This window comes from Mycotypha africana (assembly GCF_025528875.1).
Source record: "Mycotypha africana strain NRRL 2978 chromosome Unknown BDF20scaffold_2, whole genome shotgun sequence".
Lineage (NCBI taxonomy): Eukaryota > Fungi > Mucoromycota > Mucoromycetes > Mucorales > Mycotyphaceae > Mycotypha > Mycotypha africana.
This window is the reverse complement of record NW_026515726.1, coordinates 1-890069: the sequence shown is the minus strand read 5'-3', so window position 1 is coordinate 890069 and position 890069 is coordinate 1. Positions and strand designations below refer to the sequence as shown.

The following is an 890069-nucleotide window of genomic DNA, read 5'->3' as shown; positions in this document are numbered from 1 at the left end:
ACGTATCGAAAGTCAAGGAAATTTCCGTTTATCAGATCCCCTGTAGACATGTCTCTGCGCAATTTTTTAATCACGAGAGTTCCAATCGTTTGGAGGGTTGATTTGAACATAAAAAGGATGATAAAGATAAGAGGATGATGTGATAAGATAGTCATCGTCACGGGTTGAGCCAACGAGAAAAATAAGCTTTTTAACGTGGGTTTCTAAAAATAATTTCAATGGTTTTTTTTCCTATCTGTCAAGCCATTACGTGGTTGGTGTCACTTATGCTGTGCTACTCCCTCTTTCATCAGATTATTATCCCCGTTCAAACACAAAGATTCATGCTATCATGTACGGAACAAACAAAAAAAAAAAAAAAAAATCGTCAGAGGTCTGTGCACACATACACACACACAGACAAACTCGCCCCCCCCCTTTGTTGTAAAATGGTTTAAGTAAAAGCCGGACATTTTTTCAAGCCCAACAAAAATGGGATGCATGCGATGCAACAGGTGAATCATTAAATCAACAGGATAGTTATTAGCAAAAACTCAGATTCCTACGAATGACATACATTGTAGCGATGTTAATTACATTACAAAAAAAAATAATACAAATTTATTAGTATCGAACTTTCTTTTAGTAGGAAAAAAAAAGTTTAGGGGGGGAGGGAGGATTTCCATCTTTAAAATAACCAAAAATGGGAAAAATGAAGAAAAATAATTAAGAAACAATGAAAGGGGGGAAAAAATAAGTAAAAAAAAAAAAAAAAAGGAAATGCGACTATAGTACTAATATTGAGAAACAAAAAAAAAAATCAAGAGTTGACGATTTGTTCATGTTATAAACTGGTGTGTATGAGTTGAGAGTTTGTGTTGTCAAACAGATAAGGGAAAAAAAAAAAAAAAAAAGGTGATATACTACTCTCCTTGACGGTTACAATGTGTATTTTTTTTTTTTTAAATCAAAGCAGCAGCAGCGGCACCAGCAACAGCAACGGCACCAACAGCAGCCTTGTTGAGGGAAACCTTGAAGGCACCATTTTCAACAACGTTTACCTTGGCAGCTTGTTGAGAGGGTTGGGGTTGAGCGGCAGGAGAGGAAGAAGGAGCGGGAGCTGCGGAGGCAGAAGAGCTGGCGGAAGCAGAGGGCTTGGCAGCAGCAGGAGAGGCACCCGTGGAAACAGGAGCAGGAGCAGGAGCAGGATTGGTTGAACCACCAGTATTACCTTGAGCATTAGGGTTCTTGATGATGAAGAGACCAGTGTAAGAGATGTTGGGAGATTCACCCAATTCTAAAGCGTAGTTATCACCGGGAGCAATATCAGCGGGGACATTCCAAGTGTAAGAACCGGCGTTAGCATCTACATTTTGAGCAATGACAGTAACGGGTTGAAGAGCGGTGGGAATACCCTTAGCCAAGACAATCTTGGGAATCATGGGAACTTGTTGGTCAATCCTATCCATTGTCAATTAGATCGATATGATTAGTCTTCCATTAAGATCATGATTTTTTCCTTTTCGCCCAGCGCGTTTTTTTTTTTTTTTTCGAGAATGAAAAGAAAAATCGGCCTTTTCTGTCTAGATAAAGCTGGTTTTTTTTTTTTACTTACCAAGTGATAGTGGCAGGTTGACCAGCGGTGTAGACGGTACCGGTAAGAGGAGAGGTGATACTGACAATGCTGGTTTGAGCAGAGACAGCGGTGGCGAGGGTGGCAATAGCGGCGAAAATAGAGAACTTCATTGTTAATATAGAAGGGAAAAGGGTTACTTTTTTGTAATGTAAAAAAAGAGACTGGATTGTACGAGAAGAAGAAAGAAAAAATGGAAACCAGTGGATGGAAAAGAAGACGTGTCTTTTATATGTTCTTCTTTTTCGGAAAATCAGGAGCGGGTTATTAAAACAGAAAAATGCTTTTTTAATGCGTTGTTGACCCGAATAAGAGGGGGAAAAGAAGAGTATGTATTTTCTTTGATTCTCCGAAATATGTCAAAAAAAAATAAAACAAGCGAACACAAGGGTCTAAAAATAAAAAATTGTTGATGTTTGTGCCGTATGTGCCATGAAAGTTGGCTAATGCTTTTTGCCCTGTGCTTTACACAAAAACGTCAGGATTCCTTAGTTTTCTCCTTGTACCAAATAGAACGACTCCGATTCAATAAGGCTATCATTGAAATGAAGTAGTTATGATATCGAACAACTGAATTCTATTTCAGAATTTGCCAATCATCGTGTTAAGCAAGCTATCCATAAGATAGTCTCACTAGAATCCATTCCATTGTGTGTATCTACAACAAACGACGTCTCACTTTTTTTTTTTTTTTTGCGATACATGATCAGGGTTTTTTGGGTTATTTTTTTTTATTTTTTTTTGGTGGTCGCTGAGTAGCCACTATCACTATTGGCCATCGATTGTTTGATTGATTTTGATGAATAAGGTAATTGGAAAAATCTGAGACCCAAGGGAAAAAAAAATAAAAAATAGTATGGACCAAAAGTTTGTGTTTCTTGCACAGAACAGCAACCACCATTTTATTTGTCCTCGCCTAGGAGAGCAGCAGAAGGAACATTTATAAGAAAAAATGGTTCAATCAATGCATTCAATAAACGAAACAGCTGATAAGAGGCGCGTCTTGGGAAGGTTTTGTTCATGAGAACCATGCGGACACAGTAGAGCGGTTCCTGTACAATGCTTAAATGTCAGTTGCTGCTACTTTTGTCTACAATGGGGATAATGGAGATTTCTTTATTTTATTTTATTTTTTGGTGTTGAAAATTTATATTTTACGTGCGCGTGTAGGCGTGTGTGTCTGTGTGCGTGTTGAATCGGAGCCTTAGCCGTAGGAAGCACACTTTATTCAATTTGTCAGACGCATATTGATTGCATATTTTCCATAAAGAAAGTCTTGTTCCTTATCCTTACTACCACTAAAATGACGTTCTATGCTCCTTCCAATGTAAATGACAGTAGTGGTTGACTCTATTCGGTGAATTCTATAGCGTTACCGTCGCTGATTTAATCCCAAGTTTGTGAACGGTGCGTCCCATCTCAGTGTAACAGATTTCCTTTTTCGGCCGTCTCTCTCTTCCCCAACACGTCTCTTTTTCGTTGCAACAATGCTTTTGCAGAAGCTCAAAAGAACCCATCTGCTGTCTACAGCTCGATGGATTGGGTCATTTTTTTTTTTTTTTCAATGAACTGTATTGACTCTGACACCAAGTTACAGTTTTGAACAGACCTAAAAAAAAAAAAAAAAGGAACCAGTCTCTCGATCAGTCTCAGTAGCATTACACTTTGCAAAGAAGTTTATTTGTTGATATCAAACAAGACATTGTTCGACTTTATAAATAGGGTCTCTTTCACGTGCTAATGTCGTATTGTCTAAACTTGTATCAAAGTAAACAGAAGCATTCTAGCGAACTTGACGTCAAAGTGAACAAGGCACTCCAATAAAAACGTCATGCTCTCTATTGAACGATCTTGGCAAAAAAGCAAGTTTGAATAGGATCACAAAAAACCAAAAAAAAAAAAAGAAAGGTTCTCAACAAACGATAAAACGGTCTTTGTACTACCACAAAGGTTTCTCCCGTTCTGCTTTTTTTGTTCAACAGGGAAAAAACTAAATGACGCTGCTACGGATCTGATAGCTTTTTCTTTTGGCCCTGAAAAACCTGCGCTTCATTCTCATGTGTCGGATACAAAGAATAAACCCATATTACTTTTATTGAGGCATGGATCTCTGCATGGATTTCTGCATGGATTTCTGCATGGATTTCTGCATGGATTTCTGCATGTAAAAAAGTGTGCGTATGTAGAGGATAAGAATCGGTGAAAGATGTATGTTTATTTTCGAAACGAATAAAAAATGCTTCAAAAAATGTGCTTCACAGCAAGTTCGCTCTCTAATTACTGCGCGTTTCTTTTTTCCTAATTTATTCCGTGACCAGGTTTCAAAAAAAAAACCACACAGTTTCGGCTCGGTATTTTTTATTATTTACAAAAGGTTCCCCCCCCCAACCTCCATCACCCATTGACAGTTTACGAATTGCTGAAAATCTGTTGATGGCCAAAAATAATAGGAAAAAGAAAAGCAACCACCATAAAAATACAAACAGCCATTGGAAAAAGCAGCGATATCATATAAGTGGTTTTGAGGATGGCAACCGTCATGATCAAAGAAGCCAACCTCCGATCCATGTCGATCCGTTAGAAACAGGATGCCCTTTGAATACGAGGATAACAGAAGAGAGTCAGTAGTTGTATCTTTTTTGTGGATGGGGATGTCATTTTATTTTTAACCAGTAGTTACGTTTCACCGGTTTTGTTTATTAGTTTGTATCGTTTCAAATGATTGTTTGTCTACGCCACCCACAAAATCACCGTTTTCACAGCATATTCCCATCACAAGTATCACCCCGCCCTCCTTCGTGGAAGAGCAGTCAACATCCCCCAAGGAGGACGAGAGAGAGGATACGGTGAGTTTCTTTCTAGATGCATCTCCATTATCACCTCCTCAACTCAAACGACAACGAGAGCCCTCTTCCTCTTTGACTCCATTTGAAAAACACAAAGCCAAATTGATAAAAGACGATTCTATCTATGTGGAAGACATAGCAGGTGTTGTTGGCAATGAGGAGGAGGATATGTATTCAGTGAGTAGTAGTGAGGATATCAGTCTTTTGACTGCGTTAAGTCACTGGGGTGAGAGCGACAACACTCAATTTGCAGCCATGACGACGACGGGTGCCTCGTCTGTTTTTTCTGAAAAGCTCGATGAGGAGACCATGATGATGGATTATGCAGAATTATCACGGCTGTCTTTGTTGGACATTTACGATTCCGACACGACGAGTAGTAGTGATCTAGAACAAGAAGATATCTTTTCCGATGTCGAGCTCGGTTGGGAAGGGTTGGACGATATACCGGAACCATTAAAGCATAGTTATCGTGGTCTTTTAGAGACAGAAAAGAAGCGTTTCAAGCATCAACAAAGTCGATGGACATGGCGACAACAGCGAGAACGAAAGCGTCAAAAGAAAGAAGAAAAGGAGGAAGAAAAGAACAGTGATATACCCAAAAACAGTAATCTTCTAGAACAGTAAGTTTTCTTATTTCACCTCATGTCGATCCCATTCAACTCACGGAACTCTGTTTTTTTTGTGTCTAGTATTTTAAATGATTTCATGTATAAAGACAATGTGGAAACGTAAGAACTGATAGAGGGTGCGGGGCTTGCCACTATTTTTATCAACTGACTTTTTCCTGTATCTCCCCTCCCCCCATTTCTATTTTTAGTTTGTGCCTTACGAATTTAACACATTACGGCCGTAGCATCATTGTTCCTAAAATTGCAGACTTATTTCAACTGGAGGCTTCGGAGAGGAGCGATCCGGATCATGGCAACCACCGTAGGTAATGTATCTGTAGCCCATCACTCTTTCCATGCGGTCTCTCTCTCTCTCTCTCTCTCTCTCTCTCTCCATTTTATTGACTCGCGTTTTTTTTTTTGTAGAAATATTCAATTATCAAAAACTGTCCATAGCTGTATACCCATTGCCTGTAAGAAATATCTGGCATTTGCAAAAGAGCAACAAGAAAAAGAACAAAACAAGCGAAAAAGAAGAAACAAAGACACACGACGCTCTCCTGTCAAAAAACGGACGGACAAAGGAAAGGAGAAAGAACTGCATGGTCAAGTAGTGGCTTCCACATCAGCCCCCATTTCCTCGCAGAATATTGGTCATCGTATGCTGTCGGCCATGGGTTGGAAGGAAGGCAGCTCTTTAGGTAGTAAGGAAGATGGTATCACTGAACCTATCCAGGCAGTGATCAGAGCAAAACGTAGAGGTTTAGGTGCATGATTGTTATTTTTTTAGAAAAAAAAAAAATGTATTCAATTATGGTAACAAACATTGGTGGGAGAAAAAAAAAAAATTTTTTTTGCCAACCCCTCTTTCGAGCTTGACGGACGGACCGGACTGTATCATGGATTACAAAAAGGCAATTTTTTTTTTTTTTTGTTTCAGCCAATGAGAGATAAAGCCACCTTTTATGTGTGTGTGTTCCTGTATCATTTGAAGGATCATTTGTCCCCTTTTGAACTGGAGAGAGAGAGGATGTATGCACCCGTTCCCCCTCCCCTTCTTCCCTCTTTAAGGTTTTTCTTTCCATTGTACTCATTTCAGACGTTTTTTCACACACCAAAAATCGATCTCTCATTTTCCATTTTTATCAAAATCCATCAACTTTAGAAAATCTAGACTTTTTTGTCAAACACTGATGGATTGCATCATTGAAACGAATGGAAAAAATGTTGTAAGGCCGAAATAGAAAATTGAAGCAAAACCCAAAGAGTTTCCCTCCCCCCGCCCCTTTATGTTATCAGCGGGTTTTCAAACGAAAGAAAATGCAACAAGTAAGGTTTTTTTAGTACGTGTCATTTCTTAGCAGCCTAAAAGAAAAAAGATTACCCAGGAATTTCTCGAATATTTCTTACATTTTCTGTAAGGATACTCTATCTTTATATTGGTGTAACATGCTATGAAATATAGGTGAAGGGATAATAGACAGCTTCTTCAGTAATTCTTCATCCTGGAGAAAACGAATAGGGTCGATGACGTATGGTTTTGTTTTTTTTTTTTTTTTCTTAAAGTGGTCGATCCAAAGAAGAAGGAAGGAAAAAAAAAAAAACGAAAAAAAAAAAACGACAAAAAAATTTTCGGTTCTATTTTTCTCTCTTTCTTCTCTCTTACTATCCGTAACTTTTTTTTTTTTTTTTTTTTTTGTATATTCCTCACCACCCACCCACCTTTTTCTTTTTTTTCCTGTATAATAATAATAAATAATGTCTAGTCGTGAAGCATCACCAGAACCTAAAGCAACCATCGATAAAAAGGAAGACGTTGTGGTAAAAGACAAAAAAGAATCGAGACTTAGGAACGCAGAAAGATGAAACTGACCTAAAAATATACCCTGATGATGATGATAGAAGGAGACAGGATCGCCTGATGTGAAAGATGCAGATACGAAATCCAGCCAACATACCACCACTACAAATAACAATATCAACGCAACAGACGATAATGAGAAAGTGGTAAATCCCGATGATCTTATTGATATGAATACGTTTGAACAGCTATTGGATATGGATGATGAAGATGACCATGAATTCTCACTCAGCATCGTCAACAACTATTTCGAGCAAGCAGAAGCCACCTTTAAAGACATGGATTCAGCATTGTAAGTGAACGAGAAAGGGACAACTCGACGTTAGAATAGAAAAAAAAAGAGTGCAGTGGACTTTGAGAGAGAGAGAGAGAGAGAGAGAGAAAATGGAGTGTGGGGCAAACTAAAAAAAAAAAAAATAAGGTTAACATTGTGTGGTTTTTTTTTTTTGTCCTTTTTCAAAAATTCCATCATTTTTTTTAGAGAAAAGAAAGATTTAACAGAATTATCAAGACTCGGTCATTTCCTTAAGGGAAGTTCAGCAGCTATCGGTCTGAAGAAAGTAAAAGCAACCTGTGAAAAGATTCAGAATATCGGCAATTGTCAAGAGGAAGATGGCTCAAAAGAAATTGACGACCAAGACGCATTGAAACGTATCACTTCTTTGCTGCCACAAGTCAAAACAGAATATTCAGAAGCAGAAGAGTATTTAAAGAACTTTTATGAAGTGCAGGATTCTCGATAAATGAGAAAGAGACAGAGTGTGAAGAACCACCCAATAATAATAATAATAATCATAATAAAAGAAAGCCGTCTTGCAACCCAAGAGAGTAGGACTTTGTTCCTGTCATCTATGACAAAAAAAGACGCGTTTATTCCCCCCCTTTTTTACTAAATAACATGACCACTCTGTGAAAGTGTCATACTCAAAAAGTCATGAAAGTATAGCTGTTTTCCATCTTTGTCGGACTGTTCAGAAACTCGATTTTTTTTATGCAAATGTCTCGATCAGAAAAGTGGGGGACAAAAGGATAACGACGACTATGATTTAACATTTTCGAAATACTGAATGAATCTAGACCACCTCCAAAACATAAAGACATCGGTTTGACATATTATTGTACGCTCATTGAATAAAACAGTAAAAAAGCAACGTGTTCTCAACAGGGTTCATCCCACAAGAGGTAGATGAATAACTAGGTTATCTATTGAAAGATGAGGGTGAGTCATCCAACTTTTTTTCTGTTTGGTTTACATAGACACACACGCTCCCTTTGTACTTTTTTTTTTTTTTTACCAGCTCAACCATGCACAGCTCCATACTCCATAGTCACCGAGAGAGATATCAGTGACTGTAAATGTTCACTTTTTTTCGCTTTATTGCATCCTTACTTTCAGATAAACACCGTACCTGTGGATTGTATCATCCTAGAGTAACCAAGATTCGTACTTGATCCATCTCCTACATGCCCTTTCTCTCTTCTTTACACGTATCATTTCGCACTCGTTCATTCATAAAGAGTCATTTGGACTCAAGCTGCAAACATCATTTGACATTTCTTAAAGGGCCAAAATAGTAAAATGCTCCAGTGATAAAACATAAAGGGGGTGAGCATGATGCCGTGAATAGTAGTAAAAAATCGATAGGCCTCTCCATGACGAGATGACAGCCTATTTTGATCATTTCTAGTAAACAAAAACTCAATTAAATCATAAAGTTTCATTTTAAAAAGCTTGCACTTGATAGGGTTGATTCTCGGCGAATGACAGCCCACAGGGAAAGCCCTCCTTTTTTTTTTTTTTTTTTTTTGGGGCCAGGTGCAACTGCAATAATGGCTTATTCATTTTATATGTTACTTGGCACGTATTGAAAAAAAAAAAAAAAAAAAAAAAAAGGTCTTTTTCTTGTTGACGAAAGGAAGAGCCTTGTAAAGGTTCCTCATGGAGCAACACGCTTTTTAAACACACAGTGCACCCTAAATTCACTCTTCTCTACGGCCCCTTTCAAAGGCATCGCAAGAATCCCCTTTTTACACTTTTTTTTTTTTTGCAGAATTAAACAAACAAACCATGTCTTATCACATGAATATGCTGTAACGTTGCAATTTGAATAGACTTTCGGGGAGGAAAAAAAAAAGGCGGCCTTTCAACAATTCACCTGCATGATTAGATTAAAAAAGCTGCATTGAGCACGTTTTTTTTTTTTTTTTTCTATTTTTCAACAGTGTCCCAAACTTGGCCGTTTTTTTTTATTCTCTGTTTTTCCCCTCCACCCTTTTGTCAAAACAGAAATAAAGGATATCAGTAACAATGGAGACCTTCTCTGTGGAAATAAATACAGCAGCCGTACCTGGTGAAGGTCCTGTTCATCGCTCTATTCTGTCACCTCATCAGCTCGTGGCCACACCTGCCGATGGTGTCAACACTTTATGCGATGTGCTCAACTATGCCGCGACACACTATCCCGATCGCCATGGGTTTGGTTACCGATCATTAGAAAACACCATTACCAAAGAAAAAAAAGTAACCAAGATCGTCAACGGCGTAGAAAAGGTGGAAAAGAAAAAGTGGACCTATTTTCAATTAAGCGATTACAAATATTGTACTTATAAAGAAGCAAAAGAGACTGTTCAATGGATCGGTCTTGGCTTGATCAAACTGGGTATGAGAAAAGGAGATAAAGTACAACTCTCTGCTTCCACAAGGTGTGTAAAAAAGGGGGGTCAATGAAACGCATAGGAAGGAGCGCTCTCTCTTTTGTATCAAAACACATGCTCACCGGTTTTCTTTTTTGTTAGTCTTGAATGGATGTTTTTGGCCCATGGTAAGGAAAAAAAAGAAACACACACACACACACACACACACACACATCCTCACAAGCACTTTTTCTCTTTGGCACAATGCAGGCGCTTTTTCTCAAGCTTTGACGATTGTGACGGCCTATGATACCCTAGGTCCAGAGGGCCTGCAACATGCTCTTCGTGAATCAGAAGCGAATGTCTGTTTTATCAATGGAGAACAACTGTCCATGCTTCATCACATTGCTTCTGACTGTCCATCCATTACCTCCATCATCTATCGAGGAGAAGCCAAGCCAGCGGATAGGGACGCCTTACGAGGCAACCCACACATCAAGCATGTTCTCTCGTATGATGAGCTCGTTCAGCTCGGCAAAGAGAACGCTGAGGACGACGACAACAAGCCATCACGGAATGAACCCTTATCGACCGACTTGTGCTGTATTATGTATACGAGTGGTAGTACAGGGAACCCAAAAGGCGTCATGTTGACCCACGGTAACATCGTCGCTGCCATTGCCGGTGTCTGTCGTTTGTTGCAGCACCATTTACAAGCCAACGACACCATGATGGCCTACCTGCCTCTGGCCCACGTCTTGGAGTTTCTCGTAGAAAACCTGTGCATCTTTTTGGGCGTGACCCTCGGCTACGGCAGCATCCGCACCCTGACGGATGCGTCCGTGATCCACTGCAAGGGCGACCTCCAGGCGTTTGCCCCCTCCATCATGACGGGTGTGCCGCAGGTCTGGGAGACGATCAAAAAGACCGTCTTGGCCAAAGTGGCCGAACGAGGGTCGCGTGTCGAACGGGTCTTTCACGGTGCGGTGTGGATGAAAAAGACGCTGGCAGGCTACGGTTTACCGGCCGGCCTCCTCGACACCGTGGTGTTTAACAACGTCAAGAAACAGCTGGGTGGACGTCTGCGTTATTGCCTGTCGGGCGGTGCCCCTGTCTCGGCTGCCACGCAGGAGTTTTTGTCCGTGACCGTCTGTCCCATTCTGCAGGGTTACGGCATGACGGAAAGTTGCGGCATGTGTGCCATCATGGCACCCGAGCAGTACGCCCTGAATGAAGTAGGCGCACCTGTCCCGTGCGTCCAAGTCAAATTAGTGGACCATCCTGAGCTCGGCTACACCTCGGCGCATTCGCCCCGTCCCCAAGGAGAGATCTGGATGCGCGGTCCTTCCATCACCGCCGGCTATTACAAACAAGACGAGCTCACCAAGGAGGCCCTGACCGAGGATGGCTGGCTGAAAACAGGCGACATTGGTGAATGGACAGAACGTGGCACGCTGACCATCATTGACCGTGTGAAAAACTTGGTCAAACTAAGCAACGGTGAGTACATTGCGCTGGAAAAGCTCGAAAGTGTCTACAAGTCGTCGGTGTTGGTCGAGAATCTGTGTGTCTATGCCGATCCGTTGTATGCAAAACCTGTCGCTTTGCTCGTTCCTTCCGAAAAGTCCCTCCTTCCGTTTTTGCAACAGCACGGTAGGAAGGAAGAAGACCTGACAAAGATGGGTTGGGAACAACTGTGTGCTCATCCAGAGACACGATCCATCATTCTACACACCATGCAAGAGCATGCAAAGCAAGCAGGTTTGAAAGGAGCAGAAATTATTGCCGATGTATGGATTTGCAAAGATCTATGGACCACCGAGATGGGACTCTTGACAGCCGCTCAAAAGCTGAAGCGCAAGGAGATTGTCAAAATGTATGACAATGAATTGAAGACCATGTAAGTAGCGAAGCGTCCTTATCACTTTGAGAAAATGGCAAGCGCTGAACTCTTTCTTTTTCTTGCTTCATTAGGCTTGCAGCTCAGAAATAGGACGGATGCTTTGATTTTACTTTTTTTCCAACTCGTTTCACCACTGTTACTACTACTATGACTCCTACACAACATTCATCATCATCATCAGGTATATCTATTCATACCAATCCTATATGCATTGATCTATTCCCCCATCTATAAAATCTCTGTTACTTTTTACAAAAGAAAATAAAAAACTTGCAAAGTGGGTTATCAAACAAAAATAAAAATAGCTAACGGTCCTTTTTTTTTTTGATTTTTGGTTAATGCAAAAAAGCTACAAAAAAAAGATGGGTTTATTTTTATTTTTATTTTTCCTTTTTTTTTTTTTTTTTTTTTTGTTGTTGTTGTGGATGACAAGAAAAGCTCAATGAACAAACTGAAATCAGCATTCAGTAAACACAGTCACCATAGCAAAGAGCCAGCACCATCACAACACCATGCTTCTCACTATCGCCAAAGCAGTGAAGAAACACGGTCGAACGCCTTTCTTAAAAGGTTGGAAGAGTCCAAAAGACTGAATGCAGCCCATCCCACAGCAACCAAGATGGCACCTGAAATAGACGATCTCGACACCCTCTCTGATGCAGAAAGAACAGCCTATGAAGCTTGGTGGAAAGACCTGAATCCTTTTCATGTCGAAAAAGTGAATAACGAGACCATCTTGCAGTTTGTAAGTGGGTGCTGCTTACCCCATCACACATTAGAAGAGGTAAATAGGACAGAGATAAAGCAAAAATGTAAAGTGGGGGGGGAGGTGGGGTTTCAAAGGATGGAGATAAGACATCTCTATCTTTTTATCTATGTAGATGATCAAACAAAAAAAAAAATACTCTATAGATACTTTTATTTTTCCAACAAGAAAAAGAGGGACTTACCAAAGGTCAATGTTTTGCTATGTTACGGTTGATAGCACATGTGCAAAATGGACGGAAAGTGAGCCCTGACATGATCTATTTGGGAGGTAGGGTAAAGAAACAAAAATGAAGAAGGTCTCTTTGAATCCATGTTTGTTCATTTACCCTTTCTATGACGACTAGCACCTTTGCCTACATTTCAGACACAAGCCATTGACGTGCTCGTCAAGCGCTCTCTCTCCATGGATACGAAGCGACACAACCAACAAGGCGTGGAGAATACACTATCGCTGATGGATAAGGATGATCACGTCAGAAATGTTGGGTCTCCCACGATAAGCCCTGTGTCAGCTACAACACATACTATTCCCAGCAATAATATACCCAGTTGGATGCTACAGCCGACTCATTTGGATAATACCTTATCGACTCCAACATCAAACCATGCCATACCCAATGCAAATGCAAATGCAAATGGTACTGCTATCAAGAATCATCATCATCATCATAGGACATCATCCTCTCCATTTTTACCGCAACATGCTCGGTCAAGATCGGCACCTTACAATACGGTCACATTCATGATGGGTGACGAAAGCGGCATGAACAAGGATAGGACGAAAGCGCATACCCTCTCTCCACACTTACCACTTCATGTACCTGCACCCTCCATGACGAGCCCTTATTCAACGAGTGTCATGAGCGAAGAACGCCTTATCAATGCACCGTTTTCTTCTTATGCCGAGGATCACCCTCCTCCTCCTCCTCCTGCTACTGCTTCTGCTACTGCTTCTGCTACTGCTTCTGCTACTGCTACTGCTGTTCCTTTACCACAACGTCGACGTCATAAAAATAGTATCTCTATGGGATCAGACAGTCTAGAAGAAATGATGAGAAAAATAAACATGGAGGAAGCGACCCGGACACAAGGGGCCATGGATGGCAGACCTTCTTTGCTATTAACCCAGGGATTCAAACCCAACTTTGTAAGAAGCAATAGCAGTGATGATAACTACAGTCGTACGGATGCGGTGGGCAACGATGGAAACGACAAGAAAAAGGAAACACCCACCCATGCAAAGCTTCATTATAATCCGTTTGCAAGGCTATGTGATACTCACGGTCTAACGCCTCCTCGTCATGCGAATGAAAGTAATAGCTCATTGAATAGCAATAAAAGTGGCAGCAGTAAAAGTAGCCAAGGTAAAAATCCTTTCGAAACAGATGACTCTTCGACGAATGCAAGTACACCCATCATGACCGCTGCAACAGACATACCTCGTTCTATTCAACAGCCTGCATCTGTTGTTTCTTCTCCTCGTCCTCGTCCTCCTCCTCCCGTGCCACCGCAATCTACAAAACCAGCTTATCCAAAGTATGCCAGACGCATGCGCTAACGGAGAATGAGTGGTGGCTATGGAGCGAAAAAAGAAATGACTGTTCACACTTTGTTTTATTGTTATACAATAAAAAAAAAAAAAAAAAAAAAAAAAAATTCTAAATAATACACAGTATATGCAGAAGGGAAAGGGGGAGGGGGATATCACACACGAAATACAAAAAAGAGAATGAGTTGCACGAGGGAGGGGCGGATGTGTAGGGAGCGGAAAAAGTAAAAAAAAAAAAAAAAAACAACCAAGATGTAAGCTTAAGCTCAAGCATAAAGTTTTTTTTTTGTTTTCCGATCTGCAGCAACCTATTCCAAAAAATCATACAAAATGCACAGAAATTCCATACTACTTGCCGAATTTGAGGTTCTTTAAAAATCCCTTTTTCTTTTTACCAAGATCATTCAATGGATATCGTGGTGCATTGGAAGCGTCTGTTCGATACGTGGACGCTAATTCATCCAGATTGTCGTCCCATTCTAAATCACGTAAGCGATGTCCCAATTTACGCTCTCTCAATTTAGCTGTGAAGGAACCCACGACGGTCGCTGCATAGAACATCAATAACTGACCCACGAATAATATAATAGCGCTGCCAATCACGTCTGCTTGGATGGCTTGTCCACAATTAGCTAATCCATAGGTATGACCAGGTTGCATACCCAAAAACGTGGTTGAATATCCGCCAATGGTGACAGTGGCATTGTTGGCGGTTGTTGTGTTGTTGGATGAGGAAGGATTGGCTTCTTCACATGCACTGAGTGATTTGGATCGATTGGTGAGAGATAAGATGAAGCAAATGGCTTCCCAGATAGTCAACAAAAATACAAGGAACCATAATAAAAATTTCGTCAATCTCATCAAATTCAACTTGGCCTACATCATTCCTAACTAGGTTAGATTGGCTGAACTTGTCTACCCCTTTTTGCCTTTTTTTTTTTTTTTTTTTTTTTTTTAATTTATTTTTCTGAAACATTCAACACCACTACCACCAACACCACCACCAAAAAATGAACCAAAAATTTCCCGACCCAAAAAAAAAGCCCTTACCACCAAGCCAGAGAGAATGACAAATAGCGAAACGACGGCAGTGGCAGCTGGTTCACAACATGGAAAAAAAGTAATAATAAGGGTCAGTCACTCTAGTGACACTACGTCAATGCTCTATTGTTATTTTACCCATGAAACCAATGTATATCCAAGGAAGTACGACATGAGTTATTGAAAGATGAATGATCATAGCTGCAAACAGTAGAATGAGATTAGCCAATGTCCAACTGTACTACGAAATGCCTGGTTATTACGTACGATTTCTATGTGTAAATGTAGCGGCTAAGAGTGCAAGTGAGATGACCTACGGTAACAAAGGGTTCTTTTCTTTTCAGTCAAATGCTTTTCTATTTTCTGTTTATTTCCCCTATTTAAACTTACAAGCATGATAACGCCACTGATAACCACACCCCCTCTTAAAGGGATAATACAACAACACCGTGCAGGCATTTAGTATGAATGATTGACTAAATAGAAATAAATATAAAGAAAAAGAGGGAAAAAAAAAATGGAAATCCCGCTTATTGTTATTGTTTTATTTCAATGAACCAACGACTCGAAAGCAAAAAGGTCACTTTTTTCTGAAAAAAGAAAATCTGAAGGGGGAGCCTTTTTTTTTTTTTTGGCTGAGGGATCCATCAAAATCCCAAATTTAGATCCATCTTTTGGGGGAGCCTTGTCCTTTCATGGTTTTCTCTAGACTCAATGGACTCTTTACGTTTTTCTTCTGCACGTTAATTACGATGCAAATACGGTGAATGAGATTGGCTTTCTTCATTATTTAGTTGAGCGAACTTTTTTTTGCTCTCCAAAGCCCGTCCATTGGACGAAAGGGTCAACAATGCTAAATAAACTTACACTGAAATCCACTACTAACTGCTGCTGCATTATCTGTTTCAACTCCCGCTGCAGTTAGACTTTGTCTGTGTTACGTTCTAAGCGTACTTTAATGACATCTTTTTTTGGCAATGTCTTACGAAGAGAATAACATAAACTGGCAAGAATTATTTGGTAGTAGCGACGAAGAAGAAGAAGAAGAAGAAGAAATAAAAGCAGAAGCAGCACCGTTACAGCGTGGATTTGAGACATTTTGTAGCAACCAACACCCTGCTCAGCCCATCGTCACTTTTGACGCTATACCTGGTTTGCGATTAGTTCGCCATGCACTTTGTCATGAAGAGCAAATGACACTCGTTTATGCTTTGTTGGACAACCACTTTTTTTCTAATGGCTCCAACCAAGCCATGTTGTTCGGTGACTTACCCAATTATATCCATTGGTTGGAATCTTGGGTGTTGAACAAGTACCCTGGGTTGTTTGATGAACCCATTTTAAACAAGAAGAAACCTCTCTTTGATCAAGCCATTTTAAACTTGTACCAGAAAGGTATGAAGCCATACATTAGGCCTACGTTTTGTAATGACTTTTTGAGAGACTCAATCAAAACCATCTTTCAAAGGTGACGGCATTGCTAGCCATGTTGATCTACTGAGGTGAAAAAAGAACAAAGGGGCGATCTAGAAGAGAGACAGAGATAACTGACTCGAAACATTTAGGTTTGAAGATGGCATTTTGATTGTCTCTTTGCTGTCTTCCTGTGTCATGACAATGCGACCGGCTCGTAAATCCAAGGGCGGCACGTCAACTGGCTATACAGAATATGAAGATCATTCCAACACGGTCAAATACGATGTTTTACTGCAGCCTGGAGATGTGTTGGCATTATCGAAAGAAGCAAGATATGATTGGGAACACGGTATAGACAAAAGGTTGGCTGATGAAGTAGACGGTGATATTATAGAAAGAGGTACTCGCATCAGCGTGACATTGAGGAAACTGAAAGACGGTGAAGAACGATCGCCTTTAGCAACCAATCATCGAAAATAAAAGCGAGCCTTGTATTAAAACATCATCACAGGAATAGGAGAAAAACTAAAGAAAGGATACTCGAGAGTGGATTGCTTCCTCATCAACATAGCTATAGTTCAATACATTCTTACGTTTTTTATTGCAAATGTGTTGGCTTTTATCGTATCCCACAAATAGCGCATCATCCAACATGTACCTTATAAGCACCCAATCAAGGTAGCACACTTCCCGAAACCGCGCCTAAAGCATCATTCACAGCTGATATACTTTGGCTGAGCAGGAGTCTGTCGGACATACCGCGATAGTTTGGGAAGAAAAAGTAAACTGTGAAGCTATACTGAATATTGAAAAAATTGAGCCGATATAGCAAGACTTTGGGAAGAACATGAATTCGCGATATAAATTTAAATATCCCGAATCCAGGGTCAAGTACTCAATTCGAACTTTAACCTTACCTTAATGAGGCCGATATTTCGTGAATTTAATATTAGCAGAAAAAGGGGGGTCTTCCAGTTGTCATTCAGTTGGGCTTTCTCAATGACGGTTGACTATTTCTTTTTATTGAAACCTTTTTTTGTGACTTATGAGGACGTAATGTTCTCAGTACATTGTGTCTGCTCTGGTCAGTTCGACCCAGTGCAAACGATAGCTTTCTCAATTACTTCAGAAAACAATTAGACTCTTTTTTATTGGCTGAAACCGGACTCATTTGGCGATCTGTTCTGGACCATTTCTAGAATAAAGCTGGACTGATGGCAGTTGTTCAGTCCAAAACACCCTTCAGGACTGAGAGCATAACAGTCTGAATAACCTTTCTTTCACATATTTTTCCCTTGAGAATCCCCCCCCCCCTCGAAAGGCTACAATATATACCCTTATTAAGCGGAAAGCTCTGCAATTGCAGATTCTTCCGGTGGAGCATACAGGAAACAGATAACATTTACGCCATTTCAAATTTGCTTTAGATTCATATACTGTTTAGCAGAATCAAATGACATGGGCCCAAGCTTTATGACAGAGCTAAATCTCTCATCCATGAAAAATAGATCGACAATTATGTATCCCTAGCATTGCTTATGTCTATTGGACACTTGCGATATACTGCAAACATTGTATTCATCAAAATGATTCAAAAGATGCGTACAGTATGCGTTACTGTAATAATGTCGTCTCACTTTTCTAGGCATATTCAAGATACGTATGAAAAGGTCTTTTGAACTTGGCGATAGTGTGCATCTTATTAAAAGAAAAATTGTACTGGGCCCAGTGAAATAGCGAGACTGTAACAAAGAATTTTTGTTATAGAGTTCGGGTCTCAATGAGAAATGATGAGAGAAAGTGCATGACTTGAACCGTTATTATGAATAGTTGTTTAAGTGAATAAGTCAATGCTATGTAATCATTTTCACCAGTGATCACACTTCATAGCTCGAAATTCCGATAGGACGCGTTATCGCGCTACTTGAACAGTGAAAGAAAGCTATCAGATACTCTTTGGCAAAAATTGTAGTATTTGTTAAAATCGTGATTGTAATGACGGCTAAAAATACGCATTCCATTGCTCAAAAGGTTTGGGCTGGTCATGGAAGTCCTGGTACTTGAAGGTTCTAAAGGTATATTAAGTGTACATTGATTAAAAATGTATCCCAAAATAGTGTACACGAACACTCCCAATTTTTTTTTTTTTGTTCTGATGATCTGAAAATCAATTCAACCGTGTCCGAAACTAAACCGAAAAGGACTCTATTTTAGAAGAAACATTGAAACTCATTTAAAAGAAAATACATTATTGAAAAAATGACCTGTCTTCTTCTTTTCATCTTTTCTTCCTTCTTTTGCTGTTTATATTTCCTGAGTGTTCTTAATTTGTATCTTTACGGCGAGAAAAAAAATCATTTATAGACCCTTCTTCCAACATTTGAAGCGAAGAATAGACAGACAGAACCAAAAAAAAAAAAAAAAATGGACAATTCAAATGCATTTACAACAGCATTGATATCATTGATAGCGTCAGACTTTCCAATGATCCTATCTCTCATTTTTGGCGGTTGTTGCAGCAATGTCTTTGCGTTAGAAGTTCTTGTCACGTACGTTATCATCAAGTAGCTTGCTTCATCAATAGAAAGGCTACTCAACTCTTTTACTTTAAAAATCTATTTCGTAGTGACTCACCAAAAAGTGGTAAAGTAGCTAAGGATCAATTGCAACTTATCAAAAGATGACCGAGCTTACGAAAACTCCTGCTTCATTTTTAGGTCAACTCATCACATTAGGTCAATTTGCATTTGTAGCATTGGAAGGTTTACGACATCACTTGACTTTTGGAAAATATGGTTTACCGTGCTTAAAACGGACGACTGTACCTCTTTCTCGCTGGTTCCTTTTGGTTACCATATTTTTCATTGTATCTTTATTAAACAATTTGGCACTAGGATACAACATCTCTGTGCCTTTGCATATTATATTCAGAAGTGGTGGTTTAATTATGAACATGATTTTAGGTGCATTAATTTTGAAGAAAAGGTAACTTTTTTTTTTATTTTATTTCTGTGTATAGCATGAACACAAAAAAAAGAGAGTCATAGAATTGATCTTTTCTTCAACCTGCATTATGATTCAGATATTCAATGGAACAAATTATTGGTGTTTTGTTTGTTACTGCTGGTGTCATTTGGGCTACAATGGACAATGCATCCACACACACTCAGGTAGTTCATGTGAATCTGCTAAAAAAGCTCAAAAGAATATGTATGCATACTAATCCATCACCACTATACTATCCAATATCAGCAAGGAGGAACCAGTAGTACATCCGAATTTCTCACAGGCATCTTTATTTTATTGGTTGCTATGGTATTATCAGCTGGTATGGGTTTGATCCAAGAAGTGACATACAAAAAATACGGTAAACAGTGGAGAGAAGGATTATTCTATACCGTAAGTTGTACTATAAAAGACACTGGATGCAACGAGAGTCATGACTTACGACAATTTACGCACATTTATCTCTAGCATTTCCTTGCATTGCCTATGTTCTTGCTCGGTTATAATGATTTGATCGTTCAAATCAACGCTTACAATAATTCACCTAAAATGTCAATCCCTGCTATTTTACACCAAGTACCACTCTTGGATAATATCGTCAATCTTATTCCAGCATCTGTATTGCCCGCTCTAGAGCAATTCCATATGCGTAAACTATGGGCATTTTTGATCATGAATGTGCTGACTCAATATGTGTGCATTGCTGGTGTGAATCGTATGACCTCTGTCGCGACCTCTTTGACTTTGAACTTGGTGTTGAACTTGCGTAAATTCACCTCTTTGATCTTCTCTATTGTCTATTTCAATAATCCTTTCGGGTTGGGTGCTAAGCTGGGTTCAGCTTTGGTGTTTTTCGGTACTTTGATCTATACACATGCTGGTATTAAGGCAAATAACAATAATAATAGGAAAAAGCAGATTGCGCCAAAGAATAATGGTAAAAAGACGGATTCAGCTATTATCACATCACCACCAGCAGAAGGCAAGGAGAGGACGAGGCTAGTTATTTAATCACGACGCTTGTATTGTACTGAATTTGTTCTAATGTCATGTATATAAACCGCATTCTCCATCATGAAAATACCATTCTTACCTACATGTTATGCTATCCACGTATTATCGTCGTTATCTTTACGCATATCTGCTAATGTAATGTCTATGGTCTGTTTACGTAAGACCACATTTGCATTGAATATACTTTTTGATACTCATACCTTTTGACTATTTCCCGAATCCCACAAGCCATTCTCCATAAAATTCAAGTTGCTATCGAAGCTGAATTAGGGTATGTTCCTTTCAATACTCTGCTTAGAACTCTATTGATACGAGAGGATCACATGTGAAAAAAAGCATTCGTGGAAGCAATTCAACCAACTTTGCATAAATTATATTTTCCAAATGCCTCCCCATAAAGCGAGAATATCAGATGATTGAGCTTGCAGCGTAGCATTGAATAATGTGATACTGACGATCAAACGAAGAGTAACTTTTTGTGGTGGAGTAGCATTTTACATCTGTCCCTGAAACACCAAAGCATTGAGTCGTTCGTTAAACTATATGTGCAGAGACTTCTGGTTCCACTCTACCGGCTATATTGACTAAGAATATATACCTATTTATCTATTACTACATTGTTCGCTAAGCAAATTCATTATGACAAGATTATTACATGCTGATATACTATAAATAGTCTGTGACAGATATTTTGTGAAATGTAATGTTAAAGTAGAACCTGACCTGTTTTGAAAAGGTCGAATCATTAATATATGGCATCTTTAGCAATTATACAACTTAGTAAAATAAAAATTAAATAGCGAAGCGACTCAAGCGACAGAAACACTAGCTCCATTTAGTATGTTTGGCAGCCTCTAGGACCCATCCCCAGCGCCACCAGATACAGATGTATACTACGTTAAGGAGGAGACATTGGTAGTCACGAAACGGGACTAACTTGTTATCAGTGTGAACATGTTGTTGTAAGTGCAGTAGGCAGTATTTTCGCTTGGCATTCATAGTTATGTAATACTTTTTCTGGCATGTTTAGTAAATTCTTCAGATTTGTGTACTATGCATTTCAGCGTCATTTTTGGATACGGATACGGATACGGACTGAGAGTGTTCTTGAGTAAATTGATAGCTTTGACCAGAACTCACGTAGGCCTCTGTATTATATGTGACATTTAAGAACAATCAAAGTAAATAACGAGACTGCTAAAAAGGGTTGCTCTTTATTCATTCATTGAGGAATAGGTCTTTTATACTTTAAGTTAGTAAGACATGTGTTTTAATGAGAGTATGTTATTAACCGTAAAACCCATGAGTGTATGAACCCTCGTTGTTCCTTTGTTGTTGTTCTATTATGCTAGACTGTGTGGTCTCTGCAGGTTATGACAGCCTCCCGTGATCTTTTGACCAAGGTAAGATTCTCAAATAACAGCCAATCAAATTAAATGAGTTTGAAAAATTAGTATATATACGTTCATCTTTCTGAAGAAATCAAGACTTCTCTCCATTATCTTTTATTCTTAATAAACTTATACTCTTCCCTATTCTTAAAGGGTTAACTTACGTACATTTAAGATCTCATCCTTATCTACTACATTCACCTAAAAGACATACTCATCGCACTCATTTCTTCGGAATCTTGACAGCGATCTGTTCACATTTTACAGGAATTACTTGAATAAAGGAACCATCTCTTAGATCATTTCCTTATAACATTGACTATAAAACATATTATTTGTTACATTCTTTGATTCAAAGAAACATACACTTAATAAACATTAAAAATCAAAACTATAACGATATAACTTGCTCTTGTAAACTACTTTCCGCTTCGGATAACTGTATTTGAGTTACTTATTTTGATCTAAACAACTTCACCTCGCTGCTCAATCACTCTCTAATATTATAAAACTTCTTCTAAACCTGCCTATCAGAAGCTTTACAAACAACTGATATTCACGTGACCTGAGAGGTAATTGTGTGTGAATGTCTTGAGAATGTTGGATAAGCAAAAGAGCCCGCGGGTATAGCTCAGGTTAAAGATTTTTGTTTATTGAAAATAGTATATAAAGCAGGCGATTAATTTTATCATTATTGCTATACTAGGGGGAGGAACAGGTTGAGAGCAAAAAAACTATCTATAAGGTTCAATCAAGAGATAGAAAAAGGGGAGAGTGGGAAGGAAGGGGAAATTATTCGTACTGGTGAAAAATTAGTAATGGCTGATCGCTTGGCAGCTGTGTATTAAGGGTTGTGACAGTGCAAGTCGAAAGCAGTCCACGAAAAATTAACCATTTTCGGAAGTTGAATGGGAGGCAGCGTAATTACGCCAAAGCGCACCTGGGTCAGGGTCTTCTGGAAATTTCACATTTGGTTTAACAAGGCATTCAATATACCACAGCAGTGTCAGTAACACAGGCCAGTAATGGCAATATTGAGATGGATCTGTTGGCAGCCGGTTGAGTGCATGATCAATTGTATGAGTTGTCGGAGGGGCTTGAGGGAGAGATTCCCATAGTTCACTGGGAATAGCATCACATTCGTATTTGTCAAAATGACGACGAGATGTGTGGTCGCGATCGCAATTGCAGTCGTGTGGGGCCCCAAGAAGCCAACCTAAACGCCAGCGAATAAGTCGACTACGATCAGTACGAGTGGCAGGAAGAGTCAAAATGAGATCGATTTCTAGTTTGGCTCGGCATGCCCGTGCCAGTATATGACGAGATGACTGAGTATCACGAAATGCAGTATAAAGTTTTTGACGGTCATCGTAAAGAAAGGGGGCAGCAAAGGATGTGATGGTAGTTGCATCAGTGTATGATTTATACAGGCGATTGGCTTTGAGCTTGTTGATATATGTATCATTACCCCGAGAATGATGTAGTAACAGGACAAGAGAGTCAGCGCGGAGTGTTGGTAAACGGAGGCAATACTTACTTTGTAGAACTTCCATTCGCCATTGGATAGCAGGTATCATTGTGAGGATTTTCAATACAGTAGTAGAAGTATGTGGATTGCCACCTATGAGTAGACGAAGGCATCGATTTTGGAGCTGTTCAAGTTTATTGATATCCTTGGTATGCATCATAGTTATCGCGACACCGTATTCAAATTTAGGTCGAATAAAGGAGCAGTATAATCGGGCACTGAGAGAGAGAGAGAAGCCAGATCTATGAGCGCCCATCTTGTGTAGTGTGGCCATTGCAGCAAGGGTTGTTTTGCTACGTGAGCGGGCAAGGGCAGAGCTAGATATACCTCGCTTAGTAAAGGGGATACCAAGATAGATAACTTCATCAGCAGTAGGAAGAGCAACCCCATATAGGGTTAAAGGATTGGAGTGAGCACCAGTAGCGGTGCGGGCGGTAGGATGGTTAAGAATAACGCATTTCTGCGGGTTCCATCGGTATCCAAGTTGATGGGAATGGGTAGCAGCATCATTTAGCATTGTTTGAACCTCGGAGCGAGATCCAATGATAGCGACATCATCAGCGAATAATAAAGAATTAATAGCAATAGATTCAGAACTAGTAGGGAGTTTGACTTTGGTAGTTAAGGAGGAAGCGGAACGTCGGAATATAGGTGGTAGTGTATTTATGTAAACAGAGTAGAGTAAAGGACTAAGCACAGAACCTTGTAGGACACCGGTTTTGGGCTGGAATGTTGGTGAGTGGTGATTATCAATAAGAACAGAAATATAAACATCATCGAACAAGTGTTGTAGAAGAGTGAGTAACGGCAAGGGAATAGTTCCGTGCTGGCGAAAGGCTTTCCAAATAACGTTACGGTCAACTGTGTCGTATGCTGCTTTGATATCCAAGAGGCCGACCACTGGTAATTGAAATCGATGTGTTTGTTGATAGTCTTGTATCAGTTCATGAAGGCATACGGCCTGGTCAAGGGCACTGCGTCGTTCGCGAAACCCACCCTGGGCTACATCTAAAACAGGAGCGGATTGCTTGATAGCTGGTTGAAGAACGACTTCAAATAACTTACGGAGGACCGACGTTAATGAGATTGGTCGGTAGTTACTCGCTTGCGTAGGATCACCTTTTTTGAAAATAGGAAACACCTGTGCATGACGCCAGGAAGAAGGAACGGTACCCCAAGAGTAGCAGAGAAGAAATAGTTTAGAGAGGAGGGGGGCGATGATATTAGCGAGAGGTTGGAGCATTTCAGCTTTCAGATGGTCAATACCGGGAGCTTTTTTACGAGGTAGAAGGTTAATATAGTGAGTAATGGTAGTCGGTGAAAAGAGGGTAGTTATGTCCGTAGAGTATGGTGGAAATAAAGGAAGCTGTAGGCCAAAGTCAATAGATGTGGGTGGGTCGTCTAGAAAGTGTCCGTCATATACGGATTCTAAATACTCAGCCATAATGGCTGTTGCGGTGAGAGGGCCATCAGGATGGTTAAAAGTGCAAGATTGGTCCCGTTTTCGTTTTTGATTTTTGATTTGGCCTTGGGCTTTCATGAAGTCTTCCTCTAGTCGCTTACAATAATCCTGCCAAGATTTCCTTTTTGCTTGGCAAACATCGTATCGAAATTGTTTTTGTGCTTTTTGGTAGGTGGTCCACCATCCAATCTTGTCGATGCCTTTGCTTCTACGCCATTTCTTATAACAATGATTGCGATATTCGGCTGTTTGTTGAAGTGCTGGTGTCCAATATTTATGCCATTCTTTGGGCCTAGCTTTTTTAGAGCCAATGACCGTATCGAGGCTGGTGTATATACTGTTGAAAAGAGAGGCGGCTAATAGATCGAAATCTGGCCTTATAGGCGGTGATGTTTGGCGCTGTAGTAGATCGAGGTTATCATTCAACATCTCCCGAAATTGTGAGGAAAGCTTATTGAATGTATCTTGATAAAGCAGAGACACTTCGAGTTCCTTCAGCTTTGACAAATTCCAGGTGCGTCGAGGTTGGACAGGTGCTGTGTCATTGGGAGTGGATGGTTGCATAATAGTAGAGGTATCGGTCAGGGTGAAGGAGAGTGCCAGAAGGTTATGGTCAGACCCTAGAGAGAGGTCGGAAAATACGGAAAGAGAGACATTATGGAGGACAGCGTGTACATCATCAGGCACAACAAACAGGTCAATGATACTGCTAAGTTCAGTGGTGTTACGAAAAGTAGCAAATGTAGGGATACCGTAAGCATAAGTACGGTTCAAGATCTGTAAGCCATGGTCTTCAAACCAAGCCTTGAGAGCCGTACCCCGAGTATTAGTTTCGAAAGTACCCGATGCAGATGTGTCGCCAGTTATACGACCAAACCTTGCATTAAAATCACCACATAGAATGGTATTTTTATGGAGTGGCACCTTGTCAAGAGTAGCAATCACCTCATCCAAGGGGAGATTCGGTGGAAAATAGAAACAAGCTAGTCTAAAAGGACCAAAATTGAGAGAGAGAGCATAGGGTGAAGGGCTGCTTAAATGGCTGACAGGAACGGGGCAATTCGGATTGACGAGGGCAACAATACCTTGAGAACCACGATAACCGCCCTGGACAGGTTTACCATAGGTATGAAATTGATGCCAGGAAGTAGGGAGACGAGAGGGGGAAAGAATCCAGGATTCAGTAACTAAGAGAAGAGACATGGAACTGCAGTGAGAGAGGACATCGGCAACAGTTGTTTGTTGCAAACCATTGGCGTTCCAAAGACCGATGGACAATGTCAGATGATTGTTGGTGGTGTTTGTGGTGCCCCCTATAAGCGGGGAGCAGCCGATGACGACGAGCTTATCTCGTAGGCATCATTATCACCATCTGTATTTATAGATGAGGCAACAGAATCATTATCATCAGCAAAGGCGCTCTCGTGGAATTCCTCACCAGCTTCAATCATCTCAGAATCACCGGTGACAAAACCTAACGAGGTCAAGAAAGCGGCAGCAGTAGTAGAAGAAGAGCCAATATCACGGGTACGTTTCAATGGTCGGGGGTTTCTCTCCGCAACAATCTCCTTGGCAATGGAATCAGCGATCCAACCTTGGTCAACAAAAAAACGGGCAACACTGGGTACCAGGTAAGCCCGTACATATCGTAGGGCACGGATACAACGGTCTTGTTGTAGGGCTTTAGCGAAACGAGTGCGGTCAGTGGCAGAAGCATTGGTCATAGCAGGATTAGCAATATGCTTTTCATCCAAAGGGTCAAAGTGTTCCAAAGGAACAACTTTACAGGCCTTGAGGTGGTTTGAGAGATCGGTAGTAAAGTCGTTGTGTACCAAGAGGCCAATCACACGGTGGGCAGGTAGAGTAATATCTACGATACGACCAGTGTCAATGCCAATGGTACTGAGGCGGTGGCGAATTTCACTACGGTTGATTTTACGAGCTCGAGGTATGTACACGTAGGAGTAGCCTTGTGGGGCAGTAGGATCATATTGGCTGAAAGCCCTTACAGTGGCCTTAAGCTTACGCTCAGTTAGTTTTTTAGGGGCGGGACGCTTAACAATTTGAACCCAAGCAGTTTTGGGAGTAGTAGGGGCAGTTTGCGTCGTAGCAGTGGTGTTGATGGTAGTAGTAGGAGTAGTGGTGGGTGTAGCATATTTGCTGGCAGCGGTACTCAATGCAGTGGCCTTTGAAGTGGCATTGGGAGTAGAGATCGAATCTGCTACTTTTAAGCCTCTAGCGGCCATATTGGGCGTGATAGCGGCATTTTTCTGTTCGAAATTCAAATTCTGAAGATTTTGCACAGTTGCGCTTAAACGATTTAACTCCCGCTGGAAAAAATCATTCGCAGTCTCATGGTCGGAGAATTTTGTCACTAGCTCGGCGAACTGAAGTGCGAGGCCGTCGACTTTTTCGGTCAAGTTTTGGAGGACTGTGAACACTCGGGCGAGTGTTTCCTCCAATTTTTGGGTTGACATGTTGTTGTTGGGAGCTGTAAGGTGATATCGTTACGGAAGGATATCGTGTGTTGTGGAGGTAATCCGTCTAAAAAAAATAAACAGATGGTGTATCCTTAAGGCTGGGTTGGGCAGGTACCTAGCTTTCGCGTTGTATGATTGGATGGCTGTAAACAACTGATATTCACGTGACCTGAGAGGTAATTGTGTGTGAATGTCTGGAGAAGTGTTGGATAAGCAAAAGAGCCTGCGGGTATAGCTCAGCTGGGAGAGCGTTAGACTGAAGATCTAAAGGTCGGGTGTTCGATCCACTCTAGCCGCAATTTCATTTTTTGTTTTCAATTCATTTTCGTGAGTCGTTTCTATATCTCCTTTATCGACTTGACACCGTTTAACTTTACTAACCGTTGAGCCTGGTCCACAGCGAATGCATTACAGAGACTCCAATCTTCTGTAACTTCAAGTATCACGTTACAGAGTGTCGAAAAAGTGCCCCCAGCAGACATAACTTCAACACTCTGATGAGGACTGTTCATAATGTGCCGCTCATGTGCCTCTTCTAGCCCGCACCACCCCCCCCCCCTTTTTTTTTTTTCTCCTCTTATACCACTTGTCTTCATCTCTAATTTTCATCCTCTGTCTTTCTGCTGATATAAATCGCACATGAATTTAAACAAAAAAATTTAAAAAAAAAAAAATAAAAAAATAAATAAAAAGATAAAATAACCGTTCGTAGATGTTCAACGCATTACAAGTTTTTTTTTCTGATTCCAGGTGACTATCTAGACATAAGTAGCAAGATAAATCAGCTGCCGATCATTAACAATGAGTGTAGGATATGTTGGGTGGGCAAGAGGTGTTAGCTAAAGATCTTTTTGACATCTTCAATTGTGTCGCTTATTGTTGCTACTACCCAACTACTTCTTTGTTATGTTGACAGAATAAAAGTTATTTTGACAAATTGACAAACATTGATGGCAAATAAGAAATACTTGATGATATCTGTAAAACCATATTGGATAGCATTATAAAGAGTGCGTATAATCAATGATGCCAGGAAAATGTTTGTTTCAAAAACGCTATGAAAGGTACAAAACTGAAGAAGTCAACCAAACAACTATTACTCATGATTCTCTAAAAAAAACGATAGCAGCTTATGAGTATATTCAATTTTCTAAGGATATCAGAATATCGGCAGTTTACCAAAAGCAGAAAGTCTTGTTGCGTTGGTAGAAACATACCTTCTTTCGAAGACAATTAAACCATTCCAGATGAAAACGCCAAACTAACACAACAAATAGTAAGTAGAGTCCTGAACTTCACATTTTCATCTTCTTCACCCAATATTTATATAAAGAAATACATATATCGTTAGTTAACTTTTGGGGCATGCATTAAATTTCACTTACTGAAATAAAGGCACCTAGAAACTCATAGATGCAAGCAATTCCTCTTACAATTCTAATTTGAACAAATAAGTAAAAAGGGCGTAACAGCGAGACTCCAAGTAATCTTTGTCTTGGAGGAATCTGTTCAGATATGCCTGCAATTATTGGATATCATTCCGTACTTTTAGTTTATTTTTCCTTTTTAAAAGCTGGTTTCATCCGTGCCAAACGCAAAGCGAAGGTAGTAAAACTGCCCATGCAACTCTTATACTTGTTAATAACGTCGAAGCCTTCCTTACCCTATCATCACTATCTGTTTATTTCTCCTCCTCTCCCCCGTGGCCCAAAATGTCAGAAAGGAAAAAGAGCAGGGAAGGATAGGATTTTCTATGTTCCTCTGGTTAATCGTTAATGATCTACCTTTAGCGAGTATAAAAGAACCTCTTTCTTAAGTTATGATTGAGATATCTTGACAGAAGATGTCATATATTGAAAGAATTTGTCTTTGTATGTAAACCATAAAATTTTTATTATGCTTGCAGTGTAGAAATAACAAATTAAGATGCAATTTTCTTTAGAGAAATGATGTATTATGCAATAAATAGGACTGAGGCGATGAAAAAATATAAATATGCAAATAATTCATGATTTCGGTTGTTCTGTATCGGGGGTAGGTAATTTGATTCTAAATCGTATCTTGGGTATGATATTAGTGCTGGCGGTGGTCGTATCGTTTGAGGATGGGGCAACATGGTTAGCTTCAGGCGCTTGATGAGATATGGTTTTATTTAGTATTGGTGAAGTGGGCGATGCGGTCATTGCAGAATCCGTTTTCGCATTAGCAGAAGTGCTAATAGCCGCAGCTTTCGGTAAACTGATAGTCAGCTTTCTTTTAGTATTTTTATCTTGTTTCTGATGTTTCCCCGATTCGGATGCAGTATTTCCCACTGAACCTCCAGCTGCTAAGGCTGCTAAAGATATAGGAGCTGTTTTTGATCGTTCAGGAGCGGATAAACCACCATTATCCTTATTACTATTCCTGCTTCTTCTTCTCTTACTGCTAATGCTCCCCTTTTTCCCTTCTATTACGGTTTTATTGCCTGTTTCAATGTTATCGCTTATAGAGCCGCTACCTTCTTTTTCGTCTTCTCCTTCCAAATTCGTTGACAATTCCTCTGCCGAAGCGTTTGTTCTCGAATGAACAGATGGTGGTGGTGCGAATTCACTATTTTCTCTATTTTGCTGTTGTTTCTTCGCTGATTCAACAATAGTGAAACCACCTACAGAATGTTTTCTACCTGGTCCTTGCCCACCTGTTGGACCAGATGCAGTATTTCTCAAATTGCTTATATTCAATCGTAGTTTAGTGCCTGAAGCTGAGGATGCACCAATACCAGAAGAGACAGGCTGATGTATATCCAACAACAAATTAGGCGCGAGTAATTTGGGTATAGCGATTGGCGGTGTTGCATGAGTTACTAATGTCTCTAGTAATCCTTTGTTGTTCTTTATAAATAGCGTGTTTCCTGGTGCTGCTTCATTACGTATTTCAGCTTCCAAAAACGATATGCCTTCTAAGAGAAAGCGCTTAGACTTTTCCGATTTGCTCTCCTCAATGTTATGATTACTTCGGTAATTGTTGTCCTTGCTAGTTGCATCGTCGTATTTGACTCTTTTGATGAGTTGCTGTAGTTTTTCAAAAGCCCCTCTACGTTTCCTAAGAGCAGCACTTATTGATTCTGCTGAATTACTTATAGACTGCGGTATAGTTAGATTGCTGTCGTGCAGATGTTCATTCTCGAGGTTTTTGGTTACGTTGTCTCTTCCGTCTGTTTTCGTCAGTAATTGCAACGATAAGGGTTCAACTTGTTCTTTTCTCATATCAGAAGCTGAAACACTGTCATTGTCAGCAGACATTAATGTCGTTATAGATGCTATTAAGGAATCTTCAAAAGGTTTTAAGTGAATAAAAGGGTTTTCAATAGGACGGACTTTTCGCTTGACGATATTGGGTAAAGGCAGGGTATCATTTGCTTTCGTAGGTGCTGAATATAAAGCTGTTTGTTGTTGTTCTATTGAGGCTTTTTGGTGAGTAAAAAAATTATTTTGAAGTGGCTGTCCAGGAGCGTGTTGGATCTCTTCGTCCTCATTCGATGCAAGAGCTGGAAATGGTGGGAAGTATTTGGGTATATAGTGTGGTAAATCAGACACTTTTCCTAGCAGTGTATCCTTTTCAGCTTCTCCTTCCTTTGATAACTCTTCTATACTACTCTCGTCGTCCGATGAGGTAATGACTGTTTCAGATGGTACGTCCGATAGATCACCATATTCATATATAATGTCTTCTTGGTGTTCTAATCCTTTATGAATAGTGTCTATATGCAGGCACACACAAACATGATTATCAATAAGTATACAAATTTACATCATAGTAATTGGACATGTGAAGACTTTTTACCTTTTAATGTTCTGCTAGGATCGGCTTGCTCTGTCCAAGACGGAGCTAAAGACCTTGTCTCTTCATTTATCCAGTCTGTAAGTGACGGTATATCTATTCCAAGCTCACCAAAAGCTTCCAACAAATCGTATATGCTAGTACTTGATTTACCATTGTGCTGTGCATAAGCTAACGCAGTAGACGATAACAACTCAAGGTATCTTTCAAAAATGTTGGTTAGGGTTTGAACTGAACTTGTATTGCCAGAATCGAACCCTGCTGCTTGTAATAGTTGTAATGTTGTCATTTGCAACAATGAATAACAAAACTTTTCAGCCATTGTTATTTCACAGCAATAGAGGGTTAGATCGATTAGATAACAGTATGGCGATTTAGAATAGAGATTGTGTGGTTATAAACCATGAATGGTTTTTTTTTTTTTTTTTTTTTTTTTTTTTTTGCAATTTTCCCTTATTCTTCTTTCCGTGACTTTCTCTCAAATGCTGTAAAAAAGGTCGTACTGCATTAGAATACCATAATTTGGCATCTATGCAAAAAACTCACATTATTGGTGGTCAAAACGCTATTTTTCTTTAAAAACTTTATCGAATACGAGAAGATTTTTAACAATTCTTGAACAAAAAGCAACGTTTATTGATACCTTCTTTAATATTCGGTTTTTCTAATTAACAGATTTAATAGCCTTTTGCAACATAGAGAGCATTTTCTCATTCTCTTCCTTAGTGCCAACTGTAATTCTCAAACATCCTTCACAACCATATTCTGTTCCTCTAAAACGGACAACTACGCCCAAATCCTCGGCCATCATTTTATAGACCTTGGCTGCGAGATCATTACAAGGCTTTTTGCTGAGAGGGTTCAAGATTTCTACTAATACAAAATTGGCATCGTTACCGCCTAAAATACGACCTGTGCCTTCCATCTGGTTCAGTCTATCAATTATCACTGTACGTTGAGCAATCAATTGGTCACGATAGTCATACATTTTTTGAAGGCCTTCATCAGAAAGAGCTTCTAATGCTACTAATGAACTAGGTGTGCCAATATTATAGGGCGCTTTGGTATTGTTAAGGATTTGAATTAGGTCTGGATGACCGATGGCAATACCAACACGAATGCCAGCTAAACCGAAACTTTTACTTAACGTCTGCATAACGACCAAATTAGGGTATTGATTAACCCAGGAGGCAACAGAACCTTGGCCTTCTTTATCAACGACAAAATCGATATAGGCTTCATCTACAACGACAAGTCCCTTATAATCGGAATCGAGGATGGCACGAATGTCTTCGTGACGAAGACATGTACCTGTAGGATTACCAGGTGAGCATAAAAATACAATTTTAACTTCAGGGTGAATCTTCAAATTTTCGAATACCTAATTCACGTAAAAAAGTTAAGAATTCATTAGGTTATCCATTGGGTTTCCTCTAGTCAATTTTCCTTTCGCCTGAGCAAGTAGATTTACGCTATTTAAGTCCAATTGAAAAGCTCCTTCTTCAACATTTAACTTAGACTTGACCACTTGAACATCATTAATTTGTGCGCAAACAGAATACATGCCATAAGTTGGTGGTGTAATCAGAATTTTGTCTTTGGCGGGTACACATGCAATACGTATCAATAAGTCGATCACTTCATCTGATCCTACGCCCAAGAAAAGTTGTTTGGTACTATCCAATCCTCTACGTAATTTCAAAAGTCGCTCCTTGATTTGTACTTGATAAGGATCTGGATATCGGTGGAGATTGCCTTCTTGGTGATGTTTTTCGATATTAGCTAGAGAGGGACCATAAGCATTTTCATTGGCGTCGAGTAAGATGCCTTCATTATAATCATCACGAGCGCAACGATAAGGTGTCAAAGCCAAAATATTGGGACGTATAATTTTTGTAAGATCAAATGAAGATGACATATTATATGCTTGCTGTATACGAAAGACGGTATGGCAGGACACGATTCAAAAGTAAGAAAAAGCAAAGGAGGGAAGGGATAAACGTTTAGAAATCGTAGTTCTTTTTTATTTTTTTAATTTCAAAGCGGTAATGAAAATGTCAATTTAAACGCGGTGAGTCACTCTGAAGCTGTGCCTAGTTTGGGAAAAATCACTTGAGCGCTGTTATTTTTGTTTCTTTGATTTCGTTCCACCCATTGAATCTACTATTTGTTGGATAACAGGTAGTAATTCTACTATTTGGTTCCATTGATTAATGGGCAAACAAATACCTGTAATGTGTGATAGAGATTGAATTATTTCTCTTAAGTACGTTTTTTTTTTCTCTTTAACTTTGATCGTACATATCTTTGCTTATTCCGTATACACTACCTGCTTTGCCTGGTCTCATTTCTTGGGTGGCTTTATCTGAATAAAACTCGCGGATATCGATAGAAGGCTCACCAGTTTTGAAAGGGCGAATAGTTAATCTTCTCTTTGCAGAGAGCTATTACGATCGAAACATTCAGATCTCAGTTTGCGATCTGCATAGAGTCCGTTGATTTGCAGTCGGTTTACTGTCAACTTACAGGAAAAAAGGCATTACCGTCCTTATCACGCTGAACATCTGGTTCATCTTCTCTTTGTCTCTTTTTTGAAGAAGATGCTCCTTGGGCTGGCGAGCTCTGCAGAACGTAAAACAAGTGGATGGGTCAGCACTCCCTTCTGATATTGGATAAGGTTCGCTCATAATGCACACAAGCATAGACAAACCTCTTCTTCAAATTCTTCCTCATCTTCTTCGTTGCTCACTTGAGGCTACATAAATCACGCCTGGAGATGTCAGGTTCTGCTTCGAAATCGCTACTGTATAAGAATGCTATTCACCTTGTACTCTTTGTCAACGTCGCTGTCATCGTCTACGTACTGCTTTGTTTTAGCCATTATCTATACTAAAAAGAGGCCGTTGGGTGGGTAGAAGAGGCTTAGGAAAGGAAAGATGGGTGTATGAAGTAGTTTAATTGAATGTTAAAAGTGACGCGTTGTTCCTCCTGCATGAATTTCACCTTACGTTTAAAGAGAGGTTTTTATTGACAAAATATTTTCTTTAAAACCCAGTGGGCACAATGTTATATAAAATTGCCCGGGGCAGATCCGACTGTTTATAAAGTATCTAAAAAGCCCTTCAAGATCAAGGGTAAAAACGAGTTTATCACAAGGTTGAGTGATTATGGGGAGACATCCATTGGAGCAGTAAAGATCCTAGAGCAGCATCCAAGGGTGGAAATTTCACCTTACAGTTTTTTAACTGCGGGTTTAGACGCAGCTTAAAAATAACCGGATGGAATGACCAAAATTTTGAGACGATTGAGTTAGAGTTTGAAGATCGAACTACACTAAAATGGAGACGTTTACCTGTAAATATCAAGCCAGTTTCGTTCTGGCGATAATAAATATCAAAAGACTAAGAAGTTGTCTTCCGGCTGAACTCCGTAGGACGTTCCTTGTCTTTCCATACCGAAATGCTGATGGCCATCATGTTTTTTGCTGCATTGACATCGCGGTTCCATAGTATCTTACAGGTTTTGCAAACAAGGATACTACAGCCACGCACGGTGTCTAATGCTTTCAATGTGTCTGAGCGACAACAATTGCATATGCGTGATGTCAAGTATTCATCAATTGTAACGGCAAGGAGATCACCAGCAGCCCCTCTTCGCTTCAATGCACGCCACAGAACACCAACGACACCAGTTCTAAGGCCTTTTAGATGAACGGCGGATTTATTGAACATGCCGTCACCAAATACAACCAGAGGAACTTTTTTGCGATCACTCAGCCTGAATTTCTCAGGGGCCCATCGTCTGTTGAAGGAAGACAGTAGAAGATTGAGTATCACAAATTCAGTGGACAGTTAATCGCTACAGACCTACCGAACGTGGTTATCGCTCTTTGTCTCTTCTTCTTCCCGGCTCTCCTTCTCCTTCTCTTCTTCCTGTTTTACTTTCACTTTCTGTTTCGTCTTCTTTCTTCTTTTTTTATGCTTAATTTTGCCCTTCTTCTTTGGCCATTTCATCTGTTCCTCCTTTCTTTTCTTCCGTAATTCTTTGTCGTATTTGATCCCTCCATCGACGAGCATGTTCACCATCATGTCTGCAGCACGCTGTCTGCCTTGATGCAGACGGAACCTTGTTTCACCCATACCTGGCCCATAGAATGAGAACAGGATCTCTAAATGTTGTAGTATGTAAATAGTATATCTCTTATACTTTTCAGGCGAGCCTGTTTTACTACTCGGTATATTGCTTTCTATCGCTTTTATCGTACAACCGGCCTTTTTCCTTTCTAATTCTGCATTGACACGAGTACTACCCGTCATGTGATAATATTCTTTTGTCGAGCAGCGCCGTATCTCATGTCTGTTTGTTTCTAACCCGATTGCTGCTGTAAATACGGTCTTTCGGCCAGGATCAACAAATGTGGGTCTGTAGTTTGTCGTGATTTCTTCATAGGAGAAGTCTTCCAACGTCAAGTCATGATGATCAATGATGGCGTCTTCTTTTGGTTTCTTCTTACGACTAAATAGGAAGTCTACAGTGAAGCCATCAGATCGAATGAGATTCCTGAAGAGCATACTTGTGTTTGTCTTTAACTCAGCAATACTATGTTATAAGTGAAAGAATAATCTTGAGAACAGAGTCTTTTAGCAGAGTGCTATTTACTTTACCTTCTGAAGCCTAACTTTTTGAAGTTGAACACTTTCCAAAATTGTTCAAGTTGATTCCAATAACCCTTTACAAGTCTTCCAGGAAATAAAAAAGGAGCAAGGGCATTTATGCTGATGGTAATGAAGCGCCATGATACTGAGGGTGTTGGAAAAGGGAAGAAGCGATGAGGTAATGGTAACCTACGAACATCGTAGGCAAGATGATTAGAATGCTCTTCTTCGTAGTAGTCTTGGATAAACCACAAGGGCTTGACAAATTTGACAGGATCGGCCGCCAATGATAAAAGTGTAACCTTTTCCTCCACAAGGTCTGCAAAGTTCTTGCACAAATTATCTATTCTTAATTTGTCATCACTGCTTAACTTGACTTTATCAGGCCATTCGGGTTCGCCTTTGCAAATCACTTGATAGCAGTATTTTGTTGCGATTTCGTCAACATCGCGCTTTACCATGCTCTAAAGAGAAAAGAATATTGAGTTTGCTGCTGTTTGGTTTAATGTAAAGTTATTCCTTACCGGGAACATATTCTGCAAGGTATAGTATAGATATTTGAGCATTCGCTGCTCAAAAAGCTCAACAATGCTGTTTGTATATGTGGTACTGAGCTCTTTACAAGCTTCTGTCAAGCATTGGCTATAGCCTTTGGTGAAGCTATATCTTACTTCGACAGCTGGATGCTTCTCTTTGAACTGCTTATAGAAGTTTTTCATGGAATCATTTATTGCTTTCTTGTTGGTTACTGTTTTACCTGTTACAAGTTGTCCAACCGAATACCAGAACTGTGGGGTGAAAATTTCTTTTGGTGTGTCTTTCTTATTATGGATGAGATAAGCGTTAACAAATAGTTGCGAACGAAACACAATAGCCCTAATGTCATTGCAGCACGAAATGACTCTTTCTCTGAATTTCTCGCGGAAGGTTGGTAACACCGCACTGTCGATGGGAAGCTTTCTTGTGAATACAGTAGCATCATCACCAAGAACAGATGAAATGAGTTCTTCTTTTGAAGGCGTGTGTTTGAGGCATTGCGGCGAACGAGCAGTGGTATGGCCATCTTGTCCACAGCTGAGGCACTTTGCAGCTTGTGCGGTGGTCTTTTTCCGTTTAACTGCTTTCTTCTTCTCTTTCACTTGGTCACTCTGTTTTCTCTTTTTGCCACTGCTACCAACTTTTAGGAGGTTACTCACAAGCAATTAAGTGCTGTGTGTAAGATAGATTTAGGTTTATTGCTTACCATCATCAGCTTTTACGGCTTTGTAATACTTGCATTTGTAATAACGCTTGTCAAAATGACCTGGTTCATAGCAGTCTCGACACTTGGTATGTTCTAAAAAGTTGCAACAAATATCAAAATCCTTATATCTTGATCTGACGGTTCTCCTACAATTATCAAGCATTTTACCAAATGGGTTCCTTTTAACCTGGTTCTTATGCTTTTCTTTAATAGATCTAATCTTCTGTATAATGAAACTTTTGTACATGAATAGAGCTGTAAGTTACAAAAAGCGAAATACGGAAAAGAAGGGATCTTATTCTCGTTTAAAAGAACCTCTTCATTATAATTTAACTTTGACAACAAAACGCGAGAAAAGAAAGACACGTCTTTATCATTGGGCAAAGTTCCGAAAAAGGCACTGACGAACATCTGGTTGGGTCTTATAACACATCGTCATTTGACGAAAAAGTTGTCAAGCTTTTTGTAGCTCGTCCTATTGCAAAGTCACGCCAATAAGAGTTTTCTTAGCGACTTCCTTACTATGAAGACTCATTTTTAGGACTAGCTTGTACGCCATCCTTAATGCTGCTTGGATGATATTGGATAATTGATTATCAGCGAAATCGTCCAAGAATAATATACCGCTTCATCGTAAAAAAAATTGAAAGTTGTCTAAATTAAGATTTAATAGTGTCCAATAAAATTTGTGAAAAGTCTGAAATAGCAGTTAAAACACTGTATTTCGGAAAGAACCACCGCCTACGACTCCCCACATCAGTCTGTGATCCCATATCCTATGTCCTTAACCGTCTTCCCACACATCCGATCTACAGCCCATTCCAAATACAAAACTGGCATTTCCTATGGCCAGCACTTTGTCACATTTTGTTTGAACTCGACTACTTACACCACTCTCAAGAGCCGCCTACAACCCCTCGGTTAGGGCACCTATTGCTCGACTGGTTACCCTCTTCCCCTCCCACAATCCTTTAGTACATAATCCTTTTTACCCTTGAGCCCTAAGGGGTTTTTAGATTCTTTTCAGCCTTTGGAGCTGCCCTGGGCAATTTAGATAAGCTTAATATCTCGTGTCCATTAAGCTTTAAAAAAATTAATATTATGTAATAAAATCTATGTTTAAAACGTATTTTGGAAACAGTACGGCTCCGACCTGTCGAGCTTTTCAATTAATTCATTTTTGAAATGTCAAAGGAGGAAAGTAGCCCGATGAGCACGGAATCAGCAGCTAGTGGCTTATCGAAAGCAACGTTACAGACATTCGCTAATAAAACGGATGAGCCGTCAAATATATTAAAAGCTGATGAATATACAAAAGGTTTAAACCAAGAACATATAAAAAAGCTGACACAAGAGGCATATAAGCGATTCATAGACTATACCAATGCAGAGCTGAAATGTAAGCGTCACCAAGAAACATTTATTTTAGCAGTTGTTTAACCCATTTTGTAATGCTAGTAACCGTTGACGATTGTCAATTATTGGAAGAGATGAATAAAGCAACAAAAGAAAAATATACCCAAATAAACCAAATGACTCAACACTTGACAAAAGAAATGTCTAAACTACAAAAGTCGTGTAAGCTAAACTATAACTCAGTGCATGAAAGAAAATACAATAACAACTATTTCTATTAGATAATGAGTTCAATCACTTCATACAGCAAGTGGAAGATATTCATGAAAAATCAGTACAAATGGAAAGGACAGCAAAAGCACTTGACGAGTATTCACAATATTTAGGTAAGGTATAGAGACAAACAATCAAAAAATTACGCATTGCAATTGATGGCGACCATATAATAGAGGCTAAATTGGTCAATTTGAGGCCCACCACGTCTACTGCCACATCCTCACCGAGAAAAAGATAAATTTTAATAAAGGAGGGATACGTCTAGTAAATGACTCATGAAGTATAAAGCTTGTGTAAAGTGTGCATTTCGATAGGAGATCAAAAAAAAAAAAAAAAGCAGATGTAATAATAGAACGTCTGGAGTTGCCTGATCTATCTCTTCTTTCTTTATTCTGCTTGCGCACTTGTCTGCCCTTGCAAACGTACTCAAGCTATGTATCAAAGACTTGCTAAGCTTACTGCTGCGACAGTTAAGCCTGCCCACGTCCAAATTTTGGTAGGCTTACTCTAAAGTTGTTTGGTAACTATTTATCATTAATACGTTCAGTCTTTTTGACAGAAACGTTCCTATGCTGTTTCCAGCAGCTTAATAAAGCCCATCAAAGAGGTTTGTTTCACCTTCAATACTGCCGATTCAGATCTTGCGCCTATAAGTTGTTTGTTGTTTAACCTTGTTTTAAATTGTGGGAAAAATCCTATCCTCCTAGTTGACGCATTTGGATTCCAACGTACCTGAAGCGACTAGAAATCAAATCGAAGAATTCAATAACTACACTATCCCTACATATGCTCGTCCGGAATTTGTCATCAGTCATGGTAAAGGATGCTACGTCTTCGACAGTAATCAGCGTAAATATCTTGACTTCACAGCCGGTATAGCTGTCACTGCTTTGGGTCATGCTGACCCTCAAGTTGCTGAGGTCATCTACAACCAAGCCAAAAAGTTAGTTCATATCAGCAACCTTTATCACAATGAAAATGCAGGTGCATTAGCCAAGAAATTAGTTGATATCACTCATGCTTCTCCGGGTGGACAATGGGCTAGTAAATTATTCTTGGCTAATTCAGGAACAGAAGCCAACGAGGGTGCATTAAAATTCGCTCGTAAATGGGGTAAACAGTTCGCTAATGGCGATCAAAAGACAGAAATTGTGTGCTTTACTCATTCTTTTCATGGCCGGTCCATGGGTGCTCTCTCTGTGACGAGTAATTATAAATACCAGAAACCTTTCGAGCCTCTCATTCCAAACATAAAGACGAGTGAATTCAACGATCTACAATCAGCTCTCGATTGTATCAACGAGAACACATGTGGTGTGATCATTGAACCTATACAAGGCGAAGGTGGAGTTCATCCAGCTACCGACAAGTTTTTAAAAGCTATTCGTCAGCGTTGTGATGAAACAGATGCTCTATTAATTTTTGATGAAATTCAATGTGGGTTGAGCCGTACTGGAAAATTATGGGGTCACCAACATGTATCAGGATGCACGCCTGATATCTTGACCTTGGCCAAGCCATTGGCAAATGGTATTCCCATCGGCGCTATTATGACTAACAAAAAAGTGGGAGACTTCATTAAGACAGGTAAGGCATAAGAAGTCGTTCAGTTGATCAAAACAGTAAAGAAGTGGAAGTTCATACAATCAATGCTGCTTTTTGTCATTGATAGGTGAACATGGTACTACTTTTGGCGGTAATCCATTGGCCTCAGCCGTTGCCTTACATGTTCTCGAACGTATTACTACTCCTGACTTTATCAATTCTGTCAATGAACATGGCGAATATATTAAAGACTTGCTGAATCAATTGAAGGAAATATACCCTGACACCATCAAAGAGGTTCGTGGAAAAGGTCTCTTAATTGGCGTAGAGTTCAATAAAGATCCTTCACCCATTGTTAAGATGGCACGAGAACGTGGCTTATTGATTGTCACTGCCGGTTGTAATACAGTACGTATTATACCACCTTTGAATATCGGTAAAGAAGAGATTATAGAAGGTGTTAACAAGTTTGCTGGTGCTTTGGAGCAATTTCGTTCAATTTGATTTTAACCGTTTGCATCTTTATACTTTTTTCTATTATGACTGTAATGCGAATAAAAGCTAACATCTGTATCAACTTGTACGAGTATGCTTGCTTCTTGAATTTATCTTCTATCATTCTCGCTTTTTTATTTCCACTTCCTTTTGCATAAAAATTTAGTTCCGCCGCTAGAAGCATTTATCAGATCCGCCAACCTTTCCACACCACTTGATAGTTTTGAATAGAAACAAACTGAATTTCCAAAATGCTAACTACAACCAGTATAGATGAGATCAATTTACGCCGACTTTTGATTAGTTGTGAAAAAAAACTTAAAGAACAATCTATTGAGTTGTGGACAGCATCCGAGAAGAGAAAATATGCAGCTGTAAGATCAATAATTCAACTTGTACACACGATTTCCTTCCAATTGTCATGCATAACATCAACCCTTCAACTAAGCAATTCTGTTTATTCATGTCTTATAGTATGTGAACCATCTGACAGAATTGGAACAAAGTTTAAAACACAAGCAGTAAGTGAAAGACGTCGATGACTCCAAATTCAAATCAAGCTGTAAGAAGCTGATTCTCTCTGTGCAAACTTTGTTAGACATAGCACAGCCTACGCTAATCGGATACAGCAACTGGTGGAATCCGTTTCGCAGCATACAATGGTTAGTAATACTAAAGTTTTTTGTGAATGCAGGCTAAATATTGAGGATCTCAATCTTATCACTGATTCAGCAAGTGGATGTGGAGAAGGGCATAATAGAAGCAAGACTAGCTAAGAAAAGGCACATGGAGAAGTTAAAACAATTCGAGAATGTTGATCCTGATTGGCTAATAGAGTTGAAGAAGCAAGAGGAAGAAGTAGCTTCTGGTAAAAGTGAGAGACAAAAGGTACTTACTTCGTACTTTCTCTTTATATGTCATTTTGCAATGTACTGAATCTGATGAGTTATATAGGATTTATTGGCAATGGATGATTCGGAAGCGCAAGTATATACACAAACAGACGAGGAAGCCGTTGAGGAAGAAACAGATAGAGCTAACAAAGACAGTTGCGAGCGGAAAGATGAGGTGCCACAAAAGGAGTCATCCACATCAATGGCAGGTCTACGTCAAAGGTATTTGAGTTTAGCCAAAAGTTTCTGCTAGAACCATCACATAATGGTTACTAAACGCGAATACATACTTTTATTTACTTCGACAGAAAATCGAGTGTCAGTCGTGAAAATGAGACAACCAATATCGAACATGTACTACAACATCACCGTCAATTACACGATGAATTGACAACAGATTTGGGACGTATGGCAAAGCAACTTAAATTAAATAGCCAAGCATTTGGTGATATTTTGTCGAAAGATGACTATGTATTGCAGGAGGCAACAAAAACAGTAGAGAACAATTTAGAGAAAATGACATTAGAAAGGCAGAGATTGGATAAGCATTACTCCAAATCTTGGGGAACTAGTTTTATGTCCCTATTCGTTGTTTTATTCGTGGTTATCATGTTTGTACTCGTCTACTTCACCATTCGCTACCTACCCAAACCTTAACTGAGCAAGCTTTGTTGAAAAGCAATAAATCTAATATATCAGCTTTTTTCAAGTACAAAATGAATGGCCGTAATTATCCCAATACCTCGGTCAATATAGATAATTCATTTGGCCAACAGGTATAACAAAGAAAAGGAGGTGAAGTAGTTCCAACACTGTGATAAACTGCCTGTTTAATTGCGTTACAATTTTGCCATATATTTGCGGGAAAGTGTCTGTTCTAAATTTGTATCTACACACTATCGGTACATTGCAATGCTGTTAAGCCGAGGTAACCCAGAACTTTCATTCCGTTTACCTACTTGCAAGTCTGGCGCCACATTCTTACTATTCTTCGTGTCGCCCAAGAGAGAATATTTCCGTCTGTTTTTTCAGTCTTGTAATAAGTTCAATACCATGCTTGTTGACCACGATGCCCCGAGAGATCAAATCGAAGAAGGCGAAAAGCACCCAATTATTGACTAATGACCAAAGAAGGATACACCAATTGCTGATAGCCAAAAAAATGGTTCGCATTCGGCTATATTCATTCACTTTTGACAATCAGTACTACATTACAACTATCTATTAGTCTTATCAAATGAACATGTCTATGAAACTTTAAAACAGTGTTGTCTTATGTTCTGTGATTTGGAGCTAATCATTTAGATTGGTTTTTGAAGCTCATACCCGGTTTTGCGATTTAGTAGATACTAAAACTTTACAAAGATACATATAAATTTGCTTTTCTATCGAGTTAGCTTTGAGGTTTTTTTGTCATAGCGTTACCCTGTAAGAGGATATAATGCCCTTAACGAAGCGAAGCAACAGTTTTAATTAATCGTAGGCTACGTGAGTGCCATATTCACTACGGAGGTGAATTTGATTGAGCTCTAACATACTACTAATATTATGAGCCAGATGCATACTACATAGCTAAAACTATGCTGGATTATCTGTGACTGTTGTAAAATGTATCTATTAACTGTGATAAATCCTACTCTTAACTTATTTGTATTCTACTTGAGAACGCTATGATATGGCACTTAAAGCCTTGTGACGAAGTATGGAGTGAGTTTATTTGATACTTTTACTATATTATCAATCAGGCTCTGGAACGCTCGCAACGTACAAAATGTTAGAAGAAAGTTTTTATTTGTAGGAGCATGTAAGAATGTATTATTTTAGATGGTTGTAAGCAGTACGAACTCAAATCTACGATTATCAATGCTATTATAATTCTTTGATCGCTATGGTGCGTCTTACTTCCTGCTTCAATCCAGTTTTATACTGACTCAAAAAGCGGATTAACAATAGTTTAGAGAAAAGGCGGTATGGAAACACCACATCTGCGCGCTTTTTCAATCTCATCTGAGCATTTCTTACAGGTCAAAGAATCCTGAAAAGTCCAAAAGGCTAGAGTTGGAAATAGTTGACATATTGAAATGCTCTAGCAACGTAGCTATTATAATATACGTTAGACATGCCCAATAATGTTAGTAGCTAAGAACTTGAACAATTTATTCAAGAGTTATTTGTTATGGAACTGAAAGCAGTGAGCTCAATGTAATTTGACCTTAATACATTATTACTTTTGTATCGCTATTGCTAAATCTCCTTTACGTTTCTTGACACGATCATGACATTCTCTCGTCAAAAAGACTTTTAAAGAATGGATATTGACTACTGTCAATTTGGTTAGTAACTGTGGAAACGATGACTGATATTCATCGCCACTTTATCATATTTATCCTATCTCATAAAGGTGCTTCCTTTGGCTATTTATGCAGTTCTGAATATGCGTAATTCTTTGCAGAAATGCCTACAAAACTTCAAATTGTTTTTAATGGTTTTTTTTTATTCATTCGCACTCATAAAGTTACCAAATTATTGGCCATCCTATGCTAGTCGTGAGTAAAAAGAGAAGGGCTTTCATCGACGGAAACCCGTTGCATCCTCATCCAGGAGCCGTCGCGAACCTGATCAAGTAATTTACTATTGATGCGATTAAGAATTCGTGTGAAAGTAATTACTATAATGAATTGTATTCTAATCCTGTATCGTAAAACAAAGGTAACTATAGACAAACGTAAGCTATTGTGCGTTGCTATCATTTCTAGATTATCTATCAAGTATAGCAGCCAGATAGTAAATTGAAAGCATGGAATATAGTGCATGATTGAGTTACTCAATAAAGTAAATGCTCTGGATGAAGCTCACAGATAACTCTAATTGATCTATAAGCTACGGTATAGTAGAGGCTCAAAAACAATCAACAGGCTTCAGATATATTTCTGACGGATGGACGCCTGGAATTATAATGTATAAGGTATGGTAAGAGTACGCATGTCGTATTACTCTCTTTTTGAAAAGCATGGAAAGGAGTTGTTCAATAAGTGCTGTCTCACTTCCTTTTGAAATTACATTTTCACGACTAAAGTGTACCGAATCAGCTCCATGTTACACACCGTATATTTTTCAAAAGTATTGCTGTCCAAATAAAGGTTTATCAGATGTAATAACATTCGTGCAAAATTTTCTCGAGGTAACACACGTAAATATTCCAGAATCTTTGTTATCCTTCATTGAACAGCCTTTTGTTTATGTAATCAAAATTCTGTGTCAAGTAAAATTTGAGAAAATAATACAAGACAGAGGTAAATAGAAGAAGTATATAGCAAAATGAGTGTTTCCAAAATCTGAAAGAAGCTTTTCAAAATGATATGTATGTGAGAATAGCAAATGCTATACAGCTATAAAGAATTCTTTTATACACAGTTTCTATAATCTGCATGCAATGATAGAAAGCTCATTATGGATTACCCGGCAGTAGCCTTATAATGGTTATGGTATCATTGCGTCATAGTTATATGGTTGCAGATGAGAAATAAGCTTATTTACTCTAATAACGCTTTCTTTGCAAAAGAGACACTCACATACATCCGTCTATATGCTGGGTCTTTGGCGTAAAACGCAAATACTACGTCCAAACTATGAGTGCCTTTTGGCTTAGGGTTTGTTTCTTGTGGTTGTTGATCAAAATGGTTTTTGACTCGAGACTCGAACAAATTTAACTGGAAAGTTATTGCCACAGTGTATCACCATACTAACCATGTGTGAAGTAATGTACGATAATAAATTGTCTCAACAACGTGACAATGATAAACCACCCACAAATATTAAACGAGCAGTGGCGAATCTTTCCAAATTTCTATATTGGATCTTTTTATATTTCTTTGTCCCATCAAAAAATAAAATAAAAATAAACCATTTCGAGTTGTACTTCCTCTGTTCTAGCTCTTATAAATTATTACTTTTGCAGTTTACACGGTTCTTTTCCTTTCAAATATTATTATCACCTTGAACAAAAGCTTTCTGTTCCGTGCAAGACTATACTCTCACATATGCAACCAACGTTTCGTGAAATTCAACCTCAAACTTATCCATTTTGTCATACAAACAGCAATTATCTCAACGATAGTAAACCAGCAGTAGAAAATATGACATTCAAAATTTTACAAAGCAATCTAAGCGACAATCACAACATACAATTTAATCCTTCAAAAGAGGTTCTAACCGACGCTAACGTTAGTCATGCTTTGAGAAATAATGATAAACAAGCCTCACAAAAGCCAAAACGAAAGCAAGTCAAAAATGCTTGTGGTAAGGCACATATAAATGCTGTTATTGTAGTTACGTCAGGCTTGGATACTAAAATATTGCTAATTTCTTGGCAGTAAACTGTCAGAAAGCGTGTAAGAAATGCGATGATGGAAGGCCTTGCAACCGCTGTATAAAACTTGGGTTAACCGCAACTTGTAGAGATTCAGATCGAAAAGAACGTAAAAAGGGAGTGAAACGAGGACCTTATAAGAAACGCCAAGCTCCTGTTAGAAAGAGTAAATCAGGTAATGAACTTGTATGACAATTTAATTAATAATTGGTCACTATTTGTACTTATGTATTTTAGCTTTCATTATTTTCATATACTTGAACTTATAGCTTCTTCGATGAGTTCAGCAGACGAACAACAACTGGACGACGCACACACTACTCAGGCACAAGCAGTAAATGTGTGCCCTCTAACATACCAGTATACAACCACTGATATTAGCGATAGCCATGCTCATTTTCACAATACATCTTCTGTTAGCAAGAATCATAATCAAATGGCAAATGAAGCTCTAACCATCGATTTAAGAGATAGTATTTGCTATCCTCAAGGAAATTCTTCAATACCAACAGCTTCAGCATCTTCGTCATCATTATCATTATCTACAGCATCATCATTATTACCCTCACCTATTATTAGTAATATCTCGTTGGATTTGTCTGAATCGGATGAAACGTTACACTATGCATATGGTTACACTGCGCCAACAACTGCTGCTACTTCATCAAATAACCAGCATCGCTGCAATCTTTCGTCCACTACAGCAAGTACAACGAGTAAAATGCTGGAACATCAAACCATATCAGGCAATGTCACGCCCTCTATTAACGCAAATTACCAGCAGTTCTATTCTCAAGAAAGCGATTTCCATTACTTACAGCAAGGAAGCATATATGATATACAGCAGCCTTACCAATGCTTAAATATGACCGACAATTTTGCTGTTTTCATCAACAACGAGAACAATGGCAATCCTTTCCAAATAGAGAAATGTGTTCGGCAACAATTTTTACCAGATGCTCAAAATGTTGATGGCAACTTTACAACGAATATGATGTTGCTCGACAGTAACACTTACACAATTGAACAGCAACAAGCTACAAAGAATGAATTTACAGCTATCTATTATAACAGCAATACCAAAATACCAACAGCAACAACAACACTCCTCCTACAACAACAGTATGATAACACTATATGGTAAATTTTCTAGCCTGTGAAAAGCCTTATCTTTTGTATGTTTATTTATGTTACCCCTTAAGATTCAGGTTGCAGTTTGCAACGATGAAAGGAAAAAACAACTATAGTAAAACTTTAGTCATATATGCCGCGTAACCTATTGCTATTAGTACTTTGAGTATAGAATGTACGCCATTTACAGTGAATCACTTCCACTCAATCATAGACAATTTTTAGTACAGTGCCTTCTACATACGCCTTTTTTCTATTTTTTGTTTTAGAATAAAGTTTCTGTATAGAATAACAAATCCTATCCGTCCATAAGGATGACCATAAATGTTTAATACGACCACGTGAGCTACCGGAAAGGTTAGATAATTGTGCGTTTCCAAGCCAATGATGAAGAAAATATGTTGAAAAGAAACAAAAATTGAATATCTTTTATCAGTTCTTCTCGTGTCAAGGAGTGAAGATACCAAATGAATTCAAAGTTAGCTTTAATAGTATATTTGAAAGTTTAAATATGCATTGGAAATAACAATTCTAAATAATTATACAGAAGATCGAAACTGTGATTGCTATGAATACGTAATCTTTTTTTAAACGATTTGTTTTCTGCGACACAATCCACATCCACGCTTTAGCCAGCAAACATAAGCTGTTATAAATACAACAAACAAAACCACAATAACAATAACAGCAATAAGCCATCCAGGCATTTTGGAAGGTCTGCTGACGTTTGGTCTGTCTCTTGTGATTGTGACATACGGAGGATCATTGGCACCAGTGCTCAGTTGGTAAGCCATGAGTCCTTGAAATGGGGCATTGTAATCCAATGCTACTTCAGTCTGTGTCCAATCATCACGGATATCATAGAACTTATCATCCTTGTCGGGCCCACCCACAATGGCACCATACAAAAGATGCTTTTCCTCGGGAGGAGAGGAGTTGATATTGGCAATATCCGTACCGCCCGACGCGCCAGCATGATGAGGATTACGTGGTGAGTTTTTATGGATACCGCACACGTAAGGCGTGGCCATAAAATTATTTCCCAGCATATAATCAATTTGATTCTTGGCAAATTGGGTGTAACTATCTTTCCTCGTGTCATCCAACCGACTATATAATAGAGCTAACAAAGACATGTCTTGAGCAGGCACCATGGAATTAGAGTCACTATACCCGTCACACCATAATAAATCTCCATTGGTAAATGTACAAGGTGAGCCTTTGCCACTGTTAATGATAGTATCCAGGACTTGCTTTGCGGCCGTAGCATATTTTGTGTTACTAGAATCGAGTTCAGATCCCAAAACATAAACAGCAGCAGTTTGGTCGCTCCAATCCATCACACCGATGGTTTTTGTATCTCCTAGTTTGAACTGGTCAAAGTAATTCGAAGCCTTTGTGCGATAATTGGAATCGGCTGTAGCTTTGTACATCCAAAGAGCGGCAAAAGTGAGTTGACTTGTGTAGGTGTTTGTAGCATAATAATCAGCCAGCGCAGGAATTGCTTTGGTATATACAGTTCTAGGAGTTGCTGTGTCAGCCAGATCAAATAGTGAACTAGCCTTTGTCAATAAGGTATCGGCGTAAGCTGAGTCATTAAATTTGTTTCTGAATAAGTAAGATGCTGATGCTAAAGCGGCGCTAGAAATAGCTACTGCGTCGGTTCCTACTGCTGTTCTATTGACTTGGTAAGATGGTCTTGGCTTGGGTATACCTGTGTCAGGACCTAATACCAAATTAAATTATTTTACTATATTTAGTTAAAAAAAAAGCTAAAATTGACAGATGCAAATGATATAATAAGCCCATAATGAGATTTCTCTGTCTTCTTTATCACCTACCCCAGTAATTATTGTCAATATCGCCATCTCCAACTTGCACATAAAATGTATCATTGTTGGGATGCGCTTTGATAAGCCAGTCTGTGCCCCATTTTAGCATATCCTTTAAATAATCTACTTGATTGGCTTTTTGGTATCCATCAAACCAAGCTTCAGCTCCCCACGCAACGATAGACAAGGAATAAGATAGAGGTAGACTGAACTTGATATAATCACTAAAGATAGAAGATACCCTCATTTAGAGATGTAATGCGACCTCTGAACCAATCAAAGAGCAGTGTTCTTACCCAGCATCATAGTATCCGCCAGTTAAATCGACATTATTATCTTTGCCATCGTCTAATGCTGAATCAGAACGCCTAAAACGACATTGGCATAAGTGAAGACAATTTGAGCATTTATGACTATAAATTACATCTATCTGGCGTTCCTAATTCCATCTCTTACCAAGGCACTCTATTATTCGAGGGTAATTTTCCACTACGCTGTGCTTCGTAAAACCATAGAGACTGCATTAACAAGTTTGCGTAATGTACGTTTCCTGTCACGCCTTCAGGATTGGATGGTCCATCTGTAGTTGCTTGTTCGACAGCATGATATTGTGGTAAGATTGCACTCAACAGTAGTAGCGTTAAACCACTGAAACTAATAGATAACGGACGCATATCTATTCTTTATGAAAAACCCAGAAGAGGATTTATAAAATAAAATACAATGTATGTATAAAATTTAAACGTGTGTACTTGTGATCAAAGCGAAATGTAAAAAGAAAAAAAAAAAAAAAGCCAAAAAAAATGAAATAAAAGACATGAAATGTTATTTCTTACAACGAATGTGGTTGGCGGCTGCAGTTCGGTTTTGTGTGTGCGTCCGTCAATTTTATTTTTACACTTTTTGCCTAAAAGCGTGTATTACATTCGCGGTGCTTGAAATTCGGGCCGTTTTATCGTAGAGTGGTCGATTCTGTTGACTTTGCCCCTGTGTACAACAGTGTAGTGGCTGATCAATTGCAGTTTGTCGTACGGTTTCCCTACCATTGCACGTAATGAAGGCGCATTTTAGATCGGTGAATTGGTATTCGCTGGCGGTAACTCTATGTACAACAAAATCATATAAATAAAGACACTCTGTAGATTGGGTATTATGCATTCTTACCGTTCATTCCGACCGACGATAATATGAACAGAAAAAAAAAAGATGTATGTTTGTTAGACCTTTTAGTATTTTGCTTGATGTCTCAAAGAAGTACTGTAATATGAATATTCTGAATTTTTCTCTCGCAATTAGAAGTATTAACAATTGAACTATACTAACTCCTTACTAGAGTTCGGTTCAATTACATAACAGGTATACATTCAATGAGATCCTTCAGTGATTGAGTCGACACATGAGCACCGTATAGTTTTAGTCCTTCGTGCAATACAAAGTCTTTGGCCACCCAAAGCTGACTTTATCGAGCAGACGACGTCAGATTATATTTAGCATAATATATTAGCTTGAATGAACAGATGCAAATTTGATCTTTGAAATGGCCGGTTGAATGCACGTCAATCATGCTATTAAAAGTATTTGTTCATTATCTATTGCGAATCACCATATGATCCATGCTTTCCCGCCAGATCTGTAAATGCCAACACTCACAGTAGCTCCAGAACGATACGTTGTCAATTTCATATCAGCCAATCAATTTTGAAGTGTAAATTTTTTAGGCAGCAGACTTTTAATTTTTTTTTCCTTTTGTTTCTTTCTCTATTTATTTTATTTTATTTTATTTTTTTTTTTTTTTTAACATTTGTAACTTTTGCTTTTATTTGACGCTTTTTACTTCAATTACTATTCTTTCTTTTTTCGTAACATACTATATACTCAATTTATACGTTCATTTCAACTCTTTATCACTATATACCACACTAGCCAGACGTCACAAAATAATCGAGGAAAATTATACTTAAAGTTATAAAGTTGAGTCTGACCTAAAGAGAAAATACTTGACATCATGGATGACGATCAAGGTAAGAATGAAAGCTCTTTCACATTTTGCTGGGAAGCCGATCTCTCACACATTATTCCTTTTTATTGCGTTTTTTATTGCTTTGTATAGAAATTTGCAGAGTTTGCAGATGCGAATCCACACCTGATCATCCTCTCTTTCATCCGTGTAAATGTTCTGGAAGTATTCGATTTGTTCATGAAGATTGGTAAAGTCAATTTCCGGTTTTTTTTTTTTTTTTTTTTTTTTTTTTTGTTTTTTTGTAACAAAATTGTACAGGTTTGCTCATTATACTCATTTTTTTTTTTTTTTTTTTTTTGTAGTTTGATTGAATGGTTATCCCATAGTAAAAAAAAGTAAGGGGAGCTTCCTTCGCAGTGGATATATTTATAGGAGGGAAAATGGGGTTACATAACCGATGAAAAGAACTGTGTTGTATTAATCTATACAAACCTTTGACTATAGATATTGCGAACTTTGTGAACACCCTTTTACTTTTTCGCCAATTTATCGAGATGATATGCCAGAGAGATTACCATTTTATGTTTTATGCACACAATTTATTCGTCGATTATCACGGTTACTGAAAACATGTTTTAGAGGTCTTACTGTCATTTTTGTTTGGCTGATTATGTTACCCAACTTTACGCTATGGACCTGGCGATTTTACTTTTGGAGCGGTGAAAATATTGGCTTCGTGCCTGCATCAACCTATCAAATGATGAATGATACAAGCAGTAACAATATATCGACCATTAGTACAAACATTATAAACGCAACAGTCGCAGCCGATATGACAAATACCACAATGGCAGCAACAACATCATTGAATACACAGTCATTTTGGCTAAGCACTATCAAGTAAAGTATTTGAAATGAATGGTGAGATGCTAGAAGTTTTTTCAAAGCTGCTAACTCCTTCTTTGCTGATGTAGAAACTTTTTGTCAGATTGCCTTGAAGGCCAAATCATTACAGCATTTGTCGTCATTATATTTGTTGCTGGATATTTGTTCAGAGAATGGGTAATGCAAAACTTACCTGTTGAGCAACCACAAATTCTACAACAGCCTCAACCTGTACTACGCCGTCAAAATAACCCTCGAAATGCCAACTTTATTATTGATGAGAACAATGACTTGATTGATAACCGAAATCAACTTTTACAGGAACAAGCAGCAATTGATACATTGTTAAATGCTATGCGAGTTTTGCCTAACGATGCTCATGCAAATGTCAACGAAGAAATAGTAGCAGATCATGCAAATGATTTTGTACCACGACAACGTGAAACTACCAACGCTGTTGAAAATGCTGAGAATATGGATAATGAGTCTTTGAATACGGATCAACGCTTACATCGTCAGTTGAGCAACGTCAGAGTTGAACTTGTCAATGAATTGAACGATTTGCAAAATGACAACTCAAACCGTAGATCTAATGACTGGACTCCCATCATGAATGAACGTTTTGCACGCGATGATGATCAGCTTTTCGGAGGTATCCATAATGCAGCAGCAGATATGGGTCGAACTCCTAGCAATAGTACCCAAGGTTCTCAAGGCGGTAGCGCAGCAGCAGCAGCAGCAGCAGTTTTGCATCAGGATCATTCGTTTGACACTTTTATTCAACAGCAACATGATAATGACCTTCACCATCGCCATCATTTTCACACGGATGATGAAGAGGAACCCAAGGAAGAGCATGATGTCAATAGAGAAGAGAATGTTGAGGAAATGGATGATGATGATGAAAATGCAAGTTTACCTGATCTCGTTGACGAAGAACAGAGAAGACTGAATCGTGATGCACTTCATAATATGGTTTGGGAACATTTAGCAAATCGCGGATTGCATGTTCCTCCTGAAGAGGCACGTCGACAAATGGCTGCGATGAATGAAACGGAAGACGAACGACAACAAAGACGTCAAGCTGCTATAGCTCTCGTTGAAGAAGCAGCAAGACAACAACGGTTGGAACGTTTCAATGAGGCTCTTGCAGGTCAAGCAGCAGCAGCAGTACCACCTCCACGAAACAATAATATTGCAGCAGCAGCAGCAGCAGCAGCAGCAGATAACGATGACAACGACGAGCCTTTGGACGTTGGAGATGATATAAATGGTGTCTTGGAAGCCATTGGTATGAGAGGAAACCCTTGGATGTTGGTACAAAATTCAGTATTAATGTCCTTGATGATCAGTCTCTGTCTTGGAGTAGCTATTTGGATTCCTTTTGTGGTTGGCCGATTAGTTATTCTGATACGTCCTATTAGCTTTATTGAAACACCTATCTATTTAATGAGATTGATCACAGATCCTCTTGTCGATTTTGTTTTAGATCTTTGCCTTCCTTTCGTTTGGTCGAATCTCAAGGCTTTATTACCAAACAATATACAATATGTATTCAAAACGATACAGAGTCGTGCTACTGGCATATTTCAAGATCTTACAACATACAGCCATAACAACAATCAGACAGCCCATAGTGATTTCATATCTTCTTCTACTACTGCGGCTTCAACAGCCATGAAAACCGTTATAGAATCAACGATAGAAAATATAACAGAACCTATCAATGGTGGGAGCCTCAACTTGACAAACGGCATTTTGTCCATGTCTCCCTTCGCTGCATTGATGAAGATGAACTGGAGCACTATGCAGAATAAGATTGAAAATATGAGCTCATTAGCATTGATTCGTTGGCATCGTTTCGCTACGGGTCGTACCGCTGTGGATCGTAGTATGTGTATCTTAGTTGGCTACCTCGTTTTAATTTTGGTAGGTTCGTGGTACCTATCACATAGCCAAAACAGTAACACCGACAGAAGCAACAACAATAGACGCCGACGTGCCTTGGCAGCAGCAGCAGCAGCAGCTAACGCCCGAGGAGGAGTTGGGGCAAATCACCAAATTCTTATTCCTCGAGATACCATTCGTGAGCTCATTCGTCAACAAGGCATTTTCCTTAAAGTTCTCTTCTTCATTTTGATTGAACTCATTGTCTTCCCCACCGTCTGTGGCTTCCTACTCGATTTTGCCACTCTACCTCTATTCGCCGATGCTTCTCTCACCACGCGCTACCTATTCCATTTAAAACGTCCTTATTTCTCCTACTTTGCCCATTGGTTCCTGGGTACAGGTGTTTTGTTCTATTTCGCTATTTTCATCACGGTTTGCCGAGAAATTATCCGACCAGGTGTGATGTGGTTTATCCGTGACCCCAACGATCCCCAGTTCCATCCTGTCCAAGAAATGGTCGAACGTCCTTTTCCTAACCTGCTGCATAAAATCAGCCAATCTGCTCTCATCTATTCATTTATGCTGGTCTTTGGTGTAGGTACAGTGACCTACACCTTAGGTTATATAGACGGTCTATTCCCCTTACGTCTACCCTTTGACACCCTCTCACTTACTGGAAACAACAAGACGGCATTAACAAGTGTAGCAGTAGACTTGCTCATTGTTCAGTTTTTGGTTCCTCCCCTGATCAAATTCATTAATCCTAGAGCGGTTTTTAAGAAAGCTTTGGGTATTTGGTGGCGTGTTGCTTCGCGACAATTACGTTTGACCTCATTTATGTTCAACGAACGTAAATTGGATGAAGAAGGCTACCATCATCGTCGTACATTGAAGGCATGGCTTTTAAGAGAGAAGGCTGTTATTCCTGATGCTGCTACGGATGCATATTCTGAAGTTGCTATTGATGATGAAAATAGTTCTGTTGTATTTCGACGTGATGGTATGATGGTGCGCGTGCCAAAGTATGATAGTGTGCCTGTTGATCCCAAGCGTCGCATGTTGGTGCCTGTTGATCCTGTTACTTTAGAAGCTATTGATTTGGAAGAAAGACGCAGAGGTCATCCTGCTGCAGCCGATACGAATGATGAGTCGCAAGCAACTATAGTGGTTTACATTCCACCTTACTTTAAGCAAAGAACGATCTTCTTTTTGTTCTACATGTGGTTGTTTATTTCATTATTTGCTTGTTCTGTTACTGTCTTACCTCGTAAGTAGTGGAAGAATGAAAAGGCGAAAATTGTTAAGAATAGCTGTTAACATTCTATTTCTTCTATGTAGTTCTCGCTGGTCGTGTTATTTTGAACAGCTATATTCTAACTGGAGAATCATCAAGCAAAACGAATGATCTTTATTCGTTTACATTGGGAATTTATCTTATGACAGGTTTTGGAATTTTGGTTTATTGGATAAAGGACTATTACGCACAGCATGGTCATTCAGGTGATCATGAACGACTTTATCAATTTATTAAAGAAAAAGCAGGAAAGGTAAGAAACTCGAAAATAAAGAGAACACTGATGCTATAAGAGAAAATAGTAATTGAAACTATTTCCTGTTGGCTTGTTCTTTCAAATAGGCTTTGAAATTCTTTTACCTGGTTATGACGGTTGGTGTCATCATCCCATTCCTTCTTGCTGTCATAGTTGATCTCTATATATTCTTACCAGTTCGAGATGTGAACCCTAGAATCGAAATACTGGGCTATTTTTCATTGGTAAGAATGGCTCTTCTACATCATTTATTGTCACGGGCCGAACATCATTCACAGTTCTGACTTCTTCTGTCTTATTCTTATAGAATTGGTCTCTTGGTATTGCTTATCTAAGCCTTGTACATAATTTGATTCATGTGCTTCCTGCCAATAACCGGGTCCGTCGAACAGTGAACGAAATGTTGGGCGGCAATGGCTTCATGCAAACAGATGTATGGACTATCACGCTTACAATAATTGGCCCTGTGATTATTTGTGCATTGCTTGCTATTATTGTACCTGGAATTATCTCTTGGACGATCCTTCAAGTACTGAGTAAGTCTCCTATTTTATTATTGCTGAAAGAGTACCTGCTATGGTTGATGTGGAAAACTTCAAAAGGAGAGAGATCTGTTCTGAGATTGGTTATAACCTATTTTTGTTTTTCAAAAAAATTAGAATCAAGAGATGCTTTCATGCAAATTTCTGTCACAAGATACGCATATCCAGCCATTTTTGGTATCTGTTTGATTATCTTGATTGGTTTTGTTATGAAAAAAATGTTGAATATTTGGTTAGAAACAGTCAGAAATGATACTTATTTGATTGGAAAACGATTACACAATATGCCGACACCTGCAGAACAACGTAGAAATAGTAATAGTAGCAGTTAGAGATAAAAACCTAATCAAAGATAAGGGACTGAATTCCCTGCATGTAAAAACGATGAAACCCCTAGATATAATTACACTTTTCTTGTAATGCATACTTTACGCTTCCATTTCCTCTCCTTTATTACATACTACCCGAAGTTACATTATGTATGTTATATTTCTTTTTTTTTTATACTTGTAATCATGGGACTTTGTCGATAAAGAAGGAGTGAGTGTAAATCAATGACTTATAATTTGATCAGGAAAAACTATTTTGTTGAGAACTCGGTTTGTCAGAATTACTATTCTTATTTAAGATGTCTTAAATAAGGTTATGCAAGCATTAGTTAACTTATGTTTGAAATGTTGGCATGTAGTAGCTTAACATATTTCACGTCTTGAACATTGTACAAGTTGTTTTAGGCTGTGCCTATAGATGTATAAACAAGGCTGGGTTGCCCTAGTAATAGGTTTTGCTTCACCTTCCTTTTACGTGAGTTGTAATTCAATCATCTCCATTGGTATTTTCGAGGATCGTAACCATACTTCATCTACAAGTCTTCATATTATTGCTTATGAAAGTGATGCTTTTTGGCAGCAGCAATTACCATTTTTAGCTTGGCATGTACGTCTTTTACCTTTTTCTCGACTATCTCCAGGCTACTCAGGAGTAATCTATTAAGCTCTCTGGATTCTAGTTCAGTAACGCATATTTTAGACAACTGTTTTATGAGCAAATGCCAACCACTATATTTCAGCTTTCATATTATTAGTTCGAAAATCTGCGCGATAGAAGATCATTTCTTTGCTGATAGTTAGATTTAGTTTAAGCGTAGTCTGCACTGAGGTTGTAACTGTTGACGAGCCTAACGCGCTGAAAGCAATATTTGATTCTAAAATTCCAATAGTATTTCTACTATACATAGATACGTCAGACTGAAGTGTAGTAAACAAAAAGAGCTTTGCTCTTGTATGTTCCTCTCCGCTTCCCCGCTACCTCTCCTTTCTTCAACGAAATAAAGAAATCTGTTGGTGCTCAATCACGCATAAATGAAGTAGAGAAAACTTTAATTAAAGTATACACTGCAATATCAAAGGGCTGAAGAGTTCATCATCAATTTGCCCGTGCAAAGAATGATAACAGGAAAAACTTTATTATGTTGTTGATAAAATTGGATATCCGTATTGATAATAAAGAAAACCAAGTCTCGTGATATAATGAAATTGATTGTGTACAAAGACACACACACGTACACACGCGCGGACACAACACAGGATTGATGATGATTAGATGACTGCACCTTTATTTACCACTGTAGGCATCACTCTTCGTTGCTCTGGTGGCTCATTCTTTTTTTTTTTTTTTTTTCTTTTCTCTCTTTTGATTCCAAATTAATGAATGATACAATAATGACCTTTATTGTTATTTTTCTTTTGGTAGTTGTACACCAAAAGTGCAAGCATAGAGTTTAAATCTTTGTGACATGGAAAGGACGCTTTATATACGTGCCTTGTTGAATATGGTGTCGATAACATGTACATGTAAATAAGTGCATAACATAACCGTTCGAAATACACTCATAGCGTAGATACTCTGAAGACAGCTATCGGTTATCGATTTTACATACAATCAGGGTTATTTCCATAGCTTTTAAGTTTTCTTTTCTGAATGCATGTGTAACTTTTGAAACCTTTCCTTTCCCCCATGACTTCAATAACACACAACATTTACATAGAGCTGCATTAAGACTTTCTTTTTTGTATAAAAGTAAAACTTTCTTTCAGCAAAGGAAACATCTTTTTTCTCTCGCTCTTTTATTTGAATTAGTTATATTGTATATATATATAAAAAGAGGGCTGCTATAGAAATCAAAATGAATACGAATGCACCTGATCTGAATATTACCTATTATAATCAAGAGTACCATCATAATACTAAAACGGTGCCAATAACGATTACCCATCACCAACCGCAACAGCAGCAACAGCAGCAACCATATCAATTATACTCTAGTAGTGGTACCGGTTATCATCAAATTTGTTGCGGTACGCATCATCCTCACACATCCGTGGCCTCCTTTAACTACCGTAATAACTTCTCCATATCACCACCTTCATCCATTGCATCTTCTTTATCATCGTCTCAAGGCTCTTTCCAATCCACAACGTCTCATATTTTATCCACAAGTACTCGTAAGCAGCAGCAACCACATCAACAGATGACCTCATTACTACCAGCACCGCCAGTCTTACAACAAGCGGTACCGCTACTAACAGCATCATCACCCTCCATCATTAATAGTAACAGCTGGAATTTTACTTGGCTCGTCTTCATGAACGAGAAATGGATTCCTTTTGATCCAATTAACCAAACGAAACTTGAGCAAACACTAACAGTTGGCGGTACTTTTGTAGATATAGTGGATGGCCATTTTCCAGATGTTAGAAAAGTACGAGTATTTCCTAAAAATAATTATCTCAGTTATTTGGGTGTCAAGTATAGATTATCGCGAATCATGCAACCTGATGCTTATTCAAACCATGTGGGGCTTATTCATAATAATAATAACACTAATAACATCGCCAATAACAGTAGTAATACTTACAATGATTATGATAATGATAATAATATTAATAGTAGTAGTGGTAGTAGTAGTAGTAGTAGTCGTCAACTGCCTAAAAGGGCCTTTATAGACAACAATAAGGATTTGAGAAATTTTGAAAGACATAAAATGTATAATACTTAGTAGCAGCGAGTGTACGTATTTAAGAAAAATATATACGTACAATGGTTTTGTTGTTTTAAAAAATGTAAATGAACGATATCTTCCTTATATTAGTTAGTCTTTTGGATAATGTTATTTGGACAATTACTAACGTAACGACCGTTCATTTAGCCAATAACCGTATTATATACAATTTTCACCAGCTAGTTACAAAGCAAAGAAAAAAAGAAAAAAAACTTAAAAGTACACCAGTAGTCATACCGATGTTCTTATAACAGCTAATATAATAGTTATTTTTATGTTGCATGAGAATAAATAAGCCAAAATTTGAGTCAAAATCAAGGGATGAGTAGGAGACGAATGATAAATTGCTATAGTAATGAATCAGGTCAATTTGCAGCCTTTCATCTTCCTGTACCAACATATTCAGCAGCAGAAGCTAGTAAGTCAATAGCCGAAGACGATGTTCTCAAATGACTATTGCTGTGATAAGGTAGAGGTGGCTCATAAGTAGCCGTAGGAGGGCGCTGAAAGGAGGAAGAGAAAGTACTATGATAAGAAGGTGTATAAGTATGGGTAATGGTATTAATATCATTATTAGTATTAGTAATAGTAGTAGTATTTGTTGCTGTAGTGGTTGTAGGAGTAATAGGAGTAGAAGTGGAAGGAGAATAGGATGAAGGCTGGTGTCGTTGAGGGATCTCCCTGGTGATTGAAGTATTTATAAGTGGAGGTAAATGCTGGTAACTCGTAGATGTTTCCATGACAGGAAGCGCAGAAGCTCTCCTCAAGAAAGGTGGAGAAATAGGAGCAGCAGCATAAGATGAATGGCCGTGATAAGACCCATACGACGACAAGGGTGGTGCCGTTGGTTGTACTAAAGAGGATTGACGTTGACGACGTGTTGTTGTCGCCGCTGACAATAAACTTCCTCCATTCTTACGTGAACGATTCACTTTTGCTCGACGATTCTGAAACCAGACCTGTCAAAAAAAAAAAAACCATAAAAAAAAAGAATAAATGAACAATTCTCTATCACCTCTAATTCATTTCTTTAGATTCTATCAAGTGTATGAGTGTATATCGAGTTTGATCACCCAAGTTTGTAGTCTCACCTGAACTTCTCTTTCATCCATATTCAATTCTGTAGCTAAGTTCTTCCTAACTTCAGAGCTTGGGGTATCTGTTTGATCAAATATTTCCATTAAGCGAGTAAATTGTGCTGGGGTTGTTCTCTTTCTTTTATGCCGACTTAATTGTGAAGAATTGACAATACCGTTACTAGTACCATTAGTTTTTGAGGAAACAATAGATGATATGGGAGTTGTGTCTCCACTGTCCATATTACTGTTGGTCGTAGCGGGAGACACGGATCCAGACTGTCGATTTGTGGCAGCTGAAGCCATCATTCTAGGCTCAATTGATTCGTTATTTAACAAGGCTGATATCGCAAGTGAACTTCGACGGTTCATTATGGGTGGCATTTTTCCCTGGACAGAATGGTAAAAGATGCTTGAAGTGTTCGAGTAAGAAAAATAGGAAAAGAGCAAGGGAGTAGAGCAGAAAAAGTCGCTTTTTTATTCATAGGTCAAAAGCGGGTTTATCTTCAGTTGGTTATCTCTTTGAATATACGGAGTGAAACCTGATTTTTTGTTTCATTTTCATAAAAAAAAAAAAGACAAACCGCACAGATGTCACTACGAAAGCTTATAATGCCAGCGACCGCATTCACCGTATTTGGGGAACAGCCAAGTAAGCAAAACGAAGAGTAACAGAATCGCACGTCATAGGTTTACGTACGCTGATCATTTCCAATACTAAAACTTGGAAAGTTTATTGATTCCATCTTGAAGGTTTTTTTGTTAAAAAGAAATCCATCAGAGCCTACTACTTAATTGCTGGAACATATTTGATTTGCAGAGATATGCCGATTGTAAGGTTTCAAAGTAAGCAACTGGGCTGGTAATTGGCATTGTCTCAAGTGTACTGGACTCGCATATTCTCTTTGTCGTAAACTATTAATGCCTTACCCATAGTCCTTCACTTTTGATTGAAGGAAAATAGATGCTGTATCAGTTTGAGCATTACAATAGTTAAATAGCTTGTCCTCATGTTTTAAACCCTACATTAAGCTTTTTCCTTTTTGACAGCTGAATGTCAATAAGCGCCTTCTTTTTTCTTTTTTCTTCTTTGAACATGCTTTTCTACACAACTTTAATCATTATCTAGAAGTCTCTCATTTCTTTGATTAATTACTTCCGGATGCCTTTTGACGTCCAACTACGGAAAAAGAGAGCAGTTTTACTATCCCTGAAAATCACTCATGACTAACAGCCCTTGATGTTGTGTACATGGTTTCACTCTGCATATCAAACATCAATCACTTATTAACAAAACATATGAAACAGAATGTACCTCATGTAATTTTGCTTTGCATTTTCGGATGTTACGATTGGATATAACCGAAAGTATATTCCCTCAGCGGACACCCAAAAAATTCTAGGGGATTGGAAAATTCCAACGAGTCGCCCACTGAGCGCGTCCATTGAAATCAACCGTTTTCTAACGCGTTCCATATTGATCCGCATTCCTTATCAAGAAATATTGGCTATCAAAGGGTCTCTTTTACAACAAAACTCCTAACAATCCATTGAGAATCATCTGGTACTGCAAACACCAAACCATGAGTTCTCTTTTAGTGGAAACCGTCAAACATTTGCACAACTGCACGATGTTGCATTTTGAAGAATCACGCTTCAATGAATATCTTAACGAATCATCGCTCCAACAAAAGATCAGCCCACATTATTCGTTCGTATCTGATAATTGTCAATTAATCAGACTTTCTCTTTATTATCTACCCATAAGTACAGTATTATGCACTTTACACCTCATACTCTTCTTTTTTATTTTGATTTTTGAAAGAAAACTCAAAGTGCCCCTAACATTACTATAGTCATCGTTTATTCCGTACAGGATATATATACCGCAGAATAGCAGTAAATGTCAATAAATCATAGTAGCACAGATATGCTTTTGGATTTAGAAAGAAATTACGATACAGATAGTAGCGGAATTTACCGTTCACCCAGAGTGCAAGCAGAGGACCAAAACAGTAGAAGCAGTCGTGGCAGTGGAAGGCGAAGAAGACGACGAGAACAAATAATACACTATCCAGCAACAGAAGAGCGATACCGCTTATTTCTGTTTTGCTCACTTTTGGTGGTTACAGTTATTTGTGTCTTCACAAGCCTTCTAGTTTCTTCAATATCAAAATCAAACTGCTCAGACCGAATTGTATGGATGCCTAATTGCAACAGGGAGGAATATTAATACAACCAATTATTACAATTAAAACTGTAGATGACTCAAGAGAAACCACTTGATCAACGAATTCTAACCTAAATTCGTGCAATTTTTTATATATAAACTCACGCTTCAGTATCAGATCATATTATTGACCGATGTGTGATAAAACCTGAAGTATGTACAAAGCGCCATGTTTCCTTGATTCATCAAATAGTACCATGAGTTATATAGTATTAGGAGACGTTGATTATACACAAAATTGGTTGGTAGAAAGTTTACTTCGTCTTATCAAAAGCAGCTCTGTCGAGCGAATGGTATTGTTAAACAGAAAGAAAAGCAAAATGCCATAAAACTCTCGCTCAAGAAAGGTTTTTCTGCCATAATTGATGCATTGCCTCAATTAAATAGGTACAGTTGAATTCTATATAAAAATTGGTTGCTTCCTTCTCCATGCATTAAGAAAGCATTCTGCAGTTGTACATTCATAAAAACGCTACACGATTTGTTAACAACATATATCCCAAAGCAACCTAAAACGCCACCTTACCAAATATCAAAAATATCCTGACGGTTGTAAACAACAAACAATTAGCAAGGTTTGACTTTTAGGTTTGCCATTTTCCAATGACCTCATGGTCTAAAACGCCTCAGGATTTCGTATCAGCATTCGTTGATGGATGTCAAGCACTGATCATCACATTCTACCACTTTGTTAATCCACTGGTTCTTTCAACATTATTTCAATGACTTTAGCTACGGCATAGTTCACTTCATTGATCCACAGAACGTCTCTTCTCTAATCGAAGTTATCCTACCTGACCGATGGTAGTAAATAGACCTTTTCGCTTTGCCATTAAGCTTCGTGAACCTGGACGTTTCAACAATGTCAGGGGTTTTCTTTTTCATTTTCCAGTGGTCAGTGCGTGATGGTATTGCTCAGCCCATCAATCACAGTTGCATTTCAATTTTTCGTCAAGAATGTTCAGAATCAAATAAACCATGAAAGAGACTTCAATACAACAACCAGATATTTTCGATATACTAAGAGCGAATGCCGCATACTATATCATACAAGATCGGCTCACTTTATAATCGATGCTGTATCTATAAGTAAGAACTTGAACATGCATCTACGGCTTCCTCCCTTTACAACCAACACCTAAATTGCTCTGATTTTTATTCAATCCCAATATTTTAGTTATTACATATAAAAAGACAGGGTAATTTCCTTTTTTCTTGTTGGCGATAGTTTGTGTTTGTTATTTCTATTTCTATTTCATAGTCTACTAGAGCAATATAAAGTGGATATGTCTTTTATTTACAGTACAACAGATGGTATTCTTTGCGATTGATTTCATTTTTCGTGCACATACATGTATTTCACCAAACTTTTCCATTTTTGAGTATTCCAAAACTAGTCCTTTCTTTGAATAAGATTGTATGTGCTCTCAAGTACTAAATTTGGATGTCAAACAATGAAAAGAAAGAAGCTCCATACTGACCACAGCTTTTTTTTATATATCATAACTCTGATTTCAAAATTCTGATAAATAGTTTGCTTTAATGTTAGCATTTTCCTTCTTTTTTTTTTTTTTCATCAACTTATGAAAGCAGAATTACAAAATGCAAGCTTACTACTCTTCTGCAGCCAAACTTCAGACATTTCAAAGTATACATTTATTAATATTAATAAAAACGTGCCTTATTTTTTTTTCTAATCTGTCTCTTTATAAATGATAGGATGAATTTCGAGTTTTATCTGAACAGCATAGCACTCTTAGAAAAGATGTTATAAATTTTGCATATTACATGATTATTCACTGGTTGGATAACAAAGAAACTTCAACTTGCCCTCCTTTGCTTCAAGGTAAATTCTGGAGTCACTGCTACAGACTTGTCAGTGATTATGAAGACTACCCTTCGACAATTGTATGTGGCTTAAGACATCAAAATTAAAAAGAAATACAACCCATATGTTTTTTATAGACTTTTTCTGCAGAAATGAGAACACGACTTCGTGAATTTGATATCCTAAGGCAGAATGAGGATGAAGGTAATATACATACATAGTATATGTTAATTTTTAACATAGAAACGCTAATTAATTCTTTTCAGATTTTATGTACGCTAGAGCAAAGTTTAATTCCATTCATGGTCTATTATCTAATTCTTACGGTGTTGATATCATGACAAGTACTTTATACTTTTAAAATACATATCATAATTAGATTGAATGCTAACCCCTAAAATTATAGATATCAAGCTTCATTTAACAAGTACCAGTATACCAAAGACATGTTTTTAAAGGTTTCTTCATGAAATACAGTCAAGACAATCAATTGGAGATTTTTTTTCCAGGTCAACTAGGTAGCTAGTACACGATATCAATAAATATATAATTTTAACGCTGGACAGCTCTTCCTTGTCCGTTCCCTTTTTGTAACTCCAAAATGGCTATGAAGAATGTCTGTGCTCGGCAGATCAACGTCAGAACAATTAAACGGAGTTTCATTATGGCTCGCATCGAATGTATTGTGCGGATGCAAAAGATATTTTTGTGTGGGGTTCTGCGCCTTTCATCTTTGTTTCCTTTTCCACAAAACAGATATCATGTCAGCTCGTACCTTTTTTACTACTGGTAAAAAAATTGTTGCTATAGGCAGAAATTTCAGGTACGAAAAAGATAAGCGTAGGAATTAGAGTCACCCTGCTCGGTACCAAAATACGTCGTCTACTGCCATTATTACTGCACGCAGATATAAGGCTTCCGCCTAACTCGACTTGACTTTTCCTTTCCAGTGAGCATGCAAAAGAACTTGGTAATACCGTCCCTACTTCACCCTTTTTCTTTTTGAAACCTACCTCTTCCTATTTGGCAAATGGCGGTACGATCGAGATTCCACCTGGTTGTGAAGTACATCACGAAAGTAAAGAAAAAATGATTTTGCCCAATAAAAATTGTTGTGGCAAGTAGTAACTAACGATATGCATAAATCTTTTTTTAACACAGTTGAGCTAGCAGTCGTTATAGGCAAAGAAGCTTGTGATTGCCCGGCTTCAGAAGCAATGGAACATGTTGCAGGTACCTTGTAAAGTAGTTAAAACAGAACACGCAAACATGTTTTTTAGACAATCTCTCTCTTTTTCTCTTTCAGGTTATGCACTTGCTATTGATTGCACAGCTAGAAACCTGCAGGTACCTTCTAGAGTAATCCATTTTCTTATAGAAAACTTATTAGAATTCTTACAAATTTTTATGTTAGAACGAAGCTAAAAAGAAGGGTTTACCTTGGAGTACAGCTAAGGGATTCGATACATTCTCGCCCATTAGGTTTTAACAGCAATAGTCCAATATGTAACGAATAGCGTGTGTATTTACTTATTTTGGATTTTTTTTAGCGAGTTTATACCAAAAGATAACTTTGCAGACGTACAAGATGTTGATCTTTGGCTTAAAGTAAATGGTCAAATACGTCAACAAGGAAATACACGTGATATGATCTTCAAGTAAGGCGCTAATGTCAGTATAGAAAATAGATCGTCATTTTTGACTTTTTTTTTTCTTTTTTTGTGGATTCATAGTGTCCCCTCCCTTATTGAATATATATCCTCCATTATGAAACTTGAGGTTGGAGATGTGGTTATGACGGGTACACCTTCCGGCGTTGGTGCTCTCAAGGCTGGAGATATGGTTACAGCTGGTATGAAACCAGGAAATGCAGAAAAGGATATTGTAAGCTTAAACTTCAATGTAGCCGTAAGAAGTAATGGGCTTTTTAAAGCTGATTGAAGCTTTTACATGGAATAAAATCGCTTCAGATTCGCTGCCTGTATTGTACAGAAACCCCGCATTATCGTTTTTTCTCTTTTCTTCTCCTATTTTTTTTTTCTATTGTAGCTGTTTTAGCAAGTATCCGTGTGGTTATATAAAATCAATAATCAACTCCATCGTCGAAAGCTTTTTCCTTCCTCGTGTTCTGAGAAGAGCACTATATGAAAAGATTAACTCTTTGAAATGGACGAGCACGATCCAGCTGCATTTTGGCTATTAGATGAAGCTATTGATGAGTTCGTATTTTTTTTTCTGAATCTACAAGCAAACAATCTGTTATACAGTAACTAATCTCTTATTATTGTATCCATGACATCCAGTGACAGACGTAGCGTTGACGAAAATTTGACATACTGTGAATACGTCGACGGTGCAAAGCTTTTTGAAGAATTGAAAACAAATCGGATTCTTGATGTATTGCATCGAGCACGAACAGTCGTTGTAGAAGAATCAAGGAAAAAAAGACAGCACTTCCAACAACAGGTATAGATTCTTTTATTAAACTTTTTGTCATAAATTACTGGGACTCATTATCTCCTCAGGACAATGCATTGGACACAAAACGTAGAAAATCATATCCTTCCCCAGCATTAGAATCGCAACACGTGCAAAATCACTCAAATCATAACCCCTCGACTTCCACAACGAACAAGAATGCAAATCATACGAGCAATAGCAGTAGTAACAGTAGTAGACAAGACACTGGTACCATTACAGAGCATGGCATAAATCATCTGCAGAATAGAGCCCAACATACTACCGATACCAATAGCAATACAAATAACATAATCACCTCATCTCAACCACCCCTTTTACCACGACAGTCGCGTCAAGATCCACGAACCTTCCTTCCCTACTACCAAAAGCATTCAAAACTAAACCATCAACATCAGTAAAGACCAGAGTACAGTAATTATTTAATCGGACGGAATGATAGTTTATAGTTATTTATATCACGGAATTTGTACAAAGAATATATATGCCTTCTAAAAACAATAATAATACTATCTCAATATTAGAGTAATAGAGAATGGTTTAAAAAGTGCAATACGACTAGTGGGTGATGCTAATTTTCCATTCGTGATAATCTCTGTTTAAGCTCATCTATCAGATCCTTTCGAGCCAATATTGATCCACCACGCTGGTCGGCTATTTTAGTTCTCATATCTTTCAGTCGAACTTGATCTCTGTCTAACTCATCCTGACCAATAATGACTGCGTATGGTATTTGATCCTTTTCACATGCGATCCATTGTTTTTCCAGTTTCGGTTTTTTCTTATACATAAAGGTTGCGTTTATGCCTGCCTTCCATAACTCCTGTGCCAAAGCCATGCGTTCCTTTAGAAACCCGTCACCCACGGAGATCACATAGACTTGAGTCGCATTACTCTTCACTTCCTGCATATTAAGCCGTGACATTAATATGGAAAAGATGCGTTCTACGCCTAACGACACACCTACGCAAGGAATTGTCTTCTTACTGTTAGAAAACATCCCTACCAAGTGGTCATATCTACCTCCTGCTGCGATCGATCCAACACCTTCTGATGGTTCAGCAATGGCTTCATAAATCACACCTGTGTAATAATCCAATCCACGTGCTAAACTGAGGTCCAATTTAACGCGATCACGCATTTGATATACGTCTAGATACTCCAACAATAATTTAATATCTGCTAAGCCCTTCATTGCACCTGAATGTTTCAAAAATGCATCATCTCTTTCCAATGTTTCAACAAGATCGGTTGTAGGTAATTCTGATAAGAACTGAACGTAATGCTGTATTTTTCCTGCCACTGTTTTACTCGTGACATCTGTTGTTGCTGTTGTTTTTTGTAGTATTTCTTGCTCTACAACAGTCCATGGAACTTTGTCTAGCTTATCCACTGCTGCGGATACAGCTCTGATATGCTCAGGGCGTACACCGCATATTTCGAATATTCCGTCCAAAATTTGCCGATGGTTCAATTTCAGGTAAAACGGTATCTCTAATGCATCTAATGTATCATTTAATATCTTCAAAACCTCTGCGTCAGGGATCATAGGATCATATTGACCAGCAATGTCGAAATCACATTGATAAAATTCGCGTAAACGTCCCTTTCTCATATTGGGTTGATCACGCCGATATACTTTGGCAAGCTGATAGCGTTTCATTTGTTGAATTTGATGCATGGCCACATAGCGAGCAAAAGGAACGGTGAGATCATACCTTAGAGAACAGGCTTCACCACCTTGATCGGAGAGATCATAAATGAGTTTACTATCTTCGCCGTATTTGCCGCTGAGAATCGATGAGAGCTCAAAAACAGGTGTGTCGATCGTCACACCACCATGGCGTTGAAAGATGCGGGTAATGGTGTCAAATAAAGATTGCCGTACTTTTGTTTCTTTGTCATTGTAGTCTTTTGTTCCTTTGGGTGTTTTCAACTGAAGCTGTAGATACGATTATATAGATGAAAGAAGAATAACGATCAGAAAACATGGAAAGATAAAGTCGGTGTGTCCATGTTAGAGTTTTTATACCACAGTCTGTTTCTTGTCTTCGTTCTGTAAAACTGAAGTTTTCGAGTAATTGGAAAAAGAAAGAAATGCAGAAACCGTAAGATAAAAGAGTGGGTCTAATTCATCGTCAAGTATCAGTTTCTTACCTAATGTGCTTGCTAGTGTTCGTTTAAGTAAATGTCCGTAGACCGGTTTGACAGCTGATGGCGAGCGTAATGGAGAAGAAATAATCCTTTGTAACATGTTAGGAGAAGGGCAATTAGATGCGGGGGTGCCACACTGGTGTTTAATGAACCCGAGATTTGCGAAAACCCCGACTGTCCACATATTTTCGGGTCATTCCTTTCGTCAGCATACCATTGAAATACATCTGAAAGGGCAACTTAGCTGAACCATCTTTTGTCCAAAACGATTCAGACGTGTAAAAGACACATTCTTTTATTATCCTGAAAGCTTAGTGATGGAAAATTCATTTTTTTTTTTTTTTGTTCGGAACTTTGTTTGTTTAATCGAACAAGATCCAATCAAGAAAGATAACGATAAGGAAATGACTACAATTAAATCCGATTCTTTTCATCAACCACTGGTAGAAGCCAAGTTTTTGAACCTCTGGCAATTATTAAAATTGGAAAAATATAGAAAAAATGGTATGACTGCTCTGTAGACCAGAAGGAAAAGTTATTAGTAACACTTGATTTATAGCGAAATGGTCGACGAACATGTGTTTTGATCATTCACAATAATTATGCACAAACAACGCCTTCTGCCAATCTTCCTTTTTCTAGATGCATGATCTATGTTAAAGCTCCTCCCTGTCTCACTGCATTTGCCACCATGCTCATGAAGGGCCTAATAAGTTTTCCAAACCGATTATCAATTTTAAAGAAAAATAATATTATCAGATTTTTAAGAAGCAGAAAGGAGTAGTTGTGCAAAGAAAAAAAGGGCGACGGATAGATAAAAGCGATTTAGTCTTTATCTGATCTTTTTTTTTTTCTTTTATCAAATCTTTTCTTTTCCCTTTATATTTTTTTCCTTTTATCTGTAATTTGTAAATATTTCAGTAATTAAAACTTCGTCAACAATAAATACAATTAAACACTATTCTTTTCCTTCCTTTCTTTTTTGAAATATATTTATTTGATGTTAGAATAATATGCCTTTCTTGAACAATAATAGAAACGATGACAAAGGCGAAAAGCTGAACGAGGAAACGCCTCTACTACAAACATTTACATCTAGCAGTAGTAGCAGCACTAATAATAGCACGGAAATCGATACTTGTTGTGGCAATCCAAATGGCTGTTGTGGCTACAAAAACGACCTCAAAATACAACAAGGATTGAACGATAAGCATACGACAACTTTAGACATAGTCAGGACACATAGTGGTAATGATGACGAAAATGATATCACCTGCAAGTTAGCCAGCCAACCTTGGAAATACAAGATCGTTGCATTATCATGTGCCATGTTTCTCGCAAGTATGTTTATTAGAACATATCTAATTTCTAGCGATATTACAATACTCATGAATATCCCTCTTTGATTTAATTATGGTGAAATGCAGTGGGAAGCCATTTTGCTGCACATACATTAGGTGCTATGAAGTCAACCATTAAAGAGGTACGGATTTTGGGGGGGTTTTTTTTTAATACTCCACTTTAAAAATATCAGCATAAAAAACCTACCCTAATGTCGCTTTTCAAACTATAGGAGTTCGGCATTACAAATTCGCAATATGGTGCATTACAATCAAGTGTATCTATTGTCAATACCGTCTTACCTTTAATCGGTGGCATTTTTATTGATGCGTTTGGCACGATTCCTGGCTCCATTTTAACGACTGTTTTGATTGCTTGCGGAAATATATTGGTAGCCGCTTCCACCTCTAGTAGGAATTTATTAATGATGATCTTCGGACGTGTTTTGTATGGTATTGGTAGCGGTACAGTAGTTATCGTTCAAGAGACCATCCTTTCACAGTGGTTTCAAGGAAGAAGTTTGGCTGCAGTGATTGCTCTCATGTTGACTGTAAGCAGACTTGTAAGTACCTCCACCCTATGACAAGATTTCTGATGGTAGACAGATCTTTTGTTGATCAGTCATATGATAACCTTAAAAAAAGTCATCTTTCTTAGCGCAAGCTACAGTCGTACCCATTGCGAATTGGTCAGGATGGTATGGCTATGGTTTTTGGGTAAAGTATACCCTGTTTTCTGCATGACAACAAGAGCCCATTATTACTAACGGCTAGTTTCAGTTTTCTGCACTTTTATGCGTCTTCTCTTTAGTTGTTAATCTGATCTATATCATTCTGCTAAAGACCGTTCGTAGTTTGAATATAAAGAAGGATTGCCAAGTGCAACGTAATGTTATTAAGAAAAAGAAATCTTTCAGCTGGACCAAACTTATGTATCTACCACATTCTTATTGGCTAATTGCTGCGATGGAGTTCTTGCTCGGTGGAGCGTGGGGTTGTTTCTTGCACATTAACAGGTGAAGAAAGGAAACGCTAAAGAGACATACTCTTATTCCAATGTTGAATTTAACAAACATTGTCACACAACTTTAGTGAATTCATCAAGTTCAGGTTCGGTTATGATAACAGCACTGCGGCTGCCGTTGCCAGTGTCGCTCAATTCTTGCCGATATTCATTATGCCCTTTTTAGGATTCTTTGTCGACAAATATGGCAAGCGTACCTGGATGAGTAAAGCAAATCAAACCATTTGTTTCCCCAAAAAAGGTTATAAACATTTCATTTTCTATGTCTAGTGACGGGAAGTGGTCTTACTTTCTTATTGTCCCTTCTTCTTTTGGAATATACTCATCTTCATCCCCTCCTTGGCTTGGTCAGTTTCAGTGTCAGTTTAGCCTTGGGACCAGTAGCTCTTGTCTCCTCTGTACCGCTTATTTTACCTTTATCATTGGTGGGTACTGGTATGGGCTTGATCAAATCATGTACGAATATTGGTGCGTCTCTATTTGATATTATTACGGGCTTACTACAAGACCACGACCCGAACAAAGGGTACAATGGTGTGATGTTTTTTTTCGTCATTATCGGTATTTTAGCCATCCTTGCCGGTATCACTTTATTCATTCTAGATCGTGCCATTTATGGCCATACTTTAGATGCGCGCAAAAACCAGCAAGACCAGCAAAACAGTGGTGCTAAACGATCGTTAATGAATAAGAAACTCAGGTCGAATTACTTTTATGGAGGGTTGTATGTTGTATTGGCGATGACAAGCTGGATTTTGTTCTTCCGATATGTTCTCTTTTAAAGGAAAAGTTGCCATTAGAAGATCTATTTGATTGTCCCATAACATCAATCACTTCATTATAAACAAATCACATGGCTTAAACTACAAGTGCACACTATCCATTGTTATTTTGATATTGGATATTTATACTATATTTTTCTTTTCTTTTTTTTCTTTTTTGTTCTTTTTTGGGAGATAAGAAATGCTTGATAGAAATATATGATCAATATATAGGGAAAGGGGGAATCAACTTAAATTACTATTGAGAAACACTGTTATGCACAGATATGTTACTCTGTTCTTGCCGTAGCGTTATCAATAATGGGAGATGGGTTTCGTCTGGGTAAATTGCTTGGTGGCTGCTGCCAGTATCCTTGTTGCTGTTGTGGTGGTTGTTGAGATTGCTGCTGTTGATGTAAATAGTGTTGCTGTTGTTGGTTAGCATAAAAACCAGCAGGTGGTTGAGGTGGTAATTGAGAGTAACCAGCAACAGCAGCCGCAGCCGCAGCCGCAGCCGCAGCCGCAGCATTATTGGTGGGTTGACCAGCAGAGGGTTGATAACCTGTAGGCATTGCAGTATTCAAATAGCCTGGGTGTCCATTGTAGCCTCCAGTGGCAGCAGAATTATCTACAGTAGAAGATTGCTGTGGTTGCTGCTGTGGTTGGGAATAGGTAGGTTGATAGGCTGCAGAGTTGTTGTAGCCTGTTGGTTGCTGTTGTTGTGGCGACTGTTGTTGTGGTTGTTGCGGTTGCGGCTGTGGCGGCGCCGTGGGCATTGGAAGTTGTTGAGGCTCATTCTATATACAATAGTAGCGTTTACTAAATGGATCAATCCAAGCATTTGTTTCTAGTTATCGTCATTCCTACCTTCAAATCGTCATATGCTTGCCTATCCTCCTTCATTTGTGGTGAAGTATTATTATAAGACACGTCTCCAGTCTTGACAAAAACAGAAAAAAAAACAGAAAAAAAAACAGAAAAAAAAAAAAAGTAGAATAAAAAGATGATGATATTAGATATGGTTCAGGTATCAATTATTTTATAAGCAAAGGCTTACAGTAGGCTCATTGGCAATCGGATCAGGAGCATTCAAACATGCCTGAATTAAGTTCTTTCCTTCAGGCTTTGTCACGATCGGCTGCAGTTTAACTGTAGTGAAGGTATATACAAGGCCAGTTTCAGACACGACTAAAAGTAACACCTGAGTTCCCGTCAAAGTACTCAACTCATAAGCCTACATATAGCAATAAAAGACAAAAAAAATAAATAAATTACGTTTTCAATACAACTTCAACTCGCACCTCTATGGTTATTTATGATTGACATACTTTTTTCATAATACCAGCCTTTCTCTTGGAAAAAGTAATGTGTCTACGGTTCTTATCTTCGATATATTCAATCTTAATTTTTCTTCTGCCAGAACGTCTAGCAGGTTTGTCAGTGTCTGAATCTTCAGCACCGGAATCGTTGGCAGCGTTAGTGGGATCTTCATTCTCAAAGTGTTTCATATTTTGCTCTTGTGCTTGTGGTTGCTGTTGCTGTTGCTGCGATAAACCACTGTTATCATTCAGATTTGAGTTCATTACAATAGAAATGATTTAAGGTTTCTTTCAAGTGAGTGAACGAGCCTTTTTTTCTTGTGTTTATATTTATGTGTGTGTATATTGGTGTGTGCCTGCTAATGCTGCTTATTACTTAAAAAAGTTTTTAGAAATGTATAAATATGTACACTTCCTATATTAAAAAAAAGTAGAGGAATAAAATAAGAAATAATCGAAATGCGCCTTCCTAAAAGTGATGTTCTGTTCGTTTTACAATACAAGGAGTTGCCAAATTCAGTTTGCCTTTTTTTAAACAAAGAGAGCAGAGAAAAAAAAGTACGACTCAATGAGGTTGACCCCCTATAAAGAAATTCACGCCTTCCCCTCATATGCAATTAAGGATATTCACTTTGATTGGCTGAGATAATGTGACTTAAATGAGATCGATTCATTTTTACAGTCTATCTTTTTGCCAAAACCTGATGTCGCACTTTTAAAAAAAACAGTGTTGTACCTCGCATACAAGTGAGTTAATCAAACTGTAATATTTGCAGGAACTTTCTAGTATTATTAACTCGATAGTTATAAATACTACCACACGCCAACACAGTTGATTTAACATCAAAGTTTGTCTTTTTTGTATACTCTAAACCATTCAATATGCAACCTATGCTCAATCAGACCACTTCATCTAAGCGACGTTTAGATTGAGTATTATTTTGGAGAGAACAACATCGAGTCGATGACTGTATGTGAGAGAGAAATGCAAGAAATTGACGAACGAAGATGAGGAGGCATGGCCAATGTTGAAATCAGTGAAAATTCATTAGAATTTGTAGAAGAGGATGAAATCATGGTTTCTCGAGAAAGACGAAGAAAGGGAAAGCAACGAGCAGTTCAGAGCAGCTTAGACACAGCAAAGAGAGGCTTTTTACGACTTTTGATCAGATGTAGAAGGATACTTTTACAAGATGCAGCAGTATACATGTATTTGAACAAGGAGAATAAACTCGTCAACTCCAGAAGCAGTATCTTTTCAAATTACATACTCAAGCAGTTTCAAGAAGATGTTGTAGCTGCCGTAACCAGTCCTTCTGTTGGCAGATTATAAAAATACGAAAACCTTGTACCACGTCTTGTCGATACACACAGACAAGTAGCCAGTCGAGTAACAGAAGTCAATCATAGGATTATACGTTTGCAACAGCAGCAAAATGACAGCTTTCAAAAGAAAGAAAACAATTTTCAGCGATTTGTCGAACAAAGCAATCGTACCAACCTACATTGCTATGCTATCAATAAAAGAAAGCATGAAGAAACGACAGACGATGAAGAAGGCGATAGCGACGAAAATGATGAAGATGACGGCTACGATGGAAAAAATGACAATAATGATGATGATACGACCAAGGAAAATGATGAAAAAAAAGACGATGAACAGGAAGAGTTTATGGACTTAATACAGAAAAACATAGTTAACAGTAACAACGATGTGCGACATGAGCTATTTAAATGGGCTTTTAAACTAGTACGCATAGATTTTTATTTTTTAAATTCTATTGTTCAATTCGCTTAACCAAACTTTCTTGAGAATAGCATAGAAATGAGGACTATGCACCCTCAAAAAATGATATTGATGAACTCCTCCTCAGGCGAGAAACCAATCTTGACCATTTAAACCGTCTTTCAATTTCCATATTGAAAAACTGAATTGATAAAGATGAAGTCCTTAGCCAAATACGATTGGGTGTCTCAGTACTCCAAAAATGTGTTTCCAAATGCTCGCTGGTCTGAGTTCAAAAATATATCATATCCCATATATGATTTAACACAAGAAAGTAACGAAATTTATACCATTGTTACTACGGTAAGTAGCGCATAATAGATGTAGTCAGCTGAGAATCATCTACTGATTTGCTTTGCAGATATTGAATAGTGAATCAGACAATGGCGCACAATCTGAACATGAAGCTTTGATATACTTGAATGAAAAAAAGCTTGAGTACAGAAGAAAGAAGTTCGATTGTGAAGAATTACAGATTATTGAAATTCTAGACACTTTGTAAGTATGATTTATTTATTTTACCAAAGCTAAAGTGACTAAACCCAAATCACAGGATAGAAAACATTGTTTACTATTTGAATGGGGACGAAAATGAATTAGAATGTCTCGAAAATTGTTACAGCATTTTAAAAATTGTGTTTCGCGGAGATAAGTACAAGTTTAAGCTAGGGGAACAAGCTTGTGATGAATCCAAAATTGTACGCGTGGAGAATGAGAAGGCGTATACGGCCGATGAAACTTTGGGTTCGATGCCACAAAACATCATGGGACGCAGAATTGATCTTCTGCTATCTTCATTCGGAACAAATGTCTCTTCTTGCGAATGGAAAGCAGGGAATGTAAGCCCTTCTGTTGCAAGAAGGCAAGAAAGCAAAAACTTAAGAGTAAATGCTTCAATTTTAGAGAGCATACTTAGACTCCCTCATGAAAACAATGTTAGCAATAGAGATCCGTTCATATTGATGTATTCCGATTGGGTTGGTAGAGACGGATGTATCAATGCTCTGGTGAAAGAAGATGATGTCTTCATAGCGAAGAAGCTTGGGGACGTGTTTTTGCCTAAAAGTCTCCATGAGATTGATGAAGAATTTAGGCAGACAATCAAACTAATATATACTTGGAAGGTGAGTTTGCTTTCCAATTAAACCCAGCATTCGGTTTTGTATTGATTTTCTCAAATAGAAAAATATGGATATACTGGTCAGACAGATATTACAAGGCATCAATAAGAAAAAAAGAGATGTCAAAAAAGCGAAAATATCCATCGTCAACGTAAATGAAGAGCCTCGGTTTATATTCTTTACACCAAAAAATAACAGGACACGACCTTCACAATTTCGAAAGAATTCTTCCGAGGAATGAAGTTTTATTGATGGCTATATCTTTACCTTATTCCTTACCGATAAATAAAAGGACTACCACCTAAAAAATGATCGGATGTTTCGTCAGTAGGGACTATCGAGGGACGAAATAAGATGAGAGATGAGTACGGGGGATAAGACAGTGAAGTATTGATTTGGTTAGGAGTCTATTATGCAAAGCGCGATGCCTGATAGTACGATTTCTGAGAGGAATTGCAAGTTGTTAAATTTGATACCATTTGGACGATGCGAGTAAGAAGGAAGTGCAGCATGAAGACTAAATTCTTAAAGTACTTGATGCTAATGATGAAACCAGGAAGAAAGGATGATATGTGATATTCTTAGATATCAAAATTATTATTTAAAGAGTTTTTAAGATAGACTGAGTGAGTCAGAGAGACCAAACAATAGTTCTTGGATGCTTTTATTTTGGTTTAGAAATTGAAGGGTCTTTTATATGAATGCGAGGTAGAACTGAGCTTATAGTGGAATTAAGAAAGTAGTAGTGACAACCGAGTAATATTGTTCCTCTTAATGAATTGTACAACGCCATTGAGATATATCTAGATTACCAGTAAGGTTGAAGTGTGCCTGATGAAATCTTATTTGTTCCAGTACACTATTACTGGTAAAGGCAGTAAATCTGGATTGTTTCTCAGATTGTTATATGAATTACAGGTCAGAACGTGACAAGGAGAAATGATTTCAAAAGTAAAGTTCTCATAGAAATCATCATCGATGTATGTCTGACAATGCTTCTGCTCTCATAAGTTCCTTTAACCGTACCTTGGCTGATTCATGCTGACTACGGAGTTAGATAATATATAACTCATCTGCATATACCTGCGTTCAAGGCCGTTTTCAAAAATACTCTTGACGTTTAATTTTTTTTGAAAAGAATTGCTCAGAGCTACACTGGATTGCTAGACAGATATCTACGTATCAAAACCTTCTTAAATGCGTTCGGCAATGCAATCGCGAAGTGTTTTAGTAAGATACGAGGGCAGCAGTGATGAGCTGCAGCCGATTCATGCTTATGTATATCAACATGTATCAAAGTGACCCGGGTAGGGATCTTTATCTCACATAATATCTTAAGCTTGTTTATTTACCTTTTTTTTTTTATTTTGTTGGCGAGGTTGCTTGGTACAACTCTTGGCCCGAAGATGGTTTATCTTAGGACCACGTCTGATGGTTGGCTGACCACCAAGTTTCTGCTGCCGCTTCGGATGCCTCAGATGAGTAGTGCTTATGAAGGATCCATTTAACGCTATATTTGTGTAATCTCAATGAGATACTGATAATGAGCAATACAATGTAGACTCAGGAATCTGTTTGTGAACCTTGACGAAGACGGGAGAGTTAGGTATGCCAATAATTATGCAAATCAAGAACAGAAATGTAGTAAACAAAAGAAATACGCATTTGAACAATTCAATACTGAAAAAGCCCGATTTAACGTTACAGTATCATCTTTTTAACTTTGGCTAGATATCAGTGGTGAAATAAAGTAAATGAGATAGAAACATATTACTTAATATATTCAAAAAAAGATTGTTACATGTTTCATTAATCCTTGTACATAAATCTTCTTTATCATTAAATTTACTATGCTCTACTATGTTATTAATAATCAATCAAAATTACTCAGTAGGTTGAGCAAAGAGGAGATATAAGCGTTTGTAATCTTTACCAGTAATAAAATTGTCAATCTTTTACGAGTATAGAGAGGAGAATTGTAGTAAGATGAAAGCCTTCCTATTCAGAGTATTTGTCTCGTTGATTCAGCGTTTCATTCAAACACTTGAGATATAGTCCTACTATTTCTCAAATAATTGCAAAGGCTATTATTTTGAAGTCAATTCAAAGAGTAATAGCGAAATAATTTTGCCGTTCTTCATGTCGTCTAACAAATAGAGTGAGTATAAATAAGTAATAGAAAAAAACAACAACTATTGACTCGTATTTTTATATGGTTATCTAGTACAGGAGATTAGTTTGACTTTGCTGCCATACTCAACGAGCAGTCTGACTACACAATCACAATTTGAGTGATTAATTGAAAGCTGTTTTCTTTGATTTGGATAATACAAATCTATTCGATTCAAATAAAAAAAAAATCAGTTTAATTGGAAAGGATTGCTCGATACAGTTGACGTGTTCAAGTGGTGTTATAATTCATTGAGAATAGCAATAACTGCATTGCTGATAGCATCCGGACCCGACTATATATTGAAGGTCCAACTGAGCACTTATCACACTATCGCCTAAATTGATCGAATGAGTCTGAGGGATAAAGAATAGATACGATCTGCATTGCTTTCGATGATTACACTGCTGTAAGACCATCAATTGGTAAGGCTCGTTTAATTATCAGTTCAGTTGGTACGTAGGGTTTGATTTCATTTTATTTACACATAAATCAAATAATGAAGATACGAACATATTCAATGGATAAGGTAATCATATTCATATATAGATTGGTTTAGGAATGCGCATATGAAATAAATGCTTGTAAACACTACTGACAGTGTCAACACTAAAAGTACTAATAAGGGTAGTGTTCGTTGAGGATGAATTACGCGTAAAAAAGTTTTTCTTGTTTACCATAGAGGATGAGAATATTGGGGAAGTATGAATGAACTGAGTAAAACAGTATGCTGGTGTCTTTAGAAGTAGTATATACAATATACTTATATATATATAGTGTGTTGTACTTTTGCTGTTCTGTTTTGTTGCTCTGCGTTTTTTGAGGGTTTTTTTTTTGTTTCTTTTTGTGAAAGCGTATAACTTTTAATGGGTATGTAAATAAATAGAACGTTTAAATAAGATTTTCCAAAGAAATGTAGTGAGGTTTCTAAGATGTATGCTCTCGTCGCATTCTACTCATATTGCCCGAGGCATTTGGTATAATAGGGGCTTTGAATAAGGAAGCAGAATTAGTTTCAGTACTATATCCAATTGCTGGCACATCAAGACCGGTTTCGCTGTAAAGCTGTTGGTAAGAACGTTTCGTCAGCGGTGAAATCGTTTTCAAAGCAGGTAATTGAACTAACTTGGTGTTGCCATTTTTGAAAGGAGGGTCTTCAGTAAAAGCAGTTAAAGGGAAAGGTGAAGTATAGCTCTTGTTATTTGTAAGTGATACAGATGGTTCCAATACTTCAGGTAGCTTCATACTGAGTGGCTGTTGCAGTAAAGGCGGTGAAAAAGAATGATGGCGAGTAACAGCGAAAGGCAAAGAATACGAAGGTTTTGGGTTCACTGGAGGGTGTATTTGCATATGCGTTAACCACCTCGGCTGTGGTGAAGAAGTAGAAACGTGCGATGTTGGAGAGGCCGATGAATCATTTATAAGCAAATTCTGCATGGACATAGCTGAGCGATTGTTATAACTGTTAGCAATGTTGCTACTTCTCGCAGTAGTTGATGCTCTATTGAACCCTTTTGAAGGGACTGAGACCGATGATCGGAAGTGATGGTAGGAATTAGCAGAGTATGGATAGTATGTTGCTTGTTGTGTATCTGTTGAAGGTGGCGAGTATGACAAGTGTTGTCGTATGACGCGCTGTTGATGCTGATCGTCTGTTTCACTTGACTTTCTCAGACGTTTCCTACATGGATGGTATATGAAGTTAAAAAAAGGCAAAAGATGTAATAGAATTCTTTTTATATCCGTACATATTAGGAGCTACGACGGTAGTGGTAGTAGTAGTATTAGTTGCAGAATTAGTAGCAGCCCTAGCTTCTTTCCTTATCCGTATTCTTAACCCTTGATCTGAGAAGGTACGAGTAAGTTCAGTGGACTCTATATATTGTATGAAACGTTATAGTGATAAATTATGTCAATGATGTGATATATCGCGCATAATTTTGAAAAACCGTTAAATATGGAAACGTATTCTCTTACCTGACATACCCGGAAAATCTTTAATGAAAAGGGAAAAAAAAAAGCATGATGAGTAGACGCCCACGCAGTTGTATATGAAATGTAAATAAAAAGTCATGTAATGTCTAACAGTTTAAGTTTTATACAATGATATGGATAATGTAACTTACTTTTCGGTGAGTAGACCCGAAATGGGTTTGAGAAAGTACAGCAGATTCGTTCGACTTCGATCCTTTAGTGAATGATTGTAATGTTTATCAGTCTTAAAACTTAAAAGATTACAAATTCTATACGCTATACCCTTTGATCTGAAATAGAGTAAACTTCAGTCTAAATACACCTTCAATACGAACACTTATGTCAGAAAAGATGAAGAAAGCACCCTCTAAAAATAGACGATATTTAGATAATGTAGACATTGACTATACCGAATTCTTACCTACCTGAATTACTAGTATCTTTCAATTTATGCAACGATTGGACAACGGATCCCGCTGTGGTTCTATTACCATTGACATAATGTATATCACTATGATCATTGGCGTTTGCCAAGGTAGCATGCAGGAAAAAGTTGGCACTGATATGGTAGTCACTAGAATTTCAAATGCGCAAAAACAAAGTGATACTCACATTAGTTATGATCAGGTTATTAATCTACTGTATTGATCTTTTTGTTTTACTGTTACAAAAATATGATTCTACACATTTAATGATCTTTTCACTTTCTTATACGCTCAAACATATATTTTCTCCCCCTTCAATTTTCTTGTTTTATCCCGCTCACCCCCAAATGCATATCATCGCTGTGCGTGTTTGCACGCAAGGATAATTACGCGCAGACCTATCCCCCATGGTTTACTCGATAACATATTTCCTTTTTTAACTAATGTCTTATATTTACTTGAAATTTGTATTATTGCTGCGATGAAGTTGTACAATAGGCGGTGGGTCTAACGGTCGACGATCCACTACAGCGACTCATTGGATTATTATACGCAGTGAATATTTTAACAAGACCACGTTTTTTTATTCGCTCATCTTCTACCTTTGTCTTTGAAACTGCATAATCTAGCCTTTTCAGGTTGCTGCCGCACCGTTAGTGCATAGGGTGAGGTACTATTGCTACTTGAATACATTTTGGACAATGTACTGTTATGAGAGTAAGAAGATACTATGATGGGAGGAATTAAATGTTGCTGTTGCTGTGGTTGTGGTTGTGGTTGTGGTGTCATAATGCTCTAACTGCTGTGAGAACTGTTGCTAAAAATCATAAAAAGGTAGTAGAAGTAAAAATTGTAGCAAACGCATACAAAAGAAAGAAAGAAAAAAAAAAAAAAAAAAAAAAAAAGAAAGAAGTAGACAGGAAGAGGCTAATATATATTTTAGATGACAATGAAGCTAAAATTAAGTGCTAAGTCTCATTTTATTGTCATTTGAGAGCATATGTACGATACAATATATGTATAGGTAGAAGCCATATAGTATGATAATTATAGGTCACAAAAGCATAATAGAAGAAGTTCAGAGGTACTCGGGAAAAAACAACGAAATGCCTTCTCCTTAGTTTCATTATTTTCATGTAGTTCTCCCCGGGTTATTCGTAATATCATTCCATGATGAATCATTTATGATCTTACTACTTCGCTAGTCGTATCATCTCCTGATTTGGCACAGATTTTATTACGTTACATGTATATGAGTCGAATTCTTCTAGTCTAAACCCTTAATTTCGTTCAAATTTGGAGTTGAATGTTTACAAACCAACACGCAAATTGTACTTTCTTGTATCCAGGGGTAACTGAACACGATTGTTTGGTTCTTTCTTTTCTCCAATGATAGCTACTTTCTTGCGCAAGAAATGTATAGTTTACATGGTAAAAGCATAATAGCATAAAACTAACGTAAATAAAACCATGATTCTAGGTGATTCCTTTAATGGGAAATTCGCAGGCAATAACGAAATGTTTTGTTTAACACAGATCCACACTTCCGTTGCTACCTGCATAATTTGTGATCCGACTATTTATTGTGATACTCCCGTGGCAAAACCATCATCACTAACCACAAATTATATTGTTGCTGTTTCCTGTAGGCTGACATTAGGGCCTATCGTTTTTTCGCCAGACATAGATAAAAACTGTAATATCCTACATATAAGAAGTTGGATCAACTTTTAATCGATTTGTAAGGCCCTGTTTAATAGTAACCCTTGATTTTTATTCTTTCATGTTAACTTTGCTCCGATCCGAGCTTTTGCTCACTTTTGATTCTTTAATTTCACAAGGCCTCACTTAAGCCTGAGTAAACTGAGATTCTTTTTAAGTTTTACTTCAAATTTACTGATGGAAGCCCGCCGGATAAGTTCAATGCCGATCGCCGATCAAAAATGTCGAATTTTTGTATGACATCATTGGCCCGTTTGACCCACAGCAGATTCAACGGGCATGAACAAATAAACTGTTTTCTTTTTTTCTGTTTTCATTTTTCTAATTTTCAAACTATATCTCGTTTCTAATCTTTTTTAATTTAAATATCTGTTTGCCCCTTCAAGTATGCGCTTTTATACACCTACTATGACCGGTGCTATCCGCACTGCCATTAGAAACCCTACGTGTCGTATGGCTCAAGTAAGCTGTCAATTATTCAACTATGATTATTTTTGAATTCTAAGCTCTTAGCTGTCAAAAACAAAAAAGCGGGGTAATAATAAACAATCTTCTAACTTCAAATTAAACAGAGACAACAAGCTCTCAACTTTGGCGCTTTCCGCTCTTATACAAGTGAATCCACTGGGAAGAAGTCAGGTGGTAGTAAGCTCTTATTGACAGCATTATTTGGTGCAGGCATTGCTGGTGGCATCGCTTACAATTCTAGTAATACTAAGGTTCTTCCCGTTGCCGTAGCAGAGGAGAAGCAGACAACAAACGAGCCAAAACCCACTGCTTTGGATCCTAAGAACTTTGTCTCTCTCAAGGTAACAATTGACACTTTTTTGCTTTTCACTGGGTTTCCACAGCCAATATTTACGCATTTTATCTGTTTGTTAGCTTCTCGAAGTTGAACCTATTAGTCATGATACCAGCGTTTTCCGTTTCGCTCTACCTGAAGGTCATACCGCCGGTCTCCCCATTGCTTCATGTGTTGTTGCCAAGTATACTCCTGAAGAGGGAAAGCCTATTGTCCGTCCTTACACTCCCGTGTCTGATCAAGAAGTAAGATTTCCGAAGGCTTTTTATTTTCGACAATGTAAAGTATAGATTTTTCGTACTAACGCAAGACTAAATAGGCTGAAGGATACGTTGACTTTATCATCAAGAAATACGAAACCGGTACACTTACGCCTATCATCCACAACCTCAAACCCGGCGATTCTTTGGAATTTAAGGGTCCTATTCCTAAGTATGATTGGGAGAAGAACCAAAAGGCTAATGTTGGTATGATTGCTGGCGGTACTGGTATCACCCCTATGTTGCAAATCATCCGTCGTGTCTTCCATGAAAAGTCTTCGGACAAGAACACTAAAATCACTCTCATCTTTGCCAATCAAACCGATAAGGATATTTTGCTAAAGGAGGAGTTGGATAAGATTGCCAAAGAACATCCTGACCGCTTCAAGGTTGTGTATGCTTTGGATAAGGCCCCCGAAAAGTGGGACGGTCTTGTCGGTTATGTAGATAAGGAAGCCATCAAAAAGTATTTGCCTAGTCCTCAACAAGAAGATTCTATTATTTTCATCTGTGGTCCTCCTTTGATGGTCAAGTCTATTGCTGGTGCTAAGGATAAGATGCAACAAGGTGAATTGGATGGTTATTTGAAGGAATTAGGTTATGCTAAAGACAATGTCTTCAAATTCTAAGTTTAAAGTGCGCTCAGTTAAGAATAGAACCAAAATCCTTATTATTAATAAAGTGTGTTTGTACTTTTAAAGTGATCCAAAAGTGGAATTATGGGTCAATAAAAAAGTAAAAAGGAAAAAGGAGTTTTATTGTTCTTCGTCGTAGTACATGAAGCAGAAGTACGGAACGATTTTAATGATAGGTTGCTTATTACTTCAGGATACCGCATTTCTTCATCTTCATCGCAAACTTGGGAGGTAATCTAACGGATTGTATGCTGATATTGTTCTTATTACTATCACTACTACTGCTAGCATCTGCCGTTAACTTATTATGTGCTGCTGTCTGTCCACTAGTGGCAGTATTTATAGGTGTATATCCAATATCCAAATTGATTGTGATGAGACTTTTGCTCAAATGATTATAATCATCCTTTATGATAGACACCACTTGGTCTAGCCGAACAAAATAAATATGCATCTGGAAGAATTTCTGCTTTGCAGTTATTTTCCGGTTGGGCTGTCCTGGCGGTAAACATAACATAGACGATAAAGGCGACCACAGTCGTTCTTTTTCTTTATCTAATACCTGCCTTCGATGCAAATGAGGATATTGTTCAGTTAACTGACGCGTTGTAATGCCTAATAAAAGACTGATTTGTAGATCAACGACAAAAAAGTGATTCTGATCATTGTTGTTCGTTAATTGTATAGTATAAAGAGGAAGATAGCGCGATGCGGTATGAATGGGTGGGTATAATTTGCTACTGCTATTACGATTACTCTTGCTGTTATTTAGTAGGTCCAAATCCATCCTGTCTTCTTTTTTAATCATTTTAAATTGCCATTTTTCGGGCGGCGGTGTGGGTATGGGTGTATGAGGACCATCGGGTGATGACAGTTCCGTTTTTACTAACTGATGTTTGAATCCTTTCTTGGGCAGATGCTGACCTGATAATTGCCGCGCATGAGCCTTTTTCGCTGTCATCATCATCGCTGCGTCGTTCTTTGATGAGGTCGGCGGTGCTTTTTCATCTGCTGCAGTGGAAGGAGTCGTGTTGAGATTGAGTGGCTTTTCTTTTTGTTTTTGTTGATATCGGCGTAATAATGCTTTTATTTCATCGTTTTCATCGCCATCCATGCAAGCAATATCTAACGGAGTTAATCCTCGTGCGTTCTTCACATTGATATCCGCGCCATACGTTAGTAATAGATGTACTACATCAGGAAAGCCGTTTTCAGTTGCGTCATGTAATGGTGTATCCAAATCTGCTCCTTTACAATTCACATCCGCATTCATCTCCAACAAAAGTTTGACTACTTCTGTTTTTCCTCGCAAGGCTGCTTCATGTAACGGAGTATAACCCGCATTGTCTTTTTCGCATGGATTTGCTCCTGCTTTTAATAAATAGGCGACCGCTTCTGTATTTCCTTTGATAGACCATTGATGTAAATGAGTGCGGCCACTCGTGTCTCTTTTCCGTGGGTCTAATCGACGGAAATCTAAGGTGGTGGATGAAGTGGATAGTTTTGCACGTTTTTTTGTAGCACTGTTATCAACAGAGTTCTCTCTGGATGATTGCCGGGATGACGGTGACGATGTTGTGGACGATGGCCTCTTCATAGATGAAGTAGTCGTAGTAGTCGTAGCAGTCGTAGTGGTGGTAGTGGTAGTGCTCGTTTTCCTTCTTTTTGTTCTTGATGGAGCAGCTGTTGAGGAATTAGAATTAGTGGCCGTAGAAGTATCAGAGCTGCTACTATCCTTGATGGTGGAATTAACAGATCTAGTGTCATTTTTGTTTTTACTTTCAGACTCTTCAATATCGGTCATGGTGGCAGACGGACTATGTGCACTTTCAGTTTGTTTTCGTGTTCTTTTAGCCTGCTTTTTCTTTTCTGCTCTTTCAAAAGATCGCATCAAAGCCTGAATTTTTCTTTCTTCCCTCGATAGGAAGGCTTCATCTTCTGTTATGTTCGCAATGCCTGGTGTTGACGGTGTTGAATCGCTACTGGTCAATTTACGTCGTTGCTGTCTGTAATTAGAGACAAATGTCATTTCGTCAATGGCCTCCGTTGTTGCTCGTAGTTTGCGCTCTTCATCCATTTTTGCTGTTATTATTTGTCTGACTGTGACAGAAGTAGCTACTTGATAAGGCAGTTGGTCCTCTCTATTTAGCGCATGTACATCAGCTCCTAAATCAACGAGATATTGCACCACCGTGTCATGTGAATACAGGCAAGCAACATGCAATATGGTGAATCCCTGTTGATTTTTACTGTTTAAATCTGCTCCGTATTCCACTAAGAGCTTCACATTATCCAGAGAACCTTGCTTTGCAGCAAAGTGTAATGGTGTCCATTGCTCATCATCGGTAGCATTCGCATCGACTCCCATTTTCAATAAAGAAGTGACTTCATCGATGGAGCCGTTGATACAAGCTCGATGTAGCGCTGTTCTTCCCAATGTGTCTTTTGCTGCTAAATGCTCAAGCTCCTCCATCTTTGCTTTTAGAATTTTTATACATTCTTCATCTTCACACAGATCGATAGGTCGTTTTTTATCAGTATTGATTGCATACACATCTGCGCCTGCATCTATCAAAAGCTGAACGAGGTCCGGGTAGCCGTACGTTGCGGCATCATGAAGCGGTGTATCATCTTCAAATCCACGAACGTTGACAACGGCACCCAACTGAATGAGGTATTGGGCGATCTCGTACTGTCCTTTGAGAGCGGCTTCGTGTAAGGGCGCCCAGCCAGCATTATCTTGATGGTTGATATCTGCTCCACGTTCTACTTGTTCCTTCACTTTCTCCAATTGTCCGGAAGTGATGAGTGGAAAGATTTTGGTGCGTCCGGCTTTGTCTTTTTTATTGGGGTCTTGAGAGGCGAGTCTTCCTTTTCTTATTTTATCATGTGTCATAGTAAAGTAGTTGTATTTTTCTTTTTTGTTTACAATCTAATCTGTTTGAAGTAAAGGGAAAATTTCAAAACTTCTATCGTTTTGCTTTGTTTTGTTTTCTTTTTTTTTGCGTTTCTGCTCGGTATTTATGCCAAAATTGATAATATTGTAGATGAGTAAGCTCGACCAGCTAGACTTATCGTTTCGTTTTCTCGGTTGAATGAGCTAGTGAAGAGGGAAAAAGGCTGGTAACTCTTTTTTTTTTTCAACTGTGATGCTTTTTATCAAAAGAGAAGGTATGAGGCTAAGTCAGAAGAAGGAGGACCATATTAGTGAATGACCATTGATATGCTACAATTGTCTGAACTGTACAAAAAGGAATAAGTCAAAGCTTGAGCAACCTTGAATGGAGAGATCTTGTAATCAGTTAAAGGGAATCTGTTCCTTTCTCTTTATCTTAGTATTAGATAGTGACTGAGTATATAGATCAAAAATGGCACCAAAAAAAAGGAATAAAAGGATATGATATCAAGGAAAAAAAAAACGGGTATACGATACTGTTGTCCTCTTTCAAATCGAAAAAGAAAAAAAGAAGAAAAGAGAATTTGGGCTAATGCAAGTCCCTCAAAGGCTTTTTTTTTTTTTTTGTTCTCTTTCATACGTCTTCAAGTCTCTTTTTGCAGTTTTTAAGATTTTTGGCCGGACTTAATTTTCACTTTATCACCACGTCATCTATCATTAAAACAGGCTTTAAGAATGAATAAAAATATGAGGAGAGCAGCATGTACTCTTTCACCATAACAACCTTTCCATCAATTAGAGTACAGTAATATCTACATTTTTTTCAAAGGATCAGGATTCGTTGTTCTTTTTCAATTATAGGCATTTATTATAGGCTGTTGTTGTATTCGCTGGTTTTGTTTTTATTAGAGATCAGAAAGTTTTTCATTGAACCAGCTCAGCTGTCAAAAAAAAATCTACACACAGAACACGAAAATAGTACTTTACATTGGAGATGAAATCGCTCGCTTATCGCTTTCCTCCATTACCTGCTAAATTCAGCAACACCACTCCGGAACAATACTTGGATCGTTTGATTGATGTTTGCAAAGAGTATGAATGGCTGATCGATGCGTTGGCCTTTGACATTTTCACACATAACTACTGGGGGAAATTTCCTGCAGAATGGACAGAAGCGCTTATGAGTTACGTTGATGAAGCTGGTGATGATCGTTGTGCTTGTGCAGTATTAGAACTTACTTCGAAAGAAGCAGATTATGTAAAGTGACGACTGTATACTGGATAAGTTTCTTCAATATATAGTAGTCTATGTATTAATTTCTGGTGGAGCACGCTTTTCTCTCCTTTTTACTTGATACAATTAGTCTCGATGGCCTACATCCTTAAAGGCTTATTTAGAAACCATAAGAGATTTACCATTACCTCGAGGTACCTTTAGATCAAAGCATATTTATTACCTATGTAATGAAGTTTGAAAAACGCTGATGCTTACATTTTTACCAACCATCCGTTAAAAAAAATCGCCCTTATAGACGTCTTAAATGAAAAAGAAAACGAACGACCTAATATAAGTAAATATCTATTGGGTGGTATGAGTAACAAGAAGGTGCATGAAGTTGAAGTGATGGCGCATCTCATACACACAATTGCTCAGGAAGGAGGCATTTCGTCTGTTATTGACTTGGGTTCAGGCCAAGGTTACTTGTCGCGTGCTCTTGCCTTTGATTACGGCCTGGAAGTTCTTGCTGTCGATATGTCTGAAGTACAGACAAAAGGAGCCATTCGGTTTGACAAAAAAGCGTTGAAAGAGTCGTCTTCGTCGTCGTCGTCGTCGTCGTTCTCGAAGGCAGCAGCATTTGAAAAGAATTTAAAACATGTGACAGAAAAGATTACACCTGAGAATATCACAGATATATTAGCACGGTATACGACGGTACCAGAAGATGAGCAACGACAAAAACAACAACAAACCCATGACGATAAACGTTGGCTAGTTACTGGCTTACATACTTGCGGTGACTTGGCACCGATGATCTTGGATCTCTTCGCTAAGAGTCGTCAAGTGGCGTGTGTAGTCAATGTTGGTTGCTGTTATAATGCCTTGACTGAAAAAGGGTTTCCTATGAGCTCTTATTTACAACGACAACAGAAGACGGAATCAGCCTTTTACCTCAATTCAACGTCTCGAGTCTTATCATGCCATTCACCCTCGCGTTGGATCGAAGAAGGTCAACAATGCATTGCAGCGTTTGATAATTACTTTTTCAGAGCCTTATTTCAGGTAAGTTCAAAGACAAGATGGAATGCTTTCCGCTCTATTCATACAGATGTTTTTCTGTCTAAAAAGGAAATGCTTGTCAATAAAGGCTTGTCAGATATCAACGATCCTCCGAGGTTAGGGCGAATAAAGCAGAATAAAGACTTTGTCACCTTTGTAAAAGCAGCACTGAGAAGGATGAAGTTACCGCCAGAAACGATAACGGAAGAAGAAGCAAAGTCGCATCTATTGGAAGCCAAGAGGAAAAGTCAAGATAAGCAATTTATTATACTCTGGACGTTAAGAGGAATGTTGGCGCCAATACTCGAAAGTATCATTTTGATGGATCGATGGCTCTATTTGAATGAGACTATCCAGCAAAATAGCCGTGATCATGTTCATGAGGAAAATAGTCAACGAGGTCCCTGGATGTATCCTTTATTTGATCTTTCTATCTCTCCCAGAAATGTAGTCCTAGTTGCAAGCAAATGATGAGTAAGGGAAAGGGCGAAGCGGGGGCGGAAAGGTAAACATACAAAGACTTGTTTTAAAGAAAAGAATGACCATTGATAATATACAAAAATACAATCAACATAAATAGCAGTTGCATGAGGCGGAGGGAAGTTATTCTATCTGTTAAGCATTTATTATTATTATCATTATTATTATTGTTACTATTATCATTTCGACTACTTCCGCTTGCCATCCTTCTTCTTGATTGTTTCGTCATCAACAAAGATACCCTTTTGGTTATAAGGTTCTGGTTTTCTCCAGCGACGAATTTCTGCTGCAAACTGTTTCACTTGTTGAAGATTGATGCCCTGTAGAATGATACGATTGGGTGTAGGTATAGTACAAGACACACCCTCTGGCAAATCCATCAAAATGGGATGTGAATAGCCCAACTTTAATGAAAGTGTTCTGTTGTTATTTTCTAATGTTCCTCTGTAACCAACACCGATGAGTCGTAAGTGTACTTTGAAGCCTTCTGATACGCCAACAATAGCGTTGTTGATGAGAGCACGCGTTGTACCCCACATTGCTTTCTGCTCTTTAACGGTTTCGTCTTCGACAGCCACCTCTAATAGATTGTCGGCAGTAGGACTATCAGGTGTGGCAGGTGTAAAGTTTAGCTTCACGAAGGGTTTGATGGGAAGTTGAAGTTGGCCTAAAGGGCCTTTAATATGGAGCATCGTGTTGTTATACTCGGAAGGAATGCGAGGTTGAGTAATGGGTATGGTGTCCTGTTCAATAACGACATCGTTCGAATAAGCTAACGGTGTACGTCCGATATGTGATAGAGCAAGTGGGGAGCTGTGGAAGTGTCTAGAGGTTGTCAACGAGTTTACTGGTGCCCTCCATCGAGTACATAGGCTTTTGAAGTTCATTGTAGGCAGATTTTGATCGTTATGTCTGTTGTTTGAAGAAGGCCTGAATTAATTTAGTTATTTGACAAGCAGCAGCAGGAACCCGCAAAGAAAGGAATTTTAAATTGAGGGGGTTTCTTTGCTGGGGGTGTAGTACCGAAAAAAAAATAAAATTGAATAGCAGAGGTTAAGGAAGCGCTGTCCCAGTAGCAGCAATTCATGATCCAAAAAATGAAACACGTCGTTGAGTAAAAATACTCAAAGCCTTCTCGTCCTCAATCCATAGGCTAATATGGCAGGTGAAGCCTATGTTGCATATCATACTATTGAACTGAAGGCTGAGTTGGTATAGTGTAGTCTAATCAACTATTTTAGATCGCCCTTTTCTGCATAGATAAGCAGTATCACAGATTAGATAGAGTGAAGATATGCCACTACTTGCCCATGCGGATAGCCGCAAACCATAAATATTTGTAGTGGTCTTTCATATTTTGAGAAAGAGGTTTGAGAAATAGATAATATCTGATGTGTTATGATTGTGATGTATATATAAACTTTACCCTCTGTTGCTATGAATCCCATGATCATCATGGTAACTTAACGAATGGCTGGCACACGTTGAATTACTAAACTACACTTGTTTTCATTATGTATCATCCGTTCATAAACACTTCTTCATTTCATAACTCTACCATTTCAGGCCAATGGATTGCTAAAAGTAATGATTATACTTTATTTTTCTTCTGATAGCTAAAATAAAAAGAGAATAGAATGCAAAGGGAAACTATTGTACAAGGTAAATGGTAATATGTGATAGTAAAAGAAAATGATAAAACAAAAATAATAAAAAAAGAAAAACTAAAAATACAGGTGGGAAGACATTAATCTAGTGTTCAAAAGATCTGACAATGGATTCGATAGTACGGTTCTTGGTTTCGGGAACGAAGAACCAGGTAAAGATAAAAGCGGCGAGGGCAATAGCAGCGAAAATAGCAAAGGAGTAACCTTGGATGGCAGCAAAGATGATGGGGAAGCATTGGCCGATCAAGAAGTTCATGGCCCAGTTCATAGCAGTAGCAAGAGCACCGATGGAAGAAGAAGCATAGACAGGAGAAACTTCGGAGGTAAGCATCCAAGGAATGGGGCCGACACCAATAGCGAAGGAGATGACATAACAAAAGACAGATACAATCAAAAGAGCGCCGATTTGGTAGACATAACCGATAATCAAAAGAACAGAGAAAATACATGCACCGGCTTCAGCAATCAAAAGGAGAGGACGACGACCCATACGATCAATCAAGATAAGAGAAACGATGGTGGCAACAAAGTTGACAACGGTGGTGACGATAGCCATATATTGAGACATTTGAGCATCGAAAGACATGTTGAAAATGGTGGTGGAATAGTACATGACAGCGTTCATACCGATTAATTGTTGGATAACGTGAAGCATGAGGACGATGATACCGATCTTACGGATAGTAGGATCTCTCCAAATTTGAATCATGTTCATTTGAGGACGGGCATCTTGGTCTTCAGAACCATCTTCGAGATGATTCTCCTCAAAAGTATCCTTACGTTCATCCACATCATCGTTGGCAGAGGAATAGTTCACCATGGCTTTAGCAGCAGCAGTACCAAGTACGCCTTCGACCATCATGTAGAACTCTTCTTCAACGTCAGCACCAGGACGAAGACGTTGGAGACTAGCACGAGCCTCTTCGAGACGGTTTTGAGAGATGAGCCAACGAGGAGATTCGACACAACCGTACATCAAGATGAATTGAGCAATAGCAGGAATGGCAACAATAGCATAGTTGATTCTCCAAAGAGGCACAGAAGCCAAAGGAAGACCGATCACGGAAGCAAGCAAGATACCGATAACGATAGCGAACTGATTACATGTACCCATAGTACCGCGTGCTTTCACAGTGGAAGTTTCGCCAACGTAAGTAGGGGTAGTAAGAGAACCCAAACCACAAGAAATACCACAGAAAAGACGACCGACGATGAACATAGCAGTATGAACAGAGACACCAATCAAGAGGCTACCAATGATCCAACCGATATTATTAAAGATAATGGTCTTTTTACGACCAAATTTAGTTTGAATAGCACCACCGAAAAAACCACCCACAAGACCACCGACACAGAAAGAGGCGACAGCGAAACCCCAAAGAGCATCATTCATAGGAAGACAATCAGGAAAAGCTTTACTAACGACGTGAGCAGAACCGTTTTGACAAGCGTGAGTAACCGTACCAGGAACGTTTGCAGAACCAATGACCCAGCCGTTGCTGAAGGAACCAAGACAAGAAATGACTACACAGTAGACCATGTAGCCTGGCAATTTTAGGTCGAGTGAATTAACCATGTTGAGACGATGATAGGAATTGAGTGTAAATGCAGAATCAATGAATTGGTATATATGATTATCAACAAGAGAAAGAAAAAGAAAGATGCTTAAGGGATAATATTTGATTGATTCACGATAAAAAAGATGAAAAGAGGGGTGAGATGGTGTATAATAAAGGCTTCTTTTATATATAGACGCGCCCGAAACGAGGATCAAGATTTTTCACTACCTACCCCACGTCATCTCAAAATGGAAATTGAAATAAAGAATATGATTCGACAGAAAAGTTGCTTTTTTCCCTTTAGAAACAACAAATGCAGTGTGTGTGTAGGGATTTCTCTGAAAAATCTGAAACCTGCAGTGGGAGAGGAAAATTAGAAAAAAACAAAATGCATGGAAATAAGAGGAAAAGAGATCTAGATAGGAAGATGCTTGCCAATAAACACAATGGAAGTCTTTCGTTTCTGGCGTATGGAAGACCCACCGTGAAAGCGTGTGGACAAATCAAGCCAATGGTTAAGCAATGTGGTCTAATGGAAGGCGTATCTCTTGGGATCAGTGATCTTCACGTTGCGCTCCTTAAAAAGGGTGAAAAATCCTTAATAGCGCTAATTTTTGGATTCATTTTCCTAATTGGGAAAGTTCACTGCGGGAGGGGGGGGGCAAAAAAAATGCATAAAGTGTAATGGCTTGTTAAAAAGACGTCAGAGTCAAAAATGATAAACTCACGCCAAGATCTATATACGCGCGTTATTTCGGCCCTGTTCCTTGATAGTTCATCTGTTTGCTTGCAGCAGTGAGAGGTCAACATTTTATTCCCTGAATGCTATATTCCATTTTCATGTAAATTCTGTTATTATTGGCTGTAGCTGCCACAAAGCATTAGAGGGCGGGGGCGGGGCGCTTTCACCAGAGATTCCCGTTACTAAAAATGGAAACAAGAAGTGGAGCAAATAAGGAAGAGGATGAAGCATAGTGTAAACGACCGCTGCTTTATGTTTTGCGTGCGCGTAGAGCAAAAAAGTTTCTTTTTTTCCTCAGATTTAGTACCTTTTTTTTTTGGAACTCCAGCATATAAAATAATCCATGTAGCGTAAGTGGAAGCAGTGCATGAATAGTGATCAAGCGAGAATGCTCCTTAACTTACCTTTACTAAGCTTTTATGAATATGTACTTGCATCAATGAGCCATCATTTTTCCAAAGATATGACAGATCATAGCCAAAGACCATACCTCTATCCGGGAATTGGGCCAAAGCCCTTTTAAACCTAAAAGAAACTGATTATGTAACTCGTCTTCCAACCATGGAATCAGAATACCAACCTTTGCCCAGCAAATCAAGTTTCTTTTGAGCCATCCCATTCTACTGCAGTTAATGAGTGAAACATCCGCTGCTAACTTTTCTTGGAAAATTCCGTAAGCAAAATAGAATAAAGTCGGTAAACCCTCGATGAATTGACATTATTTACCTTTACAGCCATTTTACCGCCCATCAGTAAATATCAGAATCAAGCATTCCCAGGGGATTCAGCAGGATGTTTGGTAGTTTAAAGTTTTGATAGAATCTTCTGATCTAAATGATCCGCCTGATACTTTACTTGCACACAAACATATGCAATATAATATATGTGTAGATCTGCTAACGTTACAACATATACGAATAGCTATAGCCATAGAAAGCCCTTTTTGAAATGGAAGGGCTCATCAAGCATATTGACAAGAGGTGTTTCCTTTGCTCATTGTAGCTCAGCGAGGGATGAAGGTTTGTAAATAGCCATTTTCAGATACCGCGGACATAGCAACACAACATTGATTTACAAACTCAGCAGAAAGAGTATCTGAGTAACCAAATAACTTTCAACAGTTTCTTCAACTCTTCACTTCAACCCATCACTGCCGTTTCCTGGATGTATTTTCAAGTCTATGAGCTGCTATAGTGTATGTATTTGCTGCTACAAACATCTTCTTCACTCTTTGAGTCGTAAATGTAAAAGAGATGCCAAAATGCTGGAGTTAGCGCAACGTAATATCAGTTGAAACTTCTAATGATATACTCTGCTTTACATTTTTATAGTTTCCTTTGTTTTTTATTGCGTCTGGCGTTCTTTAAACTTCAAAAGGCAAATAAAAAGCACTTTAACTATCTTCTCTTCAAATTCCTCGTTTTTTTTTTTTTTTTTTTTTCAATAGTTATGCCAGATGGTGTGATGAATAAAAAACTGTTTTATCATCATTCTACAGCTAAATCAGGTGAGGACAGATTGGCCAAAGACAAGAAACGTCTATATCACTTTATTAATTAATTTTTTGAATACAACAACAATAACAACAACAACAACAATATCAACGAGAGCCACAAAACTGCAGTACGTTGACTTGATATATGATCAAGTGCAAGGAGCGCAGGACCTTAGTTTCTTAATCTTCTAATGTATTAGCAGGCAACTCGCCTTCGTTTCTCTTTTTATCTAAATCTTCTTTGATTTTTTCTTCCAAAGCACGAATATCCTCGATCGTCATACCATACCATTTATCAGTCCAACAAAACAATTGTCTAAGTACGTATAGTGTAAGAAACAGAATAAGCCTACTTGCACACACAACAAAGCAAACTGCCTGAATTCTATAGCTTACCTGTGAAATTTTGTAAAAAGAGTATGTATCGTCCTTGCTAAGAAAGATTCAACTTTTCCTTGAATACCGAACCATTTGAATTCAATGTAAACGAGCTTGTAGCATGTCATAACAGGCTCACACTTCTTTTGCCAATCGGGGTCGGTCAAAGGGCCACGGCCTGTTTTTTCGGAATGATATAGCTTGGGATCCTCCTCGGCTTTATAATCTTTAGGGTTAATCTTGTCATGAGCAACGTCAATAATGATCACATTTCTCTTTTTCAATAAGTCTTTGCTAATGTTGAGGGCATTGTCAATTTCACCTCGCGACCCGTCAACGTGTAGTGTTTCATAAACGATAGAAAAAGCATCCTTCATATAACCATTCTATCATTGAACAATGTATGATTCGCCAAATGTACAGTTTCGTAAGTTCGAACCGTCTTATAATTGATGTCATCATTTTCTCTGTCCTCCACCCCCCCACCCCCACCCCTTCTCCCATTCCTTTCTCCTTATACAAATTCATTTCAGATTTTCCAGATAGGCATTTATCTATGTATTACCTTGAGCACTACCAGTTTTTTAAAAGAAGAACAGTGTGAATAGGGAGAGGGGTGTGTGAACAAACATACAAAGATAGTCGCTTAGTATTACCTGTTTTACAATAAGGATAAGCATTCCATGCCTACAAATAAAAGCAAGACTCGCCTTCAGTTCAACGTCTCTGGGGCTTCAAAAAGAAAACAACTTTTTTCCGATAGATAATACTCTATTCAGACTTCTTTTATTACCTCTTCATAGAGATCAAGGGCTCCTGCAGGAGCAACCGCTTTCACAATAGCTGGTACTCTGGACGCTAAACGGAAGATTTTGTAGGTATACTGTCCCTTTTCGCCGTCCTCTTTCTCGTAAGGCTCGTTTTTAATGACTTCAACACCTTCGCCTCCACCTGTATTCTCTTCAGAAGCAAGTGCAGTTGCGTACAATTGGGCTATTTTTTTTTTTATTCATATATAAATACACTGATCCAAAAAAAACCCAGGAACAACTCAGAAATACTTTGATAAATCCGTAAACTTTTACTTACCGACTTGATATTCTGCTTCAGTACAATTGTTGATGACTCTGTATTCGTTGATAATCATTTGGTTTTGTAAAAAAAAAAAAAGGTGAAACTAAAAGAGATATGAAGAAAAAGAAACAAGAAAGGGAAAAGAGAAGGGAGAAGATGACAATTCGATGTGGGGTAAAAATCAATAATAAAACGAACTCTATTCTTATTGGCAAAAACTCTCTTGTCGTCACATCATTCAATCGCGTTACTGTCTTTACGTTCTCTACTCTCTTCAGAGCCATCATCAAAAAGATCAATCGGCCCGTAACCCGAGCACTCTGTACACTCATCAATCTGTGTCACATGATGTCCTTTACTTTGTTTAACTTGGTAAATCCGGAAAAGAATATGAATTGTAAGCCCTGATTTTCTAATGTCCTGTAAAATTCAAAATAAAAAGGCCGTTTCTCAGAACGACACCACGCATCATATCACATCATCTCTTCAGCGTCATGTGCTTCCTTGCTATAACATTAAAGTATTGCTTTTATAGATGAATATCGGTCAAATTTCCAGTTTCATTCCCGAGGCCCATTATGTTCTTGTGCATAGGGGGAGAGTCATTTTACAAAAAAATTGCCTCCTTCTCGTTATAGCTAGAACTTTATTAGTTTCTTCTGGGCATTAGCATCAATCTGGTTGAAATCAATGAATAATAAAACTACAAGAGAGAATCAATCAGTCCCCCCCCACCAACCAAATAGTCTCTGACTCGTTGAGCGTACTAAGATCCGCTTGGTCCATTTCCTGTAACTTGCATACTTATAGACTTTCTAGACATCACAAAGTAAAAAGCAGTTGAGCATTTATCTCAGCTTTATTGTTTTGCACGGAATGAAAGCAGCTAACACATGTCCAATTAATGTCGAGAAAGATGAAATCGTTCAAATCGCAAAATTTTAAAGATAGTTGCTTCAACTTAAGCAAACGCTAAATATAAGCTTATAAGTATTTGTCGGAGAGATTTTTGCAGGTATCAACGACATTGAGTAGGTAGCTTTTTACTCGCTAGTCTGAATTGCTTTGTGTAATTTGGGAATACGTACACATAGAAGCAACAAACACATTTTCAAGTGTGATATTACGTAATACATGCTTACAGTAACTGCTACTGCCTCCCAACCAGTAGAAGACATCATTCTGGATCTCAAAGCAGCAGTTTATTTTCGTTATCCTCACTTGTAACATACGATCTGTATTGTTGTAAGCTTGATCAACGAAAAGAATTTTATATCCGTTCTTATATCGGCATGCTTATCGGCCCTGAGCCACACCTAGATAGCGCATCCATGTCTAACAATGATAGGTATGAGGTAAGAAAAAGCTAATTTTTCCCTTCTTGTCCTTTCATTTCGTTTTTACTAACATAAAACTTGACATAATGCATATACCGAAGCAGCACCTTCTGTTTTCCTCCATTCCATTTTTACATCAAAATAAACGACCAATAAAACAATGTGTATCAACAGAGAGGGGCTCACAAGCCTTTTCCCTCGTATTTTTTATTTTGTGAACGTCTAACTCTCATTATCTGTGTCTTCAGCGATTAACAATAAAAAAAAAGGCTTTTTTCTATGATAAATAAAAATAAACATGCTTTTTACAAATCTATGACATTTTCGAAATTGCTATCTTCTTTTATAATCGCCTGTTCTGGTATATTGGCTGTTTCAGCGATGTTTGGATGGGCAGCTGAAGCATAGCAAAAATGCTCGCTATAGCGGGTCGCTTACCTAGTGATGGGGTCTTCTGAATGGTAAAAAGTAGTCGTAAAGATAGACATATATCTTTTGGTTTCGTCTTACTTGCATTACTGCATATTGAGAACTGACGCGCTCTAGAATAGATTCAACAATAGACAATGAGACATACATAGAATTAGATAGGCTTCTCCATTTTTCAACCTTTTTGAATCGACTTCAAAACTTTAATTGTGTGTTTGAACAGATCAAGCATTTATTTTACTTTCAAGCTGATAAGCTGTTTTTTGTCTATTGTGTGTATAAGACATAAGATATAAAGCCAATTTTCTTTGTGAAATTGAATTCTTTCCACATGACTCGTAATAACAGTGATCTCACAACTGATTCATTAATTACAGTTTTAAATATGGAATATATCCATTATACTCAAGAAGGCCACTGACTCGCATAAGAACGATGGAATGCGCCATATGCTCAAACATCTGACAATAGGTCCTATAGAAAGCTATTTTATCTCTTGTGAAAGATTTCTACAGTTTTTTAGCTTTGGGTTTAGACGAAGCCGCAATATAACTAGACGAAAAAAGTAAATTTTTGAGACCTTCAAGTTATAATTTCAAGATTGAACTACACAAAAATTGAGATGCTTACCTGTAAAAATCAAACCAGCTTCGTGCTGGCGATTAGAGGATGGTGTTCAAGTGGTTGATGCGGGTGATTTTGGTTTTCTAGAAAACTCCGCAGGTCTTCCCGTTGACTTCCATACCGAAATGCTGATGGCCATCATGTTTTTTGCTGCATTGACATCGCGGTTCCATAGTATCTTACAGGTTTTGCAAACAAGGATACTACAGCCACGCACGGTGTCTAATGCTTTCAATGTGTCTGAGCGACAACAATTGCATATGCGTGATGTCAAGTATTCATCAATTGTAACGGCAAGGAGACCACCAGCAGCCTCTCTTCGCTTCAATGCACGCCACAGAACACCAACGCCACCAGTCTTATGGCCTTTGATGGGCACTGCACTCTTCCCGAACATGCCATCACCAACTACAATCAAAGGGATCTTTTTAGTGTCGCCTGCACTAAAGGGTTCAGGCTTCCACTTGTTCTTCAGGGGATTACTGTAGAAAGCATGAGTTCTATCAATATTTCTGCGAATAGTGGATGAATTGCTTATCATTTAGAAACCTTACCTATCTTTCTTAGCGAGAACATCGCTTACTTCTCTCGCATCTGCTTCTTCCTTCTCTTCTGGAACCTTTTGCTTCTTCTTCTTCTTCTTTTTACGTTTACAAAAGGCCATTCTGTCGGTATTCTTCTTTGGCCACTTGCTTCGATCTTTCTTCTTCTTCAACCTCAATTGCTTATTGTACTTTGTGGTTCCATTAATAAGCAAATTGACCATGTTGTTGGCAGCACGCTCCTGACCCTGGTATAAACGAAATCTGTCTTCAGCAGTTCCCTCGCCGTAAAAAGAGAACAAGGCTTCGAAGTGCTGCAATATATATTGTACATGACGGTCATGTTGTTCGATGATAGAAGTTTTGGCGGTTGGTATGCCACTTTCGATCATTTTAATTGTGCCTGCTTTCTTCTTTTCCAGCTTTGCAGCGTATCTGATACTTCCGGTCATATGATAATATTCCTTGGTAGAGCAGCTGCGTACTTGATGTTTGTTATGATCTAGTCCGATTGCCGCTGTGAAGACAGATCTTCGCCCTGGATCAAGGAAAGCGGGTCTGTAATTGTCTTGTACTTCGTCATAAGAAAAATCTTCCAAAGTCAAGGTATGATTATGAATGGTCATGTCTTCTTTTGTTTTCTTTTTGCGGCTGAACAAAAAGTCTACAGTAAAGCCGTCCGACCTAACCATGTTTCGAAACATTACATCAGAACTTTCCTTCAAAGCGGTTAGACTATGACAGAAGCAAAAATAGGGGTGTGTTTACTATTAGGCATAATTTTGCTGAAGAAGTTCTTCTATAGTTTTACCTCTTAAAGCCAAACTTTTTGAAGTCGAAGACTTTACAGAATTGTTCGAGTTGGGCTGTATAACCCTTGGCAACTTTTCCGGGAAACATGAAGGGTGTAAGAGCATTTAAACTTATCGCGATGAAACGCCATTTCAGCGATGGAGTAGGAAAGAGAAAGAAACGCTGAGGAAGTGGTAGGACACGGACATCGTACGGTTTATGCTGTATATGTTCTTGCTCGTACGTAAACTGTATGTTCCATAACGCATTAACAAACTTTGCAGGAGCAGCAGAAAGAGAAACGAGGGTTACTTCTCCTGGAATGAACTCTTCAAATTGTTTGCAGAGTAATTCAATTCGGTTTTTGTCAACAGCCGCCAGCTCGAGGTTTTCTGGCCAATGAGGATGACCATGACAGACAGATTGGTAACAATACAGCTGTACAATTCTTTGTACATCAGTGCGTTTGATATTCTAGAATGTGTATAAAGAGAAATAAAATGAATAAAACAGCAGAGCATTAAGAAGGTACTCGGTTACAGCCTTACCGGGAGCATAGTTCTCAATTTGTAGGTAAAGAACTTTGTTAAGCGCTGCTCGAAGCGCTCTACAATGGAGTTCGTGTAAGAGACGCTCAATTCCTTTGCTGCCTCTGTAAGGCAATGACTATATCCCACGGTCAGCTTGTGTTTTACTTCGATAGTAGGGAACTTTGCCTTGAAGTCTGTATAATACTGTTTTATGTCCTCGGATAATGCCGTTTTGTGAGTAACTTGCTTGCCCGTTATAAGCTGACCTACTGAATACCAGAATTGCTGGCAGAATACATCAGGAATAGACCTGTCTTTGTTGGCTTCTTTACTGTCTTTCTTGCTGTCTTCTTTGTTGGCTTCTTTACTGCCTTTGTTGCTGTTTTTATCAGTGTCTTTCTTGTCGCCTTTGTTAGCATTCCTTCTATTCTCCTGATAATGAATGAGGTACGAGTTAACGAATAATTGACTAGAGAATACTATTCTCCTTATGTCAGAGCAGCAAGAGATGACTTTTTCTTGGAATTGTTCGCGAAACGCTGGCTTTACAGCAGACGTAAGAGGGAGCTTCCTCGTGAATACAGTGGAGCCTTCTCCAAGCGTCGAGGTGATAACTTCTTCCTTTGAAGCAATGTGATTGGGGCATTCGAGAGAACGAGAAGTAGAATGACCCTTTAAGCCACAACTGATACACTTGATATCTCCAGTTGTTTGCTTCTTCTTTCTCTTTGCTTGCTTCTTTTCTTCCTTGATTGTAGCTGATTGCTTACGTTTCTTACCGCTACTTCCAACTAAATTTCCGTTAAGCAAACATAAACTTGTCTTGCAGTGAGAGCATGATACTTACCATCAGCCGCAGAAACTGCTTTGTAAAACTTGCATTCATGGTATGCCTTGTTGAAATGTCCGCGTGTTTTGCAATCCTTGCACTCGATGCTTACTAGTCATACGAAACATGAATTGAGGATTACCACTATAACCTATTTGTGGCAGCGCGCTCATGTGTTACTTACGGAAGGACTCATCTTTGACTTTATTCTTATGGGCTTCTGCCACCGATTTGATTTTTTGCAAGATTTTGGCTTTGTACATGCTGAGTAGTAGCTATCAGGATGAGGAAAGAAAGATGAAAGAAGAATAAGAAGAAGAAGATGGAAATCAAAGGAAAGATGTCAAACTTATTTTCTGTAAATGCTAGTTTGACAACATCTTATTTTTTATTAGGATTGACAACAACGACCGTTATCTACGCGGCGGAAGAACGTGTCTGGGATTAGTTTAACGCGTAGATCAATTCATATGATCCATAAATAAAGTCTCGTAAACCACAACCATGTATCTATTGCTGATAAGACCTGTTTTACACTAAAATACTCAGTACGTCTCGTAGTACTTTAACGTAATGCCACTATCAATTGAAAATGTCCACTGACCTTCAAAATAATGTCTCCAATTATTTATTCAATGAATCGTCCAAGAACATTATATTATTTCATCCTAAAGTAATTTAAAATTATCTAAATTGTATATATATATTGTCCAATAAAATTTGTATAAAGTGTAAAGTTGAAGCTAAAACACTGTAATTTGAAACATACTCCGCAACTACTGCCTTCTAAGGCAAAAGAAGTGTGCTCATACCTCATTGCAACTCCTCTGCTGTTGCTGCCTACTTTTATGAATGGCTATACCAAAAGTATTGCATGACAAAAATGGCTACTCACTAACTACACAAAATGACCAAAGCTTGTCAGTCATGCAGTGTATCAGAAAGTGAGATAGACATAACGGTCGAGAGAAAGAGGCTACATTTAAAGTGTATCCCGTTTGGATTGCATAAAAAATATAAAATAAGTGATCCGTTTGTGTAAGCACATCATTTTAATGGATTTATTTTTTTTTTTTTCAAAAACAGCTAGCAGCATTCTTAAAGTGCACAACAAATAAACGAACAATAAAATTGCTGTGCATGGTGCCGCTGAACCTCTTGTTCTTTTTCTGGCTATACCTGAGATAATATTGGATTATCCGATAACTCTCTTTTTTGATTTGCAATTGTCCAATGTTACAGCGACAACCATGCTAATACAGAACAATATCTCAAAAAATTTGATATCATTACCCACAAATGTTCTAACCATTCAAGATGTAGTATTGGATTCACCTACATGGAGAGCTAATGTTTGCCATTTAGAAGATCAAATCGACCATTTCGATAAATGGTTGGACGGCTTTATTAAAGCGTTGAAGAATTATACTGACTCTTTATCGAGTAAAATGACTTCTAAGCATACATGTTTTTTGTGATCCAACTTTTTTTTTTCCTTCTCATACAGTTTTTATGCTCTTGTTATATCTCTTTTTGCATAGAATACACTATTCAAACGAGCAACTTGTCCAGGAAAACGTTTTTGAGTGGTTTTGAAGATGGCAGCTTGATTGGTAAAAAAAAAAAAAAAACCAAACAAACCAGAATTCAGGGCATATGTATAAATATTGAAGCATTGATTGCGGGTTCCAACAAACAATCATTGTTTTGATTTTCCTTTTCCCTTGCTTCAGATGATAAGGTTACAGGAAACATAATTACCAAATTTGCCAAAATATTGGAATCAACCGTTGCGCATAATACAAAGCTGGTAAAGTCAACTCATCAAAGAACTGATAGGTAAAAGTGTCTCTCTTACTAAGCATATACACATGTTAGACTAGCGAATTAGAATCTGGACTATTGGTTCCGTTGCAAAAATTGCAGAAATCAGATATAAAGGGTTTCAAAGTAAGGCACAAAAAGCAAAGTTACACAAATCACATTCCGCAAAAAAAGGGCTCGTGTGTTTGTGTGTCCGTGTGTATGAACGCTATTACATACACAAATATGTATCAACACACATAGACTCTCTCTCTCTCTCACTCTCACATGCAGTAGACTAATTTAAACCGCACTCGTTTTAGGACGGTAGAAAACATTATGAGAAATTACTGGATAAATACGAAGCACAATTGAACCGTTATTATGCTTTAAGCAAACAGAAAGAAGCCAGCGCACTGCGTGAAGACACATTTCAACTGTTTGATTTGAGAAAACAATATGTCAAATTCAGCAGCGAGCATTTTATCAAATTGATCACCTTTAAAGCTCATTTAGAAGATGTTCTGGTTACATGTTTTACTTGTGCTTTATCAGCTCATTTAGAAGATTTGGATGCATCTGCACTCGATTTTGAATCGGTTCGTCTCAATTTGAATGGCTGGCGACAATGGCTGGACGAAAGTAAAAAGACTGTCGAATATCAGTTACAGCAAATTTCTTTACGCTGTGAGGCATTACAAGCCAACTATTTGAACAAATTACAGCCTCATCGGTCATTGAAGAGATACTCGGACTCCCAACATCAAGCGCCGGAGGATACAGGGGAGCAACAACCTAAAAGAAAAAAAAGCAATACTAGCAGTACACAACAAATAAAACAAGGCTACCTCAATAGCCGGTATATATCAAATACAGGCAGATCAACCAGAACCACCTGGACAAGGAAGTGGTTTTTTGTTCAAGATGGTTGGTTTGGTACATGTAATACAACTACCATCAATAAAATTAAAGGTTGCATTACGTTGAATGACCTTATACAGCTGCAAAAAAATAACGACGATGATGCCATCACGTGCCGGATTTGCATGGATATAGATAGGAGGTATTGTTTCGAACTCATACATCCCAAATGTACATATTATTTACAGACAGAAACGGAAGAAGATATGCAACAATGGATACAAACTATAGAAGCCAATATTACAAACACATCGAGACCTATGCCTATATCTACGAATAATAAGGGAAATAATATAATGGAAGATATTAATGCCTCAAAATCACCAGAACTACACTTATCACCAAAAGCTTTACTTAATAATACTACTACTCTAATGAGCGATAATGCTGATATTATAGCCATGTCTTCATCACCATTACCTGCAAGCCCTACTGGCTCAGAACAAGACAAGGAGTATTGCTACTCCACATCAACGTCTTCCTTAACTTCATATCTATTACGTGAACGCAATTCTTCTGCGTCTTCATTACCACATTCGTCATCATTAAACTATTTGCATGAACAGCAGCAGCAAGAACAGCAAGCTTCATCAAACAAACGCGTATTTCATTACAGCAGTAGTCAAAGTAGCTTACAACAAACCTTACAGCAAAACTCTACTTGGGGCTGGTTTACCACAAGTATGAACAACGCCTTTTCGAATTTAAACAACACTCTGGACAACAGCAACAACAACATCAACACTAGTAATAATAGCCTAAATAGTAGTACAACACAGAATGATGTAGTAAATCATTCGCATTCTTCGTCTTCATTAATACAGCAGCCAAATGATTTGAATGATTTGATTGTTTGGCCTACCAAAATCGAAACGGTCGTACTCAAACCTAGCTTATCCAACTATTCTTCACGACTTGAAGCTGCTCAAAAAGAATTAAGACGATTATTCTCAAACGTACCAAAAGAAGAAATTGTTTTAGAAACGTTTACCGGTTCCTTATACCGTCAGCGACAACAATCGGCTGGCGACAATAGCAACAATAGCAGCAGTGTCAGCGGGACGACTTATGGATACAGTGGAGTTGGATTCATTACACAGAAAACATTATGGTTTTACAGTTGTATCTTGATGACTTCTGTCAATATGGTAATTTCGAGACACATTGAAACACATTACCTACTATTCATCATTCCATCAAAACTATTCTTATTCTTAATGAAATAGATTGTTATTCCGTTGGATAAAATCGCTTCTGTACGTTATCTGAATGGTTCGTTGCTGCTTATTGAAACCCAAAACAAGGAACATACATTTTCTTTTAGTTTTTGGTTGGAGAATCGAGATTTGATCTATGAGAAATTAAAGTATATGATCCAACATTACCGTCAAACAGATGATTTGCAGACTATTTTTGATCATCTACACCAGTTGGATAAGAAGGTGTCTTTGAAAACAGCCAATAAAAGCCGCCTTTCTTCTATTACGACGTCGACCAGCATTCCAACGAGCCATGTGACTACCACCAGCAGTGCCTTGTATTCTATTACACCCGTAACAGTGCAAGCACAGCCTGTTGCGCCTATAGCTATGCCAAATAACTCATCCTCAACGTCAACGAGGAATTCTATAGATACCATCGCAAGCTCAACAGCTACTATATCAGATCAACAACAACAACAACAGCAACAACAACAACAGCAAGATGATAATAGTTCGATTCATAGTGAGGCACTTACTGACATCATACAGCAACGTAACTCACCGGCGCAAGGTGCATTATTAGCTGCTATGAAATCGACAGCCGCGCTTGCTGGCAATAAACCATCACCTTCAAATGCTTCTGCTACTACCGGAGCTACCACAGCAGACACTAGCCATGATCGCAGTTACGTGGCTTGTGCGTCAAAGAAGGCTAATATTAAAAAAGATGCCTGGCCACAAAATATACCAAAACCTTCTGAGCCTGTCACTTGTTCTTGTACAGACCATCTGGAAAAAACTGAAATGGATATTGAACTTCCTATTTCAGCTTTTCAATTATTCATCATGCTATTTAATAACGTAGACCCGCCATCTGATAATACAGATGACCGAAAGCTTTGGGCTGAATTGAATCGATCCCGTCAGTACGGTGAACCCACTTTCTCAGAATGGTCATCTGTAGACAGTCCTGACGAAGAGAATCGTGGCGAAAAGTCGCCGCCCCAGCACCATTACCGTCGTACAATGAACTACATTATGCCTGTGGCCAACCCTCTTGTAAAAGCAAAAGAAACACCTGTTGAAGAAACACAAGAGATTATCGATTCAAAGCCGCATACTTGCTATGTAGTGGAAGTGACGACCAAAACAGCTCAATTACCCTATGCAGATGCCTTTATCCCTTGTATTAAATACTGCATTACGTTTGTGGATACGCAGTGCTGTCGATTAAAGTGTTCAATAGGTGTACGATGGTTGAAGAGTATCATTATGAAAGGCATGATCAATCGAGCAGCTACGAAGGGAATGCAAGAAACAGTCCAGGGTGTCCTACCGTTAATACAAAGACGGGTGCAAGAAGTCTCTAGCCAGCAGGAACAACAGCAGCAGAAGGCCCGATCTGAAGCACTAAAAGTAACACCGGTCATCACTCCTGAAGATCAACAAAAGATGCAGTCGAAGCGCGTCGTCGCTGCTACAAATACTGCCACTGCTTTCAATAACACTACTCGTATAACCAACTGGTTGCATTTGTTGACTATCCTTTTTGGATTTATTTGCTTGTTGTGTACAGCTTACAATATCTTCACTCAATATAACTATAAAGGTCAGCGGTCCCAGCCAGCGAATAATGTTCCCAAGCCTCATGTTATATGGCATGGTGTATTTTTACGTGATCTTCTAGATCATGAGCTTATTCCCAGGGAGAAATCTCTAGAAAACAACACTATGTTTGATCGTTTTAAAACAACCATTTTGGATCAACAAGAAAGAACCACAACTTCAAATCATGCCATGGGCGGTTATTCGTGGTTTAGTAAAGACCACCAATGGATGTCTACTGAGCTAAACTTTGTCCAAGATAGGCTTGGTTTGTTGCGATATGAGCTACTGACGTTGTTGCATATGCTTAATCGAATGGATACTCAGGTATTAAGTTATTTATATTGGAACTGGTTATCAGACCAACGGTTCGTCTGCATACAACAACAACAAAAACGTGCCAAAAAATCAGGATGGATTAAGAAAAGTAATACAGATAATGACGATAATCTTAGTGATAAGTACAATATTGACTGTGAAGCTGTTATGAAAGAAAAAATACCATTGTAAGAACAAAATGAAAACGGAGGATTGTATAATATAACAAAGCCGTTTTGCCACGTGTATTCTCAATTTGTAAAGCAAGATAATTTCTTGGAAGATGTGAACCTTTAATAAAAGGCAACCTAGCTGCTTGCTTCTACATAAAAGTTGTTTCAGTAACGTTCAAGTAACAGCTTTGCGTTGAAATTAATTTTGTGTAAAGAAAACACGCAAAACGTGCAGTGTCTATTTTTTATTGCATGAATGGTATCACTCAAAAATGTAGCCGATTTTTTTTTCTCTTAAAATCAGAATTTTATTTCTGTTTCTACAAACTTAATAGATCAGTTTTTTTAGTTCAGTACCTTCCAGATTGCTGTATTCACATGGATGGCAATAATAAAGGACAGCGTTCAAATACAATAATCAGTGCTAAGAGACCAGCTGGTTCTGAACAGCCAAAAGTTGGGTTCACTCACCCTTTGACTTCCACAGTAGATCTGGAAGGTTGTGTCGATCATTTGACCAATTGTAATCGAACAGTAAAGTGATGCTTCACTCTCCAATGGTGTTATTCACTCTTGGCTAACAAATAATGAATGCTCCCTAATATTGTTCCACTCTTTAAATTCATTTCAAAATAAGTAGCTCAAGTCATCTGTTGAATCTCTTCGGTCAGTTACAGAAGAGTTTACTCGACAAGCGAAATTCATGAATGTCGACCGATCCTACGAATTAGTAACGGAAAATGATATCAAAACGGCACAGAGGGAGGTTGTAAGAGATATCGGTCCTGAGATAGAAGGATTATTGCAAGAAGTCGATGTTTTACTCCATAACTTATCAGTGCAAGAACAAGAAATTAAAAGAAAAGTTGAAGATCAGCAGAGACTTTTGAAGTTATATAAACAAGGGAACCATGTCCTAAACCAAGCGGGAGCAGCAGAACAATCAGCAGCCTCACGGCAGCAGCAAGACATAACGGCAGTAGCGGAAGCAAGATTAACAAAAATAAATCAGAAACTAAAAGACCTTCAAGGCACGTACAGGACGGAAGAGCGACGATATAACGAACAGGTAAAAAGCATATGGTCCGTGATGTGATGAAGTAAACTGACAGGGACAATCTTAAGAAAACGATTTTAAAAAAATTAGTTGAAGAGAATCATCAATTGGAGACAGAATTAGAGCAGAGGAGTCTCAATAAAGAAAAGAACGTAAAACAGAAAAAGAAAGAATTAGAAGAGAAGTTGGAGAAGCTGGATAAAGAGATAGCACAAAAAGAAGCATTGATTCTAAAAAAGCAAGCCGAAAAGAAAAGACAGAAGGAAGAACTAAATAAAAATAAGGATGATAAGAACGAGCAAGCACTCGAATTGGTGAAGATGAAGTGTCTAGCAGAATATAGTCAGCAATTGGAGATAATCAATGAGGCAATAAGCAAGCTGAAGAAGGGGAAAGGGAAAGCATATCCTGAGAGTGCACTGAAAAATCTCAAAAATGTATTAGAAAATCTCTTACAAGTTTCACAAAGTACAGATCCATCGTCGTCTATAGTGGACAAAACCGTAGACAGTCCCAAGCGACGTAATCCCGATGGTTGTGTCAAACAATTGGAATCGTTATTCAAGGTCATGATTTCGTCCTTTGGCCTTTGCAGAACGATGAATAGAGTTGTAGAGCTTTTACTAAACGACGAGCACAACAAGATACCCGTTAGAGATCTCCTCAAAGTAAGTATATCGTTTCAATTCTCTGTTTGTATGAAGCATGCATATACTGAAATGCACGTGTTATTTTATTGACATATCTTTAGGAGTTCCCTACAAAGAAAATAAACAAACATCATCTAAACATAGCCTTACAAATATTATTGACAGCAAATATTATTGAAGCAGATGATACAAGCATTACTCTTAAACAGTAAAAAAAAAATCAATAAATAGTAATCATTGTTCATTGTGATCGTCGTCATCTTCTTCTTCTTCTTCAAGTTCGTAAGCTGCTATTTCTTGTAATTGCTCCAATACATTCGGATGTGATTGTAATATATTGTATATTTTCTTTTCCCATTCATGGTCTGGTAACTCTTCAGGATCGGTATGAAATAGTAAATCTATAAACAATTTGTATGTAGCGGTACCATCGTTCTGTAATGCTTCTCGGCAGTTGATGAAAAATTGCGGGTATGATCTTTCTGAAATTTTCTTTGTTAATTCTGATAGATAGCGCAAACGCACTAAAGGTACGTTTAAGAACTCTTTGCCCATCATATTGTCCTGTAGCTTTGATTCATCGCCGATATAACCCACGAGCATTTTAAAATGGCTTAGATAATGAGGAGGTCCATTGCTTAATGCTTTGGAAATACGTGTCATCCATTCCATGTCAGATAAAATGTTTCTATCGCAGTAGAGCGTGTTCTCAAAGCGTGGCCAAGTACAACTACTAGAACCATTGTTATTGTTAGAGTGAAGTTCTTGGTGAAGTTGTTCAAAAAATGAGGCATTGTGCTGAACAAGCTGTCGCATTTCTGCAGGTCGGTCAATCAGAGCGACCAACATATCGTCAGGAACTTCTTGAGCTTGAATGGTATTACCGCCACCATTATCATTGTTACCATCGCTCATCGGAGGGGTCAGTGGTGATAAAAGTAGGCTTTCAAAATCTTGCTGTAGACGAGAAACATCTTCTAGAGAGGAATTGAATGTTGTTGTTGTCGATTCAGCATTGGCAGTAGGCCCTGTATTAAGGTCAATAGTTTGGAGCTTGCGCATCTGCTGTGGGAGGGAGGTACTCTGACTCAATGACTGAGAAGGTGAGATTTCCATAGAATTACTACTGGCGGCTTCAGCAGAAACAATGTTTGGGTAGAATAAGCAAGCGGCTGTATCCATGCTTTCATTCGTTCTTTTTTATATAAACTAAAGTCTAGCAATAGCTTAGTCAACTACTTTTTCTAGTTGAAAATAATGCTTTTAAGAAGGACGGTGATAAATTATGATAAATTTCACTTTGAGAAAGAAAAGTTCAAAAAGGAAGAGGAGAAATTTAAAATTCATCACTTTTCCGTTTTATCTCATGATAATTTGTTCTTGCGTGGGTGCAATACATACTACTTAGTGTGCATACAACTGCACACCTATTTCTCATCAACCCCATCGTGATTACTATATATGGGAAAGGATAGGAACCTTCTGTTCTTGCATAAACGTTTTTCAGAGTCAGGTCCTACAGAAAGTGCAAAAATGACCTCATAATGGTGCTATTCTAAAGCATTGAAAGATACGAGAAGGGCACGGGGTTCTAATAATTTTTTCAAGTTATCATTGCGTTTGATTACATAATGAATAATTAGTTCAGAAGATCTTTCTTTCAGCCTACTTTTATTATTACAGCTTTGTCTCTTCTGTTGCTGTCACTTGACGATACCCTAGACAATAATATCTAACAAAACTCAATGATATTTGAAGGATAACAAAGAATCCGCCCACAGTTATGAACACCATGAATAAAATTCCATAAATTTTAGCAGCGTTAATTCCCAGATCTCCACAAATTCCGTCGCAATATTGTTTGACTTCGACCGTGCATAAATTATGGCTATCAATTGAGGAGGATACCAGTTCAATAGTATTATTGTTACTGATTGGAGGGGGCGGTAGTGTTGTAGTTGAGGGAGGGTAGTAAAAGGGTAAATGTTTATAGCAACCTTCAATACATGGTGCAGTAGGACAATGATCAAAATCGTTGGCTTTTGCAATATGATAGCGTGATTGAAATTCGAAGATGAGAGAGAGTAGAATAAGTACAATACCGGTGATAAGGGATATATAGGAGACGATGCTGCATGGACATAATCTGTTGTTTTGTTTGCTGAACTCACTATCAACATCTTCATCATTGTAAAGATATTTTTCGCTTATGAATGGTTCATGTTGGTTAAGGAGTTGACTGGGCCGTTTAAAATACTGAAGATATGGATTGTTCATTTTACTATTCTTATTATCGTTAAAAGCTTTTTCATCACAGTATTCAAGTATACGCGCGTCGTAATATGTATGTTTTGGAGTTAAAGGCCGTTTAAAGCTGTCAAAGCGAGGTGGAGGAAGCCGTAAATCATTACCGTCAGCGCTATCATTGTCTGATAATATTATTTTAGAATATGTATTGTTGTTGCTCATATAATCTGATGGCATTGAAGTGTTTAGTTGAACGCAAAAGGCTTAAATAACTAAAAAGGCGAAAAGAGCGAAAAAAAGCGTTAAGGTAATTCAATAACGGAATAATTATCGTGGATCAGACATTACATTAGTCAAATACTAATCATATCATTTAATTAGATCAATATTATCTTTAATGTTTCTGGGTTTATAAACTAAAGCAATACATGTAACGAAGATTTGAAAAAAAAAAGAAAAGAAGACTCATGAAGTATCTACAAAATGGCATGTTGGGAATATAATAAAGAACGTATTTTGTAATAATCAAATGATAAAGAGCCTTCAACTAGTAGTTGGCCTGTGCCCGTCTATTGTGATATTAAGGAATAACAAAATCAGTTAGATATCCGTTATGAGTCAACGTTTATCCTTTTTTCCAGCCTTTCGCTTACCTTTCGAACTGCGACTTGATTATTGCAGACCAAGACGCCTTCACCTTTAAATTCGGCTTGAATCCCTTCGGCTTGTAGTATTCTCCTGAATTCTGATAGCTTCACGTCACCTACAAAAACAGAAGGCTCGTATTTGTTTGGTATATCACTTGTAGCCACATCTAAAGAGGGTGTAGTAGAATCATCGGGGAAATGGATTCTACCGACAACGCGCGCCAACTCATAATCATCCAGCTAAACACGTAATTTAGATATTTTCGTTAGAGAGGACTCTCTTTGTATGTCATTTTAACGTAAATCAAATAGTAATCATGGGGTCTTTACCTTTGAGAATTTCAACGAACTGACCATACTATCTGTAAGTTTCACTCTGTAAATGTTGGTAGCTGCCGACACATTCAATACCTCACTCACGGAAGGAGTAAATATTTCTTTTGTAAACTGGCTAAGACTTTGACATGCAGTTGCCAACTCTTCTGTTGAAGATTGCGAACCATGAACAATAATCTACCATAGAAAAAAAAAGGGGGGGAAAAAGTATTAATTTCACTATTTAATGATATACTTCTCTCACATTGAGTACTAACCAATTTTCTAGGTGCAATTTGAGGTAAAATGGTCTTCATAGATCGACCATCAGAGAGCCCTTCAAGATCCACATATCTTATCAAACATTGAATTTTCACTGTCTCCTGATTAGTGATATACTTTGTAGGTATTTGACCTCTTCCCTGCAGCATAGGCTCATCAATCTCCATTCTTGCAACCCCAAATTCATTATCATCATCCTTTCCAAAGTTAGCTCCCCCCTCGCCTCTTCTTTTTCGTCTGGCAGATTCTTCCAACTGATCTTGCTCTATTCGATCATAGTCTGATGCTTTCATATAGTGTTCTACCTGAATCGCTTCACCATAATCGTCTATTCGTTTCTTTCTTTCCAAATAAGGGAACATACGATAACTTTGCGCTTGTTTGAAAAAACCGCCGGATTTTCCAGCGTCTCTGACATAAAGATCAAACTGCTTTGTCAATAAAACATCCTCGACCAACGGATTATTCTCATAGTCGCCGTCGTCAATATCAGAGGAATCTGATTCGTCTTCCTCCATAAGAGCTTTGCTTCGTGCCAAAAGCGAGGCCTGAGCAGCATCGCGTTCAGCTTTAGCTTTTTGTGCTGCTTCATATTTTTGTAATTCAGCGCCTTCCAACGGCACGCGTTTATAAATAGTCAAATCTAAAGTTTCTTCAAATCGAATGGCTGGTTTAATAGGTAGTTTTTTGGTTTTTGTTGTGGTAACAGTTTTTGCAGGAGAGTCTATTTCCATTGGGTGGTTTAACAGAAGATCACTTTTCTCATTCCACTCCCTGAACAGTTTACGTGCTAATGCATTTGGAGTGGATCGATCAGTTAGGATCAATGTATTATGCTCGTTATATTCGGATGATGGTTGTTGCGTATCTGTTGGCAAAGTCATCCATCGGATAAATAAGTCTCTTGCAAATCCTGTTTCTAAACTACAGTTGCTCGCTATAACTACTTTCGGGCCAGGATACTGTTCCAAGTCCTCCAATTTGTGACACAATCTCAAATATTTGAATTCGTATGGGTTTTCTCGGGTTTGAGAGAACTTTTTCGTCATGTCATCACCCATCCATTCCAGCATAACTTTGGCGAAATGAGCTGTGTGATAACTAGTATTAGATAACATAATAAGTGGGTAATTGGTAAGATGCTGATTCTGGGTCCAATGCTGATCCAGTAGGTAAGAGACTTCTAAAACACGTGCAGAAGAATCGGTAGGTATCAAGACGGATCCACCGTCTTTGAGAGAATTCATCATTGTATCAAACATGGCGGTATATCTATCTTTGCGCGCTGGATTGACTACCTTCGCGTTATATGAGTCTGTAATGAGTAGAGAGGGTCGAACAAGTGAATCTAATACCACGCCTCCTGAATGTAACACTGTTCCATCGAGATGACTATACACGTTATATAAATAAGTAAAAACGAAATCATCCAGATTGATACTGCTTGTAAAACCTACTATTCTTTTCTATGATTGAAATCTACTGCATATACAATCTCTTCAGTATCTTGTTTGATCTTCCAAATAGTACCACCGATTGTATGGGCTGCTGCATAGGCTGTAATGGTAATACCCTGACATTTGCCTGTCAATGCAAACGGTTGGGAATATCTCAGTGGTGTAATTTTCTCGAACGCATTATCCACATCTTCTAGAGAAAAGGTCGAGAATTCTACTTCATTTGTCTTCGATTGATACATGTCGTACATACATACTTTTCCCATATTTGCTACAGGAATGGTGGAGTAGACAGGACAAGTCATGCCTAGGTGGCTTCGAGCATATGGATAAGCTCCCAAATGAATCAAATCAGAGTGTGACAATAGCACTACGTCGATATGCTTGGCGACTCTAACAAGAGAGAATCGTCGATGTTTTCAATTAGGTTAACAGCCTAGGTCGGCTTGAAAGAATTCTACGCATTTACCTCTTCAAATTAACCAAATCTTCCTCCTCAAACGAATCAGACCAACCACAATCCAATAAAATCTTGACTTCATCGATTTCTAGTAGGTAACATAAAGGATCCTCATTTTTCGCACCTGACAAGGGTGTAAACTTAATGTAACTTGTCATTTAGACAGTAACCAATATAACTTAAGCTGTAAAAGTGAGGTGAATAAACTGATGAGCCTGATTAAGTGACGAGCTGGAGAAACAGGAAAATCAAAAAACAGCGAAAAGGTTCCTGCCTGCCTTTTATGTAGAATTTTTTTCTTTTTTCTTTACACTCTGTCAATTTGACAGACATACAAAAACCCAGCGCTATGCACTATTGAGTTTTCTCTTTTTCATAGCGTCTTTTTTTCGCATTGTTTAACATAAGCTGATGACGACAACAGAGAACTCAAAAATACCTATCGAGGAGGAAGAAGAAGAGGATCCTTACAACGCCAGGATTGAGAAAACCGGCTGTTATCAAGAAAATGAGGATTTACAAATTTGCTTTTACGACACTAAAGATTGGCGACAATGCAAAAAGGAGATGGAGGCATTTCGAGCATGCTTTATAAAGAACAAAAATAATGCAGGAAGTAAAGAACTTATCGAGTCTGCCAAGCATATACATCCCGTCTACGAAGAAGACAACGCATGAGAAATTGTTCACGGTATACTGGATGAATGGCTGGGCCTCTTATAATTTCCAATCATCCTTATTACGTAAGCACAAGTTCGTATTAGCATTTGTGGTTTATCGAGCTTTTTGCATAAACTGAAAATAAAAAATAGTAAGAAAACCCTGTAAATATAAAAGTCACGATTGAAGGTATGGCTTCTCTGTAGGGCATTGTCAAGTGTTTTTTGCGTTGGAAATAGTCAATCTCCGATGCTGTCAAAAATGGAGTAAATCGAATTTAATGTTCAATGTGCGTTTATCTTTTACATTAAATAAGACCTTTATTTTTTTCGTTACGGAAATGACACTAAATCAGCCGATAGACAGATATACGTTAAGTTTAGAACAGAAGAGCCCACAAACACCATCACTTGAGCGACCTTTTCGAATAAGAAAATCACTCAGGGAATTGATGCATAAACCAAAACACTATATACGCAACAGTTTAAGAAATGCATCAGTGAAACTACCACCATTACCTGCTCATGACCCTCATGAGGAGGAATTTGCCTACGATGTGCTATATGAATGTGAAAGAGGGTAAAAAGCCTTCATATTTGAATAAGCGAAAGAAAGGGTATGCCAGATTCCCATTAACGCTTCCATTAATGCAGCTCTTTAGCAGTGGGATATAGCTCGAAAACGTAAGCTTACTGAATACAGCGATACAACTCATTTAAGAAAAATTCAATATTTTGACATACATTGTACCACGTAGATTATTACAATTTGATCCTAATCCATGGTGTGATGCAAATATGAGGTATATTACAGGATATTGTTTGTATTTGGCCTGCATAAATTCATTAATCCATCAGCACTGCTGTTTTACCATTAATAGCTTTACACCCATGGACATTAAAAACTATCAATTGCCAGATCCAACATGGGAGTGGGTAGAGTGCCATTAGAAGCAAACGCAAGAAAAAAAGTGTTATTGTTCACCTGTGTTGTATTTCATAGGTCAGTAAAGACTGGATGATAGATATGACAGAAGATGTTGATGAAGCAGGGTGGCAATATGCACTTAAATTTCATGGCGCAGATTGGCATGGTAACTACAAGCACTTTCGTTCTTTTGTAAGGAGAAGAAAATGGATTCGATTAAGGCGAAGAAAATTGAGTAGTAGAAGATCTTCTGCTAGTGACGGCACAAGTAAAAACAACTCAACCGCTAAGGAGTACATCCTTGTAGATGTCATGGACAACATACTGAATTCTTCAGCTGAAGAGCTGGCCAGTCGTACTTCTTCCTCTATATCAGCTTCAAGAATAACATCATGGGATGCACATACTGTAGAGGAGATAATGGAAAGGCTAAAACGATGTCGACTGGATAGAGAAAAACTGGACACTTTGGAGCAGATTATACAGTCGCTGGCAACAATGGAAGTAGTAGATGACTTCATCAGCAAGCTGGGTTCTTACTTAGAACTACTAGACTACGATGAGTCAAAGGTTAAATTACTCTCAATTTTATGGAAGAAGAAGTATAATACAAGACAACCTAATCCAACTCAATTGACGGAAACTGAAAGGAACATTTTGCAAAAGTACCTAAGATTTTATTCAGATATACGAGCAGTAGCCGTAACCCAATAGTGGCCTATACATCGTCATCGTCATCCACATCATCAATAATTATATCATTTCCATCCATTTCTCCATCTACGTAGTAGTATTCGTCATCTTCAACGCCATCATCTTCGCCGGTATTATATTCGACACTTACAATACCGTTATATATCACATATGCCAAGAAAAATGTTATACCACCAGCAATAGACCAAATACGTTTACGTTCGAATTCAATTTGTGATTTACTCTTTTCCGGTTTTTTATCCGTATTTCCTGTACCCATGTAAGAGACAACATCCTCTTTAACTTGACTGAAGAACCCTCTGGGGTTATTTTTAAGTGTACTCCATAAAGAAGGTATATTTTCCTCGATTTCGTCATCTGCACTGGTCATAGCAGAAGTTTTGTTTTGGGCCTCTTTTTCCGTCATTTCCTCTCCAAATAAATCTCTTTTGATACAATTACAATACTCCACCAAAGTTGGGTATTCATGCGTTAGAATGTGCTGCAATCGTTTATGTTGCAGATTAGGATATAAATGTAGAGAGAGATATCCAAATATTATACAATCGAGAGTTGTTATTTTATCATCGTACATCATGTATTTCTTTCCATCTAACAAGGTGGCCAAAGTGTTGTAGGTCTCTCGTGCTCGACGGTACATGGAATGCCAGCCAGATTGAAGCAATTCTTTCATCTCTTCTTTTTCGTTCTGTGGTAAACCTGTATCATCATTTGTGATTTCTACATTATATTTAGCAAGCCGAGCTTTGGCATTATTTTTAAGTTGAATGGGAATATAATAGCACGAAGGAAAAGATAAAAGTTTGGCGTATGTGGGCCGAATATGCTTGATAAAATTGGTCTTATCGGCATACCAAGTGTAGAGCATGCAATCATAAAGATTCTCCTGCACTAAGGTGGAATACCTAATAGACGATAATTATTGTAAGTTCCTAACCCAAACTAGTAGATAAGTGCTGCTATTTTCGTACGCTAAGTAGTCTGCCTTTTGTTCTTCACTTAAAGCTTCGTTTCCATCCTTTCCTTTTTTCTCAAAGTGGTTCAAGATTCTGTCTACACCTGCCACCCATACGGAGCCATCCTTTAATAAGGGAAGCTCACCTAACCATGTGTGTATATCGTGTATGATTAAAATAAACAAAAACATTGGTTATTAATTGTGATATGAATTGTTAGAAAGCATAAGCAGTTTCCTCTGTACCTGTGGGGCTCATTTGTGGATCGTTGCATTTGACAAGCATATATTCTTGCTCAATCAACCGTAAGTAACTTTCAATGACTACACATTTAGGATCAATAGATATGCAATCTAAAGCCGGCCCCCAAACGTACAACTTTACAGAGTTTTTGAATTCTGACATGATCAATACTTTTGCAGAGTATAGTTATGTTTGAAGAGACATCAATGTTCAGCTGCAATTATAATTCACCCCCGTGCATTGAAGCTGACATTGGTTGTGGTAGCAGCAGCAGATGAATTTAAATCCAGCTTCATGTTTGTCGCAGATCAAAGGAACAGTAACCTACCTATTCATCTTCCGGCTATGAACAATAGCGCAATCCAATTTATCAAACGAAACATATAACCTAATTATGAGTTTCATAAGACTTTTATTACACCTAGTAGTCTGTCTATTTATCCTTTACGACTGCATATTGGGATTGATTACATGCTGCGATTTCTTTTAGGTTGCTATAAGTGATAATACCATTACAATTTCAGGTTGAATAAGTATATAGTATAGGTAGCGTTATAAAGGCGACTATACGCGGAGAACTGACTAAGCATAATAGTCACTACAATGTAGCAGTGAAATCACAAAATATTTAATTTAAGGGGTTTGCTTAATGAATAACACACACAATAAAGATCAGCGTTTGTGTATTTGATACTCTGCTCTAAACCCCTGAATGCATAACTGATAAAGATTTCAATTTTATAGATGCTCATCTAATTGCTTTTCTTCTTTCTTTCTGTTTCGCAATTTTACATCTGAATACATAATTGCTTTCTAGGGTACCGAAGAAATAATGAGTTTTGAAGAAACAGTGAAGACAGCTAGCGCCCGTATTGAGAATGCACTTGATTCACTTGGCCAACCCATCAAACCCTATCTTCCTGCTCTGAGCCGCTTTCTGGTTGTGGCAACATTTTACGAGGATGCTCTACGCATTATTGTTCAATGGTCTGATCAAACTCGCTATCTCGAGGCAGGCCGAGGATTTCCAAAGGGTCTATCTCATATTTTCTTGCTCTCAAATATAATCGCTATGCTGGTCTTTTCATCAACCTTAATAGCGAAACGTCATGTCAGTATATCTGTCTATGCATTAGCAGGTGTAATTGTATCTCAAGCCATCGGTTATGGACTAGTGTTTGATATGGTAAGGAAAGCTGTTTGGAAAAGAGAGGAAGTGGAAGAAGTAGAAAGTAAAAAGACCGAGTCTTTGCTTTTTCTACCAGAGCAATGATATTGACTAAACCCTACTTGTATTTATAGGCTCTTTGTTTACGGAACTTTTCTATATTGGGCGGTCTTTTACTTTGCCTGTCTGAAGACCTCTTGCGTACCAAAAAATCCAAAAATAGTCTCTTTGCGTCTCTTCCAACATTGTCTGAAACTGAACGCCATCAATATCTTCAGCTAGCCGGCCGTATTTTGCTTATCTTTTTGTTTTTAGGGTTCATTTTACAAGGTACTTGGACTTTTCTTCGTGTTGTGGTCTCATTGATGGCTTTGGCGGCTTGCATTATGGTAGCCGTAGGATTCAGAGCAAAATGGTCAGCTTCTCTATTGGTTACCTTCCTGAGTGTCATGAATGTTGTGGTCAATAATTGGTGGACGGTTCAGCAATCAGCTTACAGTCGTGATGTAGTCAAGTATAACTTTTTTCAGTGTCTGAGCATCGTAGGTGGACTCTTGATGATGATCTCTATCGGCCCAGGATATATTAGTTATGACGAAAAGAAAAAGGAATTTTAATTTTGAAGAAATATGTATACTGGTAATATATATGTATGTGATACTGCGCGTTAAACAACCATTCTAATGAAGGACGACCATTGAACAAAGCTCAACAAAATAAAAAGGTCCAAAGAGCAATAATATTTACTGTTAAAAATGAAACAATATAGAATGGTGATTGAAATTTAATTCTGATGACATGATTTAAAAAAAGAAAAGAAAAAGTTATACATCTAGATTGAATGATCTGTAATCATCCTATTGGGACTAATTTATTGGGTCTTGAATGCTTTTTGAACCAATTGAATGGCCTCATCAATCTGACTATTGCGATCCAAACGATTGTTCCAAACCTTCATGCTGATTTTATCAGAGATATCGTTCGCATCATCTTGGTTTTCAATACTACGCTTCAAAAATTTGTTGTGGTCACCGACCATACGTTCCAAGAAAGTCTTCTTTACCTCAAACTCTTCCTTACGTACAGCGTTATCAGCCCAACTGGGAAGGAATTTCATGATGTAACGAACAAGCGATCTCAAAGCGAGATATAAGTGTTCAGAAAATAAAATGGCAACCAAAGTGTAGACGAGGGTATGAGGAGAATGAATGTTAGTTGAAGGATGGAAGAGATAAGCGTAGGAGCCCATGGTGATAGAAGACAACCAAATCAAAGATTTCATGTTGCCCTTCCAAGGACCGATGGAATCACCACGGTGAGGCAAGGGACGACGGGTATAATAACAAAGCTTAGTAGCGTCACCACGAATTTCGATCCAGTTATTGATCAAAGAGAATAGAGCAGTCAAAGGGAAGACAGAAGAGAACATAGAAACATAACCAAATTGGATGACTATTTCAACGTATTCCAAGAAAATGTCATAATCTTTCAAGGCAACTTCCTGCTTGACACGTTCTATGAATTCATGCTCTTCGTCATCCTTTTCGGTAACGCCCAACTTTTCATCGAAAGACTTACGACGAGTGATCTTGTCGGTAACATTCTTAGCTTTGCCTGTGGCCTTTGCCAAAATCCAAGGGACGACCATTTCAGTAACAAAATTGACAACTTGCGCAGTGGCAACGAGATAGATCAATTGAGTTCTTAAACGTGTAAAGTCAATGGTGTTATGATCATGCTTGATATTCCAAGCTGTGAGATAAGGGGTGACCTTGGCGCCAAAAGGTATATAGATCCAACCTGTAATGAACTATAATGGGTGTTATCCAACAAAATACATGATTGCGCAGGAATTAAATTGGGAACTTACCAGAGCGAGATAAGCAGCTAAGAAGTTAGCAACAAAGACCTTTTGAGTGTAACTGTGTTCCCAAGAACGATGGGTCTTGTGCATTTCAAAATCGCATAGAACCTTCACCAATTTGGCATATAGCTTGGTAACAATAGGGATGATAAGAGAGAAACCGATCAAAGGAGTGAAACCCTAAGAGAAAATTTGTTATGATTTAGTCATGACTTCCCATGCGGTAGTATAGCTGCTTTCTTGAACTTTACCAAAATTTGCTTCATAGGTCCATTATAGTACTCCTTTATGAAGAGTTGGAAGCAGACAACAGCGGCGGTCAAACCAGTCAAAAAAAGGGCACCAAAGAAAACGACAGGAAGAGAAGACAAGCGTCTTAGCACCAGTTTCCAACCAGGAACGTAAGGAACTTCTTCGCCCGTAACATCATCCTTAACTAACTTTTCACCAACGAAATCAATTCTACGCTTTTCGTGCTTAGAGACGTTACGGACGCCCCACCTGATAGCATATTCGTTTTCCTTTCTGTCCCATAGTTCATAAAAGGCAACAGACCATAGCAACATGAATACAGAGAACCAAATGGAAACACCCTTTCTCTGAATCAAAAAGGATACAATACCGACAATGGCAGGGATAGTCAAGCACCAAGTATAGGTTTGAACAAAAGCAAAGTAATAAGCAACTCTTTCACCAAAATGGTCGCGAATTGTAGTTAAATCGTTATCATCAAGTACCCACTTCTTAGGTAAATAATCTAACCATTTCTATCAAATGCATTGTATTAAACCGTCAATCAACCAAATTTTCTTTCGAACTAAACTGTGGACTAGCAGCATTCTTTTTCTTTTATACCTTGTTGAATTTTTCATCATGTAAAGGAATGATGGCCTCAACATACTTCTCTGTTTCAATGGATATTCCTGCTCCGCTCTCAGATTGGGGTTCAGTCATTAATTCGTAAACCAAGCGCAAACGTTCGGCATCTGTTAAATTCTCAAAGTCGGTGTCAATTTTGTGTGTATTCTGAGAGCCATCGGTGAGCTCATCAAAGCGGACGCCAAACAAGAAATCGTGAATTCTATTAATATTATTTGTGTAAAAATGTACTGTGTCAGTCCATGATTCGGGCTCTGCGTTGTTTTGGGGATTGTCTTTTTCTTTTTTCAATCCTACTAATCTCTTTTTGGTAACAAACTGAAAAAAAAAAAAGAAAATAGGACACACAGGTGACCCAAAATTATCTGACTATTTTTTACCTTTCACGCCTGTATTCTTGCTTTAAAGTACTGAGAGGACTTCCGACCATAATCAAAAATGTACCATCAGTTTCCCCTGGGCGAACTTGGAAACGCAAGCTCACCTTAGCTAAACGAGTAGTAAGACTCTTGAGGCTTTCAGTAACATCAGCCTCTAATTCAGCCTTGTTTGTAATTTTTTTATCACCCTTAGGAATCTTTGTTGGGTAAGTGAATACTATCACGTAGTCGACGCCAGCGTTATCATGGGCCTTGTCAGTTGCAGAGCGAGCGGCTTGTTCGACCTCAGATTTGCTGCTAGTAGGCTTAGCGTCGTTATTAGAACGCTCCAAATTGCTACTAGTAAGAGTAGGGGCAGGTTCAGAGAAATCACCACCAGAAGCAGGCTCAGCTGAAGGCGGTGCATTGGAAATAGGAGTAGGATTGTTGGTCATAGTAGGTGCAGCATTATTATCGGCTGTGTGAGGGAAAAGATGAGAATGAGAGAACTCGTCTATTTTGCCAGAGATTGGCTCTTGTCTCTTCTCTTCTTCCATTTTGCTTTATTGTTCAAGACGACTAAGATTATAGAAAAAAGAAAAAAGAAGAAAAGGAAAAGTATACGAGAAGATATATTAAAGACAACTTGGTTTTACATTTGGAGCATGAATTATCGGCTTTTGAGACATTGCCCAAAAATTAAATCAAGTACTAAAAAAGCATCGTTTTTTTTTTATTTCTGCCCCGTTACGTGTTTTGTCTGTATTCAATTTTTATGATGTTATATAAAATAATGTCTCTTTTTGCGTCCCTTACGAAATGTGTGTAATGTTAAATTAGCTCACCACTCGGTAAGTTTGGTAATAATTTAAGGTTTCTCTATTTCCTGATATAGACAGAAGGCTGTATAATGTATCATCAACGCGTATACATACTATACACTCTTTCATGAATCATCATACAGTATTTGTGGGTATCTTCATTTTCATATCCACCCAAGAGTATAGATCGCTTACTTTACGAAGCGCTTTGCGTAAGCGGGCGCATCGCCGGATGCAAAACGATATAAGTCAGATAAACCACCGGTCACCAAACCAACCACAGCACCAAACATGATCGAATATTTCGTAGAAGCTCTTGTTAATTTAGCTAATAAAAACAAATATTTGTTATTAAGCCACACACACAAATGCAAACTTCGAGAATATGATTGATTGATCGTCGCTTGTATTGTTTCTCATTTGAATATTTATAACTTACTTAAAGCGGAGAAAACTGTTCCCGTTGTGACACCCGCCACTACAGAATTCACCATGTCAGCCTCCCCTCCTCTTGCATAATCTAAGGCAGCCTCTATTGATCCATACATCAAGCATAAGCCACCTGTTTTCAATGCAAATTTGCTACCACGTTTCACACCACCCAACATCATCTTATAATTCTTGGTTTTATGGTAGAAGTACCACCCTTCAACGGTGGTAGGAAGTCTGTGAGCATTTTCTGCCAAGTATTGTAAACCTGTTTGTTTCGCTCCCAAGAAACAACCAATACCAAAGCCCCAAAAGGCCCCCACAGAAGTTATGAGTGAAAGACGTGTTTTTGTCGGTAGGCCGGCTCGAACAGGAGTGTATGTATCAAGCATTTGTTTTGAAGGTATAAAAGATACAGCTGAATTCGTTCTTGACAAGGTCTGATCATCGGCAGATGTGTTCTCTTGAACAGATCGCTCTGCCGTTGTTGTACCTGTTGACGTCAGATCAGAAGCACCAAAGTTGACTTTGGGAGTAGGTGGTTCTGATACTGTACTTGTAGTTGTACTCATGTCACTTTGTAAGTTCTCTTCTAACTTTCGAGTAACTTGTCAAGAACGAATAAAAGATTCCTGAAGTGTTGATAACATGGGCCTGTCTCAAAAAGGAAAGCGGGGAAATTTCATAATCAGCAAAAAGGGCATTTTTTCAAAGTGTATGACTAGCAGCCGGACGCTATGATTAGCAATGCTCGGAAATGAAGTAGCTCATAAAGCTCCTTACGGCTTCGTTGCCATAGTAAAATCGCTCAAGTCTTTGCCATTTCTAAACCGGTTCTAAATCTGCAAATTCTCGCTTCATCGAAGTTCCTAGGATTTTATTGGCTTACAGCTACAGTCAAAACAAAAAGAAAGTTAAAGACGTGTTATTTTTTTTTTATTTTATTTACATTTTTTCTTTCTTCCATTGCTTACAATTAAAAAAAGTATAATTATGGCTACAGCAGAATGGACAGTTTTAGAGAAGCTACTACTTTCTCAAGCAGTTTACAAATATGGTGAAGACAACTGGTTCCAAATCGCTCGCAATTTGAAGCACCATGCACTTTTAGATCGTCCTTCCGACTATTTTAATCAAAAGGTAGTGAACTATGAATAGCATTAATATGATGCATTTTAATCAACTCGTCCTTTTCACTCTGTTAAGTAGAATTGTTCCCTTCAGTACTATCTTATGGTTGAAGATCTGACGAAAGAAAAGTAAACCAAGTTTTACACCAACATTGTCTTTAATGAAAAGCTAAGCTTTTAAAATTTACTTTTAGACGGAACGCATTAAATCAAGACATGCCTGTAGTCGTACAGATAGCTAGGCAGCTTTATACGACTAGGCTTGAAGAATTAAAGAAAGCTATCCATGATGATGAGGAAAAGTTTCTGATACTTGTAAATGAAATAGATGAAATACGAGCAGGCAAATGGGACCAGAGATTATTAGACCAGTATCGTCAACAACAGCATACAATGACCCCTAATGGTAGCTTATCGAATAAATTACCAGAAAGTGAAGCAACTACTTCGACAGAAATAAACGCAGAGAAAGTAAAGGAAATGAAGGAAGCAGAAACACCATCGGCGGCAGAAATCACAGCTGCAACAGCAGTAAGCCCATCAGTAACAAGGGCAAACGAGCAGAACGTGGCTGATGAAAATACAACAGAAGACGTAATTATGGCTGAAACAAATGAAAAATCTGATGCAGGTCATGTCACATCGGAAGAAACACCTGTAATCACAACTACGCCTCAAGTGATTGCCGAGCCTCTCATCGATGAAATAAATAGTGTACAGTCTTCACAGCAAGCAGCGCTTCCTACTGCAACTGAGACTATAAAAGAGACTGGACAGGACGTTGTTAAGGACAAAGATACAGCTGAAGGAGACGTGGAGAATGCAAATAGTGAAGCAAAGGTTGCACTTGAAGAAGATATAATACCAATTAGCGCATCAACAGCAACCAATGCAGCAGAGAATTTACCACCAGAACCAAAGATGGTAGCTTCAAGTACAACAGCAACAGCAAAAAGTGATGCATCTCCAAAAACAGAAGATGACGATGCTACAAATCCTACAGCAGTTGCTCCTGACACTGCTCCTCAAACGATATCAGCGAAAGCAGATGGCATTGATGTAAAGGAGTCAACTGAACAATCAACAGTACCATCGACGGAACGTGATATTCTTTTCAAAAAACAGAACTCGAATGAAGCAGAGGAGAGTATCATTTCTAGCTCAACGAGCAATAACCAAGATGAAACCAATGATATAGTTGACGTAAAGGAAGCAGAATTACCCGTTACCTCAACAACAGCGGAGAAAGTTGATAAAAGAGGCACAATAGCAGATGGACAGCAATTTCAGACAGATACATCAGCAAAAGAATCAAAACAGGAACAAAATAAAGCAGAAACGGCAATGACGGCTCCAATGGAGCAAGATCAGCTTCAAACACAAAGCGCCAATACTAGTGAGCATCTATCTGCGGGAGTAACGGAATGGTCCGATTCCGGAAGAGTTCTTAAGAGACAAGCTGATGATCACAGTATGGTTGTTGAGCCCGAATCGAAGAGATTGAAAAGAGATAGCATGAGCATCTCTATACCCATAGAAGGTGCTTCTTCGTTACCCGAGCAGCAGCATCAGCAATATTATACACCACCCTCTTTGTCAGAGGAAGATGTATCAAAAAAGCAAAAGCAAGATACACCATTGAATGATGTGGATACATCAGAGTTAGATTATTCTGCGAACCCTGCAAATCAACTTGAGACACCCATCAACTTTACAATCACCGGGGAAAGCACGGAAAGCGCTGCTGCGACTGAAAGCAATGCTCCCACACCTGCAACGAACATTTCTACCAACACACATAGTGCTGCTGCTACCCCAACTGCTAGTGCAGCTACTACTCCTCATACTACAACTACTACCCCAACAGCAGACCGTAAGTCGAAAGGCAATCTGAAGGATGACCCAAGGCATAAATCATGGCAAAAAAATATCAATCTGTTATGGAGGGAGATTGCTAATCACAAAAATGGGGCCATGTTTATGAACCCTATCAAAGAGAGTATCGCACCGAGATACTATGAAATTGTGAAAAGGCCTATGGAGTTGAAGACCATCAAGAATAGGATTCGAGATGGAGTAAGGTTTATAGCTTTTCCTTTATCGGATAAAAATTCTTTTGGTGACTTAAACAGATCCCTTTCTTTATATAGTCTATTAGCACTACTACCGAATTTGAAAGAGATGTAGTACTAATGTTGAATAACTCACTCATGTACAATAAGGAAGGCACTGAAGTATACTTGTTAGCAAGAGAAATGTTAGATGACGCTCTAGAACAAATCAGAGTATTCAAAACAGCAGATACAGAAAGCTCAGCAAGTTCTCATACGAGAGCTGCTGCAATGGCAGCTAAAGCAGACAGAAGGAAGAGCACAATACCAGAATAGGCTAATATACTGTGGTTCACCCATGGAATAACGACAATCCTTTACCGAAGTGCCTTTTTCGGAAAAAAAAACATGTAGAGCAATTCAAGATCAATATCTTCATTTGTATGCTGGCTTATTTTCCAGGATATATGTATTTTCATTAATTTGATACTATGGAGATGTGTAAATATAATGTCGCGGGTGGGTATAAACTTCCTTTTAACGTTTTGTTACCGTAGGAGATAAACGTAACCATTTTTTTAAATATGTCTTCTACCTCTTCTTTGTGTTTCGTATAAATTTTGCTTTTCATGGCGTGCTTGGCGTGATTTTTCAAATTCACCATTCATCATAGTACTGGAATCTAACTCGTCTTCATCTAATGTCTCCAAAGTATAACCTTGCCACTCATGTTCTTGCACTTTTAGTGCGCTTTCCCTTTGCCAGTCTGCTTCCATTTTGGTAGCATGATAACCTTTCCATTCTTCTGACGTTTCTGACTGCGAAGAGGCCCGTCGGGGACTGTCTGTGCTACTATTAGGCCCAGGATAACCCTTCCATACTTCATCTTCATCCTCTTCATCATCAATATTTTTGTTCGCTTCATTATCGGTATCAATCTGAGCAGTTTCATTATTATCTAATTCTTTTTCTTTTGGCTGTTCTACTGTCTCATTAGATGGTATAGGATACCCTCCCCATCTTTCAGACTCTGTCTCAACAGCTGTCTCTATTTCGACAGCCGCAGAGGCTTTGTCTGCAATAAATACTTCCTCTCCTTCTTCTTGCGTTGGATATCCTAGCCATATCTCCTCACTTGTTTCCGTTGATATTGTTGAAATTGTTGTGGTTGACTTGTGTTGATGAGGAATAAACTCCGGCGCAGTAGGAGAAAGGCTTGATTTAGGCTTACTAACGGTGGTTGATGGATGTGAAAGAATTGATTCCGAAGTAGGTTGTGATTCTTTTTGTAGTTGCTCAGAATCTTTATGTCCTGCCTCTTGTTCTTCCTTTTTCAAATCATCTTTGGGTACCATTTCCTTCAGTTCAACTTCTTTGAGATCAGTATCTTCGGTAAGGTCATCTTTGCCCATAGACGCAGAATCTGCCTTTGTTTCCTTTTTTTCATTCCCAGTATCCATTTCTGAGTCACCCTCGCCATTATATGAATCTTGCTGTTGTATGTTTTCATTGTTGTTAATTACTAAGGCGATTGTAGTATAATCCTCTTTATTCGTGGCTTCTTTAGCTTTATCTGGTGTTGATAACATTAACCCCGCAGGTTTCGAGTAGTTCAAATTGTGTCCATTTGGTCTGTCATCAAAATCATCGCTATCGTCGTTACTGCTATTGTCTAGGTTTGTCCCAGTGCAAGTAATTGTTCTTTTGATTGGTTTGAGTTCTTGCTCGCAAAATTCTGGCAGTTCCTGGTCCCGATCTTTGGTTGTCATATTCGGCTTTCTCTTCACTTCTCGTGATTTTTGATCTTGAAGCTGATCCTCTTCTTCTGTTTGTTCGCTCTGACCATTTGACACTGCAACAGGAGCAGTTTCAACATGTATGCTAGAGAGACTTGCTCTAGCCGCTGCTGTTGTTAGTATTGTGCTATTCCTGCTAAAATCAAAAGTTGCCGTAGCCGCGTCATCATTATAACTGCAAGATGAAGGTGCAGGGGACAACGGACGTTCTCCCAACCTCAAAGGCTCTACTTCAGTGCTTTCATTAATCAATTGCTCTTTTGTCAAGTAGACTCGAGAAACCAGCCAGTGATGAATTAACTGTTTACCAGGTGCCAAAGAATGTAGATTGGAAGTAGTTAGAATGGCAGCTCTAAGCCCTTCAATATGGATGGTCTTTGCACCGACTGCTGTTGGTGACAATGAGTTTCGCTTACTATTACTCTTCTTTTTTTTTTCGAGCATGCTCAAAAGCGTATCTGTGGATGCATCCCCCTCCAACTTCAAAATTTCCTCAAGTGAGAGGTTACTACTACAAGAATTATGCTGGCTTAATTCAAGGATAGACACTTCCATATCAAGTTTATGAGCACCTGGTGCTGATAAAACAACTGTATTATTGCTAAAATGACCAGAGGAGCCATTGTGATGAGAGACACCCAAAAGGGATGAAAGAAACCGATCTTCGCTTTGGACATTGTCTCCTGCTTTGTATGAATTGACAATGGACTTAATCTTTGACAAATGAGGTTCGAACCAAGGAACAGCTATCATTATTGCCGTTGTCCCATTGTATGCCTGTTCTTGTTGCTGTTGTTGCGATTGCAGACTTTGTTGCTTCAACTGCTGTTCTAATAGTTTGGTCCTCAGAGTTCGGTAGTAGGCCTGATAATTGTTCTCCGATGATATTATAGACACTAAATCACGAAACATATCCTTTGTGCGTGAGCTAGTATGTTCCCATATTGACAATTGCTTTTTGTTATCATTGTTGCCACCCGTTGTATTGTGAAATAATCGACGCACTTCGGGGAAAGTGAGGGCTTTCATGATGGCAGCAAAACCAGAAAAATCATAATATGCATGTAACAGCAAGTAAGCCACACGTATCAAATGGGTAAGTAGATTTTCCTTATTAAGGTGTTGCGGATTGACAACAGGAGGTATAACGGCTGCTGCTGTGGTGCTTGTGGTCGCCGAAGGATTAAACGTATTAACGAGATGAATCCAGTAAATAATTTGATGAGCGAAACTGTGGCTCAAATAATGCTGGAAGTCCAACAAGTGTTTCAGTTTGGTCGCCTCTAGCATAGAAGTAGGCGTTGCTGATGTAGCAATAGATAATAAAGAATGCTTGCCGACACTCACTTCGTTATACAGTTGACTGTCAACGATGGCAATTTGCTTCGCTAACTCGTCAGGATTCCAGTAGAGAGCCGTCGCTGCTTCCACTGACTGCATCTTCCGGGTCAATGATTTCAGCCGGTGAGATTCAACCTTGGTGGTTTCCAACAAGTTTCGTAAAATACTAACAGGGATGGGCGGTAAAGCATCGTTATGATGAGTTCGCTTTTTCGCTTCGGTAAGTTTGTCGGTAGCTGACTTGAGAGCATTGGAGCAAAGTATATATGATTGAGTAATGGGTGAAAGAGGCACTACAGGTAAATTGCCAGCAATATTGCTGTTATTACTGCCATTTTCGTTACTGTTGTTTATACTGCTCGTATTTTTTGCCTTCTTGTGTGTTGTTGCTGTTATTATTGTCATTGGTGAGAGTTTTATCAGGAACTTGTCCTAACCCGAAATAAAAATTTTATCTGGCGCACGGAAAAGGGTTATGCAGTTGAGAAAAGACGAGGAAGAAGAGAAAGAGAAAGCAAGGGATTACCAATACCTCATAGGGAACGGTGGAGAAGAGTACTGGGTCGCTGGTTCTATACTTTTCTCTTTGCGCAACCTAAAAGATGTTGCAGTCCCAAAAATGCAACAGATATGCGAGACACCACCAGGCCGCTGCATCTCTTTTTTTTTACATTTCTTTTGTTTCGTTTATACTCTTGCATAATGATAATGGGGTTTCATTTAGCGACAGCGGGGAAAGACCAATTCATGACTGATCCAAGAAACCTCTTAATGAGCTAATTTTCGAAAAACATTTGCTGCATTCATCATTACTTTTGACTGAACCAAATGAGCAATTTACCTCTTGAAATTGTAGAGCAAATTATAGAAAACGCAAGTAACAGAACTAAGATACAGTGTATTTCAACGTGCCGATTATGGTATGCCACCTTTTATCGTTATCTACTTCAGTCTGTTACGATTACAACTAGACGACAGCTCAAGGCATTCTTACAGCTTTTAGAAAAATATGATGACGGAAAAAAAGACGGCAGCATCACGGTAGACGTTGAACGTCTCGTTCCTTCTATAGGTCACTTTGTTCGAGAACTTCGACTAAAAAAACGTGTTGGCATCACCAAGGAGCAATTCCACTTGATCGGCTACCACTGTCCAAACCTCGAAATATTCGGTTTCAACAATTGGCGCCACTATGTTCCATCTGCCCTGCTACCATTCAAGCGAATTAAAGAAATTCCTAGACTCTTTTATCCACGGAAGAGTCGGTTTGCCATACTTGAAACTCGAAACACGCTAACTCATATAGATATGCAGCAGCGTATGGCACGCAGTTTACTAAGGCAAAACTCGTTATTGCCGTTCCTCTTCTTAGCGGGTAACACTTTAACTCATTTGACCATAGAAGGCAGCTACAACTACACGGATGATGTTTGTGAGCTTGACTTTAACCCGCACAGATTAGAGCTTCTACATCGTTTTTGCAAACACCTGAAGTACATAAAGTTTACTATGATCAATTTTTCTGCTACCTCTACAGACGTACAGGCCATGATTTCAGTTATAAGAGGAGAAACAACGGATGAAGACAAATTTGCACCCGTTACGCACATGAAAAGTCTATATTTGAGCTCTTTGCACCTGAAGGATCCAATCTGGCTCCCTTATCTTGCTCTTAAATACCCTCATCTAGTGACTATGCATATATACTTCAGCCTTAATGCTTTTGAATCTTATATAAACGGACATTCCTATGTCTTGGAGCCTGGCAAGTGTTTAGATGCATTTTCCCATATGGCATGCGAGCTTGGTCCTTCTCTGAAATCCTTAACTCTTACAGATGTTCAAGCTTCACATTTTGATGGCGAAGATTTTTTCTACCACCTTAGCGAAACTGGTATACAATTAGATTCTTTACAGCTGCGCTATCAGTCAGACTTTTTTAACACTCCACAGAAATTACGGGCACGCCATGCTTTAACGGCCGATATCTTATGGGCAGTGGTGGATGGACAAGCCAACAGTATACAGAGCTTGGATGTGGACATTTGGGTGAATGCATCACGGCACTTCGAGGATTTTATACAGCCTATCTCAATGTGCACGCACTTAAAGGAGCTTCGCCTAGCCAGTGATGAGTATGGTCGATATAATTTTACTCCATATCCTATTGACGTAATATTGGATGCATGCCAAGGTCTCACAACATTGCGCTTAGCCCGCACAGCCATAGTTGTCAACGACAAACATTCAGCCAAATGCAGGCATCCTTTGCGAAAATTTGATGTGGCCATATCGTGTATTTCTCAAGACTTATTTGACTACATTTCGAAACGTTGTCCGCGGCTCAACGAACTGGTACTTGATACAGACACATGGATGCCTAAAGAATTGGAAATGAACATCAACATGCCCAATCATACGTTTGATTACGTCTATATTAATGAGCTAAATCACTTGCATACTCCTCTTTTAGAGGGCAATTTAGGAAGAGGAACCCGCGTCAACCTTTGTGCCATAACGCAAATAGATAGGATACAGAAGAAGTTAAACCGCTACAGAGAACGGATAGAAAGTAGAAATACCGTTGATGTTGATAGTGTTCCTTACATTCCGGAGAATATAGAAGAATTTACGGACTATTACCATCTTTACGAAGCTACTGAAAGACGATACCGTTATCCGCCTGCTAATATTCGAAAACTCCGCAAAAACGAAGTCAATACCCTCAAAAACTTACTGCAGTTTTATCAAAACAACCCGATACAAATAGAAGGGCCCCGCGTGAATGATGAAGAAAGACTTGATCGCTATGTTAAAAGGAAAGAGTGGTTGGATGACGTTCAGTTTGGGCTTTTGCATTTGACTTGTAAATCAATTAAAAAATTCAGACATCATTGGAACGTACTATACTGGCCAGAAGTAGAAGAGTAGTCCTATACTCACGTTCCACCTCTATCACATCCAACTGTGGGCTCGGAGATCGACCCATTGTATCTTGATCCGCAATTAAAGGTGGGCTGCTTGTTTAACCAATCAAAACCATCCAAATGTACATAATCATTTTCAAGCGTGTAAAAAATGTAAATAGTCCATCTTTCGTCTCCCTTATAGAACAATAAACTTTGCTCTTGTATTTCAACCATTTTATTATGAATCTGTACTTGTTATTTGCGGGACTTTTATATATATCTTCTTTACGAGCAACTGAGCTTCCCGACATAGAAGATGGTATAATACAGAAATAAACATACTCATCGCAACTGCATTGCTAAATGGAAACCCAATTTCGGTCTCGTCTAGGTTTTGAAGAAGTAACGTGTGGAAGCGTCATAAAGCTTGCCAACAAAATGACTGAGCATAAATTGCATTCGCATAGTGTGACATATGGTATTGTATATAGTAACTTAACACGGAAGTCTGGCCCATTTCTCTTAACAATTTTGTTTGCTGAGACCAGGTACTGGATCTATGCAGCAATCAGTAACAGGATTTGCAGCCTCTGACGACGCTAACAGCTATTGGACAGTGGAAGCAGGATCTGATAAAGTATGCACAAGAGGGTAAAATTTTATTGTAAATCACATCTATATCCAAATGCGCAATCAAATATCATATGGTTAATTAACAGATAATCTACAATCAATTAAGCGAAAGTATACCTTGTGGTTCGATTATACGCTTAAAACACGTCAACACTCAATGTTATTTACACAGCCATTTTGAGTCATCACCTTTATCACATCAACAGGAAGTAAGTTGTTATGACGGACAAGACTCAGGTGACAACTGGAAACTGGACTGTAGAGTAGACAGTAGCAATAACAAGAATGTTTGGTTAAGAGAAAGACCTGTCCAATTCATTCATGAGGACACCAAGACTTTTTTGAGTAGTTCATCAAATTATAGATTTGGTCAACCCATTCCTGGGCAGTTGGAAGTTGCAGCATCACGAACCGCATCAAAGAATACACAATGGTTGGCACAGGTAATAATTGAAAAATGACATCTTTAAACAGTTAGAGAAAAATTAGGGAGGTTTGACACAACTTTTCCCAATACAATTTACAGGAAGGAATTTATTTTGCAGTGAAAAGGATCTAAATAAGTGAACAAAAGACCGGAAAAGTAAAAGCAAATTGTGTACAGTATAGATCGTTAGATAAGCTAACAAATGGATAAATGAATACAATAATATTTTGTTTATTAAGGAATAGCTTGAGTATCACCTAATGGGCCCGCAGTATAATTTGTCACTTTATCAGCATCAGAAGGCAGAGTGAAATCTACCACTTCTTTGCCATAATGCTTATTTAAAGCCGCATGGCAAGCCTACAAATTTGAAAAGTCGTCCTAATAGTTTAGTATCTTGCGAACTCACTTCAAGTATTGTCAGTCAGTCTAGCTTTTAGTTCAACTTACGCGAAATTCTGCCATTTTTAAGTTATACCCAAATCCTTCTCCCAACTTCTCTGAACCTGAAAAGACACCAACAACAAACACTGGTGAAGAGGAGGCTCTACCAGTTTCTGATAAAATTCTTGATATAGCAGGCTCCTTATTTAACTTTCTCAACAAAGCTGATAGATGACGTTTAGGTTCTTTGAAATTGATTGTATCATTAACATTGAATTCACGCGATAAGATGAAGTCATGAATGAACTTCTTTGCAGCATCAAATCCATTCTCTTTGTATATAGCTCCAATCAGAGCACGCATGCAATCACTCGTAGCAAGTTTAGCTTTGCTGTTGGACCCCCTGTTCGCATCCTGCTGCTGATCAAATGACGATATAGTGGTGGAGTCCAATCCAACTTCTCTTGCCAAGTTTGACAAAGATTGATGTCCAATATAAGCCGTAACAGTGGACTCTAAAGCATCAGGGAATAGGTTGGGGTATTTACAGTGAATATATTCAGACACGCATAAAGTAGACACCCACTGCCCAATATATGCTAGACTGACATTTTGGTCGGATCGATGGGCGAGAGCTTGTTTAAAGGTTTCCATGTTTACCGATTGTAGATTTAAACGGGCACGGAGAGCACTAATCTGAGCTTCGTTATTGCGTTTATTATTGACATTGCTGAAATCGTTTGTAGCTGTTTCTTGACTTCTTTCAACAGCTAAAGAATAAAAACGAGGAGCTAAAAACGCAATGTCAGGGCGTTATGGAACATGATAACTATTTTCTTGCTACTGTAAGAAGGGATTACCTGGCTTAAAACTTTTGATCGCTTGTCTAGAAAGTATTTGAGATCTACAGAAAGCTCTAATCATCGATATTATGTTTTGCACAAGTTGTTAAAAAGAAAAAGTTTGGCAGTTTGACAGTTCTTTTTAAGGCGCCCTTCTCCTTTACTTCTACCTGTCTCTGCGTTCCCTGGCAAAGGGACAAATCGCTAACTGGGGGTGAATTCGCTTAACGGCCAATGAAATGCAGTGTTGTTGAAATGCTCACACTCAGCAATTTTTTAGCTCCGAAAGGAGCACAATTCCAATGTGGGGAAGCACTTTTCGTAAATCATCAACAAATGGGGAGACGTACATAAGTGTCAGAGGATAGTTTTTCAGAAAATTCAAACAGATGTAAAACTAAGGGATTAGTGTTATAAAAGTCTCAGAATATAAATTATTAAACAGGACAGATGGATAAACGCTTTATATTCCAAAAGATTTACTATAACAGACGTAAGGTAGTGCTAGGAAAAGAACAGATAAAAACACGGATTACATTTATATACACTGAGAAGTTAAAACTTCTCTATTGGAAGTAACCACTTACTACGGTGGTCGTTACATACCCCCTCATGTAATTCTTTGGTTGGATTACCATATCGTCCGCTTTCACAACAACTGTATCCCCCATTTTGCCTTGAGAAAAGCAAATCAACTCTTCGACCAACCAAGTGCAGGCGACATATCCCTCTCAGGTGATTGGTGACGCATCAAGTGCTGTATCGATGAAGAACCAAATTCTTCTCACCATGTCATCCTGTGTTTCATCCGATTACGGTAAATAGCCGTACTTGAACGAGTTTGGGTAGTCTAATACTGTATATCTGACCAATTCACAAGCAGAACAAGTTGTATCTTTCAAGAGCTTTAATGTATCAATGCACAGTGACTTTTTCAGATTTTCGAAGAATCATTCAGCTGGTTTGGCAGTTCAGGAAGCGTTTTTGCAATGTGCGTCGTTATTTCTTCCATTTCTTCTTTTATGGTCCAAAATTAATCAGTAGTATCGAGAATTAGAATGCACAAGATTAGAAAGCAGACAAAAATTTAAATGGGAATACTGGATATTTGAGGGCCTTAGCATTTACATGCAATTATTTGCTGTTCGTAAGAACATGACAAAGCGAATTCTTCCACGACGGTACTAGTAGATAGCTTGTAAGTTGGATCGAGTTCTTGATACACTCTTTCTATGTTTTCTTTCTCAGCCGGTGCTAATTTAAAGTGGAAAGACTGTTTTCTGTGTATGAAGATGCGTTACTGAGAGAAGTGGTATCGATGTTTGATGATGATTCACCATCGTGTGCTGGAGTGGTCCAAGAGCAATATGTGATCAGTTTAAAATTATCATGCACAACACCCAAACTTTATCCTGGATTAGCATTATAATGTTCTCCCAATTTGATTTTCTCAAATTTGAAGAGAATCTTATCTAACTTTTTGGGTCTTGTTCCGTTTTGGTCTTTTGAAAAGTTAAGAATATCTCACTTGGCAGAAAATAAGACACAAAAAGCCAAAAATAAGACTACAGTAAGTTTATTTGAAACGGCAATGACTTATGATACGAATTATATAATGATAGCATCTAAAAATTGTGTGTTCTCTTCTTTTTCCCAATTCTTTTCTTTGATGCATTTGGATTTTTACGTCCAAACCCAACGGTGTCTGTACCGAACATATTATTTGTAATCTCTTTAGTATTAGTTTTACCGTATAAAGGTATAAAATCTGGATCAAACATATCAACCACTTGCTTCTTCTGCTTTCTTTGTGTCGCTTTGATATATTCACGTTGATCCTCTCTTAAAACAATATTGTTATGCTGTCTACCACCTTTTGGTAAAGGTATATCATAACGCGTACCGCGTAGTCTATACTGGAAATTCTTTTTTAAATGATATTGAATTTCGCCTTTGCTATTTGTACTGCAGGTAACACGTTGGAGTGTAGCATTGCCACATTTAGGACAGAATTTTCTTTCCAAGTCATTACATACACTAAATACAGAAGGTATTTTCGGTTATGTTAATCAATGAAGTATTTCGTATGTGATGGTATGTAAAAAAAAAAAACATTACAAGAAGCAAGCATGGCATCTCATCACTGAATTTCTGATTGTTTTGACACGATATCCACCAGCAGACACCAAGTTAAGGTTCATTTGTAACAAAACATTCTGCATAGCAAAATCTGCCGTCATACATCCGACAGTTATCTTTTCATTCTTCTTCAATTCATCAGCAGTGACGCCTATTTCAGCTGCTTTAAATTCATCTACGTTATCTGGTGTAATCCACTCTCCACCATCTGAGTCTTCATCCTCATCATCAGCCGCCGGCGCTCCTGCAGTTGTAGTATTTTCCGTAAGTTGTGTATTACTTAATCGCTTATTGATTTCTTCTACACTAATTTCATCCTTTTCTGCTTCATTTATATTTGACTGCCCATCGTTAATTTCTGTGTTTCCCTCAGAAGCAGTAGAGCGAGATGTAATAGGTTCTTCGCATTCCTTCTCTTCTGAATTATTATCCAATCCATCTTCAGCAGCAGATTGTAGCTTTATGCTGCTATTTGAATTCTTTTGGTTAGATCTGTTTTTAGCAGCTGCTCTCTTAGGTTTAGTTGCAATTTCCCAGCCATCCTCATCAAATTGCTTCTCTACAGCTGGTTTCCTGATGTATGATCTAGGTGGTGGTGCAGATGGTAGTGCTCCAGTCGGTCTAGTCTAGAAATTAGTAGACACAAACAGAATAAGTAGTGCTCATTGGTAAACTCGATATAACAAGAATTCTTTAATGGCTACCTTCAAAGGTTCGGTACGAATATTAACGTCACCATTCTCTCTCTTTTCTAAAGTGTGCGTGAGAGCAAGAACCTTCAAATCCGGTTGGGAAAGAACCCCAAAGTCACCAGTCTTCTTTGAGAACTCCACCACTATAAATAGAGATAAATTGACTCAATACAGATTGATCGTACTTCCATTTTCGCTAAAAGTATCCTTACTTGCTTTCATTGATTCTTCAGAAGGGTTCATGAGTTTGATCTCAAAAGGCAAACGAGACAAAAACTCTCTGGTACGTGCATCTCGAACTTCCTGTAAAACCTCTGGAATGGTGTAAAACTCTTCTGCTAAGTTTCGCAGTGACATGCCGTTAATAATAGCATTGGTATCAATAACGAGATATTTGACTTTTGGTTCAACTGAAATTGAGCGTTGTTGCTGGGTTTCCGATTGAGCATCAGATTGTTGCAACTTGTCTTCCTGTTGTATGTCAATTGTCTCTTTACTTTTTTCCATGGCCTCCTTTTTCACTCGATTGACTGTTGTGATCGTTGAAGATCTGTTTGAAGACTAGCTTTCTATTTTTTCTAACTAATCTCATTTTTCTAACTGGAAAGACCAGTCACAGCTCGAGTCACTAAAGGTACCAGTAATCCAGATTATGCCCGTTTCTGGTGTCCCACTTTTTGCATAAATACTAATCACAGCGATGGATTACACTATCGAGGAAAATGTCCAGTTTTATGGCGTAATTAAGAATGTGAAGCATCTACTTGTATTATTGAAGGCAATTAACATTCAAAATGTAGGAAAAAGTAAATAATAGGTGTTGAGAAAAGTTATTTTATTTACCAAAGAGTTTGATTCTGCTTCGGTTCGTTAGATCGTCTCCATCTGGATACATGAAGAAGGAATGGTTTTAACTGTGGAAAATCATCGATCAGTGAAAGCTATTGCTTTTTTGAAATTACATTTATTTCATATTTTTAATTTCACTGCGGGTATCGAGATACCTACCTTCGCTCTACCATTGGATGCTATTACAACCGGTTTGAGAACTATTATACCTAAAGAAAGGGATACTGTCCCGTCATCCCAAGCGCTCAGCGACTATTGTGAAATCAAATACAATGGTACCGGTTCTAACCTAAGCCTTTTCAGGTGAGAAAAGTCAACTTTACCTCTCTATATGTCATTTTAACGAAGGATTTGACATGCAATAGACGTGCTGAGAAAGGAGCAATTAAAAGAACATCCACTTATGAGCTAAGTCCTTTTCAACCAGAAGATGAGGATACTCAATTACAATTTGAGGAGTCCACCGAAGTGGAAACGCAGAAGATGATTTTTAAAGTAAAACTGGCGTTTGATCTTTGGATCAGAAAAGTTATTCACAACAATTTCTTTTTTCTTTTTAGTCTGATTGGCTCCAAAATCTCATGAAAGATTTAAATACAGAACACGAGAAGATAACAATAACAATATCGCCTAATAAGCCATACCTTACTTTAGTTGCAGAAGCAAGAGATGTATTATCTGAATATGAGTATCCACAAGAGTCTGATCCCATTAGCTTTGTGTGTAACAAGGAAATGACATTCAGGTTCGTTTGATAATCTGCTCTTTTTTTTTGACATTTTGTGACTGACTGGCTCTGTTTCAACTTTCTAATTTTGAACAATTGATCTACATTTTCTGATTATCAGTTATTCATTCGCGCATATTGTTCAATGTAGAAAGGCGCTTGATTTATCTGAAGAGATTGCAATTGATATGTTTGAGCATGGTCAACTTCGATTTCTTGTAAGCCACAACCGGTTAATTTTTTTGAGCTTTCGCTTGATGTTTAATTCATCTTTTTCGCTACGTGCATAGTTTCAAATCGTAGGGCAAGGTAAAACAGATACGATCCAGTTTAATGTAAGAATCAATTAAAATGTACGAATAGTTAGTACTGCATGAGTGATATTTAGGCTAACTGCACGGTTCTCCACATTTTTATCATTATATTTAAAGTTCCTTCCATCAAGCAGTTTTGCCTAATTAGTCAATCTTGCTGAGATTGACGCCTCCACAAAATGCATGTTTTCAGTGCCTTAAACTTTTCCCCAACGATAGCCGATCGAATCATTACCACTGGCATTAAAGTCACATCTCGACTATTATCCATCTTATCAGCTTTATGCTACATTATATAAATACCCAATCCCATTTTCAATTTAACTGTTTCATCATTTATTTCATACTTTTTGTTCTGCTTTATTACTGTATACTGTACGTTTTCTGGCAATAAAAAATGACCGTCAACACCAATGCTCCTCATCTTTGGCTCCGTGCCGAGACCAAACCTATGGAACATAGAGCTGCTTTAACACCAGAGACAGCCAAAATCTTGCTAGATAATGGTTTCAAAATCACTGTCGAACGTTCAGAAGAAAGAATCTTTGATGATGAAGAATATGCCAAGTAAAGTATCCATAATAAACCGAATAATTTTGATAGCACATGTCAGTGTCAGAAAATATCAGGATGAGAGAGGGGTGGTAAAGAGAATAGGAACTAGTTGTGTGTGGATATTGTACGTGTTCAATCGAAGTTCATACTAACAAAGTCCTATAAACCATCTTACTCAGAGTTGGATGTCCTTTGGTCGAAAAGCTCAGTTGGAAAACTGATGCACCCGCTGATGCTTACATTGTTGGTTTGAAGGAGCTTCCTGAAAACGATGATTCTCCTCTGCATCACACCCACATCTTTTTTGCTCATTGTTTCAAAAATCAAGCTGGTTGGAAGGAATTATTACATAGATTTGATGTCGGTAAAGGAACTATACTTGACCTTGAGTTCTTGAATGATGCCAGTGGTAAGCGTTTTGTTCTTTGTTTTTCAAAAAGGAAAACTGTTTGCGAGCAGTTCGTAGGTGTTTTATGTCGAATTTAAACACATCTCAACGATTCACTTTTTTAAACTATAAATAAACAGGTCGTCGGGTTGCTGCTTTTGGTTACATGGCCGGCTTTGCTGGTAGTGCTGTAGGTATTGATGTCTGGTGTCACCAAAAGTTGAATCCCCAAGAAAAGTATGGTGCTTTGACACCCTATCCTAATGAAGATGCTATGATTTCTTATATCAAGGAACGCCTAGCTTCAGCCAGTAAGTATTCTTAAAAGGAAGGCATTGGGTTTAACAAAATGTTTAATGTAGTAAACAAGTAGAAACTAAAAGTAAATGTTCCTTCTGTCGCCTAGTTGCATTAAATAACAATGAATATCCAAAGGTTATGGTTATGGGCGCTTTGGGTCGTTGTGGCACAGGCGCTTGTGACTTTGCTCGTAAAGCTGGAATTCCAGAAGAGAACATTATCAAATGGGACATCAACGAAACCAAGAAGGGCGGCCCTTTCCCTGAAATTGTTGAATCTGAAATCTTTGTCAACTGTATATACCTAAACCAGAAGATTCCTCCTTTCATTACTCAGGAATTGATCGATGGCAGCCGTAAATTATCTGTGATCTCTGACGTCTCTTGTGATACCACCAATCCTAACAATCCCATCCCTGTTTATACCATCAATACCACATTTGACAAGCCCACTGTACCTGTTCAGACCACCAATCCTTATCCTTTAGAAGTCTGCTCCATTGATCATTTACCAACACTCTTGCCTAGAGAAAGCTCAAATATGTTTTCACATGATTTATTACCAACAATGTTAGCTTTGAAGGAGCGTGAAAGCAATCCTGTTTGGGGTGGTGCTGAAGCTTTGTTCAAGGAAAAGCTGGAAGCTTCAAGAAACTAGCTCACCACGAACCGGATTATTTCCTCTTTATTTAACATTAGTAAACATTTATTCTCATGCAATTTTTGTGAATACTCACTTTTTCCATTAATTTTACTTGGAATACTAAATTCTATCTTCAAACCCATAAACAGTACTTGTTATGAATCCCAACCGCATGCTTTTTATTTACTACAGCTTAAGGTGTATACTGTTCATATGTAGAGGATTATTATTTAATCGAGTGAAAAGAAGAAATTGAAGAAATTGTTACAAAGCTGAGAACCCCCATAATAATAGATAATGTACAGTATATATTAATTTCTCGAAAGTCCATTAAGTATTCTGTTATGATGGCGCACGCTTGACTGATTAATATACCGATACAAGAAACAGATATTATTGTATATCATTTTCATATTGACATTTTCGTCGTTAACCTGCGAGTTTCTAACAGCTGAAAGCCAAATATTGAACAAGTGCAACTGTTTTTAGTATGCCTGAACAGTGTACCTGACTATTTCATAAGAGATAATATCTTTCTACCAAGCTGGTATCACTGAAGAGAATCACAGAGATATCTACTTCTGCCGCGACACTGTTTACTGTTTACGTTGCTCAGAGCTTGAGTTCTATAGTAGTTTTAAAAGAATTTTTGTAATGACTATGCCTACTATGTCTTAAAAGTTACAATATCGGTAACTGTGTCGTATAATACTTATATAATGCTTATTACGCTTGCCTGAGCTGTCAAGATAATAAACACAAACAGTGGTCTGATACAGTGATCGCGGGGCATATATAGAAATAATGCTAATTAATTGCGAATAGATAAGACTCTTACTGTATCTGATCTTAACACGGTACTTATTTTGTCTTGGCATCCAATGCTTTAATAGTCATTAGTCAGCTTTCGTTTGAATTAATAAGAGAATCGTTTCTAGACTATGTTCGCGCATCTTTTTATGTGTCTTCTCGCTAAAAAAAAGGAGCAGTGTCTGATATTTGAAACATTGAATATTCCAATGTTTCATTCTGAATGCTAACTCAAATATTACTTTACTTAACTGCTTTTTTTTTGTTAAAATGAACATTCAAAGATAAATGAAAAAGCTTAGCATCGAATAGGCTTTACTGTTTCAAGTTTTACGATTTATCATGTCAGGAAGTTGCTCTGACAAGTGAATTTCAATGAGGACACTCAGAATAAAAACCCTCGTTAAAGCGTAGAAAACTTACACATCCGTTGAAAAGGTGATGAAGAGGCCATGTAGCTATATCTTGGACGACTTATTTTGAATATTGGAGAAGGGGACTACATGAAGGTCTGCTGAAGGCTTTCGAAAAAATAGAAACATCACTGGCTGCAGGAAATTAACGTCATCAATGAAATGCAAATTGTGTATTCATATTCAATACTCTTGACAGTAGTTCTAACTGAGTCAACGCCAAGACACCAGTTATTGGTCATAAAAGTTGCAATATCATCACGATGTCCATATCTTATAATTGAACCGATTAGAATTATGGCCCCAAAATTTTCCCTAATAGTACTTGGGCAACTAAGAAATAAGGATAATTCTAGTTCCTTTTTTTGTATAATCACTTACAGCAAAAAAATAAAAAATAAGTTGCTATTTGATACGAAATTCAAACCTAGTGTATGATACTATTGAGCTGTAAAGCAATTAACGTGAAAATTTGTCTTGCTAAGCAAGTACTAGTAGGTATCTCAGAATCGGTAAAGTAAACAAAGAAAAACAAAGCAAACACTTTTTTACGGCGGGCGATAAAGGGAAAGAGATTTGTTTCACTTTCCAGAGCATTTTTAACGTTGTAAAATTGCCGATCATTATTTTCTTGCTTTTTTAAAAGTCAAGCCCAACTTTGAGCACAGACCAACGATGGGCGAGGCCATGGGCCAACCTCCATATTGACTGATCTCATCATTGAAAATGATCAACAGATCAATCGGCCTTTTGCGTATATTATCGCTTCAAAAATGTTAATATTTAAGCTCAATGGATACCTTATCTGTTTCGTTCCTCCCGGAATAGGAACGCTGTAGATATATAAAAGTTACGCTGCAAACCTCATAATCAGGCATTTACATGCTTGTCATAGTGGGGTTATGTATTTTGGCAATCAAAAAGAAACGATCAAGACAGATCCTTATATGGAAAATCACTTAAATGAAGTCATTCGATCTGGACAAGGTATAGCGTGCTCGTGCTCGTATCGGTATATTATACTGAATAACATATAATCAATGTTTATCGCTTTCAAGTTACGAAACTCCCAACAACACCAAAAGAGAGCATTCTATATCAACGCTATGGTTGTGGAGTTAAGGATATTACTTCAACCGGCGTGTCAGTTTTCCCTGAATCCGAGGAGTGAGACTAATTTGACAAACTGAGCATTGGCAGTGAGTGCTCGAATAAGTATTTCAAAACACGTTCAGTACATACAGAAATATATACTCTTCTGATGCGACGCCACTGCAAGAGAAAAAGCAAACGCTTCTGTATAATCCTTATTTTTCTTCTTTTATTTTAGCACAGTTTTTATGGTAATCCTAATAGGTGACTTTATGCGCACGCTTTGCGAATTATAGATATGCATCAAGCTAGAATACAGAAAACGCTTCTTCATTTCGAATACATTTATGGCTTCAAGATTGGTGTTTAGGCCAGATTGGTAACATCAAAACTAGAAATAGCTTGAGATCTGAACGCGTTCTTAAACTAGCTATACTGAACCATTTGTCTGAAACATACCAAGATAAAAGTACGTTGTTGATTGGATTCTTTCCTGTCTAGACCTTTGCTTAAGCTGCTCAAGTGAGCAGATTGTCCCCGCCCTGTCTGAGTTCATGAAATGATGAAACATTGCCGGTGTACCAGTTAGGATCTTCATGCCCATTAAATTGTACGGTTGAGCTCCTTACCAGTATAGGCGGCGACTGCAGAGACCTAATGTAATAATCTCTCGGCAAAATATTTGTATAACAATTTAAAATGAAAATGAAGGAAAGAAATTATATAAATACACCTTGGGATATGTTTTTCCCCCTTCATTTAATCTCTCCTTCTGATTAGCTATTATAAAATCTATAGAAATGAAGCTTTCTCTCATTGCTGCCGTTGCTCTTTCCACAGTTGCTTTGTCTCAAGCTGTTGAAGAAAAAAACCACCTTGCAAGTTCTATCTCCAAATCTTCTCATGCCACTATGGTTAAGCCTACTGCCACCTTGGATGGGCCTAGTATCGATCATACCTTGTCCACTAAGTCTCATCATGCTACTGCCTCCATCCCTACTGCTACCTGGACTCGTCCTAGCAGTGGTGATGATGATGACCAGCATCATAGCGGCCACGACGATGATAATGACGACCACAAACACGGTGATAATGACGACCACAAGCATCACGACTATGACGATGATGATGATGACCACAAGCATCACCACAAGACTTCTACTAGGAAGCATCACCACAAGACTTCTAATAGGAAGCATCACCACAAGACTACTACTAAGAACCATCACCATAAGACTACCAGTCATTGGAATGGTTGCAGCAACACTGTTACCAAGACTGTAACTGTCACACGCTGGGGTAAGAGCCGCTTGCCTGGTGTGTGGAACTCCAAGAGCACTCTGCCCGCCACTCTTCACTAAGCAATTTCGTTGCATACACCCTTCCAATTGCTGGCATTACTAGACCATGTATTGCATTATCATTTTGGCATTGAATAACCAATTATTTGATATCATTTTATTGTTTCCCTCTCATTTTTTATATTTATGTCTAGTTGTTGTTAATTTTATTGTTTAATCTTATATAGCACATTATCTTTCCTCTGATTCATTCTTAGCGTTGAATAAAATATTTCTTCAATTGCCTTCTGCAAAAATCGAAAGAAATGCAATGACTTCATTCAAATTTACTCCCCGCGAGAATTAAGTAAGATGTACTTTAAGGATACAAGAATCTACGTTCAAGTTATTGAACTAGACCATATGTTCGTTACATGGCTTGCCTTTAATGAAGTTATAACAAGGTTATTTCTTAGTAATAAATAACGTGCTCCAAAAAGCGAAAAAGTATGCTTTGACAAATAATGTGAACTTTTATCAAGTTTAGATCGAGAAACCAACCAATTTCTTCAGTAGAATACTTGCGTTGAGGGATGGTTTTTAACGATTTAGCGTGTCTGTCATGCTGCTTTACCTAATCTTTCTAAACAAATCGTTTCCAAGTTTTGCAATGCATTTTCTAATGTTTGAGATTTATCTTGCAGCAATACTGATTCGGGGCAGCATTTGTATAGTTCCAAGCGCTATATATGGGTTATGTGACATTAAGCATGAGTATTAACACAGTTACAGTCAAAGTGGACGGCTTTTGCTTTACCATTGAATCAGTTGACGACAAAAGATTATTTTTATTGATCAAATTACAGAAGTCTGCAATTTGGTCGAGTGTTTTACCTATTGTGTTTTTCTAATAGTAACCAGATATTGTTCAACAGCCATTTCTTTAATGTACATAGCAACATACAATCTATATAACTTACCTTATCAAAATACATAGGCGCCTCTTTCAGCTGGGTCTCCTCAGGATATTGAACGTAAAGATAAATACGTAATGCAGGTGGAATTGAAGGATTGCCTTTTGCCTGTGCTTTGATCTTCATCAATTCAACCATACTGCTACTTTTTTTCTTGGTCGTAGTACTATTGATTTTTTGCGATACACTGCCCGGTGTTGTTGTTTTACGGCCGGAAACTGTATTTGGTACAAATGTATTTGCTAATTTTTCTTGTGCTGCCAAGTTGCGCTGTAACTTCCTGTCTTCACGGTTCTTCAGTGAAGGGCAAGCATGAGAAGCAGGGTGTCGATGTCTTCAGGAATTTCGTTCGTAAGTCTCTCTGTCGTTCTCTAGTAGAAAGCTGCAAAATGAATTTACCTTAAACAAAAATTTCTGTCGCAACCATCACATTGAACGGGGCCCACATGCGGATCAATATCTTGACATTTATCAACTGCGCATGAACGACTATTTTTGTTGTTCATTGTAGTCTTATAAAGAAGTAATCTACAGCCGGACAGCTTATGCTTTTTAAGCTTTTGTGCGTAGAATAGTGATAAAACGATTATTGGCTTACGGGTAAGAATACTAAGGTGATCTTATCAGTAACGTCAATTGATTACGCCTACCGCTTCTTCAGAACTTAATTGTCTAATATCACTTGATGCTATTTCACTACCATTGCGGTTGCTGCTATTGTCTGTCGTAACTAACTGACTACATACATCACATTGAATAAGTTGCTTATCTACGCATTTCCACTGTGAACAGCGATGATTTATTGGGAGCCTATGGTTTCCACTATTTTGTACATTATTTCGTTTGCGCCTTAATAAACACTGCATTACTATTTTGATTTGCGTGCATTCAATGCTTACCAAAATATTTGCTCGCAAAAAGGACAAGCAACAGGTAAGAAGTCTGTTGATTAAAATCATAATTTTTCTGTTTTTTTAATAAAAAGCTCCAAAAAAAAAGTTTACTTTGAATAAGAGTAAATTAGAATGGACGAATGTACCTAACACTTGACATGAGTCAAATTGACAATGTTTTCCAATTTGAGGTAACTCCATTAAGGAAAGTAATTTGAAACTTCCACAGAAAAAGGATTAACCGAATGATGGTATTTTATTTGACAGGCTAGAAGGAGAAGGAGGATTTATAACTGTGAAATCGTCGTCACAACGTTTTCCTGACTTTATATATGTACTGAAAGTATGTAATGAAGATAGACCACGGTCTACACAATAGATTCGACTTATTTACAAGGCTTGAGTTGTTGCAGCTGTTGAAGAACCTTCTCTAATCTCAACCACAGTTTGCTGTTGTTGTTGTTTTAGCGAGTTTTTTTGCTTTGGCTGGTATTTCTTTGCATTCTTAAGCTTAGCTTTCAACTCTAATGCTTTTTCACTGAACAAATTCTTGTCTTTTGTATTCAATAAGTATCCATCTAATCCTCCTTTCTTATCAATAGTTCTCAAAACAGATGTAGTCACTTTCACTTCAATGTATTTGTTGAGAGTTTCTGAATATAAGCTTTTGTTCTGTACGTTGGGTAGCCAATTACGTCTGGTTTTGTGCTTTGAAAAAGGGACCTATCACGAAAGAAGAAGAAGAAGTATAAGCTTTTGGCAATCTACCAAAACTACAAGGGAAATATGTTGATCGAGATGACAGATGTAGAAAGGTTATGAATGGAAGTTGTTGGCCAAAAAAGACGTACATTATTACCAAACTGAATGTGCTTTCCGCCAAATAGTCCACGTTGAGCACGCTTAAATGTTGCCCGTGCAAGTGCATAAGCTGGTTCTGCCGATAACATAATTTTTCTGGGAAATGAAAAGGTCGATTGAAAAAGGATAGAAGGGGCACTATTTTTGCTTTTGATTTTAATCCAGGGCAATTTCGCTCGAAAAATGATAATGTGGAGTAAGGGGCCTCTCACAACACCAAGCAAGATGGCTTGTTTCATACTCAGATCAGAATGGCGTCGTGAGACTTTTTTTTCTAACGATTTGCTTTTGGCCTCTCTGTTACCTCCATGCTTTCATTCAAGACACGGAAATCAAAATAGTTGGCAAATGGCAACAACAAATTCTCCAAAAGTTGTGTTTGAATCGTATGAGGATCTACCAGAGTATATTATTAAAGGTAACACCAATAAAGTAATGTATTTACGAGGAATTTATTGTAAAGACCCGGTAGAGGCTATGCGGTTGAGAAACTTATACTCTAACCAATTCATACGTACTTTCTTTTTCTTTGGAATAACATAAATAGGAAGGAGAAAGTTTCTATAAAGTTAAATGGGTGGGTTGTGATATTGAAGAGACCACCTGGGAAACAGAGGCAAAAATACGGAAGTATGTATCACTTTGACAAACGTAGTTGGTAACTTATCCGATGAAAGCGAAATATATGCTGATATACATCATTGGTTTCTGTAGAGAATGGCCATGGTTATTAACCGATGCTAAAGAGAAGACATACCAAACATTGAACAACTCAACTGATAATAGTCCTGTGCCATATGCGAAAGTAATTGAATATACCAGCCAAGTGAAAAATTGGGATGAGGAAGTGAGTTGTATCAGATATTTGGAGAAAGCATCAATTCCTGGGTACATAGTTTATGTTGACTGGTAAAGTAGTAGTTCTTAATCATGCTTTTTTTTTTTTTTACTAAACATTGCCGAACTGAAAAAGAGATATCGTAAATTCTAGGAAGAACGGATACAAATCAACACATCACTCATCTGAAGTCTATGCCAAATGTCCCCAAAAAGTAAGACTTGTTAAATCCAACAGAAATGATAAGTGCATACCTTACTGATTCGGATACTATTTTTATTTAGATGATTGAATTCTATGAAAAATATCTAGTATTCACTGATATTTTGAAAGAAGAAATTATTGACATAGTAGCATAGCAGAAGCTAACGTTGGAACCAGACGTCTGCTGTAAACTCATTGTAGTTAGGCATCTCGATACATTTGTCGGTAAACCATTAAGCATAGCACATAACTGCCGTTGTAGACTACAACAATGGACATTGATATTCAAAGGTGCTTGTTCTGTGCTATGACACACTTGGTCTATGTTTTAAAGTCCTGAGCCCTTTTCTTAATATAGAAATCTGCTTTGACCACTCTCTGCTGTATCATACTTTCTATATTTTCACATTTTATGTTCAGGTACACGCACACAAGAAAAAAAAAAAAAGCTGTTGTACGAAAAAGATAAGACCAGTTTGGAGAACATCATCCATCTGAAAGCCAGCTTTAAATCTCAACATAAAGAGCATGAAAGCATATTGAGTTATTGGCGAGAAAACCATTATGGTGTGTAACCTTCCGATGTGGAAGCGCATGACTTTATATGTAAACCATAACTGACGTTACAGAAACACCTTATTTTGATAGCAAATGCAATAAGTATTGTATAAGTTACTAAACAGACAGTGTCTGCACGCGAAATGAACGGGAAGTGTGTGTCTAGTAATTTATAGCTACTTTGACTTAGTGTTTGAAGCTTGTAAATTGCCAAACTATCTCTTCAAAAGCTTAAAGCTCTATGAGCACAGATATTTACTGCCGATATTAGTGCAGTGTTTATCAAGGATGATGTTAATATGCCTTTTATTCAGAGTGGAATGTAATTCGTCGAACTAGAAAAAATGAACCTGAACACTGTACTACTTGCATTTATCCGAAGAGCTCTTTTTTCATTAATGTATATTTTAGGGTTTTTTTCTATATCTTCAAACCTTTTTCTTTCTAATTCACTACAAAAGTCCTCCTCCTTTTCCTATATTGGACATTATTCTCATACGTATAAATAAAAGTCGTTCCCTTATTAATTGCTCTTTTTCTTTCAAATACATCTAAAGCTACTTCTATTTTGTAATTCTTGACTATTGTATTATGGCGGACCCAAACTTATTGTTTTCTCCCATTATCAGCTCGAATGATATAGTTGGTCTAAACTCACTATCTAAAAGTTCACCTTCACAACTACCTCAGTTTCAATTAAAACGGTCGCGTGCACAACCTATTCCCTTACCAACAACAACAACAACAACAGCAACACCTAGCACAGATTACAATAATAGCAATGGGAAACTCATAGTTACTTCACCACCCAACGGGAAATGTAAGGATTGTATTTCAAGATATAATATCTACTATGAAAGACTAACATATTTATAGTATCAAATTTATCGCATGTTCCTTGCAAGTTTTATAAACAAGGCACGTGTACTGCTGGGGCTAATTGTACATTCTCCCACAATTCTGATTTTTCTTCAGAAGCAGCCATATGTAAATATTTTTTGAAAGGAAATTGCAAATTCGGCTCGAAATGCGCTTTGTTGCATAATATGTCTATATTTCATCAACAATCTCAGCATCAGCAATATCAGCATAATGGTAACAGCAATGCTGGCAGACGATTTTTATCCTCTTCAGTCAATAGTCATTTATATAATATCGGTAATGCGGCAACTGCAACGAGTAATTATATCAGAAGAAGGCAACAAACAACCTCGAGTAGTTTAAGTGATCAGATGATGATGCTAAGCATTTCTCCCCCCTTAAACTCGCCATTACATACACCTTTACCACCTCTACTTACACCTACCGCTACCACCTCTGCTGCTATTACCGCTGCTGGTAATAATCCTGACCAGTTCAATCATCATAACAACTATCAAGATCCTTTTTTTGGTACGTCTGCACCACCGTCTACCACGATGTCTTCATCTTTATTCCACCAACAATATAATCCTACAGCTAACAGTCCTATCACAAACAACGGCATGTGGAGACAGCATAGTAGCAATAGTTACAACAATATTGCATCCCCACCATTAACAGCTGGTGGCTTGAGGCATGTCTCAGCAGTTACTGCTTCTACTGCTGAAGCTTTCGGTACTTCACCATTGTTTATCAGTGGTAATAGTAACACTAGCCACCCAGCGCGGCATCATCACTCTTCATCCCTCACCAACAATCATCGAGTTCATGATTACTTTGATGATGCTTTTAATGAAATATTGCTAAAAGAAGAGGAAGAGGAAGAGGGCCTCTATGACAGTGAAGAGAACGTGGACGATATTCATGCTTTAAATGATGCTATGCTACCTTCCTCTCTCAATCAAGATGTCTTCACTCCGAAGGAGTTACAACTTAGAATGCATAGACAACGGCAACAGAGCTTATCCACAACTACAATTGTTACTACTACTACAGCAACTCCTACGACGATGACAGCAGGGAATTGGTCTGGTAGTGTTCCTTTAGAAAACACTAAAACCTGGAGAATACCTTTCTTAATGAACAGCAAGCACCAACAACATCTCTATAATAGTAATAGAATTGACAAGAATAATGAGCAACTCGTTAATAGCGCACCTGCTATAAACATTCCTAGTAGCAGTAAACATAACAATAACAACGTCAACGGCTATCTCTTACAACAACCATTACAACAGGATGACCTGTCCTTTTCGTTACAGGATGATGAAGTACAGTTCTTTATGGAAGACGATACCGTTACCAACAATTATGTAACAGATAAAGATGATAAGGACAATAAGAGTTACGACTTATATCACAAGACCTCAAATGTGACCAACAGATCCACCAATAACAATACGGCATTTCCACCGTTACTAAGTCTCCCAACATCATCGAAGAAAAGTATTTAATGCAAGTTAACTTCAGCTTTTTCTAAAAAAAGGCTATCATACAATAAACTGTAATCTAACCTTTAAGCTACAGTAAAATGGAAAAATCAAAGTTCTAATTCAATTTATGTGGATGTAAATATGAAGACACATATAATATAGGAAGGAAGGGGAAAAAAAACTACTACAGAAAATAACTTAAATTACATTTAACAATACGGCGTTACTGTCTTAAAGGATACTTAATCGTCAAACTTGATACTATGGCTTTCAAATGTAATTTGTCCGCCGCGGTAAGATCCTCTCTTTTTCTTGTTCTTCTCATGTCTAAAACGATCGCCACGCACCTTGATCAAATCTTGATGAGCCTTAAAACCGTAAGACCTCTCGTCAGAACCGCCTTTGCCAATATAAGAATTGTCCTTCAAACGTTCATCCATGAATTCAACTTCTTCGGGCTTCACGCGTTGGAAAGGAGTGCCTTGCTTTCTTTGACCTTTAGCAGGTTTGGGCTGTTGCTCGCTAGGGAATTGATAAAGAAATTGGGAAGAATGGTTGATAAGAAAATGAAAGGGGTTTATTAATGGACATTGTTCTCTTATGTTATATCGATATATGTATGCTTATATGTAATGTATTGCAAAGAAAAAACTTTTGGTTTATCTAAAATGGTTCGTTTCATTTACCTATTAGCTTTTTTAGGGGCAGGTTGTTTGTCCTCGAGCGAATCTCCTGCCTTACGCTTGTTAGATGTATTACTGCTGTTGCTGCTATCTGACTCACTGTCGGAGTCGTCGCTATCAGAAGAGGAAGAATCACTGCTTGAATCATCGCTGTCTGCTGAGGAAGAAGAGGATGAAGAAGAAGAATCGTCGTCACTGCTGTCGCTGCTGCTGCTATCTTTATCAGATGCTTCTTTCATTTCAACATCTTCATTATCAGAAGAAGATGAAGAGCTCGCGCTTGAGCTAGATTTGGAAGATGAGTCTTTCTCCTCTTCGTCACTTTCATCAGAAGACGAAGATTCACTGTCACTGTCACTATCACTATCACTGCTGCTGCTGCTACTGCTGCTTTCATTGTCGCTTTCAGAAGAAGAGGATGATGCCTCTTTCATTTCGATGTCCTTTTGTTGTTCTTCTTCTTCGTCAGAAGAGGATTCGCTGTCACTGTCACTATCACTGCTGCTACTACTGATGCTGTCTTTATCAGAAGATTCTTTCATCTTCTTGTCATCATCTTCGTCTTCGGAGGAGGAAGAGGAGCTATCAGAAGAACTGGAAGAGGAGCTGGAAGAATCATCCTTCTTTTCTTCAGTTTCCTTTTCTTCTTCTTCTTCTTCTTCGGCGGAGGACGAATCACTATCAGAGGATGATTCACTATCAGATGACGAAGAGGAGGAAGAGCTACCATCCAAAGATGAGGAAGCTTCTTCTTGTTTGGGTTCTTCGTCATCAGAGGATGAGGAAGAGTCACTGTCGGATTCACTTTCCGACGAAGAAGATGATGATGATGAAGATTCACTGTCAGAGGAGGAAGAGGAAGAAGACGAGGATGATTCACTGTCAGAGGAGGAAGAGGAAGAAGACGAGGATGATTCACTGTCAGAGGAGGAAGAAGACGAGGATGATTCTTTCTTTTCCTCAGCCTTTACTTCTTCTTCTTCTTCTTCATCAGAGGAACCACTTTCAGAAGAAGATGAAGAGCTACTGCTGCTACTACTGCTGCTTTCATCTTCATCGGAGGAGGAGGATGAAGATTCGTTATCCTTGATGCTATCAAATGGTAAAGAGAGATGAATTAAAGAAAAGCCAAAATAACTTATTTTGGATAAGAATGTAGATTCATCAACATTCATACCTGTCTTTGAATTGATTATAAATACTCTTTAAGTCAACTTTAGTAGCAAGCTTGGACTTTTTAACCTAATGATAAAATGCAAAGAAAACTCTAAGTAAACTTGCTATTATAACTATATCAAACTATAGAGTGCCAAAGAATTTACAGAAGGGGTTTTCTTTTCTAAAGCCTGAGCGGCTTCAGTGTTACCGCTTTCCAACAAGTATTTATAGACAATAGAATCGAGATCAGACATAATCAATTAAATGAAGAAATAGATCTACAAAAAGAAAGGGCATAACAAATTGGCAAAGGATTTATGCATTCCTGGTTGAATCAGCATGCATGGCTTAGCTTCTATTTGACTGTTATTTCTCGCACTCATCAGTAGTTCCTGAGCTCCAAATAAGGTTAAAAAAATTCTGAAGTTCTGTAAAAATTTGTAACTCTGTGAAATCAATACAAAATTGGATTTGATTGAGATAAGGCTACTACTACCATGAGGGAAACGCAGAAGAAATTTGAGTGCATGTAGATTTGCGAGACTGTGCTTTTTTTTATTTGACCTACAAAACCAAAACTGTGTATAGTTAGCGAAAGGTTAACTTTGAGTAAACTATGACAAACATAATGTTGAACGTCCACAAAGATGAAAATTGAGAAAAGGCAATAAGAAAGGAAACGATTGGAGGGGTGGTGATGCGATGTTTGAGGTTTCTCCCTAAGAAAAACTTGGCTTTTGAGATAAGACACAGCATAAGCGTGAAAGACAGGGCGAAACAGAACTCATGTGTCTCGAATCTTCTAATTAATAGGATTGCGAGGAAAAATAATCACCACAACACGTCTTTTAATGTAATTGCAATCAACGGTATTGTTCTTATTATTGTGTAAGCCTTCGAAGGAAGTATGACTCTATATGATAGTAAGCCAACGAACGCGTAAGGAGTTTTTATTGCAAATACTTTACGAATACTGTCTTTGTTCTTTGAAGAAACTTCAACGTCATCATCATATCTATCAGTTCGCCCAGATTATCATATACAACATCATAACTATGTGTTGTTCAACAATAATGTGCTGCTATTTTCTGAAAGATGTAAAGCCAGCACATCGAATTCATTTCAAATCTTAATAGTGCATTATTTCAATCTTCCTTTCCATTGTTTTTTCATGACCTTACGTAATATTATCTATGGTTGCATAGTCTTTTTTTGTAGTTGCGACACCCCAGTTGAAAAGCAAGACTAAAAGAAGCAATGATCAACTGTTGTAGATAACATCAATGCATATTCTTTTTCGTCCATAATAGAGGCTCACAATTCTGCGTGGTATAATGGACGTATTCCTTTGGAATGGTCATTTTGCTGATTGTAGAGAGGCAAAACATTTACATAAATCATAAGCGAAGGATATGGCTTGTTTAGTAGATTTTGTAAGGTGCAATAACTTAATGCAGCTTTTAACCATATTGAATTTCATAAGGCCAAAAGTTGACGGAAGAATAAGGTGTTCCCTTAATAAGTTTGTGGATGGCAGAATGAAAATACCACGTGAATCTTTAGGGATAACACATGCAAAGCAAAAATAATGTGCCCACGAAGGATGATGATTCGGCTGTCTGTGGTCTACTGTATATACAGCATGAAAGAAAGTAGAGGGATCAGTTGATGGCAGTTATTGATGTTTATAAGTTTTATAGTCCAAGAAGGATGAGCATTATTTTGAGCAGTGTTTCAGAACCTTTAATTAGTCTAATCTTATGTATACAATAAACTATTTTCATAATGACATAGCATGTGTTGATTGAGCAAAATGTTGCGTTGGTATAGATAGAAGTATGCGGAAAGCATCCTATACTGTGACATCGCGGTACGTAAGCTTCACGATTATGATGACCATTGCCGTACCAATTTAAGCATAAAGATATAGGCCAAGCCCTTCTAAAAGCATGATATATGATTAAAAAGTTATACTGTTAAATAAGTTGGTGAATCAATCTAACTTTCTGTCGCTTGTTCACTATTATAAATCGAGTTGTTATTCTCGTCTTCAGAATTGCCGCTGCTACTTGCTATTTGCATGCATTCACACATAAAAAATGTAAACCTCATTTATTTCAAATTGCTCGAGGATACCAAATATTTTGGAAAGTTAAAATCAAAAATAAATAGATATTTATAATAGTTGGGTGGGAAAAAGGGTATTGTATAATGAAAGCGGAAACTCGAAAATGAAAGAAAAAAAACGGCATCAAATGTGGGTTTGAGTTTGAAGGAATAGCGTAAATCATGTCTGATATAATTATCAGTGAGAGAAGAAGGAAAGGAGTAAATTAAATAACCGCGTTCAGTTAGTGGATAGAAAGATATTGTCTTCGAAACCCGGAGATACCCATAAGGGAGTCAGTAATACCAGGATGGGAGGAAACGAATTGCCAAATAAGCCAGATGACCATCACTAATTTTATACATAGCATATCGTTAACGCTATAAAATCAATGCATGGACTAATAAAAATTGATAATACTTACAACACAGCATAGGCACCCAGAATGAGAACAGTCGTTTATCCCGTCGCTTTTTCGCTACGACCTCTTCTTCTTCTTGTTGTTGTTGTTGTTGCTGCTGCAGTGGTGTTGATGTAGATGTAGATGAACTTGAATAAAGGGAAGCAGTCAAGGTAGAACTGTTATCTTGGGTTATTTGTTGTTGCTGGTCTGTTAAACTACGTGCACCCATAGCATACGCTAAAGCCATATACCATGCTAACGTTTGGTCTGCTGCTGGCTCACCTTCTTTGCTGCTATTTGTGGCAGTCTTTTGTGGCGTCATTACTGTTGCGGGTGTACTAGAATGGATTCCGTTGCCAGCATTATTATTGCCAAACAGTCCTTGGGACATATTTGCAATCATTGTAGCCGGTCTTGGAAACTGTACTAAGATATGGTCTGTGATCGCCTTTAATGTCAAATCGGTAGGTTTAGCAGGGATATTGTTTTTAATATTCTGAAGGAATGTTGGATTATTTTCGGTAGGTTGCTGTTGGAAATGGGATAAGGTGCGTTGCATCCAATTTAGGTCACTTTTCTGCGGTGCAGCAATAATCTCATCTTCATCAAAATCAGAAGATGCAGCGATGACGCGCTCAATGGCATGGACAGGCTCCGCATCTAATATTTCATCTGCTGAGGGAGAAAAATTGTCAGTTTCCTCTAAATAGTGAATTGTAGGTGGTGCACTTTGTTGAACTTGCTGTTGCTGTTGTAGTCTATTTGTACGACGGTGGCGTAAGCCAGCATTGGTACCGTTATCATATAACGTAGGTCGAGCATAATACTGTTGGGTGACTGATATAATGGATTCCTCAGAATCAGAATCGTAGGAGTTATGTTGATCTCGGGACCATAATTCCTCCTCCTTCTCTTCATCAGAATCACCCAGCCAAACGCTACTACTGCTGTCATCTTCATATTCGGAATCACTATCTTCTGCAAATGACGTATCTACATCAGCATTCATCTTGTCAGAAGAACTGCTATAATCGTCTTCTTCCAAATCTGAGTCGACGAAATCAGAATCACTCATTTCAGGCACATGGCTCGAAAGCATATATCGGATAGATTGACTTTCTGTCAGATCCAGAGGCTTCTTATTCCATCGATTGGAGATATCAGGATCGGCGCGACCAACATCCAACAAAATACGGACAACTGACTCTTGCTTGTACCAAGCTGCGTAATGTAAAGCTGTCAATCCATTTTTATCCGCCACATTGACATCACATCCCAAATCAATCAAGACCTGAGTTAATTCTTTAAAGCCGAGCATAGATGCTAAGTGAAGCATGGTATGACCTTGTGGACTAGTTAAGGAAACGTCCGCTGTTTGAACATCACGAAATCTACGCATAACCTCCAAAACTTGTATAATATGAAATTCCAGACCATTCATAGGATGGTTGCTGCTATTGTTATTGTGCTGTTGGTGACTGGCACTTGTATTGTTACCAATGCTATTATTAGAGTTGTTGCTACCATTACCGCCTTGAACAATTCTCATGGCAATATCTCGAGCATCTTCAACTTTACCAGTCATTTTTAATCCTACTACTTGTAAGGCTAGTTCCATTAATGCACGGTCATTTTCATTATAGTAAGTGAACAGTGTGACATCTTGATTGCTATCGACCATGAGAGGATGCTCTTTAAAAGATACAACTACTGTTCCAGCTTCCGAAGCAGGGGGTAAAATACACACTAATGTATTTGGAGACCAATAATGCGTACTTGAAGCTGCTACATCACCAAACATACAAGTAAGGCCAGGTCTAAACCCACTCCCTAAAAGGGTAACTTCCACTCCACCGAAAGTTGGACCCTCATTAGGGATTAGACGTTGCAGTAGAGGCCGACTAAGACTGTCAATTGCCGTAGATGAATTTTGTAATGGCAGTAAAGTACTGTTACCAATAGTGTTGGAACTGGCATTATTACTGTTGTTGTTAGGATTGTCAATAAAAGTTGTAGTAGTCATGGGAGCAATGTTGGCAGGCCGAGGTTGAATATTATAATGATGAGGTGGGGAGGAAAAATTAAGCCTTTGCTGTTGCTGTTGTTGTGGCTGTATAGGCTGTAAACTATTGGTATTACTATGATTGTTTGTACTGACAAACTGGCCTCCATTTACTGTATTTGTTGCTGCTGAGGCTATCTGTTGTGGACGTTGATGTTGCAGTCTTCTGATATCAAAAGGGCTCGATAAAATAGGTGCATTTGAAGGCTTTTCATTATCGGTACGAAACCTTTTCCTTCCGGATTTAATCTTATTTGACTTATGATCATCTGTAATCATAATGGGTGGTGACATGCCCGTTGCCACTGATTTACCTGTATGATCATGCATTTCAAAATAAATACAGAAACCAAGTCTTTCATTGTGATGTCTGCAGTAACATGTGATACGTGTAGGTAAAATAGTATCTCCTGAACTGAAATCAACTATTTCGGAACAATTGAAAAGTAGAACTTTTTGTTCCTCAAGAGCCAAGGAAGATGCTGTTGTTGTAACGGATGTAGAATCATCATTATTGCCACTGGGTATATTATCATCACTTTCTGTGGTTTGTTGTTGTTGCTGCTTCATCATTTTATTCTCTTTTCTACGTTGATTCCGTTTTCGTTCACGCTGGATGCAACCTAAGCATGTCACCACTTTACGACTCGGATCACTTGCGCAAATAACACGAGCAGACAAAAACAACATTTTCTCCTGTTTGATAGCCGAATTATCTAAACCAGGCACATTAGCTATTTGTTTACCGTTAGGTGAAGTTGTCATGACAATCTGACGCTTCAGTTTATCTTTAGCAACCATATATTCGGGTAATTTGAGGTGTGACCACCATTGAGCTTTATCACCGTTATCGGTAACGAGTTGAAGACAGATTTTAATCTGTGTTTCTACTCTCGACTTTGCCCCTGTTTGAGGGACTCCCAAAACTCTGATTTGCATTCTAAATAAAGCAAAAGCATTTTAAGTAGAGTTGATTGAATGCACTTATGCTGTAGTAAAGTTACTGAGTTTTACCCTGGCGTGATATTTAGAGCTTCCTGACTCATGGAATTGGGGGATGGATGGGACCTATTTTCGCAGATTATTCAGTCATATTTTACATTTTGAGAAATGACAGTTAATAATCAATACTTTACTGTGCATTGTTGAACGGTGATGTAGGTTGTTGCTGTTGTTGCATTGGATATCCTGCGGATATATAATCTGTGAAATCCTTTGCAAGATTAGGGATAGCCTAATTGTATGTAAGCAACCAGATTATCAAATTACATGTTTAGCATTTGTAACAAAAAAAAGGAAAAAAGTTCTATTTTCTATTTACGTTATCAAAACCAGTCCAAAACGTGGGATTTGCATTAGCGTTATTACTTTCACTAATAATATTATTGTTACTGGGTAATAAAGGATCCACAAAACCAGTATGGGTCTCTGAAGGTGAAGAAAGGATTGGTGAAACGGCATTGCTCTGGTGTTGCTGTTGATAAGGTGGGGAGAGTTGCCTCGATTGTTGTTGCTGTAGCTGGTGCTGTTGCTGTTGTTGTTGTTGTTGTTGTTGTTGTTGCATAAAATATAGAGGGTTATCAGGTAATAGTTGGTCTAATTTATAAAAGAAAGACTGATCAGCTAGGGACGGCTGTTGTAGGTTCAATAAAGCATCATCATGCGGCTCTGATGTTGAAGAACCGGAAGGTGAATCACAAGCTTGTAATTGGTTTTCATCTGTTGAATGCGTTGCTGTAGTATTGTTACTTGACATTACTGCAGTAATTGGAAGATCCATGATTGGACTTGTATTTGACATTACTTAGTGAGCAGTAATAATGTTGGAATATCTTCAGAAAGAAATTATAAGAATATAGTACAGTTTACAAAGGAAAGAAGGGAAAAAGACCACTGGGTTCAATTGCAGCGGAAGAGTTACAAACAAAAGGCTTTTTTCTGTTTTACTTTTCCAACTCCTCTCGCAACTATTCAACACAAGTGGCCCAGAGGTTGAAGATAATGATTTATGTTGCGTTGGTGTAATGATATACTCCTTCTCTCTAAAAAAGTATCATCACGAGCTTTATGAGTAAGCATAGCTTTTTTAAAGTGTAATCATCCTTAATATACCAATGGAACAGAAGTTCTTTTTATGGTTTTTTTTTCATTCCTTGATCATTTGATATCATATTCAGAAAAGGGGGAAGAAGAATAGAGTTAATCTGCGGACGTTTCCACGTGAGTGCTACAACAATAGTTGAAGGACCCCGCATTCTGTCTCACAAGTTATTGTTGCAGAGGTTTGATTCATCCCCGGTTTATGGGGATTGCTTGAGTTATAGTGATATTGGAAAAAGCTTATGCAGTCAAATGAATGTATCTAATTCGGTCCGCTTATTCTACAATGACAGAAAAGTTTACTCAGAGTATAACTTTTGTGCGCTACATTGAACAAAGGCAGCCACTTATCACCTTTGTAAAAACTAATAAGAACGCTTTCAAAAGAGCAAAGGTAGTGACACTAATGGCTAATTGTTAGATTTGCATCCACAAGATTATTCAAATATATATGCACATAAGCATAACGACACCAGATAAACATTGGCAACGTATTTTCTCTTTAAATGCTGCTCTTGTTTCGTTGAACAATATCTTTGTTCTTCAGCTTATAGGGAGCTGTCGTTGGATCTCTCTGTAAATAAGCAGAGAAGAATTAATAGTTGTGTTAATTATTATGATAATGTTTAGAATAATGATCAACAAATACAGCAATTTATGGGTCACTCAACAACGTTGCTGCATGCTTTGATTCTGAGAAGCCTTCATCCACTTCTTTGCTATATGCCAAAATTATATATTTACAGTCATCCACTCTTCAAGTTAGTGCGATATCAAAAGTGGGCAGTGTAAATAGCCGTTGTTCCTTATGTCATACTCAAAGCAATAAAGGAAATCCAAGTTGAACGTCTATGTTACTTGTCCGCTTTTCCATCCACCGGAACCTTGATATGCCATGTTCAGGCTCTCTCGTTTGAAACGGGGCCCATTCTAATTGTTGTTAAATCGATGCGCTTAAATGTAATATATAGGAACTTAATCTTATTCTGGATGTCTCTGAGTGCCTTACAAATGCAGCTTAGCAGCTTGACCAACGCTACAGCAACCTTCTTTATAACAATTGCATTATTTCTAGCAAATGTTCGCCTTTTTCGGAGTCAAATAATGATTAAAAGTGATCCAAGGATTTAGCGGTTACGGCCTACAGTTGTTTAACCCACACAAAACGATGATGGACGCCCTTTAAAAAATATGTTTTTTACGAGGTTCAATAGGCATGTTGACAATTGTTTTATGAATAATAGTTGCGAGCTTCCAAGGCAACAATAACAATACGTGGGTGGCTATTTTACCCTTGCGTTTCCGTGGCTACTTATACTGTTGCTTATCTTTAGCAATAATAGAGTTAGTTCCAGCAGGTTTCTGTTACAGATTAAGAAAAAATTCGGGATTTGAAATACGGTTTATTGTCCAATACAGTAGTTTCACTCTGTGCCATTTTCTTCCACTATCCATATAAACTTGGCAAGGTGAAGAAATGACTGACGTTGTATGTTTCTAGTAGTAATTGCCTGTATGTGTATTGCAAAATACTTACAAAATTTAAGTAGCATGGTAGAAAGCGCGAGAAAACTACCGAGGCGGTAGCCAAAGCCAAGAAGGAAAAAGAAGCCGTCAAGATAAAAGAATACAATGAGCTAGTTACGAATTGTAGGAATAAAGTAATAGCTTTTGACACCTTCAACGAAAATAGATCAACATGATGCTGATTAAGATTCTCCTTTATCTACTTGTTAGATGGATAACAATGAATATGATGACGATACTTTTCAATTAACAACAAGGATTGTTGAGTGGAATCCCGACTATTATACAGTCTGGAACTATCGACGTATTATATTAGCAGAAGCTATATTAAAGTACTTGAACGACGAAGACAAACAAAAAGTGTTTGCGAGAGAATTACAGTTATTCTTGCAGTTAATAAAAATCAATCCAAAATCATACTGGATGTGGAATCATCGATTCTGGTGCTTGCAAAACATGCCTAACCCCAACTGGAGAGCTGAACTCGGCTTGGTTGATAAGATGTTGAGTCTGGATGCTCGTAACTGTAAGAAACGCGTAACTGGTCATCTTTTCCAGTGGAATTTAACTCACTTTTCTCTGCTCAGTTCACGGGTGGAATTACCGTTCATACGTTGTGAAGCAATTATTAAATAGGGAAGAAGATACAGCGAAAATCATCAAGGATGAATATGATTTTACAACCAAGAAAATCAACCAAAGCTTCAGTAACTACTCTGCTTGGCATAGACGTTCTAAGCTTTTACCAGAAATTGTATCTACGATGTCAGAGAAAGAAAAGAATGAAGTTGCTCTCAACGGTAACACTAGCATAAATTCTGTTGGCAACCATTTAGGATTGTCTTGCTTATCATTACATTTTCGTAGAGCTTGATCTGGTGAAAAATGCTATATATACAGATCCTGATGATCAGTCCGCTTGGCTATACTATTGGTGGTTGGTAGGCAGAGCAACGGAAAATGTCTCCCTGCAAGGTGCATTTCGGTACAAAAACGATCCAAGTATTGTTATTATTGCGTATAATGATGAGATCAGAGTCACCGGTTTGCCCATTGTAGTAGATACAGACGGGAAACATATACCCTTTAAATTATATCCCTTAGGCGATAAAACCGGATGTCAAAGTTCTTCCATTTGGATTTTGGTGCTTTCAGTAATGAATGCTAAACAAATTATGGTAGCTACTGATACCATTCTACCAAGTTCAGCTTCTAAAACAGTACCTCAAAATACACTATGGAAAGTAGATATTAAAGCAATTGATAGATCAGATGGTACGTTTGAAAACTGTCATCATCGCCTGTATGGTTCTTAACATAGTTTTGATCTTTAGAACGGCTCAAGCTACTTAAGGAGAGGTTGAACAATGGGGATATAAAGGAATGGAAACCATTATCAGCAAGAGTATATCAGGATCCAGCATTGAGTGACCAGGCAGCTTGGTTCACATTGGATAAAGTTCAACTGTTAAAAGATGAGATAAATGCCATTAAAGAATTGTTGGAGCTTGAACCAAATAGTGCTTGTAGGTGATATATTGTAAGAAGGCTGAGATTTCTTGTCCTTAACTCCTTGTGTATTCGTTTGCATAGGGGCTTTGCAAACACTGTTGCATTTTATGGACCAGCTACAGTTACGCAGTAACAACCTGGATATATCAGTTTATAGCGAAATTATTAAAATCCTAGACAAGTTGTCTCAAATCGACAGCGACAGAAAGATGAAATACATGGATCAGAGTAAGACAATGAAGGCTCGTTTACATAAAGATCGACTCACTGACAGTGTTCGGGCTTTTTTTTTCCATCATTTTAGAGGATCAATATATGTTTAAAATATGGACTCATCAGCTATCGATGACTAATAGCGTTAACTCATACGACGAAACAGGAACACAGAAACAAGTGGATCTGCGAACTATACATTCAATCCCGTTATACTCTCCTTTATTGCTTGTACGAGAGATTATCGTACCAACGGTTTCTTTACAGGAGGAACTATTAGAAATTTTACCGTTTCTCGAAACATGTACGGTAAATGAAATGACCGATTAATTGGAAATAAAAGAGACGTATGGAAGACGGTTGTATTCTACCTTTTGTTTACGTACACCATATACGGCTTCAGATGAAAGAAAAAAAATGTCATTGGGTAAATACTTGACAGCAGGAGCAGTTTAAATTATAGCACAAAAATTGATATTTGAATGTTTCAGCACAATGACACTTCAAAAGCGTTGTCTCGTTATTTGCTATATTTGGTGCATTATTGGTGCAGTTCTTCTTTGCTTAGCTACATTGACTGTATAAGAAACACTTGGTGAGTTTGGTTATTGAAATTGAAAGAGATTGTCACTCATGGAAGCAAGTGTATAACTTGAACACAACGGTATGAGCTAGAGAAACGATGGTGGTCTCTTTGGGATCCTCACTCAAGTAAGCATAACCGAACTCCATGAAGAATCCAGTAGTAGATTTTGTAATGATTCCTACGTCTACCAAGTCCTCAAAAGGGACAAGACTAGCTTGTGTAGCCCAGCAAGAGCTTCTTCCTGAGGCAGCATTGGCATATTAGTGAAATTCACTTTTAAAATAGTTCTATTTTCATTGGTAGCGTTGCATGGGAAGATGTTCAGTTTGGACTTTAAGAGTTGTACCCCAACTGTGGGCAATGTCATTAGAATCAACTTATTATGGAGCTCAAGATATCGGATGCAGCCATCGTTGGTGAGAAGCGGAAAGAGCCATAAAACATGACTTCTGTCATAATGGTATTGTCTTTTCCGCTGTGCTTCAAAATGAAACTACCACCGCCAAGCGTTATCTAAATGCAGTAGTTCGTTTTTTTTTTTTTTTTTTTTCTGTCAACGAGTCCGTTTGCTCATTGTTTCATTGTTTGAGAAAAAATAAAGGCGGTTTAAGCGTCCTAATCATTCGATAAATCAAGCACCCTATTGTTCCCCCACCCTTCCTCAGGCTCATTGAACAACTTTTACGTAAGCACATCATTTTAGAGTCATTCTTTTGTTTATGCAATATTTATAGTCATTTGAAATGGTCTAATTTTTCATAACTAAAAACGGATATTCTTTGAAACCCCGCCCGAGGTGAAGCCTTTTTCCTTCATTCCTTTGTTCATTTTTTATTTTTTTCCTTTCCTCTTTTTGTAAGCTTCTCTGTCCAAAGAGCGAATAGTTTCAAGATAGCACTACAAGCCTCGCATATAAAATCAAATGGCTTTAGGACTCGGTAGTAAATCCAACAAAAACAAGACTCCAGAAGACGACAGCAATACCTCTACACCCAACGCTAGTGACGTTGACCAACTTTCAATGAAAAACTTGGAATCCTCGGATAAAAGTCAATTTAAAGAATTCAAAGAGTTCCTCAAGACAGTTATTAGCTTCACGGGCGATCTTTCTTCTTTAACTTGTCCTGCTTTCTTTTTGAATGGTCTTTCACTATTGGAGTATGGTACATATTGGGGCGATCATCCCAGCACTTTTACAGCCATTAATGATACTAAACAACCTGAGGAGCGTATCTTAGCCATTTGCCGTTGGTTTATATCTACTCTTTGGGGCAGTTATGCCTCTCGTTGCACGGGTGGTAAATACGAAAAGAAGCCTTATAACCCTATCTTGGGTGAACAATTCCATTGTACTATGGGAGATGCTAAGTGTATTTGTGAGCAAGTTTGCCATCATCCTCCAATTTCAGCTTTCTATCTCGAAGACGAAAAGGCAGGTGTATCATTAAATGGTCACAGTAAGTTATTTCGCATCTAATTTTTTTTTGGGGGGGCGGGCAATTATGATACCGTGTGTAATATTGTGATTATTTATTTGAATGCGTGATTTCTTTTGGCCAGGTGGACAAAAATCCAAATTCAAGGGAACTTCCATCAAAGTTGAACAAGTGGGTAGAGCTGTGTTATATCTCAAGAACTACAATGAGCAGTACATGATCGATTTTCCAGATTTATTGATTCGAGGTGTGTTGACAGGTGGCGCTTATATTGAGCTAGGTGGAACGTGCACAATTATTGGCTCTAATAATACCAAGGCTGTCATCGAGTTTATTCCCAAACCTTGGTTTGGTGGTGAGTATAATCATATTAAGGGCTCAGTGTACGCAGAGGGTCAGTTATATTACCAATTATCAGGCCGTTGGAGTCATCAATCTTATTATACACCCACAAGCGGTAAAGAAAAGAAGGACCATTTGTTATTTGATGCAGCTGCCGAACCTATGGCAGAACGTGTAACATCGCCTGTCGAACAACAAGGAGAATTGGAAACTCATCGTGTATGGGGACCAGTAACAGCTGCCTTGAAGACCAAGAGTTATAAGATTGCTAATGCCGAAAAAACAAAGATTGAAGAATGGCAACGTGGCGTGCGCAAAGAGCGCGAGTTGAAGAAAGAAAAATGGGAACCTGCATTATTCAAGTTTGAAAAAGACATTGAACCTGAGAATCAATACCAAACAAGGAATATAGATTTGAAGAAGAAAATGGATTCAAAGCATCATTTGGATGCTGGCGCCTGGACATACAGCAATTCCCTCCACCTTAGACAGTAAACCGTTGCGATTCGCTTTTAAAACTATTTACATATCACTACCTAATTTTTGATCCCCATACGACCCATTCGCTATTCATCGGAATAAACCTTCCTCATATCTATTTGTGCTTGAAAGCAATAAACGCTGTTGCTTTTCGCTTATTCAGTCAATGGACTAGCAGTAGACCCAAAAAAAAAAAAAAAAAAAAAAAAAGATCTACGCTCGGATAAATCATTCATATAGCATAAATTTCGTTTGTAGGACATGGCAAAGAAAAATTTTTCCGCATTTTCGTAATAAGTTACTTCACTTTGAAAGGAAACTTCGTCATGTCAGAATTGAAGGATTTCTACACCAAATTAGACAAAGAAATTGAAGAGGAAGAGGAAGATGATTCAGATTTTGTTCCTGAAGGTAGTTATCATTTCTTCGCTTTTGCCTTACTTTACAGTCAAGTTCATTCACAAGCTTCTTTTCAGAGGAAAGCGAAGATCAAGACGAAAACGGTACAGATGAAGAGGTAGAAGAAGAGGAAGAAGAAACATCAAAAGCATCAGATGCGATAAAGTGAGTTATATGGCTGATGGAGGTACTTTTGAAAGCTTGGCATTGATTAGCAACTTGTTATTTTAGTCGTGAATCTGCTGCAAAAAAATCTCGAATTGATGCCATTTGGGCAGAAATGAACCAGTCTACAACAGATAAAAGCCATGGTTCATCGGATAGTCCTAGCAAAAGTCCTAGCACAAAGAGTGACGATACAGTAGCGATAAGTAGAAAGGACAGCAATATACCCACAACATCGACAAACCTCTCACCTAACACTATTAAAACTGTTACAACTGAAACTACTTCTTCTACGCCTAACACTTCTACAGAGTCGGCAAATACTATTAATGTAAGCAGTACTTCAGCAACTGATAAACCGTTAAAGAGAGCGTCCTCAATCCTAGATCAATACCATCCGAAGAATAAACGACCAAAATCTCAACTATCGGCTTTAATATCGAAATACAACATTAAAGAGCCCAAGATGAATACCTTGGAAAAAAGCAAACTTGATTGGAACAATTATGTAGAAAAAGAAGGGATAAAAGACGAACTATCATATAAAAACAAGGATGGTTATATGGAAAAAGTGGCTTTTTTGCAGCGAGTGGATGATAGAAGGCTGCATCAATTGAAAGAAGGACAAAAAAGCAGCATTAAAAAACCATAAAGAATTTCTTTTTTGTAATGTAAAATAAATATGCAAGGCGTATGTATCATGTCTATTTATTGTATGGAAAGCTTTTCTAGTTTTTCTTTTCATAACGCTCTGTAAGAAAAAGTTGTCGAAATTCAGGAACAAGTAAAAACCAAAAATGTTTGCTGAAGCTCAAATTCTCAACTGTTGCGAACACAACAGTTATTTGTGTAAAGAAGAGCCATAAAGTTCTGCTCATCACAATTACCGAACATGCCCAATAAGCCAGCCTTAACCCTTAGAGAGTTTTGCAAGCAACTACCCAAAGTGGAGCTTCATGCTCATCTCAATGGTAGTTTAAGCCGAGACACTATGGTGCAGTTAGTGGAAAGGAAGAAGCATGAGAAACCTAAATTGGCCAATTTCCAGATCCCAGAGTCAATAGATAGAATTGATGAGTAAGAAAACAGCTGAATTTGTACAAGCAGTATAAAGCTACTCTTAATTAATTCTACAACGAGAAAGTTTTTTCGTTCTGTTTCCCTTCATCTACCAACTAACAGACGATGCAGAAAGTATTAAAATAGCAACCCGAAACGTGATAGATGAGTTTGCAAAGGACGGGGTCAAATACTTAGAGCTAAGAACCACGCCAAGAAAGAACCCCTCTAAGGGTAATGTTTTAGATACAATAGCCGTAATTTGTCAAATGCATTTCATTCTAAAATATAATGTTATGAACATTTGTAGGCATGACAAAGGAATCTTATTTAAGGACCGTTTTATCGGTCATTAACGAACCTCGTGAAGATATTATTGTCAAGCTAATTATCTCTGTGGATCGCCGAAACAGTTTGCAGGAGGCAGAGGAGGCCGTTGATTTAGCTGTTCAGTTACGTTCTCAAGGCGTAGTGGGCATTGACCTCTGTGGTGATGTGACCAAGGGCCATTTTGAAAACCTTAAACCTGCCTTCGAGAGAGCACAGAAAGAGCATGGCTTCCGCGTTACTTTGCATTTTAATGAAATTCTGGATAATCTTAAAGAAGCACCGAGTCTTCTATCCATTGTGCCTGACCGATTAGGGCATGCTACTATTTGGGATGATTATTGTCGCAAGACTATTTTTGAGAGACGCACTCCAATTGAAATATGTTTGACATCCAATTTCTTATGTAAAACAGTCAAATCAGTAGAAGAGCATCACGTCAAAGAATTATTGAAAAGGAATCATCCGTTTATTCTCTGTGTAAGCCTACTAAGTCAATTTTTTCAAGTTTTTCCAAAGAAAAAGGAACTGAACCATTGCATTCACTGTTTATACCCTACAGACGGATGATAAGGGTGTTTTCTTTTCTGATTCTTCGGATGAGTATAGGATTGCAGCTGAAGGCTACAACCTAAACTACGAGGATCTTTACACAATCTCATACAATGCCATTGATGCCATTTTTGCAGATGAGAACGTTAAGGAGGCGCTTAAAGAACAATGGAGAATTTGGAAAGAAGCCATATCAGAGGATCTTTAATGGTTTGTGAACAGCTGGGTCGAAAACAATTAGGCAGGTACAGTTCCGCTATGTGGATATAATAGTTTTAAAATGGGCATTGCGCTGGTGATATACATAGTAGAATGGATAGAGTTATCTAGTTGAATTTTTGCTCTAATGGACGGATGTAATGCTTCGGATATTCAACAGTCAATAAATAAATATGGTGTGTATCGAGCTCTATTTTGCCTGTTTTGAGATCTACACGCACAGGTACATGATGCAATCGACGGTCGAACGAAACATGATAACCTCGTTCTGACAATACGTCCATAACAATATTTGCGAAATGCTCATTTCCCAAAAGGGGGTTTTCACTGCAATTAGATGAGTTTAAGTGAGAATCAGACGCTGTGGAAGCTGGTTAGCATCGAGGGTTATTTCACTTACGATCGAATATTTGTATGTCCACTTATCGAATGTCGATGAATTTGAGGAATGACTTGTTCATCAATGAATTGAATGGCTTTACGTAGCATGACAGGTTCTGTATCTTGATAGTGTTCCAATCTGCTGATAAGATCCTACGTTTGTGCAATAATTTAGTATAAAGCGAGTTATAAAATTAGAAGAAAGCAGGTGAAAGAAGGAAATGTAAGCAGTAACTAAATAGTGTCACCCTACCTGTCTTGCATGAATTCCGATGGAATTTGCTAAAGGTATATGTGAAATAGAATCGTAGGTGTCTGAATCCAATTCCAACGAAGATTGATATTCAAATTCTTTAAGAATAATTCGTAACACCTCGTTTATAGAGCCTGTTGCATTGATTAAGTCTATATTCAATTTTAGAGGGTATAATTCGAATTTAGTACGCCATGTGAATAATTTATAATTTTCTGGATCAGATAAAGGAACTTACGAAATGGAAACATTTTGGATAATTTTAAGAGTGAGCCGTAATGTGCTTTGAATATAGAATATCTCTCACGGATCAGCTATACAAGGGCAAATCATAAAATTACCATTTCAGTCTATAATCAGTCATCGTGATACAGATAATCATCGAGCCCTTATCTTCATTCAAACTGCACTATGACATATATTAACTTACAGTTTCATCAAAGTCTGTTACACGCTCATCCCAAAGTAACCCTTGGCCTGTTTTTTTCACTTCATAATTATGTTTACGGATCATTCGACCTCTTGCTAATTGTCTTTGAACAGAAATCTCCTCATCCACGTAGAGCACACAAATACGGAAGACCGGTCGACTGCAGTAAATCAGTCAGTAAAGCAAATTTTCTTCATGTGCTTCAGCAATAGTCAATACTTACGGGTACTGATCTCGTCTATCTGTAGTCCAAAATTCTCTCCGCAGCTCCGTCATACGATCATACAACAACTTTAAGCATTCTACTTGAACATCCGTACGTGGAAAGCCATCAACTAAAACCCCCACGGTAGGATCAGCACACCCCAGCATAGCATGTAATAGCAGTTCTATCACGTAGCGATCTGAGATCATTTGGCCTTGATTAATGAGTTCTTTACATTCGGGTGTCTGAAGTAATTGAGAAACGGAAATAGGGGGGTTTGTAATGCCACGTGCACGTAAAATAGAAGGAGTATGTGTTCCTTTTCCCGACCTAAACAATGAGTCTTGTTAACGTAAATTGTAAATGCGAGCATAGAGATTCTATCGTTAGGAAGTTTATTTTCCTTACCCCGGTGCACCCATTAAGAAGATAAACTCTCTAGGCAAATGGATATTCTCTTTTCCATAATGATCTTCAATATTTTTCCAAGCCTGATTGAATATAAGTTTTGCATCTTTGATCTCAGCTGCCCTAACATGCATTAGATTTTTTGAGTGTGATCCGAAACATACAAAAGTTTTGTGTTAATGCTGAAAAGGGATAATTCTTTCTTATCACAATTTTTTAACATGTAGCAGTGCTTGCAATATACGTCATTCTACCAGCAAAGTTGAAAACTCTGTGGTACAGCGTAATTGAATGGCACAGGTTTATCGTATAATAGAAATTTCGATAAATCCCTAAATACCTTGTTGATTCTTGAACTTCATAGCCTGCTGTACGAGAAGATTTCGAAGCTGTAGCGTGAAAACAGATTAATGATAATACAGTAAATAGAAAGATATGTCAATCAGAACAGAGGTAGCATTATTCTAAGTTGTTCCTTATTGTACAAAACTAACGCTTACTTGTAGGTTCAGGTACGGCCGCTAATCGTCTGCTACTGGATGAAGTAGTGTAATAAGCAGCCCGATAAAGTTGAATAGGCTGTCGTCTGCAACTTTCAAGCGTCGATCTAGCAGAATAGAACAAAATGGGGAATAGCCTTCGAGCAGTAGGTGCTGTTACCATGGTTAATTTTTGGGGAAAAGAATAAAGAAAAGAATAAAGGAAGTAGCAATGCGGGGTATTTCCAAATGCCGATAATTTATAGTTTTTGTGGACACTTTTAAAAGAAGCAAGTGGCAAACGTGGCATATTCCGGAAAAATTTATATTGATGAGGCTTAAGAGTTACAAAAAAGATGACTTTGTGCCTTATGAACCGAAGGGATAATTTACTTAATCCATAGCAACAGCAGTATTTTTTTTATTTTATTTTTTTTTTTTCTGTCTGAGAATTGAATTACCCTATTAAGGGTTCTTAGAAATGGTCCCTGACAGAAACTTTATACGGAAGGAGGACTGTTAGAATCACATCGGAAAGTTATCGACTTCTAATGCTGTTATGATGCACAGATTTCAGGAGATAAAATATACATAGGCTCATAAGATTATCCATGAGTATCCTTCCTACGATTTATCGAAATTTTATCACAATTGTATTTTTTCTTAATCTTGCTCGTTTGTGAGGCATCGCGGATCCAAACCAACGTATTACTAATTAAAATGTTAAAAACTCGGGTTTATCGAGCTGTCACCTGTGTAGCTTTATAGTTGTTCTCTACTTGAGTCTGGCAATAGTAACAGCCAATGAGTCAATTAAGCAAGTCATATACCTCTAGGTTAATGCACATGCTATGTTTTTACTGTAAAGCTGTTTCTATGTCAAATAATGAAGGTTTTTTAAGCTCTGAAAATGTGTTTCGTTTGATCAAAGTGACGTAAAAAATGTTGCGACGAAATATTATAAATGTTCCTCTTCTTTTGATAATGTATTACTGACACAAGCCTAGGTTCAGTCTTTACTTAACAACTCGTTGTATCTATCAAGTACTTAAATTTGGAATATAAGACATTATTTTTTCCTACCACTTTCCTCTCCAATATCCAAGACGGCGCAACACTTCCTTAATCGACTGACACTGATCACTTCATTTCATGTCTTTTTTCCTAAAAAGACTCGTTTACTCAAAAGCTGCCAAATTTGCACTTGGAACAACCATCACATGTACCAGCGCTTATGCTTATGACTCCAACACGGAAGCACAAGTTCTTTCTCGAAATGTCCGTACATTATACAATGGTATTGCGCTGGCTGTTGATTATAAATTCAACTTCAAACCACAAAAGTCTGAAGAAGCAGGCTTACAAATCGAACAACTACATGAAAGAACAGCTAATCGTGTCTTTGACACTTTTGAACGTAATGGTGGCCTCTATATTAAAGTTGGGCAAGTCATTGGCACACAGGCCGCTATCCTTCCCATAGCTTATCAAAAAAGGGCACGCCGACTATTTGACTCAGCACCTGCTGTACCTTTTGAATCTGTAGAGCGTATCTTCAAAGAGGATTTCGACGGTAAACATCCTAGCGAAGTTTTTGCAGAGTTCGACGAAACCCCCGTTGCTTCCGCATCCATTGCACAAGTACATAAAGCTAGACTGAAAAATGGAGATGTAGTGGCTGTCAAGATACAAAAACCTGCTATACAAAAGCAAATGAACTGGGATTTACGAGCATTTCGTCTTTTACTAAATGTATACGAACGCATTTTTGATTTGCCTTTAACATGGTCATGTAATTATATTGAAGAACATCTACGAATGGAGACAGACTTTGAAATAGAAGCAAAGTAAGCATTGAAATTTTTCTGACAGATTGTATGACACATCTGGTTTAGTAACTTCAAGTCGAATAATTTATTTCCCTTCTCTGCTATCGTGATTATAGTAATGCGAAAAAAGCATGGAAGCACATCCAAGAAGAGCCTTCGCTCAAAGATAAACTATATGTACCGAAGGTTTATGATGAATATACCTCTAAACGTGTATTAGTATGTGAATGGGTTGATGCTGTGCAATTGACCGACAAGGATACTTTACAAAAGAGCAATTTGGATCCTGTAGAAGCTATGAAGATTGCTGTAGAAGCGTTTGCTAGTCAAATATTCCGTAGTGGATTCGTACACGGTACCTTTATTACGAGCCTTGTAAAAGAAATGTTGAATTTATCTACTGACTTTTGAATGTTTAGGTGATCCCCATCCGGGTAATGTTTTGGTTCGTAAAGGACCCAACAAGAAGAACCCTGTCCAGGTCGTATTGCTAGATCACGGACTTTACATTCAAGAATCAGAGAAGTACTTATCTTTTCCGCCTAACACAACACTTGCATTATCAGCAATCAAAGTGCTTATATTTTTCATATTCATCACTTGTAAAAAGGTTTAGGAAAGAGTATTGCTTATTATGGGAAGCACTCTTCATGTTGGATCTTGAAAAAATCGCCGATATATGTAAAGAATGGGGTATCACTGATCCAAATATGTTCGCGTCTATTACTCTACAACGCCCATTTACGGGGAAAAAAGCACTTCATACAGGAGTAAAAATCGATATACAAGATATGTACGAAATGCAACTTCATATGAAGGAAAGGATCAAAACTTTCTTAAAGGATCAAGCCTTATTTCCGAGGGAACTGATTTTTATCTCTCGGAACATGAATATCGTAAGGGCCAACAATAAAGCCATGAATAGTCCAGTGAATAGAATCAACATCATGGCAAGATGGGCTGTCAGGGGCATATCAAGAGGAGAGGGAAGCTTATCTAGTTGGCGATCTTTTGTGTTCGAATGTACACTCTTCTTTATGAGCCTTAGCTTCTGGTTAGTTCGTTTAAAAGATGCAACGAATAGATATTTATTTGGTTCAAAGGCAAGAGGTTTAGAAGATATACTAGACGAAACGATGAAGGAGAAAGTAAGTAGTGTATTGGTATGATATTGTCAAAGAATTTGCTGACATTTTTTTTCTTTCCCAATTTTAGATGTACGAGCAATTTGGAGTTAGAATAGATCCCTCTGCTTTTGATGCCTAAGTAAAATAAATTTGTATTTATATAGTCGATATCATTATGTAGATATAATTCTGAATTTGAATAAATCAGACACCAAAACACCAAAGGCTTGATGGGCATGTCATGGAAGGGAAGCCGACGGTTTCGGGGAATTCGAATATTTTTCGCCGAACCGCACCGGACATTGTGACTCCTGCATTTGGTTTTTTTTTGGGTCTTTAAATAATACCTTGCAATTAGAAAGTGTTGTGTTCCCTCCCTAATTTCTATCCACTAAAAGGTAAACCATATACACTCATTGAAGTGCTAATCCATCCATCCATTATACTAAATGAAGTTTATTCATCAATAGTTATCAAAATGGGTAAAGAGAAGACTCACGTTAACGTCGTTGTTATTGGTCACGTCGATTCTGGTAAGTCTACCACCACCGGTCACTTGATTTACAAGTGTGGTGGTATCGATAAGCGTACCATTGAAAAGTTCGAAAAGGAAGCCGCTGAACTCGGTAAGGGTTCCTTCAAGTACGCTTGGGTTCTTGATAAGCTCAAGGCTGAACGTGAACGTGGTATCACCATTGATATTGCTCTCTGGAAGTTCGAAACTCCCAAGTACCATGTCACCGTCATTGACGCTCCCGGTCATCGTGATTTCATCAAGAACATGATTACTGGTACTTCTCAAGCCGATTGCGGTATTCTTATTATCGCTGCCGGTACTGGTGAATTCGAAGCTGGTATCTCCAAGGATGGTCAAACCCGTGAACACGCTCTTCTTGCCTTCACCCTTGGTGTCCGTCAATTGATTGTTGCTATCAACAAGATGGATACTACCAAGTGGTCCGAAGCTCGTTATAACGAAATCGTCAAGGAAGTCTCTTCCTTCATCAAGAAGATCGGTTTCAACCCCAAGTCTGTTCCCTTCGTCCCCATCTCTGGCTGGCACGGTGATAACATGTTGGATGAATCCAACAACATGCCCTGGTTCAAGGGATGGACTAAGGAAACCAAGGCCGGTTCCAAGACCGGTAAGACTCTCCTTGAAGCCATTGATGCCATTGATCCTCCTACTCGTCCCGTTGATAAGCCTCTCCGTCTTCCTCTTCAAGATGTCTACAAGATCGGTGGTATTGGTACTGTCCCCGTCGGTCGTGTCGAAACTGGTGTCATCAAGGCCGGTATGGTTGTCACTTTCGCTCCCGCTAACGTCACCACTGAAGTTAAGTCCGTCGAAATGCATCACGAAACCCTCACTGAAGGTCTTCCCGGTGACAACGTCGGTTTCAACGTCAAGAACGTTTCCGTCAAGGATATCCGTCGTGGTAACGTCTGTTCTGACTCCAAGAATGACCCTGCTAAGGAATCTGGTTCCTTCACCGCTCAAGTCATTATCTTGAACCACCCTGGTCAAATCTCTGCTGGTTACGCTCCTGTCCTCGATTGTCACACTGCTCACATTGCTTGTAAGTTCGCTGAACTCGTCGAAAAGATCGATCGTCGTTCCGGTAAGAAGCTTGAAGATGCTCCCAAGTTCGTCAAGTCCGGTGACTCTGCTATCGTCAAGATGATTCCCTCCAAGCCCATGTGTGTTGAAGCTTACACTGACTATCCTCCTCTTGGTCGTTTCGCCGTCCGTGATATGCGTCAAACCGTCGCTGTCGGTGTCATCAAGGCCGTTGAAAAGGTCGATAAGGCCGGTAAGGTCACCAAGGCCGCTACTAAGGCTGGCAAGAAATAAGCTATTTAGTTTAATATCTTGCATATCGATAATTGTTTTAAAAGTGTGGATAGAATACTTTTGTTGTAAAATAAAACATGTCTAGTACTTTGTATGTTTTACGTGATTTTTTTTTTTTTTGAAGTGTGGAATTGATTATGGTTATGGATGGCTTCAAACTTGATCTGTTAGAAATCTTAAGTCAACTAAATTTAAAAACACTGGCTTCATTTTGATCATCTGATGTGTCTTGGAAGAAAGAAAATTCTACTTGTTTAGACTTTAATACTGCCGCTTATTAAAATTTACATCTTCGATAGTTTCTTGCCTGATTGAACGATCAATTTTTCACAAGAAATGTGTGAACAAAGTTATCTTTGATCGCCGTTGCGGATAATCTACTAAGAGAGCTGCATAACGAAAATGACCAGAAATACAGGCGCAGTTGGTTTTACGAAGTCGCTAGAAGATACAAACATAAATTAACGTAGCAAAGAATCAGTAACCCGCTTTATTTAACAAAGACTTATACTGTTTGCTGTCTACGAAATTATTGTATCGGGATCTATAGCTGACACTGATGTATTATGGTCAAATAATACTCAGGAATCAGAGGTTTCCGTAAAAGAACAGGTCTTCCCTTTAAATGGATAATTACTCGTCCATCCCAGAGCGTATTGATAAAATACCAAGCCTTGGATGGGCCGAACGCTGTTTACTACTGACATCCTCAACTTTACAAATGAATCAAGAAGAAAACACATTGCACCCATTTGCGAGCAATCTGCCATTTGCTCTGCTCCCAATCTTTGTCGATTAGTACTTTAGACTATGGAAGGAATGATTCTTTAGTAAAATTCTATACTCAATTGTGCACGATAATCTTGACCAGTTAATTGGGAAAGAAGCTGAAAATTGGAGGCTAAGATAAAATTTGTAAGCAATAGTGAAATTCAATTGCACAAGATAAAGCAATGCCTGGAAAAAGGAGATGAAGCGTCAAAAAAAAAAGCCATTAAGCTATGTGGAAGCTACTTTGGGATTCTTGCAACGACAGAAAAGAAAATACTGTGAAGCAATCGAAACAACGCCAATTGAAGAGACTCCTCCTTTGGTTTATCTCAACAAAACAAGACAACTAAGCACTGTAGAACTTGAGAATGAAGTGCATAATGCAGAATTATATGATTTCGACCTACGTTTCAAAAAAACAACGAGAATCAATTGGAAAGAATGCTTCAACAAAGGACATCTTGAAAATATTGAGTCAATTAAGCAATTCAATACTAGTGAGAGTCTACGAAGTTACTATAATAGAAAATTTAAATAAACAATTTTATTATAGTTCATCTTTACATAACATGACTTTCTCATTGCTTGTGTTAGCAATCATAATATCCAATAATTAATGGATGGTGTTTTAATTTACCCTTGTTGAGCCTACCATCCTTTGATGACACTAATATACACTGCTTTGCCCAAAATGCACATGGTATTTCTCTAAGGAATGGGAGCTCTTGGTGCTGGGAGCTTTGTTCAATAATTTTTTCATCAAGTTGCTGAGCAACGATGATCACACAAATAGGAAGGGTGTTATACCGTTCAAAAATATTGGTGCTTTGTTGAATAATTTGATTCAACTTCATTTCTTCAAAGGTCGTAATAGTATTGATGACTATCAAAGGTGGGGAATGTATAGGACAGCACCAAACTGTTTATGTATAGTCTCTAGAGGCTCAATAACATATGACCTTTAGCAATAGTTGCAGTTATGACGTTAAGGACTCGTTTATCAGTTAAAATGACCTTGCTGATTAAATCAATTCCAAGATGATATCCAGTTGGGACAACAAAATTATAAAAGTCTTGGTCATTTTCGTTTACAATTTCTTCTTGTATGTTATAGAGAAAATATTCACAATTTTAATGTAAATCTAATTTACCGCTCATTTCTAACAGAAACATTCATACAAGCGTAAAAAAAGGTCGTTGTAAAAAGATCGTAGCGTATTGTAGCGTGTACTTCATACGACTCGGAGCTGCAGATGAACACAAATTCAACTTCTAGCCGACTGACATCATCTTATTATCATTTACAAAATAAATGAATTATCCAAAAACAGAAAATATAGTAGTTATTTGACAAAAGAAATATTTATTATTTCACAAACGGTATGTTACCAGCTGCATTTATATCTCTTAGACACTGTGAACGCTACAATTGCTGTGAACTTCATGGTGCATTGTTTCATATGTTCCTGAAATTTTTCAAAAAACGATTCTGTCTTTAAACCCAATTTAAACTTTTTTTTTTTTTGTGTCTGATCGCCATTTTAGGAAAAAAATTTTCTGCATTCATTTCAGGCTTTTGTGCTCGTTGCTCGCTCTCGAATACTCCCCACATTCATTAACTGGCAATATCTTCAATACGGAAGCAAGAAAAACGATTTTTTGATATATCCGTTTTATTAATAGCTTTTATATTTGCTTAATTGTATTGTTGACAAACGATAAAAAATCTTACTGTAATCAACTTCGTTTATTTGTTCTAAATGAACGATCTCTACAATCTGAATGATTTCCAATCCGACATCAAACTTACCGGCTATTGCTTTAAAGCTCCAACTTCTTTAGAGGGAGTAGACAATATTGCAATTGCTCATGGCGTTAGGTAAGTCTGATCATATAATTTTTATGTATTATATAAAGAAAAATATTTATCTTCTTTCGCTTATATTATTTAGAAATCGAGATAAACTACCAGTTGTAGCTAAATTGTCACACCAGCCATTACGATTAGAAAGAGAGTATCATATTGTACAACGGTTGTATAGGCAAAGAACATCTAAGGAACTTTTATGTAAACCTTTGGATAAAGTTTTGGTTTCGAACGGGTTGACTGCATTTATATACGAAGATGTTAGGAGTAACAGATTAGAGAAATGCTTACTGAATCATAGTATTAATGATGGGTCAGACAACCATCCCTTAACAGCCCTAAATGATGTGTCCAATATGATGACAAATATTGTTGAGCCTTATTTTTCTCTCAAGGTGTTTCTCGACTTTGCGATTCAGTGTTGCGACTGTTTAGAATTAATACACAAGCACCAAGGTATACTATCATTTTCTTCACTTTATACTGGCTATCAAATGCTAATTGATTGAATCCTCAAGTTATACATGGTGAGATCCGATTAAATGCTTTTCTATGGCCTCACAATAAGCCAGTCAAATTATGGAACTTTGGCTCAGGCTCTCGTAGTTTGGAACAAAGTTTGACATCTGAAGGTTGGAGAAAGACCGTGCAACGAAATGGTGCCAGCAATTTTTTGCAAATGCTTATATACATGTCTCCAGAGCAAACCGGAAGAACCACATTTCAGCCTGATCATCGAACAGATTTATATAGTTTGGGCATCGCTTTCTTTGTTGCCTTAACCCAAACGCTACCTTTCTCACATAACAGCCCCATGGAAATTGTACATAATGTTCTCAATAAAAAACTGCCTTACGTTCACGAAGTTAGGGCCGACACGCCTGTGGCTCTTTCAATGATAATTGAGAAATTAACAAACAAAGTAAGTGTTGTTGATGATTTTCGCCAAACTGCACCTTACTAATATCGAATCTTGTTGTTTGAATGTAGTCTCCAGATGAACGATATACCAGTGCTCATGGTGTAAGGGAAGACCTAAAAGAATGTTTAAGAGAAATAAACAGTAATGACGGCAATATAAACCCTTTTCCTCTTGGAAAGCACGACATTGCTAGTATTTTCACATTACCTAACAACGCATGTTTTGGTCGCAGTCGTGATCTCAACCTCATCAGCAGCATCATCAAAAGGACAGCCTATATGTGTGGATCAAGACGGCGACGAGCAAGCTCTACCAGTATTACAACTCCATTATCATCCATGTTTAGCTCTCTAGCATTAATAACAGAAGAACCATCAGCATCATTTAAGAGGGTCAACAATCGCAGCGAAACAATGAATGGTAGAAGCAGCAACAAAATACACCACAAAATCAGAAGACACACCGAGATCATTGCAATTTATGGAAATGCAGGTGTAGGAAAATCAACCTTGGTGCGAAATGTACAGCAATTTGCTCGAGAGTACGGTTACATCGCTACCGCCAAATTCGATACGCGTCAACCCACACCCTACGGTTGTATATTGAGATGCCTATCAAGCTTCTTGAAGAGTATATTAGCTGAACCATCATCCGAAATTGAACGATTTCGTCGAATGCTCATAGATCAATTAGGTGTAGAAACCATATATCAATTACCAACCCTACTTGTCGATAATGTACCCGAACTCGCGTCATTTCTAGATCAGCCTTTACAAAGAGTATCTACAGGAAGCAGTGCAAGTTTAAACTCTACAGGCTGTGAATATGATATGGAGGGTGGTGAAATCAGATTGAGATTCCACTCAACCTTTCTCGAAATTTTTCAAGTTATGGTTAATTTTAAATTTGTTACCTTGGTAAGTGACCATTTATATCTATTATTTTGTCGATGAGTCTCTAACCGTATAGCTATAAATTTATGCATGTTTTATAGTTTCTGGAAGATTTACATCAAGCAGGTAATGAAAATCCATAGCTAGATGGCCCGTTCTTTTTGTGACACTAACAGAAAATCTGTATATAGACGAAGCTTCGATAGACCTTCTAGATTCTCTTATATCAGCTAAACTCAACCTTTTGATTATTTTGACTTATCGAACACACGAAGTGTCACCATCAATTACAAAACTCCTGTCAAATGAAGACTCCATTGTGAGCTATGTCAAAATCGAAAATTTGGATCAAACTGCTCTAATGGAACTTGTGCGCACTACTATGCATCGAATGAAAGAGATTGATTTAGCTTTATTGGCTCCCTTGGTAGAGTTCATATACAAACGCACTAATGGCAATCCATTTTATGCTTGCCAGCTGTTAACAACCTTAGCAAGAAAGAATCTGATTTATTTCACTTGGGAAGAAAGACGCTGGGAATACAATTTGCAAGAGATTGATAAAGCTTTGTCTACAGAAATACAAGTTGATCAAGATGGTGACGTTGACATAGAATTTCTTGTTCGTCGTTTGAAGGAATTGCCGAGAGATGGACGAAAATTTCTCACATGGGCGTCGTTTATTGGCAATAGTTTCAGCTATGAAACTGTGAGGAATTTGATGATTGAAAATGACGATGTTGATGAGCAGGCGGATGAAAGTACCGCAGATATGTATAGTGATGATGAAAGTGAAGATAATTATACAACTTCTGAAAACGAGGAAGTAGCAGATGAACCCATACATACCAGACGCTTATCGATGAAGTCTTCTAAATTTACAGATGAACGTGCTTTTCGTCGGCAGAAATTCGATGCAATCAATGGTTTGCAGTCTGCTTTGCAGCAAGGATTTATTCAAGCATTTAATAATGACGAATTTCGCTTTGCGCACGATCGATACTCACAAGCTGCTATGGCGCTAGCGTCACCAGCTGTCAAAGAAGATTATCATTTACGAATAGCTAATCATTTCATGGTACAAGATAAAGTGGATAAGTTTTGGGTTGCTGACCACGTAAGAGCTGCCATTCGTCTCATCGAAAATGTGTCTATTCGATCTGGCTATCGGAAGATATTAATACAAGCGGGTGATAAAGCTTTTGATTCTGGCGCCCACAAACTTGCTTTCAGTTATTATTTGGCTGCCCAACAATTATTAACAACATCAGAAGATCCTTGGAAAGATGGCGTTGACTCAAGATATACTGAAACATTACACCTCTATACACGTCTTGCGGAAATCAGCTGGGTTATGGATTACAATTTAACGCGCGATTACTTAGATACAATACTTGTGCATGCTAAGTCTGCTATTGATCGTGCGGCTGCTTATCGTGTTGAACATCGTTATCGCTGGTCTCGTACTGGTTGCAAAAAAAGTGCCAACATTTTGTTGGAATGTTTGAAGGAGTTAGGAATGGATGATATAGAGATGAATCCATCAGAAGGCGATTTGGAGGATTTATATGTTGTGACACATAATGAGGTGCTGGATGTTGGTTTATGCGAAATTCTGGAGTTACCTGTCTGCGAAAGTCGCTTAATCCGAACCAGATTTGCAATCATGGAAGAGCTTTGTATGTGGGCATATTGGACCAATGATATGAAAGCCATGCTATCGGTAGGTTCTCATTTTGTTTTGAAGACATTAAAATACGGTACAACACCTACTACAGGTGTAGGTTTTGTCTTTTTTGGTATCGCTGCAATGCAATTATTCAAGTCTTATGAGTTCGGTGAACAAATTGGTGAGGTTGGTGTCTCCTTATGTAATAGTTATGGCGCAAATGCTGAGTCCGCTCGTGCAAAATATCTTTATGCTACCTATCTCTCCTCGTGGAAGCACCCTTATCAAAAGTCAATTTTTATGGCTCGGCAGGCTATAAAGCAAGGATTATTAGGTGGTGATCGAGTACATGCTACTTTTGCACGTCTTTACGTCGTCAAGGGTAGTTTAATGTGCGGTGAGAATGTGTCTGATGTCTTGCGTGAAGCCAAAAGTTGCCTAGAAGAAATTGATAGTCTTGGGGAGACAGTAGGTGCTGCTGCAATGGCTACAACCATTATCCGCGTAATTACTGCTGTGCAGGGCAAGACAAAGCTGGATGAAACATCAATTTTTGATGACGAGGACTTCCGAGAAGATACCTTTTTAGAGCAAGCTAAATCAGGTCACTTGGATTTGACTATCCAACTTTACTATTACTATTCCATGAAGTCTTTTGTACTCAGCTTCTTCGGTTTCGACGCTGCGTCAATCAAATTTAGTTCGTCATATATCCATAAAGCAGATTATCAGCCATCCTCTCGTCATACACATTTAATGTATTTTTTCAGATGTATCAGCTTCATACGTTTAATCAGAAGTAATGATTTACCACAAAATGAAATCGGCAGCTTAGAGAAGACTAGGGCGAAATTGGCTGACTGGGCAGAGCACGCCCATCCTGCCAATGTAGACATGTTTCTCACTTGCATCGATGCAGAACTAGCTTGCCTTAACGGAGATCCTCTAAAAGCTCAAAAACTTTATGATCATGCTATTTGTCAAGCCAAAGAAGGAAAATGGCCTGTAGAAATCGCTATCTTTCAAGAATTAGCAAGTGATTGTTATCTTCGTCAGGGCCTTCCGTCTGTTGCTTTACCTTTGCTTAAAGAAGCCCTTTCTGTCTATCGTCATTTAGGTATGTATGGAAAGGTTGCACAGCTTGAAAAGAAGAATGGAGCCTCCCTTCGCGAGTTTACCAGACCAACAAAAGCAAAAGAAGCCAGTGTACAAACGGATCCATGTCAATTTTCAAACAAGCGCGATTCTCTAGGTCTGTTCCACTCGACAGAGCCGTGCACAGTTGATATGCTTCATCCTAGTCAGCAAAATGATAATAGTAAGACGTCTGATCCTGAGGATATGATATTAACTTTGGATGTTGTCGATTTGGCGTCTATATTAAAAAGTTCACAAGTCATATCCAGCGAAATGAATTTTGAGCTATTATTGAAGCAAATGCTAGGTATTATTCTAGAAAACTCTGGGGCTGAATCTGGTGTTATCATTGTTAAGGAGAACACGTCATTTTACATTGTCAGCTGCGGTTCCCAAACTGATGGTTGTGAAATTTTTGCATCGCCAAAGTTACTATCGGAAGAAGCAGACTCCATAGTTACGCGTATATCACATTATGCCATACATACCCAAGAGTCGTTGTTTATCAAAGATATTCAAGATGATTCTCGTTTCTCTGATTGTACAACTCAGCCCAAATCTTGTATTTGTACACCTATCATTCATAAAGCGGCAGTGGTTGGTTGTATTTATATTGAAGGAGCCGTCGGATCGTTGACTTGCCGCCATGAAATTGTCCTTCGACTTTTGTCACAACAAATTGGTATCTCTATCACTAACGCGCTTCTGTTCAAGAGTATACAAAAAGTGACTTATGCGAATGTCAAAATGATTGAAAATCAAAAGGCGGCGTTAGAAGAGGCTCGCAAAAGTAAAGAGGCGGCCCTCTATGCAATGAAACTGAAGGCTGATTTCCTTGCCAATATGTCGCATGAGTTGCGTACACCATTTTCTGGATTCTATGGTATGATCTCTTTGTTATCAGAAACTGTTCTGGATGCTGAGCAGCAAGATATTGTGCATACGGCGAAAGAAAGCTGCGAGATGTTGTTGAAAATTATCGGTAAAAATTAGAAAGTATATATATAAAAAAAATTTGGTATGGTTTACTAACTTCATGCGGTACGGTTTTCCATAGATGATTTACTTAATTTTTCAAAGCTTGAAGCTGGTAAAGTAGTCTTAGATTTGGCACCATTGGTGATTGAAGAAGTGATAGCAGATACGATCGAGATTCTTAGCTCTCTAGCAGACAGAAAAGGTCTCGATTTGGTCTACATTATGGATCCAGCTGTGCCTGAAAATATCGTTGCTGATTCCTCTCGCTTACGGCAAATTTTGACGAATTTACTGGGTAATGCTATCAAGTTTACTCATCAGGGAGGTGTTATCATCAAATGCCACCTTGTTGATAACAATATCGAAATGGACGGTAATGACGACCTTATTCGGTTGAAATTTGAGGTGATTGATACAGGTATAGGTATCCATCCTGATAAGCAACGTCTGTTATTCGAGCCATTTTCGCAAGTAGATGGTAGCACTACTAGGAAATATGGTGGTACAGGATTGGGGTTATCTATTTGTCTTCAGCTCGTTCGCTTAATGATGGGTGATATAGGTGTTGAATCACAACCTGGAAACGGTTCCAACTTTTGGTTTACTATTGTCGTCAACAAAGAAAAGAAAAAACTCGAAGATGCCAGTGGTGTAAAAAAAATGACAGCTTTGAGTTTATCACTAAAAGATCAGCAAATTCTTTTGGCTAGCCCTAGCCAACTTAATTCTGCAATGATTAGATCACTTTTACCCAATAATATGGTCAAGCATACTACGGATATGCACCAAGCGGTGCCTCAAGCTCTTCAAGGCCGCCACCTAATCTTGATTCTAGATTTACCAGCAAAACCGAGTAATTCTATCGCACATCAGATGCAGAGTGTTGACGATGATCCGGAATGTGAGTTACATATCATTCTTTTATATACGCCTTCAACAGATGGACATAAATTGGCAGCAGAAGCAATCAATTCCGCTTCCGAGCGCCGTGGCCGCCTTGTAAAAATGGCAAAACCAGTGCGACGAGCGAAACTGTTAACCATGTTAGAGCAAGTTCTGGATGAGCAGCGCACATCTCCTTTGCCGAAAATATCGACACCATTGGGAACAAAAATGAAAGACTATTTCGATAAGGATGAGCTTTCATGGTACGCTAATAAGCCTGTTTTGATTGCGGAGGATAATATGGTAGCCCAAAAATTACTTCGGAAGCAGTTGGAAAAGATGGGTTTTATGGTGGAGAGCACTAACAATGGAGAGGAAGCGGTTAATTTGTGGAAAAATCGACCACCTAATTATTATTGTATTGGCTTTTTTGACCATCATATGCCAAAGGTAAGAAATAATGTTTAGCGAAGCTTGAGTATTTTTGAAATAGAAATCAAATTAAAGCTAATATCGTGGTTTATTGTGTGTCTTTGATGGAAATTAGTGTGATGGTGTTGAAGCAACAAAACGGATTAGAGCTCTGGAAGCAGGTTCGAATAGGCGATTACCTATTGTTGCTCTCACAGCTGATATACAAGCGTCTGCAAGGGAAATTTGCGTAGAAGCTGGTATGGATGGATATTTGACAAAGCCACTGATTCCAAAGGATTTGGCTGCAACATTAAAAATGCTACGTCCTGCTATACAGAGGCATTATTGCGATACACCAATATCTTCTACACCCTCTTCACCGTTATCAATTATTTAGAAAATCATTTATGTTGTTTTCGCTTTTGCGTTGACGAGGTCTATATTCTTTAACTTATTATTTATTATTTAATGTTTAATTCTTTTTTTGTTATAATACACTTCGCTGCACTGTGCTGGCAATAAATAGCGTTTACTAACCGTTTTTCGTAAACTAATGCTAAACGAACGGTTTTACGATTTTTTTTTTTGTCCCTGATATCGCCGCCATTAAAGGACTCATCATGCAACATTATTTTTTTCTAAACACACCTTTTCTTTCAAATTTATTAATTTGCTATACCCTGATAATTATCTGCAAATAACTGTTTCCAACCTTCAATCAGCAGAAAAGATTGACATGATCACTAGCTTCAAAACGTCAAAGGTAGTCTTCACCACAGCGTTTATTGTGAGGCTCGTTATGTTCAGTTTTCCCTCCGTTGTGAATACACTTATGGAGTGTGTTGAATTATCGACGCCAATAACAAGCTTCAAACGCCGTAAGTATAAACCGTTTAGCTTGACATTAGCAGGAAGATCACTGGATTAAGAACCTAACCTGTCAGCTTTATACTTTTTTTTTTCAATAAATAAAAGTAACTGAGGGTGTTTATTTGTACAATCATAAAGTGGCTCCTTACGATGGCGGTGTCTTTCATCAGGTGCGTATATTAAACGACAAGCGTGCCTTAAGTAGCGAAGCGAGTAATAATGAGCTCATACACGATAATATTTATGATCAAATATAGCCTCCTTTACTTTTATGTTTATTTTCTTGCATCGATTATCTGCCTTCCGGCTCCATTCCCATTTTGTACAGCACACTTGACCTCATTATTGCTTATGCTTTGACTTGCATTACTCAATTAAAACAACAATATTACGATATCAAAAACGGCCAGTTAAAAGCAGAAAAATTACACAGAAAGCATATCTCACCTAACACCGTAGCTGCTATGTATCTGTTCAACCCTTTAACTCTACTATCTTGTGCATCCAAGTCAACTCAAATATTCAGTAATTTAGCAGTGGCCATGGCACTCTTAAGTGCCCTGAAATATAAGACAGGACAACAAATAACAGAAAAAAATTCAATAAATGTGTATAGTTCGCTAAGTATGTTTTGGATTGCATTTGCGTCGTATCTGAGTGTCTATCCCATCATGCTTTTACCGGCCTTACTGTTGATTATGGAGACATCGAAGCCTGTTTTGCACTTTTCGGGATGGACTGTTTGTCTATTCCTGTTATCGCGATTATTCGTAGGAACATGGGATTTCATTAAAGCGACATATGGTATTATGTAAGTGCAGTTTAAACGAAAAAGACATGAACTTCTTGGTCAACAATTACTGATTTCCATCTCCTTCATAGTATCTTTGTATTTGATTTAACACCAAATGTGGGCATGTTTTGGTATTTCTTCATCGAGATTTTTGATCAATTCCGTTCTTTTTTCATGGTTGTATTTCAATTCCATACATTTATTTTTACCGCACCCATCTGTATTAAAATGAGGTAACTTGATAATGGCATTTGCTAATGTATTGCCACTTGTCACTTGCTAACAAATCACATGTTCTTGCTTGACTATTTGTTAGAAACCAGCCCATCTTGGCGGCCACAGTACTATGCAGCATTACGGCTATATTCAAGAGCTATCCTTCCGCTAGTGATGCCTGTTTTTATTTAGCACTTGTATCGGTCCATGACGAACTATTTAAATGTAAGGCTTATAAGATCAATTTTTTTCTCCAGAGGCTAAAGCAGAGGAACATGTTCCTAATTGCACGTTCTCTTCACATAGACTGCCGTTATGGATTCTTGGTTTGTAATTTGTTCCTATATGCATCAGTTTTGGCACCGATCTTTTGGCATTTATGGATTTATGCCGGTAGTGGCAATGCAAACTTTTTCTATGCTATAACGCTAGTGTATAACCTTGGTCAAGTGATTTTATTGATTGATGTCGTTTATGCGGCGCTCAGACGGCAATTTGATCTAAATCATCCAGAAGCCATAGGAAAAATAGTAATTCATAAATAATATGATACTTGCTTGACGTAGAGCGTGAGCTAACGATTTAACATTACGGGTATTCGACTTGATGTATCAAGTTCTCCATCAGTAAAGTTCTGTTGAGCGGTTTCTTAAATGGTATGCGAATTACTCTATGCTTTGATAAAGAAGTCTAATATGAGGGTTCTACATCATGGGTAAAAATCTTGTCTATGGTTACAAATACCAGCGTCTTTTGTTCACTTTATACATGCATTTTCAAATGTGTTTAATTCATTTTGTACCTTTTGAGTTTTTTAAAGATGTATCTATTTTTAGTTGAGTAATATTCTACTGACCAACAAGCTTAATTGATAGATGATCTTGAATCTACTGCATTTGCAACTACACAAACTATGACTCTCTGATGTTCATTGCTTTGCTGACACTTGTCATTTCTTTCTGTATATATCTTACGCTTATTAATAGGTTGCGGAGTCACGTACACTTTATCCATATTCTTTAGGTACAATACAGGCTTGCACAATCATAAGTAAATGCGTTTAAGTTGATGAAGGATTGATACATTTATTAATATCGTATCAGTAGAAGTCGTAATAGTAATTAACAACAACAACAACGAAAATCCGCCATGTGGAACATCGAAAAGAGAGTATAGAATGTTATCCATACGAAATTGAAAAATGTACATAAGTGATTAGTCATTAGCGATTACTCTATAAAAAGTAGCAGAATCTTGGTTGCTGCTCCATATAAGACACTCGTCTTGCAAAAAAAGCAAGGTGTAAACTAGTTTTACTAAGTAACTTTAAAGCTTCTAAGAAGCGATAGTAGTAGAAAAAAAGCTGACTTTTCTCTAATTTTGCTGAAATGAAGCATTGACTGAGGTTTGGCGATACCATCAACAGAATCTTGATCTTTGTTCAAGAAAAAGAAGCTAACATCTTCCCAAGGAAGTAGACGGGAGATGACTAGCAAAGGAAAGAAAACAAAAAAAAGGTCATTAATTATAACAATTGTTGCTTAAGCGCAGCTTGCCCGTAATTTACAATGATGCTAAACACTTTTGTTCTCTTGTACTTATTGGTAAGTCAGTGATTTCCACTTCTTTTTGAAGTCGATAAAACTGAATTTTGACAGAGCAAACAACCTCTTTTGATGCATAGCCATTCAAAAGAGAATGCTTGAAAATGACAGCACAAATAATTGCTCAACAACTATAAGTATTTTATTCTTATTTGTTTAATGGAATGTGCTAAGTTATATAATGTATGAATTTTAATAAGTTAAGAAGAAAAGAGAAGGGAACGAGGGTAAATGTAAGGTAAATAAACATAAATACGTGCGTTGTATTAAAAGGCATAACTTTTTTAAGCTTCTTCCTTTGCAAGGTATTGCTGCGAATCACATTGGACAGCCTGAACTTTGTCTAACAATAAAGTTGACTTAACAAGAATGGTGTTGAAGTATTCAGCAGTTTCCTTAGATAGAGCTGCTGCTTCCTTGGTTTCATTACGCTTCTGTTCCTTTTGTTCAATGGCTTTCTGGATTTTATTTTGAATCTCCCAACCTTCAATCCGTAAAACCTTACGACTTTCGCGAGCAATACGACTACTTTGTCCTTCAACATAGTTTGCTTCCTGAACAGCTTGTTTGAATTTCTTGGCTAATTTACGTTCAACGGCATTACGCATATCGCTTACGACGTAGACAATAAGACCAACACTGGCAATACCAACTGCAGGGACAACCCAGCGACGCAAATTATTATGGTTACCCAACATATTGGAAACGCTCCAGATACTAGAAACAGCATCTTTAAAGCCCAACATACGTCCACCAACCATAGTGAGAGCACCCATGGATAAAGCAGCTCCAGATAACTTTTCATCGAAAACTAGGTCAAAGAAATCAGTGGCCTCAACAGAAATCATCAAACGATGTTCCTTGTACTTGACACACATCTTGTTCACATCGGCCGTCATATCATATTCACCCAAGTGTTCGGAACCCATAGCATGCAATCGATCGAGGCAGTTGCTGGTTTCTTGGCGGGCACATTGCTCCTCTTGACGTACCTCTTTAATAAGAGTTTGAACCATGGAATCAGCGACATCCTGAGCGTATTGCCAAATTAAGAAAATACCAGGGTATTCAATTTGACGAATAGCATCACTCACATGCTCTACTGCTTGATTTAATCTATTTTGAGCATGTCGTTGAATGCTGGATACTGTTGTTTCGGCCACTTTCTCTACTTGATCTAATAAATGATCACGCACTTTCAATAAATGTTGGTAGGCTGGTAAATCACGTTCTAACTCTGCAGTAGCGGCTGTGTAATCTTCGGAGGACTTCTTTTCACTGGCTTCTGACAAAATATTGATATCGGATAGTAAGTTTACCAAGTAGTTCTTAGCAGGTAAAAGTTTTGATTTGGTGCGGTTTTCCAGAACAAAGGCACGTAGACGTTGTTCGAGACGAGCAAATTCAGGAGCGTCTAATTTGTAGGAACCTGGCTCTAGATCGACATTTCCAGCACTGACAAAGTGAACCAAATCATCAGCATCAGCATAAGTTGCGGGTGATAATTGACGAATTTGTTCTAAAATTAAACGCTTGCAACGTTCCTTATCACGAATAGAGTCAAAGCGATTCACGACAATAAAGATATGTGTTTTCTCATTGGCTGCATTCCACAAGAATTCTTTACCCTATATGAAATAATGGTTAGAGTAACTAATACATTCGTTCGGGATCTTCTAGTATTGTCGGTAATCTCACTTACAGAAAGAGTAAAATGATTTTCTGCACTGACGACAAACACAACCACATCAATTTCTTCTTGACGGGCGAATACAGCTGTTGTTTTTACGGAGTCAGTATTCAAACCGGGGGAGTCGATTAAGGCAATGTTAACCACACCGTTATGGAGTAAAGACTCCTGCGTAGTTCTAGCATCCTTAGTGTAAAGCTTCAGCATGGCATAAGGTTCGTAGTCATCCGTAATAATCTTGTAAAGATGACGCATCTCTAATTTATGATATGTAGCTGGTTCATTCACATTATATCGATTGGGATCAAAGATGCCGTGTAATTGTTCTACACCACCAACAAGATTTGCGTCTAATACTTCGCAGAAAATACTTGTACAAGGCTGTTGGTCCACAGGCAAGACCTCTCGTTTCAACAAAGCATTGACGAAAGTGGATTTGCCAGAATTCAAATCACCTGTTACTAATACTTTAGAAGATGTATCGCTCACTCTATTGGATAATTTGTCTAAATAGGCTAAACTGGTCTTCAATTTTTCATCGAGAAGGTGAGCCACCGATTTTGATTCTAAGTTACTAATATCAGTTTCAGAATGACCCATTTTTAAGTTTAGGGCTAATACATTAAGATGATTTGGTATTAAACGAGGCTGTTCAAAAGTGTTGTTGATAATGGGTGACGTTGCTGTTGACGGTAGATGGTTAGAGGTAGTAGAAGAACGACGCTTAAGAGCTTCGTCTACAATTTGTGAATGATTGGTGTCTAAAGTCTGCGAGCGAGCCATTGTGGGCTTAGAACTGGGATGGTTCTGTACAGGATAGAACATAGGGAACCGCCCAAGATTCCCTGTCTTTAACTCTCTGGTCAAGTTTGCAGCTGTATTAAGATAGTCTGTCAAGCGGCGGCAGCTATCATGGTATGTTCTTTGTTCTTGCGCTGCATTCAACCTATGTTGAAAAGTTCTTGTCGCAGCGGAGGTGGTTGGTGAAGGTATAGGAGAGTGCACATGTGCTGCTGATGAAATCGACATTGAGGTAGAAGGAGACGTTTGAATTGAAGAAAATAATTTTGAACTACCCTTCAAGTCACTTGTTGTAGACGAAGCAGCAGTTGTCGAACTAAAATAAGAGTCTGTAGACTTATTCATATCGTCGAGAGTAGGTTCCGAATTTCGTCTTGCTATCTTTAAACTGTGTCCAAGAAGTTGTGATTGTGACATGTTGAATTGGGTTGAAATAGGTATTAAACGTTGAGTGCTAATGTAAAGTAGAACTTGGCACAATAAAAAGAAAAAAGCAAAATATGACAAAGGGAAATTGTCGAAAAACCTGGGGGTTTGTAATAGGTACTTCAAACCGATTGGCTGAAAGTGTTTATAAGTCACATCATCAGCTTCATTTTAAACCAAAATAGCACAATGAAGGGGCAGAGGTCTTTTCTCAAAAGTGCCTCCCAAGAAAGAATTCCTCCGGTCCACACGTCACTGTCCCGATTTTTATTTCAGATTTTGTTTCCTTAGTGACAATAGAAGAAGATGTTTCATAGAACGTAAGAAAACGTAATGACGAATGAAACTGATATATTACTCTACGAAAAAGAGTGAATCCATTTTACGACAGGGCCTTATTCTGCTCGCTCGCTCGCTTTGAGATCAATATCGAAGCAAACTGTAGAGTTTCCGTTCCTCTCCTTATTATCGTACTCACTCGATATTGACAAATCGCCAGTATACTTTTAGATTGTGGCAGCCATAGCTTTTATTATACAAAAGGCACTTATAGAACGTTAATTTACGGTTAATGAAAATAAGGCTGAAAAGAAACCTTCCAATAGAAATGAACCTAGAAATTTCGAATACCGCTGCTACTACAGTATTTTCGGTTTTAATTTAGACCTTCTAGTATACAAAATTGGATATTTTGATTGACTTATTTCAGAAAATTTAAGTCATTATTTTCGGACTAGTTACTTTTTACATTTGGACACTTGTAGTAAACATCTGAGGCCCGCCTCTTTTTGCACGCATTTGTTGCAGTAAGTTTCGTTGTTTGATCGGCCCAGAAAAATTACCTACATTCTCCTTAGCTGCCATTTGAACTGGTTGTCCAGTTGTATTCTATGTAAATGACTCACAATCCTGTATTTTCATTGACTGCTCAGCATCTCTCTTGATCTAAAATCGTGTCACTTTAGTGTCATTTTTCCCTTAAAGAAAGCAATAACAATAGGTGATTGTATAAATTAAGTTAAAAAAGCCTGTTTATTGTCAGTAACTGATGAAGTGATAAATAAACGTGTCTTTATTAATAAACGTGTCTCGATTTGGTGTCAAATTTTAGCGCGTCTAAAGAAATCTGTCTAGATTGTTTTTGTTGTCAAAACTTCTTTGTTGTCCAAATATAACATTCTAACAAAAAGTTTCAGTTTATAAAAAGATAAAAAGTTGGTACCTTTTCCCTTTTTTTTATCAGAGTCTAGTTATATCCTTTAAAGAATTATTAAGGAAGTGTTAACAGTGGATCATCAGGTAGATTAAAATGAGATCTCATCACGAGCTACTCACACCGACTGCACTGTACATATTTTGTTTGTAACTGAGTGTTTGTATCTTTTGAGTAGCTTTTTTATCATGCCGTCAAGAGAAGCAAAAGTTTACCTTGAAGCAAAGTTGAAGAAAAAGCAGCAAGAAAATAAAGAAAGTCAGTTCATTATTGCTGTATTTTGTTTACTATTCGTTTATGTACTCATTTAGAATCGTTGAACCATTAATTTCTAGAAACATGTTCTGATTGCGGACGGGAAGGACATGCCCATAAGGGCTCATACTTGTGTCCAGAATATAATGGTAACAGATAGCTGAAGAGGTAGTATTTCCTGTTCATTTTCGCTGATATTCTATTCATACGCTTTTCTAGCCAAGAAACGAAAGTCCGGAAAGGCCGACTACGAAACAAAGCAAGCTAAAGATAAAGGCAAAAAGAGAAGGCTAGAAGCAAAAAAAGCATCGCCATCGAATACTGTCATATGCAAGCACTGTGGTCTAAGTGGTCACTCAAAAGCTTCCTTTGCTTGCCAACAACATATTACTACTAAAGCGGAGCTCCTTCGAACAAACTATTCAGATAAGTATGAGCTTTACGCTCGGAAACTGCCCCTTGTAACCTACGTGGACGGTGTTTTTGATGCTGAGCGCAGTATCTTACGGAAAGAGCATGAAGGATTCCAGCAAAAAGTGATTGAGCTGTGCAGATTTATACGGGACGTCACAACCAGAGCACAGCTTTTCATGAATCACTACATTATTAAGAACCGTAATTTAACTGTTCAGGAATACATTTATGAACAAAACTTTTGGTACTGCATCTGTAAGCTAGTCTTGGGCCAAAAAATTACCAACAAAGCCTACATTAACCACACTGTGGCTCTGACGTTCGATGACGTTGCTACTGACGATCCATCCATTATATCCCCCTTCAAGGATCAAAAAATCAAAGGTTATAGTGATGCTATGGCGGCTGCATGCGAGAGTATAGCAACCACTTACATGAACCACATGGTGGAAAACTTCACTAAACGTATCAGATATTACTTGTATTGGGCATTGAAGCCTACTTTCCAGGTAAAATGCTTGACTTATATCTTCATAGAGAAGATTTTAATTGCCCAATTCACTGTCAAATAATAGGAAACAAAGAACAATGTGATTTACGGACTCATTGACTCATATTGCCTTCCTAAAATTTTGAATGATATGGATACTTGTAAATGGTTGGAGGATGTTGATATAACAAAACAACCCGAAGCCGATGCAACATGCCAATCATTGATGAAAAAGATGCCATCAACTCCAACAATCGAAAATATCACAGCAGCACCATCAACTTTTCTACCACCTTTGGCGTTCATGCTGCAGTTGATCGAAACGAAAGCCCTTACCGCTGGTCCGAATGACAAAAAACCCAAATTATTCTCATTAACTCCCACTGTGTCATTCAAATGGAAGCATGTCAGCATCAATGAAAAGGCCCTATGCTGTTTGTCCAGACAGTCCATTGGCAACGGATCCTATGCTAATAATCTCGAGATCTTCTTTAATGTTTTTAATTTTGCAAAATTCGGATATGAAACGTAAGGAAAAAACTATACTTTGCTTTTAGAACCTAATAATATTAACAAGCATCTGTTGCTCAAATAGCCTACAAGACCTTGTCAGAGCTCCAGCCAACTCTAAGGACATGTTCAATTGTGTAATACACACAGATGGCTTTGCTGTAACCTTTTTGTTTGTCCGTTCCCGTCAAGAAAAAAGTGCAACAGCTACACTCACTCTTGAGGATTTTACTCCTGCTGAAATCAACAAGTATTTCATGCCGATAGCTGTAGATCCAGGGCGTAATGAGATATTCACAGCTGTAGTTGGTTACAACACAGATATGCATCAAATTCGCGCATGTAGCAAAGAGGAGCGCGCTCAAATTGCTGGATATAACAGACGTGCAAGGGTCGTAGATGAAAAGAAGGTTGCAACTGGTATTAAAGAAATTGAGACCAATCTACCGACGTGCAAGACTGTTCACTCCGAAATACAATATAAGCTGTACCTTTCTTATGTATTGAGACATATCCAAAGCTTACATGAATTTTATGGCTTCAACTCTGCCAAATTCATATTTAACGACTATCAAGGCCGTCAAAGAGCTGACGAAGAGCTCGCTAACATGCTTCTGGATGGAGGCAAAGAGTATAACCCCAGAAAAAGAAAAAAAACCAACAAGAATAAACGGCGTAAAAGAAAGTTGCCGAGAGGAAGCAAGACAACGAAGAGTAAAGTACATGCAAGAAAAGCACAGAGGGCTGCAGAAAGGAAGGAAGGACAAGAGAAGAAGTTAACGATTAATGTAGAAGCAGCTGCGCAAAAAAGGTACGCATTCATTACTACTGATTCAACAGTAACTGGTAACTATATAAATACATTAACCTGTCCTTTGCAGATACAAAACAAAGACTGTTAAGAAATGGACCGCTGCTCCATTCTTTGAAGACCGCAAGAAAATCCCATTAGTCATTTTTGGTGACGGGATGAAGAACAAGGATTGCGTTTCATTTAAAGGCCACCCAGCAGGTGTGACAGGAAAGTTGTATCGTACTCTCCTGAAAAGACAGCGCTGCTTTCTTGCTGCGGTGGTGGACATCAACGAGTTTAAAACCTCAAAGGTGGGTCCCAAATTGCCAAATCAAGTGCCCTTCTCTAGAAGTAATGTCATTTTCGTAGGTTTGTAATAATTGTAATGGTGTCGAAATGAAAGAAGTACGAATTTCGGACGGCTCCAGCGTCTATGGTACCAAGGCCTGCAAAACCTGTGGTATGATATGGCAAAGAGACGTCAATGCGGCCAAAAATATGCTTACTATTGCAAATTTCGTATGGGAACACAATGGCCGCCCCGGCATTTTCTCTCGCCATCGCCATAACGAAAATGGTGCTGCAGGTTCTATACCGACGGCTTAAAGATTTTTACGCGTTTAGGTGAGTTCATCTTGTGAAATTTGTCACTGTACATTTCTGGTGTTTTATTAACTGCTGCTTGACGTTACTACATACTCAAACAGGGTAGGTATTCTGTGCTTTGGCACAGTATATTTACCTTGTTTGAGTAATAGTAGTTCGCACATTTGGCATTGAGCATTTTGACAGAAAAGGTATGATCCCAAAAACTATACTTTTCATCCAAAATAATTTTTAAATTAGTCTGAATTTTAATTGTAAAATAGTCTCAATTTAATAGCCATTTCGTGCGAAAGTCAAGCGGAAAAACAGTATCCTGAGTACATAACGCCTACATGCCAAAGGAGGTGTTTGGTAATCGTAAGTAGCGAAGCATGCTGTGGCGCGTTAAACAGAATAGGATTGCATCGCGCTTATCTTCCTATTTTTGATTACACATCTGCAAACGGATCTATTAGCTTCTTTGTTTCTAATGACTTGCTCTTTGGCTTTCTCTTCCTAAAAATGAAGCACTACCTCTTATTGACTCTATAAGCTTTGGTTCTAAATGATACGGTGCGAAAAGATAACTTGCGCAATCTATTTTATTGCAAGCGCAAGTAATCTGCCGTAAAGCACCCCAATTCTTTGAACAGTCGATCTCAACTTTAAATGTGTCGCTTATTGAATGTGGGTTCATGCATCGTGGTCATCTGTATAATGCTATGCGTTTTCTAATTGGCTATTAACTGGTTAATAAACGTAAGGTCACGTTCCCGCTTTTTTGACTTTGAAATCGAACAAGAGAAAGAATACCTATAAAAACCAAACTTTTTCCTTTTCTCTTATCAATGGGTTCTTTTCTATCCACCAAAAAAATTTACACAGAAGAAGAAATGGCCAACGTCCAACAGATTGTCGAAGATATTATTGCGAACAATAAGGTTGTCGTCTTCTCAAAGTCTTATTGTCGTAAGTAATTAAGCAGAAGAGAGAAATAACTCAAACAGGGGAAAAAACGCAAGAACAGCGGAAGTATAAGACAATGATACTAAATATTGCTCATTGCATCGCATAGCTTACTGCCGCAAGGCTAAGGAGATTTTGAAGCAAAATGGATGTAAAGATTTCTTTGTTATCGAGCTCGACGTAGATGGTAAGCACTAAGCATGATGGACAGTTAGAAGGGGAAATTATTCGTGCCATATGCTTAAGCATGTCCATTTCAAAAAATAGACAATGGTGCTGCTATCCAAGACTACCTTATGGAAAAGACTGGTCAACGTACCGTTCCTAACATTTTTATCAACCAAAAGCACATTGGTGGCTGTGACAGCTTGAGTGGTCTCGACCGTCAAGGTGAACTTAAGAAGTTGTTAACCCAGTAAGATTTTTATTCGTGAAGAAAACTGTTATCCTTCCCGCGTGAAACTGTTCTTGATAAAATTTTGATTATATAATATATTGTAAATATTTATCTTGTCAGTAAAGCGTGATTTAGTACCTGTTATTACCCTGCTTGTACTTCTCTTGTTATCAAAGCTGTCCATTTCCGACTGCTACCTTAGCTCAATTGGCCAGGCCTGATACTGCCACATTAAATCGAAGAATGCTTCTTATTGTTCAAATTATTGTATGTTACGGGGTTTCATTGCACTGCTGATCCAGTTGTGCTGTTGGACTTGATTGTAAATACTTGCCATTTGCGCGTTTCACTTTGATACGTACACATGTTGTCATGCTTTGATAATATAGCGCATATCTTACTGTTTAGTTTGTGTTATATTTTTAAGCAGTTGGTTCCCTATGGTTTTTGAAGAGAAATACTTCTTTCATTACTACTCTGCTCTTGTAAAGGATATTCAAAAGCAGGAGCTTTGTTGCAATTGATTTGCCCACAAGATCAAATTGAATCGCAGTTTCATTTCATTTTTTCTCTTTTTTAAGCTTTTTAAGCTTTTTTTATCTATTTTGCTATTGCTAACTGGTTCAATACTGTGGCTGTAAACTAGTTAATAGTTGCAAAAATGGCAAAAGAAGAAAAAGATGCAACAGGCAACGAAATGAAAAAGTCTCGAAAGCCTCAGGGTATAGTAGCAGTAAAATGTCACTTGGCTAATTTTGTAAAGAATTTCGGAAGTTGTTGCTTAATCAACTCTTGAATGTCACTTCCTTTTTCGACGTAGATGGAGCTTTCAGACAGCAACGGTTACCAGCTTGGCAACCTGTCTTAACGCCTAGAACTGTATTGCCTACACTATTTGTGATTGGCATTATTTTCTGTCCAGCTGGTGGTCTGCTTTACTGGAATAGCAAAAAAGTAGGTCCATTTTAAAAAAAAACGAACAAATGCGTATCCCCTACAGAATACCTTAATATTCATACGGCCATCCTTTAATTCTAGGTAGACCAAATTATGATCAACTATTCGTACTGTCAACAATACAATACTCCCGTTTATTTAGCACCCAGTCTATACGATTATCAGTTATCAGATAGTAAAATTGACATGGCATCAATACAAGCACCTGCCTATTCTTACAAAAATGAAACGAGCTTTCTAGATACAACTTGGGGAAACCCCAATCAGCTTAGTATTCCAAGATGTACAATTGACTTCAGTGTACCTGTTGCAATGAAGCCACCAGTATTCATGTATTACAGATTAACAGAATTTTATCAAAATCATCGACAATATATCAAGAATTATGATGCCACACAATTACAAGGAGATGCTATTAGAGGATCTACACTGCATACGAGTTGCGACCCATTAGCATATAATGATGCGGGCAAAATTGTTTTTCCTTGTGGATTAATAGCAAATTCTATGTTTAATGGTATTATACTGGCATTTCTGCGTGAATGGTGAAAAGGGTAAGAATACCTATTGAATATCAACATTTCTTCCTTTTGTTAGATACGGCATCAGATTTGACACGTATTGATCAAGGTTCGAGTGAAACTATTAAGTTGAGTACGTCTGGCATCGCTTGGCCTTCCGACAGAAAGAAATATGGAAAAACCAGCTATGCAATGTCAGAAATTGTGCCTCCACCCAACTGGTCTTTGCGTTATCCCAACGGTCAGTATTCAGATCAATATCCTCCACCCGATTTATCAACAATGGAAAGATTACATGTCTGGATGCATGTAGCTGCTTTACCTGATTTTCGTAAAATATGGGCTCGTAATGATAATACAACAATAGAAGCAGGCAGATATAGGATCGCAATTGACATGAATTTCGACACATTACAATATGGAGGCGAAAAATGGCTCGTGTTGACTACAACAACTGCTATGGGAGGTCGTAATCCATACTTGGGTATTGCTTATATGGCTGTAGGCGGTTTATGTATATTGTTGGGAATTATACTTACTATTCGGCACTTGGTGAAGCCGAGAAAATTAGGAGATGAATCATATCTGTCATGGAATCAACCAGGAGGTGGATTACCTAATAGAAAGAATCAAGTCAAACAACATCAGGATTAACAACGCTTTTTGACATAACAGTGACGTACACGTTCAATTTGTAGTAGTAATATTTAATCTGATTTTTTTTTTTTCATGCCTGTACCATTATTCGAATTTCAAACTCTTTTATTATTTTTGCTTTATTTACGCTTTCATTTTTTTTTTTTTTTGACATCAGTAGATCTTTATCACTCAATTTCTATTAAACGAACTGATTATTTTGTTTGAGTGCTCTGGTTAGGTATATTTGATTACAGCTAATACAGATATGGTAATGTATATATCTGATCGCTTCTTAAGGTAGCTGCACAAAAATTACATGACTTTTCAAAATACCGCTCTACAGGCTTCAATAATCGTTGAACTGGACTTGGACTGCGTTCTGTTAAATTAGTGTGTTAGTCAATCATATCAAACATGAACATGTAAACCGTTGCATCATTCCTTAACGGTACATACTGGTCAAATGTACTATTTGCTCTGTGCATTCGCCACTTTACCTTTTTGTACCATAAAAGCCATAGTATAGACGCGTTGCTTCGTACTTTATGGAAATTTCGTTTCTATACATAACCCCGTACAGATTCACGGAATTTTTTGTAAGAAATAGACCTAAGAATGCAGCTTTTCAAAGAATAGATTGAGCTATATATCTAAGCTTTTCAAGGAACAGTAATTTTTGTAATACTTAATTGTGGACTATACGTAACATAGCGCTAATATGGTATATAGCTTAGACTTTAGAATAACAACTTAACTTAAATACCCTACAACATAAATAGCAACTGCTCCTGCAACCTCTCCTAGAAAAAGGTACATAGCCGATTGGATATTCATCCAGACCAATTTCTAGTCCATATATAGACTTATGTAGGAGAGTTTACGAAGGTTCTCCTCTAAGAGGAATTAATGAAAACCAAGAGAACTGAAGGAGCGAGAACAGCACTCAGTAGCTAAATGCATGGAATCGAAGAAGAAAAAAATCCTTTCTGAAACTCCAACTGAACTTATTCGGCCGATCCGTTGACATACAAAATATTCTTGATCTCAACCTCCTGACTATAGCTACGTGAGATATTACTGCTGTTTCGCCTATGGAATGTGTTGTTCTCGAATGACCCTGGAAGAATTTGATTTTTTTATCAGACTCGCAATTTTCATAGACTCTGAAGGGAAAGTGCGTACAATAGCGCAAATAAGTGCTAAATTCGAGTCATATATATTATCTGTTTGAGGACCTAAAAATACGAGACTTTCTGGTGATTCTAACCTTAATCACTTGCTCGATCCATTAACAATAAAATTCAACTCCGGGATTGTGTTTCAAAAACAGTTGAATATCATTTCTTAAATGGTAAATTAGCGCCAGAAGCACACAGGGAAATAATATAACCCCTTTGACCGTAATATAAAATACTATGAAGACTTTGTCCATTGTGACAAGTTTAGTCAGCGTACTACTCTGTACAAATACAGCTCTTGCCCTCCAGCCTTATTGCCAACCTGGCTATAAGTTTACTACAACAGAAGGCAAAGAGTATCAGTTGGATCTATCTAAACTGAACAAGTAATCTCAGAAAAAAGATGAAATCAGAATGTTTGTTATGTTTCAGTCTTAACTGACAACGCGTCTTTTGCTTTCATTCCTCTTCAATGATGTAGAGAGTTCAGCATTAATCAAACTGAATCGACACCGCCTTCGATAACAAATGTTATAACACAAATCAATATCTGCGACAAACTTCCTCCCAAGCCCGACAACTCCAAAGACAATGAGTTCTGTGCTCCAAATTCTGTAAGTTTGTGTGCATAGTAGCATCTTCACTTCCAAAGAATACAACCTAACATTTGGCGTCCTTTTAAACAAAAAAGTATGTATGTAGACGAACTTTAATCACTAAAGATGACAAAGAAATCGTGTATACCGTGCAGACTATTGCTAGTGACAATAACAAGAAGTTAAATCCAGTTTTTAAACCAATTGACTCAAAAGCAGATCCTAGTGACAGTAAGTTGATTCTGTGTTGTGCAAGGTGAAAAGAGAAAAAACTAAACGATGACAGTGCATTGACTATCTTCTGTATATTAGCTGGTTTCGACTACAGTATCACTTTGGAAGGCGGTGAATATAACAAAATACCTCAGTCTGCTGTTATCACTTTAGAATGTGATCGATCACAGTCCAGAAATGTATGTGTATCATATATTGTATAATATCAATGTAGCAGCTGCTTACTTGGCTACGCTTAACTAGGACGACCCATCAAACCCTGAAATTGTATCCTACACAAATAATGTACTATCTCTTCATTGGAAGACTGTCTTTGCATGCGCGTAAGTTGGGTTTCTAGGATAAAAGGCTACAGTCATAACTGAAAATGTATCTTACAGTATTTTGATCGAATGAAATTTTGCTTTACAATAGCACCAAGGCCGGGGAAAAGGCACCCGATAATAATGATGGAGATAAAAAGGAGAACGGCAATAGCGGTAATGACGGCGAGGTAAAGAAGGGAATGTCAGGTATTGGCATTTTCTTCACCATTATTATGGTTTTGGGTGCAGTTTATTTTGTCGCAGGAGCAATCTACAATTTCAAGATGTATAATGCAAGAGGTTTAGATCTTATCCCCCATCGAGGTAATATTCTCGAGTAACGATTAGTTAAAGTCATTACAGGTTACTCATGATTTTCTTTTGTTAAAATTTGTCAGATTTCTGGCTGGACCTTCCCTATTTAATCAAGGTAATCTTACAGTAGTCTTGCTAATATTCAGTCGATATTCAGCTAATGATAAATCTTATTATTCTTTCCAAATCTCATAGGACCTTATTGCTCACGTTATCGATTCTGTTATGTCGCGTCGTCGCGGTAGTGGAGGCTACGTTTCTGTTTAGATGATTCCAATACTTTTTTTATTTGCTGGTACTCTAATTAATAAATTATTTTTCTCCAGCAAAAGCTGGGATAATGGACGAGTGGTATATTTTGATTTTATTTCCTAAGTTTTATTATTGTACAAACGAACAAAGGGGAATATTATAGGATATTGTTTGATAGGTATGGGTTGTCGGTGACTACTCTTATAGTCGCATAGCTGGTGACACATCTATAGCCGTTGAAGCTACAGTTTTTGGTCGAAGCAGAGCTAAAGAAGATTGTTTTCTGACTCTTTGTTGCCGAGGCTGCTGCTTTTCGCTATTGTCATATTTATTATTATTACCAGTTTCTACAGTCTTACTGTCAATTGAGTCATCGTCTTTCTCGTCTATTTCAGAGTAAGTGACATGAACTGTTGATGAATGAAAGTCGGATGAGGTACCAAGCAGTGAAGTTGAATTTGAAGGGGTGACAATAAGATTAGATGTAGTGATTGTACTAGCAACAGTTTGTGTGTCATCTATGCCTGTTATACCGGCTACTGTTAGCTTACGAGATAGCAAATTTGTATTATTACTAATGCGGTCGTCGGTCGTCATTGAAGAAGGAGACGAGCTCAGATACGAATCGTCGGGGGAAGCAGACAAGCTATTGCTGTTTGCGAGCAGTAATATATTCGAAGTATTGTGGTCACTGCTACTGGTACTGCTAAGGGACGTAGTAATGCTGCTATCGCTACTACTTACGTTCTCTGTAACATAAGATGATTGTTGTCTCATAGTTGGCTTTTTGGTTGGTTCGCACTGCTGTGTATTGCTATCGAAATTCTTTGTGGAGACTTGATTAAGTGTAGTAGACGAGCGGCATAATTGTTCATTTTGCGATCGATCAGGCACAGCTGATGAAAAAAGTTCTGGTAACGATCTAGCAGTAGTAATAAGTGCTTCATCTTTAACCTTTTGTTGTTGGCGCTCTTCTTTTTTCAGTTTGTTGTTATTAGAGGTACGTTCACTGTTATTATTCTTATTCTTCATTATCGGAATAGGTGCTGATTTCACTGATAAACTTTCTTTGGCGGATGAAGCAGTTTCACTTGTTTGCGGTTCGAAATTATGCTCTCCTTTGCTTGGTATGTCTTCTGCTTGTGTTTTCTTTTCAAAAATACCACCTACCCCATCCTCCGTTGGAAAAAATGTGATATCGTCAAAATGAGGAATAACCATTGTCTCAACAATCAATTCTTGAATTTTGCTTTCAATTGCCTTGACAACGACGGAATATCCTACTCTCTTTTCCCATACTACAGGTTCCACCTTCCAGTCCATGGAAGGACACTCATAGAACCCATACCAAAAGCGATTGGTGGGTGGTTCTTTAATCTTGATAGCCAGTTTGCCCTTGATCTCGTTTAATGTAATGCTCAGCACTAGATCGATGGTCAGTGGCTTTAGCCGATCAGAATATTTCCATACTAATACTGTTTCGATTTCAATACGGAATGCTCCACGATATTGAAGGTAGGCTTCGGCTGTCATTTCACCTGTAGGGCTCAGGTTCAGTAATTTAGGTTGAGTGATGGCGGGAATACCATGACCTGGATCAACAGATCGTACGGTGATTTCTCCCAAAAATGGAGGGCGTTTGGCATTGATTTTGTCTAACTTTGTGATTACTTTCTTATAAAGAACATGCTGGATATCTTTCGTACGGTATATCCCCAGAAAAATACGGCCGAAAAGCGCATTGAACCATTGCGTTTGAAAATGATGTTCGTTGCTATATACAGTTTTAATAAGGTCATTCATAGCTGCTTGTTCAAAGTGAGTTTTGTCGGTGGTGGCGGAAGTATTAGTGGCATGTAAAAATGCACAGTACCAATCCTCTTTGTCAATGCATTTACTACAATTTATAAAGTAGGATTTTTTTTGCTTTGTGTCGGATGTGCTAGCCTCCCGTGGAATCGTATCTCTCACTTCTTTTGATGCAGCTGTAGCAGTTGTTGCTGTTATTGTGGTACTTGAAGGTTCGTCTTCTTTCAGTACTAACTTGATCAAGTTAGGCTTCGAATATAGCTCAAAGTCTTTCAAACCAGGTGGATGCATTTGTACTGTATACTGGCTTAAGTTGATCACTTCCTTACAATCCAATTGCTTTTCCGAGTCGTACAAGTACAATGTGTTGTATTTTAATACCGAAAAGTACATATGATTGTCATCATTATTGATGTTACTATTGCTGGTAATACTACTACCGTCTCCGCCTCTCTGCTTATTCATGCTGGTTGATATGTAATTCTTGACCATGAGACCAATGGACAGAGACAGTAATGATTGTTCTTCTTGTGTCAAGACTTTCAACCAACCTACTTTATAGAGAGATACTGCTGAAGTAGTGTCTGAATGCAATGGTGGCATGTCGTCATTGTGAGTAACGTTTGTGGAAGATCTCTCAAACAGCGATGCCTTCTCGTTCGTCCCATCAGAAATAGCAAATCGTTTTCCTTGCTTGCCTTTTGATGAAGCGCTGGTGAAATATAAACGAAACGCTGAAGTCAACGGTTTGTAAACTTGGATATATACAATAAAGAGGGAATATAGAAGTAGACCGGTTAAAGGTATCATCGTGAGCCCACCCAATACATAGGCAAGCATAAATCTGAATGAAACAAGCATCATAAAATGCCTTTTTCTAAGTCATTAAAATGATGAAACTATAGGAATATCAAAAATAAAAAAGATGAAGCGGTAGAGTGATTGTATTATTTTTATCAGCAAAGAAACAAATATAGAAAATTTGAAAGGAAAAAAAAAAGGAAAATAAAAAGCAGTTATCAGCACTTGATAGAAGGAAAGGGACAAATGGTGCCTATAAAAGGAGACTACCATCATCAATCCATTGGTAATTCGTCACAGCTTGTGATCTTAAGCCTTGTTTTGATTATTTCCTATTCTTTGTTAGAGTCTAACAATTTTATTACCCTTTTTTTTTTTTTCATCTGCTTGCATCCGTTACAACAAAAACTTGTAATTAGCCTGTCTGCTATTGAAATAAAGAAACAAAGTTGCATGAAATCGGAAGTAGTTATATGGAATTAGAAAAAGGGGCACAGAAATTTTTATCATCATGAGCGCATTGTCTGTCTACGTTATACTTACCTTAGATCCAGATTCTTATCACATTGACTGCACTGTTTACTATTTCTAAGAGTACTGTCCTGCATATCGGCTGTTCCGAGATTGCTGGTTAAAGCTGATCATATGGTTCGTATAGTCATCACTTGCTATTATTAAATTTTGTTGATAGTAGTATATCAATATTAGAAGGTTCATGTAAAATGTGATTAAGGAATAATGACGCTTCAATGTAGCCTCTGTAGTCAAAATGGTAAGCCAATCATTTTGGTATAGAGAAGGTTTTTTGGATCTTTATTTACACGTTATTAAATAATCATATTATTCACAAGCTAAGGAAATAATACTCGTTCCGGTAAGTATGAATAAAAAGTAGGTGTGTAAAAAGTAAGAATAGTAGTAATAATAAAGGAAGAACAAAAATTAATTATTTTTTTTTTTTGTTGAATATTCAATTTCAAATACATGTGTTGAAAGACATAAATAAGAGGTGAGATTCGGATACTCATTGTTATGTAAATACTCGGGCATACTTGTTAGAAGCACATGCGTATGAGTGTGTTTGTGTATGCGTGCGTATGCGTATATATGCGTGCGTAAGTGTGTAAGTTTTTATAGGATGGTGTTAAACAAAGTGTTATTTATTACTGTTTTTCAACGGTGACTGTGTTGTCATTGGTGGAACTAGTGTCGAATCATCTGGTATTGAGGCTGCAGATGCTGGTTTCATCACTTTTAATACCATTGTTGAGATTGCTTACAGACCCAGGTGAAGTTGAAGTGCCGGAAGAGGATGATGTTGTAGAAGACGATGTCGTTCGAGGATGACAGTACGTCCTTAAAGCTTCAGCAAGCACCTTTTGATTTAAAGGCTTAGTCAAGTAACCATCCATACCTGCGCTGATACAAATCTGCTTTGCACTTTCTTGTACATCAGCTGTCAGTGCGACAATGGGGAAACGGTATGTTCTTCCTTCCTCCTTTTCAATTTCACGAATTTGTTTTGTGGCAGCTACACCATCACACTATTTTTTTAAAAAATATAGGAAATTCAGAAATCAAAAACCAACGTAGCATCTTGAAGATCTCTGAGTCTTACCTTGGGCATGTGATGATCGAAGAAGCCCATGATAAAATATCCATCAGGTTGATTGGCCCATGCATTTACCGCTTCTAAACCATTATTAGCACACTCAACAGTAAAGCCTAGTCGTGTCAATTGCTTGAGTAATAATTTTTGTGCAACAGGATTATCTAGATACCAAAAAAAAAAAAATAAAAAAAAAAATAGAAGATCCGTTTTATTAGTCTGCACCACAACCAATGGCACGGGTACTTTGTTGTTTAGGTTACCTTCAGCAATCAATATATGCATTGTACTGAATAAAGCTCGCTCATCACTTGTAATCAGTTCAACAGTATTAGGTCGTACATTGGGTGTCGTGATGCTTGGTGATTTCCGGTTTAATACTTCTGCAATGGTTCGAAGTAATTTGATACGTCTCAATGGAACTGCCATACGAATAGCTTTACAAGAGAGTTTTTGATTTGATATATGCTCAATCAGACCGGAATTGCCCTTGACAGGACCTCCTGCCGGGTAATTCATGATGACGATCAGTGCATCTTTGTTCATCTTACTCGCTTCTTCTAGCCATGCAGGTGAGGACGTGGAGGAGGATGTAGAATGATCTGGGTTCATGAATAGCCCAACAATAATAACGTCGTACTTCTGGCTCCTCAATTTTTGTTTGAAGTCGCTGATTTGATTGACACCATCCAATGGCAAGCCATTTAACAGGAACCGAATCATATCAATGGTCGCCGGGTATTTTGAAATCGCCAAGAATTTTAATGGTGCGAGGCAACGGGTCAAAGCTTGTCGTTCTTCGCTATAGAAATCAGCTTGTAAGCCCTTATGAGGTTGGGAACGAAGCTTGTTCACACGAACACTAAAGTAAAAGTCGGAACCCTTGCCAGGTACACTAGATACATTGATGGAACCAGACATGAGTTCCACCAATTGTAGACAGATGGATAGGCCTAGACCTGTACCACCATATTTACGTCTAAGGGACGATACGGGACATTTACCCAAAAAAATAAATAAGATATTTGTTCCTCTTTAAGAAAGATGCTAAAAGCCAAAAACTTACGTTGTACTACCATCCACTTGTGAGAATGGCTCAAAGAGCACCTTGCGTTGTTCATCACTGATACCGATACCTGTGTCGATCACCTCAAATAGCAGAGATACCTGATCGCTTGACTCGCGCGGAATATGGGTTGTATCTACCGTACATTGTATGCGGATCTCACCTTCATGGGTAAACTTGATAGCATTGCCCAGCAAATTGATCAATACCTGCCTTAAACGGTTGCCGTCCGCCATGACCACCGTGGGGACATTGGCAGCCACTATGTACGAAATATTGATAGACTTTTGTATCGCCATAGCAATCAGCATTTCTACTACATCTGCAATCAAATCTTCTACCATCACCGGAGCCAAATCTAAAGTTACTTTACCAGCTTGTAACTTGGAGAAATTCAACAGGTCATCAATGATTTGCAGTAATATTTCACACGACTCCTTTGCCGTTTTAACTAAATCTCTCTGCTCAGGATCCAAATCTGTTTCCGCCAACAGAGAAATCATACCATAAAATCCCGAGAAAGGAGTACGGATTTCATGACTCATGTTGGCCAAGAATATTTCTCTGAGTCTTGTAGCACGTACAGCAGCTTCTTTACTCTTCCGAGCATCCTCTAGTGCCTTCTTTTGCATTTCAATCATACGCATATTTGCCATTGTGACACGTTGAACAGATTTGAAGAGAAAAGCGTTCGTGATGGAAATACCCATCTGTTGGCAAAGGAGACTAAGGACGGTAATATGACGTTGTGTGAAAATACCGCTAGAGCCTTCTAAGAATAAGCAGCCTGCCAACGCCGTTTTATGCGTGATGGGCATACAAATAACAGATTTATTGCCGACCCGTTCGTACCAAGGACCGACAGCAAAGCGAGCATCGTGTTCAATGTTTTGAATAAAGATACTCTCACCTGTATTGAGTGTATGGTGGATGATACGACTGGAGATAAGCTCGTCATTTTCGGATAAAGGACGAGGTGGATCAAATGTCATTGATCCGTCGTGCTGGCTACCATAAGCACACACGCCGTATTTCTCTTCTTTCACAATGATAGCGCCACAGTCAGCACCTGAATTTTCCAGAATAATGGCCATCATGGACTTCAAAAGGCTGTCAAATTTGACTTCTGAAGAAATAACTTGGGAACTCTTCAAGATGGATGCCATATCCAAAATATCCAAGGTCAGCAGTGTTTGCTCTGTCGTCACGGGAGGAATGGTTTCCGCAACAAAGGGTTCATTGATCGTATTAATAGGGCCCAAAGACGATGTACTCCAGGTGCCTTGAGGGCCAAGGAAGGGGAAGGGATCCGTTTGTATACCTGTTTCAAAAGACTCGACACGGCCGTCATCATAAGTGGCCAATAAGGCACTGTATTTTGTCGTCAAGTGATGTGCTTTACCGTACGAGCCATGATTGACATAGAGTTGAATGGCCTTCTTGAGCATGCCAAAAGCGACGTTCTTCAATCCGGAACGTTCGTAGAATCCACCAGCATACTCGTGACAGATACAAAGCTCGAGGTGCCAGCTTCCTTCGCGTGCTTGGTCAATGGCTAACTCATAGAGCTGGATAGCTTTACCGACATCCGTGGTCATTGTTGCTGTTTTTTCTGCGTCTACTAATGTATACCACATGACCGTGTTGATGCGAGAATGGTCTACCCATGGCTTTAACCATTGTTGATTTTGATCCACGCGTTCAATATACACGTCTATTTCCTCTTTTGTCATCGTGTCTCTTTCAGTGCGAATCTTTTCTAAAATGGCTAAAGATTGTAAATAGATAGACATAGCAGTGTGACGGTGGCAAGGGTGAAGATGGGCGCTACGTAAACAGTTGTAGCCAACAGCAATCGCATGCTCGTAATGTCCATAGAGGACAAGAGGAAGCATACGATAAGAGTCATACCAATTGAGAGGAACAATAAAGTTGGGGCTGGCACGAATGCTTTCTGCAATAAAATGGCTGTCGTTAAAGCCATCATCTCCATCGAAAATCTCTTCCGCAAGATGAGTGTATGTATGGCCCTGAAGGGCTTTGATGGTACGAATAAGAGACATGATCAAGATATTGCTATCAGCAGAGGAAGACCAGGCGTGAGTGTCATCATAGCATGTTTCAGCCTCCACCAAAGTGTCTGACAAGTTCGCACCGGTGAAAAATAAACTGGATGCGATGTGTAAATGAGAAAACGAAGCATAGATACGGTCACCGGCCGAAAGACAATAACGTAAACCTTGACGGAATCCAGGTATCGTTTCGCGATGATGGTATTTCCATACAGTCAAAAAGGTATTGTATAAAGAGATGGCACGACCCTTTTCTGTATGTGTACCGTATTTTTCCGCAATAAGAACACCCAAAGCACCCAATGTCTCACCAAATTCATAGTCGTGATGATATTCAACAGCACACAGGCCCATAAATACAAAAGCCACGCCAGAAGCTGAGGACAAACCTTGTTGCAGTGAGTAGTAAACCAATTTGGTAGCCAGATAGTAGAGTTCCAGCTGGTTTCCTTGCCAATAAGATACCGTCAGCATTTCTTCAATGATGCTCATGATGGCTTTCAGTTTAGCATCTTCACAAACGCCTATTTTATCTATTTCTTGAATTCCTCCCAGATCTTTCAGTAACTGTACGGTCTGATTGTAAACAGCATCAAATGCATCGCGTGAACTGGAAAATAAAAAATCTTCAATGCCCAGTTCGAGCAAACAATCGGCTAAGGATTTCGCGGCTTCGTCGTGCATTTGTCTTGAAAAGAAGTATTTGTGTTGAATACGGTAGGCCATGACACGATCCATAGGACTTGTTGTGTAGGTAAAGATGTCTCTTAGGTATTCCTCAGTTGCCTCATACTCACCGACCACCCAACTGAGTGAGACGGCGTTACTGTACAAGTAATGCGTGCGAGCATAGTTCTCTGGATTCCATCGTGACTGGGGGTCAGACAATGAAATAGCAGCCTTATAATAGCTGTATGCCATTTTGTGGGCACCCGAAGCACGCGCTTTATTACCGGCTTCATACAAAATATTCTGGAAACACACATTCTTTGTCTGATCCAATTCACGAATCAGATTGATACATTTCAGTAAGTGATCTGCAATCAAGAGGCTATCCTGTGTTTCTTCTTGTAAGAGATAGCGTGCAATTTTGAGGTGAATTTTTTCTCTTGTTTTAGGATTGGCAAGTTCCATAGCCGCTTGAGAATAACGATCGTGAGACCATCGAAACTCGTCGCTTTCGAGTGGTAAAATATAACCTTCTTGCAAAGCGGCTTGTAAGCCGTTGATGGGGTCGCGGGTATGATGGGAAGAGGATGATTTGGAAGTTCCTCGCGAACTCTGCTGTTGATAGCTGGAGGAAGAAATACTACCATTGGCAGGTCTTCCATAGAATTTGACTAAAGGATGCATTGTATCCTGTCCACCATCACCCCCCTCTTTTCGATGCTGTTGTCGGTCTCTCACACTCTCTTCGTCATTGGCGGCGTTACTGCTGCTTCGGTATCTCGTCAGATTATCCTCTAAATGTCGATGATGATGGCTTCTGAGTCGTAATGAAGTGTCCGTTCTGGAAGTCACATCGGATGCCACTGTATCGGTATCGGAGACTTCGGACTCAGGATCAGAATTGACCATAAGGTATTTGACTGTGTTCCAAGAGAAGGTATCACCTACAAAAGACGCCCATTTCAAGAGTCGTTGGCCATCCAGAGGCAGCTCTCGTAGCCGGTTGACGATGAAGCTGATATCGAGCTCTGCGTCATTATCAGCGCCGTCGCGAACCATGATGACTTGTTGTATGTCTGCCAAATTGTAGTCCCACTCATTTTCTTCCCAGTTGAAAAAGATCAACTTTTTCTTTTCAAGGGTAGCGAGCAGTTGTGCTGTATAGAAGGCGTTGCCACGGGTTTTTTTGTATACGATATCAGCTAAGGGCACGATAGAATCACGATCAACGTCCAGCGGCCGGTGCAGTGCATCACTAATATAATCCACCACTGAGTCAAAATCGAGCGCATCGAGATGAATGCTGTGAAAAGTGACAAGTTCGTTGGATAAGAGTCTTTCAAGTGACGGTGTTAATTCTTGATCACGGTAGGCGATGAAAATGAGAATTTTGAGTCGAGAGGCAATCATACTTTCAATTAATTCTAGTGATGGTTCGTCTGCCAAGTGAACATCATCAAGAAACTATGTACCCAACCATCCCATGTAAATAGAAATAGTTGAATATATATAAAAAAAAAAAAAAAAAAAAAGAGGGTGGGTTTTTTTGCTTACCATGGTCATCATCCTCCATTGTGCTAAAGCTTTGAAAACCTCGACAAATAAGTTATGGAACCGGATACGTGTTTCAACATTATCTAAATGTATTTTGCTGACTGGCGATCGTCGTGTACCAGCGGCACCTTCTTCAGAGTCTTCACTGTCCACAGGGTCGATTAAAGGTTTCAATTCAGGTACGAGATCAGCCAGTAATTCTATTTTACAAAATTGAGCCCCTAAATGGGCTTTTAAGTGATTGTAGAATAAATGAATTTCGTCTTCTGATTCTGACAAAATCTGCTGTAAAAATTGTGATAGGCATTTGATGATGACGCTGTAAGGTACCTTATGACGAGAATCGCATTTTGCGTTGGCAACGTATCTAATGGGGATCCATGGATCAGAAAAAAAAAGTGTAAAGAGAACGACTGATGCTGCACTTACCCGTGTTGTCTTGCTACAGTTTGCACAGCGTTAAATACTGTTGATTTACCAACGCCACCTGGACCAGAGATGGCAACGATTTCCACACCTAATTTTGAGCTTGGGCCTCTTCCATGATTGCTCGACATATCACTGCCGTCAAATCCGCTGCAATAACTTGGGGAAGCATTGGATTTGGTTGCTGTACCGTATGTTCCAGCTACGATACTGCTGGTGGTGTCATTGTTGGAAAGACGGTCTGACAAATCGTCACTCATGATAGAACTTGCTCCAACACCTGAGAGAACACTGTGATTGACGGTACTGCCAGTATTAGTGCCATTGAATGCGACGCTGGCACTGGTCATTGTATGTAAAGTTGAACCAGTCGAGTATGTTTTTTCACGTCGATTTCGAATCGATTTGTACACACCAGAAACACGCTGTATAATGTAAGTCATTTCACTGATGGTGCCTTGGCGACCATAGATCGTTTTGGGTAAAGTGAATACTGACGCAACATCTTTTTCGGCTAGTGGGAAAGCTTCAATGACCTATTTTGTGTTCAAAGATGAAAAAAAAAAAAAAAAAAAAAAAAAAAAAAAAGTTACTGACGTGTGTTCTGCAAGAAGGGTAGCATATGACATTCGCGCGATGTCGATAAGAACTATTTGGTGCTTACCTCGTGAGCAGATTCATTCGCTACTTTTAGTCTTTTAAGACATTCTTTCAAATCAGCACGAATTCCAAATGCACTACTATATCTATCATCGGGCGACTATATTTTGGAGGAGGGGGAGGGGGTAGGTGCGGTAAGGAGGAGGATTAGCCCTAGTTAGAAAAAAAGAAAAAAGCCAGAATATCTATTTACCTTGTGGGTCATCTTTTCAACAATCCTTGATACTACTTCAGGTACTTCCAACTGAAGTTCATGAATCAAAGGAATTCTTTTACTTAGAATACCGTTCAAAATTTCCAAAGGTCCACCATCCAAAGGATTTTTGCCAGTGAGTAGAACGAAAAATACAATACCAAGTGAATAAATATCGGATCGATGATCTGGCACATAGGTGGTTCGTCCTGTTTGTTCTGGACTCATGTAAATGAGCAAGTTTTGTAGGATTTCCATCATGCCTTTGTTGTTTGCAGTTTTTCGCCAGCCTTCGCTTGTTAGATAAGGCTCCATTGATTTGCTACCTGAACCGAAATTCCACATTTTAACACGAGCTGAATCTTCGCCAGTCCATTGAAAAGCGGATAGTCTAATTTCACCATGGACAACATTATTGCGGTGGATAAATTCTAAGCATTCTGTACATTTGATAGCAAAACGCAAAAAAGTGCCTAGATCGTATAAGGGGCCATCACTGGGTAAACCAGCAGAAGGTAGAGGCTGGTAGTAAGAGAAACTATCAATGCTGTTATACTGTGGTTGCTGTTGATCTGCATGTGTGGATGAGGATGTGGTGGAGGATGCTATTCTATGTACAGTGGTGGACGAATTGGTGGACAATTCATCGGATTGTCGTCTATTGTATTCTAAGAAATTTTGGCCTTCGTCTGCATAAATGACAACAGTTAGACCACTTGGTAAATGAATGTATTCCAAAGGTCGAACTACGGGATACGATAAACAATAAGAAAGGTGGGGGGCCATAGTATGACAAACTCTGTGGGATTCTTACCAAGGTAGGATGACCCATCACCGATCTGATATAACCTCTTCATCACATAATATTCCCTTTCCAGCTTCAATGAATTGGGTGATACTTTTGCAACGACTGGTTTTTTATTAGATATTCTAGGGTAGATTCAAATAAAAGGAAAGGGGGAGGCGCTCAATGGACAAATAGAGTCTATTGCTATGATGATAAGCACAAAAAGAGAGAATGGGGGTACCTGTAACCAAAGACTATTTCGACATTTTCTCCATGGGCTATACTTGGCACTGGAGCAGATTTAAAGTGATAATTGGGTATCTGAAGAGTGTCACCGAGGCCACTGACACCAGTAGTGATGGAATCACTAAAGGATCCTGTTGATCCAGAATTGGACATTACGAAAAAGCAAGGACTTTATTTTTTGTTTGTTTGGATAATGAGTGGTTAAATCAAAGAAATTTGGCTGTCTGACTTTTTTTTTTTTTTTCAGTAAAGCAACCTACGTTATTCAGGTGTTTTTGTTAGTTCCAACAATAATTGCTTCTTTCTCTTCTCTCTCCACACCCCTTTTTTTTTTTTTTTTGTTTCTTTTAAAAAAAAGATGAAAAAACAAAGCAAAAATTGCAGAAAAAAATAAAATAAACAAAAAAATAAATAAGAAAAGGAAAAAGGAACTTGTAAAAACGAAATAAGAGTGATACATCACACATATAAAGTTTAATGGGCAATTTTTTTTTAGTTTTTTTTTTTTTTTTTACGCTGTGGAACAAATGAAAAGTCTTCTTGCTTTTAACGCACTTATTGGCAATTGACGGCCCCTCATTTTTTATTCAGAAAATCATCGGTCCTTTTTTTTTTCTGACTGCCCGTATCCCCCATAGTCTGTTTTCAATTTCCGCTTTAATAAAAGTGCAAATCATTGAAGGTTAGTGATAAACGAAGTTTCTGATCTCGCTCGATATAGTTTTCCGAATTCAGGGCCATCCACCCGCAGAAAGCTAGGTAAGCCTTACTCATCTTTTTGTATTTGGGTAAATAAGATGGACCCGAAAAAGCTTGTTTTCTTTAGGCTTTTTTCTTTCTTTTTTTTTTTTTTTTTTTTTTTTTTTTTGTTTTCTTTTAGAGGATAAAATTCTATCTTATTGCAATTGTCTTGATTAGGAAAAGCGCTCAAATTTCTTTGGTATTTTACACAACAGAAATTAGAAGAACTTTTTTTTTTTTAAGAAAATTTTCTTTATTTGCGTATCAACTTCCAAGTTGTTTGAGTGATTCTATTTTAAAACTCCTTTTTATTTCTTTATAACAGTCTTGATAGGTTTACAGTAGTTCGCTTTATATACCCTATCAAATCATTCCTGCACTCACAACGCGAGAGGCGTCAAATTTGGATTTAGAGAGTTGAAGGCTTTCTGATGAATAGTCATTCACTTTTAATTCCTTTTCCAAGAATGTTTTCCAATATGAGTCTAAATCTTCCTTAAAGGCGTTTTCTGTACTCTCTACAATCTAACAAAATCAAAACAAAAAAAAGGAAAAATGGTATTTCCATAGATTGTAAGTGTTACCCATTCTTTTTTATATATATGCGTAAAAAAAAGAAGTGCATTTGTACCTCTTGACGTCCATCTTGAACCAAAGCGAGAACCGTCTCTGTATTTTGTTGTTTAAGATAATCTTCAATGTTGGTATCTTGGATAGGTTGTCTATATTCGCCTAGTCCTCCGAGATGGATGGTTCCCAATTCTTTGACTAATACCTGCGTATTAATGCCACCTTGTGCCAGAAAGTAATGTCTAGTTTGAAAAGAGATGGGAGGGCCAACACGTTAGACGCATGCTTGTTTTTTTTGGTTTTTTTTTTTTTTTTTTGGTAATAGACACACTGATCCTTTTGACTCACGCTCTGATATCCACATTTTCTTCTGTAGACAAGGTTTTACTGGATAATTTCTTTGATTGAGATTCGATCTGAGTCAATCCTCTTTCAATCGTAGGTACACTGCTTGAGTTAATCTTGTGATTCGTTAACCTCGATCTCTCTAAAATCTGCCTCAAAGACGCCGGTGATTGCTCTTTTTGTTTTAACTTTGGACTTTCCTCAGTCTTTGCTTCAGGGTGTGCTTGTGCTTGTGTTTGTGGCTGCAGGGTTGGTAGCTGTTGTGCATTTTGTTGTAATGCTTGAAACGTGTTATTATTATTCGGTTGACCCAGCTGCAACCCTGTATTTGAATTGATTATAGATGTAGCTGGTGTATTGCTGGAGCCGAATGCGTTCGTGGCAGGTTTGTTGAAAAGATTACTGTTGTTAAACATTCCTAAAGATCAATAGAGAGGACAATGAAGAAAAACTTCAAAGCAATGCAGAATGGTAGAATGAATGCGTCGTTTCGCGATGGTCGAAAGAAATGAAAGTCACCAAGAAATTTCCAAATAAAGAAACTGCAGGATGTGTACCTGTTAAATATGTGTGTGTGAATCATCGTCTTTTTATCCCTTTCCTTTTCATGATTCAGTATGGTTTTTCAAATACGTTCCTTTGTTACAGTACAAACTAGTAAAATTTCGCCCTTGAGAAAGGAAAAAAGTCAATGCTTCCAAAACGATAAAAGCACTAAAGTCGCAGTCTATTGGTAGGCCGCAAACAATTCTTGGTTTTATTCAAGGACTATAAAGATGCTCAGTGTTTAAGTCGACGACTCGAAGTAAGGGAAAAACATCTCAAGGAAGCCATTGCTGCAGAGAAAAGCAATACTCTTGGCTGTGGGGGTGCCATACTCGATGATCATGAGGTACCTACTTTTATCTTCTTTTGTGCGTTAGAGCTATCTTGGAAAAATCGAAAAAGAATGACTCATTCATGGTTCATCTGCTGTTGTTCGTGCTGATAAAGTCTAGTAAAATGAGAGGCAGCTTTATTATATATAACGCCGAAAGCGTTGAGGATGTTCAGAAAATGATTGTAAACGATCCTTATTATAAAAACAAAGTCTGGGAGAAATGGGAGATACTCCCTGTCAAAGTGTAAGTCCTTTATGCTCCGAGTACAGAAACACAAATGGCTTATACTCAAAACTACACCCTTTGGTTTTCTTGATATATACATAGGGCTGTCGGTCTGAAAAATTAAATAGATGCCAACATTTAATAATTAAAAAATGGGATATGTTCAAGAATAAAGCATCGAATTGAAAGCGTTCCATCTTATAAAATATATGGATATGTTTTCTCTCCGATTTTCATTGGGATGTTGACACTTATACCACTGACTCGTTTCTTTTTCATTTTCGTGTTCAATTTTGATAAATGAAGTCTAAGCACAAATGCGCAAACAGCAGCAAATAGCATCGCTCCACCGTTGATCATATTGGATCCTACATACCGCGGCCCATCCGCTGGCCAGCCAGAATAGAGGGCAAACGTACATATCAAAGCACCAAAATTAGCAATCGACGACACAATGCCTGTCGCTGTAGCTACAGAGACTGCATCTTCTTTTGAATTGGCTGTCCATGCCATCGACTAGAAAATAAAAAAAAAAGAGAATAAGTACATCTTACTGTGGGGGGCGGGGGGCGGCCAACTCTTTTTCAAATTTTTTACCAAAGGTACTGTCGGATAGGTGCCTCCAGCAATAATCATCAATCCAAAATATCTTGCTCCAATGGATTCTGCAAAGCTCAAAATGCAAAAGCCTATGAATGATACACAGCAACCACCCATGATGTACCAGCCCCGTGTTTGATAGCGATCACTTAATTTGTTGATGATATACACCATCACCATACCAAAAACGTAGGGAGGAATACTCATTAAACTCACATGAATGGCGTCAAACTCCCCCATCTGCTCCACAATTTTGGGTAAGAAATACCCTAACGAGGTAGCCGCCATGACAGGCGTAAAGTAAAGCACAACAAAAAACCAGTTCTTGGCATCTTTGAATTCTCGGATCACACGTTTGGCTGTAATCTTTTGCGTATTTTCGGTAGCTAATTCTTGTTGCGTTGGAGAACTGCCAGTGTTCATCAATGTTGTTGTTCTTAAATATCCTGTTCCTACTGTTGATAGCGTGGGCGAGGTCATCATGTTGTTTTTATCATGTTCTTTCAGTCGTTTTTGTATAGCGAATCGTTCGTGTTCATTTAAAAACTTGGTTGACCTTTCTGGCGTGGAAGGAAGAACCCAAATAGTGGCCAACCCAAAAATGAAGGTGAGAATGCCAAAGATAACGAAAAGCCATTGCCATCCAAAAAGGTTGCCCCGAGTATCTATCAGCTGAACAGCTGCTGAGATCAGCCCACCTATGGCGCCTGAAGTGGGTGCAGCAAGGTATGTAACACCTATCCGAGTAGATATTTCATCCTCTTTATACCATAACGTGGTATAAAAAGCTAAGCAGGACGGACCATCAGTATGCATCCTATTGTCTTTTTGCCTACTATTCATCTACTTACTGATGCCTGGCCATAATCCTGCTTCAAACAACCCCAACAAAAATCGCAAGAGATAAAAATGCCATGGATGCGAAATAGCGGTCATACAACCCGTCACTACACTCCAAGTGACCATAATTCGTGCAATCCAGTAGGAAGGGTTGACATGAGCCATTATCAAGTTGGAAGGAATTTCAAAGATCTACAGTATACGTTTCATTTTATGTAAGACAATTGAACAAAAATTGCTCTTTTCGCCCACAATCTATGGTTATCTTTTTTTTTTTTTTTTTACAATATATGCAACGTAAAATAGTCCAAGTCCAATGTTATTCTGCTGAGGTGATATACCGGCTGTATCCATCATGGTGTGATTTTCCGATTTATTCATCGTCATGGCGTAACCAACATTAGACCGATCAATAACCGACAGGAAATACAGAATGAAAATCCAAGGGACAATGCGCCAATCTATTTTTCGTAATAACTGTTTTTCAGACATGCTGATACAGCCACCCGTATTATTCATGTTGCTTCGATGGTTGATATCTGCTAGTTCAACTTCATCGTCAGTAGATACGTCGTTATCGGAAGAATGGCTGCCTTTATTATTATTATCATTATTATTATCAACATTATTACTGTTGGACGTTGCATACACAGCTACTGGAGGATATTGTTGCTGCTGATGAACAAGGGATGGAGAACGTAGCCGTATATTCTCAGCAGCTGTCTTACTGCTACTGCTGCTACTACCCATGACCATACATGAAAGGGAACGTAGTTTCTTCTACTTGTCTCGAGGGAAATAAAAAAGTATCTTTAGGAAGGAATGTAAAAATGGAAACCCACTTTGACAGGCGGAGATCGACGATTCAGGTCATCTGGTGGGTAAACAGTTTTACCTATAGTCAAATTCCGCTTTGGAAAGTTATGCTGAAATAGAAAAAGTAATAGAGTTGTGAATAAAGGATAGAAAACTTTTTCACACTATCGCTTGGTACACATAATTTCTTAGAAAGCCCCATTTCCTATTTTTCGATTCTATTCAAATGTCGAATAATCCAGCCTCACATATTTCCTTTCACCCAACCGAACATTATACATTCCGTAAATATTTTCTACTCTATCACGTGACAATGCAGTTACTTAGAGACATCTATTATTTACAAAATTTTTAAACATGATGTGTTAATTATCGTGAATAGGTTATATAAAGTTCAGGTGAGACTTTATAGTACAAATTATGGAATCAGGAAAAGGCCCCCTTTATTCAGATCAAGTTTTCTACTACTTAAATACTTTTCTATTCTAAATTACAACATCCGCTATCTTCATTAAATTATTGCACACCACCTTGAGTCGCTCAGTTTATATCAATTTTCTTATTTGTACTCCGTCCAATCATATTCACTTCTCTAATTCACGTGACTGAGTTTTAGTTACTCCTCACGTCAATCATATCTCCGCATATCAAACTGTCCGTTTGCCCAATACGGAAGTAGTAATGCTTGAGGTTAATCGGGCTGTTCTACTTGTTTAAAGCGATTGTAATGTACGGGACAATATATAGAATAAGTTTAGAGAAGTGGAAGAAGATGCTCTTTATTCATGTAGATCATGAATGAGTATTTATAATTAATCTGGTTGAACTATGCTAAAGAGCCGTTGCTTCTTATAAGCTTCCCGACTTTCTGGTTCTATCTCAATTAATTGTTCTGTTCCTCTTTTGCTTCCGCTTTCATTTATACTTTCCTCAGGAGTGTCTGGCCTGCTGATATCTACTGAGGATGTGACAAAACAATGTCAAGTGAGGGGGCCCTATTGTGTCAGAATTATCGGTTAGATAATTGGGAACCATTTGAGTGTGTATCCCTCCCCCTTAAGCGAACCTTAAGAAATTGAAAAATAGTCTAAGTAAAAAAAATTTAAGAAAAAAACTTTTGCGGTCGAAGAGCCTATTTTATTATATTAAAAATCCTAAGTCCTTTTATATCGTGCAAATTGCCCTAAGTTAACATAAACATAAAAAAAATATATATAAATAGTCATTTGTGTAATTTGATCTTGGATTCATAGTTAAACATTTTCATAAGCATAGAGGTAAATACCATAAATAGCAAAAGGGAAGAAAGACAAAGGAAAGGGTGCATGCCCGGATGGCTTGGACCGAAGGCACAAATGCCCGAGGGTTTTGACATCTGACCTACTAAATTGGGCAAGAATTTGAAGCCCGCTGTAGTGAGCTGATAAATTAGCTACGGGACTTGTCAACAACCAAGGAGCTATGGCCCAATGGATAAGGCGTCTGACTACGAATCAGGAGATTCCAGGTTCGACCCCTGGTAGCTTCGTATATATTTTTCCTTTTTTTGGTTATTGTGAGATGTTACTACGAATGTTTTTTGTTTCATCAATTTTGCAGTGAAGTTTAAAGTAATTCTTCAACTTTACTTTCATCTTCTATCTTTCTGTTCAAATAAATCGCACATGAATTTAAACAAAAAAAAAAAAAAAAATTAAAGTAATGTTCCAGTTGAAGCTCCCAACAGATACATACACTAAGAATTACACCTTAGAATTAGTTGGTAATATTTTGGAAACCCTTTGGCAATACCATTGGTATGTAACCATTAACAATGAAGCCTGGTCCACAGCGAATGCATTACAGAGACTCCAATCCTCTGTAACTTTAAGTATCACGTTACAGAATGTTGAAAACGTGTCCCCACCAGACATTACTTAAACACTGTGATGAGTACTGTTCATAATGTGCCGCCCATGTGCCTCTTTTAGCTCCCCTTCTTCTCCTCTTATACCATTTGTCTTCAACTTTACTTTCATTTTCTGTCTTTCTGTTCAAATAAATCGCACATGAATTTTAACAAAAAAAAAAAAAAGTAATGAAGGAAATCAAACGGTCATTAGTCGTATATGAACCTACATTTCTTTGAATAAGTGCATACATAATGTAACAGCTAAGCAAGGCAACCAATTGTTACCATTGTTTTCAACAAGTATGTGGTTTGCTTTTATTCGATCCGATATTGTTAGGAAAGTGATACTATACACAATGCGCCTTGTTACACACACACCTTTAAATAAATTTACAATAGATACTTCACCGAACCCTTATGCTCTTGCCTTAGTTTACACTCATAATCTACTCTCTACTATGACATCCAAAATGTGCTGTACCTTTCTGGTTTTTTTTTTAACTTTAAATAAGATAACGTTGCTTCTATATTCCAGTTTACTGTTAAGGTTTACTTCGAGTCAAGAATATGTGAACTCATACAAATAGAAATTGATAGCCGAAAAGCCAGAGCTCACTACGTATAAAAGTTGTCTTCCATTTTAAATATGTCTTGACCTTTTGTTACGTGAGGACTTCGAACCTCTGAAGGACCTATTATCAGTATCCTGTTATAATCTCTGACTCACTTCTTCAAAGCAAATCGTGTTATTGTCAATAAACGAAGCATCCTGGAAGCTTCGAATGGGAATGTATTGCTTTCATAGCTATTTTAGTAATTCAGTTTCATTGAATTTCTATAATAAGTAATGTTTTCCATTGTAACAATCAATGCTTGAACTGAATGGCTCTTCTGCTCTAATATCTACCTCTTCCTTTTGTGCTTTCTTTATCCTTCAATACTAACTCGTTTACGTAAATGCTGTTTAATTATTCTGTTGAAACAAGGTATCTTGAACCGAATCCGTATAGCAGAAAGTTCTGTGGATGTATGTCCCTTCGGGGCGGTAGTGCAATAGCATGTGCAGTTTGGATAGTAAGATGATTACTGCTTTACGACATCTCGCCCCAAAAAGAGATAGAGAAGAGGAGACAATTTTATGTAATGGCTTCCCCGCTTTTTTTTTCATTTTAATCCTCGGTTACAATTCCGCTAGGGCGTAAATACATATATTGCAACACTATGCTTCCAAGGATATACGCGTACGTTCATATGCAAGGCTCAAGAACAGAGAACGATAAAAAGTAATTCTAGGTTGTGTATTCCGTTAAAGACTAATATCGTTCCCCTTACATTTCGTAGCCATATTTTCATATCTTAACAAAGCTGCCCTCATTACTTTTGGGTCGCTATCAATAGTGTTCGCTCTAGTAGCTATATATGTTCTTTACGGATTATTTGTAGTATGTTGGCAATAACAGAAAAGAGCTGAAATATTGGCTGCATTGGAAATCATAGCTAATGGAGTAAATCTTTGAATGATTCTAGGACACGCCTTTGCGTCTTCAATCTGCAGTTGTTCTTCTTATGCTAATTGTACCCATCTATTTAATCGACATTCTCGTTAATATCTTTATTTTCGGCATTCAGAAACAGCTGTACATGGACTGGTGCTATGGGTACTCAAAGGACCATGTCGATGAAAAGATTCAAGGAACTTCTATCAATGGAACTCTCCACACCATCGATTTCATGCCTTCAACGCTCAATATTTACAACTGCGAAAAACTATGGGAGGACGAAGTTAAGTTCTCTGTTGCTATATTTGTCGTCATGTCTATATGCTATGTAAGTGACTTATGAAATTATACTATTATATTCTGCATTTGTTAATTAGATATTATGTTATTCCTCATCGAAGCTCTATTGGTGGACCTGTCTTTTTCATTATCACGAAAAATTGCACGAGTTATTTCCTGATACACCAGGTTTCTTCAATAGTGGCCTTATGAACTATCTTTATGCTCCCACAAGAATGTTGCCGCAATATTCATTTAGAAATGTATAGTTGGCTTTGGTTTTTCTCTGAAAAAGTAAATTTAATGATATATTACAATTGAATCGAAAGTATCGTTCGTTATTAATCACTGGAAGAAGTACATTTAATAAATATATGTATAAAAGTATAATCCCCCTCTTCAAGGGTCCAACAATAGTGCCTCATATGTACAGGAGCCGAGTTGTGAGTTGTTTTATCGCATTCGTTGTAAATGGTATTACTGCAATGTTATTTCTTAAATATGCAGTGGTGTTATTGATCACTACCCACGTTTGGTACCATATGTTTCATTCTTTCGCTCATAATCTTCTGTATCGACATATATTTCGCTACACAGCGATCTATGCACTTCTGCTCTCCTTTATTCAAGTCAGGTTCGTGGTATTTGGTTGGAATGCACTTGTCTTGGCAAGCCGTCATTATCCTAATTGCAAGAACGATTTATACTAGAGTGTCAATTCCAAATTGAAAATAATCTAGGGGACAGGTTACTAACCTGTTGAACATGCCCATAAAAGCATCGACCTGTTGCTCTGCTTCTTGCAAGTGCTGTGGATCAACATATGTTTGCGCAAAGCTGCTGTAATAACTCATAATTTTCGACTCTTGATTCGGGGCAAAATGGGAACTGGATTGAAGAACAAGGTATAAAAAGCGTGTTATTTCCCGACCGTGGCTGATTATGAAATGTTCAGGATGGAACACAAGCATCTTTTGGACAAAGATTTTTCATGGTATCATAAAAAAAAAGAGCAAATCAACTTTACTTAGTTTATCTAAGTAGCTATATACTACAGCATCTATTCGACAGTAGATTCAATTGTTGCAGTGTATATAAAGGGGAATTATAAAAGAATTAAATAATTGTGTACAATTAATAGGTGAATTTGTACTGGGCTTTGCACCAGGCTTCTTTGTATAGTATGATTAACGCCAGCGTAATTAATCCATTATATTGTTGTAGTTTGCGTATCCAATCCCACGGACTGTTTTCATAAGCCATATATCTCGTAAGTCCTCATCTCTGCGCAAAATTTAATAAATATTTGACTTCACAAACAGCTCAGACGGTTGATGACAGGTGGTAGAAAGGAATAGACTGTATGATGCGTATTAAGGTGCTGATTATTCGACAAGTAAGAGGATGACATTTAAGCAATTTAAATGACTTTATGCGATATAAGGTATGGTATCATCTTCCAGTAAAGTATCAAAATGCTTCTTCGTCCGTTCTTCTTCTATTTTCATCTCTTCAAATTCCGTTGATTCACTTCTACTATGTTTCTCCTCAACCCCTTTCACCATCTCGCGACCTTCTTTATCTCCTCCTGTTGAGCTTTTCTGACTCAATGCTGATTCTGTGCTGCTTCTTCGTCGCCTTTTCAAAAGCGATCTATGCGTTGACATAGGATCAGCAATTATCCTTTCGTAACAAGGATGTTGTTCGACTAAATTGGCATAATATTGTTGTAAGATGGGGCCAGTGGATGCTAAATGCCAATCTATAAGAGCCAAAAATTCCAACTCCAATGCGTTTATTTCTTGTGTTGATATGCCTCCTACTTTTGCATAATGGGAGTTCGTACAATATGAATCACACAATGCTTTCGACGATACTGTTACAGCTGTTATAAGAAATCGATGCACAGTCAAAGATGATACTGTGAAGTGTGGATGGAGCTCACATACACGATCGATATATATCAATAGAATCAATAAGCATGATTTTTCGACCGATGTGTACTTCACTATTCGTCTCAAATAATCGCTAAGCGATATATTGGGCGGTGTTCGAGAATGAAATCGCGTGAGATTGCTTGGTGTAAGTGGTATTAAATCATTATGTGATATCAGCCTTCCTAGCATATCAGCTACAAAGAAGAGAATGTGAACATTTGGAACTTTAGTCAGTGGGTGGAAGCATCTTAAATGAGGTGAATCGTTTACCAATCATATGTGTTAAGTAATTAATGTCTACAGCATAATAATATTCAGGTACTTGGATGACCTCAGGCCGTGATGAAGGTGCATTCATGACATTAACAAATTCCGAAAACACAAATATCAAAGCAAGATCTACAAAGATGCCAGGAAGCGAAGACAATAAGATAGGAAAAAAAAAAAGTGAACTTTTCGAAACGACTTCCACAGCCTAGCCTTTTTTTTTTTTTTTTTTTTTTTTTTATCCTTCGTAAAAATGACAATCTTTGTTAATTCTTACTCAGCGGCAAGCAGCCTATCATCGATTACATTTTACAGGCTAAAAGCACAAAGAACGATCTTCTTTCGAAAAACAATGATATGGGTTCTGTTTAGAGACTTCCGCTAGTAAGTTAGCTAAATATATGCTGGTGTTTTATCAATAGAATGTCGTCGTAATAACATGTCACTTTTTTGATACTGCTGGATCTGTTATGCAGGTAACAGCAGGAAATCCACTCAGATTGCTTGATTTTGGCACATGTCTATAAGCAGGTAAACAGGAAATTTTATTTTGGGCTCATCACCTTTTTGTAGAGTACAATGGGTCTTTACTTCTAATATAATATGAAATGCGATCAAAAAATACATATGCAAAATAAGGAGGAGTATATACAAGTAATTCTATTCTAATATCTAAGTAGAGGCATAAGATATGTTGGTTCCTTACTATTGTGCTTTTTACAGAGTTGCTTGACACGTGTTTTCAAATCCTCTTCATCTTTGTATCCTTTCAGCTCCTCCCAATGGACACCACCGAGAATCAGAACAACATCCAACCCAAGCTCAGTTGCTCCTTTCACGTCAGTAGCTATATTATCACCTACACAGACAATTCTCTTTGGAAAAGTACCATTACCAATTTTTTCTGCTTCTTCTATAAGAGGTTTCCGGGCTTTGTGCTCAATAAGGTATTCATAAATGCTTCTGAAGGGCTTGCCAAAGTATAAAACTTGACCACCCATTTCCTCATACATTTGGCCCACAAAACCAGGACAAATCAGTAGTCGTATGTTTCCATTTTCGTCAACTCCATTAGGAGCAAAAACATCAGGATTAGCACAAATCATGGGGATATTTTTCTCTAAACACTTGTCTAAGAGAGGTTTATAGTCTGCTCGTACATCTTCTGCACTGAATGGATTTACTGGCTTTGTTTCTGGGAATAATCCTCGTATTGATCCTAATAATACAAATTCCATCTGATCCCAATCGTGAACCCGTTCCAAAGTCGGTGCACAGGGCATATAGAGTGGCTCCTGCCAATCTGGATCACCTGCTAAAAAAAATTTCCCTTGTTTAAGGTAGGTAGCCGCGAATTCTTCAGGGTCCATCCGTTGTTCCTTTCCCTTAAATCGAACTGTAGCGTGGCAGGCCGCCTTTTCCACTTTGCCTGTTTTTAAATACTCAGAAAGGTCTTTCAAAAAATATTTGGTGAGCAGTCCACTTGAAAGTAGTTCACTGTAATGTTGAGTTGTGATGCCGAACTTGACAGACATGGCAGCATCAAGCTTGTCCTGCAGTCGTGTTGAATTGGATAAAAGAATCACTTGTTCATCTCGTAATTTTAGTTCGGTAAGTGCATCTTTCGAATAGGGATAGGCTTCAAGGCCATCGTGGAGCACTCCATAAATATCACAAGCAATCGTATCGTATTTAACTCCCTCAAAAATCTCGCGGAATCCTTGGACGAATTGCATGATCCGTATTTTTCGATTTTGACAGTTGCTTTTGAACAAACGTTAACAGAAGCCAAAAAAAAAAAAAAAAAAAAAACCTGCTTTGTAGGCCTTCAAAACTTGTTTCACTGCACTATAAAAAAACACTGTCCGAACGTAGCATATTCACTTACGAGTTGTATCAGCAGTCTACCTCCAGAGAGAGTTGGAGCATTTACTTGTTTTTCGAGTGCTGAATAATAGCTCTAGCAACAGCCAGCTACAAATACACCAATATTCGTAGACTCGTGCTTTGATCAAAATTTTACTACCGAAATTCCTTTTCTCCCAAATTGACACCAAAGCGGAAGACGTTTTTCTAAATCCTTTTAGCGAGGCAACAATGTTCCAAGTAATAAGTTAAATGGAACCAATATTGGTGAAAATGATATCCTCCTACTGAGGTTGTACGTCAACATCTGACAAATATCCCATAGTTGAAATACCAGACATTGTCGTTACCGAACATTTCAAGAGCGTTTAACTGTATATGAGTCATTTCTTTTCAACCACTTAATATCAGCAACTCACCTTAGCATGATTACAAATACATTTCACCATAGTTAAGCAACTCTTGGATTTACATCAATTTTTGGCTGGTACAATTTTTCAATGTTAACTTTTTTTGCGCATTCCATGAACATGTGATAATCCAAGAGTTAGTCTTCTGGAAGCTGTTCCGAAGAGAGTGCTTTCTGCAAAAGCCAGTCTCTTCGTAGGGCTTCTGCGTTGAAAGAACGAAAACGTGAGTTTTGAACTTTCCTACTCAGTATGTACGTTACAAAAATGTCTCCCACTTTTATATGACACAAAAATTAGTAGTGAACTTAATCTAACAAACGTTCAACCCGTCTCACTACACACCAGCAATAATGACATACATGTGCTGTATTTGAGGTGCGATGGTAATGCATTTATCTGACTAATTACTTACAATGCTTCACAGGCTAATAAAATACATTTTGATCTCAATATGAAAAATCGTCATATCCTGGCTCCCGTATTAAAAGCGATGAGTTTTAGTGTATACATATGAACCTAATATGGATTAGAGATAATTTATGTGAGATCAGTATCTCACATAAGAATCGAACAGGTTATATCCATGAGATGTATTCTATTCAATTTGTTTATGGCTAAATGACGTCTAGAAAGAGTGTAAAATTAGTGTAATTACTCTTGGAATGTATTGATTCAACAAGAAAAACTTGGTAGGACATTTTACTTCTCCTCAACCTTAAAGTAAAGTATTTGATAATTCACTCTTTGCTAATATAACAACTGTTTACGCCATCAAGAGCACCACGCATTCATATCTCTTCCTAACTAGCATATATAATCACTTCACAATACCTAAACTACATAACTGGTGGCTGTTAGATATCGTATTACAGATACAGCTGCATGATACTTCTGTATCCACCAGGATAGCAAACTATCAATCCACCAGCTCTAATCAGTTCTATGGTAGACGAGATTCAATGAGTATTATCTGCTCATAATATATTGATGTCAGTTAAGGAACTCGGTATATTTCAGAGACAGCAATTATAATATCTTTTTATTAAAAGGAGCAGTTTTTAGTTGTCTTTTCTTTTCTTTACTTTGTTTGAAAGGGATATAAAGACAGTGGTTTGATTGTGTCAAACTTTCGTGTTTAGTATATTTTGTGTTATTATTCCCACTTATCCTTAATGGTAAAGTTCAGCAAATGTCACAAAAGTATTCATAAGTATTTCAAAAAATACTGTCCTTGTGGTATTTTAATGCATTCTATTTACTCAATTGTTCGAAATCATAATCTATATTACTTCTTTAAAGTAATAAATCCGGGTAGATAGTCTGGGGATGAAACATCCTGCTATATGAGGATCCATGTCAAAATTATTAGGAGGAATAATGTAAACTAACAGTTTACTAATATCTTTTTTTTTTTTGAATTCATGTGCGATTTATTTCAATAGAAAGACAGAAGGTGAAAATTAGAGGTGAAAACAAGTGGTATAAGAGGAGAAAAGGGGCAGGGGCTGGCGCTAGAAGAGGCACATGAGCGGCACATTATGAACAGTCCTCATCAGTGTGTTTAAGTTATGTCTGTTGGGGGCACTTTTTCGACATTCTGTAACGTGATATTTAAAATTACAGAGGATTGAAGTCTCTGTAATGCATTCGCTAACGACCAGGTTTGATTGTTGATGACTACATACCAGTGTCGTGTTACCCCAATAATTAGTTTAGTTTAGATGTAACATTCAAAGATATAAAATATAGAATAATCCAATAATGAATAAAGTCATTCTTTCCTCTGCTTCTGACAATAATCCTACCTTTGTGGTATTAGTATATAGTCTTATGGTAGCTTTGTGCACGACACCAGTGATATTTCCATAGAGTTTCTAGAATGTTACCCTAATATCGAGATGAAAAAGTTCATCAGCCAAAAGACAATGCATTCAAAACGTCTCGTGCTAATAAAAAACAAAAAAAATCGCTCCTAGGTGGGCTCGAACCACCAACCTCCTGATTAACAGTCAGACGCGCTAGCCAATTGCGCCATAGAAGCTTAATTATTTAATAAATGGAGTGAAGTGAAAAATTGCACAAGCAAAAGTTTTGTTGGTCCGATTCGGATTTATCAGACACGGCCGGTCGGGATCACGTGTAGCTACTTAACATTCCAAATTTAGTAAGGACTATTTCTTTATTAGTAATCGTTCTTGCGGATCATTTGGAATCTATATCGTTATGGTATATAAAGCATTTCATCTTTACTTTATAATTATCATCTTATCTTTATCTTTAATCAGTTCTTTTTTTTTATAGTTTATATTTAAATTTTTTTTTAGGTAAAACGGAAATTCTACTTGTGCCTTAATTGAAAAGATCTTGAATATTTTATTACTATGTTATGACGCCTCCTAGGCGAATAGAATCATTAGAGAGATTTCACCTCTTTAAATTATAAATACGGCTCACCACTGTAGTTAAAACATCCTCAGTGTTTTTATCCTGTTCTTTCTTACCCTCACATTATTTTCCTATACATCTGTTTAATAAACGTTATCATATATAAGTGCTATCTTTCTGTCGTTGTAACTTATCCTCAGAGACGTTAGTAACACCAACCCCACGGTCTTGTTCTGTTAATTGGTCTTCATCATCTCTGTCACAGCTCACAGTCATTACATATGCCTTGCGGCGTTCTAGAATTGCTTGCTTGAAAATTTCTAGGAAATCAGAACAGTAACATGAGACATGTCAAATTATTCGTATCACTGATTTCGGTTGATATGACTATGTGGAAGAATACAATTGAACATTTATAGGCGGATATACTAAAGATATTAAGAAAATATGGAAATTGCTGGAATAGACATGGTCTTTCTGGATAATGTCTGGGTCTATAACTGATACAAGTAGTGTTGCTGAGCCAGAGATCTTTTATCCGACCCTCACGTCTCTGCTGCGCCATTCATATCATGAATACCTCAGTCTATTATGTCCATTTGATCTATCTTATTGTTATCTGGCTTAGGATAGGTATATGTATGGAATATGCTCTAGCATTGGGCTCTATTATTATAGTAAGATTATCTCATAATGCACAGACAATAAAGAATATATAATTTATCCATATGTAATCTCAACAGTGAATGATTAAGTACCAGAAGAGACTAATGTCATATTATGGAATAGTCACTTAGCAAGTATTGCAGGATTCATTTGTCTCTGTCAATATCTATATACAGACTTATGCCTCAATATACAACAGCGGTGAAGAACCGGGTATGTTCTGACAAATAAAGATATCTCGTTCAACAATTTCATATTCTAATCTTAGCACGGAAGCAACCAAGATTACGAAAGGAAAAGCGAGTATAGTGTACCAGAATTCGTGGCTGTTGATCTGTTGGGAAAAGTATGAGTAGCTCTTGATTTGTGATAGCTGGGATTTAAAATAATTAAATTCAGAAAGTCTATAGACAATGCGTTAGAGTGTGTGATGTTTGTCCCTTTTTGAACAATACCGACTTTCAGTTCTTCAGTTAGTGGTTTTTACCCAGAATTCACTAAGCGGCTACTCCTGTTTTTGAAATTGTAATCAAATAGCATTCAGTAGAAATCAAGACGTATATTTAAGGCTTGCATCTGAGTATAAAGCGACATCCATAACACAGTTCAACCTATGAGTGGACTTACAGCTTTTTTACAAACCGAGCTTTTAACTTTATCGAGTGAAGCTAAGCGAAAGCATCCCGAGATTAAAGAGGTGCGTTAGTTGGCACTACAACATTTCTTTTGAGGAAAGCGTTATGGTATTGTTTTTTTTTCTCAAATTATTTCTTTTTTTAAGGCTGCTGAAAGATTAAGTGTCATCTTGAGAAGTTTCAAGGAAAGACCCGGTTACAATATAGCCAATGGTATAACTGTTACATACTCCAACAAACTGTAGTGTAGGCATTAAAGCTGAAAAGTGTATATATTATAGAGTTATCGAAAACGGAAGATGCTTTACGTCCATTCGTATTAGCCTGTGAAACGAAACATGTCAAACTAATAACTATATCTATTGGATGCTTACAGAAGCTCATTTCATTCCATGCCATTCCGGAGGTAAATCCGTTAAAACAGCAGTCAGCAAGTGAAAAATGACACAATATCTTCAATTCCACAACTTACTGATTGAGTTTCCTAAAGACATCAATTAGAACCGTACTGAGAAGTTTGACTGATATAAGCGCCCAAGGTGTCGATATACAGCTAAAGATAATGCAAACGGTTTTACCACTGCTAAGCAATTATAAAAATGTTCATGATGATATTCTAGCCGAGGTAAAAGTTAAAGCAGATGTTTCAATAGAAGGGATGATGAAGATGTTCAATAGTAAAGGCTCCTCGTTTGGTTTATCGTTTAGGCACTTTTAATTTGTTTTCGATTACAAGACTCAAAAGTAGCAGTGGTCAATAATACGGCAGCAGCAACCCTTCGTCAATTAGTTATTTTTGTATTTGATAAAGTAGCTAATGAAGATACACAAGGTAGTAAGGATTCTTCAGAGGGAATGGAAACAGTAGAAATTAGTTCAGGGGAGAAAATCAATTTAATGCCATGTGCGAAGGATGCCTATTACCTGTTTCAGGATCTTTGCTTATTAACAAATGGTGATAACCCTCAGTTTCTCCGTTTGTCGCACCTACCGAAAACGTTTGGACTCGAATTGATTGAAAGCATTTTAACAAACCACCACAAAATCTTTAAAGAGGTATTTGTAAAATGTAATTGTTGATCATAGCAACAATCTTATTAAACATTATTCAAAATTATACTTCAGCATGAGGAATTGAATTCATTGCTAAAAGGCTTAGTTTGCCCAATGTTTATCAAAAACTTTTCAGAAAAGAACGACTTTCCGCTTACAATGCGGCTAACGCGAGTTGTACTTATACTTATCAAGAAATTTAATGATATACTTGTTATGGAATGCGAAATTTTCTTGTCGATGTTTGTGAAGATCTTGGAACCTGAAAATCCTTTATGGCTGAGAATATTAGCTATGGAAGTGTTTAGGAATGTATGCAGCAATTCTTCGTTGATAAAATCTATATACAAATGGTATGATAAGCAAAACAGCTCTACAAATGTTTTCCGGGATATGATCACAGGATTTGGGAGGTTAGCGACAGAAAAACCGCAAATCATCGGTGCTACTCAAGGAGGCAGAGACAGTTTCGACAGCGGCTCAGGGCATACAACCGTACAACACTCTTTTCACTCCAATCAGCATACTGCATCCTCAACGGAAACCTTGAGTGTAACTGGATCTACCATGCGGATTCAATGGTAATGTAGCAATCTTCGATAGTTCGATAGACGCAATCGCTAACTCTAGCCAATTTGTAGTATTGATCAATTAGACAAATCTGAGCCACCATCAATACCCGGTACATATATGTTTTATCTTGCCCTCATTTGTTTGAACTCAATTGCAGATGGGTTGGCAGCGTTTGCTTTGCCTAGGTTTTCCCCTGAATCTGATAAGTTGACTGCAGAGAAAAAGAGCACAATTAAAGACGACGAAAAGGATGAAGAGACAATATTAGTTAAGGATATGGCAAATGTTGCCTGGCCAGGCTTGTTAGCGGCGATGTCTTTTTATTTATCGGCAAATTTAGATGAGGAATTATTTCAAAGCACTATGCGATCGTATCAGAATTTCACAAATGTCTGTGGTGTACTAGGTCTTGTTACCCCTCGTGATGCTTTTTTAACAAACCTCTGTAAAAACTCAATACCCATAACACCAATATTATCATCTGGATTTATAACTTCTTCACTAAGTACTACTGGTTCCTCTACAAAACTGAACAGTAATATGAGCAGCACAAGTGTCGGTACCATTTCTTCTTTGAATTCATCAATGAATACAGCTGCTATATCTTTTTCGGAATTGCCAATTCAGCAGCAACAAGCCATAGCGAATATTTCTCTACATGAGAAAAACCTATACAGTCTTCGAGTTTTGCTGAATGTAGCAATGTTCTTGAGCAACATGCTGGAATCGTCATGGTATCTTGTTCTTGAAACTCTACAGCTGGCGGATTTTCTTCTGTTCAACCGACCTATACCCAAGGGCACATCAACTGCTGGCACAGGAGCATTGATTTCATCTTCAGCCTCTAATCACAAATTTAACGTTGCAGGAGCCAATCCTAATAGCAATTTTATTCAAGCTGTAACGAGTAAGTAAATATGAACGAAGACAATATTGGTAACTTTCAAGTGTGCTTATCATATAACGTAGGTCCTGTTGACAACCAATTGATGGATGCTGATCACCTCACTATCATCCATACTTCTTTCCAAAGACTCTTCGATAACAGTAAATATTTGACTGATGAATCTTTTGTCGCATTTGCTGCCGCATTATGCCGACTAAATTCAGAAATAACTGACACAGCTTTCATGGGTTACGACACCATGCCTAGCAGTAAATCGTCGAAAGTTGTAAGTTTCTTTGACATTCTATTTTATTCGTAGTTATAGTATCTTAACTGTAAGGTTTGTTTAGAAATTATTCAATAATAGATCGTTTGCAATAGATAAGTTGGAATATATAGTAACTCTAGACATGAACAGAGTTGTCAATACTGAAAAAGAAACATCGACTGAGGTTTGGGATTTGATCATGTCGCATTTAGTTGCTACAGCAAATAATCCAACCACACCGGTAACCATTCATTCTCAATGCTGCCAGACAATTTCCAATATTGTTACAAATGCCATGAATTATGTTCTTACAGAATACAACACAGTTAACGAGACAATACAGACTAGACTGTTATCAGTTCTTTGCCAATGTATTATTCATAAAGCTTCCACAACAGACGAAATCGCACCGCAAGATACTACAAACGGTAGTAGTTCGAGAGGCTTGGTAGAAGTGCAGAGAATGGGATTGGAGACATTGAACAATTTATTACAAACATCTGGCCACTCTTTCACTTGCGGTTGGGGACAAATTTTTAATATGCTGCGGCATATAGCTATCTGTTCTATCAATTACCCACCAGACACAATCTACACTAATGATGGTAATGATGAGATGACAGAAAAAGACGAGGACCTACAGCATGAAGAAGGAGCCACTGAAAAGATAGAAGGAAGAGCTGATCGTGTCAGTATTGATACAACTTCTTCGTCCATCAGAACACCCAGTATTCTAACAACATCCGGAGGAGGGCACAAAAACATTACAGGCTTAGTCAAAGTTGCATTTCCCAGCTTACAACTCATCTGTACAGATTTTCTTTCATTACTATCACCTGACTGTCTTCGTCAATGTATTGCCACTTTAGGATCATTCTGTATGCAAGGAGATGATTTGAATATTAGCTTGACAGCTGTTGGGTTATTGTGGAACCTGTCAGATTTCATTCAAACAAAACTGGGTGAGGTCAAGAAGAATCTCGGTGATGCATACACTGCAACAAAAATCATTAAAGACGCAATCAATATTGATGCTCCCCTTGCTAATGAAAAGGATGATGATCCGGAAACTTACAATATTTTATGGATGCTATTACTGCTACAGCTGTCACATACATGCATTGATTGGAGACCCGAAGTAAGGAACGGCGCCAACCAAACGTTATTCAGAACTATTACAATGAATGGTCACATTCTGGGTCCTATCCTTTGGCATGCTTGTTTATGGGAGGTTCTCTTTCCACTATTGGATTCAATCAAAATGTCTTCTATTCGTGCGTCGAAAACTTCACTGAATAAATCAGCCTCTCCTACAGCCAATGGAGAACGAGATACTTCAGGTTTCATGCTTCACCACTCAAGAGACACAGCTGATAAACAGTGGGACGAGACGAAAGTTTTAATATTAACGGGTATTGCTAATATCTTTCACGATTTTCTCAGCGAGCTATGTAACTTGAAGCATTTTTCACGTGCATTCACTTTACTACTAGCTCATTTGGAGGACTCTTGTCTTCGTTCCAGTCAAGAAGTTTCACTTGCAAGTATAAAAAGCTTCAAAATCATTGTAACTGTCACAGGAGAAAACGCTGAGTGCGTCAAATCCTTAGACTTATGGACGCGTGCATGGGACACTTGGGAGGCTATCGGTTTCGGTATAAGCCAATCCATGGGCAGCTCAGCTTCATTAGAAATACCAAATAAGAATATAGCAGCGTCCTTTTTTGACAGTGAGATGGATTTTCAAGCGCTTACATTATCTCTATCCACTTCTAGCGCAGCACCTATCTCCAATAGTTTCACTCAAGAAGCCTTAACATCTTTTGTTTCAATGTTCAACGATCTCTATTGCTTGATTTCCTCAACTTTCACTTTAGATAACGTTTGCTCCGTGCTCAGCATCTTACGTAATGTTATTGTTTATTCCACTAGCCCTCAGTACCGACCTGATATAGATCACCTTTCCCCATTACAAGACGCAGTTTTGGGAGCAGTTCAAATTCTCGATATGAATGCTGAAGGTGTGGCGCCTTTAGTTCTCACAGATCTGGCTGAATATATGACATTATCATTCTTAAGTCCTCCAGAAAACAACGAAAATAAGAAGCGCGGTTATATTCCTCCTAGTCAACGTAAATTTTCCACAGTAACATATATCGCTCTCAACAAAAGGTGCAATCTTTTGATAGCTGATCTGTTCCGCAAGCATGCAAAAAATCTAGCAATTTATACCGAAGGTGTATTCGAGCGTATTATTGGTGCCTACGGCTTACCTATGAAATTGAAGTATGACTGTCCTCCTTCTTACAAGCATGGCGACGATAAAACGCCATTGTGGAAGCTTGCTACAGAGGGCTTATTATCCATATTGAAGCCAGGGTTAGAGACTTTAGAGTGTTACGAAGATGGTAAGATATATCGTATGTTAGTATAGAATCATTGTGATCTTATTGGTGATATTCTTTTTCTTTCTAGTTGTTTCGGAGGGGAGATTCTGCGGTGTATGGCGTACACTTGTTGATATAATAGAAGGAAGTTTATTGTCGCCTAGTTCAGCACCAGAAAGCATGTCGTTGGAAGAATTGGATATTGATGAACATTTTGATATCAGTCTCTTGAATTTTGTTCAAAACGAAATTGTTGTCCATATGGGGCAACCCAAAGTTCCCGTAGATGTAATTGAGAAATTAGTGAACGTAATTTGTGAAAGTGCAAGACTTTATTATGTGGACGAAACAACCGCAGAAGAATCAATGTCATCTTTGAATCGTACAGATTTTACTCACCAACAGCTTGATGATAAAGAAGTAGAAGGCTCAACAACGAGTCAAGACAAGCAAAGATTTATTTATAGTAATCGCTCAAGTGATATAATAGGTACAACGGGTATTGTTGTACCTGTCTTGAAAGAATCATTCGCTTATGCGTCATTTATGACGTTATTTGGTTTATGTTCATCTGAAAAGCAAGGTAATGACAAAAGAAAGCAATGCTCTTCATGACCACGCTCGAGGAGGAATGTATCGCCTAATATGCCTGTGCGCTGCTGCTGCTTATTATAGATCATCTCGAGGTTCGTAAACGAATAGCTAAAGTGACACTTCCAGTGTTGCTCAAGAAGAGCGAAAACATTCTACGTAACTATATTGTAGATGAACCATTGTTAGGAAGATGTCCTTTTCCAAGGTACTTAATGGGGTGAGAGTTTGATATACGGGCGATTAAGCATCTATCACAGTTACTGACTGTTTTGAACGATTCCAATAGAGTGCGCAAAGAGGAACTGCTGTTTCTGCTGAAGCAATGTATCATGCTCAAGCTACAGGAGAATATATTCACACTTGAACAAAATGAAACTGAAAGTAAGTGATGTAAATTATAGGAACGCTGTATCAGATGGTTACTGACATACTACTGTAACGATTTTAAAAAGATACAATGAAACAAATGCTACTATCAGGCCCTAGAGCCCATTTATTTTATTTGTATCCTTCCCTAATTAATATGATCACTTGTAAAGATGATGTAGTAGTTTGCCTAGTAAAAGAATGCCTTCAACTTATGGGCGTGGAGATGGGTATTTCTTCTGTACAATAGTTTTGATTCAAGCCCCTCATTATATTATTACCATATTTAAGCAATACATGTAAAAAGATATACATACAAGAGTCCCATTGCTTTCTACCAATATCTATAAAACAGCTCTGCGTTCAAAAGTTTGTAAAGCTATAGTATACTGTGTTACGATGTTTTTCTCTTTAGTTTTGGTAATGGTTGCTCTAAGGAAGGAATGGGGATATATTGTAGAGCTGAAAGAAATAAATTTTACATAAATAGTACATAAACATGATAAATTTGAAAGAATGCAATTTGTAGAAGTAATACATTGGTGAGCAGCAGGTAAAAATAGCTACTGTATATCAGTAGTTTTATGATAATAAGAGTAAAGTTTAATCGGAATCCATGCTTTCAAGCTCGTCGCCTTCGCCTTCTCCATCTAGATCAGTGGTGCATTCTCCCGTGAGAAGTCCTCTATTCATACTGTCACCTTGTTCACTGCCGCCACTACTTACAGATGATACAGCACAAGTGTATTTACTATCAGAAGCATTTTTGTAGGGATATGGCTTAGCATATAGCCCTTTCATATTAGCTGCGGTATGAGTTGTATTATATAGCGGCGTCTGTTGTTGTTGCTGATTTGATACATTATCCTTATCGCTGTTCATAATTGGAGCAGAATCTGTTATGGACTGTTTACCAATCCACTTCTTCAACATCCTCTTCGCCACCATTTTACCTCTGAGTCTATCAGCAGTAGCTCGCAATCGTTCATTATCCAAGCGAACTTCTTGGAGTTGTCGTTCTAGAACAGCATTTTGTTCCGATAAACGACTGATCATCAGTCTCATTTCGTTTTGCTGTTGATTCTTTTTTTGCCGATACTTGGCTGAAGCTGCTTTATTTCTTAGTCGACGTTCCTGAAGTGTCAGCGGCGGTTGCAGCTGGCCTTGATCGTCTATAATAGCATCGACTTCATCTGCTCCCATTATGAAGTCATCTGTACTTTTCGGTTGTACCAAAAACTGCTGTTGCTGCTGTTCTTTATTATGACCGCTTTTGATTAAGTGAGGCGGTGTAGCGATTGAATAATGCAAATGATGGTTTGTTTGATTATAATAACGGATGGGATATGGCGATTTTTCATGTGATGACGGAGAGGCTGCGGACGCTGTATACAAATATTTGTCTTTACCAGGGGAAGTTGGTGGCGAACGGAATGGAGGATTCGATGGGTACTGCGAAGAAGAGTGGTCATTATAGGAATAACTAGGTGCAGATGCTCTGCGCTCCATGGGGTTGTCATTATAGCTATGTTGGGTTGCTAAAGCTAAATGTGCGCTGTTATACAACGGAGGTGCAGCAATTATGGATGATATTGACATAAGCTTCCCGGAAGAAGATGAAGTACTATCAGTAGAGCTGTCGCTGGAAGTTGATAGAGTACGACTGTTTCTTTGCTGTATAGAATGCATGCTATTATCAAGTTAACAGGTAAGGTACTAAAGGACTCAATAAATAAATTAAGAACTAAGGGCTTTCAAAGCAAAAGAAATGAAGGTGAAGAAAGAAAAACGAGAAGATTGCAAAAAGATCAATCTCATTTAAATAAGGAAACGCTCCTTTGTTGCGCTTGAGAAAGAGCGACTGTAAGCACGGCCAATTGAGCTATTGTTTAGGACAAAGCATAGGTCATAATCCCAGAGAGAGATATGCTGTTTGTTTACCACAACTCTGTATGGTTATATTAAAGGGAAATTTCTAATTTTTCCAGTTTTAAATCAAAACTTTTTTATTTTGACGATTTGAATAGATTTTGTTCATTCTGCATCAAGGAGGAAAAGATGTGAATACTCGTGGATACCTCACATTTCTATCCATCATTAATGTACAGTTTGGATATAGATCTTTGTTAGTTCACCGTACGTAGCGTATATACGGTCTGAAGCAATATACAATCACTAAGAATAGCTATATTAAATCCAATAGTAGTACTCATCTGTGTCATATCTAGGTAAATGTCGATTACCTTGGCTTTGTTTGATTTAAAGTACGGGTCCGCTCGTTATGAATGAAACGAAATGGTCTCAAATGTTTCTATTCAGTTGGTAAACTGTGGACGTTGAATTGAAAATCAAATGTCCCCATGATGCATTAGCTCTCTTCCGTGCTCCGCTTTTTTTATGACGGTCCTCTTGTTGTATTACTGTTTATTTATGTTATTCTGCTGTTTCATCTTTCTTTTCGATTTGTCATTCTGTCACCTGGGTAGTACTTATATTATGAGTATATTTCATGTCTGTCAAAAATTGATCAGTTTCTTCTTGAATTCAAGACGTAAATATGCAATTTGTAAAGCTCATTTTGTAAGCCTAAGAAGGCTGCTACATCATTTCTGTATGCCTGATTAACATATATATGCCTTTGCTCACATAGACGACAACGAAAGATGTAACCTGCAGTATGCGGACTGCGAGACTATTAAAATTAAGTAAGCAAGCCAAGACTCGTATTACAATCTGGATATAATATCAATGCTCATATACAATACACTCGAAGTAGCTTTGTTGCAGTGGATACAGCTACGTGATTGCACCTTCGATGAACAGCGAGCAATGCACAACTTAGGCGACATAATCATGTCTCTCCCTTTATTTTTGGTTACAATGGGCTTTTGAGAAACCCTGAGATCATGTGTTGCAATAACACCATAACCTGGTGGAATATCTTTGAAGTTTATTCAATGGAACATGCACTCAATCATGAAATCACAGTGTTAACTAGAACAGAATAGTCTACCCTCAGTGATTTCCTGCGTTACTCACTAATGTATTTTATGTACGTTCCTATTGAAATATGTTTGACTAGTGTTATGAAAGCTTAATAGTAAATAGCGATACTTAACATTTGAACAATTGCCATGAGTATACTGTAGGGTTCATAAAGTTAAGTCATTTACCTCTGTATTGTTGGTAGTCTGAGTCAAGCAAGCCTACATTTTTGCTAGGTTATTAAACGTATAGCCATAAAAAGACGTTACTGCGAGTTTTAATAGCGTGTTTAAAGAGTTTCATTGGCTTTACTATCACATCATCTTTATGTATTGTATGATCAATTCGTGGTTTTTTTCGTTAACGAAAATTGGACAACCTTAAAATTCTTTTGTTGTTGTTCTAAATCAGTTCGTAATTCGTTGTGCACGGCTTTGTTTACTTCAAGCCCAAGCCTTGTCACTTATTTCAGATTCAACTGCTCCACACGTGTAATAGCCGTAATTGTCACCATTCATAAAAAACAAACACCACAGTGATATACAAAACACTACTCTGCTTTACATTAAAAAAGTAACTTGGCGAAAAAAGAAGGCGTGCGCATATTAAAAGATACTATAGCATATTTGGCATACCTTCTAACACGTGTGCAATGAGTAAGAAGAGATAAAAGCTTAAATTTTAGGGTTAGAAAACACACATAATGACAATGGCCACACAGGATAGCCAAAACTATGGACGTGAATATGCAGGAGCATTTCGAATGTTCATCTTGAACGTGACATTGGTATTACCTAATAAACCAAGAAATCTTTTACTGGATGAAAAGGTTGAAAAAAGGGAAAAAAAAAGAATAGGATTTTTTATAAAATACGATATGTATAATAAATAAATCGAATATCTTCTGTATTATATTACAATAGCCTATAGCATTATATATATTCTAAAATTACATGTATATTGCTGACTTTACTTGCGTTGTTTTTTGTGTGCTAATTTCTTTGGCTTTTTATTAGATTTTTTGCCTTGTTCTTCGCCATTAATGAACTCTAATAACTCGTCTATAGGAAGATGACCTTTAGATGGCTCCTTTGAATCTTCATTTGTAGCGGCAGCTGATGATGCATCGTGTGTTTGATGTTGCTTTTGAGGTATTGTTGACGACGATGCCTTTGCAGCCGCAGCCGCAGTCAACATTTCAGGATGTTTGACAGTTGCTGGTGCTCCATTAGCAAGCTGCTGGGGAAGTATTTTACTACCACCATTCTTGACATTGAGTTCTTCTATAGCCTTTTGCTGAGCTAACATATTAGCATTAGCTGTTAATTCTCGAAGCCATAATTGACTATCCTTTGTGCGTGCATCCTCAGGCCCAAGCTTTTCATTGAACACTTCAAATGCAATCTTTTCCGCCTCTGCGGCTTCCTTAAACTTGGCTTCCAGGGTATAAGCTTTGGCAAGAATGTGATAACCTGTGGCAGTCAAGACATGATCTTTACCGAATACAGCCTCATGTGTCTTTGTAGCTCTTTCGAAAAATTTTGTACTTTTAGCGTAGTCCCGAATGGTTTGGAGCATCACACCGACGTTATTCTATTGAATAGAGAGTATCAATTAAATGGTCTGAAACAACTTCTTCTATCCATATTAGATTGATATATCATATGGATGAGAAACTTACATCGGCGGTGGCGGATTCAGGGTGATTTGGCCCGACCAAAAGATTCCAGTAGTAAAACGCATGGCGGATGTATTTTAATGCAAGCTTAGTACGTCCAGCTGTGTGCTCAAACAATCCAAGATTTAACTATATTCATTAAAAGTGAAAATCCATTTGTAAAATTTTGTCAGAGTCCCTGGAGTAAGAATATGAACTGCTGCTTAAAACTTACATAATGATGGATGGTTTCAGGGTCATCAACACCGTTTGTTCTCTCCGAGGCTATAATAGCTTTGCGTTGAAGTTCCAAAGAGGCTTCATGCTCTTCATTGTTATGATAGATCATAGCCAAAGCGGCATAGCATTTACTGGTTTCTGGGTGTAAAAACCCGTATGTCTGTTCGTGTAGAGTCAAAGACTCCAACAAAAGTTCGAGACCAAGCTCCTTGTGGCCCTGAGCAATACTCATCTTACCTGCCTCAAATGTTTCTTCAGCAAAGATACTGCGAGTAGTAGCAGTTTTAACAGTAGGCATTATATTGTAAATATCGTCGGGAGTGAAGGTTGTGGTACGTCTTACAGGACGTTGAGTCTCAGGCTGATGTTTCTTTGATGATTTTCTGCTGGACATTTTTTGTTTAGCACGGTCAATTGCAGCTTGGCGTGCAGCATCTTCAGCAGCAAACGCAGCTTTCTCATCTTCAGTATAGGCTTCAGTGCGATAGTTGTAGGCTGCAACTTGAATACCAATACGCTTGCAAAGATCACGAAGTGTAGGAATGAAACGTAATTGTTCAAAAGCATTGTCTTCAAGTTGGTAACGGAAACGCATAAAGACTTGCTGAGTAATAAGTTTCTTTAAGCCAGCAGGTGTAATTTGAGCCCAGGCAAAGTCGTTTCGGTTGGAACCTTCAGGTAAAACAGGATTTGGCTTGCTATTAAAATTACTTCCCAATAAGCAGTTTAAGAAGTGGGAAATACAAAGGCTGACTTCTTCAGTGGAGCACTTGACAAGATAATTACGAAGCAGACGTTTAGAAGCACGGACAATCATTTCTTGTACAATTAACTTATAAATATGATCGATTCGCTTTTCTTTGCTAGTGAAAACAAGCTCTGCAAGTTTGCCGAGATAACGCATGTTGATTCCTCGACGATGCATAGCTTTCGTCAAGGCATCACCGTCAAGAGGAGAAATGGCATAGGAAACAAAGTCAAGCACAAGGCTGGGAATGACTTCGTCCCGCAAGAACTTGGATGCTTCCCAAACGACTTCTTGCTCCTGTTTAGTCTGGTCATTGTCAGGGAGTCGAGCAGTAGTGAAAACATCAGCATTAAACTGGAGTTTGAATTCATTGATGTCTATCTTGATCTCATCTTCCTCATTGACTTCTTCGACTTCTTCTTTCTTTTCAATCACGGCAGCATTATCAACTGCATCTTTCTTATCACCAGTGACCTCCTCATTTTCTTTTCCCCCCTCAATTTCGGGCGATTTTGAAGCTTCTCTTTCCTTTCGAATTTGGTCGGTCTTTTCTTTAAGCCATTTTCTGAACTTGTGTTCCCAAAACAAGGACATCAATTCATGTCTCAACAAGGTCAATTTATGAGGATAAGCCGGCTTATCGTCCTTTGCAACACATTCGCTCTCTTGAAACTCAATATCAACTGGATTTAATCTATACAAGTCTAGGATATAACGACGATTATCGGCCCCGATCAAACCCTTGGTTTCTTGAGAAGTGAACAATTGGACCTCCTTATCACCTTCCTTGTTAATGACAGTGTGTTCGGCTAGGTGAAGTGATTTGGCAATATCTTTTCCAATATTTTCATGGAAGGTTTCATCCGAGGAAATCTGTATACCATTATCAACTGAACCGTAGATGATAGAATTCTCGTCTTGACGACGGAAAATGCCAGGTACTATGCTTTGAGCAACAATACGAGCACCCTTATAGTCTACAATAACGCTGCCCAACGTGTATAAATTCTCCGGTTCAATTGTATTGATGATCTTGACACCTTCGAGATCTTTGCCAGTAGCGACATGGGCTGCTTCATCTCCCCCTAATTCATCGAAGGTATTGCGGCCATCATTACCTTTGCTAAAGAAGATGTTGTTGTGCACATACATATGTGATTCCTCAGGATCTAAGGGATTCAATGGAATAACGGATCCATCAACTACAGCCATAGCACCACGAATAGCTGCTTCAGTGAATTCAGACTGCACTTTGTTCACTAAACGTTCTCTGAGGATACGTTCTTGCATGGTGGACTTGGGCAATTCCCGATGAGACTGCAGTTCGTCATTCCAATCACGGAGCCCTTCGACAGAATCGAGACCGGCGGTCAAGTATGTTTCACAAGGCCTTGATGGATCGAAAAGGTGTTCTGGTTGTTCTACTGCCCAAGGATAATCGGGAAGATAAGTGCTGACAGGAAGAACTTCCAACATATGGTGACGAGTAATGAAATTTTGCAATTCTGAGAATTTCTTAGCAAAAAGTGGAGATAATTGTTGCAATAAATGGATCAACGAGTGGGCAGAATATTTGCCAGCTCCGTTATTCTTAGGAGAGGGGTCATACTTTGTTTGACTACAGTTATTAACGAAAAATCCTTTGGTGGAGGCTGTCAAATGCAATGTTTCATTTTCCAGAGTTGTGACTACCAAATAAAGAAGGTCGCCCTGTAATTTTTGTCTGTGGGGAACTGGGTTCCATCCAGAAAGGGATAGGCTTTTGAGGCATTCAGGTGCAACTCTGCGGAAATCTTTCGGGACAAAATCAGCTAGTTGAGAGGGTGCATCTAAGTCAGTAATGTTTGTGTAGGCATGTTCTGGTGGAGGCTCTTTTGAGAAGGGATCGTCAACTGATTTGTCGTTGCTGTCGGTAGTAATTGCTTCATCTAAATTAACCTTTTGAGTATAATGCTTTTTTAGACCGGGGCATCCGCTCATTTGTTCTCCCACTTACCAATTTCGCCTGTGACAGCTGTCAAAAACGAGATTGCAGGATCAATTCCAATACTGGAAGGGTTAGGTTTATAAGGTCCAGCTAACAAATCGCGGAGTCGGCTGATATGGACTCGTACATCACGCTCTGAATACGTGTCTAATAATAAGCCAACATAAGAGGGGTCAATCTATGCTTCATTATGCCATTGTTCGTCAATCAAATCCTCTTCAAGTACCTTCAACTAAGTATAACTCAGTTTCTGTAGTTAATCCTTCAACATCCTTCAATTCTACAAAGTCATTCAAACGCTTCCCGTTATGTGACAAATAAAAGCATGAATAAGCACAAGTTTCAGGTGATTCCATGATAATTTGTTTGATATCTTGTACGCTTTCAGCAGGATTGAGCTAATATTTCAAGTAAAGTCAAGATCAATACTCGAAGAATGCTAACAATATGTCCTGAAAAAAACAACAACGAATAGTTACAGTGAGCCTGATGTCATCAATATTTCGGGGCAATTTAATTATCAAGTTGTAGACTTCTTCAACGGCTATCACGGTCATCAACAAGAAGATATACAGTTTTTAATGAGTAAATAGTTAGGTGGAGCTTATAACATTTATAATACCTTCTTGGGAAATTTGCTCCCCTGCTTCCGTTGTCATTCCCTCGTCAGGTGCTGTAGACATTATGCCTATGAAGGACAATGTCAATACAATCGTAATTCTACATTCGTATATTTTTCAAACACTCTTTCTTATAGGTAATACTGTACAGGTTCTATAGGTTCTATATCAAAAAAGGAAAAAGAACAGAAAAGAGCGTGTAAGGAAGGAAGAGTGAAGAGTGGAGGTTCAAAGCCTTACAATAAGCAAAATTAAATAGATTGGAGGTAAGGAAAGTGCTGGGGGTGGTGGCTCTCTCTTAAGTTTTTCCACCTTGGGGTTTTGCTTGAATTTTGATTTTCTTACTCAGAAACATGCTGTATAAAACTAACCGCTCTTTGAGTTTCCCTCAAAAGGGGTCATCCCGCTGTCAATATGGGTTTCAGAACAGCGAATTTGCCTGCCTGAGTTAATTCAACTATTTCGACCCTGGTGCTTCAGGTACCAATGGTAGCGAAGAGGTTATAAACTTGCCTTGGGAAACATGGGCCAAGATGTTTTCAAATATCAATATTTCCACTATGTAGGAGCAAGCTCTTTTATAGTGACTCAATATCTGATAAACACATATTTCAACTTTGAAGATATATGCTCAACTACCTTAGATGATTACATGCTGAAACATGATTTTCCTGATAGACTGAAAATCATGCCTTTTTTCCCACTTCAATGTATTAATTGAATAAATATGTCACTAGACGGTAATTTTCTATTTGAAGCTGCAATTTGTACAGTGCATGAAATCTAACATGTTTGGTTTAAATTGTGCTTCGACGAGGTTAGTCTTCAAAGGTTTAATTGGTCCTCTTCTTTTTGTTATCTAGGCAGCATTAGATATTGATAGTTTAATCAATGTTGTAAATATTGTAAATCTAGAGAGAAAACAAAAAGTGCATGCTATTAAAGGGTAGTAAAAGGAACGACGCGTTGTTACGATGTGAGGCTACATGCTGCTGACTGATGATACTTTTTCATATTTTTGATAATAGTTTATACTCAAGGTATACAGCCTAGCCTCAATAGCAATCAAAGGAGCTTGATGAATTCACTATTTGCAGCAGTGCCAATCTTACTATGGTTTAGTGGAGCAGACGTTACCTCTCCTAATTTTGAATGTTAAACTACTTGTATATTATGAATCCATGTAATCAATATAAAAAAAATGAACTGGATTGTAGTCAAAAGAAGGCTTTGATGATTGCTTAACATGTAGAGTATACATACACACAAACGTGTATAACTCTGAAAGTATGCGGCGAGACAAGATTCTGTGACATTCAAAGTGGGCATTTCTGTATACTCAGAGAACAATTAAACTAAAAGTATACTTGGTTCCGTTTACAAAAGTTACAGTCAATGATAGCGCCTGAAATGACATAAAACCAAAGGACCAGAAAAGCGGACACTTCAATTATATCAAGGATTAAAACTTGTTCTTTTCTGCCGTTCTACAATGTTCTTTTTGCTATTAGAAGAATCTTATTTTTTCCTGAACTCTGAAGTAAGTAAACATTTCGTAATACACCAAATACTATTTCTAGCTATCCAGTCTATTAAGTCATTTTTGATTATCGGAACTCATGCCACCGTTGATCTATTGCAAAGATTTAACTCATGCGGAAGCGATGAAGTCATATATGACACACCAATATTTTGTTTTCCTAAGCCTTTTTTTTTGTCTAAGCTTAAAACATTTGACACATTATGTATAACGAAGACTTTCCGTATGTCTTGCGATGCCTGTGTATAATGGCTTAAGAAATGCTTGCCAGACTATACTTTGTCTATTTGCTAACAATAAATATTATTTTTGCCTCTATTCCAACGGATTGCAGCTCTTCCAATTTACGGTGAAAGAGTATTGAACTACTCAAACTCAAGTATTACAATCATTGATGATAAAGGTTGCACAAGGGTGATTTTATTATATGTGTTGAAAGAACCGCACATCACGACGGAGAAAAAAAAGTGTATTAGGCTGAAAACTAGGAGCGGAAAGAAACAGAGCATAAAGAAATATTCAGAAGTATAATCGCTACCAACATCAATAATCTCAAAAGAACCGAAGATGTGTTCCAGGATGCCTGCTTAAATGCCGATTTGGCACGTAGAAAGAAACCGTACTTTGTTGTATTCAACTTTTAGAAAAAAATAAGGGGTTTCTAAAATAGGACAATGGGTGTGCGGATGTTTGCCTGCATAGTGTATACATATATCGGGAGACCATGGCAAAAATGCATTTTGACCCTTTTGCAATCAACCGTCAAAATCGAGCGATCAGGCTAATTTTACGATTTCGACATAAATTTGCATTTCAAACAGCGATCTTTCCTCTTATAGAAAAATAGTCTATGAAATCATTGCTAATACTATTTGTTAACATTAAGTAAAATAATAAATGAAGTATGAGAGACACGGTTAGAATGGCAGTAAGAACGTTAGAAGTAGGTTGCTGCGGCTATACAAATTGATTGTACGCAGCAATGTAGGCTTATTGACTGATGACTTTAAAATGATCGAAAAGAAGAATTTTTGATAAAAATCAAAAATTGCCTTCTTAGGTATCATCTGTAAAATGTACAAAATGAAAAAAAAATAGTATAAATACTTGAACACCTTTTACCAGGCTTCTTTTTCCTGTTCACTAACATATCATTGAAACTTCATCTAGTTTTCCAATTTTTTTCCCCCCTTTTCCAATTTCATGAAAATTACCTGTATTCTTTAATTATTGATATCTAAGATTGAATAACTCATTAAAGCCTACTAAGGACAATTCTCTATCATCCTTTTTTTTTTTTATTGTTTAAGCTTCCAAAATCTCCTCTTCGACAGACTTTCTAGAACATTAAGCATATCTTTCTTCACGGGTATTAATCGGTATCGGATAACAGCTTCAAATGCAAAAGTATCAATCAATTCGTCAATCACAAACACAAGCATCCCAAGCAAAACAAACGCCTCCAGCCATAAGGCCTACTGAGGGCAACTGCATTGATTGCAGCTATCAAACTGTAGGTGATTTCTTGAATTACCTCCATCTGGAACAATATTTCGATACATTTCTGGAAGAGGGGTTCGATTCGATCAACTCAGTAAGTAATCAAGCCAATCAAACGTCGGGTTCTTTCAATTTGTGTAATCTAGAAAGCATTCTGTTTGTTCTGATGGGTTCTTTTTGCAGCTTCTAGAAATCACCGAAGAAGACATGATTTTTATGAACGTGAAACGAGGTCACAGAAGGGTAAATTCCAAAATTGGAAATCAAAGAGAAAAATTCAGAATTCTTTACTGAAACCAGGATTTTCCGTTTCCCCTTTTGTAGCTTCTTCAACGAGAAATTGCTACAATTAAAGGATTATCGCGCGACCAACCATTAATAACGAATATGATGGGTCCAAGTACGTTGATTTCAATGGATTTTTTTTATATTTTTGTTTGTTTGTGAGATCTCCGTTTATATTGTTCGTTTAGAACGTCAAAGGACTCATTTTATTCTTGATCTTTTTCCTTCTATCATGGTGCTTATAGAATACCCAACGGAATTTTCAAATTCGTCGGCTCCAAAAATGGAAGATATAGCAAAACGGCAAAACTTATTGAGTAATGCAGGCTTTGTAAATTCTGACATGTTGGCAATGATGCCTAATTATGATAATATTGCAACAGGTTTGACAAGCCCTCGAAGTATGAATAGTGGCATCGGCAGTAGTAGTATTGATGGCTGCATTGGTAACAGCTCAAGTTCAACCTTACGGTCCAGAATACCTCATCAACAGGCATCACAGCAAGTTCCAGTGCATCAGCACCAGTCTATTCAACAACCGCAATTCGGATACCCCCCCTATATACAGCATACGCAACTCCCAGCACCGCATTGTCAATACGCTGATAGTGGCATCGGCAGCAATTCTAATTCTAGTTTCATGGTAGATCATAATAATAGTGAGCTCAGCAATAAGCCAATAATCAACAATGGTAACAGTAAGAGCAGTAACAACAACAATGATAACGACATGAGTATCAATAGTGTCGATCAGGAAAATAGAAGCGCAACGAGTCCTATATTAGTCACTACTCGTAATAATAGCACCTCATCCAACGATGATAATGATTCTACTGATACTAACGACTCTATTCCAACCAAAAGAAAATACAGACGCCATGCTAAGCCGGATCGTTATGCTCCTGTTAAGCCCCCCTCTGCTTATATTATGTTTTCCAACGATGCTCGTGCTCAATTGAAAGACAAAAATTTATCCTTTGCTGAGCTTGCCAAAATCGTAGGCGAACAATGGAAGAATCTGAGTCATGGCGAACGGCAAAACTACGAAAGAATGGCTATGCGTGCCAAGGATGAATACCTAGCTGCTTTGGAGCAATACAGACAGACGCCTCAATATGAGCGCTATCAAGAATACCTCAGTGATTTCAAAGCTAAACAAGAGGCCGCCAATCGCTTGATCGGTAGAGTGAGAAAAAGAGCAAAGCATCCCTCTCCCGGTAGCGGCAGCATTGCTGACACAAGTTCAAATGGTGCCTCGAACGGTAATGGTAGCTCTGGTAGCGGTTCGGGAGGTGACATATTTGAAGACAAAGAAATAAGACATCAAGGAAGAAGTTCGGACGAAGAAATCATCGTAGGCCAAAGTCAACAGGCTCCAGAATACAATAGCGGCAGCAGTAGTAGCAGTGGTAATAATAATAGTAATACTGAGCTACTTCAACTTTCTCATTATCGTCATAACCACGGCAATAATACGGGACGCGGTAGCGGTAGTGGCAGCGGCAATAACAGCAACAACAGCAACAATTCCAATCAATTCAGATCCTCAGATAGCGGCTATCAATCGCAGCCTTTTACCGACACTGCCAACAATCAGCAAACTAACGATTTCCGATCTAGCCAAATAATGCGTGGTATGCTACCTGTTGACTTTTTTCACAGTACACTCTCAAAGCCTCCTTCTGCGCATTCATATTCTTCGTCTTCCTCTGCGAGACCACAAATTTCAACAATTCCCAGAAATTCATCTAATGCTACAACACAACAATCGTTGTCTTCAATCGACACCTTGGATGGCTCTATACCTACCTATGATGGCCAACAACAACAGCAAATAAACCAACAACACCACAGTAATAAAAGCCAAAGTGAAGCCGTAGAAATGTACGAAGTTGATGCAGTCGACGACGAAGTCAATGAAGATACCTCGCCTGTTGATTCTCGTGTTCTTAGTCATCCGGATAATGAAAATAACAGTAATAGTAGTAAAAACGGTACGGATATCCAGCATCGTAATAACAATGGGAATTATAGTCATTTTGGCGGTAGCAGTAGCACCAGCAACAATAATACCGGTCGAAAACTCACTAGAAGAAGCCCTAGAATCGCAAAGACAAAAAAGGTGACTCACGATGATACTACCACAAGCAACAACCCTAATAACAATAATCGACGAAATAATTGACAATTCATTCCCTGCTCGCCTTCGCTTGCCTTATATATCCCTTTTACATTATATGATCGGACACCAACAATTCTGAAGCGACTTATTTAAATTATGTATGCCTTTCTTTCAATACCCACATTTGCACTAAATTTTAACTTTTTTATGCATACCTTATACCTATCAATAAAGATTTAATGGTTTTCAATATATCGATGTGTAGTATTCACCTTATTGATTGTTGCGCACGTACTTGTTAAAAATATGCATGTAAGTCAAAAATTTGCTGTTAGCTCCCTTTGCATGCATTAACAGAAATTGTTGGGTACTCTGTTACTGACTAGAAGACCTGAATTTTTTCCTACCGCTCGTTATTATTCCTGTTCTCTTAGTGTGCTGCTCATTTTGTGCTATATAGATCTATACCATTGTCCTAATCTCACCTTTTCGACAGGTTGAGGAATATCAAAAATACGAAACAATGCTACAGCAACGCCATCACCCTTTCCAAATTTCATTTTGGTCACCTACAGCTTCAACCGATCCCACACCCAATTTCCACATTGGTTTTGACATGCTTCACCGAAAGTTGAACCAGTCCATTGCCGAGAACAGAGTGATCGTTGAGTACGTCCAACAACGCATCGCAGCAGAGAGAGCTCATGCCACGACTCTTTCTTCGGTCTTGTCTACTACTACCCTATCTACAACTAGCAACCCATTTGAATTTGATATTGGCTTTGGTTTGAAGAAATGCTTCGAAACCATTTGTTCAGAAAGCAAAGTATCCGCTAAACTACATCTCGAAAGAGCAGACAAGATCAATACAAATGTTGTCCGACCTTTGCAACGGTTCGCTTCAAGGTATGAGCATATCATCGAAGAAACAAGGACAGATATGGAATATAAAATCACTCAATTCGATGCAGCATGTCAAGATATGCAGCAGACGAAAACTGAGTACGTGGACAAATGTCAGGCGATTATGAAAGCTTATCCTGATTTTGTTCCTGAAAAAACACTGATCAAGCTGGGTTCTTCCTTGTCGTTTCTCACACGCGAACAGGCATGGCAATGGTTTGAATGTATTTTTAACAAAAAACAAGTGTATGAGTCAAAAAAAGAGATCAGACAATTGTTAAAGCAACATTACTTATCGGATTACGAGACTATCATTCAAAAGCTCCTCGCTTTGAAGTTTCTGCGACAAGAAAACGGAGTGCTTGTGAGAGAGTCAACGTTATTGGACGACGATGAATTAAGTGTGAATTATCAACAAAACCCGAAAAGCAATTCAGGTTTTTTCAATATCTGGGGAAGTGCACAACAACGAAGGAAAGAGGAAATAATTAAGGAAATGCTAGCGACAGATAAGGCATACCATACAGCTGTTGTTAAAGTGGAGAGAATGCGTATAGATATGGAGGAGCTTCTGTACCAGCATTTTGAAGAGATGGAAAGTCTGGAACTGGAAAGAATTCAAACCGTTAAAGAAGGTATATATACATCGTTACGGATTAGTAGTAATAGTTGGTGAAATACTTGGCTGAAACAAATAACATAAGCATCTCTTCTTAGCATTCCTTAGCATGATGACTACTTTTGCCGATACAATATCGAAAGCCAAAGAATTCAATGACGACATGATGCTCTATCAGGAAACATTAAAGGCAGACAAAGATGTACAGTTTATTGTCGAGCAATATTCAACAGGCCAATTTTGTCCTAAACCGATATTATACCACAATTTTTTTGATGGGATTACTTTGACAGGTATATAGTGGTAGTATTCTACTTTGTCATCATTAGCATAAGTGTTCATAGTTCTGTGTTACACTAGATCAACTGTTTGGTGTACCTTTAGAACAAGTAACGCTTAATGAGAATACACAGGTACCACAATTTATAATCAAAAGCTTAAATGCTATTGAATTAGGTAATATTACAGATATGCAATAGACATTTCCTGATTGTAACTTTCACTCATACTCATTAAATTTTCCAAAAAAAAAATAGCTTTGTTAAAGCTGTATGACGAAGGTTTGTAATATGCTAATATTTAGCAAGCTTTCCGAGCCTTTCTAAACTCCTAGCTGAAAATTGTAATAGAGAAAAGAGTGGTATGGACCGCCAGTTTACCATTGGAGAGAGTGCATGCTGCTAGAGAAGAGTTAAACTCAATTGTTGCTGTACAAGACGATGATGCGTTTGTAAAATTGGATGTTTTACTGCTCGCTTCATTGGTTAGGCTCTACTTGCTAGAGCTGCCAGAATGCCTTTTTACATTCGAGCTTTACGAACCTTGCAAGTTAATTTATGCCAACTGTAAGGATCTTAAACATCATTAAATGATTAGCGAACTATTGATGAACATCTTCAAATGCGAATCTTATTTGCTTAGATGGCCAAGATGAAAGTAGCCGACTGTCATCTATCAGTAGACTGCTCACGACGCTACCGTCAGCAAATTATTATACCATCAAAGCACTTTTCTCACATTTCAACAAACTTCTAAATCCAGTCGGTAATACAGCAACAAAAGATGACACACAATTAATCATATCAATATCGAGAATATTCAGCTATATACTTATGCGACCTCAAACAGAATCGAACGTGAGTCTTCATGAACGACATCCTCAAAAACTATTAGAAGACTTGATTAAACATTTTGATGCTATCTTCACCGAAGAATCGAACCAGGCGCATGAGAAGAATTCAACAAGGCCTTCTATCATAATACCCAGCTCCAATTGCAAAAAGATACCATCCTCTTCTGCAACAAGTGAAACCTCGTTATTAAGATCGTCTGCATCTTTACTTTCTTCGCTCATAACTTCTTCATCAGTATCATTGCCAATCGCAGACAATCATAAACACCAGCCTGCAGGGATGGTTGTGATTCCCAAGCCTTCGTTAAGTACTTTATTTGAAGACCCTGATGACTTTGCCAGTAAAAGAAACTCTACGTCCGGCACCTCTTCAGTTTCCACTACTACTACAAACACTTTGATGACCCTTAAGTCACCTTCTTCCATTAACACCGATCCTCAACGACAGCCACACGGCAAGGAACCATTAAATGATGCTCAATCCTTAACGGAATTAGCAAGCGTGGACTCCTTTTTTTTTGACGATGAAGACTAAATTGTAACCTTTGATAAAACTAGTCTCTAAGAATACGATTCCAAAAAAAAAAGAAAAGAAATTTATACCTCTATAGTTTAGGATAATTAAAGAAGTATTATTACCGCAGTACAACTGTGCAAGCCTACTACTGCAGTGCCAAGAGCCGAGGTGTTAATCATGATGTATCATGTCGAGATTGATGCATCGTTTGTATTGCCTTTGAGGGTCAGAATTCTTGGTCTAAAATGAATCCTGATCGCAAACGAGCGTCCAATAAATGCGGAATATGCCACTATTCTCAAATAAAAAATTGATAATATTACTTCTCGAGGCAATGTGAGCCTACTATTTGATAGAAAAAGTGTTGTTTTCTTTTCAGCAAACTTTATCCCTATCCGAAGTATCCTCCTAGCGTACAGGAAAACCGGAAACATGATCCACCTATTGATTAAGCCTCGGAATGTAATCGCTTTCTTTTGATTTTACAAAATCCTTCATTTCTTTTAAAAAAGAAAGCTCACTTCACGCGCAAATGCATTATCCACAGTATCTGCAGCTTTATCTCGCACAAATCAATAGTATCTCTTGTATTTTCGTAATCCCGAAATCTGGCACAGCCCTTATTTTCCAACTCTTTTCTCACCACCATAAACTCGTTAATCTACGAGAATTTTTTAATTAATGAATAAATAATGATGGAAAGCTATGGGACAAAATCCACAATCCAGAAGCATTGAGAGTTTTACTGCGTGCTGGATATGTAGAGCTTTTCGATCTGCTGCATAAAAATCACAACCGATGGAGAGGTGAAGCGATATCATCTCAACACATTTGAATTTTTGTCCCGTAATAAGTAAGCTGCATTAATAAATATCAGTCACCAACAGTGGCGTTTTGGAGAACAGCCACCGTGATTAATGCATTGAAAAGCTAACTTATGTTTTGATCTTATGTAATCGTATATATCTCCGGCTACGCATTATACTGTACCTGGTAAAAGCTGGTAAGATGGCAGCTTTCACAGGGAGTGTGCCTTAATACTGATAGCAGTTGGGGTGTCACTGTATTCAGAGCTTTGCTGCCTGATGGAGGGACGAAACATTTACGAACGTCTTACACTTCTTCTGTGTACCTGTGTGTTCCAAGTTGACAGTACAGTTTAGTCTGATGATGGTATTCTTCTCTAATTTTGGTTTTTTGTAAAACTAACCACACTTTTTCACGGCGTTTATTCTTGGTCTACTATGCTTCTATCAGTTTCTTACTGACTGTCAAGTGTACCTGTCCCCTTCTCAAAAAAAAAAAGAACTATTTGAATCACCAAAATAAAAGAGTTCTGTATCCCACAACCGAGGAATTCGACAGCCGAAAGTTTCGGACTTGGCTACCAGACGATTTTTGCCTCCGCCATCAAACAAAAAACTAAGGGGCGGTGAAAAGAGTCCATTGTGCAGTCTGCATTGTTCGCCTGCCGAAGTTACTCAGCACGAGAGTATTCCCCACCACAAAATATCCACGCTTTATCACACCATTCAGTCGCCTCTGAAATGGGGGTCTAGCTTTACTGCATTGCACAGTTTTGTTGATATAACCTCAGCTTTTTTAATCCCTTTTTTTCATTTCCTACGATTCTTAAACCTGGGTTTCCTTTTCTTTTATCGGATCTTAATTAAAAGGGGATTGTTGATACGGATCCTTTTCGTTTCCGACTGGAAAAAGGACTTGAAGTAAGGTCATGTTTCAGAATCACATACTTTTGGAAAGTGAGCTGTCAAAAAAATTTTCAACATCTACGTACAATATATATATATATATTGGTGGTTTGATCCAATTTTATACTCTCTTTTTAATATTGCCCTGATCTCTTGAACGCAAACGTGCATCTCTTTTTTGTGTAAAATACCCCACATTCAACTCAGAAAAGGAGTTATATGAATTACACATTCCATACACAGATTATTTACAAAAATGTCAGTCTATCGTCGCAGTAGCATAGTAAGCACAAAGGCAAAATATCAACAGCATACATTTAGCGGTGATGATCGCGCGAGTGTACATAGTAACAGCCAAGACAGTACAGTAACAGCATTAAATGAGTCGCACGATGATGTAGCTGTAATAGAAGAAGCCAGCAGTCTTGATGGGATTGATCTAGAGCAGCAGAGAAAACCGATTGAAAAATTAGGCACACTCCAGTCTCTCAATGAACCTTATTCCATCTTTTCGAAACATACAAAATTACTTATCGTTGTTATCTGTTGCCTCACGGGTATCGTGTCTCCATTATCTGCCAACATCTATTTTCCTGCATTGGATGTTATTCGAGCCGTACGTTTGTGATCTTTTACTCTGCTTTTGCATCACACATATACATCGAAGAGATACATGTGCTGACACAACTTATCTTTTTGTATAGGATTTGGATACAACTACCGAACTTATTAATCTCACTGTTACTGTATATATGATTTTTCAAGGCCTGTCTCCGTCATTTTGGGGTTCTCTGGCTGATGTTTGGGGGCGCCGACCTGTCTATCTCTCCACTCTGCTTGTGTATATGGGTTCATGTATAGGTCTTGCCCTTTCACCCAAGTATTATGTCCTTCTTATTCTACGTATGCTACAAGCGTTCGGTTCTAGTTCAGTCATTGCTATCGGCGCCGGTGTTGTGGGCGATATTGCTACACCTGCTGAACGTGGTGGCTACTTTGGATTATTTTCCATGGGACAAATGTTGGGCCCTGTGATCGGTCCTGTATTAGGCGGCATCATCAGTCAATACCTCAGTTGGCGATGGATTTTTTGGATTTTACTCATCATTGGTGCAGCATTCTTTACAGCCATTTTGTTCCTTTTACCAGAAACATTACGATCGTTGGTGGGTAATGGAGGTGGATATGCTAACCCAACACCGTCACAATGGCTACGAAGGAAACGTCGTGCACAAAAAGAAAAAGTGATAGATGAGAAGCATCAACAACAACAACAGCAAGAGATGGTCTACAATAGTGAGAGAGACGATGATTCTTCAACTATTCATGGTGGAGATGAGGAACATGATGGTGACGCTCAACACCATAGAGTAGCAGTGGACAACTCGAGACAACAGCTGCCACTTCAAACATCCAAAAACCGATTTTTACAGATACCCAACGTCACTCAGCCCTTTTTATACTTATTGGAGAAGGATATCTTCTGCGCTCTTATTTATAACGCTATTCATTATGCTACCTATTATTGCTACCTCACTTCTACCACCAGTCAATTTATCTTGTTGTACAAAATGAACCAAATTCAGATTGGCCTTTGTTTTCTATGTCAAGGCGTTGGCTGCATTATTGGCTCCTTTGTCACGGGAAAAATCCTTGACCGCGATTTTAGAGTGGTCGCTAAGCAATCGTGCCATGCTAACGTGACACGTGGAAAACTACCCGTCGATTTTCCTATATTCAAGGCGCGTCTGCGGTCGATGTGGATCGTAGCGGCTGCTATCCAAATAATTACTCTGTTTTACGGCTGGATGCTTCAAATTCATGCCCATTTAGCGGTCGCTTTAGTACTACAATTTATTGTTGGCTTCTCCAATACGTCCATGTTTAACATTTTCCAGACGTTAGCCGTCGACCTGTTCCCGGGCAAAAGTGCTACCATCACAGCCAGTAATAATCTGGTTCGTTGTCTGCTTGGCGCTGTAGCTTCTGTGTCGATTGAGCCCGGTATCAAAGGTGTTGGCGTAGGATGGTGTTTTACCATCATTGGCTTGATTTGTGTTGCTTCAAATGCCTTGGTGCCAGTATTGTTCAAGTATGGCCCGCGTTGGAGAAAGGAAAGAATAGAGAGATTGGCACGTAGAGCCAAACAACAAGTACAATAGACCAATAGCATGATTCCTCTTTTTTTTTTTTTCTCTACTCAATAATACCTCCTTTACTTTTTATGTAATATAGAATATCCCTTAGCTTCACACCTTCATCTGTAAATTTGAAATCATCCTTATCTTTTCTAGAAGCATTCATAAACTTTACTTATTCTCTTATCCAATGTACAATAAAGAAAAGCCACGTTTAAGCTTGTCCGATCACTTCTACAGTAGACTTGACCGTAAGAACAGAGTAATACAAGGTTACATAAGAGATCAGTGAGCTGCTGTAAGTATATAATGTGCATGTATACGCAGCTGTCTATTTCTTTTGTGCGACTGTTTTGTTTTCTCAACGGATAGCTAGCCGAAAACGCAAAGAAGAAAGCGATGAACTGAAGGGTAACACAGTATCCAAACTAAGGTTTTATTTTCAAACATGCCAAATCCTCATGGGATTTGTTGTGTGCAACATATTACAAGTGCAATAGGATGCATCCTTGTCCATTTTAGAAATAAGACTTTACAGATATCTAATCATGTTAATGACAAAAGGAAAGAAAAATACGGAACCATTCTTAAAAAAACATAAATTTTGAACTGCAAATTGTAATTTGTAGTTGTATAATAGTAGTTGTAGTATGGTGAAAAGAAATGAGGGTATCTTTGGTATATTTAAATTGTAAAGGGAACGTTGTTTGCTCTTTTTGAGACCTTCTACGACAGAAGGGAAATGCGAAAACGAATGATGCTTACTACACTATTGAAAGGGATAATTTAAAGGGTCTCTCGGTCTTTCTCTCTTCTGATGAGTCATGCGTATGTTGACAAGCTTAGATTAGATGGTATGTAGTAATTAAGTAGTACTAGAAACTATTATGAAATAGGATATTAATACATAAACAGGTAAATTATAGATACTTGTGATTCAAACTTCATACCTTTTTAACATATGTATTAAATGATGAAAGAAGGTCATATTATTGCTAATGTTAAGTATACAGTGCCTTGGGGAGAAAAAAGGGGTGGATGATGAGCCAAGAATCAAGCTTTGTGTCAATGCTGTTCTTTTATTGCGTAATATTTTTGATGAGCATTGAATGGTTGAGGAGAAGACACTTCTTCATCTTCGCCAGTTTCGTCATCTTCATCATCTTCGTCATCATCTTCGTCTTCTTCGTCTTCTTCTTCGTCTTCGTCTTCGTCGTCATCATCCTCATCCATACTGTCATAGCTACTACCGCTGCTATTGTTAAAATGTTCGCTTGTCATCTTTGAAATAAGCCTTTCATTGGCTTGCCGTAACTGATCTATTTCGTTTTGAAAGCGTTCCTCTTTTTGAACTGTCTGCTTCACGTATTCTAGAGTACGCTCTATGATGGTTCCTTTTGACGGACGGCGATCGTTTTGTAGATTGGGTAGAGAATGCGCCAGTTGCTGAAATTTGGTATTCAAACATTCTCGGCGAGCACGTTCAATAGCATTGTGTTCTGCCCTTCTCTGTGCTTTATGTTGCGGATGATCCTTTGTAGTGGATACAGGAGTCAAAGTAGCAGCAGTAGGAAACTGTTGCTGAAGTTGAGGAGGAGGGGATGAAGTGGATGATTGTGGTGAATACATTGGGTTTGCTTGAACAAATGACTGTTGTGGTTGACTGGAAGGTGTCATAGCTGTTGAAGCTGCCGACAGGAGAAAACTCTCACTGAGAGAGTTCATGGTAGGTGTGAGTTGTTGAGGTTGAGGTTGCTGTTGTTGCTGCTGTTGATAATAGAGCACTGGTTCATAAAAAAAAGGCGCGCGGTTAGTTCGTGACCTAAAACTAGAATGATTAGGGTTCTTACTCACTTTGCTGATTGAGAAGAGCGCGTTGTTGATCCAAAGCGGCTTGTTGCTGTGCTTGACGCAATCGCTCAAGCTCCATATGTTGAGCATTTAATAACTGCTGTTGGTGCAAAACTTGCTGTTGTAGTTGGTGTTGAAGCTGTTGTTGTTGTTGTTGTTGTTGTTGCTGTTGCTGTTGCTGCTGCTGTTGAAGGTTTGGTTCCATAACATCATACATTTCATTGTAGACCTGCTGGTGCTGTTGATGTTGTTGCTTTGGGTTTATCATTACGTTAACTGGGAATCAATGATGACAAAAATAAAAGGGTTTAAGAAAAGAAGAAGAAAGCAGAAACGAAACAGAATTTCTCGGGTATAGATCGAGCTATTTCTAAGAGAAAAAAAAAAAAAGAGTAGAAAAGAAAGACGGCCGGAATGAATATGAAAGGGTTCCGTTGAGATAGTCTGTACTTCGTTGAGAAAAAAAAAAGGAAACATGCCCGAATTTAAGCTTTCCTTTTGCCTGCTTCCAACGAAATGCGTCTGTCGTCTCCGTGCACAGATATTGGATCGTAACAGCGATGGAAGCCCGATCCTCAAGTGCTTTAAGCTTAAAAATGATATCAATAAGTTGACAAGATAGCTACATATCTCTCCTCTTAACTCTTTCATCTTTCTGCCATGGAAATCGTGCAATATAAAGCGGCCTTATTATTGTAGAGGCCTTCTCAAGGTTCGTCTAGTAAGATAGACTATGAATACGATGCACTTTTTTTCCGAAGGATTGTCAAACTTTTCCATGTTTTGTGTTACCACCGTCGTCTATTTGTCCTTCTTTTCAGGGCCACATTACTATATCCTCTGAAAGGAATAAAACTCGGCTGAGGTCGACGTCTGTATGCCAAAGAATGGAAAGACAAACAGGCTTGAGGGTAGTTTCATTTAGAAAAGTTTCACTTTTCTTCTATATCAATATTAGGAAAACTTTATCAGGATGAAAATGCGTATCCTTTATGTGGTTGATGATCATTAATTTACTATGATCTTCGAAATACATTTCATTGTGGAGAAAATGTATCACATCAAGTAGCATTCTGTTTTGCAAAAGCATTAAAGAATCAAGCACAGTCTGAGCAAACAGTGATTCACTGGTAATACTAGGAAGGAGCTTGGAAGATATGGTTTACGTCATGCTTAGAAAGCGTTATAGATGATTATAGTGAACATCACGCGAGAGTCCATGAGAGCAGGATACAATTCACCTGCGCACAGTTTTCCCAAAGTTGGGTCAAAGGCGCAATTGCAGTGGGGCAATCCTTTGCATTGTCTTTATCCCTTTCTTCTAAATAAACAAAAATGCATAAAGATATTTGATCTTTGAAGAAATAGAGGTTGTTGTACAATGATCAGTGACGAGAGCTCTCATCGCTCGTTAAAAGAGTTTTACAAAGCTAAATAGATGCAGTCCAGCAGCGCTGCCTGAGCAAATAGCTGCTGATAAGTGCAAGCATGATGCTCATTCAATGCAATTGGCCAACTCACATCTTTCCAGTTCTTGATTCATTCAGAAAGCGTCATATGATGTGTTTTTTTTTTTTTAATCTGCCCAACAGCTAAATTGCAATAAGCTTTCTTTTGTGAATACCATAATATCCAGCAGAATATGGAACTCGTGCCATGTACTAAAAAGAAGAATGAAAGTGCTTCAAAGTTACACTGCTTGTCAATTCGTCATTTGTGGGTTTTGTGGTATGTCTGTCGTGCTGTCTGTCTTTCTTTTTCTTCTTCTTTTTGTGTTCAATAACAATAACCGTGCATTTTTCCCTATTTATCAATGAGTTTACCGTTTCTTTTTTGATTTGTGCATATAAATATGATATGATTCTAGAATTGATTAAAATTCTTCTTGATGCTTGTCACTTGTAAACGTGACAAGCCATCAGAATGATATGATTGCAATAGAAAGCGTAACATCAATTGTAGGTTCAATACAGATGTCCATAGACATTGACAAATAAAAGGAAGAGATTACATCATGCATGAACATTTTATTATCTTATACGCTGTCTATCAAAGGAAAAACGAGCATCAAAAAAAAAAAAAAAGAAACCAACCAAAAAAAACCAAGAATACATGTTGGATTGTTGTGTTACTAAGGTAATCAACATGCATTCATCACACACATACACATGATGTATTTGGCTTTGCTCTTTTCTAATGACTTACGGAAAGGGAAGTCCCGATGGGAACGAAACAACGTTACACGGCTTGTCAATTAAAAACCAAAAAAAAAAGAAGACAAATCAAATGATGATTCAGAGAGCCTTATTTATTTATTTGCAAGCAAATAACATAATTACACTACTTACTAACCAAAGTTGAAAAATAATGACGATGACGATAGAATAGACTATATGCAAAATGAATAAGAACAAGATATACAACACAAAAAACGCCAAGAGAAAGCCATAGACGGAGAAAAAAGAATAAAATGTATATGTAATGTATAAGTTATGTATATGAAGAAGAGCGGGCATACTAATAAAAAAAGATGTGGTGGGTATTTTATAACAAAAACGAAAAGAGGCGTACTATAGAGTCGTCGTTTTTTTTTTGGGAGGGGATTTTTGGATCTTTTTGAGCGATGTCATTTTCAATGATCTACATTAAAAATTAATGGTTGTTCAATGCTGCTGCTGTTGCTGTCTTTCTTCGTTTCAAACCAGTTGATGAGGATGCTTTTCTTGACGATGTTAATGTGGATGGTAAGTGTTCTTTGTTGGGTCGATGAATACGGATATGTTGAGAGAGATTGTCTGTTCTTGAAAAACGTTTATCGCAATTATCATAAGGACAAGTATAAGGCTTCTCTTTGGTATGAATTGATTTAATGTGTCGCTTTAAATGTTCAGAGCGTTTAAAGATTTTACCACAGCCATCATAGGAGCAGGGAAATTGTTTCAATGCTATTTCTTGTTGCTGTTGTTGTTGTTGCTGCTGCTGTTTGGATGGGTTGTGGGCTGCACGCCTCCTGGGTGTTTTTGTTGATTTAATAGAGTCGCGTTTTGTAGAACGTGTTGTAGTACTCTTCCTCTTTCCACCACCGGCTTTCTTCTGAGTCGATTTGTTTAATTTGTTAGCCTCGTTATTAGGGTTGGTCAAAGGTGACACAGAGGAGACCATGGGGTCAACATGAGTAGAAGCATTAGTAGCAGTGGGTTGTAACCAGACATTATCGAATAGCAGTTCTTGTTGCTGTTGTACATTAGTGTAATCAGCTCCTATCATAGAGGGCGAGGTATTGGCACTGGAACTCGTGCTAGCGGATGATTCTGACGAGTAATAGTAAGAAGTGGTGTTGTTGTAGTCTTGAAGGTTGAAATGTTGTTGAGGTGGAGATGGCAGTGTACTGATAGCAGATGAAGAAGAAAGGACTGGCGTCATTTTCTGTGCTGTCAATGTGTTTGGAGTAGTAGCAGTAGTTGTGGTATGTAAAGGATCAAACATCATAAAGTTTTGGTATAATTGCTGTTGATTGTTATAATAAGTTGCTGGCCAGTTGGCAGCAGCAGCGGCGGCAGCAGCAGCAGCGGCGGCGGCAGAGGTCAACTGTTGTTGATAAGGATCAAACTTGTTGTCGAAATCTTGAAGTTGTCCTTGTTGCTGTTGTTGTTGTTGGTAAAAGTAATGTACAGGCAAAACAGTACCAGTACCAGTAGCAGTAGCCGTAGTAGGATGAGTAGAGCCGTAAAGACCAGTAGTGCTGTTGAAATAGTAATAATCATTATTCAAAGGCGAGTTTTCAGTTGATGTGAATGATGCATCACTACTATTTGTTGTCAATTGGTGTTGGAAGTGGTAATCACCAAAGGGAGAAGTAGAGCATCTACGGTGTTGCTGAGGACTATCCATAGCAGAGATAGCAGTGGGTGGATTACTTAATAATTGGTGATACATTGTCGATGAAGATGTGCGAAAGAATGAAAAAGGTGAGAACTGCGTAGATATGCAATTATAATGTTAACTTCGTCAAGAAGACTATATATTGATTTCAAAGATAAAGACAAAAATAGAGAACGAAAGAAAGATGGAGAAGAAGAAAAGAGATATGGAAAAATGGCTGTGATATTTATAGTCTTTTCTTATTTGACTTGGTGCAATTAAGATCAGAAAAAAAAAATCGAAAAAAGAAATCGGTAATGCAGAGCCCCTTAACATTAATTTCATGCTGTTTAAATGATTTTCAAAGTAAAAAGAGTGAGGGTGTGCAACAATACAACAGACACACATTTACACATACACACACAAAGTTATTATTACTACATACACCCCACTATTTTTTCTTCTCTTTTACCCCATTAAAGGATCACTGCTGCAACAGAGCGAGACACTCGGCCAACATTCCGATTTCAATCAATTTAAAACACAAAAACTTTCTCATGATCCCCTTCTCAAAGCACCAGTGATCTACAATAATAAACAACGAAATTCATTGTTAAAATTTGACCGAGACACAGACAGACAGAAAAAAGAAAAAAATGAAAAGGGTTCAAAAAAAAGAAAAAAATCAAAAGGAAAATCTAGATCTTCAAATGGTATATAGATATTATCTAGCCAGGTTATGATAGAAGACAGATTGTTCCATGTACAAGATGATGGTAGTAAATTTTATATTACTAATTTATGTATAATGTAAGTCTTTTTACAGCTGTAACCATGTATGTATATGTATATTTTTATGTGTGGGTGAGTGTGTGTGTATGTGTGAGTGTAAGTGTGTGTAATCTAAGATATAAAAAAAAAAAAAAAAGCAGAATAATGAAAACAAATAATTAAGCCAATGGAAATACAACTTTCCTTTTCAAGTGCCTATGACGAGTTGATCTTTGCTGTCGTTTTGTCATACCATGATCCGAGCTCACAGGCCATCCTCGTGTGCACCACACACATCAAACCCAGTAAGTCGAGGCTTCACTGAACTGCCCACTGCTGGAATACCCAAATAGGAGCACGAGTGAACAATATGAATTTTATACGTTAGACCTTATCCTAATCGGTGATTTGATCCAAAATAAAATTCAGGAACAAGACAGGTTTTTTTTTTTTTTTTTTAATTTCCTTTTTGGCCCTCTTTTTTGAGATCACATTTACCATTCGCGGTTAAAAATCGAGAAAACAAAAAGACAGAGCAAGAGAGACGCGGCATTTGAATAAATAAAGGAGTAATGAAGGACCTTTTTGTCAATAAGTTAAATACGGTGCATTAGAATAGATACAAAAAGAAGCAAGATAAACGTGCTCAGACTGTAAAAGTACATTTAATGCATACATAATACCAATAACACATTACATCCGAAAGAGAGAGAGACACACACACACAGCTTATAATATGCTGTATGTAGTTATAAATCTGTATATAAAAGTACAATTGTTTACTATTAAACTTTAATGATGCTGTCTACCATCCATTAAACCTTCATCATTATTAAGGGCTGCAGTAGTAGCAGGAGTAGTAGTGGTATAATGATGACGACCGGTACTCGCTTCAGCTTCTTCTTCTTCTTCATCATTTAACAAAGACTCTGCTTCTTCAGGGTCTTGGTTGAATCTTGGCGATTTGAATAGAGCAACGATAAAGCCAAGAATAAATGACAGCAAAAAGATCCATTGAGAATAGTAGAAAATCAAGCCAAAGACGGGTGTATTTAGTGTAATCCTGTCAATCAATGTAGAAGACACGGTGGGTGTACAAATTTCTGTATTGTACAAATCTGGGGGTTAGTTTTCATTGTTCTTTTGGTTCGCTTTGTTATACGCACACACCCACACACACACACACACACGCACTCGCACTCGCACTCGCGCATCGCTCGGACTTTACCTTGTGGAGCATAAATATCGCAAGGAACAATTTTATCTACTTCGTAAGAACAATCTCTACGTCCGCCGTCCGTATGGTTACACTACAGTCAATAATGAAATTGTTTAGCTTAATACTACTTCCATTGGATTGATTAAAAAAGTAGACAAGCAAAACTTACAAAGACTTGACTTCCGTAATGTGCATATCCGGGCGCCACAACAGAAGTGACTGAATAATTTAATGCAAGTAATCCAAATGTCAACAGAATAGCCGAGATGAGCAAACCTTGAGGTGCAGTAGATCTTCTCTTGATTCGATAAAGTGTGACCCACAGGAATTTAACACCAATTTGTATAATGCCCATCATGGTGGATAGGAAAAAATATAGAATGATGGCCACCATCAAAATGTAATCCAAGGGGAACAGCTAAATATAGAAATGTTCCCGTTGTCATGGTTATGATTCTGGGGTATCCATGGAGACAACTGCAATTTTTTTTTTTTTTTTTTTTTCTTTTCTATTTACCTTTTGTAAATGCACAAAAATGAAATTGATTGGATTAAATAAGTCTGGATGACTGATAATATAACCGCATTTTCTACCACATACAGAGAAGGTCACTTTATCAATTCTACACAAAAACATTCGTTAGTTTTGTCAAAAAGCTTCTCTGATTTCAATTTTTTTTTTTTTTTTTGCTTAGCAATCCCCAGCTATTTTACATGGTCATAAACATAGAAACAACCAAAATAACAGCAAATGACAGTAAAATCAATCCAATCAAAACCTAAAACAGACAGGGATCAGTTACACAATAAGAGATCATAGTATGTCGAAGCACACACACTCGAGCTGTACCTGGAAGGGTCGAAGGAACTTTAGAAAGATTTGAAAAAATCCAGTCTTGTCCTCTTTGATACCATTTAATCGGCGTACTAGGATTCTATCATGTGTATCGTTCAGCTTAGTCTTGAAATCTTACTTCTGAAAACAACACGCATAGGAATAATTCATACCTTTCTTCATCATTCAAGTTCTCCAATGTACGATAATCATGTGAGCTAAGTGCCTTATTAGATCCGGCATATTTATGTTCTATTCTCTTTTGTTGTTCTCGAACAATCATCAAGCGATTGGTGATTTCATCATTTTCTCTATCAATTCTACGTTTGCCTTTGATCAGTTGAAACGGAAGGATGGATAGTCCCGGTGCCTGATCATCCATCGAACCAGTAAGTAACGACATTTAACCCAAATCGACTCTTCTCTTTTTTTGCTTTGCTCCGACTTACAGTGTAGATAATAAAAACTGCCATACCGGGTATGAATAAACATCCAACTACAAACCAAACCGCTTTAGCTCCGTGACTTTCTGTTAACAAATGTCTGAACCATTCCAAATCAATATGAGGCGGCAATACATTAGGTTTCAAGAACAATCCGAATAAGAACAAAAAGCCAACAATCGCTACAAAAAAGATGGTGTATTTCAAGGCGTTGATTCTTCGAACGCTCTTTGGTTGATTTTCTTCATCATCTGCCTCTTCGTAATAGAAATAAGCGTAAGGAATCACGAAAAAGCTCATGGATACAATTGAACCATAAAAGACTGAATAGACAAGAAAATATACGTTATTGCATGAATTGGAATTTGTCTGCCCCGAATGTCTTATCATACAAGAAGCTGTCAAAAATTTCCGTCTGTTCCTCTTCTTCTTTCTTACCATAATACATGATTTCTACGGTCATCGTCATCCAATACACTGTATCTTTATCAGCCCATAATTTTTTCAAGCCTGTCTTAGGATCGACGGTAGACGATACTAAAAAGATATCGATGGGTAATAAGGCGGCAGTGGCAAAAATGAGGGCTAGAGCGAGCATAGTGACAAATGTAGCAGAAAATTCACACTGTCGTCGGCTTTGGAAATATTTCGTAAATGCAATACTGAATATAGACAATATCTAGATTTTACAATACGGTGTCGGTTAAACCCCAACATTGTTGCCATGTCCTTTATGAACAAAAGGGTAATGCCAAACTTACACATGCCGTAATGGCAAACACTGTCCAAGCAACTCCAATAACTGCTGGCATTGAATTTCAACTGGTTATTATTTTAAAGCTTTATTCTTGAAATATCAATTTATACAATGCAAAAAATAAGGAAGAAGGAAAAAGAAGGGAATACTTTAAAATCGCTGTGGAGTAGTAAGAAAGGGAAATAAAAAATAAATAAATAAATAAACAAAAAATAAGAATGAGAATTTATTACAATGGGATGCCACGAAAAAACCGCTTAAATCAACGTGATGTCATGTTTGTTTCACTTTCGCCCTTTTTCTCTTATCGCAAATGGTTGTCCTTGTCAATGGACATATATCCAAACAGCTCATATTTATTCTTCCTCTAAAAGATCATTCTGTAATAACCTTTCTATAAAGGGTAAATCAGGTCTAGCTAATGTAAATGATGACTGGTATACATAAAGTCCAATATGTTCAATGAAGAAAGACAATTGTCGAATAGATGTGATATGATGCATGGTTAGCATTGGACGTTTCAATAGACCCAAAGAGGGTTCTGCAGTGGATGCGGGTGATGATGTGGTTGAAGATAATAAATGACTGCTATTAGCGAATGAGTAATCAAACGCATCTGGTTTTTCTGATGTAGTAGTACCGTTGTTTTTGGTGTCGACCTGAAGTGTTTGATGTAATGATTCGGTGAGCGGAATGGGACCCTCATTGCTCGAGGACTTGTTGATCAGTGTTTCTACTGTATCACGGATGAAAATCCACTGATAACTATAACATAAACAAGAAAAGAGTGGTGTAAGGAAACGAGCACTTCCACTGTTGAGTCATGTTGAGTCACTTACATCTGAAACGCGTCTAATTCAAGGGCACATAGTAGATCCAAAAATTTGCATCCTGCCAACAGCGCTTGGGCTTCTTCAGGCTTGTCTTGGAATCCCCCCTCTGTTGCTGTAGCCGATTCTATGAAAGAATTAAACAATCGCATCAAGTCTGTAATCAATACCGGCCAAAAGTTCATGAGATGCTTTTGAGAGAAGCGCATCAAAATAATCCTCAAACACGTGTAGATCTCTACATGAACCATTTCTTTATGATCCAGCTTGAGCAATTCCACTATTTTCTCCTGTATTAAAGGTAACTGATGGATATATTGATCGACCGAACCGGCTAAAAGCACAAAGGATAGGCGGCGCAGGTTGAGAGATCGGTTAAGGGCCTCTTGATCTTTGTTGGTAAAGAAAGCCGTAGAATAGGCTGTTGTACTTATACGCATCATCAATTCGGTCATACGCTCCTTTTCAATGGTAAATATGGTTTGAATAATGCGCATCCATTGGCTTGCTGTCGTGCTGCTCATATGGAAGAAGCGGTTGTCGATAAACATGTCCCATATTTCTTTTCGCCATGTTTTGTACGTAAAAGGCATCCGAGCCATCTCAACAAGTTGGTCCATAATTACTGCCTGTGGTTTTGACTTTGATTTGAGAGCAGGTCCAATGACATAGTAAACTAGGTTATTCAAAAGTGAGTTAATTTTGTCGTTGTCAGCTACTAATTGACGCAGACGGGGTATGACTTGACTAGCGAGGTATTGGTTGATTTGGTTGATCAGAGCATCTTCATTACGCTTCCAAATAGCTCTCTTTTCCATCTCAGAAACGCTGCTGAATGAAGGGTTGTGTCGCATATTAGCATGGTTGTTATTTGTTGTATTCAATTCTGTCTCGGTTGTATTGACAGCAGCGTTTGTGACATGAACAGATAGGTTGCTTTGACTTAAATTGCTATGTGGATAACTATCAGTAACCAAATCACCCGTTGATGACTGCTCCAGAATGCTTTTCTCTTCCGATAAGGTATCGTCATTCAAGGACACATTCAAGGAGGACGATGACAGAGAGGATGCTTTGGTTGTAGTGCCACTACCTCCAGCCGCTCCTGTGGCACGCATCATCCATGAGCTCTGTTGTTCCAATGACTTCCCAGCAATCAAAATACAATAATCAATACAACGTTGGTATAACTCTTGCGCATCTCTTCGCATACGTCGATCTTGCTCATATGTGCTTGACTTGCTTAGTTCCTCCAAGGCAACCGTAAGGAATCGCATCAGGCTTGGTAAAAACATTTTGTAGGTGCTGGCCTGAGATAAGTAATCTTTAGAGAACTGATGAATAATTGGCCACAGAAGAACGAGAGCTTCTGGATTTCGGATATACCCGCAGTAAATCTCGGTGAATCTCAAAATAGAAGTAGGAGACAGTTTGCCTTGGCGTAATAATTTGCGTCTTCTGCTTTGATAAGTGCCAGGCGTTCTTTGACGAGTACTATCCAACAACGTCGAAATGATATGCTGCGGCGTGCTCGATAGTGTGTTTGATAAAATGTACATAGCCATCATATTGTACTGTTTTTTTGTAAGCTGTTCCTTATCGTCTTGTTGTTGTTGTTGCTGCTGCTTTACTTGCGGTAAAACATCATCATTGCGAATGAATTCGAGTGCAGTGGGGTTTTCCATGAAAAAAATCTCTATCCAGCCCTCCACATAATCCATTGCAGAATATTTAAACAATTTTTCAAAGATCGCTTGTAGTCGGTCTTTTGCCTGATCTGCAGAGTTGGAAAAACTTTGAAGTATAGCAGCCGTTTTCGCATCGCCTAGTGTCTCAATAACTGTGGCATTCCATTCCGGCTTTCTAAATGTATACCAAACGTTCAACAAAATTTGTAGTAGGACGGGCAGTTGGTACATGATAGTGTCGCGCGGTCTTCCCAAGGATATGGCTGCAGACTTGTGTAAATGATGCAGGTGGTCCCCGCCACCGCCAATGATAGCAGCATCGTAGCCATAATGAACTACTTGTGCAAATCCAATTAAAGCAGAGCTTTCGTGGTGAGGTAAAGATGGAATGGGTAAATGCAACTTGTCAAAACAATGAATAAACCAGTCGTCACTGAGTTGGCTTTCTGTTAAGCAAAACATCAGCATTTTTTCTAATCCCATCAATAAAATCATCACTTCCTTCTCTGCTGAGGAGCAAGTGCAAGTGGCAGTCGTTTGATGGTTCTCATGGAGACTGATTTCAATAGTATCACAACGTAGGTTGATTTGGTGACACACACACATGAGAATAGGTAAAATAAGACAGCGGAAGCCGTGCCTAATGTAAGGGAGAATAGCAAGTACAAAATCCATCCAATGCTGATGCATGATGCGATTTTCATTGACAGTGAAAGCATCAAGGATACATTTGACTAGCAGATCTGTTGTCTGCTGCATCAATGAGATAGCGTCTGTATTATAGCTCCCTACTTGAGAATTACTGCTAGCTGAGTTGATGCTGCCCGCAGATTCCCGTTTTCGATGTTGACGGTGTAATGAGCTTGTGCTGTTGTTACGCGCAGACGACTTCTCTTTGAACTGCTGCAAAGTGTTACTACTACTGTTTCCGCTGGCAAAATTGATAGCTAAACATGCATGTAATAGGTGCAGTAACTTTTGTTGAAGTTCCATGATTTTTTGATCGATACAGAAGAGGAGTTTGTTCAAAACAGAGTGATAGACTTGCTGCAAAAGGCTCATTTGGACGTAATCTAATTTTGATACTATCAGATATAATACATCAGCAGCATGAAGTTGAATACTACAGACAGACTTTCTAACAGCTTTTGGCTGTTCCTTGTTGGCTTCCGTTTCAAGAAACCTATAGCAATCGGAAGACACGTATTCTAACATGAGAAGAACTTCATTGCTTCTTAAACGGAATTAATTATACTTACCTAACGGTGATAAGGACAACCAAATCCAAGGATGACAGTGAACCACTCGTGTCTATTTGAAAAACACTCTGTGCCAATTTGGCAATTCTACTCTCATGGCTAATTGTGTGATTTTTGAACGCTTTCAAGACACTTAATCCTCCAAAAGAAATCAGTGTGATCAAAGAAGTAAACATGTAATCTACAACATCCATATCGAACGACTTTTTGTACACATAGTAGGGTAAACAAGTTGTCTTTCCCTCTTGCTGCGACTGATCGACTAAAGATTGATGTTTCCAATCAACAGAGAGACTCGCACTCTGATAGAGTAACTGTGAATCCATTAATGACAGAAAGAAAGGCTCTAACAGTCTTACATAACTTTTCAAATGACGTCGGATCCATTGATCTCCAGTGCGTCGTTCTAACGGCGAAGCACCTTCTCTTAGCAAATCTAGTATCAAAAATATAGGCCTTGCGAAAACAGTACTGGCTTCTGGTAAATTTTCTGACAGCTCCCAAATAATTCCAAACTTTCCATAATTGTCTAATCTTTCCTGTTCGTCTGTTACAATCAAATAGTTAGAAATAAGTGCTTCAACTTGATGGGGTATTGCAGGTGAAGCATCTATAAGAAGCCACAACAATTCAACAGTCCGCATGTGGAGTAGTTGTGAAGAAGGCAATAGGAAGCACCATAAGGTGTGCATTATGGCTTTGGTATGCAATATAGAATTGACCACTGAGTAATGAATGAACCTTTTACGTTTTACTAGTAGTGTCAGCGTTGATATGCTGGCATCGACAATACCAAACACCCTCAACTGTTCACAGCATTTAATAAGAACATCTGTAAATTCTCTGCCACGTTCAAGTGTGAGTTGTTCATCGGCATATTTGACAATATAGCTGATAGCTGAGCAAACACCCAAAAAAATACGCTCAAGTTGACTTTCCATAGATCTGGCCATCATATTTCGATTCACAACAATAAAATTGCTAGCAAAGTCAATGAAGAAATTGCTGAGATTGTCTGCTAATTCCTTTACTAGTAACTGACCTCGCAATGGATCATATTCTAATCGACCTTGATATGCCATTTGTTGCTGTATTCGCTGTTTGCTCGTATCATCAGTAACTGATAGGTCACCCTCTTCATTGATGTCACCGTTTATCTTCTCACTCTCCTTCTGCTTTCCTAAACCGTAATATGCCCTTGCGTACTCTAAAATATCCATGCCTGTTTTAAACTGTTTTCGTTTACTTCCTACAGCATTTTCCTCTCCTCCTTCCGTCTTGGGTTCATTCTTTGAATTGTATATAGGTGGTGCTGAGCGGTTCAATAAAATAGATTCTGGCAGGCGCTCTAATAAGTCGAAAATCAAATTGATCGATTTTACAATTTCTGGAAGTATATTCACAAAGCTGTTCTTATCCATCAAAGCGTCTTTGATTTTTTTAGTCATAGCCGTTACAATAAGCGGAAAATGGATATGTTTTATTTCGTCATCTGTGAAATGGATCGAGTCCACTACAAATTCCATTAACTCAAGATTCTCCACAAACGTTGAGAAAGCCTTTTTATGTGTTTTGGATGATGATGATGATGATGATGATGATGATGATGTTATATTTGTAAAGTCATTGTCCAGCAATTCAAACAGTTTTCTACATATTAAGTAAGGTTCAATCATATCCATCCACATATTAGCTGTCCTTATCACTTCAGTTTTTCCACCTTCCGTTGGAGATAGTTGAATTGAGCGTAAACTGTGCAGAGAATCAATGAATACGTTATTTACAATCGGTTGACCTATCTCCCACTTATCCATCAATGATATTAAGATTTTGTAAGGTCTTTGTTGCTCCAATTCTACCGGTGTATTCCAGGAGACGGTGGTATAATGATTGTTATGCTGGTATTGAAGCATACTACGAACAGCTTGTGTAGCAGGTTTTTCGGCGTAAGTCTGGAAGTAAAGCATTTGCGCCTGTGCTGATTCTTCGTTGCTTAATAACCAAGCATACAATCGTCTATTCAAAGACATGTCTTTACGCAACACAATACCCAAAGCTGCTCGCATCAAAATGACCAAGTCATCATAAGGTATAGTGGAGTTCTTGAGTGCAAAATTTTGAACTAACAATTCCAGCATGCCTCGCTGAACCAGTAATTGTTGATCATTCAGGGTTGCTGAGAATGCCCTAACCATCAGACTGACATTTTCCTTTCCTCCTAAAACCATAGCAACAGCTAACAAAGCACAACCATCAGTGTTAGATCGACCTTCACTTTTAAAACTGTTTCCTGACCTAAACGTTATACCTTCTTTATCTGTTATTCTGGGTAGTTTCCTTAACAAATAGTTCAATGCTGGTGGTCGCAGGCCAGGATTGCTGATAATCACTAACCACATGCAAGAATAAAAATACGGCAACTCGACTGTTTCTGATATTGCTTCCAACAATGCAACAACCTAACGTGATGATTCATTCTTTCAGTACGGTTACTCTTCTGAAATTAGCGGATATCTCTATATCAATCCTACTTGATCAAAATATTCACTTCCTTCTTCTTCTAATGCTGGCAACAAAGCTATGATGAAACCTCGCATAGCAGGCCGTAATCTGCCATTCAATGGTATATAGTACTTTTCTAATAATGACAACAATTGAGGCTATAAAATGACAAAAAAGGATTAGGATCGGGACGTATCTGAAAATGAACAGACACAACCTTACCTTGACATGAGTGGCAGCGTACTGTACAAAAGGAAATAAGCCAGTGGACCATAATGCTAGATTATCTGCTAGTTGATCCGACTAAATTAAAAAGAATTACAGGCTCAGCATAAACCAAAGAAAAATGAGTTGAGTAACCTTACCCCAATAGTATGTAAAATGTATGCATAAACTTCCAATGTCTTTTGATGCACACCAGCTGGAAAACCTGGGTTAAGACACTGTGCTAATCTTTTGGCAACCAAATCTTTACGGGGTATGACAGGAAATTGAGGATAAGCTTGAAAAGACTGCAGAGAATAATTTCCTTGTTAACAACGAGCAAACAATATATAACCCCTTTACTTAAATTTAAACATTTACTTTGAGTAATCTGCCAAGAAATGAAATGATGTCAGCCCATTCATTAACGGCGTCGAACGATTGTAAGTTTTTTTCCACTAATTGCACGTATTTTCTGAATCTAGAGTCACTGTGATACGCTAATGGTACAGTTCGTATGAAATAGAGTGTTTAGAGAACTCAACGTAGGTCATGGAATCTGTAGTGAACTGGTTTTACCTTGCTCTTTAGACTGTGAGCCTAATAAAATACATTTTGTTTTTTTATTTTTTATTTTGCCCTTTAGTAACTCTCACATGTAAAACATTGCTTTCGTGTTCTTTACTTGAAATTTCAGGAGAAGCGGAATCCATCGTACTGAGGCTTTCACTGGATTCTGAATGATGGCCGACTGTATTGTCACTTAAATTTCGGACAGATATTTTCTTTAATAGTTTTTGTGAGATTGACAGCTTGTCATTATCACTCATTCCACTTTATATTTATTTGTAGTTGTCTATTTAAAAGGGAAACTTAATAAAATCCTCAGGAAACGTACAATGCTTTGGAATTTTAAAGTCAAATTGAAAGGAAGAGCCTCATGAAACTCCGAGAAGATATATCTACAGTTTTTTAACTGCGGGTTTAGACGAAGCTAAAAAATAACTGGACGGAATGACCAAGATTTTGAGACGATTGAGTTAGAGTTTGAAGATCGAACTACACTAAAATGGAGGCGTTTACCTGTAAATATCTAGCCAGTTTCGTTCTGGCGATAATAAATATCAAAAGACTAAGAAGTTGTCTTCCGGCTGAACTCAGTAGGACGTTCCTTGTCTTTCCATACCGAAATGCTGATGGCCATCATGTTTTTTGCTGCATTGACATCGCGGTTCCATAGTATCTTACAGGTTTTGCAAACAAGGATACTACAGCCACGCACGGTGTCTAATGCTTTCAATGTATCTGAGCGACAACAATTGCATATGCGTGATGTCAAGTATTCATCAACTGTAATGGAAAGGAGATCACCAGCAGCCTCTCTTCGCTTCAATGCACGCCACAGAATACCAACGACACCAGTTCTAAGGCCTTTTAGATGAACGGCGGATTTATTGAACATTCCGTCACCAAATACAACCAGAGGAACTTTTTTGTGATCACTCAGCCTGAATTTCTCAGGGGCCCATCGTCTGTTGAAGGAAGACAGTAGATTGAGTATACACAAATTCAGTGGACAGTTAATCGCTACAGACTTACCGAACGTGGTTATCGCTCTTTGTCTCTTCTTCTTCCCGGATCTCCTTCTCATTCTCTTCTTCCTGTTTTACTTTCACTTTCTGTTTCGTCTTCTTTCTTCCTTTTTTATGCTTAATTTTGCCCTTCTTCTTTGGCCATTTCATATGTTCTTCCTTTCTTTTCTTCCGTAATTCTTTGTCGTATTTGATCCCTCCATCGACAAGCATGTTCACCATCATGTCTGCAGCACGCTGTCTGCCTTGATGCAGACGGAACCTTGTTTCACCCATACCTGGCCCATAGAATGAGAACAGGATCTCTAAATGTTGTAGTATGTAAATAATATATCTCTTATACTGTTCAGGCGAGCCTGTTTTACTACTTGGTATATTGCTTTCTATCGCTTTTATCATACAACCGGCCTTTTTCCTTTCTAATTCTGCATTGACACGAGTACTACCCGTCATGTGATAATATTCTTTTGTCGAGCAGCGCCGTATCTCATGTCTGTTTGTTTCTAACCCGATTGCTGCTGTAAATACGGTCTTTCGGCCAGGATCAACAAATGTGGGTCTGTAGTTTGTCGTGATTTCTTCATAGGAGAAGTCTTCCAACGTCAAGTCATGATGATCAATGATGGCGTCTTCTCTTGGTTTCTTCTTACGACTAAATAGGAAGTCTACAGTGAAGCCATCAGATCGAATGAGATTCCTGAAGAGCATACTTGTGTTTGTCTTTAGCTCAGCAATACTATGATATAAGTGAAAGAATAATCTTGAGAACAGAGTCTTTTAGCAGAGTGCTATTTACTTTACCTTCTGAAGCCTAACTTTTTGAAGTTGAACACTTTACAAAATTGTTCAAGTTGATTCCAATAGCCCTTTACAAGTCTTCCAGGAAATAAAAAAGGAGTAAGAGCGTTTATGCTGATGGTAATGAAGCGCCATGATACTGAGGGAGTTGGAAAAGGGAAGAAGCGATGAGGTAATGGTAACCTACGAACATCGTAGGCAAGATGATTAGAATGCTCTTCTTCGTAGTAGTCTTGGATAAACCACAAGGGCTTGACAAATTTGACCGGATCGGCCGCCAATGCAGAAGCGTAACCTTTTCCTCCACAAGATCTGCAAAGTTCTTGCACAAATTATCTATTCTTAATTTGTCATCACTACTTAACTTGACTTTACCAGGCCATTCGGGTTCGCCTTTGCAAATCACTTGATAACAGTATTTTGTTGCGATTTCGTCAACATCGCGCTTTACCATGCTCTAAAGAGAAAAGAATATTGAGTTCGCTGCTGTTTGGTTTAATGTAAAGTTAATCCTTACCGGGAACATATTCTGCAAGGTATAGTATAGATATTTGAGCATTCGCTGCTCAAAAAGTTCAACAATGCTGTTCGTATATGTGGTACTGAGCTCCTTACAAGCTTCTGTCAAGCATTGGCTATAGCCTTTGGTGAAGCTATAACTTACTTCGACAGCTGGATGCTTCTCTTTGAACTGCTTATAGAAGTTTTTCATGGAATCATTTATTGCTTTCTTGTTGGTTACTGTTTTACCTGTTACAAGTTGTCCAACCGAATACCAGAACTGTTGGGTGAAGATTTCTTTTGGTGTGTCTTTCTTATTATGGACGAGATAAGCGTTAACAAATAGTTGCGAACGAAACACAATAGCCCTAATGTCATTGCAGCACGAAATGACTCTTTCTCTGAACTTCTCGCGGAAGGTTGGTAACACCGCACTGTCGATGGGAAGCTTTCTTGTGAATACAGTAGCACCATCACCAAGAACAGTTGAAATGAGTTCTTCTTTCGAAGGCGTGTGTTTGAGGCATTGCGGCGAACGAGCAGTGGTATGGCCATCTTGTCCACAGCTGAGGCACTTTGCAGCTTGTGGGGTGGTCTTTTTCCGTTTAACTGCTTTCTTCTTCTCTTTCACTTGGTCACTCTGTTTTCTCTTTTTACCGCTGCTACCAACTTTAAGGAGGTTACTCACAAGCAATTAGTGCTGTGCGTAAGATAGATTTAGGTTTATTGCTTACCATCATCAGCATTTACGGCTTTGTAATACTTGCATTTGTAGTAACGCTTGTCAAAATGACCTGGTTCATAGCAATCTCGACACTTGGTATGTTCTAAAAAGTTACAACAAATATCAGAATCCTTATATCTTGATCTGACGGTTCTCCTACAATTATCAAGCATTTTACCAAATGGGTTCGTTTTAACCTGGTTCTTATGTTTTTCTTTAATAGATCTAATCTTCTGTATAATAAAACTTTTGTACATGAATAGAGCTGTAAGTTACAAAAAAATGCGAAATACGGAAAAGAAGGGATCTTATTCTCGTTTAAAAGAACCTCTTCATTATAATTTAACTTTGACAACAAAACGCGAGAAAAGAAAGACACGTCTTTATCATTGGGCAAAGTTCCAAAAAAGGCACTAATGAACATCTGGTTGGTCTTACAACACATCGTCATTTGACGAAAAAGTTGTCAAGCTTTTTGTAGCTCGTCCTATTGCAAAGTCACGCCAATCAGAGCTTTCTTAGCGACTTCCTTACTAATGAAGACTCATTTTTAGGACTAGCTTGTACGCCATCCTTAATGCTGCTTGGATGTTACTGGATAATTGATTATCAACGAAATCGTCCAAGAATAAGATACCGCTTCATCGTAAAATAATTGAAAGTTGTCTAAATTAAGATTTAATAATGTCCAATAAAATTTGTGAAAAGTCTGAAATAGCAGTTAAAACACTGTATTTAAGAAATATTGGAGTTCCACCATCCTCCACCTCTTTCGCCCGTACTCCGCAACTGCATGTTTTTCCACTGCTTTTGTTCGCTACGAACTACTTGGAGCCGTAGTTGCAACATTCTTTAACAAATTAGTACATATGCAGGACAATGGATACTCAAAGCAACTCGAAGCAACTGAAGCTCGTTTCTCAAATTTCACCCGTTTCCATAAGATGAATGACGTTTGCACGATACGTGTCAAGTGCTTTGGGCTCTTGTTACTTATGCAGATATTTGAGCGACTCATTAGGATACTCAATTCTTTTTTGATAAAGACTGTATTGAATAGCGCCTCTTCTGTTCATCTAGTCAATAACGTCTTTTGGAGTGACTTAAAAGCAGAAAATGGTAGAATTTTTGCTGAATATCTAAAGCGATTTTGCACGTGTTGCCGTATAGAATACCTTTAAGAGAAGCTCCAAAGGCGGCCAACACAATGACTTTGATTGGCAATCGCTTAAACAACTTTTCTCTTTCGAAAGGAGGTTAGAATAAACCACAGTGTCAAAAAGCCTCGCTACAAAGTATTTGGGAACCTTATGTCTATCAGTAAAAGTATCCTTAAATTGCTTGTCCTATAGTTGCTTTCAAACTGCAGTTCATTAAAGGTGAACCTGTTGTAATTGCTCTTTTTTTGCACAGATTTGTTTCTTCAATCCAAGCAGTAAGGTGGAGAAAGAAATATTTCATTTTTAGTTAGAAAAGTAAGTCGGTTTTTTGATTTTCTTTATCTTCTAAATAATGATGATAGCTGTTAAGTAAAAGCATCTTTTCTCTTTTGACTGAAGGATTAGAGCGTTCAATAGAGCGTCCAACGCTATTATGAATGAGAAATTACAATTAAAACTGGAAATAACTCAATCAAGGCGTCTCTCAAGCCGCGTTTAATGTAAATAGTGAGTATCCTCCTGCTCGTCGGTAAAAACTGTAGTTTCCGATCTGCTAAAGTGTTATTGGCCCATGTCACTGGGAAGAATTAAGCGACTAAAAAGAAAAAAAGAGGAAAAAGCACGAGCGAAAAAGAGACAAAAAATTTTAAAACTTTTTTTTTTTTTTTTTTTTTTTTTTTTGTATATGCACGAAAATTAACCTTATTCTTTAAAACATACTTTTTCCTTTTCATTCCTTCCTTATCCTTAATATCTACATTTTTTTTTTTTACGCTTATTCAACGGAAAAAAAAAAAGAAGAACGAAAAGAAAGAAAAAATACTTATAGAATAAAATATGGTTCTTACAAGTGAAGAAATCAACATCATCGTTTTTAAATACTTACAGGAATCTGGTGAGCATGTTGAACACGATTTAGTCTCGGGTGATTTACTTGAAATTAACCAGTGATGTTGACTAATAAAAAGGTTTTCGACACACATCCTTTGCCTTTCAATATGAAAGCCAAGTTGACAAATCAGCTTACTGCGACGCACAAATTCAGCCTGGAGCTCTAATAAATATTATTCACAAAGGGTTACAGTTCATGGAAATTGAAGCGCATATGAATGAGGTGTGTTGATATAACGGCGTTGTTGACTAGCGACGAATTACAGCGTACTTAATTCATACTTAACTTTCCTGCTTCTGTACTTCCTCATGTAGGATGGCGAATTAGTTGATTGCAGTGTACCATTTTCTTTATTGGAGCCTCATCACTGTGCTGTTACAGACGACAACTTTGGTACAACAGCAACAGTGTTAACAAAGGAGCATCAGACTTCACCAACAACAGTGACAGCTGCAGTCACAACCACGACCACGAATAAAAGACAACGTAAAGAAGATAAAAAACAAAAAGATAGAGAAAAGAGAGCAAGGAAAGAGACAACGACTAATGCAACAGTAGACGAAGTAATGGATATAACGGACAATAGTACAGATCAAGCACCATCGACATCGATAACGCCCACTGTAAATGCAGATGCTGAAACAGCAACAAATAATGATACCACCACAACTGACACGGCAAAACGAGTAGCGAATGGTGACAATGATGCGAAAGTTGTGAAATCAGAGCAAGAAGATCAGGAAATGAAAGATGTCGACCAACAGCAGCAGCAAGACGATTTAGAAATCACATCGGATAAGGTTACTGTATTAGAGGGGCATCAAAACGAAGTATTTTCATGTGCATGGAATCCTTCAGTAACATCACTTTTAGCATCTGGGTAATTAGCAAACAAAGAAGCGAGAGAATGGTCTGTATAGGATAAAATGTAATCTAACAATGCTTACCCTTCGTATATAGCTCTGGCGACGCGACGGCAAGATTATGGCAGGTACCAGAAGGAAAGGAAAAGGTTACAGATCCTATTGTATTACAGCATTTGCCCAATATGAATGATAATAAGGATGTTACTACTTTAGATTGGAATGTAAGAATGAGGAGGGCTTTTACTGTTCAATAACAAGAATAGAAAATGATCACTTATCACTTTCGTTTGAAAAATAGCCTACTGGAACTTTGTTAGTGACAGGTTCTTATGATGGTCAAGCACGTATATGGACACAGAAAGGTCAATTACGTTATGTAATGGGACATCATAAAGGGCCTATTTTTTCATTGAAATGGAATTTCAATGGGGACCTTATACTAAGCGGCAGTGCAGATACTACAACTATTGTGTGGGATCCCGAAACAGGAGACATGAAGCAACAGTTTGAATTGCATACATGTAAGGATACGATTACTCTATGTCTTGTCGATATGGCTTTGCCATGGTTTCGAATCTATTTCTTTCTTAAAAGCTCACAACTGTTACCATTCTACACCTTTAGTGGCTATTCTTGATATTGACTGGATGGACAATACGACCTTCGCCTCTTGTTCTTCGGACAAAACCATCTACGTATGCAAAGTGGGCAATAGGAAACCACTTAAAAAATGGATTGGACATGATGATGAAGTTAATGCAGTACGATGGGATCCATCAGGACAATATCTAGCTTCCTGTTCTGATGACATGACTGCTCAAATCTGGAGCTTGGATTCAGACGAACCACTTCAAGTGCTGAAGGGGCACACCTTACAAATATACACTTTACAATGGGCACCCACAAACAGTCATAACGGAGAGAGGATATTAGCAACAGCTAGTTTCGATGCCACTGTTAGAATCTGGGACGCTATGAATGGCACCTGTCTGTATACGTTGAAGAATCACAGGGAAGCAGTTTATTCTATTTCATTTAGTCCGGATGCACGATTACTAGCTTCTGGTAGTTTTGATCAATTATTGAATGTTTGGGATGTCAAGGTAATGCAAAAGAAGCTTCTATTTTTTTTTGAAGCAGGTAGAGAGCTTTGACTTTTTAACCAACAAAATATCGATCTTTTATAGGCTGGTACACTGAAAAAAGCTTTCAAAACTAATGGTGGTATATTCGAAGTGCATTTCAATAAGACCGGTGATAAGTTGGCTGCATGTACTTCTAATAAGCAAGTAGTGATTTTAAATCAGATGAAGTCTGTTTAGATTGCTATGTTTTTTTTTCTTCTTGCTAAAATAATCTTCTACTCTTACTTTTATAATATTATTCTATATATATATTATATGTTATCTATCGTCCCCTTCCTATCCATTTATTATTATTTTTTGAATCTTCTTCCCGCATCAATTATTCCACCACTATCACTCGCTTTTTTTCTTCCTTTCTTTTTTACAACATAAAAGTGCTTTAACAAAATTTGGATGATTTTCGAGCTTTCTAAAATAGACGGGATATCTGTCGATTGAAAGTTTCATATATTGAGTGTGTGAAACTATGATAAAGCGATCTCCTCTACAATATGGAATCAGTAATACATCATCTATAAAATTTGAGAAAATTTTGAACATGAGAGTATTCGACCTCATATACACCTCATCCAAATAACAAAGCTGAAAAATATTGTGTATTCGACTGGTTCTCGGAGGCAATATGCGTTCATCAGCCAAAGTTATGCTATAATCAACCAAACAACTGATAATGAAGGAACGTATTTATCGCTTATTACGCACTATCAACTGTCCAGAAAGTTACTCTTGCTTACATTAACTTTTTTATCAATCATTCTCAATGGTTCAAGCCCGTCTGGCAACGCTGCTCTGCCTCTCACGACATTGATCATATGGACACCAAACAGTTTCAACACCACTTATCATGAACACCGAGCGGAACATGTTGATGTATAGTGCTTCATACTAATTTGATCTGTCTATCTGCCTGTCGCCAAAAGCTAGGTAATGATCCGCTCCTATGGTTATCTATTGGCTACGCAAATATCCCATCTTTTTTTCCCCACCTTTTTCGGGCATAAACTTTTTTTTTTCCCTTAAATCAGAAAATTAAAGCCCTTTTTCAAAACTAAACATTATGCTGAATTGTGAATATTGCCATACTACACAACGCAAATTCTATTGTACAGATTGCATTAAAGAAAAGTGAGTCTCGAATTCTTCACTTCTTTCTCCTCTTTTTGTAATGGATTTGGGACAGTTTAGAGCGTAATTCTGATTTAGTACTGCTTAAAAGACTACAAAAACATGGAGAAGAATTAGACGGCATCTCCAGCGAACGCATGGCGGCAATTACGAAAGCCAAAGCGTTTGTTGAAAGTGCAGCTCTGATACAACAACTTATAGCTGAGAAGAATAGAAGAGCTTCACAAATCGAATCTATACAGCAAAGTCAACAAAGATTGACGTTGGAGTTAAATAAAAGTATCTATCGAAATAAAAAGCAGTTGAAGAATGAGATGCATAAAAGAGCTTTCAATGGATCCCTTTCCACTCATTCGAACCATTATAATTGAACCTGGAGTATAGAAAAAGCCAAAGTGAAAGAAATTCAGAGACGATTACTGGATAAGCAAAAGTCGATAGAAGAGGGATTCAAGCGAAAATCGCAGTACAAGCAGCCTTTTGCGTCTTCTACAGTGCCAGACACCTCTTTATTGAAAGCTTGGCAACGGACACATAAAATGACAGTAGGCACAAGACGAATTTTAGTAAAAGAAGTGACTTCTCTGTTTGAATTGAAGCCAGGTGTTATTGAAGAAGCGGATTTGGTAGCAAGTGGAATGACCCTACCACAGCAACAGCAGCATCCTGTGTCGAAAGGAACAGTGGAAAATGAGATAGAAGCACCACCTTTCAGTCAAACAGGAGCGCAAATGGAGGCCAAAGAGGACTTGTACATCTGTGGAGTGACGTTGCCCACAAGGCTGATAGATGTATCCAGTAAAGTGAGATCATTGATGCTGAATGTTTTTGCTCTTTCTGCTCACGATGCAAACACACTTGTTCCGCCCCCCCCCTTTTAGAATATCCTAAAGAAGAATTGAATGCACCAGTGGGTCTGGTGATTCATATGTTGGGATTGATTGTCCGATATTTAGGGATTAAGCTACCTTTTCTGATCTTCCACAAAGAGACTCGACCCTACATCCGCATGATTCCACCGAATACGCCGCAGCTTTGGGACAATTACAAGTGAGTTTGTGTGTCCAAGGGGGATTTCTTTGATCATAGCCTTATTTAACCTATTGCCTACACTTCTGTTCAGCAAAATGCCCTTATTTCTAGAGGAGGATGACAAGAATTTCAAACGATTTGTCATTGGTATGGCTATGCTGAACTACAACCTAGCCTACCTCTGCTATACACAAAATGTAAAGATACCCCTAAGCCAAGTAGCCAATACACTACAAAGTCTAATGGCTTGCTGTCGAGCACCCAATCTAGGCCTGTAAGTTTGCATTTTTCTTTTCTTTATTTTTTTTTTTTTTTTCTATTGTTTACTCACTGATCGAGTGCCTGCCTGCACTGTCTTATTTTTTAATATCGTTGTTTACTTTTTGTCCTCGTCCTTATTTGAACACCAACAAGTCAATCACACACATCGTGCTATCATGGTATTCGTGATATGAATTTTCCGCTAGAATTTCAGCAAGTGTTGCGTGCAACTACATTAAGATATCGATGTAGCAGTCAACAACAACAAGTACAGCAACCATTAGAAAGTTCAATGGTGTCATCACCATCGGATGAAGAGTATAACCCACAAGAACATTATAGCCACCGAAGGCAACGACAGCATCCTTTAACCCATTTCCTTCCAATACAACATGACCGTGATACAGCCTACAATGACTCGAAACATGAGTATCTGACGATAAAAAAACCAAAGAAAAGAAAAGGGACGCTTCGTACTTCTCAGTTAGAGGATCCTTCCCCTTCACAACATCAGCAGCAACAGCATTCTGCTCATTATCACTCTTCTCAACCTCTTCGTCATCAAGAGAGGGGCATTGTTATTGATAGAGATGAAGACGAGGAGGACGACGAGGAGGACGACGATGACGATGAAGAAACGGAGGAATTTGAAGTTGAATATCATTATTATTCGGAAAGTGAAGATGAAAACGATGATGTTGATAGACAAAAGAAAGCCAGTGCCAATGACCTTATTCATGCTGCAGGTCCCACACCGATTCCTACCAATGATCCTGAACAACAAGTGCGAAAAGCCCTACCCTCCTTCCTACCATTGACGAGTATGACGGCTGCTACTGCTTCAAGCAAGTCAGCATCGGCAGCAGCAGCACCAGTACCAGACGACTCAACAAAAAATGCCAACGAAACATGGAGTATTGTAGAAGTCGCCCCTTCATTTTATCAATATTACAAAAAATGAGACGACTTTTTCTTTTTTTTTTTCTTTTTTTTTTTTTTTCATTCGTGATGGCAGGCTTCATTGTTTCCCAACGTTGGCATTGGAGGAAAGGGTGTGTTTTTCATTCTATTCAGAGAATAAAGATTTGTATTTATCTGAAAGTCTTTTTTTTTTTTTTTTACCGCTCAAATTCTGTCTAGAACGCTTCTTTATTCAGTTTATAGAAATGCGTTGTTTTTATAGATCCGGTATTTTTTGTTGAGTGTCGAAAGAAAAAGATGCAGGGCCTGGGCTGACCGTGGCCCGTTTGCGTCCCCAAAAAGACGACAAAAAAATCAAGGTTTTCCAAAACCGAGACAACAGTGCTGATTATGTGCCGTCATGAACATTGAAAAAAAGTTTGGTTTTTTTTTTTTTTCGTTGATCTTTTATTTCGCGCGGGGGACTCCTTAGCAAATGTTCGTTGAAGCTTAGAGAAGAATAGAAAGGCTAGCTTAGGTAAAGAGTCTCTCTTCCTCTTGTGTGTGTAGCACTCAACGAGAGCAGCGGATGTTCATGCATATGAAACAGCCCAGTGACTCCATTAGGTTTTTCTTTAGATGGAAAATACCATATAAAACGATACCATCCGCTTAAAGAAGGTGAGCAGATTAAACAGAGTATAATAATTTCGGGGCTTCACCCTCGGCAATAGTGGCGTCCGCGTGCAACTTCTAGGCCAACCGTTGTTAGGAGCGATGCGTTGATATTTTCTTACTTGTAGCCCTTCCTCACGCACATTCTAGACAGTAAGGATTTTTCACTCACCTACTGCACCTTGACATTGAGTAAATCGATTCCGTACAATAAAAGAATTGGCTCGGGCAAATTTAAGATGACTATCTCACCTAGTGCCCACTTGAGTCGTAAAAACCACGTGTCTCATCGTAAGGTATAGGTGCTCATTCAAGTACCTGGAGCTTAAAACAAATGCTAATGCTTTAAAATCGGTTGGCTACAGCATACCGGTAATCTAGGCTTTCCTAGAAACTTTAAATAATAAAAAACCAAGACAAAGAGCTCTTTAGAGTCGATCTCAAATCTTGCCACATTTGTATAGATGTAGGTGAAGGTGGTACTGAATCACTGCCTTATTCTTCGATACGATCTATTCTATAAATCAGATAGAGCGTTATAGAAATTGCCAAAAATACTTTGTACAGAAGCGATGGAACGAAAATGAAATGAAAACTGAAAAAAGACACTGTGTAGGGTCAAGGAACATACATTTGAATGAGTAGGTTAGCCTGATATCCAGCAAAAGCTTTTTAAAGCCCAACACCTTATGATACTCAATACTGTAAGCGCTTTGGAGAGTGGCTTCTATAAAGAACTTGACCCTGAGTAATACAGACGAGATGGATTGTTCTGGGTATTATTCCTGGACGATAAAAGCTATCGTCTTGGTTGAAGTTGGTTCGCACAGTATTTCCCAATGCATATGTTATATACCTCATTCAAATGAAAGACGTTCGTTTATTTTATTCATGGTTTACTGTTTGACACTCCTCATCTCCAGATCTCTGTTAACGTGGTCTAACGAGGAAAGTTACTGTCTTTATCCTCTGCTCAACCATTGGGTGTAGATGAAGAGCGTCTCTCCTTCCCATCACTCAAAACGTAGCGAAGGAAGCTCAATGAATCAAAAAAAAGAAGTGACAGTCTTTTTTCGATAGACCACGTGCGGGTAGACTGCGGATTTTGTTATTCATAGGCTTATTCGGCTGCAGGGAGTTGAGGAACAGTGAGTCGTGAGTAGATGTGCTTCTCTGCTATTACGAGACTTGATAACAGGTGAGGCAAGAAATCCATGGTGGCATGGTCACTCTATCATACAATGCCAACGAGTTTTACTGATGACACACATCTGTACTCGTAACGTGTTCAATTGCGCCCCCCCCCCGCACAACAAAAATGACAAATAAACAAATTTTTATTGGACAATAACATCAAAAAAACCCCCCAACAGCACGCAAATAGGATTGGACAATACGCACAATGTATCAAATCATTCATATGCAAAGACGATTCCAAATGGTGATCTACTCATGTCTTACTCTCCGTTTACATTGTATCCATTGTGAGATAGAGTCAAAAGGCATGAGACATAAAATGTGTATTTCCATACATATTTTTCTTTATACTGCGTTTTGTATTTTCTATAGATTGGCAGCGTCATTTCATTTGGGGGTGATTTTGGCAAAATAGGACTGTATGGAAAATGCACAGACATCGTCATCTTTATTTACCTTCATTATGCAAGTCTTGTTCTTTTTTGTAACACAGATAGATAGACTTTATGATGTTTGACAAAATTTTAAGGTTGTGCAGCACAAAAAATGACAACGAACATCGGAAAAGCGTTGCATTTGACGCGGAATATAGAAAAAAATTGCCTAATGGATCCGTCATTCTCGGCTCTTTGTGTAACGCACAGCGTTAAATTACATAATGATTCCATACAGTGAAGTTACCCGTTTCTTTCGTTACCTGCAGACTCTTTTTGAAAAGAATACAATGAACATGGAGCTTTATGTACATTTTTATTTTTTTGTATTGTTAGGCTTTGATAATACAACTAAAATCTTGGCCTAGGGATGTTATCATTAGGGAAAGGAATAAAAAGTGTGCTTTTGGGGGATGATGGGGGGGGGAGCTTGCTAAAATAATTAGGAAGAAAATCGCATTTAAAATCTATAGTGGTGTGCAAATATAAGAAAAAAAAAAAAAAAAAAAAAAAAGAAAAAGCAAAAACGATTAAGAGATTAGATATAGATAAGTTACTAAAAGAAGGAAGGGTGTGAATGGGAGGGGGCGGGGGGGTTTATCGTGCTTCTCCAGCAAGTAGTGAAGATGGTATTGTTGCAGTATGATTAACGTGTGATGTTGATGTAGGAATATTCATGTTCTGATTGGATGTGGATGATGTGGCTGATGAGGAGGGTTCATTCATGCTGTGGACAATATGATTCAATCTCTTGCGTGCTTGATCATCACCTTGACTAGAGGCCTTTTTGTACCATTCCATGGCCTCCTTGAGATCTTTGGATCGACCGACACCGGCTTCTGCAAAATAACCCATGGCAAATTGAGCCTTGGCGACACCCTTCCGAGCGGCTATTTCCGCCCAAAAATAAGCTTTTTCTTCAGATGCGATGACATGTGGCTCATCACCCGTCAAGTACCAAGCGGATAAAGCAAGACAAGCATCGTCGTTTCCTTGACGAGCAGCAATTGTGTAGTAATAGACAGACGCAGCAGAATCCTTTTGACAATTCAGATAGCCGAATTCATAGCATTGACCCAATCGATAAGCAGAAGGAGCATAACCCAACTCGGCCGCTTTACTGTAGAGTTGAACGGAATAGCCAATGTCTTTGAAGATGATGTTGCCCAGTCCCTTCTCATGCAACAAGCCTAGCTCGTGAAGAGCGTGAGGGTATTCTGGTGTCGCTGCGGCGGCAGCGCGTTTTAACCATTTATTGCCATCTTTCACATTGCGTTGTAATCCAAGGCTTCCATGAATGGCTGCTAAGCCTAGGCGATACATGGCACCAGGATGATTGAGTGTGGCAGCAAGTCTAAATAGGGGTGGTTTTATAAAAGAGAGGATTAGTAAACAAAAAGCAGATTGTAAATTTGCCTTTTTCTCCTGAAATACGTTACTTGTAGTATTGTATTGCCTTTGACTTGTTCTTGAAACAACCCAAGCCATCTTCGTGACATTTAGCAGCACTAACCCAGGTAGGGGTGGTGGTAAAGAAAAATGGGATGAGTTTTCTTTTTTCTGCATGATCTATGATGAAATGGGGGTGGGGGAAAAGTCCCTTTCTTTCTTTGCAATGGCTGACATTCAAAAAAATCTGATTTTTTGGGTTTTCCAAAGAAAAAGGGAGAAAAAAAAAAACAAACCAGAAGACAATAGAGATATCCACTTACCGATAGGCAGCATCTGCATGTTGACGTTTTGCAGCTTGGACAAATAATGGAAAGGCGTTTCCGAAATCAGGTTTGCCGGATTTATGAGTTGCACCTGAAGCATAAATGTTGGCTAGATAATACTGGGATTCAGCATGTCCATGAACAGCCAAGTTCTTGAGCATCTTGACTGCTTCATGCATGTAGGCTTTCTTCTCTTCAGGTTTTTTATTGTTGTTTTTGGAGGACTCGTACAGATAGATCGCCAGATCACATTGAATATTAGGATCGTTGGAACGTTTGGCGTTTTCGCGGTACAAGTTGATGGTCTTATCATAAGAGAGTAATTCAGCATTGTCGCCAGGTTTCAAGTGGTTGTGATTCATAAAGATCTCGCTGTTCATAGAGAGGGATAAACTGGCATTCGAGGGATATCGCATATGATGGTATTTTCTGCCGGTGGACGAACCGCCCATGAAGCTGGGAGGCGTCGGTGGCATAGATAGACTCGTAGCGGAAGAAGCAGGCGAACTCGCTTCGTGTTGACTATCACCGCTTTGATACGAGCTGCGAGCACCTGACGACAGAGATTGAATACTACCACTGCTGTTCCGACTCAGGTTGGCAGGCAGAGTATCTGTAGGACGGTGAACAGTATGAATAGGGGGTGGAGGTGCAGGTCCGTTGGATGTACTAGATGTGCTGAAGCTTTTGGTCTCTGGCAACTCTATATCATCACTGATACTTTTTGATGACCGGATGGACGGAGTTGCACTTTTTAATTTATTTCTAATGCCTGAAATCATTGATTGTCTGTGTGTGTGTGTGTGTGTATATGTACAAATGAAATAGGTTGGATGTTACGCACTTGTTGCTGTAAAATGAGAAAATATACAAAATAGAAAAAAAGACGAAAGAAGTCAAATATAGAAAATAGAACTAATAGAAGAAAGAAGAAAAAAAAAAAAAAAATAAAAAAATAGAGAAATAGAAAGGTTTCTTTTTGGCTAATAAAGGGCTTGAAGGCAAAGTATATTTATATTAAGCGGTTATTGAATCAAAACACCACAAAAAAACCGTGTAAATTATAAAACCTCTTTTTCCAAACCTTTATTTTTTTTTTATTTTTTTTTGTTGACCTCTCTCTCTCTCTCAATTTTCAGCTCCTAATGAAAAAGTAATGTTTTACTTACTTTTTTTTTTTTTTTTTTTTTCTTTTTCGTAATGTTTCCATATTCAACAAATGCAACAACATTGGTCGTACTTTGTTGTACAGATTGAGATTCACAAAACCTGAAATAAAGGCTGGTGTAATAGCTGCTCGTTTATTGAATGCTGTTCCTGAAAATAGCAATCTATTGGGCTTGTCCATTTCATCTCTTTTGTATTTGAAAAACCTCATTTATTAACATTAGCGCGGTAGGAGGGAGGAAGCAAGAGAAGTGAGTCTGTCTATGCAGAAAAAGACACATGCAGAAAGAAATCTTGTTTTCGAAAATTTCGGGGAAATCGAATTTTGGAGAGCGTGAACAGCACCACTTTTTTTTTTTTTTTTTTTTTTTTTTTTTTTTTTTTTTTACTTTATGCAATTCTTGCGTTTTCTTTTTTCTTTTCAACTATGATTTATCTAACGCGAGCATCCTTCACCATTGGATTATGATCGTCTTTGTCTCAAAACTTGAATGCGGTTTGCATAAGAAAGTGCCTGGTGAAGGACATGCAAAGTAGTGAAGGGGGCTGGGTTATCTCTTTTAGACTTGATGAAAACAGCTTGCCCCAATATTTTCTTCTTTTAGTACAAGTTGTTGTAAACACCAAAAAAATAAAAAAATAAAAAAATTTACGCGACACTCATCTCTAAGGGGATCTTTTGGTCTATCTGTGGTTAGTTTGCATGATCTTCATTTCCTCTCCTTTTTTATTTCCCCCTCCTCTTCTTCGATTGGAAAACCATGGAAACGAAAAAGGGTTTTGATGATTTTTACAAACATTGCAACTCAAAAGCCAATTCAAATTTTGCTGGCATTGAATCTTGTTACTGCTCGTTGGTCCTTATTGTAAGCCAAAGGTTCGGCTGGCAGCTTTCTACGATGACAAAAGAACAAGAGAGGGCAGGTACCCAGAACATCGTTTCAGCCACAGACAAACACACATGAGACTATCAAGTTTGTTGGTTTTGGGTAATGGTTCACTTTTTTTTTTTTTTTTTTTTTTTTTTATTTGGCTGTTTGGTTACTGAAAAATCTCAAACAAAAAAAAAAAAATTATCACAAAAATTTGAGCCACAGAAAATCAGTCTGGGGGGGGAGGGGGGGTTGCGGACCGTTTTCTTTTCACGGTTTGATCTTTTTTTATTCGACTAGAAAACAGACATGAAAAAGGGCATTGTGTGTTCATTACCTTCTCACTACAAATTTGGTTGCTATGAGATCACCGTTTAGGCATATAAAGAACAAATATAACATGGGCTTCTGTACAGAAGAAAATTGTCTAATTTAATCAATAAATGCGAACTGTATCGTGATTTGAACCGGAGCTAAAAAGAAAAAGAGTTTTCTTTTTTCTATGCTTTTGTAGGCCCAATTTTGTGATCATGTGATGCATTTTGTTTTCATTAAGAACAAATGAAAGGATGTTGTCTAAAGTCTTTATCTTTTAATAAATAAATATATTATTTTATTATTTCACCAGGAAAATGAAATGGAGAAACACATGTCCAATGGCTTTTTTTAGTATATCAAGATTATGTCTATATCAGTTACTTTAAATAAGAGCAGCATGTTGACGCGTTACTACATGGCGCTTTATTCAACACCTTTCAACTGAAAGCGTGAAAAACAAATTTTTGTGCTGATAATGGTTATTTAATCAAGAAGCGTCATCTTAAGCTTGTTGGCAATGGAAGATAATCCATTTAAATAAGGGCAACCAACCACAAGAACACTAAAAAAGTAGTGTCAGCAGAAGAAAGCGCGATGAGTGAAAAAAGCAAGCTGATAACGACTGTCGCTGATGACGTTGCAGACGCTAACAATCCGCATTTGAACCCTCCTTATTGTTCGAGCAAACGCAGTTATCATTGTCGCCGGAATAATGAAAATAAAGACGCTCTATTATTGATACAAAACAGTCATACAATAGCCTAATTGGTATGGATACACTCCAAACCTACTTGAAACAAAAGAGACGTTATCCCATTATCAGATGTTGTATCCATAAAGCCTTATACCTCTCGCCATGATGACCTTGGGTATACCAATGTTCCGTAAGGATAATTAGATAAACATGGCAACTCCTCGGATCCCAGATTCTCGGGTTTAATTCATACTATTGTTTTTTTTAATTTGTGTTTATTCACAGAGCAAACAACCTATCGCTCTCTGCTAAAAATGTCCTATGTTTTTCAACGCGTCTTTTTCATCATTCTAAAAAAATAGGATACAAAAGTCTCAAAGTTCATATTCGAAAAGGGGGCGGGGCGGGTGAAGAGAAGCTGGAGCGGAGTCATTTGTTTTTCTTTCTATTTTATGCAGATGCTAAATGACAAAGCAAAAAAAAAAAAAAAAAAAAAAAAAAAAAAGCTTAATTTACGGATCATGATGTAAAAATAGATTGCTGAACCATCGGAAGACAAAATGCAGCCTTAGTATATTTGCTTTTTTAAAGCTTGGCATTCTCCTTTTCACATAAAATGCTTAAACCTAAAGCTTTTTTTATTTTTATTTATTTTTAGTTATCCTTTTTCAGCAAATTGTCTTGCAAGATGCTTTTTTGTTTATGATGGAGAATGATTTATAATGATTTAATGATGGTTGCTATTGTCAATTTTTTTTGCCTCTTTTAATCGTATTGGAAGCTGTTTGCTGTTGTGAGGATCGATGACCATGGGTAAGCCCATAATTAAGGCCTCCTGTCAAAGTGGACAAGGAAGCCGCAGCAATACAAGTAATAGGACGATGACGATAACTCATGTTGGTGGAGGAGAGATCATCTCCTTCTCTTGTGGTGGTTGTTGCTGTGGCTCCTTCCTTTACCAATCCATAGGGATGCTGAAGACCTTTTCCGGATGAAGACTCTGTTCGGCGTCTCGTTCTGCTTCCAGGCTTATTGAACTTTGCAGGCTCAAAGTTTTGCCAAACATATCTTGAGCATTGAGACGCGTTGGGAAGATCCTGAATCATTTTTGCAATCGTGTTTTTACGCAAACCAAAGAAATCAGGCCCAACAGGGTTATGACCATATTCTTGATTGCGTATACTGAATGCCCGACGAACAATAATCGTCCAAACCGTTGTCGGCGTAGGTCCTGAATAAGTCATATCGCAATCATCAGCCGTTACTTCAAATTTGGGCTCTCGACCATTGTCCAAAATACGACAAGTATATTGAGTATCTGACTGAGGGTCAATCATACTTCGATACCATCTATAGAAACATGTATTTTTTCGGTTTTTTTTTTTTTTTTTTTGGCTTTAGCATCCGTGCGTTTCAGACCACAACAAAATAAATAATTAAGAAAAAAAACCAAAAAAAAAAGCCAACTTACTTTTTTACAGTATAGTTCACTGGGTAAATGTAACGTTGATTGTGGTAAGCGGGTCGATCATAAACAACCGTACCAAGATCAATCACCGTCCAGGAATCAATTTCCACAGGCAAGATATAGTTGCCATTTCTGTCTTTGTCCACTTCATAATAAGTTCGAACGGCTGTACTTATGTGTTGTTGCTGTGATGGAGCGGGAGCGAGCGCTGAGGTAGGAGTAGCAACAGAAAGAGGAGGAGGAGGAGTTATGGGTATCAAATGCGTCGTTGAGGAAGAAGAGGGTGGTTGTGAATGTTGCGAAAAGGAACAAGACCTCTGCTGATCACCATGGAGAGTTGTAGAAGCAGCAGGCGAGACGGTCGGATCCTTCCACGTCGATGAACCTTTTTTTCTTCTCTTTCTATGACCGTGGTTCACATTTGTATCACTGCACCTTTCCGTCAGAGGGTGGTGGGACTGATTCTGATGATGCATCATGCCATCCTTCAAAGTGGTCGGAGAAGCTGCAGAATGTACGGGTGAAGAAGAAGCCGAAGAAGATGAGTAGGATGTTGCTGAAGAGAGAGGCTGTTTGTTTGGAGATGAAGAAAGTGGCATAGACGTTATCATGCAAGCACTCTTATGGCTATCACTACTTTTTCGTTTGTAGCCAGAAGACCCAGCAGCAAGCGTAAAAGCCGATTTTCTGTGATCGCCCTGAGGAGGGACAATGGAGGAAGTGGGTATCGGTACAGGAGGAGGGAACTCTTGTCTATATGGGTATGACTGCTGCTGCTGCTGCTGCTGCTGCTGTAGTGGCTGAACATGGACGGCCGCATTGTCTGTTTCTTCTTTAACGTCATGAAATGGAGGAGAGGGTATTCGGTAGATGTTGGCTTGTGTCGCTAACATTGACGTCGTCACTTGTGGAAAGATAGGCTCTGGTCTATGAAGGACTGGAGGAACTGAGGCAGATAAGGAAGGTAGCATAGTATTGCGAGCACTCATCCGTCCTGAAGGAACAGGCAGAGAAGCAGGCGGGCCTAGAGCACCCATAGAATGATCGTTTGCATGCTCCACTTTCTGACCTGTATCATAACAGTTACACTGCTTTTGCTGTTGGTGTTTGGGCGTTAAAGAAGCTTCTTTTAGCTGGCAAAACTTTTCATTCTTTAATGCATAAACAAAATCGTCCTTTGACCATTTTAACGTCTTGCGATACAGAAAGAAAGAAAAAAAAAAGGGGGTCAATGACAAATGAAAAAAAATAAATAAAATAAATTGCTTTCTATCGTTGATTCTTTACCGGTTGCAGATTGACATGAAGTTCAACCACATGTTGGTTACTGTCAGTTTCATAAACACGTCGCTTCCCAGAGACATAAATATCATTGCTTTGATTTGGATCCATTATCCAAGACATCAGACCGTGACCTTCCCAAATGAGTGAGTCGTGATTTATGGTGCCTTCAGAAGGGTCGGTCTCTGTAAGATTGGCGGTGTAAATAGATAAATCATGATCTTTACAAATAATATCCGGACTAACGTAAAAATAAAGGAACAAATGAGCCATTCATTGGTCTATATCACGTGTTTAGACGCATTTTCTGCAACATCGAGGAGCTTAATAGACACGACTAGCTGTGTAACTTTTTTGAAATGCTTACCTTGCAGTGCATATAGACCATAAACATGATCGGAGAGATAGAACGTTGGTGTTGTTATATGTCGTTGTCGTTGTGAGTTTCATTAATTTTGATCCTTGTGTTGTATAGTATATTTTGACTGCCGTACGTTTTAAAGATGAGGTTATTAATGAAGGATGGGTTTTTTTTAGAAAAAAAAAAAAAAAAGGTTTGCTGTCACTACTTCTACTACGACTGCTACTAACCCTTTACTGTATCGTCTGTAGTTGTCATCTTTTTTTTTTTCAAATCTACAATGGTGAAAAACAATAGGCGTGATGGTATCTTGATGTGTGTATGTGTGTATGTATGTATGTATGTATGAACAGGAAACGTCAATTCAAACTTTTTTGTCAGGCACAGTAAAATAGAAAAGCACTTTCTATTGATTAGTGAAAAAAAAAAAAAAAGAGATCAAAGAAAAAAGAGAGGAAAGTTGATCCTTCCCTTCGTTACTACTAAACTACCTTTTATTTATTCTAGAAATGGTTACTTCAATTTTGCCAATCAAAAATGTTCCCAGTCCATTCAAAAGGGCAACAACAAATCAAACGCTTTGTGATATTTGCTCGGTTCTCTCATATCACAAAGTTTCGGGACAAAATGGCAGTCTTCTCCTAGTGATAACAAATTTAAAGTTATTATTTACCACTTTAGTTAGAGTGCGCTATGCGATTAAACTAGTACATGCCTCACTCGACCTTTTTTTTTTTTTTTTTTTTTTTTTTCTTCCTTCCATTGTTAATTGCAAAGGTCAAAGTCAGTTTGAATCACAATTCTGTCTATTGGAGTGGCCATGAGAGAGATCTATGCTAATGATGTCGATCATCCGTGCTGACATTTTCAAATCCTTTTGGTTGTAGAAACGTTTTCATTAAAATAATATAGAGCCATCGCAAGGAGGGACAATGTAACAGAATAAGGTATAGCGTTATTACATAGTCTATGTTACTATGCGTTGTACAAAAGTTTGATTTGAGTAAATGCGACGTATGAATACGAAAGGAGGCCCATTGGGACTTGCGGGGATGATCTTCCATTTAATCTGTCGATATCTAGACTAGGAAAAGGTCTTTCTTCCTTGTCAATATGGCTTAATGTATGTAGCACGAATTGCAGAATACATTGGTTGCCTATTGTTGTGATGAAAAAAAAACAACATTGAAAAGACACTGTTATCGATCACAATGACTGCTACCACTATCATGGCTGGATCAATGCAAAAGTAAAGAAGATGAGAATAGATGGTTTTGCGTTTTTACTCGAATCGTCGCATTGGCTCATGGACTCGGGTTTATTCTGTCAATATCCATTCAAGCCAGGCAAACATCTACAACCTATCAACAGAGAAAATACATGAATCCAGCATTTATTTAGATAAAGATGACAGTGTTTGTCATAAGTTCTTTTCACTTGGTATTACATAAATTCGATGTATGCCATTTGTCATGTGCTTCAAAGAAAATCCTATTCCTTTTTTCATTTGTTTATATAACAACAGAGCTTAAAAGGCTAACGTATGATGTGATATCCTTATTCAACCAGAACTCCTCGTCCAACTCTTGTTTCAATTGCACTTTCATCATACAGAGTCGTAAGCCTTATGAACCACTCTTTTTGAATTATCAGTACTCTCCAAAAAAAAAAAAAAGACCAAAAAAACCCAGCAGATCGATAAAATAGGATCAACGCAAGGATGAGTACCATGAAGCTGCTAACAATGTTTGTACCACATTTATTCCTTTTTAAGGATTGTACCGCTGTTTCGTCGCCTTTCTTTTTTTGGTTATCATTTCACACGTAATAAATATCATTCTGCCCATTGTCACATCAGCCTTTCGCTGCAAAAGCTGTATTATTGTTTAATTATTACAGCCATACAAAAACGTAGGATAAGTATACTTTCAAAAATTTACATCAGCTTATCTCTCTACAAATAACCAATGAGTGCGTCATAGTAATAGAATATTAGAATGATACCACTTGCTTTTTTTTTTTTCTTTGCATCATTTTAGGAGGATCATTGGAACATAGAAGCGATTTAAAGTTTATATTTTTTATGTCTTACATTGTGATTTTCATACCTTCAAAGACATCAAGTCAAGTTACACCAATCGCAGTTGCTTGTTATTGTAATGAAGAAAAACCGAACAGAACATATTACAAAATATGTGACGCTATTGTTACTCTACTCTATATGGTTATGACACAACCATACAACAACTATACAACCAGTTCGTTAAGATGTGCCAAATTCTTTGTGTCCAGCTTGCATCTTGACAGTTACAAAAATACTCTATCGCTGTAAATGTAGACAGCTCTGATTGTCAAAAAAGCTCCATAGTATGTTTAATTAAGCTCATTACAATCAAGTCAACTTTATATAACTCGGTAAACATAACAACTTAGCCTGCCAAAAAAAAAATAGTTTTCTTTCATAAAATTTTGTTTTTTCTATCAAACCTTTACCCACCACAAACGTTGAAGGCTATACTACAGAAAAGCCTTCTATTTTGCCTGGCTTTCCAACTGAAGAATAGTCGTCGTACCCAGTTTATTGTAGAGTTAAACAGATAGCAGTGACTCAGGGTCATAAACTTTACCTTGAAAGATGGCAAATCTCTTGGTAAGCAAGCTTACAACGATGCTTAGGATCATCCGCTATTTTATTCTAATTTGCACAAGCTATAGAACCATCAATCGTCGTATTCGCAGGTTAGAGTTAAACCTCTTAAAATACAACCAACTGTGCTCATCTCTTATGCAATTTGACTGGTGAGTGATTACGCAGGTACATATTGCTTTGAAACATAGCTATTCTCTGTAGAACTCTTCCATTTTGAACAAACAAACAAAAAAATAAAAATAAAAAAGAAAAACCTACTTCAACTGTGAGCAAAGATAAAAATACCGCAGATATTATGGACTAACCAATGAATACGAGTTTTGGAAAATAGTTTACAATGCCTGTAGTCTCTTTGTGCGTTATTGTAGAAATAATAAAGTACTCCACTTGGTTTCTTTCACTGTTTTCAAATCAGCGTTGAATAGACCCCAACAAAGAATAGGCAAAACCTGAAATGAATAATCTTTTACCCTGGATTCAAAATTCCAGAAAGCACAGGTACTGACTTTTTATTTCCAACACAAAAATTCAAACATTTAAATCTCGATAACTTATTTGCAGATCGCGCACCCCCCCCCTCTCCTAACAAGACTATATAGCAATAAGCTCTTATGGACAGACACAGGGTCTATTGTATATCATTACCAGCTCTGTAGCGTTTTTGCCCTGATGATCATTTTTGGTCTATTGTGAATGTAGATGTCAATGCACTTCTTGCAACTTGCTGATAAATGCGGGAATCTAAAAATAATACAGGTGCTCTTATAAAAATGAAACCAAAAAAAAAGGGAAGAAACACCAGCAAAACACCAGCAAATGACACTTTTTGGTTGTCCTTTCTTTTTGTTTGAAGTTTCTTGTTCCTTTCTTTAGCTTTTATATACATCAACAGTGGTAGCGCATCGTTTTATATACCTTTTGACAGCCCATTGAGCAAAGAAAAAGAAATAAAAACGATCTCGCGCACTCTACTCAATTTTGTCACCTATGAGATATTATTTATGCATACTATTCGTTGCTGTGTTACCTTTATTGACATTAGGTTTGCGTGATAAAGTTTTTTGTCCAGCCTTTGACAGCTACCGTCCACTCTAACCTCATCTGTGAACAATAGGACATAGTATCGACAATAGACAACTAAAGCGAATAGAACCCTTAACACATGTCAAAATTGATATTGCACCACGAACGCATGCCTATTTCGAAAAAAGACACCAGTCACCCAATACCCATCCTACCCTCTCGACTGCGTTGAAGCACATCGACTATGATGATATACTGCGGTTATCGTTTACTGCTTACAATCAGACCTTTTATCTGCATCTCGAGCCCAATTTAGACCTCTTTCATCCCGAAGCAGTAACCCATCATCAAGAACTCGGCATCAGTACACATTTACATCCTTCTCGATGGTTGACACAAGGGACAAAAAGCGCTCAAAACAATAAGATTCTTGTCTACAAAGGGCATGTTATCCACCCTGCACATACAGAAAACACTTGGTACAAAGATGCGCTGGGCGTACTCAACTCTGAATTTTATCCTTATCCACACTCTTCATCATCATTATTGCCATCCTTCAGTTACCAACAGCCTCAATTAGGCTGGGCCCGCATTATTATACGTCATGATTTAATGTCTAGGTAAGTTTGAATCGGGTTCTTATTGAATATGGCTTTAAAGTGGCATTCTCTGTCTCCATACGAAACACTTACGCACGCACGCACACACACACACATATTCTCTCTCTCTCTCTCAATCTCTGTCTGTTTGTCAGGCATAAAACGGAACAGACGATTGTAGAAGGTGCATTCAAAGTAGACAATGAGCTGTATCATATAAAGTCAACGTCGAATTACCGACTTGTAAAAAGAGCCGATGACGTGGGTTTAGCGGATGATCATCACTCTCATATGGTTATTTATCGAGAATCCGATACAGAATCAGCTCGCTCGACAAGTTATTCGAAGCTAGAAAGTAAGAGAGGAATGGAGCTTCAGAAAGAAGACGAAGAGCATCAATGTGGATTCAATAATCTGTTACAGAAAGCCACGATCAAGGACCATCTCAAATTGTTTAATAAGCGTGAGGAAATGGGCTTCACAAAGACTGAATCCGGATGTCCCAAGAGGCGAAAAAGTGAGTTGAAATACAACAGCGACAAGTACAATGTTTCCAAAGTATTCATTCTATTTTTAAAATTCATCCTCTCTCATTACAATACCACCTTCTAGTTAATTATATGGGTGCAGGTAACGAGAATTTGTTTCGAGCACACGAGAATTCGTTTTTCTGATGTCCACATGGTTCACTTTATTTTTTAATGTAGCTGCCGATTGTACATATGTAAAGTACTACCAATCAGTCGATAATGCGAAACTACAAATCATCAATGACTTTAATACAGCGTCAGCCTTATTTGAAGAAACATTCAATATTTCTTTGGGATTGATGAATATCACCCTTATGAACTCCAATTGTCCATCTGAAGTAGATAGTAGCGTTCCTTGGAACCGTGCTTGTCAAGCCAATTACTCTATTGGTGACAGATTGAGTGACTTTAGTTTATGGCGATCCAACAGGAGTAATGATGGAGCAGGTCTCTGGCATTTAATGACCAAGTGCGCGTATGTTTATCAAACCAATTCATTATGGATAGAACCTTCACAACCATCTCTTTTATCAACCTCTTACCTTCCTTTACACTTTTTTATTGTTTTAGTACGGGTGTTGAAGTTGGACTTGCTTGGTTAAATCAATTATGCAATACAGGGCTTTCAACCGAAGTGTCATCTGAAGGCAAGACATTGTACGTCTCTGGGGCAGGCGTTTCTTCCATCAGTAGGTCTATTTCGCTTGTAGATGTGTATTTGAAAAGAGGGGTCTGACTGATTATAAATACTTGAATAGCTCGTGATGAATGGAAAATTGTAGCACATGAAATTGCTCATGGATTCGGTAGGTTGCTTGGTTGTCTAGAAAACGTTCAATGTACTCTTTTTTTGTTTTGCTAACTTTCCCTGTTCCTCCCTTCCGCCCTTCCATCTATTCCAATAGGTGCTATACATGATTGCTCAGCTTCAGATTGTCCTTGTGAAGACGACAACAATTGTCAGTGCTGTCAGAGCAGTGTTGACCAATGTGATTCCAGTGGTTATATTATGAGTTCGATTACCAACAGCACAGCCAACACATTTAGCCCTTGCTCTATCAACACTATCTGTAATGCTTTCCCTAGCATAGGGACTTGCTTGACTGACCCTGGACAATTTGATCGATACCTTTACCAAACCAACGTGTGTGGCAATGGAATCAAAGAAGAAGGTGAAGAATGCGATACTGGAGGTGTGGATACCAGTTGCTGTGATGCTAAAACTTGTAAATTAAAGAAAAACGCTGTTTGCGAGTAAGTGCTAATCACTGTCCTTTTTCGTCCAACAATATCAACATACAAAGCGTATTGATGATGTCCCTCTCTATTTCTGAACCATGTAGAGACACAAATGATGGGTGTTGCCACAATTGTCAAGTAAAACCAAAGAATACCATCTGTAGGCCCTCTTCAACGGCATGCGATGTTGCTGAATATTGTGATGGCATTTCACCCACCTGTCCTAAAGATGAATTTGTTCACGATGGCATGTCCTGTGGGGACGGCCTTACTTGTGCTTCCGGACAGTGTACTTCGCGTGATGAACAGTGTCTTGCCCGTGGTTCTGTCATGAATATCACTACTTCTTGTTTATCCAATAACGAAGAATGTAAACTTTTATGTAATGCACCCCATGGTGAAAAATGTCTGATTTTCTCTGGCAATTTCATTGACGGGACGCCTTGCGGCTATGGTGGACGCTGCTTTGATGGCGTGTGCGAAAATGGTGACCTTGTGGGTAGTTCGCTCCTTTATTTACAAGAGCATGTTCAGGTGTTGGCCGGTATGATTCTCGCCATTCTACTTGTTATGCTCGGTCTTTGTCTTGCTGTCGTTTGGTTTGGATGTTGGCGTGTGCCTGGTTACAGAGAAAGAAGAAAGCGACGACAAGAATACAACAGCGGTATGGACGATGGTGCTGTACCGTATTACACAGATAAGAATCTCAGTGTAAGCGTACTATCCACCTATGGAGATTATGCATTACCCGAGCATGAACTTGTCATTCTCCATGACGGCGACAGCAGCAACAGGCCAAGAGAAAAGTTTGCCCGTCCTACAGCTGATGATTACGTTTCTTCTGTCACGACGTATCATGATAGGTTCTCTATGGATGAAGCAAGATTGAATGATCAATCGAGTGATACCTCTTCCACTAGCCCGAACTCGACTGTTTTCTCAACCTCTAGCTCAACCACGCTTATCAGTGATGATCATCATCCTTCTGATGGCAACAACCAAGTTAAATCTGAAAAGAGCGAGTAAAACTCTATTGCTTTCTCTCTATCCACCACCATTTGTAAATACCATTTTATTCCAGATATTTCTTGTAAAAAAACTGTATATAACCCTTACTGCGTAATACCTATTTTGATTTCTTTCATACGAATGATAAAGAGCCTTGATTGCTCCTTTAAGTAACACTAACAAAATTGTCTGTGAATTGTTTGACATGGAAAAAATGCTTCAGACGAGAACTTGGGATTTGTTACAAAGCAGGAAGTGCTACTTTATTCATTGGGGAAACAAAAAGCTACTATGTCCGTTAATAGTTGCTAACACTCTACTAAGAAATTAGCTGAGGCCTTCCAGTACTGTGGTCAATGTCTTCATGTCGTCTCGAATACTTTTTGCAAATCGCACCACCTTTTCCTTGTTATCCAACACTTCAATTGTTTGTGTCAAGGCGTTGTATCTCACAGAGAACGGACGATCCATTTTAGCAGCGAAATCTCTTACTTTTTCTTGAGCACTCTTGAATGAATCTGCTACAAAATAAACCGGTTGAAATTCTGTAATAGGATACTTTTGCACTGCTGTTTTGGCTGGGTCAAATGGACGAAGCTCTGGTTTGTCAGATAACGCATATTCTAATTCTCCAAAAGAGCTCAATAAACCGGCACCATAAGCTTTGATTTCATTGCCTTGACGACATAAACCGAATTCAACTGTGAACCAAAAGATGGTAGCCAATTTTTGAATGTCTTCGTCCGAGGCACCCAGTGAGGCTAAACCGATCTCTTGAGAGAAATCTGCGAAATCTGGGTCTGCAAACTAGGTAAAGATGAAGAACGATGGATGGTTGGTAGTGGCCATCAATTTTTTTTTTTTTTTTTTTTTTTTTTTTTTGTTTAGTTTTCTCGGTAAATGAACCACACATCCTATGTCTATACAACTTGAGTGGAAACCTACCAAAGGTACATGACCTAGCAATTCGTGACATACATCAGGTTCGGGTGTGTAGAATGGTTGGGAAGGATGGCGAATATATTGTGTGGAATGGAATACACGGAAGGCGAAAGCGTTCAAGAAATCACGACTTGACAATAAGCCCATGACAGGACGAAGCGTGAAACCTGTGCAGTCTTTTAAGAAACGGGAAATTTGCTCGATTTGAGGGATTTGCTTATCGTTATAACCACAATTTTGGATTAAAAGAGGTAAAACATATTGATGTTCTCGACAAGCATGCGTAGGGTACATGGCTGTCAGTTTACGGAACACCTTACCCCAGCATTCATTCTCTTCGTCTGTGTACTGTATTTCCGGCAGTGGTTGACCTGTACGGTAAGTTTTGGCAATACGAGTGATCTCAGCACGTCTCGCACGATACACTGGATCCTTGGCACCGGGATGATCTGAGCCTAAGTTGCGAGTGAGGGGGGGCGGGGGCGGGGGCGGGGGCGGGGAGTTAGTGAATCGAACAATAGATAACCAACTGTGGACAATGGAGCTGCTAACTTACTCAACTCTTCACCCATCTCCAGAACCTTATCCGCAAACGTGTCCAAATCTGTCAACTTGCGTGGGAACCAAGGTACGCTTTCTATAGATTGGATTTTCTCACGACTCAGAAGGTGGATATCCAAATTTAAAAACGTCATTGTTCACAGAAAAAGATTTCTTTTACCTGACTTGGTGCCACCTGAACTATTGCCACCTCCGAGAACACGCACATCTTTTGTATGTTTGCGAAGTCCTTCAATGACATGGTCTACTTGAGTAGCATTTTTGGCATCAAAATCAACAAAAATATCATAATCCCATTCTTGCGTACGGCTGGGTCGACTATCAAAAGAAAAATAAGCACATTGTCCAGCCCAATAATAGATGATGTTTAATGGAAATGAATCATGCAATGTTGAAAGAATAAAAGCATCCTTACGATTCAATACGTGTTAAAGAAATATCCATTGCTTTGATAGTTGATAAACAATCCTCAAGACGACCGACTTTATCTTGAATAGCAAAGCATAAAGTGGTTTTGGAGTTTGGCTCTGTGTTATTAGTAGACATTACGTCGTGGGTCATTTGTCTGCAAAGGAATGGTTGTTACAAACAGAATAGGAGACAGTTGAAAAAGAGAAAAAGAAGAAGAGAAAGGGAAAGTCAAAACATTCCCTTTATTTTTGCCCAATGATTTATATGATTTGCTGTGTCTTTCCCTAGAACGCAAATAGAAGGTTAGAAAATATACTTGCCACCCGCCTTAACACACGAAACACATATTTGCCACGATCACGTGTGGTTAAAACTACAACAAAATACATTTGACAGTATCATCCATTCTCCTTCTGATTCCAAACTATGTCATGCTCATTTAGCTGAATTTTTTTTATTCTATGACTATTCATTGTTTATTCACAGTACTCAGCTTTATGTAGTGAGCGAAATGATAAATTAGTATGTAGTAATTATTATTATAGCAGTAGAGTTGCGTAAAGAGAGGCAAAAACACTATTCCTGTTTCTTAATCATCCCATTCACTTCCCTCGTCACTATCTGAATCGTCGTCTGATTGAGTTACAGCCTTTTTACGATCATTCAAAGCCGCTAACAAACTAGCTGTTAAATCATTCGCTGGCGCACTGCCAGTACCATTCGTAGCAGCTCCTGCTGCATTCGATGGCGTAAGTGGACTGCTCCTATCCCTCCTCGCTCCTACAGGTGTTGATCTTAACGAAGAAATACCACCCGCACCACGAATAGCGTCTAATAGAGCACTGCGACTATCGGTCACCACAGGCAAATTAGAATCACTTTTAGCGGGCGAAGCAGCTGGTACAGCTTCGTGATGCATAGAAGGCATCGGAGGTGGAGGAGGAGGGGGTGGAGGTGGGCCGCCATTCACTGAAAGCATAGGAGCAGGAGGTGGTGGTGGTGGTGGTGGAGGTGGAGGTGCAGAACTAGGTGCGGGGATACGAGCATTGGGTCTTTGGCCCGTTGGCGGAGGTGGAGGAGGCCCTCCTCTTCTACTTCTATTAGGAAGTGGTGGCGGAAGCGGCGGCATAGATCTATTAGGCATAGGAGGAACGGGTGGTGGAGGTTGAGATGGTGGTGATGTAGGTCGACGAGTAGGTAAAGTTGATAAAGGTGGAGGAGCAGGTGCTTCCATCGCATCTTGAAAGTCGTCATCCTCCTCCTCTTCTTCAACCTGCTGATAAGATTGCTGTTCAAAAGATGGGTCTGGGATGGGAGGCGGTGGTGGAGGAAGAGGCCCTCGTGGAGCTTGGGGAGGAGTGGAATTTGTAGCAGCAGCCATTGATTGAGGTACAGAGGGAGGTGGTGGTGGTGGTGGAGGAGGCGGAGGAGGAGGCGGAGGTGGTGCAGCTGCAGTTGTCTGCGTTGAAGATGCTGACGTGCCACGGGTGACATCTAAATCTTGTTGCGAGAGCATTTTATAAGGATTATTCGATTTAAAGGGAGCACCACCACCAACAGGTGAGCTCGCTATAGGTGCAGGTGGAGAAGAAGATGCGGCTTCAGCTATCGGAGCAGCTTCGGAGTATTGGTTATCTTCTGATTCAGCTATCAAAGAGGGTTGCTGGGGAGGAATCTTCGGTACGGGTGGTCTAGACTTATCAACATGAGGTGACATAGGCGCAGATTGGAAAGCATTCGTCGAAGGAGCTGGTACACTTGTATGCTGCGTAGAAGGAAGCTGTGTTCTAGTCACTGGAGGTGGAGGTGGCGGTGGCGGTGGAGGTGGTTGAGATGGTGCCAATGCTGAATTCGATAGGGGAGACGATGGCGATCGCTGTTGCTGTGACTCTTCGATACGATGAAAAGGTTGACGTCCAGAAGTAGGAGGTGGCGGTGCTGGTATAGCAGAGCGAGGGATGGGTGATCCAGAGCCAGCTGGAGCTGCAGGAGTAGGGTGTGTGGGAGGCGGAGGCGGAGGCGTAGGGTTACGGCGAGAGGGTGGTGGAGGAGGAGGCGGTCGACGACCTATTAGAAATTGTATAGCATGTTTAGCATTCCTTATCCATTTATAATTATCTGCTTTCTCTATTAGTAGCCATACTAACCTCCAACGGGTGCAGGAGGAGGAGGGGCTTGACGTCTTGAAGGAGGTGGAGGTGGGGGTGCGCGAGTCTTTGATGGACCGGTCGAACCAACTCTAGGAGGGGGAGGAGGCGGGCCGCCTCTTTGATTGACAAAGTCTTTTATAAAATCTTCATTTTCCTGAATCTCTTCGGCTGATATACCCAAATCCTTCAATTGATCAAATAATCCATTCCACTCAGGATCTATATTCTGCACCCTGAATCCTTTCTCGGGTGTATAGCCAATGTGACCCACGTGTCTAGTGATACAACAAAAAATGTAGCCATTTAGGACCTCGACGCTAGAAGGGTTCTCATATTATTAGTTCATCCTCTCCTTTTTTACCTGAATTCTGAAGGTAAACCAATAAGAGATTTGTCCAGTTTTCCTTTTGGCTTTTTACCTCCTGTGTCTAATCACCAATACAAACGAGAATGATTAGGCTTGTCACTTGAGTATGAGTTGTAAATTCTCGCTTTACCTTTAGTCTTTTTGTTTGTCTTGGAAGATTTACTAACAAATGCTTCCCTAGTACTTATTTTGTTGTAGAAAACTTCTGCATCGTCTTCATTTGTGAAAGATAAGCCTGCCATATATTCCTGTTTTCAAATAGCATTCAGTCAATAAGCCTAATGGAGGAACCTGATAATAGTTTGAACTTTGAATCCACTTACGTCTGTTGCAAACGTATAAAAGAACGGCGTTTGCTGCTTGAACTCAAAACCATCATACAACTCTTGTTCCCAGATAACACCACGATGATGCTATTGATCAATATTCAAAGTTGTACAAAATTTATGTTAACCCATGGTAGAAAATACAGATTGCTTGAAATAGTATTTGAAGCTTACTATCAAGTCGATAATTCGTATGTAATAAGAGTGCTTCTTTTTATCTTTTAAAAAAGTGACAGCTCCCCAAATGTTAGAATATGCCCACTTTTGTGGGTTAGGATAGGCAACGTATAGGCGAGCTACTGTTGCTGCATATATTTTCTAATTTAAAAATTTCTCGTAAGTGCAAGTTGGCCATTGACAAGTTTTGAGATCTGTTCAAAGACTTACTGCTGTCGGTAAAGCACGTCTGACTTTATTCTTATCTTCGGCTGAAGAAAGTGCAAGAGAAGGCATTATTTTTTTAACCCTTCCGTTGCTACTTTGGAATGGTGAAGATGCTTTAAGGAGAATGAAAGAAAGTGGGAATAGGCTTTGTTTTTTTTGTGGGCTCTCTTCCCATCTGGTTTTTATTTTTTGCGGTCAATTGAAATGCCGAAAGCCGCCTGTTTCTTTCGATATCCCTCAACAGCAGGCGGTTTTTGTGATAGTGAGCGATCACATTATTAGCACAACAATCGAGAGTCTCTTAATGAACTTGCTAAACTTTCTAATAGATTGTTCATATTGCGTGAAATACAGATGTCAATTAAGCAAGTGTAGAAGAAGCTTATACTCGATACTAACAGAAGAAGAGCATTTGTCGTTTCAGAAGCAATGTGAATGCCATATTTGGAAGGTTGCATGAGCAGCGACTATGAAAAGTCGAGCGAAACTGTACTTTAAACTGGATAGTCGTACATAAAAAACTGAGAATAGTCGACATTACGCTATATATATATATATACCAAATGAATTGATAAAGTAAGCTTTGAATACAGTTGCATCCCTAAAGGTATAACGGGATTTGAAGGGAAAGGCCCCCGTTATGGGTCGCAAAATGGGATCCAAGGCATTAAAGCAGATCTATCTCGGTTCTACAATCTGCCATCCAATGAAATAGAGCCAGCATTTTTCTTCTAAAAGCTGCTTTCCATTTCAATCCAGAACAAATTCTTTTGAATTTCATTGTAACTTATTTGAAGTCGGATATCTTTTAACTGCGGGATACCATTGTGAACAATGCCGTCTCCTTTGGAAGCTTGGTTTTCTGAAATTCCGCCTATTACAAGAATATATGTCGGTGCTGCTTGCTGTACAAGTATAGCTGTCGTAAGTTTTAAAACGCAATGAATAACTGACATTGGCCCAAGTAGATGAGCTGACGACTTCTATCTCACTCAGCATCTAGGCTTCATTCACCCGTTGCAGTTATGGCTGAATTTTGAACGTATCGGCAGTGATTTTCAAGTAAGCTACAGTGTGATAATGAACTAAATAAATTATACATATGAACATGATTTTATACTTATTTTGTATCTCTAGTGGTGGCGATTGATAACGAACTTTTTTTACTTTGGTCCATTATCCATAGACTTTCTATTCCATATATTCTTTCTGTAAGCATAACACGCCTTGAAGAATGATGCTTGTAATATTCCTATCCTCACTCATCCTTCTCTTTTCAAAACCTATAGAGCAAGATACAGTCGAATGATGGAAGAAGGATTCTATAGAAACAAACCAGCAGATTATTTATGGTTGATGATATTCTCGGCTTGTCTATTGTTACTGATATCCGTAAGTTAACAAGGAAATGAAACAAAAAAAAAAAAAGAAAAAGAAGAGGAAAAACTAAAGTCGCAGATTTGTATCTCTCTTTTTTTAACAATATATGCAAATATAGTTTGTTGTACCGTTCGCTTCATTGCCATTTATGGGATCAGCTTTATCATTCACGATGGTTTACATTTGGTCAAGAAGGAATCCATATATAAGATTAAACTTTTTGGGCATTTTGGTGTTTTCAGCCTCATTTTTGCCTTGGGTTCTCTTGTTATTCTCGATATTTTTGAATGGTCAGATTCCAACGGGAGACATTTTGGGTATGCTTGTCGGTCACATCTATTACTTTTTGGAGGACGTATGGCCTCGGGATCCCATGAGCCATGGTAAAAAATGGATAAAAACGCCTCGAATCATGTAAGCAGAATACCAAAAAAGCAAAAAAAAAAAAAAACGCCTTTAAGCATTCGGTTAAAGTAACCATCGTTTTTTCTTGGGGGGGGGGTATGAATAGCCGCTGGCTAGTAGAAGGAAATCGACCTAGGGACGATAGCATTGGCATTGGAGATGCAACCGAAGATAATGAATTCACAGAAGAGGTCGAACCTGACAATTATGACAATACAGTAGATACGAACATTGGAAATGAACAAGAGCCATCATCATCTCCTTCAAACAGCACTACATCCAGAGACATTTCAGCCACTTCAGATACCCATGATATGAACAATTCAGAATATAGTGGCGAACAAAAAGCTCACCTTCCGGAAACCCAAGAAGGAACAACACTATTCACTACTTCTTTAGCACAGTCAGAATCCTCCTCTTCTTCAGCAACTGCTCCTTCCTATGAAGATGGATCATTATAGTATTTGCCTCTTTCAATAATATGTTGTCGATATCCACCGCGCATGCTGTTTGAACCTTTATATTATGCAACCAACGTGCATCCAAGTGCTCTAACGATCCCTTGCAATTGTTTTACTAATATAATCTTATTTACCGCATCGCGCACTTTATCATTAAGCTTTCATTACCATTGTATAAATTACTCCTATCCCTTATTATAGGCCAAATATCATGTGGCGGGAAATAGCACCGCCCCCCGCCCCCGCTCAAGCCTTTTCTCTTTTTTTTTTTTTTTTTTTTTTTTCCCTTTTTTATTTTATTTTCATTCCAAATCATCTTAAAAACAAAAGAGCAACACATATCTTGCAAAAATAAATTTGCTTTTTTCTCTTAATGAAAAGAAAATATTGATACACCCCTTTTTGTGAGTACATCCGAATAACTGTGTTGACAAAATGCACATGTTCTATGAGGCGACCCAATCAAACTTTAAAATTGATAATCGCAAAACTAAAAATATACCTGCCCAACGACGGAATCAGAGCTCTATGGCAGGTACTTTGATGAAGGTGAATTCAAAACTTACTTTTATTGTTTGCTTAAGGACTACAAGAAAGCGCAAAGGTCAATGCGTTCTTATTGCCAAGCGATAGTCAGGCAGATTTTGACTGTTTGCTTTGCAGGTTATTGTAGAATAATTGAGTAAACCCGTTGCATAAATTCTCCGTGATGTAACAGCAAGATGTACACGATATCGCCCCTTTTGCGTACAAAAAAATAAAATAAAATAACATGCTTAAAAGTTTAAAATGAGTCTTCTGAATGTTTTTTTATCTTTCTCATTTCGAATTTTTGAACCTTTCATCATACCCTAACATCCGACAGGATCCCTTGTCTGCCTTTTTATCTATAGCAACAAAAAAAAAAAAAGTCTCATTTCCTCCATAGAGCTCATACCACACTAACTATGTCAGACGGCGCATCTACAAAACCGATGATCGATACTTCTTCTATAGCGAGGCGTAACAGAAAAAGTAGTGTAGACAATGTCTCTCACAACCTTCGAAAATTTATCAGCAAGATTCCTCACCCTATATCACCTCCCCTCACTTCACCGAGATCGAGTATCAGCCATAAGCTGGAGCTGGGAGAGGATGCAGACATGGACGAGGAGGTGATCAAGCATCGATGGAACGGTACCGCCACACTAGGAAGAGCATCCGTGATCAGTAAGGAATTGCCACCTTCCTCACCGTCTCAGGAGCAAATTGATCTGATACGGGTCAGCTGGGAAAAGGTATCCAAACTGAAACATGACACAGACGACCCCACACTCTCGCCTGCCAATGCTTTTGGCCGGGAATTCTTCAATGCTCTCTACGACATGGATATAGAATGCAAAGGAGCGTTTGGTAATGCGTTCCAGCAGGCACGGGCATTGTCAGGGATGATCATGTATATTGTCAGAGCACCGTCGCTCTCCATGTCCACAAAAAAATGTGGCAGAGACGGAGCCCGTCGCGGGCAAACGCCATCCCTATGTAAGAGTCAATCCACGTTTGGTCATCCTACCCCTACGAGCAGTAGGAGCAAAAGCAGTGAGGATCAAGAGGACGAATTAAGTGCGCTGCCCTTTGAAGGCAACAAGGGACAGCACCTGGACGAGGCACGGCCAATAACAACGATTCGTGAAATCAATGCAGCAAGAAAACGTGCCAATTCAGATTCTGTTCAACCACGCAACACTATCGCCAGCAGCCCCATCGACTACAAAGAAATGGATCCCGCACAACTCATCCTTCTAATGAAAGACACAGGCGCTAGGCATTACTTTTATCCACATGTTAAACCGCACTTTTTCGACCTTGTAGGGCCCGCTTTTGTCATTGCTCTAAAGAAACGCTTAAAGGAGGAATATACAGAAGCGATGGGCGAAGCTTGGGTTGAGGTAAAACTTTGCTTGTCAACAGTCAGCGAGCGGCGCAAACTCCTTTGCTACTGTAGAGCCTAACTTTTTCCCATGCTATTGTTCTACTTTAGGCCAATGCCTACATAGCTTATTACCTGAAAATAGGGTTCAATACTCAGCAGGCCTGGGAAGAACAGCAACAACAGCAATCTCTGAATACGAACACCCAGTTTCCAGGAACAAATAGAGGAGATTGTACAATTCAATGAGGATGAAGATGATGGGGGCGGGGCGGGGAGTTGCGTCACGTAAACATTTAATACTTGAAGATGGGCTAGCTGCGCTAGCATGACAATAAAAAACGTGATACTGCTGTTAATTCATATCGTCTTGAGTGAATGATGCTCTGGCACTGAGTTAAAAAGACTTCTTTGAAACAGATCAAATCAGTGCATTAATTATTTTTTGCTGAGTAAGAGAGTTGTATTTATCCGTCTTTTTCTATAGTTGCTGGCTATCTCTGGTAATATAGCTTTAAAGAAGAATCTATGACAGCAAAAGTAGTCTATCTAGAAATAAGAAAATCTGAATATGAGTATACTCAGTTCTGTAAGACTTTGGGGAAGTAAACAGTTTTCTTTTTCTCTTCCGTTAATAATGATTGCATTCGTTAAAAGCGGAGACGACAACAGCAGTGATTGATGTTGTTCCAGATTTTATAATTTTGACATGTTCCTTTATCCCGCAGTTGCTCTCAATTTGCTCTTTCTGTAGTCTAACTGACTTTTTTCTTTTTTTCTTTTTTTTTTTTTTTTTTTTTTTTTTTTCTCTATCCTGTTCTTCCCTTTTTTTTTATCATTTACTGGATGAAAAGCTTTATAAGCAACACTCAGTGTTAATGACTACAGAACAACGACCCACTTTATCAACGTATCGACCTATTGCACCTTCTATAGCCTTGCCTGCCCTTTTACCACGACCCGATTTAAACAATGTTGAAAAGCGCAATTGGGACAAAGCTTTCGACGATGGAGAGGCTTTGAGTGTGGGCTCAAGTAATTCATGTTTTTTGTTGAAAGAGACCCAAGTATTTTGTTCTACAAGTACTAATCATCCATCAATTCATTTAGACAGAAGGGGCAGCGATAATTCTGACGGTATCAGTAGTACGACGACAACAAATACTCATTCCATTGTTGATCAGCGCCTACGACGAAAAGAGCAAAACAGAGCCGCTCAAAGGGCTTTCAGGGAGCGAAAAGAACGTTATGTGAAAGAATTGGAAGACAAAATAAAAGAAATCGAAGCTGCTCATGCCACTGAAATAGCTGCTTTAGAGGAAAAAATCAGCAGTATGCAAGCCTGTCACGCTTCCGAGATCGCTCGCCTTAAAGCCGAAAATGCCCAACTCAAGTTAGGCATGTCTGAACGAGATAAACGGAACAATAGCGCCGAAAGCAACATGGACGCTGAGCCTTTGACTGGTTATCCAGTGGCTGAAGAAGAGCCTCGGTCGTCTACAGCATCCTATACTGATGTGACTACTGCAGCAACCGAATCTTCTGCAACAGCGCGAACGCAGCAACAAGCGAACACGATAGCGTCAGGGGATCGCGATCTCCTCAGCTCACCGACTTCCTCCTTTAACGACGCATCCTCTTTAGCACCCAGTACCACTGTTACCGATACTCCCCGTAGTGCCGCTGCCACATCGGCGATTGCATGTATTCGTGATAAAGATGGCGTTTCGTTTTGTGAAAAATTGAAAGAGGAAGTATGCTCAGATGCTTACAATCAACTGCTGACAGAGCCTTTGTTTGATGCACGAGGTGTCTTGAACGAAACGGTATCCAACCATCCTGTTCCCATCGTTACTGAACCAGAATCGACCGCGGACGAGGATACAGAACAGCAGGATAAATCAGATCAATTTTACGAATTCGAGCAATTTTTGCAAGAAAACCTTTCACCGAGGAAAAGTTCAATGTCACCGACTGCTATTCATCTGATTTCTTGCTCCGAAGTATGGAGCAGAATCGCACAAGATCCTATGTTTGATCAATACGATACATATTACCTCTACAATGAACTTCGAAAGATTGCTAAATGCTCAAGGACAGGTCCTGTATTTGAAGAAAACGAAGTACGAGCCGTTGTGAGGATGGTGAAGGAAGAAACCCAAAAAAAATACAGACAACAGCAGCCACCCACCACCTCATTACAGCAAGATTAGGAACCCGATGCTCTCGGGGAACGCCATACTATCCATATCCTTATTCATATCCCTTATGTTCGAATGAATCTAGATGCGCTGTCGATTACCCAGTTGTCCAAGATTATCGCCACAGTCACACCTTCTGGTGTTTATTCCACTGGTTGTGGGATTTGCTCCTTATTTTACCTTTTATACAAACATGTTTTTATACTTATCATGTTATTCTGATATTACTATTCTACGCTGGCATCTTTTTTTTTTTTTTTTTTTTTTTTTTTTGTTTCTCGAATAGAGAACATTTTTTTTGAAGCATTTCATATTTCGTGCTTTCTGTCATTGTTCAACTTATTTCATCCTTTTGTATTATATTTTTTTTATTATTTCATCAAGTTATCTGTTGATGACAAAACATGTTGATACTTATTAGCTTTCTTTTGATCCAATCTGTTTGGTAAAAAGTAAAATAATTTATGAAACCCACTATAATAAAGACATCTTTCACATGCTCAATTTTTTTTTTTTTTCAGGGCGACACCACTGCTTGGCAGTTCCTTTTTGCCTAATTTTTGATGGTCCTATGACCAATGAGTGTGAGTGGTTACAATGAATAGGCTAGATCTTCTCTGCAAGTGACATGCTTGCTAGCTTCTTTCATACGTTTCTAATCCGATCTACTTTATGTTTTAGTTCAATGAGACATAGGATCATTGGTATGAGTAGGAGTGACGTCTGAGATGGAGCAAATCTGATGTATTTTATGGTTATCATCGTGTAGTTTACTAACATTCTGCAGTTGGGGAGGGGAGGGGGGCTTTATCTAGTCGTTTTTTGTCAAATCTATAAGAGAGCTGCCAGTAAATGCCGCTCTGTTGCACGACGACAAAATTTCTCTACCCCCTCTGCCATTTTACGTTACATCAGAAAAGATCCAAGTTCTAGACTTGGTTATCATTTCTGTAGGGTAAGCGAACTGACAGCCCAGTTTGTTTAAACCGTGTAACTTGTTTATTCCAATATTAGAATAGCCATGATGTCGCTTGCCCCTTTATCTTTTAGTTACTAAAGATGTTTGCACGAGCTTGATAAGAGTATGTGAGAATAGGACGTTGATTGTCTTGTCATTGAATGAGTAGACAAGTTGGTTCATCACCCTGTCGTTCGGATACATCAACAGCCAGCCAAAAATTAGAAAAAAGGCCTATTCCAAACTTTTACTCAAATCGACACTATTCTGTCATAAAAATGAAAAAAGTAAACCCTTTCTAAGACAAGAATTTCTTTCCGTGGAGGGGGGGAGGGAAGGCGGGGAAGAAACGTTCAACTTCCTTTGGGGTAGGCAGTGAATCTTTTTTCCTCGAAAAAAGTCCCAACATTCATACGGCCCTGAGACCTGAACAGGGTTCTGCTTTTTGGATGGAACCATGTGTGTGTGTGTTTATGTGTGTGTGTGTGTGTGTGTGTATGTGTGTAAGTGTTTGTGCTTATTGTGTTGCATAACATGCCATTAAAGGGAAGAAAGCGTTGTGGCTGACTTGTGCTTAATTGAAAGTAATACAAACTAATACATTTGGAAGAAAATACAAAGAAATGTCTACGGTGGATTATATAGCCTTTAAAAAAAAAAGAAAAAAAGTTAATTAAAAAATCGGATCGATTATATATCAAATAACCAAAAAAGATTGCATTAATGAGGTTAAATAAAGAAAAAATGGTCTCCTATTTAAAAATTGGGAATTTTGATGGCCTGGGTTTGGAAAACTATAGATTTGTTTTGAAAAAGCTTTCCAGCATAAAACTCGATCAAAATTTTCTACCAACCTGTTCTAACCCAACTTTCTTTTCTTTTTTCTCTTTTTCTGAATTTGTGTGCTTTGCTATTTTTTCCTTACACGCTTAAAGCATCATGATGAGTGCTTCTACTAATACTACTACTACTACTACTACTACTACTACTCCTCCTCATAGTAATAATAATTCATTATCTCCTATGGACAACCGCACGATGACACCGGTTGGTTTGAGGGATCCGTTTTATTGTAAAGTCAAGGTTCGTCGGGCACATCAACCCCACGAATATGTCGTTCCTTCTGATTTTGCTGCCATACCACAAAATCCAGTACAAAGACGTATCATTCGAAGTGCACATCATTCACATCAGAGAAAGAGATTCTTTTTTCCTCCAGCTATCAAAGAAGAAAGTAACGAAGACGATGAAGGAGCAGTCAATGACATGGATACGGACAGTCTTTCTGATTCTGAATACAACGGACCCAAGACACCCACGGAGGAGGAGGAGGAGGAGAACGATGAGAATATGCCATTGGCACTGTTAGCCGTGAAAAAGGGATACGTCGTTCCCCATAAGGCTGCTACTGCTTTTCCACTTATTCAACATATACCCTCGCATCACCAACAGCAGCAACAGGCCAACCTGTTTGACAATAGAAGCAATAATAGACGTCCCTATTATGCTGCATACCCTTTTCCTCCTCACATGAACAGTCCGGTTTATGTCTACCCACATTATCCGCCCCCACTCCAGAGCAGCGGACTCTACTCCAACTATAGCCCAATGACGCCGATGAAGACACCACCACCACCCCCATCATGGATCCTCGACAAACACGCTCCTTACATCAAAGAAAGTACTCTTATTCCTCCACCTCTTCGTCCTCCGTTTCTTCATCGAATTCTTCCTCTTCGGGGTCCATTCCCTCATCAAAAACGAAAATCTCTAATCGATCAAGATAACCTGTATTTCCAACGCGTCGGACTTTTCTACTCTTTCAGTCCTTACTTTTTCCCTTCTGTTTGACATGACTTTTACTCAATGCAGATGAATGGTTTACCATATAAAAAGAATGGGTTTGAATGGAGAAAAGTAGGGCTCTATCGCGTCTACTTGATTCACACGCCAACAGCGAGGATCAAAAACATCCAATGAGACACGCTGACGCATTTTTTTTCCTTCAACCGAAATACCACACTTTTTTGTACAGTTTTATTATCCCAAAAGAAAATTCCCCAATAATGATTCCATATACACTATTTCTAAGTTTTTATTTATTTACTACATTTTCAATAAACCGGAATCCATTACCCGTACTTTTGCACAAAAGAAAAAAAAAAAGAAACCCAAAAAAAAAAAATAAAAGAAAAATTCTATACTCTTTCTATATTAAGCAAAAACAATGTATGTTTTTTTTATGCCTTGATGGATGGGGAAGCAAAAAAAAAAAAAAAGTTCCGTCTGAACTGAAACATTCGTAGCACCCAAATTTTCAAACAAAAATGCATTCATATATTGTAGGAGTAGACTGTCCATTCTTGATATAACTCTTTCTTTGATGGCTTTATGGTTCACGCTCATGCTCCATCATGCATCAGAGGAGGTATCGTCCATACTGGCTCTCCGAGAACATTCAAGACCAAGTTGAACATGACGTACCTTGAATGGATCAATATCCTAACGTATCACTTTTCTTTTTCAAACACCGTGCGAGGGAAGAAAAAAAAAAAAAAAAAAGAAAAAAAAAGCTTATTTTTAGCGGAACCCCAAAAGGTTGGTAGAAAATGTCTTTTTTTTTTTTTTTTTTTTATCGCATGAAATGACGACATCCTTTTAAGGGAAAGAGAAAGAGCATTTTATAGAAAGCTTTTTGCTTTTCAACAATGGAAGGCATAAACAGTAAGATGAAAAGGGAATAGAAAAAACACGCGCTTCTCTCAAGTTACCATAAAGGCCCTAAAGACAACACCGTGTTAGTCATCAGCCTATACTTCTTAGTAACCAAGGTACTGAAACCTTTTTGTACGTCTTTCTCTGCGCTATGTCCCCTCCCCCCAAATAAATAAGAAGAGGGTTTACTCAGCTTTAGTACAGAATGTTCATGTACCATCATTAATGCTTATCATTATTTGCTGCATCAAAAACCATACATCCCCCTTTTCTTTTAGTCATCAGATTGTCGTCCGTAGACTGGGGGTTTGGGATCGTTTTATAAAGATGACAATTAGATTTTATTTGTAGGTTATGACTAAAATCAATAAATAAGAGTGGTTACTTTCCAATCTATCCGTGTAGAGTGTGTGTGAGTGTGTGTGAGTGTGTGTGAGTGTGTGTGAGGTTTTTTAAATTGGATCAAGTAAAAAGAGAAAGTGGAGTGGGGGGGAATAAATAATATGTAATAGAGTAGAGAGAGAGTATGCAGAAAGGGTTTTTTTTTTTTTTTTTTTTTTTTTCATTCATCGTGTAGGAGAATATCCATCGTGTAGTTATGTGTTAAGATTTAATGCAACTACCAGGAAGAGGTGCTGTATTACGATTATGAGCCATATGCGCTTTGACTAAATGACCCGCAGCGAGAGCAGAACAAAGAGACAACTCTCCAGCCATGACGGCGGCACAGATGATACGCGCCAATTGCTGAGCATTCTTACCTGGTTCTGTCGGATGCGGGCCGCGCACACCAAGCATGTCGAGCATCGATTGCTGAGGTGGCAGAATGGTACCACCACCGATCGTACCGACTTCAATACACGGCATGCTACACGAAATATGCAGGTCTTGGTCACCATGGACGGCCTTCATCAGCGTGATACAGTTGGAGCTCTCGACATTCTGGGCGGGGTCTTGACCTGTGGCAAGATACACAGCGGTCAGGATATTGGCTGCTTGAGCATTGAAGCCTCCTACAGAGCCCGCCATGGCGGATCCCACCAAGTTTTTAGAAATGTTCAGCTCGACCAAAGCGGACACCGTGGTCTTGAGCACTTTTTCAACCACTTCACCCGGAATCACGGCTTCCGCGACGACCGATTTGCCACGACCTTCGATCCAATTCACAGCAGCAGGCTTCTTGTCCGTACAGTAATTGCCCGATAAAGAGACGATTTGCATGGTAGGAAAGTGTTCTTGCAGGACGGAAAGCGCTTTTTCGCAGCCTTTCGAAATCATGTTCATCCCCATCGCATCCCCTGTGGTGGTGCAGAAACGAATAAAGACCAGACGGCCGGCCAACGCCACCTTCATTTTGCGCACCCGCGCAAAACGAGACGTCGAATTAAAAGCGTGCGTGAGGATCGCATTGCCTTCTTCTTCCTCGATGAAGCGTTTGCACTGGGCAGCGTCGATAATCGACGGAAATTCAACACAAGGACCGCGTGTCATACCGTCGGCTGTCAAAATCGTCGTCGCACCACCGCCCATATTGATCGCTTTACTGCCGCGAGCCGTGGAAGCAATGAGACAGCCTTCGGTGGTCGCCATGGGCACAGGCACCATGACACCGTCAATGTTGAGCGGACCCGCGATACCGACAGGAATAGGCATATAACCAATGACATTTTCGCAACACGCCCCCATGACTTTGTCGTAGCAGTAGTTGTGCAAGGGCAGCAAGCTGTTTTCCAACGTCTTTGTGACGGAAGCACGAGAAATAACGGCACGACGAATGCGGACAGCACGTTCAAAATCACCCAGGACTCGTTCGAGGGCGTACGATGCCATTTTGCCCTTTTGGACAAGTTGAATCACTTCTTCATCCGATAAAGCTTCAGGCGTCGTGGTCAATGCAATGCATTCTTCAAGCGTACGAATGGCGTTTTGAGCGGTGTCCGTCGTGGTGGGGTGGCGTGGATGGGAGGGACGAGACGGAGGAAGAGGGACAAGTTTGTTTTGCGGTGGTCGTGGTTTTTGAGAAGAAGAGGAGGAGGAGGAGACGGGGGGTGCTGGCTGCACCTTCTTTTCCAACACAGGAGACTCGGGTAACGGGGTGGTGGTGCTGGCGGTGACGGTAGTGGGTTGTTTCGCGACCTTGAAGAGATAAGTGTTCAAAAATACAGAGACGAATAAGGCCAGTGTGATCCATTTTGAAATGACGGGATGTTGAATATAGACAGCATACGTATCGAACAACTTGTCCAAGGGTCTACGGATACTGCCAGGAATAAAAGAACGATCCGCGAAAGAGGATATGTAGAAAGGCAATGGCGGGAAGACCTCCACGAGAATGGGTAGATGGCCAAAATCAGAGGCACGATGTTGATTCAGAAGATTATCCAATACAGTGCTGATACCCGGCTCAATGACGCTCACCTGGGGACTGGTAGATCCTTGGAAGGTAGTGCAAACTTTAAATGCTTGCATAGCGACAAACCCAACAATCTGTTTTTTTTTTTTTTTTTTTTTTTTTTTTTTTTTTTTTTTTTGTTGGTGTTCAAAGGGTGACAGATAAGATGAGTATGGTTATCGTCGAGATGAGGAGGGGAAAAAAATAAAATAAAAAAATGGGGCTTTACCATTAATAACTTGACTCGGCCAATCAAAGGCTCATCCGCTTTCAAACTGGAGTTTCTATTTGTGTTTGTACTATCGCTGAACGCTTTCACTACCGTTTTACGAATATAGCTTGTTCCCGTGGGCTTTTTTGTTGATTTTGATGTACCGTTAATTTCACGAATTCTCAATAGCTGTGTCATCAATTTTTCAGTTTAGCATGAATTTTTTGAATTTTCCGGATCCAAAAAAAAAAAACCCCATACCTCAAGTTTCAAGGATAGTACAGCCGTATACCAAGTGAACATAATGATGAAATCATAGGCCAATAAAAGGGCGCTGAGCAAACAGAATTCACGTAAACCGGAAATACCGGATTTTGCACCTAGAACAAGTACTGTTATCTCCATGATGCAATCTCTCGCAATAGACAGAGCAACAGAGTCCACCGCACGAATAATTGTTTTTCGGATCACTTGCTTGGTCAAAGGCTTTTCTTTACTCACTTCAAATACTCTTTTAGTGAGCTTAAAGTGACGCTCAAAACCTATCGTCACAGTAAAAAATGGCATAGCCTCACTATGACACAACACAACCCAATGAGAGAAATTGAGTAAAACTGACTTGTCGATGTAGAGTAACCTGACCCAAAAAAAAAAAAAAAAAAAAAAAAAAAAGAAAAGTTGAATAGTTACGCTAACACGACAGGATAAACATCCACACCAAGTGCATGAACGGTCAGCAGAGCAAGCATAAACGAAAAAAAGCCATTGACAAGAATGGTTGTGGCCAAAGTATAACGGGAACCCATGGAACGCATATTCATGTACAATGAAATGAATGTTATCAGCATCATCACGTAACCCGCCAAAATGACGACGATGTCGATATTATCGGCCATCTGGATAAAGGAAAAGACCGGTTCTTTTCGTTAATAAAGCGGCCTTTTCTTTTTTTTTTTTTTTTTTTTTTTTTTTTTTTTTTTTGCCTTCATATTACCTTGATCAATTCCGTGACACGCAAGAAAATGTTGCGAGCAATAATAAACAACCAAGTAAAGACATCTTCTTGTTTTCCAGTATTTGAATAGGAAACAAGGTCACCCGAAGACAATGTAGCGACTTTTTGTTCCCAAAGATAGGTGAGTTGTTGACGATAATCTGTGGAAGCATTAAAGGCAAATGAAAGAACAATAGAGGAGGCTGACGAAGAATTCAAATTCAAGTCTCCGAAAATAGACCTTGCCATATCCGGATACTGTTGAATGGCTTTCGTTATAGAGTCATCTCTGGAAAGCGTATCGTCAAGAAAGATGTCTGACAGTGTCTGTGAAAAGCATTCGCCATTGGCATCCTTGAAACATAAAGCACTGTAGTCAATTTGACCAATGTTATCATCGAGAACTGTGTTTTCGACGGTTGTTTGAAAACGATAGATAGTCGATAGGATATTCTTATCAATCACATTCTTTCGGTCGTTGTCTCGAACGTCCTTTTTCTGATCTGCTGTAATAGAAATTTGTTTGAGCTGAATTCGCATCATGTCCATGTTTTCTTTTTGCTGTTGTTGTTGGTTTTTGAAATGCTCCTGCCGTGTGAGCTGTTCGAAATGAGTGGCGTAGGGATCAGCATAAACGAAGGTCGGGTAGAGACGCGTAACAGTGCCAGAAAAAATATCGGATGTACGAGCCAAATTGAATAAATAAAAGTAACTGAAGGAAGACAGAATGAGAATACCAGCAATCATCTCTATAGGATTACGGGATGATAACTTGGCTGCACGGTGAATGCCCTTGCCGACAGTAATTGAAATGGACCGAAATGCGGTCATTCCAGATTGCTTCGGAATGAGGCTTGCCATCTTTCTTGACAAAGTAGGAAATAAAGAAAAAAGATGATCAAGAATGTGAAAATAGAAAGAAAAAAAAAATAAAAAAATAAAAAAATAGAAGCTGCCTTTTTTATGATTTTTTTTTTTTTATGATTTTTGCGGGATTTCCCCATTGTTCATGTATTGAAAATCTGCGTGTGGGGGTGGACGAAAAGAGGAGAAGCAAAAAAAGCAGAAAAAAAAAAAAAGATACAAGCGGAGCTTTTGCCAGATCTAAAACTGCTTCTTAGGTCTACAGTATTTTAACTAATATTTTAGATGAAATACATTTTTTTTTGGACGATTAATATTTTCATTTTAGATGAGTTGCAATTGTGTTGTAGACCAAAATATAAACCGTTTAAACAATGATTCAAATTCCAAAAACTTGTTAGCAGTGCGAAACAAAAAAAAAAAAAAAGAAAAAAAAACCGTACTATTCCTCACCTGTAATGATCTAAATCCTTGAAATACAAGGAAAACCGTGTTTATTACGGCGATTATTTCTTCTTCTTCGCTGGCTTGAAAATGTCGGGTCTTCCCGCTCCAGACCAAACTGCTTGGGATATAGTCATCATGTTGATAGCGGCGTTAATGTCTCTCTGCCATAGCTTTAGACATTGCTTGCAATGAAGAACGCCGGTACCCTTGAATCCAGGGGTATTAACAATTTGCATATCATCATAGAAACAGAGGCTGCATGTTTTAGAGGTTTTGAATTCATCGATTGTGACAACAATCAATTGACCTTTAGCTTCACGTTTCTTCAGAGTTGCAAAAAGTTTACCGACAACACCACATCGTTGCCCTTTCAACTTGACTACATCTTTGCCAAAGATTTGCTTTTTCTTCTCATAAATTATTGTTTTGAACATGGGTCATAGTATGTATCTTAAAAACGTGAAATAAAAGTGAAAGAGACAACATTTGACTCTAAGAGAGCAATATATTTTATAGTGCTTATCTTTGAAAGTCACCCATGAACGCATACAAAAACATTGACAACAGTTAATATAACCATCCCATTCCGCTATGGTATCTGTTATACTATGACCATCAGCCCTCTATCAATGGTTTGATGTCAATCAATTCAAAGTTAACTTTTTTTGGAATTCTTGTCCAAAAAAGGCACCAACGAATATCTTGTTGGTCTCGGAACACATCGTCATTTAGTAAAAAAGTTGTCAAGCTTTTTGTAGTTTGTCCTATTGCAAGATAACATCAATAAAACCATTATTGGCGACTTTCTTACTGATAGAGACTAATTTCTAGGGTTCGATTGTATGTCATCCTTAATGCTGCTTGAATATCACTGAATAATTGAGTATCCAAATATCCAAATACTATGGACTTTTCTAAAAATATTTTTTACTAAATCTAAAATTAAAATGTATATTGTCCATTAAAAATTGTAAATCGTCTAAAATATAAGGTAAAATACTGTATTGCGGGGAGGCAATTTAATTTGTGTAGCACTTTTCTGAAGCAGTAACAAGAACGTGTGTGCTGACTCTGGCGCTTTTAATTAGGAAAAAACATATAATAGAGAGAACAATGAATTTTGAAACGGGACATAAACTATCGGGAAACAATGAAATATTGAATCACTAAAACCTAATTTTTTTGATGCGTGCAAAATGCTGCTAAATGATTACATTGGAAAGGGCATCCCATGCATTTTTCCCTTTTATTGAATGTATATACTATCTTTTTTTTTTGTTTGGTGACACGCACTTCATACAATCATCTTCTTCTTGAGACAAACATCTCATAGATAAAAAGTGTCTGGGCCCCGCTTATTTTAGAAGCAAAAAAAAAAAAAAAAAAAAAAAGGGGATTCCTTGAGTCTGGTTTCATAACACTCTTCTTTTGTTTTATTCAAGCCAACAACTGGCCGACATTGCAGCAAAAAAAAAAAAAAAAAATTCTTTTTCTTTTCTCAAGCGCTGCAATATGTAATGAAGCCTGCTTCTCCTTGGATACCCCCTGGACATTGCTTGTCCAACTTGTCGAGTGTATTCTTACTCGCATGACATTCGATCTATTTCTAACAATTGGCAGATGAATTGTCTATATTATTCTTTTTTGTCGTTCTCCAAGCCAGTGGCAACGAAAGCTTTCCCTTTCACATCAAGCCTATTTGTGCGTTAGACAATGAAAATCCAATTCAGGAGAAAGCCATTCTAGAAGACGTTACTAATTGACTGGGATTAAGGTTTGAATTGACAGTGCAGTCATACGGTGTATGCCAACAAATTTTCAGATTTGACCCTGCATCCGTCATTGTCGGTTCAATAGACATAGTACATCTCGTTTCTTAGCGTGTGTGTGTGTGTGTGTGTGTGTGTGTGTGTGTGTGTGTGTGTGTGTGTGTGTGTGCATACGTGATCACTTTATTGCTTTATATCGTTGCAATTTTAAAAGAATACCCGTTGTTAAGGATAGCTCACACGACCTGGCTACGAAAAGACAAGAAGCCTATGCATTGCTCGCCATGATGTTGCAAGTATACTATTGCATTCTACGCATATGCAATCATAAACCGTATCTTGAGAAAAAGACAATCCCGATACAAACGGCTGTCGTTCAGGCAATTTCATGCTTTGTAACAATGCTGATGAACAAAGTCTACCTTCCTCAGCTTTTATAATAGATTCACTTGATGGTATTTCTTTTTATACTTTAATACAGAGCTCAAAAGGTATTAAAGGGCTTTCATTACTCTTTTTTCTTCTCAGAATGAATGGCTTGTATTCACCCTGCAACAGGAAATCAAAGCGAGCAACAAGGCTCGCATAGCATATATTAACAGCCACTACTTAATCTTTAAGACTCGCACCCCCCCCCCAAGAAAGCAAGCCTTTATAAAAATGGAAGTCATCTCCTTTCTAATGCATTGGTATGTTTTGAAATCAAATATAAGGGGATTTGACTTTATCCAACCTTAATACCATTGAAAGCACTCAGCATAAAAAGGCTTTTGACAGGTAATTGAAAAAAGAAAAAAGTCGCCTGACCTCAAGTTTCATTGTTTGTTATCGTGGCGAAACTTGAATGATGCTATGTTTCCTATCATCCTCAAAAAAAAAAAAAAAAAAAAAAAGGCAGATCGAAAAAGAACCATTTAATTTTATTTTTTTTGGAACGTTACAGACCGGACCCTTTTCTTTCCGTAAGATCCGACCTATTAAGGGGACATGGGTGAGCAGGAAATTCTAGTAAAATGACTGATTTTTCTTTTAACATTTCTTTGTTGGATCCAGGAAATGAAGGTGATGTGTCTCTCATGCTTACGTAAAAGTAGCTGAACCAAAAAAGCATCCTATTCTTACTATTATGAACCCTATTTTTTCTCCATCGAAAACAACCTACAGTAGCCAAAAAAGTCTCATCTTATCATGTTCGCAACTGCACTTTTGTATTGACGAAAAAGCTCGAAATGCAAAAAGAAGGAAACGAGAATGAACAGCCTTAGAGAGGATGGACAGCTTGAGAGCGTAGAACAAAAATTCTCTTTTTCATCGGAGCACAAGGCGAAAAAAGATTCGTCCTATTTATTCAATGGTGTTCATAGCTACTGGTTCAAAATAAAGCAAGAGGAGATACCCTTCACTTTTTTTGAGCAGTAACTGTGTGCGAAAGGTCTCTACTTAGTAAGGAAGGCCCGAAAAACTAGCTACTAAGTACAAATCACTGACGAAATGCTAGGAACATGGGTCCCATCCTTCTTACAAAGACATGACAGAAATGTATTATGTCGTCTTTTGAGCTCTTTCGTTTGATCTTTATTGGACATATAAATCGATACATTGGATCCTAGCTATTTACGTCTTTTCATAAAAGATGTATAACATGATTTTCAATAAACTCAGTTATTTATGTGTTTCGGTTGTCCTTGGTTTTTTTTTCTTTTTTTTTTTCACTTGTACATAATTAAGGAATTTTTTAGACACGGATTTTTAGGATTCCTCTTCCATTTACAAGCTCTCATATCAACTAACCAAACTTGGGTTTAATTCTTTCACAGCTGATTTTGCATTGCGTCAAAATAGTCTATCAAGTTCAATCACTAGTATCCTTGCCCTTGATCATTAAAAGAATAAGTTCTTTTAAGACGCTACATCCTTTTGCCCCGAGTCTGACTCACAAATGCGAATGGCGTGAAAAGGTCAAAGAACGGTTTTAATAAGAAAATGAGATGGTTTGAACTTAGTAAAGTCTCAACAACCAACTTAGAATAGCGTTTGTCATGCCAAATTCAGGGATATCCTGCCTATCCAACCTAAGATTGGGTTTTCAGCAATTGAGAAAAGTCCAGCCTTTCTTTCGTAGTAAATGGAAACGTTTTAAATGTTGACCATTTAAATAAAAAGATACAATGGTGGAACATAACATAAACAACAGCGAAAAAAAAAAAAAGAAGACTGAGATTTAAATGGTAAATGGGTCGACAACAAAAAAATCGATAACCTTGAACAGCCACGATATTATCAATATCAATACAGTCGTAGCGACGTTTTCTGTATGATTGCAAGAAAATTAGAATACAATCAATCCAGTAAAGCGGCTTTCAAATGATCCGTTATCCATGTATAGAAGATCTCACATACACATGATTTTTATGAAACCCTTTTTTTTTTCCCCTCAGATAATATAGAATGTAGAAAAGACGCAAACGGCTTAATCTTTTTTAAGGAAAGGCGTACTACATTTTACTAATGGGCTATAACCGAAAATGCCTGTTTTAAACGTATAGGATCCATTCCAGTAGTAGTGCTAGGTAGTGTCTCGTTGAGCAACCATTTGTAGCAAAACTGTGTGTGATAAGTAGCAATAAGTACTGCTGCGCAGTTAGGTACTATGACTTCTAAGTACAAAAGAATCAAGTAGCGTGGAAACGTTTCTTTCGTTTAGCCAAACAAACTCATAAAAGAGCATGAGAGTAACTCCGAATGTGTATCCATTTGATGATGGCTAAAGATATTGTTTGATTACCTTTACCTATTACTTATGACTTGCTTTAAGCCTCATAAATGGCAGTAAGTGGGTGGAGTCAAAAACTAGAAAAAAAAAAAAAAAAAGTTATTTAAGCTACTACTAAGACTTTTTTTTTTTTTTTTTTTCTGTTGCATTCCCTTTTTCCTTTTTTTTTTTTACATTTTTCCAATACCGTGTTTCTTTGATAACTATTACTTTCCCCTTTAGGTTTTGGAACTCCCTTTTTCTTTCTTTCCTTTCCTCTATCCTTTTTCTGATAACTTTGCAATTTTCTCATATTTTGCTTATATTTTCAGATTTCGGTTATTTCCACCCCTTTTTTTTGCAGCCAAAAACTACTTTCTCTCTTTGAAAAAAAAAAAAAAGGCTTTACCTTTATTTAACAAAAAAAAAAAAAAAGCATGAAACGCATTCTCTCGCCTGTACTTGAACCGGATGTTACATTAACATCGCCTGATGCTGATATCGAGTATCTTAGAAGGCAGCTAGCTACTCACAAACGACTAGCTACTGCAACCACTGGTCTTACTAACCTTGGTAGTTTAAAGTAAAGAGAAAAAAAGAAAAGAAATCGACATCCAAATTCTAAGTTCGTCTGCATTATGTTAATCTTTTATCATTGATTTTTTTCTTATCAGTGAGAAATCCTTGACTGGTTCTGCTACTGACACCACAAAGGCAAAGAGTAAGAAGGCGTCTGACGCTGTGGCTTCTACTACTGAAAGTAACATTAAAGTAAATATAATTCTCTGCTCTAAGATGGTGTTTGTTTTCTTGACTATCTCGCTCAGCTGTAAATTGACTGAAAAAAAAAAATGATTTCAAAATTTTTCTTTATTACGTAGAACCATGACCTATGCGATGCTTGCGGCGATGTGGGTCAGTTCATTTGTTGCGATGCCTGTCCTAATGCCTTCCACTTTACCTGTGTTGACCCGCCCATGAGTGTGGACGATGTTATCAACATGGAAGATACATGGTATTGCAATGAATGTCTTCAAAAACGCAAAAAGGTAATACCAAATTCTCTACAGAGTTTCTATAACCGCATGGTAGGAGCGAACAAAAGACTGACCTTCTTTTGTTCATTGTCATGTGTAGAACAAAGCAGTAACCACTGGGAAAGATTCTGGCTTGGGTTTGTTTCAACCATTGATTGATAATATGGGCACTAAGAATCCCAAAGCATTCCGTCTACCAAATGAAATTATCAATTTTTTTGAAGGTGGTAAATGTTGTTACATCATCTTTATCTGCCTTTATCTTTTTTTGCCTTTTCCGAATAGACCAACTCAAAATACGGCTCTCTCTTTTTTTTTTTTTTTTTCATAGTATCCTCTGATAAACTTGGAAGATACGTCGATTCATCCCAAGTGAAACGAGTTAAATATAGGTAAAATTTTATCAGTAGCTATGTAAATTCAACTTGTTCATCCGTTGCTAACAACGCTCCCACTCCCACTCCTAATACCTGTGTAGACATGGTGAGATGGAACGTCCTGATTATCACCCACTCAAGAGAAACGGGCATTACACCGTTTGCTTCTATTGCCGTAAAACTGCACTCAACAAACAAATGATCTCCTGCGATTATTGTCCTCTATATTGGCACCTCGATTGTCTGAATCCTCCCATGCCTGCACCGCCTAATCCTGCGAAGCGATGGCGTTGTCCTGTTCATATCGAAAACTTTATTGTAAGTTGTAAAACACGCTTCATGTTCTCATGTAGGATTGTAACTTACGTTTTCGCTTTCTCTCAATATAACAGAAACAACCAAGAAGGCAAAAGCACAAGACACCGACAATAATATCTGACAAGTCACCCTCCTGTGCGTTTCATAACTATCTTGAAAACGTCCACATTATCCATCACTCAAACGAACAGCAACCAAAGAAATTCATCGCAGCAGCAACAGCAGCCTTCCCCATGACACCCTCAGAACATCTCATAACTTCCAGTAAAGATAACAAAGTATACCGACTTCCTACAGAACCCTTTCGAGTGAACTTTGATAGCTACGCTAGAAAAGCATTGAAAGAGAGACGACTGCTGATGAATGACAACCTTACTGCGGCCAAGAAACAAGGTAGAAAATATTCCCTACCATCTACTTTAATAAGCAGCTCTTCTGGCAGCGAGATATGTACACCTCCTCTCTTCGCGTCTCCAGTATCAACTACCGCGCCTACCGTCATCAAATCTACCCTACCCCCTCAACCTCTTTTCAACAATACAGACATGGCAACTACCAATGCTACTGCTTCAAGCAGTAATAACAATACCCAAACTGAGCAAGAAGAAGTCGATCTTGTAAGTTTACCTAGATAGAAAGACGAGTCAACCTTGCATATAACTCTCCTTTACTAATTTGTTTCCGCCTCGCCCTCTCTGCCACCCACCTAGTGGCTACAAAACATGGCTTTATTTAAAACAAATGCTACAGATTTCAAAGCAATGCCAACAACAACTGAATCATCCTCTACGAATGATACCACTACTCAGAAACAACCCATGACGATGACAGAAGACAAGCTATTGACTCTCTTAAAGTTTTCTACTGATGCGACTGCCAACACTATGGAAAACACTTCTCTATCCCCACCTTCATCTCCTATACCCGTCAAACATCAACAACAACCTCATCCATTTGAACCATCCAATCGAAAACTACGCGCCGTCAACATCAACAAGTTTAAAAGATACAAGAAATTTGAACATTTGCTTGGTCAAAAAAGTGAACAGGAACTGATCAACGTTTTCAAAAAACTCTTGTAAATCACAAAACGAGAATATAACCATCATTTTTATCCACGCTATCCTCATTTCTCATCGCTTTGAGTGCATTTTATTTGAGCGCACATTCATTCCACTTTATCCATATAACATTACATCTTCATTGACCATATTTATGTGTGAAATAAAAATCATTACAATGGTATAGTTGGTTTCGAAAAACCCACTATTTCAATGATACGGTTTATTTTAGTTGACAGAAATGTCAAAGATTTTACAAGTGACAATAGCATGATGACATCCTACAGTCCCACGACTGCCGAACTACGATTGCCAGTAATAAAGTAGGAAATTAATTATATATAAATTACAAGAATGCGAGGATGAAAGCAAATGGCCAATTGGTTGTTTCTCAAAAATAGGCAACAGTGTGTAAGATAGGAAATCCAGGATTACGTATCGTAAACTCTTCAATAATGCCGTCCATGTCCGCATCGATATCGTTCGACGATTCAATCTAAAACAAACAAATCAAATTGTGTGTGAGTTCTTACAGCAGAGTTCAACAATGAGGATAGGGTGTCTCTACTTACCATTTGTGCCAACTGTAATATGGCTCTACCCCCTAACAATGCGTCTTCATGATTATCTTTGATCTCCACATTCACCACATGGGTGCTTTTATTCAGCTTTTGTCCCCTACTCGTCAAGTCTTCTACTACAGAATCAAAGCAGCGTTCTTCACAGGTGATGATGACGTCGAAGATCTCTCGCGATTCATGCCATCGCTGCGGCGCTTCTTTTGTTTTACGATTACGATCGAGCATCGACAAAAGCCCGTTCTGCGTGTATAAATGTTGATCTTGCTTTTTCAATTCCTGGTATACTTGTTCATAAGGTGTTCCAAAGGGGTATATGTTGGGTTTGTCAATGGAAGGACCGGGTAACCGAACCATAGAACCTGTGCCGTAAGAATGGACATCAAAACCTTTCTTACTAAAGTAAAGTTGAGCGATAGTGCTGGTTAGTTTACTGTTGCTATTTTCCTTTTGTACATGCAGGTTTACTTTAGGACATGATGTGCTTCCATGGATCTGTTTTGATTACTGGCACAAATGACTGCATATTTCGCCATTCCTCTTAAACTGATCTTTTTGTGTTTATACACCTAAAAAAGTAAAAAAGTGAGGACAAAAAATCTTTCTGGCACCAATTTCTCTTTTTTGCATTATTTCGCTGCTGACCTTTAACAAGAAATAAAAAAGAGAGAGAAACCAAGACACGTAAGAATTTAATACTTTTTTTTTTTTTTTTTTATAGTCCACATTGACAGTTCTTCCCTTCATCACAAAAAGAAATAACAATGCCTCTTCAACAAATCAGTACGCCTAATGACTTTCGAACACTTTTAACTGCTTCGAAAGATAAACTGGTTGTTATTGACTTTTTTGCTACGTGGTGGTAAACGTCATCTCTGTTTAATGGAGCACCGAACTACGCGCAATGACATGAGATTAAAAGACATTTTCCTTTTTTGCTTACTCATAGTGGGCCTTGTAAGATGATTGCACCCTTTTATACGCAACTTTCAACCAAATACCCTCAAGCAGTTTTTGCTAAAGTCGACGTTGATCAACTAAAAGAGGTTGCAGCTGCTTGCAAAGTTACTTCTATGTAAAGAGAAAAAAAAAAAAAAACCAATAAAAAAAGGATGTGTCGAGTCAACCCATTATCAACATGTTTAATTCATACTCAATGCGCTTGTCAACATCCCTTAGGCCAACTTTTCAATTCTATAAAAATGGAAATAAGCTGGCTGAAATGAAAGGAGCCAATCCTCAGCAATTAGAAAAGTATGTGAAAGAGTTTTCTGACAATGCTCAAGGGGAAGGTTCGTCTCCATCCTCTGCCAAGAAGAGTCTGGTTCCTGGTTTTGTAAGTTAATTAAAAAAGAAACGATGCAGAGAGCACAGGTACAGATACATACATTACTCAAACCAACTATACATTACCATGTACAGGTTGATTTGACAGAGCATATCACACCTAATCAAATGGATGCTTTAAATCAACAAGAAGAGCACAATGTCAAGAATATCTTCAAGGATGATGAGAGTTATTTGGAAAGCGACGTCGACGAACAATTGATTATCAGTGTACCCTTTAATCAATGTAAGAAAACGTATATTATGAAAGAAATTTCATCAAAGGATTGATCCGGTTTCTGTATTTGATTTTGTTCTAGCTGTCAAACTTCATTCCATCAAATTCAAGGCACCAAATAAAAGTCAGTATGATAAAAAATGAATCTTGACGTTTTGACGACTGAGGATGGCTTACTTATACAGCTTGTTCTTCTCTCCAGCCAATGCCCCTAAGACAATCAAGATTTATGCTAATAGAACCAATATCGGTTTTGATGATGCTGACTCTATCAAGGAAACACAAATACTTGAATTGACACCCGAAGATTTCGACGATGATAATGTGGTCAATTTAAAATTTGTCAGATATCAAAACATTACTAGTATTACGGTAAGTTAATTGTTGTTCTTGATCTGCAGGATTATTTTTCGTTTGAGAAGGATAAGATGAGGCTTCAATCTACAATACGAATAATAATGTCGACTTTTATCCTTTACAGCTATTTATTGTGGATAACCAAGAGGACGAAGAAACAACTCAACTTCAACAATTAATCTTTATTGGGTACAGTATCCGTTTTAAGAATGAGCTTTTTCTTATCGTGATCTATTCGAACTAATCACTGCCCCCTTCTTTTCTGGAACAATAGCTGTCCCGTCGAAACAACCAATATGGGCGACTTTAACAAAGACCAACAACATTAAATAAAAGGTTGAATATGCTTTATGAAGCCCAAAAAGAGTATATACAAACTATTACCGCTCCTTTATCTATTAAGTAGCTTGTGATTGCAAATACACTATTTTTTTTGTTTTCTGTTTCTTGTTTCTGTCTTGACGATTGCAGACTCGTATTATTCATCGTCGGTCACCCACTGAATAACTTCTTCATATTCATCGTCTTCATCATGTTCTTTTCCAGAAGTCCATTTTTTATGAATCATCATTAGAGCAAGAATGACTGGCAGATGAACTATACTTCCAAAGAATAGCTGTTTTGCACTCTTATCATCACTATTTTTATGCCATTGGAAAGAGGGATTAGCATAATGGAGCATAGATATTATTATTATTTTTTTTTTCTGCTCCCTCTTTACCTCTTCCTCCAAAACTTGTAGGCACCATAAGCCAGCACACCATTTACGACAGAGGAATCGAATGCAAACCACCAAGAGGTCAAATCTAAATAAGGCATCGCGATGGATAACGGAAACATAGCCAAACTATACCTTAGAGACACCCTGGCATTCAGCTTTGGATCGGTCACAGCCATCATTCGATAGCCAGCCTTCGAATAATCAGGTCTCAAATTCCACGCCAACGAATTAAAGTGAGGAAACTGCCAAGCATACAAGATGCCACCGAGAACCCAGCATCCTGGGTCCATAATGCTGTTAGTAGCTGCCGCCCAACCCATCATGGGAGGGATAGCTCCGACAACAGCACCTGCCCATGTATTTACAATCGACGTCCGTTTCATCGGGGTATACACACAGGTATAGAGCAAGACGTTGATTGCTCCCAAAGCAGCTGTGATCGGATTGACACACGTGGCGAGTAAAGAAACGCCAGCAATACCTGTACTGACCCCAAACCCAAATGCATGGGTTTGTGATAATGCCCGTCGGCCAAGCACACGGTTTCGTGTACGTAGCATTTGTGCGTCGTATGGCGTTTCGATCCATTGATTGATCGCATTCGCTGACCCAATACATAAACCGGTACCCAGGGTCGTCGCGAGTAGCGTCGTGACAGTATAATCCCCGCCAGGTGCCATCGCATAGCCTGCCATAGTAGTAAGAGCAACTAGACAAGCTAATTTAGATTTGACGAGTTCTTTATAAAGGGACGGTAGTTTCGAGGGAGCTGGTGGCGATTCGATGACTTTATATTTTGTTACTCGAGAATATGCTGCTGCTGCCGGTGATGATGGTATTGCTGTTATTGTAGGGTTAGACTGCGTCGACGCTTGAATCTCCTGTTGATTGTATAGACTAGGTGAACATGAGCAGAAAACTCTCGCCATGCGCTCATGTGGCATGGGTCTTCCTTTGGTCAAAATGTGTTTTGCATAATATGCATTTTTAAATATGTGAACTTTGACTTTTTGCCGTAGCATATATACTATAAAGTGTATAATCGATTATCTATGTTGATATGTAAACTGGGCAGGTACACAAAGACAGAAATGACAGACTGTCTTTTATTTTTATTTTCCTTTGCACAGATGCCTGCTGCTATTGTCCGTTCAACCCCGCATTTCTTTTCAACGGCGGGATTTTCAGCAGGCGTTTCTAATGGAACAAAAGAATATAAGCTGTTCAATAAACTTCCCGATTTCAACCTTTCTTTTTTTATTAGTCAGAAATAGCATGGCCTTACTATAGCTTTGGCATGACATATAAATACTGTTTCATAGCTTACAAAAAACCAATGAAAAAAAACCGATGACTGCTTTGAATAAAATTGTCTTGGTACGAAACGCTTGCTACTGAGGAAATGGACTAATCGCTTCCGTTTTACTTTACCTTTTAGCAACCCGTTCCTGCAGGTTACGTGGCGCTGCTGAAACATGAACTTCATCGATCGTCTCAAAGACATGTTGTATTCAGGTGATTGTACTGTCATCACCGAAATATATATAGAGCATATCATCCGGTTTTAACCATTCTATGTTTGCTACAAGCCGGCAGTTTGGAATACGGTAGTAAACCTCCAATGCTTGTATATTCACAATATGTCCTCTGTACTTTCTAACATTTTAAGTTGCATATTCAGCCCCGTAATAAGTGTTGATTAAGTTTTGTGAAAATACCAGTTGGTTAGGGCTTTCTATAAACAGATACAGTACGTTGTTACATTATCAGCCACTTATAAGCATATTCTTGGATGATCCTGAAACGGTCAGAACAGTCTGTCTTCGCGTCGCGTTCGCAAATTATTTTTCAAAGTCAGAACAGAAAAAAAAAAGAAAGCTGCAAAGACCTACTATTTACTTGGCAAGTGAAAACACTTTACTTTTTACTTCCGTTCATCTAGAAAACAGATCAATAGATCTTGAATGCTTCCCATTAATCACGATAGTTTCAAATTCAAATTTAAAGCCACTGTAAAACGTGGAAGGTTACGCTCATCAAAACAGCTTGGCGGAAGAAAAAGAACGTCGTCCATGCTAGATATGCCCTCGACGTCCGCTTCATATTCTTCTTTAGCTTCAACAGCAAATAATATATTGTCCTCTTCTGATTTTGATACAACACATTTACCCAAGTTGTTCAGCAAGTACATTATCTGCTTTTATAAAGACATTCAAGATCCCAAATTAATATCCATTGCAGAAGGATTTGGGGCTACTGTCAAGAAAGAAATGGACAGATTTGTAACTCACTTAATTATTGAGCCGCACGGCGATCATCGACAGTTGAAAGTTGTCAAGCAGGCTGTCCAAAAAGGCATTCTATGTGTGTCCACTCAATGGCTAATATCCTGCTATGTGGAAAAGAAAAACTGTCCAGCTGTTGGCTATCAATTTGATGTGGATTCTCTGGGGACAAGCTTGAATAGATCGTTGGATGAAGAATGGGGAGAACCGCTCGTTGGAGATGATCTAGCTGTACCAAATCCTTTCAATACAGAATATATCGACTTTAATGCATTAGAAAAGAACAAGCCTTTGGACGATGGTCAGACAAGAATGGATCAGTACATCTCTAGAACGAACACCAATGACACTGACAGAAATAGAAATTCAAGGGCGAGGGAGAGTACAGTCGAGTCAATACCAACAGACGATTTGGAATACAGTGGAGAGAACGAAGAAAACACTCGATATACTAGCGATAGCAGTAGTGTCAGCCGTACGAACGTTAGAAGCGAACAGACGCTTTCCAGTGCCACTAACTTTCCAAGCGCTTCATCCTCTCCCAGCCTCCCACAGGATGTTGTGGAAATCGAGGAAAGAAAGGCCAAGAAAGCTGCAAAATTAGCATATATAGAAGAACAAAAGGCACTTTTAGCAGAGAGGAAAAGAATGCAGGAAGAAGCCAGAAGAGGACTACAAAAGGAAGAGCCGACCAAGAAGCGGGTTGTTCGAGGTGTATACGGTGAAGAAAGGCTAAAGATCTGGTATGGAGAGCAGCCAATTCATCCTGAAAAAAAGAACAAAAAGCCTAAACGGAAATACTTTACCTAAAATTTGCAACCCATTGCCTGCAAAGACGTACGTGTCTCTTTATTTATTGATTTATACCTGTGTTATGTTGGGGAGTACATGTTGACCATTCTCCGTTAAATTATCTTATCGCTCCATTCCCAAACCCTTAAATTATGTTATAGAATTATTGCATGTTTACATTTATTACCCATGATAACGATATTACAATGAACATATTCAATCTATTTATCGCTTTGTATTTGTGCCTGAAATTATACGCCAATCATGATTTGACTATTATGAAGAGTAATAGCTCAAAAATCCTTTACATCACCCTATTAGACATATCTTTTTTCGTAATGTGATAACCTTGATCATTCGTAAATATGCTGTCGCTAAACCTGATCATGCCATGTGTATTACAGTTCTTGAGTGTAATACGATTGTGTGCTCTCAACAACCTTCCTGTCATTTTTTTCAATTTCCATATTTGGAGAATCCCTCCAAATTTGTACTGGAACTAAAGGTGGGGTTTGGCTAGCTGAAATAAAAAAAAAAAAATTCTTATGTAAGACGAAAGCAAGGAAGCTGCATTTAACACTTTACCACGCTCGATTTTTTCTTTTGCCGCTTTTTCTTTTTCTTTCATTTCGAATCTATCATACGTCTCAGAACGAAATGGCCCCCAACGCTCACCCTAATCGTCAGGTTTTACCTACAAATGTCAAGCCTACTCACTACGATTTAACCTTGCAACCTAATTTGGAGACCTTTGTTTTTTATGGTCAAGTCAAAGTCAAGTACGTTTAATACGGAAAATACTATTTCTTACGCGTCTACTTCAAGTTGATTTGCCTCACCCGTAGTAACATCTAATATTCATACATTTTAGCTTGAACGTAATCGAGGATACAACTGTTATTACAACAAATGCACGGGATATCAAGATTTATTCTGCATCTATATGTACAGAGGGACTTAAAACAGAGTCAAAGTAAGTTTTATGGTTGGTAATTGAAGCAGTTCATACCGAGGATGTTGTTTCATTGAAGAGAGGGAGTGACATTTATGGTTGACAAGGGACCTATTTGATTGCTTATAAATCATTTATCAATGGGAAACACTGTGATAGAATATATAGAATATGCCCCCATCTTATCATTAAACCATATGTATAATTGTTTAATAGGCAAACTGCGACCAAAATTTCATATGATACTACCAAGGATTTGGCTATCTTAACGTTTAAAGAATCTATTCCTGCCAATTCTAAAGCAGTTCTCGACATTCATTTCGAAGGTGAACTCAATGATGCTATGGCCGGTTTTTATCGTTCATCTTACAAAGATGCTCAAGGCAATACGAAATACTTGGCTACTACTCAATTCGAATCCACTGATGCTCGCCGTGCTTTCCCTTGTTGGGATGAACCCAGTCTTAAGGCTACCTTTGATGTCATTTTGATAGTACCTTCTGATTTGGTTGCCCTTTCAAATATGGATGTCATTTCTGAGAAACCTTATCACGATACTGGCAAATTGACCAATGTACCTTGTGGCAAAACAGAAGGAAAGACTGAAGGCAAGACTGAAGGCAAGACCGAAGGCAAGACTGAAGGCAAGACCGAAGGCAAGACTGAAGGCAAGACCGAAGGCAAGACTGAAGGCACTGCTACAGCAACAAGCCTGAAAGAAGTCAAGTACTCTACTACACCCATGATGAGTACCTACCTTTTAGCTTTCTGTGTCGGTCCTTTCGAATATATTGAAGCTTTTACCAGTGGTGAACATAATGGTAGACCAATTCGCTCTCGTGTTTATGCCCTCCCTGGTTCTGCTGAACATGGTCGTCATGCTTTAAATGTCTGTACTGCTGCCCTTGAATACTTTGCCAAGGTTTTTGGTGAGCCCTATCCTCTACCTAAAGTGGATATGATTGCTATTCCTGATTTTGAAGCGGGTAAGTAAACTGAGGTGGAAAAAGAAAGGGGTTGAGCAGTGAGGAAATCAATTATGATGAAGCAAAAACTTTTCATGCATCATTTGTCGTCTGATCAAATTTGATAACCTATTTCTATATAGGTGCTATGGAAAATTGGGGTTTAATCACCTACAGAACAGTTGCCATCTTATTCGACGAGAAGTCATCTTCAATCATGTTTAAGAAGAGCACCGCTTATACAGTCTGTCATGAACTTGCTCATCAATGGTTCGGTAACTTAGTCACTATGGAATGGTGGGAGCATTTGTGGCTTAATGAAGGTTTCGCCACCTGGGTAGGTTGGTTGGCAGTCGACAATATCTTCCCTGAATGGAATGTGTGGACTTCTTTTGTAAACGATGATATGCCTCGTGCCTTAAGTTTGGATGCTCTTCGTTCATCACATCCTATTGAAGTCACCGTTAACGACCCAGCTGAAATTCACCAAATTTTCGATGCCATTTCTTACTATAAAGGTGCCAGTGTTATTCGTATGTTGAGCTCTTGGCTCGGTGTTGATGTCTTTTTGGCAGGTGTTCGTCGTTATTTGCATCGTCATAGGTTGGGCAATGCTTCTACCGGCGATTTATGGAAGGCGTTGAGCGAAGAAGCCAATGAAGATGTGTCCAAGTTTATGACCGAATGGACTAGACGTGTTGGCTATCCTGTATTGACGGTTGAAACTAATCAAAATGAAAGTACTTTTAACGTTACTCAAAACCGTTATCTCTCAACTGGTGATTTGAAGGAGGAGGAAGATACTACAGTTTGGTGGGCACCCCTTCGTATGCTTACTTCTGGAGGTCATGTAGAAGATCACATTTTAACTGAAAAGACACAAACGTTCAAGATTCCTTCCGATGGCTTGTTCAAGCTAAATGCTAGCCAAACTGCTGTCTATCGTGTGAACTATCCTATAGACGTTATCCGTCGTTTGGGTGAAGAAGTTAAAAAGGGTAAAGATGGTCTTCTGGCTAATACCAATGATCGTGTTGGTTTATTGGCTGATGCTGGTAATTTAAGCGTTAGTGGCCAGCAATCAACTACTGCCTTTTTAGAACTTGCTCAAGCTTTTGCTAATGAAGAAAACTATTTGTAAGTTTATATTTTGAGAATAATTGTTTTTTGCTTGGGGAAAAAAAAAAACAAAAAAAAAAACTGCTTTTCTAATTATTACTTTGTTCATTCTAGTGTTTGGTCACAATTAAGTGGACACTTAGGTAAAATCCTTAGTGTTTGGTATACCCAACCTAAAGAAGTTCGTGATGGTCTCAAAACCCTTCGTCGCAGCTTGTTTGCTCCTATCGCTCATAAGCTTGGCTGGGAAGCTTCTCGTCAAGACGATTATCTCACAAGCATTTTGCGTGTTCTTGCTCTTTCCAATGCTGGTAAATCGTATGACCAACAGACTGTTGAGGAAGCTAAGAAGCGCTTCTGGCAATTTGCCGAGGGCAATACCGACGCTCTTCATCCTGATCTTCGTAGCACTGCCTATGGTATTGCTTTATACGCTGCCTCAGAAGACGAATCTGAAGAAACGAAGGTCTGGGAACAAATCTACCAAATCTACAAGGACGATAAATTACCTACTGATCAACGCTTGGTCGCTCTAAGTGCCTTAGGTCAAGCCAAGAGTCATAGTTTAATCCAACGTTATTTATCAATGGCTTTAGATGAAAAGGAAGTGCGTAACCAAGATTCTCTTTACGTGTTTAGCTCTTTATCATCCAACCCTGACGGCCGTGACCTTCTTTGGAAGTTCTTCACTGAGAAATATGATCTATTGCACAGCAAGTTTGCCAAATCTTTGAGCTTGTTTGGGTCCATTGTTCGTTCTTCTGTAGGTGGTTTTGTCTGCTTTGATCGTATTAAGGAGATTGAAGCTTTCTTTGCTCAAAAGGATACAAAGGAATATGCTCGTTCTTTAGAGCAAGCTTTAGAAGGATGCAGAGTAAATGCAAACTGGGTCAAGAGAGACAATCAAGCTGTTGCTGATTGGATAAAGGAGAACGTCAAGGGTACCGCTTAAAGTAGCAAGAAAGCAAAGTTTGTAAATAAAATCTTATAATTCTCTTCGTTCAGAATGCAACTATAAGTCTGAAAACATTTATCTTGAATATTTTTGCATTTGCGTATTATTGTATACATCACACAAATAAAATTAAAGAAGTTGCATTGTTATAAATCACAAGATGTACAAACTTTTTTATCAAATATTTTTAAAAATAACAGTATTTTATACACATGCTTGGGGATATGTATACAGATTTTTAACTAACAATAATTCAGGGATAGTATGAAGAAAATAAGCTTTATATGTATATTACCAGATCTTCAGCATACTATCAGAGTATACAAAATACCCGTACATCTTGTCCTTATGTTCTACATTTCTAAAATTGTACTTATTAGTGGGCGGCAGCAGGTCGTGCTTGTTGCTGGACAATGTTATTGCCGAATCTGATGATGATCGCCTTGATAGTTTTATAAATCTTCTGAACCATTGCAGGTGCATTGTTTGTCAAAATCATTTCATCCAAACGAACACGTAATTGGCTGAAAGTTTGTTGTGTATGGGATGACAAGTGATAACGCATACGAAGGAATTGCGCGTAGATAATGAAAGGCAAGAATTGAAAGCTATATGAAAGTCATATATATCAGTAAAAGGATAGATATGCTCGAATACGGACCAAACTGTAAAGACTTGAAGACTTACCGGAACACACCGACGAGTAAACGAACAGCAATAAGAGTAACTTCAGATTGAGCAACAAATCGCATTGCAGTAGTATAGTATTTGTCAGTCAAACTTTTAATTTTTTGTTGGGTTGTTATTTGCCATGATGGCTTAGCAGTAGTGGTGCTGCCAGTAGCCGTAGTAGATGCAGTAGTAGACTGAGGAGGGAATACGTTAGGAATGACATTTGTACGTACATAACCAAGGGCATGGAAAGCGGAAAATGTACAGTAAGGGATTAAGGTCACTAAATATTGAGACACAAAGGTATCATTAGTCAAACCATAAACTTTATCCCACGGTATCTATAGTCTTTCATGATCCTTTTCACTCTCACTCTCTCTGTCTGTCTGTCTGTTTGTCTCTCTCTCTCTCTATGCATGCATATTGCTGTCAACGCGAATAAATTCCGTATCTTACTTTACCTGCGATAGGCTTTGTGAGGAACCAAAAGAAGGCAAGAAAAAAGTATTGTGCATTCTCGTCCATCAGCAACTTTTGAATATAGGCTGCATGTACTTGAATTTTCTAAAAAGAGACATATGGCTGTTAACTAACACGATAAGAATGGCCAACTATTATGAGTTGCCGAAACTTACACCATGATTTTTATAGTTAACAACACCATACGACAACAATGTGCCAAGATATGCTAGTCTATACAGATAGTTGTTGCTGAAGAAGCTGATGGCATAAAACACTGTGCCGAGAACTGTCAACACATGACCCAAAAACCAAACGAAATGAAGTGTCTAAATGACAAACTGGAAAGTCAGACATAGGTCAACTAAAGTATTGAGTGCATAGCGCTGCCCGCTCATAAAACTTACCTTGATGAGATTGAGGACACGGTCTTTGAAGGAGAGAGTAGATGCTGGAGGCATTTGTTAGGTACGTTGATAGATAACTGACAAATAGGAAAGAAATACGAAATTCAACAGGACTTTGCATTTCGCATGGAAATATCAAGAAAAAATTTTGAAAGTCCTATGTATGTTGTCTCCACCTTTGCATTACCCAATAGGGTTTTACTCAGCATTTTGGAAGAAGAGAAAAGCTTTTTCGCCACAGATCGCAGCAATGAAAAAGAGTGCTTGCAGAAGCAATGCATTACGTGTTTCTTTGCCGGCTTTTGCTATCGCCTTATGCAAGAGCAGTATTTGAGATCCCAACAAAAAAATGTAGCATGTTACAGATACTATAGTATCTCTTTCCCTTTCCACTTTTCAGTTGGTGAAACATACATGCTCTGTTCATCACAAAAAAGGTTATTACACCCCTCCCCTACTCAATAATTTCATCATTTCCAAATGCTAAACATCAAATAACCTTACAGTAATAGACAATTTCCTTTCCACTGTTTTTCCGCTTGACTTTCGCACGAAATGGCTATTAAATTGAGACTATATTACAGTTAAAATTCAGACTAATTTGAAAATTATTTTGGATGAAAAGTATAATTTTTGGGATCATACCTTTTCTGTCAAAATGCTCAATGCCAAATGTGCGAACTACTATTACTCAAACAAGGTAAATATACTGTGCCAAAGCACAGAATATCTGCCCTGTTTGAGTATGTAGTAACGTCAAGCAGCAGTTAATAAAACCCCAGAAATGTACAGTGACAAATTTCACAAGATGAACTCACCTAGAACCTGCAGCACCATTTTCGTTATGGCGATGGCGAGAGAAAATGTCGGGGCGGCCATTGTGTTCCCATACGGAATTTGCAATAGTAAGCATATTTTTGGCCGCATTGACGTCTCTTTGCCATATTATACCACAGGTTTTGCAGGCCTTGGTACCATAGACGCTGGAGCCGTCCGAAATTCGTACTTCTTTCATTTCGACACTATTACAATTGTTACAAACCTACGAAAATGACATTACTTTTAGAGAAGGGCACTTGATTTGGCAATTTGGGATCCACCTTTGAGGTTTTAAACTCACAGTATTCGATGGCGATGCTTTTCTCGCTTCTAGCCTTCTCTTTTTGCCCTTCTCTTTAGCTTGCTTTGTTTCGTATTCGTCTTTTCCGCACTTTCGTTTCTAGGCTAGAAAAGCGTATGAACAGAATATCAGTGAAAATGAACAGGAAATACTACCTCTTCAGCTATCTGTTACCATTATATTCTGGACACAAGTATGAGCCCTTATGGGCATGTCCTTCCCGTCCACAATCAAAACATGTTTCTAGAAATTAATGGTTCAACGATTCTGTTTGAGTACTTAAACGAATAGTAAACAAAATACAGCAATAATGAACTGACTTTCTTTATTTTCTTGCTGCTGCTTTTTCTTCAACTTTGCTTCAAGGTAAACTTTTGCTTCTCTTGACGGCATGCTAAAAAAGCTACTCAAAAGTTACAAACAAAATATGTACAGTACAGTCGTTGTGAGTAGGTCGTGATGAGATCTTATTCTAATCTACCTGATGATCCACTGTTAAGACTTCTTTAATAATTTTTTAAAGAATATCCAACTAGACTCTGATAAAAAAAGGGAAAAGGTACCAACTTTTTACCTTTTTATAAACTGAAACTTTTTGTTAGAATGTTATATTTGGACAACAAAAACAATCTAAATAGATTTCTTTAGACGCGCTAAATTTTGACACCAAATTGAGACACGTTTATTTATCACTTCATCAGTTACTGACAAGAAACAGGCATTTAACTTAATTTATACAATCACCTATTGTTATTGCTTTCTTTAAGGGAAAAATGACACTAAAGTGACACGATTTTAGATCAAGAGAGATGCTGAGCAGTCAATGAAAATATAGGATTGTGAGTCATTTATATAGAATACAACTGGACAACCAGTTCAAATGGCAGCTAAGGAGAATGTAGGTAATTTTTCTGGGCCGATCAAACAACGAAACTTACTGCAACAAATGCGTGCAAAAAGAGGCGGGCCTCAGATGTTTACTACAAGTGTCCAAATGTAAAAAGTAACTAGTCCGAGAATAATGACTTAAAATTTCTGAATTAAGTCAATCAAAATATCCAATTTTATATACAAGAAGGTCTAAATTAAAAACCGAAAATACTCTAATATTTTCTGTATGGAATTGTAACTGACTGTAAATGTTTATCCTACAAGTTGAAAAAAAAAAAGGTAAAAAGAGCTGAACTTGTCCACCTTATATATCTGGCATGCTGGGCATTGCATCATTTGATTGAGCCTTTTTTAAATAGAATAAATGCACAACAACAATATCTAACAGTTGCCTCGTCAGCATAAGACTTACTACGCATGGTTACCTTATGCTTTATTTTAGTGTCTCGCGTAGCTCGAGCCAGAACGAGACGAAGACTTTCTATAAAAACCAAAGAACGAGGAAATAACATTTATATCTGCTGCAGCTGGAACCAAACAGTGCCGTCTTGGAATACGCTATGGAATTACATGATAACTTTTCCAGATAGATCTAGAACTCATACCAAGCCTACTCGTTAAGGCTTTTAAAATTTGAGGCATAACAATAAGTCATCTAACAAAGCTCCCGTATTAGCTGTAGTTTTGTTCGGCTACTGACTATCTTTTCTTTAACTTTACTACTGATACTGCTACAAGAGTTTTATGAATGGATAATTTTTTGAGAACATTTAGCAGACGGCGCATTCAAAATAGAAACCCAGAAGCGTCGTGTTAACGCGTGCTGATTTGACTTTCATTGAAACTCGGTGGTGTGCCATTCGTGTTTTCACATTTTCTTTTTCTCCAGTCTCTTTTGCTCTTTTATTGAGACCATTTAGTTCGAATGTCGTTACAATTAGACTATAAACGTTTTCATCGACGAGCTCGTTATTTAACGTCTAAGTGGAAGGTAAAAGATTTTCTATTGTATAGCAGCTTGCTTGGTACTAGACGAGAATAAACAACAAGATCAGTTATTAATCTGCATTTACCTTTGGTTGTCACACCTTGATCGACTACGAAAATCCAGGACGATGCAGAGCTATTTCAGAATGTTGATGCCATCTCCGTCTTGGTGGGGGACGATGACTTTGAGAACCCATACCTAAAGTCTCTTTCGTTACAGGTATGGGAATTCCCTTTTGGACAGACAAGAGATCGAGAACAAAAAATCTAATCGATGCAATACTTCATTTACATTACGTCAAAATAGACATGGTTATTAGGCGTACAACTTACACAAACTCTTATCCTGATAACACCCGAGAAAATCACCATCGTTTGCAGTCAGAAGAAGGCAGATATTATGGAAACTCTCAAACAGGGTGACAGGCAAATCCCTGTTGAGATAATCCGCAGAGGGAAGAATGTAGAGGAGAATGTACTATTATACGAAGATATCATCAAATCACTAAACAAAGTATGTCAGCCACTGATGAAAAAGTTTAGTTGGATTAATTGCACTATTGAGCGCTAACGTAACTTCGTTCTTATTCGATTGGATACCCTTTTTTTTCCTCGAAGAAACGTGTTGGTGTTTTCGTCAAGGATAAATTCAAGGGCAAGAACATAGATGAATGGCAGAAAGCTTGCGTAAAATACAACAAAGACTACGAAGAAGCAGATGTTTCCGTCGCTATCTCAGCTTGTCTAGCTGAAAAAGATGAAGAAGAGATTGTAAGTTAGAGTACACTTTAAAAGAATGATTAAGTATCCTTTGAGTTCGATCACTCATTAACAATAACCCCCTATCATTAGAGAAACATTAAAACTGCAGCTAAGCTTAGTTCAAATATGATGCAGAACTTTTTTTCGGCAGAAATGTCCACTTATATTGATGAAGAAAAGCCAATCACACATGAAAAACTAAGTGAGCTCACAGAAAATGCACTAGAAAACCCAAAGTTTGAAAAGCGTATCAAATTTCCAGCAGAAGTAAGTTATAGAAACGGAAGATGCCATCTGCACTGCGTAAAATATTGATCCCCTTAATATGATAATGTGTATATCAATAGGTTGACAATAAGGATGATGTAGATTGGTGTTATTCTCCTATTGTTCAGAGTGGAGGAAAATTTGATCTAAGATCTTCAGCTAGTTCTAACAACGACAAATTATATCCTGGTGTAATATTATGTAGTTTGGGTGTTCGATACAAATATTATTGCTCGAACGTTGGACGTACGTTTTTGATTGATCCCACAAAGGCACAAGAAAAAAATTATGAGTTTTTAATGGAGGTTCAAGACCGAGTTTTGAGTACAATTCGTGAAGGTGTCAAAATTCGTGACGTTTACAACAAGGCTTTGGCATTGATAAAATCTAAGCGTCCTGATTTGGAAAAGAATTTTATCAAAACAGTTGGCTTTGGTATGGGTATTGAATTCCGTGAAGCAAATTATGTATTAAATCCTAAAAACAGTCGTGAATTGAAGAGCGGAATGGTACTCAACGTACAAGTTGGCTTCTCTGATTTGGAGAATCCCAAAGCTACCGACAGTCGTGGTCAAAAGTATGCTTTAATGCTGATTGATACCGTACGTGTCACAGACGATGTTCCTATTGTACTGACAGCCGATTGCAGTAAAAAACTCAATAAGATCTCTTACTTTTTTGATGATGATGAAGACAAAGACGCAATGGATGTGGATAAGAAGAACCCTGCTGCAACAGGTCCAGCTGCTACTGTCAAACGTGAAGCTGCTGTTACCAAATCCGCTATTCTTCGAAGCAAATTGAGAAATGAAGATCAAGAAGAAGAGTCTCGGGAACAGAAACGTCGCGAACATCAAAAACAACTATTCGCTCAAAAGCTAGCAGAAGGTCTTGCACGATTCTCTGAATCATCCGGTCAAGGTGATGGCGAGGAAAAGCCTGTTTTTCGTAAATTCGAAAGTTATCGTTCAGAAACCAAACTGCCCCGTGAAGTGAGAAGTTTGAAGATTGTCATTGATAAGAAACACGATTCTATCATTCTTCCTATTTACGGTATGGCGGTACCTTTCCATATATCCACTTTAAAAAATGCAAGTAAAAGTGATGAAGGTGACTACGTGATGCTTCGTCTAAATTTCCTAACACCTGGTCAAGCTGGTGGTAAGAGAGAAGACATGCCCTTTGATGACCCCAGTGCCACTTTTGTTCGTGCCTTGACTTTTAGAAGTGCTGATACCTACCGCATGAATGAAATTTTCAAAAGTATCACTGATATGAAGAAAGAAGCCACTAAGAAAGAAGCAGAACGTCGTGAAATGGCCGATGTTGTTGAACAAGATAATCTGATTATGGTCAAAGGCCGTCGTCCTTTACGTCTTCAAGATGTTTTTGTCCGTCCTCAAAACGAATCTCGCCGTTTGCCCGGAGAGTTGGAGATACATCAAAACGGTCTCCGTTACCAATCTATCCGCTCAGACTCATCTTTCAACATTTTATTCAGCAACATCAAACATCTTTTCTTTCAACCTTGTGATAACGAACTGCTCGTTTTGATTCATATCCACTTCAAAAACCCTATCATTGTTGGCAAAAAGAAGACTAAGGATATTCAGTTTTATCGTGAAGCTTCTGATATTCAGTTTGATGAAACCGGTAACAAACGTCGTAACCGACATATGTATGGTGATGAAGACGAAATGGAGATGGAGCAAGAAGAACGCCGTCGTCGCGCAAATTTGAACAAAGAATTCAAATCATTTGCAGAAAAGATTGCTGAGGCTAGTGATGGTCGTGTAGAGTTGGATGTACCGTTCAGAGAATTGGGCTTCACAGGTGTGCCTAATCGATCCAACGTTTTACTTCAGCCCACCACAGATTGTTTGGTGCACTTATCCGATCCACCTTTCCTTGTCATATCGCTAAATGAAGTAGAACTGGCTCATTTGGAGCGTGTTCAATTCGGCTTGAAGAACTTCGATATGGTGTTTGTATTTAAGGATTTACATCGTACACCGGTTCATATCAATACGATTCCTATGTCACAGTTGGACAATGTGAAGGATTGGTTAGAGTAAGTGTACAAAAAAGCAAGAAAAACAACAGTTTAGATATCGACTAAAGTACAATAATTGCATTCTAGTTCTGTTGAAGTAGCCTTTACAGAAGGTCCTGTCAATTTGAATTGGGGAATGATTATGAAAACAGTCAATGACGATCCAGGAGAATTCTTCCGTAATGGCGGCTGGGGTTTCCTTGGAGAAGGCAGTGATGTAAGCAAGCCTTAGTTTCATCCGACCATAGGAATTACCAGGCTCAATTTCTTGTTTTTTTTTATAGGAGGAGGGATCTGATGCAGGAAGTGAGAGTGGCAGTGAATTTGAAATGAGTGAGGACGATTTTGACGAAAGTTCCTCGGACGATGATGACAGTGGAGTAGACTCTGACGCTTATAGTGAGTCAGAAGAAGAAGAGGAATTATCAGAATCTGGAGAAGATTGGGATCAGTTAGAGGAAGACGCACGAAAAGAAGATGAACGTAAAGCAAAGAGACGTGGTGATTTTGAAGATGTCAGAGGCAGCAAGAAAAAGAGACGTTAAAAGGAAGCTTTCAGTATTAATGCGGGTTCCTTTTTGTTCATTAATGAAATGCTTAAATAGAAACTTGTTATAAGCAAAAAATGAAGAAAACAACTTATTATAACCCTTCCCGTTTAACACACTTTCAATCAGTCTACGTATCTTTTTAGCGTATACTTTTGTACAGACAATATAAATGACTATTTGACACAAATTTATTGAACGCTTATGGCGCACTATATCAGAATTCGAACTTCCAAGCCTTGTGCTCATTCACAAGAAAATTTTAATATATATCAAACTTAGTGAAACTTAAATGAAATTGAGGAAGCAAGTGTTTATATAGTTGCTCGATGCTAATAAATAGTTAGTGCCAAAATGCTTGATATATTGCAGTGACAGGGTATACAAAAGGAAACTTAATAGGCCGCCTATGTTTTTCATTAATACAAATGTAAATAAAAAGCTCAGCAGCCTACTTTTGTGAGCCCTTAAAGTTAGATAAGGAACAATGTTGGGTATATATATTAATTGTCACAGAGGAACGAGGAATATCACTTGGACGCATATATCTAACGGTATATAAAGGAAAAGAAAACAGTAAAATGGAAAAATTTCACCTTAAGCCTTCGCCTTGGCCTTTTTGTCGGGCCAAGGCGAGTTAAAAATCTTCTCATTTCGGAAAACACCGTGAACGTATCCAGATGAATATACCAGAACGAACTGATCAACCTGACTACAGCAAAAGTCATCGTTAATACTTCCAATGGTAGAAAGGTCCGACTGATCACCATCCCCGTTCATGAAAGGATTGACAATGAGTCATAAGCGAGGAGAAAAGTGCTGAGAAGTAAAAAAAAAAAAAAGCTCACCTATAAAACTCATAATGTCTGCATTTGTATAAAAACTATTTTTACTACTCTGCATTGATAAACAGTAAGCACGTAAAACATTGACTTACACCACATGTCCAAGAACAAACAACTTCAATGAAAAAGCCGCCTCTCTTAAAACAATACTCACCAAAGAGTTATTATCGACAACCAATTTGAAAATCTGTTATTATAGCCGATGAAAATTTACTAATTCAGGCACCGTTCAGGCACCGTTCATGCAAGTTGTAGATAGTAGAAACCCTTATTTGTGACATTCTGCATTATGTTGGCATTAAAGACAATACGGTACACAGCTGAAGCGGAAAATAGGTTTTATTTCGCGGGGTAAAATATACTAGTCAATAAATGGAAACAGCTATTTGATCAAATAATAATATCTATTCAAGTTTGGCGTAGTTGTTTTGTGCATTAAATTTTTCTATTCTTGCTTCTAACTCTGGTCTGAAACGACGAATTAAACCTTGTACTGGCCATGCTATAAATTATAAAGATATCTTCAGCATTCAGTCCTTATTGAATGCTACCTAAAATGAAGTGATCGTTTACCTGCTGCATCACCAAGGGCACAAATGGTGTGGCCTTCAATTTGCTTTGTTAGTTCCCAGATTTGATCTATTTCTTCTTTTTTGGCTCTGCCAACTTCAAAACGATCCATCATGGATTCTAACCATTTTGTACCTTCTCTGCATGGCGTACATTGACCGCATGATTCATGTCTGTAAAATTTAGAGAATCTGGAAATTGCTTTTACAATATCTGTGCTTTTATCCATGACAATGACGGCTAGATTCGTAAATCATTCTTTAGTATTGGTTCGCTCAGAAGAATATTCATATATACCCATGCGAACTTACCAGCTGTAAGAACAGTGTTATTAAAGTAGTTAAAACAGTTTGATATTTATTTGTTAGTCATGAACAAATACTGCCGCTATTACAATATATCTTACCTGTTCCAAGTCCAGAATTGACATCACGGAGGGCATCAAAGTCCATTCTATAGTCAAAAAAAAACTGCTCAGCGAAACAATATCACCCTACTCTATAGATTTAGAGAACTTACAAAACATCTTCACATATCGACTTGGGAAGAACAGGTACAGAAGAACCCCCTGGGACAATACCAAGTAAGTTATCCCAACCACCGCGAACACCACCACAATGCTTTTCAATCATTTCTTTCAAAGGCATAGACATTTCCTATAGCCCAATAATCTTAGTATTTATCGTCCACTTTGTAGTTATATCTCTCATTGGATTTTTCGTTTTTATGGCTTTGTATTTACCTCTTCAAAAGTAGCAGGATTGTTGACATGTCCACTAACACAGAAAAGTTTGGTACCGGAGTTACGAGGACGACCAAAACTAGCAAACCATGATCCACCGCTGATTTGAAATACAGAGGAGATTTAGCTTATACATATGGTTACTCTGTGTTTCATATCTTTTCGATTCGCTTACCGTCTAAGAATTGTTGGAGCGACAGCAACGGTTTCGACGTTGGTGACAGTAGTGGGACAGCCGAAAAGACCGATATCGGCAGGGAATGGAGGCTTCAATCTGGGCTTACCTTGCTTGCCTTCGATCGATTCAATCAAACTGGTCTCCTCACCGCAAATATAAGCACCAGCACCACGGTGAATATAGACGTCAAAATCATATCCAGTTCCACAAGCATTCTTACCAATTAATCCAGCTTTATAAGCTTCATCAATGGCAATCTGCAAATGGGTTGCTTCTTGATAGAATTCTCCACGAATATAAATGTAAGCTATTTTGATAATTGTGATTTAGTAATAATTTGGATCTACAATTTTGATAAAAACTATATATTACCAGCATTGGCTTTCATTGCAGAACCAGCAATAAGGCAGCCTTCAATTAATTTGTGTGGATCGCCGCGCAAAATTTCACGATCCTTACAGGTACCAGGTTCGCCTTCATCTGCATTGATAACGAGATAACGAGGACTGTAATAGATAGGTGTATACAATAGTACCAAATATAATTATAAAATGAGTTCCAATGATCAATAGGATAAAGTTCTCTTTTTTCAATCCAAGTAAGTATTTTCAATGTGAAATTACCGGCCGTCTAAAGGCTTGTTCATAAAACTCCACTTGAGGCCAGTAGGGAAACCGGCACCACCGCGGCCACGGAGGCCGGATTCTTTCATTTCTTTCAAAATCCATTCATGACCCTTCAAAACGATCTCTTTTGTCTTATACCAGTCTCCTCTTTTTAAAGCACCTTTTAACTTGAAGTCATGCTTTAAATAGAGATTGGTAAAGATACGATCATCGTCATGCAAATTGCCGAAAGTTGTTTTGCCTGTAATGGGGTTAGCGTTTGGATCCGGAGGTGCCTCTGTGGCGAACGTACGACGTGCTGTAATAGAAGGAATAGCTGTGACTTGTCGACGTGCTAATACTGGAAGAGCTTTATGTTTAAATAGACGGTAAGTGATCTACTCTTTTTTTTGGCATCTGCATAGGTAACTGAAAAGCGTCAAGGGGTGTTTGAATGTTATATTTACCACGTTGAAGCGTATTAGGTTTCAACATTTGTATTACAAGTTGAGCTCGAGAGAGAGGGGGGTGGATTTAAAGTAATAAAAAGAAAGAATGGAAAGGAATAGCTCTTTGTTTCTTTCTTGTATGGCAGCTTGTTCACTTTTCGCTGCTGTGTGCAATATTTCACCCCCAGTTTGGCAGAAGTTTTTCCCCACATGAAATAAAGCCAAAATGACGTCTTGAGCTGGAGTTCAAAATTACCCCTCATTTTTTTAAAAAAAAAAGTCTCAGTGCTTGAGACGCTCTTGAGCAATCAAAAAACAAGACTCCTGCGAACATGAAAGGTGTAACCTCCCTCCATTTTACCGTATTGCCAAGCTCGAAACCGAAAATGCTAATGATTTATTAATTTCTTAACATGTTGAATTTGCTACTGCAACATTCAAAGGCCTAAGTTGCAATGTATATTTCTTCAATTTGTGATAATAAGGCTCACAATACGGTGTATAAGGCTTAAATTCCGGATGGGTTGTTATCTGCTTGTCTGTTGCTACATATATTCTTTCTGTTGCTGCTATATCTTTCTTCAAATTAGCTGACTTAGATTGCCATACTGCTTCGGTTAACACGCCACTCACTTCTATCCTAATTTCAAGGTCATAACCCAAGCCGTACACCTGTTTTGTAGTTTCTGGTGCTATTGTGCAAGAACAGTCTTCTGGAATTTTCAATACCTTAGATAAATCGAAGCAGTGTCGTGTGTCAGGTTCAAACAAATGCGAGAAAGAAGCAGCAGCCTCTGCATCATTCCTCGTTGTTCCCAAAGAGAACTCCACGCACTTGGATGTGATCAATTTCTTCTCTACTTCTTCACTGAGACTACATGTCATGAAAATACGGCGTAAAAAATCGATTGTAATTTTGATGACTGTAATACTGAAGTGGGGTTGGGTATGGTTATCAAGTTTTATTTGAAGCGGTATGAATTGCGAGCGTAGGAACACTTGTTGGTGTATTTCGGCATAAGCTCGCAAATAAGACGATAAAAATATTCTTGAAGGCGATGTTTCTTGAGACTCAATTGGTGTCCTTTTTTGATTTGAATGAAGTAGCCTTTGCACCCAGGAAGACAGAGTGCTTGAAGAAGAAAGCATATAGTTGTAAAATAAGGAACGGCTATTCATGTGCTGATAGACAACTTCAGTTTGTACGCACTTCTGGTATTCAGCGGAATGCATGTTTACATGGGATTCAAGGGATATCTTGACGGTAGAGTAATAAGTCAGTTCTTTTTGCTGCTTCTGTTCTTCACTAAGAGGTTTACATTTCATTAAAGCGACAATACGATGGCAAATTGGGTAGTGTGGATGATCAAAGCTACCAGCTAATCGATACGACGTTGGTACGCGTAGAGAAAAGCGGATCTTATATGTATTGGCATCCAATTCGAAATTGTTCCTGGATTTATCTGCAACGTGTTGTCTCAATTGCTCAGTGTCTGGCACTCGAATGAAATTGTCCAAAATGCCGTTGCTTTTGTTGTTCTCATTATGCGTAATTGCAGCTATCTTTCTTATTAAGAATTCTATATGTCGATCTTCTGGTGTTTTCTTCCGCTGTTTTTTCTTATGGTTGCTGTTTATATCAAGAGATTTAAACTTGTATTCTTTATGTGAATTTGCATTAGAGCTTATCAAACTTTGAAAAGCTTCGGATTCATCAGTTTCTGTGTGGTTGGAAATGATACTTTTGTACAATTGTGATTCAACATCATCTGTTTGTTGTTGTCCATTGATAAGATCTCTTCCTAAAGTTGTAGCATTGCCGTTTTTTGGTGGGGATGCCTTCTTCATCACTCGTATACCAGTATTTATTAGCTGAACATTTTTTGAATAATCGAAAAGGCCGTTATTAATAGGTTGTCCAGGACGGCTCCCGTATACCTGAACATTACCAAAGAGTGCTATTCGCAAATGTGTGAGTGTCATTGCTTGCTTCAAATCCAGCTTGATCTCACCAGTAATGTGTTGTCCGGGCCAATAAGTAGGTAAATATCCTTCAAAACCAGGAAGATCCAATTTTAACTGGATACTTGATAAAGTGCTGTTGTCAGCTTCCTGTGCTTCGCTTAGCTGAAAGTTTTTCTTACTCAAGCCAAAGGTGGCATGGTTTTGATGTATGTCGGTTGAATGAACTGATGGCGATGCTTCAAGTCGAAAGTAGCTCATTACTACTCCGTTATAAGCTAATTAACATAGAATTTTGAGCAAAAAGAAAAGTACAGGAATGTATAAAACAGCAAGAGAAATATTGGGGAGAAGCTCGAGTAGATCCCTCATAAAAAAAGGAGTGTAGTTAAACAGGAGAGGTTCGATAATAAATGAATAGACTTTTACATTAAAGAGAAAACCGTCATATTTCTTTTGTACAACTTCATACAAGACAATGAAGCCGAGATAGTCTTTACTTTAGAAGATCTAGTAACAATTAGTCTAGTGGATATTTATTAAAAAGCAAAAAGTGATACTTATGTACATGTACATGGGGATGAAATAATTTAAATATTTAAAGAATATAAATAAATGCAGTAATATCAAGTAGTGAGATTAAGAGATAAGAGTATTGAGGAATATGTTCATGTCCTTTGAGAACGAGGAAATATGAAGGGTCGAAATTTGAGTAAGAGTAATGGTAAGGATTAGGGAGGGGATGGTTGACGATTGTAAGGGAGAATTTCTTTATGAGGCGCTCTTAGATCTAGCACGAATAGAGGCGCCCCATTTGTAGAAAGCAAAAGGAATAGGCATAATAGCGATAGCAATGAAAGCGAGTAAGGTACTTGCCCATTGGTTACCCAAGTTGTGATACATTTGATTGATGAAAAGTGGGAAAGCAGCACCAGAACCGGAACGAATAAGGGTCTTGGCAGCCAAAGCGGAAGTTACATAACGAGGGAAACAGTCGATGATGTAGTTATTAGCTGCATAGTAGAGAATAACCATACCGAAACCGAAAGGAATACCGGAGATACAGGGACCAATCCAATGGCACCATGGGTAAGGAGTCCAAGCAAAGATGAACAAAGAAACAGGAACCCAAGGAGCAGCGAACATCATACCAGGTAAACGATCTTCGGGATCAGGTTTACCATTCTTTTCATCACATACCTTCTTGAACAATTTCTCAAATTTGGGTGTCGTCAATAAAGCGAAGAAAGTACCAACAATGACACCCAAGAAAGCCAAACCAACTTCACCATCGTTGAAACCGTAAACACCGGCAAAGATGATAGGGTACGCAAAGAAGAAAGCATACAACAAAGCATAAATAACGGCAACATAAAGAGACATTGCCGATAAGATAGGTTCAGTAACAATCATATAAAGAGGACGGATCAAATTGGTTTGCACTAATTCTGAAAGAGGTACAGGAAATTCTTCTTCAACAGTAATATAAGTTGGATCACCAGTTTCCTTTCTCATACGTTTTGCTCGCTTAGCAAGAAGTGTAGGATGGTAAGTTTCAGGCAAGAAACATACAACAATCCACATAACACCCGCAAAGATCATATTGACCTAATATAATCATGTCCGAGAAAAAGGTTAGAATAAAAAATGCAATTACTAGTAAAGCAAAAACGACATGAATGCTCAAATGAAAATAATTACCCAATAAATCCATCTCCAACCATGAGTACCAACGGAAATCCAACCACCTACAATGGGGCCAAGGACAGGGCCAGCATAAGGTGCAGCTGCAAAATAGGCAATAGCACTACCACGAGTTTCTGTAGGGAAAAGGTCAGAGATAGAGCCACCAGCCAAGGTTAAAGAACAGGAAGCAAAGAAGCCAGCAAAAAAACGACACACGAGAACGGTCTCGATATTTTTGGCAACAGCACAGGGAATATTGAAAATAACATAAATACCCAAAGCAATCACGTAGATAGGTTTACGTCCAAATAATTCAGAAAGCGGTGACCACAGAAGAGGACCAAACATGAAACCGAATACCATAAGAGAAACTTGAAGAATAGCAACTTCCTCAGAGCAACCAAAAGATTCAACTACACCGTTGATTCTACCCGTAACGACAGAAGAACCAAAAGCAGCAGATACTACTAGACAAGCAACCATAATAGTGTGGAACCAACGATATCGGAGGCTCCAATTATAAGGGCATTCAGGATCGTTAACATCCCAATTGACATAATGAAGCACTGGGTGTTTTTCAGATTGCTGTGTCATAATACGAGAAGCAACCGCTTCCAAGTTAGTTTCTTTCGAAGGGTATGGATTAATTGATAACGTTCTTGTCGCGAGAACACCAGGAGGTAATTGCTCACGAATTTGCTCGCGGTATGATGTGACCTCTTGTAAAGGAATAGGCTCGTTGATTACATAAGTGTCGTTTACTGTGCTAGACTCACTGTTTGTTGATAATCGATGTTGATTACCGGCCTCTAGGTCGGATGGATGTAGTTTTGATTCTGACATTAGGTGTACCGTGCAAAAGTGTAGTGTTGTTAGACTTGTAGGTTATGGGTTAAGAGGTGTATTCAGGAGTCGTACAACAAAGCCTAATAGGGTTAGATAGAGGTAAACCTCGCAGAACGGTAATAGAGGGAATAAATTTGAGAAAGGAGATGATGGGAAGATGAATAATCTATTTTTTACTGGAGAAAACCATGCATATTTATATCAAATGATTTCTACATAACGTTTAGGCATGTCTCAAACTATTTTAAAACATCAGATTTCTGATCCATCGTTTGGAAATCCAGGATCCGTGCAGGCGGCCTGACTTTTTTCCGTATAGGCCAAACACAAGAAGAAGCATGCCAAATGGAAAATACGTATTTCAAACTCAGAATGTTGATCAGTCAGGGCTACGTACAACGCCTATACCTTTTGACGTTCTTTTATATTCTCAATCGTCCTTGGAAAAGACTGGGGTAAGAAGAGACTTGATTTAATTTACTCTCTTTTTCTGGCAAAAATCAAACTTTACATAAGCATCACTCTTTCTCAATGACGCAGAAATACTTTCAAGGCCGAAACACTATATTTACCCTTTGCTCACTTGGATTTTCTATGACCAAAAAGTCCTCCATAGGCATTTTCTAATTCTGGAATGTCTGATCGCTTTACCAGCGATCTGGAGCAATATTACGGAGCGGAGTTTGCGATAAAGGAATACGAACGGAAACCTGACCCATAAAGAGAAATGACTACAAAAACACCGGAGCCAATCACGGTTAAAGGTTATTACAATTGATCCTAGCAAAACAATAACAGTAGATATAAAATCGAAATAACAGCATGCCAAATGTTGGTTAATAAACATATTTCAAGAAGCATAGCATTCTAAAAACATGCATTTGCTATATAGGATTGCTCTGATATAGTTTTTCTTCGTGGAACAATACACATGTAAACGACTCTAGTCCTCAGTAATTCTGTATCGACTAAGAGATTAAGCGAGACCTTTCTCCGCCACTTTTCTACATTTGATAATATTCAGACTACAATAGTCTAGAAGAAGCTTACAAAAAGCGAGTAACAATGAAGTTAATAGTCTAAATCATCTTTATCATTGAAACAAGACTGATTTCACTTACCTACAATAGCCGTTGAAGAAGAATACTATTTGGATTTCGAAATTGATGCGTGCCTGGGAATGATAACGTGGATTTTTTCCACAGCCGGTTCGCGGAGTATCTTATTATTATCATTGAATCATCTGTTTTTACGGACTATTCAAGATTGATAGAAGTGTTTTCGCGTTTTTCCATCTAACGAATCTACTATGTGATGAGCGCACTTAGCACTCCGTTATATGGGTAAGGAAGCTGAGCATTATATTGAAAATACTGGCATATAATGTCTGTCCTGCCTGAAAGGTTTCCGATATAGGGTAGTATGACTCCTTAAGTATTGATTGAGCGACAACCTAGTTCTGCAATTGGTTTGCCAGTTGCCTTAACCATATGCAGTCAAATAAACGAACCTGGCGGTTTCCTTGCGTTCAATATTTGAGGGCTCTAATTAACACGTTGGATAGAAGCTTACAACGTTTAAAATTAGCGCAACATCTGTAAAAACGAAGATGCACCAAAGTAATTGATTCAGGATATAAAGGAAAAGCCAACCACTAATTTTCATGCTCAAGTTGCCTTAAACGATTTAGCAATTTCGATTTATTGGTTTGCCGCTTCTTCTATATTTGCTCCTTTGTTTCAAACTTATTTCATTTCGTATAATGAGTTGTAGAAGATGACTTAGAATGTAAATCCTGGGGCGCAGTCAAAGAGAATTTAAAAAACAACAGAATACCATGATTGTGTGCATTGTCGGGTTCTGATCAAATTGGTTGATAAAATTCTTGTAAAGCCAAAAAGAACTAAAATTCCGGAGGGGTGTAACACATGAAATTTAAATAGCTGAAAAAAAAATCGATAATGCTATACAGAATATTTTAGATAAGCGCCAGACAACGTAGGGTTAAATATGATCTACATAACACGAGTAGAGAATTTAGATAGCTTCCAGAAAAGTCTTGAGAGAGCACTCCGAAAGTTTTGCATCCGAAACAATCAGTATTCACTGCAAAATGAGACGATTCGTTTTTTTTCTAGATTGCTTAAGTTTATTTCTGGATGAATATACTTCTTTATTGAATCAAACATACGTTATTAATCGAGACGAGTGTAATATTTTAAGGAAAATGAAGCATAAGTCTCTTCATCAACAACTGATTTCATTATCAAAACATTGTTTGGACCAGTCAGTTAAGACAGTTTTCTGTTGGCATTTAATTTTGAACTCAATATCATGGTCATTATACTTTTTGGTTCCAACGATTACGTACATTCTTGAGACTAGTATCAGAAGAATAATTTATGAAATAACCTTTGCGGCGATCATCACGGTAATAACTTTGTCAATTCATCCTACTGTCTTCAGTTAACGTTCAATTTTTGTTGCTCCAGTAAATCACACACCTTTCAATGAGCCAAGTCGGTTGGACTAAATAAAAATACGCTCGTCCGAATATGCAAAACTGTCCCAATTTTGAGTTTCAACATACTATTCTTTGAGCCGTCAAACGGAGTTAAAGCAACCCGAAAAGTATGGGGAAGTACTGCATGCCACTGCCATGTTTGAAAATTCAAGCCATTAGGCAGAGTTGAACCTTTAATTGCTGAAATATTTCCCTTCCCTACATTGTATTTTTGATCTAGTGAAGGTATATTATATCTATAGCAGGTTACCAAACATGGACAGATACCGAGAAAATGATTACACGGCTCGTGCTTCAAAAGGAGATGTCTTTCTTTTGTTTATTTGAAGTAAATACCATAAGTTTTCAGTGTTAATATCAACCTTTTTCATGAGACAAGGAATTCTCTGTTCATTTAGACAGCCTCTGACCTTCCCGGATTGGGATAACGAAAGTCGGAATCGGATAAAAGATCCTTCATGTAAACATTTCGTTACAGATTGATAACTTGCTGTATAGATGGAAAGTTCAGAACCGTGTCTCCACCGGACCGAATCTTTTAACTGTATAATAACTTCTCTTTACGTGATACTTAGCCCATAAACCCGTCTATTTGATTGGATAAGAACGAGTCTTGTATCCCTACCAACCTTTACAGATACTCAAGTAATCAGCTTTAAATGCTCCGTAGAAAAAAAGGCTCAAACCATCAGTTTTAGGAATTCTTTCATAAACTGTGCCGTAAAACGTGGAAACTATATTAAGTTTTTAGTTATCATAAGAGAAGCTATAATTCGGCACCAAATGGCCGCTAAAATCATTTATGCTAATTCTATCTTATTGCATAGGGTGCAAACATTATAAAAATTACAGACACCCTGCAGGACATGTTAACGATGCAGATACGCCCTTTATAAAAAGGTTAGAAAAATGGATAGCTGGAGTTCCTCGTAAGGTAAGTGTGCTTTAAAGAAAATTTAGAAAAAAAGAAGACTATATTGCTGATTTGAATATTAATTGTAGTAGGCATGAAACAACCACAGATAATCCGGTAATGATAAGGATTGCACAAAGCTTATCAAATCATGAAGAGCTGTTTGGACAATTTTATTTTAAAATTTGTGTGGCTTATGCAGGCGAGAATCTGACAGCTGAAATTACAGCAGGGTGGGGCGGGCGAATTTTCACTTCGCCATAATAGCAATTCCTGTGTGGATACACTGTTTGAACTTCCTCTTCTTCGCAACAGGTAAAATCCATCAGTCATAAGTAAAAGGCATCCATCACCATACTCCATCCATCCATTTAAAGCAAAACAATCCATGTTGGTTGAACGCTGTAGCATCTTATTACATACAAACACAGCAATGAATTAGTGTTTGAAGTCGAGATGAGGATTTGCTTTATAATTTACCGAAGGTGGAGATGGGCGATGCTGCCTGTCGTACATTCCGCATCTTTCAACTAAACCGTATAACTCTATAAACTCAAATAGTAAATTCTTGCGTTTATAATACAAAATGGTCAGAGTTTCCGTCTTGAACGATTGTTTGAACAACATCAACAACGCTGAAAAGCGTGGTAAGAGACAAGTTATGATCCGTCCCTCTTCCAAGGTCATCGTCAAGTTCTTGTCCGTCATGCAAAAGCACGGTAAGCATTGTACAACTTTACTTTTATTCTTTTTCGATTTTTTGTGGAAGTTGTTCTGGATATTGTGAATGGATATCATTATCACCGCAGTATAACTAGTTGGAGTTTCACATACACCACAAACTTTGACCTTTAAACTTGTCGGAAGAGTAACTACCAGTCTGTCTCTTACACTTTGCTCGAGGTTATTTCAGTATCAAGCATTGTTTAAAGATTAGATACATCAAAATCTTATTCACATTTCCTAATAACTTTCATATATCGAGAAAGGAGACTCATTGTATTTTGGGTTAAAGAAGGTTCTAACTGTTTTATTTTATTTTATTTTTCGTCTGCAGGTTATATTGGTGAATTCGAAATCGTTGACGATCACCGTTCTGGTAAGATCGTTATTCAACTCATTGGTCGTATCAACAAGTGTGGTGTTATCTCTCCTCGTTTCAACATCAAGCTCACTGAACTCGAAAAGTGGACTGCTAACTTGTTGCCTGCTCGTCAATTCGGTTACTTGGTTTTGACCACCTCTGCTGGTATCATGGATCACGAAGAAGCTCGTCAAAAGCACGCTGGTGGTAAGATCCTCGGTTTCTTCTACTAAGTTATTTCATTCCATCCACTTTTTACAGCTATAATGTAATATGGACAAATTCCGTTTGAAATAAAGCATAAAAAAAATATGTATATGAACAGTTGAGTTACAGTTGTTTAGCATTGTTTAGTCTGTTTTATGGTTAAAGGAAAGAAGAATAACGATGTCGACTATGAGTTGAGCAAGTGTTAGGCTGTTATGAATGTGATTCTATTAACGATAAGGTGTAATTTTTTCTCGCTAAGCTTTCGTCTGTACCTACTCGAAACTGTCTATTTCACTGATGATTTGTACGATTAAAAGTCTAGTTTTATTTTCAAACTCATATGAGCACATAATTATTTTTGAGATGCCCATAGCGCGGGTTGGATCGAAAAAATGGTCATGCGCGAAAAACCCCCTTTGTATGTTCAAAAAGGGAAAAAATATATAAAAGGAGTAATAAAAAGACGGCTATAGCTAATTTATCAACCTCGTTCTAATGAGGACTTCAAGAGGTATCTTGGTGCATGTAATCGATTCCAAAGAGGATGAGACAGGTAGATGGCCAACGAACTGTCTATGCTGAAGGTTGATAAGTAAAAATTGATTGCTGCATGACCGCTTTTCTTACGTTTATAGGCTTACTTTCTGGAGGAATATCAAGGGTTCTGACTCCATGTACACCAATTGTAAGCGACGAAGCATATGAGATGGATAAAAATACAAGGCCATGAAACGAATAATGAGTTACGCAGTTTGACAGAATCGCTGGAGCAAGATAGCTTTAAAATGTCAAGTGCGTGAAAACACAGACCAATAGCTTAGATCCAGTTTATGTTTATACGTCAAAATTCTTTCCACTTGATTTTTTAAATCCTTCACGCCGAACTTCAGATTTCTACCTTTGGCAATGTCCTTTTAACAAAGTCGGCAATATCTTCTTCACTTTTTTCTCCCTTTTTTTCATTTTCTGTCATTTTGAGATTCTTTACTGTCGCTATCGGTGCGGTTGCTTGCAAAACTCATTCATTGTGAGCGGTCATCATCAAAATCCAAATTTTCGATCTTGCTCGTATTCTCCCTCCAAAAACAAAGTGGATTTGGCATAGCTGAGCTTCATCTCCCGGTTTTATTGCAATTACTGCCATTTCAATTTAGTGTATCCAGGAAAGATGCTTTACAGGGACCAGCACTAGGAAGGGACCTGCTGTGTGGGTTTTCAGAGGTTAACAAAGGAGATCTGTTCACAGTCAATTTGATGCCTTGCCACTGACGGGACAAAGATTCCAATTCTTCCATGAGTATATGACTTTCAACTTGCTTTGATCAAAGATACAAAGTATTCTTCCAACAGTCCTCCCTTGGTGGCATCAGCTTTTATGCCTTTCCTAAGTTGACTTTGATTCTGCCGTTATCTCATCAATATTCATATTGAGTCAATTCAGTTTGGTGTCTTCTTCAGGTTCCTTCAAGACGTTCATTATCAAAAAGCGCCTTGTCCTATACATTTAAAAGCGCGTGCCTTTTAAGCCAGTCATTCCCCGTGTCCTTTACAATCAAATTTCTAACCTTCTTTTTGAAGTGAATCGAATAGATTTGATGTCAAATTATACTCTATTGGTACTTATTAAGCTTTTGCATTTCTAATGTGTTCCGGAATTTTGAAACTTCAAGTAACGTCTCACGTTTTTTATGGGTGACAGAGGCTGCAAACTATATTCAGCTCTTCCTTCATTTTGAGCATGTGTTTATAAATCAATTTGTAAAGCTTGCTGCGCATCCAGTACACGTCCAGAACTCTGCCATCATTATCGACAGACTGATAATTAACATAAACACATCCTCATATGTAATTAAAGCACCACCAGACCTTATATAAAGTGTATTGCTTAATTAATGAAGTCGTTCACATTATATCAGTTCTGAATAATTACGGCATAAAGATGTTTGAAAATATATGAAAGGCCTTTCCTAATGACAAAAAACTCATATTGTTGCTACAATAGACATTGAAGAACCACAATCGGCAGCTCGATACCCATACAGAGGCATGGATAAAATAGAGAGAATGTTTGTAGTGCTGGGCTTAAAATTCAGCTTAACTTTGTCACCATATCCATCGGCTACTTTAAAGAATCCAACATGCAATGCTGGGTTGTACAAGGATGTTCCTTGAGACAATGACCTCTGGTTGGCCTCAGCGTGAGTATTGACAGATTCGGCTTCCGCATAAGCCTCCACGGCAATTACAAGCACGGCGTCCTTGTTCTACAATTATACCATCCGGCATGTAACAGTGCCACGGCTTGTATTAATTCAGGTCAATGTCGATAAAATAGGTTACGGGCTTTCAGTACATATGAAAGCAACCGACATAGTCTTCGATTTGTACCCACAGAGAACCGCTCGGCGGTTGTTGCAAGAATGACTGTGTTGCAGGGGGATCATCAGGGGCACGGTTTCAATCGAAGAGGGAAGTGGCAGATGTAAAAATGCCGTGAGACTTCGAAAGCAAGGTCTCAAATATAACACATATTTTCATGAAATAGATACTGAGAGAGGCTTATTCAAGCCTGCATGCTTTATTGATGAGCTTTATGCCATGATGCGCATTTTCCTCTTCTTAACACATTATCGCTTTCTCGGAGATGTACTGAATCAATGATTAAGCCCTTTATTTCTGAGTGCAATGATCTGGAAGATTATACCCATATATAACAGCCAAAAAATGTTATAATACTGCGGCAAGGTTGTGTGATGTAATCAGAAAAGTCTTGCATGATACATAGATAGCAGTATGATTGATGCCAGGATAAAATGATTCTGCCATAGCAGCATCATTTTTATCAGTTACGAATATTGGTCAGAAGGATATGTCTTTTTCAGCAATTCCCACTGACTGTAGCTATTCTCATAACTGCTTTATACACGGCAAATAACGTACAAGTACATTAACTTTATATGCCAATACCGGTAATATAAAATGCTGCCAGTATTGGGCAAGTCCAAGAAGTTTCGCTCGAAGCCGCATGTTTCAAGTATTCAGAAAGAACGGGGATTCGTTTCAACTACCAATTTACTCTCTTTAACGATTTGGTTAATAGATTCAGGACCACGATTCTCTTTAATAACATTCCCACACCCATCTTCTTATAAAATAGTATGGTCATGTTAATTTGTGAAGATCAGAAAACACTGAAAAAGTAGCACCTGCGATTTATATTTTCCAAGTACGACATTATTTTCAAAGCAAGCGATATGGTTTATAAAATACGACTTCTATAGTGATCCTGATTGGACTGTGGCTTCAAATTCGCATGTCCAGCAACATCAGTTTAAATTGGCTGCAATATTACTTTACGGATTCACTGTAAAACTCTTTTGAATATGAAAGCCATCTAACCAAGAGAAACCAAAACTCTGAATCGGATGGATCGAGCCAAAAATATCGAAGAAAATAATAGCCACTGACATACCAATGAGACAACGTGTCAAATGTTGGAAAGTTGTTATTATCATATCTGTTATTAGTCTGCTTTTGCGCATTGTATTTGCGCATAAGCTGGTCAAACATTTCCAACTATGTTAAAAAAAAAAACTGACTGCTTGTAAAGAACTTCCATTAAATTTTGAAGAAAATCCAAGTGAATTCAAAAAAATCTTATTTTCCAAAAATTCTATTTTCGCTAAAGCACTGTTAACATCGAATCTTAAAAAAGTATTCAGGTACATAGAATATTGGATATATTTAAAGTCATCATGTGTCAAGAGTCAGGTGAATAAAGCAAGCATAATCTATGACTTGTATATGTATAATTAGGATTTGTTATCTTTATATTTTGCATGCCAGATACATGTGTTGTTGGAAAATGGTAAAATTAAATGCTTCAGATATCAGGATGAAACATAAACAGGCTTCTTTTTCTTCTGTATTTCTTTTTCAACTTCAGGAGCCTATAGGCAAACACGTTGTAAACCAAGCGAAAACTGTACTTATAGTTGAGGATGGTTTAGCGGACTTGTTGGACTGACATTGATGTGTATCCATCTTGACTGTAATCATGCGCTGACGTGCCTGTCCATCTAAGGAGAAATCTGTAATGCTACTGTCTATACTATCGTCATCATCTTCAGCTTCATCATTGTTGTTGTCAGTCGCTCCGTCCTCTTCCAAGGAGCCGTACCTTTTTATGGTTTTTTTGGCTTTTGATAGGTTGAAGCCTCTTTCCTCCAATAATTGATGAGTCCAAAGTAGATAAAGACTTTCATCATCATCGTCCGGACTTATCGTCGAAGCAGCTGATGACCCTACATTTATGAAGGTGAAAGAGTAGGGCGTTAATTGTTTCTTCTCGATGTTTGCTGATGTTTAAAATTTCTTACTGTACTTGTGGAAGAGATTGATCCATAAAAAGATGTCGAAACTGGTCTGCTGTTAATATTGTAATTATTTATAGGTAATCGATGCGATAACGTTTGCTTTTCATCTAATGTTCAAATGATGCGTGAGCTGCTGTATGCATTGACTATCCTTGTTTTAGTGATGGGAGGGGCGCGTGTGTAAGTATGTGTTACCTGTAAGATCAGTCTCCGTTTGATCACAAATGGAGAATGACAATGCAGAGGATGAGGGTGTGGGAGGTAATTCTGAAAGCCATTGCGACTGATAAGCGAACGGCTATAGTAGCAACAACCATGTCGGTTAAGCTAAGACTTCAATTTGCGCCATCCTTATACGTTACAGATACTTTACTCTTTTTTCATCTTGGTACGTATATGGAGAGATCGCTCGTTGCATTGTGTCGTTTCTGTCATAATTGATATAGTGTGCCATTATTGAAAACAATCCAATTGAGTACTGGTAGAAATGGATTGAAACGAGAGTCTAAGGAAGCGCAAAGAAAAAAAATAAAAACGAGAACAGGCAATAAAAAGATAAATCAATGTTAAGAAAGGACAAAAAATACTTGATATCAGAAAAGAAGGGTTCTTATTTATGCTACAGAAAGCATCAATCGCAATTTGATTTTGGTAAGACGGAAAGGTACCGATTAAGGATTCCCAAATATTTGTTTGTCTTTGATCGGGCTTAAAAAGAAAACTGCTCAGTATAGAATCATTATGATGCAGGAACAAGGATGATGACGAGAGAACTAAGCAAAACGCAAAGGAATATGAAAATTCTTTCTTCTCGATGTTTTATTGAACGATACTATACGATCTGCCGAGTCTTCCATGCGCAGGAGTTATCGTCATCTACAGTGTCAGCTTATACACGCGAGAAGCATTTAAGAAAAAGAATTTGTCCTTGTCTGCTTCGGACCAGTCCCTTACTATTTCCGATACAATTTCAAACCAATTTGGCCACCTCAAGTTGTTTTTGGCAAGTTCGCACACAGGCCAATCTCCTCCAAACAATAGCCGGTCAATCCCAAATCCCTTTAATGCAACCTGAATGAATGGTCTGAGTTGTTGTATCACCTCATCTTGTGTCCTATCGTCATGCTCGATCAATTCTGTGATGAGACCAGACACTTTACAACTCACATTGGGAAATTGGGATAGTTTCAATAGATGCTGTTCCCAAAACTCAAACCTCGCCTCCCCCGGCTGATTATCGCAAGGAGGCTTACCCATATGGTCAAGCACAAACTGAACACGAGGGCACTGTGCCACCAATTCCAGTAAGGGAGGAAACTGTGCAGGACATTCACGACAATTAATAGCAAGATCAAAACTCAGATCAAAAGATGCTAGTTTCTGCACGCCTTCGATAAAATCAGGTTGGACCACTCGGTTTGGATCTTGTGCCGGGTCCTGTATTAAATAACGGACGCCTTTGAGTTTGTTTCGGGTGAGACGGATCAAAGTGCGAAGGTAGCCTTCAACATGACGTCCTTGGTGAACTGGTGCAAATGCCACAATGCCTCCGATACCCCCAAATGAGTCAGTTTTTTCCAGTTCTTCTTCGGAATATCGTGTAATCCAGTCAGCCTCCACTAAGCCATAGTAAGGGTCTACATCTGTTTCAACATAAATGGCCGACTCCACTTTTGCATTTTTTATTTGTGCTGAATATTCAATTGCATCTTTGTGCTTATTTAGTTTGCTGTTTTTAACCCAAGGTATATAAACTCGATCAGGATGCCAAAAATGTACGTGAGCATCAATTAGTCTTCGTTTAGGTTCAGATATCATCAACATTTTCCCTTCAAACACTGCAAAAAAAAAAATTGGTATGTACTAATTATGGTAGATGCTAGTAGGAGGTATTGGTAAAAAAATTATGAATGGTGAAAAGAGGAGAGGCAGTTTCAAGGTTAGTTATTGAAACAGGACATAAAGGTTTTTAATTGCATAAAAGCATGTTATCAACATTGAGATGGTTATACACTTTTAAAAACTAGTCATCCATTGTGCAACCATTTCATACTTGACTAATTGTCTGTATTTTTACAGCATCCTTTTCGCTCTCAAGCAGAGTCAAATCAGATAAAGCTGTAGGGTTAATGCAATGGAATAAGCTTTCGGTTTCCTTTTTTTATTCTCCGAATTTTCTCACAACCGAAAATTATCCGACCAACTAGGATGTTCTGCTGGTTGAACAGATACTATATTGAATAGACAAAGACTTGTATAAAACTCTCATTAGCTTCACGAATACCGTTCAGTAACGCGTAGTCTCAGTTTTTTTGTTTGAATTCAGATAGCGTTTGGACAGATGCAATGCACAGTATGTTGGCATGTACTGGGAAAATAAGGCTATTGTTGTTTAAGGGTATTAGCCCTTGGGATTTTGAACCTATTAATCTTCTGAACCGTAAAAGGATAGAATTCTCCCTTGAGGAGATTACGCATCTACCCGGAGCGGGTGGACTTGTAAACGTATTCATGGCTTGATCTAGTAATCATGCAACTAACCTATTTTCCCGTGCTAACCATTATGTAGGATTGCTTGCAGGAAAATAGTATTAATTAGGAAAATGGTATTCGTGCGTGGTGTTTGAGTTGAGTGAACAGTTATTGTAAAGGATGATGACAACCTATTATCTTGTAATCATTCTTTATGCAGAAGGCAGAGAATAGTACTTATAACCTATTATACCTTGGTGTTGAATCAATATATCCTGCATGTCCATATATTAATTCTACTATATATCCTATGCCATATAGTAACGTATTACAGTAAAATAAGTAAACTATATATCCTAAATGACAACCTGTTCAGCCTTATACGAGGTAGCTAATCTCGTATGAGAATCATCACTTATTCTATATTCGTTTCCTACTCTACTTTGTATTATTTCAGCAGTAATGAGGTCTGAAAATCTTGTATAATTTGTATACGAGTTCTCCACATCTCATATGATGCTGTCAACTAAATACAACACTTAATTCACGGTACTCATATATTACAGTTTATGTAGTTTCTAATTATTTTCTGATTTGCAATATTGTATAATTCATCTTTATCCTTCATAAAGTGAATTATATCTTTAATATTTGTATATCATCTACCCTCAAATACGACAAATCTGATCAAGAAAGATTATTTCAAATTTAAAGGCTGTCGTCCTGGTGTGGCAAACAAAGATTTGAAGACAATTAACTTGATTCAAAATAAAGACCTACTAGTTTGATCTCGTTAAGCTTTTTATTGTTTTAACTAAGTGATATTGTACTCCACAAGTCGTCAAATACCACACAATGTCTCAATTTCTTAGATATTTGTGCGAAAGTTAAGCGCAAAAAAAGTATCCAGGAACAAATTGAATCGCCGATGACAACGGACTTTGACTCGGAGTCGTATGATTTGCATGCGAAACAAAAGGTATTTCATAGTCATCCAGACTTCTTTACTCAGTCATCCATGTTAATCACATAATCAATGTGCAAAAAAGATCGTATACGTTAGATACACTGCGTTTGCAAGTGAGGCGGGATTCGAACCCGCGACCTTCTGCTCCGGAGACAGACGATATGATCCACTTATCTACTCACTCGCGTCTCTGTCATTGAATAATTATCACATTACGACCACAAAGCTAATTACTACTACTACGCCACCCAACTATTCAATACGAATATTACTAACACTACTTCTATCATTACTATTGTTACCCTCATTACTATTATTACCATTGTTACTATGATTGTTGCTGTTACTGCTGCCTGTTATTGTTGTTGTTATTGCCGTTGGTGAAAGCGGTTTCCCTCTTCTTTCTCCTCTACAGCTACTTCTGCTGCTGTTCGAGAGCCTGTAATGTTTTGTTCATAATTTATCCTCCTCTTAAATAGTTTCTTCATTTTGGTATGAAATGAAAAATATAAGCAGTTGAACAGTAGTAAATAGGATAGGAGCAAATGTTGAACAGGTCTGCTGCCAGTTCGCCTTTACTTTAACGTAACAACTGACAAGTATTGAGTGGTTGACGGCCTTTTTAGTCTACATAAGTCATCTAAGAACGCCTGAAATTAGAGTATTCATTTTCGTACACAAAATCATATTGACTGATAAATTTCAGAGATTTGCGCAATTCCATAAGCGATGTAAGCAAAATTGGAAAGCACATAAGAGTAAGCGATCTATTTTGGAAATCATTTTGTTTTATTCTCGTCATCAGTAAGCAAACTTCGCATAGAAAAGAAGCTTTATCTCCGATTATGTATAGCAAAAATACTATGAAGTTAGTTCTGATTGTGTAAAAGCAAAGATGCTATGAAGACAGTACATTGTATATCGTATTCAGCTGAATACTTTATTGCTCCCCTCTGTAGCCGAAAACTTGTACCTTTAATTTCGAAAATGTGCATAAATATTGGGACAGTCACTCAGGCTGTTACCTAAAAGACGCGCAATTTCACAGCTAAATATTGTATTTCCAATTCTCTTTTACAGATAGATTCAGAAAATGGTAATAACAAGCAACGATCTGAGCAGGTTCTAACTCTTCAATGCTCAATTAACGCTTTTTTTAGTCTCTTCGTATTGTTCCAGATAGTCATATTGAAAGCGTCAGCACTTCGGATAGCAGCCATAAAGAATTTGGGGTTCACGACACTTTGCGCAATGGTATACGTTCCATTAAAACTGAAGTTCTTCCTGGACATCCCCTCGAAAATAGATTGAGCCAGGTACTATTTAGTTGTTTGTAAGCCGAATGTATATCAATCTTGCTGACTATGTCATTCTCATCCTTTCCTTCTTTTCCAAGTGGGGAGAAACACAATGGGAATTAAAGTTGAATTTAGCTCGTCAAGCCCATGGCATGCATGCGCCTATTAAAATGATGATGGAAAGAAGCATTGTTGAAAAGCGTCAGCGCTTACCTGTTCTTCCTTCGTCTAACTTACATTTGAATATTTTACTCGGTAAAGACGAAACAATCGATTACGAAGACTTCCTTAATGGTAACGCCCACAATAATAATTGGACAACGAGATAAAAGCCGTTTATTATACTAAAAATTTATCTTGCCTTCTTAAACAATAGATCCCACTATGTCAACCGACATGCTAGATGTTCATACAGCCATGGAACATAAACTGAACCTGAGAGTGTAAATATTTTGAAGGACGATAGGAAGCATCTCACTTACAATATAACCCACAATCGAATGCGAGGAATAAAGAGAATTTATTAAATAATTAAAACTTACAGTCATCCTTATCACGGCAACTTGATAGCATTTTTATGTTTTTTTTTGTGTGTCATTTATAGAGCACAATAAGATTCGAGCATCCACCAACTGATTCTCTTCAACGTTCATAGTAACGATTCCCTCATGACGGCTAAGAATTTTGATCTCAGTTTTCATTGACTCGATAGATAGAAGTGGTGTATTTTTCTTAACCATGGTACCAGTAGGAGTTAATATTTTGAGGATCCTGCATGGCATTGAAGTTGTATAAGGAGTGACTATAAAGAATAAAAGATAAAGTAAAAGCGAGAGCGGTATGTTCAATAATATTGCGCTTGGAATAGTCATAGCTGATGAGGATGGTTATGTTTGGATGAAGAACTTTACCTTTATCAACTTCAGTGGCATCCACTTTGCTTCTTAGACGATCCATTTTGATTAGCTCTATTTGGTGTCCATGATGGAAATCATGAACGAATATTGATTTTTCATTTACATCCTTGATATCTTCAGCAACATAAAAATGCTGTTGAGCGCCATCTAACAATAAATGTGCATGTGAAAACAAATGTAAATTTTAAGTAATGCATACAGGAAAGATGTATATTGTTTGCGAGTTGAAAAAAAAAAAACTTTCCAAGTAGTAACATACCAATTGTACAGCGTATTAAGCCTTTACATCCTTTTATTCCTCGAGAGCTAGGGACTTGCTGGCCTACATCACACTCAAATAGTGTGATAGCAATTGGCAACTCTGGTAAATCTTCAGTTTGCTGTAAATCTTTCTTAAGTGCTATTTGAGCTTCGAATTGATGCCGTTTATTGAGGTCGGGTTCGCCGAGGTATTTATATTGTATTTGCAGCTCATAATTCTTATCGCTAACCAAGGCAAAATCTAACCTCTTATGTCGCCAATAAACATTACGCCATCCTGCTTGGACGTTTCGTAAATGAGTCTGTTGGTTACGACGTACGCTCCAATCAAATAAAAGAGCGGCCACTATCGCATTTTTGTAATATTCCACCACTTGGACTTGAGGGAACAAGCGGTCTTTTTCAATAGAGATAAAGTTGGTATCAAAAGTACCCGAATGAAAACAAGGATTTTTCATAATTTCAAGCAGAAGTTTTTGATTCGTAGTGATGCCTACAATGATTGTGCGGGATAAGACAGTTATCATACGACGAATAGCTTCAGAACGAGTAGGAGCATGGACAACAACTTTGGCAACCATGGAATCGTAATAGCTAGAGATTTCTGAGCCATCTTCAATGCCCGTATCAAATCGAACACCTGGCATCTGTTCTTGCGTACTATGAATAGGAGTACTCCATTTATGAATAGTACCAGTGCGTGGTGCAAAATCTTGATCAGGATCTTCGGCACATAGTCTTACTTCGATGGCATGACCATGGAATTGAAGATTGTCAAGGACGCCCAATTCTTTTAAATTTGCACCTTGAGCTACTAATAACTGAAGCTCGACTAAATCTAAACCTGAAATGGCTTCAGTAATAGGGTGCTCAACTTGTAACCGCGTGTTTAGCTCCAAGAAATAAAACTTTCTAGATTTTTCATCCTAAAAAGTGAATTATTGCATTAAGTAACCAAGCACAATTTAGAATGATACTGTCGTTCGGAGCAGCTTAACTTAGTATATTAACAAACACATACAAGGATGAATTCAGCAGTACCCGCGCCGATGTAACCTAATTTACGACCTAAATCAACCGCCGCATTGGTCATAATTTTTCGAAGTTCTTCGTCGAGTGCAGGGGAAGGTGTTTCCTAAAAAGAGATGTAGTCTAAGGTAGGCAATTATTGCAGCTATCAGCATGTCTTACGTACCTCTACTACTTTTTGATGCCTCCGTTGAATAGAACAATCGCGTTCATTAATATGGTAAACATTACCGTATTCATCACCAAATATTTGGATCTGCACACCAAATTATAAACGATTAATACGTTTATGCTACTTTTTTTTAAAGATTAATCCGCACTGCATATCAGTTGTATTATACCTCAACATGTCTGATGCTTTCAAAATATTTCTCAATTATAAGTTTATCTGAACCGAACGACCGAAGTGCTTCGCCTTTTGCAGCTTCTATTTCTTTTTCTAAACTATTCAAAAAGATATGTTATTGAGAATAACTGTGATGTGATACCAGATTTTGATGTGGACAGATGGAAGAGAAAAGGAAACCTTACTCGTTCTTATTATACACGGCTCTCATGCCTTTCCCACCGCCACCTGCGGATGCCTTTAAAAGGATGGGAAATTCTGGTGAAAGGTTTAATGTAGAGTATTGGCATTCGTTCTCTAAGCTACTTGTTACGTTAAGCAAAGTTTTGTAGTTCTTTACCGATCTTTTTCGCTTCTTCAGTTAATCTTTCTAAAGACTGATCTTCCCCGTTATATCCAGGTATCAATGGAATGGAAGGCGCATATTCTTTTATAAAATCCTTAGCAGCGCTTTTATCCCCAATAGTACGTATACTCTCAGGTTTCGGGCCAATAAACTGAATATCGCCTGCTTGCAAAACCTGATCTGCGAAATCTGCGTTTTCCGACAAAAAGCCATAGCCAGGATGAATGGCATCTGCTCCCGAACGCTTAGCGATGGCAATTAATTTCCCGCTATTCAGGTACGATTCTGAAGCAATTGACGCGCCGATGTGGTATGCTTCATTCGCCATTTTTACAAAAGGTGCATTTTCATCACTTTATCATAAAATGTTTACAGACAGTGGAGCAGCAGTTAACATTGATTCTCAAGTTGTTTGATAAGCAGGCTATTACCTATCCGAGTAAACAGCTACTGTAGCTATACCTAGTCGTTGACAAGTGCGAATGACTCGACAGGCGATCTCTCCACGATTAGCAATAAGTACTTTGTGTATTGGTGGCATTAATTATTGATGACTATAACGCGCAGAAGTGAAAAGTTTATAGAGTGAAAATTTGAAAAGAAAGAAGAAATAAAGAGAAAAACAACAAAAGAAGAAAGAAGAAAAAATCTAAGCAAGCTTTATCTTTCATAAACGTTTTATACGAATATGAATCATATTTTTTAATGTGTGAAAAAAAAACAACCCCACTGTTGATCTTCTTTCCTAATTTAACGTGATCTGGATTACACATATCATACTCACATGAAAAAATCAACGACTTCAAAGGTTAATAGACCCAATTGAAATGACTATCAATCGCCTCGATGAATAAAAAGACTGAGCCCATTAGAGCATTTATACCTATATTATAGCGACAGATAGAGTTGATACTTTTATCGTCAATCAACTATCAATTCAATTATCAATCAGCATTTCGCTTGTTTATACATGATTTGCATTAGATATTTTATTATGTAGGTAAATATGTTAAGTGCCATTTCAAATGGAAAAGCGCATTGAAATGTGCCACAAAAATGAAAAGAAAAAAAAAAAGGTATGCTGTAATATGTTTTTGAACCTGATAAGCGTTTCTTATTCAGTATACTATTATTATAATGGAGAAATCGAAGTATTAGCCTTTCCAATGGGTAGAATGTGTACTTTCAAATGCTGATCTATACGAAAACTTACCTTTTTGGCGACCATCCCATCAGGTGGCCGTGTTTCAACCTTCTTACTGCCAACTTCTTCCCAGTTCGTGGACAGACAAGTACCGTTGCTTTCAATAAAACTCTTCATCATAGCTCTTTTAGTATCAGGATCAGCATCTTTATAAATTTGTTGGAACAAGGCATTTAAGGCTTGTTCACCTTCTGGCTTGTCCTCATCTAATTCTTTGGTGACTTTATCCCAATTTCTAGCATAGGCTTTACTAGGTGCATTGTTGATTCCACTGCCTTTAGCAATGGGGGCAGAGAAGCCTTTATTATCTTCACCTTCTAAAGCGCCCCACATAATGCCTATGTCCGCTTTCTTTAACTTGATCTCAATCTTCGTGGAAAGAACAGTGTATCTCGATTCTGTGGGTATGATTTTATGAGCAAGAGGATCCAATTCCAATGAAAAATCAGATCCAGTTGATAATTTCACAGTGAGAGATAACTGAAAAGGATGTCAGGTCGCAAATATATTTAACAACAACCTAGTTAACATGTAGCCACACAAATCTGATATAAAAACACTTACAGAATCTTCGAAAAAATTCAATTCAACGTCATCAGGGTTCACCTTTTTAATGAAAACTTCAATAGTGATATATGTGTCGTTTTGGAACCATTCGTATCTATGGTGAAGAATAAGCAAGTTTGCTGTCATTTTTCAGGCACCGTCAAGTAACCAAACAAAGTTTGTGATTTTACCTCGCAGTTAGTTTGGAAGATGCTGCAACAGGTGCTTTGGTGTCAATCTGTTCACTTTCTTTTTTCACTTCCTCTACTTTGGGTACCTTTTCTGTATTCTTTCTAAGCCAAGTAACCAAAGTCTTTTCATTGGGGTTCAATTCCTTGGATTGTTCAAGATGCTTCTGAGCTTCGGTATAACGTTCTAAACGGTGCAGAATGATTCTAAGCGAGAGATAGAAGTTAGAGCATATTTATTGCATAGTAAGAATTGAAACTGTAACCACTTACCCTAACTGCAAATGGGCTCGAGCTAATAGACTGCGAGATCCTTGAGCTAACAACTGCAATGCCTTTTCCGCGTCTCTCAAGGCATCGTTCAAGCGATTAAGTTTTTGATATACTTGACAGCTGTACATATACAATATATTAGAGACGATGAGTTATATTGAAGTAGGTTTGGTGTTTTGAACAAATGAACTGTGCGCATATTACCGTCGTAAAAGAAACTCGGCATTTTCAGGTTCAAGTTTAATAATCTCAGTGAACAGTTGTACAGCTTCATCATAATCGTCGTCGAAAAAGGCGTCGTTTGCTTTGGCGTAAATCTTGGCTGCCGTTTTAGTCGCTTCAGATACGTTCATCATTGGAACAAAGAAAGTTATCTTTGCTAGGAAAGTAGAAAAAAGCAGGAAGAAACTTACTGAAGAAGCAAAAAGATTCTTCTGGAAAAGGAAAACTCAGCGAGTCCGTAATTTGCATAAATGGCGAAGCCAACTTTTATTTGATGCTTTCTGATATACATGTTTTTTATCAATTACAGTCTGGAATGTTACAGTTTATTTTCTATCAAATTCTCGTTCACACTTCTCAGTTAGCAATAATAAGCATCGAATATACTCAACCAAGGCATCCGAGCCATTGCTGTCAGAACCTAAGATGTCTTCCACAGTCCAGTTTGCCATTTTGCCAGCTGGTAAACTATTGTTGCGCTGGAAAATTTCATCATATGTAGAATAAACGACTTCCACATCATACCAAACTTCACCATGACCAATATCGCCAATAATCTTAAAAGTACCGCTAACATCATAAGGTTGAGTTGCAAGTGGAATTCTCTCAACACGCGTAATCTCAACAATGAAAGGAAAATGAATACGATAGCGAGTCGTTTGTTTGACCAAAACGTAGTCGACCTCCAAAAAGTCAGGGATGTTCTCAAATGCAAGCTGCTTGGTTTCAGGACTCAAACAAAATTTGTTAATGAAATTGGTATAGGGCTTGACATTAGTGCGCGTCTTTTGCTCAGTTTCAAGCTTCAATTGGAAATCAAATTTACTACATTTAAAGGCGAGAATTAGAATTATTGAAGATTTACACAATTTTATATATTACTTGTACAATACCGATCAAGGGTACACCAATCAATTTCTGTTACTGTTTCTTTTGAGTTGACAATTTTGCTGATTTCAACCACATTTCCACGCATATGCATAACAACAGGCTTATAAGGCAAGCAGTTCTGATGTCGAACATTTGCATAAATTTCAAAATGCACAGTTTTGTTCATAGAAGCAGGCAAAACATTAGAGATCTTTTCAATAATAAAATCAGATGAGGTTGTCCTAGAGAAACAGTCGAAGTAATAGGTGAGAATAGACAGGTAAAGCGTTGTATATATTCTTGAAAACAAACTAAATCCTTACATGTTGCTGAAGTGAGGCCTGACTTTTTTCTCTCCCATAAGAATATCTTTTAAATCGCTGAATTTCCACATATTTTTTTGGATATCCTGGGTGACATTAGTCCAAATCACCTTGCCGAGTTTAGCTCTCAACTTAATGTCACCACTAAAGCCACGAACGCCCGTTAAGCTATATGACAAATCATCAGAAATAAGTTTTAACTTTTGATACTGTGCTGAACAGCAGCTCCTAATCTTTCTTTCCATCCTCTATTCCTTACCCGTCCTCCAGTGCAGCTTTGATATTGTTGAAATTATAATCTTTAATACTATATAGAATTGTAATCGAAACCGTTTCTTAAGAGAACAGTCATTATATCTACATTTAACTAATATGTGTAGCTTACATTTCCATATTCGATTTAAGAGGTCGCGTAATTTGAGGAGACGCCTTCTGTTTTGAAATCCTGAGAACCTTTCTGGTTTGTTGTTTACTAGTAGCAGGGGCGACACGAGGAGCAGATGGTAACGAAGGGAAGTCATCATTGGATGACACTTTGGGAGGTGCAGGAGCACCAACATAATTGACTGGGGGTGCAGATGGTGTAGGAGAAGGCTGTGCACTGGTACGCACAACGAAATTCTTGTTTTCACCCCACAATGGCTGTTGGTCTGGTGCCATGCCTTGGTTGAAATTACCATAATCATGATAGTGTTCTAAAGTGGCTAGTCGCATTCTTTCCTCTAAAGATAACTCATGCGTCTGCTGTCGCTGTTGATGCTGTCTTTGGTTTTGAGGTGATTGTGGACTGCCCTGCCTTCTCGTTTCTAAATGTGCGGTTTGCTGCTGTTGTCGCATAGAGAGTCGTGGAGACATTTGATTTAGAGCAGCGGCAGCAGGAGAAGCAGTCATAGGAGCGTTAGCATTTAAGAGGTCTTTCGGTCTCTGATATTGTCCGGTTCTATCCTTAAGTACAGGCAGCAGCACGAACAATGGCGCCTCTGGTCGATTTAAAATATGTACATAGTCTCGTTGAGCGTATCTCTCCAAATTGCAAAAATAGAGACCGAATTCGGGAACTTCCACTGGATAATGGACGCAGGGTACAATATTGGTACCTCTATTGCGACGTTTGAACATAGTTTGCAAATTACGGAATCGCAGCTTTGCTTCTTTTACAGCTTCTTCAGAGCTACCAACAATTTTAATCTGACGATCATGTAAACTGCACTCAGTACCAGTGTCATTACCGACAATATTTAAATAGTTTGCTGGTTGATTGTTGAGACCAGGAGGACCAGTGAGAACTTCTCTCGGATCGCGCACATTCTTGGCAAAGGCAAAGGTTTCTATAACATCATCACCATCTTCTGATTCATAATAGGAGCTATCTGTTTCGGGATCAGAAAAACTGATAACTCTAGCATTAACGGAAGTATGAGTGGAAGGAGTAGGGGTATATCTTTCATTGTCACTTCTGATATTATTGCTATATTTCAAAGTTTCGGATGCTGGCGTTCCTGAAGCTGGCAATGGAGTTGTAGGGCGTCCTGCTTCATCAAAATCAAATGGCCTGCCTTGATTGCGTGCTAAATTTGAGTCTGAATTGTTGCGCGAAGAAGACGCACTCAATGCAGCGTACATGTCTTCAATTTTTTCAAATGTTCCATGAAAAGCGCTTTCGTCGATCAATGTACACTATTTGAACAATCACACATAACACTCAGAAGTTAAAAGTTGTATAATAGATAAGTGAAGATCAATGATATGCATACCAACTGAGGGAACAAGTTCGTAGTCAATAGATCGCCTCTATTTGAGAAATAAACGGAGTATGCAATGTATCAATATCTCTGTAGGAAGGTAGATGTTTATCGTAACACTTACACATTATCACAAGCTTGTTGAGAACGACCTTGAATATCGAAATATTGCTCCTCCATATTGTAACCAATCCTAGTTTTGGTGTTCTTGGCAAGAATCCTATAAATTTGCGGATGTAAGAATAGCTCAGTGATGTGTACGTTCAGCGATCGATTGCTATAATAACACGATCTATTGATGCTTACTGTAGCTGATCGTGTAACTTTGCATAAATGTCGGCTGAAATATATGCAAACGGGTATATTTTTAAATTTGCTATTTATCCAAGTTCAAGATTAGCAACCTGGATCATTAAATTTTTAACATTAATGTTACATACGCTGAACCATTCTAATCGCTGTCAAGTAAAAAATAAAACAAAAAGTTAAGAAAAGTTATAAAGATGTGGTAGTATTTTTGAACGCCTGAGATTGAAATTTATATTTCAATGGATGTTGTCATGGCAACACTGGCATATCACGTTATACCTCGATAAAGAAAGCTAGTGTCTGAAAAAACCAAAATGAAGGCTTGCAGAAGCGAAACGGATCTATAGTATAAAAATGGCAAATGCGTGGCTCTTATAGTCCCGAAAAAACATATTTTCAGGCACGAAAAATATGCTATAGCTTGATATTAATATTTTCAGAAAGAAACGTTGGCGCTAACAACAGCGTTTGAAAACGTTAATAAATAGCGATTGTGATACTGCCCTGAATCAGCATGCAATTACTATAGCATTACGTGGACTGGACAATTCTGAGTCGGTTGATGGAAATAAATAGCTGATATCTTATCACTACCTAAAAATGTACTTTTAACAATTTAATAAAGTTGAAAGTATACTAGATAAATCTTGATATGTATGTCTCAATGTTAACTGGATTAAACACCTTATTACTTCCGTGTATACACCATCAGTGACTAGGATTCTTTGTCTGTTGAAAACACCGCACTAATACTCAAGCGTGCAAATTCAAGGAAAAAAATATTTCTCAGTTCCTGGCTGGTTTTTTTCTTTGAGATCCTACATTTGAGTCTTAAAACTTAATGCCCAAAACTCGTCAATCTAGAAAAGCACAACTTGAAGACTCAACCATTGAAGCAGTTGCAAAGTATATAAAAGAAAAAGATGGTATTTACTGCAGGTTTGTCATTTACCTTTGAAAGGACATTGTTGACCTGAACAACTTTTCCTATTTTTAGTCAAAAATATAATCGTAATGTCCGGTGCAGGTATTTCAACTGCTGCTGGCATTCCTGATTTTCGTAGTAAAGAAACAGGTCTCTATCACAACCTTCAAAAATTTGACTTACCTTATGCAGAAGCAGTATTTGACATTGATTACTTTGTTGTAAGAATAATGATAAATACAATGATTTGACATTGCACAAATAACCAATAATAACGCTACCGTGTCTCTAGGAAAGGCCCGAGCCATTCTACGCTTTAGCTAAAGAACTATACCCAGGGAAATATCTCCCAACGAAAACGCATTATTTCGTCAAGCTGCTACATGAAAAAGGATTGCTATTGAGAAACTTCACACAAAATATTGATACACTTGAACGAATGACTGGGTTGGACGACAAGTATATTATTGAAGCACACGGCAGCTTTGCGACTGCTTCATGCGTAGAATGTAAAACAAAAGCTGATTCTCATTACGTTAAAGAGAATGCACTGAAGGGTCAAGTACCACGATGCAAGGAGTGCGATCAACTCATCAAACCAGACATCACCTTTTTTGGAGAGAATCTGCCAAAGAAATTCTTTAAACACTTGACAGTAAGATATTCCTTTTCGATCTGTTTCGCGCTTGGAAGATCTTACGGTACAAACTAAATATATACACTACATTTCTTGCGTCTTCGTAGGATTTTGAATGCGCTGATCTGTTGATTGTTATCGGTACCAGTCTCCAAGTTCAACCTTTCGCATCGCTTATTGATCGTGTACCCGATTTTGTACCACGACTTTTAATCAACAGAGAATTAGCAGGTGTTCACCACTCGAAATCCAGTGGATTTGATTTCAAATGGCAATTTGGATTGAATAGAGATGCTGTCTATCTAGGCTCATGCGACGATGGCGTTGAAAAGCTTACTCAATTGTTAGGTTGGGAAAAAGATCTGGAACGACTATTTATGGAGGGACATAATAAATTGAAGGCAATCTGGAAGGCTGAGCACGAGGCTGCTCTTGCAACAGCAGCAGCAGAAAAGGCTGAAGAAGAAACAGAAGGAGTGTTTGTGCAAGAACAGGATGAAGATGTGGATAAACTAGCAGCAGAACTTGAAAAATTGACTGCTGAAGAAAAAAGAACTGAAATCAAGAAAGAAGAAGAAAAGAGAGCATTTGACGGAAAAAAGGAGGACATAGAGTCCTCAGCTGTTAATACTATTACAGAGTCCAAAACCTTTCTGAGCAAGTGATCTTGCTAATTTCATTAAATTAGTTGGTGCATTTTCGTCTTTGTATATAGTTTACCTTGTATAATATTTTTATTATATGTTGTCATTATCGCACCAATAAAGAATTTTAAAACATCGATGAACAGGAAAAAACTCCACTGCAAGCGAGTTATTTAAAAATTGGGAAATTTCTTCAAAAACCTCATTTTCTAGGCTTGTCGTTTCTCGCTTGTTATTCAGAAAAGTTCAATGGTCGAGCTGACATCACAACCAATTGCTAAGCGAAGAAAACTTTCCAATCAACAAGAAAAAGCAGCCATAAATAATCATAAATCTCGGTACCCACTAAGCTTCCAGTTCTCAGCTTTAACTCATATTCAATCGCCTGAATCACTATGTATCTCTCCACAAAAAGGTGTTTTATTATCTGTTCCTTATTCACCAAATAATACAGCTGCTCGAGTTAGTGCAATTGCTGGAGATCTTTTTTTACGGAGAAATAACAAACAAATACGAAAGGCAGAGGTCAAACTAATACAAGAGTTTCACCAACGAAATCTGATCACTCACTTGAAGTGGAATCAAAAAGGGAATATCATCGCGTCGGTTGATGAGACTGGACGGCTGGCTCTGTGGCAAATCAAAGTAATGTATTTGTGCAGTTTGAATAACTATATTGTATTGCCTTTTGCGACTTTTATGCAGAGTAACAAAGTGCTCTGAAGTAAAGAGTTTGTTCTCTAATTCGAGACTTACATTTATGGTAGAGTTTTATGCATGACTGGACACTAATTTATAGTAAAGACTTGAAACAACCACTAGCAGCTTTTCTTTGGCTCAACTCTGAGCGCATGGTAGGCGATACTTTGCAAATTCATAATAACATTCAATTCGTTTATACGAAAGACGCTGAATTCTCTTACTCTCCTTTCTATTCATTACTGGGTAGTATGAAGTACAATCAGACAATAACATCAAACGGGGGCCTATGAAAGGTTCACCTAACCCATATGGTCAGCTTGGATTTGTTACGATCACTGTACACGGGGAAATAACTGTTCACTACCAACGTAATGGTTCCATTTTCTCTACTATAAGCACCACCATTCCCAATGTTGGTAGAAGAGAGATCAGTCGTGTTGATGCTGGCTGTTTTGGCATGTCCTTGGCTGGGTTAGACGATTGGGAACGTATTTCGCATGCTGACATTACACTCGACAATACAACAGGAACCATTTATCTCGCTTCTCATAACGCATCACTACAGCCAACGTTCGTAGCATTACACGCAATTAAAATCAAGTTTCCTAGTGCCTCTAGAAAAGCGACAATAGGTGGTAATGGTGTGCTTCAGCAGGGCGCTATTGAATGCCGACATATAACATCATTAAAGTTTAAGAATCAGAAAAACTTCTTTTTTCAACATTATCATGTAACGCAGATTAAATTTAAACGGAATACCTCACCTATTGAACTTGTTATAGGTTTGGGTTATGAAGAAAAACAGCAGCAACAACAATACAGCCCGGCAACATATACATCGTTTATATCGTCATGGCAATTGAATGAACTTCAACAATCAATCGATACAAACTTTGGCTCTATCAATAACACTTATCAGTCATTCGTGTTCAAATCTGGGGCCAAAATGGACGGTCACTATATATCTTCGTTGAAAACGAACAGCCACGGAAATGTGATTGTAGGATTTTCAAATGGAAGCATATATATTGAGCCTGCGTCACTATCGTCTATGTCTCAATATGATGAAGATATCGAAGGAATTCTAAATGTAGACGCTCATTATATCAAAGTACTTGATCCTCATAAAACAGCAGATGATTATCATGATCCAGTGGCAGATATTACATTTTCAGTTAATGAAACACATATATTGTATATGTACTCCTCGGCAAACATGGGTGTGACAAGGATAACAAATGATGCATTTACAGATGCTGAAAGTATGTAGTGATATCACATGTATAAAATCTTGGAAGACAAAAATTATCTGTTATTAACGGAAAATCCATGATAGCGGTATCACTTTGTCAAAAGCTTAAACTATGTTTATTGAACAACATGGACTATCTCGACCTTGTATCAGAATTAGTACGGATGTCAGAACAAGATGCACAGAAAGGTATATCTTTGTTTATGAAATGTTTCGGGTCAGAGGCTGAATAATGCTTTTTTAAACATATTAATTAATCGACAGGAAAAGTACATGAGTTAGTTAAGGATGTTATGACATCCTATGAAATATATCACAATTCGAAGAATGGCGAAATTCTGACAAGTGCCACATTAGATGCAAACCAGCCCCTCGACCAATGGAGCCTACCACAATTCCAAAAAGCGTATGGTTTCGTAATGACCATCTACAAACATTTGCCAGACAGCCAGACACAGTACATCAATTTGACGAAAGCAATCCAACTACCGATCATTTATGAGTGCTTCATCAGCAGTTGTATTAACAAAGACTACGATGAAATAGAGGCAATCCTTGAGAAACCTATCATTGATGACAATCCATCAGGAGTAACAACTAGCATTGATTTCGATATGAACAGTATATGGTCGTTAGCCTCTTTGACCAGATGGACTATGGATTATGTGAAATGGGTTTTACGACAGTGGAATTTACTATTCAACTGCAAAATGCCAAAGAATGCTCGTAAGTTTTAGATCATATTCACTATCAAAGCTTTGCTGATTTTTTTGCTCATTTGCAGTTTTCATTTTAGAAACCGATACAATGCTGAAGAAACCTAATAACGCTGTGTTATTGCTTCATCAAGATTCGCGAATTTTACTATGTAAAATCCTGAAGCTGATACATTACTTCTTACATTATACAACCACAGCTCTGATGATGATTACTCCTTCTACTACTACTACTACGATTAATACCTCTACGACTACATCGAACTTCCAACAACTAACTCATCTACCAGAACCACAATCTTTATTGCAAAAACATATATCAGCAATCTATAACGATCAAACGATAGACATAAAAAATACTATAAAATTCCTTGACACATTGAACGAACTTAAGCCAACAACTACAACAACTGGTAAGATAGACGGTCAATTTGTTACTAACTGATGCAGTTAAAGTTGCCGTACATTATCTCACTTTAAATCAAACACTTAGAAAATCGCTGGTCATTACTTTTGTCTTCAACTATCACTGATTATTCAATACCAGGTATACAGAAAATAGCAAACGAATTCAAAGATAAATGTGCGAAGCCGTACATATACATTGAAAAAGACATCGTAAGGAAAAGTATCCCAGACAGATACGATGTGATCCGCAAAACTTATATATCCTCTATGCTGAATAATACTCTTAATGAAACCGAAATTTATCGATGTCTAAGGTGAAAAAAATATTCTGTGCTATTAAGAGTGAACTCTCAACCTAATAATGTGTTTTTCAACCAAACGATAGATGCGATCATAGTTTGATTTCATTGAATCCATCAACTGCGGCGAATGACCCTTTCTACTCAGCTCAATGGTATCAAAGTATAAATAACCACTGTGTTTGTGGTGGTATTTTCTATTAGAAGACAAACATGGCAGTAGCAAGAATTATATATAATTCCGCACGTACATTATAACAAATGCTTTTTAATTAAATCTATACACTAAATGGTATACGTAAACAATCTGTTTATTGTTTTACGCATACATAGCGGAAAGAAATTACTAAAAAACACAAAAGGATTACCGCCACAGTTTGAGTATATTTCTTTGTAAAAGATGCTCTCAAAGCAAAATTTGTTGTATGATCAAGTAGGATGGTGTTCTAAAGTATGTTCCTTTAGCTTGATTATTAAGATGTAAAAATAACGAAGCTGTCTATACAATATATTAAACAGATGGCGAGCCTACTTTCATTAGAAAGGCATTCACATTTTCGAGAAAAGATACATCATCAGTCATGTTTTCTTTTGGATATCTTTAACAGTATTGCATGTTTGTCAACAGTATTGTCTTCAACTCCCGAGTCTCAGCCAAACCAAAGGTATCCATAGCAAAACAACGCTTATCACTGGGATAGACAAATTATCATCCACATTCGCTAAATAAGGGCATAAATCAGATACACCCTCACTAAAAGCTGCCACGAGACCACCATACAAAGACAAAACCCACAAGGGCACAATACTGAGCAATGCATTGTAGGACGTTGCACACATTGCGAACGGGGAAGTTCCAAAGTACAAGTAAGTCACAAGCGCACCAGTAACCAATGCTGCGAGAGACCCTGCCAGGCTCTTCTTACTGTGTGATCCTCCTATTTTTGGTGTGTACTTTCCAAATGATCTTCCAATTAAACTGGCAATAGGATCTGCCCAGCTGAGGTAAAGGATAGAGAGTGCTGCTAGATCTGTTGGGAAAAAATAGAGCGCAACAATGCAACCTAAATACAATCAAGAAAAGAGGAGGGACAAAGAAAGAAAAGCATCAGCAAAAGTGGTTCATGCAAGCTAGCATATATCATTCAAGACCTTTTTTTGTTCGTTTTACCTATCAAATAGTATACAGTGCCATTTAACCGGTCGCGGACCTCTGTAGGCCTCATAATAGAACCTAGTACCTTACAATAGATCTTATTAAACCACTCAAAGTTGAACCGTAACAGTTCACCAGAATACACAATAGATAATGCCAAAGACAAAATTGGGTAAACATCTTCTCTTGTTACACCATGAGTGTATAGATAAACAACAAGGAATCCTGAATGTATAATGATCAAAAAACAGTTACGAGTTAATACAACATATAGTTTCGTACTTGATTAATTTGGAACTGTAAACAATTTTACACAAAACACGGACCTATAGAACAATGGAATAGTTTACGTGGAAGCTCCAATCCGCCTTGTGGTATATAGGTTTTATAGTAATCATATTCTTCAGGGATTCTTTTTTTCGGCTCCACCATATCCTTTTTGAGAGCAATTGGTTATAAATACTAGAAAGAAATGTGAAAAGCTCGTTCGCAAACTGAGCATTATAGGCGTTTTTTTTTTAAATTTTTATTTTTTTATTTTTTTATTTTTTTGAAAGCTGACCTACAGTCGCTAACCATTTTTAAAGCCCCGTAGCTTTGAAATGTGTTCCCAGATGAACTCCGTAAATGGTGAAGAACCACGTCTCGTGATGAATCATCGTATTTTATTGAAAATAGTAGGGTTACAAATAGTTAAGCAAGTTACAATCACCACCCTCATAAATATCGACAGAATTGATCTTATGTTCATTGTTTAATGTATGATAATTTTTTTCACGATAGACGTAGAAATCGATATGATTATCGGTGAAACTCCAACTTTGATCTAGATAGCGGTATGCAAGAGCAAACAACAGAGTTACTGTATCAGTAGTCTGCGTACATAATTTATAACTGAATTAATACTTACCATCAATGAGCAAACAGCCATTATGTTTCTTGCTAGAACCAGGAATCTCCCAGCCAACCAATTGGGGAATATAAACCTTGGTGTTTCTCTTAATATCGTTAGCAGCAATCGTAATGAACGGACGAAGTGGAGTACCGAAAGCTGTGTAAAATAATCATCAGCTTTTTGCTATCGACTTTCTTTTAATGTGTCTGCTATATACTGCAATAATATAGAATCTTACATGTTAAACCAAATGGGTCCTCCTTCTTATCAACTTCCATAAAGCACTTGTAATTGCTGCAAGAACAACCACCCAAGTTGATGACCTTATCTCCTATGACACCTGTACCTTCCATAACAAGTGCATCAGCATAGGATTCAGGAACAGAACCAAGACTCTTACCCTCACAAGTACGAATGGTTATGGATTTACCGCTGTCGTCGTAGTCTTCAGGATGGGCAATCCAGTAATATGTAAAATCGGAGCCTTTTTGAAGGAGTCTGCGGCTATCTTTTTTGTTCGCTTCTTCTTCCTTTTTATCCATAGCTTTTTCTTCGGCTGCTGCTTCTTCCTCCTTCTTCTTCGCAATTTCTTCTTCATGTTTCTTTTGAGCCTCTTCTTCTTTACGCTTTCTTTCAACTTCCTTCTCCCTCTCCGCCTCTTCATCTTGACGTTTCTTCTCAGCTTCTTCTTCTTGGCGTTTCTTCTCAACTTCTTCTTCTTGACGTCTCTTTTCAGTTTCTTCCGCTTCTTGGCGTTTCTTTTCAGCTTCTTCTTCTTGATGTTTCTTTTCAACTTCTTCTTCTTGACGTCTCTTTTCAGTTTCTTCCGCTTCTTGACGTTTCTTTTCAGCTTCTTCTTCTTGATGTTTCTTTTCAGCTTCTTCCTTTTTCTTATGCTCTTGATTTTTCTCTTCTTGCTCGTAATTTTCTTCATTTTCTGCTAAACCGTCGAGTTTATGAATGGCTTGCTTGATATGGGTAGGCTTACTATAAACAGAGGTAGGTGCAGTCGTAGTAACGGTAGTAATAGCACTGGGAATTGTTCTTAGAGTCGTCTTCTTCGTTTCACGACTGAAAGTGTTGCCGTGGCCCTTCTTTTGCGCACCTTTCTTTCTAGTAGTCTTTTCTACGATCTTTTCAGCGATAGATTTTTTTGATTCCCCTCTAATACAGTAGAATCTACCAGTCAACAAGTTATCACAAGAGCCGCGGTTGACAGAAGGGTTCAAATCATAGAATTGAGCAAGAGTTAGGTTATGAGCTTTAGCGACAGAAATACAATTGTCAGAACTCTTAACTAAGAATACAATAGAGCAAAGATTTGTAAGAAGTAAAGCCATCTATTTTTAAAGAGTCAAGCGCGTTTATTACAAGTTTACCAAAGTACGATTCAATGCAAGCAGTTTCTAAGGCTGATTCATTGTGCTTCTTTACACAGTATGATTTTCCAGGATAGAGATTGGTACATTGCATGTTGATGTGCGGATTCCATTCAAGGATTTTGGCCAAATCAACAACGTACTTCAGACTTAAAAGGTAGCAATTATCACCAGGAACGACTATTCAATCACAAGTATAGGTGCTTTGATTGATAAGTACGCTATTCAGCAAAAGTCTATAAAATGAGAAATATAAAAACCTTTGTGATATTTCTGACAATCATCACCGCGTTTCCTCAGGGAAACGAGATGCCCTTTGGCGTTAGTCACCAGATCTTCATGATCGTCCACTAATTCGAAAGGTTTTTCGACAGCATCCTCTGGCGCAAAAGGCTCAAGATAGCTACTAGCATAGCGGTGGTTGTCATTAACAGCCTGAACGGATAAATTTCCGTGGACGACGGCAATGCCATCACTAAGAATAAATGCTGATGCACTGGTGAGAGCTACGGCAGTAATTGAAAAGATGGATCTGACAAGTTGCATCGAATCGGTTTCAATAAAATTGTTATTGATATCTGATGATGTTAAGGAATGGTGGGGGTGGGTGAGGAGGGTGCGGGTAACGTTTAAACAATCAAAAAGAGTGGAGAGGTAATGAATCAACAATAGGTGAAAAGTAAATGCCCACATCTTTTTATTCATTTAATATGAGCTACATAGCTTTGTTCCACAAAGCCTAAACACAATAAAATAAAATGGTATGTGCGTCCGTTCCTTGTATTCTATCTTTCAATATCCCTTAGGTTAGCCTGCTTTATTTTCTTCTTTGATTTCTACCTATTTCATTAAATAAATTTACAGAAATTTTCTCTTGTTACATTTTATTAAAGTTTATGATTTGTGCAACTCAGGTGTCCTTCTTCTCTTACCGTTCTTTCTTTCATTTCAAAAGTATACAATATTATTTGTCCGGTACGCCTTCCTAATTGGCTCGGATCGAATATGCATAGAAATTTAAGGAGCAACGCGTTTATGATGACGATGGCTGTTTCTACTTCTGCTAGGTGAGTTATATATGGAGCTACAAAACCTATTGCTGTTATCGAGAAGACACTACAAGTAAAAACCCAAATACTGTTGGGAGACCAGGAAAGAACATACTATATTACAAATGAGGAAACATCAGGACAAGCTGTCTTCCATACAATCTTTTCCGTACTCATTTTTGAAGAAAAACGAAGGAGTTTTCAGCAACCTGAGATAATACGTACATTTTTCCGTCACAGTAAGTTTGAAAACTTTTGTTGCAGTTTTGAGAAATAAAAACCTATGAAAGTAATTATCTGGTATCATACCTTATGCTCCTATCAAAGATACTAGTAGAATTAATTGTATTGCGAACTCAGTTGCGACTCTATAAAAATATTTGATTCAGCATAGCCAATACGCAGAACGCGATGACAGCAACTTTACACATCTACATTATGTACCGTCAATTATTCAATCAAATAGCAACAACAGTTGGCTATGTGTCCCCGAATACACACATTAAAAATTGTAATAGCTTGAAGTCTTCAAAGTGAAAATAGGCCACCTATGGCAGTTGCAAGTAATCATCTGCTCAGGTCAGCCTAACAATTCATCGGTAAATATTTAAAAAAGTATAATCAAGGGCAGAAATAAGTTTATTGCCACTGTAAGGGAAAGTTGCATGGTAAAAATACTCGACAGGGGCAAACGTATCGGTAAATCACCCAACAGAGGAAATGTTTGCTTTTATCTGACTTATTACTAACAGTATGCAATTGTTTTGTTTCTACTCACTTAGTGATCACTACTAGGTCAGCGCTTGAATACAACCTTTACGCTATATAACTGTTGAGATCATGTTTAGATACTTTGTTGGGCTTTCTGTTCTAGGAGTGAACCGACCTGAAAAGTAAGTCAGAGTACTTTTTTAGCAGCTCATTTTTTATTGAACACCAAAAGCAAAACATATTACAAAGGCTAAAACATCCTGATATGGACGATTGTAATACTCGTCGACCAATAGATGATGTTCATATTTTTGGTAGCTGCATCCCTAGAAGCAGCGATTTGTTTAACCATATAGGTGGGAATATTACGATTTAATCCATCTACAACATATTACTGTATCTAATTGTATGCCAAGTTTTGATGTGATTGTGTAGAGTACAATTTTAATTGTCGTCTTACATCGTCACAATGACTTTTGACAAAGTCTGTATCAGGATCACGACAGAACATTCTTCGGTCCATCAACCAGTTCACATATTCATCTTGTAAAAGTTGAACATCCAAGTCGTTTAAGAGCTGAAATAACACCAGCATATCGTATCGAACCATAGCCAACCTTTGTCGACTGAATAAGATATCGGTGGCAAATTGATGATGACCGGAATAATACCAACGGTGCTGATTTATCTTAGTACCTGTAACAGGGTCTTCTTGCTGATCATGGCTATTCGTCCTTGAGTCCATAAATAAGCGGAAACTGGCGTGTTGTATAATGTAGTAAGGTTAATACATGCTTGAAAAGCGAAAGGAGCTTCATAGTACCTGTTACCTTTCTGAATAATTCAGGTCGGTTTGATTGATTGCACGTAGCAAGCTCTCATCAACCTCTTTCAAATAGACTGCGCGAGAGATAACGCTTGTTGCTCCGCATGTTTTATCAGCACTGGAAGCCATGGAAGTTGGGTGGTCACGGAACGAAATAGTAAACCAAGCAACGATCATGAAGAGAAGGAGGAGAGACCCTGCCGTTATTTTTATGATAGGGGGGAGTCCTTGAACAATGTCACCTACAACATCAATGTACTTCTTTAATTCTTTCTGCCACTCAACAAGTGAAGAGAAAGTCATGTCATATTGCTTAAAGTGGCTATCGTTCGACGTGCCAGACGTGCTTGATGGTTGCTGCGTGTTTTCTTTTTCTGCAGATTTTTTTCCAGTCTCCTTTTGCGCACGATGATGATGTCCTGCAGTTTTCACAAGGGTTTGCTTCTCTGCCTCTCTCTTAATGATGGAAGTAAAGACGCCTAAATTTTCTGCCATACCCTTCATTGCTGTCTTATTCACCATGCCTTTGACCAAGATATTTTTCAAGAATTTGACACCTGTATAACAACAGAGTTTACAATGGTGGGGGCTAATCCAAGTAATACAGTATTTCACATGCGGTACAAATGCATCGGCATAAGGAAGTTCTGCCGCTTTGGTTGATGTTGTTACGACATAACATCTATTCCATCATCCATCAAAAAGAAAATAATTGATATCACATTGAAATAATATGAGCTGGTTAGATTTTCTGATCACTTACAGATAATTATCCTCTTTCTCTAAGACCTGTTTCTCTACGACTTCGGCTTCTTTGAGTTTGACGATAGCATTATTTACCGGGATGATATATTTCAAGGTGCGCTCTTTCTTTCCATTGACAGGTTCCCATTTAGTGATTGTCAAATCTATAATGTATAAGACAGAGAGAAAGAGAGAGACAGAGGGAAAAAAAAGATTCAATTACGATATTAGCAACGAGCCACAAGCTATATTCGTACGAATACATTTCTTTTTTGTTAAGTTTCAACATGCCTCGACTTTTATTTCCAGCGGTTTTCTTTTCCCAAATATCCCTGTAGTTAGGATTAGCACCAGAGAATAAAATGTAATATAGATGCCTTGCAGATACAGGAAGTTTTAATTCAGCTTCAAGTTTATCTAAATGATTATCACATCCGCAAGAAACAGGGCCTACTGGTGCTTTAAAGGTATCAGGGGGCGCGTGTGCTAATGAACGTTTGATAACAAACAAGAAGGTTGTAGTAGAAGGATATTTTGTCTTTTGCCAGAGAAAGAGATAAAATATATGAACTTACGGCTTTTTGGTGAGACGGTATCTGCTGCTGTTACTGCTGATTTAGGCACTGTGTGGATGCCGTTTTCAACGGAAGAGGACGTCATTGAATGCTTACTGTCATTAGGCGTAGAAAACAAACTCTTTTTTGACGAGGGTAATTTGCCATTGCTATTGTTATTATTTCCATTGTTGCTGTTGAATTTCGTTTCGTCATGTCGCTTGGCAGACAGAGGCATAAGCTCATGCGATGGCGATTGAAAGCTTCTTCCTGCGTCGAAAAATCCGCTACCACCTGCTACGGTCGCTGCCATCATGGCTGCCGCCAACGCACCCGATTTACTACCTGGTTGAACAGGTGCCGAATGTTTGCGTGGCGTTTTCGCTGGTTTTTTTCTTGTATCAGTAGATCGACTTGGCTTAGGAGATTCTAAAGTGATCGATGAAGCCGTAGCCGATGGCAACACAGGGGCAGGTGAAGAGGAAGAAGACATGCTCTCACTGGTGATATCAGAAGCGGAACGAACACGATCCACGATTGGCTTATGTATATTTTGGTTTGAGTAATTAGTTATTGTAGTGTTCCTATTGACAGCGGTAGACATGTTTTGAATCACATCGTAGACAATCTGTGCAGGCTCAGGCTATCATCATTACGTTATATTCAGTCAGTCACTGATGCTATAAGACTCCCCTCTCCCCTCGCATGGAAATTCTCCCATCTTTTCTCCCCTAAAGTACCTTAGAGCTCTTCGCGTTTGATAGAATGAACTTTAACCTTTCAGCAACCAATTCAATATCATCCATTAAAGTTGAGAAAATGAGCTGTTTACTTTCGTGATCTGCACTATTATTGTTGGCTAATTCTAGTACAAGTACAAGGTTGGAATTGGATCCATTGTCTATAATAGAAGGATCACGCGCTAAGCGAACTGTTTTTATATCGTTGAGGCCGACTGCTACAGTATTGATACAGTTCATCAGGATACAGCTATAGAACCAAAAGGTGGATTGTGTGATGAAGGCATGTCCGGTATATGTGTAGCCATATTTCGAGGTAGGCTGCTGATGGCCAGTGGCCGATAATTGAGAGTCGAGCTCTTGCTCCAACGTATCTATGATGTTGTTGTTGGGTTGTGCATTGACTGATACAGGCGGTGTCTCAGAGGGACCGACAACATCAGCAGCATGTCCCGTAGGCGGCATTCTCTTCAAGATACCAATAAAATCTGTCAACATGCGTATATATATATATATATATATATATATATATATATTGTATTTGAGAGAATGCATCAATCATCTCTTCATTCAGTATCAGAAAAAGAAAGAAAGGGATGGAAGAACCTACCGGTAAGTACTATCTCATTCGGGTCTACTCCATTAAATAGGACTCTCAGTTCCTTATTACAACTGTCTAGATGAGACGAGTAGCCTACAACGTCTGTCTTCAGCATATTCAGTTGGTCTATTTTCTTTGGCCAAATTTGCCGCTGATAAAAACTCTCTTGATCCACATCTGGATGAGAAGACAAAGTAGGTGAATTTGGCACGGATGCATTGCCGTTAGAGTCATTCTCTATGGCGGCAGAATGAGATAAGGAAAACATACTCGGCACCAACGCCCACGGTATGCCCCACGACGATGAAGAGGAATGATTGTTAGTAGCACTAGGATGGGAATCACGGTCGTCTGGATTTTCAGGGCTGGTATCATTGCTATCATGCTCAGCTAAAGTAGCATCAATGGAATTTGTTGGTTGCGAAAATGTCTGTTTTGTAGGCGAAGAGGGCACAGAGTTGGTGTAAGCAAGTAAATGGAGCGCGGTCTTTGTTGCTTCGATGACAAGTAAAGGAGTTAAGGACGGAGACTGATTCAACTGTGTCAACTGCTTTTCGGCGCCTATGGTAGAAACAACGACGGTGGCGGACGTTCTTGATCCATTCTGTGGACGATCGTCCTTTGGTGTTTCTTTGCTGGAGAGATGGGAGATATCGGAGGAAATGACAAGTAAGCTATCCAGCATGCTTGTAGGTGGGTTTAATCTGATCGTCGTTAATGTTTGACCCTCGTTTTCTGTACTATCGTGCTGATGGTCAGCGGCGACTGTGTCAGGTGGAGAGGATGATATCATCGGTAGATAGGTAGGTGTAGTGTGGCTAACGTCCGAAGGTTCCTGCTGTAACATACGTTGTTTGGCACTTTCAAAAGCACCTAGCCATTCATGCATTTCTTGCTCTGTTTCTGCTTGAAGCGTGAAAGATGGTCTGTGTTTGTGGTGGGAGGGGAGGGAGAAAGAATAGAAATGTGATCAGATCCTGCTTTTAAGGTGCTCGACAAGAGATGCAACAACGACCTACTGATTCGCACACAAGACTTCAAAACAATGGCGTCGATCTACGGTATCGGTTACTGGCTTGACATCACTTAATAGAACAGAGACGCAGCCATCACTCACTGTAATTGCTCCTTTGTTCTTTGGGGATGAACGTATATCCACAGATCCAAAGCAACCCTCGTTCAAGAAAAACCATTTTCTGGCCCACGGGGACTTGATGCTTTTCACATATAAATAACCCCATTTACAGCTAGGTTGATCTACTGTGGTGGATGGATAGTCCAGAGAATGGCGACTGTTGGAGATGGCTTGAGGAGCATACGCGACGTTGTATTTTTCCAAATCACGCACTGGGCGAATGGTGTTGATATAATCATATTCCATGACTGCACGCGATGACTGAAATTGTTGTAGTTGATATTGACAGGTCTCTTTGTCCTAAATAGAAAGAGGAGAAGAGGGGGGTTAACAGACAAAGAGTAACCACGTAGAATACCTTTCAAAGAGAGAGAGATTTTTGTTGTTTTGTTACATCTGCCAGCCATTGCTTCCAAGAGACTACAGTCGACTTTAATTTTGCCCATGTTTCTTTTCCGCCTTCGAAATCCTTTAAATGGCAATTGGCTGCCATGGAAAACTTGTCAACGATAAAATGCTCTAGGCAGGATCGGAAATGCAAAATTCGGGCAACATGTTGACTTGACATTCGCACGTAAGATTTCCTTGCTTCGTAAAGCCGAAATGCTTCCTCTCTCACGGCCGAAGCCTCTTTCATTTTACTCTGGCTGGTATATTTGTACAGTTGTGCTTCATAGCGCTCTAATGCCTTTTCGTGCTGTTTGCGGAATTCTTTAAATTCTCTCACTTGCGTTTTGATGAAAAGCTGCAGAGGCTGTATAAATGTATCCTCAAGATCGGCTACCTGAGCAATAAATACACATAGAGAGACAGAAGGTTGTGTCATGAATAAGAGCCATGATGTCAACGGCATAATAAGAAAAAAAAGCTTACTAATTTGGTTTTGAAGGCCAAACTTGTTTGTAATGCATCTGAAAAGCTCTTTATGACAGCACCAGTGAAAGTGGAATCTAGAGTCAGTATAGATGCAAGCAAATGAGATAACTGTGTTCCAACATACTCAAAAACTGAATGCTATTACCTATCATTGTGTCGTTGATGCCAACGGGTATCACTTTTTTACATAATAGGTTTGTTTCTAAATTGAATTCTGCAGTTATTCCCAAACAATAAGAGAGTTCTTTGTCAAAAATCAAGGGCAAGAAATAACTAGGGATGTCTTTTTTTTTTTCACCCAAAAAAACGCCCAACATACTATTCATCTTGTCGACATAAGACTTCATATGCTTAGAGAGAGACTCTAGCCATTTTTCAACCAAATCCAACTGATCATCAAACTGCAAAGACGTTGAGCGATATACAGGTGAGTCAATAATGGCATCATGCAAAGTAATAAATGTTGGCAAAGGACGACTGTCCATGGATAACTGCATTTCTTCTTTATTAGTTCAGCTTTTTGACTCCTTGAGGATTATTTTTTTTTTTGTTTTTTTCTTTAAAAAAAAGGAGAACGTCGAGTTTAAGGTTGATGCAGTTCTTTTACAAGTTAAACTAAAAGAATAAAAAAAAAACGGTTGAATTTTTTGTCCCCGAACAAGTATAAATCTCAAATGAAGCCTGTTTTCAAACCCCTTCTTCCTTTCAACATGTCGTATTTTATGCACATTTTTTAAAGTATTTCCATACAAACTAGGCATTTAATAAGTTTAATATATCAAGAACAAAGGTTTGTAACTTTGTGAGCTTGACTTCCTAGCGGTTTTGTTTGGCAGCTTTTTTTCTTTTTTTTTTTTTTTTTTATCAGATCGGGTTTTATCTGTACCTGAAAATTTCGCTTACTCTTTTTTCCTTGCAATACAGGGTTCACTATCTGCACGCGTGAAATGAACCAACATTAGGTCAGCTTTTTCCAGAGTATGATAATGCGTACACCCCATCTTTTAGCTATATAATAGAGGAATAGAGCTGTTTCTATACGAAAAAAAAAATTGAAAATCTTGCTACAAAAAATATGGGTTTGGAACAGTTTTTTTTAACCAAATTTAACTTGCATAAATTTTGGCTCTCTATGAACACTTCCAAGTTTGGAAAACAACCTGTAATCAGCGACTATGAAACTCCGTCAAATGCCACGTACCTCTCTTGTGCGTGCAATGGGAAACACACAATACATACAAGACACACACGCACGCACACACACACACACACGCACACACACACACACACGGCTTTTTTTTTTGGGTTTTTTACACACACACCCTCTTTTCTCCTTTGTTGTTGTTGGTGCTGCTGCGTGTTTTTTTTTTTGTGGGCTGGGACCCAACTCAACTTCTTTTTTTCTTTTTTGTTCACAGAACAATTAAATTTCGCATCATTTCTCTCTTTTCCCTTTTTTTCTTTCTTTTTCTATTTTTTTCCTTTAAACACAAAACCCCTCCGATATTGAACTTTTTGATAAAATGTCTACTGTAAGTGTTTTGTAGTGCGTGAAAGAAAAACGCGAATTCTGTTTTAGACTGACATCTCTACTACTTCAGGAACGTGAAGATAAGGTAAACTAGATTGAAAAAGACTTGGGGGAACTTTTTCATTTCTTGGGTTTTTTTTTTTTTTTTTTTTTTTTTTTTTTTTTTTTATTCTTTTTATTCTTTTTGAGAATGCGAAATTTGTACAACCTAAAGCAGCCTTCTTTCCATCCCTTTCTCGGCTTAACATGACTGACCCTCTTTTTGTTTAAAAATATTCCAACATAAAAAAAGGTCTACATGGCAAAGATTGCCGAACAAGCTGAACGTTACGATGGTAAGCCAAGTGAAACCCAGGGGAGGCGGACACTAGGCGCTACAGTTCGCAGGATGGGGAGAGGGGAGGGGAGGGGAGTTTACTACCAAAAAGAAAGATTTACATTAAAAAGCGGGGATAGAAAAGCTGCTTTTTCGGATACTCTCCCGAGGGAGAGGGGGAGAGATAGGAAACCTCATTGTTCAACAAAGAAAAATAGCAAATGTGAAAAAGGGGAAGGTGCTAGGGAGCATCAGGGGAGAAAGAAGAAAAGACGTGATGCTGAAGAGTGTGCTTATTACAGTGCTTCATGGAACTCATCACAACTATTTTGCCTCATAGAAATGGTCAACTATATGAAGGATGTTGTTCATGTACAGTCATTACTTTATTTATTTTTTTTTGTTATTTGTCCCTGTGATACAGTGTCAGTTTATCGTTAACCATCTTATTTTCTATAGTTAAAAGTCGATCTGAGTGTTGAAGAACGTAACCTTTTATCTGTCGCGTACAAAAATGTGATTGGTGCTCGTCGTGCTTCATGGAGAATTGTGTCTTCTATTGAGCAAAAGGAAGAAAATAAAGGTCACGAAGCCCAAGTTGAAAAGATCAAAGCATACAGAAACAAGATTGAACAAGAATTATACGATGTCTGTAATGACATTTTAGCACTCTTGAAGGATTATTTAATCCCTTCTGCCGAAGCAGGTGAAGCTAAAGTGTTCTATTACAAGATGTAAGTTTTCTTCCGCAAAAAAAAAAAAAAAAAGAAATCGTGCCAAGGAAAAGGGAAAGGAACTGTTGTCATAGATAACACTTTCTTTGCTTTGTAGGCAAGGTGATTATCATCGTTATATTGCTGAATACGCCACCGGTGATGCACGCAAAGCTTCTGCTGATGCTGCCCACGAAGCCTACAAGAAAGCTTCCGAGATTGCTGCTGAGTTGGCCACAACACATCCTATTCGTTTAGGTCTTGCTTTGAACTTTTCCGTATTCTATTATGAAATTCTCAACCAACCCAACAAAGCTTGTGAATTGGCCAAGCAAGCCTTTGATGATGCGATTGCTGAGCTCGATACCTTGAGTGAAGAATCCTACAAAGACTCTACGTTGATCATGCAACTATTAAGAGACAACTTGACATTATGGACATCAGATATCGCTGAAGGTAAAGAAAAAAAAAACCCCCAAACAAACAAACAAACAAACAACCCACCAAACGTCAAAAAATGGGCCTATGGCTTACTTTATCTATTTCTCGGTTTCTTAGATACAGAAGATAACAATGCCATGGACACCAAAGAACCTGCTGCTGCCCCCGCTGAAGAAGAATAAAAACCCACCATCCGAAGCATTATTATAACAAAGCATCCCACGTCGTATTTAACCATTTACTAATGAAAATATCCAGCTCCTCTCAATAAAACAGGAAAAATGATAGTTGAACAATCATTCAAAAATAAAAAGAAAGAAAAAAGGGGGAGGCATTTTAAAATACTATGAGACCTTTTTCTTTTCTTTTTTATTTGTCTATGAGAGAAATGGTATAAATAGAGAGGAAAAAAAGCCCAACCACTTTTATGCTCTCGTGGAGGAAAGAATGATAAAATCATCAGGTCTAACAAAAAGCCCTCGCTGAGGATCCGTTTGGAAATAGCGTACACCATCTACAGAGCCATCACTTTTGCCCACTACACAGAAAAAAAAAAAAAAAAAAAAAAAAAAAAAGAAATTCATGAATCATGGCCCCTATAGGTGACAATTCTCGAGAAATACTTACATCGACTTTCAAGCTCTACACCAACATAAGGCCCCTCAGCAAACTGGACAGGTCCAATATACTTGATCGTACCCAAAGTAGGCAGCGGACGATGGAGTAACTCAACTTTATCGCCTACCTCTGGCGACACGTCCTCTTCATCACTTGCATCACTACTGCTGCCAATATTCCATCTTGACTTGCGGCTTTTGCTTCCTTTGCGCTTTCGATTCTGTTTTGTAGACACTCGAGGCGTCAGATAAGCAGATCCTCCCGTAGCCATCGGTGTCGTCGTCTTGGGTGATTTGGATCGGATAGGTGGCACGGGCAGTTCGAACTTGAGCCGTGTGGGACGTGCTTCCGGCGAGCTCGATAGGGTCGGGGTGGCAGCGGCGGAAGGCGTAGGAGACGAAGAGCAAGAAGTAGTAGAAGAGGAAGAAGAGGTCCATTGCTGCGGACGAGAGACAGGGTGGGAGGACGAAATGTCCAAAGGCAATAGTCGGTCTGTCAATGACGTGAAAGAAGACGATCGTCTTAGCATCGGTCGGTCAATGATGTCAGGCGTGTTGGCTAACGTGTTTTTAAAGGTTGTCAACTCCTCGTGAGATAACGAGTGCATCCCACGTTCTTCACTCTCCAGACGATCTTGCTCCTCCAATTGTCTCCCTCGTTCCATGGTTTCATAGGCCAGCAGGTTGATGAGAGGCTGGTTTTCCCGGTCATCAGGTATCATCTGTTCAGGTGTGGTGTGGTATTTACGTAGACTGGTACATAACACAGATTCTGACGATAAAGCCCGAGGCCTTGTTTTGGCTGCGCGGTGCTGCGATGATTCACTCGACCGAGTGACCAAGCTTCCTAAGGAGAGACGACGAGAATAGGCTTCAGTGAAAGAGGCATTCTTATTCTCTTGCCATGAGGACACCGTCGTCGAATAGCGACGACGGTTACTGCTGCTGCTGCTGCTGCTGTCGTTGTTGTTGTAACTGTTGCTACTACTACTACTGCTGCTGCTGCTGTTGCTGCTGCTAAAGTTCTTTTTATGCTTGCGAGGCTTGAAGCTGAAAATATTGGCAAATTCACTGTCGAAAGGTCCCGTCAAGGATCGATAAGGTACATTGATATCTTCTGCTAGCTGCCGTAAAGTCGCCTTTTCCAAAGGTCGAAGACCGCCTACCGCTTTCACTTTCGTCCAATGTTGAGCGAGATAGGCAGCACAGTGCTGCCTGCCTTTGACCAGCACATCGTCAATCGCCATATTCTGCACGACTTCCTGTCGGCCAATCAAATCTCGACGGATGCCCTGGTAAATCACTCCCGCATTGATCTCTTGAATGCCTTCATTCAACACATGGCGCAATAAAAAGTCCAGAAAGTCCACCGAAAACCCGCCGCCGATGCCGTCCACACAGGAGAGCAGGATCGGGTATTCCACGCAATAAAAATCAAAGAACTGCGACACCATGCTGACCGTGTAGTGCAACAGAGGGTGGATCAACGCCAACGTGGCACGCGACCAAGACGGATGGGGGTCGGCCGATCGCAGTTGCGACAGACACAAGTGCATGGAATGAAGCGCATGGATCGCATTGTGCTTCGTGACGTTGAGGAAGCATCTTTCAATGATCTCGTGCACGAGCGTCAGCGGCGATCTTGCTCGAAACAGCGGCTCGTGCTTGACCACGGCAGCCAGTGTGTCTTCTCCCAGTCCCGCCGGAGACGGCACGAGCGATGTGACAAGCATCGCAAACGGACGTTGAGACCAAAGCGAATGAAGAGAATGAACAGGATCGGAATACAGCAAAATCAACGTGCGTCTCAACTTGGGCACCGTGTCCACTTGCTTGTCAGACCATGCCAGCATGGACGGTAGCAGTATAGCACAGTCGGCGCACACGCATTTGAATTGATGGCACAGTGTCTCCATCGCATGCAGCAGCGCTTTTCCAAAGCTCTCCCTCTGTCCGAGATAATCGGCTGCATAGAATGCTTTTTGCAACACACGGAGCGTATGCTTGTTTCGCTGCGCCTTTTGATGGAACTGCGTGGTTGGCTTGGCATTCAGCTGTGCCAGGGGTGTCACTGTAATTCTGTCGGTGTAAAGAAAGTGGAGCAGGCAGTCAAGGATGTCTTCATTGAACAGGTCGTTCGTGAAATGCACCACCGTGCTGGACGCTTCTTGGAACTGAGCACAAAAGAGTGCATGAAAATACGGTGACTGCGCGGCTAACACACATCGATGTGCTTTAAAAGATGCAATGGCTGCTAAATCTATCTTGTACGTATGGTTTTCAGGTGAGGTCGAAAAGAGACAGGGAATGCTGTCCTTCTTCGATGCTGTCGGGTCGGCGTCCTCTGCATCAAAAGATATAAGTGAAATGGTGACATCGGCTGCTATCTTGTCATGACGGAGGTCTTCCATGTCGTTGATGAGTTGTGTCGTCGCTGATAGAGATGGATCGGACGCTGGAAGCAGTTCAACACCTAATGCTTCACTCAGTTGTTGGATCTTTGCTGCCATGCTAGTGTATAGAGCGGAGGAAGAAGCATCCTCCAATGGAGAGGCTGTATCTTCATTCACAGGCGATAGGAACGGTGAGGTATCCAAAGGGGTATATGTCGATGTTAAATCTGATAAGCTTGACTGACGCGATGCAAACTTTTCTAATGACGCCGTATACCAAAAACGAAGTACAGATTGGAAGATGTCTTGAGGAATGATATGACTAATATCCATTTGTATTGGCAACTCCACCTCAGCATTTTCTTTCAAAAGATCTGATAAATATTGCGTAACAAAGTCTTTGGGCGCTCGAGCTAGAATGATGGCTGTGAAAAAAAAGGGGATTAGTCTAGACTACTTGCAAGAAAACAAGCAGAGGATGAAATATCCATAGCCTACCTCTGTGAGCCCAGACTTCATCTTTGTCAAATTTAAAGCAAACATCCGCTAAATACTCTTTCGGATGATCTAATAAATTGTTTAAAGAACATAAGATTGTGCTTGAAGGTGCATCGAACATACAAAAAAGAACGAATGATTATAATTAAATGACAGAAAGGGAGAGTAATGGAAACGACAATCTTGAAATAACTGGAGAAAATGACCAAAAAAAAAAAAAAAAAAAAAAAAAAGAAGAGGTTACCAAAAATAAATAAAAAAAAAGTGCTGTTTAAAAGGGCCAAAAAGTATATAACATAAACCATTAGATACACTGAAAGGTTTTGGAATTCTTTTTCGGGAGATGGATAAAAATAGCTCCATTTTATATTTTGTGGGTGGCCGATTGCCGATTTTTTTAATTTTACGTAAAGAAATAGTAGACGCTTAAAAAAAAAAAGAAAATATAAAGTAGCGCAGTACAAGCGATTGATCCTTTTATGACAATAAGAAACTATTTTCCAAGCCCCATGAGCCAATACGCTAATCGACTCATAAAGGCCATTACACTGCGCGCCATAATAATACGGAAAATCTGAAATGATGCTACATCCATAGCTGAGCTGAAACCCGTCGGGTCCACCTAAATCATAATGAAGGCACTGAAGTAGAGCAAAAAATAAAAGGCTTGCCTGCTGTTTTGCAAGCGGATTTGAATCCTCCAACTTTCGAGAATCTTAATATCTTTCTAAGGAAAAAAAACCCCTGTGAGCCGCTGAAATACTTTTTTCATCATTGAAAGAGAAAGGAAAGAGTTATCTGCTGTTTCCCGTCTTCATCTATTTATCTTTTAGAATTTTCAAGATGACAAAGATTACTTTGGACGGTATTTGTCTTTTATAAAAGTTGGTACAAAAACACGAGGCTCAAATATATTTTGCAATACACTTGTAACATTTGGCTATGCTAGGCTGAGGTGTACTGAGGACCCTGGGTGCCCTGATAGGCCTCCTAATGAAGTGGTGTAGACCCATTACACCAAGGCCGTCTTGATAGCACCTTAAAACCCAGATAGTATCATGGTATGGCTCTCTGAGTCTATATCTCAAGAAACTGATACCAGTATTCCCTTCCCACACTGGCAAGCCATTGTCAGGGGATAATATACATTATTTATCCTTTTTGCGGGAACGTTGGCTTACCAGACTATATTGAGGAAAGCTTTGCTTAAATTATGCTTGCCTAAATCGTTCCATGGATTTGAGAGATTTTATTGCCGCATTTTATTGACTGTCTTCCATTTGATGTGATTATAGTCGTTAACAACTTTGGCATCACCTTATGTTGCTCAACGAAAGTGTTTCAAATGTTGCAGCTTCGACTGTAATGTTGTGCAGTAACAACTGTAAGGCCCGACGGTGCTATTCTGATTTTGCTGTAAAGAACTGCTGTTTCTGAAAATGGGGTCTGTACTCAGGTAAACTTTAGTACGGTCGCTAAAGCTGTAATGGTGGATAAATTGCTCAGGATACCGCAGACGTAACCTTGTCATTTCGAGATGATTTTAGCATGCTACTCTACTGATAGCTTTTGAGCGGTAGGACTGTTGATATGTTCAAAGGCTCTTTCATCGTTGATAAAAAAAGATAATTCTTTTTCTGTTTTTCTTTCTCTATCAATTTGTAATTGTTACCATTGTTAATCAATCCCATCTAAAATGAATCTCCTTTTTGACAAATAAACGTTCTTGCTCTGTGCAAAATAACCTGCCAGAAATAGGTATTCAAGCAGATCAAATGGAAATTATGCCAGGTATCTGCTTTAAGCGGTATATAAAAATTGCCATAGTCAATTAGAAAAAAGAAAAAAAGTAAAAAAAAAAAAAAAAAATCACAAAGCTTTCTTTACGACTGTAACTGTAATCACGCCTTTTTGTACTTTATGTGATTGAAGTAATACTTGTCTTTTGAATGCCGATTACAAACTATTTTGAAACGGTAAAACATAGATCGGCAATGATCAACTTGAATACTCAAGAGAACTAATTCAACTTTTCTTGATTAACAACAGGTCGATGAAGTATACTATTCAGTCGAAGGTCCTAACTCTTCCCTAAAAGAGACAATACCAGCGAAACTACTTTTAGCTTCCAATCCTTTGTTGCTGGAACTCTTTCAGTATAGAAATGATGTTACTTTAGAGACAAAACTAGGGGACACCGTAAAAAAAGACACTGAATTCTCAAAAAGAATGCAAATGCTAATAATCGATTACTTCGAAGTCGGGCATTGTAAGATCATCGTGATGTTCAGCACTTTTTACCTTGTAGGCGTCATTCAAACTAACCTGTTTTATTTAGATAACGTGGGTATGTCACTACTTGAAAATGCTTATGGCACCGGTAAAAAACCACCATTGTAAGTAGTTATGTAATGTGAGCTATTGAGCGTCAGTCATTGATTTTTAATGTACCTACTCATTCTATTCAGTGCATTACTGCTGGCCCTGATCAATTTCATATTAAAACCCAAGCACAGTTTCAAAAAAAAGCAGACATTAAAAGAACACTGGCTACATTGTAAAAGAGCACATGCCATCTTGCTGGATATTTTGAGTGTATTCGGGCCTAAAATATTCAACCCAATGTGGAATCAATTCAGATACTTTGAGCTCATCTCGACAGAAGAAGCTAAAGCAGCACAAGATGACGATTATGATGATTTGGATACCGAGGAATTAGCGAACTATAGTGATTTTTGGAATTTCACAGACCGTACCTTGAACTGTGAAGCACAAAATTTAGAAGCGAAAGTAGGGGAGAGCAATATAAATTTATGTTTGCAACCTATGTTGTACTGAGCAACTCTTTTGATTACACTCATAGTGTCGAATACTGATGTTGGACTTTTTTGTCAATGTACTGCAAGTTGATTTGAAATACAGAGTAGACAGCGAAGCTAGCATGCAAGACGCGATATTCGTTCGTACATTGAAAAAGGATGCCCTCAGTAGAATTAGTAAATTTGATAATTATATCAAAATCTTGTTGAGAACTTTCCCTCAAAAAGATGAGAACCTCTTACATCTCACTGGAGATATTTTGAATATGGTAAAGTGATTATATGGCGGGAATACACAATATCAAATATTAAGCTGATTGAATTCTACTTTTATAGCTCATCACCATTTCTTGCTTTGCCAGAATTGCCAAAATGGATGATTTAGTGACGCAACTCTACATTCCCTTCCAAGAAATGAGCACCGACATTTGTCAACAATTAATGCAAAGCATAAAATACCCTTCCTTCTTGATTGCACTTTGCGATAAAGCAGTTTCAGATACAGACATTTCGAAAGTAGAAGAACAACACAAGCATTACCGACATACTCAACATGTTCCCTTGCATTTAGAAAAACTATTCTTTTATGTCCTCAAAACACTACCACACGATAAGAAAAACTTGGACAGTATTTATCGCCATGTAGCCATAGTATCAAAATATTGCATGGCCGTGTTCGCCACCGCGACAGTACGCCATAAAAGAGAAAATTCAGGTACAAATTCAGCTTTGCCTGAGAGCCAATTAGAATTGTTAATAATGCATCAGCATGAAGCCGTCGAGAAATGGGAGACTATGATTGAGAATTTAATAGACGACGCTCGATTTCGCAAGGACTTAGATACCATAGAACAAATTCGCTGGGCGATAAAGCTGACACGTTTAACAATGACTGAATACTTTTAATATATATATACACATACCCAACTGAAAAGCACGAAGCTTTCTTCTCTTATGCTGTTCCCGGGCACAGTATAAAGTAATGTACAGAATACTATTTTACATGTATATACATCGTCTCAAAATATATACTTTAATTGCCCCAATAAATTTCCAAAAATAATCCTTTCAGCATTTCTTCTAAAATTGTCCAACTGTTGTGATTATCGACGGTTAAGTCCATAATATACTTTATGCTTCTATTGTTTTATGATTTAAAATACCTCAATTAAAAATAGATGAGAACAAAACGATTGAGATGAAAGACATGTCTACGAATATTGCTTCAAGTAATTATCATTTTACTTTATTTATCAGGCAGTACTTTCTCAGGATTCAGCAGACCCTTGGGATCAAGTGCAATTTTGATCTTCTTCATTAAATCCACAGTATTCTCGCCCAATTCTTCATTCAGGAAAGCCTTTTTACCAACGCCCACACCGTGTTCACCAGTCACTGATCCTTCCATACGAATAGCTCGTTGTAGCAGATTCTTATTGATCCGTTTTGCTTCATTAAACTCCTCTTCGTTATTCTTATCAAAAAGAATAAATACATGGAAATTGCCATCCCCTACATGGCCTACCATAGGACACGGCAAGAACGACTGATTGACCTCTTGGGTAGTTTCTGCTATTAGCTCAGGTAATTTTGATACTGGTACCACGACATCTGTTGTCCAAACAGAGGCGTTAGCTTTTAGTAAAGTTGATGACCACAATGCTATCTTTCTGGCTTCCCATAACGTCTCTTTTTCTTTCTCATTTTTGGCATAGGCAAATTGCCCGCCTTGATGCTTCTTGACAATTTCTGACACAATTTGTATATCATGGTCTATCAACTCTTTGGAGCCGCCTGAAAATTTGAAAAATAAAGTAGGCTTAATGGTAAACTTAAGATCGGGGAGAGCCAAATTGGTAGCTTCCATCATTTTAGCATCTAGCAGTTCTACAGCTCCAATTTGTACACCTGCCCTCATCAGATCAGGTACAACTGCGGCGGCATCACAAACAGTTGGGAAATCACATACAGCAACAGTTTCAAAAGGAGGCAAGACAGTCAACTTCAAAGTGATTTCTGTAATAACGCCTAAAGTACCCTCTGAACCAATGAAGAGCTTGGTCAAATCATATCCTGCTGATGATTTACGAGGTCTTTGTCGAGTTTTTAAAATCTTTCCATCCGCTGTTACTACTGTCAGATTGATAACCCATTCACGCATTGTACCGTAACGTACTGCATTAGTACCTGAGCAGGATGTGCCTACCATGCCACCCAAACATGCACTATGCCATTACATATAGATATATAATAGATTGTGTCAACTTTTTTCCGTCCTTGTCAAATGAGTTTTTTTTTTGTTTGTTTTTTTTAACTCGGTCGCAGGACTCAACTCCATTTACCCTGGCCCAGGATCCATTGGGAAGAATAGTTCATGGTCTCTTAGGAATGCGTTCAATTCTTCCCATTGCATACCCGGCTGTACCACAATATCCATGTCTTCCGGGTGAAAAGCAATAATTTGATCCATATGTTGCTTGAAGTCTATACAAATGCCTCCTTTAGGTGCCGCAAAATGTCCTTCCAAAGAGGTACCGCCAGAAAATGGAATAATAGGTAAGTTCAATTTGTTGGCAATCTTGACGATAGCAGCAACTTCCTCTGTGGATGATGGAAAGACAACGATATTAGGTGCTCCTTCATTATGGTAGGAATTATTTGAATAACCGTGATTGCGAAGAGTTTCCTCGTCAATAGAAACATGCTCAGAAGGCATAACCTTTCGCAGCTCCTCGAAAGCAGTAAGGACGATATCGTGAGTAGGGATTTGTGGAACTGTTATTTTTGGTCGCTCACTAAGTGCAGAAAGTCTCGAGCTCTCAATGTGAAATTGCTGCCTATCTGGAATCTTCATATTTTTAGCGAGCCAAAATCCTGCACTGCCGGCTAAGAGAGCGGTTGAGGCCACTATAAATACAAAGTTCGGCTGGTGAACTTGCCGTTGTTCTTTCTGAGCATGTAAGAGCCTCTTCTGTATATTTGGACTCGCTTCCTTGGCAGAAGTAAGACGAAGATTTTTCAATAGTTTAAGCATTTCTTAATGAAAAAAAGGAAGTGCTTTCAAGGATTCAATACAAGAAAAAAAAAAATCCGGGGAAAAGTAAAATGTGGATGTCCACTTTTATCCAATCAATTTTAGGGTTATATTAAGGTTAAACATGTACTTTTATTTAACGACTCAAGTGGGTACGAGACAAGGTGCTCCTCTAAGTTTACCCGAGCTTGTTCTCTTATTGCATGGAGACTATTTTCTACAGGTTGAGGTTCAGGAGATGGGTGAAAAAGCTTACTATCCAAACTGGGTACCGGGCGGGGCAACGAGCTGAAAGTATCAACGAATCGAACCAAAACAGTTGGGGGATCAGAAGCAGAAATTTGATGATTCCCATATTACCTGTTAAAGTTTGATTAAAAAATGAAGAGCTAGTAGAGTTTGATAGCAATTCGAAGACGAAGACAGAAAGGCCAACAACAAGAAATGAACTTTACTGATTTGCTAGGAAAAGGAATCAAAATTTATTATTTTCATTGACTTTTGGGTAGCAGGTTAGCGACTTCATTTGCATCAAAATCTAGTCTCAAGGATAAAATTTTCTTGACTTCGGTTACAGTCAAACGCCAACTGACAGAACCAGCCTTTTGTCCCCAAAAATCGTAAATCTCTGAAGGCTATCAATGTTGAATGAAGGTTAATATCTCCACGACAAGCCTACAGCATCATCTTTGCTCTTCTTACCTCCTCAAAATTAAGCAAAGTAACCATCTGGTTTAAACGTGTGAACCTGTCTCTTGATAGCCATTCTGTTAACGTTGAAAAATAGTGAATGATCGATCTCAAATCTTTATCGAAACGGAGAGCACCATATTGGTTGAATCTTGTTTGAAAAACAATTCTCTCCCACTGTAAAGCTACAGCATTGACTAGTAATCCCAATAAAGTGCTGAAGTTATTATCTGTTAATGAAGTTTTGTAGACTTTGATTAGGTTATCAAAGCGTTGACGGAACCGTTTAACAAACTTTTCATCAATATCTGCTTCATTGTACTCGTCTTCCTCCAAGACATATCTAACGTCTTTATAAGATTCCTGGAATAGCGGACGTATCCTTGGCTTCAAAATTTGCTTCATTAGTTGCTCAATACCATTCTACAGAAAGGGAAAAGGAAATCTAATTGAGAATCGGCACATTGCTTATTGGTGCTACCATCATTACCTTTAATAAATTGTCAAACTTATCAGAAAAGTTTTCGAAATCCTTAATGTAGCTTAACGCTTTTTGAACATCGTTGTCTCCTTCAAGCCAGACGCCATTGATGATATCGGGTTCAACTTCTTTTGCTAAACGGTGGGTATAATCAGCACTAACATCCAAATTATTAAGCGTCACCATATAGTCTATTTTGGCCTGCTCCATAGCCCTTTCAGCATTGCGCCCTGAAGGATCATACGAAGTGAATACTGTATTAAGTCTCTGGTGCAAAACCTGCAAGTAAGTAGATTCTAGTATTGTGACAGCCGTTCGGACTGTTGATGACACAACCTGAGGTTCATAAGTAGAAATAGCGCGCTTCAGCACAGCTTTCAGGATAAAGAAAACATCATCCACGCAAGTTGATGTTGATGCTAGCGTGGGGTCATAGTCATCTAATTTCATTGCTTTATCGATACTCTTTTTCAATAAGTATTCATCAATCACGATATATGAGCTCATAAGTTCTCTCACGCGTTTGGTGAGGCCCGATGATAATAAAAGACCATTGCCACCGTAGAATTTCTCATTTTTGTCTTTCATGACAAGATCCTTTTCATTCTCATTATCAGATATCAAGACATCCATTTCTTCGATAGCTCGTTCATTGAGAAAATTCTGGAACAGGACACTGCGTTGGCATAACAGGGAAAGTTCATGGAGGTTAGCATCAAGCTGCCGAGGGTCAATAAGAGGATTGGTGACCTCTGGTTCTTCTGGTGAGTTAGCTATTTGAGTTCCTGACTTATTCACCGTATATGATGAATCTGTGCGCATTATCGATACTAGTTGGCATTGGATCTCCACAAGCTACAAAAATATATTCATCAAGTATTATTAACGGGCCCAAAGATAGATTGTATCAAAACTTTACCTTCGATTCTAATTTTCTTGCTCTTAAAAATCTATCCAAAATAATACCGCTCTGTATATCACTTTCTTCCTGCAATCGCTGAATGACCCGAAGCATTTTTCCCTTGCCGTAATGTTGCTCCACTAATGGTTGGTGCTGATCAATAATAACGGCTATATTTTCGAACAGACGTGTCAAAGCATCCGCAAAATACGTTGGAGCAGCAACTATATAATTGTAATTAGTTAAATTGAACTAGCTTTGCATGATACTACCTATGCTCTATCCCATACTTAAGCCATTCTTCAGCTCCTCAACACATCTTGCCTTAATAATATTACAGACAAACCTTGAATACTTGTCTAAACCTTCCGTTTCACAATGAATGAGAGGAAATAGTTTAAAATACCGAGTGATTTCTGTTTGATCTCTCTGAGCTACCGCATCATCGAACCTCTGAGAAAATATGTTGAATAGGTTGGCTTTCGCTTCATCCAATGTTTTTGCAGGATGATCTGGGTTTTCTGAGGTTGCCTATGGAACAAAGACAGCATAAGGAAGAAAAAGAAAAAAAAGAGTTAACAATACACCCTATTCAACGAAATATGGAGAGGCTGTGTGTCTCTATACCACTGTGAATTCAGCTAGTGAACCATTTAAAATAGCTGGGTCGATTTGTAGTGCTCTATGTAGTAAATTAGCTGCTTCGTCATAAGCTTTTCTTGTAAATGCTTCTAGAATGCTCGCTACACAATATTTCAATTCTTGTACATTCTCCACGTATTGAATGGCTTGTTTGGTTCTGGATTGTTCTTGGTTTAGTTGTCGTACTTTATCGCTGATAATCTCTGCTAACCGTGCTGTGCTATCGACAGTTTGAATTACACGCGAGGACTCGTCTTTTAATTTGTCTAACCGTGGTCTGTTAACCAGTATAATGAAAATGTAAGATGATTATTACTAAATACTACTGCTTCTATGATACGTTTACGAAAAGAATGTAATATCTCAACCTTATAACATTAAGGGTGTTAAGTGATTCAGCAAGTTCGTTTTCTTTAGATAGCATTTCATCGAGCGATCGGTCAATGCGTGTCTCTTCTGCATCTAACAATCGTAGACACTCTCTAATCTCATCTATATTGGTCAAGCTCCCAAACTTTCGAGACAAAAGGGACAATGATGGTGTCGCTGTCGTACCGCCAGTTTCTTTATTTCCATCATTGGAGATTATATGATCAGGTTTCGGTGTATCTATAACAGCAGAAGACGGCATACTTTATTGGGAATTAAGAGCACCACGATCAAATTATTAATTTGGCAGCTGAGCTACATAAAACTGACTTTTGTCTGCTGTTTCTTCTAAAATAGAAAGTGGGAAAAGACCCTGCTACTTTAAGCATAAATCTATTTCTTCTGCTCTTCTTCTTCTTCTTCATCCACTTCACGGAACACAGGCTTGGGTTGAGTTTTCTTATAAACTGTAATTTATGAAAGTTAGAAAAAACTTTTTATATTGTTGGATTTGAATGTTATGAACCATCGCTACTTACTATTGGAAACCCACATTGGATCGTTCTCTGCAACATCCGCGTATTTAAGAAGTGCTTCTCTCGGATCCTCATCTATAAAGATAGCAGACAATTGTTTTAGAAAATGGTTTTGACGAATTATTAGAAAATGTCTCATACCTCTTGTCGTATCCTTGGCGAATGATTTGATCACAGCTTGTTGTTGACTCATATTAATTCTACCACCCTTACCGTGGCCACTGACAGGTAATTCTGTAGAATGGAAAAAGAGGGTTTTCATTAACACTGCACTCAAGCCGTCGTAAACAAAAACAATTATTTTACCTGGACGATGTGATGCTTTAGGATCCTTACGTAATTTCTCTCTCTTTCTTTTTGATGTTCTGGGCTCGTCATTTTTGAACATTGGCAATGCGTGAGGAGTTATAATAGGTCCGGTAATTTCATAATCATCCACAGCACGGGTCTTTGCCTTTTTGACAACACACAGTTTAGCACCACGAACTGAATGGGTGGGGCTATAAAAGACCGTCATTGAGCCATCCGCACTTCCGGTAATTATTTGGTTGATACGTGGATGCCATAATACTTTGACGACACTTGATTGCGATACATCTACAGTACCGACATTTTAATATATTTCTGTAAAGATTATCATGTAATGGGTAAAGCTATGCCTTACCTATTGACTGCTGAACTTCTAAAGTATTTCTATCCAGCATAACAAGCTTGCCTGTTCCTTTACCCTTTGGACATGCAGTACCTAAAGGTAATCGATGAAAAGTCAGTAACGAACCATATTCACTGTAACTTATTAGCAATTTTACCTGTCAGGATCAATTTTTCGTCAGGACTGAATATTACATTTACTTCGGGATTCACTATATCCAAATTGTAAGATGTTTTTACAGGCTTCTTCGCATTTCTAATATCCCATACTAACAAAAAGTAAAGAGAATATAATGTATAAAATTAAACATTTGATAAATAAGTTTTGCAAACGAAGTAAAAGCTGATCGCCTACATTTTACTGAATCATCACCGCCTCTTGTCACCATTGTATTATTATCACGCGAAAACAGAATACAAGAAGTTTCCGTGCCTTTTTGATGAGCATCAGGAATAGATACTGCTGGCCGAATATGATTGCCTGTGCTATTCCAGATCTGTAAAGTTCCATCTTGATATGCACCCGCTATATACTTGGCATCATGACTATATGCTAATGCTGTGCAAGAAGATCGTCCACCTCGTTCTCTAGACTTATATACAATGGTAGTTTTTTGTTTCCTCACACGTTCTACGTCCCATTCTCTGATTGTACCATCTTGGGATGAAGTAGCGAAGATCTGCTTATTTGTAGGATGCCATGCCCCGCTTGTTAAAGCGCCTACATGACCGTCTGTATGTCGCAAGTCTCTAATATATGGATCTCCCTTTGCATATTCGCTTAATTCATATCCATCTCTGTCAAATATTTTCGCTCTTGCGCTACCTGATATAATCAAAATCGAATCGCCCGACAAAGAATATTGTAAATTGTGGATTTGATGTTCTCCACAAGGTTGAATGGTACGGAATGGTTTAAAAGAACGATCCATGCCGGCAAAATCCCACAATTTAACATCATAATCATAGCTGCCAGACACAAGACGTGTGCCAGATGGATCTAGAGTAAGCGCTGACACAGTACGTATATGATCGTTCAATTTGATTTCGTGAGAAGTTGGAAGTATATCTGAACTAACGTAGTCTTCGTTGTTATTGCCCTCTTCTCCATCCTCCTCCTCCTCCTCTTGATCGTCGTCGTCGCTGTCGCTGTCGCTTTTTTCTTCCTTTTTATCATCACCGAATTTTTTCACTTTCGTTGTACCATCATCAGCCATGACAAGGGCTCTCTTATGATCCTTGACATTATTTGCTTCCTAGAGCAATCAGAGGTGTCATAAAGGAGTATGCTTAAGCAAATATCCATATTCTCAAATTTTTATTGCTTTCTATTTACATCTCTTTTGGTTTTTTCAAATTCCTGACTAAAGTCTTGATTCTTCTGTTGTTTACCAAACGACATTGGCATAAATGATCGCAACGCATCCCAGTCAGTGCTTGCACTTTTTTGAGTTGAATTCGTTTCTTTCCCACTCATTGACGATTTACCAAAAGATTTTGGCAACAAATTTGATAGATCATCGTTCTTGTTGGGTTGCATGCATTTAACGTTAGGAGACAAAAAAGAACTATTTGTATTCAAGTCACATAGCATATACTTACAAAATTAGACATGAGAAGTATTACAGCTTCTTGTTAAATAAGGTGTGAAAAGCCTTTAGGTGAAAGGGTTAACGCAACCTGCATAGAATAAGACAGTTTTGGATTTCAGGAAAGCTCCGCTGAATAACAGAGATAGATTCGTATTGGTCTTTAAAAAAGAGCCCACAAGCTACGGCTGTAATATTATACGGCAAAAGCATCGTAGTGCAGCTTACATAGGCTTTTCGCGTGCTGAAACTTTAAGCATACGATGACGCCGTGGTGACACTGGAGAATTTTATGTGTTTCAATTGTGTTAATAATGGAAATTGCAATACGGCTTTGTAGGTACGATGCTACATTCAAACCTTCATAAATAATGGGTGAAGCTTTTATTTCGGTACGGGGAAAAGGGTAATATAAGTAGTTCGTGTTTATGAATTTCAAATTTTTCGAAATGATAGGCGTTTAACATGAAGAGATTACTTTGGGTATCAATTTGCTGTTTCTATGGTCAGAGTGACTTGCTAAATGTATGTGTAGGATTCTATTGTGTCATTAACGATAATGCAATTTATAATATATTCGTGTGTGTATGCGATACAGCATGTTTCAATATTGAGTAATGCTAGTTGTCAAGGAAAATAGTTTGTCCAATTTTCATAGCTATTAACCCATCACTACCTTCATTATGATCATAAGTTTGTGCATAATCGAGAGGGCCCCCCTTTGTTGTCATTTCAGTTGTACTTGTACTTTCAGAAGAGCTCCAATGTATACCAACAGACAAGGTAGGCGGTCCTAAATCGATATGCGCCTTTAATGCATCCTCAGGCTTCATATGAATAAGTGATGAGGTTGAATTATCTCCTGAATCTCCCATAGGTAAAGTGGCCAGCGTGAAAGGACCATATTTATCAAAAATTGCGTGGAATAGATTGGGCACATAGCCAGTACTACCACTATATTATTATCGTTGGTTATTCCTTTCAGTGCACTAGTCCTTTCATTTTTAACTATTATGAGCTTACCAAAAAAAAATTGTTTCCGCTTTTGACTTGATAACGTAACTACACCATAATGACTCGTTTTTCCTACTGCTAGCACCAATACTCTCATGCTGATATATTTACTTAGTTTATCGTTTCCTCCAACCCCCAAATCAACATTTGTAATTATTCTTTACCATAGCAGGTACACAAATGATACTGATCTCCTCGTTACTATTACTCCTCTCATTGTGATATTGAGTCTCTTGCCACCAATCCATTTCAATCACGTTATCAATTCCCCTGTGAAGAAACCATGATTTTAATCCCAAAGGAATATACCAAGTAACCCCATTTCCTATCTTCAATACTGTGTCTTCGTCTACATTAATCGAATGCATATTTTAAGATCTATGATATACAAGCTTATATGATGTTCTATACACTGTTGCCTTCAAATATAGAATTTACCCAGATGATTCGTATGCTGATGTGTGACAAGAACACTATTGATAATTCTACAGAGTTCTGTGATTTGACAGGGAATTTGCTTCGAAGAAATAGGATCAGTAAGTATTTTTATACCGCTCCGCAAGTCGAATAAACAGCAAGAGTGCCCAAGCCAAGTGAATGAAGAAATTTCTCGTTGTTGTGATGACTTATTTGTTAAGGGAGATATTGTCGACAATATCTGCGCTCTCGAATTCTGGAACACGTTAATCGAGCGATAAGTTAACTAATTGTACTGCATTTTGTCTCTGTCTCACTTTTTATTACCATAGTATCTTTCCGTAGCAATCGCTTGAAGTAAGTCCAGGTCGTGTGAAACTTGCTTATTAAAGATGAAGATGATGCCGATGGCTGCCATTCCTCGAAGGGGTTGACATATTGACCGTCAATTTTCAGGCTTGCATATCTCTTTACCCTGTTATTGTTCGAGAAATGTTTTTTTCGTTTCTTGATGATCTCTAATCGAACTGCTTCCCTCAGTTCGGCTTTATGTTGAGCTTGTAAGGAATAATAGAATAATGCAGAAGCTCCAACAGCAATTGATAATACGGGTATAGTGTATGGATGATCGAAAGGTATAGGAAAATTAGTGAAAGAAGGCCTTTTATTATTGGTATTCATACTGAGTAGCATCAAATAGAGGATTGCAGAGAATAAATAGTGAATGAAAGGTGAAGCCAAAGGAAAAGGTTAGGAGAAAGTGTGCATATTTAAAAATTGTGCAGAAATTCTGGTATCACGTGCTTCATAATGAACAAATTTAGATGGTGTCAAGGTCATCATCAATACCAAAATTTTGGTTGAAAACGTTTCTGTCCATGTTGAAGTTCTTTATACAATAAGACTGGATTTCCCATATGTTTTCCGTCCAACGATTAGTAGCATCTCTAGCTACCTTTGCTGCGTTTTCTAATGAATGAAAATCAAAGCTCTGTCAGCACAAGTGATCCAGGAATACAAAAAATGTGAGCCTGTTCAGAATGCCTTATGCCTGCGCTTACTACCTTTGGCTTCGTATAACTGAGGGTCATTGTCTTGATACTTTTGCAGTTCTTGCTTTAATTCATTAGCCAAGCTTTGCTGTTCTTTCAATTCCTTCAATATTAATTCTCTTTCTTCAGTTTCTTCCCGTTGTTGTCTTTCTTGGATAATAGCTTCGTCAAGCTTCTTCTGGCGTTCTAATTCTTTGTCAACTTTCAGTTGTAAGTCATTCATTTTATTTTCTTTCTATAGCAGAAAAATGAATTTGACAGGTGTTACAATGATTACTTTATTTTCAAAAATTGAAATTGAATTCTGATATACTGTTTGCATAGCTGCGGAAGGATAAGACCAAAAGTAATTTGAGGTACCAATCTTGTCCGTAATTACTAGATTATCGTCAACTAAACTCATCAAAATGTCTTTGATAGATTGAGCAACAACGCCTCTTCGTGTACCCAACTTTTCGATATCTTTGAGCTGATAGAATTCGCCCTGAAGACGTTAAGTAAGAGTCGTAAGTATACGCTTCACAATCATTACGCTTAACAGAGCTTTTAGACGTTACAGATTCGTGAAAAATACTCAAGATTCTCTTTCGTTTCTCTTCTAATGAGACGCCCTTGGCCATTTTCAGAATATTTGCAAATGGAAGGTTTCTTTGAGACAAGATAAGAAGAAAGAAAGGTTGTCAAAAATGGGGTTTTTTTTTTGGTTTTTTTTTTGGTTTTTTTCTGCAGAAATCATATCGCAAGAGTTTTCTGATCTTTAAATACTTTTCGTGCAGTGTGATTTACGGAAAAGCATAGTGTACACCTCCAACCGTTCAGCAATAGCCCACAACAGTATTTAAAATAGGCTACCAGAAATCACATGTCAACCATATACCGGCCAAAGCCCATTATCTTCAAACCGAATGATCCATTTTTCAAAGAGGGCAATATAGCTCTAAAAGCTATTTGGTTGCAAAAGCAAGCTGAATCAGATCTTGAAATTCAGTTGATCAAAGAAGAGGAAGCGAGCTTGACAAAGTAAGCATGTCAAGTCAGAGGTACTATGAACTTTAGCATCTTTTACTTAGTTTGCTTCATTTTTTACGCTTATACTTAGGTTTATACCTATTTTTTGTGAAAAGTGCAATTTAGAACTGGCTTCTGCATTAGCCTATGAATTGCATTATGAAGTGATGCATCGCAACGTATGTTCTGTTTGCCAGAAGATTTTTCCCAATGCTTACTGGTTGAGTCTACATATCGACGAATTTCATAATATTCTTGTACAAATGAAGAAGGAAAGAGGGGAAAAGACAGTAAGAAAAAAAAAACCTTCGTTTTTACTCTGCAACTGAAGAGGGAGGCACTCAACAAACCCGTATTGCTGTGTTCAGTATAAATGTTTGGTAGAAGGCTGTAAGTATGTAGGTGCTAGGCCAAGGAATCGTAATGAACATTTGAGAAAGCAGCATTCTTTCCCAGACTATTTCCCTTTCCAAATTACAATGACGGGTGCGAACAACATTATCCCTTCTGTAGCAATGTGTAATACGGACCCTACTAATACAAAAATCATAAACAAGAAAGAGATCCATAAAGAGAGAAGACAACGACAAAAGAGACATAAGCAGATATGTAAAGGAGATATTAATATGCAAGATGTTTCAATAGATCAAGATAATGAAGAAGGAATCATAGTAGCTGCTAACGACCAAGCGACTGTTGATGTGGATCTAATGCCTGTATCGGATAATTCGTCGACTACTGCTACTCTTGAAATGGATATTGACAACCTGACACTATCCATGTCCAAATTGAAAATTCCGCGCCAAGTATTATTTGGAAGAGGCAAAAGCAAACCATCATTCCGAAGCAAACAAAGACATTGAAGTAGCAATTTGTTATACCCGTTCACTGCATTATCTTGCATGAAAAAACTATTATAGGACTTCACCCTAATGTTACGTGAGATGACATCTATGTAACATCAGTTTTATTTTATTCTTAATAACTATTTACAAAAGGACGAAATCAATGCTTTACAACTTCTTAGCTCGCGGTTGCAGCAATGTTCGCCATTTGGCACATCAAATTCAATAACTGTAATTGTTCATCAGCTCCTTGGATCAAATCAATATCCACTGTCGCCATAAATTGAGCAATTCTAGATTTTTGAAGCGTATCCAACTGATTGTTGTGAATAAACGCAGCATGTGTTTGTAGTAAAATATTCTCCCCCGCATATCCTTCATTCATCATATCTTGTATAGCTTTTTGGATGTCTTTTACAGTGGTATTTGAGACGTTGGTAATGCATAGATCCATAAGGTGTTGAATAGCGTCATTGGGTATCATACCCGCTAATTCCTCCACCATGCGAGGCGTGATCATTTCAGTGTCACTCTTCGACTTGTCGGCAGTTGCTAAGTTATATCCGCTCTGTAGCAAGGTGATGGCTTTTCTCAAGTCACCGCCGGAACAGTCGATTATGGTCTGTAGGGCCTTAGGGGCTAAATAAACCTTCTCCTTATCAGCGATCATCTGTAATCTTTGTTCTAAATCATTGACAGGCAAGGATTTGAATCTGAATTTGGCGCAACGTGATGTAATAGGTTCGATAATACTATAGAAAAAGGTCATGTTCGTAAATAATGAAACCATCTGTGCATTATATGCGTATTCTCAGGTTAGTGGGTGCTTAGACTCACCGACTGACATAGTTACAGATCAAACAGAATCTTGTGGTTTTTGAATATGTTTCCATTGTACGACGTAAAGCACTCTGGGCATCGTTTGTCATTGAATCTGCCTCGTCCAAGATAACAATTTTAAAAGGCGGGCAAGGATAACCACTATAAAAGATCAAAAAAGCATATTTCACTTAGTAGGCTTACATAATTGCAAATAATCGCGGGCAAGTCAACTTACTCAACCTTGCCAGTTACAGTGGTTCTTGAAAAATCCTTCACTTTATCACGAACAATTTGGATACCTCTTTCATCAGAAGCATTGAGTTCCAGTACTCTTGATTTCACAAGTTTGGGTCCATAAAGTTCGTGCGCTAAAGCCAAAATGGTAGATGTTTTACCAGTACCAGGAGGACCGTAAAACAGTAAGTGAGGTAACTATTGCCAGTTATAAGAAGTTGATCAGCTTCAGTCAACAATCGCCCTTTAATCGCCAAATACATATATTGTCAACGTACATTATCTGATTGTAATGCTTTTTTCAAAACAGCCACTGCTTGTTCTTGTGATGAGATATCATCCATAGACTTAGGTCGACTATATTATAGACAAAACTGTTGTTAATCGTTGAATGTCAACTTTAGGAGGTTCAATAATTGAACAATTTACTATTTCTCCACCCAAGGTTGGCTGGCTTTAATCTCTGCTTTCTTTTCAGAAGCTGTTTTGTTTGCCTTGTTTACAGCTACTCGAGGCGCAAAGAAACTCATAGTTTGATGAGGCTTATTGTATGTAGTAGATTTAGAAGTAGGTGTAATTGAACAAAATCTGACTGTAACAAAATCAAACGCGCTTCGCTGAGTTTCAAATATGCGATTATTGGTACTGTTCATGCTCAATTTCGCGTCTGTTGCCACAGGCAGTAAAACTTGGCTAAAAATACGAAACACAATTTTTATTCAATAATTCTACCCCAATAGACGCACAGAGAAACTACATAAATACTTGGGCAGATCAAAACATGTTATGGAATTACTTCAAAGGGGATAAGAAAAAAAAAATAGTATATAATAATGTAGACTAAGAAATACGGGACAATCAAGTATTGACAGTGGTGGGCGCATGAGTCAGTCTGGCAGGGCTGTCCTAATGTTTCTGACGGGGTAGGGAGCATTTTCTCGTGTTGAGAATCAATCTCATAAAGTAACATTTGGACAATTGGCCAAGATATACTCCAGTTGACTGGTGCATTGGCATGCTGCTTTATGGTTTGCTTCTAATACAGTTTCTTTTGGTTTAGATTTGGACAACTTCTTGTTTTTCTTCAGGCAGAGTAAACATTCCCAATGCTTAAGATCTATCTTTCAGCAACACTTTTCTCGCATTTTGTTGGCAAAGTTATAGTTTAATGAAGAGGTTCGTTTAAACGGGGAAAGATCTATCCTTTTTCTTATTTCGCATCTTTTGTACCTTTTAGCCCTATTCAGGTGCAAAAGTTTTATTATACAGAAAATTAGATTTGTTAAAAAAAAAAGCATAAGAATAAGGTTAAAAAGGATCCATTCGGTTACTTAGACGCATTAGAAGCATTAGTCATCACCCGTGGCTGTAGTATCCTTGTTTGCAAAACTTATAAGATACTTTGGAACCGCGATGTCAATGCAGCAAAAAGATGATGGCTATAGCGTTCCAATTTGAAAATACAACATCTTAGTCCTTTGTCTTATAATCGCCAGAACGAAGCTTGCTTTTTCACAGGTAAACTACTCCATTTTAGTGTAGTCCAGCCCTCAAATTTCGACCAAAACGTCTCAAAAGCCTAGTTCGTTTTGTCCAGTTAAGGTCAACCAGGTCTACCGCGTTTTTCTTCGAGTCTATCGCGTTTCTCTAAAGGCTTAAACTTTGGTCTACCGGGTCTATCAGGGTCTACCAGGTCTACCACGTTTTGTCTTGAGTCTACTAGTAAAACCGCAGCTTTGTCTCAACTCAACGCTAAAAACTCGTAGTTTGTTAAATCCAATGTCAACTAATGAACGCAGCCGATGTATCCGATGGCGTTTGGGTTGGCTTCCTGGAGGTCACCGAACCTATTGCCTTAAACCTCCCTAGTCATTACTTACAAAGTCCCACGTTATCTCCTGTTTAAACATGCACCACCGCTTACGACTCCCCCATCAGTTTGTGATCCCATATCTCATGTCCTCAACCGCCTTCCTACACATCCGATCAAGAACCCATCCCAAATACAAAACTGTCATTTTCTATGGTCAGTAGTTTGTCACGTTTTGTTTGCACTCGACTACTTACACTACTCTCGAGAGCCGCCTACAACTCCTCGGTCAGGGCATTTATTGCTCGACTGGTTACCCTCTTCCCCTCCCCCAACCCTTTAGTACATAGTCCTTTTTACCCTTGAGCCCTAAGGGGTGTTTAGATACTACTCAGCCTTTGGAGCTGCCCCGGGCAATTTAGATAAGTTTAATATCTCGTGTCCATTGGGCTTCTAAAAAATTAATATTATGTAATAAAATCTTTGTTTAAACGTAGTATGTTAAAAAGATGACTTTTTATTATGGTCAAAGAAATTTCATATATGAATTATTCCAATATGAAGCTTTTGGTCATATTTATCTTCCCTCGTCATCGTTGATATCATATACTTGAGCAGCAGATGCCCTAGCTGGTGGTTTCGACAAAGTAGTATCTTCAAGATCACTATTTCGGTTATCGCCAAACAAGACAGTGGCTTGTCGTTCATAAGCAATGCGCTGAAAACGTGATAAATCTTGAATGAATTTTATCCCTACAGGATCCTTTTCTAGACGATGAAATAGATGTATGGTTTGATGTCGAATATCCGGATTAGAATGAAATAAGCCTACCCCTAAAGGTGACAGACCGCCTTGATGCTGAGGCAAGAAAGATAGGAACTAAATCAAAATATACAATAATATTAGCGCGTAGCAATATGAGTATTAGTATAACCTTTTTATCACACCTCAATAATCTGCCTATGAGTGATAACTTTGCTGAGAAAGGCCTCATAAATTAAACTCATTTCACTATCCGGTATCGATTTGAATTTTTTCAATTTACTGATTTGCCGGTACACGTCTAAACCTTGGATACAACTATTTTTATTTATCCATGGCTTTATATCGCGCTGATAATATTGATAAGAAATTGTTTGTCGCCACCCTTCAATTCGATGTCGATTAGCATTTAATTCTCTCTGCTTGATGCTTTCATCCTGGAAGACAGGACCGTAACCTAGCCCGACTGCCATCGTAGTGGTGATAGTCGTGTTTATAGTTGAAGAAGATGAAATCGATGTTGTAGATAAACGCTCTTTATTCGCAACACTATCGGTGTTATTGAAATGATCGCCCGTTGTTGACCATAGCAGGCCACCAATGTTAGTATATCCATACACTTGCTCTTCGTATACCGCAGCGAGGCGTACGAAACGTAACACATAATCTTGAAATTTAGCACGAATAGATGTTTCTCCATAATGTGCTTGAATAGAGACCATGACATCATTGATAAATTCTGCATCTGTATTATCGACGGCATTCAATGCTGTTGATGTTATTGGTATATTTGTCTTCGTTTCCGATAATCCGTGCGATGAAGACGATGAAGGCGAAGATGCAGTGTTAACCACGGTATGTGTCGTCATAGCATGAGGTAAACTGGAGCTTCGGCCGATTGATAAAGCATGAAATCCAGTAATAGGTGGCGTCGTAGACAATTTTTCCTCTGGCTTTATTGATGCTGCTGCTGGTGCTGTTAAGGTAGATGATGCCATGGTTATGCTGGATTGGTTTCTTCCTATGGGTTCAATTTGATCACTCACTGTGATTTTGCCTGTACTAATATCGCACAGCACATCCCACCAACTGGTATGCTCCTCGTAAGTTGGATTGGTCACACCAGCAATAAACCCAGGGCATTTTAATAATTCATCAATGCTCGTCAGGTTGGTATAAGGAAATGCTCGTTCAGTGAAGCCTTTCAACACAGTACCACATCCGCTCCCTAAAGCACAGGCTGCCAAAACATAATTAGCCACCTCGCCTGAAGGGTGACCATAGCCGAGGAAAATGATGCGCTTTTGCGTCAATAACGCATTCAGTAAAATCATGATGGGATGAGTATAAGGCCCACTACTATCCAGATGCGGGTGATGAGGGTTGGGAGACCCGAAATAAGCATGCTTATTGTCGTTATTAAAGCCAAGATTCATATGGCTGCCATTAAGGTTGGGTGAAAAGGTATGTATAAGCTTGATTATGGAGAAATCTCCAACTTCTTCATCATTCATCGTGAGAGGAATCCTAATCGGCAGGTGGATGCCATCATAAACAATTTTTGTTTCAAAGAAATGAGTATCTTTACTGAGGGCGGGTATCTTTTCGCGAACATGTCCTGAAGCTAAATCAATATAAGTGCCTCGTCGCAGTCGATTTTCTTCTGCGTTATTGCCATTTTCTATGTTAGCACTCTGACTAGCAACGTTGCTATCTGTTAAGGTGTTGTTGGAAGTTGAAATTGGTATAGTACCGTTGTTACTATCATTGGGCCTATCAGCCAGAAAAAGTTCTTCAAACATCGTCCTGTTATCAGTTGCTCTTAAAATCTGTCGCTCATGCCAGGTCAATAAGGGCATTCTACTCAAATCCATAGAATTGACGGCTTTATAAAGTGATTCTAATATCTCTATAGTGGGATTTTCAAAGTATTTCTCCATGGCTAATAATAATACAGGCTTTAAATTTGAGGTTAATTGATTTTGCTTTGACTTTCATATATAACATTCTCTTTCTACCTTATAAATGTGAAGGTATTGATGCCTTGTACAGATTGCCAATGCCTTTACTCTTGCACCTCTGTAAAAGTGTTAAGTCATGTTAGAAGGTAACACTGTATATATGATTTAATTCCTTTGGGCTTTACCTTCTGGCTGTAGAATCATGCTTTGTTCGAACGAGATTTAAAACATACAGAAGCGGTTTATCTATCATGTTGTTTGTTTCCGTGAGATTCTGCTGTGGCTGGCATTCCTCAGCAGCTGCTTCTTTCAATTCAGGTGTCAACTGATTCAAACAAAATATTGTCCAATCTTCAGCTCTTAAATGAGCGCCATCGGGTAACATGAGTTCGGACAATATACTATATACCAGGTTAGAAAAACATAGTTAGAGACCTCATTGCTCGAGCTTCTTCATCGCTTTACGTTCAGTTTAATACTACTCTACTGTTCGTCAGTGCCTGTCTTTTTGGGGTACTGATGCTTTAAATTAGCACCTTTATCTATGTCAAATTCTGCCAGCAGAATGTATTCAACATGACGTGCATCATCATCTGTCCCAATGGTCATTTTTGCAAAAGGAAAAGGAAATTGGGGAGAATGAAGGAAGAACAGGTAACGATGTATGTTGTTATAGATATAGAAGATGTTAACGGCTCCTCTTTCGCTTAGTTCTTATTTTTTGGTTTTTCTGTTACTGGTGGTTATGATATCAATGTTGAGGGCGTTTAATAGAACGAATGCAGAACTGTCTCAGTTGGACAAAAGCATACAGATGATTGCCCTGAATTCGATTACCTTTACTTAATTAGGTAACCCTTGGGTTTTCGAGCCTTTTTCAATTTTAGACAAGATTTTATTTTACTTTGACGATTTTCGTTTTTTGATTTTTGAATGATTTCTAATTGAATTCGAACGACTTCTTTGAATACAGTGGGTGTCACTCCCAATGTTTGCTTTTCAACGAACGCAAATTCACTTTGGCTTTCCACTCTAACTTCCATTCATAGAACCTCAGCGGTCATTTTGTTACCAGCTTAATTTTTGCATGTAACATTAACCAAAGTTCGCTTTTCTTGCCATCGAAAAAGACATCCAAGTTTTGATGTCCAAAGTCGGCTATCTTAAGCGATTAAACATGCAAAATATAGGTTCATCAACAATATATTATCAAATATAATATTGAACAAAGTGAATTAGACTATGTTTCTCCACAAATGATTGTCAAGCACAGGATGATATTGATTTTATTTTTTGTCGTTACTTGAAAATCTGAAAAATGAAAAGAAATGAAGGTCTGTCTCAAATTTTTTAAATATCTGCACTTGGAGTTTGCCCAATTAAAACACCGTCGGGTCTGCGTGTCAAAAATGCATGTAAAGATGATTTTAGAGTCTTTCAAAGACGCGTGGAAGGATTTTTGGCAAAGAAATGTATACGTGTTATTTTGAAAGTTGCCCATTATTACAATATTCAGTCAGTAAAAATGAAACTGGCCAACCGCTTTGGGGAGTTATGTTAAATCCAAGTCTTCTGGCCGATAATCTATGAATAAAGTCCTCGGTGGCATTAGTGGATACGTCACCTTTATTCGATGTCCGTTTTGCTTCAGCACTTTTTATATCTAGGATGAATTTTCTTTTTTATTCCATACTTTCTAATTTTAAGAAAAGTTTTCGCATAAAATGAGCGTTACCCTCCAAAGTCAAGATTTAGAAGAATTTAAGGTAGATAGAGATGTTGCCGAACGTTCTGTCCTAATTAAAAATATGTTAGAAGGTAAGAGAAAATCTTTGGGAAGAAAAGAGAAAGAGCCAGCCCTCCTTTGCGTAATTTCGAGGCTCGACTTCTTTTGTCAGTTTTCAGAATATTAGCAAAGTCTTAGAGCAATTAGGATTCCAAAAATTGATTGAATATGGCATCTTTGTTTTGTAGATATTGGGGATTCCGACTCTCCTATTCCACTTCCCAACGTTACAGGCAAAGTTTTGAAGAAAGTATGTTTTATTAGCAGAGAGGAAAAAAAGACTACACAAAGCCCTCACTAATCCATTATTCAACCGCTTTGTCACCCTGCGAACAGGTGATTGAATGGTGTACTCATCACCGTGATGATCCTATTACCACTGATGAGCAGGAGCGCCGTAATACTGATATCGATGAGTGGGACCAAAAGTACATGGAAGTTGATCAAGAGACCTTATTCGACATCATCTTGGTAAGTTAATCTTATGGCTAATAAAAGATGAATGACATATGACACTTTTTTCAGTCGCATTGAGCTTACTGTTACTTCAATGATATATCTAGGCTGCTAACTATCTTGATATCAAGCCTCTTCTTGACGTTGGATGTAAAACTGTTGCTAATATGATTAAGGGTAAGACTGCTGAGGAGATTAGACGTACCTTCAACATTACCAATGACTTTACACCAGAAGAAGAAGCTCAAATTAAGAAAGAAAATGTGAGTAGAAAGATAAACATAATAAGAACGAATTGAATCTGACACGTATTTTTTTATAATACAGGAATGGGCAGAAGATCGTTAAGGAAATCGAACAGTTTTTAATGATATATCACTTCTATCTCAAATAACGCTTAATTGACTCGCAAACATTCGCTCTCTCATCATCTTTTCCATCAAATTTAATTTGTTTTTCTCATCTCCCAATTTGTCATAAAATTGCACTTGTATAGTCTTCGAGAAGCCCACAAATTTCAATTCATTTGTTTAATTACAAAGTACTTTCTTTTGCACGGGATAACCATTTTTTGAATTTTTCATCCTCTTCTCGTTGGGCTTTAGAGGGTGGATACTTTGAGGCACTCGGTAAAGGATTAGCATCACTATCGTACCCATCATAGTCATCGTTGTCTTCCGCCGCAAGTTCGTCTTCTTCAGCTTCTTCCCATTTGTCGTCATCGCCTTATCATTAAAACAATAACGTATTAATGAATCAAATTGTGTAAATTACAGAGATTTATTTTATGTTGCGTTACCTTCTTTGTTTTCTGACATCTTCATATCTTTCATTAACTTGTTCAATTGTTTTTCACGATTTTTCTCTTCTTTGGCCATTTTTTCCCTGATCATTCTTTCAATTTCAGGCTTATAGTCAGTTTCATATTCCTCCGTAGCCTCTTTCACAGCTTCAAAAAATTCATCAATGCCTGCACCTGTCACTGCAGAGACACCTACAACCTTCAAATGGTTGTAAAATTCGTCTAGAACCAGACTCATAGATGACATGAGACTATTCATATAATTAGAATCTTCCTGTTGCTGTTGGGTGTTAAGGGCAAGTTGGAATTTCTCGAAATCAGTCATCCAATCTACAGCAAATTCATGTGATACCACATCGGTTTTGTTGAAAACAACAATGAAGGGTAGTTTGGTTTTATAAAGTATACTACAAGCGTATAGCATATTACTCATAAAAGTGGCAGGTGCAGTCGTACGTGGTGTGTCGATAATATAAGCTATCATAGTAGGGTAAGAAGCGGCGAGTGTATCAGTAATAATAGCACCCGAAGCTGACCATGTGAAAATTTCAATTTGTCCAGGTGTATCAACTAAAACATTGCTGTTTTATTGCAGTTATTATAGCTGTTAGTTACTATAGTTTTGACTTGAAGAAGCAATGTCTGTAATACGCATACCTCACTGCATTGGATCGTTTAGCAACTAGGTTTAGTACTTGATCAAATTTGGTGGTGAACAAGTTCAAACTTGTCAAAATGCCACCGTTCGGTCCTAGATTATACCTATTGCAGTTAACAGAAGTATATCAGTTTATCCATTCCAAAAAGGGCTGTTCAAGTAGACATTCAACTGTTGTGAATAATTGACAATTACTGTTTCATAACCTCTTTATAGTTAACTGTATCTCGAATGTCAATATTTGCTGTGAAAGGAAGGGATGTGACGGCAGGATCAAGGTTCAAAACATAGGGCGGTGTCTTCTTTTGATGTAAATAAGCATTGATTCTCTAATTAGGAAAGGCATAAATCGAAGACATCAGTAAAAGAGATCTAACTAAATCTTTGAACCAGATCTAAAGTTATTTGCTCTACCTGCATAAATGTTGTTTTACCTGAGCCAGCCATGCCAATGCATAGGATAACAGGTGGTTTCTTTTCGCCGATGGAAGAGCTTTGGTTTTCTTTATCAATGTTAGCCATATTCTCTGTTAAAAACTTAGTGAAATAAGTTGTCAAATTGTATAACGTTGGCTTTTTGCTTTTGTTCAAAAAGACAGAAATTTGTAAGCATTAAGTCACGACAAATCTAGCTGTAGCGGAGAATGACCAGAAGGCAATGCTTATTGAAGATCCTTGAAATCCACGAAAGCGAGTAATGTTTAAACTCAAATATTGAAATGAACCGCTTGTTTGCAATATTCACGAATTCATAGAATATGAAAAAGAGTTCAACAATTATCCTCGAAGTTATTTGATAATTAATGCATGATCAATATGAAGGTTTCCTAGCATTTTCTTCGGTGTGGCCGCTCGACTGATTATAAGAATATAATCAAAACATAACATTTATAAGAGCCATACAGCTAGCAATTCACAACTATAGTTTGATCTTATTTTCTCTTGTGTTTCAATTAGCATTTGACGCTAAGGACACTAGAAGCAAATGACATTCATTATAAAGGATATGTGACAGCGTAAATTACAATGAGTCGAAGTAAGAAATAAATAACATTCAACAAAGGCAGGAAAATCAAAGACTTGCGGTGCAAAACAAAACTTTTGATCTCAGATATGAGTACTGCTCCTACCTTCTTTCCCGTTTAGTAAATGGTATGCTCAACTGCTTACATAATTTGAATTTCTGGTAGGCGTTGAGAGAATGCTGTCGGTTTCGTGATTCAGTAACCTATCCCAAAGCCCCCTCAGCAGATCTATTCTGGGAGAAATTAGTTTGAATGCTTGTAAAATATTTGCTTAGATGATAAATGGACAACTGTAGTTAAGTCAATGATTATGAACTTGGTGGCTTTCAGATGAAGTAGAAAGATTATTTACTGTTGTAAGGTCTAAGTGAATTATAATGTTTTAAAGACGCGTATGCTAGTCACTAATTTCAGGTTCAGATGCTTCATCTGTAATTATTAATACTTCAAGCCGCTATCTTGTTAATATTGTACATACCTGTATCAGATGCAATTCAGATAAGACCGTTGCAAAATGTATTCTGTACATGGTTGTACATGCTCGAGTATTGCAGTTGTTGTCTCACCCAAACACGTCACTGAAACTACATTTGCCCAGTGTGAATAGAAAGGATCGTCTGAGCCTTTAGCAAGTGTTACAATAGTAATGTAGTCATTCATGGCTTTATCTCGATTCTGAAAGGAATAGTTCTGCAACGAAAAACCTAAGTGGTCCATTGTTCTCTTTGCAATTATTCTCCAGCCATTTAGCGGCATTCCTACAACTTACATTGACTCACATTGTAATTATTAACCCTTATTTTTTCAAAACGGACAAAATTTACCAGCCGCACTGTACAAGTCAGCTGCATACATTCACCTGCCATAATTTAGCACGTTTGTGCACAAGATGCCTTTCCTTTGTAGAATTTATCCAGTTATCCGTAAATATGTGCAACCTTAGAGTGCAATTTTAAAGCCAATATTGTTCAATATTAAGATCACTTCATTATGTACATACTCGCAAATGAAATCAAAATTGAAAAACGCTCTTAACCTTTTTATGAAATTGAAACATTGGGCGATTTCAGATATGAAGCTTTTATTATTTCTTACTATTTTAAAAAACAAAAAAAGAAACTCCTTTGTTCTTTTCTCTTTTCTTCTTCCTGCTAGTTCATTTTAGGTTGGCTTTTTCTTTTTTTTAAAATATTTTGCTCGCCTGTACTCTTCCTCTACAGCCTTCCAATTGATCTACAATCTTTAACAGATGGCCTTCAAGGTAAAACCAATCATCAAAATGAATTTTGCATGGAGCCGCTGGAATTCAAAAACATGGCTTTATTAGTTTGAATTGGAGCAATGGCAAAAAGCCTGTGATGCATTTGATAGTAACAACTATGACGAAGCATTAAAGACTTTCATTGTAAGTTTCAAAAGCAATAATTTAATAAGAATGAGACCTTTCTTATGAACTATTTTTTCTAGAAAAGAGCATAGCCGATAACGCAAAGATGCATTTTAACATTGGATCTATTTTCACTGTTGTGAACGATCATAAACGGGCTGTAAGTGACGAGCACATGTGCTGATATTGATAAGGCAGTCTATATAGCAAAAGTAAATATAACAATTAAAAAAAAACTATTCTACTATTAGATCACAGCGTTTAATCGCGCTATTGCAAAAGACCCTTATTTTGCGGTTGCTTACTTTCAAAGGGGTGTCTCTTTATTCTTACTGGGTAATTTAGAAGCAGCCAAGTTTGATTTTGACAGCGCCTACCAGCGATTACGAGGCAATACTTTGATCAATTACCAGCAACTAGGTTTACCTTTCCGTCTTTATGCTTGTGAAGTTCTGTTCAACCGAGGCATTTGTCAGCTTTATTTAAATAAAATAGATGCTGGCCTTACTGATCTTTATCATGCTCAAAAATCAAAAGAAACCGAAGAGCACGATATTATTGATCAAGCAGCCAGAGCAAGGGGGAAAGGCTACTCAGTTTACTCAGTGCCTCCAGGACTATTGTTCCGTCCTTCTGATATAAGATTACGTCAATTGAAGGGCATCGACATGTTTCATGACAAGTTATCCTACCCTTATACAGTATCTAAAAGAAAGAATTCGATTTTTGTATATAATATGCATTCTGTGCCACCCTCTACTGAAATTTCACAACCTCCAACGACGCCAACAACAACCACAACTATAACAGACATGCTACATAATGTGGACACAAGACGCAGTCCTGTGACTTCTTTCTCATCCGCTTCGTCATCCTCGTCAATCAATACCTTCCTTCATTCGCCTGTATCGCCTATTCTTCAGCGTGAAGATTCCATTAACCGAAATAGCAGTAATTCTACTGCTTCTGCTTCTAGTCATACGAGCACGAACAAGAAAGACTTTATAACAAAGACCAATACCAATCAAAAGAAGAATGACTTAACCATTACTACTAGGCATACTTTCCTCAACGACCTTAATAACAATAATAATACCAGCCACGAACCTATTCCCACGCTAACGCCTACAACACCTACTATAGTCAATAGCGGTAACAGTAATAGACCTGTTGATGATATTGTCACAACACCTGGTACTGCTGCATCATCTGTTCATTCTTCCTCAGCCACACAATTTTCAACCACCAACTTGGCTGCTGTGAGTCCAAGTTCATCTCAGACTTCGCTTGTCAGCAATAATCTCATCAATGGAAAATTAAAAATTAAATGTCATTTTACAGATACGCGCATAATTTTATCTTCATTAGATATCCGATATGAAGAATTGGTTTCAAAAGTAGCAGAGAAATTCCAGATTGATCCAAAATCAATCCAGCTTGCTTATAAAGATGATGAAGAAGAGAAAGTGCTGATGATTGATGACGATGACCTTGATATGGCAAGACAGATCAACAGAGCCAGGCAACAGCAGTCTTTTTCTGCGGTCGAAAAATTAGAAATTTGGATTCTGTAATAAAAATACTCAATACCAGGTTCACATTTAAGCTTGTGTTTGCGATGGGCCACTCGCTTGCTCGCCGTCTAATAAAATTCATGCCTTTTTAACAATTCAGAATACACATATCAATCTGAAGAAGTCCTTCTTACTACAACGTTACCCTTATATCCTAGAGGCTTCAATATTGGCAATTGAGGACTTTGTTTCAGAAAATGATTTTGATATGCAAAGGAAAGTCTTTAATACTGATGAAATAACTGTATTATTTATCTAAGAACTTGGTCTGTTGTTGCAGACAATGGCTAACAGTGTAAGGGTTTTGAAAAAAATAAAAAAAATTTTGTAATGTATCGTTAATATTGCGCAAGACCATGGCAAATGGTTATTGTAATCCACAATCAATGGTTTCAACATACGCCTCGAAAGTCTTAGTCTGTGAATGAAGAGTCTCTCGAATCCTTTCTAATCGTGATTCGGGCCTCGTAGGAGCCTATCTTGTGATTTTATCTATACGTTGCCATTTCAACAGGTCATGCATCATCGTTTAAGCGAATTAATTGAGACGCGTAGTACTAAGTGAAGGATCCTTGACTTCTTTCCGTTTTCCCGTTTCTCCCTCCTTCCCTTGCTTCGTTGGTCATGCTAGTAGCCTAGCATTGTAATAAGCGCCGTCAAACAGTCAAAAATTGATCTCAAGCAAACTTTTAACGTTTTTCATCGTAGAAAGTGTGTCTCTATAGAAAAGTTTCGCAACTATCTCCAAGTATTAGGCAGCATCTGCTATTTTATTCTTTTATTTTAACTGTCTTCGTTATAATCCTTGAATCTAATCCATAACATGTGAGTGCCACCGTAGAACCATCGTTGGGTGCAATTAGGCTGAGTTGAGTATTTGAGCTTATTTCAATTCTCATTCATTTCGTAACTCCATTTGTGGATCCTAGCATGTTATAGCATCACTGAAGGACAAAAGGCCGTTTAATTCTAAGAGGGGTTATTAGAACAGTAAGGAGAACGACAAAAGAGTCAAACAGTATGCCTCACATCATTGACTTATAGCCAGTTCTTCGTTTTCTTTTTATGAATTTACCATCAGTTGGACGTCCTTTCCATTTAATCACTCTTTAACTCTGGCAATTTTTCTATTCAGTTACATTCCCCAACTTTTATACTTTAATTAATTGATGTCAGAAATAAGCATGCCGCTTCGTGAAGCCAAGCCTTTACGGCACAGAAAGTAGTAGCGTCGCTAATAGGTTGCTGTGCATTGTACGTGGTTTACTCGTAGCGTAATAAACATGTACGGTAACTGATGTGAGCCTCCCTGTTTATTAAAAGCGAACAAGTTATCGACTCTACCTACTGCACCCTTTAATTAGCCATTCATTTTCACATGCGACAAACGAAAAGGAATGCTTGAAATAGATGATTATAGATTGAAGGTTTCCAAATTGAAAAGAAAAAAAGAATCAATCATAAAATTTGGAAAAATGCAAGCCAAATAGATGCTTGTCTTGATACGAAGTTTTTTGAATGCTGCCTCGGGAGCTTTGCCAGAATCATAATTGGTATAGATAAAAACAGCTATAGCACCACGTACTTGATAATAATGATGGGAAATCAATGCAAGAAAGATGTTTTGAAGAAGTGTTGTAATGGAAGCGAACGAGAACTCATTCTCCAAACGTGTAATTAGAATGACAGGTCTTTACAAATAATTTATCATGCACAACTATTTGAAAGCAGCACTATGATGAACGATACGTATTCTCCAATACGACTGTCACTGTTTGACATGAAGTTTTGTCAGGACCAACACGGACGACGTTCACTATGAAGCTTTTCACATTCAATGATGTGTGACAGCAATTCCCATCCAGTTGTATATCTATTGCCCGCACCACACACTCAAAAGATATGGTAATTTACCTGCACCTGCCCTTGTCTTTGTTGGCAATCTATCTGAATCTTTATATTGGAGAATTTTCAAACACGCTTCAAGTATTATTTTTATTGTCAAAGTTCGAAATTAAGATAGCCGCATGACCAGTTGTTAGCCCCTACTAAAACGCTGATAATGGCTTCTCCACAGAAAATTGTAGTAGACTCTCCGCATAATTCAAACTGCCAATCCCAGGGAAGAAAAATAACTTACCAACCATTTAAGGAAACCTGCACCTCTCCAACTCCACCTTTGATAACACACACACCGACATGCTAAATAGAGAAACGCATAATTGTCATCCGTGCAACATCGATTTGTCAAATCACAGATTTCTCACGTAAAATCCGTTTTTAGTAATGGATCGGACGTTCATTATCAAAGCAAAGTGCTATCAAAAAAAACTTGCTACCACATTGCAGTTTAAGATGAATGCTATATAATTTCATCTGTAATAAAATAAAAAAGATCAAAAAAGAGAAAGGCCTTGAAATGGATTCAAAAAAGGGACTTGCAACCATTATCTCGTTACCTCACGTAATCCAAGTGAGGATCCTCAAAGTACGGACCATGGAATAGAAAAGACTACAAAGCCATTGACAAATGAACGACCAACGCAGTATTTTGATATGGAAGACCGACATTAATTCTTTTTATGCTACCTAAACGCACCAGGGAAATGTGACTAAAATTTCATTTGTTTGTGTGAAAAGTTAAAATCAATGTACCTATCGTATAAAAAGAGATGATGAAAGACTGTATTTTGTATTCTTTTTTTCTCCCTTTTCTTCTTTTCTGTAATAGCTTATCTTACTTTCATTTTATTGTTACAATGGTCCAAGCAGATATCCAACCTATTCGTTTAACAAACGGAAAGACTGTCAAGGGTAAGTGTTTAATTTGCTCAGATGCCAACCAGTGAATACGCATACTGTATTATACAAGGGAGCAACTTGACTAATGACGATTGTTCCTTCATAACTGGCAGTCCATACCCAACTTTTTATCAACAACGAATTCGTGCCTGGTCACGGTCCATTAATCGAAACAATCAATCCCGCCAATGAAGAGGTTATTTGTAAAGTGCACTCAGCTGACGAAGCGGACGTTCATGCGGCTGTCGAGGCTGCCTACAACTGTTACTACACCACTTGGAGCAAAGTCGCACCTGCTGAACGTGGTCGTCTTCTTAACCGTTTAGCTGATTTGATGGAGCGTGATAAGGATGAGATTGCTACTTTAGATGCTGTGGATAACGGCAAATCTTTTGTTGTCGCTCGTGATGTTGATGTAACAGATTCCATTGCTTGTTATCGTTACTTTGCCGGTTGGGCCGACAAGATTCATGGTAAGACCATTGATACCACAAGTGACAAATGGTGTTATACCCGTCATGAGGCTTTGGGTGTTGTGGGTGCTGTCATCCCTTGGAATTATCCTACTATGATGGCTGCTTGGAAATTTGCTCCTGCATTAGCGGCTGGCAACACAAGTAAGTACAAAAACATGAGGCACTGGAGGTTAGGAAAAAGGGGATAGGTTGACTCAATTCTACCACTACGAACACAGTTGTTATGAAGTCCTCTGAAGTTACTCCTTTGGCGACCCTTAAATTTGGTGAATTGGTTAAGGAAGCTGGCTTCCCTGCTGTAATATTGATCTTTTTGAACTGATATTCCTTCAAGCACAAAATAATAATACTATTTTTTTTCTTATTATTAGGGTGTCGTCAATGTTATCACTGGCTATGGTCATACTACGGGTACTGCTTTGAGTTCTCACCCCAAGGTTAGCAAGATGGCCTTCACCGGTTCTACTTTGACCGGTCGTAGAATTATGGAATCAAGCGCCGGTAGCAATCTTAAAAAACTTCAACTTGAACTCGGTGGTAAATCTGCCCAAATTGTCTTGGCCGATGCTGATCTCGAAAATGCTGCTTATTGGGCCTGTGGCGGTATCTTCAATAATCACGGTCAATCTTGTAATGCTGGCTCTCGTATCTTTGTTCAAGAATCCGTTTACGATAAATTCATTGAACTTTTCATTGAAGAGACCAAGAAAATCAAGATTGGTGATCCCTTCGATGACGATACTTTCCAAGGCCCTCAAGTGAATAAGAGCCAATTTGAAAAGATCTTAAACTACATAGACATTGGTAAGAAAGAAGGCGCCAAATGTGCTTATGGCGGTAAGCGCTGGGGTAATAAGGGATACTATATCGAACCTACTGTCTTTGTGGACTGCCATAATCAAATGCGCATTATGCGTGAAGAAATCTTTGGTCCTGTGGTTGCTATTGGTAAATTCAAGACAGTGGAGGAAGCTATTGCCTTGGCCAATGATTCTGACTATGGTTTAGCTGGTGGTGTCTATACTAAGGATTTGGATGCTGCTATTCGCGTTACCAATGAGGTAAAGGCCGGTACCATGTGGGTTAACTGTTATGATGTCTTTGATCAATCAACTCCATTTGGTGGCTATAAACAATCTGGTTTTGGTAAGGAACTTGGTAAATACGCCCTTCAAGAATATACTCAAGTCAAGGTAGTTAAGATTCAACTCCAATCCAAACTTTAAAGCAAAAGAATCACTGTATATTGCATATGTAAAGAAATCTTAAATGACATACCGCATACCAAGGCCTACCCTATCTATTTAAGTCACATATCTATTTTTCTTTTTTTTTTTTGTACAAAGAATATGAATACAACCTGTTAAACATCTGAATTTGTTCGGCTTTTGTTCTATAAATCTCTACTCTCTACTATAACTATAGATATGTTACGTCCAACATGCACCTTGTTTCTGAAAATGATACCATTTTCTGCTGCTTCTCGTCACACAGACGTTATGAGGGTTGGTATTCAAATGCATATATGAAAGCCATTTATTAAATGAATAGTCGTAGTCTATAACGTCTCCAGTGGTGCTCTAAGTGGGCAAATTGGGTGTATGTGGGTCAAAAAGAAATTGTTCACTTGAACAGTAAACTTGTACCTGGTCTCATTCTTAAAGACGCTTATAAATGGATGTTTCTTTGTGATGGAGCGACAAAAATATGTTTACTTCAACTTTTGCAGAATTTAGCCTCGGCTGCCTGGAATTTATATACTGCTCGCTTTTATACTTTGTCAGGGTAAAAAGAAAAAAGAAACTATGTACATGAGAAGAAAACAATGATACTAAAAGTAAAGTGTGACGAAAAACAGTATATGGTGTAAGGCAGAGGATGGTTCAAAGAGTATAAATAAGTAATCTCTCTTCAATGTGTCCTTGATGCGGGAGCTATTGCCGAGCGTGTGTGGATATCATTTTCATTGGTAGTATCTCGTTGACGCTTTCGTTGTTGATTTATTGTTGAAAATACCTGCTGCTGTACATCGTACTGTTCTTGTGGTTGCTGCGGTGTTCCGTTAGAGAGAACATCGTGGAATGATGTCCATAGATGAGTAGGTCCTTCAAATTGAAAACCAATGCCGTTGATCGTTTCAAGATTTCGTTGTAAACTATTCAGATTGGTATGAAGCTGATCTAAGGCATAGATGGCTTTGTCTAGTAAAGCTGCCTTTTCTTCCTCGAAGGGCGTTCTTGTTTCCATGTAGCTTTTAGCTAAAATAGTCAAGGATTTGGGAAATTCAAAAAGGCGAATAAATCTATTGCATAGGAACAAAGCTTTAAGTTTATTTTTTTCTTTCTGCACCCACTAAATTTGAAGAAAGATGGTGATAGTTACGTTGATGCAAAAAGTTGCTTGATTCAAGCACCCACTCAAATATTGTACCGCTTTGTTAATGGGGTTGGTCACAACCCTTCAGCACCTACTTCAATAGACGGAATAGCGTGCTAATACCGCTCGCTCATCGTCTTTTGCAGATCAGTGTTAAAACAGTACGTCATTGATTGGATTCGTCCATTCGAGCGAAGCTGTTACAAAGCCGGCATCTACTACTCGTTCAATTACGTGTTATAACAAAAAAAGTGGTGGTTTATGCTACCTTGACAGTCTGTTCATGAGCATGTTGAAATATGATACGTTCCTCGATGTTATCAATTGTACGACATCCAGTAATGCTGATGTCTGCGGTATTACGATGCCGACCTGCTAATGCTATTGATAAAATTGAGATATCCTTTCTACATGTCGAAAATAGGCTAATGAGGGATATAGGGCCTCTATTCTATAGTGTCATCAAATGTTCCATTTGTATTGTTCTCCAGGAACACAGTAACCTTTTCCTTCTGTCATGGGCGTACAATAAAGAATTTCGAACTGCGTCATCATTGTTCATGCGAAAATGACCAAAAAGAGGAAAAAGAAAGATAACAGGACAACGGAAGCACAGGGCGGGCAAAAATATTCCAGTTGTTGCTGACAGTGTGGAGAAGAACGTCAGTTACTCTAAACACCTTTTTTCCTTTTTTTTTCATTTCAGAGACTATCTTTTTCGCTTTTTACTTACAATTTAATACACTTACTCTTCCTCTTCCTCCCTACTCTTCTTTTATAACGTAACTGAAAATGGCTTTCAGACTTGTTTCTACACCCGCACTTCGCTCAACCTCAAGAATGATACTTGCTCAACAACCTATGGGTCTTGTGAAGATTCACTCTTGTAAGAGATGTCGAATCAGGGGATGAACTGTGAATGGCCAAAAAAGGGTTCGAGACTAATACTGTAACAATGTATATAGCTGTTTCAAATCATAGTGCTATTGCTACACCCAAACCTGATCGTCTTCACGGTTCCTACCATTGGGATATTGAAAGAGCTGCTTCAATTGCACTAGTTCCTTTGATTGGCGGACAATTGGTATATGGAGCATCACCAGTCCTTGATACCCTGTTAGGTGTTGTTTTACCTATCCATCTTCATATCGGTAAATGTTGAGCAATTTAGTAGTTTTAGACAACTGAACCTCCTCTCATACTGAATGTCATACTATTTCTCATAGGATGGGATGCTTGTATCACAGGTAAAAGAAATTCAGAAAATGCGGGGTAAAAATGAAAAGGAAAACTAAAGTCGGTTTGCCTGTTGTTGTAGATTACTTCAATAAGCGTAGGAGTGTTGTTTTGAATAAGATTATGACTGCCACATTATGGGCCAGTACAACTGGTGTACTAGTTGGATGCTATCAATTTAATACAAACGATATTGGTCTTACAGAATTCATTAGCAGATTATGGGCTTAAAACACTCGAATAACATTTTTTTTCTACATCATACATAAACACTACAAAGAACACAACTTTGTAAGCCTCTACTGCAAATACTGGAGTACTGTTATGAAACCGTTTTCTACTTTGTTCTCTTTCTTAAGATGGATGGCGTGATGGTAGACCCAGACTGAAGGTTTTTGGTGGTTGTTTGTTTCTTTTTTTTTTCTGTCTAGTAATAAACTTCATCATTCAAGAAAATATCATAGTTCCTTTATAAATAGTGAGCATGTTAATGCTAGTTTTTAGTCTTCATCCTCATATGAATCGATGATTTTCTCTGGTTTAGTATGTTATAGTGTGGTTTTTTCTTTTATGAGCGAGCTGTTTACGGCAGCCATGCTACACAGAGTCCTCAGCAAGCTGATCTTATTGGACAAACGAACAGTGACGGATATTTGGTATAGGAACAATCCCAAAGGAAACATGTGAAAATGTTGATAAAGTTATTCCATTGAAGCACAATAGTAAACTGCAGCTTATAAAGCTTGTATATACTACTAATAAGCCAAACGAAGCCCATGCAACTAGATGGAAACGATATGCATGAAACCCTACATATCTCGATAAAAAAAATTCTCAAAACTGCTGATTTGAGTCATGTTAACTTCCGTGTCAGTCAGTGCTTAAGTGAGTGATTTTATCAGAACTTTTCTACCTTCTTCAACACTTGCAAAAAAGAGCTTCTTTTCACTTTTGAAAAAAGGAATATAACGTAGCAGTACATCACAACACAACATTGTCTTTGTAAGCTCCTTCCTTTGAATAACAAAAATTCCCAATATCCTTCCAATACCCAAAATGTGTTGTCGTCATCAGTTTTCATTTTGAATTTATCCAATAGAAACTCTCCAAATAATTTATAATCCAATTGCAGCGAATCATCAAAAGAAACATTCAAATAAAATCTAGTTGTACGGCAATTTTGGAACCCATTGCTCATTTTTACGGAAAAAAAAAAGAAAAAAAAGCCAAAAAGCAAATAGCAACAATAATCCTCTTGGCTATACTCATTTTTCTTTTGCAAAAAGAAGTAGCTTTTTATAATTGAAAATTCTTTTTATTCCTGTATATCAAAAGTAGAAGAGTCACTTTTTTAAGACATCTTCTTTTTTTTGCTCATCTCAACTTTTTTTATTTGCTCATTTCTCTTCATCTTTACAAGCAAAGAGAATTTTTTTTTGTTTTTTTTTTCGTTCTTTATTTTCTTGGCTTTAGTGTTTATTCCAGGGAGTCAAGAAAAAAAAATTTTTTTTTCCCTTCCTTAATTTCCATTTTTTCCACTCAGCACCCTCCTCGCGCGCAGCAAGAAAAAAAAATTTTCTCTCAAAACCACAAAAAGTCAACGTAAAAAAAGTTTCGTGTGCATTTGCTCATGCCTGTTCAGATGGTTTCAAGATTTAGAGTCAAAAAGCTTTCACCAAAACACCCGCTTCCTGTCTATAAGGAGAGCCAATTGCCAGACCTTATAGACCCAGCAAGTATACAGAGGGCAGCGCCTCAGATAGAAACTGGCGTTGAAAAGGAAGAGGAAGAAGAGGTATGTCATATATACTTATGTAACCAAATTGGGCAAAAATTAGGGAGGTGCTCATTATTGTGTGTGTGCAAAAATAATTTTTGATCCTCCCCCCTCCCCTTCCTCCCTAAATGCACACCCATTTTATTTTGCCCCCTTTTGGATCTGGCAAAATTTTTAACCTAACTATATTATGCATTTTGTGAATGTTTGTAGCATGACTTGCAAGCAGCTATTTCAGCCCACCAAGCAGCGGTTACAACAGGTGCCAAAATAGAAAGCTATATTCCAATTCCTGATGCATCCAATACAATTGATCCAAAAGACTATGAGTTACTGTATAAAAAGAAATATAAAGAACCTTCGACACTCATAAGGTTTTCGTCCACTGTTGAAGATTCCATTGGTTGTCCTTATTTTATGGATGAAATAGATGAACAATTCTTAAATAAATATAATTCTGAACATACAACTTTATCCGAAGATGATTTTGAAAAAATCATGTATGAATTTGAATCTGTCGTTAAAGAAAAATTGCCTCATCTACATTTGGTAAGTGAACTTTTTGTAACCATCGTCAGTAGAAAAAGGTAGCTTACCCCCCCCCCCTTTTCCTTCTTTTAATTCAATAGGATCCGGACCATATTCCAGACTTTGACGGGTTTTTGGAGGATTTGTTGCCTGAATCTTCGTTCTTGCATTCAAGAGCCAAAGTCCTTATCAACCCCATCTATCAACACTGGAAACATCGTAAAGGAGAACGCAAAGGTCTCTCCATTATACCCGATCTCAAATTTGAAGAAACCTCAAAGAATGAAATCGATCCTTACACTTGTTTCCGTCGCCGCGAAACCAAACCATTACGTAAAACAAGACGTACAGATGCCCAGTCTCTGCAAAGATTACGTACTCTACGTTCTGAAATGGAAGTAGCACGAAACCTGTTAGAAATGGTCCTTCGCCGCGAAAAGATCCGCAAAGAGAGCATGGTTCTGGAACATAGCGTATTTGAAAAGAAATGCCAGTTAAGAGAATACCAGAAGATTTTGGGCATCCGAGAGGATGAAGACTTGATTCTAGCGCCGTCCGCCTCTTTATCTATAGCAGCTACACAAGCTTCGGCAAGGAAGAAACAGAAGGGATCAAGTGGTGCTACTATCAAGATTCCTCTGAATAGATTAAGAAGAGATAACCGTTTGGGTATTGCTGAAAAGTCACCTGCTCAACTAGCTATTGAAGCTGAGCTGGCAAAGAAGAAACGACTTGACGCTCCCTATGAAGATTTGACAGAGGTAAGAAAATTAGGCATGTGCCAAAGTTAACATACGGTTTCATCAGTTTACTAATCATGTATCATTCATCTAGTGTCCCTACCAACCATTCCCGATGAGACTACCTTCACAGTTTTTTCAACGTTCTTCCAACGGCATTCGGTATCGAAAACGTGTTGGTCGAGGTGGCCGTATATTCATCGACAGGAAAGGCTATTCAACACATACTTCTTCCAATCCTGCCACATCTGGTAAGACGAAACCTGGCGTATCACTTAGTCGTTATCAAACCGGTACAGATCATCACCACAACAGATATGCGTTTGATTCTGATTCTGATGAAGAAGAGTCAGATAGAGAGGTTGAGGAAATGCAAGACAGGTAAAGTGGCTGTCATCAATTGAAAAAAAAAAAGGAAAAGTGGGGGAGAAAGAAAGGGTTGGAATTCTTTTACTGACCGGGCATTTTATTATACAATTTCCAATTTTTCTTTTCGCTGCTTGTGGGTTACAGTTACTTGAAGCACAGGGCACAATTACTATCCGAAACTGAGCTCCGAAGCCTTTTTACAATACCTTTCATAACACCTTTGAACATGATCAATTTACAAACTACCCGTTCATTGACAAACAATAACTCAACAACACCTTCATCAAGTACATCTCTCATAAACAATAATGCTCGTCCTAACAGTAACAACAGCCCTCATCCTTCCACATCTACTCCCTCCAACACAACTTATCCTCTTTTGAACGCAACGAACAACAATACAGCATTTACAATGGCCTCATCTTCACAACGCTTATCGATCGCTACAGGTGCAGTCAATATTGATAAAAGTACCAACAAATCGCCTATTGCTTCGCCACACATGATCAAGAAACAAATCAGCCGTTCTCGTATGACACCACAACAAGCGGCTGTCGCTATGGCCAATGATATGATTGCAGCCAATATTAACGCTGCCGTTTCAGCTGCTGCATCTCAACCTTCTGCATCTTCATCACCCGTCTCACCCAATACGAATCGAAATCCCATGGCCCTCGTTGCCGCTGCTGCCGTTGCTCATAAGCAGCAGCAGCAGCAACAGCAAACCACTTCAGTGAATGGTGGGGTGTAAGCTTTGACCTTTTTCTTTCACAAAATACATATTAGCATAACCATCCGAAAAAAATCAGTCCCCGTATCACACATTCGCTTTCCCTTCCCTCCTCCCCCCTCCTAACATACATTCATCTCTCCGACTTCCTTCTATTTGCTTTTGTACAGAAAATTGAACAAAAAACCATTATGTACATTTCTTTTTCACGCCAATACTACCTCCATTATACTTATTGATATTGTGCCCTCTTTCCTTATTTAAATCTCTACATATTTACTATACTATACTTATTACTACTATATTTCCTAATAATGGTTTCAAATTATAGATTTGAATAAATCCACAACTACAAATGGCTTTGCTTTATTTTACATCATGTATTTATCAATAATTAAGTTCAAAGTCTCTGCCCATTCACGTTTTGTTTTCCTTTTCGCAACCTCGTACGTCCTTGATTGTTTGGATTTCCGCAGAATACTTTGTGTGATTTGTTCAACAAATACTGGTCCCTCTAAATGATAACCCAACTCGGGTGTACTGGTCGAGATCGACACGAGATAAAGGATGAAAATCCAGGCTTCGATGAAGTAATCTTTCTGTGCAGTTTTTGCACTTTGCTGTTCAGCATTGGGCGGGTGCTGTTGTGGCAGAGTTATAAACGATTTTTTCAATCCATAGGAATCATCACCAACGGCTATAAGGATGTCCATCAGTATCTGTGTTACTTGAATAACTGACCATTCCGCGGGACGATGTACACCTAATTGTTGAAGTCGGCATGTCCAATCCAATATATACAGCATCAATTTGATGATAGGACGAAGCCAAACGAGACTGGAGTGATCATGGTTCTCTTGGCCATTTTCCTCTACCGCGACTGATGAATGAGAATTACGCTGTAACTCCTTTAGTTTTGGTTGTTCTTTATCAACAAGGTGCTGTATTTGCCATGCTAAGCCGCGAATATGTACCATAAAGATGTGGGCTAATTCTTTACGAGCGTCAAAAGATGAATGATGCGGAATCACTAGAGATAAACAAATGGATACAAATCGGTAGAAGTGATCGTACTCATTTTCCATCCGTATGAGTGGACTTTGCTCTGTTATTATTGTACCAGCATCGATCTCCATATCATTTTGATCAGTATAAATTGGCGATCGAAATAGCTGAGTTACACCGTTGGATACTTGAAAAAAGAGACCATCAATCAATTTTTGTTCTTGTGGTATAATGTTGACCCACATCACCTGCTGGTTGAATAGATGAAAGGTACCGGTATATGCAGATTTATACTTTTTAAAAAACGCAGCGGTGGACGTGGGATGTGTATGATGTCGTTGTATACTGGAAAATAAAGGTAAATGTATTCCTTCCGACAAGTAAACACAATTGTTATTTAATTTATATGGCAATTGAGACATGGCATTTTGGTTGAGATAAGTGTGAATCACACGTTTAGATACATTTTCTAACGTTTGCAACGAGAATAATTTTACCATTTCTAGTGGCTTCCAGTTATAGTTGTGGTGTTCATGCAGTGTACCGAGGTATATATCGTCTGTTGATGTCTTTTTTGGATATATAGGGGGTATAGTTGATGGAAGAGGGCGTTGTTGTAAGTTTCGTTTATTATAATAATCTACTCCAGCGGGTGCTTGACCGGATCGATCATATCTAACACATTGCGGTTTGTGAATATAAATATCATCCCGCGTTCTCCTTTTCGGTTTTTTTCTTTTTTTATGTTGGTGATTTGCTTGAGAAATACTGTTTCCTGCACTTATTGTTTTCTTTGTAGGTATGCCGCTGCTCACGTTTGTATTAACAGCAGTACGTACTGGTAAAATCGTGTTTTTAGAGCCACGTAAATTGACATTACCGTCTTTACCATTAATGCCTCTACTGATTCCTAGCCTACCATCATCCGATGTAGAGGCTATCCTTTCGGTTACCCTTGATGTAGATGCTGTTTCCTGTCTTTGAAGATCTCTATTAAAGGACGCATCTCTCTCTACACTTTCTGTTATAGCTTGTTGCCGTTCTGCCTCAAATTGTTGCAGATATTTTTCAAGCGTACTACGCTGTTCCGCTCTCTGCCGCCTAGGAGGCTGTTGGCCGTCAGGATGGTAGTATTCATTTATACGCAGAGTTATTGTTCGTGGTGGAAGGACAGTTTGTCTTCGTCTCTCAATTCTGTTAGCAGCAGCGGCGCTTGTTTGGGGATGGCCGTAATAGTTCATATCAAGGTCATTATCATCAATATAGGAATCAGGAACATCATCTAAACGTGTATTCGCCCCATCCTGCAATTGCTCATCTTCTTCGCTTTCGTCGTCTCTTTGAGAACCGAGGAAGGCAGCAAAATTCTCCATATTCCTTTCTTGACTTCCAATTATTTCTGATTGGTAAGTCTTAGGAGCAGTGCCTGTTCTCATTTTGGGACTAGAGTCGGTCGTTGACGAAGATGCTGTATTCGTAGTTGATATAGTTAATTGTTGCTTCCTGCCACTAAGAGCATTTTTATTCTGTCTTCGTTGGTTAGATTCCTGTTCAATATCATCTTTATAAAGTCTATAAAAGGATTTGGGCAAAACATGTCTTAATGCTTTGTCTGTCACTTTCTTTGGTCGTTTTCGTCTTCCATCCCGCGAATTATTGTAAAAATCGTCGTCTTCGATAAAATCGTCATCTTCGTTTGCCCTTCGTTTTAAATTCATTTTTGGTGTCTTACTGACCGAATCAGAAAGCAATCTTTTAAAATGGTGATAGTCAACGGATGTGGAAAGTCTGGGGTTACTTAATTGCGACTGGTAAGAATTTACAGCGAAAGTATCGTCTTCCTCGTCACTAATGTTAATGGTGTTGGTATCATTATCACTTCCAAATCCCGCGGCAGGATAGTCCCATATTGTGCTATTGCCATTATTGTCATTTTTATCAGTTTCATCGTCTTCTTCATCACTGCTCTCTAACTCCAAATACCGCCGCTTCCTAAATCGTGGAGTTGGTAATGGTAGTTGAGTATCAAAAGTTTCTTTTTCCTCTTCACTATCTTCTATAGTGTGTAGACTAGTCGAGTCATTTAAATTGGATGGATTTGGATGAGATGATTGTTTATGCTGACTTCCACGGGAAACGAACGAGGAGGAAGGTATCACTTCTCCTGTGGTTGGTGACTGTGTGGATGAGGAGTTGAATAAGTCAAAAGAAAAAATATCTTTTGTCAACGGCTGCTCAGGAGCTGTGCCAATCCATCTTTTTGTTGAAGGTTTATCAGTAAAAGTCGTAGTAATTCTATTTTTCTTCTTTTTCTTGACTGCAAAAGATCCAGATCGCTTGAAGCCCGCGGTAGTGATTTGTTGACGACGATGCATACTGCTGCCACGTTCGACGTTACTTAAATCATGAGCCATTGCTTCTTTACCTTTGCCTTTACGATCATGAGACTTATGTTTTTCTTTCCTTCGATTTTTAAATAATGCACTAGGTACGATTAAGGTATCTAATCCGTATTTTGTAGTGCTTTCTTCCTCTTCTCTGAATGACAATGTATCTGGCTCATCACTGATGTCTTCTTCTTCAAAGGTTGCAGTATTTGTATTATCTTCCGGTGGAATGTATTGCGAGGCAAACAATTCATCGTCGTTATCCGATTCTAAACCTACAGACAACTGCGATATACTGCCAAAACTGCCATCTGCTACATCATCGTCATTTCCAAGTTCACCGTCCTGTTTTCGCCTTGCTTTTTTTTTGGTTGGAGTAAGTCGCGTCCGGCTGATCAATTCTTTGTATTTTGCATAATCATATGAATAAGGACGTAACTGAATTTCGTTTCGCTGTCTGAGGGAGATCCTTTTTAGATTACCGCTGCTAGATGAGGATGTCGTTGAAGTTGAAGTTGAAGGAGTCAGCATCGCCGGTGCTATTGTTGAGAATGCATTATTATCTACAGTATTCAATGCGTTGCTTGCTACTTCACCTGGCTTATCATCTGATAGGCTCAACAGGTTCAATTCAGTCGTAAAGCTATCTTCCCCCTTGCGATTGTTCGGATCCACCTCAGCAATTATTTCGTTATCAGCAATATTATGCATATCAGAGTCAACATTATCTGCTGTTATTGTGCTGTTGTTTTTTAATGAAGGTGACATTCTTGAAACTGTTTGCTCAGGAAATTCTGCATTGTTTTCCATCAATGAATTTTCCTGTTCCAACTTATTGAGAGCATCTGGATGACCAGGCTGTTGATACGTTGGTTCTTTTCCTTGGCTGTTTTCATCACTTAAAGAAAAAATCTCATTAAGATCAACTTCATCAACAACAAAGGCGTAAGGAGCACTGTCTTCATTCTCATCAGCTTTACTACCCTTTACAGTAGCTTTAACTTTCTCCTGTCTGATCGCATTCTTTTGGATCGGATGATTTGTAAAAATTGGCAAGTCATCCATTGAGAAATCTGGTGCACTTGGTAAGTCTATGTCATCATCTGTTTCATATTGTGATTGAAATGTTTGACTATTCTGTTGTCCCGTACCACTGCTACGTTCATTATTGCTGCTGAATGATAATATATTATCGTTTATACTATCCTTCCTATTACTCTTTGGGTTTTCGGTCATATTGTCGTCCGACTCAAAGACTTGAAGATTCTTAGCAGTGTAGGTTTCTATTGAGCTGGATTCATCGTCATTGTGGATATTATCTATTTCTTTAACTTGCTGCGGTTGCTGCTGTATCTGTTCTTCCTTTTCAATTATCTCTAAGATCTGCTCATCGTCCAGCGACATGAACAAATCGGAACCCAGAGAAGTTGCAGGATTTTGTACCTCTTCTATTGCCAAGTAGTCATTCTTGCTGTTTCGCTGTCGATCTACTTGACGATCTTTTTTTGTCAGTTTGAGTAAGAAAATGAGATATGTGATCTAATTTTTGTAAACTTACTGTTAACATTGATATGGTTCACATCGCTAACATTATTTTGATTGCGCATCATGTCCACATTGGTCGTTCTCCGAGGCAAATTCATTCAACGCCACATCTATATATATTTCATATATATGAAAGAAGGCAAAATGTGTGTCCAATCTTGAAGTTTAATATGGTAAAGTGAAAGCTTTTTTTTTTTCATATCTCTACTTCTTCTTTTCAACGTGTTTGAAACTCAGGTCCGACGCGTGATTTAGTCTGCTGTTCCTGGATTTGCAATAAAAAGCTTGCTATTGCTGCAGAGTCAACTTTTTGGACAGGTAACTAGGGTTTGTAAATTTACAAACACTGGAATGGCTGTAGGCCATAGTGTTTGCAAAAAGTCAATTGCTGATGCTGATTATGCTGCTGTGTTGCTCACTAAAGTCACTAATAGTAGCTTGAGTCAAACTAAAAATGGTGTTATCCAGTCACTTTTAGGAGATAGCCGTTAAGCTATTCGTCGAGGTGATGCTTCTGTGATACAAAAAAGGAATAGCCATCCAATAATCAACAATACTTCCTTAGTAATTTCACTTTAAGAGCAAGGTGGTACTGAAGGGCCTGCTTTCATTAAGAAATAGTGGTACACACTATCACCTTGTCGTGGAAAGTGTGGAGAAGTCAACAAGCAACTGACTGATTTTGCAAACCTCTTTTTCTTTTTTTTTTTTTACATACTACTTGAGTATTTAAAAAGTAGTTCCAACATAGAGGCTTTCTATATCATAAATGACACATTTAAGGTAAACTATTAAAAGAAATAACACTTTTTAAAGGATGACATTAAATGACAATTCTATTCAACAGTGATTTCTCTTATATACGTAAGTTAACACCATTTAGATGGTTTCTAATTCTTTGAAGTTCCAACTAATTAACAATATTATTAGAAAGATGTGCTTTGGAAATATATTTGTGTGCATATCTTCTTTACAGCATCTGGTCGAATGATCGATTCAAATGCCTACACCCGCAAAGAGTCTTTTCTGGAGAGCTGAGAAGTGTTGTTACAATAGTGTATCTAATGGTGGCACTAATGCAACTATCTTGGGGTAAGCATTTCTCAATAGTTCAAATGGATTATTACTGAACATGAAGTAAATTATTACACAATACATAGACGCAATATCTACGTGGATCAAATATCAAGAAAAATTCGTTGTGATTCCCAACACAACACATGTTGTAACCAAACCTTTTGATTATTGGACCAATCAACACAAGATGATTGCACAGGTACTTATTTTGAATCAAAAGTAATGAAAAAATTGCTCTGTATTGATAAGCATTCTAACTGCATACATTAGTCAATTGATTATGTTGAATGTGTCAATTTATCATTACAGACAGGTGTGTTTTTCTTACTTCAATGTTTCTGGAATTACCTTTCGAATTCTGTGGCCAAAAAATCGTTTATGAGCTCTTGGGAATTCAAATTTTATATTTTTTGGTAAGCCATATTATTCATAAGGAGAAGCATGGTAGGTTACAAGAAGTAACCCTCTATATTATATAGGGCTTTGGGAAGTATGGCTATTTTCCCTGTTCTACAATGGTACTTTAGAAAAGATGTACATATGAGAGAAACTGCTCCTCAACTTGCATATTCTATCGAAGGTAACTTCCCCATGTGTTCACCAGCAAAGTGACCATTTCTATTTATGAACTGATGTACCAACTCTTCCTTTTAGTGCTTATTTGTTCCTTGCTAGGTATTCGTTCTCATTTCCGCTTCAAACGTTTATTGAATATCTCTCAAAACTTAAAGCACGGTGCTGCAGCTATTGTTGAGAAACTCGGCTATTTTAAAGATATGAATATATATCTTACTGTCGTTCTTTTCTTTTATGGCAGCGGTTTGTGTATCCTTTGTGTCGATGGCTTAACAGAAGCCAAAATCATCAATTCCAGTAAATTCGGCTCTGATTTGTTAGCAGCTAATTTAAATACGGGATCAGTCCTTTTATGGCTCATTACAGTAAGTGTCTTTCATTCTTTATCAAATTTTACATACAAACAGGCATTGACAAGCGCGTGTCTATTCGGATAATTAAGATTTCCATTTTTCATCCTCGTCAATCAAGTGGCGAGCCTGGAGCAACAATGGACTCCATGACGAGTCCTGCAGCTACATCTAACTCTCATTACAATAATAATGGCAGCCGATTTGGTCTAAGTGGTATCAGTACAGGAGAAGGAAAAGAAAGAACAGGAATAGACGTGGAAATGAATCATACTCCTCACAATAGGATTATGAATGGTTCGTCAATTTCTGAAGGTTTTTTCAATACGTCTGCTACTAGTAGTCAACGACTAAGCCAACGTATCACAAATTTCATAGAAAACAAGAACAATGGGAATTTGAGGTTTGGCACACTAACTGCAGCAACCAACAATAGCAATAAAATGACAATCAATGAGACCAAGACGATGTATGGCCCCTCTCCTACTACTGCCGCCGCTGCCACAGCAACTGCCAAGGAATTACTTGCTGATAATAATGGTAGCTTTTTCAGACCTATGTCACCAATGGAAGTGGATTATCCTTCTGCTATGATGGCTGAAGATAATACAAATAGCAGCCAATTATCAATACGAAGAAACAATAGTAATTTTACACCCACACATTATTTCAATCCTGTAGTAACATCGTCACCAAATTCCGAGCCATCATCATCGAATTATTATACAGTTGATGATCCTTACTCAAAACGTCCTATAAATTTCACCATGGTGCATCCTGCTACATCTAGCGCCAAGATTTATAACCATCAAAGCAATGGTAGGCCTTCTAATGAAGGAGGTTCTTATCGCTCTATTTCACCTACAACCCATGTCTCCGATGGAAATAGTAACGGTAGATATCCACAGCAACAACAAGATTATCCATTACAAACCATTAGTGGGGCTGTCAGCCACCGTTATGATTTCAAACACGATTTCACTATGACGGAAGACCAATCTTTTGATTACCTAGTGCATTCACCGAAAATGAAACATTAAATAGCAGCAACTAAGGTCTAGAAAAATATTCATTTACAACTATAATCCTAATATCATTCCCTTGCGTTAGCACCTCTTTAATGAAAGTATCGGCTTGTTGTCGTTATTGTTTTTTGATTTGTTTGGTTTTTTTTTTTTTTTTTTTTTTTGTTGTAATTTCATCGACAACGACGTAAGTTAACGTATTAATCTATGCATATCAACGGCAATAAATCACTAATAATCTCAACTCATTAGCATACAGATGTATTTTAAGCAGACCAACTACTTTTCCTTCTTCTTTTCAATTAAAGCGGACCTCAACCATTGTTATTTACTTTAGCAGAAAGCATTGCAAATCGAAATGAACAATATATTTAGACACATTCACTAGTGTTCCTATATATTCGTGTATATAAATAAGCAAGCAAAAGACAAGCTATGTATTTACTTCAAGTTAAATCAATACTTTAAGCTGTGATTATTTGCCTTTAATATTCTACATAATTCATATTTTCTTAAACCAATATCGAGTCAGTATTGTCAGCTACCTTAAATTAATATGGAGGATAGGCGGGGGAATGAGGAGGGTATCCTTGATGATTATTAGGAAGAGGTATGCTACTGCCTTGATGAGCTGCAAATGGCGTACCCATAACTGGATCTGAATGAGGGACGTATCCTCCCATTGACATATGCTGCGGCTCAGGGAACGCATTCAACTGTTGTGGTGGGTATGAACCGGTATGAGGATGACTGTTGGCATACAATGGGTAGCTATTTCTATTCCCTGCCATATTTGAATTAGCCTGTTGAGGCGGGTATATTCCGTTGTTACTATTCATGGGTGGATAACCTGTCATCCAAAAAAAAAGTAAATAGCCCTTCCAAGCCAGACTAACGTATGTATACTTTCTTTCCTTACCTCCATTAAACCCACCGGGCATATTATTATCATGAGTAGCCTTGTAGGAAGATGTTAACAATGGTGCAGCTGTTGATGAAGGAGGAGGTCGATAGCCACCATATGACATAGGGCGACCATTGGTACCTGTACTACTGCTGGGAACAGGAACAGGAGGATAGGATTGTTGAGATGAGTAAGAATGCTGCGACCCATTAGACATGGAAGGGGTAGGGTTGGGTTGAGGAGGATACTGTGGACGATATTGTTGTGGCGGTCGATATTGGTGATTTTGATGTACTGGAGTGGATTGGGATTCAACGGGAACTGGACCGTGCGGTGGTCTGCCGTTGGTTGGTTGAGGGGGATATTGCGGAGAACTGATATAAGGGCGAGTTTGTTGAGGCACAGTTGCTGGAACATATCCTCCGGCTGTCCTATACGGTTTACTCATCCCAAAACGCGTTGGCGTTCTTTTGGGCGGTGGCCTCTGAATTTTATTGAATTAGAGTGGCACAAAAAGAGAATGAAAATCAGAAAAGAAGTCCGGGAAAGAAATAAAGAAGTGTATAAGACTTACAGCAGCATAAAATGTCAGCTCTAAGTAGATTTCACCTGCAGATCTGTTTTTGTAACTCAAAGGAAACCAGCCTGAAATGTGCAAGCATTTTTGTGAGATAAGCTGTGCTCATACATTTCTTTGTATTATATTTAAGGCTCTAACCATCTTGTTCCCCTTCCGTCAACACTTTTGTCAGATCTAATTCGGTTTCTGAAATAAGCTCTTGCCGTTTACCATCCTCATCGTAAACTTGACATACAACTTTTGTCTTTTTCTCTGGAATAGGTAGTATAACCTACATAAAATAAAAAGAACGGGTCAGAGCCAAATCCGTTAAATTCTTTCATGAAGAGGCAAATTTGCGCTAAAGAAAAAAAAAAAAAAAAGTACCTGATCGTCCCAAATTGGATGTTGTCCACCACGGTAATCCGTTTTCGTTCTTTCAATTGTTTCGCCTATACGAAAGATAACGAAAGGATCCTGTTTTCCTACAACCTTTAATCAACAAAACAATCAATATGTATATACATATATGTAAAGCTAGGAAACATCTTTATTTCGATGTACATACTTCTCGTTCCGGTAAATATTTCTTTAGAATGGGGTTAAGCAGTTAGTACCAAATCATTTCCCATAAAAATTATGTTTAACCTAGACGTACAGCTTTATAGGCTACAATAACAAGCTGTCCTATAATTCTTGGCTTTGACATTTTGTATCTTTTTGAAAGGACTCAGAGAAGAAAAGGAACAGAGAGGAAAGAAGTTTCACCGTACATCAAACCGAAGTTTTTTTTTTTTAAAAAAAAAAAAATTAACCTTTTTTCTCGTCAAGGCTGATGCCGTGCTACAACGATTGGAAGCGGGCATTTCCTATTTTGAGTGCTTCCCGACTAGCAGTACAACAGTAGTAGTTTATAGTGCATTAAACGGACAGCAATTGTTACTTTATTAGCGTAGAAACAATCAGCCAATGACTCGGCCGATCCTGAAGTAAATCTATTTTAAACGTCGTTCTGCCTCTATTATATGCAAAGATTCCGAAGTTGCAGCTATAGCCTCCAGCATTTTTACTGTTGCACCTGAGTAATTAGAAACGCTATCTCTTCAGCTACATCAGAAAGCCTTGAATCTTGCTCCGAATTTCCTCCAAAGTGCCCTCGGTCCAAATCCATTTTCAATAAAATGTTCTTGTTGTATTCATTGACACTTTCATTATCGAGTAGTTTCCTATTTTGCTGCTGTGACAGAAGATACCGTAGGCGGGCTACAAACTTCAAAGGCTGCCAATATGCTACTCGTTGATCCTTCATGCCTCCTGTGACAAATAAAGACGCTAATCTTTTATCTTTATTTTTGCTGAAGAGGCTAAGATTGATGTTCTCATACGGTGAATATGACTGAATAAGCTGATATGCTTTTGGATCTTTTGTAGGATTTCCCCATTCAGGATATTCCACTTGTGTTAGTGGTAATTCTGGGTTCAGCATTGCAGAAAGTGGATCAACAAAAGGAACGCGTAAAACAAGTGCTTTAAATAGAGTGGGCCGCATATGGAACATCGCACCTAAATATGTGTTTCAACAAAATGATTGTAGCTCTTTAGAAAAATTGTAAAAAATCCTTAATAGACTTACCAACTAAAAGGCCCCCAGCACTGGTTCCCATGGCAGCTAAATAATCCGGTGACGTTAATTTATGATGAACAAGATGTTCTGCGACCGATATAAAATCCTTAAAGCTGTTCAATTTTTTGTCCAGTTTGCCATCTTCATACCAGCTTCTTCCCAGCTCACCTCCGCCTCTGCAAAAACGAAAGGAAGGAATGTCAATCAGGTTAAAGAACTTGGTGCAAATCAGAACTTATTTCAAGCTTGAAATTCTTGTTACCTAACATGAGCCAAAGCAATCACCCAGCCACGTTCTATCAAAGGAAATTGTTCCACTCTAAAATCTATATCGGTAGAGGTTCCATAAGCACCATAGGACCTCATGAGAACTGGGTTTCTATCATTCAGAGCATCAAAAATCAATAATGAATTTATGTTCGCACACATATAGAGTATACCACCAACCTTCCATTTAACTGGATGCCTTTCTTATGAATTAAAGTGACAGGGATTTCCTTATTATCATGCGACTGGACTTTAATTTGGTTGCATGTGTACTTTGATCTGTCAAATTCTACATACAATAATTTATAGTTAATCATCGATACTATTACCTTTGAATATATGATATGGCCACATACTCTGAACATTTTGTACTCGCACTGGATGTAATTTTTGAGTGCTCATATTGTATTCATAAGTTGATTCATGCATAAAAGGCGATGTGACTGAAAAACGGAAAGTATCTGTGTCGAATTCCTTTTCATTGAAATAAGTATACGATTTTCTGTCACTTCTTCAACGATCAATCTTCTAGTTGTACTTACGAGGTTGGTTCCTGGGCTTAGCACACAAAATTTCTCTGGTAAGGGCACCTCATGTGTTTTCCCTGTTTGTAAATTATGGCACAGAATCATCGGTAGGCCATCTTTTCTGCCGTAGATAACAACATGATTTTTGAATAGATCAACATCCTCTATCTTCTCCGTAGGTCGCATTTTTATAACATCCGACCAATCTTTTCTTTTGAAAGCATAATCTGTTGCCTGTACTAGTTTAAAATTGATAGCATCATCTGCATTCGTCAAAATATAAAAGTTGTCCTAGTTGGAGGGAAGCCCAAAATTAGAATCCATTCTGCTATAACAGCTGTATCCGTGAAAAGATGTTCTTCTTACATCATGGTGATCTACATAGTACTCCACACCGGGTGTACGGGGTTCTATTAACCGCATATCGGGTTTCTGATTGTCTTTCAAGTCATGGTCAGCTCTTAATACTCTGACTTCGGACGAATTAAGAGTGTTTGCGTTGATATTGACATATTTCTATTAAGATACATGTATATGATGGTAGGATTAATACTAGCCCATTTTCTATCATTAATTGCACAGAGTGAAAATTAAGCCTACTCCATCTTTAGAGCTTGTAATATCCACAAAAACTGTATCATCGAGTTCTTCAAAGACCAAAATATCTTGAAGTTGGTCTGTTCCAATTCTATGTGCATAGACCTTTTGACAAAGAACGTAAGAGGAAAATCGATAAATAACCTTCATTGAGCCAAGGTTTTCGTTATCTATTACCTGATATGGCCGCAAGTGTGAATTAGGCACAGTGTAGTAGATGACTTGATTGTTTGCCCACAGAAAATTAAACACATTTTCCAAAATTTCGCTCTACAAATCGTCCGTCTTAAGTTGTTATACTGGGTATCCTGTGAGGTTAACTTCTTTACTCCTTACCGGCCCACCATTATTATTCAAGTCTTTGAAGTGTAGCTCACCATACTCCATCCCTTCTCTTTCAGTATTATACGCCAACATTGTATGATCAGGTGATAGCAAAATTTTGCGCACAGACATGTTCATTGAACTTAGGAAACCTGTATTTAAAAGCACTTGCTGGAATAAATATAAAAGATTGATATAAAAGAACGTGAATATGCCGTTATTTTATTTTCACTCTCTTGTGCGAACATGCCTGCTATGCGCTAAACAGATTTTTGAAGTACATTACCTCTGATGAGTTCCTTCCGTCACCTAATTTTCTTCTCAAGTAAACTATACCCTGAGCTGTGTTTGTTGAATAATATTCATATCCTTTCGCAACAGTCTTTACTGGTGGTAAAGCATTAGGTAAGTACAGTCGACGCTTCATTTCGTGCAATACAACTTTGTGTAAGAATCGATGTTGGCGTATAGCTTTCCGCGTAAACCTGTTGATATCCATATTGATTAGAATAACTTTACTTTTGGATAATTAAAAATGTATAATCTTACTCATTCTCTGCTTTTATGTAAGGTCCGAGATTCTTGAAGCAAACAGTATTTTATCATACATATGAGTAAAGTATATATTTAAAAAAACGTAGTGCAACATATTTACAGGGTCTGCCAGGTTCTCCATCCATGAAAAGTAGTCTTCTCTTTTCTCTCCATGATAGACTTGGATATCTTTGACTGGTTTGGGTATTGGTGCCTTATTTGCCGCCTTTCTATTATACAAGATATAATTTTTATATCAGCTAAAAATCTCATATATTTTTAGTCTTAAAAAAGAAGACTTTTTACTTAAAGATAGAAGTAAACAATGTCCTTCGATTTTGACAGCGAATTAATTTAGCACTTCAGTATTAGTCGTTTAAAAAAAGGTGTAGTTTGCATTTAGATCTCAAATTCATTGATCGCAGAGTAATTTCAATTGCCAATCTTCTCTCGTCTTCTCTCTTTTTTTTTGTTTTACCACTGCTGCGTATGACCAGCATATTTAAAAATCACAAACATCTGTGCTGTCAGCGGGATATACTGATTGTGCGGATTACCAGAGTATCTCTCTAACCGACCTGGATTTTTTCAATTTTTTTTTTTTTTCAGGATTATCTTGCATGAATGGGGAAGTTTGTCACCGAACGGACTTTCTAAATATCAACCCCAGTTCCCAGCGTTGCGTTAGATCTATCCATCATATGGTATAGAAAAAGGCTGGTAGAAGTACAAAGCGAACAATACACACAAAAATTTGCAGGTACAATAACCAAACTGAAACATGAGATAATGAAAAGCTAACGACCGTTAAAGTAGAATTGAGCGAGAGATTTGCAGTTGCAACACATAGTGAAGAGGTAGTTGACAGTTTACGTTCAAAGCCTTGTAGCCCAATCGATTAGTTTATTTGTACCTGACAAAGTAGGTTCCTGAGCATAGAATATGAGGCATATACCTTATATTCAATTGGGCACCAAAGAAGCAGATCCTTTAAGAAATGCGAACTTCATGCATCATAAGATCCCTACTTTTCGTGACATTTCATTCCTTCCTGTCTTAATGTTGAATATATAAGGTGGTTCCTTATCTGTTAATTTGAAGGGTACGCTTCTGACTGCAAGTGGTGTGAAATACTAGACATTATCATTGTCGTAATCTTCCATTCGATTGTATGTTTCGCAACCTCACTAATTCATTTAGCATAAAGAGCTTCTTATATGAAGGATGAGCCTGACTTTAATCAAAAATTATATATTGAGAGAATTCAATAATATGCTAATTTGTATATTTTCAATCGAACAACAAAATCAAGTATGTTAGTGAACTTACAAGCGGTTATATAGTAAATTTATGAATAGAGAAATTGCAGAGATCTATCATGAGCAATACTCAAATTTGTAAATGATATAATGATGTTGCTGAACCGAGGTATAGTTTATGCGATTTACAGCTCGATTACCTGCATGTCTTATACAACGTTTCGATCTATTATGTCAAGGTTTACTATATATACTTACTTGATTTTCAAATGTACATTTGGTTTAACTGCTTTGTAAAAAGTTGACTAAAAAGAAAAGGACGCGGTTCTTTTCAGTTCAATATTGTTTACAATATCACGAGAAGGAGGTATATTTTAAGCTTTTGCGTACAATTGTTCTAGCTCACACTTGAATAAGTGTGCTACCATCAGTAGAGCCGGCTTGTTAGACTGTAGTGATAATGGATTACCATTACCTATTTACAGCTTAATAAGATCAAAAAAATATACAACCAGGAATGTATGCGAATTAAAATACACATCAAGAATATGTGAACTTGATGTTAATTACGCTATAGTGTGATAATTTTTATGTATTGCTAGCAGATAGTATGTAAGAATCAGTACCGACTAGATTAAATTAATACTGATTGATAAACGTTTACACATGCAGGCAATCTCGCAAGCCTACTGCCATAAATGAGGCAGCGTCGACAGCTTTTTTCATCACTTTCCCTTCTAAGCGGAAAAAAAACTTGCGGTACAATCTGAGAGGTCACTTGAGAACTCCAATGACAATCAAGAAAAAAAAAGTTACCTACCAAGTTTGCTTGATTCGCAAAAAATCAAGCACACATTATAGAATATTTAGGATAGGCTTAATTAAGAAGCTTTATCATTACAGTTTTAGTGACTTTTTCCCCTTCTCTTTCTATGATGATGTTCCTCGTAATTTAAATTAGATACTTTCACGCTCTTAATTTACGATTTCTTTTTCTTTCCTTTCTTTTTTTCCATTAGTTGAACTTCTTTTACTAATATATATACCTTAATGCACCCACTTGCTGTATTCGCTATTGCCTTAGGTGGCGCCATCATCATTTATGGAGGATATGAAGCTATCAATACTTTATATGAATGGCATAACGATAGGAAGGAGCAGCGAGAATACGAAGAATACGTGCGAATGCATTCAGAAAAGCATGGTGGACTCGTACCAGTTACTATCTTTGAGAATGAATCTGATAATGATAGCGATGATGATGAGCCCTTAGCCTTTTGGAAAAAGAAACGAGAGTCGCCGAATCATCAAAGCGAGTTAAGACGCAGAAAAATGTTTCCACAGGAAGACAAGCAAATTGAAATGAGTATTAATGAGAAGGAAGAGGTAAACGACTGCACTCAAGATTATGAACAGTTTAGATGCTAATCGGTCACTTCTTTGTAGATGGTAGCGCCCACAGTGAATACTGATATATTATCCACCGAACTGAACCCATTCGTTGATGAGAATAGCCCCAAAGCAAAAGCAGATTTTGAGGAGCAGCAAAGATTACTGAGTTTGAGAGGAAACAGTATTACTGGCATTCCATTTGATGATGATAACTCTGTCGAGGAAAATCCATTTGCTGATGGCCTTTTCATGGGAGAAACTGATTCTCCAAAAGAAATTCTCGCTTCGGAAATCAAAGACTATGTAAACTCTTTTGTGCAGCGACCTTCCACTCCAGAATTGAACACAACAGCAGAAGAGGCAGAAAATAAGGATACAATATTATCGGACAGTGAGAGCTTCTATCAATTCAGTAACAATAATTTTGCCATAGTTGGGAAGGACGATCAATATCAAAGTGCTGTCAATAAGTCGGATAACGATAGCTGGTCAGATCTGGATGACGCGCAATTAAGTGATCATTCAATGAAAAAAAGTGAATCTACAGAGAGCTTTCAATCCATTCAACATCCTCATCCATAAAAGAATGCTATTTATTTTAGTATCTATGCTATGTACAAAAAGGGGGGAGCGTATATAGATATCATCTACTATTGCTTCTTAAATTTGTTCAAAAATTCTTGTTTGAAGGCTGAATCTTTTGAAAGTATAATAAATGATGGTACTCCATTCTTGATCACATACTGATCCAATGATAGGATTTTACCTAATGATAGCTTTTTGCCCACCTTAAGTAATTTTGGTTGCAATCCACGTGTATCCTCAAAGTAAACTTCAAGATTCTTCGGATTGTATTCGTGTTTAGCGTCCCAAGGTGCAGGCTGTTCAAACATAATTTCCAGATGGTCATTGAAAGTATGTGTTTCATTGAAAGACTGAATATAATCGCTTTCTTTATATTCGGGATACAAAAAGAAAACTGGCCAATTGATAGTCTGAGTCTCTTCATCCAATTCAATATTGGCCTTTTCTCTAACTTCTTTATCTACGACTTCGATTTTTATATTGCGTTCCTGAAATAGCATCATAAGTGTAGAGATGAGTCTCCTCGGTCAATTATACTCGTAAAACCGTACACAATCTCACCTTGAAAGCATTCTCCAATTTTTCCTTCTTCTCCCTCTCGCGTCTTTCTCTTTCTTCCTTTTCCTTAGCTTTTTTATCTAAAATTGCCTTTCGCGTAACAGCTCTTTCCTTCACATCTTTGACAGGTTTGTTATCTGGATCTATCGCTAAGGCGTGGTCGCAACAGTCAATACATTCCACTAACTTATCCAAGGCGAAAAGTGCTTTGGACGATCGATAAAGTGCCTTCACGTTTTTAGGGTTGATTTTTAGGCACTTGGAGCAGTCATTCAATACACGTCCATAATTTTGTAACTCTAGGTTGCAAGCTGCTCTGTTGGCTAAACAAGCTTCAATGATACTTTGATCCTTGCACTCAGTTTCAATTGCTTTTGTATAAAAGATAATGGCGTCTTTATATTTGGCTTTCCCAGCACGAAAACAATCATTTCCTTGTTCTCTAAAGTTTTGAGCGACCTCTAATCAAAAGTTGTGATTGTTCATCCAATGTTTATGTTCGTAAGTATGACGAGGTAACAAACAAAGTTGTGTATTGTAGCTGTAATATTAGAATATAGTTTGTATTATCTACCTTCGGGTGTACCGTCAAACACAAGTGATTGCAAAGCTGCTAAACTGTCATTTTCTTCATCTGGTAGATCAGTCATGAACAGAGGTACTTTTGACAGCTCTTCATCCAAGTTGTCAAAATCCATAGTAAACTGACTTCTAAAAGGCTTAGGTCCTACCGTCTCATTGTCAGTTGGCTGTTGCTCAGCAATATTTTGTTGTTCTTGTGCCTGTTCAGCCTCCACCGATCGTTTTACGTCTTCTTCTGCCATTATGAGATTTATAATTATGCCAGGGAAAAGAGCCTAAGTTTGGATTTATAAATTGGTTTGATTGCACAAGCCACAAGCGCTTCCTTCTGTTCCTGCAAACTTAAAAAGTCGCTTACTAAATTTGGACGACTATAATGGAAATTCATGCCCCCGCATTTCTATAGGATAGAAATAGTGAAGCCATTTCCTTTACTTTCTAATGCTCGTTTGAGTTACCAATAATTTTGCTGAAATGTATCGAAATAGATTGCTAGCAACAAAAATAGTGTTATGGCAAAAAACATCTATACAACAGCTATACTTGATAAACAACAAAAATACTCTTGTCAACAACGTTAAACGACATCATTACTCCTCTTTGCGCAGCATCCGTTCCCCAGGTGAGAAGCAAAAAAAGAAATGGACGCCCCCACGATCAAGTATTTGGAGAGATAGAAAATCAACCCTCTAACAGAAACTTTTACGTCTTTTCGTTTGTGTGTTTATAGGTCCCCGAAGTCGAGTGTTGAGTCATGTAGAGGGACGTCAAAAACCAATAATACGTTCGACTGTCGAAGCAACAGTTCCTAAAGCAGCAGCAGCAGCAGCAGCAGCTACTACTAATTCTGTTCCTAAAAGCCAATATAGTGATGAACACAAACTCGTTTTTGATAAACCTACTCCCTCCGCCACCATTGATACCTTGGTGGAAGTTCCAGTCTCACCCAATCAAGTCATCAAACCAGACTACAAAGGGGCATCTCTTCTCACTCAGCCAGCCATCGTTGTTGGCCGTGAGCTAGAAATGCTAAATGTTTTTCTCGGCTACGAACAAGCCAACAGATATAAAATTATGGATCCCGAGGGAAACTTGATCGGTTACATCGCTGAAGAAGAAGGTTTAGCCAAGTCTGTGGGGCGGCAGCTACTAAGAACCCATCGTAAAATGAATGCCACTATTTTGAATCCTCAAGGAGAAGTGATTTATAAGATTACAAGGCCTTATTCACTCATTAATAGTCGTATATTTATTTATACGGCGAATGATGAGTTGGTAGGCGAAGTTCAACAGCGATGGCATTTGTTAAGGAGAAAATATGACCTGTTTGTAGGGTAATGTTGTTACAAGTTGTAATAGTTCTAGAATCATTACATAGAATCACTCACGGTGAATGCGGCCCTATAGAAAAAATCAGTTTGCTATGATTGATGCACCCTTCTTAGGGTGGGACTTTAATCTGCAAGATGAAGATGGAAAAACATTGGGAAATGTTAGTCGAAACTTTGTAGGATTCGCTAGAGAGGTAGAAACAACAGTCTTGTCGTTTATTAATCGATCTTTTCAGCTGGAATTGACACAATGTGCCTTTATTGATAGATTTTCACCGATTCTGGTCAATATGTGCTAAGAATGGATGCTGCCGATAGTGGTGCTAGGGGCATGACTTTAGATGAAAGAGCCGTGACGCTAGCTTGCGCTATATCTATTGATTTTGATTATTTCTCTAGGCACTCAACACATGGGTAAGTTTTTGAAAGCTGTCCTTTCTTTCTTGACTCGTTGATGATTGACTAAATGTGTGATCTGATGATAGTGGAGGAGGATTCATGCCTTTCCCAATCTTTGGCATGGGAGGGCCCAATGAACCATCTGATACCAATAATGATACAGATACAAATCCAAACATCGGTGACGCAGCGGTAGGAGAGGCGGCAGGAACAATGATGGGCGGCGGCGCCAGTAGCAGTGATTTTGGTCACGGAGCATCTACTCCCCCTCCTCCTCCACCGCAACAAACAAACGAATGGGGAGACACTTGGCTTTCCGATGAACAGGCAGGTGTCAGTAGTCCAGAGGATGATACCAGTGGATTTTTTGATGCCTTGAGCGACTTTCTTGGTGACAGTAACTAGATGATAAGCTCGACACTTATGCTTACAATACGCGCGTAAATTTCTACTTTTTTTTTTCCATCTCTGTAGCATCTTACAAATTCTTTTTTCCGTTTTGAGAGAAGATAGTATACTTCTTTAACCTTAATATCATGTATAATATAAATAGAAAACTATTCAATTTTACCAGGGTTGGTGCAGTGAATGTTTTACGAAAACGTTGCTTTCATGCTCTACCCAATTCTGAGAGGTTTGTTATTACACCGGAAATAAAACAAGCCATAGAAGAGAGAGGACCTGTTGTTGCGTTAGAGTCCACCATCATCAGTCATGGTAAAGATTTCAAATGGTGATGATCTTGTGTAATGTCGAAATTATAAAAAAAAGGAATACAAATATGTATGAATCATAGGCATGCCGTATCCTCAGAATGTTGAGACAGCAAAGTCTGTTGAGAATATTGTTCGAGAGCAAGGAGCCATTCCTGCCACTATTGCGATATTGAATGGTCAGGTGCATATTGGTAGGCTTGATTATATCCCTTCTGTTCTTATTATTTATTTATTTTTCTAATTTATTTTTCGAATTGTCCATGGTTGAAGGTTTAACGGATAATGCATTGGAGTTCCTGGGTAAAGCAGGACCTGAAGCACAAAAGACCTCTCGACGTGATTTGGCTATGATCTTGTCACAGGTGAGTATCATCTCTCTAGATGGAAAAAAATAGAGAGAAAAAATGCTCATGACGATACACATTTAGAAAAGGAACGGAGCAACCACTGTTGCGAGCACAATGATACTGGCTCGTGCAGCAGGCATACCTATCTTTGTTACAGGCGGAATTGGTGGTGTTCATAGAGGTGCAGAATCATGTAAGGTTGCGCTAAATGGGTTGTTGAAATGATGGAAAGGGGAATTCTTCAACGCTAACGTACTTTTATAGCGTTCGATATTAGCGCTGATCTGTACGAGTTGGGTAGAACACCTATAGCTGTCGTATGTGCTGGTGTAAAGAGTATTCTAGATATACAAAAAACCTTGGAAGTGTTAGAGTCACAAGGTGTCACCGTTGCTACTTTTGATAGAGATAGCAAAAGATTTCCTGCGTTCTATACAGTGGATAGTGGTTACGAGGTAAAATGACTACCGCTTTTTTTTTTTTTTTTGTGTAGAGGGTTACTACTGAAATGATGTTCACGCTATCTATTGTTAGAGTCCGTATCAGATGAAGGATGCTTTAGACGCAGCCAAATCAATATGTAAATATTTATTGAAAACTGTAGTAGATAACACTTTTATCTAACTTATTTTTTATCAGTGGCCAATCATCAATTGGAGTTGAACAGTGGGATAGTGTTCGCTTGTCCTATTCCAAAGGAAGCAGCTCCTGATTCTGAAGCAATACAAGCTGCTATTGCTAATGCTATTGCGGAAGCGAGGTAGGATTTGTCCCCGCAGAATGTGTTTAAAAAGTGCGTTATGGCATTAATATGATGCACTTTTTAGAGCCAAGAACATCCACGGCAAAGAAGAAACCCCTTATTTGCTCAAGCGCATCAATGAGCTTACTAGGGGTGAATCTCTAGCTGCTAGTGAGTATATGCATCCCCTCAGTTGGATAAGAGAGTTGCTCAAATAAGTGGGAATGTTTACTAAATCATACAATGGGGGTGGGGGTTATAGATATCGCTTTGGTAAAGAATAATGCAAGGATTGGAGGGCAAATAGCTGTCAAATTATCTGAACTGAAACGGAAGGAATGTTGAATAAAACAAAGGTATCGTTGGTAACAAAAATAAATAAAGGATTGGGTCGTTCTGGATGAATAGCGACGTATGTATCAGGTTATTGATCTTCGAGCTGCTGCACCACTTCTCTCCATATACTGATACTCTATAGTAAAATGGAGAGTCGATCATCACAAAATAATTGTTAAGTAATGAAGGCTTCTGAGGTTAGAGAGTCGATTGTTTCGAACAACTTACATTTTCGTAAAAGTCCACCTTGGCATTTGTATAAGTCTTTAGTGCATCATAAAGCTCCATTCGCTTGTTGTGATTAAAAAAAGCGTCTTCCTTTTTTACTTGCTCTGAAAACGCTGTGGATACTTCATGCGTTTGGTCAATTGCCTCTTGCAATTCCTTGACACGATCGTCTAATCTCAAAATCTTTTCTCTCTTTAGTTTTTGCGAGTCTGCACCTCTCACCTCATTCAGCATCCCAGTGATATAACCAGTGACCCCTCTGACCTCTGCACCACGTTTATCACGCATCAGCTTCTCCTTTTCTTCCATAGTGTTGTGTAAATAGACATTTAGCTCTTCGAAATCTAACTGTTTTTGATCTCTCAATTTGAGAACGGCTTGCACTGCATGATAATACGCCATAGAATCATGGGTTTCTATTTGCCATTTTGTGTCTTCCGTGTTCATGGTTTTCAAGCGGTTAGAAAATTGATGCAATCCATTTGAAAAGATGTTTAAAATAGTTTTATAAAGGGGTGATTCTCCAGCCATGATGTCCGATAACCCTTCCACACTGCTCGTGAATTCTTCGTAATCATGGAGAAGATCTTCTGTCCTTTTGTTGGTTCTTGCCAACACTCTTTGAAGCATGTCTAAATTTTCTTCTAATTTTTCATTTCTCTCCTTCATTTCTAAAAAGCGTGGATCAGGTTTGCGTATTTTGGCGAATGCATTCAGTAATGAATCTCCAAGAGTGTCCATCATTGTTTCATTCGCTTCACGTAAAGCTCTAGCAGATGCATCATTCTATGAAAGTAAAGATGCATTAATCAAACCTTTGCGTGGATTCAAAGTTTGATAGTACGGGGGATTTGATACTTTACAAAATCGGAAGCTTCAAGAAACTTGATAAAGAGTTCAGCTTTACTGAGTATAGGGTGTCGTGCTATCCGCTGCATAAATCTTTCGAGACTCATTCGTCTCTTTTCGACAAACTCTTGACTGAATCGATCTCCTTTGACATATTCTATAAAAGAGAGAGAGAGAGGAGAAGGGAAGGTTAAGAAGTTTGAAAGATGAGAAGAGGTCTTTGCAGACTATGCCAGCCAATACCTAATCTATGCTTATCCGGTAATGGAGGAACAAAGCAGGCAGGAAAGTGTGTATAAAGCACATTATGCAGCCAAACAAAATCTTGGTATCTTCTTCGTACTTGTTTTTTCTATTCCCAATCCATTTTTTTTACATTAGTAGCTTTATCCCTAGCGTGTGTTATGTTGGTAGTAAAAATCGTTGATAGTTTACATCTGATACTACTAAATAAGACACATAAGTGCTTTGTTCTTCCACTTCTTTTTGAGGATCTTTTACATAGACTTTCTTGCTGCTACTCTCTAAAGGAGCGTTTGTCGCATTGTGAATAGGTGTTTTCTCTTGCTGAGGATAAGAGTTATTGGTATGATAAACGCTGTCCAACTGTATCGTTGATTCATGCTGCTGAGTATCATGATCAAATAAAATAGGCGGTTTCTTATCTGAGATATCAACGTGTAATAAGTTTGAGCCATTCAACTATGTGATGAAAAATTTAGTCTTTTCATTTTGTACAATTGACAGCAAATGACAACTTTTTACTTTCACGTTACAGTATTTTTTGCGGACAGTTCGGCTGCTGTTGAGTCTTCGTAATGGATGGTTAAATCACTCAATAAAGGATCTAAAATTTCCGCATTGTCATTATGACCCAGTTGTGGATGAGATGCCAAAGGATCAGAAGCTTGAAGAATATCCCATTGAATGTTGGACTGATCTTCTGTTGAGTGTGCCATATCTAGACAAGTAATTATTGTGAACGAGAAAGAGAGAGAGAAGTGTGGAGTCAAAATATAAAAATCCCGAACTTTATGCTGTGAAAACAACGACTCAAAAGTCCGATAAAACAGTAATTCAATACAAGAAAGTTGAAATTGAAGATTGACAGTAATGGCATAGGTCTACCCTAAACTATTTCCACAGGAACTCGATGCCCGTACGATAAATGCTTGAGATCAAGTGCTCAATATTATCCATGTGTTTTATTGTTTTTGGTCCCTTTTCCTACTGCCAATAAGCCATTTCATACCACACACCACACATACACGCACTTTTTATCGAATACAGTGATGATCCAGCCACTCGATCCCTTGCATTCATTATATACAGCTGTCTAAGCGACTGTTGTAGACTGTATAAAAGCTGTCGTGCGAAATGATCTACAACGGCAAACCAAAGAGTGGCAAAAGATCCTTCTATCATGTCAACAACACAAAGTTATAATTGCCATTACATCAAGCTTTGGTGATGCTTAAAGACAGAAAAAAAAAAAAAAAAAGAAAAAGACTGTTGATTGTGTTTCTATGAATGTTTGTAGGGAGCTACTTGTACATTTTCGTCTATTGATCACCGTATAAGGACAAGCGCCATCTCTTTTTGACATAATTGCCAGGCAAGAATTACATAAGCCATATAAGTCAAAATGAAGTATAAACATTTACGGTTATACAGCAGAAGGGTGCACATTGGTTGGTATGACAGAAAAAGCTTAAAACATAGAACTTATCTGTGCCAAGTACCTTTTTTTTTTTTGCACGGAAAAAGAAAGAAGAAGAAGAAGAAGAAGAAGAAGAAGAAGCGGAAAAGACTTGTTTCATTCCAGTTGACATGTCATTTTACTCTATTTGTTGTTGTTGACATAAGGGATCGCCTCTCATCCAAAGCCATTGAAAGCAAGGGGACAGAAGGTGCAAGTTTGGGTTAGTTAAGAGTAAAATAGCAAAAAAAATCATGTGCTTGGCCATAGAAAAGGCTCTAAGGAACAGAAGATGCTTCCACTCTACAGTACACAAGACCTACACGACACGTACACATCGTCATCTCTTGGATTCTTGTTTTAGGTAATGCGTGCAACAATGAAATTTTTTGCTTTTTTTTTGTGCTTTTTTCCTTTGCCCTTTTGTTCACAATTTTCAGTATCTGCTTTCTTTCCTCCTCCCCCCTTTTTTTTTCATTTTCCAAGTTATTACTAACAAACAAGTCAAATAAAGAATATAAATTATCATCTTGCATAATAGAATAATAATAATAACAATAAACTTTGACATTCTTTTCAACTACTCTTTTTCACTTTTTTTTCTGGGGGCCAAAAATTTCATCAGAATTCTCGAATCAATCATACAATAACAGAAAATGGTAATTGTATTTCAATGCCTCACACTGTAACGTGCAAACTTCATTTTGTATTTATCAGTGTCATTTGCTTTTTTGATTCTTATTTACAGTCGACATTTACAGATCCCCTTTATCGTTCATTTTCATCACCCATCCATACATCCACAGCCAACCACCATCCTAACAGAGGAAGGGCTCGTCGACATACGATAACAAGAACAGATTCGGCGATGGTTCTCTTATCTGATATGGAGGAGGAGGAGGAGGAGGAGGAGGGAGACGCAGAGGAAGAAGAAGACGAGGATGATGTTGAGCAAAAACAGGCATTTGATCGAATATCCAGTATTTTGACCAACCTCATTCAGGAAGCCAACGATGCCGTCCATGATATAGAAGAAGAACGCGTTCACTTACTGTCCAATACGAACCATTGTCGCAACAAGTATCGCCCTAGCGATAACATGATGACGATGAGTCGCAGAAAAAAAAACCATCAGCGAGTCTATCCTTCTTTTTCTAACGTCACTAGCAGCCATGTGCATCCACTATGGACTGCTAACGTACCTGTAAGCAAGGAAGGGGAGTTTTCCATCGCGCCGTCCAACAGCAACAGTCGTAGTATCTTAGCAGAAAAGAGTGGGAAGAAAAATAAAGTGCCATTGCAGCCTCCTCCTCCTCCTACAGTGATGACGGCCAAAGGCTACGTTCCTGAAAGGGATGGGGTACCTTCACCACCTTATTCACCTGTGGAGGCCTGCTCACCTACTCTACCCCTCACTTCCGTCCTATCGAATTCGATGACACCGCACCGAACAGTATCCACGTCCTTCTTGACCTACCCGACCAGGAAACGGCAGTTTCGATATACCTCACCCTCACGATCTGCAAGCCAACTTGTGACGTCCTCTACCTCTCGGCGATCCATCAGCATAAGGTTACCACGATCAACGACGTTGACCCTCCAAAGGAAACGACAGTTATCTTTATCGACGCACAACAACAACAGCCCGTATACCAGCAGGATGAACCCTAGTAGGAGCAAGGATGGCGATGGCGATGGCGATCGTACGAGTGGTGGTGGTACGACGACGGATGTGATGTTGAAGGAATCGTTTCAACGGTTAGATAGTTCGATGGCATTGATAGATTCACTTTCTAAAGATTTAGCAGCGTCCACTGACAGCGATAGACACAGCCATACCCGTAGCATAATAACCAATAGACTTTTTGGCACACATACGACCACCACATTCACCATAGACGCAACAAGGCTCACCGTGCTGATACTTGTTCCTCTGTTACATATACCGCATAGTTTGATCACCATGATGTTTGATTTTTGTTTCTATTACACTCAGTCACCTACTACTACTACTACTACTACTACTACTACTACTATTACTACTACAAGTACCGCTATTAAAAGCCATATCCAACAGCAGCAGCAACAACAACAACAACAACAACTGTCATCCTCGCCTTTTAATCTCTCCTCCATGTTGCTTTGGGCGTGTGTCTTTGCTATTACTAATTTTATGGTGGATCAAGTTGCCGTCATCACCCCTTCTTCACCTGCAGCACTGTTTACTGCAGCTGTCAGTAACAAAAAGAATCATTTTATTTCTCGAGTAAGGCGTTTGTCGACCACCCTCTTGCCCGGTACTTCTAAGATAGAGCCGACGGAAGACAAAGAAAATGAAGAACAAAGCAAGAAAAGGAGTACTACGTTACGAGAAGAACGGCAAGCGAATGAAATGAGCTATAGAACGCATCTGAAGCGTACGTGGGTTCCGATATCCGCTCATCAGCAAAAATCACTCTTTTCTGATCATAACAGCAGTGAAGGAGCTTTCTTACCAGTACGAACGAGGAGAAATTCTATATAATATGACTACTGTGAAAAAATAAATTTTTTTTTTTTTTTTTTTTTGTATCTGAGATGTCTGTGGGTTTATGCAAAACAACCACATGTAACGATGTGAAGATGCTCCGTGTAACGAAGCATCTCTCACTGGGTTTTTGTAATGAATCCATGGGTGTGGCCTACTTGCGAAAAAGGTTATTTTTTTATATTTTTATCTAATTCGGGCTTTTCATAGAACAAATGAATCCTTGTGATATGCCCTATTTTAATGCATCAGCCTTTATCAATGCCAACAAGGCAGCCATTGGCGGGAGGGAGGGGGGGGGGCTTTTATTTTCATGTGATGTTATTCATAACGAGCGCCATGAGCGAATGTTGAAAGAATGGCCTTGGAAAAAATGACTCAAACTTGGCAATGATTCGCATCACTATGCCTTTCATATGAAGTCACTTTTTTTTTTAAAAAAAAAACAAAAGCGCGCGCTTGCTCCACCTTGAACCTGTTTCTTTGTTCCAATCAAAAAGCTTCCTTCCATCTAATGGCTGGAGGATGACCACATCAAAACAAAAATACCGACTAGATGGCTGATACCACGAGGCGGATAAGCAGCCAACTCCTGAAACTTTTGTAAAAGGAAGAAGACGAGTCCGTTCTCACCCACGCTTGGATAAGTTTGCATTTGTCATCGCGAGAAGGAGACTTCAGCATGTTCCCCCCCATCATGCTTGCAAAAAGGGCTACTGCTTGGCCTTTGATGTCGGTGAATCAATCAGGAGGTGATGTGAAGGGTGTATCACTATGCAGAACCTGGAAAGGGGAACAATGACTGGAGAAGATACGATTGGTGCATTGGAAGAAGCATTCTTTCAGGATGACAGTATCGGTAAGAGAGCTGAATCTGACATGAAAAAGAGTGCCAAGTGGTCAGATGAAGGTGTCAAAAAGAGAACCAGTGTGTATTCAACCTACTTTCCATGTCTATCACTGATAGAACGCTTTTTATTCCTTCTAGTGATTGAGTAGTGATGGACACAAAGAGGGGTATGCTAAGTCAATCATGGAGGGTCCGGTGAGAAGGGTCTCGTTCTGTAGCAGACAGGGTCTTTATGGAAGGAATGAAAAAACAGTATTTGTTCTACACTATCCAACTTGCCGGAAAATGCTCCCTTTATGTTTATCTATTTTTGTTTGTTTGTTGGTTGGTTTTTTTCCCTTCCCCCCTTTGGAATGAAAGAACGAAAACCATTTTTTTTTTCTATTCAAACTTTTCTTCAAAAAAAAAAATCCCATCATCGGGTTGTGTCAAGGCACAGTTTTCTGTATGAAGGAAAAGCATTGCCAAGTAATGGATTTCCCATTTTCATTCAAGAATTTCGACCCAAGGTCTGGAGCAATAAAGTAAAAAGGCCAAGAAACACCCTATCAGGTTTGAGCACGACTCTTTCCGGTTTTTGCACCATACAAACAGAACATACTCTTCTCCATTTTTTCAACGAGGCACATTGGATGGAGTGGAAGTGTAACTTTGGTGCATGAAAAATTCCGTTTCGGGATTAGAAATTTATGGAAAAACAACAGAAAAGATGTGTGGAGCAAATCAAATGCTTCAAAATGCATCAGCCAGCTTTCAAGATGTTGAAAGATTTTTGCTGCTGTTACTGCTGAACGAACTTGCTTATCCTTTCGATTTTTTATGCAAGGAAATACCTTGAAGCGGGGGAGAATAGTACGGATCAATTTACAATAGATACACAGACATGGATGGCGCTTTATGAAATGTCATGCCCTATAATTGGTAACTTTTTCGGCTTCTTTTTTCGCCTTTTTCTGCATGATTTCAACGTTGTACAGGGCAAGGTAAATTATTGTTCCCATGACAAGCACGTCGTGATTGGTCAATGTCAACAAAAAAAATGATTTGTATGCATTTCGACAAGGATGAAAAGCAGCAGCAACAACAACAACAACAACAACAAAAAATGCAGCGGGTTGGATAACTTCCCACTGACATCTGAATCTCATTCAAAATGTTGCGTACGAAGGAAGGGGTCCTTTTTTTCTTATTTTTTGTCATTGCCAGAAAAGGAAGGAGCATTTTTTCTCGGGTACATCCATTTTTAGACGACCGGTAAAGATTTAAACAGTAGAGAAAACTGGCTGGCAGTGGGGGGGGGGTGGGATGTGTGCCAATCAAATATCGGGGCCCGGAAAAGAGTACGGAGGAAACGAGGCTTTTTGTGGCATGAAACCCTCAGTACGAAAAGTTACGAAAAAGGCATTTTTTTTTCTCGCTTAGCCTGAGCTTAAATTCGAACAACATAGGTTATAAATACAGGTCCAAAAATTTTCCCTTTTGCTCATCCCATCAATTCAACATAAAGATCGATCTATTCTAAGCTACCTTCTCTTTTTCCCTTCTACCATTGTCGCAGATCAAACAAAAACTACTTGTCAATCAAAGTACTACTTTTACTATTATCACACTGTAACCAGCGATGTCAGCATCCGTGTTAGCCTATAGCAACGCATTCTCTTTCAATACGACTTTAAATGAATATACCTTTTGTCCACACTGCGGTGTTGATGTAACAATATTTTCACACGAGGATGATTGTCCAAGTCTACGCCAACAACAAGAGAATAGCCCAATTAGTAACGGCACAAGTAAACCCACAACAGAATCATCCACGTCATCGTCTACATAGGAAGGCATAGAAAAGATTGCCTCCACATACCTGATTCAAGGCATTTTTGTCTTCAGACGCACCGTATTCCCCCCCTCCTTTCTCCTCTCTTGATGCAAACCAAAAAAAAAAACGATGGTGAGAGAGACCTATACCTTCATTCGTACATAGTTCGCTTAACAACAACAACAATAATAATAGTAATTATAATAGTAATCATTATTCTAATAATTTTAATAGTATATATATATACATACATTCTTTATATTTTTCCGTTTCTCTTGATACTTGTATAAATAAATTGGATTGAAACCGTTTGATTTTTTATCGAACCACGACGTACACACACACACACACACACACACACACATAAACTTTCTTTGATGTTCTTTTCTCTTTCATTTTTGTTCTTTGAGCGGTGAAAAAAAAAAAAAAAAAAAAGGAAAATTAGGTTGCCCGATTTAGCAAAAATAAACAGGTACCTGTCGTTTTTTTCTTTTTTCTTCTTTTTTTTCTTTAATATGTCTAATAAATCAACACGTGTGAGTCAATTAAAGACGATAAGCCCTCATTTTGTCGTACAAGCAAAAACAACGGATTTTGTAACATTTTGGCACGCATTGCTTGCTTGGCATGTCTTTCTATAAATTACGTGCAGCAAGCAAGCCTGTCATCTTTCCGCTTTATTCAAACACAATCCCTAAAGAAAGAATGCCAAGCTCTCGTTTTTTGCACCTGTAATCCCTTTATAAAACAAATGACTTGATGCAATGGACTGAGCAAGAGTGGTTTTCTCCGTAGTTGATTTTCTCATTGAAAACCAATTTTTAGTGAATATCTGTCCATGCAGTAACAGCCAATTTGTCACTCTTTTCAGTGGCCAGACCAATGTAACAGCATAACAGTATCAAACCAATGGATGAGCCCGTCGGATCAGCGACATTACTTTTTTTTTTTTCCCACTCAGATAGAAAAAAGAAAAAAAAAAAAAAAGAAAATGATCGCTATCGCGATGGAAGGCCTTTTTTCTGTTTCCATCATTTTTGCTGTTTTTCCATTTTTGAACTGCTGCGGAACTGTTACCAAAATCATCTTTTTTTACAGACCATATTTTAGGCAACAACCCCAATTAAACTGAGAAACATTTCGCTAATCAACAACAACAACACCGTTTCAAAACAAAAAAAAAGAAAAAAAAAAAAAAAAGGGAAAGAGCTCGACTGTTTCTTCTCTACTCAATCTAGACGATGCACAGGTGACTTACATGAGACGCGTGTGTCCCCCTCATGAAGAAGCCCTGAACCGAGATCAAGGATGGGAAAACTATTTTATTGGTGGAAGGCACCGAAAAGGCGGCTGCTTACAACAGCCCTCCGTACGAATAATCAAAACAGCGCGGTCGTTTTGAAATAGCGACGGTGCCCCTCGAACCTCACGAAAGAGAAGGGGTCTTTTTACAGTACTTTTAACTTCATTTGACGCGATAATTGCATATCACGAACGCGCCCCGAATGTTTTACTAACGGCTGACCAACGAGAACTCATTTTCCACTCCTTCTATCTTTACACGGCCTCGAGCTACGTGATCTGTTCTTGGCATGCAATCCAGATCCCACTACTGCTGCTACTGCTTTTAGAGTGAATGTACTCCGCGATAAAGTCTTTGTCTTGCCGATACTGCTACACTCTCATCAAGGAAGAATTTATTGCTGACATTAAGAACGGACTATTTCAAAGACATCCTTGAATGGGGGAGAAGCAAAAAAACAATTTCTACATCGAATGCTGTATCATGGATTGTTTCTATTTATTTCTTAAAATACCTGAAAAAAGCCTTTTCTCTGCTGCTGCTACTGAAAAAAAGTGTAATCTATCACTGACTTTCTCTTTTATTCATGCGGAAAAAAAAAAAAAAGTGATAAATGGCAAAGTAAAAATTCAAACTTGTATCAAGCAGGTACAATCCATCAGTGAGACTTATCACAATGTAGCAATCCATCGTTGACTGTTTTATTTCTGTGGTCTTGATTTGCTTTTCACAGTTCTCTTTGCCTCTTTTTCTTTCCTCCAATCTCGCTTCCTATCCATTCTTACTGTATAAGTTGTCATTTTGATTCATCAATACACACTACTTCAATGAATAAAGAAGACGACTCGCCATCTCATGTTTCTTATGTCTCCTCGATAGACAAGTACATGAAACGAGCAGAAGCCTTAAAGCAAAAGGCGAGAGCCAATTTGCTCAAGTTGGCTAACCATATCCTCAAAGAGCTGGCCTACGACTTGGAAGACCGTGAGGAAGAATTACAAGAAATCATGGAAGATATCGAAGCGGATCGAATCGATAAGGAAGACCTTGACGATTTAAAATATACCATGTCAGAATTGGCTGAATTCATTGACAATATGGAAGCAGAAATAGATGTCATTCGCGAGTTGAAGTGCGGTAGGCGTACCATGATCTATGTTCGTCTTGCAGATGAAGAATGCCAACCCCCCCTCTGTATTTATTTGCTTATTATTACTGCAACCCTTTCTTTCCTTTTTCTATTTTTTTTTTTTTTTTCTGTTCTGTCGAGCATCATAGGTTTAGGTTTCGAGGAAGACTTGCAACGCTTTTGCATCAAAGACATTAAGGACGAAGATCGTGCTTGGTCTTTCAAAGAAGCGATGAAGGACTATAACCAGTCTGAGAGAGATGCTGACAGCGAGCATGAAGAGGGTGAGGATGCTGATAAAACAAATCAAACGATAAGAAAAGAGCCTCCTCATACTGCTGAAAATGCCGCTCATTGAATCCCATGCGTGTCTACCCCACCACAGCGTATTTTACTTTTTGCTCCTTTTTTCTTTCTTTTTTTGCTTGTCTTCGTCAGTGTAGCAATTACTTGGTACTCAAGTTTGCCGCAAAAAAGGATAATATAATTATTATTCCCTCTTTCTTTTGTTTTTAAAAAAAAAAAAGTCTATCTGTTCTCGAGTCATGTTCTGAATGTTGTACTGTCCAACTGCTGGTAAGAAGATCAGCTTGAGACTCGTTCATCTTACAGTGAGCAGAGCGAACAGAGAAATGGACCAGGAATGGGGCATCCTTTTTAGCCGTTCGCGCTTGAAGGTAAAAAAACGTCGAGTGAAACTGTTCAACCTCCTCTTTCACTCCCACCATACGAAATCAAATCATTAGGTAGAGATGAGTGTGCACATTAGTTACTTATCACAAAGAACGCACAACCATACAGTCAACAGTCATGCATCCTATCTTTCCATCTTATCCATCCATCAGTACGCATAGTGTGCAAGGGTTGATTTATTACCTTCTCTTTGTGTAAAAATCGAATACTGCAATGGATATATCGATATATGTTCTATATTGATTCATCAATACGAACATTGGGAAGAACCACTCCTTTGATTGGGAGTCCTCCCTCTCTTTTATCCTGTTTGAGTGGATAGAGGAGCTCAACAATTGATCTTAAAGGACTTTGGAGCTTCCATTGATTGCAATAGGGTGCATACTTTGCCGAATGACAGCTTCTTGTCAATAAAATACCACTTACCATGTCAATCTACTGCTATAGCCATTTCTAGATTTCGTTGAAAATGAGCGGTAGGGGTGCTAAAATAAGCTGAGTGCATCCTATGTGGCCGACCTACTCGTATTCGTGGCCGCCGACTAACATTATCGAGAAACCATTGAGAAAGCAACACAACCTACCAATCATCGTTGGATGGATGCGTGTTTCACAGTAATACTCACAAAAAAAGGTCCATGGTTTAGTGTGAAGCGTTCAGGTCTCTTTACATTTACACTGCCTCCTCACGAAAAGACTCCTTTGCGCAAAGCTTTATTCAACTTTCGTGGCTGTTATTTTGGCAAATAGGACATTGGAGAGGGTGTTTAAAAGGAAATTGAACAAGCTAGTTTGTTTATTGAGAAGGGTTCCATCAAGTCTGATTTCTCAATACGGGTAACTTTACTCGTAGTTTGGACAATTTAAAGACGATTTCCCTGCATAGTCTCAGTGTAGTGATTCATCACCATGCAGAATATCCTGACGTCGTTATGATGGTGGAATGAACTCTACTGATAGCAGTGTGTATTAAACACCACCACCACCACCACCCACCTCCTCAATTTTCCTTCTCATGGGTAACGTTTTCTGAATAACACTAGCTACCCTCTTGATGAAGGATGATGGCTATCTTATGAAAGAGCCATTTTGTCACCGTGAGTATAACAGCATGATGCTGTGGGAATAACAGAACGGCGTCAGACTTTAACAGGCATTTGAAGCATCATGAAGCCGGTCATTATAAGCATTCTTTACCCCCCCCCAACAGTGTTTGAAGCCAGAGTAAATGTGTGTAAAGGGCTATGAAAGGCTGATGCCGCAAATTCAGCAAATCACGCAGCATTCAGTTCATAGAGATACTCACGCCAACAGATGATGCTCCTGGTGTGCTACTCGAATTCCTGAGGAATGGTAGAAAGTGTAACCAAAAACCATATATCAGAGCATATTTCGCCGACATGAGATGACTTTTTATGTTTGCACTTCTATGCATATCATGCAAATTTTATTGTAGGTTTTTCTTAAAGCATTCTCCCTGACTCTGTCTTTAAAAAAGAAGAGTACACAGAAATTGCTTGCTTTATCTTGGAAAAAGAAAAAAGGGCCTCGTTTGGGCTGATTGCAAATATTAAAGATAAAGTTGGATTGATATCATACTAACGTATTCCATCCAAAATCCTAAAAAAATACGCAGCGGAGACCTGTTTTATATTTTTCTTTTTAGTTTTCGAAAGCAAAGTAGCAATTCATCCCATTCGGCCTTTTTACCACTTTCTTGCCTTGTGTCTTCTCATTTTTCGCTAACCTTTAAAACATTTTTTTAAAAAAAATAAAAGAAAAAAGGACGACTCAAAATGCCTAACGTTACCATAAGTGAATATTTATTGAAGCGTCTTAAAGAACTCAACATTGACGTTATCTTTGGAGTCCCCGGGGACTACAACATGGTAAAACCTAAAAAAAAAAACTTATGATGGTGAACAAGAATGAATGCTAATGGATGATACGATCATACTCTTTCAACTTTTTTGAACTACAGCCGTTATTGGACTTTATCGAAGATGATAAAGACCTTACTTGGGGCGCCAATGCTAATGAACTCAATGCAGCTTATGCCGCCGATGGATATGCTCGCATACGCGGTGCTGCTGCTCTTGTTACCACTTTTGGTGTCGGCGAACTCTCTGCTATGAACGGCATTGCTGGATCGTACTCTGAGATGGTACCTGTCATTCATATTGTTGGCACGCCTGTCACCACGGCACAAGACCAACAGTCTCTTTTGCACCACACCTTGGGTAACGGTGATTACCAAGTATTTTCAAAGATGGCCTCCATGGTGACAGTTGCTTCGACCCATATTACAGCCGAAAGAGCTACTTCCGAAATCGATGAGGTGATCAAGACGGCCTACATCAAAAAAAGACCTGGCTACCTGGCTTTTCCTCTAGACCTTATGACACAAAAGATTGATATTCCAGAGGATGTCTTTCATCAGCCCTTGAAGCTGGATATACCTCGTAATCCATCCGAGGTTCAGGAAATTGTGTTGGACAATGTCATAAAGGCGATAGAGAATGCAAAGAGACCCACGATCATGGTGGACGGTTGTGCACTGCGTCAACATATTCAAAAAGAAGTCAATGAATTTGTACAAAAATCAGGCTTCCCTGCATTTACCGCTCCTATGGGAAAAGGCACCTTAGACGAAAGCTTGCCTAATTTCCGCGGCTGCTACAGTGGCACCGTCTCCCTGGAAGGCGTCCAAAAAGAAGTAGAGCAGGCTGACTTGCTCATCGAGATTGGCTCCATCAAATCCGATTTCAATACAGGCAACTTCACGTACGGATTGGACAAGAAAAAGACGATTTCCTTGCATAGTTTCAGCACAACCATCTATCACGCAGAGTATCCTGGTGTCGGCATGGTCGAATTGATACCACTCATCACAGCCCGCCTGAAAGAAACGCGTCAGTTTGATTTTCCTCAACGCGCCCAACGCATCCCTACAGACACCACGACGGACATCATAACACACAATTACCTTTGGAACAAAATAGCCGATCTTATTCCAGTCAATAGTATTGTTGTTACCGACACGGGCACGTCCGAATTCGGTATCTTTGATGTACACGGGCCAAAAGGAACACAGTTTATCAGTCAAATACTGTGGGGATCCATCGGTTACTCCGTTGGTGCTGCCTTGGGTGCTGCCATGGCAGATCGTTCAAAGCGTGTCTATCTGTTTGTCGGTGACGGATCCTACCAACTCACGGCCCAAGAGGTATCCGTCTTTATTCGTCAAGGCATCACGCCTGTCATATTCCTGATCAACAATGAAGGTTACACGATTGAAAAAATGCTACATGGCCGCGAACGCGAGTATAACAATATTCCAACCTGGGAGTACAGCAGTAGTCTGAAATTCTTTGGTGGCCATACTAAACAAAAAGTGGCTAAACGCAAGCACAGCCCTTCACAAGTTGGCGTGGAAGCCAGAGTCACTACTCGTAAAGAGTTTGAAGACACTATGGAGAAGGTTCAGCAACAAGCAGATAAGATTCATTTTGTCGAAATTGTCATGCCAGAAATGGATATCCCTCGTCAGCTTGATAAACTGGTCGAAAATGGGCAGAAATAAGTAAATCCATACAACATATTCATGCAAAAGCAGGAGCGTTTGGGATATCACTGGCTATATACATTATACGGGCTTTTTATTTTCATTGTTGTGAAACGATCAACATATTTTTGCTTTTGACATCTATGTCTACATGTATATGTTATTTTACAATATTTACACTTTGAAAAGATAAAAAAATAAAAAGAGAAAACAATAAAAGCCTTATTTTCTTGCCCAAGAAGTCCACTTAGAGAAGAACCCGCTTCTTTGCTGTAGTTGTGGACGGTGTGGGTGCTTATCGTTGTTTCTTTCATTCATATCTGAAGAATCTGCGTCGTCGTCTGCGTCATCTTGACTGGTTGTATTGTTGTTATTGCTACTACTGCTCAGTAAATGCGGAACGCCCTTACGTGCAAGATGAGTGATATTATCGAGACTTGGCCTTAAATCGAGAGCTTTACGATGCTGTGAGTGGTGTTGAGTGGTGTCCGTGGAATGCCAGCCTAGCATGCCTACCGTATCTTTTCCTTTGGTAAACCATCCTTTTTTATTCGCATTTGTTTGCTGCTGCTCTGTAAAAGCCCTCGCTTGTGCTGATGGTGTGTCATTTTGTGCACCATCTTTTTCCGACTTATCAGAGTGCAAGAGTTGGTAACGAATATTATCCACTTCGCTTCCTCTATCTAGTATAACGGAAGGTCGTGGTAAAGGTTCCTCTTCCTCTTCTTCTTCCAAGTAATCATCCTCCTCTTCGTCGCCATCATCTTCTCCTTCATAACCTTTTTCTTCTTCCATTTCAGATGTTATTGATAATGATGTGTTGTTATTTGTAGCTAACGAGTTTTTCAATGCTGTTGTTCGTAGTTGTTGTACAGAATCCATGGAATCCTCACGTTTTGGAGCAAACGTGGACTGCTGCGATAAAGAAAGATGACTGGCATTATCATCCGTATTTGTCAAGGCACCGGATGATACAAGAGAGCTTAAGGATCCCCGTCTATTACTAACATGATATGATTCCTGTGAATTCCGTCTGCTGGACGAATCTATAGAATATCGGCTCTCTGCTGGTTCTTTAGTGCCTCCTAAATCGAATGCTCTGCGTTCTAGGGATTGCAAATAGTTATCTTCTTCATATGAATTAATAACGCCAAAACCATACCAATCTTGTGGTTGCTGATATTGCTGCTGCTCATCGGGTACTTCATGACTATTAAGATACAATTGTGATATAGAACCGAGATTGCCACTGCTGCTATTGCTGGCAAATCGTTGTTGCTGAGGCGATGTTGGATATAAGAAAGAGGAAGAGTCTTCAGAAGAACGTGGCGATGCACACACTTCTCTAATGGGTATATTGTTTCGCACTGCTTGCTGATGACAGCGCTTTGTATGCATATAGTGATCAATTGAAGTACGTGGTGTCGTCGGGCAGGAATGATAAGAAGAAGAGAAAGTAGGCTCATCAAGGGATGGTCTGTGCGTGCTGGAAAAACTCCGCCGTGAAACAGCAACAGGAATTGTCTCTGTAGCGCTATGACTTTGGCTGCTGTTTTTGGTAGTAGGCGTCATAGTCATTGAGGACGGTAATATGCTACTTTGTTGTGGGGTAAAATGACGCTGATGGCCTTCAAATATAGATGGTAAACTGGGTCGACGTATTCTCGGTTGTTTATCAGAAATACTTCGTTTATGACTGGTTGATATTGTTTGATGAAGAGTGCCATCAACTGATTTTCGGCCGTGCATACTTTTGGCCATAACATCGCTGTTGTCCTCATTGCTACTAGAAGAAAATGCCCGCGGCCGCCTTTGGTTCTTATGACGCTGCTTTTCTCTAGCTGTTTTGAGTAGTCTGACAATTTCGGTTTCATGTTTCGCTAGAGCTATGTCTAGAGGGGAAGTTCCATATTTGTCCTTCACATCGACACGGGCATTATTTCTCAGCAACAGGTCTACAACTTTTGTACAACCATTAGCACACGCTACATGAAGTGCTGTCGAGCCCGTAGCGCCTGATACAGCTTGTGATTTATTTTCACTATACTTCTTCGACCATCTATTCAATATTAAATGTGTTTCAGTTTGACATGTGTCAATTAAGTAGGGTTAATGAATACATGTATAATTCTTCTTACTTTTGTATATTCACATCGGCACCTCTATCAATTAAATACTGAATCACTGCTAAATTATTGTCACTTATACAAGCCAGTTGTAGTGGCACAAAACCATTGACTACAGAGTTGATAGGGACTCCATGGTCCAGAGCAAATTTTACGAGCCCTTTTCTCCACGAAAAACGAAAAGCGCAAAAAAATGAGTAAAATTTGTTCTACCAAAACTTTATCGTTTTTTTTTTGCGGCGTCTTACCAACGTTGCCTGTAGTAGCAGCCCAATGCAGTCCAAGTAATGAGTCTTTCAACCTTTCTTTCTTTGTGTCATGAGAGTTTGAAAGCATAATTTCGCAATGTCAAAAACACTGAAGTAAGAAAAAAAGAGAAACAATCTGCCAGAAAATTTTCTTGTGTCTTTTCATGCTGTTCTTCATGCGTAAAAATAGTTTTGTCCGACACAATTTTTTTACTCTCCCTGAGATTCTGATTGATAAACGCATGTGTATTAGTTATTCTTTTGAATTAGTCTAGAAAGAGATGTACTTTTATTACGAGTTGGCTTCAAATGTATTTAAACAAACAAGGGTGTCGAGGTCATTAAATATAAATAAGAGATGCAGGTTTTTCTTTAGAAAAGAAAGGTTACATGAGAAAAGATAAAAAAAAAATGTGTACTAGTTTGTTGATGTCTATTGTAATGGTAGTGCAAAAATGCCATTAAAGTCTGCCTTGTAGAATATATTCAATGCTAGTATTGATATATTCCTTTTTAGGCGTCATATCGAAACCAAAGAATGCGCTTAATTGCTCGCGAACTAATCATGCGTACATAAAAATGTTAATATAACAGAGATAGCGATCGTTGAAATACGACGGCTCAAATTCTTACCTTGCTTTTTAGTTATACTCATCAAATTGGCTGTTTGCAGAATATTTCGAATTTCTGATAGAATCTCTTCATCAGTTGGGAAACCGGGTGGAGTCATAGGTTGGATGCCGGCTTGCGACGCAGGTACTGAGAATTGGCTCATTGGTCTCATAGGCATATCATATTCACTTTGGTTACCGCTTAATACGGGTTGCTGCTGTAGAGCCTGCTGACCGATTAGCATACTGCTGGTATCCGCCTGTGGTTGTCCCATCATGAAGCTAGCATTGCTCATCATAGGTGTCATTCGTCCACTTGCTGCAAAGTCAGGACCGAAGCTGTGTACTGACATAGCTTGTGATGCGCGTGGTATACCAGGAGGTACCATCATATAATCTTGCGCTGCTGTTGGTCCACCGTATTCAGAACCTCCAATAACTGAACCGGCAAAACCAGCTCCTCCCATCATGGGACTATGTGCCCTCTTTTTGTCATAACCAGCCATATTCGTATCACGATAGTAATCATAATCGCCTCCAATTTGACTTCCACCGCCATACTGTGTTCGGTTATCGTACATACCAGTACCACGAGAGTTGTATGTATGGTAGCTCTTGTACGTGTTGCCAGTAATACCTGTTTCACGACTTCCTGTAGAGCCCATTTCCCATAGCTCTTGTTCATATACACTCCATTTCTTTAGGGGAATCATCTTCTCGTCAAACTTTTCGTCATCAGCCACAATGATTTTCTTTTGCTTCTTATCACCGACCACAACACGAGTATTACCCCAAGAGAAATCGTCGAAATGCCAGAAAGAATAAATGGGCAGGAAGAAAGAGAAGACAGGAATGGCCAGAATGTAAAATATCATCCAACCAATATGCTGCCATTGCCGTTTCAGAATGAAGAGGATCGCTTGCAAGCCATAAATACCGGCCAACATGGCGAGAGCCAAAATTGGAAGTGGTCCCGTTTTGGAGGCAATAATGTAAATGAGGTATACTAAGTAGACCACAGAGACAGGTAGTGTCAAAGTACCAATTAAATCAATCAAAACAACGAAGCGCATTGAGAAGCAGCAGAAGCCACAAAGATCAGGTAAGAGAACGACTTCGAATAAATTATGGATAGTAGAATTGATCCAACGACGACGCTGAGATAGAAGCACCTTCCAGCGATCAGGAGCTACCGTCTTACATTGGGCATGTGGCGTAAACTTCATTTTGTATTGAGGAAAATGTTTCATCATCAACGTTGTCAAATAGCGATCTTCACCCAAATGGAGCAAATTTTTCTTATGTAAAGTATCAACATGGTTATCAGAATAATCATGAATCACCTTGGGAGAAATAATCAAAGGCTCGTTTTTAACAGGAGTACGGATCCGGTACATACAGAAACAGCCAGGCAAGCAAGTGACAGAACCAAACAAAGACTCAAAAGCCTTGGCCAAATGATGGGAAATGTAATATTCATAAACTTGAATCATCGTTGTCCAAGAGCGGTCTTCATTAACGAGCTTTGTTTCACCACAGAGACCGATAATGCGACCATCGTGAAGCATACGCGAAATCATATGGTTCAAAGCATCTGGCAATACTTCTGTATCAGAATCGACCATTAGAATGTATTCATAAAAGGAGGGGTTAACACCAATGACATTCTTAATCTGATGGAACATTTCCAGTTCAAGAGGTGTCATTTCACTGTCAAAATGCACCTTATTCAAAAAGTTCATACATATCATTTGGGAATCACGTTTACCACGGTTACCAGGTTTGGCACGCTCAGAGGCCTTGCCTACCTTAACAATGACAACGTAAGGCACGACATGGCCTTCGCATTCATAAAGGCCAGAGTAGACTTTACCATAATTGAGTTGCTTGGAGCCTTCACCAATAGATTTGAACATTAAGGGCTCAGGATCATTCTTCGTATCATACCCCAAGACGTCCAATACAATACGAGGCGTTGGCCGGTCGTTACCACTACCCATAATCATACCATCAGCAATAATGAAGAGTAATTTACGCTTATCATCATAGTTCATCACAGTAAGAGAATCAATAGTCTTCTTTAACGACTCTTCATCTTCGGTATAACAGGGCACTTGACAAATGACGAATTTATCATGATCCTCGGGCGTAGGCGCACCCCCAAATTGAAGGGCAGCCAAAAACTTGACACCAATAACAACACACATTAAGATAGCGAAAGAAAGCAACATATAGTTGGTGAATAGACACCTAGCCGTTTCACGCTGATCAACGTCGCCAATATAGAAAAAGTTGTCCAGGCAAGCCATGTTCATTTCTTGTTGCTCTGGAGTCATTGTGTTCTTATATTGGTTCCACTTGTCCGTCGCATCGGTACCACTGAATTTGTTGAAGATCTCTTCGACCGTCGGATGCAAGAAGTGATAGTCGCTGGAAGTAGAGCCAGAATCATAAGTTTTAGCAGTCGACATGTAATCATTGATATCGTAAACACGGCCATTAATAGCAAGTGCCAAACGGCTCCAGCCTTGATAATCCTCGTAAAGTTGCTTGACGGGGACGACTACTTTACCTTTTTTATAGAGGCTCATTGTGGGTATAAAATAATTCCAGTACCAGTGAGGATCTTGCATTTTGGTTAACGTTGTTACTTGTAGTTGATCTCCGGAGTAATGTACAAAGTTGGTCAAGACAATAGTGTTGTTTGGCACCATCTTGATTGTGGGAGAGGTTACTAAACCAGAACAGGCTACGGTTAAAGGAGGAGGGATGGAATAAGATACATCCAAGCCAGCTACTTGTGCCATTAGATCAGTTGTGCCAATATAAGGCGAAGAACCGTGCTGACTTTTTGCAAAGTTTGTGATGTCGTAAACTTGTCCACGGACACTGACAAACATGTCATCTGGAATACCGTGTGCTTGAACATTTGCTGTAGAATACATTTCTTTTGTTCCGGGACAGATAAGCTCTCCCAACGCAACGATAACAAAAATGACCATGGCAGAGAAAAAGAAAATCAGAATACAGAGCGTTACTTTTTCACGCCAGGCCATTTGAACATCTTCACGCTTCATTTTTCCAAACCATCTTAAGAAAGGCGATGGAATCCACCAAGTCATCAACCATACAAAACGTATCCACCAAATACGTACAGCTGTAATCGGCATTTCTTCGATTGATTCATGTTGAGGAGTGTGGTAGTCTTCTACCATTTTACTCATATCCATATTGGGACCGAAACTAAATAAAGTAATATTGCTGTTAATGAGGAGTAAGTTAATAACACACATTAAGCATAGCGAACTCACCCTTCAGCCAAACCTTTCATACCCCATTCAGATTCTTCACCCCATTGGCTTCCTTCTATGTCACGTTTAAGGCCGTCTTCACTATCCATATAGCTAGCATTATCTTCGAACCCTCCACCTGGCATATGGCCATCAATATAACCTCCACCGAGAGGTAATAGCCTATCTTGACTGTCTTGATGGAATCCACCGGCGGCTGGCATTTCACCCATCATCATATTCAAATGGCCATCACCACCGCCCAGCATAGCAGTGGCATCTGGATGGCCGGGGTCCATCATCTCTTGCTTACCGTCACCAGCCCCAATCAATCCTTTTGCGCGCTCACGCTCTTCTTTCTCAGCTGCACGTAATCCGTCTTCCAACTCCTTCCAAGTATCATAAGTAATCCAAATCATATCTTGACCTACAAATGCATGTGCTTCTGACCAATTCATAATGGCAAAAATGTCTTGAACCTGTTCCCGTTCTGATTTACCGTGGTCGATCTGTAAAGAATGCACGAAGCCTTCATAACGTATGAGGAACTCGCTGAAGCTATAATAATTTGCATAGTCATAGTACGAACAACGAGCGGTGATATCGGGTAATAAGAAAGACCGCACCTGAGCTTTCACTCTCTTTGCATCGAAAGCGTCTGGTGATTGGGTATCGTTCGGTCTAATGTGAATAATGTTATAAAGTCGGGTATCTGCCATAGTGTAAAAGAGATCGCGGAGGGTCATATACAGTTGATCCATAACCGTTGTTACTTGCATATTCTGATAGGCTTCTTCAGCCTCTTTGATAAGCTTTTGTTTTCTGATCTCATCTGCATCGGCCTCAGCTCCTTCTGGAATTGGCATGTTCGTGATATCTGTGACGTTGTTATTGGCATTATTATTGTTGCGTCGCTTATTGGGACGTTTCATAGAAGGTGCACGTGTAGGTTTACTGCTGAGCTGAGCTTTGACAATGGTACGGTCATCTTTAGGATGTGATTCGGTTGCCATGGCTGAGCTCTCAAATAAACTTGATACGAAGCTGTTGGTGCTGTTATCCCGCAATAAGCTGACAAAGTCAGGTGAAAGATCATCAAGATTCTTTTCTAAGAATGACTCAACTGTATAATGAACAGAACCAGAGAAATGACTGATGCCGAATGAATAGGCATGGCCAGATTTAGAGAATGACGGATGTGAGCCATAGGATCGTTGCACGGTTGCGAGGAAGTTGGCATTGGTAGCATCTGTAGCACCTGTTTGGTATTTGGCACAATCACGATCCATGACTCCGACAATACCTCCCAATCCGAGTGCAGCGGATTTGTGTACATTTTTCTCGTGTGTATGATCCTGTTCTTTGCCAACAATCAATTCTAGGCAAGTTGCATTGTCCATAGTTGTTATTTTGGGAAGTGGAACACCATCCCGTGCCATAATAGCATTCAAACCGACTGAATCATTAAAACGTTGATTAATGATAAATTGGTGTACACGTTCGTTGGCATAGTTGGCACAAAATTCTTCGAATCCATTGGATTTAAAATTTTGGAAACCAAACTGATCAAGAATACCAATAAAATTTGCAGGCTCCGCATCGTTGTAACATATTTTTGTATTGATGGTTTCTACAATCCATAGGAATAGAACATGATAAAGAGCCCGAGCAAGCGCATCTCTTTGTTCAGCCGCACCCTGGGCATTCAAAAACATTGTACAAAGTTCTTTTCGGATTAATCTCAGCTTGTAAGTCAATGATTGCTCTAATTTAGTAGGTGATACACCCAGCATTACAGCAACTGTTTCTAGAACTTCTGTATTTTTGACACTACACGCTTCTTGAGCTACGTTTCCACCATCATGATCATCCTGAAACTGAATGTTACCGATATGCAAAATGGTGGCTAACAGTTGAAAAATCTGGGTTACTGTTTTAGCCTTGAAGCCACAGATTTTCAATGCACTTTTGAGATCGGCAAAGGCAACTTCATCATTGATTTCCGGTACTTTGATGGTTTTCGATTGGGCAAGATAGTTAAACGACTCGGGTGGAAAATTGATATGGAGTGCTGCTTGCTCTTCAGGACTTGTACCAGCTAGAAGCGAATAAAAGACATTATATAAACGCTCGTCTTTAGGAACTATGGTGAGTCTAGATTTGTCAAACGCATAAGTCAGGGTTTTTGCACCAAGAATACGTCCTCTTTCAGAGAATTGAAGCTCTTGAAACATGCCATATTTTGAAGCCGAAAGATTCTGCGTAGTTTTACAGTTGCCAAACGCTTCTAAAATAATCAGCGAGTTTTTTATCTGCTGCTGCAGCTTGTTCTCCTTCTTAGAATGTGTTGATAACAATAAAATTTGATTTAAAAAGTGTGATTTTGTTCTACTTTTCCCTGAGCCAGTAATACCACTAAAGCGTTAAGGAAATCCAAATTTGTTCAGCAATTAGTATCCAATCATTATTTTATCCTAAAATAACTTGCCCCACCCCTTAACGTGGACATAAATCTATTCATGTATATCAACATCTCCCCTCACAGCCCTCCTCACCCTCATTTTTCTCTTGTTCTCTCTCTCTTTTTATGAGCCCTCTGATTAAGTGTTAAATGCAGAATAAAAAAAAAAAAAAAGAAAAACAGAAAAAAAAAAAAAAAAAGATAGAAGAGTCTTTACGACACATTACCTCAAGATGATACTTTGATCTTCACCAGTTCTTCGCATATGAAAGTAGACCCGCGCAGCCATGTCGTATACATGAGGCTGCATAGGCTGTTTATTTCCTACTATATTTCTGTATCCAACATCGGCGTATGATCGAAGAGTCGCATCATTTAAAATTTCGAGTGGCTGGTATGGATTTACAACAATCAAATTATAATGACCTGCACGGGTATAAGGTTGATTTTTCTTGTATCTGCTGGCAAGCAAATTTGTAATACTGTCTTCTGTTGGTGGCTGACCAGAAGAATTAGTCAAACAAGTCAGATCTATTCGCGAATCGTCTTGCATATTGTTTTCTGTGGTTATCTTGAAAAGAAATTCAAAAGTAATGACTTTGTTATTACTCTCGGTGTGAGATAATATGAAATCCGTCTACTATGAATGTTAAACTGAGTGCAGCCTAATTTATTTATTTATTTTTTGTTTGAAAGGGAGGAGAGAAAGAGAAGACAAGTCCAAACAAGATAAAAGAAAAGAGAAAGTAAGGAAACCCTTTAAAAAAAGAGAGATATAATAATCTATCTTGTCTCCCTTTTTTTAATCTTTTATTTGGTGCAACGTCTAAATAGCCATACACAAAGCAAGTAAGTAGAATAAACACTTTTCTGCACTATTTATACTTCAAGCCGAACCCCTTCTTCCTTTTATAGATTTATAAAGGTGATATTTGTGCAAGGCTGCCACCTCTCTCACAGGATCCATCTTTTGATTTCGGATGCCTAAATTTAACTTTTTTTCGACTCTGCCCCAATGACAAACTCTATCAAAATATGTTTGTACAAGGTGAATAGGGTCCGCTATATGTTGAACCAACAAATACACTTAAATGAGGATTTGCAAAGCTTTTTCAAAATGGATGTCTAGCATATTTTCGGATTGCTTTTACATCAACGTACTATTAGAGACCCTTGTACGAATGGCTCGCATTTTTCTTGCAATGTCGAAAATTGATATTTCCTACTATGAATGATCTATAAAATCTTTAGAAGCTTTTCGCTTCGTTTCTAATTTTATGATATGGACTCGGATTCTTCATGTATAGTATCTATGCTTATTTTTATTAAGCAGCCGAGCTGCCGTACGCTGATACTTAATATGTCATAACTATAGTCTTGTCTTGAACTGTATCTCTATGGTTGAGGTTGCCCTTGAAAAGTTTATTGTACGCTCCTGTTGCGGTCTGTTAATGCTCTGCTTTGAACACGGTTGGCGGCACATACTATTAACTATTCCTTACGCTGGTTTTATTGATAGGCCCTCAATATTGTTTATCACTTGGTCTAACAGATCAAAGGACAAACTATACGCTTAAATGATTGGCTAATTGACTTCAGGTAACTATTTCTGATCTGCCAATTTTATTGAGACGCAGCATGACAGCTTTTAACATTTTATTTTGGATTTTTTATCTTTTCTCATACCGCGTTGTTTCTGCTTTTTTCCCCTTTTGCTGTTCTTCTCCCACTTTCCTTTGCTGGATACTCACTATTTGACTAACTAAATATCGAATGGAGCCTGTTGATTTAATATCCAATGATGTAAAGCATTGTTTTAAAAAATTATCTGGATTATAAACAGCTAATATCTTTCTTATTTGCTCATGTTAGGAATTGCGACAAAGATTTCCACCTGTTAAAATCAGACTACGACCATGGCCTTACTCTTTCAGCAGCGTTAAAAATGTGACCAAGACAGAAAATAGATACGTTGTGGAATTTATAGATGGAAAGATCGCTAAAGTAAGGAGTCCGATTGGTTTGCTCAAGTTTCTAAGATCATCCGTTCCTGATCTTACATTTGATTTCACCCTTTCGTGTAGATCGCCGAAAACGAAATAGAAGGGAAATTGGCAAAGATTCTTCATGTGTTTGATTCGAAGCAGGGCAAAAATTTTAGATTAAATGGAGAGCGTCATATAAATGAAGAAAGCAGCGATGACCCAGAAGACAGCCTATTAGCTTTATCCATCCGGAAACGCTTGCGATCGCGGAAAAGACGTCTTTCCAAAATAAAGCAGCACGATATAGTAAATACTGTTGACAGTGATTATGACTATAGTACGGGCGATAGTCGAATGACCACCAGTGATTCCCGAGAAAACAGTCTTGAAAATTTTATTGTTAATACAGATGATGAAGTGGAGGCTGCAGAAACGACTATCACGAGACGTCAGCGTAAAGTGATGAGGCCAGTGACCTACGAAAATGAATTTAAAATCCGTGAGACGATGCGAAAAAAACCCGCAAGAGCACCTTCTGTTTATATACCATCGTATAAAGATGAAGATTTTATCAAAAGCCACTGTCATTTTTGTACCTCATGCGGGCGATCCGGAAATGTTAATGGAAATGGAGCCTCACCTGACACTACCGTCCAGTTAGGAAAAGAAGTAGCAACCAAACGGCTTCTACTTTGTCAAAATTGTTCTTACAGCCAGCATAATAGCTGCTTCTCAATAAATATTGTCAAGTACCTGATTAATTTTGAAACGGGAGAGTTTACATGTTCTCTCTGTAACAGCAAAACCAGCAACAAAAGCAAAGATTGTGTCAATTGTAATCGATTAGCTACCAATGACAGCAAAATTTCCTTGCGTTGCCGTACTTGTAAGAGATTATTTCATCGCGATTGTATAAAAAAAGGTTTGACCGTAAAGCTCGCAGAAAGTGTTAAAGATGAAAATATCGACGAATTGTACAGCAAAGGCCAATGTGTAGAATGCTTGACTTATTTCTGGAAATTGAAGCGCAAGCCTAAGGCAATATTAGCAAATCGCGAGATTGATGGGAGAAAAGAAATGTATGTTGGTTGGCAGGATATGTCCTATAGGCATGCAGAATGGGTTTCACACAGTTGGATTCAGGCCGTTTCTCCTCATATGCACGCTGCTTACGAGAGGAGACTAAAAGCTGGGAAAATAGTACCCTTTTCACAAGATTGGTTGCTTATTGACAGGATCGTAAGTGTTGAATGGGAAAATAAGTCTAAAAATGAAGCTAGACGTATCTTGGCGGTTTATAAAGATTGCGAATATGGTGAAGCTGTATGGGATGAGCCTCCTCAAAAAGACGATCCGATTTTATACCCGGACTATGACATTGCTTTGAAAAGATATATTCAGGCCAGCCAAGTGAGACCACCAAAAGGCATCAAAAATTTGGTAGGAAAGGTGCGTACAGCTGCTAGTGTGGAGAATTATCAAAAGCATGCGATAAAATCACAGCCTGAATTCCTGAAAGGCGGCACTTTGATGCAGCATCAACTGGATGCCTTAAAGTAAGTTCAAAATCAGTCAAAGGTAGATGCAGTTCAGAACAAATCATTTCTAACACATATACACCAATAGTTGGTTGCTTTATAAATGGGAACAAGCCCATAATTGTATTTTGGCTGATGATATGGGTTTGGGTAAAACAATTCAAATAATCAGTTATTTGTTCTACCTGTATAAGAAATATCAGATATACCCTTTTCTGATTGTTGTACCCAATAGTACAGCAACAAACTGGGTGCGTGAGTTCGAAAAGTGGGCATCCGAGATGACAGTGGTACCTTTCTTTGGCGGAAAAGTAGCGCGTGAAATAGCAACTAAGTATGAGGTCTTTAACGAGAGAGGCGAAGCTAAATTCCATGCTCTTGTTGCAACTTATGAATCAGTTCAAACCGAACCTCAGTTGCAAAGAATATTTTGGCCTGCATTAGTCGTAGATGAATCGCAGCGCTTGAAAAATGACCGAACCATGCTATATCAACATTTGAAAAGACTGCATTTGGATCATATTGTATTGCTTAGTGGGACACCATTACAGAATAACTTACGTGAACTGTTCAACATGATGCACTTTATTCGCCCAACGGATTTTGTAGGCACAGATGCCGAGAATTACGATGACTTGAAGAAAGAGCAGGTGGATGAGCTTCACACCAAATTACGACCATATTTTCTTCGACGTACTAAAGAGGAGGTTTTAAAAAATTTACCACCCAAATATGAACTCATCGTTCCTCTCTCGATGACTATCCTTCAAAAAGAACTTTACAAGCAATGCCTTAGTCGTGAGATTTACGAAACTTTAGCTGAAGCAACTGGAACAAAACGAAGCAAGGGATTAACCAGTATCTTTGTGAATCTACGGAAAGTTTTGAATCATCCATATTTGCTAGATGGGGTTGAGAAGCGAGATCCCAATCCCGAACAAGTCCACAAAGCGATGATTGAAGCTTGCGCAAAATTAAAGCTTTTGCATCAAATGCTACCAAAACTCAAAGAAAAAGGGCATCGTGTATTGATTTTCTCCACAATGTCACGTACACTTGATGTTATCGAGGATTACCTCACATATGAAGGTAGACGCTTTGTTCGAATTGATGGCAGCGTAGGTGAAAGAGATCGTGTCAGAGCAATGGATTCGTTTAATAACCCCAACTCTACTGTTGAAGTATTCCTGCTGACAACACGTGCTGGTGGTGTGGGGATCAATTTGACTGCAGCTGATACCGTTATTATTTGGGACTCTGACGCTAACCCATATGCTGATCTACAAGCTATCAGTCGGGCCCACCGTATAGGACAAACAAATATGGTGATCATTTACCGCTTTATGACACGTCTGACTGTCGAAGAAAAGATCTTGCAGATTGGTAAGAAAAAGATGGCTTTAGAGCATGTTGTAGTAGAAAGAATGAAGAAAGCAGAGGAAGGAGAAAACTATGAAGACATTGAATCTATCCTAAGGTTCGGTACAGAAGCTCTCTTCTCCGACGATGCCTCCGCCGATATAACTTATGATGAGGCAGCAATTAACAACCTCCTTGACCGAGAGCAGTATAAGGAAGCAGCTGAAGAGCAAAAGCGGAAAGATATAGAGGATTTGGAAGGAAAGGCTAAGGAGCAGAATGGTCTTGATTTTGGGTTCGCGAAGATCTGGCAAAATGACGGTACAATTGAAGAACTTCCAGCTGATGGTGAAGACGAAAGGGAGAATAACGATACAAATTTCTGGGAGAAGTTTTTGGCGAAACAAAAAGCAGAAGCTCTGAGAAAGCGCGAAGAAAAGAGGTTAGCAGAAGAAAATTTGGGTAGAGGTGCCAGAAAAAGAGTAGTAACGGTAAGTGTTCTGTGTTATAAGGAAACATGACCCTAAAGCTAACTGTTGATTCTATAGACCTACAAAGAAAAATTGATTAGAAGCAAAGGTGAGGAGTCCAAGGATGCAGAATTCGTACCAGGGAAAGAGAAGGACTTCGAACAAGATGATGAAGATGAAGGATTCACTACCGATTCTAAGGCTTCAACAAAATCCTCAATGAATTCTGAAAGTCTGCCCAAGAAGTCAAGACGAAAATATAAGCGCAGAGAAAAACGAATAGATCCATTGCCTATTTCGCCGATCGGAAACCCTAGTCCAGCAAATACGTCTGCTGGTTACGTCCAACCATCTGCTCATCTGTTGGAGGGGCAAACAGGAATACCGCATGTGCAGGCTCCAGGTGTGCAGACACCCTCAATTACATACATGCAGCAGGTTCCAGCAACGCAACTTCCTCAAAATAACAATGGACAACAGGTTCCAGCAATGCAACCTCCCCAAAATACATATGGACAACAGGTTCCGTGTACGCAACTTCCTCAAAATACATTTGGACAACAGGTTCAAAATGCGCAAACTTTTCAGAATACATGTATACAGTTACCTCAGTATTCTACCCAACCTTCGAGTGACTTTCAGCCCGCTCAAAACAGTCAACCACCCGTCCAGAACCATTATCCACCCGCATTAGTGCAACAGTACAACGTACAGGTCAATCAATTTCCAATTAACCCCCAGTCTAATCAAGGTTTGCAAACTGCACAGCATCACTCAATACCACAGCCCGTGCCTCCTTCTAATTTAAATAATGGTTCCTCCTCTACAGCATTACCCACGCCCACAGCCGTCCAGAATGTCAGTACGAAAACGATCCCTTCCATTTCGCAAGCCTTCTTCACTCCGAATGAAGAGCTACTTCGCAAATATATTCTTTCCACTGGTTTCATTCAAGGTGTAGTTGACAAAACCAATGAGATATGGAAAGGAGTAGCAAAAAACTTCAGCGTACGTTTGGCTAGTGAAATCTTCCACACTCCTAACGTTGAGGATGCCAATACTAAAGCAATAGTAGACGAAGCAGTCAAACTGTACTACAAGTCAGCGTTTGATTACTTTAATCTGGAACTGAATAAACTAGCTGAAGTAGACCGACGTGTAGGGTTCAATTCAGATTGTCAAATGCTGTTGTTCCATATGCGTAGTGAACTTACCAGGAAACACTGCAATTCATGCAAAGTTGCTTTGGTTGCAGATATACACAAAGCAATTGAGTATCTCATGAAAAAACGCTCAGAGATGGATCTGGAGAGGAGACGTCAAGCCGTTCAACAAGCTCAATTGGCGCTTGAAGAACAACAAAAGAAGATGCAAGAGCAGCAGCGTAAAATGCTTGAAGAGCAACGTCGATTTGAAGAACAGCAGAGAAAATTACAGGAGGCTATGTCTGCTATGTCCAAATCTAATGACAATCATCAATGTTAAACTATTCCCCCCTCCCATTGTATATTTATTGTTTCCCTCCAAATTTTCCTACGCAAAGAAGCGTCTGAATTTGTAAAATGTAACTCAACCCTCCTTCTTATATGTATGTTATATAAAAGACGTGGTTTGGTATAAAGTGCGTACTGTACAGTCTCAATTTATTTTAAATAAGTTCAATTGTGAGGTATATATTAAGCTTTTAAAAGCAAGTTAACGATCATTTAAGGGCTGAAACAAGTATTACAATTGACGTTATAACTGCAACACCAACGGCTGTTATCAGTGGCATAAAGGATTCATGAAATGATCTACTTCCACCCAAATAGCATGTAGGACAAAACATGGCTATATGAATGTCGAAAGGAAAAAAGAAGCAGTTTGTTAGTCATGTATAATAATAAGGAACTCACGTTCTTTTGTCTTTACGTTAGGAAAAGTGAAGATGATACTTACAATCTGTTCTACCGACATATGCTTCTGTAGAATACATAGCGACGACCAATCTTGAATCCGGCATCAACCAGCCAGGACTAGGAAATGCTTTAGGTCCTCTCTGATCATACACCCAAACGGTATAGTAACCTACCATCAATGGTGACTCTGGCGGTAAACGAGCCAAATCCCAATTAGCTGATGTTGCCGTGCCTGGAACAACGGCTGCCGTGTAAGTTTGCTTTTGTGGATTTGCCAAAGCTACTGTCAAATTAGCAGGCTGAACCTTTAGTACTTTTGGATCTACTGTCCACTCAAAAGTTATATTAGAGACGCCAATTTTGTATAATGGAGGGAAAGTTTGATTAGGAATAGGTTTTTTCCATGTCAAATAAGCAGGTGGTATATCGTTCGAAAAAGATGCATAAGTGGGTTTGCCTGCGAACGGGTTGGCATTATTAACAGGAGCTGATTGAGTCGCATTTGCTTGTGTTCCATTTCCTGAGAAAGCAGCTGTGCTTCCAATTACTGGACTTCCTGATCCTGTTTGCGCTGTAGCGACAGCTATAGAAGTTGCTTGCGGTTGACTGCTTGAAACTAAGGTTTCTTGAGCTGAGGGTGATGACACGCTACCTATTTACCAAAATAATATTGTCAACAGCGACTTTTTAAATCCTTTCCTTTCTCTTCTTGTTGAACTATGAGCAATATAGTACCTGTTTCTTCGGCTATAAGAGGCAGAAGTAAAATTTAGATACAGTAAAATGAAGTTCTCTCAATTTTTATTGCTCAAACCTCTTTTGTATACTTTTCGTCCATCAACGAAGAGTATCGAGAGTGATATTATAAGTGTTATACTAAGCAAGCGCATTACGATATCAAGTTAGAGATTTTTTGAAAAAATCAAACAAAAAGACGAGTAAGAAGAAAAAGATGTACGGGGACTTCTGTTTCGTTGTTTACAGCATGCCACATTGTAATTCTCTTCAGATAAAAGGGAGACATGATAAAAAAGAGGGAGAGCTAGTATATCATGCAATAGGGATAGAGAAAGATGCAGTCCCAACGAGAGCTAAAAATAATATCCTACCACAAAACTACAATTTTAGGAGATCTGCGTAGAAACAATGCTTGTGGGATACGCTCATACACAAAAAATTGTCTTTCAGGGCAATAGAAGAAATCAATTTCACATGAACATCACTATTTGAGCCAATGAAAAAGGCCCATTTTCTTAGCACCATCTCTTTCATTCATTGAATGAGTTTCGTCGTCAGTATTGGTGTCCTTTTACTTATTCTTGTTATAATGAACTTCCGAGAAGCTGATAATATTGCACGCCAAATTACTCAAAAATGGTTGACTTTGTTGAAAAGTCATGTAAAGCAATCCTCGGATGTGCGCGTCAGATCGTTCCTGCATCAGCTGGAAAAGAATGGCAGCATTGCCTTTAAGCATGACGATCAACGCTTAATGGTAAAGCTGGCGTTTCCTTTACGAAAATAAGATTTACAACCGATTAAATAACTGTATAGCAATAAACGGCGTAATAGGATCGCGCTTTAGACTGTATACCTCTTCAAAGACTCTATGAGGAAGCTGAGAACGAGCTTAACGAACAAGACCGTGAAGGATCCTTGGAAGACGCAGTTATTAGAAGACTATTATACTGGTTCAAAAATGAGTTTTTTAGTTGGGTGAATAATGCTCCTTGCGACTATTGCCGCAGTGTAAGTTAGAGAAGCTCATAGATATTTAATGATAGCAGTTTTAGTATTCATATGTAACTGCTGAATACAGGAACAAACCCAATCAATTGGGCACACTCAACCCAATTCCGATGATATGAAATATGGTGCACATGTTGTTGAATTATATATGTGCTCGTCATGCAACAATACAACTCGATTTCCAAGATATAAGTAAGTTTTATTAATCTGAAAAAGCTAATGGACAACTACTAGTATAGTCTAATTACAATATCTAAAGTGACCCAGGAAAGTTATTAGAAACACGTCGAGGAAGATGCGGTGAATGGGCAAATGTATAGTGCGACATAAAACAAGTTCTTCCCAAAACGCATTATTGCATGTTAATCATACCTTACTTATTCGAACTATCAGTGTTTTACATTATGTTGTAGAGCAGTCGGAGCAGAGGCGCGTATCGTATACGATACAACAGACCATGTTTGGACCGAAGTATACTCTGATTTTGAAAAGCGCTGGGTGCATTGTGACTCTTGCGAAGAAGCTTGGGATAAAGTAAGACTTATGACAAGCGAAAAATTAAAGATGAGATAAGTATTCTTAATGGCTACAATAGCCTTTATTATACAGTGTAGGCTGGAATAAGCAGCTGAGTTACTGCACAGCATTTTCTGCTGTTGAAGCAGTCGATGTGACAAAAAGATATACCAGGAATTGGCCAGAAGTACTCAAAAGACGTAATAGAGTGCGAGAAATAGAGTTAAATTTGGTAAATCAGTGCATTCATATAACGATTGCAAATCCATTAACTGTTTACGTTTTTAATGCTATTTTAGTTTTTGCATACTTTAACCGAAGAACGGCAGAAAAATTTAAGTTCCGAACAGAAAGACGCATTGAATGAAAGACGCGTACAGGAATTGAAAGAGTTGGAAGAAACCAGTAAAAGAGCGATCATAAAGAAAGACGAGATGATAGGCAGACATAGTGGTAAGTACCAATAATGTAAAACATATGAAAAAGTATCCTTCCTTTAGAGTGAGTTCGTTTACGGTAGTCTTAAAAGGTTCACTAGCTTGGCGTACGAAACGAGGGGAAACAGGTACGACTGCTATTGCTCAGACAGAAAATTGGATGGCAACATTGGATATTACAGCATTGAGTAAAAACCATAAATTCATTATAATTTTGAGTGCTTCAATATTATAATTGCCTTCTAATTATTTTTTCTTTAGAATTGTCAAGGTTGTTCATAAGAAGGGACGTTGAGGTTCGATTGCTTGGCGACTCGTCTATTCTAACAACAGAAGGCGTAGCAGATGCTACAGAAAATCAAATGATTCGCCTTACAAAAGCAGTGCCAGATCAACGAGGCGCTGCATTTTGTAAGCACCCCATTCCATTAAACGATGGTTTAGAAGCCTTGGAAGTGGAATTTAAATTTCGCATTACAGATCAAAATGGTTTGCCTGCGTTCAATGGCGCTGACGGTTTTGCATTTGTCATACAAGGACAGTCTGAAGATGCTTTGGGAAGTGGTGGATGCGAACTAGGCTATGGGGGTATTCAATATAGGTAATACAAAAAGTGAAGGGATGTTGCCCTCCCCCCCCCAATATCCTTACTTATAACTTTTATTACGCTTTAAAGTCTAGCCATCGAGTTTGATACTTATCAAAGGTATTATTGCATAAATTCTTAGTAGTTGAACAGCAGAGGAACTAAATCTTCAAGCATACTATGCAACCCTTTAAATAGTTCAGACAGATGTGCAGACCCTTCAGGGAACCATATAAGCATACATGCGCGTAACCCACCGCTAGGGAATTCAGCACACCACGATTACTCGCTGGGTCATACTTCACGTATTCCTTCATTGCAAAATGGCTCGTGGATGAAAGCTTTGGTTAGACTGATAGTAAATGGAACAATTGAAGTGGGCCTTGCAGAAAATAGTGACGATAAATTTATACAAGTCCTAAAAGTTACTGGACATAATTTCTTGGATTACTTATTGCCAAAAGAGAAAGCATGGGTAGGGTTCTCTGCCAGTACTGGCGGATTATCACAAGCGCATGATATCATATTTACATCTATTAAGGAATATAGGCCATAACCAGGTCGATACTGAATATTCACGTAAAATAATATAGTATTCTCTTAAATAAAAAAGGAAAAAGAAAAGATAAATGTAGTATGATAAATATGATTGATATGTTAAAAAATGCTATTATGGGTTTGCTGATTGGATGTCCCAAGAATCAGCTTTTGCTGAATGAATGTATAACTATAATGCACAAGAAATCGGTTAATACTTGTTGACGTACACAGTTCAATACGCGACAAGTACATACTGTTCGTTTCGGTGGAAAGCAGGAATAATCAAGATGTTCAACATCTGTCACTTTAAATACCAGTAAACAAAAATTATCCAAGGCTATTTCATGCAGTACTGATTTCTGGCTTTTATCAAGAGATTGACAGTTGAATGATTTGAAGGCAGACTTGGGCGTTTCCGCTCGTGACGGCCAAGTGAATGTGGCTCTCGCTTTCGAACTTAGTTTATTCCACTCGTTTAATCTCTGCTGCTCCCAATAATCAGCGGTAGTCTGTCCATCATTACTACTTATTTTTGGGGGTGGAAACCGCGTCAATTGCGTAGGTGCCGATGCTATGTAGAATTTTCCAGTGATATTGTAGTATTCTTTGGTTTTTGGCATGATCCTAAATTAAACGTACGTTTGTTGCTTCCATGTTACTTTAGCTGTCGAGATAAAGATCCAAATTACATTTCACCTACTTACCAACTAAGTTTAGCTTTTGGATCGGCTTTGATATCACCCATTAACAAGCTATCGTTTATAGCAAGCTGAAACTTTAAGAAATGACTATCGTCTTCTAGGAGCCCTCTAAATGGTAAGCAATGCATGGCAACGTCACCTGATCGTTTAAGCTTAGACATAGAAACAAAGACTGCCAATGATAATTTGCAGTTGTCAGTTAGTGGCTGTGGTATGTAGATAGCAACCGCAATACGCATATTTCTATACCATCGTTGTAGTGAGTAAAATTGTCTGAATAGCTTTTTGACAATTTCTTTTGCCAGGGTATAGAGGATAGTGATTCAAACACACTCGAAGAAGCCAACATAGTCCAACTTTTTTACTGTATACTGAATGACAAACGGAAGAGAAGTACTAAATGGATCCATTTAGTTGAAAAGTTGATGATTATTGCATGTCACTTTATAGGGGGGTGAGCACTGCAGGTACGATAAAAGAACAAATGAAATAAATGATACGCATCTGAATGAGTGTGCTACATAAAGTCTGAGTTGGCATGCTAGACAAACAATAAGATCTGAGCAGATTTCTGGTTCATTTATGTTCAACTTTTTTATTCCTTCTTATACTAATAAAATGACATCGAAGTTAAACTCACTTAGCTTAGCACTTATACTCTATATTGGAATACTATTATGCCTATGCAGCTCACGCATAGTACATGCGTCGATCGAGTTTCGAAATCAAGATCATTCGAACTATGGAGGCGATGATGAGGACACTAAAGCGTAAGTTTATACTTACTCTAACCTAACAGAAACACTGCTTACTCGTCCCACACAATGACTATATGTAGTCATATTAGAGAGCATCTACAGGTACTTATGGAAAAGGCTGAAGAGCTAGGAACTTTACCACCTGAGTTGGGCGAAGAAGATATGATCTATTATCTGTTCCTGATTCATGATTTAAACGGAGACGGGTTTTTGGACGGGCATGAATTAAGAGAAGCGTTTACAGATTTTGTTGGCCACGGAGAAAATAACAAGAATGATGATAATGTTGCTTCTTCGTTCCAGATTCCGCTAGAGGAAGTTACAGAAATGGTGGATCATGTATTATTGGAGGACGACATGGACGGCGAGTAAGTTGAGATTCTTGACAGAAATGAAAGTATACTCATCTATAAAACTGCTTACATGACAAATAATAATAGTGGCTTGATCAGCTGGTCAGAATACCTTGAATCTCAGTCTTATCATGGCCAATAACATTCATAACCATAGGATTTCTATTTATTTAGAGTAATTGTATAAAAATGTTGTATAAAAGCGGTATCAAGCTGTCTAAGGGGCCAGGTATACAGTATCTTGAGCAGTCGCCATGTTTAGCAATGTGTCCATCTGGCCTTGTAGATAGCATTTTTTCGGTTACGTCCAAAAATAACCCTCCACTTGCTTCTATGATCACCCGAGCAATAGCATTTCGTCGTTGTGTCTCACTCCATCCATAAGGTAATTTTGCATAATGTTCATCAGTGAATCCATTGGGCTGCAGTAAAGGGTGTCGAGCATCTTGACAAAATGGATGTCCAATCATGGACGATGTATAAATAATTAATGTGTTGGGAGCGTGATCACGAATCAATTTTAGAGTATGAAGAAGCTGTTTTGTAAACTGATCGTCGCTATCATTAAGTACAGCTGTCCGACTGAGGATAAGAATTGGATAAGTGGTGAGTAGTTGAGTAGTAGCGAAGGGCCATTCTATAATGTTTGGATAAGCCGAAGCAATGTGAGTAATGGCATTTTGAGGAGGGCGACGACGGGTGGATAGGATATCATTTCGTATATAACGTAAACGTGTATCTTCTTGTTCACCATTGGTAGTGCCATCACTGCAAATAGTGTGATCTTTGCAATTGAGTTCGCCATAACACACGCTAGGCTCTGTTCGAAAAGCATCTAGTAGAACTTCATGATATTGATAATGAACTAAATCACCCACAAGGAGCATATGTCGACCGTTGATTGCTTTACACCATCTTTGACTATCTACTGCTTTAAAATGACTCGAAGATGGGGCAGTGGCTGGACATTGATTCGATATGACCCATTCATAAGCAAGCGATTCTTTTCTATTCTGCTTATCACAAGTACTGTACAAAGGATCCTGGATATGCTTCAAGTGAAACACATCCTCCTTTTTTACCCACTGTCCTTGCGTTAACCAACAATCAACCATTTGTCTGAATTCTAGTGTTTTTTGAGGGTGTTGGTCTGCCAATCGTGTGCCCCTGAGTGTTTGAATACCGAGGATTTTGTCTGCCAAGCGCTTTGCTTTCTCTACAGCTAATCGCTGTATAGCAAGGCGCTCTTCTGGTGTACGATGAGTAGTTGTGATGTTGACATTAGGCTTAAATCGAGGTCGAGTATGTTTGGCTTGATACCAAGGAAAATCCCAATATGTTTTCGATCCATCATCGATGTCTAATTGTAGAACTGTTTGTTTGGTGACATTTTGTCTTTTCTGTTTTTGCTCACTGTCAGTGACAATGGTCTTCGTATTGTGGTGGTTACTTTTGTTGAATAAAAGATAAACAATGAAACCAAAGCAGGAAAAGAAGAATATTAGAAAAATTCTTCTTTTCATTATGGATAACGAAAAGGGAAGGATTCCTTTTTATTCATGAAATAAATAGCAATGTAATATGTCTGAAAAGTTTCGTGTAAGATTAAATAAAATAGGGGGATGTAAAGTCAGAGTTATTTTCACTTTTTCGGTATGTCAAATGTGATGGGTGTTTGGTTTGCTCTATATCGATAGTCACATAAACTACCATTGATATATAGTCTTCCTGTTGCCTTATCCACAACACTACCATGCGCTTCGTGAATGTGGCCAAAAATCGATACTTTTGGCTTGATCACGTCCTCGATTTTTTGTCTGAGATACTTACATCCGACGTGTTGCTTCTGCCGATACATAATCCGATCACAGAATCCATACGGCGGTGTATGTGTTACTAGTATATCTACGCCTGAGGGTATATCATTCCAAATTTCAGACATGCCTTTGTCATCTAGCATAAATGCTCCACCGAGGTGAATAGGAGAGTAGGGGGATCCAAAAAGGGTATAACCGCCTAGCGAAGGAGGTAAGGTAAAGAGCTCGTGCTCGAGATAAATGAGGCCATGGTGTTCCATGAGAGATAGAATGGTTTGACGGTGTTCAATATGTCCGAAGCACTCGTCAAGTGCATGGTCGTGATTACCGGCTATAACAATTTTGAGTCTAAAGGATTTTCTATGTTACAAACCTGTGACGATCCATTGGATTGTTACTGCGCCATGTTACTGCTGCTACTAACCTGTGAGGTAAAGATCCCAACCATTGTATCGTCTTTAAGTATTCATCGAGTGAGCTTTTCTTTGTCAAGTCACCAGAATGAACTAAGCAATAAATTAAAGATGCATATATTAGTCGTGTGCTGTAAAAACATAATCAAAGTGTTGTTTGCAGGTTGCGCACTCTACTTAGTATGTCCCCTTTTGGTATACTGAAATTGATTTTGCCATGCGTGTCAGAAATACAGACAAATCTAATTTTACTATTGTTCGTGGTCATATTATTCTTTGGTTTGAAGTAGTTATCAAGTGTATTTACAGAAGAAGAAGAAGGGATATTTACAATTGTAGGATGCATCTCTAATAGTGAAAAATATACAAGTATTTTAAAAAAAAAGAAGAAGAAAAAAAAAAAAAAAAAAAAAAAAAAAGAAATTCATGCTTTTTTGTGATTCAAATCATTTTTACTTCATTGTTCAAAGTGTCACAAACCAATCAAAGCTCATTAAATTTACTCCTCATTCTTTTTATCTTTTTTTGAAAACTTTTCTTTTTTCTATTTTTCGTACCTTTTTTTTTTTTTTTTTTTTTTTCTTAACAGACGTATCATCATTACTTTAAAATGATCTCTACCACTACTGCGACTGCCGACAATGAGAAACAAGAGCATATCAGTACTGCTTATGACGATTTGCCTACGTTGGATCAAGTTCTGCATAGAAAAACCTTACCACCTGTCTGTCTATACAACTTTTATATAGTTATGAGAGACCGATTAAAGCAAGAGGAGTTATTAGACTTCTATCTTGATTTGCAACACCACGAACTGTTATGGAACAAATATATAAAGCAGTTATATAAAACTGGTTTCTTGACGGAAACCGACCTGTCAGATGGATATCAATCTCCCCGCATTCTAAGTCGATTATCTGAGTATAGCACTCCACAGCGGTTGCAAACTCCCTCGCCTATTCCTCAAAATGCCTCTTCGGTACGAACAATATCGAGTACAGCTACAGATTTCATATTTCACAATCTTAGTAAACAAGATGTAACCGAATCCGCACAGAGATTGCTTTTACGCTATTTGGTACCTTCTGCTACAAAAGATATCACAGCATTTTTACCCAACGACTTGGTACAAAGACTACGGCATGAGTTGGAAAGAGAAGAAGAGTTGCTCCCCCACACTGCATCCTCAGCATCCTCTCCATCACCTGCCACGGTTCAACCAAGAAGAGACGATCCTCTTCTATTCCAGGAAGCAAAACAATACGTTTTTAATCATTTACAAACATACTGTTATCCTAAATTTCTTCGACTCAAAGTGTGGGGAAACATTACACTACATCAACAATTGGGAAGACTCGTTATTGGATTGTTATGCTTGTTGGCTGCTTTAACGACTTCACTATCGTTCATTTTCTTGGGTTATGCACAATGGGGCAAAAGGTTTTGGGTAAGTGAACTTGATATTTAGCTATTTTGCCCACCGCCCCCCATTGTTTTTGCGCCATTGAACCATGAATGTCTCTAATGAACAGTTGTATATATATCTAGCTTCTGCTACCCTACTGGTTTGGTATTTATAATTTGCTAGTGTTCCTAACAGGTTTAGATCCTATTTGGGTGCTTGTATTCAACAAAAGGTAAAGAATACAACAATGAAATGGTTTCCCAAAATTCTGTATTGACAATGATTGATCCATCGTTTATAGTGAAACGACTACATTCAAATTCAATACTATCAAGCAGCCACAAGTCAAACGAATATTAATTCCTCGATCCATCTGGTTATTATTTGTCATTACTATCATTTCTATCACTTGCACCATCCTATTTTGTGCCATACCCTCTAGACGTTTATAAAATTGTAAGAATGTAATAAATAATGAAATACTACTACTACTACTACTACTACTACTATGACTACTATGACTTGAACTAGAAATCTGGAAACTTTTCACGATATGGATCAGGACCTGCCCCCACCACACCATAGTTTAGAGTTGACTCTTCTGGATAGGTATCAAAATGTGATGCATCACCTTCGAAACGGATCTTTGGTATATAGGGTGATTTCACTTGTCGGTTAGCCAGTTTTATGAAATCTACTCCTGCGAACCATTTATGGCGTTTTATATCTTCTGCTCCTCCTTTTAAGTTGCCATAACGGCGTGATAAGTCGGCTGTTAAAAGGCGCTTCAGCAAGTCTTTTGCATGTGGATCGAAATAACTAGGCCATCGGATTTTGCCTGCAATAATCTTTTCGTAAAGTTTCAAGTGATCATCATCATAAAAAGGTGGATGACTAAAGAGTGAAATGGGAGAGATTTATCCGTCAACACACTGATGATATAAGCCTACGGCTGTCGTATGTACCATATTTACCCTGCCAACATTTCGAAGATGAGGATGCCCAGGCTCCACCAATCTGCTGCCATACCGTATCCTTTGGACTGGATTATTTCCGGAGCTAAATAATCGGGTGTACCACACAATGTCCAGGTTACATCAGGCACGTATTTTGCAAACCCAAAATCGGTAATTTTGATATGTCCTTGTGAATCCAGTAACAGGTTTTCCGGCTTGAGGTCTCTATAGACAATATGCTTTGAGTGGAAATATTCAAGTGCTAGTAGCACTTCCGCTGCGTAAAATTTAGCGACATGATCCGGGAAACGCTTGATGAAAAAAAAAAAAAAAAAAAAAAGCAAAAGATGAAATCAATACAACGCGTTTTTTTTTTTTTTTTTGTTTTTTTTTTCTCTGGTGGCTCATCCACAGAATGAAGAGTCATCATGATATCCTTGCCAGCAAAGAACAGCAAAAGAATATCAATGCATCAGATTTACTTACATGATTCTTTCTTAAAACACTAAATAACTCTCCTCCTGGTACATAATCAAAAATCATGTACAAATTTCGATCATCTTGAAACGTACCCCATAAATTCACCATAAAAGGATGAGCAGCTGTTTCGAGAATATGCTTTTCAGAGTTGGTATGCTCCACTTGCTTCAATCGCACAAGCTTGGCTTTCTCCAATACTTTGATGGCATAAAAGCGGCCATTGTGTTTCGACTGAGCAAGATGCACACGACCAAAAGAGCCAGTGCCTAGTGTACGTAAAAGATGGAAATCGTCGATTTTAAGTTTAGGACGTTTTGGTCGACCGTCACTTCCTATTGGGTTGCGTTGGGCAAGAATGATGCGATCATAATTGAGGTATTGTTGACGAAGAAAATTTCGTTCTTTCTCTTCGGCGCTCATTCTATCATTGTGTTTATCTGTGAGCAAGCAATATCAGAGGGGGGGGGAAAGTAAAATAGATAAAATAGGGTATTCGCGTCAGTCGGGTGAAGCAAAGAAATGAAGCAGCAGAACAATGTCTTTGCACTTGTACCTTCTTCTTCCTCTTCTTTTATATGCTGTAATACTGATGCTGACCCAGTAGACGCACTGGTATTCTCGGCTGTTGTTGGCGATGGTTGCTGATGTTGCGCTACCTGCATTGAGTTACTGCTGCTACTATTACGTTGTTTATTGTTATGGTTTGTACTACCATTTGTTGATGACGATGATGAAGCTGAAGATAACGAGCCAAAACCAAAAAAGGATCGACGCTTATTGACAGTATTACCATTACTACTTGATACGGATGATTCTTCCATACTGTTATTCGAGCTATTCTGATGGTGGCGCGTGTTCGTTGCTCTATCTATAATTTTATGAATGATAGACATATATATATGTAGATGATAAATGTAAGGAAAACAAAGGAGGGGAAAAAAAAAACTATTCAATTAGGAAAAAGGCATTGTTTCTAACCGAGAAAAAAATAAAGGAATATCTGTGAATCAAAAAAAAAAAAATAAAAAAAATAGCAATATAAAAAAAAAAAAAAAAAAAAAAAAAAAGTAGACTGCTTTTCAAGTTTTTTTTTTCCAGTTTTCTATCATGTACGGCAGTGGAAAGAAACGTGAATCATAATAGCAAAGGTAGATAAGGCATCATGAGAGAAGACAGTACTCTTTGCTTCTTGAAAGCAAGCCTTATCGGTTTAACGTTTCTTTTGCCTGATAGATTATCGTTGGAACAAAAAAAAAAAAAAATTTGACAGGAGTAGGTGACCCGCCACTTTGACAGTTTTCTCTCAAAACAAGCCGTCGCTCTCTTTCTCCGGTCCAGACACTTTTTTTTTTTCATTTTCTAGCCGATGATTATCTTTAACAATTTAAGAGCGTTTTGTTTTTGGGTGAAACCTATCGTTCGAATGCAGGCTTTCTTAGCTTCCTTGCAACTATTCTATTGTCGTTTTAAATACAAGAAACTCTGTGATATTGATACCATAGAGTGTCCTACAGACCGAAATAGATATTACATAATGGAGAGTAAAGGCAACCTGTTGCCTGAAAACTATCACATGTTGATTCGTGTTTTGCTTGCAAAGCAGGGAGGCTGCTTGTGTCAGCAGTTTTCCTGTATACGATGGTGAGCCACAGATACAGTACGAACCTTACGTTCCGGACGGCATACGCTTGCTACGAATGACGTCTATGTTCAAGCAACTATCATGGTTCGAGTGCATTTCAAGGTGCCTTTCCTTTGTTCTTTTAATGGATGATGGATACATACTCTCGACTTTATTTTGCTCCTTGACGTAGGATTGAGTTACCTGGGACAAGTGGGTGGCTTCTCTATTTCCACTGCCGGCTTTTTTTATTTATTTATTTTTTTTTTGTTCTTGTGTGATTGAAAAGGCCCTCTTGAACTTTGATCTTGCAGTTACTATCTGACGATTTTTTTGCTCTTCGTCAATATTTGAGTGTGCAGTAAATGAATCACAATATAAAGAAAATTTTTTATTTTTCATTTGCATTTTAAATATGTATTAAAAAAAAGGTGTTGATATTTTAGCCTATTCTCTAGGAGAGTAGTTGCCCAGGCAGCCCCCACGAGGAGAGACATCAACATGGCTGCCCATGGGATTGGTTGACATTACCCTTATGCTACCGACTCACGAGGAACCGACAGACACCTATTTCAGGCAAGTGGCAACAACCAGCATTACACATGAATAGAAGGACCATCATGATACAATAGGAGTACTAGGCCCATCTACACAGAGGAAACCAATTCAAAAATCAAAGCTTCTGCAATATTTGTTGCTGAGCTGATTTCCGAGTAAAGAAAAAAAGAAGCGGAATTCAGAAAAATGAGCGCGTTTATATACTTTATGAAAACAATTGTAACTGCCTTTCAATGACTGCGAATGAAAGCAACAAAAGGCATAGTATTTGTATCTCCTATTTAAACGTTGCTCCTTCTTCTAATCAATGTACAATTTGCAACATCATTTCATACAAACTTTTGTATGCTTTGCATCGGTTTCCCCCTTCTACTTTGATGTGAAGAAAATAGCTGTATCATGAATAATAAAAAAAATAAAAAGATATTGAACAGAAAGCGCTGTCTTGAAAAGAGTCCTGATGTTAAACGCCATTTTGGTTTAGCTGAGAAAGGTTTATGTCATGAGAGAACAGTAAAGCGTCGTCATTCTCTGCTTCGGTCAGCGAAAAGCCGACATAGGATGTACATATTTCCAATGGAATGCGCGTTTTCCAAATGTTAAAGGGGTGTGCATGCATCTGCTCTTTAAGGAATGCTTTTGGAAGCGCAATGACGTTTTTTTGTTTTTTTTTTACTGCTGCAATGATACTCTGCGTTCGTTCGTCCATGATGCAAAGCAATCATGAGTGGATGCTTGGAGCAGATGCATTCTTTTTTAGTATCTTGTTGTGTTACTTTATTCATCAACGTACAAAGGTCAAAAAAGAAAGGGACAAGAATAAGCCTCAAAGTTTAACTTTCTTTTTGACTTGTTGTCCCATTCATTATCTTACTGATCCCCCTTTTTTTCTCCTTGTTCCTCCAAGCAACAACGTAACAGTAGTTCATAAAAGACGATGCCATCCTTTATTTACCCTCTCAAAGGGGTTTACTTTTTCTTGACAAACCCCAAAGTGTTATGGCTTAAAACGGTAAGCCCTATTGCGCTTACACTTATTTTCAGCGCCTTCTCCATTGGTGTGTCTATCAAGTTCCTTCTTCCACATCAAGCCGAAAAGCTGATAGAATGGCACTGGCCCCCTTGGATGTCGTGGTTTGTGTCCATCCTATCGACTGTACTGGAGAGTGCTATTCTGAACTTGGTGTTTTTTGCTCTCCTTGTACCTATGTTTCAAGACGCCGTTTTCGATGCTACGTTAGAAGCGTGTGGTTTGCATTGCATTTTTGAAGAGGAAGAAAGAAGAGAGATACCCAAGTTGGTTTTGTGTTGGCGAAGTGTGCGATCGACAGTTCTAGTGACTTGGTATCTGATTGCCGTGAAGGTAAACTCACTGACTTATGGGAGGGAGGGAGGATACATTGGGAAGGAGAAAACGTCATCCTAGACGGACCCACCCGCCCACCACTTTTCTTTTTTCTATTGAAAATTTAAAATAGATCTTATTGTTGGTATTCACTTTGCCTTTACAACTTGTACCTTTTCTTGGTACTTTTGTGGCATGCTACATTAGCGGATTTCCAACGGCGTAAGTTGGATGCTTTTTTGTTCCAAACAAGCGGGGGAACGGATAGAGAATCCTTTTATTTTGACTTGTGTTCTTCTTTTAGATGGAGTCAACGATTGCATTACGATATTGAGCTACGCGGATATAGAGTGTCTGAATCGTACCGTCATGCGAAAACAAATAAATGGCGTTATGCCAATTTTGGGTCGATCGCCTTTGCGTTGGAGCTGGTTCCCATTATGAACATTGTCTTTGTTTGGACAAATATCGTAGGAGCTGCCTTATGGGTAGCAGATGACTATCGACGCGAAAAGGGACTCCTTCCCAAGAAAGTGGACGATCCTTATCCTGCTGCTAAGGCTCCAACGACTACTGCTGACATGGAAACCGCTGCTTTCTCTGCCCACGTGGTGGATGAACAAACACCTTTACTCACGTAATGTAGGAAGGGAGGTCTCTTCTATCGCGAAAACTGAAAAAGTCATTTTATGGGGAAGGGCATGTCCCGCACCCCAGAAGAGGGCAAAGAAAATAAAACTTGATTCCTGATGTATCTCCAACCACCATGATGGAATGAACAATCAATGATACCGCGCGTCTTGACTGTTTGAGGTGATGATGAAAGAAAACGGATAGAACAGTCCCACTGATTTCATTGCTATGGCAAGCCACTCGGCCCAGTGAGAGACAAACCGTTCTTGCATGAATTGAAACGAACTCGGATGACCGCATCCTAAACAAATAATCTCAAAAAATAAGGCGCGATGGAGTGGGGTGGAATGGTTTTATATTTACAAAACGTATTAAAATTACATGCAAAAATTTTTATTTCAAAATTTTTATGATATTAAGAAAAATGCAGAAATTATAGATTGAATTGAGGTAGGGGGGGAAGAGAGAAAAGAGGAGGCTGATGAGCTAAAAAATTTAGTTCATGCAGACAGCACGGTAACGAGGCTTGGCTTCACGGACGAATTGCATAGCTTCGTTGATCTTTTCCATGGGGAAGGTGTTGACCCAGGTGCGGACGTTGTTCTTGGCAGCAAAGTCAAGACATTCTTGGATGACACCAGGAGCACCAATGAAGGTACCGGCGATGGTGATTTGCTTACCAGCCATGACAAGAGGAGGAATGTTGGAGAGGGGTTCTTCAGGAATATCACATTGCATGAAGACACCGTTGTTCTTGAGCATCTTCATGTATTGAGGCCAGCACTTGTTGACAATCTTGGTGGCAAGAATGTGAGTGAAGGTGTTGTAGTGAGGTTCCATTTGGTCTTCCTTTTGCATGAGAACGTAGTCATCACAACCGAGCTTCTTGGCATCATCAACCTTGTCAGGGATGACATCAAAGGCAACAACTTCGGCACCCATAGCCTTAGCCCATTGGACACCAAAGTGACCAAGACCACCAAGACCGAGGACGGCAACCTTGGAGCCCTTACCGACACCGTAACGCTTGAGGGGAGCGTAGGTAGTGACACCACCACAGAGGAAAGAGGCAGCAACTTCAGAGGAGAAGTCATCGGGGATCTTGACGACAAAGTCTTGGTTACCTCTCCACTTTTGAGCGAAACCACCATAGGTCTTGTCCTTGGTAGCGTTGTCATAACGATCGTTGAAGGTCCAGACGGCGTGGGTGGAACACAAGTTTTCCATACCCTTTTTACAGAAGTCACACTTACCGCAAGAGGCGGATTGACAACCGACACCACAACGATCACCAACCTTGATACGTTGGACGTTCTTACCAACCTTGGTTACGGTACCGATGATTTCGTGACCGACAACACAAGGGAATTCAGTGGGACCCCAACCTTCATCGATGGTGTGCTATAGTTGGATCCAAAAAAAAAAAAACCACGAGAAATGAATCATGCCGTTCTTGGGTATAATACAAAAAAACTGATCCCATAGAGATTGACTACTTACGATATCAGTACCACAGACACCACAACAGATGACATCCATTTGGACCATATCATCATCCCAAGTACAGAAGTTGACTTCCATGGGTTCAAGAGGTTGGCCTATTCATTCAAACACGCGTTTTTTTTTATTGATTAGCATGCCATGGATCGAAACAAGGATAAACAGCTGATCATAATAAAAATAGATTGGAATAGATACGTACTCTTGCCCTTACAAGCGTAAGCGAGGAAAGTTTCAGACATTTTTAATTAAATAATATGAAGATGAAGAAAAAAAAGAAAAGAAAAACTCTATCAAAACGGGGACAGATAGAGTCGTTTTTATATTTTTTTTACAGGCTTCTTTTTTTTTTTTTATGCGGTAAATCTGATGGACGCAAAGAAAAAGCGTGTTAAATAAACTGAAACCCTTGTTTCTGAAATCCAGCGAGCAACGTGTAAAAGGAGAAAAGGGTGAATCCAAAATCAGCCGACAATTTTTCCTTCTCAGAAAACTTTAATTTTTTCATAGATGAACGGTGATTGATTAAACCAAAAAAAAAAAAAAGCTCGCTGGGATGATCGATTTCTCGATTTTTTTTTTTTGTTTTAAATGGTTATCGATTTTATCGATATGAATAGGAGATATTGGGAATCAATGGATCAGATGAAAAGAGCTTCATTCAAAGCCCAAGGAATGTGTATCTAGGAGAAGTTACATCACATCAAATGATATGGTCTTGACCTCATTCCTATGTTGAGTGTGTGTATGTCATTACGTGTGAACTTGTGGAAAAACACAGCTTTTCACTATGAACACTCTCGTTGCTGAGTGATTTTAGCGGGGCTACCCTCTTGAGTTCAGCGTCGATAAAAAATAAAAAAAAATAAAAAAAAATATCTCGACAGCGGCATGGGTTTCATATAAACAAAGACAAGTTTGGGCTTGAAGAAAGAGAAGGAATCGATATCAGAGAAGAAAGCTTCTCGTTCCTTTCTATTATCATCTTTTTATGCCAAATAACAAATGCATGTTTATTTCAACATTCCTATATTAACGTGTTCAAGTGGATATCAAGAAACGCGTCCATCATCCATTTTAATCGAATGAAAACGCAAATGAAAAAGGCCCATAAAAAGAATACGCGCGCAACCAACCAACAAATAAACTCTATTTATTTTACATCAACAAATGACAATGACAGTAGTTTAATGTATTCGATCAACAAGCTATCTTTTTTGTTTTTTAAACGAAAACACTCATTTTGTAGCAGTTCAAGTGAATCCCTTTTATTGAAGAATGAATGCTTTATCATCGTACATCATTCATGCAAACACATTTGCTGCATTGTGATACGTTGTGTTACAAAAAGGCCGTGCTTTAAAATCCATATCAAGTACCGAATATTGATTGATAAAGTAGGGAAACGTGGCCCAAACCAAAAAAAAAAAATACTACGTACATAATTCCTTTTCTTTCTTTCAGCTTCTAAATTTGATGGATGGATTTGAAACCTTTGTTTTTTATCTTTTTTTAGTAGTGCCAATTTTCATCTATAACAGCACTTGCTTGATGTTTACGCAAAGGTAGAGCATCCTTTCTAACTAGAAATGACGCTGCATCTGTCTCTCTCTTTTATCGTAAGCTATCAGAAGCAATGTTCATGGTGTTGCCATGGTAAAAAGACCCTATTTTCATTTCTGTTCTTTAATTTTTGAACTGGTCAAATGCCCAAAATGAGGGAGGAAAAAAAAAAAAAAAAAAATACAAAAAAGATGATCTCCTCGATAAGAAATCTGATAGAAAGGACGAGTCTTCTTTTCCAGTCGTGGAAAAAGTTCCATTGGTTTATCACAAAACTGTTCCGGTGACGTTCCGCGTCATTTTAACAGATGCACACACATCCTTTGTCTTAGATCAGTTCCAATCTGCATAGCTATGCCCACACATCATCTTACCCCTCTTCCTTTTTGTCGTCTAAAAACAGACCCTGAATTCTGAGCTTGTTAAGCAATGTCAAAGCTAAGCAGCTGCAATAATTTGAACTAAGCGATCTTGAAAGATCTGTTCAATAAAAAAAAAATAAAAAAAGTTTTTTTTTTTTTTTCAAATCAGATTCACATTATAGGGTACGAAAAGAAAGCGTGTGCTCTTTAATTTTTTATTTCCTTCTTTTTTGGATTTTGCCCGCATCATTTCATTGGGGCAAATGTTTGCAACTTGCAAGTGAGAAGCTTCCATTGAACGTGAAAGAACATTTTTCCCATGTTAGAAAAAAAAAAATCGTCCTTTAGGAAGGAACCAAGGGAAAAAAAAATAGGCCAAAAAACGGTGTCGGATTTGATGCCTACTTTCCACCCACCCCCTTTCGTACAACTACAATCTCCCATGAACAGTCATTTCTTATCTTTACGGATATCTAATGTATACACTCTCCATTCCTTTGGCCTCGTGAGACGTTTGCAGACTATATCATTTCATGAAACTGTAGCAGAGAGGCACATACACACTTTACTCTTTCATTTTCAATTGCTTAGCAAGCGATAGAGCATATCATGAAAAAGGGAAAAAAAAGTGAAACTGGATCAAGGATCGTTTAAGCGAGAAATGTTTATCCCTGACTGCTTATAACAAACAAAAAAAAGGGCGTTTCTTTATCCTTCGCGACCATGATTTATACTTTAAGTTGAGGCATATTTCAGCGATGTCTATACCCATGAACGGATACTGCCTTATACAACCCGCTTTTTTGCTGCAAAATCAAACAACTCAACTTTGAAAAGAAAAAAAAACGTTTAAGCGATCTCTAAGCCTATTTCTTTCATTTATTCTGTTTCAATCCTGTTTCAACAAGACACGGCATCCACATCGCTTTTACATTGAAGCGATCGATAGTTTCGTTTCAGTCACAAATGTGTCAACATGATTTAATTAGCCTCGTAATGATAGGCAAAAGTAAGAGTGGTATTAAAAAAGAAAAAGAAAAAAAAAAAACAAAACAATAAAACTAATTAATTATTGAGTAAAACTGTAATAACAAAAAGAAAATAAAACATGAAATAATAAACAGCCCTTTTTCTACAATTCTTCCTTTCCTTTGTAAGGTCTTTACTTTCTCCATCTCGAAAACACCTTGATAAGAGCATTCTTGACGATGCTCGCCGCTTTTTCATTCTCCTTTTTAGTGAGACCAATGGTCACAGATATCTTGATGCTTGGTCTGGGACATGCACGTTCCTGTTCAATGACATATTTGGCTCTTGTCACTAAAACTCCTTGATAAGCACATTCGTCCACCACATCCTGCAATAAATATTCCTGTTCTTCTCTTGTTACTTCCGTCTCGTGGTCAAGCAGTCGTGATTGCAAAAAGGAAGGCTTGATACGGATATGGAAGAAAGGGGCTGGGTTTTTCAGATCACTCGGTTGTATTTCAATATAGGGTTCGAGTGATTTGTGATGGAGTACTGAACGGAAGCTTCTACTACGTTCAGCCAATTCCAGTAAATGAACGGGTTGGTCTTGAATCATCTTGATCGCATCGCTGGCCGCTACAGCAAGCATCGCTGGCATAGAAGCTGAGAAGCAATACGCTAAACCCGATAGACGTTGATGATCTACAATCTCCTCTGAACCCGCACAAAAGCCGCCAGAAGCACACAATGCGTTCGCCAAAGACCCCACAATAATATCCACATCTGCAGCAGGGACACCGAAATAGTCTGTCAAACCCGCACCACGACTGCCCAGCACGCCAATCGACTGAGATTCATCTAAAATCAATCTATACTTGAACTTCTTTTTCAATTCCACGAGCTTCGGTAAGGGGGCAATGTCCCCGACATTCGCAGAGAGACCCTCGGAAACGATAAAGCGTCGTGTCAAACGTCTCTTATGGGCTATATCTTCCAACCGAATTTCCTCCAGCACTCTTTCCAAGTCGCCCATATCATTGTGCTTGTACCACTTGACGATCGAGCGAGAAATCTGCACTCCCTTTTGAATCGAAAAACTGACACTATCGTCGACCACAAGAATATCGCCACGCTTACTGAAGGCTGGAATCACAGACGAGACGGCCGAGAAGTTCTGAGCATAAATAATCGCTTGTTCGGTGCCTAAGAATTGAGCAATATCCCGCTCCAAATCCATGTGCACATCAATCGTACCATAGAAACCAGGTGGGCCACAAGAACCCACACCATATTGTCGAAGCGTTGAAATCGCTTTCTCTCGAATCTGTTCCGACGCCAGCAGGTTCAAATAATTGGTCGTCGCAAGATTCATCAAAGGTTTGGCATGGCCGACAATCTTGGGTTTCACGGACTGAGCACCCATAATCACGGGTGTCTTTTCCATGTTGAATTTGTCATATTTGGATAAAGGAGGAACGAGAGGTTCAGGTTGCCATTCTTCTACAAGTTCGTCAATTTCCTATCGTTATAAAATGCAGTATTCAGCAACCCGACCCCACCAAAAGAAAATCGAAAACCTCCCTTCTTTGCTCTCACCTTCTCTGTTAATTTGACAGCATTATCATGAGGCTTATATTTAGCTGACATGATGTACTTTATAGCAAAAAAGACGAGAAATAACTCGAGCGCAATTCGAAAAGGATCATTCTGGTAGGCATTCTTCAAATAACTAATCACAAGATGAGAGCCTGGAACAGCTGCTATAATTTCAGATAGAGAGCTGACGGTGGAGTTGATAAACTCTGCCTGTTCTTCTGTCAATGGTACTGTATTCGAATCCATGATATGTCCTCGTCCTGACAAACAAATGTTATTGCTGGCAGAAATAAAAAAAAAAAAAAAAAAAACTTTTATTAGAAAAAAAAAAGCAAAATGATTTTTATGGAAAAGCTTTGACTAAACAAAAAAGCTTTGAAACATCGGGTGTTCAATTTTATTCAATCAATGATTGACTTTTCTCTTTTATTGCGGTATCTTTCGAACCCAGTTTATTTTTTATTTCGGCCTTTTTTTTAAAATTGATTCTCCCAGTGAAAGCTGAATGCCATTTTCTAACCAAAATCTGTTTGTGCCTGAAAATTACCATTATCCAAGACAAAGAGGAAGCTCTCCCTTGTTTTAAATCTATTGATTCTTTTATACTTGAATTCTGTTATAAATGAAAGGTTTTTAATGATATATCATTTATTTTGTTGTCCACTAGAGTGGTTAAAAAAGCTCTTTATTTCAATGACAATGTCAATCGAGCAAGTAATGTACGAGTTCATGTTCCACTTGAGTCGCACAACGTATGAAAAATATCTGTTACCAATGCAATTGTTCTCGATCTTGTTGATAATGACAAGAAGGCAGCGAATGACACTTTCAACAACAACAACAGCAGCAGCAGCAGCAACTTGCGTCTAATGATATAAGCGGCTGAGTACATAAAGGTAACCTCAGTAGTGACAGCAAAGAAGACGAAAATAAAGAGGATACCGTGATAATTAAACGCAACCCGAGAAAGACCAAGATAAAGAGAATTTGGGCAAAAGTCAGATCAAGAAAGCCGTCTCTATGGCCTTATTCTCTTTGAGCTCGACTATGTACATTGTGGTGAACTCCCTCCTCAAAACACACCTCTTGGTACCAAATTGATTCCTTTGGTCAGGCAATTCTTAATGTTAATGTAGTGTTTCCGATATATCCCCACTCTTTTTTTTCTTCCTTGGACCATCAAAAGGATTTTTCCAACCCTTTTGTCCTTTATCGAACTGACCCAGACCATCCCATCGGCCAGTCATTATGTGCTTAAATATCTTTAAAAAGTGCATAGTTTATTTTCAAAAAAAAAAAAAACCATGAAAGGATGCGTCGACATGTATTTTTCTTATTTTTTTTTTTTTTTTTTTGTCTATGAAGACCCACTGCTGGCATACCATTTTAAAGATTTATCATCTGAGCAAGACACTATTTTTGTACCTTCTGCATTCCAAGCTATGCCCCACACCTTTTTCATTGAAAAGTAAAAAGAGAAACAAGTAAGTCCCGATCCGCTCTGTTGACTACATCATTCCAGATGTTGCTACATACCTGATCTGTATGAACTTCGTGTGTTTCCAAAACCGTCCTTAACGCAAGATCCCAAATCTTTATACGCTTATCGGAGCCGCAGCTAGCCACTTGTTGTTTACTGATATCTGGATTGGCTGCCACGCATAGAACCCAGTCGGTGTGTCCAGTAAGTGTTGATGCTAGCTGTCCGTGCTCAACATCGTACACGTGGATACATTTATCGTCGCTGCTGCTGATTAATGTTTTACTATCACTGGCAAAAGTTAATGAACGCACAGGCATAGCATGGCCTTTTTGGATACAAAAGAGGAAAGATGGGGAATGGGTTAAAACGGATAGCCCTGTCCATGTCTGTGTAATGATCCAAAAATTACCTGTTAATGTGTGTGCTAATTGATTTGTTTCTATGTTAAATACGTAAATAGCACCATCTTCTGCTCCACCTGCAACATATTTACCGTCGGGACTCTAAGAAACGCATCGTTTGATGAGATAAAGCATAGATGCGCTTCTGTCAAACAATTAAAAAATCGAAAAGAAAAACCTACATAGGTAACAGACAGAAGAAATTTCTCTTTTGTGGTGAATGTATTCACTTTCTCTCCTGTCTCAATGCTGAAAATATGAATATCTCCGTTGTGTGAACTAGTTGCAATATGTTCTCCATCAGGACTAAAGGTGACGGCCCAGGCTTCAATGGGGGCTGCTGTTATTGTTTTCAATAGCTCGCCATTGTTTTCAAGATCCCAAATTCGAATATGTGAATCAATGGAGGTTGCCACAACACCTTTTGTTTCAACAAAAAAAAAAAAAAAAAAAAAAAAAAAAATTGGCAAGTGTCAATTTTGGATCGCTTATCTTTGATCCCCCCCTCCCCCAGCTAACTATTCCTTGTCATAACAAATGGGTGAGTGTCTGTCACTCTCACTTACGTCGTCCATCTTTTGTAACATCTACAGAAATGACGCCCATAGTATGTCCTTGAAGCGTATATTTCAGTTCGCCTGTATTTCCGTCCCTGGTATAGGTTTTTCGCAACATAATACGAACGCGTATATTGTTTTTTGAAAGTGGTAAGTAATGATGAGCTGAAATGAGTTGCACTGGCTTATTCTCTCCTCCGACAACAACTTACCAACATTTGACTGTGTTATCCGCAGAGCCTGATACAACTATATTACTGCTATTAGACCATGCAACAGCCCAAATGCCATCATCGTGAGCTGTTAAGCAAGTAGATCGAATGGTTTAGAAACGAGAACAAAAGACAGTAATAGCTCTATGGGGTAATTTACCGTCATCGTTAACAAACGTAGGTATGTAATTAGTAGGCTACACACAACAGAGAATATCAAATTAATATAAAGCAACTCTTTATCAATCAGCAGGATAATTTGAACTTGCCATTTGCAAACTTTAGCTGTATAAACAAAAAGGAGGAGCCTTTGCTTTTGCTTTAATTTTGCAAAAAGTAGTAATTGTTTCCGCCGGTCACACACACTGTCCATAAACCGAAGAAAAAAAAAACCAAAAAAAAATGATGCTTCATTTCTTACTCTCATGACGGAAACGAATGGCAAGCAAGCAGCCTCAAGTACTCAATCGAAACGTAAAATAGAGATCTTTCAGTAATGTTGAGTTTCCCTTTTCAGTGAAAGACCAGCGGTTAAATTGATCCTTCCTTTGTCCTTCGACGATACATAGCTGTTAAACCAACATACCTTCATCGGGAAGAATGGCCCTTCCAAGAAGTAATGGATGATGCTTATGAACGTGAGCTAGAAATAATTCAAGTCTTTACAGTCTATGTGGAGCCAAAACAAACAAATGATATATTAAAGTAGGTCGAACCGTTATTTCATCAAACTGAACCGGTAACGGGTATTGACCATATTCTATTCTATTATCAGATTGGCTCAGAAAAAGCTACCTCCTTTAGAAGGTTTAGATCACTGTAAAAGAATTAGACGACAACCAAAACCAGGCAATGATAAAGGTTTGAAAAACAAAGAGTGGAATCTATCGTTAAGCGGTGACTCTTCTTTTGATGTACTAACGGATCTTTCCTGCTCTTCCACTCAATTTTGATGATGGATCAGAATACATTTTAGAAGTTATTCTCTGTAAAAAAGATAGAATAGATCAAGAGCAGTTAGAGAAAATATTTTCAGATAACAACATCATACCTATACAATTTAACATCATTCCTCTCTCGAAACATGCGCCACTCAATACAAAGCAATATGAAGCATGGAAACACCTATGGCCACTCAACTATCGCGAAGACACTCGATTAGATCCGAAATTCACAAAAGAGGATATCATGACAGTTCATGAACATATACAACACTTATTCAATACAGCAGAAGGAAGCGTGAAATGCCGCATTGTACATCCCGTGACAAATAAAGTTTTGAGTGAAGAAAGTGATCATCGCTCGAGGCATCCTCTTCATCATGCCGTCATTAATTGCATCAATTCAATAGCTGCATTGGAGTTTGAGGCCAACGGAAAACGAGGACGATTGAAAAGAATGTCGAATGAAATGACCGGGAACGAAGACGACTCAACAGAAGAAGCGACAACATCCCCAGCGAAACCAACGGCACCAACGGCTTACTTGTGCACGGGCTATGATGTCTATCTAACACATGAACCATGCGCTATGTGCGCTATGGCACTATTGCACTCCAGAGTAGCTCGTGTGTTCTACAGTATACCCTCAAAGACAGGTGCTTTTGGAACCAACTATAAGATCCACTCGCATCATAGCCTGAACCACCATTTCCGTGTGTTCAAGAACGTTCTCTACGAAGACATGCAATCATACCGACTCCATCCTGCGCTAATTGACCAAGAACTATAATAAAAGATGAATCCTAAAAAGGAAAAAAAGATCATGCGTTGGCGCTGTTCATTACATATTGAACTGTTTGAGAGTATATCTGATTGTGTCAGACGAGAATGAAATGATAGATTTAAGGACCCATCTTCAGAAAAAGGCATAGTAAAGACCATATCAGCATCTCGCTTTTTTTTTTTTCTTCTACTGACAGCGGTCTTTGAATAATATATAGGAAGCTTACAGCAGATCACTTTTGCATGAAACAGCCCCTTTCTTTCTGGATCACTTCCTTTACCTTTTTTTTTTTTTTTTTTTTTCTGTGATTTGTATTAAACCTAATTTTTCTTTCTTTACATTTTCTTTGTAAATAATGTCAGATGTCGGTAGCGATGCTCATGTTTCACCTTCCCATCTCATTCGAAGTAAGTAGCCTAAATAAGTTTCGACCATTGAGGAAAAGATGGGTTGATCCTGGAAATTTTTGCCAATAGACATAGTAGAAGATTTATTTTCATATGACACAGTGAAAAGAAAACGAATTTTGGAATATTACTTTTTTGAAGATGCCACATTATCGTCACCATTTATGAGTACTGAAGGAATAACGAATATACAATAGTAAAACGAACTGAATAAAAACCAAGTTTCTGTAACGTTATAGAACCATTGTTGATGTTTCTTTTTAATTTCGTTGATGTAGTGTATATACAGTTTGGCAGACATTGAATAGAACAGAACCAACTATCAATAACATAGTGTTTGATGGGTAAAGTAATCGATAAGTAATGATGCACATGATGCCTTACTTCATCTTTCTTACATCATTGCCTTTGTATCTTGTTAGACATACAGCTGTCATTCATTTGACACAGAATATTTCACCGTGTATATTTCCATCGTTTATTCATTTTCAAGTGCCTTCCATCACAACTCTACATTTTAGGGAAACAGCCGGCATTCCATCACCGCCCCCCTATGATCATAGCTACCGGTCTACCTATTCCCAACAAACCACCACTGCGAATACAGCAATGCCAATGGATGATGGAGAGCATCCACCACTGTACAGCTCTCGTAGCAGGTATCCAAAGATGGAGGAAGACGATCTAGAAAGTATGACCAGCTACGATAGTTTGAAGACAAAAAGTTATCTTGGGAGACATCAACATTTATACCATACTCACCAAACAACAGCATATGATAACAGTAGCGACAGAGAGGGAGGAGAAGGAGGCATCATAAAAATATATAAACAAGAAGATAGTTGGACACTCGAAGGCTTACTTCAATCTGTCCCACTGATCTCTTACTGGTATAACCATATTCTTCGACTTCTCATGGGGAAAATTGTCACTGCTACCGGTGATCTACTGGATGCCGCCATACAACAAGCGGAACGACTCACAATAAGAGGGCAAGAAATACAGCAAATGGGGAGGAATATGGCGATAGACAATATTGAAAAGATTGAGGAATATAGAACTGATTTACAAGAGAATTATATACGAGGGTTGAAACAATGGCGATTGCAACAAGAGCAGCAGCAGCAATTACTACTAACGGAACCTGAAGAGAGAAGCCTACTTTTAGATGATATACATATGAACTGCAATAAGGAAGGACATCTTGAAGGATGTCCATGTCAACAGCAGCATCAACTGGGACAACTGCTACCTACATTACCTTATACCGATTCTGATGCTACTTCTTCTAGATTCAGGTCGGAAGAGAGTATTGATTATCAATATAGAAGCGGTAGAGGTTTATTTAGATAAATAGCACCTCATCTTACTGTAACAGTGCGCAGTTAATTCATAGAAAGATAAACTGATCGTTACAGATTATCACTTTTGCTTTCAGCTTCTCTTCAGCTTCGTCCCCATCGTTTTCTTTTTGCTGATAAGAGTAAATTTCTTCAGCAGTGAGGGTATAAGTTCGTGTCAAGCAATCAATATTGTATCAGAGCAATAAAATGATAAAACTGCTGCTTCTAACATCACTCTTTTTCTTTTTCTCAATATCTGTCCAGATTTAGAGATATAGTATTAGGCCTATTATTACCTTCATGACCTAAAGAATGACTGTCATGTTGGGTTTTTTGGTTTTTTTTTGGTTTTTTTTTTTTTGGTCATTGTTCGTCCTTCTGAGCATTTGTAAGCTATTTTTGTCAAACATTGCTCGACCAATCTTATAGCTATGGTTCGACAATAGCAAGAATAAATTGAACCACTATATCAATACCACCCTATAGAAAGGTTTATTATATATATTTTATGATATAAGATTTGAGAGTTGGTAGAACTATGTGGATTAGGATAAGAAACAGAGAAAAAGGGGAAGGGTTTGAAAATAGATTATGTGTTGTCGATATGATTTATATGTTTATGGAAAAAAAAAAATCAGAAGATGGTTACTTTCTACTGCTTTTCCACAATGTACGAATAAGATAATGATAGAGCCAAAGTAAGTTTAACAACAACCACTAGATTGTTGAGGTTGAACAGCAGCACCTTGGCCAACCTTGACAGTAGACTTCTGTTGCTGTTGTTGCTGCATGGTTGAGCCCATTCTATCTTTAATTTGTTTAGCCATTGTTAAGAAAGCTTGTTCAACGTTAGTGGCATCCTTAGCAGAGGTTTCCAAAAGAGGAATATGAAGACCATCAGCAAATTCCTGTATAAATATGTCATAATGTGAGAGTTATGTACACCAAATGACACTTTTTTTGATCAACTGTCATGCCCTCCATCACTTTACCTTAGCTTGCTCGGTTTCAACAACCTTTTTATCAACTAAATCACTCTTGTTACCAACTAATAATTTGTTAACACCTTCAGCGGCATAACGATCAATTTCTTGTAACCATTGTTTAACGTTATTGAAAGAATCTTGGTCTGTAACATCGTAGACAACGATGATGCCGTGAGCACCTCTATAATAAGATGAAGTGATGGTACGGAAACGTTCTTGACCAGCAGTATCCCACTAATACCATGAAAAAACATCAGTAACTCTTCTTGCTTTTTTCCCTTTTGCCTTTGTTTTCTACTCCATTAACTTACAATTTGCAACTTGACCGTCTTTCCTTCAAGTTCAATTGTTCTAATTTTCTAAGAGACCCACAAATACAAAGACAAAGAGAAGAACCAATGTATGATTAGTCGAGATGAGAAAATTATACCACGAAGGCTCAGAAAAAACCCCAAAAATTTTATAATATTTTTTATCAAAAAAATAAACTTACAAAGTCAACACCAATGGTAGAGATATAACTTTCGGTATAAGTATCATCAGCAAAACGTAATAAGAGACAGGACTTTCCTACACCAGAGTCACCAATGAGTAAAAGCTTGAACAAATAGTCGCTATAAGTTGTAAAGTACATAAAGTTGGTATTCAGTGTTCCATTTCCAATAGTAAATGACGAAAATAGAAATGAGAAACAAGCAAACGAACGAAACAAAAGGCATCCTCAGTCTCTGCTCTCACTTGCATGCGTATGTCTCGTCGTGCTACTTATTTCTCTGGCGAAAACTTACTATTCAGGATTCATTTTTTTCTATATTAAAAGTAACAAAATGTAAAACAAGAAACAATATGGTGAAAAAAGAAAGAAAGAGGGAAAGGAAAAGCGTGTGTGTGGAAGAAGTAACTACCATATCATTGGCGGTCATTTAATTGAAATGAATTGACAGATAATTGGCCAGAAAAAAAAGTGTATGCAATTGCAAATCTATCATACCAAAAGCATAAAGTGAATGAAAAGGGCGCTCCATCTAGAGCTGTCCGGTGCATATGCTGAATATTGAATCATCTATGCTTATATTCCTAATGTAAACACTACTGCTCATCCATACAATTGTCTTCTCTTACTTTTGTATCTTAAATGGTGATATGACAACCCAACACAAAAATTTGGGCGGTTCCAAGAAAAAGAAAAAAAAGAAGGGCCTATTTCGGGGAAATTAATTCACCTTTTTTTTGCTGAGGAAGTGAAACGTCATCGTCGGTGGTATTTTCTGTGTGATGTAGCTTGGAAATCATGTTGATAGTGGGTAGCGGACCATATGAACCAGCTGCTGTACGGTCAGATCAAATAAACCATGATCAAAAGTAGCCAAGATTTTTCGCTCAGTTTTGGTCAAGCAATTATATTTGAGATTGCTCGCTTTACTGGGTTGAATGTTAAACTCCAATATCTACACTTACAGTAAACTCTTTAACTAACAGAGGTACGAACAGAAGTACCTTGCGAAACGCTACCAAACAAACTGCGTTAGTTGCTCTTCATTTGGCTGCCAATGTTTCTATTGATTGTGAAAGGCTCGACGATGAGAGGCTCGTATCTTGGCTAATTGTCTAATGCAACACCGCAATAAGTTACGTTTGTCTATAAATGACAGTAATAGGATTGCCTACAGAAGAATAAAGCCGGAGGTGTGTCTTCTTGTTTGTCGTTCTATTTTGGACAGGAAGTATGACAGAAATCATCATGACTTCACGGCTTGTCATTTTAGAGATATCCCGGCGAGTGTGGATATATCTTGCCTCGTATTACAATATCTTATAAACAAAGCAACACTTCTTCCAATGACACTTATGAGATCGTTTAAGCGCAGTCGAGCATTCCTATACATATGTAGACTTTTCGAAAGATAACATGATCAAACAATACTGCGTGCGCTAACCGCTTCGTTGGTTTGCGCGAGTTACACTGTTAGTATGTTGTAACTACTTGCGCATTTTTTTCGTCTTGCAGGAGGTGTTTACTGCTTAAGCTACGACCAACAATGGTTAGGTAGGTCTTTGATATAAAATAGCAAGGTCATTAAAATCACTAAAATGGCATGAAATAACCTATGCGGTTGACGTAAATGATAGTTACACATGTACCTATGTGTTCAGAGAAAAAGTCAAAGAACCGTGATCCGAGATGAACTCTCTTTTGATCTTTTCTTCCTGAACTTCGCCAATATTTCCCTCTACTTCTCAATTTTCATATGAAACAGACAAGCAACAATTCATCAACGACCTTGCTGCGTCGCAGACGATCTTTTCGCAAATGGCTGAAACGAGTAACGCTGCCTAATGATGGTGGCAATGCTTTCATTAACGACAAAATTCCTCACGGTATGCTATACACTAATGAATATTTTAGCAATTCTAAGTACATGTACAAATTAAGTATCTTCTTACGGAATGTTGATATCCACTTGTAGGCGGTGTGTTCAGTGTTCCACTAACAACATCTATCAAATACGCCCAAACATCAATTGGATATGTTGATAACGAAGGCGTAAAGCATCCAAAATCAGGTGCAATTCCTACTGTTGTTGCAAAATGTGGCGCCTTTTTGAAAAAGAATGGTAAGCTCGGGCAAATGAAAAGCATATACTCTGCGGAAAATTTTATTTATAGATTCCATGCAAACTTATATAAAAATTCTTTTACTGTAAAGGCCTTCATGTGGAAGGTATCTTTCGTGTCTCTGGAAATCAAAAACGTATAAACGCATTAGAGTTTATTTTTAATCAAAGCCAAAGCAATTTCGGGCTAGATTTGAATTGGGATGGTTACACAGTGCATGATGCAGCAAGTATTCTTCGTAGATATCTTAATAAACTACCTGAGCCTGTCATTCCATTGGCTTACTACCAGCAATTTCGAGACGTAATGAGTGAGTTGTCATTCAAAATAGGCAAACTATCAATCTCGTGAACAATTACTTAATTATTTGTATTTATTACTGAACTATTAGATGATCGAACGCATAATAGTACGGAAGATCGAATACGGGCTTGTCAAGAATTGATACACAAATTACCAACAGCACATCAACATCTACTTCTTTATCTGCTAGACACGCTCAGTCTTTTCGCCTCTTTCGCAGAAAAGACAAAGATGAGCATCACCAATTTATCTTCTGTTTTTTGTCCAGCTATACTTCGTCATCCTAACCACAATACACCACTTGATTATAAGATTTCACAATACGTCATTGAATTTTTGATCGAGTTTCAGTCATTATTCACTATGCAGTTATTCTTGTCTTCAACGCAACTAGGGAACAACAGCATTAACTGTAACTTCAAAAGCCGAGAAGAGACGAAGAACGCGAAAGACAATGCTTTTTCCCTCAACAGTGATCATGCTCAGGTTAAGGGTCATGGCTTACCATTTTTGATACCGTATGAAGAGACTGATCAGAACACAAAGCTACAAAAGTCTTTCTCCAACCTTGACCCATTTATATCACCAACAATTGAAGCTAAAAGTCACAGTAATCTCAACATTTCTCCCGTTGCTATACGACTACCCACAGAGATCAATAACAACAGTAAAAGCGTACAAAAGCAAAATACTCGAGCATTATTGCCGTTATCTGGCAACTATACAGCTGCAGCAAAAACCTTGGATAATGTCCGCCATTCTTTCCTGAGGCTTACTCTTGAATTAAAGGTCAAATTCAAGGATTTCAGTATCGCATCTTCCAAAAGATTTGCACCTGTCGATTATGTTAGGTTGCTTTTGAGACGATACACCAAACAATCAGCATCATCATTTGCAGGAAAAGTGGTCTATTATGTCACATTAACTTCTATATCATTGGTCATTGCATACGAAGTTTATCTGGCCATAGTCAGTGTACACATTTTGGAACCCTTTGTGTTTTTCACAGGCCTTGCATGCTATTGGACTATTTTATACAATGGTGTTATCGTCAACACTAACAGCACCTCGAGATTATCATTTTTTTCTACAAATACTACTCCAGCTGTTCTGTTATCTTCGACTATTATTACCGATAGCAGTGACAACACTGAAGAATTTGAAATGAAACAACAACATGAAGCAGAAGGCGAAAGTAAACAGAGTCATACTGATATTATAGACGATAAGCAAGGAGAAAATGTTGTAAAATACAAGGAAGAAAATGCAGACCCATATTCCATTGATAACGTAAATGACCCTCTGCTACTGCAGGATAAAAGCATTATGTTAGAATGGCATGGCTTGCTAACACGCGCTTGGAGGGCAAAGTGTAATAGTAATGACATCATTAATCAATCGGCGGTATCCGTTATTCCCGATGGTGATGATAACGCGTCTATTTTGAGTAAGTGTAGTAGATTTGATGAAGAAGAACCATCCTTTTGGAGTACCAACAAAGATGATGGAGAAGAAGAGGAGGTAAACCTCGAAGGCCTAGAAATTGATGCGAAGACTTTGGAACGCTATCTTGGGATATACAATCAAATTAAAAATGATGCCCAAATGGCACAGCGATTACAATGGGAAGAAGACTATGCAAGAGATAAGCATAATCCGTTCTTATCGACGACAAAGAAGATTAAACATATTCATGATCTTGGTGAACCATGGAAAAGTGATGATGATGATTATCAAGAGAGTGATGATGCTGATGCTGAAGTAACAACCCCAACTGGCGTCGAAAAAGAGGAATGGAAGATAAGGATATTTACTCATTAGCGAATATAAAAAATCATGTGTATTTAAATAAACTATTCATCTTTAGCCTACGTTTTAAAGGGCTATACAACGATAAAATACATCAAAAGTTGGCTTCTCGAACAATTTTTTAAAGATGAAAATGTACCGCAATAATAGATGTTAAGCAACCTCAATCATATATACATATTACTGTATTGATTTTGGAATATTGACCATTGAATTATTCAATGCTTTCTTTCAGAAATATTTAATATATATCCCTATATCATTAAGAAGAGATGTAGCTATGCTTTGTAACAGATATTCGTTCTTTGTGAAAAAGGAAAAAAAGCAATCGGTTTAAGGAGCTGCAATGGGTTTTACATACTTATTTGAAAGCATTATTCAAAATATTTGGATTTTTCTTTCTAGCAACTGTGATTTATAGCTGAGCAATCTTCGCTTCTCTCCTAAAATAAAACAACCCACTCAGCAGCTCTGTATAAAACTCACTCCTACACTAATATACAATCGTGGACAAAACTAGACCTTTTGTTGATGAAAACAGTATTGCAGCTTTTTCGAGGTCCTGCATGGAACCCTTTATTCAACAAGCATGAAGTTTCTCGTGTATCTTAAAACTGTCAGACTTAATAGCATTTGATTACACAAAATGTAGAATTGAATTTCGCTTTGGATCTTCAATAAGGAGAAATTTAAAGAGAGTGCGAATCCCTTCATCAAAGGGTGAATAACATCTTTTCAAAATGTCCTCAAATTAAATATACGGGGCTTGAAGATTACCAACTCATCTAATACTGAAGCTTGTCGTCTGAAATATAACATAAGATATACAGTTAGGCTTTAAGCTATACTGTGCAGTGGAGAAATGCTCCCAATTCAGCCTTATTGTATTTTTAGAAACAAAAAAGGTTCCCCATAAAATTATAAAAGTTTGTTGAGGGTGCTTTCCTCTTCTTCTCTTTTACTCTTCCTATTCGCACTCTTGCACTGCTTAATCAATCAAACATAATATATTATCAATAGCATGAGGCCTTATTACTTCTTCTTACTACTAATCATTGTCGCTATCTTGACTCGTGATGTATTCGCTGGTAGGTAGCTTGTTATCTTAGCATATCAATGGTTGCAAAGAAATTGACAACCCAACCTTAATTGGTTTATAAATAGAGGATGAGCCTGATGAGGATGAGCCTGATGAAGATGAAGACGGTGACACTGGCAAGAATCGTAATGAGGGCGCTTCCAGAAACGAGAAAGCCTCTCATCATAAAACGCCAAGCATTACTACCATTTATATCACACCTACTCCACATGAAGCTCCTACCAAAAAAAATGAGTACGATAAACCAGTAGCTGACTCTACTACAGACGCAGCAGGTACATCGCCTACAAGCGGTAGTACTACAAAATCGTCAGGTACGCTAGAGACAATTGTTCCTTCTCCAGGCTTGACAGGTGCTTCTGGTTCTGCCTCATCTGCGTCGTCTCCCAGTTGTAAGTAAAAGCATTACAAAGAACATAATTTTGAAAAATCGAGCTTCGCTAACTCTTACACAACAGTTGGTTCAATCAGTCCTTCTACCTCACATCCTCCTTACTCTGCTGCTGCTTCAGCCTCTTACGCTTCTTACTCTTCTGCTGCAACCTATGCTTCATCAATAGCAGCTGCACCTTCATCTCTAGCCTCTTCCAAGCCACCTATGCCTTCACCGTCTGTTGCCCGGCCTTACGCAGGACCAAGTGTTATAGGCAGTTCTAATCGTTTGGAAATTTCTGTTGGTATGGTCACAGCAGTAATTGGTCTTTCAGCACTGCTTTTTCAGCTTATTTAAAAGCAGCACTTAAATACTCTTAGTTTTATCTCATCTAATAATTTATGCAAAAGCAATCGAATTTACAAAATGAATAACGTTGTCATTTACCGTTACTTATTATAATAAAGAAGATGATATATCAGTAAGATCCTTGTCCGTGTACAATAATTTGGTTTCACAGATTTACACAAACGCATAAAGGTAGATATTCCTGAAGGATCTCCTCCTTACTGATACCATTATTGTTCCTCACTTACCGTTGCTCTCAAACTGTCAAAAGACAATGTTGGTAGACAGAAGAGGGGTATCAATCTCTGAACTTAGTTCAACTTAGACCAGATCGAAGCACTAATCTATGGTATGTATTATAGCAAATTATTATCTGCGAGATTCACTTTCGTGGCCGTTTTGACCCCTTTTTATTCCACCAACTTTTTTTTCTTCAATAAAAAAAAAAAAACCAGAAGCAAAACAATTTTTGCGGGATCACCCTCCCTCACTTTGAGTGTTCGTTTGTGTTGTTCCCCTACATGCTTCTCACATCCTCGACAAAGAATAAAACTGCAACTTGAGGAGAAGCGGTTTTCTTTCCTTTTTTTTTTTTTTATTTTATTCCCTGAATCGCAAAAAAATGAAATTCACAACACTTACAAGTATTTTACTTACAACAGCAGTCAGTGTCTATGCTCAGATTACTGCGCCTACAAGAAATTACAACGTAACAAGCCCGGTGACAAATGGTCCATATGTCATTGGACAGATATTACCGTGTACCTATCGCTTATTTTCTGATGTCGATAGTTCTGGTAAGTTAGATTGCCATATAGCACACCTCCATAAAAAAAAAAAAAAAAAAAAAAGATGTTTGATCTAATTCACCCCTCCATTATATAGCACTGAATCTACAAATTGATTTGGAGGCTCTGCCTGTAGGCAACACTATTTCTTCTTCGTCCTCTTCGAATGGCAACAACTCTACGACCATCTCTATTACTGCTTCAGCCGATGTCTCGAAAACTGATGCCTTTGTGAAAAGAGAGGGCAATTTGACATATTACGAACATTCTATCAATTTCAACATACCTTCTACTGTAAAACCTGGCAACTACCATGTCATTTTCTTGGATAAATCTACCAGTACAAAATTGGCAATTCCTATTGAAATTCGACCGGCCGCTGTTCCTACATCCACAGGCTTGAAATCGCAAAGTACTAATGCTCCCGGTCAGTCCTCTACACCAGGTTCTATTTTTGCACAAGGTGCCGCCGCTTCAACTGTCAAAACAACTTTTGTCTCAACGAAGGTTGTGTTGGCTCTCTTTACGGTTGCTGGTGTCGCTTTTTTACTCTAGTGACATGACTATCAATTTTGAAGCCGCAACATACATCTTCATCGCATGGAAACGTAATAACATTTGTCTATACTTTGGTTACCTTCATAACAATCTCCCCACACATGCCCTTAATTTACTGAGCATACAAATAATAAAAATTTAACTCAACTATCCTACTATCATAAATGGGAGATTTATGCTATTCAAAATTGCTTTATCTATTATAATTAGCAATGCTTGTTGCACAATAATGTCTGTTGTAAATGTTATGAAAAGATCTGCTGTCGGTGTCAATGCGTGCACAATTGTAGAATGTTTGCATTCAATTTATACGCAAGAATTTCTTTTACATTTCCGTACCCATCTTCTCCGTCTCGTAACATAATATATCCCTATCTGCCCATCTTTTGTAAAAGCATCATCAGTTCTGTTGTAGTATCTTGCTTCATTTTTCCAGTTGAAATCCGTATAAACCCAACCGCAATCATCAGGAAAGATCACGACTTCTATAAAAAGGAACTGTTTCAATCGACACATGCACGCGTGTCTTCCATAGTCCAAAACACTGTACCTCTATTAAACTGATCGTCAACCCAAGGGCCCTTCTTATCCAAGAACCATTCTCTATCGATCCAGTGATATCCTTCTGGTGCTATTGTTTCCACTACTCTCTCATCTTTTAGGATCATACCTGAATAGTCTGTCCACAAACCTCGTTCACCAGGCAGCATCTAGTTAAACATAGAAAATATATAAGTACTTTAAACCCAAGCTTTCCATGTAAGTTTGGATACAATATCACTGAACGTTACCTGGGAAGCAAAAGCTTCGATGTCGGGCCACCAACGTTGGTTTTCAAATAATGATATTTCTAATACTTCGTTTTCTTGCTGATTTAACTGTTGGATTACATATGATTTTTGAAAGCCACGAAGAATGGCAGTAGCAGGTTTAAGTAAATCACTTTTTCTCTTCTCGGTTACTGCAGTTGTCAAATGCTTTAAAATATACTTGGCAAAACGTGTGTTTATAAGAAACACGGTAATGCCACCCACCAAAAATATTGATTGAAGAGAAACAAACGAGATGATTAAAGAAAATGCCAATAGTGTAAGCAATGCTAATTGAAAAATGAAGACAGTTTCGGACTCGTTCGACCAGTCGATATAATGACATTTTGATACAATAAAGTCGTGGAGATCACTCATTTCACCCATCATATTCTGTAAATTTTGCAGGTTTCTGAGATATTCAGGTGAATTCTCATTATTTGGTATTGTTGCAGGGAATATAGAAGCAAATCCTGTTGAGCGACTTCCTTTTGTAGTATCTTTGTGTTGTTTCGTTGCTATTTTATCGGACTGTTGAGAGAGTTGTTGGGCCGAAGTTACAGTTGAATATGACGAATTCACCTCAGTGCTGTTCTTTTCTCGGCTATTCTCTTTCCTTTCGAGAGTGTACTTTTTACTGAATTCACTGATTATGATTTGAAGTAGAATCACATGTGGTACAATTAATACAAGTTTGGGATACAGGCCTTGACAAATTCAAAATGATTAGCAATCTATGGCTCATGCTCAGCAACAATAACGGAGATGATGAAGAGACTTACAAATCAAGCAATATATCAACATAGCTATCATTGTATCGACTGGTTTGTGCCAATTCAACAACAAGATGACTTTGTCTCTAAAGCTAAACATAGGCCCACATCTTGACACAAAACGAGAGAAGTTTTTTGTGGTATTCTGTGCGCTTAATGGCGGTAAATGAGCAAGATAATCACTAACGGGTTGGCTAACGTCGCTTGAGTATATGGCAGCAGAGATGACAATATCCTTTATTTCTTGCGAAGTTGTAAATTGCTGGATGCTTTGCCATAAAGATACTTTATCAGTATCTTCTTTAAAATGACTGTTGTCAACAGTTGATTGGTACCGAGATTGTTGTTCGTGCTGCTGCTGTATGGTGTTATTCAAATATTGAGCGGCAGAAATAGAAGATGGTTTGGAACATTTTGATGCTGCCAATCTGCATTTAGAATGCACGACCATATCGCAGTCTAGTTTATGGAAGGGTATAGGAGGCATTTTAATAGTGAGTAGTATGCACAACTGGAAAATTAGATTTTTGGTTACCTGAGCATTTGAACCCTTGCTTCGATATACCCCATAAAAACCCATCGCAATGATCGCAGTATGTAGGCGAAGAGAAACTTGTTCGATGAAATAGATGTGTCATTTGGTTAAGGGTAATAAATACGATTATATCATACTTCTGTGCTAGTTTTAGAATAAAAAGAAATGAGAGGTTAAAAAGCAGGTTGTGCTCTTTTGAAGATTTACTATCATGTGCTTTTTGTGTACCTCAATTCAACTTTTTTCCTGCTGTGATCGGAAATTAGAAATGATCTACAATGCAATAATGTTATAGTGAAGCATACACAGAACTTGTTCATGCAGCGACTTTGTCTTATAGTACGTAACAAAGATTATGGGATGATCTTCTGGGTAAGCAAAATTGTGCGTTTGAAAGTGTGATTTAAAGCATGTGGGGGCTTTGCAATTTCGCCAATATTATTTATTTCTTACGCTTGGAGTTGTGCTTCTAAAGTTTATCCAGTGGGCTACTAAGACAATAAGCACTAAGATATGTAAATTAAGGTAGTCTTACCATTCGTCGTAAGTTTGCCCCAGTGTTGTGTGCTTTGAAAATAAAACTTAATGATTTATATCGACCATAGCCTCAATCACCGTATCATACGCGCGCATACACTTGTATTCACAAGCTTCCGTAACCATTATTTAACTTAAACCAGAATTTGTAAAACGACTTGGACTCACTACTGATTTAAGTGCCAATGATCTGCTCTTAATGCCCCCAAGTTAACATATTCAATAATGAATATGTTAAACTGGATATAACCAGACTGTTTCATAAAATCGAGCATTGCGATTTATTATACGCAAACGATTATTGAAGCTTCGGTGACATTAAGAGCGTATTTAAGAATGATAATCAAGCGCATTCTTCTAATGGGTTATGCACTTCTCAGCTTAGAAGTAGTGTCCGAGGCTGCCATCAAATTTTATTCAATTACAGAAAAAAAGCAAACTAATTTTGCTTCTTGCGGTTTGTTCAATAGATTCCTCTAAATAAAGCAACGACACACAATGGCTGACGATTTGGAAGTCAATGATAATAATAAACGTCCCCTCGAGAACAACAATAGCAAAGAAGCAGATGAATCGGGTAAGCAATACTATAATTATTTCATGTTACTGATCAAAGTCGTAGCTCTCAAACTAAGACTAATCGATTTCGTAGATGATGACATCGGACCTATGCTTCCTCCCCCTCCTGGAGATGATGTGCCTCGAAAAAAGAAAAGAAGTAAGCCTTCTTACAAATCATGTTAAAACAAAAGTCTATATACTGACATTTGTTTATTTAATAGCACTTGCCTATGAGAAGCTTTATTTAGAACAACTGCCTAGTGCCGACATGTACGAAAAGAGTTATATGCATCGTGATGTACTCAGTCAAGTAGCCGTTACAAAGTAGAGTTTACAGCTTCAGGGCATAAAGTATTATCATCAGCTTGAAGCTTACAGGGCATTTATTTAATACTAGGAATGACTTTGTCGTTACTACTTCTGTTGACGGGCATTTGAAGTTTTGGAAAAAGACTGGCACCGGCATCGAGTTTGTCAAACACTATAAATCACATTTATCAAGCATTGTTGACATCAGCTTGTCCAGTGACAGCGAATTGCTAGCCACCATCTCTGATGATAAATCCATGAAAGTGTATGATATCACAAATTTTGGTAAGTGGAAAGGAACCTATTCTGTACGTCAACTACTTTTATGTCTGTTGGCTAAGACTCATACTATGTCTGTTTTCTTTTTGATGCTTAGACATGATAAATATGGTCAAATTACAGTTTAAACCAAAAGCAGTCTGTTGGATTCATCAGAAGGGTCAAGCTCAAGCATTGGTTGCAGTGTAAGGTTGACAAGCAAATTTGCAATAAATCACAGCGAGAATCTTGACGTATTCATATTCATACTTCAGGTCAGAAGCCGAAAACTCCAATATTCATATATACGATGGACGGTCAGATGGGAAACCACTTCACACATTATCAAAGCTGCATTCTAAACCAGTCAATATTATACGATTCAATGCTAAATTTAACACAGTAATATCCGTTGATTCAATCGGTATGATGGAGTATTGGTCACCAGAAGAGCCATTTGGGTTTCCAGATAATCTGGGTTTTGAAATGAAATCACAAACTGATCTATATGAATTCAGAAAGGTAAGAAAAGTATGAAAGAGAAGGTGCATGATGGTCTGCCATTAGCTGATTTTAATCTGTATACATTGACACATGTCTACTATTCTTAGAAAAAATCTGTACCTACTTGCTTGACTTTTTCAGAAGATGGACTCAGTTTCGTAACTATGAGTTTTCCTGATCGTCAAGTTCGACTATTTAAATTCTTAACAGGCAAAATGTTCCGCGAATATGATGAAAGTCTACACGTAATTAGCGAAATGCAACAAGCAGGCACATCAATCTTTAAATTAGATGATATGGAATTTGGTAGACGTTTGGCAGTTGAAAAGGAACTCGAGAAATCGGGTCAAGCAAAATTTGTTAATGCTGTGTTCGACGAGAGCGGAAATTTTGTTATCTATGGTGCATTGGTTGGTATAAAAGGTACACATCACATAGGATGAAAGCAACCAAAGAGATAGGAATTGAACTATTATACTTTAATCGAACAATAGTTGTAAATATCAAAACGAATAGAGTTGTTCGCGTTATTGGCAAATCAGAATCGAACAGATTTGTCAATGTTGGGTTATATCAAGGCGCACCTAAGAGAAAAGGCGTTTACACTCTGGTATTATCAAATAGGGTTCTGAATTTCACTCGATGATTAAGTACTGATTAAAGCGATTTTATCCTGTTTATAGGCTATGGCTGCATCGGATAATGCTGCCCTAAAAGAAAGCCAAGAACTTGATCCTACCTTGTTCTGTACAGCATTCAACAAGAATCGATTTTATATGCTGACACGTAGAGAACCCTTTGAGTAAGTTCTTTTACACTAAGAAAAGATACCTAAGGATGCTATGTGACTAATTGATCGTTATAGTGACGGACAAAAGGGTGAACGTGATGTTTTCAACGAGAAGCCATCGCGTGAGGAACAAACTGTGGCTGCTACTCAAGAAAGGAGGAAACTTATGGGCACGTCAGCTATCTTACGTACAACGTCTGGTGATATTCACATGCGTCTCTTTGCTGACGCGGCACCAAAAGCAGTTGAGAACTTCGTTACCCACGCTAAAAACGGATATTACGATAATCTTATATTTCATCGTGTTATCAAGGGATTCATGATCCAAACAGGTTGTCCTTTTGGAGATGGTACTGGTGGAGAGTCTATTTGGGGCAGTGATTTTGAAGATGAATTTTCCAGAGAATATAAACATGACCGCCCGTATACTGTAAGTATGGCAAACGCAGGACCCAATACGAATGGAAGTCAGTTCTTCATCACTGTCGCTCCTACGGTAAGTGTCAACTATATCAAAAGAGCATGCAACATCGAAGCTGAGCAAGTATTTACTGATACACTTTCGACTTCTTACTTTTTTTACAGCCATGGCTCGATAATAAACATACAGTATTCGGACGAGTCACTGCGGGCATGGATGTTGTACATAGTATAGAAAATGCTAAAGTAGATAAAACTAGTAAACCTTACGATGACATCAAGATTATCAATATTGAAATTCGTTGAAATCGATCGTTACGTTGGATCTGCGTTGGAATGGTTAAAATTAGACTGTGCTGTAGATGATGGCATTTTAACAGACCTTTCAATAAATTGTTACCCAATCTATTCACATTTTAGCTTGTTGTTGCTGAATAGCTTTTATTAATGTTTAGGTAAAATGCTGTGCTTTAACAGCAGGGTAATCCAATGGGAACAGGGCTCTAATCAGTTATCTGGTCTAGTCTGTCTTCAACTTAGATACCATCATAACCTTTTTGCCGCCTTCGCTACCCGACTGGGCAATCTTGCGTTGCTTATTCGGATTCATATAAAAGCAAAACCTTTCATTAGCTGTATCTTTATTAAAGTTAGTGTTGTCGAGCATTTCAAATTAAACTAACAAATTAACAATTCTTATTACATTTAAGCGTAGAACGTTCAGACGAGTGGGTTGCTAGCAAACTTTGGCAATATATATGTTTAAGACATCATACAGCCGAGATGTTATCATTTGATCATCATTGGACTATTTTTGGTTGCTTCAAACCGCTGATTGCGTTTCAAGATATTCGGAAGAGCCTTTAATTGGCCTACTAGAATTGCTGTTCAGTTCTAGTACAATACTCTCAAAGCAACTGATTAGGAGCAGAATGAAAGGCTATTTTTAAGAGCTACGTTTGGGGTTTTATTTCTTTATTTCATGTTTAAAAATATAGTAGATTATGAAATCAAGTGCATGGAAAATCTTTCTGCTAATCTTCACTTTCACGGATAACCAAACGCTTACCGATACGATGATTAATCTTGGAAGGATCGTGATGCTTTTGATCAGCGGCATAATCGGATGAAGTCGAAGATGCTGTCACTTGGGTAGCTTCTTTGACAGATGAAAGAGTTTGCTGCTCATTGTTTGGTTCATAGCCCGCATCAAAGTAGCCATAGCCATTAATCTGTATTTGGTATTCCTGTTCTTCCAAAGCAAGTATGCGTTGCCGTTGAGATACACCACCTGGATATTTTTCCTTGAGCAGCATGGTCTTTATATCAATAAGATAGTTTTTGAGGGATTGCAAAAAACGTTCTGTTTGACGATGTTTTGATGAAGCGGCAAACTATACAGATACCGAAAGCACAGTACAATTAGCATCAACCTGGAATTAATAAATACGGCGACGCACTTATAAACTCACCGAAATACGATCTTCTTTGATAATATAACCAATGCCAAAGCCATTAGATACAACAGGGCCGAACCCGAACAGACGAAGAGCTGGGTTTCCACAATTAGAGGTACTAATAACAGTATTGTTAAGCGTTTTCCAACCTGCGTCTGTGAAAATTTGTGGCTTCTTTTCATTCTTATAAAGTCTATCCCAAAGACATTCTAAAGCATACAGATGACGATCTTGGCCCTGACCTTGCGAGCATTCTTTAGTAATCATAGTGTGAGCCTTCAACGCTTCTCTAAGAGACTGCAATTTTTCTGAGGGTTGTGCTTTTTCAGAATAAAAAGTTTGAACGAATTTGCAAGAGAGAGGAGTAACTGAGTGAATGGCTTCTGTACGCCCATGTAGAAAGGCTTTTGTCATAGCTGGCTCGTAGGTACATTCACTTTTACCGTAAAGTCCATAATAAGCAGCTTGGATAGCCATCTAAAATAATGTAAATTGCGGAATGCAATGTACGTAAGTTTCATAGTTTTCTTTCGAATCAAAATGCTCATATATTCCAGTAATAGTTGTAGATTATCACCTGTACAAAAGCATCAGGGCTCATCTTCATGTCTGTTATAAAATTTTTGCCATAATTATCGAACTCTAGTACTTTGATCTCGTTCTGCAGAATTAGATCGCTCAGTCTCGTCTCGGCAAAACGGACACCTAACTCGACTTCTTCTGTCATATGCCATTCAATCTTCCTAGGATTATGATCGAAAAATCCTGATGCGCTTCCTGTGGACCCTGCCCTGTCACGTGTGGAAATGTTGTTGCCACTACCTTGGTTACTACTATTTCTTCTTTGGCGATAATTATGGAAAATGGACTGCGTTTGGCTATTAATAGTTTTTGCGAAGCGTAAAATGGTATCTGTGTAGATATCGGAAACGTAGCGTAATACAGTATGACCATCAACGCCTGTAAGCAGGTGAAATATGTTCAAATTAATGTGAGCTTATTTTTACTTTTATCCGCTGAATACAGTCTCGACTTTTTTTTTTCCTTTTTTTGTTACCTGTGTGTTCAAAGTTTATTCCTGCACTACCATTCTGACACACGATGATCTAAGTAAATAGTTAGATAGCAATATTCCATAAGCGAAAATCTCAGGAACATGAATGTGGGGGAATAGGGTTTTACCTGCAACTTATCGTACCAACGGTTAGTACATGTTCCTACTTGCATTCCTCCTTCTAGGTTATAAGTACCGCATAACATATTATTGCTCAACTCTTCAGATGAAGTAGGCTTAACGTGATCAAGACACACCATGAATAAAGCACTATCAATGACTTTTAAATTGGCTCTGTTCACAGGATCACTTTTTAGTTGTTTACGTAATCTTGCCCAATTTCGACGGTTCTCCGTGGTTAAGACACCCACTGCGTTTTTAGCAACTTCTGCGGCTGGTGTTTCGTTTGCGTCTCTCAAGATAGCTCTCAAATTAGCTGCAATCTCTTTCTCAGTAAGCACAAAATCACCAGATTCGTCAAACACTTCAAAGTGGTAGAACTGAGAATGTGCCAATACAACAATATGACGGCTTTCATCCTGATTGTCGGGTGCAATGTAGCATCCTGTTTCTGTAGGAATACGTGCTGTACCAAACAGGCGATTGAATTGAGACATACAAAGAGGTGTACCACGAATCACGTCAGGCTCCAAATGTTTGGTTCTCAAAGCATGAACGAAAGTAAGGGTGGAGTAGATAAGTGAAGAAGCACGGATGATTTGATCGTTTCGCTGAGGCGTAGGATCGTCCTCGAGTAAGAAGAATGGGTTCAAGTTCAGAACTACAGGATCGGTGTAATGGAGATAAGAGTCGTACCAAAATTCCTCTATGTAGGATGATTTGTCAGTAGCATATGTCTTCAACTTCTCTTGAAGAGCAGGTCCTTCATTTTGTAAAAAGTTGTTTACAGATTGGATAGAAGCTGCATGTTCTTCTTCTGACTGAACATTTTCAATAGAAAAGGAACAGAAAGATTAATATCAACACAAAGTTATCGAGTATTGTTACTTTGTTTGCCTTACTTGTAAAGGCTTGAGAGCAGCTAAATAACGCTTAGCGGTGTCTTCTAGATTAGGAATAGGTAACTTAGGCAACTTATTCTGATATCTGAATGTTTCACCGTCTGTTGGATCATTAATAAATCGAATCGTCATTGTTTGAATTGAAATCAAAGGATATGTAAATCAGAAAAGAAAAAGTATGCAGGACAAAATATTTGGCAAATAAATTTGAAATTGTTTGAGCAATATGTAAAAAGCTGAAAAAAAAAATGGCACAAAGAGAGTGTGGGGAATTGTACGATCATCAAAATGTCATTGGTTCTATTTTATTCGTGCTTTAAGACTGATATCTATACACATTTGTCTCTCTTTGAATGAATCCCAATTTTCTATAGAGGCGATTTGCAGCTTCTCGTTCCGGTCGACTGGTCAAATCAATTGACTTTGCATTGACCTCTTTCGCACGCTGAATAGCTTCCTTTATAAGTAACTGAGCAATGCCTTTGCCACGCTGTTTTTCATCTACTACCACATCTTCAATATGAACGCGAACTCCTGTAACACAATATAAAAATGCCATAGTCGTCGTGCCTACAATGTGCTCATCGTCATCATAAGCAACGAAGACGTAATTCTGACTCGAGGACAAAGCGTTTTTGATCAGATCTATAGTTACAGATGCTGAAAGCTGTTTTAAGACAGATAAAAGTTGTTCAAGTTTCTCATCAGTTATTGTGTTGTCTGTTAATCTCTCAATGCGAATCATTTGTCAATGTTAATGAAGGATACGGAAAAGCGAGGAAAAACTATACACTCAACGCAGCTCAACAAAGCTCGGTTTTGTGTCCATGCATCTTCTTGTATTAAAAGTCAGGTATCCGAGTAATTTTTCAAGATAAGCTCAGGGTCTTCTATTTTTCCTTTTTAATTGTTAACATGCACAACTGCTGGTTTCTTTATTCTCTGACGCATTCAAGTCTACTTTTTGCACTGTCATTACCGTATGAAATACAGCAATTAAGTTAGTTTCTGTTACCGTATAGACAAATTTTTTAAGTTTAAGAAACCTACTAGATTGTTCTTTTCCATCACTATTATTATCCATTCCTGGTAATGCTTGTGCTATACGTCTAAACAACGTTTTCACATTGTGCCCAGCCTTAGCGCTTGTCTCAATAAACATCACTTTACATTCATTGGCTCTTTTCTCTCCTTCCTCTACTGTAATCTCTCTGAGTTAATGTTACGAAAAGAAAAATGAAAAAAAAATGAATGAGTATGACGCCATCCTCAACTATTTGAATGGAAGCTGAGCTTATCTCGTTAATCCGTATCTACTACCTCTTGTCATTTAAATCTGTCTTGTTTCCAACTAAAACAATGATGACTTCTGATCCTCGTTCAGCACGTACATCCTCAATCCATTTCGAAGTATTTTGAAAAGAAGCTCGACCTATTCGTAATATGACAAAACATATTGCATGTTGAGTTGATAGTAGCCAAGTACAGTATATCATTTTCGATAAGCTTACTTGTGATATCGTATACAACTACTGCCACTGAAGAATCACGAATGTAGCTTGGGATCAAACTTCTGAAACGTTCCTTTTTCATGATAGGATGGGTGCGTCATCAAGGATGATGATGGTGATGGTGATAGTTTTGAAGATAAGTTATTTATCAGTCTTTTTTTACGGCCTGTTTATCGTTGATGTGCCTTACATTATCTATGATTTTAATATATCATTACCTGCCCTGCTGTATCCCCTATCAAAAAATGATTCATGTATAAACAAAAAGTGTCAATTCAGGTGGTCCATTTTTCGATTCGAGCACTTGTTGGCAGTTCACTTACATAATTGTAAGCGCACGGTTCTATCCTCCAAATACATTGTTTTTGACAAGAAATCAATACCAATGGTGGCCTTTTGACATAAAATAGAGACAAGAAAAGGATTAGGTCAAGTTGTCAAGCCATATATGGAGCGCTTCGTTAATCCACAGGATGACCATACTTGATATGTGTTATCAAAAGTGTCGTACATAAAGCGGGTAATCAATGAGGTCTTGCCAACTGAAGGCATAGAATGTTTATGAGAATATAACTCGTTGTTAGCTCAAAGCCAACACTGCAAAGGTTACTTACCGCTCTGCTCGCCTAAAAAGACCAGCTTAAATTTTCGTAAAGGGTTACTAAATTCCTGGCTCGCCATTGTGGAGATGTCAACTTTCGAAAGTTAGCGTTGGAAAAAACTGTAAGCGCACTTAAAGAGAAAGTGCGAATTTTTATGGCAAAAGATTGAAGAAATCGAAAAGGAAAAAAATGCGGGAAAATGACAAGTGATATGCAGGTTCGTTACATGAATCAGTATCACACTGAGAACCAAATCGATAAATTGTTCTATTTATTGCTGCAATATTAAGCTATCACACAGCTATTTAAAACAAAAACTACTTGTAAGCAATCATCTACATTATACAAGCATAGGGATTAAAGAATCAATCTATCTCTCTGTTTCTTGATTGAAGAGTGATTTGAATGAAATTAGTTCAAACATTGATAAGTCATATACCCCCTTAAAACTAGACATCTGCGTTCAGCCAGTGTTATGGATAGGGTATCGAAATTTTATATGCACAATTCTCATCATTCTCACAACAGTTCTGTATTTGACATCTTTTTAATTAAAAGTGAAAGGATTGACGATAGAAGAAATAGTATTAAACTTATATAACGCTGTGAATTAAGGTGAGAAACTGAAATATAATTTAACAGTATTAGGCATCTGTTAGTTGTGCCTGAGAAAGTCTTGCCTCCAAATTTCTTAATGCTTCTTCTTTGCTCAGGAGTTCAGCTCTCTTCTCTTGGATCTCTCGTTGAACTCTCAATTCGATTTCGCGCAGTTTCTCTTCTTCCTTTCTTAAATGCTCTTCTTTCAAGCGAACACTTTGACCAGCCATATCATCTGCATTTAAAGAAAGATCGCTGTGGGAAGCAGTGAAAAAAAAAAAAGGGTCAATCATTGATTGAAATAAAGATAGTAAATACGTCTGATACTTACTCCTGATCGCCATCATTGACTGTACGACTAAGTTTTTCAGTACGATAATTCTCGTACAAAATATCATGAGTGATTTCCTTGAGGTCTTGTAAGTGAGAGCTTAATAAAGCAGACCTTAAACGAGCAAAGTCTGAATGCTGAGGGTTATCAACTATTACAATACAGTTAAAAGGTACAAAGTAAGATTAGCAACTTGCACGTGCAAAACTTCATTCATTTTATGACAACCTTCGATAGCACCCCATGGATATTGACGGCCACGAACTGGGCGGCCATTCAAGATGATCTCTTCATCACTTCCAATAATAGAGAACGGTAAAAGCGCCTGAGGGAAGAATAGCTTTGTCAGTAAGGGGAGGGGGGGTAGATGGCGAGGCTAAAATACTGTTATCTACTTACCCTCAATTCGCTATTTTCTTCGATTGTATCTTCGTCATCCTCCTCTATGTCGTAAGGGAAGTTATAAATGCAGATATTGTAGTGTTCAATATCTTCCATGACCTATCGTCGTGAAAGCGAGGCCGTCAGCATTGACAATTCTCGTTTTGGATGGAAAGCCATAAACCAATCAGCTTACTCTTCTTTTAAAATCCTTTAATTCTTGTGGCGTAAAGGAGTCAGCTCGACCAATGACAGGGATAACGTTGACGCGAGGACTTAAACGACGCATCAATTCAATATCAATCTCACGAAGGCTATACATTGTGAATGTATTCAAGAAGAATAAATCGTTATCTTTTGTAATGCTACGAAAGAGGCTTCTCTTAATCTCTTACGCATGACCGGTTGGAGATATGAAGTATAACAGAGCATGGACACGATTATCGCGAAAGCGAGGATTACGCTTGATTCTTGATTCTTCTGCCAAAATATCATCGTATTGTGTTTCCAAATACCCTACAATCTCTTGGAAGCTGACAGAGAAAGAAATAAGACCTTTAGTCTATTTTTAGGAACTTACTCTCCATGCTACTGCCTGCTCACCATTTTTCATTGTCGATATTATCGCCAAAGCCTGGCGTATCAACAATTGTCAAGGAGATTCTTAAAATGAAAAGAGGATCAGTTAATATATGTGCTTAAGCCTAAGTTTGGGGGTGGGGGTTTCAGCAGAGGAGACAAGAATGAATTCTTTTCCTCTCCTTGAAAGCAAAACCAAAAGCTCCCCTTTTGTTAATAACTACTGGGATAATTTTACCTCACGCCATCTTCATCCAATTCTGTTATGTTCATAAAGTTGAAGCAAGAAAAGTTGAATACTTAGATATAAACTATAGTCTTCTTGTTTTGTTCAAACATTTACCAACTGAAACAGGCTTGATAGTGATTCCCTCCTCTTTGTGCGCCTCTTCGGGATTGTCGCAAATTTTTTTTGATAACACGTTTGAGTCGCAGAGTGTATTGACAAAAGTTGTACGTCCGGTACCAGATGCGCCTGTAAGACAAAGCATTCAATATCATGGTTTATGAACTGGTGATTTTTTCATCAATCAACGAATATTTACCGACAACCATCAACGTGAATTGAAATCCTTTCTTCACGTTCTTTCTGCGTCCTCCTAATCTCTGAACATTTATGTAAGGGTAAGCAAGTCAGCATGCATTGAATCTATGTATTCATTATAGCTATTGCTGTTCAATTCTACATAGTGTTTGATGCTTTACATGTGCCATTTTGAAGACAAAATTCTAGTTGTAAAAATAATTGGAAATAAACAAGCGAGAAGAAAAGGTGAGAAAGAATTACTGTAGCAGAAGGGCTGATGTAAAGCACAAAAGGAGGGGGGTGGGGGCATATCAGTCTAACACTCTAATAATAAAGATCAACAAAAAACGAGTTTGAAAAAAAAAATAAAATTAGTTTATCGTCAAGGAGACAATAAACAGTTTTTAAGTTATAGCTTCACCATTGGGGGATAAGGGGCAGACAAAAAGAAAAAAGCAGGGACTAAACTAAGGAAGGTTGAATGCAGGAAACTCTTAAGAATAAAACCAACGTATACGTTATCCAGTATACTTCCGTGTGGAGGGAAGCTCTTTGGGTATCATTTATTTCATACGACAGCTCAATGATCCATCTCAAGTTTTAAACATTATTTCAAACTATGAGTTTTCCGTACTGCTTTTTAAATTGAATCTTCTCAAAATCTCTACACTTGATTCATCTGCTTCACCAGCCAGCAGTCCTCTTTCTAGCACTTGCTGTGCTTTATCTATATCCTGGTGCTTTAACAAGCACAGTAGATAGCTATTAAAATCATCGACTGCTATTGTGATATCAGGCCTTTCTGCCTTGAGTCGTTCCCAAACCGCATCTGATCGTATGTAATAACCATTCTCTAAACATGTTTTCAACAAAATTGACGCGGTTGTACCATTCCATAATCGTGAATCTGTCATTTCCCAAATTTCTATCACACTGGATCCATCATTAGTGGCACGATAAGCTTCCATAAGCTGATGATAGACGTGTATATCGGGATCTAAACACAGATCCATACGCAGTAATTTATGTAGCCGTTCAAGGATGTATGCGTCTTTCTGTTCGGCACAAGCTTGTAATAAATCGATGTACATTTGAGAGGTAGTAGGAAGATGGCTAAATTGTCGCATATCTTGGAATAAGGCGAAGGCGGTGAGCAAAGCAGGATCAGAGTCTCCATTCAACTCAGCATAAATGGAGACATCCTCCACAGTAAATTCGACCCACCCTGGATCGCTTTCTGGCTGTCGTTGTCGACTGTTTTGCCGATTGTGAGTAAGTGAGTGGATAAATTGTTGGTAGGCTTCCACAGAAAACGTCAGTTGTATTGAGTCCCGAATTTGATAATAAATGTCCATGGCTTCTTCATATTTGGCATCGTTAATATAAGCCAGCATGAGCTGAGTATATGTGTTGACATTGGGTTTCAATGTGTCGTGACGAAATTTGATGTCGTAAGTCGTTTGGGCCTGAAGCGATCGCCCTGATTCAGCCAGCTGCTGTAATAGCTCGTTATAGGCCTCTGTAGTGTCTTCCGGGATTGAGCTTAAAAAAGGTATGATAGCTTTAGGATCTTTTGTAGCAGGTAAAATTGGTTTACGAACGCCGGCTAAAGCTGTTTTTCTAACATTAGCTGGATGAAAATATCGATTTGTTGCGTTATATGGCAAACATAATTTGTGGGGCGTCCTTAAAATTGATATTGACGATGAATGTCCTCTAATGGGAGGTATCGCACGTTTGACAGCTAATTTAAATAGTAGCATTTATTAATTAGAAGCAAAACAGAAATAAAGATCGAGCATTTTTTACAGAGGGTTGACTGGAGAAGCCTTATAAACCCCGGATTATACATGAACATTTGATTCAAGCTGAAAATGAATACGCTGATACCTTCCACAGGTCATCAGAAAGATTTTTACCCCGCACACCAACCTACCATTCCAGGCATACGATTAAGTAAATGACTCTAATACTTTAATTATTATTACATGATGTTCAACAGCGGGACGAAAAAAAAAGGTTTGGAGGGATTGTCTAATTATTTTCTTCTGGCTTCATAGCAGGGAAGAGAAGAACTTCCTTAATGTTGTTAGAATTGGTCAAGAACATGGTGAGACGGTCAATACCCATACCCCAACCACCAGTGGGAGGAAGACCGTATTCAAGAGCTTGACAGAAGTTCTCATCAATAAGTTGAGCTTCATCATCACCAGCAGCCTTTTGGTTGGCTTGTTCTTCGAAACGTTCACGTTGATCGAAAGGATCGTTCAACTCAGTATAAGCGTTACAAACTTCCTTAGTAGCAACGAACAATTCAAAACGTTCGCAAAGACCCTTACGGTCACGATGCTTTTTGGCTAAAGGAGACATCATCATAGGATGACCAGTAATGAAAGTGGGACTGATACAGTCGACTTCGAGGAATTCACCAACAAGCTTATCTAACATACGAGCATTAGTACGAGGCTCAGCACAGTCAATACCTTGCTTAATCAAAAGATCACTCAAGAATTTGTTGGTAGCTTCAGTATGAAGTTCATCACCAGGAGGGAACTTGACGTTGAGCTTTTCTTCAAGAGTTTGGATCATGTCAACACGCTTGAAAGGAGGAGAGAAGTCAATATCCATAGCGGGTCCTTCAGGGCCTTGAGGGTGGTATTGAACTTGATATTTACCAAAGATTTTGTAGACCATACCAGAGATCAGCTCTTCAGTCATATCCATGAGGTCGTACATATCAGCGTAAGCCATATAGAATTCACAAGTAGTGAATTCAGGATTGTGAGTCATATCGATACCTTCATTACGGAATTGACGACCAATTTCGTAAACACGATCAAGACCACCAACGACTAACATCTTCAAATATAATTCAGGAGCAATACGCATGAACATATCCAACTTGAGATCATTATGATGAGTGACGAAAGGCTTAGCAGTAGCACCACCAGCAATCATATTCATCATGGGGGTTTCGACTTCCATGAACTTACGAGAATCCAAGAAAGAACGAACGTAGGAAATGATTTGAGAACGAACGGCGAACTTATCGCGAACAAAATTGTTCATAATCAAATCGAGATAACGTTGACGATATCTTTGTTCAACATCCTTGAAACCATAGTTGGCCTTGGGCAGCATACGAAGACAGGGTGACAAAAGGGTGACTTTCTTGGGGAAGACAGAGAGTTCACCACGCTTGGTCTTACCAGGAACACCAGTAACACCGACAATATCACCACGTCTTAAAAGATCATGAGTGACAGCATAATCGTCACCTTCGTGGTCCTGAAGAGAAGCCATAATTTGAATCTTGACACCGTCGCCGTGTAAATCATAGAATCTCAATTTGGCACCAGAGGCACGCTTATTATGGATACGGCCTGCAACAGAAATAACTTGATCATCAAGGCGTTCACCCGTTTCAATGTTGTTGTACTTTTCAATGAATTCGGGGAGTGTCATTTCAACTTGGAACTTATGAGGATAAGGGTTGGGATTGCCACCTTCACGAAGCTTGTTGATGGCTTTGGAACGTAGCTCAAAATATTGCTACAGGGTGAAAATTGACAGCTCATTCAGTCTTTGACTTGTCATAGCTTTTAAAGAGTTAGTTTAAACAGGAAGAAACGAACTTACATTAGGGTTCAAATCATCTTCACCTTCTTCAGCACTTTTTTCCTTAGCTTGCTTGGGAGGAGCAGCGGCAGCCTTAGCAGCCTTGGCAGCTTCCTTAGCACGAAGCTTCTCACGTCTCTTGAATTCACTAAAATAAACGATGAAAAAAGGAAGGTAAAATGGTACAATTAGCTGTAAGTTGACAATGCAATATCCTGCAAAAAAGCTAAATTTGAGCTTTACGATTTAGAGATCATTTCACCAGTGACGGGATCTTTTTGAAGATTCTTTTGATCAACGTGCTCAGACATTGTGTTGTTACTGTTATGAGTGGAAGAAGGTTGGCAAAAGAATCCTTGAAGCTGCTAAAGAAAAAAGCACAAAAAAAAAATTTGATGACGGAGATTGAATAAGCTTCAGGAGTTCTTGATCCTTTTCATTTTTGTAATTCAGTTACTCAAAATGGGTCATTCAGTTTCTGTCTCTTCATTGAACACTTGCTTTATGGCAACAATGAACTGAAATCAATAAATGCTAGGATAATAGGAGTCAAGGCTCAGAATAGTGAATTAAGCACGGCATAATAGCTGCTATTTAAGGCTATTGCTGTCATTCTCTACTGACAGTTTCTGATATCAAGTTGATAAATATGCAGTGTTATTAGCACTTTGAAGTACTCTATGCTTACTGACCATCTCAAACAACTTATAATTAGCAATAAAGAGCAGAATGGATTGGAATATGTAGATCAAGTAACAATACATATTTAATCTTATTTATCATCAAAATTTACTGTCCTTGTGATCATTTCAAAAAAGTTAGATATAACCTTGTTTATGCTGTATTTTTTATTTTTTTTTCTTTTTGAAAGCTGAGACAATCCCGATGATATTCGCTACATTTAACAAATTGTCAATTTAAAATCGCGTTAAGTTTAATCAAATCTTCTGCTCTCTCACATGTACTTGAATCATAGTTTACCTTGTCAATTTTATCCCTTTTACTCCATTGTGTTTGCGTTCCTCTTTACGGTTGTCATCAAACCGATACATTTTGAGGCTGCCAAGAATTCGTCGACTCCATCTCGAATTTCAAAGGTCCAACAGCTATTTAAGCAAAATTTGCTATACCAGATTTCTCAAGTTTGTAATGTATCTTTTGCACTTAACGCATTACCAGCAGGCAATATAGAAACATATTGTTCGAAGGAACTTTGAAACAAGACTTGACAGGATTTAGAGCAATATCTCTGTATTCTTTTAAATTAATGACTCGATAAATACTGATTGATTCCTTTTTAATTTTAAAGAAACTAGATCCGATCCATTATTCTCTATATAAGCGTCGATGCCTACTTTAGGAAGTGCAATAAATAACAAGCTGATTCACACTTATGTGTGTTCTATTGGAGAAGCTGCCCATTTATTTCAATAAGAACCTTATAATTACTATTAAACTTCAAAACAGATAAGGTGGAGGGAACCTTAAAAAACCTTCACACGTATTCAGGCGTTATTGGTCCCATGAAAGTACCACAGTACTGACCCTCTTTTCTAATAACTTCTAAATGCTTTTGACCTTCATATTTTAGACTGATCTTGAATTGCTGTTCGACTATCATTACGAACAAAATGGAGGATAAAATACTTCCATACCTCGTATAAATTAGTAATACGGATCTCATCACATCTTATAAATCAACGCGTCCTTATGACCAAAAGAATTGTAATAGTTCTTCAACAATGACTGACTTTTTACTTTGTACTGCCTATACAGACTCGTATTGTTAATACGTTCTTTAAGAACTAAAATTCAGGGGGGCAAGCTGCTTTCCTTAGACACTGATATTCTGTTTGTTATAGCACTCGCTTCACTGAACTTCAGTGTAGAAATAATCGATTTTGGTTATAGACCACTATTATACTAAAGTTATGCGACGGAATGGTGTGATTCAGGAGCGATACACGTATATCTATATAGGGTTATCTCGGGGAGGAAGAAGAATACACTTTATTAAAAGAATTAGACATGGAATTATATACATCCTAATGTTTTATATTTCAAGTTTAATTGATAAGCTACGATAACATTACTACAGGCCGTGCATGATAAACGAAGACAAGGTTCATAGTACCTACAAAGTTTTAACAAGAAGATAAAGGACAATTGTTAATTCAAAATGATCATGCCAACATTTTATAGTGTTAGAATTGGTACATACATATCGTGCTATAACGGTGATTGAATATAACAACCAATGGTCATATAATATAACGTAACTCTCTGGATCGATAAAGAATCATCTTTTTATCTTCCCTCTAAAACTTTACGTTTATTCTAAGAGTGCTCTTGTTAGTTGTAAGAAGATACGGTAGATCTTTTATCCGCATAAAAATGCTGAAAAAAAACAAAACGTCGCCTGCAGGATTCGAACCTGCGCTCCGTGAAGGAAACGGCTTAGCAGGCCGCCGCGTTAACCACTCCGCCAAAGCGACAACTTTGTGACTTTTTTTTAGTACTCTTTGAGATTATGAGGTAGCACAAAATCACGTGATTTATTGTGACTTGCTCACAATAACTGACTTATGGAGAGATAACATCTTAAATGGAAACCTTTTTTTATTTCAAAGTATAAGTATCGCTCAAAGTTTCGTTTCCGTTTGATAAGCGTTGTGTCCAATTGTATATTTAGGCATCGTCCAAACGCACACTAGTAATTTGAAAAAAAAAGAGAAGAACATGAATTAAGGATGATTTTATGTAAAAGCAGCCATCACTTAAGAATCGAACAAGTTATCTTTATAATACAGTTTTCATTTATAATCTATGGTTATATGATGAAAATAAAGAGTAATGATGGCTTCATATTATACAATGCAATATATAATGTAACCAATCGCTCCTTCAAATATTTCAATAGTAATAGAGCCAGATAATATCAATATATTGAAAGCAGATGTTCAACCACAAACAGCACAAAAATTCCTAAAAAGGAATCGAACGTAAACCACTTTTGACAAAGGTGGTATCAAATTGCTTTATTTCCTTAATTTTTGACGTTTTGATTTTCCTGGTCTATTTTTCTTGAGGCTGCTCTTTTTGTTAATTGACATTCCTTTTCTTGCAGGATTTAAGGCAGATGCTGCATTTTTCCTTTTGCCTAAAGCATATTTCTCCGCCTGTTATAAATGAAAGTAATCGTCAATAACTCGTAGTAAGAAATGATGAGCATCTACTTTTGCATACCCTTGATTCGCGATCGTAGAGTTTGAAGGGTCTTTCACCTTTCGGTAAGCCTTCTGCTGCTATTCTTTCAGCTTCCTCAAGATCTAGCGTGAAGTCATCATCTAATTTTACTTCTGAACCTTCTTTTTTCTCTGTGGGGAATAAAAAAAATAGATCGAACAGTCAGGTATCGAAGAGGATATAGTGAATAACATTACTCCTTACTTCGCTTCAAAATCTTTGCTCGTTCATTAGCCTGTGCTTTCTTTTGTTCCTTATTAAACTGATGCAAACGTCGCAGCGCTTCTTCATTTCCATCCTTCGCTTCCGCTACCAATCGCTGACGAACTGCTTCCATTTGTTCGTCATTTTTCAGCATGGGCGCAATAAAATCGTCAGGTTTTAAAAAGGACGTTTCTGCTTGTAATGCTAAACTTCTACCGACATATGCGGCTTCTAAAGCCTGTTTGTAGAAAGCATCTTCACGAGATAAATCGTCGAATGCATCGGCTACCTTAATCGGTTCTGCAGAAGTGACCGTCAGCATGTCTATCCACTCAAGATCTCTCATTTTGAGATCATCTTTAATACGAACTAAAGCATCCTATTGTATAATTGATCTGAATGTGAGAAACATGGGCTTTGTTGTACGCTTCAATTTTTTCATTTCCATACTTCGTTATTGACTAACAGTTTTTGTTCAATGACCATATCACCATATTCATCGTCAATATCTTCTGGATCTACGTCTTCATACCTAACCCATTCCACAGCGGGTTCAATAGTATCTTGATTATTTATAACTGGGTTTAAGAAGTCCATTAAGGGTTATAATGCAGGCAAAATACAATTAAAGCAAATTTCAGTAAAAAGCGACTTGTCAATTTCAATGTTACAAGATAAAAATGGCTTAGCTGGTCTCGAAATTAAAAAAATAGTCAGCAGCAGCATAAAACAGCATTATCTGTAATCACAACCTTAATTGGCGTTTCGAGAGACAAGTGGGACATTTTGGCGCGTTATTTTGACTGTGGAGGCTATCTAGCTTAAACTGACATTGCGTAATTGAACAGACTGTCTTTGGTTTATTACTAAGCAAAGGAAAACCGTAAACTATAAGGCAGCCAATGTAATGTCTGCCTTAAACGAATCTTCGGCCCAAAAGGGTAGCTTGCGTGTTTCGAAGCACCAATCTCTGCTTGAGTATTTGTAAGCATGTAACCACAATGGCGAATAGTTAGATAGAAAATTGTCATTTGGTAAAGGGATGTTACATTCTGCACAGCGTGGTAGACCACTGTAATTTAATGGATCATCATCCATGTAATCGTAAGGCTGATTTTGCATTATGGCTTCTATCACACTTTTGTGATCAAGTAACTCTAATTGTTTCGACCATATTGATGAATAACTGTAGATTGGGTCATTAGCAATTGGGTAACCCATGTATCGCAAATGTACGCGGATTTGATGCGTGCGCCCGCTTAGAGGCCTACATCGGACAAGGCTGGTATTATCTTCCTTATTATAGCTGAGGCAATCGAATATTGTAGCACAAGGTTTTCCTTCAGGATGAACATAGTTGTAAGCAACTAAATTGGACAGCATCTTTATAGGAGCTTCGCAAAAAATTTGTTTTCTGAAAAAGTATGTTAATCTTGTAAATATTGAGCTGAACATCCATTGTAAACTATTTACCCAGGAAACTGACCAGTTACTCGACAGATGTACTCCTTTTCTATTTCGCGCGATTTCATCAACGACCCCAGTTTTGTAGCTGCATGAGGCGTCTTACTCATAATCAATAGTCCCGAAGTGATCTTATCTATTCTATTCGATGCTTAAAAGGTTGTTATAGATGAGTTATATTACCACAAAGAGAAGTGTCGTTAAGGACATACGGTAAAGCTTCTCAATGTTTCTTTCATTGCATAGAATATGCGTCACCGTGTTATGCCTGTATCTACCAGCAGGATGTACCTATAGAAAAAAAAAAAAAAAAACAATTTAAAAATGTTCTTTTACAAATAAGCACTATTCAATTTACATGTAAACACCCTGGCTTGTCAATAACTATGAGATTTTCATCCTCGAAAACGATCTCAACTGGTATATCAGGGACAGGTGGTTCATGACGGTGAACTGAATGTTTTATTATATCACCCTGCTTTATGACCCTGTCTGGCCGCACACTTTCGCCGTTTACTGTAATCAAACCGTTCTCAATCGCTCTGGCCTACAGATTGTTTATAGAGAACAGCTAGTGAGTTTTAAGTTATACAAAAAACTCCTAAGAAAAAGAAGGTGTTCTCAATACTGATATTACATAATAATTGCTCGTTCTACCACGGAATTCGTCTATGAACATTTTCAAAATAGTCTTCCCAACCATTCTGGCTCTTGCATAACAATGAAATTGGAAATAGTATGGTTTCACTTTTCTTAGACCTAAATGAAGTGTTTGTTTAGATCGTAATACGAATGGTTTGGCCATAAAATAGCAAAGCTACCATTTTCGAAAAAATACTCTGCTGTATGAACATCATCGAGCAAAAGTTTATTAGAAATTTGAGCAGAAGCATGCAAGAAACGGTAGCTGCTTCTCTGCAATTGTATGTTTATAAGACTATTATAATTGCAATGACATCTCTTTAAGATCAACATGACGGGAATAGTGAAGAGTGTACCCTTGCCTGAGAGAAAAGGCAGAATTCATACTCGGTTTAAATTCAGCTCTTATGCTGTCGTTTTTGTAATAAAGAAACTGAGCATAATACCATTTCTAATGAATTACCATTAGCTCATACCGAGAAAACACTGATAGTAAGTGAGAAAAATTAACAGCACAAAAATCGTTCAGTAGCTGCTTGAACAAGTGCTGATTCCAAACTAAGAAGAGTGCTTTATAAAACGTCTCGAATATAGACAATGCATTTTTTTTTCACCATTTATATCAAGCGGTCAAAGAGAAGACCTTCATAGCTGTTGGCTACCAAGTGCGTTTGATCAAGTATTCATTGATCAATTAGAACTTCCTTTCTCAAAATTGAGTTCAAGGATCTGTAGCATTGGTTTTTTCCAAAAGGAAAAAAAACCAAGACTTCCGTACCTTTCTTTTTCATCCCCTTTCCAAAAGCGGATATTCAACCTCAAACAGCTGACACTCTTCAACGCCCAGATTTTTTTTCCGTTGCAATTATTACTTTACTCCCTTATACCGATAGAACAATGTTCTCGAGAAGCAATCCTTTTGATGAGTCAGTTGGTAAAGTGTAAACCTACTTTCTTTCCCTTACTATGTCATTCGAATAGTTACTAAAGGAAACCATGTTTTTGTGTATTTCAGCTGCTGCAACCAACGAAAACCTTACTGCGGAGAATTGGGAACTTATACTCGCAGTGACAGATAAACTAACTCGCGCTACGCCCGAAAAGTAATATCTTGCTCGTAGTTCTTACTCTGAATACCCATTCACTAATCTCAAGACAATAGTGCTCGAGACTGCATTGCTGCGATCGAAAAGCGTTTAAGCAACAAGAATCCTAATGTTCAGCTCTATGCTGTAGCTGTAAGTAGCCTTTCTTATACATTTACTAGAGGATAACACTAATATACCTCATTTAACTTAACAGTTAGCAGAAGCGTTGGTTAAGAACTGTAGTCTTCCTGTGCATCGTGAAATATCATCACGGTCATTTACAAATACTTTAACAAAGCTTGTCCATGATAGAGTAAAGATCAGACGATTTATTCCTTGTTAAATTGTTCAGTTTCTAACATAAATTTAACAAATGATAGACGGTCCATCAGAAAGTGCGAACAAAAGTATTGGAGTTCATCCAAATGTGCTCTTTTGAATTCAGAGCAGATACCAGTTTGGGGTTGATGAATGAAATCTATCATTCTTTGCGTGCTGAAGGAATACAATTCCCGTCTCCTCAAAAACCTAAGAAGGAATTCACACAGGTAGAAAAGATTGCTTCAAACTATGCAATGTTTGACTCTTACTAATATAATGCATTTGTAGTCCGAACTTGATAAACAGAAAGAAGAAGAGGAGCTGCAGCTTGCTCTAGCTCTGTCACTGTCAGAGTCCGAAAATCAAAGGTTGAATAGAGTAAGTCATGCAAGCTAATACATAAGCTGATCATGAGTTTAAACTCTCGCTAATGAATAGCTGCATTCGCATTTAGTCTGAAACTTCCGTTTCGACGAACCAGAACAGTATTTCGGCGACAAAGGTAAAGCACTTTAAACAACTAGCAAAAGTAGAGTATTGAATTAAACTTATGGATGTTTTTGAAACTTAGTCTAAAGCTGACAACGAAGATGCTCCACCAAAGATCTCACGTGTAAGAGCTTTGTATGATTTTCAACCTACCGAACAAGGCGAACTCGGTTTTCAAAAAGGTGACATTATACGAGTGCTTGAAAGTGTTTACCGTGATTGGTGGAAGGGCGAACTACGAGGCAAGACAGGTATTTTCCCTGTCAACTATGTCGAGAAAATAGTCGACCCTTCTCCTGCTGACTTATTGAAAGACGCATCAATTGAAAATGAAGTTATGAGCGAGTCAAAAAATATTGACCGTCTGCTGGAAATGCTTTCTAGCAGTGATCCACATATGAGAAGCTCCTTAGCAGATAACGATGAATTGCAATCTATGTATCATAACGCATTGGCTATTAGGCCTAAGCTAATAAAACTGATTGAGAAGTATAGTTTGAAGAAAGGTAAGTTTATGATTTGAACTAGCTTACTATCTATAGGATTATATCTAAGTCATCTCCTATTTCAAATTACACACGCAGACGAACTTGTTGCTCTAAATGAGAAATTCATGCAGGCTAGAACCATATATGATGGAATGCTTTCCAGTTCAGTTGCAAAATACTCATCAGCAACTGCAATGAAACATGGATATGCAGCTGATAGCCAGCCCTACTATCCTGATGCTCAACAAGTTTATGGAGGTTATACTTATCCATCAACAGCTCTATATTCATCTGCAGCTCAACCACAGCAGCAAGCACCTTCTTACGGATATCCAAATCAGCAAAGTGCTAGTCCTGTTGCCACGCAAAGCCAGTCTACTTCGTTGCAGCATCAACAACAACCGACAACGGCCTATTATAGCTCTGATGCTAGTCTCTACGCGAACAACCCAACAACTCAATCACAACAACCACAACAGTCGCAAGGCTATCAATCGTCCTACTATGATTATAACATGCAACAACAGCAACAAACATTTCAGCAAACGCCACAGCATCAAGCTGATCATGCATCCCAGCCCTACCCTGCCACCACTGCTTCCCCTATACCACCTGCACAACAAAGCTACGATTATACCAATTCCGCACAGCAGCAAGCTATCTCACCTCCTCAACAGCCTGAATACTCAGCTTACCCCACAAGTGCTCCAATAGTTACAGGCGACAATTATCAACAGCAGGTAAACTACCAAACACCCGTGCAGTCTAACAATCAGCAGCCCTATCAAACGGTGCAATCTACCACTTCTACGGCTTATCCTGGCCACATCTAGCAAACAGGCGGTCGATATTGATAATTTTCAAAGTCATTGCAGAAAAGGAATGTTCGTATTAAATAAAACTTTTCTATATTTAAATATTGTTCGGGTATTTACGAGTATCTAAGGAGTTTAAAGATGGGCTTTTGACATCATCTTACCTTTAAATAAACATTCTACATAAGAATTAAATAACGGTAAATAAGTGGGCAGAAGCAGACGTCTCTTGTAACTATTTTTGGATCGGTTTCTATTGCATACTAAAAATAGTTTGATATTATTTACAATATTTCTGGTCAATGTACAAGGTGGTGCGATTGTCTTGACTGTTACACGCGTTTTGCTTTATTTGAGATACTTCTTTTTGATATTCGCATCAAGTTTCAAAAGGCTTCTTTCGCATCCAACGATACGAGTTTCACGGACTTTATGAATTATATTTTTTGGCTATTACTGGAGTTCTTCTGCCCGGCTAAACTTACTGCAGTTAATGTAAATGTTTGCAGACTCAATAGTAGTCTTATCAAAATTGTTTAAATCAAGGCATTAACGTATTTGTATGTAAATGATATCGCCTGATAAAATCAATAACGCTAGGATGTGGAGTTCCTGATTATGACGAAAATTCTTAATGAGGTAAAAGGAAAAAAAGTTTCTTTCTGGTATGTGAACATATTTCAGGGATAAAAAGTTGAAGCCATCCTCTGGTTGAGCAACTCTGGATTTTTGAAACGTTATACCCAGAAGGATATAGGAAACAGCAATTTAAAGAATGCTTTCTATTTTCTTGAATATGCTACCCTCTTAGATCGCTAATGAGTTTCTATGCCTTTTAAGTTCTTCGTTTCCTCTTCCTCATTCCCCTTGATATTATAAATGAGAATTTCCTTCGTCGTACCCTTCTTACTATGTTGTATACAATATTTTGTTGAATGCATACAATTTGGAATTGATGTAACAGACAAGACAAAATATCCATTCTTTATTACAATAGGTAGTCCACATGTTTGCGGCGGTGCTATTGTTTCTTATGATCCTGCTTTGGTCTTGACAGCAGCTCATTGTATGGATGTGCCCATGCAGCAATTTGAAAGCCCGTTTTTTGTTTTATACAACGATGTCGAACGAAGTAAACTTGTTACAGTACCTATTGAGGACTGGACCATTCATCCAAACTATAATGCATCCGGCATGATCAACATTAAGTATGATACAGCTATATTACGGCTTAAGCGACCCTTGATAGAATCAGCACACGTTAAACGAGCAGTTTTCTGGCCGCCTACTGCACCTCTTTCTACACCCTTAAGAGGTTTGAAGATTTTTTCCCCTAATCAATAGTAGCCGATCCAAGCGATATGAATAACGTACTCCTTCCCTATATTTCTAGGTGAGATGGTAGGATTCGGTTATGTTGATTCAGAAGGACAACTAGCCAAAACTCTACAGTTTCTTCCACTAGAAGTTACAAGATTTGACGCTTATAACTATATTGAGGCTAGATCTGACACAGAAACCGTAGTTGCCTGTCATGGGGATTCTGGAGGCCCGCTTATTGTACCTCAATCAATTCAAAATCCCTACACAAATGGAACTGTTACTGTTCCCTTTGTCATGGGCACTCTCACGCGAATATTAGGAGCAAGGGATATTAGTCCCGATAAGCTAACGTGCCCTGTTCCTTCAGATCAAAGCGTCACACATTCTTCAGCTGCACAAAATACTGTAGTTGAAGCCTTCACAAATGCGCCGTCAATGCTGGATTGGATATCGTCTGTGTCAGGTATTTCTGTAGCGAATTTAACAGACCCGTTTTATAATCTACCAGCCTTACCTTGTAGTGCAGATTGTCAATATGACACGACTGGTAGCAATTTGAAGGAAAATTTCATTGAACTGAGCATCACAGATATGAATGGAAAACAGATTGATGCAGCGGCTGATACATTGAATCCTTTAAATACAAATGATTCACAGCAGCTTTATATTAGCTCTACACCAAAAAGCTTACTCATGTATAAGAAAAAAAACGTTTCCAACTCACAAGCGTCAGTTTATCAAATTTCAATATCTTTATTTCTCGGCGGTATATTAATAATCTTATTTCATTCATAAATTAATGGAACAATAAACATACTGTATATAATAAAGGTTTGGCTGTTGACAGAGTAATATTCATCACATAAAGTCATCATCATCATTTGCTTCGAAGTAATCCTGATATTGTTTGCTTGGCAGTGGATTATTAGAAGAGAAGTCCTGTATGGTTTCTAACTGTTCTTCGTATTCTTCACTTTCCAGGATGGAATCTTCGTCAGGATTGACATTCAACCACTTGTCCGCATTAAATTTGTTCATCCAATGCTTTCCATTTCTGGAAACTGGTGATTGCAGAAGGCTCTGTGCGTATACATTGATCCTCTTTTTTCCAGCAGTAGTCAGCTCTTCTTCATCCATTGTCAGTCGACTGTCTTGATCTAGAATACTGCTATCGTCGTTTATGAAAGAATTCATTAATGAAGACCCTTCGTCTCCTTCTGCATCCGTTGTATGACCACCATCACTACTCTTTTCGGCCTCATCATCTACAAACTGTTTGAAAAATTCTCTGATAGATCTTTTACGACGCTTTTTTAAACGTTGCTGTATCTCCTGCAAACTACTTTGAGACAGCTCTTCAAGTGATTCACTTTCCTTGACTTGTTTTTCTAAAGGAATCTGTTGACTGTCATCCAATGCTTCTATCAACGGCCGTTTTCTATTCTTCCGTACTCTTATGATGGGTGAAGATTCAGGGTCGCTTAATACCGACCTCGGCGAGGACGAGCATGGAGGATCTTTTGAAGGCTGAAGTAAAAAACTATCTCTTTCATTCTCCATCGTCCTTGAGCCTGCATGCATGAGTGAGTCTTGAGAGCTTTGTTCATCTTCAATTATCTCAGGCAATTTCTCAAGAGGAAGAGATCGTGGAGGGCTAGAATCAATATTAATAACCATATCATTTTTCGAATGCTGAATTTGCAAAGGATTTGCTGTTCGGTCTATTCTACCGCTGACAGCATCAATCGAAGCAGCATCTCCCTCTGAATCAGATATTACTATTTCCTTGACTTCATGGTTCGTTGAAGAGCCATTTAATGTTGTCTGACGTTTGGTGGCAGGCTCATGTGGTTCGTCATCGTCACCATATTTCTTTGAATGGTAGCAAGGTTCTTTTCTATCGTTTCCCTTTATGCTTACTGCTTCTTTATCATCATCGGATAACATCTCCTTCTCAAAGTCAAACTCAAATATGATATCATCTTTTTTCTCATCTCCAGGAGACTTGGTTTCGGGTAGTTTGTAATTGCCTATATCTGTTTTCCGCAGAGTATGCTTGGTGGGATCTGATATGAGATTGTCTGAGTAGTATAATGCTTTCTTTTCGGTGATCATACTTTGAGATTGCCCGTTATTCTGAAAGCAAGCAAATTCCACGGGCTGACCATCTTCATCAAATCTATTCTCCAGAAAGTTTGCAATTACGCTTTCGTCAAATTCATACGCAAAATCCTCACCAGGTTCTTCTTCACTTTGCATCTCACTTTTCCCATCAAGGTGAACAGCAGAGCGACCTATTATTGGCTCATTCATTACAACTTTCTTTAAGGCTGGAGTATTAAGGGTATCAGAAACATCAGGGTATCCTTCAGGATTATTTCGCAGATGCGAGTTGGGTATAATATTACTTCTTTGTATGTTTAAATTGGTGGATGAATTGCTATCTTTAACCATGGTAAGAGCACCGCCAAGATAGGGTGTTTTTCCAGCAGAGTTAGTATACGTTGTATTTATCGTTTGAACAGTCTCGTATATCGAAGAAGCAGGGTCCCATAAAGGGGTAGACAAATAGTGACCATACATAAGCCTAAACTCTTGCTGTCTCTTATACATAACACGTTTTCCACGTTCACTAAGACAACATAATTCTTCATCCCAGACGTTGACAACTTTACGGTTTTGATCTTGCTGTTGGAGACTCTTTTCAAAAGGGAATAAGGGGTCAAGAGGATCATTGAACCCGGGTATAATATTAGCCTCAGCTTGCTTCAGAAGCTCAGCATCGAAAGGAAAATCAAATTCATCGTCAAACGCATCGAACTCGTCATCCTCTGTGGAATTTCCAACAGGTGGTAAGGGTTCAGTAGTTGGAGCTAAAGGTGGTGGTTCAGGTGATAAGAATAGGCTGAGGGATGGTTCTTTTGCATCATTCCCGCTTTGGTTTTTTTTGAGCTGCGGCCCAGTTAAAGTATCGTCCATAAATAAGCTATCAGGTAGCATGGGCTCCCACGATGATTCACTGCTATGGAAATCATTTTTGTCAAAATCAAGATCGAATCCATCCTTTCCGCCTTTATTATTGATAGTTATTTCTGAAGACAGTTCTGTTACTTTTTCTTTTCCTTTCGTTACCTTCGTTGGCATGTTGCGCACAGGTGAGAGGAGTATCTTGCTTTCCTTTCTAGGTTGTTCAATTTCATTGAAGGGCAAAGATAAAGAAAACGAATTTTCAAACGAGCTCTCATTGTCGATGCCAACAATTTGACGTATGTTTTGCTGTTCCATGAATTCGGCCATATCAGCTTCATTTTGCCAATCATGCAATCTTCTTTGCTCTGTCTTTACAGTAGCCTTGCTACTTTTCCTTGTAACAATGCTTATAGACGGTTTAGATTTAGAGGGAAGTACTAGTATGTTGTCGCCTGGTCGGTCGTCATTGCCAGTAGACGACACGTTCAAACGAATACGCTTATCAGGGTTTAAAATACGCTGCTCGATACGGTTGATCAAGCCAGTAAATCGAATGGTACGATGACTATGATCCACACGGAAGGTCGATTTCGCTTGCGCTTGTAAAGGTAAGTATTTACTCAAACTTCTCTTTGTGTTGTACGCAGGCCAATACCGATCTTTGATCTCTTCAATATTGGTAAAGCGCTGGCCTTGACTATCAGAGAAACTCTCAATGAAGGTCCTCTGAGCTGCCGGTTGCAAATAGCCTTCTGCAGTATATTTGGTCTGTTGATTATTACGCTTCCGTTTGTTAACGGATGTACTTGAAACATAAGGTCTGACTGTTAGTACTTTGCGACAAATAGTAGGCTTATAATTAGCAGGAAGCACAGGCGGATTAGGTTTGTAATAGTTCAAGTTGCAACCACGAGCGATCAATTGCTGAATCTTGGCATATGCTTCTTTTGCACGCGCATACTTTTTCTCTTCGGATTGAGTTAATAGAAGAATACACTTTCCTTGTCTTTTGCGACCTGTCCGCCCCATTCTTTGCAACTAGAATATACAACATTTAAAGTTAGAATGAGAGACAATATCGCCAAAACTTGGAGGTTATTGTTTTGTTTTTTTTTTTTTTTCTTTTTTTTTGTTTTTTTGTTTATTCTCTTAAAAAAGGTTACCATACGAATAGGTGAGCTTTCAGAATCATAGCAAATAATCAAATCTACTTCACCAATATCAAGGCCTTCTTCACCAATACTAGTGGCCACAATGACATTGATTTCATCCTTTTTGAACTTTTGAATGACCTAAAGCAGCAGACGAGTAGATAGCGTCAGTGTCAACGTATCCCGGTTCCCTGTTTCTATGTTAATTCTAGCAAGATGGCTCTACTCACTTCTTGCTGCTCTCTCTGATTCAATCCTTTTGCACCTTTTTTATCCATCGATTGACCAACAAAAGGGGAGCATCTAATAATAGGCCTGTGCCTGTCTAATACTTTACAAATTTCCGTCACTGAACTTCGGTAAGTGGAGAAAACCATCACTTTCGACGCTTCGCCTTGCGCCAAACTGGTGAAATGATGGATAAGGATCGATACCATTCGATCAATTTTGGGGTGACCTGCAAAATCCGGGTTCTCCATAGCTCGTTTTGCCATGGTCAAAATGTTCTGTAAATGATGATTGTTCTTGAAAGCGATCTCGGCTTTTTTCAACTTTTTCCCACTCTCTTCCGTTTTTTTGAACTCTTCAAGTTTATTTTGAACCGTGTCGACGAACGAACCGATACCATGATGGCAAAGTCTGTCATAAGCACGGCAGACAGCCTCTGCCATAAGAAAAGACTGAAAAATGCTAAATTTCAGTGAGGCGTTGAGATTCTTTGCCGTAGCCATGAAGTAATTCCGTTTGCTCATCAATCCATAAGGTGTCACTTGATCTATATCCGGCTGCACACCGCTAGGCTTGCGAGCAAGGTCATCCAACAGGGGCTGAAACACTTTGTTTCTGTAGTCATTGATGATGCGAGGCAAGAGACCCGTGGACCCTTCTGTATAATCGAGTCGAACGGTGATATTTTGAATGTTCTTGCCGTGCGAAAACTCGCGAATATCCATCGAGTCCTCCGTTCTTATTTGTATGTTTGTGATTTGAAGATTGGTGATGACGTCCTGCACTGCATCCAAAGTGGAGCCAGGCGTAGCTGTCAATGCCAACACGCGGAAGTGCTTGTTCCTCTGTGCTAGCTTACGAATAACGACGGAATAAGCGAAATTGCCGGTTGCCCGATGGGCTTCGTCCACCACGACGCAGGCGACCTTCTCCAAGGGAAACTGTCTCGAAGCAATATCCTTTTCAACTGTTTGAGGCGTTGCAAAAAATACGCGATTATCCCTCCATAAAAGTGTTCGTTTGGCCGCTGAGGTGGTACCCATCAATAAAGTTGTTTCCTGCAAACCGCAAATTTTATGACAGGCTTCGATTTGCTGTTCGACCAAAGGACGTGTAGGAGCCATAAAGATAATGATGGATTCGGGAAACCAGCGATAGTAATTGTACATAACAACGGCAGCGATAAATGTTTTACCCAAGCCGGTAGGCAAAGCAACGAGCGTATTGTGAAATAAGGCTTTTTTGACAATATTCAGCTGGTAACCACGAAGAGGGTAATTGACTGGATAAATCCATGTCCTCAAATTTTCTGGGTCGAATTTGTGGTGGCAAGCAGTGGAGGGTGGCAAAGGAGGTGGCGGGGTAGGGTCGTCCTCTGAAGATACAAATGAGATAGTTCGATCTTCTGCCGTGGTCGTGGTTGCTGCGTGTTGTTGTTCTACTGTTTGCACTACCTCCAATAATTCTTCGAGATCTAGATCATCGTCGTCAAATTCGTCCACATCTCCCTGTGCAGTGTTCGAAGCCATGGGATCTGGTCTACCGTTCTTGCTGGTCTTTGGATCGAGTCAGATCGGATTCAAGTGGATGTTGTAATTGAGTTCAAGAACGGGCTGCTGCGAGAAAATACAATGGAAAGAAAAGGAGGTGAAAGGACATTGAATCAACCAAATAAATGCAGCAGACAAATAAATTACACATCCCGCTGAATGCTTTTTTTATCTGCTTTTTATTTTTTTAGAGGGTTCATTCAATGTACTTTTTCTCGTTCTTAGAAAACTCTTGGAAAAATAAAAGCTGAATTGATTTTGACAGCCATTCCCCACACAGACTCATGTCAAAGCGAATCAAGCATGTTCACGCCAATCTTGAAGTTCATGCGAAACATTTAAAGCGACAATTGGAGTCTCTTGAAAAGGACAATCACCAATCGTTGAACGATGTTGAAGGTCTCATTAGTATTGCGCTGGCAGCTCAAGAAGATGAAGGTAAATGACACTACTCTACTGTTTCCGAAACAAAAATTGTCAACACATCATTTTTTCTTTCCATGAAATAAAACAAGGTCTACCACGTAAATCGAGAGGCAGAAGTAGCAATATATACTCGACAAAAACAAACTTGAATACAATGTTGGAAGAAAGTGTAAAGTACAGCTCCCTCTTTTGCTTCGGGGATAGAAGAGACCCTTCTTTACTAACACATGGCTACTTTAGCCTGTCACTACCTATTGCTATCAGACATGTCAAGTAGAGCCCTCCATGTTCCCAGCTAGAAAATTCTGCTCAGTGTGCGGTTTTCAAAGTACGTACAAGTGCTTACGATGTGGAATGAAATATTGCTCGACAAAATGTTTATCAACGCATTTAGAAACAAGATGCTTAAAATGGACAGCCTGAATAAATTGTTCCCTGCTGATGTTGGATAACATTTATTACGGCCTCTATAGTATAATATATATATATATGTACAACTATTTTTTTTTTCTTTTTTTTTTCACTTTTTCTGATCATGGACACGAACTATATGATACACTAGTCCTTCACGAGTAGCATACATTTTAGGGTGATTGCATTTAGGATAAATACATCGATAGGGCTCTTCACCCACATGAGCTTCTGTTAGATGCTTTATGACATTCGTCTTTCTGTTGAACATTTGATGGCAACTTGGGCATTGTAAAGGTGGATACACACCATTTAAGAGCTTTTCCGCTTTCTGTGATAATGTTTGTTTCCGATGACGCTGGTGATGATATAGCGAGAAAGGTGATGGAGGCGGCGAAGGAGTCAAGTCTTCTAGCACGGGTGAAGAAAAGATCTGCTTCTTTTCTTTTTTCCTATGGATGAAGCTGCTTGCTGTTGGTACTGGCTTTTCAATAGGAGGAGGTGGTGGAGGTGGAGGAGGAGGATGGCTGTCCGTCGTGGATGCTGGTGATTTCATACCGATTGTTTCGGGCGACAAGGAAGGCGACTGAATGAAGGATAATGAACCATCGTGGTGACTATAACTGAGGGGAGTGCTACTGGGTTCGACCTTTGGCGAGGATTTGTTAGTCCTGGTGGGAGAAACATTGGTACTTAGGATATTGTCGATGGTAGGTTTGACGATGTTGCTGTTGGTAGTTTTTTTTGTGAAATCGTTACTGCTTGATATGAAAAATGATGCTGTGGTATTTATTTGGCTAAGTTTATCGTTCGCTGATGGTGCATTTGATGATATCAAATTATTGTGGGTATAGTTTATAAACGGCGAATCAAGTAATGGGCCCTTTGTTTGATTCACGATATGTGCGTTGGATAGATGAAAGCGTAAGGCGCCTTTTGATTTGAATCGTTTTTGGCAATGTGGATGAATACACAGGTATTTTGATTCTTTACTATGTCGTTCCTTGTGGTGTTGAAGAAGGTCCTTTTCTGAAGAAAACGCTGTATCACATAATGCACACATTAAAGGCGGGTAAATGTGATCGATTAATGAAATCAACGACGAGAATTTGTTTACAATTTGAAGTTGATCGTTTATATAGTCCATTTTATGTTCCATGCTGTAACTTGTAAAGATAATCGAGAAAAAATTGAAAAAAATTGCCAGGAAAGAAAAAATAAGGAAGAAAAAAAAAAAAAAAAAAAAAAGAAAAAAAAAAAAATAATAGAAAAAAAAAAAAAAGGAATGGGTTTGTTTTTTTTTTTTTTTTTTTTTTTTTTTTTTTTTTTCATTCCTGCCATTTTTTTTTTTTTTTTTTTTTTTAATTTTGCGGGTCTCTTCAGGTACGTCGTGACTGCCTGTCAAGTGTAGCTTTTCAATTTGAAAGCTATTCTTTTTGAAACCGTGAGGCATCCATGCTAGCCATCATGATAAGTCAAAAACTTTTTTAAAACAAATTGCCATAACCTACTCATGTCTCGATCGATTATTTGATCCAAGATCAACAAAGAGCAGAGTTTCAATATGATTTGCATAAAGAACAAGTATAAAAACTAGCTTATTCCCATTGACTTTAGGTGGTTGAAACTGATAAAGGAGCGTAAGCTTGTTGCTAAGCTTCTAAGATCAAGGGAAAATAAAGTATCCTATATTCAAGGTGCTTTCTTTATAGAGCAAGCAGTCACCAAGAATAAACTTTCGAATGCCCACATCTTCATCCATGATCTATAGATGCATGGTGCTTTAGCGGTTTAGCACACGTCACGTATCAAGTAAGAATGGAATACACCATGCTAAGAATTTTATAATAGCTGCCAAGTGGTTAGGGTCATGTACTACACCACATATGCCCTTGATGCCATCAAGCTGGGATTCAAATGAACTCCACAAAATTTTGTCAAACCAACCTGCATGAATTATACACATGAGATGAAGCTTTTTGTAGTGGTTCTTGCTTTGTTTTTTGCAGGTGAAGAGAGAAAAAAAAAATATAAAACAATAAAATATGGATGACAGCCTTTAGATGCTCCATATTAACTTTACGATGATTTTCTCTTCTGCGTTTGATGTTTAGCGACAAAGATGTAAGCGCGTCTGATCCTACTCTAACGACGTGTTTATGGAGCACTGTTCTAAACAAAACAGCCGCCATGTTATACATCTTCATTACAGCGATTGCTACCATGAGTCGCATTACTGATGTCAAAACGAACGCAACGATCAACATCACCATCCAAGCAGCAATGGTGTCATATGTGTATCGAATCAGACTTTGGGCCATTGCCCCTGTTCTACAATCTAGCCCACTCAGGCACATGATTTAGGCTCACAGAGACAAATAGTGTCCTACAGATCTTTCTATGGTTAGGCAGAGGGTGAGCTATCTTGATCCTCTCCTCTCTGAATGCGCGACTTTAGCAGTTATGATCTTTAACGACAGCTCAGGATGCAGACATTGTTGTCTAAAAGCGTATGATCTGACGGTAGCATGAATCATCCTATTGCTATGCACGTTGAGCTCACTATGGATGTCTATTTTCCCTGAAAAAACAAATGCTTTCGCTCTGCTAAAATCTACAGTGGAGTCTATTGGGCATGGGTTCAACGTTGCATGCATTCGTTGATTAACCTTTTTTTTTTTTTTTTTCTTTTTCTTTTTGAGAAGCATCCAATAACAATCAAGGGATCGCCTGGGCACTGGTTTTTTCAATTCCCGGTAACCAAGGGCAAATCTTTTAAGCTTGGAAATTTTTCTGCAATCAACAAAGAAAAATGAAAAGCAGTAAGATCATCCTTCTTTCTGAAGAAGAGGAGACACACATTTATAGCTGGTACACTAAAGAGTACAATCCTCTATCGCTGGAAGAGTGGGCATGTTCATTTTTCACCGATTTATATTGTAGTCTCGTTCATTGGCTGTAGCACAGAAGTTTTGTCAGAACCAACAACCCCACAATAGGCCCAGAACTTATCTGATCCTTTAAACAATTTGTAGGAGAGAATAAAAAGCGAGTGAAGCTTACACTCTCGATGTTTTCAAAAAAAGTTATCAAGATTTTAAGGGACATGTAAGTTTGAGCATGTAATAAATAGCAGTGAATGTTTTTGAGCACTGTTTTATTGAGTACTTCTTGTTTGTCCTTGAATCCTCGCAACTCCTATTATTTACTGCTCTACATGTGGTAGCTGTCTACTTACAGAAAGGGAGAAAGAAAGAAAGAATTCTCTAACAATAAAGGGCTTTTTTTTTTTGCTTTTTGTCAATCAATTCTTGGCTTATGACCAATTTATGATGTACAGATAGAAAAAAGAACAAAGAAAAGCCAAAACTAATCTGCCTTTCAAAAATTGCCCTGTGCTGCAGCAGTTTTTTACGCGAAATTTTTTGTTGAAAAGGGCCAACAAAAACCTAAAAAAAGGTTGATGCTGAGTTTCTTTCTAATAATGATATGTGTTCGTAATAAGCCAATCAAACAAATGAGAATCTCTCAACTGCGTCACTGAGTTTTTTTTTGGGGAGGTTACGCTTTACCTATTTCCCTTAGCTTTTTTTTCCCTTCTTCTTTTCTTTTTTCCTTTTTTTCTTTTTCTTTCGATAATAATAATAATAAATATTTATTAAGGATGGAGGACGAAGTAGCTGCTGTAAGTTTGAAATTTGTCAAATTGCTTAAAACTAGGCACCACAATTTCGTGCACGAGCAAATAATAAAGGGCCATGAAGGGCAACAGTCAAAAGCTTAAAACGAGACACGCTTTTTTTTTCCCTTTCCCTATTGGAAATCCCTCTCTTATTTCCCGTGCATTTTATTTATTTTTTTTGGTTTATTTCTGGGCAAAAAAAAAGAAGAAAATCTAATCGTGTTTTATCATCACTTTAGCTTGTTATTGATAATGGTTCCGGTATGTGTAAGGCCGGTTTCGCTGGTGATGACGCTCCCCGTGCTGTAAGTAGAAACCTATCTTTTTTAAATATTCACTGAAAAAGAAAAAAGGGGAGGATAGTTATTTTTGTGAGATGAGAAAGCTCCCATCTCATCTTGCCTCACACCATCGGATGGTTGGAATGAAGGTTTCAACGCAAAAGTTCAGTTAACTGATTATTTATTCCCTCCCCCGCCTCCCCCACCTCATATAGGTCTTCCCTTCTATCGTTGGTCGTCCTCGTCACCAAGGTGTCATGGTCGGTATGGGTCAAAAGGACTCTTATGTCGGTGATGAAGCTCAATCCAAGAGAGGTATCTTGACTCTTCGTTACCCTATCGAACACGGTATTGTCACCAACTGGGATGATATGGAAAAGATCTGGCATCACACCTTCTATAACGAACTCCGTGTTGCTCCCGAGGAACACCCTGTTCTCTTAACTGAAGCCCCTTTGAACCCCAAGTCCAACCGTGAAAAGATGACTCAAATTATGTTTGAAACTTTCAATGCCCCTGCTTTCTATGTTGCTATTCAAGCTGTTCTTTCTTTATACGCTTCCGGTCGTACCACTGGTATCGTTCTTGACTCTGGTGATGGTGTTACCCACACTGTTCCTATCTACGAAGGTTATGCTCTTCCTCACGCTATCTTGCGTTTGGATATGGCTGGTCGTGACTTGACTGACTACTTGATGCGTATCCTCGCTGAACGTGGTCACGCTTTCACTACCACTGCTGAACGTGAAATCGTCAGAGACATTAAGGAAAAGCTCTGTTATGTTGCTCTTGACTTTGAACAAGAAATGCAAACTGCTGCCCAATCCTCCGCTCTCGAAAAGTCTTATGAACTTCCTGACGGTCAAGTTATTACCATTGGTAATGAACGGTAAAGCTCTTTTTTTATTCTTATTCTTATGTTCTTTTTTTAGTTTTTCTTTTTTTCATTGTTTCTAAGAAAAATACTAACCTGTATCCCTTTTTTTTTTTTTTCTTTTTTCCTTCTCTACACAGTTTCCGTGCTCCTGAAGCTCTCTTCCAACCTTCTCTCTTGGGTCTTGAATCTTCTGGTATCCATGAAACCACCTATAACTCTATCATGAAATGTGATGTCGATATTCGTAAGGACTTGTACTCTAACATTGTCATGGTAAGTTTCTTTTTTTAGTCTTGGAAATATGATTGGCCGAGAAATAGAAAAAGAAAATTGGAAAAAAAAAAGTCCTATATTAAGACATCATGTTACTTACAACCACTATGATCTATTGAATAGTCTGGTGGTACTACTATGTATCCTGGTATTGCTGACCGTATGCAAAAGGAAATCACTGCTCTTGCTCCTTCTTCTATGAAGATCAAGATCGTTGCTCCTCCCGAAAGAAAATACTCTGTCTGGATTGGTGGTTCTATTTTGGCCTCTCTCTCTACCTTCCAACAAATGTGGATCTCAAAGCAAGAATACGACGAATCCGGTCCTTCTATTGTCCACAGAAAGTGTTTCTAAGCGCTTCGTTTCTTTTCTTTTATATATCATTTCTTCATTTATATTCTTTACTTATTAAAAAAGTAGATTTTTAAAAAAAGAAAAGACAACAGCACAACAAAAAACGACCTGCAGATTTATAATTTCTTTTCTGTTGTTTTCAATGCACACAATACACTTTTTTTTTTATATCTATAAAAAAAAATTTACTATATCATATCACACTTAAATCATTAAAAGATTATATGTCATTCTAACGAATACATTTCACATGTCAACAAGGAGACGCTCCTCTCTCTATCTCTACTCGAATCACTATGTACAAGGGCTTTTTTTTTTAAGCTTATTTTTCCCAAAATGAGTAGCATTATAATTTGGTCAACAAGCCAAGAGCTGCGTCTAGATCGTTCTGTGTCTTTTCATATTTTAATTGCTCTTCTTCCAACGTGGACAGCTAGAATGAGAAAAAAAAAAAAAAAAAAAAAAAAAGACAATACGTTTATGTATCAGATCAAAAAACCCATCTCTTATTTAAAGCAAAGCAGATAAAAGAGTTACTCACATCTTCCATTGTGTCTGAATTCTTTTTGACGAGTTGTTTTTTGCTTTTCTTTGTTGTAAGCTCAGCTGTCAAATCCCCCATTAGATCGTCAAGATTCGCTGTTAGATCAGCATTCCTGATCTTTTCTGATTTAGTAATGGGCTTTTTGTTCAATGGGACGTTTCCTGTTCCTTTCACTTTATGATTTTTAGCAGCCTGGCTGTTTCGGGTATACGGTGTTGCCTTTTTTTTGCCATTGGTTTCCCTCTTTGCTTTCGCCATTCGATAAAAAAGACTGTATACAGTAGCTAAGAAAGAAAAAGTGAAATCAATTCATGCTATTGGCGCTATGACATTTTGAAAATCTTTATATATATTTCCCAATTTCAGCCAATCACATTCCTTGTTCTTTCCCAGAAAGGGACAACCCTTCTCTCAGGTGGAACACTTGCACACATCTCTGCATTTTTCAGTTGTCGTCCAATAGATCGTTTCGTCCATTTTACACATGAGCGATCTGATTTGGAACGATTCGCATACAATAAACTCTCAACATAAATATTGTTATTGTGGCAAAGACCGTAACCTACTGGATGTCTGCTTACAATGCCGCTGTAAAGTACCATGGCCTGATTCTACCACCCACGACCCCTTAAAAAAAATCCGTACCTTTATCTATCTTTCAAAAAAATTTTAACACGCTTCATGTCTATTCATAGCATGCAAGGATTGGTTTCATGCCGAATGCACCACTGTTAAAAGCCAACTCGAATTATTATTCATCACGAATTATGTATTTACTTGCGCCAACTGCGCTGATGATGGCAAAGAAACCTTTGAGCGAACCACAGCCAGCTGGAAAGATATCATTTCAACCACTATCGCCAATCTTACAATAGAGCAAATCACAAGCTGCATCGGTGGAGGAGATACAACGAATGACAGCAATAAAGAGTTGTTTGAAAGTAAAAATGCACACTTGATGAAAGAATGGCATCCTGAGCAATATTTTTTCTACAAAAGGCAGCTCGTGCCTTATGTGGATGAACATTGGCATAGTTTATGCACAGAAAGATCAAGAACAAAAGCTTGGTAAGTCAACTTTTTTTTTTTTTCTCAAAGAAAAAATGCTAAACACCCCCCGTTGGGAAAAGAGGATCACTGATGGAAGGCGATTTCGTTTTGTTCTGTCACGTATGCTACAGGTGGGGTACATTAGGCAGTTGTCTGTATTCCAATAAAGACACTTTTGTTGCTGACGACGAGAGACAACGTTCTGCAGCTTCTGGATTCCAACTCATCGATTCTAATCTATGGCATATTCGTCCTTACACAAGTCAAATGAGTGGCAAACTTCCCAACGCTAGCAACAGCACCCACCCTACTGACACCACCAGCCATGTGAATACAGGACGCGTGACGGAGGATCGGCACAGCAGCCATAAGCAAAGACGATCGATAGCGTCTCCACATACTGCATCCCATCCATCGTCTCCGTTGGGCGTCTCCCGATCTTCGTCGCCTTTTCCTCCCGCCGTCACTCCTGTGAAAGCGCCGGCGAAGAATAACAACACGACGAACAGCGATCATTCTACCGCCGGCAGAGCCGAGCCGTCTTCAGCATCCACCCACCTCCACACGAACCCTACGACAACCAGTACCCTGATTACGACGAACAGTAACACAGATCATCCTTTCAACAAGTTTGGATTCAAATATACCCCATGTGAACCTTCTATACTCCCTCTGATTGCTTACCAACAAACCGATTACAAAGCATATCATGCTCACCCACATCCATGCGTCCTCAGCTTACCCGATAAAAGCCCTTACGTTTACGTTTCAAAAGATGGCCTGACTTTGACGACAGAAAAGGGCTTTCGGATGTGTCGAGCGAATGTCGGCGTCAAAGAAGGAAATTGGTTTTGGGAAGCAATCATTCAAAAAGCAGACGGCCCTCGCGAGAGCAGCAGCACAGAGGACGATAAAAAAGACGGGCCGCATGTACGAGTCGGATTTGCAAGACGTGAAGCATGTCTCAATGCTCCCGTAGGGTATGATGGCTATAGTTACGGCTATCGCGATAAAACGGGGGATCGGTTGTTTTGCTCAAGGCCAGAAAAGTTTGGTGAAAGTTTTGAGACGGGCGATGTGATCGGGCTCTACATCTCTCTGCCGTCTCGCCAACAACAGTACGAAAACAGCGTGTCAGAAGAAAAAGAGACGAGCAGCGAACCGCCGCAGAAACGGTTCAAGAGCGCTTTAAGAAGACGTATCCCCATTGCTTATAAAGATCATCTATGGTTTGAGGAAAAGGATTATCGGCCGAGTAAAGAGATGGAGGCGTTGGCTGACCCTTATAGAAAAAAAGAAGAGATAGGTTATGCACCCAAGGTGCTCCATGGCTCCTTCATCACCGTCTATAAAAACGGTGTCAACCAAGGTGTCATGTTTACTGACTTGTTTGACTTTGAGGACTTTGGCCGTCTCCCAGAAACCATCCTGGCGAAAAAAGCAAAGAAAAAAAGAAAGTATCACAAAAAAGACGATCAACAGACAAATGCCTACCATGATGGCCATCATGGTGTACATGGACAGAAAGACGATAGAGACGCTGGCTATGAGAACAAGTACTGGACAGATGACCCGCCTGTCGAAGACGATGGTACATTGGGCTATTATCCAGCCGTCAGCGTCTATAAAGGCGGTACTGTTACGTGTAATTTTGGGCCTCGCTTTCGATACCCACCCACCGATCAAAAAGAAGCTTGGCGACCCATGTGTGATCGATTTGACGATTATATGGCCGAAGAGTGCGTTTGGGATATATTGGATGAGGTGTCTCGATCCTTTAAAAACTAAAAAAAAAAAAAAAAAAGGGACATAGTCCATCTTGACGATCATCAAACTGACAATTGTCTTAACTCTTATTGTCCATAAAATCTCACACTTTTGCTATTTCTTTATTCGCGTTTTTATAAGATACAAATTGTCCAAAGATAATGACGTCCAACATCAAACTACCAAAACACCCTACAATATAAGGTAATGATTCAATAAAGCTTTGATACGTATGGCCTGGATGCGTTAAAATACTAGCAGCGTAGGTCAAGTTGCCGCACACAGAGAATGTGAATAGAGCAATCGACAGGCCTTCCGTTGAGTGGCGTTTGTGGTTTTTGTGGATTTGAGGGATTCGCGCGAGGATGTAGAATCCACTACAGATCCAAGCGAGCACCCAACCAAAAGTGAACATTTCATTGTCAATAAACATACTGGTAACTGCAATAGTGTGAGAGAGATCATCTGGAGCTGCTGTCGTTGTTGTTGTTGTTGTTGTTATTGTACTAGGAAAAGAAGATATCGATTTGTAGCCAACGATAAATAGACTCATCAAGACGGTGGATGTAGTAGTAGTAGTAGTAGTAGTAGTAGTAGGTTTCTTGCTTCCATCCGTGTGATTGGAGAGTGCACCATAATTGTTTTGAGCAGCGCCATATAAGAGGCGTTGATCATTTTCATTCTCCCATGATGGCTCCGCACGATTAAATAGGCGAGAGCTGGTTCCTGTTTCGTCATTATTCATTGATTTGGGTCGGTTGCTGTTGGATTGGTTGTCTTCTGCTATCACCGCCATGGTGGTATGAGCAACTGTCTCTTCCACTGACACTAAGCGGCCAGGCTTATTGTGACGGAAAGAGAAATATTGAAAGAGCAGGGTCAGGTCTGTGCAGACAAAATAGATGGACTCGTAGATTTGAAATGGTAGTTGGTGGTTCAAGATACAACTGTACATATTCCCCACATCGCCTGAAGAAAGGGCAAATAGAGATGACATTTTATCCACGCATGGATGAGAAAAACAATTACAATGGAACCCATCAACAACAACAACAACAGGAATACATTAAATACACATACCAGCTAGCCAAAAGTACAACAAGTATAAGCTGAGGCCATCTGCAGACTTTAACCGATTATTTTCCAGAATTTGCCTAAAAAAAGTTCAATACCAATCTAAACTACACACTACCCATTAAATGCCGCTCATAGATTGAACTGCAATGTACTTACGGTAGTTGTGCGCATAACCAACAGCCGATAGATGCATAACCTAGAAAATTGCTTACGAAACCGGCAATAATGGTATAATCGACACTGTTGATAAACTATACAGTGACAAAGACGAAATTGGAACAAAGAAATAAAGGCATGTAGGGATAGATCGAAAAATTGATATAAATGGTTAGAAACTGTGCTTGTGTATTTTTATTTGTTTCCTTTTTTATAGTGGTTTGAAGGGAGGGATTTGGGAATTAGTAAGGTGTTTGTAATTCAATGTTTTTACTTCATAATTAACCATAGAATTCATGGTGATGTTCTGCTGTGTCTAATGGCTTTGCGTTTGAAGTGATAGTAGCACTGTATGCGTAAAAGAAAGGGGTATATGTAGAGTCTCCAACTAGTAGAATTCCAAAAGAAAAAGATGACTTATATACCTTTTGAATAACGGCTTGTTACCATTACACTTTTTTTTTTTTTTTTTTTTTTTTGGCTGTCTGTGTACTGATCTCTGTCAGAATAAACAACTTAAAGATGCCTCAAGACTCCAATCAGGATTTTTTCGACGAAAATTTCCTTATCAGGTACATAATTTACTGTTTCTTGTACCTAGATCTGCATTTTACCGTTGAATACCCATCCCTTCCATAATATCGCAGAATGCTCCTGAAGGGGAACGAAATATTCATTCTATCTATCCCATTGAGAAAAAGCATTTTAACCCTAATTCAAGGTGTAAAGAGGTTATATATATTAACTTGTAGCAACTTGAAATGCAACATGACGCTTCCTTAAAGAAGCCCGTTTGGATCTCTATTCTAACATTTGATGCTCTTTATCACCTGCGTGGTACCATTACTCCAACATGTGAGCAGTAAACTGCAGGATAAACATTACCACATCAATATCCTACAATTCGGATTTGTTCAAAAAACTGACCCATACCCTTTTTTTTTTTTGTGTGCCAATGACAAAAAAAAAAACTCGAATTTGTTACTAAGGGGAAAAAAAGCTTCGGATGTCTTGCTTCAACCTTCTGTCTGCTCTTAACAGCAAAATACTTTTAAATTCTTTCATTATAGACGATCTAGATCACAATCTAAAAATCAGTACCAACACAATTTGACAAACTTTTGTTAGAATCTATGAACGCCCAGCTGTCGGTTGGATAGCTCTATGGTTGCACAAATTCGTACAGATACACATACAATGCTCTTTGAAAAATTACATTGCAATGGCAACAGATCAGAATCTTTATTTGTTATCTAGTGCAAAGCATCAAAAACTCTTTTTTTTTATTTTAAAATAAAATGTACAATTATGTTATATCATAATACAAAAGAGAAGAAAGGCAATCAACGCATCTCTTGTGATAGTTTTTCCATCATTCAAGTGATGTCTGCTTGTCTAATAGGTATAGACGCCTCTACCTGACTTTTTTCCCATCCATCCAGCATCAACATATTTTTGAAGCAGTACAGCAGGCCTGTATTTTGAATCACCCGTATTCTCATACAGTACTTTCATAATTGCTAAACACGTATCCAAGCCAATAAAATCGGCCAAAGTCAAAGGGCCCATAGGCATATTGGTACCCAATTTCATCGTCAAATCAATATCTTCAGCACTTGCAGCATGCTATAGACATCATGTGGACAAATGTGAATAAGAGGAGTACATCCTTTCCTTTTCTTTACTTATTTCTACCATGATGGCTTCAGTTTGCTAACTTACGCTTTCCAACAACATCATCGCTTCATTGATATAAGGCATCAATAATCGGTTGGCCACAAATCCAGGGATATCTTGAACCACAGTACACGTCTTACCCATAGCAGTGGCGAGCAGCTTGGTTTTTTCTGTCACGGCTGGTTGCGTTGCTAAACCGGGAATGATTTCCACCAACTTCATGACAGGTACAGGATTCATAAAATGCATACCGATGACGTGACTGGGACGTGTGGTAGCGGCAGCCACCTTGGTGATGGAAATGGAACTCGTGTTTGTCGCCAATATACTGTCTTCCTTATTCTTGATAAGCTTGTCCAAGTCGCGGAAAATGGCTTGTTTGATACCGAGGTTTTCTGATGCGGCTTCAATAACAAAGTCCACGTCGGCGAGGCCGGAAAGATGGTTGGTTGTAGAGATGAGTTCTTTGGTGAGTTTAGCATGATCTGTAGTCATTTTCTGTTTGGCTACATCTTTTTCTAATAATTTGTCTACATAATACGGAAGGTTGGTGGTTTTTTTTTATTAGATAATTATGCTCAATAATGGAAGAAAGACCATTGGATAGAACAACTTCTTGGTCCCTTTCCAATGGAAGTGGTTTTTTTTTTTTTTTCGTCTTTTTACCCACAAATGCCAGTCCTCTATCCGTTTGTTGTTGATGAATATCCATCAAAACAACAGGTAATCTGGTGACGTTAGCAGCTACATAAGCAATACCAACGCCCATCTGACCCGCGCCTACAACACCAATCTTCTTGATATTGTCAATTTTGTTGATTTCGGTAGAAATACCCCTGACCTGAGCATTGGTAGTCTATGTTACGTAATTTGTTGATTTTACATTAATCACTAAACTGGCCATTTTTCAGACTGCGACCCATACCTTGATGGTTCTCAAAGCGGGTACTCTTTTGGATATAATAGTGAACATTGACATAGTTGACAGAACAAGTGAACGAAAGAAAGGGAAGGTTAAATACCATGACTAGCAAAAAAGGCGGAAGATTTATAAATGTCATCATAGAGAAAAGATTGTATCACGTGCCCGTGGGAACAATAACAGAATCATAGAACAGAAGAGTATAAAAGGGTATCTGAAGGGAAGGAGCAGGAAATCAATTATTTAAAGTAGTAGTGAATTAATAGTAAATAATTAGTAGCAGTGTCGATTAGAATGAATGTCTTGCATTGATTAGTCGTAAAAATTGATTTCAATCTAGACAAAACAAAATGCTATGAGCACCACAAAATCCATATCCACAGTTGAAAGATGACTTACAAATAGAAAAGCAGATTTAACAGGATTGGATATTGATGAGGATTGAGGATAATAAGTATTTATGTTTTCGTTTTCTATAAATTCCAGCAACCGTTTCACTGTCTACTATGAATAACAAAAATGAGTTTTCTTCCGTATACAACAATATCTTTGTATATCTTTTACGAACGTTACCCTTTGATAATGTGTTGAAAAGAAAATTGGCCAGATATAGATGGATAGTATCTCTACAATATTCTCCAACACAATTTTCCAACTGAGTCTATCCGCATGGTCCATGATTTTATTAATCTCGGTAATGGTGTGATTGAATTGTTCAGTCGTAATCTATTTTCAAGAAGATTCAGCATAACGACCATTGGTCAGCGACATCTACATCCTTACAATATTACCTTGCCGTTGAGTTCTGTAGGATAAGTTGTATGGAAGCGGGTGATGCCATCACCTAATGTGTAATCTCTTTCGATGCGAATAGATTTTGTAGGCACTCTTTCGTTTATGGGGATGACCACTGTTGCATGCTGCTCTTGACCGCTGTTCTCACTGTTGACTATGGTGAGCTTATCATTCATTTCATTATTATGATTGTTATAGTGCGCTGAGCGTTGTGATGAGTCTACAAAACAGTTACCCAAAAAAAAAAAGCAGGGCAAAGATATCGAAAAGAGTAAGCACAACCAAGCCAAAAAGATATGAGATAAAAAAAAGAGGGGGTGGAGACAAAATTGATAATTGGTATAAAGCAACAACAACAACAATAATAATAATAATAATAACAATAATATAATAACAGAAATGAATTAACAATTACCAGCTGTTATTCTTATCGTGCTTGATAACTGTGTATTTGTGAATTCTAACGATGAGTTTGTCTCTAAATAAGCATTGTGGTAATTCTCTTTTTCGTTGTGGTTCTGATTGTTATTGGTCACAGTCATACTATCGAGATTGACTGACAGATTACTGATATTACTGCTGCTACTCAGTAAGGCAGTAGTGTCCTTATGAGCATTTTTATTGCTGCTCTTTGAATGGATAGGCCTTGGTGGTTCGATACAGCTTGTATTTGTATTAGAGAACATATAAATTAGTGAAGTATAATAAAAAAAAAAAAAAAAAAAAAAAAAGTTAGGGAAAAGAAGATGGACTCAAATAAAACAATAACTTCTTACCAGCCAAACTCACCGTTTCACAGATTTTCAATTCACTGTCTTCGGAGGTCGAATCAACTGTTCCTGATCTTTCAATTCAGCGTTTTCAGTTTCCCCAATTAACAGTTAAAAACAATTCAGTTGTTAAGTTGTAGCTGAATTAAAGCAGAAACATTTAGCTGATTTTAAAGCATTCGCTGAAAATCAGCGTCAACAATATCCGTTTTCCCGTAACTTTATTTACGTTGAATAGTCGCGTTCATACTTCTTTTTATAGCCAATGGCATTGGTGCTAGTTATACCCAAACTAATATTTGCTATATTTGCTGTTGCCACCACTATCTGTGCGTGAGTTTACAATTTAATGTACAGTTGTACATCATTTTACTATTAATCTCAGATGGTAGCCACGTGCAACTCTCATGTGACATTTCCCTCAGAGGATAATATGTACGTGGATATGGAATAGTCATGCTATAGTACTTCTAATCTATGTAAAAAAGGCGCGTTTATCGCGTCTCGATATTATTCATATTGTCAATTATTACTCAGTATGTACATTATGTCTAATCAACTTGTTCAATCGGTGTTAGAGAGATGTCTTGAGATTGACTTCAAGCTAAAGTTTCCAAGTTGCAAGTGATACAAGGATGACTGTGTTAACTATCTAGGCCACAATATTTCACATCGTGGTATTTTATCTAATCTTGGTAAGTGATATAGTCTTTTGCATGCAACTGCTTTTCTGATCAAACGTATAGCAAATGTATTTGCAGGATATATTGATCCAACCACCAAAACACCATAGACTTTGGGACTGCTCAATATTTCAGAATAAAGCCTGATCGGAATCAGAGATGGAGCTGCATGATCACTCTGGGTTAGCCAGGATAGCACATTAAAAATAATCCTGCTCTCGCGTAAACAAGCAATCACTTACTGCTGAAAGGATTGATCCATTCTCTTACTAGAAAGGAGAAAAGGTAGAAAATTATAGCATGCTGTCCGAAGGATACCAGTATCAGCCATCATGTTGTGATTAGATGCGTTCCGAACCAGGGGATCTGAACTAGTGGTAAGCTTTGTGCCAAATGAGTTATTAGTTTACAAACAATCATATATCCTTCACCAATATAGATAATAAATCCATCAAAGTAAATGAAAAGATACAATCTTTATCTTTCACAATCAGATATTTGTAATACAGTATTATCAACGATCTAGTCTTCTGCATCAAGCTATCTGAATCATTACAGATGGAACCTAAACCTGTAAAATCAATGGGCACGAGCACTTTATAGTAGCCTTTTTTTTGGTTCCTCTCTTCATCTTTTTCAACGGTGTTCCGGAGTAGAGCTAATGATTTCGATGAGCGTCAGTTGCCTGAAAGACAAGCGTTTATTGTTCCCACAGAGTTTTCCGTAGGCCAAGGACGAGTGTTTGTTTATTCTTTTGAAGTTTACATGTTTGAAAACTATTCTTAGACTTACAATAATGATACTCTTTGGTCATGAAATTTTTTCAAAACTCATCTGTAAATCCAAAAAAAAAAGTGTTGCTGAACGTGATTTGCTAAGGATGCAAGAAGAACTATCATTAAAAAATACGTGTAGAGTAGTCAATACTTGAGCATAATGGAACTTAATTAAACACTTCCGGTCTACCGTCAAAAATAAGGTTAGGCACTCTGAAGCAAAAACCATTGAAAGTTTCGAAATAAAGAAACATGTGATAATGTTTGAATTTGACATTTACAAGCATTCATGCCGCATTCTGTGAAACGTACATAAAAAATTTTGCGTCATTGAAAACTGTTTTTGAGTTAATTTAATTCATATTCTTTATATATTTTGGAAATTCCCCGGATAAAGAGAACATCACATCGAAGGTATAATTTTACAAATTTGCTAATTACATAAGAAATACATTCGCGCATTCTACATAACACAAACAAGGCTTAGCTGCCCTTCACCGCCTTCAATAAATCACCTTTATCTGAATCTTGATCTATAGACCATATCATAACGCCTGCGATACCTTTCTTTTTGGCATAGTCCACTTTGGCTTTGATAGATTGAGGGTCGTCATAAGAGATAAAGGCTTTTGTTTGCGGGTTGAATACCCAAGGGGTCATCGTTGCATTGTCCCACGTTCTGATCCAGGGAGCTTTGGCCTTCATGGGTGTGCTCAGCACGCCTTGAGAAATCAAGCTACCAAAACGCCATATACCAGAATAGCCAGCAGGTTCTTGTGCACAATAAGGGTCTTGCCAAACAGCGTCAAAGGAATCACCTTGGGGAACCGTGCCACTGACTTGATCCTGATACAATAAACGCGACTTTCTCATATCCACTTTAGCTGTAGTAGAACGACCATAAAATGCAAGACCGCCTGTCAGTTTAGAAGAAGGTACACCGTTTTGTACCCAGTAATCAATAGCAGATTGAAAGCTTAAGCCATTGCTGCCAGATTCTGTAGTGGAAGCATAGAGAGGAGAGTTGGGGCCGGTCTTTGGATTCCACGCACCGTTGATGTCGTAAGTCATGATGTTGACACGATCTAACTGTTCACCAATGGACTTGACCAGCGCTGAAGAAGATGGACCCTTGTCGGTTTCAAAGGCTTTCACATATCCAGCCATTGAAATTTCCTTTTTGCCTTTACCGAATTTTTTATCCGTTGCTTTGCGCAATTCTTTCAGGAGGGACAAGAAGTTCTGCACATCTTTGGCAGCATCCACCTGATTACAACCAGCGCCTTGACGTCCAGGATATTCCCAATCAATATCGACACCGTCCGTACCGTATGTTTCAATCTGCTGAAGATTCCAGTCAATGAACTGTTTGCGGCTGGATTTGGAAGCAGCCATTTTACTGAAAGAAATACTACCGGACCAGCCGCCGACAGAAATGAGAACCTTGCAGTTGGCTTGGTGAGCAGTGTTAACGAGCTCTTTAAGCTGAGTACTGCTGAATTTGGGATCAGGGAAAGAAGGAACAGATCCATTAACCATAATAGCAAAAGCGTAATGAATGTGAGTATATGATTTAAAGTCTATTTTAGACACGGGATAACGGTCGTAAAGCCCTAATGTAAGTCATGAATGAAAAGGAAGTGACATAAGTAAAGAGTATACGATCATGCCAGCAGTACAATTAACCATGTTGGATATCAACGAGGGCAAGAGCTGAGCAAGATATAATTACACTACTTACAGTTTGGAAAATAGCCTACAACGACTTTATTAGTCGCAGCAAATGTACATGATAAGGATGTCGCTAATAGCAGTAATAGCACGCTGAAGTCTTTCATCTGTTCGCCTTTGTAACCCGTAGATTAAGAGATGAATAAAGAAAGCTGAAAGAATGAAAGAAATGAATGAAAGGAAAAAAGCCAAAAGAGAATGCTTCTTTTATATAGGTATTCCTTTCCTACTCGTCTAACCTTTCTTTGAGCTACCCATTGTATTTTACTATCGCGACTATCATTACTCTTAACTTAGTTATGAATAGAGCCAACTAAAAAAAAAAAAAAAAAAAATGTTGTTAATTGTCTCTCTTTTCTTCTTAATTAACCCGCACTTGACATGCTTAATTCAAGTTAGACTAACCACATTTTCTGCATTTCTAAAAGAATTAAAGAGAAGTCTATATAATTAATTTGCTTATCATGTGTTCTTAAAGTCTCTGATCTGTGAAACGGCCCCTTAAAAAAAAAACCGTTCCATGGCGATTTGATATGGCGGATTCAAAATCCGAGCAAGGAAACCATACAAAATGAAGTCCGGTAATACTTTATATAACCTAAAGGAAAAGTCCGAACCGGATTCCAGGTTGGGTGTTCCCTAGAATTTGGAACGAGCAGTAGGGCGATGAAAAAAAAAAAAAGAGTGGGGGGCAAAAGCAAGAGAAGGCGGATTTAGGTAACGGAAAAGTGAACAAAGGATAGAAGTTCCTTCTCTGTTCATTACTGTCTGTAAAGGTAGAGTAATCTATGTCATCAATCCATCAATCAATAATTATCATCAATTAGTATACATCCATCCGAAAACATTACACAGTGTAAAACAGTCAATATATTACAGATGGCTTGTAGAAATAACGCCAAACTTCATTGATGACGATTATATTATGGAAAGGATAAAAAGTTAATGCCAGCAAGGTCTCCTAACCAAAATTACCCATTTGTTTTTGGCATTATAGAAATCGCTTACTATGCAGATTTTCGTTAAGACTCTTACTGGCAAGACTATCACTTTGGAAGTCGAGAGGTACATTTCTTTTAACATTCATCACGTTTGGAATATACAGTTGCGATATATAAACAGAGGGGGAAGGACAAAAAGGATGCGTAGGAATTACACTTCGGCAGAATGAGTTTTAGCGAAGAACGTTATAGAAGGAAACAGGAGTAATCAAACGGCTTGGTGTTTACCATAGTCCACTTGTATTTTTTGCTTTTGATTGCTTTAATTCTCCTAATTTCGCAATGTCGTTGGAGCTCATCGATCCGATTGTATTTCTTATGCTTCTGTATTCTGGCGAAAATGTGAACAAAACCTCGATTGCTGATACATGTTATTTATCTCAATAGCTCCGACACCATTGATAATGTCAAGCAAAAGATTCAAGATAAGGAAGGTAAAGTATCAAGCAATGAGATATGAAATGTTCTTGAAGAGAGAGAGTAAGAGGTATGCTAAAATACGCGCACATCGTCGTTTCATAGGTATCCCTCCTGATCAACAACGTCTTATCTTCGCTGGTAAGCAATTGGAAGACGGTCGTTCCTTGAGTGATTACAACATCCAAAAGGAATCCACCCTTCACTTGGTCCTCCGTCTCCGTGGTGGTATCATTGAACCCTCTCTTAAGGCTTTGGCTTCCAAGTACAACTGCGACAAGATGATCTGTCGTAAGTGTTATGCTCGTCTTCCTCCCCGTGCCACCAACTGCCGTAAGAGAAAGTGTGGTCATACCAACCAACTCCGTCCCAAGAAGAAGCTCAAATAAGCTATTTCGCTTCGTTTTTCTTATATGCTTATATGCAGAGGGAGGCTTTTACAATATTGCTCTACGTATGTTTTTCCTCTCTTTAATATAATGTGTCTCAATAAAATTTGACGAAAAGTAGAAATTACACAATATTTAGTTGCAATTTTGGTTCGAGTTCGAGGTTGTTTTTTTTTTTTTTTTTTTTTTCCTTTTCTAATTTTATTCAATGCAGTTAATGAACTATAGTACGAATGCTTCCTGCTCTGTTAGGCGAATGTAGAGACGGACTTCTTGGTGAAGAAGGCTTCACCGCTCTTTTTTGCGTTTTCATACGATTGACAAACGCATTCCCGCCTGCTGCTTGCTCGCGACATAGTGGGCATCCCATATTGTAGCTTGATTTCAATAGCGTTGATTGATTGACTTTGCTTGTCAAGCTACTCTTTTTATCTTGGTAGTGATTCAACATGGGCTCTGATAATAAGTCTTCTGATGAGGCAGGCTGTTGTTGCTGTGATAACAGACATTGCTGATGATAAGCATGGCGACAGAAAAAGACGATAGCGTTGGGTATAGTGGGATTTTCCAAAAGTTCGCCCAAATCTTCTTCAATGAAGACAGGTTCGTCGCATATATTACACGTCATCTCGTTGGCTAGATAAAGTAACGTTGATTCTGAGGTTGAGTAAACCCAATAGTAATAATAACAATAAGCCAACAACAGCAAATTTGTATAAACTTACGATGACAGTGAACGCCTCTTTTCTGAGCCTTATACATCTTGTCCGCTAAAAATACACTATCCCTTACTAATATCTTTTCACAACCCGCGTGTAGGGACATTTGTAAATTGTAGTCTTGCAATATTTTGATCAAGGCCTCTTTTAAGCCTGGTATTTCCAAGTCGTCCGGAATACGTTGGATAAGTCGAAGTGGATCGATCTCGGTACCCACATTCTCAAGCAAACCACAAATAAACTCTATAGTACATGCAAAATGAGCATTGAATAAATTGACAAAGACGCAAGAAATTGCTCTTCTTACTTGGTTTATCCATAGAATACGTCAGCAAGTCTTCCCAGAGTTCATTGTCCTTTTGTTCTTTAGCAAAATCAATCGCCTAATGGCCGTTACACAAAAATGATGTTAGTTCAGGATGCATTAACCGTACAATAACAAAAAGAAAAAGAAAAATAAAAAAGTACTACACCGCGTCAGTCTTTTACCATTTGTACATCTCCTAATCTTTCTATAATCAGCATAAGAGCTTTCTTATTGTTACCCATCCGACCCAGAATGAACACCATTTCAGGCACCAAGTCTTTCTTTTCACACAGCTTGAAAGCCTACACGCCAAGGAAAAAAAATAAAGAAAATATTGTCAGCTATTTGTTGCAGGCACACAAACTTCTGTAGAGCTGACTTTTGCTTTCATATCTAGAGCGAAATGCTAACCTTCTCCAAAGATATATAATGACTGGCTCGTAAAAAAGGCAACAATTTGGGATAATCATACTCTGCGTATAGCTCGACTTGAAGGTCGTGAAATTGGAAACCCAATTGGTGATCACGATCAAATAATGCATCCAAATAAATATGTAAGAACTGACGGTGACGTTCTAGTTGTTTGACCACCTTGGCAGGCTAGCAGAAGAAGTATTAGGTTCGATGCAAGACAATCAATAAATATAAAAATAAACATTTACAGGAATCGCGTCTGTGTTTTTCACCAAAAGTTGAACTGCAGGCATTTTCGACAGCTGCTGCTTATTGCCTTCTTTTCCGGCTAAATACTGATCAAACTCCAGCAACAAAACGGCTTTATCCTTTACCGCATCAAACATATTGTATTCTTGAATGAGTTCAAATGCATTTGGTCTCCTCAATCGCAAATTGTACTCGATGGCTTTATCAGGTTGATTATTCATCGTGTATCTAATCAAATACAGAAAAGTCAATCATTGGCACATGAAAATACGGCTACTGGTGAAGACTTACAACTCTGCAAGGCATTCTAGCAGAATCTCATCATCTTTATCCTCGTTTGTAATAGGATGGTGTTGTTGCTTCTTCTCTTTTTTCCTCAATACATCTTCTACTGCTACGATGACGTTTGAAAGACTATACAACGTTTTAGGCCACTGCTGTATTGTCTTTAATAGTCCTTCATAATCGCTTTTAAGAAAACAAGCAAGAACAATCTCATAAACTGTGCTGCTCAATTGGGGATCCTCGATGGGTATGAAAGGAGCAATTGCACTAAGTTCGCCCAGCTCTAAAAATCTGAAAATCCAGTCTTCCCAAAGCGCGGGATCATGTTTAAGAATAGAAGGGCATTCTTTTGCTGCTTCTTGGTACTGTTTCACTTTCATAAGCCAATGCAGATACGTTTGACCGACTTCTTCCTCGTTAAATCGCTTGGACGGCGTGGACAAAGCGCGTAGTGTTGTGAGAGCGTCTCCAAACTTTTCATGATCCAACAACCATTCGATATGATCGTCGACATCTCTTGAACGAGCTGCGATCAGATCTTTCGGGCCCATAATATAGAACATACTATCAGCCATTGCAACAAGGTCGTCCATTGTCTTCTTCTCATCATTGAGTTCCGCTACTTCACTATCTATATCGTCCATTAAAAAGTCCAAGACATAATCATTTGCTTGGTAAAGTTCGAATCCGTGCAACGCTAATACGTCAGCAGAAATCTCCTCATTGTTGGCGTTGATGATATGAAGTTCAGGTTTTGAGGCCAGCCATCTATTTCCGTTTCTTCGAGAGGTGAGCTCTGTATCTTCATCCTGATCGCTTTTCTCTGAGTTACTTTCCTCTTCTCCTTCTTCTTCTTCTTCTTCCTCTAATAACCGCTTTTGTTGCTCTTCTGTGAAATAAGCCAAGAGCATCAACATATCTCCAAACGGTGCAATACCACAAATCATATAATCTGTTTGAAACATATGCACAATCTCTACATAATAACGAGGCTGTCCTGGATGCACTGGTTCGGGCTTAGGCTGCACGACGGCTACTTTCACCGTATCGGCCCAACCGATCAACAAAGTCTTATGATCCGTTTTCCAAGCCAATCGACAACGATACAATTCAGCACGAGGACTATTTTCTGGTCGATCGATATAAGTAATGCGTAGATTCGTATCTGTGTCGTAAATTTTGACACCTGTATCATTAGCCCAAGCAATGAAATTTTTGGCCCAACGGATGGCGTAAATAGGTCCTTCATTAGCATGTAATACAACATCTTTATGATGATAGTTATGATTTGATGTTGTTGTGGATGATGCTGTTCCTGATGAGAACCAATTGGTTCGTTTCTCCTGCGTGCTGAGGATAAGTTGCTCGGCTAACCCACCCGAGACAAATTTCTTTTTGTTGGCTCCTTTACGAGCATATTCTGGATCGAGGGCGACTGATTTGATGGGCCTTTTGAAGTTGTAAGATTGTATCTCGGGGGTATAAAGTGCGTATATATTGACTTTTCCATCATCAGAGGCACTTGCTACATATTCCATTGAGTTATCGATAGAGATATCGTTGATAGTGGCTGAATGGCTTTTGAAGCTCTTAATGACATTGCCTTCAAAATCAAGGATATGGACAGCTCCCCAATGAGTTCCTAAAGCCTAGAAAACGGATTTGAAACGTTATACCACTTGAAGAAATGGGATTTATTGACAATTACTCAAATAGTTACCACAAAACGATCTGACACGCGCAAGGTTGAAGCGGTATCTTTTTGTAGTAACTCTTTTACACTAGCCCCTACTCTCCTGTATCGAAGTTTGGGTTCATCTTCATCCTCATCCTCATCGTCCTCTTCTTCATCTTCATCGTCGTCACTGCTTTCTTCATCGTCCTCAACTTCTTCTTTGCCGTCGGCTTCCTTTTTAACCCCGTTATCTTTGTGTTTTTCCTCGTCTGTTGTAACGTCATCGTAGCCTTTATTATCCTCATTGTTCGCGCCAGCAGATCGGTTGCTTTTTTCAGGTGTCTCTTCGAGAGAGCCGTTATCTTGCTTTGTGCTCGCAGTAGTCTTATCTGTCATACCACAATCTCTGTATGCCGTTTTTAGAGCCTTCTGATATCGGTATCGAGGTATTTACAATATTGGTATATTATGGTTCGTTTGAAAACTCAATATAAACAAGTGCTGCATTGCCCGATTATGTTTTCCATGACACAATTGAATCGCCGCAATTGCCCTGATTTGTATAGCCCTTCAAACTTGGCTAAACAGAAAAAGCATGCAAATAGTATAAAAATAAAGTAGCATCTCGGATCCCTAATGGATGGATGGCCTCAGTGTTTCTTTTTTTCCTTCTTTGATTCTCCATGTAAGCTTTTCAAGTGACATACTACTTGCTTGCTTTTTGGAGCAAACTGATAACTCCTTTTGAAGCAGGCGAGGTAAAAAAGAACCAAGATACTCCTGTATCAATGTTGTTGCTTTGCTTTTCTGACTCAAAAGCCTTTTCGGTTCATATTAGCTTCAATAACTATTGATGTGCATTCCTTAATTATAGCTGTAGTGTCTATTGATCTGCATTAACGATAGCGTCAACTGGAAGCTACTGCGTGATAACACCATTCGATGTTGTACATAAATTGTACCATAAGATCAAATTGAAAACTGCATTACAGATTAAATTATATGAAGAAAGTGCGGTCGCGATATTGATTATCTACAACGCTTAGTCATTATATTCTACAAAGTAGTAACACTGAACAATTCGCAACTCGTGAAAGAAAAATACTGGCCCTTATTGCTTTCGCTTAAGGATGCCTTTGCTTGAAAGCACACATTTTAACGTGCTAATTTTGTTTGATTTACAATCGGTTCGTTGAGCCATAGTTTTATCCGGGGAAGGGGCTGCTTCAATCCAACGTCTGAATAGCTTTTCGCAAATTCAATCGTTGTAGTGATGATGATGATACCATGGGCTCTTTCTTAAAGCTGCTGTATTCAAAAAGCCATGTACTTCATCGACTGAATGACACCACGTTTTCTGTACAATGTCATCTACAGTACAACTCCCTTCCAACGTAACTCACAAGAGTTGTGTAAGCAACGGAGTCCTTAACGTTACTTGATATATCAACCAGTATCAATATAGAATTGAGGTCAGCAATTCTTATTATTGTAGTATTGCCCTTTTACAAAGCTAATTCTCGTCTAATTTTTAAGGTAGTTGAAAGGAGGAAAAGAGGTTAAAGAACAATACATACCAGAAGCAAAGACTCACTTTGCTCGTAATGAAGAATTTCGCGAAAAATAGAAATAATGCAGGATTCCGGACTGCTTTTTCTGCCAAGTGGGTAAGAGAGAGAGAAAAAAAAAAAAAAAAAGTCAAATCAAAAAAGAAATCTTACAAACAGCAAACAGAAAACCTGTCATTTTGACAAGCATTCACTAGAAACAATGTCTATGAAACTTCCTTCTGCTGACGAGCTTGAGCAACTCGAAGATATCGGTAGAATAACCTCTTTATGTGTGAACGCTTCGTTGTATTAATTTGACAGCTAACCTTTTCATCCACTTTCCAATTGATTGACTTTTGTAGAAAAGCAATGGGCTGTCAAGGTAAGAAATGAGGAAAGCTTATTCAAACTTGCTCGATAACTCAAACCATGTCACTCTATTTGATTTGTAGGCTATGCACCATGCCGAAACATATTTTAACCTCATTTCCAAAATCGATGCTCGTCAGCTTCGTTTAACAAAGTAATGCTTTTCATGAATTTTAGCAGTAGTACAGCAATAGTAGCGTAGAAGGAATATCAATGGAAGAGGCTGTTGGACTGACGTGATGTTTACACATATTTCTTCTGCTGATGTTAGTATTGACGATGAAATTCTCGACGACTTTGAACAAACATTTCCTGAAATCAACGTTGAGCATTTAAACGAGGACGATTTCAAAAGCAAAGATGCTAAAGAAAAGTGGAGAAAGTGGATCAACAAATACGAGAAAAGAGTGAAAGAGTTCAATTTTGGCACATTGATTCGTATTGATTGTAGAGAAGACTATACTGAACAAAATACTATGTTTGGTAACTTTCAATATGAGCGAAACAAAAAAAAAAAAGCTTCTGATTGATGTACAAACTAAAAAAAAATAATATTCTGCGTCTTTATTTTTCAATGGTTTGCTTTCTATCATTAGGCGTCCGCATGCAGGTAAGATCAATATATCTTGGGTTGCCTTATCTATTCTGTGCCTGATTTAACTTTTTTTTTTTTTTTTTTGCTGTATTCCGTTCAATGACCTGTAGTTCTATGCTGTTGAAATTGCTAGAAATAAGAAAGGATTAAACGACTCTTTACGTAACAAGAATTGAATGCTATTATAGAAAATAAAGAGTTTTAAGAAAGAGGAGCAGCCATGGATTTTCACATTACTTGTGCATCATCAAGGCTTGGCAAAAAAAAAAAAAAAAAGGGCATTCATGTTTTGCATGGCATTTAGCAGAAGTATTTGTCTTCTAAGGGGACTCTTTTTTTTTTTTTGTGAGTGTCTCTGTTTATCTCCTTTTAGTTGATGCATTGCAAGATTGACTAATCGCATTAGACGGCGGTAGCTCGATTTTTAAGGGAGTGCTTTTTAAGAGGTACATGTTTATTTGGTTTATGATTCTTTCTCAGGGGCTTACAACAGAAATCAAAGAAAGTTGAGGCACATGCTTCTCTTTCCTTAAGTAATGTTTATAATTTTCATTTCAAAACAAAGACGTGGCAAATCAAATAATCTTGACAGCATGCATAAAAGGGGCAATAATGTAAGGATATCCTTAAAAGGGCCATAAGGCTTTCTAAGGTACTGCATCTCCTTCAGATCAAATAAATAGCCTTGATTTCTTATTGAGATCGTTTGAAGTCTCCCTTTCTTCTTCTTCTTCTTTCAGTTGTTTTTCTTGTCTCTCAAACAGACTTATCAGCAAACACATACACATTTACACGCTATACATACATACAAACACACACACACACACATACAACTCAACATACTTTAAACCAAACAATGTTTCATCGAACTGCTACTAGAATGTTTACACGTCGTCAAATGATGGCTTTAGGTGCTGCTGCTACTATGGCTACAGGTGGAGCTGCTTTCTATTTGAACTCTGAATTCAAGAAACCAGTGCTGGCGGAATCCAACAACTTGAAGTTTTGGAAGAGTTTACCAGGGGAAAACACACCTGAGAATCCTGGATTTGCCAAGTTACGTGGTATGGCCGCTGAACAACGATTTAGAACTGCTTTATCTACAAATAATGGAAAGACCGATTTCGATGTGGTGATTGGTAAGTTTGGGCATTATTCTCCTAGAAGATTTTTGTGTGATGTTTGTGGCTAACAAACAAATCACCCCATAGTCGGTGGTGGTATCATTGGCCTAGCAACTGCTAGAGAGTTACTCAAACGTTTCCCCAACATGACAGTTGCCGTCTTGGAAAAGGAACGTGAAGTAGCCGCTCATCAAACCGGTCATAATAGCGGTGTCATCCATGCTGGTATTTATTATAAGCCAGGATCTCGCATGGCCAAGACCTGCGTCCGTGGTGCTGACTTGATGTATGAATACTGTAAACAAAATCAATTGCCAGTAGAGCGTTGCGGTAAACTGATCGTGGCTGTCAATGAAAAAGAACACAAGGAAGTAGAAAGATTGATGGAAATCGCTACTTTGAACGGTGTGAAGGATCTACAAGTCTTGAATAGTGAGGAGGTAATGAAGCACTTTTTTTTTTTTTTGGTCTTTTAGGAAGAGGCCTTATCTTTTTTATGCCTAAAAGAAGGAGGACCCTTCTTTTTTTTTGGGGGGGGGGAGGAGGTGGGGATGCTGAAAGGGCTATCATTTGTGTTATGTATCACGGACACACTACATACACACATTGCTGTTTGCTGATCCTTCATATACAAATTTTATGATTCTAGATTCGACAATTGGAACCCAATGTAGTTGCTTATTCTGCGTTGTATTCTCCCAACACTGGCATTACCGACTATGGCCTTGTGGCTCAATGTATCGCTAATGAAATCGTCCAGACTGGGTAAGGTGTATTATTTATTTTTTTTTTTTGTATTTTTGTGCGTATAAAAAATGTACATGTTTATTTACTTGATAATGTGATCATTCAGACGTGCTGAGATCAAACTTGCTTTTGAAGCCAAGAAATTTGAAAGTAGACAAGATGGAAAGATTGAGGTAAGAAAAAGAACCATTCTTAAGTGAGTGAGTGAGTGAGTGAGTGAGCAAGGAGAAGAAGTAGCAGCGGCATGATATTCATTCTCTCTTTGTTTATCAATGACAGATTTGGGGCGCAGAGCCTAACCAAAGAGGACCTACACTTAAGGTTACTGCCAAGAATGTGATCACTTGTGCAGGCTTTTATTCCGATCGAGTAGCAGGTCTTGCAGGTGGTGACCCCAGCCGTGCCAAGGTGGTTACCTTCAGAGGAACCTACTATCAACTCAAGCCTGAATACCGTGGTATTTGTCGTATGAATGTCTATCCTGTCCCTAGCGGTGGTGGTATTCCCGTAGGTGTTCATTTCACTCCAACGGTCAACACACGTCGTGGTATTCAAATGATTGTCGGTCCTGGAGCCTGTCTTACGTTTGCTCGCGAAGGATATACCTTCTTTGACTTCAAGCTGGAAGACTTGTTTGCTTCTTTGACCAACATGAACTTGTGGATGTTTGCCTTGAAAAACCCCTCTTTGTCTATTGGCGAACTGTACAAAGATATGAATAAGCGTGCCTTTTTGCGTGCTGCTCAAGCCTACGTTCCAGGATTGACAGAAGATATGGTGGAAGAGAGTTTTGCTGGTGTGATGTCTCAAGTGTTCGAAAAAGGCGGTATCGCGGCGAATGACTATATTTTAGAACGCAAGGTCATGGATGGAAAAGTACTTTGTGTGCGTAATGCACCTACTCCTGCATGCACAGCTTCCTTGGCCATCGCAGAAATGTTGATTGATACAGCCACCGAAGACTTTGGTTGGGATGAAAATCAACAAGAAAAGAAGGATGCCGCTGGCTTAACTCAACAGACCATCAAGCAACTTGCCGTAGCTGCTTAAGTTCTGTGTCATCTGCTTCATTATCTTTGCTTCATTTTTTTCTTGGCAAAAAAAAAAAAAAAAAAAAAAAAAAAAAAAAAAAAAAAAAAACCCAAATGTCAGCAAATCAAGAAAAATTATCAATTTATAGTAGTATATCCACTGTGCATTTTTACAAACCTTTCCTACATTTTAGTAGTAGCAATACTAACTCTCTCTTTTTCTTTTCTGAGGAGAGTATGACTACACATCTATTACCGATTTCAGCATTTCTCCCATCGTCATCTTCTTATCATTATACATATTCTAATAGTCTAACTTATCTATCCATATGATTCCCATATATACATATAACATAGTAAATCACCGAAATAAAGAACCTAAAGCATTCTCATTCTTAATCACAAAAAATGAGTATACTTCGAGCTTAGAGGGGACAGGGGAGAGAGTAAGAAGCAGTACTTGCTCTGCATTTCGATTCATGTTAACGTTACTGTTCCCAATATCTGTTTAGGAAAGTGCTCGGGCTAATAAGTAGGACGGAAATGCATCCTTCACAAAGCTTACGTGAAAAAACCGACACGTGAAAAAATAAGGCAAAAAAGTAAATATGAACATGTATAGAATAAGAAAAGGGAAAGTTGGCATGGTTTTGCCTTTTTTCCTATCTAAAGTTCCCGAGAGATGAACAAGACGATAGACTCCTTAAAAAAAAAAAAAGACCTGCAAACTATTTTGCAGTATGTATATTTATTTTCAAACGACTGTCTGCAGATGGATAGTGAGAATGTATAAGTGATTATAAACTGAGAAATGTCTATTAACACACCACTGTATTTGAGACTAACCGGGTTTCACAAAATATTATTACTTTTTGTGCTTTTTCATATTGAGTTTTTGGTATTAGATGAACGAACAAAGAGAAGTTTTCCAAGGGTATAGATTTTAGTTGTCTTTTTTTTTTTTTGTTCAAAAAATCATTACATTATCTTGTCCTAGTGTATAAGCTGTGGGTTGTGTTAAAGTAAAGTACAGATTTTTGTCTTGAGTCCATTTTTACGATGACTAAGAATAAGGCCTGTTGCGGTATGTATAACTTCTTTAATATTTGTATTCGTTTTTGCACTACATTCAATGTATTGCGTATTCAATTTCTTTGCTAAAGCCTGAGCCTACAAATTACCGTCAGTCTGCCAATCCCTTTTTCTCTATTCCAACTTGTAAGTGTAGTGTATGTTTTACCTGCTCAACTGAAATTAATTGTTGGCCATTAGCATTTAATTCAGTGATACGTTGTCGATTATTTCTCAAGTCGCCCTTGGTTCCCACTAATAAACGTGGGGTATTAAATAAGAAATGATCCATTTCAGGGATCCACTATCATCATACGGTAGAGGGGGAGGGAGGGGTGTTAGTTTTTTCGTCGTCTCCCTGACCCTTCTATGTCTCTCTACGTACCCTGTCTTTCACGTTTTCAAAAGATTGAACTTGATCAATAGCAAAACATGCCAAGATAACGTCCGTTTCAGGATAACATAAAGGCCGAAGTCGGTCGTATTCTTCTTGTCCTGCTGTATCCCATAATGATAACTCGATTGACTTTCCCGACTCGTGATGTATGATGGCAATGTAATTCTCAAAAACGGTAGGAACGTAATCCTACACAAATGGTAGTTTAGACTTACTTTTTGCTCGAATGCCAAGACGAAGAAACCTTTGGGTATTTTTACCTCTGGAAATTCATTATGTTGAAATACATGTAATAGACTCGTCTTTCCACAGAAACCATCGCCTACGACGACCAACTTCTTTCGACTTAGCTGTAATAAGGTAGAGGGTTAGTCTCTTTTTCACTTTTGAGGTTTAGGAATAGAATACACATATACCTTTCGCATTTTGAGACTTTAACTTTGTACTCTATCCTTTCTTGAAAAAGTGAAAAAAAAAAAAGAAAAGACTTGGCTCTCTGTATACCGGTAGAATAGCTTTCTCTTTTCAATAACAACAGCAAGGTTGTGTATGTGCGTATGTATATATGTATGTATGTTGTATGTATGTATATTTGTATCTATATCTCTACTATATAAAAAAGGAGAAGAGGCTAAAATGGATCGAAAAAGAAAACGGAGAGCGAGAAAGAAAGGAAAAAGGAGAAATGAGGACGCTGTAACCACGTTCTTTCTTCTTTTTGTTACACAACAAAGGTCTATCGTTTTCATTGCTTCCTTTGTGCGTGCTTACGTGAAGGAAAAAAGGCTTTTTTTCTCTTCGACTGGCGGTGGGTGATGCTACTGCAAAAGTCAGTATACGCTCAGATTTAGTACGAGGGCCAGTGAAGATCGAAACAGAAACGATGCAACATTTCTTTTGTTGCCTATACATACACTGTTCACTTTTGAAAGGATGAATGATCAGATTTTAGGGTGCAGTTAGTGATTTGCCTTAAGGGAAAGAAAACAAAATTCAGTTTCATCCAGGATTCTGTTTCTTTTTTTCCCCACTTTTTCTTTCCAAGGACGGTAAATTGAAATAGTCGTCCGTCTTGCTTTAACAAATATGATACCACGTCTGCCACCTTTATTACTAGCATTGCTGGGCGGTGCTTCTATCTATGGTATCAAACACGTCATGGATAAACTGGAACAAAAAAGCCTTGGACCCCCAGGGTCAAGTGAACATTACGAGAAAATGTACAGATTTCGTCGCAATGTCAAAACGATTGGCATGGCAACCGCTTTCACCTCAGTGGTATTTGCAGGTTACTATGGTAATTTTTTTTTCTTTTTTTTTCTTTTTTTTTTTCTGAATACATGTCAAGGGAGGTTGTAACTTATTAGTACCCACCATTAGTATACACATCACGTCAACATCGTGAAACACCTGCAGCTATGTATAACAGAAACAATGATGATGAGTTGTTTTATCAAGATCAATATAAAGAACGCGAAAGACGTTATGCAGAAGAACGCGCTTTATCCAAAGAAAAGGAAAAAGCAAAAGAACGACAGGCAAAAGAGCATTTGCTAAAAGAAAAGCAAGCAATGGAGCAGCTTTTAAGTGGACATCTAAGCAACAATAAATAATAAAAAAAAGAAAAAAAAAGCAAGAAAATGATAGACCCAAGAATTCGGGGTTGGTTGATGAATATCTTGTCGTTGTTATGGTTACTGTAACTGGAGAATTTCAGACTCCTTGAAATAAGTCATTTCATGAATCTGAAACTCAATAATGTGAACCGTCTCCAGATGCTCGTTCCCAATGCCAAAATGAAAAAAAAAAAAGTTCGTTGGTGTAACTCGCGCTTTACAGACCTTTTCTCTATTGATCTACTGCCCAATTTCTATTAACAGCAAAAGCCGTTACAAAAGTTCATTTTAGCTTAAACTTAAAGATCGAACAGCCAAAAGAAAAGAAAGATTGGCCATCTTTCTTTCTGTCACAGTCTGATTCTTTTAGACAAAAAAATACGGCAAAATTCGAAATTCCATTAACAGCAATAAACATATTAGAAACCCCGTTTCTTTACTTGATAAGTGGGGTGATCTCGGTGAGCACTTAAATAGTGACCAAAATATATTAAAAAGAAAAACCAAGAAAGACCAAAAGAAAAACAGAGAAACAGAAAATAAAGTGCTCTAGAAAAGTTTAGCGTTACGAGCCCTATGCCTCGGACAAAACCATCGATCGGGAACAGTGATACACGCACAACGTACTATTATACATTTCCCCCCACCCCTTTTTTTTTTTATTCTTTTCTTTTTTTTTTTTTTTTTTTTTTTTTTTCTTTCTCCTTTCGCTTTTTTTCCTCTTTAATTAAATAAAATAAAAGAAATGTTAGGTACTCCATTGTTAGTCTTGTTACGAAAGGAAAAAGCTCATTTTTAACTTTATTATCAGATGGGATGAACGATGCTATTGCGACACCATCTTCCACTATTTCATCACAAAATACGTAAATCACTTAATCATCAATCCAACTGTCGCTCAAGTGTATCTCTGATGCATTAAGCGCTATCATCATTTTATTCATAGATGTCCTTTTCAGTTAATTTTAAGGCAGCAACCTGTTCATTCAAGAATGTGTGGTATTGGCGAAAAAGGTTTTTCCATGATCGTTCTTTTATGACAATGCTGTCTTCTTTGTTCAGCAGCTAACTCACACCCCCATTGTCAATGTGATATAGTCGATCGAAGGCCTATTGATCCACCGCCAGTAGTCCAGATTAAACTCTTGAATTTAGATCATCAAGAAGACGACGAAAGCAGAGAGCGGTAAAAAGGGATCGACTCACTCTTTCTATAGCTTACACACTATGTCCATCTAACGATACACAATCTTGCATAGACTTTCTGCCCTTTCTACGCATCTCTTTCTTATCGCTATTCTTGTACCAGCAGACACGAAAGAAAACCAAAAACCCAACATTTTGATGCATAGTAAACTCACTGTCGGCAGAACTGTTTCTTCGCTTTACAACCTCAGAGATTTGGATGGATCAGAAGGCGCTTTTTTTGTCTTTTCAGATATCTCTGTGAGGACAGAAGGCACTTATCGATTACAGATGTGTTTATTTGATATTGAAGAGTAAAATGTGCATCTCTAACACCCTCTTTCTAAGAAAAATCAAGATACTAATCGTCCAACACTAATTATTAGCCAAATGGTGAAGTACGATGCCTCGATTTTAACCGATCCATTTACAGTTTATTCCGCAAAAACAGTAACGTTTCTTATTTTATCTCATTCTATCTTGTGTATTAAAACTTATCCATGCAAGACAAAAGAAGAACGTAAAAAGAAAAAAACTAACATGTAAACATATGCATCAAGTTCCCAGGGATGTATCGTTCATGTGAACTCGTTCAAAGTTTTGCTAGACAAGGCTTGAAAATCAGAATTCGTCGAGAAGCAGGTCCACGGCCTGCACGCTGTACACAACGACAAAAGGACATCCGGAAAGCAGCCATAGAAGACAATCATTCTGCAATTCAGCAAGAAGACTCTATGGATACTGAAGAAGAAGAGTACGATGATGCTTACAGTCAAAATAGCAGCAGTTCATCACATAAACGCAGTAGTACAGGAGGTATTCCCAGAATGACTCTCATGCATAAAAAGGCCAAGGTTTTTTCCATTGACTTGAACTTCTCTAGGTTTACTAGGGCATCCCTGTTCGAATAAAAGACGCTTAAGTCTTTCTTACTTATTGTTAGACGGCGAAGACGAAAATCAGAAAGATAACAGCGTAAAGCCTTATATTACAAACAATAACCATCTTCACAGTAATAGTCACAGTATCAGTAGCAGCATTGTATCAACACCACTACAACAAACACATTATCATACCTCACCTTTTACCTCCACGACAGCGACGGTAACAGCAACAGCAGCAGCATTAGCAACAGCACCACCAACTACAGCGAAACTATTTTTACCGTCTATCCATTCTTCTTCAGAAACGTCTTACTTTCCTTATCAAGGTCTGAATACAGGAGCATTTCACAACGACAAAGGTAACTTGTTTTTTTTTTTTCTCGTTCTTCGTCTGCTGTTATCTTATTATCTTTTTCTCTCATTCTGTAACAACTAGATGCAATGAATACCAGTAATCATCGTGGCATTCGTGCTCATCACACTCATTCTCTTTACGGTATTGAATCAACAGCCTATTCCAGGTCAACATTACCCGTAGTACCACCTTCTTCAACGCAACCATCACAGCCGCAATCTTTGTTAACGATAACAACAGCGACAACAATGACGACTACCATACCAAAAACTGATTACCCCCCTCGTTTACACATAGCACAACCCAGTAACGCACCAAAATTACCATCGATTCAGCAGTTAGTTCATGAAAAGCATAATTGAAAATCGCGTGTCTTTTTTTTTTTTAAAAAAAAATTCAGAGTTTTTATTTTGTTGGCTTCCATCCCACATCTATTTATAATTATATTACAGATCCAATGCTATATACATATACATATATGACATGCCTACTTTTTTGCTTATCAAGAGAATACAATAGATATCCTCATCATCATTACCAGAAGAAAACTGTTTTTCGCCAATACACAAGTCCATAGATGTAATTACGCAAGGCTTCATCTTCATACCCTTTTTAAAAGGAACAGTAACCGCCACGAAAGATTGTCATTCTGAACTTGATATACTACACGTCTAACGTCTTTCACGATAAATATATTATTTTGATGGCTCTTTGAAGGTGACAGAAAACAATTAAAGTGCCTTGTTTCTTTTTCATTTTATGAAAACGAAAGGGCACATGCAGCCTTTATCATGTTCGTTTTAATCGTTTCTCTAAAGCAGTGATTTGTTTAATGACACCTTACGTTTATCTACAGTGTCAAAAGATAAGCACTGACTATTTACTTCTCTTAAAGTGGAACACACATAGATTTTGTAAAAAGGTATGTTTCAAGAATTTAATAAATTGATTGCTCGAACGTAACCAAGCTCCATCATTTTACTCTTCGTCATGAAAGTACTTATTAGACTATACAGAAATCTTAACACTTCCCTTTTGTATTCGTTAGGGGTGCATTTCACGTCTTCTTTGACCTTTTTTGAACAACTTGCGTGCACTGAGCATCTGAAAGGTTTGGATATGACCATCCGTAGGATTATCTATACTGACTCCGAAGAAAAAAAAAAAGGCACAAAAATAATACTGCATATGTATTACCATAATATTCATATTGGAGTTCCATCTCATAAAGCAAATGAGCAAAGTATACATTAGAATGACGAAACACCGGTAGTTAATTTGCTGTTCTGATTTATGCGTAAAGATAGAAACACTATACGTGGTAGCAATGAAGTCATGCATTGCGACTCTGATCTGATACAGTTACCAAATGTACTACTTACCATTTTTACTCGGCCAATGCATCTAAAATGATGTCTATAGTACTGTCGAGTAATGATTGAAACAAGCTTTTACTTGTACTATAAAACACTGGCAAGCATGTCTCTACTATGTCCTGCTTTGAAAGACAACTGATATTGGTTTTAAATACACTGCTGTGATCATGGGTTGGTTTTTTTTTTTCTTTTTTTTTTTTTTTTTTTTTTTTTTTGTCCATTTAACAGTGTAGAATTAAAAAGAATCAGTTCTACAAGATTATATTTGAAGCGGTTTGTTAGTGATTGGAACAACTGTGCAGCTGTATGCATACGGCCTTATCTACTTTCGCTTAAATTGTAAGGGTAGGAAAAAGAAAGAGAAAGAATGAAAAGATATTGCCTCCTGCTTTCTTGGGTGCTTTTTGATCGACCTTCAACTACTTTAATGTTATGCACCAAGAGTGGCATTCTCACTCTTCGGCGGGGACAAACGGCGCTGTTCCATAAGTGATAGATGATAGGATGAAAATGAATGTTTCTTAATGTGAAGCGGTACAGTCACAAAGGCGGTCCAAGACTCATAACCCTATCGGACTATATGTCAATTCGCTGAAGTAATGCCTATGTTGCTGCAAGATAAGATCTTTGTTTTTTAATATCATAATATGAATGCAGACATTTGTCAATGGACGTATAGTATCTGTCCATTGTAGATGTTCTCAAAAAGGAACGCAGAAAATGGAAACGGCAAGGGGTTCAAACAAAACGGTACGTATCAAGACAAATCGTTAAAGAACGTCCTTCAACTACGGAAATGTCGAGGAAAATGATACAACTTGCAGTCATTTTATCTTGGCTTGACTTCGTGAGAGCTTTCATTCAATTTCCTCTGGCTTAATCGAAGGCTGCAGAGATACGAAAGAAGATCAAGAAATAGTGCTATTGATTTTAATATAAAAAAATGTACTCTAGGGGACAAAAGACATCGTTTCAAATAAGGATATTCATTTTCAACGAAACAGGAAAATGCTGTTTAATCAAGGAGAATTAGCGCTGCAAATGAGTAGCAGTATATTTGCTAAGCTGTTGCGATTAGTATAAATGTTAAGGATCTGCGCAAGCAAATTCAACAAGGGTTGATCAATGCGTGATCTATTTTGCAGAAGGCTAAAGAAGGTTGGATTCATAATGACCGGCTGTCGCTGTCAAATGGATAATAATCCAGGCAAAATCCTCTCCTACAGCACCCTCCATCTATAATCGTTTCTCGCAAAGTACGCCTTATCGCCAACAGCATCTCTGTGGCTGATTTTGGAATACATTTAGTATTTCTACCTTGCTTCGAAATACAATCCCCAACATGAACCATACTTATGTCCATCTTGAAAAGATTAAAATGTCATACTCATTATGAAGTCAATCCATAAAGTTTTTTCCGCCCTGCAGAAGAAATTTGCTTGCATATAATGACCAATCTCTTTCAAACATAACTTGTATGTCAGTAGTTTATTGGGCAGTATCAAAAATGTAAAAATGAAATTCTTCCAGCTTTGAAGCTTCTGTTTCTAATTATCAGGCATTCATCCTTACCCATTGTGTGATTCATATTTCTCAAAGTAGGGTACAGTAGTTTTCTTGAACGTGGTGTAATATATATATATGCCTGAGTGCCGCCCCATCTTGATTGTGTTTGAAAAACTTTCGTTGACCAGGGCTCAAGGGAAGGTGAAAATTGCAACGCGTGTTTAAAACGCGCGCGTATCAAATGTTCATAGCGCTCGGCTTCTCTTCTCTTTTTTTTTTTTTTTTTTTTTTTTCTGCTCAGGCAATTTGTATTTACAGAAACTCAGACCGAGAGTAAATTTTTGCAACCTGTTTGGGTTTTCTCCTATTTTAAGCTTTCTTTCTTTCCCCATCCTACACCCGCCCTTTCGATATCACTGCTATTATGGCCACAACACCAAGAAGAGCAGCAACATTCACGAACGGTGTCGAAGGGCAGCAGCAACAATATCCGTTTTATGAAGAAGAAGAAGAAGATATTCGTACACCAGAACGAAACAATAATAACAGCTCTAGTATTTTGGCATCACCTTTGAGAGCGATCGCCTCTCCATTTTACCAGGCGGTTTGGAATGCCAAGAATACTGCCATGAAAGACTGGAAGTCATTTTATGGGAACTTACAAGCAACATTTTCGCCAAAAACAAGTGCGAATCGTGTGCGAAAACAAACTCCTCTGACGACAGAGAACATGAAAGCAAAATTGATGCAGCAGAAGAGTCATAAACAGTACCAGCAGGAGCAGCAAACGAATCAACGTGGTTTCTCAGACAATGACGAAAGCGGCGTCACGAGGAACAGAAGCAGTATGCTGATGCAGACACGGAGAAATGATGATATTGAACAGGATATGCCATCAATAAACAGAGGCACTAGCGATAACAGATCATCATTAACACCACTTATTGAGAGACATACGATACGCGAAGGTTAGCAGTATATAACCCCTCCCCCGTCCCCCACATCTTTTAGAAAGAAATTAACCTTTCATTTAAAACGTACAGATTTTCGATCGAGATACAATCATTATACTAATAGAAATCCATTTTATCGCGAATCCGTCATTTCCGCTGCACCTATGAGTACACCTTCATTAATTGGAGATAACAATGACTCTATGTCCATAACAGATACACCTAGACTCACAAACAGTAGAATGAAACAAAACTACAACGCTTTCGACAATCTGGGCGACCTCACACCCGTTTCAAGCTTGAGTAGGCAGTTTAACCGTCATCAAATAGATACAAGGAATAGTATTTTATCACCTGAAAGACCTAATTTATCGACATATACACCAACTCGTAATTACGCAAACAATAATCGCTTTCACACTATCACTTCTTCCTTTAATGATACCATGAACAAATACTCTGACCGTAACGGACAAATGTCAACTGCTGCCTTAGAAAAAAGATTAAATGATGAAAGAGAAAGACTAGATCGCCTGGAAAGCAGAGTGATGAGGTTGAGAAGACAGGTAATGGCATAAGAAGAGCTATAAAACAATGAATTTTTTTTCCCTTCTTTTTTTGCCTAATTAAAATTTCATTATATCAAATGTATATATATATATATATATATGTATATATTTATTATAGTCTACTATCTTGGCGGGAGACTTTAATAAAAAGGATAGTCTTCTTTGCAACAAAGGCCAATTGGATGACAGAGAAAAACTCATAGCAGCAACGGCATCTGCCACACCATTAACAAGGGACAATATTATAAACTCATTGAACCGAAACGATTACTCAACCCCTCTTAGACACCACTCTCAAAAGTGCCAAAGACCAGATACCAGTTTTAAGCAGCAACAAGAACCACAAAATGGAATGATGAATACCCCTCCACAGTCTCTTGAATATGTTCCTGTAAGAGAGCAGATGAATTTCAGAGTATCAATCAGATTCGTTGAAGATTGCTTAACTAATTTTCAATTGAAACAAAAATTTTTTACGATAGAAATATAAACATACTACGTCCTCTTCCTTCATTAGAAGACCGAGTAACGTCTCTTCCAATCATACCAACAATAATGATATTAACCCTTATACACCAGATTCAACCAACCGCATTCTTTCTCCACGAACATCAGCAAACCGCCAAAATGTGAGCTCTCAGCTTGGCAGTACAAAATTACGGTCTACAGAGACCATCAAGTAGGTTTCTTTCCTCTTCCTTCCCCCCTTTCAAACACAGCTGTTATAAACAGGACATTTCATTGACTCAGTCACTATGTTACATTTAGCACACCTGGTGACAGCCGCATCTCCAACCGTTTTTGGAAAGAAATCCATGGCTTGAATGAAAAGAGAGAATCTACATCGCCTTTAAGATTGAATACACGTGCCTCCATCTGGGCGAAACGCGCAAACCTGCTGCGACAAGAAAGTGAAGAAGAGGACGAAGAGCAAGTAACCACGGGAAGCCGAAGAATGATAAGAAGCCCAACTGTTATTTCCAAAAACAGCTGGTCTGACACTAATGTTCTCAGTCGCGATGACGATATGGATGTAAATAATACAAATAGCTTCAATACAAAGCTTTTCGAAATTGCCAGACAAGAAAGGAAAAGAAAAGGCAAAGGCAAAAGCACTGGCACAGACATTCCTGATGATGGATATACCAGAATAGCTGACCATAAGAATTACAATCATTCTGACAGTTTGAGGGATAGTCTTGCACGCACTTCTACTTTAACGAAAAGATGGTTTTTGGAGGATGAAGAAGACGAAGAAGAGGGAACAGAGGAAACACCAGAGAAAGATAGAGGTAAACAGAAGAGAGCTAGTGTGGATGATGCCATGTCCATGAATGCCGAGACGTCAGTCCTATCTCGTCCCCCTCTAACTTCCTCATTAAGACAGCAGCAACAACAAGGAAGACAACAACGATCAACTGTTCAATTATCTAAAAAACGTCGTATGGATAATCCTGTAGGCATTGACAGCAACGACTTGTTCAACAATCCTATGTTCAAAGCAGCTCAGGAAAACATGAAAGCGTATGAAAAAGTATCTACTGGTACAAATACAGCTATTCATAATACTAATTTCCGAAGTTGTGTCATCTCAACTGCGGCAGCTACACCTACAAGATCGGCCAATCCTATCCATCTTAAGGACAGCATTTCTCTCGGTAAAGACGACCGAGATGAGCAAGATGAGCAAGATGAGGATGGTCACCATTACTCAGATACACCAGCTAGAAGAAAACAAAGGACCCATTATAACGTACCTGATAATCTCAACGCGACACCTTTATCAGACGAACTTGAGTTAGCAAAAAAACGCGATGAAGCAATCCGTAAGAGGAATAATATACCGCAAATTAATCCAAACATGCTTGCTGAATTGAAAGCAAAACATAGAGATAGGTTAATTGATGATTCTGATTCCTATAAGTTTGCATAGTCTCGCAAATATATATATTTAAAACTATAACAGTACTTAATAGTAGTAGTAGTAGTAATAGCAGTAGTAACAAAAATAAACTTCTTTGCTTGAAGCTTTTTCATGCTAAAACCATAATTATCCCTTTCAACAGTATATGTAGTGTTATAGATAGGACAGAGGCCGATGGTAAATTATAAATTTATTGTATAAGGTAAAGGTAGATGATGAAAGGAAATTGGTATATTATGTAAGATGAGTATGTAAGAGCATGATGAATAGTGAACGTCGGGGTGATGCCTGAGCAAAGATAGATTGCTATTCACTTAAAGACATTCTGCTAAGGCCACCGCTAGCCTCGTGTAGATTGAATGTACTGCCTTTTTGTTGTGCTCTTGCCGCAGCATTCAAAGACGTACCACTACTGCTGCCGGCACTTTGAACACTGCTGTTACTACTACCAGTATTATTTCCAACGTTCCCAAAGAAGGCTAAACCTGTCGTGGGCGGGCTATTATAACCTGTTAAAACAGGTGAGCCGTTTAGCGACAGTGAAGGAGAAACAGCCCTTCGTTTTAGACCTAGCGGAGTAGGGAAAGAATCAAAGCGATCCTCGGATGCTATAGAAGAAAGTTTTATTACAATGATGCCCTTAATTTTCAAACTAAAGTATTTCGTTTCTTTTACCTTTTCGTTTGATACTTTTATATTGTTGCTGTTGCTGTGGGCTCGGACATGTTATGTTTTCTAATTGGAAACTCTGTGCATTGTGTTAGGATGCATACTTGGAAATATAGGAGGACACATTCAGAACTAAACTTACGGTCATTTCGATCTCTGGATTAAGCCTTGAACATTGATATAAAGGCATATCCACTTTTGTCCAAGAAGCGGGAGGAACACCTTGGTAATGCTATTTTATTGTTTATGTATGCAGAAAGTAAGCACATGTGATTCGAATCCAAGAGGTCTCCGTCAATTAAGTTCTAACCTCTGCTATTTCATTATCGATCTGTTTTAGCTGTTGTGTTGTATCATGCTCTCTTCTCATTTCTATGTCTGCTAAATGTGTATCTTCCTATGTTCCATATATGAACTATGTTTAGATTTCTCCTTTTTACGTAGTGAAGATAAAAACAATAACTCACATCCGCTTGGTCTATCACTCTCAAAAGTGCTTTTGATTTAGGCTGTTATACGACATTCATGAGTTATGTTTTGTCAGGGATATCATTGCACTTGATCAAGTAATTTACCATTAGTGAACTTCGACGATGGACGCTTCGTCGCTCGGGGTCTCTTCTATTGTTAGTGGTTATATTATTAGTGGTACTGAGAGGATGTATTGCTGCTGATCCACTATTGTTGTTGTTATTGTTGCTATTAGTAGCAGTAGCAGCAGTCGTACTACTATCCTTATTACGCTTATTATTCATCTTTTCGATGGATAAAGCTGACCAGTTACTTCCAATGGGTTTAATCATCCTTGTGACAATAGGAGTTACTGTCACCGTGTTTGTTACAATTGCTTCGGAGGTATTTTTTGATTGCTCCTGCTGTTGCTGATGATTATCGGGCGTCATGGTAGTGTTACTATTAGCAGTAGGACTTGAAGATGTGATGGATGCCATTAGACGTCTGCTGTTGGTGTCTATCATCATTCCGTTAAAATTGCTCTTGTTAGTGCCTCCACTATTACTGCCAGTAATAGAAGACACGGACCTAGCATCATCAGAGTCTACACTCATTTTATTGTAAGACGACGCAGAGGGAGAAGCAGGAGGGAGAGAAGACAAAGACATTCTTCTACTACTACTGCTGCCCGTAGTGATATTGTTGAAATTGATATTGTTGCTATCATTTATACTAAGGCTGTTGTTACTGTCGTTGCTCAATAGCATAGTATTGACGTTGCTGTTGTTGTTAGTGTTATTATTGTTGTAGTCGGTTTCAAGATCTGACATTCGGCTGAGATCGTCATCATCTGTGAAACTACTTTTCGACTGTTCTCGTTTGAATGCCGAGATGTTATCCATGATTAAGTCGAGGAAAGTAAGGACGGCTTCTAAGTGAAAAGTTTACAATATGTATAAATAAGGGAGAAAAAAAAAGCAAAGAAACAGAAAAGAAAGCCAAAACATGAAGTTTTTTATGCGTCGTTTTTTCTATCAACGTGGATTTCTCTTCCTGTCTTATACTCAGAACAGAAGAAGTTGATTTTGGTTCTTCTCCTTTAACGTATTGTCAAGAATCATTATAAACCTCAGTTATTTTCATAGTTGCATACAAAACTATGCACATTTAAGAAACATTTATTTGACATTGGCATTTTCTCGAGACCTCCTTAAACATTTCAATGAACGTAGGCTAGCTCACCATCAATCGAATAATAGAACCGTTTACTCAACTCTGAACGACTTGCAGCATTATTGCCCAAAGTAAGCTTTTTTTTGTCGAATTTAAGTGATACAATGTAAAGGTGTTGGTCACAACAGAAGCGAATAGCATCATTCTTTTTTCCTTCCTCTCATTCGGATATTCCCTTTTTTTTTTTTTCTTTTTTTTTTTCTAACCCCATGTAGTATCGTACTCTTTTCCTTTTTCTGATAAACGGTCAAGAAAGTGCAAAAGCCAAATGTCTTTCCTCTCATGTCCAACACGAAAAAAAATGAACCTACTATCAATAGACTGGCTGTATTATGGCATTTGAATGGGTGTGTTGTAACTTTTTATGACGAAACGCCATTAAAACAAAAACAACAACAACAACAACAACAGCAGCATCAGAAACGAGTTCCTCTTGACACTATTAGTTTTACAACAAAAGCCTATTTAGCTTATAGACACGTTGATCTTTTGGTAATGAAGCAAAATGTTCGTTTGAATCGGACAGTAGGAGGTGTTGAAACTAATATACTTTTGTTGGGGGTATTACACATACAGCGTATTGCTCCACCAGCTGTGCCCTATTTGGAAAGTCTTACTTGTTTGCAATTACATAATAATAACTTGAAGCACCTGCCCGATGAACTATGGCGCCTAATGAATCTGAAAGAACTCAATGTTGGACACAATCAACTTGAAGAAATACCCCCTCAGTTGGGCCACCTCACTCAGCTCGAAGAAATATTTTTGCACAATAATCAACTTAAACGGATACCCACACAAATCGGAAGATTAACGCAGTTACGTGTGGTAGATTTGACGCATAATCAATTGACAGAACTTCCAGGCGAATTATTCCATTTGGAAAAGCTACGGCAGTTATGGATTGATGATAACCCCTTCGTTTCGTATAAATCTACCTTTAAAGATAGCCTTCTCAGTAACAACAACAAGAACATCAGCAGCCAATTTGATAGTCATGATCTAACTTTCAATGAAAGGGCTAGAGCCACTCAGCAAAACCGCATTATGCCTTTAAAGAGTATATGCATGCAAATAATTGGATTGTTGTGCTTAAATGATGAGAAATCAAGAGATACTATTGAGAACATGTCATCTGACGTCTTGGCGCCAGACATTAGATCTGTCCTTCTACCCGAAGATATAGCGATTGCGCCTGTGTGTTTTGTCTGTTCCTCAAATTTGTTCCACGACAGCTTAAAAGAGGTCTTTTTCGAGCGTGACCACAATATTCCATTAGTCTTCAAAGTGTGTAGTCACTCCTGCTTATCAGCGCTACTGGAGGACTTTCGAGGATGGTAATGCATATTGAAGATTCTTTCAACAAGAAAGTATGAATAAAAATTTTGATCAATTTGATAATGCGATGATTTTTGTTTGAAAGAAGTATGTACAGACGTCTATAATAAAAATGATATGAACATACGGAAATTGAGTAAATTTCCAAGTGGAATACAAATGGTAGCATTTGACTGATTGAATAAGACTTAAACAGAAGGGTTATAAAAGCCAACAAATTGCCAGCGAGCCAAAAACTTGCCGAACAACGTGGAGTCGAGAACGGGAGATTTTTGGATAACAGGGGCCATAGTGCTTGTCTTCTCAGTCTTCCAAACAGGCATCTTGAAAGCTTTCTTAAAATTGGTTTCGTAGAAAGATATCAAACGGTATGCAGGATTCGTATCATCTTGGGCTAAGCTTTCAACCCATTCGGCAGGAGACACAACATCGAACTTCATACCAGCTAGTTTCATGGCATTAAGAACATCAGACCACATCACAAGTCGAGGATTGACGATATGATAGATAGAGTCTTTAGCGTTGGCCTTGCTATAGGCGGTACGAAGCATGATATCAACAATGGTAGCAGAAGCATAATCAACAGAAATCCAGTCAATGACGGTGTCCAAAGCGGGCATCTTGTGCATGATAGAACCGCCACCAACGAACATGAGAGGATACTGTTCAGAAGTATTCCATACCCCATTGACAGAGTCACCACAAACTTGACCAAGACGTTCGATGTAGCAAGGGAAGTTTCTTTCAGTTGTCAAGAAGTTGAAAAGAATTTCGACAACAAACTTTGAGTGAGCATAGCCCATAGGCATTGTGACATGAGAATCCAAAGGTAAAGGCTCCTCAGGAATTTCTTTATCCCAAGCAGCACTGGCAGAAATACTAGAAATAAAGTGAACATGCATAGGGTTCTTTTCACGATAAGCAAATTTCAAAAGATTGTAAAAGGGAGCAATGCACTCTTTATCGTAGTGGTCAACCGGCATGTTGAAATCCAGTAACCAGGCACAGTGTTGGATGATAGTAACTTCGTTCTTCAATTGATTATATTTCTCTTCAGAAAAGCCGAGGAAAGGTTCATTAAAACGCATAGGGAGAGCTTCAACACGATCAGTATTTTTCAAAAGAGACAAATCGAGAGCGCGAGAATCGAAAGCTTGGACGAGACGGTTGTACAATTCTGATTCTTTACCACGGACACAACAGTAGACCTTCTTAACACTAGGGTCCTTCAACAAATCACGCAACATGAAAGAGCCCAGAGAACCTGTAGCACCAGTCAAGAGAATAACTTTGTCTTGCTTGTTACTATAATCATTTTGAGCCACGGGGAAATCGGCCTCAGCCTTTCTGATATAGTCTTTGGCTAACTGATTAGCCTGTTGATAACGCTTCTCGATTTGCTCAGAGATATCCTCTTTTTCTTGGCTCATTAAATATTCACGCATAGCAGCAATGGAAGGATGCTGGAATAAGAAGTTTTGAGGAGTATGACCAAAGTACTCAGAAATGCGATTACGGAGTTGAATAGCCGAAAGAGAGTTAAGACCGAGGTCAAACACGGATTGCTTGTGATCTTCAGCAAGAACAGATTTGGGAATACCCAACACTTCAGCTGCACACGTCTCCAAAAAGTCTTCAATTTGCTCAGCAGTCCATTGAGAAGTATCAGCACTGGATTCATTCTTGCGAGCAGGGCCTTCCAAAAAGTTCCTGTACAGTTGTTCAATCATATCACCATATAAGGCTTCAACACGTTTACGCATCAAAGTACCCTTGTCAGTAGAAGGCAGAGACTTGTTAAAAGGTAAGATCTTGACCATTTGAGGTAAAATAGTACTGTGGCTAGGACAATCCTTATTCGCCTTTTCAACGGCCTTGTGAACAGCATTAATAACTTCATCGGGAGCGTAATGCATAGCATATTCCATATCGATTTCAACGAGACAGCAGGTTAATTGACGACTTTGACCGATAACTGCAGCTTGCTTTACCATAGGACTTTGACGAATAGTAGCTTCCATAGGTACAGGATTCGTCTTTTCACCGTTTTCCATGATCAAAGTATCGTCACGGCGACCTAAATAGATCCAGTATCCGGGAGCTTCAGGGTTCTCTATAAACAAATCATTGGTATCGTAGCCCCCGTCGGAACGATTGGAAACATTGGTAGCAAGAAAAGGACAATCGCCACGAATGTAGCAGTGCTTGATATGGGGTTCACTGGGGTCATTGGTTTCGAATACAGCGTATGATTTACCCTCAGCATCTAAATGATAAGGTGTCAAAGAATCCCAATGCTTGCTCTTGGGGTCAAGATTAGAGGTCATAAAGGCATTGATCTCAGTAGTACCGTACAAATCACGAACATTGACACCATGAGCGTGCAACCATTCACCAGATTCATGCTTGAGAGGAGCACCGCCATAAAAGGTATACTTGAGGCGTTGAACATCAGTAAAATCGTTGGTTTCTTCAAGGTAAGGAATCATCTGTTCAATCAGAAGAGGTGGAAGAGCGGCTACTGTACATTCATTATCCTTGAGAGCAGAAAAAATCTCATTCAAGGAAGGAGGAAGCTTTTCGACAAAGACGCTACTACCACCGAGAACGTACATGGAGAAATTCGCAAAAATACCGAAAATATGGAACCTATGATTATTGTAGAGCAGCGCGACGATGATAGGCTATTGATTAGCTTTTCTTAATTTGCCTATCAGAATATGCGCACATTTTCGAGAACTTACAAAGGCGCCAAAGCAAGCATAACATCTTTTTCGGTGATGTGAGGCATATTTTCCTTAGTGTTAATGAGAGAACCAATGGGTTTAAGGATATTGATTAAATACCGGTTACTGAGATAGATAGGCTTGGGGAAATTTGTTGATCCAGAGCTATATATTGCAAAGTATACAAGAACTGAATCAATAACAGCACAAATAGTAGTCCAACATTAAAAACAAAAATTGGCCATTTTGAAGTATTACCTATGAATAATCAACGCACTCTTTTCAATATCTTCATCAGAAAAATCAAGATCAAGAACATTAGTGTACACAGGATTCACAGGTTCGTTTAAAAGAGTATTAATATCAAGAGCATCAATCAAAATGAGTTGGACACCGGGGACCTGTTTGACAACATCCTTAGTGATGGCTTCATACTTGTTGTTGGCAATAAAGAGTTTAGTTTTCGTCTTCTCCAAAAGGTTGACAATAGCAGGTTCAGAATTACGCGGGGAGACAGCAAGCATAGTAACCCTTAACTTCAATAAAGCCAACATGGTGATCAAATAGTCGATGGTATGATCACTCATAAAAGAGATACATTGTATATCCTTAACATATTCCGCCCATTTGCAAGCCAAGTTAGTAGCCATACGGTCAACTTCGCGGTAAGTCAGAATCTTGTAAGAATTGCTTTTGTTAGAATAATAACGTGCCATAGGTTTGCCAGCATGGAAATCACATTGTTGATTCATAAGATTAATGAAAGCCTTGAAGTGATTAACAACTGTTTCGCACTTGACAAAGCTAACATCTGCTGGTGCATTAAGTCCAAGCATTTTGTTTGATTAATATGTTTAGGAGAAGTAATAATGAATAAGGACTTTTTTGATTCTTTGAGAAAAAACTCTCTGCTTTTTATATTTTGATTTGCCTGCTTGATATCGAGTAGGTTTCAAACAAAATTCATCACTACGAATCGGCAAAACTTTCTATTTCCATTTCTAAATTACAACTCGAATTTGTATAAACGATCAGCTAGCTTCAATAGCTTATTCTGCTATTAAAGATATCTTTAACATAAGCCATCTTTCGAATAAGCACTCTAGTATTATATTGAAGTACATGATAGCTTTGTGATGAACACAGTTCACCACATTGCTTCATGGCATCTGTTTAGAAATTGCCGGTAAAACTCCTGAAGAACGCTTAAAAAGACTAATTCCCCTTACCAATCGTTTATACTCCTATCAGTTACAACTAATAAGTAACCCCATTTCTATTTACCATTCGTTCACCATGAACGTGACATTCTTCAGACTTTGAGGAACTTGTATGACGTTGCGCTACATGGTTTCTTTATTATCGATTTCGTACGACATACAAATTAAGGGTCTAATTCATGCTGTTTACGCTTGTAGTGCAATATGAGGCGGTTAAAAATTTTAAGTCCCAAGGTGTAGACTCTATTTAGGAGGAACATGAACTTGCCTCCCTATTTTTTGGACTTCAGGAACATAAACAAATCAGGCTTACCTTTCTTATGCCGGCAAAAAAAAATGAGAAATCACCAATTTGGATAATTTTACCTTTTATGGCAAACAAACTTCGAATAAAGAACGAAAATTCTCCCGGATGGCAGTTTTGTGAAGCGAGGTATGATGACGTGATGATTGGATGGGGTTAAGAGTTAAAGCGTAATTACGGTAGAATTTTCAACCTTTTATTAAGTAAAGATAGTAAACACGTCAACCCTATGAGTGGGAGTCAATTAACAATCTGAATATAATTGTTTAATCTTGAAACTCTATCTTGCCGAGTCAAAAAAAAACCCCCAAAAAAAAAGGCTTGTGTACGATTTTTGATTAATCGTCAGCCGACAGTAGTTTTCGCTGACTTAATTCATTTACATCGTCATCTGTGTTTATACAATTTGAGTAGGCTTATTATAAACGTAATATAGGACAAACTACCCTCGACCAAATCGATACGTAACATATACTATTTTCTCTATGGTCGTCAAAGTGTAAATAGTATTCAAAGCCGGATAACGTCTATGCCAGAAATTTTTTCTCTTTTTTATTGAATCAGAGCAACAATGCTATCCTAAAGGATCAAAGGCATTTAATTTAGCCTTTGACATTTTCGGTGTACTTTTATTTAAAGATCCATTGTTGGAGCTTGGCGAGAGAGGTTTAAGAATGCCGATACTAGCATTCGTAGGCTTCATTGATGCTGCCGCTGTTGTGCCACTAGTGTATTTGCTATTGAAATTGTAGGAACTATCATTACCACTAAATGAAAGTTGATTTAGGGAAATGTTCGGGCTAGCAGCTGTAGAAGTGATTGATGATGACAATGACTGCCGCTGCTGGTGATTGTTTGGGCCATTGATCGGTTTAATCGTTGGAAACATTTGAGACGATGCGTTAACAGTTGATGGACTGAGTATATTGTTAGGTACAATGTTCGCATTGTCACTTCTGTTTGAGGAAATGCTGTTCACCGATTGAGTCGCATTGAAATTGCTCCATAAATCTTTTGAAGTTTTCAGTGATGTATTACTATTCATAGCAGCAGCAGCGCTACCCAAACTTGTATTCGTTTGCATGGGCGTCGATACAATAGTTGGCTGTATACTGTCGGACCATAGTATTGGAGAGGACATGGAAGAATTGGCATTGTTCACTAGAGTGCCAAACATATCACCGTTAGACTTATTGCTGGTAAGTCCACTGTCCACTGACTGTGTTGGAGTGGCTATTCCACTTTGAACCAGGCTCTCAAAAGACATATTTGAACTGTCAATATTTACTGTTTTATTGTTCAATTGAGGTGTCGGAGAGGATGCATGTCTTGTTTGTTCTTCTAACGATTTAACTTCCTGTAAGTGCTTCGTATGTGCTTCCTCTACTCTTTTCGTTAAACTGTGAATTGTCTTCATGAACTTTCTGAATTGTTCCAGATTCAGTAAAGGTCCGAAACTCATTCTCCATAATTGAGGCAGTACCTCAGTGGCAATAATCTCTTTGTCAGCTATCTTACCCACCTCATCATAAACGCCTAAAGTAGCCAGCTATTAAAGGGATAACAAAAAAGGAAAGAGAAAACCGTTCACAATTTTAGATGAGCTGGATGATAGGCTTACGCATTGATTATGTAGAGTTTACCATCACTGCTGGTTCTTTGGTTTTGATGTTTTTCAATAAAGGTATCAGCTTTTCCTGCACGGTAAACTTGTCTAACATTTTAATCATCGCGTGGAAGCAAATGAGCGTGCTAACTTTTACAGAAAGAATAGTCGTTTGAACAAATACAGTCTGCACTCTGGGAAACAGTGAACTTTTTATGGTTGTGTAATCTAATGACTCTGCTAGTGATGGTATAATCCTTAACGCTTTCTCCTGAACAACAGCAGCAGGGTTTTCTAAAGCCGCGTAAACCAACGGCATGACATCTAAAAAGGATATTAAGGTTAGATTATGCAATAGAAATATTATCATGTAAACCACAGAAGCCAATAACATCTGATCAAGAGAAACAAATGAATTGACCCCAACATCGATGAAGAAAGAAACTTACCATCGCGAAAAACTTCTCTGGTAGTTTTTTGCTGAAGAATATCCAGTTTTTCTAACAATACAATCATGTTTTGTGGTGGATCCCTAACCTGGAATACGGGTTTCAGAGACGGAAGAATATGATCGCAAAATTGCTCTTTACTAAGTTGTTGTGCAATCAAGAGCACATTGGGAATTGTGTAGGGTAACAATTGACTGTCTTTCAGTTCTTCTAACAGAGAAGGTAATATCTTCCTTTTCAGCACTCTTTCAGGGAATTGCCCTAACACTCGTGGTAACCCTTTCATAAACTGCGTTTTTTCCTCCTTCGTTTTTTCCGGAAAACTTTCCAGGAATTTCATTGTTGATACTAACAGATTATCGAAATATTTGGATGTTTGGAAACTCTCTGGATCCATTCTCTGATTTGGATGTCTCGTTAATAGTTGGCGTATCACATCGCGTAAATGTTCAGGTATATTGGATAGAGCTTGGGTATGGAGCGTTTTGAGTTGCTTCTCGTAAGTATGAAAACTGTTAAAAGTTCGTAATAGGGATTCTCCTTTATTGTGCACGGCATATGCTAGACAGCCCAATGAAAACATGTCATTCGCTTGAACGATTGAATTGTCGAGGACGTATTCCGGTGCTATGATTATGCTCAGCATACTGTCAAAACATAACGATAATAACTCTGCTTAGCATGTATATATTTACATACCTGCATAATCTAAGTTGATTTGACAAGCGTCCGGAAGATAATCCATGGCATCAGCATCAGTAGTATCGCCTACATTACTATTATTGAGAAACACTCCAAATCCTAACCTAGAAGTGTTGGCGCATCAATAAGCTGTCTAAAATAGGCATACTCAATGCTAACTTTTACCCTCCAATCTTCCAATCACCCTGTGATAACCAAATTTGTTAGAATAATGAAAAAATAGCACATCGCAATATTACGCTAATCTTACCTTAGCATTTACAAATACAGCATCAGTTGTTAGGTTATGGTGTACCACTTTGGCGTCGTTGAAAAACTGTAACCCTTTCCCAACTTGCAATAGCCCTTTCTGTATTTCCAACTCATCCAAATCTAAAACTTGCGACTGAGAGTCTGAAGAGTAATGTTCGTCGCTTTTTATCAAATGTGTCAAACAGCCAATAAGGGGTTCTGTTACAAAAATAATTGAGCTTCGTGATTCACTCAAAGGTTCAACTACTTCCAAAATTGATGGGTGCCGTAAACGTGCCAAATTACTAGCCTAAAATAATGATGATGACGATCATCTACATAAGTGTCAAGCTTTCTCAACAGCAGGAAAGAAAGGGTGTGTGTGTGTGTGTGTGTGTGTGTGTGTTTGAAAAAACATGCCTCTTTCTTTAATAGGTCGTATATAAGTTCATTATTATGCCTCGAAGATCCTCTATCTCTTTTGAATATGGAGTCTAATATCTTTTTCTCAAATATCTGTTTTTCATTGAAATTAATTAGTGCTGAACTAACTTTAGTTCTTGTTCTTGTCCGTTAAGGCTAACTGAATCAAACATAGAAACGTACAAATAAGGCTACTTTCTTGCCTGTCGTTTTTCTTTCTCCTTGGTATATTTTCCATAATCCAGATGTAGATATTTGACTCTTTATGTCGTATTTAGATGTAATGGAATTCGTTATTGAGCTAATGAAAGAGTAGAAAGCCGAGCTCATCTTGAATATTATTTACGTAAAAAGCAGAAACATAACATTTTTTTCTCTCTGCGGTTTTATTGTGTCGATTTTCGAAGAGGAGAAAGCAATTGTGACTTGAACGCTTTAACGAAGAAAAAAAAAAAAGGAAAGAAAATCAAAAAAAATACATGTGCTTTTTCTTTATTTCGTTCCAACACATAATAAAGACAAACATATAATGAGCGATTTCGATATCACCAATGTGCACAGCAAGACGTCTTTTCTAGCGTCATTAAAAAAACGTAAAGCAAGTTTATTCAATTATGCCTCTTTAAGCAAAATCCCTCTGCTTTTGTAGTAACGCAGTTTCGTTATATATTATAAACAGGCAAAGCTTTTGGATTAATCGACTCAGATTCAGAAGACGAAAGTGAACTATTTTCCAGGAAAAAAGCCCGTAATATCGGATTGAAAACGAGCATTGAGGAGAAGCCGAAGGATTTATCAGAAAGCAGCTCACCATCCAATTTACAGCCTAATACAGTAGACATTACTGATGATACTGATAGCCAGACTGTCAATGAGCATGGTGCCGAGGAAAGTGTCGAACAGCCAGTTGTAAACCCGTATCTGACCAAAAATCCAGAATTAGAGCTATTGAAACAACAGCTTAGTGCACCAAGAAAAACGCCTTCATTTATGAGCTCTTCTCCGTCAGCTTCGTGAGTTTTGTTCAAATTATATCGAAGTAATTGAAGTTTGTTTCTTGCTTTGCTCAGACTCTCTCCAACTTTGTTTACTGTCGAATCTTTCTTAGGTTCGAAGCAGATACGAAACTCAATTTTTTTGATGAAACTGTACCCGATGATGATGATATTGAAGACTTGGATCCCGACGTAAAAGCTCTGTTACAGCAATCAACTCCAGAAATCGAGCCGCAAAAGATAACAATTAGACTACAATATACACATGATTTCAAAAATCTTAGTGACAGAGCCAAAATGGTCATAGACAAGTTAATGAAACCTATCAAAATCATTGTTATGGATGTAGAGTATATTCGTCTGTTTTCAGACGTGAACGGAACAAGCTGTGTATTTGTTACAAGAAATACTGACTACATGCCGTATCCTTGTCTGATTCATAGAATACACAATTTCGAGTAATACTGGACAACTTTTGTCTTAGAAAAAAATTGAAAAAGGATGAACTGGTTCTTGTATATAACGATGATGTTGTCTTCTTAAGCGCCACACCAGGTGGTATCGGTATGGATACAATCGGTACTAATCAAATGAGTAAGTGTTTTATTGTTATTGTTCTATTATTATGTTCACCATTTTGACGACTAATATCCATAAACTATTAGAGGTCTATCCTAAAACCTGTTACGACAGTATGATGAAGGAAAAGGAAGAAAAGAAATTAGAAAGACTACGTAAGCTAGAGATGTTAGCAGATGAGGAATTTGACTTCTCTTTTAAAACTGAGTCTCCGAGTGAACCAGCAGCAGCAGAAACTGAAGAAGTGAATGAACAAAAGATTCGTTTACAATTACGCGATAAAGAAAACAAGTGTTTTCCTGTAACAATTTCCCTTGTAAGTCCTATTTATTTGTTTTCCCAACAAGAGGTACAAGGACTTAGCATAGTTTTTTGTATAGTCAAAGAAACTGGAAGCGTTGATTCAGTTTTATAAAAAGCAAACAGGCTGCTCCACAAACGTTAACCTATCATTGGATGGTGAAATTATGGATTCCTCTATGATGATCAATGAAACCGACTTAGAAGACGAAGATATGATTGATGTAGTCCAAGCATAATACCTTCTCAACATATTCATCTAATATTGTTTCCTTTTTAATGTATAATATATTTGACGATACTTGGAATGTTCGGCGGCGCACATTTGGAATATGCTATTCCCTTGTTCAAGTACATTTGTATAAAGCTCTATTTCTACCTACATACCACAGCATATTAAGACACTGCTACTATTAATTACCACTTTAATATTGAAAATCTAAAATAAAAGCATTCTTTTCAGACTTCCATTGGAGCCGTTTGATTGACAACCTTTGCTAGCAGCCCCTCTGCCAATAATGCCATCATTGCTCAGCAATAACTCTTATCCAATAATTATCATAAATCCAAGCTACTGGAGTCTACTTCTCTTTTGAATTAGCATCACAACATAGGGCCTTAAATTATCCAGAACTTGCCGCTTATAATCCATCAATTTTGAAAATTGAAAATCAATTTGTTGAAGGTCCAGTCGTTTTCAATTTCATCTTTCTACTTTTTCACCTTGCGCGCATGGATGTTCAAACCATCCAACCACGATCAACAACATCTTCACGATTCTTCATATTTTCTTTATGTGTGATATTTCGAATAATATGTGCCTACCTTACACGAACCTACGATAACCCAGACGAATATTGGCAAGGCCAAGAAGTGGCTCATCATTTAGTTTTCGATTATGGCTACCTAACATGGGAGTGGCGGAAGAAAATCCGTAGTTTTGCCCATCCTTTAGTCTTTGCTACAGTCTATAAGCTTCTTCAACTTCTAAAGCTAGACGATTCCTATTTATTAATTGTTGCACCGCGATATATCCAAGCTAGTTTAACAGCATTTGCTGATGTTGCTACTTACTCACTAGCGAAAAAGGTCATTGGCAATGACATTGCACTTTCTGTTGTAAGTTGTTCAATTAAAGAGGCGAGTTGCAAAAATTACTTTCCACTGAATCATTCTATATCATTTGAATTTGAATTTGCTTTCTTAATGTCGTTTTAGCTCTTTACTACGCTATGTTCGTGGTATAATATTTTCATGTCAGCACGAACCTTGTCAAATACATTGGAAATGATATTTACCATTGTAGCATTGAATTACTGGCCAATACCTGGTGTTATAAGCACATCAGGGCGACAATGGCTGAAAAACTATAGAATAGCTCTGATACTTGCTATTACCGCTTGCATTATGCGGCCAACCAACGGTTTGCTATGGCTATTTCTTGGTTTACAATTGATTATTGTCTCTCCAAACAAAACAAAAGTGATCACTAATGCCATTCTTGTGTGCTCCACCATGCTCATCTCAAACATCATTCTTGATACATGGCTCTACGGCGACAACGGCAATAATTTTGTTTTTACACCTTACCTTTTCTTTCAAACTAATGTCATCAATAATATTTCGCTATTTTACGGAGCCCACACCTGGCATTGGTATATTTCACAAGGTATACCTTTCATCCTCAGCACATTTTTACCCTTCTTTGCTTTGGGTCTTTACTATGTTTACCACTCAAAGCAAATATATGCACGTATGAAAACATTGCTACTCTTGTCAGCTTGGATTCTTATCATCTATAGCTTATTACCTCATAAAGAATTTCGTTTCATTTACTCGATTATCCCCATCTTACTCATCATATCTGCTTGCGGCTTGCAGCAAGTGTCGATTAGAACAACTCCTAGGATTCGTAGACTATGTATGGTTTTCATTCTACTTACCCAAGTCCCTATGGCACTCTACTTGTCATTATGGCATCAACGCGGAGTTATGGATGTTATGCTGTGGTTAAGAAAGCGACCGCAAGAAACCTTGTCATTAGGTGTTCTCATGCCATGTCATTCTACGCCATGGTACTCCGTCATTCATAGAAACATCGATATGTGGTTCCTTACTTGTGAGCCACCGTTGGATCAAACAACTACATATCTAGATGAAGCAGATCAATTTTATGCGAATCCCATTAATTTTATCGAACAACACCAGAAAGACCGTGTCTGGCCGCCTACTTATTTGATCTTATTTGATGCTTTACTTACCAACAATAGCGAGCTGGAAATATATTTGAAGCAACAACAAGGGTATAAAGAATGCCAGCGATTTTTCAATAGTCATTTTCACGATGATCCCAGAAGAAGAGGCGATGTTATTGTATTCTGCCATGAATAATCCTCATCAGACTGCTCAGGGCATTAAGATAAAGAAAAACTCGAGAGAAAGGAACAGTAATTCTTGAAGAAGCATTTATACATATAAATTATTTGAACCTGAGGGACGAAAGAATCCAATGGTGTATTTTTCCCTTAACGCGAATAAAGCAAATATGATTGATATATAGATCAATACCTATAGTAAAAACTTTAGATGGTAGATCGAATAAACGCACTTATTCCTCTAACATGGGAAAGGGATCATTTCGCAATGCTATACTTTAAAGAGGATGAAGTTCTCTATTTCAACTTGAAGACGTACAAGAATTATTTTTGACGTTTCTGGGACCAAGTACTTCAAAAAGAATGAAACTATTCGCCACTAGGTTATTTGTTTGAACTTAAAAGTGTAACATCCAGTTTAATATAAAATTTGAGCGTACTAGGTATATAAGACGACTGATGTATGTGCAGCAGTCAAAGCGGTCGTGGATTTGAGTAAAAACAGATAGAAATTGTACTGATAGGGAAGAGCTGGACCATTAAAGCCCAAAATAATCAATAAGAATATATCAAGTTGCTACAAGCTTACTGAGAATTATAGTTATTCTATTTATTTTTTTGCGTACATCGTTCTACTTCTTCGCGTACGATGAGGGGCAGAAGCATTTGGTGTAATAATCTCTACCGGACACTTTTCATGATGGGTAGCTAACAATCGGCCCGAATGTGAAAATGGGCACCTGTAATAAAGTAGACGTAAAGGAAATAACTGTGGACGGTGCCCACCTACTATTAGAGGTGCCCATTTTTTAAATTCTGGCACCGGGGCCCAGCTATCACTTTATCGCTGACCAGCTATTATTTTACGTCCACTTTATCACGGTACACCCAAAAAAATGACTGACACCGGTATCAACACTGACACCGATAGAACACAGATAAACTACATATTAAAATTACCCTGGGCAGATCAAAATATGATTACGAAATTATAAAACTTTAAAAGGTACAATGAGAAAAAAATAGTGTATTGATATTAGTGGGCATAAAGCCAGTCTAGCAAAGGCTGTCCTAATGTTCTGACAAGGTACGGCTGCTGCTATGTTACAGCAATCGTTTTCTCTCTTCAATAATCAATGCTACTGCAAGGAATCCGTCTTCAAGTGGCTGTCAGTATCTTGTATCTTTAACATATTATATAATCGATTAGAGAAGATGCTCCTTGCCATTTATAAAGAACAACTGTCATTAAAACTGGAGAAATCTGCCCAATTTTACATTTTACTAATGCTCCCTTTCATTGGACTGATTGGTCTACTACAAACTAAAAAAAGCTGAAGAGTGATATTGGACTCTGCATCAATGCTAGCGTTGAAGGGATGTAAATATAGTTATAGTAAGTCAAGAGAGGCCTTCTTGACTTATTGTCAAAGAGCGCACTTTTTTGTTCATATCAATGATAAAAGTGTTTCTTGATCTTCGAATTTCGTATTTTTGACTATATTCATAGCCCTATCTCCATTTTCATTGTCTGTATTATGGGTTTCTAAAAAAATTATGAAGAAATACAGGAACAATCACTGCTATAAGCTTCACATCATATCAGCATCTATTAGCTGCTTTGGAATTTCATTATTTCAATTTAAAGATATGGTGCGTATTGGTTTCCAAACTTTGACCCACATTTTTGTTTGTACAAATATATTTCTCAACCCGGTCAGGCAGAGCAATGTATTTAACATCACTATATGTTTAGTATTTGTATCACAAGTGTCCAACACTTTATTGGTTGTCCCCCGTTTTCAACTATCCCACTTTTTGGAATAAGTCCCAGATTTTTTCAGCTGTTCCAAATTCTGTTCTAAACTCTATTTTCTTCAGCCTTACTACTGCCAAAACCTGTAATCTGCAAGGCAGCATAACAAACGAAAGACGAAAACTGAAAACTATAATAAATCTTCAAACATAGGGGAAGCGACACATCTTACCAAGCAAAGGTTATATAATAATACGTTGTTTTATTGTTAGCAAATGCGGGATGGAAAGCGATAATACAGATATTTATAAGAATATAATGTACTTTGTTCATATCTTTCTTTAAGCATCAGCTAATAAAGCAGTGTCAATCTGTATAAAGTTGAAAGCATGACTGTTCAAGTTGTTATTGTTGTCTTTGTTATCTTTGTTAGGTTTGATGAAAAGAGGATTCTTGGAAAATGATAGGCGACTACTACCTTTAATAGAATTGAACAAAAGATGGCCTTGGTTTTAAGTCATAGCCTTTGGAGCATATAATACGTCTTCAAATTCAACAAAACACATAGGTCCTTAAGGTTTCTGACGGAAACACATACGCCTATAGCCTTCGCAATGTGTAAACAAAGATTTCAGTTCATCTTCACTTGTAGTAGGTGGTAAGTTACCGCCATAAAGTGTATTACATGGTGGATTCTGGTCACCTTGCAGGCGGTCAGGAGCTGACAAAAATAATATAAGAAAAATACCAACAATGTTCAAAATGAGACCGAAAGTTTGGCATTTCTAGTTTAGTGATTATGACTCTTTAAAATCGGAAGTATGAACAATATAGCTCTTATTGAGTTCGGATGTAAAATGGTAAAAGAGTAGTGTACTATCCGCTTCCATTGAGGAGTTGTTTTCAGCACTAACCTTTTTTTTATAGAAAAGGTAGTAAATGAGAATGTATTTGACGTTATCAGTTTACAAATTTTAGAAGCCTTCATCTTTTTTAAATTCATCAACGCTATATGAATTCCAAACGAAAACCGCACTTACTGAATTCTGTTGCATGTATTTCAAATGGATTCACGCAGGTAGAAAAAATGGTAATGCTCTTCGCCAAGTACCGAAAAGCCTGACAAATAATAAGCATTAAATAGCTCATCTGGTACCTGTTATATTGAGCATCTGTTTTTGACTTAAATTATCATACACAACTATGCAAAGAGGATCATAATTTTTAAAATACGAAAATCGTATGACATCCACTTCAAAAAACTTAGGACGTTAGTCGAACGTGAAGGCAAAAGTTATTAGATGAACTAATTTTCGTTGGTGTTCTTTTGGTATCCCTTCATATATCAATACGAATTAGATCACACCTACAATATAAATCAGGCCGTTATGATTAAAGAATCATAGTAGCACTTATTTGTTTTATATGTTACGTTGTACTGCTCATATAAATTCATATTAAACACGCACTCTTCCTGGCTCAATTCAGGACATCCCGTTTGGTATCGAACGCTCTCTTTAATCCTCAGTGTATGATAAAAAGAAACATGTCATACTTCGTTTTTGTCACTAAAAACAGCATCTTGTGTCCACATTTCATAGCAAAATCACAAATCACAAATATTGCAGCTCTGAAAGCATGGACTAATACATTGGCTGTTGCAAGGAATAATATAAAATTCTTCTCGCTAGTTTAAGTTTGGAGACCGAGACTCTGCGGACAGTAATATGAAAAGCCAATGTTTTTTTTAGCTAAGCAAATGGCATAGCAACGATAATTATAAAGTATGCTGAGTGCTGCTGTTTGAGGTACCACACGAATTCAGTTCTTGATATATTTTCTTCAACAGATACTTATATAAAAAAACCATTTATGCATAAATTAGAATAGTAATAATGTCAGCCGAAATGTATGAGTTATTGGAGCGCTTTGTCGTTCAGTCTTATCGGCTGCAACAAAAGTTTAGTAAGTCAACCATAACTGCACGCTTAAGGTGTTTAAAGTGAAATACTGCCTTTTTTTTAAAAAAAAAACTGTGTCCTCTAATACAGTATTTGAAGCAAAGTTGTTATGTGAATAAACAGTTTAGCATCTATGACTCTTTCTACTATCATATCTTCAATTTCCTGGCTGTATAAAAAGATACATTATCTATTATCATAAGATAGCTTTTCAATCAAAGATTTTATTTCATCTATACATTTTTCAACGAAGTGCAAGCAATAACCAATGACAGTATCTTTAACGGCAAATAGCTTTTATATCTTTTAATTCTACTTTCCTTTCTATGGCAAATTTTGCTAAAAAGTATGCCTAGGTCAGTCATTGATATTGCCCTGATGTGGGAGTAACACATCAGTTGGTATACACCTTACGGATGATAATTTCCGGGAGGTTTTGACTCAACTCCAAAACCTATACCTATTCATTCAACAAATCAAAGTATGTCATACCTGTCTTACTTAACTCTTTAACCTACGCTGAATAATTTGCGATTTCGGTTAAGCCCTTTTTGCTTCTTGGCGATGGCTATTTAGTGAAAGATTGCTGGCTCTCTTCAAGACTTTCTGAACACTAGTCATTTTGAAGTGAAATTTCTGGTTTTCTTTATGAATGCTTTAAGAACTTGTAACCTTACCGAAAAACAATGAATTGTACAACTATTTTCAACAGAAAAATTCCTCTCCACACCTCTTCGCTTTCCCTCATTAAGTATTAAGGTCAGCCCGAGCAGTAATGTCGAACAGTTAGGTATAAAAATACTAACAATCAACAGTCCGAGTTTTAAGTCATAGCATCTTCTCTTAAACTAGTAGGACCGTACGTTTGTGCCTTCTGGAAATAGTGTACAGCGTTGGACCACAAATCTTTAGTTGTTCGCCTTAAGTTTCTAAATGTCGGATTAATGCATTGCACAATAGAGTTAGGCATATATTTGCTATTTTTTCTTAATTCCTTGTTATAGAATTGTAGCAACGTTCAGAATAATACGGATACTATTATTGTCTTGCTCAAGCGGTAATAAAAAAAAAGAAGAAAAAAAAGGGTGGGGGTGAAAAAGCTATGAAACATGAATACGAATTATGAGAAGAACTGTAGAATTTGAAAGGTTCAAAAAGAGAGGATATGATAATAGAGTATAAAGATTGCTGATGAATACAAAATAGGAATGCAATGATATTGGTGATGACAGAATGACGAGAATGTGTTTATGATAGTGATACTAATTGAGACGATATGCTTGATAACGGCTGGTGGTCGTCCGGATCAACTATCCAAATACAACCAGATTTTTCTTGCTTGGTTGACACGTCTTCAAACTCTTCAGCAGTAACCCACCGCCTCCAAGCTTCAGCAAATCCTCTCTCGAGATTTTTGGTCCAACGGAAGGTATCAAAAAGCCTGCTATTTTCTCTGGTCAAAAACAGCTTTTTTCTTAGCTCCATTAATTTTCCATGTCCGCGCCGTGCCACCGTACCCAAATGGGTAGCTTCATAGGTATAGTAAAGACTTGAGGCTAGCATAACAGTTTTTTCTTCATAATCATGTTCACTCAACACCACCATATCTTCGCCAAACCCAGTTGCCATAGCAATACTTGCTCCGACGCGGGAACACATTTTATGCAGATATTTTGGATAAGTTATGATTGGCGTACCAGACCATAGAATATCAGCAGCTGTTGTATGGGCGTTGCATTCTGGCGTGTCTAGAAAGATATCAGCAACTCTACCACGATGAATATGGATATGCTTCGGCGCTACATCTGTAAAGATGACTCGTTGCGCTACTTGCGGACCAGCCCATTCTTGCGCATATCGTTTTAAATGTTGTTCTCCCGCTGCCGGGAATCTCAACAACCATAAAATGGAATTAGGTACACGTTCTAATATACGCAACCACATTCGAAAAGTACCAGGTTCAAGCTTATAAAGCTGATTGAAGTTGGCAAAAATGACGACATCGTCTGGTAAATGAGGAAATACTTCACGTCGCATTTTCCAACGCTTTTCTTCTTCCATAGCCCATACGGTATCCACATCCCTTTTCAGCAGTTGCTGCTGGGGAGCACCACCGCCCTCATCATCGTCATCTCTAAAACCTTGTTTATGATCATTGACAAAATAAGAATGAGGCATATAGATGAATTTTTCTGTGTACACAAAATCATTGGTTGCCTCTTCAGGATCAATATCACCTTCAAAAGCACCATTTGGACCTGTCGGACGCCCCCTTTTGCGCCATACTTCGCAGCTCACCATCTCAGGAGGACAGACGATGGGATCAGCAACTATCCAATCACACCAACCACCACCTAGTGTTCCTGCAAAACCCATAAAAGAGCATTGCACAGGACATGGTCGGGCAGCAAAGATTTCATTACGAGCTCCTTTGGTATAGCCATTCAAGTTGACCAATATATGGATACCATCTGCAACTACTTTTTCAATAATTTGCTGATTAGACCAAGAAGAGACGTCTAGAAAGTGTTCTGATTCACGTTCAATCTTCAGTCGGTAAGGTGAATTATCACTGGGTGTGATGGCATAGCAATATATTTCGTATTGTTCCCTGGTGTGGAATCCAAACACCGATTGCATAAGATGAGCGAGCGGATGATTGTTGAAGTCAGATGAAACATATCCGATCTTGAGGCGTGGCGCAGGTGGAGGGGGCGGAGGATACACATGTGGTGATAACCAGGCCGAACTAAGAGCATTATGTGAGATACGTAAGGCATTACGATGGGATACCAAGCGGATCTGTCGAGCAGATAAAGGATAAGTGAAGGTATGGAATGGTAAAACAGTTGGTACAGGTGGAATGGCTAGAGCATTGGGTATCAGTGGTCGTGCATATTTTTTTGACAATTGAGGTGTTACAACAATTCGCTGTTGTTTTGTTGAGAATGTTGCTTCATCCGTTTTAACAGTGGAACCATACGCTTCTACGAACCATTTTTGCTGTAAGCGACGCATAATACGTTCTATTAAACGAATCAACCAGCCTCCTTCATCTTTTTCAACACTGTTGTGGTGACCTCTGTCATTGTAGTAAGAAAGCCGTGATTTCCACAACTCGAGGCGATTACTACGCGTAGAGAATAACATGCGTTCCACTAACATGTCGCCCACTGTCTTATGTTGGTCAAAGGACATTTTTAATATACCGATACCCCAATGAGCACCTTCATTTAACTGCTTATCGACAATATCAACAACATGGCCAATCCAACCACTTTTAGCACTTTTGTTCCCGGGAGGAGGAACATAATGACCAAAGTCATCGACCCCTGCTTCATTGCCAACACTGCCTCGTCCACGCCACTCACATACGCCACTCAACGAGTTGACCAAACCACAAACAGCATCCACAAAATCAGGGTTAACTTCAACAGCACGACGGTACCATTGTATAGAATCCTGAACGTTTCCTTGATCTTTGATAGCATTACCCAAATTAGCCAGGGCAATATCGAAGTTGGGATTAAACTCAACAGCTTTTTGATACATGCTGATGGCTTCGTCCAGGTGACCCATATCCTTCAAAAGAGAACCCAAATTGGTATATAGATGAGGATGACGTGTATCTAATTGTAAACCATACATATAATATTGCATGGCTAGCATTGTTCCTGTAATAGGTTCTTTTTGCTGTTGACCATCTGATAGCCGCAAAGCGCTAGCAGCTACTGCAGCGGGTATATTGCTCAAAATGATACCAAGGTTGTTTGCTGTTGAGGGGCTAGGATTCAAAGCCAAGCTTAAGTAATATAACGGAATCAGAGTGGATAATGTGGGTGTAGTTTTTGCCGACGAGGAAGCAGCAGCAGCGGCAATAAGTGTTGCGGTGGAAGGATTCATAATATCCTGAAACAATTTAGCTAATGTCAGTAAAAGATTGGATGTATTTTGATTGGTCTGCATAATAGTAGTGGCATGGTCCGTACTATTTGTTGTAATGGAATTTGAAGTTGTATTTAATCTACTGAGAGTCGGTAATATACCTCCAGTTGAAGGGAAAATTGTAGATAATAAATGAACAGCTTGTTCCGGTTGCAATAGAATCAGAGGTATTGATTTTGATTCTTCTAGTTTTACAAAGGTTGTAGCTGATAACGATGATGTTGTCCCATGGCAGCACGCATAAACAATCAGCTTAAAGATGGATAACAAATCTACACCGCCAAATGCTAGCTCAATACCTTTTTCGTACTCCTTTTGTGCGCCATGTATATCACCTAAAGCATTTTTTAGGTTACCCTTCGCATATAAAAGATTTTGTAATCGAGGCAGTTGATGGAGGGGTAGTGTAGTAGGAATCTTATACACAGACGGAGGTTTGTCATAATAGAATTTTTCGACAAAATCGCATACAGCAAGCGCTTCTTTACATCTTGATTCCGAAGGGGCTCGAGCATGTTCTTTGTTCTTGCCAGCAGATTGATGATGGTTACTACCATTATTAGCGTTGTTGCTTGGTTTTGCACATATCACACCGATTAAATTTTCTACGGCGTCCCAGTAATTAGGTCGTAATTTGACAGCTTGGATCCACCATTTTTCTGCCTCAGCTGTTTTACCTAAACTTCGTAGAGTGGTTCCAATATTACTCATAGCTTCGACATAGTTGGGGTCGTATTTTAGAATGAGATGATTGTATTTCAAAGAGGCATGGTAATCTTTGCGGGAATAGTATACGCATGCAAGTAATAAAATGGTGGGTAAATGAGTCGGAAAAGCATTATGCAATGAGTGAAGTAATGATAATAGATATGAGTTTTGTGGAGATGTTGTATATACAGTATGCGCAAATTGCAACAGATTTTCACGCCATTCTTCGGGATTGCTGGTGGCGTTAATAGAGCAATGAAGTAACGGCTGTTGCTGTGGTAATGAAATAGAAGATGCCATAGTTGATGAAGTAATTGTTGCTGCTGCATTCACTGCTGCTGCTGCTGCTGCCGATAAATACGGATTAGTTGTGTTGATAATGGGTTGGTTATGCAAGTGATGCTGCTCTTCGCTAAGAAGATTACTACTATCATTTTGATGACCGGACATTAAGGAAGAATAAGGTCGTTTATTGCTTCGAGGGTAGAATGTTTGCTGCTGTTGTTGTTCATAATCAGGATCAACACGGCTAGATAAAAATTGTCGATGTTTCGGGTCATAATAGTGGTTTGTCCAACCATTTTCAAAATAGTAGCTTGATAAAGTTGGAGATTGCGGAGGGACCATGATAGAAGGTATATACTGTGGCTGTTGTCGCTGTTGCTGTAATTGCTGTTGTAGCAGCTGTTGTTGTTGGTGTTGTTGTTGCTGATGAACAAAAATGTGCGGCTGGAGTTGTTGGTGTTGGTGTTGGTGTTGATGTTGTAATTGTAAATGCATGTTATCATTCCTATTCATCATTGATTGGTTTATAAAAGCTTGTTGAAGACGAGGAGACATCAGCTCCTGTTGAAAATATGCAAAAGCCGTAGGGTCATTATGACTATACAGCTGTAGATAAGAGGCACAAATATATTAGTTTATATCTCAGTTAGGATAGGCAACCTAGAGAATGACCTACATTGGCAGAATAATGTGATCGTTGTTGGTCTTCTATTATAGATCTGGACATGAAATCTAATTTCTGTTTGTAACTGATCGTTCCAGATTTGTCAACGACATGATCATCTGTCAATATTTGATGTTGGAAAACCATCGACTATGCTTCCCTTTTTTTACAACTTAATATGTCAACAGGATGTAAGTATGTTCGAATGAAGAGGATTTGCGATAAGGAACAAAGGGGGAGCTTAATTACAGTGCAAGAAGAGAAAAACAAAAAAGATAATTTTAAATGGGAAAGCAGACTAAATGTTAAAAAAAAAAAAAAGTTTCAAAGTGCGTCATAAGAGTTTTTTCGAATATTTTCTGCTTGTTTCCAAAATCGTATAGAGCACAAAGATAAATAAAACGCATAAAACAATGATAATGTAGTATTCTGAGCTTCCTTGTTAACAGCACGGAAAACATAAAGTTATGGTGCAAAGCAGAATTATTTGCACTTTAACCTTAATTTCAAAGCCATTCCATAACAAGTCTGTGATCACGCTAAAATTGTTGTGTTATGCATAAGATATCACAAAACTTAACTTGAGTTTTCAAACCTGATTCCTACCTGTCCATGGCAATTTCAATCTATTATTAGGAATCAACGATTCATTTTGAGATGTCAACGGTCGTTAGTAGTTTAGCTTTCAAAACCATCAATACTACTTAGTTTCTTTATTGGACCTTTCTATCAATGACAACTGCTGCTGCTTGCTTTTATTAAACAGATGACGTTTTGGGTACCCGGTTTTAGTCAATTTAAGATAAGAAAAAAAAAAAACGGCACTAAAAAAACGCATGATTTTAATTTTGAACCTGAGCTTCTACTCTTTCTCATACAATATTAGAGTTAGATGACGCTAATATAGGGGCAGTTGAGAGATTAAGGTACAATATGCTAGTTTATCAAATTGTATATAATCGTTTTTTGAATAATATCAGAAAGTATCTGGAAGCGAGTAGAAGTTATCATCTAGATCGATGCTTAAAAGTTGTTCTCTAACTCCTATTCACACTATTAGCGATGGATCCTTAAAGCATACTAATTTGCTCCTCTATGCTGGAAAAAGTATTGATATTGCATTGACTCCGTTTGCCGCACTTGTCACCGTAATACTCTAACACCAGCATGGTTACGTACAAAAACCAGACAATTACAGCATCAAAGTTATATTGTGTCTTACTGTGAATCAAACATTTTCTAAGAGTTTCAAATATACAATAAGGTAGCTTATATTTGTATTCATTGCCGGACTTTTGTCATCTGTCCTATACTGGTCAACCAATTATCTATACATTCAGCGACGTATAATATGTGTCTAAGAATCCAATGTAGATATACAGTTGTTGAATAAATTAAGGTAATACTCCATACACCTTCTGTTTCTTTGCGTGTCAAATTGTTAATTCAGCTTGCTCTGGCTTGTCTATTTTGATTACTACCCGAATACAGCTAACTGGAAAATTGATTTCGGCTCATATTTTATGGCTCTAAATAGAAATACCAAGTCTAAAAGCTTTGATCAATCAATTATGAATATCCTTCACTGACGCACCTACTTCTATTATTACCTGAATCAGCAAGCCAATCACTTTGCCAAAATAATGAATCCCACAGCCGCCCTGTTGAAATTATTACACGGCAATTTATAGTTTGTTGTTTGCTCGCTTTTGTACGCAGTCAGAGAATACAATAACAAAATTAAGTCTGATGAGTTGGGCGATAGACGACAAGTCATGTATTGCATTATATATAAGTTTTCTCGTGAACATCCTCTAAGAAGTGTTTTGATAGCTTGAGTACAACTACTTTGTCGTTGCACTATCACTCTTACTTGCTGTTACCAACATTACCACCCTTTAAGGTACGGCTAGCGGATATTAAATGGTATCATTTTTCAATTTAGTTGAATATCTGCTGTTTCAAGTTCTCTTTTTTCTTACAATTTCGACGTAAACGCAAAGTGTTTCCAATTAATAAAAGCACTTAAGGACCACCTTAAGTTGGTAATTGCCATGGGAGCTGCTTGAATTGCGGTTTTTTGCCAATCTTCGAATGTGCAAACAATTGTTAAGCTTAATGATATGAGAAATCTTACATCATCACTTACTTGGATACAACTTACACAAAGGCACAGTGTGCTACAAACGTGTTACAACGGATACCCCGTGATGTATCCTCTCTAGACTAAATATTGCAAGACTTCCGGGTAGTACAATTCTACAATGAAGCGAACAATGCGCCGCGAAATGGCTATTGAAAAAGTCCAGATCTGACTAGCCCGAGTTTAATTCTATCAGTAAGAAGCAATAACATTTTTGGTTGGGTTTTCTTTTTCGTTAAAAAATTTAGTTTTTTCAGACTTTGTTTCTTGCTCAATATAATTCAGCAAACAAGAAAAAAGAAAAGGCGAGAAATTACATTTGCACAGCTACGCAATCATATATTAGTTCAATAAAGCGAGGATCTCAGAGCGAACAAAAATTCGAGGTATATTTCTGATGATGTTTGTTTTCAAATATATCCAATAACATAGCCTAAACAAATTATGGCAGACGTTGTAGATTCAGCGGAGACAATTATATCGACAATAACACTTTTGATTTACGCTGACAGTAATTCTTATGAAACTTTTTCAACCGGTAAAAAGTTTCCTAAATTCTATAATTCTCCATCCCACTCCGGATATCACAGCAGCATTACCAGCGGACGACGATTTTGATTTGTTCAATAAACGTGGATTGCCAGGAACAAAAGATTACGTGGGTATGAATGAACACCAAGTAGAAACACAATACGGTCATGAGCAACTGCCGAAAACACAGATGTCAACTACAGCTGACTCGAAGCACAACAAGAATAAAAAGAATTTGCTCGTTGGCTTCACACCATTAGCACGTTTCTTCGGTAAAATTCTACCCTATACCGATGAAAAAAGAAATCTCTATTGGACAAAACAGCGTGCGCTTGAGAAGGATTGTAGATCACTAATCGATGAAACAAATATTATTCGGGGACTATTAACAAATAAGGAACAACAGAGGCAACAAAAATTTTTATGGTGCTTTCGACCTATAAATTTGCCATTGCCATTAAGCAGTAATAAGCACAACCGATGGATAGCTTTTGAGAGAAAAAATCAGATCTTATTGACACAGCAGCTTGAAAAGCTGCATAATGGAGTAGTCAATGATTGTTGCGAGATAGAAGATAGAAATATATTCGGTAGGAACCTTATCGCTACGGTCTTGCTGAAAGAGGGAATAGCCTTCGTACTCAATCCAGATTGGTCTGAGCCCCTTACCTTTGAGGTGGCATTGTTACCCAAATTGACCTGGTGTCAACGCCTTCGCTCATCAAAGAACTCTACAGTGTGGTTAGAAAATCAACGCTAATCTGTTTGAGCTAGGTGGCAAGATCCTCTAGACTGCACTAAGTATTTATTCGCACAAGAGCAAAAGATGATCATGGTATATAATAACTTTGTAACTTATTGGATGGAGAAGGTCGAGGCGTATTGTTCAGCATTCGACAGTATACGGATACATTAGCAGACTGATTAACCAGGTTTAGATGATCTTAAAAAATGCCCGCACTTCGGAATGGAAAGTCCATTGACGAAGAAAAATAATATAATCCCATGTATTTACCAAGGCCAATTCTACAAAAGACTAAAAAAAAAACTGTTTATTGACATATAAGTTATTTTTATATCTGAATAAACTATGTTACTCAAAAAAACCTGGGAACCTGCCAGTGCACGGCATTGTAAATCCACGGGAGATATAATTTTTTGTTCCCTGGCATGCAAAAAAACAATAACACCGGATTCAGTGTCCGCATAGTCATTTTGAAATGGAGGACAATACTGTATTTTACCTTATATTTTAGACGATTTACAATTTTTAATGGACAATATACATTTTAATTTTAGATTTATTAAAAAATATTTTTAGAAAAGTCCATAGTATTTGGATATTTGGATACTCAATTATTCAGTGATATTCAAGCAGCATTAAGGATGACATACAATCGAACCCAAGAAATGAGTCTCTTTCAGTAAGAAAGTTGCCAATAATGGTCTTATTTAAGTTATCTTGCAGTAGGCTTAATTACAAAAAGCTTGACAACTTTTTTATTCAATGACGATGTGTTCCGCGAATAACCAGATATTTGTCGGTGCCTTTTTTGTACAAGAATTCCAAAAAAAGTTAACTTTGAATTGATTGACATCAAACCATTGATAGAGGGCTGATGGTCATTGTATAACAGATACCATAGCGGAATGGGATGGTTATATTAACTGTTGTCAATGTTTTTGTATGCGTTCATGGGTGACTTTCAAAGATAAGCACTATAAAATATATTGCTTTCTTAGAGTCAAATGTTGTCTCTTTCACTTTTATTTCACGTTTTTAAGATACATACTATGACCCATGTTCAAAACAATAATTTATGAAAAGAAAAAGCAAATTTTTGAAAAGAAAAAATCAAGTGCTGTTAATGGTAACTTGCCTTTTGAAAGCCTATCTACCTAATCATATATATATGTATAGATTAATCATCGTGTACTGTTAGATGTAACGTGTATTGATTGCGGTAAAGGGGGTCACTACACCAAACAATACTTTAAATGTGAATTATATGAGCCGGAAACTGCAGATCAAGGTAAGCACCTCATGTGGCTTTAAAAGTTGGTAAATTCATCATTAGTAAGCGACTTCATTGTACCTATAGTTGGTTCGATAGGCAGAAAACGCAAACAGAACTTTGAAATCAAGAAGGAAAAGAAGAAAGCAAGGAAAGAGAATAATGAAGAACCGGATAAAGACAATACCTGTTGTACCAAATGCAAGCAACCAGGACATAAATCGGTGCGTTCTCCTCTGTGTCCTCAACATGTATTATCAAAGGCAGAGGTCTTTCAACATCATTTGGGAAGTAATTACAAGGCGTTTACAAGAAGGTTGCCTCTTGATAACTGCGTTTTTGGTGACTATCGCAACACATTCAAGTCAAAAGTTGTTGAAGCTTGTTCTGTTATCCGAAACTTGGTTCTTAGAGCCAAGCTCTTTGTGAATTATTACGTCTTGGAAAATGCCACTCTTGCTGAGCCAAAGTGTATTAAATATATCTTTACACAAAATTTCTGGTACTCTATGATACAGCTAGTGAATGGACAAAGACCAACAAATAGTAGGCTGATATCACAACAATTACTGAGCTCGTTTGATTCTTTTAAAACGACTTACCCTAAGATTGTCTTCCCTGTCAAGCTCTTTCCTGGACTTAGTCAAGCCATTACAGAAGCATGCACCGAAATTGCTACTTCCTATACAAACAGTATAGTGGAAAATTTTGAGGAGAAACTTCTCTATTTTTTGATATATAAAATACAAACGGCATTTGTGGTAAGTTGCAACTCAATATTACTTGGGGTCTTACATGAATTTTAAAAAAAGCTCTCATCTTGCGTAGTGTATGCCTTGGAAGCTTGTCAAAAAGGTCACAAGTGATTTCTGCTATCAAGAGATATGCCAAGGAAAACCTAAATGGCCAACTGATGACTACCTTACCAAAGATATAAAAGCAAAGATCCAAACCTTTTGTGAACCTCGGAAGAAGAAGCTGGGGAAGAAAGTGAACATGAAGACATTATCTGCTGATCCTGGGTCTTTCGTACCCTTTTTGTTATCTTTGAACGCAGAATTTGAGAGGGAACACGATGATCATAAGCCATTTGACGTACGACGACGTCCTCTTCCAAAATTGTTATCCTTACTGCCAAAGGTTTCCGTTCAATGGAGGTTCATTACCTTGAGCGTGAACGCTCTGTCTTCTTTTGTGAAACGTTCTTTACCCCGCAATTACCAAAGCCAATTAGAGCTGTTTTTCCATGTCTTTGATTTCAAGAAACTCAGGTACAAAAGGTAAGCATACAGTTAATACGGTATGCAGTCGAGTATAATGTATGAGGTTTAACTTCTTGGGCACATGTAGTATCTCTGAACTTACACCGAATGGTGATAACAAAGAGCTCTTTGGTAATATTGTCAGAACGGATGGGTTTTCAGTTGACTTTCTTTTTTACAAAAGACAACAATCTGGCCATGGTGCCTCGTTCCAAAAATTTGACCTCACTCTTGATGATTTCTCTCTGGATGAAGTTGACAATACTTATTTACCTATTACCCTGGATCCCGGAAGAAAGTCTGTTTTTACTGCTGCTATTGGCCTTGAATATAACAGACAAGTGCGAAGATGCACTACATCCGAATACTATCATATGGCAGGGTCAACGAAATATTGTAAGAAATTGAACAGTATAAAAGCTGTTACAGGAATAGATCTAGTAGAAAGTCAAATCCCCTCGTCAAAGACCTCTCGTCTAGGAGTATATGAGGCGTTCACCAGTTATATGCTCAATAACTTAGACGCTCTCTTTAGTTTTTATGGACATGAAACAGCAAAGGACCGGTTTACGTTGTACCAAGGAAGGCAAAGAGCACCCGAAACTATGGCCAACATGTTGACTCATGGAACGGCCAAGTACAATCGCAAAAAGAGAAGCAAGGCAAGGAAGAGGAAAAAACAGCAGAAGAAGAAGAAGAAGAAAGGAAAGAATGTTGACAAACAGCCGCCAATCAAGTGAGTATCAATGAATTACATGTTCATCGTTTAGCTTACGCGCTGATTGATAATTTTTAGAAGTGACAAGAAGTGGAAGGCTGATAAGTACTCAGGATTCCCTAGAAGGGTACCATTGATTGTCTTTGGTGCTGGAATGTTTGGAAAAGATGTAGTAAAATTGAAAGGGCAAAGATGTGGTGTTGTCGGTAAACTTTTTGCAACTCTGAAGAAACGTGAAGCTGAAGGTCAATTGATTGTTGTCACAATCGATGAATTCAAAACCTCTAAAACATGCAGCCTCTGTTTCTATGATGATATGCAAATTGTTAATACCCCTGGATTCAAGGGTACCGGCGTTCTTCATTGCAAGCAATGTCTAAAGCTATGGCAGAGAGACATTAACGCCGCTATCAACATGATGACTATATCCCAAGCAGTTTGGTCTGGAGCGGGAAGACCCGACATTTTCAAGCCAGCGAAGAAGAAGAAATAATCGCCGTAATAAACACGGTTTTCCTTGTATTTCAAGGATTTAGATCATTACAGGTGAGGAATAGTACGGTTTTTTTTTCTTTTTTTTTTTTTGTTTCGCACTGCTAACAAGTTTTTGGAATTTGAATCATTGTTTAAACGGTTTATATTTTGGTCTACAACACAATTGCAACTCATCTAAAATGAAAATATTAATCGTCCAAAAAAAAATGTATTTCATCTAAAATATTAGTTAAAATACTGTAACTCTATTGTTTCCCTCCACAAGGACAGCTTAAGGAATGAGTAATTCAATCACCGGTTGCGGAAGTCGTACGATTTTTCCAGGCGATTAGATCGGTGTTTTGTCAAATTACGATACAGCCGATTCACGTAAAAGGATTTTTAACATAAGAACCGCTTTCAAAAAGCGACAGTTAGACCTTTTCTATTTAATTCGTATGAATTAAACGGCAAAAATGTGAAGAATTTTTTCTTTTCCTTTCATCCCTCATCCCTCTGTTTCGTACGTGTTCTATTGAACTTTTTCTTATTGCCTACTTTCTTTTTCGTTAAATTATCAATAAGAATAGTTACACATACGTTTGACTTACTATGAACAGGTAAAAATTAACGAGCACGCTTTATCAAAACTGGCGTTACCAATTTTGTACATTTGTCATCGGTCAAGGTTAACACTGATACCCTATTGTTGTTTGGTTTGATTTTTTTAGTACTAGTACTTTGGCGCAAGTGGCCTCTCAACAGTTAAAAAAGGGCCTATTTGTGACTATCCGCGAGAAAACAGGAATGTCACCTGTAGCATTGGTTATTACTATTGTTTTGGGTTTCTTGGTTTGGGAACAAATTGACTATCTTAAAAAGAAGAAACATTTGCCCGGCCCTGCATTCAAAGTCCCACTTATTGGTGCTATGATGGATTCAATGAAACCTACTTTTGAAAAATACAATTCTAAATGGAAGAGCGGTAACTTATCATGCGTTAGTGTTTTCAATCGGTAAGTAACTCAAATTGCAAAAAAAAATGATGCACGACGGTTGAGAGAGGACAGGTACTAGGAGCCAAGCTGTGACATGAATAGATCATTAACCCCTCTAATATTTTGTATTTAGTTTCATTGTTATTGCAGCCAATTGTGAGTTCAGTCGAATGATTCTTAACTCACCAAATTTTGTCGAACCTTCTGTTGTCGATTCTATGAGATATATTCTTACACCTGAAAATTGGGTATTTTTGGATGGTAAAGCACACAATAACTATCGTCGAGGACTTAACATTCTTTTCCAAAGAAAAGCACTTGGAAGCTACCTTCCCATCATGGACAAATGTTATCAAAAATTCTTCGATGAATGGCTTTCACACGATGGTCAAGTCAGAAAATATCAATGGGATTTCAGAGAATTGAATATGCAATCCTCTCTTCGTGTCTTTTTGGGTGATTTCATGCCCGAAGACGTCGCTAAAAAGTGCTCTCAGGAATACTTCAACATCACTGCTGCTCTTGAACTTGTTAATTTCCCAATCCCTCTTCCTGGCACTAAGGTATATAAAGCCATCAAGTCGCGTCAGTACATTTATAACGCTTTCATTGAATCCATTAAGGATGCACGTATCCGTATGGCTAACGGTGGAGAGTCAACCTGTCTTTTGGATAATTGGTTAATCGCTATGAAGCAAACTGAAAAGGAATGCGAAGCAAAGGGAAAGCCTGCACCCCATAAATTTACTGATCACGAAATCGCTTTGACCATTTTGACCTTTTTGTTCGCCTCTCAAGATGCCACTTCTTCAGCTCTCACTTGGACTTTCCAACTCTTAGCTGATCACCCTGAAGTAATGAAGAAAGTATATGATGAACAAGACGCATTGCGTGCTGATGATCCTGACCAGCCCCTTACTATGGAGTTGATGGAAAAGTCTGTCTACTTACGTCAGGTCGTCAAAGAGTCTTTGCGTCTCAGACCACCCGTTTTGATGGTGCCATACCAAACACATAAAGACTTCCCTATCTCTCCTGATTATACTGTTCCTGCCAAATCTATGGTCATCCCAACCACCTATCCTGCACTTCATGATCCTGTTGCTTATCCTAATCCTGAATCTTTTGACCCCGATCGTTGGGGCCCCAATGGGTGTGCCGAAGATTACCCCAAGAACTTCATGGTATTTGGTAATGGTCCTCATCATTGTTTAGGTAAAGAGTACGCTATCCTCCATTTGATGTCTACAATTGCCCAAGCTACCCGAAGACTTGAATTCAAGCATTACCCCACGGACGAGTCTGATGTCATCTCCTTATTCGCTACTACATATCCACAAGATGAATGCCATATGAGTTTCCATCCCAGAACCCATACACCTTTCACTATTTAAAAAAGCTACAGAAAATTTTTTTACAGGCGCGCAAACCGTGCTCAAGTACAATTATACTTTCCTCTTTCCCAATTCATTCGAGTTTTCTGTGAAAACCTCGACATTAGCCTTTGATATATATAACGTATATATCTCTCATGTACATTTCTATTTAATATCTTTCCTCTTCTCTTAATCCTTTAATCTATAATGAAACTTATTTTAATCGGGGTAAAACCTACTGTAAAACCTAAAACAACCGGAACAATAAGAACATTGTGTCTACCTTATTGACATTTAAATCGGAGTCTCAGCGAACAAGAGAAGCCAACAGAAAACCATAGCGTTTTGTTAAGTAATTGTATATTCCCTTCTCCATGCGAATCGTATTTTCGTCTATTGTCAGTAGTTTGATTTATATCACAGACGAATTCCTAATGAACGTAATATAGTTTATATTTTTTTTTTTTCGTGTCTTTTCTACCGTATTTTCTTATAGACAAATCACTCACTGTATTAAAAGAGATGGCTAAAGGCGACAACGAAAATCCGGAGACGACCTGAAACCAACGAACAATAACGAAGCCAATAGCCCAATCGAATTATATTCTATTCTTATCTCCTCCCCTCTTTTTCGTTATCCTTTTTCTTGTTTTTTTTTTGTTTTTATTTATTCATTATTTGTTTATTTATTTTCAATTCTCATTAACACAAAAGATTGAAGATATTTCTTCTATTTCGAAAATGCCTCGTCCACTAAGTGATTCTTGGCAATACTTTGAATTATTACCTCCAGATAATGGTAGAAGTAGAAAGGCGCGGTGTACCTTTTGTGGACACGAACAAGCTGCTGGAATAACTAGGCTCCATCAACATTTATTGTATCGTTGTTCTAGAATACCTGCTGATATTCGTGATCAGCTGCGACAAAAACAAGAGGATAGGAATCGAGACGCGAGTCCTCCTCACAATTCTCATAATAACAACAACAACGGCAGAAATGATATATCCCTTCCATCGCGGCAAGAAAATCGCCATGTTCAATTTCAACCTTCGCAAACTGTTCAATATCATTTTGATCCCACACTTCAAAATACCCTCAGTAGCAGCAACACGTCGGCTATTATTGCCAATAGCAGCAGCAACAGCAACAGTAGTAAGAACCATCATCACTTGAGCACGAATAGCGCAGATCATACTACAGCAACAACTAGCATTTCTCCCTATTACGAAGCTGCGCTCACCGGAACGCCTGCTACTGCGTCCCAAAACAATAACTTTTCTACAACAACGACATCTTTTGCATTCTCTCCTAGCCCAGCAACGCCTCAGCAGGCACTTGAACAACCGCGGATTTTGCAGCAGCAACATTCAGTATTATCCTCTTCCTCCACATCTCAGGCACAAACACCGCAAGATGAGAATTCACAAGCTCTCTTAGATTGGCATCTGGCTCGTGCTCTATTTTCAGCCAACATACCATTCGAAGCTGTAGAAAATCCATACGTGATTGACTTTCTGCGGCATCTGCAACCAAATTATGTTGTGCCCAGAGGTAAACGGTTAAAGCAATATTTGTTGAAAGAGCAGCATTGGGATCTTATTAGTTGGGAAGAAGCTACTGCAGCAGCGACAGTTACTAGAAGTGTAAATGACATTCATGCTAGTGATAGCAGTCGTAGCGGCAGCAACAACTTTACAGCACGGTTTCCTTCGTCCAATGATTGGGGATCCCCAGTACTAAACCAAGCACCACGGCAGGGTAGTTCAGCATCTTCTCCTATGGGAAGGATTATGATGACCAATGCAAATTCGACGTCTAACCCGACTATGGACGATCGTATTCTTTCATCTATGCATCCTACGACTAGCATTAAAAATCAACAAATGACATCGGCTTTGTCAACAAGTTGATCCGCAACCCCTTTCCCCTCCTTTTCTTTGACTCAGAGTGAAGGTATAGGCATAATCAACATGTCTTTTCACAAGAATCTTATCGGATATGTACAATATAGATGTTCCCTTCTAACTATATTTGATAGATTAAGCACATGCTCCTCTAATGTATATAGATGTATATTCATACAACGTACCCACAATAAATGACATGCTTGTGAGAAGGGGCTAACACACTTTTAGACATACCTCAAATTATCAATTTAATTTTTTATCAGATTTTCCCAGCAAAATCCGTCTTTTTATCCAAAAAAAAAAGAAAGGGAGTGCAAAAGTATTGTTTTGTAATTATCATACGCGTGGAAGGTTAAAAATTGTTACACATTCGCGGGTTTTTTTTTTTCTCACTTTTTTTATGATATTTTAGAATGCCCGCAAATAGAAATTTCGCGTCAGGCCGATTTTGAAGGAGTCAAAAGTGTATACAAAATAATCTATGCGATTTGTAGATCGTGCAACAATCTAGATCTGTATATGTCGACGCACTCGTCATCCCACTCTAATAGACAAAGTAGTGTGGAAGATGTCGACGATATTTTTCAAGCACCCATCTCGTTACCCATAGATAACAGAAAGAGAGCGTACTCGGTTGACGATGACGATGACACCGAAGGTCAACTAGTGAAAGAAGTGACGTACAACTGTTCCTTATGCGAAAAACCTTTGACTAATGACTGGCATCAACCCATGAGTCTTAAGTGTGGCCATGTGTTCGGAGGCAGGTATGTGGGCTGCGTCATTATTACACTACCAACTAAATAGACCAAAACACACCGATGAGTCATGACTAACGACCAAAATATCCTTTACCAAAGTTGCCTGAAGAAACATATAAAATCTATGATTCGAAATCTAAATTATGCAGAATGTCCGCTCTGTCATAAAAATGTCAAAAAGTCTGAACCAAGAAAAGTATGGGCTACATTAACGATAACTGAAAAGCATGAAGATCTACATCCACTGAAGCATGAATTAGAGGAGGCACGTAGAAGAATCGAACTTCTCCAACAGGAAATAGCCACAGTACATGCAGAGATCGATGAGTATAAACATAAACTAGACAACATCAATACTGTATCTTTGACACAAGAAGAGTTGTCTAGTGCTTCGCAAGAGCTGCATTCACAGAATCATTTTATTCTTAAAGACAGGATAGCAGCTGATAATGAGGTAGCAATTTTAATCCAGTACAGTTCTCAAATAAGTACTCGTCTTAACTTGCGTTTGACTACTACTAGTGTTTTAGCCTGGTTGAATCAAATCCCTTGATGAACATGATTACTATTTCGTGCTATAATTCCGCAACGAGAACGTTTGGTGTTCGAAAATGTAATTTGTATGATTTGTCAGTCACAGAATTTATTCCTTTAGATCATCAGGCTACAGTAAAAGCCATGAAACTTTCCGATCAAGGCACGTTATTATCAACTGGAAACGATAGAACTTTAAAATTGACGTCTTTGACTAACAACCGTGTCATACAATCGTAAGTTAGCCAAGGGAATTTATCTGACAGTAAAATGTAAAAGTTTTCTTACCATATTTTTTATGATTCAGATATACCCTTGACTCGCCTGGCATCAGTTGTTGTATTGATGAAGAGAATCCCAACTCTCTTTTATGTGGCGGGCAAAACGGAGAACTTTATATTTTTGACCTTAGAAACACCAGCGGGTATGTCAACAAGCTTGTCAAACCAGCTAATACGGCCCCTATTCGTTCTATTGTGCCCTATCCAAACAACAAGTATATATGTATGGACAGCTCTAACATTTATATCTGGAACAAGGAGGTTGCAGAAGGAGGAGATGAATTTGTTTACTCTTCTTTGAACAATGGATCTAGTGAAATTGATTTGGTTACTGAGCACTTATCACTGAGGTTCAATGATGGTTTATTTTGTTCATTAGAAAGGTCACAGTTGTTTACAACGGCTTCCATTTGGTATCTGTCGGATACTCTCAATATTGTTACCGACTGGTCTTACGACACACAGCATCCCTTTAACGATATTCAGCACTTTTCACGAGATGAGAAGGATCCCTATATCTGCTATCTTCTAAATGATGAAGTAAGTGGTGACCCTCCACCACCATTATTGCTCATAGAAGTACTGATGCTAATGTTTTCCATATTCTGTAGATAACAGTACGAGATAGGACGGATAAGCTTCAGACTATTTATTCAACCATGCCCATAATTGATTGGAAGTATATGAGAGCTCAGAAGAGTCATCTATTGGCAGTGCTGTCATCCGGTGAGTTACGATTGTTCGAATTTAATTAAAAAATTCATTATACCCTTATAATCTGTATTTATAAATAAAATACCCTGAAGCCATGCTCTGCAATCGTACAATGACTCTCGCGTATATTCATATTATTCAACCTGACAGGAGACATACTAACTGAGTTTCTGATCTGTGATCTGGTATTATCAACCAATGGAATTAAAAAGTTTATTTTACTAAGCCAACCATTACTAGACACTTTTCACTTTGATATATAAAAAAAATCGCAACTGCTGATCACTTGCTGTGAAACCAGTGCTTTTACAACAAAACATATCAGGGCCAGCTTTTGAAAATAGACAACAAATCTGTGGATGATGATATTCATTTTGACGTACTAGATACTTCTCGAGAACTATGCAGTAACTTTTTGCATGATCTCATTAAAACGTGAGAACTGCTTAGTCATTTAATAGATTACTTAGACAAACAAACATTCTATCTTTTCACGCGCCAGGGAGCCACAGTGTTTTTTAGAAAAAGGGGATGAATAAGCACGACTCTATTGGCTGTTGTTGACTAAATAAACATCAGTAACACAAATAAATGCATGAATCCGAGGATTGACTGGCAGCTGGCTGGCAGGCTTTTTCCAAAATGACGGCAAAATTACACTTTTTTTCGTTTTGCATGACCAGAACACAGAAAATTGATATAAATATGCTAAGCAGTGATAGAAAATGCTACTCTTTTCCTTCTATTTGATCAACTTCAGCTTACAATAAATACCTGTCTTCAACACAAAGAGAAAAAAAGAAACGACCAATAAGCCAAGATGTCAAGCTTTAAACCAAATATACCTCTTCAACCCGAGACTTTCACAATGTTAGTTCCAGGTGTTAGCCCTGCTGCAGCCGCATTGTCTGAGCAACTATTAGAAAAGAATAATCATGATTTCCATTGCTTTTTTAATGAGAAGAAATTTCACAAGTAAAATAAGCTAGATGTGATAAGTGTGGTGTGCTCCATTGGGGAAGACAGTCTTACTTAATATTGTGTTTCTTTAAATCTATCTACTCCCTAGCCATTTAATTCATCATCTCCTGGCTGCTTATTCCTTAGGAGCCAGTAAAGAGAAAATTCAAGAGATTTTTGATTATCACGCCAAAGATCAGCGCCCTTTACCACCTTCTGTGGGTGAGCTCACTAGAGAGAACTATACCGAACAACTTGGTAACGGCGACGCTTATACAAGTTTCCTCAATTTGTTCAAGAAGGAAGTGGATAAGTATGGCATGCATGACACTGTCCGCCGCTGGGTATGGAGTGGCGACCTCCTTGCACGAACGATTGGTGGCGCTTACCACCCTGTCATTCATATTGGCTACGGTCTTGAATTCGGTATTCCCGCCATTGTCGCCGAAGGTTTAGCTATGGCTGCGTGTACAGAACCCAATTTCACTGGTGTCGTTCCCAAGCAACCACCCCTTCGTACTTCGTCGATGTTGATTCCGGCTCAAGCACAAGCTATTGCTGAAAACACCTCTTCTGCTGCCCGTGGTTATGTTACACAGTTTATTGATCAGTTGTCTCAGCAAATCTCGACCCGTTTAAAAGTATCTGATAATAAGGAGGAATCAACAACAGCAGAAACAGGTGCAGCAAAAAGTGTAGAGGATGATCAATCCAAAGATATACCTAATTTCTTGAAGGGAAATGAGCTCTTTGCCGTCCTTGACCAGATCAGAAAAGATCCCACTTTTGACTCTTCTGTCAGTTTCAAAGACGACCAAAAGCTGGACGCCGTTCTGAAAGATCAAAATGCTCTGAACAAACTGAAAGACTATGCCGCTCAATGGAAGATTGAAGAAAACTCGACTGATATCCAAAAGAAATTCAAACAATTATACACAGCGGTTGGCCTCCTGCTTGGCTCTTCAGGTCTTCGTGATGATTATCCTGGTGTCTTGCGTCTCGATTTTTTCCTCATGCATGCTGTCACTTCGGCTGAATTCCTCCATCAATACATTCCTCGTGTCGCGCCTTCGGAAGCAGTCAGTTTATTGCAGGCCCATCTCATTGTATCGCTGATATATTACGTAGCTAGAGGAAGACCCAATTTAAATGTTCGGAGTTTACTCAATTATAAATCACCAAACCACGTAGAAAAGAGTAACAATAATTGGCTGGATGTGTTTAATAAGTCTCTTGACTGTAAAGAAGTACATGTCATCAAAGTCGTTCGATCTTGTGCTGTGGCTCAAATTATCTATGGCCCAGATGAAGACCCTGAGTTGGAACAGATCTGGTTGAAAATAGCACAAATGGCAGTAGATCTAGATGGTAACTGGGACTTTAAAGGTGTAGGTTTTGATGAGAGTTGGAAAGAATTCAAGTAAACTTGTTCCGTGATACCTTTTATTTTTCGTAAAATACCAGGTTTGTATACAATTTTAAAAATGCTTCTCCATTTATTTCTCAATATTTGATATAAACTTATTCCAAATATGAAAATAAATTTTTTTTACTGTTTTGCTTCTATGTAAAAATGTTTTCCCTGTCTTTTAACATGTACTTTAACCATGTATTTTACGTATCCTTACTCCTTCTTTCAGCCCGCCTTTTCCCGTTTTGAAAAGCTTCCGAGCTACTGGAATTTTTTTCTGGAAATACAAAGGAATATTCTTGAATGAATGTGATCTGCAAATTAGGGTCAGAAGCTGAATTTTCTATTGTTTTTTTTTCTTTTTCTTCTTTTTTTTTCTTTTTTTTTTTTGGATAAAAGCAATATATGTATAATTTACAGTCAATGAAGGATAAATAAGTAGAAAAAAAAAAAAAGTAAAAAAGCTGAAAGAGTTTTACAATGAGAAACCATGATATTATATGTATAATAAAAAATGATATTTGGTGATATAATGTTGAGCAATTGGAAAGATGTGAAATAAAAGCTGTCATTTACGAGGAGGTAGTGGTAGGAGATGTGGCATTGGTGGGTTTCTTCGATATGCTGCTGCTGCTGCTATTACCCTTGACTTTTGGTTTATCGTAGACATGGCACTATGATAAGAATAACACAAGGAAGAACGGGAAAATAAATGAGTCAGGAACGTCCTTTGCTTATCTAATCTCGAGGGTTTTTTTTGGGTTTTTTTTATATCTCAGTACCTTGTGAGCATGACGATACCAAAGTGCACTATTCTTACGCTTAGAATTACATATAGGCACAAACTGTTTGCATTGATGGCACAGCCCTTCAATGACATCGGCGTTCTCAATGCCTGGTCTTTGTTCCAAAGGATTAGCAAATGGTTTACCGGACACCGAAGAGATACCATGATAAAACTGCTTATGATACCAAAAGGCACTGTTTTTCAATTGAAGCCATTTACCGACAGGTTGACAAGTATCGCAATAGCCTTCCTTTTGTTGTCCGGTATAACGCACCCATTTGGGAGTATACTCATCTCCTTCGTATCGTAACTTTTGTCGACGTGGAATGGCGGTAGGATTCTTTCGGGCGGCTTCCAAGTCTGCATCTGTGATATGGGGATAATCTTGAGCATTTTCATCGTCGTCGTTATTCTCGTCGTTGTTCTCGTCGGCATCGCCAGCATCCATGGTCATCATCAACATATCCTCATCCTCTTCTTGATCCTTTTTATACGAGGCACTTGTTCTTTTGATCCTCAACATCTCCTCACGTTTTGCTTCCATATCACTGATATTTGTCGTAGTGCTGCTATCTTTATGGGAGGAGGAAGACAGTTTGGCTAATTTTCCTTTTTGACTTGTTGTGCCACCATTGATCGTCATTGTCATTGCCGTATGATTCTTTCTTAAGGCTCTATCGGCTTTGGGCTTAGTGCTATTCTTCCGTCCACCTTTACCATTGTTCTTCCTATTACTTCCGTTCTGTTGTTGGACACTGCTCGTAGTGGTGGCAGTGGTAATTGTTGTTGGAGCAATAGGGTGTACAGATGTGTTTTCTGGCTGCATAAGTGTTGGTGCTGTACCCACAGGCACTTGTGGTGGCTGTGGTTGCTGTTGTGATGATAATGAGGATGAAAATGGAGCAACTGAAATAGACTTTGCACGTTTCTGTCTTTTGACGTCTCTGTCGTCGTTCTCCATCAATTCATCTTCTTCGTCTACTTTGTAGACGGCCGTCGACATGGGTGTTAGTAAGCCAGGAGATGTCGTCATAGCAGCAGTATTCACAGTAGCGTTACTGTTGTTCTGGTTTATAATACGATGCCACATTTGAATGTCTTGCGGTGTTGCAATACTGACGCGTCTACTTAACACACCTGACATGGGTAAGGGACAGATAAAATCATCACTCCCGCCGTTGTTATTATTATTACTGCTGCCCGTACTTTGATTGTTATTGAATTGAAATGTGTTGTTGCTGTTGTTGTTGTTGTTGCTGAAAACGGATGAGGTGGTAGGCGGTGTGAGGGTCGTGAAAGGATGAACAGAAGCCGTGGACGAAGTGGATGTGAAAGGCATGAACTGATTAGGAGGAGGGGTGGTGGTGGGGAAATGATCAAATTGCTGGGAATAGAAACGTTTACGACTCAAAAGAGGCGGTTGCTGCTGCTGTTGCTGTTGCTGCAGTTGTTCATCTCCTTCATCCTCTTCTTGTACTTCCATCAAGGAAGAAGGCATAAATGTATCTGAGGTCAACATGGGATTGATTTGAGTTGTATCATTTGTATTCCAGTCCTCAAAAAACCCAATTGTATCATTTGTGGTAGATGTGTTGGTGGAGGCCGCCGTGGTGTTATTGTTATTCGAAGTAATAGTGTTAGTAGGAGTCGTCGCGGAAGAAGAGGTCGTGTTATCTGTAGAGGTAGTATTCGACCATGGCATAGGGTTGAATTGGAGTGATATAGGTGGGGTAGGCGTTGGTATAGTGCCACTGTTCGTTCTTTCCCTCTGTAAGTTTTGTTGCTGCTGCTGCTGCTGCTGTTGCTGCTGCTGTTGCTGTTGATGATCGAACAAAAAGATATTCGGCATAGAGGCACGGTGAGTCAAATGCACAAGTGGTGGCATCATCGAATTCTCTTGTATATTTAATAATTGGCTACTGGTAGATTTTTGTGCAGTCATTATGGGTCTTTTATGATATGTCATGGCAGCCATTAACTTTTGCTGTTGTTGTTGAGGGTTTTGTAGAGGTATAGGTTGAGTAAATTGTTGCTGTTGCAATTGTTGCTGAACCAGTTGTTGTCGAATAGGATTGATATTATTGAAACCATGGTTCATGGGTGTAGTAGAAATGGGCGATCTTGTATTATAAAAGGTGTTTGCTGATGAAGCAAAAACATTTGCAGTTGTTGGTGTATTTAAAGAAGGAGTGAATGATTGTAGTTGTTGTTGTTGTTGCTGCTGTTGTTGCTGCTGTTGCTGTTGTTGCTGTTGATGGTTAAAAGGATATGCACGGAGATTCAATTCGTTTAGAAAGCTGCTGCCACCTGTTACTGCGACAGAATGACGCCTAGTAGCTGCCCAATTCGATTGTGTTGGTGATAATAATGTATTAGAAGCCGTGCTATTGAAGTCCATCAACCCAGTCCCATTGACAGTGGTGCCAGTGTTTGAAGCTGTGGCTGTAGCAATACTATTACTTCTTTGTTGTTGTGGTTGTGGAGGCGTTGCACTCAATGAATTATAATTTGACGATAATAAAGGATCATTCTCTTGTAAATTCAGGTTGAAGAATGGGTCAATGCTTATGTCAGAAGAGGGGGTATATTGTGCCAGGAAATCTAACATAGAGTAAGTGATTGTTATTAATAAAAGGGAATGGATACGTTTCTTGAAAGCCTTTTATGGGAAAAAATTCCCTTAAAATTTTATCCATCATTCTTACCTTGATTAAAATTGAAATTATTGTTATTCGTAGCACTGTTCGTAGTAGCAGTGGTGGTGGTGGTAGTAGTAGTAGTCGTCGTCGTCGTCGTAGCTGTAGTATTTGCGGTTGCTGTGGAGTTCATACTATTATTGTTACTATTGTCTTTCAAGTCTTCATTGTAATCCATGGTCATAGGCTGTATATTTTGGGAATTGGCTGGTGAGGGATTGCTCGGTGTCGTCCTTGGCGTAGTCGATAATGTTTGTTGTCGTTGTTGTTGCTGCTCCAGAAAGCATTGCTGTTGTTGATTAGTAGATTTGTTCATATTATCTAGAATATCCAACACTAAGGCATTTGCATCAACGGCAATAGAAGCATCATCAATTTGCACCTCATTTTGGTTTTGAGATAATAAGGCCAAGAAATCTGCTGTTGTCACTGCTGCTTGCTGTTGTTGTTCTTGTCTTTGACCTTGTGCACCTTGCCCTTGCTGTACTTGTGATTGATGTATTTGCTGCTGTTGCTGCTGCGTTGAAGCTGGTTGCTGTCCAGATGTCATATTATTCAACATCATTCAGTTAAGGCTTATTAACGTTATTATGGTTCGGGTGATATTGTATGTACACGAGAATAAAGTAGAAGTGAAGACGGATATCTTTTTTTGTGAAAAAAAAAAACCACAATTTACAAAAACACAAATATGAAGAAAAATAAACTTTTTTTTTCTTTTTTGGACTTTGACTTTGTATAGAAAAGGGAGTTAACCAAAAAGAAAAGAATGAATAATAAAAAATAATAAAAAAAGAGGAGAAGATTGGAAAAAAAAGAAGAAAAGAGAAATGATAGTTCACACATTCAAGACAGAAAAATGGTGTGCGGCGTGTGTGTGCACCGTCCGTGTGCGAGCGTATATGTGTGTGTGTGATGAGACCCTAAAAAAGTGAAACCAAAAATTGAGTGTAAAAAAAAAACGATCAAAGTGGAGACGATCATTGACTTTTTATCTTAAACATTTTGCGTCTTTTTACATCGTTAAAAAAGGACGTGCTAAATCTGTTCTGAGACCTTTTTCCTTTGATCGATGGTTGTAAAGTAAAACATTGACTTGATGATCATCAATCCACAGCTTAAACATTTTTTTTTTTTTTAATCAATGAGGTCATGTGAGATCAATATATTGGCTCTTTTACACTAAAAATGTTCGATATGAAATCAGTGCAATCAAGTCTATAACCACTTTTTTTTTTTTTTTTTTTTTTTGTGTGTGTGTGTGTGTGTTTGCACGACTATGTTTAGCATGCATTTTTTCGTTCTTTCCCCATGGGACAGAAATACAAAAGTGCTTTATCAGTAAAAAAGAAAAAATTAATTGTACATGAAGAAATGATATATTTGCAACAGAAGAAAGACACAGAAGAGGGAGACAAGCTTTATACAAATAGGAAAGGATAGTTACAATAGGACAAAATTTTCAAAAGAAACGGGTATCTAAGCCATACGTAAAATCCATTATCAACACTCTTCGATCTTGACTTGCACTGACAATCTTGGTTGCATCGAATGCCACATCAAACACCCAACTAGTATGGCCACTTTGAAAGTTTAGCAAGCAAGCACCCGTCTTTCTATCCCAGACGCGAATACTCTGATCATAACTCGCGCTCACAATTTTGTCATCTTTCAATGCCAATGATCTCACCAAATCTGTATGACCTTCCAGACTCATTCTACATTGACCTGAAGCCGCATCCCAGACCTTGATCGTCTTGTCATTTGAACCACTAACAATCGTATCTCCGTCAAACTGTACACAAGCGAGACCACGCGTATGCCCAGCGTACTTCTTGAGACATTCGCCTGTCAAGATATTCCACATTTTGATCAAAGCATCGCCTGAAGCCGACACCAATCGATCACCTACCAATTGAATAGCATTCACTGGGCCACGATGCGCAACGATAGTTCGTAATAGCTGGCCATTATGGATATCCCAAACTCTGATGGTCTTGTCTTTTGAACAACTCACAATCAATCGATCATCAAATTCGATATCGAGTACACCAGCTGTATGGCCGTGTAACCGCATTACCGGTGCCCACGGAGCTGTCTTTTGCTGAGAAGGTAGGTTTCTTTTCCAAACGATGAGTGTTGTATCAGAAGAACCAGAGATCATGGTGTCTTGGTTAAACTTGAGACAAAGAACACTTCCTTCATGACCATAAAGAGTACTGAGGCATTGATAGGTTCGCAAGTCCCATACCTTAATGGTACGATCTCGGCTGCCAGTGATAAGCTGGGTTTTGTCAAATTGTAAACAATAGATGCTGTCAATATGGCCCATAAGATAGTGGGTGACTACACGACCTTTGGACCATCGGGTATCGAGAATAGTACGCTGTTTGTAAAGTTGGTACCAATCAATGTGGTTGAAAGGGATATGAGCGGGGATTTGCAGGTGCCATTGGCATTGTCGTGGATTGAGGGAAAGGTGCTTCCAGAATATCGTATTGGATCGAAGTAGAGTGTACCATTGTTGGGAGGTTGACATAAGTTGACATAAGCTTGGAATATCATCGACAAGATGCTGTAGGATTTCTGAAATAATTTCGACCGGTAGCTGACTTAGGTAGTCTAAATGATGATTAAAAAGAACATCAACATCAATATGCAAGGATTTTTATTGATAATGTCATGTTTAAATTCAATCATCAAACATATAAAATACCTTTTTTGGGTAATATAGTCATAATGGTATTTTTGTGCTGATTTGATGCTGTTGGTAAAGAATAATTGTGGTATCGGATAATTTGCCTTTTGACTGGCTGTTGTAAGGTTGCATAACAATCTTTATTATGAAGGACAGTAGTGTTTCCTCGGTATTTGTGGAGTTTATCTGTCAATAATTGCATATGATACGGATGATAATGTTGTTTGATGGGTGATTTCTTTTGATATTCTGCCCAGTGGGTATCAAATAAATAAGGGCTATTTTGTTGGAACTGCATAATGGGGGCTTGAGAGAGAGTCATATGTATGGCAATGAGTTGCAAACTAAGTATGGAAGAGGGTATAAAATAGATTAACAAAAGAAAGGGAAAGAAGAAGTCAGTTCCATAATGTAACGTCCTTTGTATAGAGGAGTATTTATACATTCTGAATATTTTTATTTTTTTTTGTGTACAAGTTTTTTTTTTTTTTTTGCGGAGTGCCTTGAATTCCTTCTACAATGACTTAAAACGGTAAAGCAATAGCATTACTACAACAATAGGAGATAGAACAACAACTTTTTTTTCTGATCCCATTCTCCACCCTTCCCCTTCTTTAATGGCCTTTTTCTTATGTTTTCTATATAGATTTTCCAAGCTTTTGTTGTGTCAGGTACGTCATCATCAGTTAGTTTTTATTTTTTTTTCTGTTTAGACTTTTGTTTACAGTTACTTGATAGACATTGACGCGTTTTAAACGGAATAACAAAAAGCAATCATCAGTGGCAGGCTGAGATCAAAAAAAAAGCTGTTATTATGTAAATACAAGTTGTGTATAAACAACAATAATGACTGAGATGAATACTTGATGGTGACAATGATAGGGATCCCTTAGTACTAACCTGTTTATTCAGTTTGTTTAATTATTAGGCATCATTATAAAATGACGGAATTGATAAAGTAAACTACTACAGTAACAATCTTTCATTTTCCATACACTACTTAATTAGGCAATGTCTTTTTTTTTTCTTGCTTGCTTTTTCCTTTCATCTCATATCCATTATCCTGTAGTGTGCAAAAATAACAAGAAAAAAGAAAACCGCTTGTTATCTTACATCTTGCTGCTATAGATATTATGTTTGTCACTCTTCCTCTGTTTAGTCTATTGTTTTGATGAGAATATGTAGATTATTGTGTGTATGTGTAAAAGATTCATTAGAAACGCCCAGTATTTTTTGTGCTCAATTAAGTTAGTATTTGGAGTTGTACAACAAAGCATAAAATATTCGGATGGGCTTGAAAACTGCTGTATCTAATGGTAAGGGTTCTTATATCAGTGTATGTGTATATTTGTATATACCGAGTATAAGCATACATAAACATTGAAAACATACGATGCCTGTTGACATAATTTTTTTGGCGGGGTTTCCTTATAGAAAAAAAAAGTGATGCGGGCAAACGAAAAAATAAGGGGTTTTTCTTTTTTTTTGTTATGGCAGAAGCCAAATCAAGTAAACACAAATACCAAAACATTTTAAAGGTTGTACACACATCTAAATAACTGTGAAATCAGTCTTTTTGCCAAACAGAGCTTACACATTGATTCGGTAAGATTTCTTCGATGTAACAATGTTTTATATGCGTGTAATTGACAATACAATAATAATAATAGTAGCAGCACGTAAAAGTTCAATTGCTTTTTTCTATATGACGTGATGCTTTTATAAATTAACTGCCAATGGTTAATCCTTCAATATCCATGGTTTCGTCTAATAACGCCTCTTCATCTGCTAACATTTTTTCTATTCTAGCTTCTTCTTCCGCTGACACTGCTCTCTCTGTAGCAGCCCCTTCTTCTTCTACTACCTCCATCTGAGCGTCTTCTGATGACGGTTGTTGCTGTTGTTCTTCTGCATATTGTTTACTTAGCTCGTAGTACTCATTCGGATGTTCAATAGTATCAATCTTCTGCTTCATATTGGGATGTAGGAATTCAAAGTGTCGTGTCAATGCAACCTGATAATGTTTATTACGCGACAGTTCTAAAATTTCTTGCACTTGTTGATTATTGAGACCGTCTTTCCTCAGAGCTGCTTCCAGGTTCTGTGGCGACCAATGTTTGTAAGGACAACCATGATCGTCGCCCGGTCCTGGCTGGTTACTTGTTATAATCTTCATACAACTGAACGGTTTATAATTATGACGTGAACCCTCCAAACCATACATATGTCGAATATTATACTGATACTCTTTTCTGAATTTGTCATCTGTAATCTCTGAAAATGCCTGTCTCCAAAAGATTAGCGCCTCTTCCAATGGTAATCCAATACCCTTCAAGAAAAGGCCGTACTGTAAACGACCACCATGCTTTAAATGTTTCTTGGCGCGCAACACGTTATGTAAATGGCGCATGCCCAACGGTGCGTGCGCTTTCACCAGTGCATCCACTTCACTCGCTTTAATTTTATGACCATCCGATCCGGCGTCCTCCCCATTGTACATTTTGCCCACATATTGTTTCTCGACATTTTGAAGAATAGGTTTCAGTCTATCGTCTTCTTCTAATCGAGGCAAAATCTTACTAGTCGCGTTCAGAGCGCGCTCGAGGTAATTTCTAAACTCGGTCATCACTAAATTGACTTGTTCTTTCATTGGAACGTAGGCTTTACCACGTTTGACAAAGACAGAGCGGGTGCCTACAAGTTCGGGCACTTTCCAAAAGTCGACTTTGAAAAACGTTTCGTTTGTAACGTAGTCATCTGCATTGATGCCTGGTTTGCATCGAGAGCAGGTAGTAAGCTCTTTTCTTAGGCTTTCTTTTTCTTCCATTGAAATCTATTTCAAAACTCATTCGAGTTTAGTAAGACATTCACCTTTTTTTTACTTGCTTTTTACTACTCTCCATGAATTTACCATTTCCCAGTTCAGGTTGAGTGAAGCCAAAAATCGTTTTTTTTCCTCCATGCTTTCTTGATCAAAACGAATTTTGAATAATGCCAATTCTTGATTCACAAACCATTTACGTAGATCTAAACTGTTAAATCAAAACAATCAATGCCTCGCTCCAAATTTCAATATTTATACATATCCTCTTCTGTTGACATTGAAAGAAGAACACATATTACGAGGACATACTTTCGACAATAGGCCATTCTTAACACAAAATGACTGATATGATCTTTACGTCTTTCTATATACAAATCTCCTGATTTAGACAAGTTGGAGTGCAATGGTAAAAATTGCTCGAGTGTAGTTGCTATTTCAGTTGCTATGTCTTTGCGACGAATAGCTGCGTTATCAATCGCTCTGAGTACTATATAAATATCAAAAGAACTACAATAAGTTTCGTCGTCTTCTTCTTCTTCTTCAAGGCTAATATCGTTTTTCTGTATAATTTCCAAGTAAATCAACAGATGAAAAATCTGGTCCATTACCTTGTAATCGATCGAGAGCAAAAGTCTCAAATTCTTCAATGGTGATTTCAGATGTCGGTACCTTTAAATAGAAATTCAAACGAAATGGGTATTCTTTCAGCAGCTCGCTATTGTTCCTTCCCCCTCTGTTGCCGAAGCGCTGAGCAGCGTCTGTTGCTGCTGCTGCAAAGCGATTCACTTTTCTCGTTTTGAGCATGTCTTGATGTGTGATCGATGCGCTGTAGCCTAAAAAAAAATAGGGGTAGGAAAAAGAGATGGTATGAAAGAGAGACGCGAGATCGCGACAAAGAGAAAAGAAGAAACACGACTCAATAATTTTATAACCCCCGATCTCCAAAAAAGAGAGAGCCTTTTTGCACCACATGAATTTTGATCCATTTTTCGTTTCTTCGCTCATCATCGATGCATCAACTTATCAAGTCTGAATCGCTCGTAACCAAAAAATGCCCAGTACTGTATAGTTTTTAGCATTGGCATCCAATTAAATTTCTCTTTAAGTAGCTCCCATTTCGTAAAGTGCGTGTACACTTTTAAGGGACTTTTTAAGTTTCTGATTATCAGTCTGATACTGATCATAATTTATTTTTTTTTGGAATATCAATGAAAGTTACTTGCTGAAATACGAGCAGTGTTTTTATTGAAAAAGCTACGATGCCTTGTAGCAGTATGACTTTGAACAGGCAGTAAATAATTTTGGATTTTTTATTAGAGGCCAAAAGCCTTTCAACTGAAAGGTAGCGATAAAAGGTTCTCCAAATCTGTCAAGTTAAATCTCAAAATAGCGTCCATGAATATATTAAAAGTACAACAAAATATAATCCCACAAGCAACGATCAGTAGAACAACAATTTTGGAACGGAAAGACTGTATTAGCATTCAACAAAGAATTAGATATTAATGGGCATAATTATGGTTTTGTAAATTATATGGTATAAAAACGTTTAAAACGTTCAGGATGAAATAATCTATTTCAAATGTTTTACTTCCTTATCGCTGCTTTCCAATCGCGCTTCAAGTCTTCAAATTCACTTTCTCGCTCTGCAAACTGCATCTTCAATTCGATCAGCATGGTTTCTGTCTCGGTCAGCTGGCTCGCTAGAGCCACGTTCTTTTGAACCAACTGGGCATTTTCTTCTTCTAGCACTTTGACACGCTCATCGAACGATTGATTCACTCTACGTTTATATTGCTCAAACTCAGCTCTCACTTGTGCTAATTCGTACCGTAATTGCTCTTTCTCATCTTCTGTACGAGCCATATCCATTTTACTGCTGATGACTTGGTTGGTTAATTCCTGATTTTCCTGACGCAAAGCTTGTAGAGTGCCCTCAACAGATCGAATATGCTCAGAGAGTTGACCGTTGATACGACGAAGATTTTCCTCTTGTGTCATTGCCGAAGTAGAAGGCCTTTGAGAGGCCATTGACATTCTTGCTCCAGCCACTGTATTGACCATTTCTGTTTCATCGATCACGAGGCCACCTACACTATGCTGCTGTTGTTGGTTCCAGTATTGTTGCGCCAATCTTGCCATGAATTTTGGTGGCAACTCCACTCGATAAACATCTTGTACAAACTGGTCAACATCCACTACGACTGCACCCTCTTCGGTAGCATGGATATAGACAGAAAAAATGTCATGACACAAAAAGCTTACCAAACGCTCAAACTTCATTCCTAATAACTTGTCTTGGTTCCGTATCACCAAAGCCAATGCGATTTGGATCAATATATGTGTACCCTCTACCAACAGCAAATCCATGATGCGGAACAAAAATTCCATCCATGGTTGAGAAAAGACTTGTTTTTGTTGTTGTTGGTTACAATAAGAAAATAGAGGGATGAACCATTGAGAAGCATACATGGAGGGTGTGACCCCTTCTCTTTCTAAATGACGATGCACAACCGGTAACTTTTGCTGAAACACGTTGTCAAATTGATAAAGATGTTGATGTAGTAGGTCCATATGTGGTGTAAAATGGCCTCGTAAACCATACTTGCCCATAAGTTTGACCAGGATGCAAAACGCAGCGTATTCCATTTTGTCTTGGTTGCTTTTTTTACTTTTATGCCCAAATCCATTACCTTCTTCCTGCTGCTGCTGCTGCTGTTGTTGTTGTTGTTGTTGTTGTTCTGCTATACAGGATACATGTATTAAAAGACAACCTATGATATGAGATAGACCTTGGCAATATCCCACTTCTTGATCAAAGAGACTGTAGGCTTTTGCGACATTGAATAAAGATCGTCTCCCTGTTTCTGTCTGAAAAAATGGGTGTCCCGGGAAAGTACGCGGAACATCTCTTTGAATTTGTTTTTCAAAATGACTGGTGCTTTTTCTAACTAATATATCTGTATAATAGGCCATGTTGTCACTATCTTTCATTCTAAAGGTTTGATCAGCCGATTTAGAAATTATTTGCCATAGATAGCCGCGAAGTAGGGAGGGTATGCCGTGAATAAGATGTTCCTGTATTTTATCGTACTGATTTTCAACTATATCTCCAAAGTTATGGATGACCGACTCCCAGAAGGCTAGAAAATCAAGTATTTCTTCAAATTAGATAGACTGAAATGGCCATTGGTTTTCCAAAAAAAAAAAACAAAAACAAAATAAAAACAAAAAGAAAAGATCAAAAAAACTTACTCCAATCTATATGACTCTTATCATTGGATCCTTGATCTTGCTCTTTCAGTTGCTTTAGATAGGCTAAAGCGTCTTTCTTCAACGCTAGATGTTCATCTGAATCAAGCTTATGCTCTTGATGTGACAAACGTTTGTAACTGGATACAAGTTGATCAAAGCTTTGTTGCTGCCCTATAGCCATCATGCTTCCATTACTATTGCTGCTCACTACGGGTGACATAAGAGAGCTAGTAGGTGAGTGAGGTGAGAGAATAATAGATTGTCGATGTTGCTTCACGCTTTGTCGCTGTTGATACGATTGTGAAGGACGCGCAATGTAGGAATCAGTTCGAGAGGGTAATGATGCAGTAGAATTACTTCTTTGAACAGCAGCTGTAGATGAAGAATGATAAAATGGGTTTGTCATACTGGAAAAGATACTCCTTCGGTGTGGATTGGTTTGATTTCCATTATTACTCTTGCTACTGCTTGGATGAGTATACTGTTGCTGGCGAGTCTGTTGATTTTCCTTCTGATGCTCTTCCTCATCCATATGTAAATTGCGCAAGACAGATGCTATAGCTGAGACAGGTGCTGTTTCTTTTTGAGCGTTATTCTTATTCAATGACTCAGGCGGTGATTCTAACATGGTTTCAGAAGGTTGATTGTTTGACGATAATGACAACTGTTTTGATTCGTCCATTACACTTCTGTTTATAGTGGTATTCGTGGTAGTAGTACTATTTATAGAAGAGCAGACATCTTGTTCTGCGCTTGATTTCAGCTTATCTTCTTGCAGGTTGAACATAGTAGAGGACTGAGGAGAGGTAATATGCGTATCAATTGAATATCTATCGTCGTCATCACCGTCATCATCATCGTCATACTCATCATCATCACACTCACTTCTGTTATTTGCTGTTGTTGTTGTTCTAGCAGTGGTGGTAGTAGTAGTGGTGGTCGTGGGTGTCATTGAAGTAGTTGTTGATATGGGCGAGAAATTGGTTCTTGTCGCTCTTTTGATAACAACATCTTCCTCGTCTTCATTATCTAAGCTATCTTTATGCTGCTCTTCTTGATGTTGTTGTTGTTGTTGTGGATGGCCAACAGAAACTGGACTGTAATCGCTCATCGAGCCGTCATCGCTCGACTCTTCATCGTCTGTTCTGACTTGTATTCTAAATCCGAAATGATCCATATATTCTTTGCTATTAGGGTTCAGAAGTGCATCGTCGACCACATCTAAATCGAATTCAGTAATGTCATAACCTAAATCATCATGCTCGTCCTCTGAGTCAAAGGTTGAGTTTGTAGTATTATCATTCTGATAAAGGTGATGGTGCGTGGTGTTGTTAGTCGCGGTGTCCATTGTTACTATTGGATCATCCGTGGTAAGTTGTTCTGGTTGTAGTTGCTTTTCGTTTGGATGATGTTGTGGTAGAATAGTATTAGCTGCTGTTGCAGAATCAACTACCTGTGTCGTCATACTATCATGCAAAACAACCAAAAAAAAAAAAAAAAAAAAAAAAAAAAAAAAAGGAAAGGGAATAGCAGATAAAAAAGAGTTAGTTTGAAATGTAAAAAATGACCGAAAAAGGGGCAACCAATTTTTGGTTTGTTTGTGAAACAAAGTTAATAAATTATCAATTTGCACGAAATTGTCAATTAGAAAGCGGGTTGATGCAATATGTACGTATTTAATATTTTGCAGAACGTCGACATGTATGCAGGCGCCTACGCACAGATCAATAAGCCTTTTCATCTCTTTTACAAATGTCAACGGATCATCTCAATTTTCATTCTCTGCAAAAATGATAATATGGATGGATCATTTTTATTGATCTTTGCTAAGCGTTAGTTGGTGTAAAATAGAAAAAGATGACAAGTTGAAGAAAAAGCAAAACAGGACAGTTTATTTTATTCTTTTTTATTCTCTTTAAATCGCTTAGATGAAACCAATCTAAATGATGAACGATAGTGGTAAGAAAAGTTTGTGTGTTAGTTTTTATCTTTGTGAGGTGCTCTTTTGAAGCTAATCATTTTGGCTTACCTTGTTGGCAACATCAAGAGCATCAACATCAGCAGTCAAACGAACGAAAGCCTTCTTATAACCATCAGGTCTGATCAAAGTGTTGATCTTGGCGGCTTCCACATCATAAAGACGCTTAACAGCATCCTTGATTTGGTTCTTGTTGGCCTTGACGTCAACAATGAAAGTCAAAGTGTTGTGTTCTTCAATCTTCTTCATGGCAGTTTCAGTGTTGAGAGGTTGACGAATGACACGATATTGATCCATACGAGGAGCGTGGTTGATGGACTTACGAGCATACTTGGGAGCTCTGTTCAACTTGAGGGTCTTGGGGATGTGGAAGTGGGTGGAGGTACGGACTTTACGAACAGCCTTACCATGGACACCCTTGAGGGCAGCCTTCTTGGCAGCTTGAGCCTTAGCCTTAGGAGCTAATATAGAAAGTCATCAAAAGAATGTGCATAAACAATTAGTATCCACAATGCAAATGAACACGGGATGTCTCGATACAATAGTGAATGGACATGGTAAGCTCTTTGATTCCGGTGTCTTTATGAATTGCTTTCTGTCAATCTTCTTTGCAGGATTCTATTGTTCCGTGCATAGAACACGCAATATACGATACCACAACAAGCAAAAAATATCATTGAAGTGTTGTTTTGTGTCGTTTCGTAGATGGTGACTAAAATATGTTCAATGCGCAAACACATTGATGGAAATGTAGTGTCTACAATAATGTCTGAGAATTCGCTCATGGTGCATTTTAAAAAACATTGAAGCCATAGAATAATATCCATCCATCGATCCATCCTCAAATCCATGTCCATCCACATCATGTACCGACGCTTTTGTTATTAACATGATTCTTTCTTTTACGGTACCTGAGTTAGCAGGCATTTTTCAACGTTGAAGAGGAGGGAAGAAATAGAACCTCTTGTATGGGCGAAGGCTTCTTTATCGTAACAATGCTTCCTTTTCCCGCTCTTTTTAGCTTCCAGGTGAAAATTGAGGGATCTTCTCAACCCCCCCTTTGTTTATTCAACTAAATGCACACCTTCAATTTGAGGACGTTCGGATCGGACAAATTTATGCAGCTGTGGAGGTTATTTACGTGTGCCTATTGGAGGAACAAACATTCAAACATCTTGGATAAGGAAAGTTATTTTCAACTCGCTAAAGTCGAAAAAAAGTATATGTTGCTGATAGCAACGAACATAGGCTGAAAATAAAGACTGAATCATGTAAGTATGTTTTCTCGGTAAGTAAAAGTCAAATAAATTACAATGGTAAGTTGGGATTCTATGCTTTTTTCAAAGTTTAAATCAGCCTATATTTGTTGGATGAGATAATAACAGTCGCATATAAGCGGTAGAGGATAACATTCTACCTCAATCAATCTTTATATAGATGTTATGCACAATATGTATAAACCCATGCACTTGAAAATGATGGGCTAGCGTAGAAAGTATAGCTTGACCAGGTTGTTTTACTTGGGGCGATATCTTGCTTCATCACTTTATAAAGACAAAGCACCCTATGTTGGTTTACGTTATTCACTTTTTTGTACCCTATAAGCAGAGTGCAAATGAATGAAAGCGGATTTTGAACAACTGGCAAATGCTCTATCAGCACAATCGTCGTCTTGTATGTCTATCTTGAACATCCCTAACTAATTTTCTTAATCGAACGATAAGATAGGCGATGCTATCTTCTTTGGAAGCTTACCATTCGTCTTTTCTCTTTTCAGTAGCGAGCTGAGGGAAACTCGTTTTCAATTTTCCAGCGTTAGTTAAAAGGTCTATAGTGCCGGAAAAGAGCTATACAACCGATCCATGAGTCGTCTTTCATCGACCTTTTCGACTTTTTGATTTTCCCTTGGATTGTTTCCAGACAGCACTTTACTATGACTGGCAGTAAACTCATTCGATAGCTTAACGCAGTACTTTAAAGAACATCACAAAGTTTTTCGACAGTAAGACATGATACGCTTTTTGTATCCTTTTGTAGTACATGAACGAACCGCTAGATTGCCTATATCGCGATTGGGTGACAGACACTGTCTCTCTATGCTCTGTATTGATTCTATTCTTGCGTCAGAATTCACAATAGGTTCAAGCTCTCTCGAACACGAAAGCCATCGCTTTTCATTTTGTCTCAGAATCAATGTCTTTTGATAAAAAACCACTCGCTAGAAAGCGTAATTGGTGTGAGTAGGCCCCAAAATTGTTGGAGATGATCCGTACAGTACTTGAAAGAGACGGAAATTCAAAAAAAAGGTGCGGAAAAAACCAAAGTGGGATTCTATAAGAGTTTCATAATCTTATTGGTAGATCTCTTGCTGTCAAAAAATAGAATAAAATAAAAAAAAAAAAAAAAGAAAAGGTTTTTTGGGTTATCTCATAAACAGCAAAAAACAATAAACTCCTCCCTTTTTTCTCTTGATTTTTTTTTCAGCTTTATTTTTCTCTTTTTCTGTTGGCTGTCTATAGCAGTTGAAACGATCACTATGCCTGCAGCACTCTCACCTTCACCATTGAAAAGAACCGAGTCCACGAGCAAAGCACAATGTATGTTTTTTTTGTGAAGTAACAATGAGAAATAGTTTGAGTCGAAAATAAGTCCAAGTGCCTGTAACTGGCAGAGTGAGGGAGAGAAGAGAGACTCATTTCTTGTCTTTGTCCGATGGTAGATGTGATTGGTGTATGCGCCATGGATAAAAAAGCGAGATCAAAACCTATGCGTTATATTTTAGATAGAATGCTTACTTACGGAGATTTCGAAATTGTTATTTTTGGAGATAAGACGATTATTGATGAAGGTATGACAAACCGTCATTTATGCAGCAAAAAATTAAAAAATAAAAAAAAACCAACAAATGGAACACATCGGTTTTTTTTATATGGTAGAGGTTGAAAATTGGCCGGGTTGCGACTTTTTACTATGCTTCTTCTCGGCTGGTTTTCCATTAGACAAAGCGATTCAATATGTTAAACTCCGTAAACCCTTCATTGTCAATGATGTGTGTATGCAATCGTTGCTATGGGATCGTCGTGTTGTGATGGCTATATTGGATGCTGCAGGTGTACCCACTCCACCGCGTTTGGTCATTTCTCGTGATGGAGGCGCCAAAGTAGATCCAGAGGCTGCGGAAGCCTTTCATAGAACGACCGGCATGGATATCAAACGCGTGTTGGGGAAATATTCCAAGAATACCAAGCATTGCAAGGTCTCTGAAGAGGGTGTGGAAGTCGATGGAGCTTTTTTGCCCAAGACGTTTCTAGAAAAGCCTGTCGACAGCGAGGATCACAATATCAACATTTACTATGATAGAGAAAGAGGAGGTGGGGGCAGACGCTTGTTTAGAAAGGCAAGTAATCAAAGCAGAGAGAAGCATGTGCGAAAAGGGAATATCCGTACCCTTAACCGTTTTGTTACCTGTAGATTGGCAATAAATCAAGTGAATTTGATCCGCATCTGAATATACCTCATTCCGATGGATCGTGGGTGTATGAATCATTGATGATGACAGAAAATAGTGAGGATGTGAAAGTTTACACGGTAGGAGCGAGCTACGTTCATGCAGAAACAAGAAAGTAAGTTTGAAGGGCGCGGATGGGGGAGTAAGTTTGAAGGGGGAGCCCATCTACTCACTCTATTTTTCCCTCAATGGGATCAGATCACCGACCGTGGATGGTTTAGTGAAGCGTAACACAGAAGGCAAAGAAATTCGGTATGTTGCCGAACTCACACACGAAGAGAAAATGATTGCTGGTAAAGTGTCCAAGGCGTTTGGACAAATGATCTGCGGATTTGACTTGCTACGTGTGAAAGGCAAATCCTACGTGATTGACGTCAATGGTTGGAGTTTTGTAAAGGGCAACGAGTATTATTACGATCAATGCGCCAAACTGTTGTCTCAGGCGTTTTTGCGATCCGTTCAACGACGTCCCTCCATTTCCATCCACGATATTCCTCGCGAAATTTTACCGGAAAACGCTTGGCGACTGAAAGGCTTTGCTGCCGTCTTTCGGCACGCTGATCGAACACCGAAAAGCAAGCACAAAATTTCGTTAGTGGCATCCCCCTTTGTGGATTTGCTAGAAGGAAGTACGCAGGAGGTCGTTTTCCGTCAGAAACATCAATTACAGTTGGTCATCGATGCGATCGACAAGTGTTTGGATAGGAAGCTGGAGAATGAACAAAAACTCTTGTCATTGAAGGAGATTTTGGACAGAAAGAAAGAATTGCCTGGCACAAAGGTTCAAGTAAAACCTATTTTTGATAAAGATTCCAATACATTAAAGAAGTTGCAGGTCAACGTTAAATGGGGTGGTGAAGTAGGTTGCAACAACGCTTGTTTAGATGGATATTCTTCAGTGACAAGCCAAGATGCTGACCCCCCCCCTCGCCCGCCATGGGTTTGTTTTATTGTAGTTTACTCATGCAGGTTTGCATCAATCCAGAGATCTAGGTGAAAATCTAAGAAAAGACATGAAGATTTTGAACAAACATGTAACAGATGACATCAAAATTTGGAGTAGTTCTGAACGTAGAGTTCGTGCCACAGGTAAGGCTTGACTTAGATAGAGCTCATAGAGATATCCATTTGAGCTTTGTTCACGAAAAAGTAATGAGGGGAGGGGATGGAGGGCTAACGTTTAATGTGTTTGTTGGGTATTTTTTATGACAGCCGATGTTTTCACACGTTATCTTTTGGGAAGACCTGAATCGATTGAAGGTGTTATTTCTGAGAGCAAGTATTTACTCGACGATAGTAATGCTGCTAAAGAGCAGATGGATGCTGTCAAAAAGCAGCTTAAAGTCATGCTTCGACCAGGCTACGACATCCCAGCGGCTCTTTTAGCTCAATGCGGCTGGCCCGCAGACCTACCTCAACCGCACGCTGTGTTGCAGAAAGTGTCGACTTTGATGGCACGTCTTCGCACGATCATGCGTATCAATTGGTGCACGAAGGACGTAGAACAGCTTCAGCGCCGCTGGTGTTGCTTTGAATCACCCACGCTCTTTAAAGAACGATGGGAGAAGCTATTTCAAACGTTCTGTTCCAGCGATGACATGGATACGGGGAGTGATTCTGATGCCACGGCCATGGTCAACGTTGCGAAAACAGAAGAAGAAGAAGAAGTACAAGTACAAGCATCCGCGTTCTGTCCTGACCCGTCGGGCGTGCCGGAACTGTATGACTCTTTAAAATATGATGCTTTGCACAATCGTCAGTTCTTAGAGGCTATCTTTAGTGAGCCAGAGGGCGCTCTTACGTCGGACGCTTCAACACCCATCGAAATACGTAGCAATACAAGCAGCAGCATCAGCTCGGATATGTCCAATCATTATCGATCTGTAGAAAAATGCGAAAAGGGCAATCCTGATCTGCGCAATCTGTATACTTATGTGCGGGTCTTGTTCAACTTTATTGCTCCTCAAGAATATGGTATTAGTGAGAAGGAAAAGAAGTCCATCGGTTTGCTGATTTCGTTACCCTTGCTCAAGAGTATTTTGCGTGATTTGGAAGATTTCAAGGCTTCTGAAAAGCCTAAAACGCGATTGTATTTCACGAAAGGTACCTATGCCTCTATTGCCTATGACAAAAAAAAAGGGCGACAGTAATTCATAATATTTTTCCAATTTTTTTTTTTTTTTCCTGCTACTCTAGAATCCCATGTTCATACCCTTTTGAATCTGGTCTATCTATCGGGTTTACCTACCAAGTATCCTAGACCCGTTTTGCCAGAACTAGACTGTAAAGTATTTCTCTCCAAATGAATCAAAGTGTGTCCATCCTCTGACTATTTTTTTTTTTTTTTCTTTCGCAACTACTGTCTTTAGTTTTGACACAGATCACATTTGAATTGTATGAAAGAAATAGACATAACGGTACGGAAAAGGAATATTCACTTCGCATTGCCTTCAGCTCTGGTGCACATTATGATTGTATCTTGGATTTACACATGGATGCTGAACATTGCCTGAAAGTAGCACCACGAAGGTGAGAAAGTTGGACCCTTTGATTTGTGAGCATTAGGTAGCGATAGTTTTATTGACACTTTCTGGTTCTTATTGTCTGTCTAGAAATTTGATTCCACATTTATCGCTAGACGAAGTACTTCAATATTACAAAACAGCCTACCTCAGAATTCCCGAGTTAGCGAACATTGAAAAGCAAATTGAAGAACGAAAGTTGTACTATGCCCAGGAAGATAATCAATGACTCGAATAAAATTTATTTCCTTTTAGATTTTGAATGGAATAATCCTACTTTAACAAAAGTTGGGAAAGGGTTCGGCTTATCCGGTGAAAAAAGGGCGCATTTATTGGGGATGAAAAGGAGTCGTTTTTAGAAGGACGTCCATCTTTTTATCCCGGAGATGGAAAAATGGGGGGATTGATGACTTCACTCCCAAGGACCATGAAAGATGACTAAAAGGGGCTGGAAAAGAGAAGGCCATTCTCGTCATTATTTTCCACTTCCATTTTTGTACTACATGTCTTGATGAGAAATTACATAATTCTTTGATCCGAGATGGTCCTCATCCAGCTTTGTGATTTTGGGTCGTCAACCGCTCTTTTTTGTATGTCAGGGAAACCGTGAAAAAAACGGGTAAAAATACTGAGCGCGGACACAAGTGGACTGATTAATAACCAAAAACTTTTAGTCGCTTTGAAACTGCTGTATTATGTTTGAACTACCATCATTTTTTTGAGATGCTCCTCCCTTCCTTCCTTCCCTCCCTCCTTCTTTTTTCTTTTCATTTTTTTTTTTTTTTTTTTTTTTTTTTGTTTTGTTTGGTTCTCGTTCAAATCAAACCGTTTTACTTTCTCTATTTTTGCCCAACTTATTTTTTTTGGAAAACAGCCCTTTCATTTTATTTTATTTTATTTTAATTTTTTGCTTCCAAAGGAGGATGAGCCGAAAAAATAGCAGCAACAAGCAACAAGCTGAGGAAGAGATGGTGGAAAGCGTAGAACAGTTGGAAGATGAAAATAAAAGCATTATTATGGGAATTATTTCCCAATTAACCAAGGGCACTGACCTTTCTCGCGTTACATTACCCACCTTTGTACTGGAACCAAGAAGCATGCTTGAAAAATTCACAGACTTTATGACGCACCCAGACTTACTGATCAAGTGAGTTTTTTTTTTTGATTTATTTTTGTTGGCGCTTTTTTTTCTCGTCTGTAAAAAACTGTCATATTAAACGCACGGTGTTGTCAACCTATGCAATGATTGTAGGGCTTCGAAAACAACGGATCCTGCTCAAAGATTTGTTGAAGTGTGTCGATTTTTCCTTTCCGGTTGGCATATTATTCCAAAAGTAGTGTTTCTTCTGTCTTGCGTCATGTGATAAGCCTAGCTTTCACCCATCATTGACTGGTTATTTTTATTATTATTTTTTTTTTTTTTTTTCTTTGCGGTTGAACCCACGATAGGGCGTCAAGAAACCCTATAATCCTATACTGGGTGAATTCTTTAGATGTCGATATGATTTGCCCGATGGCACGAAAGCTTATTATATCGCTGAGCAGGTCTCTCATCATCCGCCTATTACGACCTATTACTATTCCATCCCTGAGCACGGTATTTTTGTCACTGGTGAAGCACATCCCAAGGCCAAGTTTTTGGGCAACAGTGCTGCTACCGTCATGAAAGGTTATACACGGATTACCTTTTCTGAATTGAACAATGAAACGTACGAAATTACAAACCCCAACGTATATGCACGCGGCATTTTATGTAAGTTGAAACCAACCCTCCTTGACTGACCATGGACCTCTTTTTTGATAACACGTTTTATTCTATGTCTTTCTATTTGCAAAAAAAAAAAAAAAAAAAAAAAAAAAAAAAAAAAATAGTCGGCAAGATGATTTATGAGATGGGGGATTCATCCTTTATCAAATGTCAATCACTAGGCTTTGTCTGTGAATTGGACTTTAAAACAAAGGTAAAAAAAATTGGACAATCCATTCTTAGCAGAGACCCAAAAAAGGGAGGTTTCAATTTTTATCAAGAAGCCCTAATATAGAATTCTTTCATTTGGTAGGGCCTCTTCTCCGGTCGCTATCATTCAGTTGTTGGTAAAATCAAGCGTACCTCAACAAACGAAACTTTACACGAGATATCCGGTATTTGGACCGATGAGTTATTCATTCACAAGCCCAAGGTATACCTCTCTGATGTTGGTTATAGACGCATATCAAAGAGAACCTAACTAACCCCGTCAAGTAGTCCTCTTCCAAAGCATCATTTTTTAAAGTAGCAGAGGCTTACAGCGCTTCTCAAATTGTGGAACCCTTAGAAAATCAAGAATGGAATGAATCTAGAAAGTAAGAAAAAGAAGCAACGTGTACGTCTACGAAAAACCAACTCACTTTATTTGACGTGTCGTAGCTTATGGTCCAAGGTGACATTGGCTATAAAAGCAAGAGATATGGACACAGCTACAGATGAAAAGACGTTTATTGAAAACAGACAACGTGAAGAGACAAAACTACGTCAGAAAGAAGGCATCCAATGGCATCCACGCTTTTTCACAATGAATGCCAAGGAAGAATACGAGTTCAACGGTAGTAAAGGGTAACTGTTCATTGCCCACAAGAATGTTGTTGAAAGTCGATGGCCTACTGATTTGGCTGCTCCACATTTTTCACTGTAGGATTGACTACAAAAACCTTTTACAAGCCAAGGAACACCTCGAAAAGCAAATGTACCCTCACACAGCCAATGTGGCAGTGACAAAGACAACACCTGCTGCCACTGCTGTGCTAAACAAACAAAGTAAGAATGTAGTCTCTTCCGAGCAACAGCCCATTCCGGCTTGAATAGACCAGCAACACGATGCTCATGTTGACAATAGCCGTTGACAAGATCCGCTTTTTTTTTTTTTTTTTTGTTTGTTTGTTTTCATAGAGCAACGTGTACATATCCATTTTTATTCTTATCAAAAAAAAAAAAAAAAAAAAAAAAAAAAAAAAAGACAGATGAAATTAGCATACCCTCTCTGTATTATCTTGTCTCTTTTCATTTGTTTTGCTTGACGAGTTTTCCAAGTATATATCAAGCATAAAATAAAATGCATCACCCCCTTCCGCCATTGAATTCATGAGCAGCATTGACTTTATCTTACTGTGCTATTTCTTGGTGTTTGACGGTTTGCCCTCGACCATGTCAAGGGATGGCATTGTTTACGTAAGAAATGTTTTTCGTGATTTAAAACCTTTCGGAGAGGAACAAGGAGGCATTTCCCAGTAAAAAAGGGGTGGGGAGTGTCTCTCGGGCTTCTTTTCTGTGTGCGTGCCTTTGTGCGTTTGTGTGTGCGTGTGTGTATGTGTGTGTGTGTTTTGGTAAAAAGTGAGGGGGGGTAGATTTAATTAAAAATTTTTTTTTTAAAAATTCAATTGTTCTTTGTCTATTACTTTTTTTGTTTCTTAATTCAAAAGTTCTCATTCATAAAAACATGTCAGCATTTATTCGTCGTCCATTTTTACAAACACTCAATTCAGTCAGAGTAAGCTTGTTATTGTGACATTAACTATTTGTGTCTTGTATGTGAAACATTCAAACGCGTCGATGAGATTAACCATTGTTGGCATTAGGCATTTTCTTCTTCAGCTGCTCGTTCTGACTGTAAGTAATATATATCTCCTTTAGAATAATGTCGGACAGCACGATTAAAAAAACAAGGTTCTTTGAATAGTGAACAAGGTTCAACTCATTGGTCGTATTGGCGCCGATCCTACCACAACTCAATTGAGCGAAGATCGCTATGTCACCAACTATACAGTCGCTACATCAGAAACAAGACCCGATAAAGAAGGTGAGAGAACGACGACTCACGATGAGGAATGACCAGGTTACTGACTTTTTTTGACCACGATGCAACCATGACTTTAGGCAACTGGATTAAGCGAACGCAATGGCACCGTGTCACTTATTGGCAAGCCGGTGATTGGTTCTCCAAAGTTAAAAAAGGGTACTTTTTTTTTCATTGTTCTGAAATTCATTATTCAAGGATAGGAGATTAGATAGCTCATCTATCGTTTATTGTGCTCAGTGATCTAGTTTACGTTGAAGGAACACTTCGCTATAACGATTACATGGATAAGGAGGGAAATCCCAGAACCAAAGCCGAAATCAATCAAAGTAGGTGCACGAAAAGGAACCCACCCAAGATAGTTGGTATTCATGCATCATCACCTTCTTTTTTGTCATTGTAGCACAATTTAAACTCTTGACGCCTTCACGTAGAGGCGGCGAGGAGCCTGAGGAAGTCTTGGAAGAGGAGGAATAAGTAAAGCAAAAAGAAACATGACGTGGATCTCACGACAGAAAATGAAGCATATCCATTCCCTTCAGTATTGCTTACCTTGTTTTTTTTTGTATGCCTTTCTTTTTTTTTTTTTTCAAGCCCCTCCAATTCATCACCAGCATTTTCTTATATATAATATATTTATATATAATTCTTTTTAAAGCAGCCAACTTTATCTCTACTTTAACAGCTATCCTACCTCTTATACATAGCATATATATATATATATATATATGTTTTGATTCAACCAACGCCATGGATTTCATTTTTTTACGTTATTAAAACTTGTTTTGTTTTGTTCTACAATGGGTCACAAAAAGTTGTGTCGTGTCCCTTGTTCTGACAATCGGATTTATAGTTGTTTTTGTTTTACATCGTACTACACTTCTTTTTAACGACGACGACGACAACGACAGGTTGTAGCCTTTTTATCTGTAAAAGTACTTATCAACGAAGCACAGAAAAAAAGCGGAAAATGTGATACAATAACGACATAACCTTAAATCCACACGTCGAGCGAAACCGATGAGTGATGGTTAGAAAAAAAAAAAAAATTGTTTTTTTTTTTTTATTCAAGTAGTGGGTTTATAGTGTAAATAGTATATACTCCACTTAGTCGCTCAGCTTTACTACTTATGAACAACAATAAAGAAAAACTTTCGCTAAGAAAGAGTATAAAAATTAAATATTAGAAAACTTGTTTTCCTCCCCTTTTTTACTTTTTTTTTTTGTTTAACCAAGAAGAGGAGCAGTTTCTTGACTGGATTGACGTCCAACCAACTTAAAGACATAAGGACGCAAAGGATAGATAAGCGTAATGATAGCACCCACCAAAGCAGACCAATGAATCCAAGGATCATGTTGATTCGTAAACACAGCCAAGAGACCGAGACCGAGCACTAAAGCACCCGTGATGTCGCCCTTGTGTTTCTTGTATTCCACATAACCGATAGCAGTGAGTGTGAGGAAGAGAATAGCGAGAAGGACCAAGATGCGGCTCCAGAGACCAGGACCTCCTTCCTTGGTATGAGTAAAGGCTTGGAAGAGATTGATGACAGCAGAAAAGACAATCCAACCGTGCCACAAAGAGAAAGGAGCATGTACAAAGAGTTTATCCCACCAGTTGGAGGAAGGATAATCCTTTGTCAGCTTGTCTATAAAAAGAAGAAAAGCAATGAGTACAAAATTGCATAGCATGCAGATGGGAAATTAAAGCTAAATGTGTCATGGGGTTTGACTTACAGAAGACACAGGAGACAGAGGCAGCCGTGAGGAGAACAAAGATGAAACCAATGATAAAATGACCAGATCTCTATTTTATCGCGTACGATACGGAACCAAAAAAAAAAAAAAAAAAAAAAAAAATTCACTCTGGTTAGATGGGCGGCTATGACCTACAAATTAAGTCAGGATTATCTATTGATATAACTTACCAAAAGCCATAACCAAGCAGAATTGAGCAAGACGGAAATAACGAAATGCCATCCAACACCATGAATAGCAGCTTCATGGGCAGCATCGAACCATTGGTAGATAACAAAACCACCCAAGAGAATATGAATAAGTGTCCAAACGTATCCAATCCAAGAAGCTGTAATAAAGAAAGTAGGATGTGAGTAACAGGTAGAAGGGAGGATAGACTGAGTAGTAGTTTTTGCTATGTTTTTTTTCCACTTACAAGGCGTAATATAAGTTTCACTGGCATGGATGACAGTAGAGTCGTGAGGACCAAACAAACTATAGACAGTGGATGAAAGGAAGAAAAGATAGACCAACACGTTGGCTACCTTTTGAAAGATATGGAGTCTTGACATGATGATGATAAAGACCTTTTTTTATATATATATATATATTATTATTCAGATAGGAGAACAGAAAGAAGCGGGAAAAAGAGAAAAAGAGCAAAAATTATCTCTTTTATATAACGCGATTGTAAGTGTGACGAAAGCTAATACAGTCTATAACGATGCTGGGCTGAGTCTTTAAAAGCGAACATGATGAACCGGTTGGTTAACTTTATTTCGCATGTAACTTTACTCTACATAATCGTAAGTCTATTTTGCTTTTCTTTTTGTTGAAGGAGGGCACTTTAGCGAAAATGAACCTGGACATCAACTGCACGTTTGTTGTTGTTTTTTTGCGTTTTTTTTTTTTTTTTTTTTTCTTCCTAGAAACGTTTACATTGGAGAGTGACCGTGAGACCTTGAAACAGTTTTGCATAAATTTTTTGTTGGTTTCAAAAAATCAAGAAAAAAAAAAAATCAGGTACATTAAAGAATTGCTCTGGTCTTACAGAGGCTGTCTGCAGGCTTGAATCCATCCATTTTCGTGCTTCTATGTTTGTTTTGTGAAATCATCTTAAAAGTACAAGCATCTTATCTTTGCGCACTTAACGTATGTCGATGTATCATTCTTCAGCGATTTTTTTTTTTTTTTTTTTGTTTCTTTCCTTTTCGTGTGTGTACAACTAAAATAACCTAAGCGAATGACTGCTACTCGGCAAGTAACCTTTACTCTTATTCCTTGTGATCAATGCCACTTATTTTTCATATCAGACGTGTTCTGTCTATATGACCTTCAAGAACAGCCATTTCTTCATCTTTGGTCTTTTTTCACGCCCTTTTTTTTTTTTCTTTAGGAGGAGGACGTCTGCATCTTCCATGTGATGTTCTGCGTTGATATCATAGTGTCGAGGACAGCGCTTTCGTTACTTATCATTTCTTTTTTCAGAGATCAGTATCTATGCAAGAATAGTAACATCCACGAACAAAGCACATTTTATAGTCGTTGGTATTAACAATGAGAATAACACCTTCTTTTCAAAATGCGCCGTGATAAGCTTTAGATTCATTCTTCAAAAAAAAAAAAAGCACTCTCATTTCACAACTATTAGTGACTACAAGTGATGGTGCTTGCAAAAAAATGTTCTCTTCAACAGAAAGGTCCATATGAAACCAACCGGTACACGCACTACAAAAACAAACAATATAAAATGCTCACTACAGGGGTCGAACCTGTGACCTTGGCGTTATTAGCACCACGCTCTAACCAACTGAGCTAAGCGAGCTGTTGTTATTAGCAGGTTAAGTAAATATTATATATACGTAAGCAGTTTTTTACAGGACAAAGCAAAATCCGAACCAAATTTTGAAATATTTTGCCGAACAGGTCATGTGCTAGCTCAATAAATGTTGCGGGAAATAAAATACTAAGCAGACACGTCATTCTTTTTCCGCATATAGGAGTACGTGAATTACTATCATACTTTTTACATCTCGTTGACGACGGCCTATTCATGAAGCAACTGGTAGTATTCGTTGATATCCAGTATGAATAAAAGAGTAAAACAAGAGATAGTAAGCATGAAAGCTTAACAAAAACAAACCACCGTTTTTACTTTTTTCTCAAAACAAAACAAAATCAAGAAAAAATAGAAAAAGAAAACCGACAACTACTGCTATTTATAAAGAGTTGTTGTGTTAGCTGTTATTCTCTATTTATTTGATGAAAAGCAAACACAATAACTTTATTAATAGTAGTAGTTTATTTTTCTTTTGATTCTTTTATATCCAAGATTAACGCGCGTACCACATGTCTGTAGTATTACCTGCTTAAATGAGCCCACCAATACAAGTATATATTGTAGCATGTGTTGAAAAATTTTGCTAGCCATCAATAGCATTTACGCTATTAATCACCAAGCAAGGAGATCTTGCCGATGTCCTACTATCTAACGACAAGGTTTTAGTTGGTTTTTTTTTTTTACAAGGTTTTACCGATATGAATCATATACAATGCTAACAATTTTTTAATCCTATTTAAAGTAGATTAATTCTTCTGTTTCTTTCTTATGACAGCTTCGAGTATGGTATTGTTTAACCTTTATCGCTGTGGAGAGTAAGTTTTTAATTTGGGAAAAGAAAGGAATACAATTTGGAGCTATTAAATTAAAAAAATTATTAATGTGAGAATACATATGTTATGACGCCTTCTAGGCAAATAACATAATCAAAGAGGTTTCACCTCTCTAGATATGGATCCAGATGCACTTCAGTGTTTTTATCTATTTCTTGCCCCCCCCCACATATTTTTTCTGCACATCCGTTTAATAAACGTTATCATATTAAGTACTATCTTTCTGTCCGTTGTAACAAATCTTTCAGAAACCACAGTCTTGTTCTGTCTAATTGGTCTTTCTCATCTCTGCCACAGCTCACAGACGTTACAAGTGTTATAAAATTGATAGCCGTAGTTCAGTTAATAGTTACAAACTCGATTGTCTTTACTATTCTTTTATGAATAAAATCTGACTAAATGAAATGACACCCAAGGAGTAGCTCTGCTATATCAGCAACTCAAGAAATCCCATCAGATGCAGCATACGAGGTTTCTAATGTAAGCTACTTGAAAGTGAGCTGTCTTTTCAGGTTTGCTAGTCAAACAGAAAAGAATACTACGCAAATCGAAGCTGTCAAAAAGAAACGAAGCAAAGATGGTGATACACACTTGCTCAGTATGTAGAGCCATGTACTTCATTTGAATAGCAGAGTTAACTCGTCGGCAAGAAGTGCGTTTTGTTCAAGCCATCAATTTACATTAAAAAAGTCGCCAAGTTATAGATTCGGTCAGCAACAATAGACACTGACAATTTCAGTTGCTCCTCTTTACTACAATAGATTCAGTAGCTACGTTGGAAGGCAGTAGAAAGAATAATTCTTGTATTCCCTCCAGATGGCTTGTTCACAAAGCTCAGTTTATAGTGAATCAGCATTGATGTGTACCTCCGTTATAGTGGTAGATGAATGTATTCAAAATTTCTACATGATTTGTGATACACTATGAAGCTAACATCCTATCAGTATTTTTACTGTCCAATAAGTATACCCAAGCTTTGGAAAACTTTATAGATACTTTACAGATATTAATACGAATGGATACCCGTTGATCTTATTGTATATCTGGGAAATCAAGGCTAGTACGGCTAAATAGTATCTATCGCGTAAAGATCACCCAAAGAACACCCCTCCCCTTCAAGACACAGTAAGAGAGAACTGATACTAGTTACAATTATAACATACATTGGGTTTATACTGATATAAGCAATTTATTTCCAATAAAAAATCGAAGAGTAGGATACAATACAGTATTTATTCGTAACTTGGTTGGTTATCAGTTGACTACTTTTTGGTATTAACCGAGTTACGTACATCATCAAGAATTTTCTTCAAATATCTCGATTCATTTTCAACAAGATCGCGTCGTTTTATAGCATCTTGTAGATTACTCTCAATAAGTGCTAGGTTTTCTTCCATTTGCTTGATTTTACGTTCCCTATCATGTAATGCTTCTGTCATTATGCCTAAATTGCGCTCAGTCTGCACAGCTTTCGTAAGTTGATCTCTCTGACCCTGTAGCTGTGTTTCGAGTTCGCGGCGTTCTTTATGAGCTTTATCCAGCTTTTCACTAGCTATTCGTTCCTTCTCCTTCCTCTTTGAGTACTCTTCATCAAGCAATTGATTAAGCTGTTCGATTTCTTTCACTTGTCGGTTGATCGTAATTTTAAGACTAGGAAGGTTGCTTAATTGATCTTGTTGTTCGTTCAATAATTTGTTCAGTTTCGCTAGCTTTTGTTGCGACTGTACTTTTACATCCTGCATTTTTCCTTGTAAATCATCTATGATAGTGTTCAATTCCTCCGTCTTACTCTCCAAGGCAGCTTCCAATGCATCAATACTTTCTGCTTGTTGATTTATAGTATTAGTCGCTTGCTCTTCAATTTCTTTCCATTCTTCATCCTTCTGTTTAAACGCTGATTGTAATCTCTCATACTCTTCAATCTGCTGTTTCAAAGCATCTGTATACCTGTCAATGATGGCTTGATATTCATCTAACTGCGCCTCCTTTTCGGCCACTTGCTGTCGATATTCTAATTTAATTCTCTGAAACTCTTCAATAGACTCTTCTGTTATCTTAGCAATTTCCGCCTTCTGTTCTTCTATGATTTGCTCTAAATCCTTTACATGCTGTGATTGTTCGGTTATTAAATGGGGTAATTCTTTATAGTGCTCTAATTTATTGTTTGCTTCCTCGAGCTCTATCTCCCTTCCAGCTGATATTTCCTTAAGTTTCTCTCGTAGATCTCTTATTTCCCAATCGGCTTCTTTAAGTTGTGTCATTCTTAAAGACAGTTGACTGGTAAGATGATCAATTTGCTTTAAAGCATCTTCTAGCTCAGCATCTCTAAAGTTTAAGCGTTGTTCTAATTGTTTAATCTTGTCTTTATGAAGTTCCACTACATCAAACTCTTTCATTTGTTGGTCAAGTTCTTTTGCTTTCCTAGAAAGTTGATGTTCAAGCTCATCAATTTTCCTTGTGGCTTCTGTTAATTCATCTTCCTTCGCAGTTACGCGTTGTTCTAAGAGCTGTATTTTTCTTTTATATTCTTCAGTAGCACTCAACTCTGTCGCCTGTTGACTGAGTTGTGTCGATTTTGCAGACAGTTGAGTCGTAAGCTTTTTGATTTGGTTGTCAGCGTCTTCCAATTCAGCTTCCTTTTCAGTTAGTTGCTTTTCCTTCTCTTTTAGTTTGTTGGTATATGTTGATGTTGACAACTCGAGTTTCCTAGTTGCCTCATCGAGCCCATCAGTCTTCAAAGTAAGCTCTTTTTTCAGATCGTCTATTGTATTTGAAGCATCCGACATATCCTGCTTGATTTTATCAAACTTAACTCTATGCTCCTCAAGTTCACAGTCAAACTTTTGTCTTAGCGTTGTAGTGTCTTGTTCTAATTGTTGAATGCGATTTTCTTTCTGTTTCAGTTTGCCTTCATATTCTTCGGCCACTTTCGATCTAATTTCCTGTTCAACAGCAACAAGCTTCTCGTTGTAGTTCTCGAGCACTTTTGATTCTATTTCCTGCTCAATCTTAGCAAATCTTTCTTTCTCTTTCTCAAGTTCAGCTTTATATCTATCGTTTATAGTTGTAGATTCTTCTTCTAGCTGCTGAATATAGTCTTCATCGACTTTCTTTTCATAAAGCACTCTTTGTTCAAATTCAACCCTTGCATGTTCGCGTGCTTGGAGTTCGGCTTCAAGATTTCTCATAGCTGTATAAAGCTCATCCAAATCTAGTTGCTGTTGTTTAATAACGTTTTCTCTGTCTGCCAGCATAGATTTTTGTTCCACAATAACTTTTTCTTTATCATCTAGTTCATCTTCTGCTCGTCGCTGTTGTTCAAGAAGAGTCTCTTTCTTTTTCAAAGCAAATTGTTGCTTGCGAATGGTCTCGTCCAGTTCATGCAGCTGTTTTTCTTTGTTATTTAGTGCGATCTTGTCCCTTAAAACTTGTTGTTCTAGCTCATATATCCTTTCTTCAAGTTCATCCACATTAATTTGTGCTTGTGTATATTTATTGAATCCTTGGCTGACATTTTGTACCTCAGAAAAAATTCCATTATCAACATCATGAGATTTGGACATGTGAGATGAGGGAGAGGCTATTCTACTTTTGGCAAGAGCCAAAGCATCAACAAGCTCTTGTATTTGCTTTTGGTAACTGGACGTTTTCTCTGTTAACCGCTTGGTTAGCTTAGTATTTTCATGGTTAAGCGATGTAGCACGTCTTTTCCACGCATGACATTCTTCAAGCAAGCTGACCATTTTGTTACGCATAGCAGTGACTATTTCACCACTTGCTTCGTCAGCTTGTAAACTGAATAAATCAGTACTGACATCCTCGCTTGCGCGTTTTGAAGGAGCTAAAATTCACACAAGAAGAAGAATTGTAAGAAATCAAAATCCAAGGAACCGTAACTAAATCAGTTTTTTTTTTATTTTTTTTTGTGAAAAAGAACGATGCAATCATACTCGTCATCAGTGAGCTGGTATTTAATGATCAAAAATGTATACTAAATGTTTGTAAACGGGTGATTAAGAAAGGTTGAAATTAGAGGAAAAGAGAACAAAAAAAAAAAAAAAGGGGACGAATTGTGAAAGGGACCAACAGGATTTGAATGTTTTTTATTTATAAAATGAACAGGAAAAAAATCTAAAGCCAAAATTTCCAAGTTCAGAGCTGCATCTCGTATCTTAATTGTAACATTAAGCTTTCATATGTAGACTTCTTGCAAGAGAAAGTTTAATGAATATGCGTATATGGCCTAAACTTATCGTTTTCTATATTACATATGTATTATGCTCTTGCTCTGCTTATGTCTGTGAAGCATGATGGGAATATATATTAATTGCTTACTATGCAAATCAAGATAGCCCAGCCTATGAACTTTCAGCAACTTTTTGAATTGTTTCCGATCGAGATAGGCATATTAAGAGCTTAAAGTAAAGGGAATTGAAGTAGCAGGACAAGAAGCCTAGTTTTCACGCTTTTTTAATAGACGGGATGAAATATATGTTCATGTGTAGGACTTTATAAAGACTAACTTCAATGTGCTTGGCTATGAAGTGGCTCGCTCGGCAACGGTATGTTTCGTTAGTATTCGTAAGGCAACTTGGCATGAATAACTGCAAACGATTTGCATGTTCCGTGCTATTTTTCTTTCAGTATGTACAAAACACAAAAGGCTAGAAACGTGATGTTATCTGCAATGCTAGTACATCAATAACTTGATAATGGTCGCTTATAAACGTTTAGAAGGAAGGAGCAGAAGTAAACGAATTGTTTGTTTCAGGAACGGCTTTATACTTACGCCTTGCTTAAGGTAAAGGCATACTAGTACACAGGTACGCTTGTATGTCTTGCAAATAACTAGCGAGATGATTTGTATACTGGAAAGAAAGAGGTGTTGCACTTACTGCTTACTTCTTCTACAATCACTTACTAAGTATACTCAAACACTGCATAGCGAAAGTTTGCTGTTTCAAAAGATAAGAAAAAAACAATGTCGATGCGTTGTTGTTAGAATTATTCTAATATGGCGGAGCCTCATAATAATAAGGTGCTTATGCCATATTTTCATAGCTTTATTGCGACCATTAGTTCCAGACACTTGACTCCATTGGAGGAATGTTTCTGGGGATAATAACCCTTTCACTCAAGGCAAGTTATAAAGCTGCCTTCCCTCAATTTCTGCCAATAGCTCTTTGAAGAAATCCATCTTCCCCTCTTTGGCAGTATTCTTCCTTCTGCTTTGCAGATCGTCAAATTTTGTCATTAGGGTTCCTTAATTTGATTGGGATAAATGCATAACAATGAACAGAATGATTGGCTAAAAATCTTTGAGTCACCCTTAACGTCTCTACTTATTGTTGTATATAAATTCAATCCCATATATTGATCTCCTAGAAGGACAATTATTCATCCTTATCTTTTCTTTCATTCTAAACCAGCGCACACATCTATTACTGTGTATCTTGTTTGTTCTCAACCAATCAACAGAGTATACCCAATTGACAATAATGTACACATCATCGGCCGTTGATCAACTTAAAAGTGCGTATTTGTGAATAGCAAATCAACATATAATGGAGATCATATGCTTATCTTTCAATGTTACCTATTATCCTTAGTGAATTTTGTGGCAGGCGCTACAGGTCTTTCGGTATCTTACGCTTGTATGCATCCTTTAGACACAATTAAAACGCGTATACAAGCAGATGTTACTGGTAACTGGCAACGAGTATTATTCTCTCGAGCTACCATCCACAGCCTGGGTAAAGGTTTCTTTGTCTCAGCTCTGATGGCAGCAGGACAAGGTGGCTTCCGTTACAGTACTTATGAATACAGCAAATCAAAGCTTACTTCACTGAATAAAAATAAAAATGTAACTGTATCTATAACATCTATATCAGCGATCATTGGTGATCTTGCATCCAGTATTATCAAAGTACCCCGGGAGGTAATTACTGCCAAAATGCAAATAGACCACTACAAATCGTCAGTAACCAGTTACAAAAATACATCAACCGCAAGTTATGTGGTACGACAAACACTTATTGAAGAAGGTCCCAAAGGCCTTTTTAAAGGTTTTTGGGCTATTGCTGCGCGTGATTCACCTTTTATGATTATTTTGTTGGTGACGTACGAAAAGCTCAAATTAGTGCATCCTTTCCATCAATATTATGTATATAGAAATCATCAGCAACGACAACATACCATTAATCCATCATCAACAGCTACAATAGACTACCAACAACTAAAAACAAGTGTAGTGGCTCATAGTACACTCGAAGAAGGAAACAAAGCAAAAATAACAGCAGTTCAAGGTATTCTTTATGGCGGCATCAGTGGATTTTTAGCAGGCTATATCACAACACCGATGGATGTTCTTCGCACAAGAATGATTGCGCAAAAAGCCAGCATAAACAGACAACCAGTAACAGTGATACAAATGTTGAATTCTATCATTGGTCAGAGTTGGAATAACAACAGAAGCATCACTGTCCCAAAAAGGATTTGCAACGTGTATCATACCTTCTTCGCCGGCTCCATTTCTCGAAGCGTTTGGTGGTTCGGCGTCTGTGGCATCTTTTTCCCAATGTACGAAACTTTGAGAGTAGCAATGAGTCAGACCTAAAGTACACATGTGCTTTAATTCCATAGCAAAAGAAGCCATCACATTTTTGAGTCCATAACATAAAAAAGATACCCCACACTTTCATTGTCTTAGAATCAACGTGAATAAAGTACATTTTCATCCAATCAAATTGTAACAACCTCAAAATTATATTCATGCTGACAGGTTTCATAAGAGTTATTTGCGTTGATCGTTCAACATCTATGTTGACTTTCTTTACTTTCTTTGCATTTCTTAACACTACCACTTGTCCTTTTCAAACATATTTTATTGTACAGACTTTTCAGTCTCAGTATTAGTATTTTTCCCTCCTTAAACAAGGTCAGAATGGAAAGAATGGACATCGATGACATGGATATCGATTGTAGTTTCAGCATTCCCAAATTTATGAAGCATTGGACAAACGGTCAAAAAGCTGGTACATTGTACTATTGTAAGCACACAAGCTCTGCTGTTGGAAACTAAATATTATGTTGTGCTTTATTCTTCAGACTTCGCTTATCAAATTTTGTCAACACTGCCGGCAAGTGAAGTGAATTCAGTCGTCGACCGCCTTGCCTCAGCTGCTTCTGAAGCTGTTAGCATACTCTCAGTAAGTGTATAATTCGAATTCACAAACTATTTACATTGAAAAAGATATTATACCTCTAAAGTCAAATACCTCAATTTTAATAGGAATCACCCTATGAGATTCTGCTGCTTATTCTAAGTTTTTTGGATCTTCACTCATTACTTCAAGCATCACTTGTCTCCACAGAATGGTATGTGTTATGCAAAGAACAATGTTTATGGAAAAACTTGTTTGAAAAAAGTGACTGGACCTATGACCAAGTTGAAATGTATAACTATCTCCAACAACAGCAGCAACCTTCCGTAGCAATTGAAGGAAATGTTCAAAATACAGAAATGCAGGAAAGCAGCTATAACAATAACAATAGTAGTATATCTTCTATACCAATCAAGAGACTATCATCGTCCATGACAATGGGTCAGTTATCGTCACGGATGAAGCAATTCAGAATTTCCTCCCCTTCACCTACTCTTCTTAGTATCAAACACAGAAATAGAACAACATCTTCTCCAACAACGAATCAATTCGCATCAAGACTTTATAGAACAAGACTATCTTCGGCTTCCCCTTCCTCTTCACCTCCTCTAATTCAAGCAGCTACTGAAACAGTTGGTAACATACGTCGAGTAAAGACCTTTCAACTGATTAAAAAAAGAAGAGAAGAAGATAGTCATCCAATTGACAATAATAGTTTGACCAGGGACTTCCGCATTATACCGAATAGTGTAGCTGGCGAAGTAGAATATGATACCGAAGATTACAAAGATACCCGAATACAAAAGCAGCAGAACCAAGTGAACCAGCATCCACCTTACATTGACTGGCAGCAATTGTACAAAAATCGGTATGCCATTGAACAGCGTTGGCTGACAGGAAGTTGCAAAATAGAGCACTTTCCAGGGAACGATTGTCCGCCATCAGAATTACACACAGAAGGAATTTACTGTGTTCAGTTTGATAAAGAAAAGATGATCACTGGTAGTCGGGACCATACGATTAAGATATGGAATATAGCTACAGGCCGATGTCAACAGACTCTTCGAGGACATAGCGGAAGTGTCTTGTGTTTGCAATATGACAACCAACATATTGTTAGTGGAAGTTCTGATGCGACAGTACTTGTTAGTCGCATCACCACTGGGAGGATTGAACGTAAATTAATAGGACATGAAGATAGTGTACTTGGTTTGCGACTTATCAGCGATGATCGAATTATTAGCTGTTCAAAGGACCGCACACTCAGGATTTGGAATAGAATAACAGGAAAATGTCTGCGTGTCCTCAATGATCATCGAGCAGCGGTCAATTCAGTGCAGTTCAGAGGTAACATTGCCGTTTCTGCTTCTGGAGATAGGACAATTAAGATTTGGGATTTGGAAACAGGTGAATGCCTGAGAACATTATCTTCGCATACTAGAGGGGTTGCATGTGTGGAATATGATGGTATACATATCGTTAGTGGTTCGAGCGATCAAACAATCAAAGTGTGGAATGCAGATACTGGTGAATGCTTATATACATTGTGTGGACATACTGAGCTGGTCCGCACTATTCAATTGGATACGACAACTAATCGAATCATAAGCGGCTGTTATAATGGCCATATAAAGCTTTGGGATTTGAAGCGAGGAAAGCTTTTAAGAGATCTTGGACAAGCAACGGATGGAAGGTAATCGAAGTAGTTGTCACATGTTGTAATCTGGTATTTATATTCTCAAAATCGCTGTTTATACACATAGAGTTTTAAATACAAAATTTGATTGTACGAAAATAGTTTGCACTTCCAATCTCACAAGAGTCATTATCTACGATTTTGCACATGGAATTGATAGAAAATTCTTGCTTTAGCTGCACCATTTTTGGTGTTTTTTTCCAATCAAATGGAGGAAAGCCAAACTTATACCTCAGATAGAGGAAGATTAAGTAAAGGAGAATATGATATACGTTTATTATCTCAAGAGAAAGCTCTTCTACAACGCGAAAGCAGTTTAAATAGAAAGCAACAGCAATCGTGTCTGATAACGTAAATATACTATAAGGTTAGAGAACCTCTTCACCGAGCACTTGTCGAATTCTATCGCGTAAAGCTTCGATGGCTGCCAATTTCATTTCCAACAGTTCATCTAAATTATCCAAGTAACCAATAAATTCGCTTGACGTCTTCAACTCTTCTTTTAAATTGCTAGAAGATTGTTGTTGTTGAGCCTCGTTAAGAGCGCCTTCAACGTCTTCTTTTCTGCTAGAAAGGGTCAGCGTAAAGTTGGCTAATAGTTTGGTTTCCTTCTTTGAGAAATCTGTCACTTCTCTTATTTGCGCTCGATGGCATTTAATAAAGGACTCAATCGTCTCAGGATTAAAAAATAAACAATCGTCTAGTTTTGATGAAAGTTTATCAGCAGCAACATTGCTATGTTGACGATAAAAATGATGGGTTGAGGGTATATTACTGTGAACTTGTTGTTGTGGTATCTGAGAAGCCATTGCTGTATTGGGTATTGGAGATTCCAGGATATAATCAGGTGAGGTTGGTAACAATGCAGATCCGTTTTCTCTACCAGTAACTGTATTTGCCAGTGGTTGTTGCAATACTAAACTGTCAACAGACTGAAATTGTCGAAGATTATTCTCGTGCGGAAATTCTTCGTCAAGAATATTTACATCACCATCACTGGGAAAATCTTCATCATGCAGGAGCAGGTCATCGCCTTCTATGCCATTATAGAGATCAGGATCGTCTGAGTCTATGCATTCGTCGGGAAACTCGTCTTCATTTGCGTATCCTTCCGACGACACTCGTGCTTGTTGCTGTTGATGTATAAAATTGTTACCAGCGCTGATAGTTTCAGCATCAGAGTTGACAAATCTTCTGTCCTTTTCACCCTTCAATTCTTTCACTCTATTATATAAATTGTATTCAAGTCAATGTCATTCCTTTAAGTTAAAAATGTATTCAGCATCCTTTGAATCTCATACCTATCCGCATAGCGTAACGTATTCAAGGTATGCTCACTATTAGACTGATTCGGAGAAATTGTTGCAATCATGCAAGTCCGCGAATTACCGACAAAAGAGTCCTTCAACACTTGCGTCAATTTGCTTTGTCGAAAAGGAGTGTGTCGTTTATCTTGATCAAGAGCGCGAATACATTCTTTTAAAGCTAACAAACTTTTGTTGATCTCAGCTCCCTCCATTCTCGTTTTCATATCAGTATCACCGCGATCAGCTCCTCGTTCACTACCAGCCAAGTCAATAAAGCTCAATTTACCAATGATTTTCTTTTTGTTATTGACTGGGCGAAGAAGGATTTGAAGCACGGCATGCGATCGTGACGAATCTGAATTAGCACCCGTACTGCCAGTGCTGCGGGATTGACTACCATACTCAAATACTTGCATTAAGTCCTCGACGTTCTTTATCACATATTCTTTTAGGCCAACAATAACCACGTTTTGTTTGCCATCTTCACGAGCAAAGAGCTTTTTACGTTCGTTAAGAAGATCGTAGAGCTGTCCTTGATAAATTTCGTAAAAGCCAATCCAAGCAGACAGATGCTCATACGGTGGAGTTCGAAGTAGTGAGAACACGTCCCGAGCTGCTAGCACGTAGAGCCCAATTTTTGGATCTAACATGGTATAGGTTTTACCTGAACCTGTTTGTCCGCTGAAAGAGGAGTATAAGACAATCATTTAGCGTTAAGCATTATGATCAAGTGTCTGGGGTTTGGTGATGATTTCTTACTATGCAAAACAAGTGGCTTTTCCTCCATTAAATACGTATCTGACCAATGGGTAAGCTGTTCGTTGATAAATCTGCCAGAAATAATTTCAATAACTTGAGTAAAAAGGAATAATTGTCCAATGACTACTCAGCTCACCTTTTCATTGCTTTCATTGCTATCAAATACATCGTCAAAAGTAAAGCTATGCTGCTCTATATACTTTGTTAGATCTACTTTCATTCTAAGTTATAAATTTATCATCATATGAGTTTAATTATAAAAGATATAACCCGTTTATAAGTATCTGCTATCAAATAAGACTCACTTTGGTTCGTTCACATTGATGCTTCTTACACCAGCTGTCGGTGCAATGTCCTTTTCGCCTTTATCAACTTCCTTCTTATTCAAAGGTCTTTTCCTAACACAAACACGGATTTTCTGATTCAAATCACTGTCTTCCCCCGTTATTGCTGTTGCTACTGGTGGAGAACTGCCAAAATTACCACCCTGTGGTTGACTGCCGGTAGTAATACCACGACTACGGACAAACTTATTTTGTAAAGGTACGCCATAAGGATCCAAAAGTGGTCCTGATCCTCGGCGGATAAGCAATTCTTTATCACTGTTGTTACTGCCATCATCATCATCACTATCATAAGGCACAATGTCTTCGTTGCTTAAACTATTCAAAAAAATGTTACTGTTGGATGGTCTCAGTGAAGGCTGAGACTGCTGTTGATCTATAGTGCGTGAACGAGATCGGCCCGATACTTGTCGAGAAATATGACTATTGCATCTTGAAGGGAAAGAAGAGCCGATGGACATATTTGAAAAGTCTGAATTGATAGCGGATGTACTAACACCGTTAGAAATTGCTGATGTTGGCAGACATGATGATATATTGGCGCTTGCAGCAGTATAAAATCGATTATTGCTTATTGTAGGAGGTGTAGCAACGATGGGTGACGATAAAAGTCCATTTTCTATAGTAGGAATCTCTTGACGTAAGCTCTGTACAAGCTATATTTTAACAACTTTAGCAACAGAATGTACATCTTTTTACGGGAGGACGGTTATATGTGAGGAGAATTATGTACCTGAAATAGTTTCTTCCTATCAGCAATAGAAGTTATGCCCAGCCCACTGTAATCTTGCATGGACAACTTTTTCAAAAAGTTAGCTAATCTCGAATATATCAGATTTACTACCGATCAGAAAAAAACAACTCACCTGTGCCAAGCTTTCTAATTGCGAAATCCCATTGGCAGTGAAGCTGTTTGATTGTTATTGTAGTGAGATTGAGTGAAGCACTTTTAAAAGCTTGGTTTTAAACCTGCTGGTACCTGGAATAATACTAAAATTTATGTTTTAGTTCGTATTTATTTTCAGGTACGAAATGAAACAAAAATCCTTTTTGAAGCTTATTTCGTTCGAACAATTGTACCTGTTCTAATTCGGCCTTTTTCAGTGTTTCCAGAAGTAAAATAGACATTAGACACAATTGTCGTTTTGAATTGAGATGTAGTAAAGAGGATCGGGCAAAATATTCGACAAAAAAAGTGTGTAATAGAGAGCTAAATATGTACGATTCTTTTTATACAAGCGGAATTTGGATACTTGAGAGTTTATGCTGCTGTCATCGGAATAGGCCGCATTTGACATAAAGAATGCAAAAATCACCTCTTGAGTTATAGCACAACCATGACTCTAGATAAAGCCTAACTTAATGTTAAGTCGAATTTGATTTTTTTTTTTTTTAAGCTTCCTTGAATGATAAGTCGGAGGCTGTGTAAGAATTTCAGAAACTTGATAGTTGAGTTATGATAAAACCTTCTTGACTGAACGTTCATATAAAAAACGAGAAAGCTTTTATTAGAAGTTCCACAGTTAAATATTCTTCAACACTGTAAAATCTTGATGGCCAACAAAGCTTTCCCAATATGCTAAGATGTGAAGCTGAAGATTTCATAAACAATAAGCTTAGCCAATATAACGATTGATTGGTTCGGTCCAATTGACCTTGCATTTAGTCAACATAGCAAATTTAATTGACGGAATACAATACAATACAAATCAGCACAGAAAGCTCGAAGCGCGCTAACAGCATATACTGGACACATTACGCTTGATACTGCACTGTATGTACTTTGCAGAAAACAAATCCACAAAATGCCATACAATACTAACGCAATGTAATTTTGCTCTTATTTTACGAGTTACGGCTCGTGCTAAAATTCTCAAGCCAATCACGTCCTACCTCATTCACGTTCTACATCCACGTTTAAAAAGGGAACTCAGATGGTTGATAACAAACACTCATCTTCAATAACAGCCTTCAACCTACAGCTACCATACTTCGATATAGTCCACCAACAGCATTCACATCTTTCAGAACTTCACACTTATCGCACGCGGTTTTACTTTCACCTTCCTAATGCACAACGCATATCGTTGATACATATTTATACATTGTAACAAATGAAGGTCGAGTTACAATGATAAACTTAATCTATCATATATACTATAGATTACTGTAAAACACCTACAGATAATTCCTCCTTTCCTCTGCCTTTCCGAAATACGCTTGCCATAATCATAGCTTTTTTGACGCAAGCAATTTCTCATTTCCCAGTCATGAAGAATTATTGTGCTTAAGTGAACTGAAGAGACAGTAATCTGTAAAACAGCTCCTAAGTTCAAATTATATATCGTTGTAACTGTAAAACTGGGAACACTTTCTCTATTACAGACATAGTATATGCAATAATCAGAATCACGGAAGTAACATACAAGATTGATAGCTTCACGTCCCCGCAAAATGCTGACCCGAAGCATGCCTGTTTTTCATAGACGACAAATGTACGATTTTTTGAGGTTCAATGATCAGAAAATCAAAGTCCCCCATTATAAACCGCAAAATATTATTGACTTTACATATTTACTGCGGCAGTTCAGATCAATAAAAAATGTCATACCACTTTAGTCTTGGGGCAAAATTTGTAGAAAGCTTAGGTTCACTCAGTTTCCGATTTTCAGCGATTCTTTTTTCAGGTCAATATTCGTTAGTACCTGTGTGTTTTGATGCACTAGCTGGTTAAATGTATAATATACGGCGCTTTCCATTATTCATTAACTGAACTACTGTAACCGATCTAACGCATTTTACTGTTTGTATGTTAGGGAAGCCTTTGGCAGAAGTCACATAGATGGTTGTCGATCTGAAACTTAGCGCTAAAAAAGTGCCTTTCACGAATTGTCCAGCAAGACAATTTCATTAAAAAAAACTTTTTTATCTCTCCTCTATTTTTGTCTTTTTTTTTTCTATAAGGATATTTATTCTTCAATTTATAAAGATACCTTTTACATTAAAAATCCATATGACCACTACAGAAAAGCTACGTATTCTTTGCCTTCATGGCATGGTACAAAATGCAGGTGTTTTTAGAAAGAAAACAGCAGTTATCAGAAAGAAATTGGATAAGATGGCAGAGCTTGGTATGTTTATAGTCCAGTGACAGAATAAGTTTTAAAGTAAAGCAGGTCTAACTTATGATGCTTCTATTAGTTTATGTAACTGCTCCACAAATGACCACTGATCCTAAATATACATCAGAAGCTCACCGCGCTGCTGCTGCTGACGAAAATGCTCCTGAAGGTACGAGATTAAATTTCCAATAGGATTTGACGGCTATTATGTAGGATCGGAATTTTTCGTTTACGCACTTCGTTAATACGCCATATCACTTATATATGCTAGACGAAAAACCTTTCGCCTGGTGGCATCCTTACCCTGATCAGCAAACCGAGGACGGTTTTTATCAAGGTTTCAAAGAATCTGTCACATTTTTGAAAGAATTTATGATCAAAGAGGTATAGACAGCTAAGACACTATTTATCACTCTGAGAGAGACTAATTTCAAGCGTTTCTTATTAGGGTCCCTTTGATGGTATTTTTGGGTTTTCTCAAGGCGCTTGTCTTGCTGCTATCATGTTGATTTGTATGGAGAACCGTGCTTTAATGCCTGATCTTTTCAATTCTGATTTTAAGCACCCAAATTTTAAATTTGCTATGCTTTGTGCTGGTTTCGTGCCCGAGGCTCAAAAGGCTACTTCAGGTATTTGGAGCCATAAAATTACTACCCCTACACTTCATATGATCGGTGAAGAAGATAAATTGATTCAACCGGCCCTTCAAGATCGACTTGTAGAGCAATGCATTGAACCTACTGTTATCCGTCACGCAGGAGGGTAAACTATTATTACGAACTATTTTATGTGAACCGTTTGCTTTATCATGTTTGTGTCTAATCAACAATTGTTTTCGTTTAAATCATACAGTCATGTTGTTCCCTCTAATGCTGCTTCTCGTAACGAAACTGTTGCTTTTGTTTCCAAGTTCGCGAAACAATAGATTGCACGATAGAATTTTACTGATCATTGATGGAACATTAATGTGAACAAATCGAAGCATTTAGACATTTTGCATTTATTTCATTCTATAGAATTACAGTCATAGATTGTTCCTATTATTTCAATTAGATATTCCATTTTTTATTCATTTTTTCGACGTTCAAAATAGACTCATAATAAGTTAAAAGCGCATATAGTTATTATGCGTTCATTTCTAACACCCATTGATGTGACACTAATTCGAGATAACAGATAAGTGTCTTTGTTGTCTTTCGTTAAAGGCACAATGCTCGTAAGACGAAAGTATATCAAAGAACAAGTGACAGTTGCGGCAGCCAATTAAAAATGCTGCGTTGAAAGAGAAAAATTCCTGTTGTCATTTTTGCAATTGTGGGTTTCTCTTCAGCAATTGCTTTTAATTATACGAATCTCATGGTAACCGACACCTTATTTAGAGCACCTCCTAAAAGTGAGGATAATATCAGCAGAGATCAACACACGACCTCATCTCAATCGAATAATAACTACCAACAATCACAATCATCGTTCCCAAATATGTATACAACTACAACCGAACCTTTTCCAGCAGATACAAGGAGTAACACAGCGACGGCAACTCAATCAGCAACAGCAACCACAACTCCAATAAAAAAAGACATTACATGTATTCCACCTGCTTTCTTTGTTGGAAGTCAAGAGCCTGAAGATGCAAATGAAATCAAGCTAGACATGACAAGATCGGTTTCAATTGGGTATGGTGATCGTAGACTTTCAAGAGTCATCCCCGAGGTAGGACAAAAATAAACTGTACTATTTAGAGACTTTAAGTACAATGCCTTTATCTTACGTTTATATGAACAGCCTACATCCGCTGCCGAAGCAAAAGAAGTGAAAGAGCCACCAAGGTAATTCATGGTTTACTATGTTTGGGTTGAGCATGCATAAATTGAAGATTTCTAACAACTCGGTATCTATTTTCATAAGAACGACTGTTGCTGAATTTGTAGACCCCAACCGTGGATTATTTGGTGATGGTATTGTGCAAAAAAAAAGACGAGGTAAGTTTGATACAAAACTGAACCTGTTAATTTGGATATCAAACTGATGCTTATCAAAAACTAATTAGTACCTGCTACAAATGACCACTTCGATAAGTAATGTGCCGTCAATTTCAGTAATTCATTGTTTTTATTACATAACTAACTCCTTTACAATCAATATTGGTAGCTCTAAGAAAACTGAATACTCTACTTGTACTATTCGTGTGTTTGGATACCCCTTAAATCTTACACACAATATTATCAATCATTTCAGTCGATATGGTACTATTCGTGATTATGAACAATCAGCTTCAGGCAATTGGATTTCCATTACATATGCTAGCGACCTTTCAGCCGTAGCTGCACTCAAAAGCAATGGTACAATTATTTCTAAAAACCACCTCATCGGCGTGTGTCTAGAGCCAGAATCAGAACAACAAAATGATTCAAACAGGAATAGCAGCGGCATTAACACCAGCACTACTTCTACTACTGATACCTCTCTAAAAGGCGATAGCAAAACAGAAGACAAAGAATCGCACTCAATAATGAAAATTCAAGAAGGTATCAATTTGTATAAGACAGATTTAAAGAAAGCTAATGGTCAGTACACACTGGGTAGTGGCAAAGTTGGCATCAGCGCGAAAAAGAGTAAGTCTTTGACAAACGATTTACTTGGAAAAATGAAAGAATATGTTTTTGGATGGTAGAAGGCAGCTACTATAATTATTATCATTAGCAATATTCACAATGTCAAGCTGATAATAAACTGAGAGCAGAATGCGAATAAAGTCATAAAACGGTGTTGAAAAGGGTCATTAGTTTGTCGTAATATTCCTTTGGCCGAAGGAGTCACATCCGAGATATGGACAATAAAACATTGGGTATGGAATGGTATTGATAGCCACTTTTTATTAGGGGAATGCTCCGAAAATTATTGTATGTTTGAATGGATCATATCCGTAGCCATAAGTGACCTTTAGCAACCACCGTTGTATATTGTAAGTCGTTAAGCCTTAAAGTCCTTTTTCCTCACACGCAAGATTGTTCCGCATAAGGTTATGCTTATTACTGGCCTACATTTTCTTTCCAGTTACATTACCGTACCAATTTCCTTATTAATAGCATTCTTGTTTATAGATTTTAAGCTCACTTTAGACTAACCGATATAAGCTTGTCTACTAAAGAGATAAACAAGTATATTGTAACCGGTAAGTGAGTTACCAAATAAAAGGCCTTCCGACGTAGTGGAAAGTATTACATACTTCATTGAATTTAGGCTTCAGTCCTCTTTTTCCTTGAGTTTGCTACGTTTGACATTGCTCTTCACTTCACCTTAGTGTTACTCTGTAGAAACCACTGGAACGATTGGTAAAGAGCTTATATGTATTTTTAGCTCCTTTATTCAATGCTTGTACAATTAACATTGGTTCATTCTTATTGTCAAAATATTAAGTTAGCGCGTTGTTCATTTTCAGCAAAAATACGAAACGTATTCCCATACTGTAATCAGTTTGCAGTTCGAGGACATCAAATATGTAATGCCTGCTACAAGGATATGCGATGTAATTCTGGGTGAGATTTAAGGTTAAACATGGCAGAGCTATACAAGGAATATATAGATACTAAATAGGTGGCATTAGCTTTGATCACATAATGATTTAGAGGGCTCACGAGCCTTGAGAAGTGAAAACGTCGATATAGAGGATGATGAAGATAATGATGGAAGGGCTTAAGGGTGCAAAGACGTGTACAGTGATTGGTCACGGTAGGAAAAGTACTTGCTTTTGACAAAAATGGACCAATGTCTTTCTAAATGGATACGGGCTATGCATTAAAATTTTGATCGCTGTCAATTCTGTATAACACAACATACATCTGTTGCTGAAGAGGAATATCACCGCATTCTTCGTTATTTAACTCTATTATCGAATGCTACAAAAACCGAAAACTCAGGATGAGGAAATTTGGTTATGAGCAGACAATTGTGTCTCTTTATTATCCTAGTTTTGAACATGAACTTCATACACTGACAGACAGGCGAATAAGTTTCAAAATGAAAAGCATCATCCTTTCGTAAGTACCGTATTTATGGTCTATAACGATTTAATTATCACAAGGTACAAGTAGCGACGAAACTATTTACATATGGTTTACTTTGAAAGATGAAAGATTTGTTGATCAAGTCTAAAGGAATTGCGATTTTAGGGAAGAAAATTACTAAGCATGCCAAAAAGTTGAAACAGTAAGAAAAAAATATGGAAGAAGTATATGAAAAGATATGTAAAAGTAAGCATGAACTTTTGAACAATTTCTTATTCGTTAAGTCGGCAGTTTCCGGCACCATTTTGAGCTATTGCTTGTTCAAATAGTCATACCTCTCTTGTGTAAAGATGTCCTGTATTCAGCATGTCAATACTGTAGGTTTCGTATTTGCCACTCTCTCCAGTTTTCTTTACCGAAATAGAAATAGCTGATCAATAAGAGAAAATAATTACTGTGGCCAAACATTAAGGAAATAGAAATACTCATTCAATAGCGCATCGATTACAGTTTGATAATAGCTGCGAGCCTGATGTTTTCCATAAATGCTGAGGGCAAGTTAAGGATAAATGAAATTTACGAGAATTAAATAAGCATGTAATACACACCGGACCTGGATATTTTTCATTCAGTAACCATATAACTGCTCAACAACATGATTTATCTTTTTCAGAGAATGTTTTTAGGATGGTGCTGGAAATGAAACTTTCAACGACGGATATTCCGATTGCTACTATATATTGCTATCACTGTTCTATGCTTCTGTATCTCCCACGATCAAAGTAGAATTTTTGTGATACAAGAAACTTGAGCAGAAACGCGATTAATCGCTTACATGGATTTATCGTTCGCTTTCATAGCTTTTAAGATCCTTTGCATGATATAAGTTTCTGTGTCTGTTTGTTATCATTCCGTTCACAGATAGGTAACGACATTATTTAAGAACTAGCCTAAGCTGTATGTTGCTTTAATTGCTGCTGTGATACAATTAGCCTTAGAATTTGTGGAACTTCTGTATGCCAAAATGGATGATGCATCTTGAATATGTCGAGTTACTCTATTAATTCGCTTTCACAGTCATAAGTACCAACTACAAATAGTTCGAGGGATTCTGTTATGATCTGCGTTTGTCAAGAATGCAGTACTGTCTAAACAGTATGATTTTTTGAGACACAGACAATGCGGCATGTCTACTACTTAGGACACAGACTACAGTAATTCTTCATAAGGATTTGCTTCTACTGAAAATTGATATGATTTCGAAAAGATAGGGAATAACCGCGCTAGTTTCTAAACTCTTCTGATTGAAAGAGCGGGATAGTTCGGGTATATTCTGTACAATACTCACAGACGAGTCGATCGAAATATAGTTTTTTTCTGCTCTTTGCGGACCAAATTATAGAAAAATGGTATTAAGAATCCAGGGTAAAAGGCAACGGACTCTAAATTGCTTTACCAATCGTTTTCTTCAATCAGCAGTGTACATACTATCTACTATTGTTTTATCATTGCAAAACTACGTATGTCCAATCGACGTACGACAAAATAGAGTTGAAACAAATGAAGATTAAGGATGCTCTACCTAAGCTGTTTGGTAAAACGCTTTTTTAAATACCTTTGGTGTGTATTGCTCTTTCTATGGTGAGTAACAGAAGCGTTCTTGGTTGCACCGAAAGCTTGATGACAGGCAATCTCTTTTGTTCTTGATTCCGGTTACACAGGTTGGCAAGCGAGCGTAAAACAGATTAAATTCATCAACATAACCAAAATAAGTGAACTTTTTGTATCTTTTCTTCTTGCAATCATTTCTTGAGTTATAGAAGTAAAACTTGAGCCATTCTACTACAGTCCAGCAGAGTAATGAGCACAGAATCTGATTTTCAACAACAACAAGAATGTTCTCAAGAGCCAGGAAGATTAGGACGCTTTGCATTACGCTTTATGTCTGCTGATTCATTTGCTTATAAATTATTATTTGGACCAGACCCTCATAAAGTTCGACCCAAAGTACTTATTTTGCTGGCTGGTCTATGCATACTACAGGTGGTCATATGGGTGGTAGCCGTAATTGCCTACAAACCCTATCCATCGATGATGGGAACGGGAGCATTAGCATATACCCTGGGCCTAAGGCATGCTGTTGATGCAGGTACACACACCAACGAGAAAGATACATTTTTATGACAAAAGATGGACGTAGCACTTACAATTTCTCAACTATGTGTTAATGGATATAGATCATATATCCGCCATTGACAATGTTACAAGGAAGCTGTTGAGCAACAAACAACACCCAGTTTGTGTTGGACTTTTCTTCTCTTTGGGCCACTCAACCGTCGTCTTTATCACTTCCATCATTATTGCGGCTACTGCCAACGCTGTCGCGAACAGCGTTGAAGATTTCTCCGAAATTGGCGGTTTGATTGGTACCAGCGTCTCTATCACCTTTCTTTTCCTTATCGCAACCTTGAATTTAATATGTCTCATCAGTATTGTCAAAACCATGCGAAAAGTCAAACGAGAAGGCACATATACAGAATTGGATATAGAAGATTATCTGAATCGACAAGGTATTCTGGGACGCTTTTTCCGCCCTGTCTTCAAATTTGTGAACGCGTCATGGAAGATGTACCCATTGGGTTTCTTGTTCGGTTTGGGATTTGACACAGCTTCGGAAGTGACATTATTGGGTATTACAGCTGTTCAAGGTGCACAAGGGATGTCGATGTGGTTGATTATCATACTTCCGTTATTGTTTGCTTCAGGTAAAAAGCACAATCATACGAAAACAAAATACTCAGTACATTCTAATATTGAATATCATTGCAATCATATGGTTGTAGGTATGGCTTTGATTGACTCATTGGATAGCTTTTTGATGCTCTTTACATATACTTGGGCCTATGTCAACCCCATCAGAAAAATGTTCTATAATTTAACAATCACATCCATCAGTGTGATAGTGGCTGTCATTGTAGCATTGATAGAGCTATTTTCATTGATTGGGGAGCAGCTCGAATTAGACAACGGTTGGTGGCAATTCTGGTACTTCTTGGCTGATAGTTTTGAATACATTGGTATAATCATTGTGGGGGCTTTTATAATAACGTGGGTTATAAGCGCGATAGTCTATCGTATGATGGGATATAGAGATTTGGAAAAGGAGTTCGACAATGTAGAAGCAGGAAAATTGAAGATCCAGTCTGGTGCCACTAATGTGCTGGAAAAAATTGAGGAGGGAGAGGTGAAAAAGCCCCATCAGTTTGAACATAAGCCCGAGCAAATTTAAGTAGCTTTTGAGGCTCGAAATCTCCATTCTTGTGCTCAATCTCTCATAGAGCAGTAAAAAAAAGTATCCTAATTAACACCCTACCTCTTATTTATTATACCTAATTTTGTTACATTGATAAAGTACTAAGGACTTAAATCCTTTAATGTCGTATGAAGCTATATCTTTCCTAACTGTACAAGCGAGTTTATTCTAAAATCTATAATTGGTTAAGACGTTTTCACCATCCAGATGATCATTGATAAAATGAAAGCCAGGAAAATGAGGCTGATACAACTTAATATCCCATTCAAATAAGCAAAGGCACGTATAGATGTCATATTCTCATCAAAGTGAACATCTTGTATTGTAGCCACTGCTTCTTCTCCCTCATTATTATTCATAACATGAGCAGAACTCCTACTGGAATATAGATAGTAACCAAAACCTACCCACCACAATGGAAAAAATAGAAATCCGAAAACAAATAATATACAGTGTATTTTGACTTCCTTTCTGTACAATATTCGCGAACGCTGCCTTTCCTCTGCCACAATTGCTGTATTAATGAACGATGTTGGTCTGAGTGGCAACGACAAGATGGATCTGGTTTGAGTAGATGCATTAGGTGTTAGAGATTCATGGTGTCTGTTGGAAAGGCTACTTAATCGTTGCTGTACGTGATGAATTATGTCGGCTACTACAGAGGACTTTCTTCGCGGTAGTCGCACTTTATCATTCATCAGCGTATTTTCATGCGAATGATAAAAGTGATGGTTGACAAAAAATGCAATAGGCGACCGTTTGGGAGGGGTTGGAAATTTTAATGGTGTAGAAGGAGTTGTAGACGCCAAACTTACACCTGAAATAGTATCGTTTTTAGAGCTTGAAGACGTGTCTTCGTTTTCCCTTTTACTATGAATCGATAGGCGCGGTGTTATTTCTGTTGTGTTCCTTAGAAAAACATGATTCTGTTTATGTATAGGTTGTTTGCCCTTTCTCTTGGTAGCTTTGCGTGGTTTTTGACCGGATGATGTCGAGTTGGAGGATGGCGATAAAGAAGAGGTCTCTTCCTCGTTTTTATCGTTATAAAATGCAGCTAAAAAATCTTGTAAACTATGCCTTTGGTGCTGCTTCTTATCAAGTTTTATGTTGAATCCTTTTCTTGCAATAGACGACAGTTCCTTTATTTTACCTTTTTGTTCAACTCGTCGTAGACTATCAGTAGAAGGCGGAAACGTTCTTCTCTGCTGTCGTATTGTCCAAAGATTGTAAGGCTTTGTTGAAGACTTTTTTCTCCTTAGGTTGTGAAGACGAGTCATTGTCGAGGACCCATCAGCAATTGTCGGTGGCCAGCGATATTGTTGTCTAATATCAGTGGAGCATGAATTTTTCTTACTAGAGCTATTGCTAAAACTTCTATCATTCCATAAATCAGCATTATTCAGCCATGAATAACGTAAAGGAGAGGAAACTTTCACGCTGGACGACAAGTAAGACGATGCTGAGGGCAAGGTAGTTCTATTCAGAAAAGACAGTTGATATTGATCGCTTGTCAAGCTACCGGAAAAGGTTCTGTTGTACATGCCATTGTCATTTTGCTGCTTGACCGTTGTAGGCAGCGTTTGACTATTTTGTTCGATATCAATGGCTGCTGTTGTGTTATATTTAAAACGTTTATTTTCTGAAATGTTCGAAAAAGAAGAGTAGCTCATAACCAAAAGAAGGCGCTAAAATCACCGTTTTTTTTTTTTTTAAAAAAAAAGAAAAGGAGGGAAAAGTAAAAGCATAAAAACTAAGGAGTCAAATAAAAACCGCTTGCTTCCAAAGAAAGATGTGTATTACAACTGCAGTTAATATAAGGTGGATCCACGTAAATCCTTTTCATTTCGATGCGTGTTGTAGATAGAATGTTGCAACTTTTAGGAATATAGTTCTCTTCAAAAATCACTTCAACTGCATTAGATCTGTATGATTAAACCAAGCATATGCTTCTCAAAGTGTTTGCTCCTTACTCAAGATTTTCAGATTTCGATTAAACATGTTTTATGTATAACATAGCTTCAGTATTGAAAGTTTTTAGCGAAGAGGTTTGCAGCTCGTATTAGCAACTCTTCTCCAAGAGTGAGAAATTTCATAGATCGAATTTGCAAAACATGATTGTTGTTAAGTTTTCAAGTAAGGGGCTAAGGGCTCTTCAGCATTGATTCCAAAAATGGTAAGCTCTGTACAAATTATACTTAGACAGCAGTTCTTTGATCGAACAAAATAACGGCAAAGAGTATAACGCGAAATTAGCAATTTTAATGAGAGCAGGAATACTGAAAAATGCTTGGAAAGATGAAGCAGAGAGTCTCATATGGATTATATTCCGAAGCAACGCTAGCATATGAAGTATTAAGAATGTCTTTCCGGTTTATATACCTAGAATAGTTATAAAATCTAGGATGGTATTCCTTTTATTCAAACAAGAGTATATTCATGAGTACCTCTATTCGGAGCACATGAGGGATATATTTTAGCAGCGCTCATTTGCAATTTCTTCTTTAAAGAAACCACAATTCTATTATGCCTTAACATAAACAATATCATGGCCACTATGCTCAATAAAATGAACCAAGAGACAAAACGAATATATGGTGACGATACTCTGCTCATCTCTGTTGCTGTTGATGTTATTGCTTCTGTCGTAAAAAATCCTTCAGACTGTATAGCTTTTGAAATGGCATAATGACCACTTCCTGTCAAATGAATGCTATCCCACCAAAGATAATCATTGACAGGGTCAGCACATCGGCCTTGACATACATCCCAATAAGCATCGTTGACATTTTTGATGCCGGCTATACTGGTTGGATCACCCAATACATTGCTGAAAACAGAATAGGTGTCAAAAAAGTTAACATTGCTGGTGCTTTGCTGCTGTTGCCATTCGGAAAGTTCGTCCTCCAAGGCAGCGTTGAAGTCGATAATATTCTGTTTTAGATTGACTGTAGATTGCTTATGTAATAACGCGTAAGGAGAAAATTCCAAAGCAGGTACACCCATAACAATAATTTGCGCTTTGGGATTTTTGGTTTGAATGTATGTCTATGAGTTACAGAAAAATATATATTAATGAATTGTTCAGTTTACTTGAATTGAAAACTCAACCCAGGCACAGCCGCAAAGGCACACTGCGCAAGAAAAATCTTACCACTTGATCCTTAATGCATTGTAACCAATAGTTTATTGATTCAGTAGCGGCTGTCATAAAAGTAAAGAAAGATTAATTGCATGTCCGGAAAACCAAGCTTAAAGAAAACAGTTGGATACCTTCTACTTTTGTTTCCATTAGATCTGTTACTCCCAGAAATATGATATGTATGACTGAATTACTTCCTTCTTCTCCCATAACGCTACCTATTTGCTGTTGTCCGTCTTCCACCTGTTTTTGCAACCAGCTACCATTCTTATTGGAATTTTTGCAAAATGTAGCACCTGGTTTTGCTTGTGAAATAAGCTTAATGTTCCATTCGGCTGCTAGTTGTTGACTCCATATAGGTCCATTTGTTCGTTTTGTCCCTGGCTGAATATCTGCTGAATCATCTAATTATCGATCTGAAACATCGTGGATTTATGAATGAAATCGGATCGTACCTGAGTATGAATCACCATAGACTAGAACGTACTTGGTTTTATTAGGCAGAGACATGTTTATCTTTTTAGTTATTTTAAAAAAATTTATAAAATATGGAGTACAAAAGAAGAAACAAAGTGGACTGACATAAATCTGCTTTTAAGCTTTTGACTGAAAATGAAATCACACCACACTCAAAGTGCTTAAATCATTTCAGACGACTCTAGCAATATTTATTGGACAACTTGCATTTTAAATTTTAAATACACTTACAGTTAAATTGTAACATTTGCGTCTAACTTTAGATGGATTCAATCCCTACCTCTTAAGGCCAAGTTTTTTCTGTAAGCATTTTTCGCAGAGTATTTCTGCATGCCTACTTTTACCCGGGATATCATCAGGCATAATTGTCTTATACGCCTCCTGAATTCAAAGCGATAATCCATCTCGCTTCTGCAACGGATAGCCTCTGGAACAAATTTACAATGGTGAATTCTATAATTGTCGTTGACTATACAAAATCCTTCATATCGTGCTTACATTGGAGTCTGTTCCTTTTTTAACGATGATTCAATTACCGGCCTGTAACGCATGTGCTCCTTTTAAGAAGCTTAGTAAAGTAGACAGTCTTTGCATTTAGGACAGACAACAGAATAAAAGTGTAGAAAAAAGTTTTCTATCTCTTTTATACAATTGAATCTTAGCAATTCATTACGTATCTCAAACAGGATACAATAACCTAAAAATAGCACGCTCTGACCATACTCGACACCTTCAATAGAAAACGCGTTTGACAGGTCACGTCGTTTTTCTGCTTTGGTGATCTGATTTGCTCATGGTATTTATTCATAAAAGCGGCATGCTTCTGATCTTTTTTCATAAAGATTTGACAAAGTACATCTCAGAGAAAAAATGCTGTATTCTCAGGCTCAAGGAGTCCCATGTGTATTCACAACAAGACCTGGAAGTTGGAACTATGAACCACCATCATCAGCAACGACGTCCTCTGTTCTAACTGGCGCTAAGTCTTTCGAATACATCTTCTTGCCAGCCATTTCCATGAATTCCATATCTTCAGAACGTCCCAGTATTCCATTCCCTCCTGCCAGATCCTCGTCTTCATCTCTTTGAAGTGGTCGCACAAGCCATACTATTATATGAAATGGGTTGGTATTCATTAACATTCATAACGCGGAGAACCCCTTCTGTATCGTTATTTTATAGTTACAAACCTTCGATCTCATCTACTATAAATTTATCCTTTTCAGATAATTGAGGGCTTGAATAAGTTGTGCACAAAGGGCCTGCTCTAGAATGTCCGTTATGGAAGTCTGCGTCAATCCACAAACCTGCGTAATCAAACTGTCCACCCATTCCAAATCCATTTGGTAAACTCTTTTTTCCCCAGCACAAATACTGATAATGATCATTGCTACTATTCGCGCCGTCCCAAACACCAAATGCCTTGTTCAAACGGAACAAAAAGTTTGCTGAATGACCATACCAAGTTGTGCTCGGCGGATATTCCCAAGCATCGTCTGCATAGCCACCAAAAACATCACCGTCTTTAGTCTTGATTACAACAAATGTAGCGCCTTGTTTCACCATTTTACTAACAAATACTTGCCAACTATTTCCATCTCGTTGTGTAGAGAATAAAAGGGTATGTTGTAAATCTTCAAGTACTTTACGTTGAGTACGTTCGTAGTCTGACCAAGAAAGGGCGTTGGATGGTAGAGAAAGGCTGAGAAGAAAATAGTCGTAAGGTGTGAGAAGACCAGAAAATCTGTCAGCATCACCGAACAAGCGACGCGTCAATGAATCGTGTTTCTGGATACGAGGCGACATTAAATGAGCTAGACGACGCTTATGCAGCGCCTTGTCATTCGTTTGTTTTGTTGCGTGATAGGTGCTACCAAATAGGATATACTCAACGGTCAATTGAAATAGAACACAGAATCCAGGAGTATTTTCGATCCATTGAATAAACTCAGCTTCGGTGATTGTAGAAGGCAATGAAGTAGCTAATTCTTGCCAATTGCTATCTTCTTCTACTATTGTTTTATTTTCATCCCTATTATCGAGATCAAGCCATGCCATGGATAACGTTGCTTGCTTGGCTTTTTCATCTGTATGATTTAGCATGTAACACACTAATAGGTCCAACTTTTCTGTATCTTCCAGATCCTTGCTCCATTGATAAGAGCTGCCCTCAAACCAAAGAGGAATAGCTGACTGTACGACAGCATGCACAAACATTTGTAAGGACATTTTATTCTCTGAGGCAATACATATTTGACGGAAGGTAAAGTAAATAGATGTCTTGTCTTGGGTTTTCAATAACCCATGCAAAAACTCCAAGTACTCGACGGTGCTGGCTTTTTGTTTGTGTGCCATTGTTCTTATTATGCCATCAGCAAGATCTTTATTGAAGTATTCAGGCAAAGAGTTATTGTCATCACATATTTGTTTGAGCTTTTCTAGTTCATGAGCTGTCCACTCGGACCATAAGCGCTCTTCTTTGGCTTTAATCGTACTCTGTCCGTTCCCCATTCTTGGCTGATGCCTCGTAATGAACGTGGATGAGGGAAATAAATAGTTGAGAAACCAAATAAATTCATGCTTCAGTGTTTTCGCTTCAGATTCGATTTGTCTTTTTTTAAAAAAATCACTCTTTTATTGGCTGAAAACGGACTAATTGACAATCTGTTCTGGACACTTCCTAGAACAAAACTGAACTGATAGCAGTTGTTCAGTCCAAAACAACTTGAAAACTGGAAGTATAACAGTCTGAATAACCCTTCTTTCACATATTTTTCTCTTGAGAGTCCCTCTCCAAAGTCTACACTATAGACTTTATTAAGCGGAAAGCCCTGCAATTGCAGATTCCGTTGGGCGTACGGAAACAGATAACATTTACGGCATCTCAATAAATAGTAGCTTAGGTGAGTACGGGAAAGGTATGTAATCAATTGTCCCAGTAATCACAATCATAGCTCAAAATTCCGATGTAGAGCGTTAGCAAATTATTTTGCTACTTTAGCAAGGAAAGAAACCCATCAGATATTCTTTTGCAAAAATTGTAGTATTTGTTGCAACTGTGATTGTAATGGCGGCTAAGAATATGTATCACATTGCTCAAGAGGTTTGGGTTAGTCATGGAAGACCTCGTTTTCAAAGATTTACAGATAATTAAGTCTACTTTTTATCGAGACCATATCCAAAAAAATTGTACTCAAAACTTCAATTTTCTTTGTTCTTTTGATATGAAAATCGATTTAATGCTGTCCAAAATCGAACTGAAGCCTGTAAGTTAACAGCATCTACTCGACCCATAAAACAACGTACCAACGCACCAGTCAAGTGGGGGTATATCTTGGCCAATTATCCAAATGCTACTTTATGAGGTCGATTACCTTCAACACGAAGAATGTCCCCTACCCCATCAGAAACATTCACACAACCCTTGTTAGACTGGCCTCTGCGCCGGTCACCATCAATGCTTAATTGCTTCTTAGTCTGCATTATGATACACTATCTTGCTTTTTTGACCATAACATATTTTGATTTGCCCAGGGTAATTATCTGATATGTAGTTTATCTAGTGTGCCCATTGGGTTTAAAAATTATATAATAACAAATCATGTTTAATCGTATTAGAACGCAGTGACTGTCTCAGCAATTACAGTATTTTCGCTTCAGATTCAGACTCTTTGAAGAAAAATTCGGACTTTTTATTGGGAAAATTTATACTGGTTATAGGAAAAATTTTGGACTGATCAATTGTTTGATTGGGATTCTTTACGAAGCTGTCTCAGACCATTTCTTTTGCATCCCAAGATGGTCGCAAACACTTTTTTCTTCCTACCGATCCACCAACCACCTCATAATGAAGCGACCAGGAGAATATAATGTGAAACCGCGGTTGCACTCACATCTTTGGGCCAAGTACTCATAGATTCTACAGTGCAGCTTCAAGCCTACGTCAATAGATTGCGGGCAGGCTCTTCTATAGATACCGACGACCCAGATCAGGATTTAGAAACATCACTACTACGACGATTGGCCAACAGTGCCCTTTGGCCTCATTTGGCTTCAGCGTTTAGGCTTTATTTTAACAACCAAATACAACAAGTAGCAGATATAGGGGTAGTTCCCAAACGGATGTTCAATCTGTTCTGGTCCCTTCCTTTGTTTCTTCCGGCTCATGACCTAGGCTATCGCACCATTTTGAAAAAATTACCATGCTTATCAGTCTTACAAGCAGCAGGGGTAGTTTCATCTGCTATCTGCAAATTTTGTTATCATGATATTGATATGTTCGAACATTTCATAACCAGTTGCCCTCTACGCTGGCAGATATGGCAAGAAGGCCTCGCGGCATATTTCCCGTCCTTCTGCTTTGATCCTTAAAGCATCTCTGCCGCTCTCAGATTACACACGCCACCATCACCACCTTCGTCTGAACAATCTTAATTTTTACCGTCTGATTCAGTATCCATTGGGCTATCTCGACTTCACTCTTCCGAATGATATCCATGACATTCCTTTCCACCCCCCATCGGTCCTTAGTAAAGCACACAATATTATTTTCCTTAAGCCTGCCTTCCTCGCAGCTCTTGCGGGAAGCGGCTGCCTTCGACTAATTACCCGTCTGGAGCTTGTCTTTTACTCTCCATGTCCCACCCCTCAGCGATGTTTGACTAATTTATTTATTTTTGGATAAAGTAATCCAAAAAAAAAAAAAAAAAAAAAAAAACCGCCAAAAGTCGTATTTACACATGCTATGCAATAATCTGGTTCTTTGTTTATCTATGATCCAATAACAAAATCAAGTGATGAGAGGTCTCATTCTCAAAGATGCTGACAGTTCCCTTAATGATTACCTGTATTTCATTGTTCAGACATCCTTAAAAAAGATTGAAACTAAAAAAAAAAAAAAAGTGTCTTATCAAGTACAAAGAGCTCGGTGATACTTCCACAAATAGTAGCTGATATTCTAATATATATACAGCAAGTCAATTCCTTTGTTATGTTTTTATTTTAAGGAGAAGCTCGATTGTGATATAAGCGGAGATGACCAACTGATATATTGGATCTTGTCCAGCCATCTATCTTGTGTACAATTCTAGCAAAGTGGTTACGACTGTTTATTTATTATTACTAGTAGGTCTTTGACTTGAGAACAATCTATTTGACAAATCATCTGTGAGGTGTAATCGTATACAGAGGATGATACACGCTATGCACTTATCAATGGCCTTCATCCGAATGTGCTCGCAAGTATTTTGAAATTTGTTTGTTAGAAAATCCGAAATAAGTAAATACTGTACGTTTAAACAATGAAATGGACACGTCAGAAAATCCAAAATAAGTAAATACTGTACGTTTAAACAATGAAATGGACACGAGATATGAAACTTATTTGGGGCAGCCCCTAAGGCTAAATAGCATGTAAAAACCCCTTAGGGTTCAAGGGTAATCAGGATCATGTTCTATTGGGAGAAGGGGTCAATTTTATCAGACTTTTCTTGAATACAATTGGCGATCTAATTTAAGAAAAGTTGTCAGCTATACTACTTCCACTTTTTCCTCACTTATGTTTTTCTATATAACTGTTATCAAATATACTACTCTCTCTTTTCTTTTTCTCTATCTTTATCTTCCTTTCTTACAAGTTGCTTTAGAATCATATACTCTTTAGCAGAATCAAAAGACATAACCCGAGCTTTATTACGAAGCTGAAGCTCTCATCAATTAAAAGAAGATCGACAAGTACGTATCCTTAACATTGCTTATGTCTGTTGGCAACTTGCGGTATACTGTAAACATTGTATTCATCAGAATGATAATGTATTCTCTACTTTTCTAGGCATACTTATAATACGTATAAAAGGTCTTTTTGAACTTGGGGATATTGTGGTTTATCAAATTGGAGTTTATAATGGGTTAAGTTAAGTAGAACAAAGAATTTCATTGTCGTTAATTCAAGTTGGAGTTCGGGTCTCATTAATATCTATTTACAATGAGTAATGATTTAGAGAAAGTGCGTGTTTAAAATCATTCACCTAGTAGTTTAGGTGAATACATCAAAGGTATGTAGTGATGATCACCATCGTAGCTTGAAATACCGATGCAGAGCGCTAACAAATTATCGTGCTATTTCAACAGGGAAAGAAAGCCATCAGATACTCTGTCACAAAAATTGTAGTATTTGATGGAATTGTGTGATGTAATGGCGGCTTAAAATATGTATCATATTGCTCAAGAGATTTGGGCTGGTCATGGAAGACCTAGTACATTTTGCTGTCAATCACAAAGCGCCACATCGAATGTGGTTGTCTCCCCTCGACGGGAGACTTAAAGATTCTACAGGTAAATAAGTCTACATTTTATCAAAAATATATCCAGAAATATTGTACTCAAATTCCCAATTTTTTTATTTGTTTCATCTGAAAACTAACTCAACGCTGTCTGAATCTGAACCGAAAAGACTGTAAAAAAGTGTGGATGTACACTTTGCACCTTCCTTAGTTTTTTACAACACGTTGCTCTTCAACGTTGCAATGTCCATGTCCATTTCAAGAGCCAACTCAAATGTTTTATATGAAGGATTGATAGAGGAACTCTATGAAACTGGAACGTGTAAATATATGTCAAGTTAGAAGAAAAAGCCTATGCACGACATACAGCTCAATTAACTCTTTGTATCTTATACTGACCTGCAGTAACGGACGATTTGAAGATCAACTTGTACACAGTTTTCAGAGAAACTCTACTGGAAGCCTTGCACATTATTGATACTAAATCCGGTAAGGGATAGGTTTACATTATTAAAATACATATACTCTTTGTTCTAAAAACAATTAGCTGATTATAGTCACGTTGGTGAAAAGCCAACCTTCTGGAAGAATGGTTTTCAAAGTATCAGAACCAAGTGACGGACAACAAAAGATTGATGCTCGTCGTAATTATATTTGCCTGATATACCCTCGTTATTGCTCTTGTGAATTCTTTCACCAAAATGTGATATTGGAAAAGCAAGCCATTTTGGTAAACTGTCTTCTTTTTTTTTTTTGAAAACTATATGAAAACAAAACTGATCGATGGGCTGTATATATAGTGCAAACATAGCTTAGCAGCTATTCTGGGTAACATACTAGATGAATTTGTATTAGAAGAGATGGATGATGAGGCATTTGCAGAATACTACTATGAAGCAATGATGTAGCGAACTGACGTGAAAATCATTAAGAGGGATGTATTTACTCTGGATTCTCGAACAAGCATACTCGTGTTACAGAGCATGCCTTCGTGCTCCAAGCATCTAGGGTTATCTTTTGGGTTGGCCTTTTCTTTTTTCTTTTTTTTTTTTTTCTTTGTAAAGGCGCTGATATCATTCGATATTGATGAACAACAGCGATATCAATATGCCTTTTTTATTAATGGATATACAACAGAAATTTGTGATTTTGAAAGCGGAAAAAAAAAGAGAAATCCAGTGGCGACAATCCTTAAGCCAGCAAGTTCACAGTTATCGCGTTCGATGTTAAGGCTTGTGATACAGGAAGTTAAAAAACCCTACTGTTACGCGACTTTATACGCAGCTTTGGAAATATAATTTAAAACATGCGTATAGGCTGGATATTCTTTCGCGTTGAAAAGAATGACATATCCTTTGCTGTCACTAGGACAAGAGAGTAACAGGAAGAATATAAATAAGGCAAATAGCACAATAGTACGCTGCAATTCAATAAAACAAACATCACAATGAAGCTATTTACAAATAAATCTATTTTGAATACAGATGGAGGTGAAAAAAATAAGAATTGGGATATGGATAAAAAAAAAGTTAAAAAATATATGATATTAGATAATGCAAAGTGAAATGGGATTTCCTGATGGTTGATTGTTAGTGATACATATAGCGAATTTAAATTACTCTATGGGGATGATTTATACATTTAAGCCTTGGCTTTTTGCTTTTCGGCTTCTTCTTTTTCTCTAGCTTCTTCCATAAGTGCAGTTTGATCAACGGTAAACTTGATAGCATCTACAGCAGGACGAATACGGAGATAATATTGTCCAGTCTTCAAACCCTTCTTCCAAGCATAGAAATGCATAGAAGTCAAGCGACCCAAATTGGGATTACCGATAAACAAGTTCATACTTTGACTTTGATCAATGAAAGCACCACGATCAGCTGCCATATCAATAATTGTACGCTGAGAGATTTCCCATACGGTCTTATAGAGTTCCTTGATATCAGCAGGGATTTCTTCAATGTTTTGAACGGAACCATTGTCGTTCATCAATTTGTTTTTCACTCTGTCGTTCCAGAGACCCAAATCCACAAGGTCCTTCAAAAGCCATTGGTTGACGATTTGGAATTCACCGGATAAGACACGACGCATGTAAACGTTGGAAGTGTAGGGTTCGAAACATTCGTTGAAACCGAGAATTTGTGAAGTGGAGGCAGTAGGCATGGGAGCAACTAAGAGAGAGTTACGGACACCATGCTTGGCAATGTTAGCTTTGAGAGTATCCCAATCCCATAAATCAGTAGGTGTGACATTCCACATATCGTATTGCAGGATACCCTTGGAGACAGGGGAACCTTCATAGGTACTGTAAGGACCCAGTTTTTCGGCCAATTCACAAGAGGCTTCCAAAGCAGCGTGATAAATAGTTTCGAAAATTTGTGTGTTGAGCTTTTTGGCTTCGGCAGATTCGAAGGGGTATCTCATAAGGATGAAAGCATCTGCTAAACCTTGAACACCGAGACCAACAGGACGGTGACGCATATTGGAGTTGTAAGCTTCAGGAACAGGGTAATAGTTGACCTCAATGACCTTATTCAAATTCTTTGTCAGCACTTTGGTGACTTCATGCAATTTCTGGAAATCAAAAACGCCGTTGTTGACATAGGTGGGAAGAGCCAAAGAACCCAAGTTACAGACAGCTACTTCATCAGGGCTGGAGTATTCCACAATTTCAGTACACAAGTTGGAACACTTGATGGTACCCAAGTTTTGCTGGTTACTCTTACGGTTACAAGCATCCTTGTAAAGCAAGAAGGGATTACCAGTTTCAGTTTGAGCTTCGGTGATAGCAAACCAAACCTTTTGAGCAGGCATGGTAGAACGAGCACGTCCTTCCTTTTCATAACGAGTATAGAGCTCGTCAAATTCATCACCCCAAACTTCACACAATCCAGGAGCTTCATTAGGACAGAAGAAGGACCACATTTCGTTGTTTTCAACACGTTTCATGAAGAGATCAGGAATCCAAAGAGCATAGAACATATCACGGGCTCTAATTTCGTCACGACCAAAATTCTTACGGAGATCCATGAACATGAAAAGATCAGGATGCCAGGGTTCAAGATAGATACAGAAAGCACCAGGGCGCTTATTACCACCTTGATCAACGTAACGAGCTGTATTGTTGAAAACTCTCATCATGGGCAAGAGGCCGTGAGATTCGCCGTCAGAACCAGCGATATAAGAGTCTGTAGCACGGATGTTATGCACATTCAAACCAATACCACCTGCACTCTTGGAGATCTTGGCGCAGATCTTGAGGGTTTCAAAAATACCTTCAACAGAGTCTTCCTTAGGTGTCAACAAGAAACAAGAAGACAATTGAGGACGTGGGGTACCAGCATTGAATAAAGTAGGACTGGCGTGAATGAAGTATTTTTGAGACATCAAATGGTAGGACTCAATAGCGCTGTCAATATCGTCGCCATGAATACCAACAGCCACACGCATGATCAAATGTTGGGGTCTCTCGGCAACTTTACCATCGATACGTAACAAGTAGGAACGTTCTAATGTTCTGAAACCAAAGAAGTTAAAGTTGAAATCACGATCGTAGATGATAGCTGAATTGAGACGGTCCGCGTTTTCCATAACGACTTTGTAGGTTTGATCGGAAATCATAGGTGAGTGCTTGCCATTACGAGGATTCACGTAATCATAAAGAGCTTTAACGACATCGGAAAATGCCTTATGGGTTTCTTTGTGCAAGTTGGAAACAGCGATACGAGCGGCCAAAATGGCGTAGTCAGGATGGTTGACGGTCATATAGGCGGCTGTTTCGGCAGCTAAGGTGTCGAGCATACTGGTAGTGATACCTTCGTAAACACCGGAGATTACCTTTTGAGTAACAGTAACAGGATCGACAAACTTGGTATCCAGACCATAGCAAAGCTTGTTAATTCTTGCGGTAATCTGATAATGGTATGTCAATTTGTGAAACGTTAGCTATCTACAGCAACAATCATCTCGCCTCTCTTTCTGATCGTTCTTTCTTTATATTATGAAAATACTTGCCTTATCAAATGCAACTGATTCCTTGCGACCGTCTTTTCATAGATAGAAATGAGAGGTGTTGCCATGACAATGGTATAAATATTTAGTATAGGGACGAGTGACAAAACAGAAAAGTCTGGGATTAAACGATGGAAATACTGTACCTCTTTTAATGACATACATCTTTGACTAATCAAATAATTATAGAAAAATAAAAAAGTGGAAAAAGGGAAAGAACAAGAGGAAAAGAAAAATATTTTCCAGCAATTTAAATGAAGGGAACGAGAGGGAGATGAAGAGTTTCAAAAACTGGTTGAAAAAAACGCGTAAAAAAATCGCAAGGAACGAGAAATAAACCAATATAAAAGAGGCGTTCTGCTAATCGCGATGGTTAGAGCGCGTATGTAAGTCAGCAAGGTTTTAGCTTTCGATCCCGATAATGATAAAGCATTAGAGGAAAAAGGGAATCCCATTCAGGATTTCATAGCTATTTTTCTTGTAGCCCGTGTTGCGCTCTTTTGTGCTGTAAGTTAGTTTCAGCTGAGATAGAATAAATAATCGGAACAACATACGCGCGCTTCGTTTTGACTACGCGTTTAGGAGGGGAGACTTTTTATCCATAGCAAAAGCCCGCAAACATGCCACTTTCTGACATGCAGTTGATTTAAAGTGACTGGAATGATGACAAATTAGGTACAAGTTAGTTCTTTTGAGAATTTATTCGTATGAATCAGATTTAAAATACTGTTACTCTGCTGGTAAATGATACCGACGTCTCTATAGAACATTGAACACAATGGTGCCCTTTGAACAAACCATGAATATTCGGTAAGAATGATGCTCTGTTTCCCAGTTGCAGAAATACACAGGTATCGGAAAACTGTGTCCCTGAATAAATTTGGAAACGAGGCTATGTTCCGGCGCATAAATGGCTACGACTTATGTACAAAGTTATCTATTTTGCGTTATTCATAGCTGTTCATAGTTCGTTTTGATTGAGGCATCTACTTGTTGTCCTTTTGACCGTATCTCATTTGCTTGATAGGATTTTCTGCTTCATCATTGAAGCAAAGCACAGATCTTTTTTTTTTTTTCTTCGAAAAAATCTCGTGTAACATTATTGAGACACTTTATTCCTTTCCATAATGGCTCCTGTGCGAGAACAGGAGAGAACCGAGAGAGAAGTATTTTATACGCAGCATTAAAGTCATTGTGATTTTACTTTATATTGGTTTCATAAAAATTAAATTTTCTTCCCAGGAGAGAGGCAAAAATGAAAGAAAATTCAGTTCGGCTTCATTCAGTGGGACTACAAGGTTGCCATAGCAACGGCGACATCCAATAAACATATGAATTTTAAAGATCTGATAAACGGCGACTTTTTTGATAAATCAGTTGATTGCGTTTTAGCATTCCATTCTTTTGCGTTTAAATTTTCCAGCTACGCCCTTTTTAAATTGAAATACGCCATGATACGACATTAAGAGTTGATCAATGAAATATAAGCAATAATAACTTCAGTCTAGACACAATGTTCCTTGTCAAAGTAAGCAACCCTTCTACACACCAGAAAGCTTGAGCAAAAAGCTTTTTATTTTACAAATTTATTAGAGGGAAGGGAATCTGCGAAAATGCGCTCTCTTTATGATCGGAATTAGGTAATTGCAGTGGATAAGGGTATCAATTGTCATAAAGATATGAAGCGACGATTCAATGCATACGTGCAAAAATAAGAGCCAAAAAGGCTATAAGAGCGGCTGCTACTAGCAACCAAAAAGCGATATTCGTCGATGATTTTCTTCTCAGCATTTTGCGGACAATCTGTTCATAACGTTGTCGTGCCCCTGACAAAAACCGGTCGTGAACGGAAACGCGCTCTTGTAGCTCCATCATTCGTTGCTGAATATGATGATATTGCGTGATTGAGTCAGCGAGTTGATGGTTCACATAGTCCAACATACGCTTTGATGGGCTGAAATGAACGTTGAAAGTAGAATCCATGACAGTGTCGAGAGAGACATCAAGTTCCAATAGTTGTCGAGAATATTGCTCCACTTGTTGTTTGGAGGTGTTAATCTGATTCAAATAGGTATCGATTGAAGCTAAAGTTGTTTGGGTATAGGTATGAAAATGATTGATAAGATCTGTAACAGGTCTAATGAAAAAAAAAAACCCCCCGCAATAGCGGGGCAAAAGTTAGAACTGGTGGCATTAGAGTTTATTAAACTAGATCGTTCATACATATCGGCATGGTTTGATAAACTGTCCAAAGTGATGGTTGCTATAGGAGATAGAATGCTTGATTCTGTACTTATGCTGTCAGAATCATCTAATGAGTCAACGTAGTTTTTACTATTCTTTTCGTTCTCTTGCAATTGTTGCCTATCAGACAGAATCTTTTGCTGTTTTAGCTTCACCAAGTTTATAAACATCCGCTTTTCTTTCGTAGATCTAGCTTTCAAAATCAACGTTTTATGCTTGGTTTTGAGGATAACTAAGATGTCGGAACTATCATCAACGCTATCGCTTTTACTGTAGACTGTACAAGGAGCGTGAATCCATCCTTTCTCTAGAGTATTTTTTCGCTCGTGCGCTAATACATCAGAGAGGTCTATTTTTCGTTGTTGTTTCTGTTTATGGTGGTGATGATGCTGAGAATGATGATGAGACAATTCATGCTGATCATTCCCTGCACTGCTTTTTGAATGCAGTGCTAATGTGATGGATGAAGAACGGGACAGTGAGGGGGACGGATAGGAGGAACTAGATGGTGAGATAGCTATATCTTCCTCCATTGCTATAGTAAAAGGCGCTGAAGGGTCGCAAAGAGGATGGGATTCTTCTTGGTCACTTCCAGTGGTAGATGTAGATGTAGCTAAAGTGTTGTCATTATCACTGGTGCAAGCAGCATCGCTTAAATCATCTGTTTGAATGCCACTATCATCATTGATATTAAGCTTCTTTTTCGTCATTTTCTTTCTATTGCCCTTGCTATGATCACTATGCTTTGCTGGACTATCTTCACTTTTTCGCTCTTTATCCATTGGCACTGCTTCATTTATCTCTTCTTTTGAAGAATTTAAATAAGTTTCATTTCCCAAGCGCTCTTCTTCGTTATCATCGTCTTCAATTAAACTATGTCTCCATTTCTTTATCATTTTCTGAATTTTTCTACCCGGATAGTGTTGTGATGTAAGGAGACTTGTCTGCGTTGACGTTCTAGTGAGTATTAAAGGCGTGGAAGTAGACGATTGAGATGGAGGTGATGTAGGTGATATGACAATATTAGGCTGCTGTTGTTTTTTACGACCGTTCTTTTCATTTTCATCAACGTTAGCCTTTTTGACTGTCCTATTCTGCTTCTGTTGTTGCTGATGCTGCTGACGCTGCTGATGCTGCTGTTCTTGAAGTAGCAAAGCCGAAGGTTGTCGTGGAAAGGGCGCATGATGAAAGTACAGAAATGCAAGCCGAGATCGTACAGGTAAAATGGCTATGGTTGTGTCAAGTACTCTGACGAGAACATAAGTGTGCATACCTGACCAGCGAAAAAGAAATGTATCCAGCACTTCCTTGTTGAGCTTTTTTGGAACGGCCTTAGCCTGATGTGGTTGTTTTTGCGATGAAGCCGTTCCAACTGGATGACGATGAGTTGAACGGTGATGTCGACGAGGATGTAAAGAGGATTTTTTTTTGTCGCTGGAACCTATCTCTGGTAGCCAATGTCGTCTTTGAGACATCCTTACATACGGATCATAATACATAGGGTTCATTTCGTTTTTTCTTCCAAGTGACAGGCTACTTTTAGTTCCACATATAAGAGATTTTGATGGATTGAAATCTGTCAAAAAGGCATTTTGTTCGTGAAACAATACTTTATTTGTTAATTCAAACACCGCTCAACCGATGAAGACGTTATTTGAATGTCGTTCATCGAACCCTACAGAAAAACAAACAAAATCAATAAAATGACCTAGTAATCTGGAAGGCATTGACAAAAATAACACAGCTGAGCATATGTTAAAGAAAAATTAGTTCCATGTGTAAGAGATTTGATGAATATGTATGGTGTAAAACCATTATCAGGCTATTTCGAACAACGCAACGGCCTACAGGCAACCTTTATTATCATAGAATAGAATGGTTCTTCTACTGCCATGCTGAAAAGGCTGTCTATCTTATTTGTTATGGTTTAAGGGATGATGTGCTAATAGCACAAGCTATGCTCTCAATTTTTGCTCTCAATAACAGTTTTTCACTCTCGTTTAATGTCTCATTGAGCACTTTGTTAGTAGTTCACCATTGCTATCTCTGCAATTCTTAGTATTACAAGCAATGCGCGTATTTATGCTTTGCTCTTCGAGTGAGTGAATCGCCTAGTAGCAGTACTTTTTTTTTTAAAAAAAAAAGCCCCCCTTCCTTACATTGGTATTGCTTTACTTACCTTATAGCCATTCAATATTTAACCCATTTGCTCATAGGATACGTATCACAACATTCGTTCAAAATTCGGGATTGCTTCTGTTTGAGGAAGTTCTGTGATATGGTAGAAACCGGCTAAAAAAAGTTTAAACCATCACAGAAATATGCAAATTCTTCAAAGATAGGATCAGATGGTGTAATTCATGTATAAATGAAGTATTCATGATACTTCTATATTTTTTTTTTATTGATTATCAAACAAGTAATGATTACATAACAGCGGGTAAGATATAGAATATTTTACATAAATAGATAAAAGAGTGGTATATCAAAGCCATAAAAAAAAGCAAGGGGATATCATCAAATACATAATAATGCTCAAATCAAGGGGAATGGAGTGATGGGTCTCATTGCAGTAGTATTCGTATTGATACTAGTAGCATTATAAGGTTGCTGCGAGCAAAGAGATGCTATACTTGTCGAAGAAGTAGCCGATAAAGGTGACAGAGGAGGTGAACTCATCTGTGGCTGTGGATGTGCTGGTGGGTGTTGATTTTCGAATTGATATTCAAATTTATTGACGCCAACAATGGTCCAACAAGTATAATCATCTATTTTTCCGGTTGAGCCATCCGGGGACAATTTGCAAGGTGTAAATTGAACCCAAGTGCTACTTATGTTGCTGTTGTGGTTATCTTGAGCAATGTCTTTGGCTGAGGGTGTGGTATGGGTCATGGTATTAGGAGGTGTGGGCATAACAGCACCATTCGAATTCAAAAAAAGATTGTTGGAACTGGATAGTTGTAAGGCAACTTTTTGCATTTGACTAAGTAATTCACCACTGGCATGCTGGACTATTTGACCTTTTTTCACTTTACGAATGATGAGTGGAGGGGAGCTAATGCCGGTATAAGTATCGCGCAAGATGATTTCAGTGCCATAAGTGATAAGGACAATACCTCCGTTATTTGTATTGTTGTTGTTGTTGTTGTTGTTGGTATGTGTCGCTGCAACAGTGGAACGCATTTGTTGCTGCTGTTTCAAGACAATAATTTCAAATGGCGACCAAGTATTATGTTTGGCGCATAGTTCTGTAGTTGCATAATTGTTAGGTGAGGTGGTTAGGTATTTAGTTCGGACAGTTTGTGAATTGATACGGTTATACAATGAGATAAGTGAATGATTGAATATACAAGAAATAGACATGTTTCGTGCTTTTGTAGCCGATTTCTTTGATGGTTTGGATATGATTGAAATAGGATGGCTGTGGAAGACAGTATTCATCATATCGACACGTAGATAGAATTGTTTCGTATTCATGGCGGCGGTGGTTGAAGCAGCAGAACTAGGATGAGTGGGTGATGCCGTTGAGACATAAAGGTATTTGAATTGCCCACTCGAATTTTCGTTCAAATAGGTACGCTGCTCTGCTAAAACGTTATTGTTGGCTGTGGTAGGATTCACAACAACTGACATTGACACGACTGCAGACTTTGAAGCAGTAGTATTTTTTGCTTGTGATGATAATGCCGAGGACGACATGATGACGGTGGGTGGTGGGCATAAGAATCGTCTTTCTGTACCATATGATTTCTGAGCTACAGAAGCATGGTAACAAGTGATTGTACTCTTACCGCTACTCATATTGCTACTGATGCTGGGCAAGGTTGATATACTGCTAGGCGGAGATTGAGGCGGAGGAGTTGTATAATAATATTGATGCTGTCTTCGTTTGAAAGGTGGCTCCATTGAGTCGATATGAGTATCATCCAGAATTGCTTTGATCGACATTGTATCTTCCTGTCGACTTCGCTTTGATGAAGGTAAAGGCAAGTGAATTGGCTGTGCATAGTCAATGGCACTCAAAAGAGATTCCATTGGAGTCATTTGGTAATGGTTAGTCATTGGATAGAGTAAGAAGGAAAGACAGGCAAAAAGGAAGTATAATAACCTAAAAGAAAGAAAAAAGAAGCCAAAGGTATTTATACTGAATGCACCTCCTATTTTACTTTCTGATGCGTGTAACGAAAATATTAAGGAGAGCTACAGCAAAAGAAAAAGGGAACAGAGATAAGATGCTTTTATGGTTAAAATCGATCTTATCATATGAAATTCATTGGCTGATAATCGTTCTCTTTATCATATAAGAATAAAAATTCCCAGGAGAGGAACAATATATAAGCAATCATAAAATCAAACTTTAGCTAATTATTTATATATGTCTATATACGTCAGCACTACATTGTTTTCCGTATACACTACATGATGTATCACAGGTATTTGATGATATTGAGATATACGTAAACATCCGAAAATGCTGTTTTATGTAAATATTTGTATACAACAGTCAATTGTTAATAAGATGTAGTTTATTATTAATAGGCTAGGGTCGTGTATTTAAAGTTACTACACGTTAACAAACGAAATTACCAAATAAAGAGATTGATAAGTCTAAACAATCTTATTCGCTTTTAAGATTTGACAGGGCAGCGCTTTTTCTACACATGTGAGCTTTTTCAACTGGCTGCAACTTCCTTTTATAGACTTCCTGTATGATATACTCGTGAGAATCCTTTTGGAGTACAAACAGTTACACCTATAATCTGCGCGATGAGCAATTTACAATCTACGCAACATGATTGGCTTATTCTAATTCTCACAGAATTATGAAGATATTGCGCAGACTTTTTCGGCCATCCACATGAAAGGCCGGCATACTTCCAACATGATGCTCTAAAGTGTCCATAACAAAAAAAAAAAAAAAAAAAAAAAAAAAAAATGAATGGCTAAACATTACATTCATTGACTGCAGTTTAAAGGTAGGATTCCAGATCAGTGCTTTTGATGAGGTGAAAGGTTTAGTTTCGGAAGCCATCTCTATACTTGAGTTAACCCACGACAAAGACTGTTGGTGTTGCCTACGAATCAAATTCGCATAGTAAGTGGGAGTATAAGAAAAATGGAGCCTCCTGGTTGGAGAATCTAGAGATAAACCTATTCCAACATAATTACATACATCTATGCTAGTGCATTTACCAATAAAACGATCTATATATAGTAATTGGCTTTTTCTGTTGGGTACAGTGATACAACGTCAATATGAGTACAGACCAAGAGCTAGATTACCAACGTGGAATATTCAAACAAAAAAAGGAAAAAAAAAAAAACCCAGGAAAGTTGGCAATGAAGATACACTTACTTAGAACAGTCTGTTATATATGGTAGAAATAGATCACAATAGGAAAGAAAACAAAAAGGTAATCAGTGAAGACCAAGTTATCTTCTTTTATTAAGTAGAATATTCTGATAAAGAATTGAAGAGACAAAAAACCATGTAGGAAAAAAGTACTTCTATTTATATTTGTGGATATTGTAAAAAACTTTTTCTATCGAGACTCTTTAGGTACAAGATGACCTGATGATAAAAGAAAGACATACCCAATTGTTACTGCACGGTTCATCATGCTATAGCGGTGCCTTGACCGATTGGATCAGTGAAAGGAGGTAAGTGGGTTGATCTAACTAAAGGTTCCTTTGACCCGTACTTCAGCAGTTTCATTATAACTAACGTAACGGACAGGATAAGCTATTCCTTAATTCTGCCGACGTCTACGTTTCAGTCTTATTGAATTCTGTCAGAATGTAAATGGTTAAAGTAAGGATCAACAAGTTAGAAGATAAAAGCTTAAGTAGATTAGATTTATGTATTGTGGTTTGATCTGCTAAATAAAGGTATCTGATTTTGTCAAATCCAAATACTATAATATCTTATTTCTAAATGAAGTCAATTATTCATACAATGCTGCCTCGGATATACAGATGAAATATGCTTCCGTAAAAGAAAAGAATTGTTCTAACAAGTCTATCACTCACGGTTATTTTAATCTTCATAAGGATCCATAGTCTCTTATTTCAGTATCATGTAATAACTCAAGAGTAGTATGATGTTGGATATAACACAGTCTGTTTTTTGTATCTGTTCGTGTTTCCTTTTTCCGATCGACTGTGAATCAAAGGAATTAGCAGATTTTACTGCTTTATGCATACACAGAATAGTTTAAACTCCCAAAAAAAAAAGAGCGAATCCGTGTTATAAGTTATGTGTTATGTCCAAGAAGTGAGATTGTATCCTGCAACTGTAACCATTACTTCATTTAAGAGTAATTTAAGCTTCCCTCTACGCTACAGTCTACAATTAGCTAGTTCGTAGTCCGCTTATTAACAAGCGAAAAAAGGGATATCATAAGACGTATATGGACGTTGTGTGGCTCTAACATCAATTTCCTGAAGCTGATCTATCAGTAACCATATGCGCGTCTTATGACTAAGGTTGCTGTAAGTCTTTCTTGCTACTGTAAGTCACAATTTCAAAAACTCTTAAACACGAGCTTCGTCTGCTCTATCTCTTCTTCTTCCTTCTGTACAGATTTTGATAATACTCGCAAAATGAACAAGCTTTTCGTTTTCTTTTTTACGATCTTCTGTCTTATCTTCAATGTATATGCTGGCCGTTTGGCTTATGGCATTTGCCAAACGGGCTGCAATGCTGTAGCTACCGCTTGCTATGCTGCTGCTGGCTCTACTTTTGGTACCGTTACTGCTGGTGCTGGCATACCTGCTGCTATTATGGCATGCAATGCAGCTTTGGGCGCTTGCATGGCTGCTTGTATCGCCGCTGGTTTTGCCCCCACCCCGTAAGAGTCCCAAGCGGTTGATAATTATTGATTGTACAGCTCAAGAACAAATATGTAATGAATTGAATTATGCTCTGCTAAAATTTATCTTTGTTGACAACAATTTATCCCGTACGTTGTCTGATATACGAATTTTAAAGCAAAAGTAATAGTACTTATTATTTATCAATAAAGCCTACTCGCGATTGCATAAGTTTGTCGCTAATAATCCCCTTCTGAGAAAATGGTCTGACATCATTCGACTGAATGATAGAAGATGGTTTTAATAAATGACATTGTATTCCTACTCAAGATATTACGGAGGATGGAGTGGCATTCTTCGTGGTCGCTAATCAGTTTGACGTAATTGATTGATAGTAAAAATAAGTAAAGAAAGCCATAAATAGCTGACAATCAAGTCGATCTGTAAGCCCACCATGTCCAGGAATAATATGATCAAAGTCTTTAAGACCTCCTGCGCGTTTAATAGCACTGGCGAAAAATCCAGCAAAAGGAGCAAATGTTGACGCGAATAAGGCCAAGACCACGCCATGATACCCAATATTCTTGTAAATGGCACTGTTGTCTGATGGACCCGTATGTCGGACGAGGAAGTCAATTTTAGAGAGCGCTATGGCGTTCTGTAATAAAGACAATGCAAGATAAAAAAAACCATACTTTAGCAGTCGTGACTATATATGTCGAGAAAATCGTACTCACAAGTAATCCGTAAATGACTGTTACAACAAGAGCGCCAATAAAGCCTTCCAAGGTTTTGTTCGGGCTGAGTGGTGTTAGCTTCCTTTTACCGAAATACCTGCCGCAGAAATAAGCAGCGATATCATTACAAATAACCAATGAACAAGGAAACATAAACCTAGAGTGATGGTAGACACTTAGTTTGTTTCTAGATATCAATGCATTTACGACAGTAATAAGGCATATCAAATTTGTTAAAAGGGAAGAGGGAGAAGCACGAGAAATATCTTACCAAAATAAACCACCATTCTTTACATTCTTATTAATAAGTACGGGTTGAGACAACGTGTAAACAGTACACAAATGCACCCAGCTGCTATGAAGAATGCAGGATTGAAGCTTTTGTGGTTCATTAGCCGCATCACCTAATAAGAACCATACCCAGGCAGCAAACCCTAACATAGAAAATGAATCAGCTACGTGAAGCTCATCCTTTTCCCCCTTATTTGTTGGTTACATACACGACAAGTAATGCAGAAATGTGGTGAAGAACGTCGTGGCGGGTGTAACGTTCATGATGCATTGTTTGACCAGATTCACAAATATGAAAAACAGAGTCCTGTTGCGCCCATTTGTCACATTAAATTTAGTTTATGAGAGGTCTACGTTGAAAACAATTAGCTGATTCTTACCAATCAAGAATTGCCTGTAACTTATTTCTCTGAATATGAACAGGCGTTAAAGAAACTCGTCGTAACTCCTAAAGCAAGAATATACAAATCATAAGTGACTTCCAGCTATCTTTATTCACTGCCACTTTGCAATATCTACAGGACAGTACATGGAAGACCTTTGCCTGCAAAATTGTCACAAAAATCATCAATAAAGTGTCATTCATTGTTACTAGAACTAGAATGACAAGCATGATCGTTCCAGCCAAGAGTCTCTTCAAGAACATATTAAGACTACGTATAGCTTCTTTTTTAGAGTGGTAAATTTATAGAACACAAAGACAAAAACCAAAAAGAAACAAAGAAAATGGGAAGACTACACTTGAGAGATCTATTTCTTCATACATTCTTTGCAGTGAGATTATCGGTTTTTGTCTTTTTTTTTTAGCTCAAAAATAATTCAAGTTCTATGCAAGTCGCTAACTAGCCATCAGATTACCAATCTAACTTACCATACCTCATGTATTTTATCACTTCACCAGTAACTGAGATTCTCTAGGCAGTATATTGGGAGGCAGAGAGGGAGGGAGGAGTTGCCTTTCTTCAACGTAAATCTGTTAACATGTCAAGAAGTCATAACAACACCTGTTACCTCTCAACGACCTCTAATGGCTCTCGAGCGGAGACTTATCAGTTCAATTTTGATCATGTTGCCGTAAGGTAAAAGGTAACTACCAAGTACGCAATGTCCACGTAAAGAATTTTTGATAGCTACTAAATATCAGGTGATCAGCAAGAACAATCAATTATTGTAGAAGGCTCATCTGTCAAACCAAAGAGTGCTACGGTTCAATAACATTCCAAGGCAATTGGTGCCAAAAGAAAATAATTTGGAGCTACTTTACATTATATTGAAATTGATAGTATGAGTTCCTAACAGTCGATTATATGTATAACTGACAGAATGTTTATGTAAATGGATGACGTGCTACAAGATAGAGCATACGGAAGAGAAGCTACTCAACTTCTTTGAGCCCATTTCACATGGTTGAATGGACTTCCAACCAGACCTTCAAAACAATATATCACTGCTTCCTGGAGCACACTGTGGCCCATAGATCAACCGTTGTTACGCGAATTGGGACGAGATAGCCCCCCTCATCAATACCGTCAGAAAACTGAGGACGGCTCTTTTTAGATTGGCTGTATGCACCAACCACCAAATGGATAGTTTGACTTCATAATACATTGCCTTTTTTCTTCTTTATTCTCTTGAAGAGTGTCATCATTTCCACCCCATCTGGAGCTGCCCTGGGCAATTTCGATATGTGTACCCCTTGGGCTGAAATATGTTGTCAATAAAATTTCCTTTAACCGCCTTCACCCAAAACTTTAGTGACTCACAAATTTTTTTTTTCTTTTTTTTTCAAATTCAGTTAAAGAGCAGCCTCTTCTATTCTTTACATACCTCTCCTGAATTCATAAGAAAGGTTTACTTGTCTTTTAAAGAAATCAGCTATGGACGACCTCGTTCCCATTTTCGTTAAGACCGGTTTATCCGAGCAAAAGGCGAAAGAAACCGCCAAGAACAAGAAATTAGCACCCACCTTTGAACGAGTCATCAATGAAGCCGGCATTCGCGATTCAGGTTGTGAGAAAGATTTGGGTACTTTGTTATATACTTTAGCTACTGCGGTGGCTAAGGATAAAGCTGCTGCTGAACATAAACATTTACCTTTCTTGACAAAGAAGGTATTGAATGGTGATTTAAAGACAAGTGATCAAATTACAGGTAAATGGAGGAGGTTAACTTTCTCTCCCACTTTTTCTCAATGTCACCATCTGTTGTGCAGCCTTGGTATTGACATTTGTGATTCTATCAACTATCTATAGCTGCTGTCAAGTTCTGTGAAGCAGACACAATCGAAGAAAAGGATTTCGATGAAGCCACTGGTGTTGGTAAAGTAGACAATTGAAAAGTCGAAATATGGAATTTAAAAAGAAGGAGGCAGTTTGGGGCAGAGGGAGAGCGAAATCGTTAAGGAAAGAGAACAACACAAGCTTACCAATGTTATTTCCAATTTCAATATTGGCCCCATTCTCTTCATTTTTTGACGTATTTCCATAGGCGTTGTTGTTACTCCTGAGCAAATCAAGGAAGCTGTAGAGGAATATATCAATAGTAATAAGGAAAATATCGTCAGCAATCGTTATAAAACTCTTGGCCCCACCCTTGCCAATGCCAGAAAGATTCCTTGTTTGCGTTGGGCTGATGGTGGTAAAGTTAAGAATGAAGTTGAAGCTCAATATCTTGCGCTTCTGGGCCCTAAAGATGAACGTGATGCTCCTCAAAAGAAAAAGAAAGAGCCTAAAGCGCCTGCTGCTGCTGCTGCCAAAAATGGGGATCAGAAGAAAGCAGATGCTGAAAAGGAGCCCGTTGTAGATATTTCAAAGACTTTCTTTGAAGGTGAATTAGGTAGATTACATAAACCTGGAGGAAACCCTCAAATCAAGCCAGAATTGATGGAAGAACATTTAAAGGCTACTGGCGGTAAGGTTGTTACTCGTTTCCCTCCCGAGCCTAATGGTTATCTTCACATTGGTCACGCTAAGGCTATCAATGTCAATTTCGGTTATGCCAAAGCCCACAATGGTGTCACTTATCTTCGTTATGACGATACTAACCCCGAGGCTGAAGAAGAACAATATTTCACTTCTATCTTAGAAACTGTACGTTGGCTCGGATTCGAACCTTTCAAGATCACTTATTCTAGTGATTATTTCCAAGAATTATTTGATTTGGCTGTCAAATTGATTAAAAAGGGTCTGGCCTACACTTGCCAATGTACACCTGAAGAGATCAATGCTAATCGTGGTGGTAAGGAACATGGCGAAAGAAAGGCTTGTGTCCATCGTGAAAGACCCATTGAGGAAACTTTGGATCAATTCATGAAGATGAAGGAAGGTCGTTATAAGGAAGGAGAAATCACTCTCCGTATGAAGATGGACTTGACCAACGGCAATCCTCAATTCTGGGATTTGATCGCTTATCGCGTCCTCTACACCCCTCATTTCAGAACGCACGACAAGTGGTGCATTTATCCTACCTATGATTTCACTCACTGTTTAGTCGATTCTTTCGAAAACATCACCCACTCACTCTGTACAACTGAATTCAGACAATCCAGAGAAAGTTATTATTGGTTAGTCGATGCTGTTGAAGTCTATAAGCCTGTCCAATGGGAATATGGACGTTTGAATGTCACAGGTACCATCATGTCCAAGCGTAAGATTTTGAAGATGGTCAACAACAAATATGTCAACGGTTGGGATGACCCTCGTCTTTATACTTTGGTCGGTATTCGTAGACGTGGTGTTCCTCCTGAAGCCATCAATGAATTTGTGCTTGAATTGGGCGTCACTACTAGTCAATCCACCATTGAAGTATCTCGTTTCGACAACAAGACGCGTGAATATTTAGATAGAACCGCACCTCGTTTGATGGCTATTATGGATCCTGTCCGTGTTGTCTTGACCAATGTACCCGACGATTACTATGAAGAAGTCACGGTACCTAACAAGCCTAGAGATCCTGCTATGGGTGAACACAAGGTTCCCTTCACCAAGGTCTTCTATATTGACCGCTCTGATTTCCGTGAACAAGACGCTAAGGGTTACTTCCGTTTGGCTCCCGGCAAGTCTGTTGGGCTTCTCTATACCAAACATCCTGTGCACTGTACCAACTATAAGAAGGATGCCAATGGCAATGTCATTGAAATTGAATGTCGATATGAAAATGAGGGTGAGTTTAAGAAGCCCAAAACCTATATTCACTGGGTGGCTGAATCTCCCAAGCACAATTCTCCCGTCAAATTGGATGAACTACGCATCTACGAACGTCTTTTCAAGCATGATAACCCTGAGGCTGCTGAAGGTGGTTTCTTGAACGATTTGAATGAACACTCTTTGGAAATTGTAAAGGGAGCTATTGCTGAAGTCGGTATTTATGATCATATTGCTGATTGGGTCAAGAAGACGGGTGGTAAGGACTTTGAAAGCATGCGCTGGCAATTCACCCGTACAGGTTATTTCTGTCTAGATAATAAAGACACCAAGTTGGACATTGATATGATCAAGGCTGGTAAAGTGAAGGAAGCTGTGAAAACACTCATCATCAATCGTACTGTTTCTCTTAGAGAGGACAATGAAAAGGATTAGAAGATTTCACATACAATATATATATAGGAAGCTTTTTTTTTTTTTTGTTTTTGTATTGTTTGTGTATTCTAAATTTCATCTCATTCTCTTGTAATAAAAGCTTACCTAACGAATATTGCATTTGTACTATACAATAACAGTCTTTGGTTCTATGATGCTGCTATTTGACAACGAATAATGGGCCGTTCCAATAATGAATAGCTGGCTAAGATGATCGGTTGGTCGAGTTTAAGCGTGATACATGCATAGCATGTGTGTCAATGGGCACGCGGAACGTAAAGCTTCCACGGAACGGTCTGGGTTTTTCTTTGGTAGGTCTCGAAATAAGGACGTTAACCGTTGCAGAACAGGAGCTTACCGGTGTAAAGTTGATAAGAACAGATTGATGTACGCCAAAAGACTAGCTGCTAAGTTGGGAAGCGTAGGAATTAAATGCCTTTAGTGCTGCGTGTGTGTGTGTGTGTGTGTGTTGTGTGTGTATGTTTTTTCATTAATGCATAACAACAGTACCATGCATTCTTGGCTTTCTCAACTTCTTATACAGTTATATCAAAAACGTGTTCTCTTTAATCTACATTCTCAACCTTTGCATAACCGCTAAACCAAACAAATAATAATAGCCTAAATATGGTAGATACCGATTATGTGAATGAGTTTAGGGCTTCTTTATACCGAATTTGTTGGTTTTCGACGTGCTCAAATACCGTAAATAACTCTATTTCCCTCGGCATTGAGGAGAAAGGCAAGAAGAGAATGAACGATTGAGTAACGAGAGTAGGAGAAGCTAATTCAATGAATGGAGACGCGCTCTTTTTTCATTTATTACAGATCGACCAAAGTATATCTCTTCCATGAATCTATTGATAGGCTCCTTTGGAAATTAGGGAGGTTGTGTTTAATTACCTTTTCCGATATAGGATGGGCGAAAAAAGAAATAAGCACAGTCTTCACAACTTTAAGGTAATCAGAGTGCTTAGTAAAGATGTAGCGACTCCTATAATGACTACCGAGCATATATTACTTTCATTATATTATAAGCACGAGTTTTAAAAGAAGCGATCAATTAGCAGGGAGTAACATTTATGGAGTAAGTTTTAAGTCGCAGTAAATGTTTGCTTCGTAGCTTCTGTTAGGTCCACACTATATTGTCTATAGAAAAACATACTGAATTGGTATTGAAAGAGGCAACAATCAATCTTTATTATTGTCAACAAAATTGCTCTTATTTACAACCTTAATTTTTTGCCATCCAATTTACGTATCAAGCAGCTACTTTCAAAGACATAAGCTTTCAATATTTACTATCCATACTGTCTATAAGACTGCGTATGTATAGAGTTCTTACATGCATGAACCGTAACCAAATATTCATTTAGCTTGATGCTACGGATATTCAAACAACCGAATGGTAGCTATTTAGTTTAACCGAGCCCTATTTCTCGTTCGATATCCTTGAATAAAATTCACGGTATGTTTGGATGGTTTGGGATGATGCAATTTTAACCGAAAGGTGTTACGAATTTGCTTCTTGATTATGGTACCAACATTTTCTGAATGAAATGATAGCCATGTATGTTTTACTAATTACTGGAAAGTGCCTAGAGAAAACAGAATAAATTGCTGGTTTGTCACTGCGTGAAATGCTTATTGAAGAAAGCTTAAAAATATTTTGGAATAGGGGCATTTTCTTTTTTTCTGTGTCTAATGAAGAGTATGTGGGTTGATCTATTTTATTTTTTTTTTTTTTTTTTTTTCTTTTAAGCTGCAGCACAAAAGTAGAATAAAATGTGGTTTCCCCACCGTTTCCAGGAATATCAAAACGTCTTTATGACAACTGTAGCCAAGCCGAAAAAGAATATCAAGCCATAAAATGCTTAAATTCTACGTTTTAAACGAGATCTTATGACTGATCTATGACGAATTTGTGGATTCTGTACTACGAGAAAGTTAACAACGTGGCGCATTCGATTGCAATAGCTTCAGGTTCTTTGTTATCTTGAAATCAACGTGTAAAAGCAATTTGGACCCTAAAAAAAAATCTATAATAAAGTAGCTTTTTACTCCTAGTTTTTCTTTTACTGTGTTCGTGGATCACATAAATAAATAGACTTCTGATCTAATGATTACTATCTCTTTATCTTTTCTTTTGCTTAACGTTCTCATACATTTCTGATACAATCCCTTCCCTTTCGTTCAATATCCTACCACGCCAAATAGATAAAAAAAAGTACTTTTTGGTTTATATACCTTTTACATACCATACAACATTCCCCCCACCTAATCACACACCATCACTAATACCAACATCAGCAAACAAGAAGAAATGACTGGATTCATTTTAGTTGCCAATTCTGGAAAAAAAATCTCTCTAGAACACGCTTCTCATCCTTGTCCAAAATGTAAAAACCAAAGCTCTGTACAATTGACAAGGTCTGAAAAATCGTTGATTGTTTTGAACAAACGCATTACGGACAATTCAACTGTACGATACGAATGTTCACAGTGTAAATGGAAAAATCAAATGCTACCTTACGATGACAATACCACATCCGCCAGTATCGTCATATCTCCACTCACACCTTCCAGCACGGCTACCACCACAGCGTCAGGTTCCTTCATCAATGGAAGAGAATCGATTTCTGCCGACTATTCGAGTCATTCCTCTTCCATAGCAGTAGACGATGAATATCATTTTTTAATGAACGGAACTAGCAGTAGCCACCACCAGTATCATTCTTATTACCACACTTCGATACCGTCTACTTCCTCGGCCTCCACCACTCTACAATCAAGGTCTCCCTTATTATAATATCAACTCTCAACTATCATTTGATCAAAAGGAAAGAAAAAAACACCTCCTCGTTTTTACAATAAGGAGCTTTTTTTTTTCATCCTTTTCTGTATACATAGATTTGACTTTAGAAGCATTGAGTGTAGCGCCCCTCCCTATAATTAGTCATTCTCCAACATAAAATCTATTGAAGAGACCGAACAACATAGCCTCTTTTTTAGACACTTGGTTTGACGTTAATTAGTAGCATTTGCATTTTATTATTTGATCTTTCATTGTTCACCATATCGTTATCATACTAGAATCGTTTCATTTCATTTCATTTCCAATGATGAATAATAAAAAGAAGAAACACAAACAAAGTTATCTCTAATTGTCCATTCCTTCGTGCTTAATATCAGTTGTTAAACGTATCACTCTTTTGAAATGATAGAAATAACGCTCCTGGAAATAGTTTAGGAAAACAAAACTTTGGACTATGACTTTACAGATGTCACTACGACTCGCTGGTCTATTCTATTCAATTAACCTACCAACTTGGCTTTGGTGGGGGGGGGGTGTTCGATCAAACACCTATGAGTTGCCATAAATGAGCAAGCTCTTTGAAATAATGGTGAAAAGGATGCAATACTAGCCTTGACCGTAGCAAAAATACTGAAGATAATTCAACAAAAATATATGGTTGGTAACTGCATTAAAGACACTGAACGCGCACGTGATGATGGTAATGCACTTAAAAAAGAGCCAATAAGACTGTAAAAATACCATGTTCGCTTATTTAGTAACAGTAATACCATATATTCATTACGTACATATATCGAGCGATCTTTAAGTTATGTAGTGGCATATTACTACAAGCTCATCGCTTATACATACCTAATATTCCCTTGTCCTTAGCTGTAATAGTTATGATATATATACTATATTTGCTGAGGACATGTCATATATAACAATGATCAATGCTAAACAATAGAATCCGGTTTAAGAACTATCTTGACTTATTTCAAGAAAAGCCATGTTATATAAAGGGCTAGCTAAAACATAGTAGGGCAGGAAGCAATTGAGTGAGTTTAAAAAAACCAAAAAGAAAAGTGCTCGAAACTCTCAAGACATTAATTTGGATGATAACAAAGCATATTAACAAAATATAATTTATGGAAGGTTAATATTTAGAATTTATCAGATCAAAGCAGATACAACATCAATGCTGATATGATTTGTTAATTTTTGGTTACTGATTGCCAAGATTATCCCAGTGAGTGCAGCGAACATATCGAACGCTAAATGGTGCAGTAGGATTATTGACTACGCTAAGGAAGCTTGCATTTTTCTTGATTAAAATATAGGCACAAGTGGATGCAGTCGAAAATCTAGGATGAAACGAACAATACTGTACTTTCCTTGAAAATTGTATTGTTTGTAATGTAATAGACGCTGTTTGAAAAATACGAATCAGCGGTTTTTTACTCAAAGTACTTTAATGCATGCATTGATGCTTGGCTTACTCACCTTTTGTTGCAGCCATAAAAACCAAGTTCCTGTCTGAAGACAGGTCAACGAGGAGAAAAAATGCACTCATGCGTACGTTATGAGAGATTGGCTGTTATTCTCGTTGACACACATTTTTTAGCTATTTTATAATCAGGATCCAACCAGTCTGGAGAAATCAATGCACAACTTCACTATAAGATTTGTTCTTTAACTAAGTGGATTTATTGGGTTGCAAAGAAATTATGTAATTTACGTTGAGGTGGGTTCGACATTTATATAATTGTACCAAAATATTTAACAAAAAAAAAAAAAAAAGAGAAAAATTTGTGAAAAATGTTGACCATATATTGTTATAGGTTTAGGCTCCTGGAGGAGGAGGAGGGGGAGGAAGCTCAGAAGCTGATGGAGGTGGTGGTGCGATGGCTGCATCATCTGTGGATGGAGGTGGAGGTGGCATATTCTAAACCAGAGGCAAAACATAGGAACGTTAGTTATTACTGCGCTTCGTTTATTCTTTTTACAAATTGAAACTTACCCATGGGTTGGATCCATCTGCAGCTGGAGGCGGAGGAACGGCGACAGCAGCTCCCCATGGTGATGCGGTACTACCTGGTGGGGCAGCAGCCATTTGTGATGGGTCATATTGTGATGGGTCATAGTATCCTCCATATCCTCCATAAGCAGCGTAATAATCCGTTGCTGTACCTGGAGCGTTACCGTAAGATGACTGATAGGCATCGCCGCCGCCGCCGCCGCCGCCGCCGCCTTGATGCCAAGGTGCAGCACCGCCGCTACCGGTTCCGGGTGGTGGTGGTGGTCCTGACGCATGACTATTATAATTATTGTAATTGTTATTTGCCCACGGTGCAGGCCCTCTATTTTGTTGTTGCCATGGAGGTGCAGCTCCAGTACTAGTTCTGGGTTGCTGCCATGGTGCTGGTTTACTTTCAGTGTACTAGTGAGAAAGGATATGAGTTTTTGCTTGCATTTCTCCAACTGGTATTCGAACTATGAAAATAAAACACTTACCGATCCTGCTCCTTCTCTTGATCCGCCTGTAACAGATTCACCTAATTCAGCCATTAAATTCATATATTCACTATCCAATTGAGCATCACGTTGACGAGCTTGATTGGTCATTTCAGGATTATGACGTTGGTTACAATCACGAGAAATATGACCTAGACCGCCACAAATATGACATGTCAATGTAGACGTGATATTCTGTCTTTCAGGACATTCAAATCGTCGATGACCCGAGGCACCACAGTTTAAACAAGTTTGATTCTCGTCATCACGCAGTGTACCATTCAAAGCTGCCAACTCACGCAATTGATTTCTCTTCAATTCGTTTTGTCCTTCAGGTACAGAAGCTGATGTTTCAATTACTTTTTCAATCAGCTTAACAGCCTTTTTCACTTTTTCTTCGGTATCGGCTGTAACTAAACAATGCAAATCTTCTTCTTGGCCAGAGTTAGGGTTGCTAACTTGGCCTTTGCCTTCTTTCACCGATCCACGTCCACGAATACTAATTTTTGCACCTGATTCTGCTTCCATCGATTTGAGTGTATTGCCACGGGGGCCGATAAGTTGACCAATAAAGTTGATATCAGGAAATTCTTTTGCAGGAATATATACTTTCTCTTGTAATTTGGTGGGCTTTTTATAATCGGCAGGAGGACGATAGTTGGGAATCGTTTTGATAGCTTTTTCGATCAATTTATGACGTTCATCTTCGAGTTTCTTTTTATATCTAGCTTCTCTGGTGTTTACACGTTTACCCTCAGCATTATAAACGGGTTCAGGAGAAGGTGATCTATGTGTTTCGGAAATGTTTTTATACAAGTAAACCCAATGTCAGAATATTGATATGCTGTCTGTTAAAGGTTGAGGCGACAATTGGAAAGGAAACATACCTTTGACGATCAGGAGGAACAAACTCACCAGACCTTAATTTTCTGTTGATTTCTTCTATTCTCAATTGTACTACAATAGTAATAGCAAAATGGCCTTGTTAACAGGGGCAATCCTTTGAAAATAAAAAATAAATCGATGAATGACTTACATAAATACTTGTCAGACATGTCTCTATTGGCTTTGGAAATGGTCGTGGGTAATCCTGGAATGACGACTTTTTCTTGCTCACCACCCCAACGACTTCTACGTTTCCTCTTTGTAGTAGAGCCATCAGAATTAGCCGTAGGGGAAGCTAACGGAAAATGTCCAAATGGTTGTTAACAACAGGATAATAAAACAAAAGAAAAAAGTTACATTTTCAAGACGACATACCTGTGGAAGGTTCAGACCTAGCAGCAGGATAATCTACCGACATTGCAAGGGAAAAGAGTTCGATTAGTCAGTTTGAATCATTATTTAACGAAATTAGCATTCATCAATACCGTTATAGCTTTCACTTCTCGCAGGTGCATGGCTGCCTAAATAGAAAGGAGAATTGAATTAGTTTTTTTTACAGAAAAGAGCTATAAAAAAGCGAGAATTTACTAAATGAACGATGGCTTACTTTCATTTTCAGATGGAGAAGTACTTGATTGACCAGAACTGTCACCACCAAAACGTCTTTTAACTCCAAGTGGAGTCATGTTACTACCTGTAATAAAACGTATTAAAACCTTATTTTAAAACAATCTGTTAAAGCTTTAATAGAGTATCCTCGTTACCTGTAGGCTTGTACATGTTAACTTTGATTAGGATTGCGAGAAATGAACTACGCGTGCAGAAACTTTGCAAGGCGAAAGACACAGAAAATCTTTTGGAGACAGCCGTAGTCGGGTAAATAAATAGTCACAGCCTTTTTCTAAAGATGGAAAGCTCAAAATGGATTTTGAATGGCTCATAACTTTCTTTGCCAATAAAACAAAAATCAAGACTGTTTTTCGACAACCATCATCTCTTGGTGTAAAAAAGATTCCATATTTTATAATTCGGACTACCGTGTAACAAACTTAAGCTATAAAATATGCTAGGTTCGTTGCGAGCCTAGACTAACCTGATTCACGGCTTCTCAGTGTATCACCCAAAAATTTAAGTTTGACAGAGAAATCAACATGATTTCAGTTGTAGGGTTTAACAGTGAGAGCATGCACGTTTGCTGAAGGTATCACTCAGCGTTCGTCAGCCCTTATAACCTTTTTTGGTTCTTTGAATTTTCGTTTCGGATCAAAACAGAATTACTTTAAATGAAAAAAGAAACTATGCCTGATTTAGGTATGACGGAAGCTTTTTGGGTGTGGCAGAAATTTCAATTTTTTCTGTTTTTCTATCTTCGGATATCCATATATCACGTAATTGTGGAGACTACATAGAAAACATTGCACAGAAGGTCACTATTGTCGTATCTCTTTATTACAGAAACTCAAAATGGTTCATTAGTAGCAAATATACATAGATCGAGAGTGTCTGATGGTTGAAACAGAGCCTTCTAGAAGTATAACGACAATATCGTTGCATTATGAATTAGTTTATTGTAAACACGGTTGAAAGAGTTTGATTACTGTCAAGTCGTTCCAAGAACGGTTCCAGAGCAGTTTGACCATAAATAGTAATAGAAGTGTTATTTCAGGTACTATGTGATCTAATACGACAGTTACAGATACGCCTATTTTCCGCTTTTTTTTTTTCTATTTTCTTAAATCATGATTAAATAGAATTTTCAGAAGCTCATGCGTGGTCATATACAAAGATAGAAAAACCAAGGCTTACAAAGTTAGAAAGGGACAATCATAGCCAATCAAATACAAGTATGTTCATCCATGACGAAAATATCTTCCCAAATTTCTGTCAAAAAAAACAAAGAAAAAATCAGAAACATTTACAACTTGAGGGTCAAGATCAAAGAATGATATATAAAGTTGCATTAATTCACGTCTTTTCCCACTACTTTTTTTACCAATTGTATTATTTTACTTAATATAGGGTTATTCATTTAAGATATCTAATTTGATGAATCACGATAATAACCATAATACACATTATAATTTACGAGATCAACAAGTGCCGCAGATTATAATAAATCAAAGTGAGAATGACATTAATACTACAAACAATCGACAGCAAGAACGGCGGTATTCAGAAAGAGCCTCTCCGCTGTCTGAAGTCGAACAACCGAACAACTCGACAACGATCAAATTTCAGGAGTCTTCAAAGAATAACGAAATGAAGGAATACCAAGTCCAGCACCACGAGAAATATTTCCAGAAGCCATTGTCACGTCAATCTACCGGTCAAAGCTCAACCGATTTTGATACAAAGTCAGTCCGCAGTGTCTTAATGAAAAAGATGCATTTGATCAAACGTAGGCGGCGAAGCACTGATACAACCACGGAGCGTTCTGAAGGGCCACCATATCATTCTATGGATCTCGATACCGTCTCACAACTCTTACACACCGATTTAGAAGATGGTTTAGCGGATGCTGCAATTGAAGAAAAACGTACTCAAGCAGGAGGCTATAATGAGATGGAAGGCGAAGGAGGTGTCAGTCCTATCAAGCTACTTATCAAGCAATTTTTAAACATCATGGTATTGATCCTGTTGATTGCCATGGTGGTATCATTTGTCTTTAAAGATTATATTGAAGGCGGTGTGATTTGTGCCATTATGTTTTTGAATGCGGCGGTTGGCTTCATGCAAGAATACAAAGCGGAAAAGACGATGGATTCCCTAAGACAAATGGCTTCACCGACAAGCCAAGTTATTCGTAATGGTCATCAAAAAACAATACCTACTCGCGAACTTGTTCCTGGCGATGTGCTTATTTTAAAGAGTGGTGATGTGGTTGGTGCTGATTGTAGAATTATTGAGTACGTATTTTTCAACATTAGAATCAGTATTGATTCTCATTGATATGATGGTTGTAAGTCAACTTAGCATTTACTAAAACTCTACTCTTACCGTGCAATAGATCATTTAATATGGATGTAGATGAAGCGCTATTAACTGGTGAAAGTGTGCCCGTCAATAAAGTAACTGAAGTAATACAAGGTGACGACATTCCACTGGGTGATCGTATTAATATGTCGTATTCTAGTACGGTACTTACCAAAGGCCGTGGTAAAGCTGTGGTGACAGCGATCGGCATGCAAACAGAAATCGGTAAGATTGCGAAACGTCTTTTAGATTCAAGTGACAATACGAAAACACCACTTCAAAAATCATTGGATCGCATGGCCCTCGTACTGTTAGCCATTGCTATCACCGCTGTCATTATCGTATTTGCTGCTGCCAAATTCCATATCACGAACGAGGTTGTTCTTTATGCTATTTCTACTTCCATTTCCGTAATTCCTGAAGGACTTGTTGCTGTCGTCACATTAACGCAGGCCTTTGGTGTTCACGCAATGGCTAAAAGCAAAGCTCTTGTGCGCCGTCTTGCTGCTCTCGAATTATTGGGTGCCGTTACCAACGTTTGCTCTGATAAGACAGGGACACTGACTCAATCTAAAATGGTGCTCACTCGTCTTTGGAGGCCCAACGCTGGTTTTTACTCTGTGAGTGGTCTTGGCTTTACTATTGAAGGTGAAGTGACGTCGGAATCAGACGGTCAAGCGATAACTCAAAATAACATGGATCACGGTTTTCGTTCGTTGGTACATGCAGCTGCTCTTTGTAATATGAGTGAAGTCCGTAAAGAGAAACAAACAAATGAATGGGTTGGGATCGGTGATCCAACAGAAGTTGCGCTTCAAGTTTTCGCTCATAAACTTCAGTATGGTAAACCTGCCTTAACGAAGAAAAAAACGGACGCCGCTGATGAACAACCATCACGAGATGGTTGGAAATTGATCTCTGAATATCCTTTCGATTCTTCAATCAAACGCATGTCGGTTCTTTGTCAATCTCCTGATGATGGCTATATCGCGTTTTTAAAGGGTGCCACTGAGCGTGTATTGGAACGATGCGTAGGTATGCAAATGTCTGAAGCAGGCAATGTGCGCTCCATGTCTCTGCAAGAACTACAAAATACAATATTGCCTAAAGTGGATGCGCTCGCTCGTGGTGGTCTTCGTGTATTATCACTCGCCATGCGTCGTATTAAGTACGATGGATTGGTTAAACCTGACACCTTTGAACGTGATTTTATTGAACAAGAAATGATATTCCTTGGTTTAGTCGGTATTTATGATCCCCCTCGTGAAGAATCGAAAGCAGCCGTCGAAGAATGTCATCGAGCTGGTATAACTGTTCATATGCTTACAGGTGATCACATTGCTACGGCTACGGCGATCGCTCGTGAGGTCAGCATTGTCCCTCCGACTTATGGATTGCAAAAAGATGAAGAACTGTACGAAAAAGTACAGGCAGCAGGTGTTAAGCCTCATATTGCGGATGGTAGAACTGATGATTTAGTGATGACGGCACAACGTTTTGATAAAATGTCTGAACAAGAAATTGATGCACTTCCTGAGCTACCTTTGGTGATTGCTCGCTGCAGTCCTGATACGAAGGTCAAGATGATTGAAGCTTTGCACCGCCGTAAAAAGATTGCAGGTATGACAGGCGACGGTGTGAATGATAGTCCTTCCTTGAAAGAGGCTGATATTGGTATTGCTATGGGTGAGAATGGCTCTGATGTCGCTAAGCAAGCAGCCGATATTGTGCTTGTGGATGATAACTTTGCTACTATTGTCAAAGCAATTGAAGAAGGTCGTCGGGTGTTTGGTAACATTGCTCGTTTTGTTGTCCACATGGTATCCGGCAACGTTGCTGAATTAACACCATTGCTTTTGGGTCTTGTGTTTATTGATCAAACTGGCAGCTCTGTGTTCCCCATGACACCTATTCAAATTTTGTTTAACAATATTTTGACCAGTTCACCGCCGGCCATGAGCTTAGGTCTCGAACCAGTTCATAAGGATCAAATGTTTCAGCCTCCTCGTTCCGAGAAAGAAGGTCTTTTCAGCCTTTGGAATCTAATCGACATCATCTTTTATGGGTTTATGATTGGCGTCATTTGCTTGGCGAACTTTATCATTGTGCTCTACGCTTATGGTACAGGTGATTTGGGTTTAGACTGTAATGGTCACTATAATGAAAGTTGCTCTGAAGTTTTCCGCGCTCGTGGTGCTCTTTTTGCTACATTGACCGTCATTGTCTTGTTACATGGATTTACTTGTCGTGACCTTCGTAACTCAACCTGGTCTTGGTCTGCTTTACGTGGACCTCAAAACAAATATCTGTTTTGGTCTACTCTGTTTGGCTTTATTCTGTTGATTATCACACTTTATGTTCCTGTCTTGAATACTGAAGTATTTAGACACAGACCTATTTCTTGGGAATGGGGCATGACAGTTGCTTCTGTTCTCTTATATATTGCCATTGCTGAAAGTTATAAATGGGTTAAAAGACGATTTTTCTGATAACCATGAATCGTATGCTTGTATATAATATTCACGCATGACTACACTCCCACCTATTTATTTATTTCTCTCCCTTTTCTTGCGAATCGATATTTTACTCCTCAAGTACTAAAGCTTACATACGGTTTTAGTCATATTCCCTATAATCTTTTGAAGCGTCATTTTTGTAAATCTATACCATTGTACCATTATCATTACAACAAATAGATAATAAATTTTCTTCATTCCATTTGGAAAAAACTTAAAAGAGTTCCAGACTGATCTACTTTGAAGTGCCCAACATTTTGAGAAAAGATATATTTATATATAAAACTGTGGTTCTTCATCGCTTACTCTCTCCATCTTGACTCAAAAAACAATTAGTAAAAGTAGAGAGTAAGGTCAAGTAAATAGAGGATAACATAGAAATACTTGTAGCAGGAAAGAACATGGTAGCCAGCAGAAGTACCTAGAAAAAGTACCTTTACATTCTCTTACAAATGCTTCGATTGTGTTGAAAGCTTTTGTGCGTGCTGAAAGCTCTATACAAAGTGAATGTTCACTATGGAAGCTGTTGTATCAGCTTCTGTCTCAGCTTTATACTTGAAGCATGTTTCTAGTAAAAAGCCAGCTCTCTGTTAAATGCTTCGATAACCCTCTGAGAGAATTGTGAAGTCTTCAAATTGGCTGCTTCGTGTATCTTGCCATCTCGAGCATCGACAAAGCATCTTTATTAAGTTGAGAAACCAAAAAACTTATGCTCAAGGAAAATCTTAGCTGTTAAATTTGCTCTCTTCTTTTGGTTGCCACAAAGTTAAACTGTACTATGGCTACAGTTGAATTAGCTAAATAGCATGTATGACGAACCATGTAAAATTACATACCTTTTCGAAGAAGCAGGAACTGATACCCTTCCTTCCTGTCATATTTCAATACGACGGCATTCGCGGCCATTCTCATTCTCTTTTTCTTGGCATATGAAATAGAAACCACTACTTGAATCAGTGGTATTTTCCCTAAAATTACACGACTTAAAATTGATTACACCGCAATGAATGAATGGGTCCACAACACAAATTGAATGTGCTACATTAAATTATTGCACAAAGCGATTTCTTTAATATCGCGAAAGGAATTGTTGACATCAGTTAATATAGCAGTCGTTGTAATCATATACTAATTCCATATACTCAGCATCAGTAAGGATTAAAATCCATTATGGGTCGATAGTTAATCTATCCATTCTTCTTAAAAGAATATTGATATTTATTACATAATAATCTAATAAAAATGTCTAGAAAAATATTGAGGACTTTAGGGTTTCGAGCAACCCTATTCAACACAATTTATATATGTGAGATGTAGAAGGGTTTATATACAGGTGTGCGGTGGTAACTTTATACAATTGCGAAATACATCAGTAACCGCATTATAGAGTCTTAAGACTTCTTATTTTCCTTCGATTCCTTGTTATAATCGATGCCGTCTTCAGCTGTCTTTAGATTCGCTTGTCTCTCCTTTTTCTGTTTCTCTTCTTCTACAATCTCGGGCAGCCATTCCATAAGGTCTCCTAATCGTTCCACGCCTTGATCGTCCACTACAACCTTTCGAATAGCTTCTCCCTTTTCTTTCACCAGATCTTCTACGGTAGTTTTATTGTCTCTAAACCAGCCTAGATTATCTGCTATCAAGTGTCGATTTTTGCAACCTGGACATTGAATCAATACCACACCCTTGGTGTACGCTAATTTTGACATGACGTGGTGTGTTCGCTCATTACAAACTCTGCAAGTAAAGCCAATTAACATTTGATGTTTAGGGTTTACAGCTTCTTCTTCGGACTTCTGCGGCTGTTGCCCTTGCTGTTGCTGTTGTTGTTGTTGTTGTTCTCTGTTAATAAATGTGGATGAATGGAAAAGAGACTTCTTTTGACAAGTTGCCCAAAATGCTGCATTATAGAACCGTGATGCTTTGCTTAATATGTTCAGTGAGTGGTCGGTTAAAATTAGTGTTTGTGTTCTAAGAGTAGCTGAAGAGTGGCAAGTAAATGCAATCTTTTTTGATGACGATAATAGTGGCTGTCGTAAGCGTTGGAATGAGCGTAACATGTTAGTGTTGCAATAACAAAAGTGAAATAATGGAATCAAATAACTTTTGTCCATCCATGCAAAATCCCAATTTCCAGTCTCCGTCTGGATGAGCAGATCCCGTCACAAGGTGGCCAACGGACCCATGATGATAAGCCAAAAGCTTCCATTGGTATACTCAACGACCTGCTTCCCACCTCCCAACTTCATCGCAGCTAATTTTTAGTTCTCTTAATAAAGAACAAAAGACCGTAATGTAGAATTAATTAACGATTGTGATCATTACAGATAAGCAGGTCACTTATCATTTGGAACTCCATAAACCTGGTTTTCGCGTTTTGAGGTATCAAGCATTTATTTAACTTGGATAGTAACAACCAAAAGATAACAGCTACTCAAATCTCTATTTCCAGTCATTATACATACTGGCTTTTCACACTTAGCAAGACTTAAGTTTGATTCAAATTCCCTTTCGTAATTGCTTATCTCTGCCGTGTATAAACCCTATTATGAAGTCTTCCTTTATGCAATTGCATTGAACCGATGTTTCTTCATAAACTGCTTTGATTGCATCCAGATTAAACCTCCATTTTATTACAATCGTGTAGTGTATGAATCTTATTCTTATATTTACAAAAAAGGTGTCTATTGGTATTATCCATCTTTTCAACTACTTCTTGAACAATGTCTTCATAGCAAAGTTGAAAACACTCGTTGAACCTTTCTTCTGCGCTTCCAATGATGATATTAATCGTTCATAATATTGTGGGTTATCAACAGGACGAAATAGTTGCTGGGGTAAAGGGTACTATAATTTGTAGCAAGCATATCAGTTAAAGCAAAAAGCTTGTTTTCCCTTTGAATTTACTGCAAATGCATCACTAACGTCATTTTTAAACTTGTTATCTAGAATGCTTTGTAGAGCTTTTAGTTCTCTTTGGGCCTTTTTTATATCAAGCTCATTAGCATTAGGGCCCTTAAAACCTTCTTCCACTCTTTTGGCGAGAATTTCTTTCATGCCTCGATTCGGCCTTAACTCGTCTTTTGGCCATGCTCGTACCACTTGTAAATATTGCTTATACACCTTATTAATACTTTGTTTAGAAACTGCTGACATCTTTAGATTTATTGCCGAAATGTCCGTAAATGTATAGCAGATCAGTAGCGGGAAAAAAAAAAACGATCTACTTTATTAAATAGAAGGGAAGAAAGAGAAAAAGGAAGAGATATGATATTCAACCTAAAGACCAGGAGTAAATTATAGGCGGAGTTCATTCAAACGAGCATTTTCTGTAGAGATCAAAGTTACAGGTATCAAAAAAATGAGCATACTGCTATTATAATTTAAGCAGCATTGTCTGATCATATTGTACAATGCCTGACAAATACTTTATTCCCTTGCCTTAACAGTAGGCTCCCAAGAATATAATTTTGGCACTGTAGTACTGTATGTTTTGAAACCCTTCTTGGTACCCGAGAAGTTGGGAGTAGGTTCACCCCACCACTTCTTGGGCTCCATTTTCCATTCTGTAGGGGGTTCTTGAGCAATACGACTCAACCACATGTACCTATTAAATGCATAATTCATACAAACATGTGATGGTATTTAACAATCAGTACCTGCTTCTGTTTATGTGAAATCGTTCACTTTTGGTTATTTACCATTCAGGTGCGATGTCCTCTGGATCAGGTTGATTACTGGCATATTCTACCCAACGCTCACGGCCTATATACATATTGAAAATATATTATGTTGAGTGTTGAGCTATTGTAGTGTTATTTAAAGTGCTGAAAAGGTTTTACCGGAAACTTCGTCATTGTTTTCAAAGAATCTATTGCCGTTGGCGTCAATGCCCACAAGCCTACCCCATTTGGTATCACCAATGGTGTCTAATTGCTTCATATATTGTTTGGGCCCGATCTTCATAAAATTTTTCAATGTACGTCCAATTGTCGACATGATTGTGTGTTTTTATTCTTCGTTTATTTTGGTAAATTAGAGTAGGGGAATTGCTGAATTTATTTCAATGAAAGAAATTGCTGTCGCCTATTGCTTCTTTGATTACTCCACTTTTTCACTATTTCTCCATACTTTCTTTTTGTGAGTCCGCTCATTGTCTTCCGTTCCATTTTCCGCCCTGGCTAATTGTGCTTACGCCTACGTCATTACCGCGGCGAAGCAAATAATGTAGATAGGTCATTTAAACCAGCAGCATGTCGGATTCATTCATAGTACTGGAAAATACAGCTATAAAGTTATCAACATACTTGGAAAACCACACAAAAAGTTAAAAAAAAAAGGGAAAATGGCCTCGATATGTTTGGGGCAACAATTTCATAAAAGAATAGTGTCTTGGTTTTGCAAGGAAAATCACTGTGTGCGTTCAATAGAGCTACAATGATTTAAAATTGTCGAAATATGCCTTAGAATTTAAAAAACCAATCATCTCAATGTCTCGAAGCGGTCTCTACATAAATGAAAGTTACAATACAGCCTATTATGGTTAATGGCCAGCAACAGCAGCAAAGTTATGATGTCGAAAATATCAATACACTTTGAGTAGAGTGAAATGAAAGAAGAAGAGAAAAAAATGGAGCATAGAGAAGATAAAGGGTAAACATCAAGTGATTATTAATAGCAAAGGAGAAGAGAAGTATACACCTATACGATCAGTAAAGATAGCAACAATCGACAGCTTTTTCCAAAGCAAGATTCAAAGCAGCGGAGCGGTAGTGTCTTGCTCAAAAAGTAGATATAACAATAGTATTCAATTATTCTCGTTGATCGCCATGTGAGCAATATATTTCTTTTGTATAAGAACGTTTTAAAATATGAGAATAACGTTGTCTGCTGCGATGCATCAATTTGAGATGTTGTTGCTGCACATATTGCAGAGTGGAATTGTGAACTCTTCTTTGCGCATATAAGCACAGTAGTGACATAGAATAGTGCTCTTCTTAAGACATAGTAAGTTCGATTATCATGTTTTTAGTACTCTGCAACATCGAAGCAAAATATAAAAAGGCCATAACCTATCCATTACGATTTGATCATAAGCTCCACCCAAGTTATCTACATTTTCCTGGTTACTCATTCATGGCCAGAAATAACAATTGTTATTGACAATAGAACAATCTGAAGAAGGTTCAAGATCTTTCGTCTAATCCAATAGTAGTTATTTCGCAGTTGGACAAGAGTACAACGGTGTTGATATCCGTGAATTATAGCTTGCTTCCTCTTCAAATGTATATAGAATGGTACGATGCATCATTGTAAAACAGGCTTTGTACGGATAGCCTTCTGAACTTTACGATTTCAGCATCTTTTTTCCGCGTTTTATTTCTGCTAGGCTTTACCGCGAATCATACAATGCTTATAGCCTCAAATGATATAAGTACAGAAGGGGAGTTTTATTAATTAATCCTATTCACTAGCCAAAGATGGCATAAAGGATGGCTATAGTCACATTTCAATCTTTTATCTCGGTTCCGTAAGAGTTCGAAAGACGCAAGTTCGCTTCTGAAACACTTTGAGTAAAGGAAACTCTTAACAACGACAGTGTCCTCTTCATGATACATAAATATTGAAGAAAGCCTTCAAGTTTTTGTAGTATATATTCTGTATTTTCCCTGCTCAGCACATAAAATTGCTATATAATATTGCCGTTTTGTTTGAAACAAGAGCAATCCCTCTTTATCATGATGCTCAGTCTCCAACATATTTTCCTTTCCACAGCATCGAAAGAAAGATAAATCAATTGTTATCAGCTCAATCGAGTTATTTTAGGACAAGTTGATCCATTAGGTACATGCATCAAGGATCTGTTAATGTCTTGCTTTTGCTACGTTGAAAATTTTCAGTTTCCAAGTAGGAGAATATAGTAGTTAAAAAGACATGTGCTTTTCTCGTATTTCAATATTTCAGAGTATCATTTAATATAATTCAACAGTTGATTGGGAGGAGTATAAACTGAATTACTATCAAAAGAGTATTTTTTGAACTCAATGCCATGACTCACGAGCTAACTTATTACATATATGTGATCTTCGGTTATACATTTCATATCCTAAGTATCACGAGTATGGAACCGAAATAGATCCTGATTCTATTCGACATGGAGTCAACATTAAATGAATGGTAGAAAACAATTTGGCAACTGGGACGAAGATATTGTTAACTGATCGACCCTTCGATTTTGTTGAAACTGTAGCTGCCGTTGTAAGTAAGCTATATGAAAAACTGTACGAAGCGGCGAGCTAACTATTACTGTTACTGCGATTGGTTTACATTTCAAATTACTGTCTTGGAAAATACTCGCAGTCGGAAATGTACCCCCAAGGTTTCATCCTAATCCAGGGTGGCGTTTATGTTGGAAAGAGACAACAGTGCTGATCGACAATTGTATCAGGTTATTTATAGAATTTACTTTCTGTTGACTATTTATTGAGAGCATAAAGATGATTCGAACTTTTCAAGAGACGCGCAGATTTTATTTTTTTTTAAAAAAAGGTGTGCTAGAAACTATAAAACAGCTGTGAAATGTTTACAAATCAATCACATTGTTCGAGTATAGAGGAAACAGTCGTTGCAGAGCACCCTTCCCCTCCTTCAAGTACCAGAAGTATCCAAAAAACGAAGCTCAACGAAGAATGTTGTGCAGAGTGTCATTAGAAAAGTTTTATTTGTAAATTGAAACCTTCAATGGTAAAAGTAAAAAAAAAAAATCCTTTGACATATCAAGATCCCCAATGCCCGTGCGTACCTGCAAAACTCGACCTTTAATATTGTTGTACTGGGTTTTAATCATTTTTTGAACACTGATACTTCTAGTAACCGAACAATTTTTGAAGATGTTCTTTCTATTTGTAAGGGAACAGGGGCTTTTCGAAGAGTGTCATTTTTATTAAAACTATGCTTTCAATAAGATATATAGTACGTGAAGGATCAATGCATACGCATTATTTATAAAGGGAGCGACTGATTACCTTGTAGTGGTTTTACTTGATCAGTTAAAACTCCTATAGCTTTGAGATCACCCACTTACAACTCAGAGGTGGAATGACACAACCTCCCACAATATAAATAAGCTTTGAATCCTTTGATCTTTGTAGGACAACTAGACTAACTTTATCTATTTTAATATATTAAAATGAAGGTGTCTGTCCTTTTGGCTGCTCTCGCTGCAACCGCTTTTGCTACAGCTTCGACCGCTCCTGTTTCTGAAAAGAACTCCGAGATTGCCAATATCAACTTGTCTGCTGCATACAAACATCATCCACCACCTCCTCCTCCTCACCACAAACCTCCTCCACCTCCTCCTCACCACAGACCTCCTCCACCTCCTCCTCACCACAGGCCTCCTCCATCCCCTCATCATCATGGACCTCCCCCTCCTCCTCCTCCTCATCATCATCATAGACCAACTATGCATCATCACTAAGAAGGAAAAGGACCCTTATTCAGAAGGAGAAAACTATTTAAAAATTGAATAACTGCCGCTGGTTTTTTTAAGATAAAAAAGCAAACATCCTCTATTTATATTTACATATTTTGCCTGAATCACTATGATTATAAGGCCTTTTAAAGTATTCGTAGAAGGGCAATATCCAATTATACTGTTATAATAAACTGATTCTAAATCTTCAAAAGTCTAAAGAAATGCTTTTTTTTTTGGCTAAGTTTTGTAATGATTACTGCTTAAGTTGTCTAGTATAGATCAAAATACTTGGTGAGAGCCTTTTCATCATGGTGTTCATGCCACTACCCAACCATTCAAAAGCAATGTTGCGGTATAAATATAAAAGTAGAGCGAAAGGTTTTGATAGGAATGCCGTGTCATGGTATGTTGCGAGATGTTGGGGAATGAGGTCAGAAGTCAGTTGTTTACACGTAACTATTTTCCAAATACGTCTTTTCCCTTGGTTCTGCCTATATCACTCAACAATAAAAGTGTATGTACTATATTATTCTTGGTACGAGACAGGTTTTTCCAATTTCATCTGTCCGATATCTGGTTGAGAGATCTAGCAATTCTGAATAACTCAAACTATGAAATATGCTGAAAACAATTGAATAAGATACAATATCAAATACATGGAACATATCTAACCAAAACGCGTCATAGTTACCTTTTTTATAATGTTAGGTTTATAAAAAAGGACACAGGGACCTGCGCTAATGGAAACTCTTACAAAAATAAATGCGCAAATGCTCGGTAAGTTTTTCAACTTTCTCAACGCAGCATAGTACGTTACAATTGAAATCCACTAGCAGGTTATAATAAAGAATTGAACGTATGCGAGGTATTGAAATTATGGCACTATTATCGTTGTAAAGATCATCATCTAATATCAATTGCTAAAAATAGAAGTGTTTCTCGATTACACCTTGTCTGAGATGACAAAACTACCATAATCTACTGAAAGTCATATTATATTTGAAATTAAGCAAAGTGTAAGAACCACTTGACGTTTGATGGATGTGAATACTCTTCAACTACATAAATTACTTTTTTGATAGAAATGATTAATTCTTACATCAAAAATTTCCTAAACATTATCTGTCGAATCGAGCCCATTGGCATTTTGACATATCTATCACTAACATTTACGCGTCTTCTTATCCTTTAATGTCGTCTACAAAACCCTTAATATCATTGAAGCATTCATCTGCAGCCGAAAAAAGATGGCCTAGACGTCCAATCAAGTTTATCTTCTTCTGATACCAACGTGCATTTTGAGAAAGGCTTTTGCCTTTTCGAAATCGTAACCGACATTCAGCGGTAACAAATACAAGCGAAAAAAAAAAAGAAATTGGTCATGTTACAGTTTTTAATGGTTGTACTGCTATGGCCTAGAAAGTCAGGTTCTATAGAACAAACAACACAATTTACAGAGAATTGATAGCGCAATTTTCTTCATTTAAACGTATACAAGCCTCATGGTTTTGTCGAAAAACACATAGGTTACCTTGTTTTTCGTTGCTGAATTAGAAGTACACACTCTTGGTGAACGTTCTGGAAGCTGTGGAGTAACTACAATATCTTTTAAGCTGGTTTAAAGTCATAAAAGTTTTGGGCTGTTGTCATATTCAGTAATTACGTCATATATTCTTCAAGTTGTTTATCCAACAAAGCAACATTTTCTTATAGTTGGCAACGTGCCTTAGGTTATAATTAAATTACTAAGCAGAAATACGGACAACAAAAGTAGATTTCAAACACTAGTAGTCCAGGCAAATTACGTTTTTTCAAATGTTTTACTCAACTAATAACTGAGAAGTATGCATTAAGTAGGTAATCGTTGGAATAGAGATTATGGGCTCAATTCAGCGAAGACCGGTCAACCCTAGAGCTACCCGGATTCAAGGGCGTTTCAAGTAAAAATTGTTCTGTAATAATTCTTTGATGTAATGCTCAGCTTAAACGAAGCGGTGACTAAGGATAGCTATTAAGAAAGCATAACCACTATGTAACTAAACAGGTTCTAGACAGAAGCTTTTACGTGTGCCAAATCTTCTAAAAATGGTAAAATGCCTAATCTTTTCAAGCTGTATCGCTGTATTTTCACAACCACAGCAGAAACGATAAGAAGATCGACGAGTTTTTCTTTTGTTTCATATTGACAAATGCGCTGCATGATAGTCCCGCCCTTCCCCATCATAATATGTATTTGTAACGTGTAATTTGTCCAAATGGCGAAGCAAAAGTTCAACGTCGATATAGGTTGAAAATACAGTAAGTAGATCATCTGTTTGTCATGAGATCTGGAAACAATAAAGTAAGAAATGTCAAAAGTGTGTACACTACAATAATATCATTCTTAAATCTACACTCTCTTCCTTCTGCTGTCTGAAAGAATGAGTGTTGTAGCCATTTTCCAGTAACAACAAAGAAAATTCTAAACATTTTCCATTAGGACGCGTTTTAGCACTGTCAGTACCATAAAGCAACGGGTTTCAGTTTGAATTATGGGAAAGCACAACCTTTAATAGCATTTGAGACATCTTCATCCTTTGAAATTATATCAAGGGCAATCTCGTATTGGAGAAATGCTTCTTACCAAGTAGACGCAGCAAACCTGAAATTTGGATGTCTTCCATCATGAATATATGTTTACAGTGATCTCAACGTCTGTTGAAAGAAAAAAAGCTCCAAATTTTTTTTAACCTCTATAAAACGCTGTAGTAAAACGCTCACGAACCCGCGGATCATCAAGCTGAGCTTTTTTCTTTTAGCCAAAACCGACAACTATATTCGTGCCTGCTTTTTGTTGGAAGGATGAGGAAAGGAAAAACCATAAGTCAGAGTGTTCATTCTATGCAGAAGATTGACATAACACTATTGATACTAAAAATAACATCAAGATAATGATCAAAGCGCAAAATGATTTAGGAAACGCTTTTAATCTAAGCGGTAAAGTTATTTCTGTTAAGACCTTTTTTTCTCTCTTGTTTGGGCAGACAAATTTATATAAATAGATGGTGGTTATTCTCAACTGTGCTCTAATTCGAACCAATAAATCAGATACTTCTTTGTCTAAAGCTAAGAATGCGTGCCTCGCTATTCCTCACTGTTCTCGCTGCTGCTGCTTTTGCCGGTGTCTTTGCTGCTCCTGCACTTACTGAGGATGGTACCACTGCCAATATCGATCTTTCTAGCACTGTTAATGAATTGGTTAGACGCGACAAAGATCATGACCATCACCATAAGCACGACTGGCGCCATAATAAATATCATCACCGTCCTCCTCATTATTTGCCTCCTCCACCCCCTCCCCATCATAACTGGTGGCATCACGACAGAAACCACCACGATCATCATCACCATTAAACACGGTTGCTTGCATAACTTTTATCAAAAATCTCCCAGTCATACTATTTTCAAAACATGCCATATTTTATTTATCCTCATTCATGATTCTTTGTCAAAAAACGACAAGCTTTATTCATTATAGCTGAATCTTTCTTTTAACTTATTTTATCTTGTTAATAATGACAATAAAAAATTGATTTACTTAAATGTAATTAATATCAGTTTCTTTTACCGTTATACTTTGCTTTTATGCCTTATCAGAGCACGCGCTTAAATCTTTACTAACATAAACACGTATAATTAAGCGAAATTGTTACAATGGCCAAAAAGCTCTTGAAAATGACTATCATATCTGTATAGCTATGTGATGCAAATTTCACAGATCAACTTGTGTATATCACATCTGTTTAAAGAAATTCACACTAAGTTTATGCGATCCAAAACTACATGAAGTAGTATGCCTCAATAACGCTGAAAGACCAAGAAAATGAGCTGTGAAACGGGTATAGATCTTAGAACCCAACATTACTAATGAATGGAACGCACAATAAATATGGATGAGGGCATTAGGATATATAAATGTTGGAAATCTGTAAAAATGACTGCTTATTACAGGAGGAGCAATTAATTTGAATAAAGCAAACAATATAGAGTTTTTTAGTGCTGGATAAGCCAAAGGAGATAAAGTATCTTGAAACTTTTTAATCGTAATTTCAACACTATTGAAAGGAATGATAATAAACAGACTTCTGGATCAAATTTCGATAAGGACGACCGTATTGTTTACTAGTGTAGAAAGTCTTGAATCTGGAAGTATTATACTTTCCTTTGAATAAAAAACTCAATCGAAGATCTAGTAATAACAATAAACCTTTAAAAAACGAGGTATTTCGTAAGAATAGCTGTTTCAAAGCTAAAATTCTTTTGTCTGGCCCCTATAACTGCACCATTCCTTCAAATTAATAAAATTCCTAAATGACTGTAACTGCTAGATTGAAATCTCGTAGGAAAAAAACTTACCTTTTGAGTTTAATTCTTCCTTTTTTAGATACTAACGGTTTCTGTTCACTGTCCAGCCCTTTGATGGCTTATGGCCCAACACGATTATAGGCTGTAGGGTAGGGTATGAGTGTAAAAAAAGGAAAGTTTGTAAGACGCGCGAAACAGCTCGCAAACTTACGACGAGCTGTAAGTCTTCCTGCAGAAGCAGTCGCATGACAATTGATAAGGTAGAGAATAGAATTTACTTTGGTCCAAGAAGCCTGTCTGAGAGCTTATTGCGTCTTTGCTGTAACCAATTATGAGGAATTCAGGGACGCCCTGCGAACGGTTGCGTTATATGGTTATATCTACTCTTTCACATATTTATCTTTAGGGCCCAAAAAAGAAACTGTCCTTATTTTCCTTGCTTGATTTCTATCTTGTAACACACTGCTATGTTGTGTTTCCAAACATTTAAAAGCAAAACCATTGATTATGCATCAGAACTACACGTGTGGAGGGTGATTGGTTAATGATAGCTTACTGTTGGCTTAACAGCTCAGCGGCTTTCTTCAACTTCCGTTGCATTTCTTAACTAAAAAAAGTTCCCTGTGACAAAGCGAAGAATTGGTAAGAGGCTCTGATGATTGTCTTATCGAGCACAGTTGAACTTCTTGTATTTCCTTCAAGCTCAAATCCCTCGGTGCAAAGTCATAGTGACGACTTTTCAATAGATGATGTAAAAAAGAAGACGTGCTGAATGGTCTGCTTTAAACTAGACAAAGATAACTTAAATGCAATCAGACAAGGGAAAGGAAAGTCCTGGTTACTGAATGAACACTCATGTTATTATTGGTTCCAGCGACTTGTAAAAGGGAATTGGTACTACACGTGGTGTCGCGTGAGGTACTGCAGAAGCCAATCAACGCCTCTGTTACTTACCCACCTGGCGTTACACTGTCACACTTTGAGAAGCCTTTCCCCTTTCCACTTTGACATTACAGTTTGTTTTAATTTGGAATATCGGCCATAAAAGCGCCTCCGTAATTGTGGGTCGTCCATTAGCTGCTTAAAGTGACAGAGCTGCAGAAGAAGATATAAAGTTTGAAATATTCGACATTTTAATAAATAGTTCATTCTTTAATTCCATCTTTTCTATTTTATTTTATTTTTCTATTCTAATTTTGCCCTTTTTTATTGAAGGAACACTTTTGACTCTCTTGACTTACCTCATCTCTCGCTTACCTACATCGTCTACAGCTTCTTATAAAGGGCTTAGAACTTAACTACTTCTCAGCCTAATCTCTTACGAATACTTCCTCAAACATGAAATTCTCGCATTCATTACGGTTCAATGCGGTTCCTGAATGGATCGATAATTACGTTGCGTAAGTCTTCATTATTATACTGCATATCACAGCAGCTTTTTTTTTTTTTTGGGAATTGTTTGACAATCTAGAGAGATGTTAACCCTTTCGTTTTCATCTTGTTCCTCTTCTTGTGTGCATAAATGAACAGTTACGACCAGTTAAAGAAGCTTATTTTCCAACTCGAGAAAGAAAAGGTCGATGCAATAAATGAAACAGTCGACCCCGAGAAGCACATCTCAAACCTTTCACAGGCCAAGGAAGATGATCGATTCCTGAAGCAGCTAGATATGCAACTTGATAAAGTGTTTGACTTTTATTCACAAAAAGAATCAGAACTGTATACACAGCTTGACATGCTCGTAGCTGCCATTGAGGATTACATTCCAGTACAACAACAGCGTCATCACACGAGACATGCAGAATACAACACGCCGTTGACGCATCTTGACTCGACCATCAATTTACCGAGCAACAAGGTGAGCAATGCAAACAATCATACCCTCAACATTTTTGATAACAAATCGGATAAATCGAGTGACCGAAGAATGTCCATCGAGTCCCGGTTAACAACGTTATCTACAAAAGATACCCATCACCACATCGATTATGTGGAACAATTAGCAGATCTCCGCAGTCAACTCGTTTCATTGTACGTCTCCTTATCCGAGCTTGATTCTTATGTCGAATTAAACCGCATGGCATTCGATAAAATCCTGAAAAAGCATGATAAAGTGCTGGACGGCAATCTCAGAACACAATACCTCAAAAAAATGGTCCTTAGTTCTAGACCCTTCATGACAGAAACAAGAGCTACGCTTCGAACGCAAATTCAACGCGTGGAGCGCATCTATGCGGATGCCTTTTGTCATGGGCAAGTTGAACTTGCTATACGTCAAATGAAGACACATTTGCATGATCAAATCACGTATGACCGTAATACAGTGTGGAAAGACATGATAGGCCAAGAGCGCAAGACGTTGGATGCGCATGTGAAGGACAGCAAGGGCCTCCATACCTACAAAGTGCCCTTTACCTCCCTCAGCATCCGCAGCGAGACACTCAACAGTCTCGTTGCCTTTCTCTTCTCGATTCTCTTGTTTGTCATCCTCCTCTGCGTAGACACTTTTGGTAACCGTCAGGAAAACTACTGCTTTGCCTTACTTATGTTTGCAGCTGTGATGTGGGCTACTGAAGCCATTCCGTTGTATGCCACCTCTTTGATGCTACCCTTCCTGATTGTGCCTCTGGGTATTCTGAAAAACGCCGACGGTACAGCGATGACAGCCAAAAACGCCGCCTCGACCGTCTTTCACTCCATGTTCAGTGGCACGATCATGATGCTCTTGGGTGGGTTTGCACTCGCTGCCGCACTTTCAAAATACGGCATCGCTAAAGCATTTGCTTCTCATGTCTTGTCTCGTGCTGGCACTCGTCCTCGTTGGGTCCTGTTGGCTATCATGTCGGTTGCATTATTTTTATGCATGTGGATTTCGAATGTAGCTACTCCTGTTTTATGCTTCTCGCTCATCCAACCCATATTACGTACTTTACCCGATGGCTCGCCTGTGGCACCCTGTCTTTTACTGGGTATTGCTTTGGCCAGTTGTATTGGTGGTATGACGTCTCCAATTTCTTCTCCACAGAACATTGTCGCTTTGCAATACATGGACCCCAATCCAGGGTGGGGCATTTGGTTCGGTGTCGCCTTGCCCATCTCCGTCTTGAGTGTTGTGGTTTGCTGGGGCATTTTATTATTGGCGTACAAACCCGATCGTGCCGTTCCCCACCTCAATAAAATCAAGCCCACCCGGGATAAGATCACGGGACCGCAAGTCTTTGTCATGTTGGTGACGATGGCGACCATTGCCCTTTGGTGCGCAGAGTCCGCTCTGGAGAGCCATTTGGGCGATACAGGTGTCATTGCCGCCATCCCTCTCTTTGTGTTTTTTGGTGCTGGTTTATTAAACAAAGAGGATCTGAATGCCTTTTTGTGGTCTGTCGTCGTGTTGGCACAAGGAGGTATGGCGCTTGGAAATGCTGTGACGTCCTCTGGCCTTCTTCAAGACATTGCCTTGCGTATCAAAGACGGCGTCCAAACTTTACCACCCATTGCCATTTTGGCTATTTTTGCTTTCCTCATTTTGGTATTCTCTACCTTTGTATCGCATACAGTAGCAGCACTTATTATTGTTCCTATTGTTCAGCAAGTCGGTCAAAACCTGCCTGTGCCCCATCCTAATTTGTTGGTGATGGGAGCTGGTTTAGCTTGCTCTGCTGGCATGGGTTTACCTGTGTCAGGCTATCCCAACATGTCGGCCATCATGATGGAAGATCAAACGGGTAAACCGTATTTGAAAACAAAAGACTTTATCTTGATCGGTGTTCCTACAAGTATTGTCGTTACATTGCTTATTTTTACGCTTGGTTATGGTATTATGGTTGGTGTTGGCTACTAATTTTAAAACATCTCTGCTATTTATTTCATTTTGTTTCTTTCATTTCATCAACAAACATGCAGTCAACGATAGAGACAAATCGTTCGATAGAATATACCACGCTTTTTTTGCCCCTCTCTTCCTAGAATAAAAAAAAATGATACTTTTTTAAAAAAAAAACCCAAAAAACAATAGGTGCTTTTTCACACCGTTTAACCAATGGAGTGATCATCTACATTTACTACAACCAGAGTGCTTTTGCCCCCGACGCTGAGAGTCCCTGTGGCTGTGACTTTATGGCCAAATCTGGGGAAAGAAGAGAACACAAGCAAGGGGACCCAATTATCTTTTTTTAAAAAATAATAGCCTCTTTTTTGCGAACCATTCAGACATTTTAGCATTATGGTTGTTCGCATTCGTCTTGCACGCCACGGTCGTCGTAATTTACCTTATTATCATATAGTTGTGGCAAATGCTCGTACAGCACGTAATAGTAAACCCTTGGAGAAGATTGGCACATACAACCCCATTCCTGATTCTTCAGGCAACAAGATGATTAACTTGAACTTTGAAAGAGCAAAATATTGGTTGACCGTTGGAGCACAACCCTCAGAAACAGTGCAGAGCATTTTAGTAAAGGTATGCATACATAGATACCATGTCTTGTCTATTCTGATATGGATACAAGTAGTGATGTGGATGAAATGTGAACATTCATTTTTGTACAAAATTCGGTTCCATAGGCTGAACTTATGCCAGCGCCACCAAAACCATCTTTATTACAACAAGCGTCGAAAAAGTTTAAAGAAGAACAAGCATAATAAGATAGTAAATTAGCCCGAACCCATGTGTCCCTTATATTACGTCTCCCCTTTGTCCCCAAAAAAAAAAAGTCTCAACATACCACGGAGAACACGATGAGATGAAAGAGAATTTAAACATTGTATAGAAGAAGCTTTTTTTTAATCCCCCTTAATACCAGTGAATTGCTTTTGTAATAAATGAGTTTTATTTTGGTAATGATGGATGGGTTTCAATGGAAAGTGATACTTTAGAGGTATATATTAGGAATTAAAGGGATATTATTATACAGTAGAAGATTGTTCCAGATCGCTCTGGATTCAGCATTGTTAGTATCAAAAATTACGATAGGATGAATAATGTATTAGTCAAGGCTGTATATCAAAAAACACCCGCTATACTTCTTTTCCTGTTTGTAATGTGCAGGGGCAATGGTGTGTTTGAGGTCCTTTTAGCAGGTGTCAGACCGTGAGCAAAGCCATTGCTACTCGTAATGGATGAGTCACAGGTCGAGATGGAAGAGATGGAACCCGAACTGTTGCTGTTGCGCATGTTTTGAGGACGACCACGACTGCTAAGACTTGCTGTGGAATAGATATATTCTTCCGCTGATAATGATAGGTCATCTATCATGGCTTCTTCTTGAAATAAAGAAGTCGTCGCGGCTAAGACGGATATGTCGTTTTCAGGTATAAATTCCCAAGTCTGTCGTCTTAAAGTTTGATTATAGTCGTAGGGGAATAAAATTAACTTTCTTTCATCTGAGTCTACGTCTAATACCCAATCACTATTGCCTAAAGGATGGATCATAAGGCCACCACTACCACCACCACCACCACCACCACCACCAGCAGAAGAGATTGAGTTGTTTGACGATGGTCGAACCAGTGGATGCTGATACTCGATAGATGCGTTTTCTTGCTTTTGTTTGACAGCCCATAATTGATTTTGTGCATTGTCTATTGGCTTTTTGTGAAATAAACAAATATCCGTGTCTTCTATTAACCGTAATATGCCTTTTTTTTTCAAAAAAAAAAAAAAAAAAAAAAAAAATAAAAAAAGAAAAGTTGGACGTTACTAACTATACACATAGTATACAGTGATCATCTCCTCTTTTTTACCTTTGCGTATGTCAAGCACGAGTCCTGTTTTCTTATTTTTCAAGTAATGTTCATCCCACGTCCACAACTCGTAGTCATTGTATTCAATTTCTCTAACAAGGGCTTGAGATCGTAATGGTTCTTGCTCTTCTTTGTTGACAGCAATGACTTTATTGGATGCTTTATGCTGTATATAGAACCAGCGCGTATGATCATCGTTATTGTTCTCTATTTTGGTGCTCTTTGGAGTATGATCGGTAAACATGATGTATACTAATAATAGAATATAGATAGAGGAGGTATTCGATGGACAATGAAGGTAAAAAAGAAAAGAAAAGGGAAAGGACGATTTTATTACTAACAATGTAGAATAAGCCAAAAATGACCGAACAAAGTTTTTTGGGTGGTAACATAAAAATAAAGAAATAAAATCTGATTCGACTCATTTCGTTTTTCAGCAACGGAAGTCCTCTACTAGGAACAATTCCATCGTTAAAAAGCATTTCTGAAAAAAATTCATGCAAACTGTAAATCATGCCCTCAACAACTTTTTATTTGTTCAGAGTCAGTGCGCCCATTTTTTTTTCTATTTTTCAGGACAAAAAAAAAAATAAAAAGAAAGGTACACGAGTTTTGACAAGTAAAATGTACCAGTAGTGCCTTGGTGGAACCAGCAATTTCAACTAAGCCCGTTGGATAACAGTGGTGATGCAGTGGGTAAAGTAGCACAGCCTCGACCTTTTTTTTTTTTTTTTTTTTTTCTTTTTCTATTTTCCGCATGCAAGCAGAATTATGCCACATGCAAAAAATGGACTACCCTCGATTTATGTTGAATCACATTATTTACTTCTTGGTAATTATTTACTTCTTGGTATTATTATGCACCAAGATTATTTCTGCTTGAAAAAAGTTTCAAGAATGTTTTTTGGCCGAATAGACTACTAATCCAATGGCAGAATGACTGACTGACTGTGTACGTACAGCTTGCAGTAAAAATGAGACGGAAAAGCCTTTTCTTTGCATCTGACTTTTGTTTTTCGGCTGTTATTGAGGCTTTGAATAGTTTTCCAGAAAGGCATAGAAGTGTCTCGGTTTTTTAAATAACTTCATTCATTCTAACTATGCTAACTTGAAACATATCTGAACCCTTTAGGAAATTTGTTTTTCTAAATAAAGAATTTACAGTCGTTCAAACACCCAAGTGCGGCGTTTCAAAAAATAAGGGCAGCCACTAAAAGAGATCAAAGAAAATCCCAATTGCACTCAATGAGAGTAATAAAGACGCACCTTAGTTCATAGTCATCGACTTATCAGTTATAAATTTACCAGCTTGAGTAATCATCCCTCATTACATATATGAACAAGTCATTTGCATGCTCTACCATTAGCCATACAACAAGCAGAAGGAAATCGTTTGAGAGCATACCCCAATGAAATTTTGCTATAAAGACGAAACCACCATAACCATTTTGGTTCTCACTTGAAAGAATAAATACTCATAAATGCCATCAGTATCCCTTCTTACTGAAAAAGAATCTAAGAGGAGGATTGTTCTTCACAACACTAAAACTCTAGTTATTCCAGACAGCCACCATTGGTCAATACAGTGTACAGCTTCATGGCGTTTCCTGTGGGTGCTGTTGCCATACTTCTGTTATCATCCTCTTGGCACACTGTAAAAGTCATGTTTCGTGATCAAGCAACTTGTAAGAACAACACCTCTTATCCTGCAAAGAATTGTGTGCTGTTTACCCTCTTCCATTTTATCCATCTTTTACTGACCGTAAAAAATGTAATAGCTAACCCATTTCTTTTTTGTTCAATTGGAGGACAACAGTTATCTTATTTGCATCTGTATATGTATGCTTGTTAATGGATCTATAAATACGTTATTTTTTTATAAACAGAAATAGTCTTTGTAGCAGTTGCGTGAATATTATCGACGCGTATACTAGCTACCTATTCCAGGTACAGATGCTTTATGTGTAACTGTTTGTACTTTAGACTTATATCTTGTCATCTATTTGTAAATAACCTTCTTTGGCGCAATCCGTGATAGAATAATACTCTATCTGGTTGTACGTACTCCAGTATTGTAGTTGTTCTCTCATCAAACACGCCAATGAACGCTCAATATCGTCAAGATATCAAAGTTCAAGGAAAAGAAACTGGTCCTTTGAGACAATTGAAATCACTCTTTAAGAAATACTAGCTATCCTTTGAGAAAATATGAATTGCCTTTTCATCTTTAGAACTCGCCTATCTACTTTTTTTTTTTTTTTTTTTTTTTTCTTTTGGTTAATTTCAGGTTACAGTTTACTTCGGAAAGTGACAAAAAAAGAACATATGACCGATATAATTGGAAATAGACAAAAAGAGAAGTGAACTGAATCAGAATATACAGTTCAAAGGTGCTCTTCTCAACCAAAGCGTATCTTTTTCACACACACCCCAAATTTTTTTTTTTTTTTTTTTTTTCATTTAACTTTTAAAGAGACAAAAAAATTAAGGAACAAATGCGGTATCAGTTTAATCAGTAGAATTTATTCGCTTTTTCAAATCTTTCAGAAATAAAGGTTCTTTTGATTCATAAACAAGTATGAAAACGGTCAATTCGTCAGTAAATCAACGTCAACGTCCTGTTCGCATTGGCTGTTACTCAGCCTTTTGGGGTGATTCTACTGCTGCAGCTCGTCAGCTTGTCAAGCAGGAAGGGAAAAACCTTGATTATCTTGTAGCTGATTACTTGGCGGGTAATGAAAGCAAAAAAATCTATTTTGTTAGATCTTTCATGCAGTTTTTGTAGGAAAGGGAAAAAGCTGCTCAATGTTCTGATAAGGTCATTCTATCCTTTACTATGCCTAGAAATCACAATGGGTATTTTGGCAGCTCGTAGGCAACGTCGGCTCTTGTCAGGAAAACAATCGGACAAAGGCACAGATTATATTGCAGAATTTCTTACCCTCGTGCTATCAAAAATCTTGCCCGACATTGTTAAGAATGGTACCAAGGTGATCACTAATGCGGGTGGATTAGACCCTATTGGTTGTAAAGAAGCTATCGAACACTTGCTGATCAAGATGAATATACAGAATGTAAAAGTAGCTGCTGTCTTTGGTGACGATATCCTGAATCAGAAGGACGACCGTACATTACGTGCTTTTTCAGATATCCACTCTTTTTCTCCTCTATCAGCAGTCAATCATACACAAGAATCAGATCGCTTACCTGACAAAGATGAACCTTTATTATCATTGAATGCTTATTTGGGCGCGCAAGGCATTGTCTCCGCCTTGGAAGAAGGTGCGCAAATTGTCGTCACAGGACGCGTGGTAGATTCAGCTTTGGTGACCGGTCCTCTCATCTACGAATATGGATGGCATGAGCAAAAGACGCCAGACTACTACGACCTACTGGCCTCAGCTTCTCTGGCGGGCCATATCATTGAATGCGGTTGTCATGCTACCGGTGGCAATTTCACAGATTGGCAATTAGCTGCTCAATCACCCTTTGGAGGTTACGCCAACATGGGCTATCCTATTGTTGAATTTGATTCATCAGGCACTTTTGTCGTCACCAAACCAGAAAAGACGGGTGGGCTGGTTTCTGTCGGGACTGTCTCGGAGCAGATCTTGTATGAAACACTTGATCCGGCTCTTTATTTGCTACCTGATGTGATTTTGGATATGCGTCAGATCAAGTTGACTCAAACCAGTAAGAATCGCGTTCTTGTTGAAGGAGCGAAAGGATCAAAACCTACGCCTTATCTTAAGTGTTCAGGCATCTTTTTGGATGGCTGGAAGATTTCCGGTGAATTATTAATTGGTGGCGTAGATGCAAAAGCAAAAGCTCAAGCAGTCGGTGAGGCTGTTATCAGACGTGTCCAAGGCATGTACAAAGAGCTGGGAATCCCTGACTTTAGGGACTATAATATAGAAGCTATTGGTGGCGAATCTCTCTTTGGGTAATCATAGGGCTAGATTGTAGAGTATTTGAAAAAAAAAAAAAAAAAAAAATACTAAATCGACATGCCTTACTTTTCTAATACTATATTAAGGCCGCATGCCAGAACGGGTGATTCTCGAGAAGTTATGTTAAGGCTGACTGCACATCATGACGATCCTAAAGCATTAGGACTGGTAGCTCTAGAATTGATACCTGTAAGTTTGCAAAAAAGAAAAAAATGTCCGTACATTTACCCAACAAGTGTACAACTGCTCATGCCACTGGTTATCACTTTGACTTTAGTCAGCTACTTGTATGGCGCCTGGAATTACTGGCGGAGGCTCTGGTGGTCGACCTAAATCCATCCCTAACATGGTTCATTTTCCTATGTTGATACCGAAATCCCAAGTCAAAACCCAATATATTGTAGGAAAGGACACCAGCAACGTTCGTACCGCTCCATGGACATCCTGGAATACGGAAGCCAGTTACAGTAATCCAGCTTCAGTAGAGGCGATCCCTGAAGCCGTCATCTCAAACATGGACGATATGGTCAAGACTCCATTGATCCATGTTGCTTATGGACGCAGTGGCGACAAGGGCGATGTTTGTAATATCGGCATTATTGCACGCGATCCGAAATACTTGCCCTATATCAAACGCTCTATTACCGCAAATGTCGTCGCCAATTATATGAAGCATCTTTGCAAAGGGTCTGTTACACGCTTTGAATTACCAGGTGCTCATGCTTTCAATTTCGTCTTGACACATTCATTGGGTGGTGGTGGCTTGAGCTCTTTGATGGTCGATAGACAAGGCAAGACATATGCTCAACTCTGCTTGAGCGGATTGTACGTAGAAATACCTTCATCCATGCTGCCTTTAGACGCGTCATCCAAGTTGTAAAAAAGTAAAGAAATGCACCTTTGCTAATGTGGTAAAGACAAAAAGGCTTTAAAAAATGTCCTTTTCAACTCTCTAGAAGTTCAAATGCTTTTTCAAACATCATCCTTAAAAATAAAGCTTCCGTCATGACGTCTGAGAAGCCCCTACTCCAACTACCGCGAGTTATAACCACACTTCATTTTATCGTTCCTGCATGATATAATACTGTTGTTGGTTCAAGAAAAATATATTTGACTAAAAACTAAGGTGTACTACTATATAATGTAAAATGTGTAGAAAAAAGGTATTGAGCAAGTATGAATTACTTAAGATGATCACACACAAAATTACATCGACTTCATGTATAAAAAAAATTTCCAAGAGATAAACTGTCTAGAAAAGATGAAATAATAGTATATATAGTTATATATATATATATGTAAGTATAAAAGAAAAGGGTAAAAAGGAATGATAGAAACAAAAAAGAAAGAGCCTTTCATCCATTCCTTGTTAAAGTTTTTTTTTAGCTATTGAATAAGTTTGTTGTCTTTAAGCATATCATTGACTCATTGACATATTATTCAACAGATTTTGAACGACTATAGTCAGAGGAGAAAAAAAGGACAAAGAAGTTACTAAATGAAGAAAAAACACATGTACCTTTTTTGGTCAAGTCATACTTACGGACAGTTTCATCAGTTGAAGAATGGTTCATGGAAAACAAAGCAGGAAACTCTAAAGATTTATTACTTTCTTTTCCATTGGTGAGAGGTGGCGGTGGAGACCTTGTGGTAGCTATAACACTTGCTGGTTTCGTGATAGCTGCTGCAGTAGTTGGTAGGCTAGTGGTCGTTGATGTAGATGCTGTTAGCCCAAAATGCATTGCTGTGGGTGACAAGACTTTATTCAAACCATGGGCTGCTGCCGATGTTGTTGAAGATACTGAAGAATGCATTAAAGAAGAAGCAGTATTCTGACTGCTTACGACACTAGATGTAGCGGGGTTATTACCGTTCAGTTTAAATGGTAAGTTGAGAGGCTGTTTGGGCGAAGAGTCCAACATGACATCTGGCAACGATTGGCTAGAGTGCATTGAACTGTTGTTACTGCCGGTCGACGTGGATGAAGTGGGTGCAACATATGTACTGCTACTGTACTCCGCAGGTGGCTTGTTAAGACCTAGAGATGAATGGTGGTGATAAAGCCCGTTGTTGCCATTCAAAGCAGAAGTCTGTTCAGCCGCATACAAGAGAGACTGGTTCTTGGTGTCGAAGCCAGATAAGGGTGGACTACCTACAAAGCCATTCATGGGTGCTTGTGGTGGCGGTGCGTTTGACCATATATCAAGAGTATTTGGGCCTGAATTTGGGCCTGTTCGGAAAGCCAACGGCGAGACAAAAGACATGGACGGAGGAGGTGGAGGAGGTTGCTTAAGATCCGATGAATCAAAAATGGCACGAATATTGTCAGCCGTTCTGGGTGAATTAATGTCTCTAAAACGACTCCATGGTACCTCTAATGGATTTGTAGGACTGGTGGCTGCACTAGGATAATCAAACAACGAATAGCTTCTCAAACCATTGCTCAAAGTCGATAGAGCTGGTGGAAAATCATTTAACAATGAAGAAGAAGAGGATGGCGTTGGCGAAACCAAATCTATGGACAAACAAAAGCGTATAAACAATCGAGTTCCGTATCTGGTCTGTTTCTGATCTTACCTGAAGGCATTGCAGAAGTAAGGAATTTGTTATCGAACGCAGGAAACATACACATATTATTAAGGGGAACAACTGGCGGGATACGTGCTATAGGATTATCATCATATATGTTAATTTGTTGATTTCTCATAAACCGAATATAGATGTCCAAAGCAATATTAAGGCGCTCAAGGTTCCCTTTGGTTAATTTGAACGCAATAAAGAAGTCACTGCCTTCTTTATAATCAGCGTGTTGTTGTTCCTTATTCTTGGGCTCAATTGAAATATTGTAGTCGTTAGAAATGCACTGTACTACATCCTTATAAGCATCGCTTTCAAAAATAGATTGAAGTTTGGATGTATAGGGTAAACGGATATCATATTCTTCAGGTATAATCGATCTGATCATTTGTGCCGCTACGTTTACTTGAGACTCAGGACCAACCAAAGTCAGTGTATCGCTCGCTAGCTCATCATCGGGCCAGATCAAATGTGTATTTGTCTTCTTGGTCATGTCTTTTAAGAAACTGGCGTGATCACGAATGAGGGTTCGATGCATCCAAAAGGGTATATCAGTCAATACTTGCTCAACACAATCTCTGTCTTTAGGGTTGATTAAATCCATTACGGCATGTTTCAAATTTTCAAGATTGATTTGATTTTTCATCGGTGTGCGTGCTACGACATTATCCTCATTATCATAATAGCCACCTAAAGCCGCAAATTCTTCCGCATTCGAGAATTTGACATAGACGCCATACTTCTTCATAATGCGCTGAATATTCTTACCACCTACGCCAATGATGCGTTTGTGGTACATCTCAGGTACAAAAAATGAAATCTCTGCAGGTAGCTCCTCGTGTAATAATGTTAGTCCGTCCAATGCTTTGTTGAAGTTGTTGCTCTCGACTTCGATAATGAAATTGTATTCGCTGAAAGGCACAAACTTGATTTTTGCACCAGATGTCTTCATGATTTTGTTGACTTTTCCGCTCTTTTTTCCACTAATGAACTCCCGTTGATCGTTCGATAGTTCGACATTGAAGATAGTGCTTTGATGGAACACTTTCAAGAAGGACATGTCATGCAATCGCTGGTAAACATTACGAACAGAGCGTTCAGTACCGTAAACTTCAATACAACCCGTCTCGCTTTTATAAGAAACTTCAGCACCAGAAATTTGAGATAACTGGGACACAAGAGCTGTGATATTTGCTATGGAGCTGAAAAAGTTATGGGTGGTATCGACCCCATAAATGACACTGTCGCGGTTGAAGTAGAAAAAAGCTTCATAAATGCTACAAGCCTGTAAAAGAAAGTAGGTGTTACACACTAGACTTTAAGGAATACCAATTTGTGTTTTCTTCAACTACAACTTACCAAGAAGTGAAGAGAACGAAGAGTACGTTCAGCATTCACTCTACTTTCAGCATAAACCGTAATCAGATTACTTCCAGTGCCCATTCTTGGAAAAGCGATGAATGATCCATTATCTCTCATAATCTTTCGCAACTCATTCCGACGATGTAATAACATCCAATCTAACTTTCTTGGATGCAAAATAGCATCCTTATGATACATTGACTGAGCCTAAATATGGAGTTTGTAAGTACATGAGTCGCCCAAACTTGTAGTCGAGAAAAAATAAGAAAAAAGAACAAGAAAATTTTACCTTTTGCGACGCAAGCTTAGTCAACATATCCTTTACTCTACCAACATCATTTTTCTCCCCTGTGATGTAAATAGGAGGTGCATAGTTCTCATTTGCTTCAAATATGAATGGCGAAGGAAAGTAAATAGATGTAGCTGTTTCCTCCAATATTGATTGAAGGCCTGATCGTTTTCGTCCACATATTAAATTATGTAATCTGTAAGGAATGGATACTGTATCTACGTCTAATTGAGACTGTTGAAACCAGCACTGTGTGTAAGGTTTTCGTTTCATTTGATTCAAAGCAAATGCTGTAATAGCCTTTTCTTTTCCTTACCTGTTCGTCTAACATGACTAAGGTACGAACTCTTGCGAGTTCTGCACTGCCGGGTATACCAGATATATGAATATGAATTGAATTTTGGGAAACAAAAGGTGAAGGAGGAAGTGTCTCTGTTACAGTAATAACTGTATTTGTTTCCTTCGCAATTTTTTTACACTCTACTCTTATTTTGGTACAATCTTGACTGGGGATCTTGAGGTTGAATTGAGTCTATTATAGTGATTGTATACAAAAAAAAAAAAAAACATTTTACAGAAAAATTTTTTGTTAATAATGTTTTTTACGGTATAGGACTATACGCTATATTGTCAGAATGACATAGAGTAAAATGAACGGCACTTACTTTTACAGGGTATGAATGTAGAATCTCTGTTCTAGTAGCCATGACATTTTCAAAATGTCCGGTTAAAGTAAGGTTTGTGCCTTCAACGAGTAATTGACAAGTCAATGGCTTTGGTAATTTCTCTGTTTTTCCATAGCAGAATGAGATAGCACAAGTCATAATATACTAAATGTTGATTTATGTGCTGTCTTGCGTCTTTGTGGGTTGTTATGTTTATATAAATGGAAATCGTATATTGGATCTTCTATTGTTATCGTGATTTGGTATATATAGAAATATCGAAAAAAAAGAAAAAAGAAACTTCCTGTTGAAGAGGGGATATCGCTAAATTTATATATATAGGTTAAATACTTTTTTTTTCTTATATATACAGAAAGATTTAGTAAAGAAGATATATATGAAGGTATCTAAGAAATATATATAAATTTAGGTGTATACAGTGAGCTTACAAGAAAAAAAGAAAAAAAAGATGGAATAGAAAAAAAAAAAAAAAAAGAAAATTGTGCGTCCATTTTGCTCACTTGCTCTGTAAAGTATAAGTTAAACGCTGAGCTTGCATTTGTGCCGGCATATTTCAATCTCAAATCTCGCGTTTCTTTAGTCATCGTGTCCATGCCTGACGGTTGACGTTTATAATAGACATGTTACCCTGTCACCAATATATTGAACTTCGAACCTTCCTAATAGCATATTGTTATTTTCTCAAGGTAGCTCAACTTAGCTAGTTTTTCTTTTCTTTTTTTGATTCTGCTTCTAAACCTACATTTATACAGTAAACGCTACTTGGAGAAGGAGTCTTTTTTGGTATGCTATCGTACATTTGCAATATAATCGAAAAAGAGATCCTAGGTATTTATATACACGTGTACAATGAACTCTTTTATAGACCAAGAGAATATTCTTAATTCATTAAACGCAATGCCGAAAAAGGCAGTCTTTCCTGTTTATACTAAGTACACATATCACGAATTGACAAGAACAAGCTGGATTATCTCAATTTATCTCCATTAGAAAAGGCTGTAGATAATTAGCTACTTCCATGGCACCAGTTTGCTTGAATATTAGTTTGATAATTCAGATTTTGGAAAGAATACAATAGCCATTTTGTTGCCCAGCAAATTAAATTAAACTGTTTGTTAACATTTTCAATCTTGAGACATGCTGAATAACCATTTTTTAGTTTTCAAACTGTGATAAAGGTATAACCAGAGGATGGTTATTCTCTTCTTTCATTTGAGTGTCAAAATCGAAAATGCTCAAAGTTATTATCAGCCACCAACACAACTTCCTATATCAGAGGTAAGCCCCCTTGTTCATTATTAACGTTGAATTAAAGTGAGCAATCATTGGACATGTTTCGCAAAACCTTTTTTTTTATGAATTATTTAAAGTTGAGCGAGCAGTCACCTTGAGCTTTTTCTATTTTTATCCAAGCACGGGGACGAACACATTGAAAATTGCCTATCATTACACGGCCGAATCAACATACCTCACCTATTATAAGGGATTTTATCGAGTAGCTTGTATGTCAAACGCGTAGAGAATATGTCATTATATGTCTTGAAAAGTTTGAGAAATAAAGTATAAGAAGGAAAAAACAGAAAAATATAGCTGAAGCATTCTTAATTGAAGCCTATAGTGATACATATTGTGGCTCTAAACAAATGATATGGACCACATTTGGTGTTCAATTCTTAGTTATCACAATGCATCGTTTCTGTTAATGCAATGATTTTACGAAACACACATAAAGGAGATATAAACTGACCAATCAGATTTTTGAACATCAATTTCAGGTCCGATTACAGTATTTCTACTTCAAATTTGGACGATGTTAGTTTTTTTTGAACAAATAGAAACTATTTTTTAGATATGTATTTTACCTTTTGTGGATAAATTAAGAATCAAAATTAGACAACATGTTAGTTTGGAGACGAATAGTAATTTATGTTTAGATTTTTTACCTGTAATGATTTAAATCTCTTGCGAGAAGCCGTGTTTGCTACGGTGATCTTTTTTTATAAGGCTGAAATTCTGTTGGTCTTCCTTTGTTTGACCAAATTGACAACGATATTGTCATCATATTCAAAGATGCGTTAACGTCCCGCTGCCAGACAGTTTGGCATTCTTTGCATGACAAAACACCTGTTCCCTTAAAGCCTTTAGTATCGACAGTACGCAAAGTAGAGTGACAGAGGCTGCAGAGTTTTGAGGTGTTATATTCGTTGATTGTTAAAACAATCAAGCCACCTTCAGCTTCACGTCTTTTCACTGCTTTAAAGAATCTGCCAACAACACCACACTTAAATCTTCGAGCTTCATATTATCCTCCCCAAACATACCAGCCCCAAAAACAACAAGCGGAGCCTTGTCCATGGGTTGTTCGAAGGGACTTTCCTTCCATTTCCTAGTCCTACATAAAAAGAGTCATCAGCCATATTTGATTGTAGATCAAAAATAAACTATTGATTTACTTTCTGGTCAGAATATCATGCTCCTTCTTCTGTCTAGTATTCTTCTCCCGCTTCTTTCTCCTTTTTTTCCCCTTATTATACGATTTCATCTTGACCGATCATATTTTGAAGTACCGTGCGTCAACATATTAATCATCAGCTGAATGGCCCTTTGCTTGCCTTGATACAGCGTAAACCGATCTTTAGCGCTACTTGACCTGTAGAACTCCAAAAGAGTATCGATATTTGACATGACGTATGAGACATAATCATGATGCTTTGACAAACTGGAGGTCCTGGGAGAGGATATTGCTTTCAACGTGATTTATGCCTTCACTTCTTTTTTTACTTTCTATTTTTTAGAGAGGCTGGTAGACCTGTCAAATGATAATACTCCTTCATGCTACATTTTTGTATTCGCTAGTCTTGAATACCAACAGTAGCATTGAAAACGCTTTTCCGATTAGAGTCAACAAATATAGGGACGTATGTTTGTTCGACTTTAGATTTACTGAAATCATCCAGAGATAAATCTAAAGTTTTGTATGTAGATTCAAGGGTACCATGTCGTCTTTTGTAGAATAGAAAGTCTATTGAGAAGCCATCGGTTCTCATTATGTTGCCAAAACGCACTGTGTTGCTTCCATTTGGAATAAATGATGAGAGACTATTATTACAACGAATATTAGTACAATGAGTATATACAGCTGTATGTTTTGCACCTACTTTCTATAACGCAATGACTGGAATCTAAAAATACGATAAAACAGCTCTAGTTGATCTTGATAACCACGAGATAGCTTCTGCCTTGTAAAACAAGAGAGAGCGCTCACGCTCACAGTGACAAATCGCCATCGTATAGAGGCAGTTGGCAGCACAGAAAATAATCTTGGTAAAGGGAGTCTTCTTACATCGTAGGATTTGTGGGCAGCATGTTCTTTCTCCAGCTCATCATTGATCAGAAATAAAAAGGGGACAAAGCAACCAGGGTTTACACTAAGAGTAGTCAAGTTTATCCTTTTCCCCATTCTTTGCTTCCAAGGTTGACAAAAGGCGATAATGTTTGATTTTACCTCTTCCGTGAGGTGAATGCTCGCTGGCCATGATGGTTCTCCTCCAACAATTTCTTGATAGCAAAAAAGGTTCACAACTTCACGAATCAATGAAGAAGGTAATGACTATATCATTTTAGTTAATACAAGAAATATGAGAGTACATAGTTTTAGAAATCAAACTTACGCTAAACTCTTCTTGCATTCTGTAAAACTAAAAAAAAAAAAAAAAAAAAATTGTTTCTTCCAAGGTTGGCAGTAATTTGTAATTGTTAGTTTGATGTTGTCAGTGAGGTAATTGCTTTTTGGCCATTGGGGCTCTCCACAACAAATCTCTTGATAACAGAAACGAATTACAATATTATGGACCAGTGATGGGTCCATTGACTATAATACGTACAGATTAATTGAGTTCTTAGAAGGCATAATACATCGCTCTAGTCTCAACGTACCACAAACATCATTTGCAACTTGAACTTCAAAAAATATACAAGCCTTTGTTCAAAATTTTCAGCAACATTGTTGAGGCAGGAAGTAGCGATCTCCGTACAGGCTTCAGAAATGCACTGGCTGGTACCTGGTACAAGGGTTTGGAACGTGTAAATGACGGATAATTGGTTTTAAAGTTGTTGTAGGCTTCTATAAACCCATTTGGAAGTGCTCATGTGCTTTTGACAGTTTGCCCCATTGGTTATTTTAAACACTGTATACCAAAAGTTATGCGTGAACAGACACTTTGGGGCAACATATTCCGAGTTTTCCAAAACGTAATGGTTTATGAATATTCTTGTTTTAAATACCAAATAACGGACAGTTGATGAGTCTTCAATTATTTTTTCCTTAAGGCTATCTCTGTCATCAAAAACACACTTATCAAACAGAATTCTTCTAGTAAAGGCTTGGTAATTGTCAGCTAAATGCTGATTGAAAACTTCAGTCCCCTTGGAATGTGCGGATGAATGGCCTGGATGTCTACATTTACTGCAAATTCTTCTATCCTGGCTCTCTTTTTCTGTTTCTTTACATCAAAGCTCTGACTTCTTTTTTTGCCTCAGCTAGAGCCAACTACAAATTCAAATGTGTATAACTTGTCTAATTTCTTTTAATATTTTGGTTTTTAATATTCTAACTATCAGCAGAGGATGTTTTGTAAAAATCACATTTGAAATAGTCTTTGGTGAAGTTACCTTGTTTTTTACAGTCAACACATATAGCATCTAGAGATACATACTGTAAATCTAAACTCGTTGTTTGATAATAATTTGACTTTTTTTTTACCTTCAAAAGCATCTGCTTTACGGTTTTCAAAAACCTGACGCTTTTTATCAAGAATAATCGATTTAAACATGGCTTTGTAAAATGAGGGAAAGAGAGAATAGACAACAAAAATAGATCAAAGTTGTTATAGACATACCACAACACCAATTTGTGACGGTTCAGGTTTTTTTGCTGATACGGATGTGTATCTCCTTTCGATTGTTCTTCGGTTAATATACCAAAACAGTTGAAAGAAGTGAGTGTGTCAAATAAACTCAGTAATCATATCGAATAACATAAGTTCGAAGCACATTTGTTAAAATAGCTGAACATAATGGCTATAATATTCTTACTTATATGTTATAATTTACACATACTAAATCAAGCTATTGGAGGTACTGCTCACGACAGTATTCGATTACATGAAGTGTTTATCCGATCATTACAGGTCACAAGCACAAATTCCAATTCGTCTTTGAGGATTTTTTGTCTAATTTTTCTATTTCATCCAAATAATTTAATTTAAATATTTAAAAATATGTTTTTGTTCGTCCATAAAAATAACAACATTGTCTGAAATAGAAGTAAAAAATACTGTATTAGACAGCTTAACTGAGAAGCACTTTTTTGAGGTGATTGTTCTTTCCATTTCTATTCAAAAATAAAGAAACGTGAAAACGACACAATGGCCGATTTGTCTGATGATGATCTCGCTCCTCTTGAGCCTACCCTTCAAAACATTTTAGATCAAAATTCTCTTCATTGGATTTTTGTTGGTGGTAAAGGTGGTGTTGGTAAGTACACGAACAGATCAGGGAACCTTTTTTCAAAATAAGATGGAGTGCTGATTGAATTGCAACTTTCTCTAAATATTCAACATCGTTCATCTCTATGTGATTATACTACTTTTAACAAACAGGTAAAACAACTACATCCTGTTCTTTGGCTGTTCAGCTCTCCAAAGTTCGTGAATCTGTGTTGTTGATATCTACCGATCCCGCTCACAATCTCTCTGACGCGTTCGGCCAAAAGTTTTCCAAAGAAGCAACACTTGTCAATGGCTTCAACAATCTCTATGCAATGGTAACGATTGAGAACCATGCAGTGTAACTACGTAGAAGAAGAATAATTAAAAAAGAAATCTCATATATTTCCTTCCTTTTTATGGGGAAACCGACCTTAGGAAATCGATCCTACTTCCAGCATTCAAGAAATGGTCGAACAATGTAAGTAAAATGTTAAAGATAGGCTTCAATGAGTACAATAATCCAACATTATTTAACCAACAATTGACTTGCCTATTCGTGAATAGCTGATCAAAACAACCCTATGAGTGGTATGATGCAAGATTTAGCCTATGCCATCCCTGGTGTTGATGAAGCTATGGGTTTTGCTGAAGTGATGAAGCAAGTCAAGACTATGTCCTATTCTGTCGTTGTTTTTGATACTGCTCCCACTGGTCATACTCTGCGTTTCTTATCCTTCCCTACTGTATTGGAAAAAGCTTTGGCTAAGATTAGCGGATTAAGTAGCCGTTTTGGACCTATGGTGCAACAAGTGTCTGGTATGATGGGTATGAACGCCAATCAAGAAGATATGTTTGCCAAATTGGAAGAAATGCGTGCAGTTATTACAGAAGTGAATAATCAATTTAAGGATCCCGTAAGTAGAATGAAGACTACTGTGCGATGGATGACGGTTATTAAAATGGCATATTTTAGGATACCACTACTTTTGTTTGCGTTTGTATTTCTGAATTCTTGTCCTTATATGAAACCGAACGTATGATTCAAGAATTGACATCTTATCATATTGACACACATAATATCGTTGTCAATCAATTATTATTCCCTAAAGAAGGTAAGTGCAAATCATTTTTTCATTTTGTTGTAGGGTAATTAACTCAAATCAAAATAACGCACAAATGTAGGCTCTAACTGTGAACATTGCACTGTTCGTCACAAGATGCAGCAAAAATATTTGGACCAAATTTATGATCTTTATGAAGATTTCCATATTGTTCGTATGCCTTTATTAACAAAGGAAGTCCGTGGTGTTGAAGATATCAAGGAATTCTCAAAAATGTTAGTTGAACCCTTTGAAGAAAAGAAATAATAAAAATCGATCCCAATTATCTGCGCATGTCTAAAGCGGAAAAGTAGTAATTATTGAAAGGACTTATTGTCAACCAGCAAACTACTTTAATGTACCTCAATTATGATATATTTTCCTGCTACAGTTGGTTACACGTTGCTTTTTCTTTTTGTTGATGTTTGAAACTGTTGCCGTACCTTGAAAGTTACCCAGGCATCGAACCCCAAGTAGTATATGAAATTATTTTTATTTCAAGTGATCATCCCGAAGCTACTAATACCGACATATCGCAAGGTTACAGAAGATTAGCTTCCACAGAACTTCTTGGCAGTTCTTTTGATAATCCTTCATTTTTAAACTAGAGCTATTACTGTTTAAACCTTCAACGACTTACATATACTATCATGCCAAAGAAATTCACAGCAGACGATAAATCTAAAGAAACTTCGCATGCCTATGCGCTCTTATCCAACTCTGAGGAAGGGGAGATCTAAAATGATAATGATGGGACTATTTCGAAAGGTTAGTTCACATAAATGCTTTTGGAGCAGCAATGAATGCAAACGAAAGGAACAGCTAGTGGTTCCTTTGGTGGCGCTGATGCACAACAACTGCGACCGCAAAAATCTTAACGTGGAAAAGATGGTGATGCATAAGGTTACAAGAGCCTTGCGAGAATTAAAGAAAAACAAACAAACTTGCATTTTGAAAGAATGTTCTTTGCATGAAAACGTAACGGAAACGGCTGTACAAAAGAGGGCAACGTTTAAGTAAGTCTTAGATGTCGCGATCGACGAGTTCGAATTAAAACACGTCAAATGGATCCACAGATGCAATATTTCAATAACTGTGTACTACACGCCGCGATAATGGCAAAATGATAAACAAGCAAGTAAATCATCGTCATCATGTTTATTAAGAAATTGAGAGTTAAACGAAAAGTGCTAAGATACGTATCGGAATAGGCATGCGCGAGAGACAGACAATTACATTTCTTGATAAAGATATCAGTCACCCAGCATCAGATTTGATGATAATAATGTAAGCTTGGAGAAAAATCATATCCTTTATTTACGCGCCAAGGTGTCGGCCTCAGTAGGAAGCCAAGATTGGGTTTTCTCAACAGCTTTAACTTATCGATTGTACTTTTAGTAGGATGAATGTGTGTTGCTGATCAACGTAATCCGGAAAAGTAATACATCCGGTATGACGAAACCAATACCTTACGAAGAATGCCTATGACTTGTGTAAACAATTGTGGCCAGTTCGTTGTTAAGGTTAATATTTGATTTCCTGAGCAACTCAATTGGGCATATTGACATTGAAAATATGGGAAGCCATATTACCACTACGCCCAATTTTGACTTATACAAACGGTTAACATTTAGGAGGACGCTATACTAGGAGGCTTATCGGTAATTCTCCGCTTATGAAGGAGAATACGACGGTGAGTATTCACATGCGCATTGTATATTTTTCAAAATAAAACAAAAAGAAAAAAAATTGTCGGCGTAAGACCTGTCGGCGTAAAACTTGTCGGCGTAAAACTACTTTAATACTTCGACCGTATTATAATCATCAGCGATATGCATGGAGAACGGTACATTACGTTTGAATGAGTATGCAACGACCACCTGTAACCCGCTATAGCTAATTCCACGAATGCTAAAAGAACGTTATAGAATTTGAAAGCAAAAATAAAGTTAACAAGTAAAATGCAAGGAATCATAACGAAGGTTTTATTGCTGAAATAAATGGATATACATAGAATATAGGAGAATGGAGTAATGATGATAATCGGATTTAGCGGTATTATAAGTGAAAGAAACAAAAATGCAAAACTATAACAAAAAAATTAGACTATAATATATGTACAAGACTAGTTAGCAGAGAAAAAGCAGGCAAATATTACTATACAAAGATAGTATTTGTTGGCGGTGATGGGGCTGAAAACTAATTTAGTGCTTCTTCTTGTTCTTCTTCTTGTCCTTCTTAGCTTTCTGGTTTTGTTTTTCCATGAAATGAAGAGCATCGTGGATGGTATCAGTGTGCTTGGGAGCCCAGCTGGAAAAATCAGGGAAAATGTCACTGGGAAGGTCTTTCTTTTTAGAAACCTTCTTGTCATCCTTCTTGTCGTCCTTCTTATTGTCAGTCTTCTTATCGTCAGTCTTCTTTATAAACATGTTAGAAGCGGTAACATCGACAGTAATTTTAGCAGCAGGTGCAGGAATAGCAGCAGCCATGGACAAGGCAACGAAAGCAGCAACACAAGCGTAGAGGAGGATAGCGCGAATCATTTTTGTTTAATATACTACTCTAAGAAAAAAATGTATTTGTGTAAGTTGTTGATCTCGGTTAGGTTGCGAGAGAGGAGTAAGTTTTTTTAAAGAAGATGATTTGTTTGATGAGGAAAAATAAAAAATCGGATAGGCGTGAAGCTGCCTGTTTATATATCAAATTTTCAGAGCTACTAAAGAATATCCTGATCTCAAGTTCTGTATGTTAAAAGCACACACGTCGGTTTCAGTTCCCCTGTTTACATATTCAGCAGTTTTTTTGGAAGTCAGCTGGGCATAAGTTAGTGTGCCTGTCGCGCGTTTGTGCAGTTCTCGCATTGCTTCCTTTGCATTGTATTTGTTACTTTTTTATAGTTTGCCTGTTATAGATATTTTGTTTTTACTTGTTCAAGCTCCTTTTGTCTTCAGTAAAAGAGCTGTTTAGTGTGTTTATATACGATTCCACGTAAATGAAAAAAATGGAAAGCATTGCAGCCAAAGTAAAATAAATATTAGTCTATAGTTTGCTCTGACTATGAGAGATAACCTTCAGATCAACTGTATGCCTAACAAAAACTAAGCAAATGAAAGAGTGCTACAGAATGCGTGCGAAAAAAGTGGAGAATCGTACTATTCGAGCCGCCTTAGAATGCGGGTTAGGGCGGTATAATTGTTACTTTGCAACCAAATGCAGCTTCGGCTGTCTAAATTCGAAGGAGATGCAAAAATAGAAATGCCCTCATGACATGTGGAAGTTTCGGCTAAATGGTGTCTAAAATCTTTCCAAAAAAGGCAAATAACATTGTAAGAATCCAATTGACAAAGTGCATCTAGTGCAATATATGCAAGGCGAGAATTGTTAGTCTTTGTATGCCGAAGGTATTTACGCTCAATGTTAAGGTCTTTGGGAGAGATAGGCATAAAGAAAAACAAGCAAACTAGATGATTATGACGTGCAGAAGTATTGATTGTATCTGTTTATGTTATCGTATTTTCTATGCAACACGTCATTACGTAGAAGTTTTAAAAAAGTGTAACATGGATCGTAATGTATAACTGTTGAAGTAGTTTCTACACTTTTGACTCCTACAATTGGCAATGTGTCTGTTCTGTACACGGCCGAACCTGCCGTTCAGTGTGTACAGAGCCGTTTTTCCAGTGGTAAAACGAGCTGCCAAGCCCTTCTTGAACGATACTCATTCAAACTTGGTTGTTAAGCTACCTATTTTTGTCTCCATTCAGCTCGTCAACTTCATCACTTTTTCAGCATGAGGTTTAGTATTTCTTGATTGGCAGAAAGCCAAGGTTTTGGAAAGGAAGTAGAACAAAATCTTTTTTTAGATCTCGCACGGACAATTCTGTAACCCAGACTAGGCAAAGGAAATTTCCAATTCCTTAGCACGACTGACAGACCGCTTAACCACATCTAAGCATGATTCACAGGGTAAAACTAACATTATCAATGCACAACTGAGTACATGGTCGTTATGACGTCGCGCATCTTTATAACATTTATAAGATTCTAACTTTTTGAACAAATTCTACTACGTAAAACAATTTTGTACCCACCAGAACTCCACGTCCGTGCGCTAGCCGTACGTATTGTCATAGAAAATGGTTAGCAAAGAAAACACCGCTCTCCCAGCAGTTCCAATTTTTTGGTTTGTTCCGCGTTTGGACCCTTTCATACGATTCTTCCAGTAACAATGTTAGTAAAATTAAATCTATTTTCAGCATTCTTACAACAATGCAACCCCGAAAGAAACATGGAAGCTTCTCATAAGGGCATAAAATCCATCTTAAAGAAAAGGAAGGAATTGCAAAACTTATTATCGAAAAGCTTGATGTGGCTTAAGTTGATTTTTGTTGAGGGGCAAACATCAGAAACATATACATCTATTTTCAAATACATTCTATTTTTTGTACATGTCGTAGAACAAGCATCTAACCAGCTTAAATACAACACACTTATAAAAATTTGTTGAGTGAATTGTGGTAATCCATGGTATTTCACGCTTCATCCTTTTGTGTATCCGAAATCCCCATTATCGATTTAGAATTATTAGAATTATTCTTAGCTTATATAGACAGTTCTTAAAATAGTAAATATGTTCAGTATGCAGATGGATGTTCTGCTCGCAAACGGAAGATGACATGCCCGTTATAGGCACACTCGAGAAGGGAACCAATTGCGAATCCCCAACGAACAAAACCCAAGGTAATCATTGTGTGCTTATTTTATGCAGCTGAAAGTTATGATTCGGAATAGTGGCTAATCTGCGGTTCTCTTTGAACAGAATTACTGCTATACGGTAAGGACCACCCGACTCCTACAGATGTTACTAATCGGACATCACCCCACGTTTTAGGAAGTTTTGTTCTGAATGGAGCCGCTTATCTCTATCCGACGTAACGTAGCAGGGGTGTGGGGCATACGCTTAAACCGGAATGTTACATTCAATTGTCTACCCATTTACTATTATTTTGATTTCATAATTTTTGATTTCATAAAAGATATTGAGAACGTTTAAACTTCTGGCCATAACGTGGCCTGATAAACGATTTCGTATCTAACTAGCCTTTTCGTTTATAAGTTAAATTCATACTTTATCATCCGCCAATGGGAGTCTTGTTGATAATTTTCATGGGGTTGATCGCCTCGCCATATGATTGCGGAGGTAATAAATTTGTTCGCATGATTACTCTTATATAACAATCCCTCATATAGAGCTTTGCAAATTAGGCTAATGCGGTGTTTATGAAGACACTATCGAACGCTTAAAACATGACTCATGCCTAAGTTCAGTATACTGTATTGGAAGAATAAGTTTGAGACAATGTTCAATTATAGACTTCTTGACAGAATTCTATTTCACCCTGAGTGAGGGCCCTTTTTCTTTTACATTCATCATCTATTTATCATTTTATATTTGTATAATTGTATATTAAAAATGAGCTGCTATTAATCCAAAAGCAATTTTTATGTAATCAAGCCAGCCTCTTTAGCTAGGCCGTAAAGGATTGATTCTGGTCTGGCAATTAGATTTGCTGGTGTATCAAATTCGCCAACTGTACCGTTATCTAATACCAAAATTCTATCCACGAAAAAAAAAAAAAAGAAAAGTGATATATAAATAAATTAAAATAAGACAGGAGATCAACAATACTGCATTTACCTGTCAGAGTCCATCACCGTATTGATCCTGTGAGCTATTGTCAGAACTGTGCAGTCTGCAAATTGTATACGGATTGTTTCCTGAATAATAGCATCAGTCTCAACGTCAATCTGCAATTAGAACAGTTCATTAACATTCTAAAAATGAAGTTTCATTTGGTTTTTCTTTTGTAAAAAACTTACAGCTGCTGTTGCCTCATCCAAAATTAAAACGTTTGTATGTCGTAGTAAAGCTCGTGCAAGACAAATTAACTATTTGTAATAGAAAGGCTAGAAACACATTTCTTTCGTACCAATGAATTCTTCCAATCGTAGATATTATACCTGTCTTTGACCAACTGAAAAGTTATCACCGCCTTCTAATACAGCACCATTTAATTGCCCGTCCATAGCAGAAACATGTTCATACAAATGAGAATCCCTCAAAGCTTGCCATATCTCAACATCTTCATAGGCACCAAAAGGATCCAGATTTTCTCTGACAGTACCAGCGAACAAAACTGGATCTTGAGGAATAATACTTAACTTCGAGCGTAAATCGTACAACCGCAAACTTGAAATATCGACATCATCAATGCAAATTCTCCCCTTAGCAGCCTCAAGGATACGGAAGAGAGTCAAACTGAGTGAGCTTTTACCAGCTCCGGTTCGTCCAACAATACCAATTTTTTCCTTAGGTAAGACTTGGAATGTTAAATCTTTCAAACAATAATCAAGACCTTCTCTGTATCGAGTGTAATATTGCTTGAATTTAATGTTGCCCTGAGATGGCCATGCAGGGTCGACACTACGTAATGATTCATACTTTTCACGCGGAAGATCAATGTACTCTTTGACACGTTCAACAGATACAATATTGTCTCAATATCACAGTAAGAATGGATTACCCAATTAAGAGCTTGAGTTACGCTTAGAGCGTAAGATACACTGAGACCTACTAGACCAGGGTCAATATAAGATTTCGAGCCATAAAGAACACCAAGAACAGCAAAAAGGGATGAGCCGAGAATGATGATTGATCCTAAGAATTCCAGACGAACTGCCAGCCAACGATTACATGTAATAGAAGGAAAGTATGCACGCTGATTGTTGTCAAGCTTGTTTTGATTCTGTAATATAAACACATTTTGCTGGTCATAAGCACGAATAGTAGATACACCTTGAATAGTTTCTTGAAAGTGAGAATAGATGGGGCTTTTTCCTACAGCATCCAAACGTTTTAAAGCACGGGAAGTAGCAAGATAGTAACGCTGTACTCCTAAATATACAAATAGCAAAGGAATGATCAAGAGCAAAACCATAAGCGTTGAGAATGTGATGATAAGTACTGTTGCAATGACTTGATAGAGAACACGAATATACATATTAAAATTCCTAGGTAAAATTTCATCAATAGTGTGCTCGTCTTTACTGAATCTGTTCAAGATTCTACCCAAAGGAGTTGTATCAAAGAATGACATGGGAGATCTCATGACAGATTCAAGCATACTGCTATGTAGAAACTTAGCGGAACGAATAGCACAGAATACCCACATAGAAAGGGTTTGTAAGAAGGCAAAAATAGTAGATGACCAACCTATCAACGCATAAACAGCAAGATAGACCCATGCACTGTTATTGTGATCGGCTTCGGTATTTTTTGCACTCCAGTGCTTAAGCCATACGTTAGAGCTAACTTGCGCAGCCTGAGAGAATAACTGGAACATTAAAATGGCCAGAACACCTCCTATAGAACAAGCCTGCGCATATTGTTTGTAAACACTCCAAGAAACCTTTCCTTGCACGCTTTCTTCAGTTGTCATCAATTGGCCAACACGATTACCAGCATTTCTTATGACTCGACGATCCTTGAAAATGGAAGAATCAATAGAACCACGTCTAAGGGTAGTATGACTCAGAGCACTAGCCATACTAACTCTTCGATCACTAGCACTTTGACGAAGCATGTCTTTGTTAAGGGCTGATTCTTCCTCACAAGCACCTAAGCTTGCAGCTACTTCATCCTGCAGTAGTTCGAAACTAGCATCATCTGCCTCTGATAGGGTCATATCATCATCATCCACCTCACCTAGTTCTTCTTTAGAAAATCGGCTAACGAACTCAGTGATAAGTTTCGAAAGTTCTCCTTTCTCAGCCATAAGATCGTCGTAAGAACCTTGACTTGCTTTTCAATAAACCGTTAGGGCCCAATACACGTTCAAATATATGCTTGCCAACATGAGCATCTACAGCACTGAGTGGATCATCGAAGAGATAAATATCGGCTCTTGAATACACAGCACGAGCCAAAGAAATACGCGCTTTCTGACCACCAGACAAGTTGATTCCACGTTCACCGATTTCAGTTAAATCACCATTTGCCAGAATTCTCAAATCAGGCTTCAAGGCGCAAGCTTCAATAACTTTATCATAAAAGACAGGCTCGTAGCGAAGTCCAAAGGTGATGTTGTCGCGTACAGTTGCGTTCATAATCCAAGGTTGTTGAGGAGCATAGGCAACGCTGCCTCGAATAGTTACCTCACCGGCAGTTTTGACATTGTCCCCCAAGATGGCACTAATCAAAGTAGATTTTCCTGCACCAACCTTCCCCACGACAGCAGTGATAGTTCCTTTCTTAAGGGAAAAGTTTATGTCAACAAGATCCATCTTGTCCACATGGGCATCCCATTTGAAGTCCGCATTCTTAATTTCTAGAAGAGGGACGCTTGAATTCCAACTTGGCATTTCTCGGAAATTCTCCTTCTTGATAGCAGTGGTGTCCAACTCCTCACTAAGCAGATAATTTTCGATTCGCTTTAAAGAGACTGAAGCCTCTATCATCGACGTAATAACATTAGGGAAAATAGCCATAGGAAATTGAAGTAAACCAAAAAGTGAAATTGCAACAAATGCGACCTGGCTAGTTAAAGAAACGGCGGACGCCAGAATATAAATAGCGAAGGTGACGATAGAAACGAAGAATGGAATGGATGTCCATGTAAAACTTTGTAAAGCTTGCAAAAAACCGATCTTTTTGAGCATTGTGAGTTCCAGATCATTACGAATAAAACTCACCTTTTTGAAAGGAAATAAAAAAGAAAAACAATGAGTGAATAGAAGGAAGGGCAAATGAGCCTCTTATCCATATAGTACCTTTTCAATGAAAGGACTCTCCCAAGCATACAATTTGATGACCTTGATGCCGTTCAGTATTTCGTTCTACAAAAATTGTTGAACCTGATTAGGAAAAGGAAAATTATCGCAGCTCAAAAACTATAATATACGCACCATCAATTTTACTCTTGCATCCTTGTTACCCATCTGGAACTTTTGATATTGACGCATGGTCTTCGCAATGAGTGTATTCAAGGGAATAGCAAGGAGAAGAATAGTAACACCACCCCAGATACTGGGGCCCATTGTTCGATATAATAGATAAAGAGCAATCATTATTTGGAACGGCCCGCTCCAACAAATATGGAACATAGAACATAGATCCATTAATCGTTGAGCATCAACACTCATTCTGTTTACAATCTAGCGACGAATATCATATTAAGAGCTGGAATTATAACTATGAGAAAATATTGAATTTGCTTTATAACACTCACTTCACCGACGGTTGATTGTTGGCGGCTAGTATTATTCAAAAGCAATGTTTTCTGGTAAATGGATGTCACTAATGCTGCACGCATTTTCATACCAGCAGTGAGCATGGTCTGAAAATACTGGTGCAAGAACATAGTTTGAGAGACTGCTGTTACAAACATACCGACTAGCCAAAAAGTAATATTTTTTCTTAGTTCCTGTAATATCTTTTATAGTTTAATGACTGATTGTGTATCTTCTTACGTGCAATCATAATACCCCTGTAAGCTGGTTGAGGGTCATCTGTAAGATGGCTGGCTACCCATGCCATTAGTGCGCTTAATAACATAGGCTGAGTGAATTGTAGAATATCTTGAAACATTTTGAAAGCCTGGCCAAAAATGTATTTTCAGTTCCCTCTCTTATTAACACTATGTCAATTCCTGTGCTTACTGCTGCTATCATGAAGTAACGGCCTAGCGTAAAAGCAAGAGCCCGAAACAGAGATGGTCTGTATAAAAGATATTATAGGATTAGTATGACCATCAACTAAAGCGGCAAATGCCCAGTTCTCATCATACCTTTCCTTTTTCAATTCGTTTTGCCAATTTTTTTGAAATTTGGCATTCATTGTTTGAGCTTGGTTTTCTTGGCTCAAATTCCTGTAGAACCCGTCAAAAGCTTTGCATTCTTTATAGATATTCAATATCAGTTACTTACCATAAGTCATCATCAGTGATTATCCGCTTATAGCCCAAACGCATAAGAGGTGTCAGCCAACTGAATGTCAATCTACCGAAAATGTTGTTTTTTTCTTCAGAACTCTCCATCTATTGAAGGCGAGTCAAGATGTTAGTTTATTCCATGTGTTACACCAAAATACTGATGTTTGTCACTATGCAATTTACAGCATCGTCGGCCTCTTCAAGCATGACATATTGACACTTTGGCTTGGGTATGTTTTCTAAAATAAACATAGAGACACTCAAAGCATAACGAATCAGATACATCGCAAAATTATCCTCATGAGTGCCAGTAGCACCATGACTAATAATCAGTGTTCGAAGCTTGATTGAACCAGCGATAATATCAAAAAGCCAGTAAAACAAGAGAACTCCTGAGGAGATATTGTTGCGAGTATATTCCAAATGGTGCAAAATAATAATAAAAAACTATATTATAGTAAAAGACAGTTACTGTGTGAACATTGGTTCTTGTTTACCAAACTTGAAATATTCTTACAAATATAAGCACGTTCAAACCGGCTGCAAGAATTTGCGCATTATCAACGATTGAAGACGCCTCGTTTATAGAATAGATAAAACTAGTAGCTTGAAGCAATAATAATATGAACAATGTAGTCTTACAACAGAATGAAGGTTTAGTTTCTGCAAAAGGCAAGTGGTAGGACAATCTTAGCTTACCATTTTCGTAAAATAAAGCCAGTTTCTGGTAGAGTGTTTTGGTAAGATGCATTTGTTTGATAGAATCCATAGACGTACTGATCCAGCAGTTACAACAAATAAAGACGGTAACAGCATGATTACACTGTTGACACAAATGTTGATAAGAAAAATTGTTTATAATGGGTTCTTTCTGGAGAAAACTACTTAGCAAGGCACTTACGCATCTTCAAAGCATGGCGTAAAGTCTGGACGTCTTATAGATGAATAGGGTCCCTACGTATAAAAAAAAGTAGGAATGAATGAACAATTTGATCTAAAACTTCCGTAGTAACAACCGACTCATTACCCAGCCTTCAGGATTGTAACACATGTTGTTAGATAACTTATATCCGTCCGACTGAAATTGATATGTTTCCAAAGGCCATTGTTCTTCCATGATTGAAGATGGAGTAGCTTACAATGCTGAAGATATTGAACAAAACAGAGAACAGGAAAAGTGATTTTGTCAGAGTTATATTGATGCTTCGACATGAAACACATATTTAACTTCAGACAGCTTCATGCAATTCAACGCGCTTTTTTTATTAGAGCATGCTTTTCAAAAATTGCATATCGCACGATATTACAGTAAAACATCGACCACATTAAATATGTTATTAACCTTAGAAATATGGAGCTGGTTTCCATAAAACGTTAGAGCTACTGAGGGTCTTGACATGGATAAGCATATATCGTAGCTTCTCACGTTCAAAAATGAATTACCTATTCTGTATTATTCGTTTAGTCAACCCTTCCCACACGGTCAATACAGAAAATGAACCAAGTCCTCTCAAAAGCTTGTCAGAACCTTGATAAAAAAGTCTGCTACCAAGGTAGAAGAGAAAATCAAATCCCAGCATTGAGACATTGTATCCAAAAACGTCGATGCTGAGACTGCTATTGCTGAAGATTATGTAGCGAAGTCCCCAATCAAAGCTGTGACATTTTACAGACTATTACTGATTCTGTTCGCGGCGGCTTAAATAACATACAGCATCGACTCATAAAGCTTCTTCACATCTTCGTAGTGCTGGAAAATTTAAAGCACGCTTCCGAACGAGTGCTACAAAAGAAAAAATTTTAAAGGATCTGATAAGATCTTTTTTCTCTTCCATTCTTACCTCTGAACAAATTACTAATCAGATCCTGAACTAAAAATGGCCAAGAAGAAGACTGTTAACACCAAGGTTGAAGCTGCCAACGCTCGTAAGGCTGCCGGTAAGGCTGAGAAGGAGAATAAGAAGAAGGCTGAGATCGAAGCTGCCGAAGACGCCAAATGGTCAAAGGGTGCTAAGAAGAATGATAAGAAGGAATCGGAAGCTCAGAAGAAGGCCGAGGCTTTGCGTAGAAAGCAAGAAGCTCAAAAGCAATTGGTATGACAAGCATTTGGTTAGTTTTTTTTTTCAAATATTCCATCTTTATCAACAAATTTGATTGAATTGATAGGAAGAAGAAGAAAAGGCTCTTAATAAGCCTAAGGCGCCCTCTAAACCCAATTACACTAAAAAGGTCGTTTATACTCCTAATAAGCCTGCCTCTGCTGCGAAGAAGTCTACCGAAACTGCTCCTGCTGACAAGAAGGAGACCGAAGAAGCTGCCTCCAATAAGAAAAAGACCAACAATGTTGACAAAGTTCTCACTGAAAATGATATTGAAAAGCATCCTGAACGTCGTTTCAAGACCGCATTGAAAGACTTTGAAGAAAGAGAGCTCAAGAATTATAGAGCTGAGTATCCTGGTCTCCGTTTGAGCCAACTGAAGGAAATAATGTATAAGGATTTCCAAAAATCACCCGAAAATCCCTTCAACCAAGCCAATGTTTTCTCTTACAATACTTCCATTGAGGAAGTCAATCGTATCATTCGTGGTGAACCTGCACCAGCTAAGAAGAAGGATGGTGATGAAGAAAACGCTAACGAAAGTGATGCTGAAGAAAACGATGAGAAGAAGGAAGGCGCAGCTGACAAAGCTGCTGCCTCTCTCTGAAAAGGAAGTTGTTAAAGATGGTGCTCACTTCCCTTTTGCTGCTGCTGCTGCTTCCGAATGCGCTCCGCGATGGAGGTGTAGGTGGAAAATAGAAAAAAATAGAAACCTGCAGAAGTTTAGTTTAAATTTGGCGGATAATTAATTAGCTTGTCTTGTTGTACTTTAGCCGCTACTATGCCTTTAACATAGTTAAGCGCATTCTTTGAATCCCCTTTACTGGAGGAAAGTGAATAAAGTTATTCTGTTTTCCACTATTTCCTGTTGATTTCTCAAAAAAGGAAAATCTGATAAAGATGACGAGTTGTGATTGAATGAAGAAATCGACGGGTAGACATTGTAGCATGCATTTTTAATTATTGCAGTTTCCTCAATGAGTTATCAAATTCTTTGGACTTGTAAAGTTCCTTTTTTCTTTTTATACTATACTAGGATAACCAAGTCATGTATAGTAAAATAGCTTGAAGATAAGTTGATGGATTTTCTTCAATTTGCCAGAGTTTCTTAATGATATTATTCTCGTTTACATTATCACACAAATTGGTAGCTGAAAGCATGCTCGATAGTTAATCTCAGAGCTGCGAGGTCCAGACACCGTTTATCTCTAGATTAGCAGGAGAATAAAAAATGTTCGTTGTTACTCTTGTCACTATCTTGGTTCAAGTTTACATATCATTGTAGCGATTGTGATCGAATGAGCCTCAGTTGCTATTTTAATCACTTTAGGCTCACAGATATGCTTCAACTGTTAGATACCTTTTTCTTAAAGGCAAACTAGATTAAAACAAGAGTTGACACTTATTCATGCATGTCAAAGTGACGAAGACTTACTTTTAGAGTATTTTGTGCGACAGCAAACAGAAAAAAGGACACACACTTACGCATCAGTACACCTAAACGCATGTGACTGTTCGAACTAAGTTTAGCAAAAGCGGATGTCTAACAACACTGTGCAAAATTAAGGAAAGCCTAAACGCACTGGTAGAGTAATTTTTTTGTTTGCATTTTCCTGCTTTATCTTATTTTTACTCCCCCTTTTCATTGTTTCTTTTCGTGTAGAGCTATAACTCAAGTAGGCTTCTTTCCTCTTCCAACTGAGTGGTTTTTGCTTCAATTTGCTAACCAAGTATTATTTCTTAAGCTACAACGTCCACTTGTAAACCTTAGCCATTTAGTTTTTCACTTTATTAGAATTGAAAAGTTAGAAGCATACCATGTCATCTGACGAGGAGGATACCGATTGCCCTTTATGTATGGAGGAATTGGACATTGCCGATCGTAACTTCAGGCCTTGCCCTTGTGGTTATCAGGTATTGTTATTCACCAAGTTTTTCAAAGACTAGCTATAATCCCCCACGTACCTCATCTATTGCATGGCTAAGCTTATGATTAATTTCTCCCCTATGTTTGTTCTTTTGTGGAATCATAGATCTGTCGTTTTTGTTGGCATCATATTAAGACTAACTTGAACGGGCGATGTCCAGCTTGCCGAAGACTTTATAGTGAGCAAATCGTCGAGTTCATCCCTGTCAGCGCCGAGGAGATTATGCGTTTAAAGAAGGAAAAAAAGGAGAAAGACCGACAAGCACGAGAAATGAGAGACCCTAGTAGAAGGCAGTTATCAAATGTCAGAGTTGTCCAGAAGAACCTTGTCTATGTACTTGGTTTAAGCTCTAAGTATGCAAATGCTGAGGTAAAGTAATACCGTTCACAACCTCAAAAGGATAATGACCATTGACTTAAATTCGAAGAGATGGCATCAACCTGACTGACGCTTTTTGCAAACGCTATGGATAGCATGAGTTTTTCAGAAAATATGGCCGCATTGATAAAGTTGTTATCAGTAAGCGCGCTATAGGAAACTCCGGTTCGACTGTGGGTATTTACGTCACTTACGCACGAAAGGACGATGCCAGTCGCGCAATCGAAAATATCAACGGGATTGAGGTTGATGGCCGAACAATTAGGGCTTCATATGGTACTACAAAGTACTGTACCTATTATTTAAGGAATATGCCATGTCCAAACCCGAACTGTATGTATTTGCATGAGCCAGGGGAAGACATTGACAGTTATAGCAAGGATACTGTAACGATTGGGTAAGTCCAAAACAAACGCAAGCCATTTCTTTTACCTGCATTATGCTAATAATAAAGATATAGAAAACACGCGCATACGGCAGCTTCAGCAATGAATAATACAATAGCTCATCCTCATAAGCGTACTGCAACTGCATCGAAGGTATCAACAACTTCTACCACCGCCTCTATAAGCTCTACCTCCAACGAACATAAGCCATCTACCACACCTCGTGCTTGGGCGCCTATACCAAAGGTTACACCTATTTCACCCATTGTTAGTGTGCCTTCTACCAGCGCTACCAATGACAACGAAGACAAAGAAGATGAGCCTGCAACTGTTTCATCCGGTATGTCCGACCCTTCTGCTTCCCCTCCTTTCATAGAAGTAGGTGGTTCGAAGAGCACATCTACTAAGCATGTCAAACCTACCACAACAATCAGTTCTTCTTCCTCTACAACAACCATAACTGCACATCACAAAAAGCCGTTTAATGACAAAAGTAACAGTCTTCAACATGCCAGTCATAGCAACACTAGCAATAAAAAGATGTCATCCATGCCATTACCACCAATTGATGATGATAAGCCTGCTCTTCCTGCTACAGCTTCTTGGGCTTCTTCCTCAACCCAACATCAATTACAGCAACATGAAAACGTGATTACACCAGCCAATTTTGGCCCATCTTTATCGGATGCCCTTCATGCTCCTCAAAAACCAAAGCATACACCTACTTTGAAGGTCAAGAAGGAAAAGAAGATAAAGGGTAAAATGATCCGTCTGGAAGAGTTTGAAGAAGCTGAGCGAGAGGCTAAAATGGCGAAGGCTCAAAACAAGCAACACCAACAACAGCAGCAGCAGCAGCAGCAGCAATTTGCTAAGGAATCTGCTAAAACTCAAACCAATATTAATAATGCCGATACTGATAAAGCCAGCCTTCGTCAAGTAAATACGGCTCAAACGAATAGCAGCCAATTAAACGAAGCTGAAAAGAACAAAAAATCGGATACAAAGAAGGATGCTATCGAAGACAATGGTTTATCCAATATGGAAGAAGATGATAAGACATCAGAAAATACTACAAACACTAAATTGCATGAAGGAATTCCGCAGGATACCAATGAAGAAAATCCTATCATGAAAGAAGTCAGCAAAGGATCAGAATCAATTACTGATTCCAAACTCGAAGAGACAAAGACGGAGTCTACACTTGCTGAAACAGAGGAACTTGAGGAAAGAAATGGAAATGCTGAAGATATTGCAGATGAGTCAATTAAACTTGAAATGTTGGAGGTGAAAAATAAGGGACAAGTTAAGGAGATGGAAGCGGCAGATAAAGAACTTAACAAAAGTACTAATTTGGAAAACAGCGAAGAAGGACGTGAAGCAGTGGAAGCTCATGAACAAGAAACTGCTACCAAGATTGAGAACATAGAAGACCTGAATGCTCTTAACAATACTATCATAAAAGCCCTTGATGCGACTGCTCTTGAGGATAGCACAGAGCAAACTCAGTCTCTTGAAAACGCAAGTAAAGCAGGAGTACGAGAAGACCATTCTGAGGCAGTTGCTGATGATCAGCAGCAACAGGCCAGTCTGTCTCCTTTGGTTGCAATGGATAAATTATCCGCATTAGTTGAGCATGAAATTATGAATGATGCAGCCAAACACCAGCCATTAGATCTCATGGATTCACCAGACGTACAACAAGATATCTTGCACAATGCCCTTGAAAATGTTTCTCATAGGGATGAATTTGCAAACAGCAGCATATTGCCGCAACAAAATATGGACAACCAGCATCTGCTGCAGCAACAACAAATGCACCCAATGCCTCCACCTGGACTAGTCGGTCCATTACCGCCTCGTCCGGAATGGTTGGGCCGTCCTAATAATAGTAGTTTTGATCCATTTAATGGCCAAGATCCTGCTGTTGTTGCTGCTCGTCGTCTTCAGCATTCTCAACGTATGTTGGAAGCTAGTGGTTTGTTTGCCGGGCCTGGTGGAGCTTTTGGACAACCACCACCTCCTCCTCCTCCTCAGTTCGGATTTCCCAACAATTTTATGCAACATCCCCACCCTCCTCCACCTCCTCATCATCCGGGTATGTTCGCACCGCCTCATCATCCTATGATGCGCCCTCCTCCACCTGAATTGATGAACCTTCCTTCACATTTTGGGTTACCACCACATTTGCAGCAAATGCACCAACCTCATCAACTACAAGCTCAAAAGCAATCGCCACAACTGCAGCAGCAGCAACAATTAGAAGATCTGAGAAATAATTTAGGAGCTATAAATCTGAACGGTGACTCTCAAGAGCAACAGCCTCATCTTCAGTCACAAGATGATCTCAGAGCTCTTTTGCCAAATGTTAATATCAGTTTCAATAACATTGAAGAGAAAAGGAGAATTGAGCAATTGCAACAGCAGAACATCATGTTTGAAAATGAGAAAATACCCAATATTAACGATAATAATAGCAGTATTCAAGCCTTTAGCCCGTTGTCTCAGCCTTTATCTTCAATTCACTCACCTCATTCTACCTATCATGAAAAACTCTTACTGAAATCGCCCATACAACAACAACAACAACCGTCACCTGTTCCGCAGCATTTCCTGATAAACAATGAGCAACAACGTAATAAGGATGTGCGTAGGGAGGCTCAGAATTTCTTTGGAGAATTTTTACGTAGAGCTGCCTCTACTTCTAAGGAGAACAACCAACAAGAGTTAGTGTCTTCTCCTGCAAAAGAAGAAGGCCAGACTCCAGCTACAGGTAAGCAGAGAGGTTAAATCGTTGTATTTCTTGTCAGGTTCATTTTAGTAATACTCATTCTCATTCTCGAAAGGCTCAGCTTTACCTTTCCAAGACCCCGCCATCATGTCAGTTCGCGTAGTAAATAATGATATGCCCAATAATAACGGCAGTCCAGATGCCGGTCGCCCACAAGATACACTACTTCAAATTCTTGGCGGTCAGGCGCTGCCTCCTCCTCCTCCTATGATGTCGTTTGAGCAACAGCAAAGAATGCAACAACAGATGTCCCATCCTTTCCCTCCTCCACATCCAAATCAACAGCAGAGACAATCGGATGCTCGCTTCATGATGGAACAAAAGCAAATGCAATTACAACAGCAGCTGCAGCAACAGGCGCAAAATCAGCAACAGCAACAACAGTTGGGTCGGGGAGAGCAAATGGGTATGTTTAACAATAATAATGGCATCTTCATGGGCCAACCTCCACCACATCCTATGTTTCAGCATCAACAAGCCCATCCACAGCAGCAGCAACAGCAGCAGCAGCTTTTTGGTCACCAGCAACAGGGTCCTCCACCTTCACATCAATTTATGACAGGTCCGCACCCTCCCTCCATGGGAATGATGGGAGGGCATCTGCCCCCGCCACCACCCGGGATGATGGGGCCACCCATGCATGGACCGATGGGTGATATGAGGTTTGGACCCATGGGCGGGCCATTCCCTTCTCAGCCACCTCCTCCACCTGGTATGTTTGCAAGTATGAACCAACAACCCCAGGAACGACGTCAATAATGTAATATTTTTTTACTCTGTGAGAGAAGCTTCGCTTAATTAGAGTCGCTCTATATACTTTGTTTGCTTTTGTATTCCTCTGGAACGATACTTATATAATATTCTCGTAACAAAAATATGAACACAATCTTTACTTTTATTCTTGCCATTTTTGTATTCATAATAAAACAACAACTATTAAACCCATATCATTTCAGCGAGTTTCATCATCATGCTGGGGGCAGAAATGCGTTGTATGTACAATTGTTCTTTTTTATTTCTTTACAAAGTTAACACTATAACCTCCACTATTAGGATCCTTTTGTAATTGAAAATTGTCCGTGGAGAGGCCGAATTTCCCCAAGAGAGAATTGCCCAAGTCTTTCAATTTGCCCATCATCTCCTCTTTTTCTTGTTCACGTTTAGCCTCGATCTTTGGAGGTAATTCTCGTTCTGCTCGTCGGCATTCCTTTTGAGTATAAGAGTCTATAGTCAAACCCTTCAACTTTTTGTAATCTTCTAATGATTCAGATAATGCTGTAGAGGTTGCTAGTTTTTCATTAGCTTGCGCTCGTCTTAGGAGGGCTTTGATGTATTTAGGGTCCAAAGTGAGTGCTTGTGTACACATTTCTTTCGCCTCTTTGAAGTTATTCTGCTTCATATGACATGCTGCTATATTTCCAAAGAAAACAGCCCGTTCCTTTTTCAAAGATTCTGGACAAATCATGAGCGCATTTTCATACTCTGATATAGCATTGGTATAGTCTCCTTGTCCGAAAAAAGTGTTTCCTTTGGCTTTATATTCTGTCGCTTCTGCTTTTAGTCTCTGTTGGTTCAATTGTTGTCATTTGTTGCAAGTTAAAAATAAAGAGACATTTAGATTTGAGTTGGTCATTGTGTTGAGGCCAATTGAACAATCAAAAATCTCTTTACCTCCAACTCGTCTGGATGGTAATCAGCACTGTCGAAAAAAACATCGCCGTCTTGATCGCAAAAACCTTTGTCTTCTTCTTGTTCATGAGGTGTTGCATCTTTTACTTCTTTCGTTGCTTCTTCAGATACTGGAAATCAGTCGAATTCCACAGGTATATCAGTTATTGAACTGCAGTAATACTTTCAATCTCTTTCAAATACCTTTGTCAGATTTTTGCTCTTCAACAAGTTCCTCAATAACGACCATGTTGCTTTACAAAGAAGGTACTGCAATTAAAAAACATGATTAATAAATCTGATGGAAGGCTACTCGGAGTGGGAATATTTCATTGAAATGACAGCAAAGCGAAAAGGTGATGGTGCCATTGAGCAAAATTACGCAAATGCTAGAGCGTGCCTTGAGAAGGCATAATGGTCTCACGTTTCGAAACGAGTAATCATTAAGAACAGATATGTTCGAAAATTAAGTACCACAGATAGATGGGAATGCTTTATTTCTATTCAGTTTTATGATCCACAGCATCACTTTTGATTGGATTTATACAAGTGGCAAGGCGAAGCTGCGAAGAAACAAAAAAAAACAACAAATATATAGTACATGAATGATTGAGAAAAAAGAAAGTTTAAACATCTCTTGCTTCTTTTCTAACGGGATTGGTAATCTTGTCACCAGAAAGGAAGTACCAGTGATCAATTTCTTTGGGAATCGGAGCAGGAGGAAGAGGATTGTCCACAGGAACACTTGTGATGGTATAGTTGTTGGGATCAGTAAGGAAAGGTGAATCTTTTACAGTCAAGTTGATCCTATGATAGAAAAAAAGAAAAAGCAGAATACGCATGCATAAATCGTAAAAAAAAAAAAAATCAGTGAAACTGGCATACATTATCAAGTTCACAAGTGCATGAAAGTTACTTTTGAATCTTATCAGCTTTAGTAGTTCCATTAACCAATGCCTTCCAATATTCATGTGTTTCTAATACTATTTTAGTTGCAAAATCCTGGTAATGCAAATCATTTGAAGAAGATCAATTAGAAAGACAAAGGCAGATGTTATTTTCATTACTACTTTCTCACCTTGCCCTGCGGTTTTCCTTTGAAAGCTATGCTGTTCTTTTTATCGCCAGCAGGAAGCTTGTAATTTGTGAAAAAGCTGTTAGTAGCTTCCAAATAGCAAGGCATATATTTGCCAACATCGTCGATGTCTATACAAAAAAGGCACAATTAATAGCTTTTTTTTTTTTTTTTACCCTTGAAAAGGGAAGTGTCAAGTTAAAGATATCCTACCATTGATTCTATCAGCGTAGGTATCTTCGACATCAATAACTACGACCTTCCAGTCAGTTTCAGCTTGGTCAATAAGCCCAACAATACCGACAATTTTGACCTGCTTCACTTCACCCACTGTAGCTACATTAGAGCCAATTTCAATAACATCTATAGGATCATTGTCACCTTTCTTCTGTGTGCATTTTGATATATGATTAGGATCTTCCCAAGTCTAAATTATCAATATGTGTGCGTTTGATGTGTCAGTTTTCAGTATGAGAGACTGCCGTTAATCAAATGTTCTCTAAATAGTTTTTACTTGAGGGAAAGCACCATAATTCCAGATATAACCTCTATGAGGGAAGATATTGGTCACAAACCTCGGTCTGCCGTTCTTAACGTCCATCATAATTGGGTTTAACGAAGTTTCCTTGTTGATCTATTACGATGTGCAGGAGAATTAGTGATGAACATGCCCAGCAGTTACAAATTTGCAAACAAAAGAAAGATAATTGAAGGTATCCGATATACTGTACTTCATTCTTGGCATTCGTCCATCGAGGTATCTCTACTACCATATTATATATAGTCTTTTCTTCATTAGCAAACAAGGGGATATCATGAAACGGAGAGATGACTTGACCGTTGTTTTCTGATGAATTTCATGCCGTTAAAGATGGTTAAGAATGTAGTGCTTCAATTATACATGACTACTATCAAGCTCATGTTTTTGTTACCAAAGTAGACTCTATAATCTACAGTGTTAGGTGCACCAACACTGCGAGTTGTAAACTTATCAGCGGCAATGATACCATTAATAAGGAGAGCGATAGTAAAAGTGGAGAGTAACTTCATTTTATAAATTTTCTCAACTTAACAAAGGGAGAGAAAGAAACAACATAGATCGGTATTTGCGTGATTTTAAAACCTCTCATTTATATGTCTTTGATGACAGCCGGAAGAAGTTCCCCTTTTTTTTTTCTAGACAGACTATTTCTTGAATACTCTTAGTAGTATAGATCGGACAATAATAGACTCCATAGAGCTGTAGTTGACGTTTGTGTAAGCCGCCTTTCGTCACCTTTACCCCATTCCACCCTTTTACAACATGTTACATTTGCACACACCGCGTTTAAGCTTAACCCAAACCTTGCTGCAGCAATCGATCATCATCCTAAAGAAATAATAGCTCATCCTGCATTTTCGTATGATGCAGGGTTCTCTAATTATTTTAATTATGGAATCACAAAATTTCCATTTATTTCACGAAACCGTTTTAGGAAAAACAAACAGTTCGACAATAGAACAAAAATCTATTCTAGCTTTTCTGCATGAATAGTGCGTATCTGATCTATGCTATTTGCTTTCCCTACTTTTCCATATGATGGTGCTAAAATTACAGCCTTTTATTGGTGAGCTAAAATTAGTGGGGGGTAACGCAGAAGTAACAGATTCACGTTTTTCTAAACCAACATTTGTACATTTTTTGTTGCAAAATTGAGAGCAGTGGAAACCCAATAGATAAATCATGTACCCCCTTGTGCTTTTCTTATTATACTTGGTTTGCTTATCCTCTTCATATGAAACCTTTCTACCACTATTGTACTATTAATCTCAAAGAGGAAAGAAGCAGAAGCAATTTTCAGGATTATTCATAGCAACACCGCGAAAGGAATGAAAAATGAGATCTGCTGCTGTTTGTGTAGACTACCATGACTACTATTTGAACATAACAACCTCATATTCTATTAGAGGCGCAGACGTATAAACATATAGCTTTATGCTTTTCCTGCTATCCAAGAGGAGGGCCTGCATTTTAGCGTTTTTGCCGCGGTACAATGCCATCGCCAAATTAGTCTATTTTGTTGTTTTTTCTACGAAAGGGGTACCCACATTGTTTGAATAATCGGAGAATACAATTACAAAGAATTGAGTCCACTTTGAAAGTCTGCGTACTAAAGAACACCAACTACTGTACAATGAAAGTGCACGACAACCGTGAGCTAGCGATCGTTCTCCTCCAACTTTTATAAGCGAAAAATAGCTTGATTTAATGTGCCAAGGAAGATTGCATATAGAGAACATATGAAGGGAAATCTTTAAGCTGATAACTTGAGTATGCCACCAGATATCGTTCCAATGTATTCTGGTTTTTTTTTTTTTTTTTTTTTTTTTTTTTTTTTTTTTTTTCCAAACCGCCCTTGAATTATTGATTAAAAATTGGAAGTGGTGGTCCACAAATTACGATAGGAACAGAGTTTTCTGTATATTCATCCCCAATTATCTGAAATAATCTGAAACTCGCAGGAAACTTACTTCAATGTGAAAGAAGCAGCAAACCATGAACAGCAAGATGCTAGAACTTCTTAATTATATGCTGCTCCAAGAAAGCTGTAAGTGGGAATCTATTTTGATGCTGTGCATAGTCTTTATATCGTCAAAAGGCTAGCTTCAACCTCAAACGACGCTTTTATTATTGTAGTTAGCCACATTTATTTGATACAATGACTTTATCGGGGGAAGTGTCGTGCTGAATATCGGGTCCTAATCATATTCTCGGCTTTCCAATTGTTGGTCATTTCATACTTCGATGCAAGAGTATATTAGACAGTATACGTAAAACATTTCAAAAGCTCGTTGAAGAAGCCTCAGATTATGCTTATAAGAATGGTTGTTTCGGAATATCCGGCTGTTGATATTTTCAAGTCGATTTTCTGACAATGAGGCTTAGGGGACGAAGGGAAGACTGTCCGGTTTGTGCTCTTCAATCCTTCCATCAAACCATCAAGAAGCTATCTCTGTAGGTAGCTTATCATGTATACCTATATAATATATCAGATCAATCGTTCACATTATTTTCATAATGTATGGCTGTTGTGACTAGATTCACAAGTGTACGACAGCCAGCAACAACCGCAAAAGTAACAAGCGCTATGTTTATAATGACATTTTTTCTCAGATATGTCTTCAAGTAATTAAATTGTATGAATGGACGCCTATACTCTTCGTATATTGTCACATTTGTTACTGAAATATTGCTGATAATGGAATTATTTGAACAAGCCACGCTCCTCTGAAATTGCTACGTATGTCAATCAATCTCATAAAGTGATACCTTGCGCAACAAATGCGAATGAAAACTTAAAACTATTGTACTGTTCATTTTCAGTTAATAGCCTTTGATATTTTATGATAGATACTGGGGCCTCATGCTTTCTTGACTTGGCAGCAAAAGAGTAAGTTTCAAGATGAAGTTCAATAAGTAATTGGGCTTCTTGGGATGCACTATTAGAGGCTATGAAAATGACGTCAATTATTTGCAGATAGATCAGCATGACAATCGGGTGTTGCAAATCAGGAAAGAAAACAAACAATATCCAATTTTCCCAACGATGGATTGCAAGTCTTGGAAGCATTGCCGTACTATGAACGTGCGAAGCTGATTATTGAGATTGAGTAGGGGTTTTTTGGATATTTGTGTCGAGTGTGAATTGAAGTAAGTGGAAATTGCCCTCGGTTTTATTGACTCGATAGCAGGGTTCCTCCACAAAGCAATGGAAAACGGGCAATCTTTGGCTATGTTTCTTATAAAGAATGAAAAATGGCTAAAAAAGAATCAACATCAACTTTGAAAAAGAAATGAAGAGGAAAGAAGACAGAGCATCTTAAGAACCTGTACAAAGTGTTGTATTTGTTACACGCTGTATGAATTGACATAATACCTCGATATAACACGGCCTTTGACACAATGTTGAGTAGTAAAGCGTGTGGCACTGCCACATTCTTTTTTCGAAACAAAAAAATAAAATAAAAAAAATTGCTGCTTTTAAAATCGCCCCCACCCCACTATCGCCACAAACTGATCAAAAAGTGTCTGCATTTGCACCAGCGCTTATTGTTTTAAAAATAAGGGGCTTTCCGTCAAATGTTCAAATGTTCGTAGAAAAAACCAACCATTGTTCATATACATCTAAACACTGTCTGAAAATGCATAGCAACATTCGACACTTATTTGCCAACCTTTGTCAGATACGTATTTGAAAGAGTTGTTCCAAACAATAGAGATGTATTCTCTTTATACCCGACTCACGCGTACAAATAAAGCTTAAGTAAACGTTACTGAAGCAAGGCATTTGAATTATATTCAAAAAGATATCGTTAGATTGACCTTCCCACTGTGCTCCACTTAATAAGCAAACGAAAGAAAAGAGAGAGGTCCAATTACAATATAGTCTTCTCTGATTTCATTTGATGAAAGATATAATGTGAGACAGATAATTATCTGAGAGAAGGATTGGTTAGCATGCATTGTATACAAAGAAGGGCGCTTGAAGACATGTATGACAAATATAACACCTTTTGACGTTTATGTCTTTAGTTTCATCATTGCTCAAACATTGTTATTCTCTCTGCTAAGGACTGCAACCCTTACTCGATATTGCTTTGCATCAGACTTCTTTTTTTTTTCTAAAACTAACAGAACAGTTGGGTTTTTGATTTAAAATTGTTGACCCAAAAAATAAAACAATTCCGTAAATTCAAACACCGATTTCCTTTTTTTTTTTTGTTAATCCAAATAGTTGGAAGTTTTACACAAACAAAAAAAAAAAAAAAGATCAACACACAACTCATTTTTTCTTTACCTCTTTCCCTTTTTCTCTCTTCTTTTCGACAAGCTTTTTACGAATCAGTGACTCTTTTCTATATCATTGCATACTATCATTCACGTTAATTCCAGCTCAATATTGTCAGAATTGAGAGAATAGAGGAAAAAGTATAGTAGACTTCAACACCCCGAATATAATTTAGAAATGGCACTACCGAAAGCAGTTAGTTACTTTATCGTATTTTACCTCGTATGTTCAATCCTGTATACCTCCTCATACCTATTGGGCCTGAACAAGCGGTCTCAAGATACTATGCCCAAAGCAACATTCGCCGAGTTACAACAACATTATCATGGTAAACAATATGTGAATTGGACAAACGCTCTTGGTAAGTAACTGCTTTGTTGAAAGCTGAGGTTTTCTGGTTATTTTTTCACCTAGTACTGTTTAAAAGAGAGCAATTCGTTGACTTTGTAATAATTGCCTTAAATTATAGATGAAGTTATTGCCTCCACTCCAGAGGACCTTGTTCTGAGCAAGACGTTCTCAGAAGCAATGGGCCCATCGAAAGTCATTCCTTACTACTTTAAAGCATCCGAAAATTTTGATCATGAGGAGATTACAATGGCTACCCTGGTTACCTATAACAGATTTAAAGTACTTGCTCGACTTGCCTCTCATTACCGCGGGCCTATTTCTGTTGCCCTTCACGTCAATGATGATGAAGATAAATACCAAATCATCTCTGACCTTCACGACCTTTTCGCCGAAAATGAAGATATGAGACGTTATGTGGATCTCCATCTTGTTGTCGATAAATTTGACCGTCAATTCAATATGTGGCGTAACGTGGCCAAATTCTTTGCTCGCACCGATTTTATCATGATGCTGGATGTTGACTTTTATCTATGCACTGATTTCAGAGAATCTTTGAAGAAAGAGCCTGAACTGATGAACATTTTACGTGCTGGTAAAGGTGCTATTGTCGTTCCCGCTTTTGAATATATCAACGAAGCTGATGGTGAAGATTGGAATGTATTCCCTACCAACAAAAAGGACTTATTGGTTGATGTGAAGGCCGATAGACTCGATATGTTCCATAGAAGTTGGACGCGTGGTCATGGTTCAACTGATTACGAAAAGTGGTATAAGTCAACCAAGCCTTATAAGGTTACCGATTATAATTACTCGTACGAACCCTACGTTATTTTCAAGAAAGAAGGCACTCCTTGGTGCGATGAACGTTTCGTTGGTTATGGTGCTAACAAGGCTGCCTGTTTGTATGAAATTTATTTGGCTGGCATTGATTACTGGGTCTTACCAAGTGATTTCTTAATTCACCAAACTCACCATTACCCCGAAGATACACGTGCTAAGGAAGTAAGTACATAAGACGCTCAGTGGGATAAATAGGAACAGTGTTGGGCTGACTCCTTCTTATTTATTATAGCGTACATACAATAAGAAATTATACGATTACTACAGAGAAGAAGCTTGCTTGCGTTATGCCCGTCTCATGATTGCCAATAATGAATGGAACACCGCCAAGTCTGAAAATCTCAAGAATGAATGTGGTAGACTTCGTGGTTTCAACGATGTCATTGAAAAGATCATAGAACAGCACGAAGAGTTATAAAAAGAAGCTCTATTATAGCCATTAGACACTTCCTTTGCTTTATTCTTTAATTGTATTTCTTTTTTTTTCTACACCTACATTCCTCTCACTCATGCTCATTGTTTATTTCTTCTTGTCCCTCTCATATTAATTATATAAAATATAGTTTATTCCCTTGTTGATTTCTATCAAGTTCGTACATATAATCCATCAACTACTTTTAGAGAATAAAAGTGACGCTAATAGTTAAACGATCTATAAAGTAAGAATCATTTATGGTTGAATGGTATATTTTTAATTCTTAAACGAAAGGAAAGTCTTCTTTTCGACCAACGTCAAAAGTTTAGCAACAATCTTTAGAAGGTTGTTGTTCATGAAATGACGATGAAGGGTATATAGATATTAAGTATTAATTCTAAATATAAGCTATTGAGGGAAAATCTTTGATATTATCCGAAACAATTAGAATCGCACCTACAGAGTGATCTAATATTATTATCAATTAGGAGTGCTCGTTGTATTAGTTGGTAGCGCTGAGACCGGTTGTGCCATTTCTGTAGAAATACTGTTTTTCATGTGTGATTTTATGGTCAATAATGCTTCTTGTAATATTTTTCCTGTGGCTGCAAAGATAACATGTTAATTGCGATGTTTTTTCGAAACAGATTGGTTCAGAAGCAAGACTTACTGTCAATAGAACTAAGGAATCTCACCAGCTCCTTACATAAATCGTAATTTCCTTCATCTATGGCCTTTTGTATAAGCAACATGGTATCTTTACCTCCTACGCTAGAAGGCTGCATCGTTTGCAAGATGATCAAGTAAGAAGTCGCTGTACGTAGTCGTGCATCTCTTAAACAGAGCTCAAATAGGTCTTGGGGTTTGCCAACTACAGAGAACAAATGGTCCCATAAAGCAACTTCTGTCTTTCGAGCGCAACTAACAATCACATCCAAAGCATGTGGGAACTGGTCCAAAAATCTTATAACTGATGGTAATATAGCAGCTAAATTGGACGGCCAAAAAAAAAAAAGATGAATTTCAATTTGATACGATCAGAGAATAGCAGAATTTACCTTCTCCCAAGTCTTTTCCAGCTTCATCTTCTAATACGTTGTGGAGTAATATTTCTAATGCATGGCCAAAGTAAACAAACTTCTCATAAGCGGAAGCAAAGGTAAAGGCATCCTCTTTCAGATCGCGTTCTAAAAGATATCGTAGAATATGATGAAGAAACAGATGCATCTGGAGGCCAAAAAAAAGGACTATTAGAGAGAGATATCGAATTGCCTTAGGAAGTGATTTATACCTTTGGACTCATTTTGAATAATGCAAATCCTAGGGAATCACGATAAAAAATACTTTGTTCAATACCGACGATAATGCCCCTTTCTAAAATGACAGCTATTTAGGACAGAAACAGGGTTAGTGTTGCCATTAAAGTAGGTTCTGCAAACAACAGTCTTTGAATTTACATAAGGGAAAGAAGTCAAGGTCGATATGAATAGTTTCTGCTGCCAAGTTCTCTAGATCATGCGTTCTCCATCTATAGTTTGTGCTTATTTCACTTGATACCTCTGATGAAATATTAGAATCGACTTGACTACCACTAAGCTGGCCCAAGGAAAACGGTTTGCTGTTATCATTTTCTCTCGACAAGGTTGGCGACATGAGAGGCCCTGGTGTTGAAGGCTCACTGTTCATCATATTATTATTTGCAGCAATATAGTCATAGTTAGCTGGAAGCAGTAGGTTTGTAAAAATCTAGATTGCATTTGATACTAAGTTATTCTTTTGTAACCCTTTTTTTGTTTACCTCTAAAATAGCTGAGCATTACCTTCAATCCATTCCCGGCCATAATCCATATGGATGTGACAAGATTGTCAATAGCCTTCCTACTAATCCAATAAAAGTCAGTGTTTGGATGAAGAACATGTATATTATAAGGTGATTGATTCTGCGAGTTCAAGTCTGGGCTTTGATCTTTTTCATTCTATATTTGAAAAAAAAAAGAAAAGAACATATGGTTATTTACAATTGTATTTAATTGGAAAGTCAAGTGGTCAATGTCATCTACCAGTACTCTCGGAAAAAGCAGCATAAGTTTACCCTCATAAAGAAGGATCAGGTTGGCTGAAAAAACATCAGCTACGCTCATTAATTGGTCACCACAAGTCGGATTGAAAAGACTTATGCTTCGTAGTTTAACCGCACGAGCCACAAAACCTTTCAGATCTATCGTTCTGATCAAGTCAAGTCTCACCGATCTACTTTGCTTGTAGTAAAGGTCATTGCTCGAATGCATAATAATGTGATAGATATGGAGTGTATTGTCGGACGTGTATAGCAATAAGAAGTTCCCACATAATGACATATAAAAGGGCATATGTGGCAATTGCTCGGTGTAAAGGATATGGGCATTGTCCAAGTTACTGTCAGAAGAGTATAAACGAATCTTGATGCATAAAGATTACAATTAGTAAAATACCATTCCAAGCCGTAAATGGAGATATTCATCTATACTAACTCACTTCATATGCTTTTTGTGAAAGATTCTCGCACGCTACTATCAATATATTGTTATACCAAACCATGCCTGATCGGACAATGAAGCTTTCTTCTTGATGCTGGTTACCGAATAATTTCCAGCGTCCCAAAATAGTGTTATAATGGGTAAATCCGCGTCTACCAGCTACTGCAATATGTTTACCATCCGAACTAATCGATGCGTACCGTATAGGCCAGTGGTCAGTAATGTAAAGGGCAGGATATTGTATATGCGTCCATGCAACTGCAGCTGGATCCATGGTCGTATCATTTTCTTGATAATCCCCACTGTTATTATATATCAATATGCGATCGTCCATTTGTAATAGGCCTCGTCTTACATTATCCTACAAATGAAGAGAAAGTACATAAAAGTCAGAATTCCAATTTTGATGATCAAAAGCAATATACGATACGGTACAGAATGAAGATAACTGGTAAGTGCAGATTTTGCAACAGGTATTACAAAGAGCTTAGAATGTGGTTCATCGGTATTGTCTGGCTTTGCTAAAATGAAGAGTTGGTGGTTTCCTGGTCCCCAAAACTGCAGAAGAAGAAGATTTTTGTCAAAGGAGGTTTGTTGTGAAAATTTATTACGATTTGAGCTTACCAAATTCTGTAACCCTTTAATATAGGTATCCTTTAATCTATGAAAAGCGCTCGAACATTTAATTTCTTTTTGTCGATATATCAAAGAAAAAAAAACTTACTTTGCTTCGGTAAAGGTATCGTCTAATTCCTTTGACGTACATAATAAACTACCATACACACTCCATAATGCAATTCCATCTGTTTTATATCCAACAGCTAAGGCATACCCATCCGATGTCCACTCCAGAGATTCAATAGATGCCTTATCGTTATCTGTGTTCTGAGCTGACCATGTTGGTAACTGAAGTTTATGAGATAGCTTGGGTGTACTGTAAAACCCATCCACACTGTATATATAAACTGTTCCTTGACTAGTACCCACTGCAATCAGCGAAAATCTGTAATTGATCGATACAGTGGTAGCCTTTCCATCTTGGTCAATCTTAGAACCACTATTGACTGCATTCTGAGTGCTACCATGAAAACAGACACCCGTCCAATGTACCTTTTTGATATATGAAGGCGCTACTGGTATTCCATTTACGTTTGATGATACTGGATTTGTCGTCGTCGTCGTTGATTCATTACTCACAGTGGATCCGCGTCTTTCCTTGTATAAGGAACTGTTATTCTGTACAAAATATGCTTTGCCCTCATTGGATAACCAAACTGAAGTGTGCGTTGATTTATCATATTCAATATGCGTGACAAATTCTAATTGTATCCATTAATGGAGGGGGGGGATTCTTTTTCAGTTCCTTCATTACATCTATGGTGTAAGAAACGACTGTTGTTCCTCTTTTTTGCTTTTTTTTTTTGTGTACATACCCGTTTCTTCATTTTCTAAAATATTCAATTTATTCAACAAGGCAGTTTGAGTCGTGTTCACATGCTGGGGCATCCAAGAGATGCATTGAATAGCCGCTGGTGATTTCGTGGAGAGGATAATAGAATCATCAGTAGAGGTACCACTATAGCATAAGTTGTTAAAATACATGTTAGGCGGCTATCCTATTGAAAGCATTGTATCCCTTTGCGCATGAAAGCTTATTACCATGCGATACCAGCGTCCACTCTTATTGCTATTTTGAATTTGATCAGCATAGTTTTTACGCCTTTTCCTTCCCCTGGACCAGTGACATAGGCATGGTAAGAATTTGGAAAGCTGAATTCAAACGAGGTTTGATCGTATGAAAGAATGGCATACAGTAATAAATAGTTGTTCGTTGTCTTTCATAAAGCAAGGCTTATTAAAATTATGATTTATACAAAAGGTTGAAACTTGTGGAATTCTTACTTGAACTACAACAGATGCCGTATCTGGTTTCCATATGACTCTTAGGTTCTCTCCAAACTCTTTGACGTGACTCTTTGAACGCTCAACAAAAGCAAGCACTGTATTAGGCTTTTTTGATTGAACACGAACGAAAAACAAAACAAAACAACTCAGTAAAGCTAAGAAAAGCTACCAATAACACAGACGCCTTTTGAATGTAGTCGAGTGAGTAAAGCATACCTTCACTGACCATAAATAGATAGCATTTCTTGTGCAGGTAATATATAAAAATGCGTGCTGGGAAGGCTGAACTGTTACAAGATCTGATGATGATAGAAACGTATTGCTCTGTTCTTCATTTTGACTGTTTTCGAGCTCTTTTTCCAATATATTGTCAACTGTGATTTGGCTTGCGATTCCATTAAGCCAGTACATCTGGATGAACGCGAATACGACCTGAAAACTGGAAGAAAAAAGGGAACCATTTTGTGGGATAAAAACATCATGCTTCTTTTGGCTCCGCTTTTTTGGCTTCAATTTAAAGCATAGTGTAACAGTCACCTAGCCGTACTTTCGCACTACTTCGACTTCATCTTTCACGAAAACTGCTTCCCCTTCCTAAAGCTCCATAATGGCAACCAGTCTAATCAACGCGGATACTCGTATCAAGTACGCTATAAAATATCTGTGTAGTTTAGTGTTATAGTAGAAACTCATGTAGTTTGCACGATTTGAAACACTAGAGTTAGTTCAGTTTGGAATCGAGATGTCGCTAATTTCGGTAAACAGCACTTGATCGATGGTAGCTCCGAAACCTGCTGGAATTCACAAGAGGTATAATGAAAGCTCTTTCTACTTCCAATGCATACAGTACATAAAAGGGCTGACGCCTTTCGCTGAACGATGATGACAAAATAGGGTTTGCCTCAGCATATATTGCTAGATTTTCCATCACCCGTATCAGTGCAGAGTATTATACTTCAATTTGCAGGAGGCTTCGCCGGAAGAAAATGCGTTGCTTTAGGGAGCACAGCAGAATCACCCAACGATTATAGCGTAGAAATTAAAGATTTTTATCCCCAAGATACTCATGCAGAACAATCTTTCGAATTTGAACCAACAATACCATTGAAGCGATTAAAAATTGTATTTGAAGAAAGCACAGATTTCTTTGGGCGTATTACTGTATATAAACTAGATGTACTAGGTAGCGATGCCAGCGGCCTTTCTATTTAACAACCCAAATTTCCCTATCCAAATGATGATGATAACGAAGGCAATGATACATGCGCCTAAATAAAATTGGATAACCATACGTCTCCCCATTGTAAATAAACCGCCCCTAGGTAAACGTTGCCTTTTCAATAGGATTAAGCTTGTGCATGCAACCGCGAGAACAATAGTATACACTACACCAACAATTAATCCTTTTGGAAATTCAATCGCCACCGCTGCCAAGAGTAGACCATAGACGATAGTACCTATACACCATACAATTTTTGTAGCTAATGGTAGTGGTCCGTGGATTTGATTCCTAAAAGCAAATATCTGTACCCAACTCATGATCATAGCTCCTGCTGCATACAGATAATGAGCTGTATAATGCTCCCATAATGTTTGCATGTTTAAATAGATATCGTTCATGATAGGGTATTGTGCAACGAGTTCGGGATGGGCATCATTAAAGTCTTTCACAGGATGCTGTACAGAATCGAGGTGAGATACACTGTGATAGTAGAGCGAGAATTAGAAAAATTGTGGATTTTTCAATACGATACCTTAAACAAGGCAGCAGCAGTATGCATGCCATGAAATTGTACGTAAATTGCTGCACCGAATGACCAAAGAAGCCATACAAAACTAGCTTCACTCAGTGGCCCACCTAAATGCAGGACCGTTTCTTTTTTCTTCAGTGAAACGAGTAATAAGAAAATCAATGGCTGTATTCAGGGGAAGCACAACTTACAGAAACGAGATTTTCCGTTTGTCATCACGTCTGCTCTTGTGATAATGAACAAGTTCAAAGGTAGTGTAATGAGCGGATCGAATAGTCGCCACAGTGCATCTCCTGTAAACATGGGTGTAATATTTGGTAAATCACATACAACGGGTATAAGTGTCATTATTAGAATGAAAAATGCTGCACCCAGCATCAACCAAGCGATGCGATTATCCTCTTCGTGTACATCGCGGAAAGCATCTCTTCTTGGAAAGGAACTCGCAGCACGCATATCAATTCGAGTATTCAGATCTTCCTCAGAATCGGATTCACCGAATGAATTGGTCACAGTGACTGGTTGCCTCGTATACATTGTAGGCAGTTCATACTCATCATGTGTCATATCACTACTGCAGTTCCAACAAAAGGAGTATTTATTGATTGTTGAAAAGAGTAAAAATTTGTCAAAGCATATCAAGAAAATTACATAAAACCAGCAAATAAATGATCATGAGATAACGAAACGGCTTAAACGGAAGAGAGAAAGAGCTGATTGTATAGTAGTGTACAAATAAAAATGACAAACCAAGTATGGTTGGAGGAAAAGAATGCTATTTCTCTGAAGAGCGAAAAGGAGTCGAAAGTTCGAGAAGTGGAGTGAGCTCATTTTTATTTCAATTCTCCGTACTAAGCAATCCGTTGTGAATTGTTGAGCATCCAAACTGTATCATATCTCCTTTTGGGGCATTTTCGACATTCATATCCATTGAACACTGACAGGTAAATGATTAAATTGATTATTTGCCGCGCCTCGGCAAGTAAGCGCCGAGTAAGCCTTAAAGTAGGAACCAGCAGACAAAGTTGACACACTTTGTTCAGAGGCAGAATAAACAAAAGAGATTGCGAGCCTACAGTTCAAACTTTGCAAGTCCTCAAGAACAGCCTTTTGTTCAATTCACGCTGGATAAAAAAGCAGACCACTGTTGTGTTGGCCTAAGAAGGAAGCCCTATGCGTGCAAGGCTTCAGAAAAAGAGAGATAAAAAGTGTTATGCCTCGCATTTCGCTCCAACTAATGATTTAAGTTAAGTAAACTGAACAGTAAGCAATAGACAAGCATGAAGTTTATTTCACGAATCTGATATCGGATGCTTCAGAGAGCAAATCCTAACAAAAAGTATTCGTATAAAACACTTCTGACTTTTTAAATCCATTGAATTGGGAAGCAGCACAAATAGTGTACGCACCCATATTTTCATAATAGAGCCAATCTCCTGGCTCAAGTAAAGGCAACAGAGTAGACTTATTCAAACAGTCAATAGAATCACAAGTAGGCCCCCATACGCTACTTTCGAAAAGCGATTCGGGCAGATCTTGACCCATAACAAATGCATTACTTCTCAATAAAACCTTGGGGTGAACCACCTGATGGTCAAACAAGATGCAATTGAAAGATCCATACATACCATCATTAACATAGTACATAACCTGTTGCTTATCGCTTTCAGCCGTAGAGGGCTCACTTAAGGACGATCTTTTACCTATGATGTTGGTACAGACGGTAAAAGCAGAAGCGACAAAATAACGACCCGGTTCGGCAATCACTCGAACGCTGGAAGGAAACCAACGATCAACCAAAGGGCCAAGAATAGCAGCCACCTTCTCAAAGGTAATGCCATCCTTTACATCAGCGCCAGGAAAGCCCCCACCGACATCTAAGAGGGTAAAGTGAAAGCCCATTTCGGAAGCTTGATCAAACACCTTCCTAGCACGTATAACAGCGTCGGCGAACGCACTTTCGTCAAGACAACCACTTCCGACATGAAAACTGCAGATAAAATATTGGGAGGGTGGGGAAGGGGATGATGTTTAGCTTCACGCATGCACAAATGATTCTAACGTTGATGTTATTTACCTCACGCCAATGACGTTCAGGTTTAATTCTTGTGCTAGTTTCAATAAAGGAAGCACAGTGTGCAATGGTGCGCCAAATTTCAGACCGAGTTGGCATAATGACATAGAATCATCTGTTAAAATTCTTAAAACAAGTTCAGCATCAGGATAAAGTCTCTTGATTTTGTAGAGCTCTTCTGCATTATCGAAAGTCATACGACTGACATTTTGTTGAGCAGCATAGCGAATGAAAGATGTTTGTTTACAGGGGTTTGCGTAAATGATGCGTGTGGGGTCGACTCCCACATCTAAAACTTGTTGAATTTCTTGCTTGGAAGCACAATCGAAGCCTAAGCCTAATGAGGCTAATAACTTTACGACCATGAGATCAGGGTTGCATTTGACAGCTATAGCGAAGAATAAAGTCCAATATCAGAGAAAAATAGTGAGCAAACGAAGATCACTTTTGCATTGACTATCCCATTTCTATGCGTACCATAAAAAGGTTCAATACGAGGCAACAATGTCTTCCAACGTACAAATTGACGTATAACTTCTCCCAGATCAGCAACGAAAAAGGCATTTTCATCATGATCATTCTCGCTATTCAATTTCTGACTGGTAAGGTCTTGGAGTTTTTCTTGTATCATAGTGGAGACAGAGTGAGTAGGTATCTCCTTCATATCAGGCAATGGAGAAGATTTAAGGACTTCTACATCTTCGATAGTGGGAGGTTGGAAAATGGCTGGTTCAAGTTCAACGTGCATTTTTAAGACTATTGTGAAAGAGGTTCTTGTGTAATATTAAAAGTGTTGTGGATTGAAATGGGCTTGTGTGAGTGTGTGTGTGTGTGTGTGTGTGTGTGTGTGTTTCTAAGATGCAAATGAAGGGTTAACACCTCTTTCCTTCCTTCAAGTTTTGATTGTGAAAGAAAGGGTGTCGTAAGTGCTTTTTGAAGATGCGGTGGGGGTTACAAAAGAGGAGCGGCTTTTAGCTACCAAATAAGATGCTTTCAAGGGAAAGAAAGAGAATATGTTAACCGGTCTCAGGAAAGCCAAGGAGGGAAGCCTCTTCGGTTATATAAGCTATTGACTAGTCTTGTTTCTGAAGTCGTGATGTGCAAGGACGGACTGAGATATAGCGCAGTCCGAGGAAATCAGCTAAGGATTAAAAAAAAGATGTAGTAGAAAGTAAACGGAAAGGCGATAAGAGAGGTCTCCTTTCAGATAAAAAGAAATGTTTATAAAGAAAAACGGAAAGAAAAGGATTAACAAAAAATGTTAAGGAAAAAAAAGAAAAAAAGAAGGATGAGATCGAGATTATCAAAAAAAAAAAAAAAATAAAAAAAAATAAACCCCTCATTCAAATTTTTCTGGGCAAAAATACACTAGCCAAAAACGACCCTTCGAGATTTGGCTATTTTATTCATTGTTTTATTCACTCTATTAGAGGGTATTATATAAGCGATATGGGACTGCAAGTTTTTTTCTTATGACCTTCTTGTCAGTAATTTGTTTGTAATTTGTACCAAGGCAGACCTAGCATCTGACGGAGGCAGTTTATATAACGCTTCTTTGGCTAGATTGCAATAATGTGTGGCCAGTTCTAGAGTTTTTTTTAGTCCATCGCTCTGATACACGAGATCTCTGGCCTATTAAAATAGTAAGAACAGTTCAGCAAAAACGGAAATTTAAATTCTTAAGGGTTGCTTCCTTTGTATTACCTTTTCAACATCACCCTTATTTGAAAATTTTCTTTTCATCATAGGTTCCAGTTCAGGGTATTCCTCCCAAGCGAACAAGACGGGCGCTGTGGCCAACCCTAACTTTAAATCAGCGGCTGCTGGTTTACCTAATTCCGCAGCAGTAATTGTAAAATCAAGCATATCGTCGATTAACTAACAAAAGAAGGTTCTCTGACGATGAACACATAGACTTGAGAGCATACACGAAATTTTTTTTTCTGTTGTCTGATGTAATACCTGAAAAGCAAGGCCCAAGTTTCTACCGAAATCAAATGCAATTGACGCTACTTCCTTTGTGCAACCTCCTAATACAGCCGATGATTTACAACTTTGAGCGATAAGGCTCCCAGTTTTCATATAACTTTTCTCTAAATAATGTTCAAATGTGTTTGATTTTTCACTTCGTCCAGCAGTGCCTTTCTTTACATTTTTCAGCTGCATAAATTCGCCTTCTACCAAATTAGCTACACAAGTGGTCATCAACTCGGTACACTCCGCATTTCTAAGACGCGCTAAAGCCAGTGAAGCCCTCGCTAGTAAGAAATCACCACCTAATATCGCCATTTTGTTTCCGAAAGATGCATTCACAGATGGAAGGCTTCTACGAGTCATAGAGGCATCAATCACGTCATCGTGCAACAATGAGGCTGTATGAATCATTTCGGTTATTTCAGCCAACCGTCTTTGTGTTGGTAAAATAGTACAGCCCTGATCTGTTACGTGAGGGGTATAGTGCATTTTGTGGTTGAATGTTTCATTTGTTACAATGTTTTTTAAGCCTGTAGAAATGGGTGTATCTATTGTTGTGAAATTAGCAGGTGCTGTCGGTCTCCTCTTGTCTGTCACACTGGTTGCTTGAGCTATCAGTAGTATCAACAATGGTCTCACATGTTTGCCCTCCCCACTGAAATAATGGCGCGCCACTTTGTTGAGATGAGGATGGGTGCTCCCTAGCAGCTTTGTGATGTTTTCTTTAATCTCTTTCAAATTGTCTCCTACTAATTTTGCGGGATCGATGATACGTTCATCCTCCTTTTCCTCCTCTGCTTTTTCTACTAGGCTTTGTGCTTCACTTAATGCTTGGTCCCAGCTTTCTGCTTTTCCGGTGAAAGGTATTGAGGCTGGTTTTGCTACATTTTTAAAAGGTGTTGCTTGTAAAACGGTAGACCGCAAATCATTGAGGCCCTGTGCTAATTTACTGAATGGCAAGATCTCTGCATCCTTACTAGCGGAAGTCAAAGTCACTCGTGTGGTATGTAGGTTCACGATAGGAGCTGGATATTTATATTTGTTCAAGAGTATTCTGTTAAGCTTTGTTCTTGATTGGCGTAGCATGCTAATGTATATGTTTGAGCTGTGTAATGTTTGTTGAAGTAGAGATATATAATTAAGAGAGGTGGGTTAAAATGATGAGTTACGCCTCAAAAATCCGGTTTTTCTCCAGATTAAAAAAAGAAAGACAAGGGACAATTTTGCATTCCTTCGCTGGAGCTGGGCTTGATTTACTTTAATGTTGAATGATTCTTGATCTCAGTTACAAAAAAAGAAAAAACCTTGTTGTACTGATTGATTTACCTCAAAATTGATAGACAGTTAGTTTATTTGTTTATTTAGTGTTGCAGAAAGAAACAGACTGTCATGATCAGGGAATGTTCCGAAGCTGCTCGATAAAAGAACGTGCAATTCGTAAACCGCCGTGGTATTCATCTTGACAATGCCCTTATTCGGCATGATTGCCATCCGCTGCATGACAAGAAGCATTTGGATAATAGAAAACAACTTGATGGCCATCATACATCACTGCGGAAAAAAAAAAAGAAGATTGAGTCCTTCAACATGGCGATTGTGAGCGCAACAGAGTACCGAATGGGATACGTTCTGAAATAGACCCGATCAGCGATACTTAGTAGAGCAAAGATCGCGCTTACATTAGCCTCTACACGCAGATTAACAATTCAGAAGGTCAACGCGGTACCTCTATCCATTACCCCTTGCACCTTTGTTTTTGTTCTTCTCTTAGGGAGAGCAAAGCAATATCGTTTTAATCTTAAAATGTTCGGAGCTTCAAAACGCCTCCACGGGCAAAGAAAAGGGAAAAAAAAAATCGGCTGAATTTTTTCCTTTCGTATAAAAGAAATCACAATTTTTTTTTAAATTCCTGTCCCCTTTTTTCTTTTTCGTTGGTTTTTTTTGTATAAAAGGAAAAAAAGATATGTCCAAGCTGCAGTTCAGTGTGGAAAGACCTTTTGGTATTTATCTGTTTGATTATTTTGACCTTGTCTTTAGCAAGATCGTGGGTCATTCTGCCAAGGACTTTCATTTTGTTCAAGGAGTCACACCTCTTTCCACTCTGAACGAAGGTAAAAAATTGAACTCATGCCTCATAGGGCCCTGATTTGTGCAAAAAAAAGCTCAATTTTGCTATTATATAGTGATTATTGGTTGTGTTACTTACTTTGTGGTTATATTTGGTGGTCAATACTTACTCAAGAACGCGTCTCCTGTCAAATGCAAGTTCTTCTTCCAACTTCATAATGCCTTCTTGACGATCATCTCCTTTGTTCTCTTGGCTCTCTTGGTCGAACAACTTGCCCCTAAATTGATCAACAAAGGTTTGTACTATACTATTTGTTCTGAAGATGCTTGGACACAAGAATTAGAGTTGCTGTACTATTTGAATTACTTGGTCAAGTGGTATGAACTTATCGATACTGTATTTTTGGTGCTCAAAAAGAAGAAGCTCGGTAAAGATCCATCATTTCTTTGATTCAGTGAGGAGATCTGATGATTAATGCTTGTTTTATATTAGAATTCTTGCACTATTTCCATCACAGCATGACGATGGCTTTATGTTATACTCAATTGGTTGGCAGAACTACTGTGGTAAGTACACGAGTGACGAGAAGAAGAAGAGAAAGGGAAATATTGATGTGTATCTGTGTGTATATTTACATGTACTTTGGTGATTGTCTATAGTCCTGGGTTCCTATCACTCTCAACTTGGCAGTGCACGTGCTTATGTATTATTACTACTTCCGTACTGCCTCTGGAGCTAGAATTTGGTGGAAGCAATATCTTACAACCATGCAGATTATTCAATTCGTTATTGATCTCGTTGTCATCTACAGTTGCACCTATTCTTACTTTGCCTTCACATACGCCAAATCCTTGCCCAATTTCGGTGACTGTGCTGGAACTGAAAGCGCTGCTGCTTTTGGTTGTGCTATCTTGACTTCCTATCTCTTCTTATTCATCAACTTTTATAGAATCACTTATAATAAGAAGAAGGCAATTGCAGCTAGTAAGAAGGATCAAATGAAGACCAAGAGTAAAAAAATCTAAGAAATTTACTGTCATTGGAATGCACAATCAAGTAGGAAGTGGTAGAATTTTTACTTGAAATTCGGCTTTTCTTGGCTTCATTTCTATATCGTTATAATAGCTCATCTCTTCCACATTCATATTCTTTTAATTCCTTTTAGCATCTTCTTTTCTATCTGTATTTGTATTCTTAGAACGATCCGTTAGATGGTGTTTTACCAAATTTTCCATTCTATCATAATTTATCTTTCATTAAAAGTTTTTTTTCTTTCTTTTTCTAGAGATACTTTTTTTCACATGATTTGCCGTGCTTGATTAAAGGGAAAAACGCGAAAAAAGTAAAAAGGTTAAATCTTCATTCCGGATTTCTGACTATAAACTCTGAATGGGTTCAGGGCATGTGTTATCCAATGAATCTTATTGTGTGCGACCGGATTTTAGAGTTGAGCAAGTGTTGCTTCAATGAGAACCGTAGCACTACTACATATAGAACTTTTTACCGCATGGAATTCTTATTTGACCATAAAAAGATTGATTCAAGAAAGAGTGTTTTACACATGCTAAGATTTTCAATTTTCAAATTTAGCATTTTGTTACTATAACATAGAGATTCTTCCTCTTGGAATATAAGTTATATAAAGCGTTCTGTAGATAGAAAGTTGCTTTGAAAGGTACATACAGCTATTTCAGAAAATAGAGCGTCTTTCTTCATTGTCTCACTTTCGCTATCCGGGAAACTGGAGTGCGGTCAGATGAATATTTTTGTAACAAGATTCAAACTTTGAAAAATTATAAATGATGAGATCATTGTAAAACCCTTATATATTCTTATGGGGTATGCTAAGATCTCAGTTGATTTACCATAGTCAATGGCAATTTCTTTGATATGGGTTACGTGTTGAGAAATTTTCGCCTGTCATTCGGAGATGCGGAAAGGCCAGCATAGTCAATAATAGCCAGACGTGTATGTTTTTGAGCGTAAGTATTTGTACCATAGAAGCAGAAATTGGGCTTTTGTACCTGACCTTTCAACTCACTTTTTTTTTTTTTCAACCATGAATGTCATTAGATAATTACTAAGCGACAAGGAAAAATGAACATAGAACGACTTTATTTTTATATTAATCGACATCATTCTTGAAGATAAAATCAGCGACTTTACTTTCTGAAATGACTGTATTTTTATATGTTAATAGATAGATTTGGACTTCCTCCAGATTAAAAGTCCTTCATTTGAAAATTCGTTGAAGGTTGGTAAGGTGGGGCGTGCTGATAATGTTGGGTGAGCGGGTTATGAGATGCAGAACTATCTCCTGTATCACATCTACTAAAGGAAGGAGGAGCGGCACGATTTAAAATAGTAGCACTTGTGGTTGTTGAATAAGTGTCTTCAGCAGTCATCTTTTCAGACCTAGGAGCAACATCGTTCTTAAAGCTAGGTGGTGGATACGAGTTTCCTCCTCGTTGGTTGTTATTGTTGTAATGCTCAGCTCTATTAGCGTCGTCTAAAGATCTAAACACTTCGTCATCAACATAGTACGCCTTGAAGAGCATTTCTAACATTTGCATACGTTCCTCAACACGATTGATTCTTTGTGTTTCGGGTTCGTTATATTCGCTTGCGTTATTTATGTTGGTCACGCTGAACCGATGGTGGACAGGATGTACGAGAGGCACGCCAGACTCACTGATTTTGAACTTTGATTGAAGACCCCGGAGGAGTGAACGCTTCATGTCACCCACAGACCATCTTTGGATGACGCCCCATGGTGAGCGAGGACGATATCCAAAAAGCCATGTCTGAACTGCGACAAGTAAACCGAAAATACCACCTACAAAGCCAAGGGCGTTGACTAAGGTGTACATTTTAACTTCTCTCTCAACAGTGGTGATGAAACGATTGGGGAAAACAGCCATGACGCCTAGATCTTGATGGGTGTTTGCATAGTTTGGATTTTCTGCCTCTTGCCTGAAGTAGGTCTCAATTTCTGGAGTGATATTGAAAATAGGCAAGAAACCAACGTAATTCCATGATACCTCCTGTAAGTACCGATGCTCAATGAGATTGTAAGCGAGAGCGCTGTAGGTGAAGGGCTCTACCGTAAATACATTTGTTGCTTGGATATCGTTTCGTTCATTCACTTGCCAGTTCAAAACTTCACTTTCGGCCATTAACGTGGGAAGACCATCGTTAATGCCGTAAATAACAGAATTGGGATCCATTGTCTTGGGGTATACTGAAGTGTGAACGCGACCATAATTGATACTCTGATCGCCCCAGAAAGTGAAAATCAATCTCGATCCATTGTTCGCGCCTGAAGTAGAAGTTAATACAAAATCGTTCGGCGCTCTGAATAAATAGCAATGGACAGAGCCCAGATTATCGGCAAATGTGGGCTGGAATACTGACATGTTCAAAGGCTGGATGAATTTACTGCAGGAATAGCCATTGTCCGTTTGGCAAGTGACACCTACACTTCTCATATCCTGGGTGGAATACTCGGGATAACCATCGAAACAGAATCTAACGTCTAATGCACATCATCAGGGGATTAGTCATAAAATGAATTATTTTTGTAATAGGACCCAGTAACAGCACCCCACTTACCGGGAACTTGAACTTCAGCAACACTTTCTTCAATCGTCTGCGTCACATGCGGGCTATGAATAGCTTGGCGAATAACGAAGGCAAGGAAGACCGCAAAAATGAACAACAGAATAATCTGGAAGATAATACGTGCTGTCTCTGCCCACATAGGCTCACCCGTACTGAGGAAACAATAAGGAAAAAGGTCAGTATAGATACTGACAAATTCATAGTGAACACGCTCTTACCGAGGTTGCCATATATCGCGATGAATACGCTTGATAAGCCATCCAAAGAAGCCTTGGAATCTCCAAATCAAGAATATGAAAATGACAGCAAGTACAACACAAGCAATAACGATGCCTGCAATTACTCCTCCAGATAATTTTCTATGGCGTTCTCTCACTTGAGGTTCGAATGATTGAAGCCAGGCCTTTTTCTCAATGTCAAAAACATTGACGTCGTTGTAATAAGAATTTAAAGAAGAACCTAAATTTTTTTAATTAAAGACCAAAAAAAAGTTTTACTTAACACATGGCTGGGTATTTTTGATAGGACCAGTAGCTGAATAATTTCGGCTTTCTTCACTTACCAAAAGCAACTGTGAGATATCTGTTATCTATCAAACCTGCAGATGCATAAGATCGTCGTGAGGGTGGAATACCTTTCACCGCTGGAGTCGTCCAAGTCCAAGTCTTTGTGTCAAGTATTCCTACAGCGTTAAGGTAGGCTCTTCCTCTTTGTGCAGCACCGTTATCACCTGTTGTAATAATGAAAAATTTGTTGTGTCAAAAGGGCCATTGCCAAAAATAGTAGTCAATACCGAAAAGTGAAAAACTAACCTCCAAAAATGATGATTCGATCATCTTCAGCTATGGAAAAGGGAAGAAATAATGCAGAAGAGTCAATATGATGTGGATTCTGCCAGCAAAAGTTACACTAGCCGACTTTTTAACTTACTGACGATAGCATTATGTGCGGTTCTTGTTGATGGAAGTACTTTATTAGTACCATTTGCCACTTTAAGGTCCCATTGATTTGATTTTGTATCATAGACATAGATTTGGTTCATCGGCGCGAGGATGTTTCCTATCTGCCCGCTTTGATTCACTTGGGCTACACCACCAATAATGACAAGCTGTCCATTACTATCGGTGTAACCATAGTGCACGGACGTCAAATAAAGGATGCCAATTACAGAGCAATTTTAGCCTAAAAAAATTCAAGACCAATCCACGTTAGTCATCGCTGGTCTCTTCTTACCTAAGGTAGGAAGCCGTATGTGCATATCGTGGAATATTAGGTGAAGGCAACGGAGTGAATTTTTTTGTATTTAAATCCATCATCCAAAAGTCTGAAAAAATGGCAGTTTCATTCAATGCGCCACCATAAATATAAACTTTGCTTGAACCGTCGTAAGTCGCACTAAATAATTTTCTATTGAGAGGAATGCCTTTAGGATCGATTGAAGTGTTGCCATTGGTGATTGCAGGTGACCAAGAGCTCGAATCAAAAGAATATTGGTAATATTGTAGTGGTATAATTTGATTGTTCGTTGTATTCGTCATGCCGCCCATAAGGAACATGTTCTTATTATCCTTTGTGATGATCGCTTGGCCGTAAACATTTCCCGGAGGTGCGTTTTGTTGACTGAGTGTTTGCCATGTAAAAGTATCTGCGACTCGTGTCAATTGATACAAGTCATTCGTGTAAGTTGTTGTTGCATTTTCGCCACCAAACAGGATGAGCGATTTATCTTTTTGTGCTGCTGACATGCCACCTTTGAAAGGCAAGTTAGCCATGAAATCGGGCACATAAAAGTATGCCTCGGATAATGTGATTAGGCATAGTGATAATGTAGCAAAAACGTATTTAATTATCATTTTCTTTTTTCAAGAAAATAGATAATGAATATGTGTTATAGTTCAATAGAAGAAGAGGTGCAAAAAAAAAAAAAAAAAAGAAAAAAAAAAGAAAAGCTCTAAAAGAGGAAGAAGAGAAAAAGAAAAGGTCTATATAGCGTATCTATTTCGTAGAAATAAATGAAAATTTATATTGGTTTGAGTCGAGACTCCAGGATTTCTAAATGCTTTCGTCAACGCAATCTCTCTCTGTAGTTTTGTCTCTTTTTTGGAAGCGCCGCTCAGTTGTCATTGTTTCCAAAAATTGCTGTAAAGGTTACTATAAAGGGAAGATGAAAGAATATTGCATGAGGAATGGCTTTACAAACTAGGCAATTCAAATCCTCGCAGTAACTTTTAGCATCCTGTACTATGCTATTTCAAAGCTAAGTCAGGCATCCAAGACGGTTCATAGGAAAAGTGGATGAGTATACTTTAGGAAACTGAGAATCCGTGGTTCTCCATCTCTGATTCAGCCAGTAGCAACTGTAGGTATTTACGGGTGAGATCCGATCCTCATAAACTTCCTAAATTCGTTAGGACAACGGGGTGGTGGGGTTTGGTTGGCTGTTGTTCTTTTCTAAAAAAAGGAGTCCCGCGTTTTATAAATAATGAACGACAATTGGTTTCACTTTTCTCTATGAGTGGGACTTCAATCATTGAAGCAAGGCCTTCAAGAACCAGCCTCTGCTCTTAATATATACATGCCTTTTATACTTAATCAGATAATATTATTTTATTGAATATGGGATTTGCAGAGGACATACCTTAAAGAGAAGGTTGATTGACCAATCAACTCAACAAAAAAACTGTTCAGTTTCAACTTACACATGGTATAGAGGTTTCATTCTACAAGCAAAATCAATAAACGCAATTATGCACTGGGGAATTGTCTGCGATTCCTCCTTAACGACTCTCAGCTGCCAATTGTTTTTATGAAGTTACCCACTGCTGGATATGCTCGCTCGTGAAGAAAATTCCCTCAATCCAATTATGTTGAGGAATTACTGCTATAATCACTGTCTAAATGATACTGACTGATAGAAAGGGGTATTTTACTTCAAACTGAGTGAGCTGCCACTGATTTTACAGTCGAAATTTTTAACACAGAGCGCAAATCAACATTGGAAAAATGGAAGCGATTCCCGAATATGGATAGAAGCCAGGAACAGGATTCGAACAGTGACTACGGAGCATAATATAACTTTTTTGCTTTCTTTATCTCTTCCATTATTCAACTTTTTCTCTTACATTAGAATGCCACCGAAACGGGGCTCTTCAAAACGGAAAACAGTCGTTCAAGGAAGTAATTCAACAAAATCCAAAAGTATTACAACCTTTTCAACAGCCTCTACAACAACATCCACAACAAGCCTCGCAACCACTTCTACAACCGTGGCAACAGAAAAGATCAACAAGCCCCCACAGACCCAAAGTGAGAGCAAAGTTGAAGAAAATAATGCACGTCAACATGCCTTTTTACTCGAGAGCAGTCATCTGGTAGATCGACCACTTAAACGGTTCCGATCGGAAGACAACAAACTATACTATGAGAAATTTGTGAAAGAGACAACATTACTACGGAGAGAGAAGACTTATCCCGCCTATATGGATGCCATTTTTTCTTCGTTTGAAAACTTCAGTCTGGAAGCCTTTGATCCCGGCTTTAATGCGATCTTCAACAAAAAGTCTGACAAAAGTATGATCAGCAACAAAAGCAAAATCAGCAACTCATCGCACATCTCAAGAGAGATCAAAAAAGAACTTTCTCACTCTTCAGAATCTTCAACCGAACAAACAAAGACATATACTGCAACTGACAGTAACCATACGGAAAGCAGTGGGCTCTCATCGTCTAAATCATCGGAACTGCTATCTTCAAATGAATTTCTGTTTTATCGTCGAAGCTCACTAGATCTTTTATCAGTTGCCTCTGAGCTATCGCCCGTTGACGTATCTGACGGCGTTATCGAATTGGCTGACTTGGAAGCCGGCTCCTTCTCTGTAAGTTCAACCACTGTTATCGACCACGAGACAAGCAGTAACAAGCCGAGCGGCAGAACAGATACAAGTAGTATATCTGAGGACCAAGATTTTTCAGCTACAGATACTACAACAACAATATCACGTAATGATAACCGTGATAAACGTGATACACGTGATACGGAAAGCCATGCCCTTAAAAATGTAGCTACGGAATCAAGGGCTACCCATAGGATGACGCTTCGTAAACGAAAGTAACGTTCTTACCATGGAACGTCATTAACTTCACTTTCTTCAAACAATTTAGAAAATACCCGTTGCCCGCTGTATCGATAGCTTAAACCTTAGTTGTTATGTTTAAAGCTGTATCTCATTACTCTATGCCCCTTTCTTTTTTTGTTTCCTTACCCTATGCTCGAAACTTTATATCTAACCGTTTGTTATTTTGCTTGTCTACCTTAATGACATCATGTACGTTAGCTTCTCGAATATATGCTTGTAAATATGAATGTATATGCAAAAAAGGACAGCGACTGATAGGATTGTTTTTCAACATTGATCGGATTTCAGTTCAGTATTCAGGAACATTTTTTTCACAACAATAAAAAAGTTGGGCGGGGCTCATAAATTACAGTTAAAGCTTCGTCGGTTCTCTGTAACGTTTTTGTTTTAACTTGGGATTAAACGATGGAGGCTATACGAAATACATTTCAACAAGCTAATTTAGCAAGCCTTTTGGGACTACATTTGGTATACTCGCTTTGAATTTATGTTGCTCTGTTATATTTTGTATGTCCCTTTAACAAACTTTTTCAAACATGTTGTAGGGTCTTTCTTTGTTAGGCGCACTTGCTTCCAATCCCACATACAACATTCCAATCTTCTTTTTTGGCATTTGGGCTTATAATTATCGTGAGTCGACCTCACCTTTAAAAACTGTGAGTTATAGCAAGGAATCATGAGAACATACTGCTACACTTATTGGGTTACTCACAAACTACTTTAAAATGCTCAGTTAACAGCAGTTCTTGCTGTCAGTATTTTTTTGGATTTGATTTGGCTATATTTACACGGCGGAAATCCTCAAGAGGAGAGTGGTTTTGGATTTGCTAAATTGTAAGTATTGCATGATATTGTGTAGCTACAGTTGTGGTTTGCCTCGTTGACAAAGTTTTCCATGTCGATCTTAGCTTTACTGTCATAAGTTTATTCATCAAGGTTCGTAAATGTACCAATATCAGTTGTATGTACAATTCTTGCTAATACTCTATTCTAGCCTTTAACTGTTTATTCCGGTATCAATAATCTGAAAGAACGAGGAGATTCCATGGGTATGCAAAGTAATGTTTAAATGATTCATTTATGATTATCTTTGATATTGAAAGAACTGACACAAATTTGTCAACACAGGTTGGTCAGAAGCACCAGGTGCGTTTCCCAGTGGAGGATATCAAAATGTCAGAGACGGTGACAGTGCTGATTTTGCGTAAAAATTCATACCACTTCAATTTTTGCTGTATCTATAAAAGAGAATGCTGGAAAAGCCCATGATACCAACAGTCAGCGCATCGATCTAAGTTTTACCCAGGATACCTTACTATATCCTGACGAAATAAAATAGCATCCATGAACTTATGGTGAGTTTCCAATTACCGATGCATGGACATGTATAACATTTATGTACCTCTTGAAAATAAGACGTTCCTGCCTACGCATTTACACCTACGAATCCGAGCTTTGAGCAACCCTTTTCTACTATTCAAATGCATTCAACAGCATTTGAAGTATTAAGGAAATGTTGTTTACTTTGTCTATAATGACTATTTGCTGGATTTTCGTTGGTTTTAATCCCGAAAGATAAGATTTTGAAATTATAACTTCGAAATCTGGCGTTTTCCTTCTAATATTAGAACAAAAACAACAAAGAAGGACTATTGTAAGCTCTAGGAATCATTTCTACGGAGTAGTAACACGGTAAATGCTAAGAAGATGAAGAAAAAAACTATATAAACAAGGCCGAGCATCTAACGTAAATGTGCTGTTCGTACGTCAGACTAATTTAGACTTGCTTCTACATAGGCAAGGCATTGTATAGTTGCTGAAAAGAGAAAGACTTTGAACTACATTAAACAAATACTAGATCCACAGCAGATCTATACATGTAATGAGTTGCTTTACACTTATTTTAATAGTTTATAAATTAGCAAGAGAAATATGATGCCCTTACTGACAACGAGAGTGCCAAATTCTCAGTCTTGCAGTAATGCTAGAGGGAATTAGAAAAATGATTATCTATGCGCACAGCTGATGCGTGTTGTTAAACATACTTTTAGCAATAATTTCGAGGTCAAACGTCTCAAAATTATACAGACAACTTCCATCATATATTACTCCAGCTACTTTAGTAATTTATCATTTTATATTGTTCCTTAGCTTCACTATTAGGGAACGTTATTTGTTCAACAAACCTCAGACATTCTCTAATTGTAAATTCTATGTTGTAGACATCGACAAGGATTCGCTTTATCAACAGTGACAGATAGACCACAGCATTCACTGAGTATCTGATATATAGTTGTGATAGGCCCAGATATGTTTATTCACAAGAGATCTATGCCGGTACTTCAAAGATTACCAAGTCACCTACGCAGCGTCCTTCAAAACCATTCAGTACCTTTACTTCATCAAACAGCTTCTCTTCGTTCCACAGAATATAGGAGCAACAGAATCAAGCGAGCTATTTTAAATCGCATCATTTACTTTAAATTTTCTTTCGTAGACATATGTGGTTATATCTAAATAAAGTCCTTGATTGTTAGTAATGCAGCGCTACCTTTTTCATTTCATTTATCAGAACATTAGGATACACAGCGTATGTTACATAGACTTAACCTAATCATTTTAATGCTAGTTACTAATATTTAGTCGAGCAATATTCAGTTATGATGGTTTCTAACTTTCAAAATAAAGAATTGTTCAACAGAGATCGTCAAATTGTAAAATTAGGAAGAAGGATCAGCAAGGTACAGCAAGTTAGATACGTTATGCTCAACCAATGATCGTTGAAGCGCAAGTGGCTTTTTGCAATGGCATGCACACACACATCACCTCAGTGTTTCTATAATCTTGAATTGTACTAATCTTGGCACTTGGTATAATGACGCTATAACTTTGACTCATTGCTATGGCAATGGGAGTTGAGCATTGTTAATGCATATCATTTAAACGTTTTCAGAAGCTTGGCATACTTTCCATAAATAACAATAATGTAGAAGCATATATACGCACATTGCAAAGCTGTAAGGGTTTAGAGAAACTTTGTTATTCTAAAAATATCCTACCTTTGGGAAAGGTATGAACGCTTGTTATGCAGATTCTCTACAGAAATGCATAAAACTATGCATAGGTTCGGATATTCTGTATAACTGCAAAAGTTTGGGAACCAAGCAGTTCGTTTAGTTAAAACTTTATTCAGCACTGCTGGTATACACTGTAATAAAAACGAAGACAGCGTTTTCTCAGCATCCTAAAAAGTTATCTGGCAATTTCATGAGAGATAAGAATTGAATTAGCTCCTTGGATAAACTCACTCCTATTGAAAGTTTTGTATGATCACTTAAACAACAAAAATAGCCACCTTTTATGTAGTAACTTAAGGCTGTAAGGAGCTATTTTTACCTCAATTAATTATTTACTTCATACATAATATCTTAAATTATACCACTGCACTACTCCTAAAATGACAAAGAAACATTCTTGCCCGCCAATTTTACATTAAGTTATTTTAATTGTCAAGTTCTAGCAAAAGAAAGAAAAGTTTTACTATTTTTATCTGTCTTTTAGGAAGTATACCTAAGGGGCTGGTTGTTGGATGCCACCAAACCATATAAAAAGCCTATTCAATAAAGCACAAAAACTTCAATACCTTTTTCTTTTTTTTAATTACAAACCCATTATACGCTGATTATTCTCTCACAACGAAACATCATCCTGATGGTTACAAACACTAATATACCAAACCGCACATCTTGTCTTGTACAATCACTTTCCAGTAAAAAAAGAAGATCGCCCGACTTCCGTCGTGTCCACTTTTGTACTCAACCTCAGCGTATCATTTACACTTATTCTCATTCAGACTATGACAGGAGTGGCCCTTTCTACGATATCTTTGAACACTATGCTAAAGAGAAGTTCATCGTAGCGCTTTCCATTAGTTTCGTTCAATTACAAAAGGAATCCAAACAAAAACAAGAACAGCAGCGTCCAAAACCTTTCACAAGTACTACATCAATCACAACAATTTCACAAAAAACTGAATTGCCTGCTGACAATACTCGACCTAAACAACGCACCGTCGAAGAACAGAAGCTTGGAAAGAGAAAACGTCCTAATCTCTCGGTCGATACCACTAATATGAGTCCCTTGTATCTAACCAATTTAACAACAAATTATCAGAGTAAAAGGCTAAGACTGCAGTCGTTTAAGCGAGAAGACATTTCTCTTCCTTCTCCTTCTCCTTTTACTGCAGTCGACACAATAACGACAAGTAGCTTCGACAGCTATAACAATGATCTGGAGAGAGATGACAGTTGCACTGATGACATCACAAAGAAAAATGCAAGGAGAAATAGTTTGCCATTTTACCCGTGATGTTTCTATAGTTATGCTAAGATTCGATTGAGCATAATATCTGTATTGAAAACGTTTTTATTTATTTTTTTCTTTACTCATAATATACCAATAATGATGAAATTAATCATATTTTTAATTCGGCACAAACAGTACATTTATTGACAGAGTCTCATTTTTATTGATGTTACTACCATCTATTATGAATTTCTGAAAGAAACGTGTATAATGCTAATGTTCTTTCCTTATGTTATTCTTGTTCGAATGTCGTGAAAGGAGTGTTTGAAGAAAAAAAAAAAAGACTGTTTGTGTGAGCATCGCGCGTTTCTTTCCCAAAGCAATGTTGCTTGCTTATAAGAATGTACGCTGAAGCTACCGTACTTTTGCTTTTTAAAACATGCGTTGTTTTCTACAGTGGTAAGCGACACTCAACAGGTCATCAGGCTTTAGAAAAAATCTTCTGTTTTTCCAAGTGTAATAATTATTTGGAACACATAAAGCATACACTGTTATATAGTAGATCAGTAAATTGTTTACATCATGATCGGCAAAAAAAAATTCTTTTTGTTTTTGGTTGGTTTTTTTTTTTTTTTTTTTTTTTTTTTTGCTGTATAGAGTTAATGTTATTAGACGATATTCTCAGCATGGTTAGTTTAAAAATTCTAGTTGGTCGCTGTAACATTTTGGATTGTATAACGAGTACATATCATTAGTTCAATCCCTTTAACAATTATTAAATAAAGTCATGCTATGGTTGATCGAAGAAAATGCAGTGGTCTGTAAACAAAAGCTGCACTAAGTGATCTAGAAATGAAGCATATGAATTAAAGAGAATACACGGTAGATAGCAGACTTGAGTTCCATTAACAGAAATATCTTGTGAATTTTACCTGCATGGTTGTATGACGAAAACTAGTTGCTCTTCGAGCAAAGATAACCTGCTCATCAGTAACATCGTCTTTGTCGGGATATAAGCGTTGATGCAGTCTTATTAAACCCGGGTATATATCAGTGGCAGCTTTGTAAAGCGCTCCCAATTTCTGTAAAGAGGAGGCACTATTCATTGCAGCAGGATTTGTAGTACTGCTGATAAATGTCTGCGTGATGTGCGGATCTTGTGCCAACAATAACTTTATACTCAGTTTCATCAGAGAATCATGCTTATACGGTCCGAACAATTTTTGAAACGTTTTGAAAGGTGCTGAGCAAATTGTAGAAAATCGATCCTCAGAAAAGATAGATTCTAACTTACAAATCTGAAGGATATTTACCTATTACAGCCCACACACAAATTGTTACGACCACGAGCCTTCGCTGACAAGCCTTTGGAGCTTAATGGTTGGTTACATTCTTTGCAGAAACTGGTTTCCAGTTTTATCAATTTCTTATGAATAGAGCGAGATTCTGATTCAAGCCGTAAATATCTTTTTGAAGAAAAATATCGCTTATTACAGTAAATTAGGTTATTCTGCCACACTTAACCAACAACGGTAAGTTTCTCAAATTATTGTTATTGTTAATCAATATAACTATGCAATTGCTGTGATAAGCTTTCCGAAACATGCACTTTCAGGAACAAAAAAAGTAATGACTATCGATTGAATTACAGAAGCCGACCTTTATATATGAAGGTACGATGGATTAGGGGTCATAAGAATGTCACTGCAGGAAAAGGGGCTGTTACTACTCATACATTATCCTGGTCTCTCATGTGATTTTAATACATTGATATCACGTCTAATAGAAACATGGTAAAATACAGCCTGAAGATTTGAATTTCTTTCAATCTCAAGTTCATCGCTGACAACCTCGTACCACAAACACCTCTTTCACAAAAAAGACTCCACAGATTTTATATTTGTTTAGATTACATAACATTTTATTCCAAAAGCACGAGAAATAATCTGAGGCTTTTCCTGTATATAAGTAACAATGGGCTAAACTGAAGAAGTTATTTATTTCTTACCAGCCTTAGTAGCGGCCTTGGTGACCTTACCGGCCTTATCGACCTTTTCAACAGCCTTGATGACACCGACAGCGACGGTTTGACGCATATCACGGACAGCGAAACGACCAAGAGGAGGATAGTCAGTGTAAGCTTCAACACACATGGGCTTGGAGGGAATCATCTTGACGATAGCAGAGTCACCGGACTTGACGAACTTGGGAGCATCTTCAAGCTTCTTACCGGAACGACGATCGATCTTTTCAACGAGTTCAGCGAACTTACAAGCAATGTGAGCAGTGTGACAATCGAGGACAGGAGCGTAACCAGCAGAGATTTGACCAGGGTGGTTCAAGATAATGACTTGAGCGGTGAAGGAACCAGATTCCTTAGCAGGGTCATTCTTGGAGTCAGAACAGACGTTACCACGACGGATATCCTTGACGGAAACGTTCTTGACGTTGAAACCGACGTTGTCACCGGGAAGACCTTCAGTGAGGGTTTCGTGATGCATTTCGACGGACTTAACTTCAGTGGTGACGTTAGCGGGAGCGAAAGTGACAACCATACCGGCCTTGATGACACCAGTTTCGACACGACCGACGGGGACAGTACCAATACCACCGATCTTGTAGACATCTTGAAGAGGAAGACGGAGAGGCTTATCAACGGGACGAGTAGGAGGATCAATAGCATCAATGGCTTCAAGGAGAGTCTTACCGGTCTTGGAACCGGCCTTGGTTTCCTTGGTCCATCCCTTGAACCAGGGCATGTTGTTGGATTCATCCAACATGTTATCACCGTGCCAGCCAGAGATGGGGACGAAGGGAACAGACTTGGGGTTGAAACCGATCTTCTTGATGAAGGAAGAGACTTCCTTGACGATTTCGTTATAACGAGCTTCGGACCACTTGGTAGTATCCATCTTGTTGATAGCAACAATCAATTGACGGACACCAAGGGTAAAGGCAAGAAGAGCGTGTTCACGGGTTTGACCATCCTTGGAGATACCAGCTTCGAATTCACCAGTACCGGCAGCGATAATAAGAATACCACAATCGGCTTGAGAAGTACCAGTAATCATGTTCTTGATGAAATCACGATGACCAGGAGCGTCAATGACGGTAACGTGGTACTTGGGGGTTTCGAACTTCCAGAGAGCAATATCAATGGTGATACCACGTTCACGTTCGGCCTTAAGCTTATCAAGGACCCAAGCGTACTTGAAGGAACCCTTACCGAGTTCGGCGGCTTCCTTTTCAAACTTTTCAATGGTACGCTTATCAATACCACCACACTTGTAAATCAAGTGACCGGTAGTAGTAGATTTACCCTGTCGAATTGAAGATGCGAATTAGCATGAATTTCATCGAAGCGATTACATTTGTTAATTAACTTACAGAATCGACGTGACCAATAACGACGACGTTAACGTGAGTCTTTTCCTTACCCATTGCTAATTAGAGAAGAGAGTTAATATCTATGATTGATGGATTGATTATCCTAACAATGATCAATGGATGGAACTGTTAAAGTTACCTTATATACTAGGAGTTGTTAAAAAGGGAAGGATTCACCACTGCCTCAGTGAAAGTTTTATTTATAGTTCGTTGAATCTGCCCCAAACAGAAATGCCGTGACTACCATTTGACAGCAGCAAAAAAATCAGAAGCACTTTTACACTCGAACGAAATTCATTTTTATTGTCGTTTATTGCTACTTTTTAATGTGTGCTTTGTATGAAATGGTTTCTTATTGAATGGTTTATCATATAGACCACGAGAATCAGGTTTTTTCTGTCTATAACCTCCTGATTTTGGCATTTGATAATTGATGATATCAACTTTGGTCTTGATTCCAGGCCATCCTGGCCAACCATTGGGTGTTGATGGATTTCTCATCTTTGGCGCTACTTTGATCTTTCCTTCTTTGACAGCTTTTTCAAATGCTCGACACTTCTTGCTTTTTCGCTTCCTCTTTTTGTCTTTTTCTGCTTGGTTCACCTTGCTCAACACTATTCCTTCCGGTGAGATATGCATGATTTTATTGAGATACTTCATGGCCGGATACGGTACTGCTGATTGCCGAATAATAGTATCGTAATCCACCGCTGCTTGTTGCACCTGCTCTTTGAATATAGGATCTGTTTCGTCGAATTCATAAACTTGCTGTTCAGCTACTAACTTTGCTAAGTTATCTGTATTATCCGTTTCAGCTTCTATAGAAACATTCGTTATTGGCTGACTGGCGAATAGACGAAATGTAAGGCCTTCTTCTGGTGATTTCTCCGCAGCCTCTCCTTCTGAGCTATCTTTTTTTATGGCATGAAATACAAAAGAAGTCATTCCAGCATCCGAAGCAATTAGGCTTTATAAAGTTTCTTTGTACCTTCTTCATTATTGTCGTCTTGAACAAAGCCCATCAATTGCTGCATTAAAGCATCCATTTTTTCGGTTTCAGCTTCATCAATCTCTTCGTCGAATTCATCGTTACGGAACAAGTCTTTTCTGGAAACAACTTGAGCCTCTTTCTCTTGATGTTTGGACATAGGTACAATAGTCAACTGTTATGAAAAACTTCCCCAGAGACAAATGTTATATAGTTTCTTCGTGGAATCTGTCTGAAGTTGAGATCGTTCAATTGTTTGAATTTCTAGGAAAAGCACGCAAGTCACGAGTCCTCAAATTTTCGTTCCAGAAATGAAATGCAAAAAAAAGTATTTGTTTGTTCGTGTTTGCTCACTGCTGTCAATTCAAAGGTATGGTTTTTGTACAATGTCCTTTGCAACCACCTTAAAGAACTGTCTTGAATGCATCGTACCTCTGACAACCTTTCAAGTGTATGATATCAAATCAAAATTTACGGAATGCTCGACACCCCTATACAAACAGCACAAAGGTTCTACGTCTAGTCGACATCGATTGATACTTGTGTCAACTGCAGCCAGCGGTTTTGTTTGTGGATTAGAAACATACGAATATAAGCTCACAGATGTTGACTCAGTGATCAAAAATATTGTTTATGTGTCAAAAGTCGACACTAACTCGATGCACAGAAAGTATAAAGGCCTTACCGCTCGTCTCATCCAAGCATATATTACCAGTCTACCTTGCAATACAAGCGTATTCGTTTTCGCAAGAGCACAGCCGCAATATCTTTTCGCAAAATCTGCTGATAACGAAGACAAAAAGATATTGTCCGACCGGGAGTTGGTTTCATGGTGGCTTCATGTCTTAAACAAAGTAAAACGTAAATGTGAAGGCGTTTGGTTTATTCCGGGAATTGAGGATTCGAGTAGTGCTTTGATTGAAATAGGTGCTCGTAAAAGGGGATGGGCTCCCTCAACTTCAATCAAGTGGCAATATAGTGTCCCTTTTGATTCAGAAGCTGACGCGGCTTCATCTATTCCACAGTTTGAAGATGATGCAAAATCCCGTTTGTTGAAAAATATAGAGGGTGAGCAAGAAAAAATGAGTGTTAAAGATTTCTTCAATATCTTATCTATTGGCGAAGAATGTGGGTCAGGCAAATTAACAGGCTTTTTCAAACTGAAACTGAATGTACAAGAGAATGAAACCAGCGATTTCGAAGACAACGAAAATGACACAGATAGCGATAGTTTTACAGTTTTTTGGAATAGATTCATGTCTCTAAATTTCGAAAATGAGAACGCTACTAAAGTGTCCAGTAAAACAGCAAAGAGAGATATCAATGAGATACTTCCCAAGTTAAAGCCTATAGTAGTCAACACGAAAGCACCAGTAGAATCAACATCCGCTTCTATCGCTAAGAAGACAACCGACGAAAATACGAACAAGAGACCGGCTGTAAATGTCCTTTCCACTGGATTGATTAAACGCAAAAAGCATTGAGCAAGGTTGCATTATCGTAGAAACAATAATAATAAAAATTTGAGGGACACTCCTTGAAACAAACCCAATGGAATGTTTTTTTTGAACAATGAAGTACTAACATATTGCATTAATTTAATGGATTTGCATCTGTCTTTTGTCTCTTTTTCGCTTTTTCCCACATCTTTTTCATAAACGAAAGAAACTGAAATGCCCAGCCGAAGAAATAAAAAGAGAGGTGCTAAAAAGACACCTGCTAGTAGCACTGAATCAATCACACAGCCCCAACCAATCACCTCCACAGTACCAGATCAAGAAAACTTGAACACAACTACGAGCAAGTTGGGTAGTACTGACCCAAAAAGTGAAAGCACGACTATGCCTGGTGCATTACAAGATGAGAGTAATACAGTTAACAATGCACCGCCAACTAGACAGGCTGCAGGTGATAAAGGTGTTGCATCAACTGATAGCAACATGCCCACGTCTGATCTCAACTCTGCAACAGCAACTGAATATGAGATTCCTCCCGCAGGCCCAGTTGGTGTTGGTGCTTTAGGCGGCACACCTACTGGTGCTGCAGTTGCCGCAGTCAACATAGCTGATACCGATGGTCTTAATTCTCAGACACAACCACCAACAGTTTTATCTGATAATGTAAATCACTGCATCCAAAGCGCTATTGCCTCCCGAAGTGTCAACGTAGAGAATATCATTAAAAGCGTATCCAGCAATGTTCAATCAGGAGTCTATACTACCAAAGCAAGCACAACTGCTACTATTCCTAAGGTTGCCACTTCCGCCGGAGTGCATACAGGAGGTACTGCTAACACTGGCATTACTGCTGCTGATACTGCGGGTTCTGTTGGTGCTGTCTGTGCTGCTGGAGCTGCTGGAGCTGCTGGAGCTGCTGGAGCTGCTGGAGCTGCTGGAATTGCAGCCAACAGTTCTAAAAGTAATAATGAAAGGGGTATAAATGCTAACGGAACTAATATTGGTGCTAATGCAGCAAATACAACTACGACTGGTGCAAATCCTGTCGGGTCTGTTGCTGCTCCTATTGGTACGACTGGTGCTGTTCATCCTACTGACACTGTTAAGCAACCTATGAATACTGCAGCCGTTACTACTAATAACACCACCGGCTTCGTGGGTACTACTGATACTATTGATCATAACGCTTCCTCAACTTCCCAAGGGATTTCAGATGGTCGTCGTCGAAGTAGTGGACGAAGTGGACGACGCCCCATTCCTGCTGAGCTGATTGGCGGTACACCTAATTGTGCACCTCCAGCTGTAGCTACCAATAGTAGTTCAGTCGTTGGCAGTGACGTTGAGGAAGGCCAAGCATACGATCCTGTCCGCCGGTTATCTGGTGGTATTACCTCAGCTGTTACAGGTGCTGCAAATTCAGGTCGAAGATTAAGTGAAACTGTACAAGACAAATTGCACATGAAGACTGCGGGTAAAAAGGGATCAGATGAAGCAAAGGACACAGTTACTGCGCCTATTCCACCAAGTAAACAACAGCCCACAACAACTAGCTCTGCTGTTATTAATGGTCAAGGTAGAGCAGCAACAGTAGGACCAACAGATAAGTCAGCTGAGGGTGGTCGCAAACCTTCAAAAAAGAAAAATTGTATCATCTTGTAATTCGGTTCTCTACTTCCATCTACATTTTTTGGAGCGACGTTTCGTATTACATTACTATATAGCATACTACTTAATGAATATCAAATATTTCTAATTCTATCTCACTTATTCATCTTATGTTAATTGTTGTCAACTTCCGACTATTAAATTAAGTATCTTAATATCAAACAATGTTTTCGTACTTCAAAAGTTCTACACTTACGACTTGACGGGTTTATATAATACGACACCACGTAGATGCATTACACGTAAAATTGGTCAACTGCTGACTGCAAGAGGCCATATAAGGGAAAAAAACGTTGTAAGGATCAATTTAGTAATGGTCATTACGCGTTTCGCACTGTGAACTATGTACCTGTTCCACAAAAACAGAGAGGTTACATATGGGACACGAACATATATGACATTCATGGTCAAAGATGGATTTTGATGTAACATCAATTCCTATATAAACTGTTGATTTATAAGTATCTGTTGTCCCCTAATCGAAATACTATAACTCTGAACTTTGGTTGATTTTGATGAGCAACATATGGCTCGATCCGTTTGGACTTCGACTGATAAAAGTAAGACTCTCTTATAGTCAAATGCAAATCCGTTTCTTTCAGGAGTATTGCAATCCTTAACAAACATCTTTCTTTTGCAATATAAAGCGTGATAATGGTACATCACCGTCGAAGAAGAAGGGAAAAAAAGATAAAAATGATGCAAAGAGTCCAACAGATCCACCACCACCTCTTGCACAATATCAGTATTATCAAAGTAATGCGTTCTACTCTCAGCGTATATTTCCATATTCACCTAGCTATGGTTTCTGTCAACAGCCAATGGAAGTAGTGCCTCGTATGCCATGCGAATGTGGTTGTAAAACTAACAAAGGAGAAAAAATTGCTAAGAAAGAAGTAAAAAAAGTGCTGGTTGTTATTCCATCGTTTAGTAATCCACGGCAAATGCGAAAAGGCGTTTTTGAACGATAAATCATAAGCTCCCATTTATAAGTACTACCTGTAGAAAAATGACTTTTAATACAAATACCAATTATACCTGCATATTTAATTCCTATAAGATAAACTAATCTAATATGCTAATTATTGATAATCTCAGGTATAGTATTGTGGGAGTAAATGAACATTGTAATCTTAAGGAAGTTATACAATCATATTAGTGACAAAATTGAAGGGTGCTATATATATAGTATCGGCGGATACCATCGATTATTGTTGTCTTCTGTTCACAGCCTTTTCTTTTGCTGTTTTAATGAGATCATCCAATTGACCTTTTTCAGCAAGGTTTCGTAATAAATTGTATATGAGAGGTATGAAATTATGCTTTCTAAGCACATTTTCTCTCTGTGAAAAAGAACGCGTACTTGTCAGTACTTATATTATACTGAAACTCTTGGTCATCTTAGGTATGAACTTACATGCCATTTTTTCCTTTTATCTTTTTCCTGTTCTAATATTTGCTCGTACATACTACGGTCTTGTATTACCCTACTTCTCGCCTCTACATCATCTTCTGGCAACGATAATAAAATTGCATCGGCTTCCTCAATCTGTTCTTCCATTTGTTCCACTTTATCTCGAATTAATGCCATTAAACTGAAATGTAATTCTGCCTCACCATAAGCTTCCATACGGCGTTTGATAGCTTCGTTAGCCTTTGTAATCCAATTATTTTCATCACAAGGTCCCAAATTGACAGGCCCGTTACTTAATCCATCTAATTCATATACAGCGTCATTGACAGGCGTGAAGGCAATGAAATGGTATACATCTTGATCTTTTCCAGCGTTTGGATCTACCATGTCATTGACAAACGGATCAGATCGTGCGAAGCTGTTATGCATCGTTCGGATCACGTCACTATTAGAGATAGCTAATCCTTTCATCTGTCATATTTTCAAGGTAATTGGAGATAGAATTAGACGTCGCCGTTTTCTTCGCTCAAATCCTTTGCATACGGTTAAAGAAAACGTACTTCAGGAGGGAAGTCGGCTGTGAAAGCTTTAAAGTTGCGTAGTTCTTCTCCTATATCAATATCGTCTCTGTTCAGAAGAATGGATAATATAGCTTGTGTTGCACATGCGTTATTGATCACTTGATTGGCGAAAAAAACATGGTCTGAGAAATCATTAGCTTCAGGAATATGTGTGTTTTCGGCACTACGCTTGTTTTGCCATTTGAATAAGAAGATTAAGCCGTATATCGGTCTAATAATGGTCGAAGATACACGTTACTTTTCTTTAGTTAACTTGAGGGGCTCATGGTATTTATTCATCGTACCCTAAGTCAGCTGTGAATTCTGGTTCAAGGCTGTAGATCTCTTCCATTTGCACTCCTCGACAGCCCATACCCGAAATCAGTTCGGTGAAAACACCTTACAAAGAACAAAAGTTAATGCATTTATTTCAGTAATAACAAGTTATGGCGTTTCTGGCTTAAACAATTACCAGGATCGCTTTCAATTAGACACCAATCACCGGCTCCACTCATTGAAAATACCGTTTAATATGTCTGCTAAAGTATAACGAAAATGAAAACGTACTGCACCAAGTTATTGAAATACAGCAGCAGCGTTGCACAAAAAAAAATAAAATAGTACACTGAGCGTTCCTGTAACTATTTTTTAACCTTTGTAAAAATCAATTTATTACGATCACCACTCAGTTACTTGAGATCATGCCACCTATAACAAAGCGTTCGACGAGATCCGCTCGAAATAACGATAATGCGACCCTAAGACGACCACGTACACGTAGTCAAACACCTGATCTTGCAGGATCAACTACGAGCAGATCTGCTACTTCTTCAAGTGCCGGATCAGTTCGTGTCAACAGCTCAGCAAGTATGAGGGAGAGACCAACACGTGCCAGAACACTATCAAATGAGGCCGCGTCTTCAAGATTAAAAGTGATTAAGACCAAATATACAGAGTCTGACGATACTTCTGATAGCACATCTGGTGAACGAGAGAGTGATGATTATCAGGAGAATTCCTCTTCTTCTGATTCTGAAATTGTTTCACCGGAAGAAGAAGAATACAATGATGCTGATGATTCTGAATTTGAAGTGAACAATTTAAGGAGAACCACTGCAAAGTCAAGAACTTCCAACAGGAGGAAAGCAACTCGAAAACAGATACCAGCAACAAAATCCGACAAAGCTAGAGTTATAAAAAGAAAAAAATTGGCCTCTTCTAATCGGACGATTCAGAGAGTGAATCAAATTATGCCTGTACTGCCGCTACGACAAGTGCTAAGTAACCAGGATCAGTCTAAAATGACACCTTACGAGTTAGCTAGAGAACGCCTACATGTTTCTGCTGTACCTAATTCTTTACCTTGCCGTGAAGACCAGTTTTTAGAAATTTTGGGATATGTAGAAGGTGCAATCCGCGAAAGTACAGGTACCTGCGTTTACATCTCAGGTGTGCCCGGAACCGGAAAAACAGCCACTGTGTTGGAAGTGATACGTTATCTTCAACATCAAGCGGAAGAAAAAGAACTCCCAGCTTTTGATTTTGTGGAGATCAATGGTATGAAATTGGCAGATCCAAATCAATCGTATAGCATTTTATGGGAATGTATGGATAAGACAAATCAAGAAGAAAGCGGCGGTAAAAAGAAGAAGTATACGGCACAACACGCGTTGCAAATGCTTCAATCGAAATTCGCGAACTCTAACGAGGATAAACGGACAACGTAAGTTAACTATGAACGGGCAGTGATAGTTATCATGCTTAGCTAGATAAAATATACTCAATTTGCAAAATTTATCGGATAGATAGTGTAGTATTAATGGATGAATTAGATCTGCTGGTAACAAAAAAGCAAACTGTCATGTACAACTTTTTCGATTGGCCAAGTAGACCATTATCTAAACTTATTGTTGTTGCAATTGCCAACACTATGGATTTACCGGAACGGATTGCTACCAACAAAATTGCTAGTAGAATGGGTTTAGCTCGTATCAATTTTCAACCTTATAAGTTCGATCAACTTATCCAAATTGTTCAGTCACGGTTGGAAGGCATTGATGCCTTTGCCAAAGAAGCTGTTGAATTTGCAGCGCGTAAAGTTAGCGCTGTCAGTGGTGATGCTCGACGTGCGTTGGATATTTGTCGAAGAGCTGTGGAGATCGTTGAAAGCAGACTCGCTGCAAAGGAGAAAGGCATACCGGCACCAGACAAAGTGACTATTGCTATTGTTGATGAGGCTGTGAGGGAAATGTTTTCTTCACCTTCGATAGCTTTCGTTCGATCTTGTTCATTGCATCAAAAGATTTTCTTGGTGGCTTGTATGCAAACTTTCCGAGAAATAGGGTTGAAAGAGATTGAATTCGGGGACGTGGCTCATCATCATATTGAAATATGTAAATGGCATAACTTAGAGCCGCCGAATACAAGTGATCTGATGCGCATATGTGAATCACTTGGCCAAACAAGAGCCATTTTGATGGAAGGCGGGAGGATGGATATAGCAATGAGATTGGCACTCAATCTCGCAGAAGAAGATGTGGTTATGGCTTGTAAAGCCGATAAATTAATTAATCGATTATTAGAAAGTATCAATATTGGTACTCATTAGGTACTCTTCGTTTTGGTCATTATATATTCAATATACATGAAATGAACCTTTTTGTAAAGTTTTTTCAATATACCACAATCATCCCTTGAATAAAGCATAAAATTTAGAATATATTCAGAACCGTTATAGTCGATAAGTTCAATTTGAATTAAGCCTCACTATTGAAAAAAAATCATTATAACGCTGTGAAGCTGCCTGTTCCAAGCACAACCATCATGATCAAACTGTAGAGCCAGGAATTCTTTTGAAGCTGCACACTATTGAAAAAAAATCATTATAACGCTGTGAAGCTGCCTGTTCCAAGCACAACCATCATGATCAAACTGTAGAGCCAGGAATTCTTTTGAAGCTGCAATAGCAATCCAAGACTCATCATGAGTCAACTAAAAACGCTTCCTGGGCTAAAATTTATGACCCGAAAATCGGGTAGGTGTGGGGAAAAAATCTTTTGAACTGTTTCTTTTTTCTTCTTTATTCCTGGGAATTTTTTATTTCCATAATGGGCTCCAATATCATTAATTTATTCAGAAAAACATATTGCCCTGCATGCTTAGGAAGCATATTGAAAAAGGAATTTCATACGTCTAAACTGAATGTAAGCTATAATCAAATCGTATAGTAGATGCTAAATATAATTATTCATCGCTTATTTTTATCAAACGGTAGGCTTTATCTGAGCAAGAAGATGTTAGAGTAACTCTAGAATACAAATGGAAAATGATAATAAAACCAACCTATGCTGATCAAAAAATTTATTGGGGTATTCTAGGAGTTACTCGTTAACGTCATGGGCACAGGGCCGAGTAAAAGAGAGCTTCAGCATTTTTTGAAAAGATTCGGGCTCGATAAAGATTCCGTTTCCTCACCAGCCACAACACTATCACAATCAATGATAGATATACAAAGGAACGCTTACAACAATTCTTTAACCAAAAGGCAAACACCACAAGAGTATGTCGATGCTCTACTAACACCATCCTATAATCAACTTGCATTGACCAAAATTGAAGGGCCATTTGATAAGTTAGAATGGCAAAATGTTGGAAAAACGCTCTACAAACTACAGAAATTAGGCCTAACATCTATTGTCATATCCGATAATCCTCACTGGAAAGCAGACAAATCTACACCAAATGAACTATCCAAAAGAATGTTGCGCGAAACCATGGCCTTGGTTGAAGCTATTGAGAGATCAGGAGGACGTGCTAGGCTTATTTACGGCTCAGCATTGGAAAGGTGGAATAACACAATTGACGTTAATCTTGACTTTATCCTATCAGCACTCAATAACAATCAAATACCAGTGATTGTGCCTATATTAACAGAAGAGGATGGACTTCTTAAGCCTATCTCTGCTAATAGTGCAGTTACAGCTTTATCGCAAAGATTAGCTAGTCAAGCAGTGGATCCTAAACTTATCCCGTCGAAAATAGTCGTCATTAATCAAGAAGGAGGCGTCCCCAATCACGAGATACCTGGCACAACGCATAGTCTAGTGAATGTACAGGAGGAATTCGCTGATATTCAATCGGCTTTTCATAAGCACGTCCATTGGAAAGAAAATTATCCAAACACCATGGCCGATTTATCTATGATTCGTGATTGTTTAGAGCACCTCCCCGTTACTTCATCCGCCATTATTGCTCCTACCAGCTCTCTGCCAACTGCTCTGATTACTAATTTGGTCACTGATAAACCGCTATATTCTTCCTCATTGCCCATCAGTCATCACAGCCGCATCAACCAAACAAAAACTACAGTACTTCGTCATGGAATAAAGATAAACAATCATTATGATTTCAAGGAACTAGATCTAAAACGATTGACAGGACTTTTAGAAAGGAGCTTCCAAAAGAAAGTGAATGAGGAGGCTTTTTATGAAAGATTGAAAAAGGTTTTGGCGGGAGCTATTGTTGCTGGGAACTATGAAGGAGCCGTGATTATGACTCGTGAAAAGGCAGCAGGAGCAGCAACAATAGGTATGGGAGCGAATTACCATGCCTATTTGGACAAATTTGCAATTGCGCCATCAAGTCAAGGTATCGGTTTAACAGATATTCTATGGAAAAAAATGTGCGATCAGTATCCCGATTTGTTATGGAGAAGCCGGCATGATAATGGGGTTAACAAATGGTAAGCGAACATTCAATTATAGAACATAAAAAAGTAAGTTATTTTTTACAACTAACTTACTCTTCATACTTTAGGTATTTTGAAAGATCAAGTGGAAACCTTCGTCTAAAGGGTACAAATTGGGTTCTGTTTTGGTATGGTCCCAAAGGATATAAAAACATTGAAGAATACGCAAGCATAGCCTCTTCTATTCCCCCTTCTTTTTATTAACCTGCTATTACAGAATCGTCAATATGTATAATAAATCATTCCAGAAAACATATAGTATGATTTTGGTTGTGTATCAGGAATATGCATAGGCTTGCTGTGTAGCTTGAAACCCTTTTAGGGCCACACATATGGGTGGACCATATGGTGTTTCGCCTTTGATTTTAGGAAACAAAAGTTCTCCACGCTGCATTCCAATTCAGCAAAAAGTAAGCTTATTTCAGCTGCTTACTTCAGCTTTTTTCATTTTGATCGCACAATCTCGCCATGGAAACAAACAGATTTGCCCACCAATTCTGACACCGGGAGCACTGATCATGCATCCCAGAAAGCGGGAAGGAGGGGAAGAGAGAAGAGTTTGAAACTACGGCTGATTATATAATCTATTTTATTCAGTTTCACGCTAAATGCTGTCATTTGATTCGTTATGAAATAAGGGCAAACCTGAACTCGAAAGGCCGATACCTCTTTTTCAATTTAGCTTTTGTAGTTATGAAACTACCTCTTCCTTTCCTTGTTAACTATTATAGCCATATTCAATTCACCTGTAGACTTAGTTCCTCTTTTTCTTTTGTTTTTTTTTGCTTTTTGACTAATGGCTCCATCGAAAAGTGGCAACAATAACATGGAAGCTAACCTAGAAAAGCATGCTAGATTAGTCAAAACGTTATCCGAATTTGATTTAGTTGACATTGGGGATAGAGTAAATGAAACGACAGATGATCTTAAGGATGTCAAAAATATATTAGTGACAGGAGGCGCAGGCTTTATGTAAAAAGTTACATGCTTTCTGATGTTCATCAAACTTCCGTCCTAACTTATTTTTTTTTATTTTTATTGGCCATCTATTAGTGGTTCGTTCCTCGTCAGGAAGCTGGTTGTGCTCTATCCTGAATATCATATTTACGTTATAGACAAGCTTGATTATTGCGGGTCTCTGCATAATTTAAAGGCCATTAAAGAATTTCCAAACTATACTTTTGTCAGGGTAAAAATGGTACACTCTGTAAAATAGTTTCTATGTACTTTGGAATATTACAGTTACTCATTAATTATCAACTTATTCAAAAAATGACATTATTGTCAGCAGGGCGATATTACCTCAGTGGATTTTATTTCCTTCTTTTTGAAAGAAAAGAAGATAGATGTCATTTTTCACTTAGCAGCTCAGACTCATGTTGACAATTCTTTTGGAGACTCATTTGAATTCACAACGTAAGAATTGAAGAAGAGATTGGAATCACATTGAAGAGATTCGAACTAAATTGATTTGACATATGTAGCAACAATGTGATGGGAACACACGTTTTATTAGAAGCAGCAAAAATGAATCAAATCAAAAGGTTCATTCATGTCAGTACGGACGAAGTATATGGGGAAGTTGTGAATGGAGTAACGTATAATCAATTCCTCTAGTTGCGATAAAGTCCTAGCATGCATTGAATACCTATTAACGCATAAACCTCATTTTAAATGATAGCCTGATTGTCGAGAAGATAGTATATTATCACCCACCAACCCTTATTCAGCGACAAAAGCAGCTGCAGAATGTCTCGTCAAAGCGTATCATAAATCATTTGGGTTACCTATCACCATTACTCGTTCTAATAATGTATACGGGCCTTATCAATTTCCGGAAAAAATTACTTCCAAATTTATTTGCAGTATGCTTAAAGGCAAAAAATGTTATATTCATGGTGATGGACAAAATTCTCGAAAGTATCTGTATGCTGCTGATGTAGTCAATGCTTTAGATATAATCTTCCATAAAGGTTCAATAGGCGAAACGTACAATATTGGATCACCATCAGAAATAACGAACCTTGAAATGGCAAGAAGAATCATTCTGCTATTCGGACATAAAGAAGAAGAGATACCGGAACATATTGAATTTGTGAGAGATAGAGCTTTTAATGATAAAAGATACGCCATAGATTGCACAAAGTTAGAAAAGTTGGGCTGGGCACCCAAGGTGGAATTTAACGAAGGACTGATAAAGACAAGTAAGGCTTTTTGAAGGATTATTCTTTCATCCTTTAACTTACTCACAATTTCTTTCGTTTTCGTCCGCTAGTTGAATGGTATCGACAATGCACTGATACCTGGTGGGGAGACGACATCTCAAGTGCTCTAATACCGCATCCCTTTAAAGTTATTCCTTCTTACGATGTTTGTAACATATAAACCTTATAGTTATACTCATGTTTTTTGTTTTGTGTACTTTAATACAATTTTATCTTTTTTTTTTCATTTTTTAACTTTGCATTCACTGAAATAGCAGCAATCCATTTGTATATGATATATACCTTCATTCCCAGTAAAATGTGCCTATTGTTTCTTCTTAATACCCAATTTTTGTATGTACTATATCTTGTTAATATAACTTTAATTGGAGGTGGGGGAGGCGTGTTTCGCGGTACAACAAATCTACCTAATGCCAGTCAAATACCTTTGATTTGAAATTGTTAATTAGATGTGAGCATATGATAACCTCCTAACTTTGAAAAAAAAATTAAATTTCGAATGGTATTCAAACGATTACTTTAGAAACCTTGGTTGCTTTCATATGAAACGACCCTCTGATAACCTTTGAGACACGATGTAAGCAATTCAGGCCATCTACAGCCAGATACCGCTATACAACTTCCTTGCATTGAATTCATTGTACAGCTTACTATTTGAGATAAATGGCAAATACTTAATTGTTCAAACCTTCAGAGGTCGTCAATTTGCGTCTGTTCCAGCTTGTTGGTAGTCATTCTCAGCAGGCTATCTTTTTTTTTTTTGTCTTCGATTAGCGACTGTTATGCATGCATCGCCAGTGAAACTCAGGCCTGACATAATCAATTGAAAGCAGGTATTTAAGAGTATGATCATAATGATTGGTTGATGAGCATTTTACCAAATGTACCAAGAAGTTAAACTGAAATATTTCACAAGTAAACTGTAGACTCAAGGACTATTTGGGAATTAGTTTGCAACTTTGCTCAAATTTTGTGAGCGAGAATCGTCTTTGGGCATGCGTGATCAAATTTGTCCTCTCTTTACTTAACAAAACCATCCCTGTCGCTTACTGAATGAAAGTTAAAATGAAATGATTTTCCAGAAATACTTATTTCATCCTTCAAGTATCCTATCAGTGATCGCGAAAACGATGTCTGCTGCAATAAGGAAGCACTTTAATTGACAGCATAAACCTTACAATCTATCGCAAAGACTACATTTTGTATAGTGGATATACAAAATTCTAACTTACGCCCTTTATTATTCAGCTTATTGAAATACTCTCTTATCACTAACGTCGGTTTCTTTACTCTCTTCAGCCATCTTCATTCTGGCTTCACGTTCGGACATATTTTTTTGTCTGATACTGTATTTTTCAAGTTTCTCTTTACGAATAGCAGCACGTACAAAGTTAGGATGAATAAATTCTGGGTTGTCGTAAACTGTAGGTCCACCAAATGAGCCTTCAAAGATACGAATAGGTGTAAGACAGAAACGAGGACCAATTTCTGTCAATTGAAGTTCGCCTTTATCAGTTCGTCGATCAAAATCAGATGTGTTATCGGCATTCTTTTCGCTGATCTAGAGAAACAGTATAAAAGAAAATCATAAATTCCCCTTCTTCACTTAGTGCAATAAAATGTTATGTATTTCTCTCTTACTTGATAATTTCGGAACCAAATACGATTATCTACGATAGAAAATGACAAGACATGATCGATGAAAGGCTTTGAGCGTCTGGATCCCTTAGGTACGTTGAAAATGTGAGATAACAACTCTTTCAAAAGCCCCCAATGAGGTGCACTGTCAAATGTTTTGTCAAAAGATAAGATATGTCGAGAGCCCTTCAAACAATTGCCGGTCATCTTGAGTTCATCCATAGTATGCAAATTTTGAAGGTGAAATTTAACAGAAGGGCCATTAGGTGTCTTGGCCATCCAAAGATACAAATCTTGCTTCTTTCTCATTTCGAAAAAGACGGCGTTGTTGCAATTATTAAGATCGGCTAATTCATTCAAAATGTAGAGGTTATTCTTGGTGTCAAGCTTAGCATCTTTCTTCGAGTGAGGCAATAACGCTTCAAGATCTGTCAGTAAATGACGATAACTAAATTTGTAAAAAATAATGTTGTCGTCAGAATAATGCTAAACGAAGGAGTCTTTATATTTTACGAGTCATACCGTGAAGTAACGCCACGGGAAGAGAGCATCAAAACTCTTTGCTTGTTGATTCTCTTGTCCTTCGACTTTTTGTCACTGGTCTTGTTTTTAACTGATTCTGCAGTTTTGAAGAGTGTTGACATTTTTCTGTGAGAAACGATTTGGCTAAGAATCAAAAGAAGCTGGTGAGGTAAATGCAGTTTTGAAATAAACTTGCCATTTGGGAATCTAAAAGCCACAATTTTGTAAGTTAAAACAGTCCGTCTCATTCATGCAAATCAAATTTAGGACTCAACTTCCATTGTCTTGAAAGTGAATATTTGAAATTATATGTTCAGTTAAAACAATAGAGAATAAACAATCGTTTAAAAGTCTAGGGAAACTTTTTATTGTTAAATTAAGATTAAGGGTCTCCTACTTCTTCGAAGGTGGATTAAGCGTTAATTTGATAATCTTGCGAGGTTTGGAAGAACTGTCATTACTATTGTTGTTATTGCCATTTTCACTATTGTTATCGAGGTCAGCAAGTTTACGTTTCGTATCAGATTGATGTGGTCCACTCAATAATGCTGAGGTTGGCGTCGACGAGGAGGAAACTAAAATAGAGGCAAGAGCGTCTAATGATGAAGGCTCAGGTTTGTAAGTAGATGGTGGGGAATAAACAGCACTTTGGTTAGTGTTGTTATTGTAAGGTCTATCTTTATGTTGGGAAAAGTAAGGCGTTGTTGGTGATTGTACATTATTGTGACCTAGGGTATCATGAGCAGAGCTCGATAAGGAGGAGGATGATGGTGACGCTATATGCTTTCTATAGGCGTGTTTCCTTTGCAAATGGGGTTTATTCTGAGAGTTGTTGGAATCAGCAAGAGAACTGTTTGGCTTGCTGCTCTGATCATTTTGATTGAATGCTGCCCGTAACCGTTTATTACTCTGACTATTATTGTCGATAGTACTCTTGAAAGAATCGTCCGGTAAATCATTGGTAGAGGTGGGGGTGTGTTTATTGCTCGGTGGTGGAGAGTTATTTAATATAAACGTGATGGTAGGTGCTGTGCTATTGGTTGTAATTTGATCGTACAAGGGCGAAATTGAACGCTTTCGTTTAAAGAGTGCTTTTTTCACAACAACAGGACCGCGTTGTTGTGGCATGGTCGTTTGTATTAGCTCAATTTTTGTTCGCAAAAAGTCTAATTCTTCTGAAAGCAGAACTTCAAGTCCAATTAATGTTCTTAAATAGTATTTCATTTGTGGCAGGTCGTCAATGCCCAATTGACTTTTCGATCTGCAAAATGCTTGAATCGTCTTCCTGTATGAATCCATACATGAATAAATAGAATAAATAGCAGTATAATTCTTGGGTAGAAATTTGAGTGATTCTCCGGCTTTCATGAGGGCTATAACTTCGTGTAAATTAGGTCGACGCGATATGTATGTTACGTTTGGTTCTGATGTCGGATTACAAATAGGGCAGATATAAGAGTTTTTCGAATGTACCACACTTTGAGGTATTTTAAGACAGGCGCTATGATACCATTCATGACAAGAATCACATTCAATCATTAATCCTTCCTCGTGTCTGCGACAAATACAATAAATGCCAGTAGATTGTTTGCTGCTTGAAACGATAGCTCGCACATTGTTGGCTGTTTCATTTATGACTGTGTCGAGGGATTTTTGTCTGCCCTTCATGAACGTTTTTCTAACTTGTTCTTCCCATGCGATGCACCCGTCATAAGCTGCTTGAAGTTCAGCAAACTTTTCTGAATAGATGCTGCTTTGCTTACTTAAGGGGATCAAATGTGAAATTACTGAAACGGCTGGGCGATCAATGACAGAATCTTTTGAGTATGCTTCATCTAACACTTTTTCCACTTCACGGATAGTTTCGTTGGATCGCGCAAAATTCTTCTCTAATCGATCAATTACATTAGATTCGAATTCGATGGAGAAATCGGTATGTCGGCCAATATTTAGTAAAACTGATTCTATACTATCATAATCGATTTGTATTCGACCTTTACAGAGGTCATTAATATATTGGAGTTGCTTGTTTCCGAAATCTTCTACAATAATCAATCTGTGCAAAGTTGTTCCTGATGTACTTTCAATGCCAAGGTTTTCTGCTTCTCTGATGAGTTTACGGTAGTTGCTGAGATTAAAGGGATTCTTGAGAACTGCCTGGGCTTCCTCTTCCCATGCTGTAGAATTAATACGGTATACCAATCGATTAAATTTGTCAGAGTCAGCCTTCAATTTTAGGCCTTCTTTATAAAGTTGATTTAAGTGAACATCATCCAGAGGTGTTGTTGTTAAAAGTTCTTCCGTTAATTGACTTTCTAAATTTTCAAGTTTGGCGAGATAATCTTTCAACTTATCGAGATGTGGTAAAGGCGCCACGTCGATTGTAGCGGCATAATTAACAAGTTCTATAAGTCTATCTATTCTTCGCGTTTGACCTGTATTTGATGAAGGGAAATATTTGGATGAGGAACCACTTGAGTGTAATATTTTTTTGGTCTCTGTATCCCACGATTCTAGTGTATCAATATAATCTTTGAGAGTTTGTAATTCTTCTGCTTTTGATGATTCTGAAGCACGTAAAGTTTCACCTTCTTTACGAATTGCTTTTAATTTTTCTAGTTGCGGAGAAGCTTGGTCAGTCATGTATTGCTTGAGTTTCTGAGACCAACTTTCAATGCTGGAGCGTTGGTCAGTTGTTACATTGAACATATCTGTGTCTATTGTATATAATGTCTTTGAAGAATTATCACAAGAGCACAGCTGAAAAATGAATGTGTATCAGATGTATTGAACGGTATCTAACAAGATCATATTGCTAATTATACTTACTTCAAAAATATGATCGACACAACTGACTCTATCAGTGCATCTGCAGCCGACATATGACGTGAAAGTATAACAATTACAGTAGCAGCATTGAACATCTTCAGGATTGTCTAACTGCACTACAGATACAGATAAAGCTGCTTTCTTTCGTATTTCCTCTTCATCGAGTTTTTGGCGCTTAATTATATCAGTCACTGCAGAGCTAAGCCATTCCAATTTCTGAAAAGCTTTCGCTTCATCATACGAACCAGACGACCTTAAAGACTTCAAAACTTCCTCAGCGACAGTGAGAACCAATTGGTCATGGTTGAAACATGGTTGTTTACGAAATTCTTTATAGCGTTGAACACATTCGAAGCCGTATTTAAGCCAGTCAGGAGGAGCAAAGTTGACAGCTTCACAAAAATTAAACTATTAGAAAACAGAAGACAAACATTTTGTTAATTTAGAAGATGTAAACAGTATGGTTTTTTTGTCTTACCCCGTGGTTAAAGCCAGAATGGTACGCTTTAGGAAAAGTGATAACGAATTGGCCAGGACGTTGATCAATAGCATACACCGGAACATTTTCTTTCACAAGACGAGCAGGGCTTAGCATCGTAGTTAAATGGAATAGTAAATCAGGCTGTTGCTCGAACAATTCAGGTACGGCCCTCTTCATGGCTTCTTCAAATGCTTCACTGTGAGAGCCAGGAATAACATACCATGTTTTGGTTTCACCACAATGCATATAGTTGATCGAATAAGTATAATGGTCTTCGTTATGCCAACAAAAGGCGGAAAAACACATGCCGACATAGAGCCAAGGGTTCATCATGCCGCTGATATCGCTCTTCACGTGAGAAAAGAGTGACTGAGGAGCAACAGGAAGAACGTTCAGGTTCCAAGGGTCGTCCACACCAAGTTGTTGGTACCCACTCAGTGAATCCTCTACAGAAATGAAGCCGCTGCCATGCTGAGTACTATGCAAATCAGCGCCGTATTCGACTTCGCATGTTTCGTGTGAGTCCTCTACTAATTGCCAAAATTTTTCTTCTACAACTTGTTCGGGTACTGTGAAAGTTCGATCGGCGGTGACTTTATTGTTTTGCGATGCTTTTGAGCCTTTTGCTGTAGGAATTTCGGACTGTAAAGATTTGTTAGAGGAAGCCAGAGTTGGCGAAGTTGTAACTAAGTTGCTGTTCTCTTCATTTTGTTTATAGTATGCAGGGAACCACTTTTCTTTGAAATCATTGCAGAATGTTTGGAATTCAGCAAGCGTATATTCACTACCATCCTCGAAACCAAAGTCTTTGCCAACAGAAGTAACGCACTGCGTACAATACCATTGATCAGACTGAGGTACCGAGTCAAGGGGAGGATTTAAACAATGCAAATGGAAAGCACGATCGCAACCATCACAAAGAAGAAGTTTGCCTTCTTTTTCGAAACAAACCGCACAAGCATCGCTATCGACATTGTCTCCAAAAGCTTTTAAAGAAAAATAAAGAGGAATACGCTTGGTCCTGTGTGATTGAAAAAGTAACAATTTTTTCTTTTCTTTACCTCCATTAGCGGGGCTATCAGTCTTATGTTTAGTAAGCCAGACTTCAAAAGGTAAAACGAAATTGTTGTAAGCATTTTTGAGAGCATTCGACATGGAAGTACATTGTTTACGATTAAAGCCTAACACACGACCAATTTCGGCCCATTTCTTCAAGCGAGTAACTTCTTGCACGCCACCACGTTTTGTTACTTCATTTCTAAGCTTGTAAAGGTCAATGGGCCTCTTATCAAGGTGTGGTAATTTCACAAGAGCAGATGGTTTACCAAGCGAGATTTGATAATTGACTATCTGCTCATGATAATTAGCAGAAACTCTTGTTTCGCCTTCCAGACTGTTCAGCCGTTGTAAGCGAGTCTTGAAACGAAAATTCTACAAAAAGACAACGGCAAAAGAGCGATAAATTTGTTACACGTCTTTCATACAAGGAGGTATTTAGCAAATACTTCAATATAAATATGCGCAACACATACATTTGTGTCTAAAACGAAAGGGGGATCATAAACAGCTGGTGGAATAATCTTACAGCCACCATAAGGCTCAGCTTCGTTTCTAATTTTCTCGATAAAAGCATATGGGTCTTTCCATTCCTCTACAGTTGGATAATATTTCGGTACTTCTTGAATACCGAATAGTCTAGAGCCTGAACGATTGGGGAAGGTGGATTCATCAACACTCCATTTAACAGAATTATAATCAAATCGAGGAGCATTGATTGATTCTACATTTATTTCCTTCTTTTCTTCATTGATTTGGTCTTTTGTTCGTTTGACCATGTCTTCTCTTTTGTAAGGAACTTAAGAAGCTTGTTGTTATTAGTTGGATAGACTGAAAGAAGCCGACAAAGTTGTTGATACTTTAGCTAGAATAATTGATAGTATGGAGAGGAAGGAATGAAAAGCAGGCAAGTAATTATCCAACATTGCGTTCTTTTTTGTGGAATTTTCTGCGGGGAGGAATTTTATTTTCTTCGGAGATTTCAATATGCTTATAGCACAATCCATTGTTGTTGCCACAACCAACAAAACAAAGCTAATACAGATCTTCTAAACTGATAAAATATGACTAAATGGGGTTCAAAAGAGCTTACTATTATGGTATATACTTGAGTTAAGTGCAACAGATTATTATCATGCCTTTATGACATTGCACGAATTCAATAGTGGCATTCAGTATAAAGAAATTCCTTATATTTTCAGTATTCATAATCGTAGTTCTTGATGCAGTAACGTAAGTTTTTACGACATGGTATCAAGTAAGTATAGCAAATAGCTCTGACGAGTTGCATAAGAGCTTGAAATAAGCCCACTGTTGAGTTATGACAGGCATTTCGCCTCGAAGCATTCTAGTTCAGTTCGACCAAGTGAAATGTCATCTAGCATTACTTATTCATATATACTATATGTGTTAGAAAGCAACGGTTCGAGAACTGCTTCAAAATCTATGCATATGAATAAAGTTCCGCTTGGTTGTGCAAGATCAGAAAACAAAACCACGCGTCTCTACTACTCTGGGTTGAGTACAAGTTACAGAAATTTGGAAACTATAGAAGGCCTAGGAAATTGTTGATTAAATGTCGATATTGAAATAGCAAGCATATATTTCCATGCTCTAAAATTAGCAACTATCTGTCCTTCTTCCTTGTTAAGCAAGAGTAAGCATTTATTACCACCGGTGTATAACCGACTTTACGCTTCCATCGCATTGCCGGATCTGCTCTAGTAGGCCTGTTTGTAATAATACCAACCGATTTGCCTAACTGATGCTCCAACCTTAGTAGAGCAAAACGATAAGTAAGCTAAAGATGAGGCTACACCTTACATCGCTCCGGCGCTACGTGTTCATCGCTCTGCATGTTTCATTACTGCAGGATGGATATTATCTTTAAAGAACACCACTTTAGGTTTCATCCTGACACTCCCACATGATGAACAAGCGGGTATAGCAAAGTGATTATAAGAGCCTAACAGGTAATTCAACATCATTATCAGGATCGATTTAAGATTTCCGATAAGAAATTAGCATCGCCATGGTTTTTATGTTGACAAATTCCAATGTAGTGCAATCCATCCATTCAACCTTGTACAGTGTACCATGAAGTTCTGAGTTTCACATAAAGTATACCTGCTATGTGTATAATAAGCTACTTTTTGCGTTATGATGCGTTGTCTTAAAGATGTTAATGCACGTTGGTCTTTATACTTGTCATCCAAGAAAGACACGAATGAGGGGCTTGTGTGAAATGCAAAGCATTCAGTGCGCACGACAATTTTTGCCAACCTAGGCAGCTTTGATATCAGTAATATTAACAATATTTATGGGGAACCATCAACTTTTGGTACAAAATGGGTCAATGCTTAAGGTTTGTTACGTAAAATAAGTTTGGTTGCTATAGCGCATTCCCATTTCATGCATAAATTTTGTGTAAAGATTCCAAGTTAGCCTGACTGATTTGCAATTACGTTCGAGCAAGCTTTTATTACAATTATTCAAATCTTTTTAAAACCCAATTAACATGAGATACTAAAACTTATTTCAATTGCCAGGGGCAGGATTTAATGTCGAAGAGTTATCTAAAAATTTCCCCTTGGGCTCAAGGGTAAATAAGGAATGTAGGTAACCAGTCAAGAAGTGATTGAGCTAGTGGTTGGAGAAGAGGGAGGCTCTGGCTGATGATGCAGGTAATTGAGTTCAAAGAGAATGCTGCAAACAACCGGTCACCGGCAATACCAGTTTTGGGCTTGAGGGTACGAACGGAAGTAGCTGGTGGAAGACAGCTCAAGATGACGGAATGAGAATCGGATATGGTGGACGGTACATATAATCGACGGTGCAGGTTGGGAGAAGAGACAGCGTATGACTTTGTAAAGAGTGTAGAGAGGTGTCAGGGGCAGTAAATTTGGTGGCCATCGGACACAACGGTTGCTGGAGACATTAATAACCATTGGAATTCATTCATAGAGAAAGTTGGGGAGGCAGCGAGAAATCAATTTGCTATTGATGCGATCAGATTGTTGATTGTGGAGAGCGCTAGTTCGGAAATCAGTAGTACAGCGTCTAAGTGCTCGAGAGTCAGGTGTTTCGCAAGACAGAGAGATGTGCGTCTTTCAGATGGGTGAACGAGCAAGCTTTTTGGTGAACAAGACTTGCAATTGTTTTGCCTTTGCGATCGAAGTATTGGCAATAGAGATTCTTGCTAACCATGGAAAGTTTCAATCATCAAAAAAAATAAAATATTGGGCGTTCAGAAACACCTTAGCACATTTGTTCATGGATGGTTGATCCAAACATACATCTGAACGACTGTATATCTGAAATAAAAAGTACCACAAGTCTTGAGTATAAACTTCCAATAAATATCATCATAATTTTTGTTATATGACAAAAAAGGGTCGTCTTCACTAACATCATGCCTAAAATCAGTGCTGTGGTTCTTCTGAGTTGCCATCCTCGTAACATGCTTACGCATGCTTGAAGCACCACACTTATGCTTGGCTCCATGAAACCTGATTCGTCCCCGGCCCTTGACTACTACAGGAATATCTACACCAAGGCTTATAAAGCTTGCACTCGAAATACTCCGCGTTTTCTCTGTACTATTGCTGGAGCTCCGTCATTCATAGAATAGAATAAAAAGGATTGTTATCAGTAACGAGTATAAAAGTTATTGAAAAGAAAAAAACAAAACAAATTAACGTACCATGTCCATCTGAGACAAAAAGCTATGTTTTTTTCTTTACCACTGCATTGAGTTAAGTTGCCATCCTTAAACAACGCAAACTCCAGAAGCATGACTCCACGCATTTCTTTCGTCCCCGGCCCTTGACTACTCAAAATGAATCTGCATCAAGGCTCATACTGGCGGTGTAAAGAAAAAAGAAAAAATTCTAGTGAAAACAAGTGCTGTGGTTCTTCTGAGTTGCCATCCTCGTAACATGCTTACGCATGCTTGAAGCACCACACTTATGCTTGGCTCCATGAAACCTGATTCGTCCCCGGCCCTTGACTACTACAGGAATATCTACACCAAGGCTTATAAAGCTTGCACTCGAAATACTCCGCGTTTTCTCTGTACTATTGCTGGAGCTCCGTCATTCATAGAATAGAATAAAAAGGATTGTTATCAGTAACGAGTATAAAAGTTATTGAAAAGAAAAAAACAAAAACAAATTAACGTACCATGTCCATCTGAGACAAAAAGCTATGTTTTTTTCTTTACCACTGCATTGAGTTAAGTTGCCATCCTTAAACAACGCAAACTCCAGAAGCATGACTCCACGCATTTCTTTCGTCCCTGGCCCTTGACTACTCAAAATGAATCTACATCAAGGCTCATACTGGCGGTGTAAAGAAAGAATAACTAGTGAAAACAAAGGGGGTTCAAAATTTTGTTGTTATCTAAGCACATTTTCAGACATACGTCACTCAAAGGGATTTGGTGTTTGCACTACTTTTATATGCATTTGAAAGGGAGAGTCTGGCCCACGCAGTCGCCTATAATTGGATGAGCAGAATATCTTAATCTATGCATTAATCCTCTAGTGAAAACATAACCTTAATATCCCTAATTCTTTGAGGAAAATTGCTTGAGTTGCTTATAAAGAGCTATATAATGTAGTCAAAGTTGCTTGGTTTTTAAAAGTATCAGTGTTAAAAAAGGTGATTAAGACCCAGTATAACATATGGGGTGCCCGAAAGATTTCTGCCTGCGCAATATTATGTAACTACCTAAATGCCTATATCACAAAAGCCTGGGCTGAATAGTTGTTATTATATTAAGGTAAATACTCTTCGTTGCATTGAAGGAGGCAAGAGACTTGGTAAACGTTTGTCAGTTGCATGTTTTCATTTCTCTTGCGACTTATTACAAGTAAAATATTAATGTAACTTTTTGTTTCATCAGTCAATGACATCCAGCTACTTTCTTAATAAATTCAATGAAGGCCTTCAATCAGATCGTTTTATTCGGCGTAGGTGGTTGATAAATGTCATGTGAGTGTTTGTATGCATGTGAGTAGGTACAAGTAAACAGTAGTGCATGGTTTTACGTCTTTCTTCTTTATCTTTAACCATAATGTTAACACTGTTGAAAAAACCATGTCTGAACGGCCTTCCTGGAACTACCGTTTTAACGGATGAAATCAGAAAAGAGCTGAATATTAATGAAAAATTATTAAAACTTGATGCTAAGCAGTGGAGCGAAACAAAAGCATTGGTGGATGATTATTTCGAAAATCATCAATTAGACTTCCAAAGCATTGGGAAGAACGTGCTTAGAAGTATTCTTGAAGTATTGCTGACCATAAGCAATTACAAATATATTGAAGGAAACAGGCACTTAATCGCACAACCACTGCAGGAATATTCTTACAAAGTTTACAAGTATTTGAGACAAACACACCTGCAAGAAGAATTTGAAAGATTCTTCAAGTTGAAAGAAGTAGAAGCCAGGAAAAACCTACAAGAGCTCTACGCAGAAAAAGAAGGAGAAGTTGTCGAGCACGCTTTGGAGAGGAGGACGCTTGTCCGAATTGGCAAGCGCACAGAACGAGTAATATACGCTCATACCTGCCTCTTTCTATATAACTAGCATTGATTCTATTTCTCTCAAATCAATAGGAAATTGATGCAGAAAAAGAAAACATTGCACCAGTGAGTAGAATAGTAAATACCAAAATATATCAATAACTAACATGAATTTTTAAGTGCAATATAAATATTGTAAAAACCTCTAAGTCATTCAAAATTCATCATCCAGAAGCTTTGATTTCTACTCCCAACACGCCAAGATTGCAGAAGGAGGATTATGAAACTTTAGACCCGACTTTTAACATTAAACTTCGTACGACAATGCAGCAATCTACGACTGACATTGAAGCCATCTATGAGCAAGCCCGCATAGATGAAAAAAACAACGCATCCTTGCAAAAGATTCCTGGAGCTGTAGAACTGCTCAAAGAAACAGTACTCAGCGATGATAAGGCTTTTCTTAACAAGCATCTGTGGGGAAAAGATGATACAAGCCCCTTTATAGATAGTATGAAGTATATAATATCGGACTACTATCAAAATTGTTTGGTTCAAACTCCATACAATTTTGAAGATGAGCGCACCTTTTTTTGTGAAGTTATCATACCGATCCTCAAAACATTTGCTATTCACAACACCAATATGACTTTCAAATGGTGTGAAAAACAGTCGAAAGAGAACAGATCAACATGGCTGCAAAACAGTGATTACAAGCCGAAAAATGTTGAAAGGAGGCTGCTGGATGGATACGGTCTGAGTGAGAACAAAGGTATTGCAGTGCTAATCGAATCATCTGGTTCGGAGTCAAAAGTAGCGCATTCTGTTGAAGACTCCATCAAGCAGATAAAAAGCTCGACAGATTTTCTCTCATATTTAAAAGGTAGATTCAAGTATTCCTTTGCTAAGACGTTCACCAATTTAAATACACCATCATTGTTGTTGATTCGTGACCAGTTGACTTTAACAACCACGTCATTGAATTATAACAAAAAATGGCAAATTATTGATGTGAGAACTGCCACCGTCCCTACAACCAAAGAAGGCAAATACAACTTAGTCAAAGTTTTTGAACTATTAGCCCATTTGAAAGAAATTTGGGATGATCAACAAAAAATTGTATCACAGTTGGAAGCAGAAGCAGTAGGTTTTGGTGGGGCGTTCGAGAAAACAGTTGAAGAGCATTTTCAACACCAGTAATCGTTAATTCTATTTATTGTTAATATGCTTGTAAATGAATATACCCAACCATGTCTACATTTGGACAATATTCTTCATTTATATTTATTTGCCTAAATTTTAGTGGAAGATATATACAATTAGACCTTGATTTACCTGTACAATTGGAATATGCTTTGTACCTTCCAATAAATTGAAATATACCAGTATAAACCCTCATAACTCTTGAGATAAGAGTATAATAAGCCGTAATAGTTTGTTATCATCTTATCTGAGGGGAACCTTGGACAACATGAGGAGATCTTACTGTCTGAGGCTCAATTCCAACTTATTAAATACCAAGGCTCTTTGCGGTATTAGTGAATATTCAGTACAAAAATAATAACTATTGACTGAAATGATCCAGAGGCAACTAACCAGACGATGTACCCTCAAAGAAAGAAAAGGCAAGGAATAAAAAATATGCATCATTTGTACATGCGTATATGTAGGAATAGCCTTTGCTCAAGTTTTACAAGTTCATCTATAATATAATACAGGCCACCGCTGTATTTAATAGCAACTGTGCCAAGTTGAGAACTTACTGGCGTGATGGAAGGTTATAGATGACTCTCTCGATAACCATCTGCAAACAGTGTCTTGTGAGAGTTTACCACTGCTATCAACTCGCCAAAGACGTTCGCTTCAAGTAAAGTAGAGAATGAAACATAGCTTTTACCTTATCACTGCTTCACTGGTACAAGCACTCATACAGAATGACACCATTTGATAAAACAGCAAATAATATCTCTAGTGTCATGTTGCTTCCTTAATACAGAATACTTCTTCTTCACGTTGTAGTCAATAGATAGTAAATGCCTGTTTATATATTCTCTACGAGGAGCAAACCATTAAGGAACCCTTCATTTTTAACGCTATCTGCATCGAAGCCTATAGTTACTATCGGTATCCTGCAGCATAGAGGCTCTTCCTCGTAAAAAGCTATCTACTACAGTTCGCAACACACTGCAGAGTATACTCAAGAAGTACTGTGTCCACAAACTCGTCTGAATAGTATTTTGTAGCAAATAAAACGTGACAGAAGCAAGAAACAAATGCGCGGTAGTCTTCAAATTCTCTACTCTGAAGGAAGTAGAAAATGATATGGTTCCCTCGTCGCTGAACAAGTGAATAGAGTGTTCACGTGCCGCTGGCGATATTTATTAGGAAAACAGAAGAAAAATGCACAAAACCTGCATCCAAATGGCAAAAGAAGATGCCCAAGCTGGTGTTGTAGTTTGCAACGGGGTATTTTTATCGTTGTACTCCACACCGTATAAAACATATTGTTTTTCCAATAATGAAAAGCTTTAGATAAATGCATTTATTTTGTTTTGGTGAAATTAATTGAAAAGCTTGAAGAACGGTCAAGAAAACAAAAGCAGCTTTGGAGTTGAATTCAACATTTGGAATAGCTTAAGGTGGTCATTTCTGATGAATGAGTGCCAATAGAACACCTTGTTTTTGTAAATGATTCACTGTGTATCGATTTTGAATCCCAGAATGAGCCGCCTTTTTTTCGCCTTTTTGTAACATAACCCTAATAGAGCATTCAAACATCTTTTTATCTCTCAACGGTTGAATAGAGGATTAAACTTGCATAAACTGGAGTGAATTTATCAAATTTGATTGTTCGTTTCAACTATTCAGAATAAGTCGGCCTTATTTTAGTTCCATTCTTTACCTTTTTTTTTTCTTCCCGTTCAACTCATTTCACAAACTAGACTTTTTTTTTTTTTTTTTTCCTTTCCCCCACTATTTTCTGGGAATATTCCCTATTTTTACATAACAAAAATCTCGTAGTCATAAATAGAAACAGGTAAAAAAGCTGTTTGTGAGCACAAAGAGTGGGAATACTTCCTTATATACGGATACTCATATTGTTACGTTTAAACATATCCTTTTTCATCAAGTACACTGTATAGTCCACTTTGATAGAATAGAAAACTGAATACCACGCAAAAAGAAAACAGTAGATTAGACAATGTCACAGCAAACGCCAAAGGTATAGGAAAAGGAACCATTTCAAGTAATCTGATTCTGTGAAATTCACCCTTGCCTTTTTAATGACGAAACAGTGTGAAGATGATGCTTGGAAAACAGTTGGTAGTCCCTCGAGACGAGGTAGTGCTATCAATGCAATGTTAGACATGACTCATATGGAACATAATGAGCAACAGAATATGGATCCTTTAAACAGTAGTAGTAATAACGGAATGAGACGGGGCTCATGGATTACAATGTCAGCTACAGGCACGGCAACCACCACACCTACGGCAGATATGAGTAGTAATTGGGGTTCTTTTGGTGGTTTCCAATGGGATGGGTCATCAATTTTGCAACAATCTCAACAGGAGGATATAAGTGTTCCTCCTACTCAACCTATTTCAGATACAAATAATGCCCCTACTTATCAATATAACGATATATTGTCTGTACCTATGCTGCCTAACGTTTCCTTAGAACCTATATATCGCCAACATCGTAGTTTATCTTTTTCAATGGGTCAAGATCCAACTTTCTTTGGGTATGATGATTATTATGATGAGACACAATCACAACAGAACCAACAGCCTCCGCAGCAACCACAACAACCACCGATATCAACAAATCGATACTCCACGAATACCTTCAAGTCTTCTCTAGCCACGACGATGGAAGAGGAGGAAAATGATCCTACTGATTTTGAATTTGATTTATCCTATATTCGTTCCAGATCCAAGTCGTCCGGTGCAGCATTTGGATTGTTATCTTCCGCTCAACATAATCGTTTAGTGAATTTGAGACGTGGCTCTGAACAGCAAGATGATTTATTGATAAATCAACGTCGACGCTCATCTTCCAGATTCTTTAATGGTTTTGGTGATGACGTACCACAGCAACAACCCAGTGATTTGTTACAGCGTCGTTTGTCACAACAGTCTCAATTGTTCCAAGACTACTCTTTTCCTGATATGAGAAGGCAATCACTTACCCTGAACACTCCTGCACCTACCAACATCCAGCAATTAGCTGATCAGCTAGAGAATACGCATTTAAGGAATGAGTTCAACAGTACTGCTAATCCACCACCCTTGACTCCGCCTGCTCAACCAACCTTCTCGGCGCCTCCGCCATTAGCTCCCTATCAACGATCGTTACCATATCAACCGTCTCCAGCACCTTATCAGCAACAGCAACAATCTCAATACAGGCCGGATCTTTATAGTCAGCATTTACAACAGCCCCCCTTCTTTGGTAATAAAGCAAATCTGCCCCTTCATCAACTACCCATGCTCCATCCTCAGCAACAGCAGCAGCAACAGCAGAATCTTTTTCATAGCAACCCTATTGCCGGAGACTATTTTGATTCAGACACTAAGGGAATGCAAGACCTTGGTAAAGGGACATCCATCCATAAACTGGGCCCTCGAACGACACTTTACATGGTCGAGTTCAAAGGTGGACGTACTGATTTCTTTTACGTTCCAGATCAGCAACAGCCACAGCAACCACAATCTTCTACTATGACGAATAACCGCCCTCATAAGCAGCCGTTTCAACCCCAAATTGGCGATTTGGTCATTGTTGAAGGCGATCGGGGTAAAGATCTTGGAAAAGTAGCCTATACTACTTTAAGCATAGATCAAGTTATTCAATTAGAACAAAAGAAACAAGCTCAATTACAACAATTAGATGTAGATAATAATAATAACAGCAGCAACAATAATAACCAACAACAACAACAGCAACAAAAGCGTGATATCCATATCAAAAGAATATTTAGAATAGCTACGCCTGATGAAGTTAATTTGTTATTAGTGAAGGGACAAGATGAACACAAGGCTTTGGTTGTTTGTCAACAAAAGACCAAACAGCGCAAATTACCTATGGAAGTCGTTGATGCAGAGTACCAATGGGACAGAAGAAAGTTGACGTTTTACTTTGAGGCTGAAAATCGCATTGATTTTAGAGAGTTGGTCAGAGAATTATTCAAGATATACAAAACACGTATATGGATGTGAGTGAATAGTCATAGTGGCAATAACGGAAAGCAATATTTTTTTCTGATCAAATGTAAAAATTCTATAGGTGTGTTGTGACAAGCCCCATCACTGTAGATGATATACATGCATTAAGCAACAACGACACTACTGTTTTAGACGATATTAGCAGCAACAGTAACGATAATAATAGAAACAAAGACCAGCAACAAGCAATAGAAGCCCAAAACTCAAAGAAGAACGGTACGAAAGATAACACTGCTTCCTCTGTTCATACAGAAGAAAATGATGCACAATGAAGAAACCAACATAAAATACAGCTCCCTTCATTCCTATTGCCCTGTTTCCAATATCGGTTAATCGCAATATTACTCTTCTTTTTCAATTCCTTTTTTTTTTTTTGCATATCCCTGTTACCAAATATCGAACATCCCGCTTCCAGCTTTTTTACAATAAAGTTAAGACATTTTTAAAAACTAAGCCGTCCATTTATCTTTTGATGATAGAAGCCTCATTTTGCTCTTCGAATGAAATGCACAATTCTCTTTAGGCAGACATTTATACATAAGATAAAGGTTACAATTTATTACCGAAAAAATCCCTTCTCATCATTTTTTTCTTATGCCATGTATTTCAGCAAGTTGCTTTAAATCCTAGAAACCAACAGAAAGATAAACAAGCATCAAAAAAAGCTGAAAGCTTCTCTATCTGCCTCCTTATCCCCACCAACCAACGGTTGAATGAAAGACTCCTCAAAACTATGAAAAACTCACAGTAGCGCGTCCTCTTTCAAACATGTGTTGAATGATGTGGGCCTCTAAATCATAGAATGGATATAACTGCAATATCATCTTCAATATATAAGCAAAGAAAAAAAAGGAAGGGATAAACAGATAGAGATATAAATACATACTAACACCAGTTCATGAATAGTTGAGTTAAGTAGAGCCAAATTTCCGAGGCGATCAGCTCCCAACAAGAGCAAGACCAGAGAGCCTTCAAGGAAAAAAAAAGGACTATAAAAAATGATAAACATATTAATACTACAGTTCAAAAACAAATGAAATTGAAGAGGGCTTCTTTCCAATTTATATTACGGAACATCAGGATGCGATAAGCTTTTATCGTCATTAGACTCAGTAGCAGAACTGACGAATATTTTACTTTGGTTTCATCATTTCCGTATAAAAAGGAAGAGACCTCTCTTGTTTGAGAGAGCAGAGATACTTTACCTTTAACTTCAACTATTATGAAGCATAACACACGTCGAAAAAGCACGCTACCTCCGTCTGACCAGCACAACCTCTTTCTTTTTCATTGCAAAGTTCAAGCATCTAATAAAATTGAAAAAAAAGATTAATATGATACGCGTTTGAGAGATCGATATCAATATGAATAAAAAGAATCAGATGGTGGTGCATGTGTAAATCCAATCTTTCATTGATTTTCAGATTTAGAAGGATATAGTTCGTCATCTTCCTTTTATTCAAGATGAACAAAAAAGAAAAAAAAGGTTGCGGTGAACTTACATTTCAACGACAATTTTGATGGTAACAGAGACAATTGAAGAAGAACGAGCGAACCTGTCAAGGCAGAAAGAGAGGCATTACTTGGTACACGTACAGAAAGCAAACTATTTGAAGTTAAGATATGTAAGTAACGATTCTTTAAGCGTTCAGCCATAAGAAGAAAAGAAAGAGACAGTTTCGTATGAAATGCTCAGATACGAGGAATTCCATTTTAATCAAGTTTCAATCGTCATGAACCCTTCCGAAGTATCAAATACTGATGTTCTCTTCTCTGCAATTCCCTGTCACTTTCCTTCCCATTCTATGTTCTCCAAAATTGATATGCCAGTGATACTAACCTTCTTTATTCATTATAGCATAGAGAAAAAGAAGAAAAACAACAAAAGATTTTTTCTCAAAGGCCTTTTTAACCATGTCAAAGAAAAATTTGAAAAAATTTTTTCACGAGTTGACGGTCACCTTTTCCATCCCCGCATTAGACAGCGAGTGTACAGTTGTTCCAACACCAAAGGGCGGTTGGCAGTCAGGCGTTATACACTACCCAGCCAATCTTATCTGGAATGTGTAGATATTTTGAGTTTCACGATAGCACTTACTCTTAAGGCTTTATCTTTGCTTTCCTACAAGATTCTATGAAGGGGAGTCAAACATTAGAGTAGTAAGCTGTAAATCCTATGAGTTGAAACAGTAGGATCTTTCAGTTTTTCCACTCTTCAAGCAATCCGAGTTAAGCGTTACGAATGAACTCAATATAAATGTAGAGGTCTGAAAAATGATACTGGGATAAATTAAAGTTGCTCATAAGCGCCAGGCATCGATCCACCCCTTATCGTTGTAAGCAACCTTCTGTCTGTTCGGAATACTACTGTGGGTAAGGGTTCCAGACAGGTTCTGAAATACTCAAAGAAGAAGTAACTGCACGTCTTATAGAAGACTATGCTAAAGTTTAGAAAGGCAGACATGATGTTCAAGATTTGCAATGTCTCTCGAACATGCTTTGTATCGACACTGAAAAGTTATTTTAGTTTCTTTCTGAAAATCGGTAGCTTTTCGCCATCAAGCAACAAGTTGCATCCTTACAAAGTATATTATTTCAGGCTGGAAAAATATAAAGCTCTGCTCTAACCCCAAGTTCGTTATAGAGTTTCAAGCGCGTTTGCATCGGTACTTGCCTGAAATTATGAGTTACAACTACTCATAAGCCAAGAAAAGATAAGTAAAAGTAGTTTGACATATCGAATAATTGGCGATTGCCTGGAAACTGCAAAAGTAATCCGTTCCAACTCCTTCGAATCACAAATATCGAAACGTTCGCTCATTCCTCCTACTTTTATGTAACACATGTTCTTATCTGGAAAAGGCCGTCTGAAGCCGTTGATCCATATTGAAAATAAAGTTAAAAAGGACGATACTGAGTAAAAAATAGGTTAAGGGAATCTAACTAGCCCATCTCTCGTGGAGGGAAAGTCATAGCAAAATGTTGGAGATGATTGCTGAGATGCTCAGATATTACACATTATTAAAAAAGCTTAATGACTCTTAGATTGGTTGCCTTAGGTTTCTATATCACTACGAAATAACTAAATCAAAAGATTATATCAATTGCCTTTCAATTCTGCTAACTATATAAATCCGGCTGGAATCAGCGAAATCAATACTCTAAAATGGTCAGTCGATTACAGTACCTTACGGACTATCCGTCAACAGTAGGGTACATTGTCAACTAGCACAGAGAATGCAAAAACTCAATTTTAAGCTATTTGGTGTTGAATATTCACGACAAAAGAGCGTAATAAAAATATATACGTCCTTTGCGGTGAAGAAGTATTTTGATTCTTGTACAATGGATGCTGATAAACTCAACGTGAAAAAAACTGGCTATCTCATGGCAATCTAAGCTAAATGAAGCGAATATTTCCTAAGCAAGCAGTAAATAAAATCTTCAGTAAGAGTACCATTTGAGGAGAAAAAGTGACCTCGAATGATATGGAGAACAGAGTCTGGCGAAAGTTGTATAATGCCTTCCTAGACTACTTTGTTTGATAAATCAACCGGTAAAATCGGTGCCTATTTAACCGAACAAAGAAATCGAAGCAATAACAAGGAGGTCATGATAACCACGGATACGAGAAGATGAACGTTTGAAAAGATCTGCGAAAGAATAACACTTTTTTTGAAGAAAGAAAAAATGAAATCAAAGGAAGAAACCCTCAATTCATATAGACTATTTACATATGTCCATGCCAGGTTTATAATTTTCTACCTGTTTGCTATTCATGGAACCTTGAAAGATTGTAAAATTAGTGGCTCCGTTATTATTGTTTGTTCTTTAAGTGGAAGTCTAAACCGTATCTAATAGGAGAAAAATTAGTTATATTTGTACATTTGTGAATATGTCTGCAAATATGGGTGTATTCCAAGAAAAATTCGGAGACGGGGAGCGGCAGAGTTTAATAACAATAATAATAGTCTACTTGTCCAAGGTTTGTACATTCTGCAATAAGGAGTATATCGAAAAGACTAAAACGACTTGTATATAAACGCAAATATTTTTCTATTCAACCCTTCTTAAACCCTTTCTGCATTAAGCACATTCATACATACTTCAACTATAATGAAAAGAGAATTATTGTCTTCCAATGCATCATTTGATAGTGAATCAACCAAGTACATCGACTCTGAAGAGAAACAACCAGAGAGTATAATTTCTTCGGCAACAGGAACCACAGCGACACCAACTTTATTTGCAACATCAATGCCAAAATTTGATACTGGCACAGACGCAGATTCGGGATTTTCCTATGTTCCTCTAGAGAATAGTCGTCATGTTCATCCTCCATCCACACTTGATAATGTTAGCCAATTTGATAATGAAAAATTCTTCTTAGATGATAACAGATTGTCATCATTGACTAAGGACGAAGAAAGTAACAGTGGGATCATAAACGCTGAAGATGAAAAAAAACTAGTTCGCAAGCTGGATCTACATATTATGCCTTTATTCTGCTTATTCTATTTTTCTGATTACTTGGATAGAGCCAATATCGGTAATGCAACGTAAGATTCAGATTCAAGGCTATTTTTTGCATTTGCAAAACTTTTTAATATTTCCAGTTAACATTATTTGGTTGTTGTAACCTATAAATGAACATATCAGCTTGGCTGGTTTACAAGCAGATCTAGGGGTTAGTAGCCGGTGCGGTTTTTCCTTTTTTATTGTTCTTGCTCAGTTTACATGTAAAACTGATCTCACCTGTCCCTTTACAACACGTATAATAGATGACAGCGACTCAACTTAGCGCAGCTATTTCAGCTTTTTTTATAACTTATGTAAAGTTTAGAATTTGCACAAAAAATACACAATACCTTTCCGACTAAACGAGCATTGGCCGTAGATTCTGTTCGAAATACCTTCAAATTGCATACTAAAGAAAACAAGCGCGAGATATTGGCTGTCATTTATTATGCTCGTTTGGGGCATTTCGACTGTGCTTACAGCATTCTGCACCAACTTTACTGGACTCATGATTGCAAGATTAATTTTAGGGTAGAAAAGACCAATTGTGTGATAAGTACGAGCTCAAGTAAAAGTTAAATTTACCCAATTGTTTCTCCTCAAAAAAACGTGAAATAATAGAGCGGCAGAAGCTGGATATATACCTGGCATTATGTACATTCTCTCCAAGGTTTACAAACCCAAAGAATTCAGTTTTCGTGTCGGCATCTTGCTTACCATGGCTACTCTTTCTGGTCTGTGTTCCGGTCCTCTCACTTACGCTACGTCTTACCTGGATGGTAAAAATGGACTTCATGGTTGGCAATATCTTTTCATTGTAGAAGGTGTCCCTACTGTTGTACTCGCTATTGTCTCCTTTTTCTATTTGTTTGACGACTTGCAGAATGTCAAATGGTTGACCTTGGAGCAAAAGGATTTACAATCGCAACGTATAGCGCTGCACCAGAATGCGGACACTGGCAGAAAGCCCATCACCATAGAGACTTTCAAAACTGTCTTTTTGGATTGGAAAACATGGGCATTTTCATTTGTATTTTTGTTCAATCATATCAATGTCATGAGTATTACTGTCTTTGCGCCTATTCTCATTGGTAGTAAGTAGTAATTCACGGGTGGAGGTGTAGGAACGATCAATTGTATTCACAGTAGCGTTTTTTTTTTTGTACATGATAGGTTTTGGTTTTACTTCCACAACGGCTCAATTGTTGACAGCTCCGCCTTTCGGTGTTGCTACATTAAGTGTTCTTTTAGGTGGGTATTTGGCAAGTCGCTTCAATTTCCGGTCTCCTCTGCTGGCAGCTGGTTCCATTATCATTGCTATGGGTTATTCGAGTCTGTTAATTTTCACAAACAAGTGGGGTAAGTTATTGTTTGAGCGTTCTGTCTCCGTATGCTCCGGCGTGTATCTTTTGATTTTTAATGTTAACAACAATGTATGATGATCGTTGATTGTAGCCTTATATACTACTCTGTTCCTAATTCCTATCGGAATGGGTTTGCAAGGTATGTTTTATTTATACTACATTTTTGACGATGGGACAGAATTGTAATGTTGGGTATGCTTAAAGTTAATTGCGTAATTTCTTACAGCTGCTGCCGCTATTGGATGGTCAGCCATCAATTATCCAGACTTGACAGTCAGGGCTGTTGCTGTGGCTGCAGTTCTTATGATAGGTAATATGGGGAGTATTGTTGCCGCGTATCTTTTTCGGCAAGATGATGCACCAAAATATGGTAAAGTACTGGCACTTCCTTAGTATTGTCCTTGTTTTTGTTATGATCTTTCTATGTTCTTACATGACCCACGTTCAATTATCTCAACTACTTAGCTTTTGGGATGATCTTTAACTTGGTTACTTCACTTGTGTCCGCTTCTTTATCTGGCTTAACAGGCTATATATTATACAAAGAAAATTGTAGGAGAGATAGTGATCCCACTGAGAAGGTATGTCTTTGTTGTTGCATAGCTTAAAGAAACCTTAGTTTCCTTCTATTTTTTTAACTGACATTTGTGGTAATGATATCTTCACTGCTCTTATATAGGACACATTCAGATTCTTCTACTAACTTAATCTAAATATGATATAATCAAACTTGCAACATGTATACATATTTCTTTCTCAGAAGCGTAGATTTCTTATTTTTAGTCACCTTAGCAAAAATAAAACCACCATTATGCACTTTTTTTTTATGATCGCATCAAAAATTTTTGTATGTTTTCTTACTACTGCCTTTTTTTTTTCTGTTTATTGTTAACGCACCATGGCTTCTCAGTCAAATAAGATTGTCAAAAAATACAAAGGAACGAAAGGCAGAAAGCATCAGACAAAGCTGGGTCGTCACGTAGTTAGAAAGAAGGATGATGATCTTGAAGATATAGAGTTACTTGTTATGGATAAACTGAAATCGCTAATGATCAATCACAACTACAACGATGCAAAAGTGCTGTTTCTTGAGCTCCTGAGAACTGCGAGATTTGCCATTCCTAATACTTGGAAGGTAGAGATAGTAGAAGATCGATTTGTTGGAAATACTTCTACATGATGAAACTCTTTCTAATAACTAATCTATTGGTGTCAATTTTGTAGTTAGGTGCTGAAATACTTGCTAAAACTTCACCTGAACGGTTAACAGAATATTTGAAAGCTGTTCATATTAATGCTCCACCTTCTTTGGTATGTAGTGCATTCTTGATTTTGAAACGAAATATGCATTGGCCTATATACTTAATCGTTTGGCTTCTATGTGCTTTCAATTGTACGCTGAACTTTTTTAGCAATTTAAAATTTTCAATGTATATATTGATCGGTTGATGGCTGAAGAGGATTGGACGACAGCTATAGATGAAATGCAACTGTAAGTAAAGGTTGAGACTGGAATCTCTGAATATCGTGAAACCGATCAATAAGAATTGTTAAACTAAAACCTCATGTTTTTTCCACTATAGGGTGTATACAAGGCCATTATACAATAAACCCGTAGTTTGGCGCAAGCTGGCTATATCTTCATTTCGGCAATGGTCAGTGATACATCAACAGAAAGTGGACAGAGACACACTTAAGGATGAAGCTTCTGAGGATGATGAGTCTATGGATGAGGACAGTAAACAAGATTTAGAGTATGAAAGACTAACGAAAGCGACAGCGCATCGGTTAGAGATAGCAAACCAGGCATTTAGAACAGACGTCGAAATTCTAGACATGTATCTGAAGGTAGTTTTTTTTTTTTTTTTTTGTAAACTCTCAGGAGGGATGAAAAAGAGATCTAAAGGCTGCTTACTTGATTGTTTGAAAAATGTTAAATCAGCTCCTTGATGCAACTGGGGATAGCTGGGGGAAAAAGCATATTATTGTAGAATCTTTAAAATTGTTTGAGGAAGAGGATATTGATCTACGCTTTGTTTCGTAAGAACCTCATTATTGTTATGGATTTTTGTGACGAAGTATGTGGAATCGATTATACCAACTAAAGAAATGCTTTTGTATAGATATATGATGAAAATAAATGAAAATGATCGATACTACAGCAGTAAACCTTACATTTTGTTTTTCAATGAAAAGATACCCACCATGGAAGCCGATGAAAACTTCCAAAAATATGCTCGGTATACCTGCCGTCGATTCGGTAAGTGAATATGAGGAATGATTCTGTACAGTATTGGCTGTTAGACTTATATGCAAATCTTTTGTTTTGACTTGAAGTGACTGCAATGGAAAATTCGAATACGGAAGATCAAGAAAAGTTTGGAAAACGGATCAAGCATTTATTTTCAGTTTTCATCCGTCGATTGGAGCATTATGTATTTGACGTGTGGCTCTTGAAAGAGTTACGGAAATCATTATTTGAATACTTGTTAGAGTAAGTAAATTGAGGAAGAGTATTGTTTTACCTTGTTAGGAAATAAGTGTTTTAACATCTTCTATATCGTTTTTAACAGTGAAGAGACACACGAATTATACGAAGAGAAAAGAGTCTATCATTTACTTCGATTGAACATGGCAAAACTGAAGGCGAAGAAGAAAGTCGTAGCTCAAAAGTTAGCAAGCGAATTAGAGACGTTGATGGAGAATTATGAATTACATTCTGTTCGAAAGGAGCCGTCAATGGACTCCAGCTTGCAACTCTTTGAAAAGATTAAAGACCATCCTATTTTTGGTTAATTGTTTGCATTTTGCTCTTTCTATTTTTATTATAAAGATACCTCCACTTTTATTCATCTTTAAATCTACAACGAAAATCTAAATGAAACGACTTGTAGCCTTCCTGTTCAATCATCTACAAAGTGTTACAATTTGTTTTGTTTTTTGTCCAGTTATAACTGCTGGTAGTGGTGGTGCGCAAATTTCTTGTTCTGTCCATCATTACGTCATGATAGTTTGCTGAAATTTCTACAGAAACACTTCTTTGGCCTCGTTTCAATATTTGTCAAATTTTTCATCTATTTACAACAATAACCATTCTTTTGGTAACTCCCAGCATAATGATATTCAAAATTGTCGATATAAAGAAATAAAATTGTTTACTAACGGCTAAAATATTAAAATCTGTGCCTAATAGGAACAATTTGAATTCTTGTGAAACGTTCTAATGCTACCCATCCAATCAAATGCTCTTATAGGATGGTTAAAATGTCAATGTATCTTTTTATCATACAGAGTAACAAAAATAACCAAATTGCCTATGATTTACATCGTTTCAGTTTGACTTACTGCTAATCAGATTGAAATTCTGCCAAACATCTTAATTACATGTGTTTTTCTTCAGACATTTGGAAAAGGCAGGTTGGTGTGATCCCAACCCCACCTTTTACTATTCTAGTAATCAAGAGGATTTGTTTAGAATGTTTTATCTTTCCCGCATGGATGAGGCTCTTTTTTCCGTCATTTTCCCAGTGCTTGGAAATCTTGGTTTCTGAAGCAAATAAAAGATTGAAGGCAGATTTCCCGTTTATGTGCTTTCGTCGTTGGCTGGGGGTTATTTCAAGTAAAACTAATTACGTGGCGCGTTTTACCCTGTATAATTGACCACTTACTCCATCTTTTGAAAGTTTGCTTACCCCTTAAATCAAAAAGGGATTTCTGCTATCTACCTGCAATTTTTTTGAGTAAAACTTCATTAGCTCTTTTTTCACATAGTTTCTTGTTACTATTTTTGTTATAAATGTCTCAACTATTGACCACTAAGCAAATTTGAGGTCAGATGCCTTTTTGAACTGTCAGCAGCTGTTTTTCGTTTCTGTCAGCTTCTGTTAAAAAAGTACATTGTCATGGATGGACACTAAGAGAATTGCCGACTGCTGTTGGAGCCTTGTATAGGTTAACGACAAGTTGAAGTAAAGAAGTATGTGAAATGCTTTTGTTAAAGGTATTTGGAGTTCTATCTCGTATGATGTTGGCATAAACCGAACAAAGGATTGCGTTCGACCGGAGTGAACTTAGTCAGCTTCCGACGAGTGACTATTGCGCAAAATGCCCCGTGAAATATTCACTGATATTGCAATGAGGCACTCTCGATTCAAAATTGAGAGAAGTGGGGAAGACAATTCATATTTTCAAGAATGGCAAATAGATATTGTAGGTTTTGCGCAATGGATAAAAGATATTCGATCCCTTCAAGCCATCTTTGTTATGACTTAGTCATGACAAATATGGTATCTGCAATTGGGTGGCTATGTGTGCGTACATAATGTAAGTGTGCTCTTAACAAACAAAACAACAGCAACAGCATGCAAGTGAAGTGATGTTGTATGTTGCGCGGCTCAATAAATTTACCAAAAGTTGTTCCCAAAAGAACAAATAAAATTCTAAGGTTTGAGTTACTTTTTTGTGCATTTTGACTAACTTTGGGCATATCTTTGTCGAAATTCTCTTGTCTGATTGGTTGGAAAAACTCTTTGGATTTTTTTTTTCAATGTTTTGAATGAACACGCTGCTAACTGAAGCTCTCTCTTCACTGACTTCAAAAAACTCATTAAAACTTTGAAACATAAAAAACCTTTAGTAAGTGGTTTTTTTTAATGATGCCTGATGAATGGTGATCCTCCTAAAAAAATTTTCGGTCTACATATTCAGATACAGTCGATTATCGTTTCATCATGCTAAAAAGATGCACTTGTAAATATTACTTTCTACTGCTCAACAGTAGATGCAAGAAATCAAAAAAATGACAACATGTTATTCCATAGTTTGCAGAAAAGTTTTTCGTATTTGGACAAATGCCGATAACAAAGGGCTGTTTCCTGTGAAACGGACTAACTTTTTTTCGGTGGTTAAATTTGAATTGAAGCTGAGCTTTGTGCGCAGAAGAGCCCTTTTTCTTTTTTTCATTATAAAAGGACGGGAAGAAATTTCCCAACTCTTTAAGGTTTTTTCCCGTCAACTTTTATTTATTAATCCTACACAGAAACAAAAATGGATTCACGAGATAGTGGACTACGTTTCTTTGTTGTTTTTTGTGCAGCCATCGCAGCTCTTGGTGCATTCAATAACGGTGTCAACACTTCAGCATTAAACATCCCTGGTTCAGTTCTCACTCACTGTCCTGGTGTTCCTTTCGGTACTGTTACATACTATCCTCATTCACCTTTACCTCAATGTATTCCTATGACAGATTGGATCAAGTAAGTTAATTCAGTCTTTTCTGCACTATCCCGCCGTTTGTTTGTTTGTGGAACAGAACATGTTGATATTGACAATTTTTTTTTTTTTATCACAGCGGTGCCGCCACTGGTATGTTTGCTGTCGGTGGTCTTTTAGGTGCTTTGGCCTCTGGCTGGTTGTCTCAAAAGTTTGGTCGTCGTGACTCTATGCTTCTCATTAATATTACTTTCTTCGTCGGCGCTATTTTGCTCTCTACTTCTACTGAGCCTGGTCAATTTGCCGTGGGTCGTTTGTTCACTGGTATTGGCAGTGGTTTCATGACAGTCGTTATTTCTACTTACATCTCTGAAATCTCTCCATCAAAGTACCGTGGTGCTCTTGGTTCCATGCTTCAACTTTTCTTGACCATCGGTATTCTCATTATTGAATTGATTGGTCTCGGTCTCAGTTCTGCCGTCGGCTGGCGTATCGTCGTTGTCATTACTGTCGTGCCTTCTATCATCCAGATGATCTGTTTGCCCATGTGCGCCAGATCTCCTCGTTGGTTGATCTCCCGTAACCGTATTGATGAAGCTCGTGTCCAATTGATGCGTCTTCGCAAGGGTGATGTTCAAGAAGAATTCTCTGAAATGCTTTTGTCTCTTACTGGAGGTGACGATTCTGTTGGAAAGGCTCCTAACAACGAATATGGTGACAAGGACAGTTTTGATAATGTCGGTGCTGTTGAAAAATCTAATGGCGCTGGTAATAGTGAAGAAGCTCTTTCTGTCATTGAAATTTTCCGTAGCCGTCCTTTGGCCATCATCACTTTGAAAATGCTTGTCGTTCACGCTTCTTCCCAATTGACCGGTATCAACGCTGTCATGTACTACTCTACCAGTATCTTTGAAAACTCTTTCGGTGACGTTGCCAAATACGTTACTATCGGTGTTGGTGGTCTTAACGTCGTCTTGACTATCATTGCTCTCGGTTTAGTCGATCGTTTGGGTCGTAAAATCTTGATGGTCATCTCCGGTTACGGTATGACTATCTTTTCTGTTCTTATGATGGTCGGGTTAAGATTCAATATCTCAGCTCTTCAAGTTGTTTCTATTTATCTCTTTGTGGCCTCCTATGCCATTGGTCTTGGTGTCATTCCTTTCATTATCAATTCCGAAGTCTACCCTACCTATGCTATTAACGCTTCTGCCTCCATGGCTTTGGCCGTTAACTGGCTCTGTAACTTTATTATCGGTCTCATTTTCCCCGCTCTTCAATCCGCCCTCGGTCCTTACGTTTTCTTGATTTTCACCGGTATTTCTGCCATCGTCACCACTTTCATTCTCATCTTCGTTCCTGAAACCAAGCAAAAGTCTATTGAACAAATTGGTCGTGAAGTTGGCTGGGCCGATGTCGACCCCGCTACCCTCCGTCGCCGCAAGTAAAGTGTCTTTATGTCACTTTTTGCTTCTTTTTTAATCCTTCCATTGTATATTAGATTTTGTTATATTAACCATCTGTTTCTGGGAAACATATCCATTCCCCTTCTGCCATTTACCACCTATGTATTATTATCATTATATCATTTTTGCATTTTGCATATGTAAATTTATTCTGTTGCTTTTTGATTAAGTTATTGTATATTATTTTTCTTTTTTTTCCCAATAATAAATAGATATATAGACTTTTTTTTTTATGAAAACCAACACTATTAGCTCTTTCATGTATTCTAGTTTTCTCTATATCATTATTTCAGATAGAACATTAAAACAGTGCCTTTTTAGAATGTATTTTGATGTGTTGGGTGAGATAACAACTACAATACTCCACTACGTACATCCAGGAAGAGAATACAATCTACCACGGTCTATCTATATTGCATCTAATATAGACTATGTACAACATATAATAAGATACAGGCCCAAGTATAATAATCACATCAAGCATCTGAACCTGAAATTAGTAACTAACAGACGCGGCCTCAATAATGAATCTCCCATCAAAGATTACATAGTAAAATGATCTTTCTGCTTAACTAAAGAGTAATATAGACATTGAAGTCATGAGCATCGACTTATAACAGTTACTCAATCATCACCTAAGCATTCTATCACTGATATTACTGACGTCATTTACTTTCCTAGCAATTTCAAAATCAATCATCGACCTATCGATTCATGATATGTAGCAAAGAACGCAGATAGTTGTGGCACTATGGCGATCAATTTTTACTTTTGTGATACAATACAAAAAAGCTTAGTTTGCAAATTTTATTTGTTAGCGTTGATGAATGTTGGGTAAGGCATAATATGCCAAGTTGCCTCCCTCTTCCATTTGGTTAACTTCTACTACTTTTTCTTTGTTTGTTTTATAATCATGTGTAAAATGCCTTGGTATACAAAATCATAGGATAAATCCTGGTGATTCAAGATGATAATATCATGCTCTATTGTTGTTCAGCATTCTTCTGTTGGAGTCTTTGACCAAGCAAACCAGCAGCAATAGCAAGACCAGCACCGAGGACAGTGCCACCAGCAGAGACAGCGGCGGCCTTTCTGTTAGTAGACTTCATGTGGGCCTTGTGTTCGTCGTTAACATAGCTTCTAGCATCGACAGGCTTATCATCAAAGCTGCCAGTACCTTGAGTAGAGAGTTGCAAGTGGATCTTACCAGCAGCATCACCCTTAGTGTTGTACACGTCAAAGATACCGTTCAACTTACCGCCGGGAGCATTGTGGACTTGGTCGAGGGGAATAGCAGCGAAAGCAATCACTTCGTCGACGGCGTGTTCCTCATCAAGAATTTCGACGTAGAGGTCAGATTCTCCGTTGTAGGCGACGGAGAAAGCTTCGTTCCAGGTAGCTTCCTGACCAGCATTCTTCTTCGTAGAGGTCTTCAAGTAGGCTTCCTTGTTATTAAAATCCAAAGAGCATTGAACATAAGGGTCTTGTTTACCCATAGTTTCGACATCCTTCAAACCGGCGGCAGCGATAACGTGAATGGAGAGACTCATGTTGGTGAATTAATATGCTTCAAGTGATAAAGTTGGAAGAAAAGAAGAAAGCGGAAAAAAGAAATTTGGGGCAGAGGTGGAGCTCAAGAGTCCTATTTATATAGAGTTTAAGATGTTGAACTGCTGCCACAACGCCAACCTTCTCTATTTCTGTAAAGAAAAAAAATGAACTATATAATTACAATGCCGATATCAATTTGCCAACAAAAATATCGTTTATCTTTTTCGTTTATTAAATAAAGACATATGAACCCACTTGTATATTTTAAGAAAGTGAAAAAGCCTAATATGTTATAGTGTGATTATACAAGTTATATGCCTTTGGGGGAAATTTCTTTTTTTTTTTCGCTTCTTATGTCACTCGTATTCTCGGTCCATCTGCCTTACGTATTGTACGTCAAAAAAAAGAAACCCGTCTTCTATTTAATGAAGGTTCCAAATGAAGCACAAAAAATAAAATAAAAAAGCTCAGCTTCAAAAATATGGATACTTTGTTCCACATGGCAAAATGTAATTTAACTTGTTTGTTGTTTGAGGAATTAAGGGACCTGTATTCTCTGTTGGATTGTGAAAAATGTTCAATCTACAACACTACACAAAATGTCTTGCAATTGGAAAATATAGAGCTTTTATAGTAATGGTAGCTTTCTTTTGAGATAAGCCAGTTTGACCTTCTCAGAACAGAGTCTATATCATCCACGAGCAAAGGTTTTTGGGGATATTTTCTATTAAGCTCAGCCCCGAAAGTAGTTAATTTAAGAAGTGCCATTAAGCATTAATACCAATAATATTAGCAAAGCGCATTCCCGTTGTTAACAGACAATTTAAGAGTTATGTGAACAGTAGAATGAGCTTTGGTTTATTGTAAAGTCATGAACTACTAAAAAAAAGAACGATACTATGCTGTCTATACAGTATTATAAGTAGTCCACGCCATTTTTATAAGGTACATGAGTAGTGATTGTGCTTCAAGAGCTATTATAAATACATGGTACAAATTAAACACCCAACTACCTTGGATGCTAAAGAGGCAAATGAGGGTTATTGCTGGACAAGATCTAAAGCTGCTGCGAACATTGATAGGAGCTCTTCTCGGGGTTCTAAACCAACACTAACGCGTACCAAATGTCGACTGACGCCGTATTGAGAGGCCCAATCCAGCTCTGTATAGTGAGCGAGGATGGTGTAAGGGCTGCACAACGTAAAGTTTGTGCCTAGCGAAGGACCTTTCGCGCAACTCAAGTGATTATAAAAGGTAGCAGCGCTCTTCTCATCTTTCAATACCATGGAAAATAAACCGCCATAACCTGCCGTTTCAGTGTCGAGTTTGATAGCGTCATAGTATTTCCTACATGTGTATTTAGGGTAGAACACTTTCTCAACTATAGGGAAAAAGTTTGTTAGAATTTTATTTTGAAACTATGGGTGCTTATTCCATACAAATAGACTTTACCTTTGGGATGATTTATCAGAAAATCACATAGAGCTTCCGCATTTTGATTGATGATGTGCGATCGTTCTTTAAAGTTACGAGAATTACGTTCCAAGAAGATCAAGTCTTCGGACCATAATAAATCTTCGTATTCTGTATCTAAAGTTGACTTCAACTGCTGGTAATTACGTCCGTTGGGATTGAGAATCATGCTTTTTTTGAGGATATATAAATTCAAGACGTAAGATAGGTGATTTGCTCATCGATAATCAAGAATAACCTACCTTCCTCCCATGACATTTGATTCTCCTGAGAATACCTTTGTTAAACTGCTAACCACCATGTCTGCCCAGGGTAAAACACATACATTGCAGAAATTACCAATGGTTTCGTCCACCACTACCAAAAAATTGAATTTGTCTGCCAAAGCGCGAATTCGTTTCAAATCAGGTGACTTGAGTAACGGATTAGACGGGAATTCACAAAACAAGCTCAATATGCGCTTGCCAGACTCCAAACGGTGTTCCAAATCATCGATATCATTATCCTCTCCATTACCGTAGAAATGACAACCAGCGCCCCATTTTTGAAGGATTTTGAGAGTATCTGTATATGGGAAACTGGACAAAAAACATAAATATCAAGCAAAATTTGCTTTCACTGACTATAGAATAATTTCTTCTTTACCCGAAGCAAACGCTCTTCAATGATTCATCACCAATGGCTGAAGCGGTCTTGAAGGCATGGTAAATTGCACTCATGCCACAGGGATATAAATAAACATCATCTTCAATTAAACCTGCCATGCCCCGAACACCCTGCAGCTTCTTTTGCGCTTCTAGTTCATCGGCTGTAGTGACGTTTTGCTCGCCAGCTAGCTCTACGTCCTCTGTTAGGATTCCGGCAATACGTCGCTTTAATGCAATTTTAGCATTAGCTGCGTATTTGATGGGTAAATTACGGCCATAACGCTCTTCTAAATAAGTCAAGTGATCTACAGTTCCATCTTCCTCACTGTTTGTACGTTCTGCAAATTTTAGGGATCTACTACTGTTGTTATTGTAATGACTTCTGCTTCGGCCCATTGTCATTTTAGGTCTATAAAGTTCGGTTTCGTCATTTGAGTTTTTACTATTATCATTGACTTCGTTCTGGTCCATTACTTGTAAGCAGTAATCGGCCATACGTGACGAGACAATATCACCTGCATGTTGCCAAAATTGCTTTGCTACAGGAAAAGCTTCCTTGGGAAATAACACAATATGTAATGGAACCTTTTTCAATGATGCTGCAGGTGAATGACTGGCGACCACATCAAATTCAACAATTCTGATTCTATCAACCGACTCTGTATAATAGCGCTTCATAAAACATCGGCAATCTTCTGCTACCTTGTGGGTAGGAAAAAGCATACACAGATCGTCCTCTTTCCCGTATTTTGACAGTATTCGGCTGCATAACTGAAAAGACCCGCCACCCGCCACCCATAAAGAAAGAAAAGGTAAGAGATTGAATATTAAGCAATGTTAAGCTGTTTGATTGGTATATCAAGCACTTCTGCTGCTGTTTATTTTTGCTCCTTACCTTCTGAATGAGGGGATGAATAAAGAATCGGGGATAACCGCACTCCATTTTCGACGTAACTCTAGGGTTGGCTTCCTCGTAATCAATATTATCTTGCCACGTAGGAAACATGACAGATACAGCATGAGGTGTATGAGCTGGAATAGCAGCTCCAACTTCCGTAGGGGGTTCCATTAACATTGCTTGCGGATGTATGATAAAGAGAAAGAAAGAACAACCCCCACACTTTCTATTTGATCCACAGAGATTTTTAAGTCAAATGAACAAAGATCTAATCTACTGTTTCTGATTATATTCAAACGCCGCTTCAGCAAAAGGCAGATCAAGTCATTTTGAGCTGGCCTGTGTTACTATTGCCAGCAACTTTATTTGATCGGCTCACTCTATGCCACGCGTATATCCTCTTACCTCGTGAAATAAACATTTTATTGAGTGATATATGTACGAAGAGAATAGAACAACAGAGAACCAAAAGAGGTGAGGAGATTGTATAGGAGGGATATCATTGAGTACTTTACAATCTATTAACAAGCTCCTCGACCATTTGCCGACATTCATCAACACTAAGATATTCCGAATTTTGTATAGCATTTGCAATTAGAATTGTTATTTTTGCTTCCTCTGATTTAATCCAAACACGTCCATTCATTCCAACCGCTGTTTCGAAAGCAAAATGTTCGCCTAGCAATGTCAAGATAGGTGTATTTGGATCTAACAATCTAAATAAAATTTCAAGCCATATAAATGTTTGATCCACAAAAGTATTGGGTTTTATTTCTAGTCTTACCTTCTGCAAAGACCTAAGGAACACTTAAACATGTAACCTCCCGAAAGCTCACCAAAGCCATCTGCTTTACCAGTTGTGGGATTAATGCACTCCAATTCTGATTCCATATCAGGGTTTGCCATGGAGACTCGACAGTATACAAGTGATTGTAAGGCTAGATTGGGTTTATTACGCTTTGTTGCACCTTCAAAGGCTAATACAGGCAGTATTGCTGATTGTGCTGTGCCAATATCCACACGATAATACTCAGCCATTCTCGCTAATATGATACCTATGACAGATTCTCCAGCAGATGCAATGTACTATCAAATTGAAGTAAGTAAACAAGTGTTAATGTGCATCTCATGGAAGCCTCTACTGTGACATTTACTCTTTTCTGATTGCTTTCGATCCAATATCTATTTCCTGCTTCCAAATGGTGCAAGATTCCTGCTTTCGTTGCAACTATATCATCGCCTTCCTGTCGTAAGCCAGGGCCTAAAATGACAGCCCCTTCAGTAATGTCAATTTTATCACCGGGTAAGACGATTCGTTGATCTGCTTCCATTTCTGTAAAAACGTGAAAGGTATTTCAACACATCTATTGCACTTTGGCTCGAGCGTTGCTTTTTTTTTTGTATAAAAAAAGTGAATATTTTTTTCAGCCATTCACGGACTGTCTTTTTTTTTTTTCTTTTTCTCCTTTTGCATTGATGCCATAAAAGAGGTTATACTCAGCTTTTTAATTCCTGTTGTTGTTAAAACATCATTCGGATCGAAAACATGGATCTCACTGATAAGTTTCCCAAGTTTACCAGTTATCCTCCTGTACCTAACTGGTATTCTTTCAACATTGCAGCCATTGTTGAGCCGGATTTTTTCCTTTATGCCACGAGAAATATAGTGGTCGTCCTCAGCTTGTCCGGTCTGAGATATTTCACGTCCTTCATCGCGTCCAAAGACAAAAAGGTTGTTGCTCTTGCAGCTCATGGAACCTTTTGTGTTACAGCAGGCTCAGATAACATAGTTCGAGTATGGAATCTCATATTGGGATCTCACTTAACCAGCCATTCTGCACATCAGGTAGGTTTCTTTTGTACCTTTTTTTTTTATGTGACCTTTTCAAGTAACTAAACTAAAAAGTTCCTTGCTGGTATTTTTAAGGCCGAAATAACGACCCTGAAGTTGATAAGGAACGGCAGTACAGTTATTTCAGGTGACAAATCTGGGAAAATTGTGATAATGGATCTGTTTGCCGGTGGAAAACTCAAAAGTGAAACAAAAGTGAAAGCAGAAGTGACCAGTATAGCCACAACCGTAGTTGATGACCAAGATTATGTAGCGGTTGGGTATGGAAATGGATTGATTTTTGTAGAAAAGGTCAATACTGATTTATCAATGGAAACTGTATTTCAAATAGCCGAGAGTAATGATCCTATACATACAGTTGTTTGGCAAGTTTCAGCCTCATCTTTTAAGCTACGTACAGCATCAGAACAGTTGGAAACAGCAACAGAAATGATGACTTGGCCTTTGCTTGCCTTCAGCACAAGAAACAAAAAGGCAGTTTCTGTGTGGGCTTTCCCTTCAAACAGTCTGCATGCAACGCTTCGATTACCTCCTCCTCCATCTCAAGCAACGGATGCGCAAAAATCATCGTTATGGCTTACATTAGCTTGGTCACCTTATCAAAATAATCGCATATATATATCACATTACGTTGGAACTATCTTATGTTTTGAAATTACACCCAAAGGAGCCAGAATCTGCAATGCTGAGCGATTAGAGAACCATAATCGACTTGTATTTACTATCAATCATTTCAACAATGGGAGGAATTGTATAACGACATCTTTAGATAAACAAATCATTCTTTGGGACCTTACCAAGAAAAATAAGTGTCTCATGAGTCTGAAAACGCAGGCTGCTTTTCCTTATGCACTGGAAACACCGAATTGGGACTATGGACAGGTCGCGGTCGGAATGGGCGATAATGCTATAAAGTTATGGAACTTCTCCAGTAAAGGGTCAATACTTGAGAAAATGAGGCCGAGCTATTATAAAGCAACTACTTTATGGAAAGGTTTGCAAGGAAAGATTGAAAAGGTTAGTTTTGCCAGGTATGCTGAGTTGAGATGAAGACAGAGCCAAATTGACTTACGATCATTCTATCGTGTAGATTAGATGGCATCCTACAAGAGAAGGTTTGCTTGCATTTGGAAATGATCTTGGCCATATAGGAATACTCAATGTCACAGATACAAGTCGTCAGATGTTCAAAATATTTCACAATGCACGAGGCGCACCTTACATTGACTGGGGAGGAGACATGGCAACTGCATTGAATTGCGCTGATATGACGAATACTTTAATGTCGTGCGGACAAGATGGAGTTATACACGCTTATGATGCGAATAATCCAAAAAACCCGCCTTTCAACATAAATGAAAAGATAAGGGACCTAAATGCTGCCTGGGTAGAGAGTTTGATAGCGATGGAGACTTTCCCATTCTGCATAAAAATTGACGAGCAGCATAGGTTTATAGCAGTAGGCCATAACACTGGATTGGTCGAAGTTTACAATTTGAAAGATCTAAAAGTAATTTATGTATCAAACTATCATCGTCAACTTATCAAAGCACTGGATTGGAAATGTAAAGTTCTTCTGTATGTATTCATGAGAAAGTGTCATTTTACTCATTGTTCACTATGTAATTGTAGATTTTGAAGGCAGGGTTTTATTGGCTTCTGGGGCTAGTGACGGCACCATTGCTGTGCATGATATCAATACTCACGATCTACAGAATCTACCAGGTTCGAATTTCAGAGCTTGCATTTTCACCCTCACTTTGCGGTTGAACTTACTGATGGTATTGAAACTGTAGATATTCCTGTACCACGTCCGGAACCAGCTTACCGTGTCAATGGCCATAGAAATGGAATTAATGAATTGAAATGGGGCCCTCATAAAGACAAATGCCTGCTTGCTTCTGCATCTGATGATAGCTTTGCAATTGTTTGGAGTATTCCAGATTGTAAAGCTGTATCACTGTTCAATAAGCATCGCTACAGGGTATTATCCATCAGCTGGAACCTGGAAGAACCTAATTTCATATTTACGGGAAGTGAAGATAGATTCATTTATGAGTGGAATTACACAGACTTTCTGTGCAGCAAATCCATTGATGGTATGTATAAGTATTTTTTTACCCTCTTGGTGTGTGCTAAGCTGCTGAATGATATCATTTCTATTTAAAGCCTATCTACCCCTGTTTGATGAAGAAGCACAGAAATTCAATTTGCATTACGGGAAAAGGAAGGTGGATACAGAAGGGCAATCCATGGATATAAATGCGGATGCGGGCAGTATGGTAGCAGCAACAACTCAGCAAAAGAAAAAGCAAAAGCAAAAGAAAAGTGCAAATACAAAACTACCTCAGGAAACCCCTGCAACTCGACAGCTACTCGACGTTTTTAATGAAGCAGAGAAAATGACTAGCAAACTCAGAAAAGCACAGTATTGCCTTATGTTTGCGGACAGCAAGTTAGGTAATTCGGTGAAGAAGGCTAGTGAAAAACTACTGAAGACCTATTTAACCGAAGAACAGAGAAAGGACTCTGTGATTACAAAGTATGGTGATTTTTGGTCTGGCACTCGGTTTCAAACAGATTCTCAAAGAAACTTTGAGCGTATTTATGAGTTGTTTTTCGGTAACAAGAATGATATCAGACAACTGATTAATTTGGATGGTAAAAAAATATATTAGGTATATAATCAAAGAACCGGTCAGTGAATAATCATTCATTTTTGTACGAATAGCGGCCATGTTGAAACAAAATCAACGAGAAAGTGTCAGCCCTATTTATACTTTCATTAAGGACTCATCTTCGCAATCAGATACAGAATTAGTAATGGATATGATGCGTTGTCAGCTTGATTTTTTTCAATCAAATGATAAAGATCCACCAAAAGGCCTACTGTCTGATTGGATAGCAATTGCATTTAGTCCAATGGGTAGATAAAGAAAAACAAAGTTTTGATTCCAACTAGAATATTCTTTAAAATGGTTAACTGATTTGTTTTTTTGTAGCTGGTAAACAAAAATGGATGGAGCTCTTATTAAAGCAAGCTACGAAACTCGAAGCCGAAAAGCAATACAATCTAGCTGCATCATGTTATATCGCATGCTCGCATATTAAGGATGCTGTTGAACTGTATAAAAGACATGATATGTTTTTGGAAGCAATTGTACTGGCCAAATTAAGACTTCCTGCAAAAGATCCAACTGTCCAGGAACTACTGGGAGTGTGGGCTAAGAAGTTGCAGATGCAAGAACAGGATTTGCTGGCAGCGACATGGTAAGTGACATAATGCTTAAATTGCCTAATTCTGCTTCTTATGTAAAAATTTTTCTGCACGAAATAGCTTTATTCTGTCAAATATACCTGGGTCAGAGGAGAGTGCTATCAATTTAATTGCTAGAAATGATAAGGAGCCATTCCTATTTTACGCTGCTTGTTTGTCGGAGGCAATTAACGAGGGAAACAAAACTGTACGTATTGAGAGGTGGACGGAGAAAATGAACGAAAGGCTCAAAAAGAAGAGAAATATAGACGCTGAAAGTCTTGAACTCCATGTCAACAATACCCTCGAAGTATAACGTGATTATTACCGATCAGTTATTTAACTTGCAATAAAAACACAAATACCACATTCTGTTTCTGCTTCCCTCATTAATTTTATATCTCTACTTAAAGTTCATACACGTTTATTGGAGTCGACGCGCGGAATTTTTCGCTTGGCTTTCGTACGAAATGGTTAACGCATTAAGGTATTGTACAGTCAAAGTTTAGATTAATCAAATAATATTTTGAATGATAAGCACAGTATTTGGGATTATACCTTTCCTGTCAAAATGTTCAATGCTTAATGTGCGACTTTTTCATACTTAAACAAGGTAAATATACTGTGCGGAAGTATAGAATACTCATCCTGTTCGGGTTATGTTAGGAATGCCAAGCAATGATTAATAAAAACTGTAATAATGTACATTATGAGAAATTTCACAAGATGAACTCGCCTAAACGCGTAAGTAAGCCGTCGGTTCCGAAGAACCTGCAGCACCTTTTTCCTCATGGCGATTTTGTAAAAATACCTCGGGAGACCATTGTTATCTCATAATGGAATCCGCAAATATGACGCATATTCTTTGCCGCATTCCCATTGCGCTGCCATACAAAACTACAAGCATTGCAAGCTGAGGTACGAGAATATTAATGATCTATCGGCAACCTTCATTTCATTCATATCCTTACCCAGGCAGTCGCTACATACCTACAAAAGAGATGTCAGCGAATCAAAATCAACCTGCATGTGCATTCCTCTCAACAAAACTTACAATTGACGCCCTTAATACTTTAATGTCTATAACGACTGCAAGTAAACATCTTTCTATGTCTAGCAGTGGGCGATACAATTTTCCTCACAGCCATTTGGTGGCCTTTGCACACTATACAATCCTTGTTCTTCATCCCGTCACCAAAGATAACTAGTGGGATCTTCTTGCGGTTTTTCAAAGTAAGGGGCAGCTTTTGCCGCCATCCAGAAGCATGTTGGTGAGCTCTTCATCGGCTCTTTGACGGCACTTAGAATTGTTAAAGTTGAAATTTGATATAAGCCATAGAATTCGTGTGGACTTGAGGTATATCCTCATACATAGGACCGTTTGACAATGGATCGTCTTGTCAAGCCTCTCAAGGCCAATTTTATTGATACCGATATGTCTTCATTTGAATGTCACAATGGGAGTCTATGAGAATAACTGGGGTTTCGTAATCGTCCTGACCAGCGGCAAGGGTTTTTGCTTCTCTTGACGGTATAATATTTACTTGAAAGATATTAAACACGCACAGTACAGTCGTTGCGGGTAGTTCTGATGATATCTTATACTTGTATATCGGATGATCCATTATCAATACCTCACAATTATAATGTCCTTTCGCGTCTCTTTGAAGAAAATAACGAAAGTCTGATAAGAAAAGGGAAGAAGGTACCATTTTTGTAAACTAAACCTTTTTATTAGAATGTTATTTGGACAACAAAAAGGTTTTGACATCAAAAACAACCCAGAACGAGCTTCGATTTGCTTGGAACGCGCTAAATTTTGACAACAAAATCGAGACCAATTTATTTACCACTCCTTCGGTTAGTGAAAGGCAAACAGGCATTTCTGAGATAGATTATAGAATCAACTATTGTTATTGCTCTTTCGTTAATCAAAACGAGAACAACAGATATAGAATCAGTGACTTACTGGGACACTGCAAATTCAAAAGTAGCTGACAGTGTCCAAATTTCAAAAATAAGTAGTTGGAACAATCACTGAATTAGTCATTGAAAGTATCCAATTTATTACACAAGATAAGTCCAAAATCAAAAAAAAGGGCATAAACTGCGATCCTTCAGATCCCTCCAACGAGCTCAAGTATGGTAGTACCGTTGGCCCGCCCTATGTCATATCTTATTTGAACTCGATTACCTCCAACGTAAACAAGTAACTTCTTTCTCCTCCGCTTCTCGGTCAACAGCTTTATTGGCTGGTTACATGCTTCCCTAAACCCGGCGCCTTAGCTCACATTCCTTTTTAGCTGTAGGCACAAAAGGGTTTTAAAGAGTTCTATAAAACATTTGGGTCTGCACCGGGCAATTTACATTAAAAACATTTCGTATTTATTGGGTTTCAAATAAAAATCGTGTTTGAACGTAGTCCGCCCGTCAGTTGGTACCTTTTTTTTTTTTTTTTGCATACAGTACACTGTTTACATTCGGGCAGGTTTAACCAATCTACGACTTGCAATTGACAACAGATGGTACAAGTAATTATTGAACCTGGTAAAAGTTCAGCAGATCAAAGCAATCTTATTATTTTGGATTTTCAAGGAAGTTTTGATATTGGCGATCAACTTGATTTCAGAAACCTGAAAATTGGAGATCTCAACTTACAAGAAAACTCTGCAGAACTGATCATCGGTCACCATCGTTTAATCGGTAAAAAGATTACCTTAGCGAAACCGTTTGCAGTAATTCGTAAGCGAAAGCAAGTTGAAGATGCAATGACGGACGAAGAAACCGTTCAGTATGATGTAACGGCCATTGTCAAAGAGAAGTATGTTTTCTCCACGAGACCTGGATTGATGGTTCAGCAAAGCCTTCGAGGCCTAACAAAAATAGGTCGAAAGTAAAAAGTAACAAAGCCTCTCGCACTTCGTCAGCAAAAAAAAAAAAATCAACTAGTTCATTTTGCATTTGGCAGAAAATGATTTGCTTTGCTATAATATTTTATGTATACCCCCCCCCTCAAGAGTTTTGCCCTTTCTTTCGCAGACAAGAATAGACTTAACGCCAATTCCAAAGGCCGTAATTACTGATTTCATGGAATACCGTCATACACTTCTAGAAATAAAACTCTTTATTATGATATCATTCGAGAATACGGAATTTTTGCTTTTTTATGCTATTAAAGGAGCACAACCTACTTCTAACGAGATTGATGTGTCCGTAAAAGGAAGTAGCTACATCAACCAAAAAAGGCAAAATTATCGATTTATGGGGCGCTATTTAATAATGAGTAATTGCAATAGTATATAAACATTTGATAAAGTTTGAAGAGACACCGTGATAATGTAAATGCATTAACGCACGGGCATTACTTGTATGAGTGAAGAGACTCAATTGCTGCTTTTTTAGTTATACACGAATTAGGTTTACTATCATTTTTATCACTACGATTTTCACATGAAGAGCATACACAACAATGACGGTTATGCCTGTCTTCTCATAGGCGCCCACATCAATAAGAGACGTTACCGATTGTTTGGTTTTTATCGTCCTAAATTATTCCGTATTAGGGTACCTTATACATGGCAGGCCACCGTGGAGAAGCTTTACGTACAAATTGCACGACTCTTCTCTGTTACACGTATAGGCATAAGTTGCTTTGCATCTATTAGTGTAGCTTCTATTCGATAAAATAGATACATAACCGTTTTACCATGATAAGACCTATTTCAATGTTAATACAGAATCCAGCTCTCCTTTTTCTTTCTTCATTATTAACCTCTTGTCAGTGTAAGTCATGGGGTCAGATGCTGATTTATAATCCTAGCAATTCAATTAAATGAACAGGCCGTAATTTATGCGAGCTATTTTCCACTGCTTTGATTGATGGAAGCATTATATTCATAAGATGATCCACCCAAAAAGGAGAACACACGACAAGAGACCAGGATTGGAAATGTACGGAACAAATAACAAAAGGACTCCTTTTTTCAATCCGTTACAATAGCTTCAGAAACCTTGTTTTCCATATAAAAATATATAGATGGCTTTTTTGACTCGGTATAGTAGAGTCCCAAAGTTAATACTAGGAACTGTGATAAATTGAACGGAAAGACGATAGCTTGGGAAAAGGCATTATTCTAGCATTGTTGGTTTCTTCTCTCTCTTTAAGTGCTAGCTCGGAATCTAATTGACATTAGAAAGTCTAGATTTCAACCTCATATATATAAAATGAGCTAGTTTATTATGCAGTTCTCTCTTCATTTCATTTCTTTATCTCTTCTGCAAATTGCCCGTATAATTCTTTGTAAAGCATGACAGGTAATTGTTTTGTATTTATTGAAAACCGCAGCTATTGTGAAAAAGCATATTGATGGTATGATTTGAATGTTAGATTACTATATAATGACCTCTGGAAATCGACAAAACATTGTGTCTGAAATATCTGATACTTCATCTCCTATAGATGAAGTAAGCATGGATTTTTCGACTACTTCTTCAGGGTACTACTTCCCTACCCACCCTCCGCCTCTCCATCTTGCTGGTGGCAGCACAGCTCTCCCATACCCCTATTACCCTCAAGCTGGTTATATAGCTCACTATGGTGATGCTACTCCTGTGAATGTCTCTTACAGTGGCTCTTCTTCATCCGATGAACAACCTTTTATTTCAAGCCATGAAGTATTTACTGCGAGCTCCTCTCCTACATCTATAATGTCAAGCCAATCTCTGCAAAGTTACCAAGCAAATCATTTTCCCGACTCTAGAAGAGAGGGTTCTTATTTTGAGCTAACAGCACCTATTGGTCAATTGAATATTAGCACGTTTGGTGGCTACCGATCGAGTCTTTCTGATGATAGCTACGATCAACAAAGTAACGGCTTTTCGTATATGCCTGTAGGCCCTAATTCCGAACATAGTGAAGATGACAGAAATTTCGCGCCTGTCATTGGTCAATCGAACAGCCATTCTATCTCTACTTCTAATTACGGTTTTAAAAATGCTGAAGACACACCCATCAAGCAAGAATCTACTCCTGCTCTGAAAAAGGCGAATTATAAGAAGAAGCAGCCACATCAGAAGAAGAAGAAGCGCTGCTTTAACTGTCATTCCACAAATGCACCCTCATGGCGTCGTAGCATTTCTGAAAAATCCAAGGGCAGTCTCTTATGTAACGCATGTGGTTTATAGTAAGTAATATATTGAAGTGCCAAAATGGTTTATAAGAGTTTAATTCACCTTCAATATTAGTGAGAAAACACAAGGAACAAATCGTAAACTTGTAACTCATCCGGATGGACTTACTAAAGTTGTTCGTAAGCGAGACGCCCCTAACTATTGTTGTTCTCAATGCGGAAATCGAGAAGCTACAAAATGGCGAAAATCAAACGATTCATTATTGATATGTATGTTTCTTTTGACTTAAAATCGTTACAGAGGGCCCTTACTGTACGCTAACTTTGTAATTTTCTAGGTGAAATATGTTTACGCGGACGTCGCAAGGCATCCTTATAATAGCAATTATTAAAAAGAACTCTATACCATACATTATAAGTATTTACTATTGTCTATATATATACATATATTAAGTAAATTTTGATATGTATCGTTTTATAATAATAAAATCAGTACATACAACTAAAAACGTTATGTTTCTCATTTAGACGGATGCCTCATAATATACGATTTTTCAATGACTCTGAGATTTCTCCATTATATATGAAAAAAAAATACTTTTTTAATAGAAAAGAAGCTTTAGGTTTATACAATCCTAAAATTTCCTTGTTAGTATTACTGTTGTCAATAATAATAGTATGCAATTTCTGACAGCGCAAAAGCATCAATTAGACCTTCTCCCACCCAGAGTTGGTAAATATTTAGATCAACAGTAATATATGGTTTGAAAAATATCCAACATGATTACAGTTACAAAACAATGGAAAAGACATATTGTACTAACTGCGTTATTGTAAAGTAACTTTCAGTTTAGTCAAAGTAATTTATTCGCGATATCAAGAATGTTGGGAGCAGACAATGAAGTGCGATATGACTTTGGATTAAAATTTAGATCCAAATTTTTGTTTTTGGTCTATCAATAGCTTTCTTTCTCACAGAAACCATTATGATATTGCATCTTGATATCTTAGCAGCCATCTGCTTGTTTGCACAGCTAGTTAGCACTCTTGAGTTACAGCCTTACCAGCAAGCTTTTGAAAGACCACCCAGAAAGCATAGCTCTGCAAATAAGCATGCAAACAAACTTCTTAGTCAACACTTATTAATAGACACGCATAACGACCTACCAATGTGACTATCTTGTACCATAACAATCAGACTAAGGAGCACAGGATTAATGCTCATTGGTTGTATATAGGACATTAGCATTTGAACTGGATGGCAAGATCAATAACCTGAACTTGACAAAGTTGGACTGGGGGCATACGGATATTGTGCGTCTTCGCCAAGGTCATCTGGGTGGTCAGTTCTGGAGTGTTTATTACGACTGTGAGGACACTGCAGCTAATCAGGTTCTGAAAGCTATGGAAAGTATCGATGTTATTAAGAGAATGGCAGATTTATACCCTGAATCTTTCCGAATTGCGACTAGTTCGAAAGACTTTGTTCGGGCCTGGCGTCATGGGTATATTGCTTCTGCTATGGGTATGGAGGGTGGTCAAATGATAGATAGTAATATGGCTGTTCTACGCCTGTTCTACGATTTGGGTATCAGATACATGACAGTAAGCTATTCCTTGTGTGATTTTCTTCTTTCTATTTTGAGTAATAGAAGTTCCTTCATTGAATTCGATGCCTAGCTGACACACAACTGCCACACGCCCTGGGCTGAATCATGTTGTGATCAAAACGCTCCACCGTTTACAAAAGGGTTGGGATTGACAGAATTCGGTAAAAAGATTATTTTGGAAATGAATAGATTGGGTATGATGGTAGATATATCCCATGTTGCACACTCCACGATGAATGCTGTTCTGGATATCACTCGTGCACCGGTTCTTTTTTCCCATTCCTCCAGTAATGCCATCTGTAATATCGAACGAAATGTGCCGGATAATGTTTTGCAACGTTTGAATGAAACAGATGGTGTGGTGATGGTCAACTTCTACAGCTATTTTGTACAATGTGATCCAACCAAAGAAGCAACTCTTTCTGATGTTGCAGACCACATTGAACATATTGCGTCTGTCGCTGGCCGCCAGCATGTCGGTATTGGCTCGGATTATAACGGTATAGAGAAGACACCCCGCGGACTGGAGGATGTTACAAAATATCCAGATTTGTTTACTGAATTGATTCGTAGAGGCTGGTCAAATAGAGATTTGGTCGGTTTAGCTGGTAAAAACTTATTAAGAGTGTGGAAAAAGGTAGAATCGGTCAGTAAATCGCTTCGTAAAGATGGAGAGCTGCCACTAGAAGATAAAATCGCTGACTACATATAAAGCATTAAGCGGACTCTGATGGAGGATTGTGTGTTTTCCTGGATAAATGTCTCTAATTGAAGATGAGTCATTATATCAATAAAGTATCTTCAAATTTTCAACAAAAATTGTTGCGTTGCGCTTAACAATTTTAGTATTTAAAGGTAATCTTTTGTCAGAGAAATCAGGAAGTTCGAGGTTGTATACTACTATCATGTGATGAGTTGACATAGAAGTATCAAATATCTTAACGCAGAAGAACTGCCAGTAATTGTTTTCTCGCTTTAAAACCATTACATTTCATTCGAAACTTGCTATTTTTATTGCTCATTTATTGTAATGCATAAAAGAAAGTGCACGCTTCTTTTTCAATTGTTTTAGGTTATGAAAATAAGAGTGTGGTATTCGCTAGTTTTAACTAAAAGGTAATAGGTAAACAATATCACAAGAGAAAATAAAACACGAAAGCTTGACGAAATCAAACCACCGTCTTTATTTCTCTTTCAAAAAAAAAAAAAAAAAAAAAAAAACTAAAGAAAAAGGAAAAGAAAACTAAGATTACTACTATTAATAAAGACTTATACTGTTTGCTGTTATATCGGGGTCTATAGCTGACACTGATGTATTATTGTCAAATATTACTCAGTGAATCAGAGGTTTCCGTAAAAGAATAGGTCTTCCCTTTAAGTGGATAATTACTTGTCCATCCCAGAGCGGATTGATTTGTAATGTGCTATCCTGGCAGATCCAGGGTGACCATGCAGCTACATTTATAATCCAATATTTATCGACCACCAGTTGTGTAGCTCAGATACTGTGGGAATGATTATAGATGTTAGCTACGAAGAGATATTCGTGTGTGGTGTTCTTTTGATTGCGTGAACAGTTGTTGTATTAATAAAGAGTGATTGAGCCTTTTTTTCTCCAACCATACTTTATTTCCAGAACAGGGAGCAGTACCATGGCCTACTATATTCTGGTTGTTGAATCAATATATCCTACGAGTAACACATACCAATCCAGCTATATACCTAAACGTCAGTCGTCGGGCATAGATGGCGGTAGGTATAGACAGTGAATCAAAAAGGTGGAGATTTGGCATGAAAGAACATAAGGGGAGAATGATGGTAGATGGGTGACTGGATATGGACAATTGGGGTTAACAAGTAATGTGATGCCTTGCTGGCCCCTAAATCCTTCACCCTGAACGGGAACGCCATAGGTGTGGTATTGTTGCCAGGAGGTGGGATATTTATATGGAGAAAGTAGCCAAGTTTCAGTTAGGAAAATGAGAGTAGAATGCATAAGTGGATCAGTAATTAATGATATGGTGTGTTTGACAATGCCGTTAGCATTCCAACATGAGATAGTCAGCGATCGACTACCCATTATTGTTGGGATGCCGGTTCACCTGCACCTGAAGGAACTGTTGAAGCTTGCATGGAAATTGTATCCTCACTGAGTATCATATCAACATCATCGGCTGAGGAAGAGGTACAACGGAGGGTAGCGGTGTGAAAATCGGCGGCGGTGGTAGTGGAAGGGGTTTCTTCGGCTTTATGGGGAAAGAACGGTGTACCTGCTACAAGCTGTTTAAGGTAGTTTTCCGTAATCCAGGAGTTTGTCATAAAGGTCTTAGCAACAGCAAAGCTGACGGGTCTACGGATAAAATCCAGGGCACGGAGACAGCGTTTGGTGTGACATTCGAGGGCCTTAGCTTTCTTATCCTCTTCGTTAAGAGAAGCAAGTTCAGGGTTGTTATGGAGGGTAGCAACGGAGAGCGGGTCAAACGTATCCAAGGGAGTGATCTTGGCCTTGGCAAGTCGGTTCTTGATGATGGGGGCATAATCGTTTTGGACAAGGATGCCCACAGTCTTTTGAGCAGGGAATTGAATATCGAGGATACGGGATGTATCGATATTCAATTTGGAGAGTTTCCGGCGCATGAGGGAAAGCTTTTCCCTAGTACGGCAGGGGAGGTACAAATACTGGAAGCCTTGATTAGCGGATTCAGCTTGAAAGGATCGTGCAGCTGTTCTACGGGCTTGAGGGTTTATTTTACGTTGAGCTGCCTTGGGGTTTCTATCAGTGGCTTTGAGGGCTTTATGAGCGGCTGCTTGGTAGGGGGACAATTCATGTGTCGCAGTGCGAGTAGTGGTGGTGGAGGGGCTTGTAGGAGGAGGTGAGTTATGACTAGCATATTTTGAAGCACTAGAGCCCTGGCTAGTTCTGAAGGGTGAGTGATCGAGCTTCTTAAGAGATTGAGAGGGAAGACTAAAGGTGAAATCTCCCGGTTCTCTATCCAGGCGACTATCTGTCATTTGCGTGTCTTCATAGTGGGGGAAGGCTGATGAAGGCGCTGTTCCAATTGCCTGATGCGTTTTTTTAGGGCTTCGTTTTCTTTAGTAAGAACGGTGTTGGCAGCGGCGAGTGTCTCAAGATGAGCAAGTCGTGAGTTTTGTGCGGTGATCAGCTGGAAGAGTTCGACAATATAGCTAGGTGCATCTAGAGGCAGAGGGATTGTAGTAGATACGCCTATAGGGTTGGCGATACCAAAGATATTGGGATCTTCCAAATCCGGAGTTTGATTCAATGGGGCGGTAGCAGACATTTGCGGAGTAGCGGGTGAGTGGTCGGAGGTTGCACTAGGACCAGGCGTAGGTTTGGTTTTCTGTATGGGGTTGGTAGTAATTTTTCCCATGGCAAAAAGAGTATCGTTAGAAAAAAGGTGAGTTGAGATTTCCGATAAGGGACGTTTGCAACCGCTAACTGAATTTGGGTGATCGATAGTTGTATTATCTAACCGCTTATTTTGCTTATGGCTAGAGCGGAGGGTGCGAGGTAATGGGGATGTCTTTTCAAGAGATGGGGTTTTCGCAATTGCGAAATCGTCTGCACGTTTGTCGTCAGATGAGGACGAGGGCGGTATCAAACGGCTTGGTGGAGGTTGCTGAACTTGTTGTTCAAGAAAAGATGCCGGTGTAGTATAGACAAATGGGTTGGTTTTATTTAACGTGGTATATAACCGGATCCCTATAGGGCAATAAAAGGATACCACTTGGGCAAGCTTATATATCATAAGAAAAAAGTAAAGAAAAGAGAAAAAACTTATAGGATATATAAAAGGTAAAAGGAAACTAAAAATCAACTATAAAATAGAAGTAAAAAAAGGTTAGGAATCGCGTTGAAGTAGTGCATTAGATCAGGCGTCAGTGCTGTCAAAGGGGACAATTGTCCTTGAGGTTGAAAAGTCAGTAAAAGGTTAGGAGTTGGAAACTGGAAAGATTTTTGGAATTTTTCATTTTTGTAATTTTTTTTTGGTGTTTTTGATTTCTTTTTTTTTTTTTTTTTGTTTAGTCTTCTTGTGTAGATTCACGATGTTGTTCAGAATCACAAACGACGAACCACTTCAAAAGTGGAATTTCGCTAGTTGTAAGTGCGGCTCCAGTAAACTCGGTATCAGGATGACAGATTTGATCAATTTCGAGCATTATGGTACAGAGCACCGGCCAATATTCGACAAGGTGTTTTTGTTTTGACGACAAAGGTGTTGTACGCATAACGGGAGAGAGCTTAGGCTTCTTTTTTGGGAGATAGGTGTTCAAAAAGTAGTCAATTGGGTTGGGTTCAGCGCTGATGGGTAGATTGAGTCGTGCATGAACAGAGAGGCAAGAGAGTAAATGGTTTCGGGATGCATGTGGAGCCCCACATTTATTACATCCGATGGGTCGAGCTGGGAGCCATCCCATTTTCCACCGAAGAAGTCGACTGCGATCAAAAATAGACATTGGGAGGAAAAGTATAGGATCAATGCCTAAAGTTGGGCGGCAGGCTGATAGAAGCACTGGGGGTGGTGGTAGGGTGCGAGTAATGATGGAGTTATGTTGATCTTGGCGAAACTGTAAGTAGTGTCGGTCTTGCTTGTTAGCTTTACGACATACATCTAATCTCCATCGATCACTAGGTGGAAGAGAAGTCCAGAGTATGCTATATTTTAAGAGACGTGGCCAACGATGGGAGGGGACTGTACAACCATTGGTGATTTGTTTCAATAAAGTATCGCTGGGCAAGAGGTGTACACGGCATATCATTTTGAAAATGAGGCGTTGTACACGTTGGTTCATAGTGGGTAGATTGGTCAAATGTTTAAAGACTGCGGTTGAGCTTTTGGGATGGCCACCGAAAAGGATTCTTAGGCATTGGTCTTGAGCTTTTTCCAATAATGTTATTTGCTTGTTAAAAAAGGGGCAAAGGGCGAGTCCATATTCCATTACTGGACGGATGAGTAAGGTGTACAGTCGTGTGGCTGTCAGTTTGGAGAAGGAGGGTGAGCGGAGACCGAGAGGTTGTAAACTATTACGCATAGCAGCAAGGGCTTTCTGAATGTTGCGTTGGAGGAGGAGGGTGCTATCAATTTTTCCTTCGCGATTGAAGGGGATACCAAGATACACAAATGAATCAGCGCATGGCATTTCAGTACCATATAACTTCAGTGGAGGAGCGCCTAAAGCAGTTGGGGAATTGATAATGACGCATTTAGCGGGGTTCCAGCGATAGCCAAGCTGTTGCGAGTGTTGTTCGGCCTTTTTGAGCAGTCGTGGCATCAAGTCAGCAGTAGCTATTAAGACGACATCGTCAGCGTAAAGCAAGCAGTTAACCCATACATTACCAAAGGCTCGTTTGATGGGTTGATCATAGGCGCGGTTGGGAGGAGGACGGGTAGTACGTAAAAACGCGGGTAGACTGTTGATGTAAACGGAATACAGAAAGGGAGACAGTATTGATCCTTGCAGTACTCCTGTTACTGGGTGGAAGCTGGGTGAGGATGTATTTTGGACAAGTACTTGAATTTGTACGTCATCGAATAGTCTTTGAAGCAGGGCTAACAGTGGTGAGGAGATGTGCAGTTCTAGCTCTCGCCAGATGATGGCGCGGTCTACTGTATCATAGGCTGATTTGATGTCGAGGAAAGCGAGTACGGGTCGTTCATTGTAGTGATCTTTTGCATGTTGTTCACAGATTTCATTTAAACAAAGGGCCTGATCTAATGCACTACGGTTTACACGAAATCCACCTTGGACTATATCTAGAGGGGAAGCAGTGGTAGTTAGTAAATCTTGAATGCATAATTCAAGTAATTTGCGGAAAACAGAAGTTAAACTAATAGGTCTGAAGTTGCCTGGGTCGAGTGGATCGCCTTTCTTATATACGGGTATGACTTGGGCGGTGATCCAAGCCGTGGGGACGGTGGACCATTTCCAGCATAAACTGAATAGCAAGGTGAGAGTGGGAGTAAGGGCTTTTTCGATAGGTAATAGCATTTCTGTGCGTATGTGGTCTATACCCGGAGCTTTGTTGCGGGATAGTTTTTTCAACAACATAGTAGAGATGAGGTCCTGTGTAAAAGGACAATTATGCTGTGGTGTATCTGTATAAGTCAGCGGATGGGGGCCAAGTGGTGGAGGTGGTATTGGTTGACGATGTGAGGGGAGTTGATCGCCTGCAAACACATTTCGGAGATGCCGGGACATTGTAATGGCAGCAGCTTCAGGGCCGTCGGCATGATTGAACTGGGTAGAGGTTATACGGCTTTTTCGGATACCCTTGATTGTTTTGATTGTCTCTACAAAATCTCCAGTCGACAACCTGATGCAGAACTGTTTCCATGTATACCGTTTCCGCTTTTTACACTCTCTTTTGAAGGTGGTATCCAAAGAGGTGTAGCGGTCGTATAAGGCGAGTTTGGTGGTTGGGTGAGTTGCCGTACGCCATTGGTATCGGGCATGTTCTCTCTGAGAGACTAGTTGTTGTAAATGGGGAGTCCAAAACCATGACGGACGGTCAATAGTATGAGCTCTTCGGCCAACAGAGTCATCTAGACAAGAGTGAATGGTATCAGTGATTTCAATAGCCATGTTGTTAATAGTGGATGTAGGTTGATCGATGGCATCACAATTCAATAGGTGTTGGAGTTGCTGCTGTATCGGTGCTATTCTATCGGAAAAGAGTGAAGTATAAGTACAGTTAGGTTTGGATAGATTACCTAAGTTCCATAGTCTACGAGGATGTTGGTGCTTAGGCGGTGGAGGTAGAGGGTTGTTGAATGTTAAGGAAATGGGATGGTGATCAGAGCCAACACTGAGGTCAGATCTGACTGTGAGTTGAGGTTGTAGGAGATTGTCGGTGGTTATCATCAGGTCAATGATACTTTGAAAAATCCCCCCATCGGCAGTAGTGCGACGACAGCAATAGTAGGTAGGCTGTCCATAAGTGTGTTCGGAATTCCAGCAACGGAGACCAGTTTCTGTTATCCAATGAGCTAATTCGTAGCCACGTTGTGTGGATTTCGAGTCACCTAGGAGTTGAGCATGGCGAGCATTGAAATCGCCACAAAAGATAGTGTTGGTGTGGCTGGGGTTGGGATTGATAGGTAAGGAATGGATAAGCTCAATTGCTTCATTGTCAGGCATGGATGGTGGTAGGTATAAGCAATGAATTAAATAGGTGGAGATCTGGCAGGTGAGGACATAGGGTGAGGGTGAGGGGATATGAACAACGGGATAGGGACAGTTGGGGTTAACCAAAAGTGTAATCCCTTGTTGACCACGAAAGCCATCACCTTGTACAGGTATGCCATAGGTGTGATATTGCTTCCAAGGAGTGGGGTACCTATAAGGAGAGAGTAACCAAGTTTCAGTTAGAAAAATCAGAGTTGAGTCATAAAGTGCATCAGTTAGTAGAGATATGGTATGTTTTGCAATGCCATTGGCATTCCAACAAGAGATAGTCAGAGACTGACTACTCATTATTGGGTGGAAGCAGGTTCACCAGCACCT

General features: G+C 38.2%; 348 protein-coding genes and 6 non-coding genes across 354 annotated transcripts; 181 read left to right on the top strand and 173 right to left on the bottom strand.

Moving 5' to 3' along the window:
- Window positions 1–875: 875 nt before the first annotated feature.
- BDF20DRAFT_850985 (uncharacterized protein) lies at window positions 876–1784 on the bottom strand. The gene is made up of 2 exons (XM_053079995.1): window positions 1595–1784; window positions 876–1440 (listed from the first exon to the last, which is right to left on the bottom strand). The coding sequence occupies exons 1-2, from the start codon at window positions 1723–1725 to the stop codon at window positions 942–944; spliced, it is 630 nt and encodes a 209-aa protein (XP_052938941.1). The 5' UTR covers window positions 1726–1784; the 3' UTR covers window positions 876–941.
- A 2398-nt stretch (window positions 1785–4182) lies between these two features.
- BDF20DRAFT_850981 (uncharacterized protein) lies at window positions 4183–6006 on the top strand. The gene is made up of 5 exons (XM_053079994.1): window positions 4183–4204; window positions 4292–5081; window positions 5151–5189; window positions 5279–5395; window positions 5496–6006. The coding sequence occupies exons 1-5, from the start codon at window positions 4201–4203 to the stop codon at window positions 5842–5844; spliced, it is 1299 nt and encodes a 432-aa protein (XP_052938940.1). The 5' UTR covers window positions 4183–4200; the 3' UTR covers window positions 5845–6006.
- A 495-nt stretch (window positions 6007–6501) lies between these two features.
- BDF20DRAFT_274898 (signal transduction histidine kinase) lies at window positions 6502–7841 on the top strand. Its single transcript, XM_053075058.1, has 4 exons — window positions 6502–6601; window positions 6836–6890; window positions 6975–7222; window positions 7412–7841. Exons 1-4 carry the CDS (start codon window positions 6597–6599, stop codon window positions 7671–7673), a joined length of 570 nt encoding a protein of 189 aa, XP_052938939.1. The 5' UTR covers window positions 6502–6596; the 3' UTR covers window positions 7674–7841.
- A 1260-nt stretch (window positions 7842–9101) lies between these two features.
- On the top strand, window positions 9102–11801 carry BDF20DRAFT_850951 (uncharacterized protein). Its single transcript, XM_053079993.1, has 4 exons — window positions 9102–9633; window positions 9727–9752; window positions 9835–11464; window positions 11539–11801. Exons 1-4 carry the CDS (start codon window positions 9239–9241, stop codon window positions 11555–11557), a joined length of 2070 nt encoding a protein of 689 aa, XP_052938938.1. The 5' UTR covers window positions 9102–9238; the 3' UTR covers window positions 11558–11801.
- Window positions 11802–12086: 285 nt separating this feature from the next.
- Window positions 12087–12526, top strand: BDF20DRAFT_814037 (uncharacterized protein; the record flags this gene model as incomplete). The annotated part of the gene is made up of 2 exons (XM_053076936.1): window positions 12087–12251; window positions 12380–12526. The coding sequence occupies 2 exons, from the start codon at window positions 12087–12089 to the stop codon at window positions 12524–12526; spliced, it is 312 nt and encodes a 103-aa protein (XP_052938937.1).
- Window positions 12527–14132: 1606 nt separating this feature from the next.
- On the bottom strand, window positions 14133–15284 carry BDF20DRAFT_910159 (uncharacterized protein; the record flags this gene model as incomplete). Its single annotated transcript, XM_053083680.1, has 5 exons — window positions 14133–14660; window positions 14835–14881; window positions 14964–15026; window positions 15093–15138; window positions 15216–15284. The coding sequence occupies 5 exons, from the start codon at window positions 15282–15284 to the stop codon at window positions 14133–14135; spliced, it is 753 nt and encodes a 250-aa protein (XP_052938936.1).
- A 229-nt stretch (window positions 15285–15513) lies between these two features.
- On the top strand, window positions 15514–16747 carry BDF20DRAFT_274666 (uncharacterized protein). Its single transcript, XM_053075057.1, has 2 exons — window positions 15514–16220; window positions 16294–16747. The coding sequence occupies exons 1-2, from the start codon at window positions 15803–15805 to the stop codon at window positions 16329–16331; spliced, it is 456 nt and encodes a 151-aa protein (XP_052938935.1). The 5' UTR covers window positions 15514–15802; the 3' UTR covers window positions 16332–16747.
- BDF20DRAFT_274650 (uncharacterized protein) lies at window positions 16335–16941 on the top strand. The gene has a single exon (XM_053075056.1). The coding sequence runs from the start codon at window positions 16437–16439 to the stop codon at window positions 16719–16721; it is 285 nt and encodes a 94-aa protein (XP_052938934.1). The 5' UTR covers window positions 16335–16436; the 3' UTR covers window positions 16722–16941.
- A 1724-nt stretch (window positions 16942–18665) lies between these two features.
- Window positions 18666–20258, top strand: BDF20DRAFT_815520 (UAA transporter; the record flags this gene model as incomplete). Its single annotated transcript, XM_053077088.1, has 5 exons — window positions 18666–18785; window positions 18931–19226; window positions 19324–19420; window positions 19494–19640; window positions 19716–20258. The coding sequence occupies 5 exons, from the start codon at window positions 18666–18668 to the stop codon at window positions 20256–20258; spliced, it is 1203 nt and encodes a 400-aa protein (XP_052938933.1).
- Window positions 20259–25494: 5236 nt separating this feature from the next.
- On the bottom strand, window positions 25495–26888 carry BDF20DRAFT_969332 (uncharacterized protein; the record flags this gene model as incomplete). The annotated part of the gene is made up of 2 exons (XM_053085002.1): window positions 25495–25991; window positions 26081–26888. Coding segments are annotated over 2 exons (1305 nt in total), but the record flags the coding sequence as incomplete, so codon positions are not given.
- Window positions 26889–27347: 459 nt separating this feature from the next.
- On the top strand, window positions 27348–27420 carry BDF20DRAFT_t38. Its single transcript has one exon. It is a non-coding gene; the product is annotated as a tRNA-Phe (tRNA).
- A 1577-nt stretch (window positions 27421–28997) lies between these two features.
- Window positions 28998–31348, bottom strand: BDF20DRAFT_850926 (uncharacterized protein). The gene is made up of 2 exons (XM_053079992.1): window positions 30945–31348; window positions 28998–30861 (listed from the first exon to the last, which is right to left on the bottom strand). Exons 1-2 carry the CDS (start codon window positions 31261–31263, stop codon window positions 29129–29131), a joined length of 2052 nt encoding a protein of 683 aa, XP_052938931.1. The 5' UTR covers window positions 31264–31348; the 3' UTR covers window positions 28998–29128.
- Window positions 31349–31372: 24 nt separating this feature from the next.
- On the bottom strand, window positions 31373–32930 carry BDF20DRAFT_850920 (histidinol-phosphate aminotransferase). The gene is made up of 2 exons (XM_053079991.1): window positions 32413–32930; window positions 31373–32322 (listed from the first exon to the last, which is right to left on the bottom strand). Exons 1-2 carry the CDS (start codon window positions 32857–32859, stop codon window positions 31606–31608), a joined length of 1164 nt encoding a protein of 387 aa, XP_052938930.1. The 5' UTR covers window positions 32860–32930; the 3' UTR covers window positions 31373–31605.
- Window positions 32931–34030, bottom strand: BDF20DRAFT_850917 (uncharacterized protein). The gene is made up of 5 exons (XM_053079990.1): window positions 33766–34030; window positions 33652–33696; window positions 33468–33563; window positions 33271–33385; window positions 32931–33170 (listed from the first exon to the last, which is right to left on the bottom strand). Exons 1-5 carry the CDS (start codon window positions 33820–33822, stop codon window positions 33064–33066), a joined length of 420 nt encoding a protein of 139 aa, XP_052938929.1. The 5' UTR covers window positions 33823–34030; the 3' UTR covers window positions 32931–33063.
- Window positions 34031–34933: 903 nt separating this feature from the next.
- BDF20DRAFT_809237 (uncharacterized protein) lies at window positions 34934–35521 on the bottom strand (the record flags this gene model as incomplete). Its single annotated transcript, XM_053076581.1, has 1 exon — window positions 34934–35521. A coding segment is annotated over one exon (588 nt), but the record flags the coding sequence as incomplete, so codon positions are not given.
- An 80-nt stretch (window positions 35522–35601) lies between these two features.
- Window positions 35602–36558, bottom strand: BDF20DRAFT_814528 (uncharacterized protein; the record flags this gene model as incomplete). The annotated part of the gene is made up of 2 exons (XM_053076988.1): window positions 35602–36060; window positions 36121–36558. Coding segments are annotated over 2 exons (897 nt in total), but the record flags the coding sequence as incomplete, so codon positions are not given.
- Window positions 36559–36829: 271 nt separating this feature from the next.
- On the top strand, window positions 36830–37377 carry BDF20DRAFT_850901 (uncharacterized protein; the record flags this gene model as incomplete). The annotated part of the gene is made up of 3 exons (XM_053079989.1): window positions 36830–36925; window positions 37001–37100; window positions 37198–37377. Coding segments are annotated over 2 exons (240 nt in total), but the record flags the coding sequence as incomplete, so codon positions are not given.
- Window positions 37378–37964: 587 nt separating this feature from the next.
- On the top strand, window positions 37965–38800 carry BDF20DRAFT_850894 (biogenesis of lysosome-related organelles complex-1 subunit 2-domain-containing protein). The gene is made up of 4 exons (XM_053079988.1): window positions 37965–38238; window positions 38298–38417; window positions 38477–38581; window positions 38645–38800. The coding sequence occupies exons 1-4, from the start codon at window positions 38025–38027 to the stop codon at window positions 38707–38709; spliced, it is 504 nt and encodes a 167-aa protein (XP_052938925.1). The 5' UTR covers window positions 37965–38024; the 3' UTR covers window positions 38710–38800.
- BDF20DRAFT_850885 (pyridoxal phosphate-dependent transferase) lies at window positions 38756–40614 on the top strand. Its single transcript, XM_053079987.1, has 4 exons — window positions 38756–38967; window positions 39031–39078; window positions 39179–40058; window positions 40144–40614. Exons 1-4 carry the CDS (start codon window positions 38905–38907, stop codon window positions 40518–40520), a joined length of 1368 nt encoding a protein of 455 aa, XP_052938924.1. The 5' UTR covers window positions 38756–38904; the 3' UTR covers window positions 40521–40614.
- A 148-nt stretch (window positions 40615–40762) lies between these two features.
- On the top strand, window positions 40763–41053 carry BDF20DRAFT_814466 (uncharacterized protein; the record flags this gene model as incomplete). Its single annotated transcript, XM_053076980.1, has 1 exon — window positions 40763–41053. One exon carries the CDS (start codon window positions 40763–40765, stop codon window positions 41051–41053), a length of 291 nt encoding a protein of 96 aa, XP_052938923.1.
- Window positions 41054–41265: 212 nt separating this feature from the next.
- Window positions 41266–42142, top strand: BDF20DRAFT_274002 (vesicle transport protein). Its single transcript, XM_053075055.1, has 2 exons — window positions 41266–41626; window positions 41713–42142. The coding sequence occupies exons 1-2, from the start codon at window positions 41478–41480 to the stop codon at window positions 42059–42061; spliced, it is 498 nt and encodes a 165-aa protein (XP_052938922.1). The 5' UTR covers window positions 41266–41477; the 3' UTR covers window positions 42062–42142.
- A 1899-nt stretch (window positions 42143–44041) lies between these two features.
- Window positions 44042–44931, top strand: BDF20DRAFT_832474 (uncharacterized protein; the record flags this gene model as incomplete). Its single annotated transcript, XM_053078544.1, has 4 exons — window positions 44042–44129; window positions 44296–44374; window positions 44414–44666; window positions 44845–44931. The coding sequence occupies 4 exons, from the start codon at window positions 44042–44044 to the stop codon at window positions 44929–44931; spliced, it is 507 nt and encodes a 168-aa protein (XP_052938921.1).
- A 596-nt stretch (window positions 44932–45527) lies between these two features.
- On the top strand, window positions 45528–47234 carry BDF20DRAFT_273512 (uncharacterized protein). The gene is made up of 4 exons (XM_053075054.1): window positions 45528–45683; window positions 45793–45939; window positions 46043–46913; window positions 46976–47234. Coding segments are annotated over exons 1-4 (1053 nt in total). The 5' UTR covers window positions 45528–45649; the 3' UTR covers window positions 46977–47234.
- A 257-nt stretch (window positions 47235–47491) lies between these two features.
- BDF20DRAFT_904605 (Six-hairpin glycosidase-like protein) lies at window positions 47492–49260 on the bottom strand (the record flags this gene model as incomplete). Its single annotated transcript, XM_053083053.1, has 4 exons — window positions 47492–48630; window positions 48746–48960; window positions 49033–49104; window positions 49193–49260. The coding sequence occupies 4 exons, from the start codon at window positions 49258–49260 to the stop codon at window positions 47492–47494; spliced, it is 1494 nt and encodes a 497-aa protein (XP_052938919.1).
- Window positions 49261–50520: 1260 nt separating this feature from the next.
- BDF20DRAFT_998168 (uncharacterized protein) lies at window positions 50521–56070 on the top strand. Its single transcript, XM_053085452.1, has 8 exons — window positions 50521–50757; window positions 50847–50943; window positions 51059–51091; window positions 51201–51596; window positions 51671–54738; window positions 54810–55018; window positions 55108–55245; window positions 55329–56070. The coding sequence occupies exons 1-8, from the start codon at window positions 50742–50744 to the stop codon at window positions 55893–55895; spliced, it is 4524 nt and encodes a 1507-aa protein (XP_052938918.1). The 5' UTR covers window positions 50521–50741; the 3' UTR covers window positions 55896–56070.
- Window position 56071: 1 nt separating this feature from the next.
- BDF20DRAFT_850856 (uncharacterized protein) lies at window positions 56072–57052 on the top strand. The gene is made up of 2 exons (XM_053079986.1): window positions 56072–56787; window positions 56872–57052. Exon 1 carries the CDS (start codon window positions 56311–56313, stop codon window positions 56554–56556), a length of 246 nt encoding a protein of 81 aa, XP_052938917.1. The 5' UTR covers window positions 56072–56310; the 3' UTR covers window positions 56557–56787; window positions 56872–57052.
- Window positions 57053–58168: 1116 nt separating this feature from the next.
- On the top strand, window positions 58169–58441 carry BDF20DRAFT_809129 (uncharacterized protein; the record flags this gene model as incomplete). The annotated part of the gene is made up of 1 exon (XM_053076580.1): window positions 58169–58441. A coding segment is annotated over one exon (273 nt), but the record flags the coding sequence as incomplete, so codon positions are not given.
- Window positions 58442–59583: 1142 nt separating this feature from the next.
- On the bottom strand, window positions 59584–60161 carry BDF20DRAFT_850852 (uncharacterized protein). Its single transcript, XM_053079985.1, has one exon. The coding sequence runs from the start codon at window positions 60082–60084 to the stop codon at window positions 59665–59667; it is 420 nt and encodes a 139-aa protein (XP_052938915.1). The 5' UTR covers window positions 60085–60161; the 3' UTR covers window positions 59584–59664.
- Window positions 60162–64519: 4358 nt separating this feature from the next.
- On the top strand, window positions 64520–65699 carry BDF20DRAFT_910142 (uncharacterized protein; the record flags this gene model as incomplete). The annotated part of the gene is made up of 7 exons (XM_053083679.1): window positions 64520–64581; window positions 64709–64836; window positions 64920–64991; window positions 65065–65105; window positions 65173–65240; window positions 65309–65416; window positions 65492–65699. 7 exons carry the CDS (start codon window positions 64520–64522, stop codon window positions 65697–65699), a joined length of 687 nt encoding a protein of 228 aa, XP_052938914.1.
- Window positions 65700–65801: 102 nt separating this feature from the next.
- Window positions 65802–66694, top strand: BDF20DRAFT_850838 (uncharacterized protein). The gene is made up of 3 exons (XM_053079984.1): window positions 65802–65977; window positions 66062–66224; window positions 66284–66694. Exons 1-3 carry the CDS (start codon window positions 65925–65927, stop codon window positions 66635–66637), a joined length of 570 nt encoding a protein of 189 aa, XP_052938913.1. The 5' UTR covers window positions 65802–65924; the 3' UTR covers window positions 66638–66694.
- Window positions 66695–66807: 113 nt separating this feature from the next.
- BDF20DRAFT_910140 (histidyl-tRNA synthetase) lies at window positions 66808–68490 on the bottom strand (the record flags this gene model as incomplete). Its single annotated transcript, XM_053083678.1, has 3 exons — window positions 66808–68178; window positions 68269–68300; window positions 68394–68490. The coding sequence occupies 3 exons, from the start codon at window positions 68488–68490 to the stop codon at window positions 66808–66810; spliced, it is 1500 nt and encodes a 499-aa protein (XP_052938912.1).
- A 777-nt stretch (window positions 68491–69267) lies between these two features.
- Window positions 69268–70056, top strand: BDF20DRAFT_850834 (uncharacterized protein). Its single transcript, XM_053079983.1, has 3 exons — window positions 69268–69731; window positions 69818–69957; window positions 70034–70056. The coding sequence occupies exons 1-2, from the start codon at window positions 69404–69406 to the stop codon at window positions 69913–69915; spliced, it is 426 nt and encodes a 141-aa protein (XP_052938911.1). The 5' UTR covers window positions 69268–69403; the 3' UTR covers window positions 69916–69957; window positions 70034–70056.
- BDF20DRAFT_815371 (major facilitator superfamily domain-containing protein) lies at window positions 69964–71536 on the top strand (the record flags this gene model as incomplete). The annotated part of the gene is made up of 5 exons (XM_053077079.1): window positions 69964–70293; window positions 70376–70447; window positions 70511–70746; window positions 70841–70959; window positions 71025–71536. Coding segments are annotated over 5 exons (1269 nt in total), but the record flags the coding sequence as incomplete, so codon positions are not given.
- A 134-nt stretch (window positions 71537–71670) lies between these two features.
- On the bottom strand, window positions 71671–72634 carry BDF20DRAFT_273078 (uncharacterized protein). Its single transcript, XM_053075053.1, has 3 exons — window positions 72573–72634; window positions 72383–72447; window positions 71671–72312 (listed from the first exon to the last, which is right to left on the bottom strand). The coding sequence occupies exons 2-3, from the start codon at window positions 72416–72418 to the stop codon at window positions 71806–71808; spliced, it is 543 nt and encodes a 180-aa protein (XP_052938909.1). The 5' UTR covers window positions 72419–72447; window positions 72573–72634; the 3' UTR covers window positions 71671–71805.
- On the bottom strand, window positions 72555–73098 carry BDF20DRAFT_814670 (uncharacterized protein; the record flags this gene model as incomplete). The annotated part of the gene is made up of 2 exons (XM_053077003.1): window positions 72555–72749; window positions 72844–73098. The coding sequence occupies 2 exons, from the start codon at window positions 73096–73098 to the stop codon at window positions 72555–72557; spliced, it is 450 nt and encodes a 149-aa protein (XP_052938908.1).
- Window positions 73099–74440: 1342 nt separating this feature from the next.
- Window positions 74441–75687, top strand: BDF20DRAFT_272948 (uncharacterized protein). The gene is made up of 5 exons (XM_053075052.1): window positions 74441–74584; window positions 74648–74923; window positions 74982–75118; window positions 75174–75504; window positions 75561–75687. Exons 2-5 carry the CDS (start codon window positions 74777–74779, stop codon window positions 75564–75566), a joined length of 621 nt encoding a protein of 206 aa, XP_052938907.1. The 5' UTR covers window positions 74441–74584; window positions 74648–74776; the 3' UTR covers window positions 75567–75687.
- A 2788-nt stretch (window positions 75688–78475) lies between these two features.
- BDF20DRAFT_998158 (velvet factor-domain-containing protein) lies at window positions 78476–81123 on the bottom strand. The gene is made up of 8 exons (XM_053085451.1): window positions 80913–81123; window positions 80769–80835; window positions 80311–80459; window positions 80168–80252; window positions 80038–80099; window positions 79889–79906; window positions 79660–79786; window positions 78476–79592 (listed from the first exon to the last, which is right to left on the bottom strand). Exons 1-8 carry the CDS (start codon window positions 81097–81099, stop codon window positions 78839–78841), a joined length of 1449 nt encoding a protein of 482 aa, XP_052938906.1. The 5' UTR covers window positions 81100–81123; the 3' UTR covers window positions 78476–78838.
- Window positions 81124–82703: 1580 nt separating this feature from the next.
- Window positions 82704–83723, top strand: BDF20DRAFT_815618 (uncharacterized protein; the record flags this gene model as incomplete). The annotated part of the gene is made up of 3 exons (XM_053077098.1): window positions 82704–82841; window positions 82915–83079; window positions 83154–83723. Coding segments are annotated over 3 exons (873 nt in total), but the record flags the coding sequence as incomplete, so codon positions are not given.
- Window positions 83724–84621: 898 nt separating this feature from the next.
- Window positions 84622–86625, bottom strand: BDF20DRAFT_814436 (ankyrin repeat-containing domain protein; the record flags this gene model as incomplete). The annotated part of the gene is made up of 3 exons (XM_053076974.1): window positions 84622–85318; window positions 85544–85685; window positions 85725–86625. Coding segments are annotated over 3 exons (1740 nt in total), but the record flags the coding sequence as incomplete, so codon positions are not given.
- A 663-nt stretch (window positions 86626–87288) lies between these two features.
- Window positions 87289–88525, top strand: BDF20DRAFT_850792 (uncharacterized protein). Its single transcript, XM_053079982.1, has 4 exons — window positions 87289–87883; window positions 87990–88053; window positions 88158–88196; window positions 88280–88525. Exons 1-4 carry the CDS (start codon window positions 87620–87622, stop codon window positions 88303–88305), a joined length of 393 nt encoding a protein of 130 aa, XP_052938903.1. The 5' UTR covers window positions 87289–87619; the 3' UTR covers window positions 88306–88525.
- On the top strand, window positions 88381–89549 carry BDF20DRAFT_850781 (uncharacterized protein). The gene has a single exon (XM_053079981.1). It carries the CDS (start codon window positions 88655–88657, stop codon window positions 89372–89374), a length of 720 nt encoding a protein of 239 aa, XP_052938902.1. The 5' UTR covers window positions 88381–88654; the 3' UTR covers window positions 89375–89549.
- BDF20DRAFT_272687 (ribosomal protein L6, alpha-beta domain-containing protein) lies at window positions 89503–90465 on the bottom strand. The gene has a single exon (XM_053075051.1). The coding sequence runs from the start codon at window positions 90268–90270 to the stop codon at window positions 89572–89574; it is 699 nt and encodes a 232-aa protein (XP_052938901.1). The 5' UTR covers window positions 90271–90465; the 3' UTR covers window positions 89503–89571.
- Window positions 90466–90986: 521 nt separating this feature from the next.
- BDF20DRAFT_850779 (general substrate transporter) lies at window positions 90987–93014 on the bottom strand. Its single transcript, XM_053079980.1, has one exon. The coding sequence runs from the start codon at window positions 92624–92626 to the stop codon at window positions 91136–91138; it is 1491 nt and encodes a 496-aa protein (XP_052938900.1). The 5' UTR covers window positions 92627–93014; the 3' UTR covers window positions 90987–91135.
- Window positions 92769–93565, top strand: BDF20DRAFT_930117 (uncharacterized protein; the record flags this gene model as incomplete). The annotated part of the gene is made up of 2 exons (XM_053084736.1): window positions 92769–93290; window positions 93478–93565. Exons 1-2 carry the CDS (start codon window positions 92923–92925, stop codon window positions 93563–93565), a joined length of 456 nt encoding a protein of 151 aa, XP_052938899.1. The 5' UTR covers window positions 92769–92922.
- A 1247-nt stretch (window positions 93566–94812) lies between these two features.
- On the bottom strand, window positions 94813–96397 carry BDF20DRAFT_850776 (uncharacterized protein). Its single transcript, XM_053079979.1, has 6 exons — window positions 96314–96397; window positions 96018–96217; window positions 95881–95911; window positions 95790–95797; window positions 95243–95610; window positions 94813–95162 (listed from the first exon to the last, which is right to left on the bottom strand). Exons 1-6 carry the CDS (start codon window positions 96369–96371, stop codon window positions 95027–95029), a joined length of 801 nt encoding a protein of 266 aa, XP_052938898.1. The 5' UTR covers window positions 96372–96397; the 3' UTR covers window positions 94813–95026.
- A 3145-nt stretch (window positions 96398–99542) lies between these two features.
- On the bottom strand, window positions 99543–99857 carry BDF20DRAFT_850764 (uncharacterized protein; the record flags this gene model as incomplete). Its single annotated transcript, XM_053079978.1, has 1 exon — window positions 99543–99857. A coding segment is annotated over one exon (288 nt), but the record flags the coding sequence as incomplete, so codon positions are not given.
- Window positions 99858–100037: 180 nt separating this feature from the next.
- BDF20DRAFT_850760 (uncharacterized protein) lies at window positions 100038–101663 on the bottom strand (the record flags this gene model as incomplete). The annotated part of the gene is given in 4 exon segments (XM_053079977.1): window positions 100038–100496; window positions 100718–101343; window positions 101400–101488; window positions 101508–101663. The coding sequence occupies 4 exon segments, from the start codon at window positions 101552–101554 to the stop codon at window positions 100038–100040; spliced, it is 1221 nt and encodes a 406-aa protein (XP_052938896.1). The 5' UTR covers window positions 101555–101663.
- A 968-nt stretch (window positions 101664–102631) lies between these two features.
- BDF20DRAFT_910128 (uncharacterized protein) lies at window positions 102632–107422 on the top strand (the record flags this gene model as incomplete). The annotated part of the gene is made up of 6 exons (XM_053083677.1): window positions 102632–102824; window positions 102923–102994; window positions 103115–103191; window positions 103260–103331; window positions 103508–105253; window positions 105332–107422. The coding sequence occupies 6 exons, from the start codon at window positions 102632–102634 to the stop codon at window positions 107420–107422; spliced, it is 4251 nt and encodes a 1416-aa protein (XP_052938895.1).
- Window positions 107423–107539: 117 nt separating this feature from the next.
- On the top strand, window positions 107540–108682 carry BDF20DRAFT_272490 (Spc19-domain-containing protein). The gene is made up of 3 exons (XM_053075049.1): window positions 107540–107937; window positions 108044–108472; window positions 108551–108682. Exons 1-3 carry the CDS (start codon window positions 107656–107658, stop codon window positions 108581–108583), a joined length of 744 nt encoding a protein of 247 aa, XP_052938894.1. The 5' UTR covers window positions 107540–107655; the 3' UTR covers window positions 108584–108682.
- BDF20DRAFT_272532 (uncharacterized protein) lies at window positions 108683–109478 on the top strand. Its single transcript, XM_053075050.1, has 2 exons — window positions 108683–109128; window positions 109212–109478. The coding sequence occupies exons 1-2, from the start codon at window positions 108781–108783 to the stop codon at window positions 109320–109322; spliced, it is 459 nt and encodes a 152-aa protein (XP_052938893.1). The 5' UTR covers window positions 108683–108780; the 3' UTR covers window positions 109323–109478.
- Window positions 109307–110424, bottom strand: BDF20DRAFT_850732 (uncharacterized protein). Its single transcript, XM_053079976.1, has one exon. The coding sequence runs from the start codon at window positions 110290–110292 to the stop codon at window positions 109345–109347; it is 948 nt and encodes a 315-aa protein (XP_052938892.1). The 5' UTR covers window positions 110293–110424; the 3' UTR covers window positions 109307–109344.
- Window positions 110425–110648: 224 nt separating this feature from the next.
- BDF20DRAFT_272407 (uncharacterized protein) lies at window positions 110649–111642 on the bottom strand. Its single transcript, XM_053075048.1, has 2 exons — window positions 110780–111642; window positions 110649–110701 (listed from the first exon to the last, which is right to left on the bottom strand). Exon 1 carries the CDS (start codon window positions 111592–111594, stop codon window positions 110788–110790), a length of 807 nt encoding a protein of 268 aa, XP_052938891.1. The 5' UTR covers window positions 111595–111642; the 3' UTR covers window positions 110649–110701; window positions 110780–110787.
- A 414-nt stretch (window positions 111643–112056) lies between these two features.
- On the bottom strand, window positions 112057–114676 carry BDF20DRAFT_904596 (beta-lactamase-like protein; the record flags this gene model as incomplete). The annotated part of the gene is made up of 6 exons (XM_053083052.1): window positions 112057–112095; window positions 112125–112244; window positions 112335–112517; window positions 112598–113993; window positions 114059–114451; window positions 114528–114676. 6 exons carry the CDS (start codon window positions 114674–114676, stop codon window positions 112057–112059), a joined length of 2280 nt encoding a protein of 759 aa, XP_052938890.1.
- Window positions 114677–114813: 137 nt separating this feature from the next.
- Window positions 114814–115444, top strand: BDF20DRAFT_850728 (uncharacterized protein). Its single transcript, XM_053079975.1, has one exon. It carries the CDS (start codon window positions 114930–114932, stop codon window positions 115194–115196), a length of 267 nt encoding a protein of 88 aa, XP_052938889.1. The 5' UTR covers window positions 114814–114929; the 3' UTR covers window positions 115197–115444.
- Window positions 115445–115518: 74 nt separating this feature from the next.
- BDF20DRAFT_813531 (uncharacterized protein) lies at window positions 115519–116128 on the top strand (the record flags this gene model as incomplete). The annotated part of the gene is made up of 3 exons (XM_053076886.1): window positions 115519–115757; window positions 115936–115980; window positions 116059–116128. 3 exons carry the CDS (start codon window positions 115519–115521, stop codon window positions 116126–116128), a joined length of 354 nt encoding a protein of 117 aa, XP_052938888.1.
- Window positions 116129–116823: 695 nt separating this feature from the next.
- On the bottom strand, window positions 116824–117966 carry BDF20DRAFT_813595 (uncharacterized protein; the record flags this gene model as incomplete). The annotated part of the gene is made up of 2 exons (XM_053076894.1): window positions 116824–117724; window positions 117791–117966. 2 exons carry the CDS (start codon window positions 117964–117966, stop codon window positions 116824–116826), a joined length of 1077 nt encoding a protein of 358 aa, XP_052938887.1.
- Window positions 117967–118850: 884 nt separating this feature from the next.
- Window positions 118851–119803, top strand: BDF20DRAFT_832447 (SURF4 family-domain-containing protein; the record flags this gene model as incomplete). The annotated part of the gene is made up of 2 exons (XM_053078543.1): window positions 118851–119204; window positions 119321–119803. The coding sequence occupies 2 exons, from the start codon at window positions 118851–118853 to the stop codon at window positions 119801–119803; spliced, it is 837 nt and encodes a 278-aa protein (XP_052938886.1).
- A 254-nt stretch (window positions 119804–120057) lies between these two features.
- Window positions 120058–122743, bottom strand: BDF20DRAFT_813359 (calcium-activated chloride channel-domain-containing protein; the record flags this gene model as incomplete). The annotated part of the gene is made up of 5 exons (XM_053076869.1): window positions 120058–120996; window positions 121057–121230; window positions 121302–121817; window positions 121906–122131; window positions 122310–122743. 5 exons carry the CDS (start codon window positions 122741–122743, stop codon window positions 120058–120060), a joined length of 2289 nt encoding a protein of 762 aa, XP_052938885.1.
- A 262-nt stretch (window positions 122744–123005) lies between these two features.
- BDF20DRAFT_850689 (uncharacterized protein) lies at window positions 123006–124485 on the bottom strand. Its single transcript, XM_053079974.1, has 2 exons — window positions 123549–124485; window positions 123006–123437 (listed from the first exon to the last, which is right to left on the bottom strand). The coding sequence occupies exons 1-2, from the start codon at window positions 124108–124110 to the stop codon at window positions 123301–123303; spliced, it is 699 nt and encodes a 232-aa protein (XP_052938884.1). The 5' UTR covers window positions 124111–124485; the 3' UTR covers window positions 123006–123300.
- Window positions 124486–124531: 46 nt separating this feature from the next.
- On the top strand, window positions 124532–127055 carry BDF20DRAFT_813318 (uncharacterized protein; the record flags this gene model as incomplete). Its single annotated transcript, XM_053076866.1, has 6 exons — window positions 124532–124678; window positions 124748–124797; window positions 124863–125262; window positions 125878–126263; window positions 126576–126744; window positions 126819–127055. 6 exons carry the CDS (start codon window positions 124532–124534, stop codon window positions 127053–127055), a joined length of 1389 nt encoding a protein of 462 aa, XP_052938883.1.
- Window positions 127056–127297: 242 nt separating this feature from the next.
- On the bottom strand, window positions 127298–129955 carry BDF20DRAFT_814272 (uncharacterized protein; the record flags this gene model as incomplete). The annotated part of the gene is made up of 6 exons (XM_053076956.1): window positions 127298–127612; window positions 127706–127747; window positions 127808–128142; window positions 128692–128930; window positions 128997–129105; window positions 129154–129955. 6 exons carry the CDS (start codon window positions 129953–129955, stop codon window positions 127298–127300), a joined length of 1842 nt encoding a protein of 613 aa, XP_052938882.1.
- A 587-nt stretch (window positions 129956–130542) lies between these two features.
- Window positions 130543–132962, top strand: BDF20DRAFT_850680 (uncharacterized protein). Its single transcript, XM_053079973.1, has 2 exons — window positions 130543–130776; window positions 130853–132962. The coding sequence occupies exons 1-2, from the start codon at window positions 130774–130776 to the stop codon at window positions 132785–132787; spliced, it is 1938 nt and encodes a 645-aa protein (XP_052938881.1). The 5' UTR covers window positions 130543–130773; the 3' UTR covers window positions 132788–132962.
- Window positions 132897–134118, top strand: BDF20DRAFT_269563 (MIR motif-containing protein). Its single transcript, XM_053075045.1, has 6 exons — window positions 132897–133084; window positions 133157–133243; window positions 133314–133416; window positions 133511–133841; window positions 133925–133981; window positions 134065–134118. Exons 1-5 carry the CDS (start codon window positions 133006–133008, stop codon window positions 133955–133957), a joined length of 633 nt encoding a protein of 210 aa, XP_052938880.1. The 5' UTR covers window positions 132897–133005; the 3' UTR covers window positions 133958–133981; window positions 134065–134118.
- BDF20DRAFT_984970 (ribonuclease III domain-containing protein) lies at window positions 133820–135722 on the bottom strand (the record flags this gene model as incomplete). The annotated part of the gene is made up of 6 exons (XM_053085182.1): window positions 133820–134185; window positions 134276–135000; window positions 135070–135125; window positions 135402–135448; window positions 135535–135555; window positions 135639–135722. 6 exons carry the CDS (start codon window positions 135720–135722, stop codon window positions 134060–134062), a joined length of 1059 nt encoding a protein of 352 aa, XP_052938879.1. The 3' UTR covers window positions 133820–134059.
- Window positions 135723–136676: 954 nt separating this feature from the next.
- BDF20DRAFT_832440 (Nin one binding Zn-ribbon like-domain-containing protein) lies at window positions 136677–138389 on the bottom strand (the record flags this gene model as incomplete). Its single annotated transcript, XM_053078542.1, has 4 exons — window positions 136677–137088; window positions 137170–137816; window positions 137895–138025; window positions 138095–138389. 4 exons carry the CDS (start codon window positions 138387–138389, stop codon window positions 136677–136679), a joined length of 1485 nt encoding a protein of 494 aa, XP_052938878.1.
- A 97-nt stretch (window positions 138390–138486) lies between these two features.
- On the top strand, window positions 138487–139126 carry BDF20DRAFT_270526 (Rad1/Rec1/Rad17). Its single transcript, XM_053075047.1, has 2 exons — window positions 138487–138678; window positions 138757–139126. The coding sequence occupies exons 1-2, from the start codon at window positions 138583–138585 to the stop codon at window positions 139036–139038; spliced, it is 378 nt and encodes a 125-aa protein (XP_052938877.1). The 5' UTR covers window positions 138487–138582; the 3' UTR covers window positions 139039–139126.
- A 1097-nt stretch (window positions 139127–140223) lies between these two features.
- BDF20DRAFT_904593 (uncharacterized protein) lies at window positions 140224–141672 on the top strand (the record flags this gene model as incomplete). Its single annotated transcript, XM_053083051.1, has 4 exons — window positions 140224–140339; window positions 140507–140736; window positions 140856–141026; window positions 141122–141672. 4 exons carry the CDS (start codon window positions 140224–140226, stop codon window positions 141670–141672), a joined length of 1068 nt encoding a protein of 355 aa, XP_052938876.1.
- Window positions 141673–142714: 1042 nt separating this feature from the next.
- On the top strand, window positions 142715–143498 carry BDF20DRAFT_850646 (uncharacterized protein). The gene has a single exon (XM_053079972.1). It carries the CDS (start codon window positions 143043–143045, stop codon window positions 143316–143318), a length of 276 nt encoding a protein of 91 aa, XP_052938875.1. The 5' UTR covers window positions 142715–143042; the 3' UTR covers window positions 143319–143498.
- A 1274-nt stretch (window positions 143499–144772) lies between these two features.
- BDF20DRAFT_832436 (uncharacterized protein) lies at window positions 144773–145619 on the top strand (the record flags this gene model as incomplete). The annotated part of the gene is made up of 2 exons (XM_053078541.1): window positions 144773–145271; window positions 145501–145619. 2 exons carry the CDS (start codon window positions 144773–144775, stop codon window positions 145617–145619), a joined length of 618 nt encoding a protein of 205 aa, XP_052938874.1.
- BDF20DRAFT_270494 (uncharacterized protein) lies at window positions 145611–147702 on the bottom strand. The gene is made up of 7 exons (XM_053075046.1): window positions 147266–147702; window positions 147126–147168; window positions 146877–147048; window positions 146626–146783; window positions 146233–146560; window positions 146070–146159; window positions 145611–145995 (listed from the first exon to the last, which is right to left on the bottom strand). Exons 1-7 carry the CDS (start codon window positions 147318–147320, stop codon window positions 145873–145875), a joined length of 969 nt encoding a protein of 322 aa, XP_052938873.1. The 5' UTR covers window positions 147321–147702; the 3' UTR covers window positions 145611–145872.
- BDF20DRAFT_850636 (ribosomal L28 family-domain-containing protein) lies at window positions 147370–148548 on the bottom strand. Its single transcript, XM_053079971.1, has 2 exons — window positions 147971–148548; window positions 147370–147842 (listed from the first exon to the last, which is right to left on the bottom strand). The coding sequence occupies exons 1-2, from the start codon at window positions 148217–148219 to the stop codon at window positions 147510–147512; spliced, it is 582 nt and encodes a 193-aa protein (XP_052938872.1). The 5' UTR covers window positions 148220–148548; the 3' UTR covers window positions 147370–147509.
- Window positions 148549–148665: 117 nt separating this feature from the next.
- Window positions 148666–149177, top strand: BDF20DRAFT_813709 (uncharacterized protein; the record flags this gene model as incomplete). Its single annotated transcript, XM_053076904.1, has 3 exons — window positions 148666–148889; window positions 148972–149032; window positions 149103–149177. The coding sequence occupies 3 exons, from the start codon at window positions 148666–148668 to the stop codon at window positions 149175–149177; spliced, it is 360 nt and encodes a 119-aa protein (XP_052938871.1).
- A 994-nt stretch (window positions 149178–150171) lies between these two features.
- Window positions 150172–151955, top strand: BDF20DRAFT_832432 (uncharacterized protein; the record flags this gene model as incomplete). Its single annotated transcript, XM_053078540.1, has 2 exons — window positions 150172–150400; window positions 150457–151955. The coding sequence occupies 2 exons, from the start codon at window positions 150172–150174 to the stop codon at window positions 151953–151955; spliced, it is 1728 nt and encodes a 575-aa protein (XP_052938870.1).
- A 221-nt stretch (window positions 151956–152176) lies between these two features.
- On the bottom strand, window positions 152177–154029 carry BDF20DRAFT_910108 (SRP40, C-terminal domain-containing protein; the record flags this gene model as incomplete). Its single annotated transcript, XM_053083676.1, has 4 exons — window positions 152177–152456; window positions 152621–153709; window positions 153795–153859; window positions 153940–154029. 4 exons carry the CDS (start codon window positions 154027–154029, stop codon window positions 152177–152179), a joined length of 1524 nt encoding a protein of 507 aa, XP_052938869.1.
- A 2097-nt stretch (window positions 154030–156126) lies between these two features.
- BDF20DRAFT_832430 (uncharacterized protein) lies at window positions 156127–160148 on the bottom strand (the record flags this gene model as incomplete). The annotated part of the gene is made up of 5 exons (XM_053078539.1): window positions 156127–156233; window positions 156307–159287; window positions 159362–159415; window positions 159484–159581; window positions 159669–160148. 5 exons carry the CDS (start codon window positions 160146–160148, stop codon window positions 156127–156129), a joined length of 3720 nt encoding a protein of 1239 aa, XP_052938868.1.
- A 1731-nt stretch (window positions 160149–161879) lies between these two features.
- Window positions 161880–164212, top strand: BDF20DRAFT_850602 (uncharacterized protein). The gene is made up of 8 exons (XM_053079970.1): window positions 161880–161936; window positions 161998–162097; window positions 162185–162500; window positions 162562–162774; window positions 162842–163249; window positions 163309–163500; window positions 163568–163714; window positions 163791–164212. The coding sequence occupies exons 3-8, from the start codon at window positions 162185–162187 to the stop codon at window positions 164027–164029; spliced, it is 1515 nt and encodes a 504-aa protein (XP_052938867.1). The 5' UTR covers window positions 161880–161936; window positions 161998–162097; the 3' UTR covers window positions 164030–164212.
- A 603-nt stretch (window positions 164213–164815) lies between these two features.
- BDF20DRAFT_850592 (uncharacterized protein) lies at window positions 164816–166753 on the top strand. Its single transcript, XM_053079969.1, has 2 exons — window positions 164816–165742; window positions 165846–166753. The coding sequence occupies exons 1-2, from the start codon at window positions 165208–165210 to the stop codon at window positions 166556–166558; spliced, it is 1248 nt and encodes a 415-aa protein (XP_052938866.1). The 5' UTR covers window positions 164816–165207; the 3' UTR covers window positions 166559–166753.
- A 3-nt stretch (window positions 166754–166756) lies between these two features.
- On the top strand, window positions 166757–167829 carry BDF20DRAFT_850591 (bucentaur or craniofacial development-domain-containing protein). The gene is made up of 3 exons (XM_053079968.1): window positions 166757–166954; window positions 167020–167107; window positions 167174–167829. Exons 1-3 carry the CDS (start codon window positions 166870–166872, stop codon window positions 167757–167759), a joined length of 759 nt encoding a protein of 252 aa, XP_052938865.1. The 5' UTR covers window positions 166757–166869; the 3' UTR covers window positions 167760–167829.
- Window positions 167830–167999: 170 nt separating this feature from the next.
- BDF20DRAFT_930015 (uncharacterized protein) lies at window positions 168000–169217 on the top strand (the record flags this gene model as incomplete). The annotated part of the gene is made up of 3 exons (XM_053084735.1): window positions 168000–168184; window positions 168252–168400; window positions 168477–169217. 3 exons carry the CDS (start codon window positions 168000–168002, stop codon window positions 169061–169063), a joined length of 921 nt encoding a protein of 306 aa, XP_052938864.1. The 3' UTR covers window positions 169064–169217.
- On the bottom strand, window positions 169082–171636 carry BDF20DRAFT_268545 (uncharacterized protein). Its single transcript, XM_053075044.1, has 9 exons — window positions 171442–171636; window positions 171282–171330; window positions 170942–171059; window positions 170552–170863; window positions 170329–170488; window positions 170137–170212; window positions 169899–170050; window positions 169665–169798; window positions 169082–169591 (listed from the first exon to the last, which is right to left on the bottom strand). The coding sequence occupies exons 2-9, from the start codon at window positions 171301–171303 to the stop codon at window positions 169372–169374; spliced, it is 1194 nt and encodes a 397-aa protein (XP_052938863.1). The 5' UTR covers window positions 171304–171330; window positions 171442–171636; the 3' UTR covers window positions 169082–169371.
- Window positions 171637–172180: 544 nt separating this feature from the next.
- On the top strand, window positions 172181–174838 carry BDF20DRAFT_268501 (ABC1 family-domain-containing protein). The gene is made up of 5 exons (XM_053075043.1): window positions 172181–173267; window positions 173366–173604; window positions 173669–173774; window positions 173860–174397; window positions 174465–174838. The coding sequence occupies exons 1-5, from the start codon at window positions 172573–172575 to the stop codon at window positions 174513–174515; spliced, it is 1629 nt and encodes a 542-aa protein (XP_052938862.1). The 5' UTR covers window positions 172181–172572; the 3' UTR covers window positions 174516–174838.
- Window positions 174839–174853: 15 nt separating this feature from the next.
- BDF20DRAFT_850565 (translation elongation factor EF-1 alpha) lies at window positions 174854–176231 on the top strand (the record flags this gene model as incomplete). Its single annotated transcript, XM_053079967.1, has 1 exon — window positions 174854–176231. A coding segment is annotated over one exon (1378 nt), but the record flags the coding sequence as incomplete, so codon positions are not given.
- Window positions 176232–177258: 1027 nt separating this feature from the next.
- Window positions 177259–177459, top strand: BDF20DRAFT_801351 (uncharacterized protein; the record flags this gene model as incomplete). Its single annotated transcript, XM_053076389.1, has 1 exon — window positions 177259–177459. A coding segment is annotated over one exon (201 nt), but the record flags the coding sequence as incomplete, so codon positions are not given.
- A 479-nt stretch (window positions 177460–177938) lies between these two features.
- BDF20DRAFT_815651 (uncharacterized protein) lies at window positions 177939–178106 on the bottom strand (the record flags this gene model as incomplete). Its single annotated transcript, XM_053077101.1, has 1 exon — window positions 177939–178106. A coding segment is annotated over one exon (168 nt), but the record flags the coding sequence as incomplete, so codon positions are not given.
- Window positions 178107–178310: 204 nt separating this feature from the next.
- On the top strand, window positions 178311–186354 carry BDF20DRAFT_850560 (uncharacterized protein). The gene is made up of 9 exons (XM_053079966.1): window positions 178311–178382; window positions 178548–178881; window positions 178955–179325; window positions 179388–179791; window positions 179860–180708; window positions 180786–180810; window positions 180876–184472; window positions 184548–185803; window positions 185901–186354. Exons 2-9 carry the CDS (start codon window positions 178763–178765, stop codon window positions 186162–186164), a joined length of 6885 nt encoding a protein of 2294 aa, XP_052938858.1. The 5' UTR covers window positions 178311–178382; window positions 178548–178762; the 3' UTR covers window positions 186165–186354.
- A 149-nt stretch (window positions 186355–186503) lies between these two features.
- Window positions 186504–188191, top strand: BDF20DRAFT_814627 (GPI transamidase subunit PIG-U; the record flags this gene model as incomplete). Its single annotated transcript, XM_053076997.1, has 6 exons — window positions 186504–186645; window positions 186743–186807; window positions 186895–187448; window positions 187520–187663; window positions 187747–187871; window positions 187953–188191. 6 exons carry the CDS (start codon window positions 186504–186506, stop codon window positions 188189–188191), a joined length of 1269 nt encoding a protein of 422 aa, XP_052938857.1.
- Window positions 188192–189534: 1343 nt separating this feature from the next.
- BDF20DRAFT_815517 (uncharacterized protein) lies at window positions 189535–191969 on the bottom strand (the record flags this gene model as incomplete). The annotated part of the gene is made up of 3 exons (XM_053077086.1): window positions 189535–190878; window positions 190953–191663; window positions 191754–191969. The coding sequence occupies 3 exons, from the start codon at window positions 191967–191969 to the stop codon at window positions 189535–189537; spliced, it is 2271 nt and encodes a 756-aa protein (XP_052938856.1).
- Window positions 191970–193854: 1885 nt separating this feature from the next.
- On the top strand, window positions 193855–196088 carry BDF20DRAFT_850552 (uncharacterized protein). Its single transcript, XM_053079965.1, has 3 exons — window positions 193855–194558; window positions 194625–195067; window positions 195135–196088. Exons 1-3 carry the CDS (start codon window positions 194226–194228, stop codon window positions 195949–195951), a joined length of 1593 nt encoding a protein of 530 aa, XP_052938855.1. The 5' UTR covers window positions 193855–194225; the 3' UTR covers window positions 195952–196088.
- Window positions 196089–196196: 108 nt separating this feature from the next.
- Window positions 196197–196466, top strand: BDF20DRAFT_850549 (uncharacterized protein). Its single transcript, XM_053079964.1, has one exon. The coding sequence runs from the start codon at window positions 196239–196241 to the stop codon at window positions 196446–196448; it is 210 nt and encodes a 69-aa protein (XP_052938854.1). The 5' UTR covers window positions 196197–196238; the 3' UTR covers window positions 196449–196466.
- An 821-nt stretch (window positions 196467–197287) lies between these two features.
- On the top strand, window positions 197288–198344 carry BDF20DRAFT_850545 (glutaredoxin). Its single transcript, XM_053079963.1, has 4 exons — window positions 197288–197396; window positions 197503–197580; window positions 197661–197808; window positions 197911–198344. The coding sequence occupies exons 1-4, from the start codon at window positions 197321–197323 to the stop codon at window positions 197918–197920; spliced, it is 312 nt and encodes a 103-aa protein (XP_052938853.1). The 5' UTR covers window positions 197288–197320; the 3' UTR covers window positions 197921–198344.
- BDF20DRAFT_850542 (ligand-effect modulator 3 family) lies at window positions 198345–200095 on the top strand. The gene is made up of 4 exons (XM_053079962.1): window positions 198345–198512; window positions 198611–198744; window positions 198829–199264; window positions 199345–200095. Exons 1-4 carry the CDS (start codon window positions 198452–198454, stop codon window positions 199920–199922), a joined length of 1209 nt encoding a protein of 402 aa, XP_052938852.1. The 5' UTR covers window positions 198345–198451; the 3' UTR covers window positions 199923–200095.
- Window positions 200096–201291: 1196 nt separating this feature from the next.
- BDF20DRAFT_850538 (autophagy-related protein 27) lies at window positions 201292–202866 on the top strand. Its single transcript, XM_053079961.1, has 8 exons — window positions 201292–201471; window positions 201567–201699; window positions 201777–201912; window positions 201994–202094; window positions 202159–202238; window positions 202330–202544; window positions 202619–202650; window positions 202731–202866. Exons 1-8 carry the CDS (start codon window positions 201323–201325, stop codon window positions 202800–202802), a joined length of 918 nt encoding a protein of 305 aa, XP_052938851.1. The 5' UTR covers window positions 201292–201322; the 3' UTR covers window positions 202803–202866.
- Window positions 202867–205619, bottom strand: BDF20DRAFT_850537 (putative integral membrane protein conserved region-domain-containing protein). Its single transcript, XM_053079960.1, has one exon. The coding sequence runs from the start codon at window positions 205458–205460 to the stop codon at window positions 202989–202991; it is 2472 nt and encodes an 823-aa protein (XP_052938850.1). The 5' UTR covers window positions 205461–205619; the 3' UTR covers window positions 202867–202988.
- Window positions 205620–206138: 519 nt separating this feature from the next.
- On the bottom strand, window positions 206139–215115 carry BDF20DRAFT_850535 (uncharacterized protein). The gene is made up of 11 exons (XM_053079959.1): window positions 214940–215115; window positions 214675–214848; window positions 214461–214576; window positions 213647–214392; window positions 213458–213553; window positions 212797–213329; window positions 212368–212734; window positions 208073–212277; window positions 207270–207985; window positions 207016–207170; window positions 206139–206941 (listed from the first exon to the last, which is right to left on the bottom strand). The coding sequence occupies exons 2-11, from the start codon at window positions 214830–214832 to the stop codon at window positions 206612–206614; spliced, it is 7422 nt and encodes a 2473-aa protein (XP_052938849.1). The 5' UTR covers window positions 214833–214848; window positions 214940–215115; the 3' UTR covers window positions 206139–206611.
- Window positions 215116–215762: 647 nt separating this feature from the next.
- On the bottom strand, window positions 215763–216936 carry BDF20DRAFT_267571 (uncharacterized protein). The gene is made up of 3 exons (XM_053075040.1): window positions 216339–216936; window positions 216052–216232; window positions 215763–215945 (listed from the first exon to the last, which is right to left on the bottom strand). Exons 1-3 carry the CDS (start codon window positions 216749–216751, stop codon window positions 215784–215786), a joined length of 756 nt encoding a protein of 251 aa, XP_052938848.1. The 5' UTR covers window positions 216752–216936; the 3' UTR covers window positions 215763–215783.
- A 703-nt stretch (window positions 216937–217639) lies between these two features.
- BDF20DRAFT_904574 (major facilitator superfamily domain-containing protein) lies at window positions 217640–219268 on the bottom strand (the record flags this gene model as incomplete). The annotated part of the gene is made up of 4 exons (XM_053083050.1): window positions 217640–217957; window positions 218039–218829; window positions 218893–219073; window positions 219167–219268. 4 exons carry the CDS (start codon window positions 219266–219268, stop codon window positions 217640–217642), a joined length of 1392 nt encoding a protein of 463 aa, XP_052938847.1.
- Window positions 219269–221152: 1884 nt separating this feature from the next.
- Window positions 221153–221225, top strand: BDF20DRAFT_t39. The gene has a single exon. It is a non-coding gene; the product is annotated as a tRNA-Arg (tRNA).
- A 1096-nt stretch (window positions 221226–222321) lies between these two features.
- BDF20DRAFT_267509 (uncharacterized protein) lies at window positions 222322–223851 on the top strand. Its single transcript, XM_053075039.1, has 5 exons — window positions 222322–222662; window positions 222784–222829; window positions 222930–223030; window positions 223116–223415; window positions 223489–223851. The coding sequence occupies exons 1-5, from the start codon at window positions 222546–222548 to the stop codon at window positions 223633–223635; spliced, it is 711 nt and encodes a 236-aa protein (XP_052938846.1). The 5' UTR covers window positions 222322–222545; the 3' UTR covers window positions 223636–223851.
- Window positions 223852–223878: 27 nt separating this feature from the next.
- On the bottom strand, window positions 223879–224220 carry BDF20DRAFT_814055 (Tim10/DDP family zinc finger-domain-containing protein; the record flags this gene model as incomplete). The annotated part of the gene is made up of 2 exons (XM_053076940.1): window positions 223879–224050; window positions 224132–224220. 2 exons carry the CDS (start codon window positions 224218–224220, stop codon window positions 223879–223881), a joined length of 261 nt encoding a protein of 86 aa, XP_052938845.1.
- A 139-nt stretch (window positions 224221–224359) lies between these two features.
- BDF20DRAFT_850514 (cyclin-domain-containing protein) lies at window positions 224360–225784 on the bottom strand. Its single transcript, XM_053079958.1, has 2 exons — window positions 225574–225784; window positions 224360–225497 (listed from the first exon to the last, which is right to left on the bottom strand). Exons 1-2 carry the CDS (start codon window positions 225659–225661, stop codon window positions 224797–224799), a joined length of 789 nt encoding a protein of 262 aa, XP_052938844.1. The 5' UTR covers window positions 225662–225784; the 3' UTR covers window positions 224360–224796.
- Window positions 225785–226235: 451 nt separating this feature from the next.
- BDF20DRAFT_904571 (HAD-like domain-containing protein) lies at window positions 226236–227306 on the bottom strand (the record flags this gene model as incomplete). The annotated part of the gene is made up of 1 exon (XM_053083049.1): window positions 226236–227306. The coding sequence occupies one exon, from the start codon at window positions 227304–227306 to the stop codon at window positions 226236–226238; it is 1071 nt and encodes a 356-aa protein (XP_052938843.1).
- A 2507-nt stretch (window positions 227307–229813) lies between these two features.
- Window positions 229814–229887, bottom strand: BDF20DRAFT_t24. The gene has a single exon. It is a non-coding gene; the product is annotated as a tRNA-Asn (tRNA).
- Window positions 229888–231510: 1623 nt separating this feature from the next.
- BDF20DRAFT_910089 (uncharacterized protein) lies at window positions 231511–237962 on the top strand (the record flags this gene model as incomplete). Its single annotated transcript, XM_053083675.1, has 14 exons — window positions 231511–231594; window positions 231679–231745; window positions 231814–231938; window positions 232023–232157; window positions 232241–232588; window positions 232658–233166; window positions 233227–234065; window positions 234128–234330; window positions 234395–236720; window positions 236788–237282; window positions 237375–237498; window positions 237580–237674; window positions 237746–237826; window positions 237910–237962. The coding sequence occupies 14 exons, from the start codon at window positions 231511–231513 to the stop codon at window positions 237960–237962; spliced, it is 5484 nt and encodes a 1827-aa protein (XP_052938842.1).
- Window positions 237963–238583: 621 nt separating this feature from the next.
- BDF20DRAFT_802125 (uncharacterized protein) lies at window positions 238584–238802 on the bottom strand (the record flags this gene model as incomplete). The annotated part of the gene is made up of 1 exon (XM_053076411.1): window positions 238584–238802. A coding segment is annotated over one exon (219 nt), but the record flags the coding sequence as incomplete, so codon positions are not given.
- A 1212-nt stretch (window positions 238803–240014) lies between these two features.
- BDF20DRAFT_850499 (uncharacterized protein) lies at window positions 240015–240918 on the top strand. Its single transcript, XM_053079957.1, has 3 exons — window positions 240015–240225; window positions 240310–240364; window positions 240433–240918. Exons 1-3 carry the CDS (start codon window positions 240057–240059, stop codon window positions 240461–240463), a joined length of 255 nt encoding a protein of 84 aa, XP_052938840.1. The 5' UTR covers window positions 240015–240056; the 3' UTR covers window positions 240464–240918.
- Window positions 240919–241429: 511 nt separating this feature from the next.
- On the bottom strand, window positions 241430–246173 carry BDF20DRAFT_850493 (clustered mitochondria-domain-containing protein). The gene is made up of 9 exons (XM_053079956.1): window positions 246137–246173; window positions 246046–246059; window positions 245899–245964; window positions 245756–245820; window positions 245503–245674; window positions 245286–245423; window positions 242537–245217; window positions 242326–242451; window positions 241430–242237 (listed from the first exon to the last, which is right to left on the bottom strand). The coding sequence occupies exons 3-9, from the start codon at window positions 245957–245959 to the stop codon at window positions 241614–241616; spliced, it is 3867 nt and encodes a 1288-aa protein (XP_052938839.1). The 5' UTR covers window positions 245960–245964; window positions 246046–246059; window positions 246137–246173; the 3' UTR covers window positions 241430–241613.
- A 2662-nt stretch (window positions 246174–248835) lies between these two features.
- Window positions 248836–251406, top strand: BDF20DRAFT_832403 (uncharacterized protein; the record flags this gene model as incomplete). Its single annotated transcript, XM_053078538.1, has 4 exons — window positions 248836–249030; window positions 249120–249179; window positions 249261–249336; window positions 249467–251406. The coding sequence occupies 4 exons, from the start codon at window positions 248836–248838 to the stop codon at window positions 251404–251406; spliced, it is 2271 nt and encodes a 756-aa protein (XP_052938838.1).
- A 460-nt stretch (window positions 251407–251866) lies between these two features.
- BDF20DRAFT_910085 (uncharacterized protein) lies at window positions 251867–254532 on the top strand (the record flags this gene model as incomplete). The annotated part of the gene is made up of 6 exons (XM_053083674.1): window positions 251867–252881; window positions 252964–253158; window positions 253226–253321; window positions 253402–253425; window positions 253495–253710; window positions 253787–254532. 6 exons carry the CDS (start codon window positions 251867–251869, stop codon window positions 254530–254532), a joined length of 2292 nt encoding a protein of 763 aa, XP_052938837.1.
- A 2345-nt stretch (window positions 254533–256877) lies between these two features.
- Window positions 256878–258420, top strand: BDF20DRAFT_850462 (major facilitator superfamily domain-containing protein). The gene has a single exon (XM_053079955.1). The coding sequence runs from the start codon at window positions 256979–256981 to the stop codon at window positions 258386–258388; it is 1410 nt and encodes a 469-aa protein (XP_052938836.1). The 5' UTR covers window positions 256878–256978; the 3' UTR covers window positions 258389–258420.
- Window positions 258421–259429: 1009 nt separating this feature from the next.
- On the bottom strand, window positions 259430–260483 carry BDF20DRAFT_910083 (uncharacterized protein; the record flags this gene model as incomplete). The annotated part of the gene is made up of 2 exons (XM_053083673.1): window positions 259430–260148; window positions 260219–260483. 2 exons carry the CDS (start codon window positions 260481–260483, stop codon window positions 259430–259432), a joined length of 984 nt encoding a protein of 327 aa, XP_052938835.1.
- Window positions 260484–262981: 2498 nt separating this feature from the next.
- Window positions 262982–263149, bottom strand: BDF20DRAFT_787751 (uncharacterized protein; the record flags this gene model as incomplete). The annotated part of the gene is made up of 1 exon (XM_053076133.1): window positions 262982–263149. A coding segment is annotated over one exon (168 nt), but the record flags the coding sequence as incomplete, so codon positions are not given.
- A 2490-nt stretch (window positions 263150–265639) lies between these two features.
- Window positions 265640–266460, bottom strand: BDF20DRAFT_815597 (uncharacterized protein; the record flags this gene model as incomplete). The annotated part of the gene is made up of 3 exons (XM_053077094.1): window positions 265640–265950; window positions 266076–266157; window positions 266236–266460. The coding sequence occupies 3 exons, from the start codon at window positions 266458–266460 to the stop codon at window positions 265640–265642; spliced, it is 618 nt and encodes a 205-aa protein (XP_052938833.1).
- A 251-nt stretch (window positions 266461–266711) lies between these two features.
- Window positions 266712–267372, bottom strand: BDF20DRAFT_850451 (uncharacterized protein). Its single transcript, XM_053079954.1, has one exon. The coding sequence runs from the start codon at window positions 267302–267304 to the stop codon at window positions 267023–267025; it is 282 nt and encodes a 93-aa protein (XP_052938832.1). The 5' UTR covers window positions 267305–267372; the 3' UTR covers window positions 266712–267022.
- A 1085-nt stretch (window positions 267373–268457) lies between these two features.
- BDF20DRAFT_910080 (Dopey, N-terminal-domain-containing protein) lies at window positions 268458–275414 on the bottom strand (the record flags this gene model as incomplete). Its single annotated transcript, XM_053083672.1, has 10 exons — window positions 268458–268866; window positions 268941–271802; window positions 271879–274114; window positions 274187–274337; window positions 274410–274538; window positions 274603–274683; window positions 274746–274892; window positions 274966–275084; window positions 275164–275184; window positions 275270–275414. The coding sequence occupies 10 exons, from the start codon at window positions 275412–275414 to the stop codon at window positions 268458–268460; spliced, it is 6300 nt and encodes a 2099-aa protein (XP_052938831.1).
- Window positions 275415–276305: 891 nt separating this feature from the next.
- BDF20DRAFT_798515 (uncharacterized protein) lies at window positions 276306–276893 on the bottom strand (the record flags this gene model as incomplete). The annotated part of the gene is made up of 1 exon (XM_053076321.1): window positions 276306–276893. A coding segment is annotated over one exon (588 nt), but the record flags the coding sequence as incomplete, so codon positions are not given.
- Window positions 276894–277260: 367 nt separating this feature from the next.
- On the bottom strand, window positions 277261–277929 carry BDF20DRAFT_806184 (uncharacterized protein; the record flags this gene model as incomplete). The annotated part of the gene is made up of 2 exons (XM_053076515.1): window positions 277261–277431; window positions 277492–277929. Coding segments are annotated over 2 exons (609 nt in total), but the record flags the coding sequence as incomplete, so codon positions are not given.
- A 210-nt stretch (window positions 277930–278139) lies between these two features.
- Window positions 278140–278523, bottom strand: BDF20DRAFT_850430 (uncharacterized protein). The gene is made up of 3 exons (XM_053079953.1): window positions 278378–278523; window positions 278349–278351; window positions 278140–278299 (listed from the first exon to the last, which is right to left on the bottom strand). Exons 1-3 carry the CDS (start codon window positions 278454–278456, stop codon window positions 278199–278201), a joined length of 183 nt encoding a protein of 60 aa, XP_052938828.1. The 5' UTR covers window positions 278457–278523; the 3' UTR covers window positions 278140–278198.
- Window positions 278524–278776: 253 nt separating this feature from the next.
- Window positions 278777–279796, top strand: BDF20DRAFT_832395 (uncharacterized protein; the record flags this gene model as incomplete). Its single annotated transcript, XM_053078537.1, has 5 exons — window positions 278777–278845; window positions 278940–279318; window positions 279345–279455; window positions 279552–279634; window positions 279722–279796. 5 exons carry the CDS (start codon window positions 278777–278779, stop codon window positions 279794–279796), a joined length of 717 nt encoding a protein of 238 aa, XP_052938827.1.
- A 1198-nt stretch (window positions 279797–280994) lies between these two features.
- On the top strand, window positions 280995–282439 carry BDF20DRAFT_815165 (WD40-repeat-containing domain protein; the record flags this gene model as incomplete). The annotated part of the gene is made up of 5 exons (XM_053077052.1): window positions 280995–281131; window positions 281212–281338; window positions 281416–281638; window positions 281742–282220; window positions 282305–282439. 5 exons carry the CDS (start codon window positions 280995–280997, stop codon window positions 282437–282439), a joined length of 1101 nt encoding a protein of 366 aa, XP_052938826.1.
- Window positions 282440–283926: 1487 nt separating this feature from the next.
- Window positions 283927–284697, top strand: BDF20DRAFT_813585 (UV radiation resistance protein/autophagy-related protein 14; the record flags this gene model as incomplete). The annotated part of the gene is made up of 3 exons (XM_053076891.1): window positions 283927–284101; window positions 284269–284437; window positions 284511–284697. The coding sequence occupies 3 exons, from the start codon at window positions 283927–283929 to the stop codon at window positions 284695–284697; spliced, it is 531 nt and encodes a 176-aa protein (XP_052938825.1).
- Window positions 284698–285116: 419 nt separating this feature from the next.
- BDF20DRAFT_850397 (uncharacterized protein) lies at window positions 285117–285671 on the bottom strand. The gene has a single exon (XM_053079952.1). The coding sequence runs from the start codon at window positions 285417–285419 to the stop codon at window positions 285183–285185; it is 237 nt and encodes a 78-aa protein (XP_052938824.1). The 5' UTR covers window positions 285420–285671; the 3' UTR covers window positions 285117–285182.
- Window positions 285672–288373: 2702 nt separating this feature from the next.
- Window positions 288374–290541, bottom strand: BDF20DRAFT_850377 (uncharacterized protein). The gene is made up of 3 exons (XM_053079951.1): window positions 289599–290541; window positions 289326–289394; window positions 288374–289240 (listed from the first exon to the last, which is right to left on the bottom strand). Exons 1-3 carry the CDS (start codon window positions 290381–290383, stop codon window positions 288484–288486), a joined length of 1611 nt encoding a protein of 536 aa, XP_052938823.1. The 5' UTR covers window positions 290384–290541; the 3' UTR covers window positions 288374–288483.
- An 812-nt stretch (window positions 290542–291353) lies between these two features.
- BDF20DRAFT_850375 (uncharacterized protein) lies at window positions 291354–291769 on the top strand. The gene has a single exon (XM_053079950.1). It carries the CDS (start codon window positions 291530–291532, stop codon window positions 291731–291733), a length of 204 nt encoding a protein of 67 aa, XP_052938822.1. The 5' UTR covers window positions 291354–291529; the 3' UTR covers window positions 291734–291769.
- A 1365-nt stretch (window positions 291770–293134) lies between these two features.
- BDF20DRAFT_850371 (F/Y-rich N-terminus-domain-containing protein) lies at window positions 293135–294973 on the bottom strand. The gene is made up of 2 exons (XM_053079949.1): window positions 294124–294973; window positions 293135–294002 (listed from the first exon to the last, which is right to left on the bottom strand). Exons 1-2 carry the CDS (start codon window positions 294729–294731, stop codon window positions 293399–293401), a joined length of 1212 nt encoding a protein of 403 aa, XP_052938821.1. The 5' UTR covers window positions 294732–294973; the 3' UTR covers window positions 293135–293398.
- A 4291-nt stretch (window positions 294974–299264) lies between these two features.
- BDF20DRAFT_850362 (Metallo-peptidase family M12-domain-containing protein) lies at window positions 299265–302909 on the top strand. Its single transcript, XM_053079948.1, has 9 exons — window positions 299265–299454; window positions 299527–300055; window positions 300190–300551; window positions 300647–300664; window positions 300742–301039; window positions 301135–301253; window positions 301323–301370; window positions 301470–301818; window positions 301908–302909. Exons 1-9 carry the CDS (start codon window positions 299400–299402, stop codon window positions 302827–302829), a joined length of 2700 nt encoding a protein of 899 aa, XP_052938820.1. The 5' UTR covers window positions 299265–299399; the 3' UTR covers window positions 302830–302909.
- On the bottom strand, window positions 302910–304742 carry BDF20DRAFT_850358 (aromatic amino acid hydroxylase). The gene is made up of 4 exons (XM_053079947.1): window positions 304475–304742; window positions 304310–304390; window positions 303757–304208; window positions 302910–303618 (listed from the first exon to the last, which is right to left on the bottom strand). Exons 2-4 carry the CDS (start codon window positions 304323–304325, stop codon window positions 303139–303141), a joined length of 948 nt encoding a protein of 315 aa, XP_052938819.1. The 5' UTR covers window positions 304326–304390; window positions 304475–304742; the 3' UTR covers window positions 302910–303138.
- A 404-nt stretch (window positions 304743–305146) lies between these two features.
- Window positions 305147–307721, bottom strand: BDF20DRAFT_265806 (uncharacterized protein). The gene is made up of 5 exons (XM_053075038.1): window positions 307566–307721; window positions 307373–307490; window positions 307237–307303; window positions 306873–307150; window positions 305147–306792 (listed from the first exon to the last, which is right to left on the bottom strand). Exons 2-5 carry the CDS (start codon window positions 307482–307484, stop codon window positions 305315–305317), a joined length of 1935 nt encoding a protein of 644 aa, XP_052938818.1. The 5' UTR covers window positions 307485–307490; window positions 307566–307721; the 3' UTR covers window positions 305147–305314.
- An 878-nt stretch (window positions 307722–308599) lies between these two features.
- Window positions 308600–309198, top strand: BDF20DRAFT_265635 (Derlin). The gene is made up of 3 exons (XM_053075036.1): window positions 308600–308876; window positions 308949–309014; window positions 309090–309198. The coding sequence occupies exons 1-3, from the start codon at window positions 308787–308789 to the stop codon at window positions 309165–309167; spliced, it is 234 nt and encodes a 77-aa protein (XP_052938817.1). The 5' UTR covers window positions 308600–308786; the 3' UTR covers window positions 309168–309198.
- Window positions 309199–309504: 306 nt separating this feature from the next.
- BDF20DRAFT_814806 (Der1-like family-domain-containing protein) lies at window positions 309505–310198 on the top strand (the record flags this gene model as incomplete). Its single annotated transcript, XM_053077017.1, has 2 exons — window positions 309505–309746; window positions 309844–310198. The coding sequence occupies 2 exons, from the start codon at window positions 309505–309507 to the stop codon at window positions 310196–310198; spliced, it is 597 nt and encodes a 198-aa protein (XP_052938816.1).
- A 1232-nt stretch (window positions 310199–311430) lies between these two features.
- On the top strand, window positions 311431–312281 carry BDF20DRAFT_800241 (uncharacterized protein; the record flags this gene model as incomplete). Its single annotated transcript, XM_053076358.1, has 3 exons — window positions 311431–311677; window positions 311903–312126; window positions 312219–312281. Coding segments are annotated over 3 exons (534 nt in total), but the record flags the coding sequence as incomplete, so codon positions are not given.
- A 637-nt stretch (window positions 312282–312918) lies between these two features.
- Window positions 312919–314576, top strand: BDF20DRAFT_850341 (uncharacterized protein). Its single transcript, XM_053079946.1, has 2 exons — window positions 312919–313142; window positions 313218–314576. The coding sequence occupies exons 1-2, from the start codon at window positions 312986–312988 to the stop codon at window positions 314318–314320; spliced, it is 1260 nt and encodes a 419-aa protein (XP_052938814.1). The 5' UTR covers window positions 312919–312985; the 3' UTR covers window positions 314321–314576.
- A 1389-nt stretch (window positions 314577–315965) lies between these two features.
- BDF20DRAFT_265700 (uncharacterized protein) lies at window positions 315966–317387 on the top strand. Its single transcript, XM_053075037.1, has one exon. The coding sequence runs from the start codon at window positions 316206–316208 to the stop codon at window positions 317115–317117; it is 912 nt and encodes a 303-aa protein (XP_052938813.1). The 5' UTR covers window positions 315966–316205; the 3' UTR covers window positions 317118–317387.
- A 1134-nt stretch (window positions 317388–318521) lies between these two features.
- On the bottom strand, window positions 318522–322508 carry BDF20DRAFT_850334 (hydroxymethylglutaryl-coenzyme A reductase-domain-containing protein). The gene is made up of 5 exons (XM_053079945.1): window positions 321579–322508; window positions 321275–321480; window positions 320846–321158; window positions 320603–320773; window positions 318522–320468 (listed from the first exon to the last, which is right to left on the bottom strand). The coding sequence occupies exons 1-5, from the start codon at window positions 322437–322439 to the stop codon at window positions 318585–318587; spliced, it is 3435 nt and encodes a 1144-aa protein (XP_052938812.1). The 5' UTR covers window positions 322440–322508; the 3' UTR covers window positions 318522–318584.
- A 509-nt stretch (window positions 322509–323017) lies between these two features.
- Window positions 323018–323288, bottom strand: BDF20DRAFT_850328 (uncharacterized protein; the record flags this gene model as incomplete). The annotated part of the gene is made up of 1 exon (XM_053079944.1): window positions 323018–323288. A coding segment is annotated over one exon (227 nt), but the record flags the coding sequence as incomplete, so codon positions are not given.
- Window positions 323289–323320: 32 nt separating this feature from the next.
- BDF20DRAFT_850327 (uncharacterized protein) lies at window positions 323321–323530 on the bottom strand (the record flags this gene model as incomplete). Its single annotated transcript, XM_053079943.1, has 1 exon — window positions 323321–323530. A coding segment is annotated over one exon (156 nt), but the record flags the coding sequence as incomplete, so codon positions are not given.
- Window positions 323531–327591: 4061 nt separating this feature from the next.
- On the top strand, window positions 327592–330384 carry BDF20DRAFT_850314 (uncharacterized protein). Its single transcript, XM_053079942.1, has 8 exons — window positions 327592–327993; window positions 328085–328181; window positions 328292–328459; window positions 328548–328674; window positions 328779–328839; window positions 328926–329142; window positions 329217–329759; window positions 329853–330384. The coding sequence occupies exons 1-8, from the start codon at window positions 327848–327850 to the stop codon at window positions 330222–330224; spliced, it is 1731 nt and encodes a 576-aa protein (XP_052938809.1). The 5' UTR covers window positions 327592–327847; the 3' UTR covers window positions 330225–330384.
- On the bottom strand, window positions 330385–331427 carry BDF20DRAFT_850311 (RNA polymerase II subunit A C-terminal domain phosphatase SSU72). Its single transcript, XM_053079941.1, has 3 exons — window positions 331250–331427; window positions 330776–331178; window positions 330385–330699 (listed from the first exon to the last, which is right to left on the bottom strand). The coding sequence occupies exons 1-3, from the start codon at window positions 331315–331317 to the stop codon at window positions 330595–330597; spliced, it is 576 nt and encodes a 191-aa protein (XP_052938808.1). The 5' UTR covers window positions 331318–331427; the 3' UTR covers window positions 330385–330594.
- BDF20DRAFT_265252 (PITH domain-containing protein) lies at window positions 331275–333225 on the top strand. The gene is made up of 9 exons (XM_053075035.1): window positions 331275–331366; window positions 331503–331643; window positions 331731–331856; window positions 331961–332117; window positions 332204–332354; window positions 332428–332469; window positions 332548–332717; window positions 332827–332891; window positions 332977–333225. The coding sequence occupies exons 2-9, from the start codon at window positions 331546–331548 to the stop codon at window positions 333029–333031; spliced, it is 864 nt and encodes a 287-aa protein (XP_052938807.1). The 5' UTR covers window positions 331275–331366; window positions 331503–331545; the 3' UTR covers window positions 333032–333225.
- BDF20DRAFT_904554 (protoheme IX farnesyltransferase) lies at window positions 333181–334118 on the bottom strand (the record flags this gene model as incomplete). Its single annotated transcript, XM_053083048.1, has 2 exons — window positions 333181–333340; window positions 333424–334118. 2 exons carry the CDS (start codon window positions 334116–334118, stop codon window positions 333181–333183), a joined length of 855 nt encoding a protein of 284 aa, XP_052938806.1.
- A 1066-nt stretch (window positions 334119–335184) lies between these two features.
- Window positions 335185–336914, top strand: BDF20DRAFT_265235 (uncharacterized protein). The gene has a single exon (XM_053075034.1). The coding sequence runs from the start codon at window positions 335388–335390 to the stop codon at window positions 336516–336518; it is 1131 nt and encodes a 376-aa protein (XP_052938805.1). The 5' UTR covers window positions 335185–335387; the 3' UTR covers window positions 336519–336914.
- Window positions 336915–337157: 243 nt separating this feature from the next.
- BDF20DRAFT_832375 (aminopeptidase) lies at window positions 337158–340488 on the top strand (the record flags this gene model as incomplete). The annotated part of the gene is made up of 5 exons (XM_053078536.1): window positions 337158–337279; window positions 337372–337473; window positions 337669–338438; window positions 338561–339554; window positions 339651–340488. The coding sequence occupies 5 exons, from the start codon at window positions 337158–337160 to the stop codon at window positions 340486–340488; spliced, it is 2826 nt and encodes a 941-aa protein (XP_052938804.1).
- A 379-nt stretch (window positions 340489–340867) lies between these two features.
- On the bottom strand, window positions 340868–342083 carry BDF20DRAFT_910060 (uncharacterized protein; the record flags this gene model as incomplete). The annotated part of the gene is made up of 5 exons (XM_053083670.1): window positions 340868–341099; window positions 341179–341446; window positions 341625–341727; window positions 341799–341951; window positions 342030–342083. The coding sequence occupies 5 exons, from the start codon at window positions 342081–342083 to the stop codon at window positions 340868–340870; spliced, it is 810 nt and encodes a 269-aa protein (XP_052938803.1).
- Window positions 342084–342848: 765 nt separating this feature from the next.
- Window positions 342849–343086, bottom strand: BDF20DRAFT_850290 (uncharacterized protein; the record flags this gene model as incomplete). The annotated part of the gene is made up of 1 exon (XM_053079940.1): window positions 342849–343086. A coding segment is annotated over exon 1 (196 nt), but the record flags the coding sequence as incomplete, so codon positions are not given.
- Window positions 343087–344965: 1879 nt separating this feature from the next.
- Window positions 344966–348654, top strand: BDF20DRAFT_904551 (FACT complex subunit-domain-containing protein; the record flags this gene model as incomplete). Its single annotated transcript, XM_053083047.1, has 8 exons — window positions 344966–345031; window positions 345152–345247; window positions 345335–345541; window positions 345646–345798; window positions 345880–346056; window positions 346137–348127; window positions 348197–348326; window positions 348394–348654. 8 exons carry the CDS (start codon window positions 344966–344968, stop codon window positions 348652–348654), a joined length of 3081 nt encoding a protein of 1026 aa, XP_052938801.1.
- A 1167-nt stretch (window positions 348655–349821) lies between these two features.
- Window positions 349822–352288, bottom strand: BDF20DRAFT_850283 (NADH dehydrogenase flavoprotein 1). Its single transcript, XM_053079939.1, has 10 exons — window positions 352065–352288; window positions 351616–351967; window positions 351365–351498; window positions 350990–351299; window positions 350815–350914; window positions 350592–350728; window positions 350479–350525; window positions 350439–350440; window positions 350076–350313; window positions 349822–350004 (listed from the first exon to the last, which is right to left on the bottom strand). The coding sequence occupies exons 1-10, from the start codon at window positions 352090–352092 to the stop codon at window positions 349907–349909; spliced, it is 1446 nt and encodes a 481-aa protein (XP_052938800.1). The 5' UTR covers window positions 352093–352288; the 3' UTR covers window positions 349822–349906.
- An 83-nt stretch (window positions 352289–352371) lies between these two features.
- BDF20DRAFT_850275 (uncharacterized protein) lies at window positions 352372–354156 on the bottom strand. The gene has a single exon (XM_053079938.1). The coding sequence runs from the start codon at window positions 354027–354029 to the stop codon at window positions 352455–352457; it is 1575 nt and encodes a 524-aa protein (XP_052938799.1). The 5' UTR covers window positions 354030–354156; the 3' UTR covers window positions 352372–352454.
- Window positions 354157–354779: 623 nt separating this feature from the next.
- Window positions 354780–356537, bottom strand: BDF20DRAFT_832370 (major facilitator superfamily domain-containing protein; the record flags this gene model as incomplete). The annotated part of the gene is made up of 2 exons (XM_053078535.1): window positions 354780–355616; window positions 355710–356537. The coding sequence occupies 2 exons, from the start codon at window positions 356535–356537 to the stop codon at window positions 354780–354782; spliced, it is 1665 nt and encodes a 554-aa protein (XP_052938798.1).
- A 2167-nt stretch (window positions 356538–358704) lies between these two features.
- On the top strand, window positions 358705–359038 carry BDF20DRAFT_850272 (uncharacterized protein). Its single transcript, XM_053079937.1, has one exon. The coding sequence runs from the start codon at window positions 358768–358770 to the stop codon at window positions 359008–359010; it is 243 nt and encodes an 80-aa protein (XP_052938797.1). The 5' UTR covers window positions 358705–358767; the 3' UTR covers window positions 359011–359038.
- A 1136-nt stretch (window positions 359039–360174) lies between these two features.
- Window positions 360175–361559, top strand: BDF20DRAFT_850271 (40S ribosomal protein S22-A). The gene is made up of 2 exons (XM_053079936.1): window positions 360175–360696; window positions 361035–361559. Exons 1-2 carry the CDS (start codon window positions 360564–360566, stop codon window positions 361292–361294), a joined length of 393 nt encoding a protein of 130 aa, XP_052938796.1. The 5' UTR covers window positions 360175–360563; the 3' UTR covers window positions 361295–361559.
- A 1534-nt stretch (window positions 361560–363093) lies between these two features.
- On the bottom strand, window positions 363094–363643 carry BDF20DRAFT_998082 (uncharacterized protein; the record flags this gene model as incomplete). Its single annotated transcript, XM_053085449.1, has 2 exons — window positions 363094–363535; window positions 363638–363643. The coding sequence occupies 2 exons, from the start codon at window positions 363641–363643 to the stop codon at window positions 363254–363256; spliced, it is 288 nt and encodes a 95-aa protein (XP_052938795.1). The 3' UTR covers window positions 363094–363253.
- Window positions 363644–365213: 1570 nt separating this feature from the next.
- BDF20DRAFT_910052 (uncharacterized protein) lies at window positions 365214–366101 on the bottom strand (the record flags this gene model as incomplete). The annotated part of the gene is made up of 4 exons (XM_053083669.1): window positions 365214–365575; window positions 365656–365754; window positions 365843–365945; window positions 366021–366101. 4 exons carry the CDS (start codon window positions 366099–366101, stop codon window positions 365214–365216), a joined length of 645 nt encoding a protein of 214 aa, XP_052938794.1.
- A 422-nt stretch (window positions 366102–366523) lies between these two features.
- BDF20DRAFT_832365 (uncharacterized protein) lies at window positions 366524–367471 on the bottom strand (the record flags this gene model as incomplete). Its single annotated transcript, XM_053078534.1, has 1 exon — window positions 366524–367471. The coding sequence occupies one exon, from the start codon at window positions 367469–367471 to the stop codon at window positions 366524–366526; it is 948 nt and encodes a 315-aa protein (XP_052938793.1).
- Window positions 367472–369196: 1725 nt separating this feature from the next.
- Window positions 369197–369270, bottom strand: BDF20DRAFT_t23. The gene has a single exon. It is a non-coding gene; the product is annotated as a tRNA-Arg (tRNA).
- A 909-nt stretch (window positions 369271–370179) lies between these two features.
- Window positions 370180–370831, top strand: BDF20DRAFT_832364 (proteasome maturation factor UMP1-domain-containing protein; the record flags this gene model as incomplete). Its single annotated transcript, XM_053078533.1, has 4 exons — window positions 370180–370182; window positions 370247–370402; window positions 370483–370678; window positions 370761–370831. The coding sequence occupies 4 exons, from the start codon at window positions 370180–370182 to the stop codon at window positions 370829–370831; spliced, it is 426 nt and encodes a 141-aa protein (XP_052938792.1).
- BDF20DRAFT_264681 (carbamoyl-phosphate synthase L chain, ATP binding domain-containing protein) lies at window positions 370732–373736 on the bottom strand. The gene is made up of 8 exons (XM_053075033.1): window positions 373278–373736; window positions 373123–373195; window positions 372933–373035; window positions 372758–372847; window positions 372584–372697; window positions 371561–372488; window positions 371296–371448; window positions 370732–371186 (listed from the first exon to the last, which is right to left on the bottom strand). The coding sequence occupies exons 1-8, from the start codon at window positions 373609–373611 to the stop codon at window positions 370960–370962; spliced, it is 2022 nt and encodes a 673-aa protein (XP_052938791.1). The 5' UTR covers window positions 373612–373736; the 3' UTR covers window positions 370732–370959.
- Window positions 373737–374397: 661 nt separating this feature from the next.
- Window positions 374398–375850, bottom strand: BDF20DRAFT_832362 (SGS domain-containing protein; the record flags this gene model as incomplete). Its single annotated transcript, XM_053078532.1, has 6 exons — window positions 374398–374409; window positions 374497–374967; window positions 375052–375148; window positions 375225–375428; window positions 375495–375614; window positions 375699–375850. 6 exons carry the CDS (start codon window positions 375848–375850, stop codon window positions 374398–374400), a joined length of 1056 nt encoding a protein of 351 aa, XP_052938790.1.
- Window positions 375851–376042: 192 nt separating this feature from the next.
- Window positions 376043–379101, bottom strand: BDF20DRAFT_832361 (uncharacterized protein; the record flags this gene model as incomplete). The annotated part of the gene is made up of 9 exons (XM_053078531.1): window positions 376043–376541; window positions 376610–376828; window positions 376910–377077; window positions 377169–377216; window positions 377295–378586; window positions 378664–378700; window positions 378776–378871; window positions 378958–379027; window positions 379092–379101. 9 exons carry the CDS (start codon window positions 379099–379101, stop codon window positions 376043–376045), a joined length of 2439 nt encoding a protein of 812 aa, XP_052938789.1.
- A 431-nt stretch (window positions 379102–379532) lies between these two features.
- On the top strand, window positions 379533–381356 carry BDF20DRAFT_850205 (DHS-like NAD/FAD-binding domain-containing protein). The gene is made up of 4 exons (XM_053079935.1): window positions 379533–379886; window positions 379958–380106; window positions 380178–380540; window positions 380630–381356. Exons 1-4 carry the CDS (start codon window positions 379802–379804, stop codon window positions 381185–381187), a joined length of 1155 nt encoding a protein of 384 aa, XP_052938788.1. The 5' UTR covers window positions 379533–379801; the 3' UTR covers window positions 381188–381356.
- Window positions 381357–382325: 969 nt separating this feature from the next.
- BDF20DRAFT_815288 (uncharacterized protein) lies at window positions 382326–384281 on the top strand (the record flags this gene model as incomplete). The annotated part of the gene is made up of 4 exons (XM_053077068.1): window positions 382326–383130; window positions 383205–383309; window positions 383385–383846; window positions 383971–384281. The coding sequence occupies 4 exons, from the start codon at window positions 382326–382328 to the stop codon at window positions 384279–384281; spliced, it is 1683 nt and encodes a 560-aa protein (XP_052938787.1).
- An 898-nt stretch (window positions 384282–385179) lies between these two features.
- On the bottom strand, window positions 385180–386131 carry BDF20DRAFT_814864 (uncharacterized protein; the record flags this gene model as incomplete). The annotated part of the gene is made up of 3 exons (XM_053077023.1): window positions 385180–385607; window positions 385715–385924; window positions 386026–386131. 3 exons carry the CDS (start codon window positions 386129–386131, stop codon window positions 385180–385182), a joined length of 744 nt encoding a protein of 247 aa, XP_052938786.1.
- A 251-nt stretch (window positions 386132–386382) lies between these two features.
- BDF20DRAFT_814265 (uncharacterized protein) lies at window positions 386383–388519 on the bottom strand (the record flags this gene model as incomplete). Its single annotated transcript, XM_053076955.1, has 5 exons — window positions 386383–386525; window positions 386610–386750; window positions 386833–387153; window positions 387700–387891; window positions 388234–388519. 5 exons carry the CDS (start codon window positions 388517–388519, stop codon window positions 386383–386385), a joined length of 1083 nt encoding a protein of 360 aa, XP_052938785.1.
- A 1614-nt stretch (window positions 388520–390133) lies between these two features.
- Window positions 390134–395706, bottom strand: BDF20DRAFT_910043 (uncharacterized protein; the record flags this gene model as incomplete). Its single annotated transcript, XM_053083668.1, has 11 exons — window positions 390134–390491; window positions 390564–391241; window positions 391323–391467; window positions 391601–391789; window positions 391879–392500; window positions 392598–393085; window positions 393208–394124; window positions 394218–394633; window positions 394728–395117; window positions 395207–395283; window positions 395355–395706. 11 exons carry the CDS (start codon window positions 395704–395706, stop codon window positions 390134–390136), a joined length of 4632 nt encoding a protein of 1543 aa, XP_052938784.1.
- Window positions 395707–396732: 1026 nt separating this feature from the next.
- BDF20DRAFT_910042 (14-3-3 family protein epsilon) lies at window positions 396733–398392 on the top strand (the record flags this gene model as incomplete). The annotated part of the gene is made up of 7 exons (XM_053083667.1): window positions 396733–396741; window positions 396811–396825; window positions 397033–397075; window positions 397397–397428; window positions 397516–397790; window positions 397888–398225; window positions 398328–398392. The coding sequence occupies 7 exons, from the start codon at window positions 396733–396735 to the stop codon at window positions 398390–398392; spliced, it is 777 nt and encodes a 258-aa protein (XP_052938783.1).
- Window positions 398393–398635: 243 nt separating this feature from the next.
- Window positions 398636–401839, bottom strand: BDF20DRAFT_910041 (uncharacterized protein; the record flags this gene model as incomplete). The annotated part of the gene is made up of 3 exons (XM_053083666.1): window positions 398636–398748; window positions 398838–401645; window positions 401719–401839. The coding sequence occupies 3 exons, from the start codon at window positions 401837–401839 to the stop codon at window positions 398636–398638; spliced, it is 3042 nt and encodes a 1013-aa protein (XP_052938782.1).
- A 2228-nt stretch (window positions 401840–404067) lies between these two features.
- On the top strand, window positions 404068–405443 carry BDF20DRAFT_904540 (uncharacterized protein; the record flags this gene model as incomplete). The annotated part of the gene is made up of 4 exons (XM_053083046.1): window positions 404068–404114; window positions 404187–404508; window positions 404582–404806; window positions 404874–405443. 4 exons carry the CDS (start codon window positions 404068–404070, stop codon window positions 405441–405443), a joined length of 1164 nt encoding a protein of 387 aa, XP_052938781.1.
- A 340-nt stretch (window positions 405444–405783) lies between these two features.
- On the bottom strand, window positions 405784–407571 carry BDF20DRAFT_904539 (uncharacterized protein; the record flags this gene model as incomplete). Its single annotated transcript, XM_053083045.1, has 3 exons — window positions 405784–406762; window positions 406880–407444; window positions 407523–407571. The coding sequence occupies 3 exons, from the start codon at window positions 407569–407571 to the stop codon at window positions 405784–405786; spliced, it is 1593 nt and encodes a 530-aa protein (XP_052938780.1).
- A 427-nt stretch (window positions 407572–407998) lies between these two features.
- Window positions 407999–409881, bottom strand: BDF20DRAFT_263697 (COG4 transport protein-domain-containing protein). Its single transcript, XM_053075031.1, has 4 exons — window positions 409662–409881; window positions 408752–409597; window positions 408274–408684; window positions 407999–408206 (listed from the first exon to the last, which is right to left on the bottom strand). Exons 1-4 carry the CDS (start codon window positions 409755–409757, stop codon window positions 408063–408065), a joined length of 1497 nt encoding a protein of 498 aa, XP_052938779.1. The 5' UTR covers window positions 409758–409881; the 3' UTR covers window positions 407999–408062.
- Window position 409882: 1 nt separating this feature from the next.
- BDF20DRAFT_263729 (COG4 transport protein-domain-containing protein) lies at window positions 409883–411050 on the bottom strand. Its single transcript, XM_053075032.1, has 3 exons — window positions 410654–411050; window positions 410271–410562; window positions 409883–410174 (listed from the first exon to the last, which is right to left on the bottom strand). The coding sequence occupies exons 1-3, from the start codon at window positions 410914–410916 to the stop codon at window positions 409923–409925; spliced, it is 807 nt and encodes a 268-aa protein (XP_052938778.1). The 5' UTR covers window positions 410917–411050; the 3' UTR covers window positions 409883–409922.
- BDF20DRAFT_904537 (WD40-repeat-containing domain protein) lies at window positions 411048–413318 on the bottom strand (the record flags this gene model as incomplete). The annotated part of the gene is made up of 7 exons (XM_053083044.1): window positions 411048–411121; window positions 411194–411265; window positions 411332–411424; window positions 411497–411787; window positions 412000–412097; window positions 412151–413007; window positions 413178–413318. The coding sequence occupies 7 exons, from the start codon at window positions 413316–413318 to the stop codon at window positions 411048–411050; spliced, it is 1626 nt and encodes a 541-aa protein (XP_052938777.1).
- Window positions 413319–414050: 732 nt separating this feature from the next.
- Window positions 414051–415542, bottom strand: BDF20DRAFT_814833 (beta-lactamase superfamily domain-containing protein; the record flags this gene model as incomplete). The annotated part of the gene is made up of 5 exons (XM_053077021.1): window positions 414051–414384; window positions 414499–414542; window positions 414609–414793; window positions 414883–415107; window positions 415179–415542. 5 exons carry the CDS (start codon window positions 415540–415542, stop codon window positions 414051–414053), a joined length of 1152 nt encoding a protein of 383 aa, XP_052938776.1.
- Window positions 415543–415589: 47 nt separating this feature from the next.
- On the bottom strand, window positions 415590–416627 carry BDF20DRAFT_850070 (meiotic nuclear division protein 1). Its single transcript, XM_053079934.1, has 4 exons — window positions 416471–416627; window positions 416227–416397; window positions 415926–416148; window positions 415590–415830 (listed from the first exon to the last, which is right to left on the bottom strand). The coding sequence occupies exons 1-4, from the start codon at window positions 416531–416533 to the stop codon at window positions 415682–415684; spliced, it is 606 nt and encodes a 201-aa protein (XP_052938775.1). The 5' UTR covers window positions 416534–416627; the 3' UTR covers window positions 415590–415681.
- Window positions 416628–417055: 428 nt separating this feature from the next.
- Window positions 417056–417397, top strand: BDF20DRAFT_795928 (uncharacterized protein; the record flags this gene model as incomplete). The annotated part of the gene is made up of 2 exons (XM_053076271.1): window positions 417056–417211; window positions 417290–417397. Coding segments are annotated over 2 exons (264 nt in total), but the record flags the coding sequence as incomplete, so codon positions are not given.
- A 547-nt stretch (window positions 417398–417944) lies between these two features.
- BDF20DRAFT_814277 (P-loop containing nucleoside triphosphate hydrolase protein) lies at window positions 417945–419352 on the bottom strand (the record flags this gene model as incomplete). The annotated part of the gene is made up of 5 exons (XM_053076957.1): window positions 417945–418518; window positions 418604–418747; window positions 418824–419020; window positions 419101–419179; window positions 419252–419352. 5 exons carry the CDS (start codon window positions 419350–419352, stop codon window positions 417945–417947), a joined length of 1095 nt encoding a protein of 364 aa, XP_052938773.1.
- Window positions 419353–421457: 2105 nt separating this feature from the next.
- Window positions 421458–423896, bottom strand: BDF20DRAFT_262852 (stabilization of polarity axis-domain-containing protein). The gene is made up of 3 exons (XM_053075030.1): window positions 423542–423896; window positions 423414–423474; window positions 421458–423353 (listed from the first exon to the last, which is right to left on the bottom strand). Exons 1-3 carry the CDS (start codon window positions 423739–423741, stop codon window positions 421575–421577), a joined length of 2040 nt encoding a protein of 679 aa, XP_052938772.1. The 5' UTR covers window positions 423742–423896; the 3' UTR covers window positions 421458–421574.
- A 1159-nt stretch (window positions 423897–425055) lies between these two features.
- BDF20DRAFT_850043 (E3 ubiquitin ligase complex SCF subunit sconC) lies at window positions 425056–426130 on the top strand. Its single transcript, XM_053079933.1, has 5 exons — window positions 425056–425174; window positions 425331–425392; window positions 425479–425613; window positions 425706–425861; window positions 425926–426130. Exons 1-5 carry the CDS (start codon window positions 425081–425083, stop codon window positions 425944–425946), a joined length of 468 nt encoding a protein of 155 aa, XP_052938771.1. The 5' UTR covers window positions 425056–425080; the 3' UTR covers window positions 425947–426130.
- A 2-nt stretch (window positions 426131–426132) lies between these two features.
- BDF20DRAFT_904532 (uncharacterized protein) lies at window positions 426133–427580 on the bottom strand (the record flags this gene model as incomplete). The annotated part of the gene is made up of 5 exons (XM_053083043.1): window positions 426133–426323; window positions 426398–426981; window positions 427058–427162; window positions 427254–427387; window positions 427473–427580. 5 exons carry the CDS (start codon window positions 427578–427580, stop codon window positions 426133–426135), a joined length of 1122 nt encoding a protein of 373 aa, XP_052938770.1.
- Window positions 427581–429133: 1553 nt separating this feature from the next.
- Window positions 429134–431144, top strand: BDF20DRAFT_850031 (uncharacterized protein). The gene is made up of 4 exons (XM_053079932.1): window positions 429134–429344; window positions 429411–429488; window positions 429556–429630; window positions 429722–431144. The coding sequence occupies exons 1-4, from the start codon at window positions 429333–429335 to the stop codon at window positions 431042–431044; spliced, it is 1488 nt and encodes a 495-aa protein (XP_052938769.1). The 5' UTR covers window positions 429134–429332; the 3' UTR covers window positions 431045–431144.
- A 1314-nt stretch (window positions 431145–432458) lies between these two features.
- On the bottom strand, window positions 432459–433191 carry BDF20DRAFT_984880 (uncharacterized protein; the record flags this gene model as incomplete). The annotated part of the gene is made up of 4 exons (XM_053085181.1): window positions 432459–432735; window positions 432794–432917; window positions 432959–433024; window positions 433185–433191. 4 exons carry the CDS (start codon window positions 433189–433191, stop codon window positions 432459–432461), a joined length of 474 nt encoding a protein of 157 aa, XP_052938768.1.
- Window positions 433192–433761: 570 nt separating this feature from the next.
- Window positions 433762–435717, top strand: BDF20DRAFT_993037 (aldehyde dehydrogenase domain-containing protein). Its single transcript, XM_053085382.1, has 4 exons — window positions 433762–433858; window positions 433960–434463; window positions 434541–434620; window positions 434694–435717. The coding sequence occupies exons 1-4, from the start codon at window positions 433804–433806 to the stop codon at window positions 435546–435548; spliced, it is 1494 nt and encodes a 497-aa protein (XP_052938767.1). The 5' UTR covers window positions 433762–433803; the 3' UTR covers window positions 435549–435717.
- A 516-nt stretch (window positions 435718–436233) lies between these two features.
- Window positions 436234–436569, bottom strand: BDF20DRAFT_910027 (uncharacterized protein; the record flags this gene model as incomplete). Its single annotated transcript, XM_053083665.1, has 1 exon — window positions 436234–436569. The coding sequence occupies one exon, from the start codon at window positions 436567–436569 to the stop codon at window positions 436234–436236; it is 336 nt and encodes a 111-aa protein (XP_052938766.1).
- An 811-nt stretch (window positions 436570–437380) lies between these two features.
- On the top strand, window positions 437381–438362 carry BDF20DRAFT_262033 (CybS-domain-containing protein). The gene is made up of 4 exons (XM_053075027.1): window positions 437381–437584; window positions 437664–437849; window positions 437925–437945; window positions 438017–438362. The coding sequence occupies exons 1-4, from the start codon at window positions 437491–437493 to the stop codon at window positions 438163–438165; spliced, it is 450 nt and encodes a 149-aa protein (XP_052938765.1). The 5' UTR covers window positions 437381–437490; the 3' UTR covers window positions 438166–438362.
- A 774-nt stretch (window positions 438363–439136) lies between these two features.
- Window positions 439137–441360, top strand: BDF20DRAFT_850023 (enhancer of polycomb-like-domain-containing protein). The gene is made up of 4 exons (XM_053079931.1): window positions 439137–439729; window positions 439925–440260; window positions 440341–440976; window positions 441100–441360. The coding sequence occupies exons 1-4, from the start codon at window positions 439565–439567 to the stop codon at window positions 441232–441234; spliced, it is 1272 nt and encodes a 423-aa protein (XP_052938764.1). The 5' UTR covers window positions 439137–439564; the 3' UTR covers window positions 441235–441360.
- BDF20DRAFT_262071 (uncharacterized protein) lies at window positions 441310–442347 on the top strand. The gene has a single exon (XM_053075029.1). It carries the CDS (start codon window positions 441575–441577, stop codon window positions 442097–442099), a length of 525 nt encoding a protein of 174 aa, XP_052938763.1. The 5' UTR covers window positions 441310–441574; the 3' UTR covers window positions 442100–442347.
- Window positions 442348–443072: 725 nt separating this feature from the next.
- On the bottom strand, window positions 443073–447253 carry BDF20DRAFT_262069 (uncharacterized protein). The gene is made up of 3 exons (XM_053075028.1): window positions 447029–447253; window positions 443581–446957; window positions 443073–443453 (listed from the first exon to the last, which is right to left on the bottom strand). Exons 1-3 carry the CDS (start codon window positions 447111–447113, stop codon window positions 443328–443330), a joined length of 3588 nt encoding a protein of 1195 aa, XP_052938762.1. The 5' UTR covers window positions 447114–447253; the 3' UTR covers window positions 443073–443327.
- Window positions 447254–447506: 253 nt separating this feature from the next.
- BDF20DRAFT_850012 (uncharacterized protein) lies at window positions 447507–450152 on the top strand. The gene is made up of 9 exons (XM_053079930.1): window positions 447507–447601; window positions 447756–447798; window positions 447863–447879; window positions 447946–448107; window positions 448176–448291; window positions 448363–448505; window positions 448572–448672; window positions 448747–449033; window positions 449111–450152. Exons 2-9 carry the CDS (start codon window positions 447785–447787, stop codon window positions 450056–450058), a joined length of 1788 nt encoding a protein of 595 aa, XP_052938761.1. The 5' UTR covers window positions 447507–447601; window positions 447756–447784; the 3' UTR covers window positions 450059–450152.
- A 203-nt stretch (window positions 450153–450355) lies between these two features.
- On the bottom strand, window positions 450356–452285 carry BDF20DRAFT_850010 (C2 domain-containing protein). The gene is made up of 7 exons (XM_053079929.1): window positions 452165–452285; window positions 452075–452095; window positions 451894–451998; window positions 451666–451798; window positions 451522–451592; window positions 450963–451431; window positions 450356–450893 (listed from the first exon to the last, which is right to left on the bottom strand). The coding sequence occupies exons 1-7, from the start codon at window positions 452213–452215 to the stop codon at window positions 450595–450597; spliced, it is 1149 nt and encodes a 382-aa protein (XP_052938760.1). The 5' UTR covers window positions 452216–452285; the 3' UTR covers window positions 450356–450594.
- A 7-nt stretch (window positions 452286–452292) lies between these two features.
- On the bottom strand, window positions 452293–454671 carry BDF20DRAFT_929628 (prolyl oligopeptidase; the record flags this gene model as incomplete). Its single annotated transcript, XM_053084734.1, has 8 exons — window positions 452293–453069; window positions 453140–453243; window positions 453393–453509; window positions 453750–453871; window positions 453940–454215; window positions 454291–454440; window positions 454525–454626; window positions 454666–454671. 8 exons carry the CDS (start codon window positions 454669–454671, stop codon window positions 452573–452575), a joined length of 1374 nt encoding a protein of 457 aa, XP_052938759.1. The 3' UTR covers window positions 452293–452572.
- A 378-nt stretch (window positions 454672–455049) lies between these two features.
- On the bottom strand, window positions 455050–455962 carry BDF20DRAFT_849990 (uncharacterized protein). Its single transcript, XM_053079928.1, has 5 exons — window positions 455858–455962; window positions 455686–455739; window positions 455501–455609; window positions 455395–455426; window positions 455050–455330 (listed from the first exon to the last, which is right to left on the bottom strand). Exons 1-5 carry the CDS (start codon window positions 455896–455898, stop codon window positions 455099–455101), a joined length of 468 nt encoding a protein of 155 aa, XP_052938758.1. The 5' UTR covers window positions 455899–455962; the 3' UTR covers window positions 455050–455098.
- Window positions 455963–457688: 1726 nt separating this feature from the next.
- On the top strand, window positions 457689–458612 carry BDF20DRAFT_832333 (uncharacterized protein; the record flags this gene model as incomplete). The annotated part of the gene is made up of 2 exons (XM_053078530.1): window positions 457689–458024; window positions 458085–458612. The coding sequence occupies 2 exons, from the start codon at window positions 457689–457691 to the stop codon at window positions 458610–458612; spliced, it is 864 nt and encodes a 287-aa protein (XP_052938757.1).
- A 68-nt stretch (window positions 458613–458680) lies between these two features.
- BDF20DRAFT_814535 (uncharacterized protein) lies at window positions 458681–459997 on the bottom strand (the record flags this gene model as incomplete). Its single annotated transcript, XM_053076989.1, has 3 exons — window positions 458681–459103; window positions 459177–459634; window positions 459748–459997. 3 exons carry the CDS (start codon window positions 459995–459997, stop codon window positions 458681–458683), a joined length of 1131 nt encoding a protein of 376 aa, XP_052938756.1.
- A 166-nt stretch (window positions 459998–460163) lies between these two features.
- On the top strand, window positions 460164–461543 carry BDF20DRAFT_261647 (Scramblase-domain-containing protein). The gene is made up of 4 exons (XM_053075026.1): window positions 460164–460377; window positions 460486–461089; window positions 461163–461280; window positions 461355–461543. Exons 1-4 carry the CDS (start codon window positions 460230–460232, stop codon window positions 461502–461504), a joined length of 1020 nt encoding a protein of 339 aa, XP_052938755.1. The 5' UTR covers window positions 460164–460229; the 3' UTR covers window positions 461505–461543.
- Window positions 461544–462021: 478 nt separating this feature from the next.
- Window positions 462022–463635, top strand: BDF20DRAFT_814685 (indigoidine synthase A family protein; the record flags this gene model as incomplete). Its single annotated transcript, XM_053077004.1, has 9 exons — window positions 462022–462202; window positions 462282–462392; window positions 462472–462563; window positions 462630–462741; window positions 462813–463003; window positions 463083–463128; window positions 463188–463308; window positions 463376–463461; window positions 463553–463635. The coding sequence occupies 9 exons, from the start codon at window positions 462022–462024 to the stop codon at window positions 463633–463635; spliced, it is 1023 nt and encodes a 340-aa protein (XP_052938754.1).
- A 79-nt stretch (window positions 463636–463714) lies between these two features.
- On the bottom strand, window positions 463715–465662 carry BDF20DRAFT_910016 (uncharacterized protein; the record flags this gene model as incomplete). Its single annotated transcript, XM_053083664.1, has 6 exons — window positions 463715–463762; window positions 463855–464640; window positions 464718–464860; window positions 464947–465055; window positions 465139–465405; window positions 465480–465662. The coding sequence occupies 6 exons, from the start codon at window positions 465660–465662 to the stop codon at window positions 463715–463717; spliced, it is 1536 nt and encodes a 511-aa protein (XP_052938753.1).
- Window positions 465663–466479: 817 nt separating this feature from the next.
- Window positions 466480–468926, top strand: BDF20DRAFT_929587 (uncharacterized protein; the record flags this gene model as incomplete). The annotated part of the gene is made up of 2 exons (XM_053084733.1): window positions 466480–466732; window positions 467056–468926. The coding sequence occupies exons 1-2, from the start codon at window positions 466657–466659 to the stop codon at window positions 468924–468926; spliced, it is 1947 nt and encodes a 648-aa protein (XP_052938752.1). The 5' UTR covers window positions 466480–466656.
- Window positions 468927–471090: 2164 nt separating this feature from the next.
- On the top strand, window positions 471091–472008 carry BDF20DRAFT_849893 (uncharacterized protein). Its single transcript, XM_053079927.1, has one exon. It carries the CDS (start codon window positions 471401–471403, stop codon window positions 471608–471610), a length of 210 nt encoding a protein of 69 aa, XP_052938751.1. The 5' UTR covers window positions 471091–471400; the 3' UTR covers window positions 471611–472008.
- A 1717-nt stretch (window positions 472009–473725) lies between these two features.
- Window positions 473726–474385, top strand: BDF20DRAFT_832326 (uncharacterized protein; the record flags this gene model as incomplete). The annotated part of the gene is made up of 2 exons (XM_053078529.1): window positions 473726–474035; window positions 474177–474385. The coding sequence occupies 2 exons, from the start codon at window positions 473726–473728 to the stop codon at window positions 474383–474385; spliced, it is 519 nt and encodes a 172-aa protein (XP_052938750.1).
- A 2131-nt stretch (window positions 474386–476516) lies between these two features.
- BDF20DRAFT_813212 (thiamine diphosphate-binding protein) lies at window positions 476517–478303 on the top strand (the record flags this gene model as incomplete). Its single annotated transcript, XM_053076863.1, has 2 exons — window positions 476517–476609; window positions 476702–478303. 2 exons carry the CDS (start codon window positions 476517–476519, stop codon window positions 478301–478303), a joined length of 1695 nt encoding a protein of 564 aa, XP_052938749.1.
- A 204-nt stretch (window positions 478304–478507) lies between these two features.
- BDF20DRAFT_910012 (uncharacterized protein) lies at window positions 478508–480747 on the bottom strand (the record flags this gene model as incomplete). The annotated part of the gene is made up of 3 exons (XM_053083663.1): window positions 478508–480344; window positions 480424–480571; window positions 480660–480747. The coding sequence occupies 3 exons, from the start codon at window positions 480745–480747 to the stop codon at window positions 478508–478510; spliced, it is 2073 nt and encodes a 690-aa protein (XP_052938748.1).
- Window positions 480748–481120: 373 nt separating this feature from the next.
- Window positions 481121–487574, bottom strand: BDF20DRAFT_910011 (chitin synthase; the record flags this gene model as incomplete). Its single annotated transcript, XM_053083662.1, has 4 exons — window positions 481121–481218; window positions 481293–484513; window positions 484582–486975; window positions 487249–487574. 4 exons carry the CDS (start codon window positions 487572–487574, stop codon window positions 481121–481123), a joined length of 6039 nt encoding a protein of 2012 aa, XP_052938747.1.
- A 1668-nt stretch (window positions 487575–489242) lies between these two features.
- BDF20DRAFT_261335 (P-loop containing nucleoside triphosphate hydrolase protein) lies at window positions 489243–492508 on the top strand. Its single transcript, XM_053075025.1, has 2 exons — window positions 489243–490562; window positions 490633–492508. Exons 1-2 carry the CDS (start codon window positions 489361–489363, stop codon window positions 492422–492424), a joined length of 2994 nt encoding a protein of 997 aa, XP_052938746.1. The 5' UTR covers window positions 489243–489360; the 3' UTR covers window positions 492425–492508.
- Window positions 492509–494008: 1500 nt separating this feature from the next.
- Window positions 494009–495307, bottom strand: BDF20DRAFT_849877 (uncharacterized protein). Its single transcript, XM_053079926.1, has 4 exons — window positions 495086–495307; window positions 495007–495018; window positions 494312–494923; window positions 494009–494203 (listed from the first exon to the last, which is right to left on the bottom strand). The coding sequence occupies exons 1-4, from the start codon at window positions 495159–495161 to the stop codon at window positions 494076–494078; spliced, it is 828 nt and encodes a 275-aa protein (XP_052938745.1). The 5' UTR covers window positions 495162–495307; the 3' UTR covers window positions 494009–494075.
- Window positions 495308–495598: 291 nt separating this feature from the next.
- On the top strand, window positions 495599–498115 carry BDF20DRAFT_910008 (uncharacterized protein; the record flags this gene model as incomplete). Its single annotated transcript, XM_053083661.1, has 11 exons — window positions 495599–495766; window positions 495844–496020; window positions 496091–496212; window positions 496280–496334; window positions 496414–496554; window positions 496616–496768; window positions 496836–496989; window positions 497057–497161; window positions 497235–497574; window positions 497650–497679; window positions 497758–498115. 11 exons carry the CDS (start codon window positions 495599–495601, stop codon window positions 498113–498115), a joined length of 1803 nt encoding a protein of 600 aa, XP_052938744.1.
- Window positions 498116–498260: 145 nt separating this feature from the next.
- On the bottom strand, window positions 498261–498961 carry BDF20DRAFT_814383 (uncharacterized protein; the record flags this gene model as incomplete). The annotated part of the gene is made up of 2 exons (XM_053076970.1): window positions 498261–498723; window positions 498804–498961. 2 exons carry the CDS (start codon window positions 498959–498961, stop codon window positions 498261–498263), a joined length of 621 nt encoding a protein of 206 aa, XP_052938743.1.
- A 677-nt stretch (window positions 498962–499638) lies between these two features.
- BDF20DRAFT_849875 (uncharacterized protein) lies at window positions 499639–500296 on the top strand. The gene is made up of 2 exons (XM_053079925.1): window positions 499639–499867; window positions 499982–500296. The coding sequence occupies exons 1-2, from the start codon at window positions 499667–499669 to the stop codon at window positions 500051–500053; spliced, it is 273 nt and encodes a 90-aa protein (XP_052938742.1). The 5' UTR covers window positions 499639–499666; the 3' UTR covers window positions 500054–500296.
- BDF20DRAFT_969036 (uncharacterized protein) lies at window positions 499639–501434 on the bottom strand (the record flags this gene model as incomplete). The annotated part of the gene is made up of 2 exons (XM_053085001.1): window positions 499639–499867; window positions 499982–501434. The coding sequence occupies one exon, from the start codon at window positions 501432–501434 to the stop codon at window positions 500082–500084; it is 1353 nt and encodes a 450-aa protein (XP_052938741.1). The 3' UTR covers window positions 499639–499867; window positions 499982–500081.
- Window positions 501435–501484: 50 nt separating this feature from the next.
- On the bottom strand, window positions 501485–502525 carry BDF20DRAFT_849820 (Metallo-dependent phosphatase-like protein). The gene is made up of 3 exons (XM_053079924.1): window positions 502319–502525; window positions 502153–502234; window positions 501485–502076 (listed from the first exon to the last, which is right to left on the bottom strand). The coding sequence occupies exons 1-3, from the start codon at window positions 502485–502487 to the stop codon at window positions 501554–501556; spliced, it is 774 nt and encodes a 257-aa protein (XP_052938740.1). The 5' UTR covers window positions 502488–502525; the 3' UTR covers window positions 501485–501553.
- Window positions 502526–502751: 226 nt separating this feature from the next.
- On the top strand, window positions 502752–503998 carry BDF20DRAFT_910004 (uncharacterized protein; the record flags this gene model as incomplete). Its single annotated transcript, XM_053083660.1, has 3 exons — window positions 502752–503588; window positions 503690–503778; window positions 503848–503998. 3 exons carry the CDS (start codon window positions 502752–502754, stop codon window positions 503996–503998), a joined length of 1077 nt encoding a protein of 358 aa, XP_052938739.1.
- A 75-nt stretch (window positions 503999–504073) lies between these two features.
- Window positions 504074–505803, bottom strand: BDF20DRAFT_904516 (camp-dependent protein kinase 1; the record flags this gene model as incomplete). Its single annotated transcript, XM_053083042.1, has 4 exons — window positions 504074–504440; window positions 504521–504813; window positions 504989–505419; window positions 505536–505803. The coding sequence occupies 4 exons, from the start codon at window positions 505801–505803 to the stop codon at window positions 504074–504076; spliced, it is 1359 nt and encodes a 452-aa protein (XP_052938738.1).
- A 2295-nt stretch (window positions 505804–508098) lies between these two features.
- Window positions 508099–509147, top strand: BDF20DRAFT_910002 (uncharacterized protein; the record flags this gene model as incomplete). Its single annotated transcript, XM_053083659.1, has 3 exons — window positions 508099–508524; window positions 508640–508728; window positions 508811–509147. 3 exons carry the CDS (start codon window positions 508099–508101, stop codon window positions 509145–509147), a joined length of 852 nt encoding a protein of 283 aa, XP_052938737.1.
- A 487-nt stretch (window positions 509148–509634) lies between these two features.
- On the bottom strand, window positions 509635–510881 carry BDF20DRAFT_832313 (NAD and Zn-dependent alcohol dehydrogenase; the record flags this gene model as incomplete). The annotated part of the gene is made up of 3 exons (XM_053078528.1): window positions 509635–510540; window positions 510640–510737; window positions 510842–510881. The coding sequence occupies 3 exons, from the start codon at window positions 510879–510881 to the stop codon at window positions 509635–509637; spliced, it is 1044 nt and encodes a 347-aa protein (XP_052938736.1).
- A 2757-nt stretch (window positions 510882–513638) lies between these two features.
- Window positions 513639–515429, bottom strand: BDF20DRAFT_849803 (pyridoxal phosphate-dependent transferase). The gene is made up of 2 exons (XM_053079923.1): window positions 515130–515429; window positions 513639–515052 (listed from the first exon to the last, which is right to left on the bottom strand). The coding sequence occupies exons 1-2, from the start codon at window positions 515373–515375 to the stop codon at window positions 513727–513729; spliced, it is 1572 nt and encodes a 523-aa protein (XP_052938735.1). The 5' UTR covers window positions 515376–515429; the 3' UTR covers window positions 513639–513726.
- A 1027-nt stretch (window positions 515430–516456) lies between these two features.
- BDF20DRAFT_849797 (WD40-repeat-containing domain protein) lies at window positions 516457–518074 on the bottom strand. The gene is made up of 7 exons (XM_053079922.1): window positions 517943–518074; window positions 517783–517870; window positions 517580–517665; window positions 517196–517434; window positions 517022–517115; window positions 516666–516937; window positions 516457–516582 (listed from the first exon to the last, which is right to left on the bottom strand). The coding sequence occupies exons 3-7, from the start codon at window positions 517617–517619 to the stop codon at window positions 516487–516489; spliced, it is 741 nt and encodes a 246-aa protein (XP_052938734.1). The 5' UTR covers window positions 517620–517665; window positions 517783–517870; window positions 517943–518074; the 3' UTR covers window positions 516457–516486.
- A 47-nt stretch (window positions 518075–518121) lies between these two features.
- On the top strand, window positions 518122–519844 carry BDF20DRAFT_849792 (cytidine deaminase-like protein). The gene is made up of 5 exons (XM_053079921.1): window positions 518122–518256; window positions 518352–518487; window positions 518558–518643; window positions 518747–519654; window positions 519725–519844. Exons 1-4 carry the CDS (start codon window positions 518208–518210, stop codon window positions 519511–519513), a joined length of 1038 nt encoding a protein of 345 aa, XP_052938733.1. The 5' UTR covers window positions 518122–518207; the 3' UTR covers window positions 519514–519654; window positions 519725–519844.
- Window positions 519845–520078: 234 nt separating this feature from the next.
- Window positions 520079–521267, top strand: BDF20DRAFT_814435 (uncharacterized protein; the record flags this gene model as incomplete). The annotated part of the gene is made up of 4 exons (XM_053076973.1): window positions 520079–520110; window positions 520193–520258; window positions 520337–520483; window positions 520709–521267. 4 exons carry the CDS (start codon window positions 520079–520081, stop codon window positions 521265–521267), a joined length of 804 nt encoding a protein of 267 aa, XP_052938732.1.
- Window positions 521268–521585: 318 nt separating this feature from the next.
- BDF20DRAFT_849779 (GTP-binding protein ypt1) lies at window positions 521586–523095 on the bottom strand. Its single transcript, XM_053079920.1, has 5 exons — window positions 523032–523095; window positions 522737–522857; window positions 522555–522602; window positions 522250–522477; window positions 521586–522165 (listed from the first exon to the last, which is right to left on the bottom strand). The coding sequence occupies exons 1-5, from the start codon at window positions 523043–523045 to the stop codon at window positions 521962–521964; spliced, it is 615 nt and encodes a 204-aa protein (XP_052938731.1). The 5' UTR covers window positions 523046–523095; the 3' UTR covers window positions 521586–521961.
- A 1397-nt stretch (window positions 523096–524492) lies between these two features.
- Window positions 524493–526983, top strand: BDF20DRAFT_832307 (uncharacterized protein; the record flags this gene model as incomplete). The annotated part of the gene is made up of 4 exons (XM_053078527.1): window positions 524493–524622; window positions 524712–524858; window positions 524951–525169; window positions 525251–526983. The coding sequence occupies 4 exons, from the start codon at window positions 524493–524495 to the stop codon at window positions 526981–526983; spliced, it is 2229 nt and encodes a 742-aa protein (XP_052938730.1).
- Window positions 526984–527992: 1009 nt separating this feature from the next.
- Window positions 527993–528800, top strand: BDF20DRAFT_909994 (uncharacterized protein; the record flags this gene model as incomplete). The annotated part of the gene is made up of 3 exons (XM_053083658.1): window positions 527993–528059; window positions 528136–528462; window positions 528529–528800. The coding sequence occupies 3 exons, from the start codon at window positions 527993–527995 to the stop codon at window positions 528798–528800; spliced, it is 666 nt and encodes a 221-aa protein (XP_052938729.1).
- A 613-nt stretch (window positions 528801–529413) lies between these two features.
- On the top strand, window positions 529414–530134 carry BDF20DRAFT_904511 (uncharacterized protein; the record flags this gene model as incomplete). Its single annotated transcript, XM_053083041.1, has 2 exons — window positions 529414–529588; window positions 529677–530134. 2 exons carry the CDS (start codon window positions 529414–529416, stop codon window positions 530132–530134), a joined length of 633 nt encoding a protein of 210 aa, XP_052938728.1.
- Window positions 530135–530335: 201 nt separating this feature from the next.
- BDF20DRAFT_849751 (integral peroxisomal membrane peroxin-domain-containing protein) lies at window positions 530336–532426 on the bottom strand. Its single transcript, XM_053079919.1, has 5 exons — window positions 532255–532426; window positions 531729–532178; window positions 530929–531653; window positions 530688–530847; window positions 530336–530622 (listed from the first exon to the last, which is right to left on the bottom strand). The coding sequence occupies exons 1-5, from the start codon at window positions 532355–532357 to the stop codon at window positions 530444–530446; spliced, it is 1617 nt and encodes a 538-aa protein (XP_052938727.1). The 5' UTR covers window positions 532358–532426; the 3' UTR covers window positions 530336–530443.
- An 863-nt stretch (window positions 532427–533289) lies between these two features.
- On the top strand, window positions 533290–535939 carry BDF20DRAFT_909991 (peptidyl-prolyl cis-trans isomerase cyp15; the record flags this gene model as incomplete). Its single annotated transcript, XM_053083657.1, has 10 exons — window positions 533290–533509; window positions 533574–533676; window positions 533750–533946; window positions 534038–534125; window positions 534195–534441; window positions 534531–534846; window positions 534918–535033; window positions 535107–535225; window positions 535289–535709; window positions 535799–535939. The coding sequence occupies 10 exons, from the start codon at window positions 533290–533292 to the stop codon at window positions 535937–535939; spliced, it is 1968 nt and encodes a 655-aa protein (XP_052938726.1).
- Window positions 535940–536667: 728 nt separating this feature from the next.
- BDF20DRAFT_815303 (acyltransferase ChoActase/COT/CPT) lies at window positions 536668–539298 on the bottom strand (the record flags this gene model as incomplete). Its single annotated transcript, XM_053077069.1, has 7 exons — window positions 536668–537027; window positions 537106–537567; window positions 537668–537867; window positions 537913–538050; window positions 538148–538196; window positions 538273–539085; window positions 539167–539298. The coding sequence occupies 7 exons, from the start codon at window positions 539296–539298 to the stop codon at window positions 536668–536670; spliced, it is 2154 nt and encodes a 717-aa protein (XP_052938725.1).
- A 92-nt stretch (window positions 539299–539390) lies between these two features.
- Window positions 539391–540237, bottom strand: BDF20DRAFT_259712 (acyl-CoA N-acyltransferase). The gene is made up of 2 exons (XM_053075023.1): window positions 540217–540237; window positions 539391–540135 (listed from the first exon to the last, which is right to left on the bottom strand). Exon 2 carries the CDS (start codon window positions 539909–539911, stop codon window positions 539483–539485), a length of 429 nt encoding a protein of 142 aa, XP_052938724.1. The 5' UTR covers window positions 539912–540135; window positions 540217–540237; the 3' UTR covers window positions 539391–539482.
- BDF20DRAFT_904508 (ras family-domain-containing protein) lies at window positions 540077–541358 on the bottom strand (the record flags this gene model as incomplete). Its single annotated transcript, XM_053083040.1, has 8 exons — window positions 540077–540135; window positions 540217–540377; window positions 540487–540598; window positions 540678–540750; window positions 540896–540912; window positions 541001–541070; window positions 541161–541219; window positions 541292–541358. 8 exons carry the CDS (start codon window positions 541356–541358, stop codon window positions 540077–540079), a joined length of 618 nt encoding a protein of 205 aa, XP_052938723.1.
- A 456-nt stretch (window positions 541359–541814) lies between these two features.
- On the bottom strand, window positions 541815–543971 carry BDF20DRAFT_849674 (Septin-domain-containing protein). Its single transcript, XM_053079918.1, has 11 exons — window positions 543873–543971; window positions 543713–543773; window positions 543511–543642; window positions 543406–543427; window positions 543192–543251; window positions 542984–543121; window positions 542785–542902; window positions 542607–542708; window positions 542436–542532; window positions 542208–542358; window positions 541815–542131 (listed from the first exon to the last, which is right to left on the bottom strand). Exons 1-11 carry the CDS (start codon window positions 543879–543881, stop codon window positions 541924–541926), a joined length of 1098 nt encoding a protein of 365 aa, XP_052938722.1. The 5' UTR covers window positions 543882–543971; the 3' UTR covers window positions 541815–541923.
- A 121-nt stretch (window positions 543972–544092) lies between these two features.
- BDF20DRAFT_849670 (uncharacterized protein) lies at window positions 544093–545484 on the bottom strand. The gene has a single exon (XM_053079917.1). The coding sequence runs from the start codon at window positions 545454–545456 to the stop codon at window positions 544311–544313; it is 1146 nt and encodes a 381-aa protein (XP_052938721.1). The 5' UTR covers window positions 545457–545484; the 3' UTR covers window positions 544093–544310.
- BDF20DRAFT_849669 (lysyl-tRNA synthetase) lies at window positions 545485–547667 on the bottom strand. Its single transcript, XM_053079916.1, has 3 exons — window positions 547555–547667; window positions 547333–547459; window positions 545485–547245 (listed from the first exon to the last, which is right to left on the bottom strand). Exons 1-3 carry the CDS (start codon window positions 547620–547622, stop codon window positions 545728–545730), a joined length of 1713 nt encoding a protein of 570 aa, XP_052938720.1. The 5' UTR covers window positions 547623–547667; the 3' UTR covers window positions 545485–545727.
- A 2057-nt stretch (window positions 547668–549724) lies between these two features.
- On the bottom strand, window positions 549725–549806 carry BDF20DRAFT_t22. The gene has a single exon. It is a non-coding gene; the product is annotated as a tRNA-Ser (tRNA).
- A 142-nt stretch (window positions 549807–549948) lies between these two features.
- BDF20DRAFT_259015 (eukaryotic rRNA processing) lies at window positions 549949–551503 on the bottom strand. The gene is made up of 4 exons (XM_053075021.1): window positions 551212–551503; window positions 550762–551140; window positions 550558–550688; window positions 549949–550490 (listed from the first exon to the last, which is right to left on the bottom strand). Exons 1-4 carry the CDS (start codon window positions 551356–551358, stop codon window positions 550350–550352), a joined length of 798 nt encoding a protein of 265 aa, XP_052938719.1. The 5' UTR covers window positions 551359–551503; the 3' UTR covers window positions 549949–550349.
- A 146-nt stretch (window positions 551504–551649) lies between these two features.
- Window positions 551650–553030, bottom strand: BDF20DRAFT_813880 (pseudouridine synthase; the record flags this gene model as incomplete). The annotated part of the gene is made up of 5 exons (XM_053076921.1): window positions 551650–552175; window positions 552235–552376; window positions 552438–552516; window positions 552584–552772; window positions 552863–553030. The coding sequence occupies 5 exons, from the start codon at window positions 553028–553030 to the stop codon at window positions 551650–551652; spliced, it is 1104 nt and encodes a 367-aa protein (XP_052938718.1).
- An 833-nt stretch (window positions 553031–553863) lies between these two features.
- Window positions 553864–555447, top strand: BDF20DRAFT_814442 (uncharacterized protein; the record flags this gene model as incomplete). The annotated part of the gene is made up of 8 exons (XM_053076976.1): window positions 553864–553970; window positions 554030–554105; window positions 554170–554268; window positions 554336–554503; window positions 554565–554654; window positions 554731–554805; window positions 554848–555271; window positions 555350–555447. Coding segments are annotated over 8 exons (1137 nt in total), but the record flags the coding sequence as incomplete, so codon positions are not given.
- A 1614-nt stretch (window positions 555448–557061) lies between these two features.
- Window positions 557062–557919, top strand: BDF20DRAFT_800704 (trypsin-like cysteine/serine peptidase domain-containing protein; the record flags this gene model as incomplete). Its single annotated transcript, XM_053076372.1, has 2 exons — window positions 557062–557383; window positions 557462–557919. Coding segments are annotated over 2 exons (780 nt in total), but the record flags the coding sequence as incomplete, so codon positions are not given.
- Window positions 557920–560266: 2347 nt separating this feature from the next.
- On the bottom strand, window positions 560267–563445 carry BDF20DRAFT_259435 (P-loop containing nucleoside triphosphate hydrolase protein). Its single transcript, XM_053075022.1, has 4 exons — window positions 561743–563445; window positions 561525–561653; window positions 560503–561399; window positions 560267–560413 (listed from the first exon to the last, which is right to left on the bottom strand). The coding sequence occupies exons 1-4, from the start codon at window positions 563267–563269 to the stop codon at window positions 560408–560410; spliced, it is 2559 nt and encodes an 852-aa protein (XP_052938715.1). The 5' UTR covers window positions 563270–563445; the 3' UTR covers window positions 560267–560407.
- Window position 563446: 1 nt separating this feature from the next.
- Window positions 563447–564188, top strand: BDF20DRAFT_258970 (uncharacterized protein). Its single transcript, XM_053075020.1, has 2 exons — window positions 563447–563885; window positions 563957–564188. Exons 1-2 carry the CDS (start codon window positions 563733–563735, stop codon window positions 564137–564139), a joined length of 336 nt encoding a protein of 111 aa, XP_052938714.1. The 5' UTR covers window positions 563447–563732; the 3' UTR covers window positions 564140–564188.
- Window positions 564189–564236: 48 nt separating this feature from the next.
- On the bottom strand, window positions 564237–565274 carry BDF20DRAFT_814956 (uncharacterized protein; the record flags this gene model as incomplete). The annotated part of the gene is made up of 2 exons (XM_053077034.1): window positions 564237–564607; window positions 564887–565274. The coding sequence occupies 2 exons, from the start codon at window positions 565272–565274 to the stop codon at window positions 564237–564239; spliced, it is 759 nt and encodes a 252-aa protein (XP_052938713.1).
- Window positions 565275–565757: 483 nt separating this feature from the next.
- Window positions 565758–566631, bottom strand: BDF20DRAFT_258827 (uncharacterized protein). Its single transcript, XM_053075019.1, has 2 exons — window positions 566075–566631; window positions 565758–565978 (listed from the first exon to the last, which is right to left on the bottom strand). The coding sequence occupies exons 1-2, from the start codon at window positions 566482–566484 to the stop codon at window positions 565936–565938; spliced, it is 453 nt and encodes a 150-aa protein (XP_052938712.1). The 5' UTR covers window positions 566485–566631; the 3' UTR covers window positions 565758–565935.
- Window positions 566632–567760: 1129 nt separating this feature from the next.
- On the top strand, window positions 567761–569782 carry BDF20DRAFT_849611 (actin). The gene is made up of 5 exons (XM_053079915.1): window positions 567761–567812; window positions 568049–568114; window positions 568306–568979; window positions 569105–569240; window positions 569364–569782. Exons 1-5 carry the CDS (start codon window positions 567792–567794, stop codon window positions 569592–569594), a joined length of 1128 nt encoding a protein of 375 aa, XP_052938711.1. The 5' UTR covers window positions 567761–567791; the 3' UTR covers window positions 569595–569782.
- Window positions 569783–571096: 1314 nt separating this feature from the next.
- On the top strand, window positions 571097–572976 carry BDF20DRAFT_904501 (uncharacterized protein; the record flags this gene model as incomplete). The annotated part of the gene is made up of 2 exons (XM_053083039.1): window positions 571097–571206; window positions 571320–572976. 2 exons carry the CDS (start codon window positions 571097–571099, stop codon window positions 572974–572976), a joined length of 1767 nt encoding a protein of 588 aa, XP_052938710.1.
- BDF20DRAFT_849606 (PQ loop repeat-domain-containing protein) lies at window positions 572968–574629 on the bottom strand. Its single transcript, XM_053079914.1, has 4 exons — window positions 574463–574629; window positions 574189–574283; window positions 574036–574109; window positions 572968–573924 (listed from the first exon to the last, which is right to left on the bottom strand). The coding sequence occupies exons 1-4, from the start codon at window positions 574484–574486 to the stop codon at window positions 573059–573061; spliced, it is 1059 nt and encodes a 352-aa protein (XP_052938709.1). The 5' UTR covers window positions 574487–574629; the 3' UTR covers window positions 572968–573058.
- An 812-nt stretch (window positions 574630–575441) lies between these two features.
- On the bottom strand, window positions 575442–576529 carry BDF20DRAFT_849602 (3-hydroxyacyl-CoA dehydrogenase). Its single transcript, XM_053079913.1, has 2 exons — window positions 575911–576529; window positions 575442–575814 (listed from the first exon to the last, which is right to left on the bottom strand). Exons 1-2 carry the CDS (start codon window positions 576358–576360, stop codon window positions 575584–575586), a joined length of 681 nt encoding a protein of 226 aa, XP_052938708.1. The 5' UTR covers window positions 576361–576529; the 3' UTR covers window positions 575442–575583.
- Window positions 576530–577123: 594 nt separating this feature from the next.
- On the bottom strand, window positions 577124–577465 carry BDF20DRAFT_814033 (uncharacterized protein; the record flags this gene model as incomplete). The annotated part of the gene is made up of 2 exons (XM_053076934.1): window positions 577124–577288; window positions 577361–577465. The coding sequence occupies 2 exons, from the start codon at window positions 577463–577465 to the stop codon at window positions 577124–577126; spliced, it is 270 nt and encodes an 89-aa protein (XP_052938707.1).
- A 54-nt stretch (window positions 577466–577519) lies between these two features.
- Window positions 577520–578810, bottom strand: BDF20DRAFT_832284 (uncharacterized protein; the record flags this gene model as incomplete). Its single annotated transcript, XM_053078526.1, has 5 exons — window positions 577520–577558; window positions 577579–577802; window positions 577998–578245; window positions 578582–578675; window positions 578726–578810. 5 exons carry the CDS (start codon window positions 578808–578810, stop codon window positions 577520–577522), a joined length of 690 nt encoding a protein of 229 aa, XP_052938706.1.
- A 1387-nt stretch (window positions 578811–580197) lies between these two features.
- Window positions 580198–581958, bottom strand: BDF20DRAFT_968970 (glycoside hydrolase superfamily). The gene is made up of 3 exons (XM_053085000.1): window positions 581948–581958; window positions 581553–581855; window positions 580198–581424 (listed from the first exon to the last, which is right to left on the bottom strand). Exons 2-3 carry the CDS (start codon window positions 581647–581649, stop codon window positions 580295–580297), a joined length of 1227 nt encoding a protein of 408 aa, XP_052938705.1. The 5' UTR covers window positions 581650–581855; window positions 581948–581958; the 3' UTR covers window positions 580198–580294.
- Window positions 581959–582250: 292 nt separating this feature from the next.
- BDF20DRAFT_968967 (ubiquitin-60S ribosomal protein L40) lies at window positions 582251–583483 on the top strand. The gene is made up of 3 exons (XM_053084999.1): window positions 582251–582607; window positions 582931–582977; window positions 583066–583483. The coding sequence occupies exons 1-3, from the start codon at window positions 582552–582554 to the stop codon at window positions 583347–583349; spliced, it is 387 nt and encodes a 128-aa protein (XP_052938704.1). The 5' UTR covers window positions 582251–582551; the 3' UTR covers window positions 583350–583483.
- A 502-nt stretch (window positions 583484–583985) lies between these two features.
- BDF20DRAFT_814816 (uncharacterized protein) lies at window positions 583986–587394 on the bottom strand (the record flags this gene model as incomplete). The annotated part of the gene is made up of 8 exons (XM_053077018.1): window positions 583986–584311; window positions 584376–584451; window positions 584558–584677; window positions 584787–584975; window positions 585038–585266; window positions 585330–586139; window positions 586197–586972; window positions 587044–587394. The coding sequence occupies 8 exons, from the start codon at window positions 587392–587394 to the stop codon at window positions 583986–583988; spliced, it is 2877 nt and encodes a 958-aa protein (XP_052938703.1).
- A 1313-nt stretch (window positions 587395–588707) lies between these two features.
- On the top strand, window positions 588708–589792 carry BDF20DRAFT_849576 (putative polysaccharide biosynthesis protein). The gene is made up of 6 exons (XM_053079912.1): window positions 588708–588820; window positions 588911–588930; window positions 589001–589071; window positions 589189–589400; window positions 589514–589527; window positions 589623–589792. Exons 1-6 carry the CDS (start codon window positions 588769–588771, stop codon window positions 589686–589688), a joined length of 435 nt encoding a protein of 144 aa, XP_052938702.1. The 5' UTR covers window positions 588708–588768; the 3' UTR covers window positions 589689–589792.
- Window positions 589793–590368: 576 nt separating this feature from the next.
- Window positions 590369–592433, top strand: BDF20DRAFT_904496 (FAD dependent oxidoreductase-domain-containing protein; the record flags this gene model as incomplete). Its single annotated transcript, XM_053083038.1, has 5 exons — window positions 590369–590651; window positions 590724–591076; window positions 591286–591401; window positions 591490–591556; window positions 591663–592433. The coding sequence occupies 5 exons, from the start codon at window positions 590369–590371 to the stop codon at window positions 592431–592433; spliced, it is 1590 nt and encodes a 529-aa protein (XP_052938701.1).
- Window positions 592434–593431: 998 nt separating this feature from the next.
- BDF20DRAFT_909968 (P-loop containing nucleoside triphosphate hydrolase protein) lies at window positions 593432–594307 on the bottom strand (the record flags this gene model as incomplete). Its single annotated transcript, XM_053083656.1, has 5 exons — window positions 593432–593584; window positions 593655–593789; window positions 593871–594071; window positions 594143–594232; window positions 594299–594307. 5 exons carry the CDS (start codon window positions 594305–594307, stop codon window positions 593432–593434), a joined length of 588 nt encoding a protein of 195 aa, XP_052938700.1.
- Window positions 594308–594968: 661 nt separating this feature from the next.
- On the top strand, window positions 594969–595495 carry BDF20DRAFT_832278 (uncharacterized protein; the record flags this gene model as incomplete). Its single annotated transcript, XM_053078525.1, has 2 exons — window positions 594969–595179; window positions 595263–595495. The coding sequence occupies 2 exons, from the start codon at window positions 594969–594971 to the stop codon at window positions 595493–595495; spliced, it is 444 nt and encodes a 147-aa protein (XP_052938699.1).
- Window positions 595496–596314: 819 nt separating this feature from the next.
- On the top strand, window positions 596315–598284 carry BDF20DRAFT_909966 (velvet factor-domain-containing protein; the record flags this gene model as incomplete). Its single annotated transcript, XM_053083655.1, has 8 exons — window positions 596315–596364; window positions 596445–596512; window positions 596597–596684; window positions 596758–596997; window positions 597070–597133; window positions 597244–597499; window positions 597567–597926; window positions 598004–598284. The coding sequence occupies 8 exons, from the start codon at window positions 596315–596317 to the stop codon at window positions 598282–598284; spliced, it is 1407 nt and encodes a 468-aa protein (XP_052938698.1).
- Window positions 598285–598822: 538 nt separating this feature from the next.
- Window positions 598823–599327, bottom strand: BDF20DRAFT_849559 (uncharacterized protein). The gene has a single exon (XM_053079911.1). It carries the CDS (start codon window positions 599261–599263, stop codon window positions 598967–598969), a length of 297 nt encoding a protein of 98 aa, XP_052938697.1. The 5' UTR covers window positions 599264–599327; the 3' UTR covers window positions 598823–598966.
- A 1840-nt stretch (window positions 599328–601167) lies between these two features.
- BDF20DRAFT_849508 (uncharacterized protein) lies at window positions 601168–604330 on the top strand. Its single transcript, XM_053079910.1, has 5 exons — window positions 601168–601772; window positions 601848–602323; window positions 602445–602717; window positions 602809–603005; window positions 603095–604330. The coding sequence occupies exons 1-5, from the start codon at window positions 601229–601231 to the stop codon at window positions 604257–604259; spliced, it is 2655 nt and encodes an 884-aa protein (XP_052938696.1). The 5' UTR covers window positions 601168–601228; the 3' UTR covers window positions 604260–604330.
- A 72-nt stretch (window positions 604331–604402) lies between these two features.
- Window positions 604403–605517, bottom strand: BDF20DRAFT_849506 (uncharacterized protein). The gene is made up of 4 exons (XM_053079909.1): window positions 605230–605517; window positions 605062–605151; window positions 604926–604998; window positions 604403–604858 (listed from the first exon to the last, which is right to left on the bottom strand). Exons 1-4 carry the CDS (start codon window positions 605287–605289, stop codon window positions 604557–604559), a joined length of 525 nt encoding a protein of 174 aa, XP_052938695.1. The 5' UTR covers window positions 605290–605517; the 3' UTR covers window positions 604403–604556.
- Window positions 605518–607190: 1673 nt separating this feature from the next.
- Window positions 607191–607496, top strand: BDF20DRAFT_790490 (uncharacterized protein; the record flags this gene model as incomplete). Its single annotated transcript, XM_053076182.1, has 1 exon — window positions 607191–607496. A coding segment is annotated over one exon (306 nt), but the record flags the coding sequence as incomplete, so codon positions are not given.
- Window positions 607497–608131: 635 nt separating this feature from the next.
- Window positions 608132–611505, bottom strand: BDF20DRAFT_814613 (uncharacterized protein; the record flags this gene model as incomplete). Its single annotated transcript, XM_053076996.1, has 3 exons — window positions 608132–610592; window positions 610688–610834; window positions 610928–611505. The coding sequence occupies 3 exons, from the start codon at window positions 611503–611505 to the stop codon at window positions 608132–608134; spliced, it is 3186 nt and encodes a 1061-aa protein (XP_052938693.1).
- A 1193-nt stretch (window positions 611506–612698) lies between these two features.
- BDF20DRAFT_257833 (uncharacterized protein) lies at window positions 612699–614941 on the bottom strand. The gene is made up of 3 exons (XM_053075017.1): window positions 614249–614941; window positions 613837–614123; window positions 612699–613742 (listed from the first exon to the last, which is right to left on the bottom strand). Exons 1-3 carry the CDS (start codon window positions 614892–614894, stop codon window positions 612768–612770), a joined length of 1908 nt encoding a protein of 635 aa, XP_052938692.1. The 5' UTR covers window positions 614895–614941; the 3' UTR covers window positions 612699–612767.
- Window positions 614942–616724: 1783 nt separating this feature from the next.
- Window positions 616725–617964, top strand: BDF20DRAFT_257876 (uncharacterized protein). Its single transcript, XM_053075018.1, has 5 exons — window positions 616725–616944; window positions 617043–617193; window positions 617265–617333; window positions 617406–617494; window positions 617559–617964. Exons 1-5 carry the CDS (start codon window positions 616897–616899, stop codon window positions 617715–617717), a joined length of 516 nt encoding a protein of 171 aa, XP_052938691.1. The 5' UTR covers window positions 616725–616896; the 3' UTR covers window positions 617718–617964.
- Window positions 617965–618696: 732 nt separating this feature from the next.
- Window positions 618697–619869, top strand: BDF20DRAFT_814690 (Alg9-like mannosyltransferase family-domain-containing protein; the record flags this gene model as incomplete). Its single annotated transcript, XM_053077006.1, has 1 exon — window positions 618697–619869. A coding segment is annotated over one exon (1173 nt), but the record flags the coding sequence as incomplete, so codon positions are not given.
- Window positions 619870–624818: 4949 nt separating this feature from the next.
- Window positions 624819–629319, bottom strand: BDF20DRAFT_909958 (glycosyl transferase family 41-domain-containing protein; the record flags this gene model as incomplete). Its single annotated transcript, XM_053083654.1, has 2 exons — window positions 624819–629114; window positions 629185–629319. The coding sequence occupies 2 exons, from the start codon at window positions 629317–629319 to the stop codon at window positions 624819–624821; spliced, it is 4431 nt and encodes a 1476-aa protein (XP_052938689.1).
- Window positions 629320–629463: 144 nt separating this feature from the next.
- On the bottom strand, window positions 629464–629683 carry BDF20DRAFT_849435 (uncharacterized protein). The gene has a single exon (XM_053079908.1). The coding sequence runs from the start codon at window positions 629631–629633 to the stop codon at window positions 629478–629480; it is 156 nt and encodes a 51-aa protein (XP_052938688.1). The 5' UTR covers window positions 629634–629683; the 3' UTR covers window positions 629464–629477.
- Window positions 629684–631759: 2076 nt separating this feature from the next.
- Window positions 631760–632606, top strand: BDF20DRAFT_909957 (uncharacterized protein; the record flags this gene model as incomplete). Its single annotated transcript, XM_053083653.1, has 2 exons — window positions 631760–631826; window positions 631906–632606. The coding sequence occupies 2 exons, from the start codon at window positions 631760–631762 to the stop codon at window positions 632604–632606; spliced, it is 768 nt and encodes a 255-aa protein (XP_052938687.1).
- Window positions 632607–633144: 538 nt separating this feature from the next.
- On the top strand, window positions 633145–633979 carry BDF20DRAFT_849418 (uncharacterized protein; the record flags this gene model as incomplete). The annotated part of the gene is given in 4 exon segments (XM_053079907.1): window positions 633145–633318; window positions 633335–633717; window positions 633790–633879; window positions 633961–633979. A coding segment is annotated over 1 exon segment (159 nt), but the record flags the coding sequence as incomplete, so codon positions are not given.
- On the top strand, window positions 633637–634006 carry BDF20DRAFT_849417 (uncharacterized protein; the record flags this gene model as incomplete). The annotated part of the gene is made up of 2 exons (XM_053079906.1): window positions 633637–633717; window positions 633790–634006. Coding segments are annotated over exons 1-2 (174 nt in total), but the record flags the coding sequence as incomplete, so codon positions are not given.
- A 166-nt stretch (window positions 634007–634172) lies between these two features.
- BDF20DRAFT_814459 (uncharacterized protein) lies at window positions 634173–635145 on the top strand (the record flags this gene model as incomplete). Its single annotated transcript, XM_053076978.1, has 2 exons — window positions 634173–634622; window positions 634690–635145. Coding segments are annotated over 2 exons (906 nt in total), but the record flags the coding sequence as incomplete, so codon positions are not given.
- Window positions 635146–635182: 37 nt separating this feature from the next.
- BDF20DRAFT_814392 (uncharacterized protein) lies at window positions 635183–635863 on the top strand (the record flags this gene model as incomplete). The annotated part of the gene is made up of 1 exon (XM_053076971.1): window positions 635183–635863. One exon carries the CDS (start codon window positions 635183–635185, stop codon window positions 635861–635863), a length of 681 nt encoding a protein of 226 aa, XP_052938683.1.
- A 94-nt stretch (window positions 635864–635957) lies between these two features.
- BDF20DRAFT_849402 (uncharacterized protein) lies at window positions 635958–636265 on the top strand (the record flags this gene model as incomplete). Its single annotated transcript, XM_053079905.1, has 1 exon — window positions 635958–636265. A coding segment is annotated over exon 1 (226 nt), but the record flags the coding sequence as incomplete, so codon positions are not given.
- A 980-nt stretch (window positions 636266–637245) lies between these two features.
- Window positions 637246–638707, top strand: BDF20DRAFT_904491 (cytochrome P450; the record flags this gene model as incomplete). Its single annotated transcript, XM_053083037.1, has 2 exons — window positions 637246–637331; window positions 637447–638707. 2 exons carry the CDS (start codon window positions 637246–637248, stop codon window positions 638705–638707), a joined length of 1347 nt encoding a protein of 448 aa, XP_052938681.1.
- A 641-nt stretch (window positions 638708–639348) lies between these two features.
- Window positions 639349–640901, top strand: BDF20DRAFT_849393 (uncharacterized protein). Its single transcript, XM_053079904.1, has one exon. It carries the CDS (start codon window positions 639431–639433, stop codon window positions 640598–640600), a length of 1170 nt encoding a protein of 389 aa, XP_052938680.1. The 5' UTR covers window positions 639349–639430; the 3' UTR covers window positions 640601–640901.
- Window positions 640902–640908: 7 nt separating this feature from the next.
- Window positions 640909–643011, top strand: BDF20DRAFT_997986 (uncharacterized protein). Its single transcript, XM_053085448.1, has 5 exons — window positions 640909–641364; window positions 641458–641812; window positions 641881–642128; window positions 642200–642713; window positions 642785–643011. Exons 1-5 carry the CDS (start codon window positions 641117–641119, stop codon window positions 642926–642928), a joined length of 1509 nt encoding a protein of 502 aa, XP_052938679.1. The 5' UTR covers window positions 640909–641116; the 3' UTR covers window positions 642929–643011.
- Window positions 643012–643555: 544 nt separating this feature from the next.
- Window positions 643556–645697, top strand: BDF20DRAFT_849389 (uncharacterized protein). The gene is made up of 2 exons (XM_053079903.1): window positions 643556–643862; window positions 643957–645697. The coding sequence occupies exons 1-2, from the start codon at window positions 643708–643710 to the stop codon at window positions 645269–645271; spliced, it is 1470 nt and encodes a 489-aa protein (XP_052938678.1). The 5' UTR covers window positions 643556–643707; the 3' UTR covers window positions 645272–645697.
- BDF20DRAFT_849388 (uncharacterized protein) lies at window positions 645687–647364 on the bottom strand. Its single transcript, XM_053079902.1, has 2 exons — window positions 646041–647364; window positions 645687–645932 (listed from the first exon to the last, which is right to left on the bottom strand). The coding sequence occupies exons 1-2, from the start codon at window positions 647187–647189 to the stop codon at window positions 645831–645833; spliced, it is 1251 nt and encodes a 416-aa protein (XP_052938677.1). The 5' UTR covers window positions 647190–647364; the 3' UTR covers window positions 645687–645830.
- A 2839-nt stretch (window positions 647365–650203) lies between these two features.
- BDF20DRAFT_904489 (WD40-repeat-containing domain protein) lies at window positions 650204–651641 on the bottom strand (the record flags this gene model as incomplete). Its single annotated transcript, XM_053083036.1, has 2 exons — window positions 650204–651127; window positions 651552–651641. 2 exons carry the CDS (start codon window positions 651639–651641, stop codon window positions 650204–650206), a joined length of 1014 nt encoding a protein of 337 aa, XP_052938676.1.
- A 1524-nt stretch (window positions 651642–653165) lies between these two features.
- On the bottom strand, window positions 653166–658866 carry BDF20DRAFT_815116 (eukaryotic and archaeal DNA primase, large subunit-domain-containing protein; the record flags this gene model as incomplete). The annotated part of the gene is made up of 10 exons (XM_053077048.1): window positions 653166–654272; window positions 654351–654471; window positions 654573–654642; window positions 654872–655030; window positions 655901–656008; window positions 656051–656252; window positions 656346–656917; window positions 657089–657406; window positions 657519–657655; window positions 658400–658866. 10 exons carry the CDS (start codon window positions 658864–658866, stop codon window positions 653166–653168), a joined length of 3261 nt encoding a protein of 1086 aa, XP_052938675.1.
- A 576-nt stretch (window positions 658867–659442) lies between these two features.
- Window positions 659443–660052, bottom strand: BDF20DRAFT_909947 (ribosomal protein L23/L15e core domain-containing protein; the record flags this gene model as incomplete). The annotated part of the gene is made up of 3 exons (XM_053083652.1): window positions 659443–659457; window positions 659548–659957; window positions 660037–660052. The coding sequence occupies 3 exons, from the start codon at window positions 660050–660052 to the stop codon at window positions 659443–659445; spliced, it is 441 nt and encodes a 146-aa protein (XP_052938674.1).
- Window positions 660053–661901: 1849 nt separating this feature from the next.
- BDF20DRAFT_849373 (histidine phosphatase superfamily-domain-containing protein) lies at window positions 661902–665816 on the top strand. The gene is made up of 10 exons (XM_053079901.1): window positions 661902–662093; window positions 662216–662344; window positions 662433–662893; window positions 662968–663119; window positions 663203–663863; window positions 663961–664093; window positions 664217–665107; window positions 665201–665287; window positions 665374–665533; window positions 665617–665816. Exons 1-10 carry the CDS (start codon window positions 662033–662035, stop codon window positions 665753–665755), a joined length of 2874 nt encoding a protein of 957 aa, XP_052938673.1. The 5' UTR covers window positions 661902–662032; the 3' UTR covers window positions 665756–665816.
- A 678-nt stretch (window positions 665817–666494) lies between these two features.
- Window positions 666495–668123, top strand: BDF20DRAFT_815285 (uncharacterized protein; the record flags this gene model as incomplete). Its single annotated transcript, XM_053077067.1, has 7 exons — window positions 666495–666673; window positions 666779–666860; window positions 666976–667279; window positions 667399–667487; window positions 667587–667706; window positions 667772–667869; window positions 667934–668123. 7 exons carry the CDS (start codon window positions 666495–666497, stop codon window positions 668121–668123), a joined length of 1062 nt encoding a protein of 353 aa, XP_052938672.1.
- A 685-nt stretch (window positions 668124–668808) lies between these two features.
- Window positions 668809–670086, top strand: BDF20DRAFT_849355 (uncharacterized protein). Its single transcript, XM_053079900.1, has 6 exons — window positions 668809–669050; window positions 669139–669169; window positions 669240–669359; window positions 669437–669515; window positions 669597–669685; window positions 669760–670086. Exons 1-6 carry the CDS (start codon window positions 669000–669002, stop codon window positions 669831–669833), a joined length of 444 nt encoding a protein of 147 aa, XP_052938671.1. The 5' UTR covers window positions 668809–668999; the 3' UTR covers window positions 669834–670086.
- Window positions 670087–670381: 295 nt separating this feature from the next.
- BDF20DRAFT_849349 (uncharacterized protein) lies at window positions 670382–671711 on the bottom strand. Its single transcript, XM_053079899.1, has 4 exons — window positions 671530–671711; window positions 671285–671442; window positions 671094–671163; window positions 670382–671005 (listed from the first exon to the last, which is right to left on the bottom strand). Exons 1-4 carry the CDS (start codon window positions 671663–671665, stop codon window positions 670584–670586), a joined length of 786 nt encoding a protein of 261 aa, XP_052938670.1. The 5' UTR covers window positions 671666–671711; the 3' UTR covers window positions 670382–670583.
- Window positions 671712–672844: 1133 nt separating this feature from the next.
- BDF20DRAFT_t21 lies at window positions 672845–672918 on the bottom strand. The gene has a single exon. It is a non-coding gene; the product is annotated as a tRNA-Ile (tRNA).
- Window positions 672919–679264: 6346 nt separating this feature from the next.
- BDF20DRAFT_832255 (mitochondrial carrier domain-containing protein) lies at window positions 679265–680382 on the top strand (the record flags this gene model as incomplete). The annotated part of the gene is made up of 2 exons (XM_053078524.1): window positions 679265–679298; window positions 679376–680382. The coding sequence occupies 2 exons, from the start codon at window positions 679265–679267 to the stop codon at window positions 680380–680382; spliced, it is 1041 nt and encodes a 346-aa protein (XP_052938669.1).
- A 681-nt stretch (window positions 680383–681063) lies between these two features.
- BDF20DRAFT_815362 (WD40-repeat-containing domain protein) lies at window positions 681064–682801 on the top strand (the record flags this gene model as incomplete). The annotated part of the gene is made up of 3 exons (XM_053077077.1): window positions 681064–681255; window positions 681742–682622; window positions 682693–682801. Coding segments are annotated over 3 exons (1182 nt in total), but the record flags the coding sequence as incomplete, so codon positions are not given.
- Window positions 682802–682809: 8 nt separating this feature from the next.
- Window positions 682810–685714, bottom strand: BDF20DRAFT_257079 (P-loop containing nucleoside triphosphate hydrolase protein). Its single transcript, XM_053075016.1, has 5 exons — window positions 684997–685714; window positions 684828–684912; window positions 684692–684762; window positions 683927–684613; window positions 682810–683849 (listed from the first exon to the last, which is right to left on the bottom strand). Exons 1-5 carry the CDS (start codon window positions 685494–685496, stop codon window positions 682994–682996), a joined length of 2199 nt encoding a protein of 732 aa, XP_052938667.1. The 5' UTR covers window positions 685497–685714; the 3' UTR covers window positions 682810–682993.
- Window positions 685715–686880: 1166 nt separating this feature from the next.
- Window positions 686881–687506, bottom strand: BDF20DRAFT_832252 (uncharacterized protein; the record flags this gene model as incomplete). The annotated part of the gene is made up of 3 exons (XM_053078523.1): window positions 686881–686940; window positions 687016–687102; window positions 687204–687506. 3 exons carry the CDS (start codon window positions 687504–687506, stop codon window positions 686881–686883), a joined length of 450 nt encoding a protein of 149 aa, XP_052938666.1.
- Window positions 687507–687593: 87 nt separating this feature from the next.
- Window positions 687594–689298, top strand: BDF20DRAFT_256544 (serine hydrolase FSH). Its single transcript, XM_053075015.1, has 6 exons — window positions 687594–687771; window positions 687852–688166; window positions 688237–688326; window positions 688429–688541; window positions 688606–688919; window positions 689010–689298. The coding sequence occupies exons 2-6, from the start codon at window positions 688049–688051 to the stop codon at window positions 689080–689082; spliced, it is 708 nt and encodes a 235-aa protein (XP_052938665.1). The 5' UTR covers window positions 687594–687771; window positions 687852–688048; the 3' UTR covers window positions 689083–689298.
- A 215-nt stretch (window positions 689299–689513) lies between these two features.
- Window positions 689514–690831, top strand: BDF20DRAFT_909937 (uncharacterized protein; the record flags this gene model as incomplete). The annotated part of the gene is made up of 5 exons (XM_053083651.1): window positions 689514–689870; window positions 689943–689986; window positions 690066–690139; window positions 690208–690235; window positions 690309–690831. The coding sequence occupies 5 exons, from the start codon at window positions 689514–689516 to the stop codon at window positions 690829–690831; spliced, it is 1026 nt and encodes a 341-aa protein (XP_052938664.1).
- Window positions 690832–694255: 3424 nt separating this feature from the next.
- Window positions 694256–695453, top strand: BDF20DRAFT_814793 (high-affinity nickel-transport protein-domain-containing protein; the record flags this gene model as incomplete). Its single annotated transcript, XM_053077014.1, has 3 exons — window positions 694256–694313; window positions 694402–694929; window positions 695008–695453. The coding sequence occupies 3 exons, from the start codon at window positions 694256–694258 to the stop codon at window positions 695451–695453; spliced, it is 1032 nt and encodes a 343-aa protein (XP_052938663.1).
- Window positions 695454–695467: 14 nt separating this feature from the next.
- BDF20DRAFT_256285 (uncharacterized protein) lies at window positions 695468–697181 on the bottom strand. Its single transcript, XM_053075014.1, has one exon. It carries the CDS (start codon window positions 697145–697147, stop codon window positions 695663–695665), a length of 1485 nt encoding a protein of 494 aa, XP_052938662.1. The 5' UTR covers window positions 697148–697181; the 3' UTR covers window positions 695468–695662.
- Window positions 697182–697895: 714 nt separating this feature from the next.
- Window positions 697896–699126, bottom strand: BDF20DRAFT_904480 (uncharacterized protein; the record flags this gene model as incomplete). Its single annotated transcript, XM_053083035.1, has 4 exons — window positions 697896–698522; window positions 698629–698678; window positions 698748–699020; window positions 699072–699126. The coding sequence occupies 4 exons, from the start codon at window positions 699124–699126 to the stop codon at window positions 697896–697898; spliced, it is 1005 nt and encodes a 334-aa protein (XP_052938661.1).
- An 899-nt stretch (window positions 699127–700025) lies between these two features.
- Window positions 700026–700659, bottom strand: BDF20DRAFT_815228 (TLD-domain-containing protein; the record flags this gene model as incomplete). Its single annotated transcript, XM_053077061.1, has 2 exons — window positions 700026–700201; window positions 700284–700659. 2 exons carry the CDS (start codon window positions 700657–700659, stop codon window positions 700026–700028), a joined length of 552 nt encoding a protein of 183 aa, XP_052938660.1.
- Window positions 700660–705623: 4964 nt separating this feature from the next.
- Window positions 705624–706282, top strand: BDF20DRAFT_909933 (uncharacterized protein; the record flags this gene model as incomplete). Its single annotated transcript, XM_053083650.1, has 4 exons — window positions 705624–705696; window positions 705780–705863; window positions 705932–706104; window positions 706175–706282. The coding sequence occupies 4 exons, from the start codon at window positions 705624–705626 to the stop codon at window positions 706280–706282; spliced, it is 438 nt and encodes a 145-aa protein (XP_052938659.1).
- Window positions 706283–706866: 584 nt separating this feature from the next.
- On the bottom strand, window positions 706867–709622 carry BDF20DRAFT_951617 (ribonucleoside-diphosphate reductase large chain). Its single transcript, XM_053084878.1, has 3 exons — window positions 709532–709622; window positions 709389–709420; window positions 706867–709286 (listed from the first exon to the last, which is right to left on the bottom strand). Exons 1-3 carry the CDS (start codon window positions 709548–709550, stop codon window positions 707016–707018), a joined length of 2322 nt encoding a protein of 773 aa, XP_052938658.1. The 5' UTR covers window positions 709551–709622; the 3' UTR covers window positions 706867–707015.
- A 1282-nt stretch (window positions 709623–710904) lies between these two features.
- On the bottom strand, window positions 710905–713298 carry BDF20DRAFT_849216 (uncharacterized protein). Its single transcript, XM_053079898.1, has 2 exons — window positions 711609–713298; window positions 710905–711522 (listed from the first exon to the last, which is right to left on the bottom strand). Exons 1-2 carry the CDS (start codon window positions 713135–713137, stop codon window positions 711078–711080), a joined length of 1974 nt encoding a protein of 657 aa, XP_052938657.1. The 5' UTR covers window positions 713138–713298; the 3' UTR covers window positions 710905–711077.
- An 866-nt stretch (window positions 713299–714164) lies between these two features.
- Window positions 714165–715691, bottom strand: BDF20DRAFT_909931 (beta-trefoil DNA-binding domain-containing protein; the record flags this gene model as incomplete). Its single annotated transcript, XM_053083649.1, has 1 exon — window positions 714165–715691. The coding sequence occupies one exon, from the start codon at window positions 715689–715691 to the stop codon at window positions 714165–714167; it is 1527 nt and encodes a 508-aa protein (XP_052938656.1).
- A 2541-nt stretch (window positions 715692–718232) lies between these two features.
- BDF20DRAFT_814749 (uncharacterized protein) lies at window positions 718233–718484 on the top strand (the record flags this gene model as incomplete). Its single annotated transcript, XM_053077012.1, has 1 exon — window positions 718233–718484. One exon carries the CDS (start codon window positions 718233–718235, stop codon window positions 718482–718484), a length of 252 nt encoding a protein of 83 aa, XP_052938655.1.
- A 197-nt stretch (window positions 718485–718681) lies between these two features.
- On the bottom strand, window positions 718682–719336 carry BDF20DRAFT_849210 (phosphatidate cytidylyltransferase). Its single transcript, XM_053079897.1, has 2 exons — window positions 719180–719336; window positions 718682–719100 (listed from the first exon to the last, which is right to left on the bottom strand). Exons 1-2 carry the CDS (start codon window positions 719330–719332, stop codon window positions 718813–718815), a joined length of 441 nt encoding a protein of 146 aa, XP_052938654.1. The 5' UTR covers window positions 719333–719336; the 3' UTR covers window positions 718682–718812.
- Window positions 719337–721302: 1966 nt separating this feature from the next.
- Window positions 721303–724214, top strand: BDF20DRAFT_849205 (tRNA synthetases class I, catalytic domain-containing protein). Its single transcript, XM_053079896.1, has 3 exons — window positions 721303–721621; window positions 721723–721788; window positions 721958–724214. Exons 1-3 carry the CDS (start codon window positions 721348–721350, stop codon window positions 724045–724047), a joined length of 2430 nt encoding a protein of 809 aa, XP_052938653.1. The 5' UTR covers window positions 721303–721347; the 3' UTR covers window positions 724048–724214.
- Window positions 724215–726370: 2156 nt separating this feature from the next.
- BDF20DRAFT_803334 (uncharacterized protein) lies at window positions 726371–726577 on the top strand (the record flags this gene model as incomplete). The annotated part of the gene is made up of 1 exon (XM_053076435.1): window positions 726371–726577. A coding segment is annotated over one exon (207 nt), but the record flags the coding sequence as incomplete, so codon positions are not given.
- Window positions 726578–732502: 5925 nt separating this feature from the next.
- On the top strand, window positions 732503–735705 carry BDF20DRAFT_904475 (potassium/sodium efflux P-type ATPase; the record flags this gene model as incomplete). Its single annotated transcript, XM_053083034.1, has 2 exons — window positions 732503–733149; window positions 733251–735705. The coding sequence occupies 2 exons, from the start codon at window positions 732503–732505 to the stop codon at window positions 735703–735705; spliced, it is 3102 nt and encodes a 1033-aa protein (XP_052938651.1).
- A 1583-nt stretch (window positions 735706–737288) lies between these two features.
- On the bottom strand, window positions 737289–737495 carry BDF20DRAFT_794141 (DNL zinc finger-domain-containing protein; the record flags this gene model as incomplete). Its single annotated transcript, XM_053076244.1, has 1 exon — window positions 737289–737495. A coding segment is annotated over one exon (207 nt), but the record flags the coding sequence as incomplete, so codon positions are not given.
- Window positions 737496–738441: 946 nt separating this feature from the next.
- Window positions 738442–739731, bottom strand: BDF20DRAFT_813479 (NADH ubiquinone oxidoreductase subunit NDUFA12-domain-containing protein; the record flags this gene model as incomplete). The annotated part of the gene is made up of 5 exons (XM_053076881.1): window positions 738442–738579; window positions 738658–738846; window positions 739180–739339; window positions 739434–739497; window positions 739575–739731. 5 exons carry the CDS (start codon window positions 739729–739731, stop codon window positions 738442–738444), a joined length of 708 nt encoding a protein of 235 aa, XP_052938649.1.
- A 2175-nt stretch (window positions 739732–741906) lies between these two features.
- BDF20DRAFT_909921 (uncharacterized protein) lies at window positions 741907–743212 on the top strand (the record flags this gene model as incomplete). The annotated part of the gene is made up of 2 exons (XM_053083648.1): window positions 741907–741990; window positions 742928–743212. 2 exons carry the CDS (start codon window positions 741907–741909, stop codon window positions 743210–743212), a joined length of 369 nt encoding a protein of 122 aa, XP_052938648.1.
- Window positions 743213–746232: 3020 nt separating this feature from the next.
- On the top strand, window positions 746233–746796 carry BDF20DRAFT_849178 (uncharacterized protein). The gene has a single exon (XM_053079895.1). It carries the CDS (start codon window positions 746400–746402, stop codon window positions 746724–746726), a length of 327 nt encoding a protein of 108 aa, XP_052938647.1. The 5' UTR covers window positions 746233–746399; the 3' UTR covers window positions 746727–746796.
- A 2001-nt stretch (window positions 746797–748797) lies between these two features.
- Window positions 748798–751582, top strand: BDF20DRAFT_255687 (SPX domain-containing protein). The gene is made up of 2 exons (XM_053075013.1): window positions 748798–748953; window positions 749084–751582. Exons 1-2 carry the CDS (start codon window positions 748892–748894, stop codon window positions 751389–751391), a joined length of 2370 nt encoding a protein of 789 aa, XP_052938646.1. The 5' UTR covers window positions 748798–748891; the 3' UTR covers window positions 751392–751582.
- Window positions 751583–751772: 190 nt separating this feature from the next.
- Window positions 751773–752191, top strand: BDF20DRAFT_832230 (30S ribosomal protein S16; the record flags this gene model as incomplete). The annotated part of the gene is made up of 2 exons (XM_053078522.1): window positions 751773–752009; window positions 752114–752191. 2 exons carry the CDS (start codon window positions 751773–751775, stop codon window positions 752189–752191), a joined length of 315 nt encoding a protein of 104 aa, XP_052938645.1.
- Window positions 752192–752552: 361 nt separating this feature from the next.
- On the bottom strand, window positions 752553–753536 carry BDF20DRAFT_832229 (uncharacterized protein; the record flags this gene model as incomplete). The annotated part of the gene is made up of 2 exons (XM_053078521.1): window positions 752553–753187; window positions 753293–753536. 2 exons carry the CDS (start codon window positions 753534–753536, stop codon window positions 752553–752555), a joined length of 879 nt encoding a protein of 292 aa, XP_052938644.1.
- A 1353-nt stretch (window positions 753537–754889) lies between these two features.
- BDF20DRAFT_832228 (uncharacterized protein) lies at window positions 754890–758122 on the top strand (the record flags this gene model as incomplete). The annotated part of the gene is made up of 6 exons (XM_053078520.1): window positions 754890–754977; window positions 755580–755652; window positions 755870–756024; window positions 756056–757235; window positions 757329–757431; window positions 757520–758122. 6 exons carry the CDS (start codon window positions 754890–754892, stop codon window positions 758120–758122), a joined length of 2202 nt encoding a protein of 733 aa, XP_052938643.1.
- Window positions 758123–758279: 157 nt separating this feature from the next.
- Window positions 758280–762594, bottom strand: BDF20DRAFT_849164 (uncharacterized protein). The gene is made up of 7 exons (XM_053079894.1): window positions 762136–762594; window positions 761787–762002; window positions 761471–761704; window positions 761179–761388; window positions 759820–761104; window positions 758786–759757; window positions 758280–758700 (listed from the first exon to the last, which is right to left on the bottom strand). The coding sequence occupies exons 1-7, from the start codon at window positions 762292–762294 to the stop codon at window positions 758660–758662; spliced, it is 3117 nt and encodes a 1038-aa protein (XP_052938642.1). The 5' UTR covers window positions 762295–762594; the 3' UTR covers window positions 758280–758659.
- Window positions 762595–764853: 2259 nt separating this feature from the next.
- Window positions 764854–766093, bottom strand: BDF20DRAFT_255001 (uncharacterized protein). The gene is made up of 3 exons (XM_053075012.1): window positions 765828–766093; window positions 765315–765766; window positions 764854–765255 (listed from the first exon to the last, which is right to left on the bottom strand). Exons 1-3 carry the CDS (start codon window positions 765843–765845, stop codon window positions 765009–765011), a joined length of 717 nt encoding a protein of 238 aa, XP_052938641.1. The 5' UTR covers window positions 765846–766093; the 3' UTR covers window positions 764854–765008.
- A 1489-nt stretch (window positions 766094–767582) lies between these two features.
- On the top strand, window positions 767583–769012 carry BDF20DRAFT_815283 (ATPase GET3; the record flags this gene model as incomplete). Its single annotated transcript, XM_053077066.1, has 6 exons — window positions 767583–767691; window positions 767817–767980; window positions 768081–768123; window positions 768210–768559; window positions 768619–768757; window positions 768828–769012. 6 exons carry the CDS (start codon window positions 767583–767585, stop codon window positions 769010–769012), a joined length of 990 nt encoding a protein of 329 aa, XP_052938640.1.
- Window positions 769013–770826: 1814 nt separating this feature from the next.
- On the top strand, window positions 770827–771752 carry BDF20DRAFT_254642 (uncharacterized protein). Its single transcript, XM_053075011.1, has one exon. The coding sequence runs from the start codon at window positions 770932–770934 to the stop codon at window positions 771376–771378; it is 447 nt and encodes a 148-aa protein (XP_052938639.1). The 5' UTR covers window positions 770827–770931; the 3' UTR covers window positions 771379–771752.
- A 1997-nt stretch (window positions 771753–773749) lies between these two features.
- Window positions 773750–779485, bottom strand: BDF20DRAFT_929431 (multi drug resistance-associated protein MRP; the record flags this gene model as incomplete). The annotated part of the gene is made up of 15 exons (XM_053084732.1): window positions 773750–774362; window positions 774444–774553; window positions 774626–774694; window positions 774767–775229; window positions 775295–776597; window positions 776620–777496; window positions 777575–777640; window positions 777710–777958; window positions 778033–778196; window positions 778274–778361; window positions 778463–778520; window positions 778591–778671; window positions 778730–778839; window positions 778918–779181; window positions 779252–779485. The coding sequence occupies 15 exons, from the start codon at window positions 779483–779485 to the stop codon at window positions 774248–774250; spliced, it is 4251 nt and encodes a 1416-aa protein (XP_052938638.1). The 3' UTR covers window positions 773750–774247.
- Window positions 779486–780127: 642 nt separating this feature from the next.
- BDF20DRAFT_254455 (uncharacterized protein) lies at window positions 780128–781547 on the top strand. Its single transcript, XM_053075010.1, has 3 exons — window positions 780128–780713; window positions 780792–780827; window positions 780901–781547. Exons 1-3 carry the CDS (start codon window positions 780612–780614, stop codon window positions 781438–781440), a joined length of 678 nt encoding a protein of 225 aa, XP_052938637.1. The 5' UTR covers window positions 780128–780611; the 3' UTR covers window positions 781441–781547.
- Window positions 781548–782448: 901 nt separating this feature from the next.
- On the top strand, window positions 782449–787260 carry BDF20DRAFT_849150 (uncharacterized protein). Its single transcript, XM_053079893.1, has 6 exons — window positions 782449–782509; window positions 782579–782747; window positions 782867–783130; window positions 783235–783536; window positions 783600–786295; window positions 786369–787260. Exons 2-6 carry the CDS (start codon window positions 782652–782654, stop codon window positions 787070–787072), a joined length of 4062 nt encoding a protein of 1353 aa, XP_052938636.1. The 5' UTR covers window positions 782449–782509; window positions 782579–782651; the 3' UTR covers window positions 787073–787260.
- Window position 787261: 1 nt separating this feature from the next.
- On the bottom strand, window positions 787262–788292 carry BDF20DRAFT_849149 (uncharacterized protein). Its single transcript, XM_053079892.1, has 3 exons — window positions 788186–788292; window positions 787985–788112; window positions 787262–787877 (listed from the first exon to the last, which is right to left on the bottom strand). The coding sequence occupies exons 1-3, from the start codon at window positions 788229–788231 to the stop codon at window positions 787326–787328; spliced, it is 726 nt and encodes a 241-aa protein (XP_052938635.1). The 5' UTR covers window positions 788232–788292; the 3' UTR covers window positions 787262–787325.
- BDF20DRAFT_849144 (inorganic pyrophosphatase) lies at window positions 788293–790227 on the bottom strand. Its single transcript, XM_053079891.1, has 7 exons — window positions 789989–790227; window positions 789788–789903; window positions 789571–789690; window positions 789270–789483; window positions 789060–789187; window positions 788898–788983; window positions 788293–788788 (listed from the first exon to the last, which is right to left on the bottom strand). The coding sequence occupies exons 1-7, from the start codon at window positions 790104–790106 to the stop codon at window positions 788608–788610; spliced, it is 963 nt and encodes a 320-aa protein (XP_052938634.1). The 5' UTR covers window positions 790107–790227; the 3' UTR covers window positions 788293–788607.
- Window positions 790228–792090: 1863 nt separating this feature from the next.
- Window positions 792091–792667, bottom strand: BDF20DRAFT_832215 (uncharacterized protein; the record flags this gene model as incomplete). The annotated part of the gene is made up of 2 exons (XM_053078519.1): window positions 792091–792278; window positions 792367–792667. 2 exons carry the CDS (start codon window positions 792665–792667, stop codon window positions 792091–792093), a joined length of 489 nt encoding a protein of 162 aa, XP_052938633.1.
- A 1746-nt stretch (window positions 792668–794413) lies between these two features.
- On the top strand, window positions 794414–795494 carry BDF20DRAFT_813362 (glycosyl-transferase for dystroglycan-domain-containing protein; the record flags this gene model as incomplete). Its single annotated transcript, XM_053076870.1, has 2 exons — window positions 794414–795238; window positions 795309–795494. 2 exons carry the CDS (start codon window positions 794414–794416, stop codon window positions 795492–795494), a joined length of 1011 nt encoding a protein of 336 aa, XP_052938632.1.
- Window positions 795495–795971: 477 nt separating this feature from the next.
- Window positions 795972–800323, bottom strand: BDF20DRAFT_909905 (RIC1-domain-containing protein; the record flags this gene model as incomplete). The annotated part of the gene is made up of 15 exons (XM_053083647.1): window positions 795972–796096; window positions 796162–796479; window positions 796550–796718; window positions 796783–796877; window positions 796949–797237; window positions 797312–797467; window positions 797552–797929; window positions 798006–798368; window positions 798443–798565; window positions 798632–798668; window positions 798732–799326; window positions 799441–799583; window positions 799667–799842; window positions 799910–800017; window positions 800129–800323. 15 exons carry the CDS (start codon window positions 800321–800323, stop codon window positions 795972–795974), a joined length of 3270 nt encoding a protein of 1089 aa, XP_052938631.1.
- A 202-nt stretch (window positions 800324–800525) lies between these two features.
- BDF20DRAFT_803303 (galactose-binding domain-like protein) lies at window positions 800526–801097 on the top strand (the record flags this gene model as incomplete). The annotated part of the gene is made up of 3 exons (XM_053076434.1): window positions 800526–800557; window positions 800632–800722; window positions 800807–801097. Coding segments are annotated over 3 exons (414 nt in total), but the record flags the coding sequence as incomplete, so codon positions are not given.
- BDF20DRAFT_814859 (uncharacterized protein) lies at window positions 801092–801777 on the bottom strand (the record flags this gene model as incomplete). Its single annotated transcript, XM_053077022.1, has 2 exons — window positions 801092–801576; window positions 801723–801777. Coding segments are annotated over 2 exons (540 nt in total), but the record flags the coding sequence as incomplete, so codon positions are not given.
- Window positions 801778–802992: 1215 nt separating this feature from the next.
- BDF20DRAFT_813672 (ornithine decarboxylase) lies at window positions 802993–804485 on the bottom strand (the record flags this gene model as incomplete). The annotated part of the gene is made up of 3 exons (XM_053076899.1): window positions 802993–803653; window positions 803741–804125; window positions 804215–804485. 3 exons carry the CDS (start codon window positions 804483–804485, stop codon window positions 802993–802995), a joined length of 1317 nt encoding a protein of 438 aa, XP_052938628.1.
- A 605-nt stretch (window positions 804486–805090) lies between these two features.
- BDF20DRAFT_968857 (solanesyl pyrophosphate synthase) lies at window positions 805091–806797 on the bottom strand (the record flags this gene model as incomplete). The annotated part of the gene is made up of 3 exons (XM_053084998.1): window positions 805091–805369; window positions 805442–805615; window positions 805700–806797. The coding sequence occupies 3 exons, from the start codon at window positions 806795–806797 to the stop codon at window positions 805208–805210; spliced, it is 1434 nt and encodes a 477-aa protein (XP_052938627.1). The 3' UTR covers window positions 805091–805207.
- An 877-nt stretch (window positions 806798–807674) lies between these two features.
- BDF20DRAFT_814002 (fatty acid elongase) lies at window positions 807675–808804 on the top strand (the record flags this gene model as incomplete). Its single annotated transcript, XM_053076932.1, has 4 exons — window positions 807675–807822; window positions 807895–808206; window positions 808272–808345; window positions 808439–808804. 4 exons carry the CDS (start codon window positions 807675–807677, stop codon window positions 808802–808804), a joined length of 900 nt encoding a protein of 299 aa, XP_052938626.1.
- An 819-nt stretch (window positions 808805–809623) lies between these two features.
- On the bottom strand, window positions 809624–813312 carry BDF20DRAFT_849116 (uncharacterized protein). The gene is made up of 8 exons (XM_053079890.1): window positions 812634–813312; window positions 812331–812518; window positions 812213–812242; window positions 811963–812130; window positions 811619–811859; window positions 811392–811552; window positions 809853–811314; window positions 809624–809761 (listed from the first exon to the last, which is right to left on the bottom strand). Exons 1-7 carry the CDS (start codon window positions 813251–813253, stop codon window positions 810002–810004), a joined length of 2721 nt encoding a protein of 906 aa, XP_052938625.1. The 5' UTR covers window positions 813254–813312; the 3' UTR covers window positions 809624–809761; window positions 809853–810001.
- Window positions 813313–814528: 1216 nt separating this feature from the next.
- BDF20DRAFT_909898 (uncharacterized protein) lies at window positions 814529–815512 on the top strand (the record flags this gene model as incomplete). Its single annotated transcript, XM_053083646.1, has 1 exon — window positions 814529–815512. The coding sequence occupies one exon, from the start codon at window positions 814529–814531 to the stop codon at window positions 815510–815512; it is 984 nt and encodes a 327-aa protein (XP_052938624.1).
- A 429-nt stretch (window positions 815513–815941) lies between these two features.
- On the top strand, window positions 815942–816744 carry BDF20DRAFT_904459 (uncharacterized protein; the record flags this gene model as incomplete). The annotated part of the gene is made up of 6 exons (XM_053083033.1): window positions 815942–816004; window positions 816082–816192; window positions 816270–816370; window positions 816445–816472; window positions 816531–816594; window positions 816665–816744. The coding sequence occupies 6 exons, from the start codon at window positions 815942–815944 to the stop codon at window positions 816742–816744; spliced, it is 447 nt and encodes a 148-aa protein (XP_052938623.1).
- Window positions 816745–819247: 2503 nt separating this feature from the next.
- BDF20DRAFT_909896 (uncharacterized protein) lies at window positions 819248–819904 on the top strand (the record flags this gene model as incomplete). Its single annotated transcript, XM_053083645.1, has 1 exon — window positions 819248–819904. One exon carries the CDS (start codon window positions 819248–819250, stop codon window positions 819902–819904), a length of 657 nt encoding a protein of 218 aa, XP_052938622.1.
- Window positions 819905–821836: 1932 nt separating this feature from the next.
- Window positions 821837–823284, bottom strand: BDF20DRAFT_849091 (translation elongation factor EF-1 alpha; the record flags this gene model as incomplete). Its single annotated transcript, XM_053079889.1, has 2 exons — window positions 821837–823161; window positions 823229–823284. Coding segments are annotated over 2 exons (1379 nt in total), but the record flags the coding sequence as incomplete, so codon positions are not given.
- Window positions 823179–824506, bottom strand: BDF20DRAFT_253797 (uncharacterized protein). Its single transcript, XM_053075009.1, has 2 exons — window positions 823368–824506; window positions 823179–823284 (listed from the first exon to the last, which is right to left on the bottom strand). Exon 1 carries the CDS (start codon window positions 824171–824173, stop codon window positions 823529–823531), a length of 645 nt encoding a protein of 214 aa, XP_052938620.1. The 5' UTR covers window positions 824174–824506; the 3' UTR covers window positions 823179–823284; window positions 823368–823528.
- A 96-nt stretch (window positions 824507–824602) lies between these two features.
- On the top strand, window positions 824603–825700 carry BDF20DRAFT_904456 (H3 K56 histone acetylation protein RTT109; the record flags this gene model as incomplete). The annotated part of the gene is made up of 1 exon (XM_053083032.1): window positions 824603–825700. One exon carries the CDS (start codon window positions 824603–824605, stop codon window positions 825698–825700), a length of 1098 nt encoding a protein of 365 aa, XP_052938619.1.
- Window positions 825531–827472, top strand: BDF20DRAFT_253705 (uncharacterized protein). Its single transcript, XM_053075008.1, has 2 exons — window positions 825531–825705; window positions 825882–827472. Exon 2 carries the CDS (start codon window positions 825890–825892, stop codon window positions 827330–827332), a length of 1443 nt encoding a protein of 480 aa, XP_052938618.1. The 5' UTR covers window positions 825531–825705; window positions 825882–825889; the 3' UTR covers window positions 827333–827472.
- A 1074-nt stretch (window positions 827473–828546) lies between these two features.
- BDF20DRAFT_904455 (ubiquitin carboxyl-terminal hydrolase) lies at window positions 828547–830015 on the bottom strand (the record flags this gene model as incomplete). The annotated part of the gene is made up of 6 exons (XM_053083031.1): window positions 828547–828681; window positions 828756–829223; window positions 829313–829544; window positions 829618–829711; window positions 829785–829817; window positions 830006–830015. The coding sequence occupies 6 exons, from the start codon at window positions 830013–830015 to the stop codon at window positions 828547–828549; spliced, it is 972 nt and encodes a 323-aa protein (XP_052938617.1).
- Window positions 830016–830613: 598 nt separating this feature from the next.
- BDF20DRAFT_815104 (P-loop containing nucleoside triphosphate hydrolase protein) lies at window positions 830614–831920 on the top strand (the record flags this gene model as incomplete). The annotated part of the gene is made up of 2 exons (XM_053077046.1): window positions 830614–831035; window positions 831122–831920. The coding sequence occupies 2 exons, from the start codon at window positions 830614–830616 to the stop codon at window positions 831918–831920; spliced, it is 1221 nt and encodes a 406-aa protein (XP_052938616.1).
- Window positions 831921–832587: 667 nt separating this feature from the next.
- On the top strand, window positions 832588–834581 carry BDF20DRAFT_253581 (uncharacterized protein). Its single transcript, XM_053075007.1, has 2 exons — window positions 832588–834053; window positions 834128–834581. The coding sequence occupies exons 1-2, from the start codon at window positions 832708–832710 to the stop codon at window positions 834261–834263; spliced, it is 1482 nt and encodes a 493-aa protein (XP_052938615.1). The 5' UTR covers window positions 832588–832707; the 3' UTR covers window positions 834264–834581.
- Window positions 834582–834885: 304 nt separating this feature from the next.
- BDF20DRAFT_813619 (uncharacterized protein) lies at window positions 834886–836444 on the top strand (the record flags this gene model as incomplete). The annotated part of the gene is made up of 6 exons (XM_053076896.1): window positions 834886–835031; window positions 835113–835248; window positions 835351–835475; window positions 835544–835652; window positions 835741–836263; window positions 836335–836444. The coding sequence occupies 6 exons, from the start codon at window positions 834886–834888 to the stop codon at window positions 836442–836444; spliced, it is 1149 nt and encodes a 382-aa protein (XP_052938614.1).
- Window positions 836445–837533: 1089 nt separating this feature from the next.
- BDF20DRAFT_904453 (Brix domain-containing protein) lies at window positions 837534–838566 on the bottom strand (the record flags this gene model as incomplete). The annotated part of the gene is made up of 3 exons (XM_053083030.1): window positions 837534–837845; window positions 837926–838370; window positions 838445–838566. 3 exons carry the CDS (start codon window positions 838564–838566, stop codon window positions 837534–837536), a joined length of 879 nt encoding a protein of 292 aa, XP_052938613.1.
- Window positions 838567–838837: 271 nt separating this feature from the next.
- BDF20DRAFT_909885 (uncharacterized protein) lies at window positions 838838–843589 on the bottom strand (the record flags this gene model as incomplete). Its single annotated transcript, XM_053083644.1, has 5 exons — window positions 838838–841204; window positions 841274–841681; window positions 841752–842740; window positions 842816–843185; window positions 843287–843589. The coding sequence occupies 5 exons, from the start codon at window positions 843587–843589 to the stop codon at window positions 838838–838840; spliced, it is 4437 nt and encodes a 1478-aa protein (XP_052938612.1).
- A 3796-nt stretch (window positions 843590–847385) lies between these two features.
- Window positions 847386–848582, top strand: BDF20DRAFT_253308 (uncharacterized protein). Its single transcript, XM_053075006.1, has 3 exons — window positions 847386–847633; window positions 847717–848364; window positions 848433–848582. The coding sequence occupies exons 2-3, from the start codon at window positions 847852–847854 to the stop codon at window positions 848499–848501; spliced, it is 582 nt and encodes a 193-aa protein (XP_052938611.1). The 5' UTR covers window positions 847386–847633; window positions 847717–847851; the 3' UTR covers window positions 848502–848582.
- Window positions 848583–848852: 270 nt separating this feature from the next.
- Window positions 848853–849539, top strand: BDF20DRAFT_815689 (uncharacterized protein; the record flags this gene model as incomplete). Its single annotated transcript, XM_053077105.1, has 2 exons — window positions 848853–849164; window positions 849297–849539. 2 exons carry the CDS (start codon window positions 848853–848855, stop codon window positions 849537–849539), a joined length of 555 nt encoding a protein of 184 aa, XP_052938610.1.
- A 1744-nt stretch (window positions 849540–851283) lies between these two features.
- Window positions 851284–854016, top strand: BDF20DRAFT_849040 (PSP1 C-terminal conserved region-domain-containing protein). Its single transcript, XM_053079888.1, has 3 exons — window positions 851284–851562; window positions 851636–853557; window positions 853629–854016. The coding sequence occupies exons 1-3, from the start codon at window positions 851542–851544 to the stop codon at window positions 853837–853839; spliced, it is 2154 nt and encodes a 717-aa protein (XP_052938609.1). The 5' UTR covers window positions 851284–851541; the 3' UTR covers window positions 853840–854016.
- Window positions 854017–855255: 1239 nt separating this feature from the next.
- BDF20DRAFT_984747 (uncharacterized protein) lies at window positions 855256–856168 on the top strand (the record flags this gene model as incomplete). The annotated part of the gene is made up of 1 exon (XM_053085180.1): window positions 855256–856168. The coding sequence occupies one exon, from the start codon at window positions 855256–855258 to the stop codon at window positions 855703–855705; it is 450 nt and encodes a 149-aa protein (XP_052938608.1). The 3' UTR covers window positions 855706–856168.
- A 1656-nt stretch (window positions 856169–857824) lies between these two features.
- BDF20DRAFT_813816 (major facilitator superfamily domain-containing protein) lies at window positions 857825–860057 on the top strand (the record flags this gene model as incomplete). Its single annotated transcript, XM_053076914.1, has 9 exons — window positions 857825–858126; window positions 858227–858254; window positions 858349–858399; window positions 858465–858616; window positions 858707–859179; window positions 859259–859444; window positions 859541–859588; window positions 859676–859759; window positions 859915–860057. The coding sequence occupies 9 exons, from the start codon at window positions 857825–857827 to the stop codon at window positions 860055–860057; spliced, it is 1467 nt and encodes a 488-aa protein (XP_052938607.1).
- A 220-nt stretch (window positions 860058–860277) lies between these two features.
- BDF20DRAFT_252704 (uncharacterized protein) lies at window positions 860278–861420 on the top strand. The gene is made up of 5 exons (XM_053075005.1): window positions 860278–860584; window positions 860674–860760; window positions 860862–860941; window positions 861033–861236; window positions 861332–861420. Exons 1-5 carry the CDS (start codon window positions 860348–860350, stop codon window positions 861351–861353), a joined length of 630 nt encoding a protein of 209 aa, XP_052938606.1. The 5' UTR covers window positions 860278–860347; the 3' UTR covers window positions 861354–861420.
- Window positions 861182–862298, top strand: BDF20DRAFT_849022 (uncharacterized protein). The gene is made up of 5 exons (XM_053079887.1): window positions 861182–861203; window positions 861332–861489; window positions 861573–861709; window positions 861787–861943; window positions 862023–862298. Exons 2-5 carry the CDS (start codon window positions 861380–861382, stop codon window positions 862243–862245), a joined length of 627 nt encoding a protein of 208 aa, XP_052938605.1. The 5' UTR covers window positions 861182–861203; window positions 861332–861379; the 3' UTR covers window positions 862246–862298.
- Window positions 862299–864426: 2128 nt separating this feature from the next.
- On the top strand, window positions 864427–866361 carry BDF20DRAFT_849016 (general substrate transporter). The gene is made up of 2 exons (XM_053079886.1): window positions 864427–864704; window positions 864800–866361. The coding sequence occupies exons 1-2, from the start codon at window positions 864496–864498 to the stop codon at window positions 866106–866108; spliced, it is 1518 nt and encodes a 505-aa protein (XP_052938604.1). The 5' UTR covers window positions 864427–864495; the 3' UTR covers window positions 866109–866361.
- Window positions 866362–867109: 748 nt separating this feature from the next.
- BDF20DRAFT_832187 (C2 domain-containing protein) lies at window positions 867110–867676 on the bottom strand (the record flags this gene model as incomplete). Its single annotated transcript, XM_053078518.1, has 1 exon — window positions 867110–867676. The coding sequence occupies one exon, from the start codon at window positions 867674–867676 to the stop codon at window positions 867110–867112; it is 567 nt and encodes a 188-aa protein (XP_052938603.1).
- A 1041-nt stretch (window positions 867677–868717) lies between these two features.
- Window positions 868718–870872, bottom strand: BDF20DRAFT_904451 (pyridoxal phosphate-dependent transferase; the record flags this gene model as incomplete). The annotated part of the gene is made up of 5 exons (XM_053083029.1): window positions 868718–869058; window positions 869130–869320; window positions 869393–869728; window positions 869796–870568; window positions 870693–870872. The coding sequence occupies 5 exons, from the start codon at window positions 870870–870872 to the stop codon at window positions 868718–868720; spliced, it is 1821 nt and encodes a 606-aa protein (XP_052938602.1).
- A 40-nt stretch (window positions 870873–870912) lies between these two features.
- BDF20DRAFT_849010 (uncharacterized protein) lies at window positions 870913–872144 on the bottom strand. The gene is made up of 3 exons (XM_053079885.1): window positions 871850–872144; window positions 871480–871781; window positions 870913–871411 (listed from the first exon to the last, which is right to left on the bottom strand). Exons 1-3 carry the CDS (start codon window positions 872024–872026, stop codon window positions 871207–871209), a joined length of 684 nt encoding a protein of 227 aa, XP_052938601.1. The 5' UTR covers window positions 872027–872144; the 3' UTR covers window positions 870913–871206.
- A 25-nt stretch (window positions 872145–872169) lies between these two features.
- On the top strand, window positions 872170–873415 carry BDF20DRAFT_252574 (WD40-repeat-containing domain protein). Its single transcript, XM_053075004.1, has 3 exons — window positions 872170–872541; window positions 872623–872838; window positions 872906–873415. Exons 1-3 carry the CDS (start codon window positions 872242–872244, stop codon window positions 872978–872980), a joined length of 591 nt encoding a protein of 196 aa, XP_052938600.1. The 5' UTR covers window positions 872170–872241; the 3' UTR covers window positions 872981–873415.
- Window positions 873364–875821, top strand: BDF20DRAFT_813851 (WD40-repeat-containing domain protein; the record flags this gene model as incomplete). Its single annotated transcript, XM_053076916.1, has 7 exons — window positions 873364–873564; window positions 873638–874112; window positions 874189–874272; window positions 874344–874626; window positions 874877–875208; window positions 875279–875473; window positions 875550–875821. 7 exons carry the CDS (start codon window positions 873364–873366, stop codon window positions 875819–875821), a joined length of 1842 nt encoding a protein of 613 aa, XP_052938599.1.
- Window positions 875822–878202: 2381 nt separating this feature from the next.
- BDF20DRAFT_848957 (Ctf8-domain-containing protein) lies at window positions 878203–878829 on the top strand. Its single transcript, XM_053079884.1, has one exon. It carries the CDS (start codon window positions 878326–878328, stop codon window positions 878698–878700), a length of 375 nt encoding a protein of 124 aa, XP_052938598.1. The 5' UTR covers window positions 878203–878325; the 3' UTR covers window positions 878701–878829.
- A 1188-nt stretch (window positions 878830–880017) lies between these two features.
- On the top strand, window positions 880018–881435 carry BDF20DRAFT_848950 (uncharacterized protein). Its single transcript, XM_053079883.1, has 4 exons — window positions 880018–880117; window positions 880191–880986; window positions 881048–881202; window positions 881271–881435. Exons 1-4 carry the CDS (start codon window positions 880111–880113, stop codon window positions 881309–881311), a joined length of 999 nt encoding a protein of 332 aa, XP_052938597.1. The 5' UTR covers window positions 880018–880110; the 3' UTR covers window positions 881312–881435.
- Window positions 881436–881770: 335 nt separating this feature from the next.
- On the top strand, window positions 881771–883374 carry BDF20DRAFT_848946 (renal dipeptidase family). Its single transcript, XM_053079882.1, has 3 exons — window positions 881771–882103; window positions 882171–882537; window positions 882613–883374. Exons 1-3 carry the CDS (start codon window positions 881919–881921, stop codon window positions 883252–883254), a joined length of 1194 nt encoding a protein of 397 aa, XP_052938596.1. The 5' UTR covers window positions 881771–881918; the 3' UTR covers window positions 883255–883374.
- A 1448-nt stretch (window positions 883375–884822) lies between these two features.
- On the bottom strand, window positions 884823–885281 carry BDF20DRAFT_798201 (uncharacterized protein; the record flags this gene model as incomplete). The annotated part of the gene is made up of 1 exon (XM_053076311.1): window positions 884823–885281. A coding segment is annotated over one exon (459 nt), but the record flags the coding sequence as incomplete, so codon positions are not given.
- Window positions 885282–886586: 1305 nt separating this feature from the next.
- On the bottom strand, window positions 886587–887021 carry BDF20DRAFT_832179 (uncharacterized protein; the record flags this gene model as incomplete). Its single annotated transcript, XM_053078517.1, has 1 exon — window positions 886587–887021. One exon carries the CDS (start codon window positions 887019–887021, stop codon window positions 886587–886589), a length of 435 nt encoding a protein of 144 aa, XP_052938594.1.
- Between the last annotated feature and the right edge of the window lie 3048 nt (window positions 887022–890069).

Coding starts and splice junctions, on each gene's coding strand:
- BDF20DRAFT_850985 (XM_053079995.1), bottom strand. CDS start 1,725: ATGAAGTTCTCTATTTTCGCCGCTATTGCCACCCTCGCCACCGCTGTC. Junction 1,441..1,594: donor CAACCTGCCACTATCACTTG/GTAAGTAAAAAA, acceptor GACAATGGATAG/GATTGACCAACAAGTTCCCA.
- BDF20DRAFT_850981 (XM_053079994.1), top strand. Junction 5,190..5,278: donor TATAAAGACAATGTGGAAAC/GTAAGAACTGAT, acceptor TTCTATTTTTAG/TTTGTGCCTTACGAATTTAA. Junction 5,396..5,495: donor GATCATGGCAACCACCGTAG/GTAATGTATCTG, acceptor TTTTTTTTGTAG/AAATATTCAATTATCAAAAA.
- BDF20DRAFT_274898 (XM_053075058.1), top strand. Junction 6,891..6,974: donor ATAAAAAGGAAGACGTTGTG/GTAAAAGACAAA, acceptor TGATGATAGAAG/GAGACAGGATCGCCTGATGT. Junction 7,223..7,411: donor AAAGACATGGATTCAGCATT/GTAAGTGAACGA, acceptor CATTTTTTTTAG/AGAAAAGAAAGATTTAACAG.
- BDF20DRAFT_850951 (XM_053079993.1), top strand. CDS start 9,239: ATGGAGACCTTCTCTGTGGAAATAAATACAGCAGCCGTACCTGGTGAA. Junction 9,634..9,726: donor CAACTCTCTGCTTCCACAAG/GTGTGTAAAAAA, acceptor CTTTTTTGTTAG/TCTTGAATGGATGTTTTTGG. Junction 9,753..9,834: donor ATGGATGTTTTTGGCCCATG/GTAAGGAAAAAA, acceptor GGCACAATGCAG/GCGCTTTTTCTCAAGCTTTG.
- BDF20DRAFT_274666 (XM_053075057.1), top strand. CDS start 15,803: ATGTCTTACGAAGAGAATAACATAAACTGGCAAGAATTATTTGGTAGT. Junction 16,221..16,293: donor TTTAAACTTGTACCAGAAAG/GTATGAAGCCAT, acceptor CATCTTTCAAAG/GTGACGGCATTGCTAGCCAT.
- BDF20DRAFT_274650 (XM_053075056.1), top strand. CDS start 16,437: ATGACAATGCGACCGGCTCGTAAATCCAAGGGCGGCACGTCAACTGGC.
- BDF20DRAFT_850926 (XM_053079992.1), bottom strand. CDS start 31,263: ATGGCTGAAAAGTTTTGTTATTCATTGTTGCAAATGACAACATTACAA. Junction 30,862..30,944: donor TCCTAGCAGAACATTAAAAG/GTAAAAAGTCTT, acceptor GCCTGCATATAG/ACACTATTCATAAAGGATTA.
- BDF20DRAFT_850920 (XM_053079991.1), bottom strand. CDS start 32,859: ATGTCATCTTCATTTGATCTTACAAAAATTATACGTCCCAATATTTTG. Junction 32,323..32,412: donor TTCAATTGGACTTAAATAGC/GTAAATCTACTT, acceptor TACGTGAATTAG/GTATTCGAAAATTTGAAGAT.
- BDF20DRAFT_850917 (XM_053079990.1), bottom strand. CDS start 33,822: ATGGCTAAAACAAAGCAGTACGTAGACGATGACAGCGACGTTGACAAA. Junction 33,697..33,765: donor ACGTTGACAAAGAGTACAAG/GTGAATAGCATT, acceptor TGATTTATGTAG/CCTCAAGTGAGCAACGAAGA. Junction 33,171..33,270: donor AATGAGACCAGGCAAAGCAG/GTAGTGTATACG, acceptor CACACATTACAG/GTATTTGTTTGCCCATTAAT.
- BDF20DRAFT_850894 (XM_053079988.1), top strand. CDS start 38,025: ATGTCAAAGGAGGAAAGTAGCCCGATGAGCACGGAATCAGCAGCTAGT. Junction 38,239..38,297: donor TACCAATGCAGAGCTGAAAT/GTAAGCGTCACC, acceptor TTGTAATGCTAG/TAACCGTTGACGATTGTCAA. Junction 38,582..38,644: donor CGAGTATTCACAATATTTAG/GTAAGGTATAGA, acceptor ACCATATAATAG/AGGCTAAATTGGTCAATTTG.
- BDF20DRAFT_850885 (XM_053079987.1), top strand. CDS start 38,905: ATGTATCAAAGACTTGCTAAGCTTACTGCTGCGACAGTTAAGCCTGCC. Junction 38,968..39,030: donor CTGCCCACGTCCAAATTTTG/GTAGGCTTACTC, acceptor TCTTTTTGACAG/AAACGTTCCTATGCTGTTTC. Junction 39,079..39,178: donor TAATAAAGCCCATCAAAGAG/GTTTGTTTCACC, acceptor CTATCCTCCTAG/TTGACGCATTTGGATTCCAA.
- BDF20DRAFT_274002 (XM_053075055.1), top strand. CDS start 41,478: ATGGATGATTCGGAAGCGCAAGTATATACACAAACAGACGAGGAAGCC. Junction 41,627..41,712: donor ATGGCAGGTCTACGTCAAAG/GTATTTGAGTTT, acceptor TTACTTCGACAG/AAAATCGAGTGTCAGTCGTG.
- BDF20DRAFT_273512 (XM_053075054.1), top strand. CDS start 45,650: ATGATAAACAAGCCTCACAAAAGCCAAAACGAAA. Junction 45,684..45,792: donor TCACAAAAGCCAAAACGAAA/GCAAGTCAAAAA, acceptor ACTGTCAGAAAG/CGTGTAAGAAATGCGATGAT. Junction 45,940..46,042: donor CCAAGCTCCTGTTAGAAAGA/GTAAATCAGGTA, acceptor TTGAACTTATAG/CTTCTTCGATGAGTTCAGCA.
- BDF20DRAFT_998168 (XM_053085452.1), top strand. Junction 50,944..51,058: donor CGATTTGTTCATGAAGATTG/GTAAAGTCAATT, acceptor TTTTTTTTGTAG/TTTGATTGAATGGTTATCCC. Junction 54,739..54,809: donor TTCTGTTACTGTCTTACCTC/GTAAGTAGTGGA, acceptor TCTTCTATGTAG/TTCTCGCTGGTCGTGTTATT.
- BDF20DRAFT_850856 (XM_053079986.1), top strand. CDS start 56,311: ATGTATAAACAAGGCTGGGTTGCCCTAGTAATAGGTTTTGCTTCACCT.
- BDF20DRAFT_850852 (XM_053079985.1), bottom strand. CDS start 60,084: ATGCCACCCATAATGAACCGTCGAAGTTCACTTGCGATATCAGCCTTG.
- BDF20DRAFT_850838 (XM_053079984.1), top strand. CDS start 65,925: ATGGACGAGCACGATCCAGCTGCATTTTGGCTATTAGATGAAGCTATT. Junction 65,978..66,061: donor TTAGATGAAGCTATTGATGA/GTTCGTATTTTT, acceptor CATGACATCCAG/TGACAGACGTAGCGTTGACG. Junction 66,225..66,283: donor GACAGCACTTCCAACAACAG/GTATAGATTCTT, acceptor TTATCTCCTCAG/GACAATGCATTGGACACAAA.
- BDF20DRAFT_850834 (XM_053079983.1), top strand. CDS start 69,404: ATGCCTTTCTTGAACAATAATAGAAACGATGACAAAGGCGAAAAGCTG. Junction 69,732..69,817: donor ATGTGCCATGTTTCTCGCAA/GTATGTTTATTA, acceptor GGTGAAATGCAG/TGGGAAGCCATTTTGCTGCA.
- BDF20DRAFT_273078 (XM_053075053.1), bottom strand. CDS start 72,418: ATGAAGGAGGATAGGCAAGCATATGACGATTTGAAG. Junction 72,313..72,382: donor AAGCATATGACGATTTGAAG/GTAGGAATGACG, acceptor TATTGTATATAG/AATGAGCCTCAACAACTTCC.
- BDF20DRAFT_272948 (XM_053075052.1), top strand. CDS start 74,777: ATGAAGTCCTTAGCCAAATACGATTGGGTGTCTCAGTACTCCAAAAAT. Junction 74,924..74,981: donor TTTATACCATTGTTACTACG/GTAAGTAGCGCA, acceptor TTTGCTTTGCAG/ATATTGAATAGTGAATCAGA. Junction 75,119..75,173: donor ATTGAAATTCTAGACACTTT/GTAAGTATGATT, acceptor CCCAAATCACAG/GATAGAAAACATTGTTTACT.
- BDF20DRAFT_998158 (XM_053085451.1), bottom strand. CDS start 81,099: ATGACACCACAACCACAACCACAACCACAGCAACAGCAACATTTAATT. Junction 80,836..80,912: donor ATGCAGTTTCAAAGACAAAG/GTAGAAGATGAG, acceptor GAGTCGCTGTAG/TGGATCGTCGACCGTTAGAC. Junction 80,100..80,167: donor ACTCTATTTCAGATCAAAGG/GTATAGCGTATA, acceptor CATTCACTAAAG/GATCGAAGTCGAACGAATCT.
- BDF20DRAFT_850792 (XM_053079982.1), top strand. CDS start 87,620: ATGAAATCGCTCGCTTATCGCTTTCCTCCATTACCTGCTAAATTCAGC. Junction 88,054..88,157: donor AGATTTACCATTACCTCGAG/GTACCTTTAGAT, acceptor TCGCCCTTATAG/ACGTCTTAAATGAAAAAGAA. Junction 88,197..88,279: donor AAACGAACGACCTAATATAA/GTAAATATCTAT, acceptor ACAATTGCTCAG/GAAGGAGGCATTTCGTCTGT.
- BDF20DRAFT_850781 (XM_053079981.1), top strand. CDS start 88,655: ATGATCTTGGATCTCTTCGCTAAGAGTCGTCAAGTGGCGTGTGTAGTC.
- BDF20DRAFT_272687 (XM_053075051.1), bottom strand. CDS start 90,270: ATGAACTTCAAAAGCCTATGTACTCGATGGAGGGCACCAGTAAACTCG.
- BDF20DRAFT_850779 (XM_053079980.1), bottom strand. CDS start 92,626: ATGGTTAATTCACTCGACCTAAAATTGCCAGGCTACATGGTCTACTGT.
- BDF20DRAFT_850776 (XM_053079979.1), bottom strand. CDS start 96,371: ATGATTATCAACGAATACAGAGTCATCAACAATTGTACTGAAGCAGAA. Junction 95,912..96,017: donor CCCTTGATCTCTATGAAGAG/GTAATAAAAGAA, acceptor TTTTATTTGTAG/GCATGGAATGCTTATCCTTA. Junction 95,163..95,242: donor CTTTTTACAAAATTTCACAG/GTAAGCTATAGA, acceptor ATACGTACTTAG/ACAATTGTTTTGTTGGACTG.
- BDF20DRAFT_272490 (XM_053075049.1), top strand. CDS start 107,656: ATGAATGGTATCACTCAAAAATGTAGCCGATTTTTTTTTCTCTTAAAA. Junction 107,938..108,043: donor TGACCAATTGTAATCGAACA/GTAAAGTGATGC, acceptor CAAAATAAGTAG/CTCAAGTCATCTGTTGAATC. Junction 108,473..108,550: donor AGCGACGATATAACGAACAG/GTAAAAAGCATA, acceptor TAAAAAAATTAG/TTGAAGAGAATCATCAATTG.
- BDF20DRAFT_272532 (XM_053075050.1), top strand. CDS start 108,781: ATGAAGTGTCTAGCAGAATATAGTCAGCAATTGGAGATAATCAATGAG. Junction 109,129..109,211: donor CCGTTAGAGATCTCCTCAAA/GTAAGTATATCG, acceptor ACATATCTTTAG/GAGTTCCCTACAAAGAAAAT.
- BDF20DRAFT_850732 (XM_053079976.1), bottom strand. CDS start 110,292: ATGGATACAGCCGCTTGCTTATTCTACCCAAACATTGTTTCTGCTGAA.
- BDF20DRAFT_272407 (XM_053075048.1), bottom strand. CDS start 111,594: ATGCCATCAGATTATATGAGCAACAACAATACATATTCTAAAATAATA.
- BDF20DRAFT_850728 (XM_053079975.1), top strand. CDS start 114,930: ATGACGACAACAGAGAACTCAAAAATACCTATCGAGGAGGAAGAAGAA.
- BDF20DRAFT_850689 (XM_053079974.1), bottom strand. CDS start 124,110: ATGAGTACAACTACAAGTACAGTATCAGAACCACCTACTCCCAAAGTC. Junction 123,438..123,548: donor AACAGTTTTCTCCGCTTTAA/GTAAGTTATAAA, acceptor TGTTTTTATTAG/CTAAATTAACAAGAGCTTCT.
- BDF20DRAFT_269563 (XM_053075045.1), top strand. CDS start 133,006: ATGAATCTGTACTTGTTATTTGCGGGACTTTTATATATATCTTCTTTA. Junction 133,085..133,156: donor GCTTCCCGACATAGAAGATG/GTATAATACAGA, acceptor GGTCTCGTCTAG/GTTTTGAAGAAGTAACGTGT. Junction 133,244..133,313: donor TTCGCATAGTGTGACATATG/GTATTGTATATA, acceptor TGCTGAGACCAG/GTACTGGATCTATGCAGCAA.
- BDF20DRAFT_270526 (XM_053075047.1), top strand. CDS start 138,583: ATGGATTACACTATCGAGGAAAATGTCCAGTTTTATGGCGTAATTAAG. Junction 138,679..138,756: donor AGGCAATTAACATTCAAAAT/GTAGGAAAAAGT, acceptor TCGGTTCGTTAG/ATCGTCTCCATCTGGATACA.
- BDF20DRAFT_850646 (XM_053079972.1), top strand. CDS start 143,043: ATGCAAATTGTGTATTCATATTCAATACTCTTGACAGTAGTTCTAACT.
- BDF20DRAFT_270494 (XM_053075046.1), bottom strand. CDS start 147,320: ATGGAGTTACCTCAAATTGGAAAACATTGTCAATTTGACTCATGTCAA. Junction 146,784..146,876: donor AATTAAGTTCTGAAGAAGCG/GTAGGCGTAATC, acceptor TACGCACAAAAG/CTTAAAAAGCATAAGCTGTC. Junction 146,160..146,232: donor CGCCTATGTATTTTGATAAG/GTAAGTTATATA, acceptor GGTTACTATTAG/AAAAACACAATAGGTAAAAC.
- BDF20DRAFT_850636 (XM_053079971.1), bottom strand. CDS start 148,219: ATGAAACAAGCCATCTTGCTTGGTGTTGTGAGAGGCCCCTTACTCCAC. Junction 147,843..147,970: donor ACATTCAGTTTGGTAATAAT/GTACGTCTTTTT, acceptor CTTTCGTGATAG/GTCCCTTTTTCAAAGCACAA.
- BDF20DRAFT_850602 (XM_053079970.1), top strand. CDS start 162,185: ATGGATAACAATGAATATGATGACGATACTTTTCAATTAACAACAAGG. Junction 163,250..163,308: donor AGCAATTGATAGATCAGATG/GTACGTTTGAAA, acceptor TTTGATCTTTAG/AACGGCTCAAGCTACTTAAG. Junction 163,715..163,790: donor GATGAAATACATGGATCAGA/GTAAGACAATGA, acceptor CCATCATTTTAG/AGGATCAATATATGTTTAAA.
- BDF20DRAFT_850592 (XM_053079969.1), top strand. CDS start 165,208: ATGGCTTTAGGACTCGGTAGTAAATCCAACAAAAACAAGACTCCAGAA. Junction 165,743..165,845: donor TGTATCATTAAATGGTCACA/GTAAGTTATTTC, acceptor TCTTTTGGCCAG/GTGGACAAAAATCCAAATTC.
- BDF20DRAFT_850591 (XM_053079968.1), top strand. CDS start 166,870: ATGTCAGAATTGAAGGATTTCTACACCAAATTAGACAAAGAAATTGAA. Junction 166,955..167,019: donor TTCAGATTTTGTTCCTGAAG/GTAGTTATCATT, acceptor GCTTCTTTTCAG/AGGAAAGCGAAGATCAAGAC. Junction 167,108..167,173: donor AAAGCATCAGATGCGATAAA/GTGAGTTATATG, acceptor TTGTTATTTTAG/TCGTGAATCTGCTGCAAAAA.
- BDF20DRAFT_268545 (XM_053075044.1), bottom strand. CDS start 171,303: ATGAAGTTCAAGAATCAACAAG. Junction 170,864..170,941: donor TTCTTAATGGGTGCACCGGG/GTAAGGAAAATA, acceptor CTCATTGTTTAG/GTCGGGAAAAGGAACACATA. Junction 169,592..169,664: donor GGACATACAAATATTCGATC/GTAAGTGAAATA, acceptor ATCTAATTGCAG/TGAAAACCCCCTTTTGGGAA.
- BDF20DRAFT_268501 (XM_053075043.1), top strand. CDS start 172,573: ATGTCTTTTTTCCTAAAAAGACTCGTTTACTCAAAAGCTGCCAAATTT. Junction 173,268..173,365: donor GACTTTGAAATAGAAGCAAA/GTAAGCATTGAA, acceptor TCGTGATTATAG/TAATGCGAAAAAAGCATGGA. Junction 174,398..174,464: donor ACGAAACGATGAAGGAGAAA/GTAAGTAGTGTA, acceptor TCCCAATTTTAG/ATGTACGAGCAATTTGGAGT.
- BDF20DRAFT_850560 (XM_053079966.1), top strand. CDS start 178,763: ATGAACGATCTCTACAATCTGAATGATTTCCAATCCGACATCAAACTT. Junction 179,326..179,387: donor ATTAATACACAAGCACCAAG/GTATACTATCAT, acceptor TGAATCCTCAAG/TTATACATGGTGAGATCCGA. Junction 179,792..179,859: donor TTGAGAAATTAACAAACAAA/GTAAGTGTTGTT, acceptor GTTTGAATGTAG/TCTCCAGATGAACGATATAC.
- BDF20DRAFT_850552 (XM_053079965.1), top strand. CDS start 194,226: ATGAATCACTACATTATTAAGAACCGTAATTTAACTGTTCAGGAATAC. Junction 194,559..194,624: donor CATTGAAGCCTACTTTCCAG/GTAAAATGCTTG, acceptor GTCAAATAATAG/GAAACAAAGAACAATGTGAT. Junction 195,068..195,134: donor GCAAAATTCGGATATGAAAC/GTAAGGAAAAAA, acceptor TTGCTCAAATAG/CCTACAAGACCTTGTCAGAG.
- BDF20DRAFT_850549 (XM_053079964.1), top strand. CDS start 196,239: ATGAAAGAAGTACGAATTTCGGACGGCTCCAGCGTCTATGGTACCAAG.
- BDF20DRAFT_850545 (XM_053079963.1), top strand. CDS start 197,321: ATGGCCAACGTCCAACAGATTGTCGAAGATATTATTGCGAACAATAAG. Junction 197,397..197,502: donor CTTCTCAAAGTCTTATTGTC/GTAAGTAATTAA, acceptor TGCATCGCATAG/CTTACTGCCGCAAGGCTAAG. Junction 197,581..197,660: donor TATCGAGCTCGACGTAGATG/GTAAGCACTAAG, acceptor TTCAAAAAATAG/ACAATGGTGCTGCTATCCAA.
- BDF20DRAFT_850542 (XM_053079962.1), top strand. CDS start 198,452: ATGGCAAAAGAAGAAAAAGATGCAACAGGCAACGAAATGAAAAAGTCT. Junction 198,513..198,610: donor AAAGTCTCGAAAGCCTCAGG/GTATAGTAGCAG, acceptor TTTTCGACGTAG/ATGGAGCTTTCAGACAGCAA. Junction 198,745..198,828: donor TTTACTGGAATAGCAAAAAA/GTAGGTCCATTT, acceptor CTTTAATTCTAG/GTAGACCAAATTATGATCAA.
- BDF20DRAFT_850538 (XM_053079961.1), top strand. CDS start 201,323: ATGAAGACTTTGTCCATTGTGACAAGTTTAGTCAGCGTACTACTCTGT. Junction 201,700..201,776: donor AGTTCTGTGCTCCAAATTCT/GTAAGTTTGTGT, acceptor TAAACAAAAAAG/TATGTATGTAGACGAACTTT. Junction 202,239..202,329: donor AAGACTGTCTTTGCATGCGC/GTAAGTTGGGTT, acceptor GCTTTACAATAG/CACCAAGGCCGGGGAAAAGG.
- BDF20DRAFT_850537 (XM_053079960.1), bottom strand. CDS start 205,460: ATGATGCTTGTTTCATTCAGATTTATGCTTGCCTATGTATTGGGTGGG.
- BDF20DRAFT_850535 (XM_053079959.1), bottom strand. CDS start 214,832: ATGTCCAATTCTGGATCAACAGGATCCTTTAGTGATTCCATCACTACT. Junction 213,330..213,457: donor CGAATGAATCTGCTCACGAG/GTAAGCACCAAA, acceptor AACACAAAATAG/GTCATTGAAGCTTTCCCACT. Junction 212,735..212,796: donor ACTGTAGCAAGACAACACGG/GTAAGTGCAGCA, acceptor GATCCCCATTAG/ATACGTTGCCAACGCAAAAT.
- BDF20DRAFT_267571 (XM_053075040.1), bottom strand. CDS start 216,751: ATGTTTAACAACAGTAATCTTTTCAACAAACCTGCCACGAACGCATTC. Junction 216,233..216,338: donor GAAAATGTGGATATCAGAGC/GTGAGTCAAAAG, acceptor TTTTCAAACTAG/ACATTACTTTCTGGCACAAG. Junction 215,946..216,051: donor TTCAAGATGGACGTCAAGAG/GTACAAATGCAC, acceptor TGATTTTGTTAG/ATTGTAGAGAGTACAGAAAA.
- BDF20DRAFT_267509 (XM_053075039.1), top strand. CDS start 222,546: ATGCTGTTTAATTATTCTGTTGAAACAAGGTATCTTGAACCGAATCCG. Junction 222,663..222,783: donor TAGCATGTGCAGTTTGGATA/GTAAGATGATTA, acceptor CAATTCCGCTAG/GGCGTAAATACATATATTGC. Junction 223,031..223,115: donor TTCTTTACGGATTATTTGTA/GTATGTTGGCAA, acceptor GAATGATTCTAG/GACACGCCTTTGCGTCTTCA.
- BDF20DRAFT_850514 (XM_053079958.1), bottom strand. CDS start 225,661: ATGAATGCACCTTCATCACGGCCTGAGGTCATCCAAGTACCTGAATAT. Junction 225,498..225,573: donor TTACTTAACACATATGATTG/GTAAACGATTCA, acceptor TCTTCTTTGTAG/CTGATATGCTAGGAAGGCTG.
- BDF20DRAFT_850499 (XM_053079957.1), top strand. CDS start 240,057: ATGACGGTCCTCTTGTTGTATTACTGTTTATTTATGTTATTCTGCTGT. Junction 240,226..240,309: donor AAGACGTAAATATGCAATTT/GTAAAGCTCATT, acceptor TTGCTCACATAG/ACGACAACGAAAGATGTAAC. Junction 240,365..240,432: donor TGCGAGACTATTAAAATTAA/GTAAGCAAGCCA, acceptor ATACACTCGAAG/TAGCTTTGTTGCAGTGGATA.
- BDF20DRAFT_850493 (XM_053079956.1), bottom strand. CDS start 245,959: ATGTCTACAGCACCTGACGAGGGAATGACAACGGAAGCAGGGGAGCAA. Junction 245,675..245,755: donor TTGATGACATCAGGCTCACT/GTAACTATTCGT, acceptor TTGAAATATTAG/CTCAATCCTGCTGAAAGCGT. Junction 245,424..245,502: donor TGAGTTATACTTAGTTGAAG/GTACTTGAAGAG, acceptor GCTTATTATTAG/ACACGTATTCAGAGCGTGAT.
- BDF20DRAFT_850462 (XM_053079955.1), top strand. CDS start 256,979: ATGATTTTTCAAGGCCTGTCTCCGTCATTTTGGGGTTCTCTGGCTGAT.
- BDF20DRAFT_850451 (XM_053079954.1), bottom strand. CDS start 267,304: ATGTCGTTACTTACTGGTTCGATGGATGATCAGGCACCGGGACTATCC.
- BDF20DRAFT_850430 (XM_053079953.1), bottom strand. CDS start 278,456: ATGTACAAAAGTTTTATTATACAGAAGATTAGATCTATTAAAGAAAAA.
- BDF20DRAFT_850397 (XM_053079952.1), bottom strand. CDS start 285,419: ATGAATAAGGTCATTGGCACTGGCTTTCTTTTGTCTATCAACATCATC.
- BDF20DRAFT_850377 (XM_053079951.1), bottom strand. CDS start 290,383: ATGATTTCAGGCATTAGAAATAAATTAAAAAGTGCAACTCCGTCCATC. Junction 289,395..289,598: donor CATGCAGATGCTGCCTATCG/GTAAGTGGATAT, acceptor TACCTGGGTTAG/TGCTGCTAAATGTCACGAAG. Junction 289,241..289,325: donor AAGGCAATACAATACTACAA/GTAACGTATTTC, acceptor ACCCCTATTTAG/ACTTGCTGCCACACTCAATC.
- BDF20DRAFT_850375 (XM_053079950.1), top strand. CDS start 291,530: ATGGAAACGAAAAAGGGTTTTGATGATTTTTACAAACATTGCAACTCA.
- BDF20DRAFT_850371 (XM_053079949.1), bottom strand. CDS start 294,731: ATGATAACGTCTATGCCACTTTCTTCATCTCCAAACAAACAGCCTCTC. Junction 294,003..294,123: donor GTGAACTATACTGTAAAAAA/GTAAGTTGGCTT, acceptor ATGTTTCTATAG/ATGGTATCGAAGTATGATTG.
- BDF20DRAFT_850362 (XM_053079948.1), top strand. CDS start 299,400: ATGAGATATTATTTATGCATACTATTCGTTGCTGTGTTACCTTTATTG. Junction 301,040..301,134: donor CATTTAATGACCAAGTGCGC/GTATGTTTATCA, acceptor TTATTGTTTTAG/TACGGGTGTTGAAGTTGGAC. Junction 301,371..301,469: donor TGAAATTGCTCATGGATTCG/GTAGGTTGCTTG, acceptor CTATTCCAATAG/GTGCTATACATGATTGCTCA.
- BDF20DRAFT_850358 (XM_053079947.1), bottom strand. Junction 303,619..303,756: donor TGCTAGGTCATGTACCTTTG/GTAGGTTTCCAC, acceptor ATCTTTACCTAG/TTTGCAGACCCAGATTTCGC.
- BDF20DRAFT_265806 (XM_053075038.1), bottom strand. CDS start 307,484: ATGGCAGGCTTATCTTTCACAAATGAAGACGATGCAGAAGTTTTCTAC. Junction 307,304..307,372: donor GACAAACAAAAAGACTAAAG/GTAAAGCGAGAA, acceptor ATTGGTGATTAG/ACACAGGAGGTAAAAAGCCA. Junction 307,151..307,236: donor GGTTTACCTTCAGAATTCAG/GTAAAAAAGGAG, acceptor TTGTATCACTAG/ACACGTGGGTCACATTGGCT.
- BDF20DRAFT_265635 (XM_053075036.1), top strand. CDS start 308,787: ATGCCGTCTCCTTTGGAAGCTTGGTTTTCTGAAATTCCGCCTATTACA. Junction 308,877..308,948: donor GCTGTACAAGTATAGCTGTC/GTAAGTTTTAAA, acceptor TATCTCACTCAG/CATCTAGGCTTCATTCACCC. Junction 309,015..309,089: donor GTATCGGCAGTGATTTTCAA/GTAAGCTACAGT, acceptor TTGTATCTCTAG/TGGTGGCGATTGATAACGAA.
- BDF20DRAFT_850341 (XM_053079946.1), top strand. CDS start 312,986: ATGACTACAGAACAACGACCCACTTTATCAACGTATCGACCTATTGCA. Junction 313,143..313,217: donor GGCTTTGAGTGTGGGCTCAA/GTAATTCATGTT, acceptor CAATTCATTTAG/ACAGAAGGGGCAGCGATAAT.
- BDF20DRAFT_265700 (XM_053075037.1), top strand. CDS start 316,206: ATGATGAGTGCTTCTACTAATACTACTACTACTACTACTACTACTACT.
- BDF20DRAFT_850334 (XM_053079945.1), bottom strand. CDS start 322,439: ATGGCAAGCCTCATTCCGAAGCAATCTGGAATGACCGCATTTCGGTCC. Junction 321,481..321,578: donor GTGTCACGGAATTGATCAAG/GTAATATGAAGG, acceptor TCCTTTATCCAG/ATGGCCGATAATATCGACAT. Junction 320,469..320,602: donor GCCGAGTCAAGTTATTAATG/GTAAAGCCCCAT, acceptor AAAAAAAAACAG/ATTGTTGGGTTTGTCGCTAT.
- BDF20DRAFT_850314 (XM_053079942.1), top strand. CDS start 327,848: ATGAAACGCATTCTCTCGCCTGTACTTGAACCGGATGTTACATTAACA. Junction 328,675..328,778: donor TATCAATTTTTTTGAAGGTG/GTAAATGTTGTT, acceptor TTTTTTTCATAG/TATCCTCTGATAAACTTGGA. Junction 329,760..329,852: donor AGCAAGAAGAAGTCGATCTT/GTAAGTTTACCT, acceptor CCACCCACCTAG/TGGCTACAAAACATGGCTTT.
- BDF20DRAFT_850311 (XM_053079941.1), bottom strand. CDS start 331,317: ATGGCGAAATATGCAGTCATTTGTGCCAGTAATCAAAACAGATCCATG. Junction 331,179..331,249: donor GAAGCACATCATGTCCTAAA/GTAAACCTGCAT, acceptor ACTTTACTTTAG/TAAGAAAGGTTTTGATGTCC. Junction 330,700..330,775: donor TATTACAGTTGGCACAAATG/GTAAGTAGAGAC, acceptor TGTTTGTTTTAG/ATTGAATCGTCGAACGATAT.
- BDF20DRAFT_265252 (XM_053075035.1), top strand. CDS start 331,546: ATGCCTCTTCAACAAATCAGTACGCCTAATGACTTTCGAACACTTTTA. Junction 332,118..332,203: donor AGAGTCTGGTTCCTGGTTTT/GTAAGTTAATTA, acceptor TACCATGTACAG/GTTGATTTGACAGAGCATAT. Junction 332,355..332,427: donor CAGTGTACCCTTTAATCAAT/GTAAGAAAACGT, acceptor ATTTTGTTCTAG/CTGTCAAACTTCATTCCATC.
- BDF20DRAFT_265235 (XM_053075034.1), top strand. CDS start 335,388: ATGCTTCCCATTAATCACGATAGTTTCAAATTCAAATTTAAAGCCACT.
- BDF20DRAFT_850283 (XM_053079939.1), bottom strand. CDS start 352,092: ATGTTGAAACCTAATACGCTTCAACGTG. Junction 351,968..352,064: donor ACCTAATACGCTTCAACGTG/GTAAATATAACA, acceptor TTAAACATAAAG/CTCTTCCAGTATTAGCACGT. Junction 350,915..350,989: donor GCTCCAACAATTCTTAGACG/GTAAGCGAATCG, acceptor ATTTCAAATCAG/CGGTGGATCATGGTTTGCTA.
- BDF20DRAFT_850275 (XM_053079938.1), bottom strand. CDS start 354,029: ATGACACTCACACATTTGCGAATAGCACTCTTTGGTAATGTTCAGGTA.
- BDF20DRAFT_850272 (XM_053079937.1), top strand. CDS start 358,768: ATGAAGCATAAGTCTCTTCATCAACAACTGATTTCATTATCAAAACAT.
- BDF20DRAFT_850271 (XM_053079936.1), top strand. CDS start 360,564: ATGGTCAGAGTTTCCGTCTTGAACGATTGTTTGAACAACATCAACAAC. Junction 360,697..361,034: donor GTCCGTCATGCAAAAGCACG/GTAAGCATTGTA, acceptor TTTCGTCTGCAG/GTTATATTGGTGAATTCGAA.
- BDF20DRAFT_264681 (XM_053075033.1), bottom strand. CDS start 373,611: ATGGCGAATGAAGCATACCACATCGGCGCGTCAATTGCTTCAGAATCG. Junction 372,848..372,932: donor AAAGCATCAGACATGTTGAG/GTATAATACAAC, acceptor TTTGGTGTGCAG/ATCCAAATATTTGGTGATGA. Junction 371,449..371,560: donor CTTAATACGCTGTACAATTG/GTATGTTACTAC, acceptor ATTTATTGTTAG/ATGGCGCTCAACAGCATTTT.
- BDF20DRAFT_850205 (XM_053079935.1), top strand. CDS start 379,802: ATGCCCAAAACTCGTCAATCTAGAAAAGCACAACTTGAAGACTCAACC. Junction 379,887..379,957: donor GTATATAAAAGAAAAAGATG/GTATTTACTGCA, acceptor TCCTATTTTTAG/TCAAAAATATAATCGTAATG. Junction 380,541..380,629: donor AATTCTTTAAACACTTGACA/GTAAGATATTCC, acceptor GCGTCTTCGTAG/GATTTTGAATGCGCTGATCT.
- BDF20DRAFT_263697 (XM_053075031.1), bottom strand. CDS start 409,757: ATGCTTCGGGTCATTCAGCGATTGCAGGAAGAAAGTGATATACAGAGC. Junction 408,685..408,751: donor AGTTTGACAATTTATTAAAG/GTAATGATGGTA, acceptor CCCTTTCTGTAG/AATGGTATTGAGCAACTAAT. Junction 408,207..408,273: donor CTTTGCTTAATTTTGAGGAG/GTAAGAAGAGCA, acceptor CAACATTGATAG/CCTTCAGAGATTTACGATTT.
- BDF20DRAFT_263729 (XM_053075032.1), bottom strand. CDS start 410,916: ATGCCGTCTTCTGCTGTTATAGATACACCGAAACCTGATCATATAATC. Junction 410,563..410,653: donor AACACCCTTAATGTTATAAG/GTTGAGATATTA, acceptor ACTGGTTAACAG/ACCACGGTTAGACAAATTAA. Junction 410,175..410,270: donor CACTAGCTGAATTCACAGTG/GTATAGAGACAC, acceptor TTTGTTCCATAG/GCAACCTCAGAAAACCCAGA.
- BDF20DRAFT_850070 (XM_053079934.1), bottom strand. CDS start 416,533: ATGGCCAAGGGCGTCTCATTAGAAGAGAAACGAAAGAGAATCTTGAGT. Junction 416,149..416,226: donor CTTCCGCAGCTATGCAAACA/GTATATCAGAAT, acceptor TTTCTGCTATAG/AAAGAAAATAAAATGAATGA. Junction 415,831..415,925: donor TCAGTTATACGAAGCCAAAG/GTAGTAAGCGCA, acceptor TTCATTCATTAG/AAAACGCAGCAAAGGTAGCT.
- BDF20DRAFT_262852 (XM_053075030.1), bottom strand. CDS start 423,741: ATGTTACCCGATGGCGCTCATTTAAGAGCTGAAGATTGGACAATATTT. Junction 423,475..423,541: donor CATGATTCTACAGCCAGAAG/GTAAAGCCCAAA, acceptor ACACTTTTACAG/AGGTGCAAGAGTAAAGGCAT. Junction 423,354..423,413: donor AATACCTTCACATTTATAAG/GTAGAAAGAGAA, acceptor TCAAATTTAAAG/CCTGTATTATTATTAGCCAT.
- BDF20DRAFT_850043 (XM_053079933.1), top strand. CDS start 425,081: ATGAGCGTTACCCTCCAAAGTCAAGATTTAGAAGAATTTAAGGTAGAT. Junction 425,393..425,478: donor CAGGCAAAGTTTTGAAGAAA/GTATGTTTTATT, acceptor CCCTGCGAACAG/GTGATTGAATGGTGTACTCA. Junction 425,614..425,705: donor CCTTATTCGACATCATCTTG/GTAAGTTAATCT, acceptor TGATATATCTAG/GCTGCTAACTATCTTGATAT.
- BDF20DRAFT_850031 (XM_053079932.1), top strand. Junction 429,489..429,555: donor AAGCATTAAAGACTTTCATT/GTAAGTTTCAAA, acceptor TTTCTAGAAAAG/AGCATAGCCGATAACGCAAA. Junction 429,631..429,721: donor TGAACGATCATAAACGGGCT/GTAAGTGACGAG, acceptor TTCTACTATTAG/ATCACAGCGTTTAATCGCGC.
- BDF20DRAFT_993037 (XM_053085382.1), top strand. CDS start 433,804: ATGGTCCAAGCAGATATCCAACCTATTCGTTTAACAAACGGAAAGACT. Junction 434,464..434,540: donor ATTAGCGGCTGGCAACACAA/GTAAGTACAAAA, acceptor CTACGAACACAG/TTGTTATGAAGTCCTCTGAA. Junction 434,621..434,693: donor AGGAAGCTGGCTTCCCTGCT/GTAATATTGATC, acceptor TCTTATTATTAG/GGTGTCGTCAATGTTATCAC.
- BDF20DRAFT_262033 (XM_053075027.1), top strand. CDS start 437,491: ATGGCTTTCAGACTTGTTTCTACACCCGCACTTCGCTCAACCTCAAGA. Junction 437,850..437,924: donor ACCTATCCATCTTCATATCG/GTAAATGTTGAG, acceptor TATTTCTCATAG/GATGGGATGCTTGTATCACA. Junction 437,946..438,016: donor ATGGGATGCTTGTATCACAG/GTAAAAGAAATT, acceptor CTGTTGTTGTAG/ATTACTTCAATAAGCGTAGG.
- BDF20DRAFT_850023 (XM_053079931.1), top strand. CDS start 439,565: ATGCCTGTTCAGATGGTTTCAAGATTTAGAGTCAAAAAGCTTTCACCA. Junction 440,261..440,340: donor AATTGCCTCATCTACATTTG/GTAAGTGAACTT, acceptor TTAATTCAATAG/GATCCGGACCATATTCCAGA. Junction 440,977..441,099: donor CAAAGAAGAAACGACTTGAC/GCTCCCTATGAA, acceptor ATTCCCGATGAG/ACTACCTTCACAGTTTTTTC.
- BDF20DRAFT_262071 (XM_053075029.1), top strand. CDS start 441,575: ATGATCAATTTACAAACTACCCGTTCATTGACAAACAATAACTCAACA.
- BDF20DRAFT_262069 (XM_053075028.1), bottom strand. CDS start 447,113: ATGAATTTGCCTCGGAGAACGACCAATGTGGACATGATGCGCAATCAA. Junction 446,958..447,028: donor GAACCATATCAATGTTAACA/GTAAGTTTACAA, acceptor ATCGTCAAGTAG/ATCGACAGCGAAACAGCAAG. Junction 443,454..443,580: donor ACTGGAAGCCACTAGAAATG/GTAAAATTATTC, acceptor ACTTGTCGGAAG/GAATACATTTACCTTTATTT.
- BDF20DRAFT_850012 (XM_053079930.1), top strand. Junction 448,108..448,175: donor ACTAATGCAACTATCTTGGG/GTAAGCATTTCT, acceptor CACAATACATAG/ACGCAATATCTACGTGGATC. Junction 448,673..448,746: donor ACTTGCATATTCTATCGAAG/GTAACTTCCCCA, acceptor TCTTCCTTTTAG/TGCTTATTTGTTCCTTGCTA.
- BDF20DRAFT_850010 (XM_053079929.1), bottom strand. CDS start 452,215: ATGTCAAAGCCAAGAATTATAGGACAGCTTGTTATTGTAGCCTATAAA. Junction 451,593..451,665: donor GACGGAAGGGGAACAAGATG/GTTAGAGCCTTA, acceptor TGCACATTTCAG/GCTGGTTTCCTTTGAGTTAC. Junction 450,894..450,962: donor GCCCGGTGGGTTTAATGGAG/GTAAGGAAAGAA, acceptor TTTGGATGACAG/GTTATCCACCCATGAATAGT.
- BDF20DRAFT_849990 (XM_053079928.1), bottom strand. CDS start 455,898: ATGTTTGTGATTTTTAAATATGCTGGTCATACGCAGCAGTG. Junction 455,610..455,685: donor TTGTTTACTTCTATCTTTAA/GTAAAAAGTCTT, acceptor CTTGTATAATAG/AAAGGCGGCAAATAAGGCAC. Junction 455,427..455,500: donor TGGAGAACCTGGCAGACCCT/GTAAATATGTTG, acceptor GTTTGCTTCAAG/AATCTCGGACCTTACATAAA.
- BDF20DRAFT_261647 (XM_053075026.1), top strand. CDS start 460,230: ATGTATCGAAATAGATTGCTAGCAACAAAAATAGTGTTATGGCAAAAA. Junction 461,090..461,162: donor AAATATGACCTGTTTGTAGG/GTAATGTTGTTA, acceptor GCGGCCCTATAG/AAAAAATCAGTTTGCTATGA. Junction 461,281..461,354: donor TTGTAGGATTCGCTAGAGAG/GTAGAAACAACA, acceptor CTTTATTGATAG/ATTTTCACCGATTCTGGTCA.
- BDF20DRAFT_849893 (XM_053079927.1), top strand. CDS start 471,401: ATGTCAGCATCCGTGTTAGCCTATAGCAACGCATTCTCTTTCAATACG.
- BDF20DRAFT_261335 (XM_053075025.1), top strand. CDS start 489,361: ATGACCACCAGTGATTCCCGAGAAAACAGTCTTGAAAATTTTATTGTT. Junction 490,563..490,632: donor CATCAACTGGATGCCTTAAA/GTAAGTTCAAAA, acceptor ATACACCAATAG/TTGGTTGCTTTATAAATGGG.
- BDF20DRAFT_849877 (XM_053079926.1), bottom strand. CDS start 495,161: ATGCGCTTGCTTAGTATAACACTTATAATATCACTCTCGATACTCTTC. Junction 494,204..494,311: donor ATATGTCGGTAGAACAGATT/GTAAGTATCATC, acceptor ACATTCATATAG/CCATGTTTTGTCCTACATGC.
- BDF20DRAFT_849875 (XM_053079925.1), top strand. CDS start 499,667: ATGGAAAAGGCTGAAGAGCTAGGAACTTTACCACCTGAGTTGGGCGAA. Junction 499,868..499,981: donor CTTCTTCGTTCCAGATTCCG/CTAGAGGAAGTT, acceptor AAAACTGCTTAC/ATGACAAATAATAATAGTGG.
- BDF20DRAFT_849820 (XM_053079924.1), bottom strand. CDS start 502,487: ATGCATCCTACAATTGTAAATATCCCTTCTTCTTCTTCTGTAAATACA. Junction 502,235..502,318: donor ACCAAAAGGGGACATACTAA/GTAGAGTGCGCA, acceptor TTTATTGCTTAG/TTCATTCTGGTGACTTGACA. Junction 502,077..502,152: donor TTGGGATCTTTACCTCACAG/GTTAGTAGCAGC, acceptor AAAATCCTTTAG/ACTCAAAATTGTTATAGCCG.
- BDF20DRAFT_849803 (XM_053079923.1), bottom strand. CDS start 515,375: ATGGATTCGAATACAGTACCATTGACAGAAGAACAGGCAGAGTTTATC. Junction 515,053..515,129: donor CTGTCAAATTAACAGAGAAG/GTGAGAGCAAAG, acceptor TTATAACGATAG/GAAATTGACGAACTTGTAGA.
- BDF20DRAFT_849797 (XM_053079922.1), bottom strand. CDS start 517,619: ATGGGCGTCATTTCTGTAGATGTTACAAAAGATGGACGAC. Junction 516,938..517,021: donor ATTAGCACACACATTAACAG/GTAATTTTTGGA, acceptor GTATCCAAAAAG/GCCATGCTATGCCTGTGCGT. Junction 516,583..516,665: donor ACGAAGTTCATACAGATCAG/GTATGTAGCAAC, acceptor TCAATGAAAAAG/GTGTGGGGCATAGCTTGGAA.
- BDF20DRAFT_849792 (XM_053079921.1), top strand. CDS start 518,208: ATGACGGAAACGAATGGCAAGCAAGCAGCCTCAAGTACTCAATCGAAA. Junction 518,257..518,351: donor CTCAAGTACTCAATCGAAAC/GTAAAATAGAGA, acceptor GACGATACATAG/CTGTTAAACCAACATACCTT. Junction 518,488..518,557: donor CAAACAAATGATATATTAAA/GTAGGTCGAACC, acceptor TTCTATTATCAG/ATTGGCTCAGAAAAAGCTAC.
- BDF20DRAFT_849779 (XM_053079920.1), bottom strand. Junction 522,603..522,736: donor CTACCATTGGTGTTGACTTT/GTAAGTTTATTT, acceptor TGGGTCTCTTAG/AAAATTAGAACAATTGAACT. Junction 522,166..522,249: donor TTGAAACCGAGCAAGCTAAG/GTAAAGTGATGG, acceptor ATATTTATACAG/GAATTTGCTGATGGTCTTCA.
- BDF20DRAFT_849751 (XM_053079919.1), bottom strand. CDS start 532,357: ATGACACATCTATTTCATCGAACAAGTTTCTCTTCGCCTACATACTGC. Junction 532,179..532,254: donor GCAAGGGTTCAAATGCTCAG/GTAACCAAAAAT, acceptor TCCATAAACTAG/ACTGCGATATGGTCGTGCAT. Junction 530,623..530,687: donor TGACGATCAGTTTAATAGAG/GTACAGTGTTTT, acceptor TCCTTTTTATAG/AAGTCGTGATCTTTCCTGAT.
- BDF20DRAFT_259712 (XM_053075023.1), bottom strand. CDS start 539,911: ATGATTCGCATTGAGAGATTAACAGACAACACAATAACTGATGAGAAA.
- BDF20DRAFT_849674 (XM_053079918.1), bottom strand. Junction 542,709..542,784: donor TAAAGGATTTTAAAAGAAGA/GTAAGCTGATTG, acceptor TCACGACGATAG/GTCATGGAAGATATTGAACA. Junction 542,359..542,435: donor TCCATGGGGTGCTATCGAAG/GTTGTCATAAAA, acceptor GTATTGTAATAG/TTGATAACCCTCAGCATTCA.
- BDF20DRAFT_849670 (XM_053079917.1), bottom strand. CDS start 545,456: ATGCTACTATTTAAATTAGCTGTCAAACGTGCGATACCTCCCATTAGA.
- BDF20DRAFT_849669 (XM_053079916.1), bottom strand. CDS start 547,622: ATGTCTGAGCACGTTGATCAAAAGAATCTTCAAAAAGATCCCGTCACT. Junction 547,460..547,554: donor GGTGAAATGATCTCTAAATC/GTAAAGCTCAAA, acceptor CGTTTATTTTAG/TGAATTCAAGAGACGTGAGA. Junction 547,246..547,332: donor AAGATGATTTGAACCCTAAT/GTAAGTTCGTTT, acceptor TTCACCCTGTAG/CAATATTTTGAGCTACGTTC.
- BDF20DRAFT_259015 (XM_053075021.1), bottom strand. CDS start 551,358: ATGGACTTCTTAAACCCAGTTATAAATAATCAAGATACTATTGAACCC. Junction 550,689..550,761: donor AGCAAAGATTTTGAAGCGAA/GTAAGGAGTAAT, acceptor TATTCCCCACAG/AGAAAAAAGAAGGTTCAGAA. Junction 550,491..550,557: donor TCTACGATCGCGAATCAAGG/GTATGCAAAAGT, acceptor CATTTATAACAG/GCGGAGAAATATGCTTTAGG.
- BDF20DRAFT_259435 (XM_053075022.1), bottom strand. CDS start 563,269: ATGGCTTCGAACACTGCACAGGGAGATGTGGACGAATTTGACGACGAT. Junction 561,654..561,742: donor ATCAGAGAGAGCAGCAAGAA/GTGAGTAGAGCC, acceptor CTGCTGCTTTAG/GTCATTCAAAAGTTCAAAAA. Junction 561,400..561,524: donor AAAGCTCACCTATTCGTATG/GTAACCTTTTTT, acceptor TGTATATTCTAG/TTGCAAAGAATGGGGCGGAC.
- BDF20DRAFT_258970 (XM_053075020.1), top strand. CDS start 563,733: ATGACACTACTCTACTGTTTCCGAAACAAAAATTGTCAACACATCATT. Junction 563,886..563,956: donor ATACAATGTTGGAAGAAAGT/GTAAAGTACAGC, acceptor TGGCTACTTTAG/CCTGTCACTACCTATTGCTA.
- BDF20DRAFT_258827 (XM_053075019.1), bottom strand. CDS start 566,484: ATGTGCCTGAGTGGGCTAGATTGTAGAACAGGGGCAATGGCCCAAAGT. Junction 565,979..566,074: donor CATGTGTATAATTCATGCAG/GTTGGTTTGACA, acceptor ACCACTTGGCAG/CTATTATAAAATTCTTAGCA.
- BDF20DRAFT_849611 (XM_053079915.1), top strand. CDS start 567,792: ATGGAGGACGAAGTAGCTGCT. Junction 567,813..568,048: donor TGGAGGACGAAGTAGCTGCT/GTAAGTTTGAAA, acceptor TCATCACTTTAG/CTTGTTATTGATAATGGTTC. Junction 569,241..569,363: donor TGTACTCTAACATTGTCATG/GTAAGTTTCTTT, acceptor TCTATTGAATAG/TCTGGTGGTACTACTATGTA.
- BDF20DRAFT_849606 (XM_053079914.1), bottom strand. CDS start 574,486: ATGAATTCTATGGTTAATTATGAA. Junction 574,284..574,462: donor ATTCTATGGTTAATTATGAA/GTAAAAACATTG, acceptor GTCACTGTATAG/TTTATCAACAGTGTCGATTA. Junction 574,110..574,188: donor TGGTTATGCGCACAACTACC/GTAAGTACATTG, acceptor AACTTTTTTTAG/GCAAATTCTGGAAAATAATC.
- BDF20DRAFT_849602 (XM_053079913.1), bottom strand. CDS start 576,360: ATGACTACAGATCATGCTAAACTCACCAAAGAACTCATCTCTACAACC. Junction 575,815..575,910: donor CGATGATGTTGTTGGAAAGC/GTAAGTTAGCAA, acceptor TGATGTCTATAG/CATGCTGCAAGTGCTGAAGA.
- BDF20DRAFT_968970 (XM_053085000.1), bottom strand. CDS start 581,649: ATGAAAGACTTCAGCGTGCTATTACTGCTATTAGCGACATCCTTATCA. Junction 581,425..581,552: donor TGTAGGCTATTTTCCAAACT/GTAAGTAGTGTA, acceptor GACTTACATTAG/GGCTTTACGACCGTTATCCC.
- BDF20DRAFT_968967 (XM_053084999.1), top strand. CDS start 582,552: ATGCAGATTTTCGTTAAGACTCTTACTGGCAAGACTATCACTTTGGAA. Junction 582,608..582,930: donor ATCACTTTGGAAGTCGAGAG/GTACATTTCTTT, acceptor TTATCTCAATAG/CTCCGACACCATTGATAATG. Junction 582,978..583,065: donor AAAGATTCAAGATAAGGAAG/GTAAAGTATCAA, acceptor GTCGTTTCATAG/GTATCCCTCCTGATCAACAA.
- BDF20DRAFT_849576 (XM_053079912.1), top strand. CDS start 588,769: ATGTCTATGAAACTTCCTTCTGCTGACGAGCTTGAGCAACTCGAAGAT. Junction 588,821..588,910: donor TGAGCAACTCGAAGATATCG/GTAGAATAACCT, acceptor TGACTTTTGTAG/AAAAGCAATGGGCTGTCAAG. Junction 589,072..589,188: donor CGTCAGCTTCGTTTAACAAA/GTAATGCTTTTC, acceptor TGCTGATGTTAG/TATTGACGATGAAATTCTCG.
- BDF20DRAFT_849559 (XM_053079911.1), bottom strand. CDS start 599,263: ATGCATGACTTCATTGCTACCACGTATAGTGTTTCTATCTTTACGCAT.
- BDF20DRAFT_849508 (XM_053079910.1), top strand. CDS start 601,229: ATGGCCACAACACCAAGAAGAGCAGCAACATTCACGAACGGTGTCGAA. Junction 601,773..601,847: donor GAGACATACGATACGCGAAG/GTTAGCAGTATA, acceptor TAAAACGTACAG/ATTTTCGATCGAGATACAAT. Junction 602,324..602,444: donor TGATGAGGTTGAGAAGACAG/GTAATGGCATAA, acceptor TATTTATTATAG/TCTACTATCTTGGCGGGAGA.
- BDF20DRAFT_849506 (XM_053079909.1), bottom strand. CDS start 605,289: ATGAGAAGAGAGCATGATACAACACAACAGCTAAAACAGATCGATAAT. Junction 604,999..605,061: donor ATCCAGAGATCGAAATGACC/GTAAGTTTAGTT, acceptor CACAATGCACAG/AGTTTCCAATTAGAAAACAT. Junction 604,859..604,925: donor TAAAAGTATCAAACGAAAAG/GTAAAAGAAACG, acceptor TTTCTTCTATAG/CATCCGAGGATCGCTTTGAT.
- BDF20DRAFT_257833 (XM_053075017.1), bottom strand. CDS start 614,894: ATGCTGAGCATAATCATAGCACCGGAATACGTCCTCGACAATTCAATC. Junction 614,124..614,248: donor CAGAGAAGTTTTTCGCGATG/GTAAGTTTCTTT, acceptor TATCCTTTTTAG/ATGTCATGCCGTTGGTTTAC. Junction 613,743..613,836: donor CCAAAGAACCAGCAGTGATG/GTAAACTCTACA, acceptor TCCCTTTAATAG/CTGGCTACTTTAGGCGTTTA.
- BDF20DRAFT_257876 (XM_053075018.1), top strand. CDS start 616,897: ATGGTCATAGACAAGTTAATGAAACCTATCAAAATCATTGTTATGGAT. Junction 616,945..617,042: donor TCAAAATCATTGTTATGGAT/GTAGAGTATATT, acceptor TCTGATTCATAG/AATACACAATTTCGAGTAAT. Junction 617,495..617,558: donor TTCCTGTAACAATTTCCCTT/GTAAGTCCTATT, acceptor TTTTTTGTATAG/TCAAAGAAACTGGAAGCGTT.
- BDF20DRAFT_849435 (XM_053079908.1), bottom strand. CDS start 629,633: ATGTTTTCCGTGCTGTTAACAAGGAAGCTCAGAATACTACATTATCAT.
- BDF20DRAFT_849393 (XM_053079904.1), top strand. CDS start 639,431: ATGCCTCGTCCACTAAGTGATTCTTGGCAATACTTTGAATTATTACCT.
- BDF20DRAFT_997986 (XM_053085448.1), top strand. CDS start 641,117: ATGTCGACGCACTCGTCATCCCACTCTAATAGACAAAGTAGTGTGGAA. Junction 642,129..642,199: donor AACAACCGTGTCATACAATC/GTAAGTTAGCCA, acceptor TTTATGATTCAG/ATATACCCTTGACTCGCCTG. Junction 642,714..642,784: donor GCTATCTTCTAAATGATGAA/GTAAGTGGTGAC, acceptor CATATTCTGTAG/ATAACAGTACGAGATAGGAC.
- BDF20DRAFT_849389 (XM_053079903.1), top strand. CDS start 643,708: ATGTCAAGCTTTAAACCAAATATACCTCTTCAACCCGAGACTTTCACA. Junction 643,863..643,956: donor AATGAGAAGAAATTTCACAA/GTAAAATAAGCT, acceptor TCTACTCCCTAG/CCATTTAATTCATCATCTCC.
- BDF20DRAFT_849388 (XM_053079902.1), bottom strand. CDS start 647,189: ATGTCAGGTGTGTTAAGTAGACGCGTCAGTATTGCAACACCGCAAGAC. Junction 645,933..646,040: donor GGTATCGTCATGCTCACAAG/GTACTGAGATAT, acceptor TTCTTATCATAG/TGCCATGTCTACGATAAACC.
- BDF20DRAFT_849373 (XM_053079901.1), top strand. CDS start 662,033: ATGCCTGCAGCACTCTCACCTTCACCATTGAAAAGAACCGAGTCCACG. Junction 665,288..665,373: donor CGTTTTGCCAGAACTAGACT/GTAAAGTATTTC, acceptor TACTGTCTTTAG/TTTTGACACAGATCACATTT. Junction 665,534..665,616: donor CTGAAAGTAGCACCACGAAG/GTGAGAAAGTTG, acceptor TTGTCTGTCTAG/AAATTTGATTCCACATTTAT.
- BDF20DRAFT_849355 (XM_053079900.1), top strand. CDS start 669,000: ATGTCAGCATTTATTCGTCGTCCATTTTTACAAACACTCAATTCAGTC. Junction 669,170..669,239: donor TTCAGCTGCTCGTTCTGACT/GTAAGTAATATA, acceptor TTCTTTGAATAG/TGAACAAGGTTCAACTCATT. Junction 669,516..669,596: donor TTCTCCAAAGTTAAAAAAGG/GTACTTTTTTTT, acceptor TATTGTGCTCAG/TGATCTAGTTTACGTTGAAG.
- BDF20DRAFT_849349 (XM_053079899.1), bottom strand. CDS start 671,665: ATGTCAAGACTCCATATCTTTCAAAAGGTAGCCAACGTGTTGGTCTAT. Junction 671,164..671,284: donor CTGCTTGGTTATGGCTTTTG/GTAAGTTATATC, acceptor GCGATAAAATAG/AGATCTGGTCATTTTATCAT. Junction 671,006..671,093: donor CTCTGTCTCCTGTGTCTTCT/GTAAGTCAAACC, acceptor TTCTTTTTATAG/ACAAGCTGACAAAGGATTAT.
- BDF20DRAFT_257079 (XM_053075016.1), bottom strand. CDS start 685,496: ATGTCCATCGGCTCTTCTTTCCCTTCAAGATGCAATAGTCATATTTCT. Junction 684,913..684,996: donor ATCAATGTGAACGAACCAAA/GTGAGTCTTATT, acceptor TTTATAACTTAG/AATGAAAGTAGATCTAACAA. Junction 684,763..684,827: donor GCAATGAAAGCAATGAAAAG/GTGAGCTGAGTA, acceptor TATTTCTGGCAG/ATTTATCAACGAACAGCTTA.
- BDF20DRAFT_256544 (XM_053075015.1), top strand. CDS start 688,049: ATGACCACTACAGAAAAGCTACGTATTCTTTGCCTTCATGGCATGGTA. Junction 688,542..688,605: donor AAGAATTTATGATCAAAGAG/GTATAGACAGCT, acceptor GTTTCTTATTAG/GGTCCCTTTGATGGTATTTT. Junction 688,920..689,009: donor GTTATCCGTCACGCAGGAGG/GTAAACTATTAT, acceptor TAAATCATACAG/TCATGTTGTTCCCTCTAATG.
- BDF20DRAFT_256285 (XM_053075014.1), bottom strand. CDS start 697,147: ATGAGCTACTCTTCTTTTTCGAACATTTCAGAAAATAAACGTTTTAAA.
- BDF20DRAFT_951617 (XM_053084878.1), bottom strand. Junction 709,287..709,388: donor AATCAGTTGCATTTGATAAG/GCAAGTATTTTC, acceptor TACCATTATCAG/ATTACCGCAAGAATTAACAA.
- BDF20DRAFT_849216 (XM_053079898.1), bottom strand. CDS start 713,137: ATGAACCCTATGTATTATGATCCGTATGTAAGGATGTCTCAAAGACGA. Junction 711,523..711,608: donor TTATCAAACCATGCCGATAT/GTATGAACGATC, acceptor TTTTTTCATTAG/ACCTGTTACAGATCTTATCA.
- BDF20DRAFT_849210 (XM_053079897.1), bottom strand. CDS start 719,332: ATGTTTCCTTGTTCATTGGTTATTTGTAATGATATCGCTGCTTATTTC. Junction 719,101..719,179: donor CAGTCATTTACGGATTACTT/GTGAGTACGATT, acceptor TCTTTATTACAG/AACGCCATAGCGCTCTCTAA.
- BDF20DRAFT_849205 (XM_053079896.1), top strand. CDS start 721,348: ATGGACGACCTCGTTCCCATTTTCGTTAAGACCGGTTTATCCGAGCAA. Junction 721,622..721,722: donor GACAAGTGATCAAATTACAG/GTAAATGGAGGA, acceptor AACTATCTATAG/CTGCTGTCAAGTTCTGTGAA. Junction 721,789..721,957: donor CGATGAAGCCACTGGTGTTG/GTAAAGTAGACA, acceptor GTATTTCCATAG/GCGTTGTTGTTACTCCTGAG.
- BDF20DRAFT_849178 (XM_053079895.1), top strand. CDS start 746,400: ATGGTACCACTGCCAATATCGATCTTTCTAGCACTGTTAATGAATTGG.
- BDF20DRAFT_255687 (XM_053075013.1), top strand. CDS start 748,892: ATGAAATTCTCGCATTCATTACGGTTCAATGCGGTTCCTGAATGGATC. Junction 748,954..749,083: donor TGGATCGATAATTACGTTGC/GTAAGTCTTCAT, acceptor ATAAATGAACAG/TTACGACCAGTTAAAGAAGC.
- BDF20DRAFT_849164 (XM_053079894.1), bottom strand. CDS start 762,294: ATGACTTGTGCTATCTCATTCTGCTATGGAAAAACAGAGAAATTACCA. Junction 762,003..762,135: donor TACATTCATACCCTGTAAAA/GTAAGTGCCGTT, acceptor TCACTATAATAG/ACTCAATTCAACCTCAAGAT. Junction 761,389..761,470: donor CTAAGCTTGCGTCGCAAAAG/GTAAAATTTTCT, acceptor CTCCATATTTAG/GCTCAGTCAATGTATCATAA.
- BDF20DRAFT_255001 (XM_053075012.1), bottom strand. Junction 765,256..765,314: donor CAGTCATTGCGTTATAGAAA/GTAGGTGCAAAA, acceptor TTGTAATAATAG/TCTCTCATCATTTATTCCAA.
- BDF20DRAFT_254642 (XM_053075011.1), top strand. CDS start 770,932: ATGGGGCTGAAAACTAATTTAGTGCTTCTTCTTGTTCTTCTTCTTGTC.
- BDF20DRAFT_254455 (XM_053075010.1), top strand. CDS start 780,612: ATGGCCAAGAAGAAGACTGTTAACACCAAGGTTGAAGCTGCCAACGCT. Junction 780,714..780,791: donor AGAAGAAGGCTGAGATCGAA/GCTGCCGAAGAC, acceptor AAGAAGGCCGAG/GCTTTGCGTAGAAAGCAAGA. Junction 780,828..780,900: donor AAGAAGCTCAAAAGCAATTG/GTATGACAAGCA, acceptor TTGAATTGATAG/GAAGAAGAAGAAAAGGCTCT.
- BDF20DRAFT_849150 (XM_053079893.1), top strand. CDS start 782,652: ATGTCATCTGACGAGGAGGATACCGATTGCCCTTTATGTATGGAGGAA. Junction 783,131..783,234: donor CTAAGTATGCAAATGCTGAG/GTAAAGTAATAC, acceptor CGCTATGGATAG/CATGAGTTTTTCAGAAAATA. Junction 786,296..786,368: donor AGGCCAGACTCCAGCTACAG/GTAAGCAGAGAG, acceptor CATTCTCGAAAG/GCTCAGCTTTACCTTTCCAA.
- BDF20DRAFT_849149 (XM_053079892.1), bottom strand. CDS start 788,231: ATGGTCGTTATTGAGGAACTTGTTGAAGAGCAAAAATCTGACAAAG. Junction 788,113..788,185: donor AGAGCAAAAATCTGACAAAG/GTATTTGAAAGA, acceptor ACTGATTTCCAG/TATCTGAAGAAGCAACGAAA. Junction 787,878..787,984: donor ACCATCCAGACGAGTTGGAG/GTAAAGAGATTT, acceptor TTGAACCAACAG/AGACTAAAAGCAGAAGCGAC.
- BDF20DRAFT_849144 (XM_053079891.1), bottom strand. CDS start 790,106: ATGAAGTTACTCTCCACTTTTACTATCGCTCTCCTTATTAATGGTATC. Junction 789,691..789,787: donor GGACGAATGCCAAGAATGAA/GTACAGTATATC, acceptor ACATCGTAATAG/ATCAACAAGGAAACTTCGTT. Junction 788,789..788,897: donor AAAGCTGATAAGATTCAAAA/GTAACTTTCATG, acceptor TTTCTATCATAG/GATCAACTTGACTGTAAAAG.
- BDF20DRAFT_849116 (XM_053079890.1), bottom strand. CDS start 813,253: ATGATAATTAAATACGTTTTTGCTACATTATCACTATGCCTAATCACA. Junction 812,131..812,212: donor TCGAATCATCATTTTTGGAG/GTTAGTTTTTCA, acceptor TTATTACAACAG/GTGATAACGGTGCTGCACAA. Junction 811,860..811,962: donor ATATCTCACAGTTGCTTTTG/GTAAGTGAAGAA, acceptor AAAAAAATTTAG/GTTCTTCTTTAAATTCTTAT.
- BDF20DRAFT_253797 (XM_053075009.1), bottom strand. CDS start 824,173: ATGACTTCTTTTGTATTTCATGCCATAAAAAAAGATAGCTCAGAAGGA.
- BDF20DRAFT_253705 (XM_053075008.1), top strand. CDS start 825,890: ATGCCCAGCCGAAGAAATAAAAAGAGAGGTGCTAAAAAGACACCTGCT.
- BDF20DRAFT_253581 (XM_053075007.1), top strand. CDS start 832,708: ATGGGCACAGGGCCGAGTAAAAGAGAGCTTCAGCATTTTTTGAAAAGA. Junction 834,054..834,127: donor GATAATGGGGTTAACAAATG/GTAAGCGAACAT, acceptor TTCATACTTTAG/GTATTTTGAAAGATCAAGTG.
- BDF20DRAFT_253308 (XM_053075006.1), top strand. CDS start 847,852: ATGGTTTTACGTCTTTCTTCTTTATCTTTAACCATAATGTTAACACTG. Junction 848,365..848,432: donor TTGGCAAGCGCACAGAACGA/GTAATATACGCT, acceptor TCAAATCAATAG/GAAATTGATGCAGAAAAAGA.
- BDF20DRAFT_849040 (XM_053079888.1), top strand. CDS start 851,542: ATGTCACAGCAAACGCCAAAG. Junction 851,563..851,635: donor TGTCACAGCAAACGCCAAAG/GTATAGGAAAAG, acceptor ATGACGAAACAG/TGTGAAGATGATGCTTGGAA. Junction 853,558..853,628: donor TACAAAACACGTATATGGAT/GTGAGTGAATAG, acceptor AAAATTCTATAG/GTGTGTTGTGACAAGCCCCA.
- BDF20DRAFT_252704 (XM_053075005.1), top strand. CDS start 860,348: ATGGCTTCTCAGTCAAATAAGATTGTCAAAAAATACAAAGGAACGAAA. Junction 860,761..860,861: donor TTAATGCTCCACCTTCTTTG/GTATGTAGTGCA, acceptor GAACTTTTTTAG/CAATTTAAAATTTTCAATGT. Junction 861,237..861,331: donor ACGAAAGCGACAGCGCATCG/GTTAGAGATAGC, acceptor GTAAACTCTCAG/GAGGGATGAAAAAGAGATCT.
- BDF20DRAFT_849022 (XM_053079887.1), top strand. CDS start 861,380: ATGTTAAATCAGCTCCTTGATGCAACTGGGGATAGCTGGGGGAAAAAG. Junction 861,490..861,572: donor ATTGATCTACGCTTTGTTTC/GTAAGAACCTCA, acceptor GCTTTTGTATAG/ATATATGATGAAAATAAATG. Junction 861,944..862,022: donor TTATTTGAATACTTGTTAGA/GTAAGTAAATTG, acceptor CGTTTTTAACAG/TGAAGAGACACACGAATTAT.
- BDF20DRAFT_849016 (XM_053079886.1), top strand. CDS start 864,496: ATGGATTCACGAGATAGTGGACTACGTTTCTTTGTTGTTTTTTGTGCA. Junction 864,705..864,799: donor CCTATGACAGATTGGATCAA/GTAAGTTAATTC, acceptor TTTTTATCACAG/CGGTGCCGCCACTGGTATGT.
- BDF20DRAFT_849010 (XM_053079885.1), bottom strand. CDS start 872,026: ATGGAAGCAGATCAACGAATCGTCTTACCCGGTGATAAAATTGACATT. Junction 871,782..871,849: donor TCGAAAGCAATCAGAAAAGA/GTAAATGTCACA, acceptor TCAATTTGATAG/TACATTGCATCTGCTGGAGA. Junction 871,412..871,479: donor TCCTTAGGTCTTTGCAGAAG/GTAAGACTAGAA, acceptor AATTTTATTTAG/ATTGTTAGATCCAAATACAC.
- BDF20DRAFT_252574 (XM_053075004.1), top strand. CDS start 872,242: ATGGATCTCACTGATAAGTTTCCCAAGTTTACCAGTTATCCTCCTGTA. Junction 872,542..872,622: donor CCAGCCATTCTGCACATCAG/GTAGGTTTCTTT, acceptor GGTATTTTTAAG/GCCGAAATAACGACCCTGAA. Junction 872,839..872,905: donor GATTGATTTTTGTAGAAAAG/GTCAATACTGAT, acceptor CTATACATACAG/TTGTTTGGCAAGTTTCAGCC.
- BDF20DRAFT_848957 (XM_053079884.1), top strand. CDS start 878,326: ATGGTACAAGTAATTATTGAACCTGGTAAAAGTTCAGCAGATCAAAGC.
- BDF20DRAFT_848950 (XM_053079883.1), top strand. Junction 880,987..881,047: donor TGTAACGCATGTGGTTTATA/GTAAGTAATATA, acceptor CTTCAATATTAG/TGAGAAAACACAAGGAACAA. Junction 881,203..881,270: donor AAACGATTCATTATTGATAT/GTATGTTTCTTT, acceptor GTAATTTTCTAG/GTGAAATATGTTTACGCGGA.
- BDF20DRAFT_848946 (XM_053079882.1), top strand. CDS start 881,919: ATGATATTGCATCTTGATATCTTAGCAGCCATCTGCTTGTTTGCACAG. Junction 882,104..882,170: donor ACGCATAACGACCTACCAAT/GTGACTATCTTG, acceptor GGTTGTATATAG/GACATTAGCATTTGAACTGG. Junction 882,538..882,612: donor TGGGTATCAGATACATGACA/GTAAGCTATTCC, acceptor TTCGATGCCTAG/CTGACACACAACTGCCACAC.